Source organism: Nymphalis io, chromosome 19 (genome assembly GCF_905147045.1).
Source record: "Nymphalis io chromosome 19, ilAglIoxx1.1, whole genome shotgun sequence".
In the NCBI taxonomy this organism is placed as follows: Eukaryota; Metazoa; Arthropoda; class Insecta; order Lepidoptera; family Nymphalidae; genus Nymphalis; species Nymphalis io.
Genome location: NC_065906.1, coordinates 4,224,727 through 5,350,985, shown reverse-complemented (window position 1 = coordinate 5,350,985; position 1,126,259 = coordinate 4,224,727). Strand labels below are relative to the sequence as shown.

General features: G+C 32.5%; 91 protein-coding genes, 5 long non-coding RNA genes and 2 other non-coding genes across 140 annotated transcripts; 45 read left to right on the top strand and 53 right to left on the bottom strand.

Moving 5' to 3' along the window:
- The first annotated feature begins 57,177 nt into the window (after window positions 1–57,177).
- LOC126775814 (uncharacterized) lies at window positions 57,178–80,099 on the top strand. The gene is made up of 2 exons (XM_050497917.1): window positions 57,178–57,394; window positions 76,055–80,099. The coding sequence occupies exons 1-2, from the start codon at window positions 57,371–57,373 to the stop codon at window positions 76,802–76,804; spliced, it is 774 nt and encodes a 257-aa protein (XP_050353874.1). The 5' UTR covers window positions 57,178–57,370; the 3' UTR covers window positions 76,805–80,099.
- Window positions 80,100–80,289: 190 nt separating this feature from the next.
- Window positions 80,290–92,576, bottom strand: LOC126776170 (zinc finger protein 723-like). Its single transcript, XM_050498470.1, is given in 10 exon segments — window positions 80,290–80,629; window positions 82,083–82,202; window positions 84,847–84,971; window positions 86,361–86,486; window positions 86,713–86,854; window positions 88,690–88,901; window positions 89,610–89,767; window positions 90,453–90,539; window positions 91,407–91,599; window positions 92,214–92,576. Coding segments are annotated over 10 exon segments (1,599 nt in total). The 3' UTR covers window positions 80,290–80,556.
- Window positions 92,577–92,949: 373 nt separating this feature from the next.
- Window positions 92,950–166,511, top strand: LOC126775790 (RNA helicase aquarius). Its single transcript, XM_050497879.1, has 27 exons — window positions 92,950–93,106; window positions 93,916–94,016; window positions 95,019–95,175; window positions 95,581–95,785; window positions 96,582–96,774; window positions 97,202–97,355; window positions 138,497–138,610; window positions 140,570–140,673; window positions 141,311–141,422; window positions 141,761–141,974; window positions 145,628–145,676; window positions 146,683–146,918; window positions 148,000–148,217; window positions 155,424–155,593; window positions 155,810–155,941; window positions 156,232–156,369; window positions 157,835–157,926; window positions 160,950–161,148; window positions 161,332–161,515; window positions 161,741–161,865; window positions 161,954–162,114; window positions 162,321–162,588; window positions 164,056–164,227; window positions 164,682–164,852; window positions 165,321–165,518; window positions 165,802–165,975; window positions 166,209–166,511. Exons 1-27 carry the CDS (start codon window positions 93,020–93,022, stop codon window positions 166,380–166,382), a joined length of 4,302 nt encoding a protein of 1,433 aa, XP_050353836.1. The 5' UTR covers window positions 92,950–93,019; the 3' UTR covers window positions 166,383–166,511.
- On the bottom strand, window positions 98,814–104,064 carry LOC126775798 (probable G-protein coupled receptor Mth-like 5). The gene is made up of 8 exons (XM_050497890.1): window positions 103,687–104,064; window positions 103,388–103,523; window positions 102,846–103,026; window positions 102,125–102,422; window positions 101,483–101,561; window positions 101,212–101,408; window positions 100,938–101,073; window positions 98,814–100,656 (listed from the first exon to the last, which is right to left on the bottom strand). The coding sequence occupies exons 1-8, from the start codon at window positions 103,871–103,873 to the stop codon at window positions 100,398–100,400; spliced, it is 1,473 nt and encodes a 490-aa protein (XP_050353847.1). The 5' UTR covers window positions 103,874–104,064; the 3' UTR covers window positions 98,814–100,397.
- On the bottom strand, window positions 105,030–117,538 carry LOC126775803 (probable G-protein coupled receptor Mth-like 3). Its single transcript, XM_050497904.1, has 9 exons — window positions 117,355–117,538; window positions 109,648–109,874; window positions 108,712–108,900; window positions 108,128–108,243; window positions 107,521–107,599; window positions 107,112–107,275; window positions 106,578–106,722; window positions 105,738–105,830; window positions 105,030–105,656 (listed from the first exon to the last, which is right to left on the bottom strand). The coding sequence occupies exons 1-9, from the start codon at window positions 117,358–117,360 to the stop codon at window positions 105,449–105,451; spliced, it is 1,227 nt and encodes a 408-aa protein (XP_050353861.1). The 5' UTR covers window positions 117,361–117,538; the 3' UTR covers window positions 105,030–105,448.
- Window positions 124,858–134,558, bottom strand: LOC126775804 (G-protein coupled receptor Mth2-like). Its single transcript, XM_050497905.1, has 8 exons — window positions 134,101–134,558; window positions 131,184–131,351; window positions 130,003–130,118; window positions 129,585–129,663; window positions 128,430–128,590; window positions 126,657–126,795; window positions 125,891–125,980; window positions 124,858–125,088 (listed from the first exon to the last, which is right to left on the bottom strand). The coding sequence occupies exons 1-8, from the start codon at window positions 134,361–134,363 to the stop codon at window positions 124,878–124,880; spliced, it is 1,227 nt and encodes a 408-aa protein (XP_050353862.1). The 5' UTR covers window positions 134,364–134,558; the 3' UTR covers window positions 124,858–124,877.
- Window positions 166,512–171,626: 5,115 nt separating the features above from the next.
- Window positions 171,627–185,367, bottom strand: LOC126775793 (C-1-tetrahydrofolate synthase, cytoplasmic). Of its 2 annotated transcripts, none has more exons than XM_050497885.1 (14): window positions 185,225–185,367; window positions 183,033–183,231; window positions 181,073–181,209; window positions 180,298–180,532; window positions 179,077–179,188; window positions 175,703–175,928; window positions 175,292–175,465; window positions 174,891–175,056; window positions 174,381–174,684; window positions 173,925–174,142; window positions 173,612–173,822; window positions 173,017–173,165; window positions 172,336–172,725; window positions 171,627–172,031 (listed from the first exon to the last, which is right to left on the bottom strand). In XM_050497885.1, exons 1-14 carry the CDS (start codon window positions 185,260–185,262, stop codon window positions 171,789–171,791), a joined length of 2,802 nt encoding a protein of 933 aa, XP_050353842.1. In that variant the 5' UTR covers window positions 185,263–185,367; the 3' UTR covers window positions 171,627–171,788. The 2 variants fall into 2 exon arrangements, with proteins under 2 accessions (XP_050353842.1, XP_050353840.1); XM_050497883.1 differs by lacking the exon at window positions 185,225–185,367 and adding an exon at window positions 183,452–183,564.
- Window positions 185,368–186,958: 1,591 nt separating this feature from the next.
- LOC126775789 (probable ATP-dependent RNA helicase spindle-E) lies at window positions 186,959–205,066 on the bottom strand. The gene is made up of 26 exons (XM_050497878.1): window positions 204,754–205,066; window positions 204,388–204,582; window positions 203,498–203,719; window positions 202,822–202,897; window positions 202,424–202,713; window positions 202,005–202,219; window positions 201,714–201,892; window positions 200,150–200,313; window positions 199,329–199,496; window positions 198,417–198,579; window positions 198,119–198,246; window positions 197,294–197,503; window positions 196,911–197,140; window positions 196,757–196,820; window positions 196,595–196,686; window positions 196,251–196,374; window positions 195,524–195,739; window positions 195,174–195,389; window positions 193,795–193,920; window positions 193,111–193,271; window positions 192,428–192,547; window positions 191,793–191,915; window positions 191,190–191,337; window positions 189,681–189,802; window positions 189,024–189,248; window positions 186,959–188,152 (listed from the first exon to the last, which is right to left on the bottom strand). Exons 1-26 carry the CDS (start codon window positions 204,964–204,966, stop codon window positions 188,014–188,016), a joined length of 4,329 nt encoding a protein of 1,442 aa, XP_050353835.1. The 5' UTR covers window positions 204,967–205,066; the 3' UTR covers window positions 186,959–188,013.
- Trnad-guc (transfer RNA aspartic acid (anticodon GUC)) lies at window positions 200,534–200,605 on the top strand. The gene has a single exon. It is a non-coding gene; the product is annotated as a tRNA-Asp (tRNA).
- Window positions 205,067–208,423: 3,357 nt separating the features above from the next.
- On the bottom strand, window positions 208,424–213,963 carry LOC126775800 (WD repeat-containing protein 37). Its single transcript, XM_050497893.1, has 9 exons — window positions 213,536–213,963; window positions 213,291–213,407; window positions 213,007–213,198; window positions 212,158–212,330; window positions 211,408–211,636; window positions 210,969–211,107; window positions 210,161–210,230; window positions 209,598–209,774; window positions 208,424–208,831 (listed from the first exon to the last, which is right to left on the bottom strand). The coding sequence occupies exons 1-9, from the start codon at window positions 213,711–213,713 to the stop codon at window positions 208,706–208,708; spliced, it is 1,401 nt and encodes a 466-aa protein (XP_050353850.1). The 5' UTR covers window positions 213,714–213,963; the 3' UTR covers window positions 208,424–208,705.
- Window positions 213,964–214,559: 596 nt separating this feature from the next.
- LOC126775801 (transcriptional adapter 2B) lies at window positions 214,560–219,273 on the top strand. Of its 5 annotated transcripts, none has more exons than XM_050497894.1 (10): window positions 214,560–214,746; window positions 214,834–214,893; window positions 214,975–215,116; window positions 215,201–215,418; window positions 215,662–215,734; window positions 216,015–216,168; window positions 216,466–216,685; window positions 217,230–217,303; window positions 217,931–218,063; window positions 218,614–219,273. In XM_050497894.1, exons 1-10 carry the CDS (start codon window positions 214,636–214,638, stop codon window positions 218,752–218,754), a joined length of 1,326 nt encoding a protein of 441 aa, XP_050353851.1. In that variant the 5' UTR covers window positions 214,560–214,635; the 3' UTR covers window positions 218,755–219,273. The 5 variants fall into 5 exon arrangements, with proteins under 5 accessions (XP_050353851.1, XP_050353852.1, XP_050353855.1 ...); XM_050497895.1 differs by having other exon boundaries at window positions 214,569–214,746; window positions 216,466–216,670; XM_050497898.1 differs by having other exon boundaries at window positions 214,569–214,746; window positions 216,466–216,670; window positions 217,238–217,303; window positions 218,614–218,739.
- Window positions 219,274–222,201: 2,928 nt separating this feature from the next.
- Window positions 222,202–225,239, bottom strand: LOC126775810 (cyclin-dependent kinase 20). 2 transcript variants are annotated; one of them, XM_050497912.1, is made up of 6 exons: window positions 224,980–225,239; window positions 224,097–224,285; window positions 223,464–223,585; window positions 223,279–223,393; window positions 222,987–223,214; window positions 222,202–222,307 (listed from the first exon to the last, which is right to left on the bottom strand). In XM_050497912.1, the coding sequence occupies exons 1-6, from the start codon at window positions 225,175–225,177 to the stop codon at window positions 222,221–222,223; spliced, it is 939 nt and encodes a 312-aa protein (XP_050353869.1). In that variant the 5' UTR covers window positions 225,178–225,239; the 3' UTR covers window positions 222,202–222,220. The 2 variants fall into 2 exon arrangements, with proteins under 2 accessions (XP_050353869.1, XP_050353870.1); XM_050497913.1 differs by having other exon boundaries at window positions 222,987–223,175.
- Window positions 225,240–225,927: 688 nt separating this feature from the next.
- Window positions 225,928–227,731, top strand: LOC126775796 (UDP-glucosyltransferase 2-like). Its single transcript, XM_050497888.1, has 4 exons — window positions 225,928–226,755; window positions 226,827–227,049; window positions 227,132–227,351; window positions 227,431–227,731. The coding sequence occupies exons 1-4, from the start codon at window positions 225,928–225,930 to the stop codon at window positions 227,729–227,731; spliced, it is 1,572 nt and encodes a 523-aa protein (XP_050353845.1).
- Window positions 227,732–228,619: 888 nt separating this feature from the next.
- LOC126775812 (JNK1/MAPK8-associated membrane protein) lies at window positions 228,620–231,856 on the top strand. The gene is made up of 4 exons (XM_050497915.1): window positions 228,620–229,211; window positions 229,398–229,607; window positions 230,328–230,497; window positions 230,740–231,856. Exons 1-4 carry the CDS (start codon window positions 228,979–228,981, stop codon window positions 231,018–231,020), a joined length of 894 nt encoding a protein of 297 aa, XP_050353872.1. The 5' UTR covers window positions 228,620–228,978; the 3' UTR covers window positions 231,021–231,856.
- Window positions 231,857–367,697: 135,841 nt separating this feature from the next.
- On the top strand, window positions 367,698–390,699 carry LOC126775791 (cell adhesion molecule Dscam2-like). Its single transcript, XM_050497880.1, has 27 exons — window positions 367,698–367,759; window positions 368,691–368,781; window positions 368,864–369,014; window positions 369,478–369,642; window positions 371,437–371,572; window positions 371,793–371,912; window positions 372,049–372,213; window positions 373,191–373,335; window positions 373,794–373,942; window positions 375,735–375,945; window positions 376,289–376,484; window positions 376,600–376,766; window positions 376,856–376,938; window positions 377,378–377,515; window positions 378,025–378,225; window positions 378,379–378,508; window positions 378,587–378,771; window positions 378,950–379,129; window positions 379,471–379,659; window positions 379,776–380,003; window positions 380,354–380,559; window positions 381,228–381,342; window positions 381,486–381,651; window positions 386,512–386,663; window positions 387,434–387,598; window positions 389,094–389,201; window positions 390,465–390,699. The coding sequence occupies exons 2-27, from the start codon at window positions 368,711–368,713 to the stop codon at window positions 390,584–390,586; spliced, it is 4,044 nt and encodes a 1,347-aa protein (XP_050353837.1). The 5' UTR covers window positions 367,698–367,759; window positions 368,691–368,710; the 3' UTR covers window positions 390,587–390,699.
- A 5,980-nt stretch (window positions 390,700–396,679) lies between these two features.
- On the bottom strand, window positions 396,680–398,242 carry LOC126776133 (protein NDRG3-like). Its single transcript, XM_050498432.1, has one exon. It carries the CDS (start codon window positions 397,836–397,838, stop codon window positions 396,858–396,860), a length of 981 nt encoding a protein of 326 aa, XP_050354389.1. The 5' UTR covers window positions 397,839–398,242; the 3' UTR covers window positions 396,680–396,857.
- Window positions 398,243–450,723: 52,481 nt separating this feature from the next.
- Window positions 450,724–451,123, bottom strand: LOC126776194 (uncharacterized). Its single transcript, XR_007669936.1, has 3 exons — window positions 451,061–451,123; window positions 450,884–450,967; window positions 450,724–450,797 (listed from the first exon to the last, which is right to left on the bottom strand). It is a non-coding gene; the product is annotated as an uncharacterized LOC126776194 (long non-coding RNA).
- A 169-nt stretch (window positions 451,124–451,292) lies between these two features.
- On the top strand, window positions 451,293–451,692 carry LOC126776195 (uncharacterized). Its single transcript, XR_007669937.1, has 3 exons — window positions 451,293–451,355; window positions 451,449–451,532; window positions 451,619–451,692. It is a non-coding gene; the product is annotated as an uncharacterized LOC126776195 (long non-coding RNA).
- Window positions 451,693–453,181: 1,489 nt separating this feature from the next.
- On the bottom strand, window positions 453,182–455,917 carry LOC126776169 (NADH dehydrogenase [ubiquinone] 1 alpha subcomplex subunit 11-like). Its single transcript, XM_050498468.1, has 6 exons — window positions 455,771–455,917; window positions 455,529–455,641; window positions 455,163–455,266; window positions 454,271–454,380; window positions 453,513–453,719; window positions 453,182–453,405 (listed from the first exon to the last, which is right to left on the bottom strand). Exons 2-6 carry the CDS (start codon window positions 455,610–455,612, stop codon window positions 453,182–453,184), a joined length of 729 nt encoding a protein of 242 aa, XP_050354425.1. The 5' UTR covers window positions 455,613–455,641; window positions 455,771–455,917.
- A 721-nt stretch (window positions 455,918–456,638) lies between these two features.
- On the bottom strand, window positions 456,639–458,013 carry LOC126776065 (uncharacterized). The gene is made up of 3 exons (XR_007669931.1): window positions 457,732–458,013; window positions 457,269–457,457; window positions 456,639–456,676 (listed from the first exon to the last, which is right to left on the bottom strand). It is a non-coding gene; the product is annotated as an uncharacterized LOC126776065 (long non-coding RNA).
- Window positions 458,014–460,330: 2,317 nt separating this feature from the next.
- Window positions 460,331–461,705, top strand: LOC126776138 (uncharacterized). The gene is made up of 3 exons (XR_007669935.1): window positions 460,331–460,612; window positions 460,887–461,075; window positions 461,668–461,705. It is a non-coding gene; the product is annotated as an uncharacterized LOC126776138 (long non-coding RNA).
- A 721-nt stretch (window positions 461,706–462,426) lies between these two features.
- On the top strand, window positions 462,427–465,602 carry LOC126776136 (NADH dehydrogenase [ubiquinone] 1 alpha subcomplex subunit 11-like). Of its 2 annotated transcripts, XM_050498436.1 has the most exons (6): window positions 462,427–462,573; window positions 462,703–462,815; window positions 463,078–463,181; window positions 463,964–464,073; window positions 464,625–464,831; window positions 465,386–465,602. In XM_050498436.1, exons 2-6 carry the CDS (start codon window positions 462,732–462,734, stop codon window positions 465,424–465,426), a joined length of 546 nt encoding a protein of 181 aa, XP_050354393.1. In that variant the 5' UTR covers window positions 462,427–462,573; window positions 462,703–462,731; the 3' UTR covers window positions 465,427–465,602. The 2 variants fall into 2 exon arrangements, with proteins under 2 accessions (XP_050354393.1, XP_050354392.1); XM_050498435.1 differs by having other exon boundaries at window positions 462,427–462,815.
- A 64-nt stretch (window positions 465,603–465,666) lies between these two features.
- LOC126776137 (protein max) lies at window positions 465,667–467,987 on the bottom strand. 2 transcript variants are annotated; one of them, XM_050498437.1, is made up of 5 exons: window positions 467,807–467,987; window positions 467,661–467,729; window positions 467,388–467,504; window positions 466,934–467,057; window positions 465,667–466,498 (listed from the first exon to the last, which is right to left on the bottom strand). In XM_050498437.1, the coding sequence occupies exons 1-5, from the start codon at window positions 467,846–467,848 to the stop codon at window positions 466,335–466,337; spliced, it is 516 nt and encodes a 171-aa protein (XP_050354394.1). In that variant the 5' UTR covers window positions 467,849–467,987; the 3' UTR covers window positions 465,667–466,334. The 2 variants fall into 2 exon arrangements, with proteins under 2 accessions (XP_050354394.1, XP_050354395.1); XM_050498438.1 differs by having other exon boundaries at window positions 467,394–467,504.
- A 341-nt stretch (window positions 467,988–468,328) lies between these two features.
- Window positions 468,329–469,207, top strand: LOC126776168 (uncharacterized). The gene is made up of 2 exons (XM_050498467.1): window positions 468,329–468,518; window positions 469,098–469,207. Exons 1-2 carry the CDS (start codon window positions 468,377–468,379, stop codon window positions 469,205–469,207), a joined length of 252 nt encoding a protein of 83 aa, XP_050354424.1. The 5' UTR covers window positions 468,329–468,376.
- Window positions 469,208–469,658: 451 nt separating this feature from the next.
- On the top strand, window positions 469,659–471,232 carry LOC126776055 (uncharacterized). Its single transcript, XM_050498323.1, has 3 exons — window positions 469,659–469,891; window positions 470,130–470,209; window positions 470,853–471,232. The coding sequence occupies exons 1-3, from the start codon at window positions 469,783–469,785 to the stop codon at window positions 471,099–471,101; spliced, it is 438 nt and encodes a 145-aa protein (XP_050354280.1). The 5' UTR covers window positions 469,659–469,782; the 3' UTR covers window positions 471,102–471,232.
- Window positions 471,233–471,285: 53 nt separating this feature from the next.
- LOC126776056 (uncharacterized) lies at window positions 471,286–472,767 on the top strand. Its single transcript, XM_050498324.1, has 3 exons — window positions 471,286–471,432; window positions 471,552–471,631; window positions 472,563–472,767. The coding sequence occupies exons 1-3, from the start codon at window positions 471,345–471,347 to the stop codon at window positions 472,719–472,721; spliced, it is 327 nt and encodes a 108-aa protein (XP_050354281.1). The 5' UTR covers window positions 471,286–471,344; the 3' UTR covers window positions 472,722–472,767.
- A 175-nt stretch (window positions 472,768–472,942) lies between these two features.
- On the top strand, window positions 472,943–494,506 carry LOC126776076 (exocyst complex component 5). Of its 4 annotated transcripts, none has more exons than XM_050498346.1 (15): window positions 472,943–473,070; window positions 473,894–473,979; window positions 476,955–477,086; window positions 477,168–477,275; window positions 477,519–477,716; window positions 478,352–478,600; window positions 479,465–479,682; window positions 480,733–480,960; window positions 481,726–481,885; window positions 483,426–483,569; window positions 484,347–484,435; window positions 486,137–486,317; window positions 487,666–487,822; window positions 488,232–488,401; window positions 494,298–494,506. In XM_050498346.1, exons 1-15 carry the CDS (start codon window positions 472,968–472,970, stop codon window positions 494,391–494,393), a joined length of 2,319 nt encoding a protein of 772 aa, XP_050354303.1. In that variant the 5' UTR covers window positions 472,943–472,967; the 3' UTR covers window positions 494,394–494,506. The 4 variants fall into 4 exon arrangements, with proteins under 4 accessions (XP_050354303.1, XP_050354306.1, XP_050354305.1 ...); XM_050498349.1 differs by having other exon boundaries at window positions 472,954–473,070; window positions 473,859–473,979; XM_050498348.1 differs by lacking the exon at window positions 473,894–473,979 and having other exon boundaries at window positions 472,954–473,070.
- LOC126776078 (testis-specific serine/threonine-protein kinase 2) lies at window positions 475,040–476,446 on the bottom strand. Its single transcript, XM_050498350.1, has one exon. The coding sequence runs from the start codon at window positions 476,174–476,176 to the stop codon at window positions 475,151–475,153; it is 1,026 nt and encodes a 341-aa protein (XP_050354307.1). The 5' UTR covers window positions 476,177–476,446; the 3' UTR covers window positions 475,040–475,150.
- Window positions 494,507–494,909: 403 nt separating the features above from the next.
- LOC126776071 (ETS-like protein pointed) lies at window positions 494,910–620,337 on the top strand. 2 transcript variants are annotated; one of them, XM_050498340.1, is made up of 11 exons: window positions 494,910–495,062; window positions 512,824–512,956; window positions 523,429–523,549; window positions 585,222–585,338; window positions 594,273–594,476; window positions 594,552–594,680; window positions 615,415–615,672; window positions 617,056–617,214; window positions 617,614–617,732; window positions 618,010–618,167; window positions 618,733–620,337. In XM_050498340.1, the coding sequence occupies exons 2-11, from the start codon at window positions 512,831–512,833 to the stop codon at window positions 618,794–618,796; spliced, it is 1,455 nt and encodes a 484-aa protein (XP_050354297.1). In that variant the 5' UTR covers window positions 494,910–495,062; window positions 512,824–512,830; the 3' UTR covers window positions 618,797–620,337. The 2 variants fall into 2 exon arrangements, with proteins under 2 accessions (XP_050354297.1, XP_050354299.1); XM_050498342.1 differs by lacking the exons at window positions 494,910–495,062; window positions 512,824–512,956; window positions 523,429–523,549 and adding exons at window positions 568,883–569,120; window positions 576,123–576,488.
- LOC126776072 (ATP synthase subunit d, mitochondrial-like) lies at window positions 508,476–509,539 on the bottom strand. The gene is made up of 3 exons (XM_050498343.1): window positions 509,408–509,539; window positions 508,972–509,190; window positions 508,476–508,900 (listed from the first exon to the last, which is right to left on the bottom strand). The coding sequence occupies exons 1-3, from the start codon at window positions 509,524–509,526 to the stop codon at window positions 508,708–508,710; spliced, it is 531 nt and encodes a 176-aa protein (XP_050354300.1). The 5' UTR covers window positions 509,527–509,539; the 3' UTR covers window positions 508,476–508,707.
- A 5,050-nt stretch (window positions 620,338–625,387) lies between the features above and the next one.
- On the top strand, window positions 625,388–627,753 carry LOC126776167 (uncharacterized). Its single transcript, XM_050498466.1, has 2 exons — window positions 625,388–625,842; window positions 627,017–627,753. Exons 1-2 carry the CDS (start codon window positions 625,671–625,673, stop codon window positions 627,751–627,753), a joined length of 909 nt encoding a protein of 302 aa, XP_050354423.1. The 5' UTR covers window positions 625,388–625,670.
- A 249-nt stretch (window positions 627,754–628,002) lies between these two features.
- LOC126776070 (39S ribosomal protein L37, mitochondrial) lies at window positions 628,003–632,000 on the top strand. The gene is made up of 5 exons (XM_050498339.1): window positions 628,003–628,298; window positions 629,177–629,524; window positions 629,829–630,118; window positions 631,449–631,618; window positions 631,698–632,000. The coding sequence occupies exons 1-5, from the start codon at window positions 628,120–628,122 to the stop codon at window positions 631,944–631,946; spliced, it is 1,236 nt and encodes a 411-aa protein (XP_050354296.1). The 5' UTR covers window positions 628,003–628,119; the 3' UTR covers window positions 631,947–632,000.
- Window positions 632,001–632,054: 54 nt separating this feature from the next.
- Window positions 632,055–641,911, bottom strand: LOC126776069 (E3 ubiquitin-protein ligase synoviolin A). Its single transcript, XM_050498338.1, has 11 exons — window positions 641,602–641,911; window positions 641,301–641,393; window positions 640,853–641,005; window positions 637,544–637,738; window positions 636,026–636,210; window positions 634,408–634,550; window positions 633,842–634,093; window positions 633,497–633,618; window positions 633,132–633,250; window positions 632,511–632,669; window positions 632,055–632,291 (listed from the first exon to the last, which is right to left on the bottom strand). The coding sequence occupies exons 1-11, from the start codon at window positions 641,734–641,736 to the stop codon at window positions 632,222–632,224; spliced, it is 1,626 nt and encodes a 541-aa protein (XP_050354295.1). The 5' UTR covers window positions 641,737–641,911; the 3' UTR covers window positions 632,055–632,221.
- Window positions 641,912–642,306: 395 nt separating this feature from the next.
- On the top strand, window positions 642,307–660,214 carry LOC126776049 (AT-rich interactive domain-containing protein 4A-like). 5 transcript variants are annotated; one of them, XM_050498313.1, is made up of 26 exons: window positions 642,307–642,448; window positions 642,696–642,752; window positions 642,834–642,944; window positions 643,235–643,391; window positions 643,600–643,765; window positions 644,430–644,648; window positions 644,803–644,965; window positions 645,216–645,353; window positions 650,944–651,071; window positions 651,203–651,359; window positions 651,508–651,665; window positions 651,794–652,053; window positions 652,172–652,256; window positions 652,440–652,556; window positions 652,736–652,838; window positions 653,338–653,481; window positions 653,746–653,788; window positions 653,874–653,969; window positions 654,052–655,918; window positions 656,190–656,401; window positions 656,527–656,733; window positions 657,331–657,496; window positions 658,129–658,232; window positions 658,448–658,576; window positions 659,445–659,585; window positions 659,724–660,214. In XM_050498313.1, exons 2-26 carry the CDS (start codon window positions 642,750–642,752, stop codon window positions 659,753–659,755), a joined length of 5,106 nt encoding a protein of 1,701 aa, XP_050354270.1. In that variant the 5' UTR covers window positions 642,307–642,448; window positions 642,696–642,749; the 3' UTR covers window positions 659,756–660,214. The 5 variants fall into 5 exon arrangements, with proteins under 5 accessions (XP_050354270.1, XP_050354269.1, XP_050354268.1 ...); XM_050498312.1 differs by having other exon boundaries at window positions 653,862–653,969; window positions 656,545–656,733; window positions 657,328–657,496; XM_050498311.1 differs by having other exon boundaries at window positions 657,328–657,496; window positions 659,724–660,213.
- A 10-nt stretch (window positions 660,215–660,224) lies between these two features.
- On the bottom strand, window positions 660,225–667,590 carry LOC126776050 (pre-mRNA-processing factor 39). 4 transcript variants are annotated; one of them, XM_050498316.1, is made up of 17 exons: window positions 667,374–667,566; window positions 667,239–667,302; window positions 666,757–666,962; window positions 666,219–666,419; window positions 665,457–665,597; window positions 665,108–665,245; window positions 664,378–664,539; window positions 664,008–664,133; window positions 663,355–663,481; window positions 663,107–663,254; window positions 662,805–662,952; window positions 662,612–662,722; window positions 662,350–662,514; window positions 661,894–662,114; window positions 661,480–661,748; window positions 661,151–661,349; window positions 660,225–661,047 (listed from the first exon to the last, which is right to left on the bottom strand). In XM_050498316.1, the coding sequence occupies exons 1-17, from the start codon at window positions 667,401–667,403 to the stop codon at window positions 660,825–660,827; spliced, it is 2,679 nt and encodes an 892-aa protein (XP_050354273.1). In that variant the 5' UTR covers window positions 667,404–667,566; the 3' UTR covers window positions 660,225–660,824. The 4 variants fall into 4 exon arrangements, with proteins under 4 accessions (XP_050354273.1, XP_050354271.1, XP_050354272.1 ...); XM_050498314.1 differs by having other exon boundaries at window positions 666,757–667,302; window positions 667,374–667,590; XM_050498315.1 differs by having other exon boundaries at window positions 666,219–666,356; window positions 666,757–667,302; window positions 667,374–667,590.
- A 397-nt stretch (window positions 667,591–667,987) lies between these two features.
- LOC126776057 (39S ribosomal protein L9, mitochondrial) lies at window positions 667,988–670,195 on the top strand. Its single transcript, XM_050498325.1, has 5 exons — window positions 667,988–668,168; window positions 668,545–668,704; window positions 668,788–668,957; window positions 669,188–669,388; window positions 669,976–670,195. Exons 1-5 carry the CDS (start codon window positions 668,097–668,099, stop codon window positions 670,132–670,134), a joined length of 762 nt encoding a protein of 253 aa, XP_050354282.1. The 5' UTR covers window positions 667,988–668,096; the 3' UTR covers window positions 670,135–670,195.
- A 153-nt stretch (window positions 670,196–670,348) lies between these two features.
- LOC126776061 (putative uncharacterized protein DDB_G0282499) lies at window positions 670,349–672,425 on the bottom strand. The gene is made up of 2 exons (XM_050498331.1): window positions 672,284–672,425; window positions 670,349–672,200 (listed from the first exon to the last, which is right to left on the bottom strand). Exons 1-2 carry the CDS (start codon window positions 672,320–672,322, stop codon window positions 670,350–670,352), a joined length of 1,890 nt encoding a protein of 629 aa, XP_050354288.1. The 5' UTR covers window positions 672,323–672,425; the 3' UTR covers window position 670,349.
- Window positions 672,426–674,411: 1,986 nt separating this feature from the next.
- LOC126775878 (uncharacterized) lies at window positions 674,412–675,032 on the top strand. Its single transcript, XM_050498025.1, has 2 exons — window positions 674,412–674,695; window positions 674,785–675,032. The coding sequence occupies exons 1-2, from the start codon at window positions 674,482–674,484 to the stop codon at window positions 674,937–674,939; spliced, it is 369 nt and encodes a 122-aa protein (XP_050353982.1). The 5' UTR covers window positions 674,412–674,481; the 3' UTR covers window positions 674,940–675,032.
- An 87-nt stretch (window positions 675,033–675,119) lies between these two features.
- Window positions 675,120–681,774, bottom strand: LOC126775858 (scaffold protein salvador). Of its 3 annotated transcripts, XM_050497998.1 has the most exons (13): window positions 681,704–681,774; window positions 681,345–681,358; window positions 680,275–680,390; window positions 678,540–678,894; window positions 678,243–678,411; window positions 677,878–677,959; window positions 677,693–677,803; window positions 677,377–677,506; window positions 676,976–677,086; window positions 676,278–676,455; window positions 675,949–676,085; window positions 675,734–675,866; window positions 675,120–675,396 (listed from the first exon to the last, which is right to left on the bottom strand). In XM_050497998.1, the coding sequence occupies exons 4-13, from the start codon at window positions 678,622–678,624 to the stop codon at window positions 675,327–675,329; spliced, it is 1,206 nt and encodes a 401-aa protein (XP_050353955.1). In that variant the 5' UTR covers window positions 678,625–678,894; window positions 680,275–680,390; window positions 681,345–681,358; window positions 681,704–681,774; the 3' UTR covers window positions 675,120–675,326. The 3 variants fall into 3 exon arrangements, with proteins under 3 accessions (XP_050353955.1, XP_050353957.1, XP_050353956.1); XM_050498000.1 differs by lacking the exons at window positions 681,345–681,358; window positions 681,704–681,774 and having other exon boundaries at window positions 680,279–680,378; XM_050497999.1 differs by lacking the exons at window positions 680,275–680,390; window positions 681,345–681,358; window positions 681,704–681,774 and adding an exon at window positions 679,147–679,275.
- Window positions 681,775–682,655: 881 nt separating this feature from the next.
- Window positions 682,656–687,211, bottom strand: LOC126775853 (5'-AMP-activated serine/threonine-protein kinase catalytic subunit alpha-like). The gene is made up of 5 exons (XM_050497992.1): window positions 687,060–687,211; window positions 686,706–686,877; window positions 683,932–685,097; window positions 683,091–683,252; window positions 682,656–682,837 (listed from the first exon to the last, which is right to left on the bottom strand). The coding sequence occupies exons 1-5, from the start codon at window positions 687,096–687,098 to the stop codon at window positions 682,805–682,807; spliced, it is 1,572 nt and encodes a 523-aa protein (XP_050353949.1). The 5' UTR covers window positions 687,099–687,211; the 3' UTR covers window positions 682,656–682,804.
- A 710-nt stretch (window positions 687,212–687,921) lies between these two features.
- On the bottom strand, window positions 687,922–704,877 carry LOC126775855 (serine/threonine-protein phosphatase 2A 56 kDa regulatory subunit epsilon isoform). The gene is made up of 8 exons (XM_050497995.1): window positions 703,948–704,877; window positions 702,656–702,852; window positions 700,770–700,964; window positions 694,358–694,548; window positions 690,890–691,103; window positions 689,816–689,935; window positions 689,449–689,678; window positions 687,922–689,367 (listed from the first exon to the last, which is right to left on the bottom strand). The coding sequence occupies exons 1-8, from the start codon at window positions 704,084–704,086 to the stop codon at window positions 689,271–689,273; spliced, it is 1,383 nt and encodes a 460-aa protein (XP_050353952.1). The 5' UTR covers window positions 704,087–704,877; the 3' UTR covers window positions 687,922–689,270.
- A 629-nt stretch (window positions 704,878–705,506) lies between these two features.
- Window positions 705,507–710,312, top strand: LOC126775843 (rap guanine nucleotide exchange factor 2). The gene is made up of 2 exons (XM_050497974.1): window positions 705,507–705,730; window positions 706,148–710,312. The coding sequence occupies exon 2, from the start codon at window positions 706,186–706,188 to the stop codon at window positions 709,711–709,713; it is 3,528 nt and encodes a 1,175-aa protein (XP_050353931.1). The 5' UTR covers window positions 705,507–705,730; window positions 706,148–706,185; the 3' UTR covers window positions 709,714–710,312.
- Window positions 710,313–710,354: 42 nt separating this feature from the next.
- Window positions 710,355–712,496, bottom strand: LOC126775866 (diphthine methyl ester synthase). Its single transcript, XM_050498010.1, has 5 exons — window positions 712,265–712,496; window positions 711,717–711,899; window positions 711,230–711,401; window positions 710,961–711,095; window positions 710,355–710,631 (listed from the first exon to the last, which is right to left on the bottom strand). The coding sequence occupies exons 1-5, from the start codon at window positions 712,466–712,468 to the stop codon at window positions 710,450–710,452; spliced, it is 876 nt and encodes a 291-aa protein (XP_050353967.1). The 5' UTR covers window positions 712,469–712,496; the 3' UTR covers window positions 710,355–710,449.
- A 1,349-nt stretch (window positions 712,497–713,845) lies between these two features.
- LOC126775869 (polyglutamine-binding protein 1) lies at window positions 713,846–715,898 on the top strand. Its single transcript, XM_050498014.1, has one exon. The coding sequence runs from the start codon at window positions 713,956–713,958 to the stop codon at window positions 714,796–714,798; it is 843 nt and encodes a 280-aa protein (XP_050353971.1). The 5' UTR covers window positions 713,846–713,955; the 3' UTR covers window positions 714,799–715,898.
- Window positions 715,510–732,159, bottom strand: LOC126776165 (uncharacterized). Its single transcript, XM_050498465.1, has 20 exons — window positions 731,999–732,159; window positions 731,040–731,143; window positions 730,701–730,868; window positions 730,458–730,618; window positions 730,160–730,384; window positions 729,806–729,938; window positions 729,507–729,687; window positions 728,781–728,912; window positions 728,437–728,681; window positions 727,908–727,996; window positions 725,712–725,794; window positions 725,522–725,628; window positions 725,265–725,435; window positions 724,804–724,985; window positions 723,469–723,708; window positions 720,483–720,615; window positions 719,139–719,316; window positions 717,606–717,746; window positions 716,085–716,275; window positions 715,510–716,000 (listed from the first exon to the last, which is right to left on the bottom strand). The coding sequence occupies exons 1-20, from the start codon at window positions 732,067–732,069 to the stop codon at window positions 715,903–715,905; spliced, it is 3,033 nt and encodes a 1,010-aa protein (XP_050354422.1). The 5' UTR covers window positions 732,070–732,159; the 3' UTR covers window positions 715,510–715,902.
- Window positions 732,160–734,655: 2,496 nt separating this feature from the next.
- LOC126775848 (esterase E4-like) lies at window positions 734,656–762,628 on the bottom strand. The gene is made up of 11 exons (XM_050497984.1): window positions 762,513–762,628; window positions 756,870–757,185; window positions 749,661–749,899; window positions 746,974–747,168; window positions 746,321–746,516; window positions 745,401–745,535; window positions 745,050–745,185; window positions 743,800–744,033; window positions 737,396–737,571; window positions 736,367–736,650; window positions 734,656–735,896 (listed from the first exon to the last, which is right to left on the bottom strand). Exons 2-11 carry the CDS (start codon window positions 756,996–756,998, stop codon window positions 735,683–735,685), a joined length of 1,938 nt encoding a protein of 645 aa, XP_050353941.1. The 5' UTR covers window positions 756,999–757,185; window positions 762,513–762,628; the 3' UTR covers window positions 734,656–735,682.
- A 4,313-nt stretch (window positions 762,629–766,941) lies between these two features.
- On the top strand, window positions 766,942–767,811 carry LOC126775875 (lipopolysaccharide-induced tumor necrosis factor-alpha factor homolog). Its single transcript, XM_050498022.1, has 2 exons — window positions 766,942–767,484; window positions 767,575–767,811. The coding sequence occupies exons 1-2, from the start codon at window positions 767,084–767,086 to the stop codon at window positions 767,687–767,689; spliced, it is 516 nt and encodes a 171-aa protein (XP_050353979.1). The 5' UTR covers window positions 766,942–767,083; the 3' UTR covers window positions 767,690–767,811.
- A 2,065-nt stretch (window positions 767,812–769,876) lies between these two features.
- LOC126775877 (NTF2-related export protein) lies at window positions 769,877–770,869 on the bottom strand. The gene has a single exon (XM_050498024.1). It carries the CDS (start codon window positions 770,348–770,350, stop codon window positions 769,934–769,936), a length of 417 nt encoding a protein of 138 aa, XP_050353981.1. The 5' UTR covers window positions 770,351–770,869; the 3' UTR covers window positions 769,877–769,933.
- A 6,304-nt stretch (window positions 770,870–777,173) lies between these two features.
- LOC126775844 (ribosome-binding protein 1-like) lies at window positions 777,174–795,744 on the bottom strand. 6 transcript variants are annotated; one of them, XM_050497977.1, is made up of 21 exons: window positions 795,570–795,744; window positions 794,661–794,883; window positions 793,888–794,061; window positions 793,173–793,346; window positions 791,812–791,974; window positions 791,263–791,499; window positions 787,271–787,416; window positions 786,408–786,520; window positions 785,834–785,987; window positions 785,680–785,760; window positions 785,459–785,614; window positions 785,213–785,318; window positions 784,975–785,081; window positions 784,771–784,893; window positions 783,788–783,928; window positions 782,562–782,660; window positions 781,612–782,103; window positions 781,351–781,467; window positions 780,467–780,562; window positions 780,326–780,388; window positions 777,174–779,078 (listed from the first exon to the last, which is right to left on the bottom strand). In XM_050497977.1, exons 2-21 carry the CDS (start codon window positions 794,859–794,861, stop codon window positions 779,058–779,060), a joined length of 2,964 nt encoding a protein of 987 aa, XP_050353934.1. In that variant the 5' UTR covers window positions 794,862–794,883; window positions 795,570–795,744; the 3' UTR covers window positions 777,174–779,057. The 6 variants fall into 6 exon arrangements, with proteins under 6 accessions (XP_050353934.1, XP_050353935.1, XP_050353932.1 ...); XM_050497978.1 differs by having other exon boundaries at window positions 777,174–779,069; XM_050497975.1 differs by lacking the exon at window positions 777,174–779,078 and adding an exon at window positions 779,799–779,846.
- An 807-nt stretch (window positions 795,745–796,551) lies between these two features.
- Window positions 796,552–965,995, top strand: LOC126775846 (uncharacterized). Of its 2 annotated transcripts, XR_007669913.1 has the most exons (5): window positions 796,552–796,835; window positions 798,296–799,482; window positions 799,561–799,741; window positions 800,887–802,597; window positions 965,978–965,995. XR_007669913.1 is itself a non-coding variant. In XM_050497982.1 (4 exons), exons 1-4 carry the CDS (start codon window positions 796,742–796,744, stop codon window positions 802,392–802,394), a joined length of 2,970 nt encoding a protein of 989 aa, XP_050353939.1. In that variant the 5' UTR covers window positions 796,552–796,741; the 3' UTR covers window positions 802,395–802,831. The 2 variants fall into 2 exon arrangements, 1 of the variants encoding a protein (XP_050353939.1); XM_050497982.1 differs by lacking the exon at window positions 965,978–965,995 and having other exon boundaries at window positions 800,887–802,831.
- LOC126775856 (dimethyladenosine transferase 2, mitochondrial) lies at window positions 803,329–805,972 on the bottom strand. The gene is made up of 7 exons (XM_050497996.1): window positions 805,477–805,972; window positions 805,260–805,401; window positions 804,881–805,020; window positions 804,662–804,811; window positions 804,451–804,590; window positions 804,139–804,303; window positions 803,329–804,067 (listed from the first exon to the last, which is right to left on the bottom strand). Exons 1-7 carry the CDS (start codon window positions 805,879–805,881, stop codon window positions 803,896–803,898), a joined length of 1,314 nt encoding a protein of 437 aa, XP_050353953.1. The 5' UTR covers window positions 805,882–805,972; the 3' UTR covers window positions 803,329–803,895.
- Window positions 809,812–820,693, top strand: LOC126775871 (uncharacterized). Its single transcript, XM_050498016.1, has 5 exons — window positions 809,812–809,911; window positions 815,226–815,333; window positions 817,356–817,433; window positions 818,225–818,313; window positions 820,313–820,693. The coding sequence occupies exons 1-5, from the start codon at window positions 809,812–809,814 to the stop codon at window positions 820,568–820,570; spliced, it is 633 nt and encodes a 210-aa protein (XP_050353973.1). The 3' UTR covers window positions 820,571–820,693.
- Window positions 811,022–850,650, bottom strand: LOC126775859 (glucoside xylosyltransferase 1). 2 transcript variants are annotated; one of them, XR_007669914.1, is made up of 7 exons: window positions 850,327–850,650; window positions 849,917–850,226; window positions 849,417–849,609; window positions 848,812–848,927; window positions 848,384–848,566; window positions 847,059–847,650; window positions 811,022–811,087 (listed from the first exon to the last, which is right to left on the bottom strand). XR_007669914.1 is itself a non-coding variant. In XM_050498001.1 (6 exons), exons 1-6 carry the CDS (start codon window positions 850,452–850,454, stop codon window positions 847,474–847,476), a joined length of 1,107 nt encoding a protein of 368 aa, XP_050353958.1. In that variant the 5' UTR covers window positions 850,455–850,650; the 3' UTR covers window positions 845,395–847,473. The 2 variants fall into 2 exon arrangements, 1 of the variants encoding a protein (XP_050353958.1); XM_050498001.1 differs by lacking the exon at window positions 811,022–811,087 and having other exon boundaries at window positions 845,395–847,650.
- LOC126775873 (NPC intracellular cholesterol transporter 2-like) lies at window positions 826,717–836,870 on the top strand. Its single transcript, XM_050498018.1, has 3 exons — window positions 826,717–826,877; window positions 834,115–834,225; window positions 835,578–836,870. The coding sequence occupies exons 1-3, from the start codon at window positions 826,730–826,732 to the stop codon at window positions 835,853–835,855; spliced, it is 537 nt and encodes a 178-aa protein (XP_050353975.1). The 5' UTR covers window positions 826,717–826,729; the 3' UTR covers window positions 835,856–836,870.
- On the bottom strand, window positions 836,687–844,757 carry LOC126775876 (NPC intracellular cholesterol transporter 2-like). Its single transcript, XM_050498023.1, has 3 exons — window positions 844,490–844,757; window positions 840,607–840,717; window positions 836,687–837,137 (listed from the first exon to the last, which is right to left on the bottom strand). Exons 1-3 carry the CDS (start codon window positions 844,578–844,580, stop codon window positions 836,839–836,841), a joined length of 501 nt encoding a protein of 166 aa, XP_050353980.1. The 5' UTR covers window positions 844,581–844,757; the 3' UTR covers window positions 836,687–836,838.
- Window positions 851,153–853,025, top strand: LOC126775870 (optic atrophy 3 protein homolog). The gene is made up of 4 exons (XM_050498015.1): window positions 851,153–851,431; window positions 851,516–851,684; window positions 851,772–851,914; window positions 852,373–853,025. The coding sequence occupies exons 1-4, from the start codon at window positions 851,290–851,292 to the stop codon at window positions 852,699–852,701; spliced, it is 783 nt and encodes a 260-aa protein (XP_050353972.1). The 5' UTR covers window positions 851,153–851,289; the 3' UTR covers window positions 852,702–853,025.
- LOC126775865 (probable DNA-directed RNA polymerase III subunit RPC6) lies at window positions 853,019–855,053 on the bottom strand. The gene is made up of 4 exons (XM_050498009.1): window positions 854,679–855,053; window positions 854,344–854,548; window positions 853,664–853,915; window positions 853,019–853,274 (listed from the first exon to the last, which is right to left on the bottom strand). Exons 1-4 carry the CDS (start codon window positions 854,873–854,875, stop codon window positions 853,035–853,037), a joined length of 894 nt encoding a protein of 297 aa, XP_050353966.1. The 5' UTR covers window positions 854,876–855,053; the 3' UTR covers window positions 853,019–853,034.
- On the bottom strand, window positions 858,516–860,939 carry LOC126775864 (retinol dehydrogenase 12-like). Its single transcript, XM_050498008.1, has 5 exons — window positions 860,391–860,939; window positions 859,785–860,147; window positions 859,573–859,694; window positions 858,923–859,140; window positions 858,516–858,814 (listed from the first exon to the last, which is right to left on the bottom strand). The coding sequence occupies exons 1-5, from the start codon at window positions 860,506–860,508 to the stop codon at window positions 858,664–858,666; spliced, it is 972 nt and encodes a 323-aa protein (XP_050353965.1). The 5' UTR covers window positions 860,509–860,939; the 3' UTR covers window positions 858,516–858,663.
- Window positions 862,270–864,692, bottom strand: LOC126775868 (CDAN1-interacting nuclease 1). The gene is made up of 5 exons (XM_050498012.1): window positions 864,348–864,692; window positions 864,026–864,178; window positions 862,879–863,023; window positions 862,756–862,805; window positions 862,270–862,672 (listed from the first exon to the last, which is right to left on the bottom strand). Exons 1-5 carry the CDS (start codon window positions 864,461–864,463, stop codon window positions 862,294–862,296), a joined length of 843 nt encoding a protein of 280 aa, XP_050353969.1. The 5' UTR covers window positions 864,464–864,692; the 3' UTR covers window positions 862,270–862,293.
- Window positions 867,743–868,992, top strand: LOC126775879 (uncharacterized). The gene is made up of 3 exons (XM_050498026.1): window positions 867,743–867,947; window positions 868,192–868,307; window positions 868,720–868,992. Exons 1-3 carry the CDS (start codon window positions 867,882–867,884, stop codon window positions 868,862–868,864), a joined length of 327 nt encoding a protein of 108 aa, XP_050353983.1. The 5' UTR covers window positions 867,743–867,881; the 3' UTR covers window positions 868,865–868,992.
- On the bottom strand, window positions 868,852–871,841 carry LOC126775867 (mediator of RNA polymerase II transcription subunit 6). Its single transcript, XM_050498011.1, has 5 exons — window positions 871,448–871,841; window positions 871,204–871,378; window positions 871,030–871,135; window positions 870,471–870,625; window positions 868,852–869,197 (listed from the first exon to the last, which is right to left on the bottom strand). The coding sequence occupies exons 1-5, from the start codon at window positions 871,645–871,647 to the stop codon at window positions 868,985–868,987; spliced, it is 849 nt and encodes a 282-aa protein (XP_050353968.1). The 5' UTR covers window positions 871,648–871,841; the 3' UTR covers window positions 868,852–868,984.
- On the top strand, window positions 876,367–878,685 carry LOC126775854 (cysteine protease ATG4D). The gene has a single exon (XM_050497993.1). It carries the CDS (start codon window positions 876,538–876,540, stop codon window positions 877,960–877,962), a length of 1,425 nt encoding a protein of 474 aa, XP_050353950.1. The 5' UTR covers window positions 876,367–876,537; the 3' UTR covers window positions 877,963–878,685.
- On the bottom strand, window positions 878,310–880,819 carry LOC126775857 (protein farnesyltransferase subunit beta). Its single transcript, XM_050497997.1, has 5 exons — window positions 880,704–880,819; window positions 880,315–880,506; window positions 879,417–880,230; window positions 879,159–879,267; window positions 878,310–878,937 (listed from the first exon to the last, which is right to left on the bottom strand). The coding sequence occupies exons 2-5, from the start codon at window positions 880,399–880,401 to the stop codon at window positions 878,730–878,732; spliced, it is 1,218 nt and encodes a 405-aa protein (XP_050353954.1). The 5' UTR covers window positions 880,402–880,506; window positions 880,704–880,819; the 3' UTR covers window positions 878,310–878,729.
- Window positions 882,590–887,138, top strand: LOC126775847 (U3 small nucleolar RNA-associated protein 25 homolog). The gene is made up of 8 exons (XM_050497983.1): window positions 882,590–883,199; window positions 883,325–883,936; window positions 884,409–884,651; window positions 885,019–885,293; window positions 885,859–886,014; window positions 886,125–886,320; window positions 886,663–886,839; window positions 886,957–887,138. The coding sequence occupies exons 1-8, from the start codon at window positions 882,747–882,749 to the stop codon at window positions 887,119–887,121; spliced, it is 2,277 nt and encodes a 758-aa protein (XP_050353940.1). The 5' UTR covers window positions 882,590–882,746; the 3' UTR covers window positions 887,122–887,138.
- Window positions 889,081–908,994, bottom strand: LOC126775874 (uncharacterized). 2 transcript variants are annotated; one of them, XM_050498019.1, is made up of 2 exons: window positions 898,068–899,095; window positions 889,081–890,423 (listed from the first exon to the last, which is right to left on the bottom strand). In XM_050498019.1, the coding sequence occupies exons 1-2, from the start codon at window positions 898,375–898,377 to the stop codon at window positions 890,215–890,217; spliced, it is 519 nt and encodes a 172-aa protein (XP_050353976.1). In that variant the 5' UTR covers window positions 898,378–899,095; the 3' UTR covers window positions 889,081–890,214. The 2 variants fall into 2 exon arrangements, with proteins under 2 accessions (XP_050353976.1, XP_050353977.1); XM_050498020.1 differs by lacking the exon at window positions 898,068–899,095 and adding an exon at window positions 908,568–908,994 and having other exon boundaries at window positions 889,100–890,423.
- Window positions 917,072–917,144, top strand: Trnak-uuu (transfer RNA lysine (anticodon UUU)). The gene has a single exon. It is a non-coding gene; the product is annotated as a tRNA-Lys (tRNA).
- LOC126775851 (uncharacterized) lies at window positions 918,677–923,474 on the top strand. Of its 3 annotated transcripts, none has more exons than XM_050497991.1 (10): window positions 918,677–918,865; window positions 919,046–919,230; window positions 919,401–919,608; window positions 920,177–920,495; window positions 920,756–920,939; window positions 921,240–921,385; window positions 921,693–921,819; window positions 922,420–922,647; window positions 922,761–922,931; window positions 923,183–923,474. In XM_050497991.1, exons 2-10 carry the CDS (start codon window positions 919,108–919,110, stop codon window positions 923,309–923,311), a joined length of 1,635 nt encoding a protein of 544 aa, XP_050353948.1. In that variant the 5' UTR covers window positions 918,677–918,865; window positions 919,046–919,107; the 3' UTR covers window positions 923,312–923,474. The 3 variants fall into 3 exon arrangements, with proteins under 3 accessions (XP_050353948.1, XP_050353947.1, XP_050353945.1); XM_050497990.1 differs by having other exon boundaries at window positions 918,677–918,886; XM_050497988.1 differs by having other exon boundaries at window positions 918,677–919,230.
- On the bottom strand, window positions 923,486–926,773 carry LOC126775861 (3'(2'),5'-bisphosphate nucleotidase 1). 3 transcript variants are annotated; one of them, XM_050498003.1, is made up of 7 exons: window positions 926,735–926,773; window positions 926,411–926,544; window positions 926,216–926,335; window positions 925,608–925,752; window positions 925,282–925,386; window positions 924,627–924,910; window positions 923,486–924,324 (listed from the first exon to the last, which is right to left on the bottom strand). In XM_050498003.1, exons 2-7 carry the CDS (start codon window positions 926,528–926,530, stop codon window positions 924,061–924,063), a joined length of 1,038 nt encoding a protein of 345 aa, XP_050353960.1. In that variant the 5' UTR covers window positions 926,531–926,544; window positions 926,735–926,773; the 3' UTR covers window positions 923,486–924,060. The 3 variants fall into 3 exon arrangements, with proteins under 3 accessions (XP_050353960.1, XP_050353959.1, XP_050353961.1); XM_050498002.1 differs by lacking the exon at window positions 926,735–926,773 and having other exon boundaries at window positions 926,411–926,722; XM_050498004.1 differs by lacking the exons at window positions 925,282–925,386; window positions 926,735–926,773 and having other exon boundaries at window positions 926,411–926,719.
- Window positions 932,327–938,490, bottom strand: LOC126775849 (zinc finger protein 260). The gene is made up of 10 exons (XM_050497985.1): window positions 938,074–938,490; window positions 937,711–937,998; window positions 937,427–937,577; window positions 937,244–937,350; window positions 936,533–936,720; window positions 935,912–936,048; window positions 935,117–935,325; window positions 934,656–934,820; window positions 934,331–934,456; window positions 932,327–934,012 (listed from the first exon to the last, which is right to left on the bottom strand). Exons 1-10 carry the CDS (start codon window positions 938,305–938,307, stop codon window positions 933,773–933,775), a joined length of 1,845 nt encoding a protein of 614 aa, XP_050353942.1. The 5' UTR covers window positions 938,308–938,490; the 3' UTR covers window positions 932,327–933,772.
- Window positions 939,617–943,295, top strand: LOC126775850 (TRAF3-interacting protein 1). Of its 2 annotated transcripts, none has more exons than XM_050497986.1 (6): window positions 939,617–939,796; window positions 939,865–939,982; window positions 941,285–942,315; window positions 942,395–942,559; window positions 942,707–942,918; window positions 943,101–943,295. In XM_050497986.1, exons 1-6 carry the CDS (start codon window positions 939,662–939,664, stop codon window positions 943,255–943,257), a joined length of 1,818 nt encoding a protein of 605 aa, XP_050353943.1. In that variant the 5' UTR covers window positions 939,617–939,661; the 3' UTR covers window positions 943,258–943,295. The 2 variants fall into 2 exon arrangements, with proteins under 2 accessions (XP_050353943.1, XP_050353944.1); XM_050497987.1 differs by having other exon boundaries at window positions 942,707–942,922; window positions 943,103–943,257.
- LOC126775863 (DNA-directed RNA polymerases I and III subunit RPAC1) lies at window positions 947,519–950,097 on the bottom strand. Its single transcript, XM_050498007.1, has 6 exons — window positions 949,919–950,097; window positions 949,477–949,777; window positions 949,287–949,406; window positions 949,022–949,204; window positions 947,913–948,140; window positions 947,519–947,633 (listed from the first exon to the last, which is right to left on the bottom strand). Exons 1-6 carry the CDS (start codon window positions 949,970–949,972, stop codon window positions 947,524–947,526), a joined length of 996 nt encoding a protein of 331 aa, XP_050353964.1. The 5' UTR covers window positions 949,973–950,097; the 3' UTR covers window positions 947,519–947,523.
- LOC126775862 (mucin-5AC) lies at window positions 954,535–970,806 on the top strand. The gene is made up of 7 exons (XM_050498005.1): window positions 954,535–954,752; window positions 962,750–962,912; window positions 966,244–966,500; window positions 966,972–967,148; window positions 969,069–969,257; window positions 970,266–970,444; window positions 970,658–970,806. Exons 1-7 carry the CDS (start codon window positions 954,698–954,700, stop codon window positions 970,667–970,669), a joined length of 1,032 nt encoding a protein of 343 aa, XP_050353962.1. The 5' UTR covers window positions 954,535–954,697; the 3' UTR covers window positions 970,670–970,806.
- On the bottom strand, window positions 962,032–962,589 carry LOC126775872 (NADH dehydrogenase [ubiquinone] 1 alpha subcomplex subunit 8-like). Its single transcript, XM_050498017.1, has one exon. It carries the CDS (start codon window positions 962,569–962,571, stop codon window positions 962,032–962,034), a length of 540 nt encoding a protein of 179 aa, XP_050353974.1. The 5' UTR covers window positions 962,572–962,589.
- Window positions 970,807–970,917: 111 nt separating the features above from the next.
- Window positions 970,918–972,131, bottom strand: LOC126775880 (40S ribosomal protein S29). Its single transcript, XM_050498027.1, has 3 exons — window positions 971,963–972,131; window positions 971,772–971,871; window positions 970,918–970,968 (listed from the first exon to the last, which is right to left on the bottom strand). Exons 1-3 carry the CDS (start codon window positions 972,022–972,024, stop codon window positions 970,960–970,962), a joined length of 171 nt encoding a protein of 56 aa, XP_050353984.1. The 5' UTR covers window positions 972,025–972,131; the 3' UTR covers window positions 970,918–970,959.
- Window positions 972,132–974,690: 2,559 nt separating this feature from the next.
- Window positions 974,691–982,967, top strand: LOC126775911 (adipocyte plasma membrane-associated protein Hemomucin). Its single transcript, XM_050498075.1, has 6 exons — window positions 974,691–974,941; window positions 975,017–975,225; window positions 975,304–975,592; window positions 975,888–976,081; window positions 980,498–980,715; window positions 980,890–982,967. Exons 1-6 carry the CDS (start codon window positions 974,820–974,822, stop codon window positions 981,886–981,888), a joined length of 2,031 nt encoding a protein of 676 aa, XP_050354032.1. The 5' UTR covers window positions 974,691–974,819; the 3' UTR covers window positions 981,889–982,967.
- Window positions 982,968–984,963: 1,996 nt separating this feature from the next.
- LOC126775913 (presenilin-2) lies at window positions 984,964–993,708 on the bottom strand. 2 transcript variants are annotated; one of them, XM_050498076.1, is made up of 9 exons: window positions 993,408–993,708; window positions 992,905–993,119; window positions 992,500–992,709; window positions 991,769–991,989; window positions 990,609–990,707; window positions 989,488–989,586; window positions 987,938–988,258; window positions 987,025–987,137; window positions 984,964–986,866 (listed from the first exon to the last, which is right to left on the bottom strand). In XM_050498076.1, exons 1-9 carry the CDS (start codon window positions 993,552–993,554, stop codon window positions 986,711–986,713), a joined length of 1,581 nt encoding a protein of 526 aa, XP_050354033.1. In that variant the 5' UTR covers window positions 993,555–993,708; the 3' UTR covers window positions 984,964–986,710. The 2 variants fall into 2 exon arrangements, with proteins under 2 accessions (XP_050354033.1, XP_050354034.1); XM_050498077.1 differs by having other exon boundaries at window positions 989,545–989,586.
- Window positions 993,709–994,687: 979 nt separating this feature from the next.
- LOC126775916 (26S proteasome regulatory subunit 4) lies at window positions 994,688–997,496 on the bottom strand. The gene is made up of 9 exons (XM_050498084.1): window positions 997,387–997,496; window positions 997,019–997,306; window positions 996,684–996,854; window positions 996,176–996,304; window positions 995,860–996,045; window positions 995,649–995,749; window positions 995,450–995,546; window positions 995,136–995,345; window positions 994,688–994,965 (listed from the first exon to the last, which is right to left on the bottom strand). The coding sequence occupies exons 1-9, from the start codon at window positions 997,387–997,389 to the stop codon at window positions 994,831–994,833; spliced, it is 1,320 nt and encodes a 439-aa protein (XP_050354041.1). The 5' UTR covers window positions 997,390–997,496; the 3' UTR covers window positions 994,688–994,830.
- A 264-nt stretch (window positions 997,497–997,760) lies between these two features.
- LOC126775914 (signal recognition particle 54 kDa protein) lies at window positions 997,761–1,001,734 on the top strand. The gene is made up of 7 exons (XM_050498078.1): window positions 997,761–998,107; window positions 998,178–998,354; window positions 999,074–999,303; window positions 999,799–999,949; window positions 1,000,299–1,000,447; window positions 1,000,601–1,000,862; window positions 1,001,194–1,001,734. The coding sequence occupies exons 1-7, from the start codon at window positions 998,030–998,032 to the stop codon at window positions 1,001,650–1,001,652; spliced, it is 1,506 nt and encodes a 501-aa protein (XP_050354035.1). The 5' UTR covers window positions 997,761–998,029; the 3' UTR covers window positions 1,001,653–1,001,734.
- A 1,228-nt stretch (window positions 1,001,735–1,002,962) lies between these two features.
- Window positions 1,002,963–1,005,348, top strand: LOC126775918 (abscission/NoCut checkpoint regulator). The gene is made up of 6 exons (XM_050498086.1): window positions 1,002,963–1,003,187; window positions 1,003,270–1,003,356; window positions 1,003,448–1,003,521; window positions 1,003,604–1,003,853; window positions 1,004,305–1,004,553; window positions 1,004,774–1,005,348. The coding sequence occupies exons 1-6, from the start codon at window positions 1,003,140–1,003,142 to the stop codon at window positions 1,004,984–1,004,986; spliced, it is 921 nt and encodes a 306-aa protein (XP_050354043.1). The 5' UTR covers window positions 1,002,963–1,003,139; the 3' UTR covers window positions 1,004,987–1,005,348.
- LOC126775915 (CCA tRNA nucleotidyltransferase 1, mitochondrial) lies at window positions 1,005,062–1,008,176 on the bottom strand. Of its 4 annotated transcripts, none has more exons than XM_050498081.1 (7): window positions 1,008,001–1,008,176; window positions 1,007,259–1,007,494; window positions 1,006,977–1,007,176; window positions 1,006,421–1,006,704; window positions 1,005,915–1,006,235; window positions 1,005,489–1,005,708; window positions 1,005,062–1,005,380 (listed from the first exon to the last, which is right to left on the bottom strand). In XM_050498081.1, exons 2-7 carry the CDS (start codon window positions 1,007,307–1,007,309, stop codon window positions 1,005,080–1,005,082), a joined length of 1,377 nt encoding a protein of 458 aa, XP_050354038.1. In that variant the 5' UTR covers window positions 1,007,310–1,007,494; window positions 1,008,001–1,008,176; the 3' UTR covers window positions 1,005,062–1,005,079. The 4 variants fall into 4 exon arrangements, with proteins under 4 accessions (XP_050354038.1, XP_050354039.1, XP_050354036.1 ...); XM_050498082.1 differs by lacking the exon at window positions 1,008,001–1,008,176 and adding an exon at window positions 1,007,635–1,007,770; XM_050498079.1 differs by lacking the exon at window positions 1,008,001–1,008,176 and having other exon boundaries at window positions 1,007,259–1,007,770.
- Window positions 1,008,177–1,008,703: 527 nt separating this feature from the next.
- LOC126775919 (DNA repair protein XRCC3) lies at window positions 1,008,704–1,009,957 on the bottom strand. The gene has a single exon (XM_050498087.1). The coding sequence runs from the start codon at window positions 1,009,622–1,009,624 to the stop codon at window positions 1,008,710–1,008,712; it is 915 nt and encodes a 304-aa protein (XP_050354044.1). The 5' UTR covers window positions 1,009,625–1,009,957; the 3' UTR covers window positions 1,008,704–1,008,709.
- A 5-nt stretch (window positions 1,009,958–1,009,962) lies between these two features.
- LOC126775920 (pterin-4-alpha-carbinolamine dehydratase) lies at window positions 1,009,963–1,011,540 on the top strand. The gene is made up of 4 exons (XM_050498088.1): window positions 1,009,963–1,010,110; window positions 1,010,386–1,010,563; window positions 1,010,768–1,010,977; window positions 1,011,290–1,011,540. Exons 2-4 carry the CDS (start codon window positions 1,010,393–1,010,395, stop codon window positions 1,011,371–1,011,373), a joined length of 465 nt encoding a protein of 154 aa, XP_050354045.1. The 5' UTR covers window positions 1,009,963–1,010,110; window positions 1,010,386–1,010,392; the 3' UTR covers window positions 1,011,374–1,011,540.
- A 30-nt stretch (window positions 1,011,541–1,011,570) lies between these two features.
- On the bottom strand, window positions 1,011,571–1,021,167 carry LOC126775917 (L-threonine ammonia-lyase-like). The gene is made up of 10 exons (XM_050498085.1): window positions 1,021,087–1,021,167; window positions 1,020,901–1,021,011; window positions 1,020,571–1,020,641; window positions 1,020,077–1,020,361; window positions 1,019,658–1,019,820; window positions 1,019,170–1,019,325; window positions 1,018,678–1,018,814; window positions 1,013,206–1,013,305; window positions 1,012,656–1,012,781; window positions 1,011,571–1,011,745 (listed from the first exon to the last, which is right to left on the bottom strand). The coding sequence occupies exons 1-10, from the start codon at window positions 1,021,099–1,021,101 to the stop codon at window positions 1,011,590–1,011,592; spliced, it is 1,320 nt and encodes a 439-aa protein (XP_050354042.1). The 5' UTR covers window positions 1,021,102–1,021,167; the 3' UTR covers window positions 1,011,571–1,011,589.
- A 405-nt stretch (window positions 1,021,168–1,021,572) lies between these two features.
- On the bottom strand, window positions 1,021,573–1,029,972 carry LOC126776074 (L-threonine ammonia-lyase-like). The gene is made up of 9 exons (XM_050498345.1): window positions 1,028,407–1,029,972; window positions 1,028,109–1,028,222; window positions 1,027,965–1,028,035; window positions 1,027,611–1,027,898; window positions 1,024,166–1,024,328; window positions 1,023,522–1,023,680; window positions 1,022,917–1,023,053; window positions 1,022,249–1,022,474; window positions 1,021,573–1,021,835 (listed from the first exon to the last, which is right to left on the bottom strand). The coding sequence occupies exons 1-9, from the start codon at window positions 1,028,413–1,028,415 to the stop codon at window positions 1,021,662–1,021,664; spliced, it is 1,341 nt and encodes a 446-aa protein (XP_050354302.1). The 5' UTR covers window positions 1,028,416–1,029,972; the 3' UTR covers window positions 1,021,573–1,021,661.
- A 156-nt stretch (window positions 1,029,973–1,030,128) lies between these two features.
- On the bottom strand, window positions 1,030,129–1,036,671 carry LOC126776073 (L-threonine ammonia-lyase). Its single transcript, XM_050498344.1, has 9 exons — window positions 1,036,531–1,036,671; window positions 1,036,049–1,036,162; window positions 1,034,571–1,034,641; window positions 1,034,118–1,034,405; window positions 1,033,350–1,033,512; window positions 1,033,092–1,033,247; window positions 1,031,753–1,031,889; window positions 1,031,264–1,031,489; window positions 1,030,129–1,030,647 (listed from the first exon to the last, which is right to left on the bottom strand). Exons 1-9 carry the CDS (start codon window positions 1,036,555–1,036,557, stop codon window positions 1,030,489–1,030,491), a joined length of 1,341 nt encoding a protein of 446 aa, XP_050354301.1. The 5' UTR covers window positions 1,036,558–1,036,671; the 3' UTR covers window positions 1,030,129–1,030,488.
- LOC126776075 (uncharacterized) lies at window positions 1,030,867–1,033,424 on the top strand. The gene is made up of 3 exons (XR_007669932.1): window positions 1,030,867–1,030,980; window positions 1,031,126–1,031,241; window positions 1,033,340–1,033,424. It is a non-coding gene; the product is annotated as an uncharacterized LOC126776075 (long non-coding RNA).
- Window positions 1,036,672–1,039,376: 2,705 nt separating the features above from the next.
- On the top strand, window positions 1,039,377–1,040,461 carry LOC126776053 (DNA-directed RNA polymerase II subunit RPB3). Its single transcript, XM_050498319.1, has one exon. The coding sequence runs from the start codon at window positions 1,039,593–1,039,595 to the stop codon at window positions 1,040,418–1,040,420; it is 828 nt and encodes a 275-aa protein (XP_050354276.1). The 5' UTR covers window positions 1,039,377–1,039,592; the 3' UTR covers window positions 1,040,421–1,040,461.
- Window positions 1,040,462–1,041,410: 949 nt separating this feature from the next.
- LOC126776171 (L-threonine ammonia-lyase-like) lies at window positions 1,041,411–1,045,413 on the top strand. Of its 2 annotated transcripts, XM_050498471.1 has the most exons (10): window positions 1,041,411–1,041,510; window positions 1,041,603–1,041,701; window positions 1,042,283–1,042,353; window positions 1,042,425–1,042,557; window positions 1,043,039–1,043,190; window positions 1,043,288–1,043,450; window positions 1,043,904–1,044,059; window positions 1,044,241–1,044,377; window positions 1,044,623–1,044,848; window positions 1,045,201–1,045,413. In XM_050498471.1, the coding sequence occupies exons 1-10, from the start codon at window positions 1,041,508–1,041,510 to the stop codon at window positions 1,045,330–1,045,332; spliced, it is 1,272 nt and encodes a 423-aa protein (XP_050354428.1). In that variant the 5' UTR covers window positions 1,041,411–1,041,507; the 3' UTR covers window positions 1,045,333–1,045,413. The 2 variants fall into 2 exon arrangements, with proteins under 2 accessions (XP_050354428.1, XP_050354429.1); XM_050498472.1 differs by lacking the exon at window positions 1,043,904–1,044,059.
- Window positions 1,045,411–1,046,535, bottom strand: LOC126776172 (40S ribosomal protein S25). Its single transcript, XM_050498473.1, has 4 exons — window positions 1,046,513–1,046,535; window positions 1,046,208–1,046,300; window positions 1,045,807–1,045,990; window positions 1,045,411–1,045,524 (listed from the first exon to the last, which is right to left on the bottom strand). The coding sequence occupies exons 1-4, from the start codon at window positions 1,046,513–1,046,515 to the stop codon at window positions 1,045,445–1,045,447; spliced, it is 360 nt and encodes a 119-aa protein (XP_050354430.1). The 5' UTR covers window positions 1,046,516–1,046,535; the 3' UTR covers window positions 1,045,411–1,045,444.
- Window positions 1,046,536–1,047,144: 609 nt separating this feature from the next.
- Window positions 1,047,145–1,054,419, bottom strand: LOC126776079 (peroxisome assembly factor 2). Its single transcript, XM_050498351.1, has 10 exons — window positions 1,053,126–1,054,419; window positions 1,052,260–1,052,367; window positions 1,051,747–1,051,880; window positions 1,050,085–1,050,577; window positions 1,049,298–1,049,465; window positions 1,048,808–1,048,954; window positions 1,048,393–1,048,551; window positions 1,048,061–1,048,223; window positions 1,047,779–1,047,918; window positions 1,047,145–1,047,496 (listed from the first exon to the last, which is right to left on the bottom strand). Exons 1-10 carry the CDS (start codon window positions 1,054,222–1,054,224, stop codon window positions 1,047,357–1,047,359), a joined length of 2,751 nt encoding a protein of 916 aa, XP_050354308.1. The 5' UTR covers window positions 1,054,225–1,054,419; the 3' UTR covers window positions 1,047,145–1,047,356.
- A 1,458-nt stretch (window positions 1,054,420–1,055,877) lies between these two features.
- On the top strand, window positions 1,055,878–1,059,906 carry LOC126776064 (RDS/peripherin-like protein xRDS35). 2 transcript variants are annotated; one of them, XM_050498334.1, is made up of 6 exons: window positions 1,055,878–1,056,093; window positions 1,056,198–1,056,354; window positions 1,057,687–1,057,861; window positions 1,058,547–1,058,667; window positions 1,059,107–1,059,214; window positions 1,059,516–1,059,906. In XM_050498334.1, exons 1-6 carry the CDS (start codon window positions 1,055,884–1,055,886, stop codon window positions 1,059,792–1,059,794), a joined length of 1,050 nt encoding a protein of 349 aa, XP_050354291.1. In that variant the 5' UTR covers window positions 1,055,878–1,055,883; the 3' UTR covers window positions 1,059,795–1,059,906. The 2 variants fall into 2 exon arrangements, with proteins under 2 accessions (XP_050354291.1, XP_050354292.1); XM_050498335.1 differs by lacking the exon at window positions 1,059,107–1,059,214.
- Window positions 1,059,907–1,060,344: 438 nt separating this feature from the next.
- LOC126776139 (isopentenyl-diphosphate Delta-isomerase 1) lies at window positions 1,060,345–1,065,678 on the bottom strand. The gene is made up of 6 exons (XM_050498440.1): window positions 1,065,520–1,065,678; window positions 1,065,018–1,065,137; window positions 1,064,686–1,064,871; window positions 1,064,129–1,064,257; window positions 1,063,704–1,063,879; window positions 1,060,345–1,061,231 (listed from the first exon to the last, which is right to left on the bottom strand). The coding sequence occupies exons 2-6, from the start codon at window positions 1,065,135–1,065,137 to the stop codon at window positions 1,061,087–1,061,089; spliced, it is 756 nt and encodes a 251-aa protein (XP_050354397.1). The 5' UTR covers window positions 1,065,520–1,065,678; the 3' UTR covers window positions 1,060,345–1,061,086.
- Window positions 1,065,679–1,067,593: 1,915 nt separating this feature from the next.
- Window positions 1,067,594–1,083,838, top strand: LOC126776164 (kinesin-related protein 10-like). The gene is made up of 10 exons (XM_050498464.1): window positions 1,067,594–1,067,640; window positions 1,067,721–1,067,799; window positions 1,068,548–1,068,661; window positions 1,069,023–1,069,210; window positions 1,075,038–1,075,183; window positions 1,076,907–1,077,081; window positions 1,080,016–1,080,116; window positions 1,080,762–1,080,869; window positions 1,081,214–1,081,392; window positions 1,081,667–1,083,838. The coding sequence occupies exons 1-10, from the start codon at window positions 1,067,594–1,067,596 to the stop codon at window positions 1,083,827–1,083,829; spliced, it is 3,300 nt and encodes a 1,099-aa protein (XP_050354421.1). The 3' UTR covers window positions 1,083,830–1,083,838.
- Window positions 1,083,839–1,085,316: 1,478 nt separating this feature from the next.
- LOC126776163 (probable cytochrome P450 6a14) lies at window positions 1,085,317–1,090,571 on the top strand. The gene is made up of 5 exons (XM_050498463.1): window positions 1,085,317–1,085,993; window positions 1,086,348–1,086,550; window positions 1,086,901–1,087,140; window positions 1,088,267–1,088,518; window positions 1,090,373–1,090,571. The coding sequence occupies exons 1-5, from the start codon at window positions 1,085,317–1,085,319 to the stop codon at window positions 1,090,540–1,090,542; spliced, it is 1,542 nt and encodes a 513-aa protein (XP_050354420.1). The 3' UTR covers window positions 1,090,543–1,090,571.
- Window positions 1,090,572–1,092,702: 2,131 nt separating this feature from the next.
- LOC126776162 (uncharacterized) lies at window positions 1,092,703–1,096,800 on the bottom strand. Its single transcript, XM_050498462.1, has 6 exons — window positions 1,096,725–1,096,800; window positions 1,094,792–1,094,974; window positions 1,094,504–1,094,651; window positions 1,094,254–1,094,397; window positions 1,093,697–1,093,910; window positions 1,092,703–1,093,602 (listed from the first exon to the last, which is right to left on the bottom strand). Exons 1-6 carry the CDS (start codon window positions 1,096,798–1,096,800, stop codon window positions 1,092,703–1,092,705), a joined length of 1,665 nt encoding a protein of 554 aa, XP_050354419.1.
- A 3,726-nt stretch (window positions 1,096,801–1,100,526) lies between these two features.
- On the top strand, window positions 1,100,527–1,106,235 carry LOC126775762 (beta-mannosidase). Its single transcript, XM_050497847.1, has 12 exons — window positions 1,100,527–1,100,704; window positions 1,100,851–1,100,997; window positions 1,101,613–1,101,761; window positions 1,102,122–1,102,315; window positions 1,102,470–1,102,728; window positions 1,103,208–1,103,379; window positions 1,103,450–1,103,581; window positions 1,103,650–1,103,824; window positions 1,103,901–1,104,474; window positions 1,104,553–1,104,682; window positions 1,104,750–1,105,135; window positions 1,105,207–1,106,235. The coding sequence occupies exons 1-12, from the start codon at window positions 1,100,572–1,100,574 to the stop codon at window positions 1,105,441–1,105,443; spliced, it is 2,688 nt and encodes an 895-aa protein (XP_050353804.1). The 5' UTR covers window positions 1,100,527–1,100,571; the 3' UTR covers window positions 1,105,444–1,106,235.
- Window positions 1,106,236–1,106,781: 546 nt separating this feature from the next.
- On the bottom strand, window positions 1,106,782–1,123,626 carry LOC126775763 (transmembrane protein 245). Of its 3 annotated transcripts, XM_050497848.1 has the most exons (15): window positions 1,123,148–1,123,626; window positions 1,122,675–1,122,821; window positions 1,122,288–1,122,516; window positions 1,121,441–1,122,014; window positions 1,120,807–1,120,978; window positions 1,119,959–1,120,126; window positions 1,118,189–1,118,200; window positions 1,117,177–1,117,366; window positions 1,116,422–1,116,606; window positions 1,115,777–1,115,911; window positions 1,115,423–1,115,519; window positions 1,110,055–1,110,226; window positions 1,109,398–1,109,577; window positions 1,108,753–1,108,781; window positions 1,106,782–1,107,837 (listed from the first exon to the last, which is right to left on the bottom strand). In XM_050497848.1, the coding sequence occupies exons 1-14, from the start codon at window positions 1,123,508–1,123,510 to the stop codon at window positions 1,108,754–1,108,756; spliced, it is 2,652 nt and encodes an 883-aa protein (XP_050353805.1). In that variant the 5' UTR covers window positions 1,123,511–1,123,626; the 3' UTR covers window positions 1,106,782–1,107,837; window position 1,108,753. The 3 variants fall into 3 exon arrangements, with proteins under 3 accessions (XP_050353805.1, XP_050353806.1, XP_050353807.1); XM_050497849.1 differs by lacking the exon at window positions 1,108,753–1,108,781; XM_050497850.1 differs by lacking the exon at window positions 1,118,189–1,118,200.
- LOC126775786 (uncharacterized) lies at window positions 1,110,904–1,113,347 on the bottom strand. Its single transcript, XM_050497875.1, has 2 exons — window positions 1,112,902–1,113,347; window positions 1,110,904–1,112,810 (listed from the first exon to the last, which is right to left on the bottom strand). The coding sequence occupies exons 1-2, from the start codon at window positions 1,113,055–1,113,057 to the stop codon at window positions 1,111,329–1,111,331; spliced, it is 1,638 nt and encodes a 545-aa protein (XP_050353832.1). The 5' UTR covers window positions 1,113,058–1,113,347; the 3' UTR covers window positions 1,110,904–1,111,328.
- Window positions 1,123,627–1,126,259: the final 2,633 nt, after the last annotated feature.

Here is a 1,126,259-nt window from a genome sequence, read left to right as displayed (position 1 = left end):
AATAAACGAGCCGTGAATGCTATGCATATATTAATGTTTTTGATTATTATTTTAATTTGCTTATCCGAAGTAAAACTTTCATTACTTTTGATATTTATCCACACAGTTAAGTTGTTCTACTGCTAAGACTTCCTCCATTTCGAAGAAAATGTATTGGAGCTCATTCCACCACGCTGCAATAATACGAGTGGCTGATTTGTATATACATTTTGTACATTAGACTAATATTTTAAATGCGAAAGTTTGTCTGTGCCCTCGCTGATTTTATGTGAATAAGCCAACTAAACTGATCGTACGAAATACGACATAAATGGATTTGGATTAAGCAGGTACTTGTGTACATATGTTACGGTATCTAGGGGAAAATCAATAGAAATCGAATGAAATAGCAAATTACAAAAAGCAATTTTGAATATTGTAGTTGTATGTCCTTACTATAGTTACGAATATAATACTTGAGCTATTTTATATATGCTAATAATAATAATAACGGGATTCCATGGACATCACAAAACTCTCAAAACTTTAAATATAATATAAATGCATATTTGGTGAACCTTATGTTTTATTAATCTCGTAAACCTATATATTATATATGTATATATACCAATTTTTGTCATGCCGCAACGTATGAAAGTCGACATATCGCAGTACCATTTAACTGCGCACCACAACAAAAATTTGAGTTAATGGTACTTATAATGTTATGCCTTAGTACATAAGCTTACTAGCTTGTAATCCATGTATTAAGTTGTTTGTGTTTAAATAAATAAACTTAAAAAAACAAACAACAAATAATTCATTGTAAAAAAACCTGATCTATGAAAGTACATAATATCTAATCTCAGGTGGTAGGTACCACCCACTCGTCAGATATTCTAATGCTTAACAGCTTATTGCTGCATTCCGGTTTGAAGGATAAGTGAGCCAGTGTAACTACAGGCACGAGACACATAACATCTTAGTTCCCAAAGTTGGTGGCGCATTGGCAATGTAAGGAATGTCTATGGGCGGTGGTGACCACTTAACATCAGAGGACCCATTTGCTCGTCGGCCTACCAATAACAAAAATAAACATAAGTAGTAAATCTCATGGTGATGGATTTCCATCATCCATTTTTATATTTAGGAGACCATTTGTATTCTAATAATGAGTTTCAAGTATTGTGAGAGTTCAAGATAGATTGAGGTCTCCTTAAAATCAAAATTTCGTATATATGCTTCGAAGCATTAAGCTTCTCAAATTACTTTTCCAAATTTCTTTAGTGTATGTGTCAAGCATCAGATGGGCGTTGACCGTCATTCAGGCCATTGCAATGGACATCGCATATTTTTATATAAACATATAGATATAAGAGGTTAATGAGGGTATATTGTCCGTAGTTGTTCCAATTATCCAATATATATGACTAGAAAAAGAACACAACCCTTTATGATAATTCTGGAGACCTAAATCTAACATGAATTAATAACACAATAAAGCGGTTTTTAATAAACAAAATATTTCTACATGTATCGTAATTTTTGCGACTTTATTCTGTTTAAACAATTACGGAAGGTCGTGAGCAGCGGAGCGAATTCGGCGCAAAACTTCGAACGAGCGAGGTGATGTGGAGGTTATGAATACAAAAGATATAGAAACTCAGAACATTGCGGTCGGAGAACGGAACGCGACGGGCGTGAACCGGCGCGCGCTGCCTTGGGACCTATTCTGTTAACGTCGAAATATTCCTTGTATTACAATGTAACGTTACTTTGTAAAATAATGTACAGTAACTTTTTTAATATTTATTTCATCCATGACTGATACTAATATTCAATGCATGCTAAACAGTAATTAGTCAAAGTAATTTAGTTCTTTGTAAATATAAGACATTAGTAAAAATAAAAATAAAATGAATAGGAGTAAGTATAATAAAAAAAAAAAAACATTTATTCCATTTACAAGATTTTATACAATAAGCTAAATCAATCGAAGCATTCGATGTTTTCTCGCACGGAGTATAGAATAAGCCCCGGACGCGAGCTGACGTCAGCGGTTCTTGCGTTCGCGCAGCTTGGTCTCTTGTGAATCACGCGGCGATGTGATGTGTCACCGACGCCGACGACGACCGACGCCCGCTTCATTTGCTGTTTACGATCTGCTCTCAACGGAGATAATAAGCGGTTCCAAGAATGTCGATTTGCTTATTGAAGCTAGTAGGCAGACTTATACTTATCATGCTTATAATCAAATGCGGTAAGGATAGTAGGTATTTAATATTATTGAAATAAAATATTTTGTTTCCTTTGTTTAATATCGAAAGTATGTAAGTAGGTATACAAAATCGACACAACTAAAACAATTAGATGAAGAATTGAAAATATTAATAACATTTTAATAATAAGGTTTCTAAATATGACTTAAAAAAAGTCTTACGAAGTATATAGTTAAACGTTCTTCCTATAAGTTTAAACTAAAATTTGTAATTTTCATATTTTTTAAACACAGTTTATCTAGTAGAGTACTTAATTTATGTATTATAAATATACATCTATGTAATAGCAAATAATTTCATTTCTGTATAAATATTGTAAATAAACTAGTCCATGTTAAATACTTTCATACAGTGAATACGTTTGTTTAAAACAGTGTGCCATATTCATGGTATCTTACTGTCGGAGGGAATTGAGGGCACTTTGATAAGCACTACCTCGCTTCCATTACATGGCAACCAGCTAGAGGTTATATTTTTATATAAAAAACTATGCCTTACGAAAGTTTTACACTTTTCTAATGTTTAGTAGTTTTTTATACGTTTTAATTCTTGATCGTACTTTCAGTTTTTGAAGTCGCGGCCTTTAGAATTCCTTCCTCCCGTATTCGCTCGTTTCGGTTACGAAACTTTCATATTATGAATTATGCACCTACGTTTTAGAAATTAATATAAAAAAATATTTTCTGTCATAGGACATGTGACATTTTTAATAAGTCATTGAATTGTTAGTTAATAGATACATAAAGTATATCGATTATCATTACTCTAGCATTTTGAATTTAAATATAGGTACCTAGTAATATACCTACCTAGTAAAATAAACATAAAATGACCAAGTTACTTTATGTAACAATTAACTTTTAATTGAGGAGTGCGTATAGAGTTGTCAAGTAACGCTTACTAAGTGATGGGTAAATCTCCTAATATCTAATTCCGTAAGAGAAGTCTCTGAAGTTATTTTTTTTAAGCTTACGTCGATTCTACAAAAAAAGTGGACGGCGAAGTAGTGTGGAGCAACCGGTAGCTCTGAACCACTCGCTGGCTGACTTGTATTTTTATGTAACTTGTTACTCCGGCATGTTGCGCCATGCGTCGATCTACGATGCGAATAATGAATTATAAGACTTAAGCGAAGAAGAAATACTCGCACTATTTCTATATCAAAAGGAAAAGTATACAGTGACACCACGCCACATAAGAAAATAATTCTAAATTAACTAAGTGTCCACTATTTTAATTTTTTTTTTGATATTCTTCAATAAATCATGTTTTACTTTTGATGATATTTCATAAAATTATATCACAAAATATTTAAAAATTTAAATTATACATTAAAATTTGTTTGTTAATAACGAGTAGCAGCAGAGCATTTATACACTATTTATTACCAAATACTTATGGAGTTTGTTTTGTTTATTTGCAGCAGTCTTTTAATTAATACATACCTAAAACATGAAATATAACGCTATCACTCTATCAAATTATTACATACAATGATTATATACAATTATTTTCTTCTGGTTAAATTGACAAATATTCAAAATCTGTATTAAACGGTTAATTTAATGTTAATAAAACTACATACAGGTAGTATAAGTATTTAATTCATATAATATAAAATTCTGTTCTAAGCTATTTTCATTATTTTTATCGAAATAAGAATGATGTTAGATTTGTCAAAAAAAAAACATTTTTATTTATCAACAGAATGAATTCTTAAATCGATTCGATTTACAGGAAGTCACATAAACAGAGATTTTTATACGCGGTGAGAATGTTAGAAATATTTGGTGACAATTGAATTTTTTCTATACAGTTTCTCACGGCGCCCGCGTACATAGTTTACCGTATTTTAAGTTCTAATAGGAAAATGATTACGTTATATAGTGTTTCATTTAAAGACTTTATTAGTATAGATACGCAGCAAGCGTGATAAAAGTTTATACCAAAGCCTTTAACAGTAACAGCCTGGTAATGTCCCACTGCTGGGCTAAGGCCTCCTCTCCATTTTGAGGAGAAGATTTTGGAGTTTATTCCACCACGCTGCTCCAATGCGCGTTGGTAGAATAGACATGTGGCAGAATTTCAATGAAATTAGACACATACCGATTTCCTCACTATGTTTTCCTTCATCGTCAAGCACGAGATGAATTATAAGCACAAATTAAGCACATGAATATTCAGTGGTGCTTACCCGGGTTTGAATTCACGACCATCTGTGAATTTTTTTGAAAATAAACGTTGAATACCCTTATTTAGTTATTTGTAATATGTATTATACTAGAGGTAGGAAATCCATTACTATTGTTTTTTATAAGCATTGCGATCATTTTAATTTTGAAGTGCCTTTGCGATCATTTTAATTTTGAGTATTTTTCACTTGAAATCAAAACATAATAAAAATCTTTTAAATTTTATATAGGTGATACCTACATATTATGTTCTCTACAAGAATATTTTACATGTAAACTTAATACGTGAATCTTAACCGATGATCGTGGGTTCAAACCCGGGCAAGCACCACTGAATTTTCATGTGCTTAATTTGTGATTATAATTCATCTTGTGCTTTACGGTGAAGGAAAACATCGTGAGGAAACCTGCATGTGTCTAATTTCACTGAAATTCTGCCACATGTGAATTCTACCAACCCGCATTGGAGCAGCGTGGTGGAATAAGCTCCAAACCTTCTCCTCAAAAAGAGGAGAGGAGGCCTTTAGCCCAGCAGTGGGACATTCACAGGCTGTTACGGAAACTTAATAGTTAAGCTAAAACTTAAGCGTATGTTGACTTACATACCTAAAGTTTTTTTTATTAATTATAATGTTTCTGTTTCTTATTTTTCTTGCATCTTATTTGTCCTAAGTTTGGCTAATACAATGAACATTTAGGTACATGAACTCGTAGCAGTTCTTCTAATACTAAGCTTGCATATTGTTTATACAATACTTTAGAAGTATAAATTTATTATAAAATTACTGTCATAAAATTTCCATTCGACTTTTTGTCTCGTATTAATAATGTTAAAGTAACAATGATTCAATATAATGGAACTCTGTGTACTATTCAGTCAAACTCTTAAGCTGATTTGATTACAAAGCCGATCTAATTCCAATATGCTGCAAGCCGCAAGACACAATTAGGTCTTGTACAGACATATATTTATACCTAAAATTTCAGATGTTCTTATAAAGTTATTGACCCAAACTATATAGCGTCAGCTATCCTTTTAAATATCTGAAGTAGATTTTATTAAAAAATACGTACATTAAAAATTTTCTTGAACGATGATGCTTAAAATTCAAATAATTAAATCAATTAAATTTAGCTTATAGTTGAAATTAATTTTTAATATAAGGTTCTAAGTAATGCATCTCATGATATGTCAAACATATTGGTATCAAAAAAATAGTCTTTTAATGTTGCTAAAAGCAAAACATATTAAAATGCTTGCAAAGTTTTATCTCGAAGCGGTCTCGGGCCTCGTCCTACGTACCCTTGGCCTGTAGCGCCCCTACGACCCTTCGCCCTTGCCCGTCGCACCCTTGTGCGATCGTCTCCCTTACTCTGTCTACTTGCATAGACACTTTCTATAGTGTGCATTTGATAAAAGTGATATTAGACCTTTTATAAATTTTGTAAACATTCGCATCCTCAGTTTACGTTAACTTGATAGAAAAATATATTTTAGAACAAAAATATATGGTAACACTAAAGCGACCGAACATTATTTTAAATTATTAATTTCTTTGTCATATTTTATGTATGTATGTGGTGTGTAATTGAATACCATATTTTATTGAAATAGCGAGTGATCAGAGTTCGGTAGCAACTGCGTGTAAACCTTGTTTTCTCTAGAAGCCGTTAAAATTACCAAATCCTTGCGGCTTAGAGTGTAAAAATAAAATTTATATATAATATATTATGTAATAAATAAAATGACAACACATTTTAAATATATAAGATGTACTACATCTAAATAAAACGCAAATACTTTTTATTATATTATGTTTGAAAAATCTTTAGCTCTTTTTTGAAAAAGTATAATATTCTTATATTGATTTTATTTTTGGCATATTATTAATGTTTATTTGATATGATTGAAAGTATTGCTATCCATTTTATCCCAATAAAAGAGAACCAGAAACATGAGCTTGCAATATTTTTAATTCCTTGAATTAAATACTTGGTTTAGATCACTTCCAATATTGACTTTTTGTAACTTATAAAATCTCAATTATTATGATGTTAAATAACTATATTGCAACCTGCAGCTTCACTCGCGTTGAATTAGTTTTGCGATATTGAGAATGTAGTCTACGTGTTCACGAAGCCTTACATTAATTATTATTGCTGTGGGAATATACAAGTAATATTTATAATGTTTTTAAATTATCATTAGATAATTTACATAAAGCCCACTAAACAGAAAATGTATCAAAATTGGAAAATGTATTTTTTTCATTTTATAATTAAGATGTGAGTAGAGTAATTATAATATTCATTACCGATTTCATTTTAAATTCCACGAACCCACGACAATTTTTTTATAAGTAGTAAAGTAAAAACTAACATCCTTTAAATACCCATTGCTGGAAAAATGTCGCCTCAACTTTTGGGTAGAAAGATTGGAGTTTATTTCACCAAGCCGATGCAATGCGGGTTGATGAATACGCATGTGGTAGAATTTCAACTAGCACCAAATTTCCTCATGACGTTTTCCAAGGCCGAGATGAATGTTATAAAAAAATCTATACATATGAAAATCCAGTTGTGCTTGCCCGGGCTTGGACTCGCTATCTTCGGTTACAATTCACGTATTCTAAACACGTAGCCATTACGGCTCTTTTTAATACCTACTTACTACACAGATTTTTATTAATGTTTCTTTGTTTTAGTAATCTTCGACAATTACTACAATATGAAATTTGAAAATATATATCATATTTTTGGTATGCCATTTAAAATCAGAAACTAATTATGCCTTAAATATTGTATTGCTGTTATATACCTACTTATAATTATATGTAACTGTACTGTGCTTTTATTATTTATATAAATTTATTGTACAAACAGTATATTTCCAAAATCTTAATAAATAAATCTACACAATGTATTGATTATCTCAAATATTTCAAATTACTCCTGGATTACCTTAAGTAACTTTAGGCAAAACTAAAGTACACGAGAGAATGATGATTATCACGTAGATAAATTTTTAAAGTTACTACGATATGTTAAACATACATAACAATAGCGCTAGATGGCGTTGCTTTTTATTCTGCAGTATAATAATATAATATATATATATATTAACATAGTAAATATTATATTATTTCATTATAATATACTGTAATGTATATCCAAAAATATAGTATTACAATTTAATTACACGTAAATACCGCCTTTGCGTTTTTAATGAGTTTTATTATATTTCATAATTAAAGATTCAAAGATATTGTTTGTAATTTGAATTGTAATGTGGTAGTTACTTATTTAAAAAAAATCAATAAATTATGTCGCCAGATAGGCATTGTATATAGTACATTTGTTATAAAATGAAAATTAAATCATAATTGTAGAGGCTTTAGCGGTCTACCACTACGTTGACATCACTGTGCTAATTATTTCATATTTTAATTTCAATGCCTGTATACTTTATAAAAAAATATAAGGAAAATTTTCACAATACCTATCTGTCGACGCTTTACCTTTCTAATTCCTACTAAGCAACGGGTTCTATTTAATTCAGTGTTGCCATTGCTACGGCGATTGCCGTATTATAGTACCCGTAAATGTCCTATTGCTAGAAATGGCTGTTGCTCTTATAGAGTAGGATTTCTAGTCTATATATCCAATGAATTACAATTGTAATTGGTGTACGTAAGTCGATAATCTTACAAAAAATGTATTATCTACTCTAAGGCTGACTGCCTTATTTTTGTTTCATTATATTAAAATATATTTTTTTTAAATATGGTATATATACTAAGTAAAGAAAGTATTCCTTGGGACTTTATCTGTAATAACATTACTATTAATTGTTAATTACAAAAGTTAAATTGATTTTTTAGTTTGTATTGAAGTTTTACAATTACATTTATTGAATACTTTCTGTATTCAATTGCTTGCTTGTTTTTTTTCTGCTATGGCATCTGATAATTAATTTTCTTAAAAAAGACAACAAATTCTCAGAACGTGGCAGCCGATATGTAGTGGCTAGCAACACTGATTGATTCTCAAGCTTTCTAAATTTTCGTCTATTGACCTTCTATATTCCATCGCAAATGACCATTTGTACTGTAAATATATTTTTCAAATAAAAAGTCTGAATGTCATTTCCGGTTCTGTTTATAGCCGAGTTTAAAACTGTAGTGTCCAAAATGTTGCCTCATATAGTCTATCAGCTTTTGTGGCGTTAATACGAGCAAATTGGTGCTTAATAAAATTCGCGGCGTTATATAAATTTTTAACACCGAATTTGTGGCACTCTCGGATCATGCATATCCGACACCTTGTACCACGAAATTGTTGTTAGTTAATCAGTCCTTTATTGTGATATAGTTAAAGTTGGCTTTGTTGCTATTTGAATAATTGTACATTATATGAGCCTAACACCTTAACGGATTAGAACAAATTATTTATCGTAATTTATAAAGTATCGGCCATGTTTTACAGATGATATCACAATTAAATTTAAAATAATCATTATTTGAGAACAGTATTGTTTTCATTTCCACAAACACATACCTTTGTTATTGTACGTATATAATTAAATATTAAAGAATTCCACACTCAATGGTAATAAATGGGTATTCTCAACTCTAAGCAGTTGAGAATACTGTAAAAAATACTCTACAGATGGCACAATGGTGTATGCATAACCGTTCCGTTTACTCGCTTAGCTTGATTGTAAAGGGATAATACTTAAGGGCTACAGGATCAATTCCTACATAAATGTTATACATTATAATATAATTTATAAAATAAAAAACATTTAAAGTTATTCATTCACAAATATCACATTTTGGTAGTTCAATACTGCAATTTAACGATTCAAAAATGCTTTATGAGCCTAATTCAATAAAATATTTTTTGTTTTAAGTGTTTCCGAAATACAGATTATAATAAAGTAATGTTATCCTAATTGAATTATAGTATAAAACGTTAAAATGTATGTAAATGATTTAGTTTTAATGTAATATCCAGTTGATATTTAGTCAGTGTCGTGGTAGAGGCGTAGCTGTTTTTCTGATGCGATCACTAAACCGGTTGGCCATCGTAATGACGAGCCGTGGTCGAGCGCGGTATCGGTAGATGAATGTCGAATTACTACCTACTTTGCATTAGGGGAACAGCGTCACATTTTTCTTTAGATATGCTCCACGTTTACGAGATATGAGTTGACAAATGAATAATTAGACGATTTGGTTTTAATAGCCGGGGAAATGTCATGGATGCTTTTAAACATGATTTTCCATAAGATTTTGTTCCATAGCCCCATCCGTTTTTATCCATTGTGTAGATAATTTGTCCCTTAGGGTAGCTGAAAACCAAAACAGGTTTCACTCATAAACAGAATTTAACATTTATTTGTAATTAAATTTATGCTATATAGATTTTACAGATGTAATTAGTTGTGTTCTACAAACATATTTTTTACATTAATAGAAATATATAAGTAGATTCAATTAGAGATTAGTTTGAATAGAGAGCTTCACGCAGGACAATTTTTTTTAATATAAATATATTGTTTAGGAAACAGGATTTGAAAATTATGCTTTTGTATTAAATAAAATCGGTAAAATATTTTTTGTCGGTGAAATATCCATAACATTTCGCGTTATTTTGTTTCGTCAAAAGTTGTATTGTCTATGATATAATAAACACTCTGTGTATAAAAAACAACCTTTGTATAATTAAGGTTGTATAGTAACTATAAGTTTCAATATTTTTTTAATAGTAATTAATTAGGAAAATGGCATTATTGAGAGTTCCGTGGTTAGCTTAATATTTAGATATATTTTTTTATATTAAGTTAATAATTTTTACATCTTGACCAGGACGGCGAACGTATTTTTTCTTTTCCCTATGTTGTAGTACCAGTTTACATAACTGAGTCAAATGGGTCGTCGACCACTGTAACCCAGTTTAACGAAAAATATTTTAATGATTTTAAGTATACAGATTAAAAAAAATGTTCATGCAATTAGATAATCATTAAAATTCCTTTGATGATTTATAAAATAAAAACGAGTGATTTATATAATATTTTTTTTTTTAATACTAGGGAACCTTATGTCATGTGATCATAATTAAATCATTTTCACTGAATAGGTGTTATATATAGATGATATAGATTATAAAATTATTAATTATTATGTTAAAAGCAATTTAAATTATATAATAATATGAAAAAACAAAATAAACTGCACTCGGAAAAATGACAATTATTTTAAATAATTACATTAATGAAATGTTAATTTTATGATAATATTTTTTATTAATTATTCACCAATAACAATGTTAAGAAGCAAAGAGCAAGTTTTACACCTTAAATGATTTTTTCATTTTTATTTTATTTAATAATTAATAATTATTAATTTACTTACGTCGAATATTTAAAAGTTATATAAATACGTATAAACTTGTAACTTCATCAGTTTGGAAATATTCGGCACTTAAACTTGAACTTGAAAGGGAACTTTATCCAAACCCAGAAGTTTAAAAATAGCATATATATATATTAGCATACATATATAACATAAATATACACCTTTATCGTTATCTATAGAGTATTTTTATGAATATAATAAAAAACGATATATATATAGATTATTTTTAGTAGTTCGTACGTTCATTCATAATTGAAGCGGCCTTCATTTAAAAAGAACGACATATCTTTTCATCTGTCTGATAAAATCTTTAAACTCTAAACTTAATGATTTAGGAAACCTCTCAGATATCCACAATAAACAGATCGTATTTAATATAGTTACAATTACTTATCGTAAAGATCCGCAAGAATTTTCTGTAGATTATCTACAATTAAAAGGTCATTGCAAGCAACATGACCTCTGCAACACGTGAAGGTTGTACGTAGTATCTGTTTGCGACATGATTGTGGCGTTGTTCTTGCAAGCGCCTTCAGTTCTGAGATTACTTGTTCAGGTGTTACAGAACTCTAATATTTTATTTTAAATACTAATTTATTTTTGCAACTTCATTTATTATTTAATACAAAAAAAAACAACATTATAATAGGGCCTCTTAATGGATTCAATTTTATTCATTTTATGTAAAACAAAATTATAGATTTTTTTTTTTTTTATAAAATAGGAAGACGGACGAGCATATGGGCCACCTGATGGTAAGTGGTCACCAAACGCCCTTAGACATTGGCATTGTAAGAAATGTCAACCATCGCTTACATAGCCAATGCGCCACCAGCCTTGGGAACTAAGATTTTATGTCCCTTGTGCCTGTAATTACACTGGCTCACTCACCCTTCAAACCGGAACACAACAATAATAAGTACTGCTGTTTTGCGGTAAAATATCTGATGAGTGGGTGGTACCTACCCAGACGAGCTTGCACAAAGCCCTACCACCAGTAAATTATAATAAGTATTTGTGAGCATTGCATAATATAGTTTACATTGCGATAATGCGCTTACAACTTATTAAAATCTATGGATTTATATATATTTATTTGTCGATATTTGTTTTGTAACAACACTTCGGTCTGTGTTAGTAAAATGTTGAAATTAAAAACTATTTATAAATAAACATATTGTATATATTGCTCAGTACATGATAAAGTCCCACCACATTATTCAGTGAAATATCGTCATTATACCACTTATAATATATATATATATATTATAGAATCGGTAGGCGAACGGGCATATGGGCCACGTGATGGTAAGTGGTCACCAACGCCCATAGACATCGTTAACTCATCATGTCGTGTCGCCAATGCGCCACCAATCTCGGGAACTAGATGTTTTGTTCCTTCTGCTTGTAATTACACTGGCTCACTCACCCTTTAAACCGGAACACTGTACTGCTGTTTTGCGTTAGAATATAGTCTCGAGTATAGACGAGCTTGCACAAAGCAAAGCCAAATGGTGGTAAGTATTATCATATCAGCTGTTAATGTCCCACTGCTGCTGTTGGCCGCTCCACTTAAGGAAAAGGCTTGGACCTTTTGTCACTACGCTTTTTTTTACGCTGCCAATGCGGATTGTTGATACACATCTGCATGTGATCTTTCCTTCACTGCTGAGCACGATATGATTTATAAAGTCAAATTAAACACATATAACAATGGTCCTTGTCCGGATTTGAACTCAATATCTTCGGTGAAGACGAACGTATTCTAACCAATGGGCCATCTCGGCTATATTCATAATATAATTAAACCTGAAAGTATAACGATTTAAGTTTGAATATGAAACATGTTTCTTTTTGGTGAATTATAATTATTGCTCTTTAAGATTTTACTACGTCAAAATATAAAATTTAATTCACCACAAGATTAAAAAATAAATGAAATTATCAGAAGATTGAAAAAAATATTCCAATATCCAATATATCAAAGGTGCCGAGTTGGTCGAGTGGTTACAATTCGTGAATTCTTCCCTGATTATCCGTGGTACAGGAAAATGTTGTGAGAACATCTGCATGTGTCTAAATTCATTTCAATTTTGCATATATGTATCCACCAAACACGTAACGGAGCAGCGTGGTGGAGTAAGCTCGAAAGCTTCTCCTCTAAAGGAGAAGAGGCCTTAGCCCAGCAGTGGGTTGAGGTGTGCCACTAACAATCTGTTACTTTGCATTTTACAAAGAAAGGTAGAACTTGTAATGAAGTACATTTTTGATGACAGACATCAATAGATGATATTTCGCACTAAATATATTTAGGTTATATTCCCGGTTTTTGTATTTACACTTGAGCATTCACCCTCAATACCAAGAGGAACTAATTAAAAATAATATGGTTTGTTGGTAGAATAAATTTTGAAAAGGGGTGTTACCTACAAAGACTTTTATGTACCCTCTAAACGTCAAATAAATTTTCGCTTTTGCATAAAATCTAATTAAATCATCATATTGTTTCTAATTAATAATTATACAAGAACATGAAATGCACGCTTGTTACGTCAATAGTCTTAAAGCGGGTGAAACTACAATGTGCTGGAGCCACTGATATATAATATGATATAGGTACTAAAACCTTCTCCGATAGGCTTTCCATCTTTAAGTATATGTACATTAAGTAAAAGCTTAGTAGATTTCAATTAGACATTACAAAAAAAGTTTTCTCATTTATTAGGAGATATATTACACAATAATACACTTAAAAATAATGTCATTTTTTGCTTGTATAATATGCTGTCGCGTATGGTTTATTCTATTTAATTAATTTAAAAAATATTTCACTATCTTGGCAGTTTTCTTTTCACAATTTTAATTTACCTACAGATACAATTTATTTTTAAATACTTATTTACATTTATCGATCGTCTATCTTTTTTATCTTTACATTAATTGTTTCTTGGTTATGTTGGAAGTAAACCATTCAATCGATTTAAGACTTTGTCTTCTTCTAAGATAAGTAAGTGGCTGTGTTACGAGAAACGATTCAGGCTCAGTTTCACTCATGCGCAATATCGACGTACATCCTACCGACGTAATCAAAAAAATATCTAATCCATAAACTTAACCTCAATAGAATCTATTTTGATCTTTGTAGATTATTTATCGACTCACACGCTATCAGGGCATTTCTCTGTATAATGCGATGATTTTAATTGCTTTCCAAGTATATTACACAAATAATATATCTTCTCCACGAGGTAGTTAGTTATGTTTTAATAATAATAATAATGTCCTCCAGACTGAATTCGGTCACGGCGGCCAAAGAGAGATTAGCCAACTACGCAGGAGATATTATAGTGCACAAGTGTGTGCGCCAACACAGGTGCACTCTCTATTCCCTAACTCTCATAATCCGATGGGACGGCAATCCGATACGACCGGAAAGAGTTTAGCGGCAGGACCAAGGGCTTTACGTGCTTTCCGAGGCACGAGAGTGTACACACTTTCAACATCCAAATTCCGGGCTGCTACTGAGATTTTTTTTGATAGAAAACCCCTTTTTGACCCGGGAATTGAACCCAGGACCTCAGGGACTGCGGCCTTCCATCAAGCCACTAGACAAACGAGGTAGTCAATATAATATTTTTGTTACGTAAACTATTATAGTATTTGTTACTACTACGCCTGAACAGAACTAATAAAAATAATCCTGCAAATTTGTAACGGCTTTACGTTTAAACAAGTGCCGTAAAAAACAAATATCTAACACAATATTCAAAAGTTTAGCCCACCTAACCACTCATCAGATACTCTACCGTAAATAGCAATACTTAGTATTATTGCGTTCCAGCTTGAATGGTGAGTGAGCTAGTGTGACTACAAGCACAAAGGACATAATATCTTAGTTCCCAAGGTTGGTGCCGCATTGGCGATGTAAGAAACGGTTAATATTTTCCGGCTACGCACGGGCAGCAATAAGGATTTATTCTATGCTGCCTGCATAGAACGCTTATATCGTAATACATATAACTATAATGGTTTACGCGAAGAACGTCATTAAACCTCCCAGTAGGCATGTTTTTTTTCCGACATCTTCATCGTTTATCGTCATATTTCAATCAATTCTTACAAAATTTTAATAAATTATACACCTAAGCCTTCCTTATGAATCACTCCTTCTATTGGTGGAAATCGTATGAAAATCCCTTTATTAGTTTTTGAGTTTATCCCGTCCAAACAGACAGACAGATGGGGAACTTTGTTTTATAATACGCGTATGTAGTGACCATACGTTAAATTAGAATTATACATGCCTATTACTACACGACAACCAAGTAGTCACACTTAATTTAATACAAGAACTCGAACTGTCACTTGCTCTGTGAGTTCAATAGTCGGGTTAAGATTTCGGAAATTTCTTAATAACATTACACCTACATATTGTGAACGTGAGAACATATGTTATGAAAGGGGTATATTTCGGTTCATAAATATAGTTTTTTTTGTGTGCGTGTCTCTTATATTTTGAGCATTTGTCTACATCGCCACCTATCGGATGATCCAGTAAGGCTATGAACCATCGTCTCGACAAAATGAATATATTATGTTATGATCTCAATCAGTCTAGTTATTCCGAAGTTAGGCGATCACCAACAGACACAATTTGAGTGAGGTTTAATAGAAAAAGGATTTATTGAGTGTTCCGTGGCATTAACAGCAACTTTTAAAGCTGTTAAGCTACTAGTTTTAGAGTAGTAGTTTTCTGTACAAAAAAAAGTATAATGCAACATATATGTATTTTGGTTGTATATACTTCTTTGAATGTAGTTGTTATATTAGTTTGAATTTATTATTTACCTATAGTTTTACATTTAAGTATGAATTACATATTTAAAACGAGTTTTTGTCGCACTGAACGAGGTCTATACGATATAATTTACATAAACATTTGTCACGAGTTAAAATCGAACCTGCGACTATTAGTGCAGCAATCACCAAACCTGTTTCAATTCGTCGAAATAAAGGTCTTCTAGATGGGTTCGTTGTTAGGTATTATTACGTCCCTATGGACCAAGATCGTAAGCGGTTGCGTCTCATGGCTCATGGCTTTTTTAGGAAGGTAAACAAGGAATTGGGTGAGTTGATGGTAAGTGGTCGCCTTTGTCTATAACACAAGTAATTTCAGCAATGAAAATTTATGCAGTAGCTACAACATCTACGGTATTGTCTTTTGTGCCTATCATTCTAGATCAATCACTAATTCAACATGCACACAGCATTATAAACCCAATGCTTTATACATGAGAGGTTTTCGCGCGCGACTTCCCCCCCCCCCTGTATTTTTTTAAGTGTTATTAAAGTTTAGGTATAAAAAAGTAGTGTATGGTTTTCTTGGGGTTCAAACTTGCTTCATAACAAATTTATCAAAATCGGTTCAGAGACAATCGTGAAAGCGTAACAGTACATAATCTTGTATAAAGTACCGTACACTTTATACAAGATTATGTAATTAGATAATAAAGCTAGTATTTAGTTCATTTCCATAAAGATTATACAATTTAATTGCATAAGAATATTTTTCTCTTTGGTGACTCTCGTTAGAACCTACATATACATACCGGTGGTCGAAAGAGCCTATTTAATTGTAATGATGTATATTTTTGATTTTGGCTCATTGTCACGGGCCTGTAAATAGCTCTACCAGTGGCAGACATGTAGATGGAGATTGTTAAAAATTACCAAGATATACCACACTCAACGTATTTTAACTAAACATCGAAGCTGTAAAATTCATAGGTCTCACAGAAATCTTCGATGATCCCGTTTTTACATACAGCTGCGATGTGTTTTAATTACGTTCGTTGTAATTGTTCATTTGAATATTGCATTGAACCACCTTTTTTATCGATAGTTAAAGTTGCATACGCATGCAAGGACAATTATACATATATTTAAACGCATACATTATATTTTTTTAATTGTATTTATAGCAATAATATATAATTATATATGCAGTAAATGTTATACATGTATATTTAGGTTGAGCTGCGGTCGTCGCGGCGACGGTCAGAAGAGCGAACTAGAGCAAGCAGTCCGGCTCCTAAAATAAAGTTTAAATTATACATATATACACGGATTGTTTGACATCCTCGCTGAAATTAAATTTTGAAAGAAAAGAAATGTGATAAGACTTATTACATAGATTAAGCTATTTAAGGCCAATTTTCATATAAAGTAAATTATCATAAATTTAAATCTACCGAGTTTCATTCACTGGTCTGTTTCAGGTGTTTTATTTTCAAGTCTCAAGTTGTCAATATATTTAATAAATAAATTTGAAATTTATTTATAACGAAACTATGACTTACGATTAGTGTTGTTGAAATGTATAATCATTTAGTGTTCTTCTAAATAATACATTAATTTTATTAAAAAATTTAAGATGAAGCCGTTTACGTCAATGTCGTCTGAGAGAAAATTGTCAGTCCGAGTTCTTTTCAAGAGAACGTTGCCAAAACTATAACAGATTCTAAGTTTGGATGTTTAGTATACGCGAGCACAGCGAGGATTGACGGTTTGAATGCTACTAATGAAATTTGTTTATGCGAAAGTCTTGTCTTTCTGTCTATCTGTTACGCTTTCCCGGCTAAACCATTGAACTGATTTTGATTACAATTGGTATAAAGCAAGCTTAAGCCTTCAGAAAGGACCTCGGCTACTTTTTATACCTAACACCTACCTCCCTATCCCAACACGTAGATGTAGCCGCGGGCGAAATCTAAGAAAATAATATAACTTTATTCAAGCGTCGCGATGCGGATGGTTAACAGCTAGTAACTAATTTATAAATTGGCTATCCATTTTAATAGTAAAACAGAGAAACTTCAAAGGAATTATGCCGAAAAGACCCGGTAAGATACTATGGTTAGTATTCCGAACATAAGTTTCGCTTTGATATTGCAAAATGTCAATTTAAAAGCGCTTTCTGATTCTATACTCGTCGTGTATTTTAATTTAGATTATTATTAAAGAAAAAAAAATTAGAAATGTTTTTATCAATGATGGCCCGTCACACTGGCAATTTAGTAAACTATAAACGAATTTCAGTGTAGCAAGGTCGTCCAAGGCAATGCCAAAGTACAATGTACAATGGTCGTCGGAGTACAATGCCGCGGGTGTTGTCTATTACCATTTACATAATTGTAAAATGCATATAAAAATAACAAAAAATATATAATACTAGTGTTTGCCCGCGGCTTTGCATGTTTGGGGAGAGGAGCTGGTGTTAGGTATAAAAAAGTAGCTTATGTCCTTTCCAGGAGTTCAAACTTTCTTTATACCGAATTTCATGCAAATCGATTCAGCGTAAAGTACAGATAGAATAACTTTCGCATTTATAATCTTAATATAGATTAGTAATAAGGAAACATTACTACCTATTATATAATGATTTATCGAATGCGATATTATTATTAGAAACCTTTTTAATAATACAATAATGATCTCATTATGTATTTATTCCTTTCGAGTTAAAAGAAAAGTAAACTGTAAATATTCCACTGCTGTGTTGAGATGAGACCTCATGAGAAGAAGACTTGGAACTCATTACATCATGCTTTTAAATTACCGGTTGGTGGATACACATAGAGGATTACTTATCATAATAAATGTATGTTTTCTCACGATGTTTTACTTCTCCGCTGAGCACGAGAAAAAATATAAACACAAATTAAGATCATCAAAATGAATTAATTTTTGCCCGGGTTTGAACCCGCGAACTTGGATTAAGACTGAAGTGACAAACACTTGGCCATCTCGGCTTTATTCCTTTTAAATCTTATAAGAAGAAATAGATGCAATGAAAATAGTGCAAATATCCAGTAAAACTTTGTAATTAGTAACTTCTGTCAAAATATAATAAAAAAAATTTACAACGTACAGATTATATAAAACAGCATACACAACAGACTTATAAAAGAGCGGGAAAGCTCCCCATTTGGCGTCATCTTTATTGGGAGTGCGTTCCATTGTGCGCAGTGCTCGGTCCGCCACGTGCAGCGCACATCTGTCTGACGGGTGACAGGCACACGGCACCCTTCATGCAGCCACACATTCCCATTCGAACTATCGTCCTCTAGAATAAACTTAGCTCTAAGAGTAATAGAACACAAAAAAAAAAACTAGAATGAAATACACTATTTACTGATCGATTTTTTTTTAATAAAAGTAAAATTGATATCCGATTGTCGGCCACGTCACGTGAATCATTATATTTTGATGTCTCGAAGTTCGCTAGAGGCATCTATTTAAGATCTTGAGTGAGATAGCATAGGATACTTTAATAATTTACCTCTTATATTGAATTGGAGCAAAAACTAAACAGAAAATAAGAGCAAGAAAACAGTAATGTGAAAAAGCAACAAAAACGTTCTAATAAAACCGATATTTAGTGCTGTCGGTTGCGCGCATGCGCGGGAAGAGGGTTGCCCTCCGGCCTCCCCCTTCTATTACGCACTCTATTTAGGGGCTGCTACAAAGAACAACTCCGGCCTATCTATTTTGGTCTCACTCCAGAATATTGTCATAGACACCGCCATCGGATTCTGAACGTCTCAGCCTTTGATATAAATGGAACAAGTAAATATAATATTATAGGTATTCCAGCGGACCTTTAGAAAAAACGTTATTTAATATCATTTTTATTAATGAATAAAATATATAATTAATATGAATGAGTTACATATAAATTAAAAGATTTTTTGTTATCATACATAATTATTGAGTCGAAATTTATACCGTGATAAGGCAAGTATGCATTCTATATATATCTTTATGTTTATATTTAAAAAATGTAATGTAAAAAAATACACATGTGTTTGGTTATTTTTATTATTAAGCTCTTCAGTTAATGAAGTAATTATTAAAATTATTACATTTAAAAGCAGTTTTATACTGATTTAAACGTCACATTTCACCCTATACTAGACGCGTTGTCGACTCACGGTGGCGATATTTATTAACATCAATCACACAAGCGATGTTAATAAAGAAAGATTTAGAGAAAGCCTTATACTGATTGCAAGAGGTTTTCAGTAGACATAATTTTAGAACAATTGTCGTATATCATAAATAAATCTATACTTTTTTGTAAATGCGAAAGTACGAACGAAACAAGCTTAAACCTCAAGAAAGAACATTTTTATACCTAAGACCTGTCTCCTTAAAAACGGTAATTTACATGTTCGTTTTTAAGTTATTAATGTTGCTTAAAGGTCATTAGTGGCTCTTTTTTTTAAATATATATGCGTAAAAATAAAAATATAATAATACCAATACAAAAATAGGACTGTTTTAATGATGTTTCATAACATAATTGTTCCAAGTCTAACGAAAGTTTTGTATTTCGGGGTTCCGTATGAATACTCTAAAAAATTGGATTCGTAAAAGTATATATTTTAATTTATTTATCTGCATGGAAAAACATAAGTATTTAGATGTTTATAAAATATGTTGTATAGAAGATTTGAAGTCACAAGGGTTACTAGGTTTCTAAAAAATTACATCTCTACTTATAAACGGTTTCAGTGGGTGATTAGTTAAGCAATTTTGTGTCTTTTTCTTTCGAATGTCAAATCAATAATAACAGAAAGAGTGAAATCGGAGTTTATCTAAACAGCTGCTAAGCAACGTTTATAAGTAAGGTCTTTAAACGCTATGAAAATAGTATCTACATTATTTTTCGTAGTTCGGATTTTTTTAAATTACATATTTTACATAATAGAGTTCCAGTACTGTCATTATTAATACTTTATTCGTTAAATATTAGTAAATAAATTATGAACGAAGTATATAATTTTTATTTTTTAAAACTAACTTAGATTACATTCATTTGGTTATCATATTTAAAGTCATTGGGATGTAGATACATAATTAACTACGTAATTGACCGAACAAATGACTTTTTCTGTAATTTGCATAACTATCCTATCTTCACGTGGCCAGTCACGATCTTGTCTGAAATATAAATTTCATAAGCAGATCAACCGATTTAAAAAAAAACAAATCCTTTGTATGTTTATTTTTAATATATATTTGCATTTTATTTGAATTAGATACAAAAATATTATAACTATTATAGTATATATTTTTAGTCATTTCAATATCGGTTTTCTGCTGTCAGCGGCTAAGTTAAGCTTTTGAATATAAAAGAATGAAACATTGTTGTTCTATGTAACGAAATTATTCTGTGAACTATCAGCTTTAGTAGTTAGAGGATGCTAACAGCCTTTATAATAACATAGTATGAAATTACAGGGCTGTGCGTATACTACATAAGCATGTATATATAAGTATGACTAATAAGAGCCGTGGCCTACTTACTTATATACTAAAATTACTCCATTTACGTGACGCTATATGAGGCTTCTAACTGAATTGATCATTGTTAAGAAAGTTTTATCACCTACAAGATGACTTTAACTTTGCGCCATTTGTTTAATTTTTTAATAATTAAAATACTTAAAAAATAATGTATTTTTTAATTTAAATAAAAAACTCTTTATTTATGGTGCTTTTTTCAGAGACACTGCTCTACTAATGACTAGATTTATTAGTTGTTAATTTAAATTTTGAAGATATAATAAATCACATTTGCTTAAATTTATCATAAAAGTAAAGGAAATAAAAAAGTAAAATAATAACACGTAAATCTCTCTTAAGGAGGTTTGGAGCTTATTCCACCACGCCGCGTCACTGCCCTTTGATTAATATACACGTAACAGACTTCATCCGACACATACGGGTTTCTTCGTGATGTTTTCCTTCACCGCGGACGGAAGCCGAGGTTTATTATTATAAGTGCAAATTTAGCAAATTAGTAGTCAATACAATTATATCAGTCTATACTGTTCGAATTTGAATCGGCGAAATTCTACAATGATCCAAGTGTTCTATACACTGGGTAACTCGGCTCTTGAAAAGGCATGGAAATATTGTATAATGTTTATAATGTTTCAAAAAACGAATACATCGTTTTTTGAAATTTTATAACAACAAACATTGCAACAAAGCAGCTTGCAATCATACAACATTGGGAGAGTATGAATAATATATTGAAATTATCCTTTTAAAACACATTTTCATAAAATGCAACATATTAATTTTATCATTAAATTACAGATCATTTGTGTAGCGTGAGTAATTATTGGAAATCCGAAGTTTCCCGGAAGCGAGCCGGCACCCGGATGCGGCTGGGCCGGGCGGCGGGCGGAGCTAAAGCTGCTAAAGGTCAGATACGAATCCGCTGAATTCAGACAAATATACTTTGTTTTGTGTGTCGAGTTAATTATTATTCAAACTAATATTATAAATGCGAAAGTGTGTTTGTTTATTACGCTTTCACGTCTTAACAACACAACAGATCACCATGACATTTTGTATACACGTTGTCAGGTGTACAGATGAGGACATAGGGTACCTAATAACTTTTCCCTCTCCTAACATTAACCTTCTCCTAAAAAAGAAGGAGTCCTTCGCCCAGCAGTGGGACATTCACAAGCTGTTACTTACCTCCTAACACGAGGACAAAGCTACGAGTGGAAATTTGTTGTTAAATATATTGTTAATCAATAATAAGTTCATAAATATGACTCTCTTTCATTATAACGTATTGGAAGTCCTGGATACAATTGTATACATTTACGTTATGTTGCAAATTCAATATGGCGTCTCTCCGTTACAGATTTAATTAGCTATAAAATGAATTTAGATTTATTTGTAAAGCTGTGTATTGGTTTTAATTATAAGCGATTGTTTTGTATATATTAAGGCTAGGGAATTTTACAAGAAGGCCGGAAAAATGGGCTACCTGTAAGTAAGTAACCTTTACACACAGTGTAACTCATAGTGAAGCACTATAGTGAAGTGTAAACCATTCCATACATCGGCAATGAGACACGAATAATGGTATCCAAAAAGATGTTCGTTATATTTATTGATTACACTGGCATATAGTATGTATACCTATAAACCAGAAAATAGCAATGTATTGCAATTTAACAGTGGAATAACTAATGACTGGGCAGCCCAGGTAGGGTTAATAAAGGATATTTTCGGAACTTCCGAGAATATTCGTGTAAGTTTTGGTGTCGTAAGATTTCGAGCGTCAGGTGACGTTAACGTAAGATTTGTTGTTTACATATCGATTCTCGTGAGCACTTTGGCACTCACATCATTTTTTTGTTGAAATTCTACCTCTTTAGTGTTGAAGTCATCTACCATCAACCATATACTGTAGTTGAAGCTGCTAAAGTGCTTAAGTTTTAACAATACACTCTGTATTGTAATAAATAGAAATTACGACATGGCATTCAAAACTCCTAGTTCTATGATCATCGCAGACTAAAATAGTTTTAAAATAACTTTCTACTAGATTAGACACTTCTACCTAAATAGCGTATTGCTCAGGAACGGACGGAAACTCCAGTATTACAGGATAATAATGGATTCCATATTAATTTCATAATTTATATATTGTATTTTAATCGTTTTTATATTTGCATTTGATATATATGTACGTTTTTTTTATATATGTACTATTAATTATAATAAATATGATCGTATCTTGGCGAAGCGAAACGTTTTTAAATGGCGATGTTGCTCAGCTCGTCTTCGCCACATTTTAAAATCATACACAATCCAAACAAGTGTACATAGAACATTTTTTTTTTAATATTGTATTCATTAAAATCGCCTAATTCGGCTGGTAAAAGATTTAATTTTACGTATCTAGCTGTAGATATATAGAATCGAGTGACACCACAACCTCTGCTCTATATAATATTTAAGATTTCTGAACGATAGTGAATAGATATTTTTAAATCTATCAACAGTTATTCTTTGTACATGCAAAAGTAAATATGATATTCAATTATTTAATCGTTTTTTTTTTCAAATATAATTACTATTTCCGTTTTGAAAACCTATAATATTATACATTTTATATGATAATTGTATACGTATTGTATTAAAGTATATTATAGTGGGAAAAATTTATTTAATATTCATATTAAATTATGCAAACGACACATTCATTTACACTTTTTTGTTTTATCTATCTTCGTATTTACTCTGTACGGTCAATACGTCTAGTGCTCTTAAACTAGAATTTAGTGTTAATTTTTCCCGCCTTTGTTCTCAACATGGAAAAGAAATGAGAATAATCCGAAATAAGCTTTCGATAAATAAATTGACGTGCATACATGAAATAAATTGTAAGATTTTATACCGTATAGTTTAGATTTACATTTTTAAATAACTACAAACTAGACAAATACTTATATTTTATTTCAAAACATATTTTTACTGTATATTAAAACTTTGAATACGAACAAATTTATAGATCCAGGTTAATCTAAAAAAATATATTTATCATGAAATTAGATCATAACATACCAAGGGTACAAGTTAAAGTTATTTATGTACCTTAAGTAATTGAATTGAAGTAAAATGTCAAGATTGATTTTTTTTAAACGTTTTCATGATTTAATTCTGTATCTGTTGCACGCGTTTTTTTTAAAGCGTTTTAATAATTTACTGAATTAGTTTGTGTAATTCGACTGATGCTTACCTAACTATAAACTCCATGAGTGACGCCATTCAGAGAGACAAAGTAATAACGTCTTGGTTACAATGCCATGAGATAGTAAATTGAATGTGGAGTGATCATTTATTATTTTTGTTCATATTAAGTTTTAAATCATTAAACTAACAAAAATAACATTCCAGGTAGAATGGGGCAGTCTGATCAAATACCAATTGATATTGATGTTACCTTGTTGTATTTAGGTTTAAAGGGGTGAGTCAGTCAGTGTATTTACATGCACAATGGATATACTATCAGAGATTTCTTATGTTGGCAATTGAACTATGTATGTATTATATACGGCTATATGGTTCTACATTGTTACTGCAGTGGATGTAGATTTATCTGTTAGAGGTTAATATATTTCGGCACTTTTGATCGATTACTAAGATAGTTAGCACATTATATGTATTATTTAATATAAAAGGTTTTTATACTATCCCTTTTATTGTAACTCGCTAGATGGCGCTTTTACAGCACATACTACATACTACATATACTGGTGGTAGGGCTTTGTGCAAGCTCGTCTGGGTAGGTACCACTCATCAGATATTCTACCGCAAAACAGCAATACTTGATATTGTTGTGTTCCGGTTTGAAGGGTGAGTGAGCCAGTGTAATTACAGGCACAAGGGACATAAAATCTTAGTTCCCAAGGTTGGTGGCGCATTGGATATGTAAGCGATGGTTGACATTTCTTACAATGCCAATGTCTAAGAGCGTTGGTGACCACTTACCATCAGGTGGCCCATATGCTCGTCCGCCTTCCTAATCTATATAAAAAAAACATTTACTTTTGTACCGTGTAAGCAAACGCTACGACTATTGGTATACATAGGCAGGACGTCTGCCGGGATTTGCTGGTATCAAAATACACTACAATGGAATCCACTTTAATAAGTAATTTGATTGCAATTTATTAAATTTAGTTACGTTAGTTAAATTAAATTAGCTGTAAATATAATAATAATTAAATAATACTTTTATTTAATAGTGTACGTGCCTTTAAAAGAATTTTGCAGAAAATGTTATTTTGTGTGACATAAGTTTATTTTATTTATTTGTATAACATTATAACGTTGGCTAGTACAAATATATAAAGTTGTCTATGATATGCTATTTTTTAACTATACATATTTATTTTTCCTTCTTGTTACTTCAGTGACGAATTATGAAAAGACTATTAAGTAAATCATAGTGCATGTAGTTCTCGTAATTATAGCATAAAGTAACGTCATTATCTTTTTTTAAATAATATTTAATAATAAAAATAATAATATCCTGGGACATTTTTCACACACGGCCATCTGATCCCAAATTAAGCTTGTACAGAGCTTGTACTATGGAAATCAGACAACTGATATACTACATATACTATTTTTCTTTTGTAAAAACATACTTGTATAGATAATTACACCCAGACTTTTATTTATGTATATCAGTGACAAATATGGTATTATACACTAATCTATAAACATGCAAGAGTGATGGAATGGGTTAGCAGATCGCGATACTTTTGTAGGGTAGGTACTATTAAATTCGCCTTAGTGATATGATTGTCATTATATATAAACAAAAAAATGAAAAATATAATAATTCAGAGAGAAACTATATGAAGAATACATGATGTTTTTCAGCGAAGTCGCGTGTAATATCACAAGTAGGTGTAAAAGCCGTAGCGAAAATCTGTAGTATTTTATATTGAAGTAGCGACACCGATCAGCGGCAACGGTTACAAAATGTGTACAAAATAATAGTCTGTAAATATTACCAAAAGAAAGGCTTTTGAGCACGCCTAAGCTGATAATAAGTTTTGGAATTTATCCCATCACGCAGTTTCACACGCAACACACGTGGCAGAATTTTATAGATTTATTATATACAGAAGTCACGTGAAATCGCAGTCGGTCTCAACCCACGATTTTTGGTTTAGAACCACATTTCTATTCGCTGGGCTTCCTTAAAATATGTATACTAACTATTACACCGAAGGCACATGGGCCTCGTAAGAGATGACAGACCAAATTTTAGCTAAGCACAAACATAAGCGCCTCAACCATTCTAACTGTGTTAGAACTAATTCGCCAGCGAGAGATGTCGTCAGGCAGACAGACGGCCATAATTGTCTACCAAATGAAAGCCTGGGTAATCGTAGATGTGAAACATATTTTTATAATTATTACTCCATATATTTTCTTGGATTTGTTATTTATAAATGATTTGATGATTAGATCTGCCAGGCGTCTCGTGTCGGTCAGATTTTGTAGTAATCTTAAACTATGTCTAAACTTTAACTTAGAAATGTACACAATACAGGTTTTACCTACAAATAAATTTTTTTTTGGTCTTGTATGAGACATACACAGCATTTCCATCCGGAGGCCCATATGCTCGTCCGCCTTCCTATTATATAAAAAAATATTAGATTAATAGTTAATAAATTAAATGACATATGACTTTGGTGTTTTTCATTCCTTGGTACTGTCACCACGCTGTAATGTTCGTTCGTATTCTTGCAGTTTTCGAGTGGTGAGATATTGACCAGACTAGACAATTGAAATATATTATAAGCCGAGATGGCCCAGTGGCGGTGGCCTGCAGGGGCTGCGGCCCACAAACCGGATTTACCCGGGCAAGCACCACTGAATTTTCATGTGCTTAATTTTTGTTCATAATTAATCTCGTGCTCGAGGGAGGAAAATATCGAGAAAAAAACCTGCATATGTCTAATTTCACTGAAATTCTGCCACATGTGTGGAATACCAACCCGCATTGGAGGAGCGTGGTGGACTAAGTTCCAAACCTTCTCCTCAAAAAAAGGAGAGGGGGCCTTAGCATAGCAGTGGGACATTCACAATTTAAAACCATTATTATACCAATTTATCAGATTTTAAAGGCCAAGTTAGAGTTATTCAATTGGTAAAAGAAATATGGTACTTTCTGTATTCTGATTTTGGTTAGTGTAATTACAGGCACAAAGTCTTTGATATATTTTGTAGCGCCTAGACAGTATTAAAAATAGTTTAAGCTTCTTATAATGGAATAGTTACCATTCGTTGTTACGTTTGCCCGTATTTATTGGAAGGTTTAAAAAAACTTTCTTTATTTCCTATTATATATTGATCGTAACATATAGAACATCTGTTAGAAAAATAAACAATGCATCATTATCATTTGATTAACCTTCAAAATCTAAATTCCCTTTGAAACATCCAATCAACTAATTTTATAAATAGGAACAAACAAACAAACAAAAGACTCAAATTTCAAACTGTTCTTGTTAAGACTTTGTTTTGAATATTTTATTAATTTTTTACAAGCAGAGAATAGCCGTTATTGTTATAATTAATCATTCGACATGTATAAAGCCTTTGAATAAAATTTTCTAATAAGGGAATCTTGTTTGAAGTTTTCTATAAATTTAGTCCATATAATATTTCCTGATTCCTTAATATTCCCAGAATTTCTCAGACTTATAAATCCGACAGAACGGAAGTCTATAATAATTAGAGCAATTGCTATCTTTCCGTTTCAATATTTTTAAGAGCCGAAATGGCCCAGTGGAGAGCATGTGAATCTTAACCGAGTGTCACGGGTTCAAATTTTCTCAAGCACCACTGACTTATCATGTACTTTAAATGTATGTTTCATTTGGACGTGCATGGCTGTGAAGGAAAACTCGTGTTTGAAGACATTATAAAAAGAAAAGTAAATCGTAACAAAAAAATGTAAGATTAAAAGAAACGTTAATTTGTAAAAATTCAAACGAAGTCGTTATCGTTTAAAAATAGAATTTCGTCGAGATAATAATAACAGCACCTTTTTCTTGTTTAGCGTAATGGAGAAGGCCGTTTCAGCAATCACAGCTATCTTTAGCAATCAACCCTGCTGAGACCTTAACCCTCTACTTAATTACCTGTAAATTATTAGTTAGTCTTCGTTGTCTAGACCCAAGTATTTTTATAGCAGGCCGACAAACTTCTTGATATCGCGTTACTGCTGCAAGGCTGATGTAATAAGTAGTAATATAAGTATTTGCGTAATAATTATGTTTTTATTGATTGTATTATTTTATTAATTATAATTAGATGGTCATGATTTTTCTTCAGCTTTTTCATGACAATATTCAGTGTTCTATCCAGCCAGTCAACTGAATATTGCAATCTATTTAATACTTTACTAACATAATCGCGGTATATTTATTATCTGTTGTTTTGATATTGCAAGCTGTAAAAAGTACAATCATTGCTTGAACGAGTCATGTCACTGTGACTTAACTGTTTTGTTTTTATATTGTATATTTTTGTTGTAAATAAAGTTATAATCTTCTCAATTTATAATTAAAATCTTTTATTAATCTCTTTTAGTCAGATTATTTAAAATGCATTATCACTATACCTATTTTGTTTTATTCTCAGTTCATTATGTGCGATTTACTTCGTTCATAATATTTTATTTGATCAAAAGTTGTATTTATAAAACTAGAGCGCTGATGAATTATAGAAATTGCGCATTGAATTTACATATAAAAAACTATAAAATCCTAACTCTGTATTAAACAATTATATTTATATGCTTATACAATATATTACGTCATATTTATTAGCGAATAGAGATTGAAAGCTGTTTTTTTTTATTTTTCATACAAATGTATTTGAGAAAAGCTAAAAGACCGAATTGTCTCGGCTTTACCTGTAATAATTGGTGTTTACGGAGGTGATCTGTTAAACAATGCTTTTCAATGATGGCAGAAAGAAAGAAAAAAGGCCGTTATGCGCTATTGATTCCATAATTGGTCGTAGTCTGATTTAATCTTCAATTAAGTTTGGAGCTTATTACACCACGCTGCTATTAATAAATAAAATATAAAATTTATATCAAGGAATTAAAAATCAATGTAATTATTTTATTGAACGTATTAAAAAAAATCTGAACTTACTTTTATTTATTTTAGCTCGCTGAAAGCGCTTTTTTTAAGCTCATCTGACTCATCTTTCCGGTAAACATCATATATAATCAATATTTTGTAATACTGTGTACCAAAATTGAAGTGAGCACGTGTTATTAAAGGCACATAAGGTCTCATGTAGATATATAGTTACAGTGCAATGTATAAGAAGTGATTTTTATTGCGTAACACAAACTTAACCACTATACTGTCTACGAAAAAAGATGACCAGAAAAAAGAAGTTGTGAGCTAAAAATGCTTTAGGAAGTCATAGAAGTGTTATCGAAAACCAAATCCCGTGTTCATAATACACCAAAGTCTATATAGAGATGACAAAACCGCAAGCGCTAACCGGCTACTAATTCATTATAATTTTATCAATAGCAGTAATTTTGTGAAAAGCCATTTGACAAATGATTTTTCAGTTCATCTGTACACGTGATAGATTTTTTTAAAAGGTTTTATCATGGGATAGTGTCTCGATAAAAAACCGAAAATACGGTTTTGATAATTTTGTATGTATGTTTGTGCACGTATCGCGAGTAAACTAATGCATGAATTGTATGTAAATTTGCATGGCATTGCTGTATAATAATTTAATTTGACTGCCATGTTGGTTTCATGGCTACTTAATAGGCTAAAGATTCAAGAATAATATTGGCTTTTACCAAATAAATCTTTTCAAATTGGTAGTGCTTCACACAAAGTACGTATAATCATTGGTAATTTTGCATATAGAGATTGCACAGGTGTTTCAGCTTAAACATGTGCCCTATATGTCCTGCCAGCTTGCTAATCTAAGTTGAAGGAAGACATCATCACAGATAAACATTTATACGATATTTTCTGTTCCCAATTTAAACGAATAGTGCTTACTCATCATATTCTCATTAGAGGAAAAAGGATAATATGTTTAAACTTTTTTAAATATATTTATTTTTTTCTTTCTCTGTAAACTCGATCGTAAGGCACGCTTGAGTTTCATTTTTGTATTATTCGCATTGATCTTTTATGGCTCTGATAAATTCTAATTCGGAATGAAATTAATCGTACATTTTTTTATATATTCATCACCTATTACCCATGCTTATACCATGAATAGCAATGAATATATTATAAGTCTATTTTAGAAAGATTACGTTGTTTACTGTACGAGTGTTAATGGATGGATGGAGGCACAATGGATAAAATTATACATACTATATATATTCAAATAGTTTGGTTAACAACAACAGCAATCAATTATCAATCATTGATAATTAATTTACCAACAAGTGAAAGTCGATATTTGCTCTTTTGCGCTATAACATTTACGTTTTTAAAACCTTTCTTAAAAATATGCCATGTAATAAAATAAAATTAAAAACGATAGAAAACTGAAGCGGCACAACTTATATATTAACTTATTTACAATATGGCTCATCGTGCGCTTTATTAAATACATATTACGCTACTTAATACATAATGTGGATCATTTCTTAAAATTTGGTATGATTTTTAGGTTACAATGAGACGGTAAAAGTACCCTCCGCTTAGGTAAAACGATAATATATATTTTATTGTTTTAATAATATTAGTATTGCTATCAATGTTCTCTTATTTTATCTGTGGGTTTTTTTTCGATATCTTTGCTAACTCTTGATAATATGATGATTATGACGATGATTAAAATTTTGTGATATTCATACGGTAAAATGTTTATTTGTTTACTTTGATAACAATTTTGGTGTACTAAGATATAATTAAAAAAATAATTGTAATTATTTTGATTTCAATATTAACAATTGTACGTTTTTTTTTCTATTTCTATGTGTATAATTGTATATTTATCTTACAAGACAGACATTATTGCGACATATTGTTATTGATAAATTATAATGTACCTTTTTGGCGTTATTAGATGTTGTTGAATTTTTGTTTTTGAATTGATGCCTAAGCGGTCACCCCTACACTTACGCAGCTACACTATATACGGAAAACTATTATTAAAAGTATATTTATTGATGAATATGAGTTTTAGTGAATATACGAAATTTTGTATACGATTATGGTTATTAATAAGAATAATTCTCCAAATAAAATAATTGAATTTCTCTAATATAACAGCATCAATCGAGTTTAACACTCACCTCTTTCAACACAAAAAAACTATTTTAATTTCAATAAAATCATAAATAGATTTTACCGTTTACTTTAAATACTATATCCGCTTTTATGTGGTTATTTAATGTTTTCCATAATATCAATTGTATATCGACCTGTATGAGTGTGTGTTAATTAATATTGTGTACTTATTGTGCGTATTTAATATTATTACTTTTTATATATAATTTTGTATTGTAATGATGTGTAATGCTTTGTTAATTGAGCTTTATGAATAACTTATCGCCCAGGAGACAACGTTTATAAGTAAATCCTTAACGAATTGATGTAAAACCTGTTTTATTTTTCTATAATATAGAATAAAATGCACCAAAAGTTAATTTTACAAGTAATAGAGACATATTTGTAGTGAATGATATATTTAAAGAATTTCTAATAAGTTAAAGATAATTATGCAAAATATTGTCAAAGTGACTTTCACTGAAACATCTAGAACTTGATGAGAGCTTTCTACGACCCCTCCAGGCGATAAATAGTTAGTTGTAACTTGAAGTACTAACGATAAGTAACTTGCATTCTTGCTTGCGATTTAAAATCAGTCTAGTAAATAATATTATACATATGTATATGTATCTATTTATATATAATAATAAATATTTTATACAGTTTGAAACTATTATATATGATCGTACCATTAGCCGATACAGTTTTGCTTTACTTCTGTGTAGATTCTTGTCACAAGTCTGTTTATACGAATAAAAATAATTTGTATTAGTGTATTTCGATTAGGAGGTAGAGTGAACCAGTGTAATTATAGGCAAAAGGTAAAAACTTATATACATATAATATGTTACGCATTTGTGGTTTAAGAAATGGTTTACAGTTCTATGTATGACAGTGCCTATGTATATTAGTAGAGGAGACATTTTACCATTAGGTGCTAATTTGTGGGCAGCATTAAAATTTAAATAATGTTACGTCGTAATTCAATCATCATCGTATTAAATGTGCTAAACGCAACTGAGTTTAAAACAAATAAATTTAATATATGTTACTGTAGAGGTGATTGATAATAAAATATAGATTTAGAATGAATCAATAATTTTCATGAATTCTGCTATCGTTAACACGTTATATTTTATCCCTAAAATTTAGATTTTGAGATTGCTTGGAAATAATAACATGCAATCACATTAAAAATAACCTAAATCTCAACTTTATTAGAAAAGACGTCAGATAACATGCGGTGATTTGTTTACAAGAAAATATTACTATTTATTTTCGTTAGAGCTTTGGTACCGATGTTACTCTACGTAGAAATAATCTTGTAAAATGACATTATAAAACAGTTTGTAAGAGAATTTAACTTAAATGACATAAAAGAACAAAGAATGCAATATCTGATTAGCGTAGCTTAAACTATATTATATGGTAACTAGAAATTTGGAGCACACCTTCGTCCTATGCGTGAAAGCGCGCTAATAACGGATGTTGCGAAATTTTAATTTGAAGGGTACTGTACTTCTTTATTCTTTAAATTTATACTGTCGACAAAGTGTCAATCTTTTCAGCTCCGGAGAAATAAAGATGGTCGTCAATGTATAACACGGTTATTGGGACTATACTATATGTGTAGCGCTAAATAAGTTTTTTTAAAAATATACTTATTTTAACTTTCCGCAACAAAACCGCGAAGAGTTGTAGGCGGAGTGTTAGTTTATATATGAAGCCTTCATAATGCAGCTGTCAGTGAGACCCCGATAGCCTTATGACAAAATATTGTGCGGTTGTGAATTTGCAGGTTTTTAATTTATCGGAAACGATTGAATACTATGTTTTATGTTATACTATTTAATTTATTTATGTGTAAAATATTTATTTTGTCATGAAAAAGTCGACATATGGAATCTAATTTTATACACCTCATCAATAATACTATATTTAATTGCGTCGGGTATAGCTTCGTGACGTCATTCATGACGTCAGCTGTCATATTCAAAATTCGACCTTTTTTTTATTTATTTTTTAACGCTGGAAAAACGCGTTACGTTTTTCCCCCACGGGAACAGTGGGGGAGTATGTGGGGCTCGCCGGTGTAAACCACTAAAAACCAGCGGTACCCTTTCCGTCTTGACGAGGAGCGCCACGGGATCGCTTTCGCATGCTACCGTAACGCTCTGACGTACAAAATTCGACCAGAATTAACTCATTATATAATCAATATTACATCATTTAATATACTACTTTTGTTACGACATTGCCCGCATTAGCATTTATTAAAAAAAAAACGTAGTAAGTATTATTTGTGTCCTTTAATTAGTTCTATACAAAACTAGGTCCAGCCTGCAACTTCAACCGCGTATGTCGGATTTGGCAGGCGTTATGTACGTAGGGTCCCACTGGCAAAGTCCTATTCTTTACCTCTGTCAATGTGTATACACAATTTCATGAAGAACTTATAAATTAAGAAAACATGAAAGCGTAACAAACAGACTTTCCCATTTATAATAAAAGTTAGAATTCTTTCTTCCCTTACTACATCACCTATAAAGAACCTTGAAAGAAGTGTTTTTTATTTTCTTAACTCAAAGGTATTCATTATAGTCAAATGAAATATCCGTTTCACTCACGATTTTTTATGTACTTAATTTGTATTTATAATTAATTGGTTTTATACTAAAGAAAAACATCGTGACGAAATCTGCGTCGGATGAATCAGTGAAAATCCACAATGAAATAAGTTTCAAGCCTTTCTATACCCAGCGCTGCACATTCATAGATTGTTAAAGATAATTCAACAGTAATATGATTAACATACACTTTGAATATGAAGAAACAGTATATAGTTGTCTTATAAAGTATTTTATGTATGTTCTTAGGCGTCTATTTTATATGCTATCACGATCTTTAAGTTTTATGAAAATCATTTTTGTTATATGAAATTGATGTTGATGAAAACATTTTGTTTAATGGAAATTCATGACTTTGTGACATTTCATAAAATATAACTCCGGTTATAGTTTAGTTATATGTGCATTAAATGTTATATTTTTGCAGTTTATTTATATAAATAGTAAACATATAACATTTTATACAGTCTTACAATTAGCTTTTTAACTTCCACCGCGGTCTAAAGTTAGGTAATTATTTTATAGTAATTTTCTGCTTAAGTTACGCGAGGACTTATGTTGAAAAATCTAACTGTATATACATCTTATATTAGACACATTTTTTCCTTTTATTATATCTAAGTTACCAATGAGGTTTTAAGTTGCATCAAATATGAACAAGCAACTATGTATTTTTTTGGTTATTAAATTATGCTTAGAATTCATCTCGTGCTTTGCAATTAAGAAAATATCTTGGGGGTAATCTGCATGACTACGAAGCTTTCGAATTGCGAACTTCAGCAGAGCAATCTCTGATTAAGAACTGTATCCTTCACATTAAGATGAAGAAGTTTTAGGCCCGGTACATGTACAAGAAATATACTGTTATTGTTTCATGTTATTCATGTATTATAGATATATAATTCAGATTAAAACATTTCTAGGTCTATCCTAGGAAGGAGCTGGCGAAGTAGTAGTCATATAACTATATACAATTATTCACAGGAATTGAGAGAACACATGTGTATCCATCAAGCCGCATTGGAGCAGCGTGGTGGAATAAGCTGCAAACCAAACGTAAATTACCTATTGAGTTTCTTGTCCTGTTTCGTTAGAATTTAGCTTAATATACTATATAATTTAGTTTAATATTTAGCTTCTCTCGTAATATGATGATGTAAAATAACTCTTATGATTCTACTTGAATAAATTATATTTTGATTATTTATTTTGTTATTTAACATCACAATTACAAATGATGTTTTAGACCCGTGTCTCCAATAGGATTCCGAACCCCATACCCAGTCTTTGCACAACCTTCAATAGCTTTTACAAAAACTTATCCAGATTAGGATAATTTACTTTCAGGTCCATTGGATAAAGCAGCTTGCATAGAAACACCTGGAATTATAATCTCCCCAGATCAATTCAAGTTTTGGAACTAGCACCATAACAATTTGGGATTATTTTAAAGTGTTAAATATCTGAATTGTATTCACTATCGTACACATAATTATTTATTAATGCTGGCACTTTCTGGAATTCTATTGAATTCTATTTCTATTTGGATATTCTCAAATATCCAAAGGTAGATCATTCTATCAGATTGTAGGTAGATCACCTGCTTATTTATTTGCTTTCACGTGTTAATCTATGTATAACTATATTTAACTGTGTACTTATATAACCTATAAGTTCAAACGAATATACCAAAAACCGGACAGGAAGTGTCGACCTTGCTTTTAGAGTCGGGAGGTACTGTGTTTCCGTAGGAATTTAAGGATTCACAATTTTCGGTTAGGATTTTTAATAGCTGGAAAATGCTTCATCCATCCCCTTGCTACCAGCTAGAAATCGTGGTGCCGGTTATCATTGTGGGACCTCGTACTACTTGCGCATACTGTCGTGCCGCCCCCATAACTGACAGGCCTTAAAGGCTCAGTGTCCTCGGGCCTTAAGGGCTCAGTGTTAGGATCTTATATTCTATATTTAGGCTCAGCAATTTTAGCAATAAAAAAGTACACGTGTATCTCAGTTAGATGACTTGAAACAGAACTAGTTTAGTATATATAATGTATATTAGTCGAAAGCTTCGTAAATTGTGAACTAAATTGAATGACAGATCATTCTTTATATACACGGTGTTCTCAGGGAACTTAGAAGAAAGCAGCCATTAACGGTGGAAAACTATAATTCTCTAAACGTCTCTGTCGCATTGGGACAGTGCGTTTAGAACTGTGTATCCATTTTTCATTAATCACATCACATATTTAACACTGAAATTAAACTTAAGTTTAAAGTAACTTAGGTTAGATTAGGTAATGTGATTATTTAAATACTATTATTAAGATTTTAAAGTGTACATGCCAGATAATTTTGCAAGTCGATTTTCTATTGCTATTTATATTTTATTTAATATATTGTTTATTAATTGTTGTATATATATTGTTTTACTATCTAATTTTTATATAGAGAATTTGTCTTAACATTATTGAAAGCATAATATGTAAGTAAATTATTTTAGAAAATTACTTAGTTAAGTTTAGTTGGTAAATACAACTATACCTTGACCTACTCTAAATATAAAGCAAAAAAAGGTCAAACGCATTATATATATTATTTCCTTTCTAAGTTCGTTAACATATTACATGAATCATATTTTATACATTTACATAAACTAATTGTGATCTGTGCCTGGGTTTGCCTTTATTTATCATATATTATGTACCGCATTATAATTTTTATTGATATACTTTAGTTTACTGTTAAATTCTAAATTTTTATTTTGTTGTTTTATGTTGAGCTACATATTATCAGACAGTCGTTTCCTAATTATTTTCTAAATATATAATACATCGAACTATTGATAGAACTTTAGTGTAATTTTATAAGACAACACAGCGCTTATAAAAAATTAAAATTAAACGCGCAACACTAAACTACATGAGCAAAAAAGACAATTTAATGGCGCAAAATATAATTCGATAGCATAATTTAAAATTCCAAACTAGTCTATGAGTAAAACAAACATGGCGCACGTTCGGAAACCGCTCTACAATAATGAGCACGACGCGATCGTCCTAGTTCCTACATCGGGAAGTAGCGCTCCCGAACGTTTGCGATGTTTTGGCGGGAATCCTAGGTCTTAGTCACCACTGACAACCATTACGCAACGCGGCGCCACTTTGCGTTTTATGGCGCCAAGTATTAAAACTATTCTTTCTGTGAAAATACTTTCCAAAGTTTTGCTTTCAATAAACTCGCTTGTCAAACTATAGTTATTCTAAGGAAAAAGTGCTATAATTAATAAAATGTATATATAAATTTTACAACGGTAAGTTCTCATTTTACTTATGTGAAAGATAAAATAAAAAAATGGTATTGGTACATGAAGTAAATTGTATTATTTAAATTAATTTATAAAATCGCTAGTGAGGTGTAGTTCAGCTTGTAATGGTTCAAAAGTTGCAATTTACTGCGACAGCTATTGGCAAATTATAAAACGCTGGTTTATATTTTAAGTGTTTGTATTCAGTATTTATATAACTCGAAATCATTAGTAGAGTCGAGTAGAGGCGCATCATTCCATTCCTCTTTTCAATATCCACAACAAACCTCTAGCGTCTAAATTAAATCACAGTTATACTAGAGACTATAAGATGAATGTGACGAAAATTTAAATACGATGCAGGTTTTTGAAAAACTAAAGGAAACGCGACATCTATGAGCGATGCCGCAAACTTCAGCGAACAGAAATGCGTTTACAATCTTTATTATCGGCAGCAGTAATGGTACTACAAATTTAGTTCTTGCCCTACAAAAAGCGTTTCTCCTTTCATAATAATAAGAATACGTCGAGCGAGTCGGTCGGTTGGCGCGCTCGCTCGTTCGATACATACGGACGCGGCGCGGGACGCATGTGTGCGTGGGTGGCGGTGTGTGCGTGGGCCGTCGCCCCCGCGCGCCTCCCGACCTCCGCAGCCGCGTCCACCGAACGTAGCTTTCTGTTCGCTTATATAACGACATACATATATATGCGCGGTAAATAATATACACTGTGAATAGCAAGCTATGTGCTGCCACCTAGCGGCTCGCTCGAATCAGCGCGCCACAGACTACGTAAAGCCATGTTTTCGGTTTCTTCTGTACTGCATGACTCTCAAGGACCTTTAGTTTTACTACATTTGTTTATTTTTGCGCGGAACTGGAAAACTTTATTTTTCCTTATGCACAAGTATAAATAATATCTTTTTACGATTTCTGTGTTCATTACTACTGTATTTTTTTATAACTTGTTTAATTAATATAAAAATTTGTCGATATTTAAATATTATACGATATATAATATATATGACATACATACATTAGGAGGTGTGAAGTTGTAATGTCGAAAATATGATTATGTAGATGATGAGAAAATGTGATTGTATAGCAATTATGTAGGAGCTACCTAAATATTTATTTATTAATAAATTAATGTTAAAAAATGATTTTATCATGGGGAAAACTAAAAAGTACACTATTTAGAAATCTAGGTTAGGATAGTTCATTTTTTTTCGAAATGCTTGTTTTAATATAATTAATATTTTATAATTAAATATCAAATAGTTACTCTGTGTCTTAAACTCGCGACTGCCAGGCGGTTGCCTTCGTAGGGAATATTCTTTCGGCATTACGGCTCGACTTGGCTCGCGTCTCTTGGCTCGACTGGCTCGATTTCTCGAGCCAACTCGAGCTCGCGCTCGAGCCCGCGAGCAACGGGAAAATTTCACAAGCAGCCATCCATGACGCAGCCGACTTACCCGCGCGGCGCCCAGTCCAACATGTCTTTAAAATGGCGCGCTAGCCTTTCGTTTTTGAACGTAACGAAATAAGGCAACCATATTAAAAGTCTTCTATTATTTTTTCAGAACTAGTATGTTCGTTTCTCCAACTATACGTTTTGTGCCGATCGTTCATTTGTCTATCGTTAGATTTTATTTATTGCTTCGAATATTAAACTGAGTAAAATTCCATGTAATAAATTAATTAATAGATTTCATTTACATTAATTTTGAAAATACATCCGTACATTTTTCGTATTCAACTACAATATTGGTGCACCACATAAATGAGTACTGTGCTATTATATTTGTTTAATATTTGTGAGTAATTTAGGGTTCATTGATCTATAACAATATATATGTATAAATGGGCAAAGACAATTAACAGTTCAGTACATTTATCTCCACTGTTTTCAACCTATTTCTTACGTTTGGTAGATACTGACGAATTATCTTCAAAAAGTTTTTCTCTTTAATAAGATATATAATTTCTCACGACTTCAGTACCTTTGTTTAATTTTATTAATTTAGTATTTCGAATACATATAAAAAATAATTAATACGTAATACAACATGTGAATCTGTAGCTGCATGTAAGTTGCATGTACCGTCATTGTAATACATAAAGAATATCACACATTTCTTGATGGTACGTTTTTGTTAATTACTCAATATGTACATAATAGACAGTGTTGTAAGCTAAAGGACAATGTGCAAGTACTGTCATAATGGTCGTCGAAGTTAAGGGTACTCGCCATATGTTCCAGAGAACATCCCCGCGAGTGACGGATTTACCATATGTTCAAGCCCTAAGAATTAAGAACACTTTAGACATGGCATTGTATAAACTCATTAGGTATACAGATTATATTTAGTCTTTCCGTCGAAAAATTTCAATAACTTTTAATATTTTAATATACATACTTCGCACATTTAAAAAAAAAGTTATTCAATTTAATTATTGTTTACGTTAAAGAAAAATACCTTGCGAATGTTACTTCCATTGTATTTCGTGTTCCGATGTATGGACGATCCAAGCGATTGTGATCATTATTTCATATAAATAAAGACGATAATTCGTTCGATTTATTTTAGTATGGTTTTTAGTTTGGAGTCGCGCATCGCATGTCAATGACTCAACAGCGGCGAAGCTCGGTGCGCAATGGACAGGCAACAGAAAAACTCTGATTGTGTTATTGCTGGTATATTGTGCTGCATGAATTCTTGGTAGTATTAACCGACCTTAGAAAAAGGAAACTGACTTTTGGGAGCATATTTAATACACTTTCAAGTTCTCTCATTTGTCCTCTTTCAAGAATCACTCATGACAATGATATTTTATATAAACTTTATTTATTAATTACAGTTGGTTTATATTTTCATAAAACGAAAAACTGATACTGTTTTTCGAAAATAGTCGAATGTTAATTAGTGAAACATTTGCGTATTTTTTTTAGGCTCTATTTTATTTGAATAAAATTCAAATAAAAATACGAATGAAGGAATCATTTGTATTTTCACTGTACACGGTCGAGTTATATTTGGAATCATATGGATTTTTTTAAGACGAATGATTGTTATTTGACCAGTCCATAATATATTTTTTAATAAATTATTAAATATGTATTTTAATAGCAAGTATTTCTTATATCTTCTTGACGTTTCGCAATAAGACTTCTGTAAAGGGAGATAATGTTGATAAGCAGAGTTTTTTGTGTTTAGGTATGACTCCTGGAAGACATGCTGCTACTATGGAAACTCGAGTTTTAATAGAATAAGACAGTTCTACGTTCAGAAGCGGCTATTCCTAGAAAACGTAGAGGGCGTTACTGCGCAAGCTTCTCGTGTTCTGTCAGTTGACAGTTTATGAGTTCGTTATAAACATTTTGCACATCGGGCTATTTTCGTTTTTGTTTCATTTAGTCTAAAGGCTTTGAATAATAGATATATTGGTTACTACGATTGTAAACAACAGACAAGAGATTTGAGCCAAGATAAAGTGGCTAGAACACGGACGTGAATCTTAACAAACGAACGCGGGTTCAAACCCGGGCAGATATTGAGTTTCATGTGCTTAATTTGTTTTTATAATTTATAACTTGCTCGGCGGTCAAGGAAAATAGCGTGGAAAATAGCATGTCAAATGAATATCCGTCAGTGTAACCACCTATCCGCTTTGGTGCAGCGTGGTGGAATAAATTCCAAATCTAGTGAGACTTCCAATCCTTGTGAGACCTGTCTTTTTGAATTTTTATTTTTATAGATATTGTTTAATACTTGTCTCTATATACAAATAATATGCTTAAATAAGTTTCGGTTAAACATTTCAAATTGTAAAGTTGGTCGTTCATTAATCTCAAATACTTCGACAATACATTGTATTATTTCTTTTGTAATTTTACAGTTGATTAATATTAATATGATTTTAAAATGTAATTATTGTTAAGTCTGAGCAGCCAGCATGGTAGTGTAGTTCAAATGTAATCACTACTATGACCCCAAGACTCCTCGTTGCCTGGCTCTAACCATGGATTTCGCGATCGGTATAACGCTAAACGCAAACCAATAACTGCAATATTAAGCTCTATTCACACGCCTCACGGTCTCATTTACATCGTTATCAAGCCATACTGATAACAGCGTGAACGCTTCGCATAGCAGAGTCGAATGACGAACGAAAAACCTACATCTCCATACCAATCGAGCGCCCCAGTGTTGAGCATAAAACGACGCGGCATCTCGAGAAATAGCCACCTCAATTTGTTCAAATAGATTAATAACAATTAACACCGAATTGGCACAACAAGACGAGAATATTCTGCATGACAAGCTAAGGTCGCAGTCTTGTTGATGAAAAAGAGGCGTTATTTCAAAATACCTATTTCGGAATTTCAGGACCGAAATCAACTTCATAACAATTAACGATACGACCCCCGCCTCTAAATTCCTCGCCCCGAGCGTGCCCGCTATACGTGGCGATACGACGCCTTCGCATAGATAGAATAGAGAGCGGTTTCGGAACGCACCCGTACATGAAGCGCCTGTGTGAGAAACGCGCCTCTGTGTGCGCGTGCATGTGAACACTCACACAGCCACGATGCCGGTGAGCGCTGTTCACCGCACTCTGTGAGCGCAAACAACCATCTATAAGGCCACGCTATAGCTGACAGAGGGACGCGCCACGCCACAAGCCGGCTTTAATTTATATATTTTCTTTGTTTTAAAACTGTAACGATCGCATAAACGACAACGTTCGTAGGAAACATAAAAGAAATCGTTTCGCTTTAGTATTCTAAAATCAAATATTTTTATTACTGACACAAAAATACGAATATAAATATTTTTTCTGTACAATAAATAAATGTTAAAATATAAATACAGAATAAATTGAAGAAGTACGATGTTATTACTACTAGCGAATTCTACTCCAGTCTTTCTTCTGACAAATGTTTATAGAAATCTGTAGACTTATAATACATCGTATTTAATATTTAGACTTGATTAAATAAAAATGACTTTGTTTAAGGATTGCTTATCTAACAATTCGTATAATAACATGAATAATTGTCTAAAAATATTTATACTATTTCCTTGATATAAATATCTACTTGATTCAGATTGATTTTTTGTTGCAATATTAATAAAACGGATGCAGTCATTTTTATATTGCGAATATTTTTTAAAATAATTACGTTCCCTTTTGTTAAAAATAACCACTAAAAGTAGTTTATAAGCAGGTTTTTCATAATTATTTTTTTAATAATTACTATATTTTTAATTTCTGTTTAACTGATTGGTTTTTATATAGAATAAATTGGTGTTTTAGAATGATTTATTACTATCAAGTATTCATTAATTATTTTCAAATGATCGATATCAAATCTTTTTGAAAACAAACACTTTCATTACACTTTATATCGTATAGATACCTCAAAAAACTTTACATTAAAATTATCCTTGTAAGATGATGATTCAAAGCCACATAAATAAAGCATATTTTGATTTTGAGAAATATTCTTTTGTTGCTATTTATTTTTTTTTCGTCATATAAATAAAAAAATAGTAATTTAAGCAAAAATACATCGTCATAATTTAAGATAAGTGCTGTTTGAGTGTCTCGATAATAGATAATTTTTTTATTGAATTTCATATCAGGGTATAAATGTAAAATTTTTTTCGAAACATTTCTAAAATATTTATATTAAAGTTAATATAGTTAGTCTTATTTATAATAGACGTGTTAAAACGATTTTGACGTTATTTTAGTTCTTATGATTTATCTATAAAATTATAGCACAAGAACAACCCAATACAGTTTCAAGGAAAGCTTACCCTACACTTTATATTTTGCCCCTGAAACTATTTCAATAACTCATTCTATTACCTAAAAAAATCTAAAATAAACTTCCCATACAAACTAAATACTAAAACTGTGTATCGGCTTGAGGCGCGGCGCGGCCGGTATATTTCCGACATAATACCGCTGCGTCGAGCGATTACTACTATATATTCTATATACATTTAATAGCTATACAGGCGCGCATAGAACTGGCCGTACTTATGTGAGCGCTACGTAGCGAGTCACAGCGTCGCTGTAGCGCTCTAAAGCAGAACTTCGTCTAATCGAATACTATTTTTAAGCGCTTTAGCGCTTCGCTTTCTGGGAGCCCGGCTTATTATTATCGTAGATTGGCGTCGGCGCAACTACACGGCGTTAGAAGGACGTTCCGTTTTAAATATCAGGTTTTATTATTATGAAAAGCGGCGCAGCGGAGTGCGGACGACGCGGCGGACGGCGGTCGGCGGACGGCGGACGGTTGCGTGCGATAACATTTGACATTCGTAATTAGCGGAGCGCGGTCGGTGTCGTGGCGCAGCGAGGCCGGCTTCGCGGACATTCCGCTGGAGTCCGCGGGGCCGGGGCCGGACAAAGAGGTCGCGTTGCGTCAGCGAGCGGGCCTCGCGGCGCGGCAAGCGGACGGACCGCTGCGGCACAGTTTGACAATCGCTTGACGTTCCGCCGTCGCTGCCATCGCGACGCTGCCGTCACGCGCCCGCATTTCATATACATCGAAATAAAATTACTGATGTCGGCATTGAATGCCTATGCGATTATTTTTTTACTCTGAATATCTAATGAACTTATATTAGTATAAGTCATATGTATATTATAGATACACATGACTTGTAAACCTGGAACCTTCTGAGAATTTTGTATCACTTGACATGATTTACAATAAAAGAAGGGTCCAATTTGTACACAGCCACATATATATTAATTATTATGTTTATATTACTTATAATTAACAGACAGAATATAGCTCCAGTATTTTCAACTAAAGCGTGCTTTATATTTTGGTAGAGACTACTTTTACGTCTCTACAAATTAAAATTAAAATTATTTTTGGATAAATTACAATGTTTTTTTTAAGAATCGATACTCAATTATTCGACAAAGTAACAGTGTGATATAAGAAACCTACATCGAATTTTACGTATTTAACAAATTCTGCTTACAAACCTAAAATAACACACTCGCATTATGAGTCCAAAATTTAGACAAATATAATGAGACACGCAAAAAGTTGCTTTATTCGCTTAACGTTACGGTTCATGCAAACGGAGCATTGAATTTTATACGTCAGACAAAGTCAAAGAGCAGAGATAGAGATAAAAACAAGTGAGGAAAATATCGGCGCTGCGCGACGAGCGATACCGAGTAACGTGGAGTGTAAGGCCGCCTTAAAGAAACAATTGAGAAATACCATTGTAGGAAAATAGACCGTGTTGCATTACACCAAGGACGAAAGCAGCGTGCTCCTATTTCTCAATTCGATGCCAGTGCTCGAGCGTTGACATAAGTCGCGAAATCATAATGAGCTCGGAAAAGAGAGTACATTAGAAGTGTCGTACAAAAATGTTCATTACGAAAATTAATGACCTACGTAATAATGTATATATTGATAAACAAAAAGTATAATTAATACTTTTTTTCGTATATTGAGAATTGTTTGTATAGAACGTGAATGGTTTTAAATTTAGATCGTTTTGGTACAAAAATAAGATTAAACAAGTAGGACGGACGGATACTTCGTGATATAAAAACTTTGAATTCGTCCAAGAGACATGCCACTTGCAGAGTATACTAATCTGAGGCAATGAGAATAAGATGAGTACACACCGTCCTCTACGGATCACCTGCGAAGCACGGGCAAGGTGTATTCAACTCATTACGAACACAATCCTTCTCCTACATATCTGAAATTTTCCATTTGGGAAAAATCATTAAAAACCTATAAATAGTACATTTTATATTAACCTGCATTTTTAACAAAGGAATGTATTGTTCCTTTGTTTCAATTTTCCAGTGATCGCTGGGAATAATAAGTTGCCCGCGACTCCATTCGCCGGAAAAAAAGGTTTTTAATATTGCTCATCTCATGTCGAACTCGTTATCAGTTAACTTATATTGGACAAGGTATTCGCTCCGACTCCGTATAATGAGAGTAATAATATTATTTAATGAGTTATTCAGATGCAATTTGATGTAAATATTATATGAAATTATAGTTATCAAAGACAAAGCGATTGACAACCGTACTCAGCCAGGCTACTACCACCAGCGTTAATACATCGTACGGCAAATAAAATTTTTCTCTAAAAATAATGTATACTTATATATAATAAAATATCAAACATAGAAAATTATAACAAATGTACTTATGTGATTTACATTAAAGCTTAGTTTATTAGTTATTACAAGGTATTTAGGAACTATCACTTAATAAAAAATACCCACACACCGTTGTTAATTCTTCTAGTTAAAAAAATTTAATATCATCTTTATTATTCTGCATGCTTCACTTGCTAATCCGAGCCACCAATTATCCCTTCGAGCAACGTTCGTAAATTAAATACACGAACAGTATATAAACAAATAATATAACTTGACATCTGAAATTATTGTTAGATACTAGCCGTACCACGTGGTTTCGGCCGCATTACTTCTAACCCCCATGGGTCGTAGTGTCATGTGATGTAGAGTATTTTTCAATAAATAGTTTTATAGTGTAGTGATAGGTTCTGAGATTAACGTTAAAAGAAACAATCAAATTTTATTAGCTTTATATATAAGTATATATAATAATGTAAAATTTTTATATCGAACGGATATTTACTTTTACTTGAACTTGAAATATGAAATATATAAAAAATTACCGCTTTATAAAAGTTGAATGACAATACATGTATGGATTTGATAAGTCTAAAGTAAACGAGGAACATAATTTTTTTACCTAATTAGAATACAAGCGAGCTAATGAGTCACCTTATAGGAAGTGGTCACCATCACCCATACACATGGGCATTAAGAAATATTATTATTACCAAGTCCCCTTTTCGTGCGTCAACAACGGCAACGTCAGCCATGAAAGTTAGATGTTAATTGTATAATTACACTGTAAAACCATCCTGTAGGCCAAAATACAGTTATCCAAAGTTGGGCGATAGAATACCACTGGACGCTAGCAAACGCAGCCCCATAACCCTCTTATCGTTCTATCAGATCTATGCCATAACGATTGCTTATTATTTATCTGTATTTATAATTTTGTTAATTTAGCGTTTGCGTATTTTTTATCGTAGAAACGTTTTAATCTTATTTAACTTTAATATTTCATTTATTTTTAACTAAATAGGTACCTACTTATGTAAAGTGTTGGAGAAAGAAAAATAAATAAATAAAAAGCTCTACGTGGAGCGAATGTTGGGTTTTTCTTTGACTATTTACTATACGACTTGCTTGAAAAAATATTACTTTATATAATGTTTAGTGTACTAAACGAACTTAGATAATGAAAGAGAAAATATTTGAATACAATTTGCAGTTATCTTGTTTTTATTTTAGACAATATTTTGGTATTTTAGTAATGTTAATGATACGTCAATACTAATGCTGATGTTCATTTGCTCAGCGGTCACCTAGACATTGCAAATGTAAGTCATTACTTAATGTCATTCGTAATGAAGAAAGCATAGGTCAATAAATTATTTTTTACTTTATTTTATGTATGACGCGATACTTTGTGAATGTTTTGTACACTTTTAATCGATATACATATCAGAAGTTGATTTTTTCTCTTTGGATGTTATGTATGCCACTATTTAATATGTATATTGTTAGTGTTCCTATTAAATAAATAAATAAATAAATTCCTTAGCACACACAGCACAATCTATGCTCCCCCAACAATGGGATCTATGTATATATTGTCCTTTGTGCCAGTTGTGCTCGTAATAACTCACCCTTCACAGTAAGAAAAGTGCTTTTTAATTTTATTTAAATAAAAAAAAGTGTAGCGGTGATTAATATGTGGGTGATGCCTAAACAAACTAAATTCCACATAAAGCCTTGCCATCAGATAAAAGTAGCATGCTTTTTTTAGTAATTTTAGTGTAATTAAAAAAATACATTATATAGCCATTCATTTTTATATAATATATATTTAATTTAAGTTTTAATATCAATAACGTTACAACTTTATTGTGATATTTAAACAATTATATAAATTTCTTAACAAAATATTTATTAATTCCGAAATATGTCTATAATGAATCAAAAATTATTATCATTATGCATTGCGTTGTCACGTAATGTTTTATTTATAATTTCCGAATGTATTCATCGATGTATATCTGGTTTGTCATGTTGACAATGACTCAACTGTGACGTTGTGGGGGTTATATTTACCTATCTTTAAGATACGGAGTTGTAAGCTTGTATCTGGCCAGGGAATCCCGATTAATCAGTATCCTACAGAATTATGCATTTGAATTTTTCCCTAATTTAAAATATATTTTATTACAATCTTGTAGATTTTTTAGAATTTTTAGAATTTTCGACATAAAATAGTATTATAATTACAATTATAAAATAAAAAGGCATTATGATTTGTTAATATAATTTCTTCTATTTACGTTTAATATTAGGTTTATTTGCATCTAAATAAAGTATATAACATATAACAAATATCGACGAAAAATATCCGATAATATGAAAAATATAGACTTTTTCTATAAATAAAAATCTCTTTCTTTATACACTTTTGCATGGTGAAGGATTTGAAAAAAGTATTTAATAAATAGCAGGAAGGTAACACACCGTGGTAACCGGTGATGTAACCTAACCTTAGTAATAACATTAAGTATTAGGCATAGATTACATTGTCAACGCTACAGACATGATCTAAGCTATATCCTGTAATTACACTGGCGTCTCTAAGTTCCTACCAGTAAAAGGTGACAACAATATTATTTAATGTTTTTTTTTCAGTTAATCGGCAAATACGAAACGATTGAAGACTGCGGAGAACTAACTACTGTTTTACTTGCCGGTTCTTCACGGTAGAATCTAACTTCCGCACCGGTTGCTTTATATTTATTATAATCATGTAAAATAAAGATTCAAAAGTGCTTCTAAAAGCCTACGTTATTAAAAATGTTTTGTTTTTTTTTCTACTGAGAATTTCTTAACAGAAAACCCATTAACATTTTAATGGCCCGATCCGGAGTTTGAACCAAGGTCCTCGGAATCAACGGCTTTATAAGCTAGCCAATAGACCAATAAGGCTTTTGAAAATAGAAGCACACGAGTAGATGGGCAAATGGTATTCGCTTCTATCATGGGCACTGGCTAAGACGCTGTTCATTGCCAATGCGTTGTCAACCGTGGGATCTAAGTGGCTTCGTCTCTTGTGAATGTAATTACACTGACTCATTCTCTCTTCAAACCGGTACACAACGCATAGCGTTATATCTTCGCGAATGAATATCTGTTGGTAGGTGGTATTTAGTAGATATCTCCACAAGGTCTTGTAGCAAATTAAAAAAATGACGACAACGTTATATGTATGCTAGCATATTTACAGTATGTGTGTCATATCTAAAAAAAGAATGCAAAAGGTATTTTGGATTTTTTTTAGCCGTAAATAAATTATATATAAACTTTTTAGAAAAATGTTACGTCATTTTATATTTTCTTTTTCTATTAAGATTAAAATGCTTTTTTTTTAATAAATCTTTTATACGGTATATATTTTATATTAAAGGTACTGTATTTAATATTGTTTATTATTTAAACAAAATAACGATTAATAGTATAACTTGTATGACAAAGAAACTTGAAATCTGAATCAGCATAGGAGATCCTATATATAAGAAAATGTTTTCCTTATTTTTAAAGCCTTATTTTTAAATTTACAGTGTTTTATATATACAATATAATAAAAAAAACTGTGTTTGTTTGTCATTGCAATAGCATGCAGGACACGAGACCAGAAAAGTTAAAAATGTTTTATCATACTCTGTATATTCATAGAATAAGCATAAACTTACTAATTGACCCAATAATATTAATAAAAAATGTTTACATTTATATTTTTATACATTATATCCTAATACAATTACATACATATATTTAATAATGTTTTATATATAATTAAAACAATAATTGCATGTTTCTTTAACTATGAATATGATTACCAGTAAAATCATATTCATAGTTTACGAAACTAAATTTTAGGACAAATAGGTGGTAGGGCTTTGTGCAAGCTCGTCTGGGTAGGTACCACCCATCAGATATTGTACCGCAAAACAGCAGTACTGGGTATTTTACAGCGCCATTGCGCTATCAATCTTTGGAACTAAAATGTATGTCTCCTGTGACTGAAATTGCACTGGCTCACTCACCCTTCAAACCGGAATACAACGATACTAAGCATTAATGTTTTTTTAATAGTAGAATATAAAGAGTGGATGGTACCCACCTAAACGGACTTGCACAAAATCCTATCACCAAGTTTACGCAATGGATATAAAAATATTAAATGCGAAAATTTAATCGATATCAATTGCAAAAAATATAGACTTTTATACACAAACACACGTACGTTACATTAGGTACGTTACAAATTCATGACATACTTTTCCAAAGTAATTTTTTATTAATAATTTAATGTCTATGACCATCACACCTCACAAATATATAATTTCGAATTTAGAATAGAAAGAAAGGAGCGAATGTATTAAGCCAGTGTAACTTATACATAGTTTGATAAAGCAATCTGTGAATAGATTCTCAAGGCATTTTTAAAAGTTACGTAGTAAGATTTTTTTTGTATTTTAAAAAGATACTAATTTTATAAAATATAAAAAAATAGCTTCCTATCACGCAAAATATAACCTGTATCTTAAAACATGTTTAAAAAAAGTGAAATGACTAACAACATAAGCTTTTTCCTCGTACAAATTTATTAAAAATAAATCGTTTTAAAAATGACGAAAACCGTACATCGTTAGGAAAATATAATACTGTTATTTACTGCATGCGTTAATATGACATATTATTATATACCTACACAGTTAATTATATAAGAGCTTTTTGATTTGTATTTTGTTTTATAGTCCTGTGATGGCCTCCTTTCCGCATGGAGTCAACTACGCAGGCGATATTGAAGTGTGTGCACAAACACAGGTGGGTATTTATTCCCTCATAATCCAATGTGACGGCAATCTGACATGACAGGAGACAGTTCAGGCGTAGGACCAACGTCTTTACATGAGATAATACTAAGAATATCTTGGCAGGAAACCCCACAAACTTTTTACTAGCCCGATTCGAGATTTGAACTCATTATATACAGATCTACAACCTTGTAAGCTACTACAACAATGAAGCAATTAAATTAGCTTTACAATAATTCCAATAATTGAATAGGAGTTTTTGTATCATATATTTATACGTTAAAAGAAATATTTCAATAAAAGTTGCAGGAATATATTAAACGTTCCTTGTATCAAAAAACATTCTCGTAAATTTCATTAATTCAGAAGCAGTGTTCGTAGTTTGCACTTTTGTTTACTTCTGGATAGAAGATGCACTCAAAGAGAATCACTAGCTACCGTTTAGCGGAAATTTCATGTGACTACTAATTTAAATTCTTTCACTTGCATAATTTAGATGCATTCAAAATAAGTCTCCGATAAAAAATTAATTAATTTCCAATTGCATTTGACTAATTTGATTCAAATGAAATATTGTTTAGTTTTTTTTTAATAAAATAAAATCTTTTTGGTATCACGTTTAAAAATAAAAGCATTTTACTGCATTTCAATTGTTTTTTTCGAGGGATCGTTCCATCTCCACGCATCGCCTATTAGTGAAATAAAATATTGTGCAATTCTGGAATTTCAAACTGTTACAATTTTTTATTAAATCTATATTAAAAGATTCGAATATATTTTAATAATTAAATTATGTAACTAATTAATTTTATTTTATCATATTTGCTTTTTGTGATCCCGTATATTATTAATATTTTAAATTGCTATCTAACTATTTAAATTATTTATTTCAAAAGATTATTTAATATAATGTATCCGAAAGTCACATTAGCTTTAAAACGGCACCAGGTAATATTTATGAGACATTATGTTATTCTAAAAAAGAAAACATACATAAACCGTATTGTTTGTCCTAAAATTTACTTTTTTTTAAATCATCATAAAAGTAACCTAACTTATATAATGATTAAAAGCAAACAAACATTTACGATAGCCTCTCAGGTCCCAACTGAAACGTTGCTCCGACAACACAGTTTTTAAATCACAGCCGAATCTCTGATCGTTCATTAACGAGAGTGGCTTATTGTGGCAGGACAAACAGCATCTGAAATGTTGTACTATCGATACCTCCTGCCATAGTATATAAATTTGTAGTATTCATGATGATTACATTTATGTTCTAAGTATATAACCATTATTATAATTCACTGAATACTATCTCCTTATTTATAATATAATCTAATAATAATAATACTATCTTTATAATTACGGAAAAAGGTTTGTACAGTAACAGCCTGTTAATATCCCACTGCTGGGCTAAGGCCTTTTGAGGAGAAGGTTTGGAGCTTATTCCACTACGCTGCTCCAATGCGGGTTGGTAGAATACACATGTGGCATAATTTCAATGAAATTAGACACATGCAGGTTTCCTCACGATGTTTTCCTTCACCGTCAAGCATGAGATGAATTATAAACACAAATTAAGCACATGAAAATTCAGTGGTGCTGGCCCGGGTTTGAACCCACGATCATAGATTAAAATTCACGCGTTCTAACCACTAGGCCATTTCGGCTTTCGTTCTAACCAGTAGACCATCTCGGCTTTGGTTTAACATATGAGTTATTATAGACAAGTTGGCTACTCATTAATATCTAAGTTAGTTAGCTGCATTGATGATATTGTCTATGGGTAATGGTGACCACTTACCACAATGGACCTTATCTGTTTTCCTAAAATGAATAAAAATAATCCATGTCATGTCAACATATAGTTACGTCTAATAATAGACACTAATATGCCATGTCACCCGTAGCGTGCAAAAAACATATAAGCACAACATAACCTGTGATAATGTATAACCATAATTTTATATTAATTTTATAAAAAGGGAATTTTAATTAGTTTTTATTTTATATTTAATATGAATAGAAGTATAGTAAATGTCCCACTATTAAGGCCTTTCTTTTTGAGGAGGTATAGAGCTTATTCACCAAGCTGCGCCAATGCGGGTTGGTGGATAGGGTTTTCTGAAGATGTTATCTTTCACCACGGAGTACAAGATGACAAAACACACGAGATAAATACAAATCAAGTATTCGCAAATTATTTGGTTACTATCCTCTTGTTCTAACCTCTGGGCCATCGTTGCTATTTTATTATAGGCGATTATTTGGAGATCGTTATTTATAGACGTAGTTAATAATTATGGAAAAACAAAAAAAGGTGCCAGTTCTATTACGGACACTGGTGATACTGGGCCACCAAACGTATAAACATATAATTTGCAACAAAATATTCAAGACAACTTATATATGTGTATATACATAAAAACTATAAATTTGAAAACATAGGCGAGCTGTATAGGCTATAATTGCTGTGTGATAAGGCTGGCTATAAGCTCTTTTGGCATTACATATTATAAAATATAAAAACTTATGTCTATTTATTTTGACAATAATAATCTAAAAAATAATGTATACCTTTTATATTTTCATATTATTGTATTTTTTTTTATAAAACGTAAAGGATATCATAGATATAGATAGAGTTAGGACCTTTTCATTTAAGAAACATTATCATTCTTGTTTAAAACAGAACTAGGTTTCTGGGGAAAATGTTCGTATGACGAACATTTGCGTCATCTATCCACTTTATAAAAGTAAACACGCATGGCGCGAGAATTTTTCCCGATTTTAGCCTTTATCAACATGAAAATAAGGACTACATTGTCCTTATAAATTTAAGTTACCTAATAGGACTTCACTGTAAAAAATATCGTTCGAATTTGTTGAACTAAAAACATTTTTTTGTTACATTTTGAATTTAAAAAACATATCCTTAATAATATGCACATAATTACATTAAATTAACTTAAAGTGCAACATTTTTGATAATGGTATTAAAAAATATATTATTATTTTACTTTTAAACATTTATAACTTCGCTTAATGTTGCCATGTCGTAGCGTGATCGTCAACGGACTGATTTTTATTAACTACTACGTAATTCTACGAAACAGTGTATTTATATAACGCGCGTGAAGGTTATAATTGTTTGCGACTGAAGTTCTGTGATAAGGCCCGAGTCAGAAGTATTCCTTTGCATAAAACAAATGTATATATAACTTAAAAAGTCAGTATGTTCCTGGACTTTGGATTTTTTTTATACTTTTATTGCTAATATTTTATTTAGCTGCTTTGTTGTTTTATTGGCTGGCTTATACTACTGGAAAAAATGTAATACCTTGGCGTCTGAAACCTCGCCTTTCTCTCCTGCCGTATGGACCATCAGGCTGTAAGAGTCAACGAATAGAGCAGTGTTTGTTTCAAGCACGAGTGCGTTATTATATTTAATCCGAAGTTACTTTACTCTCCGTTCAAATTTGTCGCAGTGGCCAAAAACTAGCCAAGAAGAAGAAGTTGTGCAGAGGATATCCATTATCCACGATGTGAGATTGAAAAACGGATAAACAATTCTGGCTGATTTATATATATATTTAAAGTATCATTTTAATAGTATTTGAGCCCTAAACCACGATTTAAATGTTGAACTCTTTTATCATTGTGTTGATCAGCAAATGTATGTATGCTGACAGAGTTTCATAAATTATTTCTCAAATAGTCAGCTGAGCATAAGGCTCCATCATGGACGCAAGCTAATCAACCTCAATGAATGTTGATGGCACGAGACGGAGCTCTAGTGTTGATTTTAATGAATATTTTCTTTATAAAATAGCCGCAAGACTTTACGACTTTAATGAAGTTTTATATGTTGTAAAATTAACGCTATCAATGTTTTATGAACTAATGCATTACAATTTTAAGAAATAATTAGTCAACAGGAGTGTATTATGAAATAACTGTTGTTAAAATATAATAGAGCGAGAACAAGGCTCTCGCCTATTGCAGCAAACTTGACATTTTCCTATGCAGACGAGAGAATGACGAAGACCTACGCTTTTACTGCCAAAGTATACATGATAAAGTTTTATTTTTAATAAATAATAAACAGAATCATCGTATCAATATTTATAAAAAATCTCTTTTTCTTCTCTCTACAAAAATACTTTTGTTTTAGAAATACTTTAAACTATTGTTAGATAATATTATTATTAGATATTATTTATTTTGAATAATTAATACGTATCAATAAATACCATAACATAAATGTAATGATAGGTATAACTTAATACTCACCTAGATTTGTTATTTTTGTAATTTTATAGGACCGCGAGTAGGATTCTTGTCATGATGCATATTTGAATGTATTTTGTTTTTCATAATAACATTAATACAACAATTGATAAACTAAACACAAAGTAAAGATAACTCTCATTAGGAATTTGTATCTTATTAATTGTTACAAATATAGTATAATATAACTGAATAACAAAAACAGAAAGGTTGCGTTTGGAAAATAACTACCAACGTACATGGCCTGCTTTCTCACATAGTTGTGTAAAGTGACACCAAGTGAGGAGTCAGCTTTTCGTTCGACATTATACACTAGGCCACACGGTGTGACGAGCGTTAAAAAAGATTCAAAGAATTATAGACGTTAACGAAAACGCATAAAGAGTAAAATTGTGTACCAATATTTTATCAGTATTTTATGCATGTTGTTTTGTCACTGTAGTGCAGATCGCGCAAAATGCAGCACCGTGGCTCATGTGCACATGGCAACTTGTAATGTGCATGCGCACCTTGCGCATAAAAATATACCGATTATTTAGCGATGACGGCCATTTTGCTCGTTGGGTAGTTTTTTTTGAATATAAGTATAATTATTCCGATATAGCAGTAAATGATAACCTTGCAAATATAGTGACATCTTGTGTTCATAGAGTATTTATGTATTATGTATGGATGTATATGAGGTGTTCTTAAAAACAAGTAAATAAAAATAAAAGATCTGCATGGAAGTCAAATTATGTAACATATTATAAAAATACTAAAATATGTAATTGTATACGTTTGTGTAGTCTTAACTTTTGAAGGTTTACTAGATATTTGTGTAATATTTTAATAACAAACGATTTAATCGATACGCAAATACATTTATTCTAACGAATAAAAATTACATAAAATCCTGCGATGACCGACTGGTCTATGCAACATTAATGCGTCCATTTCGGGCCGTAAGCCTTTATTAGTAAATAGGCATTACATATACGCATCGAGTTTATTCAGTTAAATGAGTTTTTGATCAATGTGTACCTATATACATGCACATATTTAAAAAAATATATATCTTGGGTATATTATTAATACCAACACAAGTGAAATAGTACATACTACAGGTGTAATGCAAGGCTTAATAATAAAAACGTATCGCCTTATTTACTTAACATTCGCTTACAATTATCAAAGCGCTTTGTCATGGCGATAAGCAATACCTATTCACGATCGCGATCGAAAGTGTATTGCAAGTATAAATGCATTGCAAAACGTTATATTTTCAGAACATTAGTTTTAAATATTCCCATTGTGCGCTAATAGGAAAGATAGTTCGAAATTACCGCCGAACGAATTTTCCTCTTTGTTATATTATTGGGCAACAGTATCGATCTGCGTGCGGCACATTGCTGCGGCGCGAGTCGGCTCGATCGACGCCACGTGAACATCACAGGCCATGGATCGCGACTGTTCGACTACCATGACATGAGGTGTTTTGCTAAACTCACCAAAACACGGTAAGGGCGTCGTCGCGATTCATGCAAGTGGCGCACTCTCGTGAGAGATGACGGAACAGATAAATCTAAGGACTATGCAAATAATCGATTCAATTTCTTAAGCCATGTACATTGCTGCATCAAGATAAGGGTCGATTTTGTTTTATTCAATGCGTGCGGCAATGTAGTAAAAACAACTGAGAGTAATGGTCGGTGCGAAGAAATGAAATGAGTTCGTGTCACAGGGCCACAGAGCTAGTGCGGCCTCGCGGTCCTCTTTGCCGCAACGCAAATCGTTGAAATCAAAACTTTCACGCTACGAGGCGCTACGAAGTTTTACTGCTACGAACTTCCTGCTACGTAGCGGCCAGTGCGCCCTGCACTCGAAACTTTGTTTGGAAAGCTTTTTTATCTCTCACATTCTGTTATCAGCGCGATGAAAACTTGAACACTTTCGTCTCAATGTTAGAACTCGGTTTCCTAGCTTATCTAGTGTTATCAAGAAACACGATTATATATCTTAGTAAATAATCAAAGAGTATCAGATTTTGCAAATGCTTTGCGATGTTCTTATTTCGAATCACAAGTTAAGCAATATTATAAACAACTTGTGTACAAAAAACCAATACGATAGACAACATTATTAGCATCGAAATTTTCTAAAAACTTTCAAAATAGAAAATAAGCAAATAAATTTAGATAAAAACGTATACACAAAAAAGTTATACATCTTTAACGACTGATTATGGCGCTGAAAATTATAAAAGTTCAACTGATATTTAGTCATAAAGCAGGAATCTTGTAGGAAGCGGGTATTTCTAGCAGGTAACAGCAGAGCCTAGTGGCCGGTACGGTCTCGGTTTTGTTGTTCGAGTGCAGGTGGGCCGAGCGACGGCTTCGCCGCCAGAACGTCGTAACCGCCTGCGACTCCGCGCTCGGGTATTCGGGCCTGGCGCGACGGGCTGACGGCGACGCTTCAGTCTGCGCTCGGCCTCCATACACTGCGCTTGTGAGTGACGCCGTGCTAGTGACTTTGACAGTTGTTATCGTGATCGTGTGATGTTTTCGTATTGGAACTATGGTGTATCCCCATGAAAATGTGGAGTGATTTCCAGGTAAGGTCTAAAACTAAATGTTCCTTAGTATTCTAAGCGTTAAACAATTTGTTTCATTTTTATTTCAAACTCGTTCTTAATCGCGCTTTTGTTGAGTAACAGTGATTTTAGCACAAAATACGTAGAATTATAATTAAATGGACAAAGTTTTGCGGATATTCAGTCGCTGAAGCTGCAGATGTGTAGATTTTTTTTTTGTATTTTGAACTTTTTTACTAGACTTACAAATTTCCAAAGCTGCTTTATTTTTACTGGTCTACTTACAATTCTTTTGCAATATTGCAGTAACTATAATGCATAAAAACTGTATTACTATTAATCTTAATTTAAGGAATCAAGATTTTTTATAATATTTATTTTTACTATAAGTACCCTCTAACTCTAAAGTAATGTATTAATGGGTTTTTGTATAACTTTAGTTATTTTATCCTCTTAAAGAACACAATTACTTGCTACATTTGTTAATTATATTACATCCTTACAAAATATGTATTTTAGAAATTCATTTAGAGAATTTTATACAAATTTCTTTGTTGTAAAATTAAAGTTATTTTTTCAATGACATTACTCGCGTTTATGAACTTAGGATATCCTTTTGCCTGAACAGTGATGTGGTTACGGTATATAAAGTTTTCAAATAAATGATTTCTACATTATAGTCAAAATTGCGAAATAGTTTAAAAAAAATTGTATCATTCGAAAGCGCGCCTTTTTTCGAATCTGACATCTCGGCGCGTTTCCGGCGACCTGTCAAACGTCATGTGATAGATAGAAGGGCGCATTCTGTGGTGTTTTAAATCAAATCGTCGTATTCTCGATAACTGCGCGGCGCTCGAGGCGAACGAGAACTCGTCACAGAAATACGTGCGTGTTGCCGTCCCGCTCTATCGCGTGGCGCCGTCTCGCTCCAGCGGCGGGTGTTTTTGTGCCGGAGCGGGTTTTTTGTCGACGGGCGCGAGGCTGCCGGCGCCGCTCGCTCGACTCGACTCCACATTAATTATCGCCGAGTTGGCTTGCCAGCGCGAACGCACTTTACTTTCTATAACGCTACGCTTTATTACGGACTCTTGCTTATTTTTCGGCGGGTTCCACCGTATTGCCACGATATACTTAAATCGTTTTAATGTTATCAATAGATAGTAATAAAACGATTCAAGTAAATACGAATTCAAGGTTTAGGTATCTAATATACATAGTAATTATTTGTGTAAATAATTTTAAAGAAAAACTTTTTGGGGTAGAAATTAAGTACGTAATGATAAAAGCGTTTGTTTCTATAATGCTTAACTGAGTCGGTGGGTTTTCCTATGAGTAAGGCGAGGGGCGTATTGCCATGGCAACAGCTAGGGCGCCCCGCCCAGTGCGTACCTATTTCTACCAAATATATCACAATATTTAGCACATATCATTTATATAAAAGTAATTGTTACCTCATTATTTATTTCCTTGTTTTAACCGATCCAGTCACTATCGGTAGATAACAAGTCGCGAAATTCATGAAATCTGATTAAATAAACGGTTCGATTATTTTGTTTTGCGATAAAAGAGTTCAACGCATTACCTTGAGAAGGTTTAATTATGTAAAATGTTCAAAGAAAATGACGGTTCTCGTGGTATTATTCAATGTTTATCTATTAAAAAGTCATTAAAGTTACTAGATGAGATATAGAAGAAAGTTGTTGAAGCTTGCAATGTTTATAAACCACCAAACTAAAATTCTCAGTAGGCCTAGTGCGTGGGGTGAGGTGGGGTAAAGTGGGGTGGTCGAGGGTGCACTGAGGAATGCGACTTGTTGCAGTCACGTGCATCCGCCATCAAGCGTCACACGTTAAACGTTTACATGCGGTATAAGACAAACCGTAGCTCTTATTAGTATAGACCTAAAGCTTACGGTATAACACTATTTAATCACTTCACTACGATACAAATATATTAATATGTGGTCATCTGTTAGAGGCTTAATAGCAATAATCGCAGATATAAAATTTCATAACAGCCTACAAACTCATTTTATAAATATATTTTAGTAACAAATATAGCTGTATTCAAATTATATTTAAAATTTTGTACGCATGAGAACAAAACAAAAAAATGTTAAATGGAATAGTTGTTTAATATCAGTAAATAATTATTGATATTATCAATTAAAAACTACTTAAACAAGTTGTTCTATCATTTATTAATCAATTTTTAAAATCTACGAGTTAACATAAATTGCTATTGTTATATTTTGTATATAGCCGAATGCGTTAGATTCCGCAGCGATGCATATCTCGAGAGACCGTCACTTTAATTAAACCACACAAACACCGCACTGACAATTGAACACGTGGAATAAGTAAACATATAAACAAATGAATGAATTTGCCGTAACGCATCCGACGTCATCGACGAAGACACGCATAATAATCGCTTATGCAAACGAGCCTTATTATGTAAAACATTATGAATCGTGCCGACATGTTTTGACATAAACATTTACGACCAATTATAATCCTATTGTGTGACTCAATGAACTTGAAAGACATTATAATAAATATAGGGCATCGACACTAACGACTCATGAATGGTCGCGAACGGTTACACCTGTTTAGAAAAAAATATTATGTACAAGCCGATGTCAGGTGTACGAATTGAATACGTACTATTGTATTTTTATTGCATTCGTATTGAGGTACCGACGATGTTTGTTTGTTTTCTTTTTTCGACTTATTATGCTAACGGTGGATCTAGAATTACTCATTGGTCAATATTTGTTTTACTCCTATACTATGCGTAATACAAACTTTAAAAAAAAACATTTAAATATGATTCAAATATAGAACATAGACATTCCTTCGCAAAAATTCTAATGAAATAAACGGGTCGCGATTGGACATTCACAGGTACGGTCTATTTATTTGCGAAGGCCCGGATTCAGTCGACCCAATTACATGCACATAAAACATACGAGTCATTGAACTCTATTTTGGTGGGCCTATGTAAACATTGCAATGGATAAACACGGCCCTGACGCGCCGCCGCCAATAATTTATGTAAATTCACGTCATCGTCAAAAGACTGATGGTTTCATATTGCCATTTTCTTATTTCGGCGGTCAAGTTCAGCCCGGGGTGAAAGTTTAACAACTGTAATAAATCTCTTAAGTTATTTCCTTGTTGACTTGACAACTTGCCGTATATTTTGTCATAATGCGTAATTATTTCTTACATTAGTTATTCATTGGTTAGTTTTGTTTTGTTGATTGATATAAAACTTCTTAGTTAGTCTTCTTCTACCTACTAAGAAAATGAAACTAAAGATAATGGGTTGAATAATGTTAAGACATTAGACATAATTTTAATAAAACGACATAAAAACGTAATCTCGTAATAAAAAAAATACTTCTCATAAAAACTTAAAAGTATTTACACACACATTAGACACGAAACAAAAGTAAACAAAACATTGTTGTGATTTATGTTTTACTACAGACGCGAGACGGCAAGCAGCGTAAAATCTTGTTTAGGTATAATTATGCGTTAATAGCTTTATTAATACCACTACAAATCTATTTCGTAGGTAGTTACTACAAATCACTTATGAATGAATTAATGTTATTATTATACGGCAACCGGTCAACGATATCAGAATGGACTAAAACGTCATTTTATAATCATAAGTTCATAAATAAACATGGTGACGTATCGCGGGTGATCAATCGGAAGTGGGCAGGCGCCGGAACGCGCGGCAGGCAGTAAGTAGTAGGCACGTGCGCAGATGGCATGTAAACGCGTTTAATTATGTAACATTGTTTTGACATTCGACAACAACGACACATTTAACGCGGACATTAAGTGGATCAATGAACTTGAGTCGTTTGCTGTGTTCAATGTTACGCAACGATCGGCGTTTGAGTGAGATTAATGCACGCGGATTATGACACGCGATACATTTCAATTTACGTTCAGTTTCATTCATGACTTGAGATAATGACGGCGTACCCGTTCCGTATGTTTGTTTGTTGATAGGCATTCACCGGCAGTTGTCAGGCGTTCACTTGCACTTTACATACTTGATCCGCTCGTGCGAAGTGCAGCCTTTATGTGGATACTAGTCAATTTATGTACTTCGCCTGCTAGAAATATAAGCTTGTATTTAATTTTATTTTTGACTCATTACATGGAACATACTCTTAATTTTAAACATAATATATTTCAACTTTGCAGAAAGGACAGTGTTTATATTTCTATAAACTGAAATTGGTTGCATATGTATATAGCAAAAGCAGGTCGCGCGCGGAAGCAAAACATACGTGTTTTCTAGTTGAATAACTTACTATTAACTACAAGTTTGAGAAGACGGAGGGGTGAAGGGAGTACGTCTTCACTCATTGACGGTTGAAGCGGGCCGCGACACTTTCACTGCATCCGTTATTGCAGTCACTACGCGCCTACTGCACCCGCCGGGGGCCGCCCCAATGCATTCACCCCGCGCCTCCCTGCACAAGGCACGCCGAGCACAAGGGTGCTTTCAAACTCGAGACCATCTATCCTGGAATAACGCTAATCATTTAACTTTTTGCTAATGTCAAGGCTCGTTAAGATCCTTTTGTGCGAAACCATTCTTTCCCTTACAATTCGTCGTAAAATTTCATTAAAGCTAATTCGGAACGTGTAATTATTAATACGCTACAAACAGCTTTATTTTATTATCTATAAATATCTGCTTCTGTAATGTGACGATGAGTGGGCGCACTTGATTGTTAACGGATTGGAATGGTTAAAAAGTCACATTGTTACAAAGATTTCTCAGGATAAGGTTAATAACCTTTGTCACTACGCACATAGATGCGGCAAAGACGAATGGCAAGGAGACAATGGTCGGTATGCTAATAGTAAAATGATTGCAACATGTGGGCAATCAGTCTATCAACGATCGTATCTCGAGTCTAGACGGGCGAGTAGTCAGGCAAAGTGGGACAATGTCAATGGTGAGGGCTCGCCATTATTTGCGTAGCCGTGTGTCGGTCGAGGAACGCGTTCCCGAGTGACAAGTGCTCGCGGGTCGTGACGGAAGTTTGTAAACACCGCCGGCCTTGCTCCCGGAGCCGGACGCGTCCACCCGCACCGCCGCACCGCCGCACCGTGAAGTCACCGTTAGTCACGCACGAAATATCTCAATATAGCATCTTTCAATGAGACGATCGCTATCTTCGCACTATCGACACTATCGACACTATCGACACTATGCATCAATAATGCAAATCGATACGGAACGATTTATTCAATGAGCACATGTTAAACGTTACGTAAACGCAATGACGCGGACGTAATCTAACGGTAATTAACGCTATATTTAGGTACGGTAACTTGTAAGAATAGCTATGATCGGGTTCTATTTGCATCGTTTGGGCCGTAGAGCGACGGTGGGCGTGAAGGCGGAGAGACGGATCGCGGATACTCGGCGTCGGCCGCGGCGGGTGTCCCGCGACTATCGGTGCTGACTGCTGATTGATGGCCGATAGATAGCTCGACATTGAACCCGTGCACGGCTACTGTAAATATATCTAGTGCGGACTTCCGCCCGTGACGTCGCACCCGTGACGCGCCGCTGACGTAGCGCCCGCGTAACACATCCATATTCTTTTTGTTTACACTATAAAGCATATTTACATTGTTATTGCATCGCGGGGTCGTCGCCTTATCTTTTATTGCTTTTGGCTTTTTACGTATTTGTATCGCCTTCATTTCTGTTTCTTATTGCTTGTTATACAATGGTTAATGTTATATCTCTACATAACAATATTTATACATTTTTCATCGGTTAATTATATATCGACAACAGCAATGAACTACCACTTGTAATGCAGCCTCTTCCGTTTTAAATGCAAATTTTTTAATTAAACAATCTAACTTTTAACGAACTGTGGGCTTTAAAGTAAGTTTCTAAAACATTATTTATTGTATATTATTCAACCAATTTTTGAAACGAAGGACGTATCACAACCTCGGTATTGTTTATGTTTGTCAGTACTTGTGTCCATTGATCGTGTCTGATGTGTAAGGTGAATTGAATCGTGTTGATCAGGTAATTTCTAAGAATAAGTTAATATCGTAAAAGAACGCTTTTGACCTGATATAGGATTGTTGTTAGTCATTCGACTAGAAGGCTCCAGGGACTAATCTTCTAAGTGCGCAGCCTTCAGAAGACGGGGGTAGATCACCCGGCGGGCGGGGGTTCATTAAAAATTCATTCTTATTTCGTAGCGCCGCCGTAATCAGCCGCAATGGGGGCTGGAGACGCACGTTTCGGCTTTTCTCATTATTTAGTATCGCATCCATTAGGATTGTTAATGTATAATGAATGTAATGTTGACATAATAATGAAATATAACTATAACTGTTGTTATAGTCTAAGCAATTCGTTTTTATACATAATACCGCAGTATTTTAATGATAAATAAAGAAGTCGCGAAATATTATATTGCTGTGAAATATTATAACTTTAATTAATGGATATACTTATCTAATAAATATCTCAATAATTATGTCTTTCAAAACAAAGAATGTTCTATGAATACATTTTTTATAATTGGATAGTTACAGTAATGTAGTGCGCGAGTGTGGGTTTCGACACATTTCTGTGGGGGGGAAGTTCTCCCTAACTCATCCCATTTTTAGGTTCTACTATTTGTTTTCTACTAAAAGAAACTCGTTAATCGAAATTACTTAGCGTTGTTAAATCAATAATATGATTATTCGTTATATTTTTCGTAATAAGTTTCTTGTCGGTTCTTCTCGGTAGAATCCACATTCCGAAGTAGGTACTAGTAAGTCTATTTGAATAAAAAATATTTTGATTTGATTTAAATTAAAATATAATTGTAAAAAAATAGACATAAGTCATATTTTATAAATACTAAGACACATTGCTTCGATATACTGTGATTTTGAAATAGACGAATAATAAATGTTGAAGATAAAATATGAGTTTCATAAGTCTGATTCTAATGTCGAGTAAGAAGTGAGTTTGTGATCACGGTAAGGGTACTCTGGCAGTACGCCCCCTCAAACGATCTCACTCCCTCCTGTTCTAATCTTTTTTAGCCCTCCATCGAGCCTGTGACGTCACCGTTCTCTTTTTGCAATGGAAAAATGATTAAGCTTTTTGTCTCGAAAGGTTAAGTTCATATAAAGTATAGATTACATATTTAAAGTTATTTGTAGCTCATTAGTTACCAATCAAATGTATTAAAATTAAATATAAAAAATAAAGTTAAATTCGTTTTATACTGATTAATCGAAATACCAATCTGTTACCCAATTTATCTTAAAATATACGTTATCAATACGAAGTTGCTTTAAATAAAAACAAACCTAAATTGGTAATGATAGATAATTACTTGGCATAATATGAAAGCCATTAGCCAGGTATTTGGTATAACGGGATCTACAACAGGTTTCGGAGTACACTGTACATGTGCGGGGTGAGATACGTGTTGATGCGATCATATTGGATGCACGCATCAAAGATCAGCTGATCGACGGCTTTCCTTTTCATCTCTCGCACTTTATGTAATTAATTGGTCGCCACGGGCGGTGCGGCTCGCGGTCCGATCGACTTTGGTACTTGTGAGCATTGTACTAATTTTCGCCCGATTTATTAACCTTCGTTCTGGTTCTGAATGAATCAACGTCCTTTCTTCAACATTATCTAACCCTAGTTATGAATACGAATAGATGTCGGTTGAGTTCGAACAACTTGTTTCAATTTTATTTTTACCTTCCATCTCTATATTATTTTTTCAGTGCTATATATCTTCGTCGTTAACTTGAATGTAAAACAAAGAAATCATTTTTCCCGCCGCGTTCAATTTATTATCTTGTTATGTCATGGAGTATGCGCCAACAATGGAAGTTTCTTAACAGTGAACCGTTGCGATGGCCCGCAACGCGGCATTGCTTACGTTTGACTTTGAATTGCGTGAAATGGCTTCATATGTAAAGTAATCATATATGTTATTATTGATATAATACAATTTTGGCCTTTCAAGGACGTAAACGAGCAGTACCCGCCCGCATTCAATAACGAGTCGCCCGCATTGAAACCAATTAGCAGGACTCTAGACCGTTCATAATCTTTAGTATTGTCACATTCGTGTTAATTTACAGTCCACTTATGATGTCGCAGTGTACTTTAGGTGAAGTGAAGTGAAGTCAGACTTGCACAAAGTAATTTTTCTGTTGGGTAAGAGAACGTGTCGAGAGAGGCCGCGGAGTATCAAGCCGGTCGCTCGATGTATTTCTCATGCGCAGGCGGTGTCGCAACCGGCATGTAGCAAGAGTATATCGGGTCCGGAGAGCGGCGGCGGCGCAGGCGCAGCTGTCACGTCGCCGTGCAGCGCCCGAGCGTATGGCACGCATGTGCTGCGCGTGTGTGGGTGACGTCAACGAGCCACTTTCACCATACTTTCGTCGCTGCTGGTGCGCTAAAAAACGAAGCGCGATTAGACGACTGCTATTAATACATGCGATGCGACATGCGCGCTGTCGCGCGAAACGATACGGAATTGTTTTCTAAAGCGCTGTGCGCTGTTGTATATATTCACTTGGAGCCTTGATAAACTTGAAAGTTAATATTTTAAAAGTACAAATTATCACCGATGAAATATTTCCAAGACTAGAGCAGGAGCCAAAAAATTATTAGCTCTAGCTAAAACCGCTGCAAATACTTTGACGTTAAAGAGCTAGCGTATTTGCAAATGTCCACTAATTTTAAACGATAATTTGAAAATAATTCCGCCTCACTCACACTAAAACATGGGACAAGTAAAATCCATTTGTTGCTATCGCGCCTGTCTAATTAAGCTCTGTCATAGACTTTTCGAAGGCTCTATTACGAGCAGCCTCCAAACTTAGAGCGGACTGTAACACATTTGGTATTCAATCGGAGATTGGCATCGGCGGATAATGGTTTCTATGCGCGGGTAGTAAGGTCGATATTGTAAGGGCGGAGTTAATTTCGCTCAGTGTGACAATTACGGCGATGCGGCCCGCCCTCGCGCCGCCGCAATCGATAGGCCTAGCGCGAGTGCGGTGTGCGGGTCGGGGGAGGGATGCCGGTGGTCATTACTTATGAAAAGCAGAGGTAACGGCACTCGCGACCACACTCTTGTGGCCTTTACCGTGCACCACCAAATCACAAAATCTGTGACAACTCTGTAGTTGACCGGCCACTGATTATTATATACGATTATCTGAATAGCTAGCACTAGCCCTGTAGCCAGTCTATAATAATGTACGAAATCTTTTATTAAAAAATGTTTAAACAGGCTCGGTGAAAAGGATCGCGGCCCTAATCTGCGAATTGGTAATGGGTTAGCGGGACCTTTTCTGAGTTCGGGGTCTGGTCTTTGTATGCTCCCCCAATTGGGAGCCCTTCGTACTGCATCAGGGGTCGTTGTACGCAAAGTGTAAATCTACATTGGTATGTTTAAAAAATAAAGATAAAATTAGTTTTGCGACTTCAATCATAAGAGAATGTCTCTAGACTTTTAAGGTTAGGGCTTAAAAAACGCAATGACATTGGATAAAGCTGTTCATAAAATATCATCGTCAATACGAACTCGCGATAAGTTTGCGCGGGAAAAACTCATTCCCGCGCTTTGTAGCGAGTTTTCTTGAGGGAGGGAGGTATATATAAAGAGGCTGCCGCCCTTCGCTGTGTTAGTACCTAATGTAATTGGGAGTGGAGCGGATGAGCTCAGTTCTGTAGGCTTTCGTTCGTGAGCACACGTCTAAGAGATTACGAATTCATTTTCATTACGCTTTCATGTTACTTCACATATTGTATCTGTTATATCGACTTTCAAACAATTACCTAGACACGTTAAACATTATTCGAACAGGCACAAAGAAACATAGAATAAATAATAGCACAATATATTATTAAATTGATTTAAATTATATTTTTTTTCAATAAACTGTTGTCTTAATAAATCGCTTTTATTTCTAAAATATACATTCTAAGCGAAGGTCATTGAAGACGCTACATGTTCTGCTCACTACAAACATCACTACAACTATTAATTTATTATTTTGATCTTCTATATATATCTAGATAAATTAAATATATTCTGACTTGCTGATTGTACGCACGCTATTTTTTAATATAGAAACTTAATAAGTAAAGATTTTTCTTAATTTTAAGTAGATGCCCCTTTTTAATATGGTTAATATTGTCAAATCGACCCGCTTAAAGTGTTGTTTTCCTTAGCTCACCCAGACAAATAAATATGACCAAAGAGTTGGGATGTGAAGCGCTTAAATGTATTAATGTGCATATAATATTTACCTATAGTAAATTAATCAATAGATAAACCTTATAAACTTCCATAAAGAAAATATTATGACAACATAATAAGTTTAGAACTTATTTTACGTAAGAACAATAATTAATTGTGTTACAATAAAGCAAAGCAGCCAGTCGGAATGTTGCAAGCGTTGGTATCGCCTCTTATCAGTTGTCTTATCACCTTCAAGGTGACGGGCCGATGTAACCGCGCCGATTGCCACTAACATATCTCATTAGTAATAATAATAATTTCTATTACCGAAGAAAATATTTGTAACTAATATTTAATACTGACATGTAACATGAAACAACCTAACTAATTGTAATAATATTTAATATTATTGCTTTATGATAAAACTAAGTGAAAGATTAACTATTATAAATAAGCTATTTGTTATGTATAAATTTAGATTAATAATCTAAATTTCACATCAACATTAATCGGCAAAGAAAACAAACCGCAATACATTATCGGAGATATTGACATTGATTGTTGAAAGTACCGTCGATAAAGTTTTTTAAAAAACGCGGGAAACGCGGCAATTATGTACATAATATCAGCGAAGGCCACGTGCTCGGTTGACGTTAACAAAGTTTCCCGATGCGGAGAAAACTTTGTGACATGTGAGTGGTAGATACTTACAATATGTGCCCCACCTTTCGCCTTCTTCTCCCTCTTCGTCCCCCGCCGTGCCACATCCGCCGCCGCTGTGACTCAGCGGCGCCCTCGTGCGACGTCGCCCCGTCTGCCCCCATGGAAAATTTATACCCACCCTCTTCCCAAGAATATTAGAAATCCACCTACTCAAACCCAACTTTATACAATTGAAATACGATCTATTTTCCTTTGTCATGCGCCAGTAAGACAAAGGAGCGCTAGCAATTTTGCCGAAAACAAACCCTAACTCCAGAGGGATATAGTTTGTAATTTATGAGGCGAGGTGACTCACGTGCTATGAAACGCAGTGTTGACATTACGGAGTTAGGACACATGATGTAAATTATGTTTTCTTCTGTATAGTATATAAATTGTAGTATCTACCCGAAATATAGAAATGTAGTACATACATGCAGGCAGTATAGTGTATACTTTACTTAAAGTAATGTCGTAGCTCATGTAAGGAAAAAAGAATCGAAAGTTATAACTAGATATTCAGTATCATTAGTACTACAAAGTAACGCAACATCAGCATCGACGCTGACTTCGAGCGCTCTCCCTTATTCCCCGCCTGGCACGATGTTTCGCGTCTCGAGAGCGTGTGCTCTCATCTCCTTAATTCGTCCTTCGCCGCAGCCCCCTTAATTCTCCCTTCCAACGATGCCGCTGGGGAGGGTGCTCACTCTCTTGTTAAGCGGAGTTCGACCCCCTTATTTATGCCTGGCGCGTGGTGGTGGGCGGCGGGCCGGGGGCGCTCTATCGACGTTCGTTCGTATCTATGTAGTGGTGAATTAAGAGCGAGTCGGCTTTCATTTTACTTTAAAGCTTCCACGCTCGTGTGCTCGCCTTTCAGCCAAATGACTCCGTGATACGAACTTCAACCTTAAGTCTAGGCAACACGGTCAAAAACTCCGGCAAAATTTTATTCGCCTTCAGTGTTTTATAACTTCGGAGAGGGCGAGGAGGCGGTAGGGTTTTTGTGAGTGGAAGGACTTTTTTGACGTACGTTTTTTATGTTTTATTCGTTTAGGGTTCGCTAAGATAACGATGTCATACTGAAAGTAAAGTGCGCTTTGAGAGAAATGTTCGAAACTTTGAAATACAATTTAAAACATACATTATGAATTTACAATCATATTATATAATCACGTATAAACCCTCGCAATTAATGAATAAAATGAAACTAACTCGACAACTTACCCTGAAGTAGGCGATGAAAACTATTCTGTAAAGTTTGTTACCAAGTACGGGTAGAGTGGGTGGCTAAGTGTACGCACAACGTCTTCAGTGAAAGTGAAATTTAGCACAAGTTCGGAGAAATACAACTCTACGCGGGTCCCCCTCCGCCCTTTAAGGAGTCGTCTTCGAGGGGTGGCAGTCGGCAAACCCGGCTTATAACAATTAAGTTTATTTGCTCGCGCGTTTTCTACTTTGCCTTAGTAAGAAACATCGTTTCGCTGCGTACCGTATATTTTAATAAGGAGACGATCTTTGAAACTTTTCTATCCTTAACATTATCTCACCATCATGTGACGTGAACACTGAAACTGCTTATTAGTTTTGGGTGCTGAGGAAAAAGAGCACAAATTACCTTGAAGTTTTTCAGTCTTTACATGATTTCGAATAAGGTTCGTTTCCCATGTCATAGGTTAAAAATCAAAAGAGCGACTGCCCCGTGACGGTTGAACGACCTTTGTTAAGGTGTCGCTTTCGGGCAGGTTATTTAGTGCGGCAGGGTGAGCGGGGGCGACGGGCGCCGCATGGGGACGGGGCCGGGAGCTCGCAGGGCGGCCGGGACACCCGGGTCGCCGGGCAACGCAACTGGGTCACTCCGGGCCTTCCACCGCCCACCAATTATGTACACGCTCGTTACCGGACACGCGTTTTTCAATCACATCCATATTTAATTGGGCATCACAGCCTGAAAATATGTACCGTCCTGTTTTACCGGGAACTTTATTTAAATTGCTGTGTCACCGTTCAAAGCCAATATGCTCCGTTATAAATATAGCATGGAATTTCGATTGACACCGCTTATGTAATATATATTATTTCAATAGCACTGATTAATAATGCCATGTGCATTAAACGTTTAGTGAGAGCACCGAGTCTGCTTGATGGTTCAGTTAGCAAAGTTGAGAAGTGCGAATGCGGGTTATAAAGCTGCCTTGAGAAACTTCTTACAAGACAGAAACTGTGCCCTAACTTGTTGCATGGATGCACCACGGAGGGTGTGAGTGGGCGCAGGGCGGCGCGGAGCGGGGGGTTCGTCTTCATAGTGAATGGGCGCGAGATGTCGTGGCCGGCGAGCGCGTATGGAGATGCCGCCATTGATAACCGTGACCTCGCCCTTATCGCGGATGCCTGTCGATGACTCCCGCATAGATTACGAGTTTGCACCTACATACATATTTATAAGCATTTGCACCTGAAATTGCAGGTGACAAAAATATATTTTGACATCGTAAACTCCTTTGGTCTCAGTTATAAGAGAGGTAGGATTTCAACTTGACGGCTACCTTTAAAACATTGTTAATAAAGTTTTATCAAGAAAAGTTTTGCAATCTGCATCGACAATATATTACTACATTGAGGCAGTCATCTTATCTGGTCGTTTTGCCTATTAACAATTCTTATTCAAGAAAATGGTTTTTAGTACCCGCAGTATAGAAAATTCGGTACAGTTGTAAAATAGAATGGATGTAATTTGTTTGAGTATGCAAAGTGACAAGAGAGGCAGGGGCTGGCGCATATTAAGTGCAACCTTGACATTGGCTAGCGCCCTAATGTCGTCGGATCGATTGTCGGAATGCGAACAAAACCATCTCTCAGCAAATAATAATAGTGTCGGGACGATGAATGAACACATTAGCGAGCGGCGCGGGCGGCAGTGGCGGCCGGCGCCGAGTCATTACGCGCCCCCATTAATCACTGCAACAATCGGCCGATATCTCGCTATTTACAAACGCGGGAGCACGTGTTCGACGCTCGTACTACGCAGAGTGTATTGACCCATTTAGATAGCTCGACCTTCGCGCGGCCATTGTGAGCGAAAAACATAAAAATAAGTTTTATTGCGGCGTCGTTATGCGTATCGCTGCGGAGCGCGGGCCCGCCCGTCACGCTCACGCCGCGCCGCCCGACAGCTGATCGCTACGTGACATTTTTATTTTATTCGCCCTTCCGGGGATTCTCCGAGATACGTACCAGTGACGTCATTATCTGCCCGCTTACGCCCGCACCCGCTGATTTATTGTCTTAAAAGCGCACGATGTGAACTCCATCCTGGAGATTGAAGTGATTTATGCTCTACGTACGCACTTCGTCTTACAATGTCAGTGTTAACCGCTATGAGCGCCTTGAACCAGTCCTGTTTACCACATTTGCATTCGTTCTTGTTGTTCTTATCATCCGTAAAGAGATTAACTGTTTCGTATAGCTTCGTTGTTTCGTCACCAAACTAAGTTGAAATGTTTTATGTCCTCTAAAGCATTCAGACATGTTTAAGAATAGATTCAATTATGCTTAACTAATAAAGTATAATGTTAAAAGACAAATATGTCTAAGAAGGTATCATTATAGCCCTGAACCGACGTTTTTAAGCTCAGATTCAGTATTAGGAGGAAATATTTGTGTTGCAAGCGAGGCCTTGCGCGTGTGGCGGGCCGACATTCCTGTCATGTTGCCCACGGCGTTCGGGGAAGTAAATGCGTCATCCGCGCTTGAACAAAAAGTACAATTTTCCCTTTCATTGCATCAAGTGGCCGCAGCTCTGCAAGACGCTCATCATAATAAACGCATAACGCCACGTTCCGCACGCGCCCGCACACTGTAAACAATACGTTTCGGGAATTCCCTCGCTTTTTATGCAGGCACACATTCCTGAGGGATTCCTTTTGTTTGCGCTTAAACGGTTCTCTTGTTCATTTTTTTCTCTGTCACTTTGGAATTATTTGACACCGCTGCGCTCTTATATAACCGCATAACTTAAGCCTTACAAAGAAAACTGATGTCCAAAGGTATTTATTTATGTTTAACGAACAGGTGACGAATAATATAAAACAACATCGAATATCTTTAACAGTAAAATAATTTTAGAATTATATTCGCCCTAACTTGCTGTTATACCTCAAAATATCACATGTATTTAGAATGTTTTAAATTCACATTATATCTAGATCGCCAATCGTTGAGCACGAATATAATTTCACATACTACTAGTTTCATTAAAAAAACTCGTTCTTTAAAATACAATTCTCATCTTAAATGCAAACTTTAAAAAAGTATAGGCTAATATCGTTCAAAACGGGACAGCGACGGTATAAAAAGCTCGGAGAGTCAGTCGAAGTTGCGCGGCCGGGCCAGAGAACAGGATGTGAGACTGGTCCGCGCACACTGACTCGCTGCGCGTACGCACACGCGCACACATCGCCGCGCGGCCTCGCCGCTCGCCGCTCACGGAAATGTGCGTGCCAGAGACTGCCTTGGCGCTCGGCGCTGGCTTATGCCGAAACCCGAATCATTCGACTGACACTCGTTAAGGAAAGTTTCTATATCATACGTATAAATTTAATAAGTATTTTACGAAAAAAACATGTCTAAGTTCACATATTTATTCAATATTAGATAAAATAATGCATTGACAGTATACTATGAAGCAATTGAGTAATTATATAATGTATTCTTAAATTCGTCGAGATAACTGTTTAGTTTATTTTAGTAAATTACATTGAGAAATTAAACGTAAGATGAAAGATATCAGAAAATAGTTAATAAATACTAAAAAAAAATAAGTTACTAAATTCAAACATACTACGTCAAAATGATAAAACTAATTTCAATGAATATAAAACTATTAAATCTGATAGCATCATCAGCATCCGATAACACAATACAATCACCAATAAATCGTAATTGCATAGCTTCCGAGTCAAAACAATAAATAAATTTTCTCAGCGCATAAAAAATGTATAACGGCATTCGAAGCTCAGCGGGCTAGGCTGATCTGTAATCTTTAACCACCTGTAAACAGGCCCGATACCCTTCCGATGAATGAGTTTGCGAACTCGATCACGTGCTCTATTGTACTGAAAAGGAATGTTAATCGTAAATCGCTCATTCAATAGATTCTCCAATTCGATATTGCAGATTAACACCTCTTCACGCTATATAAATTTATGAATGAATCACAAAAAATACTATGTGGATCATTTGTAGTGAGCAATCGTCTCGTCTTTATTACCTCTGTTGTTTGTGAAAATTATTAAAACAAGCTATAAAAGCTTTGTTTGTCATTGTAACACCTACGCATATGTGAATGCTATTTTGCTGTTGTAAAAATAAGTTGTGGCCGAAACGAATGCGATCCTCAATAAACACGATTGTTTTAATATAATGTTGTAATTAAAAAGTGTAATAATGACATTTTCATATTATGAAACAAAGAGAAACGTTCTAATAATATATAAAAAAAATAATCAATTCATAATTAGTTTATAATAATATTTATTACGATTAATTTGCTTTTTCTCATCTATATTCTAGCTTTATAATGCAGAGCTGTACACCCCACGCTATCTACCCCATTTTATAGTTCGCTATAATATAACGTTCGTCGGAGCGTAGGTAGCTGTAGCGTTAGATAGAAGCGGACGGCCGCTACGCGATGTTATTATGCGATGCGACTGTGTGCGCGTGCACGTGTACGTCTCGCACACAGCCACAGATCCTCCGCTCCCCCGCGCCCTGCCTGCGACCCGTTCAGCGCTCTTCACCCCACCCCACCGCGGCCCGCAGAGACCCACGCTCGCTCGACAACGACATGGCTTAGCGCACTGTGAAGCAATGCCGTGCCGCCATCTATTCGTTCTTTACAATGCCATAGAAAGTTCGTTCGACTCGCCCCGGCGATCGAACTTTTCCTACCTTCGCGATCTGACTGACCGATTATTAGCGCCTCTACCTTCAGTTGACCGCTCCACTCATACATAAAACGAGAAGCGAGCAGTAAAATTTCATTATGACTGTAATTTTAAATAAATCGTAAACTTCTAAGCGCTATAGGGACATCACAGGTTTAATATACCGCATAGCTATTCAAAGCAAGCGATAAAATGAACGTCTGACGTTTCCAAGTTTCGAGCGGACAGAGCGAGCGACGCGCTGCGCATCAGAAAAAGAACTTTACGACAAGATTAGAAAGAGCGAACGGCGCGGCAACGTCGCGCGGCCACGTTCCAATGAACGGAGCGGCAACGCTGTGCGCCAACGTCATATACTAAATTTATTTTCATGAGCGCCAGCGCTGGCGACGACACCGCTACATTACATACGCTCGCTCACCGCGTGATACTAATGAAATCACGCGGTTTTGTTTAATTCTGCATCTTGCAAACTGCACAATTTTTACCACGCTACAAGCGTTCACGAATGAACAATGGAGCAGCCTGTTTTCTACAGAATGATAAAAGGGTGACGCAAAATGATTATTTGCAGCGTTGCGATGAGTGGCCGCTGAGTCAACGCGAGCTGCGCGGGCCTGCGTCGCTTAGCAAACGAGTGCCTCGACTCTCATTGCGTTATGTACTACATTAAATACATTTTATTTTGATACATTTTATAATTATATAGTTTCAAATAAATATAACCTTACTTTTTTAGAAGAAAAAAAAAACATTTATCTACAGTAAGTTACATAACAATAAAAAAACTATAAGTCTAGGTGCATATAAGGCACTTAAGTCTGAAGGTGCGTAAACGCGTGTGCCACCTAATTGTGGTGGCAGGTGCGCGGGCATCTGCCGCCGGTGGATTTGCTAACAATTTATTTTTTAAAACGTCCCGTTTTAGTTACCTAGTTAGTTGTATATTGCAAAATATCATTGCGACCACTAATGGAACGAGCAATGTATCGTATACAATCGCTATGTTTTAAGTCAAGGCGCCTTGTCATCTGCGTGTATCGGGTTATTTCTATTCATATAGACGTAGCAGCTGCTGGTACGATACAGCTTGTTTTTCTAGTTTAAAGTTGTAAGTGAAAATTTGTATGTCATATTTATTAATTTCAAACTGTTCATCAAGTCAGGTAGATTGCAATATTGTAACTTAAGTTAGACTTAAAAAGTTTACCTATTAACATTTGTGGACCGTAACATCTCTATCGAATCTAAATTTTTTGGCCCTAGCATTCACGTTAAAATCTTTTGTATAGAGATTTTTTCAAAAAAATAGGAACGACATTTGTTCGGGCAAATCCCACAGTTGTATTTCGGAACACGAACTCTCTACCTGGGCCGATATGCAGGGGCTGCTCCCCGGGTGCATATTGTACCCAAAAAAAGAGAAGGGTCGCTCTACAAAGCGAGTTGGGCTCAGGTATCTATAGCGTTGCCTTATCCTTGTATGCTAGGGATGACAAGGGCTGTTTTACAAAGAGCTCGGTACAATTGAGCGTTTAAATATTTCGTCCCAAAGTAACTTATTTGTTAGAACTTTCTTACCAGTGAATTTGTCGTCGAAACTTTTAAGTCACAAAAATAATCACTAATACGTTCAATATATATGTATGTTAATGAAATATTTAATTTAATAAGGCCATACTATAAGTTATTTTATTTTTTGATGTTTTTAAAATAATTAAAATCATATTTTGTTGAATTTTGCAGGGCTCGGGCGGCGGGTGCGGCGCCAAGCGGCGCGCCGGCTCCCCGTGCGAGGGCGGCGGTAAAGTTGCGCGCTGGGAGGATTCGATAGCGCGACTGGAGGCAGTGGCCGCCGGAGCAGGCGGCGGCGAGTGCTGGCGTGCCGAAGACGAGGAACGCCGCGCGTGTCGCCGGCGCTGGTGCGGTGGTTGGTGCGGCGCGCACGACACCATACGCGCCGAGAACGGCAAATCCTACCTCGAACTTGGCGGCGCCGCCGCGCGTGCCTGCTGCGATGGCCGTGCCGCCGGTCGCTGTGCTTCACGACGCTGCTACCGCGAGCGGCGCCTCAAGATGATGAACCTCTGCGCCCTGAAGCTGGCGCGTTTCCGCCAGACTGCGGACCCCTCGCTGCGGCGGTCAGTGCTCGTTTGCAACACGCTGCGAGGCATCGAAAGGGAGATGGAGCGCGAAAGCGCCGAAGAGACGCCGGCGCCCTTCGAAACGGCGTGTGCGGCGACGGCGGCAGGTGCGGCGCGCTGCGAGGTGCTGGGTGCCCGGGACCCGGCGGCAGGTCGCGCCACACCCTTCCCGACTCCGCCACCGCCGGACCGCGACTCGGGCTACGGCGACGAGGAGCAACGCACCATCGACTGGGGCTCGGTGCTAAGCCTGTCGTCGCGGTCGGCACTAGACCCCCCCGAGGACGCGTGGCCCGACGACTGGGGCTGGAGCGAGGACAGCTTCGTGCGGCTGCTGGTGCCGACGAGTTAGTGGTTGCCGCGCGGGCAAGATGCGCCCGCGCCGCACTGAGCGCCTGTGATAGGTGGGCAGGCCGCGCCGCGGCGAGCTGAGGGCGGCCGCGCGGCGCGGCGAGGGCCGCCCGCGCGGCACATCTAGTCGGCGCCACGCCGCCACGCAGTCAGTAGTTAGTGTTATGTGATTATTAAAGGGAAGGTGCTAGCTTCGGACGACACGCGGGACTTGATCGCGAGCCGAGTTATTTTTGATAGTTTTTTTTTCTTTAAGTGGACTCAGAACTGACTTAGCAGCAGACGTTATTACTGTTCGTGTCGAAACTCGGGTGTTTGAAATTTTTGTTGAAATTATTGTGTAATTAATTAGATAAATGCTATATTTATTAGGTTGAAAGAGAGAAGTGATGATTTAAAATTATTTCTGTCTTGATATTTTCTATCTGATGTATTTTAACGACAAAGCGTGACTTCGGGTGGGTTATGTTATAAAGAGACGTTGCCGTTCTTGGAAGTGTGAATTTCATTTATATTCCGGACAAAGTCGAAATAATTGTCGAGCTCGTGTTTATGTTTCTGTAATTTCCACTGCACATTTTAAAAGAGCGACTCTCACGGACGGCAATCGTCAGTACGTCAGACTCATGTGTGGACATGTGCCGAACCTCGTGACCGTCAACGCTGTAAAGGGGCACTGTTGAATGCAGTTCTAAACTTCTAAAGGTTCATTTGAATATTGACGAACAAAATTGTAATTAAATACGTAGTAAGTACTTAAATTAACCCATGAACTTTCATTAGTTCCGCATCCTCTGCTCCAGGGCGGCACTGTAATTGGGTGTCAATTAAACAGCCTTATCGACAGTCATGTATGGAAGTCTCACGATTTTTGGCATCATTATACATTGAATAATTGGAATTTGTGAAACGTGATTTAACATAATACCGGTCGTACTTAAAGCCTCTCACAGTCGGAATTGTAAGATAAACTTAATCTGTCCGAGAGTCCGATGTCCGCCTGATGAACGTTTTACTTTTACCGATATGTACCAATTAAGAACAATAATAATTTAGGAATAATACATGCCTACTAATAAAACTATCATTCAATAATTTCTTACGGTGTTTACTACTAATAGTTAAATGCAGTTCCTAATATGTAATTAGTTAAAATATAAGTGAAAAATAACAATTTATTTGCAGTATTTAATTCTAGTTTTGTACCGACGTTCATTAGAGGGGCATCGGATCTCCTTAGAGGAAACCTCCTTAGCGAATTAGGGAAGTTTGACTGATAGAATTGATTGGTTTTGGGAATGCAATGAGATTTGAGACATCGAAAATACTAAATATATAACAATAGATAGATTCAACCCGGCCTCCCTAAGAGAGTTCTAGTCAACCCGATCCTACGTCATCAAAGTGTAGCGGAGCGTTTCTTTTGATGGCGTAGCAATGATGTGTCCTCTCGTTAGTGACGTCGGATTGCGAGCAACTTGCGTGAAATGGGACTTAATGAATCTGCGTGTCATCGGGATTTGCGGTCGGAGCCAGCGACGCGAGCGTTAACCGTGGGAAACGACATTAAGTTTTAAATGACAAAATTGACTAATTTTATCGACGAGCTTAAAGGTTTTCCGTTTCTATTGATGTTTTGAAGGCTCACTCGTTTAGCGGCGCCTCGACCGCCCCGATCGCCCCGACTCGCAGCCCATCTCGCGGACTGCGCGAGTGCGACTGCATGGACCAAACATACCTACCTAGCACGACTTTTAATAGAGCAAAGTACAAATTTCAATAAAGTAAGATGCATTCGTGCTCCGGCGCATGTTTGTCCACCGTTGTCAATTACTCAAATATTTGAATTGTGATTTGGTAGCTAATGAGAGAAACTCTATGTTCTTAAATTTAATGTACATATTATATACGGAGTTGGGCATTATGGCGCGGTGATTCGCGGCCGTTGTAAATATTATGTAAAGTAATAATTTTATCGGTATGGATGTGTAAGCGACGCACGCCGCCGCCTTGTATCATACGACCTCTATTCTGTCCAATACACTCAAGTACAGATTTACAAGTTACATATTTTAATTCGTTTTAATGTAAGGTGTCACAAAATATTGCCAGTACCGATTTGAAAGATGTCTAATTAGTTGTAATTCGTGGGTTATGAACTCGTAAGTGATGCACTGGATACTTGGATAGTCTATGAGTGTTGAGTTCCGATCGTTTTCTCATTTGACGATTTATTTTGCATACTTATTTAGATTTTTTTTTTTGTTAAACTTGTCCGTATGGTTGGTTGTGATGGTTTACTTAAGTAAGTTAGCGAATTATGGGTAAACGACTATTGAATATAATATACTTACAAGTTTGTACTAAGCCTCCTGCTTTATGCCTCTGTCGGTCAGCGCCCGAGAAAATTGTTTAATTTTTAATTTAAACGTACTTAAAGTATTTAAGTAAGTTATGTCTACACGTAAGGTTTTTAGTTTAAAATTATCTCGACTGTACCAATTAGTATAATGCATCGCCAGCGCGTGTGTGACAGAGGCATAAACCGTTTCATATGCTTGCAATCATGTACAAATAACAGATTTTAAACAATCTATGAAATTACCTTGTCTTTAAATTTCCGATTAATGTTTCAATAAAATATTATAAAAATTGTATAAAATTATTAATAAATGAATTGTACGTCGTCCTCAACACGTAACAAATTTGGTATGCGTTCTGGTGATTGTCTACATGCTTGAAAGTGATGTACAAAAGATGCAAAGAGCTATTTATTACCGGGCCGCTACCCCCGAGCTAGTGTTGTGACTTCAGCAATAATTGTAGACAGTACATCTGTCTCGTCCTTGTTCTCACCGTCGGAAGCGTTTCAAAGAAACGCATTCGACACCATCATACGTAACTTTATAATTACATTGTGTAAGTAATTTCTTAGTGTTTTTCATTGCCATTGGTTACCAAAAATGACAGGATTTATTATTGAAACGATTGTGTATATTCTAGAAAAATACTCCCCTTAGAAAATTGTGAAATCAATTTTGAATGTACTTGTTCTGCACATCGAATTGTTATACGTTCCTCATGTTAGGAGTTGTTCAAAATTGTTTCCTCTATTCTAATTTAAGAAATATTGTAATATAATTATTGTTTAAGCTGTTGTATCGAAAATAACAAGAACAGGAATAATTTTGTGAAACAATGGCACAAAGAATGAACATAAATATTATATATATTATAGAAACAGAAATGTGGCTATAAGAGCAATTTTTATAATAAATATTTACTGTTGAAGAAAACGCAGTTTTTTATTTTATCCACTGTTAAATGGTAAAAAAAAGATAATTATGTACACAATATTGAAAAAAGCTAAAACTCGACTAAATACTATAAAAATACATTATATATTTAAAGTATTTAATTGAGGTTTAATTCTTCACATAAATCCATATTACATTAGTTATAACATATTTCGTTGCTTCACAAAAAACTATCAAACATATATACAAGGCATTATTATGGTGGTTTCAATACGTCATATTCTGGTGTCATGATTCTATCTCTTGGCAGTCCGTGACACTTCACACTTCTAACAAATAAAGTCATATTATTGAAATGTTACAAAGTTACTTGAAATGCTAAGTTTCTAAGTTTCTTCTGTGACAGTATTTAAAAACGTCAAATTAACCTCCTTGGCAGCACATAACTTGAAAATCTCAATAAAATTGGTCATATTTTATCCTAAAATATTTTAATCTATTTTGCATCACTGCCGTTTGCCTGAATGCCGTGTAGTGTTCTTTTATGCTTCCACATATCTCCGGAACGTCTGTGAAAAGAATAATTACGAACAATCCAATTTAAGAACGTACAAAAGGAACATATCAGCTACAAGCAAACGACCAGCGACATCTGTTATAATTTTTAGGAACTATTTATTTGAAATAATTATTCACATTTATGACTATTATCGTACAAAGATGAAACATGACATTTACTTTATTTCACACTCGTATGGATATGAACAGAAGCAGTTGACTTGAATGATTTAGAATAACTGAGCAGTAACTCCGAGCAAACTGGGAGGAAGAAGGTAATTGTATAATTCACACTTTTATTTACTTTCAAAAATGATAAAATATACATAGCGACATGATTAATCGCACACCCTATTTAAGTAGTATATTTGTCACTTTGCGTGTTTGCGTAAGGTACTTGACCACAAAACAGAAAAAGAATGTTTTTATAAATTTAATTGAGTAATTACGTGTGTATTATTGTATACTGGTAAAATAGTTAAATTATTTCATAGTATGAAAAAAATATAACAAGAGCATTTCCATCAAAGTTTTCGGCGGTTATTCTGCCGCTATATAGTACCAAGAATTTCAATTAGCAGCAGTTCTAATTATTATCGACAATGTAAATGTTTATTATATGAACTCTATATACTATATTGTAACGAGGAACACTTAAATTATTTAAACAGTATTTATATAAGTAACTGTTAACATATAAGACAAAATGTTGAGCCAAGATTTAAACATTGAAAAGTAATTTAATTTTATGGATAGTATATACCGCTTGGATTGGATGTTTACTTCTCTTAAATTGATTCCAATGAAACAGGATATATACGACGATAATATCTTTGATTATATAATTAACTCTTTTTTGTAAAAGTATTGTTTTTTTTTTTTAATTTTACAACGTTAAAAGTCTTTGATTATAAATACGGAGCTTAACCCACAATGCCATATCACTGCTAATTAAAGAATAGAAATGTTTTCTTTTTCGCGAGGCAGTCTACAGCATTATTTTCAATAGCCATCATTATAACCTCATGTTATAATTACACTTGGAAATTTTAGTAATAGTTTTGTTTCGCACATCTACGTATTCTGCAGATTGAGTTAATTCGCTCTTAAGCTCTCTAACAACATTCGAAGCTGCCAGAGACAAAAAGGGCCTAAGTGGTGATTTTTTTTTCTTGGAGTGATATTGTTTTGTAAATCAAGAAATGCTTAGAAAAAAAAAAAGATTTTAGTCCCATATACCCTTTTAGTTCGAATCCCTTTATTTAAGATCTCTAATGACGTCATGTCTGACACGCGGGAGTGAACTGAATATTTAACGACATTTCATTTGTCATCATCGGAATTAGATTGTAAAGTAAAAACTTAAACAAACAAACAGAAAATGATTTACAGTAATTACTTTAACATTTAATGTTCTATTGATTGGTTGTTCTATTCAGAGAGTTTTATTAAAATAAAACATACCTAAAGGCAGTTCCACACACGTCACACTCGTGTGGCTTCTCTCCTGTATGTATTAGAGTGTGGACGGTACGAGCGTAGGGCCTTCGGAATGCAGCGCCACAAATATCGCATTTGTATGGCCTGGAAGAGAATAAGGCTCAAGCTCCAGTGGATGAAACTATCGCTTTATATTACTGACATTATAATTATTAATCAAACTTAGCATGTTGATGAACGTAGTAACTATATAACCAATGCTATCAAGACATCATATATTTATATACCCAAAAAAAATATCAGTTACAATAGAAATATCTTCTAATCATTCGCCCTGTATAGGATATCTTCCTTAAAGTCAAAATCTAGGTTTAGGGCCTATTTGAATTATGATTATTTATTTATTAATGGTTGTACTGTTATTGTAGATATTCTAATATAGTCTCCGTTGAGGTGCTCAACCTAAACGAACCGGTCAGTCGGTAGAAGAAATTGCTCGGCCGCGAGAGATTTTACTGCTTCTCGGCCTCGACTCCTGATGTTTATCTACTATCAACTTTAATTACGTAAACAAATTCCATAAATCTTATGTATTTCAGTTACTTCGCCATATATCCATGGTTTTATGTGACAGTTGAATTACTCTACAATCTCGAAACATGTATTATTATTTATTCCACAATAAACATTTATAATTAAAATTATTGTCTTTAAATTAAGAAATATTTACTTTAGTCTGATTAAGGGACTAGATGTATAGTAACGCCATCTATTGGCAAGTAATCTTTATTATTAATGACATCTAAAACAAATATTTAACGAGAGCATACAAACGATATTTACTATAGATTAATTCTATTTTTCAACAATACGTTATAAATTTTAACATTAATGATAAATCTAATGTAGGACCATTTTAATGTAGATTATATATGTATGTATAAGATATACAGTAAAGTAACAAGTAACAGCCTGTCTATGTCCCACTGCACTAAGACTGTTAAATGATTCTTTTATGTAGAAATCTACTCTTTGTTATATGTACTTATTTGGTGTTGTCTTCTTGGTGTTAGGGCTTTGCGCAAGCCCTAACACCAAGAAGGGCTTTGCGCAAGTCTAGGTAGGTACCACCCACTGATAACATATTCCACCGCATAACATTACTTAGTATTGTTATGTTTGTTTGAAGGAGCCGGTATGTTGAGTGAGCCAGTATAACATAAGTTCCCAAGATTGGTGATGTAAAGCCAATGTCTGTAGACGACGGTGACTATTTACCATCAGGTGGCCCATTTGGCCGTCCGTTTACATATTTTGTATAAAAAGTCGGTCGCATTGCTAATACCCGCCATTCTCGTATTCGTCATTTGCCAAACCATGAGAAATTTCTTTCGATGTTTTCCTTGCTTGCAGATCTTAGTTTTGAAAAAAAGCAATTAAAAAAATAATATATTTTATACCTACAACTTAGTTTCAAAGAAATTCATCAAACGTTTTTATGGTCAACATTTACAGTTAATAGGAAAATGATCAAAAGCGAATCGAGTTTGCGGACATTTTTACAAGATGTTTTCTTGTGTTATTTTCCTTTACTGGAGAGCATAAATGTTAAGAATTATAAAATCGCGATAAAATATATATTAATTGATTTAAAAAAACCAACATAATATATAATTGAATGTTTACATGCTATGTAAAGTAACAGCCTGTAAATGTTCTGAATTAAGTCTTCTCCCCCTTTTATTCCACAAAGTCTTATTCCACAAAGCTTCTCCAATGGGGTTGTTGGATACACATATGACAGATTCTTATCTGATATGTGCAGTTTTCCTCAGGGTAGTTCCTTTCCCGCTGAGCACGAGATAAATTACAGACACAAATTAAGCACATGAATATTCAGTCCAGATTTGAGCCCAAAATCTTCGGTTAAGATACTGGCGTTCCAACCACTGGGCCATCTCGACTCGCTCGCTGTTATGCCAGCTTAAATTATAAATAATATGAACAATAGGTAAGTTAAATAAACAAGTGAGAATATTCCGTTGCAGTTTTGAAATAAGAGATCCTTATTTAGGAGTACGATATGACAGATAAATTAATAGTATTTTTGGCTATGGCCTGTAGATATTAATTACAATGCAACATAAAGCTTCATTAACAATTTTTAAGGTAAAAATAAAAATAAAAAATTTATAAATCAGGTAGGCGAATGGGCAAATGGGCCACCCGGTGGTAAATGGTTACCACCGCCTAAAGACATCGTCACTATAAGAAATATCAACCATCACATACATCGCCAATGCGCCACAAACCTTGGAAAATAAGATGTTATATCCCTTGTGTCTGTAGTTATAAGTAGATATTTTCTAGAAAGAATTATATATTTAAATAATTCGAAACGTAAAAACGTTCGTATCCTACAAGTGTCTATGACCTGTTCCATCGCGACAGTCCACTTCGGAAGTGTATATAAAACACTTAATTGTATATGTGTGTTATATAGGTAATTTGTTATTTAGCACCTTTCAAACTCACCTCTCACCGCTCGGACTGGGTGGCTTGTTACGTGCAGGTCGTTGTACCTATTTTATATATTTAATGCCACCATTAAACTTTGATATACGCGAGTCATCATAAGTAGTGCAGGTGAGATGTTTCATATCGAGATGTAAAGCGAGCGAGCGATTTGTTTTCCTTTGGTCGGTGCTCGTGTTTCCCAAGGCAGAGCTCCTCACAAAAACGAGGGCAGGAGAACGTAGATAAGTCCAGCGTGATCACCGGCGCTAACCTTTGGTCGGTGTGAGTGCGCGCGTGCTCACGCAAGCGTGCGGCGGCGGTGAACGTCTTGGGGCAGGCGGCGCACGCGAAGGGGCGTTCGCCGGTGTGCGTCCGGCGGTGGTCGTCGCGCTCCACCTGCCACGCACACAACTTCACACACTATCCTATGAAAAAATTCTGGGAACCTTCTATAACTATGGATTGTTGTTATTGCGAATGTGTTCATGTTTTTGTAATGACGATCGAAGCTTCGTTACCGATATATCAAGATTAGAGTTTTTGTTTTGATTTTAATTAATATTATTGTTTTATTGTGTAATTCTTGTTTCGACAACTTTAAGATTTATTATGTTACTGACAAAAACATATTTTTTAACTTTAAATATTTTTACCAATCTGTATAACGATGATATACCGTAAACAGGATTTGAACTCGACATTGAAATGTTAAATTAAACAAATTCATATCATTGTATATTGTACTAAGAAGGCTGACATAAATAATTGAAGTCAGATATTTTTTGTTCTCAAAAAGTTATTGTAGCAGCGGTCTCACTTGAGGCAGTTCAACTTGAAGTCACAAAGTATATTATAAGCGAAAAGTTTCCTAGATTAAATATGTTCTGTTAAAGTTACAAGTAAAGAACATTGAAACTCTAGCTTACAGTGTTCCCGGAGGTTTCGAGAACACGAGACGCTGTATTCCCGCCAAAAAGTTCAAACTCATTGAAACTTTTATCTACGAACCGTACGTTTCAAATAAAATACTTTTAATTGTTTTTATCAATCGTTCAATAGTTATAAATGTTGATAGTTCAAGTCTGGAGGTCATATTAAAGTTTATATATATATATATATATATATATATATATATATATATATATATATATATATATATATATATATATATACGGACATTTTAAGATCTTATTTACGACTCGCTGGTCTTTCTTGGTGACAGACCCCAAGGTCACGGATTCAAATGCCGGGTCGAGCGTAAGTAAAACTTATTAAGTTTTTTATAAAAAAAATAGAAGCTCGAAGTTAAGAAAAGCACAATCTACACCTGATCTTGTCTGTCCGTCCAATGATCAGACTTAGAGTGACAAATAGAAAATGTACCTGTATTTGAACACATACTTCATTCTTGTAGATTGACTGTCGCTTGGATAAATATTACATATTACTATTACAGAAACAAGGAATATTAATCTTATTAATAAACGTTAAAATAACGTAAATAAGAAAAAATAATTTAGTTTAATAAAATTTAAATGATAATAGTTCTAATAAAAATAAAAATTTTAATCTATTCTCGACTCTGTATCCTATTGGACTTGTTTCTTTAAAAAAAGTACTTATATAAAATTTGAATTAAAAAGTTGCAGTTGTATCACCTCAATACAAATATGAGAGAATATTGGAGGGAAAAGTACAGCGTGAATGTGGTTTTTTTAAGAACTTCCTTGTCAATTTATATTAATTTATTCTATAAATGGTTCGTAAGTTTTATAACACACTAACCTTAACTTTAAAGGCCTTCGAGCACAGGTCACAAGGATACGGTCGCTCACCAGTATGCATGCGCATATGAATCGCCAAGTGACCGGACTGGTTAAATCGTCGACCGCAAACTCTACATGGATAACCCTTGAGAAAATTTGCATAATATTACACCTGATCTCGTATTATTATTCCACATTTTTTTCTAATTTCAAAAAAGACTGTGGAGTATAGTTTGTTAGTCAGTAAATGAGTTATATTTTACTGCCAGTACTTCTATATAAGTATTTAAAAAAAAAGGAAATTAATAAACATTTGATTGTCGTTTATCAGAAGCTCAATGTAATAGATTTTAAAAAAATATAAAACTTACAGGCTTTGTTACTTTGTGCATTTTCTTGTGTGTGTGCAAAGCGCACATGCTGCCCAAAACCTTGTCACATTCCTCACAAACATACGCCATGAGCGGCGTGCCGGGGGGGCGATCCTCGCCCCGCTTGTGACGATAGAGCTCTCTAAGTTCACATCAAGATTAGATGAGAAAGAGCATCCGCGGTAAGTTTTTGTTAATAAATATAGTTTTATTCAAATGTTATAAGAATTCTATAAAATGTCTAGATGGCTCAATACCTAGACCATTTGAATGTTAAACGAAAAGTGCAGGTTCAAACGTATTTTCGTGTGCTTAATTTATTATTGTGTTCACAATTTATCTCGTACCCGACGGTGAAGGAATACGTCGTGTGGAAAATTGCATGTTTCGAAATCCTGCATTATGTTTCCCCATGATGGAGCCTGGTGGAATAAGATCCAGAACCTTGTCCTCAACAGAAATAGTGGGGGTATTTACAAGCGGACAATTTCACACATAATGATTTACATTGAGAAACAAAAAATAGTTATCAATTACTCTTCAAGCACAAACCATTACCGCGTGAAATTATGTTGGGAATACTGAATCGCAGTTCCGATTCTCGGAGCGAAAATGAGCCACTATTATAGTCAATAAGTCGGGTTATCAATCATTTAGAAAAATAACGCCTCATAAATACGCTATTAAATAACATAAAGCTACATGAATTGATTGGTCTTGCATGGTCTCACATCATGGCACACATGTCATGGTGTGACTCGCATGGTCGCAGATATTATCCTGACCTATACAAGCTTTACACACAAACACAAACACATAATTATTTATACTAAAGAAATATCAAATAAACAATGTTTTTCAAGCTTGTATTGAATATTTCATGTTGTTGGGTGGAAGTTTAAGTACATATACATATGTATTTTATTTTATTTATTGTAAACCACCAACGCCTATATAGCCTATTCCAGTTGAAGAAAGAGTAGGTATACATATACATAAACAAACTATAGATTTACATAATCCATGCGATGTGCTAATAACTCTGCTATGTTATGTACTACAAACGGTTCCGAATTAATATATATTTATTTATAGACACATGCAGGTTTCCTCACGATGTTTTTCTTCACCGTAAAGCACGAGATGAATTATAATCACAAATTAAGCACATGAAAATTCAGTGGTGCTTGCCCGGGTTTGAACCCACCATCATCGGTTAAGATTCACGCGTTCTTACCACTGGGCCATCTCGGCTGAACTTCTGCCTGACTGAAATTCTGCCACATGTGTATTCCACCAACCCGCATTGGAGCAGCGCGGTGGAATAAGCTCCAAACCTTCTCCTCAAAATGAGGAGAGGAGGCCTTTAGCCCAGCAGTGGGACATTCACAGGCTGTTTCGGTTATAACACTGGTGGTAGGGTACTGGTGGTAGGGCTTTGTGCAAGCTCGTCTGGGTAGGTACCACCCACTCATCAGATATTCTACCGCAAAACAGCAATACTTGATATTGTTGTGTTCCGGTTTGAAGGGTGAGTGAGCCAGTGTAATTACAGGCACAAGGGACATAAAATCTTAGTTCCCAAGGTTGGTGGCGCATTGGATATGTAAGCGATGGTTGACATTTCTTACAATGCCAATGTCTAAGAGCGTTGGTGACCACTTACCATCAGGTGGCCCATATGCTCGTCCGCCTTCCTTTTCTATAAAAAAAAAAAAAAAAACACTACTATTCCACTCAATTACTTAATGTCACTTAAATTTAACTTCTAAAAAAATTGATACTATGAGAAACAACATGTTATGTCCCTTGTGCCTGTAGTTACACTGGCTTATTCACTTTTCAAAAATAAACCGGAACACAAGAATGCTACGTATTGCTGTTTGGCGGTAGAAATTGTAAAATGTATAATGGGTGGATGGCACCCAGATGGCCTGCAAAAAGCCTACGACCTAGTCGTGTGCGCTCAATAATCACCTAGCCGTAGCGAAAAGTTGATTACAAGATCCACAGTTCCACATCTTGTTGTTGTTGCAAGTGTTGTACGGACGGCGTTGCCTGTTCGCTGGCTTGTGACTTTGTATCTCGTGCACCTTTAATTCATCTTCGTTACCGCATTGCTTGCCACAAACGTTGCAAAAAACATAATTTCCGGAAATTGGTAATATGTTTGATTCTATCATGGTTTCCTCCTGTCAACATAACAAAAATACAGAATATATTATACTAACTGCTCCGCGTAGTCCACCTCGTGGGTTGTAGTCTGATGTTATATTGGCTATCCAATCGGACTGAGGATCAATTCTACTAAGAAATTGTCACTTTGTCGATGTCTAATCGAATCAAAACGTAATCATTGCCGTTTCACCGCTTTCTTATTCTACTACCACAACGATCCGGTTATGGTTCAGTCGAACTTGAATTGGAATATAATCGGGAACGTATCGTAATCGTTATAAAGTAGAAGAATTAGTCCCCTGAAGACCACGAGTGAACCAGATTAAAGTGTAAAAAAAACTCTCTAACTCTATGACATTAGTAAAGATTGTTTGTTATATTCGTATTCAAGAAAATTGATTGAATTTTAAATAGTTAAGATGGATAATAATCATTATTAGCATCTTTTTAATTTTTTGTAACCTTAATAGATCAAAGGTCAACTACTATGCATATGTTACGGGTTCGATTCTGACTAGAGGATAGGCGTAGTAATCCCTTGGGTTATAACTACTAACTAGGAGAAAATAGGAATTTTACCTTCCTTAAGCAGTAATTCCTTGAATAAAGCTATGAGGAGTTTTTATAATAAGAGGAGAATAAGAGTTAGAATTAAAGCCGTAATAATACTTAATAAGTCATATTTTTATAACAATCAATAATTTACTCACTGATTGTACTGGGTAGAAATCTTCTTGCCCGAAGCAAATCAGGCGGTGTCGATCTAACGCGTCCCCGGTTGCAAACAGGTAGCTGCAGTATTCGCAGACGAACATAGAACTGAGCCTTCGTGAACCCACGGCACCTTTGCCGCTGATGTCCGAACAACATAATTGCTCTAGAAGAAAATTAGATCCTTGCCGGACCTTCATGCAATTTTTAAACTTCTCCTTTGTGGAAAAGCAGTGTGTCGATCTCAAGCGAGTCTTTTGAACGACTCGCACTTGGCTGTCACACAACCTTTTTCGATGGTTGGATCCATGGCTTGTCTATATGCACGTAGCACGATATCTTGCAACTTATACAGGATTCCTCTCTATATTTTCCTTCGCCGCAGAACGCGAGATGAATGATTCTTATCTGTATTTAAGAATGTTAACATCCACGTCTGCGATTCACTGGGTCAGTTATCTTAGATTTATATAAATTACCTAAAGGTAAAATTATGTAATCTTAGAGGTTATTTAGTCATTTAAAGTAACTTGAACATTCATCAACTTTAAGCAGTTAAAAATAGTTTTTAACGATTTATCGGTTAGCGTCACCTCAAGGATCTGAGTCAAGAGCTCTCCAAAGTATTCATTCACACATACAGCATTTATCGTACTGGCGAGTGGCACTTGATATTTGAATAGCTACAAATATACTTTTACTAAAAACAATACGAATACTATCGCGATAATATGACGTCTACTGTATTGTGGTTTTTAACTTTTACTCTAATTAATTTGTATCTTTTAGCTGGCATTTTCCAGGGAAGAACAGTGTGTATGTATGTCAATAGCGGGCTAATGATTACTCACCGCGGGGTTCGGATTCAAGCGCGGTCGACAGCACTCGCTCGCAAACACCACACACCAGCCATTCGCATTCAGAACTGATATTTGGTTCTGTAATAAAAACAATTATTATGAATAAAAAAATATATATGCAAAAAAAATATTTTTATTGTAATGAAACGCATGCTATAGAATTATATTCGCTTTTTATTTGAATAGTAATAAGTGTCCACTTTTAGTAGTACATGCAATTTGCTGACCTATTTTATAAAGTGCACAGTGCAATGCTATGTTCGTCCTTTTGTCGTTGGTCCGTCGTTCGTAGTCAGGCGTTTCGTACCAAAAATGAGAGAAAATCAAGGCATTCGACCTAATTGCATTGCTGAACTATGCTTAGGTTTAGAAAGAATACGGAATACAAAATATACTTGTAAAGCTAATTATTTAGTGAGACGTATATTTTTATTTAATTTTCTTTTAATATGAATACAATTTGTATATTTTACGATATTTAAAATAGAATAATTTTAATATTTTTTAATTGACCCTTAACTTATCATTAATCAATATTACAAGAAGATTGCTAGATATAAATTTTGATGTTTTTAAGACAATCTCACGAAAGATTAGCCAACTATGCAGGAGATATTATAGTGTACAAGTGTGTGCGCAAACACAGGTGCACTATCTATTCCTTAGCTCTCATAATCCGAGGGCAGTCAGACACGACCGGAAAGAGTTCAGGTGCAGGATCAACGGCTTTACATGCTTTCCGAGGCACGGGAGTGTACGCACTTCCAACTTCCAGACAAAAAACCCATTATTATAAATAACTTTTTATTGGCCCAACCTGGAAATTAAACCCAGGACCTCCGGTTCTGCGGCCTTACATCTAGCCACTAGACAAGTAAGAGAATATTGGATAATATCACTATCTACTACTTTTTAATATATATATTATAAATTGTCTAGGGCTACACGCATGTTTTTTACCTTCAATAGTATTGTTGAAAGCAGAAGTCAATGAAGGGCTCGTTTCTTGCTCCGATGAGTGGTCGGAAGCGTGTGTCGAGATTGTGTGATCAAGTAAATCCTCATCGGTAGTGAAAATTTCGTGGCAAATGACGCAAGAATGTAATGCTAATAAATCAGGGTCTATATTTTCTGCAGTCTGAAAAAATATTGAGGCTTATTTTGATAAAAACTAAAACTGAAAGCTGATATGTATGGTAATGGGACTATAATTTAAACGGGCCCTTTTCTTTGTTTAGTAGCCATTTCTTCTAAAAAATTTACTCTTACCTAAAATACATATTATGGTTTTTTAACCAATTATCGAATTGGCGACAAGTAAAATAAATTTAAAAAAATGTAACGATGTTGATATTTCTAGTAGTTTCCAAAAACACTTGAAAAACAAAGAGCTAAGACTACTTTATCTAGATAGAAGAATAAACCTAATCAAAGTAGACTATTTTAAGCACATTTATATCGTAATTATGTATAAGATTTACTAAACATAAAGCAACCACTGCTTTTATGTAAATTCTACTGAGAACAACTGACAAAAAACTCATTAGTAAAATAAACAATCGCTAAGTTTGAGAGAGAGATTCTGTGAAAATGTCATCACTGTAAAATACAGGTTCTAGTCTTTAAAAAAATATTTTTAATGATTTTTTAAATTGATATGAATAAACCTTATTCGAATTTCAAATATGTCAAGAATTTTAAAACGCCATTTTTTTACAAGTATTCGTAATAAAAAATTAGACACATTTTAACCTTATTTTTATCAGAAGATGCTTCAACGGGAAGTAGAAATTGGTTGACTATACTATCATCTAATAAAATTGGCTCATAGTTGAGTAAATTATTTGATTGCACTACGTATAATTCTGAGTTTTGTTCTATGTCCAAAATGGAAGCGTTATCAACATTAAAAAACCGTCCAGAATTATTAGAATTAAACGATAATTGATTTTCTACTGTAGAGATAATTTCTTCTGTAACTTTTACAAGATCTTTATCATTCAATACTGTATCAGTTACCACAGCATCACTGTTAAAAATTAGATCATCTGTACTGTAATGGTCACTTATACATTCAGTTAATTCTTTGTAAGGAAAATCAGGTGGGTCAAACATTGTTTTGTATGCCTGAAACAAAATAATTTTCATTAATGCTTATTTTTATTAGAATATGATTTTAATGGTATATAAGTTCAAACCACTAAAACTATTATAATTGTACACAATAAATATGTAATGTAATAAATAAATCTTTCGTAATCAATTATTGCAAGCCTTAACTTTATTTCTATGTACATTAAAAAAGGTGCATTTTGCATTGGTGCTATTATTCATAGTTTAATAATTCGATTTTATTTAATACATATTGTACTTAGACTTTTAAAATACAAATACAATGGTTCCCGTTATATGCTGTTTTAGAACGCATTATTATCGCTGAGCTTCGTTTTGACATTGACAGCATTTTGTTTGACATAATAAACATTGTTGATAAACGAAAATTTCTTGGTATTAAGTTTTTTTTGTTATTATCTTAAATTAGTTCGGAGTAAATCAAAATGAAAGTAGACGTACAACCGGCCCCGGATAAACCGAAAATACCTCTACCTACACTCTCTCAAATAAATGCAGATAGAATAACTCTGGTTAGTATAACGAGGTTATATTTGCGGCATTTACTTGTTACCTGCTTCCATTTCAGCGTAATTTAAAATAAAAATAATAATCATAGTAAAATGGCTTAATATTTTCATGTAACTAACAATTATGAATGAAAACTATTTTTTTGTATATAATTAAGAAAATCATTTTGAGGTTGCTATTTACGTTTCAACATATTTTGCAATTATTTATTGTAATTACTACTAACATTTAACATAAACATTTTAATTTCGTATTCAAATCAAAATATCAAAAAATTAAGATTGAAAATACCTACAATAATTTCGGGATTTCCTTAGTTGTTGTATCTAATCTGATATATTAGACATAATTTAATTTAATTAACATTTTTGAGATTTTTTAATTTCCATTTAGAATAAAATTTGTTTTATTTTATGATGATGAATTAATAATATGATATAAATAAACAAATAGAAAATGTTATAAGCTTAATAGGTACTGATGAAGTGGTTTTAATATAATAACTTGTATCGGCTAAAGACCGAAAAAATTTAAAAATTCTTTAGCTAATATTAAAGAAGTAAAACTTTACACATGTTTTTAAACCTTAATACAAATAAAATATCTTAACACAACATATACAAATACAAATTAAAGTAATATTTTATATAATATGTGAATCATTGTATATGTTGAAGATAATTATGTAATTATATCATGTAGCCTGCCTTTTATAACTACATGGTAGCCCACTGGTCTTATTTATACAAACAAATCTATGTGACAATCCTCATTGAATTTAAAATCAATATGGTTGTTATAATGATTGCAGCTCGCGAATCAGTACTGGTCACCACAAACTAAGGATGATCACTTACCTTATGATGATGCTATCGTGGAATCTATATACCAAGCAGAAATACTGGGCTCTAGGTAAGTATTTTTTTACTGTAAAGATAAATTATGTTATAATTTTTTAAGTCTAAGCCTCATTGAATTGAACAAATGACTGTTTCAGGGTCAATAGCCTAATAGATAGGGGCATTGACCTCATTTATTTTTTAAATTTGCCAGTTTTAATAGTTATGGGTGTTGTTTGATTATTCTTTGTGAAAAATTAGACATTTAAAAAAAACTAATATAAATCTATTATTTAAAATAATATTAATAATTATTATAGATTTTATGAAGAATAGATAATATATACCAATAGTTCTAAATTTAAATTTTTGATTCTTGATGTTGATAGAATTATCCTAATTTTTTTTCTTGATTTTAATTGTTATAAAATTTAAAAAAAGTAAATAGATTTACTAAAATTTTTATTTCTATACATGATATAATTACTTCACTACTATTTTTAACAATTAATATTATGATTAATAATAATATATAAATTTCATAGACATTATAGAAACAAGAAAATTATTTAATTGCTAACATTTTATTGGCCTTTTAAATATTTGAACTCTTTTTTTGTCTTTAGTTACAATTGAATTTATTCAAATGCTTCAAATTATATCTTGTTAGCTAGTTTATTAATGACCTAAATTTATACCACATAGAGTTATGAAAAAAAGGAAGAGCTAAGACAGAGGGTAGAGATCAGAATGCATCAGTTGTTTGTTGTTACAAACAATAGATAAAAACACAATCCACACATGAGAAAATCACATGTTTTATATCATTTTGATTATAAAAGTTTATGGTTATGATTAAATTTAATAACTTACAGATTATTTAATTTTAATAATTATTAATGCATTTTAAATGCAAACAAAAGTAATATATAAAACAATCACATTTATGTTTGACAGAGTATTTTTATTTTTTCTAAAATACTCAAGTGTATCAAGAGCATCTTATTTTCATTATGCTTGGTTGATGCATTAAGATGTGAAAGGACATACATAATGGCATTTACTACTTTTCCAGTTTTGCAGTACGACGTATAATGATGCTAGAGTTTTCTCAGTACTTGGAAAACTATTTGTGGCCACACTATGAATCTGGGAAAGCGTCTCACTCGCATATGATGTCTATAATTGTCATGATCAATGAGAAATTTCGTGAAAGAGTACCAGCTTGGCAGGTTAGTAATAGTCTTTTATGTTTGTATATTTTGTAGTTCACATTTAACCAATTATTAACAATTGTCATCTGTTAAAAAATTAAATATTCAATTGTTATGTTTTAAAAATATTTTTATATAGTAGTTAAGTCTACAGTATAATAATAGTATAGGCTAGTAAAGACTTATTTATTAAACATTTGTGTATGAAAATGATTTTTTATACATTTTTATTATAAGAATTACTGTGTTCAATTTTTTTCTAAATATGTCTATTTCGAAATGTAAATCCTTGCTAAAGTGATGGTCTACAATATTTAAAATAACGGATTTTAAGTAATGTTTACGTTACGTAATAAGATTAACCCTAACAGCAGATCTAACTCTATTAAACTTTCACTAAATGGTGTATTATTTAAATTCCAGGCATTCCTCAAAAAACCGGACCACTTCCCAGGATTTTTCGAGCAAGTACTAAGAGCGAGTATCGAAGAAGAAGCCAGGAATATGCGCGAACAGACCGCATTGCTACTGTTCTTGAACCACTGCTTCGGCAGTATGGAAGTGCAATTATGTCGCGACCAAGTCAAGAGGCTCGTGTCTCTTAGCATGTGGATCAGTTTGCAAGAAGGTGAGTACCATTAATAATTAATCGAATATAAAATTTAAATTTATTTAATTTTTCATTTTATTACAATCAAAAGAATTTGCTTATTAACAAAATAAATAACCAAAGTTTGGACAATATTTAGTATTGTGTTCAGGGAATAATAGCACTAAAAAAATCGAAAACTATTTTAAAAACTAAATACTTCATGTTGACTTTATTAACTAAGCTATTCGCACAATATATTGGTACCCTGAAAGTTGGTATTATTTTAGAATTTCATAAAATGATGAGTTGGAAAAAACTTACATATATATATATATATATATATATATATAAGCAATGTCCAGTCTAGTTTTATTTGGTGCCTTGGATTAATTTATACAAAAATATTCCCGACACTTCTAGCAATCATATGTAGAAGTGTTTAATTTAATACGTATAATATTTATCCAAAAAATATTACTAAAAACAATTATGTTAGAACATGCAAATTAATAATCAAATAAAAATTACGCATCAATAGCTTTATTGCTAGTATATAGTTAAGAGGTTATGTAATTTAAAACAGCAATACTTGTTATTGTTGTGTTCCGGTTTGAAGGGTGAGTGAGCCAGTGTAATTACAGGCACAAGGGACATAAAATCTTACTTCCCAAGGTTGGTGGCGCATTGGCTATGTAAGCGATGGTTGACATTTCTTACAATGCCAATGTCTAAGGGCGTTTGGTGACCACTTACCATCAGGTGGCCCATATGCTCGTCTGCCTCCCTATTCTATATAAAAAAGTAATACTTAACAAATTTAAATAAATTTTAGGAAGAAGAAATCAAGAATTTAAAGCTGTGCCCAAATGGCGTAAATATTGGCGAGCGATACAAAAGAAAGATAAACCAGAGTTGTTGGAGAAATTAAATTGGGAAAGGCACTACTTGCAGCGTCTGATGATTAAGTTCACCCGGATATTGGAGAGCATACCCGAGACAGGCGACGCTGATGTTCATGCTATTAGGTAAGAATTTTAATATCAAAGTATCCAAAATATTAAATATTCACAGCTGAATTATCACACCAGCTTATTATTCTATGTGAAAATTTGACGACGACAATGGCCATGGAGTTAGGATCGGACTAAACTAAACCATATACTTAATATATAGAAACCTTGAAAAATAAACATATAATTATATAGTGACAATAAATATTCACACTATGAGAGGTATTAATGAGCCTTTAAATTCCAAAAAATCAGCTAACCGTATGTAAGATGGGTTTGCGTCTTATATTACACTGGCTCACTCACTCTCCATACTAGAACATAACAACATACAGCATTGCAGTAACTTATTATGTTATTAATAAATATTTCTCCCTATTTACTGATTATGACATCTAATTAAGAAATAGTACACATTTATATATTTTTAATTCTTTTATAGATATTGCGAACGCTTCTTGGAGCTGATGATTGATCTGGAAGCATTACTGCCTACTAGGAGGTTCTTCAATACTGTGATGGACGACTGTCACCTCGTGGTACGATGCCAACTAGCGCCCCTTGCGCGGAGACCTGAGGGGCAACTATTCGCACAGGTAAGTGAACTATATAACCGTAACAGCCTGTGAATGTCCCACTGCTGGGCTAAAGGCCTCCTTTCCTCTTTTTGATGAGAAGGTTTGGAGCCCATTCCACCACGCTGCTCCAATGCGGGTTGGTAGAATTCACATGTGGCAGAATTTCAGTGAAATTAGACACATGCAGGTTTCCTCACGATGTTTTCCTTCACCGTAAATGGTTTTAATTTTAAATCTAAAGAAATGCCTGCTTTCTTATAACGCGAACTTCGTTACTTGGTGGTCTGTAAGTCCCCTGGGTCGATACCACAGCACATATTCTATCGGTAATCAGCAATACTTAGTATTGTTGTGGTCCGGTTTGAAGGATCACAGGCGGTTTGAAGGGTACATTATATCTCAATTTCCAAGGTTGATTTTTGATGGTGCATTGGCATTATGAGGTGCATTGGCATAATGAGGACCATTCACCATCAGTTCTACCTATTTCATTAAAAAAAGTTTTTAATTTTCCTAAAAATATATGTTGTTCATCTTGACTTATAAAAGTAAGGGTATTATAATCCCCTAATTTTTTATGCCACATGTATATTTGTAGTAGCAATTTAATTATGCAGTATTAATAACCATCTAGACATTGGTTTCGGTTTTCTCTTGTTAAAACTAAACCATATAGATTATTTTTAGGTAATTTATAGGACATTTGATTCCATGTAATAGTTATCTTAATACTTATCTCCAATTGGGCTAAAAGTAATAAGATAGAAATTTACTTTTAGGTTACTGAAAAAAAAAAGCAAAACACTAATAACTTATATAATATATATTGAAAAAAAAAATATTTTTATGTATGTTTTAAAAAAAGTTTTATTTACTAGAATGTATTTTATTTAGTGTGTTGCATCTCTTTAGGGTTTAACTACATTAAGGGTTAAACTAAAATCGTACATATAATTTCTAAGTAAAAATAGAATCACTAAAAGTATTAGCAAGGAATGTTGTCATGGTGGTAGGACTTTGTGCAAGCTCGTCTGGGTGGGTACCACCCACTCATCAGATATTCTACTGCAAAACAGCAGTACTCGGTATTGTTGTATTCCGATTTGAAGGGTGAGTGAGCCAGTGTAATTAAGGCACAAGGGACATAACATCTTAGTTCCCAAGGTTGATGGTGCATTGGCAATGTAAGCGATGGTTAACATTTCTTACAGAGTCAATGTCTATGGGCGTTGGTGACCACTTACCATCAGGTGGCCCACATGCTCGTCCGCGTACCTATACTATAAAAAAAATGTTTTTCCTAACGTTAGGTTATCTAGATTATTTTCAATAGTTATTAAAATAAGCATAAATAAAATTAGGTGAATTCAGCATTAAAAGACGAATATTTGTGTAGCACAGCTTTATTTCAATAAAATGAATAAAGTAAATACTCGCATATCGAACAGTTGCAAAAAAAAGAAAAAAATGGTTGCAATAAGCTCATATAAATTGGTGTACATTTTAAAAACAGTTAAGTCACAATAGGTACATATATCTAAGTTATGTTAGTGTAAATGCTATATACCAGTAATTTTTACTATACAATTTGAATTACGGATTTTTAATTAAGCTAATATAGTGCTAGAGAGCTATATATAAATTCGATTCAAAATCTGCACAATTGTCAATTATCATAACTACATTAAAATTTATATATTTTAGTAAACTTCAGGACGGATAATAATTCATATAAAAATGCAGTCTTAACATTTTTGTGTCATTACAATAAAGGAAATTTCAAAAAGAAATACAATAAAGTCATTAAATAGTTAAATACAAACGAATAAGGTATACTTATAATATAACACAATTAACAAATTTTACTTATAAAAAACTTTTGGTCCAATTAAAACCTAATTAAGTATCTTAAATGAGCTACTTGAAATTATTTCAAGATTACAAATATTACAGATATGTAATAAATAAAGTGTTTATCAGTTTGTGAATACAGAGAATTATTTAAATTTATAAATAATTATAAATAATTAAGGCATGTGATAAGGAGGGATTAACAGCATGTTACTAGAAGGGTGATGAGTATGAATGTTGTTGGATATAGGGGACGGGGGAGGCCGATGAAAGTGTGGATGGATTCTGTAAGAAAGGATATTTGTATGAAAGGTGTTAATGAGATCATGAGTAACACAGAGAAGTTGAAGGAAAATACATGTTGTGCCGACCCCACATAGTGGGATAAGGGCAGGAAGAAAAATAATTACAAGCATTGTGAAATAAATACATTGATATAAAAATTATTAACTTAAACAGCAAAAATTTGGTATTTTATATGGCTTTCATATATAAAAATCGATTACTTAAACACTGAGAAATACTGGTTTTACAATTGTAGTATTATTATTATATATATTTATAGTTTACAAGCACTTGTTTTAAATCTCAATTAAAGTGTAAATCAGTCAAAATATTATATTCGATATAATTTGTCTTTTATTTATAATTAAAAAAACATTTTTTTAACTTATTGTTAAAAGATTTGATGATAAAAATTCAAAAAGAGAAGTCTGAAATTATCAGACCTGAACTGTAAAACATATCAAAGCCTAGTGATAATCAATGTTCACCAGCACCAATAATACTATATTAATAATATATTGCTCTGCAAAATACTGTTTGTCTTATTCTAAATCACTATCTGTGGGCACGCAGCTCAAATTTCAGTAAATACATGTTAATATAACTCTTATATATATTTAATATTTTGTCTATATATCTTATGGAGTCACGATTTGAGAGAAAATGATTTTTGTTTGAACAACACTTAAAGCCGTTATTATCAGTTAATACAGCATGTATCTGATTGCTTGAGATTCTTATTAATAAAATATTTATAATCAAATTACTTTTTCAAATTTAACTCAGTTTTTGGTGCTGATTTCATAGTGAACTTAAACAGTTGTTAAGTTAACTTGCTACAATAACTTAATTGTTTATTTTTGTTTCATTTGGATTATTATTTTTTCATATTAGCTGTATATATATAAATATGTAATTAATACATTAATAATTACCACCATTCATATGAGTCATCTCATCTCCCCATTCCCCAGTGGGTATAGGCTCTGCATAACAACAGCTCTTTCGCAGCAGAAACATGACATGAGATTGTCTCACTACACACACATAGAATATTAATATTGCTTGTAGTAAATTTACAACTATGTGTGCGTATAATAAACCGTCAAAGTTAAGCCACGACAGAAGGAGGAAAATCCATGCCATTGTCATTATTATGAATAGCTGCACAAATAAGTCAAAGCTGCAAAAAAAGGTTAAGAAATTTACATCGAGTTTTGATTATTATTAGTATACACATATATATATTATAGTATAACAATTCTATAAAATTATTGACCGGTTACTATATTTAAATAATCATTGTTCCAATTGTGAGTAATGCATCCTAAAGGTTTTGAAATCACATATATGAAATTTCGAGATACATTTTATTGAACAATTCTATGGGTGGTAAACATGATGAATCATTTCTTAAACAAAATAACCGGACATTATACATATATAAGTAAATGTTTAACTCACCATCCTTTGAGTTTGTAATGAATCCTTCCATATATATTTATTCTTTTGATAACTTTTATCGTTGTTATGTAAAAGAATAGATTAAATAATATAGTAAAAGCGATAGGTGTGAAAAACACAGCTATTCCCAGCCATCCTAAAAAGAATTAAAATATATATTTATTTTGCAGACAGCACATTAAGTTGTTTTAACAAACAAATTAATTTTGTTCCTTAAAATTACTTGCAAAAAAGTTTATACTTAAAATAAAGCAGAAAAAACATGTAACTATACCTATTGTTTCTTGTTCGACATCTTCAATAAAAATAGTAGTGGAAAGTCGCATCTTTTTGTATGGATCAATGCCAGTATCAAGTAAATAGTGCGCGCATATAGCCATAGCAGCCATTAAACCAACACACGACCAAACTACACTTGAGTAGTAACAGTATTTTCGAACATCTGTCACTCTTAAGAACACATTTCGGGATCTACAAGACAATCCATAGAAACATTATCCTTTGAGCTAAAATTCTTATTAATTAAACATGTATAATATATTTACTTGAATGTCTTCCAGATGTAAAAACCAAAACTGTTAAGCCAAAAGAATGCACCCAGGAGACTCATGTACAATATTACATCTGAAATAAAAATATAGGTATATTAAAAAGCATTAACAATTGACTACTAGTTCGAGCGAAAGGATATCGGTAAAATTATATGTTTTGATTTAAAATTACCAAATGTTTTTTGTTATAAAAGTTACAGTAAAAAAATGAAGTAGTAGGACTTATTAATAAAATATTTTTTATTGCCGAGACATGTAATCAGTATGTTTTACGCATTGTATTATCTTCACTCTTAGAAAACAAATTGAGGAAGTCAATTTTAACCTAAATCTAATTGTCACATCAATTTAATATTATGCCAAATGCAATTGTATGTAATTCTGATGACAATACAATAACTTAATCCTATGAAGCCAATGTTGTAGCCAAAATATGGATAGTCAACTATTGTGGTTACTAGTAACCTTCTCGAGTTTGGACCCATTCAGTTTGTTTTAATAAATCCTATACATTATTTTCTGTAATATTAATGAGTGAAATGCCTTTTCTCTGTACTTTTCAACTGAGAGAATAGCAGGTCTTATTTACATGCAACTTATTCTTCTATCAGTAGCTATATGTACAAATTCACTTACCCGTAACCATAAAGCTTATATGATTACTGTACTCAGTAAATATCCTCACTAAGTCAGCTGCTTGACTTACTATTAAACAGATATTAATAGTTGTTATTATGTTGCCAGCTAAATCACGTAATGTTGGTAAAACAAAGTATATAATGGCAACAATAAGAAATAATATCATTGCCATAGCATGAAACAGAGGATTCAATATTTTCTTCATGAGAAAACTTGTCTCTTTCCAATTTATTATAACTTCCGGGACACATACTAATGCATATAGTCCAGTTGCATTTGAACTTGTTATTAGTATCTGAAAGTATATAAAAAAATATGCATGTCAAGTTTTCATTATTTTGATTTGACTAATAATATGATGTTTTTATTAATTCAAATGAGGCAATGAAATTTGTTATTACTCAGTAATATTATACTTATGAGTATTGAACAGATAAGATCCAAAAGCTTTTGTTTTGATACAAGTATTCCTAAACTTATTTATTATTATTTTAATATAGTTAAAATTTTACACAAGTAATAACAATAGAGCATTGTGGACAAGACAAGATTGTAGATTTCGTTATCAAGATTTGTTTCTACTGTAATTTCTATATATAACGACTTTCTCGTAGGATGTTATCAATAGAATGCACATTACTAACTAGAATTAGTTTTAGGTTCATATAGTGTTGATTTCAATGCAAACAATTTTTTTTATTTGTAGTTAACTACTCACCTTATCCAAACAATATTTATCTTGGTTATGTATATAGAACGAGGGCTCTTTCTCTTGAGGTATTGCAATGGATTCATGAATGCTGTATGTGTTAGTTATTAGCGGGTCATCCTTTATATTATCAGAACTGTGTTCATGATGAATTAAGTGCTGAAGATGACCATCTGATAACAAATTCAACCTAGAATGTGAAATTTTATATGTAATTATACATTTTAATTGTAGCTTGGAGGTTATTATGTGAGTGTTAACACATTATTAATTACAAGTTCAAATTTCTTTTTTAAATAAATAAGCATTACACTTACTTTTATTGATAGTCAAAGTAAAAGCTACCCCCTTCATTAAGAAATTAAATTGCCCATAACTGAGAACAAACTTAAGAGGGTTTTATTATAACATTTATGAAAACAACAATAACAAGTTATTATTTAGTCATAAATATTATTTATGAGTAATAATGTATTTTTGTTTTGGTAGAGCCTTATACTTATTCTGCTAAATTTATTATTGCAAATTTTAAAAGCTGTCTTCATACTCACTTGTCTTCAGACTTTCCCAAATCAAAAATAGGCCTTTGTTGTGTTGTTGCACAATTTGGTACTCCATTAACATAACGAAAATATTTTACTGTAGTATTTTTGCCATCTTCTGTTTTAAATTCTGGCACCCATAGACCTACAAAGACAAGTGTTTTAATATTTAATAAGTTTTGAATTAAGTTTTTTTTTTTTATAGAATAGGAAGGCGGCGGACGAGCGTATGGGCCACCTGATGGTAAGTAGTCACCAACGCCCATAGACATTGGCATTGTTTCACATGTTGCAGTTAATATACCTACTTTGATTATATTGCTCAGCCAATCTGCATATAGAGTCGACCATAAGCTCGTTAGGTTCGCAACACTTGTTTATTTTTACTGAATTCTGCTGTTCTGACAATTCGTTTAAGTCAACTTCTCCGATTTCAGCTTTGGCTGTATACAGGGTTAATAACAAAATATACAATCTTGTAAGCGAAGTGTGCATTTTAAATTATAATTTAATTGACTTTCATTACATATAAACAAATTAACTTTTCGTTTTAAGTAAGGCACGACACTAAAGGCACTAATTTAATTATATTAAATACTGTGTTAATCGTTAAATGTCTCTCATTATTCTATTTATTTATTTTGTGATTGTATATTGTATTACTTTACAACTTCGTAAAACACTAATACTGGAACAGCATTGAGCAGAAATATATCGTTTTAATAAACGTCAAATAATGACAGTTGTCGGTTGACGGCTTTGAGTTTGATTTTATAATCTATTTGAGATAGGCAATGATTTATACCCATACAGACTTGATTTATGTGTATTTTAATACAAATGTTGAAATCAATTAGGTTTTAAAATTGTATATGGCCGACGCCAAATATAGCTAATACAACCGTACTTAGTGTTATTTGCAATTGAACCGAATCAGCGCCGGCCCTGGGTTATAGCGAAGATCGACACAAAGAGCACTGAAAAACAATCTCGCTCTACTTTTAGGCCAGGGCCGTCGCTGCGAGTGATTATAATGTTGATGAAACTAACTTGAACTTTGTAAGGCACGCCGTGTAATAAAATGTAAAAAAATAGACTCAAACTGATGTGATTCGTTTGACGTCATAAATCTAGTTTTAAATAACTACAATTTCAACTAGGACTGTACAATTATTATTAATTCTGATAATGCCAAGATCTTATATTAGTTTATTTTTTTTGCCACCAGATGTTCTATGATTTTTGTCTATGAGGTGTCAATAGTGTTATACAGTTTTAAGTTTTCATTACAAGGTATTTATTGTAATTTTAGTGACTGATGAAATTATGAAAGTATTAATAAAACAAGGGAAGAATGGAATACTTTATAATTACTTGACTTTGCATTTCATATCCTTAACATGCAATTAAAAATATTCGAACTTAAACACTAATTTATATGATAACAAAAAAACTTATTTCAATAGCATTTACATTAATGTAAATGCTAGTATTCATTTCAAGTATTTGCTTGCTAATAACAATAATATAATATTATTATACATTTTAATTAATTATAATTAGCTTGTTTTAACATGGCACTTAATAGAAATAAATATAATTTGAATTATTCCTAATATTAAAAAGGTAATTAAGTAGTTATTCTTTCTATTCATTGTCGGATGCTAAAACATTTCCAAATAAAATTAAATTGTATGTATTAACTTCCATTATAGTTAAAACCTTTTAATTTATTAATTACATCAATTTATAAGTATTCATTTGCGTACAACAGACGTTATATATACATTTTTAAGAGATTCAATAACAACATTCTTATAATAGAAATATCATATGTTAAAGCTGATCTTAACTTGTTTCTTTTTAATTATATAATGATGATGATGCCCTCCTGACCGATTTCGCCAACTACAGCCAATCTCAAAATAACTCACTAGTTCACCAGTTAAGATTTATTTTACATACTGAGTATTGCACTGAGCTAATCAATTACGTTTCATACCAGCTGAATGCTGGCATTGAATTCAAATTAAAAAAAAAATAAGATTCTATATTTGAATAGTCCTTATTTTAATTAAGCCTGACCTCTACAGTATCATCGGCTAGTATTTGCTGGTCATCACTGTCGTCGTGGGGACTTAGTTTTTCGGCTAACGGGCGTGTTATGAATAAGCAGCAGTTCTCGCTAGCCAATCCTTGTATAGCTCGCCTTCTGAACACCACCAATATCAAAAATATTACCACTCCTTGTAGGCAATTAAATGTGTCCATTATTTTCCTAAAATTAAACAAAAATCGATTATATTAAAATTAAAAATAATACCCTTATCATGTGATAAAAAATATTTTTTTGAATTACCAAATAATATGTTCTGCACCATGTGCAAAGCTGGCGATTTCAAAAATCCAAGATATTCCCATAACGAGGAATAGTTTAAGGGAAACGAGGAACCTGAAATTGTTTATTAATATTAAAATCTATAAAATTAGTATTGTCTGTATCAGCCATACACAACGCAGCACCAAATGGTATCTTATCACGGCCGATAAGGCGACCGGTACATATTTTTAATTGAATTTAATTGTTTTATAATTTTGCACTCGCTTAATTATTCTACATTTTCATATTAGATAACTTATCGCATCACTGCAAAATATATACCTTTGGTATTATACAGTCGGCATTATCGATACGTATGCTTAACATTTGTTTACAAATAGAAAATGATTATTATTTTATAGTATTGTTTAAAAAACAATACTAACCAAAGTCATGTTAATACTTAACAATAACAAAATTTATAAATGGATAAACGTGAGTATAAATTTTTAACAAAAGGTTTATTTTTTTCAGTTGTCTGCCCACCTTGGTATTTAAACGTTTTTGTTTCCTGTCCCTTTCTAAAAAAACTAATCATGTTTTGTGTCTATTTTTTTCATAACGTTTAATCTTTGTTGAAGGGTCTGAGAATTAAAAAAAAAACTTTTTGTATATATGATTAATGGCGGTTTCGATTTTTTCTTCAATCTTATGTGTATTCTAAAAATATATTTTGTGATATTGAACTTTTAATATTTTTATGTCAATTTGATTACTATATCCCTAATTATTAAAGTGATTAATTTTCGATATGTGTATGAATGGCTAATTCAAAAAGTATTACAGAATCAGATGATAATATGTTAAATATAATCTTACTTATGCTTCAGATTATTAAGCTTGTTCACTTCATATTTCCTTGTGTGCCTCCATAAAGTTATCGATGACATAACGAATAGGATCACATTCACGGCAATAAGAATGGCTATCGGTCCGTAGAAGAAAATCCATGTTTCTGTACGACCTGTAAATAAATATACAATTAAATACACATATTCATTTATAAATATTCAATCATCCACTCATGTATGTGTACTTTAGTCGAGAGGACTCTCACAAGCCGTTTTGAATCGTACTTATACAAGTTTATCATACTAATTAAACGTGTTTCATCTTGAGATGTTAATTATATAAAGGATTTATCTTTATACAAAAACGTAGCATGTCTATCCTCTGAAAACATTTTTAAGGATTTATTCAGAGTAAAATTTATCTATTTATTATGAACTAGTTTTTGCCCGCGGCTTCACCCGCGTTTAATGATGAGAGGGGCAAAGTTTAAGGTAAAAAAATGTGTCTCTCGTATAGTGAGATATTTTTATCACGGAGCGACTGAGCGGATATATTGCTTACCGTTGAACCAGCAACTGTTTTCGCCGATGCCTGGCTTGTAGTGATTTCCCTCCGCGAAGTTGGTAATGAGTGCAACGACCAGAAAGAAAATCGTGCAGCCCCAGGCATAGCAATTGTACATGAAATACTGTTTCTTTTCAGTTTTCTTTAAATAACTCGCATCTCTGAAGATAATTAAGATATATATATGTCATGATTCGATATCTTATTTATAGCGGCTGCTGTCAACACACTTATGATTTATTAAATAAATAGTAAATACATTAAAAACGACATTTTAACTCAATTATTTTTACAATCATTAATTTATATATATGAAATTTTATATTAAAATTTAATAAGCTTGATAGTTAATAATTCTAGTATTTGATATTTCGCGAATCTAATAATTTGTAAAAATACAACTTACTCAACAGTTCTATACATGTTTATGCTTATCACGTTCATCCAGAAGAACGTAGCCATCATCCAGAAGTAGACGAGAAAACCTTAAGAAAAAAATAATTTAAAAAGGTTTTAATACATTCTTTAAACTATAAAATATCATAGTTTTAATGTTTTACAAAATATCGTTGTCTAGCGCTACTGAGTTTCCATGTGCTTAATTTGTATATTAAAAACATGGCGAAAAAATGTGCGTGATTATCTATCACGTGGTTGAGTAAGCTAAAACTTTAACGCAAACTTCTCTCTATGTGGCCTTTGCTGCATTTAATTTTATTGTGATATTTTATATTAATTATAGTGGACACTATTGTTAGATAATACTGTTTTACTTCTTTCGTTTACAGAATACAAAATGTCTTATAATTGTAATTTTTATTGTGAATTACTTTAATGTAAAATAATTTTAACATTAACGGCTTTACACTTATATTGTGTAATTGTGAACGGGATGATTGGTTAAACAATGCTCTATCTTCTTTTTTACAATGTCAAATTAATAACATTAAAAAGAGAGAAATCAGTATTAAGCTAAACAGCCGCTAAAAAATTTTTAAAACGATGACGTTTACCTGATATCGTGCATATTTCGCCACTGAACCCGGGACTGAGTTGTAAAACTCCCAGTGATAAGAATCCGAGCGCCATGCTGGCACACATGCACATGTAACATACGCCCTGGAGATCCCTGCGGAGATAAATTTATCATTTATATATGCTTTTAATATTTCCATATTAATGATCGTCTTACTTTCGTTATTTAAAACGAAATCTTTAAATATTTTATATTTAAATAATTATATATGTATAATTTATATGTTGTGTCTTTTAAAATAGTGTATAAAAAACTATTATCTTCTTTAGATATTTTTTGATTGAATATATTGAATCGAAATATTTGTTTAAATACAAAACGGCTAACTTGTAGCATGAATGGATCTAATCTTTCCTGTAATAAATTATTTACTATCGGCCTACTAATAGATGTATCGTATTGTATTTTACTTACGTCCGCGTTTACCATTTTACGATCGGGTGAGTGTCAAATTGAAGAATGACTTTGCTGATAATAGTGTGTAACAAATAATCTGTTTAAAAACATTCCAAACACAGTCACACAGTACGGTTTAGTTATAAATAAAAATAACACATTTACCTCATTTGCGGCATGTACATATAAACCGCGAATGTGGCGATCAGGAATAATACAGAAATAAGCGTAAGGACCCCTCCCGTCTCGACGTCATTGCCACTTGATTTGATCTCTTCGAAGCACACAACCGCTACTGGAATTGTGCCCAGGCTGGGATCGCTGGCGTTCTTATACATTTTACCGAGACAATATCTGAAAATTAATTAACAACTAAATCTAATTTCGTGTAATAAATAATATTTATGATAAAGACATTTTGTTTACAAAGCTCTATTATATAACTTTTTTTTAAACGATTCAAATTATTATTCACTACACTTTAAAGGCAATGCTTACGTATAGATCTTCAACTTAACACTGAATTATAAAACGACTTTGAATGCCCCGTTCAATTTTCCACCATCTAAGTATGAATAATAAACAATAACCTATACAATGAAATGTATAATAATATATGTATATACAAATATTAGCGTTGAATCGCAGAATTTTATATTTTAGCAATTAAATATAATAATAATATCCTGGAACATTTTTCACACACGGCCATCTGATCCCAAATTAAGCTTGTACAGAGCTTGTACTATGGAAACCAGACAACTGATATACTACATATACTATTTTTCTTTTGAAAATACATACATATATAAATAATTACACCCAGACTCAGGACAAACAGACATGTTCATGCACACAAATATCTGTCCTGGGTCGGAATCGAACCCACAACCTTTGGGCGTGAGAGGCAAGCATCCACCAACCACGCCAACCGGCTCGTCAAAGTTATTATAATTAATTCGGTGTAACAATTTTTTTTAATAAGGATAGACTGTCACTTGAATTGGATTAAATAATAATAAAATTTTATGCTCTGAAATGGTCTGTAGGTTAAGAGTAAATTGCTATTGAGTAAAAGAAAATTTGAGTTTAGGTACTTACAAACGAGGATCCTCTACAAACACGTAGCTCGGAGAATCCTGTGTGGAAACTTTGTAGCCATTTAAGATGACGTCTTTGAGTAGCATGTGTCCCAGGGTGCAATGCATGTTGATCTTCGCGGTGGCATTCCCACAGATCCCTCGTGGTCGAATAATCTCATCGTTGACACAGCAAGAATTGGTCGAAAGAGCCAATCCGATCAAAGGAAACAGTAAAATAATTATCTCCTGTAAATAAAATTTAATAGTTATCAATTATTTATTACTAATAATAATAAAGATCATTTGATTGTAGTTGCATCAAAGCTCCACGCTAATACAATTTTTATGTTAGCTATTAGCTGCACCGCGCGAATTACCCGCGTTTAATAAATACTATTCCGCCTCCGTGCCTCGTAACGTTTTTTCAAATAAGATTTTTTTCAAATCGAAAAAGTTGAACAGAGACTAACTCGTTCTTACAAATAAACTCTTCGGCTCTTATAATATTAATTGATAGATCGATATCAATTCCTTCCGCGCATACAAACGTACAATTTTTGAAACTCTGAATATGCGAAATAAATAAGTACATGTTACAATTACTATGTACTATCTGTCGCGGGTCACACAAACTCGTATTACTTTAGATATAAATGTACAACTAATTGTCTGTTGCGTCAGTATCATTCACCGCAGAATCCGGTTGCAAGTACATCGAGTTTATTGAACCACATTTATTTTTAAACTCATTAACTAAGTAATAGTTGTACGATCGGAACTGATCATTAATTATTATCCCTTGTTTTTAATACGACTCAAACGGAAAGGCAACGTAACAATTCGCCACGGACTTCGAATGTGGACTTTCGACATCGAATAATATGTCCTATATAATATTCGATATTCAAATTTATCAATGAATTTTTTTTTAAATGTGTGACGGTATTAGTTGTAAGGTACAACCGATAGTAATCACAGTTTTTTCTTTCGTTATTTATGAATGGCTCATCATTGATTTCGTATTTATCAAACGATTTTAATAATGACTAATATGCTGCTAGGACACTGTTTATACTTTCGATTTAAAAAAAAGCGTTGTTTATGCTTAGTTGTGAAACGAGTTATATCGTAAGAAACTTCGAAAATGCTGTCCCGTCTAAAACATTTACGGCCGTACTTTTATAAAGATTGTTTAGCGGGTGATTTGTTAAGCAATAGTATGTCTTCTTTTTCGCAGGTCAAATCAATAATGTCAGAAAGAGAGAGAGAACGTTACTAATTTTTCGTTTCGTTTAATGACCTACATGAACATTAATAAAGTTGTGTCGAAATATCCTAGTGGATCTCAACAGGCTAGTGAAAAATTCAAGATTGGTAGCGGTAGCTTGTAATCTACTCCGTTTGTCTTAAGTAGTTTTAGTTTAATATTGTGTAATTATATTAAAAAAACACAAAACGAAGTAATAAATAAGTTAGACAATATAAAGTATTTTCTACTGCTAGGCAGAGTTCATATGTAAATGTTAGTCCTGTGAGCTTATAAGACCTAAAAGTTAACACTATAACCACTATTTGCCATTTACGTGGTTTATCAATTTTTACAGTGATACGAAGACGAAACAACAGTGCTAAAATGTAAGAACAACTAACTTCTGTACAGATTGACAGCCAATTTATGATGATATACTATTTTGATGCGTGTATCCTTCTAATGTTATAATTATTATGTTCAATGTCACATATGACTTCCTGACACTTTACGACAGAATAGCCCTACAGTTTATATATATGTGTTTTTACTACTCACACCACGTTATAAAGGAGTCAATCGTTTATCGTGTAATACACCTGCTAATCCGTTGTCCATATCGAATGATATATAAAAGCTATTTTTAACACAAATTTTTCTTTTAATCTTTTTTAAAAAAAGTTAATCAAATATTCGATTGGTCTTTGATGACAGGCGATATTGAATCACCAAGTCCGAGTATGAACAGAGAAAATAGGTCAGGAGGTAATCAGCGCTCGATAATTAAGGGTAATTTTATTTTGCTCTTAGACGAAGGTCAAATCTCTTGTAGTGTGCGCTTCGCAAAATGTATATACATATATACAAAGTACGCGTGTGTTACCTTGATAACAATTGCATGTGTATTTATTTCTTTATTATTATTCATTATGGATCGATTTGTAGTGTTTGTTCTATTATAAAACTAGCTTCTACCTCTGATGTTCCTTAATTTTTAACAGCAATTGTATTTTTATACGCGTTTATATAAATTGCAATGTTTGTTTGATTCAAATCTTGTAAGCTGAATTAGTACCACTTCCTCTTATCCTACGGAGTTGACGTTTTGCATCTACACATATATTAGCTTGTTTTGGAAAAAAAGTTTTTTAATAATAATTTATTTGTAGATATGTAGATTTGATTGAGGTTGCGTCGTTTACGTGCTAGATTGATATCGCTTTCCAAAAATTTACAAATGTTTTTTTTTTCTAATCCTAATTACAACCACATTATATACAACATATCGAATGACGAATATAATTACATATATAAAATTAGGGAGAAACTATTACTAGGTACATAAACATTCTCCAGGATAATACAAGATTGATGAATATATATTTTTTAAATAACTAACTTTCTGTTTTGGAATCCATGTACATTTCAATATTTGACGAGCCGGTTGGCGTGGTTGGTGGATGCTTGCCTTTCACGCCGAAGGTTTCGGGTTCGATTCCCACCCAGGACAGATATTTGTGTGCATGAACATGTCTCTTTGTCCTGAGTCTGGGTGTAATTATATATATAAGTATGTATTTACAAAAGAAAAATAGTATATGTAGTATATCAGTTGTCTGGTTTCCATAGTACCAAGCTCTGTACAAACCTAATTTGGGATCAGATGGCCGTGTGTAAAAAATGTCGCAGGATATTATTATTATTATTATTTATTTCCCTGTTTTTTTAATATGATTCAATCAATTTTAAAACCGCACAAATGTAGAACTGGATTTTACTATGATGCGTCACAATATTAACAATTTTAATATTTATTTATTAAATGTTGTTAAATTACCATAACCAGTTGAGGTTTTTTTTTGTTATAGTTACGCGTATTGCGCACCGAAAAATCTACGGGGCATGTAATACAAATATATTTTATATTTCGTGGTGTTTTCTGTCATGAATTATTATTAACAGAAACGGATTAAAAGAAAGAACAGAAAACGTAACAACATTTTTTGATTCGTTCATGATACCAAAATTTCATATATAATTTCATATATTTTATACATATTTTTTCAAAATTGAACACCATTCTACTGTTGGTAAATGATTGTAAAACAGTAATTACTATTAGACAATAATTTTTATTAATACAGATTTGTATAAGTAATATATTATGTAATATATTTTAATTTTAATAAAAAAATATATTTATCGCATTAATAATTAATGTTTGTCTATAATAACACGCAAAACGATTCTTCGAATTCTTAAACATTTGTTTGTCAAATGAGGGAAAATAAAGGCGTCAGAACGGATGACTGATTATAAATATTTATCGTCGATCTAACTCGATTAGAGTTAAAATCGTAAACCATATTATTATTATAAATTCGAATGTATTTTGTAATTACCGATATAATTCGTATTTTTTCTTGTTAATATCTTCTGTTTATATTTTTATACATGTTTTGTCATAGTTTTTTGTCACCTACATAGTTTAATTGTAGGAATAACTAACCTTGTATCGAGTTTGTTTTAATAGGTATTTTTTAATTTAAAAATGTTTTTTCTCATTATAAGTGCAATTCACTTAAATGTGTTCTTAATGGAAAATAAATACCGTTAAACCGAATGTAATGTAATGTTAAGATTTCCTAATTAATAAGCGGTGATAGATTTCGATAACATTTTATATGGAGATAGCTTATACCACAGGGAATGATACTTAAATAAAATTAAATGAACGAGGTCGAGGCCGAAGTCATTCAGACAGTCCTTATTGAATTAAAATCATAATCATTATTATTTTTAATTTTTGCATGCTGTCTTCTTAGCTTTATTAAAGCTGTAAACGGCATCAAAGGCAACCTACAAAAGGTTGTACAATTTATTAAGTGAAACTTTTATTATTAAGCTTAAACTAAATTATTAGGTAAGATTATTTCGACGTACAATTCCATCGGTAAGTGGGAACATGTGTAGTGTAACAAGTTGTCGTGTAGTTGTCGAGACACAAACAACTTTGTAATTATTGTTTCGAGTAATTTGCATAACTACAGAACTGTGTAAATGTATCGTCTCCCACAAACTAGTCGAGATTGTTTTCTACTATTAAATATTAGCGCTTTACCCGCGACATCGCTCGCGTCATAATTCGGGATTACGAATTTCCATAGCTCAAAAATTATAGAGTTTCATACATACTTTCATTCCTTTATCATATACCTTAGGGGTTAAATTATCAAAAATCCTTCCTCAGTGCTAACTAATTGTGTAAAAGTATTTGCATGCATGCATGGGAACGTATGCAAATTTTTATTAATTAATATAGTTTTATTATATTATATTTATTATAATTATAAACGCGAACTCGACCGATCATGGTTAGATTTTGCAACTAAATAGTCAGGTGACCCGAAGCCTCCACTCTTCCGTCACAAGCCGATAAGTTTTTAATTTCATATTATAACAATTAATTTCGCTCTAAATGTTCGAGACGATAAATAAAATCGTTGCTGACATGTTTTTTGTACAACGGCGCCATGAATGATAGCAAGGCTATCGCAGTGTCACGTTCAGAAGAAAGGAACATCTTATTAGGCATCTTGTTAAACATAATCCGGTTTATTATTACAAACAATGGGTCGTCTAGTGGCTAGATAAAGGTCACCCGAAGTGGCTGTGTTTGGGTCAGTAAAATGTTATTTCGTTTGTTCTATAAATAATTCTCAGTAGATGTTATGTAGTCTGGATTTAGAAATCAACAGTATTAAACTCCCGCGCCTCGAGGCGGGAGACGTCGAAGAAGCCGTTGCTCTTATTCCTGGGTCTCTGTTTTATCGCAGTTGTCTTCAGTTTGACATTGGAAGTCGCAGGCGAAATTCCGTCAGACTTTCTTCATTTACTAAATATCAGTTCAATTTATAATATATTGACGTAACTTTATTTGGTCGCGATGAGGAGACTACGCACTTTCAATTGCAACGTTTCCATGTGTAGCGTTTAATTATAACATTTCTGGCGCATAAAGGTTTTATTTCTGTCACGTATATTGCACTTTATTCTTGTTTTTCTTATTTTAAACTTTTACATCTAGTAATTGAATTTCAAATTAAAAACTTATTCTTTATATAGGTAGAATCATATAGGCATTTTCGAATCATCATATTACATGATTAAATTGAATGTAAAGCTACAACAGGTTCAGAGTGTAGATTTTACAAAGAAGACTAGTAAATAACTAAGCAGTTACCCTTTTCTCTCCTTTTTTTTTCTTTTAAATGTCCTATATGTAAATCTGGCTCTTAGACATTCGGTCATCGTAAGAAATATTAACTCCTACTTCGCTAATACGACATCCACATCATAACTGAGATGAACTAAGATTACACTGGCTCACTCACTCGAAACACAGTTGTTGGTAGAATTATTTTTTTAATTCTTATATTAGTAATGTTTCTTTATCTTATCTGTACAACTTGGAAGGGACACATAGATAACATTTGCCTTGAAACGAATGGAGATTGGTATCTGACTCCTACGAATACAACTCCACTCCACTCCACTTACCCAGTGTGTATATAATTGATACTAATTATTTTTTTTAACTAATAATTAAATTTATGTTCAACTGCAATTGCGGTTACGAAATTTGTTGTTTATTTTTATATTACTAAATCTTAATTTCTCGATTTCTTACTATTAATTTCAACAAAAATATTTAATGTTTTTTAAAATAATTAAAATTATAAAACAATTTAGTAGGTAAATATTACTTCGATCAAATCAAACCGTCCATAGTATGTATAAATTTATTCTTATTTAAAACAGAAATAATGGTGTTATTGAACTATTAAATATATATTAAAGATTATATTTCTAAGTCTATTTTTTAAGTGGATTTAAATGCGGGTAATTAAATATAAAAAAAAGCTTAATTTACAAAATATAAAGAGACGTAAAGTCCTACATGATATATCCTTACCTTACTTTAATTCATTAATGTTATGAGCAGAACTTTGTGGTATAAACTAAAAACTATAATATAATAACAATAAAATATTATCAGCTAAAATTTAAGCGCGAACGTTTCGAGTCGTCTTAAAACTGGATTCAGAATCGCGTAGTTTTATTCTAAGACTGGTTTTAATATTGTCTTTATAATTTACCGTAGAACAGTACGCGTCAAACATAATAAGTCATTCTGATATCCTTTCCAAAGTCCTAGCAGTTTTAAAATTAAATGGCATCAAAATCGGCTAAGCCTTTGTTGTAACAGACATGTTATATTGAAAAAATTGGCGGTAAACATAACAAATAAACAATTACAATATCACAAATAGTGCGTCATGATCTGAATTTGATAGATAAATATCTTTATTTCACACATTTAAAGTTTATAAGATATCATGTTTACATAAAGTTCGATAAAAAATCACTATTTTTTTTTTTAATACATACCTACAATAAATAACCTGCTACCTACAGTTGTGATGTTTTTGAGGTAATTATGAGCTATTGTTTGTTTTTAAATGTAATACGAATGATGTCCGTTCGGTTCGCAAAGTTAAATATTTCTTTGTGTTACTTTTGCAAATATAAATATATTATAACGTACACTCATTTCGTTCTTTGTTTTTTTGTGTACGACGAAAAATTCATGCCATATTTAATTTTGAAAATATATAAAAAGTAGGATAATTTATTTTATTATTATGTATCGCATTTCTATTTGATATTATAATATGTATACAATTTCCTTTACAGTATTTCTTTGATAACAACTATTATCCATTAGTCCAAAATTGACGCTAGAATGAACCCGCTACTATAATTTCACGGAACGTATACTATTTTATTATGATAAATATTATATTTTTCGAACGTTATCTTCGCAATTAGTTTGTTTTTGATTACATATCATAAAAAGGTCACGAAGCGCTTGTATTATTTTTTTTTTTTTAAATACTGGAAGTTACGATAGTGTTAAACATCTCTGAAATAAAAAAAAAATCGGAAAAATATCGTTAAATATGATGAAAATGGAATGATTTATTTGATAGACACAAAGAACGGACGTAGAACTTGAAACATTTATTAAATTATTTTGTATAATTCGTATTTTATAATAATAAAATAGCGAATAGTAAACGTAATTCAAAACCGAACATGAAGATAATATAGTGGTATCAGCTATACGACTGGTGCTACTTATCTATCAACGGCCGCACCGTAACAATAAAACATTTTTATTTTAATTAATTTTGACTATGAAACTATAAAATTATTTTGAACTAAACTAATTACGGCTTTTGAATAATCAAGAAGTTCTATCGTAGAACGAATAATAAAACTACCCTCTTTTAAAATGTCTCTACTAAACGCTGATTACTTATATATTCAAAGCAATAACGCTAAAAACAGTTTTGAATTATATGTAATTGATTCGTAATATATCGAAAATATTTCTAATAAAATAAACCCTACCTTCATAGTGATATATTATCGCGAAAAATCAGGACACTTTAGCAACGCGACATGCGCCGAATCACTTCACCCTACGACTGGCGTCAAAGGGGCGTTAATCATCTGCGATTGTATTGCTTTTAAAATGAAATCGTTTCTAGATATCCGATGCCAGCACGAGATGCGCGTGCGCCACCGTCGCTGTCACCGACTGAGTAAACAAGTTCCTTTTACATGCCAGGAGCCGGTTCCTTTGTAAGGGCTATGTTAATTGGGTCATAATTTAACCTTTCGCTAAAATACACAAGAATTTCTATTTTCAGAAACTTGTGAGTATTTTTTTAATCCGAGTATTCCATAATTATTTTCCGATTCTTTATCAAATATATCATTTTTATGTACCGACTAATTACATATATCGTTTTGTGTTGATAAAAAAATGAGCATTGCGAGACGAGTCAATTTTAATAAAAAAAATTAACATAAATTAATTTCCAATTTAGTACCAACATCTAAAGAAGATATTCAAAATAACACAATTATCTATATAATAAGTTACAATATGTATAAATATATAGTTCTCAAGATCTACCAATCGGATTTAGAAAAGTATTTTTGCATAAGACACCCCATTAATTGAAGTTATAGACTGTAACATGACATTACGCTACAGCCGACGGAGCCTACCTAACGTTTAACGCGGGTGAAAACGCGCCGTGCAGCCGGTCATCATCATTAACTACACATATACTATTAAAGTGTATGTTTTATGTATTTATGTATATTGCTATAGACGGAGTTACAATTAAAACAAATTGGTTTGGAATAATTTATGCCAAATGTTTGAAAATTTATAAACTTGTACCAAACTTTTATATGGAGAACTAGCGGTTCACACGCGGCTTCACCCGTGACACAATATAAAATCCACTTAAACGGGATAAAAAGGGCAAAATATATTAATTATGTTATATTTTACCTGTGATAAAGCTTGAAGAAGTAAGAAATAATCAAACACATGACCTTTTTTTTTTTTTTAAAAAAATGCCGAGATTGCCCAGTGGTAAGAACGCGTGAATCTTAACCGATGATTGTGGGTTCAAACCCGGGCAAGCACCACTGAATTTTCATGTGCTTAATTTGTGATTATAATTCATCTCGTGCTTTACGGTGAAGGAAAACATCGTGAGGAAACCTGCATGTGTCTAATTTCACTGAAGTTCTGCCACATGTGAATCTACCAACCCGCATTGGAGCAGCGTGGTGGAATAAGCTCCAAGCCTTCTCCTCAAAAAGAGGAGAGGAGGCCTTTAGCCCAGCAGTGGGACATTCACAGGCTGTTACACCACCTTTAATATATATATATATAATATGAGTGTTGTTTTGGTTTTCGTAACTCGCAAATAGCCATATTAACTTTAAAGGAGGTAGTTATTTTGAAATCACAGACATAAACTTCAATTTTATTTACATGTATTGATTCTAAAATATTCAGATTATGCAAAACTATTTAACTCACTGAAAACATCATTTATAATTAATAATCCTAGCACCTCTTTGTACACGACTCTCGGTGTTTCCTGTTCGGACTAAATTTACTAAGTTACTCGCAAAGCCTTCTCTGGTGCACGCAACATAGAAATGTCTGTGAGAGAACAGTCCTCACTTAAATCAATGCCGGTCATATTCAATGACTGGCCTTAAGACTTATTAATGGTCATGGTGAAACAAACATTTTTTTCCCCTTTAAAGGGACCTTTATTCTTTGAAATTCGACAGAATAATCTGATGAATAGGCTCCAAAAGAAGCATCCATTTGCAAACATTGATATGCTGTGTAATACAGTCCATGAATTGTTTGTGTTCAAGATGATCCATGACCCATGATCAAGCTATCAAGCGGTCCAGGTAGAGGCAAATAAGCCGGAAACAACTTTTTAGTTAGTTTTTTAACGAAAGTCTCCAAACAATCACAGCAAAAATAAAAATGAAAACCCTCCAGTAGAATTTCCGAAACTGAAATACAAACCTGTATCAATTCATTCAAGAAACACAAACAGTAAATTTCAAGCAGATCAGACCATTTTTTATACTCATGGTTCCACCCTATTTCTCTCGTTTCAGGTTGAATTTCCAAAAATGTAAAAATACAGTACAGTACAGTACAGTAACAGCCTGTAAATGTCCCACTGCTGGGCTAAGGCCTCCTCTCCCTTTTTTTTTTTTTTTTTGAGGAGAAGGTTATTATATTATAATTTATGTAAAAATACGTTTGCCTTTATTTTTGCTCAGAAGCTTTAATATTAAATTTCATTCTTACTTAAAAAATGACTGACTCCCCATTCAAACTTTCAACCCCTATTTGGGTTTGATTATCAAAAACTTGGAAATGCATATTTATTTATTTCTAACCAGAAGCTTGTAAGTATATAAAATGCTGTGGTGTAGGCTCTGAGTTGATGAATCAGTCAGGACAAGCCATTGGATATCTATAAATATATAAAGATTAAAGAGTAGCAATGTATAGTTGCTACGGCATAATTTATTTTTTTAAATATATAATTAATAAAAAATATTAATATTTATACGTCCATTATTTGGCCTTCGCTAGTAGAGCGTGTCTACCGTTTAAGTTATCTCAATAATATTACAAATATTGATTTAAAACTTGATGTTTTATAGATAAAGTTGATTAGTCTATTATTCAATCTACACAAAAAGATTAAATCGGACTATTAATAATTTCGGTAGCCTCGAGAATTATCATAACACTTGTTGGTAGGTATGTAATATGTATATGGCATAACTATGTATTCCAGAATTTAAACAAGAATTCCTCGCCTAAAGTTTAATTGGCAATCTTCGCAGTGGCCTAGCTACCACAGGGCTAAGCGGTGCGGTGCACCAAGGCCCCAGCGGTATGAACTTGTGAAGAGCACTAGGGACAACATATTAAAAATCAAACAATTCTGTATTTACCTACTCCTCAAAATGTGTGATAAGGCGTCAAAAGCCCTGAAGGCAGTTCGTCAATAACCTTACGTAGGCCCAAAATTCATTTACACGACACGACGTCGCATCGTGGCATATCGTGTCGTGGATATTTATGACGTGTATCGTAAAAATGATGACTCGAACAAATCTTATCAAGATACGACATCTTGATATGATTTGTTGTGTCGTGTGTATGTGTACACTTACTCGTGCAGTACATTCTCCTGCTAACAGTCGTGGAAATCACTATCAGTTGACCTACATCTTATATTGATACTAAACTAAGCATTTAGTAACAAATTCTCAATTTTTGAACGAATTTGCTTCGAAAATTTTCGAATGCCATTCGTCTTGCCGACTTTTCGATTTTCACAGATATACATGGGTAATTACGTACGTATTTGTAAATTAATACACTAAAAAGTATTTTTTTTATTACCAAGCCATTACTATTCGAATCAAAACAAATATAATTATTTAATACAAAACACGCTATTATAAATCGAAGCTTCAAATTACGAATAGTAAACTTAATGTGTGTAGAATTATTTTAATAGACGTTGTTAAAACAGTTAATTTATGAAATTTATTAATTATTCAACATGGCACAATGAAGATCTATTATAATTTAAATACATTGTAAAAAAAAAACGTACTAATATTTTTCACAAAACAATGGCACGGTGACGTTTTGGATTTCAAGTTTCTAGATATGTAGAGATGATAAAGTTGAATGGCGAAGATAATTAAGATATAAAATTTGTATAATCCTATACATTATACAAATTTATTTATTGATCATACATTTCTTCTCCAGACAAACAGTCGGGCGAATTACATATTCGTCACTACACGTTAGTGTAGTGTAGTACTTATATACTTGTAAATTATAATAACGATAATGTAATATCCCTTTCCCGGTCATGAAGAACGAGCTTATTATATTAGTTTTACAAACAATAAACGTTCATTTAAAATGTTACTAATTATAATATAATATCTATATTTATATAAACATATATGTATATATAAAAGAAGAACTGACTGAGTGACTTACATATCAACGTGCAGCCCAAAATACTACTACCATGAAAATTTGCATACGATTTTTTTTTTACACAATTGGTTAGCACTAAGAAATAATTTATGAAAATCCTATATTTTTAAAGAAAGTGTTATGGAAACTGGTATTTATCATTTCTGAATTATGACGCGATCGAAGCCGCATGTAAAACGCCAGTTAATATATCAAACGATTTTGTACATTCTCGGAGCTCCTGGGTTCAAATCCCAGGTCAAGCCAATAAAAAGTTTTTGGGTTTTTCTGTTAAAAAATTCTAAGTAGAAACCCGGAGTCTAGAAGTTGGAAGTGTGTACACTCCCGTGCCTCGGAAAGCACGTAAAACCGTTGTTTTTCGGATTACGAGAGCTAGGGAAAAGAGAGTACATGTATGTTTGCGCACACGCTTGTGTACTATAATATCTCCTGCGTAGTTGTACTTATACTTTTTTTCGGAATGTATCAGCTATAGGGCCTAACTATTGGTCTTGCCAGCGTCCCTCGACTCCTGTAGATAGATTATGCAATCACTATCTTTTAATTATTTCGAGACACAACAAGAATGAAATTAAATCAACCACCGTATATATCAATGCTATTTATTTATTTATTTATTGGAAATAGTTACACCATCGACTTATCACTAACACATTCACTTAGCATTAGATACAGGGTATTAAATCTAGGTGAATAAATCATTACAGGTGTAAACATCATTGACCTTAAGATAAGACTATACTAACCTAATTATGTCTTAACTAAAAATTAAAAAAGATAAATAAATTATAGATAATTAAACAAAACATAAAATAAAATTTAAATACAACAACAAAAATCTACAAGGGTTGAAATAATTAATTTATGAATAAAATGGTTTTAAAGTTATACTATGAGATCTTTACAGAGCTTCACAAAAGTTGGCTTGCTTTGGGCAAAGATGTCGATATTGCCGTTAGAAGAATATTCATTATAAGAATTAATTATTCTGTTGAGGGGTGCATGTTTACCTAAATTTGTTTTAAAAGCTGTAGTTCTAAAAGGTTTTTTTATTGGGTGTCTAGGAATTTTGCGGGGAACAACTAAATTGATTTGCTGAAGTAGTTCGGATGACATTATTTGACCATGTGTCAAAGATATTACAATTAATACAATAAAACAAGATGATTTAGTAAATTAATATATTCATATGCTTAATTGTAATGTAATTACAGCTTATTAAAAACAATTTCATCTAGAGTTACATTGTGTATTTAAACGCGCGATAACAATGATTATTGAATTACATATTTAATTATTTTAGCATAATAATATTTAAATATGAAAAACATGTCAACTGAGGCAATATACACTATAGTTTGTCTTTGAACGTTCTCAGATTTACATATACCAAGACTAGTTCGTGATTGTATACATTATGTATTTAATATACATTACGATAAGTACGAATGCAGCTTGTTATTATTTTCTTATTAATTTACTTAAAAGCCGAGATGGCCTAGTGGTAAGAACGCGTGAATCTTAACCGATGATCGTGGGTTCAAACCCGGGCAAGCACCACTGAATTTTCATGTGCTTAATTTGTGATTATAATTCATCTCGTGCTTGACGGTGAAGGAAAACATCGTGAGGAAACCTGCATGTGTCTAATTTCACTGAAATTCTGCCACATGTGTATTCCACCAACCCGCATTGGAGCAGCGTGGTGGAATAAGCTCCAAACCTTCTCCTCGAAAAAAAAAAAAAAGAGGTGCGGAGGCCTTTAGCCCAGCAGTGGGACATTCACAGGCTGTTACGGTATTAATTTACTTAAAAAATATAAGCAATCAAGGCATCACTACCGTTTTTTTGCTTATCTTCTATATAACTTTCAGTAGGTTTTACTATTGTCCAAAAGGTCAGTATACAAGCTGCGCCCTGCACCTGGCAGGCATTCGGTTCAGCTTTTGGTCTTAATAATATTTTCACTAATTATACACTGTATTGAAATAATGCCTGGAATTTAATACATTTCTGTTTTAAAAATCAAATGTACAAATTCAATTATCAAATTGCATTTTAATAATGCATGTTAAACAATGCTCCAAATGTCTGTTTCTTAAATATTAATTTAGTTATAACATAAATACAACATTTTAAATGCTATACATAAATGAAATACATTTTCGTTGAATGCATTTAGGTTGATATCGGTGGTTAAATGCTTTTTTACTGGTTTTTATTATGTTACCTATAATTAATTTAACTTAATATAACGAATTTAATATATTTTTAAATTTCATACTGACATTTATGAAATAAATAATAACATAACATAACATTTATGAAATTATATATGTATATATAATATGTATGCAAATAAATAATTTAATCTATATGTTTATTTTCAGTATTTTTTGCTAATAATTCTATGATTTCATTTTCGAATATTTTTTTCATTAAATAAAATATATCAGACGTTACGTTCGATCTTCTATTTTTGGGCTTGGCAACCCTAGCTGCATGATCCACGACTTACAGTTAAGTAAAGAGCTATAAATACTTATAAAATATTCAATTATTTCTTTAAATTAGATGTCAAATAGAAAGAAATACATTTCACTACGAAATAGGTAGGTTAACTTTTGGTAATATTATTATTATATGTTCGCTATATTAGTATTATATATATGTTTATAAATAACCTCAAAATGGGCGAAACTATGAAAATAAAGATTTATTTTTCTTTAGTGCTCCAATTTTCCAAAATAGATATTTTTTTCTAGGAAAAATGTAAACAATCCGTTCCTCGAAGCAGTACGTACAGACAGACATACGATATTAATATAAATTGTATTTTTGTCGTTTTTATTACCAGCTTTTATTTAACCTCACATAATAAGTGTGGGTCGAATCTTGAATATGTCAACCAGATTCACTCACCGGATTGATTTTTGGCGTTGGTGACTATCAATCAATGTATACAAAAAACCGCATCGTAATAATATTCAAAATATAATCTTTTTATATATGTATGTATCAAGATTGTTTATTATATTAAATATATTTCCATCACATTAATATAATAGACAAGTACCTAATAAATTTGAATTCAATGCCATAAAAAAGGCACAAAAATCATCATTAAAAAAATGACTTATTATATACCATATAATAAAATGAATTCTCATTCATATTCATACGAAAACACATAAAGATAATAAGCGTTTTACGTCATCTAAGTAGGACATATAAGGTGATAATTACAATTAATATTTACTACACTTATGTATCACCAGAGGGAATGAGAAATAATTGTTATTTAAGGTGAAAAGTATTATCAGCTCAGCGCTTAATGAGTATATAGATCTGACTCATACCCGCTAACGGTTTACACAAAAAAACTTTGTTTACAAACCGTCACGTTTTCGCCCAATATTCGATATTAGTTCTTATCCACATTGTAATAAGACTCAAGTTAAATTTTAATCCTTATATCTTGATATTTGTAAAACTAGATAGCTGCTCTCTCATCGAGAGCGACATCTGTATGGTGTACGATGTCCTCTTCATCGTTGCCGACCGCTAGATGGCGCTCCACCATATTAGACATGCAGTCCAACCAGCCTCTCTTGTGCATTGCCTTTATAACTTTACGTCGAAATACGACCAGTATCAAGAAAATTAACGGTCCTTGTAGAGTGTTGAATATGTCAGTCACGACCCTGAAATCAATTATAATTTAAATAATATTATTATCTTATCGAGCATTAATCAACCTTATATCCGTAGCTATAAGTATAAATTTGGCTTAAATATCCCATTTCTTGCAACGATGTAAAATATGACAGTTGGTTCATTATCATACGGTTATCGTAAAGGGACTAAAAAATGATTAAAACGTTGTAGATTCTTCCAGCAGTTTTCGATAACCGGTTGCGGTTCAATTAAAAATAAAGTCCCGAAAGAATTAAATCGAATGAAGTCGAGTAATCAAATAATGTATATAAATATGACGTTGATTTAGGAATAATCATTGCATAACAATTAACACCAGTTGTATTGACGTAATGTTTGTTTTGTTGATAAAAACAGCTTCAAAATTAAATTTGCTTACATCATTTAATATATTTAACTCCCTGATTTATTATCCCAGACACGGGAAAATTGACTTATTGACGTAACAAGAAATAGAAATTACGAATTGCCTATATATGTCAAAGATATATTTTTTTCATACAAACTCGTCCCCTATTAACTCCTTTAGCGATAGAATTTCCAGAAAATTCTTTAGTTGCCTATGTTATAAGAAGCTCAGTCTCCGAATTTGATACGTTTTTATAGCATCACTAGTTTCGACTCCGTTTTGTCTCAGTGAACAATGGAAATACACAGATGTAATATTACGTATTATATGCTTACAGCGATACGCCGAAATAACTCACGTCTCCGGATATATCATAGTCAGTCATGTATGATTAGTAATATTTTCCTTTGAATTAGGAATTGATATATTGACATACTAACCATATTATGTGCGGTTTCAATAGTGAACTGATCATTTCAAAAATCCACGGCAGTCCCATCACAATGAATAGTCGAACGGTCATTACAAATCTGAAATTGATACGTCACTATTAATATACAATCTACATAACAATCGAGATTTGTACAAGCCCTTGTGTTACTCACTCTTTAGTTATTTACTATTAAACATACTTTGCTTTTATTTTTTAGTTTAAAATTTAAATGGTGAGCAAACTGTTATTACCGGCGCAAACATCTGAGATTATTGCATTAGGTTGATCAACCGTTGACAAACTGTTAAAAGTAACGTGATGTCATGATGTCCTTCTGACCGGTTTCTATTCCATTCTATTTCGAGACTAACCAACTTCGTGGAACACAAGTGTGTGCGCAATGGTGCAGGCAAAGGACCCAACGGCTTTACTGTTCAAGTGGGATTCAAATGAGAATTTTTCGCCAAAACATTAAAAATGCCCGTTCGGGGATTTGACCCATTATCATATTATATATAAGAACTGCTTTCTACTCTAAACGTTGAAACATTTTTAGAGATGACCGTCAATATTATCTGTCAGGTGGTCCAATTACCATTCACCATTCATGATATAAATATTAAAAAAAACCTAACCTTGAAAATAATATCTCAGTTAATGAAAACGATACGTATGGTTATTATCGATTTTGTATGGAAATATATTTAGATAAAACATCGTATCTTTATTTGTATTTAAATAAATGAATAAAAAAATAATTTACATTAACTTACTTGTATTTCAACGCCTTTATATGACTCGAGGCGAAGGAATGACAGCAGAGATGTATCGATATGTACAGAAATATTATAATATTAGTCAGGATTAAGATCGACATTACGCTGTACATGTACTGCCATTGTTGCTTTTTAGCTGAAACGAAACGAGGTCACGTTATAACATTAAAAGGCTTACAAATGGAACATTATTTTATCATATTTATACTTGTAATGAATAGATAAATAATATCACCTTACATTAGAGGTGCTTACATAAACACAGATTTCTCTCTTTCTCTCAACAATTTGACATTGGAAGGAAGAAGGCAGCATTATTTAACTGTTTGGAGGTAATTCCGTCTAAACAACATTTGTGAGACGTATGTTTTTACTTTAAATTTATTATTCTTATGTTTAATTGATTGGACGCTATATTGCCTATTAAAATATGTGTTATTGTTAGAAGGCAGGCTATACAATAATACTTTGACGTCTAAAATAAAAAAAAAAATAGTGACTCATACCAAAACATAATTTAGTCATAGACACAGACATTTTAATATATCATTTATTATTTTATCAATGACATTAATATTTAAATTTAGAAAGAAAATTTGATAAATGTAATTTTTGACTTGATTTTTTTTTCAAATTCACACACACACCGTGCACACTAAACCGTCCGAAGACAATTTTTAAGGTTTCGTAAATATCCGATGAAAAATTGGAACCTTTATACGTCTTATAACTATCAGTCACAGCTTATTTTTTACAGGCTTTTTTATTGGCTTCACTTGTATATATGTATAAGTATAACAAGTACAGAATATATTCATACTAAAACTTCAGTATGTAAACAAATATAAGACTTCTAATTAGTTTCGTATTGATCTGAAATTTCAAGTATAATATATAATACAGATGACAATAGAATCTATGGAACGATTTCAAAAAATTTATTGTCCAGACAATTCTAACGGTTAACTTATGTGATTATGAAGCCTGGAGGTGTGTAGTAGACCTCTTCAATCGCACTGGTAAAAGTCATTTTTTATGACAAATTCGCATACTTTGCGGACAACCACGATATTGCTAACTACATGCAATTTTAATACAATAATTTACATATTTCATTTCACTATATAGCATGTTAAAATTTTTATTTCATTTTGTAGCATAGTATTCTGTCTATGATACTGAACTTGAGGTTATGTTTATACTTGAACGATTTACCGAAACCATCTCAACCTCGTTATAAAAACTAAAACCAATAAGCCGTTTAATCGTGACGTAATTTTTATAAAGTTTCGTGGTGTGTGGGCGTTTTAACGATACGATAGCAATTTTTTTTTATGAATATACTTTAAACACTTGACAGTTTTTATATCTGATTTTCAATCGGCATAGTTAGCAGTAGATATATGATGATACTCTAATCATATGATAATTTGTATGCCAATAATATTGTCAAATTGTCGTCAATAATCTATTACGCAGTCGCCCGCTAAAAATATACAGACGAGATTTTATAAATCGGATTTTTTATTATTTTATCGAATACTGGTCTAAATCGCACAGTTTAAGATAACAAACTTATTTTTTAAACCATAAATTAAAAGGCGGGCTCATCGCTGCCCATATTCCATAAATTTGGGATCGGCGTATTGTGTTTTACACACATACATGTACACGTGTATGTGTACATGTATGTTTGACACGCTGCTATAGTCAGCCGTTTACTTTATTACATTATTTCACGTTAGGAAGTAGAAAATAACATAGACTTACTATAAAACCAGCACGTATTTAATCCGATACCAGGTTTCGGGTGCTGTCCCGGGTGGAAGTTGACGATAGCCATACAAACGGTCAAGATGACAGGTATACCCCAAGCATATAGTGCGTACCATATGAAAGGCTTCCAACCATAGTCCGAGGTAGTCGGTCGCCTGAAAAAGATAATAATGATGATAATTGCGACGATTTCTTTCTGACCTGACCACGGCGCCTATTCTCAACGGAGACTGGCCAACAGAACATAAGATATTTTATATAAACTGTTTCATAAAAAGTATCAATACTTCGTATGTTGTGTCCATTGGTTGTGAAGACAAACATAGTATAACATTTAAAACATTAGTTGTCAGTGCATTGACCACGTAAAGACAAGTGTACTTCTTACGATGGTAATCGTGACCACTTCTTATTATGTTGCTCTAACGTAATCGTAAAACTAACTTCTATAAATTAATTATTACTTGTATGTTTTATATATTAATTACGATTACTAGAAAATACTAAAGTGAGGCTTTTTAGTTCATTATTTAATTGAAAATCATAACATATATAAAATAAAAAGCCAGTTTCCTGTAACCAAAAGTCACGGACTCTGTGACTCATTAATAATCACGTACAACAATTAAGAACCAATAATTTATGTGTAGCATCGTTTGCCGCTATGTAAACTCAAAAGCAAACATAAAATTAGTATGAGATGTGTGTCTGTATTAGCTATGGCGCATACATATTATTGATGTCAAGACTGCGCATTCCTTTGATGTGTTTATTTAATACATTTAATACGTTCATTAGAAAACAAAGTAAATACTTCAGATAATACTTATAAAGGAATTTTGAAACGGATAATTTATTGTAATTTTTATATTTATAGATCGATAACAGCGTGGTTTAAATTTTTTATTTTTTATTATAGAATACTTGGAATACAAATAGCATAACAATAGAATTCATATTATTTTCAATAAACAAAACATAAATATAAGATACACGATGTTCTCCTTCACCGCTCAGCAAGAGATGAATTATAAAAACAAATAAAATACATAAAAATTCAGCGGTTATTATCTGTATTTGAACCCGCAATCTTCGGTTAAGATTCACGTGTTCTATTATTATTTAATAATAACTAAACTTTTACCTTACCTTATATTAAGAAGAATTTGTATGGATATCGCATTCGTCCAAAAGAAGCTCGCGATTAAAAAGAAATATACGAGGAAACCTAGAAAAATCATAATCATTTTAAAATTCAATTATAAATAATAAGTTAACTTATATTTTTATAAAACTTTATACGAGTAATCTATATTTATCATTTATGTACGACAATATAAATTAATTGTTATTATTATCATAATAAACTTATAAATAAATAACATTCCAGCAATTGTATTTTTCTCATATGACATATACGAGCTTATTAAATTTTGCTCTTAAATATAATTAATAGCAATCATTACGGTTTATCGCTAATAAAAATGAACTCTTTAAATTGTTTTGTAATAATAATATAATATTTTCTTTAAATTAATTAAGCTTAATAATGTATATATATAAATACCTCGGGCAGCGCATAAATTCATATCGGAGTATTCGAATAACTTCATAAATGACAAAACGCCGAATCCAACAGCTGAACTTATACAGAAGTTAATTATACTTTTCCCTTGAATATCCCTAAAATAGACAATAAATTCACATTTAAAAGGTAATACATATAGTACAGTAACAGCCTGTTATTGTCCCACTGCTGAGTTAAGGCCTCCTCTCCCTTTTGAGGAGAAGGTTTGGAGCTTATTTCACCACGCTGCTCCGATGCGGGTTGGTAGAATAAACATGTGGCAGAATTTCAATGAAATTAGACACATGCAGGTTTCCTCACGATGTTTTCTTTCACCGTCAAGCACGAGATGAATTATAAACACTAATTAAGCACGTGAAAATTCAGTGGTGCTTGCCCGGGTTTGAACCCACGATCATCGGTTAAGATTCACGCGTTCTAACCACCAGTCCATCTCGGCTTTTTTTTAAATATACATGCGCAATTGTTTTTAATACACATACATTTTGAGTGTGATGTTTTGTTGTTTAATTATATTTAACACACTTATAGGCTTTATAAGCTCCAAAAGCGTTTAGAGAATAAAATCATCTCAAACTGCAATGTTTGCGTGAATGATCGTGATTAGATAATGAGAATGTTTCGTATAAAAATGACTACTAATTTATAGAAATATGTAAATACAATTATATAAAAAAAATAAATTTTTTAAAGACGTTATGGTCTTCGAAAATTTTAAACAGTTGTGTCCATAATATTATTAGGATAAATAGAAAATAAACCTAATATTTAATATTAAAACATAATATAAATATTTATATCGTACAAGGAAATGTGCAGGTAACAAAAAGGCAAATAATGTAAGAGCATAAATCATTCAATTGTAAGTTGATTTGCTTCGTAACAAGAATCCCGTTGAATGGATATCATATTAAGTTAGTCTTACCTCAGTTTGTGAAACGCTGAACAAAATGAGATTACCTAATTTAATCTGAATTGTCATTGGTTAATGACAGTCAATGAAGCAATAAGTGATCAATAAGCGTTTAGTATTTAGGTAAAATAGTTTCTCTGACGTTGACAAATTCGGCAATTGGAGATTATTCGTGCTTTTTTGAGATAGATAAATTATGTGTTATTTGAAAGTTATTTAGTATATTGAGAAAAAAAACATTTGTTACCTCATCTCTGGCAGCATACAATAAACGCAGGCAGTCAGGATCATAAATATAACCGACACCACCATGCAGTATCCTAAAACTTTATCGTCCATTATAACTTCATCCTCATCCGCACATACTACTAAGTGTCTTTCGGAACTGTTTGTTGTTTCATTCGCTACGCAGAAGCTGTGAACGAAAATATTACTATAGTATTGAATATACAAATATAAATAACTAAAATAATCTTTAAATTAATCAAAGTTTTGATTTTATTCGCATTTATGATTGTTACTTGGTGGTAGGGCTTTGTGCTGGTCTGGGTAGGAACCAGCCTATCACATATTCTACCACTAAACAGAAATATCTAGTATTGTTGTGTTCCGGTTTGATGGGTGTGTGTGCCAGAGTAACTACAGGCACCAGGGACACCTCACACAACATCTTAGTTCCCATGGCTGGTGATGCATTGGTGATGTTAGGAATGGTTAATATTTCTTACGACGCCAATGTCTATGGGCGGTGATGAACACTTACCATAAGGTGGCCTATTTGCCAGTCTGGCTACCTATGGTATAAAAAATATTTTAGCTAAATCAAATACCTTTTTCTTCTTTTCAATTTGAAAGCCAGCTGTGTTTGCGAGATGTATTGTAAAACTGACCACATTTGGAACTAAGTAAATAATTTAATAAATACAAAACATAAATATGTTGCGTTTCCGAACAACTCAATATATGTTAAATACTCGAAAACATTAATAATAATAAAACTGACATTGCTTTTAATAATAATTAATAAATTTTCTAATATATACAAAACTGATTTACCCATTAATGAATTAATATTATTGCACAATTGATTAACTATTCGGTAAAATCATCAAACATTAGCTTTGAACAAGGTGACATCCCAATTTGACATTTTTTTTTTTTTATAGAATAGGAAGGTGGACGAGCATATGGGCCACCTGATGGTAAGTGGTCACCAAACGCCCTTAGACATTGGCATTGTAAGAAATGTCAACCATCGCTTATAACCAATGCGCCACCAACCTTGGGAACTAAGATTTTATGTCCCTTGTGCCTGTAATTACACTGGCTCACTCACCCTTCAAACCGGAACACAACAATATCAAGTATTGCTGTTTTGCGGTAGAATATCTGATGAGTGGGTGGTACCTAACCAGACGAGCTTGCACAAAGCCCTACCACCAGTATTTGACATTTGAAATAGTATGTATTAACATCAATGGTCGGCGTGCTCGCGAAAATTTTTGCAGGTAAATATCGTTTACGTCTATCAATGTTTTCGAATCTCAGGTCGATGTCCGATAACTTAAACGAGCACAACTACACTATATAATAATTAACGTGTACTAGGCAACACATTTTGCAAGTTATATAAATTTTTTATAAGTTTCTATTTCAAAACGCTGTTTTGTTTTGCGAATATAAAACATAATTAATATCATAGATTGTTCAAGATCTCGACAAACAGCGTCAATTCAATGTCAAAGTAGTCTATTTGTCTTTACTCCTTTTGTATTAAAATTGTCTATAGTTAGTAGTCTATAGATAAGAGCATAATTTGCGTCACGCATTCAATTTAAAAAATTACGAGTAATGAACCAAGCTCTTTATTGAATTGCCCAAAACATTTTCCAAAAGAGGAATTTTTTAATGATGCCGATTATTTTCTTCAATCTCTCAATATTTTCACTAAAAATAATTCTGTCTCTTTCTAAAATGCCGAGATTGTCGGGTGGTCTAAAAAGTGAATTTTAAATGAATTCGTGGGTTCAAAACCAGGCAAGCCCTATATAATTTTCGTGTACATAATTTGTGTATATTTATAATACATCTCATATGCTCATAATATTTTTTTTATAGTTTCAAGTGGCGTTGTAGTGATTACACTTATTATTATCTTGGAAGTTTTAAATAATACAATTTCAAGTGCAGGCTAATGGTCTAGAGTTCTATGTTACCAGTAAAACCTGGTCCAGAAACCTTAGAAAATTGATATATTGGGCTTGACAATCTGTGTATGTAGGTTATGGTTCTACTGCATCATATGATTTTTATATGACTTGTCACATTTAAAATTTAACAAATATATAGAAAAAGATAGACAATTTATTTTAAGTTGTCTTTAAAAATATAGAGATTATCAATGCAATCTTTTTCTGTTACGTTTCTCGATAACTTCGCCGATTGTGAACAGATTTTGATATGATTATAATTCAAATGAACGGATTATAACTTGAAAACATTTCCTTGTAAATAAAAAATAAAAAAACATCCTACAATAGGTGTAAAACAACGTTCCTCTAGACAGGACTTACTTGAAAGTTTAGAATTATGGCGAAATTTTACTCTAACAAACACCGACCCCAGAAATGCTGATAAGATATACTAAATATCAAAATATTGTTTTTAAGTTTTTAGTTTATGTGCAGGCATTTCTTATAATCAAACTTTTCAATTTAATGTAAGTAATAAACAATAATTAAAGATTCAATTAATGCGGATCGGATTAGTCGTTAAGTTCAAAACATTTTTTGGACAATGCATGAGTTTGTTCTTGTAATAACTTCGATTTGCATACAATTCTTTATATTAACTACTAAGTAATGTTAAGTATCGCAAAATTCCCGTTACTCTCGTTTAAATTGTATTAATAATTCATGAGTTTTATTTTATGTTGAGATACCGAAGTCGTCATGAAATATTTATCGTTTTATAAAACATGTTCGGGACATGTACTGATTTCGGGTATTATTCGAGAATATCTCACATGGTGTAAGGACAGTTAAATCTGTGACAGGCTTAGTGCATTTAACGCCATAATAAATTAACCGCCTGTATTAATATTTAAATGAGTACGTATTACATAATAATGCTCGAAGTAACATTTTCTTTTTCAATTAACTTACCTGTCTTTATCAACTTGTGGTTCCGTACCTTCCACCAATATGATCAACAATCCGTCGTTCGTGACACTAAAGTTTAACGCCGATATTGATATCGAAACTATATTTTCACATTTTAGTTTTATGGGTGTCGTTTTATTTCGTTCAATATCCAAACAGCTAGTATCGTCCGCAACCAAAATACCCTGTTCCGGCTTGCAGCAGAAAGATCCTTCAGGATCACCCGCGATCAGGGTAAAGATCGCAAAGAGTAAAAACAATTTCATATTTGTTTCTTTTTTTTCTTTAAATAAATATCACACACTTATCACTTATGCACTTTTTAAGATATATTCGCAAATATATATATTAGTATGTAAATCACCTTGTTATCGTAAGGTAACACAGGTGAATGAGATAAAAATATATTTTACGTGCGTCTGCTCTCGACACGAGCGCCGGCGCATGCTGACCTCGATGACACCGAGAGTCGACTGAGGGATAAAACTTTTGAACAGTATTGCCAGTACTTATACTAAAATTTGGTGCAGGCACGGACTATTAGTAAACATTTGAAGTGTCTGTTTTTTTTAATACTATTTATGTATTTTATTATTTAGGGATCAGCCTTATTCCGAGTTTTAAAAAGTACGACCAAATTGATTAATTGTTGCATTGTATACCAAATTATATCAGATTATTTTAATTAGTTTACTTAATTAAGATTATTATTTCACGTACCGTACATAAATAAACACAATGTCCTTTTGCAAAACAAACTGAAACTTGTAACATATCTGACACACATATATTTTCCAAAATATCGCTGTAATCGGAATATTAAAAATTTTAACAAAACGTATTTAATAATTTTAGCAAAAATATTATAAGTAAAAATAACGTTAGAAATAACTGCATTTAAGCAATAATATTTTTTTGTTTAATTCTAATACGTTCATATGAATTAAATGAAATAAATTTCTAAAACCTGCGGCATTATTAACACCTAAATAATTTGAACCAAACAATTGCTTGTGGCCACGGACATTGCAAAGTGTTTGATACGTCATGAAATGATATGTTAAAATATACGCGATAAATTCGTAAATAATGTTTAATTTATAACAATCCCGAAACCTAATAAATTTTGCGGCTCGCGACACGTGACTAACACGTGTTTGTGGCCTCCTTAAAGAAAAGGTTGAATATCGCTGGACTAGAGAATCAGAATTGCAATTCAAAGGGAAAATGTTGCCTTCTTGCCATCATTCCATACAAATTTGTACAGTAGCTATTTTTAATTTGGACTTTTATGTGGTTAAGTTCTCAATGAAAATAATTTGAACTCTAAAGACATGGTTTATACTTTTCTTTTATTTTATCTTTTTGATTTAGTGTTGTTGTCATAATTTTGACGTCAGAACGAGCATTGACTTACGTATGTAAAATTAATCAGTGGGAAGAAACATAATAATATTATTAATTACTCGTTGAGCATATAAATAGGAATGTAAATCGTTGAGCGCGTCAGTATGTCATGTTTAAGATTGATTGGAGCAATACTTTGTCTTTATTCACAACGATATTTTTAAACGATAAAAGTGAGAATTTATTAACTTTTATATATATAATTTACACTTCATGAACTTGGAGGTGATCATTTACATCTTCGAGACAAAATCAAAAACTTTTAAACATGAAAAAAAAATGTCGTTTAGCAAATTTAGTTTTCACTAGGTTAGGATATGCTTTGGACCGTAAGAAAGTGTGTATATATTATGTCACGTAATCAAAATAGACACAGAAGCCACACAATAGCAATCGTTTCGGTTCAAATCGAATACATTAATTTGCTTGAGCATGCTGTTAAGATGTTGTTCAATGTTTTACGTTATTTTCATTCAAATATAAACGTAACACTTATAAATGTCACAAGTATAAAAAATATATATTTATTTTATTAGTCTATGTCATTGTTACATGTAAGTAATAAAAATGAGTAGATGAGAGCCTAAATGACGCATTGGTTAGAACAGGCTCCTAAATCTTAACTGAAGGTTCAACCTAAAATGTTTTATTTATTAATTAAGGTTTACCAATAGTTGTATACACTAAAAAGAACATTTAATACATTAAAACACATAGAATAGCGAAACAGCTAATTATACGTAAACACCGCTTGATATTAAACATACAAATAACTAAATATAAATAAGCTCCTACTTAATCCATTACTACTATTACTTAAATGCTTAAAAATGTAAGCACTTTTTAAACATCGTTTTGCTTTTTTCTACAATTTTTTTTTTAGTTCTGTTTATATATAGTGGATTAAAATTTACTATAACTTTCCAGGCTTTTTATTATAAACATTTTAAATCGTAATATACCTTCTCGTTTAATGATCTTTTAACATAAAATAATTAATAATTTTGCCATAAAAATAATTTATCATATCCGAATACATATGTGTTTTTATAGCATGACAAAAAAATCGTTAAATATGTTATCCATATAAGTGGTCCGGTTTTATTATTATTGAATGTTAGATCAAATAGTTTATCTTTTAACGATGTTTGAGGAAAAATGGCACTGTACATTAATATTACTGATAAAAAAACTTCTAATAAGGCCACACTTAGACTCATTACCATTAATTAGTCGATAGAGATAAGTAAAATACACTTATATCACTTGTATATACTGTTAGTATTTGCATAATTTTCGAATACTTAAATAATTTCAACGATTTTAGTATATTAATATTAGCATGTCGGTGATTGCGTCCCAACGTCACAAGTCTTTTCCCTACGATAAACCAGCGCCACACGCCTAAAGAAGTTTTCACTTCAATATATATAAAACGGCTAAAATAATTATATACTTTTTGGATCATCCCACATGACGAGTATTAGTTGTATTTGTTTGATTTTTGACCCGTTTTTTGTAAACTCCATATATGGCTTCGTATGCATTGTATTAAATTCAAGTGATGCATATAATATGGCTTCTCTTCTAAAAGAAGATGAGGACTTAGCCCAGCGGTGGCACATTTACTTTTTCTAAACAAAAAATCAAAAAACATTTATCGATCTCTATTGTAACATTAACTTAAATTTTTTATTGTTTAGCCACACCACTCCAGGTCACAGGAGTGCTGGTTCATTTTTCGCGCAGAGAATCGAATTTGCGATTCAACGGGGAAATGCTTCTAGCTTTCTTTGTTTTGTCTTGTTTCATCACACGGTCATGATTTGTACATTAGCTATTTTTTTCGTTTTGTGTATACTCATTTAAATTACATTGTGTATATTTAATGTAAGAGTAAATAAACAACATGCTCAATGTATATACATTAAAAAAAATGGAAATATGAATGAATTGTATCTTATCTACTTGGGTTTTACCGAGAATTTATGGTGTCCCTAGAACCCTATGCGTATTGACTTATTATGAAAGGAACTCTTTCTACATAATTTCCCGTTACTAGACGTCATTATCGTTGAATACAATCGCTGTTTTGCAGTACGAAGAAAAATGAGGTTAGGTTGAAAAAAACAAATTTTAATCAGTCCTTAAAATCAGCCAGTGATTGAGTAAGCCATTGGAATTTAGATTTAAGTTTTACTAGTTTACTAAATAAATACTAGTTTACTAACTAAATATATATAAAAAAGTGGTTTCAAGTTAAATCGATAGTAATGCTCAAATACATGTGTTGCTCGACTGATTCCAGCGAGTTGCAACTGCATTTAATATTATTATTTACATGCAAGCAATTGCGATCAAGAGATAATATTGTGGGTGTGGTCATGCATAATACGTGACTTGTACATAAGCTGCATGTTTTATCCAAGATTTGTTAGGTATAATAAACATCCGTCGATGGTCAAAACGCGTTATTTCTAGAGCTTTATATAAAACAATATAAATAATACTCTTACTGTTGCTCGACGCGACTGGCGTCACGTAGTGATGACAGACTTGATGACCGCTTGCGCTCTGCATATCGCATCTACCATTCCCACAATGTCCTAAGTCGAGATGCGTTCTTACAGAAAACACCCTTGTCACCTTGACTGAGTGTCAGTACTCGGCTCCCCAACCGACGACACTATCAAAGAACTAACAGCTGTATACAATATAGAAAAAATAATGTTGCTCGATTTCTCAAATGGTCTAGAACTTCAATCATCAGTCATGGATACATCAATCGGATGCGAAACCAGACCAAGTTTAAGCACGAAATAAAAAATTCGAATAATAACTTATACTAATAGAATTCAATTAATGCACAAACCGGAACTATGTAAACAAATACTCAATACACTATAAACCAAGCCAAACCGTATTTTAAGCCATGTAAATGTTATTTCGCGTATCATTTGTTTTTGATTAAATGTGTACATGTTCTTTACAGCTTCTACAGATGCTCAAGTTCTACGCTCGGTTTGAGATCAGCGATGAAACTGGCGACCCGATGACTGATCGAGATATGACGTTACAGCATTACTCCAGAATTACTTCATTGCAAGTACGGAACTGTCTTTATATACTTAATTAGATAATAATAACGGGCTACCTCTTGGTGGTATAAAGCCATACTGGTTATTCTTTGACCCAGAAAAACAAAACATACAATGGTGTGGTTTCGTCTATATCGGCCAAAATCAAGTAGTGCGTTCTCCACCCATCCAAGTCTGTGTCTTGGAAATTATTTCAAGATTTCTCCTGCAAAAAATGGCGATCTATGGAAAATATGAACAATTTTCTTAACAGAAAATGTTAAATTAATATTTCACCTATTTTAATGATTAAGGCTAAGTGGCAAATAATTCAAACTAATGTTATTATGTTGCATGTGACTTATATGTATTGTTAGGACGTGAAAATTGAATATCGTTTACAATTTCCTTTTATATCTATTTGGCAGCAGACGAGTAATGTGAATGACCTTCCAAGAAAGTTTACAATAGTTCTCATAATATCGGTTTATGACGTCAGTCTGCAATATCGAAACTAAAGTCAGTCAACTATTTTAAGAAAAGTAAATTACAAAGCCAGCAATTGGTAACACATTGCATAAATAAATGAAATACTACACTAAAAGATTGTGTAGAACTAATGACTTACAGCGCTATCCGTTGATATAATGTAGTGCTAAAATAATACCTATGAGTATATAAGCAAAGTAGCTTCTGTCGGGAAATTTATGTTAATATTATTGTGTGAAGATTACAACTTAACTAAGATTATAACTTTTTTCTTTTAGTATCTAAACTGTATATATTATATAATATTAGGTATGTCTCAAAAAATATAATATGCAACATATGAGTTATTAATTATAATTAAAAACATAATTATGTTCAAGTTCCATATCGATTGGAATAAACTAAACCACTTTATATATTTATTAAATAAAATAAATAAACAAACGGAACTAACGTTTTTATGAAAAAACAATTAAATATCGTTATTATAATAATATAAATGTAGTTACATACGTAAATCATTTCATTATTATTTGTTGGAATTAATTTTTACTATGTCATTTCCTATCTTATGCGTCATGGGAATTTGGATTAAAACAGTATTCAATTATTAACCTTATGTACTTTGACGTCTAAGCGTCTCGTATTGTAGTACCGCCCTTATCATCGCGTCACTAGGTCAAAATTTCGACATAATTTGGATCACCATTTCTCAAAATTGATGACATATTACGCGGAACAGCTATATAGGCGAGGATACATTTCAAGTGGTATTATTGAAGTTTTTTTTTCGGTAACCGTTGTCGGAAAAACTTAAAAAAATAACATGTTTAATATTTTATTTCTTTGTCGTTCTTTTTTTTAAACAATAAATAGTAATAAAGGACCAAAGTATCGTCCGTGTTTTCGTTATTATTCCTTTTTGCTCATAAAGCTGTCAATTGCAAGATTTTTATTTGATTCCAGAATGTAGAATAATAATACACCAAACGAACCTTCGGCCTATTTTTGATCTATGTTTTTCACTATATTTTTTAATGATTTATTTATCAATTATGCGTTGAAATCATAAGATTCGACAAACAATTCAGCATAAATTTAGTTTTTATAATATCTAATGATTATGTAGTATTTATAAGAATAAGCTTTCATACGTTTTTATTTAATCTACTTTGGAACAGTATATGAGTAAATGATTATAAGGGATCACCTTTGCACATAGACACTAGCACTGTAAGAAGTGTTGAAAAGTTTGTGGGTGCATTAAGGGCCTACATTTCTGCATTAATGCCTACCAGTCGTTATAATTGGTCGAAATAAATGCTTATTATTATCATTATTATATAAGTTTCTTTTTGAATAACGTTTTATATGGACGATTACAAAAATAGCTAACCGTGAAAATTTCATACGTAAACAATTAAGGTTGTATCCAGATCGTAAAAAATAAGCATCTTGCGAGTGACCTATTAAATATTTTTTTCTACATATTGTTTCAGAAAGCCGCATTTTCTAAATTTCCCGATTTAAGACTCTTTGCATTGGCGAACGTTGCTAGTGTAGACACTAGGGAAACGCTTCATAAACACTTTGGAAACCTCAGGTGAGTTAGTAGCAAAGATATCGAAAAGCAATTCTATTTTAAAATAGTAAAAAATCCACAAGGATGTTTTTTAAATATTTATTTACTCGATGATTTTTGTGCATAAAGGCTGCAAAGGAATTATCAAATAAGATAAAATAAACCACTCTCATTTTGAGTGATTGTTAGACATATTCAATAATATAATAAATGGTTTGCCCATCACAATTTTATTTATTATTCATTTGATAACTGATAATATTTGTTTCGGAAAAACAAACTTTAATTAAACTATTGTTATTTTTCCTCATGTTTAAACTTTATACGTAACCTTACGGTTACGGTTACCAATAATTCTATTAGGAGAACAATGATTTTGGTTTTCTTTGTTCACGTTGTTATGGATTTCCCTGCAATTCTCCTTAAATAAATGATAGATTTGTGCATAATATTAGTTAGTTCTTCGTTTTTGTTTATAAAATTGTATAACTAAATGAGCGATGACTTAAATATAATAACTATTGCGTGTATACATATATAACTATACGCCATATATATAGTAAGCGTCAGTAGTGTTCATATGGCTACCATACATTTGCCTAGGAGCTTTGTTCTATAAATGTAAATACTAATCAAATTATATACTACCTTTAACTAGTGACAAAGCACTTCGAGCGATCGCCACTTATCTGAATCTCGTGCCGCCAGAAGGAAAAGAAGATGAGGCGCCATGGCACCGACTCGATAAAGAATTTCTGAAAGAATTATTGGTAAGATTTAACATTTGAACAATCTTTATTTGGTTCTTTAATTGATGTAACACACATTTGTTTGTATTCTAAATGAGATAGAGGAAAATGTGGCCAGAACTAAGATGTTATTTCTTTTGTTGTTTATTTCTTTTGCCTGTCATTGCAATGGATTTTCTGGAGCTTCAACCTGGAACACGGCGTGCCCGTGTGTGTTCCCGGTACATTTACTAATAGAACCTACCTAGACAAACTGGCACAAACCTTTCCCACAAAACTTTCTTTATACATCACGGATTGTGTTAAACGTGTTTTCAAGTAATTCCGGAAGCAACACATGATAAAATTGTTTGTACCAGATATCACGCCATGAACGCAGAATATCTCAATTAGAAGAACTTAATCTGATGCCTCTGTATCCAACTGAAGAAATAATATGGGATGAAAATGTAGTGCCGACGGAGATATACAGCGGCGAGAACTGTCTCGCCTTACCGAAATTGAATCTGCAGTTCTTAACCCTCCACGACTATTTGCTGAGGAACTTTAACTTGTTTCGACTGGAGAGTACATGTAAGAACAACTTTTATTAATAAGATAATTACGTAGCATGTTGAAAGGAAAATTCGTCTTGCATCGCCAGATGGAGAAACGTGTCTAGAAATTTCTTGCGTCATTACGTACAGGTTTTCATGTTGTTTACCTTTGCTAGAAATGAATCTCAACTGATAATTGTTGGTCAAACCCAGGCAAGCCACTGTTTTCGTGTTCTTAATTTGTGTTTATAATTCATCTCGTGCTTAGCAGTGACGGGAAACATCGTGAGGAAACCTGCACCTTATGTTATATGTAAATATATGGATAAGCTCCAAGCCTTCCTGGTTTTAGCCGAGCGGTGAGACATTTACAGGCTTTTACTATTTATGAATATCTTTCTTTTTGTGATGCACAATAAAGACATATACTATGCATGTTCTCTGTCACTAATTCCTTTTAAAACTGTTAGGATTTTCTGACGCGACATGACACACTATAGGATCCTACACATATTTGTTAAAACTGGGTTCGAACTCGCCTTGACTCAAATCTATACGCAATTATATTATATATTCGAAATATAATAGATATGTAGTATATATATTCAATCGACACATAACAGTTTTTATAATTTTATTTAGTTTGAATTAAAATTAATAATGATATATTTTTTAATTATTCCTGTTTACACAATATGACTAACAATATATGAGTAAGTAATTGCATCAAATGTATTTTCCATACAATTATGGTCTTAGATTATATGCTTACTATGTAGGTGGGTCCCTGTACCATTTGTAATTTCATGCTTCACTGTGTATCATCTGTCTTAAATATATACAATCATTCATATTCTTAGAATAATTAATTGTTTATAGAGTTTAGTATATACTTTACTATATAGATGGATATAAATGTTGAGTTAATCTTCCTAAAGTAGTAAAGTTATTTTATATTTACATATAAAAAATTAATTCAGTTCTATCCATACTATAATAGACATTTCACGGGAATGTCGTTCATTCTTATTGTGCAACAAAAAAAAATAATTGCCTTACAATCGTGATCAAGTTTTAATTTGTATATAAAAAAAATATCCAACTATATTTTATCTGTAAAATAATTTTAATGTAAGTATTAAAAATATAGTATTAAGGTTTGAACGGGATGATGTCACAGCTGTAGCTGCGCTCATTGTTGCAATTCGTTCCGCGCTCATGACATAATTTTGTATATATCGCAAATATATATCGAGTTATATGAAGTTCACCTACTTTACGTCGCTACAACTTGTAAAATGCACAATTTCGTATCAGTCTGGTCTAGACCGGCTTCGCAGTGTTACGTCAATCGAAAGTACATAAAATGCCTCATTCCACTCCCGGCAAAATGATTTTATCAGTCCTCGGTCAAATAGTATGTTGATTGTCTATTTATATCATAACTCTATGAATTAAGATATATATGAGACATCTATGTCGAAACAGAAGCGGAGAAATGTCAATTTTTATATACATAACTTATATTTCGCCAGAGTAATCTATAGTAATTCGCCATTGATGTTTGTGTTTTATAAATAAAGTTTATATATAAATAACGTCCCAGTAATTTAATATATTAACATTGTCGACCATATATAATGAAAGGTAATTAAAAGAAATATACTGTTAAGAAAAATAGATTGACCCAAAAGTCAATAAGAGTTAGTTTCCAACAAAGTGTAGCTGATTAATTTTGTTTTATGATAGATTAGGAAAACAAATAGTTACACAATTCCTAAGCTATGACATCACAATAAATATACAAACCAATACATATACATACATATACATACATATACATAAATACTTATATATAAGCAAAACAAAAAAGTTACCATAGAAATATTTTACATACTTAGAAAATGCTTATTAATAACATAGTAAAACGAATAGAAAATTAAAATAATAATAATACATTAAAAATTAAATTGTAATTTTAAAATATATATTAAATAAATATTTGAATTGGATTTTTAATTTTATTACAACAGCGATAAATAATTTACAAAGCCAGCTTATCTGGTAATGGAACATCATGCCATTTACGTTTGGTGTACGAGCACAACCGTTCGAAGTTTAATTTCTGCTGTGACGTCATGTGGGACAAAATTGACAACGCCTGGCTTTACTGCAATTTCGCGTATCGTGTCTGAATTTTTGTTCTGTTGGTTTTTTGGACTTACAACATTGATTATTATTAGTTGAGTGTACGAATGTGATTTTTTTATAAAAAATCGGGATCCTAATCAATTCCCGATCAATTACTAAACATAATCGGATTGTATTACTATTTTATAAAAATTAAATAACATTAGACGAGAACTGGCCAATATAAGATGTTATAGAACAAAAGGTATAAAAAATATGTGATCTTCGAAGACAGTAAAATTCTTAATTTCTTAATCATAGAGATACTTATAAGCTTTACTTAAACAGAGTGACGGAATGACGAAATAACTCCCTTTGCATAAATGGAATTGTTTGCTTGACAATATATATTTGTTCATGACATATTTTTTTGTTGTGTTATCACAAATATTTAAAATATTTTTAACTTAAACATCAAATGATTTAAGCGTTATTCATATGGTTTTTCTAAAGCTGATATGAAGGCTTTTTATAACCATATCCTGAATAAATATAAAATAGGTAGGCGGCCTGGCTAATGGTCTGGCCTGATAGTAAGGGATCACGACCGCAAATTCACATTGGCGATGTAAGAAATATTAACCATTTCGTACACCACCGACATTCCCGCCACCGAAATGATACACCCATCATGCCTGGAAATGGTTTTCCTGGTGGGTTCGTTACATTCGCCATTAGATTGGTTAAATTTGATGTTGCACGATTGATGGAAGTTTATAAGTTTCCGGTTATTAAAATAACCGCTTTTCATTAATATGAGATCAATCTATTACAGTCTGCGCGAACAAAGATTTCACAGACTAATTATTAAATGACCATTATATTTGTTATTAAAATGTTTTGTTATAATAGAGAAATGTCGCTTCGTTAGCGGGCGTTAGTAATTGCGTCACAGTTAATTATTATTACAATTATTATCGTTCACATTTGTTTATCATCTTATGGTGGTTCTAAATAAACTATTATTATTATTTGGAAACACAAGCAGAGGAAGTATTCGGCGGCAATTCAAAGAACTGCTTTGACACAATTGACTAATTATTTGTAAAGTTTTGTATCTAAACGCGTTTGATTAATAGAACCGCCATGACTAATACATGATTCAATTTTATACAAATTAATAAGGATGTACATTAAATACCTTATTACTTCTACTGGTGACGAATAGAGCCGGCTTAACCGGCGAACTTAATTCGGAAATTGCAAATTTGTAATTCTATAATAAAAAATAAATGGAGAATTTTTACGACCATGCAAAGTAGTAATTATTTGATATTTCAATTATTTACAAAGTTATATAAAAATAATACAAGTATTTTGTTAAGTGATTTTATGTATTTTAGTAAGTCAGGACTAGGATAAGATAGTCTTGCCAATATTTACAAAATAAACCAAGAGTTCGTATACTGTTTGTCTTACTGACGCTTACTTAGATAACGTCAGGAGATATTTATGACGTAGATAAAGTGTATGTCTATATTTGTGCTAATTTTGTTGCAGATGAAATTCGACAAGACATAGAAGATGCTGTGTATCGACTGGCGCCATGGTAATTTAATTAGATGTTATAGTTGTATAAGATATGCTGCTCCGCGCGGCTTCTGTTACTGATGTTTTTGTTGTAAATTTCTTTATTTGCGCACACTTAACTAAATTAATAAAAAAAGTGTGTAGTGCGGACTTTATAAAAATATATACACATAAAATTTTATATGTATAAATAACAAAAGCATAAAATTATCTAAAAAGCGTCAAAGATATCCATAACGTGACGTCTTATAATCTATAATTATCTTCGACGCTATTGTACTATATACATATATGACTGCCTCGTCGCTAGAGGCTTGATGTAAGGCCGCAGACCCGGAGGTCCCGGGTTCAATTCCCAGGTCGGGCCAATAAAAAGTTATTGGGTTTTTCTGTTAGATAATTCTCAGTAGCAGCCCGGAATCTGGAAGTTGGAAGTGTGTACACTACCGTGCCACGGAAAGCACATAAAGCCGTTGATCCTGCGCCTGAACTCTTTCCGGTCGTGTCGGATTGTCGTCCCATTAGATTATGAAAGTCAGGGAATAGAGAGTGCGCCTGTGTTTGCGCACATGCTTTTGCACTTTAATATCTCCTGCGCAGTTGGCTAATCTCTCTTGAGATTGGCCGCCGTGGCCGAAATCGTTCTGGAGGACATTATTATTACTATATATAGTACAGATTAGGAAAAGTTTATCATACTTGTAGCTTGATGAAATCTTTCCTAGGATATGACGGTGCCACCAACTCGGAGTGAAGTGAGTGGTAAAATGAGCTCGTCCACATAACAGAAGAAAAAAATCGTACCACATAACGATAAGCCGGAACTGTAGAACGTTCATGAGCTATTATTTGATTTCTTTTAGAATTAATGTAAAACAAGGAAGTGGAATGAAAATTTGTAACACCTACTTTGTTTCGGAATGAAAAACCCAGACGTTCAAAGAATAATTGACACGTACATATGTTTATATGGAACTAAATAAACACTATTTGTTTAATTTAAATCCTAATATTATTTGAATCAGGCTAGCGGAAGACGGCAGTGTTTATTTCGGCGGCTGGGCTCGTATGGCTCATCCCATACAAAGTTTCGCTGTTGTTGAAGTGGCGAAACCAAACATTGGTGAGAAGGCTCCTTCAAGAGTGCGGGCTGACGTCACCGTAACATTGAGCGTGAGGAACGAAATTAAACATGAATGGGAGAGCTTACGAAAACATGACGTCTGTTTCCTGGTCACTGTTCGTCCAACTCAGGGTATAGGTAAGGAACGCAACAAGCTATTTTGAGACTTAATACAGGGACTTAAGGATAGACTTCAAATGTATACGTAACTGGTGGTTAGAACAAAAATATATGGTAATGATTGATCTTTTATTATTTGTAATGTTGTTTAAAGATTTTCAATTAAAATAATCTTATTAAGCTTATTACCATATTTAAAAAAAAATTTGAACAGATTTTCATGATAAGTATAAGTGTTTTTTGAGACGTATTTATTTCGTGTAATTTTTTTGCTTTTTTGTAACTATGTTAATGTACTAAAGTACATGACAAGCTTACGGGAATGAATCACCTTACTTGCTCGCAAATGTATCACGTCTTCCTATGTACCTATTTTAAATGAATTTTCGCTATTAAAAGTATTTTAAATACGGAAAACTCGTTAGCATTCAATTGTACTTCTATTTAGAAAAGCCACTAAACTGTTTTCTTAGAATATCTATATCATTCAAGGGTCATTCGAAAAATGAAATTTATTGAGCCATGAAAGTTTTGTAATAATTTAACATAAAAGAAATCTATTTAGATCGTTACGCGTGCGACACTAAACATATATCTTGTAGTGATAAATGTTTAGTTTACGATCGATGTATTAAACAAGTGAAATGTCAAAATACTTATTTTTAAATTTTGAGTTATCTTATAATTTAAATAAAGAAACAAAACTAGTTTCGTTTTGCTATATATAATGTAACAGTTTGCACCCGCAGCTTTGCCCGCATATAAGGAAGGGGGGTAGGTTTTAGTAGCCTGCGTCTGTCCTTGGGGTTCCACCTTACTGCGCACCAAATTTCATCAAAATCAAAATCAATTTAGTGGTTTAGCCTTGAAAGTGTCACAAACAGACAAAGTTACTTTTTAATTTTTTCATCTGAATTAACAACGTTTTGGAGAATTTTGATGAAAATTAAAAAAAAAGTAATGATATTTGGGATATTTAGTATCATTATAAAGTTTCAACATAATAATATCTACGAGCTTCCTACAATAAAGACTGCAATCTATCTTCATATTACACTAGGATTAGATTTTATTAAACTGTCTAATATTATTTTTATAGGAACGAAATATGACTACAAGAGGAGTATGGTAGAACAAGCAGGTATAGTCTATGTGAGAGGATGCGAAGTCGAGGGCATGCTGGATGCTTCAGGCAGAGTCATCGAAGAAGGCCCAGAGCCCAGACCTGAACTAGATGGCGATTCTAGAACATTCCGACTTCTCTTGGATCCGAATCAGTACCGACTGGATTTAGACCAAGCAAGCAAAGGGAAAGAGGTATGAATTTTATCTGTATCTTTTTTTATATAAAATAGGGAGGCGGACGAGCATATGGGCCACCTGATGGTAAGTGGTCACCAACGCCCATAGACATTGGCATTGTAAGAAATGATAACCATCGCTTACATCACCAATGCGCCACCGACCTTGGGAACTAAAATGTTATGTGCCTGTAATTACACTGGCTCACTCACCCTTCAAACCATAAAACAACAATACCGAGTACTGCTGTTTTGCGGTAGAATATCTGTTGAGTGGGTGGTACCTACCCAGACGAGCTTGCACAAAGCTCTACCAGCAGTAGATAGAATCTGTATCTATGAATGTGTATAATAATAATCTACTGAAATTTTATTTAAACTAAATCATCAAATTAGATCCTGTAAAGTTTAAATAGTACTGTTATCTTGAGCAAGAAGCAATACGGCCGTATTCAAGGAAGTATCAAACTGAGCAGCAATCTGAAACAAGAGCACTTGCTATTCGCCTTAGTCTCATAATCTGATGGGATGTTGTCCGGGAAGAGTTTTTGCGCATGCTCTGCGTGCTTACCGAACTGTTGATAGCAATTGAGAATTTATCATCCGAAAAACCCAATATAGCATAACCCTGTTCATTAGATATGCGCTATCCTAAATTAAAAAAAATAAATAATTGTCATCAGCAGATTTCATTTAAATTTCGTCGACCATGATTAAAATATTCCATTAACATAATGTTTATTATTATGTGTGTATTATTTACATTTATCTCAAATCAATTAATGTTCTAATAAAACGAACTTTATGTGGTAACTGTTTGAAACATAATAAACATTATAATTAATTATAAATGTAACATAAATACATTATAATTATCTTAACGTTTAACGACTATTTTCTATATAGTATGAATATTTTTATATAGTATCTTTAAATATAAACTAATACTTTGCAGCTGAGGAGTTATTTACCTGATATTTTTTAAGGAATACTTTATATGGATATTTAAAAAAACTTTCAACTCAAAAAAACTTAGTGAACCGCACAAATTTCGGAAAGTTAAAATGACCATTTTAATTTTGTTAAACTTTCATAAAACAAATCACACGTGTGTTCGATTTGTTTTTAAATGATAATTTATCTTTGTCGTGGCATTTAATGTCAATGCATTACAAAATGCGATAATTTCCAATTGATTTCTGATCTAAACGTGTATAAATTGCAGCTTATTTCATTAAATAGTAACATAAACGTTTTGTATACTAGATTCAAAGGAATTACGCGCCCATTACGCATGATTTTCTTAATTTAAGTCTACATTACAGTACCCTTCAGACGGACCTCGCAATCAAATATACATATAATTTACTTAACTCACAGTATTTTAAAAACAAACAATTCTATATTGCTTACATAATAATACTATAGCCTTGCGGTCACACTTAAATTAGGATTATACAGACACGCCCATTTTATACAACTTACCATATTTGTTCATGTTTCGAGTAACTGCTCCGCTCTTAAGAGTCATAACGTGAGGTCATATACCCTTTAACCGTATACAATAAAAGTGCTATGTAACACTAAATTAATGTATTTAGTGATAGTTGAGCGTGTCCAACCATACAAATTCTTCACCTGTATAATAAAATATGATATAGATTAAAAAACTAACCCAAGTGTTCATTAAGCAATAACATATCAGAAAAAAAAACAGCAAGACATTTCTTGAATTTTCTGTTTTTTCAATTCCAAAAATTGTTTACGAACAAATGATATTTATGGTATACAATCACGAAATCTAATTGAATCTATGTATTTAATAATTTCCACTAAAGATCCTTCTAATTAACATAAATAGAATCTCTTAGTGTCGAATTCGATTTAGGAAAAATTAAAAAAACAGGACTGCCCTGAACGAATGAATGAATTTATAGCCAGTATCACTCGAGATGATCCCCTCCATACATTCAAATCTGTTCAGGCATTTAAAAGTTCAAGTGGAATAAAGAAACATACATACACGAACCCTGAAAATATTACACCCCTTTTAGAACAGTCATGTAAAAATACCTTCCGTTTTATATTAACAAATGTAACCATCAAAATACTGTTTATTTAAAACTATTATACATGCTTAATGCTCTTGTTATTATTAATACAAAAAATTAAATTAATTACTTAAGCTAAATTTTTGGACTTCAAAAGTTAAAAAATTTAGCAATACCAAAATTGGCGAGTTTTATTTGATAATGATACGATTAAATGCATGGTGGTCTGCCTTTAAAAGAACAATACGATGATTTGCTTTTAAAGTACATAGTGTGCAAAACCATGACGCAATATACCATAAACAATATGAAGGCGTTGACGTAATGCGATTAAATTACATCGTAATATAATATTAGTGCTAGAGTTTGATAAATAGTTGATAGATATTTCAGGATATAGCAACAGCTCGTTAATACCAATCTGATGTACAAGAACCATATAAGCGATACGTCAAGTATCGCTTTTTTATATGTATGTAGCTGGAATAAAATTTAAACATTCCTTATATATATAATCGCCTCCTATACGCCACCAACCTTGGGAACTAACATGCAAAAATCCCTAGGAACTCTTTCATCACATGAATGTGTTTGTGAACCATTATACAGGACTGTATAAATTCAAACGGTTTAAATTGAGACTACATTTGAATGTGGGTAAAAAGGAATTGTTAGTTTTTTTACAATATTACAGCCGGAGCTAAAATGAGCGCATTATAAAGAGAACCTTGAAGCTAGAAATACTATGGCAATGCCCAAATAAGAAAACTGTATAAAAGTAGCACCCGCACCTTAGCCATATTGCTTATTTTTTTACGCCTTTTTGTATCTGGTAAACTTTATTTATTTAATGTTTTATTTAATATTTTTTATTTATTATAAAAAAAAAACTATTTAAGTTATACGAATAATTAATTCAATACGTTCGTTTGTTTCCGCAATTAATTAGTAAGCATTTGGAAATTTCGGAAATAACTGAAAAAATAACACGTACGTTTCAAAACAACTATAAATCATAAATCGTGTATGAAAAAACAAAGTCATTCATACATTTAAGTAACCAAGAACACCAAATAAGCAACGATTTACTTAGTGATCCATGTGGTATGAATTCGTTAATAAATTCCATGATTATTTAAATTCCATTAATACTTCCTTCAATACATAATATACATACATACTCATATAGCATTTTATATTATATAATATATACTATCAGGTGTTATTTGCTACTAGCCAATTAAGTATTAAGTGCCTGCCAAAGTACAAATTAAAAATTAGGTTTAATTTTTATTGCGGAAAATCTATTGTCGCGCCGTCAGGATAAGTTAGATCATGTCTCCTTAATTTTATTAAAGAAAACCAATTAATTATTATTTATAATAATAATAATAACAATCGTTCATATGCAAGATCTTACGCGCTGCCAGTTTCCAGAGAGAATTTCCTGTTCTACTACCACAACGATCCAGTTGCGTTTCGGTCGATGTCGGATCGGAAAAACCGTTATAAATTAGTAGAATTTTAAAAACATTCTTAGAAAACGCGTAGGTAACATAAATATTGATTTTGGCAATGGTGCTAAGCGATTTTTCTATCTGTACTAACCCAGCCTCGTAAAATTCACGTAATATTTTTTCTTAAAAATATTTTTAAATATCTTTTAACCAGAAATGTTGCTTCAACGAGATTTTACGACTGGTATACGATTTGATTAAAATTCCAGCTAAAGTAATATTTATTTATTTTATTATTTATCATTTTATTTCATATGTCAAAGTAGTGCGCTAAATACATAGGTGTTTAACTATATTGTTATATCTCATATATTGAGAACATATTTTACATTTTGTATATATTAGTTAATTGGCTTCGCGCGACGTCGATTATATGAGCTTTCTTCGTCTACCTAGATTTAACTTTTGATGTCATTATTGCTAATAATACTGCGTGCTCACTTCTCTTACACAATCGAATGATGAATTTAAATTCAGTACCGTATTTCAGGTTGTGTGTAAAACGAATCGTGATTTACGTTGTTGACAAAAAAAAATCTCATTTATTGGTATAGATTAATATTTCTGAACATCAATATATTTTTATTGATACTTTTTAATGTCTAGTCCATGGATGGAAGTGATCAGATGGTCTTTTATGTTTCACTTTCTTAGTCTTGCAATAAATTACCAAAAAAACTGTGTAAGTAACAGGCTGTGAATGTCCCACTGCTGGGTTAAGGCCTCTTCTCCTTTTTTTGAGAAGAAGGTTTGGAGCTTATACTACCGCGCTGGTCCAATGCAGGTTGGTGGAATACACATGTGGCACAATTTCAGTGAAATTAGACACATGTAGGTTTCCTCGCGATGTTTTCCGAGCACGAGATGAATTATAAACAAAAGTTAAACATATGAAAATCCATTGGTGCTTGCCCGGGTTTAAACCCACGATCATCGGTTAAGATTCACGCGTTCTAACCAATGGGCCATTTCTAAAAAAACTGAGTACTATTTAAATGTAACTACCGAGTTCTTTCCCGGTACTTCTCGGTAGAATCTACACTCCGAACCGTTGATAGCGTTATATTTAATTCAGTCAGTAGTCTTCAAAATCCAGAGTAAACAGGTTTCTTCTAGGCAAGCGTGCTACATCCTAGACCGTGTCGATGCTTAACATCAGGCAAGTCAACGGTCAAACGCTGGACTATTAACGCAACAATACTGTAATATGCCGATTCAAAAGTGCCCTTATAAGCCTACTTGAATAAAGAATTATTTGATTTGATTGATATTTAATTTTGGTGTCTATGTTACATCGATATAATGCATTTTAATTTACAATAATCATTATTGAAAAAAATCGTTGTATGTTTGTTGTCGTATGTTTTATACATGCATTTGCATTTTTTTTTTCTATCCTAACTTCCAAATTTTTATTATTTATAACACTAAAGTTCATCGTTACAATTGGTAACCAAACATAACAAAAAAGGAAAATCGATTGACAAACTGGGGAGAAAAAAAGTAACTGTGCTAGCATATTTATATTTAGATAAACTAATTATAATTTATCATATTATAATAAAGGTACGGTACGTAATATCAGATTTTATTTATTCAATCTGTTTATGGTCGCCGCATCATTGATCATACATAAGTATGCACCATATCGTATCGTTTCAATTACTCTAACATGTGGCGCACAGTTATTTGTTTTATTTTGTTATTGGAGCTTTTGTAATTAGAACCCTATTAAAATGATGATAAAATCTTTTTTGCAATCGTATGTAATGGTTATTTATAAAACTGTTTATAGTCGATTTTAATCGCTATATATTAAATTTAGTTTAGATAATATACTGGACACATATAATTACGTCAACGGTTTTTTTGCATTTTTTTCTGACCAATTTTAATGATAACACTGATATGAAAATCCGATCCTGTTGAACTTTAATATTTTATTTAGCGATAATGGAATCGATGAGGATCGATGTTTTTTTTGTAATAGTATATTTAAGACCTACACCAATGTTCACCTTTGTGGCATTTATTGCAAGTTTACCACTGTTTTTGTCTATTTTGATGGGACTAATATATTTAATTATATTATAAACAAAACTCTTATTTTAAAAAAATGCGCTGAATTATAATCGCGCGATCGACTCCGCAAAGAATCAACATCTGGCATATTTGTATGAAGAAAACGCATATAAATTAAGATTTATTGGAATTCAACAAATTTTTCCTACATTAAGTCACGATCGGTTCGGGATATTGTTGTTCGTTTTAAAAGCTTTGGAAATTATGATTCGATGTTTTTTAAAGAATATAATGGATATTGAATTAATTTGAATTCTTTCCTTACATGTATCGTTCGATGCTCGCTTTCAATTTCAATAATAGATTTTCTTTAACCGCTATTTATAAAATATATAGGTGGACGGGCAAATAGACCACCTGATGGTAAGGTCTCACTAACGTCCAAAGACATTGGCGGCGTAAGAAATATTAACCATTCCTTACATCGCCAATGCGTCACCAACCTTGGAATCAGATATTATTTCCCCTGTCTGTAGTTACTCTGACTCCCTCATCCTTCAAGAACACACTAAGTAATGCAGCCGATAGTTAGACGATTTTTATTTTGCAGAAGAGGGCTATTCATGCAATTTATAAGCTGGGCCCAAAATATTAAAATAATAACTGTTGCTTTTCAATATATAATTGATAAACATTTTCTAGAAATTATTATTTTCTAGAAAGAACAATTTTAACTGATAGTAGTTATCTCAATCAATCAACAGCCAATCGTTGTCCACTGCTGAACATAGGCCTCTCCCAAGGTGCGCCAAAGCTCCCTGCCCTGCCGATACCGCGACCGTGCCGTGGAGTACCGGCTTAGAATAGTACTCCCCAAATCTCATCCCGTGGGTGTCGTAAGAGGCGACTGAGGGACAGGGAAAAGGGGGGATGGCCAGCAGCGTCCCCCCCCCCATAAACATCCTACTGCGCTCGCCAACACGCCTGCCCAGCGCGGCGAGTATGGGCAAACCCTTCTTAATGGCAGATGCGCCCAAAAAAAGGCCCCCAGTTACCGGCAAGCCCGCTAGGCCCGACCAAGTAGTTACCTACTATTAACCAATTACATAGGGTTAGTCTTTTGTGGAATTTATAGGTAATAAATCGTGAAATTTAAAAGAATTCTTAAGGAACGTTTGTATGCTAAAGAATATTATAATACCGATGACTTTTTATATGATTGCCTTGGTAATTAAATGATTGAATCCAGGCTATTTCAAATAATGAAAAATATAATTTTATTACTGTATAATATATATTATAATTGTAAAATATTAAATAAAAATATTTTCGCTGAGTTTCTTTCGTCGGTTCTTTTTAGGTATTTATTTCGGAACCGGTGATAGATTCTTGACAATCAATACGCAAAAGTCATGCTTCTACTTTGAATAAAGATTTTTAACTTTAACTTTTGGTTTGCCGCCTGAATTATTTCCGGTCGTGGTCGTAGTTCCTTCACTGACTATAATATTACTTGTGCTGTTCTCCGTTAAATATGGCCACCAAGGACCATATCATATTTTATAATCAAAAAGTTTATTATATAACTTGTCGTAAGAATATTTAACTTCTTTCATTAATATTCAACTTTAGGACGTATACGAAACCTTCAACATTGTGATGCGTCGCAAACCTAAAGAGAATAACTTCAAGGCTGTCCTTGAGACAATACGTGAGCTGATGAACACGGAGTGCGTTGTACCCGATTGGTTGCACGACATCGTGCTGGGGTATGGAGATCCTGGCCAAGCACACTATACGAGGTACGCAATTACACATTTTTTTTAGATATATTCTTAGATACAAAGGAAGAAAAAGACTCAAAATACTATCGGGATAGCACACACTGATTAGAATAAAACATCCTTGTGTTTACATATTTTTTTTCTTTAAAAAAAAACAAGTGAATCCAATTATGCACATCTGTATATACTTGTATACTTATTTGTTCAATACTCCATTAATTGTTTGTTGCACAGAATGCCCAATGAGATCCCAACCCTAGACTTTAACGACACATTCTTGGATATGGAACATTTACGCAACAGTTTCCCCGGACACGAGATCAAAGTTCAAACAGATGACCCCAGAAAGCTCATACGTCCTTTCAAGTAAGTGACACATTTTTGATCTGAGATTATCATCTAAGCTTGAATATCTTAGAAAACAAATGTTCTGTGTGTGTAACCTTTAGAAAGATCAAAAGGAGACCGTTTCCGACCAGCACTCCTCGCTTCCGAGCATCGCGTTGATGATGCTCGGCAAGGAGAGGTCTCCGCCAACAACTGCCGCCAGGGAATGCCTCAGGGGACTCCACGCAGCATACTCCGTCAGGGTGTGTTGCGCCGTGTCAAGACAAATGTTCTGTTGTAACGTTGTAATATGGTTTATATGTTTATAGGTTAACATTCGAAAACGTGGTTAGAAAACAGCAATTAGGAGATAATGCAATGGATGAAGACGAGCCGCGAAAAGTGATTGTAGTGCAGCCGCACGTTCAACCGAAGAGGGGACCTTATCTCTACAATGAACCCAAGAAGTAATATTTATTTTTATCTATTTTAAAGCCGACATTACCCTTAGAATTTAGCAATTGAATTTTAATCGAGGATCGCGAGTTCTTTTTCTACCAAACACCATTTAAATTTTCATCTTTTATGTTTATAATTTCTCTCGTGCTCAGCGGTGCATGTTTGTAATGAAATTGTCACAGTATCCCGCTTACTCGAAGTATAATATAAAAAAAATGCGATTCACATCAAACGAGCCGCGCCGAATCGAGCCGTAATGCATTTTACAAGTGGCAAATTAAATTAGACAGTAAACACTTCTACATATTTTAAGTCTACATCTCGGAACGCTCGAATACAGTGGCATATGATTGCAATCGACTGTGTTCCTATATCCAACTATGGACCATAAATGTGGTGTAATTTCCTTTACCGCATATTAATTGCGGCGCGAGTCCATACGGCGTGTTTGATGTAAATCGTACTCAAGTTACCCTACTCCTTATAAACAGTTTATTTAGTGACAAGAAAATTATAGAAATAAATATGTTTCATATCTAAAAGCGTACATATATTCTCATCAACCCTGGCAACAAATTTATCTCTAATGCTACACAAGAGACATCTGGCTTGTTATAGTTTCAAGTGTTTTTGCTACACATGGTTAGATCAGTCAGAAACTCTAAATTAAATTAGTTTAGTATAATTTGGTACCTGAAAAATTAACAACGAATAATATTATAATATGAATTTGACCTAATTTAATAAAAACTGTCGTTCTTAGTCATAAACGTTCGGGGTGACCAGTTAAACAATGCCGTGTCTTCTTCTTTCGAATGTCAAATCAATAATGACACAAAGGGAGAAAACCGTGTTTAATTAGTCAGCCAGCTAAGCGACGTTTATAAGTATGGCCGTTAGTATTTAAGAATATATAAAATATTGAGAAAATAAAACTAAACAAATTTACTACATAATGACGAGCCGGTTGGCGTGGTTGGTAGATACGGAAAAGGTTGTGGGTTCGATTCCTACCCAGGACAGACATTTGTGTTTATGAACATGTCTGTTTGTCCAGAGTATGGGTGTAATTATGTATATAAGTATGTATTTACAAAACAAAATTAGTATATGTAGTATATCAGTTGTCTGGTTTCCATAGCACAAGCTCTGCTTAATTTGGGATCAGATGGCCGTGTTGAAAAATGTCCCAGGATATTAGGGTATTAAATACGAGCCTAGGAATCAAACTGACTTACCTATAACATGACCGGATTGGAATGGTTAGAAGAATTTGCTGACTAAAATATAGTAAATAGCATTCTTGGAGTTAAAAGTAAACAGCACCCATGTTCATTGTTCCTTGTGATGGAAGTTCTCTGTGTTATTTTGTAGATATTTTTTTACCCTATTACTTTACTGTATGTGATTTTATTATTTATTGACAAATTAATATATTATTTGTAATTATGACGTTGATTTTCGTTTTTTTAGGAACAACATACTGTTTACACCGACACAAGTTGAAGCTATCCGCTCTGGGATGCAGCCAGGACTCACACTAGTGGTCGGTCCGCCGGGAACAGGTACTAAACTCGTCTACTTATTGGCTATATTACAGCCAAGAATCATTACTGGAGATAACTAAGATTTTATATTGCATTTTTATTTTATTTTTTAATTTTATATTAAAAAATTAGGAACACTAACAATGCCTATGTTTAAGGTATTAATAAAATTGCCATTTAAGCTTATAAAATAAATTAGAAGTGGGGACGAGAATAAAAGCCCGAAGGGTTAATATGGAGCCTACGACTTTTACATCGCTAGGCAGCTAACGGAGCTGGTATAAATTAAAAAAAAAAATGTTTCCTATACAATGGTAAAATAATTAAATCTAAAGCTTAATTTCTGTGTGTTCATACACAACTCAGTAACAGAAGCTCTGTGTTTATGATCTCGTTGCATCTGCTTTTTTTCAACAAGCATAGAGCATTAGTCTTGTTTTTCGAGTCATCGATATAAGACTTAAGTTTAAATATAGAACACCGATATTATGATGTTCGTTGAATGTTGCTAACCTGACGAGGTTATTAGAAATACATGGCGTACGTCATCTAGTTTAAATATAGAATATATGAAAAGTCAAAAAAATACCTCCCCCTCAAACGAGGGCGATGCCGCGTGCGGAAACTAGTAGAAAATAATTACCAAGAAAATCATAACTTGACATTTGTTATTTTTTTTAATGTATGTATTTACGCTAGTTATGCCCAAATTATTCTGCCATGTCCATTTGTTTGTTATTGAAAAGTATGTGACTTTTCTTTGTTATTATATAAATCGATGACTCGTAAAGAGAATTATAAGTCTATCAGTTTCCCGCCATAAAGAGTTCTTGTTGCCAGATTAAAAATATAGATTATTATTGATTAATGTAAAAAATGACAGATACTCTCCAGTAATATTTAATAATAATTCGTAGCACATCTAATATTATATATTACAATCTGACTTTGTCTTACAATAGATCCATTTTAACATAAAAATTTTACGATTTTATAAAACGTCAACTTATATATACAATCTGCGTAAATTACAACAGACTAACTACACAATTTAATGTCGTGCTATTTGTTAGATGCTTGAATTGATCCCGTGTGTTGTACCAATAACAATGATTGGCGTACATAACATTAATTAATCACAATCAGACAATATATCGAAATAAAACAGGAGTTACCGTTACGTCATCGTTCGCGCTAACCGGAACTCTCAATTATCATACTTAATCAAAATTTACAGCCATCATGTTTAGGCGTACGATGATTCGACGCTAAAATTTATTACTTTGACCAGTTCTACGTACCCACGTGTATCTGGAACAGACGATGGCGTACAGTTATGAATATATTTTATCAGAATGTCAGAAACGAAACGACATAAGTAGCAGAAATTTCATGACGTAAAAGGACTTACGAGTAGGGTACCTCACATTTCCTTTTTACCTCACACGGTTGAAACCGCGAGCGGGAACTATAATATAATAATAATTATAGCTGTTATTTCTCATATCGAACGAATAGTCGATCCATTCATTATATTATATAGTTTTTGTATGTTTAAATTCAAAGTATAAAAAATATGCAAAATTAAAGCCAAGCAATGATGAATTGATAAAACACGAAAAAAAAAAACATTTCCTACTCAATTGATCTATGTATTACTAAATATAAAACAATTACGCATAATATAAACTACAATAGACAAGCATCAACAAGCAAGGCGACATGTCTAGTCTAGACAAATGTCTCACACGAGCGTGATACAATACATGTGTACAATATTGTGTACAATACATATTAAAACATTTTAATAGATTCAATTACATTACATTTTATGATATTGATATTTTTTTTTATACAATCTGATAATGTACCGTTTCTACTTTGTAATCCTGTCTGTTTAAACATACGTTGGCAAACAATACAATATTTTCAGACGAAAACAAATTACAGGGAATGTTGCATAATGTCAGTAATTTTATAAAATTAAAAAATATTTTTAACTGTTTCGTAATAAATGTGTTGTTTCAAATATGTATATTTGAAATAATATTAGTATATGATTGAAGACATTAAGATATATCTATTAAAAAAAATGTTTTGTAAAACAGCGTACGTATTTCATTTGTTATTATAATTCATCTCGTGCTTTACGGTGAAGGAAAACATCATGAGGAAACCTCGTGAAGAAACCTGTGTCTAATTTCACTGAAATTCTGCCACATGTGTATTCCACCAACCTGCACTGAAGCGGCGTGGCTCCAAACTTATTTAAGCTCCAAACTTTCTCCTCAAAAAAAAGGAGGAGGAGGCCTTTAGCCCAGCAGTGGGACATTCACAGGCTGTAACTTTGCTTTTAACTTTTTTTTTATATTTCCAAAATAGCTAACATTGCGCAGAACGTCATGTGTCAATCCGCACCTGCGATATAAACAATTCGTCCAATTTTCATTAGCGGTGTTCTTAATAAGTGTCGGCACGAACGGACGGACGGACAGTACTTTTTTCAGAATATTTTTCAAAATGAAAATGTATGCCAGAGATAATCGTGTATGATAATGTTTTAACAGCTTGCTAAGTAGTCTTAATTATTTCATTAATTTAGACGACCACGTTGTATAATATTTTAAATGTGTTTGCACGTAAATATTATTAAAAAGTTTAGGATAAGATATATGAATTTGTATGTTTTTTTTCTACTATTATTCCTATTATTTTTATTGATAACATTAAAGTTTTTCAAAAGTTACCGAACAGTACAGTTGATATACAGACGACGAAAAGGTTCCGAACTGTTTTGCCTTTGCTTATTTAACTATGGATAATTTTATTGTGAGCTTAAAAATATATATAATATGGGTAGTACAAAAAGTGAATTATAAATTGAACATATTTTACGAAAACTACTTTTACTTTTGTCAATTTTTCTAGAAAAAGCTGTTGATACAATGTTGCCTGAGCAAATTTAACGAGCAATAGCGCTTTTAATCATTTACGAGGTACTCATAAGAAGGAATTTTCGTAATTGCATGTATTTGTTGTAGGTAAAACTGATGTCGCAGTGCAGATAATATCGAATCTCTATCACAACTTCCCATGGGAGCGCACTCTGGTCGTGACCCACAGTAATCAGGCGCTCAACCAGCTCTTCGAAAAAGTCGCCGAACTCGACGTGGACGAGCGACATCTACTTCGTCTCGGTCACGGAGAGGAGGCACTGCAAACGGACAAAGATTTCTCAAGGTTCGTGAGATGTAACGTTTGGAACTTTTTACCCGAATCACTCTCATGTAACGTTATATGTATATGTAACGTGTAACGTTATATGTAGATGTAACGTTTGGAACAATTTACCCGAATCACTCTCATGCCTCTCTCTCGCTCTCGCTCTCTCTCTCACGACTCATTATCGTACTCGTATCGCAGATACGGCCGTGTGAACTACGTGCTGGCCAAGCGCATGGAGCTGCTGGAGCAAGTGTCGCGCCTGCAGCGCACGCTGGCGGCGGGCGGCGACGCGGGCGCCACGTGCGAGCTGGCGCACCACTTCCACGTGTACCACGTGCGCCCGCGCTGGCAGGCCTTCCTGCACGCCTGTCAAAAGGACCAGGTGACGCTTATATACCTATATTTCTGCAGAGAAAACTCCATGATAAAACTCAAAGTATTATATATTTAACACTAGATGGTTAGCTGAGCAATATTTTAAAATATGATATGATGTAACAAAATAAGCTAAATAGTTAATCTTGTTAAAGAAACAAGGTTCTAAATAAAAACAGGTCATATATAGGAGTATATATAATGAATTTAAAATAACCTTTTTCTGTTACAGATAAAATCAATAAGTTCCATAAGCAAGGAGTTTCCATTCCACGAATTTTTCGATGATGCCCCAAAACCACTGTTCCCTGGAAAGTCCTACGAAGATGATATGGAAGTGGCACAGAGCTGTTATAGGTATTCAATTATTATTATTACAATTTTCAACAATAGTTTATTGTTACTTAACATGTACAATTCAATGGAATTTAAACTTTATTAATAGGTACATAGATCACATTTTCGAGGAATTAGAAGAGTTTCGCGCCTTCGAACTGCTTCGTTCAGGTCTGGACCGTTCAAAATATTTGTTAGTGAAGGAAGCAAAGATCATAGCGATGACGTGTACACACGCAGCCTTAAAACGATCCGAGTTAGTACAAATGGGTGAGTGCTCCAGATTATTTATTATAAATAAATGTAAGTTAAAAGTATATTTAAAGTTTATTTCATCAAATAAATGAAACATACTTAATTCATTTACGCAGTATGTTTTTATAAGAAATTGTAAAAAAAGGTTGAGACCTCTTCAGGTCTCAACTTTACCAAAACTTTCTCATTGTTTATATATTAATACGTTTTTATATTTTAAGGTTTCAAATACGACAACATCCTCATGGAAGAATCTGCCCAGATCCTCGAAATTGAGACGTTCATACCGCTCCTTCTACAAAACCCACAAGATGGACGATCACGTCTTAAACGTTGGATCATGATCGGTGATCATCACCAGTTACCTCCAGTGGTGAAGAACATGGCCTTCCAGAAGTACTGCAACATGGAACAGAGTCTCTTCACCAGGATGGTTAGACTTGGAGTGCCCTATGTTGAATTGGATGCTCAAGGACGTGCAAGGCCGAGGTATGATTTTTTTTTACTTTTGAAAGCACATTATATTATTATAGAATACAATACATTCTTATAAATAACACTTTAACAAATAGATGATTTTGTTGTTTTTATAGAATTACTATCAGATAGAATTATAGAGACGAAATATATATAAAAAAATTTTCTTTAAATCTATCATTAAAAACCTTTTTTAACGCTAGAAAATTGTTCAATGCATTCCCGCCATGATAAAAATTGATGGAGTATTTGGGATTGATATCTGATTGCTGTGTTTCTGTTTGCTTACTAGAAGCCAACGGTCATAATGGGACGCCATGGGACCGCTTACGTGTATTACCGACATCACTAATAACTACAGTCTTACTAGCTATAAAATAATAATAAGATTTATTTAGTAAATGGTTTTCATAGGTTGTAAATATGGATTTCAAATAGTAATTATTTTAAACTTCGAAAATAACTTTAACTGCAAGGTTCATGTTTTGAATTATAAATAACCCTTAGATATAGTCCCTTAGCCAATTCTTTCTAAATTGCTCTATTAATTAAGAAGTCAATCCTCTTTTTAGAAATTATAGTTCTAACGACAGAGATGATGTGCTTATGAAGTAAACGTCTTAATTTTCAAGGTCGATTTTAAGTTCAAAAATTATTTTTCAATTTTTTTTATCATTATTTTACATCTGTATAAGTATTACCACAGATTAAATAGAAAAACTAAACATGAATCTAAATCATTGAAATTCTATCTCATCACGGTCAAACATAAAACAATGAGTAAACTAATGAATTTCATCTCAGGTTCTCATCTCCAGTACGTGACAACACGTATCACAAGATATCGGCTCTTGATAACAACTTGAATCATTAACATGCTACGGCTTAGGGTCCGTTCACACAGACCGGCTCGGAGAGCATCGGCCTGCTTTTTTCTTTTCACACAGACCGGGTCGTATACGCTTGGAATTGGCCGGAGCGGAGCCGCCAACTATTTCACATCGACCGGCTGGAAGAGATCTGAAAGCGGGTGCGAGCGAGAAAGAGCACGCAAGCGGAGCCGGTCGGCTCCTTTTATTACTTCACACGAAGCGCGTTCAGGCATTTTTAATGACAAAAAAGGTGCAAATGCAAAAATAAACTTTACTACAATCACTCAAAACACTGTTTCCAACGTGATAAAAATCTGCTCTCCTCTCCGAGCCGGTCTGTGTGAACGGACCCTTAGGAGATTATTTTATGCTTTATGTTTATTTTACATTTAACATACAATATATATACGAATAAAGTGCAAAGGTTTTAAGGTATAAAAGATGATTTTATTTGCAGTTTAAGACATAAGCGAATTTTTTTTTTTTTTTAATTAAATATTTCTAGAGCCGACCGAAGATCGCGCGTTCACATCCAATCCAGTGAATTTTCTTGTGCTTAATTTATGTATTATTCATCTCTTGCTAATATACTGGTTACCGTTCTCAGCATTTGCAATCTGTACCGGTGGCGCTACCGGAACCTCGGCGACCTGTCTCACGTGTGCCGTCTGCCCGAGTACCGCGCCGCCAACGCGGGCCTGAGGCACGACTTCCAGCTCATCAACGTGGACGACTTCAACGGCGCCGGCGAGACGGAGCCGAGCCCCTATTTCTACCAGGTAAGACAGTCGTTACCTTCTGTCATCTAACGTCTTCGTAGTTGAAGGTTATCGTACAACCCTCTCTGGGTTAGTGAGCCAGTGTAAGTGCCATAATATACGCAATATCTTAGACGTCGATCATTTGAAACGCGTTAACACTGTGCAGTGTGCTGCGTCAGTAAGAAATGGTTTGCTTTGTGTAAATATCAATTGTCAGAAATAACCACTAATCAACAGGTAGCTCGCTATTCTGCTTCTTGCTATAAATAAATAAAATTAACTTTATGACCAAATCAGTACCAAGTCAGATTTGAATTAATATAATTCTCCCAAAGCTCACTATTACTTCCAAAAAATTGCTGCTACCATCTAACCTCTCTATATTATATGGTATGATAGTTATTTTTACCATTTTAACAAATTTTAATTATCACTATGTCATTTTCATTAAATGGTCAATCATTTGTTTCAGAATTTAGCCGAAGCAGAGTATGTCGTGGCGGTGTTTATGTACATGCGGCTCATCGGTTGGCCCGCTGAGAAGATCTCCATCCTCACCACATACAATGGACAGAAGCATTTGATTCGAGACGTCATTAACAAGAGATGTGCTGACAATCCACTGATTGGACGACCACATAAGGTAAGAATAAATGATTCATTAGATTTTTATAAATTTTATTTCATACAAAAATTATATATTTATTACTTAAAAAATAAATAAAATATAATTATAAAAAAATATTGTTTTGACAATCATTTCGATCATGAAGAAAATAATCAACTACAAAACTTAAATAATCTATTAGAAGGTAGACAAGTTTACGGGAGCAAGACAGACTTTTAAAAAAAAGATATATTTGAATTTTAAAAAGTATTTAATTATAATTAATAGTGACACGACTGAACAGAGGTTTATGCTCTAGTCGAATGTTCTTTCCTTTTTTACAAATCGTTTTCCAAGACATGATCCCAAAGCATGGAATGACAATGACTTACATTCCGCTGATTAAGCATTTACTTCTATTGTCTTCATGCTTTGAGCTAACATAACTAGGTCTAACTTGATGATGGTTATAAGTAACGCTAAAAGCTATTTGTATTTCTAAAGGTTACAACAGTTGACAAATATCAAGGTCAACAGAACGACATAGCTCTCATCTCGCTCGTGCGGACGAAGGCCGTGGGACACGTCAGGGACTTACGGCGACTCATCGTGGCCGCTTCCAGAGCTCGTCTCGGACTGTACATCTTCGCGAGGGCCAATCTCTTCCGGAACTGCTTCGAGCTCCAACCCACCTTCAATCAGGTACAGTCACATATTTATCTAATTTAACTATTTATATTATCACTTACTAGCGATTTTGTACAAATAATGAAATTTGAAAATTGAGATCAGTGGTTGGGTGTATTTAGTTATATCTACGCTTACGAGTACACATTAATATCAAAACAATATGTATATGTATAAAACAACTACAGTAAAATATACGAATATCTACTAAAAAAAACAAATTATGTTACACGACGTAGTCAGTGAGATGAATCCTAAAAAAATAATCGGTTCATAATAATCGCATTATTTCTTGCAGCTGGTGGAGCGGTCGCTGGAGCTGGAACTGGTGCCCGGCGAGCGCTGGCCGGCGCAGCGAGGGGCGCAAGCCAACGTGCCCGACGCGCTCGTGCTGCGCGTGCGCGACATGCCGCACATGGCCAGATACGTGTACGACGTGTACCTCGAGCTCGTGCGCAGGCCCGACGCGCAGGTACGCCTCGACCGCGGCAAAACGGAGTCGACGATCTTGTTTTAAAAATTGAAAGTTACATATATTGTCGCTTAAAGTTTTTTTATAAATATAAAAATATATTTTCTTCGCATTGAGATTTTTTTAAGTTTAAGTAGAACTCACTGGTAATCAGAGCGATCCCTAATACAATGCAAACGCACTTTATAAAAATAATTAATAATAGCATAAACTCATGGTACGAATTAACACAGAGTAAGGCGTCGTGGAGCGAGCCGGGTTCCGTGACGCGCAGCGACCCGCAGGGCTTCGTGCCGGCGCACCCCGGCGCTGACGACGATGACGACGATGACTCCGCCCCTGCAAGCGCCTCTACCACCTTCCAGCCCACAGAAATCGTCAACGAAGTCGAAGAACCCAGCGTGTGATGTACGAAAACCAGGCGCTACCACTCCTACCACCTACTGTGCGCAATGAAAAAGAAAATTGATGATCATCATAACATTGAAATTGTACAATTAAATAATTCTGAATGTAATTTAGGTTAAGTTTTCAATAAATGAAAAAGTTACAGAAACCTTTTGTTTATTTATCGTTTAAGTGAAATATATCATTATTAATTTAAAATTTCGGATCCTAGAGATATTTTGATATAGTATCTTGGTTTTACGAGCACTCTTAATTAAACTCTTAATCTTAAGAAAATGCTCGCTGCCACAGCCAATTTTGGGGTACTTAGCGTCGAAAGTGCGAATGTCGCTCAGTTAATTGAAAAATAATTTTATTAATTAGGCGTTGTATACATTAAGAAAACAATGTCTTATCGCTTATATAAAAAATATTTTAACAAAATATACATCAACGATAGGCTAACTTAATATATAAATAAAAAAATCTCTAATTGACGAAAAACAAACAAAAACATTAACTTAAATATCAAAATTTCGATAATAATATAAACTAGTTATAATGTTATAATGAATCTATAGATCAAAAGTTTTAAAAAAGATAAATATTCTGCAATACAAACAAAAATTCTTACCGACCGGTTTGATCCTTTTGATCTGCGTAGGGGAAATACTCTGAGGAATTGTTTGAAATTCACCACCGAACATCGCGCCAGAATTCTAAATTCCAACCTCACCACCTCGAAGTCTGGCAATCCTCAACAGCGCGATTTTTAGGCTTTTCCTGTCTCGCAAAATCACTCTGTGAAATCGGCTCTCGCCGGTGACTTTGTGACGAACCGGTATGACAGAAACCTTCAAGAAAAGTGCGTACTCATTCTTTAAAGGCCGGCAACGCCCTCCGGTGTTGCAGGTTTCCATGGGCGATTGCAGTCACTTGCCATTAGGTGCGCCTTCAGCCCGTTAGCCCCCTCTAACATGAAAAAAAACTTGTCTTAACACACATTACACTCTAAGTAAAAATGTCGTATCTAAAGAGAAAACTCTAAACACAACACATATACTTTTACTCCACGTGTGGTTCAAAGCTGCCAACACACAGACGCAAAACAATTATAATATACTAAATAACATTAAATCTATATTTATATATGTCAGATAGATCGTATGGTTGTTATCAATATTGAAAACTATTAGCAGGTACTTGGGTTATTATTACTGGGGTACTGGGATTTAAACCCAGGAGCTCCGGGTTTGCGGGATTTTATCTAGCCACTAGAACAACGAGGCAGTAATTATAATAGATAAGTTATATACTGAGCTTAACTCAGTCTTGAATTATTAGTCCTTCACTCAACCACCAACTTTTATATTTATTGCTGTTAGGGAGCTCCATTTGCTAACAGCCGATTTCCACATATAATTTATTCGTTTATTCCACTGCCACCGCTGCATGTTCAAGAAGTTTTTTCAAAAGCTGACTATGACGAAATCAACAAACTTATCAATTCAAATAACTAGGAATTTGAACTCAAAAATTGTCTAGACGTCAACCAGATGTTAACTAGATTTTATGAATTATTAAAAGAAATAATAAAACAAGCATACTAATAAAAAAGAAATATAACACAAAATATCCTCCCTGGTACTCCAAAAACCTAATACAGCTTCTTAAAGAAAAATATAAATTCCACCAATAGAATAAAAAATACAACAATCCTTTGGACTGCCATCATTTCGAAAAACTACGCGACGATTGCCACAAACTATCGATAGATTGTTATAACTCCTACAATCAAAATATTGAAAATGCTATTCATGTCAATTCCAGAGTTTTTTGGTCTTTCATTAAAAAATAAAGAATAAGCAATAGTACTTATCCCGATCAAATGTATCTTAACAACAATGTAGCCACTAATGGCAAAGAAATAAGTGATTTATTTGCCAAAAGCATCGCACAGCCATATACAAAATCTGATATTAATGGTGACTCGGTCGTCGCCACAAATATTGATCATAACGTTAGCGGTATTTGTAATTTATCATTTAGTATCTTCGATGTACATAAAATATTAAAAAAACTAGACGAGACAAAAGGCGCTGACTGTGATTAAATTCCACCGATCTTTTTAAAAAAGATGCGCAAGTGTCTTAACTTTTCCTATAACCATTATTTTTAATCGTTTACTTAAGGATGACATTTTCCCAGATGCATGGAAAAAATCCTTATTACTTCCAATTTATAAAACTAGAGATAAACAATTAATTTCCAATTATAGACCAATATCTATCTGTCTTACCTACGTTAGCCAAAATTTTTGAAATACTAGTCACCGAAAGATTATCTTGGCATTTAAAACACCAAATCACTGCCCACCAACACGGATTCGTTAAATCACGGTCAACTACAACAAATCTTCTTTGCTTCACTTCCGAACTGTCTAAATCGATTGATAAACGCACTCCTGTTGACGTAATATATACTGATTTTAGTAAAGCCTTTGACAAAGTAGACCACTACATTTCGTTAAATAAATTGGCACAAGCTGGCATCGGCGGTTCATTGGTTTAAATCATATCTAATTAAAAGAACTTTTGAAGTAGTAATCAGTGGCTACAATTCTAAAACCTTCTCAGCGCCTTCAGGTGTACCACAAGGTTCACATCTTGGCCTGATACTTTTCAATGTGTTTATTAACGACGTAACTAAAAGTTTTTCTTCTTCTAAATATTTTTTTATACGCAGATGATCTAAAAATAATGAGGCCCACCTATAACAATACAGATGTAACTGATTTACAGGAAGATATAGATAGATTTACCAACTGTTTCGAGTAAACTATCCAGTTTACTTGAAATAAAATACTTAAACCAAACAAATGTTTCATAGATTCTATCCAGATTGAACAATTAAATGACGTACGTGATCTTGGAATTATACTAGACTCTAAACTACGATATGATGTGCATATATTGAATAGTGTTTCAAAAGGATTTAAATTGTTAGGATTTGTCTTAAGAAATGCCAAAGATTTTAATAAGCCGTCTACCAAAATTACATTATTTAACACGCTTGTCCGTCCTATTCTTGAATACAACAGTTATAATCTGGAACCCACATTATAGTGTATAAATTAAAAGACTAAAAAGCATCCAAACACGTTTTCTCCACCACCTGTCATACAATGAATATAACCTTAAAAGTATTCCTACCTACTGCGATAGGCTTTAGCACTATAAGATGATCTCCCTAAACTCCAGAAGAAAAATAACTGACATGCTTATGTTGTATAAAATAATAAATGGAAAATTTGATTGTAGCGACTTGCTTCAACAAATTAATCTTAATGTACTTTCTCTTTTACCTCGTAGAAACGCTTACAATCACTTTTATATTTCTACATCCAATTCAAATCTTGGACACTATGCTGCTTTGCCAAAGATCTGCAGGCTATTTAATGCGCTTTCTAAACAGCACACTAACTTGGATATATATACCCCAGAATTAACTAAGTTTAAAAAATATCTTAAAAAATTGTTTCTTAATACATAGATAATGTTTTGTTTTTTTTTGTTTAAAGGTTTTATTTTTAAGTTTTATTATTACTCGTTATTTTAATTTTAATAGCTATTTTTATATATTTCTTAACTCACATTTGCACAATTTAGTCTTAGTTTAACACCTCTTTACCTTTTTTTAGTTCCTACGTTTTATTGCCGATTTTAAGCCGAGATGGCTCTGTGGTAAGAACGCGTGAATTTTAACCGATGATCGTGGGTTCAAGCCCGGGCCAGCACCACTGAATTTTCATGTGCTTAATTTGTGATTATAATTCATCTCGTGCTTTACGGTGAAGGAAAACATCGTGAGGAAACCTGCATGTGACTAATTTCACTGAAATTCTGCCACATGTGAATTCTACCAACCCGCATTGGAGCAGCGTGGTGGAATAAGCTCCAAACCTTCTCCTCAAAAAGAGGAGAGTAGGCCTTTAGCCCAGCAGTGGGACATTCACAGGCTGTTACGGTTACGATATTTCAAATGTCAAATTGGGATGTCACCTTATTCAAAGCTAATGTTTGATGATTTTAACGAACAGTTAATCAATTGTGCAATAATTTATTTATAATTAACCGTAACCGTAACCGTAATTTAAAAATTACGGTTACGTTTTATTGAGAATGACTAAATACTAAATTATAAACTAGTGGTAACTATGTAACATTTAGTTTATAATTCTTTTTAAATTTCTGTTTAGTCATTATTTATATGCTTGCTGTGGTCTCCTGTAATTGAAAGAGCAGACATATTTTAAAATATTATTCCACGATGTAATGTACTCGTAAGTGTGTATCCTTTGTTGGAGTCAATAAATAAATAAAATGGCGCGAAATTATTGTCATCTTGATTGGTCAAACGACATCCCAGTAGTAATAAAGGAGGAAGGCCAATATATATATTTTTGTTATTAATTGGAAAAAGTAAATTTGTATTACTTGTAGTTCCTAGTTCCTAGGAATTATGCAACACTAATTCTTCTTCTAAGCACTAGTCTTTAAGTTGAAAACTACGTGAACTTACGTGACTATATTAATGACAGTCGTAATGACTTTTATAAAATGAAGGAATTGCTATAGCCACATAACATAGCTATCCCCGACCACGAAAACTTGGTGCCCCAGATAAACACAATCCAAAATTATAGTATAGAAAACTTATTTTATTTAATTTGTATGACATTTTGTAAATGAAGATCCATATAAGAAGAAGATATACAATAACACAAAAAAGGTGAATGTTAATTAGTATTTAATATTTTAAAATTAGATAGTGACCCATGTGGAACCTGTTTCCAGTCATGGAGCATGGAGTCTGGAAACTGGCAGTGTTCCGTAACTCGAAAAGCACGTAAAGCAATTGATATTGCAAGACAGTCGGAACTCAACCCGGTTGTGTCGCATTTGCCTTTTCATCGGGTTACGAGAGTGAGGGAATAGAGAGTGCAAAGAGAGAGAAATGAATATACCAATTCCCAAGCAGTTGTTTAGTCTCTCATGAAAATAGCCTAAGCCCAAATAGGTCAAGATTTTTATATAGCTACATAAAAGTTCCAGGGTTGATTTTTCTGTCTTGACTAATTGTTGTTAATTTAACACAAGCTTAATCGATAGTTGGTATGTAGGAAAATAGGTATTAGGTATCTTTAGTAATAGTAAACAGATAATGAATTATGTTAAAAAAAAAGGATTAAAAAATAAAATCAATAAATCAAAAATTATTTATTAAAAATTAACATTTCTCGTGTATACACTAAATAGTTTTTTCAATAATATATTTATTTCACCATGGTAATTTGATTTTCGATGTTGTCCTTGTGTTGTATTTTAATAAACTTTAATGGTTCACTTAATAAATCAGAAGTATTTTTAAAACAGTCCTTGGATTTCGCCAGTTTTAGTATCTAAGTCTATATCATAGATGCTAGGTCGTGTAGGGAGACCAGGCATTTTGGAAATTTCACCAACCATGGGGACTATGAAGCCAGCGCCCACCGAGACAAAGATGTCGTTGACACGGAGTGGAAAGCCAGTTGGAGCTCCTTTGATAGCTGGGTCGCCGGTAAGTGAGTTGGAAGTCTTGGCCATACAGATTGCTAGCTTGTCATAGCCCTGATAAATAAATAACATTCACGTTAATCTTTAACTGTCTCTATTATACTTAATTTAATTCAGCAAGCGACTGTTTTTTGTAAGAAGTAGTTTATTCAAATTAATATGTTTGATTACAAATTACGGTTTGCTATTTGGTTTATTAGTAGTATTTATTTAAGATAAGTTATCATTACATAAAGACAACTTTATGAGAGTTACCCTTATTACATATTTATAACAGCACACAATTTATAAAAGTTAAACTCGATGAAGTACATCTCGTAATATAGAAAAAGCACAATCTACAATCAGTTCAACTCACTCTCTCGGTGAAGGTACGCATCTTCTCCAGCACGTCGTCCGTGTATTCTACGGTGCCGGCGCCGTACATCTCGGCGGCGATGGTCTGTATCTTGTCTCGCAGCGGCAGGTCGAGCGGGTAGAGGTAGCGGAAAGTGGAGGGTAGCGCGCAGGCGGCGATGACGGCGTCGGCCAGGTCGAGCGCGCCCGCCCCCCCGTGCGCCCAGTGCGCGCACTGCACGGCCGCGAAGGCGCCGCACTGCAGCGCGTACTCCTGCACGGCGCGCAACTCCGCCTCCGTGTCGTTGGCGTGGCGGTTGATGGCCACGACGACCGGGACGCCGAATTTGTTGCCGTTGCTGATATGTTTCCCTAGGTTACACAGACCTTTGTTGAGCAGTTCCAAGTTTTCCTGTAATTAAAATAATATTGATTATTATAATTATGTTATCCTGGGCCAATTACAACCTCAAATGCACTTTCTATTCCCTCCTTTTTATATTCAATTGAAACAGTAGTCTGACATGACCGAAAAAAGAACCGTATCCGGGCTGACACTAAAAAACGAGTAAGACGAGACATCATGATGTTAGCTAGACAAGGTAGCTACTATACAAGTCGAGTTACGAGTACACGAGTCGATTTTTTATTATTGATAATAATAAATAATGGATGAGGTAGCGTATCTGGCGAAAATACATGCCTGCAGGTAGACCTCGTGCAGCGGCTGGCCGGGGCTGACGGTGGGGCCGCCGCCGTGCATCTTGAGCGCGCGCACGGTGCTGACGATGACGGCGCAGTGCGGGGTGTCGCCACTCGCGCGGCACTTTATGTCGAAGAACTTCTCCATACCTACGGGTACATTATCACATCTATAATCTATATCTATTGTTTACTGCGTGCTAAGAATTACGCTATAGTTTCATTACTTTTTAAATATTTATCTAATATAGCAAATAAGGCACTGATAGTAAATAGTCGCTACCATGCATAGACAATGGCGCTGCAAAAAATAATATCTATTCTTTACACAATTTATACACCGCCAGGCGCCAACCATGAAAACTAATATAGTTATGGCACTTGCTTTCATTTAAAAAAATATGTATTTGCATAAGTAAAGTTTGCTCGGGTTTTTTAAGATTTCTCATCTTAAAAAACCCGGGCATACCATATTTAAACGAATATTTTATACGTTTTAGATAAACTATCGTGATAAGATACACCAATAAGTCCATATAATAATAATAATACTGAAGGATTAAAAAAAAACAAATACTACTAATAAAACATCGTACCAATGTCAGATCCAAAACCAGCTTCGGTAGCGACGTATCCGTCCTCGCGAGCTAGCTTCATGGCGATCTTATCGGCCAAGATGGAGGAGCAGCCGTGTGCGATGTTAGCGAAGGGTCCCGTGTGTACCAACACAGGCGTGCCTTCTAAAGTTTGCATCAATGTCGGTTCGAAGGCATCCTTCAGGAGCACCATCAAAGCTCCGGTGACACCCTGCAAATTGTATATGGTTAAAACTATAACACTATTTTAACATATAATTTTACACTTAAATGTCGTATGCAAATTTTATGAAACAAATAAATTATTGCTCACCAAATCGTCGGCAGTCACAGGATTTCCACTCTTATCCAATGCAACGACCATTTTAGCGAGTCGCTCCTTTATGTCATCAATGTCTTTACCCAAAGCCAAAACAGCCATGATCTCTGAAGCCACAGAGATGTCAAAACTTGTCTCGCGAGTAAAACCCTTTTCCGTCGGTGATTGGCCGATGGTTATTTTACGCAGGTATCTGTCGTTGAGATCCACAACTATTAAGGAAAGAAAATAGAATTATCAATTAAATTTAAGTTTAGTTAATTGTTTTATATTAAATATATTTCAGTCACAAAATTCGACCTGCACAAGCTAACAAATAAAATAAAATATTAACAATATTCTCTTCAAAACATGAGAGGAGGCCTTCAGCCCAACAGTGGGATATTCACAGGCTGTTACGGATTTACAATATTTATAAAGAAAATATATTGAGAAAGAAAACATAATAACCTCTATTCCACATAATTTTCGTAGTATCTATATTTAATCTAGCGAATTTAGTTCTTTCTTCTGGTGTTAAGGCGTCTGGGTCAGTTTTATTGATACCCAGTCTATTAAGTCTCCTAAGCTGAATAGGAGAGAACTTTCTGACGCCCTTGATCTTCGGTACCAGCCGATCGTACAACGGGCCATCCTTTTGGGTCAGTTCGTGGAAGATTCTGGCATCCATTTGAGCTGCCAGTAGATTGTTGGCAGCTGTTACAGCGTGGATGTCACCCGTGAGATGAAGGTTGAAGTCCTCCATTGGGATCACCTATGATATGAAGTTTCACTGATGTATATCCGAAATTGTCATAATATAATAGGCAGCTTAAAAAATATATTAATTGATTTTAGGAAAATTATAATAAATATGCGCAAAACGAAACCTTAAAGATATTGCATTGAAAGATTAACTCTTTAATTCAATAGACAATATGAATATTCAATTTGGAATGTCATGTTAATATCGTACAGTACCTGCGAGTACCCTCCGCCGGCGGCTCCGCCTTTGACACCAAAAGTGGGTCCCTGGCTGGGCTGTCGCATACAGGCGAAAGCATTTCGTCCGCAATGCGCGCCCAGCGCCTGCACGAGGCCAAGCAGCGTCGTGCTCTTACCCTCACCCAGCGGTGTGGGGGTTATGCTACACGAAACACACACACGGATTAACTACACATTTATGAAAATCCCTTATTTTTTAATTTAATATGGGTAAACTGGCAAATCCCAATGGTGAGTTTTTGAGACCTTCACCTATAAACATGGACATGGCTAAATGTATGAAACGTGGAATTAGACCGACTTGCTTAATCTATAGAAAATGAGTTATTCAAATATTATACCTATTATAAACAGCTATTCGTAATAATAAATCTTACCCTGCAACAACAATATATTTGCCACCTTTCTGATCTTGCAAACGATCGAGTACGGAGAGAGATATCTTCGCCTTAGTATTGCCATATTGAGAGACCTCATTCGGGAATAAGCCGATCTCCTCCGCCAACTGCGTGATGTGCTTCGGCTTTTGGGAACGGGCTATGACGATATCGCTAAAAAAATAAATATATTTAATTGAACTATAAACCTTTAATAAAAATAAATTTCGATCGGTTCTTTAATATGTTAACTACGAGACTATACTTTGTAAAATTGACTAATAGCTAAAGAAAATAGTTAGTATTCATATCATTCAGTCATTATTTCTACGGATTCCGTGGTAAATAATGTTACTTGAATTTGAATTCAAAATTTATTAGTAAATAATAAAATAGAAAAAAACGACGTACCTAGGCACTGGGGTAAGCGTATTCAGCCGCAAGGTCTGCAACGGCCAAACGGGCGCTGTGAGTCGTTCAAGCTGCCTGCGCGCCGCCAGCACGGTGTTGCGCATGAGCATCGCCACCGTCATCGGGCCCACGCCGCCCGGCACCGGCGTCACGCGCGCCGCTACCTGCGCCGCCTCCGAGTACGATACGTCACCCACTAGCCGCTGTCCACTACTCTTTGAAGAATCTACGATCAGGCCAGAATTACCCAATTGAATAGATGATTATAAAATTTAAATTGGGAATTGTTTTACGATTTGGAAACATGTGACTATATATTCAATAAAACAATCGCTATGACTCAAAAGTTATATAAAATAATTTAGCTTAATGAAACTCTTATTTTATACTTTTAAATAGAAAGTCACAATCGGTTATCAGTTAATTTATGCACGTCATTAAAAATACTTGAACTAATATCAATATATTTTTAAATAACTAGTTATAGATAAAATAAAACATTTATTTTCGGTATATATTAATTGGATAAATTTTCTTTTGAATGCAATAGTGCTATTATTGCAATAGCATTGCTTACGTTTTTCTGTATAATATACGAGATTGTGATTGAGTTTGGTACCATACATTCATAATTAATACATTAATTTTACTGGTGGTAGGGCTTTGTGCAAGCTCGTCTGGGTAGGTACCACCCACTCATCAGATATTCTACCGCAAAACAGCAATACTTGATATTGTTGTGTTCCGGTTTGAAGGGTGAGTGAGCCAGTGTAATTACAGGCACAAGGGACATAAAATCTTAGTTCCCAAGGTTGGTGGCGCATTGGATATGTAAGCGATGGTTGACATTTCTTACAATGCCAATGTCTAAGAGCGTTGGTGACCACTTACCATCAGGTGGCCCATATGCTCGTCCGCCTTCCTATTCTATAAAAAAAAAAAAAAAAATTTATGATTAGTACATTTTGACCAACATGAGAGCTAAACGAATGGATAATCGCTCAGCGGTCAAGAACATTTTGGGCTTTTTCTGTAAATGTGCTTGAATTGAAAGCGGCTTGTCAAAACATGTTACATGAATAAGCTCTACAAATGAACAATTTGACTTGCACGTATCAGGAATGACAAACCTTATAATTAAATATCTTATAATTAAAAGATTTCTAAAAATTATGGCTTTTTTTCAATAATACTTGAAAAACAGAAAAGAGATGGAAAGAAAGTATAATACAATTACTAATAAGAAATTTGTGCCCTCTTCGCCAGTGTTCCCAACGCGTATTGACTGTCGTCATTGAGTATAACCGTCTCGTAATTTAGTCCCTGTGTCTCATTTATTTTGAGGGTATTGGATCCTCATCCATTGCCTTATTCTTGGACCAGTATTATTTTTCTAAGTAAAAGACATTTATCGACTTAAGAATATTAGCCCGAATTTTAACACATAAAATACGTTAAAGGTACCTGAATGTCGGTTTTATCCTCCTTTCGACAAAACTACACGTAGGATAAATCTTTCATAATTTCGTTTCGTTTTCAACGTTTTAATAAAACGATTAAAACAAATATTTGTATTAGGACTTCATAATAAGTATATTACATAACTTAGCATAGAAATACTTGCATATTTCTGGTTCGATTTGTGGTATTGGTATGAATCCACCAACCCATAATAGAGCAACACAGTCAACACAGAAGACATTTGCCCAGCAAAGGGTAGTTTTCCAGGTTTTTTTCATAAAAACGACTGACTCTTAACAGTATCACGTGTAGAAAACTCGAACATATGCGAGAAATCAGATGCACTTACCATTTGATCCTTTGTTATGAAACACTAACTGGCGTTGACTCAAATGTTTAGGAAACAATTTGCCTTATACGCAGAACCATTGTCGTAGTTACACGGGTTATTTTTTAGATTTGTTGAATACATCGCTTCCATTAGAATGGCTAGTGCTATTTAACGAAAATTACTAATATTATAAATGCAAAAGTTTTTATTTGGGTGTTTGTTACTCAATTTACTTATGGGTAAAGGTAAGGGGTTTTAAAAACAAAACTTAATATAAGAATATAAGTAGTATAATAATAATTAAATGTCACATTAGTGTACCTCAAAGTTTACATTGCAATATATCATAGGTGCGGCCACTCCCTGTTTTTGGGTGATGTTCTTACAAAATGAACTTAATGTATAAAAACACAATGACCGCCAAAACAATGACAAATATCCTTAATTGATTGGTAGTAGGTAGGTATGGAAAAGTCATGAGTCAACAAACGTAGCCGTCTTTTAGTATACATTAACTTAATTAAATGTGATAATTATTTAAGGTATTCTTTACTAGCTTTTAACCGTGCCTTCACCAGTGTGCATTTTAACAACATAAAAGCATGCTACTCTCCTTCCATTAAACTATTTATGTAACTTATTGCAAGTTATGATCTTAAGAAAACAAGCTTTTATTTAATAAAAACGAACACATGTTTCAAATGTTGTCTGAATAGGACGTATTGAAACTGCGTTACATACGTGATTGTGTTTTGAGTTATCCAATGTTTAAATGTAAGGCCTGTAGTGTATTTGATTCATTGTTAAATCCAATTATTAAAAATCTTATAATCATTGGAGCCAGGCTCGGCTCGACCAAAGTAAGCAATGTAGACGGGTTGGTTTAATAAATTCTATATAAATGAACTATTTGACTTGCCTGTGCATTAGGAATAACAAACATTATAATCGAATGTCTTATAAATTCAATATTCCTAAAAATTATGGCTACTTTTCGATAACGCTTAAAAGACAAAAAAGAGAAGAAATAACGTATATAAATTTTTTAAAGATGCTGTGAATCTATTCTTGATCACATCTACAGTGCTCATGTTGGTCAAAATGTACTATCATAACAATAACAAACGATAATGCTAATGCTATCGGTATCGTATCGTCTGCGTTAATGCTATCGGTATTTACTGACATCAGTTGACGTCACACGACACTGTACTCCTGACTGTACAAGTGACAAATACTTTCGCATATAATATTAATAGTATGATTGTAATAAGGCTTTAATTTACTGTATATTTTTTACTCAAAACGTTAACATTTGTGTACTTAATTAATCCTAAATAGAGGGAGGGCAGATGAGCGTCCTTTCATATAAATGTAGTAGATAATATAAATATTTAATGTAATATTTAAATATGTCTTTAAATATAATGACGTCCCATGCGGCTGTAGGTACACGGAGTCACTCACACTTCAAACCGATATATAATAACGGTAAATATTGTTATATGTTTGGCGGTAAGATATAAGATTACTTTTTTAGTTTTGACACTTGTACTCAGTTGCACTTTAGTTTTATACGTACCGGGGATTGGGTTAATTCCGCAATCGATCACTACTGCTCCCGGTTTTATCCAGGAACCGCGAACTAGTTCCGGTTTACCGATTGCCACGACTAGAATATCTGCGGTCTTCGTCTGTAAAAAAAAAAATTACATTTTAATTATTTCATTGTGTCTGTAACATTTTAAATTTTAGTACAAGTATTAAAATCATAAAGTATAAAATCCATTAAAAACACGCGTAAAATCTGCGCTTGCAGGCAATGATTTATTTCTTGATAAGAAAACAATGTAAAGTTATAAATCTTTTATATATCAAAAATAAATACAATATTTATATACAACTACGCACACGGACTTTACAATTAAGGCAATGCAGTCTATTTCTTTCGAATGTTTAATCAATGTTGGCACGAAGAGAGGACTCAATGGTTACCTAAACACTAATAAACAATGTGTATAAAAGAGGCCTAATATGCAAAAAAAAGTTAGGTAACTGAAATGAGTGACAGGAAATTATTTTTTTCAACAGAAACGTTTTAAGCTCACGCTACAAAACAAATCATTAAAATGTAATTTTTCTTCAAATGATAGCAACTTTAATCGTCATATATATCGCTTCCATTCAAAGTAATTTGAATAACTCCGTACTAACTCATTGATATATCTTTGTATCATAACTCAACTGAACTTTTAACCTTACACGTTATCTTAAATTAATTTTAAAACTTTAACAGCTAATGGTATTTTATTGAATCTTATTCAATTTACCCATTTTATATATTATACGTACATTTCGGTTTAACAATCATTCAGTCACCTGTTCATTAGCTCGTGAAAATATAAAGGTATAATCAAGCTTAATACAATTATTAAATACGAGTTGTTACTTAAAACATATTACAATACTTTATATGTATATTTAATTATCCCATGTTTGCAATGTTGCAAAATCAAATCATATGTACATGATTGAAAACTTCAGCTTTAATAGCTAAAGACATCGTTATATAACATTGTGTATAAAAAGCTTATGAGATTTCGCTATATACCTAATATTATCTAAAGAATTCTATTAGGTTTAAATCGAGAAGTACTTAAAATTCTACGTTTTTAACAAAGTTTATTGTGAAACCTAACATTAGTTGGGTTGTACATAACACTTCGCTTATGTTTTATAGATAATTAGGATATAAAATTGTACAATTTTAATAAAATAAATGATTAAAAGGAGGTTCACTTACGATTTCGCTTAAATTCTTTGTTTTCGAATGGCACACGGTTACTGTTGCATTTTCCCATTTAAGAAGTTCAGCTACCGGCGTGCCCACGATCTTACTCCGGCCAAGCACTACCGCGGTCTTGCCGGCGATCGTGACTCCGGTCTGTTTGATCAACTCGACGCAACCAGCGGGAGTACAGGGAACGAATCCCGACATATCGCCGAGGGCTACTCGCCCTTCGTTCTGTGTGTTTAAGCTGTTAATGGACGAATTATGAAATTAGTTTTGATATGATACAATAGCAATGTAGCTGCAAAGTAAATTGATAAAAACATTTTATTTTTTATAAAAACTAATTTTTTATTTTATATAGTTTATTATATTATGTTTACAATAAACTGCTTTGTTCATTCAAATTTATTATTAATTATGATATTTAACTTCTTTAACTACCGAACAGTGTGTGAATTATAAGCACACATAAGCTTCAGTTTAAGTAAATAAAAATTCGGTAGGGCTAGCCCGGATTTGAACACGTGATATTCGGTTAAGATCAATTTTGTGTTCTTTCCACTCGTCAGTGAGGCATCTCGTCTAAGATTGAACAGATAGCAGTTACAAACTATACATATCCCGTTGCTGTTCAAAGGCTCTTAATACAGGATCATTTGGGAGGATAAAGATCGAGTCCGAGATAAATTAGTAGCTATATACATTAATTATAGAGAATAGTCGTTATAAACATAAATTTACCGCGTAAATTATTATATTAAATATATTTGCAACCGATTCTCACCCATCAACATCCTTTTGTGGCGAGACCGCATCCGTGATGAGGTGAGCGTCAATGTTTTCCGTCGAGTCCAGAGGCATCTGAACGATGATTCCGTGCACGAATGGAGAATCATTGAGACTGCTGATTTTCGTGAGGAGCTGTGAATATACATCAACTTAAAGTAAATTAAATCTAAATTATTATAATTATAAAACAGTAAGCAGATAAAAGACTTAAGTGTAACATTTCTATGATGAAGACATCAAGAGCTTCAAGACTTAAAAATATATTTGGAAAGAACAGCAAGTACAAAAGAGATAGTGCACAAATTCAAGACTACAACAAATTTGAGCTCATAGAAACCTAAACACAAAAATTGTATCTTTTATTTGGCTTCGGTCCGTTAGTACAGGTAAATTAGCGACTCATATTCGAGATATACAGAAAACAAAACTACTCTTTTTGAAGTATTGCTAGTACATACGTACATTCATAGGAATGCATTTCACATCTTTAGTCACGCTTACAAAATGTTTTGGCTGTTTATTAATTACATGCTCAGATTATTATCTTAGAAATTCTGTACCTACGCGACATTTTTACTATACACCCAACCATAACTCATATATTATAACTCATATATTTTGAAATTAGATCATTGTAAACTATGGATAGAATCATTGATAGAATCGTATTTCATTCATCCAACAACATGAAAAGATAATTCCACTATGATTTCTCTCAATTTTAACGACATTGTATCGAAATCGTTCTACCATGTATTGGATCTAGACTTCTTTTCCTTTTCAGGTCCTTTTGAGGCTTATTGCACCATGCTGTTCCAATGCGGGTTGGGATAAACACGGTGTAGCAAATTTATCTGACACAGGCAGTTTGCCTTACGATATTTTCGTTCACCGCCCAGCACGAGCTGAACTATAAACACAAATTATAATTGAAAATTTAAAGATTCCTGGCTTTTAACCCGCTATATTCGATTATCATCCACGGGCTCTAACCACTGAGCCATCTCGGCTCAATATAACAATATAGAAAGAGTATTTTTGAATTACATCATGATTAACATAACAAACAATCCAATATCAAATGATATAACTGTATCGCGAGTGGAGGTCGCGGAGGCCGAGGGTATCGCGGCGAATAAAAAAAATTCTCTAAAAATTTACGTTTGTACAAATCACTATTTGTATATTTTAAATATTTTATAAAAAAAAATCGTATTTTGGTATTATGAATGAAAACTACCACTTTTAGTAATATTTGAATATTATTATTTACACAGCTGAACGGCTTTATATCAAATTTTGAAGTTTAATTACAAGTATTACGAGAAGAAGAAAGTACATAGGAAATCTATTATGGGATCTTTGCAATGTTGCGAAAAAGTCATTGCTAGAAGCTAGTGTCCGTGATAAGCTCTGTGTTTTTCTGTATGGGCCGACAAGTTACTATTGTTATTTTAAAACTTTATATTTTTTGTATATAATTAGCGTTATTTTTTATTTTATTTTCTATAATTTAGATATAACTATTATAATTGGATATTTCATAATTGTTTTTAAGATTTTTTACCACTTTATATTATACCTTATTCCTTAATTGACAGGACAGACACTTCAGTAACTTTTTCTCTTCAGGTTGTCAACCGATTATCTATTTATTATTGTTTAGTAACTATTGACGACCTAGGTGTCATCAAAAAGAAACATTTGCAAATAACGATAGAAACAAAATTCGCACATTTTCGATACTGATTGTGCGACATCAATGCGACATCAGTGCGACACAATCTGCGACATCGACTTTACTATTTCGAATACCAGTTTATATAATTAAAGATAAATATTAAAAAATGTGTTCAGAATTTTTGTTATTATTAAAGCTTAGTAGGTAATTAGACAATCACAATATATGTGATGTAATGAATTTAAGGCCTCTTTCAAAGCAGCGTTAGTCTCACCTCAGCTTGGTTGTAGTCACGGGGCAGTTTGATGTGCTCTGCGATAATGCCGATGTTTTCCGCAGCCTTCAATTTCATACGGATGTACACGTTGGAGTCCTCCCTGCCTCCAACCTGCACGATAGCCAACCGTGGCTGGAAGCCGGGGCTCTTGCGACGCATTTCCGATACTTGTTCGCGAAGATCATTTTGTATCGCTCTATTACATAATCAAATAAAAATTCATAAATTGAATATAATATTAGCAGATTAAGAATTTTAAGTTGTAATAGAATTTATTTCTTTCTTTTTTGTTGTAAATTCATCACGTAGATTAAAATTTTTCTACTGATTGGTGCTGTGCGAATTTGTTATTAAAAAAATATTTTAAAAAGTTATAAAAAAAGTTTACAATAAAATCAAACAGAGGGTAGTCATACCGAGCGACCTCCGTTCCTGATATTACTTTTGCAGACATTTTGACAAGTGGATCGTCAGAAGACACTTAAACCACTAAAATTAAATTGCCAAGCCCGCGACTATTTCTCATGTCCGTAACCTGCGATAACCCTTGTTAACATATCAATAAACATACCAACTTGTTATTTATCAGCCTTTCGGTTTTATGAGAGTTTTCGTCATATACCTAAGCCTCTGATGAGTTGAAAATTCTCAAAGTACTTAAAGAAATATAAAATATGTACTTAAATATAATTTTAAATACAAATTGGTATCAAATAACAGACACTTACCGCCGACATTGATTACAAAATTTTCTTGTGGTATTAATATTAAGTAACCAGCGAAAAAAATTATACTTCATTATAACTAAGATATCTATATCCTGTCACTTAATTACACACGATACACTAGTCTTTATTATTAATAGTACAACACATTCATTTCGTTATTTTAAAAGTTCATTATAATAAGTAAATTAAGCTTCATCTAAATTATCATACTACGCATCCAATATACTTATCATTTCAATAGTTTTAGTATTGCTTATTATTAGTGAGATACATTAATAAGCTATTGAGTATGTTTATCTGTTTATTTTTTCCGCCACCATACTCTTATCATCTTCCTTCAATATTGAGAAGCTCAATGATATTGATAGACGCGCTTATCGAAAATTCCCTTACCCAGTTAATCAAACCCGATTCGTGATAGGGTTTAGTCTAATCTGCCGATTTCGGCATGTATTTTTTTCTTTTACTAAATAGGTACTTTTACAAATAGGTCTTTTACTAATAGGACGGAAAATGGGCAACTTGATGGTAAGCGATTACCACCGCTCATAGATATCTGCGCTGTAAGAAATATTAACCATATCCTTACATCGCCAACCAACCTTGGGAACTGTGATGTTATTTCTATTATGCCTGAAGTTCTACTGGCTCACTCACCCCTCAAAAATGAACACATCGATGCTATAATGAGTAATGCTGTTTAGCAATAGAATATGTCGTAAGTGGGTAGTACCTACAGACGGGCTTACACAAAGCCCTACCATCAAGCAAATACAATATAATCAATAAATTTAAAGTATATGTGATGTGATTAAACGAATAATAAGAAGTGGATTAAAATAACTTGGAAATATCTTGACTTATCACTATGTTGCTCCATTGCGGGTTGGTGGTAAAATTGTAAGTCTATAATTTTATAATTTTAAATGTAGCCTACAAAATTTGATTTCTTTAGAGCAATTGGCTTCCATTACAATGTTTATAAAATATATTATTAAATTTAAATATATAATAAATAATATATTATCGACGGTATATTATCATTTTGGACAAATAGATAAATTAATAACCATACAAATACCATAGTTTAAACTTGACCATCATCAAAAATAAACAAAATAATGCCTGGGGAAAAAAATAATTTTAATATACTTTCAGAACTTTCAACATTGTACAAGCACTGACAAAAATAATTTCAAGATAACAGAAAAATAATACACCAACATATACCTACCTATCATTATAAATAGCTTAAATAGAGAAAACACTCATAATAAACATAACCTACAATAATAATTGCAGATAACTGATCTGGAAGCCGGTGGCCATTATAACATAATTTTATGTACATAGTAGGTAATTAGTATTTACTAATATAAAAATTAAATGCTTCCAACACATAACAAATTAAAGTTTAAAATGAAAAACATCTTTTTATTATAAAATTAAAAATATACTTACGTGAGTATGTTATCAATATCACCTTGATTTTTCCACATGTTAATTTTTTAAGACTATTTGTTTGTATTAATTCATTTCAGAAAAGCACCTGAGATGTTTTACATACCGTGTCGGTTGCGCGAGTGGTAATAATTATGGTACCTCAGTAACAGAAATCGCGGTAAACTGGTTTCGCCAGTTGTACAAATATTTTGATCATTTTACGTATTTACCCACACTTTCGTCCTTTTATTAGTATAGTGTTAGTTTAAGAAGTAATGTTACACCGTAAAATGTAAAATGTTAGATGTCTAGTGCTAGAAAGTATATTTTTGTTATGGAAATAACTAAGTAATATATATATAAATATCCAAACATATTTAATCGTTTAACTTAAATGTACGTAAAGTATGTATTCAGATAAAATGGTTTATTAATTAACTAGCTCACACAAATCATTAAACACCTTCGTGAGAAAAAAAATATATTTAAATTATTCTTAATGCGAATTTGGATTGAGGACTATATATATATATATATATATATATATATATATATATATATATATATATATAAGTCATGTAGCACCTATGTACTCAAGGTCTTTTAGATAATTTATATTTATGTATAGAATTACAAATTTTAAATTCACATTAGCTTAAAAAAGGCAAAGATTTACCGCCGTTATTAGTTAGGTATGCAATTATTGAATCGAATTAAAATGTTATTTTAGTACGAATTTTATCTGATTTATATCTAATAATTTATTAGTAATTGATGAAGTTTATTGCACTAAAATGAAACGTTGGTGTAGCTTATATGGATACCAAAGTTTTGAGTTAAATACCCAAATCCGACTCATAAAAGTTAATGGGGTTTTTCGTTGAAAACGAAAATTGGTGTGCCTCAGAAGACGATGAGCTGTCGCATCAGCAACCAGCATTCGTTTTTGCCATCGCATAGCATTATGCGATTGCGATACTTCTGTTTGCACAGTTGTACACTATAACATATCTTGCACAGTTAAATAGTTTCCCTCGTGAAATCGACCAGGAGAAACATTATCAAAGACAATTTGTTACCGTACAAAAAATTAAAAACTATTCACCTTAATTAAATTACGTTTTTATTTGCGCAAAGTCACAAAAGTTACAATATCAAAAGCACCCATAAGTAATCATAATCATAATCTTTATAACAACTATTTCACGGTTAACACAATGGGAAAGCAAGATAATTCTCCGTTTAAAGTAACGTCCTGGTAAGCACTTCAACGGTCTTGTACATGACAGCTATTCTCAGTAAAGATCTTTTGGATAACTAACCGGTTACTCACCCAGTTTCTCTGTAAACTTAAAAAGGTATAGGTCTAATAAGGTTAAAGCTCGTACTTTTTTCATGCTGGATACATAAATAAAAATGTAAGTAAAAATAATTACACGTTATTTTTTGTTTTGGGGGCAAACGGGCAAGTCTCGCCTGAAAATGACTACCACGGCCAATGTACACCGGATGTCTTATAGGCGTTGCTGGCCTAAATGCCGGGTAAACAGTAAAAGATATATATCCGATCGCCATCACAACCGATGGTAAATTCATTTTTCGTACTCACGATTGATTGTTGAGGGCGGTTGCATGGGTGATGTTTTGCTATTAAAATATCGAAAACAAAAAAAGACTATTCAGCTACACTACAAACAACTGTCAGCCTAAAATTCAGAGAGGGAGTAATGTACTAGCAAATTAAACACAGCGTATGTCAATCAATTTATTTCTTATCAAATAAGTTTCATGAATATCAAAATACTTTAAAGTAACAATATAAAGTCGAATGATATCATACCAAACAAACATTCAGCTCACTAGTGTAGCAGTGATACCATGCCATGCCAGCCTTTGGCATAACACAGGCACCTATTCTCTTATTCTCAAAATTACTTACTGCAGAGCAGGACTTAGTGTATATTGCTATCCTTTTTTAACAATATACATGAGAAAGTTACTTATGACAGGGCTAAAATATTGCTATCCTTTTTAACAATATACATAAAAAAGGGACAGCAATATTACTAGTCCTGTCAGATCACTTAAGCTTAGTGATTGTGTATAAATACTAAACAAATACCTCTGATGCTGCAGTAAGTGTTTTTGAGAAATAAGTATGCCAAGTTATCGTTGTTGGATGTTTGATATTAAAAGGTAATGATATCTCTCTTTCTGTCATTATTGATTTGAGTTTCGTAAGAAGAAGACACTATATTGTTTATCAAATCACCCCTAAAATTTATAAGTAAAGCCGTTTATGTTTAATAATAAAATTTACTTTCAAATTTAGTGAAGTGGCTAAGTGTAAACGTGGTCTAATAGTCATATATCAGAAATCACTTATTAATAATTTTAAAAAAATATAAAAACACTCATCAACTTATTTACTCGATTACACGACAGAGAAAAATCTTATCTAAAAAAATATTTAGATAGTAAGAAAATATAACTAGGAACCCTGTTGAGGTATATTTATGTATTCTATAAAAGAAGCAGATCTAAATATGAGAATTATAAATTCTACCGAAAAACGAACTTAAATAACACTTTGGCTTTGACTACATATAATTAATATTCGATAGAAACGAAACGCTTTCACAATCGCTTATAAATGTTGATGTTAACATTGTCGTATTTGATTATCTTATATAAAATTATTTTTTCTAACAATAACGTTTTGTACTATCAGAAGGAATGTGTCATATATTATAAACACGAATTAATATTATTTTATATGTTTACAGTGTGTCATATAAATACATTGTCTACGATTGTACGAGGCGGAAATCCTCCTCTTTCTCCAGGTGCGCATTGGAACAGAGATGTATGCGCATAGCGTGCGTTGGCATCGGAATTGTCCCACACAGCTTGCAGACGAGATCCGAGTTTGATGCGAGTAGTGTCCTGGAAAAATATAAAAATATTAATAATCTATTGTGCATATACATTTGAAAAAATAAGGGTACAATCACATATATACACTCGTGGTAGAGCTCTGTGCAAGCTCGTCTGAGTACCACCCACTCATCAAATGTTCTACCGCAAAACGCAAAAAGCAAAAAGCGGTATTTGGTATTGTTGTGTTCCGGTTTGAAAGGACAGTAAGCCAGTGTCATTACAGGCACATGGGACATAACATCTTAGTTTCCAAGATTGATGGCGCATTGAAGATAAGCGATGGTTAACATTTCTTACAATACCAATGTCTATGTGCTTAATTTGTGTTTATAATTCATCTCGTGCTTGACGGTGAAGGAAAACATCGTGAGGAAACTTGCATGTGTCTAATTTCATTGTAATTCTGCCACATGTGTTTTCTACCAATCCGCATTGGAGCAGCGTGTTGGATTAAGCTCCATACCTTCTCCTCGAAAGGGAGAGGAGGCCTTAGCCCAGCAGTGGGACATTAACTGTCACTGTTTACTATAATACCAATGTCTATGGCCGCTGGTGACCACTTACCATCAGGTGGCCCATATGCTCGTCCGCCTACCTATTCTATATAATAAAAATAAAACAGTACAACATAGCTGTAACCCTCAGGCAATCATATATATTTTAACTATAGCTTTAATTAAATTATTGTGTAGCTCTTAATTTGATTTGTCATAGTTTCGCCACAGATCTATTTAAAACTTTTTGCTAAGCTTAATTTGATTTAACTTATGTTTAAAAAAATTCAAGCAATCGAGTAGTTCCTTAACAAATGATGATTTATAAAATATTTATTAAAAAAAAATTAAATCAAATATAAAAACATTATACAAGTTTTTACCTACTGACGAGCATTTTAAGCTCATCGTTGTCCCGTTTTAGAGCCAGGAGTTTATCCCTGGACACCGGGTACAGTTCTAAGGGCGCATGCAGTGGATACACCACGGCTCTCTCCACCATATCCGGGATAGTTATCTCCAGCACTTCTTCTTCGGGGATCGACTTCCATTCCCACGCGTTAACAACGGTTTGTGGTTCGCGGTGCTTACGACGTTTTAACAGTAGCCTGCGTGTATACATTTATTAATAGCTCTTATTGGTTAGTTTTATAAATAAAAAAAACATCACAACACGTGTTTAATTTGAATATAATATAATTTGAATGTAATGCCGACTTAGCAATATGGTATGAAAACTTGAACATTCAAATAATTATAGTAAGAATATTGAAAGTGGTTCATTTATACTAATATTATAAATGCGAAAGTAACTCCACAGTATCCACTAAATCTATTTTGATTAAATTTCGCTAGAAGCAAGCTATGGTGATGATATATCAGAAAGGCCATAAGCTACTTCGTTTTACCTAAAACGTGCCCACCCCGTAACACGCAGGCGAAGCAGCGGACGAAAACTAGTTTATTATATATACATATAGAATAATTATTTAATTTCCCTGTTATAATGTAACTCAATATTGTCATCTAATGTCACTCACTGCATCAAATCGTCTCGTATGAACTTCGGTACGTTCGGCCTGAAGTCATCATCACACGAAGGGATGTCTTGACCATCGTTGCAGTACATCATATAGTCCATTAGATAACGAATATGATTGATCTGTATTATAGGAAAAATCAATACATATACAGTACGGTAATAGCCTGTGAATATCCCACTGCTGGGCTAAGAACTCCTTTCCTTTTTTGAGGAGAAGGTTTGGAGCTTATTCCACCACGCTGCTCCAATGCGGGTTGGTGGAATACACATGTGGCAGAATTTCAGTGAAATTCGACACATGCAGGTTTCCTCACAATGTTTTCCTTCACCGTCATGCACGAGATGAATTATAATAACAAATTTAAGCACTTAAAAATTCAGTGGTACTTGCCCAGGTTTGAACACACGATCATCGGTTAAGATACACGCGTTCTTACCACTGGGCCATCTCGGATGTTATATATTTGACTATAAATACATTTTACTATATTTAAGTTAATATCCTTACTAATGTTATAAATGCTTAAGTTGATGAGTTTGTTTCTTTGCTACACTTTCACCCTACTACTCATCTGATCAACATGAAATTTTACATACACGTTGTCATGGATACAGAAAATGGTATAGAATACTTAGAACCTCCCTCTCTCTCTACACACGCGGGCGAATCCGCGGACTTTAACTAGTTATACAATCAAATAATTAATAAACAAAGCTACCAATGTTTCGGAATGTTGATATTAAATTGATATTACTATTGTTACAACAGCAAAATCTTATTATCACAGCATTCATCAGCTATCGGTAAAAACGCTTCTAAAGTTTTAATACATTCTAAAGCTCGATGGAGAAAAATCTAGAATCTTATTAAAATGTTCAACATGTAATTCGGGACAGTTCAGTGACTATTAAACGTGCAAACTAAAATTAAATAGACTTTAATAAATATACGCGTAAGTCGAGTTTCGTTTGTTACTTCAATAATGTTCTCGACTGTAAATAATATCTGTATTAAATAGAGATTTTTACGAGGGCGTAGTTAGTTTCCTTTCGGAAGAGATGGTGGATATATCTGCAAAGCGAAGTTCAAGGAATATTTAAATATAACGAAGATTTCGGATTTGGGTTAAGCGATTTACTTTTGCTACAATAGATATATTAATTTTCATTAAAAACATTAATATCACCGATCGCCGCCCTATTATTTATATAATTTTCTAAAAATGCTTGATTATGGGTAACTGCATAAAGTAGGGGTGGTTCCGACCGAGTAAAATAGAACAACTCGAGTAAACTCGTAGGTGTCGCAAGAGTCGACTAAAGGAATATTTCTCAATATTTTTGTATCTACCAATAGAGCACGAAAAATCCGGATGTCACGTGACCAGCAAAATGCATTCCTAAGAAGAGTGGCGTCGGCCTCGAAGTCGGCCATTGATGTTGAGTGCGTGTGTGGTGTGCGTACGTGCGTGTGTGGTGTGCGTGTGTGCGTGCGCGCGTCACTCACGAGGCCGATGTCGTCGACGGCGAGGTCGGCGTCGATGTCGACGAGCAGGTCGTGCTCGGGGAAGCGCGGCGCGCCGGCGGCGTCGCTGCCCAGCCCGCACAGCACGCTCACGTAGCGCGAGCCGCCCGCGTCGCGCCGCAGCTCCGCTCTGAGGACGGCGGGGCGTTATACGAGCATAATGGAACATTCTTTTGTTTAGTAGCATTTACGCTGTGGACGAAATATCATAGAAAATATGACAGTGCAAAATAATAAACTTTTACAATTGTCCACCACCCACCTCAAAACTATTGATCACTAATTTAGCGTTCCATAAAAATAAACAACCTATACAAATAAACAAAAATGTAATTATACAAAATATGAAGATGGACAGCTTCAACAAAATGTTTTCTTTAATGAATAAAATAAAAAATACTTTTGAATATGATAGTACTTGACGAATCTTTAGATTATAATATATTTGAAATGCAATCGCTTCAATAATTCAACTTCTGCTAAAATATTCGAATATAAGTATAATGAAGATAGTAGAATCTTTTTCAGGTAAATAAATATATAACATTCCACATATCCCTAAATGTATGATTAGTTATAACTCACTCGGGACAGAACAGAAGCGCGATGATCGCGGGAAGACCCCGTATGTTTGGCATCAGTGTTGTATGACGCAGTGTCAGCTTACTGCTTATTTCATTCTGACCAACCTCGGCTGCTACCAATAGCCTAAAACAAATAGGGATGATGATGACTCGATCGACCTCAAGAATACCTGCATACAATAAGCTACCTGCACAAGAGATATTATACAAATCTCCATCCAAATTTTCGTGTATCTTGTATTGTGTGTATCTGCTATTGTACTATTTTTGCTTAACATTGAAATAAGATGATAAAATGACTGTCAGAAACCACCTGAATGTCACGTTTAAAAGCAATGTGTCAACATCATTAATCAAAACTGAGTTGGATTCTTAAGAAAATAATGTAACAGGAAGTAATATTGTTTTGCAAATTTTTAATGAAGAAACAAGTTTTTAAATGGTGCTAACGTTATATCTGCGAAATGTATATTGGATCTCGGAATTTAAAATATAGAGTAAGATCTGACTTTCTTCTCGGTAGTCACCCTTTCCCCCCGGTAACGCTTCCAAGGTCAGTAGGGAGAAAGGCAAAGAACCCAAGTCTGTTATTCCAAAAAATTAATACAAATTAAATCAGATTACAAAAATAACTACCTTTCGTACACCTCCTGTGGCTCCGTATCGAGGAGCACGGAGTTGATCGAGTTCCACTCCACGCATACTTGCTTGTCACGACTCGCATACATTAAGTTGTGCAGAGTCGACTCCAGCGGACTGAACAGATAATACATTACGTATTTATTACGAAATAACACATTTTAGATTATTTTCAAACATAACTTATATAAGATAGTAAACGAAGCTTAAATTGCAAAAGCACATAAATGAAAGCACAGAACATAATACATATACTTATTGATGAAAACTATTACGGGATTCGAACCTGGGGTTCAACATAAACTAGCCTTATAACTAGGGTTCAACTAAACTTTACTGGTGGTAGGGCTTTGTGCAAGCTCGTCTGGATAGGTACCACCCACTCATCAGATATTCTACCGCAAAACAGCAATACTTGATATTGTTGTGTTCCGGTTTGAAGGGTGAGTGAGCCAGTGTAATTACAGGCACAAGGGACATAAAATCTTAGTTCCCAAGGTTGGTGGCGCATTGGCTATAAGCGATGGTTGACATTTCTTAGAATGCCAATGTCTAAGGGCGTTTGGTGACCACTTACCATCAGGTGGCCCATATGCTCGTCCACCTTCCTATTCTATAAAAAAAAAAGCCACTAGTTCGCGCGTTGTACGGTGTTAAATATTTTATACTTAATATATAACCTGTCAGGTCCTTTAAGGCACACGTCCGATATGCACTCCTTATAACTAGGAGCCTCCATTTCTCGTAGTCGATTGAAAGCGAGTTCCGTCTGCTCCTTATTGTAGGCGCGCTTTTGTGCCATATTCAATTCAGTTGCCGTCTGCCTCAGATCGTGATTCAACTGTAAAAAATACAATAAAAATATTTTTTTTTTTAAAGAATAGGAAGGCGGTGAGGCATGTGGGCCACCTAGTGGTAAGTGGTCACCCACGTCCATAGACATTGGCATTGTAAGAAATGTTAACCATCGATTATGTCACCAATGCGCCAGTAACCTTGGAAACTAAGATGTCCCTTGTGCCTGTAATTACACTGGCTCACTCACCCTTCAAACCGGAATACAACAATACCAAGTACTGCTGTTTTGCGGTAGAATATCTGATGAGTGGTTGGTACCTACCCAGACGAGCTTGCAGAAAGCTCTACCACCAGTTAATGCAATATATATACATGTATTTCCCAAATAGTATAATGTTCTCAGATGTTTTGTCTGTGCTCTTAGTAAATCTATTATATTGACCCAATTTATGTTGTTTCATGTGCATCTATATTTTTATTTCTAGCGACATATATACTGTAATATTTAATAAAAACGAAATCTGTAACGGAAGTATTCTAAATCGAATAATGAAAAAATCGCTAACCTTCGAATCATAGCTCTCTTCGCAGGTTATAGCGAAACCCTTGTCCAATAACTCCTTGTTGATATTCAACTTTCCCCCTTCGGCTAAAAGTTCGATAGAGACAATACCATGAGCCACCGAGTAGATCTAAAAAAATACAAAATGTTTTTTCCTCAAAATCCAGAAAGAAAAATATGATAAGTAATGATGAAAAGATCGCTTATTTAGGGAGTTATATTCTTGCGAGCGTGTATGCTTATATCAAATTCAATGAACATTCAACGTGTGGGTGCCCTTCGCACACTCACCTTGGCCAGCAGCCGGCCGCGCGCCACCAGCTCGGTGAACAGTCGCTGCGCGGCGGGCGTCCAGTGCGCGTGCGCAGGGGGCGACACTCACCTTGGCCAGCAGCCGGCCGCGCGCCACCAGCTCGGTGAACAGTCGCTGCGCGGCGGGCGTCCAGTGCGCGTGCGCAGGGGGCGACACTCACCTTGGCCAGCAGCCGGCCGCGCGCCACCAGCTCGGTGAACAGTCGCTGCGCGGCGGGCGTCCAGTGCGCGTGCGCAGGGGGCGACACTCACCTTGGCCAGCAGCCGGCCGCGCGCCACCAGCTCGGTGAACAGTCGCTGCGCGGCGGGCGTCCAGTGCGCGTGCGCAGGGGGCGACACTCACCTTGGCCAGCAGCCGGCCGCGCGCCACCAGCTCGGTGAACAGTCGCTGCGCGGCGGGCGTCCAGTGCGCGTGCGCAGGGGGCGACACTCACCTTGGCCAGCAGCCGGCCGCGCGCCACCAGCTCGGTGAACAGTCGCTGCGCGGCGGGCGTCCAGTGCGCGTGCGCAGGGGGCGACACTCACCTTGGCCAGCAGCCGGCCGCGCGCCACCAGCTCGGTGAACAGTCGCTGCGCGGCGGGCGTCCAGTGCGCGTGCGCAGGGGGCGACACTCACCTTGGCCAGCAGCCGGCCGCGCGCCACCAGCTCGGTGAACAGTCGCTGCGCGGCGGGCGTCCAGTGCGCGTGCGCAGGGGGCGACACTCACCTTGGCCAGCAGCCGGCCGCGCGCCACCAGCTCGGTGAACAGTCGCTGCGCGGCGGGCGTCCAGTGCGCGTGCGCAGGGGGCGACACTCACCTTGGCCAGCAGCCGGCCGCGCGCCACCAGCTCGGTGAACAGTCGCTGCGCGGCGGGCGTCCAGTGCGCGTGCGCAGGGGGCGACACTCACCTTGGCCAGCAGCCGGCCGCGCGCCACCAGCTCGGTGAACAGTCGCTGCGCGGCGGGCGTCCAGTGCGCGTGCGCAGGGGGCGACACTCACCTTGGCCAGCAGCCGGCCGCGCGCCACCAGCTCGGTGAACAGTCGCTGCGCGGCGGGCGTCCAGTGCGCGTGCGCAGGGGGCGACACTCACCTTGGCCAGCAGCCGGCCGCGCGCCACCAGCTCGGTGAACAGTCTCTGCGCGGCGGGCGTCCAGTGCGCGTGCGCGTGCAGCAGCGGCGCGGGAGCGACGCCCATCAACGCACAGCGCATGGCTAGCGGCGGGACGGTACAACACGGGCCGGCCGGCAACTCACGCAGGCTGCACGAGCCCACGCGCCCCACGGAGCCGTAGTCTATGTAGAACACCTAAAAGTGAACAGTTATCGTAAAAAATACATATTTAGCATATAAGACTGTTTTGTAAAATTTTGAAATGATTATACATCACAAACAAACAATTCAAATATTGAACATATTTTAGTCCTCCTAGAAACACTCACCTCGAGCATGTCCTTGGGCAGCAGCGCGGTGACACGTGCGCGGAACAGCTGCGTGCCGCTGCTGTCGGCGTAGGGCGCGGCCACGAGCGCGTCGAGGTGCGGCACTTCGGCGTAGACGAGCAGCTGCTTGCGGTTGAGTGTCGTCTGTATCTCCCGCAACTCGGACGCAGTCGACTCGTCGTCGTACTGCACCCAGAACTTGCCGATGTCGATCATCTGGTAACGATGTGTCATCGTATTAGTTTTAAACTAGTATATGGTATATTTCAATTTCTTATAATATTGCAATTTCTTTAAAATTAAAGAAATTGCAATATTAAAGGGCAGTTGTCTATGATGTTTACTGGTGTTAGAGCTTTGTGTAAGCTCATCTGGGTAGGTACCACTCACTCATCAGATATTCTACTGCAAAACAGCAGTACTTGGTATTGTTGTGTTCCGGTTTGAAGGGTGAGTGAGCCAGTGATATTACAGGCACAAGGGACATAACATCTTAGTTCCCAAGGTTGGTGGCGCATTAGCGATGTAAGCGATGGTTAACATTTCTTATAATGCCAATGTCTATGGGCGTTTGGTGACCACTTACCATCAGGTGAGCCATATGCTCGTTCGCGTACTAATACTATAAAAATAAAATAAAATAAAAATGCCAACTTCTGCCATAAACAAAATAATACCAATAATATTGGTGTAGGTGCAGAGTAGACGAAGAAACTTTGTTACTGACTTGAGATATTTTTAAGGGGAAATGTGTATCATCTATGTCCGGAAGACGGGGAACCATCTTATTCATATCCACACTTGCTTTTTCTTCTTCCATCGCTTCAGCGAGAGCGTTTGCCTTTTCGATTCTGAAACAAATAGAAATGTTCTATAATGCCACTATAACAAAAATGTTGATTATACCCTTAATGACTGATATTATTATTATAACAGTTTTAGACATTAACAAGAATTAAGCTTGTGTGCATTATTTAACATAGGTAGGCAGACTTGAGATAAACAATTCGCCACCTTGCGAACATGCTAAGCCTAAGCATGATTAAATAAAAACAAAAAAAAAATACTTACGGTAGTAAAGGAATTCTGAAATCTATTTTTAACTGTCTCGCTTTAACCGCTTTGTATACCGACAACACAACTTGTCCGGGAATCGTGGGATCCTAGAAAACATTATGAAAGTTAGACAACTGTTTTGATCTTGTAAAATGAACAAAACGATACTATACTTACACCGCCTGAATTTTGATCGTTTTTTACATTTGGATTATTATCGTTGAATGTTAAGTAAACTTTTCTGAAAAAAAAAACAACAAATAACGTTAAATAAATTTATGATATTTTTCTTAAAATTTATTAAACTTCCGAGGCAAGGTCTGCGAGTTACCGGCTGTTCCTGTCGAAGGTGACCCTGGGCTCGTCTCCGAGGTGCTGGCGCACGACACTGCGCACGGCGGCGGCGTACACGCGCCCGGGCTGCCCGTCGGGGAAGCCCCGCAGGTACACGGAGCGGCGCGGGTCCAGCCCGCCCAGCGCGCGCACGGCGTCCCGCTCGCGGGCCTCGTCCGTCGTCACTTGCACGAAGTATTGCGGGTAGAACGCGCCCGCTATTATGACCTGTTGGGTGTTTATAATGTTTAACTCAAAACTTTTTTTCGTTTTTTAAATATAGTAAAAGAGTTATTTTTAAAATGTTTATAATCTGTTATAGTGTGCATTATATTATGTTTGTGGCACTCTCTTCTATTAGTATATCTATTGTAACATTACCTTGAGCACTAGCGGCAACTCATGTTTGTTCCACGGAGAGTTCCCCTTGGAAGCCTCGATGCCTTCTCTGGAGAGTCTCTGACGCAATTCGCGAACCATATCATCCAACTCCCTCAGAGCTCGTACTTGGACGTAGAAACGTCGAGCCCATTGGACCTCATTAGTGTCTTGCTGTTTGAAGTACTTTTGCTGACGGAGATGGTTCCAGACCTACGGAATATATATTGTTGATATTAATAGATTTGATGAGTATGTCTCAGTATTTAGTAATCATAACAACAAAGCGCCATTGTATTAGTTATAAATATAACATAAAACGATCTTTTAAATTTATAAGACATTCATTTTAAAAGGCGGGATTTTTTATGTCTGTTTTTGCCTAGAGCTAAAAAAAGTTATCATTATTTACTGGTTTAAATCTTGTAAAAAGATATTTAAAATGAATTCTAGCAGGCTTTTAACTAGCAAAATTTTTTTTGTCTTTAATACAGTCCAGTACGGATTTAAAAGTATAATAAAATTATATTACTGGTGGTAGAGCTTTGTGCAAGCTCGTCTGGGTAGGTACCACCCACTCATCAGATATTCTACCGCAAAACAGCAATACTTGATATTGTTGTGTTCCGGTTTGAAGGGTGAGTGAGCCAGTGTAATTACAGGCACAAGGGACATAAAATCTTAGTTCCCAAGGTTGGTGGCGCATTGGATATGTAAGCGATGGTTGACATTTCTTACAATGCCAATGTCTAAGAGCGTTGGTGACCACTTACCATCAGGTGGCCCATATGCTCGTCCGCCTTCCTATTCTATAAAAAAAAAAAAAACCTTATAAACATTAAGTAGTGCGATGCAATCACTTGTAGAACCATCAGCCCAGGTTAACTTCGAGTTGTAAGCGTTGAGACGTTCTCGGAAAGGGCTACTGAACACATTCTTCACAGTCATTCCAGCAGCTGAAAAAAATGTTCTACAATTTTACACGAGCTCATTCAGTCTATCTATTTGCACAAAAATAATATCATTCTTCGATAGAGGAACTCACGAGAAAGTTGTGTTTTCTAAAATCAAATGGTAAAATTTATTGGTTTTTAGGGATGTTAATCTAAATAGTCTTATTTCCTACCCATAATAACACTCTCCTCCAAACATCCAAATATGTATCCGAGTACAATGAGCTTGGAGCTCCTGACGTCGAGCGGCAGTTTGGCCATCACACGTCCCAAGTACGTGAGGTCACCGTCCGACACGCACCACTCGTTACCCAACGTCTTCTTCAGGGCACCAACCTTGCAACAACAATCAGGAGTCACATAAGATGGCCGTCACGGTAGCGCAAACGAGCCCGTGAGGGGCGGAGAGGGTTGCTGGTTTTTGGCGAGCATTTCAGTTCAATAGCCGCCGAAGAGTTTACCACATACCGCATGTGAAAGAAATGCGTTTTTCCTGTGAGAACAAAAATAAAGACGTAACACATAATATAATATTTGTTTTAGAGATTGTATATACATTCGACCAATCCCAGTTATTCGACCTCGTAAATTAACGTAAGTATATATTTTTTTCTATTTATAACCACCACACCTACATCGGTTCTTTCCTTGACTCCTTAAGGTTGGCTGGTAAATAATGCTTTCGACTTTACGCCCTTTTGTATAATATATATTTGTGTAGTTCAATAGTGTTAAATAAATTAATTAATTAATAAAAATATGAAATTCGTAATTCATTCATATTCAGCAATGTGTACGTGACTTCTCTAAAAAAGGACCATACGCGATACTAGTTTCTAGATAAGTGATATCCTCTTGACCTATTTTGGCTAAGGTGGCCAAAAATATATTAATGTTAACTAGTTAGTTGTATTGTTTACATTTTTTTATTTTAAAATTGTTAAGCAGGCTGACATTTATCAGCCTGCTTAACAAGGGGGAATTGCTAAACCTGATGATAATGTGTCCCTTGTGCCTGTAATTACTCATTCTTAACACGGTCTTACATTTTGTCTTACGGCCCAAGGTTTTGTCAATTATTTTACCTCTTTAAGCACAAGAATAGTTCTATGTATGTTGGACATATCCGGCGGATCCATGGCCAGAGCCAGTATATTGCTGGGCGTGCCCATGTCCAATATCTTAGCCAATAACACGAGACGCTCTAGTGGACACCGAATCATTTCGGGTTTGCAATCTTGTGAAAAGTTATCCTGAAAAAAATTTCAATATTACTCCTCTTATTTCAATAATTTTAACAACAATATATTATGGTCCTCCAGAGCGATTTTGGCCACGGCGGCCAATGTAAAGAGAGATTAGCCAATTGCGCAGAAGATATTATAGTGCACAAGTGTGTGCGCAAACACAGGAGCACTCTCTATTCTCTAGCTCTCATAATCCAATGGGACGGCAATCCGACACGACCGGGAAGAGTTCAGGCGCAGGATCAGGCTTTACGTGCTAATATATATTTATCTAGTAAAAATCAAAATAATAGTTAGTGTTTTTTGTAAAAACACACGTAAACGCATAAATCGTAACCAATGGTTCCGGGCTCAAACCCAGGCAAGCACCACTGAATTTTCACGTGCTTAATTTGTATTTATAATTCATCTAGTACTCGGCGGTGAAAAAAAACATCGTTAGGAAACCGGCAAGTGTCTAATTTCAATGGAATTCTGCCACATGTGTCACCAACTCACACATTTGGGTCCACAATTGTAGCAGCCTGGTGGAGTAAGCTATATAACCTCTCCTAAAACGGAGAGCTTTATACTAGCAATGGAACATTTTCAAGCTGTTACTTTATGTATATCTGATTAGTAACAAAGTCTTAAATGACAAGAAAAACCGCGTAACTTACATAAAACTTATCAGTGACAAGTCTGTAAACTCGGCCGTCTCGAACTCTCCCCGCCCGCCCCGCTCGTTGCTCGCAGTTGGTCTTAGATGCCCATTGTAGTCGAAGAGATGTGAAGTTCGTGTTTTGATCTGCTACCAATACTTTCATCAGACAGAAATCTATGACTGAAAAAAAATACAACAATAGTTACTAGGTTGTAAAGCTTTGGGCCGACCTATAGGTAGGTCTAAACGGTACTAAGAGTATTGATGTGTTCCGGTTTGAAGGGCGAGCGAGCCAGCGTAACTACAGTAACACATACATTCAAGTAAAATTAAAACATTGTCTTATTGCTCCAGATTTACTCTTGTGAATGACATGATTAAATTCAACTATGTCACAACATCTTCGGTAGTATAGTGGTAAGTATCCCCGCCTGTCACGCGGGAGACCGGGGTTCGATTCCCCGCCGGAGAGAACCTTTTTTTTTTTATAAATAATATTTGTCATTTATTAATGAAAACATATTTTGTATATAAAGTATGAAACTTCATTTCTACAAGAGAAAATATGTGTGTGGTGTGGACAAAACATAATATATTACCTACCTTTGTTTTGTCAACGCAAATAGTGAGTTATTATTAAAAACACATAATATTACATTAAAACAAAATGGTTTGAGAAGTACTCGATTGATAAACTCTGAGTGCTGGATGGTGTTTTAAATTTATAATATACATGAAGAGAAAAAAATTCTTTCAACTACTTTCTCAAAGATAGAAGATAAAATAAAATATACACAAAGCCCAACACGTAAAATGAATGTGCCCACACACTTTGTGCAAGCCCATCTGGGTAGATACCACCCACGCATCTCATATTCTACCGCCAAATAGCGATAGTCAATATTGTTGTGTTCCAATTGGAAGGGTGAGAGAGCCAGTGATACTTCAGGCACAAGGAACATAACATCTTAGTTCCCAAGGTTGGTGGTGCATTGGCAAAGTAAAGAAATGTTTATATTTCTTCTGGCGCCAATGTTTATTGGCGGTGGTTGCCACTTACCATAAAGAGGTCAATTTACCCGTCCGCCTACGTATGTTGAACTTCATCAAAACATATTTATTTATCTTATACGCTTATTATGTTTATTTTTAATTTCCTAATATATTTTTATTACTACAAAATACAATACGCATTTCTATTTTTTTGACTCAATTACAATAGAGTAGATAACTTTTCTTTCTTTGGTACTTTGGCGTGTAGGCTATCTTAAGATACTGAAGCGTATATTATTCAGAGACGGATCCAGGTATGAGGCTAGCCAATACTCAAAGACCGAAGAAATTATATATTTTTATTCAAGACACGTCACAATTGTTTGAGTACCCTGTACTGACTGATTAATGCATTATAATAATCTAATGAGAAATTGTTATGATTTCGTCATCATGCCAAATATGGATTACAACTAAAAAGGCGATGTGCTGACGGCACAGTACCAATTTTTTAAAATTTATTTTAAATATATGGATGATAACTAGTTTAATAAAAACCTATTATCAGTTGCTAATGAGACACTCACCATACTTAATGTCAGGTACAGTAATAGAACTCTCAGCGATATTAGTAGCAAGGATAATCTTGCGGTGTCCGGGAGGAGCTCTTTGGAACACCCTCACTTGTTCATCCGCTGTTATTGTGGAATGTAGTGGTAATACCCACCACTTATAAGAGGCGCACTCTGCGTCTGCTAGTTTCCTCCTGAGAATAATGTACACTTATGAAGAAAGGTATATAAAAAAAAAACATTTTAAAGATTTCTATATTTTATGTAACAAGAGTAAGTGACAGCTGAGGATATTTTCGTTATTACCTTAATACAACATCTGTCAGGCAAGAATAAAGCTCCTCAATTTCATGTATACCGGGAAGAAATATAAGCACAGATGGCAGATCAGCTCCCTCCCTCTCTGTATATTCTTCTTTCTTGTCTATTAGTTCAAAAGCATTTACCAGTTTAATTACAAGGTGGTACATATCTGGCAGGATAATTGGTTCATCATTTTTCGGTGTCGCTTGTTGAAGAATCTGTAAAAATATTATTTGTATTAAATATACTACAAATAGAGGAATGTTCTTATATTTTTTTTATTGAAACCAATAAAATGCAAAGGATATATAAAATATCAACTGTCTCAAAATAAATTTTATGTTGAACATAAATAATGCATAATTTATTTAAAAAATAAAAAATAAATATAAGGAAAATAATTTAAACAGATATTAACTTACTGAACCAAACTTGTTTAGATGATTCAAATAAAATGTCTTAACAGTGAATGTTTGTTTATTTGTAACTTTTAAGCAGGATGACATCTGAAATCCTCGAGGTGTAGGGATCAGGAAGTAATCGGCAAAGGCTTTGCAATTAAATGTGGCTGACATAAGAACTACTTTGACACCTGGAGACACTGTGTATAGTAATTTTTTAACTACTATTAACAAAAAATCCATTTCTTGACCTCGTTCATGGACCTCATCAAGAATTATATGTGTATATTCATTCAGATTCTTTGCAGATACTGAAAAAAAAAAAGAATATTACTCTACTGCACTTAAAATTTCAAAAATAATTTTGTAACTGTTTTACTGATAATACATAGTTTACATAAAAACTGTCAATACCTTACCTAGTTTTTGTAACAATACCCCAGTAGTAACATAGCTAATCCTTGTATCTTTAGATGTTCTGTTTTCAAGGCCAACCTAGCAACAAAAAAAAAATTTATTAGTCAATTGTTGTTTCCTTGTTGAGATACGAAGTACTAAATACTATTAAAGATTTTAAATACATTATACATAATTCTAATGTGGTAGAATATTTTCCAAATTTGTCACCCTAAGCTGCAGAGGTGTCTTTGGCCTACCAATTAAATTTTTGTTCAGTTAAAGTTGATCGGTCTTAAATGGACAATTTGAGTATATTTAATATGAGAACTTTGATGCGTTATTTGATGGACCATCATGAAAGTTAGCACATATATGTATCTTTTTCATGTAGGCTTTTATGATATCCACTTTGTTGTAACTCAATAACTAAATGGGACTTCAACTTCTATACCATTAAACCAATCCTCTTTACTGTGCGAAAGAAACTCTTGTGTCTGTTATGCTTTCATGGCAATTTTGATGAAATTTGATATGAAGCAAGCTTGACCCCTAAGAACATAGACTATTTTTTTTACAGCTACCCTGCTCCTAATAAAATGTGGGCGAAACTGGCGTTGGAAACTAGTTGTTATATATACACAGGCACAGGCAGTACATTGTCTGCAAGTTATGCTAGTTAAATATATAATTAATAACCTGATAACCAACAACACCACCAACATCCCAACCTCTTTCTTGAGCCACTCTTTTCGAAATAGATATAGCTGCTATTTTCCTAGGTTGTGTCACAACAATCTTACAGGGCTTCCGGTTGTTATAAGCATCATCAAGTATCCATTGGGGCACTTGGGTTGTTTTACCACATCCAGTTGGACCTTCTATTATGACAACTGGAAATGCCTTAATCCTGTCCATAATCTATAGTAAAAAAATAAATATTTTATAAGCCAAATTTAAATCTAATGTAAGAGAGCAATACATATTAAATAATATACATTGGTAAAGTCTATGGCAGTAGTATACACTTACAATGACAAAAACTATATATATATATATATATATACGACGACGAGCCGGTTGGCGTGGTTGGTAGAACACTTGCCTTTCACGCCGAAGGTTGTGGGTTTGATTCCCACCCAGGACAGACATTTGTGTGCATGAACATGTCTGTTTGTCCTGAGTCTGGGTATAATTATCTATATAAGTATGTATTTACAAAAAGAAAAGTAGTATATGTAGTATATCAGTTGTCTGGTTTCCATAGCACAAGCTTTGTACAAGCTTAATTTGGGATCAGATGGCCGTGTGTGAAAAATGTCCCCGGATATTATTATTATTAATCAATTTAGTTAAAAGTAAAAAATGTGTAAATACTGAATTTTATTCATATACTGTTTCCCTTACAAAAAGTTTTAGTTCATTTTAAAGGTAACATTAATACTTGGGCACACTTTTGTACTATTTGGTAAACTTTGGTATGGTATTTGGTAAAATTTGGTAAATATAATTTTAACCCATAATATAGAATGCTTCCACTATATAGAAATTCCCCAGTATACAGAAATTATATTTTTAATTACACTTACATTGTCATGAAATTCATGTATGGCTAAGCTTTTTGTATCCTCTCTCATCTGGAAAGAATACTTGTTATAGACTTCCGTCATAGCTACGTCCGTTAACATTTCAACATTCTGCATAGACGCTCCCCACGATGACAATTGTTCCAGAGAATCTAGCCCTCCGGACATACTCTCGAATGTCTCCCGCTCTCTTTCATTCTATAATAATTTAATAAATTAACATCACAATAAAAATATTTTTAATTTCAATATTTCCATATCTTATATTCAAAATGTTAAGGCTGATATACATAAGACATATTTATAGACACACTGTTATTAAAATTCATACTGTTAATAAAATAAACTTTACTTATAATAAGTATATACCTTCAAATACATTTCTGTTTCTCTTTCCTTGACTTCTCGAGCGTAATCCGTGCCACTGAGGACAACGGATTGACGGTGTTCTTCTCGTCTATTTAATGCATTAAGTGTATCATTTTTCGTGATACGAAGCCCACCAGTAAGTGGACCTTTAAGTTTTGTTACTTGAGCACTGGATGGGCAAGGATTATTAAAAAATGCACGAAATTCATCCATTGCTTATTAACCATAAAAGCCCTTCTTAAAATAAAAACAAACTTTGCTGGGTGTTTCAATAAACATTTATCAATAACTGCTTTTTTTTTCCTATTAAGTTTTGACAGTAACGACTGACGATATATTGTTGATATTTGATGGTATTTGAAAACTATTGACCATAGATAATGATAATACATTAAGATGTTAGTGTCAAATGCTATACGACTGTATAGCATTTGACACTAGCTGCCGATTAAAATGGTTATTTTCTAAAAAGCAAAACATGAATTAAAGGAAATATAAAAAGGAAAGTGTTGTTGTGTAGATTACTGTTTCGACTGCCTTATTGGTGTATTGTTGTATATGTATTGTATAAAATATATAAGGAATTGAAGTAATACAAAATATTATTGTTTTAATTTTGTACATGAATGCAATTATTATAATTACTTTGAAATCAGAATCATTGTTAATATTTTTTTCAAAAATATATGTTTTGTGTAGCTAGAATATCTATACGATTTGATATATTCATGTTAAAGCTGAATTGCGGGCAAACACAGGCAATATGACCTGGAAGGATTGAAGTGAATAGTGAAAACGTTTATGTTCTGGACCAAGGTGGCCGCTCCGTAATAAGCTCTCCGTGTGGTGCAGATTTTGTGCGACCACAAAGCTGAAGTCAATGTATTCGTAGATGTTACAGGCGTGTGGATCACATTAGTATCCGAGCATGCAGACACGCCTCTACGCAAAAACAGCGAATTTCATTATATAAATCATTAACCAATAAAAAAACCATTAAATTAAATGAAACAACTTTTATCATTCATTTATATATTTCTTACCGTACTTGGCATAACAAAAATATTCAGATCATTTACTAAAGGAGAACTGATATTTTTTATGATTAGGTACCTATATTTATAACATGGGGCGTTTATTTAAGTTCACCAAATCCAGTTATTTATATCATTTCTATCACTACTTTTATACTATGAACAAACCTTATACAAAATTCGTTTTAGTTTACAAATATTTATAATGATGAATATATTTCCTTTTATTTATAATAAGTACATAAAAAGCTTATATTAAAAACGCTATAACCTCACACCGTAATTCATAATTGCTAAATATAATTGCAATAATAAAGCCAACATTACAAAGAGTAACATACACAACCTAAAATAACCTACATTTGCAAGATAAATAGAAGATACACATAATTATGTAAAGTATAAACTAAGGACGTATTCCGAGTTTGATCTTTGGTAAAGAACCAATGGGGGCTAACAAGGGCCGGTCGATAACAGAAATATTCACAATTCATTCTATATATTTGAGTGTGCAATAAAGTTATTTAATAAAAATAATAAGAATATATATATAAGTAATATTAATGTAATGAATATTACTGTGTGATAATGTTATATTTTACATAATATAACTACTGGTTACTTCATGTAATAACAACAATGCTATTATGTAAAAAAACTCGCTTACGTTGATATACTATTTTGATGCGTGTGTTATAATACTTGTAACTGTTATACTTCACTTTTTGACATTTTACGAATGTGTTCTGAAACGTAGCAAGTTTCTACTTTGTTATTACAGAAATGAGATATATATATTATATATATTAATCTTGACTGGTAAAACATTTTTCATTTTATTTTTCATTAAAATAGATAAATGAAGCCAACAGTAATAAGGCGGCTAATTAACAAATTTAATACTCATTCTATTATCTTAAAACCATATCAGCCTCCATTGTCAAACTTGACTAGGGTGATTGCTTTCTTTATCAAAGAAATGTTAAACACTGGTACTTCTAAAGATATGTAGTTATCATGATATATACAACTACAAAAAAATCAATTTGATACAATTTTAATATAAATCGATACTGAACAATGATATTAGTTTTAATTCATTTGTAGTATATTCATGTTTCTACGTTATATTTTTATTGAGAAAAGTTTAAAAAAAATTAAGAAAAAACTAAAGCTAATTAACAAGTTTACAATTATTATAATTTAAGTATAGTATTAGTAGTAATATTTTGATTTCATATACATATTGATGATTTTTATTCATAAATTCTGTTTCTGTAGCCTAATTTCGATAATCATGTGTTGACATACATATATATTTCATACATTCATACAATATTCATATTATATATAGACGAAATAACACATAAAAATGCTTGATGGAATTAAAAAAAATAATATAACTAGGGTTTATTATAATGACAATTGAAATTATTGAAAAATTGAAGAACTTATAGACAAATAAGATTTTAATTATATTTGTCATTTTAATTTAAATTTTAAAACGATTATTATATTCATTATATGAATATATAATAAGTTAAAAGTTTTTACCCCAAATTATCATTCAAGCTAACTTAATTTTTTTTTTTTCTTTTAAAGACTTCATTTATGCGTAAGGCATGCAATTAAAATCTTAAGAGAATTGTACAATTAAAAAAAATATTGGATCAAAACAATGTTAACCTAAACAAATAATGAATTAAAGCTTATATACAAATAAACTACTAAAAGCCAACAATGATATTACTAATTTCGTAAATAACAATTTATAATATATTGTGCGAATAAAGTAATTCAACAGAAATAAGCATTCTTTTACTCAATCATTAATTCTTGTTAATTATATTTTTTTAATAACCTTACACATAGACATACTTTTAGGTAAATTATTATTTTTATCACAAATGATTGATAACAACATTTACTTTAACTGTTTTTTTTCTTATATATCTAATTTTTATATTATATTTTAGTAATACATACAATTGAAATTTTGTGAAAAGTAAATTGTGAAACGAATTCTTTACATAAGTAAGTATATAGCCTATTCCAATAGCAGGAAAAGTAAAGACATATCAGCAACTTGGACCTTCAATTGTCAATAAATATTGGTCGAGATCTAATAATCTATGGTATTTATTATTGATTTGTGAAAAAATGTTTTGAATGCCGGAAACTTGTTAGTAATATAAATTTTGTGGATATAAATAGTTGATTTGATAAATAGTGGTATATTGATGTGAAGATGTATAACCAAGAACTGATTGTGGAATATATATTTTTAAGTGATATTTATTATCTTTTCGTCTCCTGCTATTGGAATAGCCTATACAGATTATATTAGATCTTTTTATGTGGGTTTTGTTATTACACAATTATTGAACAATTTCAATTTCATTATGGAATATTTATTATAAGTGTTTGATATGTGTTAGAAAATTATGTAACTTTCTGCATTATTTTTCATCACTTTAACAAATTAATACACAGAGAATAAATAGCAAAGCATCATTATTTAAAGGAATAAATCTATATTTTTTGTTAATACCCTAATGGAAGTACTTATGAAAATTCTTTAGATAATTTATTAGTATTTTTTAAATAACATTACACTATTTTCTTAAGAACATGAACAGGGCTCAATTATGATTTATATTTTAACATAGTTTTATTGAAATATTACCAAATAAATAATTCGCATTGATTTTAAAACCAAATTTAAACATTTTTCTTTAAAAACATTCATATCCCTTTTTTAAAAATAGCATGTTTCACACAATCGAATTGTAATATTAAAACATATCTAAATATGCAATTTAACGAAGAATATATTTAATAGTTGTTAGTAAAACTTTACTAGATCTAGAATTTTTCAATAGTATTACATAACGATACCAATATTATGAGGTAGAGATTCAGTTGTCCTTAGAAGGCTGGATCGACCATCCCAGGATGCGGCGGTCGAAGCCACAACTGAAGAAGTTGATGTTCGACGATATATCCTCTGCCCAAGTCACGGAAGTCACCATACGACGATGTCCCTATAGATGAAAAGGATATACAGAATACTGACCTTATATAATTGCTTAATATGTATGATTATATATATAATATGTGAGAAATTACTTTATGCAAATTATTAATCAAATCAAAACAAAAATATCTTTATTCATAAAGACACTGTGAGTCATCATGTGTCAGTATTGAATTCAATGTGGTAGCTTTAACCACCGATATATATAACCGATATTGTTTCGAAATCGAAAATTCAACATCGAAATAAATCGTAATTTTCCTTAATATTGTTAAGACTACGATGTTTCACAAATTTGACATATAGCTTAAATCTTAGTGAAAACGCGTCTTTCATAACAAATCTAAAATCTAGCTCTAATGTTTAAATTATAGTACTGAAAAAATCGACCACGAGACAGTAGTAACAGCCTGTCAATGTCCCACTACTGGACTAAGGCCTCCTCTCCCTTTTTGAGGAGAAGGTTTAGAGCTTATTCCACCATGCTGCTCCAATGCGGGTCGGTAGATAACATGTGACATAATTTCAATGAAAAGAGTCACATGCAGATTTCCTCACGATGTTTTTCTTCACCGTCAAGCACGAGATGAATTATAATCACAAATTAAGCACATTAAAATGCAGTGGTGCTTGTCCGGATTTGAACTCACGATCATCGGAAGATTTACGCGTTCAAACCACTAGGCCACCTTGACCACGAGATATGCAAAGTAAAATAGACCTTAAAGGTATGTCAAAGAGCATGGCTGAATAGTGTCGGCTTCCGGACTCACCTGCCTGCTGGAGCGCGGCAGACGGGCCAGGCGCTGCCCCTGCAGGTCGAACAGGCGCACCTGGCGGTTGTCGTGCGGGATGGCGATGAGGCCGGCGCCGCTCACGCACACGCGGTTGACGGACGAGTCGGAGCGGATGGTGGCCAGCGCCGAGCGCATGTTGCGCACGTCCCACACCTGACACAGTCATAATATAAGTCCTCCACCTACAGCCACGTAGGCTTCTTTACTTTTATATTTGGAACTGCCATACTCGGAGACGTGTAACGTTTACTTACGGCACCCCTTAGTATTTTACATGGTATAGATTAGTATGTAGCTTAGTTCCCAGTAACAGCCCAAATATAAAGAGTTGCCTGTGCTACACTCTCGTGTTTTTGCACACACGCCTTTACTATGTCGTCTGGGCAGACGAGTAGTTTTTGAGATAAGCCATCATGACTTTAATTCAATTAGGAGGACGTTTTTATTTTAGGTTTTTTTTTAGAAGCAGCAATGACTATGATTTAATGGTAATTACGACACCAAAGTTATTTCATGGTTTTTTATCATATTTAATGTACCTTGACTGAGCGATCATCAGATCCAGACACAACTTTATCTTCACGCGTAAATACTGCTGATGTAACACTCCTGCAAATAGTTAAATTGATTTTATCAGAGAAACACCCAATACAAATGTTATTAACGGTCCATTTAACTTCACGTTATGATCCACGGAAGCAAAGCATTAACATTCAACGCGGATAAAACCGCTCAGCTAATCTACAATATTATTATTGAATCACATTTAATTTATCATTAATACAACACTATTTCACTGAGCTACTTATATCCTCGTTGAATTCACTTGCAAAATAAGTCCGTAAGCAACTTTGTCGACATACAAAACGCCATTTTTAGCGAATTTTATATTATTGAATATTTTACTGGTGGTAGGGGCTTTGTGCAAGCTCGTCTGGGTAGGTACCACCCATTCATCAGATATTCTACCGCAAAACAGCAGTACTTGATTTTGTTGTGTTCCGGTTTGAAGGGCGAGTGAGCCAGTGTAATTAAAGGCACAAGGGACATAAAATCTTAGTTCCCAAGGTTGGTAGCGTGTTGGCTATGTAAACGATTGTTGACATTTCTTACAATGCCAATGTCTAAGGGCGTTTGATGACCACTTACCATCAGGTGGCCCATATGCTCGCTCGCCTTCCTATTCTATAAAAAAAAAGAATGAAAAATCTCGACTTACGTTACATCGATATTTCGTTAAATCAATGTCATAATAGTATATTTGTCTTTATTCCTTCTATAGTTTGAATAGAAATAACCCCAGTACTAATATAACAGGTTTTTTTTAATATATCTACATGTACTTACTCCGTGTGCCCTTGGAAAACCGAAACTGAATGTATCGGCTCACGGAAGTCCCATAGACGGAATGTTGTATCCCTCGAGGCTGTCACCACCAACCTTGAATTGTGATGCGCAGACGCATGCGTCAACTCGTGATCATGACCTGCAGGTATTACGAACAAAATGAACATTAACCTGGAACTAACGTTTAATATTAGCTGATTTTTTATTGTATTTTCCTACAACGGAATTACAGAGAAGTTTAGTAGAGTATTATCAATTTAGGATGCCTTACAATATTTTCTTTAAAGATATGTTTACTACAAACAGCCTTATATAAATGCACTTATATTACTTCAATGTTAAAACTTCTTTGGGATTAAACTTGACATTCTTTACACTATTATTGGTACATGCATTAAAACATATTATTAAAAAATATAAAATAATAATAATAATCTACCTGTCAAAATCTGTAAACAATCTCCTGTTTCGACATCATACAAATTTGCGGTCCTATCCCATGAAGCAGTGATGACGTGATCACCACCAGTCAGCCAATCGGCAGCAACGACAACACCCATATGACCAGTCAGTTCAATAAGAGGTGTACGTAATACTTCTGGTCTATCACCTTCACCAAGGCTTTCTTCACCAGCACCTTCAAGTTCCTCTTCAGATGACTGGCCTCGCTTTAAATGAAAAATAAAAATCATACTATGATAATACAACTTAACCTTTTTTATACTAATAACAATTCAATTATAATAAATTAAAAAGGTTGTAAGAAAAGACACAAAAATATAAATAGTTTTTTATTAACAATTTTATATCACTGTATACCAGCAGCAGTGGGACATTTATGGGCTGTTACTTTACTACTGTTATCTTTAATCTAGACGAGCACCACTATTCGTACATGCTTAATTTGTGTTTATAATTCATCTCATTTTCGACAATAAAGGATAAGATAGTGAAGAAAACCTTCATTTTTTGAAGCAACAACAGAGCAGAGTAGTAGAATCAACTCAAAACTTTCTCCTCAACAAGGGAGAAAGCCTGTGTCCAGCTGCGGAATACTCTACTTTTTTCTTTTATATATTTTAGTGCACACTGAAGTCAAGATACTAATTCCATATTAAATTATGGAAATAAATAGTACTTAAGCTAACAATTACATTATATGATATAAATATAATTCAGTAAAAATTACCGGTAAATCCCAATTAACAGCTGCCTGCCACACATGTGCTGTATTATCACCACTGCTTGTAAGGGCAATGTCTCTATTTGGGTGAAACCTGATAGAGTTCACTGACCCGGAGTGGCCGGTGTACTGAAGCAAACACTTGGCCCATTCTACACTCCAAACGCAGGCAGTATGGTCTATAGTAAAATAAAAAAATATTATTAAATTTTATAAGACAATGATTTATTCAGGTTCATCTGGTTTTTTTTACAGAATTTTACTATAGCCAATTTCAATGGCAAGAGAAGTATAGACATAAATATAGAGATGACATAATTGGTTGAGAAAGAGAATATTCTATGGTTTTCAAAATGTTTTCATAAAAAAATCTAACAGTGTTTAAAAACTGTTTATAGTGCACAATACAGCAAAGTTATTATTAGCAAATTGCATGAAATATGTAAATCTAAGGTTTGCTTATAATCTTTTGTCCTTCTTTAAATGGTGTACAAATTTATGAATAAAATATAACTACTTTTATTTATATATATAGTATAGTATATTGTTTAATATTCCAATTTATGTTCCAATAACACTGTTACATATTAATTTACATTTTAATGAATGTTTTCAAATATTTATGTGTTGCCTGGCCTTGGTTTGGTTTATTATGATTATTTTTTGAGTATAAAAATCTAAACTAGTCAACCTTGAATAAATAATAATTTGATATTACACTCTCAAAATTATACTACTTAATGTGTACTTGGTCAATAGTTTTTCACCAAAACAATAGATATACAAAAAAAGTAAAGAAATAACTTTAATGTTTTTTCCCAAGGATTGTTACTATGTATCGTTTATAATACTTACCCGCTGAAGCAGTACCAATCAATGCCTGTCCAGGACGAGCAGTAGTCACATCCCAGATGCCATCTTTATGTCCAGTAAATTCTCTGATAAGCTGGCAATTGTATGTTGGAGCCTTAAAACTAGATACAATCTTGCTTGTTTGAACCTTTAATTTGTGACTGGCTTTTACTTTTTGTGAATTGTTTTGGGTCACTGGTTGAGGAAAAAAAAATGAATATCAATGGAATATTAACACTAATGACCTTAAAAGGTTCAACCATGTGACCATGTTGGTATAAACTTACATTTTGCTTTAGAGTTTTTTCCTGATGTTTCAAACTCTATATAGTCAATATTTTGTTTATCACCAGCATAACTTTCTCGTTCTAATTTTTCACTCAGTATATCTATCTTCTCTTGCACTATACCGAGAAAATATAAATTATTAATTAAATATAGAATAAGATATAAGTACTACACTTATAAAAAGTTAAAACTGGCTGACAAAACTTAATAATATGGTATATTATGGTGTTTTGGTTTAACTTACAGTTTAAGTTTTCTGTATACAGGAGGTCAAATTCTTTCTCTATTTGAGAAAACAATTCATGTAGTCTAGATCTAAAGACAGGGGGAATTGATGTTTCAGAATCTTCCATTTTAAGATAGTTCGGTAATCCATCAGAGCTTTCGGTAAGCGCTTGAAGTCTTCGCTTACTCGATTTCATGATCGAGAATGGATACTACTACATAAGACAGGAAGATTTCAGCGACCAACTATCACATTACATAGCACACTTTACACAATTAATATGTTCTCATAAATTTAAAATATAAGCCTGGTTATATATATTATTGAATTAGTATTCTGGCAATATGAGAAATGACTTTAAATTAAAAGTTTTAAGCCCACAGCTGCACCAACACGACCAAATATTCGCAACAAAAATATTGGTTTGCTTTTGACGTTAGATCAGATAGTACTTGTAGACTGTATGTAGACACTTCGTAGAAGTTTTTATACTCTTTGTTTGTAGTTAATTTGACATTATTAGTTGAAAAACAGTCCGTACGTAGTTGTTAATTTTTTATCAAGATTCTTATTTTTTTTCAGACTTGAATTCTAGATAAAGGGTAAATTATTTAAATATTTTTAATGTACCACACCTACATACTGTATCAAACTACGAAGTAAACTTTTCTTTAAGAGTTCATTTATTTTATAATGTTCTGTTCTATTCTTATAAAATTGATTCAGTATATTTTGTTATTCATAAAGTTGAAATATTCTATTTTAATTTATTTGTGCTTTTCAGAGCTCAGATTTAAAAAAAAATTAACGTTGTATACCTAAAATTAATAATAACTTCTATAACTTATTTTGTATATATTCCATCCTATAACATAACAACATACTTGATTGAAATATTACATTTAAGAAAACCCTTGAAAATATCATAAATAAGCAACACAAAATTATAATTTTTTAAAAATTCAATCTGTGTCTATTGCTGTCTATGAATATTACAGTTATATTTATAATATTATCTATATTTTATTTATCTGTAAAAAAAAGATGGCCGGCGAGTAGGTTTGAGAAAACTGCCAACTTTGCCAACGCATGATTGTTGTATGGTGTAGTTTTAAAACATGTCGTTTTCAGATTTATATGCTAAATATAATTGTACATACTGTCAAGAAGAAATAAGCGGAGTGCGTGTAAGATGTGCCGAATGTAAAGAATTTGATATTTGTTTGCAGGTAGAGTAGCATCAGTGACATTTTTGTTTACAGTTTTGGCGCAAATTTTAAATGTTTAATAAAAATATATTTTTGTTTTTCTTTCAGTGTTTTTCACTAGGTGCTGAAATTGGGTCGCACAAAAATGATCATTCCTATCAATTTATGGTAAATTGTTCACATTTTTATACATTGAATATCAAACATACTTTACATACATCAACAATTACGGTTTTTATCATATTGTAGGACTCTGGGGCGTTTGGGATCTTCTTGGGTCGTAATAGTTGGTCGGCTAATGAAGAAGTTAGACTTTTAGATGCGATTGAACAATTTGGCTTTGGAAACTGGGAGGATATAGCAAAACATATAGAAACAAGAACACCTGAAGGTACTCTATAAGTCAATGTTTCTATTCACGATGTTTTATTATACTTTGTGTCTATTGTTGGTTAACATTCACTTATATTTTTAGAAGCCAAAGATGAATATATAACTAGATATTTAGAAGGTAGCATAGGACGTGCAACCTGGGGTAATGTTGAAAGCACTAGTCGACCATCCTTAAGCTGTGCAGACAGAGACGAAGGACCCCTTAGCCCCAACGCCGTATCAAGACTCCCACCTTTAGCTATAACTCCTGATGAAGCTGCACAATTGGGCTACATTAGCAATAGAGATGATTTTGAAAGGGTAAAAATAATTTCTAATATTATATTTATACCAAAAAATTATGTTCTCACACATGCTCCTAATTGCTGTGAATATATATAAATATATTTTTATAAATGACTCAAATATTGCAAGCTTTTCTTTGGGTTTTATAATCTTGCTTCTTTCTTAATCTTTAAAATAAGGTAAATTGAGAATACCTAAAATTATAAGTTATATAAAAAAAAACATTCTTTTATGTGTAATATTTTATTTTTATTTTAGGAACATGATCATGAAGCAGAGCAATTAATATCCACCTTATCCCTCAATCCCGAGGATGATGAATTAGATGTTGGTAAGGCAACACATTATTTATTAAATTTTTATAAGATCAATTATATTTAAAAAAAAACAATTTATATGATTCTAAAATTCTAACACTTACATTTTAAGATTTTTAATTTTCAATATAAAACCGAATGTACCAAAACTTTTTATTATCCATGCATGCAAGTTTAAAAATAGACTATACAGTATGTAATACAATTGTTTTTATAAATTTTAAATAAAAAATTTAACTTTCTGTATATGATAAAACAAAATATACTTTAACAATTAGTTTATCCTTTTTTCAGCACTGAAGTTATCTCAAGTTGACATATATACTCGAAGGTTGCGTGAAAGAACTAGGAGAAAAAGACTCGTCCGTGATTATCAATTAGTTTCAGTGTTTTTCAACAACCAGAGGAATAAACAGAAAACCTTAGGGAAACTCGCCAAAGAGAAAAAGTAAGAGTGCAAATACATTCCCTATAAATGAGCCTGATAAAGCTTGAATGAGAGAAAAATAATATAAGTACATTTAGTAATGATGATAAGCTAATCATTTTGTTGTGAGTAGTCACAACAAAGTGATTAGCTTATCATCAGGGAGGAATTCAACAGAAGTTTCTGCTTCAATATGTAATAGTATGTACCAGTTGAACAGTACCTGCTTGTTCTTATTATTGTCTTGATATTTGTGAAGAAACAACTGAGTGTGTCAGTAAAAGTAAGTCCCGCTAAGTGAGGTGTGTCGGTGCGCAGGGAGTTCATGGAGCGGCTGCGCTGGACGGCGCAGTTCTACGGGCGGCTGGAGCAGTCGGGCGTGGCGCTGGGGCTGTGGCGCGAGCGCGAGCTGCGCGTGCGGCTGGCCGAGCTGCACCGCTACCGCCTGGCCGGCGTCACGCGCCTGGAGGAGTGTGCGCACTACGAGCAACACGCCGCGCACCGCAAGCACCCGCACCACGACGTGAGACTGGCGCTGGTACTCGCTGCTTGCAAACGCACTCCACAACATTTAATCACATACAAAATTTAGTCTGGCCTCCTCCGAGCACAAGACAATTTAAAATACATGTAAAATCAAGTGCCTGCCACATCTCAACCCAAAATCGTTTAAAATTCACATTTTCTAACCACTATTCCATATCTTCTCCATTAGCGTATTTTGTATAATTTTCTTAGTTCACAAATTATAGCCATTGTTCATTTTTAAATCATGTTCATACATATCGTTCATATGCTTATCGCTTTAGCAGTTCTTAAAACTTAAACATTGTTAATTCATTAAATTGCATGGCCTTTAAAATGAATAGCATGTTAGAACTAATGTTTCAATATTATAAAAAAAATATTACGAAGTTATAAAGATTTATAATTCATAATAAAAACAATATAAGTGCCACTTGACTTTCATATACAGAGCTCCTTTTTAAATGCACAAGGCATTCGATCTGTATTAATTCTTAAGTAATTTTCTTGTATTGTTTGGTGTGGGTTTGATCTCGTATAACGATTGTTTCCGCCAGGGCAGCAGTGGGTGCCTGGACACACAGCCGACAAAAGAACAACCGCAGAACAACACACTGCAGCTAAGAAAAAGGTACAAACATACAACAAATCATGCTTGCATATGATAAATATTACTTTGTTTTATGTGGTTTTCATATAACTGCCTGTTTTGAAAGTTTATATGGCAAGTTAGCAAAACCGAAAAATTCGTTATTTTTATTTATTTCTGTTTATGTAATCTTTAAAACGGGTAATTTTAAACGGGGACAAATGAAAATAATAACTTTAAAGTTTGTGCACATATTTGTATGCCACTATTTTGGGTATTTATGGTTATATATAAATAGTTATTATAACTAAGAATCAATGTTTTTTAAGGTATTAGGTAAAAGATTAAATACCTTACATATATACAATTAAAGTAAAATTAAAGCAACACCTGAAAAATGTGTTGTCAAAGACCTCCTTTCCTGTTACAATTTGGAGCTGATTCCCCAACACTGATCGGAGTTCGGAGTATGTAAGTTGGTAGTATTATGTACTCCTGTTCCTTGACTCGGCGCCCAAAATCTGTGCGAGTCGAATATGAGAGTGAGTGACTAGAGTGCACTCTTGTTTAAGCACTCTTACTTGTATACTATAGCGTCATCAACGGACGCAAGTCACCGTTGACATCTGGCGAGACCAGTCATAATTCATGCTAATATTTGTCACACAGAGACGTAGACAGCGGCTTAAGTTCCACAAGCCCAAAGTGCACACGGGACGGAAGTATCGTATGTGGATGCTGCAAAAAGAACTCATGCAACGGCGCATGCTCGACGCATCTGCTGACCACTAACGAGATACAGGTAATGTTCTATATAAAAGTAAAATAATAAATGTCCCACTGCTGAGCTACGAGAAGGTTCGGTAAGCTTAATACATTATATAGAAAGTATACTTTCATTTTATTCAAACGTTTTTAGAACCTTAATTTCATACTTGCGATTATCTCAGTGATTATTAGTTTTACAGTATTACTTTTATCTGAAATATAAAGCAATAAAGTATAAACGATATTATATATTTATATATTTTAATATTTAATTGAAGTAAACAATTTCAAGGTATTATATTTAATATGGAAAAATCATCAAAATAAGTTTACAATCAGTAAAGGTATGGCAAAATTAAATTTAAAAATAGAAAACCGAATTGATAAACTCTTTTTTTAAATCGGCTACAGAAACTAATAATCTTTCTGAGAATAAAACAAAATAAACTAATACATTATTGAAATTCTCTCTGAGATTTAACACACAGCTTTATTTCATTTTGTTATTTATAATAGAGTTTATGAATAACAGTAGATAGTTGAATAATTGTCATGAATTAATTTATAATTTTATTCATTTCCAGCTCTGCACCGCACTGAACCTGCCCCCGACGCAGTATGTGACTATGAAGGGCGTGCTGCTGCGGCGCGCGCCGGCGCACGACTGCGAGGTAGACCACGCCGTCCGACATTACCTGCACACCGCTGGCTGGGTGCGCCACTAGCCGCAGCTCAGAGTACCTACCACTAGGTAACTACTCAAGTAGACAATATTGATGTTAGTTAATAGAAATGCCCACATACCTTTATATTATTAGCTCGATAAGGTTATATGGTTACAAGTAACTGAAAATAAAATATTAAAATTGGTGGTAAATGATAGTTATAAGTTAAAAATGATAGTTATATCGATTATTTATTGTTTACAATCAGTTATAATATAAGTTAATGCTTGTATTACGCATGAGTTCATGAGTGAGATATTCAAAACCTTGTTACCGTTACCAGCTAGGGTGTGTAAGGTATTGTTTGAGTATGGATATTTAGCTAAAATATATTGTTTAAGCAATTCGGTTAAAATAATATGGACATTGTAATTCATGTAAAAATTAGTAAGATTAGTGCTATTATGGTTAAATATTATAAAGTTAAAAAGAGCTCATAAATAAATATATAAATAAATGTTATGTAGTAATTATTCATCATACTATTGGCTTTCATTTAGTGAGAATAAAGTTAAATAGTTATATCAAACACTTACATACATGATGCCTTTTTTTAATAACATTTTTAAACTTAAAATGATTAAGAGCAATAAATCTTGTAGATAGAATATTGAGTATCTGTTGCAGTATTTTAATTAAAAAAAATATAATAAAGCATAATAAGTGTACATTTTAACTCCTATTAATTACCAAATTTAGAGATTTATTCGAATTACAATAGTAAATTTATTTCAATTTAATTTGTATAAATTAATGGAAAACTTAAAAAAGTTTTTTTTATTAAATACATAATAAAATATCTTTAAATATATAAAGATAATTATAGTTTTTTTTAGTTGGATGTTTCGTTTATAATTTATGCAAATTATTTTGAAATGGACTACGTAAGCCACTTTCATTGCTGTTAACAGTGATTGCATTACAAAGAAAACTTCGACATACATACTTTTATATCGAGTGTGGTATAACAAAGGGACATAATATATTTATTTTCCATTGTTACACTTCTCTTTGTTATCTAAGGACTAGAGATGGATACATGAACCCATTAAACTAGCAATATGACAATAACCATTTGTTATATGAATAGCTTAGGAGTCATAATATAGCCTAAGTGAAGCCGAAATTCTTTCAAGTTATAGTATTTCGTCAAACATAATGATATTCAAAGCATTCAAGCAAGCAAAGCATTTGTTTTGTTATCACTGAAGTATTAGTGGAATTAATTTGTGCAAAAAACATCTTAGTGATCATTCTAGAATAAATATCAAATATTAGTGATGTCATAATAATATAATGTTACCTCTTAACCCTGAGGTCATATTGCCTGCTCTTATAGAGTAATGTAAATAAATGTTGCTGTAAATATTTAACGAACGCGTTCTAGATATAGCCTACAATAATTGTTCAAAGAATGGGACCGGTTATTCTTTGAATATTATTTTGTTATTAAAAGTCTTAGATAATACAATGACATTTTAACATTTGATTCATTGTATAGAAAATGTTTAAATCATTAATTTATATTATTTATATATATTTTGTGTTTCTTTATTAATTAAATAAATAAATAAAATTCTAAAAAGAAATAAATTGTTAAAAATTACAGTTAATTTCAATTTTTTTTTTCCAAAATTGTTTTAGATTTAAAAAAAAATTCTGTTTAATTGTTTTTATCAAATGAATGATTTACCGGACATATAATAATCTAATATTTTCATGCTTTTGTGATTCAATTGATTGATAAAATAAAATAGATAGTTGTATACGTACATATATATGAAGACAAAGGCAGTTTATATTCATAATATGCAATTAAAAGCTGCCTTCTGCTTTAAAATTCTGTAACACAATTATATAAATTACTATCGGTAAGACTTTTAACTTAAAATATAAATATGTTAGAATTGTATGTAAGTACAATATATAAATAAGTGATTTTAAGATATATATTATATATTTTATTTGTTTAAAATAAGCGGCTAAACATTGACCAATGTTACTTAATTTCATTTGTATATAATTATTATGTATACCTTAATCCAATGGCAGGAGTAAACAAACAAACTTTATATTTATTGACACAATCAATATTATTTCTTAATAGCAATAATATAGCAAATATATAATGCACAATAATCAGTTCTTGAATATTATATCTTTATTCATAAGACACTGTTCCTCTTACATCTCTAGGTATATAAATTTATTTCATTTCCCAAGTCCCGATAACAACTTTGCCATGCCAAAATGCTCTTTTTTTCACGAATCCAAAATCACTACCACAGATTATATTATTATTATTATTATTATAGATCTTGACCAATGATGACATGTTTAGTCCTCCTGCTATTGAAATATAGTATGGCTTACTTTAATTATGCACAATCTAAATAGTAACTACCACATTAGCACAGGTTGCCACCAACTTTAAGGCCGTTGTTTCAAGTAGAATTTAGATAAATTCCATGTTTTAATTTAATGTTCTTTGTTTGACGTGATATAAAACGAAGTGAACGCCAAAAAGTTATGAATAAACTTTCATTTCATTTTTAATCTATATCGTTTCTTATCACAAAATATTTTTCATCATTAGCTTCCTCAGTATATATAGTTTTTTGTTAGATAAAGTAAATTTGAGAATGAAAAAAGGGTAATTAATCTGGGTAAATATTTTAACAATACCTTTATTTATGGTTGGTTTTAGGTATGATCTCTTATCTTTAATATATTATTTGCATTTTAAGATATCGAGATGTATTTATTGATTTTAGAAGCAACCATTATGAAGTGCAAATATTGTAACGGTGCCTCGATTATTATTTACGGTGTCTTAACTATTGACAGAGAAATTTTCGTATTAGAAATAATTAATTTAACAAAAAATTCAGTCAGTCAGATGCGAACATAAAAAATACACTTTTAAAATTGGGTGTTTGTCCAAAGATCATTTATAAAACGATGCTTGCAGAATGAATTGTTTGTCACCTGAATGGTTTAAGTTTTTTGTAAAGGGATTATTTTGTCATCGTTTTCGTCAAACATGATTATTATCAAAAGCCAAGAAAACTCAGTCGCTTGAGTGAGTGGGACGAAATAAGTACCGTCTGAACCTTGCGCTACGAAACTATGTGAACCCAAGTTGTTTTAAGTCTTGAGGGGCATAGTTACAATATTTGCATTAAAATCACTTAGATTATTGTAGTTTATATTATTTTCACATTATGTCCTTTTACGATTCCTAAAGACATTTTTTCTTTACATTTAATTGTCATGAAAGAATTCATTGAGAATTTATTTTTAATTTGACACCTTCAAATAAAATTCAAAGATGATTCTATCATATCTATATAGACTGTACAACTGTTATGTAATTCATGATGTATGTAAGTAGGTAAAGATAAAAAGATAAGCGATTTGAAGGGAATAAAAATTAAATCCAAACTGTGTTTTTATTTATACGTTTTTATTTAGGTTTTATTACACTTGGCTTTAACATGTCATGTAAGGATGCTGGCAATGGCCTATTTTGGAACCAAGGATGCCTCAACGCCTGAAAAGACACTATATAAATAAGATATATATTCATTTTTTTTTATAAAATAGGCAGGTGGACGGACCACCTGATGGTAAGTGATCACCAACGCCATCGCTTACATCGCCAATGCGCCACCAACCTTGGGAATTAAGATGTTATGTCTCTTGTGCCTGTAATAACACTGGCTCACTCACTCTTCAAACCGGAACACAACAATACCAAATACTACTGTTTTGCGGCAGAATATCTTATAGGTGGGTGGTACCTACCACTAGACGAGCTTGCACAAAGCCTACCACCAGGAAAATTGCATAATATGACACTAAAAATAATTTTGACCCTTACAAGATATGCACTGGGGAATAGCTAGAAGTTGTACATAATTTTATAACAATAATGTTTACCTATAACAATTGTATCACTAAATAAAATAAACTGTAGCATCAATAATTAACTTAACTTTTGCTTTATTTGTGTTTATATTTCAACGGTGTAAATTTGGCGATGAAGGAAAATACCGTGAGGATACCTGCACGTGTCAAATGAGATCCTGACACCGGTAAGTCCACCAACTCTCACAAGAGCCACGTGGTAAAATACTACCTTAATTAAAAATAAGTTTTGCCCAGCTACCGAACATTTATGATCTGTTTTTGTTTAATAACTTATTTAAAGTTAAAATAAGGGTACAAACCTCTTTGGCTGAAATCCTCTTTTGAGCGTCATAAAGTATAAACGATTTAATTAGATGTACAGCGTCAGAGTCAACTCCCGGTAAGAGATCATTCCATGACATTGGTAATGATTCTGGGAATGTTATTTTGTGGTAATCGGGAAGTTCTGAGTGCCTCGGCCACGTTTCTTCAGTAGGTGTGCCCAAGCGCTGCAATACTATTGCCAATTGCTCAATATCGGATTCACCCTGAAATAATCTTTATAAATGGCGACCTTTTAAATCATATGAGAATAAATTCGAAAGTACCTACTGCAAATAGTGGCTGTTTTGTTATTATTTCAGCAATAATACACCCCACAGACCATAAGTCGACTTTTTCGCTGTAATATCTTGCGCCGTATAGTAATTCCGGTGCACGGTACCATCTGAAACGTTTGTTAAATACTGAAGAATTTTAATAGTTAAATGTAATAATCGTAATTTATTTTTAAATACCGGGTAGCAACTTGGTGAGAATAAGGTCGACCGCCATCAGGCCAGTATAAACGCGCAAGACCCAAGTCTGCTATTTTTAGTATTCCTTCGTGATTGATGAGGAGATTAGCCGGTTTTAAATCCTTAAAATATAAAATTAGTTTCGTAATAAATTTAGAATTTAGGTGATAAATTACACACCAAATATATATGACGTCAAAGTGCTGTGAAAAAACTAGAGTAAGAATGATCGCCGAAGATGTCACATTCGTTGTTTTTTCAAGTTTCTCATCTTCAATATACGGTTTCAACTTGACTCACCTGAGAACTGTGGACGTGTTTTTTGATACTGTGACTAAAGAAAATTTCTATAAAAACTAGGTATTTTTTTAAATGGTAAATTACTTTTTTTCTATAATACATTTTATTGTTTTAGTTCAATTACATAAAAAGAAATATTGGATGAAAGCTTTGGATAATGCTTCTCACAGTGATTGCTTGGTTGCTTGGTCCTAATTTAGATGAAATATTTCTTTTTACGAGCGTTAACGTCACTTTTTTGTGTTGGTTAAAGCTGATAACTGAATTGCATATTTCAAGCTAAGTTCTGATAAGGAATGAAACAATCTGGAATAAAAAATAATCAAATTTTACCCTATGCATTATATAATGCGCGTGCATATAACGTGTTCCTTTCAGCAGCATTTGGGCGTAAGTTTTCACTCGTGGCAAGGTCAATTCTGCCTGGTTGTGATGAAGCATCTCCCACAATCCATAGCACATATACTCCAAAACTAACACTAGGCTCATACCACGAGGAAACATGTCATACATCTTTATTACCTGAACAAACAATTTAAAATTGTGACTGGTAAGAACAACCAAATAACTTAAGTCTTAACCTCTATGGTATAGTGGTCGCCTAATTATGTGATCGTCGTAGTATCGATCTCGGCCCCTTGGACTATTGACATCTAACTGTAGGGGGATATAAAATTATTTGTATTTTATTAAAATAGACGTTGCTCAGACTGCTTAACAATCATAATTGCAAAAAAGTGAATAGCCAACCCTAAGATTGACAGTAACAGCCTGTGAATGTCCCACTGCTGGGCTAAGGCCTCCTCTCCCTTTTTGAGGAGAAGGTTTAGAGCTTATTCCACCACGCTGCTCCAATGCGGGTTGGTGGAACCAACGATTAATTGTAATGGTCAGTGTAATGGTCAGCATAGTTGTCTTCCTACGATTGACAATGAGGTAAGTATTTTCAAGTGTACATTTATACATTTACCAATAAACACATTTAAAGCTTTTAAAGAGTATTATTAACTAGGTATGTACTGTAAAATATTATTTGTTGATTTATATGAAGGATACATAATTTATTTGCATTTGTATGATTATTATCGACTGAGTTTTTTATCGGTTATTTTCGCAGAATCTACATAATGACGTCTAAAATTCCTTGTGTTGTTTTGAGCCTAGTTTGATAAAATACCCATGTTTTGGTATTGATATCTCAAGTAAAATTACTAACATATTTGCACCGCAGTAGCTGTAGAGCTTTGATTTCTCGTAATACATTAACGGGTATTCCATCATCTATGTTTTTTATGAGAATTTTCTTTAGAGCGACAACACGGCCTGTTGGCAGGTGACGCGCTTTGAACACGAGACCATGTGCACCTTCACCAATTCGACCGATGACTGAGTAATTTGTTACGTCACTATTCATCGTAATTATAACTCATCGTTTTTTGTAAAAAATATACAAAATATTTGCCTGATATATTAATGACACTTTACAGAGGCTTGTTGCGGAAATCCGTTACCCATAGCAACTGGCTAAGGGTAACAGACAACGATAACGAGAACAAAATCGTTCAAATTTACAATATGGACAGGTTATTCCTACCTTTTGACTTTTTTCCCCGGAAAAGGAGAAGTATACCGGGCAATAACTAAACTGTAGGTAGTCATAATATGAAGAACGAAGTTATACACGCAAAATCTCGTGGTCTCCAACTTTTGTTCAATAATTAATAGTCTATATTTTAGCTGCCTATTCCGATTTCAAAAATATAAATTACATTGGTTGCAACATATAAACATACTACCTATGACATATGTACATAATGTCTATGTCTATCCCAAAATTATAAATTATCATGATGCGTCGTTAAGATATTATTATCTAAAGTTAAAATTACGAAATATGTTGCATAACATTTTTATTTTTCATTATTGAAATAAAATTTTTATGACCTTGTAATAATGTTTCTCTCGACACTAATTGCTCTTTTTGCTTTAGACATAAGATTTATATTTCAGTAAAAGGCAAAACCCATAGCCCGCACCTTACCTATTTTTCGCTAAATATTTGTACAGCTGCTTCATGTTTACTAATTTAAACAATAAATTTTACAAGTAGTTTCTTTAAAACTTTTCTTCAGTAGTGGCCAGATACATTCAGTGTGCGATAAAAATGGTGTTGCATAAAATAGCAATTGTATTTCTATTATTATATTTTTGGCAAATGGCAGAAAGTGCATCCATTCTAGCGCTGTTCTCATCTCTGTCTTTTTCTGACCACATTGTTTTTAGAGGATATATATCACTTTTAGCGCAGAAAGGTCACTCGATTGTAGTAATGACACCTTACCCTGGCCACTTCTCATATCCAGACATAGAAAAGATCGTCGAGTTAAATGTCGGAGAAGAATCTGCGCCCTATTGGGAAGAATATAGGAATCTAATGATAGATACTGATGATTATTATCCGAGAATGAGAGAAATTAATGACCATTATATTAAAGTGGCAGTTGCGCAACTTAAATCGAAGCCCATGACGGCATTGTTTATCAATCCAAATGTTAAGTTCGATCTGGTTATTACGGAAGCTGACGTGCCGGTCTTGTATGCAGTTGCGGATAAGTATCAAGTTCCTCACATTGCTATAACACCTTCAAGTGGTAAGATACATCAATACGAATCAAAAGGATCGCCCATTCATCCGATATTATATCCTGATGTGAACAGTCTGAATTATAGAAATTTAAGTCGGTGGCAGAAAATTGTGGAAATAAATCGCCATTTCCAAACCAGAAATGAGTATTATTACAATTACCTTCCACGTTGCGAAGTTGCCGCGCGAAGGATATTCGGACTTACAAAAAGTTTACAGGACATCGAATACGATATAGATTTATTATTTGTAGCTGCTAATCCTTTATTAATTGGCAATAGACCAAGCCCGCCCGCGATAACATATGTCGATCGTTTGCATATTAGACCTGGTTTTCAGCTACCAGAGGTAGGTTTTTGTTTCTTTTTTTATATCTTTCTAGATGTAACATTATTTATTTAATTAGCAGTGTTTTTTAGGAACTTAGAAGAATATTAGATTCTGCCTCAAAAGGAGTTATATACTTTAGTCTTGGAGCAATTCAGGAACCAGAACATCTATCAGTAAATGTATTGCAGACTTTAGTCGATGCTTTCAGGGAATTGCCATTTTTAGTATTGTGGAAGATTAGTAATACTACTGTGGTAGATATACCTAAAAATGTAATTGCCCACGCGTGGTTTCCACAACAGGAAGTATTAGGTAACTATTTATTTAAATTAAATATAAAGATGTTTAGATATTATCTTAGTTTAATGTTATATTATTAATATTAATATTCTAGCCCATCCAAATGTCAAAGCGTTTATTACACATGGCGGCGCAAGGTCATTGGAAGAAGCCCTATTCTATGAAGTTCCAATAATTGGACTTCCAATAGTGAGATCCAGAAAAGTTTTTATCGGAGAGATTATTCGATATGGAGCTGGGGAGATCTTAGACCCATATTATTTAGAAAAAGAAAATTTAATGGAAATAATCACATCAGTTGCTACTGATGACAAGTAAGTTTATTTCATAAAAAAGTCATTTAGGCCGTCAAAAATTTCTACTTAAATTTGTTTGATTACCGCTTTTTTACAGGTACAAAAAATCAATGTCGAAATTGAAGAATATGGTTGTGGATCCAATCATATCAGGTCCTGAAAATGCGGTGTGGTATACAGAATTCCTTTTGCGTCATGGGAGCACTAAACATTTGAGAAATCCAGCCGTTGGACTTAGTATCTTTAAATATTATATGTTGGATATGATTGGCATTTTATTATTTATATCTATAACGTTGCTTACAGCATCGTTTTATATTGTACGCTATGTTTTGAAACGTATACGTAAGCGCATTCTTCAAAGGTTCGTTGAGTCAAGTAAGTTCAAGGCCTTGTAAAAGATCAAAATAATATATATTTTTTATGTTGAATTAAATAAATATTGAAAGTAAAGATAAATTTTATTTTCTTTCCTTACTTTTTATCAAATATCTATTCAGATTTTATTATCTAACACCTATTATATTAGAGAACACTTTACATGTCTATAAAAATGCGTAAAATACTGAAAATTTATGAAAAACAAATAATAATCGGAAATGCTTACAAAAATGCTTAACGTTAAACAAAAATCTATAAGTTATATGATGTCATACATCTTGATTGGTACATAAGTTTTTAAAATAATTTATTGATCTTGTGCATATGTATTTTTGAAGGTAAAGCGAAACTTTCACAATTATTTTTATTAGTGCAGTTTTAGTTCTATTTTTATTAGTCTTACGAATGATGTTGCTATTGATTCTTTGAAAAACTTCTAATTAAAAAGAGTTTTTGTATAATAATAAATAAAAATGTTTCTAGTAGTCTTAAATTATGTAAAATAAAGTAACAAGCCGTAATACCGTATGAGTATCATAATCATAATTACTATATCTCGTGTTGTATTCGCCCTAAATATCTAATTGACACCTGTGCGAAAAATATTCGGAATTAACGTATAACATCTGTGACAAAATTGTATCATTTAATTTAAATATGATGCCAAGTTGCCAACACATTCAACGTCTTGTAGATATGGAATTTCTTTTGACATTAGTTTACTCACCATTTATTAAATATTAAATTAAATTTATTGTAAGAAATACATTAAAATTATAATTTTGTTTATATATTAATTATAATATTGTGTTAGATATCTATTGTAGTATTACATAGTTTCTACTCATCATCATTAAACACTTCAGAATTTGAAACCAAATGATCTCATATCATATGTGTCATCTCTTTTATACGTGACTGATGAATGTTTAGCTCAAATAGCGTAGATACACGCCAGAAAAGGAAAAAAAAATGATGCTTGCACGCTAACACCAATAAATTTGTTTCTCTGTCTACGCCAATAAATCAATAACCATGATAGATTAAACAAAATATATTTGAGTACAAATCTACAAACGTTCAAGGAGTTATAAAAATGACGTTTACAATGAGTTTCATATTTGACGTTTGACTAAAATTTTCAATACAAATGTCTGAAAATACTATAATATATTTTCATTTACTGTTTACAAACATGAAATAAAATATATATTTGGAAATTAGATATAATTAATTCCACGTATTTATTAGAAAATTTACAAAAATGTCAATAGTAAAAACTTGTCCGGGCTTGTATTGTGGTCGAACAGAACTAGAGGATGGCTCATGGAGCGATTGTGGTGCCTGCCCCAGAGGCTTCCGTACTAACGCCACCAGCTACTGTGTAGAATGTTCTGATGAACCTACACTTTACGATTGGCAGTACCTTGGTTTTATGGTTCTTCTACCTTTGGTTTTACACTGGTTTTTTATTGATATGGTTGCTGCTGGAAATCGGTAAGAAAAACAAAAAAAGTAATTTAATTAATTTTTTTGAAAATTATAAAAGATTTTATAAATAAATTCATCGAAATATAATAAAGGAACTCCTGAAATTAAAACACTAAAAAGATAAATTTAACATATTTATAGAATGAGTATTGAATTCATCAATAACAACAATCAATAAATTTAAAATTGCAGTAAATCTGCAATAGTCGCACAACATGTTTGTGCTTTCATTGAAGTAGCATCAGGGACACTAGCGGCATTGTTAGCCTTGCCACCGACCGGCTCCATAGATTTACATGTCTGCACACCTAAAGCCCTTTCTGATTGGTACACATTACTTCATAACCCGCAACCCGACTACAAGGAAACTCTGCACTGTACACAGGAGGCCGTGTACCCATTGTAAGTTTTAGTTTTTTTACAAAAATCTTTAAAAAAATACTAGAGTATTGGATGCAAATAACTTATGTTAATGTGAAATGTTCATGATATATGGATATATTTTTATTATTAGATAGATATTTATTAAAATGACTACTAAATAAAATTTAATGTAAGGGTTCATAATATTATTAATAATAATCTGATTTCCTAAATTATTTATCATAATCAGCATGACAGGGAAAAACTGGTTCTCATTTTCTTGGAGCAGATGAATCTTAAGCATTTTGTTAACTAAAATATTTAAGTCCCTTGATACATAACTGATTTAAGTGAAACCAGATTAACTATCAATACAATTAATGCACATTTTTAAAAGTTGTAAGAGTACATTTGTAAATGTAAAGGCAAATTATATTGTATAAAATCTATTTATTTTCATAAAATATTTAGTATACAGGAAACAAAATTAGTATGGCCTATTCCAATCGAAGAAGGAGCAATGATAATAAAACAGATTTACTTATTCCAGTTATTTACTAATACCTCTGCTATGTTATGCACTACTAACAGTTCTTGATGAATATATCTTTATGTATTATACAACAATTTTACCACCGTAATTTATAATAAATATCATAGATATTGTGTCAATTTGATTTCAAAGTCTTTTTTCTTTAATCCTATTTCATACATTATTCCGAGGTGCATATAAAAACGTAAAGTTTTATGTATTTTCAGATATACAATAATATTACTGATATATGCATTTAGTCTTTTAATGACAGTTACACTGCGACCGTTTCTGCTAGTATGGCATAAAGCAATACCAGGAAAGAAGGCTATATATTGTGCCCTGTATTTTTACCCCATACTTGTTTTGACACACACTGTTGCTGCAGGACTAATATGTAAGTAAAATTAATATATGACAATCAAGGGAAAATATATATATTTTTTGATTTGGGTAAGAGGGCACCAAGGATATCTATTGTGTAAGCAATGAAACAGTTTAGAAAAAAAAGTTTGTCATTCAAAAATAAAAAAATTAACTACATCAGAAATTTATAAACTGTACATTATTTTGTTTTAAGTAAATTATTTATATTTTCAAGCTTTGATAAAATGTGTAATAAGTTAAATTTAATTTCAGATTGTGCTTTTCCGTACATAATAATCATTATATCTATGATGACGTCAGCATCACATTTCTCAATCAAAATAGATCAGTCTGCACCAGAATTGTTAATGTCTTCAGTCACAAATGGCAGGAATTTAATCATACTTCTAGGACATTGGCTCGTTCATGCATATGGTATTATATCTCTCACTGGTTTTAAGGAATTATGGTACTTGACCCTCGTACCGGCTCCTGCGCTTTTTTATATTCTAACTGCACAATTTACTGATCCAATGAAGATTCACAACGATTGACTAGCTAGTAGAGTCTCCCGGGAGAAGTTGGTTTTGATATGACATAATGAAGATGCAAGACGGGATTTGGACGATATTGCTTTTGAAAATTTAGAGAAGTATATGAATGGATACTAAACTCTAGGATTCAGAAGATTACCCGTTTTGCAACAGACTATTAATTATGCTGTGAAGTGATTGTAAAAAGAAGCAGAGTTTTTTTTTTAAATTGCCACACACTAATGAACTAAAGAAATAATGACTTTAAATTTCACATATAATGTTGTGTGGCAAAAAGAACCAGCTCAGTACAGCTGAGCTCTGTATAAACAATACAGATAACTGCATAATTATAAATTAATTAAAAATAAATAAAATGAATATTAAAGTTAAAGTAAAGTGAAGTAACAACTTGTTAATGTTTCAATGCTGGGCTTATCGTTTTGAGGAAAAGGTTTAAAGTTTATTTCATCACTGAGCATGAGATGAAACCATTGAGCCATTTTGGTTTCCATTGTAAATAGTTATTGACAATTGCAATACTTATGACATAATCGAAATATGTATGTAAATAGTATCCATTTAAAGTTAACTTACTTTAAAGCAAGTAATATTTGATAAAGATTGTTTATGTAAATAAGTCAAGATTACAGTTGTAACGTGTTTTTTTTAATCCTGATGTCCAAAAGAAAGAGCAAAGATTAGTTAATGCACCTATGTATATAGTTCATATAACCATTGGCATTTAAATATATGATAAAATATATAGCAGTAATTAGTGTAAGTTTAGTCCCTGTACATGTATGACTATTCAATGTTATAAAACCTTCATGCATGAATACATATATGACCGGTAATTGGTCACTTTTTTTTATTGGAAATAAGTAGGCAGATCACCTCATTGTAAATTTACCATCCCTTACATCTTCAATATACCACAGGTTGGTGTTACATCTTAGTTCCAAAGGTTTTTGGATCTTACTTAGCTGTAGAATATTTAAAAAAGTACCCGACCATGGCAAGTTATTTAAAACGCAAGCATCAAGATTCTAAAATGCTATAATTTAAGGTTAGTTAAAAAAAAACAAGTTTGTATTTTTCTACAGAAGTCAAGTCAGAATCACATCAATAAAGATGATTGATGTAGTGCTAGCTTCCAGTTTATATGTATTATCTATGGCTAGCTTACTAATTGTCAAGTTTAATTGTCATTCGACATTAAAAAAACTGCGAGCTCAACTCAAAATAATTAGGAGCTTGTGGTATTTATATTACGGTAAGTTTAAATAAATTGACAAGCAAACATAAACGAAACAACGGAATGCCATGTAGTTAAGAATATAAAATAATTTGTAGGAGTTTACCGTCAGCAGATAAATAAAAAAAACAAATACGTATTATATTTTATAGTAGCTACTAAATATTAAACGTAATTATTGGGTATAATTTCTTTGTATAGAGCGTTTTTCTGCAATAGATTCTCTTAAAAGTCCGCACTTTTTCAGCTATAAAATATATAATCGGAATTGTGAGGCTATTGAAAAGAGAAATAAACCCATTTACATGTAGGTAGAAGAGAGAAATAAGAAAAAAAGAAAATGTAAACATGTATATTACATAAAAATGTAAAATTTATAGCATGTTAATTTTTTTTTTGTTAATGTTATGTATTTTTTTAAGTGAAATTCAACTGATATGCAGTTCAATAATTAATAATATATAGTTATAACAAAACAAATATTGTCGTATCGATTTTTTTTTTTTTATATGCCCCGGGATGGCAAATGACTCTACTCCACCTGATCAAACGCGACGACGGCCAGTACAGACGGGAAAAACGTTCTGCACTAGCCGCCTTCGCCTTGCCGGCCCGCAAGATGCCTCTTCACGCCTCGTTTGAAGGAACCCGGGTTGTAAGAGGAGGGGAACACGTGAGCTGGTAAGGAATTCCATTTTTTGGTAGTGCGACAAAGAAAGGAGTTGCCAAATTTCTTTGTGCGCGATGGAATTGATGTCACAGTTAGGCGGTGACATCGAGAACCAGCTCACGTGGACTTAAGAAGGAAGGGGGAAGCAGGAATTAGAGAGAATAATTCCTCAGAGCACTCGCCGTGATACAGACGATAGAAAGCGCTCAGTGCTGCTATCTCTCGACGCAATTGTAAAGGTTCAAGGGTGTTTGTGACCTTTACGTCGCCAATAATGCGTACTGCACGTCGCTGCAAGCGGTCCAAGGCCTCCATTAGGTACTTAGCGGAGCCATCCCAAAGGTGCGAGCAATATTCAACGCAAGACCGTACCTGTGTTTTATATAACAGGCACAGTTGTTGTGGCGTGATAAAACGCCGCACCTTGTTCAGAACTCCGAGTTTTCGTGAAGCTGTTTTTATAATAGCCTCGATGTAATCCCTTGGACTAAGGTCGCAACGAACGTCCATCCCCAGCATGGCGATTTTGCTTTGTATCATCAGCGGTGTGCCACAGAGGGAGGGATAAGGGTAAAATGGTGACTTTTTCGCTGTGAGAGCGCACACCTGTGTTTTCTTGGCATTAAACTCAACAAGATTATCAGAGCCCCATTTGGCGATGAGCTCTAATGTCCTATCGAGTTCAATGACAAGATTCTCTCGCCTCTCCTCAGTTTCCTCCCGCCCAGCCACTGCGCGTCCGTGGTATCCACCATGCACTGTACTATCATCTGCATAGCAATGTATGTTCCCAAGAGAGAGCATATCATTGATATGCAAAAGAAAGAGTGTGGGAGATAGCACAGATCCCTGGGGGACCCCAGCATTCACTACATAGAATTGTGAAGCGCAACCATCTACTAAAACACGAAGGCTATGCTTGTGTAGGAAGCTGGCAATCCAGGTGCATAGCTGAGCAGGCAGACCATATGCCGGTAGCTTGGAGAGAAGACTTCTGTGCCAGACCCTGTCGAAAACCTTGGAGATATCGAGGCTGACAGCCAACGATTCTCCATGCTTGTCGATAGCTTCACCCCAGAGGTGCGTTACGTACGCTAGAAGATCACCTGTGGACCGTTTGGTCGAAACCCGTATTGACGATCATTAATCAGACACTGATCTTCTAGGTAATGGATCAGTTGGTTGTTTAAAATCCGTTCCATCACCTTACAAAGCACTGAGGTGATAGCTATTGGCCGATAATTTGCCGGGTCAGACCGATCCCCTTTCTTGGGAACCGCTTGCACATTAGCTCTTCTCCAAGCCTCCGGCACACATCCCGAAGAGAGAGAAAGTTGGAACAGGCGCGTTAAAACAGGAGACAGCTCCGCCGCGCACTTCTTCACAATTGCTGGTATTCCATCGGGACCGCTAGCTTTCCGTATATCGAGTGATTGCAGCTCCGCACGCACATCACGTTGCCTGATTTTGATGTCAGGCATCGTGTGGCCACATGAAGGTATTGTTGGTGGCTGCGCACTACAATCATCGATCACAGAGTTGTCGGCAAAGAGTTTAGCCAGGAGGTCGGCTTTCTCCTGCGGACTGTGAGCTAGCGGTCCATCCGGATTTCTGAGCGGTGGCAGCGAAGGTTGGCAGAAATTGTTTTGCACAGACTTGGTCAGAAGCCAGAAGCTACGGGAGCCCCTAGGATGCGAAATAAGGTCATGACCAATCTGTACAATGCGCTGTGCATCCGCTCTCGTGTATGCCTTCCTACAGGACTTGGAATTTTTTATTGGAATTTGCTATTTAAGAATGTAAATGAGACACATAAGCAAGAGCTCCCTGAGTAAAAGTATTCTGTGCACAAAAGACATTGATCTATTGATGTCAAGAAGATTAAGATAATCCAATAGACAATTACTATATTTATAAATTAATTGGGCATACACAACAGTTTCATCTATAGGTAAACCGTTAAATATTCATAAAGAAAATGCCAAGAATGCACCTATAACATAAAAATGTCATGAACGCAGCTTGAACCTATGCAGCTGCGTCCTGGGAGGAGTCATGGGTTATGGAAATACTGTGACACAATCAAAGCTTTTGATTGTTTACAATATTAAACTCTAGCAAATAAGTTATGCCAATATGGAAATGATAAAAGGAACTTGACCATTTATTATTTGTCTATTCTTATTTGTTGGTTCGACATGAAAAGCAATAAATCTACTGGGATCTAAGTTAATATTAACCTATTAACCTCACGATCATTACATTTTTTTCCGTTGTTATTTAAATTAATTACTTCAACGTATTTTGTCATAAATTAAATTCGTTTTGAAGTAAAAGGAAAACAACAACATCAAAATGTAACATAATATTATATTCTAATGTATAGAGCGAACTGAATAAAAATTTAACTCTAAAGTTGTTGTTTCTGTTTTTACATTAAAGTTAAAAAGGGCTTACTGTCCATAGCGGTATGAACTTATTAATTAATTAATTATAATAGTTTAATGTGTAATCAACAAAATATCATGTTCCTGTGGAAGCAATTAACGTAGAATCACATTTGAGTTAACTATAAGAATGTAGCGAGCAGCGAGATAGATATGAACATTAACTGTTCTAAAAGCAAGTGTGGTCGAGTTTTTTTGACAATTTTATAAATGACAGTTACCATAAACAATAATAAATTGTAAGTAATTTTTATTATTAGATTCAGATAATTTTCATAAATCATCTTTCAGTAAATTTTTACAGGCCTCTAAAAGTTATTTTTTCTGGCTGGTACGCTTTGTGCAAGCCCGTCTGGGTAGGTACCACCCACTCATCAAATATTCTTCCGCTTAACAGCAATACTTAGTATTGTTGCGATCCGATTTGAAGGTTGAGTGAGCCAGTGTAACTACAGTCACAAGGGACAAAACATCTTTGTTCCTAAGGTTGATGGCGCATTGGCGATGTAAGAAATGATTAATTTTTCTTACCTTGCCAATGTCTATGGGCGGTGGTAACCTCTTAATATCAGGTGGCCCCTTTGACCGTCCACCTATCTATAATATAAAAAAAAACAATAGTTTCTCAAGCTATGTACAGTGTGCGTAGATTTCAAAAGTTTATTAATAAAATATATGTGTATATATGTTTATGTATTTACACAAATAATTCTCAGATTTAATTAGACACACAGAAATATATTGCGATTGACATTGCTTTGTTATACTGTCCATTTGTTTTAAGTAATTTCGATAAAAAACATTTTATGATTATTTAAATTTCATAATTTAAATATCATTCTTTTAAAAATGAAGAGATTGAAAATAATTGTATAGCAGTAGGTACATTAATGTTAACAAAGCCGGAGACAAAGACGGGTCGGCGAAACGAAATAAAAAGAAACGACGGCGTTTATGAGCGGTCTCATTATTAAACGCTTTCTCATTTCCGATCCCCTGAAAAAAACCGACATTACCATTTGTGGAATACTATTTGTTTGTTTTTGAAGGTACCTATTTCTTTGTAGCAGTTAATATTGAAGATGCCTAGAGTTTTAATACGTATATAATCATTTGTTTTCTTTTGCCGACATTTTTCAGTCGGAAATAGTCGAGTGATCTAGGTATATTTAAATTGAAAAGTAAATTTTTTTTGCTCTTGTTGATTATTATAATGATTAGTATTTTTCCAATGTAAAAAATGACTCTCATTTAAATTAATCGGAATAATAATTGGTTGAAAGCATGTTTGAGTGATAATTATGAGGACACAGTTTGTATATTTAGGAAATTATAGTTCTTAAAAACTTTGAGAGCGCGCATTATAATATAATAGTATAGATATAATATTGTATATTTAAGGACGTTTCGTGATTTTTTCTATCGAGGAAATTTTAATTTTTTATGTTTTTGACCAAATACAAATAACTATAACGTTTTCAAAGATTATATATTAAATAAATAAATATTAAAATGAGCTAGCGATGAATTTAATAAAACATTAATATTGAAGAACGACTACTGCAATAACATAGAAATTTTAAATTAATATGCAAAACACTTACTGTCAGTGAAATATGTCGTATGCTAAAATTAAATTTTAATTTAAAATTTAAAAAGGTCGCTGTATTATATTATTTAAAAATTTAGTGATAAGATGCCAATTTAATTTTGCATGGCAACAGCTGAGAGAAATATGAGTATATTTTAATAAAGTAAACATCATTTATCTAGTACCTACCTTTTGTGTTAACAGTAGGTAAGCGGTTAGTATATTTATTTATTTAAAAAATTTTTTGACCACCATACATTGTGGTGGACAAAAGGCGGACTTAATGCCTAAAGGCATTCTCTACCAGTCAACCTTTAGGCTAATCAGAAGCAGTCTTTTCTTATATGTTTAGGTGCTTTGTTCCATAATCGGACAGCTTGAACGGAGTAAGAATTAGAAACGAAACCAGAAGTATGAACAGGAACAGAAAGAAGGTAAGAATCGTTAGAGCGCAGCTGACGATTGTGATTATCACACAAAAATTTGAACCTCTCTTTCAAATAATCAGGAGAGAGAGGGTCAAAGAGAATAGAGAAAAGAGAAGATAGTAATCGGAAGTCTCTACGTTGTCAAATATTAAACCATTTTAATTTATTACGATACTGAGAAATATGATCGAACTTACGAAGACAGAAGATGAAGCGCAAAGAGACGGTCAAGTTTATTCAGATGAATTTCGTTAAGGTCGGAATAACATACGTCTGCATAATCAATTATGGGGAAGACCAAAGCGTGAAAAAGTCTTAGTCTTGATGAGAAGGAAATTTCGAAGTCGATTATGGCATCTTAACGTGGCTGTGACTGAGTGGCTGATTTCAGAGATATGCACAGACCAGTTTAATGTGGAATCAATATGAAGACCAAGATCTTTTACATGACGGCGGTAAGGAATATCGATGTCATTGAACAGAACGGGAGGCAAAGATGTTAAGCCCAGATTAGTGACAAGGCGTGAGCTACCAATAACGATCGCCTGACATTTAGATGATAAGAGTTCATCGATTTCGATGACGGCGACCCTAGAAATTAATTGTTATTTCTAGCATGAGCTCTAATGTGGCTCGCTAGACCAAATTTGGTTTTAAAAACCCTACGACACGTGTTACAATACAATTGGCCCACAGAGTTGTATGTGTATGTGTAGGATGGCTTAGGTCTCTCTTTTCTTAACTGGCGCTTTTCGTCTAGTGCGTGAAGGCGGTTTTCCTCAAACGTTTTGATCTTTTTGTAGATGGTAAAGCGCCAAGATGTCCTTTGGGAAGCGAGCTCCTCCCAACACTCTATGCCAATGGCACAAGCTTTTAGATGTCTTTTAAACACGTCCTTGTATCGCAAATACTGACCACCATGCTACCGTTTGCCTTTAGCTAACTCCGAATTAAATACAGCTTTAGGCAAACGACGATCGTCCATGCGTAGGACATGCCCACACCATCTGAGTTGACGTTGCATCAGAAGAGCTTCCATGCCGTAAATTCCAGAGCGACGCAGGACCTCTGAGTTAGGGACGTGATCCTGCCACTTGATACGTAAAATTGAACGTAGACACCTTACGTGATATGTGTCAAGTTTTTTGATGTCTGATTTGTAGATACACCATTTGATATAAGTTGATAATACCAGTTGATATAAGTTGTAAGGAGATTAATAAACAGAGAGAAAATAAGAGGAGATAAAATACCCGCGGGGTGGTCGTGGTGGTGGCACGCCAGTTTGAAGTTCTAAAAAATCAGAGAGAGATTGATTCAATCTAACTGCTTGCTTGCGGCTGCGAAGAAATGAGGAAAACCACTCCAGAACTGATGGTGAACACTTGTGATGCTCGAGAATAGCAAGGACATGATGTTAAAGGCGTCGGAGAAGTCGATTAAGACTAAAATAGTGACCATTCTATTCTCCATACCATTCCCAACAACCTCCGTGACCTTTATAAGAGCGGTAGTAGTGCTATAACCGGACCGAAAACCAGACTGAAATAAACTAAGAATATTGTTACTATAAACAAATGAGGTCACTTGTTTGAAAACCGAGAGTTTGAGAACTTTGGACAAGAAGAGAAGAATAGTTTAGATTGGTCTAAAATCAGTTAACTGGCTTGGGTTAGAAACTTTGGGAAGAGGAATGACAAAAGCCTTGCGCCAAATTACAGGGAAAATCTCGGATGATATGGAAAAGTTAACAATGTGAGTGATAGCAGGCAGTACTATATTTAGAATGGAGATAATCATTGACCGATTAGTGCCATCAAAACCGGTAGAATTGGACTTAATTGAAAATAAAATTTTACTAATTTCATCATCAGTTACTGGAGAGAAGGCAAAGTTATTACTTGATCCAGCAGCCATGGCTCTAATTTCAGATATCGTCATTAATTTAATATCTGAGTTTAAAAGCGTAGTAGAGGAAAAATGTTGATCTAAATCAAGTATAGTTAAAAGTAGAATATATTTTTTTATTTTGATAAAATAAATATACCTACATAATTATAATGTAGTATATTTATTGTGAAAAGAACAAAACGAATTGAGTTAGGCACATAATGATATTTATTTGACTGTAACTTTTAATAAGTTGATTTCCATCAAATATAATAATATTACAATTGATTACACACCAAGACGAAACAGTTAATATAGCAAAATAATTGTTACAGAGAGATGAAGTCGAGTACAGACAGTTATTCAAAGAAAAAATAGTATAAAAAGGATATCTGCTCGTTATTTTAAACATAAAGTCGGGTGCAAAAAAAAATAGAAATTGTTATAAAAAAATGTAAGTAGTCAAATATTTCGAAGGTTGAACAAAAGCTATAGTCTGTGTCGGTCTTCTTTACGACCGAAATGCGTGGTTTCTGTAACCATCGCATTGCTCGTTCATTATTTGCGTATCCCAACAGATATCAACTTGTTTTTTTAGTTTTACATTCGTTAACAAACGCTTCACAAACATTTTCGGCTAGTCGTGGCTCGTGGCAGCGCAAATGAATGTTTCGTTTGTGTCGGGAATGAAGTATGGAGTGCGTTGTCCGGCCTTTGTGCCCACACCTGTTATTAAAACTTTTTCAACGAATCATGGTAGACGGATTCTTTCTTTCTTTTTTTAGATATAATTTTTGGCTGGATAATTGTACATTTGCTTTTACTCTATTTTTTTATTCGCACATATAAATACATAGTTCATTAATATTAACGAAGCATTTCGTCTATTTTCATAAAACGACATAACGTTTTATAGATTTTAAAATTTATTTATTACCACACCACAGCTATAATATAGTTTAAAAAAGCGAAGTTATTTAGCTCGTACCTAAAGAATACCGGCTCTCCATATGAAATTGAATATTGATTTACCAACAAAAATTGCGAGTTGAAAACTTGTGAATGCCGTGGAAAATCGAATACGAGGCATAGCGGAACGAGTGGGCACAGTCGGGCTACGAGAACATAATATAGAGTGGTATATATATATATGTGAGTATTTATCTACATAAGCACACATCCAAAGGTATTAAGCTATTGCTATATTTAAAATAAAACTAAATTATAAATCGTGTAAGTGAAAATAAATACTAATATTACTAGAATAAAATGTAAATATAGAATTTCCTTTGACAGATACTGCATACGTTCAGACCTTCGGAAGGATATATGTGTATCCGATCCGCAATATAAAAAGAGGAGTTTTCCTTTCGTTCAATTCCGAATCAAAGGAACATTAATTTATGGGGTAAATAGTAAATCAGCGAGCGGCGATTGGTAAACAGTAACAGTTTTAGATGTCGGAAATTGCTTCATTGCGTCAGCATTCGCGTAACGAGCTCAAACAGTCCGGCCGATTGGAAGGCTCGCGTCACCTGCGCTTGCACGAGGGATTTTATTACACTGATTTTTTAAATTCGACCTTTAGTGTACATTAGTTACACTACAATCAACTGAGAAATTAATAAAAAGTCAATTATCGTTAGGTAAAAGTGTAAATGGATTGTGAAAGTTTATTTAAAAACAATCTAATATCAATCTATATAATACTATATTATTTGGACAATATCAATTTTGATTATCTGGAAGTTATTACTTTAAAACACATGAATAAATATTCAATTTCAGGAAGAGAATTAGACAAGTAAATACCACCATCATCACCTTGGGTTAAGTGGGCTCTAAATACTATCAGTACAAGAAGTAAAAACCACTTCATACACCGTCAACGCGCCGCTACCTATCCCATCTAAGATGCTACGTCTCTTGTGCCTGTAGCTATATCGGCTCGCAAACTCTCTAAATCAGAAAACAGTATTTTTCTCTTTATATATTTCATCTATATGTGAAGAAATAGGCGTTCGCTTAAAACAGGAAAGAAATAATAATTCTCAATAAATAAAAAGAGTTGAAATAATAAAGAAAATAAGAGAACTCTTATTTCAATTAGTTCAATGAATGTCGTTGTTTATAGCGCTAATGAATGGTTAACCTCGCCCAGGACTTAATACTGAAGCAAAAATACGGAATATTCGCAGGCAATCGCGGACGTTGTGCAACTCGGTCCGTCCATTAACCACCGCTTTTATTCAACAGAATACTTGAAAGACTTAGTATTGTTGTGTTCCGGTTTGAAAGGTGAGTGAGCCAGTGTAACTATAGGTACAAGGGACATAACAAGTTGTATTATTGTTATTATTAGTTTTTGTTTATACACCTATATACTATTAACGTATTAATTGAAAATGAGATAACTGACATAATCCTTGCTAACACGCAGCCTCAAAGCAGACTGTCTTAGTGTATACTATTTTATGAAATATATCGAGATGAGATTATAGAAAATTGTTAGTACTTTTTATAGTTTTGATATATTCCTAAAACAATGTTGTTCTCAAAGTAGGTAGCGCATAGGCATCGCACTTAGCATCAAATGGGCAAATAGCCCATACGTGTAATTGGTTTATAAAAACTTACAGTAATGTTCGTAAAAAACTGTCATTATTCGCAAAAAGTATATTTTCCAAAATAGCGCAACGCCTTTTACTGTACGAGAGATATTTAAAACTGTCTGAGGACGTGTGCACGGACTAGGTTTATCAGATTACTGAAATTAAAACCTTTTCATGGCTGTGAATAGCGAGTGCCTTCATGGAGTGCTTAGCAAATCTAAATTTTCATTTTCAAGCTGCAAAATTACGAAATTATATTTTTTCATATTTTTATAATTGTATTTAATGTATCCTAGACTAGAGGTTCTTTTGGATTAACATAGACAGCTATTTTTTATGTTTTTTTTTATTTGATGTGATTATAGTTTGTGCATAAAAGTTCACTGGTGGTAGGGCTTTGTGCAGGCTCAACGGGGTAAGTACCACCCACTCATCAGATATTTTACCGCGAAACAGCAGTACTTGATATTGTTGTGTTTCGGTTTGAAGGGTGAGTAAGCCAGCGTAATTACAGGCACAAGGGACATAACATCTTAGTTCCCAAGGTTGGTGGCGCATTGGCTTTGTAAGCGATGATTGACATTTCTTACAATGCCAATCTCTAAGGGCATTGATGACCACTTACTATCATCAGGTGGCCCATATGCTCGTCCGCCTTCTTATTCTATAATAAAAAAAAGTTACATTGCAATTCTTGTTATGTGATTATTATTAAACAGATTAATATATTTTTAAAGCCTAGGAGGGACTAGAACCCATGTATACTTTAAGTAGATAATATGTGGATAAAGGATCTAGTAATTACGTTTATTTTATGTTATAATTAATGTTTTCGTAATTATGTATATATTTTTGATTATATTAAGACAGTTATAGTAGACACTATCTTTTATCCTTTTACTATATTTTATAGACGCGCTATCAAAAATTTTTTTCCTAATATTCTAAAAAATCTAAATACATTAAATTTAATTGGTGATAGTCTTGCCGTCAATCTACGCGGTCATAATATTTTACGGACACTATAATGTAAATCTTTTTATATATAATTTTGTGTAAATACATTTTAAATACATAGTAAATCGTTGGTAAATTGTCGCTCATATTGTCGCTATACACACAGAAATACAATTGAATAAAAGTAACAATCACAAAGAATAAAATTAAGAAATGCTATATATATAACATAAAACTGTCAAAACCTCGTACTATTAACTATGGGAAGAAAAATATTATGTTTGACGGAGTAAAACGATTTAATAATTTACCAAAAAATAAAGAAGCAAAAAGTATGCGTCAGTTTAAGAGACTATTAAAAATATGTGTTCAAAGTGATATAAGATAATACAAATACATAATATGAAACAAACTGTATAATAATGTAAAATAATTTATGAAATTTAATAGTATAAAAAGTAGCAATAAAAAATAAAATAAATAATAATAAATACATAAATTCTCACTGTGTATTTGCGATAAGACCATTCTATCGACAATAATGCAAGGTTTTCACAGATACCCTCGTCGAAATTGAATTTTTCTATCATTTATAATATCATTTATACACATGCTGCTTTACCGGGCCGCTGAGCAATTGTTGTAGTAATAATGTTCTCGTGTAAGTGAATGTGTTTCTTGATGAGAATAAAGTTTCTTTAACCCGAAATTGAGCAGCTATTTAAAATACGGTGTATGTATTATACCATTTTTTTAACGCTGCAAAAACGAGTTACGCGTTTCTCCACGGGAACAGTGGGGGGAGTATGTGGGGCTCGCCAGTGTTCAAGGCGCCGAGTGCGCCCCGAACATTGGAATACCCACTAAAAAACCAGCGGTTGACTTTCCGTCTTAACGAGGAGCGCCAAGGGATCGCTTTCGCATGACGCTCTGAAGGTACGTATTATATAGGTATATGAAATACGTATGGGATATTAAATCACAAAATGAAGTAAGAAGTAAAATAGTCCTTTACTACACGGTACATTCTTCGTGGTTCTCTATATTTTAAGTTTTTTTAGTTATAATATAGTTGAATAGTTGCTTTTGCTGATAGTAAGTTGGCGGAACGCCAAGTAACATTTTTATCGAAAAAAAATTAAACGAATACGAGGACATTTAGTAAGTAAATTGATTATCAATTCAAAATTTATAAAACATGAAAAAATAGCTTTTCTTATTATTTCTGTTTAGTAAAAATAAAAGAATTAAATTATATAATAATTTTACCGTTTAATTTTATATAAATAATACTTAAAATCCGAGATAACTCAGCGGCTAGGCATGTGAATCTTAACCGATGATTGCGGGTTCAAGCCCGGGCACCCATTTTCATGTACATTATTTGTATTTATAATATTTCTCGTACTTGGCGGTGTAGGAAACCATCGTACGAAAACCTGCTATGGGGTCATAGCAGGTTTTCGTACGATGTATATAGGGATGTACGATGGATATAGGGGATACATTCATATTGGAGCAACGTGGTGAAAGAAGCTTCAAGCCTTTTGATAATTTTATTTTTAATTTAAATAATGCTTACTTAAATTGAATAGTATAAAAGGAAATATTGAAAAATGTAATTTGTAGGGGAACTTTTAAACTGTAGGTAAATATGTTTCGGAGTAACGGCGAAATCAGTCGACTAGTTAGTCGCGTCACGTCGTTGACTTTACAGATTTTACACCAGAATCCCTTGTTGAATAGATAGCTAATTGCAGTCGTTATGAGTGAAAATTCAAAGTAAATTTTATTTATAAAAATTTATATTAACAACTAAAGTTTATATTCACTACATTTATAATTTCCCAACAGCAAGCTATTGTTGGGAAATTATAAAAGTAGTGAATATAATCTTTTTAACTGGTATAACTTAGTGGATAGAATACGAGGATTTCAATCGAATATCGTGATGTTTTCAGGTGAGCACCGTAACGTAATTCTTTTCACACCTGCATTTGAAAGAAGATAAGATTCTGATGTTTATTCGACTTGCAATAGAGGTATAGAGGTGATATAAATCCGAACTCTTCTTCTCTTCCTAAATAGGCTTGTATATCTTTTAATATATTTTAATCGTGTAATTCATTGCCTTCCTTTAGTTTTATTTCGTTTTTAAAATAATTTATTTCTTAAAGTCTGTCATATTATGTCTCAAAGTTATAATAGCAAAATCCTGTCATTTTCAAATATTTTAAAAAGTTCAGAGCAGAACGCTTAGTTAATTTCAGGACGAAAACGCTTTTCAAAATAAAAGTACGACGTTATAAAACTGCCTAGCGCGCCATCGTTACGACAAATATGTTAAGTATTGTTTAGTCATGAAATATTTTTTCCAACAATTTCGACGTCAACTTTATTTTGTTCATTTTTCACGGCAGCACATTCAACTGCACGAATGTCGCCTGACAGTCACACTCGGCGAAATGTTTTTTTAACTGTGGCACTATCGTTTTAATGGATTGCGTTGAACCCATTTCGTTGATAAATTAATACAACTTCAGCCAATCATACATTTAAAATGGTTCTTGATTTTGTTATATATTTAATATTTTCGATAATTAACTTAGGTAGCTAACAAAGGTAAGGTAAGGTAGGCCATTTAACAAAGGTAGGGCTTTGTGTAGGCCCGTCTAGGTAAGTCCACTCATTGCATATTTAACTGCCAAACAGCAATAGTAAGTATCGTAGGATTCCGGTTTAATATGAAAGGAGCCAGTACATATACAAGGGAAATAATATCTAAATTCCAATGTTTGTGGCGCATCGGCGATATAAGAGATGGTGAATGATTCTTACATTACCAATGTATATGGGTCGTTGTGACCACTTATCATCGGGTAAGTTAAAAAAAAAAACTTGAATTTGGAATTAGGTTTCAAAAAAAGCTTATCAACTAAAATAATCTAGGCGTAATCATTGTGGGCTGTAACCGCAACACCAAAAGCTGTAATGGAAAAAAGTAATCGAACTTTTTATCGATATTGCTTAGACCGATTGAACTACAAACCTAAATTAAACTTATATTTTGTGTAAACTTTTGGAGTTCAATTGAGCATGAAAATCTAAATGGTTACAACTTAAAACTTTTTCCATCCTAACAAGACAATTGACAACGAAGACAAAAGCTATCAACGAAGTTACATTATTTTTAAACGTATTTTCTAATTGTTTAAACTAAATTGTAACATATATTATAATTATGATAAATTTTAGAACTGAAATACTCTTCTATATTATATACGATTCACTTATAAAATTAAACAAAAAAATGACTTCAATTTCAATTATACCTTTTACTTAATAACGTCATCGTACATCTGACAACGTTTTTGCAAAATCATGGTGATCGGTTCAGTAGTGAAAGACGTGAAATCGTAACAAAGAATAAAACTCATTTGTACTACAAACAAGTTAAGTTAGATAACAGCCTCGACATATATACGAAGTGGATTACAATAAAGGACATTATTCTCGATACGAAAATAAATTCAACAGCAAAACTATTGTAGTCCAAAAAAGGCGTGGTTATCAGAAGAAACGTGGAAGCTGATTAATGAAACAAAGAGCCTCCTAACCAGAAGGGATTCTGAGAAAGCTTAGTATAACACCATGTCAGCGAGGGTTCAACGCTTATACCGTAGAGACTAAAACCAATATCTGAACTCAATATGTGAAGATGTTGAGGCCCATTCTAAGACACTGCACACCAAAGATCTGTTTCTACGAGTGAAAAGCATCATGAGAGTTAAAACCCAAAACCTGGGCGATCCAAGGCAAGGGTTCATTACTGACGGAGATTGACCAGGTTACAGAAAGATGGCGGTTATATTACCAAAGCCTGTACAAGGACGACGGGATACCTTCTGAGCTATTGAGCCTGAGTGAAATCCTAGAGTCTGAAATACTGGAATCTGTAGTCAGGGAAGCTCTTAGAAAAAATCAAACAAATAAATCAGCCGGAAGAGACGGTATATTCGCTGAAGAACTAAAAAACCTAGGAGACACAGGTGTCAATATCTTGAAGGACCTGTGTAATTAGATCTGAAGCTCGGGAAAATTGCCCAAGGAATGGACGGAGTCTCTTTTGATACAACTACTTGTGCAGAAAGGCTGGACAAAGATCGCATATCTTTGACAATATCAAAACTACCGATCAGTGGGCCTTATATCACATGGTAGTAAGATCATGCTTCACATAATTAATGAACGCTTACAACCTTACCTACAGCGGCAAATACCTAATGAGTAGGCTTGCTTTGTCAAGGGCCGTGAGACTGGAGAGCAAATTGTCAACATTAGACTACTCACAGAGAAGAGCCGGGAATTTAATGTTCCAATAATTATGTGTTTTGTTGACTACTTCAAGGCGTTTGACTGCGTGAGGTGGGATTGTCTATGGCGAGTCCTCCTAGAAATGGATGTTTTTGAGTACTTGATACCATTGATCGCAGCCCTATATGAGAACGGGAAGTCAATGGTAAGAGTGAATGACGTGGTATCTGCTCCTTTTAAACCACAAAAAGGAGTACGACAGGGATGCATCATATCCCCTCTTCTTTTTAAAATCTACGGCGAGTATATCACGAGGACAGCGCCAGAAGAGTGGGATGGTGGCATTTCCGTTGGAGGCAACACAATCAGTAACCTATATCCGATACGCCGATGACACCACGCTATTGGCTTCCTCGGAACAGGGAATGGCTGAACTGCTTAGAAGAGTCGAGCGCGTAATTGAGATGGTCGGTCTTTCCATTAAAAAGATGAAGCCTAAAGTCATGGTAGTAGATCGACCTGGAACTTTTGCACGAACCGGAAAACTCGCGGACCTGGAGTTTGTAAATGAGTGTTTGTACCTGGGATCGCTTATAAACAATTAGGGAGGCTGTGACAAAGAAATTCAGACAATACGCAGATGGCCAAAGCATGAGTAAGTTAACCAGAATCTGGCAAAACAGGAAAGTATTTAATACCACTCGTGCGAGCTTTAGTATTCTCAATATTTTTGTACGGTTCCGAAGCATGGTAATGGTAATTCCGTGCAGCTGACCAAAAGAAGATCGAGACTTGTGTGATCGAAATGTGGTGTTATAGAAAAATATTGCGTATACCGTGGACCACCAACCAACAAGTCTATTCCCGACCAACTGAAGATCTATAAGAGATATATAAGACTATCCACTATATGCTACCAACGAGTTTTAAGTTATTTTGGTCATATTGTCCGGAGACAACCAGACAATCTGGATAAACTGGTTCTCGAAGGAAAGTTCGAAACCAAAAGATCACGCGGTCGATTACCTACCCGCTGGTCCAACCAGATCCGAAATATAACGGGACTCAATATTCAACAAGCACGACCTTCAGTAATGAAGCACACGAAGAAGAAGAAGTACTATAAACATTTGTAATATAAGTTTTTAAGGATTATTAGTATCGCAACAGTTCAACTACAATTTAACTATTAAAGCTGTGCATACAATTATTTGTAATGTTTTTTTACATTGGAAAAGGTCAGTAAAATTATTATTATTATTAGTTATAATTAATTATATTATTAGTAAAATGAAGTAGCCATTTTAGTTTTTGATTGAACCCAACAATTTTTCGACGTTATTATCACTTCGGTAAATATCACAAAATTATATTAGAGTATTAAATGCAAAAATGAAACTGAAAACTAAATTTCGTCATAAACATTTCCTGAAGAACATTAGTACAATAATTTATTACGCCATATTTCAAGTATACAGAAAATAAAAAGATGACAAAAAAAATTCAAACGTTTATGAGTTTTTCTTTACCCATTAAAACAATTTTAAAAAAATAACAAAGTAGTTCTTTTCATTTATAGGAATACTTTTTTTAATGTGAAAACTTTGATGGTGTATGTCCTGGAATTAATTTGTTTATTTAATATAATACTGTTCTGTTTATTAATAAAAATAAAAAATAAATAAAATAAAAATAAGGCAATTAATACAATATGTTAAATGGCCGCCATCGTCCATTGTGTATGAAAGCTACAGTCAATACGCCAAACAGGGGATATAAGATTCTCTCTCTCTCTCTCTCTCTTGTGCCTGTAATTACAATAACTTGTTTCAATCTCAATCTATTATACAGATTCATTTGATTGGTAAGGCTGTTTATATATTCTACCGCCAAACACCAATATTTAGTATTTTTGTGTTCTGGTTTGAAAAGCAAGGCAGCTAATATAACTACTGGAACAAGTATATAACATCTTAATATTACTAACAGTACCAAGGGGTTGGTCCGTGGGTGGTGGTTACAATCAGGTTGTAAATCTACCAGTTTGCCAACCTTTTTTAAATATTATTATACGAATTAGTGATAAAACATATATAAACGGTACCAACATACGCAGAAGGACTTGCACACGGCCTTATTGAAATCAAGATTACTTCGATTTATCAACTTAAATTAGCAGTAATCTTAATAAATATATGAGTTAAATGCAGAATTACTTGACGTAGTCTGCGTAACGAGATTTTTACACGAGCACCAATTACACGTTTAATTAAACGCTTAGCGCATTAGGGTGGCTTACCATTAATAGACCTAAGCAGAAAATATAGTTTTCCACTAGATGAAAAGTCGAGAACCGACATTTTTTTATATACCTATATGGTAGACAGACGAGCATATGGGCCCACCTGGTGGTAAGTGGTCACGAACGCCCATAGACATTGGCATTGTAAAATTTTTTTACCATCGCTTATAACGCCAATGCTTCACCAACCTTGGGAACTACGATGTTGTGTCTTGTGTGCCTTTAGTTCCACTGGTTTACTAACCCTTCAAACCAGAATACTATAATAAGTAATGTTGTTTAGCAATAGAATATGTCACTAGTGGGTAGTACCTACAGACGGGTTTACACAAAGCCCTACCACGAAGCAAATATAATAATCAATAAATTTAAAATATATGGAATGTAATTTACCGAATAATAAGAAGTAAAGAAGAAATTACATTGGCTCACTCACCCTTCAAACTAGAACACAACAATACCAAGTACTGCTATTTTGTTATAGAATATCTGATGAGTGGGTAGTACCTACCCAGACGAGTTTGTACAAAGTCCTACCATCAGTGAATACATAGTATGAGTGCGGAGCAGGAACGGGAAGGGAGATGACGAAGGCGTCGTCTCGCCCCTAAGCCCCAACGCCCGGGGCTTAAAAGGCTAGGGCTGGCGCTGGGGCCGTGGAAACGTGGGGTGATTGCCTCACGTGTCCTATTTCAGACGGCAATAAGAAGGATGGCAGCCGGGATGGCCTCGCGAGGTCAATTACACGTTTTTAATTGTGTACACTTTCGTTCTTCGGAAAGCACGCAAAGCCGTTGGTCCTGTGCCTGAACTCTTTCCGGTTGTGTCGGATTGCCGTCCTATCGGATTATGAGGGTTAGGTTAGGTTATTGCATCTGTGTTTGCGCACACACTTGTGCACTATATGTCCTGCGCAGTTGGCTAATCTCTCTTGACATCTCTCTCTCTCTCTTGAAATCGGTCTGCAGGATTATTATTAATTGGCTGCAACTTTTTACATCGCATATATAATATTATTAAATTTAAATACGATTGTATTGAAAAATATTCGTTATGATTGTATTAAAGTTAACTTCGTGGATGATTCGCTTTAACTAGACTCTGTTCGTTCCATTCAAGCGGACTTTCAGGTCATAGTGCTATATTTAAACTGTTGTAAATGTTCCTTTCCAGATATTTAGTAAGAGGCTTAGTTTTTCTACTTTATTAAGCAGAGAAATTTAATTAAACAGCCTACCCTGGCTTAATTATTAAGCTAGGATATGCTTTTAAAAAAATGTAGCATTATAATTGTGATACATTGCTAGGAGAGGTATTAGACTTAAATGTTTATACTTTGGTCTAAGCTTTTTCGAACAGATTTTCATGTATAGAGAAATGTGTATATTAAATATTTGAATGAGTTGGTGTGAGTTTTTTAATAAAATTGGATTTCCTTTTAATATAATTTCAACTGTTAAAATATTAATAATCTTAATAATAATAATAATATCGATAACAGATATCCACTAATACATTAAAAAAGGATTCGATTCGAAATTTGAATATAAGGTTTGGGTATTATTCAACCAAGCAACTCCGATTTACCTCATACTCGGAAAAGAATCTTTGTAAATACTCGTAGTCAACAAACTTATGTTTAACCATTAGCTATGTATCGCATAAAGTATTTCAATGGGTAGAACTTGTGAATTTAACGACGCGACGACGAGACTTCGGCTCGACTTTGAAACTTTGAGTTTACTTACAATTTACAAAGTCTCGTCAAAAGTTTTTCTTTTCAGTATTTTTATAGTAACAATTTGTAATGAATTGAAATGAACTTTAATGCAAATTACTTGCAAATATAATATATATTCCGTTTATATTTATAACGTAATTGATTTTAATATCGTTTTTAAACATTATAATTCGTTTACAAATGTAATTTAATAAATGAACCAATGAACTTGTGTAGTATTCAGTGATGCAATTAAATACAAAATAATTTTAATATGTTTAGTAATAAATGTGCGACAAAAACTTCTCGAATATATCGTATATTATTTAGCTCACCGATGCCTTATACATAATTCGCTTCCTATTGCCAGTTATTTTACATTTTCAGGCGGTGGGTTCATTACACTCGGCGAGCATTTGGGAGCGGGGCTGGGTAACTTGGGAGTCCAGTCTCGTGTTCAAGATATAGATAGGATCCGAAGCTCGGATGATGCGGTAGGTTGTAATAGATCATCAGATCACACTAATTTTAATGAAGTATTTTTATTGTAATATTGTTACTTAGATTATGTAATTGTATGATAATGGCGACCCGAAATTAATTAATTAATTCTGTTATGACTTTTTTAAGTAATCTATTTAGCAGAACCATATTAGTATTATTGCGCATGTTTGCATATTAAAATAATGCAGTGATTGAAGCAATTTATCACAGACCATTAATAATTAATGGTTAGCCTGAATAAGGCAAGCCTTAGTTTAAATTTCGCTGCCAAGTATTGGTCGTGGTCACTGTTTATAGGCTTATGTAATATGAATAAGAAATAAAACAATAAAATATTCTCATAAGTAAAAGAAAATATATATTTTGAAAAATAATGAGACGAAATATATTTTGAAAATAACATTATTCCATCAAAAATATTTTTTTCCAGTAAAAATTACTTTTAACGATTACATTAAAAATAGGATTTTTAAATAAAAATAGTAACCTATTATTATATTCGATTTTTTTAAAGTATTGATACTTTTCACTAACATTTAAGAATGCTTTTGGCTCCAATAATGTATTTATCTCCAATGGGAGACATATTTTAACCATGTTTTAACATGTACATAATATTTTACTATACGACTATTGGCAATTCTTAAATAATTTATTCAAATAGTGTTTTACGTGAAAATAAACTGATTATCAAATTGAGTTTTGTGATCGATTTTGGCTATACCGGTCATTCTTAAGAGAGATTAGCTAACTGTGCAGGACATGATTATTATAGGGCGCAAGTGTGTGCGCAAACACAAGTGCATTCTCTATTCCTTCACTCTCAAAATCCGGCACGAACAGATAATGCATAGGACTAAGTTTTAAATGCTTTCTGAGGTAGCAGTTCACTGCTACTACCAGACTTCGAGCTGCTATCGGGAATATCAAGAAAAGCCCAATAACTTTTTATTGACATGACCTCTGATCTGCAACCTTATATACAAAAGACCACCGAGACAGTAAAGTAAGATTTGATTGTCGGGAATTTTACTATAAAATATGACTATATTATTGTTATATTATATTGTTATGTTATATTATATATATTTATTGTTATATTTAGTATTATTTACTGGAGATATATTATTACGACTATGTTTTAGTTTTAAATTAATTTAGTAAGACAAAATATTTCGTCATATAATAAATCATTTACGAATTTATATTATTAAAAAGTCGACTACGAGTAAGCATTTACGTCTTTTAATAACTATAACTTGTAAGTCACGGCCTTATTTTTATCTAACAAAGTATTCAATGAAAATTGTCTGTCAGAAACACTCGGAGCGTTTAAAGTGGTCTCCACTGTTCGTAATTGATGGCGGACAACATTTATTAGGTGCTAAATCGTCGACAATGTTTTGTTAAATGCATTTTAAACGTAACCGGTACTAGATACATTTGTTTTCCCTTGGTCACTTGAAGTTAATGAATCCAATCAATTATTATTATAGTGTTAGCATTTCCTGTGTTGTAACTTGTAGATGTTTAGTTTTAAAATTAAATGCTTTAGTTGGAAAAAGAAACAGATTGACAGGGAGAATGAGACGCATATCATTCAACTCTCATGCGCTTTCAGCGCCATCTTGAAAAAACGGTTTTTTTTTGCAGTACCTTCCTTTTTTCATGTTGCCTAAATTATTATAATATATCTTATTATAGAAGATTATATCTTAATCATATATTATATACTAGCCGAGAAAGTAAAGCCTTCAAAGATATAAAAAAGCAGCTTGACTCATTTGAATTATTCGATTTGATTGGCTTTTTTTCGATATTATTGAATTGGCTAATATTGTAAGCTACCACTCACGAATTAATGGTAATTTAAACGCCAAATCACAACTACAACAAGTGTAGTTTGACGTACATTTGTTGTAGTTTAACTTTTAATTTCATTTATGTGCTCAGTTAATTTTTGCGTAGTTATTTATGTAATTTAACTTATTGTAAAATCCTCTCGACCGAATGTTGATTCAATCAGTTTTAACTTTAGAAGTTTAGACGAATATTATAAGTTCTCACAAAGTTGCTTTTGTAATATTTCAGAAAGTAGATAACTTGTTATAATATAAAGAAGACTTATTAATAATTAAAATTCAATAAGTTTTTACTCAATTGGAATCTCAACAAAAAATAACTTATTTTTAAATTTAAATTAATTTACAATACATAACATATTTTAAATTTGTAGTGCTTCATGCCCTACAAATAACTCTATCTATAATCTAATATTACCAGGAATGTAACATCGCTATTTCGTTTTCATAAGTGAGTTTATGAATAATGTATAATTTGTTTGCTTTAAATATGATAAATAACAACGGAATGTAAAGTAGGCGCCTGTTAATGTCCCACAGCTGGTGTAGGCACCTTTTTCTCTTGGGCAAAAAACATCATTGCAGATTTTCCATTGACACATGCAGGTTTCCTCACGATTTATTTCTTCACCGCCGAACTATACACAAATTAATCACCTGAAAATTTAGTGCTGCATGCTACCGGATGAACCCGCAGTTAAGATTCATGTTTTCTAAGCACTGGTCGTTTTCGGTTAATAGCAGAGCAAAACGTTTATTTAATTTTGACTTTTTTCATTGCACTACTGGCGATAGGCGGGTTGATTCATTTTTTGACCAGAGAAACGAAATTGCAATTTAAATGGGATTCCTTTTAGTATTTTGTTTTAATATTCGTTTGTATACTGTACATGTTTCTTATGTTAATGTTTTGTAATTTTTTTATGGAATTAAATCCATAAATTTTTAATAGTGTCGATTTTGGCTTACAATTATTATTTATGCTTAACTCAATTGGTAATGATGTATAACATTATGATAATATGTAGCTTTAACTGCTGAAATGCGGTCATTGAGGCCGAGCGCTAATCACAATTCCTGAAAATTGCTAATTCCGCGCGCGAGGTTTCCTAAGCTTTTAAGTACCTTCAAGTTTAATACTGCGCACGTCGTAGTGTTTATGTCAGCAGGATCAAATTCAGTAAGTAGCATCGATTTGACATTTCAGAGCGGTCTTTGGGGCATTACGTCACGTGTTTTCGTATATTTTTCCATGTTTTTGAATATTTTTTCGTGGTTTTTGCGATGAAAAATTAAAAAAATATGAATCACGAAACACATTTTATTTAATATCAATAGCACTTCCCAGGCCAGAAAGCTGATTGAAACCTCAAATTGTAATTTTGAATCTGCCATTACGTCATGACTGAGTCTAATAGGTCTAGTAGTTCTGAATATGACAATATTTTTACGACTACGCACCGGATTCAACTGACCATAGTATTAATAATCATTCAAATAACACTCGAAAGTATCACAAGAAGACTAATTCTCATCAAGTGAAAGTTAGATAAAGGTCCTTTTTTAATTTGCAATTGTAGTATGGAAGGAATAAATACCAGTGCTGTGCAAACTTCTCACCACCATATTAATACAGTGCCGTCTTGTTCATATGGAAGGGCTAACGTGAAATTATTACCTACTTTCTAGTATTGTGTTATGGACTGGCATTGGCAAAATAAAATAGACTGGAATAACGAGACCTTGTAATAGTAGATAATAGATATCATCATCGAGTCTTTTGTAATTTTTGCTTTAAATATTTTTTTTGGTATACATAAATTAATTATTTAGATTAAAATTGTCGAAAAACACATTGAGTAATACTTAAGATATAGGTACGCATTGTAAAGTTGTCTATGAAGCCGTACGTCAGTAATTATATTTTGAAAAAGCCAAGTCAATAGGTTAAGTTAACAAAGTTAAAGCTTTTAGGAAATGAACGTGAGTTTGCATTGGATAGACAATAATTTAAAATATTTTATAGGTAGACGAGGAACACCAATATACATCGATCGGCATTGTAAGAGTAAAAAAATGAGATTCAGAATAAAAAATACACTTTAAAATAAAAGTAATACAAGTACAACTAAAAAGTAAGTAACGGAAAAGTAAGAAATATATATTTTCAACATATATGTATGTATATAAAAATAATATATATACAGACGAATTGAGAACCTCCTCCTTTTTTGAAGACGGTTACAATATAACCGTTCCATAAACTGTCATTGCAATACCCAGTGCTCAACTATCGATGTTTTATCCTTTGTGATTGTAATTACACTGGCTCACTCATCGCTGTTCGGTAAAATAAACAATAATGGTGAGCAGCTACTCAGACAAAATACATATAAATGTAGTAAGTAAATATAATTTATAGTCTGCTAATTAGTAAAATAATATGAACATTAAACTTTATATCTTTTTACGCTGTATATTAATTTATTAATTTATTGTGAATGTTCAAAGCTTACTTCTCACTTGCCGATCACGTCCTCTTTTTGTAATACTGAATTATTCAAACACATACCACACGTAATGGAATCTTTGGTACAATTTGTATATATTCCACAACAAATATTAGATTCACTCGTACGTATAATTTTAATGAGTGTGTATATAAATATTTCTTTTAGATATTTAGATTGTATCAAACATTGATAAATATCATTAATGGAATGTTTGAGATAGAGGGCAAGTGTTTTGTATCTTATGTCCTGTTCTGTAACCCTTACATATGTATACATTTTAATGAAGATCGATTGAGTAGTTAAGACTTAAAAGCGTAACAAACAAACAAACACGTCAAATCACTTTTGCGTTTATAATATTTATAACGATATACAAAACAAATTTTCAAAAATCAATTTTATTTTATTAAAGTTAACGTAGGCGTTGAAAAAAGAATTGTAGAAAGAGATAAAATTAAATGGGTGAGTATGAAGGTTTCGATTGAATATTTAAACACAAATGGAGCTTATATGGATAATGGATTCTTTAAACCAAGTGTTAAGAGACCAACCAACACACACACAAACATTTATTATTATGTTACTAATAAATGTTGATAATGGCCCTCGTTTTTGTATGCAAGGTATATATGATTATGTCAATGAAATTAATATTGATCAAATTATATAAACTTAAAAGTATATTAGGCTTACATTTCACCTTGTTCTTATTATTCCCTTAGCTATTATGAGCATAAAGACTGCCTGAGTCTAAGCGTAAAAAGATTTGAACTACGAACGTTCAACTATTCATATGACGTTAGAATTAATAAACGCCAGAGGGTGTAACGGCTGCAAATATCATGAATATAGACAAAATAAAAACACTCAGAGCCAAGTCAGAGTGGTATTGAAGTAGAGAACAAACGCTATATCGGCGAGCGATCAGCAAACAGAGGCTAACAGTTTTAGATGTCGGAAATTGCTTCATCGTAGTCAGCATTCGGAGAACGAATTCTGTAAACAACTCGAAACGATTATTTATTCCTGTTTGTAAACCGTTTAATTTTGTTTCATTGTTGTTATTGGTTCCGTACATTAAAAAGTTAATCTTTTATTATTAGGTAAACTTAGTAAGTAAAAAAAAAACATTGGAAATTTTACGGAACCTTATGAAATTATTTATATTATAATCAATCTTAGTTCTATATATTAAGTATCATTGAGTGTATCATAGGTTTGCGGTCAGGCAAGCGCACATGAACTAATAAGTGGTTAGCCTCGCAGCGGATAGCTTCAATTCAGAACCAAAAACATTGAATATTCACAAGCGGAGGTGGTGGGTGAGCTACCCCCAGTCTGCCCATTAAGCCACACTGCGTTTATTCGCCAGAATAGTGTGCAATAAAACTTCGACCGGCCACTGGCCGCAGAAAAATACACACTAAATACATTACTCTTTTGTACGAACGTTCACGTTATACTGCTATTTCTGTACACAAAAATCATAAAGAACTACGAGTGGATGTACGCACAGACTCGGTTTATCAGATTATAAAAATTAAAACCCTTTCATGTTTGTGAATAGAGAATGACTTTATGGAGTTCGCTGGAATCGCACGCTTTTTTTACCAAACAGTAAAGAATATATGAAATGACAGCTTTTCCACAACCGAATGTTTATTTATTTTGAATATATTCTTTTATATAGGAGGTTGAAGCTATTTTTAATTGAATATCATGGAATATATTTTATGTTACATTCTTTTTAGTGTTTCATTCATAGTGTTGTTAATGGGATTTGTACTATTTAATACAGAAACTCGCTCACGAAGATTTGTGTATTGTTAGAGAGTACATACATTTTATTATGTTTGTTTAAATAAGAGTTTTGGACAATATTATATATCACATAATAATTAGTTTAAATGTCCTTTTTTTAACGACGACGAATATAAAAGAAATATTTTAATGTCTATTATTTTGGTGTTTCAATAATATCTTAAATACCCTACTTTTCCTGCACTCTTTCTCTAGGATATATTGCATAAACTTGATATTGCAATATAAATTATATTTTATAATACTAATAATAAGATATAATACGTAATTTTAATATATAGGAGATTGTTCATAAGATATAAAATAAAACAATTGCAGTCAGGATTTAACCTGCGATATTCGAATCGCTAGGCCGCCCGTAATTCATTGCTATTGACGCTTAAGATAATGTATAAGCAAATAAAGTTATCCCTCTATTACCTGTAAGTATTACGAAATAAATGAAAAAAACAAAGTGCATATCTTCCTCTTTGTTGCAATATAAACTCCGTCAGACGTTCACTTAAAGAACTAAGAAATATGGCATTTAAGAATGTAATATTTTTAGAAAATGGGTGTGGAACGCCACAACGAGCATAATTGAAAAATATTATTTTAAATGAAGCATACTTCGAAGTGTGGGCTTCGAATATATTTACATATTATACCAAATCGATAGTTCTGTAAGTTACATATTTTGTCTATATAGATATGTATATAATTTGCAAATATTGTAAAAAGTTTTCCTGCCGTTAGAAGAAAGATACACACAAATAGTCAGCTTCAATATCGAATCGTTATATAAATGAGAAATGATTTGAGAATTTTTTTATAAAAATATTTAATGTTACATTAAAACAGTATATTTATTAAGGTATATATTAATATATTATGTATTTGTGTTGCACGCTAAAAAACCCTGAGAAGTCAAGATTTACCAAAAAACTTTATCTTTGATTTTCGTGTCGTTTAACTATTGTTAATATTGAGTTATTTTTATATATAAGCTACGTAATTTTAAGAAAGATATATTGTACATAAACATAGCTTTTTTTTTATTTTATTTTTATATTCGCCGGGAGGGCAAATGACTCTACTCAACCTGATGGTAAGTGGTAGTAGAGTCCAAACGCGATGAAGGCCAGTACAGACGGGAAAAACGTTCTGACTAACCGCCTTCGCCTTGCCGGCCCGCAAGATGCCTCTTCACGCCTCGTTTGAAGGAACCCGGGTTGTAAGAGGAGGGGAACACGTGAGCTGGTAAGGAATTCCATTTTTTGGAAGTGCGACAAAGAAAGTTCCCAAATTTCTTTCTTCGCGATGGAATTGGTGTCACTATTATCAGAACCCCATTTGGCGATGAGCTCTAATGTCCTATCGAGTTCAATGACAAGATCCTTCCGCCTCTCCTCAATTTCCGCTCGCCCAGCCACTGCGCGTCCGTGGTATCCACCATGCACTGTACTATCGTCTGCATAGCAATGTATGTTCCCAGGAGAGAGCATATCATTGATATGCAAAAGAAAGAGTGTAGGAGATAGCACAGATCCCTGGGGGACCCCAGCATTCACTACATAGAATTGTGAAGCACAACCATCAACTAAAGCACGAAGGCTACGCTTGTGTAGGAAGCTGGCAATCCAGGTGCATAGCTGAGAAGGCAGACCATATGCCGGCAGCTTGGAGAGGAGACTTCTGTGCCAGACCCTGTCGAAAGCCTTGGAGATATCGAGGCTGACAGCCAACGATTCTCCATGCTTGTCGATAGCTTCACCCCAGAGGTGTGTTACGTACGCTAGAAGATCACCTGTGGACCGTTTTGGTCGAAACCCGTACTGACGATCATTAATTAGACAGTGATCTTCTAGGTAATGGATCAGTCGGTTGTTTAAAATCCGTCCCATCACCTTACAAAGTACTGAGGTGATAGCTCCGCACGCACATCACGTTGCCTGATTTTGATGTCAGGCATCGTATGGCCACATGAAGGTATTGTAGGTGGCAGCGCACTACAATCATCGATGACGGAATTATCAGCAAAGAGTTTAGCCAGGAGATCGGCTTGCTCTTGCGGACTGTGAGCTAGCGATCCGGCCGGATTTCTGAGCGGTGGCAGCGAAGGTTGGCAGAAATTGTTTTGCACAGACTTGGTCAGACGTCAGAAGCTACGGGAGCCCCTAGGATGCGAAACAAGGTCATGACCAATTTGTACAATGCGCTGTGCATCCGTTCTCATGTATGCCTTTCTACAGGACTTGGAATTTTAATTGTAGTTTGCTTTCAGTGAGTCAATGTTAGATGCCCCGCTAATGCAGCCGTTGATCCACCTGCGATATGCCGCCTGCTTAGATGACACAGTGAACCAACGGTTACGCGTACCCCTACTGACGAGGTCTTAGCTAGGAATGTAGTATTCCATTCCCAACATGATCTCGTCAGCAACAGCAGCGGCACCAGCTGTCGGGTCATTCCTACTGAAGCAACGAAGGACCAAGGGACCGACGCATAGTAATCGCGCATACCGTCCCAATCTGCCGACTTATAGTGCCAAACGCGACGTTTGCATACCGCTGATGGCGGCAGCTTGGCCTGTGGCACTCTGGTAGATATAAGGCTGTGATCCGAAGACCCAAGAGGAGCCTGAACCACAACCTGATATTCCACCGGGTGAGAAGTCAGCAGAAGGTCCAGTAGAGAAGGTGCTTGCCCATCAATGTCTGGGATCCTGGTGGGCTGATCAACCAGTTAGGTCAAGTCATGCGTGAGAGCAAAAGCATGAGCAGTCCTTCCAGCATGGTCAGTTTTGAGGGATTTCAACCATGATTCGTGGTGAGCATTAAAATCCCCCAAAAACACCAATTCCGCGTTAGGAAACTGCTCTTGCGCAGCATCTGCCACCCGACTAAGATGGTCAAATAATCGGCTTGTCTCCAAGTCACCATTATGGGATCTGTAGAGGCACACGTAGACTCGACTCTGACGAACCAGGTCCACACGTACTACCAACATGGAGAAGGAGGGGTCCTCCAAGCAGCACAGTCGGTGATAGCAAACATCCATCCTGACGAACAAGCATACTCCGGCTCTCGCTTTGAAGGATTCTTCAAGCGTGTAGCCGGGATAATTAAGGTAGCTGGTATCGGCAGGACGGAGTATTTGTGTCTCCGTGAGAAACAACATTGCTGGCCGTGCTGTCTCGAGATGGTGGTGGACAGCGTTGAGGTTAGCGTGGAGTCCACGGATGTTAGAGAACTCGACCTCAAACAGCGAGGGTATGGTGGGGGTGTGCACCACTGTACGACCGTTATTTCTGTTTTGTTGCGCTACCATTTGGAAAAAAAAAATGGAAAAGAGACATGAAGCGAGCGACGTATTGCCACGATAGGGATGGGCAAAGTGTGAAGGCGTGTTTCCCCAAGTGGTTGCCAAAAGGAAAAATATACTGACCCGCCGGACGGAAGGGCCCCCGAACCCCCCCGGAAGTGGCCGCCGGGACCCCACCTTCCGGTCACCAACCAGCACGACAGTCCACCCCGAGATTATGCGTGGCCTGGTGGGGCAGCCTCGCCAATCTGGTTAGGCACGCTCGGGCCCCTGTACTATGCCACGGGTGGCCAGCGGAACAGCCGTTTCTTGGGTCTCCCTGTCCGGCAGGTCAATACAGTTTCCCCCGGCATTGGTTCAACAGCCGTCTCCATTGGACCAACACCCATCGCGGCTATACTCGCTCGGGCACTGGCTGTACGTTGGCTGACCTCGAAACGCGGCTGCAAGCCACTTCACGAGTTTTTCACCATGCGTACGGTGTTAACAAGCCAGGCGGATGATTAACATCTTACCACCAGATGAGTAGATGGTCGCTCAGATATCCCTTAGTCGCTTCTTACGACACCCATGGGTACGAGAAGGCCAGTGAAATGTATTCTTTCTCCGTCACTACACGGATACGGATATTTGACTATATTTATTAAATAAGTAAGAAAATCGACAAGTTAATTGTATTATAATCTTAAGTAGCGTCAAAGAATAAAAGGTCTGTGTGAATTAATTTGTGTCTCTTTTTTATTGGTTGATATATTACTTAAAGGTAAAAGTTGAACTACAATAATATCTACTGTATTGAAGTGTTACATCGATAGGAGATTTTAATATTAATTAATGTTATAATGTGCTAACCAAAAATTAAACATACTCAGTGATATGAGTGTTTTATTTAATTAAAAAAAAATGATAGTTGATGGTAACAAATAAGTATCAAAAACAGTTTGTGTATAGATCAGCTTTGCGCAATTTCGATTCTTTGTGGGATAAATAAACCGACCCTTTTCTCAGCAGCAGAGACAATGAAGAAATACCCATGTGTCAACAAATGTGGACTTCCACGACAGGGCTCATCCTCATTATTAGAGAATCAGAAGCAGTTCATCAAGTCAATTGTCATGATGACTGCCAGTTTAGCTAGTAAGCTAGAGGGTACGGTATAAGAGTAGGAACGCCGATGGAAGCATAAGAAATAAATAAAAAATAAAAATAATTTATTTCATTCAAAGTAGTACACTTGTTTATACATCGTTGGGTACCCCCTTTTATATATTTTATACGTATATTAATAGCTGTAGTAGGAGGCACCGCTCTTCCCTTATGCATGCAGCGGTAAGTACTACGAGACAGCAGTTACAAAATATACTATACTTTACATAATAATTTTCTCATGCTAAAACTTAAATATTGACAATCACGGTAATACAATAACAAATTTTATCTAAAATGTGTATTATTATAACAGTATTAATATGTTTGAGGGTATGTGTGGCGTGATGATGTGAGAGTATCTGAGCATGAACCATTATTGTAATAATAGTTGTTTGATGATGAAAATTTGGTGTCTATAAAATCATTTCAAAAAGTTATCCATTTAAACAAATTTAAATACAAGGTTTTCTATATTATAGAGATAAAGTTTTTAAGTTTGGATGTAGGAGCTTGTCTCCGAAAATGCTCGTCTGATATGACTAAAATATATATTAAAATTGAATTCTAATAATTACACAGGTCGGACTAACATTTAGACAACGTAATACGACTAGCCGTTAAATGCGGGAAGCGCAACCAGCCACCGCGGAAATCCTTGGGGCTTTTGTCCAACAGTGGTCGTTTTCCAGCTAATATGATGACGAAGATAATGAACGCCCACACTGCGTTTTATAAATAAAACAACGCGAAAGCAAAACCCAGATCACAAAAATAGCACTAGTTTTATCAATATTTGTTAAAACCTACGATCGAATCCTATCTAGTGCAGAAGAAAATAATAAATAAAGACTAATTGGCTCAAAGTCAGTGTTTAAGACTTTGAGCCAATTAGTCTTAATGTGGTTGAATTGAAAATAGACAAAAAGCGATGACGAACTATTAGCCTATACCATACGGTCGATAAGCTAGTGTTTTAACCGAAGTCAAAATAAATAATCTCTCAGTCGCATTGAGAATTTTAAGCATACATCATTACGCTTTCAGGCGGGTTGGGTTACATATGTTACATATTTTTATAAGACATTTGCAGGTTTCCTCACGATGTTATCCTTTGCCCCTGATCACGTGATGAAGCTTAAACACAAATTAGGCACATAACAATTCAGTGGTATCGCTCGGGTTTTGAAAACGCAATCTTCGGTAAAGTTTGGCGTATTTTAACCACTTGGTCATCTCGGTTTATTTGTAATACATTTATAGACAAAATTATTTAATTTAATGAATTTTACCATATATATATTTTTTATATGTATATGTAGGCGGACGAGCATATGGTCCACCTGATGGTAAGTGGTCACCAACACCCATTGGCATTGTAAGAAATGATAACCATCGCTTACATCGCCAATGCGCCACCAACCTTGGGAATGATGTTATGTCCTTTGTGCCTGTAATTACACTGGCTCACGAAACGAATAATAAGAAGTGAAGAATAAATTACACTGGCTCACTCACCCTTCAAACCGGAACACAACAATACAAAGTACTGCTGTTTTGCGTTAGAATATCTGATGAGTCGAGTCTAGTCTGAGGGCCTACCACCAGTAAAAATATATAGCTGTGTAGACGTTAAACCAATTTAAATATATTTATTGATATATTAAAATTGGTTTACATACATTACAAAATGTCGTTCCTTTTTAATATAATGCGATCGATTTCTCTAGCCTTTCATGTATTTAGTGGAATATTACTGAAACAAATTTGTTCGTCAGTGTTACATAATTTATAGAGTTTAAAGTAAATTAAGCGGTAATTTGCTATCAACGGGCCATTAATACGGCCTTGGTACTCACGTATACCGTTTCGCAAACATATACTTATGTATGTATTACTAACTTAAATTTAAGTACATGTTTCTAAAAAAATGTAAGCACTTATTTACGTATATACTATTGCATTCACGAGAAATTAATTTAAGGATACTTAGATTTCAGAATATGATTACCGTAACCGTACCGTAACAGCCTGTGAATGTCCCACTGCTGGGCTAAAGGCCTCCTCTCCTCTTTTTGAGGAGAAGGTTTGGAGCTTATTCCACCACGCTGCTCCAATGCTGGTTGGTAGAATTCACATGTGCAGAACTTCAGTGAAATTATACACATGCAGGTTTCCTCACGATGTTTTCCTTCACCGTAAAGCACGAGAAGAATTATAATCACAAATTAAGCACATGAAAATTCAGTGGTGCTTGCCCGGGTTTGAACTTACGATCATCGGTTAAGATTCACGCGTTCTTACCACAGGGCCATCTCGGCTTTTTGAAGAATATTATTAAACACTCGAAATAGTTATACTTGTAAATAAGGAGATGTTTTCATGCCTATCTGAAAAAACTACTGAACCAATAAACATAAAACTTATACCATAACCATGCAGCGCGTTTTAGAAAATATTTAAGTTTATAATGTCAATATATAAGTAGATGCGCTTCGTAATTTCATTCGCTTTAAATTTAGACCATTGACGTGACGAGTGTGAACTTTATTCTTGTTTTTAATAAAGATTATTGTGATAACTTCTTTTAAAATCTTGAAATTATGATCGCTAACATTAATTATAATAATAGATGATTTACTTGGTAGTAGGGCTTTGTGCAAGCTCTACTGGATAGCTAACATCCTCATCTCTAGCGCCAAAAAACAATACTTAGTATTGTTGCGTTTTGGTTTGTAGGGTGAGTAAGCCAGCTTACCTCCAGGTACAAGTGGTGAATACTTACCATCAGGTGGTCCCTTTGCTCGTCCACCTTTTCCATATATATTACAAAAAAGATGTACCGTACCGTAACAGCCTGTGAATGCCCTCCTCTCCTCTTTTTGAGGAGAAGGTTTGGAGCTTATTCCACCACGCTCCTCCAATGCGGTTTGGTGGAATACACATGTGGCAGAATTTCAGTGGAATTAGACACTTGCAGGTTTCCTCACGATGTTTTCCTTCACCGTAAAGCACGAGATGAATTATAATCACAAATTAAGCACATGGAAATTCAGTGGTACTTTCCCGGGTTTGAACCCACGATCATCCGTTAAGATTCACGCGTTCTTACCACTGGACCATCTCGGCTCTTCAAAAGGAATGAATTTAAGTTAAATGAAGCCAATTCACGCCTTAAGGGCGACCATCTGCGCAGGTTATGCTATAGTGAACAAAAATTTGTTATATTATTATTATTTACGGCTTATATAAATTTCAAGAAAAAGAAGAAAAAATTCAATAGCAGATATTAAATACAACATATTATAAAAAGTAAAATTAATGTGTTCTATGTATTTGATATAGAAATATAAATGAAAAATAAAAAAGATTTGATAAAATAAAAAGTATGTTTTTAATTAGAGTAAAACCTATTTATAATAATATTATTATAATTTATTTAATCATTTAGATATCTAATAAATATAAAAATAATGAATTATGATAACATGAAATAAATTTTATAATAGTCGTCTAGTTGCAAATTTTTCTTTATCTAGAATGTTGGTTATCCAATCCACTCCACTCTTTTCTATGAATATATTTTCACATTTTTTTTAGAATATTTTAAAGAAATGAACCGTCGAATAAAAACTAAAATGGAGGATATAAAATATATTTAGAAATAGCTCCAACCCTTTGATTCTTTTTATAAGAGTTTTTAAAACATTTTAACATATACATATTGAACGAACCCAATAAACCGTTACTGGCCAATTCGGGGTTTGAACCCAGGACCACGAAATCTTCTATCTTGTGAGCTACTAGACCAATGCTGTCAAAAAGTTATAGTATTGTTTTTATTGGTGTTAAATGAAAAATTGAGTGTGCCAATATACATACATATCATCATCATCATCATCCTTTTCTCGTCCACTGCTGGACATAGGTATCTCCAATCGCACGCCATTGAGCTCGTTCTTCAGCTCTCAATTTTCAACCGCTGCCAGCCACCTTGCATATATCGTCACTCCACCTAGCTGGAGGGGCGTGGTCATTTCATCATACATTCATATCAACATTTTAAATTTGTAATAATTTCATACATTTTGAAACATTCTGTATCGTGTAATCGTAGACTTGGTTTTGGACGACATGGCAATAATTCGCAGAGCGACCGAGAAAAATTAAGCGGTAAGAATTTAATTAAATGTAAATGGTGCTTTGCGTACAAATCTCGGAAGGAGGCCGTGATGAGTGCGTTTGACTCTGTTACAGACAGAATTACGGCTCTCGGTTCTCTTGTTTCTCGTGTTTTATACATATACATATGTTTACTGAAAACATTGTTTTATATAAAATTGTTCATGATTTTACGTCGAAACTAATATTTTTTTGTTCTTCATAAGATATTGACATACCTTTACCAATAAATGACGTTTCGTAGGTGATTAGTTATACGCGTTGTATCTTTTTCTTTCGAATGTCAAATCAATGATGAAAGAAAGGTAGAAATCGTTGTTAAACTATAGACCCGCTATAACATTATTTACAAGGAAGGCCGTAAGAATCAAATATCGGTGTTAAATATCCTGAAATCTAATTTTCAGGCATATTAGACAATTTATGTCTCCCCTTTGTATGTTTACACTTATGACTAACGATTAATTTACAAATATAAACCGATTATTTAGGTACATTTAATAAAGATGTATCAAGTAAATTAATTAGAAAGTAGATGGTATAAAGCTTAGAAAGGATGTTTTAAGCAGTATAATATGTAGATAGATAGATACGTTTAAGATGTTATTCCTGTTACATATTCGGCTCGGACAGGACCAAGATATATATATCAGTGGAAATATTAGTTTCCTAGAGTAAGGTGACATTAGAATGGTGTCTTCTCTCCCACGGGAAATGAAATTGCAAAATATGGACTGAATACGTTGAATTTGAATTCGTATTCTTTTGAAATATTCTTACCATATTGATGATATATGCATACCAGTGTGTGTATTATACTGAAGAGTCTGTTTGTTTGAATTCGATAATCTTAGGATCTAGTCTAATTTGAAATTTTATTTACTGTAGATAGCCCATTTGTTGAGAAAGGTAATAATGTCTTAATAATGAATGATAAGCCAACTGCACAGGATATATTATAGTGCACAAGTGTGTGTGCAATCATAGATACACTTTCATAATCCGATAGGACGGCGATCCCATACACGGTCTTGTGGGAAAGAGATCAGCGGCAGTACCAACGGCTTTACGTGCTTTCAGAGACATGGGGGGAGGGACATGATTCCAACTTCCACACTCCGGGCTGCTACTGAGAATCTTCGACAGTAAAAATCTAATAACTTTTTATTGGCCTGACCCGGGGTTTGAACCCAGAACTTCTGTATCTGCGATCTTATGTAGGTTATGTATATATATTATACACCTCAATACGACCTACGGGTTCGGAACATTAACATTCAACGCAGCTATTCACCAATGATATTTTGAATGTGTATATTTAAGAGGCAAATGTATTTTCTCCATCATAATTTTCATTGAATATTATAAAAACCGAGATAGAATATAAATACTTTAAGTGTAAATGTATACTACTTCTACCTATAAATATTATATTAATGAATATTATTTTAAACTTTATGTATATGGACTTTAAGTTTGCTTTTGAATATGTTGATGATATCGCAGTTTTTATGTCATCGGGTACACTATTAAAGTATTTAATTTATCAGAAAATGGGTCTCAAAACTTATAACATCAACATAACAACAAAGGTGATCCAAATCACTTTTCTAAATATTTGCTCCTACGTAATATTTTTTACAATTAACGATTCCCTATTTTGAGCATGATATTATCACTAATCAGGATCTTGCGATTGCAAGAAAGCCTATCATTACAGTTGCGGCTGTAAAAAATATATTAATGATGTTCTTTCATATTCTTCATTGGAATATAGGACCGATTCAATATGCATGTTGATATGCTATTCAATATGCTTATCGTCCTGTTTTACATTTAACGAGCATTCTTTTGAGAAGATGTTTCATATTATATTTACTTGGAAACGGTCTTCAATAATCTTATAGACGAATCCAGGCTGAAACAAAGGGATTCTTTTCTTTTGATTCTATGACCCACCGCGTCGCCTCACGTACGGAATTTATTGGCCTCCCTAATAAAACAGAACACATTTTCTGCATTTGTCGTGATGTGGACATATTAGGGTAAAACAACTTTCATTGGGAATAATTATTTACAAACACATAACATATTTTTATTATAAGATGTTTTGTTATATACTTTGTATAAAACTATGCTTTATTTATACTCGTATATGCATTTCCAAAAGCTAAGATTCAGCGAGTTGAGTGAGTAGCTTATCACGTCACGAAAAAATTCAAACCGTTGCAAATTATAACAATTGCGTTGGATTCTATGCTTGAAGTTTGAGGCGTTAGCGTTTGGGACAAAACAAAGGTGTCGCGCTGAATTCGGATTAATTTTCTTTTTATTTCTGCGGCCGACTTCGGTCCTAATACTCTTATTGTAATCTAATATAAAGGTGAGTAAACTCAGATATAGTCAAATGTAAATTTTTGTTTTGGTTTTGGTTTGGATTTTTGAACAATCAAGTTGATGTCTAAAATGTTCTCGTATATCTATGTCAGTCACAACAGGGGTCTATTCTTCGAAATTATTCAGATGAGTGAGAAGGATATAATTTAATAGAAATGTTTAGAAAAGTCGGAAAAAATGAAAAAAAGCATATTTTTTGCCATAATAAAATGTTCGCGACAAAGAGGCTTTGTCAATGGCGACGCTTGGCGAATTTCCAAATCGATGTAACACGTTTAAAAATTTGCGAATGGATTTTGATTTACTTGTTATGTGTGTGTGAGATTATGAGCAAAATACTTTTTATTTGTATGTGTTTTGTTTAATCCGTTCTCTTTTTAAATGTATAAAGAAAAATATCTGAAATTAGTGAAAGTTGAGCTTCTTTAAGTAAATCATCAGTTTGCTTACTATTGGACAATAGATTTCGTTTCAGGATGTTAACCATTACTTCTTTGCATAAATTCATGTTTAAGCATTTTTTATTGTTATATTACCTGATTTTCATATGTGATAAAAACTTAATTTTTTTTGTTGCTGGCTCGGATTTGAATCGATTACCTTTGTTTTAAATGATATATTTAGGAGATTTCTTTATCACTAAAAATCTATTTCAGAACCACCAATTTGTTTTTGGATACTCGGACAGTGATTTATTAAAAGTATTAATTGTTTTTCATGGATTTTTAAGAGTAACTGTTTATGTACAAACTTATTGAATTGTCTTTAAAAAACATCCATTATTTATAATAACATGTACAGTATCGATTCATATCAGTCGATATATATTTGTATATCGTTTATATTTTGTTTTTAAGAATACATAATACACATATAAATATATTTTTAATCCCAAAATCTCATACGAACACGTGTTTATAAGATTGCAGATTCCGAAGTACTGGTTTCGAATCCCAGGTAAATCCCAGAACACATTCTCAAAAACAACGCGGAGTTAGGAAGTTGACAACATTACACTACCATGTCTTGGAGACGACTTAAAGCTGTTGGTTCTGCATCTGATCTCGCTACTGTTATATCAGTTTGCTTCTATTTATGAGAGTGAGGGAATAGAGTGTTGCACACTTGTGCATCACCGGTGCAGTTGGCTGCTCTCCGTTGATATTGGCCACCGTGACTGAAATTGAGCAAGAGAACAGAATCATGATTTTATCATAACTATGTACGTTACAACTCGACACATTGTATATATAATAATGTTATGGTATAATATAATAACAATATGGTTCAAAGCCATTCACAACGGAATTTAGTAACACAACTACTATTTGATAGCATAATGTACTTATTATTATATATGTATAATAATAAATATTATTATATATGTATAATAATTAGTGACAGCAAAACATTTATATGAATACATAGCCGTAAATAAATTTGTCATTCAAATATAAATTCCTTATTTATTATGCGATGAAAAAGAATGAAGTTTGATTTAGCGAGGATTTTTTGTAACAAAATATATTATTACGTTTAACATATTTTCTCGACAATTTCAACAAGGCTAACTGAGAAATCCGAATAAATTTATTCCGCGACACGAAATTGAAATCTCAGGTGGTCGACTCCTCGGTCTATCCTGTTAACCAGTCATCTATGACCTCCCTATATTCAGTATCGATGGTTAGAACGAACAAAAACGTTTGAGGATAAAAATTCGATGGATCAAGAAAGAGTGGGTGGATTGCACCTTGAATTTGTATTCCGTATCCTATCTTGCTCCCGGCTAGCGATCCGTTGTGATTTGACTAAATCGAACTTATCCATATGTATACCTTATATTTTATCTTCTTGCATAAGTTAGTTTATTTATTTACTCAGAGGACATGCGATATCTTCCATTAAAATTAAATGCAATATTTTATAAGGTATATTTAAATATTATAGTATTGCAATGCGTATTCAAATTAGTAGGTACCTATATCGTATTAATAGTTATTGGAATAACATATATTATATTTATTGTTAATTTCAGTAGATATTAAATTTGTTAACAATAAATATATAATATTTGAGTTTATTTAAATATTGTAAAAATATAAATTATGAAATATAATAAAACTCTGTATCTATCTGTGTTATCTATTTCAATAGCCTAAGAATGTAAGAAAACAAAAGGGATCCATAAAATATTATCTTTAAGTTCCTATAAGCTTTCCTGTAGATATAAATCATTTTTGGTTTATGACGGAGTCTCGAAACATATGCAATTTGATATATTGTAGGTAATAAAACTAGCGATACACATGAGAAATTCCATTCGGGAGGAACACAAACAAGATTTGTAAGTAGAGTAACGACAGACAATCATATACATTTGTTTGTATATACATTCTCTACATCATCTACGAAGATGATTATTTTTAAATACAATAAGGTTTTATTGAATATCTGCTATAGTATGCAGATTTTTTTATATTTTAATATTAACTGTTTTACAATATTTATCACAAGTATGATTAATATGGAAATTTCATTTTATAAAGAAAATTTATTAAAATAAATTGTCAACAGCATAACGCAAAATATTAAATCTTTTAATAAATAAGATGGATTTATCGTTTTAAAATTGTATGTTATGTTATATTTCGACAACTAAGATATATATAATTTAATTTTATAAGTTTATATAATCCTGAAACCTTATAATTTAAAACATAAGAATAATAGACCAAGCCAATAAAAGAGTCTAAGTATCTCTATTTAAAAAGTATAATACCTTGGTGTTCAAATCAAGATCTGAGTTACTATTAATAGATGATAAACAAACAGCCAGGTCAGTTGTTATTGAAGTTCCAATCTAAATTGCTAAACGGAAATTCAGAATACGAAACGTGTCGTGGAGACACGTCGAGGTTCAAAGAGAAATACAGAGACATAACTGCATGATATTTTGATCGAACGTTCCAAAAACGATCATTATTCGAATAAACACTAATCGGATTATTTTAAATTGAATTGAATCTACAAATTACTTACAATATTTTTAGTGTAAGTAATTTCGACTGTTGATAAATATAACATATAATGTTATATTCATCTTCAATTTTTTAAATTATAAATACACTCGATTAACGATTGAGTGATAACTAAATAAATAAATATATATAAAATATATAAAGAGCCGGTTGGCGTGGTTGGTAGATACTTGCCTTTCACGCTGAAGGTTGTGGGTTCGATTGCCACCCAGGACTGACATTTGTGAGCATGGACATGTCTGTTTGTCCTGAGTCTGGGTGTAATTATCTATATAAGTATGTATTTACAAAAGAAAAGTAGTATATGTAGTATATCAGTTGTTTGGTTTCCATAGCACAAGCTCGGCTTAATTTGGGATCAGATGGCCGTGTGTGAATAATGTCCCAGGATATTATTATTATATATAAATTCGGGTTACGAGAATATTTAAAATGTAAACATAAATATATATCAATTGTAATTATTAATATTAAAGTGTACATAATAAGTGTTGAAAACGGATTTCCATACATCTAATTTATGTTTACTTGGAACACAAAATCGTATAAAAAAAGTCGAAAAGGTACAAACAAATCGTCCTCTTACCCATTTTTTACCCAGAGAATCCAAATTGCGATTCAACAAGAAAATGCTGCTAGCATTCCCGCTACCATTCCAAGCGTTCATGATTTTCGCAGCAGTTATTTTTAATTTGATCGGAATATATTTAGTAATGTTTTCAATTGTTATGAATATATCTATATATAAATTATATTTGAAAATATTGTAATTATCCAAAAATATAATCGCTATACAAGTAATTGGAGTTCAATCCAATATACCCCTTGATTACGTCGTATTAGCAACGACTGTAATTTTCTTCACATCAAATCTTTAATAAAGTATAAATGATTAACAAGTTTTTAATTATACATTTTGGAATAGGAGGCTAACTAATATTATAAATGCGTAAGTGAGTTTGTTGCGCCTTAACTCAGCCGATCATCATTGAAATTTGGATACATGTTCTCAGGGGTAAAGATGCGGCGGTATACAACAAAAGTGGCCTTTAAAAATGTTGACGCTATTAAAATATATATAATTACATTACAATTTACCGCAACTGCTATATTTCCACCAGACGCTTACCTTACTTAGCGTTGAATAAGAAAACACCTCCGCGTTAGTTTCTTGATTCTCCGTGCTCAGCACTATTTTATTACGCCGTATGTATGAGAATGTATGGGTATGTTAGGTGTCGCGTCGGATATTGGAAATAACTAAGGACGCGTTTAGAATGTACATCAAACATAATGTCACTAAAATAATAGGTTTAAATAGCTCTGACAAATCTATAGACAATACATAAATGTGATTTAAATATTACTATCAAATTTATAGCTGTTTTTCTTCCATACAAAGTGATTTTAATGAAGTAGCGTTGAATATTATTAGCATCGTGATCGTGGGTTTATTTATTTCATGCAGCGCCCGGGGATTCGGATGCTGTTCCCAATCAATGCCGGTGTGAGCCCTCAAGCAACTGCTTTTTCCTTATATATGTATTTGTGAAAATGAAATCCATTATCGTCAAAGTAACGGAAGTTTTGCGGTTCGTTTCAAATATATAGCGATGTTTTTCGGCTATTCATATTATTTAATGTTAAATACGTAAGCATCTTATCAGTTTTCATATTTCCTTTGTTAAACGTCAATATGACAGACTAAATTGGCTTAGAACCTTGATCAGATGGTTATTTTGCTTTTTTTAGTAATTTCTTATTATAAATCTAATAACTATTTATTGACCTGACCTGGGATTTGAACCCAGGATGCAGTAACTGCAGTATAAACCAACTATTCAGCAAATTTAGTACAAAAGGCATTCAATATACTTATATTTATTTAATTTTATTTTCAGAATTCAATTATTATGACGCGAGACGGTAATGTAATGTGTCGCCCGTTGGTGGCAACGGAAGATTTATTCACGCTTAGAAACTCATTTGCGTCCCAAAATGAAACGCTACTCAACAGTCTGAAAAAATATTTAAGTAAGCGTTGCTTGTATCGTTTAGTGTCCTAATGTCCACATCAAACGCGATCTCATTGTTACTCGTAATTACATTTAAATTAGACAAATTTTGATGTTTAAACGCATTAGTATTTATAAAAATTTGACTGCTTCGTTGGTCTAGTGACTAGATGTAAGGCCGCAGACCCGGAGGACCTGGGTTCAAATCCTAGGTCGGGCCAATAAAAAGTTATTTTGTTTTTCTGTCGAAAATTCTCGATAGCAGCTGGAGTCTTGAAGTTGGAAGTGTGTACACTCCCGTGCCTCGGTAAACCTGTTGGTCCTGCGCCTAAACTCTTTTCAGTCGTGTTGGATTGCCATCTCATCGGATTATGAGAGTTAGGCAATAGAGAGTGCTCCTGTGTTTGCGCATACACTTGTGCACTATAATATATCCTGCCCAGTTGGCTAATCTTTCTTACAGTAGGAGATCCGAATTAGAGTTGATCTTGGCCCATTTGCTTACCGGATGAAAATATTTTTTTCTTAAATTTTACAATTAAATAAACATGTCATGATAGGTTGCCCAATAAAATATGGTCTTGACTATCTTAAAATAATTATTCTTTTCTTAATTTTTTTTTAACTCTTTACCCATGTGCTTACCACACGAGTCTTACACCAATCGAAAATATAAAATATAAGGAATATGCTACACTTAAGTTGCCCACCTTTTGCCACGTGTAAACATGTGAATTTTTTAGTAATTTGTACTCCTCTTCTTACCGATTGATTTTTATATCAAATCAAAGATAATTTTATCACGGATATAAGGGTGTAAGGTTCCATAAAAAAAGTGGTCATGAACAAAAGTTGGCCCGGAATCGGTTTGGAGGACTAAATTATTATCATTATTATTATTTATTAAAAGTAACACCCGGTGAATGCGAATCTCCCTTTGAGGAGAATGCTTGGAGCATATTCCTTTACTTTGCTCCAATGTTCAGCTCCAGTTTTGTGGATTTTCTGGATGGATAAATTATAAAATTTCAGACTTAGGTAACGAGTGTTAATTACCACAATCGGCGCGGACCGAACGCAACAGCACTGGGTGCGCGACCAGCGTCGGTTTTAATACCCGAATAAATAATAGCTTGTGATGAAAACTACCTACCTTCTCATGATTTTTGGACTGTTCGATAATTTCTATTGCAGATAATTCTCTTTCAGAAAAGTTACGAGTGTACAAGCACTTGGTAATTCTGAATTATTTAATGGTAATTCGAATCGCCTGCTAAGCGTGAAACGAATTTTACGTATAAAAATATTTAATAATATAAACTCCAGTGCGTAACAGGAGACTTCATCATAACCTCAAGTGTTTTAATGTTTTCCTGGTAAAAATCTTGATCTACCTATTTTTTCTGAACATAGTGTTATATCAAAAATTCTGTCAAGGTGTGTTGTTGCAGTAACTCGTTTATTGTCATTATGCGAAACTAAAATTTCGAGAGTAACTACATAATTCTTTCGTTAATAGGAATCGATTTTATTAAATTGTATGATTCATCATTTAAAGTTAACTTAAGTTTTTAAGTTCATCTTTTTAATAAGTAAAGAAATTTCTCGACATCCTTATAGGCACTTTTATCGTAGACTAGATGATAGAACACATATAATAAGATTGCCAATCTGTAATTTCACTGGGAAATGACGATAAGGAAAGTGAAGGAAATTTATTGGTATTCAAATTTGGAGAAGTAAAAGATTGACGATGAGAAATACTCGTGCGTCTTTGTCCTCATCCGATTTATTAATTTTATTAATGTGCATGAAGATAGCATTATAGCAATAGTTAAAATTGTTTCATATATTGATCTGTTCGTCTTTATAAAATTATCTTGACTTAATCAAGGTTTTTTCTTTGAATTTTTTTTATCGAACAAATAAATCAGGAATGCGTGAATGAAACTGTTCCTCGTCTAAACATAAAAGTTTAAAAATAAGCCATTTCGTGTATGTTACTTACAATATGGAATTGACGCTAAGCACTACCTTCAACAGCAACCAGCTTTCGTAGACTGGGCCCAGTACGTGTCACGCGTTAAGCGTCTTCCATAGGTTACCATTTGTTCAAGGAACCAGGGAATGTCGTCCACACTTATAGATATGATGATAGAACTCACAGAGAACACAGACAGTTTTTTATGAAAGCTCGTAAAATATCGACCAATCAGTTCGGATATCGATGACAAGAGAATAAAGAATGAAGAAAGTACTCAAATTTATTCCCAAAAAAATATAAAACAAAGCAAATCTTGTTTCTAAAGATTTTGTTGTATTATAAATTGAAACAAAACTTAGTAATGATGTATATAATATAATATTATAAGCTGTGTTGTTTTATCAAGTTATCATATATAAGTAATACATTAGCAATGTGTAGTATTTGACTTTTCTGTAGAAGAAAGACATAACAAAGAATTGCCGAACCGGAGCAGTTCTTATTATAAAAATATTGCTTTAGCTTTTTTAATTTCATACTATTCATATATATTATGGTAATTGAAAGTACAAGTAAATATAGAATATATAATTTATCATTTCTTAATATTAGATACAATGCTAACATTTTTTTTCTAAGTAACATCTTCATATCGAATACATGTCGAGGACATGAGTAGAATTTATTTAAAAAGTAATTTCATTCGGTCACGTAACTAATGCTGAAAGATCCTACAAGAGTCTAGTTTCTTTAGTTTTAATCATCACAGAGCAGTGTCGTGATGTAGAATCTAATTAGGATTTTTTCTCCGAAGTCTGACGATTTTTTATTCTGTTACGATTAAAGGTAATTTTGTTAAATGACTATGAACTAATGGTGTATTCTTCTATCAAAATAAGTATATTTGCTTACATTTATTTGCTCGGAATCTAAAGCTTAATTTAAATTGAGAATAAAGTTAATTACTATCATATTTCCCCTTCTTTCATTCTGCAGTTTTTTTTTTACTTTGCCTATAAATAAATGTTAACTTTATATTTAAAAAACATTAATTAGCTTTAGAGTACCAATATAATTGTGAATAGTTAAATATGTATTTTATTAAAAAACCAAAAACCTACTGAAATTTTTGCCGGTTTTTCTTTGTAAAATCAACCAAGGATGCATTGGTGTGTATTAGTCTATTTGAATAAGGAATATTTTGATTCTGATTAGTCATAACGAACACTTTTGAATATTTAATTATTTTACAAGATACGAAAGTAAATACTAAAAAAAATCATCGAGAAACCTTTATAATCAATCATTTACATGTAATAATAATTTATATTTACAATCAAAGGAGAATTTAAATGTTTAAAAAAGCTTGTCCTAAATAAATTGACAAATCATTTGGACGGCGCTCTTCATTTCATTTTTGAAGATATCTTTGCTCCCTTTTTACTTCACAGCACTTCACTTTGTTTCTTTTCGTAATACACTTTCTTCGGTTAGATATAATTTATATTTTATTTAGTTAAAGAATATGGAAAGTACATCTATTTGTATTTAAATTAACCATAATTGTACTTAATGTTATTATTAGCAGTTTCATTATTTAAATGTGGCAGAGTAAGCGTTCGATACGTTTAAACTTAATTGCTAGGAATATACAGAAAAATCATACTCTCGCATAAGTTGTATATTTTGTATATTTTTCTTTTATTACTCCAAAAAATTTGATAGTGATGCGGTCTAGAAATGAAAATATGCAGATATATAAAACACAAAACTATAAACTGATAGGAAGATACAACAAAGGCACGGACAAAACGTCTGTTGAAACTACAAGACAAAATAATTAAAAAAATTGCATAGCAGTTATATCGAAATTTATATACTAATTAAAACTCGAGTTGTTTCACATTAAAACATTTCTTTTGTGAGTCATGACTTTAATCCACAAATCTCAGTGTTATATCGAAAAAGAAAACTGTATTAATAGTGCTGTAGCTAAAACGTTTCATTATAATACGTATAGATTAATAATTATGAAGCTTCTAGTTTTAATTAAGCAATTACCGGTTTTCTTAAGAACTTAAGTAGTATAAAGAAAGAAAAATACTATTTTAACTTTGCTTTTTGATTTAAATATACATTTTATACCTATAGTTAAATTCACAATACACCTACACACAAGTGCATATATATATATATATATATATATATATATATATATATATATATAATTTTTTTTTATATTTCCGGGAGGGCAAATTATTCTACTCCACCTGGTAAGTGGTAGTAGAGTCCAGACGCGACGACGGCTAGTACAGTCGGGAAGAATGTTCTGCACAAGCCGCTCTCGCCTTGCCTGCCCGCAAGATGCCTCTTCACGCCTCGTTTGAAGGAACCCGGGTTGTAAGAGGAGGGGAACACGTGAGCTGGTAAGGAATACTGGTGGTAGGGCTTTGTGCAAGCTCGTCTGGGTAGGTACCACCCACTCATCAGATATTCTACCGCAAAACAGCAATACTTGATATTGTTGTGTTCCGGTTTGAAGGGTGAGTGAGCCAGTGTAATTACAGGCACAAGGGACATAAAATCTTAGTTCCCAAGGTTGGTGGCGCATTGGATATGTAAGCGATGGTTGACATTTCTTACAATGCCAATGTCTAAGAGCGTTGGTGACCACTTACCATCAGGTGGCCCATATGCTCGTCCGCCTTCCTATTCTATAAAAAAAAAAAAAAGAATTCTATTCAATCCAAGTAAGGAATTTCATTTATACTGCCCTACCCACGTCTAACCAGATTTCTCGTGGAAATCATTCTTGTCATCAATCATAATACAGTCCCTTGTAAATACATTGTATACAGTTAAATATATAATCGAGATGGCCTAGTGGTTCGAACACGTGAATCTTAACCGATGATGATGATGATTGATGATGATTTGTGCTTACAATTCATCTCGTGCTGGAAAACATCGTGAGGAAACCTGCATGTGTCTAATTTCATTGAAATTATGCCACATGTGTATTCTACCAACCCGCATTGGAGCAGCTTGGTGGAATAAGCTCCAGCCCAGCAGTGGGACATTAACAGGCTGTTACTATTACTGTTTACAGTTAAATGTATGAATGAATACAAATCAAATTAAAATATTTTTGTTCAAATAGACTTTTACAAGTACTTGTGAATCGCGTCACGTCAAGCGCAACCACCAGTTCGGAATATGGATTCTACCGAGAAGTAGTATTTTTTTTAAAGAAACAAATTTGAATAGATTACTTACACTTATTTCCTGCACGAGTCCCAGCAATCATTCAACCCATGCATTTTTGTTAGATTAAAATATTCAGTGACAGATTATTAAGCTTTACTGATAGATTATTTTTTTTAAACTAATTGAAGCGTGCATAGTGGCAACTCAATTATAGTATGCGAAATTTTATTTAAAATGTGTATACTAGCCCTAAAAACGATTGATTAACTTTATTAAGATGAAAGCTTGGAATGATTATTTTATTCATTTTTCTTTGTTTAATAATTTATATTTTTATGTAGAATTATTATCAATTAAATAAATATAAAAAGAAATATTGCTAAATAGACGAACAGCATATGAGTCTAATATTCTATTGTATATCTATATTTGAATTAAATTAAAGCTATTATATTTAGGATAGAATAGAATATGCTTTATTGTACACCAAAAGAGTTACAGAAACGTACAGTTATAAACACAAACATAAAAAAAGAAAACTATTAATATACAAAGGGCGGTTTTATTACTAAAAGAGCGATCTTTTCCAGACAACCCTTGGGTGAAGGACATGAGATAAATTAATATATTACTACTTATTATAATAAATATATATAATAAATAAATAAGGCCGAGATGGCCCAGTGGTTAGAACGCGTGAATCTTATCCGATGATCGTGGGTTCAAACCCGGGCAAGCACCACTGTATTTTCATTTTTTTTTTTTTTTTTTTATAGAATAGGAAGGCGGACGAGCATATGGGCCACCTGATGGTAAGTGGTCACCAAACGCTCTTAGACATTGGCATTGTAAGTAATGTCAACCATCGCTTATATAGCCAATGCGCCACCAACCTTGGGAACTAAGATTTTATGTCCCTTGTGCCTGTAATTACACTGGCTCACTCACCCTTCAAACCGGAACACAACAATAACAAGTACTGCTGTTTTGCGGTAGAATATCTGATGAGTGGGTGGTACCTACCCAGACGAGCTTGCACAAAGCTCTACCACCAGTAGCATGTGCTTAATTTGTGATTATAATTTATCTCGTGCTTAACGGTGAAGGAAAACATCGTGAGGAAACCTGCATGTGTCTAATTTCATTGAAATTCTGCCACATGTGTATTCTACCAACCCGCATTGGAGCAGCGTGGTGGAATAAGCTCCACAACCTTCTCCTCGAAAGGGAGAGGAGGCCTTAGCCCAGCAGTGGGACATTAACAGGCTGTTACTGTATTATAATAAAAAATTAAAAAGTATAATTTATAGAGAACCATAGAGGTCACAATTTCATAGTCAGGCATTGTCATTTAATAAAAATAGTATTACATCATATTTCACTTTTTGAATGGTGAGTCGTCATTGGAGACCTTTGTGAGAGTACAATGGTGTCTGGACCAAATTGCAAATGAGGATTTCTCCGACTCCGAAAATGGTTCCTTTGTACAAGATTCATTTTTCATATATCTTTTAAACATCCTGACCGGATATTACACGAATTAGAGTGGATTATACAAAAACCGTTGTTATGAAAGACCTATTGTATAAAAAATATTTAGGTATAAAAAAATATGTTTATAAATGAAAAGAATGTGTCTGTAAAATTCGGTTTTTTGTAAATATTAGTTTCGGGGGCTAAGGCCTGTTGAGGAAAAGGCTCGAATTTTATACCACTACGCTGCTCCAATGCGGGTTGATGGCGGTTGATGCAGTTGATGTGCTGTTTCAGTGCGAGTTGGTATAAAATTGTCAGAATTTAATTCAATACGTGTTGGTTTCTTCACGATGTTTTCATAAGCATGAGATGAACTATTAACACAAATTAAGCACAAAAAAACTCAATGGTGCTTGCACATGTTTGTAACCGCAATCTTCGGTTAAGATTCGTTTTCTAACCACTGGGTCACCTCGATTTTAAATGAATAGTACCAAATACTAATGTAAAATCAAAATTTCATTTTATATTTAAATAAAGTATTTTGATTTTATTTTAATTTTTCAAATCAAAGATTATACAGACGAAATAATAAATCGACGTTAGTCCGTCGATTTATTATTTCCAATTATTGGAAATTTCTTATAACAAACTGAATTTATCCTAACTAGATAATTATACATTCAAAGAAATATTAACTAACCTGTAGAGTCTGCCTACTAATTTAAATATATAATATATGAAGTAAGATTGACATTTGAAGCTATATACGAATAGGAGATGTTTGATGAACTCAAAGTGGAAATCAATTAGATAAATACTGATATAGATGAATATTTCTTTATAATATATATAAAACCCTGAATATAAAAAGCTATTAACCGGCACTATACATTACGAATGTTATCTTAACTTCGTTTTGTACCGATTTCATATTAGTTGTAACTCAAAATACACGTGCTTGATGTGCACGGTGATTTATGACATCTTATAAGTAATATAAATATTTTATAAAACAAGTTCATTTTCTTCGTAAATTAGGATGTAAAATGCTAATTTATTCTCGGTATTATTCTTTGAAGAACTTTTCGACAAAGCCAGTTCTAATGCTGTAACTAAATAAAATATTCTTTAGAAAAACAAATATTAATTTTACAAAATTTCAAAGTAAAAAGAACCGGTGGACGATTGGTCATGTTTTCGTAGTTTCATCGAAATATCAAATGTCATCATCATTAGCCAATCGGTATGTATCGCTGGACATATGTGGGTCTCTCCAAAGCTCCTGGTCTTTTACCTTCCGACGAGTTGGCTCCCTCCATTAATTAGAAGGTGACTGTATCTATGTTTAAAATGTATCTTACTTATATTATAAGTGTGAGAGTTTGTACGTATGGAGATAAATGGATGGACGGATTTAGATAACATTTTGAATGGATATAGATTATTCCTTGACTTAATACAAAGGCTACCTAACATTTGTCCATACGCGGTCGAAGCGCGGTCGGGAGCTACTAGAAATATAAATCGGAAATTTCCTTATATCTTTCTAGATTGTGTTTTTAAATGGTTAAAATTTCTAGATGATGCGGTCGATACAATCAGGGGAGTCCCCATAACCAGGATAACGACTAGCGTGCAGGCGGCGTACCGACTGACCATAAAAAGTTATGCGTTTTCAAATTCCACACTCTAAATGCGTTTCCTATCTAATGATGAACAGTCCTATAAGCGGGCTTAAAGACAATTTAAAAATCGAATTCATTTGTAATCGAGATATATAAATAAGTTCTATCGCATATGTATATTGTAAAAAAGAAAATAAAATAATTGTAATATTATGTTTCAATTAGTATGTAACCAACTTTGATTAATTACAAAATATACATTTTTACAAATGATATTACTGAATAATGGCAATGGTTTTTGAGTGGCGGGCTTATCTGATATTAGTCCTGACTGCATTATTGGTGTAGTGGTTAGGGTATAAGGACCACGTTTATGGGTTCAAAATTTGGGTCCGGCGATTAAAAAGTTTTCGGACAATGCGCGTCAACATGTAAAACCTCCTTTGTTACGGTTTTCGGTTAAAATTGCAATTATATTTACCAAATATTTACCATGTTAATTAATTCTGTTATTTTCAGTTAATTGCATTATAATAGCTATCAGCAATATACAAATATCGCACGAGTGAAACAGCCATGGTGCTTACCAGGTTTAAATTTCCGTTAGCTTCGAGGAGCCTTCCGGCGGCACTCGCGGGTTCCGCCTACACATTTTGCTTCACCTAAACGCGTAAGCTGTCTTATTAAATTATAAATTGAATATTAAATTGAAAATCTACTACACAAGACATTTTGTAAATAATATTTAAAGCAAAGCGGCAATTATTTAGTAATAATAATGACGTATGCAAGTATATAATATGGTTTTAAGTATGTAAAATTAATCAATTTTTGTTGTTTTAAAAATTATGTATGTATTTGTCAACAATTTCAGTAATGAATTGAGTCCGATTTGACCTGTGATTTTTCGATAATAATTATTAAACAAAAAATAATTTGTAATTAAAAATTGTTTTCAATTATTTAATTCAGTAATATAGAATACAATTAACAATATTCCTACGGATTCATAAATATTTCTTTCATATTACTATTTAACTCGCGATATAAGGTTGTCCCACGCAACACTCATTCGCTCTTCATCCGGGTTTAGCGTGACCCCACATGACTTTGGAGTCATGGGGGTTCTAAGACATGATTAAAGGAATTTCCTTTTTTTCTTCTCACCATGGAAGTGTGAAATAAACCTAACAGTGAAAGCCTAAGGAGAATCGGTTTTAGGTGTGTAACCGAAAAAGTGTATCGAATTCTTTTATAATTTAAACAATGCCGACCCCAAATAAATGGTATAAAATGTATATTTAATTATTGTTTCGATACGTACCTGTATTTGTACAACCATAAAGGCATATTCATTCAATCTCATCTTCATTATTTAATATCGAAGCTTTACACTGACTTATTGTTTATCAAGTAATGAATGTACAATTAACAAATTCATGAATTATGATGCTGGCTTTCCGCAGCACGTACTTTTTTTTTCATGTTACTGAAAGAATAATATTTAAGGATTCGGAGTTTATTCATTATGTATAGTTGAGTGAGTCGTATTTATTTTTTAATTATTGTATGTACTCTTAATTTTATAATAAAATAAACAAACTAATTATGTGATAGTTAACATCATTAAAATAACTGGAAAATGAAAATAAAACAGAGACAGCGGTGAGAGCAGCTTGAAGAGCTGACAGAAAAGATGAGATGTGACTTTAATACATTTTCCTTAGTATAAGCATTGTTGGCGGTATTTACAAACAACTGTGTGACGCTAACGTATATTCGTTATTTAGAAAAGATCACACATAATACGAAAAATAGTATTAAAAATTCACAAACGTAAAAGTCTGGGACTTAAGAAATAAATATATTCAATGTATTTTAACTGTGTAAAATATAAACATAAAAATAACCAGTTTAACATTAAAATCGTGTAGTGAATAATAAAAATAAACACATCATGGATTTATCATATAATACAAAAAACATACTACTGTTAAATAATATGACAAAATGAATAATTATAATAAATTTAAACAAACGACCACGAATGAACCCGCAATCTTTGGTTACGACTCACGTGTTTCGGGCTTCTTTTGTAATGCTAAAAATTAACGACCTTAAACGTGCGCTTAGTTACACAATATCTTATTTTTTCGAATTTCAAATGAATGATGACAGAAATAGATGAATCAATGTTTCCATAAACAGCCGCTACGCAATGCTAGGAAAAGCTAGGTCGCAATATTTCAAATATAAACAACGGGTATCACACAAAGCACAATTTACCTTATATTTCTCCAACTGGAGAAGAATCATCAAAATCAGAGTTACTATTTAGCCTGTGATTGCATTGTTAATCTATTCTGTAACATCCGGAACGAGGATGCAACAGCTCGCAGGATGCGAGTGAAGCGAGTGAATGCATGTCCTTTGGTGTGACGTGAGACCGTTTTGCACGACCGATCTAACATGTTGTGATGTGGCGCGGTAAATAGTTCAGCTACATAGCAAAATGTATGCATATCAAAGATCATTTTATGTTTAAAAAGCAAATTAATTCGTTTGTAATATATTAACGCATAAACTAAAACCCTGAATTTAGTAAGTCAACATTTAAATTTATTAAAACGATTTTCTAATTAGTCCATTGTTAGCATACTTATAGGATAGCGCGGATTGCGGGGTGTCGAGATCATCTGTCGCTGTCATAGGAGAGCACCGACGAGTCACGAGGGGTCGCCGATGCTTTATATCGAAACACTTAGCTTCTCCGATTCGTGCCGAAATCGCAAGGATTTTAGTAGGTAAGAGTCGCATATAATTCAGTTTACCCCAGGCACCCGGGAGTCTTTCTGAAGCTTGTGAGGAAAAATCCCAGAGTTATTTATAATCAAGAAAAACGTGCTGAACGTTACTAGTTTTTGAATTGAGCAATAGCCATTTAAAACTCAAGTGGCAATTCTAGTTGCAGCAAAACAAAACAATTAATATGTCTGATGTATATTGACCAATTTTAGAATAATAGAAATAAAATAAAGATTTCGATTTAAAACATGAATTGGCATTCCTTGGGGGGTTAGACCGACTATGTTGTGACGCTGTCTTATGATGTCATGTCCATTTTCGAAGCTGCTCTGCTGCTTTTGTAGAAAGCGCGTATACTATATACTTCATTGTTATATAAATATTATTACAATAAAATACATTTATTTTACAAACAAAACTCCGTATTTTTATTTATTTTACAGCAATACGGTTTTGACGTGCATCAGATATTCTGCTTCTTAGCAGCAATACTTATTATTGTTGCGTTCCAGTTTAAAGGGTAAGTGAGTCAATGTGACTACAAGCACAAGGGTCATAACATCTTAGTTTCCAAGGTTGGTGGCGCATTGGTGATGGTATGTTAATTAAAAAAAAAAAGGTGGAATGGTATTAATAATCATCAATTTTGATGTTTCACATCTGCCGGGCGTCCCCTGAAGGTCACAAATTTTATTATTGTCAGGCTTGTATTAAAAAAATGTTTGACTACTAAAAAATACAAGATGATAAAAAAAGGTTTATTATTTAAATCTGAATATTCAGCAATATTCCAAAATATTATTATACCAGGTATTGGATGAAAATTGAACTGAAATATTACTTAATACATATAGGGACTAAAGGGTCAGCAATATGCCATAAATACAAACCTAAAGGTGAATTTTTAATATTTCAATTTTGCTTAAAATTTTTTTTATTGAAATTTTATTAGGCTTTAGAAAAATCCGTCCAGTATAATCGGTAATTAAGTGTTTACATTGGCGATAGATTAAAAATACAATATATCTACATTAATTGTCATGCGCCTTGCTTGCTCTTGTTCGAATTTGCCAGCTTCAGATGAAAATACTGCACATTTTTCATACCATTTTTTTTTTCGCAGTGGAAACCTTCAGAAAGGTACCCGGGTCCTATTGGGGTGGAACCGGGTTATGTGGGATTCTTATACACTAAAACCACTGCGATGACCGTCCTCAGCTCGGATCGGAGAGGCTGCGTCGTATTTCAGGGCCGTCTGAAATAGGACACGTGAGGCCCCCACCTCACGCATCCACGGCCCCAGGGTTACGCCCTATCTTTTAAGCCCCGGGCATCTAGGCTATGGGAGGGCCGAGACGACGCCATCGTCGTCTCCGCCGAGTAGGATCAGCCCTTTCCCGTTCCCGCTCCGCCTTCTCCTTCTGAACCATGACGGTCTCACAGAAGGAGGCTACGGCCCTCCACGCCGATTCCCTGCGAAGCATCGCCAACACGATTGCTCGCAGGGTCAGGTCTTGTCCGACTTCACGAACCAGGATCTCCCTCTCCGCACTCCACGCCTCCGTCGATTCGCGTTCGATCTTACACAGGTATTCTCCAAAACAACCGTGACCGGTCATTACCTGCGTAAGTCGGAAGGTGACTCGTCGCTTTCGTCTCATCCAGGCTTCGAAGGCTGGCAGGATCGCTCTAACGATGCGTTTGCGTGCGTACCGTTCTTTACAGAGACGGTCGCGCCACGTCGCAAGAGCCCTCCGGTGTTCCTGCTGCTTCAACGCCTCGAGCGCACTCGAAGTGGGCGCGCTTTCACTGTTCTGGCGAAGGATGCGGGTCTGTTGGTAGACCCTCGCATCCATATCCGCCAGAATATCCAAGGGCTGAAAGCGCGCTAGGACGGCTGCCGTCTTGTAGGATATCGTGCGATATCCCCGCACTATGCGGATGGCCACTCTCTGCTGTGAACTTTGGATCTTAGCCCTGCAGCGGCGGACGCCCGATATTCTGTGAGAGCAAATGGGTGCCCCGTAGAGGGCCATCGATCGCACGACATCGGCATAGAGACGGCGAACTTCGTCCCTCGGTCCCCCGAGATTAGGCAGCAGTCTGTGCATGGCACCCGCTACCTTCTCGATCCGGGGGGCTAGGCGCTCGAAGTGCTCCACCAAGCCCCAGCGACCATCCAGTGTGAGGCCCACGTATTTCATGTATCTGGCCACCTGGACGTATGAGTCACCAACGCGGACGTGCGTGTCAGGCGGTTCCCTGCTCCTTGGCAGTTTATGGAACCATAGCGCCTCCGTCTTATGGGACGCGATCCGAAGGCCCAACTCGCAGATCTTTTTGACGACAATGTTCACCCCAAGCTCGGCGAGCTCTTTGGTTCTCTCAAAATTCTACCCCGTTGCCAGCACCAACGTGTCGTCTGCATAACAGACAATGATGACACCTTCAGGGAGAGTGACACGCAGGTCTGCGTTATACGCGAGATTCCACAACAAAGGCCGCAAAACTGACCCCTGTGGGACACCACAGCAAACCTCCCTCCGGATCTTTGTACCGTCTTGCTGTCCGAAACGTATCTGTCACGCAAGTAGCCGATCCGATAATCGCCTGCAGGTAAGGAGGCACACGATGGTGTATGAGTGCCCCCCTAATAGCATCCCAGGGCAACGTGTTGAATGCGTTGACGATATCGAGACTTATTGCCAACGCCCCGCCACCGCGGGCCACCGCCTGCTCCGTCAGAGACCGGACGCGCAAGATTGCGTCAATAGTCGAGCGGCCCTGTCGAAAGCCGAACTGACACTCAGCCAGGTCGGGGCCGACACGCGACAGATGCCCACACAGACGAGAAGCGACAATTCGCTCAAAAAGCTTGCCAGCCTCATCGAGTAGGCATATGGGACGGTACGCAGAGAGAGATTCTGCAGCCCTGCTATCCTTCTTTAAGAGAATCAAATTCGCCTCCTTCCAGACCTTGGGGAACGTGCCAGTACGGAAGCAGCTGTCAAACAGTCGCCTCAGCCGACTCCCCAAAGAAGCCGAAGCTAACACTAGCGCCCGCCCCGGAATCCCGTCGGGGCCGGGTGCGGTGTTGCGAGTCCGCATGCGATCAATATTTTTCATACCATGGGTCATCTCGACACCATCGTGCTATAATGAACACCCTTAAGTAGTTTCAATCACTTCATACGCCGACAATGCTTCGTCAAACATGAGATCTAAAATGATATGCCTTTTGCGGGAATTAACACAGTTATATCACTTTAAAAAATCTCTGTTGTGATATTTGGGTGAAATAGGTTATATAAGTATGACTGTGCGACTGTAAGACACACACTTACATTATGTGTAACAAATAGAAAATACGTCTATTTTATCTATATATTTATAAAATATATAATATAATATACATACGAATCGAAAATAGCCATTTCCAACTACATAATACCTTATTAAAGTTAGGTAGGTTCTCTTTAATATATACCTTGATAAATAATTAGCATTAAAAAACATAAAATAATATAATATGATGAATTTAAAATAAGTTTATTCCACCAAATGCACCAGAGGAAACATTTAGAAGTTATAAGCATTTGCAACCGCAAGGATACGTTAAAATAGCGTAAAATAACTGTCTACCCGGTTATTATACATTCTACACTCATACCAATTCCACAAAACGAGGCACGATTATGTTAAAACTTAAGTACCTACTTAGGCTTTAATGATTCAGGGGGAAAATATACGCAGTTGAAGCGAGATTTTAATTAAAACTGCAGGAGCGCAGTGTTATAAAATACCTAAGCGTTAAAAGAAGTCAGAGTTCCGGCCAGTTCTTTGCCTTGTGGGTTCTTTATTTAGACTCTGCAGTCCAACGGATTGTAATTTACTTTGCGCCTTTCAAAGGCTCGGCTCGATGAAAATTCGTGTCGAAACCATGTAATGAATATTCGAGATTTTAAATCGACGTCATTTGCAATTTAGTTTTGATACCAGAAAAACTTTTTAAACTGATACAAAATCGTTTGAAAAAAACGAATTATGAAACGGAAATTATTCGATAATATTTGGACAATGCATTCATTCGTATTACGAGATTGCTATAAGTTTTAAACACAATTATTTCCCCTTTAAAAATTTTCATTGTTTCGCGAAGAATGAAAACGCTGTAAAGTCGACTCGTGCGAGTTAACAAAAGGCGCAGTTTGAAGCGCTGCTGCACTTGTCGGTGCGGTAGTAATGGCATATTATTGTCGGCCACGTTTTTTCGCTTCGAACAAAACGTACACGAGCTTATATATGCCATTACGAATATAAATGACGCTAACAAAACATGACTTTAATTGCATGAAATAATACCGAGGTACGGTATGAGTATTTAAGCTAATTAACCGATGTAAAGGATTGGTGTTAATTATTTAATAACCTTACTACTAAATGAACCGTAATGTTATACTTTTGTGTTATCGAGGGAATTTAAGTGACGTAATTTCAAAGTCCATTTTATTGGGAATCGGAATATACATAAAATACTTTATATTTTATAAAACCTTCAATAGAAGGTTTTATACCATGTAAGATGACAAATATAAGGATAATATTACTTCTTTACTAATATTATAAAAGCTAAAGAGAGCTTGCTCGTGACGTCTTAACTTCTGAAACGATCATGAAATTTTATATACATGTTGCCATAGAAATGCCACGGGTGGACTCGAGGTATCAATAAAAATAAAAATAATGTAGCCCGTAAATATCCCACTGCTGAGTAAATGTCGTTTTTAAAGGAGAAGGTATGGAGCTTATTCCATCACTCCAATCAAATAGAGGCTAGTGGGTTCAGGTAGAGTATTATAATAGAGGTCATTCAGGTGGCACATTTCCATCCAACACATGCATGTTTTTCTTTTGCGAAGCACGGCATTCCATCATTATTCATAATTAAATTATTGTTAAAAATGTTTTTGCATAAAAGTGAATTATTATATAAATTAGTAAATTTGTGGATGATAGCACACATTGGGAATGATACGATCGACGATGAAACAAGAAAAGAGTTCGCTTAGTTTCTTTTGCCGGTTCTTCTCCGCTCAAGGGTATTTATTTTCCAAACCAGTTGTCATTTCTAATTTGACTATCAATAAGTAAGTAGTTCTTCTATGTTGAATAAAACATTTTGATTTGATTTGTTAAACAAAAGAAGCAACGGTTTGAAGTCACAATCTTGCGTTAAGATTCACGCGTTCTAACAACTCGGACCATCTCGGTTCAGCTATATTATTTTCAATACATATATATTTAATATTGTTTCTTGAAATTACCAAACATATTTTAAATAAATCCACCTGTCGAGTACATTCTACGATATACGTACGCTATTCTGTCAGTTTTTATATGAGTCACTAAAATAAAAACGAAACTAATCCCATCATGAAAGTACGAATAATGTTTACGCTTTTATAAACGAGTACGTTTTAAAAATTTTACACATTACTTTGAGCTTACTTTTGTTCGAAACTATTTCACGGAGTTTTATTACAAGCTACGTGAGAGCACTAGATGAAAAATTTGCAGCTTCATAAGAAACACAAGTCAAGAAATTTATTCTTTTAACGTATTTTCATTCGTCTTCTTGAGATAACATTACCAAGTACTTGTATTTGCTAATTAAATTAAAAAAAAATTAATTTATATTTTTAAACAGTAACGAATCAAATCGACTTTATATAAATATAAATTTGATTTATTTAGATAAAGTTCATTTGATTCGACTTACATACATAAACAAAATTACATTATTTTAACGTCCATATATGCGCCATATATTCGTTAAACAATTTTATAAAATCATTGTTAGTTTCAAGTCAATATGCAAATGAAGTTGACATTTGTTAACATATTATATGTAGGTTTCCTTGCGACGTTTTTCTTCAGCAGCAAACAACACAAATTAAACATGTACAAAACCAGTGGCTGATATAAATTTTGTTCAGAGTAGAACCTAAGTGAAGTGCCACGAACGAAATACATATTTCTTCTATCTATGATTTATATTATAAATGGCTCGATAAATATCTTGAAAATGGAAAGACACAGTCTTAAACATAGAGTCAAACTCCGAATGTCATTTGTGACTTTAAACATTTTCATTTTGCTCTCATGAAAATCTTTTAAAAACCAGTTTGTAGTTTACAATAACAAAAATTCAATGTTCTACTAGTTACCGTCCGCTCTGCGTGGAGTGAGGGAGGGGGATATTAGGTATCCTATGGCCTTCTCTTTACCTCTGACAATGTGAATGCAAAATTAAATGCTGATCGGTTAAGTAGTTAAGATGTGAAAGCGTAACAAACAAATAAACTCATATTCGCATTTACAATACAAGTAAGGATAAAAGAGCTCGTTAAGTTAAATACATTTGTAACAATGTTACTACAGAAACGGTTGTACATATACAACGTAATCTCATAGCTGGTCATAGTAAATATAAACATGCTAAATTGCACTCTACTACAAAACTCCTAAGAGTTTTTATAGCGTGCAATTTATTTTGATATATTCCATTGAAAGACCCTCGCGAGTTCGCAGGCACAAATTCAATAAGTCAATAGTAAGAAGTCGCCTTGCCGTACTCGGGGGAATAGAACTCAGAAATCTATGAGATTATAGCAGATACATAGAATTTTTTCTCCAAACGTATAATATATTTTCAAATGTGAATAGTTGGCTCGACTCCGATAGAGATTTATTAGATTAGATTATTAGAGTTGTGCTCTATAATATTATATAAAATGATACTTAAACATATGACCAACCATGTGACAAGTCGATATAACCTCAAATGGCTTCGTTTAATCCAGCATAACAATGAAGTTATTGAATCAATTTATAAAAATATATAGTAGTCTTCAATCGTCACATGCAAGTTTCCCTACGATGTTTTTTTCACCTGTTTTGTCAGATTCAGACCCGCAATTTTCCGTTACTACTTTTAGTTATCCAGACCACTGCGTATTGCGTGACAATTAAAATACACGAATGGCTTATTGTTTCCCCCATTTTTAAAATAGAAACTTCTAATAGGAACTATTTATATTAATAAAATATATATTATTGAGTCGTGAGCTTTTCTGTACAAATATAATTTATAAAGTATTTACACAAACAAGCCAAATATTACTCTATTTATTTATTATATTACTTGTATGATTTATAGATTTAAAAACATAATGCTTGAAAAAAAGAGTATTTGTTCATCAATTTAAAGTCTACTACTATAGCAATTACTTTGCTAAGAAATAAATTAAAATTTTATTAATGATTATTTTTGTGTAACTAGTTAATAATAGGATATTTACACTTTATATATAATATACCACAAAAATAATGGTAATAACGTTTTTCCTTCGATACAGATTTTTTCAGCGGAAATATATTATATGAAACAGACAAGTGATTTGGTACGACGTAGCTCTATCCTGTTGAACATTTTTCTATTGGTGTATAAATGTAATATAAATACTGACAGTATAGCACGGTCGACTGAAAGTCGTCTTATTAGAGCGACATTGTTCAATATTCGTCCATTAAATGCCTATTCAGACGTCGAGTTCCAATGAATTCATTAAAATTTTCCGATTCTGAAAAAAGTATTTAAAAATGTAATCATCGAGTCGTTTCGATCTGTTTTTTTTTCGTCCAATATTCGGCGATATTCCCTTCGTTTCGTTCGCACAGCATTTTACTGTGATTTTAATCTGGGCTCTTAAAAGGGTCAGTGGATTACGTAGAGTTGGGTTTTGTTCCAGTTTAATGTATGTCGATAAAATAACGGATACTGAAAAAATACACTCTATTGCGTTATGGATTTTATTAAATCCTAGCAATATATGTTGGAGTAACATTTAAAATAGCCATTAATTTTTAATCTTTATAGCTATATATATCATACTCATCGTAAGCACTTTTTAAAAATGATGTAAACAATTCGAGTTGGTTACATTTAAACTAACATACATTAATTTAACCTTAAATTGTACAAAATGTATATATTTATATTATTTTAAATAAAAACAAAAAATCGAAGTGTGTTACATTACAAAAGTATTTTCATAAATAAAAATAAAAGTAATGTGATAATAACAAATCTAAATGTTGACAAAACTGTAACAGGTACATAAAAACTTTATATGAGGGATTTGTATGTCGCTAAAATGTACTGACTAGCTTGCTAAATGTATAGTTAGCACATCATGTCCCTTAAATTTTACATAACGCACCGTAATCATTTTCATGTTTAAACATTTGGAAAAAAATCTTCCAATTTATCAATTTATTTAAATATTACATATTGTAAATGTTTTATTTAGATTAATATTTTCACCCTTTGCAATCCGAGTTAATAGACGAGATATTCAAATACACACGTGGAATAATACGCGGGGTGTGGTGTACGATGTATATATGTTTCTTATTTTTTTTTAGAAAGTCGGGACGGGAATTTGTACTAAATTTACCAGTAGCGTTATTTGTGCCACTTCCCACTCATACGACCGCAAAACAGTATTTATGTGTTCAGGTGGATTGGGTTTCGAAAGCTTTATGTAAATGCCGTTTTTAAACTGTAAAAGGCAATGTGATATTGTAATATTAAATTTAAGAAATATTACGAGATATCTAAATATGCTTTTCTGTCGTTAAATTCTCAGTAGCAGCTTGGAGTTTGAAAGTTGAAAGTGTGTACACTTTCGTGCTTCGGAAAGCGCGTAAAACCGTTGGTCCTGCGCCTGAACTCTGTTTGGTCGTGCCGGATTTGCCGTCTCTGTGTCTGCGCACACACTTGTATGTTATAATATGTACTACTGCGCAGCTTGTTAGTCTTCCTTGAGAGTGGCTGCCGTAACCAAAATCCACCAGAAGGGTATTGTTATCATCATCGTCATACCATCTCATTAAAAAAGGAGAGTAGACATTAGCCCAGCCGTCTGATATTTACATGCTACTTTACGTTTTTTATAAGGAATAGTATTAAAGAATTGGTAGGTGGAAAATAACATGAATAAAATAACAAGAAATGTCGATAATGCTTTTCAGTATTCAATGGATAGAATCGATAAAAATAAATATTTTATGATTTTCGGTTCCGTAGTCACGTATAGAATCAGCACATTGTTTTTTTTTTACAGATGCAATCGAACGTGACCAACAGGTCGAATTTGAATAAAATTCGATTCGGTAACAATTTGCAACTGTAAAATTTGATATAAATCAATTTGAAACAATTATACGGTGGGCCTTTGTATTCTGTAAAAAAACTTTTTTGTTTGTTGGCTAAAAATACATTTACTTTAAAGTAAATTATTATTGGATTTTTAACAAAACATAGATATTATTTGATTAGTTTAAACGAGCTTTTTCAATACTATCTATCCTTCTCGGCTTCATACGGGTGCAATAAGAGCTTACATACAATTTTTATTTCGAGGGATAAACTTAAAAAGATATTCTAGTTTTTTGTGCCTGAAACCTTTTCGGGCGTACCCAGAACATCTTACCAAAATTACATACCAATCGGATCAATGGCTTATTAACGCATAGAGGACGAACATACGAACATTTATTTTTATTTGTCTAGAATTTTTCTATCTTCATATCTATAGATAAGGGTTTCAAAAGAAACATTTCTAAAACAATGACCGTTAAATTTAAAGATCGAATGTAAATTAAACGTTTAACGGCCTCACTTATAAACGCTTCTTAGTGGGTTATTAGTAAAACAATTCCGTTTTTTCTTCTTTCGAATGTCAAATTAATAATGGCAAAATAAGAGACAAATCAGTGTTTAACTAAGGCCACTAATGTTTAAAAATTAAACACTTCTGGTACAGACGCTGTTATAAACGCTGTTATACATAAAAAAAATTAAACTCAAGTTTGCATTGTAAATTTTCTTCAAACATTTGAATAAAACGGAAATATTCTGCAATATTGATGTTTGCTAAACTACAGAAATAAAGAAGCTAGCGCGCTCAGGCGTAGCGTGTCGCGATATGCCGTAGCGCATTGTATGTAGCGCTACGAGCTTTAACATATAAAACTTCAATAGTGTAGTGAATATTGCGTTTACTAGCCAAAGTATATGCGTTAAAGCCATTTTAAGTAAATGCGTTAGTAAATAAGCTTAGTGAACTAATTTATGTTTTTATATCAAATACATATAGAACACTTTAATTTTACTTTTTATAATATGTTGTATTTAATATATGCTATTATATAATTTCTTCTTTTTTTCTTAAAATATATATAAGCCTTAAATACTAATATTATATCAAAATTTTTTGTTCACTATAGCATAACCTGCGCAGATAGTCTAGTCGCCCTTAAGGCGTAAATTGGCTTCATTTTACTTAAATTGATTCCTTTTGAAGAGCCCAGATTGCCTAGTGGTTAGAACGAGTGAATCTTAACCGATAATCATGGGGTCAAACCGGGTTTTTTCATAGAATGGAATAGGAATATCATACATTTTACTGAAAAGTACATAATATGGTAATTTTTTAGTATCTTTCTGTACCCTTTTCTTTGTATATGGTACTATGTTAATGAACGTTTAGATGAAGTGGAGCTTTAATAGAATAAAATATAGGTTTTGTTCCTGAAATTTCAAGCTAACTTTTTTTTGATTCACATTGGAAATCAAAACTCCTGATGGCAACACGAATCGGATCTTACACCGCTACCCCCTTCCCGCACCACGAGCTCATCTCAGCTGCTGTTCTCCTAAATTTCGTTTAGATTTTAGTACGTATGGTTTTATAAGACTGAGACTGAATGAAGAAAAATAATTGTCCACCCTTCAATTATATAATAACAACTATATACAACTATATCAATATGTCTTACATAAAAGGTCAACGAATGTTAACTTCAAGCTTTATCATCTATTTAATTTTGTTTTGGAAATATATCATATTAATTATCATTTTTTAACAATAAGCTTATTTTTAAATATAATATGTATCAATGTAAAATTAGAAAAAAAACGTATTAGTTATCTGAATATTCGCTCGCTTATGTAATTCTTCTGATTTTTATTATTCTCTGTTAACATAACCACCAACTGACCGGTTTTCAACATAAAGGAACAATTACGCCGCTTAATTTATCTGACTGTATTGCAGTTCATTCATTCAATGAATTCGGTCGGACCCGAAATGCTTTTAGTATTTTTAAGCGAAATAAATTCTGATATGGATGGGCTCCGGCTCCACTTAGCGAATATATAGCGCCTGTATGTATTCGATAACGCGGTATATAACCATTGCAGTACATAATACTTCAATTTCCTTTTTCATCAATTGATCGATATGTACGAGAGGTTTTGCAGGCACGATTTTATAAAATAAATAAAAATAATATTGTTATTTTTATATGATATATTATTTTTATTTCGAACTTGGTTGACTAATGATCTTTTGTATAATAAATTCAAAAATAGAGATCATTAAACCATTTTCAATGAAGTACAAAAAGAAAAAAAACCCATTGAATTTCTTTCGCCTGCTCTTCCCAGGGCTGTGGTGTTTCTTTTCGAACAGGTAGTAGATTTTTGATAATCAATATGTAAGTGTAATACTATCGTATTGATTTTTTTTAAATAAATAGTGTAAACAGCACATTAAGATTGTGTCAGATTTGCCATCCTATTGGATTGAGACAGTAAAGGAATATAAAGTCCATTTGTGTATCAATATAATGTCCAGAATTTTTTGTTTACTGTAGCATAAACTGCGCAGATGTTCTAATCGTAGCCCTTAAGGCGTGAAATGGTTTCATTTAAGTTAAATTGATTCCTTTTTGGTTATCGTTACCGAAAATTATTAATATTTTATTTAATCTTTTCTAATCCATCCATCACAAGATTTAATTATTTACATTAGGATATTAAGTAAGACAATAAGTGGTTAAGGCTTATTTTTGCAGTGTATATTTTTTAATATTTCTTAACGATTTTGTTACACAATCAAACCGAGATATCGCAATGCAACTCTTCCTTTACTTAATAAATCTGTGCCGGACGAGACGTTGTGCTGAACGGACCTGTCACACTTACCGCAAATATAATGCACAGGGGGTATGAACTTTCCACACGGCATATTTATCACCTCTTAAGAATATTCTATATATATACCTCTACCTAATCAATTTTCGGCTACGCGTCATCATCGTCATTAATTCACATCTGTCATAGCTAAATACAGCAATACAAATTAAAACTTACCCGAAACTATCCATTCAGCCTTCCAAAAGACTAGAACAACAGTAAAAATCCCAGTGACAACATTTTTACAATTTTAAACAGAGCCTAAATAAATTGAAGCCAATATAACGCAATCAATATATTTACAGAACATCGGACGGTCCCTGAATCTCAGTTCCAATATATTATTTTGTTACATTCACCTGAATTTAGGTGAAATGAGAATAGCAAGTGAATTGACAGCTGACATTTTACGAACGAATGAACTACAAACCTAATCAAGTAAATAAAACATATGACACATTTATTTTATTTATATTCGAATATTATTTATACATTTTAATTAACAAGTACCTTTGTGTGATAGAGAATAAGTGATAACTCCGTGGCTTAGAACACTTCAATCTAAAGAAAGATTGCGGGTTTAAATTCAGGCTGACTATTTTTCATTTGCTTTCTAATTTTTTATTATAACTATAATATTTATACTGTTTTTGGCAGTGAAGAAATATGAGCAGCAAGCAGTGAGAAATTCCAAGAATATATATCCCAATTTATTATTGATCACATACAGTATATGTATGTATGTGATAAACAAAGAGGTATTTATTTAAATTAATGGAACGAATTAACACGATAAATATGTCCATTCATTCGGTAATAACGTTTTGTTGAATGTTAATTAAAGTTGTAAAATGATTAAATACTCGGTGTTTATCCAAATACAAAAGATACTATACATTATGTTTATAATAAAGTTAACAGGGCAGTTTTCAAGCAATATTATTTTTGAAAATATTTTTAACTGCTCACTGTGATCTTACATTAACATAGCTTAGTTGACTTTCAGTCACGGCAGTGTCTCTATGACTAGCAATCAACATAGAAGCTGGAGAAGCGATTGATGCAGCAATCAGCCGCTCGGTGGACATCCAAACTGACCGACTACTACCATCATTGTGATAATTCTCATGCGTAAACTAGTCGGTTGTGCTGGAAAATATATAGTGCATCATTGTCACTGTTCATCTGCTCCCTCTATTTCTTTATGTTCAAAATCCGATGAGGTGGCGATCGGACACGACCGGTGAAGTTGAAGCGTAGGACCAACGGCTGTTTATGCGTTCCACTGGAGTACCACTGCCATCTTCCAAATTCCGGGTAGCTATTGAAAATATCTTAACAGAAATACTCATTATTTTTTTATCAAAACAAACCGTGCTCTGAAGCCTTATTTATAGGTATTTACAGTTGGTGAAATATTATAATATTGAAAATACACACTTATATCTAATAAGATAAGAACACGTGTAATGATGACTATGTATCTTGGGTCAAAACTGGACCTCTGTATTACAGGAGATAGTCCATAATTGTGTTTCCATATTATAGATATAGACCTAAAATACGTCACGTTGGAATTGTTATAACTTTGAAATAATTGCAAAGATACTAAATGAAAAACATATAACAATTAACGATGAAAGCTGCAATAAGTTAAGGTATAGCGAACAATTTTATTACAACAGAATTTTATCTTTAATTAAAAATAATATAATTTAATTTCATGAATTATCTTAATTATATACAAAAAATATATTTATATAAAAACATTCATATTTTTAAATAGTATTTTACTCTCCATCGATAAAATCTATCAATTTCTCTGAAAATTTCCCTCCTTCGTATGGAGGACATAATGAAGTTTAATCGAAATTCAATTTGTACGCTCCCATATAGCATATTTTCTCTAAAATTTCGCGCCATACATAGCGAATAGCAAAAGTGTGTGATAGTCAATAAATACTGGATACGAACCCAATAAATTTTGTTTTGGTAATCGATTCCAAGCCGAAGCAGTATATGCAAGGTATCGATGGAGTGTAATAAATAGTGATGGATGCGCGGTCCAGTGTACGACGATGAGTGTACGTTGTATGCCGCAACTGTCGTAAATTTGAAATGACGCCTAGTTATTGGAAAGCAACCGCTAAACATAAATTTCATTATCTGTCTGCGACATCATCTGATATGTTTACGTATGCGTGAGCTATGTTTCATGACTGTAATAAATAAAATAAATAATCGAAGCACCGAAATTGAAATTATTCTAAGGTAGCTATAAAACATATTAGATATTAAAATTGGTGTTCGAGGGTGGCAAGGTGATAAAACCACCCATTTGAAAAAATATGATTCCCACAAAAACAGAACTTATAAATCGAAAAGAAATATTTCACGGTCCGGTATTCAGAGTATTGCGTTCAACTACAGAGCGTATAGTAGAAAGGAAAGGTATAAAAGCTTCACCCTTTCTAAAAACACGTAAATAGAAGAGTGGAGCATTCGTTTCGTTCGGTTCGAATGGCGGCAGCGCACACATACGCGCGAGCCGGCCGCGTCTCACATACGGGGAATAAACGATGTGAAATGGGAAAAAAGTTAAATATGTATGAGTGCGGGTAAATATATAAATCGGTATATAGTAGCGTTTATATAAAATAGGCAGGAGAGCGCGGGCGGATGGCGTTGGATTCAGTCGCGCGCGATCCGCCCAGCCTCTGGCTCGCATTGTCCGCAGCCTCCGTCGAACCGACGCGCGCTACTTTCGTACTCCGAGTTTACGACTATATCCCAGAACTGTGTTTTATTTCCAAAGATTATGAATTAATTTATAAACTTTTCTTGGACTTTGTATATAGTTGTGAGAATGTGTTAGAACATTTACTAGTCGTTGTCACCCTTTTGTAGAAGTTGGAAGAAGTTGGTAAGTTGTAAAAGTTTGTGAAACTAATTTTATAAGTTGCGACAAATACTTATACATTCGTTTGCTACTTCTAGTAAAGTAACTTTTAGCGATTTTTTTTTACATGAAGCCTATTTCAAAGTAAGAAACACTAAATTCGTGAAACTTTTTTATTTTATACAACCCGATATTAACTAAAAAGTTTTAAGATTTTAATAAAATTTAGGAACTAAAAAATTGTAAGTGCTTTGAAAAATATTGTTTTAAAGTTTATTCTATTTTTATAAATTTGCAAATTAAATAATGAGTTTAATATAAAAAATAATATTAATAAAACATGATTACATTTACACTTCTACGAAAAACTGTTAATTATTATTTCGCAATTTAATTTTTACCTTAAAAAGTCAGTTTTATTGCAAAAGTTTTTAAAACTATCTATGAGTATAAAACTACGAAAATCAACTTAAGCTAAAGCATTTATTAAAATTAGTATAAGTATTACATCTTATATTTGCTAATTTAGATTCGAGTTAATATGAAATAATATGTTCTCTAAAATAATTTAAAGCCTCAAAAATCTGAATAAAAACTTTCTAGAACTATATTCGTGGAGTTTATCGATTGTTACAAAAATACCGACGGCAAAGACTAATATCATATGACAACATTACGTTTACCGTTATTACCATAAGCCTCAATACGTATAATGGAACTATTTGTTTCTTTGAGCGTAATTTTCGCCTGACAGTTAAATTAGTCCAAAGTCCGCAAATAAATGAAACGCCGCTAGGAATAATAGGCCTTATGTTCGTAGTCATTTTAAAAGTCAGAGCCATTGTTAAAACCACTTTACTTGATCGAATACGGCTTTATAAAGACTGATTATTCGCTGAGCTGCAGAAACAGTAGTAGTATCATGGCCTGGTTGTTATAATCAGCTTCTCATCTACTTAAGTTGAAATCAATGGTATTATCTTTTTATTACGTTTCCAATACCGTTAAATTAAATCTTATTCCTGCAATTTTATAAACGTCTTGAAATGAAGTAAGTTTTATATATTTTAGTTATTGTTCAAAAATAAATATGTTAGATTATTTTTGTTGTTAAATGCTTAGATGTTCGTAAAGAGAATGTACATGACTTTTGAAGATATAAATGTTGTGTAAGCTGTGCGTTGTAAGATGAGATGACTCTAAGGTTAAAATAGACAAATCTGAACCGTTGATTGCGGGTTCAAACCCAAGAACCACTAGTTTCATGTGATTAATTTTTGTTTGTTCTGCGGCGACGGAAAACATCGTGAGGTAAACTGCATGTTGAATGAAAATCTGCCACTTGTGTATCAATTCGTATTGGAGTAGCATGATGAAATAAACTCCAACCTTTCTCATAAGGAGAGGAATCGTTAACCTAGCAGTGTGGCTTATGACCATTATTATTATTTTGGGTTATTATTATTATAGATATACCATAAATGTATTTTTAAGTGTCTTCGCTCATATCGTTCGGAAAGCGCTGCATACCTTTTAAAGAATCTTGGCACATTAAACGTTGATCCTTACAATGAATAGAATTAATTTTATTTAAGAAAATATAAAACAGGTCTACTGGTGATAGCGGACAAACTACAACAAACAAAGAAGCTGAGTGGTTGCTGTCCTCAATATTCCTTTTTACTTAGTTATTTCTTTGAGAATAATTAATGAATGGAGAAGGTTTTAGAAAACGTACCTTTTTTAAAATAAGTAACAAAGATCAGGCAATAAACTAAAGGTTAGATGAAAAAAACTAACATTTTGTATATGAATATAGAATCAATAGCTTAACCAATATGCAATACTACTTCATTGAAACAATACGTTAGGACTGTACTTTTTTTTTCTCGCATTGGAAACCTTCAGAAAGGTAACCGGGTCCCATGAGGGCGAAACCGGGTTATGTGGGATTCTTACCCACTAAAACCACTGCGATGGCCGTCCTCAGCACGGATAGGAGCGGCTGCGGGACCGTATTAATATAACGCATCCGCGGCCTCTTCCGCTCGCGGCTCGGCGAAGCTCTCCTCAGGAGGCGAACGTTAGGACTGTACTAGCTTAATGCGAATATTGATGCCGGTGAAATGATATTTAGTCCAATCAACAGATAACCTAACAAGATTTTACTATTCGCTGATTGGTCTATCCTCAATAGATTGTAATAATTTACCATACATTTGTTTCTTTTTTCGTAAAAGTAAAGTAAGGAAAATAAGCCTATGCTAAATTTATTAACTTTAGAAGCTTGGAGCTGATTTTACAACGCTACTCTAATGCGTTTTTGGAGCAGATTTTGCATCTTACACATGCAGGTTTCCTTAATATATTTTTCTTTAACGTCGAATACGAGATGAGATACAAAAATTATCGGTGCTTGCCCAGGTTTGAACCTGCAATCACCGGTTAAGATTGACACGTTCTAATTACCCAGATTTTGACTCTTCAATGTGTTTTTATATGTTTCTGAAAGTTTTTAAAACCATCTCAAAATGAAACATAATTGTTATATAAACGAATATATAAATTCTAGTTAAAAGTTAACATCTCTTTGACAATATACTAATTAAATTAACCTAAAAGTGAAATAAAAGTAGAACGACTATTAAAGCAAATAACATAACATAAGTACTATTAAAATAATATAAATGAAAACTTGGCCCGGGTTTTGCAAGAGCGCGACACATTTCCACGTTAAAATGTACAGAATGTCTGTGTGTAGGTATGTTTGTATGTAATTATTTCGCAGATTAATTTATATTTGACAAGTAATACAATAAAATCTCACATTAAAAAAACATTAAAACAAGGAATATTAATAAATACAAAGATGAAAAAAGCATGAAGTTAATAATCGTTGAATTTTCATGAGGTCATGGAAATACTGTCACCCTTGCTAATGGTAAAAACTACCTATAATATTAATTCGCTTAAAACTCCATTGTACGAAATCCACGGGTTATATATAAAGATGCAAAGAAAATAAAAGGTCCATATATATGTAGATGTACATATATTAGAATTAACTTTATTTATTTATTAATTACTAAAGCAAAACAACAAGAAAAAATAGCATGGACACAAAAGCACGTTGAGATACAACTATACATATTAAAAAATAAATTTCTACATTGAAGACCTACCATTCAACTAAAGGGCATAATGTTACTGCTGCCTTCTATTGCTAGACTTCTAAGAAACCTAGACTTACCTAGAAACATTATAATAGAATTATATTAAGACTTGTAATAATGATAATTTCATTAAAAATATGAGAGAGCGAGTTTCAAATTTTTATTAACAAAGCGGTAATTGGTGCATAGTACATGTAGAGGATAAAAGTTTTTGAAATAAATGAAAAATACGTTTAATTTTCCGCTGGGAGCATTTGTAGCTTGCTAAATATTTTTTTATTTCGTACAATTTCTGTTTATTTAACTTTCATATATGATGCAGTTTTGTTAAATATGTAAATATATACTGAGGTTATGTATAAAATTAATCATAAGTAGATTTACAACGTATTTACAGTTGAGAAAGAAAGCAAATAAATTATCAATAAAAAATGATTATAGAAATGTGTGTAGAAAATAAGGAATGTAAAAATAAAACTATAATTCTAGTATTTAGTGTAAAATAGAATTCTTCTATTATGTATTCCACCAACCCGCACTGGAGGAGCGTGGTGGAATAAGCTCCATACCTTCTCCACAAAAAGGGGCCTTTAGACCAGCAGTGGGACATTCACAGGCTATGGAGGATTCTTCTAGTTTACTAAAGTAACTGTAGTCGTCACCGATGACATAAGTGCGTAACTCAATTGTCGCTTACAATACAATTATATAAATAAAGAAGCAAACATTTTAATCAGAAATCGGTCACGAGAACATCACCAACGTTAATTAGCACCTAAAAATTTTCATCTATAACGTTAAAAGGCTTTGATCAGAGGTTTCATGTCGGAGTAATTAGATTATCTGGTTCTGACAACAATTTGCCATTAAATGTTTTAAGAATATATTTTAAGTGACGTACACAAAGTATCGTAATTATCTTATTAACAGATAACCCTTTTACTATTTTGAGGTATTTAATTTTTTTTATTGAAAATTAATCGTTATCGTTGATACTTATTTTTAATAATTTTTTTACAAATATATTATGTATATTATTTATGTAGGTAGGTTATATTATATAATATACAAAAGTCTGAACTGTATTTAAAGAATTGGCTTAGGGAACCCATGTTGAATTGGACCATGAAATGAAGGCTTTGGAGTATTTTTGTCCGCCTACGTGAAAAAAATCTCTAACTAAAACATATTCTCCTCCCCCCTACGAATCAGGGCTCATTGGGCTAGAGCCTTAATTCGCTTCAGTTTCGCGGACGTACGCCCTGGTTCTATCCGGTACGCTTCTGCGAGTACCTCCACTTGGAGTTCCCAAGCCGGATTGTTTGCGAGAAGTGTCGCCGCCGTGAACAATACCGTAAGTTAACCACGAATCGTCCTCAACGCTAAAACTCGATCCAATTTGCGATCTCCGCAGATGGGCGCATGGGTGCACTTTGCACCATCATGGAATGCATCACACTCAATTGTGTAAAGTGGTGATTCTGGCCCCCCCGTATTGGGAAGGAGGTGGCCCAAGGCAGCGACAGCATTGATCAGCTTCGGGCCCAGTTGGAAAAAACGCTGCCCGAAGCCCAATCTTCCATCCATGATGACCTTTCATCTGCTCCTTTACCTTTACTTTGATATCAATCCTTCGAAGATAAGAGGGCCTTCTTTTTAAGAAGGAGACCTTCAAACCCAACATTCCAATGCGGTCCACCGTGAGCGACGTCTCGACTTCAGTCAGGTGGGCCGCCCTCTGGAAATTTTGCTCTGTCGCCGTGATGAAAGTGTCGTCTGCGTAGCACAATATCCTTGGAAGGAGCTAGTCGAAGTCATCGTTCCACTGGATTGTGCCGAGAACTGACCCCTGTGTAACGTTGTAGCCTACTCGATGCTGAACAAATCGCCCATTGCTCTTCTCACAGATGACCATCCGGTTGTGAAGCTATACCCCCATTAGCCTCCTGAGATAGGAAAACACGGTATTGGAGTGCTTGCCATAGAGTTTCGAAGGGAAGCCTGTTTAAGGCGTACACCACATCCAACGATACCACCTGGACAACACCCTCTAGGAGAGGTTATAAAATAAACATATATTATTTTAGGAACCAAACATTTGAAATCAATTTATTTACAAATGGAAACTAATCTTATATAAAGTATAAATATATAAAATGTGATTTTGTTATTCATAATATTCATGAAAATATTTCAATTAATTTTAGTATCTAAAATCAGTTAGGATGAGTTATAGCATTGAATTTACTTGAAAATATATAATTATTTAAAGCGAATGCGGGACAAAATGAAAGCGTTTATTTTGCTAGAATTAATGCTAATCCAAATGAATGGACGACGCAAACAAGTTTAGTACTAGAGTTGTAATAATTCTATTCTATTCCCTGTAGCCATTTTTTTTCTTTAATGAGCAAACCTTGACAAAGTTGATGTATCTTTTCTATTATTTTATAAGCCTTTATATTGTTTTTTCTTGGTAGTAGGCTTTGTGCAAGCCCTCGTGGTTAAGTATCAACCATTCAACCAATGTTGTACCGCCAAGCAGCAATACTTAGTATTTTTGTGTTCTGGTTTGAAGGTGAGCAAGTATAAATACAGGCATAACGTATTATTTCCCAAGGTTGATGGTGATAGGGATAGTTAATATTCCTTATATTTCCAATGTCTATAGGCGATAGTGACCATTTACCATCAGGTCATTTGTTTTTTTTTTTTTCGACACGACTGGGACGGGTATGTGGGACTCACGGGACAGAAGGCCACCGTCCTACCCACTAAAACCTCCTTTCCGTTTCCGCATGGTGGCGGGGTTACGGGAACGCGTTAGCTCACCACCGCGACCCCGCCTGCGGCCGTCGCTTTGAGTGAGCGACCCACCGGTTGTTTTTTTATTGAGGTTGTCTCCTCTTGGCCCGGCCGGTGAAGGCAATGCCTTCGGTCCCACCACAGGCTGACGTCTGGATGGGGAAACGAATTTGAGAAGGCGGTGACCGAAGTCCGTCCACCCAGGATCGACACCGAAACGGGGCGAACCCGCCTCTCCCTCCTCCTACTACTACCTCCTCCAGTCTCCGGCAGCCCGAAAAAACCCCGGAGACCAACTCCTCCTCTCTTTCTCCTGCGGCCCATAAGGACCCCGGAGTCCTCCTATTTGCCACGAAGCCGCTCGCTGGTCCACTCTGCGCAACAGAGAAGTACCAGGAGCGGCCCGCGACACTTCCGCCGCGTCAGTCTCAGCCGCGGTCGACAAGCAATCCGGAAAAAACATCGGATTGCTGGTCGACCCCGTTGCCCAGGGTGCACCACGTGAAGGTTACAGGTCGTTTGTTAGTTGGCTAACCTAATTGGACACAAAAAAGGAAATTTTCATTAAATTTTATAAGTGCAAAAAATAAAATTAAAGTAAAAATAAAATATAAGATATATTTCCTAAAGTATTTATTGAAATGAACGAGCAAACTTATATACGTCCGATGAACTGTTGATTTCTATTCAGACTCACAATGTTGAACAGTAACATAAATAAATATGTTACCACGATAACATATATAGAAAAAAGATAGCATTATATAGACACTTATATTTAATGAAAATCGCATTAAAATGTGTATGTACATAAACACATTGCACATTTACTAACAGAAAAAACTACAGTTACGATTTTTTGTTATTTAGATTTATAAAGTTATTTTGTTTAAACAATAGTTGCCTGTAGTTAAATAAAAAAAGTTGATTGGATTCTACTAATAGTTAGGAGTAAAATAAACGTATTTCGATTTCAATCTATTTCATTATTTTATCGTTAAAGATAATACAGATAAAATCGTCCACAACATTTCTTATCTAGACACGCGGTAGCGTGTCAAGCCAAGTTCAAGCTAACAGAACTGGCGAGCAGCACCGTGTGTATTACACGAATCATTTGGAGCCACTTTTGACCCCCTCACAACTCAAAAATTTCACATAAATATAACAATTTTGGCTCATATATTGAAATTTGCAAGATATATATATGCTCCAAATTTTATAAGCACACCTCAAACGGTTATTAAGTCCAAAAATCGTCATTTTTATCACTGACTGATATAGATCAAAACTCTAGCCCAGTTCCAGATGATCTAAAGAGTTCAAATTCGGCATCCAGATAGGTAATTGGGTGAGTACAAAGGAAAAAATCAGAACCTAGTAAATTTTTATCATTTTATTATAATTTTTCAATTAATTGATTCTATTAGGAACACTTAATTGTAGTGCCTGTAATGTAAGAATCAGCAATCAAAATTGATGACAGCCGGACTTTATGTGAATTTTAAGGTCTTTATGTGAATATTTAACGAGTGGAATACCATCTTTATTTTTTTTTATACTCGAAAGTCGACTATACTCATAGTTATAAGTGCTAAAAGTGTCATGTTTAGATTTAAAAAAAAATTAAGAGTGGTATATACGAATTATATTATAGCCTTCGCAAGTTCTAAAGCTGTAGAACTGTGCTGGTAGAAACTAGCCAAGTCAGAGCTTAGGCTTATATATTATACTAAATTATACGATGAAATGATATTTAAAGTTGTTATAAAATATAACATAAAACATAACATAAATGTTGTTATAAATAAATTTCAGGACTGAACATTGAACTTGGCACCCACTTATTCTATCGTTGAAGACAGCAACCAAGGCACATATCATAATATTGAACTTGGCTCTCATTTCAAACTTATATTATTATATATAATATAAATTTATATTATTCACGCATTTAGAAATAATTTTATATAACAAAATAATTTGACACATTCTTTTTTCATTCGTCCGAGGGAACTCTTTGTTCTTTTTAATAATAAAACAATTTGATAATTCGATATTCAAAATACTCGTTCACTCCTTGATTACGGAATGTGTAATGTAAACAATGGCTTGACATAATTAGTAAAAGTATTTATTGTATTTCAAAATTTAAGTACGTCTTATTAACATCAATAATACTAATCGGTAAAAGAAATGACTATTAGATAATAATTTCACAAATTAAACGAATTTCGTATTATAAAAAATGATATAGTGCTTAGTTCTTATTAAATTATATATTTATAAAAACCTAAGTCAATATAATTGCTGCTTTAATAAAATGTTTTTTTTTTTATAGAATAGGAAGGTGGACGAGCATATGGGCCACCTGATGGTAAGTGGTCACCAAACGCCCTTAGACATTGGCATTGTAAGAAATGTCAACCATCGCTTATAGCCAATGCGCCACCAACCTTGGGAACTAAGATTTTATGTCCCTTGTGCCTGTAATTACACTGGCTCACTCACCCTTCAAACCGGAACACAACAATATCAAGTATTGCTGTTTTGCGGTAGAATATCTGATGAGTGGGTGGTACCTACCCAGACGGGCTTGCACAAAGCCCTACCACCAGTAAAGCCTTATCACCAGTTTCTGTCTAAAAAAAATCTATACATTAAAAGGTTATTTTTACACAATTTAGAATTTGCACAAGATTTCATTAAACCGAGCGTTTAACGGAGAATTAATTTAACTGACTTTAATAGCTCTGTATAAAATATTATGACTGGAAAAGTTTAATACCCGGGCTGGCTTTTATTGCTCTCTAAGTACAAACTGATTCATATTGTTATTTTAAATGAATCAAATTTGATAAGATATATTAAAAAATAAATCTCGCATGAAATTTCAATTTCGTAATGAAAATTAAGATAAATAATAAATTGAATAGTCTATTTTAATTATAAAATGATAAATATAGATTTTACGCAGTTATTTTAAGAATAAATTGTTAGTGAATAAATATGTGTCTTAATTTCTATCTTGTAATAATTAACTACACCAGTTTGAATGGAGCTATTTGCGTAACTGAAAGTTTCAAGCAATTTTAAGTAATCGTGTCATAACTCAAATGTTCTTTTTCATTTTACAGATGGTCACACTGCCATGATGTCCATCGTCTTTTTTACAATAATAGGTAAGTTGGTTAACACATACACACTTTACTCACATATACACATATATAGGCACATAAGATTCATTTACTTAATTATATTACTATTTAAACTTTTCCAAATACAAAGTTTACGAATCATGAAAAAACAAATAGTTTACGAATCATGGTGAAAAGGAATAGTTTATGTTGTATGTCCATTATCAAAGTAAAAAAATTGCGTCATAAACGTTTTACTTAACTCAAAGATTAACAACCACGCTCAAAAATACTAATAACCATTAATTAAGCCTGTGAGAGAATTTAATACTAGGCTTCATAAATTCTATTTTTATTTCCTTTGATCTTCATCGTGGGTGACAAGAAGCCTATCAAGAGAAGTTTATTTTGATAGCATCAAGAAATGTTAAGAATACTAAGAATAATAAAACAATATAATCCTTCATCAGTTAGCCAAAGGCAATGTTGATCGAGTCACCTCGCTTCCGAGCGTACGAGCTAATTGTTTGCTTTCTACCTAACAAACGTTGAGCTGAAACTTTGCTAGAAGGAACTAGACATTTGTAACAACAAAGATAACTTTCCGATTCGTTTTATTACATTATTCTATTTTTAAAATCTTAATTTGTTACGGCAATATTCTAAATGATTACAGTTATTTTCGTTGTTAATCAACCAATCATCAGAAAAGTTGGTATATGAAAAAATGGTTTTAATTATAAGTTTCAACCTACATAACAACATATTATTTTTGAATGTTTTTTTTTTACTTTTGCTCACAAATATGAAATCACTGTATATTAAATTGAAAAGTCATTGTCATGTATTACTTTGTTTAAAAAAGCATTACATATTGGCATAAACAAACAATTTGATGTCATGTTAAAAATAAACTACCCTATAATAAAAAAAGAGATAGACATAAGCAGCTTAATCTATGACGCATGTAATTCATTCATATGCCAAGTTGAAAGTGCGTTGGCCTTACAGAACTATTAACTTCTAATAAAGCTAGACGCACGTGGTAGAACGGCCTCATTCTCTTAGGATAATGTTATTTTGAAGTTTGAAATTGAAAGTCTTTGTATGAATGACATCGTGCAATAGTTGTAGTTCGTATTAAAATGAAATATCCTTAACAAATCTGACTTCAACTTCAAGAAGATTGTCATATTGACAAATTAACTGTCACTGTCTAGTCGCACTTGGGTACTAAGCTGCGGGACATCCTCATGTCTGTAAGTACACTTGACTCAATCACCCTTCAAACCGGAACGCAATTGTACTAAACATTTTTACTTGGCGGTAGAATATGTGATGATTGGGTGGTACCTACCCAAGCCGGCTTGCAAAACCCTACACACTAAGAGAGTATTTGAGATAGTATTACTTCTGGAGGTATAATACTAGGAAGAAATCGGTCTTCATTTGGTTATTATTGTTAATTACAAAATTAAGACCGTTGTTGTCAGCACAAGTGTTTTGGGATGATTTGATAGTTAGCGACAACGCCCTCGATTTCCGTTATATATCGGTCGGTCGGAATATGAAGAGATGACAAGTAAGAACCATACTAATAAGATTATTGCGTATTTATTCTTCACTTTTGTTTTAGTAATATTTTTAATTTCGCACGAGGGGTTATTATAACATAGAAAATTATAAAGGTCACTGGTTGTTAGGAGTGATTTGAATGGTGTGAAATATTGTAGAAGAATGCTATATTTGATATATTATCAGAGGCTTAATTTGTATAAAATAAATCCGACTTATAATAATATTTATAAAATTGTTACTTGCTGCTGTTAATATCATACATTTTGAGTTTACTCATAGTAAGACTAACTTATTTTAAATAAATAATTTTTTTTTAATATAACAAGTTAATTATTTATTTTATATTAATGTTATAACAATTTAATTAATATTACATTAATTATAAATATTATATCTAAGTTAAAATATTTTACACGTTAACACAGAAATATAACCGCATTTTTTTTTTAATATATAATATATTTTCGTATTTTAAATATTAATTCTACGTTTAATATTTTAATTTACGAAAATTATTTTTCGTGAACGATATTTATCTGATGGTATTTTTATTGTAAGGCTTAAAGAGATTTACAAATTCGTACTACCGTACTTTCTAGAAATTTTATATACTAGTGGAGAAATATCTATAAGAATGGAGCGCAAATAATATATTTGCTCTTTTCTGTTTAGTAATACCTCTTTATCTCTATTAAATTAAAGAAAAACAACTATAATTGTAGAGCAAGGTTATATTATTTTCATATAATATGAATAAAAAAATTCCTTTTTATTTAGTTCGAACGATGTTTCACTTTTCGAGGTCACTCAAATCATGTGGTATCGCCGTACCTGTTCCTAATGGCGCCAAAACTCATATAAAACGAGATTCGATCTCATTTAACTATTATAATACTTTCAGAATTCCGAATAAATTCGTGAATAAGTTTTCATTGTCATGTTCTGTGTCACTTCCAGACATCCTGTATTCCCACTAGAGGTTCTTTAGTTGGTTTAACGAGACTCCGGGCAAACATGGGCGCATGGGTAGAACGCTTTGTGCAATTCAATCAAACCTTTGCACGTGGGAGTTTTAAGCTAGCCGATGGGACTGGCCCGACCCTATTAGGTGATTGCTATACCATTTCCCTATATAGATATATTTATATCGCTTTACTTAGACATTGATTGGGTCTCGTTATGTGGTTCCTATTGACAGTTGAAGTTTTGAACTCCATTGCCTTTGAGTCTGTTTTCATTAACAATGTTCAATTCACTAATTGAATCATCATTATAATTATTGAGTTTTTCTTGGTTTTAATTAAAAAAAAAATATATTCGTTTCTAATATGAAAATATTTAGTTCTGATATAATCTGTTGTACACTAAAACAATAAAAGTATTTCCTTCATTATGAAATGAAAATATAAATTTCTTCTTTTTAATTCGCTTACAACGAAAGCAAAAACTTTATTTTCTATTCCAAGAAACTTAATATATTTTAATACACAGTAGCGATATATTCAAAGCGGTATGTAGGCTACATACCATAAAGGCATTCTAAGAATATAAGGATCGAGGCATGATATTGCATGTCAGCATAATTACATACCAACGGAATAAAGATGCAGAACCTTAAGTCCTACGATGAAATCGCGAGGAAAGACAATTAAAGGTACTATGTTTTTCTGTAAAGAAATTCTCAGTGCTGGCCCGAAGAAAATACGCAGATTGGAAATTACGCAGTTTTACTCTCGTACGTCAGAAAGCAAATAAAGCCGTTAGTTATCCGTCTAATCTCTCTACGGTCGTGATGGATTGCCGTCCTGTTGAATTATGAGCGTGAGTACACAATAGAAACATGTATTTACACAAAGAGCTGTAATGCCCCAGTAGTTAGAAGACGTGAATCTCAACAGATGATTCTTATAATTCATCAAGGAAAATATCGTGAGGAAACCTGCATTAAGCGGATGAAAAATAACCAAGTGTATCCACTTAACAGCTATTGGGGCAGCGGTGGGGTAAGTTCCAAACTCTCTCTTCAAAAAGCAAAGGAGGTCTTAGACCAGCAGTGGGACATTTACAGGCTATTATATGTGTATGATATCTCACGCCCAATTTGTTAGGCTTTGTTTATAGCGATCTTGACCGTATTATTATTATGCGTTATTTTAAATGTTTTAATATATCTGAATAAGGTCTTATTACTAATAAAATCTGTCCGCTTGATTGACTTGAATGTTATTCTTATCAAAATTTCCTCGATAAATAAAGTAAGCGAAACATACAAATCGCTAAGTAGCCAAATTAATTTTATATCATAATTTCTGAAAGTACACTAAATATATATTATACTTATGTAAGCAACCTCCTTTCTAAAGTTCCAGTTAGTAATTTTTTTTTTATAATCTAAAAACAAACAAAACTATATAAAACGTGTGTGTATTTGCGTAGCTCAACGTTAAAAGCAAACAACTTTACGCCCAGTTATGAGACTAACACGTTAGTTTTCACATCATATTTGTGTGTTCGTTTTAATATGTATGTTTATTCAATTTTGTTAACAACATACTTGACATTACAGTTTATAATTGGAAGGAAATAAAGACCAACAATGGAATGGAAAAGAATAATCGCTTAGTTTCTCGTCGGCTCTTCTCGGAAGAATTTAAATTTTGGAGTGGCGGTAGGTATACATTTAATTTGATCTTATAAAATCAAGATTGTAACGTACTTTTAAGAGCCTAATTTACTGTATATATAGATTTTGTTAACACATGTTGCAAATAAATACCATATTTTCTTTTTATTAATTCTTATTTACTAGGTGGTAGGGCTTTGTGCAAGCCCGTCTGGGTAGGTTCCACCCAATCAACAGATATACTACCGCTAAACAGCAATAATTAGTATTGTTGCGTTCCGTTTCAAGGATAATCGATTGTAACTACAGGCACGAGCGACATAATATCTTAGTTCCCATGATTAGTGGCGCATTGGTGATGTAAGAAATAGTTAATATTACTTACAGCGCCAATGTCGGTGGTCGCAACTTACCATGTGGAAACTCAGATTGTAATGCTACCTGGTAATAAACATGCGAGCACATTAAAAGAATATTAAAACAAATTAAAGACAAGATACACAAAACGGCAACACTAAATTAAATATTTGAATATAATATAAAAAAAATAGTTAAATGTTTAACAACCTGTTTCATTGCTTCCTCGTACGAGTCACAGGAGAGCTGGTTTATTTTTAGCTCAAATAATCGGAATAGCGATTCAACGGGGAAATGCTGCTTGCAATCTAGCCACCATTCCAAGCGATCATGATTTATACATTGGATATTTTTATCTTTGATCTGTATGAATTTAGTTAAGATTTTGCTATAAAACTGCTTTATTTAATTTGTTTACTTGTTATATTATATATTGTTGTTTTAATTGTAATTAAATAAATCGTTTTATACATGATAAAATCTATTGTTTCACGTGTTAATAAAGCGCATTTTTTTAAATGATTGATTGTTTTTTAAATCATCTTATGTTACGAGGCGAAGATTAACCTATTTTAACATTAACAAATAAAAAAAATAGATTTTACTGATTTATACATGTTTATCGTAACTTACTTTATAGCAGTAAATATGATCATCAAAGTTAATAAATATTAGGTCCTTACATATGAAATTAGTGTTTTGTATGGGAGGAATATAAAGTAATTTTTTTTTGTAAAATACATTTAATTAATCAAAGCTGTTATCTATGCACCGTTGTTATCTATGTTATCTATGCACTTTTGACATCTCATAGGTTCATTAATCCCATGGACTATGGGATTAATGAACTACCTATTAGTTTATGAGTATTTACTAAAAAAAACCATGGGGGCGAGAATCAATAAGCTCTTTGAAAGCGGTTTGGACTGCCGCATCGGAGTTGAATTGTTTTCCTCGTAAGAAGTTGTCCAAATTCCGGAAAAAATGGTAATGTTGGAGCAAGGTCCGAGGAGTACGGTGGATGTCGCAGACATTCCAATTGTAGCTCATCTAACTTAGTGGTTGTTTGTTGTGCAGTGTGTGGTCTTGCGTTGTCGTGAAGCAGCAGTGGCCTAGAGCGATTGACCAATCTCGGTTGTTTAGCAGCTACTGCAAACCATGAAGGAAAAATCCTTCATGGTTTGCAGTTGCTGACAATAGATATCTGCCGTAATCGTTTGGCCAGATTTTAGAGAGCTGTAGTGAACAACACCGGTGCTAGTCCACCAAACACTCACAAGTAACTTTTTCTGAGTCAATTTTCGTTTAGGGCAGGATTTGGCTGGGTCTCCAGGGTTCAGCCATTGCGACGAGCGCTTCTGATTATCGTACAGTATCCACTTTTCATCACAAGTAATGATTCGATTTAAAATCCCTTCATTATTGTGTCAGTTGAGCAAAGTAACACAGCAGTCGACGCGTGTTTGCAAGTTCGATTTACTCAATTCATGAGGTACCCATCGTTCAAGTTTTTTTTACTTTCCCGGTTTGCTTCAAGTGGATTGATACAGTTTTATCACTTACCCCGAAGGCTGAAGCTAACTCTGAAGTGCTTTGTGATGGATCCGCTTCCACAATAGCCTTTAATTCTTCATTTTCCAGTTTGGTCTCCGGCCGTCCACGGGGTTGGTTCTGAAGGTCGAAATTTCCAGAACGAAAACGTTGAAACCAAAAACGTACCGTTTCTTTTGCGACACCAGCGCCGTAAACATCATTAATCCTTCGAGCTGTTTCTGCAGTGCCACGGTAGAACTCGTACTCGTAAATGTACCGATATTTCATGTTTTCCATTGTGCGGTAATAAGCGACGCCAAAGAAAAAAATAATGAGGAAAAAACAAATGAATGACAGTTTTCAAAACTCATTTTTTTTTTATAGAATAGGAAGGCGGACGAGCATATGGGCCACCTGATGGAAAGTGGTCACCAAACGCCCTTAGACATTGGCATTGTAAGAAATGTTAACCATCGCTTACATCACCAATGCGCCACCAATCTTGGGAACTAAGATGTTATGTCCCTTGTGCCTGTAATTACACTGGCTTACTCACCCTTTAAACCGGAACACAACAATACCAAGTACTGCTGTTTTGCGGTAGAATATCTGATGAGTGGGTGGTACCCAGACGAGCTTGCACAAAGCTCTACCACCAGTACCAAAATACCACCAGTAAATGTACCAGCTAAATGAATTTATAAATTTGTATTTGGAAATCTTAATCAAAGAGGAGATATATCAGATCAAAGTGGTCAGTACGACAAAATGCTAATTTCATATATAAGGACCTAATAGTAACTTTATTATATACAGTATATAGTAAGTCTAGTCTAGTAAGTAGTAAGTAAGTTATATATATTGTCTTTAAATGATCTACACATTTAAAAAAACAAATTTAATCTTAGTTACCATTAGTTCGTATTATTTTAGTTACAGACAGAATAGTTGATTTAGGTTATTGTAGTTTAAGCTTTGCGTACTTAGTTTGGGTTGTCTTATTGTTAATATTAAATCTTACACGAACTTCAAATAAATTTTAATAATCAAATCAAACAAAGAGTATGATTATTGTATTATGTCAATAATTGTTGATAAACATTAATGTATATTTCTAATGATTGAAGATTTTTTTTACTTGCAATATAAGAAATATATTGGTAAAATCATAATATAATCTGTGTTAAAAAAATTGATTTAAATTGAAAAATGATTGCACAAGTCGACTCGCGTCGGTTCTTCAAAAATATGTGTGAGAATTATTGCAATGATTGAATTTAGTTTTCTAATTTGTTATTATTTTTTCCTGAAATCTTTTATCTTTTTCAACAATATGGTTGATTAAAAGATATATTATTCAATAAAATATTATATAAATTAGATAATAAAAAGCGAGGAATTAGCATTCGTTGATTTTCATGCAATGATTATTTAATCGTATTTAATTTACATACCTAATAGAAAAATAAAAAAGGTATAGAATATTTAAAAAAAATAGTCAAATATTTAACTATATGTAATTAACTGTCGGAATAGAGTAACCATTGACTCTTGCCGGTTCTTCTCGGAAGAATCTACATTCCGAACCGGTAGTAGCTTCAAAATTAATTTTATCTTTTAAGATGTCGTTTTAAAAGTGCTTGAAAGAATATTCTTCAATAAAGTATGTTTTAATTTTGATCATATTCAAAATTATATAGTATATTAATTTTAAATTATAATATTATTATTTTTCTCCCATTAGTGAAATACATAAAAAATTAAGCTATAAAATATAGTAAAGTGTTTGTTTACTGTTGGAAATCATAATAATAAATAAAATAAAATTTTAAATATAACATCATGAGACAGGATTAAATATTAAAAGCTTTAGAAATTGCTCTTTTTGTTTCATGTTGGAATAAATATATGAGAATTTGTCGCAACTCAATTCATAGTCGTAAATTTTTTGTCTGTGGAGCATTTATATTACGTTTTAATGTTTGTATTTTTTGTGTGTTGTATTATTTCTTTAATTTTCTGAATATATATTATTAAGCATTTGCAGCCTTTATAGCTATCTGCTTAGCATTTAAGTTTACAGGCAGATAATGCTTAGATCGCGTAAAGTCCGACTTTTATACTATGCAATTGTTTGGAAACAATAAAGATAAATAATTAAATTCTTCCAGGTAGAACATAAAATTTTAAAAGTGTGTTCCAATACAAATAATATAACATTTTTATTGGGTAACAATTTCGAAACGTGTAGTAAATCTTTTTTTAATTTAAAAGGTATTACGTAGCTATTAATAAGAAATAATATGATGAAAAATAGCCCATGTTAATTAGCTTATTAAGGCATAAATTCCCGTATCGCTTCAGGTCAATTTAAAATTAAGCTGCCTCGGTATATTTGCATATATGACATAATTGGATAAGTTGAATTTATTTTATATTGCAACATTTTTGGCTCACAGCTTGCGTCACAGGTGATCTAGGTCAATAGAATGTTCCTTCTGACGTCCTTTAATTTAAAACATAAAACAGTTCGGTTTTCAGTGAGTCTTTTATGTTTTTTTCATACTTATTTCTTCAGTTGTAATGTAATAATTTAATGTGGTAATTTTGATACTTGCTATTAACATTTTAAAAAAATCGATGGAATTAAATTGTATTTTATTTTAATGGAGACCATCAATAAGTTTTGTATCAAAATAACTAAGACGTTTCTTGTGTGTATAATCAGTCTGACTTATATAAATCAAACAAAAAATTATATTTTATATTCGAAGATGTAGAGAATGGGACCACCCACTCGCCATATGTTACCCAGACAAGCTTGCATAATACCCTAATACCAATAAATACTTATTTCGTAGCTTTTGAATGATGTAATACAAATTATAATGTATATTATATTTATAATCTATATTATGTTGATCAAGATGGCCCAGTGGCTAGAACAATTAAGTCACCGAAGTTTGCGGCTACAAAGCCGAGCAAGCACACGTAAGTTTTGCTCTAATACACACGCAAGTTTTAATGTGCTTGACATATGTTCATTATTTATCTCATGCACGATGGAGAAGCAAACATGCGTGACAAAATCTGCGTGTATCTAATATTATGTACCTAAATTCTCGCACATGTATATTATACCAATCTGCTTTGGAGCGTGCTGGGAAAACTCCTCAAGAAAGGATGCGTTTTCCCATCTGTGGGACATAGACAGTAGAAGTAACAAACTGTTACTTCTACTTATTCTAATGGCTTAAAAGTATAAACCATTCACACAAACGATATTGTTATATCTAATTTATCATTTCAAGATAAAATTTATATTAAAAAATATATAACAACAATTCTATGAAATAGTTAAGTGAATACACTCTTATTTTATTTCGAGTATATAAAGTTGAAAGTTTAAAATTTGCAAATGTTTCAAAACATTTACTACCTACTAAAATTATTTCATTTGTTACATTTACAGTGATAGCAAAACAATAGGTATTTTATTTCATTTGATTGCTTTACGTATGTTTTTTTTTTTAAATAGGTGGATGGTAAGTGGTCATTGCCACCCATAGACATTGGCACTGGAAGAAATATTAACCATTCTTTAAATCGTCAATGCGCCACCAACCTTGGGATATGTGAATCTTGTGTCTGTAGTTACACAAGCACACTCCCTTACAATCCGAAACACAACAATACTAAGCTGTTTGGTGGTACAATATATGATAAGTGGTTGGCACCTCATGTTACGGGCTTTGTTTAAGGCCTTTAACCATAAAGCCCTGAACTATATATTAATGAAGACTAGATAATTTGAATGAATACAAGCAACATTTTTAATATAACACGAATGAAAATGTACTTTAATGTACTTTAGGTCTGTATAAGATAAATTCTATTTATATCTCATGACAAATTAAGTTGGTATACAATGTCAGTTTTCTACAAAAATGCACCACCATTATTTGTTCATTTGTTTTGTGCTCGCGTCTCGCCAGTTGTTTCAGATCGAGAATAGAGCTCCGTTTTTATAATGTCCTTTCGTTTATAATAAAACGCTTGCATTATATATAAAATTCTTATATAAACATCAGAAATTAGTTAATATTTAAATAGGAAGATTGTATATAATTTCAGGATTAAAGTCAGTCGAGACATTTTAATTTGTATATTTACCTATTTATTTAAATAATTTATAAAGAAATGTAAATAAACTAAGTAGAACTTGTGTTAGGATCAGAACCAAAAGGATCAGGAACACCTTCAAATTTAAGTAGTATTTTGTAAGCCGATTAGCTATGATCGCCTTTTGAGTTATCAATAGCGATATACTGTAGCGATACAATGTGAACGTGTTTTAGTCAGTACGATCCATACAGGAGGAAGTTGTACATGCGCTTAAACTAATTTTCAAATTAATTCCGCCAGCACTGCCAGTTTATGGTCTATGAGCAAATGCACGAATGGAGCTAATTTATTTAATTGCTTTTCTTATTACTTGGTTAGCGTGTAGCGCTTGTATGTAACTTTTTAAAAGTAAGCTTCATATATAATGATAATACTGAAAATAAAATTATACGTTCGTGGCTTATATTACTGTCTTTAATATTATTGTATTATCACTGTTCCATTAGAATACGCGTGAATCGAATCAATCGCGTTCAGTTAGCAAAGATTCTGAGACGGTAAGTCTAAAAATATTTCATTTAGGTGATGATCTGAATCAATTTGAAGACGCGACTTCGATTTATTTCTTATTATTGCCTGTCAATTTTTGATTGTATGTTGAAAATTTACAAGATTTAAAGTCAAGCCCCGGGTCCTGAATGTAGTATTCAAATTAAAAGAAATAAACTCTGTATTTTATAAATACCATTTATATGTACTCTGTTTTTTATTTAGAGATAGGACTTTGCGCAAGCCCGTCTGGGTAACAAACGCTAAAAAGCAATACTTATTGTTGTTGTGTTCCGGTTGAAAGGTGAGTGTATCTACATGCGCAAGGGACTTAATATCTTCGTCTCCGAGGTTGGTGGCACATTGGTGATGTAAGGAATGGTTAATATTTCTTACAACACCAATGTCAATGGACATACCATCAGGTGGCCGGCCCACCTGCCCGTCCACCTTTATATTTCATGAAATATATATATATAGTTTTATTCTTAAAATGATTTTTAGATTCGCTCCTTACTTACACTCACTTTTTATATCATAGAATTTTCTTACCCTACAAGCCTATTTATTTCACTTTCAGTAACGCTAAGGGAGTGAAACATTATTATCTATCTTGTTTGAGATGATGGCTCGTTTCAGGGGTACGTTCCGTCCTAATGGAAAGATAATAACTGTTTATAGGTTTATTATGCTTACACAATAAACGCACTTGGTTTATAAATACCTTTAACGTTAATAAAACTTTTTCTTCCGTGGGAGAGCATTTAACATCGATTATATAGACGATTACGTTTTGTTTTACAAATGACTAGCGATTTTTCGCTATGTTGAGCTTGAACAAATGTGTAGCGATTTGATATTTTTTAAACACTTATTATTTATATAAAACTTGAGGTATCATAGCATTAATATTAGTTAACTATTTTTATGTTTTAATACATTTCATAAATACCTCAAGGTATTCCTTTTGAAAAATTATAAAAAAAACAATATTCATTTTAAAGCTATTTAAGTGGTTGTACATTAAAAAAACATATGAATATAAAAAAACCGAGTTGGCCTAGTGGTTACAACGTGTGAATCTAAACCGATGATCGTGGGTTCACACCCGGGCAAGCCCCCTTAAATTGTCATGTGCTTAATTTGTGTTTATAATTTATCTCCTACTCTACGGTAAAGGAAAACATCGTAAGTAAATCTGCATGTGTCTAATTTCACTGAAATTCGGCCACATGGGTACTCCACCATTGGAGTAGCGTGGTGGAATAAGCTCCAAACCTTCTCCTCAAAAAAGGAGAGGAGGCAGCCCAGCAGTGGGATATTCACAGGCTGTTACTTTACTGCTTTTTATGAATATAAAATAAATATAATGCTAAATAGAGAATAAGACGTAGTGCTATTTTAAAACCTTAATTTTGTATTTAAAATTGATAAAGTTAAATTTGTTTTGTTATGTTCTAATGAAATTATTCCTTTATGCTTAACATTCTAACGGGTTGATTTAAAAAATAGCCTTTGAGGTTAATAGTAAACCTCACACAAAATTTGATATAAGTATAAATAAAAATAAAAAAGAAGATTTTTAATGGTATTATTTAGCTTACTAATTGTAGCCTTTTTCTTTATATGTAAATAAAATTTCATTGTGCTTTGTTTCAATAATTTTATATATTTCATGAACTTTCTCTTAGCACTAAAATATATGAAAAAACTTATTCGTTACAAATTATGTAACTTATAAGAACTACCACAGTTACGAACGACTTACAAAACAATAGCCTTCGAATACCTACTTTCAGTACGGGTCGAACCAATCAAGTTAATCTCAGAAACAAATCCCTTTTCAATTTAGTGGAATGGACACGTAACAATCACTTTTTATTGACTTCCTTTACAGGAACTGCTTAATATTAACTTCAGTATTCTTCTGAATACTTTTGCTTTATTTTCATACTTATTTACGCACATTTATTTTATTTATATTCTAGGACTTCCCCCATGTTGTACAATATATTAAACACGGAGTAATATGAAATATAAAAACCAAACGATATTAACGGAAGCAAAACTTCGCTCTCTATCATATTCCGGAGTTTCGAGAGTTCTATAATAGAAAAAAGTTTTTAAGTAGGCAATTTTTAATTGGCTGATTACTGGCAAACAATTATGTACGTAAACTTTAAGTTGCTATAAATTTTGATAGATCCAAATGATTTGTATAAAATAAATACAAAACGATACCCTGAACTATCTTAAATAATACAATTATTTACAACTGTTTTTTTACCAGTATTGAAGTAATCTTCCATCAAGGGTAATCCAGACAAGAAACAAACAAACAGACTAATAGATAAAAACAAATGGGTGTTTCAAATACAACGGCTTAAATACTAACACCATTGCCGGCATTTTTAACATTTTTAAATGGTAATAATACCTTGAAATCAAAGACAAACACATTTTTTTATTATTATTCACTGGCATGGCCGGAGAGAGAAACGTTAGAATTCTTCAGGGGCTTTCTAGGCAAAGTATGTTCTACCGTGCCTCGGATCTTCCATTTACTGGTGGTAGAGCTTTGTGCAAGCTCGTCTGGGCACCACCCACTCATAAGATATTCTACCGCAAAACAGCAATACTTGATATTGTTGCGTTCCGGTTTGAAGGGTGAGTGAGCCAGTGTAAATACAGGCACAAGGGACATAAAATCTTAGTTCCCAAGGTTGATGGCGCATTGGCTATAAGCGATGGTTGACATTTCTTACAATGCCAATGTCTAAGGGCGTTTGGTGACCACTTACCATCAGGTGGCCCATATGCTCGTCCACCTTCCTATTCTATAAAAAAAAAAAAAAATTAACACAGGCTGTGTCTGAGAATTTCTTGATAATGAAAGACAAAACTTTTCATTATCCTGAACCCAGGATAATAATATATATATATATATATATATATATATATATATATATATATATATATATATATATATAAGTTAAAATGATATAAGTGCGTATTAGTAATTATTGTTGTGTTAAAAATACGTATATATGTGTAATTCATTTGTGATAATGTTATCCAAACGGATTACCCAGAGATGACGACAAAAAGGGACGTTCAAATATACATATGACGTGACGAAGACTTAACAAAATCAAAAATTGATAATTAAATCGCTAAACCTTTGACCTTCCTAATGACATGAAAACGAACAGTTGAACCACATGTGAAGACGAGGGGAGGTGAAGGAATTAAATTAATAATTACAATTGGTGTTGTTATAAAGGAGTGATAATAAATGTGTGGGTGGCCTGAACAGAACTTTATAAACTACCCAACGAATCATCAAGAGCTTGAAGATTCAATTGCTAAATTTCACAATGCCACCTAGTGATCTGTTGGTCTAGGGGTCTCAAGTACTGCGTTTATTCAACTGAAAAGAGTTCGATCCCGAGCGGAACATAAACAGTTTAAAATTTCAAAACTTTGTTTGACATTTTAATAATTTTATTATATATATATATATATTATTATTATTTTTTAATTTAATATTTTAAAATGTAATTTTCACATTCAAAATCAATAATAATATTATTACATTGTAAAACATGAGTTCACCTTTTCTAAGGTTAACATGTCCTCATTGCCCCAGTTCGGCGCGAACGTTTAACTCGCATGGGCTTAAAATACATATTGGGCATAAACATAAGGGTGTGGCTCGTTTCCCTGTCGGGACCGCTAGCGCGCAGCAGTCCCTTCAATCTGACGACGACGGTATAAGTGCACCGTCTCTGGGTTCACAGCTTCCTATCAATGTCCTTGATGGTCTAGCGTCACTCAGGAGATCTGTAAGGGTGCTAAGGCATGTTGAAGGTGTATTGAGACCAATGGAACAACAGATTGGTGTACACTGTTACCACTGTGTAAATTACCACTTCTGCAGGGCTCGGGTAACCTTACGTCCAAAGTGAAGGCCAACATAATATCCTGTGGCGCACCCGATGATGTCGATATACATGTGTCCTATAGAGCGTCTTCAGTCCAAAAGGCGATCGAGTCAAAGGTGTTTGAGGGTGACTTGAGGGGGGCAGTGCGCTTGTTAATGTCTGATGATGCAATAGCACCGCCTGGTCCCAAAACTCTAGCTTCCTTGAGGTCCAAACATCCATCCCCATCGCGTCCATTAGCTTATCCGCTGGCGCCGGATCGATCCATTAAAATCTTAAAAGTCAAAAAGGAAGACGTAGTCCAGGCTCTAGGCAGTTTTCATAATGGTTCAGTGGGCGGTTTGGATAGTATTCGTCCAGTTCATTTAAAAGAGCTGATCACGAATTCTGCAGGGGACAACGGGCAACGTTTGCTTGAATCCTTGGTTGATTTGTGTAACTTCCTTCTTAGTGGGCAATTAAATCCGGAAGTTTGTCCATATATGTACGGGGCGAGTCTGTGTGCGCTGTCAAAAAAAGATGGGGGCATTAGACCAATTGCAGTGGGGAGCATCTTTCGTCGTTTAGTGACTAAGCTAGGGTGTCGTGCTATTAGAGAGGATATGGCCAAATACCTCCAGCCGCACCAGTTGGGGTTCGGAACCCAAATGGGGTGTGAGGGAGCAATACACGCAACACGTACATTTGTAACAGAGCCAGGGAACGCAGATTGTGTAGTGATAAAATTAGATTTTAAGAACGCGTTCAATTTAGTGGAAAGAGACGTACTCCTTGATGAGGTCAGTAGAAACATTCCTTCTCTTTATCCATTTCTTCAACAGGTCTATCAGTCCCTTCTAAGCTCTTCTTCGAGAATTCCCTAATACTTTCCCAAGTCGGTGCACAGCAGGGGGATCCGCTTGGACCACTTACTTTCAGCCTTGCAATCCATAAGGCAATCTTGTCCTTAAAATCTCCTCTTAATATATGGTACCTAGATGATGGCACTATTGGGGGAAAGCCAGAAGACGTGAGGCAAGATATCCTTACTTTGATTCCCCTCTTTAAAGAATTAGGGTTAGAGATTAACTCGGATAAGTGCGAGTTTTTTTTAATGTGGAGCCGGCCCCTTTAATAAATTCTCCCTTTTCTCTTCCATTCTACCTGGCCTCAAGGAGCTGTCTCGTGAAAGTTGGGAGACGTCTTATTTTACTTGCTCAGAACCGTCTCACTGGGATCTCTGCGAATGTAGCCTTGGTTCTGTTGAGAATGTGTTTTGCGGTACCAAAGATTACCTATCTTTTAAGGACGTCTCCTGTCTGGTTGTTCCCTTAAGATATATTTTCCTTTGATAGCTCCTTAAAGTGTACGGTGGAAAGTATTTTGAATGTGTCATTGAATGAAACCCAGTGGAGCCTAGCCTCTTTGCCTGTACGGTCTGGGGGTCTAGGTGTGCGACGAGTGAGGGATGTGTGTCTGCCTGCCTTTCTCGCATCGGCGCATGGGGTTGTTAGTCTGGTCTCTAAAATTTTATCGTCCGATGGAGGCAGGACTATCATACCTTTTGCTGCTGAGGGAGTAGCGAAGTGGGAGACGCTCTTCCCGAATGCACTCCTTCCTAGATTTCCAGAAAGGCAGCGTTCTTGGGACGATGTGGGGTACAAGTCTGAGCTCGACCGACTTGTCAGTGCGGCTGGGGGAGCGGATTTGGCCAGACTCAGAGCGGTGTCGAGGGCGGAGTCTGGAGCTTGGTTGCAGGCTTTGCCTTCCCCCTACTTTGGGACTCTTCTCGACAGTGACTCTTTGCGTGTGGCTGTGGCTCTCCGCCTTGCCTGCGATGTTTGTCAACCACACCGATGCATCTGCGGATCCATGGTGGGTGCCAACGGTCATCACGCATTGAGTTGCGGACGATGCTCGGGGAGATTTCCCCGACACCACGCTCTAAACGACATTGTCCGGAGGGCCTTGGTTTCGGCGAATGTCCCATGCGTCCTGGAACCACCAGGTCTCAGTCGCTCCGATGGCAAGAGACCGGATGGCTTGACACTGGTCCCATGGCAAAGGGGAAGAAGTTTGATATGGGATGCTACCTGTGTCAATACCTTCGCGGCCTCTCACCTGGCCCACACAACACGGACGGCTGGGGCGGCTGCTGAGAGTGCAGCAGCGAGGAAACGGGAGAAGTATGCCCCCTTATTTAAAAATTATTTATTTGTGCCACTAGCGGTTGAGACGTCGGGATGTTGGGGGTCGGATGCCCTCAGTTTAATAAGGGAAATTAGCTGTCGCCTTAGAGAGAGGGGATTTGACAGTCGCTCCGGGTCACACTTGGCACAAAGGTTGTCCATTGCCATACAACGCGGAAATGCGGCCTGCATTATGGGCAGCTTTGCGTCGGGTGGGAATCGGGACGGACTATTTTAAAATATGACTTAAATAATAAAAATTAATAATGTAAATTTAAATTACCATAATTATAAGATCAGATTCTTAAATGACAATATACAATAAACGTACTATAGTTCAAAATTATAAAGATATTAGTTTTCTTTTCAGTGTTACGTCCTCTGGCTTCATTCATTTACTGATATAATAGTGAAAAGTGAAGGTATCTTTCTTGTAATGACTCTCTTACATCTTCACTGCAATTTATTTTCATCTCGCTGAACAATGTTCAATATTTATCATGACTTTTATTAAGAAGATGTTTCAAATTTTACATTTGAAAATAATTATTTACTAAAGTTTGAAAAGAAATGAAGTTTAATAGAAACATTGAACATATAGATAAATGATAAACAAATTTACTGAATAATCAAACTATTATTTAATAAAGCAGCTTTATAGTAAATTATATGGTGATAAGACTTTATGCAAGACCGTTTTTGTAGGTACCATATACTCATAGTTTATTCTACCACTAAATAACAATACTTAGTATTATTGTGTTCATGCTTGAAGGGCGAGTGAATCAATGTAATTTCAGGCACAAGGGGACTTCTTAGTTTCAATGGTTGGTGGCGTATTGGCTAAGGGTTAACATTTTCCTGCAGCATCTATGCCCTAGTAAGTGGTGACCACTTATCATCAGGTGACCCATTTGCCAGTCCGCCTACTTATTATAAATAAATAAAATAAAACCTATATGCACTTTTAAAGAATTTTATTACAGGATTATACTAAATGCAAATCTATCTCCAGTTCGAAATTTTAAAATTTGAAAAACTAGTATGTTAGGGGTAGGAAATGTAATATATATACTAACAACGAGTTTGCAATTAATATAGTAAGCAAGTAACACCCCACTCCATTCCCTCCATTTCGCTGGCCTTTGGACATTACCTAGTAAAATACGAGATTAATAATAACAAATACGCTATTTTTAAAGTCAAAAACACACCAATAATTCAAGTGTACTTAATATCTTCAGTGTCGTGTACAATATCTAACAGCCAATCAAAAATAGGTGACGTTATATAGTTCATTGAATTTATCTACATTTCAGAAACAACGAGCAAATGAATTAATATAACAAACATTTACCCAAACAATCTTACAACAAAAATGATAACACACCACTAAGGATAATATTTTACTTCGCGGCAACTTACATTACGGAGAGAAATCCAATTTGCGTGTGCAATAAAACGAATAGGCGAGACCGCATAGTCACTCGCAAAAACACCATTCCCAAGTCGTCTTATGTACTGAAATTTGGTTCATATAAACGTTCTTACGTCCTCTATTTAACATTGCGACATTTTTTACAAGACGAGAAGTTTTTTTTTTATTATTGGTATTTTCTTAAAAATAATCTAGTTCAGTATTATTATATTGATATTTTTTGGTAATTATAATAAATTTTTAAGTTAAACTTAACCCTACAATACCTATGTTTAAATATATATATATAAATGAAAACTCTCTTAGACAATTTACAGAAGTAATTTAAAAAATATTTTATTTTAATGACCTTCAGCGTAAACAAAATTTTTTTCAACTTATTTTAAACCCAATAAACATTGATTAGTAATAATGGTTTTAAATTACATAACTGCCATCTTTATCTAATATTAATCATGATATTCAAGTATAGATATTTTCTATTTCATATGAGTATTCTAGAATTTTTTTTGCTTTTTAATATGAATAAGCAATGTGGGTGATTCGTAAGAGAAAACGTAAAAAATAAACTTGCCCCGCCTGGTTTTAGCGTTATTTTTTCATATCTAAACGAGTGTAGAGTGAGCACAAAAAGCAAAATTATTCCACGTCACCCGAGAGCCGTAAACGCGTTACCTACCGAAAACCTTCGGCCTTTATTCATTTGAAATTGTAAATAGAAAAGATCCTTTATAGATGTATCATTTAAAAGGTTTCATTTCTCTTTTCAAACAAATACGTATATACTTTTTTTAAATTAGGAATGTTTTTTTCGTTTGAAATCTTAACGATTCATAAAATGTAATAAATGAAACCTCTGTAATGATTCGTATTACCGACGTCATATTATATTTAAACATTAATTTGTTACGTGGAGTGGATAAAGAATACGAATTATGTGATGAAGGGACTGTAGTAAAGTAATAATGATACCACCGCTAGGCAAATGCGTCTTAAAGACAATGTTGGTTTATTCCACCAATAAAATTTCTCATCCGTAAAAAAAAATTAATTTAACTATAATGAAGGTATTTCACGTCTTAATATGTTTTACCTTCACCGTCAAGCACGAGATTAAATATATAGTTATATATACTACATCTTTACATATTAATCTTACTTGATTTTATAATTTTACCTATGTAATTTTACGTATGTTTTGTATTTGTTAAATTTTAGTGATTGTGTAATTATTGTCGATGGAAACTGAGCTGATATATGTACTATTTTATATTATTATGCTATAAATGTCATTTCTTTGTATGTTTTCATAAAAAAAAGTCCTCAAAGAACCATGTTCTTCGGTCAGGATACGTTTATATTCTGGGTTATTACAGGTCAATGATGAGAAACCAAAAATATTTTAGATGCAAATACGATTATTAAAATAGCATTGATCTTTTAGATTTTTCATTCAATTTGTTATTCGCGGTTTTGAATATCACAAATTGTACATGAGGATAATCAACGAGCAAGCCGCAAGACCGCAGCGATGAAAATAATTATATACAACTATCCACTAACATGCTGGAAGGTAATGTATATTTAAACTCAAATCAATTTGAATTTCATTTCTTTATTAATACTTGATTACAATCCTATCCTATTGGTGGGCACAACGTCTTATTTGGAATATTTCTTGTGTATCCTAGAACAATTAAATTTAAAAAAAAATCCCAGCTATAGTACAAATGTATACAACTACTTTATTATTATAAATGTTTTTAAAAATTATCCAATTATACGAAACTAAAAAAGTTTGTCAATAACGATAGTTCTTAACTTTTCCAGTTTATATTAAAGAAAAAACTCTCTTAGAAAATATTATTTTACAAATCTTATACAATAAAAAGTTTAGGTGAATATTCTTAATTTATTTATTAAAACGAAAATGTAAAGTGTATTTACATCAGAACGAACTTTATATACAATAGTTTAAAATGTATTAAAAGATATAACAGTCTATTTTAATATTACACGATTAAATGTTTGGTAATTAATAAACCAACTCGTATTGAAGCAGCGTGGTGGAATAAGCTTCAAAACCTTCTTCTCAAATGAAGAAAGACGACCTTTTTATCAATAAAAATATGCAGACATAAAAAATAAAGTCAATCAAAATAATGAAAAAGATACACTAAAAGCACGAACAACACGTATGTGGAAATTTGTTTCATAAATATATTATATAGTGAATATATATATATATATATATATATATATATATATATATATATATATATATATATATATATATATATATATATATATATATATATAAATATATTACATTAAACTCGTACAAACCAGATGAATATATGTGTGTATGTTTAATAAAATGATTGATTGTTTGTTAAGCTATGATAGATTATGATAACAAATTTCAAGTATAAAGAACTGTTTTTTTTTCTTTTAGTATATTAAAATAAGCAATAATGACTTCGAGACAGTGTTAGTCACAGACCGACGACCGCCGACCGCCGATGAAATGTAAGAAACGGGAGGGTCTCCGAGTTTCGCTGACTTTTCACCAAATACGACTGCTATAAGCTCAAACATGCGAATGACAGTCTTATCATTCAGTAAATGTAACTAGAGGTTAAGGGGGAGCGAAATAATCGCATGTCTGTTTTTTTTGTCGTGATGTAAACAGATGACCGCGGGTTCAAAGCTCTCGTTTGTGAGGGGAGGTGCGGGGTTAGTAACAAAAGATGCTCGTTTCCTCGCCTGTTCCGAGCCAGAGGTCGGGGGAGAGCGGGGTACAATAGAGGCATTGTTTGTGCCCGGTGACAGGAAAAACTCCAACCTCCGTGTTTCTGTGAATTTTTTATTTCTTTCCCCTTTATTCTTTATGCTTTTTTCTTATTCCCCGTAAGCTCCTTTGACGGTGACTGGAGGAAATCAAACTTGTTTGCTAAGATCACATCGCGAGCTTCCTCAATACTTTTAGGTTAAAAGCGAAGCAAGCTTTTCAATACATTGTAAAACATTGTTGTCCGTTTTTGCTTTTTTTTCTTTATTTTTCATCTTTGCTAAAAAACTATACTTATATACAAAACTTTGAGTGCTCGTGAAGCAGCTCTCGACCTGTAGCCTTTGGCTATGAAAATTATAAAATACATTGGCTAAGCGAGCGGTCGGTTTTATATCCGGTGGATAAAACTCCCTCCCATACCCTTTCCGTACCGCTCTTATGATTCCTTATTTACCCGTTTCTCCTTATCAAACCATACCATTCGCTTCACATTACCAAGGATTCCGTAGCTTGTATTAAGAATCTTTTATACTAAGTATCTTGATTAGCTTTTTGCTTGGTCAGTCTGCGAGTTAATTGAAAATGGTATCTTTTCTTATCTCGAAGCCAACCTACAATATATTTTAATTAAAATATAATAAATATAATAATATAATTATATAACTTAATTAATAAATATAATTATATAACAAATAAAAATAAGCAAAATTCAAACAAAAAGATACGTATGTTAAAATTATCTAGTATGAAATAAAAGTTACCTAATATTTATTAATAACAATATTTTTAATACTTACAAGTTTTCTTTTGAATATGCAGATATTTTAAATAAAACGAGGCTTTTTATTTAAAATAACATATTTTATTTAAAATAGCATACAATAAAATATTTAAAACGCAATAACATGGCTATAAGCGCATGAGAACAATTTCAATATTGCCGTATAAAGGCGCATCCACACGAGGGGAATGCCGCTAAAATATACATTTATTTTACCGACAAAATGCGCCACTAGAGATTACAGAATTGTCCTCATGAAAATTCACGTAAGCGTTGCTTTAGTTTTTACATTCTTAATGGTGTCGATAGAGCTTTGTGCTCGCTCCCAATTAATGTTTTTCAGTTAAACAAAGTTTGTCCAGGTATTCTACAAAAAATAAAACGAGTTAGCTACTTTACTTCTTGAATGCTTCACGTAAAATTGTGAATATTTGCATTCGCTCTTTTTTAGTGCATTAGTTTGAAATAAATTTATGTTATTAAAAAAAAACATATAATTTAAACAATACACTGTAAACTATAAAAATAAATAAAATATCTTCTTTTTGGTTTCAAAAATTGGAACTGACACGCTTCTTGATGGTAAAAATTAATTTAAATATTGTATAACAAATAGCATCTGTACTGACCGCGAATAATATTTGCAAATGCATGTATGCAGACATTAATATTACCATAATTTGAAATGCTTTTGATATGGTTTTATTCTTATATTCATCCGAAGCGCAGAGGTAAAATAAGAATTTTCACGCTGTTTTTTAAACCACCGATTTGGTCGCTATGGCATCGGCAATGCATTTCACGCGTTTATTTAAATATCTCGTAATATTTCTAAAACCAATTCGAATTGCAAAGTCTAAAAGGCAATATCTAGCTTTATAATGATAATTTCCATTACATTAATAATGATTAATAGTTTGTGACAATTTAATTAAACTAAATACAATTCAATTAAACATAAAAAATAGTTACTTTATTATAAATTTGTGTTCAATTTTAAATGATTTTGCATTACTCTGTACAAGTTTTAATTTTGTATATTCTTTTAGTGTTTACTTATGTAAAAATCGCTAGCAAACTAAAATAATAATATGCTGTCACTAATTTTACAACAATGTCTATAAAATATATTTTTAGACCTACAAATCTCTCTTACAAAGTTTTTGTTATACTTAACATTTTTGTAGTAGCTTTTGCAACTTCGAAAACGACAACTTCCAATCCGTCGCATGTCAATCGAATTATCTATTACGCGAATCAGGAAAAAAAATACAAAATGTATCTCTTTAAATTAGTTTATGATGAAATAGATTACTAATCTAGGTAAATAAATGTCAGGGCAATGTTTGAGTGCAAGAACTAAATAATACTAAGCATTTTACTTTGCACTCGCTTTATATTTGTAAATTGAATGAGAACTGCTTCAAAAAATACCTAATATAAATAAAATTTCGACATATCGTCAACAATACACGTTCTAAGCATTACAGGAATACGGGCTTAGTAAGTAACCAGTACGTTCCGAGCAAACTGTATCCGGAGGATATACCACCCGGACCCCGGTACCGGCCTCCCTCGCCTCCACGATTTCCAATGGATTCTATTCGTTTTTTCGTTCCTTGTCCCCACTCATGCGAAACACATTACGTAGGTATACACTTGTAACACAATTTGTTTTATAAATATTACTTATGGGTCAGTAAGCAGGAGATTGATTGAGCGAAAGTTTGAGAAGCGAAAATAAGAATTTTTTTTTACAAGTTGAGTATTATTCTTTTATATTTAAATAAATTTATTTTATTTTGTAACTTAATAACTTTGCCAATTTGTCAATTTAATGTTTTACCGATTTTTTAAATTAAAATAAGAGTCGAATTAGTCTTTACTTATTTGAATTGTGTATAAATTTAATGATTGTTTTTTTTAAATTAATTTTTATATGATTTAATTAATAAAAGTGTAGGTATTAAGGTTCTTATTAATATAACTTATCATTAAATAGAATACAACATGACCTTTCAAAAATGCTTTTGAAAGTCTACCTAAATTATATGGTATAGCTTATATTTTGATTTTTTATACTTAAAAGATCATTATTTAATTTTACAAATTAATAACAATGGCGTTAGGAGCGTGAAATTAATTTGTCTTGTCTGTTTTATAGATTTAGATCCAATGTTTGTTATGTTGAGTCGAAGCCGATTTATTTTATAATAATTGGCAATACAGATTAATAAGTAAACAGTTTGTATGAAAAATATTTTACGATAAATTCTTGGCTACGAAATTATTTAAATTTTTTTTCAATTAAAAAAAGACATTAGTTCAGAATGAGGATTTCGATCTCACTTCTATTTTATATGAAATTTAGACAAAGAAATTGATGATAGAATTATTAAAAGAAACATATTGATTGAAAAAATGTATAAAAGAATTTATTTTTCAAAAATCCTATCGGATTTAAACAATGTATTCATCAATTAGTTTACATGTTAGTTAAAATTCCTTCCGGATGTGAAGTAGCCGCCAGCCGACGGTGCCGTGGGGGTCGGCCACGAGTAGGCGCACGCGGACATGTAACTCGGGGTTCTCATCTCATACCCACGTCAATAATTGGAACGGTTGTTCATGTGTTTTTTTTTCTTTCTGCAGCGGTTCTCTCGACGGGGTGGCTTTGTTCGGGATCGCAAGGCGAGCCTGCCCGCCCGCCACCACCGCCCCACGTAAAACGGTTCGTATTTTTCATTGTTGCTTTAAAGCTTTATAGGTTTTGCTTTATTTATGCCCTTTATACCTTTCCGTGCAAGATAAATGGCCGGAAGCCGATGTTCTGTTTTTGTCACGGTTTCGTAGTTCACCATGACCAGGAAGCCTATTAGAATATTGTCCTTATTTAGTACGTAATATCGTTTATTTACGGACCCGTTTCGAAATAATCTCTTTAATGAATTCATCATGTCATAAAAAGGATTTACTTAAATCTTTTCCTCGCTTAATAACATTTTACATTGTTTTATTATAGTCTATTATAAAATGAAAACTTTTTTTTAATTTTCTTGGTATTGGAAGGGTATTGTGTAAGTCTGGGTAGGTACCACACATTCATCATGTGTATATTCTACCGCAAAATATCAATAATGTTCCGGTTTAAAGGGTTAATGAGCCAGTGTAACTATAGGCACAAATGTCCCACTTCTGCGCTAAAACGTCGTCTTATTTTTGTAGATAAGGTTTGGATCCTACTCCGCCACGCTGCTCCAATGCGGACACATGGTAGATTTCCATCTGCTACATGGTTTTCACTTCACCGCTCAGCGTGTTATGTATTATAAATTGAAATGAAGCACATGAAAATGCAGTGGTGGGCAAATACTGTTTTGAACTCATCTGTTTAAATTCCTGCTTTTTACCCACTCAGCCATTTAAAAAAAAAGTCGTATAAATGTGTTGAGATAATTTAGTCGGAGCAACGTGTCGGCAAACTGTAAACCCGGTGTACGCTGGCTTATCAAACATCCGCTCGCTGACAGCCACTAAGCAAGTAGTGTTTATGTAAATTACAATATCAATAGCTCCATCTATTTATTTATAGTCACAGAATATTTATGCTTTAAATTGTAATAAAATAACAAATAAGAACACAAAGATACTATGATTTATTTAGTTCTGAGGTAAAAAGCAGATAAATTTTAAGGTGACACGCACAAACAAATATTGCAACTCCTTTCTTTCTCGCACTTCCAAAAAATGGAATTCATTACCAGCTATGGTGTATATAATTCATCATCACGTGTTTTACTCCTCTTACAACCCGGGTTCCTTCAAACGAGGTGTAGAGGATCTTGCATCTTGCGGGCGGGCATCTTGCGGGCCGGCAAGGCGGGGCGGCTAGTGCAATTCATTCTTCCCGACTGTACTGCCCGTCATCGCGTTTGGACTCTACTATCACTTACCATCAGGTGGAGTAGTCATTTGCCTTCCCGGAAAATATAAAAAAAGAAACAACTAACTTCCACCCGCGTGTGTGGATGGGGTGGTGTTGGGTAGCCATGTACGTTTCTGCACCCCTGACGTGTATCATAATTTTATGATAATCGGTTGGGTAGTTAAGACGAGAAAACGTAACAAGCAAATAAACTCATTTTCGCAGTTATAATAGTATTATTTTAAAAGGTTTTATGTCAAACGTAAGCCTATACTAGTGACTAAGTTAGATACCGTGGTTAGCAGCGCATTGACGTTATAAGAAGTAGTTTTTATTTCTCACAGTGGCATGGGTGATCACTAAGGAAAGGATGACCAGTCCGCAACTGGTTTTTTACTAAAATAAAAATACTTCCTAATGAAAAACTTAACTGCACACTGTCACAATCCGATTTGGACCCGGGTCCTTAATAGCTACGGCTTTATAAGCTATCAAAACCATCAAGGCGGTTTTGACCATCGAAAATTTTATACATAAAACAATGGTAAGCGTGTTAATTGCTTTTTTAATTACATAGGAAACTCATTTGACAAAGGCAGCATCGAAAAGTAAATTAATTACGCTATCCTATTGTACTATAACGAATAAATCTTCCATGTTTGTATTAAAAGCTTGTTTTTAGTAAAAAATTTATTTTTCGTTTAACAAACAAAATTAATACGTTTAGAATTTTGCTGATTTCCTATTTTTAAAATTAAATTTCTAGTTTATAATTTTGTCGAAAATGATTGCGAATTAATATATTGTAATGATGAGTCTGTATTAACATCTTTTGGCATATTAAAAAAAACATAATTATCAGAATCATTATGCAAATAATCTTAATATAATCGGTTCTCTAGTTTTTATAATATATTATGAGAAATAATTAACAAACGTTATATATAAGAAATAAATATATTCATTTAAAATTTTTAAAGTCGCCATTTCGATCTTTGAATTGATATAAACCTATCAATAACATACCAATACACATATAAAATAAAAACAATACTATAACAGTACAGTAACAGCCTGTTAATGTCCCACTGCTGGGCTAAGGCCTCCTCTCCCTTTTGAGGAGAAGGTTGTGGAGCTTATTCCACCACGCTGCTCCAATGCGGGTTGGTAGAATACACATGTTTATAGTAGTATATATAAAAACAATACTATAAAATTAAAAAAAAATTACTTAATTCTACATACTCGTACATCTGCAAAAATACAATCCATCTATAAAGAGAATATACATTAAATTAATACTATATTAATTAATTTAATTTGTGCAAAATACAAAGTGCGGCCACTAATTATACAGGGATCTCTTCCAGACAACCTTGAGATAAGGAACAAGAAATTAATAAAAAGGTAAAGAACTGTACAGCTTAAAAAGTATATTAACGAAATACATAGTTTAATGTCACTGAGAAAAAACAATCACTTTAAATATTGTATAATAGGTTTGACCGATCTGAACACGCGGTCGCGTGTCAAGCCAAGTTTAAGCTAACAGAACTGGCAAGCAGCACTGTGTCATACGAATTTTATTATAGCCTTCGCAAATTCTAAAGCTTTTCTTATTTTATTCTTCCGAAAATTTGGTTTGCTGGTAGAAACTAGCCATAGAACATAGGGCACTTCCATGACTGTTTTAGTAGGTACTTAATAATAATTTGTATATGAGAACTAGCCAAGTCGTACCTCAGGCTTCAATATATTATCCTAAGTTATAAGAAGAAATGATATTTTATGTTGTTATAAATAAATTTCAGGACTGACCATTGAAATTGGCATCCATTTAGATCTCACTTCTTTTGTCGTTGAAGTCAACAACCAAGGCATATATAACTTGGCTCTTATTTCACATTTATGTTTTTGATGGGATAAAACCCTACGTCTGCTCGGTGCTACTATAGAAAAAAAAACGATATATATGAATTAAAAAATACTACGAATGATTTTTTTATTTCATGCTTCTCAGCTAGGCTCTAGTGTTATTTTACAAATTATATAAATTCGAGAATAAAAGGTGTTTTTTCATCCTCTAATGTAATATCTATTACCAATTATACTTTTATATTTAGCAAGACGAAATATTTTTTAACGAAAATCCGAATAAAACTTATATTCTACAAACATTTAATCGAATGTCACAACCGCTGCTCATTTTTCGAAATTCATAAACAGATAAAAAGCTATTGAGACTTACAAAAATAAACGAATTCAATTATTGTTCACGTGTAAGCCTTAAAATCAACTCGGTGAAAACAGATATTTGAAGCACTTTTGAATTATGTCAAAGGTAATATGGTTCTTCTGCTCCTGTATTCAAAAGCGAATAGTCAATGTTATCGGAGCGAATAGCAACGCGTTGCGAACAATTTCACAGGTTTTAATTCCGGAGGCATTTTTAAAACGTAGTTCGTTTAAAATGAAAATTCAGCGATTTTAATGAAAGTCAATTCTGGAGCCGGTTATGAGTATAAGCAAATGTACTTGGAGCACTGTAGAGAACCTGTGTGGAGTGCAGTTCATAGGTTGAGCATTGCCTGGATTGCTAAGTTTAAACTACACCATTAAACTACGTTGTATTCCCAAACGAATATAGCTATCGCTTCTTTTGGTTGTTTTAAAGCATGTTCAAAATTATAGTTCATTTCTATTGTAATTTTATAGATGAATAAACTTTGAATTTATTCAAGTACAGGAATATGAAATAAACGCTTGTGACGTCAATAGTCCAACATAGGGGTTAAAAACGCGAAGCGTAGCTACTTATGTTTATATTAATATTTTATATATACATTATATACGAAACTGCATCCTTTGGTATATACTGGTTCAGTAGTTTTTTCGGTTAGGCATTACAAAAGAACCGTCTCCTCATTTATTAGTTGTGATAAATTCATGTTTTTTAATTCGTTAGTTTTACATGAGAATTTAAATTAGGATAAAAAACATTTTTTGTCGCATTTTATAAAATGAAAAAAAATTTAGTGCTTAATTTAAAATTTTCAAAGTAAAATAAATATACATATTTATTTAGACAGAATATATTCGAATGTTGAAATGGTTTGTTATAACAAGTAATAATAATAAATTCTTGGAAAAATAACATAAATTAACAATATTATTTAAGCAGTCTGAGCTACGTATAACAGTTTTATTTTATGTCTTACTCATGTCATACTTATATTATGTTGTTTTCATAATTTTTATACAATACAGCAGACATGGTTCCGTCTGTTTATATATATTATATAAAAATCAAAAGTCAAAGTCAAAATTTTTTATTAATAATAGAAGCATTACACTTATTGATCGTCAAAACAATCTACTTAGCGACATAGAAGTTAATTTGTCACTGCGCCATCTAGTGGAGATTTACAACAAAGTGAATATTATAAAAAACTTCTCCATGAATACCAATGGTGATCGGTCAAACATTGTGATGTGAAGTTTATTAATTTACACCAACATCAATTGTATATATTATATAAAATATAAGTGTAGCTAAATCTCACTAGAATTTTCAATCCTGAAGTGCTACAAGGTGTCGGGATATTACAATATCAAGATCGACACCCGCATATTTCCTCAGATTGGAATTTTTCACAAGATGACTCTCCTTCCACCGCATACTCACCGTGTTGGATAAGGTATTTGATATGATACTAGAATATATTCTGCTAAGACTTTTCAATTTGCTTATTTAATTCCACCATAAAGACGAAATTTATGGTTATTTATACTGACAGAAAACCAATAAATGTATATGGAGTTAAAAAAATAAAAACACAATGTAAACGAGCTTTGTGATTGAAATAAATATATTTTTTATAAATAGCGACGAAGTATACGCGTGAGAGGAGAAGAAGCCGGCGGCGGAAAAAGGCATGACATCATAAGAGAGCGTCATGTCGTTTACCGTCTAGGTTTACGAGTCGGTCTTAGCTACGAGACACCTCAATAGATGTTTCACATCAAAATTGAATAAAATAAATTAATTACGAACATTCGCGAGCTCGAAATGAGAACCCACTGTAAAGTATCGAACCAAATTGTATTTGCATGACCGGGTGCGATAACGCTTTTAGGTCAGTCTAGAACGCCCTCGACCTCGAACCGCTTTTTCAAACGAATAAAATATATTTTGACTATTTATATACTATATATATGAGTCAGTGGATAGAACTTTAATCTTAAGAAAATATTGTCCAATTAAATACGTATAAGCTATTTTATATAAATCTGTCGTTAATAGCCGAAATGTTGAAAAAGTAGTAATATATATATAGGACACGAAAATTTATAAACATACTTTTTTATTATTTAGTGTTTACCTTTAATAACCAAAATACGGTAATATACAGGCTAATGGCTATTAAATAAAATTTATTTACATGTATAAAAAAAAAAATATCTATGGATGGAAGCTAAGAATATTCTCACTAGAAACATTTCTCCGTTGAATTACGAGTTTCAGAAAGAAAATTCAAGTCCATTTTTCAAAGATGTAATCCAGTTATAAAACGGAATGTTGATCCTGAAGTTTATCGAATTTAAATAACACAAGGAAATAATAATTTCTATTAAAAGAATTAAAAGAAAATATTGTTTATGCAATATTAATTCTCGCTTAAAAAATTGTTTTGACTGCCTGCAAAACATAATATTTTGTGTATATAAATGATGTAATGATAAACACTTTTGTATTATTTCCTTTTCATTGAAATACTACATATTTTTCAAAGTTATACATTATACAAATTTTCAAAACTCAAACCTCTATATAAGAGGTAGATTTTCCTAATAAGTGCGTGCGATATAAATATAAAGATATAAAAGAAACTAGATTTTCATTTATTTCGATCTCCAACAGTTATACACAATATTCATAATAATAAATAACTTTATTCACCAAAAAGAAACAAAGACAAAATTACCAGTACACAACCATAAAAAAGAGTTAACAATATGATATTTGATAATTTGGTGAAAAGGTCGTAGTCTCAGCTAGGCTGCTTTTCAGTCTACGCCTTATATATATGCTGCTAACACAAACGTTACATTCAGTGCAGTAAAAGGTAAAAGAGTTACTTAAATAATAAAAGTGAATACAATTTTATAATACGCCCAATAGGCTAAAATAGAAAAAAACATGCAAGCATTACTAAAAACAGAGAGATTTTTTTTTGTTTATATTCTACGAAAAGGAAAATATTTCATATTGAATAAAAAATAATAATAATAATATTTAAAATGTATAAGCAAATAGAGATATATGTTTTAATAAATTACAATCAAAATAACAAGTATATTAAGTTTAGTTACACACATTTGTCCAGACACATTGCGTCTTTTGCATAGATAGAAGCCATTGCTTGCATTGTGCCTTAAACTTATTTTGAGATGTACTGTTCTTAATCGGAGGTGGAATATCCTTCCAACTTTTAGAAGCTGCGAAACGAAAGCTACCTCTAAATGCTTGCAAATGTGGGCTAGGCGGTACTAGTCGCGGAACTCGGCTCAATCTACAATTGGATTCATTTGTTTCAGGCCATTTAAATTTATCCGCCAAATAATTGGGAATTTTACGATATTTTAAGGTAAAAGTGATATTTTATTTTAAGTGTACGGCGATTTTTCATATTTAATATATTCTTGGAATTTAAATAAGGTGTAATATGCGAATATCGAGGTATATTGTAACAAAATCTTAGACAAGAATTTTGTATCCTCTGTATTTTCCTTTCAGTCTTTTTATAAAGGCAGGGGCAATAAAGGACATCACAGTAGTCCAACTGAGATAGAACCAAGGATTTCACAAGTTTTGATCGCGCTGATTCACTCAAAATGGTCATGGTCTAAACTTATAAATCATTTTCAGTAAAACGTAACACTTCGAAGTAACAGATGATATGTGTTCTTCAAAACGTAATGACCCATCCAACTTCACCCCAAGATTCCTCGCTAGCTTAGACTCAACTAAGGAATGACCATCTATAAAAATCCTATGACACATTTGACCAAGCGATACCATTTGTAGCCAAGTACCAAAAATTATGTAAGTACATTTTTGTGGATTTAATGACAGGTCATGATTGTTCGACCAACTAAAAATTTAAGAAAGATCATCATTAATATTTTGGATAGTTTTATCATTATTTATATACGGATTGATGTTGAATAATAACTGTGTATCATCTGTGTACATGTGGACTAAACTGGTTTTGTCACATTCGTGAAGATATAAATTGAGTACAAAATTGGTCCAAGTATAGAACCTTGGATAACACCTCTATTAACTTTTATAGCGCTAGACCTTATAGGCACATATTCAAATCACTTTTTACATAAACATAAAATTAACTATGCACAACCAATTACAGGAGAACACACCATTCACAAACACAATTACAAAATATACAAATTTAAAAAATAAAATAAAAACAGAAAATATTTAAATAAAGAACAAAAACAGAAACAAAAGGTAGTACTAATTAAATTTTTTAAACTTAAGTCCTTTAAACTCCTTTAGTTTAAACGATCGACTATCAGATAATAGATATACATATATCTTATGCATGTTACATTTTTTTTTAAATATAAAAAATTAATCAATCAATCCCCCAAAAATATATTCATAGTAATTTATAGTTTACAAACCTTCTTAATATGTAGCAATAGCGATAATTAAAATAATGTATCAACAAATTAAATCCACTCATTTAATAAGTATAGCAGTAATGTGACCACATAATAATTTAAACGAGATTAAATGAGCCCTAATATTGTTGTGGCCATAAAATTACAATGTTACTAAATAAATAAAAAATTTCAGTACGACCTTTTTACACGTATAATACAATGAAATACGATACTGACAATCATTTAGATTATTTTGCTACAGAATTTTAACATCAGTGTGATAATCAATTGCTAATTTATGAAAAAAATATTTATTGTGTAAATATTGTGGAAAGCCTTTTGTTAGTTTATATACTGATCTCGAACTGTACATACAGTATGACGTATCCATCAAAAATGGAGTCCAGGAGTTTTTTGTGTTAAGCATCCATCAATACTATCAGATATTAGTCTATCAGAAAATCCGTACAGTGACGGAAAACTAATCCTCTAGCAAGCGCATTTTCAAAGGACGAGAGGCAGGTGGCCGCTGTAAATTACTGATAAATACTTTTTCTAGCAGTTTTTTTAAACTACGGCGCTGACACCAAATAAATGGGATGGGGGAAGGGGAATGTTGATGATGACGACGCCATACTGTATACAAATGTAATTGATAAAAGCGTTCATATAATTTACAATGAATATATTTGTATGAAATTGAAACGTATTTTAATATCTGTTCTTTTGATAATACCAAAAAAATGTATTATTTTGTTATATAATGAGCGTCCTTTTGAGTTAAGGCCTCGTCTCCTTTTTGAGGAGAATGTTTTAGAGTTCACTCCACCACGCTGCACCAATGTGGGTTGGGGGATACACAAGGCAGATTGTTATCCACCATACCGCCGAGCGCGAGATGAATAATAAACACAAATTAAGCACATGAAAATTTATTCGTGCTTGCTCCGGTTTGAACTCGGAATCATCAGTTAAGATTTTCGTCTTCTAACCACTGAGCCATCACGGCTTATTTGCCCTGCCTTTTTAAACTAATAATTATTATTATGCAGACATAGTATAGCCCTTTTGAGAATATTATTTTAGCAACATCTTCGCATATCGGTTTATTATTCCATCAATAATTCTACCATAATTTTCCATTCACCGATACCGTGGAAGTGTACCTGTTTTCGAGATCACTTTCTTTTTTGTTAGATTAAGTTTATTAAATATACAAAGAACAGGTAATTTAGTAAATTTCAAACATTCTACGTAGGCTAAGAAGCTAAGATGTAGTAGATACTTATCTTTAATCAATTTGTATACGCTTACGTATATTCTATTTATATAATACTTACAAAAAGAGTTATATGGCTTAGACATAAATTATAATAAATATTGTCTAAATTTATTCATTAAGAATAGTTTACAAGTAAGTATTTCCTTCATCGAATATGAAAACAAAAATAATCATAGACAAAATTTCGTTGCAATTGCAATTGCGCAGCGTACGTTGTACAGAAATCTTGAGTTCACATTCCACCATCAAGTGAGTTCAGATATAGGGCCACTGGTTTCACTTACTTCCCGAGGCATGGGAGACAATGCCATCATTCAGACTATGGGCTATATGGAAAACCCAATAAATTTTTATTTGTCCGATCGTGGAATCGAACTCAGGTGCGATCCTGCGCTTGCGGCTTCATAAACTTATGTAGAATATATATCATAACAATAAATAATTCTAATTAGTTTACACATAATAAAAACAAAAAGTTCAGTTAGTTTACAAATAAATGTTTTATTAATTGATTCAATGATTACAAGTTAAAAAATATATCATGTAAAAGTACTAATTATCAATTTTAAAATCAATCTAGTTATTTATTTTATGAAAATCACAAACCAATGATTGTATTCTCGGATGCAAATATTGGAAATTCGTATTGACCGTATTCGAATTTTAATTGGATATGCTTAATAATTAACGTTAATCTGTTTTATGAAATGAATGCATCGTACTATCATTTCATTTAATATCACAATCAATTGATTTAAGATAATCAATTGGTTGAAAAACTATTAGAAGATTGATGTTCTCCTGTTCGATTTAGCGAAATGCACTCACTATTCACTCTCTTAATCCGACGGAAAGACAAATATTTTCTTTAAGACTATTTAAAAATACTATTATAGCTTTATAAGCTTTTATGCTCTAAGACCGAGTGATATAAGAAAACAGTTATATTATGGCAATTGTAACAATTAATTTAATTTATTAATAGTATTAATAACTATTATAAATATTATTATGCCATCGTTTTATTCATATGTTAGAAAAAAAATAATTGAATCAAAATAGCATTTATCTACTATATGTCAAAATACAGTGACTTATTGAGAAACCATCAACCTTTTATAAAAAAAAAAGTTTAACGTTTGATAAATGATGAGCTGCTATTAGATTATCCCGGGAAAATCCCTTCTGCACCATCGATCAAACGTCGAACTGACGCCCCGACTGTTGCGGTTAGAAAACGCCTCGAACAATACTTGCGAACGTTTGGTAAGCGAAATTGAAAACAAGATGGATTACGCCTTAGGGAAAGTACGTGCAGCAACGTGCATACTTTACAAACGGCTTTATGCCCTTTTTCACTTAAAACTATTATATAATTGTATTTATTAAAAATGATGTACGGAGTCGCGTGTGCTATGCATATTATGAACTAACACACTACTTTTTGTTCTTCAACGGTCAATGCGCCGAAATCCATCGGATGTATGAAATAATGTTTCTTATGGCTGTATATACTGGAAATCATCATTTTAACTGAACAATAATAACACAAATCAATTATTGCCACTTGCTAGTAGAATAACGGATGAGTTTTTGCGAAGCTTGTGTTCCACCAATATGAATTGGAGCAGTAGGTAGGAATAAGCTCCAAACTCTCCTCAAGAGGAGAAGAGGGCCTTGACCAGCAGTAGAAGATTTACAAGCTGTTACTTTTTTACTTTACTTTGCAATTATTGTAAAATAATCAGGTCGAGAAATTAATAATTATGGTCTAATGGAACGGTGAGAAGAATACTAGTCAAATATCCCGTCGAATCGCAATTACGATTCTCAGAAGGAAAAATAAACCAGTTCTCCTGTCACTAATGAAGGATAAATCGGGGTGTATAATCATAATTTTAAAGTAGGTGTAAACAGTTATTATTTTTCTTGGAAGTTAAAAGTTACAAGCATATTTTACTCATTGACTTATCTATTAAAGCTATATTTTGTAATGGATTTGACAAGCCGGTTGGCGTGTTTGGTAGATATTTGCCTTTCACGCCGAAGATTGTGAGTTCGATTCCCACCCAGGACAGACATTTGTGTGCATGAGCATGTCTGTTTGTCCTGAGTGTGGGTGTAATTATTATTTATTCAGATGGCCATGTGTGAAAAAGGTCCGAGGATGTAATTATTATTATTATCTCTGTTGGCACATTGGAGGATATATTTTTTTACTTATGAGTAGTTATAAAAACAAATATTGGCGAGTTTTACAGACCGACAATTTTATCTTCGACTTACATAATAGTATTTTTGCTACAAGATAACTTTCTCTAATAACTTTATATAAAATTTGTATGGTTACAAAAAGACGCAATATAAAATTGACTTGTTATACAAACGCTAATACGTTTTTATTTCATAAAATATTGCTCATAAATCATCGTGTAACATTGCACGAGTATTATGACAAAGATATGATGAAAATGAATTTATCTTCGAACGCTCCAGAGGTAAAAGGTACTTCAATTTTACAATCTACGTTCTCGTCGTTTGAATGGCGTGTTATCGAAGGGGAAGAAATATTTATTTTTTTTATAAAAAATCTCTTAGCTACTAACTCGAACCTGCGATCTCGCAATTATTTTATTATTAAAAAAAAGGAGACACGCTGGCAAACGGGTCATCAGATAATAAAAACAAAATATACTAATATAATTAATGAATAAAAGACTACTTATGAATGGTCATTTTATAAGATGAAATGTTATTTAACGGTTCGGTACGTTTGCTAGTAACTTAGCAGTAGCTTTTTAATACTTTTTCCAATTAAAAAAAAATACAATTTAATTATGTATATCCTATAATATTGAGTCGTTAAAAGATTATATAGATAACTATGTTACCTTATATCAAATAATAAGCCTTATTTATTAATGTTTGGTCACCACTAATTTGCCATTGTGCAAGACAGTCTAGTTAGATACCACGACACATATTTTATCGCATCAGCAATACTTATGAGCACGTACATTTTTTTTTTTTATAGAATAGGAAGGCGGACGAGCATATGGGCCACCTGATGGTAAGTGGTCACCAAACACCCTTAGACATTGGCATTGTAAGAAATGTCAACCATCGCTTACCTAGCCAATGCGCCACCAACCTTGGCAACTAAGATTTTATGTCCCTTGTGCCTGTAATTACACTGGCTCACTCATCCTTCAAACCGGAACACAACAATAACAAGTACTGCTGTTTTGCGGTAGAATGTCTGATGAGTGGGTGGTACCTACCCAGACGAGCTTGCACAAAGCTCTACCACCAGTACATGCACTGGGTATGTAAAAACATGCGAATTTTAGTGGATTACGTTACAGTGTGCTTTTTTCGTATCCCAATACATAGTCAGATGGTACTTTTCATAAGTGGTTTACTATTATATCTATCATCATAAAGAGACTTAATATATATTCGCATTTATCAGATTTTAGGGCTTAATTAAAAATCTTTTAAAAAGAAAATTTAATTCAAAATTAGTTTAGTCGCTTTTTTACGATGTTCGAACCTACAGACAATTTTAAATTTCTAAATAATATTATTATATGAACACAATTTCGTAAATAAAAAATTGTATTGTTTTTGTATATTATCTTATTTTCAAATATAAATATTTAAAAACGCAACCAACTATAGTTAAACGTATTACCAGGTGGCTATTCGGTAAGAACAAACTCGAAATTCACTCTGGAACACGATCCATACACAATCAATTTATGAACTTCAAATGTACGAAGAAATACATATATTAGATTTCACTTTTCTGTATAAAAGAATCCATAATGAAGTCGCCAGTAAGTATATGCTTAAGAAATTTCATATAAGTATACAACGGATACCATCTCGAAATACTTTTACCATTTTTAAACGAGTAGAACAAATTTCGGAAAAATTATCCGATATCTCGAGTGTCATGTAACGCATCACCAACAGTAGACATTGGTTTCGAAACTTTTAATGTCTTCAGAAAGTACTGTTACGCTTTCTATACAATTAAATCATGTCAACTATTTTGAGTAACAAAAAAAGTTCAGTTATTTTAATTTTTCATCATTATTATCATTATTATAAAATAACAACTTCACTGTTTATGTGATATCCGTACCAGCCTGTAAATGTCCCATTGCTGGGCTAAAGGCCTCCTCTTCCTTTTTGAGGAGTAGGTTTGGAGCTTATTCCACCACGATGCCCCAGTGCGGGTGGGTGGAATACATATGTGGCAGAATTTCCGTGAAATTATACACATGCAGGTTTCCTCACGATGTTTTCCTTCACGGTACCGCACGAGGTGAATTATAATCACAAATCAAGCACATGAAAATTCAGTGGTGCTTGCCCGGGTTTGAACCCACAACCATCGGTTAAGAGTTACGCGTTCTTACCACTGGGCCATCTTGCCTTTTATTTTATGTGATATTATATATATTATTATTAGTTTCGGTTTTATTAATTAATTTTAATTAATGTTATCGACAATATTCTGGTGCATATTGTGTTCTACTACTACACTAACTACTGAGCTTATAATTTTGGATTGTTATACGTATCTCTGTTGGATAATTATTATTAAATAAATAAACTAGATCAGAAAGTAATATGCGACATTGACTATAATGATTATAACATTTATAGGATACAAGCATCAAAGTTGCGTATCAAAGTGAGTCGGTTCATTTCGCTAGTGAGATACGAAGTTAACTCTAACTCGAATAGCACTGTAGTTACTTTCTTATAAGAGTGAGGGGTAAATAAATCATATCACATTATTCATAATATTACAATTACGCGAGATCGTCCCCGTCTTAATATTAAGCGTAAAGGGTGAAGAACATTTTGAAAGTACTCAGGATAACAATGTCTTTTTATGGCGCTGTGACGTCATCGGGAGCTTGAGTAGGATGGGACGAGTATGTGCGCGCATTGTCTGCTAGTGACGATCTATTGTGTTTCAAGAGTACTCCATCCTTCTTAATACAAGACCTTGTTATAAGGTATGGTGTAGCAGGCACAGTTGCGCCAGACTTTCATTCGAGAAAATTTTAAAAGGTTTTAACATTAATTAGAGCATACCGCTCGTTGTGGCCTTGTTGAATGTGTGGGACAAAGCATTTTCTCATTATTTAGCCCCTGATGTCTTGTTAAATAAATCATACTCCATTTATTTTATTGAAGTGATTTTCACCCTCTTTCTAGCTATGTTTGATATAGTTTTAGCCAACAGCGATAATTAGGGAGTCTCAGACCCTTAACCGTAAATAGAATTAAGGGTTCTGTCTCTTACTTTAAAGAACAAAAATCTGAAATACCATTAATCTAAGTTTCTATTGCAATTTTTAACAAAACTTTTTTTTTAATAAAACAGACTTTGTAAAAACATGCTGGCCGTTACGTCATGAATTTGATATTTAGAGAATAACAGCAAAGGAACTTTCCTTTTTAAGAAATTACTATTTTTACTAGCTTTATAATGAAGTATTGTTTGTGATCAGCTAAGCTATACCTTCTCCAGTCTTTTGTTCAAAACTCTTTCTATTATATTTTGACAAACATGACAATGAATCTTTAAAGACTAGACACTGTCGTCGGTACAAATTGGACAGAACTGGGCAAACAAAAACTTGTATCCGACCACGAGAGATTCTTAAAGCATATTCGAGTACAAAAATGTATGTCACGTCCTACTCTTGTCATATTGTGAAGACTATAGCACTTTGAAAAGAAAAATATTAGTCACCACAGATCCATAAAAATAATAGGTTTTAGTATCATTTGTATGGAAAATAGTCATAGTATTACATTACGTTACAAATTGTTAAAAATATTAATATTGAAAATGAATATTCAATACATAATAATAAAAATAATATTATCTTGGGAAATTATTCACACACGGCCATCTCATCCCAAACTAAGCAGAGCTTGTACTATGGAAACCAGATAACTGATATACTACGCATACTACTTTTCTTTTGTAAATACATACTTATATAAATAATAACACCCAGACTCAGGACAAAAAGACTTGTTCGTGCACACAAATGACTGTCCTGGGTGGGAATCGAACCCACAACCTTCGGCGTGAAAGGCAAGTATCTACCAACCACGCCAACCGGCCCAACGTATATAGAGTGAAAAATTTAATAAGGCATTTAAAATTTATTATTGTCTAATGTGAAATACAAGTAGGTTGGTAAGAGGGTAAAATTTGGGTCCTTTTAATCATGAAATGAAGACCTCTTGTCCTTTATTCGAAATACATTAAAAGGCTATTAATTCTACTTTTTACGTTTAACGGAATCTAAAGTTTTAAAATTGCTCAATATTTAACTATAGTTGGATGCGTTTTTGAATATTTATACTTAAAAATAAGATAATATACAAAAACAATTAATTTTCTATTTACAAAATTGTGTTTATTTATTTTTTTTAGATATTTTAAATTGCCTGTAGGTTTGAACATCGTAAATAAAAGTGACCGAACTGATTAAAATTATGGCATATTAAAATGCTTTCATATTTTTGGAAAACCTTTATTCTATTTGCCGAAACATTTTATTGCATTATTTCTGCAATTAATTTTATTTTACCTATAATATATTGCAACCACATTTCGAAAGTGTTTTTAAAAATATCTAATTTCACTTTATAGATGTCGCCTTTTCCAATCGAAGAGGGAGAAAGATAAACAAACTTTAGATTTTCATATTCTTTGTTATTTGATCTGTACTATATTATGAACTATAAGTAAGTATTTCTTGAATAACATAATATCTTTATTTATAATACAACACTATTCCACTTAGCAAATATTCACTTATTTGACTTTGAAAGTTTCAATAACTTTTTTTTTAACGCTGTAAACATGCATTACGCGTTTCCCCCACGGGAACAGTGTCGGGGGGTATGTAGGGCCGTTGTCCAAGGCGCCCAGAACATCGGTATACCCACTAAAACAAGCGGTACCCTTTACGTCTTAACAAGGAGCGCCACGGGATCGTTTGAGCATGCTACTGAGACAAAATTTCAGTAATAACTACGCCAACATTCAAAACGCCATTTTATCACGAAGCCATAATTAACAGCATAGATTATTCAAGGTCTCGACCAATGATTATGCGGCAATTCAATGTCAAACTTGTTTTTCTTTCTTTATACCTCCTGTGATTGGAATAGGCTTCAGTTGTTCTCACACTTAATTATTGTCTAACTTATTTACACCATTTCTATTTTCACTTTTTATCATCAATAGCTTTCACTATCTCGTTCATTATAATTAAATAATTTAACTTAGTCAAGTTTATTATTATAAACGCGATTAGGGTACGTGTACCCCTTAAATGTTATAAGTGACAATTGACGATCATTTTTTGCGGTGTGTATCGAGTTGTTTCTTAAAGAAACTGTTCTGTAAAAATACTTTTAAAAAGCTCATTGTTAAATCTGAATAGAAAATGATTTCAAATAGAATTTAAGTTTTTTAACGTTCTTACATAAGTCAAATGTTTCCAGCGATTCCATTATATAACCAGTTTCATAACTGACAGATTTATACTATCTCTATTGGCGCGTTGCAACTTATGAATATAAAATTTCTTTTCCGCAGGTGCAGAGGACAGTTGGACGAGTCGCAATATGTTGGCGGAGATATAGGTGAGTTTTGTATGAACTTTAATATAAAAAACGATAAACGTGTGTCGAGTACCATGTAGTTTTTATATTCCTTATTGTAGACTGTTTAATTATGCCTCGTTTGTATAGTGTCTAACTCATAAGGCTACAGATAATTATTATAATGTTATATGGTTATACATTATTGATAGGTATTTTTGTCATGCACCGTACATTCTTTATAACAAAAAGAAATATACTTTTTTTTGCAAATATTATCCTCATTAAAGATGTTGTTATATTTTTGTAACGATTTGCGCTTACATGTATATATAATGATATATGTGATAAACATTGAGTAAACATTAAATTGAATTATTTATTTAATCGCTCTCCCATGTTCCGATTAATTATATAAATTGTATAATATTATATATTAAGTACAACGAGAATTCAGAACATGATAATTTGTCGGTGTAGGTTGTTAAAGTAATAATAACACATTACGCCGTCACTCGATAGCAAAATTACGCATTAACGTGAAAATTAAAAGGCGTTTCATTCGCGTATTCGTTGGAAAACGTATCTCATTATGTGAGGGAATAAATTGGAACATACTATTTGTCAAACACTTGGCGGCAAGCGTTCCGAACCGCTTCGATTCAATTTGCGCAAAATTTTATTGAAATCGAAACGGGTGATATAAAAGCCCCTTGTGGGGATTATCCTCAATGCGTTAAAAACTAGGTTACTTTATTTAATCAGATTGAATTTTCTCGTGCTGTCAATATGGAAAATCGGTCAAGTGGTCGCTGGCTAACGCGTAATGGATTTTATAGCTTTTCAAGAGCTACAGGCTGTTAGACCAGAAAATATTCCACAGCGCGCGCTTTGAATGAGCAACTTGAATTTTCTTAAATGTTATTAACTTTTCCTATTTAAAAATTAAACTTGATGGTAGGTCTTTGCGCAAACCGGCCTGAGTAGATACCGCCTAGTCATCATACAGCAATACTTTTGTTTGTTCCAGTTTGAATGGTGGATGAGCTAGTGTAACTACAGGCACAAGTGACATAACATCTTAATTCTTAAGATTGTGGTAATATAAGAGATTAAAAATTTAATAAAAATATATTAACTTTTCTGATAAATTTATAATAAAATTTCGGATAAGAAAATCTCTTTGTCAATAGTCCAATACGAATAAAATAAGGTCATAGGAGATATGCGCGGCAGCTGTCACGTTTGACGAGGGTGCAGTGAAGCGCTCGAATTAGAATTCGACGTGACGGATGAGAATATACAGAAGTTATCGTCATTTTCCAAATCGGCGATATCATAACGGAGTGGATTAGGGAATGTAATTGGATCAACTGAAACCCTCTTCGTCTCTTTTAATTAATTGTAAAATTAAATCTGACGTACGAATTTTAAACAAAATATTACCAATTACTGGTTTCAGACAATAATTTGTATTGGCTAAATTATATATATATATATATGTATTATTATACACAAACATAGCGTAAATTTGTATTAGGTTAGTACTAATAATAGGATTTGTATCGAACGTGCATCTCTTTTGCTAGTTACTTAAAGTAGTATGATCCTATGATCTATTTTTGGTCGGCTCAGTAAATAATAAATTTCCCAAAACCCAGGTATCTTTCAAAGGTTTCCTCTTTATCAAAAATTCAATTTTAAAATACTGCATGAAAAAGGAGAAAGAGTTTTCCGGCTGGACTTTTGAGCAGACTGACGCCAACACTCCCTCGGAATGATTAAACTTGATATGTTTCACGGCAACATACGAATGCACGATTCGCTTAACAGCCGATGGTATAAATAGATTATATATCCATTTGACAAACTTTCTGGTAATAATCCCTCGTAGCCTGATTTCTTCTTCATTTCTGAAATACTAATTGGCAAAAATGAACGATCGAACAACATAACTGATTTTAATTTATAATCATACTAGATGTATACAATGATCAAATCAATAATACTATTAATATTATTATTATTCTAACAAAGTGTGATGGTAGCAAGAATACTCTGATGAATAAATCAGTAAATTTAAGTACTTATTTATTTTTATAACATATACGCGGTAAATGAGCCAACGTTGGGAACTAATAAGCTACGTCTCTTATGCTTGGAATCGAGCCAGTATAATTACAATGTACTATTCACTCTTCAAAGCTTCAAAGAAACATAATATTACTAAGTTATTGCTTAGCGGTAGAAATATAAATATGTTATAAAAAGGTGGTGTCTACACAGACGAGTTTTTACGAAGCCCAATCTAGAAGACTCTTTTTAAATTATTAAGATATATTATTTTAAAAGAAATACCAATAACAGTCGGTAATAGCACTTTTACAATTTTTTACTTTTAATGTTTTTTTTACCTTTGACACTAATGATTTACTTTTTTAATGAGACGTAGTATTACTTTATTTACAACGAAACTTCAACAGTTGAGATTGAAGTTGAAACATCAGTTACAAAAATTCAAAACTAAGTAAATTTACCTTGTGCTAAAATATCTTCAATGTTTCTCGTATTTTTAAAATGTTATACGAACGTCCTTCTGAAGTATTTCATTACCTTAAACTATATTAGATATTTAAGATTTTAGTTTATCTATTTATAATTAAAGAATATAATACGAATTAAATTTATCAATTAAATAATAAATATTGTAGTATAAATGCTCGTGCAAAAAAAACATCAGAGAAAATATAGCAACTCTCAGTCACAGTTACACTGAAATTAAAAAAAAATAGAAATTTGTAGCACATTTGATGAAAAACACGAGAGCCAGTCAACTGAGCTCATTCAAGAATTCGAAAAGCAATCGCTTCCATATCACTGCGTTCCTCATCCCGTACCTCTTGACACAGGGAGCAGCTGAGCGAGGCAGCGAGAGGCAGCAATTAAATGTCGAGCAGACGTTGTGTGATTAAACTAAAATGCTAACATGTTAACACGTAATTTAACTTCTTAATACTATCGCTTTAAAGACTATAATCCTAGAAGAGAAACGTGATCAAACAAATACTGGTCCTACAGCGGGATCCTGATATACGAGTTTCCCTTTACAAATTGCATATAGTAACACAGTGTTTATGTATTGTGACGTACATTTCATAGAAGTGATTGATACACATACATCCTTTTATTATTACAAATGAAATAAAAAGAAAAGTAAAGTAACTGTATACTATTACTTGTCTTGTTACCTGCGTGCTACTATTTATAATCTTATCATCTAAACTACTGGACCAATCATGGCAACCGTCAAGTCAAAATGTCAGGTCCCAATCAAAATTAAAATTTATTCCAGGGGCCTGAATGTCAACATAGGAATAAAAAGGACAAGATTTTCAGGAAAAAACTATGAGGGCAGAGTTACGAAGAAAGTCTAGTTCATAATAACAAAAACTATTCCGCAAGAAATATTTTAAGCTTGCCGGCTTCTTATGTAAAGGATACAAATAGTCTTACTTTACAGTTATATCCTGCGATATAATGGGATATAAAATCTCCAGCAATTTAGCAGAGCTGACACAACAAAACGACATATCACAGGCCTAATTCGTTTCATTGCTCTCTAATGCGGGTTCATAAAACATGTTGTTTGCGAACAAATCCAATGCCCCATGCTCAGAACAGAATGAAAGTATAGTGGAAACACGAGCGTGGGTCGAGAAATCTACCGCTATTTTAATCTGTAAGTTGACCTATGTAAATACATTGTAACGTGTTTTAATAGGTAGAGCTTTTGGTAGTCATCTACCCACTACCCACTACTCATCGCTAATTCTACCATTAAGCGCAGTACTTAGTATTTTTGTGTTCTAGGGACATAACTTCTTATTTCCCAAATACGCAATCGCGATGCAAATAATGGACCATTTAACAACAGGTTGCCCACTTGCCAGACCGCGTGCCTATTATGAATAAAAAATAGGTTAGGGATTCCAAAGTTTGGCTATTAACTCATATTAAATTTATTCTTTGCTGTTGGGATATTATTTGTACAATGACCTCGCTGACATGAGTTTGGAATCTTGGCAAATTCTACCCACTTAATATATCTTACAGTATTGAATAAATGTTATCGTGAGAGATTTATTATATTTGCCATTATTCCAAATTTGCTATAACATTTTTCGAATATGTTTAAGAATTTTTATTCACCAATAAATGTTTTCAATAAGTTCAATGTACTGATAAGATGATGATAATTGAGCGAAATACGTCACATTATATTTCGACTAAGAATAAAAATACGCTCATACTTATAAAAGACGTTTAGCGGGTGCTTAGGTAAACACATTGATATAACACAGGTTGATATATCTCTGTCTGTTATCATTTATTTGATATTTGAAAGAAGAAGACACAGCGTTTAACTAATCACCCTTAAACAATATTTATATGTAAAGTGGATAATCTCTAACAAATAAATGTATGATGTAAGTCGATTCATAATCAAATTCCTGACAACTACAATTTTCTTCTTTTTTTTATAGAATTGGAAGGCGGACGAGTATATGGGCCACCTGATGGTAAGTGGTCACCAACGCTCATAGACATTGGCATTGTAAGAAATGTCAACCATCGCTTACATTAACAAATCGCCACCAACCTTGGGAACTAAGATGTTATGTCCTTTGTGCCTATAATTACACTGGTTCACTCACTCTTCGAACCGGAACACAACAATACCAAATACTGCTGTTTTTTGGTAGAATATCTGATGAGTAGGTGGTACCTACCCAGACGAGCTTGCACAAAGGTCTACCACTAGTAAATTATTATGATGCTTTTGAAATTGATTAAGACATTAGGAGATAGAATAAAATGTCGGTATCGTAGACCATCTTTCAAAGTTTGAATATATTATTTATTCCAAATGCTTTTATAATAGGATCTTTTAAAACTATGTTACACGGCAATGTATATGGAAAAATATAGTCACATTAAATAATTTCATACTTTTGAATCACCATAGAATAAATAATTAAATGAATATCTGAATACAGAGTAAAAGTATATGATGAGCTTTAAGTTACACTAGTCTATAAAGTTATCTAACTTAATAGTTCATTACCTGATTCTTCACACCTTTTGGAGCGGAATTGAATTTATATTAATTAATTTGGCGATATAAAAAAATGACTGAATGTAAGTTTCAAACAAAAAAAAATACAAATGTTTAATATCAATGAAATTAAGATTATGGAGCTATCTCAACTGACCGAATATATATACATAAAAAACAATAATGTACAAAAAATATCAAATTCAGAACATCCTCCATTTCTTAATTAATATGCCAAAAAGTAAATGCTCTTCTCGATGCAATACTACGAGTACTTATTTTATAGCGTTGCTTATCGTAGATTTTTGATAAAATTTTTACAGCAATTTTAAAAGAATAACAAAATGTTTCCAACTTTCTGTAAGCTAGTAGTTTTGTTGCTAAAGTAAAGTTTCAACTAAAACTACGTCAGGGTAGAAATACAAAGAACGAGGAAACAGCGTTTAATTTGCGTCAGGAGCAATTTTTCCCACGTGATACAAAACAACGCCCTATTCCCATTCCACCTGTTTATGAGTTTCTCCCAGTTTCAAAGGGAGAGATATTGCGCTTTATGCTCGTATTTGAGGATGAGTGTAACTCCGCTAGTTTTGTCTTGCGGCAACGCCCGACAAAATGAGAAGATGTAGCATTTCAAAGGAGGCTGTGCATTTTTAAATGCTCACGAACGGGGCAGTCTCTTTAAAAGAAAAGAAGCATATTTTCAAATGAAATCGACTTTTCTAGTATTTTTCTTGTTAAGTTTAACAACGCGAGTATTGGTCGAGATACTGAACATTCCGATCACGTTGAATCACTTTAGGAGTATTACGCTTCAATAGATCTTTTTGTTTTCTTCCATTGCCTACTGAATTGAATATTCTCAATATTTTAACTGTTTTTTTATTCGCTTTTCTATAAAACAGCAAAAAATAACATTCTGCAGCGTTGGGAGTTCATCTCACAACTTTTATGATAGCACTCCGACTCTCTTTCACTTTAATATTGTTACGCCTGGTACAAAAACTTTGATTCCTTCCGTTTATTTTTATTTTTATTTTTATTTAAATAAAAATATATTTTGAAATAAATTTTCCTTAAACTCAACCAGAGCTAAACAAAACATTGATTTTTTTTCGTAAATATACAAAAAATATTTATAATAAAATTTAGATACTGGTTATGAGTTAATTTCATCCTTGATTCATTTTCGTTCTCATTTTCCCCTGGTCAAAACAACAATAAAGCAAGATAAACGTTTTTCATGCACACTTTCATCAGAGGGATTATCAGCCCTAAGCAGATACAGGGGTAATCCCATCCGTATATTCAAGAACAGAGGCGCAACGTCGCATTCCATAACGGATCCGCAAAGCTTTGAGGGGACGAGACATTGCGATTCATTCTCGCATTTAAAAGCAAGACTGTAATTTCACAAGCCTTTGTCTACGAACCGCGTGGTCCCAGCTTATACAGAAATATGCGCATTCAAAACAGTTTTTTTTTATTTTGTTTCAAGTGGTTCGTTTTAGTTGCCTTCTCGTCACGATTGTTTTATCTTACCAGAAATACATGATGCGTGTTAAACGCTGTCGTTCAATTTTATTGTAATAGTCGCGGTTTTAGTACGTCAGCATTTTACTACAAATAGTTTATGCAACGTGTGGCCTTATTTTGGTGACTGGGTCACTGCACTCTTGCAAAGTTCACAGTATTGATTTTATTGCGCACGCCCGAAAATATAAATGGGGACTCGTGTATGGAAGTGGCCATTGATTTCATCGACGCGAATAAGTGCAGCATATTTCACATACTTCGTTAACACAAGTACAGACACCCGGCTGACTGCACTAGCGATATGCTCGATAAAGCTCTAAATAAAAAAAATAAACTATTATTTCTATGTCGACTAAATAATAAATAGCGCATTTTTTACATGAATTTAAAATTTATTTTTGTGTTTTGCATAATAAAGATTATAATAAGTAAAGCATATTTCGGTATACATTTTCTAAGAATTGATTATTTATTTTTTTTAAATTATTTTATTTTGTGATGTATATAAAAATATTCAACACAATATAATTGATAAACATCGTCCACAGGTTCGAGAGAGGATCAAGAAGTTGATCTGAGAAATTTCCTGCACAAGAAACTTATTCAATCTGACAAGGAGTAAGTAAATCTAGCTTAAGACTTCCGCTTTTAAATTAAAAGCATTTACTTTTTTACACTATTAAATATATATGTTGACTGCCTTGTTGGTCTAGTTGCTAGATGTAAGGCCCGGAAATTCTGGGTTTAAATCCCAGGTCGGGCCAATAAAAAATGTTGTTTTGAGTTTTTCTGTCGAAAATTCTCAATAGCTCTCCAGAGTCTGGAAGTTGGAAGTGTACTATAATATCTCCTGCGCAGTTGGCTAATTTCTCTTGATCTTGGCCGCCGTGGCCGAAATGAATCTGAAGGACTATAATTATTATTATTATTATTATATAAATATATAAATCAGTATTTTTATTAGTTCAAACTTATAAAACTGCACACATTGTAAAGCCGAGATATTATTTAAACTCAGCAGAATTTATTATTACATATATAGACATTAGCAGCAGCTAATACTGTATTTTCGTCTTTCGAATATCAAGTAAATGACGACAGAAAAATTTAAAATAAAACTAAATCACACTAAACAATGTTTCAAAGTAGATCCGTTATTTCATATATTAAATACACGCTGATATACTTATGTATATTATTATTATATATTATTATTATATATAATTTATTATTAAACTACCTGTAAACTACGAATGCATAAAGACAATACAGATTAGTAAGTTAGCTCTTTACTGTATTGTTTTAATGTCGGATAACGACAGCTTCGCGGTCTCACTTGCATAATTACTTCAGACGCCGTCGTCGAGCGTCGACCCCGTGTGACTTTGACCTACTTCTTACCCTAATTTCCCATCTCGTCACGCAGACGATATTATCTATATAGCAAACGGCGTGCTACGACGCAATTAAACAGTACGTAGCAAATGCTTATTGAGTTATAGTTAGTTAACTCAATAAACATTTTCTACGTACTATTAGATAGACGTAAATAGTTATTTAAAATATTTATTTAAAATAAAAAAACAGAACGCTTGTAATTATATTGGCGATTTTATAAATATCAAAAATTAAAATATAAGATTAATATGTTAGTGTCGTGTCGTTGTCTCTTTGTTTCGTTATAAATTAAAAAAAAAGCGCCAGAAATGGTGCCAATAAATGTAATGTCAATAATGTCAAAATCACAGTGTTTGTTTTATTTGTTAATAATAAAATAAACAACAAACGTGATTTTGTAGTACTATAATATTTTTTATTTATGTAGTTTAATAAAAAGGTTTATTTATTTATTATACCAACATAAAAATCATCACACTTGACAATTAAGTTTTTCGCTGGTTTGCAGTTGTAAGTAATTAAAAATGGTTAAGGTGTTTAAATATTTTATGTAACTTAGCTTAATTTAAAGTCTATTCTTAAATTTTTAAAACCCGACCCAGTTTAAAATAACCATTACATTTAGAATTGTGTAATTTACGTGTTTCAGTTATTTAAAAGTACACGAAAATGTTTATATTTTGTCGACTACAGCCTTTCAGAATTTAGGCTGAGCCGCCATTAAATACTGGCATAATATTCTTTTCATGAATATACGTTAGCATATCTCGATATATATATTTATTATAATACAATGGTTGAGCGAAATGTGTAAAGAACAGATGTACACATATTTGATTTCCCTATGAGGTGCTACATTTATAGTAGCCGTACCACCCTTGTGTAACGTTTACCTTCCATTACCAACGATTTGAAGCGCTTCGTAAAGGGTTCAACGAAATAACATTAGACGGCGAATGTTTTGTTCTCGTGATAGACTATTTAAGGAAAATAAAGCTCTTTCCGTTGTGAATACATATGTAGAGTCGTTGTTTGCTCCTTCCAACTTGTGTAATGGATTGTTGATCATATAAATGCTTTATTATCGCCGCATTCAAATTTTAAATTAGTTTAAAAAATATAGCATTATCTTTTTAAATTTGGAACAGCAGCTACTACGAATTTATTTTATTTACTAACCTAACCTAACTGTTAACCTAACTTTGTAAGATGAATCCGTTCTTAAGGCTACCTGCTGTTAAGGATTACCATTTTCTTTTACAGTTTTTATAAGAGCTCTATAAACTCCTGTCGTTCCTAACTTTGTCATATCAAGTGTTTTCAACAACTTTTCACATTTACAAACAATTTACGTTAACAATTTCTCATTTAGGTGGACCCAACAAATATAACATTTACATTTTACAACTTTAAAACAACATTAGTTTTGGATTATGATGTTTCGTTGTTCTAACACGTTGTTGACATTTGCTTGCGGCGAATTTTCCTTTTAAGAAAAATATTTTTTTGTTGTATAATTTTATAAACAGTTTGATAATTAATTTCTGTTGATTAAATTAACATATAATAAAATAATTTTAACTCAATATTTTATAATGTCGAGTGTTTCGAAAAAACATTATTCTTTTTTCTCGAGTTACTTCTGCACACGTCACGTGTTAAAAACATTCGAAAGTCGGTGTTTGTAATTAGCAGTGGTTTGAAGGAAAGAGCGAATACGAGGAAAATAATTGGTGTATTTTATTTGGATTCCCTCGGGGTGTAATTGGGAAGCTCTGTACAACATCCATGATTGAGATAACAAAAGGTCAAACAAATGCGAGCTGAAATAACCCTTAATACGATGTAATAGATGCGTTGGCATATTTTATTTTGATGTGGATAATGGTACGTAAGTTTGCGCTGTTTTACAAATCGTATATACGAAACGTGTAACCATGTATTTCATTAATTTATGATGTTTTATTTTTAACGAGGAAATAACATTCGTAGCGTATTAATTTTAATGGTGGAAATTTGTTCGATGATATTTATTTTGACATATTAATACACATTCACTGAGTTTATAAGTCTTAAACTTATTGTAATTTTACTTACAGGTAGTTACTGTAAGCATTATTTTATAATATTACATATTACCGGTGGTACTTTCTATTATGAATATCAATAAGTAAGTGTAACATTGAAACTAACATTCGTTATTCAAATTATTATTTATAATTAAAAATATCAATTACAATTGAATATATTATTTTAATAGAAAAAAATAATAAATGTAAGTGAAAATATACGATATTTTATTTATTTATTTATTATTATATTTTTAATATTGTGCCAATTATATTGTTAAATATTAATTGTTTTATTTTATTATCAGGGATAATTGTATCGAGTTGAATGCTACCTACTTCACTTGCGACAGTGTGAAGAAAATATTTAAGAAAGCCAAGAGAGACCATGATTTTCGTAAGTAGTCTTATTTATAAATTGATGCATCTTAAAAGAATTTCAGTCAGTAGTTCGCTTTATTATTTATTTATACAAACTTTGAAATTTAAAATTGATTTGCATAACTGTCAGGAGATTCGGAGAGGAATCCAACTTCACAATCTAGTTAATTGTACGCTAATATTACACACGGTGCTGTTCGCCAGTTCTGTTAGCTTAAACTTGACACGCTACCGTGTGTCTAGATTGCATTTCTAGCTGAAAATATTGATAGCGCGATTCAGGCTCAAATTATTACTCTTTATGAACCATGTACCGCATAAAACTGTACAATATTAATCCATTATGTATTATATTCAAGTTACATATTCTTGTTATATTGTAATCTATTTACAATGAGTAATAAAGTTATGACAATTTAAAATGGATTGGATAAGTTATAAATAAAAAAGTTTTTTTAAGTAAATTAAAATATTGACATTCAATATTGTTGCTTGCATCTCGTCCTTAAGGTGTGAATGCAAACATTATCACGAAAATTTTATGTGTTGGATGCAGTTTTTCCAGAAAAGTATCTACAAGCATTGGATGAGAATCAAAACCATCATCTTAATTGTAGAACAGCCAAAGGCCCAGTAGAGGCATATATACTGATATAACTTACTGGTGGTAGGGCTTTGTGCAAGCTCGTCTGGGTAGGTACCACCCACTCATCAGATATTCTACCGCAAAACAGCAATACTTGATATTGTTGTGTTCCGGTTTGAAGGGTGAGTGAGCCAGTGTAATTACAGGCACAAGGGACATAAAATCTTAGTTCCCAAGGTTGGTGGCGCATTGGCTATAAGCGATGGTTGACATTTCTTACAATGCCAATGTCTAAGGGCGTTTGGTGACCACTTACCATCAGGTGGCCCATATGCTCGTCCACCTTCCTATTCTATAAAAAAAAAAAAATTATAATTTGTTTTTTATTACTTCAGTCTTTATAATTATATACACGTATTAAAACACAAAACAAAGTTTCGGCCCATTTTCATCACATTTGTTTTGAAACGTTCACAATTATGCAGAATAATATTATGATATAAAATTAATACCCAGAGATTCTAAATTTATTCGACCGCGCGAGTTAACGCTTTCAAACATTTTGTACATGTTTTGTTTAACCCGAAAAAAAAATATTCGTGATAATGTTTGTTGTTTCGCTCGTGTTTATATTTCGATTTATATTTTATCATTCAACCATAATTGCATAAACGAAACATTAATGAAATTGAATTTTTACTAGCCAAGTAAGATAAACCTCTAAATTTACTGGTGGTAGAGCTTTGTGCAAGCTCGTCTAGGGTAGGGTAGGTACCACCCACTCATCAAATATTCTACCGCAAAACAGCAGTACTTGGTATTGTTGTATTCCGGTTTGAAGGGTGAATGAGCCAGTGTAATTACAGGTACAAGGGCGTTGGTGACCACTTACCATCAGGTGGCCCATATGCTCGTCCGCCTTTCTATTCTATAAAAAAAACCTCAATTATTATGACTCTATTGTCGTAACTTTTAAAATATTTATTTGATTTGAAGTGTCACACAGATTGCAGTCATTTGCACGGATAAAAATAATCGTGTTATTTATTTATTTCTTAAGACACACCAACAATGAATTCATAAACCTATTACAATATAAAATACAAGCGGAATATTATGTTACATCACTTACAGATGTGAACTGAACATAAATATATAAGTAAAAGAACGAATAAAGATAAAACATAAAATTACATAATAATGTGGAATAAATTCTTCTTGTTTTCTTATTAAATACACAGAAAATATCAATATATACTAAAATGAAATTTATTATATACGATAGAAATGAACTACGATAGAAATTTTGACTATTTAAAAAAAGTTAGTAAAACGAAAAATAATTGGTGAGTCGTTAAAAAAGAACAAAAATAGCATGCATAATTTGTACTATGCTTTATTCTAAATACAATACCGAAAACTAACAAGTATGTACGTATGTAACATTCCTAAGCTGTGATACCTACATATTTGTGAATAAAATCCGAAGAGATCACAACGACGTAATAAAGGGTACATCTCAGAAAATGAAAGTATAATCAAAAGGGTACGTCCACGTCCATTGTTAGAAAGAAATAATATTTCCACGCGCGAATGGCTAAAATGGGTTGCCTAGCCACCAAGGAACAAATATATTGCGATTTGCTCCTTCATTTTCTCGCAAGGTATTTTATTGCTTTGGGGTCTCTCATAAATTCCGTACCCACTCAGAGAGAAAAATAAGGCCTCAGCGCGTCTCAAATTGTTGCGAAAAAAACTTATTACTAGGTCGTCATCGCCTGCTAACATTTTAGAATATTTCATTTTGTTTTAATTTGTTATAATCTCTCTGCATATTACCTATGTCTAGATATTATATTTTCATATAAAGCTGAGGAGTTTGTTTGTTCTAACGTGCTAATCTCATTATCTACCCGTTTTATTGAAAAGTTTTATAGTCTACATAATACCCCGCTACGACATAGGCAAAGCCCTGGGTAAAACCGTATTGAGTAATCAGTAATATTATAAAGATACAAAAAATGTAATCAAATTAATTTACTTACTGTGTACTTAGATCATACAACATTTTAAACAAATTATCCTATTTTTATAATATGATTTTTTTGTGTTATAGGAATCCATCTCAGAAAATGAAAGTATAATCATAAGGGTACGTCCACGTCCATTGTTAGCAAGAAATAATATTTCCACGCGCGAATGGCTAAAATGGGTTGCCTAGCTACCAAGGACGGTGTACAAGTGGACGGAAATATGAGCCACTTGATGTTAAGTGATCACCACCGCCCATAAACTTAGGCGATGTAAGAAATATTAACCATTCCTTACATCGCCAATGCGCCACCAACCTAGGGAACGAAGATGTTATGCCCTTTGTGCAAGTAGTTACACTGACTCACTCACCCTTCAAACCGGAACACATCAAAAATACGTATTGCTGCTTAGCAGCAGGATATCTGATGAGTTGGTGGTACCTATATATAATAGTGAGAGAGTATATAATATACATAATTTACTCTAATAATTAATATTAAGTGAGAATTACAAGTATAATTTGTAATTAGACTTATGAATACTAACATAAATAATATCAAAGAAAATTTAAAGTAATTTGTTAAGGCGATACGTTTTAATATTAATTTTTTTTCAAATGTTTGTCTTAATAAACGAACGAATTATTATCACAAACTCAATAACGATAGAATGATTTGTGTAAAGGTGTATTCGGAATAAACTCAACATACATTGTCGATTGGCTACCGAATTTTTCATGCAGAAGCGGTCGTTCATTATAGAATATACAGAAATATTTGCCAACATACACATTCAAAATCTAAATATATTCAGATATAGCAAATATTGAACACGGCCGCCGTCTTCTATGTAAGTTTTTACCATTGTTTTACTATACTTGTCTAAGTATGTCTGTAAAGGACATACGTGACATTGACGAGATTAATTTTTCCAGTCTATTTAGGACCAGTGGTGGTTACTTCACTTGCAGGAAACTTTCCAAATTGAAATAGTTCGCTGGATATTTCGTACTGGCATCCATCTTTGTGGGGGCGGGTGTCACGGACGGTCGGGAGGACTTACTTTTTGATTTTCATACACCGGAACTCGTTTCAGAACAATCTATTGTACGAAAGCTTTTTTTTGTTTTTTATTTCGCATAATGCTCTATGTGAATGTTCTCGTTAATTCAATTATTTTTATTATATTTCGAGTTTGAATATTTACATGAAATGAAAGAGTGATAAATTTAAAGCAATGACTTAAAAGGACAAAGTTATTATAAACACAAAGTTATTTAGTGATTTCTCTCTTTGTATCATCATTGATTTGAGAATTGAAAGAAGCAGACCCTCTGCTTCGCATTGTTTAACTAAACAACTCCTAAACAATGTTTATAGGGAAAGCCGCAAATTTATATAAGTCGATTCTTGAAATTGTGAACACGTAATTTCTTTATTCAAAAGCAATATCAATCTAGCCAACAGGTATGATATATAATTCGAAGGTTATCAGAATTTTCGTTTATCTCGGAGTATCCAAACATACTACAAGGTTGTAAATTTTTTGTCTAGTCTCACAATTTACGGCGTTATAAATTCTGAATTCTGAACGCGGATAGTAAAGAGAAAAAAGTGAGTGAATTTTTCAGTGAGACTTAAATTTCGCGTGACCTTTATAGGATACAGTTTGTGAGTCCGTAGCTTTAGTACCTACCTCGACAATCGTAAAAATATCTTCTGGCAAGTCATACATATTAAATGCTGTGGTAATATTTATGAAATGGTGATGGATGTTCGCAGCTTCGGATCCAGGATAATAACCCCTTTTTCATTAGTTTAATTGTTGTGTACTCTGCTTAGGATGCTATGGAAATATCTGTTATACATACATTATCACACATATATTATATTATACACATATATAAATTGTAAAAAATTGACACAAAAGCGACTCTTTTCACTCTGACTCTATGTGGTCTTGTCGGTCTCACCCCTAGAGTGTTTTTCAAGAAACCAAAGGTGCGAAGGGCACGTTGTGTTTTTGCTTTGTTACACAAGACGGGGGTGCTGCACATCCCATAGCGCCGAAGGTCAGGTGTGTTTCGAAATTGTTGATAAACAACCTAATTTTAAGGTTAGAATTATAAGATTTGTTTTTGCCAATATCTAAGGAATGAAACATTTCCTTAAGATAGGATGGTACCGGAGGATAAGGGAAAACCCCCGTTCCTCTTCCCCCCTTTACATCCGCCACCTCGTGCAGCTGAATACTAAATCGTACCCAAAGTTGTACCTCATGCAGTTTTCTTTCACTGCCTAATATGAAATGATGTATAAAAACAAATCAAGCACATGAAAACTTAATGGCGCTTATTCTATGTATTATTAGGCTGACGTAAAACGAATTTATTGAATAGATATATAAATACAAACTGCTGTCGTTATTATTATAATTGTTTTAAAATGGCAGCTAAGCCGCATGGTGTTAAGTGATCACCACAATACAAAGATACTGGCCCAATTTTTTATCGTTTTGAATAGGTAGGCGTACTGGCAAATGGGTTACCTGGTGATAAGTGATCGCTACCGCTCATATAGTGGTTTTCATATGAAGTATTTTTTTTAGAGAAGTGAGAATAATATTGAGAAATATATTTGGTTCATTAATCTAGACTTCTGTGAACTGGGAAAAACAAATAACGACTGGTTTTCAAGTACTTTTTCATTTTTAGTTGAAGTTTTGGTAGGAAATTGGTTTATTTGTAGCGTATTCACATAATTAGTGCTATGGTTGTTTAGATGGTGATGTTACATAAGCGTTATTACTTTAATGTGCATTTTTAATGTTTTACATGGAAATCTTTGGGGAATCCTTTGTCCAGCACTGGACGTCTTACATGATGGATGTTTTAATGTCCGTGAAGAATTAAAATTATTTAAAATTCGACACACTTTATGTTCAACTTGGTGGTAGGGCTTTGTGCGAGATCGTCTGTACCACCCACTCATCAGAAATTCTAATTCTAATAAAAAATACTCTACATATTACATATACGTTCATGCATATAAAAATAACTTTAGATTGTCAACTTATCGCAAATAGTTCTTCGATATATAATAGCAATATCCTTCGATATACACAAGCAAATTGTATTTTCTTTACACTTATATTACAGTTATATGGTGCTCATTAGTGAAGGAAACCAACAGCGTTCGCATCAAACGAAAACGCCTTAAACGGTCCCCGGGTAAAAGAATTTTATTTATTATTTTACGCTTTGAGAACGTTTTGCTATTTGCTAAAATTTTGTTTTTGTTATTTTTCTAGATTCTCGACCGGAACTCGTATACACGTTTATTGAGCAAGCGGTACAGCCAGGAGCGCAAGTAGCGTTAAAGTGTTCGGCTGTTGGTGAACCACCACCTCGGTTTCGGTGGTCGCTAGATGGTCAACCGATACCGTCACATCATGGGTAACATTTATAATATAATACATATTGTTTATATACTATTAAAATTTTTAAAACCGAATTTAATTTGTAGATTATTTTATTTACATAATGTCATACTTAAATTAATTAGTAATGTGTTTTATAATAATTTATTACTCTGTGGCAACACCTCATGAAAAAGTAATTCGAAATTAGAACATGATTATGAAAAGAATATTTCCATATAACGCTTCCATGGTTTATTTTGAACTGTTCTTTCACGAATTTATCAGTGGCATATTTTTTATATTACTATAATCATAATAATAAAAATACGAAATAATAATAATTTTTTTACATTTGATTTGAAATAAACAGCAATGAAATAAACGTTATTTAATAATTGAAATTTTGATCAGGGCAATAATAACAGAGGGACGAGAAACCGGACCCACCAGTATCGGGTCGAGTAACAATTACATACTGTCGACATTGTCACTGAACAGTGCAAGGGTTGAACATGGCGGACGTTACGAATGTCGAGCTACCAATAATCATGGCTCAATCGCACACGCCGCTCGCCTCAATGTTTACGGTAAATATTTACTGACGTTACTACTGGTCATAGTTTTTTTTTTTTAATTTGTATATTCATTAAATCTCGACAAAGCGTACGAGCTCTGGTGGAAGCAACACGATTAATTAAATTGTATTTTGTTTATTGCTTACAACTATTCAAAAATGGAATAATAAATATATATAAAATGCAAGCATTAACATCATCAACTGTTACTGAGAGCATTGCTATTTTGATTCGCTCCCCCCGACTCCAGTAGGCGCTTTCGTCGCGGTCTTAGCTATGTATTGCCATTTGGTGTTGGTTATCTTTTTGTACATTGTGTACTTATTACACCTTATTATTATTGACCTCAAGGTCAACTGCCTCGTTGGTCTAGTGGCTTGATGTAAGGTCGCAAGCCTGGAGGTCCTGGGTTCAATTCCCAGGTCGGACCAATAACAAGTTATTGGGTTTTTCTGTCAAAAAATTCTCAGTAGCAGCCCGGAGTCTGGAAGTGTGTATACTCCCGTGCCTCGGAAAGCACGTAAAGCCGTTGGTCCTGCACCTAAACTATTTCCGGTCGTGCCGGATTGCCGTCCTTTCGGATTATGAGAGCTAGGGAATAGAGAGTGCACCTGTGTTTGCGTACACACTTGTACACTATAATATGTTCTGCGTAGTTGGCTAATCTCTCTTGAGATTGGCCGCTGTGGCCGGAATCGGTCTGGAGGACTTTAAAAATGAATAATGGAAGAGGACTGGAGGACATTACTTATTACCTAATACTATATATTTTCCAATTAGTTAATTTGCTTTCATTTAAAAAAAATGTACACTGTGTAGAGATTGAATATAGATATTATATAAAAATTCTATATATCATAGTATACAAAAAGTACTTTTATAATATTTTTATTATATTAAAATAGTTACACTTATTTTTTGATTAATAAGGATTATATTATAGGTCCTCCATATATCCGTGCTATGAATCCAGTGAAGGCGGTCGCTGGTTCTGACGTCACTGTTTGGTGTCCTTATTACGGTTTCCCAATTGAGTGAGTTTAAGTAGTGTATTTGTTTTTATAATACTTCTCTTTATTCCTCTATATACGACTAAACTTTGTTATGTTTATGAAGTTCAGTAAAATGGGAAGGCGGAATGGCAAACGATCCGCGTTACCAACAATCCGAAGGACAACTTACTATAACGAACGTCGATCGCACTCGAGACAGAGGCGGTTGGATTTGTTCCGTTCTGACTCCTGGAGGAGAACTAGCGAGGAGAGAGGTACGAGTTATATACGAATACTACGATGAATTTTTTTTTTTTTACTACCTCCGTGAAAAACTGGTAAAGCTGTTGTTTATGTTTTATTAGAAATACAAATGCAATTAGTTGATTACAAAGATATTAGTTTATTCTGGCTTTAATTTTAACATAAACAGTATAATTAGGAAAGAATTATGTTAAAAATATTTAAAAACAGAATTCTAAAAATTGTTGTGTGTTACTGTTTGTCATCTTGAGTTTTTTTCTTACACTTCTTTTGATGGAAAGTCGTTGAGATGAAAGGTGGAATAACTCTTAACTTATACAAGATATGTTTTATATAGTTAAATAGAAGAAAAAATCATTCGTCTTTAGGCTAGATTTCCCTTACAATTTCCAAGTGACGTGGCACTAAAAAAAATTGGAATCATCGGTCATCAGCTGTGAAGTAAGAAAATTGTTCACGAACTATTGACTCTAGGTGCAAATGAACGTAGTTTCACCGCCCGTGCTGTCGCCCATCGTATTTCCGCCCGGCCTACGCGCCGGTGACCGCTCACAACTGACCTGCACCGTCACCTCCGGAGATATGCCTGTCTACTTCTCTTGGCTCAAAGATCAGATGCCTATATCTAGCGTGCTTCAGGTAAGTCATATTTCCGTTATGTCTATAGGAATATTTTTAGTATACATTTTTTTTTACATTACGAAATTGTTACGAAACTTCTAATTTGTTTATATATTGAATCATATTATCATAATTAGGTTTTTCCATTATATATAATTTCGATTACGTCGACAAAATTTAAATTAATCAAACAATAAATCAATTATTATTTCATACATCATTAATAGTTTTACATAATAATAATCTAAATAACTAATCTTAAGCGCCACATAATACCTATGAGTATGTTGTAACAATAAACCACAAAATCCTCAAAGGGAATACTGTTTTAAATTTCTCCTAACATACTAGAAGATGCTAATCCACTTGTGTAGTTGTGGTTGTTCCATGTACACGTTACTATTAAATTCTACCATATTAAGTTTGCTTGCATTAGAAATTATTACCTTTCATAAAATCTATATTCTTATATACTATATCTACTATATCATTAAAACTAGACAAACACATATTATTAAAACTAGAATCGGTATCAATGATTACTTAATAAATTGGTTTAAATCTTATCTTCCTAATCGCCTAATTTTGTAATTTGAGGGTACGACTTAGTCACACATTATGCTAAATCTGGTGTTCCTTAGGGTTTTCACTTCGGACCACTGTTTTGACATCTATATAAATAATTGATGACTTCAAAATGACTGAAAATTACTTTAAGACAATATGAACGGATTTATGGAATGGTGTATGAATAATAATAATATGCTATTAAATTCGACGGAATGTTTTCACGTCGCATACACTAGAAATATGGAAATTTTTCAGCTTCATATCCAATCTATGGACAAAAAATTATACAAGTAAATGAGATTTGAGACTTGACAGTAAAATAAAATAATTTAAATGTTCCTATGAGATTTTTCTTTCCATATTTTTACTAATATATTACAAAAACTGGATTTCTATAAATTATCTTTTTCAGTATATTTGAATAGGATACGATGATTTCTGTCAATGTTTATGACAGAAATCATCGTTCATGATGCGCTCTTTTTAGACTATATGTCTAAATGTTTAATGTATGTTATATTGATTATTAATATTATTGATGTCCCTTAACAAATAAATAAATAAAGTGGAAAAAGATAGTAATGTTGTAAGATATGACATTGGCTAGGATCCAACGATTTAAAGTGAGCCTCACTTTAGGTCGAAAAAAGGCCATTTTATTTACGAAATTAGATCACTCTTCATCATCTTCATCTATACTCTGTACACATCTATGGCACAGTATAATTTTCGAATGATATATATATATATATAGTTCCATTCTCCTCCTTTTATTGTAAATCCTAAAAACGTATAGCAATTCTCCGATGTTCACTTATTTATTCATATTCAATGTACATTGTCAATAATAATAATAGAAAATTATATTTACTTCTCATAGAATAATGACATATAAAAACTCTTAAATAAAAACCGACCTAACTGCTTATGAGCGCGCCTAAAGCCACTAAAATTTCATATTTCACCCGTCCCTTACTCGCCCCTATCATAGATTATCTAATTTCTTTATTTATTCTATCGTCAACGACCCTCCGGATTGTATTTCATTGTATTTTTTTTCTCGTTGGCTATAATATAATATATTCCACAAAAACATTCTGAAGAATAATTGAAATAATGTTTTTTTTAAGAATATAAGTACGTTAAAATGGGTAAATTAATTAGAAAGTACTAAGATCAAACGAAAATGAAACATATACCAGTGGTAATGTCGAAAGGAAACTAGTATATAATAAAACACAGGTGGACGAGCGTGGTGCTGAGTTCTACAGCATGCTCCTGTTTAAGAGTCTGACCGCCGCGCACAGCGGTGTCTATACTTGTGTCGTCACCAACACCGCGGGGAAGGCCAACATGTCTGCTGAGCTAGCCATTAAAGGTAATAAAATAATACACATATATCGATCGAAATTATATTTTGGTTATTTTCTCTAAAACATTCATGTAAAATAAGAATTTTAAATATCTCATTTCGGAATTTTATGATTGTTATTTCTGGGCCATTATAGCATTTAGAACATAAGAAACAATCTAATGTTAAAATGGTTCGCTGGCTGTGTTAATAACAAAAACCTAATTTTATAACTACTTGTCAATAGTTCCGCCATATTGGCAAATAGAGCCATTGGATGGTGCTGTTCTGTTGAATGGATCTCTAACCGTCAGCTGTGAAGCAAGAGGTCATCCACCACCAGCTATATATTGGACAAAATTTACTGGTAAGCATATTTTAGTCGATAAAAAATTAGTTTTAATGCCAAATAATATATAGGCATTTTAAATAAAAACAATATTTCTTAGTTAAAGTGTATGAAAACTTTTGAGTATCCAGAAACATTTTTCTTCAATTATAAGGTAGTACAGAGACGGCTTTGGGTGGAGTGTCTGATCCGGTAGTGCTCGGTAATGGGTCGTTGAGACTCGAGTCGGCCCGTGCGGAACATTCCGGCAAATACCGTTGTAGGGCAGAAAATGGCGTGGCACCGGCCCTGTCTAAAACTCTAACGATACACGTCAACGGTAAGTATTAAATGCATTTACTATAAAAAATTGTAACCCTCTTTTCATATCTGCGTTTGCGTTAATGTACTAAATGGAAACATAATGGCGCAAGCGATTTGTGACACTTAATCCCGACTCTTAGCCGTATTCCGAGTTTCTTCCTCGCTTTTTTTATTTACCGAGTAATGAAAATGTCGTTTAATATGTTTTGGGATATATTTTTCATTTGCATACTAAGATCATTGCTACGTTTTATTTGGCCTATATTTTTACGAGAACCTAAAATTCGAAGATTGTATTCATAAAACCACAAGACCGCATCGTCGAGCTCTTTATATTTTATGCTTATAGCGATACTATCGAAACAAGGCTTTATCCTTATCTTTTTATAAATAAAACTAGCGATTCCTCCTGAATTCGCATGGCTACAATAAAGATTTATGTCGTTACTATACCAGATAAATGCGTTACTCAATAAACGCAAACTCAGCGTGAAATTATTTAAAAGTTCTTTCAGTGCAGAATACTTTTGTGATTATATTACGTTCTTCAATTTTATACAGCCCTTAGTTCTAATTCAGTTCTTTTCTTATTGTTATCTATTAAATTTAATAAGAAAGATTATTATTCAATTTCAAACGGTTTTATTACTTACGAATCTGCTGTATCTGTGCTGCTGTCGAGACGTTAAGCTATTGATACGACTACTGTGAAGCTAGTGTTTGCATTTATCCTGTTTGTGATGTGACTGCCTAGAGCTTAAATGTATCAACCAATTTCAACAATAGAGCCATGAGATCCGTCAAAGCGTTCTAGGCGTTATAGATTATGTGATGTTCAGTCAGTTGTCAATGCTTTGATTACTTACAAAATATGGCTTATGCTTGGCCTGTTTTCGGTAAAAAGGCGAGAAATAAAATAGAAAACTTGTTAATTAATAAGATACATAAATATTTAAATATTATATTAGTTACCTAACTTTTTGCTTAATATAGAACCAGCGCGATTCGAAACACCGTCAGTGAACGTAACAGCGAAGCTAGGAGATACAGTGAGGTTAGCTTGCGTCGCGAGAGGCGACAATCCTCTATCTATGACTTGGAGCCATTCGGGAAGAGCCTTACCGAATTCTGATTACAGGTATTTTATTATAATAGTAAGTTCTTACAGTTGCTATTCAAGTTGAATAAAATTTTTGTTGGATTTGAAGATTTGACGGTAGAGTGTACTTGTTTGAAGTTATAAAATATAATTTAAAATATTGTAACTTTTTTTTATAAAATAAGTAGGCGGGTGAGCAAATGGGTAATCTGGAATTAAATGGTCACCACCGCTCGTAGACATAAATATAAGACATTGTAACCATTCATTACATCGATGTTAATTAGTAAGATGTTATTTCCCTATGCCTACACAGGCTATCTCACTCACTCACCTTCAAACCGTATTATACTATGTGTCGGAAAAATATGTGATGACTATGACATCTCAATATAATGATTATTTTTGTATCCCTGTTAAGTTATAATATTAGACATTTTTATTTATAGAAATAAATTAATGTTATTTTAGTTTAAAACCTAAATCATTAATAACAGGATGAGTATATCAGAGACTCGCAGCGCGGAGGGTCTGCGCAGCGAGCTGGTGATTGAGAGGGCCGATAGGAGAGATTCGGGTGTTTATCGGTGTCAGGCGTCCAACCCCTACGGCAGGTCGGACCATTTTGTACACCTCGGGGTACAAGGTTAGTAGATATCAATAAACTAATACCTTTCACAACATACAGCACAATTTTCAAAATAATATAATCAAATAAAATAATTAATCTATTTTATACTTTAAGAAAAAATATCTTAAGATGTTTTTATTTGTATCTACACTTATGTACACGTTTTTAATTATAAACTTTATTTACACAAAAACAGTACATCGTCATAGCACTGTATATACAATATGTTAAAGGCGTATAAAGGTATAACGATGTGTTCCAGGCAAATTTTGTTCTTAGTGCAAGTATATAAATGTTTACAATAACAAAATAACAAAAAAAGTTAACTAACGTGAAATGATAACACAGTACACTTATAAATTAACCTAAATTTCTTGTTTTTCATATATTGTATTATCTATCGGAGTATATATAAGTAACTATTAGAAAAGTTAAAATTAAACGTAAAACTTGCAAAATAAATCTATCGCAGACCCTAAATTGAGTGTCCGGCACGCACTCACGCGATTCTTTATGGTTATTGTGACTTTTATTGCCCCTTACTATTACTGGATTCCAGGCGTGAAAATAAAGGTACTTCGTTAAAATATATTATCATCACAATAATGAGCCGAGATAGCCTAGTGGATTGGACTTGGACTTTAACCGAAGTTTTTAGTATTTTTAATTCATCTTTTGGGAATTACACGTATTAGAAATTAAATTCTGCTACATAGCCCACAACAATGGTGGATGAGCTAACCAGCAAGTATGCTATGCTAGACATATTTTCCATTTAGTTTTAGTACACTATAAATTATGAATATTTTTTTACATAAAAATAATCGAATCTTAATCTAAAAAAACAAGACCTACTTCATAGCCCCTAGAAACCACCGTATTAAACTAATAAACTCAACTAAAGTTGTTGGACGTCTCTGGGCAGTATTTTCGCTCCTCAGAGCGAACGACGCTTGAAGTGCTCATGTAAACAAGCAAAGCGTATAACAGCTTACTTCAGCTTATTTACCGTGTAAACCACTAAAATATAGTTAAACCTTTTTTAACTTTAATTACACCACTGGAATAAGTTTCCAGTCAGTGTTTTATAGTACATTATTTTATTTTGTTATCATATTTATTGTTTGTATTTTATTACAAACATAAACATATTATTGTAATGTAAATTGTTTTTTCGTACTAACGGTTACGCGTCCGGTTCACTCGCTGTTCATGATATATCGACTAACAGTATTATTTATTAAGTTTTTTTCTTACTATAATATTTCAAATTTTTAATTTATAATTGCATCTGCGCGATTTTTTTATAGAAGGAATACCGTGCGTGAAAATGTGAAGTGGTTGACTGTGTTTTATTTTGCTGACGTTACTCATCATTTATATTATTGAATAATTAATTATTGATGTTTATGTTGTATATATGATATAAACTATGAAATATGTTCTAATTTGACTATTTGCGTTAATACTACTGCATATTATGTACTAGTAAATGAGCCTAATTGGCCCAGTGGTTAGAACACGTGGATTTAACCGAAGATTACCAAACCCCGGCAAAACTCATGCTCGGCGGTGAAGGAAAATAAAATATATTTTAGGAAGGAAAATATATTTGCGGAACCTGCTTGTTTCGGATGAAAGTCTGCTATCTGTTTACCAGATACCATTGGAGCACTGTGGTCCAAATCTTCTTCTCAATGGGAAAAGATGCCTTAGAACAGCAGTGGAAAATTTACAATTTTTTATTTATTATTACTTGCTTCAATTAGGTATTCTTGTTTAACAATATAACTGAACTATTCTATAGAACCTCCAGAGCCACCAGCGAACTTTCGGGTACTAGACACGACGTCACGATCAATCCGTTTACAATGGCGACGACCCTACGACGGGAACTCCCCGGTGCTGGGCTACGTAGTGCAGTACCGCAGGCATGATTCCACTAATCCTGATGCATGGAGAGACGCCGATACACACAACGTCTCCGTCAATGCTCATACTATGGACTCATACACTGAGTAAGTCTTAATTAACTTTCTAGGTAATGTAAATACTTTAAAAAGCGCCTATTTAAAATTATTCAAGAGTCAATTTGCGATAGCGAATGTATGGCTCGAACTCTCCTATAATGAACAACTCGGTGAACCTCGGATAGTTTGGAAAGATGCCAACTCGTATCCCATATATGTACTCGAATTAGATCTCCCTTTCTCTGAATGCTTAAGCAGGCCGATGTTACATTTAAGTACGTTAAAATTCCATCGGATTGAAAACTTATTGTTTTCAAGCATAGGTATTTTAAAATATAAAAAACGATATCGATGTCTATCCGGTGCAGTAATGAGTATTTCTGTGTGGTAGGACGGAAGACGCAACGATAACAGGCTTAGAGCCAGCGACAGCATACTTGGTGCGCGCTCGCACGGTGACGGCGCAGTTCGCGTCTGCACATACTCGCGCGCTGCTGGCGCTGACGTCACACGAGCCGCCGGCGCGCGCGCCCGTCAGCCTGCGAGCGTCTGCTCCTCGCCCGTCTACTATAGAGCTCGCGTGGCAGGTAGGACATTCCAATATTAAGAAGTCCCTTGCTCCAAGAATGGTCTCAGTAAAAGCCCAATCTCTATGTCTTTTTTTAACTTTGCAAATTTTAATAGAATTACTTTTTATCAAAGGCACCACCAACATCAGCATGGAATGGTGAATTATTAGGATACACAGTATGGTGGTGGCCGTCCGCTGACGGTACGTTGTCCGGCGGTGCTAATGTTGGTATGGAATTTGCCACAGTTAGGGGACATGTCACCAAGTATACTATTGAAGGCCTTGATCATTTTACAAGGTGAGATATTTACAACGTAAGACTAATTGTACTAAATATATCGATAACTGTATCAACAAGAAATATTGAGCTTTTGTTTAACCTTTTAGGTATTCAGTTAGCGTTAGAGCGTTTAATAGCGCAGGGGCTGGACCTGCTACAGCTCCTGTTAACACGCTTACTCAGGAGAGCGGTAAGAAAAAAATTTAAATTAAATATAGTTCGTCGTAAACGTACGTCATAAGATGTTCTAACTTTGATACTGGATAAATAATGATTTTAATCGTTTACGGTCAACATTTATATTATAACCTTCATTCAAATATTCTTCTATATCTTTATTATGAACTTGGGTTTACAAAGGTCTTAAAAGGATGGAGTAAAATCATGCTATATTTCATGTTACGTTAACATATAAATATTGTAATCTATTATTGAAACATAATTAATTCATAAGTCTTAACTAAATATTATTCTTGTTCAACTGCCAATTATTGTTAAAATATATGCAGTGGCAGACACTTTGGAATTATTCATAAACAGAACTTTAAGAAAAAATAAGGCATTAATGAACCCTAATGAGTATTATGAAATAATACGACATGAATGTGAAAATAATGTGTTCCATGTAGTGCCGTCGGAAGGTCCGCGAGCCGTCCGATGTCGCGCAGTGTCTCCTCAAAGTCTCAAAGTGGAGTGGTCTCCTCCCCCTGCTCATGCGCATCACGGCGCTCTCCTCGGCTATAAGCTACTTTATCGTCCGGAGCATAGTGAGTAAATTATGGTAAAATATAACCAATGATTTAAATGTTAGTCGGTACGTTTTTAATTTCTAAGATAAGCTAAGATATTTCAATCTTGTGAAATGTAAAATTATGTTTAACTCTGAATGTTTTTGGTGCCCAATAAATAGTCCTTTAATAATATATTTGGTTTTGTTCGTGAATATCCTTATTTTAGAAAAGCACATCGTAGTTTATTTGTAATCATTCATTAAATATATTTAATGTTGACAAAGTTATAAATTTATATATTTATGGTGATTCAGGGTGTGTAGTTAAATATTTATATTGCTTGAATGATTTTCTCAAATTCACTCTAAATAAAATATGACCCTGGGTCGAAGTAAACTAAGACTGAAGTCGCTCACTTATCTGATCTATTTATCTAACACCTAATGACCGGTCGACCTCTACCCGATATTCAGTATAATGTACTTCAGAGTTGCACTCGATCTGCACACGTTCCTAGCTGAGCGAAGGCAGTTGTTTGTCGGCAGCGGCGGACTGGCTGGAGTGGGAGGTGCGCGGCGGCGGCGCGGGCGCGGCGGCGGGCGCGGAGGTGAAGCGCGTGGCGGGCGTGGAGACGTTGCTGCTGGCGCTGCGCCCGCACTGCAACTACACCGTGCAAGCCCTCGCCTACACCGCCGCCGGCGACGGCGTGCCCGCCCATCCCATACACTGCACTACGCAACAGGACGGTGAGCCATTATATCGTGCGAGCAATTTTAGCAATCGTTTATATATATTGTGTATAGTTTTGGCTGGGGTTGTTTTAAATTTTTTTCAATTAAAACGTTGTTATTTAAGAAACTGTATTGTACAGTTATATAAATTAAAAGTAATGTTTGCAGCTCCAGGACCACCAGCAGCTGTAAAAGTGATCGCGACATCTGTTACGTCTTTGGCAGTCAGCTGGTTACCCCCAGGTCGGCCGAACGGACCTATTTTGTATTATACCGTCTTCTATCGTGAACTCGGGAGGTACATTCTTTGACCCATTGGAAATGATATCGTTAATATATTTTCTACTCTTTTTACTAATAAGATTTTGTTTTAAAGGGATCGTCCTCCTCAAACGACTACAGTTCAAGCGGAAGACGTTGAAATGGCAGTCGGTCTCGGTGGTTTTACGGAATTAAGATCTTTGTCAGAGAGTGCAACATATGAAGCATGGGTTGCAGCACATTCTGCGGCTGGAGAAGGGGAACCATCTGCACCTCAGCCTGCTACTACTACTTCCAGAGGTAAGATAACCGAATGCAACTTCCATTTAATTTCTTTTGTGCATAATATAGTTGTCTTATCTAAGCTTCATAGTTTTTCAAAAAACAATATTTTCGGAAATCCCTACAAAAACCATCTAGAGGAGTCGCCGTTGACATTGCACATAGAATTCTCGTTTTTGTACATTGTTGAACATAGCGGCCGTGAGACTGTTGTCGTTCGGCGTGTGGGCGCGCGTGCAGTGCGGGCGGCCACTGCGCCTCGCGTGCGCGTGGCGCGGGGAGCCGGCACCGCGCGCGCGCTGGCTGCGCGGGGACCGCCCCGTCACGCACGACCCGCGCACGCACCTCACCCCGCACGGACATCTAGCTATACACGGTCGGTGCTGCGATTGTCGTACTATCTTTTAATTACCTGTCTATTTACAATAATTAAAAAAACGGTTAAGATGTGGCCATGAATGTTTCGCTGGTCATCTGCACTGTTCCTATGGTAGTTTGCACTGTTAAGTGGTAATCAACTATACAAACAAGTGTTTCTTTCGCCAAAGACAAAATTAATTCAAAAGACAAAACTGTTTCTGCTTTCAAAAACTTAAGGTTAGTTATCGAATTTAAATTTTTACTTATGTTTTATACCTCTTTCAATGATCTCGGTATATTAAAAGATGATGGCAATGATTTTTGCTTTTTTGATTAAAATTGGGTACGTTGTATTAGAAGTGGACGCGCTGACGAGCGGCAACTACACGTGCTCGGCGCGCAACTCGTTCGGCTCGGAGGAGGTGACGTACCGCGTGGAGTGCGCCGCGCCGCCCGCCGCGCCCGCGCTCGCGCTGGAGCGCGCCGCGCACACGCTGGCGCGCCTCGCCTGGCGCACCACGCACCACCCCGCCGCGCCGCCGCACGGTACACTTGAACCTCCTCCAAAGTATCCTAATATGACTTTGACCTTGACAAGTGCCTTGTAAGAATGCAGGTCAATGTAGCTTATTTAAACTAACTAGCCTCTCAATTTGTAAAAGGTTTCACGATCTTTTGGGTTCGCGTCCGAGACGACAGCGGCGAAGGTGTGGAACCTAGTAGCTCCCGAGGAGAAGAAGAACGGAAAATAGAAGCGGGAGGAGAAGCGGCCGGTGTAGTGCTGAGAGCGCTGTCATGTGGAGCAACATATTCAGTCAGGGCCGTCGCCCATTCGAGAGCTGGCTCCTCACCACCATCTGCGCCTTTACTTGTCCGGACGAAACCTCCAGGTAACATTCAAGCATGGAAAATTACTAATTGATTTTTCTCCATAGGAGAAATACGTATATTTTAAAAATAATAATCATAGAATCCGTCATTACTAATTAATATACCATGATTGTATATAATTTAAAAAATTGAACACTGAACGATTTATTTTAAATATTTAATTTGTGTTAAGTAAATAATTACAAGCTATTTACTTCAGAGTACAAGATAATTGAACCGTGTAATACTAACCGTGTAACGACGAGAGTGATTTTTGATTTGTTTCAAATAAATAATTAAAATGAGTATGGCTGCGATCGGAATACCTTGTGTACCAATATCATAAATCGTTCGAATCAATATTGTCCAGTACTAGTGTGGGAAGGCGGAGGAAACCCGGAGGGTGACCGCGAGGAGGGCGCGGAGGCGGCCGTGTGGAGCAACAGCAGCGCGCTCGCGCTCGACGCGCGCCGCGCCGTGCGCTGCGCCGCGCGCCTCGTGCGCCTGCAGTGGCGCCGCGCCGACGGGCTCGCCTGGAGGGACGCCGACCTCACGTCGTTGCACCACCACCGAGAGGTACGTAGGAATGAGAAATCGTTTAGTTAACTCCCAATGGCAGTCTAATTCAGAAAACTCGATCCGAAAATACTCATTTATCGGGTATGATGAGAAATAATTAAAAACCTCTAAGAAGGATGCCTGAACAATAAATAAAATTATTATCAAAGTACTAATAGTAAACTAAATTAGCTTAAAATAGATCAATGCGAACCTCTAAGGCTACGATCTATAAAATTCGACGTCGACGTCCGACTTCAGCGTGAACTTGCGTTTGACGTTTCCACGTCAGAAGCATCGTCAGTGGTCGAAATAAATTAATCTAACGAGCAGGCGATGTCTCGATCACAATATTCGCAAAACAATGCTCGAGTATAGTGTTTTGAAATTTGACATTAAAATAACTGGAGACACAACCCGAAGCGAATGAACGCCGCCTACGACGTCAATACCGACATCAACGTTAATTAAAGAGACCACAACAGTACATTTCTGTTGTGATGCGGCGTAAGTGTGACGCTGTAAGCGGCCAATGCCATTTATAGGAGACCACTGGCGCAATGAACTTAAAAAATAACTCTTTTAAATCGGACAAGTATTTTGTCTCGTAATTTTATTTGATTATATTTGATGTTGATAATTGCATAAATAATAGTAAATATATAACACACCAATAATGTCAATAGGTAGTCATAGGAGGACTAGCGGTAGGCACATGGTACGCATTAAAACTATGGACGGCTACAGAATCCAGTCGACAGCAAGCTGTGATATATGCAGCTACTACTACACATTCTGGAGGTAGGTCACTTTAATTAACTCTATCTATTTGTATTGCGAGAACTAAATATAAATGTTTTAGTCTTATTTTCTTGTAATTGATAAAAAGAAACTTATTGGAATACGTTAATTCAGATATATTGTGTTCTTAAACCCACACGCAGAACGCCTCAGACGGCCGGTAGCCTTCCAGACAGAAGGGACTCCAACAAGCACGGTGAGTAACGGCGACAGCGCAGACCGCGTACTGGGTGCTCTGTCGCTCGCGTTCGCTGCTCTCGCCGCGCTTGCCGTGTCTGCACTGCTTCTCGTACTGATGGCTAAGCGGAGGTAAGTGATATAAAAGGTTAGAAAAGAGTTAAAAAAATACCGCTTAATTTATTTATTTTAAAGTGCAATTAGTGATAGAATATACATGTAAATTTTGTTACATTGTATATGTAACTTTACTTTTTTAAGGACAAAACTCGCAACACTTTTTTTCCTGCATTCTTTAGAAATATTAAATGAAGTTTTAATGTCATTCAAAAATTTAAATGACCGACCGAACGCGTCGATCTGCGGTGACGCTTCTAATGAATATTATATGAAATAATATAAATAAGAATAATGTATGAATGTAACAACATTTTGCAAATCAGTTACGACCTAAGTTTTACCACGTAGCGAGTGATTAATTAAACAATGATATGTCTTTTTCTTTCGAATGTCAAATCAATAATGACAGAGCGAATACAGTGTTTAATTAAACAACAAAGCAAAGTTTATAAGTAAAGCCGTTAACTATCAGGTAACTGAGGTCATAAAAAAATCATAACACTTTGAATTTGTTTAAGTATTAAAAGACCAAAAAGACACGTTCTATGATGACAATATGTTAGAAGGATAGTAATAATAATAATAATAATAATAATAATAATAATAATATCCTGGGACATTTTTCACACACGGCCATCTGATCCCAAATTAAGCTTGTACAGAGCTTGTGCTATGGAAACAGACAACTGATATTCTACATATACTACTTTTCTTTTTGTGAATACATACTTATATAGATAATTACACCCAAACTCAGGACAAACAGACATGTTCATGCACACAAATGTCTGTCCTGGTTGGAAATCGAACCCCCAACCTTCGGCGTGAAAGGCAAGTATCTACCAACCACACCAACCGGCTCGTCTTTATTATAAATTTTATCACTGCCAATAACAGCCTCCCATTTGTTTTAGGTAATGTGACATAAAATTTGATCCGTTTTACATAAAACAAAGTGCCTTCACGTGCATAAAAGACCTGTTTTTATCGTTTTGACAGTTTTTATTGTAGTCTAGTCCATTGCGTTCAAAAAAGGGCATATAAATACAAGTAAGCCAATTGATTTTTAAATCATATAGGCGAGTTAGAATAGCTTTCCTTGAAATTATCGACCAAGATTTCTTATGAGCTTTTTCCGCATCTTGAAAAAGTTGGTAAATACTGTTTTTTTTACGATAGCTCGTCCGGCCGTTCCGTTTCCGTCAGTATACGAAAGATAATCACGGAATAAATATATTAAAAAAAACACGAATGACGTCATCATAATGCAACGTGTTAAAGTTGATGTGAATGGGCATTAATTATATAATGCTTCGATACAAAATAAATAGGCTATTAGGTCAAATTCAGACAAGACCATTAATCATTTTTTTAATATTAAGTTTTTTTTTAAAGTAAAATTGAGATTATTTGCTTTCTGCTAAATTACAAAATGGCAAATAACTTGAATCTAATTTAACATTTTTATACTTATTTAATTTTAAAAATTCTGCATTTTTAACCAAACTGTCAAGTATATTATTTTATATAGGTTCATTTTAGGTAAAGCACAAAATAACACTTTGGTCAGCAATTCCTTTGATCTAAGGTTTTTTGCGAAAGATTGCGAAGAATTTTTGTTTACTAACGTTATCTGATAAATACCGTCAATATTTCCAGAACAAAGAAGAAAATTGCTACAGAAATGTTATTTATATTTAAAGGAAGGGTTGAAAGCTTTAAAGTAGGTTAAAGGGGATATCGTAGTGAAGGGAAAGGGTGATTCAACTATGTCCGCGATAAAAATAGATTGATATTATAATTATAAACTAGTAATAGTACAAATAAAGAGGATGAGATGAGTCTGATTCAAACTAAAGCATTAAAAGATACTAGAGGAGGCCTATGCCAAGAAGCACGGGCGTTTAATAGAATAAGGAATTTCAACAGTAATTTATCTTCACGATAGACGTCTTATTGATTAACAGCCTTACTTATAAAAGTCGTTTAGCAGGTGATTGGTGAAAGAATGCTGTGTCCTCTTCTTTCAAATGTCAAATCAATAATGACAAAAAGAGCAAAGTCAGTTTTTACCTAATCACTCGCTTAATAACGAAGAATTATTAAGACCGTGGTTGATAAAATACTATAAATGCAGCCTGATATTATACGATTTTTACGATTTGTGCAGTAGCAATTTTAAAATTTTATTAGTTTATACTTACTTATTTCTTCTTCTTTTCTGTCATTATTTATTTGAATTTCGAATGAAGAAGACATGGAATTGTTATACTAATCACCCGCTAAACAACATTTATATTATAAATATTTCTTTGAGATTTCTTAGAAATTATATACAACTTAATAATTTTCTGGCATTGGCATAAATATTACTCATTAAACACACCCTGCTAACCTAAGTACTAACCTGAAGTTAGTACTTAAGAATATTTTACAGGCAAAATGAATATAATATTTTACATAACCACTCACCAATAAGTATCAGTTTGCCCGTTTGCCTTCTTGCTCAGAAATGAATACTTAAAAAGTGTAACTTTTGTCATATTCACTTTTCTTTTAAAATGTTTAGACATCACTCGAATATAAAATAATAAATTTTTGTCACGTCAACGGCCTAAATTTACAGCGGGTGTAACTACGAAGCTCAGCTACTAACATAATAATATTATATGCCGAAATCTTCTCTGGAACGCGCTTTCCCTTCTGAAATAAGTTTTATGTATATTAGCTTAGTAGTTTTTTTCAGTTAGGCATTACAAAAATAACATCTCCTCCTATATTTGTATTGATATTACTAGCAATACTCGTAGATCTTATCCTGCTTTTAAAATTGCCAGTAAATTCAATTGTCATAGCAAAAGTCGATGTGCTGCATTTAACGGCGACTTAAAAGAAACTTTTTCCATTAAAAAAACATATATAAGCCAACTTTTATAGTAATCAGTCAAACGGTTTCATAGTCTATATAACCAACATTCATATTTTATGAACATATGTAAATTATATTGTTACAACACTGTTGCATTCCCGTTAATATTAAAACATGAAAGGCGATGCTACTTTGAAATACATATATATTTTAGTACTCTGCAGTACATCAAGCACACCGGATGTCGCCAACGTTTGCGCTAAAACTTAGGAAAATATGGCCACTTAGAGTGTCTATTCTACAAGAAACATTTCATCTTGCTTTACATCTCCTCTGGAACGTGCTGGAAATTCTAAGTTTCTAATATATATTTCCGTAACACGTTTCAATAGCTCGGAAATAATTGTAACGTTTCTAAACTCGAACAAGTTTCTCGCATAAACATGGATTCAATATTTAGATATACTATAGAGTTATTTCTTTATTCTTCATAATTGTAGTAATAAAGCCTTTACTTACTATTTAGGGAAACTATATTTTCGGTTAGTACATAAATATTAAAATAGTAATTAAAATTTCTTGTATATTTCCCACTTATGAGCAAAAGCCTCCTTCCCTCTTGATGGTTTAGTTGCCGATGGATTGGTGGGTTGAAAATTTAGCACAATTTCATCCAACACGTGCAATTTTTCTCAATTTCTCTTCACCGCCGAACACAAAATTAACTTTAAACACAAAGCACATGAAAATTTAGTAGTGCTTGCGCGGGTTTGAACTTAATATCATCGGTTCAAATTAAAGCGTTCTAACCACTGGGCCATCTGAACTCATCGATAATATTTGTTAAAATTTATTTGTCATAGAACACGCATTGGAGCAGCGTGGTGGAATAAGTTCCATACCTTCTCCTTTAATTTATAAGATAGGAAATTTGATTTAGTCAACTGTCTATAGCTTTAAACTCATTAAACATTATTTATTTAATTCCCATTGTTGAGTACATTTTCGAACGATAGACACTACAGATTTAAAAAAAAAAATGTTAGTCTGCCAATTTATACGAGGCAACAAAAATCTTGGAAGTATATTGGATTTACACTTTAACACGCTCCTATCTTGTTGAGATCTAATCGAAAGCTTGTGGCAACAATCATTTTATACTAAAAAAATATACACTTCACAAAACCCATTACTTTTATATAATCGAATATAGCACTGGTTGGTTATATTAAAAAAATAGTAATAAAAAATAGTAATAATATTTCGAAGATCCAGAATACAGCTAAAGTAAACTTCATTGTTAATACCTGTTTTAGGTACTAACTCATAAGTATCTCGTTTGTGTAAAATTTTAATAGACACATTTCTTTATAGCATCCATTTTGTTCCGGAAGAAAATGTTATCAAACATATTTGCCTACTGAAAGTTTTGTTCTTTGTTTTATTATTACTAATATGGTTTTAGAAGATCAACAACAAACAAATATTATTATTTGATTAAATTCATCCTTTGTGATTTGTCTAAGAGATGGCCCAGTGGTAAGAACGCGTGAATCTTAACCGACGATCGTGGCTTCAAACCCGGGCAAGCACCACTGAAATTTCATATGCTTAATTAGTGGTTATAATTCATCTCATGCTTGAGGGTGAAGGAAAACATCGTGAAGAAACCGGCTTGTGTCTAATTTCATTGAAATACTGCCACATGTGTATTCGACTAACCGGCATTGGAGCAGCGTGGTGGAATAAGCTCCAAACCTTCTCCTCAAAAAGGGAGAAGAGGCCTTAGGCCAGCAGTGGGATATTCACTGTTATATATATCATATATATTTCAGGCTTTTACTGTTACTGTTTTGTCTAAGGCAAAATCAAAATACACTTTATTCACGAAGATTTGTTTTCAAACGAGCACTCAGAATAATTATCTCAATAGTTAATTAACACAAATTAAACAACAGGTTTGTTTATTGAAGCAAATGCATTCAAGATTGTTATTATTTCAGCACGCTGCTTTCTTGTGGGGGACAAATCGAGGAGGAAACACGTCGCTGCAGCCACTCCGCAGCCAGCACCGATAAGTCTGTCTGTCCCGAGCAGCAGAACATACGGAACTGCCAACATGACTACAAGCACGACAAACTGTCCCCGGCATCCGGTGAGAATTTATGTACGACATGGATGTTTTATTCTTTTATCAGATATTGTTTAAAATTTACTGCATGAAATTGTTTAGCTATAGTTTTACTATGTAACTGTTTGTTTCTGACTTTTTTTAATTTATTTAATTTTATTTATGTATAAATAAATGTCTCGTTGTCTACTTTATTTATAAATCGGCTAGCTACGAGTAAATAGCCTATTTCGTTAAATTATATAATTAAAACTCGATAGTGACTTTTTTTTCTAATAAGCTTTTGTACTAATGGTGACCACGTTTACGATTGTTTTCGTATCCATTATTTTGTTAGATAACAATTTTATTTTTAAATCTGTTTATGTAAATGTCCTATAAAGATTAATTAAACTAACCAAAACGACACTGTAAAATTGTTTTTTCAATGAGATAGTACACAACTGCAATAGTTCTTTTGTCTAGAAGAATGATTAAGGATTAACGTACCATGGCTGCTACTGCTTTATAACGGATTTGTGAAGACAAATCAATATTTCTTTAATTCTGCAGAGCGTGATATTAATTGTTGTAAGCACACCTTTAAAGGTGTTCGAATTACTGCGATAGCTTATAACAACAACAAGTATGATATCTCAAAAATATAAAGAGAATAAATGAGAATTAAGCTCTCATCTTATTTTATTTTTGCACTCATTGTCAAAATTTTGTCCAATTTATTTATAAGTAAAATTATTTTAAGCAGTTTCAAGTCGCATATCTATAATTCGTTATTGAATGAATTTATATAACAGACGTATACGAGATAAGTCCATACGCGACATTTGCGGTGGGTGGCGAGACGGCCGCGACGCTCGACCACACGCTGCAGTTCCGCACGTTCGGTCATCGCGACAACGACGCGCCGCCGCACCGACCCTGCAGGAAGCACCCGCAGCGACACAGGGAGAGGGCAGACGGTGACTATCATACTCATGTAGAGCCAAAGAATCAAGCAATAGAAGTCACTGGGTTCTCTATTTACTTCTTAATTGAGTTTACTCGTTCTGTGTCATTTCAAACAACAATTTTCTTTCAAGGTCGAAATTGAGTGCAACGTTTCTGACGCTAAAAACTTCTATTTCTGCCACGTGGAATGAATACATGTCTTTTTTATTTATATACATACATTATATCAAGCTGGAAATTCAATTAATCCGAATACTTAGTAGTGTGGACTTTGTTCAGTATATTATTTGCTTTTGCAGTTTTGACGACAGGCCCCTTAAGGACTTAAAGTCCTACGGGAATTGCTTCCATTACCATAAGACTAATCCTATCCAACCTTTTATACAAAACATTTTGTTGTTAATACATCTAAACAACAAAACTTACGACTGATCTTTCTAAACTACAAATACATTTGTATCGGGCAATTTTTGAAAATACTTTCTGTGGTACGTTTTTGCTCGATTAGTGCTCAGTAACAATTTTTAAATAAAAGATATAGTATATGCTTAAAATAGTGTATTTAAATGAATTATTTATTTATTCAACAAAACTAATCAAAATGAATATTTAAAAAAATCGCCTACTACTGAGGTAATTCCTCCGCTCCTTTTGAGGAAAAGATTCGAAACTTATTCCACCCCGCAGTTACAATGTACATTGGTGAATACACATGTGTCCAATGTTTTCCTTACTGCCGAGAACGAGATGATCAAAAACACAAATTAAGGAAATAAAAAATCGGTAGAGCTTGCTCTGGCTTGAACCCGCAGTATTCGTTTCTGATTCAGGTGTTCTAACCAATGAACAATTTCGGCTTGGGGAATATATATTAATAAACGTTTTATATCAATTCGGATTAAATAAAATGGCAGAGATTCCACAAACAATTCGATCAAAGGAAAAGTTATTCTCTCGAGACTAAAGTTTTTACAAAGTTAGTGGCAAAAACTTCAAAAATCGTAGTTCAAATGTAAACGATATAAATAGGAGAAGATACTTTTAAATATATTTCGAAAAATTAATAAAGTTTTATAAGTATTTAAATACTACCAACATTCCTGACATCGTTCTACGATGACGTAACATATTGTAATTTGTACAAAGTACTGGTCTATAAGTTGTAAACTTGTCCGACAGTAGTTCATGATATACCAGGTTCGAACTCCGAGTCAGGCAAAAGTGATTAAGTTTTTTTGACAAGAAATTCTTAACAGTTAAGTGAAACTGAGAGAGTTGTTTTACAATCCCGAGCAAGCAAGTAAAGCCATTGATTCTGCTATTCTTTCCGCTACTGTTGTACTATGAGAATGAAGCATATAAAATGTAGTAGTTCACCTGTGCTCGAGCACTCACGCCTTAACTAAAATCCTGTACGGTTATAAATCGGTCACACCTATGTATTAACATCCCGTTACTTCTACAGTAATTTGATTACTAAAATATATCGGTACATTTTTGTAACAGTTGAAAAGCACCACTCAGATTGCGAGCTGCAGCAGCTGAGCCGCTACGAGAAGGTCCGGCCGCGGCACTGCGCCGGCACGTCCTACTGCGTGCCGCTCTCGCATCATGGTAAAACTATTTATTTCCGTTTTTCAATTGCCCAGTGACTGTTAAAATTAATCGTTTAATTTACATATCTATAATCATTCATCATTGGACAAATATTCTATAAAAATAATATTACAATCAAGTCAGACAAGATGATTAAATTTAATTTACAATATCTGATACTAATATCTTGAATTTTTTGTCAAGAACTTCCCAATAGCAGCTCGAAGTTTAAAAATTGGTTATACCAACTCTTACTATGTCGGATTGCTATGCCATCGGATTATGAGAGTAAATGAATAGAGAATGCATCGATGCTAGCGCACACACTTGTGAACTATACTTGTCGTTGGGAATGATCACCGTGATCGTCGATCAACATCATTATTTTTACAAACCGCTTTATCAATGTAAGCTAATAATAATAAGTAGGTATAGTAATGTATGTGATACTATTTTCGCATTATAATGTATAACCATCGCATATTTTACCTCGGAATATCATCTATCACTCGCCTCGCAACTTGTTAACATATTCATGCAATACATCATGAACTTCCTATCTAATAATGATTTATGATATGCGAAGCAAATATCGCGATCCACATTACAGATACTATTTCTGAACCATTTACACTTGTAACGAATATATATATGTATATATGTTCTCGAAGGTGAATTTTGATTCGCTTTACGAAATTGGGTTATTTTTAAATCTCTTGTTAAATTCCCAAGGTCAGCATCATATTATGAATTACTTTATAATTAAATCAGTAAATTCGTACAATTAAATCAAATCATAATTAAATTACAATTATTACTTTTATAGTAAATATTAATTCAAATGATAATTGAGAAAAACAAAATTCTAATACGAATAATATGTGATTAAAATTAAAAATACAACATAATTGAATGAATGAAGTCAGTGTCACTCACACAGTAGAATTATGCAAGAAATCTAATTATAACCCATACATCCATCCATACATACACACATACATACATACATACATACATATTATGTATTAAGAACATGAACCCTGACTTAAACATTACATGCTTTTTTGGGGAGTCGTGAAAAAAATATCTATGTCAACTTTGTTATGTATTACTAAAATTCTCTATATCGAGTACATTATAAGGTATGGATGTACCTTGCCGTGTTCTCTAAGGTACCAGAAACGTCAAACAATTGATCCGTCTCCAGACACGTGCCGATATTGTCATTCATATCAAACCACGATCTAACATGGGTAGCCTTGAACTTTTGATATTCAAAAGGCGGTGGCGGAGGGAGTGGCGGTGGGAGCGGAGGCGGCTTCTCAGAGGTGTACGCGGGCGACTCCAGCGTGGAGTCAGGTCCGGGTTCTCTCTCTCCGCGCACTCATCACGAGCACAGCTAGCGCCGTGGTATAGATACTTCATTACACACAACTAGTCTTAGAAGATCGACTAAGCAACTTTGAACTGCCAATTATAAGAAGTAAACGATTATCTTAAATTGAAGTTATGACAACTTAGGTTTTACAATTGTCATTCCTGTATGTGCTAACATGTCTTGTATGTGTATCATGGTCGTGTTTATCGTCCTTTACGTTTTTTTTTACTTATTATAGAAAAACCGACAAGCAATGGATGGTCTATGGGCATTCGATTGAGTTAAAGCGATTTCTATAACCTTTCTTCCGTCAATCTTTGATGTAATTTGTATACATTTTGATGTTTTCAATTCATATTATGTAAATTATCTACGCCCATTGATATCATTCCGTCAATACGCTCCCAATTGATCTAAAGTCTTTTGATTCTGAAATTACTTCAAATCTTACTGAAATAAAGGCATTTTTGTTACTTATTAATTTGTCAGTAATGCGAACTACAGAGATGGGCTTAACGAAGAAATAATTGTGTACCTCGTATATTGCATTGTACAATATGCTTTTAAATAATCACTTTAATTTGAATCATCTATTGTATTGTTTTTAAAGGTAATTACTTTTGGACTACCGTATACTCGATTTCGCAACTACAAGCTCAAATGTATGGAATACATTTATATGATATTGCATTTAACATCACAGACAGCAGAAAAAGTTTACAAAAGGAATTATCAATTTTAAACTTTATTCAATTACAGACGTAATGAAAATGTAATCAAAATAAAAGGCCAAATTTGGAACGCTAAAAGGCAAATAAAACATTTAAATTGCAAAGCCGGACTGATTTATCTTCTAAATCCAAGGATCTAGGAGAAATTTAAAGCGTGTTTGCCATTACAACAAGATTAAATCAATAGAAACATTTTGGTAGCTTCGCTTTGTGAACGAACGTGTCTGGCAAATGTACTATAAAAGTTTTGAGAACATGAAAATTCGGATCATTTTATCAAGAAAAGACTTTAAAAAGTTTTTTTTTATAAATCACTTTGAAAACATAAAGTTGAATAAGATGTAACTTGCTTAATAAAAATCTGCAGCTTCATATATTTTTTTCCTAAATTCAAATAGACGCATTGTAAGGTAACATATTTTCAAAACATTTAGTAGAAGATGAAAAGAAATATATCTTTCTTTACCACCATAATGTAGACTAACGCATTCACATCTTTTTTAACATTGAAGAATATAATGCGTTTTCGCTGTAACATTTGTCAATTTCTGTGGTATTATATTTTAAAGCTATATAGCCACTGGCGAATGTGAAGCTGAACAATCTATCTCACTAAATTTTCGCCATGTATGTTATCCATTTTATAAATTGTATTCAAATTTTAAACGCGATCTTTACTTTTTTATATTTTAGCTTTTATTTACTACTTTGTCCTCATTTCACCAAAGCACCTGTCATAGTCGCGAACTAAACCTGCTATCAAAACCTAAATAAAAACAAATATATTAAAAAAAAAACAATTCAATATTTCAGAAAGTGAGTATTGAATAAAACAGAACTTTAAGGTTTTTCTTTAATACTTATTATCGTGTTACTAAATTAATAATCAAGAGATGAATCAACGATCGAATATAACTTAAATAATATATGTATGACAAACCATTTGTAATTGGACGTTTATTGTAATGTTATAAGTACATGAAAAACTAATTAAATTTCTACTAAATATTACGCTTCATTTGACTGCCATTTTTAATAACTTAAGGAAATAGAATAAGAAATTGATTTGTATACAATACCACATAATCCATATCTATAATTAAATACAGTGTTGCCATGTTTAATCAGCAATTTTGGAATTTTTCTCATGTTGTGGATAGAATAGTAGTAAGCGTATAATACACTTGGGTGATAATATTACAACAGATAATATATAAAATGTCATTGACAATACATTATTGTTTATTAATAAAAACCATCAACGCTCAAGTGTAATCGTAATAAATTAATAGACATTTAGGAATAGTATTGTGTGAGAATGATAGTGTAAATATTTAGTATGGCTGATGTTATACTTTTAAAGGGAGCTTAAATTTGTAAATAAATTTGTAGATATCATAAAATCCTAGTCAATTTTTATTAAATGTTTTATGACAATATAATTGTATTGTGTAAATATTGATTCTATGTGAGAATGTTTATTGTAACATAAATTACTTATCTCATCTGCTGTTTTATTTATTGAGTTTATTGACCTCACCCTGGTTAAAAATTATCTCTGTTATTCATTGGACACTATCTGAAACTTTAATAAAAATATATTAATTTTGTACTAAATACATTAGTTTATAGAAAATCGCTTAAATTAATTGAGTCTACAAAATACTCGTAACAGTAATACATAGACATCAAACACGTATACTAAGAAGATCTCACTGTACTAACATTAAATTATATTTTATGTTTACATATATGCAACCTTTTTATACAACAGTATTATAATAGTTGTTTAACGGGAGTTTAGTTAAACTCTGATTTCTCTCTTTCTATCAACAATGATTTGATAATAGAAGAAGACAGCGCTATTATAGCAACTATATTATCATTAATCAAATACTATAATAATTTAGAAAAGTTTAATACGAGCAAATTATGGTACATATAAAATACACACTCGAATACTATACATTTTGTAGAAAAATTATGAAAGAAAATAATGAGCCAACATAGTATGTAATAGTTGTCGTCGTAGTTACTCTCATCCTTTCAAAGAAAAATCACCCTCCTCGCTCAAAATTTTATCATAAATATATTCTTCGCATACGTCCATAAATTCCAATATCAGATTCCTATCAAAGATACCAGTTCGATCGGAATGCTGCTGTCTGCGCCTGACGAAATATGAGTAGCAATACTACTATTATAATTATTATTAGCTCTTCTTACAATTTATTTATCTATTTAACAACATTTATGTAGTGATTAAATTTATGTAAATTCTTAAAAAGGAGTTTTTTTGAAGATCTTTTCTCGTAATTATTATAAATGTCGTTAAAAGAAAAGTTTTATTTATTTATTTTTGCCGAGAAAACAATAACAAAAATATAATATGTGAATTGGTTAAATGTTGAGTTATCTATGTCTGATACTTGAAATATTTCATAATCCCTTGATCCAGTGGTCAGTAGGGGGACGGGGTGTTAAGCCACACTCTTTTACAGGGAGTCCATTTTACCGACGCCTCCCCAGGGGTGGTCGATACACATTTATTCAGGAAACCCCTCGCAAAAAGAAAACACGCTACGGATATTCGAAACGAATCGAATATTAATTATAGCCGTAAAAAAACTTTATTTTCATTCAGTTTCTGCCATTTTGTTCTATACAATGTGGCTATTGTGTGATTAATTTCGGTCACTGTACCAAGTTTTTTCCGAACTATGCAATATTTATAGATAGATACTCTTCAATTAATTTTAAGAACAAAGTACACTGTACAACTTTTATACGAACGACGATGACTGTTATACGAATTAAAACATTTAAAGCTCGATTATATAAATCTAAAATTTATAAATAAGTATTTTTTTAATATTACTTATTTTAATCAATTTTAATATAAGAATATCATTAAATAGATATATCCCTAAATTCAGTCAATAATAATTATACCTTCAATAAAAAAAAGTTTATAAAACTTCCCAGCGACTAAAATTTTGGCTAAAAATATAAACCGTACCTAATATAAATTTTCAAGGTTTCAATACATTATATACGTAATTATTATTCGTATAAATCGTTAGCAAAATAACGGGAAAAACTATAATTACTACAAATTTCATTTAATTATTTAATCGATAACTTTTCATTATTCTAAGTGGACAGAGCATGCCAATATCATGTAATAATAATGATTAGAGGTCCCGCAGTAGTCGAAATTCGACCTTAAATCATTGCCAATAAAAGTGAGATTTAATATTCAATATGTTTTTTTATAATTTTTCTTCTATGCATACATTTTTGAATTATAGTTGGCGGAACTTGGTCGGTATGGCAATAAAAATGTAAACCTTTGTAAATTCAAAATACTTTTGACAACGACCGGTAGACTAACTGTTTGACATTGGCAATATTAACGTTAACTATGAATGTTTCATTTCATTTCATTTATTTATACCACAATTTTTTTTATTAATTTTAGTTTTCTGCACTTGTTCGCCATACAAACTTCAACTATGCCATATCTTAAAACCCTCCGTGCGCGTTATGCTTAAAAACGGGTACAAAGTTATCTTCATCACATATATATTACATTATCTATATTTAATTGTTACTAATAATATATAGATGCTGTGTAATCGCTAAATCATACTCACCCACATTTATCTTTAGGATTATTAAAAGGGATTGAAGTGTGCTTCTCGTTTTAAATCCATTTTCAGAATAATAATAGGCTTATTTATTAATTATTTTTACCTTCGTTTGAGCTACTTTGCTTACTTATAAGAGCTTTAAAGCAATTACTGCTTTTATATACAAATATTATTATGGACATTTATGATAATGATGATTTAAAAAAAAACGCCGCTAAGATTCTTTCGCCGGTTCTTCTCAGGGCTGGATGTTTCCTTTCCGAACCAGTGGTAGTTTCTAGTTTGACTATCAATAATTAAGTGTGATGCTTCCATGTTGAATAAAGTATTTTGATTTTGACTTTTACATGTAAAAGTAATTCCATATGTCTGTTTGTTACCTCATCGCGGTTAAACCATTGAACCGATCGTATTGAAATTTTATATAGGGGTACCCGGGGAGCAGTATAAGAACTTAGGGCATATAAATTAAGGGATTTACTGAAAAGCGTGGATGGGACATCGAATCGCAAGGGAATCGCAAGGGACAAATAGCAAATACGTTATATTGTAGCTCGAAGTCTTTTTTCGAATGCATTATTATATTGATAGTAATGGGGTTTACTGGTGGTAGAGCTTTGTGCAAGCTCGTCTGGGTAGGTACCACCCACTCATCAGATATTCTACCGCAAAACCGCAGTACTTGGTATTGTTGTGTTCCGGTTTGAAGGGTGAGTGAGCCAGTGTAATTACAGGCACAAGGGACATAACATCTTAGTTCCCAAGGTTGGTGGCGCATTGGTGATGTAAGCGATGGTTAACATTTCTTACAATGCCAATGTCTAAGGGCGTTTGGTGATCACTTACCATCAGGTGGCCCATATGCTCGTCCGCCTTCCTATTCTATAAAAAAAAATAAAAAAAAATTACCATCAGGTGGCCCATATGCTCGTCCGCCTTCTTATTGTATAAAAAAAGTATTAGAAAGTAATAGCCGTAAAAGAAAAGTATAATTATTTACAAATAAATGGAGTTAAATTAACCGATTAATTCACGATTTTTTTAACAAAATATCAACAACTTTAAATAATATATAAAAAAAACTTCGAGAACTATTTTATGGTATATAAAAAACCGCTCATCTTGGTTATTAATAATCTTGGTTACAAAAAATATACGACATAATATAACTTAATCAAAAAAAATTAATGCAGAAACTTCATATGAATTTTATCCGTAAGAAGTCGGGACAAGTAAACTATAAATACAAAAATATTATAAATGGCGGCCAATCTCGTCCCTTCCCACTCGCACGCTGCAACCATGCTGCACTCGCTATAGGCGCAATGGATAGAAAAAAGTTCGCGATCAAATCGCTGAATACATTTGCATTTCATTTATATCCAAAGTAAGTTTAGTTAAGTTTTTTTTTAACAATGCAATTTTTTTTAGCAATTGTAAGAGTAACATATTTTTGAATATATTATTGCTTTGTTTCTTTGTGATATGTATCTATAAAAATTAATAAAATAAGTTTATTTATTATTAAAGTATGTTTAATTTAATTTTATACGCGCAAAGTTAATAACAAATAATTACAGATTTTAATTTTCATTAAATTTAATATGCAAATTACTCTGCGTCCAATCGAGTTGACAATTAATGACTGATAAAGTTAGTAATAATTACTGAATGTAAGCACAAATTTTATTATTTCATATCATACATATTAGAGTATGGTTGAGTGAAAGTCTATTTAAGCCACAAAATAAATTTATTTCCATAATTATCTAAAACAATGGTTAACAATTTTTTCCTCTACAATTCCAATGTCTACAACAACAGTGTTGTTAAAGCTGGCGTGTAGATAAGCCTCAAGTGCACTCTATTTAATTGCAGCATTACTTTTTATCGCTGTCCCGAAACTCAAGGTCTACCTGCAGTAACCCTCACCCTGAAGAAAGAGGCGAAACGCTTCCGAGATCTTACTTGGCTGCTCCTCCAACACCATTCCACAATCTGAGATACTCAACCAAGATGTTTTTGCTGGTTCCAAGCGGCCATTGAAAGTGACCGTATCGTCAACGTGAGGGGAAAGCGCTCCAGTGACGTTTAAAACGGGTACTTTTATTGTATTGCTGTCTCTGGCGATACCTAAATCCGATCGACGCAAATATGAATCAATAAACATAGATAGATTTACGGGATTGACATGTGAGAAACAATCCTTGTATACGTGGGCCAAATCGTGGTTACGGTCGTCAGTGCTACGTCCGAAATGATGCCACATTAGATAATCGAGCGCCCCTTGCGTCATACCGCTGGATCGTAGCTGTCTTGTATTAATTTTCTGATAGAGCCACTCAGTCCAACCGGCTTGAGTTGATGTACAATTGATTAAAACTAAAGCATCGACCTTCTGAGGGCTTACCATGGCATACCGAGCTAATATGTTAGCACCTGCGCCGACCCCAAATCCGATGAACGATCTAATACCAAAATGACCGAGGACAAAATCTATTTGAGAAGCCAAGGCATCCATAGATGGGTAGGAGAAATCCTCAGGCAAGGTCGTTGCTCCCTCCTCTTGTCCCGGAGCATTAACGTGGTAAATGCAAAATTGATCTAATATAGATCTCATATCGACAAAATTGAAAAACGCTTGAAAATTTGCAGCATAATTGAGACCCAAATCATGGTATGTGATTATGGCGCGTTTATTACGATCTCCTCGAACCGCCACCAAGATGTCGCCGCGTGAAGTCCTGACTCTCTCTTCCACGCATGCGCCGTCGCTTTGTAATCGCCTGTCTGATGGATAATGAAGCTGAACACTTTTTAAATCGTCCTCTAGGTTGTCTGAGGACATCATATTTAAAAGAGCGATATTTTCTTGTATGGTAGTCGTTGGCATGGTTTCTGTAGAGGTTTTTATATGCACCTAAATCTAGGTATTCGTCTATTGGGTTATCAAAAGGATGGGTCTTACACAACTAAGCTGTTTATTTGGTTTTAGTTTACACCGACGATGTTTTTCACAACGTTATTAGTACTAATTAACGTAATCCAACACACGACGATGTTGCTTGTACCTTAATATACATGACTAGCACTCTGTACACACTGAACACACTCTGCACTCAAGATTACAGGTAATCCTAATTTTACAATAACATCACTGATTTTAATTGGTTAGATTGTTCTATAGTCGCGATATTTTAAGCAATATTAACGCAGGAAATGGTCAATAAAGTGTAGACGGGCGAGTGTAACTCCCTGCTAGAGGTCGATTCGGCACTAATCGGCAGTATTCGTCACGCCTCGGTCTGTGACGCGAGTGGTTAGCAGCGGCTCGCGCGATGTTCACGTCTTTGGACCTCAAAGCGCATGCGAACTATTACGAGTCAATGTTTTATAGTTTCTACTCTATATGTATATTATTACGTAAAACTAGTTAAGTTAGATGTAACTGGATAATGAAATTAACAATAAGTCTATCCAAACTCAGGCGGTTCGTTTAAGAGACAATTATAAAAGTATGTTTCATAAAAAAATATGTTTTATTTCAAATGACAAACATTAGATGTAGGTACCACCCGAAATAGAAGCTTACTACAATTTGTTCTATAATTTTACATGATTTCTATTAATAAAAAAATAGTACTAAATTAAATAGCGTACCTAAATATATGAATTTCTCAAACATATGCTATATAACTTGTTTTTGTTGTTAAGTTAATAAAACTTGTCTAACTTGAATTACAATGTTACTTTATTGAATGCTAAAAATTTAGATTTATGAATGTAAACATTCAACAAATAACCTCTGGCGTAAAATAAGTTTAAATTTTAATATATCAATAAGAGTAAAGTAAAAAATGAACTGTTTCAAAATAACACACGAAGTGACGCAAGCGAGTCACGTAGAAGCTACATCGGCGCTCAATTGACTGCGCTCCCCGCAAACACTTTTAATAGCTTTTACTTTTCTTTTATTTGTTGATCATTTCTTTTTAAGAATCGTTTTAGAAACAAGTTTGATATAAAACGATTCAATGAACAATTAATTTACTTATGTTATTTTAACTAGTATGAGTAATAATATCAAATATCAAAATATACATTTACATTAAGGACTGCAATAAATATATACAAATCTAAATTAAAAATAGCTAGTGTAAAAATCATGAGCGCCCAGAATGGTGGTGAAGAATCCAACGTTCTTCCGAACGAATTTCCCCGTTGAATCGCAATTCCGATTCTCTGCGACAAGCGAAACAGCCCACTGACATCAGTGAAAACAATACGATGGTCTTTTATATATTCTAATGTCCAAGCGTTTTAACTGCGAAACAAAGATATAGTTTGGAAGGTAATAAATATTATTATTGGTGGTAGTCTAAGGGACTGCATAACTATAACCACTCATTACTTATGCTATCGCCAAAGCAATACTTTGTATGCTGTGTTCCTCTTTGAAGGGCAAGTGAGCCAGTGTAATTACAGAAAAAAGGGGCATGGGTAACATCTTATTTAACATGATTGGTAAATAACTTTGTGTAATCGATCCCAGAGAGAGGATAGAAAGATACTTAATGTAATGTTACTAACGATACATACACTAACACACAGACATTTTTCTTTATATTAAAATTTCCTAACTGAAAGCAGTTAATGCATTTTTCATCGATAAAGTCAAAATTGAATGATACTTTTATGACAGAATTTCTCGAAGTTACAACAACGTAAATTGATATAATGAATTCCATCTTCAGCGTAAGAATGGCATATAAAAAATCATATAAAATGACTTTCATTTCAATGTATAACAAAGGCGAAAACCTTTTACAATGGTATTCTGAAAGCTCTTTTAGATAAGAACTCTTTGTGTTCTGCACTGGCTACCGAAAACATACTTAACGCAATAACAGAGGGTCTATAAGGACCCATAATAATATTTACAGTGGACCACGCTATCATCATTTTATTATTTATTTTATTACATAATTATTGAGTATATTAACACACAAAATTGTAACTTTATAGCAAAAAGCATTGTTTAAATGTTATTTGAACTTATCCGTGATTTAGAAAAACAAATACATATATATTTTGCGATAGACTCGTGTAATCCGTAAATGCACAAATATATATGAATAAAAGTAATATGTAACGGAATAATTGCACATCTTTCAAGACGTTCGTATGACAATCGTATGAAAATACGATTATATCTTGTACGAAAATACCTTCAATTATAACATAAAATAAAAATTTTAAAAAACATGGCCCTTTATCCACTCATATCTTCATATAATAAGATGAATTTACAAACGTAAATAAAAGAGTTTGTTTTGTTGCAAACATTGATACTACAATTTTAATTATATGTTTTTTCACTCGTTATTATTTTAATTCTCAACTTACTAGCAAACTTATTTTTATCGTCTTTAATTTTTTTTTAGTTTTGCCGCGGATTTTTTAAATTTTATAGTTAGTTAATTATTGCTGTTATCTTAATGTATAGCTATAAAATATGAATAATAATAATAATATCCTGGGACATTTTTCACACACGGCCATCTGATCCCAAATTAAGCTTGTACAAAGCTTGTGCTATGGAAACCAGACAACTGATATACTACATATACTACTTTTCTTTTGTAAATACATACTTATATAGATAATTACACCCAGACTCAGGACAAACAGACATGTTCATGCACACAAATGTCTGTCCTAGGTGGGAATCGAATCCACAACCTTCGGCGTGAAAAGCAAGTGTTCTACCAACCACGCCAACCGGCTCGAATGATTGAATGATTTTAACTTATTATTTCTGGTTAAAATGTGTGTAAATAGTAGTCACTAAGTATATAATAATGTTATATTTTTAAAAAGTTATTTTTGTACCACTTTTAATGCTCAAATAAAAAATATATGTGCAATATTGTAAACATTAAATTAAAATCTTTTCGCAATTATTTAATAAATAAAGCAAAAAAATATATTCAAGAACAGTCTATTTACATCATAAACTTAACGTTTTCGTTGAATGGTTTCAGCAACTACTAAAATCATATTAACAACAGATTATAAATAGCCATATAATATAATATTTTTGATTATCGTTATTGTATAGTATTTTCATAATATATTTTAAAGCGTACTGTAAGCGTAGCCATACAAGTAAGCTCTCTAGCAAACTTGTGTGTCATCCCCATGGTCACATTACAAGGGATAAGCTTACAATTGGTGGCCGAATGAGCCTCGGACAGTTATTGTTTGCTAAACTGTGACTAACAGCGACCATCCCGGATAATCTGAATGAATTCGATAATAATCCAAATTTAATATTATAAATAATTAATCAAATGTTGAATCGTTAACCAAAATTCTTTTTCGTAGTAAATGCATGCTGTGTGTGTGGGGGGTGGGTACTGTATGGTGTTTTATTACGTTGTGTCCGTATACTCTAGATGGTCCCATCGATCTTACGTTGATATTGGCCACTTACTTAGATTTTAATTTAATAATACTTTACAGGTTAATATATATATTTTCAATTATAATATTAATTGAAGAAGATACAATTAAAATAATATTAATTGTATCTTCTTCAATTATAATATTAATGGGTTGAATGAGTTTTTATTAAAGACAGAAATGCATACAAAATATCATGATATTAACAACAAAGATACTGACACTGTGACATGTAAATGAAATTTGTGTTGATTTAATTGCTTGTTGCCGCCTCCTTAGTCTGACGGCTAGCTAGACTGCAGATGAGGTCAATCCCAAGGAACTTGGGATCCCGGCCCTTTCAATTAATCAGTTTAATCAAAGGCTAGCTTAGGCCAATCAAATCAACATATTCTTTATTCAAGTAATATTAACATGTAATGTAAATATTTAATGATTTTTAAAAAAAATTATAAATGAACCTCGTCACCGTCGTCGTCGTTAACTGGTGGTAGGGCTTTGTGTGATAATGTTGTGTTCCGGTTTGAAGGGTGAGTGAGCCAGTGTAATTACAGGCACAAGGGACATAAAATCTTAGTTCCCAAGGTTGGTGGCACATTGGCTATGTAAGCGATGGTTGACATTTCTTACAATGCCAATGTCTAAGGGCGTTTGGTGACCACTTACTATCAGGTGGCCCATATGCTCGTCCGCCTTCCTATTCTATAAAAAAAGAACCTGAAATTTACTTCTTTTTTTTTAATAGCTGAGATGGCCCTGTGGTAAGAACGCGTGAATCTTAACCGATGATCGTGGGTTCAAACCCGGGCAAGCACCACTGAATTTTCATGTGCTTAATTTGTGATTATAATTCATCTCGTGCTTTACGGTGAAGGAAAACATCGTGAGGAAACCTGCATGTGTCTAATTTCACTGAAATTCTGCCACATGTGAATTCTACCAACCCGCATTGGAGCAGCGTGGTGGAATAAGCTCCAAACCTTCTCCTCAAAAAGAGGAGAGGAGGCCTTTAGCCCAGCAGTGGGACATTCACAGGCTGTTACGGTTTTAAATATATAGGCTAGCGCTTGACTGTTATCACACCTGAAAGAAGGAAAGTGAAGATACAGTCTAAGGTGGAAGGCGCTTGCCTAGAAGATGCCTATTCACTCTTGACTTGACGGTACCCATGTAGGTAGTGGGGAAAACGGAGGTCGGGAGGGTATTCCAGACCTTAGCGGTGCGTATCAGAAACGAGGAAATCTTTATTTTATTGTAAGACTAAGACAGTTTGTTGAGATCTAGTTTTTACATTATTAAGCAATAAGAACCCTCTATTTACAACTTCGCTTGAATAAATTACCGAAACATACACTAACTAAAAGCGATATAACACATTTTTTACACAAAAGCTTTAGTATTTTAGTCATGCAATCTAATTATATACACATAATGAAAAAAATCAATACGTAAAAAAACCCCATTGTGTACGTATTCAAATAGAGTCGTTGTATAGAGACAGTGTCTTTTAGCGATAAAACATTGTGTTATAAAAGTATATATATAATGTGAATAAATTAAAATTGATAATGAATTACTTAAATATTGTTACACATTTGATAAGTTTCATTTGCATTCGCGTGGTAAGTAATTCTAACGTTTGCAATACAAAGTTGTTAGAAATATGTCTTACTAATCAAAAAGTGTCGTATGAAACGGGAGGTAATAATGATGGCAATTTATGAATAATCGAATCTATATTTCTGTCTTAATACTTTTTCCAATTTTACAACATTTAATTTACGTTTCTATGGACACATCCTCTCGTTCGTTATTATAGTTACCATAGCAACATTTTTGTAAAGAAAAAAATGAATAACGTTCCGAAATGAGCTGATCGGGTATTAAGTTCTGGTGGCATGGCATGGCATGGCATGGCATGGCATGGCATGGCTTGGCTAGGCTTGGCTTTGCTTGGCTTTATGTAGCGTGGCATTATGATTGTTGCACTAAAATTATCTTGTGATATCGTCTTAATATCATTGATTAGTTTAGTTGTAGTAGATTTAATCTATATATTAATTGACAGTATGCCAGAATTATATGCATGAGAAGGGTATGTGCCGGATAAATGAATTAGTACATATTAAGTGAACAACAAAACTAACAGTGATAATAATAAAAAGTAAACGAATTAAATTTAATATTCAACACAGTTATTACTCAATTCAAAGAATATGCTTTGATTAAATTTAATTGACCATAAATTAATCGAAACACTTTTAAAGATCATACAAGTGAAGTCTTACATTCACGGTAATAAGATTATCTGAAGTTGTCTAAAATGTATGAGTTCATAATAATGAGAAATTCAAATAGCGTTGATTAAAAGCACCCCAGGGTAAACATACTTTTAACATTCCACTAATATTATAAACGTGGTACATTCCATGTTTGTTACTTTGTAACAAACTGTTATTGTCCCCCTGCTAGCATTCCTTTATTCCTAAAAGGGAATGGTTTCGAAGCTTAATTCACCACCGCTTTATCTGACACACATTAAGGTTTCTTCATTGTGTTTTCCTTTACATTGTCAATGTTACACTGGTTTACTCAGCCTTTATACTAGTTTACAACAATACTTAGCATTGCTGTTTGTCGGTAGAATATGTGATGAGTAGGTGGTACCCAAACGGGTTTACACAAAACCCTATCACCAACTGCAGCCCCTCTGGTCTTAAAAAGATTGTCAATTTTGTTTTCTTTTATATATTTTTTCTATTTTAATAGGAAAACAAACAGTATAAGAAGTATTAAATTCATAAAAAAAAAAATCTAGGACATAAAACAACAAACTAGCCACAAAAAAACCACAATACAATTTCATCAACTAATTTCAATTTGTTTGTAACTTAACCTCTCTTTACAGCTGACAATGTTCAAGTTTCTACACGATGTTTTCCTTAACATGAAAACTCAGTGAATCTTGTCCGAGCTTAAGCGTGACCTTTAGTTTAGGTCTATGTTCGATTTGGTGAACTATATCGCCTCTTGTCTTATCCTACTTTAGCTAGATAAACGTTTAATAAACTAAGTCTGTCCATTACATTTAAAGTCTTTAAGTTCTTATTGTATCTGTGACTACTTATTTTTTATGCGTTTTCATATTATTTATGTCATTTGTAAATAGAGTGTTGTTTGTATAAGTAATAAATTTTGTGTTATGTAAAGGTTTCTGAATCACCAGATTTTGACGTTACCGCGCCCCAAATTGTTTGTACAAAACATACAAACGATTACTTGGCAAGGTCTGAATATTCCATCATAACGTAAGTATTTGATAATAAGTTATTATGTATAAAGAAATCGCAATAAATAAAAGACTTACCTAAGCAATTTATAAATATTTTAGAATAATGTTATAACTTAAAATTTCTTAGTTTGCTTAATTTAAGAAGTATTATAGAATTGATAATAATCTTATCATAATGAAAATACTAACAATAAAAAAATATATATTTATCTTGTTCGTTTTGGAAACAAACTATATAATTAATATATTAAATATCTAATCAAATCAAATTAAATATTTATTCAAGTAAGATTCACAAAAAAACGTTATTGAATATTCACTATTTTATGTCTATCTCCATTTCTAAAATTCAGCCTCTAGGGTGGAAATGGTAAGAATCTCGCATAGTTGCTCTTAATAAATAAAATAAACATTATTAATAAAACTTAACCAATATTAAATTAAAGACAAATATTAAAAGAAAGATAATTCAAAACACAAGTGAAAATAAAAAAGAGATAATATATTATTACAGTAACATTAATTTATTATTGTCAATGCATTACAAACCATTTACGTCTTCATGCCACTTGTTGTTATATTAATACTGGCTTAATTAAATTACACAAACATTGTTATAAAATTAAATATGTTTTTTTTGAAAGAACTATTGGCAAATACGATGTAATAATAACTTATATACGATGTATAAGCTCACAGCTCTCTTACTCAATCCAACCAGTTTTCAAAATCGGCGATAAAATTGTCGTTTTCACGAAGAAATAAAAGTACTTAGCTTAAAAGTTTTCCAAAAATATTAAAAGAGTTTTATGTTAGTTGTTTTATTTACGTGTTAAAATACTATGTTAATTCTCTTTATAGTAAATAAATAATGGAATAAAATCATATAGGTTGTTAATTGATAGTATAAATGTGAGCTATTTTATGTTATAAATGGATGGACGAACGAATACAATACATAATGTAGATTCTATCTTTCCAGAATTGAACCTGAAGAGAACGTTGAATTAAACATCACTTGGTCGACCTCTTGGGTTTATTTGAAGAAGCCGACGCAACGCGAAACTCTTATGTTATGGAGAAAAATAAGAGCTCTGCAGAATAAATTTAATAAACTACAACCAGAACTCTCGACATTTACTATAAAAGATAACGAGGTTCAATTCAACATTCAGTTATAGTATTTAAAAGTTTTAATGATAAAAGGATAAAATTTTAATATACGTATAAAATACACAAAGGAATGGAATTTATTGTTATTTTGCATAACGTAATAATAATCCAATTATTCATTTCAACATAAATGCAAAGAGGTTTTAATTAAATTAATAAAGTTTCAATCAAGATCTAACGTTTTATGTATAATTTTCAATATTCCTAATAAATATAATTTTAGTTACAGAGCGGAGTCCGATATATTTTTAATATAACAGCCACGTCATATAATGGGAAAAGAACAAAGTCAATTCCCATTAGCTACATTCAAGGACACAAGGCCGACAAATATGAAAAAAACGACATGTTATCAGCTATAATATTAAGCGGAAAATCGACATACATTGATTTGGAATTTGTAATAGAAGCTCAAGTAATAAATTGTGATCCAACACTAGATTATTATGTAATTAAAAAGTTGTTCTCTTTCTTTTTTTTTAAGTCAGTAAAAGATTGCGTTCGGCTATATTAGATATTGCATCCATTAAAAACATGAATTAAATGATTTACAAAATAACAATTTATCAGAATAAAAAAAAATTTAATACAAATTTTTGTCGACAAAAATTTTCGATTTTTAAAATATTAAAACATAACTAGGGTTTGGTTAATTAATGTTAATAACGATTACACAAAATTGTTAGTAAAATTCTATTTTTAATTTAATTACTTCGCAACATTAAGAACCGTAATAATAATATTAAATAAAAACATTTATCTTTCAGTTTATTTGGTCTGTACATAGTGAAATAAGCCAACACTCAATTAATGTCACAGACACTATTGGATCTAGGTTAGAAATACCGCCGTACTCCTTGAAACCAGGTGCAACTTACGAATCGAGTTATCAAGTTGTAAGGGAGGGTAATAAGGACATAATTACCGAAGTAAGTTAGACATTATTATATCTTAAGGCACTTTTTATTTGCACAATTTTGCCTTCACACATATAATATATACGACATATGTATACGATATTAAATGTATGTGTGTGCTCGTTTTTTAGTTATATATAAGTTATCGCTATACAAAACGCAATATATTGGTCAATTATTTTCATCTTCATGTAAAAAATATAATATAATAAATCTTATAAAGTAGAGTTTAGTAAAACATTTATTTTTTAGTTTTAAAATGTTTTCTTATGCATACCCAGCTGCTTGTATTCAGATAGTAAGTGCGATTGAAATGATATATTTATCAATAGGTGAAATCATCATTCCAAGTTCTTTACCGGGGCTTAAAAGTATATTTGAACCAAGATCGTCTTATGATAACTGTAGAGACAGCCTTCACTGTAGAGGCTCTAGTTGTAAACAACGATTATTTTGAAAATTCCGTAAAAGTAAGTACGAAAAGCTAGCGATAAACAAATTAAAACAATTTACGGACTTCAATATATGCGAATTTTTTTCACTTTTAATTTAGCTTACATGACTTTTAGATATATTTTTTTTATAAATACACTTATTTTATCACTCTTAATCAAATTTAAAATAAGCTTCATTAATTTTTCATATAAGTTTTACTTTTATTTGAAACGTTCAGGAAAAACACATTATCTACTCGCAATTGTATTAAAAATAATATATTATTAGATAAAAATTACTTATTACTTCTACTTTAGCAAAATAAATAGCTACTACTAACTAAGTCCAATGCTTAATCTTAATTTTTATTTTATTTTAGTACGAATGGAAATGTTTTAATAAGGATGTAATTTGCAACTTCATTGATAGCAGTAATGAAAGTGTTTACAATTTTTCATCCGGAATTCCGTATAAAGATGAGTATGTATATAATGTTAATATTTATGTAACTAAAATTTCAATTTACATATTTTTTGTTGACATTACTTTACTTAAAAATACGGCTCAGGGATTTTTTTGAAGAGAAAACTTCTTTAGACGCGTTGCGTTGGTTTATCGTAGGGGATAGACTCGTGGCTTCTCGTCACCGACATGCTAATGTTAATATAATGAAATCGTTGAAAGTACAAATAATTTAAGTATTGCGGAAATAATGAGGACAATAATGATTGTAATTTATTTTAACTATTATTTATTTAAATTAAGCTGTATTAATATTTTGTACCCAGTTTGCGACATACTATGTATTTTGATGAATAAAAAGCTATATAATAAAAAAGGATAGAATTATTACTTGGAGTGCCAGTAGATGTAGAAATTGGACAAATATTTTTAAAAGTTTCAAGTTTTTACTTTTATCGACAGTCCCTATAACTGCCTGACATTCTTTTTTGTGTTAAGTGCATTTTGCAATATTCACATGGTGATAGACAAATCCAAATCCAAGGAGGATCACATAAATATTTTCTTAGTGTTGTAATTTGCGCGAAAAAAGTGGAAAAACTGTGAACGAATTATGATGATGATGAATGTATAATTGAAAGCGGTAAACATTTTCAGGTTCAGAGTGTTCCTAACAGTTACTGTTTTCAACGAATCCGCTACAGCTAATGCGACGATTGTCATTATAGATACAGATCTTCCTGTGCTTCAGGTAATTTATCACATTATTAAGTACAATTTTATTAAAAGACACTCGCATAAAAAAGTAACTTTCTACGACTAAAAATATCTCTAAACTCTGTTTGTTGACCCTTTAACTTTATGATAAGAACCTAGTACAAATTTTCAATAAAAGTGTCATCACGTAGAGGTACTGCAATTTCAAATCAACCCTGCAAAAGTAGATAATATACAATATAAAGTAGGAAATAAGCTGATGATCTTCAAACACCTGAACAGTACTTGATAATATATAGCTAAGAACGAAAAAGCAGAATAAATCAAAATACGTAGATTCGTGGGAGCTACGATGCTTCAGCCAGACACACAGATATACATATCTTAAAATACACAGAAGCACACATACACACGTTAAAATACACGTTAAAATTATACAATCCCTCTTTTTACGGTGGTGGTTATAAATATTAAAATGTTTAAGCGTAACAATGATCATTTTTATTTTAAAATTAGTAGAATGTCATCATAAGCTCGTGCTTATCACTGTTGATATATGATATTGTTCTAATATGAGTGAAGTTCACTGGCTTTGTGCAAGCTCGTCTGGGTAGGTACCACCCACTCATCAGATATTCTACCGCAAAACAGCACTACTTGGTACTTTTGTGTTCAGTTTTGAAGGGTGAGCCGGTGTAATTACAGGCACGAAGTACATAACATCTTAGTTCCCAAGGTTGATGCGCATTGGTGATGTAAACACAATGGTTAACATTTCTTACAATGCCATTGTCTATGAGCGTTAGTGACCACTTACCACCAGGTGGCCCATATGCTCGTCCGCCTTCCTATTCTATAAAAAAATATATCATAGAGTATATGTATAAAACACATAAATAAATAAACTCTTCAGCCGTATACGTTATTGTAAATATTTGACCTTTTCTTTTATTGATCCGTCAACGTAAGTTCCTTCTCTGGTGTGCTTTTGAATAGGCATTATTTTTTTATATATTTTTATCTTATAAAATTATTTTTTTATATTATCTATCGTTCGAACAATAATAAATTATTAAATAGTAATACAAGTTACAAGTAAATACATATATGTTTATGATATGATAATTTTTTCTTGATATTTTTAAAATATATATATTGAACATTTTACAATAAACATTTTCACATTGATGAAAACAATTCGTTAATTAATTCTAAACTTATATTAATGCGGCGTATAATTTAAATTAATTTCACAAACAAATTTAACATGATAAAGTTAGATTAGCTTGATATTAAACTCGCGATCCTTTTGAAAATAATTATAGAATTATATTTAACCTTAAGTGTTTATAATTACTTTATTGAATAGGCGGTTATAAAAGAATATCTCTCTATGAATATATTCTCTCTTTCTCTTAGAGTATCTCTTTCTATACTTTGTTACTTTATCACAACTAAACAAATGAACCGATCAACATAGAAGAAGCGTTGGTCCTGGATAATGTAAAAGCCCGTAAATATCCCAATGCCCTAGCATCTCCTCTTCTATTAAGAAGATTTGGCGCTTATTCTCTGCTCCAAAGCAGGTTGGTGGATACACATATGCAAGTTTCGCAATGTTTTGTTTCACTTCCTGCGTGAGATGAATTATAAACTGAAAAGCATATGAAAACTTTGTGATGCTTATCCGGGCTAATGTTCTAAAAACGTTTCTTGTACGAATCATTGTATGTATCATTTAAATAGCATAAATATTATGGCAAAAGATAAATACATTTTTTAAACAATAACTACAGAAGTAACATTAAATAAATATCCCAATGCTTGGCAAAGATCTCTCTGTTAAAGAAAATAAGTGAAAGGCAAAAAGTAAATTGTATATTGATATAATGTCTCGAGACATTAACATTGATGTCTGATGTCATTCAGATATTCTACAAATTACTTTAATTTTATAAGTAAACTCTTCAGCCGTATACATTATTCAAAGTTACATATTTAGCTTAAAATTATACCAAGTTTTCTTTTAAATTGAGCCTGACTTATTTGTAATGTAAATAAAAAATAACGCTAGCATCTCAGTACTCGTTATAGAAGTAAAACTCCTTTTTAGCAGCTTCTTAAACACAATTTTTAAGTTTTAATGAATCAAATTATTTATTTCAAAATAATATTTAGATAAATAGAAGTTTAACGATTACAGATTCAACCTGTCCACCGAATAATAAATGAAAATAAGGAAACAAAATTATTAGGTAAAGCGTACGACGTGGCGCCATCTTGTAAGTTGTCCTGGTACTTTGTCCGTGATGAATTGTTGGAGAAGGAATCGGAAGAGGATATCATGGAGGTTAGGTACATTCGTTTATTACCATCTACAACGATCAGTAATAAATGTAAGTAAGCAAAAGACAGTTTTTGAAATAATCACAATTATGATATTAATAAATTTTGTGTTATTTAACAAAATAAAATTAGTTTCAATCAAGAAATCTTACATGTGCGAATTGGAGATGGGTTGCTAGAACAAATTATAATCAAGTTAGCCGATGTACGGATAAACACAATCAAGATTTCGTTATATCGTAACTGTATATTGAATGTGAGACTAAATTGTGTATATTATTTAAATAAAATAAATAAAAAATAGTGAAAGAAAACTTAGGATAAATTTAATTACTTCGTAATTTAACACTGATAATGAAAACCTACAGAAACTGCATTTTTATATAAATTAAATAAAAACTCTTTTGTTTTTTTCACTTAGCAATTTAAATATAAATAAAATACTTTAAATTGGTCATGTTTCAGTGCGAATTGAATAGTCATTGAAATTTTCTGAAACTCGCTCGCAATAAATTACGCTCAATGGATTGTGTCCCGTTGTTTGCACTAAATTCAAATTACTTCTGCAATAGTTATTGTTCAGATAATAATTAGATGCAGGATGGAATAGCCAATAATTAATCATTTTTTGTTCATATAAAACTAATAATTATTTAGTTACATTATATTTCATTAAAAAAAAAAGTTGCATAAATTCGGTGTTTTTCGGTGTATTCGGATGAAAGTGGGTTTTATTACATTCTGCTTTTAAAAATCGAATCTGCATTTAATAATCAGAAGATTTAAAATTATTAACATAAGCTTTTTCTTTCTAACATTAAATTCAATTAAAAAAAATAAAAATGTTTAATTATAATATATATTGGACTGCCTCGTTGGTCTAGTGGCTTGATGTAAGGTCGCAGACCCGGAGGTCCTGGGTTCAATCCCCAGGTGGGGCCAATATAAAGTTATTGGGCTTTTCTGTCGGAAAATTATCAGTAGCAGCTCGGAATCTGGAAGTGTGTCTGGTCCTGCGCCTGAACTCTTTCCGGTCGTATCGGATTGCCGTCTATATATAATATCTCCTGCGTAGTTGACTAATCTCTCTTGAGATTTGTCACCGTGGCCGAAATCGGTTTGGAGAACATTATTATTATTATATTGTACCTAATCTTACTGAAATTCGGTATAAATACATTCTAGTATCTTAGTCTCATAGATAAAAAAAAACGTCAATGTACGTTACATTGAATGTAATTCGATAACAAAGCAAAATTTGCTTTTTTATGCTATAATGTCTAATACAGTGAAATGTAATAGATGTAATATTGTGGTTGATGAATTATTGACATATATTCAAAATAAATTATCAATAATTGATGAAGAAACTTTGGTCAGAATATGTATTTCGGCATTTGACAGTGAACAAATACAAAAGTCAAAGTCGTTATTATTCGAATCTATAGCTATTGAAAAACGAATTCCAACGCGTAAAGGGAGTGGAAAAGATAATCTTACAATATATGATATAATTAATATATTGAAAACAGTAGATAGTGAGTTGGCACCTGTTTTCGTGGCAAGAGATCTAGAAAAATTATCTCCTATAACTTTCGATCATTTAGATGTTTCTAAACTTCTATTACTACAGTCTGAAATTAAGGACATCAAAGCCACATATGTTACAGCAACTCAATTAGAAAAATATAAAAGAAACTTTCAGGTTTCAAAATCTGTTTACTCACCACTATGTGATGACATTAATAATGTAAACACAAGGCGAGGTGCATACACTGACAGTTGTGCTGTGAATATATCACACAGTGATACAACGGAATTTTGGTCAAATGATATGTGTCTCTTATATCTTCGCCAAAAAACGATACTTCAGATTCATCTTTTAAAAGACAAGAAAGTAATAATAGCTGTATTGTAGCAAATAAACAGACTGTGTCTGATGAGAATAGTGGTGTGATGATAGCGCGATTGACGATTTTGTAATGAATTGTTATCAATTTGTGATGATTTACAATGGACCTGTATAGATATGAAATTATTAGAGTTTCAAGCAGATACATATACGTTAATTAGTGATGTACACGGGACTAGGAGATTGTTAGATCATTGTATAGTAACTAAAACGGTTGAGAACTCAGTAGTTAATACTTATGTTAGATATGATGTATTATGGTCTGATCATTTTCCGTTAGTAATTGAATGCAATTTAGATTATATTATTAACATAAAAAAAATGTCAAATGTAATAATCCAGTAATTTGGAATCAAATGTCTTCGGAACAAGTTCGTGCTTACAAAAACAAATGTCATGAAAAATTACGACATTGATTTCCCAGATGACTTTAGAATTTGTAGTGATTATGAATGTAATAAATTAAACCATAGACTAGTCATAGATAAAATGTACAATGATGTTATAAGTGCTATAAGTGAGTCGATCATTCAATGTCGGGAAAGAAAAACACTTAAAAAACATTAAAAAGTTATTGGCTGGAACAGACATGTAAGCGGCGCGCATTGTGAAGCCCGGAAACAATTCTTACTATGGATTAATAATAGAAAGCCTATTGCGGGTCGTTTATATGAACAAATGTTTGAAGCTAGGAGAATATTTAAATCTCGTCTGAAATGGTGTCAAGATCATCAAAATCAAATTAAGATGGATATTTTAGCTTCACATCATTCCAACAAAGACTTCTACACTTTTTGGAAACACTCAAATAATCTCAACAATAAACCTGGCATTCCCGTGAGCGTTGATGGCGTTAGTGATTCTATAGAGATAGCAAATATTTTTGTAGATCACTTTTCTGTTAAATCGCCTCTAGGTTCTACAAAGTCTACACTTAATTCTCAATCTGGAGATAAAATTAGAATAAGACTTACCGCCTTTGACATTGCACAGACAATAAATAATTTAGCTAGCGGTAAATCTCCTGGTCATGATGGTCTCAACGTTGAGCATCTACAACATGCTGGTCCTCATTTGCCCAGAATCTTCGCAATGTTATTTTCCTTTTGTCTATCTCATGCATATTTGCCAAGTAATATGATAAAAACAATAGTGATACCTATTATAAAAAATAAAACGGGTGATAGTTCAGATAAGAATAATTATAGGCCTATATCACTAGCTACGATAATTTCCAAAGTTTTTGACAGTGTACTCAACAATCAAATTAATAAATATTTTATGCCACATGATAATCAGTTTCGTTTTCGATCTGGTCTCTCGACTGAAACTGCAATATTAAGTTTAAAGCAAACTGTAAAATACTATACGGACCGTAAAACACCTATTAATGCATGTTTTCTCGATCTGTCGAAAGCATTTGATTTGGTTGCTTATGATATCCTTTGGACAAAGCTGGAACAAACACAAATACCACCAGAGGTTACTAGAATTTTAAAACATTGGTATAGCAATCAAATTAACAATGTCAAATGGGATGGAGCGCTATCTCGATCATATAGTTTGGAATGTGGGGTAAGGCAAGGAGGGCTAAGCTTACCTACGCTCTTCAATCTTTATATTAACGAGCTCATTGATATACTCAGTAACCAGCATGTTGGTTGCCATATTGATGGAGTTAACGTCAATAATATCAGTTGCTTAGCGCATCAGTTTGTGGTCTAAGAAAACTATTAGCAACTTGTGAAGGCTATGCCAAAACACATGGACTTATATATAATGTAAAAAAAAGCATGATAATGATATTTGAAAGTGGTAATAAATGTCCAAAAATAATACCTTCGGTAAAAATTAATAATCTGAGCTTGACTGAAGTTTTCCAATTTAAATACCTTGGACATATACTAACCACCAATCTCAAGGATGATAATGACATTGAAAGGGAGAGGAGAGCATTGTCAATAAAAGCTAACATGATTGTCAAAAGATTTGGGCGTGCTTCAAGGGCTGTAAAAAAAATATTATTCCGCGCTTACTGTACCTCTTTTTATACTTGTAGTTTGTGGGCTAATTATTCATTAAAATCATACAATGCTCTTCGTGTCCAGTACAATAATGCCTTTAGATTGCTGATGGGTTTGCCTCGCTTCTGTAGTGCTTCAGGGATGTTCGCTGAATTGAATATAGATTGTTACGCATTAATGCGAAAAAAGTGTGCATCCTTGGTTCACAGGGTCCGGGCCAGCTCAAACAAAATTCTAATCATGGTAGCTAACAGACTAGACTGTATATTTATAAACCGCTGTTGTAAAGTTTCGGCTGGACCAGTAAATTATATAAGTAGTAGATAGTAGTGTTTATTTTATTTTTTGTAATTTTGTATATGAGTCTTGTTACTTAAATAAATAAATTATTATAAATAGTGTATCTTAAACTAAGGTAGTTTTAAGAATTTATACATGTATGTTTACAATTGTATCTTACAAGTTACATGTTTCTTAATATTGAAAAGGCATTTAAATGATCCTTTTACCTTTCAATACTTCCAAATGTATATTTGTTAATTAAATTAAAAGTAAATACAACCAATAAATAATTACACAATTAATCCCTTACAGTATGGAGAAGTAATATCAGACTCTTATTCAAAATTATCTTTGAAAGAAAAGTTTCTTGATGAACTAGTAGTTTTTGACTTCGAAACCAAAACTATTGAAATAGAAGCTGTTATAACGAAAGCTGGTAGAGCAAGTTTGATAGGTGATTGTGAATCTATCAATAGTACGGATAATGGAACGACACGACCTGTTTATGCTGAAGTTAATTTTAAATTGAATCGAGGACCAATAGTGCGTGATTTGATGGTAAGTCAGATATAATAATAATTAACATTACTATAGTAATAAGTTGTTCTATAAAAGTAGAGATATATATTCTATAGTAATGAAATTCGAGGCGAGATTAAGTTAGGTTAGATCTGTATCTTATAGACGTGTATCTTAACTGAAATCTACCACTTTATTTTCACGTCCTTAATTTGTGTTTATAAATCATATCATGCTTGGCAATGAAGGAAATCAGTGTACTATAATAATTCTTAAAGATAATTCATTTCATTCAGTATTAGTTTCATTTAAAAGTTGTATCTCCTTTAGGTATATCCTGCATCGGGAACTGCTTTGGAGACTATTTTCCGAATATATTCCAAAGCAGAAGACACGGAAAGCCCATTGCGGTACTCATTCTATTGCGATGTTGGGAATGGCACATTGTTACTTGCTTCGTATTTTGACCATTGGACCGTTGACACGTTTTTGCCGTATGTAGGTAAGTCGTAATTAAATAAATAACAAGATTCTTGGGTTTGCTTGGCAGTAAGACTTTATGCAAGCCCATCTGGGTAGGCACATCACCCAGTCCTCACATATTCTACCGACAAACATCAATATTGTTGGGTTCCGGTTTGAAGGGAGAGTTATCTTAGACTATGGTAACTCCGATAGTTGGTGGCACATTGGCGATGTAAGGGCTAGTTAATATTTCTTGCAATGCTAATGCATGCTTATTTTATCAAAATAATTTAAAGAACGCAACCTTGCTTCGGAATATTTTCTGGACCTAAGTTTGTTGCTATTGTGAAAAATAATACTCTCTTTAAACTTAAATCTATTTATTTATGATTTACAAATACTTTTATTATAATATATTTATTATATTTTATTGTTTTAGTAAATTCATTTTCTTCTTTTATACATCTTGTTCATTACTACATAAGCTATTAGTATATAGGAAACGTAACGTCTCTATTCAATTAAAAAGTTATTCGGTAGAATCCTTAATGTATCTCCAGAGGGTCGTGAAATTTTTGCTTCACGAAATACGATACATTCTGAAACGTTCACATGAATCATGTACACTTCGATCAGATCGAACTCTCTGGTGAGCACTTTAATAATAAATAGGTCTTATTTGATCTGTTTTCAAACTAGTGAGGAACAAACTATTAATGTCCTACTGCGGGGCAAAAGCCTACTCTCCTGTTATTGAAAAGGTTTGGTACTTTTTAAAACAAGCTGCTTCATTTTGAATTAGTGGCTATATGTGAGAAAATGTCATCCGACACATGTATGTTTCTTTTAGGAATATTTCAAGACTATAAAAAGTACTAAAAATTGTTTATGATCTCATTCCATTGTTGTTAATAATATAGTATCGACAGTCTGCCTCAAGGCTACGTGTGAGTAAGGTATATGTCAGTTAACTAAGCGACAATTAATACGTAAATAGTGTATTCATCTATACACTAAAACAATAGACAAATATCAACTAGAATCCAGTTTACTACATTGTGCTCGAGATGAACACCTATAAAGAACATGATAGTGTAGCATGCCTGAGCTTTGAAACCGCCATCGTTGATACCTAAACTAAGCCACATTAAATAGAGCTCTTGGGAATTACCGTATCAATAATTTAATGGTAAACAAAACTGTCATACAACATGCAATACTCCATCCGTTTCGTAACCACATTTAGCAGAATAATAAAACTACCGACGTCACCCTGAAAAATACTTGACCTTTGTGTGACTAAATAATAGCTTCAACATTGTATCCTTCTAAACATGTCAAATAGTCCTTATTAAATAATGTGGAACCGGAATAGCAAATATACATGTGTAGTTTTTAAATACAAATTATACAATGAATTTACTCATATATTCATTGCAAATACGAGAGGTACAAGGTAATTACAAGTACCTCTACGGTCGTCTAAAGGTATATTTTAAAATCAAATAGCTTATAATATTTATTTATTTATTTATTTTGAACAAATTATACATATCTTAAACAATAAATACGATAGAAACTACATTAGTATAAAATTTTTCTCGAAAAAGACGCGAATGATGGTATTGACATTTTCAACAATAACCTAAATCTATTTAGAAAACAATTGGTTTCAATATTTTCAATTAACAACTAATAATAGTGATTAAATCTATTTTCTTATTCATTATTTAGTTCCTCATTTCAACATTTCATAATTTCATTTTATTTTTCATTGTCATAACTTGTTCATATTTTTCTGTATAATTTTTTCTTTTCATCTATTGTAAACGTTTTTTGTAAAGTGTACAATGTATTCTCAAGTGCTGATGTTATTCGATTTTTATAAGTGAAATATTTCGTCTACAATCTGTGTTCACATAGTTGTTGGGTTATAACTTAGCTTGCTTATAATGTTTACTTATATATTAAATGTGTCTTTAGTTATAATCTGTTTTGTGGACCATAAATAAATAAATAAATAAATAAATAAACTGTGTCGTAGCTTCTATCGCCCTCCAATTCGACAGCACATTTATTTATTATTTGTTCATTATAAACATAACAATCAAATATCATTTAATTTAACAAAATATCCTATATAAATTAAAATATATATATATACATCTAAATACATATACTATAAGGAAGGGATGGGGTAGGAAGAAAGAATAGGTTAGGTCAATGTTATATTGATCGTTTTAGTAATGATTCAGTCTCATCATAGCCCAAATTGAGAAGCCAGTTGGTCTTTTGAATTTTACACTGGTAAGTCGTAAGTGAGAAAATATTGTAGTCGTAAGTGAGATAATATTTATTTATTCTATTATATAAAATTGAGCTCAAATAATTGTATTGGTGACTTGCCATCGCTGATTTAAATGGAATGCTCTGGCAAACCCTATCACTTCTGCGTTTGTTAGATAAAATATAGATAAAGATATTTAAAATACATTAGCAAAAGCTCAAACTAGCTTAGGCCAACCAGGAAGAGACCCATCCTTACTTACTACTTACTTACTTATACTTACTTACTTATATTTACATTATATATAATATTTACATTTTCATTATATATTAAAATGAATTGCCTAACTTGCTTTTTATGTAGTATAGGCATACTAGACATTTAAAAAGGACAATAAAATTGTATAGGCGAGACATAAGCCTTATAAATTACTTTCTATTAAGTGATCATATTTGTCATTTATTTTCTGCCTTTGTCTGCCTTGGTCTTGTCTTGCTTTGTATTTATACAAAAAACTATAAAAGCATTATTGAAAAATCATAAAAAATGAGTATCTAATCGTATACATAAATATTTGTTATGTAACTAATGAAATTGACGGTGTTCAGGTGGTGGTACAAATGTATGGATGATGGTATGTGATAGCGTCGGCGCTTGCTCCAGAAGCGATATAAAGACAATTGAATTACATCCAAATAATAATATTAGCATTGACGCGATTTCAAAAGCTATGAACGATTACATAAAGCGATGTGAAATACTTCAGTTTCAGCGTATTGTTATATCAACCATCATCAGTTACACGGTACGTATAATTATCTTGTTCTTTGCCGTAAATAAACAACTACACACGAAGTATTGTCCATGACCTAGGTATATCTTTTTTTTAACTAGGTAAATACATGCGAATGCATGTATTTGTTTTCAGACCGCATCACAATCAAGACTATGATTACTGATATATAATTATGTACAATTTACATATATTTTGCCCAAGCATTTAATTATTCTTATGATTGTCTATGTAATTATTACATGACTTTTATAACTATAAACTTATAAACATAAAATAGAATTGTTTTTTTATCGTGGTGTACATTACACAATAAAAGTAAATACCAAAGTTTGTATCGGCCAGCAATAGTTTTCACTGTAGAACGTGTTTCCTTTCTTATTTTCTTCTTCCTACGAGTACGAGTATCTGTAACAAATGGCAGCGCAATAGCTACACATTATAAACTTTATAAGGTTTCTTCTTTCAATATACGTACATACTAAATATTTCTAGGCTAGTCTTAAAAATACGGATATACATATATGTATAATATACCGAACCGATACGATTTGAGAACCTTTAAAAAATTAGCTTATTCCATCCTAATAGGCTAGCAACGCACCGGTAGGGACTTTCTATCAAGTGATCTTCATAATCGTTTACCACTATTCAATAAAAAAAAAAGTATGTTCATGTGTGAATGTACTTTTTTAATTGCAATTTAACTGTTATATTTTAGTGTATAAAAAAAAATTTTACTATTTTAATCCGAAGTAAAATTCCGTACAACGAAACAACGATGTGTTTTCGATTGAAATGTTTTCATAAAAGTTAAATGGTATGTAAATATTGTTCACAGAATGCAGGTCAATCGGAACTAACGTTATTTACGAAGTCATTGCTTGAATCATTGCCAGGCTTACACTCTCGCTGCTTATCAAACAGCCGGTATTTGGAAGTTTTAAGCGAATTGGAATCTGTTGGAGTCAACACCACTTCGATATTTGTATAAGTATAAGTACACTATATGTAATAATGTCAAAAAGTAACAACTGTATTAACAAATAAGAAACAAAAACGGTTTTTATCTTCTTAAGTATTTCTTGTCTATATATATGGATCATTAGAAGTTTGTCTGTACAACCGAACAATTAAAAATGTTTATACTTTCAGTCTTTATGCTTTTAATAAATAAAAATTATTATAACAATAAGTATTTACTTCAATAAGTAATTACTTTATTACTTCAAATTCTTATTGTAATCATAATTAAAAGTTCATCTATTTACTAAGTTCGCTTAAGTCAATCTTTATTCAATAAAGAAGCGTTACATTTGCTTATTGATTTTCAAACATCTACCACCGCACCGGTTCGGAAATAATCACTTCAGACCTGAGAGGAACCGAGCGATACTTAGCGGGATATTTTTTAACTTAATTTATACAATTAGATATAGGTTTTATACAATAAAACTTATTTTTTATTTGATTTGACTTGGAGACGATCGTTTCATTCCCAAGGTGTGCAATCATCTAAAAAATATCATTTAGCACACAAACGTTACTTAACGATTTTTTTGATTAGGTTTACCACGGTCTCGGAAAAAGAAGTACTACAGGTACTTTAAGGTAACGTTTAACTTTAAATTTCAAATGCAGTTAGCATTGTTTACATGCCATATTTTTAAAGTCAAAAATAATAAATTGCTCTAAAAAAACAGCGATAAAAGGAAAATAAAACAAAGGATCGCTTGTTACGGATACATAAAGGATCACATATTGATAAGGCTTCAGTTTGTTACGGCGCGGCGTAAAGGAATCAATAATTTATTGATAGCCATAAAATATAATAACGATATTATCATTCGTTTTATTCATACAATACTAACATAAACTTACTTTCTTCCAAAAAAAAGGTCGGTTGATTGTTGTTGCTATTTTGTTTTATAAAATTTTAATCTGTTTTGAATTTTAATTAAATACAAACTTGCACTAAAAGTAAATAGAAAAGGCCATATTAGAATATAAACAAAACATAATAACATTAAAAACTAAAAACATTATTCGATAATAAAAATAAATACTAGATTACCCAATACTTTACTTGCACCTACGGCGTCTACGGTAAACGTAGCCAAAAAACATCGTATCATATTATATAACTATCTATATATCTTACAACTTGAATCGATCATCGTTCGGAAGTATAACGATCATTACCATAAGCATTAATATCATTACCTATTAAAAAAGAAAAACCTTACCCTTTAAAGGCGTAGTATGATTGATTGATGATTCCCTCCAAATACTTATGATTTGGACCACCCTACGTCTTCCTTTAACTCTTAACAAGCTAACATTCGATCAAAGCAACAGCAACACACTCTTTATATTTGTTTCATATCATAGATCCAACGTTGGCTCATATTTAGAAGACACGTACGTGAATATCGATAGCTAGAAAAACATTTGTTAAAAAATTATTCTCTCTAACTCCTGCTTCCCCCTTCCTTCTTAAGTCCACGCGAGCTGGTTCTCGATGTCACCGCCTAACTGTGACATCAATTCCATCGCGCACAAAGAAATTTGGCAACTCCTTTCTTTGTCGCACTACCAAAAAAATGGAATTCCTTACCAGCTCACGTGTTCCCCTCCTCTTACAACCCGGGTTCCTTCAAACGAGGCGTGAAGAGGCATCTTGCGGGCCGGCAAGGCGGTGACGGCTAGTACAGAACATTCTTCCCGACTGTACTGGCCGTCGTCGCGTTTGGACTCTACTACCACTTACCATCAGGTGGAGTAGAGTCATTTGCCATCCCGGACATATAAAAAAAAAAACCAATTGTTTACCCAACTTTAGTTGCACACAATTTTTATCTGAATTCGTGTTTTACATATAAATAAATAACCGTTGATATTTTTGTTTTTAATTTATATTTTATTACAAAGAAATATTCATCTTTTACCAAATATAAATTTGCCACCTAACATTACGTGTAACCTAGGTTGGACATAAGATCAGAAATTATTTTTAAGTTGCTGTGCAGATTTTATTTTATGGAACCAAAGCGAAGAAAGCACCCGATGGATTATGCTGGCGATGCTAATTCATATTGCGAAGATTCGTAAATATGTAATAATAGTTATTCTTTATTGACATAGAGTAGGGGTTTGTTGCTAACTTCCGACCGGTCAACTTAAATTGTGCGCATTGTATTAGAAACTTATTCAAATTTGAAGGATTGTTTCCGCTTTAGTAACTGCATAAAAACGAATGAAAAGGGTAAAGTAAGTAAAATGGTGAAGGAAGTATTGTTATACGATTACAGATATATTTTATAAATTCTTGGAGCTATCGAGATAAGATAAGGACTAGGGTAAAACCGCAGCCTAATCCTTCTTCAAGTCTTATCCTTGTATATTTTAAGTACTTGCCTTTGTTTTAGTTAAACATTGTACTGCAATTATTTTGCTAAAAACTACAAGATTACATTTGCACCTAAATCTCTGTTTTATACCAATAACAACAATGCGGGTAATGATGGCTGAAGAGTTTCAAGTCACTTATCTCAAGTTAGATCTTTGTATTTAAATGTCTACAGAATATTTACGTTAGACATCATATTGATTGAGAAACGTTACAAGAATTACGAGCTATATAAACAACACTATAAATGGGCGTCAAGTAGTAACATTTACCGCGGATGAATCTAGTAAATATATAAATCTAAATTATAAATATTTACTGTACCAATAAGCCGAGATGGCCTAGTGGTAAGAACGCGTGAATCTTAACCGATGATCGTGGGTTCAAACCCGGGCAAGCACCACTGAATTTTCATGTGCTTAATTTGTGTTTATAATTCATCTCGTGCTTAACGGTGAAGGAAAACATCGTGAGGAAACCTGCATGTCTAATTTCATTGAAATTCTGCCACATGTGAATTCTACCAACCCGCATTGGAGCAGCGTGGTGGAATAAGCTCCAAACCTTTTCCTCAAAAGGGAGAGGAGGCCGTAGCCCAGCAGTGGGACATTAACAGGCTGTTACTGTTACTGTACCAATGTATTATGACCGCGAGGAATGATCGTGGAGCAACCCTCTTAGCACCAATGGCAGCAAATTGTTGTTAGCCTAGTATTAAAAAATATATCTGAATATTTTTTATATATTTTTTTTCTTTAAACACAACATAAATTTATTTATGTTTAAAAAGTCTTTAGTCCAAGTTTTGTAAATCAACAAAAAAAAATTATAATTTACTAAGCGTATCTAGTTATTTGGTATTTATAAATTTACCAGTTTTCTACGTGTTATATACATCATTGAAATTATTAAATTATCACTCATTTTTAGTAAATTTTATCAGATGGCTAAAAGTCCCGTTTTTAACTAATATTTCACTTATTAGGACCATTGTTCTATTTAACTTATTGGACAAAAAAAGAACAATAACTAATATAATCCCAGTGCAATAAAACAAGTTTCTAAAGAAAGTATTTACTGCACTTAATATTTTCAAAGGATATCAGGTAGAACCCTCCCCTCGGGTGGGGCAGAGAAGGCTGCACCTAAGCATGTATACAATGAACTCAATACTGTTTTAACGATTTAGTTACAATTATTTCTAGCTTAACTTAACATTGTGCTTGTTATTTAAGTGTTTTTTAAAATATATTTTGTGTTGCAATACTTTGAATTTACTTGTAGATATGGATAAAATGGTAAGTTATTTTTACTTATTAATGGGCAAAGTTTAAATACATATTAAAGCAAGTGTTTAACATACTTTAATATATTCATGTATATTATTTTATTTATGTTTAGTATTTTTCAAATTTATTTCTTATTAATTAAACAAATTTAAATAATCGTCTTAAAAATATAGAAATATTTAAGATTTAATGCTATAACTACAAGAAGACAAGGTTTTCTAATATTATAACTTATACATTAGTTCATTTTATTCTACAACTACTTAAATCTTTTGCAGACTTTAGATAATGTTCCGAATAGGAGACGCGACAGACCCCAGTGGAAAAAATAGAATTCCGTTGTCACTTGTAAGTATAATTATGTACGGAGAGCTAACTAACGTTTTCTAATTATTGATTTGAAGACATCATTTTGCGTAAAGAACACTGAATTCTTAAATTGAATTATAAAAGTGTTTACTCTTTTACTTGTAAAAAATAATAATTAAATCTTTTCCTCAGACTTCAAAGTAAAGGCAAATTTGTCTATAAATCTAATATTTTGTATAAATTCCTGCTTCCAAGGAGGAACGTCGGGCGCGAAATGCTCAATATGAGAGAGAGAGGCGCTATGAAACTTCGGAGCCTTAGCTCATCTAGCTGAAGCCGTAGGCTGTGATCCAAGCGTAAGTAAAATTACATATTGCATAACATTTATAATATACATCGTCAATTTAAAATGGCGCCACCGAATTCGCGCGCCTTTAACTCTAGTAAGTGCTATTTTAAAAACAAAAAAGCATATACATATATATATTTTATATATATTTTATGAGTGTAAATACATCAGTGACCTTTCTTCAATCCTTCAGCTGAACAATTCAGAAATCTTGGCCACCGTCATCAGTCAGATTCGAAAGGCAACTGAACAAAACACTGCCAACAATATTGCTGAATTGAGACGGTGTAATGACAAACTAATGCGACAAAGTGAGTTTCAAACGATTCAATTTTTATTACATCAAGATATACTTTAAATAGCAATGGAAAGTGTATTCTTTTGTATTGATTATTTTTATTAATTGGTTTCTCCACAAACAGGCGCATATAATAATAAAATGTCGCCCACCTTAAATTGTCTGAAATATATCGTTGTTTTGTGATATTTGCTTGCTGATTTCTTTAATTTTTCTTCATTTCGATGGTTTCTATAATATAATACCTATTTGTATTTGTGTAGACGTTGCTGACATTTAATAATAATTTAAGTTGACATTTGTGTAGACGTTGCTGACATTTAATAATAATTTCAGTTGAAGCTATCGAACAACGCATGTCTGACTGGGAAGATGTTGAAAGCAATGAAGAGAATGACGAGAATATTGTAGGAAACAAACGAAACACACGAAAAGGCGAAAATTCAAAATCATCAAAACGAAAAAAAGCTGAGCCTGAAAATTCCTCCTGAAACTCCTTCAGATGATATTTATAATACATAAGGAAGTACTTTTCTATTATTATAAAACGGTATTCCTTATACAAATATTCACCATCGTCAGGTCGTGTTCATCTATCTCGTTTTGGACTGCGTCTCCCAAATCAAGCCACTGAGCTTAATCTTAGCATTGCCTTTACAAAATCATTATAAATCTGAGTTTAATGAATGATATTTTTATCGCGCTAATATCAAAAACCCTTTCAAATTGAGACATTATTTTTCTTTAGGCAGCTCTTTCATTGACATATATTATAAGAAATGACCCTTAAAGAAATGAGCCACAATTAACGAATCTCACAAACTATTCTAAAATTTAGCTAATTAGACATTCATCATTTTATCTTCACTAGTTACTCGATATATATATATAAACCTGAACCAACAAAAAAGATACAATACAAAGCTGTAAATTATAACAAACTACATAAAACTTTAGAAGCCCTAGATTGGACAGATAATAATGTAGACTACGTTAAATTACACCAAAGAATAATACTGGCTCTTAATGAAAACAAGATGAAGAAAACTAAAATTTTAAATCCCCCCATTAAATTAAGATTAAAAACGATATCATTAACAAAATAGATAGAAGAAATGAACTATGGAAGGAATATAAAGGTAATCCGCATGATACGGACATAATAGCGAAGTTTAAGAGAGAAAGGCAGGACGTTTTTGAGTTGATTCAAGAAACAAAGAGTAACTATTATAATAAACCATTCAAAGAATGTGAGGGTAAGCCTTTGAAAATGTGGCAGTTAATAAACAGATTAACAAATAATAAACTTAAAGAAGTTTGTGCTCCTTCTAAATTGAAAACTGTTTCAGGATTTGTTACTAATATAGAGGATATATGTGAAACATTCAATGATTTCTTTTCTACTATTTTACTAGCAAACCAAATACCAGCTACATATCATCACCACCATATTACCGAAAACACTACCTGTACACATAAACTAGCTAAAATAACACCTACCACTGTCACTGAAGTAGAAAAAATAATTGATTGTCTTCAGCGCAAAGGTCATTAAGTCATGTAAAATAATAATATCTTCTACTCTAACTAAGTGCATTAATAAGTGTCTTAATGAGGGAATATTTCCAGACGTACTTAAGATAGCAAAGATAACCCCAATTTACAAATCGGGATCTAAAGATGATGCAGGTAATTATAGACCAATCTCGGTTCTCCCCGTAATGTCAAAAATATTTGAAAAGATCAACGATGGACGTTGACACAGAATTGTCGTTCGACAATAATAATGTTAGGCCCACTTGTGGGAGTCGCCCTGCTTGATTCCGGCGCCAATACGGAGACCCGTCTGGAAAGATTTTCAATAATTGTCTTGTTATTGAGAATAGCATAAAGGCCGGTTTACATGTTGTTAGAAATTTTTTAAAAACATTATTTTTGAAATATGATTATTTAATAGCATTACCTTTGAAAATGTGATCTTTAAGTAATTTTTTATAAATATATGTTGTTTTTGCGTTTTTTTATATAATTTGGCAATGAATTATAAATTCGTGCTCCTTGGTACAAAATACATTTTTTTTCGTAATTAGTTTTAGGTTTATGTACTTGAATGTTATGTGCCCGTCGTGAGCTTCGTGTTTGTATCTGTATGTTTTTTGTTAATTTAATTTGTGTGTGAATGTTATTGTTTAAAATTTTTCTTATCAACATAGCTGTATTGTATTTGTAAATTTGTGTAATATTAAATAATTTAGTGTCATCGTAAATTTTATGGGTTGGTGTTAGATGTTTGTATCTAAAAAGAGCTTTAATTAATTTATTTTGTGTTCTTTGTAAACTATCGAGGTGGGTTTTTGCAGCTGATCCCCATATCTCAATAAAATAGTCAATATGAGGTTTTACCAGAGAGTTGTATATGGTATAGCGTACTTTTAAAGGAAGGCAATTCGATATATTTCGTAAAGCACCAGTGAGACTGTTTATTTTGGATCGTAAGCTTTCTATGTGCGGCTTCCACTGAAGTTTGCTGTCTAGTGTGAGTCCAAGATACTTCTCCTTGTTTATTCTGGCCCGAATATATTCATTGCAAATACGAGAGGTACAAGGTAATTACAAGTACCTCTACGGTCGTCTAAAGGTATATTTTAAAATCAAATAGCTTATAATATTTATTTATTTATTTATTTTGAACAAATTATACATATCTTAAACAATAAATACGATAGAAACTACATTAGTATAAAATTTTTCTCGAAAAAGACGCGAATGATGGTATTGACATTTTCAACAATAACCTAAATCTATTTAGAAAACAATTGGTTTCAATATTTTCAATTAACAACTAATAATAGTGATTAAATCTATTTTCTTATTCATTATTTAGTTCCTCATTTCAACATTTCATAATTTCATTTTATTTTTCATTGTCATAACTTGTTCATATTTTTCTGTATAATTTTTTCTTTTCATCTATTGTAAACGTTTTTTGTAAAGTGTACAATGTATTCTCAAGTGCTGATGTTATTCGATTTTTATAAGTGAAATATTTCGTCTACAATCTGTGTTCACATAGTTGTTGGGTTATAACTTAGCTTGCTTATAATGTTTACTTATATATTAAATGTGTCTTTAGTTATAATCTGTTTTGTGGACCATAAATAAATAAATAAATAAATAAATAAACTGTGTCGTAGCTTCTATCGCCCTCCAATTCGACAGCACATTTATTTATTATTTGTTCATTATAAACATAACAATCAAATATCATTTAATTTAACAAAATATCCTATATAAATTAAAATATATATATATACATCTAAATACATATACTATAAGGAAGGGATGGGGTAGGAAGAAAGAATAGGTTAGGTCAATGTTATATTGATCGTTTTAGTAATGATTCAGTCTCATCATAGCCCAAATTGAGAAGCCAGTTGGTCTTTTGAATTTTACACTGGTAAGTCGTAAGTGAGAAAATATTGTAGTCGTAAGTGAGATAATATTTATTTATTCTATTATATAAAATTGAGCTCAAATAATTGTATTGGTGACTTGCCATCGCTGATTTAAATGGAATGCTCTGGCAAACCCTATCACTTCTGCGTTTGTTAGATAAAATATAGATAAAGATATTTAAAATACATTAGCAAAAGCTCAAACTAGCTTAGGCCAACCAGGAAGAGACCCATCCTTACTTACTACTTACTTACTTATACTTACTTACTTATATTTACATTATATATAATATTTACATTTTCATTATATATTAAAATGAATTGCCTAACTTGCTTTTTATGTAGTATAGGCATACTAGACATTTAAAAAGGACAATAAAATTGTATAGGCGAGACATAAGCCTTATAAATTACTTTCTATTAAGTGATCATATTTGTCATTTATTTTCTGCCTTTGTCTGCCTTGGTCTTGTCTTGCTTTGTATTTATACAAAAAACTATAAAAGCATTATTGAAAAATCATAAAAAATGAGTATCTAATCGTATACATAAATATTTGTTATGTAACTAATGAAATTGACGGTGTTCAGGTGGTGGTACAAATGTATGGATGATGGTATGTGATAGCGTCGGCGCTTGCTCCAGAAGCGATATAAAGACAATTGAATTACATCCAAATAATAATATTAGCATTGACGCGATTTCAAAAGCTATGAACGATTACATAAAGCGATGTGAAATACTTCAGTTTCAGCGTATTGTTATATCAACCATCATCAGTTACACGGTACGTATAATTATCTTGTTCTTTGCCGTAAATAAACAACTACACACGAAGTATTGTCCATGACCTAGGTATATCTTTTTTTTAACTAGGTAAATACATGCGAATGCATGTATTTGTTTTCAGACCGCATCACAATCAAGACTATGATTACTGATATATAATTATGTACAATTTACATATATTTTGCCCAAGCATTTAATTATTCTTATGATTGTCTATGTAATTATTACATGACTTTTATAACTATAAACTTATAAACATAAAATAGAATTGTTTTTTTATCGTGGTGTACATTACACAATAAAAGTAAATACCAAAGTTTGTATCGGCCAGCAATAGTTTTCACTGTAGAACGTGTTTCCTTTCTTATTTTCTTCTTCCTACGAGTACGAGTATCTGTAACAAATGGCAGCGCAATAGCTACACATTATAAACTTTATAAGGTTTCTTCTTTCAATATACGTACATACTAAATATTTCTAGGCTAGTCTTAAAAATACGGATATACATATATGTATAATATACCGAACCGATACGATTTGAGAACCTTTAAAAAATTAGCTTATTCCATCCTAATAGGCTAGCAACGCACCGGTAGGGACTTTCTATCAAGTGATCTTCATAATCGTTTACCACTATTCAATAAAAAAAAAAGTATGTTCATGTGTGAATGTACTTTTTTAATTGCAATTTAACTGTTATATTTTAGTGTATAAAAAAAAATTTTACTATTTTAATCCGAAGTAAAATTCCGTACAACGAAACAACGATGTGTTTTCGATTGAAATGTTTTCATAAAAGTTAAATGGTATGTAAATATTGTTCACAGAATGCAGGTCAATCGGAACTAACGTTATTTACGAAGTCATTGCTTGAATCATTGCCAGGCTTACACTCTCGCTGCTTATCAAACAGCCGGTATTTGGAAGTTTTAAGCGAATTGGAATCTGTTGGAGTCAACACCACTTCGATATTTGTATAAGTATAAGTACACTATATGTAATAATGTCAAAAAGTAACAACTGTATTAACAAATAAGAAACAAAAACGGTTTTTATCTTCTTAAGTATTTCTTGTCTATATATATGGATCATTAGAAGTTTGTCTGTACAACCGAACAATTAAAAATGTTTATACTTTCAGTCTTTATGCTTTTAATAAATAAAAATTATTATAACAATAAGTATTTACTTCAATAAGTAATTACTTTATTACTTCAAATTCTTATTGTAATCATAATTAAAAGTTCATCTATTTACTAAGTTCGCTTAAGTCAATCTTTATTCAATAAAGAAGCGTTACATTTGCTTATTGATTTTCAAACATCTACCACCGCACCGGTTCGGAAATAATCACTTCAGACCTGAGAGGAACCGAGCGATACTTAGCGGGATATTTTTTAACTTAATTTATACAATTAGATATAGGTTTTATACAATAAAACTTATTTTTTATTTGATTTGACTTGGAGACGATCGTTTCATTCCCAAGGTGTGCAATCATCTAAAAAATATCATTTAGCACACAAACGTTACTTAACGATTTTTTTGATTAGGTTTACCACGGTCTCGGAAAAAGAAGTACTACAGGTACTTTAAGGTAACGTTTAACTTTAAATTTCAAATGCAGTTAGCATTGTTTACATGCCATATTTTTAAAGTCAAAAATAATAAATTGCTCTAAAAAAACAGCGATAAAAGGAAAATAAAACAAAGGATCGCTTGTTACGGATACATAAAGGATCACATATTGATAAGGCTTCAGTTTGTTACGGCGCGGCGTAAAGGAATCAATAATTTATTGATAGCCATAAAATATAATAACGATATTATCATTCGTTTTATTCATACAATACTAACATAAACTTACTTTCTTCCAAAAAAAAGGTCGGTTGATTGTTGTTGCTATTTTGTTTTATAAAATTTTAATCTGTTTTGAATTTTAATTAAATACAAACTTGCACTAAAAGTAAATAGAAAAGGCCATATTAGAATATAAACAAAACATAATAACATTAAAAACTAAAAACATTATTCGATAATAAAAATAAATACTAGATTACCCAATACTTTACTTGCACCTACGGCGTCTACGGTAAACGTAGCCAAAAAACATCGTATCATATTATATAACTATCTATATATCTTACAACTTGAATCGATCATCGTTCGGAAGTATAACGATCATTACCATAAGCATTAATATCATTACCTATTAAAAAAGAAAAACCTTACCCTTTAAAGGCGTAGTATGATTGATTGATGATTCCCTCCAAATACTTATGATTTGGACCACCCTACGTCTTCCTTTAACTCTTAACAAGCTAACATTCGATCAAAGCAACAGCAACACACTCTTTATATTTGTTTCATATCATAGATCCAACGTTGGCTCATATTTAGAAGACACGTACGTGAATATCGATAGCTAGAAAAACATTTGTTAAAAAATTATTCTCTCTAACTCCTGCTTCCCCCTTCCTTCTTAAGTCCACGCGAGCTGGTTCTCGATGTCACCGCCTAACTGTGACATCAATTCCATCGCGCACAAAGAAATTTGGCAACTCCTTTCTTTGTCGCACTACCAAAAAAATGGAATTCCTTACCAGCTCACGTGTTCCCCTCCTCTTACAACCCGGGTTCCTTCAAACGAGGCGTGAAGAGGCATCTTGCGGGCCGGCAAGGCGGTGACGGCTAGTACAGAACATTCTTCCCGACTGTACTGGCCGTCGTCGCGTTTGGACTCTACTACCACTTACCATCAGGTGGAGTAGAGTCATTTGCCATCCCGGACATATAAAAAAAAAAACCAATTGTTTACCCAACTTTAGTTGCACACAATTTTTATCTGAATTCGTGTTTTACATATAAATAAATAACCGTTGATATTTTTGTTTTTAATTTATATTTTATTACAAAGAAATATTCATCTTTTACCAAATATAAATTTGCCACCTAACATTACGTGTAACCTAGGTTGGACATAAGATCAGAAATTATTTTTAAGTTGCTGTGCAGATTTTATTTTATGGAACCAAAGCGAAGAAAGCACCCGATGGATTATGCTGGCGATGCTAATTCATATTGCGAAGATTCGTAAATATGTAATAATAGTTATTCTTTATTGACATAGAGTAGGGGTTTGTTGCTAACTTCCGACCGGTCAACTTAAATTGTGCGCATTGTATTAGAAACTTATTCAAATTTGAAGGATTGTTTCCGCTTTAGTAACTGCATAAAAACGAATGAAAAGGGTAAAGTAAGTAAAATGGTGAAGGAAGTATTGTTATACGATTACAGATATATTTTATAAATTCTTGGAGCTATCGAGATAAGATAAGGACTAGGGTAAAACCGCAGCCTAATCCTTCTTCAAGTCTTATCCTTGTATATTTTAAGTACTTGCCTTTGTTTTAGTTAAACATTGTACTGCAATTATTTTGCTAAAAACTACAAGATTACATTTGCACCTAAATCTCTGTTTTATACCAATAACAACAATGCGGGTAATGATGGCTGAAGAGTTTCAAGTCACTTATCTCAAGTTAGATCTTTGTATTTAAATGTCTACAGAATATTTACGTTAGACATCATATTGATTGAGAAACGTTACAAGAATTACGAGCTATATAAACAACACTATAAATGGGCGTCAAGTAGTAACATTTACCGCGGATGAATCTAGTAAATATATAAATCTAAATTATAAATATTTACTGTACCAATAAGCCGAGATGGCCTAGTGGTAAGAACGCGTGAATCTTAACCGATGATCGTGGGTTCAAACCCGGGCAAGCACCACTGAATTTTCATGTGCTTAATTTGTGTTTATAATTCATCTCGTGCTTAACGGTGAAGGAAAACATCGTGAGGAAACCTGCATGTCTAATTTCATTGAAATTCTGCCACATGTGAATTCTACCAACCCGCATTGGAGCAGCGTGGTGGAATAAGCTCCAAACCTTTTCCTCAAAAGGGAGAGGAGGCCGTAGCCCAGCAGTGGGACATTAACAGGCTGTTACTGTTACTGTACCAATGTATTATGACCGCGAGGAATGATCGTGGAGCAACCCTCTTAGCACCAATGGCAGCAAATTGTTGTTAGCCTAGTATTAAAAAATATATCTGAATATTTTTTATATATTTTTTTTCTTTAAACACAACATAAATTTATTTATGTTTAAAAAGTCTTTAGTCCAAGTTTTGTAAATCAACAAAAAAAAATTATAATTTACTAAGCGTATCTAGTTATTTGGTATTTATAAATTTACCAGTTTTCTACGTGTTATATACATCATTGAAATTATTAAATTATCACTCATTTTTAGTAAATTTTATCAGATGGCTAAAAGTCCCGTTTTTAACTAATATTTCACTTATTAGGACCATTGTTCTATTTAACTTATTGGACAAAAAAAGAACAATAACTAATATAATCCCAGTGCAATAAAACAAGTTTCTAAAGAAAGTATTTACTGCACTTAATATTTTCAAAGGATATCAGGTAGAACCCTCCCCTCGGGTGGGGCAGAGAAGGCTGCACCTAAGCATGTATACAATGAACTCAATACTGTTTTAACGATTTAGTTACAATTATTTCTAGCTTAACTTAACATTGTGCTTGTTATTTAAGTGTTTTTTAAAATATATTTTGTGTTGCAATACTTTGAATTTACTTGTAGATATGGATAAAATGGTAAGTTATTTTTACTTATTAATGGGCAAAGTTTAAATACATATTAAAGCAAGTGTTTAACATACTTTAATATATTCATGTATATTATTTTATTTATGTTTAGTATTTTTCAAATTTATTTCTTATTAATTAAACAAATTTAAATAATCGTCTTAAAAATATAGAAATATTTAAGATTTAATGCTATAACTACAAGAAGACAAGGTTTTCTAATATTATAACTTATACATTAGTTCATTTTATTCTACAACTACTTAAATCTTTTGCAGACTTTAGATAATGTTCCGAATAGGAGACGCGACAGACCCCAGTGGAAAAAATAGAATTCCGTTGTCACTTGTAAGTATAATTATGTACGGAGAGCTAACTAACGTTTTCTAATTATTGATTTGAAGACATCATTTTGCGTAAAGAACACTGAATTCTTAAATTGAATTATAAAAGTGTTTACTCTTTTACTTGTAAAAAATAATAATTAAATCTTTTCCTCAGACTTCAAAGTAAAGGCAAATTTGTCTATAAATCTAATATTTTGTATAAATTCCTGCTTCCAAGGAGGAACGTCGGGCGCGAAATGCTCAATATGAGAGAGAGAGGCGCTATGAAACTTCGGAGCCTTAGCTCATCTAGCTGAAGCCGTAGGCTGTGATCCAAGCGTAAGTAAAATTACATATTGCATAACATTTATAATATACATCGTCAATTTAAAATGGCGCCACCGAATTCGCGCGCCTTTAACTCTAGTAAGTGCTATTTTAAAAACAAAAAAGCATATACATATATATATTTTATATATATTTTATGAGTGTAAATACATCAGTGACCTTTCTTCAATCCTTCAGCTGAACAATTCAGAAATCTTGGCCACCGTCATCAGTCAGATTCGAAAGGCAACTGAACAAAACACTGCCAACAATATTGCTGAATTGAGACGGTGTAATGACAAACTAATGCGACAAAGTGAGTTTCAAACGATTCAATTTTTATTACATCAAGATATACTTTAAATAGCAATGGAAAGTGTATTCTTTTGTATTGATTATTTTTATTAATTGGTTTCTCCACAAACAGGCGCATATAATAATAAAATGTCGCCCACCTTAAATTGTCTGAAATATATCGTTGTTTTGTGATATTTGCTTGCTGATTTCTTTAATTTTTCTTCATTTCGATGGTTTCTATAATATAATACCTATTTGTATTTGTGTAGACGTTGCTGACATTTAATAATAATTTAAGTTGACATTTGTGTAGACGTTGCTGACATTTAATAATAATTTCAGTTGAAGCTATCGAACAACGCATGTCTGACTGGGAAGATGTTGAAAGCAATGAAGAGAATGACGAGAATATTGTAGGAAACAAACGAAACACACGAAAAGGCGAAAATTCAAAATCATCAAAACGAAAAAAAGCTGAGCCTGAAAATTCCTCCTGAAACTCCTTCAGATGATATTTATAATACATAAGGAAGTACTTTTCTATTATTATAAAACGGTATTCCTTATACAAATATTCACCATCGTCAGGTCGTGTTCATCTATCTCGTTTTGGACTGCGTCTCCCAAATCAAGCCACTGAGCTTAATCTTAGCATTGCCTTTACAAAATCATTATAAATCTGAGTTTAATGAATGATATTTTTATCGCGCTAATATCAAAAACCCTTTCAAATTGAGACATTATTTTTCTTTAGGCAGCTCTTTCATTGACATATATTATAAGAAATGACCCTTAAAGAAATGAGCCACAATTAACGAATCTCACAAACTATTCTAAAATTTAGCTAATTAGACATTCATCATTTTATCTTCACTAGTTACTCGATATATATATATAAACCTGAACCAACAAAAAAGATACAATACAAAGCTGTAAATTATAACAAACTACATAAAACTTTAGAAGCCCTAGATTGGACAGATAATAATGTAGACTACGTTAAATTACACCAAAGAATAATACTGGCTCTTAATGAAAACAAGATGAAGAAAACTAAAATTTTAAATCCCCCCATTAAATTAAGATTAAAAACGATATCATTAACAAAATAGATAGAAGAAATGAACTATGGAAGGAATATAAAGGTAATCCGCATGATACGGACATAATAGCGAAGTTTAAGAGAGAAAGGCAGGACGTTTTTGAGTTGATTCAAGAAACAAAGAGTAACTATTATAATAAACCATTCAAAGAATGTGAGGGTAAGCCTTTGAAAATGTGGCAGTTAATAAACAGATTAACAAATAATAAACTTAAAGAAGTTTGTGCTCCTTCTAAATTGAAAACTGTTTCAGGATTTGTTACTAATATAGAGGATATATGTGAAACATTCAATGATTTCTTTTCTACTATTTTACTAGCAAACCAAATACCAGCTACATATCATCACCACCATATTACCGAAAACACTACCTGTACACATAAACTAGCTAAAATAACACCTACCACTGTCACTGAAGTAGAAAAAATAATTGATTGTCTTCAGCGCAAAGGTCATTAAGTCATGTAAAATAATAATATCTTCTACTCTAACTAAGTGCATTAATAAGTGTCTTAATGAGGGAATATTTCCAGACGTACTTAAGATAGCAAAGATAACCCCAATTTACAAATCGGGATCTAAAGATGATGCAGGTAATTATAGACCAATCTCGGTTCTCCCCGTAATGTCAAAAATATTTGAAAAGATCAACGATGGACGTTGACACAGAATTGTCGTTCGACAATAATAATGTTAGGCCCACTTGTGGGAGTCGCCCTGCTTGATTCCGGCGCCAATACGGAGACCCGTCTGGAAAGATTTTCAATAATTGTCTTGTTATTGAGAATAGCATAAAGGCCGGTTTACATGTTGTTAGAAATTTTTTAAAAACATTATTTTTGAAATATGATTATTTAATAGCATTACCTTTGAAAATGTGATCTTTAAGTAATTTTTTATAAATATATGTTGTTTTTGCGTTTTTTTATATAATTTGGCAATGAATTATAAATTCGTGCTCCTTGGTACAAAATACATTTTTTTTCGTAATTAGTTTTAGGTTTATGTACTTGAATGTTATGTGCCCGTCGTGAGCTTCGTGTTTGTATCTGTATGTTTTTTGTTAATTTAATTTGTGTGTGAATGTTATTGTTTAAAATTTTTCTTATCAACATAGCTGTATTGTATTTGTAAATTTGTGTAATATTAAATAATTTAGTGTCATCGTAAATTTTATGGGTTGGTGTTAGATGTTTGTATCTAAAAAGAGCTTTAATTAATTTATTTTGTGTTCTTTGTAAACTATCGAGGTGGGTTTTTGCAGCTGATCCCCATATCTCAATAAAATAGTCAATATGAGGTTTTACCAGAGAGTTGTATATGGTATAGCGTACTTTTAAAGGAAGGCAATTCGATATATTTCGTAAAGCACCAGTGAGACTGTTTATTTTGGATCGTAAGCTTTCTATGTGCGGCTTCCACTGAAGTTTGCTGTCTAGTGTGAGTCCAAGATACTTCTCCTTGTTTATTCTGGCCCGAATAATTCCATTTATAGTTAGTGGTGCATGATCGTGAATTTTTTTGTTTTTGGCCGAAAAGATTATGTAATTTGTTTTTGCTGCATTTACAGTTAATAAATTTTGTAAAAACCATTTTTCTAATATATTAAGATCATCCTGTGCGTCCTGTATTAGTTTCAATATTATGACCAAAGTAAAAAAGACAAGTATCGTCAGCATATAAAGAAATGTGCCCATTTATACCTATTTTGTGTATATTATTTATATAAATCAGAAAAAGTAGTGGTCCCAGTATGGATCCCTGAGGGACGCCACATTTAATTGGCTTGGGCGTACTAGTGTGATCGCCTATTTTGACCACCTGATACCGATCTCTTAGGACTCAAAGATGTTGTATGCCTTTTCAGTAATTCCAATTGATGCTAATTTACGAAGAAGTAAATGATGGCTAACAGTGTCAAATGCTTTCTTAAATGGGCGTTGGACACACGAAGATGCTCTGCCCATCCAAGGCGGAACGAGGTGGATTTTGCTTCCGGTGTGGTGTCGAGGGCCACAAGTCTTGGACCTGCACTGTAGTAGAGTCATAGCGGTGAGAACGATATGTCGGTACCGTACGGTGTCATGGACGGCAGCGACACTTCTCACGAGCGATCCGCCCTGGGAACTCCAGGTGGAGGTGCTTGCGGAAGTGCACCGGTTTCAGGTGGAAACGAGGTCAAGCGGCGTCCGTCCAGGGTCGGCGGAGGTTGAGCGACTCAGGGCCCTAGCCCAGCGAGCCTTGATTCGCAGGTGGGAGGAGGACCTGAGGTCCCCCTCGGCAGATCTAATGACAGTGGAGGCGGTCCGCCTCCACTTGAGTCGCAGGATGGAACGGAGTCACGACACACTCACATTTAGGCTGACGCAGGTACTTACCGGACACTGTTGTTTTGGTAAGTACCTGCACCGGATAGCGAGGCGGTGACACCCTCCTGCCTTGAGTGTGGTGCGCCTTCGGACACAGCGTGCCACACTCTGTGAAGACCTCTTGCTGCTGAGTGAGATAAACGCCATGCTTGGTAGCGAGAGGTGGTCTTCTTCTGCGAAAATGTCATGTCGCACAAGGAGGCAGCGGAGCGGGAGCGTGAGGAGAGGGCCTCCGCTGACTCGCTTCGCCGAAGAAGACCAGGGAGAAGGCGTCGGCGCTATGCGCATCTTCTCCTCCCGCCGTAAATGTTATCGGGGTTAGGGGTCTTTGTACCCTGAGAACCCCCTAGGATTTGGAGGCCTGCAGAGGCGGGCCAACCGTCGGGGCGTCACGGTAGTATGAGCGAGCGATCCCGTGACGAGTAAAATTACATTTTACGTATCATTTATAATATACATCTAAAATTTAAAATGGCAACACCGAATTCGCGCCTTTAACTCAATTAAGTACTATTTTGAAAAATAAAAAGTATATTATTTATTAAATATAATATATCGATTGTTTTTTCATGACCCTAATATCGGTTTTCGACATATATATGTGCTGGCAAGGCAACGCAGGCAGTTTTAGCCACGAAAGATATATTACATGTCATGTTACGTGATAAGTTACGCTGCATAGTTCTCTCTGCCACCCTGACATTGTAAGAATGATGCATTGGGTTCGTATGAAAAACTTACCGTATTCGGTATATGATATAAAGTCCGTTACACGAATACAATTTTAATTCCAACTAATAATAGCAACAGCATCTTTTGAGCGACTACACCTTGATTTTAAAGGACCTTTACCGTCTTATTAGTAATAATTGATGAATACAGTAGATTTCCTTTCGCATATGCCTGTAAGGAAATGACAACTTCAACTGTTATAAGATGTTTACAAGATTTATTATACATGTTCGGAACACCTCTTTATGCACATAGCGATAAAGGATCTGCTTTTATTTCTAAAGAGTTTACAGATTTTATTTACTTCCTTGGGAATCGCTTGTTGTAGAACAACACCTTATAATCCACGTGAAAATCTCAAATCGAGCGTCTCAATGGTACTTTATGGTAAACTTTACAATTTGCTCTTCGCTCAAGAGAAATTCCAATTGAAAACTGGGAGCAGTTTTTCCAATGATCAGTATGAGAGAGAGAGGCGCTATGAGACTTCGAAAGCTTTAGCTCATCTAGCTAGAGGCGTAGGTTGTGATCGAAGCGTAAGTAAAATTACATATTACGTAACATTTATAATATACATCTTCAATTTAAAATGGCGCCACCGAATTTGCGCCTTTAACTCAATTAAGTACTATTTTGAAAAATAAAAAAGTATATTATTTATTAAATATAATGTACCGATTGTTTTTTCATGACCCTAATATCGGTTTTTGACATAACTCATAACTCAGTCAAGTGGCGCTGAATCACCCGGAACTCCTCCGCAGATCCAGGCAGGAAGCGCACTCCTTTTCCTATAGGGCGTGCGTTCGGGGCGTGTCCGAGCTTACTTTTCAAGACCTCAAAATGCCTCGTCCAGTTCGGCAGACCTTCCGCCTCAGTCTGCTTCAGCAACCCGGTGCTCCTCTTCTCCTCCGGTTTCCGCATGTATAATGCGTATGTTAGGTCGCGGGGCGGCGGCGGGGGTGAGGGTGACAGGCACGGTCGAGTTGTCGAAGATACCTCTTCGAACAACTGACCGCGCGATGCCGGACCTACCTCGGCCACGCTTACGTTGGTCTAAGGGGGGGGGGCTCCCCCCTTCAGACATGATGGTGGTGTCGGATCAAAGCTGCTCAATGTACGATATGCACGGGCACCACGACCTCAGCGCGCGCAACCCAGCCAGGTGAGACCTCTAGGGGAGGTCCAGCTACGCGCCCGCGAGCGGAAGTTCGGACCGCGCACACCGGTAATTTGATTCTACAGCTGTCCAATACTTTGATCCTGCAGGGTTTTTTGCACACCAAAAAAGTGCAGGATCCAACTCGTGCGCTTCTCTTTTTCGTGAGCAGGCAGGCTCCTGGCAACTAACACCGGTTTCAAACGATTTAATTTTTATTACTTCAAGATATATTTATATAGTAATGGAAAGTTTATACCTTTGTTTTTTATATTTTTATTAATTGGTTAGTCTAGAAATAAGCGCATATAATAATAAAATGTCGCCCACCTTAAATTGTCTGAAAGATATAGTTGTTTTGTGTTTTCTTCATTTCGATGGTTTCTTTAAGATATGCCTATTTGTACTTGTGTAGTCGTTGCTGACATTTTATAATAATTTCAGTTGAAGCTATCGAATAACGCATGTCTGATCAGGAAGACGGAAAGCAACGAAGAGAACGATAATGTTGTAGGAAACAAACGAAAAAGCAAACTATCAAAATCATCAAAACTAAAAAAAAGGCTGAAAACTCTTAGCCCCCTGAAACTCCTTCAGATGATATTTATAATACATAAGGAAGTACTTTTCTATCATTATAAAAGGGTATTCCTTTTACAAATATTCACCATCGTCAAGTCGTGTTCATCTCCTTATGGATTGCATCTCCCAAAGCAAGCTACTGAGCCCAATCTTTGGGTCTCATTTTCACATCTTATTTCTTACTTTTTTTCAAACGAATGCATTGCATTGTCCTTACAAAACTATTTTATTATAAATCTGAGTTTAATGAATGATATTTTTATCGCGCTAATATTATTAACCCTTTCAAGTTGTTAATCGTTTTATCTTCACTAGTTACTCGATATGTGTATATAACTGATATAAATAATCCAAATTTTCAACGCGTGTGAAATGGCAGTCTTTAAAACGCAGGCAGTTATAAATTTACAATTGCAAAATTAGATATAGTTAGACTTGAAAGATATATTACATGTCATGAAACACTATGCTATGTTTGTAAAAATCTACGAGTGTTTATATTTATACTAAATAGCATATTTTGGTTATAGATGTTAACGACTCCTCGTCCGTTGAAAATCGAATTGATTTTTTTTCATCAAGAAAAATCTTACTTAGTTAATTATCATTAATATAAACTAATTGTATATAGAAAAAGTTATTCTAACTCTATCACTTATTTAAATGTATAAATTATATGATAAAGATATATACTTACGCATATTTTTTTAATATTAACTATTTTATCTAAGACTGCTTTTATACGTAAATTTTAATTTTACTTAACTGGTAAACACTTTTTACTTTTAACAGATCAACGGTCTGTTGCATTTATATTTAATCAAAATCATTCCAGTAAAATAAAAAATAAAAGCTTGAACAATGGCGTCTCGAATTATCTTGTTTTAAATGTTACATAAGTTATCATCCTGGTAAAGAAAGCACAGTTGCTGATGCTTTATCAAAAGTATGTGTTCACATGAATACTGATAAGTTACGTGAGCTGCATAGTTCTCTCTGGCACCCTGGCATTGTAAAAATGATGCATTGGGTTCGTATGAAAAACTTACCGCATTCGGTAAATGAAATAAAGTCCGTTACACTGTCTTGCCCATTGTGTGCCGAAGTTAAACCTTGGTTTATACAATCTAAATGTCAACTAATGAAAGCAACAGCACCTTTTGAACGACTAAACATTGATTTCAAAGGACCTTTACCGTCTAATACTTCAAATAAGTAAAAAGTACTTAACTTTTTTACAATATTCTGTTATAAGATGTTTACAAGATTTATTTTACATGTTCCGAACACCTCTTTATGCACATAGCGATAGATGATCTGTTTTTATTTCTAAAGAGTTTACAGATTTTTTTTACTTCCTTGGGAATCGCTTGTTGTAGAACAATACCTTATAATCCACGTGAAAATCTCAAATCGAGAGTCTCAATGGTACTTTATGGTAAATTTTACAAATTGCTCTTCGCTCAAGAGAAATTCCAATTGAAAACTGGGAGCAGTTTTTGCCAATGACCTTACATGCAATTCGTTCACTTCTGTGTATACCAATCAATACAACTCCTCGCGAAGCTGTGATAAAGCTTAAAGAAGTAAGAAATAATCAAACACACACGACCTTTAATATTTATAATATGAGTGTTGTTTTGGTTTTCGTAACTCGCAAATAGCCATATTAGACACGCGCGAGTCGTTACGGTGTTCGGACGTGTTGTTTACGCTTTGCTAATTTTATCGATATATAGATCTTGATAATAAAGAAATATTTGATAACTTAACATCTGAATTTGAAATTACTGCTGTCAAAAGATTGAAACGTTTAGACTATGAAGGAAAATGGTTAAATAGTGAAGCTTGTCGTCTTTGTTTTAAAGGAATCAGATTCAAAGTTGAACCCAGTTCCCAGTGAGTCAATGCTCAGGCTGTTGGAAATTTGGACATTACTGGAGATTATGTCCTACGAAAAAGATTCTTTGTCCAAAATGTGGAGGTAACCATGAAAACTGTGAAACCAAGGAAATTAAGTGTCTCAATTGCAAAGGCCCACACATGGTTTAAGATAAAAATTGCCCCATGTCACTGAAGGAAAAGAAAATTAGAAAAATTATGAGTGAGAAAAATTTAACTTACAGAAAGGCATTAGAAGTATATATTTATGAAAATATCCCAAGAACACAACCATCCAATCACTTATTTGTTCAACAAGAAACGATAAATGCGTCTAATGGTCAACAGTGCAATAAAAACCTCTACAGTTATAAAGTTGTAAGTGAGTCTGTAGTCGAAATGGAGTGTTCTTCAGGTGAGGGAGGCAATGAAAAGGAAGAAGTAGAAGAAATGAGTTCAGGAAGAAAAAGCATGAAAGAAAAAAAGAAAATCTCAAAACAAAAGCGTGTTAGAAAACCAGTTGAACAGTTAATAGAAAACGAAATAGGTTACGATAATAATTTAGGGAAGACATGGGAAGAAGAAAAAAATAAAATAGATTTTAGAAACTTATTTAAAGACATAGAGTTTAAGAAAATTTTGCAGAAGATTAAAATTGTTGTATTAAACTCTAACCAAAAATGGGAAGAAAAGTTTTTTGTTTGAGTAAAGATTTTATTTATAGAATTGAAAAAAGTAATAGTTAGTTTATTTAAAAGAGCAGAGATATTTGGAGGATCATTAGACCTAGTTGATGGATAGTAGTAAAAAAAAATTAAAATAAATTTTATACAATGGAATGCCCAAAATCTATGCCCTAAATTGGATAGTTTTGATGCTTTATTAATTCAGAACAAAATTCACACAGCTATAATTAGTGAAACGTAGCTTCGTGAATCCACAATAATATCTATTAAAGGCTACAATATTTTTAGGAATGACAGACTAGACTCATACGGTGGAACAGCAATTGTTGTACATAAATCTATTCGCGTTACACCAGAACAACTAAAGGTTAATAATTTAGGTATAGAAGTCATTAATATTAGGATTATAAACTGTAAATTTTTACGAAATGTAGTTTCTGTCTATTGTCCATCGAGTGTTCGAACTTCACAAAGTGACTGGGATAGTATTTTTTCAAAATTTATTAATAGAACAATTATAGACGGAGATTTTAATGGCCATCATTCCAACTGGTCTAATAATCTAATAAGGGGGGATGTCAGAGGAACACAACTTTTTGATGCTTCATTAGATAACAGCTTCATAGCACTTAATAATCGACAACCAACCCGGCTAAATTTAGTTAACGGGATTCTTCAACAATCATCACCTGACATTACCTTTGTGTCAACTGATATAACAGTGAATTGTAATTGGCATGTAAGCAATGAAAGTCTAGACAGCGACCATTTAATTATTAGTTATAATTTTAACTATATGGATACTTTGCACTTGATACAAAAAAGAAAATATAAGTTAGCTGATTGAAAATCTTATAGTTTGACCCTAAAAGAAACATTTGACACTTATTGGGATACACTTTTAGGTAACAATATACAAATTATGTACGATTTTCTTGAAGCTGAAATAAACATGGCTGCTGACATATACATACCCAAAGCAAAGATTTGTACAGACCCCACGAAAAATTTCACGCCTAGACAATATTGGAATGCAGCTTTATCTAAAGTAGTTGCAGAACGTAGATTAGCTCTAAGTCAATTTAGAAAGAATCCTATCCCAAGCAATTTTTTAATCGAAAAACTCTCTCTATTACTTATAGAGAGACTCTCTATTACTTATAGAGAGCCATACCATGATAAAAAAGCCAAAAGTCGTAATTGGCAAAAATCCTGTCGTGACATAGATGAAACAGTAACTTTAATAAATATATGGCAACGTATATGTTGGGTTAATGGATTTAAATACAAAAAAAGTTTTCATTCACCTGACAAAAAAAGAGAAGTTATTATGTTCCCTTGCTCCTGACTCAGTATTGCAATTATCGCCCCAATTTAATTCGTCCAACTATTGCCTGGAATCTGATTTTACAACACACTAGTTAAACAATTGCCTCAAGAAAAAAGACACCGCCCCTGGTTTTGATAATATTTCATTTTCTATGCTTTATAATCTGCCAGACATCGGTAAAGAATACTTGTCAGTCATTTATAATCGATTTTTTTCTACGGGCATCATCCCAGAACAATGGCAAAATGTCGAAATTTTACCAATTCCCAAAGGAGATTCTACCTAGGTAGAATCAAAACTTCGACCTATTTCACTCATGTCGTGTATTTGTAAAATATTTCATATTATAATTGCTAAGCGTTTAGAGTGGTTCGTGGAAAAAAATCAAACATTATCACCATATACTAGCGGGTTTAGAAGGGGACAGTCGTGCTTAGATTGTTTGACTAGATTAGTGTCTCAAGTCCAGATAGGTTTTTCAAGAAATATTCCTACGGTAGCCTGCTTTCTTGATATTGAAAATGCCTATAATAACGTGTCTGTGTATGAATCGGTTAGAACCCTGGATGAGTTACAAATTGGTTCTAAAATATGTAATTATTTATGGTCATTTTTGAGTGAGAGAAAGCAAAGAATTAAAATGGAAACAGGGAACAAGGAACTTGTCAGGTGGACTAATAAAGTTCTAGCACAGGGCGACCTGATATCACCTCTTATTTTTAATATTGTTACTCATAAAATCTGTCAAGTGTCATTAGCTACAAATGACATTACTCTTTCACAATATGCTGACGATTTTGTTTTCTATATGAGTTTAAATAATCTATCAACGTCAAATCGTTATGCAAAAAACTCTAAATTTAATTATTTCAATTTTGACTCAGTTGAGTTTAGTAGTGTCTCCATTAAAGTCAAAAATATGTCTCTTTAGTAGAGGTCATAGACGACAAACTTTTCCTTGAAAGTTATGGGAGTACAATTACAGCAGGTGGAAAATCTAAAATATTTGGGAATATGGCTTGAGAGATCACTTCGGTGGACAAAGCACATAAATGAAACTTAATAGAATATCTAAATTTATAAATATTTTAAAAATTTTAGCGGGGTCATCCGAATCGCCTACGTAAAATTTACATATGCTTAATACGGTCTAGAATAGACTACGGCAGTTTTATTTATGACAAAAGTAGTAAAGTTAATTTATCTAAGCTTGATAAAATTCAAAACCAAAGTCTTAGAATAATTGGGGGATTTATAAAAAGTACTCCTATTCATGTAATGGAGAGCGAGTTAAGTATTCCCCCATTATTCATAAGAAGGCAATTTTTAGCAAACAAATACTTTTTAAAAGTGCAATCTTGCTCAAACAATGTCACAATAGATCTTTTAAATAAACTAGGTACACATTGTTCTAACAATTATTGGCAAAAAAAAGGAAACCTGTATTAGCATTCAGATTTTTAGAGACAAAAGATATCAATATAGCCAGTAGTAATACACTTGAAATGGTTTTATTAGATACGTGCGTGTCGAGAATAAATTTACAAAGTTGTATTAAGCATAAACTACCTAATGTCATTTATAATAAAAAATATACAACCGGATTATTCTGAAGTTTTAATTAAGTACAAAAAAGAGATTTATGGTAATTGGAAAGAGTATTTCGATGAAATATCTAAAAATAAAGGAATTTGGTATCGAACAATTTAAATTGAGCCTCCTCACATACCTTGGTTTAACAAAAATAAAATAAAGAGGTTATATATTATTACAGCTCATCGTCTGAGATCTGGGCATATCCCATCAAAAAGCTTTGGTTTCTTAATATAAAAAAAAACGATTCTCCTAATTGTGATAGATGTGGACGTATTGAAGATCTACATCACTTGTTGATGGAATGTCAAGACACAGAATCAGAGGAAGTTACTCTTAAATAATCTAAAAGTATTTTTGTTCGATGTTGGATTACTTCAGAGCATTCTAACAGATCCTTTATCAGAATCTGCTAGGATGCTCTTGGAATTTTATCTAATAGCAAATAGAAGGGACAATGGGATTGACGTGCCTGTGTAGAACAAAAGTCCCTAAATTAAAAAAAGAAAAAAAATAGCCATATTAACTATGGTATGGCCAGCTGACGTCGGTAACCCTCCGTTATTATAATTTTGTATATAATCTGAAACGAGTATAAAAACCAATATACGAAATGTACAAACATACATTCAATGCCAATAATCCACTATATTCAACGAATATACTTAGATAAAGGAATATATTTAATCGCTTAAAACTGGCATGCGTCGGTAAGCGACCGGCGCCTGCTCAACGATCAAAAGGACTACCGAACAACGTAGTGCTGCCATCTCTCAAACCGAACAGATAATGAATGTCGAAACAATTAATGCAAATTCGATAACCATTATTTATTTTATAATTCGGTTAAATTAGGTAAAATAAATACGACAGAGCGTCACGTTAGCATGCGAAAGCGATCCCGTGGCGCTCCTCGCTAAGACGGAAAGGGTACCGTTGGTTTTTCGGTGGGTATTCCGATGATCGAGGCCCACTCGGCGCCTTGGATATCACCCCACTGTTTCCGTGGGGAGAAACGCGTAATGCGTATTTCCAGCGTTAAAAAATAAATAAATAAACGGTAAAATAAATACAATATTTTTGCGGTTTAACAGCATAACAACAAACGATATGACTTTGATACTGTGAACAAGTTTAGTACATGTAAACAGTTCAAAAGTAATTGACATTAAAAGAAGATTAAGAAAAGTAAACTGACATTACAAACAAATTAACTAAAACAGGTAAAAATATGCTAGTCCGTTTGACTACAGCACATTACTCTTAAAACTAACAAATCCTACTGATGGTTCTATAGCTCTTTGCTAGTGAACCATATTCACTTACTTAAAAACTAACCTCACAAAGATAAAAATATAGCTCATTGATTATGTCTCTGCTTGGGACCATAGATTTATTCTTCCTAGCCTACAATGTCATTCTAAAATATACCAACAGTCAGGACAAATTTAACAAATTAAAACTCATTACAATCCGGACATGTTTTTATGTTACAAAATCTAAAGACAATACTGAACCATTCAAAGATACCAACCGCCAGGGCAGCTATTACACTCTCAAATATTCTCAGCGGCCCGGACTTCACAAACACCAACAACTCATAACAAAACTAAACAAAGCTAGTCAACGACTCAGCACATACTACGAAACCAAACGACAAACACTCAAGTTCAGAAAAATATAAGCCATATTAACTATCTGAAATGAGTATAAAAACCAATATACGAAATGTACAAACATACATTTTTTTTTTTTTTATATCGCCGGGAGGGCAAATGACTCTACTCCACCTGATGGTAAGTGGTAGTAGAGTCCAAACGCGACGACGGCCAGTACAGACGGGAAAAACGTTCTGCACTAGCCGCCTTCGCCCTGCCGGCCCGCAAGATGCCTCTTCACGCCTCATTTGAAGGAACCCGGGTTGTAAGAGGAGGGGAATACGTGAGCTGGTAAGGAATTCCATTTTTTGGAAGTGCGACAAAGAAAGGAGTTGCCAAATTTCTTTTTCGCGATGGAATTGATGTCACAGTTAGGCGGTGACATCGAGAACCAGCTCGCGTGGACTTAAGAAGGAAGGGGGAAGCAGGAATTAGAGAGAATAATTCCTCAGAGCACTCGCCGTGATACAGTCGATAGAATGCCAATAATCCACTATATTCAACGAATATACTTAGATCAAGGAATATATTTAATCGCTTAAAACTGGCATGCGTCGGTAAGCGACCGGCGCCTGCTCAACGATCAAAAGGACTACCGAACAACGTAGTGCTGCCGTCTCTCAAACCGAACAGATAATTAATGTCGAAACAATGAATGCAGATTCGATAACCGTTATTTATTTTATAAACCGGTTAAATTAGGTAAAATAAATACGACAGAGCGTCACGGTAGCATGCGAAAGCGATCCCGTGGCGCTCCTCGCTAAGACGGAAAGGGTACCGTTGGTTTTTCGGTGGGTATTCCGATGATCGGGGCCCACTCGGCGCCTTGGATATCACCCCACTGTTTCCGTGGGGGGAAACGCGTAATGCGTATTTCCAGCGTTAAAAAATAAATAAATAAACGGTAAAATAAATACAATATTTTTGCGGTTTAACAGCATAACAACAAACGATATGACTTTGATACTGTGAACAAGTTTAGTACATGTAAACAGTTCAAAAGTAATTGACATTAAAAGAAGATTAAGAAAAGTAAACTGATATTACAAACAAATTAACTAAAACAGGTAAAAATATGCTAGTCCGTTTGACTACAGCACATTACTCTTAAAACTAACAAATCCTACTGATGGTTCTATAGCTCTTTGCTAGTGAACCATATTCACTTACTTAAAAACTAACCTCACAAAGATAAAAATATAGCTCATTGATTATGTCTCTGCTTGGGACCATAGATTTATTCTTCCTAGCCTACAATGTCATTCTAAAATATACCAACAGTCAGGACAAATTTAACGAATTAAAACTCATTACAATCCGGACATGTTTTTATGTTACAAAATCTAAAGACAATACTGAACCATTCAAAGATACCAACCGCCAGGGCAGCTATTACACTCTCAAATATTCTCAGCGGCCCGGACTTCACAAACACCAACAACTCATAACAAAACTAAACAAAGCTAGTCAACGACTCAGCACATACTACGAAACCAAACGACATACTCTCAAGTTCAGAAAAATCTGCACAATCTGCATGACCATCAACGATAGCTTCACGACCGTGAACTAACATTAAAGGAGTAAACGAAGTGACATCATTCATCGAAGTGTTCATTGCAAATTGAATCAGTACCGACTAAAGAAAAAACGGCTGTCATAACAGTACGGTTATAACGCTCAACAGTATTTTACTATGGACAATACACAGGACCAAAATGAATTTGAGAAAAATTATACTTAGACAGTAACAATTGTAATTCATTACCTACAGCCACCACGAATTTATACCTCATAAACTAACTCATCCTTATGAAAGAAATTAAAATTAATTGGACGATCCTTCATTTAAAAAAAGTATTAAAGCGTATGATACAATAGCTAAAAGCAAGAATTAAACTTAAATGATCACAAGCCGCAACGCTTAACAAAAATATAACACAGTAAGAGACTTAAAGTAAGTTAAATAAACTTAACCTTAAGCTAATGCCAGACACAATAAAATAATAATATCAGCAACATTATAAAATAAGTATGAAAATAGGAGTATAGAATGCAATGCAGTTAAAGATGCAAACACTCAAACAAAAAAAAAAAAAAAAACAAAATTCTAACTTATGACAAACTTTTTGAGAGCAAAAGATCACAAAAATGCTAAAAATACTGTCAAAGGCCTCAAACGTTGAGTGCCAAAATTGTCAAGGGGTGCACGTGTGTAAGGGATTCGGTCCACCAAGACTGCTACATTAATTAACCTGTCATAAAGATTATAAAATTTTAATAATATAATTTACAACATAAACATCAGGGGTGGGCCGTTGACAGTATCTGGTCAATTAAGTTCACATTAATAAATTAAAATATTATAAGTGTTGTAGCTGCAGGTGAGTTGGCATCGGTTAAAATTTAGATACATTTAAATAGATAAGCAGGATAGTGTAAACCCTGAACGCAGCGTCACAATGAGTGAGCAAATAAATAAAAGCAGTGCGAAGCAGCAGAAAGCACCAGCAGCAACAGCAGGCCACTGGACAAGCAGCCTCTCCTCTACAAAACAGCAGAGCCTCCAACAGCTCCAAATCAGCAACAATTCGTCAGTTGAATCCACCGAACAATATTATATTACTTTGTAATGTATACAAAGTATATATTAAATTTAAAAAAAACAGCCTGTGAACAAAACATCATATTACCTATCTTGAATAAACACTAAGAACGTCCTAAGAGTGCCCTAGACACAGGTATAAAGAAAAATAAGTTATTAAAATCAAGTGATAACTTAGACAATTGAGGTTATTATAGTTAACTGTTAAAGTTTCAAAACATGGAAAATTATTCCTTAATTAGCAATAAAATTATGTTAAAAAGCAAGAACTATATTTAAATTAATGAAACAAAGCTTTTAAACAATTCGAATCATATTATGATTTGACCCAGATCATTTAATACATTGACGAAGTGTATGTTCAGTTTTTGAATAAAATATAAAGAAATTGATAAAAATAAATCCTGACTCACGTGGGATATTGATTATTGAATGTAATTTATGCATCAACTCACCTCAGGAGTGTTTAAATATGTTGAAAGAAGGCAATATATGACTTATATTGCATGTGGCACGGTTTTGATACAAAGACTGGAATTAAACGAAGAATCGATTAAACACCACTCAAATAACAAATAATATGCCTCGACTAATCGAATACAATGTGTTTTACTTACGGTTTGGTATCCCGAACCTCTCAAATAAGTTTTACGAAGTAGATGACGTAGGTAACCCTCCGTTAGTATAATTTTCTATATAATCTGAAACGAACATAAAAACCAATATACGATATGTACAAACAATTTATTCAATGCCAATAATCCACTACATTAAACGAATATACAGGTACTTACAAAAATGAATATATTTAATCGTTTAAAGCTGACATACGTCGATAAGCGACCGGCGCCTGCTCAACGATCAAAAGGACGACTACCAACGTAGTGCTGCCATCTCTCTGTAGAACGTAGAACAAACTTTTAGTTTCTCTGTCTACGCCTCTATGGAAATCAGAGAAACTAAAAGTTTGTTCTACGTTCTACAGAGAGATGGCAGCACTACGTTGGTAGTCGTCCTTTTGATCGTTGAGCAGGCGCCGGTCGCTTATCGACGTATGTCAGCTTTAAACGATTAAATATATTCATTTTTGTAAGTACCTGTATATTCGTTTAATGTAGTGGATTATTGGCATTGAATAAATTGTTTGTACATATCGTATATTGGTTTTTATGTTCGTTTCAGATTATATAGAAAATTATACTAACGGAGGGTTACCTACGTCATCTACTTCGTAAAACTTATTTGAGAGGTTCGGGATACCAAACCGTAAGTAAAACACATTGTATTCGATTAGTCGAGGCATATTATTTGTTATTTGAGTGGTGTTTAATCGATTCTTCGTTTAATTCCAGTCTTTGTATCAAAACCGTGCCACATGCAATATAAGTCATATATTGCCTTCTTTCAACATATTTAAACACTCCTGAGGTGAGTTGATGCATAAATTACATTCAATAATCAATATCCCACGTGAGTCAGGATTTATTTTTATCAATTTCTTTATATTTTATTCAAAAACTGAACATACACTTCGTCAATGTATTAAATGATCTGGGTCAAATCATAATATGATTCGAATTGTTTAAAAGCTTTGTTTCATTAATTTAAATATAGTTCTTGCTTTTTAACATAATTTTATTGCTAATTAAGGAATAATTTTCCATGTTTTGAAACTTTAACAGTTAACTATAATAACCTCAATTGTCTAAGTTATCACTTGATTTTAATAACTTATTTTTCTTTATACCTGTGTCTAGGGCACTCTTAGGACGTTCTTAGTGTTTATTCAAGATAGGTAATATGATGTTTTGTTCACAGGCTGTTTTTTTTAAATTTAATATATACTTTGTATACATTACAAAGTAATATAATATTGTTCGGTGGATTCAACTGACGAATTGTTGCTGATTTGGAGCTGTTGGAGGCTCTGCTGTTTTGTAGAGGAGAGGCTGCTTGTCCAGTGGCCTGCTGTTGCTGCTGGTGCTTTCTGCTGCTTCGCACTGCTTTTATTTATTTGCTCACTCATTGTGACGCTGCGTTCAGGGTTTACACTATCCTGCTTATCTATTTAAATGTATCTAAATTTTAACCGATGCCAACTCACCTGCAGCTACAACACTTATAATATTTTAATTTATTAATGTGAACTTAATTGACCAGATACTGTCAACGGCCCACCCCTGATGTTTATGTTGTAAATTATATTATTAAAATTTTATAATCTTTATGACAGGTTAATTAATGTAGCAGTCTTGGTGGACCGAATCCCTTACACACGTGCACCCCTTGACAATTTTGGCACTCAACGTTTGAGGCCTTTGACAGTATTTTTAGCATTTTTGTGATCTTTTGCTCTCAAAAAGTTTGTCATAAGTTAGAATTTTGTTTTTTTTTTTTTTTTTGTTTGAGTGTTTGCATCTTTAACTGCATTGCATTCTATACTCCTATTTTCATACTTATTTTATAATGTTGCTGATATTATTATTTTATTGTGTCTGGCATTAGCTTAAGGTTAAGTTTATTTAACTTACTTTAAGTCTCTTACTGTGTTATATTTTTGTTAAGCGTTGCGGCTTGTGATCATTTAAGTTTAATTCTTGCTTTTAGCTATTGTATCATACGCTTTAATACTTTTTTTAAATGAAGGATCGTCCAATTAATTTTAATTTCTTTCATAAGGATGAGTTAGTTTATGAGGTATAAATTCGTGGTGGCTGTAGGTAATGAATTACAATTGTTACTGTCTAAGTATAATTTTTCTCAAATTCATTTTGGTCCTGTGTATTGTCCATAGTAAAATACTGTTGAGCGTTATAACCGTACTGTTATGACAGCCGTTTTTTCTTTAGTCGGTACTGATTCAATTTGCAATGAACACTTCGATGAATGATGTCACTTCGTTTACTCCTTTAATGTTAGTTCACGGTCGTGAAGCTATCGTTGATGGTCATGCAGATTGTGCAGATTTTTCTGAACTTGAGAGTATGTCGTTTGGTTTCGTAGTATGTGCTGAGTCGTTGACTAGCTTTGTTTAGTTTTGTTATGAGTTGTTGGTGTTTGTGAAGTCCGGGCCGCTGAGAATATTTGAGAGTGTAATAGCTGCCCTGGCGGTTGGTATCTTTGAATGGTTCAGTATTGTCTTTAGATTTTGTAACATAAAAACATGTCCGGATTGTAATGAGTTTTAATTCGTTAAATTTGTCCTGACTGTTGGAAATTATATTATAGTTGTAACGCAATACTTACTATCCCTTGGGTCTGCTAAATACGTATAATCATGTTTCCAACTACGGATTGTTCCCATATGTCCTGGGACTTGAGGTACTAGAGTGTAATTATTTTCAATTGCATTCTTCTTAATCATGCCGATGACTCCAAGACCTAGACCTCCTAATAACACTGCGTGATTGCTGCCTAAATAGTACGCCAGAATTGGCCCACAAGCAAACCCACCTATAAAAAAGAATTTCATTATTTTATTGCAGTTATATAAATACGAATAATTTAAATTAGAATACATAAATGTGAATCTTATGCTATAAATACTTAGTCCTCGCGGTAAAAAAATATACTGCGGAGTAGCGTGGCGTATTAAGATATAAATTATTCTCGAACAATTCAATGCCGAGTCTCCACTACATTGATCGGCGTAAATCATTTGTGCTTTGTAAATTACCTAAATTAAAATATCTACAACAATTAAATATAAACAAAAAAATATGCACATAACAAAAGTAAAATTTCGCATTGTACTAGAGACATTGTAGTTAAGGAATCCCACATTGTGTCAATCTTCACGCATTGGAGCAACGTGGAATGAGCTCCAAGCCTTTTCCACTTAAGCAGAGGATCCCTTAGCCCAGCAGTTGGACATTCACAAACTATTGTAAGGGCAGAGTTTACCTAGTGAGTGATTGACTGGTAGTTTTCTTGCAGTTCTTCACTTGCAGTTCTATACGATCGACTAATTACTACATTTCATTAAAACATTTGTATTAATTTACCGATGAAATAGTTTAGTATATCATCTTTTCCTCGTAATAGTTGAACTCCATTAGCAACGCTTGCGAAGGTTGCTCCCATCATGACTAGTGGTACTGTGTGGTAGGCATACCTTTTTAAAGTGAACGAAAAATATTACGACAAATGTTATTGTAAAAGAGTAAAGTATTATTATTAGTTAAAGTACATATAAACTAGAACGTAAGAATTGATTAAAATAACAATAATATTGTGAGTGAGTAAGCAAGAGTAAATAATGGCCCAAAGACAATATCTTAGTTCCCATGCCTGGTGGCGAAGGTGATCCATTTGTCAGCCTGCCTACGTATTGTAAATAGAAAAAAAAGATGATTATCCACCAAAATCGAATGATGAAATAGACATCGCACCTAAGTTTGCACACAACTTTGCGTAAAATCGTATCTGCTACTCAGTTACATAGGGGACAGTTTATTTGTTCAAGCAGTGGATAACTCAGAATAGCACCCGGCTTCTAGGGTGTAACCGGGTCTTACCCACTAAATTCAGAGGCTGCTATATCGTGTCGATATAATGCATCCATGGACCACCTAATCTATCCTGGTGAGGTTATCTACTGTTAGGAAGCCGAAGGAATGTTAAACATTATCTAGTAGTAAGTTTATTTAATGTATATACACAGATGATTGAAATTTTATCGTCACTGGCGCAGCCCAGATGTATGCGTAATTTCATCTTAATCGTTCGATTTTTTTAAAAATTAATTGCATGCCAATGTTAGATATAACCAAAACCAATACATACAAGTAAAATAAAATTAAAAAAAAATTAGACGTTCACATTTAGTCTATTTTAATATTATTTATACCCAACATATTTATATATACTTATGTTTGTAAAGTTGTGTATGCTAACCGTCTCATAATAGGCCCCAAGCCAACAGCGTGCGAATACATTAAGACATCGTAAGTAGACAATATCAAGCCAGCTATACCTCCGTATCGACTCGTTACTAGAATCTAGCACATTGAAATATTTTATAAGTGTAATATAAAAGTAAATACAATATGAAAAAGTATGAAATGTTTGCCCCTGACCTTGATTATATTGAAAATTGTACAATAACAAATATATCCAAAAAAACCCACCGAGTTTCTTTCGCCTGGACTTCTCAGGTCAGGTTAATCAAAAAGGTCAATATGCGTAGTGATTAAATAATTCTCTAAAAATTTTTCTAAGCTTTGTTTTTGAGAAAGTTAATAAAAAAAAAAGAAACTTTACCTTGTCGAAAACATCACAGCCGTCAGGTGTATCATAATAACGGTAATATTTACGTTTAGGTCGATCCTTACACTCACAAGACATTTTTGAATATTTAAAAAAAAAATTGATACCTAAAATTTTCGATGACATAAAATATCAAAAAATCTTTTTAAAAAAATTTCCGGACAGTTAAGATAAAAACTGTTTTAAAATAGTTATAGCATAGTTACTTATTGAAATCAAATTAGTTCGATAAGTACCCCACAGCTGCGCAATGCCTTCCTCTCCTCATAGGTTTATCACGTTTTCGAGAAATAATAGGAATTCCATGCACAATATACGGCCGAAAGCGGAGGACATCTATAAAACAATGTGCTATCGCTTAGTTTTATAATCTTATTATTGCACACAAATGATCATATGAGGAGTAAGCTTAGCTAAACAAAAATTAAAAAAAAAGTTTATATATAAAAGCAGAATGAAGATCAGGCGCAACGGTTTTCATATTAAACCAGTAAACTGCGTAGCTCGCTATTAAGAATTTATTAACAAAATACTTATTATAAAGGAATTTACTGGATAGTTTAAACTCAAAATGATGAGTAACAATTATACTTTATATTGTTTTTATTTTTTATTTTTATTTTTTATAGAATATTAAGGCGGACGAGCATATGGGCCACCTGATGGTAAGTCATCAGGTCATGGTCACCAACGCCCATAGACATTGGCATTGTAAGAAATGGTTAACCATCGCTTTCATCAACAATGCGCCACCAACCTTGGGAACTAAGATGTTATGCATCTTGTGCCAGTAATTACAATGGCTCACTCACCCTTCAAACCAGGAACACAACAATACCAAGTACTGCTGTTTTGCGGTAGAATATCTGATGAGTGGGTGGTACCTACCCAGACGAGCTTGCACAAAGCTCTATCACCAGTAAAGTTTATGTATAAAAGCAGTCTTAGATAAAATAGTTAATATTAAAAAATATATATACGTAAGTATATATCCTTATCATTTTAAACATTTAAATAAGTGATAGAATTATAAAAACTTTTTCTATTTACAATTATTTTATAATAAAGTTAATAAATTAAGTTACATTTTTCTTGATGAATAAAATAAATTCGATTTTCAACGGACGAGAAGTCGTTAATATCTATAACAAAAATATGTTATTTAATATATAAAATATAAACACGCGAAGATTTTTACAAACAGCATAGTGTTTCATGACATGTAATATATCTTTCGTGTCTAACTATATCTAATTTTGCAATTGTATATTTATAACTGCCTGCGCTTTAAAAACTGCCATTTCACACGCGTTGAAAATTTGGATTATTTATATCAGTTATATACACATATCGAGTAACTAGTAAAGATAAAATGATGAATGTCTAATTAGCTAAATACTAGAATAGTTTGCCATATTCGTTAATTGTGACTACTCAGGGTCATTTCTTATAATATTTGTCAATAAAAAAGCTGCCTAAAGAATAGAAGAAGATATTAGCGCGATAAAAATATCATCCATTAAACTCAGATTTATAATAAAATAATTTTGTAAGGACAATGCAATGCATTCGTTTGAAAAAAAGTAAGAAATAAGATGTGAAAATGTGACCCAAAGATTGGGCTCAGTGGCTTGCTTTGGGAGATGCAGTCTAAAAGGAGATGAACACGACCTGACGATGGTGAATATTTGAAAAAAGAATACCCTTTTATAATAATAGAAGAATACTTACTACCTTATGTATTATAAATATCATTTGAAGGAGTTGCAGGAGGCTAGGAATTTTCGGGCTCAGCTTTTATTCGTTTTGATGATTTTGATACTTTGCTATTTCGTCTTTTTCGTGTGTTTCCAACAATAATATCATTCTCTTCATTACTTTGCACATCTTCCCAATCAGATATGCGTTGTTCGATAGCTTCAACTGAAATTATTATAAAATGTCAGCAACGACTACACAAATACAAATAGGTATATCATAGAAACCATCGAAGTGAAGAAAAATTAAGGAAATCAGCAAGTAAATGTCACAAAACAACGATATCTTTCAGACAATTTAGGGTGGGCGACATTTTATTATTATATGCGCCTATTTCTGGAGTAACCAACTAATAAAAATATTCAAAACAAAGGTATACACTCTCCATTACTATTTAAAATATATGAAGTAATAAAAAATTGAATCGTTTGAAACTCACTTTGTCGCATTACACCGTCTCAATTCAGCAATATTGTTTGCAGTGTTTTTTTCAGTAGTCTTTCGAATTTGACTGATGACGGCGGCAAAGATTTCCGAGTTGTTCATCCTTGGAAGCCGGAATTTATACAACATATTAATATAGACAAAAAGGCCTTTACTTTGAAGTCTAAGGAAATAATTTGTGGAGAACACACACACACAATAATAATATTAATTACAACGCAACACCCGAGTGAACGATGTTATTAAAGAGTACCAATAGCCTGTGCCTACGCGCCGCCTACGATAGTCGCAGCGTGCAGTGACTATTTATTTACGCTACCCTCAACTTGCGATATTACGATCGTCCTTAAATAATTTCTTTTCTCTTCTCTTTCTTTCTCTTTCTCTCCATTTAATTATATATTAATGTAATTCCAAGTATTTATTCTGTGATGTGTAGAAAACAGTTTAATTAATAAATACCAAATAACTAGGTACGCTTTTTTTTTACGAGGAGGAAAGGCATTTACGCCTCCCGCCCGGACACGACCGGTACGGGTATGTGGGACTCACGGGGTAGAAGGCCACCGTCCTACCCACTAAAACCTTCTCAAATCAAATTCAAAAATAAATTATACAATAAAAAGGGGTTAGAAACATTAAATTGTGTCAGAGCATGCATTTTATGATGAAAACACGCACTAAGAAAGGTTTTTTTCCATCTCTGAAGGGATGAAGTAAGGAATGAACAGTTGTATGGAAGCCCGTCATTTTCAAAGTTAGAAGTATAAAATTTCATATACAAGCTTCTGGTTAGAAATAAAATAAATTCGCAAATCAGAGTTTTCCTAAAGTCACCACGTAATAGGGCTTGAAAGTTTGTTTGGTTAAATAATCGGTTGAGTCTATCAAAAGTTATACAAACGTTACGTTTTTGTCTTTATAATATATGTATTTGATGGCGGTGTGCTATATTTCTGAATCGTGTAACCTTATAAATTTTAATTTATCAATATTTTATTAAAAATAAATCATCAATATTTTATTTTTAATAAAATATTGTATTTATTTTACCTAATCTAATTACCGTAATTTTTAAAATATCGAATCGGCATTCATTGTTTCGATATTTGTTATCTGTTCTGTTTGAGGCGTAGATCAATCAATGGTCCTCCTGGCTGGCCTAGGCCAGTCTGGGTACGGGCCTCGGGGTTGCCCCCCCTACCCGGGATGGTCCTCCCCGACGGTTCGACCGTCGTGTCGATTCTTTTAGGCCCATAGGGCCAGGGTCGTTGTGACCCAGTGGCTATCTTTCTTCAATGGTTGGTTGGTTGTTCACTGGTTATGTCGTCCTACCGCGTCTCCAGATCGTCGTCTTCCTCTTCACCGATGCCTGCATCGGCGCTGATGGTCGGCGACAATAGGAGCTCACGAGGTAACGGACGCCCCTCAGGTGGTCTGGCATGAAGTGGTGCTATACCGTGGAGGTGTACGCTCGCACTGCTATCTGCCTTAGCAAATAGCGAGCGAGCGAGCTTGCGGACGAACTCCTCCACGGTGGGCGTCCTGGTGTCTCTATGGATGACATCATTTCTGACGTACCTCGGAGCTCCTACAATCAAGCGTAGGCATCGGTTCTGTTGGATCTGAATCCTCCGCTTCTGGTACGCTGAGCAGAGTGCGTACCAGGCGGGGGCCGCATACGTCAGGCGCGAGCGGACGTAGGCACCGTAGACCCTCAGTCTGGTCTTTAATGGAAGCCGCGACGTGAAGAGGGTGTGCAGCTTAGACCGGGCAGCCGCGGCATGACTCACCACCTTATTAACGGTGGGTATCATGCGCAGCCTGCGGTCCAAGTGACACCCCAGGTAGCAGACTGAGGTCTGCCATCCCACGTCCTGGCCTCGAAGGGTGAGCCGACGCATCGGCTTGTCAGCACCGACAAGCAGAGCGGCCGTCTTATCGACGTTGACAGCCATCCTCCACTTGTCTAGCCAATCCGGTATCAGATCCAACACTCGTTGCATCTTATTTATTGCGACGATCTGGTGGTAGGACGACGAAAAGAATGCGCTGTCGTCCGCGTACAGGGCCAGCAACACATCCTCTTCACCCTCACGCAGATGGTCGCGGAGGGAAATGATGACGGGCTTCCATACAACTGTTCATTCCTTACTTCATCCCTTCAGAGATGGAAAAAAACCTTTCTTAGTGCGTGTTTTCATCATAAAATGCATGCTCTGACACAATTTAATGTTTCTAACCCCTTTTTATTGTATAATTTATTTTTGAATTTGATTTGAGAAGGTTTTAGTGGGTAGGACGGTGGCCTTCTACCCCGTGAGTCCCACATACCCGTACCGGTCGTGTCCGGGCGGGAGGCGTAAATGCCTTTCCTCCTCGTAAAAAAAAAGCGTACCTAGTTATTTGGTATTTATTAATTAAACTGTTTTCTACACATCACAGAATAAATACTTGGAATTACATTAATATATAATTAAATGGAGAGAAAGAGAAAGAAAGAGAAGAGAAAAGAAATTATTTAAGGACGATCGTAATATCGCAAGTTGAGGGTAGCGTAAATAAATAGTCACTGCACGCTGCGACTATCGTAGGCGGCGCGTAGGCACAGGCTATTGGTACTCTTTAATAACATCGTTCACTCGGGTGTTGCGTTGTAATTAATATTATTATTGTGTGTGTGTGTTCTCCACAAATTATTTCCTTAGACTTCAAAGTAAAGGCCTTTTTGTCTATATTAATATGTTGTATAAATTCCGGCTTCCAAGGATGAACAACTCGGAAATCTTTGCCGCCGTCATCAGTCAAATTCGAAAGACTACTGAAAAAAACACTGCAAACAATATTGCTGAATTGAGACGGTGTAATGCGACAAAGTGAGTTTCAAACGATTCAATTTTTTATTACTTCATATATTTTAAATAGTAATGGAGAGTGTATACCTTTGTTTTGAATATTTTTATTAGTTGGTTACTCCAGAAATAGGCGCATATAATAATAAAATGTCGCCCACCCTAAATTGTCTGAAAGATATCGTTGTTTTGTGACATTTACTTGCTGATTTCCTTAATTTTTCTTCACTTCGATGGTTTCTATGATATACCTATTTGTATTTGTGTAGTCGTTGCTGACATTTTATAATAATTTCAGTTGAAGCTATCGAACAACGCATATCTGATTGGGAAGATGTGCAAAGTAATGAAGAGAATGATATTATTGTTGGAAACACACGAAAAAGACGAAATAGCAAAGTATCAAAATCATCAAAACGAATAAAAGCTGAGCCCGAAAATTCCTAGCCTCCTGCAACTCCTTCAAATGATATTTATAATACATAAGGTAGTAAGTATTCTTCTATTATTATAAAAGGGTATTCTTTTTTCAAATATTCACCATCGTCAGGTCGTGTTCATCTCCTTTTAGACTGCATCTCCCAAAGCAAGCCACTGAGCCCAATCTTTGGGTCACATTTTCACATCTTATTTCTTACTTTTTTTCAAACGAATGCATTGCATTGTCCTTACAAAATTATTTTATTATAAATCTGAGTTTAATGGATGATATTTTTATCGCGCTAATATCTTCTTCTATTCTTTAGGCAGCTTTTTTATTGACAAATATTATAAGAAATGACCCTGAGTAGTCACAATTAACGAATATGGCAAACTATTCTAGTATTTAGCTAATTAGACATTCATCATTTTATCTTTACTAGTTACTCGATATGTGTATATAACTGATATAAATAATCCAAATTTTCAACGCGTGTGAAATGGCAGTTTTTAAAGCGCAGGCAGTTATAAATATACAATTGCAAAATTAGATATAGTTAGACACGAAAGATATATTACATGTCATGAAACACTATGCTGTTTGTAAAAATCTTCGCGTGTTTATATTTTATATATTAAATAACATATTTTTGTTATAGATATTAACGACTTCTCGTCCGTTGAAAATCGAATTTATTTTATTCATCAAGAAAAATGTAACTTAATTTATTAACTTTATTATAAAATAATTGTAAATAGAAAAAGTTTTTATAATTCTATCACTTATTTAAATGTTTAAAATGATAAGGATATATACTTACGTATATATATTTTTTAATATTAACTATTTTATCTAAGACTGCTTTTATACATAAACTTTACTGGTGATAGAGCTTTGTGCAAGCTCGTCTGGGTAGGTACCACCCACTCATCAGATATTCTACCGCAAAACAGCAGTACTTGGTATTGTTGTGTTCCTGGTTTGAAGGGTGAGTGAGCCATTGTAATTACTGGCACAAGATGCATAACATCTTAGTTCCCAAGGTTGGTGGCGCATTGTTGATGAAAGCGATGGTTAACCATTTCTTACAATGCCAATGTCTATGGGCGTTGGTGACCATGACCTGATGACTTACCATCAGGTGGCCCATATGCTCGTCCGCCTTAATATTCTATAAAAAATAAAAATAAAAAATAAAAACAATATAAAGTATAATTGTTACTCATCATTTTGAGTTTAAACTATCCAGTAAATTCCTTTATAATAAGTATTTTGTTAATAAATTCTTAATAGCGAGCTACGCAGTTTACTGGTTTAATATGAAAACCGTTGCGCCTGATCTTCATTCTGCTTTTATATATAAACTTTTTTTTTAATTTTTGTTTAGCTAAGCTTACTCCTCATATGATCATTTGTGTGCAATAATAAGATTATAAAACTAAGCGATAGCACATTGTTTTATAGATGTCCTCCGCTTTCGGCCGTATATTGTGCATGGAATTCCTATTATTTCTCGAAAACGTGATAAACCTATGAGGAGAGGAAGGCATTGCGCAGCTGTGGGGTACTTATCGAACTAATTTGATTTCAATAAGTAACTATGCTATAACTATTTTAAAACAGTTTTTATCTTAACTGTCCGGAAATTTTTTTAAAAAGATTTTTTGATATTTTATGTCATCGAAAATTTTAGGTATCAATTTTTTTTTTAAATATTCAAAAATGTCTTGTGAGTGTAAGGATCGACCTAAACGTAAATATTACCGTTATTATGATACACCTGACGGCTGTGATGTTTTCGACAAGGTAAAGTTTCTTTTTTTTTTATTAACTTTCTCAAAAACAAAGCTTAGAAAAATTTTTAGAGAATTATTTAATCACTACGCATATTGACCTTTTTGATTAACCTGACCTGAGAAGTCCAGGCGAAAGAAACTCGGTGGGTTTTTTTGGATATATTTGTTATTGTACAATTTTCAATATAATCAAGGTCAGGGGCAAACATTTCATACTTTTTCATATTGTATTTACTTTTATATTACACTTATAAAATATTTCAATGTGCTAGATTCTAGTAACGAGTCGATACGGAGGTATAGCTGGCTTGATATTGTCTACTTACGATGTCTTAATGTATTCGCACGCTGTTGGCTTGGGGCCTATTATGAGACGGTTAGCATACACAACTTTACAAACATAAGTATATATAAATATGTTGGGTATAAATAATATTAAAATAGACTAAATGTGAACGTCTAATTTTTTTTTAATTTTATTTTACTTGTATGTATTGGTTTTGGTTATATCTAACATTGGCATGCAATTAATTTTTAAAAAAATCGAACGATTAAGATGAAATTACGCATACATCTGGGCTGCGCCAGTGACGATAAAATTTCAATCATCTGTGTATATACATTAAATAAACTTACTACTAGATAATGTTTAACATTCCTTCGGCTTCCTAACAGTAGATAACCTCACCAGGATAGATTAGGTGGTCCATGGATGCATTATATCGACACGATATAGCAGCCTCTGAATTTAGTGGGTAAGACCCGGTTACACCCTAGAAGCCGGGTGCTATTCTGAGTTATCCACTGCTTGAACAAATAAACTGTCCCCTATGTAACTGAGTAGCAGATACGATTTTACGCAAAGTTGTGTGCAAACTTAGGTGCGATGTCTATTTCATCATTCGATTTTGGTGGATAATCATCTTTTTTTTCTATTTACAATACGTAGGCAGGCTGACAAATGGATCACCTTCGCCACCAGGCATGGGAACTAAGATATTGTCTTTGGGCCATTATTTACTCTTGCTTACTCACTCACAATATTATTGTTATTTTAATCAATTCTTACGTTCTAGTTTATATGTACTTTAACTAATAATAATACTTTACTCTTTTACAATAACATTTGTCGTAATATTTTTCGTTCACTTTAAAAAGGTATGCCTACCACACAGTACCACTAGTCATGATGGGAGCAACCTTCGCAAGCGTTGCTAATGGAGTTCAACTATTACGAGGAAAAGATGATATACTAAACTATTTCATCGGTAAATTAATACAAATGTTTTAATGAAATGTAGTAATTAGTCGATCGTATAGAACTGCAAGTGAAGAACTGCAAGAAAACTACCAGTCAATCACTCACTAGGTAAACTCTGCCCTTACAATAGTTTGTGAATGTCCAACTGCTGGGCTAAGGGATCCTCTGCTTAAGTGGAAAAGGCTTGGAGCTCATTCCACGTTGCTCCAATGCGTGAAGATTGACACAATGTGGGATTCCTTAACTACAATGTCTCTAGTACAATGCGAAATTTTACTTTTGTTATGTGCATATTTTTTTGTTTATATTTAATTGTTGTAGATATTTTAATTTAGGTAATTTACAAAGCACAAATGATTTACGCCGATCAATGTAGTGGAGACTCGGCATTGAATTGTTCGAGAATAATTTATATCTTAATACGCCACGCTACTCCGCAGTATATTTTTTTACCGCGAGGACTAAGTATTTATAGCATAAGATTCACATTTATGTATTCTAATTTAAATTATTCGTATTTATATAACTGCAATAAAATAATGAAATTCTTTTTTATAGGTGGGTTTGCTTGTGGGCCAATTCTGGCGTACTATTTAGGCAGCAATCACGCAGTGTTATTAGGAGGTCTAGGTCTTGGAGTCATCGGCATGATTAAGAAGAATGCAATTGAAAATAATTACACTCTAGTACCTCAAGTCCCAGGACATATGGGAACAATCCGTAGTTGGAAACATGATTATACGTATTTAGCAGACCCAAGGGATAGTAAGTATTGCGTTACAACTATAATATAATTTCTCCATAGAGCTGTTTGAACAAGATACTTGATATTTGTAATTTTATAGTGCGATTTTGTTTCTGAAACCTTGTTGAAACGAATTAAAGTATTTTTTTTTTTAAATTGTAAACAACATTGCGATAGAACTGTAACCTGTACTGTAAACGGTAACGTGTAACTTGTTTTTTTAAGAGCTGATGTTTTAATAACACTCAATAATTTAGCCCAGTCAAAAAGTATTTAATTCGAAATTTTACCAAATTTTAGTTTAAAAAAAACTTAAATCCTAAAATGGAAACCGGAAATATTTTTTTTTGAACTCGATCTAAAATTTTAACCCAAGACCTTCAATCTACAGGCTTATATGCTAGCCACTAGAATGACAAACTATTATAGTAATTTAACCCTGTGGATGTAAATATCGTAAAAAAATATATAATAATAAACTGAATATTGGCTTTCCATAGACAATAGATAGCACTATATTCAATTTTATTAAAATTACCTTACATATTGTAATAATTGTTTTTCGTTTTTACAGCTGCCAAGCACACGTGCGGGACCAAAAATCCATCGGGATAATTTGACATAAACCATATATATGCATGTTGAAATTTCATCAAATTTTACTATATTTATAAGCATGTACTTTTAACATGCTTTTTAATTTAACTTTATCATTATTTCGTTCAACGTTCTACAATTTGGAATCATGAATATTTGTCTCATCGTTTTAATCAGTATAAAATTAGTATAACCATTTGACCATCTACTTATTAATATACTCAAATATGTATTGAATGTTTAAATAAAACAATTAAAAACAGGAGTATTTTTATATTACTTCTTAATCTATTTTATTTTAGTCTTCTAGAACTGAGGCTAAAAACGTAATTACTGTTGTAACTAAAACATTTTATTATATAAATCAAAATAATCCAATTTGAATGTAAACATTTGATCATAACATTATAATTATTTTATTATACAATGTGACAGGAATGTGACAATATGAAAAATAATAACAAATATGTTCAAGAAGACTAACATTACTTAAATAACCCCATGAATATTCTTATTGTCAACCCAAATAATTTTGTACTCAATAATAAAAAAAAAAAATCGATACTTTTTTTACGTCATCCCTCCAAAAGAAAATAGTCAATACAATTGAATGTATAAATTAGCTCACATGTTGAAAACAGATAATAATCAAATATTAAATTGAATGAAACTCCAATATTAATTTCTATAAAGCTTGATTTTGTACATTAATATTAGGTTATTCCATAAGAATATTCAGCTTAAAATATTCTTAAAAAATATTATTGCTAGACCAAAGTGTAAATTAGAAGGCAATTTTTAGTTAAAAAAAAACCACAGAATTGGTTCTTTGGTAAAAATAGATCTCAAAATATATTGATTTATTAAAATAGCCATTACAGCTAAATTGCCTTATACTTTATCATTTGGATTATTTATTATTATAATTACACATTAACACTGTTTATTTTGAGTTTCTTGACTCTCCTAGTGGTACCTTCTCCGTCCGAACTGTCTGTGTCATGTGAACTGCCTTCTGATTTGATTCCAATACCTAGTTCATGTGCGTCCATATAGTTTCCAGTTGCTCTTGCTTTTTCAAGTACTCGTACTAAAAAAAAACATATGAATAATTATAAATATTTTACATACAACATAGAATGGTTCACTATAAATATTAATATAAGTTCCGCATGCATTTACAATCTACTTTAATACTCCCGATTTGAAATTTATATATTTTATGTAATGATAAAAAATCAAATGCAGTTTAATAAAAATTTGAGAAAGAAGACTGTAAAATGAGAACTCAAGGCTACATGTTCTATCCTAAACATTTTTTAAAACAACACAAACTCTTTCAATAATTTTTTTTAATGTATGAACCATAAACATACTAATATACTTTATTATACTTTATCATACTCACCAGCCCCAAAATTACATACTAACAGATGAACTTATAATAAAGCTTGTAATTAAAACATTATACATTTAGAACTTTAATAACATTGAAATTAATAATAATTAATAAAAACAACGTTACTCTGTGTCTCTAGTATGCTGTTTTGTCTTTTTAAATCATCAATGTCCTGTTGGTGAGCGTTGTTTTTCCGCCTCATGAATTGTATATATTCTGCAGCCTTTTTCAAAATTTGTGCACGACTTGCCTTTAAAAAATTAAAGTATATTATCAATATGTTATGTACATTATATCTATTTTGGCTCTATTGTGTAAAACTTGGAGATCTTTAACATATGAATTTTCCTATAGTTTTTGTTTGACTCAAAATATTTGGGTTTAGTTTTTGAGTGTTTTGTTTGATTCAAAACATTTGGTGTTGTTGTGCAAACAAACATTTTATTAGATTTAGATTTACCAGTTTGTTGTGCTATAGGTTCCCATATAAATAGCTTTGTTTCACACATTCATATTCCATGATATTAAATGATAATAAAAGTTAAACTATTTTATAAGAGAATAATTTATAAATATATACACTTGCCACTTTTTCTCCTTGAAGTGCTGGTACAGAATCCCTCAATGATGTAAAACTGTCTTTTATGTGATCTCTTCTTTTCCTCTCTAATGCATTATGGTGTGCTCTTTTTTCTGCCTTAAAATTAAAAGTTTGTTTCGGTGAGATCATACTATAGGTATTGAGATTTAAATAAAACCAAATGTTCACTAACCATAACGTCACCTTGGATGCACAAACACCACCAACAATTAGATAAATATTTTAAATAAATTAAAATTCATAATGTGCTACCTGAGAATAATATCCACTTCCACTTAAGCTACTCCTGGCGTGTGGTCGAGAATCCGAGTCATTTTCAGCCTGCAAATTACATAAACATGATAGACAATAAAATAAACACGGTCTTGATAAGTAAAATGAATCAGGAAAACACCTACATCACTTTCAATATCAATGTCGCGATCGTCGTCACTCATCATTTTTAATAGTTTTTCTATTCACTTCAAACTCAAAAAAAATCGTAGGAAAACATCAGTAAAATGGTTACAGACACTTTAAATTATGTATTTTTTGTCGTTTTCACATCTAAATTTGCACAAAGGACGCGTGACAGTAAATGACAATGACAAATTTGACTTGAGTGTTGATATTCGAAATCATTGACATTTATACATTTTTAAAATATAGATACAGAAATACTCATATTGACAACACAGATTAAATATATTTGAAGTGTTTTAATAGTTATCTTGATTGTATACGTATATGACAACTAAAACATCTAGTAAAATATGAAGTGATTAAAACCTACCTAAACGTAACATAAGCTTAACTTACCTAATCTTACGAATCTAATTAATAAATATTTTTAAATATTCTGGATATTTTTATTATTTAACTATTAGGCTATCGCAATTAGATCTCGATGCTTTTTTAATCTGTATCAAAATAACCGCGAACTTAAGTTGATCATAGTTTTTTTAATATTATATTTTAAATCAAATATAATGAACAATGACGAAGACCAGCTTAAAACTTTGCCAAATATTGATGTTAACAATCCTGATTTTTATGATATCGTGCAACAAGAAATTGATTACGACTTAGCACGGATGAAAAAGAACGTTGCAATCGTAACAAACCTTAGAAGTAAGTTTTGAAAATAACAGCAGCTATCGTAGTAGTTGTTCATTCATAGAATAATATAAAAAAATGAGTTAACGATTGTGAATTAGATTTATTAAGCGTTGCAACCAAACTAAAAGATCAGGCATCTTTCTGTCATGGTTCACCAACAAGTTACAATTCACATTCGCGAGTAATCGCGAATGGATAATCTGGATTTACTACACACATAGACACTGTCCGAATATTATTATATCCAAAATTTAAATATCAACATAAGTACTTAAACAAGAAATTGATTCCAAGTAAAAGGTACGCCGCTTAGAATAATTATTCTCTCGTAATAGTACGCTTCAGTAAAAATCTCATTCGCTATTGTGTAGGTGTTACACACATATGTAGCTAAGGTGTACCCAACACCGAATCATAAGTATATCCGTTTTTCATATATAACACAGTCCTTTTTTAATTAAAAATAATTATTTTCGAATCAATAAATTTGTTATAACATTATATTCCTTATTTGTGTAAGGTTTATACTATAATGAAAATACTGTATGTTGTAATGTGTGTACATTTTATACATTATATTGCACTTTTCAGTGGCAGCTGCAGAAATAGAAGTGGAGACCGCAGCCCTGTACCATGCTGAATTGTGGTACGATATTGAAAACCTTAAGGCTGTTACTGGTGAAAGCATGAAATCCACTTAAACATGCTGTTATAATGAAAAATATATAATTATTCAAAAATAATGTTATTTATTACAAGTTTCTGTCCGCGGCTTCACCCGCGTGTTATAGCCCCCGATTAACACGCGTGCGAGAAGCTTGTGCAAAATTTAATGTTAATCGGTTGAGTAATTAATACATGAAAGCGTAACAAACAAACACAGTTTCGTACTTATGATAACTATTAATTTATTATTAAAATGATGACACGCATTAACTGATACAAATTTATTAAAAGTTGCGAAAACAGCAACGGAATTGTTATTGTTTTTATAACGTTATTCAATCCAGCGTTGTTGGATAAAATGAGACCAATAATTGGTCAAATAAATGACAGCATAGTCGATAAACGAATGACCGTATTTGTTATAGTTTTAGCTTCTATTTTAAAGGCAATAAAGTTTAAAATCTCAAGCTAAATTTTGAAACCATATGAAATATATGGGCTTACCTACAGATAATACTCAGTTCCCACTTTCCTTATTTATACAATCGACCGCTTAGTCAGTTCATCGAAATAGTTTTGCGATTATTGTTTCATGTAACGCCAGTAAATTATGTCTCGTATATTATTTGTAGTTATTTTGTCCATAACTGTTTTAAATATAACTGAAGGAAAATTAAAAAAGAAGAACACGCCGCCACATTGCACCCAAGTAACGAAAGGTAAGCAGAGGTCAATAAATTCTTTTTTTTGTCATAAATACGAAAAATAACTAATTCAGTATAACTTTCTTAAGTTTTGAATTCAGAATGACGGTGAAGATAAATTATTAAGTTTATAAATTGTTATAATTAAACTTATATTTTATAACCGTTTCTTATCACTTAATATATAAGAAAAGTAAATTTATATTTACAAATATTCTAGAAATAATACAAATTAATATTTATTGATTTTCAGATACAGATTACGTTTCTCGGTTTAAGTTGGATTATCCCACAGCCTATATCATTCCCGGCCAGCGCGAAGCTTATCAACAGGTATGAAATATTAACATTTGAGAGTATTTTGCTCTCAAAAATATCATAAATAAATGATATGCCTTATAAAAATAATAATTTACATTAAAAAAAGCCGACATAAAAATGTAGCTATATGAACATGTATGATGTCGGATCACATGCACACATTAATGTACTAACAATAACAAATCTTACGGTGACGTCACCTGACGCTCGAACTCTTAGCGCGTACCGTGTACCGAGCGCTATAATGTCTACCCATCAAAAACTTAAATTCATTGTATTTTTATTACATAGAATAAATAATAATAACTTATACAATAAGTATATAATATGTATTCATACACAAAATAATGTTTTAATTTATTTTTAAAGTTCTTGTAATTTCATTATGCCTACATTTATCACATGTACGAATTTTTTTAAATATTTTCTTTGCCTAAAGTTTGGCTGGAAGACTGTCTTACCGATAAGAACATCTCCGTATTTATTTTTAAAGTTTCATTGGTGTACAATAAATAATTTTGTATTGTATCGTGTATCGTATTAATAAGTTAATTTTGTAGTCGTTGCTACCCAGAGCGAGGCAAGGCGAATCTATATAGATAGGAATACATCATAATAAAAATAGTTAGGCTTTAAAATATTTTACTTGTTGCAGATGTACTGCATGAACCCGCCATCTGTGAACAAGGAGGTCACGGTTGTGTGCGATTGGGCCGCGCCTCCGCAGGTGCAATTTACTCTAGGAGACGATTACATGCACGTCGTACGCCAAGACCCTAGCGGACGCTTCCTTGGCAACGCCGTCATCACAACTTACCAGCTCTGCAGCCACAACTTATCGAGCGAACTATCCACAGAATTGGCTAATTCTGGTGTAATAATAACAGAATTGTCTCCACCATGACGTGCTTAACCTTTTTTTAAATACAAATATATACCTAATACATTCATTATTATTAGTTTTTATAAAAAAACAAAGCGTAACCAATACCGAGTATAATTAAAATGTAACAATAAAATATAGTTGACTTCAAATCAATTAACTTTTATTTCCGTACTTATTGGTTGTTTAACTTGAACTAATAGCTTTTCTTTATAATTAATAGTAGTATTTGTATAACTGTTTAAATCAACGTGTCAGTTTTACATGTTTTACATAATGAAATGTTTGAGTTCTCTAATCTTTCTCTTGGCTATAAGCCATGTTCTAGCGGGGAAGTATATATTTGAATTCGGTAAGTGACACGACATTAGTCGTAGTTTTTTTTTTCGCAAAATTAAGTATGTGATTATAACAAAAAAAGATGTACAATATTGTTAAGCCTAGAATTATAATTAAAATGTTTCGTAACAGGCCAAGATTTTGGTGACGTGATATATCAGTACGACGGAATTATTCCATTATTTCAGCCAGTGACGATACACAATATACCCGTAAGTATTATTGTGCTGAAATAAAAAACAAATGGATAACTTAATAACCTTATAAGCATAACCCCCTCCTTCCCTTTATAAGCAGGTGAATCCGAGGATGGTAACTAGTATTTGATGGCGATAATCATTGCAAGATTTGAGTTGAAATCGTTCACATACGTAAATTACCACTTTCGAGAGTTATTAAAGTGAGAACATAATTACTATGATAGTTATTTAAAAAGACGACAGATATGCCTCGTTGGTCTATTGGCTTGATGTAAGGCCGAAGACCCTGAGGTCCTGGGTTCAATTCCCATGTCGGGCCAATAAAAAGTTATTGGATTTTTCTGTCAGAAAATTCTCAGTCGCAGCCCGGAGTCTGGAAGTTAGTGCACTCTAATAGTTTGAAATCTGTTTGGAGGACATTATTATTATTATTACCTTGGGATCATAACATGTTAAAACATGTTGACAATTGAAATATTTTTAGTAATTTTTTTTTTTTTTATATATATTCGCCGGGAGGGCAAATGACTCTACTCCACCTGATGGTAAGTGGTAGTAGAGTCCAAACGCGACGACGGCCAGTACAGACGGGAAAAACGTTCTGCACTAGCCGCCTTCGCCTTGCCGGCCCGCAAGATGCCTCTTCACGCCTCGTTTGAAGGAACCCGGGTTGTAAGAGGAGGGGAACACGTGAGCTGGTAAGGAATTCCATTTTTTGGAAGTGCGACAAAGAAAGGAGTTGCCAAATTTCTTTGTTCGCGATGGAATTGATGTCACAGTTAGGCGGTGACATCGACAACCAGCTCGCGTGGACTTAAGAAGGAAGGAAATAGATAACCATGACTTAAATATAATTTACTGATCCCTAACTATCTTTGATTTTTGTTACTATTTTTTATTAATTATTTTGCTTTGTTTTCAAATGAAATATTAAATATTTTAGGTTCCAAACGATGTGCGGGTTACGTATGTAATGGTGAAAGTTGATGCTATTTCCACACCCAAAGTTGATTATTTGTCAGAGACCAATCAAGTTTCTCTTACCTATAGCTGGACCCAGTTAAGTCTTTCTCGTTACTCTATACTTGTTAAAGGCATTTAAAAAAATTAGGGTTTTTAACAAAATATATTCGACGTTTTAAAAAATATACCGTTTTTTATTTGTTCTTTTTAATTTATCCTGTGATGTTTTGTAATTGAATTTAATTTGGTAGATTACTCATGGTATTCTAATTAAAAACGAAGATAATTGTACAATTGATAATTAAAACATTAAATTTTTCGTCACAACTATCAGCGAAATCAATTATTGACGATAAAAAAGACTATTTCTTCAATTAACTTGAAAATGCATACGTTTGTAAGCAAAACTTGTCTTTTGATGTTATTGCTCTTTAAATCTACATGTCTCAAAAACAATGAATCAATGAAGACTTCCATATTTGAATATGGTGAGTATATTTTCTATTTGAATACTATAATAAAAAATATTACATTTAAGTACGATTCATGAATGATTTAAACTAGTAACACATTTATGTTAAAACTGAATTGTTTCTTTGAATTCTATAGATAGAAAGTTTAAATTTAACATAATACATAAAAATTGAATTAAAACATTTTTTTTTTCATTTCATTATTAGAATAGGTACCTACTATATTATGGATAATAATCATAAGAAATTTTGCCTTGTTAAAACAAAGAAAAAATTGAAAATTAAAAATCCTCTACTCCCTGTAAAACGCAAAAATTTAATGACGTAGTATGGGCGTAAGCATAAGAATTTGTGCTAGCTGTGTGTGTACGTGGCTGATAAGAGCGTGTTAAATAATCTTCTAAAATTTTTAAAACGCTATGCATTTATATTAGCAATATTAAGTTTTATGTACATCAATAATAAAATCCGCAAAGTTTTCTGAGATGAACTCATAATCCTCAATTAGATTTCGTATGTAATAAGTGGGCTATTTAACGCAATACGGATTACAGTTGTACTAAAGATCGCTCGATAGCTTTATAGACATTTATTATGATTTATAGCACAAAACACAGATTATAATATTAGTGTTTACGGTGTTAAATATATTTAAATCACTTGCTATATTATATTGCCATAGCTGAGTCAAATAGTTCAACAATATCACATTAACGGAATAAAGTTTTCTGAACCTATAATACTTAAAAATTATATTGAATGATTTAGTCAGTTAGATATTAATACAATGGTTTAATGAACAGGTAAGAAATATAATAGTTGTCTGTTAATCTTAAAGGAAATCACACAAATGGAGAGAAACTATCTTTCGTATATGTTGGTGTAATACCGGCTTTTAATCCACATTATAATTTGAGCGTCAAAGTGAGTACCTTCACATACCTAAATATTGTTATTAAAGCTTGTTTATAGTACTTTTAAATTAATCGCGACTATTACACCTGAAAATTCGCAAGATGTCTTTAATATATGAAATTCACAATTTCAATTTATTAATTATTATAGTACAGCTTCACCTGCTTATGCAGGTATACTATAATAATATTATATACCTACTTACACCTTCTCCGAAACGCGCTAAACATTCTGGTAAAAGTTTTTTTTTTTATGTTAAGTAGTTTTCTCGGTCAGACATTGAAATAAATGTCTGTTCATTTATCTGTATAGAATATGTAAAAAAAAATGTTTTAAAACTTAACTTTCTTTATTATATTTTAGCCAACTAAATCAGGAGCGGAAACCTTTACGTATTTGAGAGTTCATTATTTGAATCCTATATCGCAAGTTATTATAAGCTATGATCGAAACAATTCAAAACTTGATTTTTACATAAAATACCCGTTTATGCCTTTTCCGTTCGGAGTGGATGGGTATTCCTGAACGTTTAGTAATAAATAGATATCTGACATAGAGGAAACCTGATCAGAACTATGTTTATTTATAATTGTATAAATTATTATTATAGGAATTTTAATAAAGAGTTTCAAGTGAGTGGGTTTTATTTTCTGAACCACTAACATACCATAAAAATTTTAATACAGCAAATTTAGGCTGTCTCTTTAGGAGGACGGAATATATTCCAAAACGATTCTCTATAATAGATGTGAATATTCCTATATGTATACATGACTTCATCCGGCTCATACAAGTTTTTTAGTGCAGTAGTTTTTCACAGCCGAGTACAAATGAAATAATTATTAACATACAAATTAAGCGAATAAACAATGGTGTTTGCCCAGTTTCAACCCACGATGTTCGGTTAAGACTTAAGATACACGTTTTGTAACTACTGATCTAATGCGATTCTAATTATCCTTTATTTTCTAAATATATAAATAATTCAATATTTATCTAGTAATAAAAAATTGTTATGTTTCCCATAACATTTTATTTACTCTATCGACGACTAACAATAGTTATGCCATCAATTATAAAAAAAAACTCAAAATATTAAAAGCAATTTACGATTTTTGAAGGTCGAATTTGTTCTAAACTTAACATGGGAAGTCAGGTTATTATTGTTATCATCAGGGAGTCAGTTATGAGAGCGCATATGGATATCGTCATGTCTCTCTCGCTCAGTCTCCCGGTGATCACCGGAGACACGGGCACCAGCCGATGTTCCCGCCTCATCGTGCTTTCCTGGTCCAGAAGGGGCCGACTGAACCAAACGTCCCATTAAGCTCGCACTCTTATCCTTGCGAGGTCTTGTCCATTCGTGGGACAAAACTCGGTCCAAAGTCAAACGCAAAGTAATATCCGGTTCCAATATATGTCGCACTATAGACTTTGCCGCAGCAGACACGGTATCTCGTATTCTAGATCTAAATACCCAATTGCGTGACATTTGATCTTTTAAAAGTTTACGCAAATTAGAATCATCGAAGGGCATAGATGCGTTCAACATTATAAAAAGTATAATTCCGAGAGACCAAACATCAGCAAGCTTTGGATTGTATGGTGTTCCACTAACCACTTCTGGCGCAGCGTATGCAGCAGATCCACAATAAGTTTGGCTTAACACACGTCTGTTTTCAGCATCTGTACAGAATCTTGCAAATCCAAAGTCGGCTAATTTAACATTATAACGTCTTGACAACAAAATGTTTTCACATTTGAGATCACGATGTGCAATATTTTTGCTGTGTAAATATTGCAAGCCACTTGCCATTTGTCGAAACCATAGTTTCGTCTGACTCTCTGGTACAACGCCGTTCCTCTTTATGAAATCTAGTAAATCACCATTATCAGCGTAACGCATAAATATAAATACTCTCGGTCCCCTTTGTAGGATGCTGTGAACTTGTATTATATGTGGATTTTCTATTTTCGTTAGTATATCCAATTCACGGGGAAAAAACTTTTCTAAAAAATCACGAGGTGCTTTTTCTTTATCAAAAATCTTACATGCTAAGTGCATACGCTTGGGGCTAGATGCATCGCAATACTCTGCCAAGTGGACCGTGGCATAAGATCCTTGTCCAATTTTTTTTCCAATAATATAGCCTCGCTGTTCCAAGGCGTTTACCTCGGAGCTTCGAGGGCTGAGGCGCTCAGCCATGGAGCTCGAAAGACTTTATTCTTACCCGTTTAGGATACATTGGACATCCCACGATTCACAATATGTACAACGTTCAGTGGTCCTTCTGTCAAATTACTTGTTTTATATTTATTGTAAATCTCCACTCACTTCTCATTAAAGAGAGAAAAACAATTAAATATCTTTAAAACACACAAAATTTTATAAATAATATTACGACATCACAAAGAATTTGGATATAAAAAACACTTCCACTAGTAAGAAATCTTCCAAAAAGACGTTAATGATACATTGATCATATTTTTTCCTTTTGTTTCTAAAATTAAAATAAAATTCGAATATGCCTGTAATTCAACAAAATGTCTATAACCTATGTCTAGAAAAAAATATTAAAAAAATACATTTAAATTATTTGCAGTGAAAATTCCAATTTTGTTTCCTTTTCCAAGAAAAATTCAGACCATAATTTTTTTAACAAATCATATCATCTATCTAACAATAAAAAACTCACTGCTTCATAACTGAATTAACATAACTGACAACAGTTGTCAAAGTCATAATTTAAGATGACATTTTTAAGAAAGTAACATATTAACTAAAAGTAATAATTTGAATTAAAAATTGTACCATTTAATAAAAGTTTAATATATATTTTACAATAACAACTATAAATCTAAGGAATTCAAGATGATGAACCAATACATAAAAGAATTAGAACAGGTAATGTAATAATAAGGTAATTTAAATGTTATTAATAAAGAGAAACTATAAATTCTTACTAGTTATATTTATCTTCTAGGATCCATTCGACCCTGATGAATTTGTGGAAAGGATGGTTCGTCGTAGTATGCAGGAGTGTCGCTTTCAAGACGATGAATTCGATCCAGAAATGATTCATGACATATTTAAACAAGCCATACAAGATTTAAAAGTGGGTGGTAAACATAATCGTAAGCACAACATACAAATTTCTACATGTTGTCTCTCTCACTCTTCATTATTATTATTTCAGGTTCTACAAGAGAGACAAGAAAGGAAATGTGCAAGGCTTGAGCAAGCAGTACAAGAAGAGGAAAAGTTGTATGTAGCAAAGCTCGCTGAAATAATGGAACAGCATTCGGTAAGTTGGTTCTTAATTTATAGTACCTTAAACCTGTATATAAATAAAAATATATAATATAAAGCTATATATAAATAGCTAAATAATACAATTTGTATGATAAATTATCTTTCTGATAAGAAAATTATAAACCAATTACAGAAAAGACAATTATGCTAACAATGTCTATAAAAGTATATATGACTAAAATGTTCATTTATAGTTATTAAAGCTAAACCTATACATGTATTTTTTTTATTACAGCATTGCGTCAATGTATTCAGTTCATTAGATGAGAGAATGTCTCGTTGTGGGGGTAGGGCCCTAGATGTGGGCGAAAAGCTTGGTGCTGCTAGGGCACCGAGAGCAAGAGCAGCAGCTGCAAGAGACCTCCTCTCACATCTTGCAAACTTCCTTAGTCCTGGACCAGTACTTACTGACTTATTTAATGATCCCAATAAGGTACCTATTATACATATAAACTTAAATTTTTATGAAATATTTTATTTACAACTTAATATATCTGTAGAATATTACAGTAAAATGAAATCTCCATAAAATATAATATATGGAATTTGAATTTTATGAAATTACATACATTTGTAATATAAAAATGTTATCTACCTAAATGAATCTAAAATACAGTCCAAATTTGTGAATATAAAAATAGAGGTAAGAGATGGCCTATTTTGTTCGCTGGAGAAAGGCATTTACATTTTAAAGTGGGATCTATGTGGGACTCGCAGGTGTAGGCCTAGATCTTCCAGTGCACCAGAATACCCACTAAAAACCAGCTGTAAATACCCTCACCATCTTTTTGGGGGCGTCACTAGATTGCTTGCGCTTACTACCGTGAGATAAGAAATGGCCTATACTATGTTAATATTAACTGATGATCGTTTGGTTCAAGCCAAGCAAGCACCAATGAATTTTTAAGTGCTTATTTTTATAACTTGGCTCATGCTCTGCAGAAAAGGGAAACATTAGCCTAGCTGTGAGACATTAAACTTACTTATAAATATATTAACACTAAGATTTCTAGAATGTTCAATGAAAAAAGCAATTGTATTATATAAAACAGTTTCATACTTTTTCAGTTGAACGAAGCAGCAGATGTTATACAGAAGTTGTACACTATATCACAAGAACTTCCACCCGATAAGTTTGAAGTTGCTAAGAAGAAAATAGAAGCTAAATATGATGAGATAGAAAGAAATCTTATTGAGGAGTTTGTTAAGGCTCAGAATCAAAATAACATTGCTAAGATGAAAGATATTGCTAATATCATGACTAACTTTAAGGGATATTCGCAATGCGTTGATGCTTATATAGAAACAAGTCAAATGGTAAGTACAGCTTAAAGTACAGTACAGTAATTTAAGAATACAACACACTTGTATTCTTAAATTACTGTACTGTACTTTAAGCTGTGATGATGAAATGATATAATTCGTTGTTTGTTACTGAGTGGCACTCACCGTTTATTCTACCAATCGGATAAGTGAGTGTCTACCTATAGTAAATAATTGCCATATGGGACAATCTTACAGCCCATAGTTGGTGGAGCTTGAACTGTGTGAGAAGTTGTATATTTTTCTTACACTGTTATTTTTTATAGACAAATTTACCAAGTAACATATGAAAATTTCTTTAAGTTGTCTGCCCCTTTAAAGTTAACTGAAAAAGTAAATATTACTATACCTAATTAATAAAATTGCGAATTTAAAATATTTTTGATTAACATGGATTTTTAGTGTATTTCCTCGTTCTGCTAATATGAACTTGCCATCTCATCGATTTATGATAGTTTACTTGAGTACATTAATATTGTCTGTGCAATATGTTAACCTCTGTTATGGATTACTGGCATGAGTTAAATAGCATAATCAGGAGGACATCGTCCAAAATATTACCATTTTAGATTTACCATTAAATAAAATTAAAACTCAAATAAAAAAAGAGAAGGTAGTATTTATTGATGTTCATACAGGATGTATAAATATTGTATATGTACATTTTTTTTGATTGTTAAAAAGAGTAGCAACTTAGTTCCTTGCTGGTTCGGTAGAATCTACATTCCCAAAGAATGGTAGCTATATATTGAAATTATAATTGTAAAATAATGATCAAAAGTCCTTGTGAGAGCCTACTAGAATGAAACATATTTTGACTTTGAATATTTAAATCTAATACATTAAAATAACTTTCAGAATTCTTTGCTCGGGAAGGATATATTTGCAGCAGTACTACCACTATGTAAAAAGAATTACACAGTGATAAGTAATGTGTTCCCCAACCCTGATCAAGTAATGAGCAAATTTGTGCTGAACATCTTCCATCTTAAACTACAGAAATATATACAAACCAAGCTCGCTGACAAGAATGATTTGGAAAAATATTTGCGTAACTTATATGATATGTATACCAGGTACTATATTTTATCTGTTTAATTTATAAGTAATTAAACTATATATACACAAACATCCGATATTTTATATATGTGTATAATATATAAAATATCGGGATGTTTTATCTTAATTTTGAACATTATATGTACTTATAATTAAAAACAAAATTTTTTTAAATAATTTAAATCAAATATATTGTTATAATTAGCAATCTTATCCAGTTGCATGACAACTGAATTTGACACTGGTTTAAATGAATTTATTTAAAGATTGTCATGTTCATTCGTGAATGGGCCATCTCAAAATCTTTTTATACCGTTTTTACTCTACCTCTTCCAAGTTATTTCTGCTATTCTTCATTGGCGTGTTGCCATTTTATCAGTTATCACATCTCTGGACCAACTTTCTTTCTTGTTACATATTATCAAATGTCCTGTACATTTCCAATTCTTAACTTTTAAGCGTCAATAGCGCTAGGGTTACCGTCTAGCTATGTAAAAATCGCAGGTCCTATCATGACGTGGTTTATTTGTCCTCCTCGGTCCTAACAAAAGCTGTATCGCCCAAATGTTGGGATATATAAGAATATTCTATAACAGTAAACTTTTAATGTTAAGCATTCTTTTCATTCTATGTTGTCAGGTTTGTAGTTAGTAGTCAGTAACAGCCTGTTAATGTCCCACTGCTGGGCTAAAGCCTCCTTTCCCTTTTTGAGGAGAAGGTTATAGAGCTTATTCCACCACGCTACTCCAATGCGGGTCGGTAAAATACACATGTGACATAATTTCAATGAAATTAGACACATGCAGGTTTCCTCACGATGTTTTCCTTCGCCGTCATAATCACAAATTAAGCATATGAAAATTCCCACGATCATCGTTTAAGATTCACGCGTTCTAACCACTAGGCCATCTCGGCTTTTGTATTTGTTAGTAAAGATTATAATTTTTCATAATTCCTCTAAATAATATAAGATAGTGATCATCTTTAATCCTATGTTTTATATTGCTCAGTTATATTGTTGTAATAAGTTATTTAAATTTTAAAATAAAATAATAATATTTTTTCAGTACACAAAAAGCATGTGACGAACTTGTAGAAGCGAATTTAGTGTCCGCTGATGGCAATACTTCTACCGGTGACCTCAGACAAGAGGCGCTTGTGAACGGTGCGATGGCGGGCGCCACCGACGGGTATCCCGCCTTGGAGATTCGTCGTCTTAAGGCAGTCTTTTCTAACGCATTGAATGCATATTATAATGAAAAACAACATGTCAAGAAGCAAATACAAGGTGGAGGGTAAGATTGACTTTTTGATTTAATTTTGCTAAGTTTTAAAAAGCATTTTCAAATGTTTTTAATGTAATAATATTAGTGAACGTGAAAACGTGAAAGTTTGGTTTGGATGTTTTGTTCGGATTTATTAATTAATAAATTTAATTTTGAATTTTATTAGATCGTAGAATAAGGCAAAGCATATTTCTCTCCGAAGGATTTGTGCAAGTCCGTCTTGGTAGGTACCATCCACTCACCATATCTAGCGCTTAACAGCAATACTTACTATTGTCGTGTTCCTGTTGAAAATGCAAGTAAAAGCGTTTCTCCAGCGTGAAAAAGAAATGGTGATGAAAGTTCTCTTCATCTTTGACATCTATAATGCATTATTATTCGTATGTGTATATGTATGTGTGTATGTATATGTGTGTGTGTATATATATATGTATATATTATTCATATATTCTTTGTTGTTGTTGTTATATTTGTATGTATGTATATTTTCAAATATTAATTACCGCCTTCACGAATTTCTGCTTAGAGGTTGACTGGTAGAGAATGCCTTTAGGCATTAAGTCCGCCTTTTGTCATGCTACTCAATGTGCCGGGCAAAAAGTTTTTAAATAAATAAATAAATAAAGGGGTTAATATTTATTACAATGCCAAAGTCTACGCGGTGGTGACCACTTACCATCAGGTGGCCCACTTTTCAGCTTACCATTTAATATCATAAAAAAACCCCCTCAGTATTTTCTGTACTCTTTTATTAAAACTCCTTTAATATTTCAGATTTCAAGAGCTTCGTCGCGATTTACAAGCTGTGATAGGAACACGAGCTAATATCAACATTGCTCAGATTGAAAACTATGGAGGAGAAACATTCCTCAGTGACAAACTCGTTCAGAAAATGTTAAACGATTCTAAAACATCATTCACCAGATGTAAAACTGTAAGCGCTTATTATATTTTCTATTTATATTTTAACTATTTTAATACAAAAACATAATATTCACACTTGTCATAAAAGTCTAAATTTAATGCCGTTGAAACTGCGAAGCGCGACTATTTAATATAAAAATTATACAATAATATTATATACTAAAACTGTCACCGAAACGCTCTGTATTTTCTGAAATAAGTTTTATGTATATTGGTTTAGTAGTTTATTTCAGTTCGACATTAGGAAAAAAGTCTCCTCATTTATCATAGTTAATAAAAATTATTTTCTTTGTTCGAACCCACTAATCTCGGAATTTAAAAGTCGTTTTACAATAACGGTTGAGTAGCTCTTTATAAAGAGTGATCCTAATAAATCATATTTCATTCATTCAGTGCTATAATATTTCGCTACGACCCAAGAGTCGTCAGTAGAGTAGAAATTTTGTAGGAGACACCGCACGGAACTGCTCTGATAAAGCCAGAGTTTCTATTGTTGACTGATTTATTTTTTCATTAGGTTATTAGTTTATTGAGAAAAGTTACGTGTTATTACGGTGCTACGACCAATATGAACATACTTTATTGTAAAACGGATGAACTCAGGCTACAGATTATCACAAAAAAAAAAACAAATACATTAACCGTCACCTTTATAAATGTTGTAAATGACATCATAGAATTGTTAAATAATGATTCAAAAGTGCAATAACGTGTGCTGATATAATTTTCGTATCTAGCCTTCTTTATCTTTGATTACATTATTGTCTATGGTCTAGCTATCACTATGATAATAGCTCGTTGATTATTTTCTTATAAGATTTAAAATTATTAATTAAAAATATATTATAATTTTAATAATAATAAATTATTATCAGAATAATATTAATTTATTGTTCTAAAATCAATGAAGTTTACTAGTTCGTATTCTCACCAGCGCCAAATGTATTTACGAAATTTCGACTCTAACGCTTTGTTGGAACTACTTTAAAAATCATCTCCTAAAATATTGTACCTCTACATTACTATAAGATGAAATTAAAAAAAAAAAACTAGGAATTAACTCAAGTCTTGCATTATCAGTACTCGAACCAGTGCATTGTGATTATGCTACCGATTATGTCTACGTATTTACGTATTAATGTTTCACGGCGTTATTATTTAAATAATGACTGTCTTCTTCTTTCGAATTTCAAATGAATGATGACAGAAAGAGAAAAAAGACATTTAACAAAACATCACCTAATTATCGTTTATAAGCTAGGTTTGACGGTGAAGGAAAACATCGTGAGGAAACCTGCATGTGTCTAATTTCATTGAATTTATGTCACATGTGTATTCTATCAAACCGCATTGGAGCAGCGTGGTGGAATAAGCTCTAAACCTTGTCCTCAAAAAGGGAGAGGTGGTCTTAGCCCAGCAGTGAGATATTAACAGGCTGTTACCGTTACTGCTAGGTTTAGAATTTTAGGTTTTTATTATTAACTAGGTTCAGTTAAATTTAATACTAACAGTATTCTAATAATGGTTGTAATTTTTTTTTTTCAAAATAGTTATGTTCGCCCAATGAACTACCTGGGACCGCGATAGCGTTACTAGAAGTACTGATACAACATTTATTAATAGAACACGTTGACTACGCACTCGACTTAGGATTGCAGTCCATTCCTATTGCCGAGAACAAGTCACCGCCTCAGGTAATTCATATTTATCTATAAATAAAAGTTATTGCATTAAAAAGAAGCCAGAGATGGCCCAGCGGTTAGAACGCGTGAATCTTAACCGATGATCGTGGGCTCAAACCCGGGCAAGCACCACTGAATATTCATGTGCTTAATTTGTGTTTATAATTCATCTCGTGCTTGACGGTGAAGGAAAACATCGTGAGGAAACCTGCATGTGCCTAATTTCATTGAAATTATACCTTAATTTCAATAAGCTCCAAACCTTCTCCTCAAAAAGGGAGAGGCCTTAGCCCAGCAGTGGGACATTCACGGGCTGTTACCACCATACCATACCAATAGTTATTGTACGAAGCGGTAATTACTTATACGTGTAAGCATTATTAAGTACATATTCAGCAATGGTCTTATAGTTTAACATACCAGGGGGGGGGGGGGCTGGTCTAGATAAATGAGTTGGGCAATGGTCGAAGCGATCTTACGAAAACTATTGTACACGAAACAAGTGTAAACGGTCAACGTCAAATATTTGCCGTATTTGATATATTTGATGACTAACCAACTTAACCGACGGAAATATATTTGCGTTTGTTGCGTTTGTTGAATATTTGTGCAAATTAAACGAATATATTTAAATAGATCATCTAGACACAATATCGTGTTCGTGTACCAAGACCACGTGTTACCGTTATATAATACGTAAGCGAGCTTGGAACTCCTCTGGCATACTACTCATTGGACTGCAATGCTTAATACATAAGCAAAGTAATAATATCAAATTATAATTTTCAGATTCACTTCTTCGATACAGTAAATCAAGCTAATAAAATAGTTAAATCGTTTGGAGAACACTTTCAAGAATCAATACTGCCTTGTATGAGGTATATTTTTTTTTTTTATAGAATAGGAAGGCGGACGAGCATATGGGCCACCTGATGGTAAGTGGTCACCAACGCTCTTAGACATTAGCATTGTAAGAAATATCAACCATCGCTTACATATCCAATGCGCCACCAACCTTGGGAACTAAGATTTTATGTCCCTTGTGCCTGTAATTACACTGGCTCACTCACCCTTCAAACCGGAACACAACAATATCAAGTATTGCTGTTTTGCGGTAGAATATCTGATGAGTGGGTGGTACCTACCCAGACGAGCTTGCACAAAGCCCTACCACCAGTATAATCTATATATGTATTATAATCTATATTTTTAAAATTAATGTTTAATAAGATAAAGCTCACGATACAAGTGCACAACACAATAATAATACTTCGCTTATCTATTATTATGGAACTCCCACACAATGGTAAATTAAACTGTATGCATAAATATATGAAATCATTACTTGTAATATCTTTTAATTTTTTAGGAATTACTAATTTTATAGTCGAGAATATATTAGAGTCGAGATGGCATAGTGGTTAGAACGCGTGATCTTAACCGCTGATCGTGGGCTCAAAACCGGGCAAGCACCACTGAATTGCCATGTGCTTAATTTGTGTTTATAATTCATCTCGTGCTTAACGGTAAAGGAAAACACCGTGAGGAAACCTGCATGTGTCTAATTTCATTGAAATTCTGTCACATGTGTATTCTACCAACACGCATTGGAGCAGCGTGGTGGAATAAACTGAAAACCTTCTCCTCAAAAGGGAGAGGAGGCCTTAGCCCAGTAGTGGGATATTAACAGGCTGTTACTCTACTAATATTCATATTTACCCCAATTAAACGTACAGCTTTTGTTAGGAGTTTAGGCCCCACTCCTAAACTATCAGGAACGAACCTGCGGTTTCAATATTTCTAGGGGGCCTAAAAACCATTGCCGCCTTATGTGATATATTTATATTATTATTATTATTTAATTATCCGCATTTACTAACGTTATTTATTGATATATGCGTCATTTATCGGGAACAGTACGATTTTGACCTCAACCTAGAGCCAATAATAAATACGTGAATCGTGCTATCCCTGAAATTTATTGGACAGTTTTCAACAAATGACAATTGAAATCGACATTTAATATTAATACGATCAAATGAATTTAGATTTATTTAGTGATATAATAATTCACTGAAATATAATAATAATCAATATTTATTCATAATAAAAATTAAATATAGTAATTATTACAAAGAGGTTTGTACTTAATTAATTCCAATAATGTGGGCGGTGTACTTATTATATATATGTATTGAGAAACATTCCCGTTCCCCTTTTTGCATGTAACAAAATTATTATGTACATTATGTTTTCTCTATATGACTTAATAACGATATTAAATTCTATTTTATATAAAATGTCGCATTGAAATATAGTACGCGTATTATAACTAAACCTTTGTGTATAACCTTTGTGTAACCTTGGTGTATAGCTGGTTTCAAGCTCTGAAACCAGCTATACACCAAGCAGTTTTATTTGTGAAAAAAAAACTGTGACAATACGAAAAAATATTCAATGTCTTAATGAATATTTTAATAAATATTAAATCAATCAACTCACTCGATTCCAATGTATGTAAAAGTCCCACGTCTTATACGATTCTTAAATAAAAGTCTGTTATTTGTCACATTGAATAGTAAGCAGGGCGAATGTATACAACGCAAGAACACGATAACAGAACAATTGGAAAATAAGCTCGACGCCGGACTGGAGCGAGCCATCGCGGCCATTGCGGGCTGGGTCAAACTGCACCTCCAAACGGAACAGAAGAAAACTGATTTCAAACCGGAAGGCGATATCGACACTTTAGCTTCACCCGTGAGTACGATCTCAATTATAAGCCTGTGCCTACTTGGGACCAACTCATCAATTAATCTATCGCTAAATGTCAACATATATTGCATAACTTTTAAAAAAAGTGACAGTATATTTTCCACTGCTGTGCTAAGGCCTCCTTCGCTTTTTAGGAGAAGTTTTTCACGCTGCTTCAATACCGGGTTTGCAATTGCAATACATGTGGCAATTTTCACTTTCACAATTAAAACAGCTATAGGGCACAGTTAATTATTCAGAATGTCCATTGTGCCTGTAGTGTCATCAGCTCAACCGGAATACAGCAGTATAGCGCCCTATAGCGATTTTAATTGTGAAAGTGAAAATTGCCAAATGTATATCCTCAAACCCGGTATTACAGCAGCGTGAAAAACTTCCCCTAAAAAGCAGAGGAGGCCTTAGCCCAGCAGTGGAACAATGTTACTTTTTTAAATTTATAATACTATCATATAAAATATAACTATATATATAAAAATATGAACATATTTATAAACGTTATTTGTATATTCGCAGGCATTTCCATTCCGAGTAAATTAATTCATTGGCATTAAGTAAATACATCGCTAAATTAGTAATAAATAATAATAATAGTTTGTTATTACTATCCAGTGGATTCCGCGCGAAAATCGAACTAAAAGTCGCAACGCTCGGTTTTAGTCTCTGGAATGTCTCATTGTCTCTGCTGTTATATTTATCGCGTTGTTTTATTCAAAAAATATATTATTTCGCCTTTTTTAATTTTATAGATAGGCGGACCAGCAAATGAGCCACATGATTGTTAGTGGTCACCACCGCCCATATACATTAACACTGTAAGAAAAAACAATACCCACTTCTTACATCAACATTCATCCAATGTAAATTTAGATGTGATAGCTTTTGTGTCTGACCTTTTTTCCTTTTTGATCTAATAAACAAAATATGATAATGTCAATAAAATAACAAACAGCCAAGTCAGCTTGGACATGTTTTAACATTTGTAGTAGTGAACGGTTGGCAGATAAATAAATAAAAAACATATTATATTTTTTACGACGCAAGTTTACAGTATCGCTCATATACTTTCTATAAGATTAAATTCAGGGTGGTTAAATTGAAATTACAAATTTTAATATCAAATAAAAACAAAGAATGAATTAAACCAAACAATGAACTAATTGTACGAAAATAATGATAAACAAAATAGCATGACACTTCTGACGTTACTTATGCGACTTACGTGGTATCTAGCACAAACTGGCTTATACCGGTTTTAGTCAATGTGTGTATCACACTAGTACAAAGGCAAAATCTTCAAGCTGATTTACCTGTATGTAATATTTCAAATTATCAGGCATGCATAGCGGTCGTCTCATACCTTAACACGGTGATGGATAAAATCCACTCCGAGTTAGAGGGAGATAACTTGAATGCTGTTTCCTTGGAGCTGGCTGTTCGTCTGCATCGAGTTATTTACGAGCACTTGCAGAACTTCCAGTTTAATTCTGCTGGTAAGGGTTTCTTTTTTGTAAATAAAACAATAACAAAGCAAATTACTTGATTATATTCGGTTGGTAATCTACTGTATATTATAAATTCATCAAATGACATCTTAATATTTTATGTACTCGAACTTTTCTATTAGTATATAGATAACACAAGTTAAAGAATCACAGTAATTGGCCGTGTAGTTGCTAAAAAATCGTGCAATTACTAAAAAATCGAATAGTGTAGAGCAAATTCAACACTTAAAAGCCGTCGTAAGGGACGCCCAAGGGAAATTTACTCACCAATCCACCAACAAAAGCTTTCACAAGGAGGTATAGTGTCAAACGGGCGACTCGACGCAAAAGTCCAGCTAATCCTTTGCCTCGAGACTCAGCCGTCCCGTTGCGAGGGCTAACGCGTGTGTGTCGCCAGGCGCCATGATCGCCATCTGCGACGTGAAGGAGTACCGCTCGGCCGTGTGCGGGCGCGGCCGGCCGTCGCCCGCGCCGGCGCACGCGCTGTTCGACGCGCTGCACGCGCTCTGCAACCTGCTGCTCGTCAAGCCCGAGAACCTGCACCAGGTCTGCGAGGGAGAGACGCTCGTGAGTACTGTTCCGACGCTTGTCCGCTCCTAGCTTCTATCGTTACCGGGGAGTATACGCTGTGCGAAGTTCGGGATTATTTGTGTGTGCGTGTGCATATTAAGCCCAGGATCGAATCTCGAAACGAGCCTTACAGCGTTGACTTCTTGAAACTCTGTTAGCAAGATCCTTTAAGTTTGCTAAGCGTAACTAGTTTTATTTAATTATTGTCAGTACAAGAAATATAAGCTCTTATAATCTCTGTGGGTAGACTAATCTATTTAATATACAATAAATCACATTTGTATTGTTTAATCGTAACAAACGAAAATTAAATTTTATTATTTATACAAGGAATATATAATAATATGATTTAAATATGATTATATTTAATTATATATCGTTTCATAAAAAAATACGTCTATCAAAATGATAATTTTTTTATAGGATAGGTAGGTGGATGAGCATATGGGCCAACTAATTGTAAGTGGTCACTGACGCCCATAGACATTAGCGTTGTAAGAAATGTTAACCATCGCTTACCAATGTGCCACCAACCTTGGGAACTAAGATGTTATTTCCCTCGTGCCTGTAATTACAGTGTAATTACACTGGCTCACTAACCCTTCAAACCGGAACACAACAATACCGAGTGCTGCTGTTTTGCGGTAGAATATCTGATGAATGGGTGGTATATACCCAGACGAGCTTGCACAAAGCCCTACCACCAGTATCATATTATAACTATGTATCAACAAATTCAAAACCTGCCAAAATTTTTTCAACAAACAACTCGTTCAATACTTTTATCGTCACTAGTTAAATCAACTGTCATGTCGATTAAAGGTCAAAGTTGCTTATTTACCCTTTTCGTCATAGTGACTACAATGTATTATGTTTTAAGAAAAGAGTACAGAAAATGTTCAGAACAAATACAATGTAATACAAGGAGCGCACATATTAACCACAAAACTTGTAATAGTTAATTCTTCGAGCCAATCCAACTCGAGTTTTAGTTAAGCTTTTTATTTAAATAGTAGTATTTTTTTTATAAAATAGGAAGGCGGACGAGCATATGGGCCACCTGATGATAAGCGGTCACCAACGCCCTTAGACATTGGCATTGTAAGAAATGTCAACCATCGCTTACATATCCAATGCACCACCAACCTTGGGAACTAAGATTTTATGTCCCTTGTGCCTGTAATTACACTGGCTCACTCACCCTTCAAACCGGAACACAACAATATCAAGTACTGCTGTTTTGCGGTAGAATATAATATTCGCTCACTGAATGTAATTCGGCCATAATTATTATAGAAAATTTGCATGTTTCGATTATTTTATTTTCCTTTCTTTCTAATTGCCTGTGAATGTCCCGCTGCTGGGCTAAGGCCTCCTCTCCCTTTTTGAGGAGAAGGTTTGGAGCTTATTCCACCACGCTGCTCCAATGCGGGTTGGTGGAATATACCTGTGTCAGAATTTCAATGAAATTAGACACATGCAGGTTTCTTCACGATGTTTTCCTTCACCGTCAAGCACGAGATGAATTATAATCACAAATTAAGCACATGAAAATACAGTGGTGCTTGCCCGGGTTTGAACCCACGATCATCGGTTAAAATTCACGCGTTCTTACCTAAACCTCATCTATAGATAAGTAATTTAAAAAAAAGATAATCGGCTTACAATCGGAAAAAGAAGTTACACAACTGTATTTCTTATTAATAATATATAGATTCACAAATGCTTGGTGTTGTTTTTTTTTAATAAATATAAAAGAAAATCAATAAAAAATAAATGCAAAATGTCAGTATTTTCTAGGTCACATTTCAATTTTACTGACTATTGTTTTCTTGACATTTGATAGATCGCTTCTTGTCTATGGACCTGTGCCATGTTAACCTACTTAAGTATATGATTGGTCAATAGGTCGTTGTCTGTTATTTTTATCGAGGTTATAAACTTGAAGTAAAAATTAGTAACTTGCGTTTTTTAATTCATATTTTTTTGTATATAATTGTTTTTTTTTTTATTTACATTAGTTAAAACTCTTTAGATTTTTTAATTACATAATATAACTTGCTTTAAAAAATTTAAAAAAATACATTTTTTGTTTAATAATTAAGTCAGGATGTCTAAATGTTTAAAAGTAGTGAATCATAACCCAAGAATGAGTCTCAAACCCAGGCAAGAACCTCTGATTGTTTATGTGCCTGAAAACCTCCATGTGTGTGTGTGTGTGTGTGTGTGTGTGTTTACGCCAACGTGCGTTGGAGCAGCGTGATGGGATAAGCTCCATACAGTCCAGCGGTGGGACATTTACGGGCTGTTACTTTACTTATGATAATGCAATGGAACCGCAAATCCGACGTGACCAGCAAGATTTTATGTGCTTTAATTATATTTGACCAAAGGTTTCTTGAGTTTGGAAAAGAAGCTCGCACCACTCACACAAAATGAGTTTGTTTGTTTGTTATGGTTTCACGATTTAACTAATCAACCAATCATGATTAAATTTTGTTGTCAGAGGTTCAGTAAAGGACATGGTACCTAACACCTCCCCCCTCTCACTGTTTATAACTGTATAGCTTATTGAATAGGCATCTTCTAGGCAAACGCGCTCCATCTTAGACTGTATCTCACTTTCCATCAGGTGTGATAACAGTCGAGCGCTAGCCTATACATTAAAAAAAAAACAATCTATTTATAATATATTCTTCAAATCCCGGATTTATGTTGTTTACTTATTCGATTCAATATATTACTTATAAAGGTTGCTTAGTAACTGTTTAATTAAACTCTGATTTCTCAATTTTTGTCTATGATTTGACATTCGAAAGAAGAAGAATGATATCTAATTATTTGTGTCTTTGGTTGTTCCTTTGCGTTTTTTTTTTGTTTCGTTACATTATTTCACTAAGTTACTTACGAATCTAAAAGTAACATTTTACTGAAATATATAAATCGGCATATCAGTAGAGACAGTAGGTAAATCCATCTTATGGTTTAATTCAAACATCCAACCACAATATGGCTGTCGGTTTGACGTTCCGCCAGAGTGACAGCAACAAAAAGTATGAACTCTCGCCTCAAATTCAATAGTCAAAATCAATGAAGGTAACAAAGTCTCGCCGACGTATACATATATTACTTCGTATATAAGTTAGAAAAAAAAATCTTATACCAAATTGTAATATTCGAGTAACTGTGGATACCGCGCGATCGACTGCGCGAGGTTTACATAGACTGAGAAAAAATTATATTAACCATAGCATCCGTTGGTTTTGGTCAGCTTCTCGGTTTAAATATAAGTTAAGCACTTAAATGAATTCGGTACAAGCAACATATTAAAATAAATCGCGTTCTCGGAAGGCGTTAAGTTTTAATTTTTTTTATTTCTTAGACTGTAGTTATGACGACATTGATATTGTACATCTTAGTCAAATATCTATGGGAGCGAAATAAGACTTTAAAGTAGAAAAACATTTCCACAAATATTATTATTGTTACTAGTATTTTAGAAGAATAGTATTAGCTTGAATAATTCAATAGAGAGGTGAAGAATAACAGAATAAACAATAATGTCCTCCAGACCGATTTCGGTCAAGGCGGCCAATCTTAATAGAGATTAGCCAACTGCGCAGGAGATTTTATTGTGCACAAGTGTGAGCGTAACCACAGGTGCACTCTCTATCCCCTAGCTCTCATAATCCGATGGGACGGCAATCCGACACGACCGGAAAGAGTTGAGGCGTAAGACCAACGGCTTTACGTGCTTTCCGAGGCATGGGAGTGTACACACCTCCCACTGGAAGTTGGAGATGTGTACTCTGAGCTGCTACTGAGAATTTTCGACAGAAAAACCCAATAGACCTGGAAATTGACTCCAGGAACTCCAGGCAATCTAGCCACTAGACCAACAGGAAAAAAAAGAAAGGCAGTCAGAATAAACAATATCTCTATATTGACTACTTCGGTGGTGTAGTGGCTAGCGTACAATGCAGTACACCTCGAGGTATACTGCAAACTAACTGGGTTCAAGGGTTTTGAGACGATAAAGCTTATTAGATTTTACTCTTGAGCAATTCTCAGTAACAATTCTAAGTTTGGAAGTTGATAGTGTTGACACTCCCGTGCCTTTAAAAGCCATTGGTCCTGCGCTTGATTCTCGCCGATCGTGTCACGTTACCGTCGCATTGATTAAGAGTAGGAAAAATTGACATATGTGTTAGACATAAGTCATGCGAAAAGTAAATCACGACGGCTAGAACCAGTAATTGTTTATATTTAAATAGTTTGTATGAGTATTCTAGTGGTGGTAGAGCTTTGTGCAAGCTCGTCTGGGTAGGTACCACCCACTCATCAGATATTCTACCGCAAAACAGCAGTACTTGTTATTGTTGTGTTCCGGTTTGAAGGGTGAGTGAGCCAGTGTAATTACAGGCACAAGGGACATAAAATCTTAGTTCCCAAGGTTGGTGGCGCATTGGCTGTATAAGCGATGGTTGACATTTCTTACAATGCCAATGTCTAAGGGCGTTTGGTGACCACTTCCCATCAGGTGGCCCATATGTTCGTCCGCCTTCCTATTCTATAAAAAAAAAAGATACATATGTAGTTGGTAATTATTATCCATTTTCTAAATACAATATTAAGTACTACTGCTATTTCATGATAATATTTGCCAAATTAAAAAAATTGGATCGAAATTAATAAAATAAAAACATTGTATCACCGAATGTATTATTTTAGTTGAAGTTAATTCGTTATATTATTTATAGTTTTTTTTGTTGATAATGGATAAGATAATTTATCACTCAAATTTAGACTCAACTTTACCGAATAGATACGGCTTTTGCCATTTATTTAACGGAGAAGGTTATGAGGCCGCTTTTGGCCACAGCGGTCAATCTCAAGAGAGAATAGCCATCTACAAGAGGCACCATCAAATGTCCTGCGTAGTTGGATTGTGTGCGTTAATATAGGTACACTCTCTATTCACTCACTCTCATAAACTTATGGGACGCCTATGGGATGGTTCAAGCTCAAAACCAACGGCTTTACGAGCTTTCCGAGGCGGATGTGTACTCTCTTCCAGCTTCCTAAAGTCCCAATTTGAACGTTCAGGATCTGCGGTCTTACATTTAACCATTAGTCCAACGAGGCACTCGACGAGGTTTTCTTACTTTTTTTTTTTTTTAAGTACAAATTATATTTTGTTTTTCGTGTTGATTTTTAATATTAAGATTATATCTATTAATACTCTTTTATTATCTGCTATTAGCTATTAATATCGGCAAATCAAATAGATTATTAAATCACTTATAAATTATTTTATCGGCATTAGACGTTTGATTTTTTCCATGTCTCAAATATCAACGATGAGGTATCAGAAATTTAAATACACACTGTATTATAATTACAGGCACGAGGGATATGATATCTTAGTTCCCAAGGTTGGTGGCGCATTGGCGATGTAAGTGATAGGTACATTTCTTACAATGCTAATGTCTATGGGCGTTGGTGACCACATACCATCAGGTGGCACATATGCTCGTCGGCCTACCTATTTTATAAAAAAAAAACTATTTATATAAATAAGTACTAATGTGAAAAAGCATTATAATATTAGTTTACTATTCTAGTCGAAGGTATTAATTATTCCACAAGTAAACATCAATACTCTATATTTCTCTATTTGTTTGAAGAGTAAATTTAGGCACAAAGGAAAATAGTATCTTCAATTGTTGAAAGCGCATAGGCGGTGTAAGGAGTACATTATATTTCTTAAGATCATTTATATATTTTATATCCATCTGGTCTCAACATTTGCTCGTTTACCTTTCTTGTATATTAAAAAAAAAACAAAGATATATAATTATAAATAGGAAGCTTATCTCTTTTGTTTTTACAGGCGGAGCTGGACCATTCAATCCTACACAACTTCATACAACTGCGATCCGACTACAAGAGTCATAAGTTATCAAGCTTTCTCAAGGGACTGTCATAATTTATTGTTAGGACATCAGTCGTATAACGTATTCACAGGCTTAATTTATATAACCCACATGATATACTGTTGATTGGTATAAAATATATTTATTAAAGTATATACAACAACGATCAATTGCGTTTCATAAACAATTTGTACCCTTTATACATTTTAGTCACGTATTTATTACAAACTGTCGTAGGTAATCAAATCTTGTCAGATGTAACTGTTTTCTAAATAATATCGTCGAGTTGTTAAAACAATGTCGATATTACGAAACTGTCAATGCTATTCATATTACGCTTAGTATGGTGTTTTCATCAATTGCGACTAAAAGCGAGCAGTCAGTCAGGATATCTAGGCAGTATCATGTTAAATAACGCTCGCGAAGTGTCGTTATCAGTGGTATCTATACGACATAGCTTCACTACGTCCATTCATAAGCTCTCCCCTCCACCGGCTATTTGAATGAACGCGCCTGTGTGCGTACGACGCGGGCGCACCTACATCTGTGTCCGCGAACAGTATCGCTAGAGCCGGCCGGCAGACTTGTACTGCACCGCTCGCGCCGCGTAACGAACCGCGTCCCACAGTAACATGCAAACGGATTCTGTGTAACAAACACTCATTTTTATTACAGTGCTGTGATAATATCGCTAATCTGGATAATATAGTCAAAATCGAGAGGTAAGAAGAAAGAAAGTATGTTTATTTTCATTCAAGCCAGACGCCTACGCGCGGTGCTGTTGCGATTTGTGAGCGACGAATTTACATGTTATAAGTTCATTCATTGGCTAGGGACTATTTATATTATTATCGTTTCGTATGATATGAATGAACGATTAGATCGTCACTGTGGCGAGTTCGAGGATCGAGACAAAGGTTGATTCCCATATGATGGAATAAGGCTATGATCTCGTGAGTGCTTTGATTGGTGTTTCAGTCGGTCGAGCGTTATCTAGGTGAGACCGGCCGCGTCCGTTCCATTTCAAGTGGTGTTTTTATCCCGAACTACCTGTGCCGAGTCGATGCGGTACTCGTAGCCGCAAGTCGATCCCAGCTAATGGTATCGCGCACATCGTAAAGAGGAAAGCGAGGCCACACCTACAGACGTTGCGAATTCATTCTCTATTTCATATTACAATTTGAATATGGAACTACTGTAACGGAAGCCACAGCGCACTAGCACTGTACGTTATACAGTGTCGCAATCGGCAATCGTTATTGTTATATTTAAATGTAACGAGTTTATAAATCGTAACTTAACGGCCGTGTCCACATAACAATTTTTAAATAAAGATCAATGACTATACTTTACACAGAAAATTATTTGTATAAAAGAGTGATGTAATTAATATAAATATCAAAAACTCACGCTACGATTAAATATGATCTTATCTAATCAGTGTTTGTTTTCATCGATAATCTCATCGCCGAAATTCCAATAACTGTTTTGCAAGTATTACGCCCAGAGCAACATATTATGTATGTGTTGCATATATTTTCATTTGCTCAGGAAACTGGACGTCTGATAGTCCATCATGCCACATTATAATCATTATAACAAAGACTATTACTCCGAACTCGTCATATTATATTCTCTGAATATTATCACACATTGCGATTTTGATATAAGTGTTATACGGAACTAACATAAACAGTGATACGCATAAACAAGTAATAAATATTTACTTAGTAGACCACGAATGAAAACAATTTTTACTTACAAATGAAGTTAATTAATATAACACAATGTGTCATCTAATTGAATTTAAATATCGAAAAATAACATCCATTTTTTAATTTATATTATCTTATTTATTTTCTTGAAAATTTAATGCATGCGAATAAACATAACCAACTATAACCGAAACAAATTAATAAGACGCAGCTTTTTATCTGTTATCTTTTATCTAAAGCGGTATCACTTCAACGTAGTTAAACATGGTTCACATAATAACGCTTCACATATTAGTTTGATAGGGAATCCCATTTGGCTTTCCATAAACATTATTTAAATAAAATTGTGATGGCTTTTGAATATCGAAACTTGACACAACGATGAGATATGAATACCTATTGATCGTTTGTTTTCATCGATTATAAGATAGTCATTTTTTAATGTCTTGTTCCAATATTGCACAACCAATCTACGGATTATTAAATAGGCTACGTGAATTATTAAATTAATTAATTATTTACTTTTTTAATTAGGCTATAGCCACATATGCAAATTATCGACACATTTTTTTATGTGAAGAAATTCACGAAAATCTAGATAATTATGTTAAGAAATGTTTAAGGATTTTGTTTTTTTTCTATATTCAATATAATTAAATTATTTATTTCTATCTATTTCATTAAAAAATACTATGAAACAACTATAAAAAATAGAATATTACGTCATTATAACATATGTGTCAAAGTAAATACGCGGTGTAGATATACTTTCAATGATAAAACATTTATTGTAGAGTAATCACTTGAAAGTTATAGCTCAATATTATCACATAAATATTGATAATATATAATAATAATAATTATTGGTAATATAAAATATTATGTAAAAATTACTTTAAATTTTCATTTCCAAATATTTTACAACTACTGTCCTAAGTTCAAAAAATTTATAAAATAATTTAAAAAAATATCGTAAACATTAAAGTGTTAAGATATTTCAAATCGGAATTAAAAATGAATGATGCAAGAGTTAATTAAATAATTAATTATTCACTTCATTGAGTCGCGTAAACATTAGTATTCACTTTTTGTTAAAACTTTTATGTAATATAATTTTTATGCAATAGTTAAAAGTAAAATAAAAATTTGTTAAACCGTTTTTAAGTTCTGATAAGCTTTGATCTGATCATGATTTTCATGATAGTTGCTTATTCTGTTGTTCACAATGTTTGAACTAAATTATATGACAGAACTAAAAAATTTGCTATCATTTTATGCATAAAAAAGATGGTTATCATCTTGTCTATCATCTTGTCTGTCAGTCTGTAGCGCAATATATTTTCTTAATACGAAAAATTAAAATACATATAATACGATTAGGAATTTCAAACACGATCGAAAATTAAACTTTTAATTGAACTTTATAAATAATTTAATTAAACAGCTATAAAAACGTGTGTAAACTAAACATATACTTTATTATATTCTCTGCATCTTTCAATGTTTTTTCTTTTTAACAAATACATAAATAAGGCATCCGGAAAACATTTAACTTTCAACAGATAGAAGAGTAATTTGACTTGTTTTTACATTGTTTGACTTGATTTTAAACACGCCCACTTAAATGGTATAAGGTATAACAATTCAGCGAATCATTAAAACTTAAATAATCAATTTAATAAATTTCAACGTAAGTTATCATTAATTTAATGGACAGATGGATGAACCTTCGTTATAAGAAGTGGGATGTGTTTTATTAAATAATCTTAAATTTTCAATATCAATATATAATTCAACATAATATATCATAATATATAAGTCAACACCCTTTTTATAAATTCTAAACCATTTAAAATGAAACAAACTTTCAACCAAAGCAAATTTGATTCAATTTTCGATATAAGGATCAATGACATTAGTTTATTTATTCAAGAGACGATACATACATAATTAGGTATTCAAGACCCTTCTATGATTGTGCGTGTTAGTGCTTCTAAAGTATGTCCTAAGTATGCCCTAAGGTAGAAAAATTCTCTATGGTAGACGTATCTGCAATCTGCGTAGTAAACATTGAATGATTAGGTTAAATTTTCATTTATATAATTATATTACTACTAGTATAAGAATATTTTCGTGCCGAGATGGCCCAGGACCTAGAACGTGTGAATCTTAATCGAAGATTGCAGGGTCAAATCCGGGCGAGCACTACACTTATATATGGCGTGCTTAGTATTGTTATAGAAACATTTCGTAATGAAAAGAAATTACAATAACTAATTTATTTATTTTTGATAATTGCTTTTTATTTTCTCCTTTTCATTTTCACTTTCACATTTCGTATTTCTGAATACAATTTTTTCATAAAGATAAAATGAACACTAGTTTACGAACATTTATCACCACTGTGTAATTAAAAATTTCCGCTCATATTTTGTTTATTAAGCCGAAATGACAAATCAAATAAACTTTAAACAGTTAAAAGCTTGCTCGTAAAACAACTGAAATTGTATTGACGTAACTTCTTTTAATGATCAGAGAGCAATCGATGGTATGTTCGGGTCCAGGAATATCTCCAATGTCCTTCAATAGCTACTCTCTAGCAACATGTTTTATTATAAGTATACCTATCGGTTGATTCTGATTGTTTTTTTTTTTAATTTTAATGAATTGCTTGTATACAAATTTTTAATAAATTTAAATAAATACTTACATGTATCATATTTTTAATAAGATATATTTATCCTTTAGTATGAAAAAGTATGATATAATTTTAACGAAGAAAAACTTATGCTAAATAAATTTTCAAATCAATCCCTTTTTTCGTATGAAACAAGGCTTAATTTCGTTTGTAATTACATTCTGATTAAATCTCCAGCGTATCTTATATATTCAGTAAGTTATCTTGCAATATTTTTACTTTGAATAACAAATTACTCGTGATAAATAACCTAAAATAAAAGTGTAGATATTGAAAAACATAGAGATAGTAGTCTGGATTCAATCACTTAGCTGCAACATGTTTAACTAATAAACCGTTTTAAATATTGCATATACCTAGACCTACTTGCTACAAGAATTAACTGAAGATAGAAATAATTAGTTCTTTTAATTTTTAACAAACAAAATGTTATACCATTTTTCTTTATTCTGAGACATTGATTATGAGAATGCAACTTAATAATATCCTGGGACATTTTTCACACACGGCCATCTGATCCCAAATTAAGCTTGTACAGAGCTTGTACTATGGAAACCTGACAACTGATATACTACATATATTATTTTTCTTTTGTAAATACATACTTATATAGATAATTACACCCAGACTCTGGACAAACAGACATGTTCATGCACACAAATATCTTTCCTGGGTGGGAATCGAAACCACAACCTTCGGCGTGAAAGACAAGCATCTACCAAACCACGCCAACCGGCTCGTCGGCTAACTTAGTTAGGTACTTGTTTTCTATTTTACATAAAACAAAATTGTGATTTACCATAAAACTCAATTACAAATTTATGACATTTTTTCTTTGAAGTGAGACTGTTTCAACGACAGTTAAGCGCGAAAAATTCTGGTCTATGAGTTGTATATTATGTACATATGACTACCGAATTCGTAAAGGAAAGAAACATATAAAGCTACTTTTCCCAACCCTTTAAATTAAAATGTCCAATAATTATTCCTTAGCGAATGCTTACGTTATAAAATAAAAAAACATTCTAAATTTTAGCTTTTTATTTAGTAGTTTTAGCTGTGCGTTGATAGTCAGCCAGGACTAGCAAAGCTATAATGCATGCATTACAATAGTATCTAGATTATGTGAAACCCATGAAATCCTTTGATGATATACTATTTTGATGCGTGTATACTTGAAATGTTGTAACTATTATGGTCAATGTCGCATATCACTTTCTTACATATCACGACTTTTGTCTGCGGTGAGTTTATTCTTACAGAATAGCCCTAATTAACAATAATTTAAAGTTTACAATTCGATCAATGTTATCATTTTCCGTGTTCATTAAAAAAACATAAATAATAATTAATATTCAATCTAATCTAAACAATATTTCGTTGTAAATGTGATTCTATACGTGGTGAAATCAAATGTTTTGCGTTGTTTGTTATCGCGTTATCATAAAATGTTATCAGTACTTCAAGGTTACAGACACGTCTATCATCGTTTAATCAATTTTCTAAATATCAAGTTAAAACGAAGTCTCCAAAATATCTTCGATACATATGTTATAATAAGTGTCAATTATGTCAACTGTCACAAAATTAAACTCAAAATACTTTTTTTTATTTTTAAATTAAATTCAATTATTCATCATAGAGTGGAGCTTTTCTATAGAAACAAGTTCGAAACACCACAGAACGCGATCAAGAAATTTCAGAAGGTGATATCGATGGTCGAGATTTAAAGAAAATCAAAAAGGTGTAAGTCGGTTTTCAACACCAACAACATGGGTAAGATATGAAGTTATTCTTAAAGAATAGCACTTTTGATAAAGTTTTTAAAATAGCAGAAACTAACCTAACTTCCGCAAATAATAAACCATTAGAAAACAAATAGTTTCTAGGTAATAATTCATTTGCACAGACGCACTAGCAGATTTTTTTATGGTTTCCAATGATTTATTAAATATAAACATTTATAAAGTTAAACAAAACATTCATTGCTAAAATAGTTTGAAATCGACATTAAAAGAATCAGATGAAACTTATTTAGTAACGAAAAATGATCTCCATTTTTTATACAAAATCAATTGATTGATAAATATTAAAACCCCTAAATCATGTGCCAATTAAGATTTTATATGGATAGCAGCAGTTCCGTCTTTTTAGTAACTAAAAACACATTTAAATTGAGCTACCTAAGTATTTTTTTTGCATACACCAAACTTAAAATCTCTTAAAACATCTGGCAACCCTACCGGTGCGTGTGTGTTCTGTGTGTCGATGTGTGAGTAGGGTGCGTTACACCTTGCACGCAACGGGACCCGCAGGTAGAAGACTCGCCTGCTGACACGATTCGGGACGGATCTCGTAGCGAATATGGATTTTGAAAAACACGTCGTAAAGAATGCATTGGATCATGACATTTGCGGAAATAATAATAACCGTCACCGACGTTATTGTTTTCTGATTTATTGTTTTATTTGTACGAATTTCTTATATAATCTCTTAACAAATTTGGCAGTACGTATTTGTATTCTGTTATATATTAACACAGTCTATCGTATGATTGGTTTTGTCCAATTTTACATAATTAAAAGAGGAACCTGAAATGTTTACGATATTCTTGCACCGATGTTTTATAAAATTTCACATAGTTAGTTAAATTTCAATTTAAATTATTTGCATTTCTTCATAATGCCTCTTTTATAAACAGAATAGCACTAATATATTCTAATGATGTATCAAAAGCTTATATTTCGTTCTGCGTCGTACAATTTTGTGTTGACATTAACCATGACGAAACATTTAAAAAATAGTTTTTGGCATACCGCAAACACAAACAACAGATGTTGCGTGCCGACTTCGCATACACACACACTAAGAAACAACTTTCCACACATTGACTAGAAGCTAACAAAAAAGCAAAACATCACAACACTGCATCTTTCGATAAGATTTTAACATCTCTTAAGTTTTGTTAGAGATACTCATATAAGTTTATAAAGGAATGTTCAGAGTTTAAAGCCTAAAAAAATTAATAGATGCTTACTACAGTTGATCGCAAGATTCGAATAGAAATTTTTAAATTTAGTTTAGATTTAATTTGGGTAGAAAATGATTTGAGTTAAAGCCAGCTATCAAGTTTTCATTTAACATGATTGTCGTTTCCAGTATCTAGGTATTTGCCACGTATCTAAGTTATGCATTCATCGAGTATGTCGATGCCACTCATCGCTCCATACAAAGCTGGCACAGTAACAATTCAGTCCAAGTACTAAATATAGTTCAAAATAAAACAACTGTCGCTTGCCCTTCATACAAACTCTCCTATCCCATAATAAACTAATTTGAACTCAATGTTTGTCGTAATAACGTTCAGTGTCAATTCAAAAATGCGGTTCGCGTAATTGGTTGACGCCGTCTGCTCGGACGCACCAGAATTTTTAATTATGAATTAATTAGTAACGATCCGCATCATAAACTTGCCTAATCCGCGTCACTCAGTTTCAGTCTATTCGGTATCAACACAATTCGAAATGTGAAAACATTAAAGTTAAAATATTTCACAATCGATATGCTGACCGGAACATGGTGTGCCAGCTAAATGCTAAAGGCTGGGTTTTTATGTTATCATACGGATGAAACTGACTAATATCTATTAAATATTATATGTTAAACTACATTGTATCATAATTATTTTGTACAGTTCTGTTAACGTTTCAAAATATAATTTAAAAAAAAAGTTCTGTTTACAAATACATATTCCATTCGAATTTGGAATTAAAAATAAATTATTAAACGTTCAAAAACCGTAGTCTCCTTATATTAATTCATATAGTGTAAATAATTTGGTGAATGTATACAACAACATTTCTACTATCGTCAAGATACAAAGTAAGCTTAGACCTTAGTATTGAACAAAGACCTTTACATAACGAACGCGTCGCCTTGTGCGGGTTCGACGACTCGGTGATAACGAGTATTCCCTATCAGCGTCCGTGCCATATAATTGTTTATTTATCACGAAGGACATACCACCTAAATATATTGATTATTATATTCTACAGTTAAAAAATATCGTGAATATATTTCTGTGTTTACAAACAAACGGAACTTTTAAGATGAATGTTTTCTTTCCTGTATAATCAAGTAGAAAAAAACAAAACAAAGTTTTTTTAAGAAATGCTTGCTTTGTCGCTAACTTTATTGAAATACCTCATAATTATTTTATCCTAAAACTATAATATTATACAAGTAAGTACAAAATTTATTTGAATTTACATTCCGATATTAAATAATAAATTAGTTCATCAATAAGATTCCTGGGTCTCCTTGGTATGTTGGCCAAACGGTTAAGATATTCATTTATGAAACAAAACGCTTTCTATTTAATAGTACAAAACAACCCAAATTTTAAACTTTAACTTTACTTAAAGAAATTTATTTTGAAATACATGATTTTTAACCGCACTTCGACTCACGTGGATTTCTTCACAATAATACCAGTAAATAAAATGCCAAAGCATGTGCCTTCGACTAAAATCTGCTGCGTGAATAAAGGACAAAACAAAACACGTTCGCAGTTATACGCAATAAGACCGTGTCATTATAATATATTATAAGAGTAAGGTAGCCTGTAAATGTCGTACTACTGGGCTTAGGCCTCCTCTCCTTTTGAGGAGAAGCTTAGAAGCTTATTCCACCATGCTGCTAAATAGATGAAATAAATACTAATCAAGCACATTAAATTCATTCGTATTCTTCTTATACGGTTAAAATTCACGTGTTCTAACCACTCGGCTATTTCGGCTCTTAAATATATTAGACGATGTTATATATAAATAAAATATTTTCCAAGATTTATTGTGCTGTGAGTGTTATAGGTCAGTGTCATGCGAGGTTTTGTTAATCTCCGATCAACGAGTTTAAAGAATACTGAGGAGCTGTAATAAACGTTGAATATAATTCATCTCATGCAGTTACTCCACTTTAGCATTCGTATCACGAGTGTATAAATGCCTTTAATACGAGAATAAACGTTTGATCAGACTGTTTCAGATTACTGATCACAGCCGGTATCTTTGGGTTTCATTTCCAAGTTTTATATCAATATAATAATACTACAGACGTATTAAATAAAATGTGTTTTTTATATTTATGAATTATTTTATACCTGGTCTGGTGTTTATTATGAAAAACCGAGATATATATATATTTTGTTTGTTATATAGATTATAGTTGGCTGGTTTTGGGTTACAGCCTGTAAATTTTACTTGTATTGCGTATAACAATAAAATTTTCCGTAAATGATCGGATTTTATTCTACATTACACATTAATATAAAATATATGACTTCATACTTTGTTTCGATTATTATGTATTGTTGAAATCCAAAAGGATCTTTTTATATGTAAAATATTTTGTAAATGTATAAATAAATATTTTAATTTTGAATGAATATAAATGGACTGATGTACTTTTTTGCTCAATTAAGTTATATTTTAGCTTAGCTTTAGCTAGCTTATGTAATAAATACCAATATACTAATTTGAAAGTAATATTATTTTCCATTTCAATTTTACAGCTATTTCGAGTAGCTAAAATGTTATGATAATAGTGAAAGTTTTTTAACTTTGAGTAAGATTATTTTCATATCAATTTCTTTAGGATTTTTTTATTTGATATTTCAATTACCGATAAAATAAATAGGCAATAATATTATTCTGATTATGCTATCTTGGCTTCTTTTTTTGAAATTGTATAGATATATGAATATTTGTAAATAAAACAAAAGTAATCTTTACCTAATATTTAAATATATATTCCAAATAATAAGAAATCTGAATAAATATTCCTTTCTGATAAATAAATTAGTTTGGTGTTGCAAGCATATTTTAAATTATTTCGATCATCAAGGAAGTGTTTGTAGATTTTAAAATAATTTAAAACAAGAAAAAAATAAACAAATATTTTTTTAACTATAAATAAAATAGTCTGTAATTTAAATGCCATTTTGAATCTTGTATAAACAAAACGAATTTGTTTTTCACACGATGTATTGCACATTTATAAAAAACAAGCACGCGCTTGATTGCTCGATACTTCGTGTAAACAAAAGAAAAATGTTGATGAGCGTGATTGAACGAGAGTTTACATTTTGAATGAACTATTTGTAAGTAAAATTGTTCAAATTATTCAGACTGTCATCGATAAAATTTACTTGACGATTTCGTACATCGATAAATCGCTTATGTGCAAATTATGTTCTTTGTGAAGTTGTGTTGTTTTTAGTGCTTTTGATTATAATCGTATAAATAGTTAACTTGTTATGTGCTTAAGTAAAACTGTAGAACAAATGATATATTTTCAGAATCTTTGAATTGTTAGCTATTAACTTTACACATGGATACATTACACATCTTTTTGTTTTGTAAAATAGTGTTTGAATTTAGAAAACAAAGGTTTCATTTTCAACGCCGCCCCATGCGGCACTATTCTTTTCACCACTAATCATAGTAAATTATAAACATGTAAATATTACATAAATTCGTGACAATAACACAGATTCATGCAATTGAAAACGTGATATTATTATATAGATAAGAGAAAACATCATCATCACCGTTGCATAACATTAAGTTTATCATGACTGAGATACTCTTGACTACGCACCTCCAGAGAAAAATCTGTGTGATTTTTTATAAAATTTCAGGTTAATTAAGGCATATGCACCAAATTCTGGACATCATAATTTCCTTGACCGGTCAAAGTTGCAAGTATTCTTGACTGCACACATTACTCATGGAGTTATGAACGGCTGACGTGAGGAGTGCGGGACGAGGAGGGGCAGAACTAAAAATAGCATGCCTGCAACAGGTGGTCTCACCCTTCCACCCACGCTACAGCAGTCTACAGTACCCAGACTAAATTAATATAATAGCAAGATAGAGTCAGACTTAGTTTAAATTTTTAGGATTATCATTTACTTATAATAATTCAGTCCTACACTATTAACTACTTTTTGGAAATTCATTGAGAACTATTTATTTATACAATATCGTATTAATAATCAGCGTATAAATATATTGTTTTTGACGGAAGTTTTCTGTTAACAAACGCATATTCTTGAGATGTTAAGAAATCTCACATTTATATTCTGTAAAGGAAACGGAAAAGGATGTTACTTCTGAAACTTATTTAAAGCTCGTACCGATTATCTATTACGAAAATGTGAGTGTTATTTTTACGAAAAATTCCATATCAATAGTTAATTTGAAATTAATTAAAATAAAAGTATAAATTTAAATCATGAAAAAAATATTTATTAAATTTTCAAGTCTAAAAAAAGCCCAGAAATAAAAAGTGAAGGTCTCGAAAATTGTCACGAATAGCTGAATTAATTCAGATTGATTGTATATAAAGTTTATATTTTAATTTATTTAAAGTCGCATACGTTTATACCATAGTACTAATTGCTTTATTTTAAGTCGCTAAAACCAAAATTCGCAATGTCGTAGTCTATCTAGTAATTCCATTTTATGTAAACGCATATTTAACTTCATGGATTACCTAATTAACTAATAAAAATATTGCATATTTATGCATGTAATAATTCTCAAAGGACTCAATGTCGGTGCTGGTCCATGCCAACAATTATTATTTACTAGTATCTGGCCGCGGCTCCGCCCGCGTGTTAAGGAAAGGGAAAGACTTAGGTACCTAATGTATTTTTCTGTACCCTGTACTGACAATGTTTATGCAAAATTTCATGATGACGTTTAAGAAGTTAAGACGTAAAAGCGCAACAAATAAAGAAACTCACTTTTGCATTACGTACATGGTCAAATTTTATAGATAAATAACTTCGTTCATTTGATTTTTAGTCGTAAATTTGTCTTAACATTATTAGGTCGTAAATACAAAACAATCATGCTAATATGTATTACGTAAACAATAATAATATGTATTGTTTCCAATATTTAGACTAAAGGAATAATAACTGTCAACCGAGAGCTAATTCGTAAAAAACAATAAAATACATTGTTTTCAAATTAAGAAAATTAATGAGACAGTAAAAATGTTCAATAATGATTATATTCATTGATGAGACTAGAAAAAATATCAGTGGTTGACCCTCCTAGGATTGTCATGACCCCAATGAGCCCCCTACCCCTGGATCTGTCCTTGCTTCCATCGAAAATTGCCAACGAATACATTGCAAGCAACTACTCTTTGCAGGATGTGGCATAACCTGCTAAAAATATTGTAAAAATACAACAATTGCTAATTAAAAAAATAAGTATTTTGTTCTCTCTATCCAGTTTAGAAATGTAAAAACTTTTTTCCTCAATAACGTGTTACTCCAAGTTACATCAAAAATGCTGTTAGTTGATCTTAAAGTATTACTAAAACATGGCTAAAGGAGTTTAAAAAGCTTAAACTTGAATGGCAAAAATAATGTATTAATTCATAAGAATGTATCCCTTCAGCAGCCAGTAACATCGACCCACTATAACATCTGAAGTTACATTTCTCGGAAACGAATTATGCGTCTGGCTTCAACAGTTAACGTGCTTTATACATTTGTATGTCAGTTTTTTTTTTTTTTATTTACATTTGTTATAATTTTTTTGGCATGCGTGTATTACTCAGTCGCTTAAAAATAGTTAATAATTTTAATTGCAATAATATACTATATACTAAAACTGCAACATTATACGTTGCCCTTATTTAAGTTGCGTTTATTAGGTGTATTTGTAGCTAACACGCCCACTTTAATGTTACAAAGATCATTCAACTAACGAAAGTGTGCCAAATATCGTTATATTAATTATTTATAATTGCGTCTGTTTTGTGAATAAACAAGCCACTAAATAAGTACGAATTATTAAAATAAATATTTCGAACATCAAATTTAATTATTCATAACGAAAGAAAATTAAAATAATCGCTTTGATCGTGTGATCGTAAATTGCACATGTACCGCGAATTAAATGTCCAGTTAGTAATAAAACCAAAAATAAATTAAGTAACCTAATCCAATGATCAGTCACAATTTGCCACGCGCGACTTCTTGGCTAATGTCCCTCGACCCTGAATGTGACGCTAAATATAGACTGCAGCCCTTCTTGTGTGCCATAGACAATAACATTTGTCGCTGCCGTTAGAGTCCACTGCACTGATCGATCAATGACTCTTCCTTGCCCTAAACTCGAACATTTTATATATGTATGTATAGGGTTCTCGTGATTGTACACTGCAAACAGTAATATAACAAATGACACTTCATACTAATATAAAGAGGCATGTTCTCCATTATTATCGGTTTTCACAAAAACTACTAAATCGATTAAATTTTTAGGGCTCCACATCATACATACTATATACTTTGTCCGTGGTTCCGCCAACATTCAAATAAAATGACCTTATATTTCTACACACACGAGGAGTAATACATACTTTTTAAATGTACTTCACACAAAGCTCTAAATTATGATTGAATGAATTTAAAAAATATCCATGTAATCTCCAAAATATATACGGATAATAGGTATGTCTGCAAAAGCATATATCCTAATATACATATATTAAAAAGATAAAGTTACAATTTTGTTGTAAAAGTCGAGCAATATTAATCCTATATAAAACCACAATAAAATTACCTTTTACGCTTTGCGGTTTGGATTTAGACATTTAAAATATCTTTGAATTAATGAAAACATGACGTGGGCCGAAGAGTAACATATATTATATCAACTTACTCAAAAACAGAGGAGGCTAAAGCCCAGTTGTAGATTTTTTACAGGCTACTTGCTAGTGGCTGGTAGCAAGGGTATCTATATTTTACGTTTACAAATCTATCAAGGATGAGTAATTAATGAATGAATGATTCAAGATAATAATCTTTGAAATGAGTATGATTAATGTGTGTGATATATTCTTCTGCGAATTCATATGCAGTTCATTTCAATGGGATCCTTTCTTCATTGCCTTTTGCTCTGGAGTTATATAACCTAGCTGTTCTTCTGGAGTGTGTGGCCAGAATGTAGGTCTTTTCACAGGATCCAACGCTTGATCTGGATATACATCGTAAAAGGTCTCCATCGTCATATCTTCAAATTTAGGTAATGCCTTTATTCTATTTAATTCTTTCTGTGCCCTGGAGTGATTCATTTTATATTATATTATAAATATATTGAGTTTTATAAAAAAAATATGATTAAAGCTTACAGTTCTATGTCCTTTTGTCTCTCGGCACAAAATTCTTTAATTTCTGGCTCCAAACTCTTCCATTGCTCATCGACTGTCTCAGATAGAGTATCTGTTGGATAGGGTACTTGAAATGCTGAATATGCTGTTTTGAATTTGTCTACAAGGCCTTTTACTGGGACAGTTTTTTGATATTCTTCCCAATTGATTTTCGGTGGTTCAGGTGGATTTGCCTGCACTCTAAAAGAATAAAAATATAACTATATATTATTCACATATAATATTTATTTTGTATTATCACATAAAAGCATGTAAGGGTGGTTGTCGAAGGTTTATTCTTAATTTCAAAAGAGTATGTATCTTAATGAAACAAACGTTTGTAAAATTAGTGTATCCTGGTTTATATGAGTTTAATAAGAATAGGACCAATTTTATTAATGATGTCATAAAACATTACCGTCGCAAATACATATCCGCTTTAGCTTTAAATGCCAAGAACTTCGTTTTCTGTTCAGGTGGCACTTGTTTTTCAAATTCGACCCAATTTATGGCACTCTTTGTAAATCGTTTGGCCATTATTAATTAAAAATCTTAATTAATAAGTTATTTTTCAATTTATTATAGAAAATTTTAAACTACGGAATATTTATCTTGACACTGACATATAATATCGTCAAGCGATTTTTTTATCCTATAAAAATTATACTTTTGAACGAGAGGCGCGAATAGTTTATATATATATATATATATATATATATATATATATATATATATATATAATTTATCTAATACATATACATATTTTTACAGGAATGTTAAATTTGAATTATATTTAAACTAATTTATTACTAATATTTACTAATAAAATAGTAATCACCAAACGATTGCAGTATTTACAAATAATATAACCAAGCCGTCGAAAATGTACAACAAAATTCTTATCAAATACAAATATCAAAGAAAAAATGCTTGGGATTTGTTCAAGTGGTAGGATACCACTATTCATCAATTATTCTACCGTCAAACTTCATTATAGTAGTATTACTGTGTTACAGATAGAATGGTGAGTGAGCCAGTGTAGTTATTGATAGATGAGACATACCTACATACATATATCTAAGACTTTATGGTTGGAAGTGCATTGTCAGTGTAATGAGTATAATTAACGAAGTAACAGCTAGTAAACGTCGCACTGCTGGGCTTAGACCTTCTCTCCTTTTGAGGAGGAGGTAAGGTTGAAATGAAAACTGTTATTGATCCGTCATCAGCAATTTAAGAAGAGATGAATTTAGTATCGTACAACCTCTATTGCTACGCCAATTTTTTTTTCGCCAAATTATTTGAAATGAATTCTGAATATGATAAACGCAATTTATTACAAATATTCAACATATTTTTAAGAATCTTGTTCGAAAATTCTTTCACTCGTCAAATCGGGTAGAATAAACCGATTACGTGCTGTGCACACGATTAGGCTGACATGCAAAATCGCGTGTACGGTTTAATGGGGCAATGTTCCATAGGTCGGGAACCTTATGCTTACAAATTACCATATGTGTTAACGCACTCATCTTCAGAAGTTCCTATTTCGAGGAATTATTTAAAATCTTACGCCGTAAGGCTTTTAAATTCGGGGCTTGGAGCAAGCTTTTATAGAAATATTTTTTATAATATTATTCGATACAAGATATAAGATTCTTGTTTTAAGTAAAGGCGGTGTGTTTTATTAATTCTAGTTGTGTACGAAAAATAATTTATCGAATAACAATTAGTAAGATAATGTTTTAAATCTTTGTAATATATATCGATTATGATAATTATTCGATTTGCTTATTCTTGTTGGCGGTCCATTAAATTAAATTATTGTTTTCTTATTTAAATTATATTGTTATGTGTTATTAATGTGATAAATGAAATGAGTGCCCTCGTTAATTATAATATTTACAGCTTTATTTTCAATGTTATTAATTATTATTATTTATTTGTTTTTTTTTCTATAGAAATGTGGTTAACAATTTTTAGTCTTTTAGTATTATAAAAAATATTGCTTATATTATAATCTGTTATAAGTAATACAGAAAAAAGTATATTGTACCTTAAAATGCATATTGTGGCCGTCTTGAAGAGTCACACATTTTACGTAAGTTTGAATGTGTTTTTATTATTACATGTATAAGTGTTGTAACTGCTGATGGTCCTAAATAAAATAAATAAATAAATGACCCAACTGATGGTACTCGTCAATCTAAATCCGCGGGTTCAAATCCAAGCACCACCATCAGAGATTTTATGCGCGTATTTGTGTTTATGTAATAATATTACATAATGTAACACTCGAATTACAATCAATATTAACGATTAAAAACATACAAAAATATTCTAGGATTCATGTAAAACGATTTATTTCAGTTTTTACTGTTTTATATTAGATATATTTTACACAATCGTTAGTTTTAAAAATATAATCTTGACGTTTTCAAATAAGACATTATTTCTATACCTCACTTATATGTATAAGGGGTGTTGTATCGCTGTATTGGTACCGGCTATAATTAAACACCCTTAGTTTTCGATGTACGAACCTACAAATCGACACGCCGATTCAATTACAAGACAATAATGATCTGGGTGTCAAACTGAGAACCATTTCCTGCGGATATTGACCGAAGCGACATCTCTAAGCGCCGAATTCTACCGACGACACATTTACTTCTACTTCTTGATCTTAAAACTGTATATACAATAAACTTCAAAGGAATATAGTCCTTATTTTTCTCTTAACAAGAACTATCCTACTATATTAGTACGTTCTATAAATTTTTGATTCCGATATTGCCAAGGGAATCCCAGTTTTATTACCTTAAAAATAAAAACATTTCCTTGTAGAAAGGGTTTGGTAACACGTGCTTTCGGATACCATTTCCGCCGGATCGACTCGTTATGTTTGAAAGTGTTAACTAATTTCGATCGCTTTGATGGAATATTAATGGATTCAATGAACGGAATCCGTGGTTTTATGATTATGGATCATAGGAAGCAAAGCAGAGTTTTTCAATGCTGAATATATATATATCTACAGAGGATAATAGAATTTATACTAAAATGTGTTACGTTTTAAAATTCTGTTTCACCTTATTAAGAATATATAATATTGGAATTATTTATTTTTAGAAAGTCTTTTGTCTCCTTCTTTTATAACGTTTAAGAAATCAAAGTAGCACGCTAAAATATCCATAAAACAATAACTTAAGTCATCGAGATATAAAAACAGGTTGAAGCAGTCTATTCAGGTATGCTCGACACGAACCTTACATTAAACGCTATCTCTTTCCTTATTAGTATGTGTAAGTGAGATGGGTGTATTGATGTCAATTGTCAGAAACCACGCAGGCAATGGTTGTGGTCACCGAAGCCCTATTGTTTCAAGCCCCATAAGAAGTGGTCATAAAATTATATCAGCTACAAAGTTGGTTTCGACGAGAAAGCAATCTTGTTAGTCGCTTCATGAAATATTACAAATGTATCTATAGAATTATTATTTAGTTTATCAAATATTAAGAATTATTATTAATTTTTTTATGTATAACTTAACATTATTCATTTCAGACTCAGATCGATCTTTTGATACCTAATCAAAATCCAATTGTAGAATCTATAAACTAATTTTATTTACTAATTTATTATATTCACCACATATAATATCAATTATAAAAAATATATTTTATAAAATGAAGAAACAAATTGGATTTGTAATTTATTGCCTTTTCCTAATCGTTAAGCTTATGGGTCATTATTAAAAACTTAGACATCTGGTCTAGATTAAATATGTTATGTAAGTTGAATGTTTGTCATATATAAATTTATTTGTTACAGTCCCAGCATGAAGCTGGAGTGGACGGAAAGCGAGTCTGATTATGGGTTGGAGGAGGCTGCCTTCTATGAGGCACCAGCCACCATACCTCCACCACCACGCAAGCACGTATCCTTTAGCTTGCGACTTGACTTGGTAAGTATAAGTATCTGGCCTTAACACAGTAGGCGTACATCGTGGAAAAATTTGATAAAATCATATTTTCAAATGAGCCTACCAAATATCAATTCACTGCAAAAAACTAATATAATAAGAACTATATTTAAGACCGACCGTATATATATATTTAGTTAATGTGCGTGAGCTTATTGGGCATTTTAAATTGGAACAGTTTGAAAAAAAATCACTTAATAGGGCAAGTACAAATATGCTTGATATTAAAAATAAAGTAAATAATACTCAATTTGAAATTTAGACAATTACATTTAGATAATCGAACAGGACTGCCGCCAGCATTTCGAATTATATTTTTTTTTTGTTATTAATATTTACTAAGTTTTCACTGCAAATCTAATTCACTTAAGTTACCATAGTCTTATAAATAAGAACTTTATGCGACCAAAGTATAATATTTGCAGAACCATTTTTTTATAATTTGTTAGCAATCTGTGTACTCCGTTACTAAAATTTTTGTAAATCAAAATTTTGTTACATTTAGATTTTAGATCAACATACTATAATAAAAAGCCTTTCTTAACATAAACTTGTTTCGGTCGATAAAATGTTCATGTTTCTTCAATTTGAGTGCAATAATGACTATACTTTACGAACAGTAATTTATGAAATTCCGAGTGAGACTTTCTTCAATCATTTTTTACAATCATCTCACAATCATCATAACTTCAGTGACTAGGTACTCTTTAAATTAGATACTATGTAACATATGCGGGCTTGAGTATAACTCCTTTTTAAATTTTTTTTAAGTGTTCGTATCTTATCTTTCATAAAAAGAACTATCCCAGAAGTCAGTCAAACCTATGAACGATGCGCGAACTTATTGAATAGAAACAAAAACGAGCATTATTTTTATAAGGATTTACGTAGAGCAACGTTTAAATATGTAAAATATACGTATATATTCTGATGCAAAAGTTTTCACATTGGTCACGCATCCGGTAGGGCTATTGTATAAGAACAAAATCGAGACTTACCGCAGACAACGGTCGTGAAATGTCAGAAAGTTATACGCGACATTCACCATAATAATTATAATATTTCAAGAATATACGCATCAAAATAGTATACCATCATAATTCGGTTGTCAACATTTCACGGTTGCTTTAACAAAATATCACTACGAAGCACACTTTTAATACTTTTTGACACAAGTTGCTACAAATGTCCTAGATATTACCTGTTTAATTAAATCTTAATTAATACTACAACATAATTTCACTATTAATTATTATTATGAGTATGTTCCGGTTTTCTCATATCCTAGCCTTGATCTTGGGCTCGCAATAACAGGAAATAGAATCGTTTGATGGAAAAGTAATGTTTTAGAAACCTTGCTTAAACCGGCTATTTAATAGATATAGGGGAAATTTAACATCGCCTTTCGATAAAGTATATTAATATTATTTGCCTTAGTATACATGTTTACTTAAGATATTATAAGAACTTTGAAAACTACATTTAATACGTGTACATAAAAAGAAGCGCCCTTTTATGAGTAGGAAATATGTTAACATGAAATCGTGAAAATTGAGACATTGTAAAAAAGTTGAAGAATTATTTGAGTTTTTTTTCGGTTGGTTTACTACCTACTACACCTACCTACTCACGATGTTTTGTTATCCTCTTCGATGCTTGCCGTTTCGAGCACACGATTTATTTTTTAAGTACGATTTGAGCACTACGAATATCTACTAATTCATCTCGACCCTTATGCGCAGGTTTAGTTTATATTTAAGAAAAATAATTCTACCTCTAACTTATGTTATTTAATATTTCCAAAGCGTAAATTAAAAGTTAGTTCCAGTGTCCAGCGCGCTTGATTTCTACAATCACCATAATCGTTGCTGGCCGTAGAACTAGTATATTAAGTTTTTTAACGTATAGTGTTACTGGTAAGTTAATAATAAGCTACCATAATAAGAGAACAGGCCTCGCAACTCTGGGATACTTGTCTGTACCGTCGTGTAGATTCGCCCTTGATCTTGTACGTCTTTATAAAGATGTACAAGCCTGTAATTTTTTGTTTTTTTTTTTATTTTACACAATCGACATAGGCTAAGACAAACAATTTAAATTCCACTAATAAATTATTATACAAAGTACTGTAAAATAAAAAGTATAACAGAATTAGATAGATTCAATTCGGGCTTTTTTATACTTATAATAAAATACAATGTAAGCCTATTTTTTTTAAATGACATATTCTCATCATATAAATTTTGAAGAAGCTTTGTATTCATGCTACATGAGGTTAGGGCAGGACAGGTCTAAAGCACCGCCGCCGGATACGCCGGCGCAGCGGAGCGTGATCAACTGTCGTTCTTTTTGACACCGCACCATGGTGATCAACTTGTGGCTATTTTACAATATTATTAATTACATGCCTTTCTTTCGCCTTTGCTCACATAAAACTCTATTACTTATCCTGTTAAAATAACCTTACTAATGAAATACTTATTCATGTTTTAAAATATCCGAGTATCAAATTACTCTACAAATTGTTGAGGCGTTGATGCGTGAAAACAAACCAAACAAACAATTTAGATATTATATGATATGATATATATTCATAATAATAGTAATGGTCCAAAAATAAGTATTACTTTTTAATTAGTAAATCATTAATTAAATTAATCAACTTAACTAGGTATATTTAAGTAGCGCAATATATTTCTACTTCAGATTGTTGTAATATTTTCTATGTAAATATTTTTTTATCGCATGTTTTGTTTACCGAATATATTATAATAATTATAGTTCATACGATAAAACTGGATACTAATCAATCACTGGCGCTCAAAAGAAAAAAAAAGAACAAGTTCCTATTTCAAAAGTGTCCGCTTTTTATTTTTAAACTTGCCCGTGACACTGACGCTAAGCTGCACTAATGAGTTTCGACATTAGCTTACTGCGACGGAAAAGTGGTAAGACTTTTTACGAATGGGTTACTTGGTATGGTTTAAAAATTCATTGTTACATTTTCTAACTCACTACTATATAGAGCTTAATGTAAGACTAATATAAAAATAGCATGCATTTTAAATACTCAAGTTCTTCTTTTTCAAAATCAATTAAATACTTATATTTTTCATCACTTTTAGGTTTGTACTTCTAAGCCGGAACATTTTTTTAAACTTCCATAAACAGGCCCATTAAAGACAATTTTTATATAAACATAAAATTAAATACACTTCAAATTGAATATTCTGTATTTCAAAGGGACAAAGGTTCATCGTAATATAAACATATATTTATTAAAAATAAAGAGCTTATCATTAAATCATTACCAGAGTGAGTTAATAACCGCAGAGTAAGGAGTGCGTTGACAGTTATGACTTTGACACCTTTATTCGACTTGGTGTCGCCATAAACAATAACTTGACATGATTTACGCTGCTGAACGTTTTGAAAAAAGTGCTTCTTTTATTTATCATTCGAGTTTTATATTTAATTGAAAGTAATACTTTTGAATTTAACTGTATTTAATGTTCCTTAATGTAAAATTATTTCAACTTTTTTTAGATCTAAATGTATTTAAAGTAGGAATTTTGTCTATTATAAAGCAATTTACAATTTTTTTAAAGACGAATGACTAAGAAAAAATCAAATGTTTGTGTGTATTACATTAATAGTTTATGTGAGAAAAATAAAAATAATATCAGTTTAACAAATATACAATTATTATTATTACGTTTGCTTTACAAAAGTAAATTTATCGTTTCAAATATCAGTAGATATTTGAATACGAATCGATTTAATTCATTATTTTAAAATATGCTAATCTAAAATTATTTTATTAGTAATGGGATATTACAAAAAAATAAATAATAAAAAACGCATTTTTTGTCCCCATAAATATTTTTGAATCATTATTTTGTAACCTATATTCCAATTCTAATGACAAGAATCAGCAAGAAACTCAGTAGTTATCCTATCTTTTATGATATTTATTTAAGTTTTATTAAAATAATACATAAAAAAAATATTTCGTACTTGTTGAAATTGATCGGGCTTATGTGAAAGGAAAGAGCGGTATATTTTAGAGTGGTGTATTTATATTTTAATCTAAATATTGATGAAGGACAATGATAATGACATAAAGAAATATTAACGTACATATAAAACCTTTATTGTGAGTGCGAAGTGAAGTGAGTCGCTAGTTATGTTTGATAGAAATTAGTCAGTTCAACCAAGCGTGTCTCATTAAGGGCTGCCTTACGATATCCGGTAACTAATTAAAACGATAACTACTAGTAACGTCCGCCTCCAGGATATGACAAATTTGTCGTGATTTTTCTTTATATTATTACACTTTTTTCGTAATAGGGTCCGAAATATGGACGTGAAAAAATACGTATTAGACTTCCTGCTTATAAACTCTATAGTCAATTGATTTGTATGAACATTGGAAAAGTTTTTATAAAATGCGTTGCAATGTTTGTTTTTCAATCTGTTCGTGAACTACTATCCAACACGACATGCGCTAAAACATTTTTCATGTCAAAATTTATACCAATTGTATTGACAATTTCTTGAATAGTATAGAAATGAATGTGCTGTATCGCCATAAATAACAACCAAGTGATTAGTATAAAAATCTTCTCCACAAATTCAAATTCGCTCTGCGTGCTATGGAGCGAGCTATGCTCGAAGTATCTTTGAAGGATATAATGATAAACTAAAAGAAAAAAAGATATTTACGTTATAATATTGTATTAAAAATTGCGACACACTGTCGAGTCTACAATTCTTGAAAGCTGTATCACTTTGCTAAGTTATACATCCAATTAACTGCAGTGACAAAACATTTAATGCGAAGCTCCGTGTAGATGCATTTTGTTTAGTTTTAAAATTGGCACTGTCTATAGTAGAATCGGTACACCATTTCTATCTGTGAATATTAGTAATTAATTCTTGGATGAGATATCTTTTTTATAATAATAATAATAATTTATTTAGAATCATCATAAAATCAGAAACAAAAAGTAAACGATAATAACTGCAGTAGTATAAATCTGTGTGATCACTAACGCCCGCCAACAAAGCGACATTTCTTTATTATTACATAATATTTTAATTGCACAAATTTAAAGAAAGAAAGGAGATACCCGATAGAATTAATAAAATTATCAAATTACAAAATTTTACATAAACTTTAAATATGGCAATTATACTCATCGGTACTATAATCCTCTATTAGGAATTTATGTTCTAAATTAAGACATCTTTATTCGTTTAGTTTTATTCAATAAGTAATATTAAACGGCATAATTCTAAAATCTTTTGTTTTCACGAACATGTATGTGTGGGAAGTAAAGATCCTTTTTAACCAGGTTAATGAGATAACAACCTTATCGTGCATAGGAATGCGCTGTAATTTTAACAAAAAATATTTTTAATACCCCTTATTTCATTCGATGCATGTATACATTATATCCTATTATATAGAACATATATAACTTTTACCTAGCCCGTTACGACAAAATAATTGTTCTTATGTAATTTATTGAAATAAACAGATGTTGTATAATATTCATTTACTAATTAAAAAAGTAATTGCGATGATATAATTATTTTTACTATTCTAAACTTAAAAAATCAATTGTTAATACTAATCGCTTGACACATTTCATTGTAATTCAGTGTCAATTTTCTCAAAATAGCCGATTCATACTTTCCAATAGTAATTCGTTTGTTGAATCACGTAGGTAACGGAACCGCTAAATTAGGAAGGAATGGGACGATAAAACTAATCTAACTACATACAGTTCGTTGAATAATAGTGATGTTTTGTAAACAGTTTCACACAGGTTCTTTGAAAGAAATTATATTTTGCCTCTCTGACAGTGTCACAATTTGACTGAAAATACCTTTCAATATCATCAGCGTACCTACGTTATATGTTAAATTTATTTTAATGGTCAATAGCGCAGCAAGTAGCAGGTTCGATCCTTACTTCCTTAACCTAAGAGAGGTTACTGTCGTCGCCATCCCAACTATGCGCGTTATTGGAAGATTAAATAGGAATATTAATAATTCCTTAAAAACGGGCATTTCCAGTATACTTTAAAAACACTATTTTTATGATAAAAACCTGCTTTCTGTTGTTGATATTATATTTTTAAGAGAAATTTAATAAAATGATATTACTAACATTTTTAATGATTTTATAAAACAAAATGTCTTCTCTAACAGTAGCCACTAGTTAAATAGGAAATTATTTATGTACATTCAAATCCAGGTCTAATTTATTACAATTGTAGGATTAACTAAATCCATAGATTATCTGTGCGCGTTTAAAAAGTAGTGACATGTGATATAATGAGACAAGTTCGAGCCGACACACACATCACTACCGAAACGATGGTGCGCGACAAATAGTCAATTAACCTTGCTCATATATTACCAACTTCCTTTCCAATTTTGAAAAAAAAAATAACAGTAAAATTAACTAACCATAGCATTATTAATAGTAATAAATATACTCGTATGTATTCGAAGAATATTCCTAAAATAAAATCGTTTTAAATACAATCTTTACACGTAAAACTTTTTATTTTTCTTTGTCTTTCACTATTAATATTTATTTGTGCAAATACAAAGGTTACGGTTTGAGACATTTATTTTCTCAAAAGATTTACATTTAAGTCACTTACAGAGAAAATTACAAAGCAAAGCTTGGAAATATCAATTGATTTAGAGTTATTTATTGCACAAATATAATATTTACGAAAAAGTATAATTAAATTAATATATGGGCTTAATTAATGCAAATTACAAAGCCTAAACATATTTAAGATTATCCGATAATATATTACTGAGCAGTCCTACAAAGTTGTTTAAAAGTGTCAGTATATAAGTAAATTACGAGAATGTCACTTAACACGAAGTCTATTAAAACTATTTAAACTCAAGAATGACGAAAAAAATAACAAATAGTTTATCAATCGTCGCTATAGGTGAAAGTGAATTGGGATCATGCCCCTCATATCGGTAATCACGTGCCAAGAGGGGTGGCGACCCCTCGCTCTCGACCGTGTAAAAATAACCCCTGTTTACCGGTTAATCATCGCACACGCATCGTCGAATGGGGAAAGTATAATTGACTACAATATATCAAATCAAAATATTATTTATACGAGAAGGGATTTACAAGGACTTTTCACCTATTTACACATAAATATGTCTAAAGTCAAAGTACTTGTACGTGGTTGTGATCTCATTTAGTATGACTATTTGATAAATCGTGCCCTTCAGGAACGTCTATTAAAGAGCATTTACTTAACTATCATGCATTTTTATACCATATATATTAAATCTACCTATATATACATATATATCTCACCATACCAGCTGTATAATAGATTATCCGAATTAAACAAGGTTAAATATTTTATATACTATTCATGAATGAGTAATAAATAAAACAATCGTTCTTATTGCTGTAACTGAAATTTGCGTAAAGAACAAAATATATTTGACAAGGTGTCCACGTATATCAAACGGCTTACATATACTATGAGCTAAATATATATAGCTAAATTAATACTTACTTCCTACTATTTACTTTTCGCGTATATAAAATTTAAATTGCAATTAAAATTATATAACACAATTTGTTTGGTGACAAATACATATGTGATGTGACTTACGTTATATAGACAAAAGTCCATTTTGAATATGATGCTCCTGTAATACATGAGGAGATTTTAGTAAACATATTAACATTTATTATACACAATTATTAAAGTAACGTTAGTTTAGGGTCTACTATTAAAATATTCAGTCATACAAAGCAAAGTAAAATCAGGTCAAAAGCAAGCGCATTACCAAATTTTAATCTTAATTCCTAGAATATCGTATTTATACGTATCAGGTTCACTTCAAAATTAAGTCTAGGTATTTATAAACTTTCAAGATGTTAATAAAAAGATTCGAAAGACGAATATAGTATTAATTAATTATCTATAAAAGTCATAATAACAATATTTTTTTTGTAAAATGAAGAACAAATATTCATGTAATTGTAATATTACTGTAAAATATTTATTCAAGCTTGAGCACCCAAGTATCTATTTGTGATTCTTTAATGATTTCAATATTAACATGAATGAATCACTCAACGCAAACTGACGAAATGTAATATGACGTCGTGGGCACGTAGGTAACGCGATACCGCCTGAATTCCTAATCAATGCATACTATGGTCTTTAATTTATTTATATCATAAATTATCTTTAACAATTCTATCGTTAAATTAAACTACATTAAGCTCTGAATCTTATATATATATGTATAAAATGTTACACTTGTTTTTATCAGTCATTCTGTGAATTCATGAATCGTTCATTCGTTAGAGTTGAAAATTGATATTGTTGTTGTTAATGATTATAGTGCTCAACTGTATACACAAACAATGTCAGGTTTCGTATTCCTAGTCTTGTTATCTGATGGGACGGCAATCCGACGCGACCGGATAGAATTCAGGCGCAGGGTTTAAGAGATTTCTGTTAACACTTTCAACATAAAATTTCTAGCTGCTACTGAGATTTAATTTACATAAAAAAAAAACCAATTACTTTTTATTTCTTCGGGGCTCCAACCCAGGACCTCGATATCTGCAGCTACTAGACGATACACCACCGTACAGGCTCGAGAATCATCCTAGACATAACCTAGTATCAAATCAAATCACCCTGACATAAAATAGTAGTTTATTGTTTTTTATACAATTTATACAAAATTAAAATTTATTGTACGCAGTAATTAAAGTAACGTTTGTTTGTCAACATTTCACGCGGTCACGATTTGTACAGTAACTATTTTTAATTTTATTTATGATGAATGTTTATTTTTAATAAATATTTAAGAAAATCAAATCTATAAATCAAATAAAACGTCATCCGTGGCAATTGTATCTCAATCTATAGATAACAACTAGAACACATTGCTGATTGACCCGAGGGGACTTTGATTCGATTTTGACATTTTTATTTCATATTATTGATATACTCTTTGATGTATGTTATTTGTTGCTATCAATTGTAAAACGTTTGATACTGCATATTCTGAGATTCTGATAATCAGCCGAATATATTGTTAATATCTTTATAAGAATCGCTTTAATCAAACGTAATCAAATCAAAATTAAATAAAGGTATTGTCAACAAATCATGAATGTGGAATGGTTGCAAGAATTTAGCAGCTTTTCCCGCTTGAATCGCATTTCTGATTCTCCTTGTTACACTACTCTATTTAATAAATGTATCGACTGTACTGTACGTTCGAAATATGTTTTTTACTTTCAATGTATATTAAGCTACGTTCTGAAGGCCCAATAGATAATAATAATAATAGGTAAAAATTATCATTGAACTATTAAATAAAAATTAGGTGAGACGCATATCTTCGGTAGTTTGTGCACGATGCACGAACGGTAAAGCAAGTGACAATTAAATTTAAATAAAAACTTTTAACTTTCACGTGACGTATCAACATCGACTAAAAATTAAAAACTAAACATCAAAATAAGGGTATTAAAAAACAACAAATATTATAATATGATTCATATTATAATGTGTTAATGTAATAACTTTAAATAATTGCTTATCTTCCGAACTTGTATACATGAATTTAGATTAAGCGGGGTTTTAGTTCTTTGTATATATAATGAAACGAATTAACATAAACCGATTTTATTCCGCGAAAAGGATAATATTGAGCACTAGTTTGTCCCTCGGCTCGATTGTTTGCGATTTTTTAAAGCATAGCATGTTCAGAGCATTAACGGAAGTGGTTCTCGCATCGTGAATAGTATATTGACTTGATGATGTCGATGAGATTCAAGTACGCACACGTCTTTAAAAAATGAGTTCCTGTCCAGATATCAGTCACATGTATTGTTTGTAAAACACGTGGAAATCGGTTAGGAATCAATGACCAGAAGCCGCCTTTTATAGCGTTAATACTCTACTATACATTAACATGACAAATGATTATTTAAAAAATGATTCTATTTAAATACTAAAAATAAAAAATAATAATGTACACTATAAATAAAATTTAAATGTGACTCGGAGCTATACTGCACTAACCCAAATATAATATATATAATAATATTATATTTTGTTACTCTTTTAAGTCTTTACTACTTATCCGACCATTATGATTTTTTGCTTATACGTTGTCAGGAGTACAGAAAAGGAAATAGGGTAATTAACACTCCCCCTTCCCCCTTCGCTCACACGGACGAAGCCGCAGGCGGAAAATAGTCATTCTTCAAAAAATATTCATTATTGGCATTACCTAATTCATATTTTTAAGTGGTGCAGACTGATATAACATTGCATACATTTAACCATTATAAAGTATTATTTTTTTCATCTCACTTAATTTTTTTTTAATTGTTCACCTTACGTTTTATATAACAGTGCGATGAAGGAGGCGGTGCAGCTGACGGCATCAAGACTGAGCCTCCCGAGCCAGAGGAACCTAGAGCCATGCAGAAAGTGCCCTCGCTTTCAGACCTCACAGACCCTGAAGCGTCCCTTGGTGAGTACATAATAATAAAGTTTATTTAGTTTTTTGTTTAATTTTTTTGGTGTAAATGACATACACGTCATACAAAATGTGTTTTGTTTAAAACGCAGATTATCATTTTATTTTTTATAAACGTAATCACGTCTTTTAACATACATCCTCACACTAGACAAATTCACCAATTAAACGTGTCAATAAAAGTACGATCCTACATGTTGGAGTGATATATTTATTAAATCAGAACTTTTATATAAATTGAATGCACAAAATTATTGTGATACATATCTAGGTATGATTCCACAATTATCTTTCCGATGACTCTTCAAGATTGCTAATAAATTTAAAAAATTAAAAATCAACAAATTATATTCAACATACGTTAAGAGCAAATTCGACTTTTTATCTGAATAACATTTAACTAATTGTAAGGCTTTATGCAGGCTTGTCTGTGTCTATCCAGTTACCAATTATTCAACAACGGATATAACAGTTTAATTTCCATGGTCATTGGCACATTGACGATATGAGTGGCTTACACTTCTCGTAGCGTAATTTTCTGGACGAAGGTTACCACTTTGCACCGAATGAACTATAAGCATGCCTGCCTTTGTTTATGTATATATTTCGTTTATATAAATAGAAGGATACCCTCAATTACTATCTAAACAGTGTAGCATTCCTAACTATTCCCCTTATAACGTCAAGGCCGCTAAAACGGCACGTGGAAAATTCACTTGAGATTATTTGCAATTTCCTCAGTACGAAGGTTGAATGTCACATCTCCAATCATAGCATCACACCTTGTAAATCTCCCTCGTTACACCATTTAGGGGGAAGGAAACATCGTTCTTCGGTTACAGTGGTCCGGTTTGAGTTATGAACGGTGATAACTCCTTATTCGTAAAACAGTACGAGCTATTACAAGCATTTAATGTCGCAACACGGCTTATCTAATAGTGATTCATACAAAAATATACAATGTCACACAATGGTTGACTAGCGCATACGATAGAAATCAGAAATGAAAAGATTTCTACGACATTTCTTTCGGAGATACGACAGTTTTAGGACGATAACATGTTTTTTTTTTTATTTTGCAGTTAATGTTTGCCAATTTGTAATATGAAAGGAACAAACGTAAGAAACTTAGTACTTTTGTATCATAATATGGTTTATTATAAATAATAACATAATTTATGATAGTTAATGTCTCATACAACCCACTTAATTTTAGGAAGAAGCTTTACAACTATATCGAGTTATTATCTTTATTTTCGTCAAGGGAAGTAAGACATATGGCGTCTGTGCGCTTTATGCATAATCGGACACAAAAAGTAAACTTTACCGCTTAGACTTCCGATACTAACGGCGACATTCTTTGTTATACAAAATGAGTGGCTTCTCATTGTGATAAAAACGTTAATTGTAAAACATATTTCAAATTAAATTTGTGAAAAAATTTAATCTTAATTAGAACTGAAAAACAAGACAAATCAATAATCAATTTATTTAAATGTAATTGTTTGTGTTTTCGACTGAGATACGTAAATTTATAATTTGCTTCTAGAATATTTCGTTCTTTCCCGAGTTATAAAAATTGGGTAGCTCAGACCTTCATTATTGGGTTTCATATAGTTCTTGTTTCAGTTTAAACTATGTGTTAGTAAATTTTATAAACCTTACCTTATCAAATATTAAAAATGAAATGATTGACACGAAAAAAAATGAATTAAGGAATTATTTAGATGATTTTTATAAAATCCCGCAAAGTTGTCTGTATGGATTTGAATGAAAAAAAGATTATATAAGGTTTATAGATAGAAATGGGATACTTTTTATTTAGTTTCAGTCAACAATAACCTATCTAGCAAAGGTTTTTTTTTTCTTTTGTGTAAAATTTTGATTTATATTTGACTTTTTATCTGAATAACATTTATCTAATTGTAAGGCTTTATGCAGGCTTGTCTGTGTCTATCCAGTTACCAATTATTCAACAACGGATATAACAGTTTAATTTCCATGGTCATGGAAATTAAACTGTTATATCTAATATTGTAATAATAATAATAATGTTATAACTAAGACCAAATATGTGTTAGATAGTAATAGTAGTAATAAAGACCTTAAAAATATTTTTAAACTTAATATTTGAAAATATTTTGTTAAAATTCTTCAACTTTCATAAGATTTGTGATCAAAATACAGACACTAAAATAGGTTACTGGTAATAGGGCTTTGTGCAAGCTCGTCTGGGTAGGTACCACCCACTCATCAGATATTCTACCGCAAAACAGCAGTTGATATTGTTGTGTTCCGGTTTGAAGGGTGAGTGAGCCAGTGTAATTACAGGCACAAGGGACATAAAATCTTAGTTCCCAAGGTTGGTGGCGCATTGGCTGTAAGCGATGGTTGACATTTCTTACAATGCCAATTTCTAAGGGCATTTAGAGACCACTTACCATAAGGTGGCCCATATGCTCGTCCACCTTCCTATTCTATAAAAAAAAAGACCAATTAAACTAAAACAAGTTATTCTTTATTTTTGTGTACCGCCCGTGTGTTGTATATACAATATTTAAGTATGTTAATCTTGTTTTCTCAAATATTTACAATGAATTGTATTCTTTTTTTGAGACATAAATTCTTAAACCGTAAACCGTATTATTTGTAAGTTTAAAACCTTGACATAAATTCAAAGGAAAAGGAAAGAGAAGTTCAAGTGTGCACGTAAACTGGGTTATAGTACTGCGTCTGAAATTGCAGTGTAACAAGGATGCGCCGCATTATTCTATTCGGGCTTCACCTATTTGATAATCATTCAGCATAGCCCCTTTAATAGAAAACAGCGAAGCATATTATATGAAACTATGCCCCCTGTGTGGTTTTTAAACGTAAAATATGTATCACGTACCTAAAAATTATTATCACCATTAAATTTACAATATTTTAATACTCACATATACTAAAAATAAACTATACAGATACAAGTCAAATATAATAGACACTTCAGTACAATGGCGGCAATATGAAGTTTTAAAAACAAACAACACTAATTTATGGACTATATAGCCAACTATAAGCCTACCTATTACTTTATATCGAGATTCAATAAGGTCATAAAATTTAAAAATGAAATAATTAGAAGGTCAATAAACTGGATCACAAACGTGGTGGGTTCAGATCAGGGTGGGCTGAGAATAGGGGTCTATTGTTTCATCGCGTATTTAACGTGGGAAGGATGTGGTGATACAAGTGTATTTACACATACTCTTAGCGCCACTCGGTATCCTTTGAGAACATTATCTTAACGGCAAATGAAATAAATTTTGCAAGAAAACGTAACGTCACGTGAAAAAATATATTCATAAATAAAATTAAAACATAATTTTTTATTGTCATTTTACAAATTCTTTTGAGAACATAAATACTAATAATGTAAAACTACCACCGGTTAAGACGTACAATCAAAGTTTAATCTTGAGTGTTATAACCAAGAGTATCTATTATTTTCAGAATAAAGGTTATACAAGAATTGCGTTATCGTAAAACAAACAAACTACGAAAAAAATATAAAGATCTCAAGCATGTCTAGTAACATCAATCATGTCTGTATTATCTTCGTTTAAATATAAATCATTTGATATCTTTTTTATCTGTTTCGATTCAGTAAGATACATAATCATTTTTCGCGTGAAAATTATGATTTTAAAGTCACTATCGCAACAAGAAAAAGTTCTAGAGAATAATAATTATATATGAAAACCAAGAGATACTTTTAGGTACCTTAGGTTAACTCATCATGAAATATTGCATACACGTTGTTAAAAATTACGTAGTGTATCTGAAAATTATTCCCCACACACGCGGACGTAGTTCGGGCGGAAACTAGTATATCAAACTATTATATAATACAAATTTGATGTAGTTGTACGATCACATAGTGTCATATATTAATAATGTATATGTGTCATGTGATAGATCCATAAATTAGAGTATTGTTCTCATTAGCAGGAAAACTGATATCATATCAGCTACCAGTATTTTTATTTATATTGTTGCTGGACACGCCTTCGCAATTTTGTTTAATGTTCTTATGTATGCCTCTGTTTTATATTACATGCTATTATGAAATGTTTTTCTTTGATTCATTTTGTAAAGAAAGCATATAACTTTTTGCTTATATTGTCCTTCAATCTTTTAGTAAATAATATCTCATTCTTCTAAGATTTCTAAACGACTAGCTGAAGCAATTGCTTAAGATATATTTATTGTACAAGAATAAACACATGCGGTATATGTTTTAAAAATTTGTGTTTTTTTGTAGAATAATTTGTCATTAATAATAAAAAAAATAATGATGTTGTTTTATAAAGGCAAGTTATCAACATTTTATTCTATTTAACCTGATTCAAGCAAATCGTTGTCCATACGATACCTCAGGATGTTGCGGTGTTCACATCCCCCCGCTGTTGATCACTATACAGGATGTTGCCAAAACTACGTGGTGTGTTTTCATTACCATACCTCCTAAAGTTACAATGTATCACGCTAAATAGTTATTACTTATACTTTGTAAACATAGTTGCATACTTATTCATATTTATGTTTATAAAACTGAATTAAATCATAAATATATTAATTATTATATTAAAGTATGTATACCTATTACAGGTATAATCATTTAGGATGCTGTAGAAAAAATCTATGCCTACTAATGTAATAAAGCTGAATGTCTTTTAAATTTTTTAACACTAATCTCTGAAACTACGCATCGCATTTGAAAAAATCTTTTTGCATTTGATAACCTAATTTTCGATGAAGGTTATAGGTTACTTTACATTACGGCCCACCAGCCCGAACAGGCACGTTTAATACCAATGGTTGAAACCATATGCAAGTTGATGCAGAGCAGCTAGTAATATATATATTAGTTGCGCAGTATTTGAAAATTAACCGATTTTCATAAAATATTCACAAGAAATAACTATTTATTATTATTATTAAATAAATATATGTTTTACAGTTTAACAGGCTTTGATGGATGACACACTGGAATAATCGTTTGTGTTTTTTTAGTAGGAATAGTATATATAAGTTGCACGGTTATTATCGTAAAACCTGAAGTGCGGAAACTATTTATTTTCATTTATATTTGTTTTCTATAGAGTAAAAAGATGTTAAAATATGAATTAGTATATTGTTTTTAAAACTGATCTCTTTAATTTAATTTGCAATTTAACTTCACTTTCGTAAGGTTTCTTTGTAGATATACCATCTTTTGATACAAAATATGAGGTGGTTTTTTTTTTCGATATCTAAGGTCTTGATTCGCAGCTAGAAACTAGTTTTTTCAACTTTCTACTTCATCCATTTTATAAGAAAAATATACATCCTTTCTGCTATCTTATAGTACTTTATGCCTCATTATAAAATAATTCTATTTTGTGTTCAAATCAAATAAATTTAAACTCTATAAGGAAATATTTATCACTTTAATAAATAAAAAAAATAAAACACTATTTTACAATCTAATTAAATTCAATAGTAGGTTAATGCCTTAATGTTACCATGTGAAAAAATTACTTTAATTACTTTTAAAAACGTTGACATATATTAAATTATTAATCTGATAGTAACATTATATTCAATGGCGTGTTGAACAGTTTTTTACGCTCGACCGAGTGGAAAGTTTCGTATGTCACCTGGTTACGAAAAAATTATCTCCGACTCTAAGTATATTAAATTGGATATGCTTCGAAACGAACGAAATAATCTGTTTCTTTTTTTATTACGGAGACTTCACACATGTTGAATTTAGACACTTGTATATCAGATGGTGGGGTAATTATAATCAGAGTTGACAGATAATAAAATAAATTTTATAAAGTCAGCGTTATCTTTTATTATACCACGTTATAATTTTATTAACGTTTTATTAAGAATAAGGTTTATTATTGCAACCCAAAACTTTCTTCTTTTTATTTAAATTTTGTAAAGTAGATTTAGTAGGAGCTTTAGATTGAATCGTTTTCACTTCACAGCAACCAAGCTGAAATAGCAACACGGAGTAATACTTTATACCGTTGCGAGTTTGCCAATGCAGGATTTTATATTATTCCTTCGCGAAAACAAAGCTGAAAGTTATTTCTGTCTAAGCAAGTTCAGATGTTGACACAAGAAAATTCTCATGAACGGCCTACCATGTTGACTCAAATAAACACGTGTTCGGAACACTAGCGCACCGCATCGAGACGGAGTTAACGTCCGACGCACACACAGTAAATTCATTCATAAAGAAGCTCGTGAATGGCAGAGGCCGCGCCTCGACGAAAGCTCTGTAGGAGTTATGATCGCCTGGTACTGCGGGCGAACTAGTCGGCGGACATGTTGTTTTATTAATCGCCGATACTGACCGCTGCCAACGCAAACCGATAAATTAGTTCGATCGAACACACTACTGAATCCCTTTATACGCGTCTATTCATAGATGCACCAATTACGCAAATAACTAGCAATACGGCTTAGATTCAAATAAAAACGATTTAAGAAAAGAGCGAATAACTACGTAAGATTCGTGTATAAACATCAAATCATTGCTACAAAATGATACAAACGATTTTGCGCTCTATTATATTTATAAATCTTAGTAAAGGTAAAAAAGAAAGAATATACTGTACGATTAAAATCTTTGACTAGACGCAATCGATGTAGACGCGTGCGTGGGTGACACCAATCACAAAATCAGTACATGAAGGTATAGGTTTATAACAAACACGATGAATTATGTTTATCTTATGAATGTAAATGGAATATTAAAATGTTAGGTGTTCATTGTTTGAAGTAGGCCTCAGGTAGAATGTTTTTTTTTTTATATAAAAGTTTTTATTAATTTGAAGATAATTTTATAGTGATGATGAGGTGTTTTTAGATGCGTAGCGCGTCGAGACATAAGCACACGCATCCAAATGGGCTCGTCGTCACCTCTCGCCTCCGCGCTACTGTATTGTGTGCATACTAATCGTCATTCAACCATACAAAAGCTAAGGCGAACCATAAATAAGCTTACACACGTTTAAAAATCATATTTATAACGTGCTGCAGGCTCCACTCGTGACAACATTATTAGTTGATACAAACGCAAACCTTTTTAAATCCAAAAATATAACGATACGTTTTTAAAAATATCTTATATCCACATTGTCACAATATTATTCTATTGCCATGATAAAAATGAACATAAATGTTTTAGTACAAAGAAGAAAGATACAATTTAATAAAGAAAAATTTTCAAGGTTATAATTTTGAAATGACATGTACCCCATGTCAATATCACATTTGACTCTAGTTACGATTTATAGCTAATGTAAGTGCAAGTACATTAATACCAAAAGCTTATAGCTAATATCAAAGGTGTAATTTACACATTCCATCACTATATATTTCATAAATCCGCACGTTAATCTGAAGTGTATGCCCTAAATATGATTTATAGAGATAATAAATCTGTTGCTGACTCGTTATGATATTCCGAAGACCTTTGTAAGGTTGCCAACTTACCGGTATATAAATCTCTTATACAAACTGTATGGTCATTTTGCATTTGCTAAAATAATGCGTTATTATAATTAAAATAAATTTTAGATTTACACAAAATACATTTGTTTTATAAATGAACTTATAAACCTGTATTGTGACATTGAGTATTATTTATTTATACTATATTTTATTATTAAAATAGACAGGTACCTATATAAATTAACACGTTAGCTAAGGAATCACCCATATCCGAAACCAGCTAGAAAAAGCATAAAATTCAGAGTTAGATTCTTATATGTTTAACCTTTAAGAGAAGAATGGATTTCTCGGAATTCTATTCTAAAGATGCAAAATGGGCACTGTATAATTGTATAATATTTGTAGGTAAACCTGAAGATTTCTTGAAGAAATATTTCTTGACGTAGACGCTAGCGACAAGCTCCTTGTTAATATTGAATATTTAGAAAGCCGAACTTCGCTTAGCTCACGCCATCTACCGAGAAATCGAACAATATTTTTACTGAAGCAGTGTTGCGTTGTTAGTGTTCGTGAGTACCACTAGATGGCGGTACTACAGAGTAAGAAGTTGTTTTTATTACTCCTTATAGATGGCGTTATGAGCGCTTAATAAAAAAACTGCATTTCATTTAAAAAAAGCGTTACAATAGACAACATTTTTTTTCGATAAATATTCATAAAATATTTTTTTCATTTTACACATAGCCTATATTTGTCATTACAGTTGAAATACTTTTTTTAAGTATTGTAAAATAATTGGTTAACTTAAATACATAAAAGGTTTCCATATAAATTAAAATAACTTTTTTTATATAATTATATTTGAAATAATTAATTATTGACTGAGTGGTCATAAATTGCACATATTTAGTTAGCATTTTGATAAATATTTTTTTAATTAAGTTTATTGTTGGAATGGGGCCCAGAATCATTTATTCGTTTTAAGGGTACTACACCAGAACCCTGCGTTGTCATAAAAAAACAAGTCGGCATCGCGGACCGTTGTGCGCGGCTGTGACGTCAGACGCGGGCGAGTCGTGGGAACCGCGGCAGGTGCGCCTGCGCTGCGGCCACTGATCCTGAACGCACACCTACACCGATACGTAGAAAGTTCCGCTTTTCTAGCATTCTATCCTATAGGATAGGACCTCCATGCCATTTTTCTATTTATGTTGCTTTTTTATAAAGCCAGGTTATGTTATGCAAATTTTATAAAAAAGTTAGTATTAATATTGTAAGATAAATAAAAAAAACAGGTTGATAATTGACAATTTCACGTCTGCCATAAAAAACTAATTACGAAAGCTTTCATAACTAATACCAATTTCAATCATAACTTAAAATTCATGGGGCTATCGTTTCTCATATAAATGAATTAAAAATCAAAAACAATCTAATATCGTAACAAGTTTTAAAAACGGTACGGCCCTTAACTAAGTTATCCAGCGACCGACCGGTATTGAATCAAAGTCGACACAAAAATTAGATTCCTCGAGGGTTGATAGGGAAGTTTTTGTCCTTTGATGTCAGTTAATAACGTTCACCTCTTTCTCTCCAGGTCACTAACTTTTACTCGGCGTCGTGATCGAGATTTAAAGCATTTTGCTTGCCGCATTTCGCCTTGTTTTATAGTAGGTAAAGTTGAGTTTAAAAATCAAATATATATTCATTTATCACTACCACCACCTAAAACTGTAAGATAAATCTTAGTAGCTACGTAATTGCGTCGCAAACACAGCATCTAAGATGTCCTTTGTGCGTGTAATTCCACTGGCTCACTCACCCCTTAAACGGGAACTGCTAAGCAACGATACAATTTATTACAGTTTAGCGGTAAAATAAATTATCAGGTGAGTTGGTGTTACACACCGAGCTGGATCAGCACAAAGCGTTATTACCACGCCGGTAAAATATTGTACTACTTCTAATTCTTCTAAGAAATCTTAAAAACATATATTATTTCATATACGTGTCTCAAGTGAAATAATTCTTTTAAATTTTAGATTTGGTTAAATATTTTAAAAATAAAGACTTTATAGGTATAAATTATAAGTACAGTACAGTACAGTAACAGCCTGTTAATGTACCACTGCTGGGCTAAGGCCTCCTCTCCCTTTTGAGGAGAAGGTTTCAGCTTACAGGTTGGAGTTTATTCCACCACGCTACCCTAATGCGGGTTGGTAGAATACACATGTGGCATAATTTTAATGAAATTAGACACATGAAGGTTTCCTCACGATGTTTTCACATGAAAATTCAGTGGTGCTTGCCCGGATTTGAACCCACGATCGTCGAATAACTTTCACGCGATCTAAATCTCGGCTTCTTTAAATAAAATATAAGTATTTCACTAGAAAGACTAGCGGATAAAGAATTCGCAGTAAGATACACCTGTAAATGTTCCACTGCTGGCCTAAGACATCCTCTCCTTTTTGAAGTGAACGTTTAAGAACTTACTCCACCACGCTTCTCCAATGCGGGTTGATTAATACATCGTGTATGTACTGTGTACACAATATGCATATAATATAAAACTTTGTTAACTTATAGTATTGATAATATTTATATATACATAATAATCTTAATACTCTACATATTCTATTAGCTTTACTATAAATGTATTTATATTTTAAAAAAAAACGATTGATTGCATAGCTGTTTATAATTAACGGTAGGCTTGGATTTATATTTTAATATCAGTAGACTCTGAAGTAATTTAGGGCAGTAAACAGCTCGAGGCAAGAGGGCGGGAACCGAACCCGCGCTCAAATTGATTCATAGTTAATGAGCAAAGTGTTAAACGCACTGCTGGAGTTAATTAGTTACTTATCAACCAGAGTTTTACGTTTTTTTAATTAAGATTTTTCCTTAGTGAATAATAAGGTATTAATTCAGATTAATGAGGGACAATGGGCATACTTCTAAAATTACTTTTCTATTCAAAATATCTTTATTGATAACTCGTTGACATTACTATTTATTGTAATAAAATTTCATCGTACTATGACTGGCACGATTTATTCAACAATTTTATTTTGATCTTGACTTTATTTTAATTCAAATTAATCGTAAAAAATAAAGCGAAACCAACACACACACGCGCACACGCATATTCGATTTTCTCGCATATTAAGCAGGAATGTGCTTTTACTGTAAATATTAATACTTATTCTATGTCTCTACCTACTTTTTTTCTCAAGTTTCGTATTATAAAATTGTAATCCAATGTGGGCTTACTTTAGTAATAAGTAATAACTACAACCATTTCTATAACGCTGTTGATTATAAGTAAAAATAAATAAATAAATATGTTAATGTAAAATATTTATATTTTGTCTCACCATTATAATGACCGAAATCATTGATATATAGTGTTATGAAGATTTTATAGAATAAAAGTTGTAGCTGTTGACTTTAATGGTTAATTTGCTTTTTTAATTAAAATTCTAATTAGGAATTTTTTACTTAATTAAAAAGTTACATTTGGCAAGAGTATTTTCATTATTACTTAAGTAAAGATTTTCGCAATAATAACACAAAGCCAGGAAATCGATTTCAATGAAAATAACCGAACAATGAGTAATTCAAGATTCGATACGAATTTTACTATTGCTAAAAAAAAATATCGAGGAAAACTTCTATTGCGAAAATGTTTTTTTTAATAGTTACAATTAATACAAATAAAAATTCATTGTTATAATACACATTAGGTATACTAAAAATAAATAGGGTACATGAGTATTAAACACATCTAAATTATAAATTTTATATGTATTTAAGGAACATACTAAGTAAATATTTATTTATCGTTACAAAATATCGAAAAGTCTTGTATTAGAATCTAGATTGCAGACTATATCATTTTAAAGCGCATTTCATAAAGATTCACTTAAAGAGTACACGAAAAAAGTAATCAAAATCGTTTTCCAAAACGGTCCAACCTCATTAATCAAGTGTTTTTAAAAGGCTGCCATAAATTGTTTGTAATTGCCCGCCTATTAGCGGTATTCGCGTGATGCTCAACAAACACTAAGTACCGAACTCGATAAGCCTTCGCATCCATTATACCCAATTAATACTGCATTAAGAAGGCTGGATTCATTTCTTTTCGCATAATTATTTATTGATTTCTTTTGAAAGGCGGGACACTTAAGCTAAATTTTTGGTATGCAGCAATAAAATATATAAGTGTGACCTTCAATTTAAACCCAACTAAATATATCTTATCAATTGTACAATATTTGTCATAAGATTAAGTATTTTGTATGTATATAAATAAAAAATCGAATTTGACAATCTGCAACATTCTCAGAGACAGAAAGAGAGCTCTCTGTCTCTCTCTAAATAGAGATTGGATTAAAAACGGCTACACATAAGAAGGAAAGGAGTCTTTCGTATAAAAAAAATATATCAATAATATGAGTTTTCTTGGCACACTGTTCATAGCAAATCTGTCTCATTTTGGTTAAATTAAATCAATAATAATACTATCTATCTATAAGAATCTTTTTATAGAGCAAAGCACTTGCGGTTGGATACCATTTTTAAACATAACCAGTCGACGAATACTTATAAAACAAGTTTAATTAAAAATAACTACCTAATTTTAGTACATCTCGTCTCATCTACATTAATATACCATATAAAAATAAAAATTAATAAATTCATATGAGCGTTGACAAAAGTTGAAAAACAATTTTTATAAGACTTGTTTCAATGACAGCATTAATTCCGAGTCAAGTATTTCTCAATTTAGTTTTTGATTCATCTTAAATAACTTTTGTAATGACCAAGTGACAGTAGTCTAACTCGCGCATCGCGTGCGCACGCATACTTCAGGCTAATTCGAAATTTGACGATTTCAAATGATCACTAAAGGGGACGGTTCTTGGAAACTCTGTCAATTTCGATATTAATGTTACGCATAAAACTCCATATGATACAAACCAATTTTCGTCTTATTCTATTGCTTCGTAGCTTCTTTACTTTTTTAAACAAGAAAAAAACACAAGCATAGGCGAACATTTCGGCTCTTTGTTGATCACTATCTATTTTTATTTTATTATTAATTCATTATTTGCGAATATGGTTTTCATAATTTTGTGAGCATATGCCAATTTATGCATGCATAGGCTATATGCTTATATGATTTAACGAGATGAACTGTGTAGTACCTATGTTTTAATCATTCACTAGTATCTCATATCGCTATATATATATAATATCGCTATCGCCCCTATGATGTCTCTAAATTGCTCTTTTTTCGCTGTTATATATGTTTTGAGAATTACCGACGTCATCGTAGGCCTTATTTAAACAAATATAGGTATATATACTCTATTTTCGTTATTATTTAAAAATATTATAAACATGTAAATCTTGGGTATTCCATCATTACTAAATCTAAAGGGTTCATAGAATCATATTACCTTTTTTTGTCATAAAACACAATCAAAATTTAATTTACGTCAAGAATAGCGGAAGCATAAAAGCTAGTCAATTACATATTATTATAACATAATGCATATTTTATTTATATAAAGCCATAAGACTTGAGACTCAGAAGATATTAAAATTTTACCAAGTAATCGGCTGTTTTATTATTATGACTGACATAAATAAAAAATATAAGAAACGCGCAGATGCAAAGAATAAGATTGTTAAAAATTAAATCCTTAGGACGAATAATAAATCTCGTTTATCGTCAAGTGACCATTTATTTTCTGGGATTGCTGAATTGTCTTTAATTAATTCTAATTGAGAGTCCTTTCACGTCCTTTGCAAGAAGCGTTATTGCAAACGCCCGCATATACTGTGGGAGACTAACTTCACCCTCATAGAATATAACTTTTAATTCATCTTAAAAACGGCACATAAAAGCAAATAATAGATTATGTTGGCATGTGAGGAACAATATTAATTTATTCGCAGGCTGTTTTTTTATTTCTGAAGAACGCATTGGCATTGACAAAATTAAATTAATTTAATATATTATAAAATCTAAACATAGAGAAAAGGCTTTTATACTAATATACATAATATTCAAAGAAACTTTCATATATTATGTCAATTTATCCCGAGCTTAAATACAAACTCGCTATCTTATTCCATGAAAATAAAGAACCACATAAATTGCTACAGTTAACACTTTCGAGAACAGTAACCAAATTAACTCTCGTAACAGCCGGGTATGTTTCCTAAGAAAACTCGTCAAAGGCCGAATTCGATGCGGTTTGTTCGGCATCACAATACGCTACCGTTCGTGCTGTGTAAGATTTCATTAGCTAGAAATCCGGGGTGTTTTTCCGGGCTTCCCAACGCATCCACAATGGCGCCGCTTCCGGCCAGGTTCCCGCCAAAACAGAAATAAACTGACCCACTTGCGCGAGCGCACGTCCGGTCGCGCGCTCCGTCTGCATTTCCGGATCGCTTGTCATATTTATGGTTTATGATTTTTTTTCACTACATTTCTAATTTTGTTTTTTATTGCTAGTTTCATGGTTTACAAGTTTCTTGAAATATTTCATACGTCTTAAAATATTTGAGATACATACAAGTAAATACTACATATAAAAGACTGTACATTGTAAATTGTGGATTTAAAGCAGACGAAACAAGTATATTTTAAAAATAAATGTAGTTACAGTTATCTTATATAATAATATTTGGGAACGTTTGTTTCACTTATATAAAATATAGTTATCAATTATTTTAGTAGCTTAGTAATAACTCGTAGGCAAACAGCTGAGGTTGATTATGTGGCAGAATTTTACACGATACATACTGGTATATTATTCGTCGCCATATTTTCCTTTAATGCCAAATGCAAGATGACTTATGAACAAAAAATAAGCAGATAAAAACACAATGATAACCCTAACGGGTACTAAACACGTGATCTTCGTTTAAATCAAACATCTCGGGTCATATGTTACTAAAAAGCAAAAGTAACAGCCTGTCATTGTCCTACTGCTGAGCTAGAACCTAAACTCCCTGTGAGGAGAAGGTTTGGAGCTTTTTCCTCCAAACTGCTACATTTGCAGGTTTCCTCACGACGTATTCCTTCACCGCTGAGCACGATATAAATTTTAAACACAAATAAGCAGATGAAAATTCAGTGAAGCCTGTCTGGGTTTGAACCCGCGTTCATCGGTTAAGATCACACGTTCTAACCATGGTGCCATCTCGGCTCGGAATTTTTACTAGCCTTGTTTAATTATTTATTGTCAATAGAGTTATAAAAGGCTTTATTTCAGCATTGAATGCTGTAGTATATAAAACAATACATGAATACGTTATACATATAAAAACGCATCGCATGTGTGTATTCACTGTAAAAGTGATTGCATAACCGACGCAGTTTTTGGAGCGGAAAGGGACGAGCGAATTACTCCACTTCGACCTTGCTGATATTAACGACTTATGTATGTTAAAGTGTTACAGGCTTTTGTGCAGTTGAAAATTTTATATTTAGGATTTAAATCTTCAATCAATACTATTAAATAATCAATTAAAATATAAATAAAACGTACATATTAAAAAACGTTTTATCGAAAAACCAATACTGATTTTCATTCAGTGATGACTACCTGCGCGCCAACTTCTTTGGGAAATAAGATGACGTCCCTTGAGACTGTTGTTACAATGGCTCACTCACCCTTTAAACCGAAACACCACAAAACTAAGTATTTCTGACTAACCGGTTGGACTTTATTATGTACATACAAATATTTTTTAAATTACATTAAAACAATAACTATGGCGTCTAGACGAGCCCCGCGACGGAAGTGGCTGTTACGAAATTAATGCGGCTCTAATTAAATAACAAGCCCAACCGGCGTTCGTCGTTATTGTCAAAATAGAACTGCCGTATCACTGAATGAAACTGTTACGGTAGCCACGAACACGCGCTATATTATTAATACAGATCATAAATTTTAACACCTTATTAAGTAATTAAACAGTCCTTTATACAAGAATTTCCTTCAATATTAATAAAAATTTGCAATACGGATTGCTACTTCTAACGCGGTATAAAGAATTAAAAACAAGGCCCAAAAATTTATGAAACCGCTGAAATAAACTAAAACTAAGATTTATCAACCTAAAATATAATTAATATCTAACGGCTTTATAAAAGTTATAAGTTTCGGGGCTGCTTAGTTAACCACTGTTTTCCCTCTTTCTGTCATTATTTATATGGCATTCGAAAGAAGAAGACACAACATTGTTTAACTAATTACATTTATAAGATAATAGTAAATAGTATAATAAAAAATATATTGTTCACATATAAAATAACTAATAGCCCGGAAACAATCCCAGAGCTAGTACAAGGTCTCATCTCCTGTTTAAGAGACGGTTTGAAGCTTATTTCACCACTTTATTTATGCTGCTTAGTAACCATAAGAAGCAGAATTTCATCCGAGACACGTTTCCTCACCATGCATCCTTCACCGCAGAGCAATAATAACTCAAGTCGTGAGTTTCTGTATTTGAATTCACGATTTTCCGTTAACATATACGCCAGTCACCATGTCATCTCGGCTAACCTATATAATATAATACAACCTCTCCAGTCTTCTCCCTTCCTTTAACATATATTTTATTCCATAATTTACAAGACATAATATATAATATTTGGACTACAAAACTACAATGACTGTAAAATGTATATATTTTACCGTAATCACCTAACTTCCTTTTAGGTCGTAGTTTACAAAGTTGAAGGGGAAGTGTAAAATCTATATTTATCAACTACAAAGCCCATTATTGTCACTTGTTGGAACAAAATTCGTCTCACACGAGATAAGCGGCGGCGTCTTTGTCGGCGCGGATAAAAGGCACGCGTCTCAACGCTTGTTCGACGAACGAGAGATCCGAGGTCCAGAAGCTAATCAAACACCGATACGTCGTTAGGATTCCTGGAATTATCGGAACGAATTTAAAAAATGGTACAATTACAATATTAATTCAAGATAATGTTGCATAAGCACTGCATTGTTCTAAGTATATTGAGATAAAGCAAAAAAACAAATATACATACATTTATATATGCAAGAACTCTTAATAAAGAAAAGAAATCTTGTAAATAATGATAAAAATAAAAGCAGTCTTCGTTTGATTACAATGTTAAGTCTAGGTGTAATTTACATCATCTATATTACTTGAACATCTAAAATTGATTAACTTTTTCTTAATATTTAATTACTTTATAAATATGATGGGATGTTTATAATACGTATAATGTTTTGCATAAAACTTATTCTATTCCATATAGTATAAACAAAGCAAACAAAACACGAAACGAAATCTCGAAACGAAATTTAATAAAAGCATCGTGAGGAAACCTGCATGTGTCTAATTTCATGGAAATTATGCCACATGTGTATTCTATCAACCCGCATTGGAGCAGCGTGGTGGAATAAGCTCCAAACCTTCTCCTCAAAAGGAAGAGGAGGCCTTAGTCCAGCAGTGGGACATTAACAGGCTGTTACTGTTACTGTAATAATGTAAAGTAAATATCACAGGCTAAGACTTCCTCTCCTCTTGAAGAAAATGCCTGGGGCTTATATATACATATGCTTATGTTCTTAAAATTACACATATCAAATTATTTACTCCGTCTTATAAATGCTAAATGTTATATATTTTTTATGTTTGTAATAACTCATTAACGCTCGAATGTCTGGAATACGCTTATTAAGTTAATTGTATTCAATGGTTTAATTGACGCCCGATGAAGTATGGTAAATTTTTTATTGAGGTTATAGTTATATATATATGGAATATATGTTTAAATGTACAATACAAATAGACAAATTTATCTTCAAGTTTCGATACTGGACTCCAATTGGAATCCAGTCCAGTAATTCAAGCATCATTATTAGAGCTCGGAGCGGGCGAGTTTTAAGTAGCCGATGGGATGGCTATTATCTACCTTATCTGGACTCAGATCGACACGATTGCTTGAGATTGAACTTTATGATATTCTTATTATAGTTATTTCATTTTAGATTTTAAATATTTCATAAAGTTCTCTTCGATAAATATTAACTCCACGACGTGTAATGTATAAACTGCCGAAAAAATTTGAAAGTGCGAAATACAATGATATAACACTTTTAGTTTTCGCAATGTTAAGTGCATTAAGGTAATATATATGAAGAAATCAAAGCAGTGTATTGACACACGCAAAATAAAAAAGCGGGCTTTTTGACAAATTATTCTTGATTAGTCAACATTTTGGTGCAGAAAACCTCACATTTAAACAATATCTTTTCAAATAAACACATATATACGAATATAAATATACATTTGCATAAACATATAAATGTTAGTTATATATATAAAACTATTTATTCGATATGGATGACATTGAAGGTAATGATGCAATATCGAGTTAAATTTAAATAAAATTTCTGTCTGGAAATAAAGTCATGCAAACATATGGAGAATTTAGAAAAAAAAATTGAATATATACATTAAAGGGAAAGGTAACTTGTGTGTGAAGATTTGTTTAAATCAAATTATAATATACAGTACAGTACAGTAACAGCCTGTAAATGTCCCACTGCTGGGCTAAGGCCTCCTCTCCCTTTTTTTTTTTTTGAGGAGAAGGTTTGGATCTTATTCCACCACGCTGCTCCAGTGCGGGTTGGTGGAATACACATGTGGCAGAATTTCGATGAAATTAGACACATGCAGGTCACGATGTTTTCCTTCACCAAAAAGCACGAGATGAATTATAAACAGAAATTAAGCACATGTAAATTCAGAGGTGCTTGCCCGGGTTTGAACCCACGTTCATCGGTTAAGATTCACGCATTCTTACCACTGGGCCATCTCGGCTTATAATATAAAAATTATAATATATACATATATAAAACGCAAACTAATACACTTTCGACAATACCATACTAAGGATTAAATGCTTACTACCACTTTTTAATGGATTCCAGTTCGACTGTTGTGACAGCAAGTGTAGTAATAAAAGTCATATAGGTATATTTTGTATAGGTATTATCATTATTTGCAACCTTTTTTTATGTCATTGTTATAATAAGACGTATGCAAGTTTTTATAGATCCAGATAAGTTATTCACAAATATTTTATGTAATATCAAACGATTGTGAAATTCAACGTGTATTTCAAATTCATTCATGACTGAAACGATAATAATAATTAATGGTCGCAACTGATACATTGATTTAACACGTCCGATATTTAATAGGAAATTATATATGAGCACTAACTAGTATTTAGGTAATGTGACTTGCAAAATTGCTTCCGGTGTGAATAATAAATTATGAAATGGCATACCTCTAATATTAATCAGATTAAATTAATTTATAGTTCATTTTTGTATTAATTCTCATTACATTTTACATTCTCAAGTAGATAAAATGGAATGCGTAGGTACACTTTGCTTGTTAAATTAATATTTAATTTTGGTTAATATTTTTTATTATTATTTATAATTTAAAAATGTCTTGTAAATTTTGTTGAACAAACTTGAACTCGTAATACATTATTAACAATAGGAAAATATTCTTCATAATCGTCTGAAACAAATGTATTTGCTCCGAGAAGAATAATTCGTCTTATATTACCATTTAAAAGTCCAAAGAATGAGCGAAGGTTTTAATATCTACTGAACTAATTACTACTAATTTATGCTCCCAGTTAATGGATCTTTTAATTTATTGTAAATTTACTTGTAAAATGGCACGTAAGAAATGTCGGACTTAAACTGTCTGTCAATTTAAATGTCGGAAAGATAAATATTCGTTAATGCGTTAATATTTCTAACAGGGTTCGAGTCTTAACGCTTTTTAAAAAACCGCCTCGCATTGTAAAGGACCTATTAAAACGGCAGCCTTAATTCAATGCCTGCAGTAAAAGTAGTTGGAGATAATCTAGTGAAAGATTTGTGCCCTGACTAGGTTGGCTATGTTCGACTGCATTCAAGGAATGCATTAAGAGCTTCGTGTAATAGATCTAAAGTGAACTCTATCCTGATAATGAAACAGTTTAATTTTTATTGTTAGCTTATTGAATGTTAGGTCTTTTCATGATTGTGTTGTACCGGACACTGGTCCATAGTACTTGGGCGGCAGGTGTTTCAGAGCAGGCCTCCTCCCACTGCGCCGGCGCCGTCTCACGATCTAGAGATCATTGATCTGGTTGAGATTTACTTAGGCGCAGGCTATGGATAATATACGGTCATATTTACATCCTACATCCTCAGGGTGCACCTGGAACAAGCGGATTAAATGATCTTTATTGTTCTCTTTTATTCATGAATCATACACATTTATTAAGTATTCATTCTTTGCATGTTTCCTTTTGTTACAGAAGAAAACCATTTTGATTGTTGCCTATAATTTGGCAAAACATTTTTTTTCTTTTTCTTAGATTATTTTTAATTTATGTAATATAGTGTAAAATGAAGGATGTATTAAAATTACAATCTATCAAATATTTTTCAATAACAGCTTTAGTTTTTTAGGAAAAACATGCAAGGTTTTTGATATGCATACATTTTCTTATAACCTATTACACACGCGTAAACTTTCTAATGCGTAATAGCGTAAGGTTAGCTACCGAGCTTAATAAACGGATCGGGCCCTCTATTAACGCTGTAATTAAATCGTGAGCAATAATTCGTTAACAGCCATTACTAAAACGCGTGAAGTCAATCCCTCCACAGATGGATCGGGTGTCTTAGACGTTACAACACGTTCACGTTTGTTATATAAAAGTTATTTGACCGAAAACATTTATATTTTATAAATTGCCTTGCTTTTTGAATGTATTTATTTTAAAAAACATTTGATTCTTAACTATACTATACTTATAATATTTCGTAAAATATGCCTTGTACTATACAATAAGTAATTTTTCAATGCCAATTTCATGTGGTTTTACAATAAAATATAAATAAATAATAAATATGTACAACATTTTCGAAATTGGAAACATTAAGTTGCAAATGTTCCTTGAAAATATTAATTAAAATTTAAATTATTAAACACTAATTTACTTTTGATTTCTTAAATATATAATTTCAAGACGGCCCGAGCTTACTAATCTTTTACTAGCTGCTGCGGTTTCAACTTAGTTAAGTTACTGCTCCGACCCCGTGGGTCCATGGCGCGATGTTATATATAGTCTATATCCTTTTATATTTTCAAAGGGAACTAGTAGATCTTGAGATTAGCGCGTGTAAACAAATAAACTCTGTTCAGCTTTATAATAGATAACCGACATCTGATTACAAGATTGTGAATAAATAAATTGAGTCCAGTAAGATTGACTCGTATGTGTATAGATACAGAGAATAATAAGACATGATAGATACAACGGCTTTGTGAAGAAAAAAAGAATAAGAACCTGGCGCCATTACCATAAGATAACTATGAAAGTGACTGGCGATATAACCTTTGTAAAGAGAAAAAATAGCCTTTTTTACTTTGAACAGCATTCAATCATTGCGCTATTCTTATAAAAAAATATAAAGAGTTTTTTCTATTTGTGAAATATATATATTACATTTTTACAAGTATGCACTTTGTTTTTTAACAAAGATACATCAATAGACCGTTGAAAGGGTTAAAGCGGTGGGAGGACGTTATTCATCACCGACGACGCCACGTAATGCATTCAAAATTTATTTGCGTTTTACTGGGATACACGGTGCATGCTGTCGCCTTTAAACGAACATCGATTTAAAAAACATCCTTTAGCCTGTTATATTTTAATTTAAGACTTTTACGACAACTCCTTCGCCTACTTCCATTAATCTAAACGAAAATAACCCTATTAAGTAAGAGCATAGACTGTATAAATTATTTTTTAAGTTTTCGATTTTAGGCAACCACACATGTCTGTTTATTGGTACTTTGTTGGCATAATAACTAGTTTCTTTCTATTATAATCATACGTCCAAAAGAGGTCATCGGTTGATCGTGCGGTCCGACATAGAAGCTATTTATTAAAAAGTAGACTAGGTACGTAGAACAGTCCATATACTAACGGTAGCTTGAAACATTGGTAATATACCTGTATGTGGTTGCACACTCACACACGCACTGTCGAAGTACACAGTAAACTCAACACGATTTATCCGACTATGAATGGGATGCCACCACCACCGATGAACAGTTTAAAAAACAGGGCTACCTATCAAATGATACATGTATTTACATATATCTAATAATTTTATCTCAATTGCCAATCTTTAGAAGTGTAACTGTTTCATTGTAAATAATATTTGAATAAAAAAAACTAATTATATAGGAAGGAAACTGTAAAACGGAATTGGTTCTAATTATCGAAATGATAAAATAAATCAGTTATCTTTAGAGGAAACGAGACGATTTATGTATTAATAAAGGTGAAAGTATGGCCAATGATATCACTCTGGCGCCAACACAGTTGCAGGCAACCCTACAAATGAACCAGCGTAAATTATTGCGCATGTGTGGTTCCCACGGTGCGAAACTGGTTGCAGATAAGCTGAAACCACGCGGGCAGTTAAATTAGTGCACCGGTGACAGCTTCCTGTGTCGTTCTTATTTGCAAAGATCGAACGATCTCTTTTTAGTCTATTCCTAGATTAATTCAGCGCACTCTTTGATTTCCTTTAATATAAAAATTTACATAAATGTTTTTATTTTAATATGGACCGTATTATATAACCATTAGAACGTATTTTAGCTTTTAACTATAAACTAATCAATAATTAAATTAAACCAACAAAGAAAATTACATTTAAAATTTGTAAATTATGAACAATAACATGCTTAAGTTTAAACCAATTATACATTTGTACTGAAGATGGAATATATTTGTCAAGTGAATTATAAACAATGAATATTGATGATCAATATTGGCGTTAAGTTCTTTAGAGGTTTTCGAATGCCTCCAGTTTTTATTGTAACGCGATATTAATGGAGTGTTTATTAATAATGTATTTAATTGTCGTACCGGTTTGTCGAAAAACGTCCCACAGCCTCCGTGGGAATTATTATATGCGATCGCGTCCTTTTTACTTTTAATTCAGAACAAGTACCTTCACATTTTATAAATCACTTTAACAACATGTATATTTTTATTATTTTTAACAACATTTTTATTAAACTTATATAATAAGATTTATTATAGATTCTATCTTAATTCATTACGTACCTATATCTTATCAAAGTAAACTTTAAATGCGAAAGTAACTCTCTCTATTTGTTACCTCACAGCTTAACCACTAGATCGATCGTAATGAAAAATAACATAAAGGTGAGAAGTGGATGTAGGTATATAATAAAGTATATTGAAAAATGAGGAGGCTACGGGTATACAAATTTCGGGCATGGAGTCGAGAGGAACATATTATAAGAATATATCGATATTTTGTTAAAATTGAATTGTTGTCTTTGCGTTTATAAATAGATTAAACAAAAGGTTATTTATAGTTAATGAAGTTCAACTAAAATATATATCACACAAACCCGTGTAGCCACAATTTTACTGTTATGCTTCGTTTACTAATCATTCAAGAAACACGCACACATCAAACCCGTTACTTGAAGAGATTGTATCACACATACGATAAAACGCGCTACCGATTTGAATTGTTTTTATTACGAACACTTCCAAAGGTTCATTATGTTTTGTTTGAATGGTCTTTTTAAGATTATACCGGAGTATATGTACCTCTGAAAATAACCCGTGGAGACATCTCATTAAGCCCGTCAGCGATCGGGACCGCTTTGAAAGATGTCTCATTTAACCCCGACTCCTTTAATAGCTAGTGAAGGGTTAACCACAAATAACTAATGCGGAAGTGGGCGCTTTCGTTTCCAAGTCGATTTTTTTAATTCTTTTAATTAGGAAATAGTTTAATTTCTGTGTTGTTTGACGATTTCAGTTGTCAAACTGTCAGCCGATAACAAATTAGCGTGAGAAATGTTTACAGATATTGTTGGTGAAATGTTCATAAAAATTATGTGGGACTTTATCGATGACATTCCCACGTCTTTAATTAATATTTTTATTTTGTTTTAAAGATAAGGACACAAAATATTATATCCTATTTATTCGTGCATTACCCAATGACAAAGTTTTAAACAACTGTGTCAAGTTTAATGACATTCTGTTATACGAAAGACAACTAAAAATATTACAATTTGCTATTTTTTTTATTAAAGTGTTTTAAAAATATCAAGTCTAACAAATTAAGGAGTTAGTGGCTCAACGGTGTACGGGCCTAGTGATGTTTTTTTATTAATTTATTTATTGAATAAGGCTTATTTACTAAATAAATGCAAAAAGTTAATTAATAAAATAACATTAAACAATGTATTTTCTATATATTATTCTAAATTACACATTTTAAAGTATGTATAAATTTTTAGGGTTTCAATATTAGAAACTATTTGGTACATATGCTTTGTTATTACCTAACTAGAGAGGAAATACGAATTTTCTCTTAAAAATAGTATTTCTTATTGTTAACAACAGAGTTAGCGTCATTGTATTTATGATATAAAACAACTATATATTTTACGTATTTAAAATAAAAATATGATGTTGATTTATTGATTTAGTTTTCAAATATAATTTGTAAATGTTAACATTGATTTCTAAGTTTTATTATATCTTATTGAAATATAAAAAATGAAATAATTAGGTATATTATACAAATACAAAAAACTAGTAACTGGTAAAGAAATGGTACGTAATTCTCCTTCGTAAGGCCAAACGTAGATGAATAAATAACAAATACCTCGTTTTTAGATATTTCAATTTCTAAATATTACATAACGAGTTCATTTAAATATTTACCCTTGTAGGAAACAGTTACACAAGTTTATCCCGTTCCAATGTACGCAGAACGGGTTCTACTCTAACATAAAAGTACTGGTTCTTTATATACCGTTACTAGATAATTACATAAGGGTTGTTACAAAGACATTTATATCTTTTGATTATAACCCGTTGGTAGACACCGGATGACCACGCCCCTTCCTGAATTATGAAGACGACAACACCCTTGACAAGAGGGATGGGGTTATTTTAAAAGATTATTTTAATATGTAATTCGATATATCAAGGAATTATACTTTCTAAATGTACCAAGATGAAAATGATGTTTAAAAATAAACTTTATGTATAAAACTTTACACATAATTCTAAAGCAAATTTTAATAATTGCGTCGTAAAAACCATATAAATACTTTAATACAAAAGTTATTGATTGTAAGCATGAATTAAAATAAATATTTTAGTCTGACATTTATATAAAGATAAGAATATTTATAAAATATTTACAAATACTATATCCCTAAATAATCTGCAACCGAGGTGTGTGACGTTATTTATTTAAATTTAAAGAAATATAATCGAATAATTGAGTCGTGTTTTTAGCTTTATAACATCGAATGTACATTAAAACTATTTTGCATATTAATATAATTGCACCAACACGAGTATGATAAAAATCGAGATAAGAATCATAAATACGTTCGTAATTACATTTGAAAATCGATACACCGAGATTTATATTAAAATTAAATTCGAAAGTTATTCATAAACGAAGTCCATGTGGATTTAGAAATAGCTAGTTTCTCAAGCTTAGTGATTTTCAATCCGATACAGGATATGTGGACCTTTATGAAAAGTTACCTAACATCCTGAGACAATATACAGCAACAAGAGACGCGTGTCGTAATATCCGATATCTTAAAACAAATCATTAGTTATGTTAATACGATGTTTCTTTTAAAAGTTACATCAAACCAAAAACGTACCTAGTTACATATGTACAATGTACATTATTCATTTATTGTTAAAAGTACTTGTTACCTTTTTCATTAATAAAAAACTCGACTAGACTAGACACAAATCTATGCATCGATTAAACAGAAATCAAATATGTAGTTGATTTTTCTGAATTATATTTTCCTGTTTAAACAAAAAATAGTGTTAATAAAATATTTTTGTATTGACACGATGTCGAGAAGTGACGTTGGGTAGAACATTTGAAGTCAGTATACTAAATCACAGACTAAGTGTCTATATTTATATTACACCTTATAAAAACAGATGCAGTCAATAGACATGTGTATAAATCTTAACTTAAGACGAATAAATATGAGCAATCATTATATGTCTAAATACAATTTATGACAAAATTCTTCAAAATAAGCACTGGTTTTAATAGACAGGTTTTGTAATTGATGATATTTTTTTATAAAATAAATACTTCGAATGAACATATTATATAACATGCTGACAGATGGAACCTAATCGTGCCTCAGATGAACTCAACGTTACTTATTAGAGCGATGTGTGTCCGTGCACGATAATTTGATCCATAAACCTCTTGCTTCGAAGTGGAACTACATAATGGCCAAACCGGTCTCGTTCATTCACTAACGGACCGACCGGCTACTAGAAAAAGTTCTGCCTCATCGGCTCGTCACGTATGATTACAATTCTAATTTCAAAGTTTTACTTTTTTATTCGTAGCTGTTTTAAAAAGGTCTTTGTTTTAGCAAGCAGTTCTTAATACCAATAACGAAATGATATGTATTGTTTGCTTTAAAAAAAAATGCGCAATTTATATACACAGTGGTGTTTTCAAATATGCTAAATAATGTTACTTAATGTAATTTTATAATCAAGATTTAAATAATTACACCACGGTGATTGATATCTTTCGATGAATCATAGAACCAGTTGCATGAAAAATTAGCGCGACTAGCTCAGATAATAATTAAAATAATTATTCAACGATTGAGTGGAACGGATATGCAATAAGTTGTTTTTTGTATAGTTTTGTTAATTTAATTCTATAACTGATAATGACACTTGAGGTTAGCGTATATTTTATCATTTTCCAAATCATAAATTATGTACGTTTCCTTTATTTACACATTTATTTATCTGCTGTATAAAAATATATTCGTCTTTTATTGTCAACTAGAGATTTCTATTTTAACCGATATTTTAATATTGGAATATATCTCTTTTTTCGTAGCATTCAACCAATTTAAAATTGTCGACCATTTTGAACAAATTATAATTTTTATGATGAAAAATTGTTCGATCAAAACCAAAAGTGTGTGTTCAACATTTAAGCACGGTTGAGATAATGTGATTTAAAATTCAGTTCATTTTTGATTCATTCAATTTAACCTAGACATACGTCTAAGCTTGAAAAAGCAAAAAAGGCCTAAAATTCTAAAATGTTATCTTAAACAGAGGAGGTATAATTAATTTCGTCATGTAAGTTTATACACCCCAATTTATATACAATTCATATTTTTATAGTTCATTTCGATAACAAATAATTCTTTTATTGGTACCCGAACTTATCGACGATAAATAAAACACGAGATTGTCGCTCACTGTCAACGTCTGCTGTGGCTAAATTTAACACAAGTTTTTATTTCTGCATTGGAAAAACAAAACTCAGTGAAAAATCACCACTCGCTATATGATGGATCATTTCTCGTAACAGAGAGTTTGTGTCGCGGGCGAATATTGTGAAAGTATAATGTGTTGATTTGTTGAAACGAGGCGAATGAGATATCGCGATAATTTACTTCAACGTTTTGTTACCGTGGACGTACATGACTATGATTAGCACAAACCTTTTAGTACTTCTCATAAATTAATTTCAACAAAACGTCAAATATTCAAAAACAACTTCATTAAGGTTATTTTAAATGTTTTCTAATAAAAATATCTTTAACCTATTTTTATATTAATTTCTTTTGTTTATATTTTATTTAATTCAATTAGATATTCTAATAAAGTACGGACCTTAAAGTTAATTATTTCGGCAACATAATGTTACCTAAATGATTTTTTTTAACAGACATTGCACAATGTTGCACATTATTCTGCCAACCATATATGGGTAATTATTGAATTCATATCAATTGAAATTAATATTTATGGTTAACTAGTTGTAATTATTACAAATTTTCATCGTTATATTAAATTATAAATTTCACTTGTATTTTATATTACGAACATGAAAATACTATGCCACTATAGATATTAAATACAACGCATATAAAAAACAATCCTTAACGAATATATTGGATATTCTATTATATATTCATCGAAAAATCTTTTCGATGAATTAAATGTCAAAAGTTTTTATTTTTAATTTTACCTAAGCCAATGCTGTCTGTACTATGTTTACAAATTCGAGTCTTGCTAATGGCATTGCATTATGAATAAATGAATTTGTGAGTGACATAAATAACAGTGAATTGAGTAAATGCATTTGATAATAAAAGAAAAGCATTTGATCTTAAGTCTGGATGCTTCTCCTAATTTAAAACAATTTCTCAAACAACGTCTCACTATTTGTTTTCGTATGCTTACTGAAATTGAATATTTACTTCTGTTAATCTTTTAGTTAACATGTCAGATCATATTTATTTCTCTTAATATTTATACTAACAAAAACAATACACGTTATTGGCATACATACATAATACTCGGATTCGTCAAATGTCAGATTTGCGAAAAATTACAATATGTACTTAAGTAATAAATAAATAGTGTTAATGTATTATATATGTATCTATTAAAATAGTAGACAATCATGCTAGAAATAATGATGTGAAAGATAAACAAAATCTTATTTCTAAGCGGGGTGGCTTAATTAAATATCTCCAGGCTGAAATATGTGCCATTAAAATAGATACCTATTACAGAAAAACATGTAAAATAAAATAGTAAAATAGAGCGCTTCTTTCAAGGTAACGTGATACAATAATCGGCGTCGGCTCAGCTCGTATCGAGTGACGACGACAAATCGCTTGTGCATAATCGTAAATATGCTTTTTATACCTCCCCATTCTAAGGACAATCGTATATCCGGTTAGGCCAAGCACCATATTGTAAGGCCGGTAATACAAAAACGTTGCTCATTATAACCAAACCTACCTGCAATATATAACGAACTTGATGAGCTTCATTATAAAGGCGCATTTTGCAAACTTCCACAGGTTGCATTTCTAAGGCACAATTTGTAAAAAATATCGCCCTTTGTGGCTACAGACAGTGTGGCACCGATGTCTTTTTGTTCGTACAAATGTTTGAGAGATTGTAAGGAGCTCATCGAAGCTTCCAAGAAATTCGGATGCGCTGCTGCAGGTTTTTGCTCGGAGGTATTGGCATTAATTTTAATCCATATTTATTATTCAATTCTCAAATAAGTACCGATTTTGACATTAATATATTTAATATTGCTAAGAACATTTAATTATTACTTGCAAGGTATACAACATATTTTATATAATTTTAAAATATAACAAGAAAGGAAGCCTTAATAATAATAATGACAGATTTTATTGTTGAAATATATTAACCAACAAAGCATAAGTTTTTTTGGTAAGTACTTAGTAATTTCTTCACAATGGCTCAAACCCCGTGCGAGAGTGATCATTATGTAGGTGGTGGTAGGAGTTCACGTATCATTTAAGGACAAAATTAGGGTACATCTGGCCGAGCGGGCAGATTGTGTTCTTTCACAGTATTACGTATGCTGATGAGGACAATATTCGGTTACAACCCGCCTTTGCAAAAGCGGATTTACAAATGTGATCAGTAATTACTATCATTGAAAACGTTGTGACTCATAAAGTTAAAGCGAATTAGTGGCGATATAACAATAAATTAAAATTCGTATTCCACACGTTCGCCTAAAAGCCATGCACCGAATATTAATAGGAAAACTGAAATATATACAACACTAAGTTTGACACAAATATTATGAATGTATAAATCGTGATTAAATGTTCGTATTACCAGTTTCTTGAAAGGAAACGTGCCTGATAACCGATACTTGATATTCATTGAACATGGAAACGCGATACTGGCCAGTTTTCCGCCGATTGCCGCGCAACGAACGTAAAAAACGGCAAAGGGACAGCACTCCATTCACTCTATTACTAGATCTTCGCACCTCACCGGCCACAAAATGCATCCCATTCACGACAAGCGAGTAAATCAACCGAGAACGTTCTCGCCTTATAAGGTACAATCGGAAATGATTCCACAAACGGAAAACAACTTTCTGCGCTGGGAGGAGTAACCACTTTCGTCTGGTCATGTCACGAGTTACAACTTTTTTCGATATCTATTTCTGTCGGCGTTCTGCTAAATTTCTTATCGTCGGTTGTACACGGGCTATTAATGTAAATTGAACTTTTTATGCACATGTTAAGGTTGATTATCGTTTGGGTGCAATAAGGAGTTGCGTTACAGTGCTTGTGGAGTTTGATTTTATGAATGAAACGCAAAGTCGTGAGCGGAAGCGAAGCCGGGCGCTGCGGCTTTCCCGCGCGGGCAGTTTCATTAATAATTAAAAGGCAACTAGTGGCGGAATGGCCGGACGCGGAGATGATTTCTAGCCAGTCGCCGGACCTGGTACATAGGCGCAGTCGCTACTCTAATGTTAACCACGCTGGCATATTAATAAAATGACCTACATGTGACAACACACAATTAACAACATGACATACTGTCAAATATATTAATTTTAAATGAAAAAAAAAAACTGTTCGAAATCTAAACTGAGTTTAATTTGATAGAAATAATTTGTAATTACATATTTATAATGGTTGTATTTTTTAAATACCATAAAAACGTATTTTTCTGACACATTACTTACAACCGAGTACTTTTATTATTGATATTTTTACAGTAGGTAGTATATTACATACTTATTTGTTTGATAAGATTTTTACATTTAAAATACAATGTTGCCTCCTTACAAAATAGAAATCACTTAGAATGTGTTAGTCGAACATTGCAATGATAAACCTTTGAACATTAATGGGAAAGTAACCACGAGAATTTATTAGAGAAACTTTGAAATAAATAGCGTGTCCAAGTTTTAACGGTAGGGTTTATATATAATTAGAAGCAATTCCATGTATAATTTATAAAGCATGTACATATGTTTTATAAAAAGATAATTAATCTTTATACATACAATTCTTAATATAAAAATTATTAACAATGTATTTTAACGGTATTAGCACGTATGGTTGACACGGCTTGACAAAGGATTTCCACCGTAAAGGATAAGGTAATAAAGCTTATTCTACAAAGCTGCTTTCCGGCTGGTTGCTGATAATAATTGTGGTAGTTATTATTTCGATATATTTTCACGTTTATTTCCTTCACCGCTAAGCATACAATGAATGTATTATAAACCCAAATTAAGTACTTGAAACTCAGTAATACATGAACATATTTGAGCCAGCGTTAGATCCAGGGCCCACCTTTGCTTAATTACAATTTTATTCTCTTTTGACATTAATACAATCATATAATACAGAACGAATGTTGAATGTTGCATTTGAATTGTGTTTTTTCTAATTCTTCATGAATAGTAAATTCTGTACTCCTACAATTTTGTGCAAAAATTTAACATCGAAACAGTCTTAGCGGTCAAGAACAAACTTTTAACATTTAAAATGATTGAGAATATGGTACGTTTATAATAATAAAATCAACACATCTTAACAACACATCTTTTTAAACACATGAGTCATTTATAAGAAGCGGTGTAAGTTCTTTCTTTGATATTCTACCTCTCAAATGATTTACATACGAAAATTACAAGTCATTTCACCTTGAACGATGCTATAATAATTTATAACGGTCACAAAATATAAAATAAAATTCGACGGGCTCATTACGCAACATCATTGGAATAGTACCGGAGGGAGAGAGATAGGGTTATGTAATTGTGGTTCGTAGAAGTGAGATGGAGTGAGTGGTACAAAGCTGTAAAGTGAATGAGATATACACGGTAGCTAGATAGCGCGTCCGGCGGCCACTTCCTGTGGAGGATAGTGTAGTCATCCTGCTCATGTATCGACAGACATGTCGATATTGTCAATTAAACGATATTATGACAATTGTTTTTTTTGTATTAATTATAAGGCTTCATTAAAAAATCTAACAATACAAATAGTTACCAGATTTTTTTTTACAAATAACTTCATTTAATATTTTATAATTGCATAATTTAATTCGTCTCAATAATCTTTTGTGTTTGACCAAAACTATTTTTTATATTACATAAACAGATTAAGTTTTAGCAGTCATTGTTTTATCAAACGTAAAAAAGTAATATTTACATAATATCATAATTTAATAATTATTATTATTTACATTTCACTAAAATTAATCTTTAATATCACAAAACCCAAATGCCAACTCTAGGAGTCATTAAAAATAACCCAGTATAGTCATGTTTGTTTTTAAAGGAACAAAGCATAATTAGATTCCGGCGCTAGTGAGCTAGTTGGAGCATCCTGCGCCCACGCACGTCTAATTGCGCTCTTTTTGTTTATCGTCTTAACTCGATTAGGGCAATCAAAGCCGCCCTCTGACCCCACGACGCCCCAGCGTCTGATCCCGCCAGACGACTCATTGCCACTTGCCGATCAATGAATTGTTCTACAATGACTACGTACACTTATATTATGACAAATAATATGCCATGGTGGATTCTAAAAATATATGTGGATTCAAATCTAAAAATCCAATTGGCTTTTCAACTGCTATTTTTTTCTTTATAATTCATCTTTTGCTCGGTTAAGAAATAATGTCCTCCAGACTGATTTCAGCCACGGCGGCCAATCTCAAGAGAGATTAGCCAACTGCGTAGGACATATTATAGTGCCCAAGTGTGTGCGCAAACACAGGTGCACTCTCTGTTCCATAACTCTCATAATCCGATGGGACGGCAATCCGACACTACTGGAAAGATTTCTGACGCAGGATCCACGTGCCTCGGAAAGCACTTTACGTGCTACGGGAGTGGACACACTTCCAACGTCCAGACTCCGGGCTGTTACTCAGAATTGACAGAAAAACACAATAACTTTTTATTGGCCCGACCTGGGATTTGACCCTAGGCTCTCCGGATTTACATGTAGCCACAACAACACAACCATACAACAACGAGGCAATCTAACGAGGTTAAGGAATACATCGTATTGAAACCACCATTATATATCGATTCATCCACAAGTATATCCACGCACTGGAGCGAAGTTGTGTAATAAGCTTCAAAAAAGAGAGGAGACCTTTTTTTATGCATAAAGATATTTATGTCTTGGTATTGTTTCTTTATATTAAGCAATTAAATAAGCAATACAAAACAAATTGAAATGTAATAACATTTTTAAATGTACATTTTTTAATCTATATATTTATATAGGTATTATTTATTTAAAAAACGATTATGTTTTTTTTCAAACAATAGAAATAATCTTTCTATTGTATATTGGAAGATATAACAGACAATGCTACAGAAAGTCCCTAATAAACCTTTGCCCGAAATTTCTTATAGATAATAAATACTCTACGAGAAAAAAATATTTTGTATCTCTAGAGATTGATGAAAATATAACATACCAAAAACGACTTTAATCAATTTATCTGTTATTTTAAAAATATTTTATTCATTTGGAAAACATTTCTTTAACAATGAAGTCGAGACCTTTTTTTATTTCATATTTAAAATTCAACAAATAGATTTTATCGTATCCAACTCCGATCTTCCGATGTTTTCACTTCGAAATCTATCGACTTTCCTTTAGACATAATATAAGAGTGACTAACATTAGTGATAAGGGGTAAGATAAAATAAGGCAAAGGGATAGTCACAATTATATTGTTTATGTTTATTTGCATATATATTTAAAATAGAGTCAATGGAACTCGGCGATTAACAAAATGTTTGTTCACATTTCTACTCAATTAAATGGTTCGTTTCATTCATACTTAATTATTATTACACTTTGTTTGCAATTCTAACTCTTGTTAGGATATAAATAGAAACTAATATGGCTCGTTGCGTCATTCGCGATAGCACGTTGTCGCGTCGAGTCTCTCATTTATGAATGAACTCACAGATCGAGCGACTTCCGGCTAACTGTTGAGATAGTACGACACTCTTCCTGGTTCCTGCTATGGTATCTTTAATTATGAACTAGTATAAACAGACCGGTGTATCGCTTGAATATTCACAAATAAAATTTCTATTGACTAAGTAATAAAGTGCAAATCAGTTTGAGACGTCGATCGATCAGCCTCCGTTTCTACTTTATCGAGATCGTTCGGAATATGAATAAAGATATTCTAAGCTAGCTCGCTCTTGCGATCATCGATGCAATATAGACTCTGTTCCGTACTGATAAGGTCGATTAGTGGAAAAGTTTGTATTTAGTGTTGGTGACTCTACGTCCTGTAGAGCGTGTTTTTTCCAGCCTCCTTCCCGTCGTTTCACCGTTACGCAATATATCGTAAATAATTAGCGGAAGGCAATATTCCCGTGTCTTATGGAGATGTTGATATTCTGGTTTTTTAGTCGGTCGCTTCCTGTCCACCTAACAGTACCTGCTTCTAAGTTGTAACACGTCTTCTTTATATGTCCGCCGCCACAGAGAAACGCTAATCTTGCATCATTATAATTCATTGAGAAATAAACGCTTAATACTCTGCGCTCGAAGAGACTGTATTTATTCGCAAAACTTACATAATCGTTAGGAATAGAGTTCTTATATGCCTTATCTATACCTATGACGCACAAAGACATTGATAGAAATTTATCTGATCTTAGATTCTTTAACTAGTATTTAACCGGATATCTATGTTAGTTTTGAGTAATTATTTCACTCGCTTTTAATTAAGACGAGTTCTAATTACCAATTTAAGTGTAAAGATAAATTTATATTAATTAACCTTTTTAAGTTCCATTCGATAGGCTGTATAACGTAGGCCTTTGATGCTTAGAAACAATACATTTATAACTTACAAACCTGTACCTGTTCCTGTACCTGTAACTTACAAAAAAGTTTCTTTTGTATAACAAATTTCGTTATAGAATAAAGTATTGTTTTGCTAAAAGTTACTCTTCCTTATTATGTATATAATTTTTTAAAAGTTTATCTGAGTCATCTTTATATTGATAATTATAAATATATATATTCACGAATTAAATTTAATAAAATTTATTACTTATAAATAGCAAGCCCACATTCAACAAATCAATATTCCCACGATTTAACCAACAGATACGGTAAATGGAAATAATATATTCATTATACAATAAAATCGCCAAATTCAAGTTTATAACAAATCACCATTTTTATACCCAACTTTGACGGATGCGACGAAAGTCGAGTAATATTACTGACCAATATGAGTTGATCTCCAATTGCCGATTCGCATATCTTGTAAGCTAGGTTCATTTTAAAGTGGTATATTTTTTAGTTCTCACGAAGGCGCTCAAATGTTGGATAAAAATGATAAAATATGTCGTAAGCAGACACTAAAAGACCGCTACGCTCACCTATGTAAAATGAACATTCGAATTATAATAACCGATTACAATACGTTAATATTAAAAAAAATAAGAACAGACATTTATTAATTATATGCGTATACTGTATGCGGAAGCCGAGATGACCTAGTGGTTAGAACGCGTGAATCTTAACCGATGATCGTGGGTTCAATCCCGGGCAAGCACTGCTGAATTTTCATGTGCTTAATTTGTGTTTATTACGAGATGAATTTCGTGCTTGACGGTGAAGGAAAACATCGTGAGGAAACCTGCATGTGTCTGATTTCATTGAAATTCTGCCACATGTGTATTCTACCAACCCGCATTGGAGCAGCGTGGTGGAATAAGCTCCAAACCTTCTCCTCAAAAGGGAGAGGAGGCCTTAGCCCTGCAGTGGAACATTAACAAGCTGTTACTTACTGTATGCGTAGTGCGATTTTTTTTTTACTAATTTAATAGCGTTGAAATTAACTGCGATTTGTATGGAATGAAAACAACACCGTCTAGTGACAATAATTAGAATTTAACATTTAGAAATCATCAACTATTGAATAAGTAAAAAACTCGTACTAGGCACAATAACGATTACAATTTAGTAGTTACACTAGGTCGGTCGTTTGAAATGAACTCGCAAGAAGATTTGACACGCACACAGCGGGTCAAGTCTTCTAAAGGTGGAGTTTAAATGAGATGTGTAGCAGATAATAATGTTATTTTTTTTTTTATAAAATAGGAAGACGGACGAGCATATGGGCCACCTGATGGTAAGTGGTCACCAAACGCCCTTAGACATTGGCATTGTAAGAAATGTCAACCATCGCTTACATAGCCAATACGCCACCAACCTTGGGAACTAAGATTTTATGTCCCTTGTGCCTGTAATTACACTGGCTCACTCACCCTTCAAACCGGAACACAACAATAATAAGTACTGCTGTTTTGCGGTAGAATATCTGATGAGTGGGTGGTACCTACCCAGACGAGCTTGCACAAAGCTCTACCACCAGTATATAGTTATTTATTTTATATATTAATATATTTTTTTATTTTATTTATGTCTTAATACAAACGAATAATATATAAACTGTGATAAATACATTTTCATCATACATACGTATCATCAAAAATCTTTCGAAAACTTTATTAATTCTCTACATTTTATCATTGATCAGTCATCAATTGTGATAATTATCATATATTTTAATTATGAGAATTCGTTTACATTCATATTATAAAAATGATATAGTATTTAGTAGCTATACTAATACCGGTTTGCTTTAATGTTAAACATTTTCCTTTAGGGTTTTTGTTGATTATATAATATTTGTAAAAGTTGACGGGTCATCTAATAAAAAATAATAGTATTTCATTGAATTAATTATTTATTACAATTAAAATGAGATAAGGAACATTTATTTCAGAAATTCGTTTTAATGTTTTGACACTTCTATTCTTATTTTATTAATATTTACATAGATATACCTAATTCTATATTATAGTAATAACAGATTCATAAAAAATATTATCTGTTGTTGTTATATTTAAAAAAAAAGCAACATTAAAATCACTCCATTAAAAAAGTACGACCGGGTAAATTGCACTTTCAGTTTTAAAAGTCCTCATTTGCGTGCTGGTGGCCTTTATTTTGAAAACCAAATGAAGATACTTAAAGCTATAAAGCCAAGTTTATTGTACAATATACAACCAAATCGAAAGATTTTTATGGTAATTACAACTACGTATAGAGAATGCATATGCGTTTTGAGATGGTAGCACTTTGATCAACTCCAAGATTAAATCCATTCGACGCCAGAAATTAATTGAAAACTTAGAGATGACGAGATGAAGGTATTAATGTGCTGGGAAAGATTTCTATTTTACAAAGGAAACAGAAATTGCTTCGGCTTAATTTATGAACGTTCGGAAACTTAGATCTCAAAAGATAATAGTTTATCGAATATATTGTAAAGGACTGAATTTTTATAGCGTTTCCTTTATTCAAATTTCAAAAGAAATATGATAATTTTTAACGAAATGGTTTTCCTGCAATGCAAAGATAAAATGAGTTACAATGTGTGTACACTGAGTCATCGTTTACTTTTTTTTGTGACTTTAGCAATGACATCTCATCTTGTTGCCTCGGCTAAACTTCAAACATTAAATTCGCCCTATATTTTATTATAATTTAAATTATTTTATTAGGTCAAGAGAAGTCAAGATGACTTAGTTGCATGAATTTTTACTGATAATTGCGGGTTCAAACCATGGCAAGCTCTTTGGCTCATGACAAATTCACATTGTGCTTAGCGGCTGAAACTTTGCCCAGCTGGGGGACATTTAAAAGCATTTTATAATTCAGACATAAAATATCGATTGTATCTCTTAAAGTAATTTATACAACATATTGAATCCTGGCTATGTAGTCCAAAATTAAAATAACGGGACTTTCGGTAAGAGAACTAAAGCTTCCGGTCAATGGACTGACATTGTTTCTTCGCAAAAAACTTAAGTAACACAAACGAAACAGAAAAAAAATTAAAATAGGAAGTTGAAAATTAGCGGATTTGTAAATTAATAATGAATTTCGATTACAGACCAGTTTCTTATACGTCCGGATATACAACATATAAGATACAAATAAACATATCGTCAAAGATACATCCGAGAGAAGCGGGTCACAACGTTTCATTCATGCTCAGCTTCCCGGCCCCCACCTAGCCGCAATCTGCGCCGGCACACTCAATGGGCATATCATTCACGTTATTTAATGAACCGAGTTACTTGCGACATCGGAATTTATTCTGTCACACATCATTACGTACCATTCAATATTTAAACGCATAGTGCAGATAACCTAAGATATACTATGTCAGTTGTAATAAATAAAAAAACAATAGTTTTTTAAATGTTTCGAAATATAATTTTTAAGGTAAAATATGCTTGAGCCTACCACATTAGCTTTCTCACATTGTTTATCATTACAATATATGCCATATATAGGTAATATAATTTCTTCCAAGAGAATCTTAAATTGTTTTCATACCACATCCAAAGTGATAATTTGTTTTAGCAAAATATCTTGTTACTTTATGCTAAAGTCAAATAAATACATTCAGAAAATGACTAAGTAGAGAATGTAGTCATTAGTATACTTGTGGTTTATGTCTTCAAAGAGATCTGAACGTCGCATTTTAAATAGCTTTTTTAAAAATATACAAATAAAGGCGTCGGAACTCGTTCCGTTGACTAAGGTCTTGTTGACATTATCGAAAGCCAGCTCAAACAAAGGAGATCGGTCCACCTTGTTTACAGCATGTATATTTCGTTGAGTAAATTTTGCGAGATTTCCTCGAAGGTGCTATCTTTAAGGTAAATTTTAAAAAGGTTTACATTCCAGATAAAGAAAAATAGCCAAATATTAACTTCTATAATTCTTATAAAACGATACTCTGTAGGCTACAGATTCTTAAACGCTGATCAAAATCGGATTAACTTATAGCTAGCCAACAAGCGTCCGTATTTAGTCACATTAATTAACCAAATAATGCTCATAATTTCAGAAATTCTGTGTAATATTTTCTTAATTATAATTAAGTAAATACTTATCCGACATTTAAAATAATGTAACATTCCAATAAATATATTATACATACTATAACATATGTCGATATGCGATATATTTCATAACGATAATTTTCTTAAGTGGGTAATTGGAGCAAGTTTGTGTCGCAGTTAGTAACTTAGTTATGTAATTAACATGATGAGTACATTTTATAAACTCGAATAGTGTAAATTTTAATTTCAAAAGGCAAATCTTCATCACCGTCGTAATAGTTATGTTTGAAGAGTTCTTACCGAGTGTTAGTGGTTTTTCATGTTTCATGTTCAAGTAAATTAAGCCACCAGAACTAAACATTGTTAATAATCATTAACAAAGACTAAAAGTATTTTTTACAATTCTGATCGATATAAAAAAAGGTTTGATTAATAGTTGCAATATATAGAAGAAGATATATAAGAATTTCAATATTATGCATGTTTAATTATAATAATTATTATGCATGTTTAATTATAATAATTTCAATATTATGCATGTTTAATTATAATAATGAAATCCGAAAAAAAAAAAATACAAATAGACAAGTAAAGCAGTTAACCTAAAAACTCTAGCGTTTAATAAAAATCGCATAATTCCCCACACGTTAATTGGAAGTCACATCACACGGTCAGTGAAATATGAAAACTATGCGCTGATTCGCAACTGGCGCTATGCAATTATAAAAACTAAGGAATTCCAAAAAAACAGTCGAATACGGAATCGCATTGCAAGATCAAACAAAAACTAAACCTTAGTCGTAGCAGTTTTCATAATTATACTAAAACAGTCAAAATCAAGTTCATTAACTCTTAAACTAAATATATCGTTACATATATATATAACAATTTTTACACTGATCTTTTTAATATTCATGAAGTTACTTCAACATATTTCTTTATCTTAAACATTAGCATAATCAATTAAAGATAAAATACGCTCCTTACACATCTTATCTCATCCTTGTTATACTACGTCCCATCGGAAAGCTGAGAAACAAATTTTATGTTGTTTTGACTAAATCAAAGCAATTTATTACTTCATAATTTGAAGTAGAAAACCAATGATAACCGAGACCATTGATCAAATAAAATTTGCCTTAAAATAAGCTTATTAACTCGTTTTCTTGGATTGATTCTAGTTTAAAGTTGATACTTGATTTTTATCAAGTTAATGGCAAGAATTGCGTAAAACCATTATTATATTACCAATTTACAATATATATATAAGTACATAAATTACTTATGATTGTCATTATCAGCTTAAACATAAATTGTTATTATAATTTTATAGTCATAATCATTTATTTATTACGCCCTTCACCAAAGTGCAAGGCCAAAAAAAATTACCATCCATAGGAAAATATTTTTATATTAGCATTAGTCGAAAGTAACTTAAAAATTTTACGATCGTTTGAATATTGTTTACATCTAGAATGAATAATTTAAGTATAATTTGCAAAATATTCTCACGCTTACTCTACCACAACACGTCAACAACCGAATCATAAAACTTGATATTTGCTTGATATGATTTTGCTGGTCCTGTCTGATCACGTATACAATCGTCTAGATTACATTGACCTCTGAACGCATTCGCCAACTGATTATAAATTCATCGACTTTTAAAGCTTCGGCTGCTTATAGGGTTCACTTAAGGCTGGTGATGTTGTGTCGGATCGAATCGCGAAAGGCGGCGTGGAGGCGATGATCGCGCGATACGAACAGTCGCGCGGTGACGGCGCGACATCGAAGAGGCTTCCGTTCCCGCGACCGACGCCGTGGGAACCGCTTTATTTTCGTATTTAAATACGACCCTCATTAAACTGGTTTGGCTCAAAATTCGCTGCCTTCTTTCGACGCCTTTTACTCAACTTTTTATGGTTCCGTTCGACATTTTACTGTTTGATATTCAAGTCTAGACTGCCGACGAATAATACGGAGTGAGGTTTGTATTGCTCAGAATAGGATCGCGGTCCTTTTCATTTCTGAGGGCATTCGTAAATGACATACAATTGATGAATATTTTAATGATCATTATTACATTTGCTTAAATATAAAGATATAAAATTTCAGACAAAAATATGGTCGTTTTAAAAATCTGGCTTCAACAATGAACCAGAAGCTGTAAATTATTATGATTGTAAACTAATAGTTCGATAAACAGCAAAACTTGTTTATTACGACTTTTTATATACAAACTTACTAATTTATAGTAAAATTTAAACTATAAGCAACAATGATGATTCGTTTTGGGTGATTTCTGATTAAAGTGACGGCGAAACCCGTTCTTGTTACGACGGAGTTTTTTAACAAATTTTTTAATGTTAGCTGCTATAAACCAATATCACATTAAAATGTAACATTTTCGATTGGTAATATTATTAATAATTATAGTAACTTTATTTAAAAATTCCAGATATATAGAAGTAATAAATAAATGTCATACAATTTTATTACTTATAATTTAAATCTTATACATAAAAATTAACGCTTATTTTTTTCTACGCGTTAATGATTGGTTCCTCCGATTAAAACTAAATGTTGTTTTAATTCCATTGGCATTACCGTAAATGTTTCTGACATTATACCCATTACATTATAATCAAGAAACAATAGGTGGCGCGAGAGTCGTAGGGTTGCTTACAAACATGCAAAAGCTAGTGAAATATCAATATGTTCTAAATGTATTAATAATTAAAATGTTAGTTTTCGTATGTTTAACACATTTTTGAAAATTATAATATATCCTTTTTATACGTAAGCAAAATTTTGTTTATAGTATAGCACTAACTCTATAATTGTTATTATGTAAATTTTAGCTTAAAATGGTCCTCGTTTCCCCACGGCATCGGCTTACACCGGATGTTAGGTATCGCTGCAGAGTAAACTACAACCTCCAAAAAAATTCACATTTCAATAAAAGCCATAATTCTTAGTAACCAAGATTCATTTTAGCTTACACAAATTAGATGCAGCGTACAAATATGTATCTTTTCAAACGTTGTTTTAACTATCACCCAAAATATCAGAATCGTTAACCAACTGCTGACTTATAGCCATAGCGATAGAGTATAATTTTGAATGTGCTTCGTTAGAATGAAATACCGGAAGGACACATTGTATTGCCTTCGCTACCTGGTGATAATATTCATTGTGAATGGTGGACATGAACAATTATGTACTAGGCATGAAATTTCGTGCTGCATTCCTACGATGGTTAAACCTGCTTTATCGATAAACGATTAGTCCCTTATCAGGATACTTATCATAATAAGGTATATATTCTACGAACTTTGCATTTCAAATGAGACATAAAAAAAAACTTGTTTATTTTAAGAATATGCATACATTAAACAAGTCGTCTAGTTAAAGTTTACATGCTATAAAGTATGTCTTAACAAGTATTGTATACAACGATACAGAATAGCAAAATAAAAATAAGTAATTTAATAATTTTTTTGGTAGATTTACTTTAGAATACATCAAGACGACAAGATACTATTTCAAACTATATTTACACTTACTTATTCGTACTAATTGTAATAAGTCGACTTTACAATGTATACAAGGAAGTTCTATTTCTAATAATCTTAACATTTATTTTGTATATAACATGTTACATTGAAATTGAATTCAATTAGTGTTTGAAGTTGCATTTTTTATGCATACATATATGCAACATTAATAAATAACAGAATCACACATAGGCACACCATCTTGCGTCATAACGTAATACTATCGCAAGTGTGTGTAAACTTCCTCCAAGGTTACATGTGTGAGGGTGTTGGGAGGCTGAGGGGTAGAGGAAGGGGGAGGCCAACTTCCCGCGTAGCACCTGGCGCGCAGAGGTTAGATGCTTCGACAGGATCCCATTGATTTGTAGCATGGTGCACTTCTCTTAATGCTAAATACATCTTTACATTTTAAACCTTTCATTAATAATAATTATTTTATTCGTCCATTTGCAATACATTAGCTATTTATCTTTTTACAAATATTTATTCATTTACTTATACGTCAAAAGTTAGCATATCATGAAAGAAAATCAATTATTGAGTTTCTGTATTACTAAGCTGTACAGTGAAATACCTGACGCGCTTTTGCACAGTCGCTAACCGCGTGCTTTAACGCAGTCACGATATAGCATTCTTGTGCGTCAATGTTTATTCTAAAGGTGTAATTATAGGAAAACATTAAAACAATGCAAGTGCAGCCGATCGTGGTGCTATTCAGTGGTGGTGACAATACCGTCGACATCACTTCTCCATCCTCTGTTTGTCTTAGTGAAAGTGATTATTGCGTTACACCCTATTTGCTTAAACGAAACTTTCGAAAACAATCCACGTTGTGCAACTTTAACACAAAGAAGTAAAATTATTCGCAACTCTGATTTTGAACGCGATTTGAATAGATTTCATCATTCCTGAATACAATGTGAAGATGGCAAATAACAAGTTTTTTTTTTAACAAAACGTACACTGTATCCTTTAAAAATTTAAATTTAAATCACTTATAGAATACGAAAAGAAGCATTTTGTAATAGAAAAAGTAAGAACAAGTTGTGCAAGAAATCTTAGACATCCCATTGTTTCACGTGAGTTCTGTTTCAGAACGCTTGCTCATTGCCCATGTTTTAACAAACAACAAGGCTTCTTTAAGCAGACAGTTTTTGAATAGAAAATAGTGCTCCTACAAAGAGGGATATAACTCCAGTACTTTATAAATTTTATAATAATGTTAATAGTTTTACACAGTTTTTTTATCAAAATAAAAAAGCCAATGTAACCAACTCGCAATAGAATATAAGCTACTATTTTTAAAGCTTACTTCATGTTTGAATAATAAAGGTCACATTTTAATAAACGATATGTTTAGATTCAAATGAAAGACAGCTCAAAAGGTCGGTCAGTAGGTCGGTCCAATTAAAGTTATTGGGTTTTTCTGCCGAAAATTCTCAGTAGCAGACCGAAGTCCGGAAGTTGGAAGTGTGTACACTCCCGTGTCTCGGAAAACACGTATAGCCATTGATCCTGCGCCTGAACTGATCCGGTCGTTTCGGATTGTCGTCCTATCGAATTATGAGAGCTAGGGAATAGAGAGTGCACCTGTGCTTGCGCTCACACTTATGCATTATAATGTCCTGCGCATTTGGGCTTATTCCACGACAGTGCTTACACATGCAGAACTCACGATGTTTTCTTTCGTCGCCTAGCATGTCAAAAAAAAGTCTCAATAAAATTAATCGTATGCCATCTTTGCGCGATAACTGCCATATTTATAAAAAAATAAAATAAAAAAAAACTTACATATGTCCCGATGTTTGCTCGTACTATATTGTCCACGTGCGCCGAGTTAAACATTGACACGGACCGTTTGTACCGCGCCCACAGATAACTGACAATGAAATAGTGAGCCGCACCTAAACGTCACTTTGGCCCTAAAAAAAACATATATTCCATTCTTTATTTTTCAAGAGGTTGCTATGTTATTTAGTATTGTTTTCAGCTATGATATGATTTTTATTTAAATTAAAGCTGCAGACGTACAATCAAACATCATCTCAACTGTTTTAGTGTGTCTAATTACTATCCCCAAATCAAAAAAACAATTTCACTAATTCATTACATTATTTCAAAAACCACCAACCACCAACCAAATATCTATTAAAACTCTAGACAGAAAACTTAGTAGCAAGAATTTATTTAAATTCCGTAAGGTTAAGATTTTATTTAGAATTTCTATTTAAAATCTATTTTTAGATAATTAAAATTTGTCTTCTAGAAATAAATATATACATCTGATATAAGTTTATAGTAAAATACCAGTTGTAAAAGGTAAGATCATTTCGAAATAACCGATATAGGCTCTGTTGTGCTTAAGGACAATGCATGAATTTTAAAGATCTTTATTTCTTTATATTTCCCTCGATGTTGTCGAAGTCTTTTTACGATTTCCTTTGTGAATGTTAGGAAGAACCGATGACGTATTTTAGTATGTATACTTGTGTATTAGTTTAGAACTAAAAATGTTAATTCTATTCTCGATTATATTTTACAATAGTTTTATATGAAAAGGAAAACATTAAATAGATCTATTGTATATAACTACTTTTTGTTTTTATAAAAATGTGTTCATAAAAATATTTCATTTTGAATGTATATATATGATACTTATGATTCTCAAATAATATCGAAATGTAGACTGTTTGTGTTTATAAGCAAAATAGATTTAACAGTACACGATTGTCATTTGAAATCTATGAATGAAGTTGGTTGGAGACCTTTTTTGATGCAACAAAAAATTGGAGACCTTTAGTTATACTCCCGATGGAGCGCAATATTTACTACGACACCTCCTGTCCCTTTCACTTCCTCTACGACGACAACCTGTAGACAAGCGAGACCACATCACGTGAATGCACGTGTTAGACAGAGACAGTGCATTCATTCATAACCGAGTCGGCCATCCGGTCTGTGTTTTGAACGATCACTTCATCTCCTTCCAACGCGTTGTCTCTTATCGAGTGCGAGCAGGTGGTACCGGATGCATAGCGCCGCACTACAGCTTTAAACGGAAGCTCTTCAAAACCTCGCGAACATTCGCATTTTAAATGTTATCTGAAAGCAGTCATTTTCGGGCAGTGCGATCGGTGCGGTTGATTGCATTAACGAAAGTACTCGCGTAAATGTGATTATTTAATGAGGGACAGGCGCAATTGGTGATTTTCGTAAGCTCGCTGGGAGTGAGCCGCGAGACAGAGAGCTTCGCCCCACCGCCGGCGCCCATTGAGCGCGAGTAGTCGCGCATCGGCCGCAGAGACGCACGCGCGCGCCCTCACAGCCTGCCACTGAAAACTCTGGATATCCGATACCGAATTTGAAATGACCGGTCCGGAACACGAACGCTCGCTATCAATCTGTGCCCACAAAGTGTTTGCTCCTTTGTGATTTCGTTAATTGGTGCTTTTGAGTGAGTGATGCTGAGAATGTACGAGAAATCGCACTGGACACATTTACAATGGCCCAAATTACATTAAATGGGTAATTGCTATACGTCATTGGATAATGGATTCGGCTCTTATACCTAATGCAACATATCTGTCCTTCTAACATGCGTGGGTCCCGATGAATTTTGCACTTGACTACCGACTCGCTTTGTTTGATGCATTTCCATTTAAAATTTAACAATGCTGTCATGCGACGAATACAAAATTTAAATATTACACATATTTCTATTCAATAATTATTATTTCAATAACTTTTTGTCACTTAAATGATTTTTAGCAAAATGAAATTTATGTCGCACGATATTTCTTGTTACAATTTTAAAGGCGGCGATAAACAAACAGGTGGATAGCAAACAGTAACCATTGCGTCGATTTTTTTGCTTATAATTTAAATGTGTTTTTAAGTAATGTTATAATCTGTGAAACCAATCACTCCTTTTGAAAATAGTAACTCTTAAACCATCTTTGACTGTGTTTTCCTCGCGTACTTAGTCAGAATTCCTTGAGACGATCAGGTACAAGCAGGTAGAGCGTTATCAGCTTCGCTCAACGCTCGCCAACGAGCGTGGGAATGAAAAAAGCGTGTTAAACAATAGCTATAGATAAGAGCATCGTCAGACCCCATTTAGGGTGCCTTCCAGTACTTGTGCTTGTGTTTTTACTGAATGCGTTTCATAGCAACGTGCTTCGTAATGTTATTGCACAATTGATTATATTGATTGTAGATTAGAACAAGCAAACATATTAGAACCTTATATTTATAAGGATAATAATGTATTTTTAATTATATACTTACACAATCTGTTTTTATAAATGCGCTGCGTCGGATACAGGTGTTCTTTCGGGCGTCATTCTGTACCCTACATGCTTTATACATAATTTATATAAAAATGTTGCAATATCCACGTAGAAACAACAAAATAATACCTTTTTGTACATAATTTATCAATACACAAAAAATATCGCGAAGTAAATTAGATTTTATAAAAAAATCTTACAAAAACGTAAAATCACACCGAGTCCTAGCCCGTAATGAATCACGGACAAATTGTTTATTTAACTCAAGTTCACAGAACTGTAATTAGTTGCTGAAAGTAAACTATTTCTCGTTTTCCCGGTCACGCTTGCTTTCAACATAACCAAACATTATGGACACAATGTTTTGAGCTGCAATACAAAATATATAAATACACCAAGGTCGTAGTCGGTGTTACAATACAAATAATACAAACTCTTTTAACCTTTTATTTTTGTACAAATCAAATATATAGATCATCGATTAACATTTTTAATAATATTTACCTAGAAGTTAATAAAAAAAATCTAGTTCGAATAAAACTTATAACTTAATATATATATATTACTTTTAAAAAAAGACAAATACGGTAACTTGATCCTACTTTGCACGAATTTCATTCTGCGATTCATTTATATTCTGCATTAATGAAAGTGATCTCTCCACTTTTACCTAGTCAGAATACACTAAATAATACGTAGTACTTACATTCGACATCTTATTTTGATGAACTCTACCAATATCTCCGAAACACATTTTTATATACGGAAATCTTAAATTTTAGTAGATACTTAATATCATTACAAGAAATAAAACTAAAGTTTATTGCTTTAAATGTATATATAGCATTAATTACTTATAATATTTAATTATTTGTTTACCGATATTTTTTATAACTTGATACTTCCAAAATAACTATACCCAGCGTTTGTTTGTAGTTTGCGTGGATAAAATGTCAAATTTTCGCAGTCAACCAACCATGCTCATGAGTCACTATTTCAAATACAAATTGTTGGGCTTGGAAACTTAGCCTCTTTATAATGTAGTACGGCGAACTGCTATTTTTTTTTTGTCAATAACATTATGGTGAACATCCAGTAAAATAGTAACATTAAAATTAATTTATAAAACTATTTTAAATAATTGCTCATTGGTTTTTTTTATAAACGACACATTTAAGACTATAAATTGCGTTTAAAGATAATAACCTGAGTAGAAAATTCAAAATTAACAATATCCGCAATTATATTTGGTCATTTGTAACAAAAATTTTATTTTTAAATTCGTCATTAAATATAATTATACCAAGGTAGCAAAAAACAGATACGACGACATAGACAATAATAATCTTTAAAATGTTTTTAAAGAAAAACATTTTTAGGGTTTCCCTAATCGACAATAATCATCTAAAGCTTTAGCTTTAGGTTTCTGCGATGAAAAAGGTTTCTGAACTGTATAATTTAATGACAGTACACGACAATTAATTACAGACATATATATATTTATATATAATTAATTAATTATATTATTATCTATGGGATTTAACAAAAAGAAAATGTCTCAAGCACCAGTTCCATCCTATTTTATGCTATGGATGTGTTTATCTGTCTTCAACGCATCAATAAATTTGCCGCAACGTGTTAGGAAATATTTTCAGCCAACGTTAACATGCTGTTAATAGTCCCTAATGGCACAGTGACACGTAGCGACCTAATTTCACAGGGAATATATAACAAGGCTAAATTAGGCATCTATATTTAAATTAATTCGAACACCAGTTAAATTTTCAATTTACATTTAATCTAACGGAAAATTAATGATTTTAAACACGTTTTGAACACGACCATATTTATGTCTTGAGTGTTTTTAACTAATTATTATTTATTACAGTAGAAAAAAATATAAAAGGAATGTTGAAGTTTTAATATTTTATTAAATTGAATATAAAGAAATTATATAAAGCGAGTGTATATTATTTAATGTATTTGTGTTCTTAAATGAAAATGTTACGTAAAACTCGACACTGAACTTAACCCTATACTCATGGAATTAACATACAAAAGTACTGAAATCGCTTACATTTGAATGTCTAATGAGCCCCTATATTTATAAACCGAAATGCAGAGGACGTATTTACGATTTGAGTAAATATATTAAGTTCATTAATATTAATTTGTACCTACACATAAACTGGAAAAGGTCTTAAATAAATATTCACATAAACATTTTATTAATAAGGTAAACAACAAAAGCTTTTGGTATTTAATAAAAAGTATTTTTTAAACCCACAGTATCTGAATTGCAATTACTAAAAATAACAAGGTCGTAAAGATCGTGGTCGCCATTTCATGCATTATCGAGAACCGAAGCGGCTGTTATGCCGCCCACGCAATAAAATATTCATAAAAATTTGAATATCATAGATTCTGAGACGTAGAGTTTTCCTCTCAGAGATTTTTCTCGCGGGCGGCACGCTGCGCATGCGCGTGGGCGGTGGGAGGTGTTCGCCAATCGCCGGTCAGCCCGCCCCACGCTTCACGCCGTTCATGTGCACGCCTTGTAATCTCATTTACCTAACTTTTCAAAACACCCACACGAGATAGACGCCAAAGAATCCGATAATAATCGCCAATTTTGTCTCCCAATTGTTGCCCGAAAAAATATTATTAATAAATGTACAAACTCAAGCTCACAGCTATCATATTAAATATGACGTCGCTGAAAATGTCTTAGACATTTGCATTTTTCACGTTCATAAAATATTTATTCACTTATATATATGATAAATTCAAGTAACATTTCAGGCCGAAGCGTCGCTGCATATTTACTTATCATTTTCATAATGTTTGGACGGCTCCTCGTTGTATTTACAGAAGCTTATCGTATTGCATTCATTAATATGTAGATTCAAGTTGAAATGGGGACACCCTTGTAATATAACAGACGTATTCTACATCGTAAGGCCACAATTCACTGTAAGAAGTTTTTAGGCTCACCTAAATGTGGCAAGGACTTAAAAAAAGTTATGTTTTTTGTGAGATTACATTTCAATATAACCAGCCAGACCTTATATGTTAAGGAATTAATATGGCATATCTGTATCAGTTCTTAGGTTCACTTTTTATAACGACGACCTTATTCGTTAACGGTCACGTAATATGTAATTGCCACTAGGTGTTACAGATTTGTTTGAATTATAATTCATTAGATTTAAGCACAGCTTATGGTAAAATATTTATAACTTGACTTTAAAATGAGACAAAGTAACATACTCAATTACACTTATGGCTATACAAAGGTAAAATTCACCACTAACTAACCAATAATAAGTATATATCATTTAGATGGGTAATCAAAATTAAAAAAAAAAAAATGCCTCTGAGTAATTTTATTTTTATCAGTATAAAAACCTAAGTACCATTCACTTGAAATAAATCTAAGTCTCTACATGTACGTCGTAGTAATTACCTATTGTAGTCACATTTATCATCGCCGCCCCACCGTCCATAACGTTTTAATTGAACGGTCTAAGGTCAAATCACTTGGGATGGTTGGAACGGGCGACCGTCGCTACATTATCTGTGCTATTTGTTAGCTCGACCACAGATTAATAATAAAACTTGTACATCATCCAACTTTTTTTATAATTGAAAATCCTCATAAAATATACATCTCAAGTCAATTATTTGTAATTTGTACGTTTAATATTTCACATACAGTTAACACGCTAATACGTATATTTGAATAGTTAAATGATCACCAGAGTGCAAAGTGAGCGTCAAATATGCAAACAATTTGTGTTATGTATCAACATTGTATAATAGTTTGACAATTTGTATAAAACTTAGCTTACGCAGAGCGCACCGAACAATCTATAACATTGTTGCTTGCATCAACATTACCGAATTGTTATACAAGCATTGTTCCACATTTGAATCGATTCCCGCGTCACACACGCTTCGCCGAAGCATCCATTGTCACGATGTTTGTTTGCTCGCAACGCGTAAAAGCGTTTAAAATCTCGCGAATGTCCCATCAAAACATCACAGAGGCAAACGTGTTCTCGGACGAACAAAACGATCTCTGTCGAACGAGTCTGAATAAATTGAATACCGACGTGCTTGTAATTTTAAATGTACCCGAACACATTGTTTCGTTGTTTAAATACAAAATCCACATTAAAGTTATTTAGCGTGCATGCGGGTGTCCACTTTCCTATTAAGGGGTCGAAGATGAGATAGAAATTAGAGCCGACCCCGGTTGATCCCGCAGTGCAATTGACACCCAACGCTTAGTATTTGCTGTAGTCGGCCGCAGGCATTAATTAACGCACCGAGATGTAAATTCTTTGTTATACGACATCACACACTTTGTGTTCGAATTTTAAGATTTCACATACACTAAAATAAATACATATAAATTATTTATAATAAGTATCGAATATTCCAAATGTCCATCAAATTTCCATAAAATATCTCGTAAGTTCAAGTATTTAGAATTTAACAGTCATTCCCGCTTAGGTAGTTGGGGAGACAAATTGGGAGCGACAATCGAGTTAGTTGACCCGCGGTCGGCAATCTCAGCTCGACCACATGATTAACCGCAGTCACATTAACACTGCTAGACACTTATTTGCCATGAAAGTTTACTTAACGCTAATTCTCGGTGTTCGTTGCAAAGCTTTTCCAATTATTATTTGTAGGTAATAATAATTATCCGATGCGACTCGCGCAACTTGATAGTATCGCTGATGGTACTTACTATGCAAGAAACCTTCACAAAGGTGCCAACAACAACTGTACTAAGTTTCCACTCAATCGGACGAACGAAGCGTGAACGCATAGAATACGAACATATTAAAACAAACGTTTCATTTACAAGAAAACCAGTTACTGAAATTTCAAAATACAATATTTTCAAGACAATTTTCACACGATAGTCTGTAATACTATTACTAAATAATCATATCACTATTCGCATTGAACTATTGTCCTCCAATATTGGACGAGTTAACTGGCCCTATTAAATGACACTTGCGGCACAATGGATCGTTCTCGATACAAAGTTCACTGCCTAAAGGAATATTTCTATAATAAAATGTTTCTCATTTATATTTTAAATAAAACAGCTGTGGTTACTTTTTTTTTTACATTCGATTTACATGTAACTTTTGAATGTGATCGTTCAACTATCCAATATGATACATGTGGTGTCTAAATTTGATTTTCATTGAGGGCAATTCGTCGCCCCCATCATCGCTAAGTAAGTTAGATTGAATATATGTATACATTAAGGCCCATTTGTTCTCAATTGGCTGCGGTTAAGAGAATTTTCTCAAAATCCAAAAATCTCAAAAAAAAAAACCAAAATAATAAACAATACTTTATGACCTCTCAAGTTCACAAACTTAAACAATCGTGTGAACTGATAAAAAAATTCTTACGTATTAATTAAAATGTTTGCCACTAACTCGTTAATAATACTTAAAGTTTAATATTTTCGATAACCACTATACTTACCGACCCTTCTACAAAGCGGTTATTAAATCGGAATAAAGATGTTTACACGCATTTAACCCTTGAACCCTCATCTCGGTCGGTTGCACCGTGACTATCAATTTGTTATGTAATATATGACATGCATATTATTAAAGTCATCCGTTTTAATAAAAAAATTAATTCAATGATATTATTAAATTAATACGTTTAAATAATGTGACATTCATACAATTATGTATAATTGCTTTAGGGCTTATAGACTTTCTATCTATATTACTTAAGCTTTGTTGACTAACAGTTTTTTTTTTAATTGATGTTTAATTATTTTTTATTAAGAGTATCTTAAAATGAATTGAAATTGAATAAGTAATTTAGCTGTTTAAACAAATGACGATAGAAGCGTCGTTTATTATGATGTTTATACGCAAGGGTCAAAACCCTAACCACAAAATTTAGCGAAATTGTTCGTCACGGACTAACGGACCGTGTGAGAACTGTGAGCTCGGTGGGGGTTAAACTAGAGGGTAGGTGCGGGTGGCAAGTAGGGAACCGGAAACGACTGGGCCGTACCACGCACCTGTGGGAATGTTCCATGTTATTTGAATATTGCTTGACTTCGTTTCGAGAACAACGTGCAACTTGACGCATTGGTTATCTGTTAATAACGTACGTTTAATATTTAATTCGCTAATCTATAGTCGACGGCAAAATTCAATAGACTCAAATTATGAAATTCTTGTAGGTGTAACGAAGTATGAGCACTGATCAGTGAGAAGTAAATGAACTTTTCAACGGTGACGTAAAGAAAAATCACCGACAAAATGAAAAATAGTGAAGAGTGTTTAGACTAATATTCTGACAGTTAACAAAAAAATAAGTGTGATATTTATTGATCTTATTTAAAATAGAATTTTAGTTTGTATATTGTAAATTATAGACTAAATAGACATTTGTAAATAAAAAGTGCTCAAAACGACTATATATATTCAAAAGAATAGTGCGAGTGTGGATAGATCGGACTTCAAGAGCCCGCGGCAGACAAGATCGACGGCGGCAATTGCAGGCATGGGAATCAAAGTCATGATGAAAGCTTTCAATAAGCCAAAAGGTCAGTAAACGATAAAATAACTGGTAAAAATATCGAAATAGAGTACTATATAGTATTCTAAAACGAAACCATTTTGTCATTCTACGTTATCTAGCTAATAGTAGCTGGTAAGAATATGTTAAATACGTATAAGTTTACTCTCACAATGTAAAGAAATCTAATACTTTTAAAACAGATAAGTGACAAATTAAAAATAATAACTGTCATTCATACGTTGACGGTCTGACAGCAGTCGGCCATTTGCAGAATTCGAATTTAAAATTTGCAACACTATTATTGTCGGTTGTGAAAAGGCGATGTATCATCCTCAGAGTGACGCAACGCTCTCGGTTTCGCCTGCTCTTGTACCAAATGTTAACGCTCCGTGACCGTAAGAAATATATGAATATACGCTTCTAATGCGTATCAACTCTTGTAAAATAGCGAACCATTGGTAACGCTTGAATAACTACCCTTGAAAATATTTTAAATAAATACTATTATTATAAAAAGTATCAAGATTTAGAATCGAAATTCATACGATATTTCAATAATTACGTAAACGATCGATATAACACGACTTACCGACAAAAATATAAGCGTCAATAAAAAAAAAACTATCACTTTAGTTACTCTTTGATTTATTTTAAATTATATTTTATCCTATAACAAAGCAGCACGATCCGTAACATCGCGTGCCTACAAACGTAGGGCAGCGGTTGTGCAAGCTTCATTACCGTAATTATGATCTGCGCATGCTCTGCTGATCTTGAAAGTGAAGACTTCGTGCACAGCCTGAGAACTGTTGCCGAACATTGTTTGTGTACGACTGACCGGCAAATACATCGTCAGCATCTTTAAAATATTAATAGCAAATATAAAACCTATAATTAAAAAAATACATCAATTTCATACAATTAACTTAATGAGCGTAATTTTAAAATATTAAATAAACCTGTGACTTATTTTATTAATCTTAGAGTCAATGTCTTTATAGTTCGTCAAACTATAAACACAAAGAAAGACATCATAATAAAGTTCTAAGAGTATCTCAAGCGAACAATAGTAAGTCAATGAAGCAACAGTAGGAACGCGTTTACGACTCAACACACACGGGGGCCATAAAAAGTCATAACAATTTACTGATATAACAAAGAAGAAGGCATCTAGTACGGGAGCTAATAACGCACCGAACAGCATCAGCGCGCATGCGCGGGGGCGTCCATTCACGCCGCTGATTGGCCCATCCGGTGCGCGCTCAATGAGATGATGCGCCCGCGCCGCCTCTGTCATTGAGCAAAGGTCTCTCGCCTACATTCGTGATCAACGTTACAGATCTTTAGATTAATATGCCCACTATTGTTAGCTACCATTTAAAAAGGTAGAACAAAATGCTAATGGTTTTTTCCGTCGGTTTTATAAGACTAGTTTTTTCTATCGTTTGAGTCACTATATCATATTCATACATCTTATTTTTATTTAAACTTATTAACCAATTTTAACCTTAACAACGCCAAAAGCCTAACAAAATGAGCACCGTGATCACACAAAGCGTTCTCATATTCTAGATGATTGGACACAAACCATTTAAAAATTATATTACATCCATTGTCACAAAAAAAATTAAGCCTATGATTCGTTTAATATTTTGATGAATCTCTACTCATGGCCTGAACACCTTACTTAACTATGAACAAAATACCAAATAAAGTTAAGGCGTAGAGATTTTTTTATAGCATAGGTAGGTGGAGGAGCAAATATAGTGGTGGTGATGGTAAGTGGTCACAAACGCCCATAGATAATGGCATTGTAAGAAATGTTAACCATAGCTTACATCTAAAATGCGCCACCAACCTTGGGAACTAAGATGTTATGTCCCTTGTGCCTATAATTACACTTGCTCACTCACCCTTCAAACCGGAACACAACAATACCAAGTACTGCTGTTTGGCGGTAGAATATCTGATGAGTGGGTGATACCCAGACGAGCTTGCACAAAGCCATACCAGTAAAGATCATAATAAGTGAACTTCTAAATATTTTCATTTTGCTTCGTTAATACCCATTTATGGTAGGTCGAATGAAATGCACCGTGTAGTGTTATTTCGCTTATAAGAACGCCTGTAACAGTTATTGGAGTAATTATGAGTGAAGACGGCGATTTGAATGCAAAACATCGCACGCGCCGTTTACGTCACGCGACGTTCCAAGTTCAAATGAACAATGGAGAAGCCAGTAAAAATGGCGCGAGCTTTTGTTATTTGAAGCTATTGTAGTCACGCCGTGTCACGGCGTTAATAGCTTGAAATAAAAAGATACAGTTATGTCCAGCTAATCTCAAGTAGAATATCTACTTTTTATAGTTTTTCAAAAAGTATATTAAATTACATATGAAATATTCAACGTAGCATTAATTAGACATCATATAAAGGCTGTAAACAAAAAAGTATTTAAGTGTTATATAAAACTTTTTACATGTTTAGAATTGCCATAATTTCCTGTTTAATTATTCAAAAGTTAAAGAAATGAAGTTATAAATTCAATCGGAGTAGTGTCTTCATATAAAACCGCGCAACAAGTGCCGTTCCCCTCCATTCAACCCTACTCGCCACGTCGCCACCTCGCCACCTGTTGTCGTGTGGTCACGAGGGAAATGTAGGGCATTTGAATTGTTTGATCAGATACAACGGCAACAAAAAATTTTTAGGAAAACGCTCGATGCCGCGTATTTAAAAATACATGTAGAATAACACAATACTTCGTGTATCGTGAACTGATAGAGTAATATTTTAAATATAAATATATGTATAACAATATATAAACGTACACTTTTACGACAATTTTGTTAAATCATCATATAGCATAAACTCCTTTTGTAATTAAAAAAAGCTATAAGAAATGTAGTTTAAAAATGAAACAAATCATATTTTGATAACGTCAAATAAAATTGATAACAGAAATATACAGAAGAAAAAGCTCGTTAAATGTCCCGTGTTGATCGTAGCTCTCTTCTTATTTTTAATAAAAGAGTTGGCACTGCTTCTCTACAGATTGTTGGATATAGGACATCTGTATAAATAGTTTTCACGATGTATTCCTTCACCACTGTGCACTTTATGTATTAACATATTTAAAATAAAAAAAACTTAGTTGTACATCCACAACGTTCGATGCCATCTCGATTGAACAAACTATAAATGGTTGGTCGTTGTAAGAAATTACCAATTGTCATTAATCTGCTTAATAAAATAGCGAAGGTTGTAAGGCAACTTTTGTGTTGTGTTGTGTGCCCGCGCGCATCTCCGGCCCATTGTGCCGTTATCAACGCCATTCACGATTCGGCGCACTGTCGATACATACAATTTGCATTTAACCTTCAAAATCAACTAACTTCTACCAAACATGATTGTTTTGTTTTACCCTAATTTACTTACTGTTTTAGACAAGTTATTGAATAATCCGTTAAAAGAATCATTTTCACAGTATTTAATGTAAAGTAAAAAAGCAATAGCAGCGAATAGTAACTACACCAATTAATGCGTAGTTACATTAAATTACTTTAGAATTTTATTGTAAGTTTCTTTTTATTTTAGTTTGATAATATTGTGTTTAGAGACTCAGTGTTCTGACACTGTATGAACTTAAGAATATTGAAAATTTTATGCGAGGCCGTTTATTACGTCTAGTTTAGGAAATATTGAGAAGGAATCCCAGAACGTGTAAGATCATCCAATGATGAAATGACATTATCTTGTAAAAAAATGACGTCAGTCTTCTCAAGCCAATCTAAATTTCAAAAATGAGACGAATAGTTAATTTCAATGAATAATCAATGTTCTCTGGCATAACTAAAAGCTGCTTTTCAAAAAAAATAATTGAATCACAATGTTAAACAAAAACAGTACTGATGCAAGATTGCTTCAGTTTTATACGAAGCAATAATACCAGGGACAAAAAGCACAAAGCCGGGATCCATGCTGTGTACAGCCATTAACAAGCCCAAGAGATTTAAAACAACCTGAACGTTTTCATTAAGCTATAATGTGAACATTGATGTAGAAAGAAAAACTTGAACCGTCTTCATTTCCGTGGATACTTACATTTTATTGCATCAAACACGTGTTTTAACTCCCAATGTAATCTTAAGAATAAACACGACATAAGACTAAGAGCATTTTTTATCTACTTTTCATCACAGAAATTCATCACGAAACTCTTAACACAAATAACCTAAAATTTTGCAAATCTCATTAGAACTATTAATATATAATCTTTCTATAGCATATAACATGTTTCAAAATAATGAAGCTAAAATCGCACCTTTATATTCGTGTAACAATTTAAATGACAACACTGTAATAACTTGTTGTTTATAAAAATAAAGAAAATGTTAAAAATCTGTAATTATTTCCAAATATTTCAGTGCTAATTTTAAGGACGTGAATAAATTGAAAAGTCGATTCAACAACAAAGGTTTCGATCCAGCTGGACGGATGATGACCATCGGAAACCATACATGATAATTAAGCCAAAATCACCCGGACTAATTACCTTAATGACGGAAACGGAACTTGTCACGTTTTTTTGTCATCTCGAAATACAATTCTTAAAGTAAATGAAACCCATTTTATGAATTCCTTTTTAATTTTAATTTTTTTATTTTATAGACTTAAATGTAGGTATAAAAACTGTGATAGAGACAATACGGACTTTATTATTCATACATATAAAAATACCAGCAATACGAGTAAACATTATTCAATTCATTAAATATTTTATTAATTTAAATATTAAACGGAATCATAAATAAAATTTTATAAAGTAAAAACGCATCTTTAAAAGACAGATTAATTAATTATTTATTTAAAACTAAAATTCTTATATTATATGGTTTTACGTATCTAATATATTACATAAAAATACATTCATGAATCTCGCTATACAATAACTTTTTTTTGTATCCTTATGAATATGTTTAGTGCGTAATTATATGAATAAATCAAGAATAATTATTTTATGATAATGCGTGTGTATATTAATAAGTCGTGTGCGCAGGTGTGCGTGATGCAGCCAATGCGTTTTATTTGCAATTACTTTTCATACAATACAATAGCAAACGTATACAAGTTGATTTATGTAAAATGTCAAAGAATATGCAATAGGTTACAATTAATATATGTATATATCCTGATGTTGAAAATATACCTTTTTGTAATGTTCGTGATTGGTAAATTAACATATACATATTTTTCAAATGAACTAATCTCTACTTATATTATAAATAAGAAAGTGAGTTTGTTTGTTTGTTACGCTTTTACGTCTTACCTACCGAACCGACCATCATGTGCGTACACGTTGTACGGGTACATAAAAGGATATAAGGTACCAAACTGGTCAAATATATAAATCTTGAGGTCAAGATGGTCAGGTGGATAAAACGTTTAGATGTTAACCGCAGGTCGAAACCTAGTAAGCACCTCGAGAATATTATGTGACGGCAAATTGCATGAGGAAACAACAAATCGCGGTAGGAGGTGGATTGTACTCAGTATCCATATCCTTAAGAGGATATCTTTGCCCAGCTGTAGGACCTTAATCTTTACTAATATTATAAATACGAAAATAACTCTGTCTGTTTGTTTTCGTCTGTTTTTTACGTTTTCACGGCTAAACTACTGAACCGATTTTGATGTAATTTAAATGTATGCTTTGTAGCTTTAACTCCAAGGAAGTATATATGTTTTTTTATACCTAAGACCTGCAAAGAATATGTGGGCGAAGCCTCGTGCGAAAACTACCTGTTAAAAATTCGAAACGAATAAAAAAACTATTTAAAAATAAACTAACGGTATATTGTCCGTTTACGTCGTAAAAAAACGTCGACGACATTTTATTATCAATAAAATCATGGGATGTTTTATTCAAATTAGTTTATATTAGCACATTTGGTTTCGCACGATAACTATGATGATTAATTTTTTGTACTGCTTATATTAAAATGGGATTGCCAATTTTCACACCATACCAGTATGATGTTGAAATATTAAACTTAAAAAGCAGAAGGCCTTAAAAACAAAAACAAAATAAATCTATAACAGAAAAGGTGTTCGTACATGTGAATATCAATTTAAAAATAATAACATAAGACGCATACTTTTTGTACGATATAAAAAGGAAATTTACATTGTTCATTATGTTTAAAGTCGCGTGTTTTTTTCAAAACACATTTTTTTCGAAACGTTTAAAAAATAAACAAAACAAAATGTTTAATTAATTGTTAAATTATATATATTAATTGATTCAGTCGGATAATTAAAAAATAACACGATCTTCACAAATATTTTCTTAATGGATAGGCTGTCGCAAAACGTATTTCGTTTTGTTATAATAAAATTAGAAATCTTAGCCTTTTCAAATCTCCTATCCGATAAAGGATATCATTCCTATGTTATAACTGCACACAAGGATACATTCGCAGTGAGTCAAGTGCAGCTGCCGCATCAACAAGTAAATCACAATGCGCCGGAGTTCGCAATTAATGTCCGCGTGATTCGCAACAATCACTACAGTCTTACTCCACTGTTTAATATTATAATATATTGTTTTCTTAGATTTTTCGCAATACCTTAGATTCGCGAATATCTTAACAAACATTGGGGTACAAAATCTTAAATAGTTTTATTTAAATATTAATTTTAATATATTGATAAGTGTTTGTTTCTATAAGCGATACTCAAATATCACTTATTCAAAACATTACTACGGATAAAAAAAACATTATTTTTATTTATAATATTTCTCTATATTCACATATATCAGGACATCATAATGATTGGTATTGGTATGAAATATTATTTTAATATTAACATACACATTAATAATGTAAATCACATGTAACCTGTCTTAGTTCACATAAGTTTTTTGCGGTGTATAAACGATCTCGTGTTTCGTCCCGTGGACGAGAATACGTATGAAACATTTAAATGATATCAGAACGGTTCAGCTAGAAGATCGAAGCGGGCACCGACCGTGGGAGAGCAGTACAAATCTCAACATCTCAGAACTGGTCGGCAGGTGTGCAAGCCGCGCGCACACACACGCACGCCCACGCACACACGCGACGCAAACCAGACGCACTTATGAATGAAGCCTGCGTCCGCGCACGACTCACACATACGTGATGCAATCTTGCTTGTTTATCTCTGATTTATTTTATTCCAAGCCATTGGGACTCGAAAGAAATCAACTATTAATTTGTTCTTCACTACTCGGTAGGAATAAAAGTAAATACCGTAGATGAAGTAATTAATCCGTTGATAATAAACGTCGCTTGATGAAGTTCACGTTTGATTAGAGGATACATACCGCTGTGGACAGTAATAATCTGACACACGCACACTTCGATCATAAGTTTATGGCATTCACGTTAAAAAAATAACTATTCGTACGGTCTCTATAACTCATATAGGTGATAAAAACTTTGTTAATAAATAAATCTTTGAATTATAGATACTGCTACATGATATTAAATGAACGCCATGGAAGCAAGGAATTAATGGGTGAAAAGCTAGTCGCTTGTAACTGGTATTACACCTGTGTAATCAATGATCAGTAATTTCGACGCCATCGCTGGCTACCTACTCTAATCAAACCTTTAACTATCCAATGAAATATCTTAGCTACTTATTTTCTCAATCGGTCTAATTAACTTTAGCGTTTCTCTACCGAAGTTAACTGAGCTCTTCCCATTATATTACATGGATATATCGATACTTGAAATTACATCTTATAAATTACGTGTAAGCAAATAGGAAAGCTTAGTTCAAGCAGGTTGTGAACATAATGAAATTTTGTCTATTTTAAATAATAATAATGAGGTAATTTACATGTATCTTGTCAACACATATTTTGGTAGATATAATTTATTTAATGTCATTACCAATACTCTAATCTCTGTTGTGATATTGAGCCAAAATTACTCAAACATATATTTAATAATATTTATCAAAATTATGCTATTTTTATACGTGTGTTTGAAATACACAAGACAATGTCCAAGTTTTCTTATTTTAACATAAATAAAATTTAATTTTAATTGATAACAAATATAGGAATATATATAATACAGAAAATTATATACAAAAGACGATAATAATTTGATTACCTTAAATTGAATCAAACTCCACACGCCGACCGACCAATCTTTGTCAATCGTAAACAGAACGAGTTTCAATCGATCGGAGATAAGAAAACATCGATCGCCCGATCTAAAAGCACCCTTAACCTTATCGTCTGTTTATAAAAAAACCTTTTATCTTCCAAACTAAATGTAAGAGCATGTAATTGGTTAGGAACCTGATTCAAGAAACAGATAATCAGTTTTATTAATTTATGTTATGTGATTGCATAATAGAAAGCTAAGTTTATGAGTCGATACAGAAGTTTAAACAGTAGCTGGTGTAACAAGGAGATAAAACCTTCAAAACTAGTTTCGCTTTATCACTTATTAGCTTAATTAAAGTGATATGTTACAGGTATTTTTGAATTTATAATATATATTTCGACGAATGTCAAATCTTCGTTTTGTTACGGTACAGTGATTATTATATATTTTTTAATAATTTAGAATAAGCCTTTACATATATATTTTTTCATCATTTTAGTTTATGGTAGTAGTTTTTTTTTTATATACATTTAAAGTATCTTTTATGTTGAAGTGTACAATACATTATTGATAATCTTTCTTTTTTGCAGACATCCCATCACAGGTGCCGCCGCTCACGCCCGGCACCAATAAGAAGATGGCCGAGGCGCTGAAGGCTACCTTCGCCTCCTGGGAGAAGGAACAGCTGCGCCTCGGCGTACCAAAAGGTAATTTCCTATAACCATCATTAAATCCATCCATATATGTAACAGCTCAGAAATATCCCATTGCTGGTCACCAGACTCCAGTGAGGCACGATGGTTGCCAACAACGCCGAGCACGATACTTAACATAACACAAATTAAGCACATAAAAGCTCATTGGTGCTCGCTTGTCTTGAAGCCGCAACCTTTCGGTTAAGATACACCATGTTTTATCCACTGTGCTATAAACATCATTCAGCAAAGAATTTATGCAAATCACAAGAAACATTATTCGTCGTGTTATCCTGAAGCAATAAATGAATAAGTACTTACTATACCTATTAATTAAAATAGTTTAGTTGCTAAAACAGATAATTCTAAAACACTTAAAAAATACACACACTCAAGACGAACAGTTAAACCTTTAAATCTGCAATAAAATTAAACTTTACTGATGTTTAATGTTCGCTGCAGTGTTTTGTAGTTTATTAGAAAACATCTCAGAATGCGTCTTAAAAGTGTTTGAAATCCAGCCCGATTCGATTGTTTCAACATAATATTCTACAAATTGTTCAAAAAGTAGGTAACAGAATAAGATCTACAATTTTAATATGACTATAATCACAGTTCGTAATATATACGGATATCAACTCTCACATAATGCCAATGGAAATTTTAGCGATATATCATGTGTACCCTTTATGACGATTCATAATTATATACCACAATTCTATTTGTAACCAGATCAACACATATGCAATAGAAACTTATAATGTAATTTACAATATTTTAAAGAAATAAGCTTAATGCACAGTCAGATTATGCAATTCATTCTATAAAATAAATTAATAATAATAAAAACTAATAAAAAAGTCTTTATACATAAAATCCTGCGTCTATGTTATTGATATGTATTGCGTGTGTTTTATTATAGAATCAGGTCATGCTTACTCGAACTGAGTTGATCGATTTGAGCTGAACAAACAATCCAAGTTATAAGCTTTTTATAAACATGTAAACGCTTGCAAACCGCGACCCGTCTAACAAGAGTTAAAACATTGTAGCGAAATATGATAGTATTTATTTTATAGTTGTATACACAGAACTTCATTTACGAGTTTACTCATTCAGTGATTTTTTTATGATCAGGAAGTAAAAGTAATAAACCACGAAAACATATTTTTAAAAAGTCAGATGTAATAGATCACAAACTTTGGATATACATGGTATAAAAACGATGTCAGTAAAGAAGTACAGCTATTTGATATATGTACAATATAGACAAATCATTACCTTATAAGTTTCTTTTGAAATATTAACATTCTTACAAATTAGTCTATTTGAAATAATTATCTAATACTTAAATGTTTTATAAAATTAAAAACGAAATTTTTTATCTATAGCCTACAGTAATTTAAAATTAACTTTTTTTTGTTACGGCAGTTAAAATTTATGTGACTCATTTAACAAACAATAAACATATTTTTTATCTATCAAAAAGAGAATGAAATTATATCAAGTATTACAGTTAGAAGTTTACCAAAAAGTAAATTAAAATAACAATAAAAATCAAAAAACCCTAATCAATATCGCCAATCGTTATTCGTAATACATGTCCTCCGGGATGGTTTCCATTTCTCATTCCCATTCCATTCATTTCCCTTGACTTTACCTCGAGCAGTAAAAAAGAATAGTTTGTCATAATAAGAATTATAACTATATATGTATATTAAAGTAAACCAAATAGAACATACTAACTTTATATAATAATTAATTTAGCAATAAAATATGTGTAACTCACTAAACATATGATAAAATCTTATGTAATTCTAAATAAGTTTCTAATTTTGATTTCGAAGATATTTTTTTTTAATTAAGATTACAAAAATGTATTTTATAGTTTCTTTTAATTATGAAATGTATTAAATATTAACACAATTAATTTAATTATGTCAAATGCGTAATTAGTTAAAATATTTTAAATTAACAAATTGTTCTTTATATAGCATAAAATTAAGGTTTATTTTAATTTCATTTCAATGTTACCACATGATTATAAATTATATATTAATTTAACCTAAAAAAAATTATTGATATTATCTGATCTCCAAAACAAGGCAAATGCCAAAATTTTAGATACCAGTTCTTTATATAATTTACGACATTTTGTCAAGCCGTAACAGAATTATTACGTCATTTTATGTAATATTATAAAGAGATTTAAAAATATCGAATTTTAAAAATAATTCATTTGAAAGTAGAACCTTGAAAAAAAGCAATAAGGAAACAGATTATCATGGTACGGACATAAAATGAGTGTCATATTACAATAAATTAAATGGTAAGAATATTGATAATAAGACTTATGAACTGTTATGTAAATATTAGAGAGCTGTCGTGTGCAATATATTGCAATATATATAATACAGATTATTATTCGAGCAAAGAGAAATAGAGATTAAAGAAAGAAATACGCATAGTGGCACAAACCACAAATGAATTTAATAAGTTGCGATAAACTCTTAATAAGCGAACACTGGGTCTCTTAGAATTTACCTTAAAATAAAACTTGTCGTTGCAAGACTTGATTTTTTATAACATTATAAATATTACTTTATCTATCATATACATAGACCGTGTCGCGGACAGGTGACGTGTTCGACGCCCGTCGCCGACGGAAGTGCGTGCGTCTGCGCCGTGTCTATTCGCGCTTCCGTTGTCCAGTGCGAAATCACGCGCATACTAGACACATTAACTTTTCCATATCCGAAATTATTGCTAAAATCCATTATGAATCCGTAATTTAAAACAATCAAACTTGGAAAACTTGTAAGTCATACACAATGTAGAATAAATTACTGAAATATCGTAAAAAAAAATTCTTATTTTTCCTTCTAACATTTTCATTATCCAATGTAATATGCTCCTGACAAGAAGTCCGCTAATAAGAAACGGATTATTATGGTTTTATGCAAGAATAAACCCATATATTCATAACCATTAAACCATTTAATTCATCCTGTTCGTCTGCAATTGTACAATAATGTACCTAATAATTAATATAATTGTACCAATTCTTGTATAATTAAATTAATTACTGTCTATCATTTAAAGCTATATGAAAATGATTTTTAAAATTCAGTACCACACCGTTGTCTTTCGCCATATGTTTTATAATATCTTAATATTTATCATCCGGCTTAAGCCTTGTTAGTGCAGTGCATTTATTATACAAATGTGTACTTTACAATTAAACCAATAATGATAAAGTTATCTTTAAACATTCATTTAATTTTGAAACTATTAACGATATATTTAGACATTTGCACTCAAATTGCATATCAGTCTGTCGACGAATTGTTCAACATAATAAAGTGCGTCGTAAAATTAAATTCAATGTAACCGGTTGAAACATTTTTGATAAGACCTACTCGAAATTTCAGTCATCTTTCTTGCATGTATTTGCATTTTACATTTTATGTTAAAATATTTGAAAGGTATGATAAAAAACTGGGTTTTTATGTCTTTATTCGTCTCATTATATTCAGCCCTCGACAGCCTAGGAATAGCATACAAGGCATCGGCCTAGGGGCCCGGTCAACCGAAAGGTAAAAAATATTATTTTGGTTGGGTGGGGCAAATTCTACTCTAATAGCTTCCGAATGGGTGGTAGCACAAATATCAAAGTGCCTAGGGGCCTTAGATCACTAAGTCCGGGCCTGATTATACACTCATTATTTATTGCCTAACTGTAGCTTATTGAGATGTAATGATAAAGCAAGACGGCGCTTAACTCTGCCTGCCTAGGACAACTTTCCACCGTTCATATTAAGGCTAAATCCATACCAGATACTATGCAAAGGATGGAAGATAGCGTTGTAGCACTATTAACAGAATATAATTTACCGTTAAATAGCATTACTTTGCGTGCTTTTGCGTGCTGGCTTGAAGGGTGTGTGAGCCAGTGTAACTACGAGTACAAGGAACATAACATAAACCAATATCTATGAGTGATGGTGACTACTTACCATCAAGTGGCCCGTTTGCCCGTCTGCCTAAATAACATAAAAAACGTATTTTGTCGCTTGAAATATAAGTCAATAATTCAAAATACTCTTTACGAAATAGTACGTTTACATTTCGCGGTGAAAGATTCCACTCAAGAAAAAATATTAATATAGTTACATTGTCCCTTTGTGAATATTAAACGCAACCATTTGTGTTCAAAGCTTTTAGTTGATGGCGATAGCGTCCGACTAATTTGCATGTCTTACCCTGTTAACGTAATATTACATAGTGCAAAAAAAAAGTTTGATTTTTATTAACAGACTATTATTGGCCTATAATTAAAATAATTTATTTAAATATTTATTTTAACAAATCCACGTTCGTAATATAAACAATATACATACATAATACCGTTGTTGGTCGTTTAGCATAAACAGCCGTCATCTGTGACCTAGAGCGTAATATACTCATCTAATAAAGATTTATGAAGGCAATTTTATAATCATGCCATATCAGGAACATCTGTGACCACGATTGACTCACCTCAGCAGATATCAAATGAGATCGCTTTGCTTATTCAAATCAAGATTTCATTTTAAATAATATTTTTTATCCTGACATCAATATTATTCACTATGACATATGTATCTACCAAGCCATTGCATACGCATTGGGGTAGCGTGGTGGAATAAGCTCCAAATACTCTCCTCAAAAGAATAGGCGTAGCCTAGCTGCGGGACATTTCCAGCCTGTGACGTATTACTTATTACTTACTATTACTAACCTGAAATTAAAAAGCAATAGCGTAGTTTAAATATGCAAATAAAACTATAAATCGCTCTCTTCTTATGTATAAACGTTAGTATAATTAAAGAATTACACTTTATAGATCTTAAAACTTAACGACTAGAAATGGCTTGTTAATTATTATACCTAATAATTGAATAAAACAATTTACTTTATACAACATTCAATTGTGAATAATTAATAAATTCGTATTATCCGTTTGAAAGGGAATAATATACATTTCAAAACTGTAGTAGCTTTACCTTTAATTAAACTTTTTTTTTTGAGTTTATAAGGTTGGTGTAATATAAGGTTATGTATCATCAAACAGATACTGGTACGTAAATAATAAACTTCTTATCATTGAGTCAACCATGATGTCTAAGATGTTATCGGGATATAATATAATAATAATAATAATAATAATATCCTGGGACATTATTCACACATGACCATCTGATGCCAAATTAAGCAGAGCTTGTGCTATGGAAACCAGACAACTGATATACTACATATACTACTTTTCTTTTGTAAATACATAATTATATAGATAATTACACCCAGACTCAGGACAAACAGACGTGTTCATGTACACTAATGTCTGTCCTGGGTAAGAATCGAACCCACAACCTTCGGCATGAAAGGCAAGTATCTACCAACCACACCACCCGGCTCGTCAAATCAAATATGTTATTGAAATTACACTAGCTGCCTGGTATAATGCGAAACATATGAATACTAAGTGTTTTAATGTTTGGCGGTAGATTAGATATTTGGTGAAAAATTAATCCACAATTTTGGAAAGTATTCGTTAAATATAAACTCATAATGTACCTGTTTGGTAACCGATCGCTTGACTCTTGTGTCTTGTGCTAGGGCGCTGCTGTTTCTGGCACTATCACTAGAGCCTCTCATAGTTTCGGCATAATTACCAGCTGTAATATTAATGCATTAACCAATTAAGAAACATTAACCATTTCTTACATCGCCAATGCACTACCAACCTTGGGTGTCCTTAATTACCAATTAAGACATCCCTATGTCTCTTATATCCCTTGGCTGTCTTTTCACTGACTCACTCACCCTTCAAACCGAAAAACAACAATACTATGTATTATATATTTGGCGTTAGGATATGGGATAAGTGGGTGGTACCTACTCAGACGCATTTGCACACAGTCCGGTCACCATTTATGTTGCAATAATGAAATAGAAAACTAGGACATAAAAATATAGAATAAAATAGACTCATTGAATACACAAGTAGCGTGTTTAAGTATTTATCTTTTCGTAGAGATCTCTGTTGAGCATTAAATGAACCTTTAGAACACGTTATCTACGACAAGATTTATTTTTATCAGCAGATTGATTGTAACATCCATTTCATAATACTGCATATATAGTTTTGTAATAAGGAAGCTAAATAGCCAAAGTCTCACTGCTCGTGCTAGACTGTTTCCCATTTAACTCCAATAGTTAAAGATTTTATTGTAAAAGCTTATGTATTTTAGAGTAGCCGCCATATTGAAAAATATTTTTATATTTCTCCGATTTTATGATTCTATAAATAAATAAATACCTCGCCTTCTCTTCATATTATTCATGTATTTAATTCAAATAAGGGCATTATATATATAAACTATATTTTTAAGAGTAACTCTGTCTGTTTTCTAGAGTAACAACGTGAAAACTGCACTGTCTTTCTAAAATTTAAACCTAAAGAATATATTTAGAATTAAACTTCTCATAGTTTTGAAATTAGAGACTTTTTATGAATTTTTAATTCAAACACAGAAACTAATATTTTTTTAATCATTATTATTTTTATATTAATACATCAATAGATTAGAATAGTCGACGTAGACAGATGAATAGGCTTAAACGATAAGATTTCCTTGGTCGCTATGGAATCCCAAGACATCGCCAAGTATCAAGAGTTTTGCCAAATACTATTCACATTGTCGAAGCCGTCTAAGGATTATTTTTATTGTCTTTATTAATAGCTGTTTCGGATCATGACAAGTCTTAATGGCATTCTAACTAATATATTTCTTCATAACTATCCAAATTTATTAAACGAAAGAAAATAATAATAATCATTTCATTGATAAGCGTCGCGATGCTTAAACTTCCCAGTAAGCGAATTAGTTAAAGGAATGTTGTTCGACGTAAGTTAATTTTTAATGCTCAGAGTTAAAAAAAAGTAATTATGTTGCTCTTTTGTCCTGTAGCATTATTTTGGCTGTCGGTATGTTTTTTACAAAATAAAAAACAGAAAATATTACACGTCATGTTCTACATTTAAAAACACGCAATCAATTATAACGGTTGTTAAACTAGTTCTGGTTAAAAACCAACGAATTGAAATATAAATTAAAAAATAAAAGATAGAATACAAATATTGTTTTATCAATACACATGTACAAATCATGTCATACAATATTATACAAATGTAAAACTTGAACAGTCATTCGCAATCAGGGTCGAAGTCTACAGTAACGTAAACAGAGAGTCCCGCAGGCGGCCGGCCACTAAAAGCCGTAATTAAACTAATTATTTATTATTAGTCGGCTCTCGTCCCGCTTTTCGCTCGGGGAAAAACTCAAGTACCGACCCGTCCCGCAATTTGTAACATAGTAACACATAACTCTATTTGCATCGATCGCCGCTTCTGCGACGTTTTGTGATACATTCGTAAGAGTGGAAAGAAATCGGCAGTTTTTACGTACCTACATATACAGCGAATGTTTGCTAAATTATGTAAAAAATAAATGAGCACACGAATGTATATCGTATGTTCTTATTTCGAATTTCACTTTGATAGAAATTATATTTGCGGCATATACAAAATTATATTTGAAATATCTTCCGTTAAAAAATTTGCAATATTTGATTACTTTAAAAATGTTTTCAAAGTGCCGCCGTTAACTAGAAATATCTCTATCAAGCGATAAATCTCTAGAACAGAAAGTTTCAACTAACTGGAGAGTGGATGCCAAACATTTTAGTTCATTAACAAACTTTTTACTTTTATAACGTTTAGTAGAAACGTTTTCTATGTAACGTTTTCCAGTGATTTGTAACAGTTTAACTTAATTTAGTTATAAGTTAAAGCGATTTCATTGAAATTTTAGAAAACTTAAATTCAGTTTTCATAAATGTATTTTTATAGCTGTCTATGTTCATATTTATTATTATATTATACCACGCATCGTGGCATGGCCTAGTGGTTAGAACGCGTGAATCTTAACCTATGATCGTGGATTCAAACCCGTACAAGCACCACTGATTTTTTATGTGCTTAATTTGTGTTTATAATTCATCTCGTGCTAGACGGTGAAGGAATACATCTTGAGGAAACATGCATGTCTCATTGAAATTCTGCCACATGTGTATTCTGCCAACCCGCATTGGAGCAGCATGGTGGAATAAGCTATAAAACCTTCACCTCAAAAGGGAGAGGAGGCCTTAACCCAGCATTTTTGTAGTATTTTTTTAATTTCTTAAAAAAGGCAAATAATATTAATACGTGTATTCGATCGTTTTAAATTAATTCTTCTAAAGCTTTCAAAAGATATTTCGTAATATGGTATATTCTATCATTAAAAAAACGATGTACAAAAAGTTTTAGTTGTATGTCCTAATTTTTTTTCTTTGACATTAAACAGTATGAATGTAACACGTAAATTTTTAAAAAATTAAGATTCCTGGATAAGTGCAGATAATAAAACAAATCATTCACATATTAGACCAAACGGCAAACGTTTTTGTTAAAACAACATGAAAATCCACATTAGAAATCACTTTTTACTGCGACTCTGCGATGAGCTCCAAGGTCTCGCTGTTTCCCGCGTGAGGCAAGTTCCGGTGTTAGCCAACGGCCCGCCCGCCTAATTGTTGTCGAAGTTGCTTCACTCGATCACTGTTTTTTATCGGCTATTAAGGGTTATCATGTCATAATCGTGCATTAAGTTAATGTTATAAGTTTTCTATTATCGAATATATAAATATAAAGCTTATATATCATAGATTAAAAATTATATTCTCAAGAATGATAGTTTTTTTTATAGCTTAAATGTTTAATGTTATTTGTACACTAAAAAAGGTTAATTTAAAAAAATAATTATATGGAGTTAGTACTAATAGTTATGTAATGGTTCGTAGATCCACGGCAATGGAGCGAGGCAGCAGTGGCGGCATGGCTGCGCTGGGCTGCGCGAGAGTTCTCCCTGGAAGGCGTCGCACTTCAACAGTTTGCGCGCGCACAAGGCAAGGACATTTGTGCAATGGGCCGCGAAGAGTTTGTCGCACGCGCTCCAGCCTTTATGGGTGACATATTGTGGGAACACTTAGAGATTTTACAAAAAGGTATTTTCTCCCAGATAAATTATTATACAAATCGTTTTTAATACGTGTTTGTGTAACCTAAAGCTTATTTTATAGATGTGGAGAAAGAGCGTTCTCTGCTCGCTAACGTGCCGCCAAATATGTATGAAAGCAACGTTTGCTTGCCTGAGCTCACTGACTACATCCCTCCGCCAGCACATCACTACAATAACAACAACAACACTGGTAAGTCTAAATCCAACATTATATTACATATATTATACTTTATTTTTATTATATAATAAAAAAATGATTAAATAAAGTATCCCGCGGATAAAAGAACAATGATTATACATGACAAATATTATAATTATGGTCGGTGATTATGACTAAACCTTTAAATTATAATAACATTTTAACTAACATACAGATGGTATTATTATATTTTAATGACAGTAATAATTTCCTTCTTCAGATTAAAAGCTTTTAGTAATTAAATTTTGCATATATTTACGAAAAATCGTTATAGCTATAATGTTAAATACATTAAAATCAGAACTATTCATACGATAAAGCTATTCTTAAGTCGATTAGGCTATGATTACTATCGTAAACTAAAGTTATCGTCGTGGGAAACACAATTATATAAAAACTAATTAGTTAATTACTATAACCCGAAATTCTGATCACGTTATCTCAGACATTATCTATAGTGTAAGATAAGAGAGTATTTATATAAGCGATATAGCTCTCATTAAAGTACCATTCACGATAACAATTACGAACTAGTTACGACCCCCGAAACGATAACACTACTGTAAAACATGCTTTGTAATGTTACTATTGGTGTACCATGCTGTATGGGTATAATGCTTTAGAGCAGACTGATTGGGGGTGGAGTAACGAGAATCGTTTTATTTAAACCAATAAGTAAATCGTAAGGATATTGAACTATTCCAAATGTCAATTGCATGAATATTAAAAATGCAATTATTAATTATTAAATTTATTAAATAAAAAAAAAATGATATAATAAATTAATATGCGTCTAAAATCAATAAAGTTTTGCTATAAATATATACCAGAGAAATTAATCAAAATTATATAATCTTGTTGTCCTGCGTAATTTCAGGAATAAAGGCCATTTCCATTTGATATAAAAAGCACTTTTATTGCGCTGTAAATCATAGCGCGGGATGTTTTGACTGCGTCGGCACCACGAACGCTACTGAAATAATAAATTAACGAAGAGACACGAAGCCCTCTTCAGTTAGCACGGGTGGTCTGCGCATTACAACTGGTTAACACGTTGACTCTGTTTTACACATCTATCATATTACTCTATATAAACACCCAGGATACATTTTTAACGCTTTTACTTCTATATAATATGACAATGTCATAAATTTCAGTAATAAGAAAAATATTTATTATTTATTTATTACAACTGAAATTTTTTTTTTAAATTAAAGAATTATTTGTATTGTTATTGTGAGCTTTCGCTTAACAAGTTGATTTATATTCTCAATTCACGTCTCAATGGACAACCGTATTATGTTATCTATATCTATATAAATAGTTACAAATAAGTTGGAAATCGAATTATATTGGCAGTAAACATAGGTGATTATAATTTCGTATTGCGGAGCATCATACATATCATAGTTCCAGTCGGGCGGGCGTGTGAGCAAACCGCGACCTTGGCGCAGTTTTTCCGCTCTCTTTCAGCCGATCCGAGGTCCATCGTCTTGTAGTACATGTGTCATCTTTACCGTTTTCATAACGAACTCACACTAGCGTAACGCGATAAATATGCAACATTTAATTTTAATTTACACTTTTGCTTTTTTATCAGTTACTTATAAGTTAAAAAAATATATATTATTACATTTTCTCTTCATACACTTAAACAAAACGACAAAGATTATATATTTTTCTTCCATCGATCATAAAAATCTTTACCTTAGAAAATGTAGCAATGGATGTTTTATCAAAGAAAATTATACCGCAACTGTCAACAAATAAAACAGAGATGAAACATCTTTTCTTTAGATGTCTATGTTATTGTGTTAATTATATTATTTCTAAATATTACGCTATTAGTGGGTCTGCTTTAAGAGTCACTCTTTGATGTTGGACGTCCACGAACTTTATGCGAACATGATACTTAAGTTTGTTTATTAAGTCTTCTGTTACAACTTACAAATATATAAACCATAATCAATCTCTCAACGCCTTTGTTTTCTATTATTTTTAGAATAAAATTATACATTATCTAACATTCTACGTTATATAAAACATAAAAATATAATATGATGTAATTACATATATCACGATCACGAATCTATCAGTAATTCATTTTACTTTGATTAATAGTAATTGAAGAACAAATAAATGCTAAAACAGGTGAAAATGTGTAAATTTTAAAACATATCCAATCCATACATATGTTTGATTTGAAAAGTCATATAATTCATTTCTTTACATACAATTATTGTTGATGTATGGTAAAGTATTTTATTTTGTGTCCAAAATCATTTAGATAACGATCGAATTTGACATTAAAAACGTATGAAAATTTCTCAACAATTTGTCGATAGCTGATAAAATGTAATTCCGTAAAAGTTGTCTATGTGAGTATGCATATTTTACATGAAATATTAAGTATCTGTTTATAACTGATGGGTCGTTCAGGTAACAGCGATTGTTTGAAGGTGAAGTTGAACCCCCTACCACTTCACCGTCTCTCACCACTAAGGACGGGCAGTGCAGTCTTCAGCCACACTCTGTGTTCACTGCTCTTTATTTTCTTTTAAACACTTTAACACTTAGTTGCGTTACTCTTGTTCATATAGTGTTACGTTTCGCTTGGTTCTATAATAAAAACATTTACGAATATAATATTTATTAAGTGTCGATACACTTTAAAAAATTTTTTCCTTAAAATATAAGTTCAATTAATAACTTGATATCATATTTATAACTTTTTTTATTAAGTGATCAAAAATCGGTCGTTCGACTGTATAAAGTGTTCGTGTACAAATATGGGAGAACTTGACTCTGGTTAAGATATGTTCTTACACCCGAGTTCTCGAGTCAGGGACTCTACCGAGCTGGAATCTCTCATGGTGTGGCGCGGTGAGTCCTTACCAAACATCACTGCAAAATGTACGTATCCATATATCTCAAAAACAGCTTAAAAACACCAACTGTTTTTTCATCAAATATTAAATTTTATTTTAAATATTATAAACTCATGTTGTTTTATGTCATGTACATACATATGTCGTCTTGCTGTTAACTAATTAAAATACTCTCAAGCCTTACCATAACTGTAAGGTGTTTTGTAACACTCATTTCGAAAGCAATTATAGACTGTAATTGCATATTAATTTACCCCTGAAACATTAGTATTTTATCGCCTTATCAAATAAAAAGTGCCACAAGGCTAATATATCGATGTTAATCCGCGAGGCATTTCGTGTCCTCGCACCAACTCGAGCGTTGAAAAGTAATGCAAGTGGGCCGACAACGCGAAGGTTAGTGTACAAAATGGCGTATACTGAATATTTAGCAATTGCAGTATATTAAAAAGGCGCGTGGCATACGGCGTATGTGCGCAACGTAGACTATGTGCGCAATGTGCGCGCATCCGCGCTGTCGCAAGACGATCGCAGTGCACATCCTCGCGTTGCGTACTCGCCACTAATCGCCGGATGTGCGCCTCGGAACACCCTTACGAAATTTCTTACTGCAAAAGGCCTAGTTCTATAAATTTCATGGTCATAATAATAGCCCTACACTAAATACACAGATATTAACTTTAAACACCTAGAAGTAACAGTCGAGCCACATCGGTATACATCGCTTCCATTATAAATTTCCAAATAAGTGCATATCTCCTACAAGTAGACGCTTTTTCGGATTTCAGCCACTTGCCAAACATCCGGTGCGAGTAACAAAACCTGTTATGCATCTCTTTTAATGAAGCCATATCTAGTACGATTAAAAATACCACCATTGAAATGTTTCTTCATTCATAAAGCTGTTAACCGTTCATGAATTAATGAGCGCATAATTAACCGCATCTCATCATTAAACCCTTGCATATCAGACATAAATCACGACTCATCCTTATTAGCGAGTTTATGAGCTACGTGGCTCAGTCTGACCAATCATTTTAATTTATTTCCATAAATGATATGGGCAGTTAATCTAGCGTTGACGCCTCGTATCCTGCGTGGAGGTGATACATAAACGCACTGCGTAGTTTCACTTCACATTTTCTATGTAATTTAGAAAGGTAATCTCGAATATCACTTTTAGATATATTTTATTTATTTCTTTCTTGAATTACAATGAAAATGTGCAAAAGTAAAACATTTAACAAATTTCCATTAATGTATTTAACTATTTTAACATATTGTTACGAAATCAACATCTTCGTTTAAGCTTATAGCTAAATAAAAGTATCCCGCTAACGTTTTCCGTTAATAATTTCAAGTCTAAAGTATTATTTTTTTCTTGGCGTTCCTTTTTTTTAATAATATGATTTTAATTTTAATCACAAATTATAGTATGTAGGTCTTAACGATATCTACAATATAAAAAAAAAACGAATTTCGATTTCTATAAAAAAATGGTTGAATTTGTTTGCTTAATATTATCTCACTTCGTAATCATATAAAAAATTATACACAAATAGAAAACGCATAGTTGTACTCTCCATTCACCCACTTATTAAAGACCTTCAATACGAGAACACGTGCCCCTTTCAGAGATCAATAATTCAATATCATTTACGTGGCACAGAAACTTCAGTCTGGAGTGTGGACAGGGAAAATATTGAGCTTTCTAAGATATCAATAAAAAGATACGTGTCGTTTCGAGCGGCCACATCCGGCAGCCATTGTACTTCAACCCGCTTCCGGTGCAACCCGATACACACTCATGCGCACGTGCGGGACCTTTACAAATTTCGAATTACGAAAATCAGCACAAAGGATGTTAGAACAAGCGCACTACTAGATAAACGAAAAACATGAATTAGAACAAAAACTCAAATATAACATCAAAAGTGCAAATCTAAATATACATACTTTAAGCGTTTATTAACACAAAAAGAGCTAATTTATGATAATAAAAAAAACAACTTAGACCTTCGAGTAATATTCACTTCGCCCAGAGAATCGGAATTGTAATTCAACCCCGTCGAATGAGATGCCAGTATTTAGTTTGTAATTTTTATCAGTATATATTTCATTTATCTAAAAATATCTCTTAATAATTATATATAATATTATGCATTGTCTTAAGATAGTAGCATCAATTTTTTATAACACAATACATTTTTTGTGTTATAATCTATGATTATAATCATCTAAAGCAACTTGAGTCATTCAAAATGATTAAAAATAAACCTTTAACCCGCATTGGAGCAGCGTGGTGGAATAAGCTCCAAACCTCCTCTCCTCAAATAGAGGAGAGGAGGCCTTTAGCCCAGCAGTGGGACATTCACAGGCTGTTACGGAAAAATAAACCTTACGCTTTTAGACAGGTCCCACCTAGTATATAATATAATAATCTTTATTTTAATATGGCGTAAAAAGACATAATACATACTTACAAACCCAGGTAAGTTCTAAAGAATTAACCCCAAGGGTTGGCACACTAAAAGAGCAAGGGGTTTGCCCTTTCGACGTCTGTTTTTATATTGTTGAACGCCGTCTTTAAGGGGCCTTGTCCTTCAATAAAGTCTTAACAAGGACTTGCGAAGTACCCGTACAATGAGGCCATTCTTCACCATTCACCTATTTCAGGCGTCCTTGATTCTATCCCGAAGTAATTCGATTGATATTCCAAATATTCGAATAAAGGGTTATCCCCTTGACCCTGTGCTCAGTCACAAAAGCATTTAATATTCAAAAGTGATTCTTATCGTCGCCATTTCATTTTATTTTCGTTCAAATTGTATGCACTGTTCAGATAACGTTTCATGGCTAATAAAAGTTTTATTTCGTTTTAAATAAATTCAGCATGTGAACTAAAAAAAAGTGTAATATATCCCACAGATAATGTATTTAAATTTATTTTTTTGTTCTTCAGGCCTATCTATTTTAAATTTAGTTTACATACGTACTGTAATTAAAAACAAATAAAAAACCCGTTACACCATAATTTTGTGCAATAGTTAATATAAGTAATATATTTTTTTCCTATTTTAAAATAACATATTTATGGAAACTCCAGATAAAATATATTTTAATTATAAATAAATAGAACGTTGGTGCGATTCTTGGTATTTTGTAGATAACGAATTATCGCCGCACCATTGAGTATGTTTCAGTTAAACGAGACTGGCGGGCTCATTGTTACTGATAGTTATTTTGTATGCAAATAAGTGCATTTCCACTAGGCCTTAACGTAATTGAAAACTTTATGTAGAACAATTGTAATTTCAGACTAATTTTAGTTTTATAAAAATATTCTTCCACAGATCAGGTTAAATTAAATAGTAACTTGATAAAGTCACTTTCAAAATCCTTTAAGTACACGATTATGGATTTGTATTTTTTTTTTATTCACAGGTGTACTTCTGTGAAACATAAGTAGTAGTCTTTGTTCCCGTATTCGCATCTTCCTTCGATCCTAACGTTCTAATAAAGGTGTGGGAATTGACGGGTGAAGGAGTTTTAGCAAATCTGATGCATTCAAAGGGTGTTCACAAGAATCTGCAATATAAGCGTCGTGTTACACCACGGCTTCAGGCGCCGACAAAGCCCGCCGGCGGCGACTTTGAAGTGCCGAATTCAATTAATTGCCTTATTTGCGGCCCTCTCTACTCCAATTGTACGAGTCCCCCACAAAAACAAATATTTAGTGAGACTTCATTATTCGTTATTAGGTGGCACTGATTTTGACTCTTCGATCGATTCAATAAATCAACGTCCTAATTCAGAATAAAGAAATAATTGCTTTAAAAAATACTAGCAATAACATCATTGTCTATCATCTATACGAATACCTAGGTATAACCTAATAATAACATAATAATACTAAAAAGGTGCAAAAAGTTTGAAGAATTCTTTTACAAGAGCTATCGGTTGATAGATGACAATCCATGAAAAAAATGTAGTGCTTATATTTAAATGTCAATATCTTATCTGTGGGGTGAATGCGGGGGCGGGGGCGGAGCGGACGCCGTGGGCGCTGTCCTTCGCAACCGGCCCTGCGATAGCGCGTTGCTGTCACAACTGTGTCCAGCCTTTGACACGGGTCATCTCCATTGTTGTGCTTTCTTATCATCGACAAACTTTAAAGTTAAGCTATTTAAATTTTCATATCAGCTACTAGGATGAAAAACATATAATCACAAATTCTTATAACAATAGAATATTTGCAAATATTTAACAATGTTGCGATGGCTAAAATTAATAATATTAAATAATATTTTATTATAAAAGGTAGAGAGAGAAAATAATATATAGAATAATATGTCACAATCATAATGTTCTGAGAAATTGTTCCGAATTTAAACGTGGATAAATGTCGTATCTCACACTTCATACCATCTCGTCATACGATAGAGGCCAAGAGAAATAAATTATTTAAACCGGAAGTGACGTCCCGAGCGTGCTCCAATTTAAAAACAGCATTTGCCACGTTGTCAGAAGCTATACTGTTGTTCCTCATTTGAAAAAAACCATAATAGCCGTCTTCAAAGGACTCAATTTGCTTTTAAAATATACCTTTATCTATAATTACAAATAAAAAATACATAAAATTGTCATCGTCAGAAATAACTGTGCATATCCCTAAAATCGCAGGAAACGATGCTAACCTTAGACCCGTACTAATAGCAAACATAAAAATTGAATTTTAAATCAGAATTTAATCGTTTTCGTGTATTCGTCTCCACCGGATGTGCTGTGCTTTTTAATTAGTGCAAAGGTTAGAATATTAAAAAAAAATCTTTTGTGCTGTCATCCTCTGTAAGAATCATCGATATTTGTTGTAATTTATGCTGCTCCGTACATTGGTATTGCTATTCCGTACATTGGTATTAAAAACGCAGTATTGGCGTCGCGTTGACAGCTCTGAATGAAGTGGTCTCGGGCAGCTGAATAAATTTATGGACTGTTTTTCAGTGTTTTATCTAAAAAAGATTGTTTATCGTGTACTTCCGTCGCCTGCCGCGGCTGATACGCTCACTAGCGCTTTATTGTTTACACTTAATGTAATTCAAAGCAGGGAATTCCTCGGTAAATTGTATTTTTAAATTTAAACGCCGCCACTCGAATGACTTTGTGCATATCGATAGCCCACGGTATTTTAATATTACTTTGCCTTTTGCGATCGATATTACGCTGATGCCATACGTAATTCGCCTCTTTTCTGATGCCGCCTGCGCTGGTTCCTAGTAAAATATGGCTAATGAATAGACAAATAACATAGTACAAAGTTTAAGTAAAGGTTTAGTATATATATATGTATATATATATATATATATATACTAAACCTTTGATTTATGCATGCTATGTACATCGCATGACCCAAATATACTAGACTAAATTCCAATACTACTTTCGAATAACTCTAGCTGGAAATATGTAAAGTTTTAATTTCCTTGTAAAAGCATAGACAATGTGATTATGTTAGATGAGCAAAGACAATATCCCGTGTGTGTTTATTTCCGCGGCACATTTATTCAAATATCGAAAACTCATTTCCCGCGCCATTTCCTCGCCCTGCGTCCCTCGCTAATTGAATCTCGGTTGTGTTTTACCGCCATGGCGTTCCCGATGCACCGATGTCGCTCCGGCTCCTTGCAGCAATACAAAACTTACTATAGAAGCTTATAATATGATAGAATACAGAATGCTGTCGACATTGCACATTTCATTCTAATTTTCATGTAACATGGTATGTATATACATATTTTATCAAATATATACATAGATTATTTTTATTGATATATTATGTATATACTTATTATTATTATTATTTTTGTATATACATACCATATATACACAAACACTAGTGATTGTATATTTAGTTGTATAGCACATTATTTATTAAGACAATATCATGAATAATAGGGAATCGGAACAAATTAATAAAAAAAAATTATTAATTCAAAATACACACAACACAACACAAAACAACAGTTGAAGAAATAAAAAAAAATTAGATCGGATATTTCGTTGAGCCGAAAAAGCTTCCTCCGGTAGACAATAGCCCTCAATATCCGGCAGTACACGTGCTCAGGTGTCTATTATCCTGGAATATTCCAGTCCCCTTCTCATTGTGACCTTTATAGATCCACCCCTGTAACTTGACCCGGTTCCGAGCGCCGCCTCCAGCCCGTGTCCTCCCACCGAATCGAATTCGCCTCTCATCTTGATATCAGAAAGTAATACTCAACATCTGTCTCAATTCTTACCTGCTATTGTAAACATCCTGCACTTAAAAGCAATATGCCTCGTGGAGGGTAAATAATCTTTTCTACGTAAAAGAAACGAACTAAGATCTGAATTAAACCGTTTTGTAAGTCGGCTATCAAACAATAGGAATCAACGCCAAGGTCGTGTATGCGTCATAAGTCATAATCATTATACGTTATTACGATTTACGTCGTCTCTGTCAAACGAATTACCTTAACAATTCAAATCTTAAATTGTTTTTTTTTTTCATAAAAAAGTATCACTACTTTTATGTTTAATATTATACTTATTAACTTGACCTTAATTTTTTTGATTGCTTTTAAAGAGCTTCTATTTTTTTTATATCATAATGTTACGTATAATGGTATCAAAAAAGGTTTTCTGTCAAAATAAATACGATTGGTTTTTTGCACAATTATTATGCGTGAGTTGTCTACGACAAATGGGTCATATTTAAATTTTAAACATGTCTCGCTAAAACAAAAACCTTGTATCGTTAGCTGAAGCGTGTAATTAAACGGAGTAGTTTCTTTTTACCTTTTAAAACCGTTTCAAACTTCTGTGTGACTATTTATGTTTGTTATGCCACTTAACTATTTTAATTACCGACATATAAATATATTAGTTAGCTAATACTATTTTCCTTAAATGATAAGCGAGAGGGAAAATGCCTCGTAAACTATGTTACCTTGTTTGCTATTAATTAACAAGTTACAGATTGTATGCACGACATAGGTGACGCGATCTTGTAGAGAGTTTATTTTTCATAGGTAATGGTTATTTTCACGTAGGTGTTTAGTTAATTTTCACGACACTACGGGTGGTTAGCAAAAAATCAACGGTCGCGCAACAGTTGGTCGCTGTAGCAGGTGGCATGGCAGGTCGCGGTGTGCTTTGTCGCTCGTGTGCCCTCGGTCTACGTCGGCTGTGCTCGGCTGCCTTCGTCCCCGCTCGGCACATTTTCCGCGGCCGCCCTCTCTCTATCCGCCCGAGACCGAAAGCTCAGTTGGCAATTAGACGCCAAGCGGTGCGGTGCTACGAAATATATCTCGGAATTCTAACACTTCAAATCGTCTCGTAGCTATACCGGATCTTCAGCTTACTTCTTGCGAAATTTCGAAAAAATATTACGATATATTTATATAAAGCAATAATCCGCCGATCAACTTTATACAAAAATATATATAAATTAGATTTTTTTTTTAATAATAAATTAAATAATTAAAATAGTGATTGAGTGCAATGAAGTTATAGAGTGTAGTGAGAGCGGGCGGTGTGCGGCCGCCATGCTGCTAGTAGAGCCGCGCGAAGCCGCCGGGCCTCCGTGCGCGGCGCCTCTACACCCTATGTCCACCCTCACGAAACTTAATTTCACGGACTACAGTGTAAAAGTGAAACCTTACGACACAGTCGAACAAACGGACAATAGGTTAAGTTATGAACAAGCGCTTAGTGCGGCAAGGTTAGGTTACGAACAATCGGTGAGCTCTGGCTCCAACAAGCTACATTATGGTGATCAGAACAGGCTCTCGTTCGACCCCTCCGTGGATAACATCTGCGCTGACCCGTCCTACGTGCTGCCTGCAGGTTAGTCTACCTTGCTTATCTTTCTAGATATCAAGATGCATAATAATTTTATCGTAAGTTCCAAGCCTGTTCTATGATTGAAATTTATAATTTTGAAAACAAAAATACTTTATAAAATAACAAATAAACTTGGGAACTTAACAATAGCGTCCACAAATGTAAAAGAAAATACTTATTGCTAATATTAGTATTTCAACAATTATTCACAATAGTGTTTTATTTAATTAATACGTAAATAAGGACAAACGCAATTCATTATCACGCATGCTTTGTTTATTTTCCTTTAAACGTTAAAGTTATATTAAATTCGGTATTGGATTCTTAATTATTTATAAATACATATACGTTTTCACTTAAATTGCAATATATTTTAAGTTTATTAAATCTAACTTAATTAACCATCTTTTAATTACAATTTTACTAACTTAAAACAAATTAATGAACCGCATCTATGTAAATGATAATTCATTACCTTCGAGTATGTTAACAAGACGAACGAGCTTCATTGAGAACTCTTCAGTCAGGCCGGAAGTACTTTCGCCGCCATGTTGGATCCGGCGGCGCGGGCGCACCTCGCCGCACTTCCGCCGCGTGACGCGCATAAAAAAGCTTCGCAGTATTGTCACACAGCTTACATTTGCATATATAGATTACGTGAATATAATGTGAACGATTCATCTGCATTTTAATATCTATCCATCAATAAGTAAGCTAAAAAAAAATCTTCATTGAGTATTCAACAGGGCTCCGGCTATCTTGAGAACATTATATTGTGTCTAGCTAGCACTGACATTTTAAAATATTTATATAGCTAGTGTTAGATAAACAGTTTTATCTAAAACTACCTATTAAATATATAATTCATATGTTTTAACATTAATAAAAAACCATTCAAATCAATCTCTATAACATTAACAATTTTATTATATATAATAAATTAACTTGAAAAACGAGCCGGTAAATTATTTTCGTGCGAAATACAGGAGTTAAAAACTTGAATATCAAACCACAATGGATATATATAACGAATGGGATTGAATGGTTTTAAAGTTGTCTTTATCGTTCACAATCGGATACAAACAAATAATAACGGACCAGGTCGCTCACCTTTCAGTAATAGGTTCCTTCCTTTTACAGTCTGTCGCGAATCTTATTCGATAATCAACTTGACGTGATCGTAATTACGAATACAAATCGAATATTTCGTAATCCGTAGCCGTTACCTCGTATACATCGGATGCCTTATAAAGTGGTCAGTCCGATCATTGACATCATAAATTCTATTATATTGTAAAATTATATATTAAGCTATAATGTAAAAAAAACATATAAAAGACGATCATCATGTATTTTAATTCGATATTAATTTTGCTACTAATAAAATCGATTCTATATAAAATATATTTAGCTCAGACATATGTATAATTTCGTCGACTACAACGGAAATATACTTAATGGTAAATATTTAATGGTAACAACTAATTCGTCTTTACAAAATTTATTATCATTTTTAAAAACCGACAGGCTTTATTAAAATTTATGTTATGTTTTTTTTTTATAAATGTTTAGGATCTTAAATTATATTATATTTCTTACACACGATTGATAATGGACAGCAAATTTTTATATTTAGTTATGGAACTCATCGCAAAACTGATTAGAAAATGTAACAAGAAATATTTTAATATATGTTAAATTAAAAATTAAAGCTTAATATGCATATAAGCGATCAATGCACTCCCGCATCGGACGGTCGAAGTCATTACGTGCGAATTGCTAACGTTCATCCGGCGTTATACTCGTAGTTATTAGTCTATAAAGATTGTGTTAGAAACACCTGTCTAACGCATCTCACGCAGCTGTTGCATACGACCTGCGAATAACGTCTTTGACCCCAAAGATGACACTGAAAATTAACGAAAACCAGTTGCTTCTGCTTTAATATTAAACTCTAAGCTTACGACTGTTCGTACAAATATTTTAATAATTATAGTAATTATTAATTATAAACTTATTCTAAGCCTTTAAACTTTCAAGATAAATGCGTGATATATATTTTTCGTTATTAACGTATAAGATTATACAGTGTGTATATTTTTATTTTATTGTTCAACGTATTAAGTGTTATTCGCTACATCACTCCACGAAATACTATTAATAATTATGTTTCTTATCAAAATGTGCGACCTTACAATATTCAATACGTTGAATAATGTTTGCATTTTCATAAATAGCCTGTACTAATTTTATTTCTTCGTGTTAAGACATTTACAGCTGATGTCTAAAACAAAATACAAACATACCAATGTAATCCGGATATTGTATGCTATCCCCACGTGCCACGTCACGATGACGTCACGTTCATTCATCAACATGGCCACTTCCGGCGCGCCTGCACCAACTTGAAATCGCCTTCCGCCATACCATACATTAATAGTTAGTTTTTCTTAGAGCTATGGTGAAATTAGATGTCGATATCTCGTTTTCAAATAGTAACGTAATCTATGTTATGTTGTTTGTGCGTATTTTAATCAACAGTCAGTATCATGTAACTCTTTATATTCTCCTGTTTTCCGATTTACATTTAGAATCTACAGTTCCAAACGTTGTTAACGTAGTAAAAGTCTGTAAGCCTCGTCAGTAATATCCCTCTATACTTTGAAGTATTGCTTCAAAGAATCGGATTTGATCCTGCCATTTTCACATCGAACCATTGGTTAAAAAATATATTTTAAGTGTAACTGATACAAGTTGAAATTAATTTATATTCCAAGCGCGAAAACTGTGTAACAACATAACTTTAACAATAAAAATCTCGTGTGTCGCCAATAAAGGGATTATTTTATGTATGTGTTGCCGAGACGTCACGTATCGCATTGATGAGCCGCTTCCGTCCCCGTAGCGCCACTACATCCTGTTAGCTACTTGACTCTAGATATTGTCCTGTCATAATGACTATCAAACACGTAATACACACTTAAGAAACATCTTTTTGAAACTGAGATGAGTGCCTTTCTCACATTTGCAAAGATCATCTTTCAAAGCTTTTCATCTGTTATTTATCATAAGAATTTCTTGAGTTCTTTTATGTAAAAAAATAACAATAGCATATTATATAATAAAAAATACCAAATGTAATATAGTAAAAATAAAAATAATATATGTAAAACAACAAAAGTCACAGTCCGAAATTTTGCACTATTAGGCAAAAGCTCTCCTGTTACGGAGAAGGTAGGTTAGAGCTTAGTCCACTAGTTTTATAGGTTTGTATGCTAAATTTCACTACAAAAAGTTTTAGTTGGCGATCAACGATCACGAGATCAATTATAAATATAAGGTTTTAATTGATCCGGGATTTTAAATTTTTTTTTATGACAACATAAATTTTGTGAAGATAAACTGCCTTATCATTTCCCCGGACACTAACCGTTCCACACATTTGAAAATTTATATATGGTATTCATTAATGTTATCATAGATATTTGAAACTTTATAGTAATTATCGTCTTTTGGAATTATAATATGAATATATTATCCTTTTTCACATTAAGTTCTTTAGTATTCTTATAAATAAGTCTGGTTTAAATTTCTTAAGCCGATTTACGGGAACACGATATCGAAATCTGTTTTAAATTTAACCGGCTTTTAACCGATTAAAATTATAACAATAACTTTAATGGCTTCCCTTATGTCGGCCATGGCGTATATGACGGTCAATGTTTACAGTGTAACAGGTCGCGCCCCCCATATGCGTTTTTGTAACGACTGTCGGCGCGTGCGCAGGTGGCCGCGCACCTGCCTCGCCAACAACTAATACTCAGACCTGCCATAGAACTTAGAACACAACATTGTACTTTATGACATTTATTGCACGATTAACAAATTTAAAACCAAATTATGTTAATGAAGGTCTGGCACTTTAATTTTTATAGTCACATAATGATTTTGTATAAAATATTTTTTAGCTTTTTTTAGGGACAAAATATTATTATTTTAATACAAAATATATATAAGTTATTCCTGGAACAATATTGTCTTTACTCTAATATGAAGATCATAATGATTATGTTCTTTAATATAAATTGTCTATGAAACATACGCCATTGTAGCAAAGTTTCTGAGAGTTATGATTAATATTTTACCGCGTGACCTCTAACGCTATTTATAGTCTATGGCTTATAGTCTAGACAATGTAATAGCTCAGTAAATGCCGAGTGCTTTTGAGCTTTTATTGAACTATGATTGGATTTCTAGGAATCGTAGTCACCAACTATATGCGCATGCGCAACTATTTATTAAAAAACATTTTCTGACACACAATAAAAAATAAACCGTAAATGTCTCCAAAGATTTATTGATCGAACTTTATCGGCGTCTTGTTTTTGTTGTGGTAAATCTAATTCAACATCTGCCAGGACAGTTTGTTTATAAATTACGCTAACAAATTTTCTGCCGGATATCAACGTATGCACGATAATATTTTGATTAAAAAAAAAACTTTTCTCCGATCATTTAATTTTTATGTAAAATATAGTTTAAATATATACGCGTGTTATACGGCATTTTATAGATCATAAATATCGGGATCTGGTAGGAGGTGATTTCACGGAGTTACGTCCCGGAAGAACGATTTAAACTCGCTTTCGGTAATTTTTTTTAAATAATACCCGAATCAAGTATGATAATACTTTTATTTCTTAACCTACATGTTTAATACTTTAAATAGTTTCATACTTTATACCATTCGAAAACCAAAATTATTTAAGGATTAAATGACCAATGAACAAAGTTATAAAACTGCACTATTTTCCGTACTCACATATTAATATTTTAAAGAATATAAAAATATACTATTTATATATGATAGAGCGACCACGTGACAAAGCGGCCGGCGTCGGCTGGACATTAATATATTTAACACTTCCTGCCGACCGATGCTCCAATTTTGTATTTGATTTAAAATCTGTACGATGACAGCAATTTCCTCCGATTTTTTTTATATACGTGTCACTTTCCCACGTTATTTAGTTTATTTTTTATTTTTAATACCAGCGAGCTATTTCTTATGTTACAATCATGTCAGTCGACAAATTATTTCCATGCCAGGTGCATAGAAATAATTTGTCATTTGTTGTATTCATTATTTAAGAAAGTAAAAGACAATACGTTCGAAAATTAAAATTATTTTATACAATATATTTAAACTTATTCAAATATAGGTGTTAGAAAATTAAAGTCATAGCTTGTTTTTAAAAATATTTTTTTAAAATGTTCAATATCTTAAAAATTGGAATATATAATACTAATATTATTAAAGCGATAGTAACTCTGTCCGTTTACTACCCTTTCATGGCTAAAATAATAAACCGATTTGATAAAATTTGCGATGAATCAAGCAATGAAATCAAGCTTGAACCTCAAAGTAGGAAATAAGCTACTTTTGTAAACCTAACATCTGCCCCTCTACAAAATGCGGGTGAAGCCGAAAGCGAAAGCTAGTATTTTTTATATAATAATTTAAAAAAATGTTTGAATAGTAAAAACTGGATGATCAATATCAATATCTAAGTTTTAGAACTACCTATGGCCAACTTAGTGCCTATTTATTGATTAAAAAGAAATAAATAAATTAATCGTTTGACAAAACTTTTATAAGAGTACAAAACTAGGTGCCTATCTACCTGTGATTGCGACATCAAATTTATTTTCAAATTAACTATGGAGAGTTGAAATTCAATTTCAGCCATTGCTTAAATTAACAAAAAAGTATCGACAACTTTTAAACTATTTAATGTAGCTAATCTTTTCGAATTATGAAGACATTCAATACGTATGTATTTTATATGTCTACAACAAATGTGGTAATTTGGAAAATTATTATAGTTAATTAACGAAAACAGAATATCAAAATAGCGCAGCATACGGATGACACAGAGCTGTCACCGGGCGCTCACCTGCGGCAGCCATTGCTTCTAAATTTAAAAAAATCATATTTCAACTTCCGCTCCCAAATTGGAATTGGCGCGGCGAACTCATTCGTGGAGAATTCTAATATAGTTTATGTTGAAAACAAAAACAATAATATTCGTTTATATTTTGATTTATGCAATGTTATTTGAAAACTTAAGTAGGTACACTATTTCAACTTAGTATAGACATTTTATTGAAATTAGCATGGAATCACCTCTATTATTACAATTAAATTTGAATGGTATAAATATATATGAGTTATACTCACACTAAATTGAGTACATAGGTATAAAATGTCACACTTGGAGGTAACATGGTACCAGCTCAGCAGTTGACACCACACCATATGGCTATTAACGCGTGCGCTCCAAAAAAAACTATCTGAATAATATTTTCGCGGGTCTCAAATTTCATTAACGAAAAAATATAATAAAAAAGTTGATGACGTGCCTTGCAGCTGCCGGAGCCTCTAAAGTTTCTGTGCATATGTTAGCTACTTAATTATATGGAACTCCATTACATATCTATACCAAATCGATACCTACGTATCTTCTACTTGTACTCTACTTATACTAAAACTCATCTTTAATTTAATATTTTGCACTTGATAGTACAGCTCACTTAGTCATCTTACACAGACACAAAACCTATATAAGCGTAAAGTAATAAGTTTTATGGACAAAGAGTATACAAGTTATATATCAACATATTTATTAGAATCAAACCGCTCTACGAGTACAGTTTGCTCATTTTAGGAAAATCTTGTAAAAACTTGAAGGCTTTGTGTAGAAGGTGCTCAAAGCAGAACAACGCCGTATCATTGCCAGCGTTCCGCGCCAATGGTTGCGAGTGGCGCGACCTTTCGACCCGGCGAGTGAGGCGTGGCCGCGCTCGATTGGTCGCCCCGCCCCGCGCGCACGCCTCTCGAGATCGCTCCGAATTTGTCTCATACATTCATCTGATCATCTCGCAACTCGCTTCCAATCATTGCATCGTAGAATCAATAAGCTCGTTACGACCTTCAATTGCCTCCAGTTTTATGTCGATAATGAATGCGGAAAAATGTAATTGGCCAGTACGAGGCTTCCTGGAAACTCCCGATAAGAATCGTCTTGTTTTATTTTTAATTAGTAGGTAAATTCAAATTTAGGCATAAAATAACATATTAAGTACGATATAATCTCTATTTTTATAAAAAACATTTTAATGAAGAATTCTTTAACGGCGGAGTTATTCGGAGTTTATATAAAAATAAATTCCAATTTTAAATAACTCGCACGTAATTTGTCGGGATGCTGTGAAGCTAGCGTTTGTGTCTAAGGTCACTCCCGCGGTGCTCTTTTCGGGATAGTGATGTTTTGTACAATTTATAGCGACAGCGGTGACGACTGAAGGGAATTGTAATGAGCCGACACCGCTTCATTAAAATACTTCTATTTGTCCGTGTGACACCAACTAGTGATTTGTTTACGCGCCTTTGTTCTTTTTGAGCTATGCAATCACTCTTCATGTGACATTTACTAAAAAGTTAACGCTTAATTTTAGATTTTATGGCTTTTTGTATTCTATTGTTTAGGTTCTATTCTTCAATTTTCTTATTTAAAGTTTTGTTTCATTCCGTTCATTGTAGCTACGCAATTAGAACGCACTACGTAGATTCTCAATTACGTTAAAGATGTACTTTGTGATGGAAAACTTAAGCCTTTATCACATTATTGTTTTTTTTACCTTTAATCTGTCGGCACATTTTGCAAATGTATCGCTATATTCGAAAGAAACTGGTTCGGAAATAATTTTACTTACTGAATAGGGCTCTTGTCTCTTGCTCAACATTGCTTGTCATGAGACAAATGAAATTGAAGCCATTTGATTTAATGTAATGTTAATGTGTATAAACTGTTCTCAAAGTTACATAATGTAAGTAGAGATCAATAATCAAATGAACAAAGAAATGGCGACTATATTAATAATGAATGGTTGATGCGTAATAAATAAAGTTAAGACAAACTTTTTAATCAATTAAAATTCAATACCACATGACGATGATACCAATACCAATAATTACCTGAAAGATATACTAATATTCGATTCCAAATTTATTATTACAGAATTATAGTCAATAACTCTTTTCTACTTTGCTTAAAAATAACATAAAAATGAAGTGCAATATAATACATTTATGAACTTTTTACCACTAAAGTTATCGAAGTTTCACCTAAATTGATATATATATAAAATCTTTGAGGGTAGGTTCTTACCTACCTACATTCACTTAACCTTTTTCTCAAAAATCAGAGGAGGCCATACCCCCAGCCGTGGGACATCTACAGGTTTTTACTGTACTTTTTAATTTTTATCCGCCAGGCATGCAAGCATTCTAGTATTTTGACATTAGTAATATAATTTATTTGTAATAAAGCGATCTATTTAAACAACGCCCATTGATAAGTTTCTAGGAAACGGAAAATTATAATAAATTGTTCAGACTTTTACGTTTATTTACCAGGCTAGATATAATATGTCTGCTCGGGTCATCGTACTCTAATCCTTCTATAGCCAACAAAATACAAATAGTTTTGCACAAACACAACATGTTTCACGAAGTACGAACAGTAAATATGACATGCGTGACCGCTGACCGGTGACCAGTGGCTGAGCAATGTTTATTAAATTATGAGCCTTCTTGCCTACAATATAAAGAGCAAAGTTCATTAACTTCGAAGCTTATTGTAACGATAAAAAGTGGTATATCACGCACAATGAACACAAATTAACTTGACCTCTGGTACCAGTCTGATTTTTTGGCTGTTTTGTTTTTAGCATGTCAAATAAGAAAAAGTGCTTGAATATTTTGTGTGATAGATAATGATGCATTGTAATGTACCAATTGTTTTTTTATTTAAATTTACTACAACTTAAGACCTGTCAAATATCATTTATCTAAATAGTAATTTTTAATTAGTAATTAATTTCTTTAACCGCTATTTTACCTCTAGATGACGCTACATGCTAGTTAGCGTGTATTTCAGTCTACGTGTAGGAAACTAAATAGGAACCAACTAAGTTACCTATTTACTTTAAGGGGAATTAACTAAATACCTACAACAATTCTTATTTGGAAATAAAACAAAGTTTATTACTTATTATATTTTATTTAGCACTCCTAAAAAAATGTTAAAATCGCGATGTTGTAACATGTATATGTTGGACGTGTGAGGTAGTGGGGGGCAGGGTCCGGCGCACGCGCAGAACAAAGGGCGTGCCGTGAACCGCGACCGTCGCGCCTCGATACTCGCGCTGCGTCTGCCGCACACGCCCGATGCCATGTCCTGATTTTTGGTTTTTGATTTTTGATATATATTCTAAGCCTTCAAACAAAACACCTTTTAATTGTAATATTCAATTTCATGGTTGAGGAAAGTATGCTGTATCAACCCGATAACCGATGTAAAACCCGATAACGTATAATGCTACCAATAGCATTACAGTCATGAATATTGAACAGCTTTTATGCTTAGCACATAAATTAGCTACCGATATATTACCTACCTAGGTATTTAAGTTTCCTAATTTAATTAGTCGGGGAGTCTACTATCTTAGGGATGGACAAAGATTTTGATTTACCTATGCACATACAGGGCAATATAAAATACATTTTAACGACCTACTTTGTATATCTATGTCGTCTTGTAGTTACTTAATGTCTTCGTTATACAGTTGTTGATGTAGCAACAAAGTTATTTTTCTTCTTTTTTGGCGAATGTCAAATTATAGCTGGCAGTTTTTGAGTAGGTAAAGCCGGGTGGAGTTTACAGGTTTCACAAGAGCTGTAATAAATTATTTCTATGTACCTGCTTAACTCATGTATACCAACATATCGTATTTTAGCTATCAACCTTTATCAGTTCGTTTTTTTAGCTAACATTGTTTGCTAAAATAATTTAAAAAACATCTTCTAATTGTAACAATATTTTTTACAGGCGGCTACACCACAGGTGGTCCTCGCGAGACTAACACATACTACACCGAGGCGAGCGGTGGTGCGCCCGCACCGCCAGCGCCTGCGCCTGCCGCCACCTCCCCCCTCGACGAGTACTACCAGCCGGAGTACCCGCCACCGGCGCCCTCGCAGCCCTACCTCGACGACTACTACCACCACGCGCACGCACACACACAACCCTTGGTCACGCACGAGCATAAGTACCAGCCGCACGCGTATACCAAGTCTTACCCAAGAAGTAAGTTTGCTATGAAAAATCTACTCTATTTATAGATAATTCGTTTTTTTTTATACCTAACTAAATTACGAGAATCTATTGAGTATTTTAATAAAAATATTTAAGTTCAACAGAAGAATATTTATGAACGTGTAGGAAGTTAGTACCTAATGCGCAGAAACGACAATTTTTAGCTCTACGTAATCAGGCAATTAATAAACATCGACAAAATGGGAACATACATCCTGTTGCGTTTGCATTAATACTTTTTATCTAGTGCTGCCAATATCCCGGAATAACTTGAACCGCCTACATTCTCTCAATCTAATACCATTTACTGATCGAAGAACATTCTTAACTTTTTATACATGTAGGTATTGTACATAACCACAAATGGTAACACTATAACATTCCTTAACATATAATTGTATGCAAAAAAACTAAGTTACGAAGGTTGTTATTAAAAAAATATATGTCTACGACGCATATACCGTTTCAATATAAGGCTTCATCAAATTACATCATCCATTAACGATTCAAATACGCGATTTTTATTTCTTAAATAGATCGGAAACTGTCTAATACTTTATATTTACAGTTACAATTAGCTAAAGTAATTCCGCCTTGCATCCTTTCGTCGTCGATTTTAACACTTAAATTACTGAAAGGAAGTAAAAGTAGACATCCGCTACATTTAAACGCGTAATTATTATAAATTATCAAAAATTAAATGTACTTAAATTTACTTTAAATGTTCAATATATTTTAAAATGATTGCCACCATTCATTCGCTTAATCTCGCAATTGATTTTATTGAAAAAAAGTACCGATGACGAAGTTGTAGTTAAAATCGAGACATTTCTTCTTCCTTTAACTACCGTGCATTGAACTGACTACGGTACTAATGGAGAGACTATTATGATAGGTAGTTTTGTATTCGGTTAAATCAAATTTTTAGCTTTATCAGAGTTTATACAAAATCAGTTGAGACTGTGAATCAGGGGGCGATATGAGAGTGAAATTAAAAATCGTTTTATGATTAATTGGTTATTGTTGAACGGCCGAGGGCTGCTTATAATAAAACAGTAGAGCTATGTGTTATATGCGACATTGACAATAATAATTATAACAATTAAAAGATACACGCATCGAAATAGCGTATCATCCGTTTTGTACATTTTACGTAGAGTTAAGTCAGTTCCTACATAGCAATGCAGGAATAAACCACGTGTTTTTAAAATACCCTCGAAATTTGATGAATATTATAATCCGGACTTAGAATTGAAATCTCTTAAAAATAAAATAAATATCAATATGTCTTATTTATGGTTAGATAGTTAGATTGTCTTTTGTTGAACTTTTGTGTTGTAGTAATAAAATTAAACTTTAAATTATTTTTTGCAGCAGCGGGTGGAAGGTACGGCGCGGGTGGTGAAGTCTACGGCGAAGGCTACGCGACGGAGTACGGCGGCTGTGCAGAGTGGAGCGAGTGGCCGGGCGAGCAGCACGCACTGCTGCCGCAGGACAAGCTGCCCTACCCTGCTTCCGGGCCCTGCTTCACTGGTATATTACAGCCGTTATATTGTTCTTTAATAATCTTTAAGCTTTATACATCTACACATATGAAATACCAGTGTAGTATAACATTATTACCTAAGTATTTATTACGGCTTAAACTATAAATGTTGTTAGGTTACGTTAGTTACACAATGCTGTATCTTTTCTTTCGAATGTCAAATAACTAATGACAAAAAGAGATAAATCAAAGTTTATCTATCTAAACGCGTACTAAATAACGTATACAGTAGTAAGCTGATAATCAATTTACTTGGTTTAGGTACTAAAAATAACTAGTCATCGCTCATTCTAGTGGTTTTTACATCTATAAATACCGAATAGTCCGCTCAGATAATATAAACAATGTCCAGTACATCGTAAAGCAAGTGTGTACTATCTGTACAGGCTCAGGACCGATCCAGCTGTGGCAGTTCCTATTGGAGCTTCTCACTGACAGGAGCTGCCAAGGGTTCATCTCGTGGACTGGCGACGGCTGGGAGTTCAAACTTACGGACCCCGATGAGGTACGTTACTTTCTACATTACTTCATTAATACAATATCTTAAATAATATTTGATTCCAAAATTTTGCCTGTATAAGTAACATTTATTATCGTATTGTACTGTGGTACACAAATGAATAGTAAGGCAAGCTAGTATCAAACGTATTTTAAAGTCGTATTTAAAAAAAAAACGTGTTCAACATATAAAAACGTTGCATACATTTTTTTCTTTGAAATTGTCCTCTCATAGCGCACAAAGTAGTTCCACTTTGAAGTGTTGTAAAATCCGTTGCTTACAGGTCGCCCGACGTTGGGGTATCCGCAAGAACAAGCCCAAGATGAACTACGAGAAACTGTCTCGTGGTCTGCGCTACTACTACGACAAGAACATCATCCACAAGACGGCCGGCAAGCGCTACGTGTACCGCTTCGTATGCGACCTGCAGAGCTTGCTTGGGTAAATATATATATCTGATATTGAGCGAGGGCCCAGTGGTCAGTACACCTGAATCTTAACCGATGATTAACGATTCAAAGTAAGAACCATTAAAGTTTCTTGTGCTTAATTTGTGTTAAGCATCTTGTAGTTAAAGAGAAATTTTGCATGTGTCTTGAGAAAGTTCATGCGTAGCTTTTCCTTAAGAGGAGAGGATGCCTTTGCCGAGCTGTGGGACATTAACACTTTTCTTAACTTCGTTCACTTTGTTATTGTAAATAGTATCACCCCCGAGCCACTTCTTACATTATTAAGTTACGAGTGTTGTTTTGATTAAGTTACTATATAACAGATTTTATATTTTATGCATACATATAAAAATCCTATTCTTAGTTTCCATATTGACGGTAAAAATGTTATCTCATTAATATAAGCAAATCATTTGATTTCCTATTTTTTATATCATTTAAAAAAAACCATAAAGGTTATGATCAGAGTTTTTAATACAAGTTTTTGATTTGACGTTATATTTTTTTTTAAATAATTTTTAATGTTGTATAGTTTACATTGTTTTCTTTTGTTTCAGTATTTCACCAGAGCAACTGCACGCAATGTATGAGCCTAAAATGGAAAAGAAAGACGACGACTGAACCCAAATCTAGACGATTGTTTCACCAGTCACATTCACTTCTAGTAAATAAAAAACGGATTTATAAATAAACTTTCGTTTCAAGCAAATTTATATTCTTTCAAAGCTTCAATATGCCACAGTATCATATCATACATATTTAATTTATTGCCATATTAAAAAAACTTAAAGCGCAATACATTGTTACTTTTGCTTTTAAAACGATAATATTAAAAAAATGGAATTCTATAACTGCAACAACGATCATTAATTAGGACTTTACTAAAACTATGCGTTTTCACCATATATTTTCGTCTTCATTATCGTTATGAATATCATATAATGTCGGATTTGATCTCATGCACATCCACCAGTGGGATTTATTTACTTACTAATGAGTATGACGTCGTTCTTTCATACACCATTCATAATTTTAAGTACCAGATTTAACCAACGGTGCCTTAACACATACAGACTGTTGTTGATTTTGTATATCTATAAAAAATTAATTAAAAATATTCCGATTATGTATAAATATACACGCCAGTATTAAAAGGCACTACATACATACATTTATGATTTTAAATATCATTTTATAATTATTACATGTCGCTGAAACCAAGTGTATTAATTAAAATTAAATGCATTGTGAAATCATACACATATACTCATAAATTATTATTCAAAATACAAACAATTTCAGTTTCATATACATTTTCTCGACAGCGTTGTAAGTCGTTCAGATTCCCAAAAAAAATATTGAGAAATCATCTTCATACATAGTCTACATAGTAAAATACTGCTATCAATTTTATAATACTGTAAATATAAGTTAATTTTGTTACTTTATAAAAATAATTAGGTATTATATTATAATAGGAAATAAGTGTTGTATGTTTGATTCGCAAATTGTTGCAATATGCGGTTAAATTAATGCATTGTTAGAATGATGAAGGACATGAAAAATCTATTTAGTTCACATAAGTCCAAAGATTATAAAAATCTACATGAGTGCCCACCAATTGGAAAAAATAATACTGTGAATTCACCAAAGGGACTTCTCTTTGATATAATAAACATAAATTAATTAAATGACCTTTGTATTAAATGCGGCTTGTGAATTTATAAGGAAAGTATAGCAACACCGGGTGACATCAACTTGTCGCTGATCTCGTGGTAAGGGATTGTAATGTCTTACTAGTTATGAAATTAATTAGTTGTATTATTTTCAATTTTTATAGCTCCTAGCATACACCGAAGATATTTCGATAAGTTTTATTTTGTAAAGTATTACTCCTCCATCAATATTATACTCATGAAAATATCAGTTCTCTTAATACGAGGTGCTTAATATTGTAATATAATGATCCCTTCAAATATGTCTTCCCTGTTTTGAAAAAAATTCTTACGATGAATGTAATTGATTTTAAGAGGAATTATTAAATTTTCTGTATGATGTTGATAAATAAATGTTCGTGTATCAGCCAAATTGATGTACCTACCTATCAATGTTGTATGTATTGATGGAAGATATAAAATTAAATATATATATTTACGAAATTATTTGTTGTTTCTTTTTAATACCAATTATATATTGCCTTATGTAGTAAAAAACTAAACGAATATTGCTTGTGAAAAATCATGCTTTTTAATTAATTTATTTATTTATTTAATCAAAGAAGACAAACAGTTATAATATGTACAAAAGTATTTATCACATTAAGAAAACATCATATACAAATTAAGTCTTCACAAATAACTAAGTCAAAATATTAATTAATTGTTCATACTGAACAATTAATTAATAATTTAGTAAAAAATAATATATATACAAATTTAAATTCTATTTAAAGTGACAATGTAGGTGACATTTTATTTTACATTTCAATTCCTTCAATGACATAAAAAATAAATCAAGATCATTAAATTTATTGTTGTGGTTTATGCGTGATCTGTAAAGGAAGTTGTTGCGTACGTACTTACATTTAGATATAGGAACATCGAACAAAAATTTATTTCGTGTTTGCATGCGAGGACATCTAATGAATATATTACTAAGTAAGAAAGGAGAATCAATAGTTATTTAATAATTTAAACAGAAAGAGTTCATCTTTTTCCATACAACGTTCTTTTAACGTTAATACATTGAGACTTTGAGGATTAGCGTGAGAATCATCATTTTTAGTAAAAGATGCTTAAGAAATTAATTTTATATTCTTTCGATTTTATCGATATTTTTTGTATACATAGGATTCCAAACTGGTGAGGCATACTCGAGAATGGATCGGACAAAGGAATTGTATAGCAAAATGAGTGTGGATTTGAAGTGAAAATCCTTACCCACTCTAAGGATAAATCCCAGCATCCGATATGCCCTTCTAACAATGTTATCAACATTGCAGCTTTAACCTTTAACCTTTTACTCTTTTTATAGATTTTTCATTAAGTTTGTAGTTGAACATTAAATTATTGTTTTTACGAGAAAATGTTATAATACTGCATTTCTTAAGATTTAATGAAAGTCCATTTTAATGACAGTAGTGACAAAGGCTATTTAAGTCGTTTTGTAATAGAGTACAATCCTGTGTAGTTTTGATTGCTCTAAAAATTAAATAAATAAAAATAAAATATTCGAATGTTTAAAAATATCACAAATATTATTAATAAACACAATAAATAGGAGGGGTCCTGGATAAGAGCCTGATGTAACAGGAACAAAGGACGAGCAGAAACCTTTAATAGTAACAGCTTGATTACGTTCACGCAGATAAGACGCAAACCAACGTAGTAGATCACCGTATATACCGACTTCTCCAAGTTTACTTATAAGATGGAAGTGCGGTATTTTGTCGAATACCTTTGAGTAATCGGTATACACAACGTCCACCTGAGAGCCTGTTCCATAGCAGATGTCAAATGATGAACAAATTGGATAAGATTGGTATCCGTTGACTTTTTATTGATGAAACCATGTTGTTTCTCATTTAAGATAAATAGTAAAATGGGAAAGATTTGATCGTATAAAATTTTTCAAATAATTTTGGCTAAAGTGCATAATTTAGATATAGGTCTATAATTTTCTATATTATGTTTATTACCAGATTTATAGATAGGAGTAATAAAGCACCGTTTCCATATACTAGGTATCACACGTAAGTGTAAAAATTTAGAAAAAAGTAGAGAAATCGGAAAAGCAAGAGTGTCATTACACATCTTAAGAAAATAAGGGGTTATGTAATCAGGGCCAGCACCTTTCCTAACATCCAATTTTTTAAGATATATTTAATAAGATATAGAAATTGAATCATAAGTTGACTTAGAGCAGCTCAATAACAGATTAGTCTCGTCCTGATTTTGTGTCTGAAAGGCAGATTTGAAATATTAATTAAACAAAGAACCGATTTGTTCCCCATTAGATGCCGATTTACTCCCGAGAAACATTGTTTCAGGAAATTCATTGGACGATATTTTTGATTTCACAAAGGTCCAAAAAAACTTACTGTGGTGTAAAATTCCATTTTCAGAATCAAATATAAAGTGATCATAACACTGAAGTTGAATTATTTTCTGTCTATCTCTTGAAATACTAAATGTATTATAATCCCTTATTCTACCATAAATTTTCCATTTTTTGTGAAATTTAAGTTTCTCCTTAACTATTTTAATAAGAGATTTTGAATACCTAAATTTTTAACATTTAACTTTACAGATATCTCTTTCTGTCATCAGTTATTTGATAATCGAAAGAAGTAGACAGAGTATTGTATTATGTGTAACTACATAGCCACTGAACATCGCTTATTAACAAGGGAGAATCAAATTAGCATAAATTGTAAGATAAGCATTTATTAAAATTATTACTATGTTGTCATATTAAAACCATCAAGAGAAAGAAGAATTAATGAATTTAACATAATAAATTATATAAAACAATCTACATTTTGAACTGTCTGTATAACATACTAACTTCCCGTCCCGACTTCGTACGGGAAAAATGGATTTTTTAATCATTATGGTATAAACATTCGCCAATGCGATCTATTCGCCCATACAGTAAAGCGCTAAGGGCAGTCATGTGCACAAAGCACACGCCCTGTATATTTTTTATGCATTTATTTATTATTATAATCTTAGATTCTGTCTACGGCTTCTATGTGTGGTGGCTCATCGTACATTCGTCTCACATTATAAGGTGAATACTAATATACTCTTAAAAAAGGTGGCCCATTATCCCTTACATCGCCAATATGCCACCAACCTTGGGAACTAACTTGTTATGGTATTCGCCCTTCAAACCAAAACACAACAATACTAAATATTGCTGTTTAGCGGTAGAATATGTGATAAACATGGTACATACAAATGAACAAAAACATACGAAATCTTTGCGCCGGCTACTTCGCTACCGCACCGTTAGCCACTACCGTAATATTTTTTCTTGCGCGAGAATTTTAATTATACCGGAACTACTAAGATAATAATTTAAATTAAGTATATACTTTAACGTTTAAAGTTTGAAGAGCACGCTCAATTATTTATATAGCGTTTTAAATTTTTCAATAATTAAAATAAATATTAAAGTTTAGAACGTACTTTTTTTTTTCTCGCTGGAAAAACACATTTATGTGTTTCCCCCACATGGGGTGGGGGGTAAGTGGGACTAGCCGGCGCTGAAGGCGCCGGAATACCCACTAAAAAACCAGCGATACCCACTCCGTCTTGTCGGGGGACGTCACGGGATCGCTTGCGCATACTACCGTGCCGAAATTTAGAACGTACTATTTAACTGTTTCTAGTTTGCAAATAATAATATGTAATGAATGCCGAAGGCCGAAAACCAAAGTGGAAAATGAAGAATTTAAAGCTATTGTGGAAGCGGATCCATCACAAAGCGCTTCAGATATAGCTGCAGGCTTCGGGGTAAGTGATAAAACTGTATTAATCCACTTGAAGCAAATCAGGAAATTAAAAAAACCTTGAACAATGGGTACCTAATAAATTAGTGAATCGAACTTGCAAACACGCGTCGACTGCTGTGTTACTTTGCACAACTGACACAATACTGAAGGAATATAAAATCGAATCATTACTTGTGATGAAAAGTGGATACTGTACGATAATCAGAAGCGCTCGTCGCAATGGCTGAACCCTGGAGATCCAGCCAAATCCTGCCCTACACGAAAATTGACTCAGAAAAAGTTACTTGTGAGTGTTTGGTGAACTAGCACCGGTGTCGTTCACTACAGCTTTCTAAAATCTAGCCAAACGATTACGGCAGATATCTATTGTTAGCAACTGCAAACCATGAAGGAAGAACTAGCAGCTAAACAACCGAGATTGGTCAATCGCTCTAGGCCACTGCTGCCTCACGACAACGCAAGACCACACACTGCACAACAAACAACCACTAAGTTAGATGAGCTACAATTGGAATGTCTGCGACATCCACCGTACCCTCCGGACCTTGCTCCAACAGATTACCATTTTTTCCGAAATTGGGACAACTTCTTACAAGGAAAAAAATTCAACTCCGATGCGGCAGTCCAAACCGCCTTCGAAGAGTTTATTGATTCCCTCCGCCATGGTTTTTTAAGTAAAGGGATCAATGAACTACCTATGAGATGGCAAAAGTGCGTAGATAACAACGGTGCATACTTTTATTAATTAAATATATTTTACAAAAAAAAATTGACTATATTCCTCCAGTACAAAACGAAAAAATTTCATATGTAATGACCTAATATTTCTTTATAAAACTTAATAATATAATATAAAATGAATCACTCCAGGGCACAAAAAAATTAAATAGAATATAGTGATATTAAACCTCATTTAGTCTTTATTCTTTTATAATATCATATGTCACTTATTTTACTTACTATGTGGAATAAAACCTTCAAGTCAAGGTTTTATCTTATTACATAGAATAAAGGCATTACCTAAATTTGAAGATATGACAATGTAGACCTTTTACGATGTATATCCAGTATATTTAAGGACCTAATATATGAGTCCTAACTTCTAAATGAAAGAATAAATTTACATGTACATAATCAACCTTTATTTAGAAATTATTTAATTGCATAAGGATTAATATCATGATACGAAAGTCATTATCTATCGGCTGTGCCTTGTATTTGTATTGACTAATTTGAACAAATAACAGTTAGTTACTATGATTTAACTATGATATATATGTAGTTTCACGGACTTTTGTATACGTAATGGTTGAGTACTATAAACATATAAAACATTATTTTAGGTATCATCAAAGCACGCAGTTTTCGCAGCGTACACCAAATAATAACTTTTATGGCAAAATAATGACTTTTAAAGGTAATCAAAACGAAAACCAAATTTTTTTTGTCTGAATGTCTTTTTGTCCAAGCTATCTTTGAAATGACCATAAAAGGCCGAATTGTAATAACTCAAATATTATAATTATTTAAAGGATCCGTTTAGTCTTTATTTCATCAAAATCAGTGGATCCTATTAAAAGTTATAAAAACGTACGTATTTGTATTGTTATAATATTTTTTGCGGGCATTTGTAAATGCGGTAAAGGCGGGTACTGACTGGCGATACGGGGCGTAATGTAACGTTAAGGCGCTGACTCCACGAGCGAGAGAATCGCGGCGATATTATCGTCGTGCCACGTATTTCTATACATTCTCTATGGAACCGTCTCCACACGGCGATATTATCGCCGCGATGCGACGAGTGGCAACGAGCGCGCGAAACGTCATTACATCGTTGCTAGCCGGCCGCGACTAGCAGCGGGCCCGCCGCGCTCTCGCGACGAGCGCGCAGCGGGCGCGCTGTCAAACGCAGCGTCATTTCAGCGTTGCCTCTCGTTATACAAGGACGTTTCGAGAAGCTTTTTGAACAAAAGTACAATGTTTGACATTGAAAAGTTTATACTTGAAGTGAAAGAGAGACCTGCTCTTTACGATGTTCAGTTGGCCGAGTATCGAAACAGAGAAATTAAGGCCAAGTATTGGTACGATGTGGGAAGTGCTATGTTCACAGAGTGGGATGACCTAACTTCTAAAGAAAAAAAAGAAAAAGGTAGGCGTACAATATTATTATTACAAGGTTAATATTTTTAATTTTTAAGTAATTTTCTATGATATAACAAAATAATATACATTCGTCGGTACAAAATCGTTGTTTCAACAATAATTATAACATAATTTTCATTAAACGATGGTCATTTTGCCAAGGAACCGCGCCCAATGTGTTAAAATAATCTTTAAATAAGTTTCGAATTTGCAACCCCGAATTCATTGTCCTTTGAAGTACAGGTGTCATATTTTGTTGATTGGATATGTCTTCCTTTTCCCCGTCAGTGGCATTTAATGCTCGACGCTTTATGAAGTTGTGCCAAACGCAAGCTGCTTTTACTACAAGGATTGAACTGTCCGGTTGAAGATTTATTGTATTATGAAATATGCGAAATTTTGAGGTGATTCGCCCAAAGACACTTTCTACGTAACGTCTCGCACGAGACAGTCTGTAGTTGAAAATCTTTTTATCCGTAGAAAGACATCGACCTGGATACGGTCGCATTAAATTTCGATGAATACCAAAGGCCTCATCAGCTACAATCACATATGGCATTTTGGGTCCGCCAAATACCAGTTCTTCTTCTTCCGGCAAATCAAGGGCTTCTTTATTTAGCTTCTGGCCTAGAATTGAAGATTGAAAAATGGTAGAATCATTTTCACGGCCATAAGAACCTACGTCAATCACAGTAAATAAACAATTCGAATCCACCAAAGCCAATAAAACGATTGAGTTGTACTTTTTATAATTAAAGTATAGAGAGCCGGAATTCCGAGGGCACTGAATTCGAATGTGTTTGCCGTCTAGTGCTCCCAAGCAATGTGGGAAATTCGCGTTGTCTTTAAATCCTTCTGAGATTCTTTTCCACGATTCTTTGTTCGGGGCTGCCATTTCTTTAGATGCTAGCACTTTCCATACAATTCCACATGTTTCTTTTATTAATTTAACCAACGTTTTTTTCGAAATTCTGTACTTATTCTGAAGGCGTTTATAACTTGTTCCAGAAGCGAGATATCTGGAAAATATCATTATTATTAAAAAATTATACTTTATCATATATTTTTTTAATATAAAATAGGCTCGAGTGTTGTTATTTTTATTAAAATACATAATAATTAATTATGTATACTTATATATTATTATATTATTTAAATTAAAAGTTATCTCTTTGCTTCAGGACTTAAGTTAATGACAAAATGGAAATCTTTAAGGGATCAATTTCGTAAGGAGTTAAAGTTGCAGCAATGTCCAAAATCCGGTCAAGCTGCCTCAAAACGACGAAAGTATGTTCATTATGATGCATTACTTTTTTTAAAGAAACACACAGAACACGCTTCAACATCGTCAAACATGATCAATGAGGACAGTCAAGATGTTTTTGATGATGACGACAGTTCGGTTAATACCAACCCTAGTGTTACGGAACCATCCACGTCTAATAAAAAGAAAACATTAGTCCAAATGTTTCTGGAATCGAATAAAGAGATATCGAGTGTTATGCGCGAGAGTATAGATATACAAAGAAATAATGTTCAACCACAGTATCGCGACGAGCGTGGAAATGAGGCATTTTTCCGTTCGTTGCTACCACTTATGGACAAAATAAAAGAAGACTGTTTAATTGATGCCCGAACTGAGATTATGGCCGTAATTAAGAAATACACACCATCATCACATACATTTCTAGACTCTTATTCTCGTACATCTACACCAACAAGCGAGGACGATATTGCTCAAATGTTAGAACACTTTGATAGAATGTGCAGTCAGTACGAGCAAACAAGGCGCTGGCTCCACCTCGTTGGTTTTTTGGCGATTCCTTTGAGGTTACGCGCTTCAGTAAGAGAGTACGTCGCGGTGAGTCATCACGAGCTCGTGGCTCAAGTGTTGTTTCTAAATGCTTCGGGTCTATAGTTTATTAGTCGTGATTATTTGTTATTAAAATGATGAAATAGGACAAAGAGAAAACTATTTTATTTATCCCGGGTCGTCAACCAACATCAATCAAGGAGTTCGAAACGAGAGTGTTCCACAGATTTTAGCACACGGTGTAACGTATAATGCACGCTGCGAATGGTACATTACGCCCCGTGACACCAGTCATTACCCACCTTTAAATTAATGTTTGACAGCCTGACAGGAGCTATCAAACAACTGTCACATTATCAATTGTATTGGTTGTGTAATGTAAAGATTTTGATGTAAAAATAAGTACAAATTTAATTTCAGCTTAAAGCTTATTCGTTGACTTAAATTGAGGAGCAAAACAAAAATTTTACGATGAAGTTGTCGCAAGTATTATATAGACAACATATTGGTTTTATGTTTAAAAAACATTGGTTGGTCCAAGGCAAACGCGTGCCGATTGACACTGGTGTTGAAGATCGCTTAAAAGAAAAAGGAATTCCTTTTGAGGATGCCTTAGAATTCGTAAAAGACAAACAAGAACCAAAAGAAAGGTAAAATTGTAGTCGCAGTTATTAATATCAATAAGAGGTTATAATTATATGAAACTAGGAAATAAAAGTTGTTTCTAACTAGTATTGATTTAATGCACGTAAAATTTATTAGATTGTAGGAGTTTTATATTAAATAAGCTATCATAATATTTAAAAATGGTCCAGTTTCACTTATTATTATTTATTAAAACATGCTTTACGTATTTCGGGAAGATAACAGTTTCCAAAACATTTAGTGAATGCGTCAAAACCACTCAAACTCAAATTTGATTATATATTTCTATATTAGTGATTGTAAAATTTTAGGTTTGTTTACCATTCATAAATGTTTGATTGGAATGTTTAAAATATATTTAATTAGTGTACCATGCCAATGTGTTATGCCAATTTATTTATTAATATTTACTAAATATAGAATCAGAAATGAGCTGCCTAAAGGCAGAACCGAATTGCCGTTTGTAATTGTGTTTTATAGTTCTTACAAAACTAAAAGCTTGATATATATATATATAATATACAACGAAATGCAAGTGGTGAATATACATGATATAATTAAAAAATAATAAAATGTTATAAGTTATGAAGACCTTTATTACAATCAAACAAAAACTTCTGTACTAAACAAGTATAGGCTATAAACTAAATAAAATCACAGTGCCCATTATAATAATAACATTTTCAAAATTTGCCACTGCCAATTAACCTATTAAAAAATTTCTATTAGTGTATGCTAAATCTAAATAAGTTATAAAAGCATTAGGATGATTTGATATCAGAGTATCATACTAGTTATAATATAAAGGTCAGTTTCTTAAATTAAATAAATTAATTCATAAAAATAAAATCTTTAACATATTATTTCAATTTGTTTGTTGCAGACTTGAAATTGTAGGTCCTTATGAACGTCCTCTTCCACTAGATGAAAATCATCCAGATTATAAAGAGAGACCATGTTTCACTCTTAAAAACACCAATGTGCTTTTGGAAGGTATCTCTCAAGCACAAGCACTTACAAAGACAATAATAGCTGAAGATATATTGCCTCAAAAAATTGAAGAGCTTGCAGAGATATCAGCTCCAAAAGCTATTCACAGAGGAGTTAAACAAGCAATTTTAAATGCAAATGTCTTTGATTGTGAACAAAAAAAATTACCAAAAAGAAAAGATCCTTTAAGACCAGCCTATAACTTTCCGAGAACATTGGGAATTTCAGATAGACGAAAAAAGTAACAAATTTTATTTTAAACTAATCATATAGTATTAATAAAATAACAAATATATTTATTTCTATATAAAAAAATTAACTCTAGATTTGCCCTTTGAATTTCAATAAGGCTAACATAATAAATACTTTTTTTATCTAATTATATTTATGTCATTCAAATTAGTAGCTATAAAGCTGACTAAATTGATATTGTATGTGAGTAAGCCTCAAGGTGACATTGAGTTGTGGATATTTTATACAAACATTATGCATTCAAAAGTATCTGAAATTGGTTATTTGTTCTTCATTCATTGTATTATTTTTAGCTTAAATTTAACAAACAAGTTGCTTCAATTGGTGGAAAAAAGTAATGATGTAGAAGTGACTCAAAACAAATATGTGCTAAATGATGTTGAAAGTTTAAGTGTGTTCGATAAAGAAGATGATTTAATACAGTTTCAAGAAATTTCTAACATCCTGGTCACAAGCAATAAACCCCTGAAACATGACTTGAAGGAATCCAATATACCATTTATTGAAATTCCTAATATGTATCCAGTGAAGCACACTGTTACATTACCACTGGACCACTTTTACACAGAAACTAGCAAATATCGTAAGTATTATATATTATTAAAATTTTCAATCAGTTATTTGATATACATTCATAACAATTTCCAGTAGAAATATCTGTGATTGAATCAATATTGCGATAAATTGTGTAGCAACTAAAAGGTTAAATAAAATAGATTGATTAATCATTAGGGACTCTTGACTTATTTCAACATACAATGAAATGCAGGTGGTATATATTTATCAACTATCTTCTGATGCTCATTTGTTATGAGTTCCTCTAACACAATACAGAAGATAAGTTAGCTTGCCTTTTAAATCAACAATCTTTGGTTAAAGTCCACTTGTTTTATCGATTAGACCATAAATTCTCAATTTTTCAGAACTCCTTTTAAAAGAGAACAAAAATTTCAACACAAATGCAATATCCATAATAGTTGATTTTATATGGAAGGTCTCTGTACCTATTTTATCTTTTCATTTATCTAATATTCAAAATCTTAAAACAAAAATTAATAAAATGACAAATATAAAAATATATTTATTAACGTTTTATAACTAATCAAAACTATTAAGAATTAAAATATAAACAGATGTTTGAGGCTGGTGGAGTATTAACAATTTATTAATGTTGGGTTCCAATTTCGTCGAATTTCAAATCTTCAGGCTCAGTGAGGTGTAATCTATTGCTCTTCTTCAACAGTAAATAAGCTAATCTGAGCTCAGCCATATACGAAGAAAATGCTATTAAAAACTTTTGCATCTCACAATCAGGATTAGAGTACTGGAATTATTTCACTTTCGAGTTCTTCCTTATTCATAAGTTCTGAAAATTCTTCCAAATTAAATGATCTTAACCCAACTGTGTTTATAATGTCTCGAAAACACTGCGTAAAATCACGATGAAAAACCTTTAAGTGATGGCAGTACGTAAATCCTGGGGTTTTTAGATAAATACCTCACCCAAAAATGGCTATGACATTTTTTTTATTTCAATTAATTTAAAGTATCACTTTATATATGCAACAAATAATGAATAAATGTAATGCCCACTGAGACGCGATAACACCCCCGTCGGAAGACAGATGTCTTGGCTAGAATTAACTTGTTATATATATAAACTAATATTATTATTGAAAATAAATATCTACTGTGTAGAAAGTTTGCTTTTTTACGTTCTGGAAAAAATGCAAAAAAAGTACCCATTAATTTGCACATCTATTCGAAATAATTTTTATCATATAAATAATAAATAAAAAAAGAAAAAGTTTTTGATAATTATATTTAAATTAAATTGCTAAAATATTAATTTGACAACCAAATGTAACAACCCAAAATGAAATAAGAATATAATTATTTTTACTTTGTTTTAGCTGTGCGATCAAGTATAATCAAAAAGCATCCACACACTACCTGGCTCCATTTTAACAGCACAGAAGTGAACAACATCTTCGAGACACCCGTTACACCAACACAAATACTGGGACGTTCCCTGACTCATGCATTTACAGTAGCTACAGCATATGCAAAACAGTTGTATGGGGTAAATAAAAATATATTTTTTTCATTTGTCTTTGAAAAGAATTGTATTTTGGTGCTATATTTCTTTGTATTTATTACAGGAGGATGTAAAGGACCTACCTGACCCAATACACTTAAATTGCATTCAAACAGATGGCCAGCGTTTTCATTTTGGAGTGTTGCAGTTAAACACTCTTAATTTAGATGGTACTGAAGGCACCAAGAACATATGGTATTGCAAAAATGACCTTAAGTTATATGACTCTTGTCGGTACTTAAGCGCTATACCTGTTTTAGAAAACTATAATCCAAAAGTATATGGTTATATCAACGCTTTTTATAATTGTTAAAAATATGCAAATATTAAGAATAATAATTTAGTAATAAATAGATTTTACCAAGAATTTTATTTTACTGACTAACTAAAATCAATATTTTCTAATAAGAGAAAAAATATATTCTTTAAATGTATTCATGTATATATAACAATATATTTACAAGAGCACAAATACATTTATTTCTGATTAGAATACACAATGCTTGCACATACCAAAACACTTTGTACATTAAATATTAATAGCGAGTTAGGTAAGTCAAACACAAAATTTTATGTTTATAAAAGGTCTTATTTCTCTGTAGTGAACTTCTGTAATCGACGTCTTCTAAGCTCTTCCGCATCCGCATCGATGCTATCTCTGCAAAATTTAAAGATGAATAGGATTAATAAATAAATATTCAATATAATTCATGTTGCAATAGTACAGAATGAAAAGAGAATTATTTCCACAGCTTCTTATCGGTCTTATTTTTTATACAATTCTATAAAACATTTATTTTATCAAAAAATGTTATCTCTTTCTTACATACAACAGAGGAACTTATTTGATTATATTATTAAACGGATTAATTCTCACTTAAAAGAATCAGAATTTGTTGTGTCGGCATCATCCAAAGTGAAATTGTCCCTGCTTGTTGAAGGTCCCGGGGTCGGCTTGAATGCTGAAGTGGTGGGTACCACATCTGGTTCAGTTTTCACTTTAACAGATGAAGCCTCTGGAGAGGGCTCTGTCCGACTGTAAAAAAAGATTAATATATTATGTATATTCGATTTTCATATTAATACTTAATATAAATAAAACCAGAGCTAATAATGATTGATCTGTTATTGTGTCTTTTTTTTGCCCTGAAGAAACAAAGTATTAAGTAAGTATTTTGCAATTACAATAATTTTAACTATTTTCTTCCTTGTTTATAAACATAATATTATATATTCATTATTTTGCCATGCTTTGCCTATTTAGAGACATCATTAAGTCTGCTTTATTGTCTTTTATTCTCGAGGACAGATTTAACAATTTTGTTCTCATAAAATAATAATATACAATTCAAAATGTAATTTGTTGTATGTTAATAGTTTCAAATTCTAAACTGTCTCGTACTTTTTTGTTCCACTTTCACCTCTTAGCTACTCGACTGATCATGATATTTTTCATACACGCTGTCGGGTACAGAAAATCCCATATATTAGTACTTACTTTAAATCAGTTTGTGTGGCGACCGTTGTACAATTTAAGGGCAAATTAGCAACGACGTTCGAATATTGTTGCATGAGGAGCACCGATGCGTCTAGCATTGCTTGAATTTCTCGGAGTAGCTGTGAAAATAAGAATTAAATATCAAAAACGAAGTTTAATAAAGGCAATATTATAGTATTTATATTGCTAACCAACCCAAAAGTGGTCGAACCGTATTATTTTATTGCATTATAATTTATAATTATACTAAGAACAAAACAGAGTAAACTTCAAATTTTCTTAATGCGTTTACAGTTAATTTTAAAAGTTTGAATCCAACTGCAAATCGTTTATTCGAACGCCGCTAGAATTGCACAATGCGTCACCTGCAGGCGCGCCTCCACGTTCCGGCGCTCGGTGCCCTCCAGGCGGCGCAGCTCGTCGGCGCTGAGGCTGGCCAGCGCGGCGGGGCGCGGCGGCGGCGGCGGCAGGCCCCAGCCCATCATCGCTGTGGGGTTGCCATACATTTATAATTTAAAACACCAACAATGTAAATTAAACAGTACAAAAGAACTCAATAAAATTCAAACATCAACATATTTTTATGCTTCGCTTACATACAGTATACAACGAAAATATCGCACAAAATTGACCGATTGCAAAAAGTGAGGAGAAAATCGGTCACTACAGCCTTGAATGCTATGTCAATTAAAAATCTAAAATGTAGTTACGCGGGGGCGGGATGGTGGGGAAGGGCGGCGGCACGGGCGCGGCGCTGGGCGGCGCGGGCGGCGCGTGCGCGTGCGGCGCGTTGGCGTTGGGCGCGTTGGGCGGCGCCGGCGCGTTGGCGTTGGCGTTGGCGGGCTCCGGCACGGGCGCCCGCAGCACGTTGAGGCGGCATGTGGGGCACGTCTGCTGCCGTTGGAACCAGAGCCGGAGACACGCCGCATGGAATATATGATTGCATGGCAGCTTCTTTGCGCCTGTTGAATAAGGAAAATATATTAACTAAAATTGAGTCCTAAGCATTGAAACTAAGGTTTTTAATGAAAATGATCGTATAGTATTTGCTTAATTCTAACGAAACTGAAAACATTTAGAAAGTATAGCTGAGGCAGGTCGCTCGTCTCTCAGAGCGCCACGGTAGCATGCAAAAGCGATCCCGTGGCGCTCCTCGTTAAGACGGAAGGGTACTGCTGGTTTTTTAGTGGGTATTCCGATGTTCTGGGCGCGCTGTTCCCGTGGGGGAATAGCGTAATGCGTTTTCCAGCGTTAAAAAAAAGGTCTCTCGTCTTACCGCTGTGCATCTCCTCGCGACAGATAATGCACTCGTTGTCCGCAGCGGCTAGCTCCGCGGCCGTGGCGTCCGGGTACAGAGTGTTCATGTTGCGGATCGCGCGTCGGGACAGCACTACGTCATTGTACGCCTTCTTGAAACTCCTGCGGTCAAGAAACGCGATATTTAGATTACATTGCTCGATATTTGTAACACAGCCGGCAGATCGAACTGCTTATTCAAGACTTTTGAAAAAAATATAGGTTAATTTCAAATAAACGTTCAGCTGAGTGTTAACAAATTTAAGGAGTTTTGGAAAAGCACTTCATTTAAAAATATATATTTATACAATATACATAGAATTAATTCGTTTATTGAAACTCAAAGTAAAAAGACTACCGTCGTTTTGGGATAAAAATTACCCAAACCCGGGAAGAACCGGCGACATAAACTCAGCTAGTTTGCTTTTTTGTCAAAACGTGGTAGACTTGTGGTACAGCTTTGTGCAAGCTCGTCTGGCTAGGAACCACCCACTTATCAGATATTCTACCGCAAAATAGCAGTACTTGGTATTGTTGTGTTCCGATTTGAAGGGTGAGTGAGCCAGTGTAATTACAGACACAAGGGACATAACATCTTAGTTCCAAAAGGTGGTGGCGCATTGGCGATGTAAGCGATGGTTAACATTTCTTACAAAGCCAATGTCTATGGGCGTTGGTGACCACTTACCATCAAGTGCCCCATATGCTCATTCGCCTTCCTATTGTATATAAAAAACAACGAAATTATAATATTGAATAGATGGGAAAAATATTGGTATATAAATAATTGATTTCATATTATATTAAGCCATCTGTTTAAAGATGGTGCTATGCCAGAAACCTTCACGCACTTGTCTGCGACATTTAAAAAAAGCTTCAGAAACGCAGATGGGACAAACAAAGACATTTATATATATATATATATAAAAGTATATATAAAATTGGCAGCTAACATTGCCCCGTGGCTAGAACACGTTTCACAAACTAAACGTCGCAACTACAAATCTGAGAAAACACGTTTATATTTCACAGAACGCTAATTCAGTATGTGTTTATAGAAAAACATTTATAAACTTATCACGATAGAAACTCGAAGCGGGACGTAAGCCTATTATATGTCAGCATATTATTCAATTCGGATAATGCTTTTGAAATGAAGTAGCCATCGACTATGCTTTTTATCCTTTTGCTTAATAGGCTAAGAGACTTTGGCCTTGCAACAGGACAATCATGGACTTATTTATAAATAACTATTAAATAACTTTTTTTTTTGTTAACTCGAAATGTTGATATATTTTGCAACACCTATAATCTAGGAGACACTTGATTTGTCTAACGTCATGTTTAAAGACTCCATTGTGTTTATTAGTGTACTTCTGTTGGTGTTGATATTATAATAAATAAATAAATAAACTATAATTATTAAATATTCATATAGGTACATTTTAAATTAAATAAACTTTTATGTCAAAAAAAAATCCTTACGTGGTCTACAACTTTTGTTCCTATCATTACTAATATTTAAGTTATTTTGTTATACATATTAATTTCGTATTGAATTAAAACTATATTTATCTACAAACTGCGTTTTTATATACCTCATAGTTTCATACATAGGTCGGAAAGCAAACAAGGGCAGCGTGTAAATTCGGACCATGACAGCTACGAAACCGACGTAGAGAAGCACTTTGAGGAAGTTAATGGCCAGCTCCGTGTACAGCAGCACTGCGGCCTTGCTCTCCCACGGCGCCTCCCAGCGAGAGTCGATTGCGTGCAGCAGATACTGGACAAAAACAATAATATGAATAATTTACTCTCACCAACATAATATTTTTTTTATTTATTATTATTAATATATATGTATTACAAGGAAAGACATTACTGCGTTACTGATCAAACTACTAACTACCAACCAAATAAGACCAAAAGTATCCACCGAAAATAATATTATTTTAATTCGGACAAAAATTACTAAAGAATATAAAAAAGGTAATTTACAGTGATGATTGAAGATAATAAAGGAAAAAATATTTAATATCAAATTCTATGCCAAAAGTCCGCAAGCGTTTTTCTTTGATTTTTTTTAAATTATTTAATTAAAACATATGGGCGGCCTGACTATATACATTGTCAATGCGCCACCAAATTTGAGAACTAAGATATTATGTCCCTTGAGCCTCTAGTTACACTGGCTCACTCACCCCTCACCTGAACACAAATGTACTGCTGTTTGGCGGTAGAATAAGCGTAATGATAGGCTGTCACAAACATACCAACTCAACTCTTGAAATTATTAGTCACATGGTCACTGTTACATGTCAGTAACAGTAAACAGTAACAGCCTGTTACTGTCCCACTGCTGGGCTGAGGCCTCCTCTTTTTGAGAAGGTGTGGAGCTTATTCCACCACGCTGCTCAAATGCGGGTTGGTAGAATACACATGTGCCATAATTTCAATGAAATTAGACACATGCAGGTTTCCTCACGATGTTTTCCTTCACCATCAGCAAGAGATGAATTATAGTCACAAATTAAGAACATGAAAATTCAGTAGTGCTTGCCTGGGTTCGAACCTACGATCGTCGATTAAGATTCACGCGTTCTAACCACTAGGCCATCTCGGCTCTCGGTTACATGTCATATAAACAAAATATTTAGATTTCATACCCGAGAAGTGCAGGTTCACTGTGTTGCAATTTTATATGATTTTCAATATTTAAATAGTACTCTATCTACTACTATCATAGTTATGAAGTAATAATTAAGTTGAACTGATAATTATCTGTATAGACGTCAGGTCACGTTTTTAAAGAAATTCTATTGATGACCCAATAGACAATATGATGATGAAAATAAAATGTGGCTTTGAAATAATATCACACATCTGATTTTTAATTTCAAAATAACCTTTTTACAACAAACAAGTTTTTTCCCGCGTATTACGGAAAGGATTTAATGTTAGGTACAAAAAGGTAGAATATGTACTTTTTGGGGGTGAGGATGGGGTTCAAACTTGCTTCATACCAAATTTCATTAAAATTGTACTAGTGGTTTAGGTTAGGTTATTACATAACTCATACTGATCAACTATGAAATAGCAACAATATATTTTCTTACCTTTATCAATATATTCACAATCATGATAATCAATATACTGTATTCAAATCCAAAGACCAATTGCACTGAAGGGCCTTTCGTTGCAGTGAATGCATATGCATGGTGGATGAAATACAAATCGGCTTGTGCTAAGAGCATCAACAGACTCAGAATTCGAATGTGGAATAACCATCCAATCACGGGACTTCTTTCCATCTAAAAACAAAAGATAATCTATTTATAAAAGACAGACACCTAAGGATAACTCAGCTTATAATTAGATATTTTTATATTTTTAGTTGTACACATAGTGATTAAGTTGAAATAAATCAGTTTGCACAAGTACCGCTTACCGCGTACTCTCGCATTAGTATTAGAATTGTCATGCCATTTCGTTTAGTATTTTTTTTAAATAATTAGTCCATAAGAAAATATATGAGGAATAGTAAAACCGTATGTCGCATAAAAAATAATGTCATAATAAATATGTAAGCTATAATGACATTAGCTGACGATGAGCAAGAATTTTTAAAAAGAAGAATTGACAAATATTTGTGTGCATGCTAATTAAGAAAATTCTTGGTTGATATATGGTGGTGGCTTCGACACATTATCAGAACAAATTATCACTAACATAAATTTAATAATAAATATTAAGTATATCCCTATAAATAAATATAAAAACTATTTGTTTATTTATTTATCTACTGACGGCACGCTGCTACAAACACAAATGTCTACAAGCTGGCTGTTTATATTTTTTGCAACAATGTCGTGTGTTTTCCGGCAGAGCAGAATAGAGTCACTTCATTTCAAAAATTTAGAATGGTAGGAACTGTGTACGGGATTGTTTTGTGTTAAGCGCGTCTACCAATACCAGGAATTAATTAACACTTCAATAAACAATCGCACGTTCGCGAGAAATCAGTCCATTGCTTTAAACATTCCCAAGGGATGTTTACGTCAGAAAGGCAGCCGAGAGCCAAATAAAATAAAATTTAGTTTTTATATTTCATATTAATCATCGGCACCGGAAATATTAACAGGGATAGTTAATATCGATAATACACTGGCCCACTCACCCTTTTAACCGGAACACAAAAATTCTTAGTATTGCTGTTTGCCGATAGATGATAAGTGGCTGGTACCTACTTAGATGTGCTTAAACAAACCCTAGCACCAAATATTCGTATATTTTATTGGCATATATCATATTGACACACAGCCTCCTAGCTAAGACGGAAAGAGTACCACTGGTTTTTTAATGGGTATTCCGATGTTCGGGGCGCGCTCGGCGCCTTGGACACCGTGAGCCCCACTGTTCCCGTGGGGGAAACGCGTAACGCGATTATCCAGCGATAAAAAAAGGTTAACGAGTTTGTTTACACTAAAAAACTACAACAACGACAACATTTAATGTCTTCATTAATACAAAATCAATTAATTAAAAATAACTTTGAAGCATCGGAGGAAACCGAAAACACTATTCGACTTTATTTGTTATCTCCTTACGTTTTAAAACTGACGTTATGCTGTATTCTCGAATAACTTAGCGTATTCTATATATTAACCGCAGTTAAGCTCCATAAATAGGTAAGAAGCTATTTAAGCTTGACATCAGAGTCGCCAGTTTTTCGAACAATAGTGCGTTATTGTTATTTATTTGCATTTTTCTTTATTATATACCAAATAAATGACATGATTATTCCCAACAATCTACAATGGGCAGTCTTATCATACAGTGAGCGGGAGAACCAAATAGCCAAAAAACCAAAATTTTATTTAATATATTGACTTATTGTGAATTATGTATACTTTCATTCGACTCCCTAATCACCACAAATAAACTGGAAAAATAATGTTATTTGTATTAATGGCATGGCACGTATAAAAATATATATATCAACTGCTGTGTTTATTTTATGTCATTTAAACTACATTTAACTACATCACGTTAAATAGATCATAATATCAATTGTAATTTTTTATGGTAAAGAGCCCATCCCGACTTCGAACGAGTTAAAATTTATTATAAGTATTATATTTAATTTTTTGTTAAATACTAAAGCCAATTCTAATCTAAGCCATCCAGGACCACATTCAAACACACACAATTATTTTATCAAAATTGGTCCAGCCATTTAGCAGTTCGGTAACATACACATACAGAATAATTATATATATATATGAAGATAAAGAAATATACCAAATGTACACATTAAATATTTTTGTTATGTAGATCCCCTACCCATGTCATGTTCGTCATCTTTTCTGGTTAAGCTCTGCAGCTTGTATGCATCAAATTTATAATGCAAAAATTGATCAAGCAGAAGACCTCGTTCATAGTCAAGATTTAATGTCCATTCCTACATTAGTTAACACCATATGCAAAGCATAAAAAACATAATTAAGATGAAAAACCAATAATATATCAAACATTCTAACTATTGACGTATAGGAAAGTACTTTAATTTATAACTAGGTTATTGTATTGTTCAACAGTAAATTATTTATACTAAGTCAGCATACTTAATAACATGGCTTCAATCATCATGCTATTGCTGTTTCACTTTAAAAAAAAGAAACCAAACTCTTAACCCACACTTCACACAATATTGTATTAGAGGATTCAATAGGAATATTATTAAATCCTTATAAATAAAAAAAAATATCTTCTTTTTTTTAAGACCACTGTAGTGAAGGCATTGCTATAGTCAAGTTTATGAGCCATACGAGATTGAATTTCGGCAAAAATAAAAATAAATAGTAACAGTGAAGCAGTAATTCTTTTCTGACAACACTACAATACTATTATAAGGAAATAAAGTGACTGTCTCGTTGGATTAGTTGCTAGATATAAGGCTGCAGATTCTGAGGTCCTGGATATGAACCCCAGGTCGAACATATAAAAAAGTTATTGGGTTTTCGCGTTGAAAATTCTCAGTAGTAGCCCAGGGTCTGGAAGTTGAAAGTGTGTACACTCCCATGCCTCAGGAAGCATGTGAAGCCATTGGTCCTGCACCTGAACTTTTTCCAGCTGCATCAGTTTGCTGTCCCGTCGGATAAAATAATTTGTGTTCCAATGTATGTATTACGATAAAAGTATACCTTATAAAATCATTGGGATAAAATCAATTGATAAAAATATTAATATGATTAAAAATAATATTTACTTATGCACCACCATTTATCAAAAATATTAATATAAATATTAATAATATTAATATTATGCAATACATTGGAATTATGAATTAATTGAAATATTTATCATTATTTAAGTAATGTAAAGTGTATATGTAAAATTATTATTAAAAATATAACCTTACTTACATAATCAACCCTATCTTCAGCAAGCCAATGGAATGCCTTCAGGAAAAGCAAAAGTGTGAATAAAGCTATGAATTTCGGATTAAAATCATCTCGGAACACCGTAAACGCCAGACATGTCTCTGTTATAGCAAACCAGGATCTCTCAATCAGGTGCTAAAATCAATTTTTAATTATAAATTAATTACATATATAAAATATAATTTCAATAAGCAAATTTAAGCAGAAACATTCTTGTATATTACATTATTGTAGGCCATTCTAATAATAAGTTAAAATTAAGCATCCTATTTTATTTTTATCTGTGATTGACAATGTTTGACAATTATTATTACAATGTTTTCAATTAATACACAAGAGACAAGACAAAAGACTTTACATCTTTTTACTTTTGTATGTGAGAATAAGAATTGAACTACATTAATGAATATAAAAATATACATATCCTTGCCTCAAATTCAGCTGGGCGTAGTTGACCAAAGAAGATCTTTCTTAATATTTTACCTACCAACAACACCAGTATAAAGGCCTGCAAGTACATGACCTGCAATAATAAATAAGATACCATTTATTTTATATATTATAGTACATATAATTTTCATAAAATTATTACAATGTAAAAAACTATAAACGTTACCACACTACTATTTCGACATAATAAAGTCCGAATTACAAGAATACATTTCGCAACAGAAAATAAAAACTTAAAAGCTTTACAGTGTAAAATATCATTAAATATTTTTATGACTTACAGCCATGCTAGGATTTGAGTTCGTAAGGTAAACCACTGATGGATAAAACTGTTTCTTCTGGTAATAAGCATTGCCGATTACCACAGTCGTTAGTGCTAGACTGATTACAGTCACTACTACAGCCTTCATCTTCATTGAATTTAACTAAGCACTACACGTCCATGCACGTAATTTTAATATTAAATAGATTGATAAATTATTTAAACACTCTGAGGTCGCACAACTATCAACAAATACATTTTCAAAACATCATTTCATATCTCTCGTTGGAACAAAAAAGTAATTTTGACGTGTTCAATGTTCATTTGTGTTGTGTCAATTTTATTTTCACAGATATTATTTAAAAACAAAAAGAATCGGATATTCATTCTGTCATCGGGATTGTAAAACTTGATGTTTTTTAGTCTATAATAACTTATTAATAGTAATCATTTTAAATAAACAAACATCCAGTTAAGCTTTGGATTTGATATAGTATGCTTAAAATGCAACTTAAATTGTTTTAGCAATTAATTTAAGGTTTTTTCAAAAATAGTTTTAGGAATTTTTTTAACACTCAAAAGCAAAAATGATTTTATAATGTAGTAAGCTTTTGTATTATACAAATTATATTAAATATTATAATATATTATTATTTAAGTTATGTGATATTAAAAACATATAAAATATTCTAAAGTCTAGGAGTTGGCAACAATGTCTACAAGTTACAACTTCAATCTTGTCATTTTCATTTTGGAAACGAAAATGGTGCTCTTATTGTTGTATTACAAGAACTAAACAGTGTTTATTGTATTTAGTTATTACAATGAATGTTATTGCCGAGTTAATATAGATGTGTTTAATTCTGGTAAATAAAATTTCGTCGAATAAACCTTACAATATTTTGTCACAAATCCATTAATACCGCGCATTCACTTTTGGATGTGGTCTAAAATTTACTAATACATGCCTAATATCAATTCAATGCGATTGAAACTTCATTAATTAATTATTAGGTCATACATAACGATAGATATTACAAAAAATAATAACTATTACACATAAAGTTATAAAGATTCATCATCAAACTTCACGGTGAATTTTATCTTTTGCAGGTTTTTTTAATAGTTAAATAAACAGGAATTAAGATAGTTGTAAATTAGCTCAGAATGGTAAGTTACATTTGTCAAATTGTATTTTTTTTTAAATATTACTAATAAATGTTTCTTTTAATCCATATATTTTTATACAAGCAAGGTGATGATCCCCCATTTTTACCAGTGGGTACTGACGTGAGTGCCAAGTACAAAGGAGCATTCTGTGAGGCCAAGATTAAGAAAGTTGTTCGTAACATTAAATGTAAGGTAAGAGAGCATATGTTTCATTATTTTATTATATAAATTAAAAAAAACAAATATTCTATCTATTATTATTATACATTAGATTTTTTTAAGTCACAATTATTATTATATGAGTAATATATGATGTATTAAAAGACAAATTTCTTTTGAAATAGAATAAATCGGTCCAGAAAATTGGATTGGAAAAAAAAGAGAAATCATCATTTATATAACATATTTGAAAATAATTATCAATAATTTTTGATTATATATAAAAAGAAGCCTCTATAAGTTTTTTCTTAATTATGTCTCAGGTGACATTAAAAGCAGGTGGCATAACTACAGTGAATGATGATGTCATCAAGGGTACATTAAGAGTTGGCAGCACAGTAGAGGTAAAGCAGGACCCTAAAAAAGAAGCAATGGAAGCTGTTATTACAAAGATTCAGGACTGTAGCCAGTACACTGTTGGTGTGTACTAGAGATAATACAACTTGTTGATAAATTATTGATGTTACTATCAAAAGATTTTCTCTCTAATAAACAATATAATATGAAACATTTTTATTAAAAATTAATAGAAAATAAGATTCAAGTTAATTAAGACTAATCAGCCACCTGTAGATTTTACCTATGTTATTATTTATTTTCTAATAGGAATGTATGTTTATTTGTTTAGTTTTTGATGACGGCGACATAACAACATTACGACGCTCTGCATTATGTTTGAAGAGTGGAAGACATTTTAATGAAAGTGAAACATTAGATCAATTACCACTAACACATCCAGAGCACTTCTCAACACCAGTTATAGCTGGTAGAAGAGGTCGTAGAGGAAGGGCACAGTATGTTATATATAATATGTGAAATTATTAAAAATTAAAACTTTAAGAGCAAGCCTCAATTGTATTGTGATCAGAACCAAAATCGTGTACAAGATTTCAACTTAATTGAGCTTGAACAGAACTGATTAAAAAATTTAAATGCAAGATTTGACTCATAAATATAACAACACAAAACATGAAAATCCACATGTAAACTAAACCATATCATGATTTGATTTAAAGATCTACTTAGATAAAGACTAAATTTAATAATTTACTGGTGGTAGGGCTTCGTGCAAGCTCGTCTGGGTAGGTACCACCCACTCATCAGATATTCTACCGCAAAACAGCAATACTTGATATTGTTGTGTTCCGGTTTGAAGGGTGAGTGAGCCAGTGTAATTACAGACACAAGGGACATAAAATCTTAGTTCCCAAGGTTGGTGGCGCATTGGATATGTAAGCGATGGTTGACATTTCTTACAATGCTAATGTCTAAGAGCGTTGGTGACCACTTACCATCAGGTGGCCCATATGCTCGTCCGCCTTCCTATTCTATAAAAAAAAAAAAAAAAGATTATTAAATTAGGTCTTATGATATAATTTAACACTTAGTGTTCTATGATTGTTAATTACTCATCAAAATGATACTCTTTCTTATTGTTTATTAACTTTGTACAATCAGATCTGATGAAAGTGAGGGCGAAGGAACCACTCGACGCATGAAAGCAGACAGCACAGAACGTGAGCCTCACGTCGGCCGCGTGGTGCTTGTAGAAGCGGCAAGCGGCGCGGAACGACGCAGGCCCCATCAGCCCGCCTTCCCCGCACTTGTAGTAGCACCCACAGCACAGATCAAAGTTAAAGAGGACTACCTCGTGAGATCCTTCAAAGATGGCAGATAGTATGTTAAAGTTTGAAATTTTTATAAATAACTACACAATTTGATTTGATAAGCCGCAAGGCTTATTCGTTGGATAAAACAATATAATTGGTATTATATTATCGTTTACACAAATGAATTTAATTCTATTATTCATTTTATTATAAAATTTCAGTTACACGGTTCCCAAGAAGGAGGCGCGCGAGTTCCGCAAGGGCTCTGCGCCGCTGGAGTGGTCCGGCGTGGAGGCGGCGCTGCAGTACCTCAACCACGCCGTGCTGCCGCCGCACTGGGACCGCGACTCGCTGTTTAACGAGCCGCGCAACACTTCCGACGACGTGAGTGCTCATGTCGATTGCGATTACCGATATATCATTCGAATATTATTCCTTGAAAACTATTATTATTGGGGATGAAAGATAAATTTGACTTTCCAAATCTCTTATATACAAATGAATTTTAATTATAATGCTATGAATAGATATGTATATAAGTATGATATTGAAGGTAGTACATAAATTAAATAATTAATCTTCAAACTGAAACACTTTACTAACATTTATAGTAATAAAAAATATTGTTAAACAGAGTTCTGATGATGAACCGCGTGAAGAAAAGGATCACTTTGTTGCACAACTGTACAAGTTTATGGACGATCGAGGGACTCCACTCAATCGTAACCCAACCATCGCCAATAGAGACATTGATTTGTATCGGCTGTTTAGAGTAAGTATATAACTGTATATAAAAATTTCTGATGACTACCTAATATTTTATAAAACAAAAGAACATTAAACCCACCCTCAACCCACATGTTAATAGTATAAATTTAAAGGTGGTGAAACTGTGAAGTGCAGATTCTTATAAAATAATTTTATATGGTGAAACCTTTAACAAAAAAACTTTTAATTTATTAGTATATTTATGTAGCTAAGGTGTTTAGTATAGATATATGTTTAGTATAGGTATTACAGCTTTGTGCAAGCTCGTCTGGGTAGGTACCACCCACTCATCAGATATTCTACCACAAAACAGCAATACTTGATATTGTTGTGTTCCGGTTTGAAGGGTGAGTGAGCCAGTGTAATTACAGGCACAAGGGACATAAAATCTTAGTTCCCAAGGTTGGTGGCGCATTGGATATGTAAGCGATGGTTGACATTTCTTACAATGCCAATGTCTAAGAGCGTTGGTGACCACATACCATCAGGTGGCCCATATGCTCGTCCGCCTTCCTATTCTATAAAAAAAAAAAAATCCAGTAACAAGCGCTAACTACATTCAAGCATGGGGAACGCTGAACCATCGATATGGGAACAAACGTCTAATAGTGAACGCATTGTTGAAGCGACTTTTTGCCCAGAAGAAATGTACTAGTCAAGCCGCAACCCAATTGAAATCTCTACTCGACACCACCAACAAAGTATTACAGAGTCTAGAAAATCTGGAGGTGTCGACGGATTCTTGTCCAGTAATCATATTTCTGGTTGCACAGAAGTTGGACCCAGAATCCCAGAAGGAATGGAAACAAAATTCCTACTCAGAGAATTCCCAGGACTTGTCGACATGGAGGGATCTGCGCAAGTTTTTGGAGACAAAATTCAGAACATTGGAATTAGTCAACCCCCGCACTACTACGAAGCTTGCCAAGGAACGAGTCCTTCACGTTACAGCCACGGAAAGACCAAGGCAAAGAAGTTGTGCTTTATGTACAGATGCGCACACGTTATGCCATTGTAACGTATTCACCAAGATGTCACCAAATGAACGTAGAGAACATGTCAAAACAAACAAGCTCTGTTTCAACTGCCTCGGAGTTGGACATTCGGTGTTTAGGTGCCGTTTGCCAACATCATGCCGTGTATGTAAGAGACGTCATCACACTCTTCTACACCTACCTAACTACGGGGAGGCATCTGCTTCTCATGTTGTAGCTAATCAACCGATGTCATCCAATCAAGCAAATGTAGAAGAAGGGGAAGTTCAAGCAATGGTTGCGTCACACTATCACGCAGGGCGGAAACAGACAATTTCACTATAAGCCACTGCAGTAGTAATTTTAAAGAATGAACGTGGACACACTACTGCATTGAAGGCGCTGATAGACTCAGGATCTCAATGTTTGTTTCTTCGCATGTTTTATAAGTGAGAAGGCAACTCAGATCCTGAAACTAAAAAAGACAGCAGTATCTTATCGTGTCTGGGCTTGAGTCCACGAAGGTCAGGCATGAAGTAAATGTAAATGTATTATCACGTTGGAACAATTTCATTTTACCTATTAAAGCCTACGTGATGACGAAGCCCTTGAACTCTAACATACATTCAGGCACAATAATAAGAAGAGATTGGCCGCACCTTGCTGGCATTCAACTGGCAGACGGAACATTTTTCGCCTTCTGTAACATCGATCTGCTGTTGAGTGTCAATGAGTATGTAAACATTATGAAGAAGGGATTGATCAAAGGTACACCAGGCACACCATGCGCACAAGATATGTATCTCCAAATCGTGGAATTGACATCAAGGTCAGGAAGCATGAGCAATCCTTAACGGTCATGAAACAAGAAGTTGATATAGAAGATTTACTGAAAACAATATGGGAAGTTGATGAAGATACGAAAAGAAACCTAACACAAAGGGAACAGTTATGTGAAGATATATACATCTGATTTACACTAAGACTAAGACATAGAAGCGAGATGAATCTGGAAGATATGTCGTCAAATTACCATTCAACATTGAAGAACCTAAATCAACAGAAGGAAATACGAAAGAAATAGCAATGAAGAGACTAATGCAATTAGAAAGAAGGTTCAATCAAAAAAAAGAATTAAAGCAAGAATACAAGAAGGTAATTGAAGACTACATAGATCTAAAACATATCGAAGAAATACCTACAGAAAAAAAAAATAAGAAATCAGTCTACTTACCTCACCACGCCGTGATTCGTAATGATAAAGAAACCGCGAAGACTCGTGTCGTATTTGACGCCTCGTGCAAGGGCTCCAACGGTGTCTCTCTCAATGACGAACTGTTGACGGGTCCTGTACTGCAAGACGATCTGAGAAACCTGATAATGAGGTGGAGAACTCACGCCGTTTGCTTTGCTGCTGATATCCAGAAAATGTACCGTATGATATGGGTTGACCGAGAAGACACAGATTATCAAAGAATTTTGTGGAGAAACGACCAATCTAAAGAAGTCAAAGACTACAGATTGTTGACTGTTACATTTGGAACAGCTTCTGCTCCCTATCTCACCGTAAGAACCCTTATGAAATTGGCATAAGATGAAGGCCACCGGTATCCAGAAGCTGCTAAGATATTGCGTGAAGATTTTTACGTAGATGACGCAATGTCTGAATGAAGTGACAGTCTGCATCAAGCAATAAAGAATAGTCAAGATCTTAGAGCGCTTCTTCATTTGGGTGGATTCGAACTAAAGAAATGGTCATCCAACAGACAAGAATTCTTGGAAACAGTTGATCCTAGCGATAGATCGTCTAAAGCTAATCTGGAATTGAAGATTGATGGAACAATAAAGGCACTTGGCGTACAATGGAATTTAGGAAAAGACAGATTCGAGTACAATTTAAACTTACCTTTTATCAATGAAATGATCATGAAGCGAAGCATTCTGTCTGACATCTAAAAGTTGTTTGACCCACTCGGCTGAATTGCGCCTAGCATCGTTCTGACGAAGATATTAATGCAAGAACTATGGCTTGAAAAGATAACCTGGGACGATGCATTGAATTCTAAAATAGCCAGCAAGTGGATCACATTGCGGTCTGACCTTGAACATGTGAATGGAATCTACATAGAAAGATGGGTAGGTACGACGTGCGCCCACAGAGAGTCCATAGAACTCCATGGATTCAGCGATGCATCCATCCAAGTATATAGTATAGCGCTGTAGTATATTGCAGAGTGACTTACCCAGACGGTAAGAACTAAACAACGCTTATCGCAGCAAGAACAAGAGTGGCTCCGTTGAAAACAATATCCTTACCTCGTTTGGAGCTCTGCGGCGCGTTGATACTCTCAAGATTGCTTAAGCAAGTTGGTCAAGCAATGAGAATACCTGCAACTCAAATTTATGCTTGGACAGATTCTACCATTGTCCTGTCGTGGTTATTTGGAGATCCAAACCACTGGAAGGTGTTTGTGGCAAACAGAGTTGTTGAGATTACAACCAATGTATCCTTCAGTCAGTGGCATCACGTCCAAACTCAAGATAATCCAGCTGATGTTGGTTCCAGGGGGATGTTAGTAGAAAATCTGAAAAAGTGTGAATTATGGTGGCATGGGCCAGACTGGTTACAACAATCGAAGATACAGTTCACTAAACCAAACATTATGCAAACAGAGGTTGAAAGGAAAAATAATAAAATACAAAATTTTAAAATAACTTACAACAAAAATGAATAAGAGAAGAAACTACTTACACAATTTGAAGAATTTGATACACTATTAGAGCTACTTAGAACAATCACATACTGCCGAAGATTCCTGAAACAAAAAACATTAAAAGACAGAATAGATAGCAAAATCACAACTGAAGAACTACACGTATCGATGCAAACCTGTATAAAGAGAACACAATAAGAAGAAGAATTTACAGAAGATATAGAATCGTTAAAAACAAAAAAGAGAGTCAAGAAAAAAAGCAAACTAAAAGCACTAGATCCTTACCTTGACGAAGATGGAATCCTGAAGGTCGGCTCAGGAACTCTGAACTGGCTAATGAAGTGAAGCACCCAATCATTCTGGGTCATGCAAGCAGACTTACCTATTTAGTGGTCGCAGGAGCACATTTGAAGACGCTGCATGGAGGAGTGCAATTGATGCTCACTTACCTGCGATCGAAATACTGGATACACCGCGCGAAGTCCTTAGTAAAGCAGTGTATCCATCGATGCTTGATATGTGCTAGACATGGGGCTAGGGTAAAAACAAAATTGATGGGAGACTTACCAAGTTTTCGGGTAAAACCAGCTCGGCCATTCCTTTACTCCGGTGTCGACTTTGCGGGACCAGTTCAAATTTTAATAAAAAAGGGCAGAGGAGCCCAAACTGGCAAGGCGTACATAGCTATTTTTGTATATATGTCCACGAAGTCGATCCACTTAGAGTTGGTTGGTGATCTGACTTCAGCTGCATTCATTGGTGCCTTTAAACGATTTTGCGCACGAAGAGGCAGATGTACAAACATGTGGAGTGATCAGGGAAGAAACTTTGTTGGTGCTAACAAAGATCTGGTCGAAGCCTGGAGGGAAGCTCGCCTACAATTTGATGGAGAAATTAGGGAATTACTTGCTAATGATGGAACACAATGGCACTTCATCCCGGTCTACTCCCGAAATTTTGGAAATTTATGGGAGACGGGTGTGAAATCTATTAAGCACCATTTACGAAGAATCCTTAACACTAACCTTACCTATGAAGAGCTTACGACGGTTCTCTGTGGAATTGAAGCGTGCTTGAACTCGAGACCGCTGTGCCCGCAGGAAGACAGCACATTGGAACCATTAACTCCGGGTCATTTTTTGATAACTGAATCCCCTCTAACCGTTCCTGATGAGAACCTTAAAAACGCTAAAATAAGCAACCCGACACGTTGGCAATACACGCAAAAACTGCTGAATGACTTCTGGTCAAGATGGCAAAAAGAATACTTGACGCGGCTGCAACAAAGACCGAAATGGTTAAAATGCGAAGACGAATTCAAGATAGGAGACATTGTCCTCATAAAACAGGACAATTTGCCACCAGGAAAGTGGCTTATGGGACGAATAATCGACAAGCATCCTGGCCCTGACGGTCTTACCAGAGTCTATAGTGTAAAGAGTGGTTATCATATAACAAAGCGATGCGTAACCAAACTATGTGCGTTGCCCATCGAAATAGATTAGTGCTATATAGTTGTTAACATTTATTATTTTACTATTGTTCTTTGTATAAATTCTTTCTGACCGCACCATATACCGATACCTTAATGATTGTTGTAGAAGCAAACTCAAAACATGATTACCTATAAATTTTGTTGATTTTACTTATTTTGAAAGGACTTCAGTAGTCCTTTGGTGGGCGGCTTATGGTGATTCTGGTTTACGATTAAGTTAGTTGCCAATATACATTTACGAAGGAAAGACGTGTTTCTCTAAATGATCCGCCGGCACAAGCTAAACTAATCCTTACGACCTCACCAAGAATGTTTAGTTATGCAAAATCAGAAGTTGCCACATAACTTTGTTATAAAATATTGTCTCCATACACATTATAACTAATGGTTCTATTAATTATTATTTCACAGGTAGTTCAAAAATTAGGTGGTTATAATAGAGTAACTAATCAGAATCAATGGAAGACAATAGCAGATAAGATGGGATTCCACCCCGTCACAACAAGTATCACGAATCTTTGCAAACAGGCTTACAAAAAGTTAGTATTATATATTCTTATCACATTTTCCATTCATAATTAAACGCGAGACACATAAAAGATGGTTACATCAATTATAATATAAAGTGTAGTTTTAACGTATAAGTATCTAAAAGCCGCTCCCTGCTCAGATTCCTGCACAGCTTCGAGGACTTCTACCGCAAGCTGGGCGTGACGCTGGTGGCGCACCCGCGCGGCGCGCGCACGCCGCCCGCCGGCCGCTCGCTCATCCGCGACCGCGACAAGCTGCCGCCCGCCGCCGGCGCGCCCGCCGCGCCGCCCGCGCAGGTATAGAGCACAAGGGTTAGCTCCACTATACTGACAGTGCTATATCTGTTCTCGATAAACAAAAATTTGTATGTGGTGGTGAGCAAGAAATTAATCGTTTGGAACTCGCTTTAAGTCTACTGTTTTTATATCAATTTATTGGTTATAGCGTTCTAAAGACAAAGACTCCGATAAGAGTGAAACGGAAAAGAGTGATAAGAGTGAAAAGGAAGAAAAAATAGAGAAGCTAGAGAAGAAAGAGAAGCCGCGCGCTAGCGACGAGGATGACAGTGCTGACAACCAGCCCCTCATTATTACAACTCCAAAGTAAGTGATTCAGATTTATATTTTTGCCAAGTTTCTAAGTTTGATGATAAGTCTTTTTTGTGTTATTTAATTAATCCTACAAATTAACTAAAGAGTATATAGTATTTAAATGAAATGGTTTTTTAAAGAATTGAAAAAGAGAAGGAGAAAGAAAAAGAAAAAGAGAAGGAAAAAGAAAAGGAAAAAGAGAAGGAAAAGGAAAAGGAAAAAGAAAAAGAGAAAGAAAAAGAAAAGGAAAAAGAAAGGGACAAAGACAAAAGCTCAACCACAAGTGAAGAAAAGACTGTCATCAAGCCGCGCTCACAGTCCAAGACTCGGAGCTTGCCGCCTGTCAAGATGGAGTCCCATGAGAAACGCACACCTAAGAGGAAAACTTTGTCTTCTAAGCGTATGTCCTAAAAAGAAAACATGGTTTCTAATTACTGTTACGAATAAGTTGCACTTTTCTTTTATTTACATAATTTAAGCCAAAAGCCTTGTAATCAACCTGAGTGTATATTCTCCAGTAAGTGAAGGCTCGAGCAGCATCAGGCGTCCGTCGCGTCGGCCCAACGTCTCCACTGATAGTGATAGTTCTGGACGAGCATCAAGGTAACATAGAAAACATGAATGATAGTTTGACATAAAAATACACTTCTCTTGAACGATGGCTTTATATAATATATAAATATAACATAATTTTTACCTACTATATACTATTGACCTACTTTCTATTTTATCACCACTATTTTTTAGTTCGGGCTTATTATTCTTAATGCTATTCTTAATTTATAGATGTGGACTAACAAAGAAAATGCCAGGCCGTAGAAGTCAAAGCGCCAACTCTGCGAGCAGCGGCAACACCATCGCATCTAACAGTAGCAAGAGACCTAGGAAAAGAAAAACTACAGAGTAAGAGATTATATACTTAAATAAATGCCTGTTTTGGGGTTTTGGCTTGGAAAAGTTAGAAAGATAGAAATGGTAAAATATATTAATTAGTGGTATCAAGCTGCTGTGGAGTTATAATGAAGCTGAACGTAAATTATTCATGTATCACATTTCTGTACCATTATGTTTATTATTCGTAGGCCTTCGATGAACGAATCAACACGTTCCGGAGGAGCTAATGTGGAAGCTCAAGTAGGCGACAAGTTAAAGGTGTACTACGGACCCACACAATCAGAATCCAAGGTAAATATTTACCTTCGCTTTTACCGTATTTCAAAATTATAAAAGTATATTCAATTTCATATCGATTAACTGTTTTCTGGTGGTAGAGCTTTGTGCAAGCTTGTCTGGGTAGGTAGGTACTACCCACTCATCAGATATTCTACCGCAAAACAGCAGTACTTGGTATTGTTGTGTTTCGGTTTGAAGGGTGAGTGAGCCAGTGTAATTACAGGCACAAGGGACATAACTTCTAGTTCCAAAGGTTGGTGGCGCATTGGTGATGTAAGCGACGGTTAACATTTCTTACAATGCCAATGTCTATGGGCGTTGGTGACCACTTACCATCAGGTGGCCCACTTACTCGTCCGCCTTCCTTTACTAGAATTATTTGTTTGTATTTTGCTCGATTATCGTACAAACGACCCGCGACGACGTCGCTCTACAACAGCTAGTTTGTAAACAATCAGTATGCGCCCGTGACGAGGCTATGCTTATTAAATGAATACTTTTGAACGTGGAGGTGACGTACGAGGCGAAGGTGATCGAGGTGTCGGCGGACGGGCTGCGCGTGCACTACACGGGCTGGAACACGCGCTACGACGAGTGGATCAAGCCGGAGCGGATCGCGCTCAACGTCACGCAGCACGAGGCGCGCAACAAGAAGGTACGCTGCCGCACCGCCCGGCACTCGCTGAATCGATTGTACTTAAGCGTTTTCAAGTTTCGCATTTCATTTCATGTCAACGAAATAACAAATTATTGCATTACATGCCGATTTTAAAGGGTTTATGTAGATACTGTATTCGAAAAAATACGACTGCTGCAATTAAAAATGTTAAACGACAATTAGACAATTCTATTAACTTGAGAAGGTTGAGTTATTATTTAACTACGAAACTCCAAAAACTATAAAATTAATTTGTTACAGATGACAAATCTAAACAGACGAGTGAGGAGTAAAAGAACGGAAGGTATTTCTTTATTCATATATTTAATTTGCACTTTAAATTTAATCGTATTCTAAAGCGATATTGCTATTATTAGTGCTGATTTCAGAATCATCAGCCCGATCCGACACCGATAGTGACTCTGATAGTGACAGAAGTGTCAAGAGACCTCCGAAAAAGTCGGATGATAAAGCAAACGTTAAAAGTAAGCAAACTTTGGTATTGTAATTCGTTTATAGGATACTTGACTTTTTATTATAACGATTTAAATGATCTTGTTTCCTTAGATCAATCTCGATCGAAAGATCAAAAATCAAGTGACAGCAGTAGCTCGAGCAAACCAAGAAAACGTCCAGTAAGAACTGTATCTACACCGCTAGCGACTTCGCCACCAAAGAAGCCACGCACAGCTGTCTCGGGGCATCAGCATCAAGGACGCGATTACGATCTTAACGAAATCAGATCTGAACTCAAAGGACTACATTCGGTAAAACAAGAAGCAGATGAAACTATTAAAACAGAAATTACGCAAAAAGACGCTATTATGAGTCCTGTACTTTCCACCAGCCAACCATCTGAACCTTCACGACCTGATAAACAACCAGAGGACGTCTATGAATTTAAAGAACCGGAACCCTTTGAGTTGGAACTGCATGACGAAAAAAAGAAAAGAACTCATCGTATATTTGATGACATTTCTCCCAGCAAATATACGTCAACTCTGTCCAAATCATTAAGCGAAGAAATATCTGAAGACCCATTGAGACCACGAGCATCCTCTTTCAGATCTCCGTCGCTATCGCCGTTCAGAGATTTTGGATCAACTCGAGATATACCAGGAAGACAGAGTCCTGAAGATGACTCTAAAGATGGCCTGTTCTCTCTCGATGACGACTCCCTTCCGGGTGAAGGTAGTTCTGGACCAATATTCGAAGGATTTACACCAGCTAAAAATCAAGAGACATATTCGAAAAAAAGTAAGGTTTCGAAACTTCGGCAACTAATAGATGATTCACCGGATAGTCCAGCTGATGATGAACAGTCATCTGAAGATGAGCCCGAGGAAGTAATTAAAGAAGAAAAAAGGGAAACAAGTCCAATTTTGCAAACTATAGAAAAAGAAAAATCTCCAGAACCAGTGATAGAACAACCGAAAAATCCTGATTTAACGAAAGAAGTTAATAATGCAATAGCTATTCTCAATGAAATACCTCCCTTGGAATCCATACCAGTGCCTCCTTCCACTCCTCCGCCAAAAATAAAACTAGAACCTCCCATTGTAAATCCTTCTGTGACTATCGCCACCACCAAAGATGTTGAAGTGGAAAAGGATGAGCAAATCATTGAAGATGAGAAAATTGTTCAGTGCGAAAATAATGAAAAGGCTATCGAAGAAAATGTTATGGAGATTCCACTTCCAAACGTAGAACCTAAAGATAAAGAGCCGCCAAAAATAAGAATCGAAAAATTAGACCCTGCTCCTGATATCACTATAACAAAAATGGAGCCACCTTCTAGCCCATTAATCGATACAGAGGAAGATAAATCAGAGCCCGACAGTCCCGCCCGAATCGATGTTTTACCTGAACCACCACCTGCATTTCTATTACAATCAGAGGGACCAAAAATTGCTGAAAAACTTCTCAAAGCAATAAATAGTGCTAAGAGATTGTCAATGTCCCCACCGCCCGTGGAAGATCGACCGGACACGCCAAAGAAAGATATCAAAACTGATGAAAAATTGTCACCTACCACTGTGGAAACAAAACGACCTTCGAGTAAACCGGACTTGCTAAAACCTTTGACTAAGCTCGACCCCGTTCGACGCTATAGTCCAGCTGAAGCTATCGATTCCATATTTGGGGAACCTTCTAATTTAACGGACGTGAAACGTGATATATCGGACGTTAAGAAGGTGAAACCTAAAGAACCAACACCGCCAAGGTTACAAAGCCCTCTAAATATATTAGAAAGAAGAAAAAGTGTAGCTGACTTGCCACTTAGTGCACCTGGGAAAAACAAAGTTTTAAGTGATACCATACAGAAGTTATCCAGTCAGATCAATCAATCTGTAGCGGCGGCCAGCATTCCGCTGCCGCCTTTCCCGCCAGAAGATCGCAGCGAATCAAGTGATTCTGATGATTCGGACAGAAGGTATTGTACATAACCATGTATAAGAAATGTTTTTTGTTTTTCAAATATGAATTGATGTTCTTAAATAGTTACGTTTTCATTACTCTTACGCATTTTTACTCTCGTTCAACTATAATTATTATAAATGTCAATTTACATAGTACACAACCTTAATGTCAACAAGTATAATTAATTTCTTCTACAATTTTCTATCATAACTTTTATTTTTGATGTAAAATGAACGTGTACCAAAAAATATATCATACAATTTTAATTGTTTTCGACAATAAAGGTTGATAATTGACAAACTGGCCGTGGACGAGTGGGGCAGTGGGAGTGGTAACAGTGGAGGCAGCAGTAATGGCACAACCGTGGCGGTCATTGCTGGAAGAACTCAAACTGCCGCAGCGAGAGCTTTACATGCCGGGAAATCTCCGGGAGAATGGAGCGCCGGAGAATCTCTGCTCATGCTCGAAGACGCTTGTAAGAATGAACGAAAACATAGTGAGTTATATTTTATGAGTTACATTTTACTACTGTTAAAGTTTAATAAATGAGTTTAACTTAAAAACATCAAAATATCGATTTCGATGACCGACATCGGTCTACTAAAGCAAAGCAATACCTAGGCGCCAACGTTGTGGTAGCGGGCGGGGTGCGCGTGAGCACTGCGGGCGCGGAGGACGACGGCTGCGTGTCGCTGCTGCTGTGCGAGGAGACCATCCCGGGCTCGCCGGCGCCCGACGCCGAGCCCGCGCCGCCCGCGCGCGCGCACCACCTGCCCTTCGCGTGCGCGCCGCAGCACGCGCACTCGCACAGCACGCATAACCATAAAGGTAAGCTTTTTCACTCTATTATGACGACCTCCAACTTCATCTTGTTATAATATCATTGCAATTTCGTGGATACGTGAAGTAGAATCCATCAGACACGTGCAATATCTTTTCGGTTTTTTATTCAACCCTTTCTTTATTCAACTCAATTTAATTAAACGTTCATCGTCAAACTGAATTCCTATCAAGAAATTATGAAAAATTAACTTTCCCAAACTTCTGAGGTGATGGTACTTTTCAAATTTTTTTTCGTGATCAGTTCACGATGTTATTAGTATATCCGAGATGGGCCAGTGGTTTGAACGCGTGAATCAATGGTCGCAGGTTCAAACCCAGGCAAGTACCACTAAATTTTAATGTGCTTAATTTGTGTTTTCTTATTTAATTATTTCGTGCTCGGCGGTGAAAAAAAATTGTGAAGAAACCTGCATGTGTCTAATTTTACTGAAACTCTGCTACATGTGTATCCAACCCACAATTTTTTCTCAAAGGGAGAAGAGAACTTAGTCCAGCAGTTCACACACTTAATGTACTGTGATATTCCTAAGTGTTCGTAACTCTTCCCGAATAACGTATGTTTTTAACTGTACTATAAAGCAGAAGAACGTCGCGGTTCGGTGGGGGCGGCGGAGGCGGGCGAGGGAGGCGCGGGCGGCGCGGGGGGCGCGGGCGGTGCGGGGGACGACGACTGGTCGCGCCGCCGCGCGCTGCTCGACAACACGCCGCCCACCACGCCCGACAGCAGCCTCGACCTCTCGCCGCATAGGTTGCTTACCATTTCTTTGTGTAGAAATTGTTTTTTTATATTGTATTAAAATTTCGTATTCTTTTGCTGGGCGGCATTCGGGATGGTTACCTCATATTTTTGAATCGTCGATCCCACAGTCGCTTAAGACCAGGATCTTCAATTAGTGCGTCCTACCTGTAATGACTTACGGTGCCGAAACGTGGACACTTACCGTAGGACTTGTCCACAAATTTAGGGTCGCTCAGCGAGCAATGGAATGCGCGATGCTTGGGGTTTCTCTAGCAGATAGAATTCGAAATGAAGACATTCGCCAGAGAACTAAAGTCACCGACATCGCGCGTAGAATTAGCTCGCTGAAGTGGAAGTGGGCTGGTTATGTCTCCAGGCGCATTGATGGCCGATGGAGCCGACACGTGTTAGAGTGGAGACCACGCTTAGGCAAACGTAGTGTAAGACGCCCTGTGACAAGATGGACCGATGATTTAAAAAAGGTGGTAGGTTCGGGATGGTTGGCGTTCTATGGGGGAGTCCAGCAGTGGACGGCAAAAGGCTGAAAAAAAAATTAAAATTTCGTTCGTTACACAATAATATTGAGTCTTTTTAGATATGATAATTTTTCATGTTCATTTTTTAATGTTCATTTTTTACAGAGAGAGGCGAATATCAGAAAGGGACAGTCCATCGGATAGAAAGGAAGACGAAGAAGACAATCACGCACAAGATGTTTGTGCTCTCGATATCGACAAGCCGCATGGTATGTTAAGAGAGTACAATTTTTAATCTGTTCTGATTCGGACGACTTAAACACATACAACGTATCAAGTATGGGCAAAGTTATGCTTTCATTAATTTATAAAGTCATGGTTCCATAATATGATGAATAAAAGAAAAAAAAAGTTAACCGTCTCTAGCATTGGACGACTGTCTAACTATAGCGAGTGAATTAACAATGAGTTTGTTTTCCTGCAGCCAGCGGCCGGTCGCGCAAGGCGTCGGAGTCTTCGGGCGCGGGACGCACACGCGCGCGCCGCGCCCGCCGGGACACGGACGAGCAGCACGCACCGCACGCGCTCAAGTACAATTTCTACGTTGACCTCGGTGAGTGTGTTCCCGCAGCCAGCGAGCGTTCGCGCTCGCCGGGACACGGACGAGCAGCACGCACCACACGCGCAGGACAAGCATAAAAACATGTCTACATGCACATGCCAACAAGCGCCTCGTTATGCGATATTAGTTGGCAATCTATAAAATGGTCTGGAGTTCCTAGTGAATTACTTAATAGCTCAAACTCCATAATTTCGTCAACTCAATGATGTTAAATATAACAATATCTAAGCTATTCTAAAAAGCTTCGATTTGGTTTGTTCTAAACTATTATAATAACTGTTTTGTGATTTAATATCACAAAACTGAATAAATATGCAATGCCTTCGCGATGCTGCTTAAATCATCTGTCAAAGATGCAGAGGCCTATATTATATTATAATTTTAATATTTCACTTCCTTCTTTTATAAAGCCAAAGCATTTTCTTTATAAATTTGCTAATATTTCTACTACTTGTAAGGCTGGTATGATCTAGAGATAGAATAAAAGTTAATATAAAAATATTATAAAAACGATTATTATTTTATGAATGGCCGAGATGGCCCAGTGGTAAAAACGCGTGAATCAAACCCAAGACAAGCACCTCTGAATTTTCATGTGCATTTCTGTTTTTAATTTATCTCGTGCTTTTCGGTGAAGGAAAACATCTTGAGGAAACCTGAATGTGTCTAATTTCACCAAAATTCTGCCATATGTGTATTCCACCAATCCACATTGGAGCAGCGTGGTGGAATAAGCTCCAAACCTTCTCCTCAAAAAGGGAGAGGAGGCCTTAGCCCAGCAGTGGGACATTTACAGACTGTTACTGAATGACACTACAAACATTTCATACCACTATATTATATTATTTCTAAATTGTAGACCCATCATGGGATTGTCAAACACGTATCAATGTGCTGACGTCGCGGCTGGCTGATCTGCGGAAAGCATACCACTCCGTGAAGGCTGAATTGGCTGCCATAGATCGCCGCCGTAAGAAACTTCGGCGCAAGGAACGAGAGGGTAATATTTATAATTTACAATAAAAAATAATTTTTCCTTAAAAAAAACGGAGCCTTCAAATTTTTTTGTTTGATTAATAATTTTATTAATATTATTCTTTATATAAAACTTAAGGTAACTCAATATTTTTTGTTTTAGCTATCAAAGCAGCGAAAGCTGCTTGCTTGTGATGGAGATTGCTGTAAATCTGCATGATGCAGATTTGATCTCTAGTTAGATCCGGTATGGATGATCTAAGTTTATTCGTTGTAGAATGGACGCTAACATTCGCTACAAATAATGTTATAAACTGTATAGTGTTTAAACTGGAACAATAAGAACATTAACAGTTATAAAAGTTTAAATATATACATGAATTATAAACAAGTGAAAGATAAAATCTATTCTATTTATAAAAAATAGTGAAGTGCGCGATAATATAAACTTAGTGCATTTATATTCTAAGATTATTATAATTAAAATTTAGTTAAGATATATAAATTATAAAATCAATAGTAATTTTGAATTATAATTAAATGTTGTCGAATTTTATGTATTTAAAGTTAAAATTGTAAATACTTTTTCAATGCGTCTTTCAATAGCATAAGCCTTTTTATAACAAGAACATTATTTGAGAGGTGTTAAATAAAAGTTATATAATAATTTCATTCATGTTTTATTTGGAATCTATAACACGTGACACATATAGCTTATTTTAAAATAATTCGTGTAATTAGCAAATTAGAAAAGTATTTTTTCGAAAAACATTATAATATCTCCCTATTATCATTTTAATTACCTATTATATCTTTTACCGCGACTACGATAATTTCGTATTCATTTAATTTAGGAAATTAGCGCCGAGCATTTATATTATACATTTAATATAAAGTGTGCTGGGTACAGATAAAAAAAACCATCGTACAATCGTACGAGTTAGCAAGTGACTAAAGCATTCATCAAAATCTTCCGTACGTCATTTATAAATCATATGATGAATGTAATCAGCGGTACTAGCGAATACGGTCACATTTTCAGACACCAAAGTATCAAGTTTATGGTAAACCGAGACAGGATATTGCAAATACAAATATAGAAATAACCATTCCATATATTCAAATAATATTTGTGTTTACAATTTAAGTAAACTTTCATACTTATGATTAAGTCATTAATAAAGATTTAAAATACGGTGGCGTAATGAAACATACACTCAAGTGTAATCGCTAGAAACAACAAAGTTCGTAATGTTTGGTGTCGCTAGTAGTAGTTAGGATACTGCGGCCAGGGATGCGGATGGTGCTGGTAGGGGCCCGGCGGCTGCTGGTAGCCCCAAGGCGGAGTGTAGGGCTGCGCGTACGACTGGTCGTACGATTGAGCGGTCGCCGCCTGAGTCTGATAGTACGTACTGGTACTGCTCGTGGTAGCCGTGCTCGGCGTCGTCGTGCAGCTTTCTTTCTTCTTGGAACCATCCGTCGAGACCCTTTAATTTTTTTTGAACATCAGTACAAAGCATTACATAAATCTCACTTTGTTATTACTAAACCGTATATATGATAAAATAGTGAAACAGGCAAGATAGTTACTGGTGGTGCGGCGGCGCGTCGTGCTTGTTGGCGCGCGCGCGCTTGCGCAGATGCTTGTGCGCGGCGCGCGCGTGCAGGTGCGCGGCGCGCGCGGCCGCCACGGGCCCGAGCTCCTCGGCCAGCTCGCGGCGCCGCACCGCCAGCGCCGCGCACGTCTCCACCTCCGCGCCCTCCTGCTTCTCGTAGCTCATCACCAACTCTATTACACGGATACAGATAGTGACATTACTTTACCGACTCGAAAGCGACTTATTTCGAATAAAGCTATACTTTACATGAAATGTAAATAGTGACTATTTTGAGTGGCAAGATGAATGTTTTTAACCGACCTTCGAGTTCTTCGTAAGGCGTGTCGGGCGTATGTAGAGCTAAATCCAAGCGCTGCATATGCAACCGAGCGTTCAAGGGATCCTTTGCAATCGCGTCATTGAGAGCTTTTCTGGCGGCGGGTTTATCTTGCTTCACGTGAAACAGGAATCGTGCGTATTTAATCGCCATTGCCGAAGCTACCGATTTATTCTTAGCTGACGATATGTAACCTTCGTATAACTGGATGCACTTCTCGTAGTCACCCCGACGACGTTCTAGGTTTATTCGCCTGTACATAAAAAAAAATAACTGAATTCTAAATTTATATTTTAAATTGACGACATAATTTATATTAAAATATAGATAAAGCAATTTTATATTAGAAAGTAATATATATATCAGGATATATCCGGAAGTAGCATGCAAAAACGTACCTGTATTGAATCTGCACAAGGTTAGGGCAGGTCTTCTCTATACGCTCGAGTATTTCAGCGGCGCGACCGGGGTTCCCCTGGGCCTCCTCAAACTGCGCCCAGTGCATGTGCAGGTCCGGTTTGTCTAGGTGGTGCACGCCGCACGCACGCTCCAGCACTTCGCGTTCCACGGCCACCAGCTCGGGGTCGGACGGAATACGCTCTTCAAGGAACTTTATTAACTGTGCAAAATAGAGTTATGTTTAGTTATTCTACTGCTAAACAGTTTTACTATTATTGCCATATTCCAGTGTGTATGGAGAGTGGGCTAATGTAAGTACAGGTAAAAGGAGCATAATGTCTTAGATGCTTGATGGTACGGCCGCACGGTCATAATATACATGTCACTTTGATCACAAATTTAAATTAACTTAATAACTTACTTCTAATTATTTTTAAGTTAAGCTATTTACTAACCCGCATCCAAAATTCTTCATAAAGAGCACATGCAATCAAGCAGCGCTCATGTAGTACTAATGCTCTCTTGAGTGAACCATTTTGCTTCTCCCATTCTAGGTATGCTTTCCAATTTTTCAACTGACATCTTTCTAATGGCTTCACATGGAAATATGGACGCTTTATCTAAATGTTAATAAAGATTACAAATTAATAATTATCGACGTTCAGTAAAATCAACAGAAAGCATGTCAAATAACTAAAATATATAATATATCCCCACCCCTTCCTCGAACGTCCACCTGGCGGCGACCTCCTCACCGGTCGCTTTGTGTATTTTCCTTCGCGCGGCAATGATACGTTCCTTTATCGCCTGCGCCTCTTCTTCGGAAGCCTGTCAAAAACGTACAATATATGATTATCGAATAACTATTAAAAACGACAAACACTAACTTACAATGGAGGGATAGACTTACGACGTGATCGAGCGGTTCGTCCTCCCCGGGCGGCAGGTCGAGGGGGGGCTGCGTAGGCGCGGAGTCACGAACCTCCCCGCGCAGGCGCACGAGCTCCGCGCGGGACACTGCCCCCGACACCGGCTCCGACATCACGTGCTCCTGGAAGCTGATATTGATGACGCTTATCATTTTTGATTCTTTAAATTACGAATTTCACCCGATGTTATTTTTTTATGTCAGATAATACTTTTTACACAATAAACAAACACAGAGAGTAAATAAAAAATAAATCCTTACTTACAAGTAACTATATTACTTACTTGTCGAAATGCGAAGTGTATCCGAGAGTTGGCGTAGATAGCAATCTATCGTAGATGTTTGTGACTTGCAGGGCAGAACCATTCTCCGCTTCCCACTTGATGTACGACTCCCATAGACGATCCGAGCGAAACTCCAGACCGCAAGCCTCTGAATGTCCACAAGTGAAGTAGTAAGAAATATATTTCATATAATAAATATATAATGCGTAATATATAATATGCTCGCAATATTTCGATACGCTTCTTACCTATGGCCCGCTCGTACTGCGATCTGATGTAGACGTGGTCTTCGGTCCTCGTAGACTTAACGTGATTGAGATAGTGAATCCAAAGGTCGACCGATAGCGGGATAGCTTTAAGCCCCCTTTCCAACACCTGCAACACGCTAACCATCAGGCTCGGGCCGCGGGGGCTCCGCGAAGCAAGGGAATAATTGAATAGCATTGTATATGTTTCATGTAATTACGAATAGCGAGCGCGCCGTCCCCGCCGCCGCCGCCGCGCCGCCGCTCCCGCTTACATTACACTCGGGTACCCGACAGAACGCACTTCAATACAATAACAACATTACAATACATGAGCGTGTACAGGTCATATTATGATAAATGTATGCACTGGATCACAACATATGCACCACGAGCGATTAAACACTAGAACTATATCTACGCGACGGTTACAACGCTCTCCGGTGCGTACTGACGCCTTTGCCTTACGAACATCGCGGGCCTCGAAGCGCTGTTGGGAAAAAAAACAGTTGCACAATACCGGTTAGGACTAAAAACAATTCAAAATCCAAGTGTTATGTTTGACACATTGATAATGAACATCATCGATTAATCCTTATATAACTCACCATATAACTTAAATATATTATTACGATTCGTACAGTATCGGCACTCACCTCGAGACACTTCTTTTTACTTCCTTTACGCTTTTCATAGTCAGCGTACTTGCGCCAGTAGCCGTAGCAGTAGGGGTAGTGCGACAAGAAGGCGTCGTACGCCTCCCGCGCCGCCTCCACGTCGCTCTGTGAAAGGGGGGGAGGTGGTTTAAGCACCTCGATAACCTTCACACTTACACGAGTCGCGACCATAGCACGTCAGCTGGCCCTTGCCTATCTACATTTAATTCAGTTCTCATCGCTTCATAAAGCAATAAGATTAGCAAATGGTGTCATCATTTTGTAAATTATAAACCATATGAATTATTCATAAAATGACATGGTATTCAGTATACACTAGTTACAATAAGGATAATAGTAGTTTACTTACTTCTTGATCCACATACTGCAGCAAATATGTCCATCCCGTAAAATCTGTCGGGTCATCATTGACAACCTTCCAGTATTTGTCAAGTTCTGGAAGAGCTTTCTTTTTCGGTTTTTCATCTACTGATGACCTTTTTTCAGAAGGCACCGGTTTGCTTTCGCCATTCTGCAAAAAAGACATGTATTTTACATATATTTATATTTTTACATATATATGTTTTTACAATAATTTCGAAACATTACATATTTTTAAATAAGATGTCCTCGTGAACGATTTCGGCCATGGTGAAAAATCTCGAGAGATTGGCAAATGACATATTGTACTGCACATATGCACTATTGTCTCACTCTCATTATCTGATGGGACAGCAATCCGACACGACCGGAAAGAGTTCATCCGCAGAAACAACGGCTTTACGTGTTTTTCGCTTATGTATTAATTTTTAAGTTTAGTGCTGCTACAGAGATTATTCAACAGATAAATCCAAAACTTTTTTAATGCGGTGTGAACCGCAAAACGAGGACCTACCTCGTGATCTGCGGTTTTATATCTAGCCACTAGAGTCTAGAGTCACTGCCTCATTGGTCTAGACTCTAGACCATTTTTTAGTTTTGTTTTTCTATTATTTCCACAAACAACACACAAGTTTTGTTTACAATTCTGAATTCCATTCCAGTTTACTGTCTACTTTTTTTATTTAGATTTGAAGTAGTTGGAAATATATGTCTAGTACCTTAGCTACAGCCTGTTTTTTTCCAGCTGATTCACCCTCAGAAGTTGGAGAACCAGGATCGTAACCATCTCTTTCTTCTCCAGTTTTTCGTTTTCGAGATTCCTTCTTTGATGCTGGCAGTTCATCTTCAGAAACCACCTGCGCATAAAATATTGAATGAATGTGACAATCCTTACACACAATACAGATTTATATTTTCTCTTCCAATATATACTATATTATAGTAGATATATTTAAATAAAACATATTAACTCTATTGTATCTTTTTCATCATATTAACATTTGAGAAATTGTTTCAAATGAATGAAGCAAAAAGAATAAAATATATCATATGAAGAAAATAAAAAACCTCTGTATCAGCAGGTAATTCTGCAGGTTTGGGACCAGGTAACTCGTCATCAGAGACATTCTCAGCATCTTTTACACTTGGTTTCTGAACAGCTGGTAGTTCATCTTCAGACACTACTTCTGTTTCTTCAGCACCACCCACCTTAAAATAAATATTACTACTACCATATTCCTTAACTTTTTTTTTTAGTATATCTCTATGAAAATATATTTTCCAGCTATTTACTAAAAAACAATTTTGTATAAATGATATATTGATTTAATGATGTGAGTATATAATATCATAGGCATTATAGATAATCACAATATTGACCCTTGAGACTTCCTTAGGTGTCAATAACGAAACATACCTCACAATACAAGAATATTTTATACATCTGTCTCTGTCTGTAATATTCTATGAAATTAAGGCGTTTGACAAAACATGCAACTGTAATGTCATTAGTGATGTTAATACTGAAAATAATCTTGCGACATATCCACCAAAGTAATAAAAGTATTTTATAAAAACTATATTATTTATTCATGTTACTTCTTTAACAGAATATTGAATGCATTTTGCCTGCATCTGGTGTACAGTTGCAGTAGCTAGATGAAGAAGTGAAGTGAAAATAAAAAATACCTAAAATGAAGATTTAAAGGTATCATTATAGATCAGAGTTTGAGATTTGTTCCAGTCTCCCATTTTTCTCTAGTCTTCTCTTCTCATAAAAATAAAAGCAATTATTGTAAGCATGGATTTTCTGATTGTGTTTTTAAATACCTTTATATTTTCCTCTTTCTCAATATCAGGTTGTAATTTGGTGGGTTGTGGTTTTTCTTCAGTTTTTTCATCAATGTCTATTTTGGAAGTTGCACTATCATTTCCTATTTGAACTTCTTTCCCTGTTGTAACATTTTCCTGCATATCAGGTAATTTATTATTGCATAGAATTTTATCTTCTAAATATTTTTTTTCTATAAGCTAAAAATAAATATATTTCTGTCAATAAATGAATTTTGGGAACAAATAATTGATAATAAGTTCTCACGACTTACCTATTCATAGGCAAAGAAACATGTATGTTAATGTACCTTTAAGATTTCCTCTTCAAAGATTACCCTTTACTTTTAAAGTGACTACTTTTCCTTGGATAAAAGTCATGTGGCCATAATTTCTACACATGGAAGAATATTAAATGTATTGTTAGACATTTAATATTCTGTTTGTCTTAAATATAATTTAACAAACCATATGATATTTGACTAGTTAATAAATCTAAATTATAGAAGTACAATAAATAAATAAAAAACAATCATACCTTGGATTTTTTAACTCCAGATGAATTGACTTTCTCAGGGATATCATTTGTTAATTCGTCATTATTATCTTGCGTCGTCTCCATGGTAATGTCGTTATGTTTTATCACATCTTCTGAAGAAGCAGATATTGCTTCACTTTCTATCTCATTAATTAAATCTGGCTCACTCTGTGGTTCATTTTCAGTCTTCGGAGCCTCTGAGAGATCTAAATCAGTATCAGAGGTAGTTTTGAACGTATCACTCAAACGAGTGTCTCCGTCAGACAGCACGTTATTCAAAGAATCGCTGGGGTAGTTGACAGCATTGTCGCCGACATCGAAAGAATCGGTGTTAAAGCCCACCGTATTATTATCTAAGTAATCGCCAACGCTGCCCGCCGACAGTTCTACCGCGTTAAGAAAAGCTTGATTCGACGCAGACGACTCGTCAACAACCACAGCGTCAACACTGAATTCCCCGTCAGTCAATAAATGTGACAAACCATTTGAATTTTCATTGATTAGTGGACCTTCGTCGGTATCCATTTGGCCGTCTGATAAACATTTCTAAAACAATGTAAATAATTTATTATACTTATAAAATATGCAACCGAAATCTAACCTCTTCTCATACATACCTGTAAATCAGAGCTGGCTTCATCGTCCATTATTTTTTAAAGTATTATAAGAGCTTATATCAACCTTAGACACGTTAATTGCACTTAAAAATCAACAAAAAAACTTTAAAAGTAACTTAAACGCAAATTAAACTTATAATCGCTACCTTTCTACTTTTATAGATATGAGAGTCGGGAATTTTAATAATGTTATAACCTATGGTTTTAACTCGTTAGCCTGCCATAGACAATGCACAGGTTACATAAACAAAAAAAGAAGCGTCTTAAAAAACATAATAACTAAGCTAGGGCAAAATTTATGTATTTACTTATAAAATTACACCTGGCACATATGATTATATACATTTTTTTAGTACATAAAATATTTTGATCGTACTTGTAATTACTGATACCGAGTTAGGCATAAATAAAATCATATCGAAGTCATCTTTTTTTAAAATATTAATATATAAATAATATTACTAAATTTACTATTACATTAATATATAAAATATGTTCTTTTTTTATTTAAAATACCTTTTGATTTATATCATTAATGTATTCATAATTGTTAAATTGTTTAAAAAGGTGGCAACTTTGTATGTATAAAACTTCAAAATAATACCTTATAACTTTGAAGTTTGAAGTTAAAACTAACCTAATTCATTGAAAATCTTATTGTTTTCATATTATTATTTAGATGATTTTATTTTAGCCTATAACAGAAAATAATAATACAACAGCATGTTTGGTGTACGATTAGCCTTATCTAAAACAATAGCCACAGGGCCAAATTTACTACATCAGCAGACACGGGTATTTCTCTTTTATTATTGAACTACTCATTACGTTATCCACGATATCCCTGTGGACATAAAATTCACAAGATGTCTTAATATATTATCATTCAATAAACAGAACATCAAGTAACGTGTAAAGCCAAATATATGATCCATAAAATTGCTATTGATTCTATTAATTGTATTTGCTGAGAAAAATAAAACATTACTTATATTAAAAATAATATATTGGTATAAAAAATATTTCTATATTAATAAATATTCTAATTCATTTGTTTTCTTAACTTAAAGTGAAGACTGTCAAATTGCTATACAGAAATAGGTGGCTTATCCAATCTTGCTGCTCTGGTCATAATTTTCGCACTGAAAAAAATTTTTTTATACCTTTGCAGAATACATTTGTATTAAAAAGAAAATGGCCCCCTCCATTACATAAAAAAGGTGGTAAACCATCAAAACTACGAGCCAGACATTTTGTTTATGATTTAATTGAAGACAAGAGTGTGACGAAGAAGCCAGATTTAAAAATAATTTTGAATCAATTTGTTGATGGTAAAAATGCTTTTGTTTATTAATTATTATACATTAATTTGTTTAGTATGGCTACTAGATAATGCTGATAAATTATTTTTCAGGTGTGGGTAACCAGGGTGATGTGCTCACACTACGTCCAACAATAGCTTATAGAGATTTTCTTCTACCGGGTCTAGCTGTATATGCTAATCCAGAGAATTTGGAAAAATATCAAGTTGATGAAAGTAAACCAAAAGAGGCATCTAAATACAGTTCCCCATATGTCCAGAGAGTGAGTTTAAACTCTGAAAGAAAATGAGTTTTTTTATAATTACAAATTTGATGCCAAGCTTTAAATTCAATTTTAGCAGTTGTAGTGAATAAAGTAGAAAATGTCTCATTATTTACATGTAGAAGTCATATTGATTAATTAATTATCTATGTATATTTTAATTTAAACCAGATTAATTTTATTTGTGTCTATAACCAAATAAATGTAAATCTTAATTTTCTTCCACTCAGACAATGGGATGTTTATCACGTCTTGTATTACAAATAATAATGAGTAAAACAGAACCATGGACATTACAACCTTGGCACATTAGGGCAAGCTTCCGAAAAGCATGCTATGTTGTACCTGAACATGCTATAATAATGCCACCCGTCACAATAAAGGGACCAGACCTATCTTTACAGGAGAAAGAATTTTATGTGACTGTTAAAGTAAGTTACATTTGCTTTACTATACAAATTAACAATACACTATTATAATATTGTTTTCGATTTTTTCTTGTTATTAAATTGAAAGAAAAATGTAACATGTGCTTAGAATAGTAAGCCAAAGCTCAATATTCTGATGGCAAGCTAATAAGGTTCTTAGAATCCGAAAGTCTGTGTTCAAATCCTGGAACAGCCAATTGGAATTATCTGTCAAGGAATTCTCGGAAACAGTCCAAATTTAGGAGGTTGACTGTGTTGTTCCACTTGAAATCACATACAGTTGTTCATTCTGGCTATTTCTCACTGCTAGTGTGGGATTACATTCTTAGCAAATTTTATAAAGCTAAAAGTAGAAACAGACCTTCAGTCAACAAAATTTAACAGCAAATTCAATCATGCTTAGTTTAAAAAAATATATAGTCATAATTCATATGACAAAAAGAAAAGTAAGAAAAAGTGATTTAATTGATTAATACTATATAAGATAGCTAAAACTTTGTATCATCATTGTGCTTAAAACTACCATAAAAATTCAATCACTTGCTGGTGATTGGTGACTGGTGGTTGTCTACACAAAAACAATGTTTCAGATTAATAATAAAGAGGAAGTCAATGTGAGGTGCAGAATTCACCATTGGGCCACAGGCTTGGAGAGATTACCATGGGTTAAAGATCACTGGAAGAAGCCCTTTGAAGCTCTTATTCCAGAACAAGCTTCTGTTTTAGAAAACCTGCCACTACCTAAATAGTAATATATAGATTGGCAGTCAATTAACATAATTTACAAATCAATAAAATAGCTTAAATATTTTTATTTCTTTTATTGAAGACAATGATACAATAAAAATTTATATTTAGATTTCTATTACATATCTTTTTTATTATTTCGTTAAAACAGTATTTTGAATAGTTATAAATAAGCATATTCTTACTTAATGTTAAAATTAATTTCACAAACCCGTTTTTATGACACCTTCAAACTAGATTCATTTTTATTAGATGAGATATTTGTACTAATAGGTTCCTGTGTGTTATCATTTAATGTATTATTTTGATTATTTATGTAGCCATCTTCTGCATCTAGTTCCTCTTCCATTTCTTTAACAGTATCTTGTTCAGTATTCACTTGAATGTATTCTTGGTCACTTACATATTGACCTTGATCATTCGAAACTATTGTTGAATATTCCTGTGCATTCGTATCAAAATTTTGAGATTCGTAATTCTCGTTTTCTAAATTGTATTCAGTTGCTTCTTGATTCTGATAAGAGATATCCATATTATGCTCAGTTGTTAAATGTTCAACATTATCATTGCTTGGTGGCACTTCTTCGTAGTTTACAGTGGACTCTATTGTATCCTGCTGATTTTCATAAGAATTTTCAACTTCATATTGCTGATCGTCATACTTAGGTACATTGGCATAATTTTCGGTATATTGTTGGTCGTAGTTGGGATCATAACACTCTGTCGATTCTTCATGTTCATTAATTTCAGTTGTGTATGGCTGTTCCTGCTGTGATTCGTCATAATAAGGGTATTGATCATTTGTATAGTTTTCATTATCTACGCTATTTTCCACATTGTCTACATTACTTTCATCATATTTTTCAGAATTTTCCGTGTAAAACATTTCGCTCTGTTCTTTTTCGAGTTCATTCACTTCTGCATTCGTATTTTGATCACTATTAATAGGGGCTTCTTTTAAATCATGTTTTTGAATATTATTGAGTTCTGGCTCATTTTCAACTTTAGAATTTTCCTGAAACCCGCCTGAGAAATTAATATCAAAGTTCTCACTTACGTTTCGAGTATCTATTTTTTCATTGTATGAAATATCTTCTTTAAATTCTGGGTTAAGATGTTCCGAATTATTTTGATTAAATGATTCATTATCAAAATGTTGTTCATCGCTTTTTCCTTCCCATTGATTTTTTGTGTTGTTAATATCCATATTTGTTATTTCTTGAGGAATCTCATGATTTTCAACACTATTGTACACTTCTAAGTTTCTATTTACTCCAAAATTAGGCTCAAACTGATGTGAAACTTCTGATTTGTGTATATTATTATCAGTAGTAGGTGCATATTGACCGTTTTTGTAAGATTCTTTGTAATGCGATATGAGTTTGTTGGAAGATTCGATTGATGGACTAGTATCGTCCCGTTTATCATGAGATTCATAATCTGCTGTACTGTCGGTGAAGTCTTTTTCAACTGTGTTAGAATTCGTTTTAATTGGATTTAATTCATATTTTGGGGTTTTTACATTACAATATTTTAAATTATCAGTTCTAGCTGTATCGTCGTTTACTTTATTTTGTTTCTTAACTTTCATTTTAATTGGATTTAATTCATATTTTGGGGTTTTTACATTACAATATTTTAAATTATCAGCTCTAGCTGTATCGTCGTTTACTTTATTTTGTTGCTTAACTTCCAGTTCTTCAGATGATACTTTTTGATTGTCTTCAAAAATAAAATCGCTTACTTTATCTGGTAAAGATTCTTTTTCACTTTTCTTTAGTTCATTTAAAATATTGTACTTGCTTTTCCAATCGGCGTCAGCATTTTCAGTAGGAGGGTTAAGATATGTTAGACCACTTGAATGGCTTGGTTGTAGTTTTGGAATAAGTATGTAATTTTTACTAATTTCCTTTAATATAGATGATTCAAATTGTTTCGTGAGACAATCTGATGGAGCGATTGTATTACTTTGAAAATTTCTTAAATGTTCCCCCATTCTTGGAGGGTCATTTAAGTAGTCTGGGATTCTTCGACTAGGCAAGCAATTGTCTTTTACGTGTGCACTTTCCTATAAAATAAATAAATGTATAAGTTATAAGTATAGTACCAACTAAGTATTATAATTATTATTCTTAAAATCAAATAAATTACCTTATGATATACTTTGACAAGAGCTGCAGGCGATCGCATTTCTTCAAGGCGCCCCAAAATATATTCATTACGATCCCTTCGCTTTTTATCATCCTCAAGAAAAGCGTCGTATTGTTTTCTTAGAGTATTTATTCTATCGGATTTAATCCTAAAAAATATTTTTATTATAAAAATAAAGAAAAGAATAGAAACTTTGAATTACAAGTTTCCTGCAACATTGAAGAAAAATAATTATTATTAGAAAATAATAAAAGTTAATAAACGTAAATAAGAATTTAAGACCCCTTTTCTTATTTCATGGTTTTTTATTAAAAAATTCACTAAATATTTATTAGATTAACGAACTTCCCTATAAACGCACTTTTTATCAGATTTTCCCATTACGATAAAATATTTTTTTTAATTCTAAAACAGTGTGAACCAATTGAATGTAAACAACGCAATGTTGGCAGTCGACCTTCTCACAGGTTCCAAACTTGACTTTAATGCTTTTGCGAAGCAAATTGGTGATTGTACACATATGACCGAATCTTAAATAAATATAATATTTATGTACCTAGACGAACAATATTACGGTTATTATTACTTAAGCTCATGCCATAAATCAGTTAAGTGAATCACCCACGACCCTTAAGGCGATATATGTAACTGTAGGTACCTATATAAGTAGGTATCTACTATATTTTTTATTAACAATATAAATATATATACTTATTGTAACAAGAGCGTAATCTATTTTACACCTTATCTTTTTTCTTTTTAAGTTTCTTATTACAAAAGGTAACTATTTTCATACATCGTTATATGCATTCAGCATGTTAATCGTGTTTTGTTATGATTAATTTTTTTTTTATGAAATCATACTAATTCTGGTTTCATTATTGCGATATTTATTAATCACTAGTTTATGTCTGTAAGAGTCCTACGGTGACTATCTCTGGATGGTACTAGCTACTTTGCTGCACAGACTTGCCATAACAGTGTAGAATGTATACTATGGATTGACCTTCCAATATTTTTATACGACTTAGTCACGAATCTAAATGTCATCGATTTTATTTCTAGAATGTAAATAATATAAAAAATGTACTGGATACAACTTCTATTAATAAACGAATTAATGGCAAATTTACTGTTAGTTGCGAAAACATTAAAAGTATCTTGTCTTGAATTATTATTTCATGGACATTTGAAATTTAATTTTAAAAGTAAATAATATGAGTCGCCGTGAAATCCGATAAAACGAGATATTTAATCAAAAGCTTTAGAAAAATCAGTGCATATGGCGTCTATCTAATACCCGTCGTTCATTGCGCACGATAAAAAATCAGTAAATTCACAAATATTAGTTTCCGTTGATTTTCTATTAATAAATCCATGCTGTTGGTCTAATAGCAGGAATTATAATATTAATATAACATTTTTTCAAACATCTTCGGAATGCACCTTAGTTTAAAAATGGGGCGGTAATTTTTTATGTCATATATAAATTTTAATTTCATGTTACGCACACACTTCATTGAGTAGGTTTCTACGAAAAATTTTCAATCAGATAATAATCATAAATTTGCTTTTAAATGTTTTCGTGAATGTTGTTCGTTTTAGATATCAATTCATAATTTGTAGAAAATAATATAATTTAATGAATAACTTTTATATTATATACTTTCAGTATATGATCGTAGAATTTGATTAAGTCCGTGTACATTAAAATATTTCATTTCGTAAGACTTATTGAATTTGCGGTATAAGAAACTTAATATTATTAAATTATAATTGTGTGATTATACAAAACTGATCACTATCCTATCCTATTCTATTAAATATGTGTTAGATCTTCGGACGCTGAAATATACATGAACAGTTAGCAACATATTATATTAAGTACTACTTACATTAAGCATTTCATATTTAATAAACAATAATGAGTTTCTAATTTGAGTAACAACATAATCGTTTGAAACGTTTTTATTTGTGTATTTTTGATGATAACAGACACCATGACATTAACTTTTTTTATTTTTGGTACTTACGTTATGTTTTGCTTATAGTCAGAATTCAAGGCATTACATACTTTTGTGATCATGATTTGATAATTAAAAAAAAAAGTCAAATTTGTCAATTTTGACATTAGCAGTGTCGTTTATTTGTTGTCCTACTGTACCGTACTATTTAAATTATATAATTTTCTTTGCATAATGATACATAAATGGTGGCATAGAATAATTCGGCGTCGAATGAAACCAATACCTGAAGATGTCGCCATTCTTTGGAAAAGACGCCTCAGTTTAGCTTATGGGTTTATAGCATGGAATGCCTTTGGGTTACTTATATACAACATATACCAAGGCAAAGCAGATTGGGCTCATTATCATGGTTTAAAATCAGATGAGGAACAGTCCATTCCGCCAGGTAACCTTTTATCCTTTAAGTAGTAAGTTTAATATTTGCTTCTTTTCTCTATGACATTTGTATTAGAAATTGTTGTCGCAAACTTTCAGCACGTGCATGGGCAAACACATTGGGTATTCAAAATGCGAAAGTGTACAAAATATCGGGATTTACTAAAGTTGACGAATATGATATTGTTCAGGGTGAAGAAGTTCGAACAAATAGTGAGCACAATAAAGAAGAGACAGAAGAATTAAATCAATAATTTATTAAAAAATCTGTGATGTATTTCACAATGTAAATAATCAGTTGTAGAATAAGCATAGTGAAATAAATAGTTATAATTTTCACTGGATTATTTATTGCTGTTATTTTTTTCATAATTATGAAATAGGCATCATTTTATTCCAATATAAGTATAATACCTAAGGTTTGAATTTTTAAATATATTGCTGCAAAGATTTACATTTATGTATATAATTATAATTTAAAAAGATATTATTTAATAATAATTCCATTACCATAGTTCTTAACATTTTTAAGGCAAAAAGTAAGGCACTTATCGATGAGAAAAGAATTGTCATAGTAAATTCTTTATGTACATTTTATCTTAAATATTAAATCACAGCTCATTAGGGCATTTATGTTTGACTTAATAATTTGAATGTGCATGACATGCCTTAGTATGCCTTCTTTTTTCAAGTTCTTGTAATAAAGCAGATCTGAAAGATAGAATTCAATTATTATATATATTGACTAGCCGTTAGTTAATGAATTAGATAACACCCGAACCATTAACAATCAACACTTAAAAGACTTATAAATGAAAATGGTATCATGCAAAAATATTTTAATCATAAAATAAGAGGCGGGATAAATTTCCGTTTTTTATATCCAGGTTTTAATTTAAAATGTAGTTAGAGAAACATAACAAATGCTGAACCATCAAGATTATATTGTTGCAAAAATTAATGATGATTTTGGATCCGGTAATAACTATTTTATATGTTTTATAATAATACTGTTTTATTGCAGGCATAGCCCATGAATATGTTTTACCTGTATTGCTCATACTTCATAACAATGAGTTGAAGCTCCTGCTTATAAAGTCTTGTCAGCATATCTGAATAACAATCAAGTTCACTCAAACGGAACATGTTAAATCTCAACTTGTGGTCTAGTTCTTGATCAGCTGTGGGAAAATGTTAATCAATATTATAAAGATGATAAATTACAGACATAATAAACAAATACAAAATTAATTAATTAATTACCTTTTGAGTAAACTATAAGCCAGTGTGGTATTTCTTCCAGAAGATATGGTGGAACTAGAGTTGGTACTAGAGGACTAACTAAGTAACACCCTCCCACTAAGCATGGATGGGCATATGTCGTCTGATGAGTTATTTCACTGTAATAGGAAGTATTTTAGAAATCATATGAGTAAAATCGTAGACTATTATGAAGATTAAAATAAAAAAATTAATAATGATCTTTTGACCTGTTTATCAGGTTTAGCCCACTAAGGTATTTAAAGTTAATAATATTTCTTAAAAAAATAATAGACTACATTAATTATAGTATTATAAATATTGTTATTTACTTAAAGTAATAGACTCCATGGTGTGGAGTGGAGACGCGGTGCCAGGGACGCGGTACACTTTCCAGTGGATGTGTCCAGTGTGTGGTCTGTGTGTTATGGTCCATGTAATAACGGCGCCCTCGTAAAGTGCGATCTGCTGACCAGCCAGGTGGTAGAGGCAACTCACACTCTTCAGAACCTATGTTTGTTATGATATAGGTAAATTTATTATTTATTGACACTCACTTAAGCAAGCAATAACAATAATAACATTGCAAATAAAAAAATATTAAATATGTCGATAGTTAAAATACAATGGATTTAAGTTGTTGAAAGCCGAGATGGCCCTGTGGTAAGAACGCGTGAATCTTAACCGATGATCGTGGGTTCAAACCCGGGCAAGCACCACTGAATTTTCATGTGCTTAATTTGTGATTATAATTCATCTCGTGCTTTACGGTGAAGGAAAACATCGTGAGGAAACCTGCATGTGTCTAATTTCACTGAAATTCTGCCACATGTGAATTCTACCAACCCGCATTGGAGCAGCGTGGTGGAATAAGCTCCAAACCTTCTCCTCAAAAAAAAAAAAGAGGAGAGGAGGCCTTTAGCCCAGCAGTGGGACATTCACAGGCTGTTACGGTTACGGTTAAGTTGTTCATTTGAAAAGATAATGTTGCGGTATCACAATATATATGTAAGCATGATCATTATCATACCCTGGCTAGATGAAATTATGTTTCCACCGTGACCTTTATTGTGGTATGGAAGGGCAGGAGTATTCACATAATTGGAATAAATTGGGGAGGATTGGCTTGCTGTTGTATATGCTGCAAAAAAAGGTTATATTATTTTTAAGTTAATAATGAACTCTTCTGTTAATATCAATAAAACATTTTGTCGAGTATAACAACACAGAAATCACTTACTATTCTGTACAAAGACAGAACAGTCCAGTACCATTTTTTCAATAAATTTCTTTTTTTTGTTAGATGAGCTTTAGTGGTATCAATTTTAAAACAAATATCATTAAGAGTAGAATTTATCCAATGCTACCAGAAATAAATGGCCATTAAAATTATAAATTTATATCACTTGAATCGGTAAATACTGTACTTACTTTCTGTGCAATGGAGTCTAATTGAATGTGGAGATGGAGGATGAAGCCGAGGTGTCAGACTTAAGTTTGATGATATTCGTGGCATACTAGACTCCCTGGAACTGTATTGTTGTTGTTTTTGTTGTTGTACCTTAAATGGTGTTAGATAAATGTTTAAGTATATATTTTTAAATAAATGAATCAATAAGTAAAGAAGAAACAATATTTAAATATCAATTCTCTGTCCAAGATGTATTTATTAATGATTTGGTGACGGTGTGTGTAAAAAATATATTTTTAAAGCTTTGACATTGAATGTTTAATACACATAAGCTACCTGCTGTTGGTTCTGGTAGATAGGATCTTCTTGTTGAGTTTGTCTGTAATATCGTTGGCTGGTCTGTCGACTAAAAGATTCATCAATTTCGTTTAATGTTGAATGTGAAGCCTAAAGAGAAATTATGAATAGAATTCAACACATCATACATTAATTAAAATAAAATTTTACTTAATAGAACATACCAAATTAGTATCTAAGTGAAACTGAGAATTAAAGTTGCTGGAAGTAGAAGCAGTATCACCAGTAGTAGACAAACTAGCAAATCTGGAATATTTTAATATTTAAGGGGCCATTAATAATTTACATACATATAATTAATTTATACTTCTTTGATAAAATACTTATGAAATTTTAAGTTTACAAAAGTAACATGGTAGTAATGAAAAATAGTTTATTATCGAATTTATACTAAAATTACATTTATTATACATTACATTTTCAGTGGTTACATATTTGTTGCAATATTTTTCTAAATTGAAAGTTTTAATCATTAATCACTTGCTGAAAGAAACACACAGTTAAAAAAGTACATAAAGTAACAAATTACCTGTGTGCTAAATTAGGTACAGACTCACTAGGGGTATACTTTCCAGCATGACCACTCATTGTTTGAGATTTACCAAATTTATTTTCAATACTTTGTGTATTTGTTTCACTAGATCCAAAAGGCTGGCTGCGTGGCCGTCTATTGTTACCAGTCGTCCAAACATTTATTACTGTAATTCCAATAAGACATGATTTAGATTACCACGATCACATTAAATTCTGCAGAATTTACTTTATTATGCACCCATATATCACATCAACGAAATTATTCTCTTATTATAATTATGTATTTACTTACTTGGTAAATCAGGTGGAGTATCTTTTTTCACATATTTACCTACAACTCCTTCATTGATAGCTTTCTGCCCTTTCCGTGATATCATTTTATTATGAATTATTACAAAATCGACAACTAATTAGGTATGTATACAAAACTAGTATTCAAAAATACTTTAAATAAACTTAAGTAAAAAAAATAAAAATATTGTTTAAATTTTATCGGAAGACATCCATTTTCTATTGTTGTGCGATACCTGTCATCTTGTGGTTTGTCAGTTAGTTGTCATATATTTATAGTCTATGGTTCATATTTACTTGTTATTTTTCAGAAAAATAAGTAAAGCCTCATTCGTAATTTCGTAGCAGACGTGAATCTGAAAAGCATACAGGTAGCAACGCCTTTACAGAATAGAAGAAGATTGTCTTTCGGCACTACTTGGTTCCTCAACATATTAGCCATTATCGCTAGGAAGCCGGAGACCAAAATGTTTCTATTATAGTTCTTATGAATGTGGCAGACATTTTTAATTGTGATACTAGTACATACAACTACCATAAGAAACATTAAGGAACGCATCTGCCGTTGTTAATTGACAGCACTTTGAATTTATAAAAAAAAAGATTACCTACTATAAACGCCCAAGTCTAGCTCTGACGTTAAAATTCCTTCTGAAAACGATGAAAATCGGAAAGGTAGACTAGAGACTAGAAAGGTAGATCCAAGGTTTTGACTTTTGTAGTAAATAATGTTTTGATTTTTCTTGAACGAGGCAGAAATTCAACCTTGGATATTAAAGGCAGACGATTTAATAATTTGTTTTAAAAAAAAAGTCTAAAAATTATCAATGGAAATAGCAAGCAATCGATAGGAGCGATTTCAAATATTCGAGTTCTTAGTAATAAACGCATATTATAATCTTGTCACATGACAATGCGAACGGTCTTGTGAGATCCTACTGAAACACTTTTGATTTGGTCGCTTCATATATGTAATATTTATTTATATTTACTAAGTTTATAATTAAGATCTATATTTGTTTTAAAAATAAAAAAAATAAGGAACATGAGCTTATTTTTAAAATATAAAAAATACTGGCGAAAGAATTTTTACAATATCTGCAAAAATGAATTTTTTACAATTTTTAAAGTTACGAGTTCTTAATTTCTTTTCTGAAGCGACCGATCGACGCGTGACGCCGCTCGCTCGCCTATACAATTCGCCAGCATTTTCGCGTTATTCTTGATTTTATTTATATTTCGGTTAATATAAAAAAAAACTTTTATATCTTTATTATACAGTACCAAAGCACACTAATTCAACAAATAGAAATCAGAAAAAATATTTTTTTCAAATTCTATTTTGTTTTCGTGATGAGTATTTTAATGTGTATCTTAGTAGTAAAATTTGTCGTGTTTATAAGTTTTTAGTTTAGGGAACAAACATTTAATGTTTACAGGCTAGATAACTAGCCTTTATAGCTTTAAATGATATGGCTTTAATATGACTAAAATTTGATTATGATATAAAATTGTACAAACGTCTTTCAAATTTAGTTTTCAATATATCGCTCTTTTATGATATGACAAACAAAATGAATGACGGCATATTACGTACCTAATTAAAAACATTAGATATTTTTAGTGCAATAGATTTATCTATTTCAAATTCAGATAAAAGGAAAATAAAAAAATTAAGGATGAAGAATCAAGTGGTCACGTCGCGTTAAATAACGAATAAGTCGTAGCTTAAGTACCTACTATCGCATCGATTCGGGTGACCTGATTTCGCACTTGAACAGCTGATATAGGCAGTTGTTTATTGATAGTTGATTAACGAATATTCAAGTCCAATATTCCATTCATATTTCTCCTTAAAATAAATAATTATTAAAATAATACCAGGAGAAAACAAAAATAAGTTTAATGTTGAAATTATTATTTTGTTTAGTATTAGAAAACTACTTTTATAACATAACTAAAGAAAATCGATAAATAAATATGGAGGAAAATAAAAACAAAGAGTTTCGTAACTATAATAAATATATTTTCTTATTTTTCGTTTAGCTACGAAGTATGTATTTATATATGGTAAAAGAGAATGGTAGGTGAGCATGGTGATAGGCATGACGGCGCAAGAAAACTACATGCGGTTTGCCATCACGACATAATGAGTTTGTCTTACAACCAACAGTTTTAAATGAAAAAGTAACAGCCTTAAAAATGTTTTTTTTTTTTTTTAAATGTATAGGCTAGCGCTTGACTGTTATCACACCTGATGAAAAGTGAGATACAGTCTAAGATGGAGCGGGCTTGCCTAGAAGATGCCTATTCACTCTAGACTTGAAGGTACCCACATTGTAGGTGGTGGGGAAAACAGAGGTCGGGTGGGTATTCCAGACCACCCTTCTGAGGAAGAAAATTTTGCGATGACCGAATTTGTCGGAATAGCAAATTGTGTTTTGAGAATATTTGAAGAAATCTATATTGTTATTGTTAAAATAATCTTGAATAATGTCTCATATTTTTTTACCGTAAAATGCTTATTATTAACATAGTGTAATGGTATCTTACGAAGATTATCTCTTTAAAAGGATGCTAATTTTATTTATAAATATAGAAATATGTCCCTTTTACCGTTCAGCTAAAAACTTTCATAATCGTAATAAAAAAATATATAGTTCTATTTTTTAATAATTGTGATAAACGTTGACATTAAGTGGTAGTTTTAGTAAAATTAGTAAGTCATTATATATTATTGAGGTGATTAAGTAAATCGTAGCAGATTTCGAATTTAAGAATTGTTCCATAGTAAAAAATACACCACCATATTCTGGAACTCTGGAAAAAAAGTATTTAATTAGTTATAGGTTTCTTCGTTAAGTATCAAAAATATAAATTATAGAGATTATTTTTATATTCTTCAATATTGAGGAAAGCCACAGTAATAATAATAGGTTAAATAATATTTTATATATAGAAATATAGAAGAATTTCTACTATAAATTTTAACTACTCAAGCAGGTATTGTTTTTAAATACCTTAATTGTTTCAGAATTATCAAATAATAAGTTCTAGATTTAAAAAATACTACGATAAATATTTTAATATTAACGCTCTCAAAATATATTTATCTATAGAACTACAAATTACAATAAATCATAAAATACCCTACATCTTTATAACCTTTTAAATATTTATAAAATACTGACAAAACAAAAACTATAATACAGACTTCATGACTGAAGCGGGTTATAGTGGAAAGTATTTCAAATACATACAACAGTTTAGTAACCTGATAAAAAGCGTTTTATAGCGATTCATAAATTGTAACATATAAATTGTTTTAATAAAAAATATATACAATACATAAATTGTTTTGCTTTTTATTTATTTAATCTTGAAAATTATATTAAGATTCCATTTATTTATAGACAGGTTAAAGTCAAATGAGGTCACCGACCTGTGTTTATAATATTGAAAATTAAAAAAAAAAAATTGTCTGTATATTATATCATCAAGTACTGGTTTGTTTCGTTAACTGGCTTAAAAAAAAAGGTTGAAGTATTTTTTTTTCGAATCAAGTTAAGTCCTACCAGAAGTGCATAATTTTTATTTACTTGATAAATAAAGGCTCTTATATTTTAAGTTCTACCTACTTCTAATTCACAATATGTATATATATTTCCTAACTAGCACATAAATATGTAAAAAGGCTCAAGTACGCAGACACTAACTACTTGTCACAATTCAATTAATTATAAGCAGTCATGCCTTGGCCTTAATAGAAGGGAAAGTATTATCACCTGATAATAAGATGTCTTCACTCACCACGGACGACAGAGGTGTCATTCCGGGACACCTTTGTTGGTAGAACCACATCGTGACATTCACCAGAATGCATTAATTTTATATCATTTTCTGCATGATGCGACGATACGGTTTCCTCTAAAGTAACAAACGGAGTTACTACGTCCATTTCATCTGAGTTCACTTGCGATAGAGAATTAATTTGATTCGATTTAATATCCGAACTCAGTTCAATATTTTCAATTTCTTCTGTTTCAACATTATTGATCACAGTTGAAATGTTATCATCGTTTAATGCATGCGTTGGTGTATAATCTTCATTGATATTCAAAGGATTAACGTCATAAGCAGTTGTAGGTTCACATTTTAAATCATTATCACTATTTATTAATACTTCTTTTACCGAATCAACGTCCTCACTTAATTTTCCACTATTATTACTGGGAGGAGAAATTGATTGAATAGCATCTTCTCTTTTTAATTGTTTTCGCCTTTCACTTTTATCATAACCTAAGGGATGCAAATTAGTCGAATTAGGAGGACTTCCATCTAAAGACATATCGATAGACGTGAGCGTGCTTTCATCTCTACTCATATAGTGACCACCTTCTGGGACAATGTGTATATTTAGAACAGTTTTGTTTTTATGACAATCAACATCACCTTCTAACGATGTCATTGACTGTGCATCAGAATCAATTCCCGAAGTACTAGACGCTGCTTTGTTAATATTAAAATTGTTTCTGACTAAAAAACCTCTTACATGGGCTTGTATTATGGTAGCAGCACTTGATAGAGTAGAAGAATCATCAGTAGATAATGATAAGGATTTTTCCTCATTTACTGTTTGTAGTACGGTATCCATTCTGCTTATCCCTAAGCACCTTCGATCTTTTATATTGTTAATAGACATAGCTTCATCATCCTGAAATATAGATCATGTTTCTATATAAATCATCATAGTATACAACATACGAGTTACATCATTCATATTTTATCATACAAATGTTAATTGAATAATGCTTTTATCGTAAGAAAACAACACTGGGACAACGCTTATGTATTTTAGGAATTAGTTAAATTTTAACTTTTTAAATCATGTCTAAAAATAACTTCGAAAAAATATAAATGATAAGTAATTTAGTTGGCCGTTCAGAATTAAGTCACGAATGTCAGAGATTTTATCGTTTTTAGAAATAAAATCTATTTCTTTAGTCTGAGTAACCGCCCAATTTTCGTCATTTTTACAGGCTTTTATTTAACTTCGCCTATAAACTAATAAATTAATTAGTTAGTTAAATATAATCAATTATATTATATTTATAATGAGATTTTATCGTTTTTAGAAATAAAATCTATTTCTTTAGTCTGAGTAACCGCCCAATTTTCGTCATTTTTACAGGCTTTTATTTAACTTCGCCTACAAACTAATAAATTAATTAGTTAGTTAAATACACAATTATATTATATTTATAATGGATACAATAGAAGCTTTCCTTTAAAAAGCCTAATTAATAATATAATCTATTATTGTATTATATGTACAATTGTTTTAATTGTCCGGCCAACTTAAATTGTGTTCTCAAATCTCTGTTTTTAAATACCTTTTTTTCTTTATCTTCAATCAGCAAATTCATATAAATATTAGTAGAATCGTCAATACTAGAAGTTTTGTTTCTGAAAAGAAAGGATCTAAATACTTTCTGTATGGTTATTGCAGCTGTTTCTAAATCCATTGAGTTATTATTAACATGGCCATACGATTCACCATATTTGTTTTTTAGTTCGTTTTCAGCAGGTTCATCGAAAGTTTTAACATCTGTATTATTTACCGATTCTGTAATTTCATCACTTTTTTGTTTGTCATTTTTTTCCTTTACATTTATATCACTACTAGTAACGTTGTTGTCAATTGAAGATGTTTGGTCGTCTTGTGTCGTTTCTTCAATGGTATCTACAATGGTATCTACCTGGTAATTGTTTTCTTCCTCTTTATGATAGTTTTTAATATTGTTCGGATTGTTAGTGATATTATAATCATAACCATTTATATCTTTGTGTTCGTCTATTTCAATTGCTGCACTGGAGTTGTCTACTCCATTAATTGCATTAGTTGTCTCTTCACAATCAGTGGATTGGGTGTTATCTTTCAAAATATTGATATGATTTTTTTTGTCATTGTTTTCGTCTACAATTGTAATATCACTGTCTTCGATAATTTTTGGATTAGACGCATTTGAATCTGTTTGTTCCTCTTTAAAGTTTATATTTTCTTTTAACACATTTTGTTCATTTTGATCCTCTTTGGATAATATCAGTTCGTCATTAATTTCGACACGTTTATCATCAGTGATTTCATTTAGTTTGAATTCTGAAGATTCTTCTTCTATTTTGGTTATGTTGTCATGCTCGGAAGTAAATAAATTAACTTTATGTGATTCATTTCTTAGGTCAATATCATCTTCTGGTTTTGTATCGGATGGTGTAATATTTTTTGTATTAGCAACTTGTATAGCTCCAGCAATAAGTTCGTGTTCGATGTTGCCTGTGAGATGGTTTTGTGAAATTTTCACGACATTTTCATGAATGTATTGCTCTGCTTCGTTATCATATTTCTTCATTATTTCGTCATTGTAATTTTGGTCACTTTGGACACGTTGTATCAACTGATTTTTTTTATCAAACTCGTCACGCCGCTGAGCTGCTCTATCCCTTATCTTTGTAGTTGCTTTTGCTATTTTTTGTTTTAGCGTTAGGGTATTTTTGGTTGCTACAATAAAATTTGGATTCAATTAGATTGTCGATCATAAAAGTAAAAGTTTTTAAACGAAAAATTAACAAGTTACAGTTCTTGCAAATCAGGAAGGCGAGTAGTTTTTATTTGTGGTTAAACGTGTACATGCATATTGCAATAGTGTGCGTGTCTGACGACGCGGTCAGTTGCGAGCGCGCCATCGCTCAGGTTAGTTGTGTTTATTGTTCCCGGACGCTAATTGCCGTGAAGTACTGTCAGCATGTCAAAGCGCAAAGTTATCCATAGCGAGGTAAATTGTTTTTTTTCTAGTTTTGACATTAAATAAAAATGGTTATTTTTTTAATTTAAGTTATTGTTTAGTTTTGACTTTTGATACTTATTCAATTGTATATTTTATTGTTTTTAGGGTCGAGCAATCATTGCTAAAGTCTTTCACTTTCTTAAAGATGAATATAGTTTTATGAAAGCAAATAACAGTGATGGATGTGACCTAAGTCCATTAGCAAACATATTAGAAAGAACTGCCCAAGCAACAGGCGTCAGTGAACGCACAGTAACTAGGATTTTAAAAGAAGAGAAGGAGTTGCCATCGTCATCAACCAAGTTTACTTCACCCATGAAAAAGCGACGTAAAAGAGACGTAAAAGCGACAGTTCCGTAGAAGATTAATGCGACACATTTTTCACATTCGTAAAAATAGATGGAAGTTTGTTATTAAATAGTTCCAGCCTAACCTTATTTTCATAATTTTGCCATATCTTGAGTTCAATTGGGTATCCTTAAGTCTTAAGTTTCGCTTAAATTACCGTCAAACTTAAACCCAAATGTAGAAAAACATAATTTTATTTTAATACATTCCCTTACTTAGTATTTTAAATAATAAAAATTTTAGTTAAAAAGTTTTATGTTTTATTTTAAAATCAATTGAACATATAAAAATATTGGTATTATTTTTATGCTAACCATACCCGCTTTCGTTTTCACGCACACTTAGACACGTATACGGACACGTATTTACCACAAGTAAATTCCGCTCGACTTCGTGATTTGCAAGAACTGTATTGACGTAGTAAGGTACAAAGAGAACAAGGGAAGAATTAATGACATAATTAGCAAAATGATGATGTCCTTTCGACTAATTTGTGCCACTCTCACTGAATATCCAACTGCGCAAAATGTATAATAGTGTACAAGTGCTTGCGCAAACAGCGGTGCATTCTTTATTCCTTTTAATCTTTTAATTTGATGGGATGGCAATCCAACACGACCGAAAGAGCTAAGCAACAGGCGCAGAAGCAACGGCTTTACGTTACTCCATGCTGCGATTGAAAGTAGACGCAAAAACTTACAAAACTTTTCATCGGCCAGACCAGTGATTTGAAGCTCAGCGTCTAGTCTTATAAGCCACGGGACAAACGAGGTATCAAGCCATTATTATCAAAATAAAAATTGTCAAACTTTATAAACATTGCAAGGTTTCCGTACTCAGAAAACATGATGAAGAATAATGAGAATAACATCGCATAATACAGGAGAATTTTATGTATTAAAATAATGATATTCCATAATAAATGTACTAAAACTATACACTGCGTATACCATAGAAATTTAATATGTACGTACTTGGACCGTCTCTAATTTGTAGTAACTTCTGCATGTGTTCAGCACAAAACTCATAAACTTCAGTTGGATTATTTTTAAGGACATCTCTCGCAAGTCCTTCCATTAGCTCCACCAGACCAGGGGGCATTTTTGGTACAGGAGCGGAATAAACGCGTGAACTTCTTATATTCATCTATAAGATAAATTGAAATAATGAACTTACATATTACCAATTTTGTTCATAGTGTGGGTGAAAACAACCTGAAGTGTTTTAAAACAACAATATACTCTTGTTTGGAAGAGATAGGGCATCTTCATCATAATATATAGTGTATTTTATGGTAAAATAATAATTATTTTATTTTAAATACTAACCTTGATTTCGAATGTCGGCTGACGTACTGCGGTATTCATGTAACTGTGATGTACATCGTCTAAAGTGTTTGTACGGACGGTAGCTATGGCAATGTAATTATATAAATGTTGATTTTATCAGTAGTATCGATCCTGTTTGCCGCAAGTTCTATGTACATATGTATGTCAATTTTGTTAAGTCTCAATAAATAGGTATCCCAATCAACTTGGTGCCAATAGTTTGAATATGATAATTATATAATTATAAAAAAAATGATCACAAGAATCTTTATCAATTTATAACAAACCAGGTTTCCATTTATTATTTTAAGTAATTAAATCATTTATTATCTAACGTAGAAACGTATATGAACTTTTTCGTATTTGTTTATTATATTTAAGTCGTTTAACTATTTGATTTCTGTACTTATCACTATATTCTTATTTTAGTCTGCTTTTGAAGCTCATATAATATATGTAAGATTTATTAAAACTTATTATTTTTCTGTTATGGAAAATATTTTTAACTAGCAACATCCGAATTTTGAAATTGAATTAAACTAGAATGATATTTATGATGTAAATAGGAAAGTTATTGAAATACTTATTACTTTGTATATTAGCAATTATTTTGCAAAGTACCTCTTCAATTAATTAGTGTTTAAATAAAGGAACAATTAATTTGGTAGTTAAAACTTCGCTTCAAAATATAATCATTTAATATTCAAGGTTATATAAGTAATTAAATAACTAGATATTTTATATATTTTTCATATCTACATATATATTAGAAGGGACGTTAATATCTGAAGTATTAGTTAAGGATTTAGGAATAAGGATATTTTATATACTATACAATTCATGGATCAAATAAAAACGAAAATAAGAAAAATGCAAGCTCAAGTAAGCTCAGCACTAATGGTTACGAATTAGTTTTTATTTCTTTACAGATTTGTGGTACAACTGGTACAAGAATTATCAAAATTTTCATAATATTTGTTTTTTTTTTTTTATTTACCCAAGTACACATATTTTACAACACAATTATTGTTTATGTTTAACCTAAATAATCGATATTCATAAAAATAAATTTCCATTAAAAGAAAATAAGATTATTATAACCGTTATTCGAATGTAAATTCGAACGTAAATGAAAAACTAAATAATGTGAAAATGACTTGTATATTTGTTTGCAGTTAGCTCATAACGAGTAGGACGTAAGGAGAGGCCGAGCCGCCGCGCCTACGCTTATATTTACTTAAACAATTCAATTCAGGTGAGTCAATTTCTTTATTTTCATACTGTGTACTATAATAGTAATTTATATATAAGATCATATAATTTTTGCAATGTTAATACATTTTACATAACAAACATCTCCATAGTGTACATACATACATACGCACGTGCTGTCGTGTCGTACATACTATATACAGAGGCGGGCGGGCACCGTCCGCGCTGCTCTACAGTGATCATAGAAAAATTAATGGCTACAGCAATATACATATGATGACTATTTTCTTAAAATTATCATATCTACTTCGACATCGTTCTACTCGAATATGATTCACTTACCTTTTTAGGTTCGATCGTGCCAAACGCATGTAACATTCATAGTCTCCAGTTCGCATCATCGGTCCCGCAGCTATGTATAAAAATCACACTGCCATAAATTTATAATAAATAAATGCCTATTTACACTATGTATCTATACAAAATGATAGTACGACAAAATGACCATTAGTAGCCCAGCATCTAGTTGAAACAAAATTCGACAGAACGACTACGGGCGGACCGGAGCGGCAAGCCGGCCCGCGCACTAAACAAATTACATCTTCGAATTTCACTATTAATTTTTTTTTGTACAATTATTTTCAGCCGAAAGCCGGGTGCCCGATAAATACAATTATCGGTGTTTCGAAATGCGATACAATCGATCATGCATCAATAATACATACAACTTTTAACTTATCGAACGATTTAACAATATTAAAAAATCCTAAAGTAATCTAGTATCCTACGTAAACGAATATAAAATACTAGTACAACAATGACGGTGCATTCGGGACGCGGAACTCGGAGCGGTCGGAGACGTCGGCGGATCCACCCGAACGAACGAATCATTAGAGGTATAAAAAATTAATAACGTCATTAACAAAAATGTAATCGCATTGAAAATATGAAACAGAGGTGAAAATAAACCGCATCGCATTATCTAGGCGCCGCTGCGAGTCACTTGGCCACGCCCGCCGCCGCGCGCTTGTGGCTGATCTCCATCTCGCCCAGCCGCTTCCACAGCTCGTCGCGCTCCTTCTCGCGCTTCTTCTCTCTGCGGACACACGCAACGCGTTAGCATACGGCACCACGCACCGCCCCACCCAGCCCTCACCGAGACTTAACCGAGACTTACTTCTGCCGTTCCGCCTTGTAACTCGCAGTGAGCTCGTCGAACAGCTTTGAGTTCATTTCCATAAAGGTCTTGAGCACATTGTACACGAGGGTCACTATGGTCTGGTTCCAATGTTCCTTGCTCATCCTATACAGTGCAGGGAACATTATCGGCATTATCACTTGGTTGTTTTCTTCCATGAGTGATAATATATATTCGTTGTTCCAATAATATAGTGCTCTTTCGGCCACCTAAAACGATGTTTTAACACATTTTTGTAAAACAGAAGTAAAACAGTAAGTTTAGTTGATATGTTATTTAATAACAATAGCAAACACTGTAACGATTTTATAAAGAATAATAGTAATGAAATGAAAAAAAAAATCACCTGGAAATGTGGACTAGACACACATTTTGCTATTTGCCTAAACAGTGGCTCTTGAATTTTAACAAATTGTGCTGGTTCGATAACGTCCAAAATCTCTTCGATTTCACCAAGGAACATGACCTGAAAATGAAATATTACAAATGTTAAAACATTGTTGCTATTTTATAACACTCAAAACTTATTACATTCCCTACCTACCCTATCTAAACCCCCCCCCCTCGTCACACACGGAAATGTAGAAAATGAGTTTGTTTATTTGATTGTTACGCTTTTATGTCTTGACTACTCAATCGATAATCATGCAATTTATACACGTTGTATCACAGAAAAGGACAAAGGGCATACCTAACGCCTGCCCCTCTGTTACAATGGCAATCTATATTTTTATATTAAGGGTTGGATGTCAAATCATAAAAGAAGAAACAACTTACATATCATATTTTCCAGTAGGAAAATTTCGTTTACCTTACTAGGTGGTAAGATTTCGGTACCACCCATGCGGGCTTACCGCATGGGTGGTACCACCTTTATACTGGTTTAAGTGCAATTATTGACACATGCGACAAAAAATTTGCTATGTAGGGATTGGTCAACATTTATTACAGCTAATATATGGAAAAGTCCTCCATTTGAGGTCATTTACTATAGATGTTTTGTTTCAATGAAACACTACGCTGTATTATTCCACACATTCCGAATAAAAATATCCATGAAGAGATGGCGCAAATGTCACGTCATTCTGCGAGTATTCAATGACGTGTATAAATTATTATATATCAGTGTGTAATATTTTTAGTTGATACCTAACATGGATCAAAATTAAACTATTAGCTTCGCCTGCTTTGATGAAGGCCCTTTTACAGAAAATTAAATTATATTTACATATTTATATTTGTGTCAAAATAGTCAAAAAATTATATGAGAATGGAATAAATTATAAAACTTTAAAAAAAAATTGCAATGCAGTTTAAGCGAACTTGCTACTTTCATATCAGATTTCATTTCTACGTTATATATAGTATCAAGCAAGAATGTCTTTAAGCGATAATCTTGTTCAAGTGGAAGAATACAAACCTCTTTCTGCGAGCATGTCTTGGGCCAGAACTTGAGTAGGCCGCGCACAACAGGCTCGGTGAGCGTGGCGTCTTTCTCTAGGAACTGCACGACGCAGTAGGCGAGCTGCGCGTGGTACAGTGACAAGCACTTCACCTTGTGCAGCGGCAGCAGCACCTTCACCAGGAACTGTTTGTGCTCGCTCTTCAGTGGCAGAGCGAACCCATTTATTATACTGCAAGTTATCGTGGTTACGTTAAGCAATGTTTATAGACATTTTGTTAAAGAATTTAATATATAACAACTGACTCTTATTATTAATATTTTGAATACTTTTAGTTCAAAGTATTCAGTGCATTTTCGACATTCACTATTATATATACCGGTTTTATAAAATTTATCAACGAATTCTAAAGGCATTTCAAGGTGATTACGGTTCCCTTGTCATCATCAAGGAATAGACACGTTGATATCACGTCGTTTATTATGAATAATAAATCAGTTGTATTGCTTATTATATTTTTTTACATCTTGAGTATGCACAAATAGCTAATCTGGATCCTAATCCTATATAAAACGATAGAAACCTTCTGCTCCGGAGCGGAGGCCATAGCACAACAGACATTTATGGGACGTCACTTTTTATGCGAAATGTATCCGATAATATTCCGAATGTATTTCTTCCCCATACAAAATACAAGACCGAAACCATTGGATATAGATTGACACGAATTTGCCCAACGTAAAGATAAAAGAAATCAAAGATATTTTCTTCCTAATTTTGACATGTAGGTAAATTAATTTGTAAACATGATATACATAACATAAAATAGTATATTAAAAAACATGTAGTCTTAGCTTGCATTGGTTTAGTTTATTTATGTCTGTATTCTATGCGAAGCGCCATAAATCTAGATATACCTTGAAAGATGTGCATTTATAGTTGCAGATTTATTCATACATTAACATACAAAAAAAAATATACTTATTTAAAATTTTCATAACATTGTATTTTGAAAATATTATAATTTTTAAATATAAGTACATAAAAACTTTAATATCACAATGGCAGATAAGTTAGCGAATATAATTAACAGGTGTGTTTATAAATTAATTGAATTACATAATTAGATCAATGTCAAGAGTCAGTCAAGTGGGTTCAATCGACATTTTATATGAAGAGATAAATAAAGATATAAACAATATATATATATATATATATATATATATATATATATATATATATATAATTATAATAAGAAATGCAAATGAAATATATAACATGACGGTACTTGATACAAAAACCTTCGTCCAAAAGTACCTGTTTAGTTTCAACTTCGAATGCACTATAACAAGCATTATATTTATATAAGATAGCCCAATTACTGTATAATGAAATTTTAAAAACTACCTTAGGTTAGTAAAATTTAGGCGATAAATGAAAATAAAATCTCGTCAACTTTTCATTGCAGGTCTTCCCTTGTCCGAGGTTGTAATGTACATGAATTAAATATTTTCACTTTAAAATAAACGAAGCTCTCGAGCCCGTTTTTTCTAATATATAAAAATAACTCGGCATTCGAAAGTTATACAGAAATCACGTTTAGATATACGTCTGCGTGTTTATAATTTAACATCAACAGTTCTTAAATTTTGCATAGCTCTTAGCTTGTTGAAACTTAACTTCGCAAGTGTTGCGGTAGATTTGGATTTCAAATTTTATAAGCAGTTATGCAAAGTTATTCTTTATTACAACTCATTCATATCTCGTATAGCGCTCGATTCAGTTATTCAAATATATATTATAAACATTATCAAGTTTTTTACGAGCACAAAGTGTAAATAGTTAACTAGCGCTATTTAGAAATAATTAAAAAACAAACGTTGTCCTAAAAATATGCAAATAGTTGAATAAAAAAGCAATAGTTGATGTATGACATTGTTTAATCTTTTTAGATGTTTAACTCTTATGGTCTTTACTTTTCATATTGGTCTACACGACGTATATTTACCACAGAGGAGTTATTAGAATAACTTTAAATACGTTATGCGATCATGGTAAAATAAATGCATTAGATTCATAAAGTTTCACTGAATTCGATATTATATTTTTTAATTCGTACTTTAACAAAGTACGAAAATAATCAACGTTTCCTATCTTCAACTGAGTCACTGAATTTCTTTTTTTTATGTAAAAGGGCAAACGAAGAGGAGGCTCACCTGATGGAAAATGACTACCACCGCCAATGGACATCTGCAACACCCGAGGGCTTGCAGGGGCGTTGCCGGACTTTACGAAATGAGTACGCTTAAGGGTGGCTTAAAGGTGGCTATGTCATATCAGTTCGGAAAAGTCGCCGGCGAAAGTGGTTGTGCGAGGCAGGAAATGCCTTAAAAATCGCGCTGTTGTGGATTTCCAGACATGGAGGTGGTGAGGATGGAATTAAAATTCTTACGCGATGTCCGGTGGTGAAATTCAGCAGCCGGGACTAATCCAAACAATTCCTCAGAACATTCTCCGGATATATGCGATAGAGGATGCAGAGTGACACGATATATGTTTGCAAATCTATAGAATCAAGCCGGTCGGTGAGAGCTTGATCGTCGACGATTTGAACTGCTCTACGTTGAATGCGGTTAAAGGGATGAAGCTTGTATCTCCCGCCCAGAGATGAGAGCAGTACTCTATGTCAAGCCGAGTTTGCGCCCTGTAGAGTTTTAGGCGATGAGACGACGTGAAGTACTGTATCGCCTAGTTAAGCAGACCAAGCTTTTTAAAGGCCAATTTGGCTTTACCTTTTAATTGACCGCGGAACTGAACAACATTCAAATTCTCGACGCCAAGTATCGCGATACTGGCTTTGGCAGCGAGGGGAGTATTCTCAAAATGAGGAGATATGACAAAAGGTGACTTCTTAGCGCAAATTTGAGTCCCCAATCTGAGACTTTGGCTAATAAAGTCCACTTTAGGGACAAGTTTCTTCCGATACTCGTCGACGTGTAATATTAGCTCGGCTGGTGTACAAGGCGTCCACTGTGTAGCAGTAAATGTTGGTTGATTTGCAACATGCCGAATCTCGTAATCACGCACTAATCTCTCGCCAATCCTACCAATGTACCCTGACTTCGTCTTGGCAATAACACTTTTGACAGACAGAAAGAAGATATAGAGGCAGAGTTGTATTCCTTTTTAAGTGCGCTGGTATTTACATCACGAGATGCCGATGCATCAGCCCAAGCTGGATAGCGTTCTAGCTTTCGGCGTGATGCCGTTTTGCAGAAGCGACCAAACCAGGACTGGGGTCATCTTCTTTCCAGTTATTTTCAGTAAAAGCTACATTCTGAACCGGTGGCGGCTTTATATGTCATTTTATCTTTGTAAAACGATTCAAAAATGCTTGTGGAAGCCTACTTGTTGTAAGTATATTTTGATTTTTATTGGAAACGCACAATAAAGCAGTCGAAATTTAATTCTCGACTACGACTCACCTTCCCAATATTTCAAGTAGTTCACCAACTCCGTTAAAATGTTCGGTTTCATAGACGAATCTTAGGAAAATGTTGTTAATTTGTTTTCGTATGAAGGCTCGCAGACCCAAGAACTTGCCGTAGATGCGGTGGAGTACGGTCTTGAGGAAGTCGCGCTCACGGGGATCCTCGGAGTCGAACAAATCTAAAAGCTGTAACACGATATTGATCAGATTTATATAGATATGTATATACATATATATTAAGATTATGTTTGAGTTATATGTTAATACTAGCTGCACGTCCTGAATTCATACGGGTGAATTCAAATTATATTTATTTTATCGCTTTTACAAAATCTTGATATCCGATTGCTGCTTCGCAGAGTTCAGTGACGTACACACACGTATAAAAATTATATATATTATATACATACAAATTTACGTTGTAACGTTAATTAGAAATAAGTAACAATGTAACTGTTAGCTCCAGCTTAAAGTTACAGATAACACGCGGAACATCGAATAGTCATTCATTTAAAATGTTGTTGTTATTACACAACACAAAAAAAACCGCAGCCCCTTTTAATAAAAGCAGAAACTGAATAATTAAATAATCTTACAAAATTCTTTAATAAAAAACAAAACCAAACCACAAAAATCGCAGTAGCTCGGTTTACATATTAAAATTGTTTTCATTAGTAACTTATATTTTCATTTATCATCCACGACTTTTAATTATGAACTGGAAGATCTTAAATTAGAAAAATAAATAGGTTTTATTATTATTTTTAATTTAATTTAACGCTTTAAGTTTTCTGAATTTCGAAATAATATTTGCGAGTAATTCTTCATACAATTTCATACAACGCACTTAAAAAGTAGACTTCGAAAGACCAGCGCCCGTCATTTTAATTAATTGTAACTTAACTTGCTCCTGACTGAATCCGGAACACAGATCAAACGATGCTCTGATTTTATCATGTATGACAAACTGCGTAAAACTGTTTTTAATTATTATAATTTTTTAAATATATATAAGTTTACTACGCATATATATTTAGCTTTGTTTGTAAATAAAAAAGATTATTTACAAAACAGCAATACAATTCTGTGACATCACTTCGAGTGAAATCTTGAAAACCGATTTACGTTGATACGTTATTTTAATGAGTATCCTTTAAATGTTACAACTATAACAGTCACTGGCGCATATCAATTTCTGATATAATACGATCGTGTTTTGAGGTGTGTTTCCAGATTGTTCTTACAGATTAGCTTTGCAGAATATTTTTATATCCGTTTAATATAGATAAATACTATTCATATAACATCTCACTAGATTCATTCGTTCATTCATTCATTACTGAAAAGTTAAATACAATGGTTTTTTTTTGTAACTGTCTTTAGTCGTTGTTATTCAATTATGTACTATTTACGTATTAATAGTCACTAAGTTAACTCTTGTAGATCTTACTAAATCTTAAAGGATTAGTAAGCTGAAGTGGCAGTGGGCTGGACACATATGTCGCAGAACCGACGACCGCTAAAGTAGACGCGTTCTGGAGTGGAGACCACGCCTTGGCAAACGTAGCGTAGGACGCCTTCCAGCTAGGTGGAGTGACGATATACGCAAGGTGGCTGGCAGCGGTTGGAGATTAAGAGCTGAAAATCGAGCTCAGTGGCGTGCGATTGGAGAGACCTATGTCCAGCAGTGGACGCGAAAAGGGTGATGATGATGATGAGATCTTACTCAGTACTCACACTTAGGCTTGTGGCGGACTGCTTATTAAGGATATTGGGATGAGCCCATAGACAAATTAATACTTTTAAATTTTGTCATTATTAACCTGCATCGATTCCATTGTGAATAAATTATGAATTTTAAACTATAAATTGTTTTTGCCGAGCAAGTAAGTTACGCAACTAACTAGTGTATTTTCAATGAAAACAAAACAATCGAAGCTCTAGAGACAGAATAATAAGCAAATAATAAAAACAAATTTATATTTATCTTACTCAATACTTATCTGCACGGATCAATTCGTTTTTCTTGTTATATTAATTATTATAAGCCCATTTTTGAAGTTTCGACGCGTTTATCTTTGAAAATACGGGAGAATGAATTTCATATATAATTTATTAGTAATTCCGCGCGATTTCATCCGTTAAATCTTTGTTATATACCTTCCTCGACAATTGTTATATCAAAAATATTTTTTAAGCGTGTTTCAGCAAAAAAAAACAAAACTATTTAGTGTGTCTGTTTGTCTGAACTCGATTAACTCAAAGACCAATTGCTTCATGAGGAAGCTTTTAAGTGCATAATTCGTTAAGGTTTTGTGTAAATTCGCTGAAATATGACGATTGTTAAAGAGGTCGAAAATAATATGCCGACTGAAATATTTACTGGCGTGCGCCGCATACACAAATATAGCTGTATTACGATATAAAAGTATAAACGTATTTTATAGTCTAGCTATCGGACACGTGCGAAGCCGGGACAGAGAGCTAGTCAGAGATTAATTCAGGAATTAATAAAATCGATAATCGGGTTTGACGGTACCCGAGGAATACACTACACCGTATTAAAAAAGGAGTATTTATTTCATCTCCTCGTATCACGATAGATTCGTGATCGAGATACATTGTATAAATGGGTCAACGCTACGAGACAGGAAGTTGAGGGTAATATTATTATTACATATTACAAACAATCTAACAGCATTAACCTCGTTGTCTTCGCAATTATCTATTCACTTTTGGAGAAAAAAAAAAAAACATTCAATTATTAACTAATATGTCTGAATTTTGTCGATGCTAGTTTTGTAAATAGCTTCGATTTTAATTAAAAAGATACAGACACAGGGGGCATTTCTCACAGAGAGAAACACAAAGTTTGTCCATAGTCCACACTTCATAATTTGAGCATCGATTTCGTACGTACACTAGGATCACGATTTAATTAAAATGTAGGTCAATGGATTTAAATCATTCAATGTATCGGCTGAGCGCGACAAGATCTACTTATTATACGTTCAGACAACATTGACTTGTATGGTAAAGATATATGAATACTTTAGAGACTGTTCTTGAATAAACAGGTAACGTCGAGCAGGAAAATACATCGTCAACATAAAATACTCCTAAAACCTAACTCCGGACTTTTACTGAGAATTATATGTAAGGAAAACCCAATATTTTTTTATTGAGCCAATCCGGGAATCCAATCTGGAATATCTAATTCTGTAGCCGAATAGGCTAACAACTACACTAAAGAGACATTTATAATTATATACAGCATCAAAAATAGTTATTATATTTTTTTTGGATGTTAATATTAAAATAATCATAAAATTAATTATAGGTTCTCGTATATATGTAGGTATTATTGACTTCTTCATAAAACATTATATATAATGTATACAGGTCATATATGTGTTAACTTATTCAAAATTTAATAAACTCCCCTTCATTCAATGTACATATAATAAAACAAAACCAAGTAGTTGCAAGTATTAGACTCGATAGCGCTCGACGACGACTCAAAAGTTATTCTACAATTACAATTTTATTAAAATAATCTTTTCTAGGTTAACAATAATTATATAACTGGTATATAAATAGTTATATATTTGTAGAGCATAATTGTATCTGATCCAATGAATACGAGTGACACATCGTATAAATACGTATTCAAAGAAATATAATCGAGTCGAGGTGAGCCCACGGATAAAATATGTACGGACATTTTAAGTAGAGGCTGCCGGTTTAAATGAAAATTAGTAATAGTTCAGTGGTGAATGAAAACATTGTTATGTGTTGAAGATACAATATATACTATATTTAAATTATACTTAAATTTAGAAGGTCCATAATACCATTACCAAGTAATACTTAATTATTCATATTAGTTTTCATTATTATTTTTATTTTAGTTTATTAATTTTTTATTCATTATTTTTTTTTGTTTTGTAACTTGAAATTTTGATTTGTCTTTTATTTTATTTTTTTTGTGCTATAATATATATGTTGTCTTATTGTTTATGCAGTTATCACCTGTAATTGAGGTACCACTTCTTTTATTTTTTATTTTATGATCTGTGTGCTATCATGTATCTGTGTGTACTTTGTTGGTGACCTAATAAATAAATACTACAAAACAAAAAATTGTTTTTTTTTTATTGATTAGTTCTATAATAGTCCATACATACTTATACTTGATATAATTGATGCTTAATATCTTGTTTCAACGCATATCAACTATCATTGTTAAGTCAAATAAATAATCTTTTATCCTTGACAAAAGAAAAATTAACGCCATAAAATTGATAATTTGATGATTTGATTAAATATACCGAATGTGTGTAATTATTTGTGTGTATCGCATTTTCCTTAAAAATCATTGATATTTATGTGTGTGGATAAATTACTATATATAAAAAAATTAATTGCTTAAAGTACAAAATGTTTAATACAGTATCGACCTTCTTGACGGACGTACTAAATAAGTAAATATATTGAAAAAAAAATGCGGGTTTTTCGGTAATCGCAAATGAATAAAAAAAATCGGATTCATGTCCGATCTTCGATTAACTAATATTAATAACTCGTCAGAAACGACTTCGGGCTTTTTAAGATAAGCCTTTGTGCTTTGTTTTTTTTTTTCAGTTATCAAGACCAGAAGTGAAGAACTTTTTATGAGATGTGCATTGCACTCAAAATTGGTTGTACGTTGCACAATCGTGCACGAAGTAACTTTAAATGTTTAATGATCACTATATATTCTACTATGACCATATTATGTTGCAAACTACACCGCACCACGATAGAAATCTCGAGTTTTACCAGCTTAAATAGAGAAACCTATTTCATATTATTACCATTCGTTTATTATATATATTTATAAAATGTAATTTTATCTTAATAATTTGTATATTAATCAAATTTTATAATCGTTCGATTTAATTTGTCTTAAATGCGTACGGTAACTTGAAAGGTTTAAATGTATGAATACGTGTTTTTTAAGCTTAGCATAACATAATTGTACATCATAATACGTATAATTATATTGTTGTTTCAAATAAATTGAATAAAAATCGAATGCGGAGGAACTATCTTATAAGATACTATCTTTGTCAATAATGAAAAAAAAAATGAATGACGCCCGATCTCGTGTCATCTGACTATTTGCATCTCTGTTGCACTGCTTACGGTTAGAAAAAAAGGCCGCGAACATAAATCAGATTATTATTCCATGTGTATTATACCGTAACAGCCTGTGAATGTCCCACAGCTGGGCTAAAGGCCTCCTCTCCTCTTTTTGAGGAGAAGGTTTGGAGCTTATTCCACCACGCTGCTCCAATGCGGGTTGGTGGAAAACACATGTGGCAGAATTTCAGTGAAATTAGACACATGCAGGTTTCCTCACGATGTTTTCCTTCACCGTAAAGCACGAGATGAATTATAATCACAAATTAAGCACGTGAAAATTCAGTGGTGCTTGCCCGGGTTTGAACCCACGATCATCGGTTAAGATTCAAGCGTTCATACCACTGGGCCATCTCGGCTCATGTGTATTATATAATAAATAAATTACCTTAGCAACTATTTTAATAACGCCAAAACAAGTTTAATTATTCTTATTACATGATTAATATATGTATTAATTTCATATTGAATAATAAATTAATAACTTTAAAAGGTTTTGACCGATATTACTTGTATGGCAACTCAAAGAATTACAATCTATCTAATATTATTGAAGAGAAAATATTAGAATTTTTGTATGTTAGTTTGTATAGGATAAACACAGAACATTAATAAATTACTAACTAAAAAAATATTTAACCCATAGAAAGTTACATAATAGGCGAGTAACAGGGACTATAATCCGTGCATTCCACATTCACATCGTTTAAAAAACTGTTAATTATTATTATCTAGTTCTTTGACCATCACGCAATAACTAATAATGTATGTTTAGAAGCTTGATTACGCTTTAAAGTGGTAGGTATTTATTTTGTATCGTTACGATGACTATATAAATAAAATATAATAATAGTTACATATATGAATAGTACCCAACGAAAAAGGTTACGAAAACTTAAATTTATGCGGACGAAGTCGCGGAAATAAGCTATTATATTATAAACACACTTTTATTTGTAAAATTACATAAATTTTCTTTTAGCATATTTTATACCTATTTTCTTTTTTGATAGGAGTGAGTGGCCAAATGCAGAAAGAAAACGGGCTCAGTTACTAAAATTGCGAACATCTAATTATACAATTTACGTTATCATCAAAATTGTATAAAGTATATCAAATATAAGATCTTTAATTTTCACCGATTGATACGGCCCATACAAAATAAATATTTATAAACCATTATTGTTTCAAATTTACCTGTAAATAATATTTTTTAAATTTACCTGCAAAACAAATTTCTGGTCGATGACCTTCTTGCCGATTATGGGCTGAAAGTCAGAAGACTCGAGGAAGCGCAGGAAGAACTCGTACACTAGCTGGAGGTGTGGCCACGAAGCCTCCAGCGTCGGGTCATCTTCCTCCGGATCGAAATCGGGATTTTCACTCGGCGGCAAAGTCCGGAATAAGTTAGCCGAGATCTGTTGATAACATCGTCATCATTAATTTGTCCTTACCCCATTTATTCACTGTCACTGACCCACTGGACAGAATTTTATAACAAAGGACAAAAACATTTTACTGTACTGACGCCAGTTTCATTGGATTCCCGACACAATACGAATTAATGATGCACTGAGCACACCCATTTATGGGTTGACAAAAATTTTACTCAGTTGGCTCTTACTACACAACCACGCGTTTAGATGTACTGGCTCTACTCAACTATGAGGAAGCTGTATAATTTATACTATACTTATTGTGTAGTATATGCAATAAGGAATAAATAAAATAAATTTGAAATAAATTTTATGAAGAAACATATACATGTATTATTGATTTTCCACTACATGTTTATTCCACAAACCCCCATTGAGATGAACTGATGGTATAAGCTACCTTATCTCTAAATAGAGGCGGAGATATTACCAAATTATGCTTTATTATTTTCAAATAACTCGTGCATTTTTATACTTGGGTATATTTCATATTAGTATTATTATCAAACACAACAATTGCATTAATGTTAATTTTAATTTTGTTTCCTGTTTTTCATAGGGGACAGTAAGCCTTGCTATATTAATATGGTTTTATTTTATAAATATTTACAAATTGATTAAGAACAAGCTTGTATTTTATTCAATAATGTTTGAATGTTAACCTGTCACTGAGCAAAAACTACTAGTAACATTGTTGTGAAGAACAAAAGTGATAAAAGATGTATCATCTGACATTTTGTAATTAGTAATGCAGATTATACTATTTTAGATTAATAGTTGTTGTAGTCAATTGCTACGTACACTGTTTTCGCCTTTTAAAAAGATAAAAAAATAATACTACTCTTCCATCTATATTTTCAATGTCTTGCATAATATAATTCTTGGCCTGTCGTTTGTTTATTTAAATACATTTATTTTTATTTTCATTGTCAAAAGAGAAATTAGGTTTAATATAAAATAATATATAACTGATAATAGTGATAATATAATGTAACATACATGTTTTGTCTTTAAGAAAAATATACACTTTAATGACAGCCTGTAAATGACCCACTGCAACCGTAGCTCCTGTTATTAGGTTGAGTGCACAAAATATGTTGATAGCCCAACATTGGCTATATCTATCAAATTCCAATGGAACATGGTGAAATAAGTCACCACTCTTGAATCCTTTCCCCTTTTGTAAACCATAATTTAAAAATACATATATTTTATCATCAATTAATTAATAGCAAGAAATATACTTGTTGATAAACAAGTCTATTAACCAAATGAAAAGGAGATACAAGTGCCTGTTAAGAAGCACTTACTATATATATTTATATATATAAGACTGACTATTAATTTTAAATTAAATTTATTGATTCAAAAAAATTTAAAAAAAAAACCTAATAAATTTCATTAGTAAATATTTTTAAATTTAATTACTCATATTACTTGTTATTGTAAGACAAAAATTAATATTTCTATTTTAATATTAATGCAATTTTATTTATTAAGAAAAACAAAATATTTGAATATATATTAGACAAAGGCCTGAAAAAAATGTTTATAAAATATCAAATAAATTCAAGAAATGATTATAAATCATATCATATATTTAATGCCTTTGTGTAAATATGTAAAGCTAATATTTTATATGCATAAATTACATAAACATCGACAATAATTACCATTTTTATGATCTCTGGATAAAAAGGTTCAGTGAGTACTCCACTTCCAGGAGTGATGTACTCTACAAGTTCATTGAGTGTGGCACGCTTGATTTCTTTCCCCTTGACATCAGCAACAGGGTCCATAAAATCGAAAGCAACACAGCATTGTCGTAGTTTCCGAATAAATAGCTCCTCCTGTTCACTGCTTGGGACATCTGAAGGATAAAATGTGATTTTGTTTATTTGTATGTACAATAAAGTGTCTGCTTAAAAGTATCACTTGTCATAATTAACGTAACAATAAGAAAATTATACACTCGACAGAAACTCATAGATCCATAGGCTCTGACCTCATGTTGTAAAAGTATTGTATGTTTTATTTAATAATTAACACAATAAAACCCAAACAAATGGTAAAACGGGTGCCAGATATGGTAATTGATAATACAACTAAATATTGAGATAAATGGAAGAAAAAACACACTGCATAAACTCCTAATAAAGAGAGGAAGAGAAAATTATAAAAGTAATAAAATCCCTAACTTTCTAGTATTTTGTTAATTTGTAAATAACATGAGACTTAAACTTTTACTAGTATTTTAAAATCTATACACATCAGTATGATTTTAACATTGAAATGAAGATATTATTAAAATTACTATGAGTGACCTATATTTTATGTTAATTATTGTTGTCAAATGATAAATCTTTGTCACTTTATAGTATAAATAAAAGTAAACATATGGTCTATGATTAATGTAGAACATAGACATAAAAATAAATACAATAAGAAATTAATAACAATTACCACAACAACTTTATATTACTTTCTTCTCTCTTAATAAGGTTCATAAGAATTAAGCTTTGTAGTAACTGATAAAAATAAGCTGTACTAAACTGACTAAAAATAAGTGATTATTATTACAATTAGAAATAGCAAGCATTTTTTTTTAATTTGAAAACCAATGAACATTCACTTTTAATTGAGACATACTAATATACATATTTAAATAAATAATACTAATGTTTACATTACTTACTTTATGATATGTGTTAAAACAAAGTATGACCATTACTTCTAAAGCAGTTAAATGTTTTTACATGACATATTTTGTTATAAATACATATTTTATAACCTAACATTATAAAAAACTTCTAATTTTTTTAATGATATTCCAAGTAGACTAAAACTTATAAGGAGTAAATAGGTTAAACAGATTTAAAAAAATACGCATATCAGTTAATAACATTTAACCTATTTTTGTCTATCAAGAATTGACATTGGTTATGATTGGTATTGACTTACGAACCTTTTAAAAGAGGTAATGCCTGTAGCTCTACATCCTGCGTATTGCGGTAACGCGAGGATCCTTGGGACTTCTTGGTCTTTTTCTTCATCGATCGCTTGGCAAAAGGGTCAATCCTATCCACAAACGTTCCCGAAGACATTTTGCTAATATAAAAGTATCCGAAATGACAATGGGTCGAGAACAATCAATGCAAAACTTGTTTTGATTCGGATAGATTCATGATCCAGCTCAATCTACGAATCAAACGCGCACTTGGGGTAAAGTCGCAGCAAAATATTAGAGCCTAAATAAACATTCCTTCGTCACACATGACGGTAATGGAGTGGTCACACTCAGGCCATATTTTAATACACTAAGATTCCACAAGTTACGTAATTTTAAAACGTCTTTATCACAAAAACGACACAATAACAAAATATAATAAGTCCATTCACAAAATTAAGTTTTATTTTCTGAGGCGTGTCACTAATACCTGAAGGCAGAAGTCACATATACATACAAGCCTCGTGTAATATCAGCCGGTCAGTCGATGACAATTTAATTTCACTACAATAATCGTTGAAATATTTAAAGATTTCGAAAAATTAACACGAAAAACGTCAAAATCAATCAAGTATTGTCCTTCTTAGAGTAGTTGAAAACTAAAACGGCGATGACACAGAGCAAATTTTTAACACCAAAAATCTATCACCGTATTCTCGCCATCGCTCACCATCCGTTTCGATTCAGACAGTGAAACAAGACGCATTTTAATGTCAGGCACGAGAATATTTAGATAGTTTGCACTTTCACAAGAAAAAAATATTTATTTCTGCGATTTTTTCCACTAGGACAAACGATCAATTTACAAAAGCTATCTAGCTAAAAGATAATCATCACTCGTTTTGCTGTGAAAACGCCAGCACTCAAAAGTACCTATTTCTGAAAATAGATGGAGATATAAAAATGTTCAGATAGACAATTGAAATACTCTCAATATTAAACTTTTAAATAGAAACGTTTCGAGTATTGAAATACTATAATATATATATTTATTTAATTAATAAGATTATTTATAAGGATGCTTCTCTTAATGATTTACACAAAACATAATTAAAAACAACTTACGTTTTCATACGGAAATAGTTTTTTATTCTACAAGTATTCAATTTTATGGAAGCGTTCTTATAACATTATACAGATAACAACAACGCACTTTTAATTAAGAAATAAGTATTAATTACAAGTTAATAAAGAAATTTAACATTTTTTGTATAATAAAATATTATTTAATATATGTGTAGAATATTTATTGCAAATAAATTCACATTTGACTCAATTTGATAGCTTTTTATTTTTTTGTTGAATTGAAGAAAATTTTGTTTAATAAGTAACTTACAGAAATATTTTAAAGTAGATTCGTTTTTTTTTTAGCTATTCAAAAATAAATAATTCAAATATATATTTTTTTGATCTAAGTCGGGTTTGTTTATTTTGTTTCTATCTATGAAATTTATATTCTGTATTTCGAATTTCGAAATTACTAATATAATATTTATATTCTGTGTCTTGTGGGTACTTACGTTGAGAAAGTAGCTTTCTAAATTTTTTGGCGTCTTGCTTGCTTTCGAAATATTCAATATCCTTGTGTTTGTGGTATTTCAATAACTTACTATTTAAATTTTGTTTTCCCTGTGAAGTGAGACGAAATTAAAGCATATCGGTTGCTGGAAGACAAATTAGAAAGCAACATGGAAGCCCTGACAGTTCCGCCATGAATGCAAAATAAATAGAAATTGTGGAGGTTTAATAAAAAACTATTTTTAACCTTTAATTGTATATTGAGTATTTTCACCATCTTTTTATGAAAAGTTTTCTTCAATTATTTTATCATACGATAATAATGTTTCAAGTAAAACTTGTTTTAAAACGTATTCTATGATGCGCACGACGCACTGGCTAAAGTTATTGGCATTCAACAATATTGAGTTAAGCATTAATTATAACAGTGGTTCATGTTAGATTTCAATAGTTGCTTATTAAATTGAAAAGCCTTGCTTGGCAAAAAGTTACAGTTGCGTTACTAATAATATAATTTGTCTACTTAATATATTTTGTTTTCTATTGTAGTGATAATTATAAGACTATTACATTTGGGAACTTCAAAAAGTGACTCCCATTGTACTTATTAAATTTTACATTTAGTTTTAATTTGTTTCAGAAACTAGAAGTCAGTAAAGACGGGCTAGAAACTTCACAATGTTGAGAGGTGGACGCGGTGGCCGTCACAGTCCAGAGCTGTACCCCCATACACTAAAGTGCTCAAATGCGAGTGACACAAGCTCAGCATACAGTGGCAGTGACACCATGACTTCGGTACACAGTTCTTTAGATATGGACATGGAAGTAGACTTATCAGGTCTCCTAGAATCTATTGTAGATTCTGACGAGGAAGAAGATTTAGAAGAGAGCATGGACAGCTTGACTGTCCGAGATGCGGTTAGAGAATGTCTTGAAAAAGATCCAAGTGAAAGAACTGATGAAGATATAGAAATCCTTCTTGAATTCACACAGCATTTAAAAGCATTTACTAATATGACCCTAACTGTGAGGAGGGCTCTCTGTGCTGTTATGGTTTTTGCAGTTGTAGAAAAAGCTGAAACTGTTGTTATGAATGATGGTGAAGAGCATGATTCATGGTCAGTTCTCATAAATGGTCAGGTTGGAATAGAGCATCAGAATGGAGAAATAGAATACCTTAATGTTGGTGATAGCTTTGGTATGGCAGAAGCTACTTTAGAAAAATTGTATCATAGAGGGGTCATGACAACAAGATGTGATGATTGTCAATTTGTTTGTGTCACTCAAACTGATTATTACCGCATCTTACATCAAGGTGAAGAAAATATAAGGCGTCATGAAAATGAATGTGGTGTTTTAGTCTTAGTTACAGAATACAGAGGAGCAGCAGGAGAATCAGGACACCAACAAGGGCATGTGGTTATTAGAGGAACACCTGAACATTTGATGTTGCAGCTCATTGAAGATAATTCACGTGATTCTACTTATGTTGAAGATTTTTTATTGACTCACAGAACTTTCATAGAAAGTCCTCTGGTTGTTGCCAAACAGTTGCTTGCCTGGTTTTCTGAACCTTCAGTCCGTGATAAAGTTACACGAGTAGTGTTATTGTGGGTAAATAACCATTTCACAGATTTTGAAACAGATCCAAATATGATGGAATTTTTAGAGGAATTTGAGACAGTATTGGAACGTGAGAAAATGGAAAGTCAACTAAATTTATTAAACATAGCTTGCTCTGCTAAGGCACGAACAAGAAATGTTACATTATCGCGCCCATCACGAGATGAACCACTCAATTTTACTATTTTAGGGGGTTATGAGAGAAGATATGGGATTTTTGTTTTAAAAGTAGAAAAACATTCTAAGGCTGAAGATGTAGGACTAAAAAGAGGAGATCAAATTATAGAGGTCAACTGTCAATCTTTTCAACATGTCAGTCATGCAAAAGCAATGGAAATTATAACAGGATCAACACACTTAAGCATCACAGTAAAAAGTAATTTATTAGCCTTTAAACATATGCTGTCAATGCCGGAAAACTCACCTAGGCAGAGAGGATGTGCCAATATGGTTCGTTGGCAAACTGATCCTAGAGCAAGATTATCCACTGCAGAATTACTTAGTGATGATCCTATTACACTTACACCAGTTTTTCAATCTCCTACCAAAAAACCTCAACCACTTAACATTAAGAAAGAAACACAGAAAGGCTTTATGACTTTAGGTCCTAAAAGAAGATTACAAAAAGCTTTAATGAAAATGAATATTCTACCAAAAAATACTATTACTGATGGTATACATAGTGATGATAGTATTCTTTCCAATTCAGAAACTTTAAACAAAGCTACTAGCACCTCATTCTATAATTCACATAGCAATCCAGACTTAATATCCATATGTTATGATGATTACCAGTCTTCAGATTATCCGGAACATGTACTCAAAGTATATAGAGGTGATCAGACATGTAAATATTTGCTGGTTCATAAAGAGACAACAGCAAGAGAGGTTGTAATGCTTACTTTACAAGAATTTGGCATCACAGATCCCAGTTCTAATTTTTCCCTTTGTGAAGTATCGGTTGCACAAGGAGGTATTATAAAACAACACAGGCTGCCAGATCAGTTACAAAATCTTGCTGAACGTATTGGCCTCAGCTCAAGATACTATTTGAAAACAAATGGAATAAGTGAAACATTAGTACTTGATGAAATGGCACCAGAACTACTCAGAGAAAGTGTTGTACATTTTTTGCAGTTGAATGCTGTTGAAGTTGCTGTTCAATTAACTTTACAAGATTTTTGTATATTTCGACAAATAGAAAGTACAGAGTATGTTGATGATCTTTTTGAATTGAAAAGTAGATATGGCACACCAATGCTATCACAATTTTCAGGACTTGTAAACAAAGAAATGTTTTGGGTTGTTACTGAAGTAGTCAATGAACAAAACCTGGTAAGAAGATCGAAAATAATAAAACAGTTTATAAAAGTAGCTCGACACTGTAAAGAATGCAAAAATTTTAATTCTATGTTTGCAATAATATCAGGCTTAGGACATGGTGCTGTTTCCAGATTAAGAATGACTTGGGAAAAATTACCTACTAAATACAACAAGCTTTTCTTTGATTTACAAATGCTTATGGATCCATCACGAAATATGTCAAAATACCGACAATTAGTAACAACTGAACAAGGTAGATCTCCAGTGATTCCATTTTACCCAGTTGTAAGGAAAGATTTAACATTCATACATCTTGGCAACGATACAAAGGTTGAAGGAATGGTTAATTTTGAAAAACTGCGAATGATAGCTAAAGAGGTGAGAACACTTACAAATATGTGCAATGCTCCTTATGATCTGCTTACACTATTGGAGTTAGGAAAACAGCCACCATCAAATGCTATGGTAGCATTGAATCAACTCACGACAGGTGTTCAACAAGGGCAAGTCACTGTAAAAAGAAGGAAAAAGTCATCAAATGTACCCAACCCTAAAAAGATGTTTGAAGAAGCACAAATGGTTCGTCGTGTCAAAGCATATCTCAATCGAATGCATGTTGAAACTGATGAAGAACGTCTTCATGCTTTGTCATTAGAATGTGAAGGCGCTGGTCCAGCACCGACGGTACCACGGAGACGGCATCCTTCGCCATCTTTGTCAACAACCAGCAGTGCCTCATCAGCTAGCGAAAGTAAGAAAAGTTTTGCTGGAAATAAATTTGGAGCTGCTTCTCCCCAAGCTGTTCGAAAATTATTAGCTTTATCGGAGCCTGCTAAAACTAGGCCACATCAACCTAGACCACCACCATCAGGTCCCTCGCCATGTTCGCACCGACGTGACGGTCCAGGCCCAGGTATATGTTGCTCGCGTGCAGCACATGAGAGATCACATTCTGATACACCAACACCATTGCCAGTTGATTTATCAGCCGAAAGTAGTAGCGTGACATCTTTAGTAAACTTGCCATTAAGAAAAACTGGTTCAGCTACTTCAAGTGACAGTGGTCACGGGTCATGTACAACGGCTCATTGCGTTCGGCCGGTTCCCCCACCTAGAATGCCCTATACATTAGCCGCACAAGTGGCGCGCCTAGAGCGGCTAAGTCGTGCGCATTCACACGAAGGCGTCACTCGTTCTTATGATTATTACCACGATACGCCAGATGACGAAGATGACGATCAGCAGGTTTCTGCTGTTTGAAGTTTTAAATACTCTTATCAATATCTATTTATATAGATTTGTAATCTCACTTGACGAATAGAAAGCACGAGTTACATACGTTTTTCTTATACTTTAATATTTAAATCATGTATGTACCCTTTACAATTAAGTTTAAAGACTGTATAATTTTAACATTTTATTAAACCCTGTCCTAGTGTTACATAGAGTAAATTTAATATGCTATAAGCCATGCCTCTTAATTATAATTATTAAAATTATTGTGACCCCACCATGTTCCAGTTATATTATCTAGATATTTTTAATGTATAGCATTGTAATGGTGATTTGTTTCATATGCGCCTTTGGTATTTTTACATTCCGTTGTTTGTATATTTTTTATAATTTTCATTATTTATAATACGCAACTTAGACCAAATAATAATTAATGTACCTTTTAATATTTACGACACAAGATTGATTTTGAAATATTTGTATGTGGTAGTATTTTTTGGTAGCTTTGAGGACCAATAATGAGTTTGAATGGTATTTCTTGTGGTAGCAATTTAAAATTTGTTTATATCTGGATTTTAATTATAGTAAATGTAAATAATAAAACTATATAATTAAAATAATTCATATAATGTTTATTTAAAACTTATAAATATCTTATTCAACAGTTATGTTGTTGTCAGTAATTTTGGCATTCATAGCCAAATAAATATATGATTAAACATACATTTTCTTTTAATGTACACTAATCTGTACATGCAGCAAATTATCTAAATTGAGCAAGGTAATCGAGTTCGAGTGGATGCAAGTTAGGAGCTGGAATGACAAGGCTGTGTAAAGGTGGACCAAGTTCTACTTGTTGCATCTTTTCTAAAGTCATTGCCATAATATTTTGATCGAGCGATCCAACTCTTGACAAGCCAATTGCCAGACTGTTAACTGTTATATCTGTAAATAAAATATAACATTTCCTTTTTTATAAATTGTATGACGAATAAAATTGTAACAGAATACATTAACTACAGTTCACAAATTTAAATGCAATGAATGTTGGTTTTTGTTGTCAACTTTGTTAATGTAACAATCAAATTATTCCTTATTTATCTGTTTACATTTTAGAATATTTTATTTATACAAAAACAAATTTAACAGAGACAACAGAGACAAATAGAATATCAAATAAATAATTTTAATTATACACAATGAATACTAAATTATTGTATAGTTGTTAATTGCTTATCTCAAAAAAGTATGTTACTTATCATAGAAAAACTTACCAGCTTTATGAGGAAGGTTATTAATTATTTGGACTATCTGTGTGGCTGCTTCATTGACAGACATGAACTTTGGATCCATATATTGGCGTATCTTCTTTGTTAATGATTCTTCTGTAGGCTCCTTTACTTTAATATCTAAAATAAAAGTTATTCACAAATATTTAACATGACAATTGTAAAATAAAAAATAATAATGATTTCTTCATTATAAAACAAAATCCCACTATCCTACATATAAGCCTTTTAAATTTTTCTCATTACTTATATACCTAAAAGGCAAAGTGTGTGCAAATTTCTCTTGTAATTTTCAAGTATTTTTTCAAAAAAACTATCTGGCTTCCAAGTCTCTGTCCAATAGGGAATTGAAACAGTTTCACCAAAACTATATAGTTGTAGTCCACAGCAGCTTACAGCATTCATAATCGATGCATTATGAACAATCTTAAATCAAAAGAGAAGAGACATAATTCTTTGAAAATTAATATTAAAACAAATATAAAAAAATTGAATTGTCTTTTTGTACCTCATATTTTAATATTACTAATAATATAATAAAGATGAAGAGTTTGTTCGAATGTAATTATCTCTATTGGATCAACTGATTTATACAATTGATTTGCACTAATACATAAGATAACATTAGATTTATTGAGAAAGGGTAAAGATTATTTAATATCACCATAGTCCACAATGACAAAGCAGTAATGATTAAGAGATGAAACCATTAATTAATTATATTATTAAATTCTATTGTACCTGTGTTTCAACTTCAAATTCTTTAGCACGAAGCAGCATGTCTGTGTGTGTTGTGGCACCTAAAGGATCACCAACTACCAAAAGAGCTATGTCTTTTTCTTTTGCTTCTTTCAAAATATCATCAATATTGCTTTCGCAGAGTTCCCGATCTGCTACAATCAATGGTCTACCATAAAACTTTTCCTGAGGGATAAGTATATTTTAAATAAGATAAGGTAGTCAAGTTTTGAATGTTTATTTTTGTATAATTACAAGTAATTAAACTCATAAAGGCATCATTCTTTTTAAGCATTTTAATTGTCTTTATTTCAATGTTTGATGATTTGATTAATTGTAGTTAAAATAGCCAAACCGTGTATTTTGATAACTTTAATTAATTTCATGCTTTATTTAGACAAACAGAGACCTAATAAGAACAAAAATTCAATTTTAGAAGCAATTCTGTAACTATAATAATTATATTACTGTGTCATCATTGAGAAGAGGTGGTAATTATTGTCATATTGCAGGCTAGTGCACAGCACACTCAATAAAAACCTTAAACTCACCAAAACTTCCTTTCCTACAGTCAATATAGAAGTATAACCCTCTAATAAAACTTTATCACATTTTTGTATAATCTCCAAACCTTTTACAGTTATATCCTTTGCATCACCTAGACCTAACCCGATTAAGTAAAACATATTGTGAACGAAAATATAATTAAAAATCTCTGAGGTTAGTATTGTGTTGTGTTCCAATTCTATTGACATGTGTATAGTAAACCCGTACCTAGATAGCTAATCATTTGATACTACAATGACATTGACGTTACTGATAACACAATAACTTAAAGCCGTAGACAGAGAAAAAAATAGACCAAGGGGCCGTGAAACCGCGATTGAGACAAAGATAGTTTGTCAATGTGTGCGTAAAATGTCAAAATGTAAATACCATAGTAACTGCAGTCCCTGTTTTGGGAGATGAATAATTTTCAGGTGTTAATTAAAACAAAATGAGGTTATTAAATTTTACTTTTTAATATTTATTATACATATTTTTTTGCTTAAAATATTTTTTTGTTTTCCAACTATACCCAAAAACCATTTGCTTTGTTTATTTTTGTTTCCGTTGTCAATAGTACTTTAGCATCTTTATATGGTAATGAATTAGCATTCTCCTCAGATGTTGAAATCTAAACTACTCAATTAAATTATTAATAAAGAATGGTTGCCACATATATTTCTATGTTAACCACTTGATGCGCAGTCTAATTTATGGCAATTTTCTTCTTGCTATTGCTTTAAGATGAAATAATACGACAATGCACCATTGTATAACCTTCGATATGATATAAGGATTATCTTTCTTTATCTTTTCACTAGATTAGAATCGTTTTCTAACATAAAAATAAGCAAACAATGAACGCACCAATTGTCAAATTTGTTTCGCTACTCAAGTAGCAACACTAAAACTGGTTACGCGATAAGGGACAAAAGATTTGATAATTCTATCTCTCAGTCTCAGTCTAAGCCATTTGTAACGTAATTTTCGTTCTCTTTATAATTATCGTTCGTTGTGTAAGTGAGAAGGAAATTGTCATTGCGTCTATTAGTTTCTCTGTCTACAATCTACGCTATTTGAGCGCAAAATATTTTGCCAATGTCACGTATAAAATAATAAAATAGATGACACATATGATATGAGATTATTCGGTGTAGTGCAGATTAGACATAAATGATGACATGAAGATTTTGTTTTTATGACAGTACTACTTTATACAGATGCATAAAAATTTCAGCTTATAAATATTTTTTGATTGCGTTATCGTCGTCACCTTTAAGTTATTTAAAAACAAAAAATATATTAATCAAAACTAAGAATAAAATTAAAAAATAAATTCACTAAGTGTTTGTTGCTACATTATTATTTTTAAATAAAATATTAATATATAGATATTGTTAAACAATAGTTAATTAGTAGTAAAACAATAGCTAATTAGTAGGGGTACAATACGAATTACCGTATTTTTAGTTAAATGTTAAAAAACGTCTAATGCTGTACATTCTTTGCCATGTTGACAAAAAAAATATGTCTATAACCTATATATATAACCTATATATCTAATCTAAGTCTATGCCTATGCCTGCCATTGGCAAATGTCAACAACTTACTAAAGTTTTTGTGCTTATACATTTATGATTTCAAAATAAAAAGATATATAAGCTTCTATAAAAAATAGATAAAGAAGATAGTAAACATGCCGTTACCACCTGCACTTGCTGCTCGTCTAGCAAAACGAGGCTTAATAAGACCAAACACAAACAAGGACGTGTTAAGTGAGTCTCCTCAGACTCAAGTAAATGAAGAAATTATTGCAGAAGATTATGATAATAAACCTGATGAAATAAGTTCCAAGGAACATTTTTGGGAAGGAATCGAAGGTGTAAATGTTGATCCTATAAGAGGCCACAAAGGATGTCCTAACAAAAGTAATATTTATCACGAATGTTCAAAATTTTGTGTTAAAACATGGAAACAAGGAAAAGTTACACCGAGTGAAAAATATTTGGAATTAAAGAGAAAAGTATTAGAACTATGGCCATTGCCACCTGGCTGGGAAGAAGTATATGACGAAGGAACTGGTCATTGTTATTTCTGGAATGTTCATAACAACATAGTTTCTTGGTTACCGCCTACACATCCTCGAGCCGTGCCGAGTGAATGTGCTGCCCATTTACGCGAAGAGCGATTATTGAGAGAAGGGGATGAGAGTGATGATAGCAGTGAGGCATCTGATCAAGAGGTACCGCAACAACATTACAAAGAGAAAAGAAAAGAGCATAAAGAGCGAGACAGGGAAATGGTACACCATAGAGACAAAAGGAGACATAGAGTGAGAGACAATGACTTAGACCCAATGGACCCTGCTGCATATTCTGATATTCCTAGAGGCAACTGGACGGCAGGTTTAGACGCTCACGCTAAAACTGGAGTTGATTCGACTGCTTCTGGATCATTATACCAAATGAGGCCTTATCCAGCCCCTGGAGCGATTCTTGCTGCTAATGCTAAGCAAATTTCTCCACCACCTTCTCCATAACTTTTCTAAATGACATCATTTTTTTTTTAAATAAAAGAGATGCAGTCTATTTTTATTTTTTAAGTTTTTTAGTGTGTTATTTAACATAAATATGTAAATGGACACACATATTAAAATAATTTTAAACAGTTAAAATAAGTGTTGTATTCTTTAAATATTTTCAAATATGTGAGGCAAACCACATTACATAAATAACAAAAAATTATGGCAAGTTTTCTTTTAGGCGATTGCCATTTAATTTTACTTAACAGAATTAAATCCTAATTAGGATAACTATAGGTTGCTTATAAGATAATGTAATAATTTTGCATTTAATTATAAATAAATAAAACCCTGATCTTTGATATTTTCTTTGCAATGCATTAAATGTTTTTTTATATTTATTTACTTGTAGTTCAATGGGACTCCTGGCAAATGCCTCATACCATAATGCAAGGTTTGAAGCCTAGTTTACTAAATTATTATGATCCCAATCGTGCACTGATTTTATTATAATATTTTTTTTATTAAAAATGTCTAGTAGTAAAACTTGTTTATTATGTTGTGTTTTGTAAATAGTATATTTTGTGTTTCACATTATCATATTTTAGTGACTTTATAGCCATCTTTGTATTAACTTAACAAAAGTTCAATGTCATACTTGGCTATAGCAGGATAAATAATAATTTAGTCAAATTAAATCACTAATTTTATTAATTAATACAAAATATATATAAATGTATTACAACAGTTTTATTGATTAATTTGTAAGGTTACTTAAGTCGAATTTAACATAAATGTTTATTTGATGCACTATGGAATGAGGTGGTAAATGCTTTAGTAAATTGTCTATTAATTTTTTCGTCATTGAATATTAAGTACAGTTGGCAGTCATAAAACTATTTCTATTCCATTTTCGTTACAAAGTGTATAAATATTATTTGTCATATTGAGATATAGTACATTTGAGCCTTAGAGAATACAAATATGTATTTCTTTTATTCTTTGAATCTACATTTGAGTCCAATAAAGTAAAGGTTAACATATATTTTGTGAATATATTTGATTAAATAATATTGTCTTATAAAATATATTACGTTTTCTGCAAATAAACTAAGGAAGACTTTATTTTCCATTCAACTGATTGCCTTTGTTGGTGATGTATGTCAAAAGATCATCAGAAGTTATTACACCGATTGGTTTCTGGATATTACTTGATGTGTCTGAAAAAAAAACAAATGTTTTAAGGAGCTTATTACATGTTATTGATTCTACACAAGAACTAAAATAAATTTGATTTGGCATACCTGTTTTGACAACCACCACATATGGAGCAATATCAAGCATTCTGGATACAGCAGCTAGTGTGGAACTATTTGAGAGATTAATTTTATAGAATTTTTTTACAGTGAATTTTTCTAGACCTTCTACAACACTGCCCGATAAGTTTGCCAACCTCTTCCTAGCATTGTCTGCTGTGAAAATTCCTGTTAATGATCTGAAAAAATAAAGTATTGTCTACTTGAAATTTATACTAATTATATACATGCAAAATATAATTATAAACAATATATTTTTGATTAGAACATTGCACTAACACTTTTTCGATTTAGTATTTCGAATATAATAAATACGAAATTTTAAACTGTTTTTCAAATATAGTATTGTTGTTCATATTTAATGTTACATGCTGCCTTGAAGAATTGTATTTATTTTTCCGTTATTTGATCAAGAAATACAATAACTAAGTATATGAATAGCATTAATAGCACAAGCAAGAACAACATTAGTTTATTTCATACAAAATTTTGTAGTTATCTAAGCGCGCATTTTAGTAATAACGCGGAATAAAATCAAAACAGCTATCTTGAGGTTTGTGTTTGTAACTTTTTACATATTTATTATTTTTTTATTTCAATGACATTAATGTCATGTCGCTCTATGGTCAAGAATTTTAAATCTAAAAAATATGTTTAGGAACTTTAAGTTATCTTTAACTCCTGAAAATATTATTATAGATAGTTCGATCAACAATAACGCGTCGCATTTTTTTTTCTAATCGTTGCAGGGCAAGTTTGCAATGTAAGCTATAATAGTCGGGCGCGGCTTCTTGCATTGAACTATATATACATATTATAGTGATCCAAGAGGTAGCGTTGCATTTTGGGTAGTGGTTTTAAGCCGATCGATTGCCATAACTTTCAATAGAACTCGAATGACTAATAAGTGAACAAGCGTCAGCTGACGCACCCGCGGTGGGTGGTGGTGGCTGTGGGAGGGTGCGAAAGTGGTAAAAAAAAGATAAAAAAAAGTTATTGTACGCCGGATGAAATTTAACTTTGTTATTGGTTAAATTATTTGAAAATACGAAAACAATCGTCAGCTGCCTGGGTAGCGACGGGAAGACCGTCAGCTGACGCATTAAAGATTTGGTCGGGAGTAAATGCAACGCTAACTTCCAGACCACTATTCAAAATGCAATAAGCACGTGATCTTGTCAAACTGCGTTACTGTTTACTCAGCAATGGTTCGTAGTGTCAGAAAAAAATATATAATATTTTATTAACTTGTTTTTTTTGAAATCTTGTACAGAAATAGTATTTTTAATTAATAATAAATTTAATATAATCTATTTTTTTTTCAATTTTTAATATAACATTTTTTCTGACGCTACAAAAAATCGCCGCCGATTAAAAATGCAGCTTGAAAATATCCTAAAAGCATTATAAGCGGCAATCCGCTTAAACTGTCTAATTAAACTATACTTAGCTCAATTTATAGTATACTTTTAAATTATAACTTTAAAAAAATGTAAATGTGTAACATACCCTTTATCATCCACAATGTTGACAACCGGTGCTTTACTCTCCCTCAATGTTACGATAGCTTCACTGATTGAGCTGTTTTGTGATAAACTTTTAGTTGCCTGAATAAGATCTTCGTTTTCAGTAAGTACTTTGTTCCACCACCTGCAATTTGTTTAGTCGATAGAAGCAAAAAATTTATAATTATTGAATTTTAAATCAATATACATTTACTAATTATATCATTTTTTTCTGAGTTTTGTGCAAGCTCGTCTGGGTAGGTACCACCCACTCATCAGACCGCAAAACGACAGTACTTGGTATTGTTGTGTTCCGGTTTGAAGGGTGAGTGAGACAGTTTAATTACAGGCACAAGGGACATAACATCTTAGTTCCCAAGGTTGGTGGCGCATTGGTGATGCAAGCGATGGTTAAGATTTCTTACAATGCCAATGTCTATGGGCGTTGGTGACCACTTACCATCAGGTGGCCCATATGCTCGTCCGCCTTCCTATTCTATAAAAAAAAACTAATGCAAAACAATTGTAAAACGATTATTGTATATATTTTTAATAGTTTGTATATTTTTAATATTTTACAATTTCTGTTGACAGAAGTCAGTTTTTTAGGTTCAAGTGTACCTAAAATGTATTAGATTCAGCCATACTGCAATACAAATACTATAGCAAAGTGTCGTGATGCTCGAAGTGTTATACATTTTTGGGTCTAGATCTCATTCAAGTGTCTGGAGCGTAACGTGAGATAAGAAAAATCATTCAAAAAAAGTTATTAACAGTTTTGTTATTACATCGATTGATATATTATTAAACAAAAACATTTCCAAGTATTGCGGGATTATTTCATTCGGTGACGTATGTATCTAATACGTCGATAAAATAAATTTTCTTGATTATGTTGTTATATGCTAACTTATCTTACTATGTCAAAAGTTCAATATATTTCAACATAGAGGTCAGCGATTGGATTAAGAAATTAATTAAATATTTAGATAAAGTCCTATAATTTAATTTCTCACTGTATTAACATAGTATCGTCAAGTATATAATGTATTTATTACATAATGCACGTGCTATGTCAGTCAAGTCTAGTAGCTAGTTTATATTATTTGATAGATTCGAATGTTGTCGTTCTGAAGTCAAGTATGGTTTGGATGATCGAGCTAAGGAAGCCAGATTTACCTCCGTGCTATGCCATAGGTTTATGGGCGGAATATTGCACCAATGTTTGTTGATATACACGTACTGTATATCTCCTATTATATATATCTCCCACATAAATGGCTTTTTATTGAAACTGGATACCAAACAAGTATGTAATAATTATAACATTGAAAAATATTATATATATATTATGTATATTAATAAAGCCTTCATTTTTATTGTATTGTTTCTTATCTCTTGCATTGACTCAAGTCTATTACCATACAGCCTAGAGGTTTTATAGGTCTTTTATATCTTTTCTAGTTTTAATCGAATCGTTCAAATACTCCGCCAATAATACGTATCAGAAAAAAGTTAAATATTAATTTTCACGTACCACAATTTGTCATTAGTGGGGTAAGGTTTGAAGTTTCTCGTTTCCATCCATTGGTCTGAGATGAATTTTGTCATATAATTACGAATGTTGTCCGGTAATAGGACAACGCATTTCTGTCCTGCCTTCAAGGTCTTCGCGACTTGCACAGCTGCCCACATCACGGCACCACTACTGCCACCTTTCGAATAAAACATAAGTTTAATTTTAATCTCTAAGTGTTAAACACACCGACCAAACCAATCGATTCATTGTCGTTGTACTTATTTTACCACAACATTGATCAAGTTAAAACGTATGAGGTAATTTTGATTTTGATAAAATTTCACAAGGGCTCACTCGAATCATATTCGGTTTTTGTAACTATTATAATAACATTAATTTTATACATAATCTCATGCATATGTTTCTTATGTTAATAATAAAAAAAAAGCTTTTCGTTAAAGTTAAGATAATTGTCATTCCATTTCCATAATACATGAGCATTCATTCTTGAGGTATGTTACATTGAGTTACTGTTGACATGAAAATTTAGTAATACTGTTCCCTAAATAAATGCTTATTGTGAGATTCTTTGTACTGTTGTATTTGTAATGTTGTATCACTAAATTGTTACCAGTCCGCAACAACTAAACGCTATCCGATCCGAAACAGCCTGTGAATATCCCACTGCTGGGCTAAAGGCCTCCTCTCCTCATTTTGAGGAGAAGGTTTGGAGCTTATTCCACCACGCTGCTCCAATGCGGGTTGGTGGAATACACATGTGGCAGAATTTCAGTGAAATTAGACACATGCAGGTTTCCTCACGGTGTTTTCCTTCACCGTAAAGCACGAGATGAATTATAATCACAAATTAAGCACATGAAAATTCAGTGGTGCTTGCCCGGGTTTGAACCCACGATCATCGTGTTAGTTATCTTAACTAAACGCTATACAAGTTAAGTAAGCAACAATCAATAGCAACAACGTAGTATATTGTTTCATCCATTTCCTTGTGTAATCGTAAACAACACATTCGTACCAGTAGGCACATAGCACTGGAATATAAATTATTGATTATATTATGACTCATGATTTTCAATGTCATATATTTTTTCAATCATATACAGATTGTTGCGCGATATGAAAACTTATTTTTATATTTCTTTAAAAACGTTGAACGTTGAGTTTTATTAGAGTATGTTTATTATTATTAATAAACGTCAATAATTAACAAACATCACGTTCTTAGTATCTATGTGTGGATCAAATCTTGCAACCACCAATTGATTGAGCATGTAGTAGAGCAACAGATTAAATAAAGAACAAAAGTCAACTAAACTTGATAACTTATTATAATTAACATACCACAGAGTAATCCTTCTTCTTTAATAAGTCTCCGGGACATTTGTAATGACGAGCTGTCTTCCGTCTTAACCCATTTGTCTATGACTTTCCTGTCCAGGGAACGCGGCAAAAAATCGTAGCCAATTCCCTCCACCTAAGCATAACATATTATTTTATTAATATAATATATATATATATATATATATTATGTATATTAATAAAGCCTTCATTTTTATTGTATTGTTTCTTATCTCTTATAGCATTGACTCAAGTCTATTACCATACAGCCTAGAGGTTTTATAGGCCTTTTATATCTTTTCTAGTTTTAATCTGCTAGTAGACTGCTAGGCAGTCTTGCTCTCCTCATATGAAGGTTTGGACTTTATTCCACCATTCCACTGGTGGTTGGAAGAGATACGTGTTACACACATTTTTACATGCTAGTTTACGATATCTTCCTTATTATTCATACGTAAGTATTATAATTTAAAAGAAACACTAATTTTCGTAAATGAAAGATATAGACATTTTTTTAATTATTGGAACGAAAAAGTTTATGCAAAACATATTTAATGTTTCGTTAATGAGTCGATAAAGCAATGTTGTTTTGGTAACTTTTTAACTTTTTGTTGTAATCGTTTTATGTTATTGGTACAGTTTGATATCAAACACACTCGTGTAAGAAAAACATTAATTATGCAATAAAGAAGCGAGATACGGGAGCGTGGACAATATTGTTTATCTCAAGAGTTTATCAAAGTGTAGCTATCGTTTTTTTTTTCAAATACATAAGCTAATAATTAAGGTTAACTATAGTGGAGGGACCAATTGATGTCACGTCGACTATGCCGCTTATGTATTATAACTAAATGTATATGTATACATAACTATATGTATTCTAGTATATATGTATATTTAGTTCGTGTATGTCTAACGAATTGACTCAAATTTTAGATTTAGATAAAGTTTTAATTTTCAAGTTTATTAACATAGGTACAATTGTCTGTCCTGGAAAAACGCATTTTTGTTTCAGGCCACAGGACAATCGTTTGGACCGCGTGTATAAAATTACTAATAATCGTAATCGCAGTTTTGTAAATATTAATTTTAATATATTTATTAGTTTGATTTTTATTAAGTATTTATTTTACGTGCGTTGCGTTCTAAGCCGTTATAATAATAAACAGCAAATAAAATATCAAGATCTTCGTATTCATTAATTTTAAATTTGTCGTACTTATGATACAAAATGTAAATCTTTGAACGTTAGTAGGTTTAATGCACTTATTATAAAACGTCTAGTAGGTAAATTTATCGTATGTATGCAGTTCGCCTGGGTAGGTACCACCCACACATCAGATATTCTACCGCAAAACAGCAGTACTTGATATCGTTGTGTTCCGGTTTGAAGGGTGAGTGAGCCAGTGTAATTGTAGGCACAAGGGACATAACATCTTAGTTCCCAAGGTTGGTGGCGCATTGGTGATGTAAGCGATGGTTAACATTTCTTACAATGCCAATGTCTATGGACGTTGGTGACCACTTACCATCAGGTGGCCCATATGATCGTCCGCTTTCCTATTCTATATAAAAAAATATTGCTATAAAAAAAATGCTAGTTCCAGAATGCTTATTATATTTAGGAATTACATATTATGCATGGTAAAATGTTATATGAGACTACAACGCGCTAAGTGACCCTTTGTTGTGTCATGTTAACATGACACTTTGGTGTCATGTTGACCCTTTTTGGTTTAATAATATGACTTTCTGCATTACAATCGCTATTAGCCTTTAGACTTGTTTATCTCTTAATGCACTATATACGTATTCATTACTATGGAGATATCCGGTATAGATCCTACAAATCGAAATACAGCAACATATTGATGTTCCGAAAGTAACATAACAGAATATGTACTGACATTACAATACATACATATTTATATTTTATTTCCAATGAAAGTTCTTAAAAAGTAGCTATAATTCGTTTGTCAATAACGGTCGGACGGATTAATACATAGCCACCTTTTGTGTGAAAAAAAAAGTCAAATAATAAAGATCCTAATCAAAGATATTAAGAAGACCTCAAAGACGATTTACTACATTTGAACTAGTTTGAAACATTTCTAATACTTTCAACAATATTTGAATAGCGATATAAATAATTAAGTAAAATACGCTAGTGGTGTTAAGCAAATGGCTAACGGAGAAGTAAATCACTATTGAATCTGATAATGTCTGATGCGATCCATAATGTTTGTTTGACAGTTAAATATTACGATTATTTGCTTTACGTAACCGAAAATCAATATTCAAATATGTCGTCAGTCAAGATTATGCGATGCGGAAATAGCTGTTGTAAATTGTTATATTGAAAACGTAATGATTGTTAGCACGTTATAGAATTAACATTCATTCGCAATAAGTATTTTTTTTTTTTGAATTATTATTTCGACAAAACGTCATTTGTTACATAAGTATTTATCGTAATTATCATGAAAAGAGTGATGATCACTGCAATTGGGCAGTATGTGTTAAATCTTTCGATTAATAATTGCCTATCTTTAGATAAGAAACAGTCAAATAAATTCAAAATATTAGTATTAATAAAGAAAATCCGAACGACGAATAAATTATGTAATCTAAAAATATATGTGTTAAATTTATAAATAGTGTTTAAAAAAAATCTAAAGTAAATCATAGTCATGTCAAGATTTTCTTGATTGTATTTATTAGTTTACTATGGTTGAAAAGAGCGGAAAAATATTATAATCTTTTTATCCAGTACAATATCATTACAATTAATTCTTTTTAATGATAATTTAAGTAGGAAATCATAGATAAAAAAACAATCATGAACTATATTAATTATTTTATTATATATTATCAACTGATAATATTAGGCACTAGATGTGCCAATTTTTTTTTACTTGTAAAATTCCATAAATAAAAAGGTTATTGTACTTTTTTTTTTAAATAACAATAATTTAAAATGTCTTCTTACCTCATACATTTGAACATCAGATTTGTTAAGTTCTTCAGGCTGTGCAAGTATAGATCCATGAGGGTCTACACCCACTACAATACATTTGGGGCATCTCTCTTTAATTTTATGACCAATGCCAGAAACTGTGCCGCATGTTCCCGCACCAATTACTACCATATCTACATTGTCATCCAGAGACCAGAGGATCTCTTCAGCTGTTCCATCATAATGTGCAAGTGGGTTGCATGGATTGTTATACTGTGTAAAGATAAAATTCAATTATCTAATAAATATCAAATTTTCAATTCTTTATTTTTATGTGTACTAGGTAAAATGCGTAGACTATAATAAGGTTTTGCATGGAATTTATTAATAATTACCTAGAAATTATTTTATTTAGTATGATAAAAATATTCTACTTTAAATTTGTCTATATATAATATTATTAATAATTATATCTCTTATTACATGCATTAAAAATCAATGTCAAACGTCATGATATGTTAATAAGTGAGCAAGGTTAGAGGAATTAACATTATATATATAATAATAATATCCTCCAAACCGATTTCAGCCACGGCGGCCAATCTCACGAGAGATTAGCCAACTGCGCTGGAGATATTATAGTGCACTCTATATGACCAGATTCTCTAGCTCTCATAATCCATCGAATTATCTGGTCGTCACAGATTGCTGTAGGCGCAGGACCAACGGCTTTACGTGCTTCTGAGACACGGGAGTGTACAAATTTCCAACTTCCAAACTCCGTGCTGCTACTGAGAATTTTCTGACAGAAAACCTAATAACTTTTTATTGGCCTGACCTAGAAATTGAACCAATGACCTCCGGATCTGTGGCCTTACATCTAGTTACTAGACCAACGAAGCAGTCATTATATATATATGCAAGATATGTTTTATCTAGAAAACTTGACACACAATAACACAGAATGAACACTAAATAATAATTTTGAATAGCGAGTTACAATAGTCTAATTATTAAATTATTTAAAAATAACCCTGGACAAACAAAAATTAAAATGGTTGATTTTCTGGGTTACTTGCAAGCTATATTAACTTTAAATATGGTGGTAATTTTGAAATTTTACTTTAATTTCATTTATTTAAATAGAATTTAATAATATTCCCTAGCAAAAATATCTAGTTGGTTCAGCTAAAAATTACAAAATAAATTATACATTATAAATATTGATATAACTAATAGAAGAAATATTGATATATACATAATACATGTGAAATATTGATATAACTTTTTCTCAGTATCGGTATTAAAAACTTGCATCAATTTAGTTTTTTAACTATAATGGTAGGTTTAAAAATATATGTTTCTTACCTGATCCAAAAGTACAGCATTAGGAATCTCTTTTGATAAACGCTGGGCAACACTTATATTGCTGTCTGGTGAGTCAGATGCAGCCTCTGTGGGTGTTCGGATGATTTCTGCACCAAGTGCTTGCAGAGTATTAACTTTTTCATCTGACATCTTTTCTGGTAATACGATGATGCATCTATAGCCTAACAAGAAGTGAATATATTTTTTTAAATTAAAATAAATAACTTCATAAAAAAATATTAATTGATTTTGTTTAGCAATAATACAATTTTTTTCTTTATTTAATACTGCATAGAATATGAATGAATATTTATTTAGAACTTAAAATATTTAATTTAATAGAAATTATTTATTGAATACAAAAAAAACTAAATTCTTAATTTTAATTGTTTTTTAAAACCATAATTATGGTTAAAGTTTTCAAGAAACTTTATATACCACTTTAAAGTCAACAACATTACCTTTCACAGCAGAAGCAAGGGCTAAGCCTATTCCAGTGTTTCCTGATGTTGGTTCTATAATCACAGATTTACCAGGTATCAGTATACCCCTCTGTTCAGCATCCAATACCATTCTATATGCAATTCGATCTTTCACTGAACCACCAGGGTTCAAATATTCACATTTTGCATCTGAAATACATTTAAATAATAGCAACATATAGTTTAGAACTGTTACACCTTTTTAAAATAAACATAGAAAAAACAATTCCACTTACACATTTCACATTGGATACCTTCTTGCTTAGGTATTTTCGATAGCCTAACCAATGGAGTGTTACCAATAACATTTAATACATTCTCCTGTATCTTTAGATTTCTGTCCCTAAAAGTTTTAATTAATAAAATTTACATGACTTACAGTTAAGTTTTGAATACAGTTATAATAAAATAATACAATATACTTACAAAGCTCTAACAATATGAGGAAATTCCTTGAGGTTAAAAAACTTCGATGTACCGTTTTCCATTTTCACGTGCTTTACGAGCCTCTATTTATAATTTAAAAACTGAAACATTTGGTTTGTAATTCTTTTAATTTAAATATCCTAAGACATATTAAATAAAGTTCGATTATTTTATAAAGGCTTACCTTTCAGTAATTTTTAGTTAAAAATAACACGCGTCCGTAACTATTGGCTTACAGTGGCCTAAACGTCAATTTACACACGTTTAATGGATTGCACTGACTAAACTGAACTGATTACTGAGCCACTGAACTCTGTTGAAGTGATGTGAGAGATATGAGATAGTGTTTAGTCGCTACTATTATAACTATTTATAACCTTAAATAGCCTTATTGTTAATATAATACCTAGACTTTGTATTACTTATAGGTATGTAAAACAGACTAAATTAACGAATAAAAACAAAATATGACATGACACATTTTTATTCACAAAAAAATAACTTTTAATTTTGGGCTATAGGTAGGTATATAGGGTCTTATAGGGTTGATAAAGGAAACGTCAAATAAATGTCAATAGTTTAACTTGAAGGAACCTGTAGGTATGTAGTTATAGACAAACATTCGACTAAGTGGCTCATTAAAATTTGGAATAATAATATTATTTGATCCTTTTAAGTTTAAATTATTGTCCACTTTTTAATTACTGACCTTTTCTTTTAACGATTAAGCCTTTACAATTATATAAATCGAATAAGAAAAAATAACTCAGATATTCATGCCCATTAGTCATATTTTTAGGGCTCGTCATCAAAGTAAATATTCATAGCCCAAAAACTTTAATGGATCTCAAATTAGAATAAAATGTATATTGTTTAGACGTAATTTATGTTTCAGAAAAAAGTATCAATCATTATAAAAAAGTTTGCTTAAATATTTTACAAGTTACTTTTTCCACATAAAAACGATCCTTTAAAAACATGCCTTAAAATTGCTTATTTTTGAACTAAATTTACCTAAAGGCTCAGTAATTCTTGGTGTTTTGCAAAATGCGCTTAAGAGCTTATGTTTTTGTACATTTGTATATACACAACAATATTAATAAGTGGGGTGGTCTATATTACCTACTTAGACAGGTCTAAAACCCGCAAAATTGATGTAACTTTGTTATGAAATTATAAGAGTAAATAAAAGCTATGTTAATTGTCTATATGAAAACTCAATATTCAGTTAATACATCATTTTAGTTAGTACGGCCCAATCATCTCTCTAAGTAGATAAATCTTTCAGTAGATGAACACATCAACTAAATATCAATATTATAATCGTGTATATTGATATGTAGGTATATATTTGATATTGTAATTTGTAATCAACAAATCTTAGTAAAGATGACATTACTTGAATATTTCATGTGTGTATACAGTAGATACTAATTAGCGTATTTTATGCTATTACGTGTTCTATCTCATCAAGAATTCATTACATGTCTCACTAGACAATGTCGTATTAATTTACTGTAATTTAATTGGTAGCATTTGATATATATTGTTACTAGTGATCTTGATATGAGTGATGTTTAAAAAAACTTATATTTTTGTCTGAAAAAATTGACCTGCTTCGTTAATATTAATAGCTATCGTCCTTTGACTTGATAAGATATATTATGTATTATCTCGAATCATAATTTAAGCGTCGTATTTGGTAATCAGTTATAAATGTGAATTAAATCTAATCTGAACATGATCAAATCATAAAAAGTGAAGTATAACTCTTATCTTGAGATAATTGATAACTTAATGAAAGTGATTTAATCAGAAATAGAACTTGCTATTCATTTAAAGATTTGGGCGAATTGTACATGTTATACATGCATTTTTAATCAAAAACATAGACTATTTTGTTTTTTTTTTAAAATGAACTACGATTTACAAAACCAAGTATTACCTAATCCAAAACTCATAATTCATTTTTATACTTTGTTTTATCTCTTCACCAGTATCTCTTTATAAATGTCGTAATCCCGTAATTAGTAAAACATATACGTATAACGTACAATACAATTGAATTATTTACACACGTACACTTAGAACTTAATAAATATAATATTAATATAAGAAAATAAATGAATAACAAGTTTGTGCTAAATAATTTATTATGTGCATTTCATTTTATCCTCATTCGATACCATAAGTTCACTTTGTATGACTCTGATCCTCATAGCTGGATGAAAATATATAATTGAGGATATCATCACCTGTAGCCACACACTCGGGTTTAAACGGAACTGAAAAATAAAGCGGACTGAACTAAACAAAAATATTACTAATTGTTTCTATAATAATAATAACCAGCCTTGTTTGAATAAGTTAGATTGAATGAGAGTTGTTAACTCAGTAGTGTGATTGGGCAGGTTTTAACTTATTGTACGCAAAGAGGGTTGCAAACATATAGCATTTCAATAGCACTTTATATAAGTTAGCCATTTTAACATAACATGAACTGACCTAAATGCTATAATTATGAAATATTAAATATTATTGTTGGCTTTTTATAAATATAGTCTTTAAATAAAATTAACTTCATTTCAAATTGATTAATACTGTTAGTATGACCTTTCTTTATGCCTGAAGATTGCACAAAGTTGTGTTCTTTATTTTTATCAATTATTTTTTTAACGTAATATCATAAAACATTGAAAGTAATATATCAGTTTTATTTATATACCTTCTTCGGATTCATAGATATTCCGACCGATGACTACAAACTGAGTTATATCTAACATACGGGATAGGAGGCCTATTGTTGGCATTCCTTTCTTTCCATTCTTTGCCAATTTATAGCAATCTTTTATCAAGTGGTCGGTTACTGGATCTTTAAAATTAAAGTCTTCTGACTTTTGGCATGGTAATTTCGTTGGATTTGTAGCTAAGTTTCGGAAATTATCCTTGGAAACCGCACCTACGAACCATCTAAAAAATAACATTAGTAGCTTTTTCTTGCAATTTATTAAGTAGCGTAGTTGTAATTGAATACTATAAATTACGTGTAACTAAAGTTTTATGTCTTACCCTTTGCTATTAACTACAATAGCTATATTCTCCTGCTTCATTTCTGTCAATGCTTCTGAGCAAGTGTAGGTTTCGGCTATAATAGGATAAGTGTGATTTAAAATTAAGTTAGTGATTGGATCTGTCCACCACCTGAAAATAAAAAAGAATAATAATATAAGAATAATAAAAAAATATATATGTAATTTCATTATTCATTACTTTTTGATGAGTGAACTACTGTTAGGTACCATAGCTTGTTTTCAGTTGTCATCAAACTCAAACATTTTTTTACCCTTTTCAATGTATTAATGTATTACATTTATTAAAATCAAAGTAAAAACCACTAAAAAAAATAATACCTGCATAAAATCGTCGAAAAAACTTTGTGTTATTTTTTATAATCGTTAACATTTGCATTACTTTTCATTCCCAAATAAAAATATTTTTTGTTTATTTAGCAACATAGGCAATTGAAATGTTTAAGATTTTAAATGAGACCCTAAGAGATTTCATTCGTAATACGTCGAACTTTTGGATTTGATTGGTTTATATAGGAAATTAAAATTACGAATGCTTTTACTGTATATATATCTGCCGTGACATAAATACTTCTTTCAGTATAACGACACACACTTTAAGGTTTTGAATAAATATTTACGGCATTCATAGCTCTATTTGATAAATAAATTAAAACAAGAAATTATAATCAGGTTGAATCTATTATATATTATAGTAGTGATCTACCTCATAGTATGTTCAGGTGGGTCCATAAATAGATGTGATTCCATCCATTGGTCACTGACGAACTTAGACATATAATTCCGTATTCCATCTGGTAGAACTACAACAATGCGTTGTCCAGAACCGAGCTTGTGCTTGCGAGCTGTTTTAATTGCTGCAGCAATTATTGCTCCACTGCTTCCTCCTGAACGTAACAATAATTTTGTATTACTTATCCGGGAACGATAGCGACGTAAGTAATTGAAAAAAGTATTGTATTAATTAGCTTTATTTAGTGATACTTGTTATAATCGCTACATTACCGCAGAGTAACCCTTCCTTTTGAATAACTTCCCTGGCCATTGAAAAGCTTTCTTCGTCTGTTACAACTTCGTAGGCTTCAACAATAGATTTATCCATTACGATTGGAACAACTGAACCTCCGATGCCTTCTACCTAAAAATATATGATCCGCCTACAATATTTTTTTATACTAAAAATCACTAATGAGCCATTTATGGAAATACTTATAAATTATTTATTATTAATAATTCTCTGTATAACTGTTAGTCACAATTTTATTTAGTTTGTGTATAATCTTTTTTATATAAAATCGATATGCACAATAAAAAAATCTTTATTTAAAAAAAACTGTTTCAACATGAGTTTAGCCTTACCAAAAATGGATGTTGTTTGCCATCCGAATTGAACATTGTAGATCCGTCAGGTTCAGCGACCACAATAACACATTTAGGGTACTTCTCTTTAATTCTATGTCCTGCTCCACTTAAAGTGCCCCCAGTACCGACTCCTGATACAAGCATATCTACTTTACCCAAAGCATCCAAAATCTCCATTCCAGTAGTTTCGTAATGGATTTTTGGATTGACATTATTTTCAAACTATAAAAAAATTATACAAAATTAAAAAGTACGCAGGTTAAAAAATTATATGTTCCAGGTTTTTGTCACTTACCTGATCCAACATAACTATAGTGTCTGGGTGGGCGTCTTTTATTTCCCTAGCCAAAAGCGTAGGTGATTTATTTGTTACTATTACTTCAGCGCCTAATAATCGCATGGTATTCATTTTTTCAGAAGAATTTTTTTCTCCCATTATGATGTAACATTTCTTACCTATTCAAATGTACAAAAAAAATTAAAACAGTTTGAGAAAAGAAGGAAATATTTAAAACGAATATAACATGTATTTCTTAACCTAACAAGGCAGCATTTAAAGCGACACTAATGCCTGTATTTCCAGATGTAGGTTCAACAAATTGTGTATCTTCATTAATATATCCTCCATGTTCTGCATCTCTAAGCATCGCAAGTGCTATCCGATCCTTGGCGGAGCCGCCCGGGTTCATAAATTCACATTTAGCATCTTGAAATAAATAGTTAAATATAAATATTAGTTTAACATACGCATACTACGCTTTAACAATACATTGCTAACAAGCGATAAATTAGATAAAAAGGAATATTCTACTATATGATATTATATAATTATCTCAAAATCAAAATACTTTATTCGACATTAAGGTGTTTGACTTACAGATTTCGCAAGAAAGTCCATGGTCTTTGGGGATTCTATTAAGTTTGATAAGCGGTGTGTTTCCTACAAAGTCCAAGATGCTGTTGTACACCTTATTTGCGTATCTATAAAAATATGATTTAAATTTTATAACAATTCTTTGAAGAATTAAGACTTTTTAGGATAATCTAGGATAATACGTAACACAAATATATAATATATAGACGTCATAAATGTCTAGATGTGTTAGGTACTGCCTCTGAAGGTGGTAATGAAATGTTATCCAAAATTCTGCTCGAAAAAACTATTTTATAAATAACATAATTTTAAATAGTTCTAAAAATTTTATATCAAAATGTTACACCTACCAACTTTTAAACAATACACATTATTTTTCTTATTATACGGAAAGCTTTTTGCTTAATGTACCCCAGAGAGGGAAATAATATAAATTTCCGACAAAAAGCCTTTTTTTTCCAAGGCAACCAAACCGGGATTAACACTGCTAACTTTCAAACTTCAGGCTACTGAGGATTTTTTGACAAAGAATCCCTAAACTTTTTTAGCAGTATGAACAAAAAGCTTCGGAATCTATAGCCTTATAAGCTAGCTCCTAGCCTAGCTAGGGATAGCAGGAAATAGTGCTACTGTATAATATCGCATACCTCGTAGCTCCAATGCGGGTTGGTGGAATTTCAATGAAATTAGTCTCATGCAGGTTTCCTCGCGATGTTTTTCCGTCACCGTTAAGCACGAAATGAATTATAAACACAAATTAAGCACGTGAAAATTCAGTGGTGCTTGCCCGGGTTTGAACCCACGATCATCGGTTAAGATTCATGTGTTCTAGCCACTAGGCCATCTCGGCTATATGCCATCTCAGCACTAGGCGTAACTCCGCTTTTTTAAAACATATTATAAATAGGTGACGTATAGTTCTATAAAAAGTATATATCTTTCAGTATAACTTCTGTACTTACGGGGATTTCCAGTTATAAATATCCTTCCTGGAGTGAGGAAATTTCGTCTTTGAATTAATCAAGTTAAACATAACGAGTATGACTGTTTGTTCTCGTAGCTATTGAAGAAATAAATCTATATTGCGATGACATTCAACTTATATGCAAAATTTTAATACAAAATATATGTTTACTTATTCAGTTATATCCTAGAATTTTAAATTAATAGGTAAACTGTTTTTATTTACAACTAAACTATTTTTAATTAAATGATAAACGAGGAATAAAAGCTAATTTATCAGCCAAGAGAGTAAAATAATAAGCAGAAATAATAGAGCATTGTTTTATTAATGCGTAAATTTTAATTTAAATTTCCATTTATATTACCGTATAAAACCTTACGCATGCGTGGCAATCTTATATCTATATAAGTATTAACTGCTACTCAGGGGCCGAATTCTACTAATATATAACGATTACGATACGTTCCCGATTCAATTCCAACTTTGAATCATCTGTATTATTGATTCAGAACCGAATCGATAATATTTTAACATATACCGTTATATCAAAATCAAACGTAATTGTTAACTTTTATGGCAATAGTCGATAATTAAATAACGATTACGCTTCAATTTGATTGCGATAAATAACAATATGTTAGTAGAATTTGCTCCCTGGTCTAGTTGTTTCAGCTTGTAACACGTGAGTACGGTATGAAAAGGCGTGCAAACGCGTCCTTCGAGCTACTCAGCCAGAGTTCGCAACCTGGGTTGACGAGAGACGAAATTGACGAGTCACTTTCCTACGTACACAGGTAATGACCGAACCGGGTTGTTTGGAGAACAAGCTGTCTAAGTTCGGACGCGAAGTGACGAATGTTTCACCACACCACTGTCGTGCAGACCGGCATATTGCCCAGCACAGGCTGGAGGCTTGCCCAGGATATGCTGTTTCTGCAAGCAAACCTCCAGAGGAAAAGGCTGGCCCTACAGGAACTGATTCTAGAGGCTGAAAAGAGGAAGGCAGCCGTCGCTCTTGCTTACTCCGATTGGCGTGAAGGCCTGGAACCTACTTCTGTCCATGAAGCGGAATGTCCAGCACGGAAATATGAAAGGGTCGTACCCGCTCGAATTAGAGCGGGTTCGATGTACTTTATAGTCTTAACTAGGCTTTAAAAGATACTTATCGTTAAAACAAACTATTCCATATCAATTTAAGTTGAATTTAGTAGTAGTATCAATGACTATTTTTATTCATATTGATAAACTGCAACAATGTAGGAGCGTGTGGGTAGTACTACCTCAGATAACGTAACATTCATGACTAAATACTTGATATAGTTATAAATAATGATCAATTACAATAAAATAAAAAAGTTATTGATTATGGAGATCACAGTACACTACTTCACACAGTAGATAGATACTTCAAGATGTCGAAGTGATGCTAGAACACGTGCATAATATTCGAAAAACAAGCGTTTTCAATGCGGACAATCATGATTGCTCCTCATGCGGTAGCATTCTCTTTCCAACACGAGCATCCTGCTCGTTTGCATAAAATAAAACATTTCTTGTCTGTATTGTATGTCTAAAATTCATTGGCGCGCAATAAAGAGTATTTGAATTGTATTGTAATATTAACAGATAAAAGTGGTTGATTTAGTTTTCTTAATTTTTGATAGGTACAAATAATTATAAAAAATACAATATATCAAGCTCTCAATAATTATAAAAAATACAATATATCAAGCTCTCGGACTTAAACTACTAGGTTTATTTGCTTGGGGGTTAGTAGATAGTTCTACTTCATGCATTTATATATTTTACGTGGTGGTAAGGTTTTGTGTAAGTTCGTCTGGGTAGGGACCACACATTCATCACATAACAATGTCCTCCAGACCGATTTCGGTCACGGCGGCTAATCTCAAGAGAGCCAATTAGCCAACTACGCAGGAGATATTATACTGCATTAGTGTGTGCGCAAACACACGTGCACTCTCTATTCCCTAACTCTCATAATCTAATGGGACGGCAATCCGACACGACCGGAAAGAGTTCAGGCGCAGGACCAACGGCTTTACACGCTTTCCGAGGCACGGGAGTGAACACACTTTCAGTTAGTGAACCAGCTTCCAAACTCCGGGCTGCTACTGAGAATTTCCTGACAGAAAAACCCAATAACTTTTTTTTAGTGGCCCGCCCTGGGAATTGAACCCTGGACCTCCGGGACTGCGGCCTTACATCAAGCCACTAGACCAATGAGGCAGAATATTCATCACATTTTCTCCCGGCAAACAGTATTGTTAGTATTGTTGTATTCCGGTTAAAAGGTTGAGTGAGCTAGTGAAACTACAGGCACAAGGGATAAAACATCTTAGTTTCCAAGAATGATGGTGCATTAATTATACATGGTATGATTAATTTACCCAACATTGATATTTTTAACGGCGCCAATGTTTTGTTGGTGGTGACCATTTACCATCAGGTACCACAGGCAAAAACTCATATCATTTGCACAGCTCTGTATGGTAAATAAAAATTTCGTGTCGAAAATGAACTAAGATACCGTCTACCGTCTTTGACGTCAGGAATTATCGTTAGCAATAAGTCTCGCGCCGATAATGGTTAATGTTTTCGTAAATTATGTCATAAAGGTGAAAATTAAACTTTTTTTAAATACTTAAATTTATTTTTTTAACAATTACTAGATACGTATTTACATAGATGCTAAACTAAGATTAACTAAGAAGATGAGAGACATAGGAAACTGTACCACCTAATGAGAGTTGATGGTCCGAGAAGTAGCATTGCATTTTCGGTAGTGATTTTAAGCCGATCGATTGCCATAATCCAAGAACCGAGCGTCAGCTGACGCACCAACAGTAGGTTTGGCTGTGGGAGATTGCGAAATTGGTAAAAAAAAGAAAAAAAAAGTTATAGTATGTCAGCTGAAACTTTTCTCATGAATAGTTAACATCATGCTGAGCTGGAAAATAATCGTCAACTCGCATGGATGGTCGCATGAATTTGTAAAATAATATGAGCTTAAATATTTGAAAATACGAAAACAATCGTCAGCCTGGGTAAGGGTGGAAAGACCGTCAGCTGACCCAGTAAAGAGTGAGACACACCCTCCCACAGCCAAACCCGACGCTACTAGGGCAGCTGATGGTCGGTTTGCTTATTAATATAAGATCAACTATCGTTGTCAACATCAGCCGGCATACTATGACTTTTGTAAATGCAACGCTACCTCCCGGACCATGAGATAATGGTTGATATATAAATCAGCATCAACCACTTTTCGGATTTATATACAAATTTGGTTTTAAAGTACAGTACTTTGAAGTTAATTGATTTTTAAAAAAAAATGACACATTTAAATTGTACTACAATTATTAAAAAGTATCAAAAATCCATATATTTCGTACAATGCCCATATAACACTTTATGATGTGGAGGCCATCTGCAATATTACTGATTTGTTGTGTTTCTGTCTAGTTATGGCCTCAAAGATTTACTTTTATAGAAACATACAAACGAACAGATACAATAACACTTCGTGGTTTCTCAGCTGTTGAGGAAAATACAATATAAACAATACTTAACGAAAAATATTTAGTAATAAAGAGTTCATCACTCTCGGCACTGACACTTTTAAATACATTGTTATAATAGTTTATGAATTTCACTTAGGGGTTTATTTAACTTCACTTGCACGTTCAGTATCGTTGGTACGTTTATTGGCATAATTCTCAAATAGCCAATCCCAGAAGCGCATTCTTTTGGGTTCAGGGTCTGTTTCAAGCGTAAAGTTTCCTGTAATATCTAGATAGTTGATATGAGATGTATCGTTGACTGGCAGCCATTTAAAGTCCATTACAGATTCGTAATCGATTGTAGGCGTTGGATTTCTGAAAACAATAATAAAAAAGTATAATATTTTTAATGTCTGTTTTTTTTCTTCAAAATAATAAATCATGTTTATTAAAATAATACTATAAAAAATTACATATTAGAACAATATTATTTTTTATTTTTCATTATAGGACAAGCAGAATGCGACCTGATGTATTACTCACATCGTTAATGTGTTATCAAATGTAAATTCTAAGATGTATTATACCTTAAATAATATTAAATAGCATTAAATTCAGTTTGACCTTAAAAGGTAACGAAATGGCGCTAAAGAATAAAAAGAAATAACTAACAGATAAGGTTTTAGTTATTGTTTTGTATAAATATTAATTAATTTCCACCAAACCGCATTGGAGCAGCGTGGTGGAGCCCAGCAGTGGGACAGTCACAGGCTGTTACTTACTGTTACTGTATAAATATTAATAGGCTAATGTAAACACACAAACAAACAAAACTTTTTACTTACCCACTTTTGGCAAAATTAGTCCACATTTGTACCATTTTTTTGGAAACTTTGAGTTCAGGCGAGTCATCGTCTAGCCTGTAGTTAAACCGCGAGAAGTAAAAAAGGTAACCCATTTCATCACCATGACAAGCGCCAGGGTGATTGATTCCCAGCATCCTCTTGAACAGACCCAGGGCACCATCAAACGCAAACCGATAGAAGTACGTTGGACTTGTTCGATTCGTCATCGCTTGTAGTTTTAACGTCTCCAGCGCTGGACGTAGGAACATTACGTCTGTGAACAACTGTTGATAAAACCGTGAGAAATTACCAACTTTTAAGACATTCCAATTAATAGATAGCATTGTTTCTTTCACAACTTATTGTGTTAGTCGAGTATTGTTACCGTTACGAAACGAAAAATTCATAAAGCTATTACGCAGTACGTAACATTAGTGTATTTATTATTTCATTTTTTTTAACAAAAGTTATATATTTTGATAAAAGTATAAAGTAAACAAGTAAATATAAATGTTATCAAACAGGAATCAACTTTATGTTGTTTTTAAAAAATCTGTCAATAGGTAGGTACGCTTTATCATCTCGCGATAAAAAAAAATGTAATTTGGGCCATGGTCATCTAGAGAAACCGATACGATATCCGTTTTGGGTTGATGTCATTGTTTGTTATGGTTCTAAAGTTAATATTTCATATATTTTATGTATCATAATCTCTACGAGTTAATCATAAACATAATGAATTAATATTGACAAGATAATTTCTAAGAATAAACCAAACTTAACTACAGACATCGATAAGACGCAAAATATTAGATGTTATTTTTTTTCGTATATACGGTACTATAAAATAATATTAAATTAACTCTTCATAAATCACTTAGGAGTTATCTTGTAGAGCTCTTTAAAATAGTAGGTAAGTCGAAGCTATACTACATGGGTTAGCCATATAGGTATAGTTAAAAACTGTTGATCATTTTAATAATCTTCTTGTCCGAATAATTTAATAAATTCTTATAAAGAGTAACTTACATCAATGAGGCTGTCAATATTGCGCATGTCGACGGGGCGCTGCTGAAAGTAGAACGCTCGTATGTGGTCCATAACCTTTACCGAACGTTCCTCGTCTGAGGAAGTCAGCTCTGGCGGTACGGCTCGCCGAAATTCATGATCCAATTCGCTTAATAATTTCGGATATCGTTGAAGTCCTGTATTAAAAGTAACCTTCATTAGTTTACATAATATGCTTATTGTCCAGCATGTTTTACTATGCAACTAAATTTCTTTAATAAAAAACTAATTTGACTCGCGCGGCATCTAGCATACTATGATGACATCTTTGCCAGCACCAATTGTACAAATTTTCAATAGGATGAATGAGTATGATATTATATGACGAGTTTCTCTTCATTTAACATTTTAAATTAATAAATTTTACCAAAAAAATATTGGACGGTTAAATTTAATTGTTGTTACAGTCCGGGAACATTGTCGCGCCCAAATATCTATATATGTATACAGAATACAAATCTCATTATTAAAAAGCGAAAAGGTTACTTATATAAAAAAAAAACATTGGTTGGTATTTTAAATGCCTAATTTTTTTTGTAAATATTTTTTATGTTCGTTAATACAATGATTCCTTTTTTTATTAGTGTGTATATACAAAGTGGCAGGGCAAGACCATGAATTTTCGTGTTGTTGTTGAGTTTTTAAAGTAATCATTTGAAAATATATTTTTTGATATTGTAATTTTTTTAATTAATAGGTCAGCAACATTGGTTTTGGATGCCATTCTACTACAGACATTAATCTAGCTTCATTTTAATTTAGATGATAATTATAGAGTATAATCATTATTTTATGTCGTTGTATTAATTTATCGAGTATCTTTAAATACAATAAAAACATTTGTTATAAATATAACATACGAAATAAATATTTCGTACTTTACAAGATATATTTTATTAAATTTTTATGTGTGCAAAACGATTAGTTTTACCCTACGCTTTGATTTTTTCAGCGATGCTGTATATGTTGAGCCTCACACCACCTTAATTTAAGAAATGAAAATAATTTATGATGTATCAATCTATAGTTAATTAAAACTAAATATTGATACAATTATTATTACCTAGTATCAATATATACTAGCATAATACTACTTCTAAATACGACTTGAAATACGACATATTTCGTATTTCAAGTCGTTCTTTTCTTTTTTTATTGTTTTTGATGTCATAGAATTTGTCCTTGCTATGTTGGTTTTCGTACATTAAGGTAGTTTATACAGCAAATACTTTAACCAAATCAATTATGGCGTGCCTAGAATCAAGTAGAAGCTAAATATTGTTTTAATATTGTTTATTAGCCTCAGAAACTGGACGAGTTTTTAACTATTTACATACTTTATTTTTTTCAAGTTCGACTCTCAAGAATATCGATATTTGTGTGATATATAAGATTACAAAAACCCTTATCCATGTAGGTAAACTTGAAAAATAGACAATCTTTTTGTAAGACATGAATATTTTACGACCATTAAATTATATTTAACATTATTATTTTTATATATTATACTAGCTGACCCGTGTCAACTTCGTTGGGCGGTAAACATTTTTATTTGTGATGAAATTATGACTGTGGTTCGGTTAGTATTGAGTGCTATGATTTATTTCCTGACTGCCAAAAGTCGCGTTGGCCGAACATTATTAAAATTGTCTCGCGTATTTGATATTTTAAATTATCTCTTAAACTATGCAACCAAAAAACATACCGTAAAAACCAATTTTATCTAAATAAAATTTCCTTGGTGATAAAGGAATTTATTTCTAAATAGATTGACGTGTATATAAAGAAAACCGTCTAATAGGAATATCACCGATTAGATAATGACACGGTCGTGGTTTCATACCTATGTCGTATTATCTCTTTAACCATTCGTGAAATTATATGCAATAAAAGGGAAAAGTCTTTTCTTTTAAACACTTGAGACGATAAGTTTACTTATTTTGATAATAATTCATAATTGTTGATAATATGACCTAACGATTTAAATTATTTTTTTAATATAAAAAACTAATTTTTGTGACTTAAATATAAAAGTTAGACATATGCTGTCGCTGACTTTTTTGTAGGCATTATCAAGCTCTACAACTTTTCTCTAGAACTCTATCATATATCTCTCATTGTAAAGGCAGCGTTCGTGAGAAACGTTTTCGTTCGACCTTTTTTTCTCCAACTTACATTGCAAATCCGACTACCACGAAAGTTTTTTCATTTTATGGGTTAATATATAGCCTATGACACTCACAAATAATGTGGCTTTCTATTGGTAAAATAATTTTCAAAATCGGTTCGGTAGATCCAGAGTTTACCCACTACAACCTCACAAACTTTACCTTTTTATAATATTAGTATATATTTAACACTAGTTAATCGTTCCGGCTGCTCACGGGTAGATAAGAAGAAACAAGTATTTTGGATATGATTTGCGTAAAATCTGCGATAAGTCAATCGGGCGGATAGTTTAGGAGATCTCGAGATAAGTGGAATTTCGCTTATATTTCTATATATAAAAATATATATTTCAATTTTAAATCTTGTCCGCAACAAGCACTATGAGATCAGAGAGTTGCCTTACAAATACATAATAACAATTTTTTATTTTCGTAAGTTCGTTATGTAAAGCAGCTACAATACATTTTTGCGAGACGATTTTTGAACACTGCAGACAGCTCTTATGCAATTTATGTAAGGCGTTTTATGTAATTACTTTTGGCCGAGTATGTAGAGGCCAGGAAAGTTGATATTTATATTATTTAGATTGATAAATAGATATTATTTTAATTATAACAAATTATTTCGATATAAAAATACTTAAGATATATTTTTAATACTTAGATTTTTATAAGCTATCGTATTTGAGTTCGAATATAGTAAAGTAGTTATAGTATCACATCCTAAGTAGATACGAGTATACATATATGAATATAAATTATACTGATAGTGATATTGTATAATCTAAATATTTATATAACGTTATACATCTATATATTATTTAATTATTAATATTATAGACCTGACTGGTCTGGAAGTTTGAAATTATAAAAGTAAAGTAATGCTTAAAATTGTCTACGAAAGTTAGTGTATAATATACCAGGTAATAAATAGTTTAGTTAATACAATCTTAAACTTATTAATATAAACAAAAATTTACACCACACTTTGTAAGTAAGGAAAAGCGGGGCAAGATATGATCTTTAAGCACAATACTTTCAATTATATGATGATTCAACCATTGCTTATTCCACTACGTTGTTCCAATGAGCGTTGATACATATGTGGCAGATTTTCATCCGTCACATGTAGATTTCCTCACGAATTGTCCCCACGATTTGTCTTCCTTTGCTGAGCAAAATGTGAATTATAAAAACGAATTAGGCACGTGAAAATTCAGAGCTTGCTAGTCCGAGTTTAATTTCACAATCATCGGTTGAGATTCATTGTTTTAGACCACTGGTACAGCATTTTAGAGAACCGTTTTTAAAAAAAAGGTACCTATCTTTTTATATTATCTAGATATGACTAAATGTATATGACTAATGTTTTACTATAAGTAAAATGTTTCTCGGAAAATTATTTGCGATTTATAATTTACGTAAGTTATAACGTTGTGCATCATTTTTTTTATAAAACAGGAAAGAGGGCGTGCAAATAGACCTAGAGGTAAATGGTCACCATTGTCTATAGACGTTGGCACTGTAAGAAATACAAACCATTCCCTTACATAGTCAATCAGACCTTGATTTCCAGACCAGACCTTGAGATCGAAAAAGCTTCGTGACTCAAGAATACAATGTTTTCAATTCAATGTTGACTCGGATTTGAATCCATGACCGCCAGTTCAAATCCACGTTTTCTATTAACCACTGAGCTATAGACTACAAAATTTGTCATGATCATAAAATAAACATTTACGGTTTAAAATTTTTTATTTATCCAAAGTTCAATAATAAAAAATACAAATGCAACAATAAACAAAATAAAAACACTATTACGACATTTTTCTTACAAAAACTATTCAAATTACTATCTAGTTTACCGACTAACAAGTCACGGATGAGGTCACGTCCCCATGCCGTCTATTATATCGCCCATTCTACGTTCCACTGTCTCGTTATCTAACATCGACGGGAAATAGCATGTGACAATACGTGACCATAACATTACGTTAGTTACGTGTGCCAAAATATACTTACGGTAGTTATTTGCTAAGCTACGCAATGCAATGTAGGCCGTGTGAAAACACGCTCTAGCAATTTCATTATGTTCTTAGTTTTTGGCGATTAGACGTGTGTAATTTTCGTAATGTCTATACGGTGTACTAATGTTAAATATTGTTTATGTTAAATAATTTATACACAAGTAAGTGTATACCTACGTTTTATTTATAATCTGTCGCATTTGCTATACATGTCCTAATGATTTTCATTGATATGCAAGTGATTTTCATTGATATAAAACACTTTACATATGTATAACTAATACTTATCAATTTGCTGGGGAAAGTCGTTATCTTATATTAGAGGAGAAGGTTTGGAGTTTATTTTAGTACGTCGTACCACTGCGGGATAATAATAATGTCCTCCAGACCGATTTCGGCCACGGCGGCCAATCTCAAGAGAGATAAGCCAACTACGCAGGAGATATTATAGTGCACAAGTGTGTGCGCAAAAATTGTGCACAGTTGCACTCTCTATTCCCTAACTCTCATAATCCGATGGGAAGGCAATCCGACACGACCGGAAAGAGTTCATGCGCAGGACCAACGACTTTACTTGCTTTTCGAGTCACGGGGGTGTACACACTTCCAACTTCCAGACTCTGGGCTACTACTGAGAATTTTCTGACAGAAAAATCCAATAATTTTTTATTGACCCGACCTGGGAATTGAAACCAGGACCTCCGGGTCTGCGACCTTACATCAAGCCACTAGACCAACGAGGCAGTCCACTGCGGACACTCCATATATTGCGGAACTAACTACAGCCTACTCATAACTCCTTTTTCGAGCACATAAATTATATAATCACAAATAGGTTTTGGCACTATGTTTATATAATGCATGCTATCAATTGGTAAGAATTATACACAACAATTAAATTTTATGTGCTTTAATACTAGCCCCTGGGCAAACAATCTCGGCTGTAACAATTGTATGTAGCCATACTATACTATAGATAAATTTAAAAAGGAAAACCTTATTTAAATAAAAAATTGGACCAAATTGTTAGAACCATTTCGGAGATATACGAAATAAATTTATATACAATTTAAAAGAATTGCTCATTCAATGTTATAAGATGTATATTTAAAAGAAAATCATCAAATCTGGCATATCCGATATAATAATATCACTTCAAAATTATTAATAGATGTTATTTAAGGTATTATGATAAGATTATTTATGAAAATTAATTTTTGACTATTTTGTAATTATTGTATTTTTATTTAATTTTTGAGTTAAACAATACGTATAAGCTGTTTTATTTAAGTGTCAGAGTTTATTATTAAATTCGTTCTTTTATGTATTTAATTACTTATAGCTATCGAAAAGTAGTAGTAAGAGAAAGTTAGAGAAAAGTATGTCACTCAATCTTCCGTTCACTTGCGAAATGTTTTGAAGGATTTCCGCTACTATAACCGGACTAGGCAAACCGAGTCCTAGGTAATCGAAAAAAAATCATCTCAAATACCCCGGATTTTTATTAATGAATTCCAATCGCTGAAGATAAACCCAAGGTAAACACCCGTACAATTTATATGTATGGTTCGCGACACAAGCAGAATATATACATGTAAAATATCTCTTTATGACCTGTAATGGCAGAGTACGAGCATGTATTCTACATTTTCAATTGACTTAATTTAACAATTTCGCTGACCCCTTTTATAACACTTATCATTAACATTATTTCGTAAGAGTTAAAATTTTAAATCTTTTATGAAAACAGCTAAGGCTTTATGGAATTATGCTTCGAGTCAAATAGATGTATCATAAACTCATGAAGCAAATCTTAACATAATTTTTAATTAAAGCAGTTTACGCATGTATTGACAAATATCGTATTTTTTTATTGTAAGTCAGACTTACAGGAAATTGTTATATAAAACTTAGTTAATTTATATTAAAAATTTATACCTACTATTGTTCTTTGTAAATATTAAAATAAAGTTAAAATAAAAAAAAATGTTTTAAATTCTCGGTTATTGAATTAAATTAAATCGTAATATTAAATAATTACTCATTACATATAGTATTAAAAATATTTTTTTATTTATATTCCTTATATGATAAGGAACTTTGATTGCTTAACTATTACTTTAATCGTAGTTTCTTTGTTTGTACTCTTATAAAACGAAAAATTACTTACGCCTAAACAGTATGATTCCTTCCTGGGCGTTGTAACCAGTAAGCAAAGGGACATCAGCTCCCGGTAGAAGTTCCTTAGGTGACTTTGTTAGGAAAGCTTCGGGAATATTTGGTTCCACCACCGGAAGGAAAGGTAGAGACACAGTGTTTTGCAGGTCCGCCGATTTTCCCGGTGCAACTGCTAACCTTGCACCAGCTTTCACCAATAATTCACTTGGTGTTGCACGAAGATAGCCTAAAAGATTTACATTTAAAAAAAATATTCCATTTTTAAACAAAATAATAATTAATCACTTTTTGTTTTGACGATTATATCTAATATCAAATACCTATACTTGTTATTCATACATATGTGAAAGCGAACATTGCAAGGACTTACTCTATGGTATCCGAAAGAGACAAATTATCAACCTTGTACCTTGCCATTTATGTAAGATTTACGATTATGTGCAGAGTTGAAATCGTACGAGAGTATTTAAACGACGTGTTTATCAAAATTCTTTGAAAGACATGAAGGAATATTTATTGCGAATTTTAATGGCGTTACCTACTATTTTAATAATAAAAAACTCGAATATTAATGTATATAAAAACATTGGTCTTATATTGTTGGCTATATGACTTTATAAACTTTAACTTCAAACAAGCTTTGAGTTACAGATAAGCAAATACAAATTGGAGGATTTAGTTTCAAAACTCTTTGACTGAATTATTTATCGTTTTCTCAATAATAAAATAATGACCTTATAGAGTACATTCACGACTACCAAATATTTGCATATAAATTTTATAAAATTGACTAAGCAAAAACGATCGTCTAACGGCGTTCATTAATTTAACATTGACACAATTATCACCGTAAAGATCTAAGGTGACTGTTTGACCATCGCATGTATATTACATATATATTAAATATTTAAAGAAAACAAATATATCAATTTTTGATATGTAAAGTACGAGACAAAAAATATTGTAAAAATAAAAGTAACAGCTTATACATAAAAAACTATGTCCCACTGCTGGGCTAAGAACTCTTCTCAATTTAAGGAACCCGTTTTGAGCTTATTCCAGTACGCTACTGCAATGTGGTTTAGTGATTAAACATTTTATAGGTTTTCATCCAACACATATAGGTTTTCTCAGGATGTTTTTCTTTACCATATATAAATTTTATAATATATTAGAATGATTCAATCATAACTAATAAATGTGCAAAAAAATGTTATGACTCATTTTAGATAGATTTCTTACCAAGCAACTCAGCAGTACTGTTCGTGTCAATGCCAAGCTCTCTGCCCAGCTCAAACGCTCGATCGCGGGGATCATGTGCAAGAGCCCATGGTGATAGAGCTAAACCGCTTTGAGCTATAGCTCCGTGAAATAGACCCTAAGAGGAACAATTAAATGTCAAACAGGGACCATTAATAACAATGTCAACTTTTAGAAACAATTTATTCCTATTCAATTAAAATTGTTTTTTTTTTAAATCGGTCATAAATTAGTAATACTCACATTAATTCTGACTTATTAAAAATTGACCCAATTTTTTTTAGAACATAATACTAAAAGTTAGGCAGTTATTCATGTTATGTCTGTACTCACTTGGGAAGCTGATGAAAGCATATGTAAATGCACAGAAGCAGCGCCAGCAGATTCTCCGAAGATTGTGACACGTTGAGGGTCACCGCCGAAAAACTCGATATTTTCTTGGACCCACTTCAGAGCCAGTACTTGATCCTTTACAATGTATAATTTTTAACTTTTATCAAATACAAAATAACTTGAATAAATTATTAATAATAATATTTCTTATAAATGTAGCAATGATAGAGTTTCTTTATGTATTCATTTAATTCCTTGCATCACCTTAACATTTAAAATCATCAATTACCTTATGCTCTTTTCACAGATATTAACATTTGGCAACTTTTAGATATAACACTTGACCATTTTAACCGTGTCCGATTGTTGCCTAAGCTGTAATCAACGGAATAATAGAAGGGTCCCATTGTGTTTGAGTATGCGTAAAGGTAACATATGTCTTTCTAAAACTGTTATTACAAAACATGTTCCGTTTACAACATTTTTGGTAATGAGCTGTCGGATGCACAAGTATTACACAAGTAGCATATCTAATACACAATTTTAACACGTAAGCTACTCACATTTTGTGTAAGTAATTTTAATGAAATATAAGTTGATTTTCACAAATGTATCATCATGGTTGGACAAGCAACATAGAACACATTCAGATGTTTTCTTGTTAATTTTGTATTATCACAAATTAAGCGAAGATCGCTAAGGAAAAAAAATTAAAGCTTACTAATTACAGTGCATATTTAAGCACTTTTGTTCTTAGCTTCACCAGAAATTATTATAAATTTTTTATCAGCACGCAAAGATTTTATTCGTGTAAATTAGACAATTTTGCAAGTAAATAAAATAAATAATGGTAACAATGGTAAATAAATGGTATAATTTTAGCATATTATACCATTTATTTAAATAATAAAAATAATTACCTTTAGCCCCATATTTCCAGATACTTCTTCATTCTCTAAACTTAAAAAGCCGAGAGCTCCAAGCCTGTAGTTTAGCGTGACTAATACTACTCCAGCACCAACTAAATGATCCGGCCCGTAGAGAAAAGCGTTGCCGGATCCGACGGCAAAAGCACCGCCGTGAATCCATACCATAACTGCCAATTTTGGATTGTATCTATAATTATAATCGAATTATAGCCAAGTTTAAAATTAATTTAAAGACTAGTTTTTAAATTCTTTTTTTTTTGTTGCAATATTACGAATTGTTTCAATTTAAATACCCTAAATTTAAACCAACATTCACTATTTATTGTCTAACTAGTTTTGTCAATCAATTACAATATATTTCAGTTTTGCGAATTTATTGCAAATATGTTAGTTATGTTATTTTACCATATTGTATAAATTATTAAATTATAATAAGCGCCAAAAGGGAGAGACTTTACTTTTATAATAAGAATAAGTAAATTACAATAAAAAAACAAATGTTCATGAATGAATACATCACTTAAAAAGCAAAATGGGTAATATAAGTATTATGTAAAGTAAACATTTAGTTACATAAACAGCAGACATCACTCTGGACAAATATTGCTAATTATCAACAAGGCCAGAAAATAAAATGTATTTACCCCGACAATTTATCCGGCAACGCTGGTGTATAAACGTTGAGGAAAAGACAATCTTCGTCACCTTTATACGTGTCGAAGAGCATGAACCGATGTGGACATACCGCTCCTTCTTCGAGTGCATCTCGAACTCCTGACCATGGTTCTAAAGGCGCGGGTGGTCGGAACCGTAATGGGCCTTGAGGGGGCTGTGCATATCTAAGAAAAAAATATTATTATGTTTTATTATAAATTACAGGAACATAAAATTCACGTTTTTCACATCAAGAGTCTAAATTTGAAGCTGATAAAACTCCGAAGCGCAGCCGTAAACCTTTTCGAAACATGCTGCATCTTTGGTATAAGTTTTAAGTATATTAGTTTAGTATTTTTTTTTAAATTAAATTTAATTTATTAAATTTAAAACGTTTTCTCATTTATTTGTATAAATAAATATAAACATAAAGCACTATTTTTAGAATAAATCTTAAATTTGTATTAATGAAATATGCAGATAAAGTGGATACAGATAGTAACAGTACAGTAACAGTAACAGCCTGTTAATGTCCCACTGCTGGGCTAAGGCCTCCTCTCCCTTTTGAGGAGAAGGTTTGGAGCTTATTCCACCACGCTGCTCCAATGCGGGTTGGTAGAATACACATGTGGCAGAATTTCAATGAAATTAAACACATGCAACCTATGAATACCTACCTATACCTATGGCAGTATCGCTGGTTTTGGACCATCGATTGTCAACGATTTTTCGATAGCATTGAAGTTTTATTAAATTGTTACTACCGAATTCCTATCGATTGTACCGATAGTAATGCTGTCATCAATAGTGTTGCTCATGTTGAGCTATCGATACCATCGATATTGACTTGACTATACTTTCGATAGTGCTGTCGATATCCTGAATAGTTTTCGAGGTCAACTATCGATAGTTCTGCAACACTGTATTGAGGTATATTACTGGACCCCGTTATATTGTCTCATTGATGTTATTATAGATTCTGACATTTATTAATCGAGTCGAGTTTTCAATTATTTCCTACAGAGTTCCTATTGCGAGTTTTTATTATTTATTCGATAGCGACATTAATTGCGATATTAAATTTCAAATTTCGAATTCCGATTATTGTCACTAGATGGCGCTGTTTTCATTCATTTCTTAGTAAAAAGACACGCAGAAAAGCTCCGACCTAACAAATACGTACAGTAGTAGATGCGACAATATAACGTTAAGACATATTACATGTGTTGTCCGATACAATTAATCGTACTGTATTAATGTTATTTTGATGAGATGTTTGTGTTTATATATGTGTATGTGTGGATACAGATATATGTATGTTATTGTAGATTCAATATCAAAATAATATTACAATTTGACCTTCTTCAATTAAGCAAGTCCATAAATATTTTATTGTATATTCGGCTTTGACCTCGTTTTTACAAATGAGAACATTCTCTAAGAGTTAAAGGATGAGAATAATATTATTTATTACATTATTACTATTTGTTTCAAACCGCAACGGTTTAATTAAGGCTTAACCTTTTTAATTTTATACTACAATAAAGTATTTATTGAAATAATTAATTAAGAATAGTAAATTAATATGTAATTTTGATTAAGGGTAAGCAATTAAATTAACGCTTAACTTTTTTATAATAAGTTTTATTGTGTGTGATTGAAATTTTTGAAGTTATTGTTAATTTATTCTAATTTTATTTAACATAAAAAAAATACAGTAACAGCTTTTGAATGTCCCACTGCTGGGCTAAGGCCTCCTCTCTTTTTGAGGAGAAGCTTATTCTACCGCGCTGCTCCAATGCGGGTTGGTGGAATACACATGTGGGAGAATTTCAGTGAAATTAGACACATGCAGGTTTCCTCACGATGTTTTCCTTTACCGTATAGCACGAGATGAATTATAATCACAAATTAAGCACATGAAAATTCAGTGATGCTTGCCCAGATTTGAATCTACGATCAACGGTTAAGATTTACGCGTTCTTACCACTGGGCCATCTCGGCTTCTAATAGTAATGGAAGCTCCATATTAAACTACTTTAAAATAAATATTCAATCAATAAAATTATTTATGGACTTAACCACCTATCAAAATTAACATTAAGTACATTAGGTATATGTAGGTAATCCGAGTAGGTACAACGATACGGTCCCCCCATCAAGAAAGCCTTAAATATCCCGGACCGACCGCGGGGAAGAGGGCGACCGCTCGCAACCTGGTGGTCAATCATGCTAAAAGAGGCCCAGAAAGAGAATCCGAGTACACAGAAAAGCCAGAACAGAGCTCTCTGGCGCAGACGTACGAGTACAAGGAGACCCGACCCCAGCTGAATTGGGAAGAGGGTTTGGATAAAGAAGAAGATTGAGCGGCCCACAGACGCGAATTTTTTTTAATTTGAATAATTATATTATCTTGTATTAAGTATTCGGTCGAGATATTTATATAAACCTTAATATTATTTTTTGATTGTTAATACATTTACAATATTCATATTATTTATTACTTTTAAAGTTTTATTTTATGTTTTTTTTTACTTTTTACCTGAATAGGCAGGCATTATTACCTTTTATTTTGTTTTTTTTTGAGTCGAAGGTTTTTTTTTAATTTTTTAATTTAAGTTTTATTTTGTGAAAATAAGATAGAATTTGGCAAATTACTATTAGACATTATATTTACCTAATTCCCTTAAAGCTATAATATGGCGTCTGTGCACTGGTTCTTGCGATGACCCTCCTTCCTCTTAGAGTGCCTAACTGTGTTGTAATAATAGGTCCTCCTCCAACTCGCATGCGGTCCACAAGTGCGTGTACCAAGCGCGCCGCTCGTGCGGGTACGGCTTGCAGACGACGTAATGCATACTTCAAGCCTACTGACTCACTCACTGTACTTGATAATCTTCGCCAGGCTCCTGTCACCTTTGTATAAAAAAGAATAATCATAAGTCAACTTCATGTTTATGTTATAAATATTGTAATATATATGTTTCGTATGCATGATATTACCTATCATGCATACGAACTCAACTAAATAAAACAATTACATATAACTATGACATAAATCAAATTATCTTTGAAAATGAGAAACAAATATAAATAAAAAAATTGCTTTGAATGTTTTATGACTCGCTTAGTTCAAACTTAGTTTTGTTTATGAAAAATACTTAATCTTTATACCTACTTTAATATCATTTAATTATTTCCAAAATTTAGGATGCCTTTAATTTAAAATGTGTATCACTATATAACTTGTTTGTTTGTTTGTTTGTATATATATATATATATATATATATATATATATATATATATATATATATATATATATATATATATATATATATATACAGAATTTAAAAGTATTAACTTGTGTATGATAAATAAAACGATTTCATAATTAAACTTTAAAGCTTTGACAAGAAAATTACTCTTTTTAAGACCTCTATATCTTAACATGCACTTGTCAATTATCATATTATATTAATTTAACCATATAATTAAATTAATGGATCAGTTCACTTTTGCATATTTCGGCTTAATTTAAATTATGTAATTACTAGCTGACCCGTGCCCACTTCGTTGAGCGGTAAACATTTTTACTTGTGATCGATTGGCCGAACATTAATAAAATTGTCTCGCGTATTATATTTTAAACCATCACTTAAACTATATCATCAAAGAACAAATTGTAAAAAATGAATTTTTGTCTAAATAAAATTTCCTTGGTAATAAATCAATTTATTTTTAAATAGATTGACGTATATGAAAAAACCGTCTTATAGAAATATCACTCGATAGATTATGACACGGTCACGGTTCCATACCTATGTCGTATTATCTCTTTAACCATTCGTCCAAATTATATGCGGTAAAAGTGAAAAGTCTTTTGTTTTAAACACTTGACAATAAGTTTACTTATTTTGATAATAATTCATATTTGTTGATAATATGACCAATAAACAAGACCTAAAGATTTAAATTATTTTTTTAAATATAAAAAACAACTTTTTGTGACTTAAATATATAAGTTAGACATATGCTGTCGCTTGTGCTTGTGCGTTTTCGTTCGACCGTTTTTCCTCCGACTTACTTTGCAAATCCCACTACAACAAAAAAGTCGTTTCATTTTTCGGGTTAATATATAGCCTATGACACTCACAAATTATGTGGCATTCTGTTGGTAAATCGGTTAATTAAAATTTTCAAAATGGGTTAAGTAGATCCAGAAATTACCCCCAAACAACCTCATAAACTACCTCTTTATAACATTAGTATAGAAGTATAGATATAGATAAAGACACACAATATTTATAAAATAATTGAAAATAAAATATTACATTACATAACGTAAAACTTCTTGTTATTTTTATTGTTCTTTTTCGTAACCATGGCTTCATACTGGATTTTTTTAATTCATTGAAAAAAAAATTAATGGTCATTTAAATATTAGTCAACCAACGATTTCATCATAAACCGCGACCTATTTAGATGAAACAAGTTTGTAGGGGATTGAAGATAATTGAAAAGTGTCATTCTAGTCTGCAATTTTGACAATTACTCGTAAAGTCGCTATATTGGTTTAATGTCACAACATATTGCACTACTACACATTGGCGAGCGGTGGCCCTCGACTAAAATATTGCAACTTTGTTATCTATTTTGCAATAACCAACGGGTAATAGAATCCCTGATAATTATTATTAACTATACCTAAGATTACACTTAATTCTTGTCCACTAAGATATACTTACATTTCTGGCGATGGTTCGCATAAAATACGAAATAAGCCGTAACAACAAAAGCATAAGGTTAAGTAATACATAGCGGTTAAGTAAATTTTTGACAATTATTTTAAATTGTTATTAAATAATTATCAACTTAAGGCATAACTATTCGTCATCTTATATATAAAAATAAATGTTTGTTTTTCCTCGTATTCTGTGTACGATGCGTTTACGCATCGTTCATCAGAATGTGCTGAAACTTTGTAGGTTTATATGTGTACAAATAATGTTTTTGAAACCTAAGCTTATATATCTAACATAGACCGACCAATGTATAATAGGTAGGTACTGGGCGTGCAAGACATATCGAGTAATTGTTAAACTTAAGAGGTAACTACAGCAACGCATTAGGTAGTCATTACTATAAGTAATTTTCCCGACAGCATCGCTGTGGTATTCTATAAGAACTTGCTTCGCATCTCACTAAAACCATCTTATTGTAATATGGTTGATGCGTGTATAGCTTAAATGTTATTATTATATATGTTATGGGCCAAGTGATTGGTTGGACATTATACATAATGCCCTTATTATTCACTTGGCCCATAACATAGATATATATATATATATATATTTTATAGAATAGGAAGGCGGACGAGCATATGGGCCACCTGATGGTAAGTGGTCACCAAACGCCCTTAGACACTGGCATTGTAAGAAATGTTAACCATCACTTACATCACCAATGCGCCACCAACCTTGGGAACTAAGATTTTATGTCCCTTGTGCCTGTAATTACACTCACCCTTCAAACCGGAACACAACAATACCAAGTACTGATGTTTTGCGGTAGAATATCTGATGAGTGGGTGGTACCTACCCAGACGAGCTTGCAAAAAGCTCTACCACCAGTGAAATATATGGTCAATGTCGCATTTTTTTTCTTAAATAATAGTTCTATTGATTAATTACTTTGTCTTCAAATATTGAAGACATGGTTATGGTTATATAATTGTATAATTTGTGTGGTAATTATATTGATTATTACATTTACATAGTGCAACTAATGCAAAAATTACTTAAGAACGCGAAGATCGCTTAGAAGTTTTGAAATGTTTGTGCAATGATGCTGTTATGTTATTTAATCTGTTAATAAGAATAAAACATCTCAATACCAACAACTTTATAAATATTTTATTGTTTTTAATTCGTTTCATATTTCATAAAAAGGTTTGGCTAGAAGATAATATACTTCAAGATTATATTTATGTGTGTATGTTATATAAGTTTGTTAGCGCTACTTTCTCGTTATGAGATAGAAAAAAAACTCCCACTCCCTAAAATGTCACTCCTCAATAGGACAATATATAAAAACATAACTATTAAGTAAAAAAAAATATATTATATTTTTAATTCATTTGAGTAGTATTAATATTTTTTTGCTTGAAAAACACAGGAACGCGAGGACTCTAGGTTAAGTTTTTATTCATATCTGATTGTTTAAAGTACCTAATTATTTAATATTTTATTTGATCTTTGAATTCATCTATTAAAATAGAGGGCTATATATCATTTACATATAATTGATACAAAAAATAGCTAGTAAATTCATTAAATAAATAAATAATAAAATCTTTATTTATTTTAATAAGACTTTATGTTGATATAGATGATTCTTATGGGTGTTTAACATACTCGAAAAAAATAATTGGGTACCACAAATTTGAAAATAAAGTGATTAACACAAAATATTTACTTAAATATTAATAATACCTAAAACGTTAGATAAATACTCTTCTACAAAAATAGTGTCAAGCTGGAAAAAAAAAACTAATCGCCTTGTCATAAGTCGTTCTTGAATAGTACAAATCAAGACCGACACACTAACATGTGGACATGATAAAATTTTATGAAGAAAATTTTACTCGACTAATTTAGTTTATAGAAAAATGTGTCGGCATATCCATTTAATGCACGTCACAGAAGATCAATTGGAATAGAAGAATGAATATTGGGTTTTTTTTTTGTTAGTTATCTGTAAATTTTCGATATAAATCATATTATCAAAACCGGTCAATCGTCAAATCAATCATATAAATGCAACGGTTTCTGATGTTGATAATAATCAGCAAGTATATGTGACGTTAATATAAGTTATATAATAATGGAAATATTAACTTCATTGGCTTTATAAACTCCAAGGTTTTTTATAAAGTACTGCGAAAAAACGTAGAGCTATTAAAACAATAGACAATACGATTAACATAAAATGAACACTTTCTTATTTGTAGCATTAAGTAAGAAATGTCATTACAGAATATTGAAGAATCATATTATTGCCAATGATAGATTAACCCAGAAAGTTATCATACCTAATATCTTCCTTTAGTTATATTACTCAAGAATATTGTACATGATAAAAATTTATATTCAAACTAGTTCATTATTATTATTAATAGTTTTTTTTAATTTGGATATTCCTTTTTATCTTTTAAAAAGTTGAATAAATATTATTAAACATTTCGTTATTACTTTGTATAAATAATATATCGATTTATTTGCAATAGGCTTTCTAGAAAGAGACGCAATTAACCATAGAGCATTTTTTATATTATTATGCCACGGTTTCATACTGTGACTATGTAGATAGACCATATGTTTTTACATCACAACTGAAAAGCACTTTCAACTTTGAGCCATTAAGAAGCGACAAATAAAAGCATAATGTCAATAAAAACATTATCCTAAGACAATTTAACTTGTTAAAAACGTAAATGTAGCAATTTTTAAATAGCACATTAGAATTTCATTGACAACACAATCCAAGTGCCACGTCTTAAGGCTTACTTAATTTAAAACGTTTTGTACTTGAAGTTACCAAACGAACGTACGTGGCATACAAAGGTTATAATAAGTTTTATATGTGCCAACGATTAGGAATCTGGGTATAAAGAATCAAATACACACGCGCCATCAAGCGAAGCGAAAGCATATTAAACTAACCTCTAGTTTCTGTAATGGTGACCAAACTCAGAATAGTCACACCAAACGCTCGTTGACTAATTTATCTTTTATTTCGTAATAGGATTTTCAAATGAAGAAATCAGATTAAAGTCTAATTAGTTAATTCGACTTTGATCAATGGTATACTAGATGGGGAATGGTTTATATCAAGAAGATCATAAAGTATAATTCAGGTTATTTTACTTTATTTATGTTTTGCAATATAAATAATTAAGTAAAATTGTTTATGTAAATCACTATACTACATACCGATATCGAAATTATGCAACAATAGATTGTCATTCCTTGTGTTTTTATTCTTCCCTGGTGTAACAATTATAGTGATTGATGCTTTAGCCATTTTATGTAAGTAAATACGTAAACAAACAGCTACTGCTACTATATATTTCATAAAATGTAGTCCATCGGTTAATATGGATAGGATCTAAATGGAAATTATAAATAATTTCCAATTACATATGGTATCTGTCTGTTGCAGCGGCTATCAAAATATGACATTTGATACGATGTCGATATTAATTAAAATTTTGGCAACGTGCCATAATATCCTTGTCGGACTATAATTAATATTTTGTTTATCTGTCAATTAAATGTCGCATACATGAACAAAAGTAAAGAAGACTTATTCAGCTTAGCTTAGACAGTAGTAATACATACATAAGACCCTTCCAGCGTGTCACTTTTGTTTTCCATCTATTGTCTTTAAGCCTTGTGATATGACCAGCCCATTGCCATTTTAATCTAAAAGCCTGTGCTAAAGCATCCGTTACTTTAGTTTTTTTGCCTGATGATTTCTGACATTATTTTATGTATTTTTCTAATGTTTAGTGTACTTCTCTGCATTGTTAGCACTAGCACATTCTTCGTCAAGCGAATGTATCATTATTTCGAGTTCCCTAGGTGTTTCGGCAAGTACAACAATATCATCTGCGAATCTCACATGACTCAGATAAACGCTACCTACATTCGATCCCTTGGTTTTCCAATCTAGTTTTTTAAATACACTCTAGAACTGCGATAAATAGTTTTGGTGACAGGGGGTCACCCTGCCTTACTTCCCTTTCAATTCTTTTTTTTTCCTCTGGTTTCGAGTTTCACTCTATATGTAGCGTTGGTATAGATATATTTTAGGACATTTATATACTTTGTGTTCGTGTTCAATGATGATAATGCGTTCCAGATATAATTATGGCTTATACTATCGAAGGCTTTACTGTAATCTATAAACGCTATAAATAGAGGTCTTCTAAACTCCTTGTATTTCTCTATCACTTGTCCCAGCGATTGCAGATGGTCTGTCATACTATAACCTGATCGAACCCTGTCTGTTCTATTGGTTGCGCTTCGTTAATCTCTGATGATATTCTTTTTAAGATTATCGATGCAAAAAGCTTGTATAAAGAAGTTAATAGACTTATCAGTCTGTCAGTTCACTACATCTAGAGGATTGCCTTTTTTATATAAGAGTATAATGTCAGATGAACATCATTGTTTTGACACAGTTTCTGTTTCTAATATGAGGTTAAACAGTTGTGTGTAGTGGTTAAGTAGAATAGGTGTAGCATGTTTAAGCATTTCATTACTTATCCTATCAGGTCCTGGGCTTTTTGCACTTTTTAACAGTTTGATATGTTCGTATACTTCATTCAATCAATCATTTGATATATAGTGTACATACTATTAATTATCTCAAAAATAAAGCATCTGCTTTGATTTAATAGAAAAAAGTTCAATAGCAACTTAAACATTTTAAGATGTAAGCAGTTATTGCGCATAAAACTCTCCATCTTTAATACGTGATTCTCGAATAAAATTCTAGTCGTTTTAAAGTTATATAAGAAACGAAGCGTAACGTGATTCGCGTTAACGTGGTATGGACCGCTGTCATACGTTATTACTTAATACTTTGGAATATTGAAATCCGGCTAGCTAGGATTTTATATTCGGTAATTTTGTAATTTTATTGTGTAGCATACTTACTTTACAAAAACTAAGATAACGCCAATTACAAATAATTAAAGAACACTTTTCAGTGTAATATTGATTAATCCTCAGATTCAGTAAATATTCACAAAAATTTACGAATTCTAGATATTATATTTAATATGAATTTTTAATTTTATTGTAGCTATAAAATATATTACCTTCATAGAATTCAAACTGCTAGCGGCGTTCGCAACAACATCGCCAAGAGCCGCTGGCGGCAACGCGTCGCATCTTAACAGAGGTCCAGACGCGCACAATAACACAATACACAACCACTGAAAACGCATTTCCACTTACGTCTTCTTATATTTATTCCTTTATAATTGTCACTTTTTCAATAAGAGTTACATTGAATATCACGGTTGCAATAAAACGAGCAGCATAATTTTAAAAGTATCTTTTCTGATTAATATTATATGTCTTTGTCCAATGCTGCATATGAATATTAATTATTTCTTGATTAGTTTCCAAAATCTGAAACGAAAGAAATTTTTTAATTGCATAATAAATTTGGTATGTTGGTTAAAAATACTTAAACTAACCAGAAGTGTTGTATGTGACACAACATTTTTCATTTCAACAACGTGTTGATGATGTTATAATATGTTAGCAATGTTAAGATAAAAAGTATTTTAGTAAATTTTTTTTTTAATTTATTTAATTAAAAAAAGGTTGGCAAATTGACAAATGGGCCATCTGATGTTAAGTCGTCACCATCGCAACGCGTTGCCTTACATCGTCAAAGCGCCACCACCTTGGGGAACTGAGATGATATTTGCCTGTAGTATATACTGGCTCATTCACCAATCGGAACAAAACAATAATAGTAATATTGCTGTTTGCCTGTAGAATATAATATGATGAGTGTGTGGTGCCTACCAAGACTGGGATTGTGAATAATTTAAATTTGCGTAGAATAATTGATGACTACCACCAGTCAATAAACATAAAATATTAATCTTCTATTTTTGTACATAATAGAAAAGCAACAGAGCAACAATTTTTAAGAAAGCATTACATTTTGAACCAATTATAATTATACATTGCATTAATTATACAATAGTATTTAAAGGCTGTGATTAAAACTAACGACATAACACGACGCGCAAGATCGCAAATACTCGAATCAAATAACAAGTTGCACTCTCTAGATCGCGAGCACTTTCACTAACTATTCGTTAAAGTCAAGATATAATCATTTAGAGAAATAAGCAAAGGATAGGACTTAATTAATGTCAATTATTTTAAATTCTTAAACGTTTAAAAAATATGATTCATTTTTCAACCGCCTCCTATGAAGTAATCTATTTTGACATTGAATAAATATTGTTTTTTTTTGCCATTGTGACATTTGTCAATGTTCGAAAAAAAGCTCTTTAGTATATTAGTAGTATTAATATTTGTTTTATTTGTTTTTTCGATTTTCCAGTTAACGCGCATTTTTGTAAGAAAAAGACATCAACGCTCACTGGCGCTTCTATGAACACCTTTGTTGAAACGTATGTCTTTATCTTTGTAACATTTATCTTTGTAACATTATTATATGTAAGTATTACATAATAATTTATTTCACGCAACATTTCAAAATTAACTCATTTTTAAGAAAAAACATAACTGAAATATATTTCGATTGTTTTATTTTTACATTAAACACCAATTAATTCGGATACAAGTTCTTTAACAAATAATAAAACAGGTTTTTTAATTAAGTAATGTATAAAAATGTCTGATTATAAGCTCGAACTTAATACGTAATACAAAGTCAACGGCGCTAGACCGTTACATAACAAAGATAGGCCATACTTTTGATTACATAACAAAACAGAACCCTATGGGTTACTGTTCCAGGTAACTAATTTACCGGCAGACCTAAGTGTATGTTTCATAGTTCCGCGTTCACTGTGTACCGCTCCGATGAAAATTTAAAATGTTTCCGCAGTGAAAGAGAATGCTCATTCAATTTATGAAGAATCTAGACCAGTATATAGTTTCTTATGTTTAGTCAGTGGCGGATTTATCAGCAGGCTGAGTAGGCTTCAACCTAGGGCGATAGATTTTTGGGGCGGCAAATTTAAAAAGAAAATCAAAAATATTTCTTCTTGACGATTTTCTGATGTTTTACAGATAGAAGTCGGCAATAAATTTTGCCGATGACTTGTCCTTGTACATTTAATGGTGCAGCAAAATTTCACATTCTAGAGTAGAACAGCCAGTTCACTTCCCCCTAACGGTGACTCCCGCATATCCTCATACTCATGTGGGGGACATGCGTAAACGCGTTTTTCCAGGGAGAAAATAAACGCCTCTAACCAGTAGTAGGACTGGCATGCAAAAATATGACAGATGTAGAGGTAACGGCGACAAAAACTTTACAGTTTATACCTTGAAAATTTGTAAATCCGCCACTGTGTTCATCACATACAACTATACTTACAAATATTTAACATTTTTCTAAATCAAACCGAGTTGGTTTGCTTATTTATTAAGTTAAAAAAGTTAACTATTACTTATATAGATGAAGAATGCATGGTGAAATATCACATTACATAACTATGAACAAAGCGGTATAAACTCACTATGAATTGTTTTTAAGTTATGTACTTACTTGCTCGAAAATAATATATCGTTCAAGGTTAACTTGCGAAAGGCTTACTCATAATTAAAAGTTTTATGAAACAATGTTTTTTTTTCTACAATTATATATCATGAGATACCAATCAACAACTATTTATATTGACTCAAAAAACGTGTATTTTTGCCTAAACTATATTTATTTTATGAATAAAAATATAATAGATGTAAATAAAATATATTTATATTTACAATTGGCAAACTATTCATATGATGATATATATTTAATTAAACAAGTAGTGACAAATGTCGCCTGACTAATACAGCATCCAATGTGAAAGTGTTATTATGTAAACAACGGATTTTATTACTTCTTATTGTAAAATTTTAAAAATATGTTATTCATTAAGTAACAATTTAACAATGATTTTATTTTTGTGTATTCGGTTTATAGGTCAATTTAAGAAGATCCGATATGGGTTAAAAGTATTATAGATATAGTAGAGCGCAGGGAGCTTAATGAAGATGAACGGTTTAAATACGGCTTTGAGGATATCTTAATAAAACCTTCGTATCCACGAATGTCCTGTCATTAATCATTGATCGAGCTCTCTTTGTGCAGTTGGATATTGGATACCACATCAATTATTCTATCGATAACACTGATACTCTGTATTTGTATGTCTGGTTTGAAGTGTCAGCGAAACAGTGTTGTATGATGATTGTATGAACGCACACAAGGAATATCTTTGATATATAACATTTTGCAGTGTCCACAAAAATGGTGCAGATTGAGATCAGAACTCGCTTAACCTGCCCGTGGCCTACAATAGGTACAATAATACTACTACTACATTATACTTGCCTGTACGTTAATTTGTTTTGAAGAATTTTTTGAAGTAATTTATATGTATGAATATAGCGAAATCATTGTTATACTCGTAATTAGTAATAATTAATGCATCATCATCACAACAATTTGCTTTTTATATTACATTAGGACATTTTAATACATAGAATATAGTATAGTACCTATTAGGCAGAATTAGCTGCTTTTTTCACCGTGACTTGTTAAACAATTGTATTGTGGTTTCTCTTTATTATAAATGGCGAATAAAATAAAATTAACGAGATTTTATCCTAATATCCATACCCGTTGCCACGGGGAAGATTATTTACATTTGCGTAATTCGAAATTATTATATTTCTTGTGTTAATTCAAAGTTTGCCATAGATTTGACGTGAAATATCTATCTCTGCACCTCAAGGATAAGACCGATTTGTAAACCGTGACGTTTAACGGCATGACGCTCTTTTAAGCCGACATGCCCTATCTTTGCCGCCCCAATATACTCTCGTCTGAGCGTCGCGCTCAAACTACATTGTTACTTCGTCTCTATATAACATTATAATAATGACAAAAATATACTTATTTTATTCGCAAAACTATGTTTTTACTTATTGTACTCTTTTTTTTTAAATTAATAGGCCAGCGTTTGACCGTTGACTTGCCTGCTCTTAAGCATCGACACGGTCTAAGATGTAGCACGCTTGCCTATAAGAAACCTGTTTACTCTGGATTTGAAGACACCAACATTGTACCTATCAGGAAATACGGACTCAGGCAAAGCATTCCATAGTTTTGCAGTGCGAATGATGAATGTAGACTCAAAGCGCTTCGTACGTAGGCGGGGAATTTCCACTGTGTACCTATGGCGCTTTGGTTGCGTTTGCCTGGCCGTTCGATAATAAAAAGGGGCTGGAGGAATCAGTTCGTGTAATAAATAATAATAAAAGCCTAGACTCGACCATTGCGTCGTCTCCTATCAACCTTCTGGCACGCCTCTGAATCAACTCTAGAGCCTGAAGGTGGTTCTTGGCAGAGCCATCCCAAAGGTGAGAGCAATACTCCATACATGACCTCACTTGTGCTTTATATAAGTTGAGCAGTTGTTCTGGAGTAAAGTAACGTCTCACTTTGGAGAGGATACCAAGTTTTCGAGTGGCTATTTGGGCTTTGGACTCGATAGAAGAGCCGAACTCCTATTTATATATTGCTTTTCTTTATTTACAAAGTAACAAATTAATACATAAACATCAATTTCAATGTAATAAAGTTCGATGTGTAATTATAATAAATAATACCACAGCCACAAAAAGCCCATTGCTGGGCAAATACTTGTTAAAGAGAATTTTAAAAGCTTAGTGTTTTTGAGTTGAGTTTTAAAAGCATGTTGCTCAGTTGAATTTGTGGACAAACAAGTACAGATATTTTCCGAACGAAGCTATCATCTTTCACTGAGCACAATGTTAATATTAACATAAAGTAGTAATAAAATAAATATAAAATAGTGAAATACGATTCTTGACAAGATTACCCATTTGCAGTTTAAGTTGTTTAAAACATCTTAAGGATAATTCAAGTTCTAAGAACTGTCAATAAAGAATAAGGTGCCTCACTGTATTATATGACAAGATATTACAGCTAACCAATAGATAAATAAAATTATAAAACATAATAGACACATAAATCAGATGGTATTTTTTCTGTAATGGACGACATGAAGAACATCGCGAAAGCTTCGAATATCTACTTATAAATATTTCAGTATGATATAGATATTATACGTAAAGTTTTGTTTGTATGGAATTTTCGGACAAAAAAACGATAAATCTAATCTATATTGAACTTTTACTTTATGATAGGTTATTATTTTTACGATTTACAGAGGCTATTCAGTATGTTATCTAGTAAAACTTTATGCAAAAGAAGCTTAAAATAAAAGTGAAAGAGGAGTAAAAACATATCATTATTGATTTCAAACGTAAATAAAAAACAAACAATAAAAAAGAACATATTTTCTAATTACTAACTGATAAAGAACTCTATGTATACTTACGTTCCTATATTTATAGCCACCAGCTTTACTTTAAAGAATAAATTAATGTTTTTAATGAATCCAGTCATATATTTGAATTAAAAAGCTTTTTAATTCAAATAATTTTTTGGCCATAAATATTTCACTTTTTGATTATTAGTTGTCGCCTAATTTTTTTGTATCTTGAAATAAAATGTTTGTCATTTTAATATTAAAAAGTAACGCGGTTTTCATCTGATTTTATTGATAATAACTCATATTGGTTATTCATTAAAAATACACTAAGGAAAGTAAAGAATTTAGGTTGGTTACTAATTACATAATTTTATTAGTAAATAAACGGTCACCCACATCGTATTTTTCCTTTTAGATTCAGCACAAACTCCACTTATTAATTTGGCCTCTTAAGTGTGTCTTTATAAACAATCATTAATAACCCTTAACTTTAACTATTAAGATTGATATTTTTTAAACATACGTCTTCGATTTATGCAACAAACGCGCCCGTCTTGCAACAAGTTCTATACTGGCTCAAGCAACGGTCGCAGCCAAGACTGTTACTTAATCACCACCCACCACAAGACCGCCGTATTATCCAACAAATTCAATAGTAGGTAAGCTTTAAAAATGTATCCGGAAAAATATTAATTTTTTTTTATAAAAAGTTCTTATTTATTTTATTACTTTTCATGTCGAGACATCCGCGACCCTTTTTATTAACACCAAAAGCACTACATGCAAATTTTATGATATTTTCTATACATATATATAAGTTACGCTTTCTCCGGAACTATATGACCTACTTTGAATTTCTTTCTCTTTGCCAAGTATGTTAATTGTTGAATAGACATTGGTTAAGCAGGGGTTTTACAAATACAAAATAATAAAGAAATAAATATGCGGAGGCCTATAAGTTCTAAAACAAAACAGTATATTATCAGGTTATATATGTTAGTATTTTATAGGTAAAAAAATTTACTATCTATAAATCCTACAGACAATAATATTGGCAGGGATTTTATTTTAAATTAACATACAAACAGTAACAGCCTGTTAATGTCCCACTGCTGGGCTAAGGCCTCCTATCCCTTTTGGGGAGAAGGTTTGGAGCTTTGGAGGTTTGGAGCTGAACTTTGTATGTTCAGCTCCAAACCTCCAAAGCACTCCACATTTAATTAATTGTATTCGTCAGAATCTTCGCCCACTCCAAGAATAATTTACAGGTTGATTGCGGAGTAATTAAATATTCCAATATCCTGAATTTATAACTTAGTTATAACTTACGAGCATTGAATTGAGAAATGTACAGTTATACCATTTCCAAAGCCTTAGAATATCCGAAAAAAACAAACAAATACAATACAACAAAACGTAATTCTGTTTTAGCGTTATTTAAAAAATCCGGTAGAATTTATGAATAAAATATTATTAATTTGGCTGAGACGTGTAAATAGATATTGCTCTTATAATTTGTAAGGTACTAAACTTATTTAAACTAAGCATATGTGAGTTGAAACTTTGGAAGTCTATACTAAAGTGATCTTTCTAATGGACAAATTTTGATTAAACTCCACGTACAATACCAATTATAGAAGTTATATTGTTTGCTACACTGCTTGTACCATAGCTGATATTCTTTGTTGGATTTTTTTGGAAGTCATTTATTAAAATAAGCCTAAGGACTAAGCTAAAATTAAGACGTTTCTTATTTGGACGCTACTTGACACGTTGCTGTAATCCGGCGACCTATTCTTTAGTCTAGGACCACCGAAATACTGGCTAACTGAAAAATGCATTATCGCAGGACCTATTATGAAAAATGTAAAAAATAATAATCTATTAAGTAACTTGGTCATGGTTCTATGTACATATATTATATGGTTATGACACCCGGAAAACGAAATTTTATATAGCTCCTATTGCACTTACTTATATAACATTCATTATATTCATATCGTGGATATCCATAGATTATTTATTGAATGCGTGGCGCTAGCGTCGGCTTAAAAAAAAATGAAACGGCTTCATCGATTGATACTCATCAATTTTTTTTGAAAATTTAAATTAATGATAAGTTTAAATTTTCAAGAAGACGGGCTTATTTTATTGGGTTGAATTACGGTGTGCATCAGAAACACTGTACAGAGTGACAGATCAGCTTTTACGTACCTACTACCAGTATTTAGTACATATTTAGTGCCATTGTTTAAATATTTGGTACCTAAATCATTGAGAAAAAAATGAAATTTTAAAATGCCGGTCATTCTGACGTCAATATCGGCCATTTATAATTTCCTCACAAAGGCTTCGTATTAAGCAATCGTTTTTACACTTATTATTACACTTTTACAATTATTTAGTAAGTACCTATTTGATATCTAAACATACATTTTTGTTAGATCACCAACTCTCCAAAAATAACTCAAAAAATAGATTATATTACCGATATAAAAAAAAATATAAACCTACAGCCTGGTAAAATGTAACATTAAATTAAAATTCGAATTCCGGAAATAAATGCATGCAAGTTTATTATATTTTTTATTTGTTTCTGCATTTTTAAAATTACATACTTGTTAATTTTCTTAAAGCTTGTAAGTAGGAGACACTACTTTTGAATCTTCAATTTGCTGTTTTCTCGTTGCTAGAACATGTCTGGCAACAAATTTATTTTTTGGTTTTATGAATAGCTTTCAGAACATTCGCTGATATATATATATATACATATATATATATCAGCGATATATATATATATATATATATATATATATATATATATATATATATTCGTTGAAACGATACATGGTTAATGAGCAAATCAAAATACTTGATTCAACATTAAAGCATTACACTTGCTTATTGATAGTCAAAGTAGAAACTAGCACCGTAGGAAAAGACAAATTTAGCCCTGCCCAGCCCTGAGAAGAACCAGGAAAGAAACTCAGAGGGTTTTTTTGTTTCATGTTTCGTTTAAAAAAAAAAGAGAAATAGCCATGCGGCGATCGTTTTATTCTCTAGGTGTGTTGTCATCCAAAAATTCATTAATTGTATAATAACCTTTAGCACACAAGCGTTCCTTTACAATTTGTTTTTAATGTAGCAACTGAGACATTTTGAACGCTTTCTGGGATCCTGTTGTAGAACCGTAAACATTGCCCCATAAAAGAGTTACCGACTCTATGCAGTCGACAACCGGAAGTATTTGTGAGCTTGTGTTTGTTCCTTGTATATGTCATAAATATTAATAATATGTATTGAGAAGCAACAGTTAATATTCTAATTTCTTTAAAATTCTGTCTTAGAGATTCTTTAGGTCTTCCTAGGTTATAGCCTTCTTTGGTAGCATAAATATCGTATTGAGAGTGGCAGCATTACTCCACAGTACAATGCCGTAAGACATTATACTGTGGAAATAACTGAAATATACAAGTGTACCAACGTCGGTGAATAATTTAATTTTTTCAACCGCAAAAGCTGCTGAGCTTAGTCTTCTTGCCAATCCTTGGTATCAACAATAAGACCAAGAAAGGCAGTAGACTCAACTGGATCCATCGACTTTCCATTGATAAGTAGTTTATCAATCTTTTTATAAGAAGTGATTACTTTTACAAACGTGTGAAAAAAATTAGATGCTGATAGAAAGCTTTTAAATGTCTATGTTCCCAATGTTTCGATGCGGCATTATCGGAGGGATCAATATCTAAACGATCGTGTACTAAATATTTATCCATTTTTTAAATACACAATAAACTAAAATATTATCTAGAATAAATTGTAACAAGAAAAAATCTCGAATAGATAGGTTTTTGCCTGTATCTACGCTAATTGAGCGCAAAATATTCTCCTAATGTCACATTTGAAGAGAAGACACATATGAGACCACTCGATTTCAAATTATAGCGTTTTTTATTGATCATGAGAGTAGAAACTATGAAACACTACAGTAGATATTTAGAACAACATATATAATTATATTAATTAATTTATTGAACACGACATATAAATAATATAAAAACATAAAAACAATTATAATTTTAATTTATTTCTTGCAGTAATTTTAACTATATATTAAAAGCAGAGTAAACTACTGTCAAAAGAAATATCATGTTTACAGGACGTTAGATGTCAGAGGGAAGATATTCCAATAGAGAATCTTGGAGCTTAGGACAATTAACAATATATAATACAATGCAATGCAAGTTCAATACATCTCAAATATACGCATACACAAATAGAGTTGTCTTTAATTTGTATTTTAACTAAATGTACAGGGGTACTGGCATGACTCAACCAAAGGCGACATATAATATACGTGGTTTAATGATTCGCCCCGCGGTAACAACTGAACTTTATATGTATTATCTATGGCCTAAACTTTATTCTACATACCTACCTAATAAAAGAAATCCGTTCTCAGAAGTGACATATGACATGAATAGATAATAAAAACTAAGGAGGTTAAATATCACTATATGATGAGTATTATTAAAAACACTAAATTCTGATGCAGATGTACCCATACTTTAAATAAACGTAACAATTAAAAAGTTTCGTGGTTTCATGTTCGTTCGTTCAACTACATATTAAATGTTATTTTGTAATAAGTACTAAACGATAAGTACATTACGCCATAATTTTGTACTATTTCTGTAGATTTATAACTAGGCGTTTATTAAATAGATGTTATAGATTACAGCTATAACTTTAAAATTCACATCACAGATAATATAATCTCTACCTTATATTTCACATTTTATCTGTATTCTATATTATTATGTGTTTCAACTTTTTAAGTGTCCGATTGTAATTCGTAATAATTGATAACATTCATCAAAATTTCTGCTAGTTTAATTTAACGAAGAAGTGCTATTTTACAAAGCTTTCATTTAGATAGGATTTACGATAATCATTATTATTTGATTATGGCTACAAATAATGATCCTACGAATACCTCAAACAATCCACCTTATAATACGAATGATCTTCCACCACCATATTCTGCTGTTGTAGGTAATCCTCAATATGGATTCGTTGTAACTTCAAATGAACAATTTCCTGCCGCTGGTGGTGTCTTCCCGCAACCGAAACAATTCACTCCAGTAGGAGTTTATCCTCATCCTACTTCTGTTCAGCCTCAAACTAATGTTCCGCCTCCGCTTCCTGGTATGTCAGCGCCTGTTGGTGTCGTGATGCCTCCTGAGGTTGGTAGTTTACCCACCACTGTGACTTGCTATAACTGTGGCAAAGTTGTTGTAACAAAGGTTACATATACAACATCTTGGCATACTCATCTTGTAGCTGGTTCAATTTGTGTAATCACTATGTAAGTTCAACATTATATTATTATGAAATAGTATATGAATTTTATTGTTTTTACTATAATAAAATAATAACACTTATTATAATTTGACAGGGTTTGTTCAGTATGCTGTCTTGGACTCATACCTTATTGCTTCGACACATTTAAGGACGCTGAACACTACTGCCCCAACTGTAATACATTTATTGGTAAAAGCAACAAATGTTAATGAAATATATTATATATATAATCTTCCTTGTAGCATATTGTAACAATATATTGTATGTTTATTTGCACAAACTTCCTTGTATGATCTCTTGATTAAAATAACATATCTAGAATTGTTACATACAACCAACAACTTGTTAACACCTATGAATAGTAATTACACATTCTCATTTGAGATAGTTTTTGTAGTTTATGCCAAATTAAACTTGAAATTCATTCCTTTTTCAAAGTAAAATTATATTAAGGTACACTTTTCAATTTGATCTTTATCACAATGGTGTCATTTTTAAAATTCAGCAATATAAATGGGTGCTAAAAACATCTTGTTATAGCAACAAGATACTTGAAGATATTGTTACACCAGCCTCATATTTTTTTCCCTAAAGATTTGATAATATATATTATTCTTTTTGGGTGGTGGCCCTTATAGTTTATTGAATTTGTTTTATATTTATGATTTAATATTTAAAAAAAAAGGTAGTGAAATAAGATACTATTTTTGTACCATGCTTAAAGTCATAGTTTTTATACTATTAGCAAGCAGTGTTACTTAAATATTTTATCTTCCTATTTTATTTTATTCATACACAAAGCATGTTAAATGGCAATTTATGACAATTAAAAAGAAATACTTGAAATTAGGAATAAATTTAAACTTTCCAATCTAAACTGTTTTTGAATAATGTGTCATATATTTCTTATTTTTCTTATTATCGTGAAATGAACTGTGATATTGTTCCGACAAGTGTGTACAGAATAGATAAAACATATTGTTTTATTTTACTAATCATATTTATTTATAGAAAGCATAATTGAATTCAGTATTGTAAAAATTATGTATATTTAAAAAGCCAATTTTTCACTGGGAGTTTTTATTGGTTGTTTTAATTTATGTACACAAATAAAAAATGTCTTCATTTATTATATTTAATATAAAAAAACAGGCTAAGCTAGTATTCCGTTAATTTATGTTAGATTTATATTTATTATAATTTTATTACTGTCATGTTATTAAAATAAAATAATGATTATTCATAAAAAATCTACATTAAAAAATGCAATAAATTTTATGAATTTGATAGATTTTCATGTAACTTGCAAGCAGTGCCTTGCGCTCATCCATGTAATATATTGATATAGTTATTTTAGAAAGACTTTTTAATTAATTTTATATGGCCTATATTAATAACTATAACCATGCAATTTATCAATTAAAACACATTAATACCAAAGTAATTTATATGTTACACAAATTAACTAAATTTGTGTGCCATATAAAAAAAACTGTTTGGCTCCAACATCTAGTGTTTAAAATGTAATATAAAATAAAATATGAAATTGATGTTTTTTTTTTGTAACACCCACTATGAAAACTTTTACATATTATTAATCAGAGTTGATAAGATATAGCATCAGTAACTGATAAGCATTCTCGTCAACTAAGCTATATTGTATATTTTATTACAAAGTTCTGCTTTTAATAAAAAATTATTTAAGTGTCAGAAAAAAAATATGACAAATGCTGAAACCACACAACAGGTTATAGAAATGGAAATGGAAGGGCAATCTCGCATCCCTCCACCTCCGTATACAATAACAGATCCCATGCAACAATCCCCAGTGACTAACCAGCCGGTTAGACATGAAACAATTATCGTACAACAGTTTTTAAAAGATGAACCAATATATGTGAATTGTCCTAGTTGTCATAAGAGGATTTTAACTACAATTAAATTTGTAAATTCTAATAAAACACACTTGGTTGCTGGATTCATTTGTGGTTTAACATTGTAAGTATTAATTTTAAATAACATGATTATTAAATCATTTGACAATTAAGTACTTTAATCAAATGTATATTTTTTTATAGTTCATTTATATATATATAAATATATAGAATTTATGAATTTTAATACTTTTTTTCAGTTGGTGTTTACTCTGTTGTCTTGCTACATTGCCTTATATGCTTCAGACATTAAAAACAGCTGATCACTACTGCTCTAATTGCAATTATTACATAGGCAGTTATTCCAAACTTTAAGACAAACAAATCAGAATTTTCAGTAAGCTATATTATGTAAACTATATATAAATATGTAATATAAATTTTTTTATAAGTATTTCACAATATCATAATAAAATATATCGTTGGCGGTTCTGTTGTTAAAGGACAAAATAAAGAAATGAGATAATAATACATTTTTTATTACACCAATTTTATTCAAATCTTAAAACAATAATAAACTTAAGAACTATGTGGTACTTGGAGTCTAAAACAATCTGATGCTATTTTCCATTTACCTTCAACAGCAACTATAAGAAATGATTGTTGAAATGGTTTTTTAACATCGTCGTTTTGGTATGTGACGTCTCCACAAGCTTGAATGAGGTAAGTCAGTCTATTTGCTACTAAATTTTCCGATATCGGTTGGGCGTCTAAAGTTTTTAAGACATGATTGCTAGCAGGCAAATCCATAAGAAACTTTTGGATTTTATCATTTCCATTAATTCCATTCCCATTCCAAACCAATAGTCCTGTGTCTAGGTACAACTTTGAGGTTAAATGTCTACTATTATCTACTTGTTTGTAGAATACTCTTGTAAATTCTTCTGCAGTTTCACACGCACTGTCTACATTTTTTAATGCAACTTCATTTGCCATTCTCAAAAGGATTTTTAGTTAAACTAATTTGTAAAGGAACAATGTTTATTGTTTTCGCTTTTCGATTCCATAGACTTGTCAGCGCCAACTGGTGAAATAATGCAACTTCAAAAGCAGTGTGACAGTCCGTCGTTCGAGTTTTAAGATTATGAGACAATAATGTAATCTTTATTTTAAAATTTTACCAATACGTACAGGTAAATTAGCAATACAGATATTTAAATCGAACGTCAAACTTATAGTACCTACCTAGCCTACCCGGCGATAAATATCGACCTTTGAAAGAGACAACCGGCTAATTTCGGTTTTGTAAAGCGTTATCTCTGTCGCACGAAAACACTAACAATCTGGTATCTATTAGGAGCTGTAAAAAAAATGAGTTTCTGTCTAATTGAATAAAATACACCATTCTTTTTTATAAATGCTGTCTTTAGGTTGTGAAAACCATGTTTATGTTTTTTTTTGAAAGTTACAGGTAGTATACAAACATCAAGAATCAAAATATTTTATTCAACATTGAAGCATTACACTTTCTTATGATAGTCAACTGGAACCATCGACTCTCCATTGATAAGTACAGCTTTTACATTTTTTATCTTTGGTGTGCTAAATTTTACAACTTTTGACTTCTTATTATTTAACATAAGATTATTGACACTAAACCAATATAATACATCAGATATAGCTTTGATTGCATCGTCATACTGTACTTGTTTTCTTTTTATTTTACATACATAACAAACATCTAATAAAATCTTTAATCATCTAAATTCCCATTTCACTATCTGTGGTTTTCATGAGGTCAATATCATTGTCTCCATCAGCCGTAGATAGATTGTTTCTCTGTATACGCCGTAGACAGAGAAACAAATAAACCAAGGGGCCGTGAAACCGCGATTGAGACAGAGATAGTGTGTTAATGTTGCGTATAATGTTGCCATAGTAACTGCATTCCCTGTTTTGGGAGATAAATAATTTTCAGAATTTCATTAAAACAAAATAAGTTTATTAAATTTTACTTCTTAAAATTTATTATACTTTTATTAATTGAAATATTTTTTGTTTTCCAACTACACCCAAAAACTGAAATCTAAAAAACTCAATAAAATTATTACTAAAGAATGGTTGCCACATAGATTTCTATGTTAACCTCTTGACTCGGAATGTAATAATATTATAAATTCATGAAGAATGTTAAATAATGTTGTCGTTAGAAAATTATAAAAAGGAAAACGAATAAATAAAACATATTTACATATAACGAAACACTTTTGGTTATTATTGGTCTCCATATTAATTTGTTTGCATTGTCTACGAGTCGATATTTTTTATCGAAAATCGGGACTTTTTTTAGCTGACGCTGGCAGCACTTACCTGATAAATAATTATAGGTTATGAATTATAAAAACTGGAAAATCGTATTGTCTTCAGCATTTTAATGCAATATAAGGTTCCGTCATGCTATGGCATAAATAAACATCACTGAGAAACTATATTTAGGGACAAAATCGTCGTACTTACGCGTAATAACACACGCCGGCAATTTTCTTTTTGCTATCACTTTAACTGAAATAATACGACTATGCACCATTGTTTAACCTTCGATATGACATAAGGATTGTTTCTCGACTTTTTCACTGGGTTAGAATCGTTTTCTAACATAAAAGTAAGCAAAAATTGAACAAAAAACACAATGAATGCACCAACTGTCAAGTTTGTTTCGCTACTTAAGTTTGTTTCGCTACTTAAGTAGCGAAACAAACACCAAAACTGGTTACGTGATAAGGGACAAAAGATTTGATAATTCTATCTCTGTCTAAGCCATTTGTAACGTAATTTTCGTTCTCTTTCTTGTGTAAGTGAGAAGGAAATCGTCATTGCGTCTATTAGTTTCTCTGTCTACGGTATACGCTATCAGCCGTATTTATGACAAGTCTATTAGTGTCATTGTCAAAATCGTGTTGAATTCTTTCATATTAATTCTCACATTTGATTGCAAGATTAGCGATCAACTTTTTTCCATTTTTCAACCCCGATCATGTTTCTTTTTTCATTATTTTTTTTTACTGTCGTAAATTCATATCCACGTATCTAGCGGTTACATAGCCTTTCAGTTGAGATCATATATTTTCAATTAGGTAGATGTAAATTTAAAAAAATATTTTTCTGTACTAAAATAATTTTTACACGATTATAATACAACAAGGAAAAAATTATGATTATATCATGTAAACTTAACTTTTTTTTATAAGCAAATCAATTTGGGCGCTCTCATATAAGTCTTGCTCCATCCGAGTTTTGACTGTGACGTCTCTTCGCATGTTCGTTATTGCGGGCGACTCTGTTGCGATACGCGCGTTAATATTTTATTTATTTTATCCTTCTTTGTGATTTGACGCCCCACATATGTTCTTTTACTTATAATAATATTAGAACGATTATTAATATATTATTTTATGATAAAATAAGAGCAGTATTTTCACGTAGACTAACAAATAATCTACCGTAAGTCGATCTTATGATTGCGGATTCTTTCACAAATCAATCGAAATATATTAGTGAACTTATTATTATTGTTTATTTTAATATTTTGTTAATGCAGTTGGTCATAACTGTGATCGGCAATAAGTCCGTATTCTTCATGTAGATACTAGTGCTTCTTACATTTTGATTTTACGTACACAGTTCGGGGTGCGATAGTTACGATATAGAGCCACGGCATATTATTGTAAATTTTCCTCTAATGAAAGTGCAAATAAAATTAACAATCTCGAATGTGAAGAATGCAAACAAACTATGTCATTGGTAGCGTTCATAGCGATGTGAGGAGCCTACTTTTAATGAAATAATCTGTTACTGGAAGGAACCTTTTTTATGTAAAAGGGCAAACAAGCAGGAGGCTTTCCTGATGGAAAGTGTTAAAATTAGTACTGTCCAAGGACAGTAACACCGGACTGCTTGCAGGTGCGTTGTCGGCCTTAAAGGAATGAGTAGGCTTAGGCTTTTCTTGAAGGATTCTATGTCATAACGGTTTGGAAAAGTCGCCGGGTACTATGGTTCCGTAAAAATGGCAGGAAATGCTTTAAAAATAGCGCTGTAGTAGTGGATTTCCAGACATCGAGATGGGATTAAGAATATAGACGTGATGTCCGGTGTTGAAATTCAGCGCATGGGATTAATCTAAACAGTTCCTCAGCATTCTCCGTAAAAGATGCCGAGTGATAACATCTCTCCCGCCCAGATATGAGAGCAATACTCCTCCATGTGGGGCTGAGTTTTCGCCTTGTAGAATTTTAGGCGAGAAGCTGACGTGAAGTACTGAATTAACCGAAATATTAATAATTTTTTTTTTTTTATATGTCCGGGACGGCAAATGACTGTACTCCACCTGATGGTGAGAGGTAGAGAGCAAGATGCCTCTTCACGCCTCGTTTGAAGGAACCCGGGTTGTAAGAGGAGGGGAACACGTGAGCTGGTAAGGAATTCCATTTTTTGGTAGTGCGACAAAGAAAGGAGTTGCCAAATTTCTTTGTGCGCGATGGAATTGATGTCACAGTTAGGCGGTGACATCGAGAACCAGCTCGCGTGGACTTAAGAAGGAAAGGGGAAGCAGGAATTAGAGAGAATAATTCCTCAGAGCACTCGCCGTGATACAGTCGATAGAAAGCGCTCAGTGCTGCTATCTCGCGACGCAATTGTAAAGGTTCAAGGGTGTTTGTGACCTTTACGTCGCCAATAATGCGTACTGCACGTCGCTGCAACTGGTCCAAGGCCTCCAGTAGGTACTTAGCGGAGCCATCCCAAAGGTGCGAGCAATATTCCACGCAAGACCGTACCTGTGTTTTGTACAGCAGGCACAGTTGTTGTGGCGTGAAAAAGCGCCGCACCTTGTTCAGAACTCCGAGTTTCCGTGAAGCTGTTTTTATAACAGCCTCGATGTAATCCCTTGGACTAAGGTCGCAGCGAACGTCAATCCCCAGCATGGCGATTTTGCTTTGCATCACCAGCGGAGTACCACAGAGGGAGGGAAGAGGGGAAAATGTTGACTTTTTCGCCGAGAGAGCGCATACCTGTGTTTTCTTGGCATTAAACTCAACAAGATTATCAGAGCCCCATTTGGCGATGAGATCTAACGTCCTATCGAGTTCAATGACAAGATTCTCCCGCCTCTCCTCAGTTTCCGCCCGCCCAGCCACTGCGCGTCCGTGGTATCCACCATGCACTGTACTATCATCTGCATAGCAATGTATGTTCCCAAGGGAGAGCATATCATTGATATGCAAAAGAAAGAGTGTGGGAGATAGCACAGATCCCTGGGGGACCCCAGCATTCACTACATAGAATTGTGAAGCGCAACCATCTACTAAAACACGACGGCTACGCTTGTGTAGGAAGCTGGCAATCCAGGTGCATAGCTGAGCAGGCAGACCATATGCCGGTAGCTTGGAGAGAAGACTTCTGTGCCAGACCCTGTCGAAAGCCTTGGAGATATCGAGGCTGACAGCCAACGATTCTCCATGCTTGTCGATAGCTTCACCCCAGAGGTGTGTTACGTACGCTAGAAGATCACCTGTGGACCGTTTTGGTCGAAACCCGTACTGACGATCATTAATTAGACAGTGATATTCTAGGTAATGGATCAGTTGGTTGTTTAGAATCCGTTCCATCACCTTACAAAGTACTGAGGTGATAGCTATTGGTCGATAATTTGCCGGGTCAGACCGATCCCCTTTTTTGGGAACCGCTTGCACATTAGCTCTTCTCCAAGCCTCCGGCACACATCCCGAAGAGAGAGAAAGTTGGAACAGGCGCGTTAACACAGGAGACAGCTCCGCTGCGCACTTCTTCAGCACAATGGCTGGTATTCCATCAGGACCGCTAGCTTTCCGTATATCAAGTGATTGCAGCTCCGCACGCACATCACGTTGCCTGATTTTGATGTCAGGCATCGTGTGGCCACATGAAGGTATTGTTGGTGGCTGGTGCCCCGCTAATGCAGCCGTTGATCCACGCGCGATATGCCGCCTGCTTAGATGATACAGCGTCGGCACATTCACGAGTGAACCAACGGTTACGCGTACCCCTATTGATGAGATCTGAGCTAGGAATGTAGTATTCCATTCCTAGCATGATCTCATCAGCAACAGCAGCGGCACTAGCTGTCGGGTCATTCCCACTGAAGCAACGTTCCTTCCAAGGGACTGACGCATAGTAATCGCGCATACCGTCCCAATCTGCCGACTTATAGTGCCAAACGCGACGTTTGCATACCGCTGATGGCGGAAGCTTGGCCTGTGGCACTTTGGTAGATATAAGGCCGTGATCCGAAGAACCAAGTGGAGCTTGAACCACAACCTGATATTCTACCGGGTGAGAAGTCAGCAGAAGATCCAGTAGAGAAGGCGCTTGCCCATCAATGTCTGGGATCCTGGTGGGCTGATCAACCAGTTGGGTCAAGTCGTGTGTGAGAGCAAAAGCATGAGCAGTTCTTCCAGCATGGTCAGTTTTGAGGGATTTCAACCATGATTCATGGTGAGCATTAAAATCCCCCAAAAACACCAATTCCGCGTTAGGAAACTGCTCTTGCGCAGCATCTGCCACCCGACTAAGATGGTCAAATAATCGGAAAATAAAAAATAACGCGAAAATACTGGCGAAATTGTATAGGCGATCGAGCGACGTTGGGTGATGTGACGTCACGCGTCGATCGGTCGCCCCGGAAAAGAATTTAAGAACTCGTAACTTTAAAAAATTGTGAAAAAAACATTTTCATCAGATATCGTAAAAATTCTTTTGCCAGTATTTTTTATATTTTAAATATGATTTTTGAGATCAAAAAAAAATAAGCTCATCTTCCTAATGGTTTTTTTTTTAACCTGTTAATTTATAAATATTTGTAAACGAACTCGTCGTTTACAAAATATTTGTGAACATTGTAGATAACTTCGCGTGACTGACCTCGTAAAGGTACTCTTTTTTCTAAAAATGTCATCGTACAACTTTAAAATATTTTAAGTTAAGGGTTTTAACAACTCAATAGATAATTATATTTAGAGCTGGACGCGACCGATCACTTAAACAACGACTGACGAATGTTACAGGGCAGTGATGACAACTACTACATAATATTCGCCTAGGACCAACTTCAAATTCCCCTAAATATCGATTAAGAACCCCTAAATTTTTGTTGTACTCTGCTTCAGAGGTAATTTCAAATACAAATTAAAAATACATTCAAGTAGTAAAAAATAGCTGTTGTATTTAGGCACGTATGCTGGTGCATTTTACACATTTACATACATTAATTAATGAGCTAATAAAATTAATGATGATAACAATGAAATTAAACGATTTTCATTTTTCATTTAGAGACCAGAAGCGAAGTCTCTTACGTGTTGTACAAGCACGCTGACCGTTGAGCTGATTATTTCAATCTCAATATATTATAGTTTTTTTTATATTTCAGTTATGGTCACGCTTGGAGTTTATATTTGGTTTAGTTTGTTGGTTGCGTTCGAGGCTTAATATAAATTGTATAGAGTCGTACGTTTTTTTAAGAAAAAACAACTCCCTAAATAAGTGTCCCCCACCCTAAAAAGCCCCTGGACATTTTGATTCTCCCCAAATTTAGGGGGAAATCCCCCAAGTTCGCATCACTGCCACCCGGTCACATGGGTAGTGTACGACTGAAATAACGCTCTACGAAGCCGAAATTAGCCGACTGTCTCTTTTCATGGTCGATGTGCAATAATTATCGCCAGCTGCTATAAATGCTATACGTCTTTATTTAAATAACAAATGTTTATAATAAAACAAATTTAATAATCATAGAAATATTTTATTTTATAATGTCTTTATCTAGTATATGAATTTTCATATAAATTGGCTTACACACTTAAGTTCATTATGACTACAACAAATACAATACTCAGGACTTTTGACACGACAATTATTTTATAATTATGCGGTTTTCAGTGTTGGCGCTATTTGTACAATTTGCATGAAATTTATATTACGAGCTTTCAAAAAATTTAGAAGTAAGCAGCTAGTATTCTTTTTTTTTAATTTTACGCCAACATTCAACGCATCCTAAGTCATTAAATTGTATCAGTGTATCCAACAGATTAAAAAAATTGTTACAATTCAATAATAACTTAACCATTAACATGCATTTTATTTCATTATTACTAGAAATTAAACAGTCAGCTTATCAAATTTAAATCTTATTCTAAGGCACTGACAGAAATGATTATGCACTAGTACAAAAGTTATAAATAATATACCTCTAAATAGTAAATAACATTCCCTTAAATAAATAAAATGCACACACGATTTAGTAAAGACGGTTTTGCAAATAAAACTAATCTGCCAAGTTCAATTTTTTTTTTCATTTTAAAATATATTACTAAAGTTATATTAAAAAGCAACATGATAGTTGAAATAGACAAAAACATCCGTTTAACTACATATATACGTAACTAAATTTTGTGTTACACTAGTTTGATTAAATGATCACAATAAAAAATTTTGAAACGCGATTTAAAGATTGAAAGAAGACAAAAAATATTCCAATAAAATCAAAAAGATTATTATTACATATTTGGAATCAATAGAATAACTAAACAAAGCTATATAATTGTATCACAATTTTCATTTTAAATTCTTGCATAAGTTTGTTCTTATTTTTCTATTGTAAAATATTCTATCGAAATTTTTAAATTAGTTTACTATCTTTAAATCACGAGTCGCATTAATGAAACATTCAACAAATTGATAAATCGCAATCAGATTGTTGACGCTACATGATGTTCCCTACAATTCTTTAACTAATACAGTCCTAAATACAACTGACCAACATACACTTTATATCTACTAGGAATTAAAATTTCATGTCATATTCATCATATTACGTTATAGTTATAATAACCAATAGGTATATTTAATTTAAAAAAAATAAAACAATCTTTATTATTGCAACTAACCAATTTCAGATATCAATAGAGGTCAATAGTTCAAGAATAAACATATATTTTTAAATAATAATAATTTGAGGCTGAGTAAATAATAATATAATTGAATCTTTTATTCAATTATAACTATTTCAATAAAAATATTAAAAGAAACTATTTCTTGGAGCTCAGTTTATTGTAATATTATTATGTATCACATGAAATCTTATTATGTAAGAAGATATTATGTGATTTTATACATCAATAATATTTTCGGTTGTGATATTCCGAGGACCCATCTAATTCGTTATACTTCCAGCAATAGCATCACTCATTCACTGCATCTCTGTTTCGTGTTTTACATTATGGATATATTTGCGGATGATTTTATGAAAATTTAAAAGTTAGGAACTAAATTGTAGAAAATATTTGTAAAACAAACTCTTGACGGTTGAGCGTTATACAAAATTAAGTGGTATAAATTTTTAAACATCTAGATTTACAATGCACAGTTATAATACCTTAATAATAATTTAGACATCTGGTCAATTCGCTGACCTGTTATAGTTTTTAGACCACGTACTACAAAAAATAAAGTGCCTATCATACAAAATATTTCAGTTTAACCTATTTTTATGTTTGTTAGATATTTATCGAAAAGACCTTATCGTATAAGCGGCAGTGAAGGCGAGTGCGGTTGACGCCCGGAGTTACGGGTTGCGCTCCAAAACAGATTTGTACATTGTATTATCTATTTGTTAATTCTCAACTAGTCCAACCTGTTGTACAAAAAATGCTCGAATAAATTTCATTTATACTTATGAATTATTAATACTTTAATAAGTTAAAATTTATTGGAAACTGATTTTTTCATTCATTGAAAAACCATAGGCGACTTCAATGCCAGAAGTAATCATAAATAAACAACTTTAACTTTACTTGGTGGTAAGGCTTTGTGCTAGCCCGTCTGGGTAAGTACCACTCACTCATCACATATTTTACCGCCAAACAGCAATACTTATTATTGTGTTCCTGTTACAAAGGGTAACTACAGGCACAAGGGACATAACATCTTAGTTCCCAAGGCTGGTGGCGCATTGACGAAGTAAGGGAGGTTTCGTATTTCACACGGCGCCAATGTCTATGGACGTTGGTGACACTTTTTGTAGGTACCACCCACTCATCAGATATTCTACCGCAACTGGTGGTAGGGCTTTGTGCAAGCTCGTCTGGGTAGGTACCACCCACTCATCAGATATTCTACCGCAAAACAGCAATACTTGATATTGTTGTGTTCCGGTTTGAAGGGTGAGTGAGCCAGTGTAATTACAGGCACAAGGGACATAAAATCTTAGTTCCCAAGGTTGGTGGCGCATTGGATATGTAAGCGATGGTTGACATTTCTTACAATGCCAATGTCTAAGAGCGTTGGTGACCACTTACCATCAGGTGGCCCATATGCTCGTCCGCCTTCCTATTCTATAAAAAAAAAAAAAAAATTACCATCAGGTGTCTCATTGGCCCATTCGCTGATGATAAAAACGAACCTTGAATAAACATGACATCACTTGTCGAGATCTTAAATAATCATTGGTGTTCAGTAAGTATATGTGAAAAATGGCGTTTTGAACGTCGATAAAGTTGATATCGGAACTTTTAAAATGAATTAATTAAGTGGAATAGTATTGTATAATGTATTATTAATAAAAATATATCAATCGAGAACGGTTTGTAGTGGATAACTTAGCAGAGTAATTAGTAGATCGATTGGAATATGTAAATCAAAGGTTAAAATTAAAATATATTGCTATTAATAATTATTAGCATTATATATTAAATTGACATCAGTAATAATGTATATAATTCATGTAATCGATGTGCTGTACCAATATTTAAAACGTATATATAAGATGTTTATATATGATATTTTCACATAAAATTGCCTGTTAAGTACATGGTTTAGTTTTATCTACAATTACAATTATTATTACAGTTTCCAAACCGCTGCATAGCAATAGTTTCTCACCTGTATTGGTCCATTGCGCACGTCTGTCTCATGTTTATCAGATAAACCTGCCATCAATCTTTCCTAGAAACCAAGATTTTATAAATAAAAAAACTATTTTACGAAATTCAATAATTTAGTTAATCTCATATATTTTGTTACCTCTGTTAGTCTTTCTGCATCCGCAAAACTACTACTGTGGTTCTTTGCTTGCAACTTCTGTAACTCTGCCTGTAGAAAATCAATTTTATTCTGCATCTAAAATATAAAAGAAACGAATTACATCTATGAATATAATTTATAACATTTAAATCAAGTATATAACTAAAACGTTATTTTAAGCCGTCACCAATGGAAAAACAACAAATATTTTTTTTATCCAAGGAGCCGATAGATTGAATGCAGGAACACGTAATGACGTCACAGTATAGTAAGGCTTACTACGGGAATAAATTTTCGGTAATTAATCTTATGAATGTAATTCATGAAGAGGCGACATATACACGCAACGTGGATACTAATGAAGGTACGTTATACCTCTGCTACGATGGTATGCAACGATTTCTCAATGCAGGAGTATGCAAACGCCAGAGGTTCCTATGTAAAAAAGTTTCGTTAACGCATAAATAGAACTGTGCAATAAGTAAACAGTTTCCAATGTAATAGGATTGATATGATATGTATCGATCCTTAATATATTTCACTATGTGATGGATATTTGCGTATTTTATTGATTTATAGGATTATGCCTAATATATGAAAAACATTCCAAAAATTATTTTTGCGTATTATATACTATTTTATAATATATGGACGCGTTATGAGGTAACAAGTACATGTTTAGCATTACATTTCGCTGAAAATAAAAAGAGTTTGAGTTCTAAATTTCTTATGTGATTCGAGTCGACTGAGCACATAACATATCCGTCATATGTCCACCGACCGAGCGTTCTACGACTGAGGCATGTGACCGAGCTGACGCAACGACAACATGTCAATAGGATCCCAGAACATTGTACGTCCAGCCGCGGCGGAGGGAGCGGTACCTGCAGCACGGTGCTGGAGCGCAGGGCGTCCAGGTCGCGCTGCTTGTCGGCGAGCTGCTGCGCCCAGCGCTGCTCCTCGCGCGTCACGTTCTGCTGCAGGCGGCTCAGCACGCCTTCCTACAAACACAATACACTATTTTACGATCCACTAAACTACCGAGGCGGGTATTCAGGGCTGTAGGTCGTTTGTTTCTATGGAGAAGTTAAACTCTATATCATAATATTTTTGAACATAAAGTTGTTATATAAAATCAAACTCACGGTGTCGTCGATTATTCTTTTGTACTTGTCTACGAGGCCCTGCAAGTGCTCATTCTGTGCTTCCAAATCTTTAACGCGAGACTCATCCGTCGCCTCCGCTCTTTCTTTAACTTCTTGCTTCTTATGCAGCTCGCTCTCCACTTTCTTTCTAAAGGTCAATTCTTCTTCCAACTTTTGCTCTCTCTCTTGTATCTGTTGTCGCATTTTACTCTCGATTTCCTTCGCTAACGATTCTTTTTCTTGTAATTTTCTATGCAGCACGATTTCTAGTTGCTTCTTCTCGTTGTCTTTTTCCAACAGTTTCGCTGCGAGGTCCTGTTCCACGCGTTTCTTCTCCGCTTCCTTGGTTTCAAGTTCTTTTTTGAGTGTGTCGGCAAAAGTTTGCAGCCATTCCATTCCCACCTTAGAAGTGGGAGCGATCGTGGGACATACAGATCGCAGGACATTTGCTACTTCATTAAAATGTTGCGCCTCGGCTCTGGTCACAGCTTCCTGTTAAATTATTTAAATATAAATAATGTTCTTGAAAAACAACCTATCTAATAATTTAAAACTTCAGTTAATTTAACATACTTTAACTACATAAATACAACTAATATAAATAAAAAAAAAAATTAGCGTGAAGAAGTTTCTATTGAAGCCAAAAAGGATTTAAATGATACAATATACACATAGATAATTAAGCGAAGCCGGCCAAAGATTTAATATATACAATGCGTTTGATTTAAAACTCTATTTTAGACCAATTTATGAAGACTGTGAACAAACCAAAAATACAAATCGGAAAATCAAATATACGCAATATTTTTTTTACTTGAAGACGCTCAACGAAATAAGTTTCTTAATCCATTATTTTATTTAAAAAAAAAACTAAGCTAAAATATGAGTCGTTTGTCACCAGTTATTCACATATTGATTCAAAGAACGAGTGCAGATGGTCGGAGACTTACGGCGTCTTGGGCCGGCATCGCGGGCGTCGCTCTCGTCGCGAGAGCCTTTTCGGCTGTTTGTAACGCCTCCATTACTTTCCAGTTTTTAGTTCGTAACTCCTGGCAGGAGTCAAAACAAGTTAAAAGAGAAGTGATAGATCAGTCGTGTTTTAATTTAATGTCTATAGAAGAATTGTTAGTATTATAATCGTATTATTTAGTTTAATTTAAATATTTAACAAGCAAAGTACGCTGATTTAGTAAATATTTGATTTTTGAACGTATACAATTATCGTTAATAAAATATATTCTAAAATTAATGTTCCATTTTAAACTTTTAATATAAAAAAAAATAAACTTTATACGTTTAATATTAATATCGTGCCCGCGCTTCGTAATAATCTGTTATCACTAACGCCTGATAAAATAATTGTTTATGGTTACAAGTTAATACTTCCGTAACCGTAACAGCCTGTGAATGTCCCACTGCTGGGCTAAAGGCCTCCTCTCCTCTTTTTGAGGAGAAGGTTTGGAGCTTATTCCACCACGCTGCTCCAATGCGGGTTGGTAGAATTCACATGTGGCAGAACTTCAGTGAAATTAGACACATGCAGGTTTCCTCACGATGTTTTCCTTCACCGTAAAGCACGAGATGAATTATAATCACAAATTAAGCACATGAAAATTCAGTGGTGCTTGCCCGGGTTTGAACCCACGATCATCGCTTAAGATTCACGCGTTCTTACCACAGGGCCATCTCGGCTTTAATACTTCGCCACGTATATAATAGAACATTTATTGCACATAGTAATGTGTTTCATCAAATACTTATACTATTGTCGTGAGACATTTCTATATGGACGGCACAGTGTGTTTAGATATATTTGACGAGCCGGTTGGCGTGGTTGGTTGCTGCTTGCATTTCATGCCGAAGGTTGTGGGTTCGATTCCCACCCAGGACAGATATTTGTGTGCATGAACATGTCTGTTTTACCTGAGTCTGGGTGTAATTATCTATATAAGTAAGTATGTACTTATTTACAAAAGAAAAATAATATATGTAGTATATCAGTTGTCTGGTTTCCATAGCTCTGTACAAGCTTAATTTGGGATCAGATGGCCGTGTGTGCAAAATGTCCCAGGATATTATTATTATTATTATATTTGTAAGTACACACGCGCACACACACACACACACACACACACACACACATACATGTTGTAATTCTATCAACTGGTGGACTTACGTTGTTTTTCTCCCTGTACTGAGCGAGTTGTGCCTGCATGCTCGCCAGCTGTTCCTTTTGTTCTGAACTACTCTTCTGTGCTAATGCAAGTTCATTCCGAAGAGATTCGACTACGCTTTCAACTTTAGCAAGTTCCGCTGCCTGGAATTCAAAGCAATAAGGGTTTTATATAATTCTAAACGCTACTAATATAGTTTTAGTAAAAAACGCACCGAGTACAATAAATTTATTTTTATATATAAAAAATGGCGATGTTTTTTTTTTAAATAAATACAGCAGTTAAAGACGGACTGCCTTTAATGTCGCTCGTGCTAGATACTTCACTGCCGTTTTATTAAAATATTTATATTAATTGAAAATACTAAAAGCAAGTAAGACTTGTGACGCTATATACTCGAAATGATTTTTTTTTTATTTTTTTGTAGAATAGGAAGGCGGACGAGCATATGGGCCACCTGATAGTAAGGGTCACCAACGCTCATAGACAATGGCATTGTAAGAAATGTTAATCGCATCGCTTACATCACCAATGCGCCACCAACCTTGGGAACTAAGATGTTATGTCCCTTGTGCCTGTAATTACACTGGCTCACTCACCCTTCAAACCAGAACACAACAATACCGAGTACTGCTGTTTTGATGTACACATCTGATGAGTGGGTGGTACCTACCCAGACGAGCTTGCAGCTCGTGAGCGACCGAGACCACTACATTAGCTTGTAATGTTGACTACGGCGCAATCATTTACTACTTACTTCAGAGGGGGAACGTTACACGGCGCAAACTTTAGATGTCGTAGAATTTCACGATATCTTTCTTGTTCATCAAACTTGAATTGCGAATGTAAATATTAAAAAAAACAACTGATTGTCCATAAATCCAAAATCGGTCTCTTCAAAGCAACATTTGCAGTGTGTTTGTATGGCACAATTATATTTTTATTACTTAATAGTTATATTAATATTTGAGATCTTCTAGCCCACCTTTTGTCCGTCAATAGGAGGCAATCCATTTTGGGCAGGTACCGCTTTTAGTTGCTTCAGTTCAGCCAACTCAGTCTCGCGGGTGGCAAGTTGTTCTCGCAATTGTGTGATCTCCTTTGATAACTGAAATTTATAGAAAACATCTTGAGCACTTTGCTAACAAATCAATAGATCAGTGACCAAATATGTACGAGCGACATCTACCCCTTGCTTATCCTTCTCCATTTCCTCTTTAAGTTTTTCTGCCGCGCTCTCGGCGGCCTGCGCGCGGCTCGTGAGACGCTGCACGTCGTTTTGAAGTTCAGTAAGACCTACACGGGGAAGTTCATTTACCAAAGGTCATAAAGATATCTAATATGACAAACAATAAGTTTTAAAACTCCAAACGACTCCTTTAAGAAAACCAGACGCTACAAACAATGAATTAGTCAACGTAATATACCCGCGAGGCGCGCCTGCAGCTGCCGCAGCTCCTGCTGCGCGAGTTGCTCCGCGTGCACGGCGCACTGCCGCTGCTGCTCCAGCTCCGCGTATGCGCGGTTGGCCTCCTAATGGAGCATTGACATAGAAATTTTTGAGATGAAATGTAAATTTTAAAAATGTACTCTAAAACTGTACTCGTTTAACGAAGTTTAAAGCGTGTATCAGATAACGAGGAGGGCTAATACTGAAGGCCCCGGCGGCGCACCTGCAGCTGCTGCGCGAGCTCGGCGCCGTGCTGCTGCGCGAGCAGCGCCGCGTCGCGCGCCGCCGCCGCGTCGCAGCGCGCCTGCCCCGCCTCCACCGCGCGCGCGCCCGCCTCCGCCTGCAGCGCGCCCAGCTGCGCCACCAGCGCCGCCTCCGCCTAGGGCACACCCGCGTTACTGGCTGCCGCGAACCGGACCCCCTCCCCCCCCGACGAAACCTCACCTCCGATAACCTCTGGATGTGCATTTCCATCTGGACGCGCTGCGCCTGTGCCTCGTTCTCCTCGCTCAGCTTGGATTGAAGCTGAAATAGTAACAATTCGATCGTGAACATCGATTCGCCGGTGGAAGCTCGCCGGCATCGGTCGGGACGTCACCATGAGCTTGTCCTGCGCGAGCGCGTGGTTGTCGTCGAGCAGGCGCTGCAGACGGGCCTGCAGGGTGTGCAGCTCGGCGCGCGCGGCGCTGGCCGCCTGCTCGGCCGCGCGGCTGGCGGCGGAGGCGCGCCCGCGCTCCGCGTTCAGGTTCGTTCTACGCGGACGCGTGTAACATTTCAACTTATTACTATTCTCTCAACGGTGCAATAAACATTTTTAAAAATGTATGTATACGAGTAAACTCGAAATTTGACGACTCGTTTGATCACTTTAAACTATTTTTTACAATTTAGAAAAAGTCAAGCATCGTCTCCTTTTCCTACATTTAATATTTAATTATATATAGTTACATAAATATATAAAAATACTACATATCGCACTATTACAATTATTTTTAATTATAAAATGTCATAACTGACATAAGCCGTACTTATCAATTAAACATGAGTTATGTAGATAAACTTAGTAACAATGTTATGTAGTAAACATTGTTCACGTAAGATTACAGACACGCGGCTACGCTCTGATAAGGGACTACTCTCACTTGACTCGTGACACGCCCGCACGCACTCACCTGAGCTCCTTCAATTTAGCGTGCAGCGCTTGAGATGCTTCAATTTCATCAGCAAGTGCCTTTTCTTTATCGGCTAACTGCTTTTTTAATTTCTGCATAGGATCATTTGGACCCTAAAATAAAAAAATACATTTCATTGTAAATATTAAGTATACCATTATTGGTGCAGGTGGTATGTTATTGAATAAACCAACTGGTTGGTTTTCTTAAAAAACATATATTTTGATTTTATTATTTTCAGAATACATGCAGTACAATCTTGAATATACAAGAATACATTCATATTTGACAGCAGTATTAACATTGATAATAAATAAATAATAATAATACTCATAATTGAGTAAAATTCAAAAGATAAACAGAAATGTACAATTTTCGGTACAAAATTTATGAATTTATTTTGTGTAAGGATGAAAGATAATCTTTTAGACAAAGAAATATTTATGTAACAAAGAAGACGAAATACCATTAAGATAACGCAGCTATTAAGACTTATATAACCATTTTATTGACTCGGATTATATTAATGCTCGATCAATAATACTAGCGTAATAAGCTCTATGCACATTGTATAAACTTGATAATTCATTGATCAAAATTGCGTTGCAAGATATTTATTTCTACGCCTTAACATTATATACATATTTATAAGCATAAGTTATTATTAGACTAGATTATACCGTTCAAAAGATACATGCGCGAGTAGACTAAGTATCACTAAAAGTATCGCTAAACTGAGACTATAATAGAGATGAATGAAAGAGTTGACCACAAGTAAACGGGGTAAGAGAACGATCCATGTATCAATCGAGAAAATTTCAAAATGAAAGGTCGAGAAACGGCCGCGAGAGAGTTGTACGCACCTCGGTCCACTCCGAGTGCTCGGGCAGCTGGTCGTGGTGCTTGTTGAGCAGCGCGTCGGTCAGCACCTGGATGTCAGTGCGGGACAGCGCCGCCTCGCGCACCACGCGCACCAGCTCGCTCACCGACACGCCGGCGCCGTCGCCGCCTGCCACGACACACGCACTTCACGTCACTGCTCTCGGTACACAAGCTTTATACTTCATTGGATTGGCGAGGAGTATCATTAATTCCTTGCCCAAATAAATATGCTATGTATATAGCAATGTTGTAACAAGTTATGTCCCGCGTCTTCGATGATTATGCTGAATTTAAATTTCACCGAAATTTTGTAATTCGAAATTCCGGATACTATTTACGGAGACAAAATCTACTAATATGAGTAATATTTTGTGTATTTCTCTCTTTTGATATATTTCGTAGGTATAAATCGTTGATAAATTTAAAAGCATCATTAAAACAGTTTAACAATTATAAGCGTATAAATATACAGATAAAATCGCTTCTTATCAGTATAGTATGGCGAAAAGTTGGCGAGATACAGACGAATTACCGTAATTCATTTTTAACAATATTAACAATGTATACACAGACGGTTTGTTTCAAATAAGGTGTTATTTGTTGCTTTTATTTCTACCATTACATAATAACAACTCTCGCGGAAAAGTACTCGTAATTTCACACAATGTACGGACAATATATATATATTGAATATAAGCTTAAAGATAAATGTAAAATGTCCAAAATTATGAACGACATATGTTTTTATTTACATTTTAGTAAGTTATTTAAATTTCATAATTATTGAAGTAAAAATAAAAATGAATATGATCTTCTTTATTTCCTTTTTGTGTGTATAAAAGTTATTTAATATGATTATTTCTCAATGCGTACGACGAAAACACAGCCCGACAAGTATCTTTTGGCGCGTGGTTAAAATCGGAATTAATATCGTGTTATATTTTGATATCCGCTGCAACAGATAAGTGATATCATATGTAATTGGAAATTATGCATCATGTCCTTGTAAATGTCATTGGTTTGCCAAATGATCCTTGTTGAATTATATTTTCCGATTGACACCTCACTCGCATTATCATGAATTGTTAGTCATTTTACCCGACTCATGTTTCATTTTAAAGTAAAGTGAGTTCAATACACATCCCATATTATAAATTACATTCAGCTGAACCGATTTGCAAAAAATTGTGGAGCGTGTCGTGTGATGCGATGAATAAAGTAAAAGATTTCTCATAAGATGTTATTATTATTATTATTTTTGCATCTGTTTTAACAGTTATATGTATTTTAAATATTCTATGCGCTCACGGATTCTTCATTCGATCGAAATAAAATTTGTATAGTTTTTCTTGGCACTTACGTGGTTTTTATAGATCAACGTGCAATAGGGGGCCGTAGTCGTATCGGATTAAATTTAAACTATATTTTAGAAATCATTGCAACGTATGTCGGCCATTAGTTCGTAACTTAAACATAAAACTAATTTATTAATATTATTTTATAGAATAAATAAGAATTTTTATTTACATTATAAAGCACATTATAAAGATAAAACAACATCAGATAAAAATATTTATCTTTAGATAATCTGTGCGATAAAAATTCTAGATATACGAATATAAAAGATAATAATATTCGAATAATTTTAGTTATTTAATTAGATGGACTTATATTTATTTTATTTCCTTTTACAACATATCAATACCAGTAACAGCCTATTAATGTCCCACTGTTGGGCTAAGGCCTCCTCTCCCTTTTTGAGGAGAAGGTGTGGAGCTTATTCCACCACGCTGCTCAAATGCGGATTGGTAGAATACACATGTGGCAGAATTTCAATGAAATTAGACACATGCAGGTTTCCTCACGATGTTTTCCTTCACCGTCAAGTACGAGATGAATTATAAACACAAATTAAGCACATGAAAATTCAGTGGTGCTTGCCCGGGTTTGAACCCACGGTCATCGGTTAAGATTCACGCGTTCTAACCACTAGGCCATTAATAATATAGCAAGTTCCATTAATTTCATCAAGTAATTTGTACAATAACATTTATAGTCTGTTAAACTCTAACCGTATGGCCACTACTCGTAGTCACTACAGATAAATTATTATTTACTTCTGAAGTCATTAATTATGATATTATTTTTATTGTACTTCAATTTTTTTTCTTATTAATTGAAATAATTTATAAGCTCCATTATCAGATAAACTTGAAGGAGCATTATTATTATATTTTCATCCATATCATATATTTTATTAAACCAATACGACAAAACCTGACTTCATAGATTTGCTTACATACTAACATTGTCAACATAATACACACAAGTAAAGTTGGTAGTAGAGCTCTGTGCAAGCTCGTCTGGGTAGGTACCACCCACTCATCAGATATTCTACCGCAAAACAGCAGTACGTGGTATTGTTGTGTTCCGGTTTGAAGGGTGAGTGAGCCAGTGTAATTACAGGCACAAGGGACATAACATCTTAGTTCCCTAGGTTGGTGGCGCATTGGTGATATAAGCGATGGTTAACATTTCTTACAATGCCAATGTCTATTGGCGTTGATTACTCACTTACTATCAGGTGGTCCATATACTCGTTCGCCTTCCTATTCTATAAAAAAAAGCCGATAAAACGTGTATAAGAATAATGTACCTACTTTGTTATTTAGTATGAATGTATTTTATCTTTTTAAATTGTTCCACAGATAATTTATATGAATAAATAAAAGTGTGTCGTATTTAATGGCTTAGTACAGAAATAGTATAGTGACATCAACTGTACAGGTATGAGACAAAGTCACAGAGACGTATTATTACTCTGTCGCTATTTACATAGCACTATTTGTCAGCTCAATGCAAATAAAGACTCGGGTGGAATGTTTACATTTCTGGGCACTACACATACCGAGTATTGTATAATTTACCCAGACGTATATTAAAGGAAATATTTTTTTAATTAAACCATTCATTTTTAAGTGGATACTTTGTTGGTATATTACAAAAATTTATAGCAATACTTGATTTGTTTAATATAATGCTCTTTATTTCTATACAAAATAAATTAAAATATGTAATAATATTGTGTAGTCGGAGAGTTTACGTGTTCTTTTTTTTTATAGAATAGGTAGGCGGACGAGCATATGGGCCACCTGATAGTAAGTGAGTAACCAACGCCCATAGACATTGGCATTGTAAGAAATGTTAACCATCGCTTACATCACCAATGCGCCACCAACCTTGGGAACTAAGATGTTATGTCCCTTGTGCCTGTAATTACACTGGCTCACTCACCCTTCAAAGCGGAACACAACAATACCAAGTACTGCTGTTTTGCGGTAGAATATCTGATGAGTGGGTGGTACCTACCCAGTCGAGCTTGCACATGGCTCTACCACCAGTAAACACAATCTTAGGAATTACCAGTGTGTATAGAGCTTTGTACTTTGACATGTGTATGTAACTAATACGTATAATCATCAAATTCCAACGCGAGGCACATAGCAAGTTTTATTTATAATAAAGTTTACTAAAAGCTAAAGTCGATCTGAAGATATCATAAATTATAATGATATCCCGGGACATTATTCACACATGGCCATCTGATCCCAAACTAAGCAGAGCTTGTACTATGGAAACCAGACAACTGATATACTACATATACTACTTTTATTTTCTAAATACATACTTATATAGATAATTACAACCAGACTCAGGACAAATAGACATGTTCATGCACACATGTTCAAATTATGTGTTCCGTAAAAATTTTATGCTTATTGATTTTTTGGAATTATATTGTGACACCGCAGCTATCCTAACCTAGGTTAGACACAAATTCTAAGATTTATTTTGATTTTAGTTTTAATTCAACATTAAATACAACGGAATGCTGTTATATGTACAATGTACAAGCCAGGCACAAATGTAAATTTTGCGAGCAAATCGGTCGAACATTTATAAAGTGACTCACCAATAAGCGCAAGCACGCTCTGCTCGGTCTTCTTCTTCTTGCCCTTAGCGAGCGGGGAAGGCGCAGGAGCGGTCGGTGCGGGTGCAGGGGCGGGGGCGGGAGGCGTGGCCACAGACGCCGGGAGCGCGTTCCGCAGCAACTTGTCCGTGGTGAGCTCGCTCGGCTGCGGAACGTTTAGCGGTGGCACCACCTCCTCGACTGCCGTATCGCTGGCAGCCTTCTTTTCCAACTTTTTCACTGAAATATGTGCGATAACACTTACTAAGCTATCCCGGCGTTATACGTTTGACGGTGAAATTTTACGAGAGAATATTATTAATCTATCTGAATTTATAAATTAACATACAAAACTTTATACTTTATTATGAGAACAGTCGTTACAAGGAATAGTTTAATCTAAAAATCGTCCTGAGTAAGGTTTTATAAATAAATATGGACAGCAATTCAATTTTTTTGTAGAATGAAAACAGGCAATGTTATCTGATTTGATGTTATTTATGACATTAATATTTCAGTGATTCGTGTGAAGAATATGAGCAAATAGCAAACCTTTGCGTTGTTCGAGTGGAACATCGCCGTTGTTTGGTCGATCGCGTACAATTTCCTCCTTAACGGCCTCCTGGCTCTGTTTCGGGGCCGCTTTACCACTCTTCACTTGTTTCGAAACTTTACTTTCCTTTTTCTCAACTACTTCTTCCTTCTTCTCAGAGATCTATATGTAATACACATACAATGTTGTTATAATATATTATATTTCTACGAAAATGTTCATTTAATTTATGGGTATTCATATATACCGTTTAGTTTGATTAAACGATAAAAATGGCAACCAAAAAGTTACTATTTCAATATAGCCAACATCAATCATCATCAGCAAGTTACGATACACCATACAATAAAAAATATTAATACTTTAGACAACATCACAGAAAAATGCAAACCATATAAAATTAGAAAAATTCTGTGCAATAAATATACTATACATATATTATGCAGATTATATTTACATAGAAGAAGGTTTAATACAAAAAGCAAAAGCAAAAATAACCACGCTTATAGGTGAGTATGGAAATGATAACAATAATCAAATATGAAGGAAATTAAATTAATGGGGCGAACACAATCTGATTTCAATCTAATCAATTACGATAGAACTTAATAAATAACCTCAATGTAAGTATAGTAAATAAACTTAACTCTATATCGTAAAATAAATGTTACGAATCCTTTGCGCAATAATATATAAAGCTTTAACATAACCACCTATATCCACATGCCATTTAAAATCACAAACTTAAAATAAATAAAATGTTTAAATTAAGCTAAATATTTCGTGCATTTTACCACTTCGTCCTATGAATGTCACAAAGAAAGAAAACAATTTGTTAATTTTTATTCATTATATAAAAATAAAATCTAACAGGCACTATAAATTCAGATTTAATTTTAAGTATATTTATTGTAAAATGATGTATTTTGTTTTAACTATTTTTGTTTTTTTTTTTTAATATATATATATATCACGAAAAATAGCAACGTTTTTATTTGTCCATGATGCCATGATTAGTTTGGTCTATAAATGATATAATAAAAGCCTAAACATGGCGTCAAATGCAATGACACGTAAACATTTTATGTTTGTAAATAATAAATGAAATATATCTCGATATAAATTTTTGACGTAGCTTTTTTTTAAGCATTTGGATATTGTGTTTATTTAATTCATAAAAAAAAATTATGAACGTTGTTATATCTAGTGATTGTATTCAAAAACAATTGATTATATACTACGATTATACGTGTCTACATATTTTTAAACTTTTTAGTATGAAAAACTGAGACAGCAATTTATTAACTTTTTGCCACGTAAGTGGCACAAAGTGTTACGTCACTAGTGACAAGAAACTCACTTTTTCTAGTGTAGCGTGCAATAACTCAAAGTCGTCCTTGGGGTGCATTTCCTCAAAGTGGTTAGAAACCTCCGCGACCGGCGTGGCCGCCGTGCTCGGATCGCTAACACAACTCGGATCCTCTTTGTTAATTAATATCGGCTTTACTTTAGGATCCTTGCCGCGTTTGCGAATCTGTACACACAGTTATTCTACACTGGAAGAACTTCCGCTATTCTAATATGAACTTTTCACCATTTACAAATTGAGTTTAATATTATCATAACTATGTATCAGTAAGTACATTTACTACAAGTAGGTGAATTAATAAAAATAGCGTGAGTCATGCATATCACGACATTTTAAAATGTTAAAATATCTATATATCAGATATCTTTTATTGCAAATAATAATTAAATTTTCACATATTCATATAAATTATTTTTCTTTATCAGTACGGACTATTTAAACTATTGTTAATATCTAAAGAAATATTAAATATATTTTATAAAAGTCATCTTATCATAGCCAGATGAATAATATAAGCAGTTATGGGATGTCTCGGCTATACATGCTAATAGCCAAGACAGAATAATGATTTATTTATAATTTATAATGAGAAGATAAGCTGCAATCTGTGAGCCCAAATAACTTTTGATAATATAATCTATTCAATCCATGATAAATGTTTTATAAATATTGTAAATGATTAATTAAAAATTTTATGAGAATGTACCTTGATGTTGGGTGGTGTGTCAGTCGGTAGTTCCACTACCACAGGCGGGCTGAATTCAACATGAGGCTTTGCAGGAACTAAATCATCGTCCACTCCACTTTCAGCTGGGGCTTCGCTTTCTGGTTCACTTCCTGTGGCAGCTGTGATATTTTCTTTCCTTTCCTTCTTTGCTAACTATAAACATATGGTCATTTAAAACAAAACTATGAAAGTAGAAGGACAAGCTAACAAATCCGCAAGACTTTTAGCATTTCATCCATAAGTACATTTGATTAAGATATGAAAAAAATCCTTTGATTTTTATTTTAATACACAAATTTCAAAATTAACAAAGTCAATTAAAGAAAATAACACAACATTTTGCATTCTATGATAGATAAATCAGTCTATAGAATGACTTAATGAATGTTTTGTAGGATACCATTATTTTCATAAAAACATTTGTACAATTTAGTTGGTAAGCAACAGCAGCGTTTTTTTTTTTATTAAAAATTCTTTTATTAACTAACTTGAAAATTTTTTATCTTTATCATTTATGCATTTATTTTTCTTTTTTTGTTCATATAAACGGGAGTGGAGGCCTAGTGTCTTGTAGAACAGTTTATCTATTGCAAGCACCAGTCTTCACATTATTTTGCTGATATTTAAATGTTGTATGTCAATTTGTAAACTTTTTGTAAAGAAATAAATAAAATATTATTATAATAATTTTTTTTTCTTTACCATTATAAGGTAAGTAATATTTGATGTATATAGTATAAAAATATAATTACCTTCTTATTAGCTTTTTTATTGGTCTTTTTTGATTTATTTTTATTCTCAGCTAGTGCAAGCAGTTCATTTGTGGCTCGTCGTTGCTGGGCTATTGCTTCCTCATAGCTAGTTCCAGATGCTGAGAATAGCCCCATGAGAAGAAGCACTGCAGCTGCAGTAACCCCAATCCCACATAAAACTAGCAAGGCCTGCAGCTCCATTGTTTTAGCCGCAAGCACTTATCTAATGATAAATAACTTTTAGATTAATTATCAATTGACTTTCACACAACAAAAATTATAAACAATAAAAACTATTCATTATAAATTCAAATGACAAGTTAATGAGCATGTATTTCACAAAATAAATTATTAGAAAAAATTTAAAACGCCGACATTCTTAAAGTTATTGCCTAAATCTTCAGCGAATTTTCTGAAAGCTATAAATATTATTTACAGTAAATATCCTAATGTGAGTGGAATTAGTGTTTACTATTTTTGAAAAATAATCTTAACTCCATACGAAAAATTAATATTATTAATTAAACCGATATATATATATCGGTTTAAATAAAAACTAAATTAATTCAATAATTACAGATTTTGTAACATTTAAGTTTTGGTAATTACTTACTTATTGTGATATAAATTACTTTCTAGCAAAAATTATACGACTTCTATAAAAAATTCACGGTAACATCTCGCTCAATACGAATACAGAGGCTGACACGTAAGCAATGACACATGTCAAAGGTTATTGACAGTAGACTCGCTGTTTCATTATTTTAGCATTCAGCAATTTAAGAGTAATATAATATATAACGTATTTACGTGAACGCCAATTTATTGGTATGTGTTAGAATATGAATATTAATTAAAAGATTTAAGTATTCGTATTGCACTTAATAAATTAGTGGCTGTATATCTTACCTTTATAGTAACTTGATTAAATAGTTCGATGAAAAATGTAATTCTCTTTTTATGCTCATGCGTGTTAACTTTCTTACAAGATTTTACAAAATAAACAGAAAAAAAGAGAAACTGCACGCGTACCTACAGAACTGACTGACCGACATCGAAGTACCGATTTATAGAACGGGACCGGGGTCCGACAACGACAGTAGATTTAACAATGTTGCCATTTAGCCCATTTGCCAATTTCAGCGTTTTATAGGTGCTCACCTATATATTCTAATATTATTGATGCGTAAGTAACTGTGCCTTCAATAAAATTGAAGAAATTATGAAATTTAACATGAAGCAAGCATGAACATACATAATTTCATAGTTTATGCAATGCGAAGCGATTATTTTGCGACGTAAGCTTTCCTTTACCGCCATAAATACGAAACTATGAAGTATAAACTAATTCTTAGGAAAATACCATAGCGCACACTGGCTTATCATTTGGTAAGTCACTTTATGTATTCCACTACTACAATAAACGTTATCAGGAGTACACTAAACATTATAGGGTACTTTTACATTTTAGGGTAATTTTGAGTTACTTACTTACTTATTATACTTTCCTGTGAATGTTGTATTCCATTATTCCATAAGTATATATGTATATAGAATTTGCAAAGATTTTTATCATTTATAACATGGAAAACATTTAAATTAGTTTTTCTTAATACAATAAAACGTAGGATTTTGTATTCCTACATACGAAGTTATGTACAATCAAATGATTTTATTAGACCTTTCAATTTAATATTTTACGGGTAATCAACCATCTTTCGCTGAGTAATTTTTGTTTATATATTTGTATGATGTATTATGTATTTTTATAGATTTTAGCCCATATAGGCTAGCTAGCCCATGTAGGTTATGTCGTAAAAAAATAAGACGTGGTACCATTAATTATCTACAACATAATAAAAAAATTAAATAAATATGGCCGCCCTGTCATGACAGCTGGGCCGTCAATTGTTGTCCTACAAAATTTGTCAATTAATATGAACAGCTGTCTATCTTTTAAAGTTTAGTTTTCATAATTGAAACATCCTAGGAAATTATTGCAACTGATGTTGAGTAAACAATTAAGATTATCAAAATTTGTAGTGAACTAAGTTGAGATTTTGGGTTTTCTTTAGAATAGGATGTCGATTCCTCCACTTGTTTGCAGTACTCCTCCACCTCCTGAACAATGTGAAGACGACAAAGACCACGAAGATTTTGATATTACATACAATTGTAAGTAATCATAACAATCTTATAATTTTTAATACACAATTTAAGTACTTTGATAATCTTCATTTGTAAGCTTTGTTCTAAAATTATTGATAAAAATGAGAAACCCTTTTTAAGGTTTCATTATTATGTACTAGTATTTCATGCATTTATTGCTCCATAGTTAGGTTTTGGAATATCTTTCAAATATTACAGCTACTAAATTAAAATAGTCTTCAGGGAGATCTTAAAGATGGCATACAAATTAAATATGTATATTTCAACACTTATATTATTATCATACATCTCTACATGTGTGAAATATATTATTTTATAGAAATATACAAATATATGTCTGAAACTTATTCATGAATAATATTGTACATGATTTAAGATTCTCATTTCTACAGGTGTTTCATCTGATAATCTGTTTACTCTTTTAATATGATCTATATAAATATATGTAGATCAATGTTATAATTAATCTTAATTATAATGATAATTCTGATTGTGTTAAATATTAAGACATTTTCTCATTCTATAATTGAAATTTAATAGTGCTTTGCAATAGCCAATGTTGATGGTGCCATAACATAGAATAGAATAAATAAATATTTGTTAAAATAGCCTGTGGTGACCACTTAGCATTAGGTGTATCATTTGGTAGTCTGCAATTTTATAATTAGTATAAAAATACTTCTTTGTAAAAAACTCATGTTCTTTGAATTTTAAAAAACAAGTCAATCAATCAATCAACAGCCAATCGTTGTCCACTGCTGAACATAGGCCTCTCCCAAGGTGCGCCAAAGCTCCCTGTCCTCCGCCTTCCGCATCCAGTTGGTGCCATAAATATTATTGATAAAAATGAGAAACCCTTTTTAAGGTTTCATTATTATGTACTAATATTTCATGTATTTATTGCTCCATAGTTAGGTTTTGGAATATCTTTCAAATATTACAGCTACTAAATTAAAATAAAGTCTTCAGGGAGATCTTAAAGATGGCATACAAATTAAATATGTATATTTTCAACACTTTTATTATTATCATAGATATATTATTATCATAGAAATATATATATATATATATATATATATATATATATATATATATATATATATATATATATATATATATATATATATATATTTCAATACATATATTATATAAAAAAAAATTTTATTTGAATAAAAAACAAGTGAATATGGCAATTTACTTAACGAGGTTGGGTGTTTGTTTACTTTGATAAATATATCTTTCGATATTGTTGAAAACTTAGTTAGTTAGCTACTTCTGTTTTTTTTCTTAATAAGACATATTGGTAATTTTTTTTTTAAAATAAGTAAAATTATAGTAACAGTGAAACAAGAATAAATATTATTTATTACAAAAGTGAAAGTTGTACAACATCAGGCATCTACATCTACCTTGGCTCATTGCCTAATTTGCTTAAATATTAATAACTAATTTTAATTATGTTTTAGTATCACAAGAAGATGATGATGAATATAACTCTGAATTCAACTATGGACATTATTCTGGTTACAATATTTTCCCTCCTAAATCAGAACAAATTGAAAATGAAAATTGGTCCTCAAATTTTAATGAAAATATACAAATAAGAACTGAAACAGTTTTGAAATCTGATGAAAATACAGCAAGTGATGTCAATTTAATTGTTAATGATAATGATAAATTTGAAGACAACATAATAGAAGACTTAAATTTAAAAGTTGATTCCAATAATGTACATTCCAATGATATAGTTACTAAAGAATGTGAGACTGAACCTGACATTTATAATAATGATTGCTCTGATAAAAACTCTATGATACAAGATCAAGGAGGTACAGATTCTGTAGAAAATTTTGAAGAAAATACAATTGCTTCTACTGAAGCTTTTGAATCTGCAACTGCAAATGATAATGATAGACTGGTTTTTGGAAATAATGAATTTGAAAAAAATGTTGAAAATTTTTCTGAAGACTTTCCTGAGATTACAAAAGCAGATAATAATAATTCCTTAAACGTTGAAACAAATGTTCTACCTGAAATTACAGTATTAACAAATGTACCGGAAATTACAGAAAATGTTGATCAGATGAAAAGCTCAAATTTAAGTATTGATGAATTTGGAGATTTCGAAGACTTTCAATTTACCAACTCTAACACTTCTCAAGTGCTGCCAATTAATAGCGAAAATCCTTGGGATAACAATGCTAATGAAAGTTCCGATTTTGGTGACTTTAGAGCTAACTTTGATGAAAACACAGAGGAAAAAAGTGAAATATCAAACTGCCACAAAAACTCTACAGCAGATGAATGTGACGACGATTTTGGAGATTTTGATGACTTTAAGTCTGTTAATAATGTAGAAAATACAGAAGATAAAGAAGAATCTTTAAATAGCAATGTTTCCATGTTAAGTCTTCATTCAACTGAAAATGAATTGCAAATAGTAGACAGCATAAACAATGTTTTAAATTCGATATTCACAAACGAAATATCTGAACCTGAGAATGATATAGATATGAAACTTGAACAATTTCTTAGTGAAACATGGGGTCATCTAATTGACATAGACATACGACAACCATATATTATCAACTGGAACAACTCTTTGGGTCAAAAAACACTTTTGAAGGCATTATGTATAGACTCCAGGAACATAGTAAGATTATATTATATAATAAAATGTAATTCTATATATCATATAAAATACTTCAATATAAGCCAATTTTTTTTTTAGTTATTCGGACCCAAGTGGAACTACAACACGCCAAAATATGCAACAAACTTAAGTACAGCACCGCTACAACCTCAAAAGCAAGTTGTTCAGTCAAATATTTCGAGTGCTGAGTCAAGTGAAAAAGTTCCAAATAAGGAAGTTACCACATGGATTGACCCATTTACACCGGATGGACAAGAATGTAAGTTTTTAAAAATCTAAATTATCACATTCAAAAATCGATTTTTAAATATGCAAAATACACATAAAAAGGTTATATACACATAAAATTGCGATACCTTTTGTCTTTGTATAAAATAAGATCATTTTGTATTAATATAGCTAAAAATTCTGAACTGAAAAGGAAAAATTATACTGAATATGTATACCACACTTTGTTAATATTTGACACTGTATAATTGATTCTTTTGCATGTCTTGCACATGGATTAAACGACACACCTTTGCATTATCTGCTTCCTCCTAAATCCTATATTCCTAATAATTAGACGCCTATGCTGAAGCTCTACTCCTAGACTTAGAGCACTTAATGGCCACCTTAGACCAAATGGCTAACAAACATTCCACATTAAAAATATCTGAGCTACTTTCACATGGTAAGTTAAAAACGCATGTAGTTCAACTATTGCACAGTTTTTAAGAAAAAAACATTTTGCACAATGTAGACTGTATATTAGAGCCATTATTTAAGAACAATTAACAAAAATGTTCTCTACATTTTTTCATAAATTTTTCATGTTACTAAAATTATTATTTAAATATTTTATTATTGTAAACTTTAAAAATGCTTTAACGATTACATTGGTTTGTATCAATTAAATGAATTTTTTTACTATTTCTTTCTGGTCTTGGAAATATTGTCCATGCATCAATGTATAATTTAGTCTTATGTTCAAAAAAAAAAAAACTATAGACATAAAATAGTTTATTTATTCTTATTAGGTTATCATTTTCTTATTCTCACACCATGTTTACATCACACAGAGTTGTTTTGAGTACAATATAAAAAAAATAGTCAATATTGATACTAACCTAGACTAAGTTTCATTGTTAAGCATAAAATGATAAATTTTAGTTTTGAATGCAAAATTTTATTCTTGATTTTTATTTTTGATGTTGATGTTAATGTTGAATGTGAAGTATGATTTATTAGCTTTTTTCTAAATAACACTAATGTATTTGTATGGACTTGACTGTCTCAAAAAAAAGTTTATGATTATTATTTGAGTTGCAAGAAAATAATTGAATGTTTTATTCTTTCTTCATATTATGTAGTTTCAATTTAAATACTTACAATCTTTTTAACATAGTAATTCTTAAATTTCAGCTTGCAGTCCAGACAGTGATATTGCCAAATCTGAAACAATGAAAAGGCCAACAGATTTAGATGTTTTTGGAAATGAATTATCTACAAATTCAAATAATATTTACTCTAGTACAATTAATGTTCAACCATTGCGACATATCAACCTACCTGATACACATATTTTTACACCAACTGATTCTGAAACACCAAGATCTAAAACAATTCACTATGATAGTGAACCATCTTCACTTGCAACTCAACCAGATGTAGAAAACATCAATAACAAATCAGAACAAACTATTTTGCAATCAAACAGTATACCTGACAATGATAATGAGTATTGGGAATTCCAAGATTTTAAGGGAATAATTACACCTGTTTCTACAAATATGGTTGACCAAACAGCAGAACCATCAACTGTAGTTAAATCATTGTCTAACATTCCAACTACAAAGGCAGAAATTACATATCAAACTCAAATTTTACAACCTATTAAATTAGAACCTATCATTCCAACACTTAATTGGCCCGATCCAGGTGAAGTGAAGGAAACTTTTGAAGATTTTTCTGATTTTGTTTCAAGCAACTCATGGAATGAAAAAGATACTACAACTTCTAAAACTGATGTACAAACATTTGATCCAAAACTGAACACAGTAGAATTAGAAGCTAACATTAATAAAATAGATGATGAATTTGAAACATTTCAATCTGCCCCTGTTTCAAACACAGAACTGGATTTCTCTTCGAATGCAAAGAATACTATTTCAAATAGTTTTTCTTCACCAATGACAGAAAACCTCGAAAATACGTCTTTGAAAATAGAAAGTAACATTGTAACTGGATCAAATAATTTGTTAGTAGAAAACAAAGGTTCAATATTTACTAATAATTCTGGCTTGCAAGATGTGACTTTAAAAAAAACTGATGTTAAACCTAATAATCAGTTTAACAGTGATATTTTGCTACCGATAACCTCAAGCGCAGGCGCAACAGTACGCAATCAGCATAACACAGTTCAAATATTGCAACCTCTGTCTCTTGAAAGTTATTCTCAAATTAATTGGCCTAATCCAGGAATAGATCTGCAAGATCTTTCGAGATTTAATCCGATGAATAGTCTTGATTCTTTAAAAAGTGATGTTAGTGCTAGTAATAGTAAGATTGCGTCACCAGCTCACAATTCCTCTCATACTGTTCATCATGAAGTGGCAGATGATGATATTTGGGGCGAATTTGTCTCGAATGTTCCAAAAACACAGCAAATATCTCCTAAGAAAAATATTACATTTGCTGACGATGATGAATGGACAGACTTTGTATCAAGTCCTAGTTTAAAACCCCAAAACGGTTTAAATACAATTAGTTTAAATGTTCACACCAATTCCAGTTTGCAAAAAGCTGCCAATCAAAATAAATTCGCATCTGGAAGTAATCAAATACAGCTTGATATTCCAAGTTTAAATTACATAACACCAAAATCGAATAGCCGTGGAAAGTATATGGAGAAGCATTTCCAAAATTTATAACAGTACAGCAATCAATTTCACATTGGTATATACAATAATGTACTTAACATAGTAATGTAAGTGTAAATAGTGTGGTGGTGGGATATATATAATTGAATATTTTACCAAATTATGCAGCTAATTTATTTTCGAATATAATTAATTATAATCTTAATTTTTGACATTATTTGATCATAATTCAATTTTTTAATAATATTATATAAGTGTATTAAATGAAATTCCCGTCCTCGATAGATACATTTCAAGAATTTCAACAATTTTCTTTTTGTATAGATGAATATTATCTTATTGCATTAGTGTTTTTTTTAAAAGCAATATTTATTATCTAGATCTTTTAAGATAAAGTATTATATTGTTTGTAAATAATGTTAAAAATGTATAAAATGTAAAAAATAGATAATTTTATCATCACATTAAAACATTGTACCGCAAATTATTATTTTGTTTTTAAATATTCTCTTTCTAATTCTTTGAATTGCTTGTAAATATGTTAGTAATTGACGATTAATTAATAATAATTAATGTGTAACTCATTTAGGACAAGTTGATGAATTTAATTTGCTACACATTCAATATTTCTTTAACTATTATTTCATCAAAATATAGATTATTTTTTATTATTACTAGGAATTATAAGATGAAATTAATAACTAATATTATTTCTAAACGTTAATTTATAATGGAAAACAAACTGTTGCATCACCAATTGTTGTACCATGGAGGGTAAAGGTAAGGACCATCTCTGTATATGAAAAAGTGTCCGCCAAAATGAGTTGAATTAGGGTGGCGCTACAATAGCATCAGGGTAAATTTTAGAAACAGCGCCAAAAGGTATTAAATTAAGATAATAAAACAAGGTAATTTTTATTGTTCTATTATTATTATTTTTTTTTATAAAAGAAAACACAACGTATTTAAAGTTCACAAAAAGTAATTCACTCCACGTTTTCCCACAGCAGTTATTTTAAGTTATGCTTACAAAATTATTTATAACAACGTAAATAGTTTGGTAAAAAGTTTGGTATACTTTAATGTTAGATCTACTTCATTACACTCGTCATAATAAATAAATTAGGGTGTACTTATTTTTAAAGATAATAAAAATCTGCAAGTAATTTAATTATTCGCAGCCAATGAAATGTATTAAATAGCGTAAAAGGCAATTATGGTTTCATTGTATTCTGTATCTAGTAGGAAACAATTAATTATTTTATTCATTTTGTTAATGTATGTACCACCTACTTTTGCAAACAATTTTATCCATTATCTACATCAAAATCCATTGACATTTGACAGTTAACGCCATCTGTAGCTACACAAATACATAGATACACACACAGAACTTGACGAATCGAAACCGGGTGAGGCATACGAATGAAATTCGTTCGTTTCTAATCGAAATTCGGGTGGATGGCAATGGAAGTGTCAAAAAAATTGAATTGTTTCACAAAATAATTTTAATAGATTTGTTATGATACAAAATAACTTGATTATTTTTTTTTTAAATAGTATTTAATGTTTCTGTATCAGAAGTTTCGCTCTCGTCAATATGAGGAACTATGATACGTTTTTGATCATCATCATCATCATCTATTTGTGATGCAAATTTTGGTAAATTATTTTCAACTGTAACTCTAAATGGACACTGTTCGAACTCAGGCCAAGAAATAAATCTGAAACAAAGAAATGATTATTGTCAAATTAAAAATAAGTAATTATTTTATATGATATTTATGAAGCATACCTTTTAAAAACAGTGACTTTTTGTTTTAAATTTAAATCTCCAAATTCTGTAAATATAGTCATATGAGGCAATTTCGCATCATCCTCCCCTGGTGATAGCGCCTTGTTTGTGTCTGGAGGGTCCTGTCCGGTGATGAGCCACACTCCACATCCTGGTATCCATTGCCTTTAATAAATTAAACAAAGATACTCAATAAATATACAATTTGGTATTATAAATATTGTATATATAATGAAGTCATTAAATTAAATTCATATTTCATTTGTTTTTGATTATTTTAACAAACATAAAAATATTATACAAAAAACTTACTCTAACATTGGAATAACTCTTGTAGACGAGGAAAATGTATGTCGCTTGAAATAATACCAGAGCAGTGGCAAATAGCTTGGTAGACATGGTAGTTTAGGTTTTTGAGTTATTTTCACTAAATACAAGCAAAATTCGTCCATCTGTTGAAAGTATGACTTGTTAATAAAAAGTAATTATTGTTAATTATTTCGATTAAATTGAAAATACTTACTGCTGATATTTTCTGAAAGTTTGAAGTATATGTCCAAGGCAAAAAATGAACTTTAGGCACCTTATTAAGGACTTCATAGTCAAAAAGTAATTGAAAAAGTGAAGGAACTGATTTATGCTTGTTCATTTGAACTGAGGAGTCTGCAAGAAACTGAAGAAAATTAATTGTTCATAGCGCTTGATTACAGATATTTCAATAATACTATCAAACGGTATATACTTCATAATAGTGTCCAGGCATCACAATGTAAAGGTCTGGTCTTCCTAAATGACTTGTAGCATTATGAAAAACAATGGTATTAATTAAATGTTTGACGAAGGATAAACTTGGCATAGCTCCTACTATACTCAAAATTCTGTCTGAAATTAAGAAAAACCTTAATTTATAAATATATATATATATATATATATATATATATATATATATATATATATATATATATATCTCCTTTTTTTATCAATAATTATTTTATTAGATGAGATAAACACCATATTTTTTATTTTGTAGATGTACATTATGTGATGTTTTCTAAACATTTTTTTAAGATATTAACAGTAATATTTTTTGACTTACTAGAAACGAAAATGAACTATCTTACCATTATCATCAGTTGCTAATTCCTCTAATAATTTTTCTATTCTATTTCCTTGATCCATTTTATCTTGGAAGGCTAACTTCCACATTCCAAAGAAGTCAGCTATTTTATACTTTATTCTATCGGGATGATGTGTCTTAATGTCCTGCAAGTTATTTTAAAATTTACTCAATATAAAATTAACACTTAATAAAATTAAAGTAATAGGTATATCACTAACATTCAAAAATTGTACAAAATGGTTAGAAGTTTCATATAAATAAATCCTATTTCGTTGACATTGTAAAAGCTCTTGGGTTAAAAACCCAAAGCCAGGATTAACTTCAACTACAGGTGCATCTTTTCTAAGATATTTTACGAGTGTATCGGTTATTTCTTTTGCAGTTTTACGATTGATTAAATACATGGTCTCTGGTGATTTATATTTTCTTAAAAGATTCTTAGGCACAACGTCAATAATATTTTTGTATTCTGGTGAATTTTCTAAATAGTTTATTACATCCTGTGATACTTTTGGTCCTAGTTTATCCACATTTTTCTTTGTTTTATGGCATAATCTTACTGGTATTTTTAAGAGACGAAAAGTTATTTTGCTTGCCATTGTACATTTAGAATTAATAAGCATCTTGTAAAAAGTCACCAACGAATTCTCATATTTTTTCAAAACAAAATTCAAACAAAAATCAAAATATTAAGGCATTTGAATTAAAGAGAAGACATGAAAATATTGCTGACAAGTGACAAGTTGTTGACAGCTTGCCGGTTGACAGATGATACCAGTGCTGCTAATGCTTGAGTTACTTAGATGTAGTTTTATTTTAAGAAAGTTAAAATTCAATCGTGTACACTAAAATAAAAAATAATATTATATAAATAATTTATATATTTATAAATGATAAATGAGTAAGCTATTTTCATTAACTTTGTTATACTTTGTTGAAAATGCATCAACATATGTCATTAATGTCTTTAAATGAAGTTGGTAAAAAATATATATGTGATGTGATCAATGATATAATATATGTAAAAGGAAGCAGATAATGTTCCTGCAGTTAATACCAATTAGGCGTTCTTTGACTTTTGTTATTATTTGCTCATCGCCTTGCAAGTAGTGACAATAAAAAACGAAAATTAAGGCGCAGACTTGATTGTCTTTGTTCTTTTGTTCTATACCGCGACGGCTTACGAATTTATATATTCTTACAAACCAGAAGTGAAAATGACTTTATAATAAGAAATACATAAATAACAAACAAAACAATCATTAACTACTTTAAATGCTAACAAAACCAACTAAAATGACAATTCAAGTAATTGTATGTTCGAAGCACCCAAACTTCGCGCCAAAAGTGATATTCTTCTTCTATGACGGGCGATGACGCACTTTTTTTTTTTTAAATAAATTCCGGCACACGCAACTGATACATTCGGTTGAAGATTGTTAAGAATATATTATATTCCCCTCAAAAAAGTTATTGGGTTTTTTCTGTCAAAAAATTCTCAGTAGCAGTCCAGTCTGGAAGTTCAAAGTGTGTATACTCCCGTGCCTCGGAAAGCACGTAAAGCGTTGGTCCTGCGCCGAACTCTTTCCGGTGGTGTCAGATTACCGTCCCATCGGATTATGAGAGTTATGGAATAGAGAGTGTACCTGTGTTTGCACACACACTTTTGCACTATAATATCTACTGCGTAGTTGGCTAATCTCTCTTGAGATTGCCCACCGTGGCCGAAATCGGTCTGGAGGACAATATTATTATTATTCCTCTATATTGTCGTCCCTTCTTTTAGCACATGTTATAAATTTAATTTGAGGAGAAATACGAATATTAATTATTTAGTTAGTAATATTCTAACCGTAACATTGCTATTTTTTTAATAGGATTGTTAATAAATATCAAACAAAATATTATCAAGATTACTTGGTATATCAATAATTTCAATAATATTACTAGAAAAATTATCAGTCTCTATCCTGAAAATTCTGTTCCTCTTCAACAGAATATCGGCATGTAGACATTTCTCCATTACCCTACAGTAGGCATGATGACTGATTTTGAAATAACCTTCTATAATGTACGTATACGTCTACTATTACTGAAAATAATTTTATTTCATTAATAAACTAATTATTTACGCAAATAATTGCATTTTCATTTACCTATTTCGAATTTTGCTCGAAAACACCCGCAGGTGTCATGGCGCTTGCACGTGACGTCACGCCTCAATAAACGACTGTAAATGTTGTATTATGTCTATACTCAACGAAGAAAGGCAGAAAATATTGCGTATTTCCTAAGGTTAAAAATGAATTCCAAAGTTTACAAGTAGTGTGCGGTCCCTCTGTGTAAAAGTACATTCGAATGCCAACCAGATCGAAGAACAATCTGCGACGAAGCAGAACTACCATATACATATAAGCAACGAAAGATGATGGTTCTTGAAGAATGTGAAAAGCAATTAAAAAAAAGTATGGTTACAGAACATTTTGAAGAAATTGCAAATTGAGGCAGAGATTCATAAAGATTTATTATATATTTATGATATATTTAGATTTGTAGAAGTATTCGTAAATATGTCAATTCACAAATTCAGTACTAGTGGAGCTAAATGAAATATTGTCTTAAATGTTCTTACTGGTAAAAATATTAGGGCTCTTCATATGCGAGTAATACTATATAGCTAACAGAAAAAAATCCTATGATAACACTAAAGATAAATAAAAATGTACTTACAAGGAAGATTTCGCATTTCAAAATTCAGATGAGCAAGTCTTTATTTGATGTAAGAAACTCTCCTAACATCAACAAATCCTGGGCAAATTAGAGAAATTTGGCTTAACAAAATCTTGTTCCATCATTGATAGATCTTGGATGTTTTATTTTCTTCACGCTACATTCAGTGCAGTAAAACGTAAAAGAAGATAAAATTACTTAAATAATAAAAGTTAATACAATTTTATAACACGCCCAATAGGCTAAAATAAAAAAAACATGCAAGCTTTACTAAAACAATGAGGTTTTTTTTTTGTTAAATTCTAGGAAAAGTAAAATATTTCATATTGAATAATAATAATATTTAAAATGTTTGAGCAAATTGATATATAATAATCAACGACTAAACTAATTAAATGATGCAAATAAACTTTGAAACGCGTAAACACAACAATTGTTCAAGAGAAACGGCTATACATACAGAGGCGTGACGTCATTCGCTCTGATTGGTGTTTTGAATAAAATTGCAGAATTTTATACTTTTATTTTATTAAAAATCTTATTAATCTCAATGTGTACATTAAAACGGGATCCTTTTTAGAATCCTTTTAAAATAGTTTCTTCTCTAAAATCATTTATTAAAAAAAAAAAATTAATACTGTCATCATGCCTGTTGTAGCATTCTTCGGCTAATCTCATTATAGCATTAATATTATTGTATATTTTCTATAGGATGTATAAATTCAAAATGTTATGGCGATAAACGGAGCACAAAATGACAGTGCTGTTGTAATATTTCGTAATAAGAGCTATAGAAACCAAAACAATCGCGAAAATCAGTTTTTTTAACCTTGAATAACAACGCAGACATGATAATTTATGAGACTTTTGAGACAACTTTTAGAACGCCAAAATTAAGGTGTATACGAATTCACAGCGATAAAAAGCTGTAAATTCGTATACACCTCCTCTCTCCTCTCATTCCGAAGTTGACCTTTTTATGCTTAATTGACTGGGCAATTGTATTTTAGATATTTTTCTATCATTATGTCTACTCTTGTTTATCTACCAAATTACTATACATATTAATATGACAGAGGTATCCGGCATGAGTCATGTCCGAGTAGCTTGTCACACTGAACACGTGGCGTAATGGTTAGAAAACGTGAATTTGAATCACAATCGCAATTGAAGCCGCCATCATCGACTTCAATTTCAAGGCAACAAACACTGGAATTTCATGTGCTTAATTTGTTTTTATAATTAACTTCGTGCTGGGGAGTGAAGGGAAACATCGTGTTTGGTTTTTTTTTAATTATATATTAAAAAAATTTTTTTAATATATAATTAAAAAAATTGGCAGATTTTTCTACGATTGCAATTTAACGGTTTGGTTTTATTTGTTTAACGTTTAAGAAAAAAAAGACAAGCTAGTCCAACATGAGCCGATGAAAGCTGTTAATACCAGCTTGTTTAATAAAAAGAAAATGCTGTAGTATAATTTACTTTCCTTTTGTTCGTTTTGCTTTATTCGGTTTGTACTAAGACCATCGTCTAAGTAAGACTTAAGTAATGTTACTACATTGTATTAGCCCATCTTACGCTAAGAATTCAAAACTTAAGCCAAATTACAATAATGATTTACTTTTTACAATACATTAATACATAGCCTTATCGTCCAGCTTGTTTAATTTTTGTCATGTTAATTATGATTAGCGATTATCACCCTTTCCTCTAATGCATCAGAATGCCAGCAAATGTGAAAATGTTATCTCATCCGATAGGTAATCGCCTGGTGCCGTGATATATTTTAGTAAAAACTTAAGTTCGACCAATTGCGGTAAATGCAATCATTTAGTGAGGTACGAATGTTGTTTTTGTGCCTAATAGTGCTGCACTTTATTGTTGTAACCGCCCGCGCCTCAGTTGTCTTTGAGGATTGCGGTAAGTTATAGTATACTGTACCTTTCAATTTTTATCGCTAACGTATATGTAAGGTTTCGTAGACAAAACTAAACATTTCAATAAAAAGAAAAAACTGAGATTTTCCCTGTAGGAAAGCGACTTCATATAGGTACGTATACGTTTATAGAAACATGTTTAAAGAGGAATATACATTTTTTAGAATGGCCCAGAACATCTTAAACGAACGACACGAATTAAAATCTACAAGTTTTTACGTGCCTTTGTGTAATCGATTCATGTCGTACGATTCGATGATGAAGGAAAAAACCGCTGTGTTAGCAAAAAAGTAAAGAAATATGTCAAACTAATGGTGTATGGTATAATTTGTGGTGGATGATATATAGCTATTCCAATGCGTGATAGATACTCTTGTGGCAGATTTTCATCCAAATCATGCGGATTTCCTCACGACGTTTTCAAAATCGTGTGGTTTGACCACTTTTCCTATGTCCGAATATATCCGGATTTGAATTTAAGATCATTCAGTTAAGAAAAACGATTTGTAATCACTCGCTCTGATTCTTTATTTAACAGGAGAACAATCCTTTATGTTAGCGTAATTTACTTTTTTAATTAAAATTATATTTTTAATAACAGTTTAAAATATCATTTTAAAATGTTAACTTTCTTGTGGTTATGACAATAAAATAGGGGAAAATAACAAAAACGGCGTTAAACTTAAATTTTAAATGGATTCAATTTGTAACTACTTAATTTGTACTAAATTAAAGTAACGTAAGATAGATAGTCCTTACCTTTTTATTTTCATAATTGGGGCGCACTAATGAAGTCGTATGATTTTATTAATTAATTTTTGTCGCAAAAAAATTGTGACAAAAAAACATTATTTATCGTATAAGTAACAGCTTGTAAATGTCCCACTGCTGGGCTAAGGCCCCCTCTCCCTTTTTTAGGAGAAGGTTTGGAGCTTATTTCACCTCGCTGCTCCAATGCGGGTTGGTGGAATACACATGTGGCAGAATTTAGATGAAATTAGACAAATGCAGGTTTCCTCACGATGTTTTCCTTCACCGAAAAGCACGAGATGAATTATAAACAGAAATTAAGCACATGAAAATTCAGAGGTGCTTGACCGGGCTTGAACCCACGTTCATCGGTTAAGATTCACGCGTTCTTACCACTGGGCCATCTCGACTTATATGGTATAAAAAAACCTAAATACGTGATGAACCTAAATGCTGATGTGGATGGATCGGCCAGAGTTAAGACAGATTTCTGTATCAATTTGAGCTCGAAAAGTTAGAAACTGTGTTATTGGAACACTTATCGTAAAGTACATACGGTAAAAATATTTTCTTAGCTAAAGGTGTCGTTCGTAAGGCTTTATCATGATAGTTTTAATAATAAGGGTTTATAGCAAGTACCTTCGATCTAATTGTGAGACGTGACTATATTAAAAAATACATTAATAATAATGTCCTCCAGACCGATTTCGGCCACGGCGGCCAATCTCAAGAGAGATTAGCCAACTACGCAGGAGATATTATAGTGCACAAGTGTGTGCGCAAACACAGGTGCACTCTCTATTCCCTAACTCTCATAATCCGATGGGACGGCAATCCGACACGACCGGAAAGAGTTCAGGCGCAGGACCAACGGCTTTACGTGCTTTCCGAGGCACGGGAGTGTACACACTTCCAACTTCCACACTCCGGGCTGCTACTGAAAATTTCCTGACAGAAAAACGCAATAACTTTTTATTGGCCCGACCTGGGAATTGAACCCAGGACCTCCGGGTCTGCGGCCTTATATCAAGCCGCTAGACCAATGAGGCAGTAAAAAAAAATACATTAATGTGATAAACAGTAATGAAATAATATAAGTAGATCACTAAAAATTAAAATTACATTCTTTTATGTACAATTTATCCATTAAGTTACTATCAAATTCTATAGCAGTTGGTACCTATTGGATGGGCTATATGTCGATAACGCTATATATATCCATTCAAATAGAATAAAGAAAAGGTGATGATATTATCATCATTAAAAATATAACTTATTTAAATATTTTCAAACTCAAATTATTTTGTACCAATCACATTTCGATAACCTAGTTTGACGTTATTTGTCATAAAAACGCGATAAAAAAAATTACAAATAGACATTATGATTTGCATGCACGAATATATCTACTTTCGAAAAAGATTATTTCTCGAAACGTTAAGACAGATTGGGTATTAAGCTATCGAATAATACTTTTAATTTTCAACTGACTACATATCTTAAGCGGATATATGTACACCGATATAAAATAATCCTTTTAATACGCTTGTTTTTACATAGCTAATGTCGTTTGTTTGTATACAAACAAAGGCTCTAAGTGGCAGCAATATTAAAAATCAATTAGGTATATTTCTATATCGTAAACCTCTGAGTTTATTAGATATAGTAGATCTAATGTTATAAAGATAACACAACATTTTCGTAATCTCTCTATTTATATCTACATATTTATAAATCAAATATTTTGAAGGGTTATAAACCAATACTTTATATTGACAATTAACTTCTGATAACTGGGCATTATGAGTATACTTTAAAGCTACTGATAAGCAGCAGTGATTTATATTTGAATTTGAAAATTTGTTTACGTTTCATTAAGTTAGGATTCATTGTCAATTTAAGAATAGCCTCCGAAAAACTTTAGTAGTTATGAATGGTGAGGGGGTCCAAATCCAGGCTCTGAATTCTGAGTAAATGTAGTGATGATTTAATGTATTATTTATATTCGCATATTATAGTTGGCGATTTAAAAATTACTTACGTATTAAAATTTCATGTTCATATTCATAATAAGTTCGTCGAACGCAATTCGTATTTTCGTTACGTTTTCGCTCATTAATACTTAGAAGAATAATAACGCAAAACGTGATGATAAAGAAAAAAATATAATCCAGTGTTAATCTGTCCTTTCGAATGACAACACTAAAATCTGAATCATAGCACGTAATGAATTACAAAAGACCTTTGCGGTTTATCTTGTTGCAAATTGTTATTGCTAAAGTTTGTCTATGAATAATTGCTAAATTATTAATTAAATATACGTCTCCACCCTCTAATATTACTTATCTGTCGCATTAATATTGTCTTATTGTGTTACCTCTTATAATTATTTTCTCATTTGCCTTCTTAATTTAAGAAAAGATTTAATAATTTATACTTACACAAAAACTTATAAGACAAAAGACAACCTTAATTGGGACATGTTTCAATTTATATTTTGATTTCGGTGTTGCAGCTTGCAACGTGTGACATTTGTTGACTATTATTTTGTCTTTGGAACTAAAGTAAATACACACGTTTGAAGTAGTAAATCTTGTCATTTATTTGCATGTCACACAAAGTCGTTTTCCCTCCTTTATTATTGTTTTTCTGAATATTCGAGTCTAAAGTAATAACACGCTTAATATGTTTTTTTTGCCGCTAATTAATCAATCTTGGTTAAGTAAAGAAAAAAAGATATCTTAAGCTTAAGCTATAACTATATATTATTAATTTGATTTAATATTCAGAAATCATGACCTAAGGTATACCTACCTAGACACGGTAGTATGCGCAAGCGATCCCGTGACGTCCCCCGACAAGACGGAGTGGGTACCGCTGGTTTTTTAGTGGGTATTCCGGCGCCTTCAGCGTCGGCGAGGACCACATACCCCCCCCCCCCACCTCATGTGGGGGAAACACAAATGTGTTTTTCCAGCGAGAAAAAAAATCCTACCTATGTTTTACATAAACGTTTATGTAAAACATAGGTAGGTACTTGCCTATATGGGGAGAACTCGGGAAAGCCAGGACTTCTTAGCCATTAATTATTATTATTTTCGAAAATAATATTAATTAATGGCAAAAACAGATTCGGAAATAGAATAAAATGTAAATATCATTATATATTTAATTTTGTGCACGAAAGTTTAACAACTAAAAAACCTCAGAATTTCCTCATTCTTGAAGTTTCTAGAATTTAATGACGCTATGGATAACGAAGCTAAGAATTTTAATTATGATAATAGGTAAAAAAGTATGCGGTACCGCCCATTACTAATACTATTTAATGCGTCTTAACTGATAGTAAGATAACATATAGCCTATACTCTTATACATGTACATAATATACGTATCATTATTATGCATCAATGCAATAAATAATAAAATCACGTATTAAATTATACATAAATTCAATTATTTAATGGAATATTTTTAAGTGATTACAAATTATACATTAAAATTGAAGTTTAGGAACTTTTGTAAGTTATCCTAGACAGGGTAGGGCGCTTAATTTAATACCAACTAATATTATAAATGCGAAAGTGAGTATGTTCATTTGATCGTTAGTTGATCTTATATGGCTAATAAGAAAACCTCCCATAGCCAAACCCACCGCGGGTGAGTCAGCTGACGCTTGGTTCGCTTATTAGTCATTAGAGATCTATTAAAAAGAATGGCAATCTATCGGCGTAAAATCACTCCCTAAAATGCAACGCTACCTCCCGGACCATTAAGTTTCGTATACAAGCAAGAATTAATCAAAATACTTGTAGGTACTATATTTTTAACTTTATAGTGTTAACTTTTATTATTCCTTTTTTTAAATAAAACAAGACATATATCACTAAGTATATTTATTTTTGTAAATCACATTATACAGTAATACAGTGAATATCATGATAGCACAACAATCTTGCCTTTAATTGATTTTGCTACCAATGCACTAAACGAACTGAGAGGCAAACCAATTCACACAGCCCTTTTTAAGCACTTAACCCTACTTAAAATTATAATTTATTTGACTACTCGTCTTGTTGATTTTCTTACACTTTAATAAAAATAGTCAAATAATAACCATATTTATGTAAATCATACCTTTCTTAAAATAACATAGCTTACAGTAGGTTTGTTAATTATTTCTAGTATTATATATAATATTCGAAAATTGTATTCAACTCTTTGAAATCTACAACCAAAAAGTGGGTATCTAATTATAAATTGTTAAAATGTATATTAAGTTTTCGATGTAAGTGCAGTATTCATTGTTATTTATTTGTTATAAGCTCACTTTATATCTAAAATAATTATTTGTCACAAGTAATATAATATATATATGATTGTAGTCTTATGTAGGTACCTACAGAAGACATTACGGCAGTAAGAAAAAATGTCATATTACCTGCAATATTTAATAGCAGTTTGTGTACCAGTATGTGATTACGCAACAATATACTATTTGTAAAACCCTGACAATTATTGAAGTAATGACAATAAACTTGTTTCAGGGTCGGCTTACGATTTACAAAGTGTGAACATAGAAGGATGTGGCCTAAGGCTACCATGTTACGTGACACTAGGAGAGAAAATTCCAGTTAATGTTAAATTTTATGCTGGTAAGTTCTGCATTTTTTCGTGACTAATTTTTGGTTTGTAAATAATAATAATATATCTACCAGCCCGCAAAACATAACAGAAATGCGAAATATGTGTACCATCATAATAGGTACTTAGAACGAGAATATTCCTATTAACTTCATAAATACGTAAATATCGTCATTAAAATGTTTAACTTTTTGTGATAAATAAAGTCCAAAGTTGTTCATCTTTATATTTATCGTGGTTGTAATTTGATTTTATCTAAAACAACGATCAGAATGACTTGTTACTTATTGATTGCACTGATATTTTTTGTTATTTTTAAATATAAATTAAAATTACGATAGTGGGAAGTGCTATTAGCTGTTTGTTTTATTCAGATATCATCTAAAACTAATAATTGATTAACAAAATGATAAACTAGGCATAGTTTTCTTAATATTTTCCCGAGTACACATAGATAAGAAATTATTATTTTCTATGGGTTTGTTAGCTTTGTTTGTTTCTATAAATGCTTAAAGTAAATATCCGTAAATCAAATAACGTGTTATTTTGGTATACTACGACGAAGTAGGTAGGTATGCCATGTCGTTTATGATGGATTAAAGTCACAAAAATAAAAATCGACTTTGAAATAATACCTCAATCATTTAAAAAACTTTTCTTGTTTTAGAATTCAGTCAACAAAATGTATTAACAGTACAGAACAGACAGTAGTTAATGTTTGTATGATGACGTTTATTTAGAAAAACTTATCAATTAACTTATTTTATTTACACAATGTTTTTTATATAAAAAATACTGTAAAATATACAGAAATTACATTTAAATAATTATTATTTTGCTATGTTAGGTAAAATTTAATGTAGAGATAATAATTATTTACCTAGGTATGTTTTAAGAAATAATGTTTAATGTGTCATACATACTCGGCTGTTATAAATATAAAACAACACTACAAAGGTTGTCTCGGTAAGTATAATTGCAAGTATGAATAATCTATTTGGGTTTTTCTAATAAACCATTACGTATAGGTAAATAAGACCCATTAAAATCTAGCTACCTATTTTATTAATGACTTTATAAATAGATCTATCTTTTATCATATTCAGCCATTCATTATGTTTTATCAACATCCGTTTATCAGGATTTCGTTGCGTTAATTTATTTTCTTTATCATCGTCTTTACGTACGTCGCTATTTAAATAAAGTTTTTATAACAAGACTTTTAAGCTATGATTAGAAAATAAAAAAACAATTTTTCTTAAAAGTTTACATAATGTATTTACGTTAAATTTCAGTAAACTAATTAAAACACAAATATGTCGAAAACTAATGCGGCTGAAAAATAAGTACACGACATTAGAATAATTATTGTCATCATTGACAATTGAATACAATTGAATAATAATTAACTTCCACTTATAATTATTACAGTGATTTTATTTTTTAATAACTCAAAGAAATGTTCATTTATATACGGATAAATTGCCATGTATGATATCATTACAGTTATCTGTATCTTAATCTATAATAATTTGAATTAAGAAATTATTATTTATTAATTAATTGTTACTTTTTTGTTGTTAATTTTATATTTCCATATGAACTATATAGAGTCGTAAAACTATTTCTTTTTATATAATAAAATTTACTTCTAAACAGAAAGAAAGCTAGTTTTTTCTTTATCACCTTTTTATCATTTACTTCAAAATTTTATCAAAAGTTCCGACTGAAACATTACAAACTTTAGAAGCATGCTTTTAGACTTAAAAAATAATAGGTACTAATAATAAAAGGCTAATTTGCAATACAGAAACAACAAGTTTACCTTAAAAAAATAAAGAGTAGTATATAGCAATTTGAAAACAAAGACCAAACTCTTAAACTACGACAACAGTCGAGACATGAATATTACCAAAATATTATAATAGTTTTACGCCAGTCACATGATTAATTTTACTTCTTTACAATTGACATTGTTCGTATCGTAACTAGCTACCGTGTTTCTAAAACTTACACGATATCTTTTGTTTTAGATTTTGTATCACGTCAACTGGATCAAGATGTCACAATAAATATAAATTTTATTCATGCCAGAACATCAGTTACTCCAGGTATTGTATCATTTTAATCTTAATAATATATATATATTTAATTTTAATTGTTAGCCTCGTTGGTGGCTAGCTGTAATGCTGCAGATTCCGAGGTCTAGGGCTTAGGTCTGGTTCTAACCAAAGGTGGGTCTTTCTGTCAAGAAATTTTTAGTTTACACCCTGAGCCTCAGAAATCACTTAAATCCGTTGATGTTGTGCCTGAATTCTCATCGCAATGTTCCTGTACTGGATCAACTAACAAACAAACATTGCAATTTAAATAAAAGCTTGTAAAAATTTTGCAGACTTGAATAATTTTTATTTCGTAACACCAACATTTTAATGTAGCAGGTTATGCCATAATCAAAAACTGGTTACCAAGTTGGTCACGAATCGAATTTGTGTTAATGGAAAATTTAACGAAAGAAATAAAAACAATATAATACTTATCATTTATTAAAAAATACATACATCCATATTTTATATTTAAATTCGGGGGGTCCGCGACCTTTAAATTGCATTTTTTTATCAAGTTTAATTGTTAAACCTTACGCGAAAAAGTAATGAAAATTATGAATTGTTATAATATATATATATATTATACCGTGTGTGTCGACAAGCTGTTTCTTACCAGCTTAGTTACTTTTCTTTTTTTTACTTTAAGATGTTTAATTAACTACATAATTAACATAATTCCGATATTTTAAGCGCAAGATTTCCAACCAGCTTCAGATAACATATATTTACAGAAAGTATGCCTTCATCCTAACAAATAGGTAATAGATTTTTTTTCAAAAGGTAATATTTTGCAGAACCATGTGAAACAGTAATGTGCCCGGTGCAGACGGATGCTGTTACTTCCTTCACCAGCGTCATGTCCGTACCAACTAATATGGCTTTGGTAAGTCAAAGAATAATTAGTGAAAAAAATAAAATTTTTGAAATAAGTTACGTTATGTACTAAAATTGTTAGTTTTTATTTAGTAATAGTTTTTTTTTCTTCGTCACGAAAAACAATGAGACATGACAAGTTATTCTGATATACTTAATTATATTTTATCATCGATGTTATAATATATGATATGGCTCTCGTATACAGCTTTGGTTTTTTTTAAATAAAACCTATTAGTGTTACTGCTTTTATAAAGATATTTTATAGCGAAACAGAAGCGAGTTCCTCAATTACATGGCTATTTCTATACTTGCGAATCTAAATAATTAATCATTTACTTATATATAAATATTTAGTGAACGGTTTTAGTAGAGGTCACTCGACGTCGACCCCGCTTATATGTAAACATTAATCATACACACGGTATGAATATAGGTGAAGCTCTTGATCTCATTGCTTCATACTTAAGTGGGTACACAACAAGTAACAAATGGGTGTACCACAAGGTAGAATTTTAAGTGTTAGTATATTTAAATGATCGTCATTGTATTGTTTTTGCTGACGATTCTTCATTACTTTTATAGTTGACAGAAAACATGCTTATTATGGTGAAGGGATAAGAACAATGCACAAACACTGGTGCGCAATAAAGCTTATTACTCAAAGCAGAAATATATAGAGGATAAAAAAGTGGGCTTAGTATTGAATCTGTATGGAACAGAATAATATATAAATTTCATTGTTTAAATGTAAGTAGTTTTGCCTATGTTATTTTATATGACAAAAAAAGTAACGACTGAGTTTTGAACCAGTGGTAGATTTGCGTGTTCTTATATAATAACTCCTCTTTGAATAAAGTATGTTTTGATATTTTTTTATTTCCATTTACGAAAACAGCGCAAAGAAAACTTTTAATTTTTTTAATATTTAAAATGGCTTAATCTTAATTACAATAAACGTCTTATTTAATATTGTAATAAACTTTACTGTTTTTTTTGTATAATATATATTTTGGGCTGATCGTTAGGGATAAATATTTTATGGGTTTAATGACTTGTTTCGGTTACAATGTTGCGAAGATAACACATTATACTAAATCATTTTATGTCTTTAAAATTTAAATCGTAACATTGATCTTTGTTATTATCAAACGTTTTTTTTTTTTTTATAAATGTAAGTAGAATATCACTTTTATTAAGTTGTTTTAAAGTCATTTTGTGATAAGATAGAACCAAGTCCCGCCAACTGTTTGCTTTTATTTTTGAATGGTTTTAAATTATTCCAATTGAAGACGTCATACTCGATTCCACAGCCTTAAGTCAACTTTGAGAAACTCATGTAACAGGTTGAATATTACTAGTAGGTTGTGTGATTGTTGGCAGTATTTATTTTGATTTTATAATGCTAAATAATGTTTATCAAAAAAGTAAGGGTAGTGGATACACATGTGGCAGATTTTCATCATACATCAGAATTTCCTGACGATATTTTCATTCACCAGCAATGATGAATTAAAAAACGATTGCTGTTGTCATAGAGAGGACTATCGGCACGCACTATTATAATTTTACGTAAATTTTACATTCGAAATATTTTGTTTTTATTATCATTTTAGTTGTTTTAAAAGAAGTTTTTTTGGTCATTACATCACTAAAGCATCATATTTTTAATAAGATACCAACAATAACTTTTTCGTACATTTATATAGTTAGTAAAAAATACGATGTGTATTTTATTATTTTTCAATCTGATTTTTTTTTGTTTCATTTGAAACATTCACGACATGCAATTAAAGATTTTTTGCTCTGTACATTGTAGCCTTGTATTGTCGTTTATCCTACACGAGTTTTGATGTTTGACAACTACGCTAATTGAAATTTAATAGCATTTATTAGTAAAGTCTGTATAACTACATTTCGGTCAGAACCGTCAACTGAAATGTAGTTATCTGAAATCCTCTGGGATAACCAAGTATTTTAAATTAATTGAATTATCTTATTCATTTCAGAATCAACGCGGCTATTTACAATGGCGAGTTTATAATGAAAATGGCATGCAAGTGCTCTGCTACTATGTGATAGTGCAAACTCAAAATTACTTTCAAAAAGTTTTAAGACAATTCATTGACAACTTAGACGATGATTACGAGCCAGGTGACAACGAGTTTCTCTACAAAGAAACATTAAATAAAAAATCAAATGGAACGGACTTTTATATGGAACGGTTATTAAGAAATTATTACAAAAACAGGACCAAGATTAACTAAAAGTTTTATATATTACAAAAATATTATTAAAAAAGTGAAGCAACACTAACAATTTTATATTAAGTGTATTTTATATTAGAAAAATTTAATTTGACAGACGTGCAAAAAAATTAGAAAAGTGTCTAAACCTTTCGGTATTCTCTTTGTATATTATTTAGTACATAGGTACTTTAAAATAAGTAAATTTGTGTATTAAAATAGTTGTTTTACATTAATAAAACGAGTAGACCTGAATAAATCTGAGTCAATTTCAATATGTAATCTTTTTAAAAATCATGTTTTCGTTTACCTACATGTTCCTTAATTTATTTCTTCTTGAATTTTTTAATCTAAATTTAAATACAACTTAAACAATACCTACCAATCAACCAAACTACCAAAATAATTGATTAAAAAATACATAATTAGTGTTTGTTATTATGTTTTTGTACATATGAAAACATAATATAATAATTAATTTTATACGAGCTCGGATATTGCAAAAAACCTTGCCCTCTATCGAATCAAATCAAAATATATACAATAAGGCTCTTAAGAGTACGAGTAAGTAGGTGCTGTCAATGAGCAGGTCATTTATTATTTTATAGCACAATTTCGTCCTGATTTATGAATGCAACTTGGATGTTCTTCTTGGTCAGGTATTTTGCTTCTAGACCACATTGACGTAGGGTAGTTCTTCCGGTGTTAGGGGTTGTTTCGCCCACGCCTGGTTGGCCATTTTTATATCAAAAAAATATTACATTTAATATTTACAATATGTTTTCATGATAAAATATTAATTTTACTATAATTATATCATGTCTGCGAGCGTCCTAGTTTTGATGTGAGCATCATTCCCTTCCTCATCGTAATTTACTGATGTTTATTTTTTACTAACACTTTTTTACTAACACTTTAAAATAACATGTTTGATAAAAAAGGCGCAAAGTAATCTTTTTTTAGAAGCGAATATAAAGATAATTTTTATAATCACACAACTAATATTATACCTTTTTATCTAATATATGGACTACTAGCTGTGCCCGCGGTTTCATCCGCGTATAATTTCAGGAAATCCCTAAGAGCAGACTTATAATATTTCAGTATATACATTTTTAGTTTTATTTTTGTGGGATATTAGTATTTATTAGTTTTTGCCGCACCCGGATCTAGATTGGCCATAATAAAAACAGCATTCCTTTAAATCTATTCCGACATACTTGAATGTCTTTCCCTGTGCTTTATTTATTGTGACTGCAAAAGATACCTTCACAGGAAATTGGGTCCTCTTAAAACTGAAAGTTAAATCTTTGTATTTATATATACTTATTATCAACTAACCGACTAAGTAACTTTAACAAAACAATAAGAAAATAATGTATGCTTCGACGAAACGAAATACCTACCTAACCTATAAACTAACAAAATTATTTACAAACCGAAAACAAATACTTATGTATGAGTATTTTCAAACAACCTACTCAACTACCTGTTAAAATATATCAAAACTATAAAAAGTCCTAAAAGCTGTCGATGATCTTACCTCGATATCTTTCATAAGAATTAATGGCATGTTTATAAAAATGACTTCGCAAATAATGCATTATTTTAGAAAAAAATTGATAACCATACAAAAGGTTATAGTGAGTCAACCTTAAAAGATAGATATATGCTATTACAGCCATTCTTTTTAACTTTTCAAGAGGCTCAATTCTGTCGTACATGATAATAGTGTAATTTTAACCGTTTAAGCAGCGCACGCAACGGAAGCACTCAAAAGGATTAAATTTTCTCCGTTATTGCAAATTTTTTTATTAATTCTCCGTTCCTATTGGTCGTAATGTGATTTTATATAGCCCGGAGTCTGGAAGTTGGAAGTGTGCACACTCTCGTGCCTCGGAAAGCACGTAAAGCCGTTGGTCCTGCGCCTGAACTCTTTCCGGTCGTGTCCGATTGCCGTCCAATCGGATTATGAGAGTTAGGGAATAGAGACTGCACCTGTGTTTGCGAAACACTTGTGCACTATATCTCCTGAGCAGTTGGCTAATCTCTCTTGAGATAGGCCGCCGTGGTCTAAAACGGTCTGGAGGACATTATTATTATTATTACATAGTCTATAGTTTTCCTCGATAAATGGGCTATCCAACAGGCAAACATTTTTCAATTCAACCAAACTACCAAAATATTAATTATAAAGAAACCTGCATGCGTCTAATTACACTGAACTTCTGCCACATGTATATTCCACCAATCTGCATTAGAGCAGCGTGGTGGAATAAGCTCCAAACTTTCTCCTCAAAAAAGGAGAGGGTTTGGAGCTTAGCAGTGTGACATTCACAGGCTATTACTTACTTACAGGCATCACTGCAAGTTCACTGATTTGAAAAAACGCCTTAATATACTATTTTCTAACCAGAATGACATTTCATGCTTCTTACTTTTTATCCATCCGCGGGTAAACTAATCACCGACTTCCATACAACCATTTATCCTTTACTTATATTTACGTGCGAGCGAAGCCGCGGGCAATAGCTTGTTACGAAATATATATAAGCACATGAAAATTCAGTAGTGCTTGCCCGCGTTTGAACCCACGATCATCGGTTAAGATTCACGCGTTCTTACCACTGGGCCATCTCGGCTCTCAAGATATACATACGTTCGCTGCAAATTGTTCAATGCTATAGGCAACAACGAGGCAATCAACACGCTTTACATATACGTATTATGGTAGACGGAGGTGGCGCGTGGAAGATACTGATTTTAAATAAAAAAAAAACAAATATCCAAGTCCGAAGCGATTTGTTTATATCCCTCCGTGTTTTTAACACTCTTTACCGCTTTTTTTTAAAAAAGACTATGGGACCAATTCTACTAACAAGTTCTTTATCGCGATCGAATCGAAGCGTAATCGTTGCCGTTTATCCGTTTTCCAATCCTTAATTTAATTATCGACTATTGGCATAAAAGCTAACATTAAGTTATACATACGCGACGTACGTCCAGCATAACCTGAAGCCTAATTATTATGATTGATTATATAAATCTGAGCTTAACTTACATTGGATATATAATATCTGAAACTGTCTATTTTTAACTTTGTTTTGTTTCTATAAACTTTCAATCATAATCATTTTACAAACTAACATTCATAGATAGCTAAAGTTTTAGCCAATTCAATTGAACAGTTATTTTGTAGCATTTTATTGAATAAATAATAATTGATAACTTTTTTTTAGTTGACTGAAATATAACAAACACTAAATTTTAAGTTAACCTTGCCACAATACATCAGTGAAAACCGCATCCAAATCCGTTATGCCGTTTCTAAGATTAGCGCGCACAAACGCACACACAAACAGAAAAAAAATCTAACAATCATTGTTTTGGGTTCTAGTTTTTTAGTTTTGGATAATAGTTATACTCATATATCTTCCATGTACAGACAGCGATCAGTTACAGATTTATTATATGATTGTAAGATGCGGAAGTTATGATTGTTATAAAAAATTATTTTGGCCAAATTTCAAAATCACCTACAATATGTCTGTTAAAATATCATTAAGGAAACAACAAATTTGAATCTTACTTCAACATGTTTTTACTTACTTTTTACTTCAACAACCAAGGTCAATGTCAAATATCAGTATTTTAATGACTTGAATTTTTTTAATATTCTGACACTAATATGTTGGACAAAGCCATGCTCATTATTTTTAGTGATAATTTTCTTTAAAATTTTATGATTGCACCGACTATTATAATAATCCAATATATCTATATCGAACGACGCTTGATTATGAATGAAAATCAAAATGTATGAATATAATGTCCATGCTTTTGTAAGAATTTTTATATATTTCTACAGTTTACTTTATATTTTTATCGGTTCCTAAATCATTTGAGCAAACAGAAAGCATTGAGACATTTTAGTGTGCGGTATTTTCGAAAACGTCATTTACATATGTGTTTTTTTTATTTTTTTTTATTTTATGGTTTTTACTTTTGTCACCAGAATTAATTTAGTTGTAAAATAGTAATGTAACGTGAAAGTGGTTTGAGGAAGTAAATGTATTATTATCACAATAGGTCTGTAGTCTGGTAAATCTATCAATATTACATACTTTATACATTAATTACTGTAAAGATATTCGGCATAGATTTATACTAAATGTATACTAAATTTGTACTATTATGTATACGAAAATATATTTAACTTACAAAAAGCACTACGCAACTAAAACATATGAATGACGTTGCCTAACAGTTTAAAAAATATATATTTAAAAAGTAAAATAAGTGACGCTGTACTATATGTATAATGTAAAATAATATGTATTATAGATGAAGTAAAAATATGTGTAGTTTGTCAAGGCATGCATCAATAGAAACGTTGAATTTGTTTTAATTTCTTGGAAAAGTACATTAGGTAGTAGGTCAAGCTAACATTGGTATTTGTAGTAGATGCACGCACGCCTAGTTCCTGGTTCGTCGAAAAATACGTTATCGAAGAATTATCACCATAATTTGATTAAAGTTAAAGTATTGTCATACACACACTATATAAAACTAAAACATGCTTGGTGATAACTTTATTTGATTTTAAAATCAATTCATTTGCCTTTAACAAACAAGCACAAACTTTTGTAAATAAAAAAGTAAAAATTGTTTCTATAGCACTTTTCGTTATTGTGATGTAGTCCAATATCTAATTAAGATTAATAAAGAGATAACATCAACAATGGGACACCTGATGGTAAGTGGTCATCACCGCCCATAGACATTGGTAATGTAAGAAATAATAACCATTCCTTACATTGCCAATACGCCACCAACCTTGGGAACTAAGATGTTATGTCCCTTGTGCCTGTAGTTACACTGGCTTTCTCACCCTTCAAACCGGAACGCAACAATACTAAGTAATTCTGCTTAGGAGCAGAATATCTGATGAGTGGGTGGTACCTACCCAGACGAGCCTGCACAAAGGCCTACCACCAGGTTGATTTTAAAATTAGATTCTTAGGATTTATTGTTTTGTCTCTTTCCTGGACCATTAAGTCAAAATTATTCTACGCTACTACATCAAATCTGAAATGCTCTAGATATAATTCAGGAACACCATAATATAAGGTTTTTTTAAAGAAGAAATACAAGTAGTTACAGTGATGTTACCAACGCTCATAATTTAAATGAATTGTCATCCACTACAGTTAAAGCATTCTAGGTATAATGCCAATAACTTTATGAAATACTTTATACCAATAAAGGTAAAATAATCAATATCAAAATTTCATTCTCTATTTTTATACATTAAAGTTTATTCCACCACGTTGTTCCACTGCGAGTTGTTGGATATACCTATATGTGTCAGTATTTCATCCGACGTATTATGGCGGTATCTTCACGTTGTTTTCACTCACAGCGACGCGATTAAATAAATACACGATCTTTAAATCAGCTAAAATGCCAAGTTTATCTTCAGATCGAACCATGAACCATCGATCAACGCGTTTTAGCTGCTCCCAGTGGTTACAGTGTTTATACCCTGACTGCTTCTTCTACTGGGCAATATCGGATTTTTCTAAGCTTCGCTCAGATGTGCATATTCACTGATACATAGTATATATTTATTTTCTTGGAGTTTTATGGGCATTACATCGGGAAAATTAGAATAACTTTATAATTAATACAAATATAATGGTGATGTAACCATCTACCATCCAAAACAACCTTGGGGTATTTGGTTGTTCTTGATGAGTAGGTAAATACAAAACACCACAATTAAAAACATTTCTATAATAATAATTTTGTTTTTCCATCAAATCAACTAATTTTAAAATAAGTTGATTCAATTCTAACGTGCGAATCTGATAAATAATTTGGTTTGACGTATTTGTCTTTCTTTAGAATTGAACTTTATTTAATTCAAAAAACTTCTTTAAATACTTTCAAATTATTAAAATGTACATAGTTAGTAACCTAACCTAACCTAACAAAGCAATTACATTAGACGTTTTACACTTGAAAAATTGTCACTTGTTATAAAACATAACCACACTAATATCAAAATAGTATACTATTTTACAACAAGTCAAGAAGAAGTGCCAAATTTTAAACTCTATTGCATTGGAATTGAAGTTTATTGTATTGTATATTTAGGCCTAATGTGAATACTTAGTCATGATGCAAGCGTTTAAAGCGAGCGAGAGCCAGCGCGTACGGAGCAGTCATCTACTGACCACAGCAGACGTCAATATGTTTACCCTAAGCGCGGTTGTGTTTTTCTTTCTGGCGTTCGCCGCTGCTACTGACGTGGAACAATGCCCAGGTTAGTACTTTCTTTACGTAACACAGTTACGACCTAATCGACACGCTTTCATCATAGATTACAAGTGAATCTTTAAATACTATTTTCTTGATTAAAAAAGTATTAAATTAATAAACTACCAATTATGCTGGCGTTATATTTTTTTAGTATAGAAAGCAAAAAATAAGAGTATTACGGTCATGGTAATAAGCATCTCGTGATACAAACTATCGTTAGATAAATATTTATTATGATGTGCTTTTTTTTCATCAATTTGTCATACCATTATTAACAATGTCGAAACCAGAAAAAGTGCAGGTTAGTAGTTAGTAGTGTAGTGCTATAAATTTTTATTTTTTATTTTAATTCCCACTTTGGCACGTGACACGCGTAAACATAAAAGTTATTTACATAAAAGTCTTAAATAAATGCAAATAAATATATTATAAATATTATATTTAGATATAATATGTTTCTTATGGAACTTAAAATATCTTCATAATTTTAATCGAAAGAAATATGCATGTTACATGAACCTAATCTCATGTTTTTCCATATCACAGTCTTTAATGTAATAGCTATATAAGTAGTAATTTAAATATTTAAACATTAACGACATTCAAACGATTGCTGCCGACGACATCAATTAACATATTAGATTCTTAGAAGTTACGTTTGAGATTACTATCCTATGCGTTAAGTAGTTCAATGTCTGTTTTAATTTTTATAATAATACCGTAAATGTTATTCATGCAAATGGATGTCTCTGTGTAAATGATTACCTAAATTTAAAATTACAAAATTAGATTTATTTATTTGCCACTTTTTACAAATTGTTATTTACTTTTATTTTAGAAGTAAACTAAGTATGTACAATTTATTTAGTAAACATTGTGTTTAGTAGTTAATAATATCTAACTTGTTGTCGAACAAAGAGCTATTGTTATTTCATATAAGTATTTACTCGTCAAGTAATTGTTATTCTTTTCACCTTTGACTGTAATAAGAAGATTTATACAAAACAAATTCTTAAATTACAGTTTAGTAAACTAATTAATTGGTAAATAAATGACGTAGTAATACGTCTCCCCAATCATTACGGCAGAACTCTGTGTCAAATACCATCCATTTATCAGTTAATTGATCGCCACAAACATTAATACTTTAAAATTTATTTTGCATACATCTCGTTTTGTATCAGTTGTTTTCCTTTGCATTTACAGTGTAAGCCTTACACCAGCAATTCTAACTCAACAGGTGCGAGTCATACAAATAAACACCTCTATTACCTCTATCATTTAACTTTAAGTTAAATCTTTATATTATATTATATCCTAAAAGTTGATATTACCAAAAATCCGTTTTTAACTATTGCTCAGCTAAAAACCTTTGTTCCAAATTTATATTTTCTAATCGTTTTTGATATAAAAGAAATATATATTATAACAGATATATATACATAGAAACGTAATGATCTTAGCGATAGTTAATAATTAATTTATGCAAAACGAGTAGCCGACAGCAAGAACTGGTAATATAATACCTAATGAATTAAATATAGAATATATTTAATGCAAGTCATGAATCATTTATACGAGGACACACATATGTTATACTTTTAATAAAGAAGGAATTCCTATTTCCGCAATTCAAAGACGCCGAACTTATAATATATATTAATATTATGGTCATCGTATAAAACTTGTGGAATTAATCTATATTTGAAGATTTTTTGCTTTACTTGTTTTTTATTAATTTTCGACGAACGACGGATGATATTGTGACTTATACGACGTGGTCTCATTAGCAATACATATTATATTGTAAACTGGAATGAACTGACTCGCCAAGGCCTACAAAAAATTCCTAAGGCGCTAATACTTCATTTAGATACTATCGATCTTGTGCATAAGCTCATTTTTAAAATTCCATTCCATTAAAAAAATTAAAAATAGCTATTGTTGTTTCATTCGTACGAAATTTAATTATTATCACAATTATATACTGATTATTAGCATTTCTTTTTTAAATATAATAAAAATCATATATTTTATATAGATACGGTTTATTACTAACATTTACATGTATTAATATATTAATATATTCTATAAATAGTAAAAAATACAGTCGCTAAATCCTTGTAGGTATATTTTGTAAAATATACCTGAACTATGTCGATGTTTTGTCTAAAAAACTGTTATATACGTATACTTATATTGCTGAATCTAAGGAGGACTGCAAATATATTATTGTCACTGTACCGTCTGGGCGAATAGATCGATTGGCGAATTTTTATGTCTCGGTAATTAAAAAATGTTCTGATAAAATCCTTGTGCTACCCGTACGAAGTCGGAACACCAACGGCAACCCGTTTATAAATATGTCACAATTATCCAAATATAACCTTGGTTTTTAAAATACGTTTTCTAAGCTCAAAAAAATGAACCTCGACAGAAATATTAAATGCTCTCATATATCACTGGTGGTAGAGCTTTGTGCAAGCTCGTCTGGGTAGGTACCACCCGCTCATCAGATATTCTATCGCAAAACAGCAGTACTTGGTATTGTTGTGTTCCGGATTGAAGGGTGAGGGACATAACATCTTAGTTCCCAAGGTCGGTGGCGCATTGGTGATGTAAGCGATGGTTAACATTTCTTACAATGCCAATATCAGGTGGCCCATATGCTCACCCGCCTTCCTATTCTATAAAAAAAAGTTCTTGAAATTCGTTCAATTTCGTTTTATACCCTTGAGTTAGCTTATTAAGGCCTTGATCAGACATCGGACGGGCTGGACGGCGGCACGTTTTATTCTATGAGTATTAATATTAACAAAAAATTAAGTAATATAAATAAGTATATATTAATTATATAAAACTGTAAGATTGATTTTGATTTACATATGTATATTCAGTAACACGTGAAATCCATATAGTATGCATATCAAATCAAAATATTGATTATTATCTATCTATTTCGCTCGTACTCCGTCGAAGTAGGTTTACAATCGCTTTGATTGCTTAACATTTTAAACTTAAATTTAATTTTACAATATGTTATAGTAGTAAAAAGACATATTTAATCAGCAGAGACGCGTTGTTCATTGGCAAGTTCTAAAAAAATGACTAAAGTAGTCTAAATTGGGAAACAGATATAATTGTCTGCTCGTGAATTCGTAAAATTAATTTATATAATTAGATTTTTTACAGAACACTTAAAATCGAAGGAGTTTCGTGCAACTGTAAATTGTAAACAAATCATATTCGCAATGTCATTGCTCAAATAAATATATTTTATTTATTCTAGTCAATTGTGACATGAAATTAACTATAGTTTGAATAATTGAATCATAAATCCAAATAAAACACGTGTAATAAATAATAATAACAAAACACAAATAAAACATTGTCTTTTTTATTGCTTTTATGCAAATGAGCAAAATATTTTGGCATTCAACATAAAAAAAATCTCAGTGCGTTTGATTAACTGGTTAATTTTAGTTTATAATAAACATTTTACTAACAATTATAAAATATTTTCCCGTCACGATTCTGTTTATAGTAATAAATCCAATTCTTGACCACGTCGTATAATCTTAGCTACAATATTAGTGATTTGTATGCAAGAACAATAATGTAAAGATGGAATTGATTTATTACAGACAATAACAATAACAAATTCAAAGCAGGCTGGATCAACGCATGATTGTTTTAATTAATAGTTTGGAGTTTTACGAAGACACTTTTTTATTATTTTTTTCACGTCGTGATAATTCCGTCATGGTAAATCATTTAAATGTTTTAAAAACGTCCTGGTCGCAAATAATATCTTCCTTATTGTTTATAAAATTACCATAGGGTACCGTAAATAGGTATTTACCTTATGTTATTTCGTCAATTCAACGCACTACTCGAAGATTTCATATTTAAATATATAAATGCATTTTATCCTTGTATTCAAAAAAACAAAATCCTCATCGCAAAACCAAAGTTTTTAAATTCATATTCAAATAGCCTTAACCTAGCTTGGGAGATACTGTCTCAAAAATAAATGGATAATTATTTAATCTTCGTATTGGTATATACTAAATAGAAATTAACCATAGGAATCATAGTTCTTATAGCTGGAAAAATAATAATATACGGAATTATCGAAATTTTGGATAACTTACAGTGAGTGTTATATAAATCAAATTGGTAGATATAAAATCTGCCACTTTGATTTATTCTCCTCTCAGTATCGTATAGGTTGGCTGGAAGAGATCTCTTGTTAAGTCTGCCTTAGTACATTTTTTTTAGTTTTTTTTTTAGTATATTCCTTGTACGATTGTTCGAGTGCAATAAAAGAACTTACAACATACGTACGTACATAGTTACGAGACATTATATAAATAAACGCATGAAAAAATACGCGCTACGTGGTATCAGATATAGTAGCACAGTACGGGTGAATAGATGGGTTAGCGAATGTTTATATAACAGTGTTTAATAAATAGTACGAGATAAAGTCCTTATTATCCGGTATAAGTAGAAACGACTGAGCTGCAATGCATTTTTACAATGTAGTACTAAATTTACACATAAGTATTGCAACCTCTGACATAGTGGAAGAGATTTAATCTATTGATTACTCTCCAAACTTATTGTGCTGCTACTCTGCTAGTCAACCATTAAGTACTTGTATTACCTATTATTAAGTTGACTAGGGTCAGTTTGAGTGTCAAAGTCAAAACATATTTAATGGAAGTAAGCTTTTTACAATCACTTTTGAATTGTCATTTTACATGATCATTATAAATGTAGGCTACCACCTAGTCCGCTAATCAGTAATATTTTACCAAGAACTTCTCCACAAATTAAATTACATAAATACCTCTGTAATTAAATATAATAAGATATATATAATATACCTTGCATAAAATCAACAAATACAACTCCAAGCTTTTCATCTATACATCTAATCTGGTCCACATACAAAGAACCGATACAGAGAACCTTTATTTTTGTTTAAGTTAATGAAACATATATAACAAGTTTTTGATGTGAAAAGCTGAAATAAGTGGGGTTGTCTTTGCAAAGGATCTAAGCAATCTACAAGTACGAAATTCAACATTAGTTTTCGTTTACTTTAAAAGGCGCGTTGCCTTGAGTAAGTAAATTATTAGTAGCTAAGTAGAAAGCTAGTTTAATATTTATTACTGAGAACTTTGGCCTTCTCTGCGCGGTTATTTACATTTCATCATCGTTATCACTTCGCTGATAAATACATTAAATAATGACGAATTACTTAATTAATTAAAATTTAACAATGAATAACTTATTTCTGATCAAGAATTTCTTATCGTAGATTTGGTAAGGCTTTGTGCAAGTCCATCTGGATAGGTACCACCCACTCATCAGATCGCCAAATAGCAATACTTAGTATTGTTGCATTCCTATTTACGGGATGAGTGCGCCACTGTAACTACAGGCACAAGGAACATAACATCTTCGTTCCCAAAGTTGGTGGCGCAATCAAATCGATATAAGGAATGGTGAATATTTTTTACATCGCCAATGTCTATAGGCGGTGGTAACCACTTAACATCAGGTGAACCATTTGCTCATTCACCTTCCTATAACATAAATACACAGTTTTACATAAACGCTTACTATTTACATTACACGTTAATTTCTAAATTGACTGTTAAAGTCTTGTTTGCAATATTACATACAGAATGAATACTAAAATCTCAAACAATATAATGAACATTATTGTTATATATGGCTTCCTTAAAACGTACCAGCCATTGCGATAATTCTCTATGCCTATCTTGTCATTGAACTCGATAGGACGTTAGAGCTCATCGCCAAATGGGGCTCTGATAATCTTGTTGAGTTTAATGCCAAGAAAACACAGGTATGCGCTCTCACGGCGAAAAAGTCAACATTTTCCCCTCTTCCCTCCCTCTGTGATACTCCGCTGGTGATGCAAAGCAAAATCGCCATGCTGGGGATTGACGTTCGCTGCGACCTTAGTCCACGGGATTACATCGAGGCTGTTATAAAAACAGCTTCACGGAAACTCGGAGTTCTGAACAAGGTGCGGCGCTTTTTCACGCCACATCAACTGTGCCTGCTATACAAAACACAGGTACGGTCTTGCGTGGAATATTGCTCGCACCTTTGGGATGGCTCCGCTAAGTACCTACTTGAGGCCTTGGACCGGTTGCAGCGACATGCCGTACGCATTATTGGCGACGTAAAGGTCACAAACACCCTTGAACCTTTACAATTGCGTCGTGAGATAGCAGCACTGAGCGCATTCTATCGACTATATCACGGCGAGTGCTCTGAGGAATTATTCTCTCTAATTCCTGCTTCCCCCTTCCTTCTTAAGTCCACGCGATCTGGTTCTCGATGTCACCGCCTAACTGTGACATCAATTCCATCGCGAACAAAGAAATTTGGCAACTCCTTTCTTTGTCGCACTTCCAAAAATGGAATTCCTTACCAGCTCACGTGTTCCCCTCCTCTTACAACCCGGGTTCCATCAAACGAGGCGTGAAGAGAATTTTGCTGTCATATTTATTGTAAAAACACTCGAGGTCTAGTGACTAGGTCTCGGGATCAATTCTTGTGCCAGGCCAATATCTGTCGGAGATAGGAAGTTTGCAGGAATTCATTATTTTATTCTTTGTTTTATGATGTTGCTTTAGTATCGTTAGAAGTGTACACACAGTATTCATTTAATAGTTTTCTCATCAATATAATGTACAAACATCAGGAATGGAATAAAATGAACGATCATCCGGTAGCAGGAAATGACTGTCAAGCTACACGCCATAGAATTAATCTACATACAAACGTGATTTGAATAGTAATAGTATATATAAATACATGTAAAAATTTACGTGACTGTATCCATTTTATACTTAATTGGATCAACGAAGGCCTCTTTCAAGAATGTATTAATTATTTTGATCAAATATTTTAAAATATTTCAATTCATTATCAACTAGCTACCTGTCCCGGCTTAGCAAGCGCATTGAACATCTTAACATACAACGTTTATATTGCAGAACATATAACGAAAAGTTCTTGACGTTATTTTTGAGCTATGAATATCTTCTTGGGAATACGTAGAAGGTCTTATAATATTTTAATCATAAAAATCGGATGTATGATTTAGAAACGCATAGCGGAAAAACTAACAAACATTAATTTTTTTCTTAATTAAGATAGATAACTTATCTGATAAAATATTGTATCTTTTTCAGGAAAATCGTTTGAAGGATTAAAAGATAATGTCCAATTATCACCATGCAAGAAATTGCCCTGTCGTCTTAAGAGAGGATCCAACCAAAATATTACAATTCACTTTACTACAGGTTAGTAGATAAACTTTCTTATTTAAGCAATTTTAATCTCAAATATTAAATAATATTCCTAACCAGGAAAACTAATGTTTAAAATAAGAATATGTATATAATGGGCGATATAATCGCTGTTAGCATTTATAATGTAAATATCATATATACTATGTATTATTTATACTAATATATTAAATATTTATAATCAATATTTATTTATTGTAGTTGAAATGTTTGTTATGTGAACACGTAAAGGCCAATAGCGTATAAAATAGCAGCTCAAGCATTGCCAACCAGACAAATACCATAGAGTTTTAAAACGTACTAATAATTGATAATTTAATAGTCAAATTCATTGATACATTTTATATCAGTGACTGTACACATTGACCATTTACAAATTGTTATTCTTCCTAAATAATTATACGACATGAGTCTAGATGGCCCACGATCGCGGGTTAAAACCCAAGCAAATAGGTAACACTGAATTCTCATGTGTTTAAGGAGAATGACCAAAAATGTATGAACATTGGTCCATGCCATGCATTGGTCCATGAATTGATCCGGCGATCAAGGAAAATATCGTAAGGATGAAAATAATGATAAGGAAAATAAACATGAGTATCCACCTAACCGCATTGGAGCAGCGTGGTGGAATAAGCTCCAAACCTTCTTGTCAAAGGGACAGGACATAGAACAGCTGTGGGACATTAATAGCCTTTTATTTTACTTTAACATAATTATCACAACCAATATCATGTCTTCGAAGTTTGAATAATTTTTGACGAAATTGGAATTCCTTTTTTTAGAACATAATATTAGGAACAACACATATAAATAGTTTTACATAAAAAAATCTAAGACGATTTTCGATGGTTACGTATTAAAGTTTTTTGACGTTTGAATATATAATTTTTTATCTCGATGGTTACCAGAAGTGTATTTATTAGGATGTGTATGATGCTGAACCATAATGTGTCATTTTTAGGTCTCTTAGTTCGTTATTTAGACAGCCTAAATTTTACTCTTAAAATACTGTATTCAGATTTAAAAAATACTGTATTTAGATAATTGTGACATTATCAGAAAACATTTTTTCATAGTAAGAAAAAAAAACAATTGAGTTTTAACTTATAAGAAAAGATAACCACTTTATTGATAAAAATAATTTTATATTAGACTAATTTTCCATACCTAAGAGTTCAACGTGGTCAATAATCTCACAATTATTGTTTTTCAAACAAATTTTTGAATGCTTTTAATCTAACTGTAATAAACACACAAGAAATCACATTAACCATTAAATTTTACTAGATACATTTAAAATTGTTGTAAAATATGTATTAAAGGATTATATTTCTCGTTTTTAGATAAAGATATAAAAGAAGTTAAAAACGAAGTTACGGCTACATTGCTTGGACTCACTTTGCCGTTCGTTGGAGTTGATGGGTTGGGGATTTGCGAAAAAATTGTATCTGAAAATGGAGACAAGTCATCGTGTCCCCTCAAAGCTGGCACTAAGTACCTCTACAAGGACTCCTTCCCTATACTCGATGTCTACCCCAAGATAGAGACCACTGTACATTGGGCGTTAAAAGATGGAAATAACGATGTCATATGTTTCAAAGTACCCGTAAAGATTGTATAGTTATGTGTTGTTTGTTACGAATATTTTCAAGATCACTTTTAGTATATGTTACTGTTTTAACGTCTTTCATAATTACGTCTAACATATGTCTCATATATATCACACCTCGGCTGCCCAGATAAACCTGAAAGTACATCTGTCAAAAATATTTTTTTTAAATAAAAAAAAATGTAATGGCTGAATAAAATGACAGCCACATAATAATATATAAATATACTGCAATTTATTGTACCGCTCATAACTGCTATTTCAGTAATGTCAAAATATCTACTCGATATTAGGAGAAATTCAATTTTACTATTTTAAGAAACGATTTGTTGTTTGGTCGCTTTGTATATATGTAAACTATAGGTTTTATTTGGAATCAGCCGAGGAAAATAATATTAAAACACAGGGTATTATACAAATAAATAGACATTGATTATTAAATTATTTACCTACTTGTATATTATGCATAAATGCCAGTTTCTAAACAAAACATATTCAGATCAATATATTTATACTATAATATACCAATATTATAGTATCGATATATTTGTGACGTTTTCTCTAACATTAAAAACTTATTGAAATACTGTAATATCAGATTTAAATTAAATTAAAAACTGTTATAAAAATAAATTTTCTTTACGATTTTAATATTTGAAAAAAATGCCAAAAAAAACATATTTTATTAGTTTTATGAACGCGGAAATAAAGAAGTCCAAGTAACAATGAGGATTAGAATCATATATCAATGGATCATTTAATATTTTTATAGTTAAAATAGATTTATATTTATATTGTATAGAATTTAAGTATCATAAAAAGAATTTAAGTAAATATAACATGTTGTAATAAAATACTGTTTTATTGCGTATTATAGATTTATTATAAAAATAAGTCTCTCAAGACAAAACTACAACCTTTAATTTACAAGATAATTATGTCCAGTACAATCATGCTAACTACAATTTGGAAAAACCAGAAATAGTTTTCAAAATTTAATTCTTCTTAGACGCCGCAGTAATTACTGCCGGTACTTCAAAACACACCACATCCTCTTTGCCATCGTTGAGGCCCCAGTGGACGCGGAGTGGCACTTGTGGATAGAAGGACTCAATGTGGAATGAATTAGTGTAGATGTATTCCTTGTTGGGGGCGAGTGGACAAGGCGCGCTTTCCCCGGTGTCGGCGTGCTTCACCTGAGTGCACGCGCTCACTCCGGCCACGCCGACGAAAGGCAAAGGCAGACCAGCGATTACAGCATAGACGTTATTCGTAAGTTTTGTGACAACTTGTTCTGAAAATATTAATAATAAATGCATTCTTCTATAAATTTAGTTCAATTGCTAGCGTAAGCTGAAAGAATATATATTATATATCTATTATATATACGTAACATATGAGTCAAACACATGAAAACGCATTATTATTACAAGAATCTATAAAAAAATGACAGTAAAATATTAAAACTGTCGAAGTTATAAATTATATATTAGTCATGAGGACTATTACTAATGCACTAAATTACTGTTAGATTATATTCTTTTAACCCAACCGCACAGCATAAACTGAGCATCAACTTAAATGAACTATAAACTTAATATCTATTTTTAATATACAGATCCTGAGAACCTGTTGTACGTTTAACACTGTCCGTGTTGAACCTAGGGCAAACGCTATTCTTCGAAAACTCCATCGATTTAAAATATGCCATAGACAATACTATTTTAAAGCTGCCGTTTTGATTTTCCGGTGCCGTATCAGTGACGACAAAACAGGCCAAACCAACAGAACAAAAGAGGTCGTTTATTATTTGTTCCTCAAAGAGAAAGTTTTTTTGCACTAATCGTCTATATCTATTTATTAAGGTTTTGTTTGTACTCTAATCTCAGTAATATGTAGGTAATAAATTGTATAGTTGTTCGAGGCTAACATCAATTTAATTTATGTTAATTAAATTATATTTTACGATGTTGTACCTTTGCCCTTCAACAAACCACATAATTTGGACATTGGCCAATGCAGGAAAAAGAGAGATTTCTGAGAAAAAAGATAAACCTTCGTGATTAGTTTTTGTTTGTTTTAAATTAAAAAAAAAAGAAGTTTAAGCAAGCAAAAACTGAATACATTTTAGGTTTAAAATATGATCTGTTGTGATACTTAAGATATATAGAAGTAGGTAAAGCGACATGGACTTTTTTTATAGAATAGGAAGGCAGACGAGCAAAAAAAAATTATAGATCAACGTGCAATAGGGGGTCGTAGACGTATTATATTTAAACTATATTTGAGAAATTGCAACGTATGTCGGGCATTAGTTCGTAACAAACATAAAGCTAATTTATGCAACGTTATTATTAATAGTATTTTATAGAATAAATAAAAAAATAGTTTTTCATGTACATTAAAAAGATAAAACAACATCAGATAAAAATATTTATCTTTAGATAATCTGTGCGATAAAAATTCAAGATATACGAATATATAAGATAATAAAATTCGAATAATTTTAGTTATTTAATTAGATGTACCTATATTTATTTTCTTTCCGTTTACTGCATATAATACCAATAATTTTTAATTAATTTGATAAAACAAAATTAATGATTACATTTCCTGAAATTGCAATATTAATCTTGTTCTATTTATATCAATAGATTGTGATGAAAATTTGTGAATTGGTGAGTTGTTCTCACTCCCGGTGGTTGACATTTCTTACAATGCCAATGTCTAAGGGCGTTGGTGACCACATACCATCAGGTGGCCCATATGCTCGTTCGCCTTCCTATTCTATATATAAAAAAAAATCGCGCTCCCTCCGAGTGCGCTCGAGGCGTTGAAGCGGCGGGAACACTGGAGGGCTCTTGCGACGTAGCGCGACCGTATCTGCGAAGAACGGTACGCGCGCAAACGCGTCGTTGGAGCGATCCTGCCAGCCTTCGAAGCCTGGATGAGACGAAAGCGACGAGTCACCTTCCGACTACGCAGGTAATGACCGGCCACGGTTGTTTTTTATAGAATACCTGTGTAAGATCGGACGCAAATCGTCGGCGATGTGCCACCACTGCGGTGCGGACCGGAACAATGCGCAGGTGGAGTTCGATGGTCCACGAAGTCGGACAAGATCAGTCTCTGCGAGCAGTCGTGTCGGCGATGCTCCGCAGGGAATCGGCGTGGAAGGCCGTAGCCTGCTTTTGTGAGACCGTCATGATCCAGAAGGAGACGGTGGTGCGAGAACGGAAAAGGGCCGATTCTGCTCGGCGGAGACGATATCGTCGTCGTCTTGGCCCTCCTACAGCCCCGACGCTCGGGGCTTAAAAGATAGGGCGTAACACTGGGGCCGTGGATGCGTGAGTTGGGGGCCTCGCGTGTCTTATTTCAGACGGCCCTGAGGAGGACGACAGCCGGGAAGCCCTCGCGCTGCCATGCGCATTGGCGAGGAGTGCGGGGGGGCGAGATTACCTTCGCCCCCTGAGGAGAGCTCCGCCGAGCCACGAGCGGAGCAAAGCACGGGAGAGGCCGCGGATGCGCTATATCAACACAATCCCGCAGCCTCTCCGTGCCGAGGACGGCCATTGCAGTGGTTTTAGTGGTTAAGAATCCCACATATCCCAGTTCCTCCCCCCAATGCTTTCTGAAGGTTTCCACTGCGTGAAAAAAAAAATCCCTATTATACATTTAATAATTTTCCCTTTTCTAGTGGATTTTATATTAATAGATTAAGATTAACAATCATTTAGATTTTAGATTTAAATTATATATAGATAATAGCAGCTATCATCTCCTTATTGACATACTTGACAAGTCTTATTCTTAACATATTTTTTTTTAAATGAAATTGTTAAAAACTTACCGATGTACAACAGCAATTTATATTTAGTATATTAGACATTATTTATTTTAATTATAATAGTAACTGCCTGCTAGCTTATAGCTGCAAATCCGAAGTGTTGGGTTCTAAGCTAGAATCAGGCCATTCTTAAAATTCTTAGTAATTACCAGATCGGAAGATATATGGTTATTCTCGCTACATTTGCCAGTATGCCAAATTATTTAAAAAAAACCTCCTCTAGAACAGTAGAGCTATTCAGTAAGAACAAACTCGAAACTCACCGCAGAAAACGGTCGTGACATATCTAAAAGTGATATGCGAGTTCTTACAAAATAGCTTTGCAGTTTTGAGATGTTAAATCTACAAAAAGTACGAGTTGTACAATTCAAAGTTTATTACTCTTCTCTTCCGTTACGCTTACTGATTCACACGCGCTCTATTTTATATATACTCAACTTGCTAATTGCTATTTTTAAGGCATGCATTACGATGTTCTTTTTAATTTTTTTGTAAGCATTCGTCTGATACTTAAACTACTATTGTTTACTTTAAGTACGTTTTCCGATTAAGTAAAAGTAATGGAGCGCCTGCAGGAAACATGTATATCCTATTACAAGCATTTTGCATATCTGTATTGCTATTAATAAATTCGTACCAACTAAGGTAAATAAGCATAGATATCGCACACAAGCATTGCGCAAATATGTACATGTACAAGTGATGCAACGTTCAAGTAAGATTTGAGTATACAAATCATACGATAAAAAACTTCTTTTTTCACTTACTCGTCTTTCGATCTTATCTGTACAGAAAAAATGTATAGAGCATAATTTATACGAGTCTATTATTCAAATTAAGTGTATTTAATTATTTTCCGTTACTTTTGTGAATTCTGACAGCTGTTATAAACGTATTATATCGATGTTATAATTACTTGGTTTGAATTTGAAGACCACGGTTGTGTTTGTTCCTTTACGCAGCTTGCAATGTGACTTCCCACATGGTTGCACCTGGATTCTCTCTCGAAGATTATCAAACTGTAGACCTGAAAGCGATATAAAACTCTAATTAGAATTGAATCGACCTTAAACTCTATAAGATTTCATAAGTTGTACAAATTGTGTTTGTATTTGTTTTTATGTTTATGATGCAAAGGGACTGCTGTCTGAAAAAAATACTGTTATTATCTTATAATACAATTTTTATATATTACTACATTTGTTTAGTTATCAAACTATAATATTTTTACTAAGCCTATACCTTATTGGTCAGGTAAATCGAACTGAGCGTGCGCTCATCAAATACTGCGTGGTGTAACTCATAGCCGCAAAAACACTTCGGTGTTTCCGGCTCTCCTGCATTGGATAGGAGTCGGTCAAAGTGCCTTTGGGCCTTGGATCCCTAAGTCCGGGCCTGTCTATTTATATAGTATTAATATATAATCAAGACTAAAGACTGTAGAGTGATAGTAATACAGCTAACAGATGAAGTTCAATAAAAGTTTGTATAAAATAAATAATAATTATAATCGCTCAAGGTAATTAAGCAACTTAACGTTATTTAAAGTTCACCTTGAGGTCTTACAATATAAAGTTTTTTTTTTTATAATTTACGAATTTGCAATGCACGTTTCGTTACATAAAAAACAAAAACGCTATATAAGACACTTGTTACGAGATTATAATGTGTATTCCTGCTTCATTGTTTTATATAAAAACATTAATATGTTTCCAGATTCAGATCTCAACTTCTAGAAATCATACTATACTGAATCAACATTAACATAGATAGATAAATTGCATGCAATAATAAAAAGTAAATATATACAATTATTCATAGACACGATTTGACATTAAAAATTCCCAAAACATCGAAGTCTTTTTACAGGGCTATTTCAGCTGCAATAGCTACGTAATTAATTGATTACTTGTATTTTTATTAAAATTATTTTTCTAGTATTTTTGAAAAACACTTGTATTAAGGATCACATTGATATGAATGTCAATTAGTTAAATGTCATCAAAGAACCGACAGGTATAACGGCAGGCATACCTGCTGTACATAGCTGCTTTTGAAAACATCTACACAGAACCCACCGAACGAGAATTGAAAAGTTCATGCTGAATATCATATTATTAATAATAATCCATTTTGAATACATTTGTATGTTATAACATACATACATCATAATGTTTTTTATTCATTAGAAATTTACCAAGAAAAACGAATTTGACGATTTTGTTAACAATTTTTCATCTTAACACTGCTATAACTCGATACATGTGAGACTTACAAAAAAAATGTTGAATCAAAAAGTGTGTGAAATTTTATTTTCTTCAAGTTTGTATTGGACGTTTTTAGTTGAAAAAAAAACATATTTTATCACCTTTCACCCAAGATGGCGACACGAGCAGCAACAATTCAAGGTCATATTTCAAAATTTTTACTACACCACCTTTTGCAAACCAAAGGTCTTTTTATCCCTACTGACTAAATTATTTAAGAGTGCGACAATACTTGAACTTTAGTTCAAGTCACTTCCTTTATATTAAAAACCTGCGTCTTTAAACAACCGAACAGGTTTCACTGTAGGAAAAAAACAATGTGCAGATCTGGTTCGATTGTTATACACATATACACATCGTGCCACAACAGGAACGGGACGAGCAGAGGGGCGTTGGAGTTTATTCCCTTTTATAGGAAGCCAGACGACCGGCCCAGTATACCGGTCATCAGATGGTCATCAGTCGCCACAACTCTTTTGTATTGTTCGTGGTGATAATCCTAAAATCTTAGAAATACCTGTTTGTCAAACAAGGAAAATTAGTATCAAATAAACAATTTATGTACCTATTTCATATTCGTAATGACTTCGACTCACCTTTCACACTTAATCAGAGTAATAATCCTTATTGCTTGACATAAATATTGTTTGTTGGCGTTACAACCGTTTACTCATATATTATAAAATATTTGTATATGTCATACTCCGGTAACAGTTATAATTTATTTTAAATTGTCACGAAAATCGGATTGTTTACCAGAAATTTGTTGGTTGGGACGCATCTTCGTCAGCATTTATTTTTAACAGAAGCCTAAGCAGATGCCTTCTAGTTATTTTTTTCATTGTATTAATACTTATCACGTTTAAATACATATTTAATTTAAATTTCTTGCGTTCCTTGTAAGAAAATAACATTCACACTTTGCATTTTTAATTACTAATTTGAGAGATATTATTACAGTAAACAGGAACAGCTTGTTAATGTCCCACTGCTGGACCAAGGCCTCCTCTCCCTTTTGAGGAGAAGGCTTAGAGCATATTCCTATACATATTATTACAATTATTTTTTATTAGGTTAACAACATTGACATATTAGCACAATACATCGGCTATGTAGCTGGACCGGATACTACTTACATTAGCGATAATAATTTCATTTTATTTTATACATCTCATTTTTAAACCTTTTATTTAACCTTACCTAACCGGTTAAGTTAACAAAAGCTTATATATAATATAAGAGTAACACGTTTCAATGCATATCAAGGTAAGGTGTTCGCACATTTTATATAATAAGTAAGTTTATACTAAAGGAGCCTTACACTAAAATTACTTTATTTCAATTTAGTCTACTAAAAATATACGATACTAAAAGGCGCGATCTAGAAATTTTTTATACCTACGTAACACACTAGCTATAAGCTGTGTTATTTTAACTATTTAATCTTCCTAACTTGTACTGGTTACATATGTAATTAGTTTTGGGTAGTTTCAACAAATATATATGTTACTGGTGGCAGAGCTTTGTGCAAGCTCGTCTGGGTAGGTACCAGCCACTCATCAGATATTCTACCGCAAAACAGCAGTACTTGGTATTGTTGTGTTCCGATTTGAAGGGTGAGTGAGCCAGTGTACAGGCACAAGGTACATAACATCTAAGTTCCCAAGGTTGGTCGTGCATTGGTAATGTAAGTGATGGTTAACATTTCTTACAATGCCAATGTCTGTGGGCGTTGGTGACCACTTACCATCAGGTAGCCCATATGCTCGTCCGCCTTCCTATACTATAATATATATATATATATTAACTTATAGTCAACAGCGTTACAGAAATGGTTATACAGTTATTACTCATTACTAGAGTAAGGCCACATAGGATTACAATTTTATAATACGAAGCTTGAGAAAAAAATAAAAGCAAAGACATAGTATAAGTATTAATATTTACAGTAAAAAAAACATTCTTGCTTAATATGAATGCGAGAAAATCGTATGTGTGAGCGCGCGCGCTTGTTTGTGTATTTATGTGTTATATTATTTAAATAATGAGTACACAGCCACACATACACATTGGATGGAAATAATTAAATTATTATTCGATTAGATTTTATTATATTGTAATAATAATAAAATAATTATATTATATATATATCTATATTAGATTATATTCTTACCTACTCACTATAGGCAATCGTAACATGCTTTATTCGCATTATATGTGTAAACAAATTTAAATCATTGTAATGTTTAAAAACACTACATAATTAAAAACGCAGATTTTAAAATACTTTGTAATACAAAATTCAATGTAATATTTATTGTTAAAATTTAACTTTAATTTTTTTTCATTCACCATAAGCTATACAAAAATTTATATTCTGATAATTTAATTTGTATTTAAATATATTATATATAAAGCATTATTATTTTCGAATTATGGAAAAACAATATCACTTATTGGATATAATAAAGCGTTGTTTTAATTAGGCCTCTGTATAAGAATATCCAATATTTACTCAATAAAAATTCTCACCTGGGCATTGTTCCGATGGCGTTTCATCACTTCGCACAGCAAATATTGCAACTGCTGATAAAATTGCAATTATTAAGTATAACTTATTCATCTTTACGACAGTAGGGAGCCGCCCGCTCGCTGAAACGCAGATGCAGCTATTGAGAAGCAATCGGTAAATCAAAGCAAACCGGTTTCAACGACATGGAAGGGTCCCGATTCGCGAGACGATTCCATGCACAAAGCATACTGCACGATTTACTAATTGGATACAAAGACGAGCGGCAAGCGTCATCTATCATCACGTCATACTCAACTTGTATACTAACTACGAACTCTGTAGGTACTTGTATATTGAATGTTAAATATACTATAATTTACTTTTACAAAGTATATATTTTGCGTTTAAGACGTTGGTCATTTTATGTATTGGAACTGGCTAACAGGTTTAAATGAAACCTGCAAACTGTCGTTATGCAATTTGCTTACGTTTTACCCACTTGTTTTGTAGCTTCTTACGAGTAATGTAAGTTTAAATAATTACATTTTGCGCAATTAACCAAACATTATAACAGATATGTACATATCTTTAATCAACAATCTATTCTATACATATAATAAAAATGTAACTGATCGCTGTCTATACATGGAACATAAATGATCAAAAATGAACAGGGGCCTTTATCAACGTAATAGAACCCATAACAACGATTGTTAGAATTTTTGTCTGTTCCAACGAAAAGAAAACTAAAAATAAAGTATATACTGAAATATTATAAGTCTGCTCTTAGTGATTTATTTAAGTTTTACGCGGGTGAAACCGCGGGCACAGCTAGTATTCAAATATGTGCATGCATGCATTTAATTCCGTAAATTACATATTAAAAAAATACTAACGTAATTTTGGTCATTACAAAAAAAAAACATTTAAAAAGAAATAAACTTTATTGACAATATTTTACATTATCAAAAATAATTTCAAATATGTATATTAAAAATGAGGCAGATTACAGTAATAATAATACTTAGATCAGCGTAGAATATAAAACAAACGAAAGTAAACTGAATTATTAACAAATCAAAATGGAATTAAAACTTGTGCACCCTTCTATCAATCATAAACTATTTCTAATTTAGTATTTAACGCAACAAGGTAGGATGTAAAATATGAAAACAAATTATTATTAATTCTACTTAGCTGAGATTCTATGGAACCTTAAGTTTAAACGCCATTGTATAAAATTTGTGGTGTGCTATTGTAATAACTAATAGATAATCTAAAACAAATAAACATGCGTGTACAATCCCTGCATGGGCCGAGGTCATGGTATATAAGGATATTTTTTACATTTAAATAATTTTCAGAGCATTATATTTTTACAACACAAATCTGTACATTAAAATTAAACAATATTGTGAAATTAAGAGACATCAACTCTATCCAGCCGTTTTGACTGTTACTAAAACATATTTCATTACTAACTAAGTAGATTTGAGTGTAAGAAAAACATTTGAAAATAAATATTTCGACCGTTTTTATTATTTTGGCAATGATGGGATGCCCTAGCGGCAAGTCGCAGAACTGCTGCGTATGCAAAATTATAAGCTACAGGGTAATTAATAATTATAAAAAGAGCATAAGGTGTGTGTTTTCATGCTTTCGTTGAAAATACAACCAAATGTTTTGTTTTTACTTCGGAAGTTCTTACTAATAATAATAATAATAATAAAAATAGACATGTAATCAAATCTTTTATCATTCTATTCTACCTCATTAAATTTGTAGGTAGTCCCAACATTAAAAATCTGAACAATTTTTTTTAAAAATGTTTTAGATTTTTTAACAAATTCGTACATGGAGGTGTTCTTCAAACAGCCACTAAGGAAAAATAGGTATAAAAATTCATTAACCAGTTCATGATGAAAAAACAAAAATATATAATAACATATAAAAACTTGACAATATTATTATAAACAATCTATAATTCCTGTTAAAAAGGTAACTTTTACGATATTTGATGAAATTTATAGTTTATCCTACTTTTCATTTATTACTTAGAGCAATATTTGCCTTTCGCTGTATCATGTCAAGTATAGCCCATTTCAACATTAGGAGGAGTTAAGACAAATAAACAACATTATAATTGGTCGAGACCTTAAATTAAATCTAATAAATATATATATGTTTGTAACAACTTACCGAAAATTATTTCAAAGGTTAAGAAAGCATTGAGTGGCCAAAATAATAACTTTTAACATATTTCTATATTTGACAAACATATTTTTAACTATAACGTAAAAAAGTAATTGGTATTTATGTTTTAGGTTAAGTTCTTAACATGTTTGTAATGCGGTACAGTTTAAGTAAAATGTGAAACGAATCCGGTACATGCAACGCACTTCATTAGCTGAGCGGATATTGTTGGCAATACGAGTGAGTGGAACAGAGTATCAAAGTACAAAACAAGAGAAAAAGAGTACAAGAGTATAACTAACGATATAGCCTCTAGACCAGATGTACAAATTTACTCCAATTCTTTTTTTTTTTTAATTATTTATTATTTTATAGCTTTGATAATTTCGATTTTACATGCTATAGTTATATGGTACAAATATTTTGTATTTATTTTGGTAAATTAAATAAATTAAATACAGAATAATAATATTGTGAGATTTATGATTTTAACCATATAAACGAGTAATAAATAAATGCATTTAACATAATTCCTCCTTTATAACTTACTAGTGTAAGAGATATGACATAGTAAAACTATTACAATCTAATATTTGGTAAATTATTTTTTGTTGACTATTGTTTAAATTAACAGATTCTTATATTTTGTAACGCGATTGGTAGATTCGGTCGACCATTTTATAGCTGACCAATATTTTGATGCACATTAGTGTACGTGGGCCAAATTCTAACACTAAATCGAATAATGTCTCTATATTCGTATTTAATATAATAAACATCGAGTAATATTGTTATGCTAACAATATTTCTATTATCTATCAGGTCTCGAGTGTTTCCTTATTAATGTTTGTAGAGGTATTTTAAGAAATGCGTCTTTTAAATTACCGCAGTGCGATTGTGGAGCTTCCATTAAATATTTGTCTATATTTTCCAACATTTTCATTGGATCACTTCCAATGTTGTACTCATCGATGGCTCTGTAAATTGCCTGGAAATTAAGAGAGAAAAAAAATTAATATGCTACATCAATCAAGTTATCATCATAAATATTCTTAATATGCGTTTAATTGTCTGATAAAGGAAAAATATACACAAATTATATCAATTCAATCTACAAGGATTTGCTCCAGTCGATAGTTTTACTACTTCACATTGACCCCTAGTAAAAATTTACCTTTTAGGCTTAGAAAAATTTATACACTGATTAACCAAAATGTTTGCAGAAAAGGTATAAATTATGCGAGATTGGTAAATAGAACGTGACATACACAAATGTTATAGTTTACTTTTAATGATCTGTTCGATATCGTTTTAAAAATGTACCAGGAAATTGGCGATGGTTTTGATAAGAGAATAAATCAACAAACTGATTTATGTTTTGTTAATATAAATTGCTTGCTATAACGCGATACTTTTGCAAAATAATAACTTTGTCACCGAAATAATGTAATAAATGTTCGTAAATAGCTTCTAAAACGGTTTTTATAAAATTATTCTATCATATTCTGTTGTTTATCAACCATTAGGGAACCGAAAAAAGTGTCTCGCGGTTTGAAAATCTGACCAAAAGCATTTACTTTAAACGATTTTTAAAATTTAACACATTGTGCTCTTGTAAGAATTTATATTTTACTTTTAACAGTTATCTCAAAAATTTTTTTGAACTGTCTAATTGCTGTTGGCCCTAATGACCTCTACATCGTCACCGGGCGAGTAGTTACCTCAAAAGCTGGTTGTTTGTGGTTGTGAAAAGCTCTCCGGCTGCCATGTAGTACAAATACACCATGTTCTGTTGCATCGGCGCAAGCATCTCCATACATGCACTGATCCGAGCGATAATTATAACGACAGGACAATATATATACGGCTCTTTCATGGTAATGAAATATTATGTTTATAATATCCTAAAAAATAATATTATTACTGTAATTAATTACTAAAATACATTTAATATAATACATATATTTAGATAAATATTATTATTATTGCAAAAGATAACTATGTAAATTTGATTAATGACCTTTTTATTCCTAAAATAAAACTCTAAATATATATCATTCATGAAGGTTCTTTCAAGAACATTACATCATTTAATTCAACAAACTACTTTACAACAGGCATGACAACATAAAAAGAAAACAAATTTTACCTGGTCTCCCCAGGGTATGTACAGTTTCCACTTCAACATAATTGGTGTCACATAATCAACCCATCCAAAATCTCTCATTCTTGTTAAATTCATAAGCATCACTCCAGAATTTAAACCTGTACATTAATAAATATTTTACCTAATTTTGTTTTATTATCTAACTGTATTTTAAGTCGCACAAAATAATAAAATAAGTTATTAAATGTTTAGGTTAGGTTAGATAGAGTTAGATAAAATAAGATGATTTAACACATTTTAAAGTTTTTTTTATTTATAACAGTAAAGTGGGCTGGCAAAAGGACCAACTGATAATAAGTGGTCACTACTAAATTGGCACTGTAAGCAATATTCACCATTCCTTACATTGCCAATTCACCACCAACCATGGGAACTCTTGAGTCTGGCTCACTCCTCCTTCACCTCAGAACAAAACAATATCATAATGCATTACTACTAAGGAGTGCTGTTTAGCAGTAGAATAAGTGATGATTGGGTGGTACCTACCAAAATGGTATTACACAAAGCCCTACCACCAAATGTCTTTATTGTTTTATACAATACTACAAAAGTAATAATGTACATTAATATAATTTGCATCAACTTACCATATTTTCCATAAAAGGGATGCTTGGCAAATCTAGGGTACCATGAGACATTAGGATTATCATCTTCCAGAGTCATAGCTGATATTTGTGAATTGTTAAACTTTTTAAAAGTTTTCCAAAGATCATCAGCCGGTCCTAAAAATAAGGTATCTGTGTCCACATATATCATAGAGTCGATATGTGGGAGTAATTTCTAAAAAAGATTAAAAGATGTATAAAACCTCATTGGTATTTAAAGTTGTTTACATATAATATATCAGATCAAAGCAATGTGCATCTAATTTTGCTCACATAGGGTTGATAATTGTTACTAATTACCGCTATTATTATTTATACAAATAAAATATTAACATAAGTAAAACTTAATTTAAATTACTACATATGTTTTAATAATTAAAATTACTTTATTTTTTTACATAATAGTCTATTTTATTTTATAGTATTTTGTTATAAAAATACCAATGATTTTTAAATATTTTTATATAAATAAATTAACTTACAGGAATAAATAATCGTTGAGCTGCACATTTACTGAACAAATTCATCCAATCCTTTTCATGTGCTTCAGGGAATTTGATCCTTTGTAATTCAAAATCAAACTGGTTATCAACCATTGCCTTCCATTTGTTGAGGGTATCATTGAATTGTAATCTTAATTTATTGTCAGTGAATATAACAAAGTAAACAGGAGTCTTTGTAAAAAGCAAGACAGATTTGATAACATTTAAAGACTCATTAAACCTAGAGTCACAAACTACAAATGATATTACAATCCTATCTATAAATGGCTTCTCCTGGTTAATATCAATTCTGAAATAGAAAAAATTCAAACATGTAATTAATTCATAAAAAGTTAATATGGAAGGGTTTTTATTATATTCCAATTGATAATTTTAAAACATATACTCACATATGTCCAGATTTTACCAGTTCGGTTTTATTTTTGCTATTCTTATGATTGCGAGAGGAATAAATGTATAAAATTGTTACACATAAAAATATTAGAATGAAAAGTTTTAGTAGAGGTAATCGTCTCATGGCGACAGACAGACAAGATATCTAGAAAACTTTTAAAATTTAAGGTCACATCTCAACAAACAAAGATCTTTATGTATTACTTTCCTAAACTTAACCTATTTCTTTTTAAAAAAAAGATCGATTCATTTTTAATATAATGAGTAATATAAATTATTTTTAACATAAATTATAAATTTTAATTTGATTTCATAAACATTTCCAGTCACAAGAACATATATTTAAATAGTTATATTTATAAACATTTTACGCCATGACATGTAAATAAATGGAAATGTCCAATGACATCAAATGACAATGACATGTTGTTTAAATGTTCACAGTTCAATGTTCTCAAAGATCATAAGATTCCTATAAGCAACACTATGATATTATGACATCACTAAAATGTTTAATTAACCGGTTAATGATATACATAATTTTAAATGGTGGAAGAGATTTATACTTTCACCTTTTAAGTGAAACTACAGGGATTAATTAATTATTAAAGAATAGCTTTAATGAATGTCAATGTCAATTAATCTTGTTCTCGGTTAATATTTTAAGTAATATTATTTGTTTGTGTTACACATTTTTATGTGTATCAATTGTAACATTACATGAATATAGATTTTTAGATAATTATTGTCTGCTCACCATACCTCATTGCCAATTCTAAAAATGTCAATGTTGTTAAATTACAACAAATGTCAATAGTTTCTGTCTAACTGCTACTGAATGGCGCAAGGTCGGGAGATTCTAAGTTACGTTATCGTTTTAATGATTCAAATATTTTCTAAATATTGTTAAGACAAGGGTATAATTACAGGAAAAGTTATAAATTATTTAATTTGCTAAAATGGTTGTTGGTGCATTTCCGATTGCTAAATTATCAGTATTATTAGTTAAACAGATCAGTAAGCCCATCGCTAACATTTGTAAAGAAAGGGCCAAAAATAGTCCATTTTTTAGAACCTACGTATGTATGCCGCCAGCACAATGTATGTAAATTCACGTATATGTTTTTTTATAAGTATCTCAATAAAAATTGATAACATAGTCAAAAAAATATTGTTTATTTTCAGTCTACAACTGGTGTGAAGTAAAAGCGAAAATGTGGATTTTAAATTTAGGAAAACCTGTGAATATTCCTGTTTTAAGTCAAGAAATGGCTATTGAACTGGGAGCTAATCTCCTTGGTGAAACAGTAATATTTGTTATTGGAGCTGGACTGCTTGTGATAGAATATAATAGGTATATTTTGTGTGTGAATCACTTTCTTTTACATTTACATCACAGTTTCGAAGGTTAATATTAAGAGTGCTTAATGAAAATTTACAGGCAGAGTAAAAAGGAAGCTGCCAAAGAAGCAAAAAGAGAAGATGAAATGAAGCACATTACCGGAACAATAACAGACTTGTATTTCACAGTTCAACAACAACAGACACAATTGAGAGAAATGGAAAGGATAATAAATTCACTAGGTAATTTGTCACTAATTAATATAAATAATAATGTCCTCCAGACTGATTTTGGCTACGGTGGCCAGTCTCAAGAGAGATTAGCCAACTACGCAGGAGATATTATAGTGTACAAGTGTGTGCGCACACACAGGTGCTCTCTCTATTCCCTAACTCTCATAATCCGATGGGAAGGCAATCCAATATGACCGGAAAAAGTTCAGGCGCAGGACCAACGACTTTATGTGCTTTCCGAGGCACGGGGGTGGACACACTTCTAACTTCCAGACTCCGGGCTGCTACTGAGAATTTTCGGACAGAAAACCCAATAACTTTTTATTGACCTGACCTGGAAATTGAACCCAGGACCTCCGGGTCTGGGACCTTACATCAAGCCACTAAACCAACGAGACAGTCAATATAAATAATTGTTATATGAATAATTTCACAAAAGAAAAATATTTTTTTTCCTTTTTAACCAGATGGTACTAAACTGAAAACACCACCAACATCACCACCCAATGGGCCAGCACTGCCAGCATCACCATTGCCCCCTCCTAAACCTCAGAACATCAGTCATATTGTAGATTACAACGTACATATATCGCCTGCACCTTACCCTAATGAAGGTGTCATACTTCAATCTCTAAATTACATCCAAATGGATGTTTTTAGTTCTTTTTTTAGCAATTCAAATGGAAATGAAAGCACTCAAAGAATTGAAAAACCAAAAACCCAACATAAACGAGAACCAGCTTTGCTCTCGGAAGCATTACATAACATAGAACATAATTTTAGAAGTTTATTCTAAGTAAACCAAATAATTGTTTGTATATTTAAACATGTTTTAAATTGTAGTAAACTTATTTATTTGTTAAAATTTAAGGAGAGATGTTTTTAAGAATTTATTTGTCATGAATATGGATTGTTCTATTTGTAATATAAGTTATATGTGATATACGAATGTAAAACCATTGTTAGTCCTATAAATATATCATTATGATATATATTAAAAATCTTCAATTCATGAGTACCTCACATTACTTCGATGTAAATGCGCATATTTGTAAAGTATATTGTAGGTGATCTTAAAAGCTTAGTAGTGTGAAGACAGAATAAAACAAAATGTAGAACATACACATTTTTATTGGTCAAGCCAAGCACTCATATATTTACAGTCTTGTGGAGTAATAAGGCCAGTTGAGCAACATTTATATACCAGTGGGCACACTCCACATGGAACCTGCACTAATCCTGGAGGTGGTATTAAGGACTCTACAGCTCTGTACACCTTGCTACCATCCGGATAAACATTACTTTCAGCTTTGCCATCATAAACAAGCGTATTTAAAATAGTTATAACATCTTCCACTTCAAGTTTAACCTGAAATATAAAACATTGACCAATGATAACTTAAAATAAAATGAATAATAATTTTTCTAATTTGAAAATGCAAAAAATTACTTGTAATTTTTATCTTATTTGATATATCTTTTTATTTCCAAATGACGATTTAACAAATTGACAATAAATTTTACATTAAAATAGGTTAAAAATATATCTGGATATGTAAGAAACCATAGATTATTAACATAAATTCAAACTGTTGATATAAGTAGTAATTCTATAAAGTACTATCAATTTCAAGGAAGGAAAACACTAATCAATTATTGTTTAGAACAAATCAGTTGTTGTTATTTTGATGACCTGTAGTTTTCCTTACTATATTTAGTATCTAGTATTAGATAAACAAACCAAAAAAAAGTACTTACTTTACTTATACCTAAATCTGTTATATATTTTTGCACTTCAGCTGCTGTAGCAAAAGATTGTGTGCGTCCAACAATAGGTCCCCTCGGATTATTCTTTATCTTGTCTGCTCTTTGTTGCAGAAATCTCAGACACTGTCGATTTAAGATATCTACGAATTCCGATTCAAAATCCTGATCTTGGTACCAAGCTCCACCTGATATTGAACGATCTGGTTCTAGATTGTAAAGCATGTAGACCTTTTTTTTGGATGCCTGTAAATTAGTTGTTTGAGTTAAACTATCATGTGCGAAGAATATTCTGTAAAATTGATTTTACCTAATTATGTTTATGAACTAATAATATTAGCAAGAAATACTTGAATTAGTAATAGTAAAATTGAAGTAACTATTCAATCTCTTGAAATTGCCATTAATGTAAAATTTATTATGATGAGATGAAGATAAAGCCAAGCTATGCATTGAAAATGCACATCTTAACAATGTTCTAGGTTGATTTCAACCATGTGTTATTTATTGCACATGAAAAAAAGTATCGTTGGGAAATCTGCATATGTCAATGTAGAGACTTTTGTATCAGAAAGTAGAATAAGCACCAAACTATCTCCTAAATACAGAGAAGTGGCCTTTGTTCAGCTGCAAGACATTTACAAGCTTTTAATTTGTTTTTACTTTAAACATACATTGACACATTTCACAGCTTTAATGACTTTCTTGCCCTCTAGACTCTTCAATACTTTAGTAAGCTGTGTGTTGGCAAGATTTGAACGGTGTCTGATGTCTCTTATCCATATGCCCTTATTTCCAGCTTCTTCAATGAGGTTAAATACAACTTTTTCTTCATTATCAGCTCCTTTAATTGCTGTTTTTGTATTTTGATTTTTTAACCTGTTGATAATAATTTTGATATATTTTTTAGTTATTTTAAAGATTATAATTTTCATATATTAAGTAACGGACGGAAAGCTCTGGACTATTAGAATACAAAATTCGTGTGATTCAGTCGTAACGTATTTACTTATATAAAAGTGAGCCGCCTTGATTGTACAAATCAAGAAGTCCTTGCTGTAATAGCTTGTTAATAGCAGCAACGAGCTCAGCCGATGATAGTTCTGGTACTGCTGCTGCAACATCCTTGGCTGATATTCCTTTGGGATTGTTCTTCGCAGCATTGAGTATTTTTTCGCTTATCACATCGTCGCTTTTATCACTCATTTTTTATAAAATTGATAATCAAATAAAGATTAATTTTTTTGACATTTATTGACCAACAACATTACTTTCCTCAAGCATTTTTTTATTTTTCTTGCATGCCTCTAAGCTAGTTAAGCGCAAAACATTCTAATAATGTAACTCAGCTGTAATATATTTTGACCACTTAATAAATGTTTTTGATTTTGACTTAAGTATATAATTATACAGTCCACAGAGTACATAATTTACTAACTACCAATACGTATCTGTTGAGTTTTGAATTTCAAAAACTTAATATACAATACAATGTATACAATGATCTTATACATGTAAAATCTTTTTTTTTATATTCGCCGGGAGGGCAAATGATAGAGTCATTCTCAGTCTCCACCACACCACAGATGGTAAGTGGTAGTAGAGTCCAAACGCGACGATAGCCAGTACAGACGGGAAACACGTTTTGCACTAGCCGCCTTCGCCTTGCCGGCCCGCAAGATGCCTCTTCACGCTTAAATAAGGAACTTAGTGATTCTATTGTCTTTAGATAGTTCTACAGTTGATTTTCTTTCCTTTATAACCATTTCCAAATTATGCTTCGCTGTTGTTGCAAGTTTGTTTCGCTACTCAAGTAGCGAATCAAACTTGACAGTTGGAGCGTTCATTGTGTTTATTGTTCAATTTTTGCATATTTTTATGTTAGAAAACGATTATAATCCAGTGAAAAGACAAAGAAACAATCCTTATATAATATCGGAGGTTATACAATGGTGCATTGTCGTATTATTTCATGTTAAAACAATAGCATGTAGAAAATTGACGGCGTGTGTTTTCACGCATAAGTATGATGGTTTTGTCCCTAAATATAGTTTTTCAATGATGTTTATTTATGCCATAGCATGACGGTAACTTATATTTCATTAAAATCCTGAAGATAATAGAATTTTCCAGTTTTTATCATTTATAGGCTATAAAATAATTAATTACCATGTATGTGCTACCAGCGTCAGCTAAAAAAGGTTCCGATTTTCGATAAAAAATATCGACTCGTCGACAATGTAAACAAATAAATACCGAGTCCAATTATAGCCTAAAGTACTACGTTATATATAAATATGTTATTTTAATTTATTCTTTCTTATATTTATAATTTCCTAATGACAACATTATTTAACATTCTTCATGAATTTATAATATTATTAGATTCCGAGTCAAGAGGTTAACATAGAAATATATGTGGCAACCATTCTTTATTAATAATTTAATTGAGTGTTTTAGATTTCAACATCTGAGGAGAATGCTAATCCAGTACCATATAAAAATGCTGAAGTACGATTGATAACGGAAACAAAAACAAACAATGCAACGGTTTATGGGTGTAGTTGGAGTAAGTAAGTAATAAATAATAATGTAATATGTAAATAGTAAAAAGTTAAATTTTATAACCTCATTTTGTTATAATGAAATCCTGAAAATTATTTATCTCCCAAAACAGGGAATGCAGTTACTATGGCAATATTATACGCACACATTGACGAAGTTACAAACTATCTCTGTCTCAATCGCGGCTTCACGGCCCCTTGGTTTTAGTTTCTCTGTCTACGATATATTTATAAAAGAAAAAAATACTATTCCAAAGCTTTTAAAATGCACATGAGAACGTCAACGCAAAAGTACCGAGGACGTTCCTTTGTATACACTTAAAGCTCATAAAAAAAAACTACGCGTCTCTGCGGGATAAAGGAGGTCACGGGGTGTCGTTTAAAAGGGGCAAAAGATCTCTGTAAAAACCAAACCGTATCAACCCCATATTCGAAATGCGAATTTCTAATGCCAACCACAATCCATTACCATATTATCCGTTAACTTGTAACACCTCGAAGTCTATCAAAAAATGTTATATCCGGTTATATCTTAAAATAACATCTATGGTTAAGATTATATGGTTAGTATATGAACACTTAGAAAAACTATCTTTCGTATCGTCGGAGCGATCCTGCCAGCCTTCGAAGCCTGGATGAGACAAAAGCGACGAGTCACCTTTCGACTTACGCAGTTAATGACCGGTTACGGTTGTTTTGAAGAATACCACCACCACTGCGGTACGGACCGGGACACCGATTAGAATACGCTGCAGGCGTGCCTAGGCGTATATAGGTTTAAAGAAGTTATTCTCTCTCTCAGTTATACTTATAAATGTAACAATAAAAAATATTCGCCTTATAAGTAGGTACTTAGTTAACGGAATAGAATATAATTAATTCGTCGTATATATTTTAATCGCTATAAAAGTGGGTACTTTCTAAAATATGTTATGAGAGTTGAGACTTAAACCCGTTAACTGAGTTTACATTTTTTATATAAGATGGTAATTTGTTATAAAGTTGTGCTCTATCGAAAGTAATATTTTTTTTTTGCAAATTTGGTTCAAATTTTTGGGAGAACAAATAAGCTTGGTTTACGGGTCCTATGTTTACTGCTTTGTTTTATGAACGTCTGATGTTATGTGAATCTGAATGTATCGATTTATTAATATTTTTTCTAATAAGAATGCAAGAATTATATGCATTTACAATACATAATTGTGATTACGTATTTATTCCATATAAATAAATACATACAAATATACGTATTTAATAGACAAACATCTTAAATACACATATGTTATTAACATAGGTATAAAGTACATAAGGCGTGATATAATAAACCTTCCGTTAAAGTTAAATTTTTATTATAATAAATCATAACAATTAATTTGTACCGATAACATATCACGATAGCAGATTAAGATACATTAATTACGTTATTCTATTGAATACGCTCGTCAATTTATGCATTCATCTTACATTCATTTACAATACAATGTAGTAAACAAAATGACTCAGCGCAGCTGGTCGACAGGTCCCCGTAATTACTTTAAAGGTGTAGTAATAAAATCTACTACCCACACTGTGACATTATAATTTTAACCTTATCTCATCTTATTTTTTGTAATATTTGTGCCTTAGCACTTACGTTTTTCCTCGTCGCCGCTTGTAAAATGCTTGATAACACCAACCACTATTACTAAATAAACACACCAAGCAATGACACTTGTTCGCACGTTGTATTCCCCCCACTCCGCCCTGTATACTAATCTCCCCCCCCAATTGGAGCTGGGTACCTTTCTGAAGGTTACCATTGCGTGAAAAAAAAAGGCCTATGTGCAGCATTTAACTACTATACAGTCATATTTCACTATATAATGAAACAGAACTTAACACTCGAGCTATTCTTTCTTTTTGTTATATAGTAACAAATAAATTTAAAACTCCTATATTAAAAAAATTGTATGACCTCAGCTATTATGCAACATTTCTAAAACACTTATATTTTAAAATTAACTGCTTTCAAAATCATTCTGATAATATTGTTAGTTGAAATTATATTATGTACCGTAATGTTTTAAGCTTAACATGTTGTTTTTAACTTAACGTAAACTGTATTAATAGGGCACGTCTTCGTGGATTGAATCTATAAGCTATTGGAAAAATCTATTATAGAAAATTTCAGTTAAATGTTACTTTCAAATATTAAATTGTAAATTCATATATTATTTTAAATCATATATTCAAATACTTGTGAATTCTTCCTCAAATATAAAATTATGAAGGGAGTGAGTGAAAAGGCAACCTTTTAAATGTTTATTTATTTAATAATTAGTTATTTTGTTTTAAAATATTTTTACATTAAATAATTTAAAAATTAAATGTGTATAAATGCATTGTTGCATAATTAATCTCGGATTACAAAAAAGAAAATGATACACACAATCAAACAACTTCTTTTCTAACTATTCCAGGGTCACTAGCTGTAAATGGGTTAAAATCATTTAACTTTACAAGTTCTAGAGATTTGTCCCATAATGTTCTGGCATAAATATTATTGAGAGCATTTAGGCCTGGTTCTGTGACTGCACAATCACTGTAACAAAATTAAATTATTTATTTAAACCATAATGCATGAAGCAACAGAATCATAAATAAATATTTTAGTCTAGATTACATAAGAAAATTGTAATAATAAAAATACCTGTAGTATAACCCAGTCTCATTAGCACATTTTTCATCAACAGAGCAATAAATAGTTGTCTGAGCACCTAGTTCTGGAGTCTTCATGAAAGGTTTTAATAGAATGCCTATTATTCTTCTGGATCCCTTGAACCAAATCTGATCTAAATGACGACCTAGTTCTGTTTTTACGACTCCCGGGTGGAGGCAGTAGGTGTTTATTCCATCAATCTTATTCTCCTTTAAAAATAAAATGCATTTAGAATCTATCTTGCTATATTAAAATCTTATGTTAACAAAAACAATGTATACTTAAATATATTAATGTAAGTAATAAACGCCAATGGACCAGTTTGCGGTTGGTAGATACTTGCCTTTCAGGCTGAAGGTTGTGGGTTAGATTCTCACCCAGGACAGACATTTGTGTGCATGAACATGTCTGTTTGTCTCGAGTCTGGATATAATCATCTATATAAGTATTTATTTACAAAATAAAAGTAGTATATGTAGTATATCAGTTGTCTGGTTTCCATAATAAAAGCTCTGTTTAGTTTGGGATCAGGCCATGTGTGAATAATGTCTGACAATGTTCCACAATAACATTACTATATTTTGTTAACCTACATTTAGGGTTTTTTAATAACACTCATTTGACTAAATTTTATTTATTACCTTTAATTTAGCTGCTAGTTCTCTTGTAAACAAGACATTCGCTAGTTTGCTTTGTGAATATGCCTCCATTGCATTGTATGGTCTATTTTTATAGTTCAAATCATCGAAATCAATACCCTGTCCTAAAAAATTAATGAATATAATAATGTAATTAATTACTTTCATTTAGTCTTAACTATAAGAAAATAAAAATATCTTTTAAAAATACTTACTAGTATGAGCTCTGGATGAAACGGTTACGATTCTTGCTGGAGTGCTATTCCTTATACGAGGTATAAGCATCATAGTTAACAGGAAATGTGCCAAATGATTAACACCAAATTGTGTTTCAAACCCGTCTTCGGTATTTCCTTGCGGACACATCATAATTCCTGCATTGTTCACCAGAATGTTTATTTGTGGCTCATTGTCTAAAATTTTTTTTGAGAATTGCCTTACTGAATTCAGCGATGACAAGTCACATTTTTCTACTATTATATCACCCTTTTCGGACAAATCTTGACATTTTTGTTCAATTTCAATTTTCGCGTCTTCTGCTTTTTTTTGACTCCTACAAGCCATAATAACTCTAGCCCCTGAAATTAAATTTTATAATTTGCATATGTATAAAAATTTATATAAATGATCCACACTGTCTTGGTATTTTGTTAACGAAAAAACAAAAATAACTTTCATGTACCCAACCTGGGTTCAAACCAATACACTTACCCTGTTGTTAACTTGACCCACAAAGCAGTTGACTTATCAACTAGTTTTTATTTTTATTTTATTAATAACATACTAAGCAATGAACGAACCAAAAATACTTATATAATTACCTCTTTTATAAAAATCCAATACAGTTTCTTTTCCAATGCCGGTATTACAACCTGTAATTATGGCTGTTTTTCCCGTCAATTTAACATTACTGTAACAACGTCCACTAAATATAGGCATGGTTAAATATCTAACTTATTTCTTTTTAAGCGTTCCTTAAAAGTTATGTTATTAAAACAATATTATAAATTAGTTTCAAATCGTTTAATAAGTCACAGTATTGTTAGATCTGGCTGTAAAATGTACTCAGAAAGAACTCAAGAGTACTCCGCTAGGAGTAACTGTAGTCTGTAACTGTATCTTGTATCTCTCATCTGTGCGTCTGCGACTGTGCGAGTGTCAGGGTGTACACTTAGTACGTAGATAGAGAAACTAAGTTTTTAGTTTATCTGTCTACGAAACAGGTACTTCACAACGATATTCGACGTTTGATTCTTTCTTTAGTTAAGTTTATTAATATTGAACATAGTTTGTCAATATAAGTCTAGTTGATGCCCAATAAATGTGATTGTGTTTTTGGCTGTAAGAATTTATAGCCTATTTTAACCACAAGAGGAGTAAACCCAAATAAACAACTTTGACACTACTATCAATTGACGCGATATTATTGGTCGAGCTCTTGAATAATCTATGACAGTGATTCTCAACCACTGTACCGCGAAATTCTAAAAGTGTGCAGCCAAATTTTAGATATAATTATGTTAATGTTATTACATAATATGATTTAAAAAGAAAAATCCTTTTAACAGAAATAGATATTTAAATCCATAAAATTTGATTGTGTTTGTAATCTATTTTATGCAGTTTGTTATAGGTAAGGAAATAATTTTATACTTATATTTTTCTTTGTGTGCCGCCAAATTTTGAAATCGTTTAAAGTGTGCTGCAAAAAAAAAGGTTGAGATCACTGATCTTTGATATGCATAATATTCATTATGGAACCTATGGATTTTAGAAAAAAAGGCGTTTTTAACATAATCGGATCTTCGAAAGTTAAATTAATGTGGTTATAACCAGTTAAATGGAATAGTATTGTGTTATAAATAAAGGTAAATTTATCAAGAACTTCTTATAGTGCGTTATACAGCAGAACAATTAGAAAATCGCATGAAATTTGTAAATCGACGGTTTGTTTACCTTTACTCCTACTCCGATTGGAATAGGGTATAGGTAAGATATTTATAATGATACTATATTCCCTATAGTAATACTTCTCTATGACGAAGGTATAAAATTAACAGTGTTGCCATCTTGATTTTTCAAGGAGAACGGAAGGAGTAAGGACTATTACGTGTCTACTGAACTCTGGGGCTGGTAGTGTAAAGAAGAATTGTAAATAGAAAATAATTATATTTGTATTGTAATACATATATACAGATTAAGATGTTGCCAGTAGTCCGTGGCGTTGGATGATAAATTACAATGATTTCTTTATTTAGTAATATGATAAAATTGGACAGTAGGTAATTCTGGTTATGCAGCAACATCGGAAAAAAAAGTTATCACTGACAAACAATTGCAATACCATTTTGTGCACTCAGCACTACTTACATATCAGTTCCAAGGTAAAATAAATTGATGGGTATATAAAAAGGGAATCGAGTTTATATGGCTTATCTAGAAAAAAAATTGGATTTGTATGCTCTAACAACCAGAATAACAAATAGTTCAAATTTACTCTGTTAAACCAAAATACATATGATTATTTATCTATTTACATAACTAAAGAACTATTCTTAATGAATAGCCAATAAAAGTTTATTTACAATTATTTTATATATGCATGAATATATATATTCATGTACTAGTATATATACGAATATATGTATATTAATATTAATAAATAAATTAATTATTCATTAGTTTGGAATTACAAATAAATCAAATTTAATTTTAAACTTTATTTCACAAATCAATTTTGTATTGTGTTATACTTGTTTTTTCTGGAAATTTTGTTCGTAAAATAAACATATTATTAACTTCAGGTGTGGAGTCTAATGTTTCCAAATAACCAAACCAATATATGACTAGCCCTGGGCCAAATCTATTCCAGTAACACAATAGTTGATCTTTCATGTAACCTAAATGATTTTCCTCATCACCAAAAAGTGCTTTGCTTTCTATCCAGTTCACAATAAATCCATCTACAGCAATAGGAACATCCAGTTTAAAATCAGGAGTTTTGTCATATCCATGCAATCTGAGTAGATTTTCATCAGAAAATGATATGTTCATAGTTCTTAATTCACTTTCCAGTCGCAATTCATATTCTAATCCTATAGACCTAGAGAAAAATAATTGAATAAAAAAATCAGCATTATTATCAGCATAGTAATTTCTATAAAGGCAGTTATCACAAAAACTTACTGTTTGATGATATCTACATATGGACCATATTGATTGTCATTCATAATACCCTGTAAAGAAAAAATAATGTTAAAAAGTTTCAAATTTGTACCTATTTGTTAAGTGAATAGTTCTTTATTATACCAAAAATACTTGATAGGCTAAATCGCTGTTTTCAATCAATGTTGAGTCTTTTAAATATTTTTTTACTTCAGCAGAATCCGAGCAAACTTTTTGAAGCAGTGATCTTACAAACAGAGCTGGACTAATACCTTGACTGTCTGCCAATCTGTAAAAAAAAAAAAAATTCTTCTAAATAATAAAATAAAAATAATTGTAGCTTTGCTTACCCCTGTTTGTTGATAACTACTTGAAATCTCTTATAACAGAAGCATTCTTTGGTGCTACTGGCCTTAACAGAGTCACACATTATCACATGTCATGTATAAATATTGTATATTTATAAATGTGGTATTTTTCTCCTATGGGATAGTGAGATTGATGTGCGAAATCAATTTGGGAGGGTCAGTCACTCAACTGTCTAGATCTACTGGAAAGTATGAAGTCAGAATAGTAGTTCAAAAATGAGTGTATTTTTATGAATTACCAAGAACATAACTTTTATTTTCTTTATTTTATATTATACTAAAAATGGTAGTAAGATCATTTGGATTCTTGATTGGAGTATATAATTCTTTGAATGAATGCCCACTTAGTAAATGCAGAATGGTTTTATATGCTTTTGAAGCATTGCATTGGTGCTATTGAAAATTCCTTGTTGGAGAAACTTTTATCAGAATAACAAACAATTTCAGTATCAACAATATTATAAATATCCATTACCATGAGACAGTTTAACTGAATCTCTACTCTCAATTTTCCTCATATGTATGGCTCACTATTGTTTATATAATTAAATATATAATCAATTGACTGCCTCATTGGTCTAGTGGCTTGATGTAAGGCCGCAGACGTGGAGGTCTTGGGTGCAATTCCCAGGTCGGGCCAATAAAAATTTATTGGGTTTTTCTCTCAGAAAATTCTCAGTAAACACTCCCGTGCCTCAAAAAGCATGTAAAGCCGTTGGTCCTGCGCCTGAACTCTTTCTGGTCGTGTCGGATTGCCATCCCATCAGATTATGAAAGTTAGGGAATATAGAGTGCACCTGTGTTTGTACACTCACTTGTGCACTATAATATCTCCTGCGCAGTTGGCTAATCTCTCTTGAGATTGGCCGCTGTGGCCGAAATCGGTCTGGAGGACATTATTATTATTATCAAATTGATTTTACTTTATTATAACATCTTCTTTATTTTTATCCTTCATCAACTCTTCATATAATTCATAATATTTGTTTGATAAAACTGGAGATTTCCGATAATTTTGTTTCATAGATCTTTGCACAAGTAAAGATATAATACTACCCAATGTCGGAGATGGTACTCTGAAATTTTTAAAAATATTTATTAAATTAGTGTATTTTTTTCTAAATATATATAATATGCATCACTTTTGCATTTGAATTAGACAATTTTGTTATTCAGCTTAAAAAGTTAAAGAGAAATGAAACAAAATAGTATTGAATAATTAAGATTTAAGCTTATACACTTAACTCTTTATACTTTTTCTTCAATTCATTTTGAGCTTTCCTGCCAAATGATGTCATTTTATTAAAATCTTTAACGATTGAATTATAAAGTTTTAAAGACATAGGCTTATTTTCAGACATAGTCGCGTATTCTTTAAAGCGAAACAAGTTGTAGACAATATAAATTGTAATCGGTAGGTAACTTGAGACTTTGTGTGCCTATAAATATAGTTTATACTATTTTTAAGGCGTTAATCCTATAGACAGAAATACAATTATTTTAATGTTTAACAAAATAATTAAGTAATAATGTTAATCAATTATTTTGTCTTTCAACGCTGTTTTTTTTAATTAAATTGACATTTGACTGTCTACAGTCTACTCACTACTGTCAAGTATTCTAGATATATTTTGACATATAAATTATAAAGCCACAGATAGATTAAGAGTAGGCAGTGCTACCAGATACACTGTTATTACAGTAGATCTACTTCGTTTTCCCCCCGCCTACTGTATTAACAAAATACAGGGTATGAAGAGAACTGTATTTTTAAAAAACATAATTGACAGTATTGATACTAAAAAATCATATTCAAAATATATAAAATATACTGGCAAAAAATGTTTACGATATCTGCAAAAAAAAATGTTATTACAATTTTTTAAAGTTACGAGTTCTTAAAATCTTTTCTGGAGCGGCCGATCGACGCGTGACGACACATCTACCAACTTGGCTCGCTCGCTCATACAATTTCGCCAGTATTTTCGCGTTATTCTTGATTTTTTTTATATTTCGGCTAGTATAAAAAAAACTTTCATATATTTATTATACCATACCATAGCATACTAATTCAACAAAAAGAACTCAGGAAAAATACTTTTTCCATATGTATTATCAACAAAAACAAGTAGATATTTTCGTGATGAGCATTTTAATGTAAGTACCTTAGTAGTAAAATTTGTCGTATTTATAAGTTTTAAGTTTGAGGATCAAACATTTAATTTCTATAGGCTAGTTCTATTCGTTGAATATAAACTTAATTCAGAATGTTCGTAATACGGCCTTGATAAATTGAATACCGATAGTGTCGTCATAAAAGTTTGTATCGTGTTATGTTGTTATATGTTTAGTTTTTATTTTGCGAAGTCTAAATAAATATAACTGTGTTTTCTACTGTTTGTATAAATTAATGATATAACAAACTAAAAAACGCAACCAACACGTAACAAGTACAATTAAAGGAAACACAAAGCATGAAAAATAATAAGCGTCGTGTGGTCTCTGAATTGCAGTAAACGGACTTGTTTGAACATAATAAAAATAAATAAAACAACCCAATACTTTTGTAATCCTTTATTTTTAAAGGTAAATATACATTTTAAACATATTTGCAATTTATCAATCAACATATAAGCTTAGTCATCATCAAATAACAGATGAGGTATATATTTCTAATATCGTATCTCGTACTATAATACACAGGTCAACACGAATTTTGTCTGCGACAAGAGGGTATGAAATTCTAGTAGATTTATCAATAGTTAAGTATCAAAAAATTATAACCGTAAAAAGTTTGCTTTTGTATCCATGAGAATGGTTGATCAACAGCTTAGAAATCTATAATTTTAAATTTTATTTATGCCTTAGAGAGAGGGGATTTGACAATCGCTCCGGGTCCCACTTGGCAAAAAGGTTGTCCATTGCCATACAGCGCGGAAATGCGGCCTGCATTATGGGCAGCTTTGCGTCGGGTGGGAATCGGGAGGGACTATTTTAAATTTGACTAAAACAATAAAAAATAATAATGTTAATTTAATAATAGTAATAAATAATAATATTGGTCATTAAAGACAATTATAAAAAAAATATTTATTCATAAATCATAATATACGTGTATAGGTTATAATTTTAATATCAACGCCACTACTATTACATAAATGAAGAACTTAAAATAAACTAACTTTAAATATAATATAACTTTAAATATATGAGACCTTTTGTGACTAGGTGAAAGCTTATAAATTATGTCGTTTTTGCTAATAAGACTATATATAGCATAATAGATTTTGTTATATATACTTTATATACTAACTAAGCCGTAAAAGTTTAAAAGTGAACCTTGTTACCTTTTCTTTCATGTTTATCAGTACTTTCTGTCACTAAATCCTAAATATTGTCCAACATAATATTTTCGTTGTATTGGCCCTGATAACGTTGTTGTCCATGTCCATTATATCTTAATGAATGTTCTTACTGTTCTTTTGATGGAATAAGCTACCACGTTGTTTTTCTCTAAATGAGCATGCAGCATAAATACTTTTAGAAACATCCTGAACTTATAAATTTGAAGTCTTCTAATATGTTACCAGCAAGCTCTCGGTTATTTTCTACTTTGTTATTTGTAAAAATCAAGAAACTTCTTCTTTCAAACTATTCCAACGTTATTATTGAGCACTAATAAGTAATTTTGGAAATTCCTAATTTGCTAAAAGTTTTTTGATTTGTGCCTCAACAAAAATTCTAGCTTTAACTTTTCTGTGACAATAGTTCTTCATCTTTTCTTTGAGTCTTCTCGTAGACAGAGAAACAAATGTCTACGAGTCTTCTACAAAACAGTTACCTACCTAATTGTTTTATTTATCACATAAGTGACATTTGTAGACGCCGTGTTACTGTTAAAAGCTCATTATTTTTTCGCGACATTAAAAATACCAGAAATATTTAACAATTTTTTTTCTAAACTATAACTTACAACAAATATTATTATTATATTTGCCACAAAAGCAAACTCTTTAAGAACTATGTGTATTATTCCTTTATTTTGGAGCATAAATATATGGTATTGGTATGATATAATACAATACAATCGTAATCGTTAACCATTAATTTGATTACATATTCCAAGTCTGTCTGTAACTACTGACAACTGTTCATTACGAACGTTTTTTCGTAGTTTCTCTGTCTACGATTACGAATCAAGATTCGGTATCGATATAAATATAGATAATTTAATAGCGTTGAGCTAAACAGTGATATACGCTAATATTGGTTTGTGACGCTGAAATATATTGATATTTTTCCGATATATTCTTAACGACGGTGTGGATTTTGAAATATACTTAATTTTATGCGCATCCATAATATCGGTTCAATTTATAAAACATATTATTATTAATAAAAAAAAAATATTTTAAAAAGACCAATATGTCATGTTCAAAAATAGCAATTTTGACAGTAATGCCATTGAATAGAGTATTTAATTTAGGTATGATGTCATATCATTCGATGTCATATAATTGATTTTTTTTCTCAGAATCGTTGTTTTACATAATGATATTTTCGTTTCGACTATTCCATAATATCGATATTATTATTCAGCCGATTTGTCATTGCTCATTGTCAATGTCAATCATCCCGATTGTTAATATTTATCAAATCTGAATTCATATTATGTTCAATTTTGTCTTAATATAGCATACTCGATGTACCTTTATTTATTTTCTTAAGAGAAACTAGTAGGTATTTAAAAAAATATATATTCAGGTAAGCGAAACTACAATGTTTGACGAAAGTTCAAATATATCCGCCAAGACTTGGAAAAGAACTGTTGAAAGTATTAACAAGGTAATAATTATATCGTAATGATATAAAACTTAAATCGATATGAAACCTGTATAATCCTAAAATAGTAAAATGAAGGCATCTGTGCTTAAATATGATTTTGGTCAGTTTTTGTAACAGTCATAATTTTTATTTTATTTTGTATATATGTGTACCTATACAATGAGATTTAAAAATAAAAATAGATTTTCAACAAACTGTTAGATAAGCTGAATTATTATTATAAATAATGCTAATTACTGTTTAGGTAGGATATTCTGATGGTGTTACAAATGGACAATCCTCTTCATTCCAGTCTAGTTTTGACATGGGATATGCACAAGGTCTAAGGTTCGGATTAGAGATTGGATATAAAGCCTCTAAGTGAGTAACATAAGATGTAAAAGTGTAACAAACAAATTAATTCATTTTTGTATTTTTCTTTTTTATAAAATAGGAAGGCGGACGAGCATATGGGCCACCTGATGGTAAGTGGTCACCAAATGCTCTTAGACATTGGCATTGTAAGTAATGTCAACCATTGCTTATATAGCCAATGCGCCACCAACCTTGGGAACTAAGATTTTATGTCCCTTGTGCCTGTAATTACACTGGCTCACCCACCCTTCAAACCGGAACACAACAATAACAAGTACTGCTGTTTTGCGGTAGAATATCTGATGAGTGGGTGGTACCTACCCAGACGAGCTTGCACAAAGCTCTACCACCAGTAATAATTAATAGTAATTTATAATATTGGTAAAGATTGTCAATATTATATACACATATTTTTCAGCAACAACCAAGCATTTGAGACACAATCAAGGGATCCACGTAAAATAAACTGCCAGATCTGCTTAAATAGAGGTGCATTAACAGACAATGTGGTTAATTTATATAATACACAAAAGGAGAAAAATGAAGAGTATTTTAAGAAGTAGGACACATATTTAATTATAACAAATAATTTACTAAAGTTACAAATATTGATAAAAGAAATTGCATATAAACAATCACTTACAAATAATTATTTTTCTTAATAATTTCTAAATACAATTTTTTTATATTCTTGATTTCTTTTCTGGAGGAGGTTTCATGTTCTCTTGTTTAATCTCAGTTTTAATTTCCATGTGTCCTTGCATATTACCATTAGTCATGTCTGAGCTAATGGGATCCAATGGTTCTTGTTTAATTGTTATATTATTCAAGTTGCCATCTGCTCCTTTCTCTGAGTTTTTATCGTTTGTATTTTCAGTCTTTACAGTAACACCATTCTACCAAAAAAATAGTTTTTTATTAGTATATACATTATTATTGTTTAATCTAGACATGTGGTAGGGTGTCAAGCCAAGTTCAAGCTAACAGAACTGGCGAGCAGCACTGTGTGTGTGTGTGCGTGTGTGTACTACACGAACCATTTGGAACCAGTTTTGACTGAAAACTATTTCAAATAAACATATCAAATTTGGCATAAATATTGAGACTTGCGAGATACATATGCACTCTTAATTTCATAAACATACTTCAAACAGTTATTAAGATATTAACGTCCAAAAATCATCATTTTTATCACTAACTGACCTATAGATCAAAATTCTAACCCAGTTCCAGATGATCTAGAAAGTTCAAATTTGGCATTCAGATAGGTAGTTGGGTGAATACAATGGAATAAATCAGAAACTAATATTTTTTTATAATTTTTCAATGAATTGATTCCTAATGAACACTTATAGCGCCTGTAATGTAAGAATCGGCAATCATAATTTCAAGGTCTTAACGTGAATATATAACGAGTGGAATACCACCCTTAATTTTTTTTTTTGTCTAAACATATCAATTTTAGTACTTATAACTAAGAGTATAATCGACTATCGTATTTATTACGCTATTAATAATTATTTATAAGTAATGATCTTACACTATAATTTCATATATATACATTCATTATATATTCACATGAAGACCTTAAAATCAACATAAAGTCCGGATATCATCAATTATGATTGCCGATTCTTACATTACAAGCACTATAAGTAAGTGTTCCTAATAGAATCAATTAATTGAAAAATTATAATAAAATGATAAAAAATTACTAGCTAATTTCTGTACCACTTAAAAAATAATGATATCCCATCAAAAACATAAATGTGAAATAATTGCTAAGTTCAATATTATGATATATGCCTTGGTTATTATTATTAGTATTATATTATTGACTTCAAAAACAAAAGAAGTGAGATCTAAATGGGTGCCAAGTTCAATGGTCAGTCCTGAAATTTATTTATAACAACATAAAATATCATTTCTTCTTCTTTCTTCATAAATTAGGATAATATATTGAAGCTTAAATTCTGGCTTGCCTTAGCAAGTCCTAAAGTTCTTATTTTATTCTTCCGAAAATTTGGCTTGCTGGTAGAACATAGGGCATGACTGCTTTAGTAGGTACTTAGTAATAATTTGTAGTATTAATCAATCAATTAATAGGCTGTATAATTATATGTGGCACAAACAAAATCTTTTAATAAAAAGATTGTAAGTTAGAGTTACCTGATTTATGGCAGTTTGAGTCACTGGTAAAGGAAATTGTCGAACTAATTCAGCTAATAACATATCTACCCTTTGTCTTTGAAACAATGTTGAAGGCTCCTCTTTTGGTGTACTTGTAACTTCCTTAGGAGCAGATTGACCCATATTAAAAGGACCTTAAAATATTTTAATTATTATTTTGTTAGTTATGTACAGATAAATATAAAATGAAAAATCTTGTAAGTAACTCTATTTTAAAAAGATTGGTAAGCTTTGAACTTAAATGTGGGATGCCTATGGCCATAGCATTTAAGTTTACAATTTGTTATTTAAAGCCATAGATATCCACATCCATGTTTCGGCTGTAAATAAATTAAAAATATACTAAACAATTACTAAAATCTTTCCTTTTTTTATTGTTATTTGGCCTAGATAAAAGGTTGGAAATAGAGCCTATGGGCAGCCTCGTTATGAGAATATGTACATTATAGACAGCGATAGTCCTCGACATTGAAAAGGTTAAATTAGTATTCAATCAAATAAATTACTAGATTATATTAATTACTAAATTAAACATTACCTGACTTATTTGCTTTGAAGTCCCACCAATATCCTTTACTTGGGTGGTACTTGGAGTATGTCATAGTTTCTTCAAATGAACACTGTAGATGATGAACTGCTGATAACTGTTAAACATATTGAACTTAAAAAAGTTATCCACATGTAATAATCTAACAGTAATTAGTATATTTACCAATCTTGAGTTCAATACACTGGCCAAATCAGGTGCTTGATAAACAATTCCTGCAATGATATAGTAATCTGCGAGTGGTATGGTTTGAACAGGGCTGTGTCTATGTTGTTTACGAATAACATATAGAATTGGTTCCTGAACGTGTAACAATATGTATTCAAGTCCTGTCATATTCCTGCAATGTGAAAGCTGTATAAATTATGATGAATGAATTAAGTATATAGTATACAGCTAATAAACTTACTGCAATTGATCCATACTAAGACGTTGCATTTTAACGACTTCATTATTACATGTGCGGTCAAAAAAAGGGTTTGATCTTTCTGAGAAGTAATCCATTATATTTGATGGGTTTAATGACGGGATCCAAGAAGAATCATGCCATGACAGGCCTAAAGGATTCTCAGATGATATAGGTAAGTGACCAATTCTACTGGGCATCATTTTTGCATAAAAGAAAGGTTCTCGGGAGAAACAAAATCACTGTCTTATTAAATGTTTGTAAAATGACTTAAGAATATATTATTTGATTTTCATCAAATCTCTTATTCCTTTATCTGTATGATATAAAACAGAGAATAATATTTAAAACTAAAACAACAATTATATTTAATTCCGAGCTTAATGACAAAATAAAATAACAAAATTACTGTCAGTGTCAAAACATAAGTGATGCGAGTGATCTACGTAGACCGTAGACAGAGAAGCAAATAGACCAAGGGGCCATGAAACCGCGATTGAGACAGAGATAGTTTATCAATGTTTGCGTATAATGTTGCCATGGTAACTGCATTCCCTGTTTTGAGAGATAAATAATTTTCAGGATTTATTAGTTAAATACAAAACAAAATAAGATTATTAATTTTTACTTTTTAATATTTATTATACATTTTTTAATTAAAATATTTTTTTGTCTTCCAACTACACCCAAAAACCGTTGCATTGTTTGTTTTTGTTTTTGTTATCAATAGTACTTCAGCATCTTTATATGGTACTGGATTAGCATTTTCAGATTTTGAAATCTAAAACAATCAATTAAATTATTATATTATAAAGAATGGTTGCCACGTATATTTCTATGTTAACCTCTTGACTCGGAATCTAATAATAATTAAATTCATGAAGAATGTTAAATAATGTTGTCGTTAGGAAAGTATAAATAGGAGAATGAATAAATTAAAATAACATATTTACATATAACGAAGCACTTTAGGTTATTATTGGACTCCGTATTTATTTGTTTACATTGTCGACAAGTCGATATTTTTTATCGAAAATCGAGACATTTTTTTTAGCTGTTTAATTCTATCGCTGGCAGCACTTACGTGATAAATAATTATAGGTTATGAATGATTAAAACGGGAAAATCCTATTATCTTTAGGATTTTGATGCAATATAAAATAAGGTACCGTCATACTATGGCATAAATAAACATCACTGAGAAACTATATTTAGCGACAACATACGCGTAAAAACACAAGCTGGCAATTTTCTTTTTGCTGTCGCTTTAACATGAAATAATACAACAATGCACCATTGTATAACCTTCGATAATATATAAGGATTGTTTCTCGGCCTTTTCACTGGATTAGAATCGTTTTCTAATATAAAAATAAGCGAAAATTGAACAAAAAACACAAGGAACGCATCAACTGTCAAGTTTATTTCGCTACTTGAGTAGCGAAACAAACACCAAAACTGGTTACGCGATAAGGGACAAAAGATTTGATAATTCTATCTTTGTCTAAACCATTTGTAAAGTAATTTCGTTCTCTTTCTTGTGTAAGTGAGAAGGAAATCGTCATTGCCTCTACTAGTTTCTCTGTCCACGGTGATCTACCACAGACGTAGACAGAGACATAAATAGACCAAGGGGCCCGTGAAATCGCTATTGAAACAGAGCGTAGACAGAGAAACTACAAACACAGATAACTAATTATTCTCAATATATAAAACTTATTTCTTTGGACAGAAGCATAGGCACTAAGTTTTCACCTTAATTTGTGTTATTATATAATATATGTCATCTTATATAAGGTAGGCCCCGTGTGTATTATAAGCCCTACTTTTTTCGCTAAAAAATTTACTCTTACTTTACGAATACTCGATAAAATTCGAAACAAATATATCCGGAGCCGGGAAATCAACATTTTCACTATTGATTACATAAAATAATCCTACTAAAAAAAAGAATCCTACTCAAAGAAAACGGAAACACGTCGAGACTTTAAAAGGGCATGGAAACTAATGTAACTATAAACATAATCCGCGCACTGCGAGAATAGGAGTGGGACGGAACTTTGTCAAAGATTTAAGCAGATTATATATGTGTAGGTATTTGTGTTATTATATTATATTTGCAATTTTTATTGCGGCCTATATGAATTTAAAATTCAAACAATAGAAGGGAATAGTTATTTTTAAAAAATTTAACTTCACGAGTGGAGAAACAAATGAATGCTTGATATTTCAAAATAATATACAAAAATAAAGTAAATTGCATTTCTATTTATAGGACATTACGACGTGACAAAATAAAAGTTTACTATAGCTATAGCGAGATGAAATTAGTCAATACTAAGATAAATTTAAATAAATTTCTTAATTTGTAATAAATAGGAAGATCATTAGTTCGTGCTAGTGCTGTTTAATGGCGCATGTTTTTTTAATTAGATTACAGCGATATTCTGAAAGGTATGTTAATATGAACCATGTATGTAATTATGAAAAAAAAAACAATTCTTTATTCGTGTGTTTTGTAATGAGGACTCAAGACTACGGAACAGTATTCCAGTTTGCTTTTAACAAAAGCTTTATACAATTGCATGAAAGTCGAGGGATTTCAAAAATTTTCACTATATCTCAGTAACCCATGGCTATTTGAAATGTTTTAATAATGAGATCGATCTAAGTGCAGTTTTGTTTCTAAGATCATACCATTATTGTTTGTGCTTTTGACTTGTTACTATATTATTCTGTATGTAATAACGACTGCTGAGATTATTGAGTTTTTTTTTGTAATAGGATACTCCACCTACCACATCTACACCACTATCCAAATATATACTAACGCACACATCTATACAATCATCTACACCACCGTCCACATCTTTACTGAGAACCCACGTAGTGGGCTTATTTGAAAAGTAAGTTTTTCTTAGGAAAAATGCAATAATAAAAATCGACAATAAAATTATATATAAAAAATTATAAAAAATGATAAAAAGGTACTTATTTATGTATTATTTTCGCGACTTGTGATTTGTTCAATGGGTTCAAATTTTTAAGATTTTTGAGGGAGTTATTTACATCAATTTATATGATTTCGTGTTATATTTTTTAAAAGACCAAATCGAGAGTTTTCTAAAATCAACTTTTTGATGCTAAATATTTATATATTAGAATTGGCGTGAAGTTAAGACGGTGTCTTTACAGAAAGAGCTGGGAGCCAATTCTACTAATCTATAACAATTACGATACGTTCTCGATTCAAGACAACTGCGCAGAATATATTTTAGTAACAAACTAAAATATTTAGTGACAATCCGACAAAAGACAAAAGAGTTCAGGCGCAGGACCAAAGGTTTTACATGCTTTTCGAGGCACTGTAGTGTACACACTTCCAACTCCCAGATACCGGGCTGCTACTGAGAATTCACGACAGAAAAACTCAATAACTTTATTGTTCCGACCTGGAATTTGAACCCGGGTGGGTCATCGGCCTTATATATAGCCCCTAGACACACAGGTATATGGATAGTTATTATAGCGTAGTGTTAGTAGAAGAATTTTTAGAGATTATACAGCACAAAAACATTAAATTTAAATAGAAAAGGCACACCACTGCGAATTAAACAAGAAAAATTAAAGACAGCAGAATTGGCTATCATGAATAAGAATGGACTTTTTTAATAATAAATTATTTATTCCTTGACAAGGCGAGTTTTATTAGGAGGTGCAAAACAAAAATATAATCGTAAAATACTCTAAATGCATTTTAAGACAATGTTCAATGAATTATATATTATTATTAGCAAACAGCATGAAAACTATAAAAAGGTTGAAGACCACTGGATCGGAGCGACTGAAATAACTTTTTGTTAACTTATTCATTTTTTATCGAATGCATGTTTTCACTATCACTGAGCAAGGGAACGCCTCTAAAAATACTGCCCATAGCAAAACGATCCAAAAAATATCCAATTTAACTATATTCGAGCGTTTTTTATCACGAGTAGTTACCGTATATAATATTTGCTACCAGAGGGGAGAGAATAATGTTTTAGCTAATTGCCTATCCAGATTACCAAATTCGGACACAGAACCATCACTACAATGGCTAAACCCACATACTACACACGAGGGGAGTTATCAGAATTAGAGGACGAATTCGACATGGGAACAACAGCTATGGGACCAGAACAAACACCATTAGATGCAACTCTTGACACCAACGACGTAAGTCAATCAACACAAAAAAAAAGCAAATACAAATCCTCAGACCCACCAGACTGCTGGCTACAATAATGGAGGATCAAAGAGAACTTCTAAGAAAAGAAGATGATCTATAAATTGTGGTAACATCAAAACTAGCTGATACGGAAACCAAGATAATAACAACAAATTAACGAATTACAAGCCTTCAAACAGCTAGAAGAGACGGGATTCTGTGTCAACTAACACTAGCATTTGCCACACCCACTTTACCGTCGCTTAGGAAAGTTTACTATCAGTTAGGCATAGGTATAGGTATGGTTAGAATAAGTTACATTTTGACATAATAAAATGTAAAAGAGCAATATTTAAGAGTATACAACAGAAGTATTATGAGATATTTAAATTAACGCTTCAAAAATTCACAGGTGATGCATCACAAAATCCCTATTTTACCCGTAAAAAGTCGGGACGGGCAGCTAGTAATTTATAAATACAAACCAAGATAGCCGAATGATAAATGTGTTATCACTGTACTTTTATTTAGTTAGTTTTAAAATGTATTTTGAGATATGCAAAAATGTTTCTTTTTATAGATTGTATTACATATGTTAATTGTTTTTGTTTGTAATCATTTTAATGCCTACTTGATCTTTAGTTCATCTTTTAATGATTATTTTACTGTTATCTTGTGTCAGAGGAATGTCAAACTTCAAAGTGATAACTTGGTGACAAGATATTTGACACTTGATATGAATAAAGAAATCGTTTACGATAACAATTAACAATTCAATAACAACATGTTCTCTATGATTCAATTAAATTTATATATCAGGTGCCTAAAGTTCTATGCCAAATTAATAATGGTGTGATTTTATGTATTATGTGTTTTGTTAACTATGATGAACGGAGCAAGCAGCACGATTGTACCAAATTCTGTGCTCAATACTTCTAACAGCAGTGTAAAACAGGATGCGACAACCATGAAGGTCGAGAATGCAAGCAAAGCCGCTACATCGAAAGATAATACACGTGACAGTTCAGAAGATCTCCTTGATTTGAAGGGAAAAGTAGAATCACGATTATTGTCTATGTGGAACAACGTCAAATTCGGCTGGACGGTGAAGTTAAAAACAAGCTTTTCTAAAGAATCTCCAGTGTGGCTTTTAGGTCGTTGCTATCATCGTAAATTAAGCCCAAGCGGCTCTTTGGAATCTTCCACAGAAATTGGTATGGAGGCCGGAGCTCTTGATCCTATGGAACAAATATATGGCGAGGGTATAGAAGGCTTTAAGTCCGACTTTATTAGTAAAGTTTGGATGACATATCGTAGAGAGTTTCCTACTATGTCGGGCTCTACATTTACGACAGATTGTGGATGGGGCTGTATGTTACGTAGTGGACAAATGATGCTTGCTCAAGCTTTGGTTTGTCATTTTCTTGGGAGATCATGGCGATGGTCTCCAGAAAAAGCTATCCAAAATGCTAGAGAATTTCAAGAAGACTGTCTTCATCGAATGATAATTAAGTGGTTTGGAGATAAATCATCTGTTAACAGCCCTCTCTCAATTCATCAAATGGTTAACTTAGGAGAATCATTAGGAAAGAAACCTGGTGATTGGTATGGTCCTGCTTCAGTAGCACATTGTCTTAGAGCAGTTATGGTTGCTGCGTCTAATGAAAATTATGAATTTGATAAATTAGAAGTATATGTTGCTCAAGATTCAACTGTATATGTTCAAGATGTATATTCACACTGTAGATTAGCAAATGGCTCCTGGAAATCTCTTATTTTATTAGTGCCTGTAAAGTTAGGAACTGACAAGTTAAACCCAATATATGGTCCTTGCCTCACTTCATTGTTAACTTTAGATTTTTGCATTGGAATTATTGGTGGTAGGCCTAAGCATTCTTTGTACTTTGTAGGTTACCAAGATGATAGACTCATTCATTTAGATCCACATTATTGCCAGGAAATGGTTGATGTGTGGCAACCAAATTTTTCATTACAAACATTTCACTGCCGTTCACCAAGGAAAATGCCTATAAGTAAAATGGATCCTTCTTGTTGCATTGGTTTCTATCTAGCCACTCATCATGATTTTGAAACATTTATTAACATTATTAGTTCATTTTTGGTCCCACAGGGTGTCTCCACAAGTAATGAGTACCCAATTTTTACATTACATAATGGATCTCGCAGTTCAGTCATGGATCCTCCAAATGTGAGATATTCAATATATGAAACGGAACATCATTGGATGGCTCCTAATATACAAGATAGTGATACTGATATGGAATCAGAAGAATTTGTTTTGCTTTAACTTAAAATATCTTGGATCCTATGTAGCTATGAAACTTATTATATATAATTGTTTGATGTATAGAGAAGAGAATATAATATCCTCAATAGCATAAAGCAGTAGTATGCTTATGGCCTAATACTTCTATATTAATATGACTATAAAAAGCTGCATTTTAAGAAGTGGATTTTGTGTGTATACATTAGCTTAAAATTAATCACTAAATTGTAATTAACTTAATTGATTTAATGCTAGAGTGTGAACTTAAAGATATATTAACTTATTCATATGTATTGTTATTTAAAATTTGTATTACATGCTAGTTAGTATATTAACCATTTAGAATATTTAAAAAATAAAATGACATATACCTTTGTAGAAAATGGTTTATTATTTCCAGAGTCACAAAGAAATGATATAATTATTAACTTCTAAAAATAACACTGTAAAATATTTTTATAGAACATGTAAAAATAAGGGAAATATTACGACATGATATTTTACTTAAATGACCCACTCTAAATGACTTTAAGGACAAAGTTCAGTATTACTGAATTCAAAATACAACGAAGAAGATTATCTTCAGAAAAACCAATATCATATATATCTAGTCAAATAAGCAGTGTTTAAACTTGTATTCAATACTTGAAGAAGTAAATTATGCATTTTAATTTAGAAAAGCATGCATACAAATGTACATTTGAGGAATTTTTATTTTAATGGTATTTTTAAAAATCTGTTTGTGTGTTACAATTCAAAAAATTTATAAATACAAAGGCAATATCTTATTAGTTGTTATCCTTAACGGGAGGAGGATGCCTTATGAAATAATGCACAGAGTTGTATGCAAGATGAGGGGCAATATTATGTAAAGGATGTATTGAATTCAACTCATTTCTGGGAGAACCTACTACATATGGATCTAAAGCTCCTGTTCCATGCTGTGCCACTGATAGTCCACTTAGAGTATAACAAGTATGATATAAGTCATGAGGCCTGTAAAATTAATACATTCATTTATTATAAATTGAAGTCACTTAAACGGGTTTTATTTTTATGTTACTTATTTCCATAAAGTTATTAATTTTTAAGTAAAGATAAATGTTTTATTTTCAGTTCAACTAACACTACTTTAATTATTAAAATAAAGGCAAAATGTATTTTGTTCAAAGACTATAATAAATATAATAATAATTTTTACATCATTAATTACTTACTTTCCTGGTTTGTCAAGTAATCCCCCACCTTGAGATTGACAACAGACTATTACATACTCTTGTAAGGCACCTTGGCTAAATAGTACTGTTTCCATCATTTCTTTGTCATCTAAAACCAATATTTATTTATATATGTATAAATAAAGACTTTTTAAATAGAATATTACTTTTTAGCTAATTAGTACTATTTTTTAGTGAATAAATATATAACATTTTATTAATTTATAAAAAATCTGTATATTATAGATAATAGTTCACCTTGAGATAGTATTGCACTAATTATAGGAAATATAGCTCCTTGCCAAAATGAATAACAGCCATCAACAAGTTTGTTTGTTCTTCCTTGGAATCCACCTTCTAGACTCATCTGACGATTAACACACCACCTTAATAAGGCATCAACATCACACAGCTGAGTCCTACCTAATAAAGCTAAGCTTGCTATACCACAATATGCATATCCCCCATGTGCCTCCATACCAAGGCAACCACCAAAACCACCTTCATATGTTTGACAACCTACAATCCATTCAGCCGTTTTATCAAATAATGCATCAGTATATATATTGGTTAGCTTAGCAACACTGATTGCACAATATGCACCCCTAATGTCTTTTTCACCTCCCTTGTGTACTGCAAATGAACCATCAACATCCCGAACTGTCCACAAGAATGTCTGTAAAGAGCTTCTATCAATAGAATCATATGCTTCCTCAGTACCAATGATACTAAGGGCATTAACAGCTGCATAAGTTGTGCCCAGGTGTGGAAGCTGTCCATAACCCCCTCCATATCCACCCTCCTTATGTTGACATTTAGACAAAAATTTCACTATTTTAGATAAAGTTTCTGCATCGGGCATACTTTTCAATGTCCAAAGAGAATGAAGTATCCAGTAAGCCAACCAGGGTCGGCTTGCCTCTAAGCAAGCATAACTCTGAGGCAAAGTTACTAAAGATTCTTGTAAATATTTTATATGAGCAGTCTTGTTCAACTTTGGTAAATCTGGATCTATTGATGCATTCTGCTCGAATTTTCTATATGATTTTAAAATCATTGCTTCAACTTCTATCTGAAAATGTATTTGAATACTATTTACTACCAATGTCATTGTTGTGTACTTTATATGGTTTCACATGATTAAGACTAAAAATACCTGGTCTAATGAAGTATTTGTCACAACACCTTCATCTTTATAACGTTGCATTGAGATATCTTCAAAGAATCTAATGTGATTATCCATTTTCTAACTTACGAATGTGTCCCGGGTAATCAATTAACTGTGTGAGTTAATATTCTCATCCCAATATAATCACTATGTAGATCGGTGGTGTGCCAATATTGTGCTCTAAATAAAATACATCTATTTCAGTCACTGAACCGTTGACTTTTTAATGTTACTCAAATTATTATTTATAAAATAGTTATACAAACATAACCTTTAAAATTTTTACCCTACCAAACAAGTATTAAGCAAAAGAGCAAGACACTAAGGAATGTAATATTAGGTACTATAACTCTTTAACAAGCTATTCTTTAAATTACCTATGTAAAGATGAGAATGTAAAAATAATTTTGCTATAATATTATAAGTTTAGTTTATTGCTATTCTTGATTTGACATACAATTACAATTGACAGTTTAATAGTGTAGCAAGCATTTTCATTACATTGGACTTTAAGCAAGACGTGTATTTCGAAGGAGTATATGATAAACTTTTACAGTTAAATACTCTGTGAAAACAAATAACATAAGCATGTTAGTTCGAACGCACAGAACACACACACACACAAGCCGTCGAAGACTTTGGAATAGTTCACAAATGCTATGTATATTTTTTATTACATTCTTTAAAATATTTATATTATTTGTTCTTTGTTATGTAATTAACCCGGAGTCTGGAAGTTGTTATACTCCCGTGCCTCGCCTAGCACGTAAAGCCGTTGATCCTACGCTTAAACTATTTTCATTCGTGTCGGATTATGAGAGTTAGGAAATAGATATATATTATAAAATGTTCATACATTTAAGTTTGGTGAAATTTTTATGTGATTGAGGGTAGTGGTTTTTTTCTCTCACGGTGATCGGGTCGGTCCAGACCGGGCTGGGGTGCTATTTAAAAAAATATGGCTTATTAAAATACTGCTTAGTATTTTCATAAAACCGTAGATAGAGAAACAAATAGGCCAAGAGGCCGTGAAACTGCGATTGAGACAAAGATAGTTTGCCAATGTGTGCGTATAATGTTTTTATTTGTTTACATTGTCGACGAGTCGATATTTTTTATCGAAAATCGGGACATTTTTTTAGCTAACGCTGGCAGCACTTACATGATAAATAATTATGTATATGTATAATAGGTTATGAATAATAAAAAACTGGAAAATCCTATTATCTTTAGGATTTAAATGCAATATAAGGCTCCGTCATGCTATGGCATAAATAAAGATCACTGAGAAACTATATTTAGGGACAACATAGTCGTACTTACGCGTGACAACACACGCCGGCAATTTTCTTCTTGATATCGCTTTAACATGAAAAAATACGACAATGCACCATTGTACAACCTTTGATATGATATAAGGATTGTTTCTCGGTCTTTTCACTAGATTAGAATCGTTTTCTAATGCAAAAATTGAACAGTAAACACAATGAACGCACCAACTGTCAAGTTTGTTTCGCTACTTGAGTAGCGAAACAAACACTAAAACTGGTAAAACCCTTATCACGTATAAGGGACAAAATATTTGATGATTCTTTCTCGGTCTTAACCATTTGTAACGTAATTTTCGTTCTCTTTCTTGGGTAAGTGAGAAGGAAATCGCAATTGCGTTTATTAGTTTCTCTGTCTACGGATAAAACGAAACGTTGTTTTTATGTTTTATCAAAATACATACGAACTTTCTCATCGTTTCATTTCAACAGTCCAAATATTATATTTGAGAAAAATTCATTGTGTTAACTAATTATATGCGCTGTTGTTTTGTTGTTCCCTGAACTTGTTATCGTAATTAAGTATTATGCTCAATAGGTTAAATTAATAATAAATTTGGGGATCCCTGTTTTGCTATTACTGCATTACTATATTATTTGTCCATGCCATCGAAAATAAAATGAGAAATGGTAGAAATTACTAGTGTAGTTCCATTTTTATGTATAATCATGATTGAGAATGCATAATCGATTAATAAATTTCGCACATCACAATTTAACACAGGATGACACTATATCAATAATAACCACAGAGTACCTGCGTATATTAATTACTACCTACGCTTATCATATACCTACGGTTATCATAACATCGTAGACAGAGAAACTAAACTAAACTTTGTTTCATTGTCTACGCATAACAGGGATGATGGAAGATTTAATATCTGACACACGTCAAAGTCAAGCGCACGTGTGTTGTAAAATAAATATATTTGTTCATAATAATTATAATTTAATTTGCTGAAAACTACGTTTTATGTTATGAAAAATCAAGAAAATACTTTTTCAACGCAGATGTTTTGAACCTTACATATTTTTAAAATAGCTTAATATATTTTATAAGTAAATTGCGATCATTTCTTATTAAAAAATATGGCTAAAGGGAAAAAGTTTATTAGCAAGAAAAAAAAGGGATCTTATAAGTCCGTAAACAAACGAAAAAAGAAAACAACAAAGGAAAATGAAATTACAAATAAGAAAGCTATTTTTAATAGATATAAAGATAAACATAAAGTTGAAGAAGAGTTCGCAAAAAAGAAGCAGATGGAAGAAAGATTTCGGAAACAACAGACAACCTGTTCTGAAAGTGAAGAAGAGGAGGACAACGCATTTATACAATTAGTTTCATGTTTTAAATCCAAACATAATAAAGAAGTTGTTGCAGACAGTGATGATGAAGACATGAGTGAAGAATCGGAAATTGGTAAAAGCATAAACGAGACTGCTGCCAACGACGGTAACACTCAAACTGAACATTTTAGTGATGAAAACAATGAAGTGTGTAGTAATGAAGACAACACTGAAAGTTCTGATGAAGAATATTTGGTATCTGACATTTATTCATATAAAATTTAACTGTTTTTTTAAATATTTATAATATGTATATAAATAATAATATGTATATTGTAATTTTTTTTCTGTTGGTCTCTTTAATATAATATTATTTTTAGGAAAAAGAAGAATCTGATCCAGAAAGTGAAATTGATGCATCAACAGAAGATCCTTTCATAAAGCATTTGCAGTATGAGTTACAGGATGAATTGCTTGTGTCTCTGTCTAACACACCACGAACTGAAAAGCATATTACTAAGTCATGGTCAGTGCTTGGGAATTTAGCTATTAGTATACCAGAACCACTTGAAACATCATCTAAGAAATCAAAACCAAAGTTTACTATATTAGAAGAAAAAACATATGCACCCATTGCAACAGTGCCGCATGTATATCATAAAGTAAATTTTAATCAACTTTATATAAAATCTCAGATAAGTGGAAATGTTGTATCTGCTAATAAAATAAACCTGATAAAAAGGGACTTGGATTTAAATGAAGTTTTAACTCCTCTGCAGAAGGAATTATTTTCTGTTATAAATAATTACCAGGACTTGATGTTTCCAGAGCGATCTTTTACAAATGCAGATGAGATAAGGTTTATTTACTGTCTGCATGTTGTTAACCATATGTTGAAGACAAGAACTAAGATTATTCACCACAATGCAAAGTTAGCTAAGAAGTCTGATTTGTCTGAGGAGTACCGGGATCAGGGATTAGTAAGACCAAAGGTATATAGATAATGATTATTCAAGTTTTGATATGATAATTTTTGGATTATTTACTGAAGTCTCACAAAACGATTGCATCACAAACCAAACATTTCACTTTAGCCTTTGTTTTGTAAAATTTCTATTCAATGGCTATTTAATGCTCTAAATATATGATAAAATAAATAACAAAACCTTCCTGTGCCTATTAATGCTGAATGTAAAGAATATTTTTTAAATTCAGTATTATTAATTCAATGGTGCAGTACATAATCATTACTATATCGAAATAATACAAATAGTATTATTTACATAATACTCCCCAATTACCAACCCATATTTGGTCAAGTTTTGCTTGTATATTAAAATTAAAATTTGATTGAATTTGGTTTTGTATGTATTGAATTTATGAATTTAAAATCTACTGATTGATTTTTTAATAAGTGCTAATTAAGTATTTAATAAAAATATTTAATTAATATTGCATTTACAGGTACTTATACTAGTTCCATTTAAAGATGCAGCTTATAGAGTTGTTAAGACACTGATTGACTTAGTTGTACCAAAGGAATCGGGCCAAGTAGTGAACAAAAATAGGTTTGAGGATGATTTTACAGGTGGGGAGTTGATCATGCCCAGTAAGAATCCAAAACCTGAAGATTACGAGCTTCTATTTAGTGGCAACACCGATGATACATTCAGATTAGGAATGACCTTGACAAAGAAAACATTGAAGGTATATATGAATGTTTTTACTTTGTGTTTGAAAATAACACAAAAATATTAGTTAACTATATGAATAAATCTGAGTTTCTATCCATTATTAACATACTCATAAAAATGTCTTTTATTAAAATATCTTTAAGAATACTAGATTACTTAGACAGTGTCGGTGCTTAACATCAGGCAAGTCAACGGTCAAATACTGGCCTATTAATTGTAAATAAAATAAAAAAAAATTTAGAAGTACAAACCATGAGAGATACAAATAGTCTATTTTTTTAATTCACTTATCATGTTTGTTTTATATAATGCTAAATTTGATATAAACATATAATTTTATTAAAATCATTTGTCAGACAAAGTTATAATATCTGTTACAGCTCTACACAGATTTCTATTCATCAGATATACTTATAGCCTCACCTCTTGGGCTCCGTATGATTGTTGGTGCAGAGGGTGAAGAGGATCGTGACTTTGATTTTCTGGCATCCATCGAATTGCTAATAATGGACCAGGCTGATGTCTTTTATATGCAAAATTGGGATCATCTGTTGCATATCTTAGATCACTTCCACATGCAGCCTAAAAAGACACACGGTACTGACTTCTCTAGAGTTAGGTCGTGGGCTGTAAATGGATGGACAAAATATTACAGGTAATATACCTTTATATTTGAGTTGTTGTACTAGTGGCTTGATAAAAGATCCCGGGGTCTGGTTTTAAACCCCAGGTCAGCCGATAAAAAGTTATTGGGTTTTCCTGTCGATGAGTCAAGGAAGCAACCTGGATTCTGGAAGTTCGAAGTGTGTACGCTTCTTTGCCTCGGAAAGCATGTAAAGCTATTGGTCCTGCGCCTAAACATTTTCTGGTCGATATTCTAGTTAATAGAAGGTGCAGCTCTGTTTAGTGTCACGGTAGCATGCGAAAGCGATCCCGTGGCGCTCCACGTTAAAACGGAAAGGGTACTGCTGGTTTAAATGAATTAGTCCTGCACAGTTGGATAATCTCTCTTGAGAATGACCGCCTTGACTGTAATTGGTTATGTATCATCATCATATTTATATTACCAGCCTGCCTCTTCTCCTTTTTAAGAGAAGGCCCAATGATGTTCTCTTTTACCAGCAAGTGATCATGAGTTGAATTATAAATGAAAGTTACTCATGTGTAAAGTCAGCGGTGTTTTATTTATATGCCGATTAATCTGTTATTATTTCTTACAGGCAAACATTAGTGTTTTCATCAATACCACTGCCCGAAATCATGTCAGTTATGAACAAAAAGTGCCAGAACTATGCAGGGAAAGTTTTGGTAGTCAATAAACCCGAAGTAGGCAGTATACAGCAAGTCTTAATACAAGTACCACAGCTGTTTCACAGGTTGGCAATTTTCCACAAAAAGAGGAAATTCCTAATTTTTCTGGAAAAATTCTGTAGTCTATACAAAAAAGTTATAAGTAGATATATTTAACTCACTTTTGTCTTTCCAGATTCAATGCTACAAACCCACTGGCATCTGTTGATGCAAGGTTTGAATATTTTGTGAAAGAAATTCTTCCGAAACAGCGCGATACTCTTATGAGTCATACGCTTATTTATGTTCCGAGCTATTTTGATTTTGTAAGGATAAGGAATTATTTCAAAAAAGAAGATATTGGCTTTGTTCAAATATGTGAATATTCAAAGGTAAATTATTCAAGTGAAAGTGTATTGTAATTTTTATGTACTTTTTTATTTTTACCTTTTTATTACTGTTCAAGAAATTTAAGTATATTGATGATGTACACTTTGTTTATTTCCCTTTTTACTAAAAGAAAATACATGAATAGTCTATTTACAACTAAATATTAAACAAGCGCGGCGACGAAGCTGGATAAGTGGTTATTTGTTTTAACAACACTGATTTACAGATTAGTATAGTGTACAATAGAATAGTAGCCGAATATTACACAAATATAATATGTATTCCAAATTATTAAAATTGTATTGTTATTAATGTATTTTTAACACCGCTTACATTATTTTTAGGACCCAAAAATAGCCCGGGCACGAGATATGTTCTTCCATACTGAAGCACACTTTTTGTTATATTCGGAAAGAGTACATTTCTTCAGAAGGTTTCGAATTAAGGGCGTTAGGCACATCATATTTTACCAGCCTCCTACCTACCCTCATTTCTACTCGGAAATGTGTAATCTTATGCAGGTATTGTTAACTTTCCTATATGCTATATTTTAAAATTTTGAAGTCTTGAAAATTTGTGCATAATGTTTTTTTTATTTTTATGAACTGTTACTCATAATTTTGCTTCTGTCAAAATAGGAGAGCAATCAGAATAAATATGGCGGCAGTGACTGTAACATGACGGTAACAGTTCTATATTGCAAGTATGACTTGCAGCGAGCCGCAGCGATACTCGGAACTGATCGCGTCGCGAGAATGGTCGCGTCAGAGAAATCTGTTCATATGTACGTCACCGGAGATTAATAAATACGATATTACTATACAGCTACTTTATTTAGTAATATATGTTGTACTCATCCTTATTAATAATTTCATTTAAACATAGATAGAATAAGTTATTCTAGTCTGTGTTATTTAAAAAGGCAAGATAGCCCAGTGGTAAGAACTGATTTCCTTCAGAATCTGAACAGAAAGATTGACGATCTTAACCGATGAACGTGGGTTCAAACCCGGGCAAGCACCACTGAATTTTCATGTGCTTAATTTATTATTATAATTCATCTCGTGCTTGACGGTGAAGGAAAACATCGTGATGAAACCTGCATGTGTCTAATTTCACTGAAATTCTGTCACATGTGTATTCCACCAACCCGCATTGGAGCAGCGTGGTGGAACAAGCTCCAAACCTTCTCCCCAAAAGGGAGAGCAGGCCCTAGCCCAGCAGTGGGACATTCACAGGCTGTAACTGTGTTATGTAAACATACGTTCAAGTAGGAAAAATAATATTAAATCAAATCAGCTAAGAGACGTTTTTGCGTTTGTAAAAGTTTACCGTCAGGAGATAAATAAATATACAAATATTTATTATATTTTTATAGGTACTCAATATTATACATTTTAAACGTTATTTTTAACCATAAATTTCTTCAACGCCAGACGTTTCGTAGTCATTCTCGCTTTCAATCGATTAATCATTTATTTTAATGATAAAATTGTTTCATATTTTGTAATGTCCACATTCCAAGGCCTTCGTTTCTACACTAAAATTGCTTTTCCAATTCAATAGCATATAAACAAATATTTGTCCGTGCTTCAACAGTTATGGCATACAATTTTTATCATTATAGCATTCATATTTATTGTGACATTTTGTGTGCGACGTAAGTTTTCACTTTTCCCCATATATTTTGTTAGGAACTAATTTATAATTTTAGGGTTTTTAATTTTTGAGCAAGACAAGAAAATAAAAAACAGCGACTTGTTAAAACAGCATAACAGCGATTATAGTAATAGCAGAATAACCATTTTATTAATCCCTTCATTTGGTAAGATTATAAAAACAATAATTAGATGAACTTTTTCAGACCTAATTCTAGAAACATAACGAGTTTTTTGACTGGGATATTTTGGGGTATTTTGAGTTTGTCCTAAAAATGGGAGTTCCACAGGGATCAAATTTAGGTCCTTTTCTATTTTTGTATAAACAAATGGTTTGCCATTATTTTATAATATATATTGGTTTCTATTAACTTTTCAAACAAGCTAGGCTACCGCACAGTGGCGTAGCTAGGTGGACAAGGGCCCCGATGCATAAGAAGGAATCGGGCCCTCATCCCCTCTTTCCGCGTAGCTTGAATTTATATTGGCCTTTAAAATTATAGATAGGAACAAGAATAGGAAACAGTGAGTTCAATTTATCCCTAGTAGGCTAAATCCATACGTCGTCTCTATGAGGGCTAGAATTAGATTAATTTTGGAAAGTCGGAGTACTGAGATTTTCCTACATTGCTTATCAATGTTTAGTAAAGACTACAGGAAGAAATATATATTTTTTTCTTCTTTTTCCTTTATACACCTCTCTTTTCAAAGCTGTGGTTAGAGGGCCCCCTGAGCTCCGGGGCCCTGGTGCACTGCACCACCTGACCCTACGATAGCTATGCCACTGCTACCGCAGCAAATTCAGCAGCACCTTGTCGATCGCATGACTCAGATTATAATTATTATTAATATTCCGTAAATGCCGACTATCAATTATTATTTTTTGTAACTAGAAAAAAATATTATTCTATGTTTAAAATAATTAATTAATGGATGGATCATATGCATTATAGTATTGAAAAAGGCCTATTTATATTTTTGGAAGATCTATTTTTATAGAAACCAGACCCACTGGTGTAGGCTTTGCATTGTATGTCAATCAGTCAGTTTTTTTAAACATGTAAAAAAAACACCGATTTCATTAATTTCCATATTTATTGGACAATCATAACGGAAACAATATATATAATACATTACAAATCAACAACACATTTCACACTTTTTAATAATAACTGTGAACAAAAATATTGAAATTATTTTCATAACATACAACAACCAACGCTATGCTTTCCTGATAAGTAAGACTCGTAAGTAACGAGTAATAGGTATATATGTAGGTATTTTCGATATTATATTTTTCACTAGTGAAAATAATTTTCGCATTGAATACCTATAAGATTAAAATATTTCTGCTATGTACAAACAAACCTCGCTATAACTACGATAAAACAAAAAATAAAATAAGATATTTTATAAATAGTAGTAGTAAATATTTAAATTTGAAAAACGTAATATAGTCAAAGAATTTCATTTATAACTTGCATTATAAAAGTACATTACATTATTTATTTTGCATTAGATATAATATGTAAAATAATTTGTTTCAAATAAAATTAATTAACCTAATAAACTTATAAAAACATGGCTAGTACATTTTTATTTAACTTAAAGTTATCACTTATTATCGATAAATACCTAATACAACTATTTTATATTATTAAAACGGTATCTAAGGATAACGAATTATTATTTTATTATCTTAAGAATTTTAAGCTATTGGTGTTATGGTTCAGACTTCGCTTTAAGCGAACATCACGGATTTTACTTTCTATACGCTTTTCTATAAATAAACTATGATAATTTAATAGTCACTGACGTACCTAGCTGTCAATTTACAAAGGTTAAAATACAATTCTATTTTAATACTATGCAAGGATTCTTAAAGCGCTATCCGTGAAAGTGGGCGCTTCTACATAACTTCTTTAAACCTACTAGAACATTATTTAGTATCTGGAAAATAATGTCATTGGTTTTGAAATTTTCAGCTACGCTTTCCCATTTATAGATAAATATCTTTTTACGATTCGACATAGCTGACATCGTGTTGTAACATCTGAATCCAATGCTTAACGTACATATGTATCACAATTCATGTAGAATTTATAGACGGCAAACGTTACGTGATCATATAAGACCAATATGCTCAGTCAGCACTATTTTGTCTTTGAATATATTTGTAGACATGATTTAGCTACAAGTAGTTTTTTTGTGAGTTTTTTTTAACAATTTTTCAAAACGTCATGTAACCGTAGTAACGTTGAGAGTGTCGATGTAGTTGAGGTTTGGAAGTGTGGTTGATGTTTCGTTGTCTCTGGTAATAGTTGATATCGTTGAGTTTACAATTAAGTTAATTGTCGCTTCAGTAGTTTCATTAGTATTCGTAGCATTAGCGAAGTCATCTAGGATAGGTGGAATGGCAGTTTGATTCACTGGGGTATTGCTTCCTCCTGCGAACAACATATTTTCTTAATTTAATAATTAAATTACAGGTTATATTAATTTAAATTAAATGTATAATGTGTTACTTTACAAAACTTTTGCAGCATATTAAGTAAATATGTTATAGTAATAATATATATCTATATAATAAAGTGTATTTCATGTTATACATTTTATCTGATGATATTCGTTAATGAAAATTTGTTTTAGATAATTATAAAAGTGCCGATTAATTATTTTTATAACCGTTATTAACAGTATGTTTTAAGCAATATTTTTAAATGAATGTTAAACTGCATATTAGGCGCGCTTAGTATTTTTAATATCGCATTTAATTATATGCGATGTGTTAGATGTAGGTATGTTAAAATCATGTATACGTGTCTACATGAACCAGGCTTAACAAAATACAAACGAGGTCTTATAAATATTTAGAAAAAGCTCGAGTTCGTAGAAACTTTAACAATGATTTATGGACTTCAGAAATAAACAGATTAGTATATACTTTTTAATACAAGATAGTTTTGAAAGATAACCTTTAATTTTTGAAGAAGAATGTTAAGACTCGAAAGATTTTAGGTGCTTTTAAAGCGTAATAATAGTATTATGTTAGGGTGAGTAACAATGAAATATAATGAGTTCAAAATATCTATACTAATATTATAAATGCGAAAGTAACTATCTGTCTGATACGCTTTCACAGTTAAGCCATTGAACCAATTTTGATAAAATTTTGTATGAAGAATGTCTGAACCCCAAGGAAAGACATATGTTACCTTTTAAACCTGCCTCCCTTAATAGCTCAGCTTCAAACTAGTAAACTAGTTTTTGATGCTATATAACCCATTGTTAGGAATACTCCAGTCAGCTTGTTAGTTTGGTCAATTAGTTGATAAACGTAATATTTGATTCATATTCGATTCATCGGCGGTATTATCTGAATAACTATGATATGATCTATCTAAATATTTGACTGTACGCCAGAGTGTTATATGTGCATATCGTATCGGATGCCTTGTACCTACATAAGAATTGAGGCTTGGTGTAAATAACACACTTGCTAATTATACTCATTTGAATATCAGTTCGTCAAGTACAGACATATTGTGATATTATGTAGGTACAAAAGCGTGTATGCAGACAGAGTTGCCGTGTAGAGTGCTATTCCGAGCCATTCCGTTTGAAATCGTTAGTGATTTATATCTTATAAACATGATCAGTAAATAGTCGAGTGCCGGTTATTGTAACTGCCTTGGCTAAATTTAGAATTATTGCTGTAAGCTCTTGCGAACACTCACAGTGCGGTGTTCCCCACGCCTTTTTTCGGTTTACGACATTAAAAATATATTGTAAAAATGACAAACAATATTTTCATCTATATATATTATATAACTGATGTAAAATAATATAAATTTATTTGGTTTGTCCACAATCGATTCCCCATTCGATTTCCAATTGCCTTTATTTTTTATTTACTGCACAAGGCCTATTTATAAGTACCTACCTATAATAAGAGAAGTCTTTAACTCCTAAACTCGGCCTAAGTCAAGCAACAACTAGTGTTGGCACTAGGGCAGTCAAATGCTATTTTTTTTATAATTTGATAAACAAAACAGCAAGTTTATAATTAATAAAAAAAAATGTACCCATATAATAAAAATACGTTTTTTGCATGTATTTTTTTAATAAAAGGTCGCTTACTTATCGAAACAATATATAATGTAGGTACTAGAAAATTTCAGGTCTTGACAAGTCTGTATGAAGTGTGTATCTTGTAAGGTACACCCACAACAACTGTTTTTTAACTATCACAGATTAGTAAAAAAATTAAAGGCTATTTGCAAAACCATTTTTTTTTTCATTGTTACCTAACTAAATAAGTAAGTTACTGTAGGCTTTTATTATACACTAGACTTTTTTGGTTGTTCGTGATCGCAAATTACGAGCAAAGTTTGATCTATGTTTTACGATATAATCTTATCAAAACAATTATTAATATTTATCATTAACTAATAAATAAAGAAACGTTTTTAATAATATATATATATATATATATGCCTACTCATTTTCTCGGTTAGTAAATTGCACTAGTCGCTACTTTTTGGTACAAATAATGTATCAAACTGAAATTGATGAAAATAAAATGAGCGTTCATTGCACATTGACGAAACAGACATACAGACATAATTAAAATAGCATAAAATTATTGAGATAACCAACTTCCCTCCCAGTTCTCAGCGCACCGGTATTGTATTACGGATTTCTTATAAATTTAGAATATGATCTTTTTTTTTTTTGGTTTGAAGTATTCTCGAACCAATGGCTTAGTGGTTAGAACACGTAAATAAGAAGATTGCGGGTTCAAGCCCAGGCGAGTATCACTGAATTTTCATAAGCTTACGTTTTTTGTATAACTATAGTGCTCGGCGATGCATTCATCGACATTAGTCATACTGGTGGTAGGGCTTTGTGCAAGCTCGTCTGGGTAGGTACCACCCACTCATCAGATATTCTACCGCAAAACAGCAATACTTGATATTGTTGTGTTCCGGTTTGAAGGGTGAGTGAGCCAGTGTAATTACAGGCACAAGGGACATAAAATCTTAGTTCCCAAGGTTGGTGGCGCATTGGCTATAAGCGATGGTTGACATTTCTTAGAATGCCAATGTCTAAGGGCGTTTGGTGACCACTTACCATCAGGTGGCCCATATGCTCGTCCACCTTCCTATTCTATAAAAAAAAAAAAATACCTGCCTGTCTGATAACTGCATGACTTAAAAAAACTGCCACATGTGTTGCTATCATTCCTTATTGGAATAGCGTGGTATATGCTCCAAACTTTCCTCAAAAAAGGAGGCTTTAGCTGTGAAACCTACAGATTGTTACTTTTTAAACTATTTTTTTTTTTCAAAATCTGTGATTAGATCTTTTTTCTCGATCTGTAATAAATAAATAATCAAAAAATGAACTTTACAAGTTAACAAATCGACTAAATATGATATTTTTTCTCAAATAACTTGCATCTTAAAATATCATATTTCTTGTGTAAGTCGGCATTTCAACTCAGGATACTGATCTGTACAATATTTTTAACATCGCTGCAAGTATGGAATTACTCTTTAAATAGGACACGTACTTGACCGGAATAATAAAATGTTATTGCAGCAATGGAGCTGTCAAAATTTGGCGGAGAGAATTATTATGTTAGAGAACGAGCAGGTTTATCCGCCATCAAGAAGTTATTTTGTCTCGCATTAAAGACCTATTCACTATGTATATATTATTACTTAATTTTCTTAAGGAACTTCAAAGAAATAAATTGTTAAAACTTTGCTAAATCAATAAAAAGCAGTAAATTGTCGAGGGGTGTTAATATCTTTGATCAGTACTGACATCACGAGTCTATGTATATGTAGGTTGTATGCCGGATACCTCTCTAGTAATTAATACATAGTGAATTAATAGATAACTAAACTAAAGACTTAATGGTGATAATAATATATAAATATATTGACTGTTCCTTCCCAATAAAAAATAGTCTAGAAAAAAAACGATATCATTCGATTTTAGATAGTTTATTTTCCTAGCCACGAATCCGTGGATTTTGAAAAAACAAAATGCAGATCCTATATTACTACTCCAGCTTATAGTGTCAGCATAATAAGAATATAATTCTCAGAAATGCTATTAAACAGAAAACTTATATTATAATAAATACTTATTTTAAACGATGAGTCATATTTTCTTATTTATTATGCATAACCGTATGTGATGGTGGTCACCACGTTACCTAAGTACCGGAAACATCAAACCGTTCGAAATAATACACAACACAGAGCTGGTAGACCTTTGTACAAGCTCGTCTGGGTAGGTACCACCCATTCATCAGATATCCTACCGCAATACTTGATATTGTTGTGTTCCGGTTTAAAGGGTGAGTGAGCCAGTGTAATTACAGGCACAAGGGACATAACATCTTAGTTCCCAAGGTTGGTGGCGCAGTGGTGATGTAAGCGATGGTTAACATTTCTTACAATGCCAATGTCTATGGGCGTTTTTGACCTCTTACCATCAGGTGGCCCATATGCTCGTCCGCTTTTCTATTCTATAAAAAAAATACACGTTGAAAAAGTTGTAGTCCAGAACTATATCGACTCGCATTCAACATTAATTTTATAATAGCATTTAATTACATCATTTTATTATTTACTGTTTTTATTATCTGATCCTTGTTAGCCCCTAATAAATGCAAACAAAATATATTTTGTATTACTATTGAGGTTCTCTAACAGAGGTTATTGCGTTAATAATTTTTAATTTAAATCTCGTACTGCTTTAAGATATTTTTTTCAAGAAACAATTATTCAACAAGATACAAGCCAGTACGGCTTGCATCTTCATAAATAATTATAAAACGTAATATATAACCACTATTGAGACTTCATAATAAAAAATAAAGAAAATTAATAAATGTCATCTTATTCAAAAAAAAACATCGTACGTTTAAATACTAAAGATTTTATGGAAACAAATTTATTATATCTTTTACTCAAATTAATAACTATAAGACTCGTTATATTTCGTGGGTGTTTGTACATATTATAGATTAAGATCCTAGGGCCCCCAGACCTTACTTATTTTACGTTGGTACGTAAAAATTGTACTCTGTCGGTACAGACACTTTAAATATCGAAAGAAAACAACACAACCTTACTTACAGTCTGAGACTTGATTATACTTGATATCTATTATATTTAGGTGGCTATTTTAATAGATTTTGTAAGCTTAAGCGTCTATAAAGAAAATTTAATTAAAAATTAGAATTGATATAAATTATTTGCTACCCCCCCCCCCCTTTATTGTAGACTTTAATCCGATAAAAAAATATTGGTAAACAGAACATACGCGACATAATGATTACAAATTATTTTTTGTATTATATAATAATGAAGTTTATACCTAACATACTTAAAGGGTAACGAAAGTAGGTAAAATACAACCAAAAAAAAAATCTAATGATTACAAATATGTTTTTTTATATAAGAGGAGGCAAACTTGCAGTAGGCTCACCTGATGGAATGTGAATACTATCGCCCATGGACACATAAAACACTCGAGAGCTTGCAGATGCGTTGCCGGCCTTTAAGGAATGAGTATACTCTTTTCTTGAAGGCTCATATGTCAAAATGTTGTTTTCTTTTTTAGTTTGTCTATATTTTTGTTTCGGTTCGTACATTTTCAAAGCCTTAAGCCAGTTTTAGCCGATACTCGTCAAGTAGCTTAGATATCGACATTACAAGGCTTTATTTTATGTTCAAGTGCTGAATGATTTGGCTTCGCTGAAATGTTTTGAACGTGTTTGTTTTCGTTTGAGAAGTGTAGATATTTATATTCGAACCGATTAAGACAAGCTAATAATTGTAACAGTTCTACATTAAGATAATAAAATTTACTTACCTACCTAGTGGAAAAATTAACTTTTACAAACAAACGAAAGTAGACGAATGTATGTACGGTATTTTCTACCTTTGGAATTTATTTTTTATGGCTAATCGTTTATTTTTTAATAAAGTTATACATAAAATATGTATAGTTAAAAATAAAAAAATACAATTATACCTATCGAATAGATAGTTATTTGAATTAAAGGAATAACTAAATAATAGTGCCATCTTATATCATTATTTTATTTTGTTTATATGTTTTTTAGCAGATTCAATATTTTTTCGATATTGAATAAATGGAGAAATCCTAAAAAGTAAACAAAGATATAAAAAGCAATTTTAATTAACGTTAGACTTCTGCTGAATGAATAGATGAAAGACAATAATTTTATAACGCTTCAGTCTTGTTTATATTTCATAATCGTAGCGTGGTAATGTGCGTGATGTAAACACGCGCCGTGTTGTTAAAATCATAATATTAAATGTATACTAGGCACTCAAAGTACTGTCGTCGTTAAATTATGATATTTCACATTATAAAACAATTATTTTAGGCAAATATTTTTAATATTTTTGTTTTATTATAATAAAATAGAGTTTCATCAATGAATAAGCCTATAATAGATATAAATATTGTATATTTATATATATTTTATTTTTATTTTAAATAAACGTTATTAGTTTTAAAACTTATCTTGCAAAAAGATTGAATGCTTAATGTATTTCTGAAACAAATGAATTATATAATTTTATTTATTTATCAACTATTTATATGTTAATGATTATAAATTTTGATGGATAGAGAGAGGAGGTATTCTTTAGAAAGTCATCTGAAAAATTGATAAAGTTGATTGAACTTTGCCAATAATATCTTTAAATAAACGGTAAACTGCTTAGAGGGTTTTTAAACGTTCTTTTTTTATCGTAATGTAGAATTGGTAAACTGAGATAAATTTTATACTTAATGAATATGGACAATTAACATTAGTATTTCAGTAAATTAAATCATTTGGTCCGTATGATGAAAATTACGATGTCTCGCCGGCGTGGCGGGCGCCGGGAAGACGGGGGGTATTAAACGACGCGCAGAACTTTTACGTTTTGCATATCCAATTATTAAGTAACCTATAATAATTATACTAAAGCTATATATTTACATAATTATTTTATCAATTAATATTACCACTCAGCTTCTTTCGTCGGTTTTTCTAAGGGCTGCGTAATTCGATCCGGTGGTAGTTTTTTGCTTTGACTACCAATAAGTACCTAAGTGGCAGGGGCAAGTGGGAATATTGAATCATAAATTTAAAATTATTCAAAATTAAAATTAGATAAATAAATTTCTATATATTCAAATTAATTTATTGTAAATAAGAGACAACTGCTCTATCTAAAAATAATACAGGAGTTTATAATGTCTTTACATAATTATATGTCTACTTTAGTAACATTTTATATAATTGCAATAAAGTCAGTGTTAAAACTTTTATGGTTTTGTGTTTGATCTTCTGGTTTAATTTTGAATGCTTTAAAGTTAAAAAATAGTCTGTAGGTAATATATACACACACAGATGTCAAGTAAGCTACCTACAGTAACGTACGGGTTTTTTTCAAGATGTCTTCATCTTAATCTCAGACTAATTGAATCAATACAAAACCCTTTTACTTCAGATTCCATTTGCAAGATGTAAGTCGATGTATTTGTTTATTTCATTATTACATTCGCATAAGCATTTCACAAATATAAACGTTAAAAGCAAATGCGGTTAATTTAAAAATGGAAAATCTTTCCAAGATGTTCATATATAATTCATACATAATTCAATTATTTCGTGAAAAATTTACGTTAAATTATATGTATATAGCGAAAGTTTAATATTATCTTCTATATATGTACATATATACAATTCTGTTTTAAATAGTGAGCCTATTAGAAATACATTACAATAACATGACTTGCTTTGAACGTAGTTTTATATATTTTCATTTTTATTATATATGTGTGAGTATGTGATTGAATTGTGGCACGTAATTAACCGGAACGCATAGGTGTTGTGCAAGATAGAAGATTTGGGATCGGTAAGTGAAAAGCAAACTTATAAAAAAAATCTGTCAATCAACAATCCTTTGAAATATAGTTTTAATATTAACCATATAGTCTAAACGAAACAGGATAAAAAGAGGAAGCGTGTCGGTTGTGTGACCTACCGGTGTGAGGCATAAAGCAAGTGGGCATTGGTGTAGTGCTGATTTGCGGCGTGACTGTGTTTGACACCTTGCGCTGCGCGTATTGCGCGTCCTTGGGCTCCCAGAAGAACACGTAGTAGAGCGAGAGCATTATAGCGGCCAGCGACACGCAGAATACATATATGATAACGGTCAGCACGCGCACGCTCTTCTTGTCGCGTTTCCTCTCGTACAACGCGTCCAGCACCACCTCGTGGCCGGATGCTGTACCCAGCCGCACGGAACCGGCGCACGAACGCATGCTACCCGAAGTGTAAGACTTTCCGGACATCTTCTATGACGCCTTCGTCTAAAATGCACCGCGGCACCGGTACCGCCACGAAACCGGGTAAGTAGGACACACTTATCGATATGCCCCAGTTCGCCGATGCGCCGCGGCCGAGCCGTTTTGCCGGGTCACGCGGCCCGTGTCTGCAGCTTGACACCTTCTGATGCCGACTGCTCTTTCATTATTATGGCGCTCGCTCCGGACTTCATTTGTTTATCCTTTAATTTCACGCTTCGTAATATCTGAATCTATTCCAGTTACTGACGTAGTCGCACGAACGTGCTTCGTTTGTCACGAGCCCCTATTTATTAGAACATGCATTGATACGCAAAGAACCTCCTTTTTTCAAAGGCAGTATGCGATATTACAATAAACAAATTATATTCACGCTCGATTCATTTCGAGATAGTACACATAAACACGAATTAACCGACAGTCTGTATATGTTTTAGTTGGCAGGTGTTATTTATGTCAAGTGATGTTCGAGTGTAACGATACGTAAACGAAGTTAATTTAGTTGAGGATAACGCGGTGTGACAAGACGGGTGACAGCCAAGGCGCGCCGAGGCGTCGTCGGCCGTCGCATCGCGCAAGTTGGCGCGGAGGCGCGCCGGCGGTGGGCGGCGTTGGTCGACGAGAGGCAGCGCTCTGTCGGCGCCACGTGCGGCGCGCGACGCGACGCCTGCCTTCGAAACTCACACAATGATCAATAAATTCGCCACTCTTAATTCAATAGCGCAAAAAATGCTTGCCAAATTTATTAGAATTTGAATTATTATTAATTTTAGCCCGCAACTTTGTTTTCAAAACTATATTATATGGGTACAGTTACTACTATCAAACACTTGTACCACTTTTCTTTGGAATCCTTTTTAAATTATTATTAAATATAAAAAGAAACGTAATCAATATTTTAGTAAAATTGTTTTATGATTTAATATACATTATTATAATTTATAGCTACATGAGTAAAATTTAACTACTTATATATAAACTTTTATATACAAAAACAAAATTAGCAAAAACTGTGTACCTGAGAATTTTTTGAAGAGTTATTAAGTTCGATAATAATTAGTACTGTAAACTGTATTCGGTTGCAATTCTGCACATTTTAAGTATCCAATGCAAAAACTATGTCAAGCGGAATTTGAAGCATTGTTAAGGTTTAATGAAGGCAAAGAGGAGAAACATCTCACAAATATTTTTGTCATCAATTTTTAATGAAGTTTCTTTATTTCGTGAAATAAAGAAGAAATCACTTTACATATGTTTGATTATTCATCGATTGTTAAATGCAGAAAAATTTATTTAGAACCTTACTTTCTAAGATCTGACATCTTCGCTTTCCTCAATGGAAATAGCAATCCATTCATCCATTCTCCACAAGAATTTAATCCTATTCACTCTGATGATATTCATCATCCTCTTATCATATGTATTTCTAGTCGGCGCAGTGTGTTCTAGAACACTTTAATAAAAAGAGGCCTGCAAAGGCACTGAGTGCTGGTGGCATTAATGAACTTGCTGTGCACAAAATATTATGTCTCAAGTGGGATGGCTATTCATCTCTGCCACACACGACACATTACGTCATTTCTAACGTTAAAAAATAAAAGAATTTATATTCTTTTATAACAATTATTAAAATTTGCTAATTTGCATACAATTATAAATATAGCATACAGCTGTAAAGTATAGTATTTAGCTGTACAGAAGTTTTTTGTTGAAAATTATTGAGTTATTTAACAAATTCTATTTCTCTTACACTGCTAAGGCACAGCGCGCAGAAAATATGGCGAAGTAGAAATTGAATCTTGGGGTTTACAAAATGTCACAATGAAAGTAAATATGTTAATACTATATTAAGACATTGATGAAACGATCATATCGAGTATATAATAGATGTACTAAATGTAATTCTCAAGACTCAATCACATAATAATAAAACAAAAATTTATACTTAAATATAAGGCTAATTTAAAATTCTAATGTAGAAATAATTTGATTTAAGACTTTCTCGTCTTATTCCATGTTTTAGATGGTACGTTAAAAGAGATTTTTAGGTAGATTGTTGTAAAATATTTTTTATATCACATCAAATTTATAGAAATTATATATTTCTTAGGATGTTTTTTTGACAATGGCATTGTAAGAAATGTCAACCATCGCTTATAGCCAATGCGCCGCCAACCTTGGGAACTAAGATTTTATGTCTCTTGTCGGAACACAACAATATCAAGTATTGCTGTTTTGCGGTAGAATATCTGATGAGTGGGTGGTACCTACCCAGACGAGCTTGCACAAAGCCCTACCACCAGTAAAAAATGTGAACTCCTAAGAAGTTTTGGGAAACCAATATTTAGCTAACTTCTGCGTAGCATAAGGGACATCCCTACTCATTTTCAGTACCAAAAAGCAATAGTTACTATTTAGAGACGGGTGTCTTTCCGCTCCACTTTGTAGACGATTTTCGGAATACCCGTTCTTAACGAAAACCTGCTCAGCATAAAGTACAGAATGTATACGTTATAAACACAGATAACGTGAGTTTACCTACAATATGCATTTAAAACTTTGACAATTCATATTTTTCAATGTGTTATCTTTTACATATGTGGTGCGTGAGTGATATAAAAATAGGAAAGGTTGAGGAATGTCAATTTTCTGATGTCTTTATATTATCAAAGCTTTTGTATAATGCTCGTGATTGCATAATTTATTACAGTTTTTGTTGACATTCAGAGTTAAGAGCAACGAATAGAAACAACGATGAGCAGTGGTGTATTTTAAAATTTAACTCCCAGGAACAAAATATTTTCCGCCCCTTAAATTTGAAGAATAAAACGTTGGTACAATATGGTAAATTAAGAGTTGGATTTAACTAATAAAATTTATTACTATTAGTGTACTTGTGGAAATAGTGTCATGTTTTCTTTTCATACAAATAGACGCATTGATCATCACATTTTGTTTATTACTAGCAACACGACCCGGCTTTGCACGGGTACGATAAGGGTTAACATAATACGTTCATATTAAAGAACAAACATATAAAGAAATAATCTTATGGCCAGGAAACTTCGAAGGCTTACACGGAACAATTTATCAAAATGAATTTAAAATCAGATAAATGGTTTAGAAATATTTTAAATGAAACGTGCAGAGAATCGTTTATCTTTATTTATTATAATTATGAAAATAAACGATAGGCTTATTTCTCTAGAATACATACAGTCAAATTACAACCTGCGTGTATATGTAACCTATGTGTAAAATACAATAAAACATCAATAAGGGTTCAGTAATTCTAACCAAACGTTTAGTTAAACAGAAGTCAATAAATTAATTGATGTTCGACACAATTGGGTTATAACACTAATTGGATTAAAGGAAAACCGCTCGTTCCGAAACTAATACCACGCCTCGTACACATTGGGAATAACGAATTACCAAAACAAATGGTATGCAAACGCGAGCTTATCGTACTAATATAGATAAATTTATGTAAATATGTCTTATTTTAATTTATACAGTTATATCTGTACGATTAAACATAGGAAAATTGTTTTTAGCGGCACTTTATTTGAATATGCAAGTTTGTTTACTAATGTTTGTGTTATATTTTAGACTTAATTGTCATCAAATTTCAGTCTATAATTCGTCAATAAAATAAAATCTGTATAATAGAGTAAAATTGTAAAAATAAATAATTTAGCTTTATTTATTCTCAATAAGAACTTGTCTTCCATAGACAGTATATATATACATAGGTATCGTCATTAAAAGTAGTAAGCAAAAACTTAATACCCATTTTATATCACGATGATGATGATGAACTGAGCAGGAGTTATTTTATTAAATATATTTGTGCGCAAATACACTATTTTTACTGTCTTAAATAAGACTTTGATGGGATGGCAATCCGACCAGAGAGTTAAGGCGATATACCAACACATTTACACTTATCGACTACCGACACAGTAGCGTTAGATTTACCAACTTTCAAACTCTGGGCTTTAATTGAAAATTTTGACAAAATAACCCGATAACTTTTAACAGGTCCGTCCCGGGGTTTGAACAAAAGTCCGGGCTCTGCAGCATATTAAGCTATCCACAAGATCAACAAACCAGTCAAAAGCGATCTTTACATTTGTACTGTACATCTGTACAGTAGTTACATCTTATTTAGTTGCTTCTACCGGTTTTTTCATGCGCACATTTATCTCTAGCAATATCTCTCAAACAGTATGTATAAGGCAATTCTTATTTAAAGAAAATGCTTAACCACATTTAACGTTATAATTTTATATACCTTTTTATTTTTAATTGCACACCCTCTTACTGATATACATAATACACCCAGACTCTGAGCAAGGAACGGTAGGCAGGGTCATTGCGAACTGCGCCAACGCACTACTCAAAAATCAATATGTTTGAATTTTGACAAGAATTAATAATCTGTGATGTCTGTTTATAGACCCATGCGTTGTGATTTATCTGTAAAAGATAGATAGCGCACTTTTTTATGGCTTATGATTCAGTAATAAGTTTATCTCATATAGCGTACCTAAGTGATGTACAACAAATTTCTTAACTATTATCCAATGTAGCTTAGAAAAATATCGTTGAAAACTATCAAAATCCAATATATAGCTTAGGATAAGTTAGAAAAAACGGGTGAATGTGTATAGTGGCATACATAGTTTTAAGCTACAATTAGGTAAAGATTTGAACAAAATTATCATGAGGTAAGCCCTAATTTCACCCGTGAAGTCCGATAGTCGAAGCCAATTGAAACCAATCAGCGTTGTCTAATAACTAAATAGTGTATGTACCATTAAGATTGGTAAATATTAATTACAAAATTAATATCTATAAGTGTTTTCCATTTATTTAATATATCAATAGTTAGTGCACCGAAAAACTTCTTCTTGGGACCTCTTAATACGTTGTTGTTTCGTAATTTTATCATATAAATTTTGCCATCCAACATAAAATATCATAAGAAACAATCACTTGACAGAGATGACGAATTGCTGCTAACAGTTGCACGGAATGGAACTTTTTGGAAAAGTTAGGTGTCTATATTTAAACTATTCTTCGAAAAGTCATAAGCGTTAGCAAACAGCACATAACGTTGAAACTTGGAAGCAACTTGAACAAGATTTATTCGAAAACGCAAAGATCAAACAAATGGATATGAACATATGTGTATATTATTACGGATTAGTTAACAATAGACCTAAAAAGAGGAAGAAAAGTCATTTACGTTTTAAAATTAACGACTGCGATAACTGGTATTGTTCAAAAATAAAATAATTTCGTGAAAGTTATTAAGGAATCCTCTCAGAAAATTAGTTTTATTTTATATTCTTATTATAATTACAATAATGTTTGAAACTTTATCCTTTATAGCTAAATAAATATAAATACAAAACTCGCTTTACCACAAATTACAATAAGAGAGAAATTTTGCTATAACAAGGTTTAATTAATAGTACATTAAATCTAGACACGCGGTAACGTGTCAAGCCAAGTTGAAGCTAACATAACTGGTGGCAGCACCGTGTGTAATATTACACGAACCATTTGGAGCCACTTTTGACCCCTCTTAACTCAAAAACTTTTCACATAAACATGTCAAATTTGGCTCATATATTTAGGCTTGTGAGATACATATCCTGTCCTATCTTGTGCTCCAAATTTCATAACCACACCTTAAACGGTTATTAAGATATTAACGTCCACAAATCGTCATTTTTATCACTGACTGACCTATAGATCAAAACTCTAACCCAGTTCCAGATGACCTAGAAATTCAAATTTGACATCCAGACAGGTAGTTGGGTGAATACAAAAGAATAAATCAGAAACTAGTATTTTTTTAATGCCGAGATGGCCTAGTGGTTGGAACGCGTATATCGTAAGCGATGATCGTGGGTTCAAATCCGGGCAAGCACCACTAAATTTTCATGTGCTTAATTTGTGTTTATAATTCATCTCGTGCTTGACGGTGAAGGAAAACATCGTGACGAAACATGCATGTGTCTAATTTTATTAAAATTATGCCACATGTGTTTTCTACCAACTCGCATTGGAGCAGCGTGGTGGAATAAGCTCCAAACCTTCTCCTCAAAAGGGAGAGGAGGCCTTAGCCCAGCAGTGGGACATTAACAGGCTGTTACAGTACAGTTACAGTATTTTTTTATTATAATTTTACAATTAATTGATTCTATTAGGAACACTTACTCATAGTGCCTGTAATGTAAGAATCGGCCATCATAATTGATGACAGCCGATCTTTATGTGGCTTTTAAGGTCTTCACGTGAATATATAACGACTGGAATACCACTCTTAATTTTTTTATCCAAACATACCAGTTTTAGTACTTATAACTAAGAATATAGTCGACTTTCGTATTTATTGCGTTACTGACTGGGATTTAGTATTCAGGCATTAGGTTTTAGTATATTACCCTAAGTTATAAAAAGAAATGATATTTTATGTTGATATAAATACCGACCACTGACCATTGAACTTGGCACCCATTTAGATCTCACTTCTTTTGTCGTTGAAGTCACCAACCAAGGCATATATCATAATATTGAACTTGGCTGTCATTTCACTTTTAAGTTTTTGATGGGATTTTAAATATAAGTGATATAGAATTGTGAAGTGCTACAGCCTCTAAATGCACCACTGCTGGTTTTTCTTTTCAAGTTAAAGAGAAAGTTAGAGCCTTTTTCACTAAGCTGCTTGAGCATGGGTCCATGGATGATTTATGAATCATGGTAGATCTTCTTCTGAGAGATGTTTCCCTTTACCAAACACGTGGTGATTTATTATAAATTACAAAAACAAATAGCATATGTAACTTATTTAACTTTGCCCAGATTTGAACTCGCGATCTTAATATAAGCATATTATGTATAAAAATAAACGACTTATTATTTAATAGTATCGACCTCAGAAGAAATAAACTATTTACTTGAAGCAAAATCATTTAGCCGAATTGGCTCAATGGCTAGAACACGTGAAACTTAATCGAAGATTGCGGGTCCAACCCAGGCAACTACCACAGAATTTTCATTTATGTCGACGGTGAAGGAAAACGTCTCCAACATCGACACCTGCGTATGTACCAATCGATATTGGAATTATATTAAATAATTATTACGTATACTCTGATGCTTCCTGCATGTAGTAGGCATTGCAATTTTAAGCTTCAAGGTTACAAAAACATTAGGTACAAAAATGCTAACATAAACTCTTATGAAATTTTAAATTCGGTGTTCCTAGTTTATATTTTAGATATGGAGTAGAATCGGTTGTAACTACGTCAAATTTTAAAATTTTCGTTTTAAATAAAAATATACATACCTATTAAGATTAAGACATGACAAATGTGTCAATATGGAAATAAGTCTAATAAGTTATTTATAAAATTTAAAACTGAATTTCTTTGAATAAACTGCCAGTGTCAAAGTACATACATAATTACATAGTTAGTCAGGGGGGGGGGGGCAAGGAACAAAACAACAATTTCTTTTAACAAATTTCTTTCTTCACCACACTTAAAACTTACAGAGATTAGAAGACAAATAAAAGCTCGAGTAAAGTGCAAAAAATATACTTTTTGAGCAAGTTATTATAAATACGCATTTTTATCGTCAATGATACAGCGCCGGCGATTCTCAACTAAACTTAAAGCACAGTAGTTTTCGAAAAGTTGCGATGGTCCAAGGGGATATAAATATACAAGACATTTTGTAATATTATATTTGCAAAATGGATGAAAGGAGCACATTTGCACAAATAGGTAATGTAAACGGGGAAAATTGTTATAAATATATTTGGTTTTGATAATTTGTTATTAAATACTGATTTAATTCTTTGTTAAATAATTTATTTTTTATTGTATTAATACTTTCTCTTTTTTTATAACAGTCAGTTTCGAGTTCGAGTAAAATACATAGCAAATTAAATTTTATTCTTAGCTTTGTTGTTTAGGAAGGTAGTTACTAGACATGCTAAGTATTTTATATATTTACAAAAATCTTGATTGAATTACCGTGGTGACAAAATAATGAAAATAAGTTTTAAATCAAAGCGATGTTTTATAAATCTACGTCGGGGAAGTGGTAACTTTGACAAATTTCAAGTCAATCGGGCAGATAGTTTAGATGTCGTGATGCGTTGTATTTCGCTTATATATAAATAAGCAAATGGTAACTTTAAGTTTATATATACATTTACAGTATGGTATAAATATTTATTAGTGTATTTTTTAATTGTGTGTGTGTGTTTTTAATGTAATTTAGTAAATTCATTACTTATGACAAAGTGGAAAAGTTTTTTGTTTGAGGTTTAAAAATTTAATAAGTTAATTAATAAATGATTATGTTTTTTAAACTCGCAAAAAAGTGGGCAACATATCCAAATTATCCCGCTAAGTTAAAGCTAAATGGATCGTGGAAATATGGAACGCTTGGCATGTCATAACAAGTCACAAGGGCATGTGTCTATGGGGGAAGATGATTACTTAACATCGGTGCACCAAATGATCTTATGAGAAAAAAAAAGTTCAATTGCTTTTAGCCATTTCCTTGTGCGTCTATGTCAAATATCTTAAACAAAGTACTACAATTGGGTAGCTCATTAAATGGCCTAAACTAATTAAATGAACAAAATCACTGTTCTGCTTACTAATAACGCTTCGGGCTTTAGATATTATAGTTATATCACACGATTACTTTTTCAGTAATCCCAGACTTAACTGTTCGTCTATAAGCTTAATATAGATTTAGCTAGTTCAGCTAATTGTTCATAATAGGATTAATTCGCAAACAAGAGTACTTATTTATTTTAACATTTAATATTTATTACACCTTTTATTTTATTTCACCTGTTTGTGTGTGAGTAGTCTAAATATTAAATTGTATTCGTTTTTATACATTATTTGATGTAATAAAACCTTATTTTTAGAAAGCTAACTATAATTTGTTTCGTTTTGCGTCATCATCCATCGGAGTTTCTTAACACGATTTGATATGTTGTTAATTGACTGTCCTAGCTTTGTGCATATTTAACTTAGTGTTTTTTTTGTCTCCTATTAATTTACACTTTCATTCATTATCTTTGCATAAGCATATCTAATACTTTTTATGATATGTAATAACTTATGTTATTATAACTACTTAAAATTGTTGGATACAACTTCAATTTTTTAATTTTTTTTTAAATAAACACCTTTAAAGAGAGCTGAGATGGCCATCTCAGTGGCTAGATCACGTGAATCTTAACCGAAGATTGCAGTGTCGACCACGGATAGTCACCACTGAATTTTGATGCGCTCTATTCGTTTTTATAATTCATCTACTGTTCGGTGGTGATGAAAATCATTTACATGTGAATCCACAAACCCACATTGGAGGAGTGGGTGTTTCCTATCAAAAAGAGAGAAGGCTTAAGCCCAGTAGTAGGTCATTTATATTGTTACTTTTTTTTACATATATAAAATATATTGTCCTCGTCCAAAAAAATATCTTTAGTTGTAAAAGTAGATATTTTATGTAACGTCTTAGAAGTAATCCACAGAGAATTCCGTAATGAAGCCATTACGGAACTCTATATCCAATAAAAACGTCAAGCTGTCAAGTACGAAATGAGTGCTCACATTGCAGGTTCCTTACAATTAAAATCGATCATTGAGTCTGAGCATCTTGATCACTTTTGATAAACTTGTCATCACTACACAAAGTTTTTTTTTTTTTAAACTTTGGTAAAACGCGTTACGCGTTTCCCCCACGAGAACAGTGGGGGGGGGGGAGTATATGGAGCTCGCCGGTGTCCAAGGCGCCGAGTGCGCCCCGAACTTCGGAATACCCACTAACCAGCGTTACCCTTTCCGTCTTAACGTGGAGCGCCACGGGATCGCCGTCGCATGCTACCGTGACGCTCTGACGATCACTACACTAAATTGTGTTAACACTTCATACGTTAATTTAATTTAATTTATGACTTTATGTGTAATATTGAAAAAGTTTATTTTAAAGAAATTATGACATTCTTTTAATTATACATAGTTATTCGCAAATTATTTTTTGAAGAAAAAAAAAACGTAAAAGCTTTTGGCGTTACAGTATAAATATTACTGGATATATAGTTTAATTTTAACCAATACAATATTTACCTGTAAAGTTGAAAGAAGAATTGTGAAATGTGAAAGTGGGGTCGTAGTCACTCTGATCACCACGTCTTGAACTATACATTTCATTTCCCTCGTTTGCTTTAGTAATTACCGGAGACTTCCAAACGCAGATATAGTAAATGGATAGCAGTATCGCTGCTAGGGATACCGATAGAAGATACGCGCAGACAGTCAGTACACGAACCACTGTGCTAGGAGGTTTCTCTCTGTAGAGATCTTGTGCGGGCGCCGGGCCGGTTTCCACCGAAGTGCCATCCTCCTGTGCACTCCCCGACATCTCGCTACCGATACGTCATGACCCACAAACTATCCTTCTCTAAACATGTTCCGATTAAAACTAACGTGAAAGTCAAATGTTCACATGTGGCGATTCGCGGGTGGGCCGAGCGAGTATGGTGAGCGGTCGCGACTCGCGTCCCACCGTCCAGTGCGCGCACTGCTCCCGCGCTAAACCGATTAACCGCACACGTCACGGATTTACGAATACTATATAACAAGTCGTATCAAACTTTATATTTTACCGAAGATGTTTCCAGTCATCGTTCGAAACTCATTCATCTCACGGAAATACAAAAATAGCTAAAATTAACAACTTGCAAATTCTTTTTTAAAAACCAAGATATTGAATACGATCCAATTAAATATAGCGCTTCAAACGTTTAGCTATTTCGAATATAAGTACTATGAAGGTTTGATGATAAAGGTATAGCTATCATCAAAGGGTCTTTCCTTTCTATATTGTTGCATCGTTGTGATTTTAATAAAACGGCTTTAAATTAAATTATACCATGTAGGTACCTCTCGATGTTCTGAGCCATATTACGTGACACACAATTTGATTATGAGATTTAATATTTCAGTTATACTTACTTTCTATGGTATCAACTATCAACTCAGCTCACTTGCTAGGTTAGCTATTTATTCTCCAACAAAAGCAAGTATTGCTTTTTTTATCTCTGGTAAACAGTATAAATTAATCACGCTGAAATGCACCCCACGATATTGTTCGCTCTTTATTGAAATATGAAAAAGTTGTCGAAAGATATTTTATAAATGTTATGATTAGGTAATGCACTCAATCTTCACTCATTGTAATGTGCAAATTTTATTATTTAGGCGAAAGATCGTAGAAATAGATTTGACAAATTCAATTTGCGGATATGTAACGCATACTTTAATGGACATTAAACACAAACACATTATAGTGATTATGTAGAGGTATATCGAATATTAAATTTTCATCTATTGAACTTTATTTTTCGACCAGACATTATCAGAACAATGTTAACAAAAAAATATAGTTATTCTTTGTTTCTTGTGATCAAATTGATCTTTTGTTTTAATTGTATAGGTTGGCGAACGAGCATATGGGCCACCTGGTGGTAAGTGGTCTCCAAAGCCCATAGACATTGGCATTGTGAGGAATGTTAGCCATCGCTTACATGGCCAATGTGCCACCAACCTTGCGAACTAAGATGTTATGTCCCTTGTGCCTGTAATTACTCTGGCTCACTCACCTTTCAAACCAGAACATAACAGTAACAATTTCTGCTGTTTTGCGGTAGAATATCTGATGAGTTAATGTAAACGATATCACAATATCAATGAGCACAAATCCGATGGGCCTGAATTTGTCTAGGCGAGCAAACGTTGCAAATATTCGTCTCGTATTAAAAATAATGACGTTGCTCCGTTTGTATTTAAAATTTTGGACTTAGGAGTAACAGTGCAAAAACTTTCATTAAAAATATAACACCTATTTTATTGCCTCCTATAACACCTTGTCTTATTGCCTCCACCTTACTGGTAACAAGAGGGACAACTTATTTTTTTTTGCTTTTCTACTAGCATTCTTGTAACCATTCCACGCGGTCATGATTTGTACAGTAGCTATTTTTAATTTTTCATTAGTCTAGTGGCTAGATGTAAGGTCGCAGACCCGGAGGTCGTGGATTCAAATCCCAGGTCGGGCCAATAAAAAGTTATTGGGTTTTTCAGGCGGATGTTCTCAATAGCAGCCCGAAGTCTGGAAGTTGGCAGTATGTACACTCCCGTCTCAGAAAGCACGTAAAGCCGTTGGTTGTGCGCCTGAACTCTTTCCGATCGTGTCGGATTGCCGTCCCATGGGATTATGAGAGTTAGAGAATAGAGTGCACCTGTGTTTGCGGACACACTTGTGCACTATAATATGTCCTGCGCAGTTGGCTAATGTCTTTTGAGATTAGCCGCCGTGGCCGAAATCGGTTTGGAGGACCTTATTTTTAATTTTTATTTGTTAATATGTCTAAGAATTCAATGTTAATAATAATATATAAAATAAAATGTAAACGTTCCTTCAGTAAATTTTGGATTATGACGTGAGATGTTTTCAGATAAGGCAATAGCAATACCGTGCCCAAGTGTAATGGTAGGTATACCTTACACACAGAAGACATAATTTCAAGAAACAGCATACAAGTTTTCTTACACTTCTCTCTCTTACAATACTTTTCATCTCAGAATACTTATATTATAAATTGTTTACTACTTATATTATAATACTTATACGTTCCTTGTATTAAAAATTAGTTAACACGAGAAATATTAATAATTCAAACTCTACCTACTTTACCTACGGCTGGTCGGAATTTAAGTTTTGACCCTTCAATTATAAGATTGTGCAACATGTGCACAATCTTAAACATGTGTCTTGCTATTGAAACATAACTATTTTCACCTAATTATACTTATAATTTATCGGAAGCTATAATAATGAATAAAAGATTTATTCAATTGTCTTTAAAATGTTCTCTTATTTACTTAAAATATTGTTAATATACCCGATCTCGTTAACGAGTATTTAAAAGCAATTATTAATGAACTTTAACAGAAATGTTTACTTCATACTTGTAATTTCCATTTAACTTATGTGTGATGATTTATTTAAATTAAGTTCTATGTAATTATGACTTAGGAAATCTGATAATTAATTAAAACATAATACATTTATAAAATTTCAATAACATATTTAATTAACTAATAAACAAAAAATATCTTTCGAAAAAAAGTATATTAATTTTCCAATTTGGTATAAGTTTAGTAGGGCATTGGGAATTCATCCATTAGAGATAATTGGATCAGCGTTAGCAATATCATTGCTTCAACGTAATAGCAGCTACCTACTTATTTATATTCTACAGTAATCAATCATACGTGTGTGGCAGCTGTTGTATCCGTGCATATAGTGATAGATATATATGTCAAGTATGTTGAACTAACCGGTATTAATATCCATTAATAATGTAACAAAATTAAATACGTAATAAAGAAATCTCCCCACATATTCTACCGCCAAACAATACTTAGTATTGTTGTGGTCCGGTTTGAAAGGTGAGTAAGCCAGTGTAACTACAGGCACAAGATACATTCGCGAACGTTGGTAGCGCATTGACGGTGTAAGCAATTGTGACCACTTTACACGATGTGGACAATTTGCCCGTCCACCTAAGTAATTCAAATCCCAGGTCGGGCCAATAAAAAGTTATTGGGTTTTTCAGGCGGATGTTCTCAATAGCAGCCCGAAGTCTGGAAGTTGGCAGTATGTACACTCCCGTCTCAGAAAGCACGTAAAGCCGTTGGTTGTGCGCCTGAACTCTTTCCGATCGTGTATATATATATATATAAAATAAAATATATATATAATAAAATTTTTATCACTTAGTCGTTTAGTAGTTATATATATATTAATGAAAAGAAAACTTATAAAATCTTATTATCTTGAATCAAACGCTAACTTACTCAATAGCGCAGTTTATAACTTATAATATAATTTAATTAAACACCTACAACGACTTCGCACTGCCTTAGTTAAAATATTTATTAAGAAAGTAAGATATAAAAAAATAATAATACAATCAGTAATTAGAAGCGATCTATTGTACAAAAACATCATGCTAACTGGCGATTGATTGAATAAATGACATACTCATTACTCATACGCACTTAATAGACTTTACTTTACTTAATCTTTACTCAATGTTGTAAATAGCAAAAATCAGTCACCACATCATATTATAGTTATCTGTCAGACACAGCAGTGTCCGTAGCAAAACTGACAGTCGAAGTTATCGCCTAATGGACGCCGCACAGTTTGAAAACTTTTGCATGGAAATCGCCAGAACCGTTTTTATCTCCCTTAAAAATATGAAACTTATAAACATGCTTTATACTTTTATGTCTGGCCCTAAACTATAAACTTTCATCATTTGAATGCCAAAAAAGAAAAAAAAGTAATGTTTTCAATATTTTAATGACACTGTTTTTATGTAAAATAGGTAAACAGATTGACAAATAAATCACCTGATGGTAAGCGGTCACCTACGTCCATAGGCATTGGTATCTCTTATATAATTATATATAAGGGATGCCAATCGTCAATGCGCCTATAGCCTTATATCGTCAATGCGCTACAAACCTTAAAAACTAAAATACTGTGCATCTAGTGCCTTAGGCTACACTGGCTCACTCACTCTTCAAACCGGAACACAACAATATTAGGTATTGCGGTTTGGGAGTAAAACATGTAATGAGTAGGTGGTTTATACTCAATTGTATAATGTAATGAGTAGGTGGATTTTCACAAAGCTCTAACACTAAGTGAGGAGTACACTGTAAGTTCATGTCTAAATTGTTACGACGATGTTGTCTTATAAATTTTAAATACTCCTTATTTTCACTGGCGCCATTTTATTATAAATACTATGTATTTATATACGAATTTATTTATAAAACTGTCTAAATAACATATAAGATCTGTATGGAATAAGGCCCTAGCACGCACTGCAAATACTATACCATATTTCATTATTGTATATACAAACACAGTGTATGAACAATAATGCTTGTAATTTTCTAACAACAATTCATTATTAAATTATTTTAATTTAAATCACCAATATTTATTTTGGGCGCATCTTATAAGAGACAATATGTTTAATTCTGAATTTAGGACTGAATATGTAAGTAAGTATAAATATATAAAGTAATACTTTCCTTAACACCAACGTAATAATATATTTATAAATATAAAAATTAATGTCCATTATGTTGCATAAGTATCTGCATTATTTCATTTGTTAACCATATTATTAACGTAAGTAATTTCCCCATAAAGAATTCTCATTCGGGAATACTGTGAAGGCGAAACACATTCAAACTGTCCTATAAATTTATCAAGGTTATTAATTTTATTAATTCTGTTTAAGTCAAATTCTGTTTAATGTCTATATACCATCCTATATTATATTAATACATTAAACTACTACGGATTAGCTTTCAAGCCAAAGCCGTTCTTTTAGACTAAGTAGTAGGTAATGTCTTTAGGCTTTGAAATAAGAACGTAAAATTATTTACATTACCTATATTAACATGTGCAAAAATCCTTCATTAACAAAACATTGTTAACGCTTCGTTTTGCGTTTTATGACAATATTATACAATATAATACGATTATAATTAATATTACAAACACAATTCGTTTAGGTAATCTATCCTAGAGGGAGCGTCGTTGCCCAGTGAAGTAAAGATAATTATTAAACTAATTAAATTATATTATACAACTACATACCACGAACTACATACCATTGAACCAACGGTTTGCCTGTGTGAATTTCGTTTTGTGACAAAAAACTTACTTGCTTCTCACATGCTCAGCTTTATTCCGGTAACCAATGTATCGAGTGCACAAAACTAACAGGTACTTGCGTAAAATAATAAAGTATACAATGTCCCCTCTATAAGTTAAATTAATATATGTAGAAACACTAAAAAACATTAGATTTTTTTTATCTTTTATTGGTGGTAGAGCTTTATGCAAGCTCGTCTGGGTAGGTACAACCCACTTATCAGATATTCTACCGCAAAACAGCAGTACTTGGTATTGATGTGTTTCGGTTTGAAGGGTGAGTGAGCCAGTGTAATTACAGGCACAAGGGACATAACATCTTAGTTCCCAAGGTTGGTGGCGCATTGGTGATGTAAGCGATGGTTAACATTTCTTACAATGCCAATATCTATAGGCGTTGGTGGTCACCAATACCATCTTACCATCAGGTGGCTCATATGCTCGTCCACCGTCCTATTCTATAAAAAAATGCCATTGTTTTATTAGTTACACTTTTTTTCATTTGGTATTTACATAAAATCTTAAGACGAGGTCATTTGTTTGTATATAACCATTTTTTAACGTTCAAAATAACAAAGAACTATTTTTATCGACATGCACATTCAAATGATTGTATTGAAATGAATATAGGAGCATCAACCTAATCGTTGACACCTACCGAATTATTCCCACTTGACTATGTTTTTTAAAAAAACGTGAAATTTAATATCTATACAGAATATTTAATGAAAGAAAAATTTGAAAAAATATATCTCTACGAAACGCAACATAAAAGTAAACCAAAATACTTTTACCGAAACCGCCATTTTCTTTTAACTTTATTTTAAATAATTGTAATAAAACTTTGTTTCCGTCTATACTTGGCATGGTTTCATAATTAAATTTTAGAATTTAAAAAAAGGAACATACTTTCGCCTTAATTACATATATGAACAATTTGCTAAAAACATTTGACATTGACTATTTATTCTATAAGTACATATAATAAAGCTGTACAAATGTAGCAGTAGTGTACATTGAATAAATTTATCAAAAAACGTGTTATACGCTAATTTATAATTAATACGTAGATAAGGCTAACCTTTGAGCAACAGTTAGGCTTTGTATCATTGAAATCGGTTGACATTGTAAAAAGTTATCGCCATTTAAATACATTTTTTTAATTTATATTAATAACTTTCTATCGATTTCTAGTTATTTATTTATTTTTTATCTGTTATATAACTTCTGCTAATAAACTTTTAAACAAATTATAATTATATTCCTATAACTTTCTCAAATTAGATAAATCTCTTCTTATTATCAGGTATCCGAACCAGATTACCAAAGCATGTATTGAAAAATAACGGAAATATAAATTTAGATAAATTGTTATAGTATATTACAAAAGTAAAAAAAAAAGCAAACGCCTTTTAAATGTTTGTATGTATATATTATATATTTAACCTGTTACTTAAAGGTCTATAAAAAAAGAAATATAGAGCGAGCACCCAAATTAGTTTATAATTAAATTATAATATGGTTATATTTTGGCATCTCAAATTATAAATAGAATTAATATATGTCAAAATTTGGGACTAAGTATAGCCCATAGAATTGATTTGGCGACTTGACATCTATAGATACTACTCGCATACTATTTTATTTATCATATGTATTATATATATACATTAGAAGAAGAAATAAATTAGTTTTCCGTATACCTATTTATTTATTCCATAGACATAAATATTCAAGCATCTTACGGCCAGTAGTATTGAAAAGATTAAAGAAGTTGCTATACTCTTAACTGTTCTCAACTGGTAGGTATACTAAACTTCGTTTGATCCACTTTCTCTCGCAAACAACATATGTTTGAAAAAGTATATAGTAATATCTTGGTCTACCAAAAAGAATATCTGTATAAGATAAGTAATACCTTGTTGGTAGGGCTTTGTATCCGCTGTGTAGGTTCCATTCACTCATCAGATATTCTACCGCCAAACAGCAATACTTAGAATTGTTGTGTTCCGGTTCGTAGGGTGAGAGAACCAGTGTAACTGCAAGCACATGGGACCAAATATCATAGTTCCCAAAGTTAATGTCGCTTGCTGTTAAAGAATGGTTAATATTTTTTACATTGCCGATGTTTATGGTGGTGACCATTTACCATAAGGTGGCCCATTTTAATTAAGCCGAGATGGCCTAGTGGTAAGAACGCGTGAATCTTAACCGATGATCGTATGTTCAAAACCCGGGCAAGCACCACTGAATTTTCATGTGCTTAATTTGTGATTATAATTCATCTCGTGCTTGACGGTGAAGGAAAACATCGTGAGGAAACCTGCATGTGTCTAATTTCACTGAAATTCTGCCACATGTGTATTCCACCAACCCGCATTGGAGCAGCGTGGTGGAATAAGCTCCAAACCTTCTCCTCAAAAAGAGGTGCGGAGGCCTTTAGCCCAGCAGTGGGACATTCACAGGCTGTTACGGTACGGTTACGACCCATTTTGCCCGTCCCCTACTTATTTTATATATAAAAACAAATATAGGTAATGTAATAAGGTTATTATTTCTTAATCTCAAACGACCACCAGTACTATTTATGTATAAAAAAAAAACTTTGGAAACGTGGACTATAAGATATTTGCGAATGTTAGACATTATAAACAATATATAAATAAATTACCCAATATTAAATTTACCCAATCATTAACAAAGATAATACATATTTTTAGTTTTAATATAATAAATCAATTTACAAAGGGATTTAAGGTAACTATGATTAAAGGTAAAAATATAATAAGGGAAAACGATTACCTATTTTGATAAGCATCGTACAGCCCGGATAGCTCAGTCGGTAGAGCATTGGACTTTTAATCCAAGGGTCCAGGGTTCAAGTCCCTGTTCGGGCGTCAAACTCTTTTTGTAATATGTAATTTAAATGTTTTTATTAATATATATATTACAAAGATAAAGGAAGATATTGAACATATAAGTGATAGATTAATATCCGAATCGTATAAATATGCAGAAATCAAAACTATTTTTAATAAAATTAGGTACCTATGTATTAACTTATTAAAAAGTTACGACTTTACAAAGTAAAACATCTTTCATAGAGCAGAATATTCTCTTCTATAGTAAAATTCGGCAGACCATTTTACATTAACCTGTAATTAAATTTAAAAGTCATGTACAATATATTTTATTAGGTTTGTTATACTGTACAAGAAAATAAAAGATTGAACTAAAAGATTAAAGAGTGAACTAGAGTATTCGTAGATATTACATGATACATAAATATAATTGTATATGATTATTATATGTACATATATTTTAATTGATAAAAAAGAGTAACTAATGTATTTCACGTCCATCCTTCTCGGTAATATCTACATTCCGGTTTTGTAGTAGTGGTAGTAGTAACAGCCTGTGAATGTTCCACTGCTGGGCTATGGCCTCCTCTCCTTTTTTGAAGAGAAGGTTTTGGGGCTTATCCCACCACGCTGCTCCAATGCGGGTTGGTGGAATACACATGTGTCAGAGTTTTAGTGAAATTACACACATGCAGGTTCCCTCACAATGTTTTCCTTCACCGTCAAGCACAAGATTAATCATAAATATAAATTAAGCACATGAAAATTCAGTGGTGCTTAGCCGGGTTTGAATGCACGATAATCGGTTAAGCTTCACGCGTTTAAACGCTGGGCCATCTCGGCTTTTTCTTTTTCCGTCTGGTAACTGGTGGAAGTTTTTTGTTAAAAATAACGTTGTAATAGGATGACTCAAAAGTACTTGTAAGAGCCTACTTTATGTGAAAATGTTATGTGAAAATTTTATGTCATTTGCATTTTGCGTTAAGTTTGTTTTGTCTATCCTATTCTGACAATAAAGACTAGTTTGGTCGACTAAACTTTTTTTTTATAGAAAACGTGTACGAACCTGAACTGCGATTTCCAATAAAAGTATTCTTAAGAATCTCCGACCGAATGTATCAATTCCTTGTGCCGGATTATATTTAAAAAAAAACGCGTCATCGCCCGTCACAGAAGAGAAATATTACTTTTGCCAGAAAAAAGTGAAAATAAATATTACTTTTGACGCGAAGTTTGAGCACTTTGAACATACAATTATGTTTTCAAGGGCTATTTGCCATTCTAGTTAATTTTTGTTAGCATTTAAAGTTATTAATGATATTTTTGTTTGTTATTTTCTTATTATTATTTATAGTCATTTCATTAGTTCATTCATTATTTGTGTATTATTTTTAAAAAAGTAATTTTCACTTCTGGTCTGTAAGAGTATATAATCCTCCTCATATACTAACGTGGCTGTATAGTGCAAACCTTTTGCTTTTTAGAGAAAGAATAAGATTTTAACAAAAAAATATGATGTACTCTGTGCATTTTATGACAGTTGTCAAGGATGGCTGTGCCCATGTTTTTTAAACCATTGTCATTGTCAAATATTTGTAATAATCCAACTTACGAGTAGTTTTTATAACGATTTTTCACATTTTCTTTACGACTTATTTAGTCATAAAAGTGTTTCGCGAGGAATTGCTTTTGTCTAAACCACTCATTCATTCAGAGTATTCATTATGAGTGTGTAATTAATGATTAAAAACTGCGAGGTTGTTTGTATTATCTCATTGGTGATTGTTTATCTATTAATTCTTATCAGACAACATTTTTAATAATCTTTTATAATAGTAAATGTATTAAGATAAGTAAATCATCGATCACGACTTAATTAATTTTATAATTACGTACTATATGGTGTGATTGTAATATTAAGTAATAAATTATTATAGGTGTATCATTCATCGTTTGGTTATTTTATAAATATATTTAATAAATAAATCGGTTTTTTACTATGGCTGTGTCTATACATAATAATATAGTGTATGGTCCGGAGGAGCGTCCGATTCCAGCTCACTTATCCTTTGGGCAGTTTGTATTTGATAAATTAAAGAATGCTGGTGACGGTATCGCGCAGGTGAGTACAATACAGTTATTTAAAAATAAAATAACTATTTCACTAAAAACATTTCATTGATGCTCTCTTTAATTCTTTTATATATTTTTTGTTTGTAATTAGTAGTTAACTATTTTATATAATCAGTGAGTTTCAATATTTAAAGTAACATTCCTTTCTATGTATTATAGATTTGTGCCGAAACGGGCGAGTCTGTTACTTATAGAACTATTCTTCAAAATAGTGTTAACTTGGCTGTTGCACTTCAAGAATTAGGGTTAAGAAAGGGGGATGTTGTTGCACTTAGCAGTGAGAATCGCTTTGAGTTTACTGTTGCATCACTGGCAATTATTTATTGTGGTGGAGTTCTGTCAACTCTCAATGTTACTTACTCTCCTGGTAAGCAAAATATCTTCTTCTAAGTGCTGTAGTTGTGTGCTTTTGCTATATTTTCATTACTATTTAGAAGACTAATTATGTACCATATTTATAAGTTCTTTGAAGTCTAATTAAGCCAATGATGATGATGTTCTCCTGACTGATTTTGACAACGGCGGCAAGTCTCAAGAGAGATTAGCCAACTGTCCAAGACTATGAACTGACAAGTATAGTGCACTCTATATTCCCTCACTCTCATAATCCAATGGGGCGGCAACTCGACACAACTGGAAAGAGGTCAGGCGCTGAACCAACAGCTTAATGTGCTTCCAGACATACGAGAGTGTACACACTTGCGAATTCCAGACTCTGGGCTGTTACTTAGAATTGTTGACACAAAAATTCAATAACTTATTATTGGCCTGACTTGAGACTTGAACGCAGGGCCTCGGGATCTGCACCCATTTATCTAGTTACTAGACTAATAAGGGAGTCACAATACAAGTATAGCCTGTCTTGCCTTTTTTAACTACATAATTTTACACTTAAAGGTGAATATTTATAACTAATCAACACAATATATTTTAAGGTGAAATTAGCCATATATTCGGAATTACAAAACCAAAGTTTATATTTACATCACCAATCACTGCACAAAACATGTATGATTGTAGCCAAGATTTACCTCATGTTGAGAAAATTATTCTCTTTGGAGAGTATGATGTTGTACCTGCTATATTTTACAATGACTTGGTAAAGAAACAGGTGAATGTTGATGACTTCACGCTAGTAGACGTAAATGGAGTAAATGACACAATAGCTGTAATGTGTTCCTCGGGAACTACAGGGTTACCAAAGGGTGTGATGCTTACACATGTTAATTTCCTCACTTTATGTGCCCATATGAAGTAAGTATTTTGTGTACATATTCAGCTTTAATATTTATTCAAATATATGTAAGTAATTATAACTTAAATTCCAATCTGCTGATGCTCACCATGGCACGATCATTTTGACTGCTTAGTATTTTCACAAATTTTTATTTAAATAAATTATTATACAGACTTCAACAAAGCCCTACTCCCAAGTACAATAAAAAGATAGAAGCTTCTCATTAAATATAATGAAAACATATTTAAGCATTTTAAGTAAGTTATTATAATTTCAGGTACTATTTAGAAACTTCACAACAGAAGAAAAATCATAAAGTGCTAAGTGGTCTGTCACTGATACCTTGGTTCCATGCATATGGCTTTATCACGTCATTTGCTGTCATGTGTTTGAATATTAAAATTGTATTTTTGGTGCGATTTGATGAAGAACAGTTTTTGGAAACCATACAAAAATACAAGGTGAGTTTATGTATAACTTCATTATTATATTGCAAACCTCTCATCTCAGTTATTTTATTTTGTATTTCTCTTATTTTTTATATAAATTATGAACCTCAAAATTTCATTTGCATTATAAAATGTTAGTATTTACATGAGATTGGACTCACTAGCAGCTCTTGCATTTTTTCCCTTAACCAATATCTTCGCAGTAAGATCTACATTCTAATTGAAATCAATGACTCCAGAGTGCTTACAAGAGCCTAATGTAATAGAGGATATTTTGATTTTGGATTACATTAAAACTTTCCTTGCTATCAGATAAACATGACTACTATAGTACCACCACTAGCAGTGTTCCTGGCCAAGCATCCCCTTGTACCCAAATATGATCTAACATCTCTTAATGAAGTATGGTGCGGGGCAGCCCCACTGTCTAGGGAAATCCAGGTTGCTGTTACGAAAAGGTAATAATAAATAGAAACGAGAAATAAACACACATTATTGAGCTTCTAGGTTTTCCTTTTATGTAATAGTAACAAAATCTTATTCTTATAAAAAACCCAACAGAAAAATACTTCCCATAAGAAAATATTAAAACATTCTTTTTGTGAAAAATATGTTCATATAACATTACCTAATCTCTACTAAGCCACCATACCAACCATAACATTTAAATAAGGCAGCATGTGGCCTTGGCAAGTAATTAAGGATAAGGAATACAATTAGCGCAATTTATGCGATAAATATATAGTAATAAAGTATTGTTTTTAGAACTGGCATTGGCTTTATTAGACAAGGATATGGTCTCACAGAGGTAACAATGGCATGTTGTGTGGATTTAACTAACGGAGAAAAAATGGGCTCATGTGGGACTCCCGCACCTGGTATGAGAATTAAGGTAAGCCCTAAATGAATATGTATTAATATAATCAGGACGAGATTATACGACTATAAGAGATAATTATATTAAAAGTATTAAGAAATTTTATGTTAAATAAGTCATGCTAAGCAATTATAAATCATTTATTTAAGTATCAAATAAAAATTTTAATGATCGATATATTGTATTTATGTATAAAGTAATAAATTTGAAGTACAAAACAGCGAATACTACACTACAATGAGCTAACTGCGTGCGTAACTTATGTTATAGCGCACCTTCACATGTGTTAAAATAGCTGTTTTAAAAAGTTTTTGACACCCGTATTGATACCCGTAAAGCCCGTGGACTCCCAACATCCAGCTGAGTAGATATCTTAAAGACTCTGGCTCCTCCCGGTAATGCTGTCGAGGCCAATTGTTCGTCATTAAAAAAAATGTACTCTCAATCCTCTCCTTCACTGAATTCAATGAAACGGCAATCCGACATGATCGATATTACTTGTATTACAAGCAATTTAAATTCCGCCCAACCCTGGATATGATACCCAATGTTATACTATGATGCAATGTGTAACTTTAAAATAAGTTTAATCTAACAACATGTATATTTTACAAGGTTTTAGATATAGAAACAAATGCCAAGTTAGGTCCTGGAAAAGAAGGGGAAATATGGATTAAATCGCCCTTAGGAATGAAGGGTTACATGGGTGACCAAGCTTCCAGCGATGCACTGGTCGATATAGAAGGATACATACGAACTGGCGATATTGGATACTACGACGACGACGGATACTTTTATATTGTAGACCGATTAAAGGAGCTTATCAAATACAAGGGATTCCAGGTAATTGCAATAAAAAGCACTACCTAACTCAATAATTGTTAGAATACTTTTTATATTTTTTAAATTGAAAATTGTTTTATTTGACGTTTTACATTTGTTTATATTGTGTATAGGTGGCGCCCGCAGAGTTAGAGGCGCTACTGCTGCGTCACGCAGGCGTGGCGGACTGCGGCGTGGTGGGGCGGCCGGACGAAGCCGTCGGCGAGCTGCCCGTCGCCTTCGTGGTGCCACAACCGGGGGTGGAGCTCACCGCCGACGAGATCGTGGCCTATGTCGCTTTTAAGGTAGTAATCCAGTACAGAGAGTATAAAAGCTCATTAAACACATATGATTTATTAATATATTATATATCTATTTCTTACTCGCCGCCGTTTTCGTGAAAAATTAACTACAAAACACTTCTACACATTGTTTTATTCCTATAATCTATTGCATTATGTAAACAATTTTCAAGGCTGATGAAAAAAATAGTGCAAAAGACAAGATAGGAATTTCAAGGTAAGGGAAATTAAAATAATCGTTTTTCATTGTGTAGATGTCGCCCGCCAAACACTTGCGCGGTGGAGTTATATTCGTTGAAGAAATACCAAAGAATCCATCTGGCAAGATTTTGAGAAGAGAATTAAGAAAAATGTTAAGTGTCAAGTTAAACAGTAAATTGTGAAAATAGTTCGCAATTCTGTATGAATTATATGTATACATATATAGTTTCTCATGACAAAAAAAACAGCCACAATTTGACAATAGTTATAAAAAATTTACATTAACGCTTTTTATATTAGGAAATGTAGTCTATTATAATAAGCTTATGTCTTTGCAGCAACAAAAGTAATTACCAATTTAACCTTGTATAAAAGCCCATTCACCAAAGAGAAACAAGCTAATTGTCATGAATATCTTTTTATTTAAGGGTTCATATAATATATTAGATTTTAATCGTTTACTTACAGATGTTATACTCTCAATTACTAACAAAACCCAGTAAGGAAATGGTTTTCTCGGCTAAGCATGTGTAACAGTTTCTTTGGGTAATGATAAAAAATTAATGGTTATTGTTAGTGATGTGAATTATTATTTAGGAGCTTCTTCTATGGGGACAAATGGCAGGTATCCTATGTTATTTTGTGTACATCTGACAATTGTATACAAAATTTCATGATTGGTTGATTAAGAAATGAAAGCGTACAAACTCACCGTTGCATTTATAATATTTCGAAGGATATACCTTTTATACTAAGCTCTGTACAATTGACTGTAGGTAGTATATATATTTATTTTATTGGTGGACTTATATGTATATAAATATTAATTATCTTAATAAAACATTGTTTTTTGTGAAAAGTGTATATATTAATTACCCATTGAATGGGTAGTTATTTATAGTATTGATTGTTGTGCTATATAATTATATTTTCACTTATTTGCTAGTTTATCTTTCAGCTCTTGTGGTATTCGATTCAGAGCATAGGTATGAAGGTCAGTATTTACTGCAGCTAACACTCCAGTTTTGTTAGGTCTCGACACGGAGGCACCATATTTGTAGTTGTGTCCCAGGATGTCAGTTAATTTGCCACCAGCAGCAGAAAGAATTGCTTCAGGGGCACATGTATCCCATTTTTTACAGCCGGGGCTAGCAAACACATAAACTGAGGCCTTTCCTTCCAGCAATTGTAAAACCTGTAAATAGAATTATATACCTATATTCTATACATAATAATATTATTGGAATATAATGATTATACCACCAAAGTAAAACTGTGTTCATAGAATAATCCAAGCTTTTGCTTGCTTCAGTTAATGTATATATTTTATACTTAGCTACAAGGATTACAGTATAGAAAAGTGAGAGTACTATCTGTTAAGAACCCTATCGAATTTAAATACTAACGATGAAAACTCCATTTCAATACAACCAGAGAAATTGTACCTTTAACATAGCATCAAATTAGCGAAGAGAAATATATACTTGTAAATGATACCTTGAAACCTGCACCACCAACTCTTAGAATTTGAGATGCATTCATTACTTGTAATGCTTTTTCTACAACTGGGTTTGAGTGACTTCTTGTTGTGGTGATAATAAGAGAGTTTGGTGGAGGAACTGGAGTAAATCCACCAACACCAACTTCCTGCAGACCCCAGATAGTTCTTCCAGTTTTTTTTTCACTTCCTGCACTTTTGTAATATGGCTGGTGAATGACACCAGCAACAGGTTTTTCATTGACTGATATACCAATAAGTACAGTAACATGTTCTAAGAAACCTGCAACAACATCAATAACATAATTTTTTTTTGTCTGATCTTAATATCAATTGAGTTTCTTTGTACATTCAATCCTAAGTAACATGCAATACATATTTACTTTATGCAGTTAAGGGAGATCATACTCAAAAACAATAACTACAATTATAGAAAATTGAACATGACCATATATATATCGCTCATTAGATATTTATTAAACTTCTTTACAAGCAGCTGTTTGCATGCATGCACCAAATTATTATGTGATATTATGTTCTAAACAATTGTATGTTTTATTAAATGGTTTTATTTTGTTGACACAATGTTTTATTGCATATATTTGCATTGTTAACACCCAAAAGATACTACCTAGGTTCAAATTATCCATTTACCATAGTTTGATTGTAGTAAACTTAAATACCACTTGATACTTATAAATGGGTGAGTCAAATACATTTTCCATCTTTCCCAAGGATCTCTCTTCAACATAAGGGCACCTAAAATTTTTTAGTCATGCTATCATCATATATGTGTTTGATTCAGAAATTTGCATTTAATGTTATAATCATTACTTGATTTTTAAATTGGAAATAGCAGACATTTTTTTATTCATCAAATGGACTATATTTAATAATTAATTTTTGCTTGAATATATATATTATTAAATACATAATATATTATTATATTATTTTTTTAAATATTTAAAATGTTAAAAAACCTTGGGTATATTCAGAAGTCCCATCAAGAGGATCCACCCATACTACAATATCTTCTTCCTTGACACCTTTCAATTCAGAAGGGCATTCAAGGCATAAAACTTCTTTATCAGCATCTATTGTTAGCCAATCACTACACACGTCACCCTGAAAAGAATTACAATATTGACAAGATTACATTATAGTTTTTTCAAATGTAAATGTAACAGGGAGGTCAAGAAGTGAGGTCAATGAACAATGCAAATGGAAATTCTAACAAACAATGTAACCTTAAGATAACGAGATTGTAAATGATTTGTAATGAGATTGTATGTGATACCTAACATTTGCGAAAAAAAGAAACATTATTTCAGCATATTATTATAAGTATAAAACCTATCAGTATGTTTAACTCAAATTTGGTTGGTTAATATTCTGTTACATTGATATCTTTATATTGTTTTTCTAAAACTTAGTGTATATGCATCCACCTGCATTGGAGCAGCCTGATGGAATAAGGTCATAGTCCAATATTACGTTAACATTTAGAGACTTTACAAAGTAATAAACTCAGGAAATTTACACTTAAACAGATTTTAAAGAACCAGGTAGGTATAATTACTAAACTTACCTCATTATCAGGATTATCTTCTTCTCCGATAATATTAATTTTTGGATATTGTGCTGTCAAAGATGCAATGATACATCTTTGGGCTGATCTATCAGCTTCTGTTTGATAGTCGTCTTTTGCCTGAAACGATGAATATAAAACTTATATAAAAAATAAAATAAAATAGGATTTAAGAATATGACGAAATTCACTAACCTTCTCCACAATACCAAGTTCACCCTTGCTCATAACATCTCTTACGATTTTGCCAGCTCTACCAGCCACAGACACAGATGATGCTAATAGCCTCACAATTAAAGGAACACTTGTTGACATCTTTATAAGACGAGCTAAACGAAAAAAACAATACAAAAGAATAAATTGCAAATTTATAAATGATTTATATATAGATATCAAAACATCGATATGTAATTAATTGTATCAAATTTTGTATTTAAATCGAAGTTGAATAATTTCGATGATATCTCGTGTTGTTCGATGGTTAAATCGCAAATAATTCGATTCTAGTTTTATAAATACATTTTACAACGTAGTTGAAAATGAAGTTGGTAGGCACTTAGTCGTATTACAGAAATGTCACTATGTGTGTGGCCCATAGACAAAATTAATAAATATATAATAAAATAATAGATTGAGGGATACTGGATCAGCATCACATAATATAATGCTATTTTATATGCCTAATATTGTTGCCTAATCTAATAATTTAATTACACTTTTGTACCAAATAATGCTTACTCTTAAGATCATTTATTGGGTTGTATCGCAAAATGATCGCTACGTTTCTGGTTGCGTTAATGAAAAAGTTGGTTTAGTTTAAGAATTTAAGAGAATACAAACAATTTATATATAGTATACGTGCCTACCCCTGTTAAATTCACAATATGTACTGACACTTATATGCTAGAAAAAAATGTATGCAAATTTATTCGGAACCTCGATTATCGCACTGAAACCACACAAAGAGATTCAATTCATGGCATAGAAATAGGCAGATCCATGTTACATAATATGAATGTACTACCTCTCTCTACCCAGGGCTGTCAGAGGGTGTAATTTCTTGTGTGGATACATACTCGTTTCTATAATAAATTACCTTGTATAGTGTAAATATTGCGAGAATTATAACATAGCTTTCGTTCGTTTACTAATAATAGACTTATCGTTTGAAATTTATAACAAACAATAAAAATAAATTACTTAGTTTTTTTGTATTCTAGGTAAGTTAAAGTGCCGGATACTCAATAATTATTAATTGATATGATATGACAAATATCATAGATTATTTCTTAAGTTTTGATAACGAGATTTCAGAGACCCAACAGTATTAAATATTGATTCTACTGGCAGCCCTAGCTACCAAATCATTGTTCTGTATTAGTAGCACTGAGCTTGATGAAAATATCCATATAAAATATCCAATCATATATACATATATGCAAAAACGAAAGAAACTCAGCAGGTTTTTTTATTTGAAATGGCCTGAAGGCGATCGTTTCATTCACAAGATTTGCAATCATCTGAAACAGGGCTGTCTTCTTGTCCAGACTAGATACGATCGCGGTCCAATACAAATCACTGTTTGGGAATTCGAATATATGTGTGTGGTAAAAAAATGTTGCCATATAAACTCATATTTTATTTTTGCTATGCTTTGGGCAGCCCCATAGAGAAGTATAGTTATATACCTAAATAATGCAATAGTTGTGCTCTTCTTGTATATTGGAAGTTAATGACATCTGTACCTCTGTAATTGGTTAAATAAAATATAATTGACAAAAAAACATATCAATGTTTTAATAATAATTATTTTATTAAAAGTATAGTCAGATAATATAATAACTAATAAATATATATTGAAAGAATATATGTAGAAATTGAGATTTTTAAATTGGATAATAATAAACACTGAATCCAATGAAACAAGTAATCTTAATTTACAAAATAACCTTTCACGGTTATCCACACAGCAAAAATGTCAACACAAAAATTGGAATTGGTCTGTGTAAAATTTTATTTAAACAATAAAAGTTAAAATCGAAAAATTACAATTTAGACTATGTAAAATATAATTATTGTTAAAACAACATTATTATTCCAATTTTTGTAGTTAAATCGAATTCCACACACACACTGATTTCTATAAACTCAATGCATTTGATTCTTTTAAAGTTTAAATAATAATCAACAATAGTTAACCGTGTAGTAACGGTGAAAGAATACATTTCACTGCCCCTCTCGTTCCCATGGGTGTCGTAAGAGGCGACTAAGGGATATCTGAGCGATCATCAGCTCATCTGGTGGTAGGATGTTAAGCATCCGCCTGGCTTGTTACCACCGTACGCATGGTGAAAAACTCGTGAAGTGGCTTGCAGCCGCGTTTCGAGATCAGCCAGCGTATAGCCAGTGCCCGAGCGAGTATTGCCGCGATGGGTGTTGGTCCAATGGAGACGGTTGTTGAACCAATGCCGGGGGAAACTGTATTGACCTGCCGGACAGGGAGACCCGAAGAAACGGTTGTTCCGCTGGCCGCCCGTGGCATAGTACAGGGGCCCGAGCGTGCCTAACCAGCTCGCGAGACTGCCCCACCAGGCCACGCATAATCTCGAGGTGGACCGTCGTGCCGGTTGGTGACCGGAAGGTGGGGTCCCGGCGGCCACTTCCGGGGGGGTTCGGGGGCCCTTCCGTCCGGCGGGTCAGTGTATTTTTCCTTTTGGCAACCACTAGGGGAAACACGCCTCCACAGTTTGCCCATCCCTATCGTGGCAATACGTCGCTCGCTTCACGTCTCTTTTCCATTTTTTTTCCCAAATGGTACCGCAACAAAACAGAAAAAACGGTCGTACAGCGGTGCACACCCCCACCATACCCTCGCTGTTTGAGGTCGAGTTCTCTAACATCCGTGGACTCCACGCTAACCTCGACGCTGTCCACCACCATCTCGAGACAGCACGGCCAGCAATGTTGTTTCTCACGGAGACACAAATATTCCGTCCTGCCGATACCAGCCTACCTTAATTATCCCGGCTACACGCTTGAAGAATCCTTCAAAGCGAAAGCCGGAGTATGCTTGTTCGTCAGGACGGATGTTTGCTGTCACCGACTGCGCTGCTTGGAGGACCCCTCCTTCTCCATGTTGGTGGTACGTGTGGACCTGGTTCGTCTGAGTCGAGTCTACGTGTGCCTCTACAGATCTCACAATGGTGACTTGGAGACAAGACAAGATTATTTGACCATCTTAGTCGGGTGGCAGATGCTGCGCAAGAGCAATTTCCTAACACGGAATTGGTGTTTTTGGGGGATTTTAATGCTCACCACGAATCATGGTTGAAATCCCTCAAAACTGACCATGCTGGAAGGACTGCTCATGCTTTTGCTCTCACACATGACTTGACCCAACTGGTTGAACAGCCCACCAGGATCCCAGACATTGATGGGCAAGCACCTTCTCTACTGGACCTTCTGCTGACTTCTCACCCGGTGGAATATCAGGTTGTGGTTCAGGCTCCTCTTGGCTCTTCGGATCACAGCCTTATATCTACCAGAGTGCCACAGGCCAAGCTGCCGCCACTAGCGGTATGCAAACGTCGCGTTTGGCACTATAAGTCGGCAGATTGGGACGGTATGCGCGATTACTATGCGTCGGTCCCTTGGAAGGAACGTTGTTTCAGTGGGAATGACCCGACAGCTGGTGCCGCTGCTGTTGCTGACGAGATCATGTTGGGAATGGAATACTACATTCCTAGCTCAGATCTCGTCAGTAGAGGTACGCGTAACCGTTGGTTCACTCGTAAATGTACCGATGCTGTATCATCTAAGCAGGCGGCATATCGCAAGTGCATCAACGGCTGCATTAGCGGGGCATCTAACATTGACTCACTGAAAGCAAACTACAATAAAAATTCCAAGTCCTGTAGAAAGCCATACACGAGAGCGGATGCACAGCGCATTGTACAGATTGGTCATGACCTTGTTTCGGATCCTAGGGGCTCCCGTAGCTTCTGGCGTCTGACCAAGTCTGTGCAAAACAATTTCTGCCAACCTTCGCTGCCACCGCTCAGAAATCCGGACGGATTGCTAGCTCACAGTCCGCAAGAGCAAGCTGATCTCCTGGCTAAACTCTTTGCCGACAATTCCGTCATCGATGATTGTAGTGCACTGCCACCTACAATACCTGCATGTGGCCATACGATGCCTGACATCAAAAACAGGCAACGTGATGTGCGTGCGGAGCTGCAATCACTTGATGTACGGAAAGCTAGCGGTCCCGATGGAATACCAGCCATAGTGCTGAAGAAGTGCGCAGCGGAGCTGTCTCCTGTGTTAACGCGCCTGTTCCAACTTTCTCTCTCTTCGGGATGTGTGCCGGAGGCTTGGAGAAGAGCTAATGTGCAAGCGGTTCCCAAAAAAGGGGATCGGTCTGACCCGGCAAATTATCGGCCAATAGCTATCACCTCAGTACTTTGTAAGGTGATGGAACGGATTTTAAACAACCAACTGATCCATTACCTAGAAGATCGTTAATGATCGTCAGTACGGGTTTCGACCAAAACGGTCCACAGGTGATCTTCTAGCGTACGTAACACACCTCTGGGGTGAAGCTATCGACAAGCATGGAGAATCGTTGGCTGTCAGCCTTGATATCTCTAAGGCTTTCGACAGGGTCTGGCACAGAAGTCTTTTCACCAAGCTGCCGGCATATGGTCTGCCTGCTCAGCTATGCACCTGGATTGCCAGCTTCCTACACAAGCGTAGCCTTCGTGTTTTAGTTGATGGTTGCGCTTCACAATTCTATGTATTGAATGCTCGGGTCCCCAGGGATCTGTGCTATCTCCGACACTTTCTTTTGCATATCAATGATATGCTCTCTCTTGGGAACATACATTGCTATGCAGACGATAGTACAGTGCATGGTGGATACCACGGACGCGCAGTGGCTGGGCGGGCGGAAATCGAGGAGAGGCGGAAGGATCTTGTCATTGAACTCGATAGGACATTAGAGCTCATCGCCAAATGGGGCTCTGATAATCTTGTTGAGTTTAATGCCAAGAAAACACAGGTATGCGCTCTCACAGCGAAAAAGTCAGCATTTTCCCCTCTTCCCTCCCTCTGTGGTACTCCGCTGGTGATACAAAGCAAAATCGCCATACTGGGGATTGTCGTTCGCTGCGACCTTAGTCCAAGGGATTACATCGAGGCTGTTATAAAAACAGCTTCACGGAAACTTGGGAGTTCTGAACAAGGTGCGGCGACCTTTACAATTGCGTCGCGAGATAGCAGCACTGAGCGCTTTCTATCGACTGTATCACGGCGAGTGCTCTGAGGAATTATTCTCTCTAATTCCTGCTTCCCCCTTCCTTCTTAAGTCCACGCGAGCTGGTTCTCGATGTCACCGCCTAACTGTGACATCAATTCCATCGCGCACAAAGAAATTTGGCAACTCCTTTCTTTGTCGCACTACCAAAAAATGGAATTCCTTACCAGCTCACGTGTTCCCCTCCTCTTACAACCCGGGTTCCTTCTAACGAGGCGTGAAGAGGCATCTTGCGGGCCGGCAAGGCGGTGACGGCTAGTACAGAACATTCTTCCCGACTGTACTGGCCGTCGTCGCGTTTGGACTCTACTACCACTTACCATCAGGTGGAGTAGAGTCATTTGCCCTCCCGGCGATATAAAAAAAAAAAACATGCAGCAAAGAGTTGAGGTTTTTTTAATAGGATGGGGAAATCTGTGTAGACAGGCCCCTGAAATACAAAAATAATATTAATAAGCATAGGCGGGTCGACGATCAGAGCGTCACGGTAGCGTGCGCAAGCGATCCCGTGGCGCTCTCATTAAGACGCACTCGGCGCCTTGGACACCGACGAGTCCCACATACCCCTACCCCTACTGTTCCCGTGGGGGAACTTTATTTATTTGGACTGAAGATTTGGATGGCGAAAAGGTCTTATATGTATACTAAACATTCATTCATTTAAAAAAATACTTTATTGTCATAATAACACAATTATAATAACTATAAACAATATGTATTAAAAGTAATACACTAAAATGATATATGAAAACAATAAAACTTATATATAAATGAATATAAATCTTAATTAAGTGTATCATTAACATAAACCCAGCTTAGTACAAAGTAAAAGAAATGTATAATTAAAACATAATAATTCCAATATCTTAGATATGGGTTGTAAGCCCACATAATTTTAAGGCACTTATTTACGAATATTATTTTATAAAAATATAATTTTTATTCTAAACATTTCATATTCAATGACCCTATTCAATTACCAGTCAGGGGTCCAGAATTGTGCATAACATAATTAAAAACTCAGATCACATTAAACATTTGCAGTGATTGAACCATACCCCTACAACTGGTATGAAAATATAAACTTTTCAGTTGCCATCATATGCTAAAAATTACCTTAGAATAAAATGTATGCATATAAATGTAGTCGCTATATCCAACACCAATATTTTTTTTAACTACTTATAATATTTAAACTTTCACGAAAGTATAGCCTTATAAATAGTTAAATCATTTCTTTGTTCCTAATTAACATTGTCCATAAGAAATGTAAGTAGTGAAGCAGGATTTCTAAGTTTCACCATAATTCAGTAGGAATTTTAATGGTGGAAAGCACTAATTTCACTATTATAATTATCAATATTTTAAGCAAGTTTTAATATAAACAAAAACAGTCATAAAATATTATTAAAAACATAATATACACAAACCATTTGAATAAAGCAACTTTTTTTTTATAATATTGGGTTTTCTTAAATATTTGGAGTTATTATTTACTGACAAATATTCCAATATAAAAATTATATTGATAAATGATAAAATTCTTTAATATGTCAAATAATAGTTATTTTGCATAATGAAAGTACATATTTTTATATATTCTAGATCATATTATTATTTAAGTTCAAATATAATATTTTTTTTTATTTTTTATATAAAATATTATATTAAAAAGTTTTCTTACAACAAATCCTCATAATTTTTTGACTCGGAGAAATCTATTTGATTATAATTATGTATAAAGCAGAGCCACAGTCAACATTTTATACTACAAGTAAATGATATTAAAATATTTTTTGTTTAATTTATCGATTTTAATAAAATAAATCCTTCAGAATGTTTTTTTTTTTTTTTTATATAGAATAGGAAGGCGGACGTGCTTATACCAAGTATAAGTGTGAATACGAAAAATAGTGAATACGAAGGCTACCTGATGGTAAGTAGTCACCAATGCCCTTAGACATTGGCATTCTAAGAAATGTCAACCATCGCTTACATAGGCAATGCCACCAACTTTGGGAACTAAGATTTTTTCCCTTGTGCCTATAATTACACTGGCTCACTCACCCTTCAAACCGGAACACAACAATAATAAGTACTGTTGTTTTGCGGTAGAATATCTGATGAGTGGGTGGTACCTACCCAGACGAGCTTGCACAAAGCCCTACCACAAGTATAATATATGTACACATAGTCATAATTTTAGGAGACAAACTTTAATAATATCGTCTTATATAATTTATTTACGCCATTTGCTTAATATTATCATTTTCATTATCACTGTCATCGGGCTTACTAACTTGATCGAGTATGTGATTGATGATCTGGTCTATGGTGTGCGTGTCGAGCATGCGTGCAATATTTTTGTCTTCTATCACGTAAAGGAACAAATGCTTGGCATTTTCACGTAGGCGTTGCACGCGCGTCCATTTGTCGCGATCAGCTGCCTTTGCACCGCAATTTTCGATGACTTTTTCTAACACCTTTGACATTGAAAAAAGACAAATTATATTTTAATAACATCATTATTATAATTTAATATTATATACATGCTATCTTAACATATTTCTATACATAATATGAAAAGCAGTTGTTCATGATTCCTCTGCATCAAATTTGAATTATACAATTGGATATGATCGTACTTTGCCAGAATGGTTAAGAGTAATGGCTACTATTTTACTCTTTAATATGGAAATTTACGATTGTTTTCGGAGATTATAAATTTCTACTTTATAATAGAAGCATAAATTGAAAAATATTACTTATAAACCTTGACTTCTTCTATTTTTATAACATACCACATCCACAGACTCATCGGGCCAACCAAAGCACTCGAGCATTTCATTGTCAATGAGTTGAGTGAGTAACTTCTTCAGACTTTCAGCCAGTTCCTCTTCAGACATTAAAGGTGAATCCTCATCTTCCTATAAGAATTATAAATATTCTTAGCATGAGGTGAAGATAAATATGACAAAAAAATATTAATATTCAGTTTGATTACAATCTCAGATTTAAAAAAAATAATTTATTATTTTAAGACAAATTAAGACTAAAAATTACTTTTTTCTTGGCTTGAATTTAAAATCTAGTTTTATAGCCATTGACATAAAGTGCATTATTTACTTGTATGTGTTCATCTTCCATTTCTGATTGTGTTTGTTCTTGTAATCCGCCGTAAAGAACACCCTGCCCATAACCTTCTAATATGCGATCCGATTCGGCGTCTAGCACATTTAAAATGGACTCCAATTCTGACTTTCTCACACGATCCATGCCCAAATTGGAACCCTGTCAATTATATAAGTCTATTTTAATATATTAATTACAGTAAAGTCAGAATAACTGGGACTACGTGTGTCTAAAAACTGAATTATCTGTAAAATACACGTGATAAAAATTGTTACTTCTTATAAGTATAATAACTTCTATCATGTATTGTTAACAAAATTAATCACTAAGTTTACTAATTTTTATTCAATGTTTTTCAATTATAGTTCTAATTAACAAAATGCCAAGATGGACAGATTAAGAATTAGCAGGGCTGTTGCATATTATATCTTAAATAGATTATAAAGCAAGTTCACCAGCACACGGCGCACGTGCAGCAGTCGCTCGCGGAACACCTGCGGGTGCGACTTGCGCACGTGTCGCACGAGCTGCTCGCCACGCACGTAGGCTCGCGCAGCCACGCAGTACATGCAGCGCCGCGGCCGCTCCAGCGCGTGCGTGCTCATGTGCCGCCGCATGTTCGCGTCGCTGTGGAATCTTTTCGGGCACACCTCGCATTCGTATGCTAAAAACACAACCAAATTGCATTATTCATAATCACGGGTTACATTTGTATAAATTGAAAGAATTTACCGTAACAATTGAGGGAGATCGTCAATGATGAGTACAGTATATTGAAGAGAACAATTAAATCACTATTTTTGTATGTGTGTGAATTGTATTTCGACATGTAATTCGATAAATGCTGTTATTTTATAATAGTGTTCAAATCTTATCTTTAGAGTAATGCTGTGGTTTACAACTTATTTTAATAATAAAGTTTAGTATATAAATTTGAAAAAAAAATACTTATAATTTTTTAAGGCTACTATAAAAAGCTACATACAGTGTTGGTTATAATTTAAGATAAGTATATATTCAATTAAATTTAACATGTAGTAACTTATTTATTCTACTAGTACTTTAAGACAAAATAATAAATAATTAAATGCCTTTACAATATTATGACAAAATGACAAATCAAATCGAATCAAATCAAATGCTGCAAAATATTATGCATTGTTTTAACATATAACATAAATCAAAAGATTTCTTCATATAATAAGCATTTAGAAAGTAAACAACATGATTAAGATAGAGATAGAGCTTACGTTTCTCATCCAAATGCATTTTCACATGAGCTTGTAGACTCTCTTCATTGCTGAATTCTTTTTTTGAATAAACACATGTTTCAATTGGACACAGTAATTTTGTCAATCCCATGTGTTCTCTTTCATGAATTAACAATCTGAAATATACATTTTATATAGAGAAATACAATATAAAAATACATAGACAATTTATTACAACAATCTATAGTCAATATCTTGCCTATTTTACCTAAAAAAAAACTAGGGAATTTATTGAAAGTTGATATGTTTTTTTTGTTTAATGCTTGTTTGTTTATGACAACAAATATTCATATCCATTATAATAACTCTATAAGAACAAAACAGTGTTAGACCATTTTCTTTATCTATCATTTCACTTTGAATTGATTTTTTTTTTGTATTTCTGTATAAATTGTCATTGGTTGTAAATAATACCATTTTAAAAATATTAAGTAATCATATACACATTGGTACATTGCTAAACCCAGAAAATTTCGAGCCATATAAAATATATCAATCTTTTGTCTAAATAGCTTGTTATATCATACTTCCAGTACAGTACAACAGTACAGTAGCACAGATTTCAAACCAGACAATTGACAAATAAATCTTTTTCCTTACCTTGCTTTCGACTGGAATGACAAGCCACATTTTGTACAAGTGTTACCATTATGTTTTTCCATGTGACGTTGCAATTGCACCTTCTGGATGTAGGATCGTTTACATAAGTTGCACTTGTAAGGTTTTTCTGGCACGTGGGTAAACACATGACGGCGCATCACTTCTATAGTGAATGTACTATAGCCACACTGCAAAACAATATTTGCTTTATTACGTTAAACTTTTATTTTGCTATCACACCTCTACACTAACAATTAAATATATAATAATACTGCAAGTGAAGCTACTATGGTAAGACTTTTTGTAGACCCATGTAATTACATGAAGTAACAGGCACAAAAAATATAACATTTTAGTTTGGTAGGTGAATAAATGTATGAAAAGGGTATGGTAATTACTAAGTGCCTTTATAATAATAATAATAAGCTTATCATCATGCAAAAACATAAACATTAATTAAAATAGGGTTCAGCAAATAGTCAAGTCACATAAGAAAAACATCATCGGAACTAAAAACTTACCATATTTATCCTCAAAAGGCAGCTTAACAAAATTACAATAACATTATAGCTATACTATTTCATAAGGCATTAATAACAAGTGAAATGTATGTAGTATTAAAAGTCTATTTGTATTCAAATTATTTGTTAGATAACCATTTAGAAAAACCATTTTATAAATATGATTAATGTTGTCTATAAAATATTTTACCACATCGCATGCATATTTCTTTTCACCATGTATCTCCAAATGTTTAGCAATGGCTCCTCGAGAACTAGTTACTTTGCCACAATGATCACACTCAAATTGTGGTGTTTCTGTAAAATAGATATTATTGAAATGTAATAAAAAGAAAGCTCAAACAAGTTCTTCTTATTAAATTATGTTAATTACCTATGTGTTTACATTGGTGGTGAACAATTAATTTTGAAAAATTTCTTGTTTGAAAATCACAAAGTTTACAGCTAAAAAATTTGCTTGCTATGTGTTGCATGCGAAGATGGACCATCAAGTTATCCTTCCTTGAGAATGTTGCATCACAAATCTAGAAATAACATACAATATTAAAGTTAATACAGAATGAAATATTAATAACTGTGTAACTAAAGCTATCAAACTAAGACATACATAATTACAAGTATCCTAGAGTGGAACATTGATGACGGTGTTACACTTACCTCACATGGAAACACAGACACATTTCTTCCATCACACCCTCTTTGCATCATATGTCTTAAGACATGAGAGCGTCTTACGAACTTTTTACCACAGTGTTCACATTCAAATATCTCTCTCTGATGTATGTTTTCAATGTGTTTTGTTAATATTTCTTTATTAGGACATACTACTGAACACTGACTGCAAGCAATACTGCCTGGAGTATTTGAATGCTCATCTCGAAGGTGATTAGTATAGCTCTTTTTGAATCTAAATTTCTTGTGACATTGCTTGCAAGTAAATGTTGACTAAAAGAAAAGTAAACAATATAAGTGACATTATATTAAAATAATAAAGAGATTCTGGCAGCTGGTATTCATTACCTTAATTGGTTTACCAACATCAGGCACCGTCAAAGGTTTTGAACAGTACTTAAGGTGGCGAAGTAAACAAAATCTGGATTCAAATGTTCGATTGCAATAAGAACAACTATTTGTTTGTTCATTACATTCGTCAGCGTTATTTTCGGTCTTAATTACTGTTTCCTCGGAAGTTTTCTTGGATTTAATATTTTTGGATCCTGGAGGCCTACCTAATCTTTTACGTTTGCGCGGCATTCTAAAAAAACATTAACAAATATTGCTCCTTTCTAAGAGTTTTAGATTGCAAGTTAACTCAGATATAATTTGATATTACTTTCACTCAGGCGCTGATTTTATTACGCCAAAAGAGTATGGCCGATGGCGTATCACCTATATTAAAAAGTTATGTTGTAAAATGAAACACAATCATTCGAATTGTAAGTATAGCAGTAAAAAAATAGGAAGAAAAATTGACACTTATGTCCAACTATTAGAGTTTTTTTTTGATGCAAATCATTCCCGAATGAATTTATACTTTAAAATATAAAACTTGTGTATTACAACTTAAGACTTAATTTACTTTATATTTTTTTATAAGCCAACCAAATTTAAGAGGAGCTCTACGACTTCATATTAGTAATCGGTGTCGTCTGTCAAATCCGTAGCCACGTATTTTCCTGTAACAGATAATGCAACAATAATAAAACTTAAAAAATAAGGAAGGCGAGTCTGTGAAGCGTAAAAATATTTAAATTGAGGAATACATAATTTAAAATTTATTTTGTTTTTCATTCTTACAAAATTCAAGTTTCCAATCCAATCTAGGCAGGTAAGTTATTATTTTTATGATTTATTATTGATATTATCATGTTATTAAAACAGAACAATAATCAGTAATGTTTATTAATTATATTATATCTGTTATAAACGCTTGCAATATGAAATTCTGAGATAAAAATGTATTTTTTAAATAGACAATTACACAATATATCTTTAATTTAAAACTGGTGATAATAAACGAGTTATTATGTATATAAAAAATTAATGCTGTTTATTTTAATGAAGAAACCATAGACTAAATATATCATAAAATATAATATTTAATAGTTATCGCTGTTTATAATGTGCGCGCATTAATAATCATTAAAAGTCTCAATTAAATGGAATTACTTTGAATTTGCGGTTTTCGATTTTTTTATATACAATGTTATATAATTGGTAACGATAATGTTTTTTGAGAATTAGAATATTGAATGTATATCTCCATATCTTTTCATGTAATACCATACCAGATAAATAAATGTGAGTCTGGGTTAAAAGATTTAATTAACCTATTATTCTCGTCATAGGATCTTGTATAGAACGGATGTCGTTTTAAGTTACAGTAGCAGATACTTGCAAAAAATAATTAAACTTATAGCAAGGCTCTAATGGATACACGCCTTATAAAATTTTTGGTTGCCACGGCTACCGATTTCATTTTGTGAATGTAAACAAAGTAATTTCTATTAATTTCATAAAAATACTTCTAAGAATAATAACATAATATAATCAGTTTCATCGCCGATTATGATTGTACATCATAATTAATTTAAATAAAATATGTACAATGGAAGACGTCATCGATGCGAGTATCATAAAAGCTACGCAAGTGTCTTTAGGAAAATATGTAAAACGGCCACCACTAAACGACAAGTTGTTAAAAAAGCCCCCATTCAGATTTCTTCATGATATTATTACAACAGTAAGTATATTGATTATTAAGTGATTTTATCGATATTGAGTAAATTTTAATATCTGGTTTCTTTATAGGTGTTAAAAAGCACAGGATTTTTTAATGGATTGTTTGAAGATGTAGAATTAATATCTGATAATGTAAAAGATAGAGAAAGCAAAATTTTATTTCTTACTAAAGTAATATCGGTTGTGGGTAAGTCTAATTATTTCTAAAATCTTATTATTATTAGTTTACTATTTTGATTTCTTTTCACTCATTTTATTAATGTAGTAGTAAATATCGCCTATCAGTTGTATTTATATTGCGGATTTTTTTTTTTTTTTTATAGAAAAGGAAGGCGGACGAGCATATGGGCCACCTGATGGTAAGTGGTCACCAACGCTCTTAGACATTGGCATTGTAAGAAATGTCAACCATCGCTTACATATCCAATGCGCCACCAACCTTGGGAACTAAGATTTTATGTCCCTTGTGCCTGTAATTACACTGGCTCACTCACCCTTCAAACCGGAACACAACAATATCAAGTATTGCTGTTTTGCGGTAGAATATCTGATGAGTGGGTGGTACCTACCCAGACGAGCTTGCACAAAGCCCTACCACCAGTAGATGGAGATATAATGGATAGGGGAAGGTAGCCCAAACCGTGTACGTTAATGTATGTGCTATAATAGAAACTCTACATTTAACACAAACATATTATAATTTTGTATGTATGTATTTGACATGTATCAGTGATTATAAATCTAAAAAAAAAACTTACAATTTCATGGAAAAATGTGAAAAACCTAATAAATAATTTTGACACGCTTTGACATGGTCGGTTTTGCTAAAACGGCCCTTGCCTCTTTGGGCAAAGGGGGTATAAATAGCGGGTATATAGCGAACAATAACCTTATTATGATAATTTAATAAACCATTTTCTTTAAATATACATTAGATTTATAATCTTCAGAAACTCAACCATGTTCGCCTACTAATATAACCAAATCAGTCTCTTCTTAGGAGTGACATGAGGGGTTAAGGTTTCTGCGCTGTTTCCAGGACAATTTTTGTAGTTTGTTTGTTGTTTGGGTACATCCCTGAGGATCTTTTAAATAGGCCCCTAGAAATAATCTTGCCACCTTATTAAGAAACAATGCGTCCGTGGCTTTACTCGCGATTTTTTTTATTTCGAGATACCTAACCTACAAATTAAAACAATATGGCAAACTATTTTTGAAAAAAAGTACAGTAAATTACTACTAAATAATCATAGAATAATGACAGATATCCAGTATACGCAGTTACACAAATATTTTATCGAGGTATCGAGGCCATCGAGGCCATCGAGGCCATCGAGGTACAGTATTACAATCAATCATTCACAATTATTATGTCAATAGCTTACGGTTAAAAGAGGTATACCCGCTTTGGACTAACTTCCCCTAACATTCACCGTTGCAAACAAGTAATTACGTGAAAATCTCCGAAAATTAAGATAAAATATTTCAGAAAAAACAACTGGAAAATCCTTGAGTGTAAAACCCTCTAAAATAGTAGCTGGTCAAGAACCGGGGAAAACAAATGAATTACTACAGTGCCTTGCGTTTGCATTAGATAAAAAGCTCTCTTCAGACGAAGCTGTAAAACTATATAAAGAAACAGGCAATCTAACTATTTCGAGTGAAAAAAAAGGTAAAGATGCGCCTAAATTAGTTAAAAAGGGTATAGATACTAAAAAATTATCGTCAAAAAGTACTGAGAAGTTGGTCAAAATTGATAAAAACCCAAATAAAACGAAAATAAGGGAAAACTCTACAATAAAAAAGGAGTCTCCTCCCAAAAAAACAACATCGCAAACATCGAAAATAATAAATAAAAAAGGTCAAGAAAAAGAAATACAAGAACTTAAAAGTGTGACAACAAATCTAAATAAAATTAATAACTCCAATGTGGTCGAATTAGCAGAGCCCACACTTGATTCCGTAGACACTGATTCTAAGATTGACATTCACAATATAGAAATATCTCAAGAAAATGGCAGCTCTACGTTATCTATCTCTAATTTAGAAAACACGAATGAAGCTAATGGTAATTACCGTAGTTTGGTTGACGAAGATGTAACAATTTCTCAAGATAAAGTAAAAGTAGGATCTCTTGACTTAACAAACGAAATTGGAAATGCTGAAAATAATGATGCTAATAAGGATGACGTACATGAAAGAGTATCAAACAATCATGAAAATGAAATTTTCAGTATTGAATTAAATAAAAATTCTTCCCTTAATTCAAATGCAACTACTAATAACGAAACCATATGCAAACAGGACAATTTAAATACAAGTCAGGTAGAATCTGAGGTCAAAGTATCTGAGTCAAAAGTTGTAAATATTCCGCAGAGACCAAACAGTGTCAGAAGACCATCGTCATCAAGACCCGGTGCACCAAGATTTCGAGATAAACATGAAATTATTTTATCAGCCGTAGATAATCTTGTTGTTGGTAAAGTAAATATAATCGTTGAAAATACGACACATGAAGAGGTACATCTTAACAAAAGATTATTGCGTTCTTAGTCTTTATTCGAATTGATATTTTAATTTAATAAATTTAACGTTTAAGGAAGAAGAATCTAGTATCGTAATTGTAGAAAACACAGACACGTCAACGAATTCTCAAGATCAAAATGATCAAATGCAAATGTCTTCTAATCAGCATGGTCACCTTGTACAACAAATATTAAACGCACAAAAGGAATTTTCCGAAGTCAACGGCAAAACTAATATTGTAAGAATTTTTACGATTCTTTGTATAAATTACATCAATTGGTATTTAACGATGAGATGAGATAATGCAATAAAATTACCGTGATTGTTTTAAAACTATATTACCTTTAACGATTTATTATTTACTTTTTCGTATATTTTTTCTCAGGAGTGGCAATTTGGGGCACAAAAAGCAAGAGACGTTGTTAATCAGGAAATAGAACAATTAAGGTTTAACGTGCAAGCTCTATCGCGTGTCGCTAACCCTTTAGGAAAACTTTTGGATCATATTCAGGAAGATGTCGAAATTATGCGCCAAGAACTGCAACAATGGACTAAAACTTATGAAGAGGCTACAAAACAATTGCTGAAACAAAAAACGTTAGTATATTATTTGTATAAAATCACACTCGTTTTAATACGTTTTCACTTTTCTTCTTTTTAAACGTTATATTTAGCCCCTTTTAAAGTTAACTAAATGAAAAACAATTTGAATTAAGATACGATTGAATTACCTCTAACATGGTTTCTGTACAATTCCAATTGGTTATATAATATTTCAGAGTCAACGAGGAATCCTTACTTCCGCTTCACTCAAAAGTAAAGCACTTAGAAGCGGATATAGTGGAGAAATATGATAAAATTAATGATCTTAAAATGGTCATACACAAAAATACATTAAGAATCGAAAAGTTGTTAGCTAGCGGGAACGTGCAATAAAATTACTGTTTCTTTTGTTTATTGTTATATTTCTATTGTAGATAACTCACAGGTTAAATAAATAGTATTTAAAAATAAGTTTATTTATTTCATAATTTATAAAAAGGACGATGAAGGACGCTTTACTAAACTTGAAGTTACAAAATTACAGTATTTTTTACAAAATTATATTAACTTTAGAACTATATAGCTTCGAATATAATGCGGTGCACGAACTATATTCAATAGTTATCTAAATTTGGTTTATAGTAGTATTCACGCGGGAAAAAGTTCTAATCGTAACACACAAGTAAAATATGCCGAGTGCTATGTGTGTTGTATTTTGTTATAAGTACTAATATTTTTTTTTGCCCATATGCCCCATGAAGTAATTATTATTATGTGCAAGCTCGTCTGGGTAGGTACCACCCACTCATCAGATATTCTACCGCAAAACAGCAATACTTGATATTGTTGTGTTCCGGTTTGAAGGGTGAGTGAGCCAGTGTAATTACAGGCACAAGGGACGTAAAATCTTAGTTCCCAAGGTTGGTGGCGCATTGGCTATAAGCGATGGTTGACATTTCTTACAATGCCAATGTCTAAGGGCGTTTGGTGACCACTAACCATCAGGTAATCATATGCTCGTCCACCTTCCTATTCTATATATAAAAAAAAAAGTAATTATATATTGCCACAATTTTTAATACCTAATGATTAAAAATATAATCATATAAGATAACTCGCAAATTGTAAATACAAGAGGTACGTCGTTGACTTTGCTAAATTAGGCGTTACCGATGAACATGCCGCACGGAGACTTCATAAGCCCGTATTTGTAGAAAAGTGTTATAGGTCCATTCAGCGCCATCTTCTCGTCCTGCACTGATTTATAGATCCAAGTGTACCATCGCGATTTGCGTAATAGTATGAAAAACAAATTCAAAATAAGCCGAAGGCTCCTCCCCCTTTGAGTTGAGTTGTTGCATTATTTGATATATTTATGGCAATAAAAAATTCTTGTGATATATCTATGTATCTATCTATCTTCGGAGCAAAAAAGAACAATTTATTATTTTGAGCTATTTGAGATTCGATGATGTTGAATTACAGTTTATTATTTTGAGACCAATAATTGGCCTATTTTGCCAACCAATTTTTTATTCCCTTCCTACATTTTTTCCACAGAATCAAATATTATAGTTCTGATTAAGCTTTTACGCAGTTAATTACTAATAAAGTTTGTAGTAAGAAATATATATATCAATGTTTAGAAAAAGCATAAAGAAGCAGTCTAAAAAAGTTTTTAAAACAGTACACTAATAACTATTCATATCATGTCATAGTTCTAAATAAATTTTAAACATGTATTTATAAATCATTAATCAGATATGGACATTGTATGAAAAAAAATTCATTCACCCTCCAAATTGTTACATACACATTTAAGGGGAGCTATGAAACATGAAATGCCGAGATGGCCCAATAGATAGATATTAAAAAAATTAGGGAATTTAAATTGAGGCAATCATTACTTTGTTATAATATGCAATTTGCGTCTAAAGAAAACTAGTATTAGTTTATAGATTTACAGAGCTATGCTAGGAAAAGATTAAATAAAAAGATAGAGGGTGATTACAATGACAGACATATTCTTTTTATTAGAGAGAGTGACAGTAAAGAGGTTTAGCGTTATTAAGTTCGGACTACATTCATATTTTCAAGTGTCTATAATTAATCTTGTGAATGGCTGTGAAAATAATCATTCTAAGAAACACCAGCATGTGTTGAATAAAATTATCATTCATATCTACCAGGATAATTCAACTTGTTGCATTGGAACAGTATGGTGGAATAAGTTCCAGATTTTAGAAAGGACAGAGTGAGATATACCATCATAAGGGTCAAGTAATTTTTTTCATTGTCCAATACTGGACGAAACCCTCCCCTATACAACGCCAACCACCCCAATTTTGGGTAGCCCAAGTAATAATGTCAAGTATATCATCTAAAAATCAGAGGGTAATACAACATTTCATATTTAACAAAATCTTTAAATCTCTTTCAAGAGTACTTTGCCATATCATAAAAAAACAAAAATAAAAAAGATGATTAGACTTGTTCCCCAACTTTGGAAATCTTACATATTGAGAATTATTGTATGTGACTGCTAAATTAATATTGAGTATATATGCAGGGTTTCCAGCTTTTAATACATGTAACCAATACTTAGCAGGCAAATAGTCTAAAGTAGAATCGATTTCAACAAAAACAAATGCAATTTGATGGTCAAAAAATGTATCACTCAAAAACTTTTAAAGAAATTAGAAACTGCTTTACATATTTGATCATAAAATAAGCAGCGGATTTTATGAATTTTAATGTGTTTCTCATTATCAGATTCACCTGTGATATGAAATAACATTGCAGTATATTTCATAATTTCATTTATTTAAATAGCTATGAGTTAACATAATTTAGTGATTACATAATAATCAAGTGAATAATTCAAAAATCTTATATTAATTTAACCAATATACATAAGTTTTAGTTTACAAAATGTTATTGATATATTATTGCTAGAATTTAGCTTACTAATACTATTTCTTAATCTGTCACAAATGTATTCTAAAATTACATTTAAGAATAGTTAAACAACCAGATTATATATTTTTTAAAATATTTACAACTTGAAATTTTATATTCTAATTTACCCAACAACACTGCTAATTTATAAGTAAACATTCACAATTATAAATAGCAGATCAAGCTAGATAATACCTTAATATATTTAAATGCTTGTAATTATTTTTCTACTTTAAGGTTGAAAACATTTAATTGGTTCGCAACTCTACAAAGGAAAGTATTATAAGAGAAAAATGTTGTCATATATTTTGTTAGTTCCAGATGCATTTAACTTATATCATCTAACTTAATTCATAAAACTAATTCCTGAACTAAAATTTTTGGATAGCTTATTTTCGTATAGGAGGATGTGGTGGTCCATTGGAATTGTCACACAGGCTCACATAACAGCCACGGCCTACACGCGCGCGTCTCTGACCTTTTAACATATTTGCTGCATGTTCAATACGCATCACCAACCTATGTTGATTTTCCAAACGTTCTAAGCAATTCTTGCAAATAGTTTTAGGTAGTGGATCTGAACGTGATACCTAAAAGAGTATTTAATGCATATAATTTCAAATTACGTGTATAATATTGCGCAAATAAAAATAGGTGTAATAAAATAAAACTTACGTTTATTGAAAGATATCTATTGATTTTTTCAGATATACATAATCGAATCCCTTCTTCTCCATAAATATGAAGAACAACACGATGCATTTCAGAACATAAACGACATATAAATCCTGTTAGCACACCTCTGTCTAAGCTCCCCATTCTTGTTTTATTTGTTACTAATAATTAATTTATAAAGACTAGACCTAATCCAAAAGACACAAAAGATATTATTCTTTATTGTTATAAAACAAAATACACCAAAGAGAATTTAAAATGTCAAAATCTGATGTGTTCACAGACAAAATATACATCAAAACACCATGGAATATTGACTATTGAATTTTGATGTTGATGGAGATCAACTTTAAAATATTCAGGATATAATATTCTAAATATTTTGTCTGCTACGTAAATTAATACAAGTTCCAATTGCATACGATAAGTATGTATTTTAAACTACAGCTAATACCTATCAAAGTCAATACATTATATACTACTTACTAGTTTCAGACTCACATACTAGCATTTAAGAGAAACTATTGTTTTCAAAATATTCAACATTTCATAATCGTTTTTTTTATTATTTAAGTGCAATATTCAAATTAAATAAGAATATAAATCATCTATCTATCATAAATCAATTGTCAATTCAAACATTTATAATGGGTTCAATTTTGGAAATTTAAATATTTTGCACCAAGTTTGATTGTGTTCGTAAATGAGATAAACTTTGTGGTAATTGTGGTCAATGATTTTCAATCAATTTAATTTGATTACATTTTCATCAAATTCAGTATTTGTTTTAAATAAGACTAATATAAGCAAACAAGGGCATCAAATGGTAAAATGTAAACTGAAATTGCGTTTTCTGTTTAATTTATTTTTCTCTTGTAAAAGAAAAATAGCTTGTCTATCTTCAAAGCAAAAAAATTTTTCTATAAGTAGATAAAAAAAGGGAAAGAGAAATTCTGTACAAAAAAGGGTATTAAAAATGCTATACATAAATCACGAGCTAAAAAGAAATAAGTATTCAAAATGTTCTTAAAAACTGTTTAATTCGTCCAACAAAGTTTTACATTTATCTCTTAAGATTTTGACTGCTTCAACAAATATAACATTTGGTGTCATAGCTCCGACGGATTCCACATTAACTGCAAGAAAAAGATGTTATTTAAATTAAGTTTGTTTTAAGGGAAGTGGTCATATTTAAATAATCATCAAATTGTGTTATGGTTAGTATTAATGGCAGACAACTTAAGTGCGATTCTCGATAATTATATTACTCAATTGTATATTTATATTAATTTTCAAATATTTATTTTTTCCTGTCTATATTTTTAATAAATTGCTACTAAGCAGGTGTGTTATGCAAATTATTAAAACCAAACTATTACATACATTTAATATTAATTCGAAACAAAAATACTTACATATAAAATGATCTCTTATTCTGCTAAGTATGACAGCATCTTTTATTGCATCATATCGGTATACATTCCGGCTACAGCTGTCGTATCTGGCATTTCTAACATAGGCTCTGCCATCAGTATCAAGTCCAATCACTCCTGGTGAAAAACAACTTTGGAGTAAACTTGCTTCACTACCATTCACTTCACGTGTTAATGTTATTTCAGGCAATAAGCGATATGAAGCTGTAGCTAAAATTGAGAGAAAAATATGTAGTTTAGTAAAAGGAAATTCAGTAATTTTTTTTATAACACTGATTCTAATTTGAAAATACAAAGAAATACAATCCAGAAAGTAAAAAAAGACATGCTAAGTTACTACTTTAACTGTTGAAGGTAAATTGGTTATGAATGATATTGAATTATTGACAAGCTTTTAAAATACTTGTGAGCTATCCATAATGTCTGCATTTGACAGCTATATTGCAGCAATAGTAAAATATGTTTTCTATTTTCAACATTGTTATATCAGCACTTTTTATAATATACGAATGTTTTTGGTATACATAATATCAATAGCTATAATATAACATTTGAATTAAAATAACTTATTGCATTAATTATGTATATAATACAATGCTTTTTTTATGTATGATTTTCAAGCTAATAATTATATCAATTTACCAAAAGTCAGCACAATGGAGAAAAAAAAAAAGATTAATTTATTATTAAAGACGTCATTTTAATTATATGAGAGAGATGGAGGCTATTATAGAAGTAACTATATTGGTAAACTCATGATTTACACTTTAAATGGTTAATTTTAGATAAGACCTGCTTTAAACAGCCAATTGGGGCCTCACATAACTGACATCATCAAAAAAGTCAATAATTTTCTATAATAAATATATATCTTATAGGTGAATATGCCTAAAGAAGAGACAGCTATGTGCAATAATTGTATCAGATGGCATACAAAGTCTGTGAAAGATAGGTGAAGAGAATTATGTTGCCAGTCTCATCTGAACAACTAACTTAATTTTTCAAAAAATTCATTTTGCCAAATATTTAAAAACAATAACAATACAAAATACAACACATCATAAAATTAATAATGACTTAAAAAGACTTACCAACAGGAGAAAATTTAGCATGATCTTGGCCAATGCCTTTTACTGCAACCAAGTGAAGATCTAATTCATGGCCTGGTCTCATTTTTGATATAAGTATGTCACTATGTACAGGGCCAATATCAGCTTCTTTATAAACAGATGCTTGGTTTCCAATAGGGTGCCATTTAATTGCTGAAGAATATACTACAACGTAATAAAAAAAATGATTAAGTACCAATTACTTATATTGTTATCATTATTATTTTAAGATTTTTAATTATCATACCACTATGATTTTCATATAAATCTTCTGTTCTAAAAGAATCCTTAGGCTGTGACTTATTTGTAGTACATTTGATTTTTAAAGAAAATTCTAGCGTGTCAAATTCTGTCCCTTCAGTTGCATCTTTAAAAAGAAAAAAGTGTTAATAATATGTATATTATTGATGATACTTATTAAAAATAAATTATAATACCTTCTGGTCGATATTCGAAAAGTCTTGGATCTGCTTTAAGTGGAATTAAGCCTAATCTATGGGCTAAGACTTCATCTTGTATAATGGATGTGTTATTTTTAATCATGACTTTTTCAATTGCCATACTTGGTACTTCACTAAGCATAAGTCTACGAAATGCATTTGAAAAGGCAGGTTGGATACCAATTAAGTCAAACTCCATTTCTGAATTGTCCATGCGGACAATTACAATACGAAATTTTTTAGAGAATTTCTTGAAACTCCATTTTTCATCTGCCATCCCATAATCGTCAGGAGCATTCTGAAAAATAAAAAAGTTTTTTTATTTTTTCGCTTATAATTAAATGTATATAATACATAATTATCAGAAACAGTTTAAGCGAGAAACATATAAACCTAAATATTTTATGAAACCTGTAAATTCGGCATAACTATTTCTAACCTTTACGCGAAATTCTTCTAGAAAAACTTTGGGTTTTTCTTCTAGCTTAGGCATGTTTTATGATTTGTTGAATAGTAATGGTTTTATTTCATTAATAGTACAAGGTTTTAATTTTAAAATTGATTGCAATTCGCAACAAAACAGTAAACGCACATTGACGATTGAACAAATGTTACTCATATGACATACTCATTTGACACTTAGATTGTCAAACGTCAATATCAATAGTCAGTGTGCAATGACAAAAAAAATCAACAAGCTTTTTTTTTAATTGAGCAACATGATGGTAAGTGATAACTAAAATAGCATACTTATTGTACCATACACACTACAGCACCCTACTTCAACAAATAGAACTCAGAAAAAATACTTTTTTCATATATATTATCAAAAAAAAACATGTAGATGTTTTCGTGATGAACATTTTAATGTGAGTACCATAGTAGTAAAATTTGTCGTATTTATAAGTTTTTAGTTTAAAGTACCTATTCGTTTAATATAAACATAATTCAGAATGTTCGTAATACGGCCTTGTTACGTTGATTACCGATAATGTTGTCATAAGAGTTTGTATCGATGAAATATGCATGTCAACGTTAATCTTAAGTTTATTGTTAATCTTGAAGATTATTTGTGAGCAACCCCGTATCGCCGATGGTAGTTGAAAAAACCTTAATGACTGTGACCCATTGATTTTTACCATATTATGTTTCTTTGAAAGTCAAATACGTAGTCTAATATAGTACTAATATGATACAAATGAAATCAAATAATTCTTCATTCAAATAGGCTTATAAGGGCACTTTTGAATCGCTATGTTACAGTATAGAATTAAACGTAAAGCTACCACCGGTGATCTTCTAGTTTATCTGACCGATGGGTTGAAGTAGGTGAGTCCAAGAGGCCACCTCGTGGACTCAACTACAACAAAATTAGCAGTTAGTCTGGACATAGAAATAGCCTTTGATTGGGTATGGCAAAAAGCGCTTGTTACGAAGCTTTTTTTCTATGGGCTTCCCAGGAAATAATGCAACTGCATCACTAGTTTTACCAGACCAGACATCAAGGTCGTTGTCGATGGTGCATGACTTAAAATTCGTCAATTCTAGTGTTCCATAAGGATGCTTGTTATCACCTACTCTGCTTCTTCTGCGTTTTTATGATATGACATGACATGTGCAAATTAGCAACATTCAATGTTGGCAGACGACAGCACTGTAGACGCCTTATATACCAGCCGCGCTAATATTTGTCGGGAACATGTCGATCAGTATAAACTGAAGTCTGAAATAACAAGTGTTTTTTAACCAAAGCCTGTGATTGGGGCCAACCAAACTTGGTACAACTCAACCCCAATACGACACAAGTTACCGCCTTGCTACCAAATCCAGTATGAGGATGTTAGGTTCCGCGGTCTATTGGAAGGTAAAGCCAATTTAGCCTTTGCCTAAAATTCTACAAGTGAAAATTCAGCCCCACATGGAGTACTCCTCTCATCTCTGGGCGGAAGAGATGTTATCACTCTGCATCTTCTATCGCATCTTTTACGGAGAATGCTCCGAAAAACTGTTTAGATTAATCCCATGCACTGAATTTCACCACCGGACATCGCGTCCAAATTCTAAATTCCATCCATACCATCTCGATGTCTGGAAATCCACTACTATACTGCTATTTTTAAAGCATTTCCTGCCTCGCACAGCCACTCTGCGGAACTATATTACCCAGCGACTTTTCTAAACCGTTATGACATAGAAACCTTCAAGAAAAGCCTAAGCCTACGTATTCCTGTAAGGCCGACAACGCATCTGCAAGCACTTCGATGTTGCAGGTGTCCTTGGACCGAGGTAATCACTTTCCATCAGGAGAGCCTCCTGCTTGTTTGCTGCCTGTTTGCTTGTTTTACATAAAAAAGCTTTCTTCCAGTAATAGTTTATTTCATTTCAAAAGTAGGCTCCTCACATCACTGTGTTACCAATGCCATAGTATGTTTGCATCCTTCACATTCGAGATTGTTTAATTTTATTTGCACTTTATCAGAAACAAATTTACAATAATATGCAGTGGCTCTATCTTGTAACTATCGCGCCCCGAACTGTGTACTTAAAATTAAAATGTAGGAAATGTATATTATATTCTATATTGATATTATCATCTATCGAAAGCTGAAAGCTCTAGTATCGACATAAAGAACACTGACTTATTGCCGATCACAGTTATGATCAATCTGCATTAACAAAAGATTAAATTAAACAATAATAATAAGCTCACTAATATATTTCACATGATTTGTGGAAGAATTCACAATCATAAGATCGACTTTCGATAGATTATTTGTTAGTCTACGTGAAAATACTGTTCTTATTTTAGCATAAAATAATAATAATTGTTCTAGTATTATTATAAGTGAAAGAAAGTATTTGGGACGTCAAATCACAAAGAGGGATAAAATAAATGCGAAATTATCAACGCGCGTATCGCAAAAGAGTCGCCCGCAATAACGAATGGGCGAAGTGACGTCTCAGTCAAAACTCGGACGGAGCAGAAATTATACGAGAGCGCCCAAATTGATTTGCTTATAAATGAAAAATTGTACATTAATAATCATATTTTTTACAAATGTTATTGTAATCATTTAAAGATTATTTTAGAACAAAAAAATATATTTTATTACATCTTCCTAACTTAAAGACTTTTATCGCATAAGGGTCCGTTCACACAGACCGGCTCGGAGAGGAGAGCAGATTTTTATCACGTTGGAAACAGTGTTTTGAGTGATTGTAGTAAAGTTTATTTTTGCATTTGCACCTTTTTTGTCATTAAAAATGCCTGAACGCGCTTCGTGTGAAGTAATAAAAGGAGCCGACCGGCTCCGCTTGCGTGCTCTTTCTCGCTCGCACCGCAACCGCACCCGCTTTCAGATCTCTTCCAGCCGGTCGATGTGAAATAGTTGGCGGCTCCGCTCCGGCCAATTCCAAGCGTATACGACCCGGTCTGTGTGAAAAGAAAAAAGCAGGCCGATGCTCTCCGCGCCGGTCTGTGTGAACGGACCCTAAAGGCACCATACGACTAAAGTAAACGGCTGTATAAAAAAATAAGTAAAATATTTTTTACACATGACACACGTAATAAGATTATTTATAGATTGGTAAACGAAAACTGTAAATAACAGAATGTTGTTGTTAGGAATATGTCAAATCATTAAAAAGTAGTGCTTTCGTCTTAATATATTTGATTTTGCAGCCTTCAATCGGTATATAATGTTGATAAAAAACCTTCGAATTAAAAATTTTAATGAAATGGCGTCTATACAAAGATATATAATACTTGATAAATCTAGAGGACAAATATATCATAAATACAACTATTAATAATAATCAAATTATATAATAATTGTAAAATAAATGTGCACGGGCGTTATCGTTAATACCGGTCACTGCGACTTCAGGGGTCCTCTGGAATCTAATTTGGGCCATTGCTTTTAATATGTACACTTCATAAATGTAGTAATTGTTTACGAATTATCTTACTATTTATCTATTTATTGTTATTGCGCCAAAATATTAATACTATATAAAGCCGAGATGGCCTAGTGGTTAGAACGCGTGAATCTGTAATTCATCTCGTGCTTGACGGTGAAAGAAAACGTCGTGAGGAAACCTATGTCTGATATTCTGCCACATGTGTATTCTACCAACCCGCATTGGAACAGCGTGGTGGTATAAGCTCCAAACCTTCTCCTCAAAAAGGAGAGGAGGCCTTAGCCCAGCAGTGGAACATTAACAGACTATTACTGTACTGTACTATTAATACTATAATATTATGATAAACATATGTAAGAATGTACTCAAATTACATGTACGCGTAGCGATATCGCTTTGTTTGACCAAAGAATTGATGAATAACATTTGTAACAAATAAGTAGTTGACACTAAATTTATATATACTCGTATATACGCACCGATTAAATGGAGAAAAGATTTAGACTTTACTCCAGTCTCAACCACGCTGCTTCAACGTAGGTAAAGGGATACATATTTGACAGATTTTCATCGGACACATGCACGTAGGTACGGGTTTTGTCTGGATGTTTCCTTCACCACCAAGACAAGATGAATTTTTAACACAAATAAATGACATGAAAATTCAATGGTAAGCCTTGTCTGGATTTGAGCCCGTAATCATCGGTTAGGATACGCGTGTTCTAACTACTTGGGCATATCGGTTTTTTATGTTCGATTACATTAATTTGCTGTTTACAACAAACAAAAATGATTTTTAATTACTAAATCGATCATATCTAATTGGATAACGAAAAAAAGGAAGTGAATCTTTAAGCTCTGCTGCCTACTCCACTTTAGTAGCACATATCCTATTAGGAGGAGATATTACTATTACACCTTTCTTCTTCGTCTTGTGACCTTGGTTTCAGTGATAAGAATATCTTATGAGTGGTCCTTACTGTAAATTGTAGATTTTTTTTATAAATTAAAAAAAACGGCAATGATCGCCGTGTCTAAAAGAATCTCGTGTTATTCGTTAACAGCTAAAGAGGGCAAGCTCACTGTAGCAATAAAGTGCAGCGAAAGTATTTGTGTCCGCCAAATGATAATCTGTATCAACAGAGGCAAGTACTTATGCAACCAGCGAGTCTGCGGCACCATTTGCCGTCTCCAGCCTCAGTAGCTAGTAGACATTCTCAGCCAAGACCCGCGAAACCAAGAATAAGTGCCATTTTGGACCTTGTGAACAACTGTGATATTATTTTAGTGAATCATAATGAAATCGTATGCTTTATTACTATTGTTTTTATCGATAGGATTTATGAAATCAGGTAAGATTTTATTTACCTTTTAATTTCATATATATTTTTAAAATTTTAATCAAACCACAGTAAATTTATTGTTTTATGTTTGGCTATGTATAATGAAAAATAATAAAATTAATTTTACATTTCAACCAAATCTTGAATTCTTAAATTTATTAGTGTCAAAACTTTAATTATCTTTTTCTAATACTTAGAATAAATAAACGGACGATACTTAAATATAAATGTATGTATACAATAAAATTACACAATAATAATAATACAAAAAATAGCCGCAACTAAAATAATCTGCGTGCGGCTTGCTCTAAATTATTTATTGACGTATCTACATCTGTAAGCATGTTATGTAAGTGTTAAGTTTTTTTTATTACGAATTACGATACTAATATTTTATACTACACAATTATATATTGTTTAGTTGATGTAATCTATCATAGAGCGATGATCTAACTACTATATTTATTACAATATGTAGTAATTAATGCTATAAATCAATATTATAATTTCGTAATATTAAGTATAAATGTTTTCTTAATAAATTAATTATGGTAGTCATCAATAATATCATTGGTAGTTTTAAATTGAGTAAACTCTGATTGGTACCAAAAAAATGTGTGATTTTTAAATATTCAACCTGTTATCACTATCTCTATATTCTATCAGGTTACTCACTATCAGGGTTCCATATAAGTTACTTCTCTGGTGACTATCCTTAATGACTGCCATGAAAACAGTCTAACTAATAAGGTTACTGACCCCGATGTCGTGTGTTTCAACACTAGGATATTCGAACCTGTTATAAATGTTATTAGGTTTTTCTGTTGAGAAATTTTCAACAGCATCTCGGTGTCTGGAACTTGGCAGTGCTTATGCGTGCTTGCCTCGGAAAGCTTGTAAAGCCATTGGTAATGCCTGAACTCTTTCCGGTCGCATCGTATTTTAATCAAATTATAAGAGAGAGAAATTTAGAAGGCACTTGTGTTTAGGCACACTGACACTGTACACTACATCAATATTATGTCCTACGCAGTTGGATAATTAGTCTCCCGTGAGAATGGTCACCGTGGCCGAAATCGGTCAGGAAGACATCACCATTACCAATTTCAATGCAATCGTTGAAATGGCCTAGTGGCTGGAAAACGTAGATCTTAATTGATAATTGTTAGTCTAAGCACCGTATAGTTTGCATTTTTATTGATATCGTGCTCGGCCAAGAAGGAAGACTTCGTGAAGAAACCTACATGGGTCAGATGCAAGTCTCCCACATATTTATATCCCATAAGCCGCAGTAAAACAGTATGATCGAATAAGCTCCTTCATAAGCATTACCCAGCTCGTTAAGGCACTTACGGACTGTTACTAAACTTTAGATATCTTTAATTATTGTTTTTATAATAATTAAATTATTATAAGTGGTTACAAAATACCTTCTTAGACATAAATTACAGGAAATTTGTCCTCAATAAAACCTGCCAAAGAAATATTTAATTATTGTCATTTCATGTTCTTTACGTCGTAAGATAATCTCAATTATACGTCTAGCCAACATTACGGATACATGACATTCCTTGGTGGTCTTACAAAATGTATCAACGCGTTATTTCATTGTAATTAAAGTGAAAACAGCAAAGACATTTTATATACTTATGAGAGAGATCCGTCATTATAAATTAGTTATTACTGTTTGGCGGTAAGTAACTATTTACAACGTTTAGTATATATGTGTATAAATTTAACTCCCCGTATGTAAAGTAGAATACAAAATGAATATGATAAAACTGTTGCGAAAATAAACAATATATATTTTCCATACACTGCACTCAGTTTTTATTTACTAAAAATATCTATAAATTGTAATTGTGTAGTATAATTATTGTATGTAATTGCACCTTAAGCATTCGGTCAAATTTCGACAAGCTTTAGGTTCTTTTTTAACTTAATTGCACCATTGGGAAATTTAAAATGTAACGGACCGGTATCTCGGTATACGTAAGAGCTTATGTTGGCTCGATGTTTTTAATACGGACAAGCATACCTTATACGGAAAATCAAGATTTAATTTTGCAATGTTTCGTATTATAAAAAAAAATGTACGGCTTAAAAAACAATTATTACTATATCCAAATTACTATTATATTCTTACAAATCCTTCTCCGAAATTTTTAAGTTGAGTTTTTTTTTTCATTTTAAGAAATAATGCTTAGATACTTTGTTATAGAAAATAAGTATATCGTTATAATCCAACTTTATTTAAGTTAGGTAGAAAAACAATTATTTAATAGTTTCCGTTATTTACTAATTATATCACGTTTTAAACATAGACGGATTTGTAGATAAATATATAACTTCCGATGTGTTAAAAATCCGCACCTTAACGGAAATAGCATATAAGATGGTATTGCAAAACATTCGAGGCACTTAAACGTCATTTAAGAGGCTAAACTTGAAGCGACCATTCACCTAACCGAATATGGTCTCAGATTCACTTCTTAACTTTATTATATAATTATTATAATACATAACGGACGCTCTATACTCACTATGCCTTATTTCTTTTCCAAATATATTTATTTGTTCATATAGATTAATACTACGTACAACTAAATCGAGGAAGTGTCGTAAACTGGACTAAAAGTATTAAATGACTTTTAAATTCACAAAAAAATAATAAGTACCTATTTTTATTTTTCAATATTCATGCCATAGCGTACCTACTTATAGTGATTAATATTCTTTAACAACGCTTAGAGTAGCCCTGAGTAGCTTAGTTCAGGGCTGAACTAAGCTAATGATACCGACACCTTTCACGAGATATTAATGGCGATAAGTAAATGTCTTTATATAAGGTTACTGCTTTACTTGGTCACATTTTATGTGTTATTATATACTTGTACTACTTACTAAATGATAATGAATTAATAAGCAAGATAATCAGATAACTTTGACGCTAATCACATGTAAGAGTAAAATTTTGATATTAATTTTAAATTATATAAAAAAACATTATCCAAAAAATACTTCAAATGAATTCAATTACATCACTCGTTCGGGTTTTTAATACTTACGCGCATACCTACTTAAATATTATTTTAATTTTGTATTAATGATGCATCTTGATTACCATTTACATATTTATTACTAACAATTAATATTAAATTAGATTAGGACGTATACGAATAAATATATTACGAAAGATTGAATTATAAAAGAACATTCTTTCAAAACCAATTAATATCAAAAACCTTTTTTAAAACAAGTTTTTATATAAAACTTCTTTTTATGCTTTGACTCTTGAGGAGTGCCTCTGTCTAAAGTCAATCCTGGGTGGAAACCACGCTTACCATAAATGCATTGTCATCGGAACTAAACCAACGTGTAAAATTTCAACTCCTTAGGATAGAAGAAGTGATGCTAAGTCAGCTTACGAGATTTAGACCTAAGCGAACTAACAATAAAACATAGTTAAATAAAAGCTTGTAAAAATATCAGGCTATTATTTTTCTACAGATGGATATACATACTTCCTTCCTTATCGTCCTTTCTTGTAAAACATAAGTAAATTTAATCATAAATTGCAATCACGAATAATTGAAATGCTCTTTTAATTTTAACCTATAATTTAAAAAAGTCGTCCGTACTCTCGTTTTCATATTTATAAATATAATCTATCTAAAGCAAATATTGCAACACTGTAATAAAACTGGTAATGCGGTGGAACTATTTTAATGGTATGATGTATCATGTACCGTCATGGAATTGTGATCCCAAAAAAAGCAGCAAAGTTTGCATTACTATGGGAACATTAGCATTTGTATTGTATAATACAAACGTGCCCAATTAAAATTATTTATTTAAATATGCTATTATGGTACAGAGTTTTATTTACTAATTACATAAGCATAGAACGTTTGTATATAGGTAGGTACAAACGTAGTTTATACGAAAACAGCGTAGAAACCGCGTAAAACCACTATTAAAACGATGCCGTATACTACCTGGATTTGAACTCAACTTATAACTTATATTCTAGGTTGACTAACTCTTAAAATACTTTCTAACTTATTAGTAAAATAATTAGGTTCTCCAAGATAGTCAAAAAATAATATCGTTTATGGCTCTAAGCGAATGTAGTTGCGGCATAGCAATATACATAACCTCTTTAAAGGTATTTGAAAGGATTTAAGGTTATTGGCGAATTAAAATCAAGGTAGCTCACTTATTAACTAATAATGAACCGTAAAGCCAATAAAACAATAAGTCTCAGCTTTTGAAACGATAATTGTCACAATAAAATATTAAGCAACTCAAATTGTTCTCAAATCCTGCTCATGTTTTATTTATTAATTGTTTATTTATAATATTTAAACTTTCTGAATTCTTAATTTAAATGTCATTTTTGATTCTGGTATTGCTATAATTTAAATAAAGATAGCGGTTAAGCAACAAAACTATTTTATGAGGAAAGGATTATATAATAATTGCATATGCTATAATACTTAACTTTGCAAGTTATGAGTGCTACCATTACATTACTATAATTTATTTTTAGATATCATTTAATAAAAGAAATACCTTACTTTTCAAATAAAGATGAAGATTTATGTAGCTTGCAGATTATTTTCATAGATTTAGTAAAATGTAATAAATGGGTTTTAGTTATTAACTATAACTATTACAGTAAAACAACTTGTTTTACTACAATTTTTATTAAACAATTTACGTAATCATTGTGTAAATATCCTAGCGAGAGTAACAGTGCCTTCTATTCTTTGCAATAGCGGGTTTACAAGTGGAAATTTTAGTCCATCAGGCTTAATCTAATCGAAATCGATTTACTGTATGAATGGACTTATAATTATTTGAAGCAAGAAATTAATGAAATATGAATAATTGAATAAACTGACATAATTTTTTACTTAGGTACGCAAATACATATTCGATCTAACCTAAACCTGACTATTATAATTTTAAACTGTGTATTTTATTTATTTATTTATTGGGTTATAAAGCCAATTTTGCAACCATTTTTTTCTACCCTTAGGTGAGTTTATTCTATAAATATATCTATATAGACATTATAAACGCTGAAGTAACTCTGTCTATCTGCTTTCTCAGCTAAAATATAGAACCGATTTTGGTGTAATTTGATATAAAGCAGGCTTGAACACCAAAGAAGGTCTCAGGCTTACTTTTTATACCAAACACCTAACCACTCCCCTAAAACGCAGGCGAAGCCGCGGGTATATAATATACTAGTTTTTGCCCTAAAATAATATATTGGTTTATTTCTACGAATAATTTTATAAGGGTATTTCGGTAGCTTAATCATTATTTTGTTATTTTCAGTACTCCCTATACAACCAAATAAATATATGTATTTAACAAACAAACTTAAACATATAGGTATTTATTTGGATATATTTAAATGATAATCAAAAAAAATACACATGAACACGGATGTTTTAATTAAATTGTTATAATAGTAGTAGTAGTAAAAAAATTAAAACGATACGACACGATATTCTTGTAGATATTAACTATAATATGTAAACATTTGCGCTACTGATAAGTAAACATAAGATACAATATTAATCAGATAGTTTTAAAGCGATGAATTCGAGGGTAGTCAATAACATCTGAAAGGTCTACTAATCTATTTATAACAAAATCGAAACTCACCGCAGAAAGCGGTCGTGAAATGTCAGAGAGTGATATGCGACATTTACCCTAATAATTACCATTTCAAAAATACACATCGAAATATGTATATCACCGTAGTTCGGTTGTCAACATTTCACGTGTGAATTATGAAGTGAGTTCTTACAGGATATCACTGCAGTACCTAATACCTATGTTCATATTATTAGTAGGCATTAGGCAAGCGCTATGCTTTCTATAAAAAAGAAATGAAATTGCACCACACCGTTAAAGTGATTATACATTACGACAATATATCTCGTCGTCCCGCGTCTCTCTTAGGTAATAATGTTAATATTAAGTGGTCATAATCGGGTGAGTAATGAACGGTACCGACAGATTTCGACATTGATTTCGCCCTATTAACGGTGCATTTTCGATGACCTTCATTATAACAAATCTGCTATCTGTTGTCCGCTCTCTTATTATTGTAGTAGACTAAATGCATATTAATTAAAGCGAAATAGGTACATACATATCATATCATATTTATACTACATACATATATTTCTTTAAACTGGTTTTAAAAGTTTAAGTTGGAAAGCATTTCTATTCATAGAATTCTTTTCTTTAATACTACATACATATATTTCCTTAAACTGGTCTTAAAATGTTTAAGTTGAAAAGCATTTTTATTCATAGAATTATTTTCTTTAAAACAATTGCTTAATAGTTATTATTTTTACCTTTTACTGGTGGTAGAGCTTTGTGCAAGCTCATCTGGATAGGTGGGTGGTACCTACTCAACAGATATTCTACCGCAAAACAGACTAGGTATTGTTGTGTTCCGGTTTGAAGGGTGTGTGAGTCAGTGTAATTACAGGCACAAGGGACATAACATTTTAGTTTCCAAGGTTGGTGGCGCATTGGTGATATAAGCGATGGTTAAGATTTCTTACAATGCTAATGTCTATGGGCGTTGGTGACTACTTACCATCAGGTGGACCATATGCTCGTCCGCCTTCCTATTCTATAAAAAAAATATATATTTATTTTCAACTTAAACATGCTTGCATACCCATTCATGCTGGAAATTCACAAGGAAAAATAAAACCTTTTGTCATTATTATTATTATTTTGTGTGTCTTTATTTTATTAAATAACGAAAAGAAAAAAGTCAAGCTTCATAAGTTTTCCTTTGCTGAGCTATGGCCTGCCTTGTTAAGGAAATCGCTTGGAGCTTATGTAACCACGCGTTATTCCGCTATGGGTTGATTGATAAACATGTTTTAGAATTTCTTTAATTAGTACAAGATGACTATGATCACACGACATATGATCACAGTGACAAATTCACAAATTTTCTTACTTCTCACCCTTAATTGCATTCTTAAGATTTTAGAGGTGCAGCTTTTGTTTTCAAATAACTTGTTATTAAGCGATTAAAGACCATTTTTAAAGTAAATCAAAATTGGCAAACAATAAAGGTACATCGAACTGAAATTGATAAGTTGATAAACCCTATTTATTTCTGAAGTCAGCTAAAAATAAGGTATAATTAATTATGTAAATTACATTGAGAAACTACTATTTAAAATAACGTTACAAAGATAAATTTATAATATGTTTGAACATCATACACAAAAAATTATTCTGTGATCCAAAAGTAACGCCCGCCGAAGCGAGCAGGTGGGCGTGGCTTGCAATCTTGCAAAGATGGCGTTTCATCTTGGACTTTCGGACCGCATGGACAAGGCTCTGGTGGTGGTGGAGCGCTGGAACTGCGGTGGACTCTCGCACGACAAAAGTACCCGAAATCGGGTCTTTCGATACACATCTTATCTTTCATGCACTGGTCGAAAACAGCTTGGGTTTTTCGACATTTGGTTAAAGAAAAATCACCTGAGCTTTTATCAATACAATACGAATAATTGTTGAATTCTCGCCTACAATTGTTTTTGATGTTTCTGAATAGCTGCAGTGTGCAAGCCGTCACTTTCTTACCAAGGTCAACGCAAGCCCGTGGGTCATTCGACTCGTATCTACAAAGCATAAATTCGTTGTTGACTGACTCGCAATACTTTCCGACGTACGGTGCCGCGGACATCAAAGTCGCGGTAGACAGATCTACCTCTGGCACGGTCAATGTTGTAAACTCCGGCAGAACCACTTCCTTTGTTAAAACCATGATCAATCTACGCCAATTTTTTATCTTGAATAAATACGACAAGAATACTGATAAATTAATTAAGTATAGCAAATACGTTTTGCATATATTCAAAATCCGTATGACAATAATTTGTTAAAATGAAAATTGACATAAGATAAATATAACCTTTTTTTATTATTTACTATTTTTTTAACAGGTGAATGTCAGTCATTACAATGCCCTAAAGTAAGGACAACAAGTGGTTGGTTAGATCTGTTTCCTATTCCGTGTAGAAAAAGTACTGACTGCACCGTAATGGGAACACAGCATCTTTGCTGCAAAGGATTCTGCACAAGGGGTGTTAAAGCGGCTGCCTTACGGTAAGTAACAATCTAATATATAAGCTTTAATAGTAACATTATACACTAACATAAAATAATTGTAATTGTATTGGAATATAGACACATCTATTAACTAACGATAAGTGTTTCATATCAATATCATCTCACTAATTAAAATTGTGTATTATCAAATTCTAAAGTACTTATAAAGTAGGTGCGGGTATTAAGGCCTACCTAAGGGAGATTTGAAATAAATCAAAAACTGTTAATCGAAATCAACTAATTTTAATTTTTAATAAAGTTGTTGATCAACTACTATAAATAAACAAATAAAAAAGGCAAATTCTGCCGTCAACAAAAACAAAATTAAACATTTTTAAAAACCTAGTAAGCCTTATTATACTATGGTAGGGTAATAAGGCCTAAAATTGTAACATACTTAAATAATTAAAATATACTTGGTACATTTGGTAAATGAGATCAATGATAATAGGATACACTAATTATGCGTAAAGCCTTAAGAATAATGAAAAAAATCTTTGATTAACAGCCATCGGGGAACTTAAAATCATCTATATTAGCCGGTGACAAGCCGAAGCACCCTCATGATGCCACTCATAATGCCAAATCATTTTCAGACCACGATGCTCATTTGGGAGGCATCGTTGCTGTAGTTACTAAAATAAATAATAGGTAAACTAGGCAGAGCTCGTACTATGGAAACCAGACAACTCAACATATACTACTTTACATACTTTTCTTTTGTAAATACATACTTATATAGATAATTACAACCAGACTCAGGGCAAACTGACATGTTCATGAACACAAATTTTTGCCCTGGGTGGGAGTCGAACCCACAACCTGCATTATCAACCAACCACGCCAACCGGCTCGTCAAATTTATAATTACTTGTTTACAATTCTAACACTCTGAAAAACAAATGAAATTATTATTGTTACAAAATTAGACTCATGATACATTTTTTAAACATCAAGTTCATAGAAACCAATAATAAAAGAAAACTAAATGGTAAATATTTATAATATAAGTATAATATTAAAAAAAAAACATATTTACGGTTGTTTCGGACGAATTCTTATTATATGAGTCGCGCAACTGCTCCTCACGATGAATACATAACATAGTGGTATACAGCAAGCAAACACGTAGCGACAAGTTTGAAGCGACATCTAGAGAGTTAACTACGAACGAATACGATCATTTTAAATACCATATTTTGTTATTAAGCCTTATCACTTGTAACTTAACCGACAGGCCTTATTGCTCGCACCTACCACTCTGTCTTTTTGATTATTTACTTTCTAACATTTGCCTTAGAACGTGATTGTTTCAGATTACGTATAAGTTAAATTTAAAATGAATTAATAAAAATATATTAATTGCCTAATCTTATTCAATTATCTCATTTCTGACTTCTTACATACATTATAATACATAAATATATGTGCAACGGGATTTATCGGGGGCCAATATATTTGCTGCAAATTAATAAATCGAAAATAATCGTCACCTTTAGTTATTATAAAATATTAACAATAGGGTATTTTTACGTCCATTTTTTGAAAAGTGTCTCAATTAGATTTTATAGTGCTATTAAAACACAAAATTTTTACTCAATCGATAAATATTATAATGGTAATTTGGCGAAGACGCTTGATGCAGTTGACGCCATATTGTTCTGCGATCATGACGTCAGTTGGCTGTATAAACAAATGTTACGTTGAAAATAATAAAAGTGCAAAGCCTGTATACGATGATCAGTTGACAGTTGAGACTTTTTAGCTAACACAGCCTTAGGACGTAATAACATGGCGGCTACCATTTCGTGGTTTTAGAAACAGATTAAAAAAACTAAAATTTTTAAAATTTATTTTGTTATTTTATGAACTAAAGCTAACATTTTCCGACTGCTTTTTACCTAAGCTATGTCAATAATATATTTTTAGTTTTTTTTTTCTCATGACCCAATAATTTATTACTATTAAAGAAGGAGTAAAGATAAACAAACCTTAGATTTACGTATTCCATACGAGTTGCTAATAGCTCTTTTATATTATGCATTACAAAACTGAACTACTCATAACCACTCATGATTTACTCGCAAAGTTCCGATAATAACTTCGTGTATATTTAAAACATCATTTTTTGCGCGAATCCATAATGAATATCATAGATTATTCAAGATGTCAACTAATATCGCGTCAATTCAATGTCAAAGTTGTTTATTTGTGTTTACTCCTCTTGTATTTGTTGAAAAGGCTATGGATAGTGTGAATAAACATATTTACATAATATGTCATTACTCGAACATTACATTTACACATTTGTTTAAAAAATTATTTCGTACTTGAGCAAGAAGTTAGATTAAAATTGATTGCAAAATTTGTACTAATAATGACTTTACATTATCTTATTACGATGTAAATTTTATTTCATGATTTCCGTATTGATTCTTTTGTAACAAATTTTGCTAAATTACGATTACGATTGTAATTAATTTGAATGAAATTAACTTGGTTAAAAAGTAATAAGAAAGTGAAGGTAAAATTGACAAGTTGTTGCCTCGACTGCCTCGTTGGTCTAGTGGCTTGATGTAAGGCCGCAGACCCGGAGGTCCTGGGTTCAATTCCCAGGTCGAGCCAATAAAAAGATATTGGGCTTTTCAGTCAGAAAATTCTCAGTAGCAGCCCGGAGTCTGGAAGTTGGAAGGGTGTACACTCCCGTGTCTTGGAAAGTGCGTAAAGCCGTTGGTCCTGCGTCTGAACTCTTTCCGGTCGTATCGGATAGCCGTCCCATCGGATTTTAAGAGTTAAGGAATAGAGGAGTGCACCTGTGTTTGCGCACACACTTGTACACTATAAGATCTCCTGCGTAGTTAGCTAATTTCTCTTGAGAATGGCCGAAATCGGTCTGAAGGACAATTTTATTATTGATAAGTTAATGCTTTATTCAATATATATATATATATATATATATATATACATATATATATGCTTATAGTTACCAAATTATTTAATTGAAATATATAAAAGACAAATGCTGTCTAAAACTTATATAAGAGTTTTGATATTGATATAAGATATATATTAAATGAAAACTGCAAACAAATCCGAACTAAGGCGTTTAATTATTATGTTACAGTATATAAGTAGAACATAATTACTTAATAGCTCAATTATAAAACACATATTACGATTCGCACAAAAATATAAGCAATCAATGATAAATTAATAATATTCACAAGTAGGTACTTAGCTTATTTAGTTGATTAGTATGACACACCGCTTTAGCTTCCGTCATCTGTGACTAATCGACCGTCATTAGATTATATTCTAAACATTTTAGAACCACCGAGGCGAGTAACGTAGTCGAGCCTAGTAGTACAAGTACAAGTACAAGCACAAGCACAAGCACTAGCACCACTACTAGTACGACTACAACCACAACCACTACAACTACAACAACTCCAAGTACCACCAGCTCGACAACTACCACTACCACAACTACCCCGAAGCCAACCACGACGACGACAACAGAGCCTCCGCGACCATTCCTGCAACTGCTGCCCATACAGACAACACCCAATGCTCCAGCTAAAATAGGTAAGCACTTAAACATGTCAAAAATATTACGCGTTAAAAACCAATTGTTAAGATATTTAAAAAAATATGTTACATTTTTGTTATTATAAAATCAATAGAGCTTCCAGCAATCTTATATAACATGTACATAAGCCAAATCAGTAGTTAATTAGAGATAGTTATAATAAAGCAATTATTGGCAATAGCTACTGACATACTTCCGCTTTTTAGTATTAATATAGTAATATTAAAAAGATTTACAAAAAAAAATGTTAAGTAAGGAAATGTAATTAAATTAAAAAAAAAATCGTTCAAAGTTTAATAACTTTCTAAATATTTGTCCTATATGCGAGTTAAATATAATATTGGCCACAGAATAAATGATAATATGGCACTCTAGCGTGACGTTATTGTATTGAATGACAATTTGACTTTGAACTAGAATCTAGAAACATTGCAAACTGATATACCTAACAGCCATGGTCCGTGCAGGTAAGACACAAAAATTAATATGCCCGAAGAACCCGACTTCGATACTGTTCCCAATTCCCTGTGAAAAGAACTCGCAGTGTCGTGCTAGCAGTGGGCCCGGGCAAGTTTGCTGTCAAGGCCAGTGCGTGAAAGGTGTACCAGCTCCGCGACCTACTATATCGGAACAATCACATCAACGTAAGTATTATATAATAAATTTAAACCTTGTAAAGTGCTCAATTAGTTTATTATATAAAGTGCACAATTACTTTATTATATTTTATAAGTTGCTTAAAAAACAAAAACAAAGCACCAACTTTAATCAAAAACACATTTATATATTTACTAGTCAGATAATTAGATTAGACTATATTTTTATACTAGTAGGTACATTTTAGCTTAAATATTTTTATACGTTAAACTAAATGTTTACCTTGATGAAAGGTAACGTAACATTTTTAAAGTTAGGAAATTAATTTACGTAGCTTTATGAAACATTCACAATGACGAAATGTACGGTGCATACGACCAGTGTATAATAATTTATAACATTTGTCATAGCTGTTTAAAATTTATAACATCTAGGTAGATATCTACTGGGGACATTTACGGACTGTTCTTAAAAGATTTTGTGTGTGTAATATGACAATAAATAAGGTCATTATTTTCATAATTCGGTTTTGAAACAATCTTTAATACATATTTTATTTTATCGATGTAAATTTAATACAATTAAGATCTAAATAAACTTCTTTAAAGTACCAATAGGACGCCAAACAGACACGACATAAACTTTTTAATAGCCCAACACAAGATATAAGCTCACAGGACATCGGTATCTGCAAAGTTATAAGCTAGCAACCAGTACTACAAGACAATTATAACCGACATATATTTTGTATTATTATGATTTTTTCTATTCAATATTTACTTTATTTGCATTATTTACGTGTTAATTATGACAGAACTATCCGTGATAGACTACTCTCACGTCACTACTACACGCAACCATAAGAGTTTATGGTTAATGTAATCAAATATATTAAGATGAATCCGTAGAATATTTAATATTTTTAAATGATTTAACATATTCCTAACACATATAAAATATAACAAAATAAATAGCTCTAATTAACTAAGCAATTATTTTTCGACAATATTTTAAGTTTTCTAATATTACAAGATGAATATTTTAAAAAAATGAGACGTTTTGTTAACTCAATTTACACGCGATCTAAGTTAGCTGGTCAGAAACTATTAACTAGAAACATGTGGCGGCGTACCTATTGTAAAAATAAGCTTATCAGTGTCACTTTTCTTAGGGTAAGGCAACTGCAATTACGTACGTCGTTAAGAAATTCAAGTACTTATGTGACAGTGACATTATAAATAACAATATTAATAATTTCTATAATCGATAGTAAAATGAAGAACTACTTTCTTATTTCACTTATTAAAAAATACTAATTAAGTGTTTTTTAAATTAATTAAGTGTTTTTAGGAAGGAAAATAAAAATACATTTATTGTTTTATAAAATAAAGTAAAATAACAGCCTGTGAGTGTCCCACAGTTGGGCTAAGGCTTCTCTCCTTTTTTTGAGGAGAAAGTTTGAATCCCATTTCACCACACTGCTCCGATGAGGGTTGGTGAAATACACATGTGGCAAAATTTCAGTAAAATTAGACACAACCTGTATGTCTTATTTCACCTCACGATGTTTTCCTTCACCGTCAAACACGAGATGAATTATAAACACAAATTAAGCACATGAAAAATCAGTGGTGCTTGCCCGAATAATTAAAACTTATTCGATAATTTTTGTTTTGCTAATTATTGTATTCAAACCTGTTTTTATGAGTTTCCTTGAATTAAGAATATTTTAATTGCGAATATAAACCAGTTAGGTACAGTAAGCAAAATAAATATTTTTACAATATTTATTTACAAAATAACCATATAGAAAAAATCTGAGAACTCATCAATTCTCCTCATAGTTATCATTAACATTGCCACTGGTAGACTGTCAAGAATGATACGTTGTAATCATTATTATAGAATAACTTTTAAATGATTCAATTATTATAAGACAATTGTATAAAAAACATTGACATTTTCAGCTATTCTTGGTGTGATCCCTCGTGAATGTCCTGCGACACCGCTGGGCGAGCTACTATTTGAGGTACAAACTTGCAAGACTGACGCCGATTGTTGGCCGCGCGTTTGCTGCCCGGACGGCACGCGCTCCTACTGTCGTACCGCCCGCGCTCGCCTCGACCTCGTACCCGTCGCTAATAGAATTGAAGCCCGTAAGTTATTTTATATGCTAACATTTAAGATTTATAGAAATTGTTTAATTTATCTTTAATGTAACCCTTAGTTAGAAATGAATTAAACATACAATTTATACAAGATAAAAATTCTTCTAATATAAATATTGAAAGTCATGTAAATGAGACTTCAGTTACTACTGGCGCTTTACTTCAGTCATACTCAACCTTTTTTTTATAATATTTTTCACGTATTAGTAGTTTTGTTTATCGCGAATATTTTTTTTTTATAATTCCTGACGTTTTAAACATTTTGCAGTGTCCGTGATCAGAAGCAATTTTTGAATTCAAATTATTTAGACGTTAATAAAAACATTTGAAATTTGAGTTTGAGAGTTTAGATACCGCAGCTTTAGGCTAACTTTAAAATATCTCATATTAAATCAAATTTTAATTAATTAAAGCAAATATATTTCTGACTTAACGTAATACTGATCCTAATTGCTTACATAAAACTGGTCCTACTAAGCGATTGCAAAATATAATAATGCCTAAGTACTAGGTTACTTGAACTATTAGGAAATTAATGTCATGGCCTCAACTTTTCAACTACTTTAATACAATTGACCGTAACAAAAACTAATAATTTGGTAATTATCAATAAATAACAAGGATGTTTTTTTATTATACTGATATATTACTTAAATAGATGTAAGTTATATAATAAAAAACATTCATTTTGTTTTTCTTCAAGTCTATCTGATTTTTCTAAGTATAACAATCTGAAGGAAAATGTTTTCACAAATTATTTTGATTCATTAATTGAATTTGTCGTACTTGAGCAATATTATATATAATTATTGTTGAATTCACCTATTATATACGTAATGTATAATATTGATTTAAAAATACTTCCACAATCAGAGTAGAGTTACTATTACTGAAGTGATATGTTTACCTTAAAAAATATACAAAGTTCTTTACATGTTACTATAATGATATAATTTTAGTGTAATAATTATGAGTATATTTGTCTATATTTTGCAGCTGTGCGCATGTTGGAATCATACTTACAATGTACGCCACCACCGCAATTCGACTCGTTTCCACAACGCTGCAGTTCGAGCGTCGACTGCTTCCCTAACTTGTGCTGCGCAGAGGGCGGCAAGAGGCATTGTCGACCTCCACAAAGAAGTCTCTTCGCGCTTCTTGTTGGTGCTGCCGCGGTAGGTTTTTGATTAAAATCGATGTATTATTGCATGTTACAAATTTGTCAAATGCTTACAAAGCTTAGTGATCCATATTTCTCATTGAAATATCATACTGAAACGAACTTTCAACTTCAAATAAATTCAAATGCTTAATTGCATACACAATTTCCAATACTATGTATCTAACAATATTTAATTATTGTGAAAAAATAACTATTAATTTTTCAGAGATTGGGCTGAGACTTGTGTATTCTACAAGAAGAGAAGACGTAAATATAGTGTGTAAATAGTTTTATGTATGTAGTAATTAAAAACCTATTTTTTACTAATTTTCAATTTTGTAATAAATTTATTTATATTAAATTTTTTTTTGAAAATATAAACTTTTATTTTAACCTTTTACAGTCTTATATATCAAATTAAATATATATTATATGGTGTATGATGACAATATATCATAGGAAAATGTATGGAAACAATTAAAAAACTTTTGGGTTTAAATTTTTATTAACCTAATACTCCAACACGTTCTAGTCGAGCTGAAACAAACAAATACACAATTAAAGAACAGTATTCAAATTTTTCACATTATTTGTTATAATGTTACATATTTTATTAGATATGTTTATATGACATGATAGCAGAAGATATATTTATAGGTCATATGTTGTTTAAGAAAACTTAACAATTGATTTAAAGTGTGCCCTATTCCCCATTTCGTCCTTTTCTTTCATTTCTAAATTTAATTTGCCAAGAAGAGATGGCTGATATAATTTTATCTTTGAATAATATATAAATGATTTGCAATTTTGTTTTTAACAAAGTACACTTATATATTGTTTACATATAGCCTAAAAGAATAAATTAATCCATATTTTGTACCACTACTAGTGCACAAATGATGAAAGAAGTTTAGTTTTGGCTTTAATTAACTTGATCACATTTTTTAAAACATGCCTATATTTTGTGAAATATATAAATATTGCATATCGTTTAAGAAATCTGACCATAACAAGTAATAACAACTGTTTTGATAACAACAAATTCAGTCATAATTAAAGTAACCAATGTTATTCATTAATATTGAATATGCAGCTATAAATAAGTTTAAATCTGCAGTATTAAGCATTACTGTACTAGAGACAATACCATCCTTGCCTTTTTGGAGCTTATTCCATAAATCTAGTATATATATAGTGGTATTAGAGTATCATTTCAAATATAGCAACTGTAAGGTAGGTTTAATTTTTAAGATGAAGTATCCTGTAAATGGCAGACAGTCATAGTTAACAAGTTTACTTTCTTTTGATGTATAGCCATGCTGCCAATTAAAAAAACTTACTTTCTTAAATCCAATGTCGTGTGCGTACTCTCTGAAGCACTGTCTGCAAATATTTAGACCATATTTGCGAATGAGTCCGTGTCTGTTGGAGCAGGCGCGGCTGAAAAATTATGCTGTTTAAAACACGTGTTCTAACCAAAGAAATTCTTACTGTCAAGTCAGATATATAAAAATTTAGAGCATAAACATACCATGAACGAGATCCCTGTCCGTATCTACGGGGGTGGGAATACCAAATGTTAGCGTGACCCATCTTAATTGATAGATTTCACTAGTAAACGTACGAAATACGTCCAAAATGGCGGGTGAAGCGACTGAAAAGGAAGAAATATTTTATTCAGCTGTCAAACGGTTTACGTCAAATATAAGCACAGAGTATAATAGTATTCCATAGACAGAGAAACATATAGACCAAGGGGCCGTGAAACCGCGATTGAGACAGAGACAGTTTGTCAATGGTGCGTATAATGTTGCTATAGTAACTGCATTCCCCGTTTTGGGAGATAAATAATTTTCAGGATTTCATTAAAACAAAATAAGATTATTAAATTTTACTTTTAAATATTTATTATACATTTTTTTAATTAAAATATTTTTTGTCTTCCAACTACACCCAAAAACAATTGCATTGTTTGTTTTTGTTTCCGTTATCAATAGCACTTCAGCATCTTTATATGGTACTGGATTAGCAATTGAAATCTACAACACACAATTAAATTATTAATAAAGAATGGTTGCCACATATATTTCTTTGTTAACCTCTTGACTCTGAATCTAATATTATTATATATTCATGAAGAATGTTAAATAATATTGTCGTTAGGAAATTATATATAGGAGAACGAATAAATTAAAATAACATATTTACATATAACGAAGCACTTTATGTTATTATTGGACTCCGTATTTATTTGTTTACATTGTCGACAAGCCGATAGTTTTTATCGAAAATTGGGACAATTTTTTTAACTGACGCTGGCAGCACTTACATGATAAATAATTATAGGTTATGAATGATAAAAAACTGGAAAATCCTATTATATTTAGAATTTTAATGCAAAATAAGGTTCCGTCATGCTACGGCATAAATAAACATCCCTGAGAAACTATATTTAGGGACAAAATAGTCGTACTTACGCGTGAAAACACACACCGGCAATTTTCTTTTTGATATCGCTTTAACATGAAATAATACGACAATGCACGATTGTTTAACCTTCGATATTATATAAGCATTGTTTCTCGGATTTTCACTGAATTAGAATCGTTTTATAACATAAAAATAAGGGAAAATTTAACAAAAAACACAATGAACGCTCCAACTGTCAACTTTGACACGCAACTTAAGTAGCGAAACAATCACCAAAACTGGTTACGCGATAAGGGACAAAAGATTTGATAACTCTATCTCTGTCTAAACCATCTGTAACGTAATTTCCGTTCTCTTTCTAGAGTAAGTGAGAAGGAAATCGTCATTGCGTCTATTAGTTTCTCTGTCTACGTAGTATTCTAACTCATAGACAACAATCTATAGCAACACAGAGTAGAATACAAATTGTATCCTTATTTCCTATATATGTGCAAAGAAATAAAGCATAAGAAATAAAAATATTATAGGCTATAATTTGTAAGATATTAAAAAAATATAGTGCCGAATTTGTTTGAATATTAAATTATTTTTTACAGTCGCACGAAGTGTTAGCGGCGTTGCGTTACATGTCACAAAAACCGCGAAGCATGAATAATGCGTTTTAAGCATCTCAAAGCCTTTAATTTTTTTTTGACTAAATAAACCAAAATATCTCGTTTTATTTGTCCAAATATTGATTTTAAATTTAATTTCAATTTTCAATGCCTGTATTATAGCTATGTGACACTTCTACCACATCACAAAAAAACTTTTGATCATCATCCTCTTACAATCTTTTTAGCTTTAACTAAGCTATAACATAACCAATATCACATCAGAATTAGTACGCCAAATCTAAGACAATGATAAATTATGTATAAATTACTTATCGATAACCATTAGCACAAAACGTTGTAATTAATTATATTATACATTTAAAATGTAAAAAGAAGTACTTTACCAATACATTAGTAGTAATACATTACTTGATATGAATCGAATTACCTATTCGTATATGAACTTGTTAGTATTTAACATCAGAAAAAATACTAAACATTAGATTAAATATTTTCGTTTTCTAAATTACTAGTTTTCGCCCGCGATTTCTCCCACCTGATAAGTACGTGTTAGGTATAAAAAGTAGGCTATGTTATTTTTTGCGTCTCTTTGTTCTGTACAAAATTTCAATTCAGTTCAGTGGTGTAGTCACGGAATCGTAACAGGCAGACAGAGTTACTTCTATATTTATAATATTAATATAGATTGATTATGTTATCGATTCATGTGTGCAACTGTGAATTATAAACTATATATTTAATTCTTAATATGTACAGACATTTTTATAAAATACAAAATTAAAATAAAAAGAACAAAATACAGATTACAAATTTAAAGCAAAAACACGCCGTCTAAAAGATTTTCCTGTGGCTTTGTACTCAAGACGCCGGCACTATTGCCTCTCTGCACCGTTAGACTCAGCCTTTGGGCTAAATAAGCGCCAGTTCTTGGTCACCAGAAGTGTGGACCAGTTTCTTAGAAATATCTTTTATGATTCTTTTTGTATCGGACGACCATGGGCCCAATGTTTCAAAACCCAGCCCCGCAAATTCATATTATGATATACATATTACATATACATGAATTATAATCAAATTTTCGTCAATATTTTGACGTTTGTTGAAAAAAGCAATCTCTCTGGATGTCATAAATGTCATAGTAATAAAAAAGGTGAAAACCTTTCCTGTCACTGTCAAATTAAGTTAAGTTACTCTATGATTTTGGAAAGAATCAAAGTGATAGTTGATACTTGATTAGTGATTTATTTTCTCTGTGAGTGTGAGTAGTGAGCTGACTTATAGCTTCCTTATTTTTTGTCAAGTTCAATTTTAAGTAACTTTGAACTTGGATCAAATATCACTATGGGGTTTCTTGTTGGAATTTTAAAAAAGATATTTAAATTAATAGTATATTTAGCTATTATTATAGCTATAATTCTTCTTATTCCTAATCTTCCACCGTATACAAAGTTTACAAGCATTGAGTAAGTTTTGAACTTGAAATAACCTACGATAATACCGTTATGTGAAAGGCATTACTAATATTTAATTCATTTTAGGATCGAGCCAACTCAACAATTAATCGGAGTATTAGCGCCTAATACTGTTTTAAATAACGCAGAACACTTATTTAAGGGTAAATTACTGGGACCAGAAGCTTTCCAAATATATAATGGTGAGGTGTACACAACGCTTGCAACCGGCGAAATCGTTAAATTATCGTCAGGTGGCCATGTGACCTTCGTGACCAAAATTGGAGACCCTTGCAGTGAGTACCAATATTTTTGTTATAGGTGTGTTACTTTGTTTATTTAATTTTATTAAAAAATATTTTACATTTGAATAGCCGGTCTCGTCCAGGAGCATATATGTGGACGTCCTTTAGGATTTGTAATTGATGAAAAAAATAAATTAATGTATGTGGCTGATGCATATCATGGCATATGGAAGGTCAACTTAGTAACAGACAAAAAGCAACTTTTGGTTTCACCTCGAGTGCCTATAAGTGGAAGAACACCAAAAATATTTAATTCTGTAGCACTGGGTCAAAATGGAGACCTGTATTGGACTGATTCTAGCAGCGACTACCAATTAAAAGATGGTGTGTTTTCTCTGTTCTCTGATCCAGGTGGAAGGTAATAACACCCAAATAAATTAATTAGAAATAATCACTATAATATATAATGATATATGTTAATGTAGTTAAAATTTTAATTTAGAATTTATAACAGTTAAAATAATTATTCATAACCTTTAAAAAGCCTTATAAGTTTCCTATTTAGGCCTGTAAATGTGTTAGTCAGCTTATAACATTTTTATTATATTCATTACATAGTGTGTCAATATTCAAGGAATCAAATTATATTATTTTATATATTATATTATATCACCATATTTTTTTTTATTAAATAATAACTGAAAAATTAATAGGTTGTTCCACTACAATTCTGCTAAAAATGAGAGCAAAGTATTACTTGATGACCTGTGGTTTGCGAATGGCGTGGTAACTTCTCCAGATAACCAATTTGTGCTGGTGGCAGAAACAAGCAGATTTAGAATTATGAAATATTATTTAAATGGACCAAAGAAAGGCAAATCTGAAGTATTTGTTGCAGGATTGCCAGGTAAAATAGAGCTAAATAAATACAGTATACATTGCTTAATTTAAATTTAAACTTTTAGATAAATAAAACATTGTTGAATTCATGAAGATTATCATGAATTCAACAATGTTATTGTTTTAAAACATTAAGTTCATAACTAATCTTTCTTTATTAACAAAACATATCGTTTGATAGTTACATGTATATTTTCAGTAATCTGATAAGTTTTTATAACAAAAGGATGATAAAAATATCAGCAAAATTCCATTTTTGCCAAAGTATGATATTTTTATATAGAAAACAAGTTTTAAAACTTAAAATATTATAGCACATTTAATAAGTGGAAATATTTGCAAGCAATTAGGGATTTCACATTTATAAATTCCTTTACTATAGATATAAACATTAATATAATAAAAGATTTTATAATTATTGAAAACCTTAATAAGTAGAGTGGATATTACAAGGTCGGTCAAATAATTTTTTTATCATGTAAACTTGCAAAAATCCAACACACATCATGAAAGTTATCTGTAAAGCGGACCACATGTCTACAATAAATGTATCTTCTACAGCAATGTAGCTGTCTCGAGACTTGCTGGCACTATACATATCTAACATATGGCGGGCGCGCACGACGTAATTCAAAGTGCGCATCAACGAATCCGCAATTTCTGTAACTTTAATGGTATATGTGTCACCATTTTGTTCCACACCCATCCATTCCAGGATTTCTTCCTCTGTGTGTTCTTGCCCTTCCGAGTCGATTACACTGACTTCAGTTTCATTCTCCGACTTTTTATCTTCTATAACGACATACACAAACACTAGTTTCGAGTTCATAACACTATATGTGTTATCTAAACAGAATACATAATCGCCATCGTACTCCAAGTCCATTATGATTGAGTTCTGCGAGTGCTTGTAATCTGATATCAGTTTAACTCCTTTTGGATCTATTACGTCAACGGATATGTCTAAGTCGCCATGTTGTCCGTCGAGTACCTGATAGTACAACTCCATCATTTGACCAGCTTTGCCATTTTCGAAAAAACATGTTCTAGTACCGGCTTCCACTCGAAAGTTCATGTCGGTTTCATAGATTTGATCAGTTGCCACTAATTTGCTAAATGCTATTATAAATAAAAACTTTGTTAAATAATACATTTTGGCTGTTCTATTGGAATATTATGCAGACTCAGTCTATTGGAATATTAATCAGTATTCCTCAAATGATATTCAGTTGTGTCAAGCTTAGGTAATTGTTTACACAGGTGAATCTTTAGGATGTTAAAGTATTTTACAAGTTTTGATACCTTCATTACTAATATTGTTATTATTTTATTTCTTAAAAGTATTAATGTAACAATAATTATCTTAGATAATTAAACTAGAATATTTTTTCTTATAGAAAAATAATAAGATACGTAATAGTCTTAATAAACCCAAATATTTTGAAACTTAATACCTAAAGTATTGTTATTTAAGGCTAATATAAATCTTAGTAGCTTTTTGGCTACTATTTATCATTGCGATACGCAGAATACACAATTGTACAGTAATCTATATGTCGTGGGCCGATCGTTGGATTGGCCACATCGTGATATGCCCACAACAGCCATACCGTTCAACGCTTGACGTTTGACAATTTGGCCAGCGATACTTAGGCATATCGTTTGTCTAGGGTGTCCAAGGATTTAGCAAACAAAAATATAATTTAAAAAATTAAATTGTTAAAATTTCTTGTAGAATTACAGCTCTTTGGTGATAAGAAACCAAGTGTTTGGAATAATTAAAAATCTAAATAAAAAAAAAATAACTAGATCTTTCTAACAGTTTTTTTAATATTAAGAATTCTTTGTAATAAGTTTCCATGACATCATATTTTGAAATCCAATAATAGTTTCTTCGGGTCCCGCTGCATGGACACCAACATGTCTTGATTTGTTCTAGAATCTTAAAATAAAATAGGATCGTTAACGTACAGACATTAGAATTGTTATAAAGAACAAAATACTAACTTCAACAATACGTTGAGAACGTCGACGCGAAATGCAACTACTTCAAGATACGCCCAGTGCTTAGCTAATAATATCGACAAATAAGTTGTTCTCGCCGATCCGCCCGACTATTTACTGAGCTCATCGCGATATGGCCGGCCAGATCATGATCCGGCGTGTCACGATGTGGCCAATTCAACGATCGGCCCATACACGGCGACACATACACAATCTGTTCTCAATTGACTATTACGCTTATTAACTTATATATATATATATATATATATATATATATATAGTACCTTAAGTATAGTATAAGTATAGTATATATATATAAATATATACAAATAACAATAACAATACCATCTAAAACTGATAAAAGAGTTTTAAAAATGAATGACTATGACTGTATCAAATTTGCCATACCGATTTTTATTCATGTGAATTAGAATCCCTATCAAAATTAAAATAAGCAATTAATTTACTGCTATGCTTGTGAACTGCTTTGCTATTAACAGTATATCTAATAATAAATTTGTTTGAAGTTTCTATGCTAAAATAATTACAAGGCAGTTAAATATAAACGAGTCACGAATGAGTTTGCAAATAAAATTAAACGCGCTTATAAACTATTTTGACTTGATGCTTATCAGATATTGTGCCGCCAAATAGCAATATTTATAAGATTGTTTAGTACTGTTGTGTTCCGTTTTGAAGGTATCTCTCTTTATACACAGGTATATAATTTTTTTTTAAATAACTTTTAATTAATAGTGTGTGCAAATATTAACTAATCAATGATTCTTGCTGTAAAAGTTACGATATTTTCTTTTTAACTACTATGTTTCTTTTCATTTCCAAAAACATAAATCTCAAAAGTAATCAACTCGTGTCTGTGGAGAATAGTAACATGTACCATGTACTTATAAAAAAGGTGGTAGAGCTTACGCAAGCTCGTAAAACAGGAGTACTTGGTATTGTTGTGTTCCGGTTTGAAGGGTGAGTGAGCCAGTGTAATTACAGGCACAAGGACATAACATCTTAGCTCCAAAGGTTGGTCGCGCATTGGTGATGTAAGCGATGGTTAACATTTCTTACAATGCCAATGTCTATGGGCGTCGTGACCACTTACCATCAGGTGGCCCATATGCTCGCCTTCCTATTCTATAAAAAATAAGTCGTTTTAACCAAATGATAGCAATACTTTGTTCGTTTGGGTCAAAGTAGACCTGAAATGAATCAAAGTAATGACACAAATACATTTGGTTAATACTACAAAAGTGTTAATGCTGTGGTTGGTATTGTTATCGTTAGTTAACTTATTCACATTATTTAATTTATGTACCTACATTCTACATACATTACACGGTTAGTCAAAATTCCGACATTATAATAAATGTTTAAATATCGTAATTATATATGTATATATACATATATAATATGCGTTATATGAATAATGATATGCGGAATAAGCCCCAAAACCTTCTCCTCAAGAGGGAGAGAAGGCCTTAGCCCAGCAGTGGGACATGAACAGGCTGATACCGTTCTATACATGCAATATATATTCTATAGGTATATTGCTTCATCATCATTTATATTTATAGAAAAATACTCATTACCTTTGTTCTCATTAAAATTATTATAAGTTTAAAGTGATAATTCAGAGTTCAAAGCTTATATCTATTAGGGGAATCACCTGACAGTCTATTGGATTTTTGATTTCTTCCTCTACTTTGACTATTTTTTCAATATTCATAACGTTATTGAAATTCTAAGGCCATTTCAGATTTGGAGTTTGTTTTTAAAGTAAATTGTCTTGTAAATTTTAATGCAAATCGTTAATATGTGACTAGGTTTTAATTACGTTTTATTTTGATTTTATAAAAAACTAAAATACATAAAGGTATGTAGTTAGCAAAAAAAATATATTTTATGATTACAGTAGAAAGATTATATAGTAGGTTATTGTAATCATTATTTATTACATGACAGTCTCGTTGGTCTAGTGGCTTGATTTAAGGCCGCAGACCCGGAGGTCGTAGATTCAGTTCCCAGGTCGGGCCAATAAATAGTTATTGGGTTTTTCTGTCAAAAAATTCTCAGTAGCATCCCGGAAGTTGGAAGTGTGTACACTCCCGTGCCTCGAAAAGCACGTAAAGCCGTTGGTCCTGCGCCTGAACTCTTTCCGGTCATGTCGGATTGCCGTCCCATCGGATTATGAGAGTGAGGGAAGAGAGAGTGCACTTGTGTTTTCGCACACACTTGCGCTCTATAATATCTCCTGCGCAGTTGGCTAATCTCTCTTGAGATTGGCCGCCGTGGCCGAAATCGCTCTGGAAGACATTATTTATTAGATAGTAGAAAAAAAATTGTTTCAATAGAAAGTAATCATCACAAAGTTTCAATAAAAACTCACTAATGGTCATACATTTCGCAGGTATTCCTGATAACATACGCACTCTTCCCGACGGTTCTGGTGTATTAATATCACTCTACAACGCATTAGATGAAGAAAATCCTTTGATCATCAGGACTTTGGCCTCAACACCTCTTGCAAGAAAGTTCATAACAAGACTCGCCCTCCTTATTGAACTTCCCTTCCAGTTTCTCAGTGACCAGTTCCATAATCATGTCTTTGAAGAAATCGTATATAAAGTAAGAATTTGCACCATAAGCATGTTAAGTTGTTTATAAGTTATAGTAGATAGAAAAAGAAATGTTTAAACTTCAAACAATTCTATTTTATAGTTTAATATATAACTTTAGCATCTATTCGTTTCATTATTTTTATTTTAATATGTATTATATTAATATAAAACATTATTGCAGATTGGAAACTTTGCTAGTGTTTCTCATATGGCCGCTACAATGTCAGGACTTATTCAAATTGATTGGAATGGTAATATTGTTGCTTCATACTACAATACGGATGGAACCATAGCTCACATAAGTGATGCTATTGTCTTTAATGATAAATTGTATACTGGCTGTCCTCACACACAAGACTATGTTGGTGCTGTACCAGCTCCACCACTTTTAAAGAAAGCTTTCTCTAGTAACAGGCCAGTGGTCAAAGAACAACCTAAAATAAAAGTTGAAGAAATACCCAAAGTATCAGAACAAGTACCTAAACAGCAGCAAAAAACTACCCAAAAGCAAACAGAACCAAAAGTTGTTTCTAAAGAATCTGAAATAAAACCAAAAGTCACAAAGGATGCCGAAGTCAAGCCGAAAGTAGTCAAAAAAGAAGCAGAGGTAAAGCCTAAAGTGCTCACAAAAGAATCTGAAGATAAACCTAAAGTGGTTTCTGGAGAAGCTAATAAGAAACCTGTAGTCGTTCCCAAGGAACCTCAAATTAAAGAACCTGTGAAAGAATCTAAACCTACACCCAAAGCACCCGAAGTTAAGGCTAAAGTTGTACCCAAAGAACAAGTTACTAAACCCAAAGAAACGGATAAGAAGCCCAGTGCAACTAAAATTAAACCAGATTTTAAAGAAACTGAAACCAAAGTTAAACCATCTAAAGATGCTGACCCGAAATCTAAAACCGAAAGTAAAGTATCGGGACAAACCAAAACTGTTCCAAAACAGGTTAAGATAAATTCCGAGACAAAATCAGAAGACGTTCAAAAGAAATCTCAGAATCCTGATGTAAAAAAACAAAATACTGAAGAAAAAACTAAATCAGGTGAAAGTATGCCTAAGCCTTCAACCAAGCAGATACCAGTTGAAGAAAAAATACCATCAGATACTGCCAAACCAAGCAAGGACACTTTAAAAGTAATAAAAAAAAGTGGACCTCAAGAGATCCCCCATCCTAATGTGTAAGAATAGGTTGTCATTATAAAGACTTTATTTAGAAGTCTCCATTTTAAATAGGGAATATGCAATCTTTTTTTTATTATATGTAAAAGATTTAGTTGGTGTGATTAGGTACATTGTTTTTAAAAATATTGTTGGAGATCAACACATAATCTAATCTACATTTTGTGTGACTGTCACAATCACAATTTACAGGTTGTATAAACTTAATGTTTTTTTTTTTATACACTTAAATTTTTATTTTATAAACTTATTTATTTTTAGTATAATATTTCAGATTAAAACGAAATAGCAATTATAAAATTGCAGAAGCACAACAATAATATAAAGAAAAGTCATTGCAATAACTTTTTAAATTAAAGCAAATTACGTGTATACTGTTATTCACATCGGTATATTATACACTAGCTTTACCAAATAGTGGTATTAATCTTTTGTTTTGGTAAAAATTTAAGAAGAATTATAAGAAAAAGTAACTTTGTGATAAAATTATCCTCGTAAGTGAATATTCTAAATAGAATAAAATATATATTTATAGCATATGCATATTTCCTATTATTTTTTGAAGAACAAGTAGTTATTGGTTAGTTTTTCTTTTAAAGAATCATCGGTTTGGGATAATTTTAGTTAAATATTTATTTAAAAATCCTTTTTCCATTCCCTAGAGCATTCCTTATTTTATAGTGTTTTTTTTGTTAACTTTTATATTATATTATTTAATAACTCTAATAATATTTTTTATAAGTGTGTATTAATTAAGATCTCAAATTCGTAATGTCGATTGAAAAATTATATTTATTTGAATGATAACATTTTTATAAAAGTTTAATGAAAAATCACAGTTTTTAGTTTGCCTTATCAAGTGATATTGGTCGAGGATGTAGGTATGCATTACCACTCAATTAGTACAATTGTAAAGTTAAAAAAATCTCAATATTAAATCTTTATTTTTCTATTTATATACCAGAATATATTTAAAAAATTGTATTAATGCAAAAGACATAGTTTGAAAATTTGTTATTGCTAATTACCAATTTCTGTATGACAAGCAATATTGTTTTCAATAAATCATTTTTGATATATTATCCGTTTTTACTTTATTAAAAATTCCTACGAGACTAGTATTCTCACATTATATTATATTTGTATTTGTTATTTTACAATATTTTCTTTTATTTAGAAACAGAGTTTACAGAGGCTTTACTAATAAGATTATTTTTAATAACTAATGGAAGCCTACTTAGCGGTAACTCAAGTATAGACTGCGTAACTTTATTAAAAAAGGTTATAGCGGAATTTGTCAAATCTAGAGAAATATTGCCACGTAGGTGCTCGTAGTTCTCGAATTGAGATATTTCCCTAGGGTTCTGTCGGATGTGGCGGATTCAATTAATAAATATAGAACAATAAAATATTGAAAACCATATTTACGTATGTTTTTCATGGAACGATAGAACAAAGGCAATTGAGTATGGTGAAAGATATACACAAAAATAAAACATGATAAAAATTAAATTTGAAGATACATTTGTCATTTATTTTGTTTTGATTTCCTCTTTTAACCTTCGATGCCGATGTAGATGCGCTGCACTTCATAATCTATGATTGGATATGACACTTAGAATCAAACTTATATATTGTCTGTAAATAAAATTACACAAACATTTTTCAATAATTACATGTGGTTTGTTTTATTTTGTAAAGAGCAGGCAGGTCACTTGATTTGAACTGATTAACCGCCCATGGACATTTCAGAACCAAGGAAACTGTTTACCCGCTTCTTGAAAAGGTGAAAGTTGGTTCCATAGTTTGCAGGTACATGGCTTAACAATAGGTGGAAGAAAACCAGGCATCCAGGTGGTGGGGATGGCATTTATTTCAGCGACGCAACGTCCGATCAGAAAACAGGGAAGATGGTATTGATTTAAATAACTCTTCTGGACACTATACGCACTCGGAGTCGATATAATATGCAAAAAGTATCTTCGATGCTCCAGGGAATTTTTACGTTGGCTACAATTCCAACTGCCCTCTTTAGCATTCGATCAAGTGGAAGGAGCTGATACTGGGGTGCTCAGACCCAGAGGCTCAACTCCAAATGAGGCCTAACTTGTGCGTTATATACCACCAGTTTTACCTTTTCGCCCTGTTAAACACCCTGAGTCTTATAAAGCTGATTTGGCTTTCCCGTCCAAGCGGTCCCGAAGTTGGGCTTCATCCAATATTGTAAGACCAATGATACGAATGCAGTTGGTGGTTTTAGCGGAATTTTCTGAAATAAAATGGTGAAGATACATTGAATACACGATGAGTGCGGTAAGATCACCGTCAGACCATGGTTAATGCCGTATTTACGATCGTTGATCAGCTCCTCGATGTTCCTTCTCCTCAAAAAGAGGTGCGGAGGCCTTTAGCCCAGCAGTGGGACATTCACAGGTTGTTACGGATCAGCTCCTCGATGTACTAAAGTAGTTGTGTGTTAATTATTTGCTTTTCGCTTGAGAACGGCTAATAGCACAACGTCCCAATTAGAATGTTTACAATTTTGAATGCGCGCGCTTGTAACATCTGTTGCATCTGCTACTTTTTACGTGTATAATATTTGATTGATGATTATTATTTCTGTCGTTTTTCCTTCGTCTGGATTTCGTCCTTGCGGACAAATCACTCCACGATTGTCTCAAAAGAAAAACAGCAATTTAAAATAAATACTATTATTTGATCTGTGATAATAGAACATCTTCATTGCCAAATATTTACTAATAATAATGACATAATATGGCATTTTATATTTTTAGTTATAGTGCACTGTTGACTACAAACTGTAATATTTTAGCGATAAGGTATACTATGGTATCTATGAAGTCTGTAGTCTTAACTTGAGATCAACACTACATTATAAAATGTGAATAGCATCCACTAAGTCGTAAATGTCTTTTTTTTAAATAAAATGTAGTATTCTATAATCGTTCGAATTTAATTTTTTTTTAAATAAAATAATTCTTACGCTCAAGGTTTGCAAATTGTGTTTAAAATCATGTAATGTTTTTTGTACTATTAGGAAAATGAAATACGTTAAGATAATTGTTAAATTATATTTCTTAAACAAATTACCATGATAATGTAACATAAATTAATTTCAAAAGCAAATGTTATGATATATTACTTATTGGAATGTAGAACTTTAAATTAAGTTACAGCTGCATCTCCACTAAACGAAAAACTGGCAAGATATGTGTTGTCAACAAGTGTTGGTGACAAAGTTCATTTAATTATCTTAAGTTGGCAATATTGACTTGGTACAATGTTTTGTTATTGTTGGTATGTTTCGAACACAATAATTGCCATTTACTATTTCAATGGAAACACACCACTCTACATGCGCCCATGAATCGCGGCCGCCAATATTTCGCGCGTGTTTTCTGTGTAAATGGCCCTTTATACCCGCAACCACTGGGGAATGTGGCGAAGTGCAAACGCGAACTTACGATTCCATCAACACTTGCCGTGAACGACACGTAGAGCGGACATTACAAATAAATGTCGAAGTACCGTTGTTGATAGCGTATCCTGTATTTTCTTTAACTTCGTCATTTACTTGTGGTATTTAACAAAACGTATATTACATACCAAATTATGTTAACTGTAATATCTGTCATGTTTTTGAATTACACCACTTTGTAGGTAAAAGATTCGACGAATTCCTAGATTAATTAATATATTTCAACTAAAATATGTTTTGTGTTATTTCAAAAAAATCTCAAGTTGAAAAAATGAAACAAAAACATGTTTTAGTAAAAAAATTAATTTAATAAATGTTTATGAATAATGTGATTTAATTTAATACAATTATTTTCTGTTTTTTTTCATACTAAATTACCTGTGGACATTAACCTTACATAGTGAATTCACACAGGACACTATCTACGATGGCTGTAATTATCTAGACAATATTTACTATGTACACACTAGCAAACATTACCCTATTATATAAGTGTCATTTTTTAAATTATTGCATAACAAATTCAATTTGCTAATTTCATTATGCTAACATTAATATCTACACTATGTCAGTTAGTCCGTAACTAGCCTAAAAACGAACCTATTATGATTCAGTCCAAATATTTTTATTCTGATAATTCATTTTTATTTATGAAAACCCTATTTTTATTTTAGACAATAAATATTATTCATGTTATCATTGGCAAATATTACAACATCTGTTCAGTTCGATTATTGTCTTTTTTTAGCCTTAAATGCAATCTCGTATTTCAGAAACAGCCTGTTAATGTCCCACTGCAGGGCTAAGGCCTCCTCTCCTTTTTTGAGGAGAAGGTTTGGAGCTTATTCCACCACGCTGCTCCAATACGGGTTGGTAGAACAATCTCGTATTATAAAATGATAAATATTAGCAGAAGTGGTAATTTTTATTTAGCTGTAAAAATTCATAGCATAGTAGTATTATAAAATGTGATACAACTCAAATCGAGCTGAACAGTTTCAAGCCGCTGCCGCTTAACAATCGTACTCAACCATTTCGTTTCTCGAGTTACATATAAAACAACATGTTATTTCTCGCGCATCACATCATTGTTTAATTTTTAATTTAATTTTGTTATTTTTTTAAAAAAAAGATCAAAATTCTTCAACGTTGGCAACACTTAACTCTGATATGGTATGACAATAAAAAGCCAAGGTTTGTTATTCAAACTTGCGTTTAGTTGTTTAACTGCTTTGGTTAAGTACGGCTGCTGTAGGCAGTATGAATTTTGGTAAAAAATACAGCATATGACGTTTTTTAATAAAATAAGTGAGTGTGTATTAGTTCTTAAATAAAGACTTGGTCAGCGGCGAGCGCGTCTGCGAAGGGTTTGGCGACGTAGCGGGTGGCGAAGTAGAATATAAGACCGAAGGTTATCGAGATGGGTAGAGCTGGAAGCGCTTTCTTGAAAATCGCTAACAACAGCAATGTCAAACACAGTCCCTGTTTACAAAATGAAAATGTTTTAAATATTGATATGATTGTATAAATTTGTACTTTAGAATTAAAAAAAAAAAATATTTTCAAAATTTATTGATTACTACAGCTAGAGTTCAGATGGTGTTGTATTTAAAGAAATAAATAAATATTGATATACTTACAATAAGTATTGCTACAAAACAGGCGAGTGTGGTATTCCAGTCTCCGTATGAACTAGCTTTGCCTACTAACACACTATAAAAAATAAAATCTCCTAATCCGAGTTTAACGCCCTCTGAAAAAGACCAACAAAAGTAAAGTTTAAGTAAAATAAACTATAAAAATTATTTAAAATATAACAACAATGTTTTCGATTTTATTATATTAGGACCCAATAAAATAGAACCCAATTTTTGAAATTTGTTTCATATTTATATAAAAACTAGTTTTCGCCCATGTGTCAGGGCAGGTGTTAGATACAAAAAAGTAGCATACATATCCTTTCTTGGGTTCCAAGCTTCCTTCATAACAAATTTTATCAAAATAAGTTCAGTGACTTACACACATAATATTTGATATATGTCAAATATTTATCTATGAATATTATGTATATTATTGACATGCTGCCTCCCTGGTCTAGTGGATAGATGTAAGGCCGCAGACCCGGAGGTCCTAGGTTCAATTTCCAGGTCGGGCCAATTAAAAGTTATTGGGTTTTTCTGTTAGAAAATTTTTAGTAGCAGCCCTAAGTCTGGAAGTTGGAAGTGTGTTCACTCCCATGCCTCAGAAAGCACGTAAACACGAACTCTTTTCGGTCGTGTCGGATTGCCGTCCCATCAGATTATGAGAGTTAGGGAATAGAAAGTGCACCTGTGTTTGCGCACACATTCGTGCACTACAATATCTCCTGCGCAATTGGCTAATCTCTCTTGAGATTGGCCGCCGTGGCTGAAATCTGTCTGGAGGACAATATTATTATTATATTATTAACAGATCACTCGATGTCTTAGATTGTGTATCATTAGGTCGTTAATAGACGTTTCGTCTCTGCGTCCAGGATAACAAGCAAAGTGGGCAAATAATATCGGCACTCACTCTCCTCACGGTCGCAGTGCGTGTGCGTGCGCTCGACGCGCGTGACGTAGTGCGCCGGCGCCGTGCCGTCCACTCGCAGTCGGCGCGGCGCCGCCCGCTCGCTTGCACGTGCGTGCCACGCTGCGTCGAAGCCCGCCTCCCCGCCGCCAGCGCTCCCCCCGCCCCCCACGTTCACCCCTCCGCTCGCGCACCCGCCGCCGCCCGCGCTCGCTGCGCCGCTCGCTGATCGCCCCGAACTGCTGCAGCCGGCGCCACTGCCCCCCTCGCCCGATCCCGAGCCTTGAGCCGCGCACCCCTCACTCGAATCATTTTCTTCCGATCCTGGACACGATCGACGACCGATTTATTTGACAAATAATCGCAAAAGTCTCAGCAAGAGGCACATCTCATGCATATATATAATTATAGCAGTTAGTTGTCAGTATCGTGCTATTAAATTTGTTCTAGGTCACCTCATCGCTTTACTAATAAACGTAAAGATTCAAACGTTTATTAGTAATTATTACAACTATGTACAGTGCCATTCTATGGACTTTCAAATCTATTAAATAATAATATTAGGTTGTTTGTTTATATTTTCATGCTCAAGTCTTGTCGTTAAATATATAACCTTGCATACAATATCAAAGCATTTCATTGGGATAAGATCAGGATGAAAGCTCAGAAATATTAAAAACCATTAAATTAAGAAGAAGTTAGTTAAGCGCAACGCCGCATTTACACTTTAAATTTTACTAATTTCTTACTATTAAACACTAATTAAACAAAATTTTTTTATATAATTATACGATATTTTTTTAGAACGCTGAATTTATTCCTCTTCAAACTCTTGATTTATATTTTTATTTCAATTAGTTTTGCAATTTTAAAGCAAAATTTCACAATGGACCATAAATTCTGCGCTTCCATTTCTATGATTTTGATTTGGTTGCAGTGACATGACTTCATTAAGTTTTTATTCTTATTACTTTTTCGCTTAAAACAATTACAGTTAACAACTGGCAATCCATTTGATATTAAAGGACACCAAGAATTCGTTGATCGTACTTTCTAGAAATAAAATTATATAGCTAAATGAGGGATAAAATACTTTGATGGCCTCTAAAGGCTCACACTCATCACTTCGAATGTATCTTCATAGAATAATATAAAATGATAAATGTAGATTGGCTTTCATTTTTGTTTCATTTCAATTGAATACAAAAGATAAACCATTACAGATAAACATAGATTAACTCATCTATAAATTCGTAACAATTACAAATCATTGTTTACATATTTTCATCTAGAAGTTGGTTTCAAGTAAATCATTGTACCTTCCCTCCATATAAATTGTCGATTCAAGGAACGACTCTTTATTCAAAATTTCGCATAGAAATAAATATTCAATCGAGTGAACGTTCTCCAAAGTGAATGTGCCTGGTATCAAATATGGAAGAAAATCTCCACTTATCACTCAGGATAATTCCATCAAGGTGACCATTCAAAGTGTGAGGAGACCCGGGTACGAAGTGTTGTGTGTAAATGCGGCAGAGGGCGGTTAGACGGACCGTGGTCGCACGGGTGGAGCGGGTTGAGCGGACGCAGCTCGCGCGCCGGCGTCTCACCTTCACCTGTGGCCGGCGCCGCCAAGCAGTACATGACGGTCGCTGCAAACATTTTTCTTATTTAAAGCATAATTTTTATATTTTATTCGGAACAACAGGTACTAATTCACCCTGTACGGACAAACTCAAATTCCTTTATTCATTATAAAAAGGATTACGGTTTGAAAAAGAAAACACCCTAACCAGAAACCGAACCGCCGAAAGAAACTCAGTTTTTTATATTATCTAAACAAAATTAAAAATTATTTATATAAAGTAATTTTCTAAAACTTTTCTTTAATTATGTTAAAATTTTATGTATACACGTTAAGTGTTATAGTTTTGAGGAAAACACTTTTAAACAATATAAATATTTGTATTTTGTAATTATTTACGCTATTGTATTAAGATGCATTACACTCACTTTCTTAAGCATCAAAAATAAATAAATTTCTTCTAAATTAATTAATAAAACTTTAAAAGATGAAATTTCTGTAGTATACAGCTGATTTTAAAATTTATATTATTATATTATTTATATATTTATATTATTACTGGTGGTAGGGCTTTGTGCAAGCTCGTCTGGGTAGGTACCACCCACTCATCAGATATTCTACCGCAAAACAGCAATACTTGATATTGTTGTGTTCCGGTTTGAAGGGTGAGTGAGCCAGTGTAATTACAGGCACAAGGGACATAAAATCTTAGTTCCCAAGGTTGGTGGCACATTGGATATGTAAGCGATGGTTGACATTTCTTACAATGCCAATGTCTAAGAGCGTTGGTGACTACTTACCATCAGGTGGCCCATATGCTCCGCCTTCCTATTCTATACAAAAAAAAAAAAAATTATAATTTTAAAATCATTCTCGCAGTATTCTGTTTTCTATACAAGATGCAAAATAAAAAATAACTATTCCAAAATTTATATACTGTTATAAGATATCTTATGTAATGAACATGTACCTAACAGATATTTAAAAAGAAAAAGTTTAATAACTTTTGGGTCATTGATTGGCACAAACATTTGACATAGGTGTTCTATCCTACAAAATTTGAAAATACAAACAAGACTTTATACATACATGAATATATTAGTGCTGGGAATATAGACTCGTTTCGCTCCTGAGCTGTTTCTACTAATATCCGCAGAGGTCCTTTTGGTGTTAATACTGCTATTAAATCTGAAAACAAACATACATTTTAGTAGGACTGAGTTCAGGGTCGTTTTGCGATTTTTATTCTAACAGGTAAGCAGCCTGACAATTGGGCTACCTGTAGGTAAGTGGTCACCACATAGACACTCGCGCTATAAGAATTTTTTTATTAATTCAGTCCTTACATCGCCAATGTGCTGCCAACCTTGGGGATTAAGAATTTATGTCTCTGATTGAGCGGTGCTGTAAAAAGGAAAATTGTTAGCACCTTTTTTACAGACCACATTTTGTTATAGAAATGGCTATAGAAACCCAGCTCTATATAACATTTTTGTTATAGATGAGATTTATTTTACAAAATATTCAAGAAAATATGTCATTCGAAATTTAAAAAGTTGAGTCCTGATGCAATGTACATAAAATACTTACTAAATTGTCAAAAATTATTAATTATAGTGTCTGTACTTACATAAGTAGATTACGATCAGATAACATTCTCTATATTTAAATACAAGCTCTATATTTAATTTAGGCAGTTCATTGTTACATTCACAATCAATTAGAAATATCAATCCAAAAGTTAATAAAGCTTAAGTTATATAAAAAATTAACAAGTACAAATTTGTTCATGAACTGCATGAAGTCATTTGCTACAATAGGAGTGAGTACAGGCAAAGCCCAAAGTAACAGCCTGTAAATAAGCCACTGGCTAAGGCCTCTCCTTTTTAGAGAGAAGTTTTAAAGCTTAATCCATCAAAGTTCTCTAAATCAGGTTTACAAAATGAGCACAAACATTGACAAAATTTATCAATTTCGAGAAAAGAAAATGAAAATTTGAAATTCTATATACGTTTATTACTTAGTAAGGTTATATTTTATTTATCCTTGTATTTATGAAATTACTCTGCAAGCATTTCTTACACTTGATGTCACAAAAAATAACATAACAAATAAACTTTATATGTTATAATAAACATATAAATAAATACACAATTTGCTTTTTAAAAGTGCACTTAAACCACTAATCTTCCTCCACACACACATTTGTTATTGAAAATTACTCTTCAGATTACATAGCTGGTACTTACCCCATACGGATATGACAGCTAGAACAGCCCATGTAGTCCACTCAGGCATATATTTAATGAACACCAATGCCATCAAAGCTGCTATAAATATTAAATATGCTTGCTGAAGACGTAGAGGACCCTTCCAGTGTATAACTATCATCCCCATCACACCAAAGTTCCACATAACAAATGCTAATGTAATATAATCCATAGGTATGTTATACGCCCTTAGTGCTTCTCTGAAAAGAAATCATTGCATCAATTAAATTTACACCATTAAATACTTTTTTGTGTTAATTTATTTACCATGATATTATTTTTGTATTAATGCAAATATAATTTCGATTTAAATATTTATGCTACAACATATAAATAACTGTTGTCTCTTTTGTTCTTAAATAAGTAATATACGAATGTGTAACTATAATTTCCTGTAATTAATTATATAGTATTTCCTGTAATAATAGAATAGAATTGACAAGAAAATTATTAAATTTAATAGTGATAATTTTAAACCATTCTTTTTTTTATAAGATAGTATTTGAATTCAATGTAAAAATATGATAAGATAATAATATAATAATAATAATATAATTAATTTAGAGTCATTTGCCATCCCAGGGCATATAAAAAAAAAAAAAAATCTTTGAAGATTTATTTTTAATTGCCTACTATATTGTAGCCTGCATTACTATAAGAATAGATTATAAGTATAAGTAGAACTTACATAAACTTGTTTATATACTTACTCTATATACAAATATGAGAACAAGAAGAGTAGCATTAGAGAAGATAAGATGAGCCATCCGTGAATGACCTTGTAACATCGCTTCTTATATAGAACAATAAGTAGAACAGTCATCAAAGCTATTACACTCAATAAGATCATGGAGTTGGCAAGAGCATTCCATACTTTGGTCAATGCATATGGAGTCTCCTCATGGAATGGTGTATATGCTCTGAAAATTTAAATTAAAACAAATTAGCCACATGCATAATTCCATTAATTATATTTAAAAAATAAATACTCAGAAATTCAATAAATTATTGTAAACATAAATTATTACAATATTATGTATTTCAACAGTAAATTCTCAAATTATATTAAGGTTAGATATATATTAACAAATTAAGGTAATACACATGTTACTTACAAATATACATCTTTGACTGAATAGAAGCTGATGGACGATATAGTTGCAACAACAACTATCATACATAAGGTCACAGGAACAAAAAGTTTGATAACATGTCTTGCTCCATACTTAAGCTCCAGCTCTTCAACCTGATGTTCGCTTGAATCCTCATGATTGTTTTGACCAGATCTGCCCACTGCACTTGATCGACTACTTTGTGATGCTGCCACACTCTATAATAATCAAAAATTATTAACTTTGTTGTTTTAAAAAAGAATTAATATACACTATATATTTTACAATTTACATAGTAATAAAATGTACATCATTTTGAAATCATCTATTTATTGTTCCATTTTGTATATATGTCATGAAAGTAAAAAGAAGTTTTTGTAAATACAAAATTATTTTATTGTTAACAAAGCCTATTTATTTAAAAGGTAAAAGCGAATTAGTCATCGACGAATCATGAAAACGTCAGATGCAAAAGATCTATAGCTTATATGTATGTTTTAACTTACTCCATAATTACGCTGTGTTTCGGATTTTGTCTTCCGTTTCCTAGCAATCCGTTCAGCGATCTCCCTATCGGGTCGGGCTTCAGCTATGTGGCCATCCATGAGTGCAGTGTGCTCGGTCGCTTCTGTGTCGCTACCGGTGTCACTCATTCATAAACAATCACAAATTTCGGTATCATATTAGAATTCTGGTCCCAACATTTCAAATAAAGTAATGTGATAATAATGCTAAACGTTCATTTAATTTTACTATCATCCACTCTTGTACTCAAAATACTGATGTGATGACAACTGACACACAGAGTACATAATCTCTATTCAATTCGCTTAACTGACATTGACACCTACACTACAACGTATTTTTCAATGAGTAGGTATAATTTCTATAAAACGATTATAAACAAATCTATAAATCAAAGATTACTTTTTGCTTTTGCCTTTTTTTTAATTCATAATTGATGTATTAAGACAAAATGGAGACTCTATTTAGCTCTTAAAACAAATGTAAAATATTTAATATTTTCTGGATTTCTTGCCAGCTATACCCGGTAGAATCTGCCCGTCTTTATAGGTGTAGGTAAATAATGAACTCTCTGCTTACCTAAGCTTTAACTTATATACATAATACTTTGATTTTGCTGATTAAATATATTATTGCAGTTACATATGTAGTGTACTAAGTGTAATAGATGTCACGATTTAAGTCTTTGTTAATGCTTTCAAAAAGTATTTTATAATGTGAACCCTACATATTGATTACCCTTATAATGCTAGTGCACATCCAGAGTACATTGTATATTCAAAAAAAAGATCCCGCATATTAATTTTTAGATATTTATAATTTTTATCAGTGTTATATATTTTTACTCTAATTTTATATTTTTTTCAATAAATAATTATTAAAAATTCTTCTCTATTTATTAATTAAATAATTTTTATAAATTATAATATTCTACACACAATAACACTGCCAAGCTCATTTAATAAAACTCAGACATTTAATAATCGTAAAAAACACTATATATTATTTTTCAAATTAAAAAAATCTGTATATTTTTTTAGTTTAATTATATGATAGACTTTTGGTCAGAAGCACCAACAAATACCTTTGATAGGTCAAACAAACAAACAATAATATTAATGTTATTTTTATATATATATATATATTTAGATGGTATATATAGTCAGCTGTCGCTCGTTATTGTCACATCTAATACTACGTTTCGTTAAGATTCGGAACAGAGTCATGAAGCATATGGACAAAGAGTGTTAATAAGACTGTATTTCATTTCAATTTAATTTATTTCAAGCAATACATACATTCAAATTATGTTATCTAGAATGTTTCATCACTAGTTTGTTTAATATTTTTAATTAAGTGTATATAAAGTCTTAAAAAGATATTAATGAAAAAATTGCATTATATTTATAGATATAGTCCTTCAGGAGTTCCTTCCTTCTTTCTGTAGAGAACACTCTCTTTAGACTTCTTAAAATCTTCATTAGTGACTTTCATTCTTCGCTCACGCAGGGCCATGAGTCCAGCCTCTGTGCAAATAGCCTAAAAAAAATGAAATGTACATTAAGTTTGTATTTTAAACATCATAAAAGTAGTATTTGTCATTACTGTTTTGGATATTTTTAATTCATAAACAAAAATAATTAAATTCATTTAAAGACAAAATAGTAACCTATTTTGAAAAATAATAGTTTTTAGGTTTTTAAAGGTACCTTTATGTCAGCACCAGAAAGATCATCCTTTGACATAATAAGTTCAGATAAATTAACATCATCTGCTAGAGTCATTCTTGATGTATGAATTGTGAAAATTCTTCTCTTTGTTTTCTCATCTGGTAAAGGAAACTCAATTTTTCTGTCAATACGGCCGGGCCGAATGAGAGCAGGATCGAGTGTTTCAATTCTGTTTGTAGCCATGATTACCTTGACAAAAAAAAATGTAAATGTTGACTATTTTTTATTAAATACCCAAAAATAAATTATATTTTATGTGTTTTTTAGCATACTTAGTTGTTTCATTCACTTACTTTTACATCTCCTCGGGAATCAAAGCCATCCAGTTGGTTAAGCAACTCCAACATAGTTCTTTGAATTTCTCTTTCACCACCAGAATTGGAATCATAACTATAAAGACAAGATAGTTTTTTAATAGTCAATATTTTTTGTGAAAAAATAAGTTTTTAAGTAACAGGGAGTAATTTAACTGTTTTTTTTTATATCTTTTACCGTTTAGTACCCACAGCATCAATTTCATCTATGAAAACAATTGATGGTGCATGTTCTTCTGCTACCCGGAACAACTCACGCACAAGTTTTGGTCCATCGCCCTATATAAAAATACATTTATATGAGAAATGCTACTATGAATAGAATATTTCTGTTCATTTAATTATAATGATTACCATTACAAAGAAAATAGGATTAAGAAAAGTCATACCAAATACTTCTGGATCAGTTCAGAACCAACAACTCGAAGGAATGTGGCTGAAGTCTGATTTGCAACAGCCTTGGCCAGCAAGGTCTTGCCAGTGCCTGGAGGCCCATACAGGATAACACCTTTAGGAGGTTTGATACCCATCTCTTCATAGTACTCTGGGTGAGTAAGAGGTAGTTCCACTGATTCCTGTAGAATTTATAAATTTGTTATTAAAAAACAAAATTTAATATAATTTTAATATTGTATTTATAATCATTTAGCAATAAAATCTAACCAAACTATTATATTTTTTTAAATAATATAAAACATGTTATACCTTAATTTCCTGTATTTGAGTATCCAGACCGCCTATATCGGCATAGGTTTCTTGCGGAGCTTTCTCCAACTTCATGACTGAAACCATTGGGTCAGTATCATCACCTAATACTCCAACAACTGCATGTACCTATGTTTAATATTAAAAAAATATATATATTAATTGCGGTGGTAGTTTAACAAGTCAAAAAAATAATATGACAATCAAAGACTGCCAGAATAATGACTACATTTAATTGTTTTATTAAAAAAAGTAATGTTTTAAAAACTTTTCAGTTAACAGTTTACAAAAAACACACATTACAAGTTCAAAATGATATACCTGTCTTGAAATTATTTAGCAAAAATCCTCAATCAAATCAATTTTTACTTTATCCAAACATTTTTTTCTTCAAATAGTATATATAGTAATGTAAAAAGCCAAAGGGCAATATTTTATTACCACGTTTTTTTAGTATTGAAATATGTTCTTTGATTTCTATAAATTTTAGACATTTATATAAAATTACCTTATGATTCAATAATACAGAACAGCCTGGTTCCAGTTGATCCTTGTCAACAAATGATAAAATACTGACATAGTGTTCGCTGCCAACCGATGTAGACACTATAGCATGGTTATCATCAATTATCTCTTCAAGAGTGCCCACTGACATTGGTGTTCCCCTCAGATCATCGACCTAAACAAGTTTCTTTATTATTACATATGCACAAGACAAATGGTCCAACAACAATAGAAAAGCTTTAGATTTTTATATAATTAGCTAAATTTAAAAAATATATATAGGTAATTACAATATAAATAGGTTATTAAATTTTTCATATTTTGTTCATTTAACTGTACCTTTGATCGTTCTTCTTCGATTTTTTCTTCTTGTGGTTTGAGTCTCTCCTGGTTACGAATAAATTCTTCTTCCATAAGCAAGTAATCTTTGATCCTTTCTAGTTTCAACAATTTCAACCTACAGCGCGTATGTGGCGTCACTTGAGGCAATTTCAGAGCGGCATCAGGCCCCTTAGCCTTGCGCTTCTTCTTACCAACCCTGGTAGGAATCGGAGGCTCGTATTTCTTCTTCTTGTCTTTGTCATCTTTCTTGTCTCCACCACTTCCACCACCAGATTGATTTTGACCCTAGTATTATTAATAATTTAATTAAACTATAACTAAATCTGTATTTTGATACACAAAGACTTTGTAGAATATATACATACCATTACTACACTTGTTACCTAAATATAACAAATGGATTTTATATAAAATTAGTAATCTTCTTCACGAACATGAAATAGCGGATTACAATGCGAAATTTGTTATTTTCATTTTGTATAGTCTGTATTAGTGTTGTTGATTGGAAGAAAATAATCGAACTTTTTTTTAATTTACGATTTTTATCTATCAACAATATAGCTTTATTTAAGTAATGGATAAGTTATGTCGATCGAGTATTTTACTAAATATTACCTAGAAATACAATTTTGAAATTATGGGTTAATAACATAATTTAAAGAATACTCTATGGTCATTACAAATTCCTAAACATGTATGTCGAACGGAAACTAATCGTTTTGATGTTGACGTTTGACGTGTGCGTGTCGTATTGTCGATGATTTATGGTGAAATAGTAGGAATTATCCGTCGTGGACTTAAAAAATTAAGGAATATGGATATTATCGTGTGATGTAAATGATATTTGTCAAGTCAATTTAGATTTTTGTTTAATTCATCAAATATTAAATTCATTTAAAATGTCACAAAACTCTTATGAATTTGTTTTCCGGGATATGTTATAATTTTGTGCTGAAAAGAACAGCTGACAGAACAATTGCTTAAAGTGCGTGTGTATACATATTCAAAATGGTTTTAGCAGATCTAGGTCGAAAAATAACGACTGCTTTGCAGTCGTTAAGTCGTGCTACTATTATCAATGAAGAGGTAAACTTTTATTTCAAATTAGCTGACATATCATCCACATTTAATATAATTTGTTTAAAATTTATTTCAGGTTTTAAATTCTATGTTGAAACAAATATGTGCTGCTCTATTGGAAGCTGATGTTAATATTCGTTTAGTAAAAAACCTCAGAGAAAATGTTCGTGCAGTTATTGATTTTGATGAAATGGCTGGAGGGCTTAATAAACGACGGATGATACAATCAGCCGTTTTTAAAGAACTTGTGAAGGTAATAATTCAATTCAATTTGCTTATTGAAGATTGAGGTTATTAGATACAAAATGATAACTGCAACAGACTGCCAAATAAGAGCATACAAATTAAATTCTTTAACCTAAGTAATAATAGCGCACACATAGCACACTGGCTAATTAAAAACATTAATACAAAATAAGAAATTGATTAAGAAGAAATAACAATAATAAATTCTATAAATATTATAAAACTTAATGAATAAATAAAAATATTTGTCATTATATTATTCTTTTTTAAGTCCTGTTATTATAAAAATTGGCTGTTAAAAGTTCTTGGTTGGTATACCAATACTACAGTATTGTTCATTAAGCAACACTTTATTAATTTTAAATACTGAAACTGCTGGTAATTGTGAGGATCATTGTGACCAATTTTGTTTTCAAAATGCACAAACACTAGTAGTCTCTATGCTCTTATTCTCATAGTCTCATTAAAAAGCAATTCAACACAACCAGGAAGATTTTAGGTTAAGAGTTTCAGTTAGAAGATTGATTGAGGCAGTTCCAGGCTAACACAATCAATTGTGCATTGAAAAGGAGTCATTTATTATTTCAGTGATAGTGTCTATGGGCAAAGTTGAACACTTAAGAGGCTCATTTGCTTTTCTGCCTTCCCAATCATTTTTTTTTAATAAAAAGAACACAGGATTATAGGAATCAACAAAATAAATATTGTTTTCCAAATATTTTTCAGCTAGTAGACCCAGGAGTGAAGCCATATCAGCCCATCAAAGGGAAACCAAATATAATCATGTTTGTAGGTCTCCAGGGGTCAGGTAAAACTACAACGTGTACCAAACTCGCCTATCATTATCTGCGTAAGAATTGGAAATCATGCCTTGTATGTGCTGACACATTTAGAGCTGGAGCTTATGATCAAGTCAAACAGAACTGTACCAAGGCCAGAATACCGTTTTATGGAAGGTACATATAAAACATTTTTATTTAAATAATGTGTCTGAAAGATTTATCTTTTTTTTTTATAGAATAGGAAGGCGGAAGAGCATATATAAGTGGTCACTAATGCCCATAGACATTGGCATTGTAAGAAATGTTAACCATCGCTTACATCACCAATGCGCCACCAACCTTGGGGACTAAGATGTTATGTTGTGCTTGTGCCTGTAATTACACTGACTCATTCACCCTTCAAACTGAAACACTACAATACCACATACTGCTGTTTTGCGGTAGAATATCTGATGAGTATGTGGTACCTACCAAGACGAGCTTGCACAAACTCTACTACCAGTATCACATCAGAGCTGTGGAACAATCTAGAGGACAACAATAGTTAGTAGTAATGAAAACTAAAATTTAAAAGAACTATCATTCTAAGAATTTTTCTTTTAAATGCAGTAGTTTTAGGTAGAATTAAGATTTAATTATAAATTTTATTATAATACAAATATTTTTCAGTTATACAGAAGTAGATCCCGTCGTCATTGCCTCTACAGGTGTAGAAATGTTTAAGAAAGAAGGCTTTGAAATGATAATTGTAGATACAAGTGGACGTCACAAGCAGGAAGAGTCATTGTTTGAGGAGATGTTGGCAGTTGCCAATGCTATTGTAAGATTTACTACTTGTTTCCTTTAAGTATCTTATAGTTCTGAATATCATCTTACCACTGTGTTCTTACATGATGAACTAAATTGCTTCATTGTTTAAGATATTAAAATAGGAAACACAAAGTGTACTGATTAATTTGACTATAACTTTTTCATAAATGTATTATACAGTAAATAACAAAGTTTGGACAAATGATTTTACTCCCAATTTTTACTTGATTTCGGAAAAATGTATAATAATTTGATCTAATTAGCTTCATTTATAATGTAGCCAATGGTCATCTTGAAACTATAAGCTTGTTTTCTATAAAAACAATTTATTTATGATAGCAACAAATATGTATTTACAGAAACCAGATAACATTATATTTGTGATGGATGCTACAATTGGACAAGCTTGTGAAGCACAGGCTAGAGCTTTCAAGGAAAAAGTAGACATTGGTTCTGTAATCATTACCAAATTGGATGGACATGCGAAGGGTGGTGGTGCATTATCTGCGTAGGTTCAATTTTACCATTACAAAATTAAGTTGAATATCATGCTTTTGTGTGTATCCATTTCAGCATTATACTATAGACTAGTTAAATATATACAAGTATTTGTTTTCATTAAAATTAGTTGAAACATTGTTTTAATAAAAAAAAATTTTAGTGTTGCAGCAACTCAAAGTCCTATTATCTTTATTGGTACTGGAGAACATATTGATGATCTTGAGCCCTTCAAGACCAAACCTTTTATCAATAAATTACTGGGTATGGGAGATATTGAGGGTTTGTTGGACAAAGTAAATGAGCTTAAGTTGGATGACAATGATGAACTCTTAGAGAAGCTTAAGCATGGACAATTCACATTGCGGGCTATGTATGAGCAATTTCAAAATATCATGAAAATGGGACCATTTTCACAGATAATGGTCAGAAACATTTTATTAATTATTTCTTAAATATAAGTTTACTATTCATATTGCATTGCAAATGCTTAAGCATTATGACTCCTGAGTGTAGAGATGAAAGGTAGGGCAGGAATAAAATAAGTCAATATTTAATGAAGTATGCAGGTAAAACATTGGACTAGCATCTCTCAAGCTTATTAAGAACTAAATGGACTATATAATATTAAACTGTATAATATAGTTACATTTAATCTCATGAAAAATATTATAAAAATGTGTAATGTTAAAGAAAATAGATAGAGCTTAAAAACTGTTTCGTTTCTAAAATTATAGAACTTTTTATAAATTACAGGGCATGATCCCAGGATTCTCTCAAGACTTAATGACTAAAGGTAGTGAACAAGAGTCTATGGCAAAGTTGAAAAGACTTATGACAATTATGGATTCTATGAATGAAGGTGAACTTGACCATCGTGATGGTGCCAAATTATTTTCGAAACAACCAACGCGTGTAACCAGGGTAGCCCAGGGTGCTGGAGTCACAGAGAGAGATGTTAAAGATCTCATTGCCCAATATACTAAATTTGCAGCTGTTGTAAAGAAAATGGGAGGCATTAAGGGTCTTTTTAAAGGTGGTGATATGGCTAAAAATGTTAATCAAAATCAAATGGCTAAACTTAATCAACAGATGGCTAAAATGATGGATCCTCGAATCCTTCAACAAATGGGTGGTATGTCTGGTTTACACAACATGATGCGGCAATTGCAACAAGGATCAAGTGGCATGAACAGCTTAATGGGTGGCAAATGATTTTCGATATGTATCTATAAACCTCCGATATATAAATATGTATTTTAAAGCTCATTAATAAATAAAGCGTGATCACATTTAATTAGTTTTATTTTTCTGATACCAATACTAATTTCATGTCATATCAAATTTTTTTTTGATTCTAATATTACATTTTGCAGGCATAGTTTGCCTCATAGCTAAGTTAGTTAATTTATTATGTATTGTGTTATTTAGATAAATGAACATTAAACTGTTATTTGATGTAAAGGAATTTTCACTGTTATTAATAAGTAAAACAACAGTAATAATCCTATCAAAAACCTATCAAAAATATACTTAGTTTTCGATTAAATTTTCTTGAGTCTAAAATAATACTGTCAACAAATTTTTCTTGTATATTGTTAATAACTAATATTTTTTATTAATTTACGATAAAATAAACAAAATTTAATATATGAACCTAACAGAGAAAAAACAACATTTTAAAATACAACAATTTTCAACTTTCCACTAATTAATTCCGAACCCATCTATCAACCGACAATCACCTAAACAAAAAAAACTAGTTTGGTCAGCAGTGTGAGTTAAATTGACTAAATTAAATTGATAAATTCGAGCTTAAAGCAGTGTTGCCAGCCTTCGAGAAACATCCCCTCTACCTGAAAATACTCCTTTTCATCTGACTTATCCCCAGATTTAGGGGGAAAACTCTCGCGTTAGCAGCACTGACTTAAAGTCAAAATGCATATTTTTTCTTTTCAGCTGGTGGCCCTGGATATAGTGATGTCAATAAATTTATCGACCAATTTTTAAAATTAAGTAAATCGAGTATAGTTATCTCTAAATTTTAGTGGACTGGCAAATGGATCACCTGATGGTCAGTAGTCACCATTAACATTGGCATTGTAAAAAATATTAACCATCCCTTACATCACCAATGCACCACCAATCGTGGGAACTAAGATTTTATGTCCCTCGTGTCCATAGTAACACTGGACTACATACTTTTAAGGCGGAAGGCAAAAATACTAATTATTACCTTAACCTTAAACCGGAACACGATATTACTAAGTACTGCATTTTGTTGTAGAATATCTGATGAGTGGGTGGTAGTTAGTACCTAATCAGACGAGCTAACACAAAGCCATACTATGATATAAAACGGCAGCTTAATTTAACATAATATTAATAATATTTTTTAATCAATGTATAAGTATCAATTTTTATCAAGAAAAAAAAAACTTCTTAAAAAAAAGGTTTTGGATGACAACATATTTATTTGATAATTTTATGTTGACAACCAATAGTACCATATCAATAACATTTTAATCTTGCGAACTGTGTCGATAGGTGGTGCGACAGGTGTTTCAAATCAAATTTTTAGTGAAATTTTACTCGGTTCACATTATTTTACGTTCAAAATAGCATAAACTTTTCGTGAAAGTGAAAAAATGATAAGTAGAAAATCTCAATGACAATTTAAGCATTGTTGTCTAGTTCTTATCATGTCCTGTAATTCCTGCTCGAAGTCATTTTCGCTGCTTCGTCAAGAAGTAATTTAATTTCTAAATTAATCGCCACTCATAGTCTTGCAATAAATAACTGCATTTTATAGGTTTTTTCTCCAAATTTCAGAAAGGTTGCCCTAGTTGTGGCTTTAGCTACTGTTCAAAATGCTTGAACCATAAAGTCTTTTTACAAAAACTTAATGCTGAAGTAAAGGTAAGACTTTTTTTAAGCATATTGACAAATATCTTATACAATATGTATTTTGTGTTGTGGATTATGTATTAACTATATTGTATTTTTGTAGGTTTGCACTAAATGTAAACAGCAAGCTAATAAAAATGAACCTAAATCAGTTGAACCACCGGATGCATATTATAAGTAAGAAAAATAATATGGTACCTTTTAGCTTGGTCTTTTTAAAATGATTTTCATTGACATTTTATTCTATTTTCACATTTAGAAGGATTGCAATCACTAGTGATTCTACAGTAAATAAAGAAGGGTCTGAAAACACTACTGATCAATTAATTTATGAAAAATTAAAGAAATTGAAAGATGACAAGCAAGAGAATTTAGGGAAAATAAAAAATGAGGATATTATTGCCCGTTTACAAAAACTTAAAGATGATATTCCTTCTACATCAAATGCTGAATTAGAATTAAGATTGGCAAATTTAAAAGGAGTTCCAACTAGCACAGTTCAGAGTAAGGTATACTTATATTTTTGTCTATGCCAATTAATACATATAAAAGACAATATAATGACTCCTGACTGTCTATTAAAGCAGCTTAAAAGGTAACACACAGCTTAATGACAAAGAGGCTTAGATTTTTGGGGAAGGTTAAGAAATATTATAGCAAACCAAAATAAATAAATGTGATCATATCCTTTTTTGGATTTGGACAGATTTGTCACACTGAAAACTCACTAAAATACTATTTACATGATATAATTATTATGCAATTGAGTTACATTAGTGTAGTGTAGGTTTTATCTTTTTTACCTTAATACAAAATAAAAATTAATAACTATGTATCAGTATATTTAGGAGTCTAATGTATAAATTTATTGTGAATGTAGTAGATAATGTAAAAAGAATGTATATATAATATTATAATTAATGCTTATTTGCAAATTGACTCCATTTGATTGTATTTCAGCCAGTTTTGCCAGGTCCTGAGTTAAGAACAGAACAGGAACAAGCAGATGACCTCATGAAGCAATATATGGCACAATCCAACATTGATACTAAATATAAAAAAGAATTTGATAACATAGTTAGTGACATTGAAAATAGATTGCAAAAAATTAAGGGGTCTTCCACTTCTAGTCAAATGAAGACAGATGTCACAGAGAACAACAATAAATCAGATGATGAGGAAGAAATGATAAAAAAAATTATTCAAAAGGTAATATTTCAGGTTATTCAAATATTATGATATTATATACATAATATATATAGTATTAAAATTATATTGCAAATGATTTTTTAATTTGCAATATAATTACAATAAATATCCAAATCTTACACCATTTTTTGTAACTATTTAAAACTGCCAAAAAATGGAACAATGAAAAGCTTTCATATTATAGCTGGGACTCAAATAATTAATTCTTAATTAATTTTAGGCGAAAGAAGAAACTAGTGTAACAGATAATGAAGGTTGTGATTCTGCACTAGATGAGCTACCGTTTTGTGAAATATGTAATGAGGATGCTAAGATGCGTTGCCGAGGCTGTAAATATCTGTTCTGCAAAAGGTGTTTTTATGAACATAAAGATGATGATGATGGTTGTGATAGTTATGAACCATATACAGCACCAAAGACATCTTGCTTATAAATTTTCTGTAAATATAATCAGATATATTACAAATATTACATATATATTTTGCTAAGCTTAATTTAAATAAAACAATTTTAGTATATTATGCATTTATTTAATTTTATTTTTATCTACAATACTCGGTATTAATTTTACTAAATCATCAATACCAAGCTGGTATTCACTTTCTATCCACATATCCTTTAATTTGTAAATAATATGACTATACATTTTGCCAGGCATATATCCATTCTCCTTTAGAATTTTACCATTCACTGGAAATCGTGGTATGATCCATTTTTTAAAATCTTCTAAAAGTTTTTCATCACCTCTATATTTAAGCAATTCAACAACATAGTCATAAGCATCTTGTTGCTTTATTTTGGTATTCAAAACTATTTTCTCATAGGGTCTATAAAACAAAAATGTGTTAATGTTAAAAAAAAACTGGCAAAAAATTGTTTGAGCATGCAATAATGTAAAAAATATATTACAATATAATATAGAAAAAAAAACTTACAATAATGGTCTAGGAGCACTCTCATCATCACTATCTCTATTTTCAATTATAAAGTAGGTCATGTCTCGATCATAATTAGAGAATTTTAATCTCGCATGTAACAATGTTGCATCATCAATATTGTTAAGTAGTGCAGCTAAGTAACTCATAGGCTGCAAGTCTAAATGCTTGCTCCGTTTTAACAACTTGTCCAGCTCTTTTATATTTGGGTTGGGTAAACCTATAGATGGAAATAAATGTTCCTAATATTTAAATATGTACAAGGGCCACTCCATACATGTGACTGGTTAATGCTATTTAGAGTTGGAATTTTAATGCATTGCACAACAAATTGACACTTAAAATTAAATTTTGATTTCACTACAATCACACATGAAGTTTCACTTTACAACTAACAAAGTTAAATTATAATATAACTATAAATACCTATGTAAGGTCCAATATTGACTTCTAACATTTTTTTCAATAAATCTCCAGAAAAGTTTCCTTGCAATGTCTTTTTTAACTCCATCCATATCCTTTCTCCTGACACATTTGTTAGACCATCTGCATTTTGTTTGATAACATCTATGGTATGTTGGTCATGATTATTTGCACTCTCAGCTATTCTACCATAAAAGCGAAAATAACGCATTATTCTTAAATAATCTTCTTTAATTCTCACATCTGCATCTCCAACAAAGGCAATTCTTCTTTTCTGTAAGTCTTCATAGCCATAAAAATAATCATAGACTAATCCATCAAAACCTGTTTGAAGAGATTATATTAAATTGATTTTATAATATCGTGGAAACTCTTAGTTTAACTAAAACATACATAAACTATATGGCAAAAGTTAGGTAACCTATTAATATTCCATTTTTTTTTTGAATATTGTAATGTTTATTTCCATATATTACTAATGAGACTAGAATTAGATTATATAAATTTACCAAGAAACATTGAATTTATAGTAAGGTCTCTTCTATTAGCATCTAGCTTCCAATCTTTTGTGAATTCCACTTCTGCATGCCTTCCATCTGTGACCATATCTATTCTTAAAGTAGTGACTTCAAAATTTTCTTTATCATTTATTCGAGGTGTGACAGTTCCATGTTTTTCTCCGGCCATGTTAATCATTCGCACATTTTCTGCAGTAAACATTTCTTTCATTTCCTGAGGAGTTGCTGTTGTGGCAAAGTCTAAGTCTTTTGCTTGCTGTCCAAGAAGTAAGTCTCTATGAGCATAAATTAAAAATTAAAGTTTACATCTAATATTAGTTCTTAAGTAATAATTTAAAACATAGATGCAAACAGAATATGTGTTTTTTATATGTAACAAGCTTTTTTTATATAAAAACTTTAATTTACAAACTGGCATCCAATTTTAAACAATCAATCGATTGGTTATTTTCACTTTACTGTCTTGATTCTAGCCAATTATCTATCTATATATCTATGGCAAATCGTATATTTTTGTGGATTATTTCATTGATATAATAATTGTTACCTTACGGCTCCACCAGCGATTCTGATTTCGTAATTGTATTTGTCGAAAAGTTTTTTCAACTCAATCACTTCTTGGTTAAAAATATTTTGGAATTCTGGGGTGTCTAATTTGAGCACCACGGGATCTTCACGGCTTTTTAAATCCATATCTATTCTACTTCTTATTCTTTTTTGACGTGGGATGTTTATTTTACTGTAGGACTTTAAAGTTGATTATACATTTGGAAAATAAATGTTTAAAAGTTAATAAAAATTCAATTATAATGATGGAGGTTATACTTACCCTTAACGATTTTACAATGTTTGTTCTCCAAAAAACTTTATCTAAATTCATTCCAATTGCAGAATTATTTTATATTTTTTTTGACATATATCCACTTGGAACTTATTATTTATATGACTTGACAATTGACATTATATCGATTAGCTACATTATTCTTTTTGGCGTTTTGTCTAGTCCATTGGTGAGGCGAGGCCACAGACTACTTAACCACTAAGTTTGGGTGTTGAGTGGACCAACTGAGAGTGAGAGACAAAGTATTGTTGAAAATTTTGATATATATATATATATATATTATATGATTGTCTGTCTATATAATGAATAATCGCACACCAAAATTTAAAAACATCAGATAAGTCTAATATGTCACCTCCCTTACTTGTAATTACTTTGTATACGCATTATATTTATTCATTTTTTATGTTTTCTTTTTACTAGACTACCCTACTTCACGTCACAAACTACTCGTACTTGCTTGCACTGTACCGATATTATTATTATATTATTAGGTTATTGTAACATTCATTGTTTTTCTGTGCACGCATATTCGATTTAAAAAAAAAATTATTCTTATTGTTCTGTAATTTTCTCTGTAAGTGTTTTGAATGTAAATCTTTTGAAAAATAAATGTCTTTAACCGTATATATATACATGCGACAATCTGCTTTTTCATTATATACTATGAGATTTTTTAATATACCTATCAAAGCAAACCAGATAATAAGCATTGAAATATAAGAGTTACCAGTTAATAAAATTGCCCCCAAAATTGTAATTTCCGGTACATAAGCGGCGTTCCAAACTTTAACTGGTGATTTCTCGCAAACGAAGCCGAGTTGGCACCTTCAATTTTGGGGTTTGGTTGGTACTTAACCACACTAAGCAGTTAAGCATGCGAAGCCCGAAGTGAGAGACCGTCCTCTCGCCAATGTCATTAGATTGCTACAAAAACAAAATCCTTGTTTCACTATAATTTATATTAATTATTAAATATATGGAGATTGGCTGTTATTACTTGTCATATTTATTTTTAAAGCAGTAGTAATTTTTTTTTTAATCTAAAAATATGTATGTTTGGTAGTTTAGACCCATTTTCACCAGACTCCTCAATATTTTCTTTCTAAATTCTAATAATTATCAACTTGAGATGATGGTTCTTATTATAGTTAATTATACAAAATAGGTATTTTATTGTTTGCTAGGATTAGATAGATGGCGTTGTGGTAAAATATTAGACAAATTCTATGACTATCTGTCTGGTGTAGTGGCCAAGTTGTTAATAAAAAAATTAAACCATATATTTTCTGTTTTTAAGACATTTGTTTTAACTTTATTGTAACTGAACATTTCACTGTTCTGCTCTATCGTTTCCCTTTCATTTTTTTAACTATCTCTTCCTACTAAATTTAATGAAAATTTAATTTAGTATTTTAATTGAAAGATTTACAGTTGTTTTACTTATTTATTAAAATATTTTCTTTATCTTCTATGCCATTTTTCGTTATTATAAATTGTGCACCCTGTTCATTGGATAAATGTGGAGCAAAAGCAATAGTTAATTCCCTATATTCTGACGTTTTTTTTGTTAATTTTAACCTACAACAAATTAAATTAGACCAAACCAGACCTAATGTAGGAAGTACATCATTGGAACCAGTGAAACAAGCAGTCACTTGATTTATACAAATAACAGCTAAATTATATTCTTGAGCTATGTTCAGTAGTAAAATTGCCAATTCTTTAAGTTCTTCTGCTCTTTGCACATAATTTGTATTTTCACTCCTAAAAGGAGCAGCTACCGAGTCTAGAATGACAGCAGAAATATTATTTAACTTCAATAACTTGGGTAAACGCACCCTGATACATGATAATAATTCATGAGCCTCAGTAAGATGTTCAATAAAAATATTCTTCTTACATTCTATATTTTTTATATCATGCCAGACGTATTGGCTTATTTGATTAAATCTTTTTACAGGAAATAAATCTTCTGTACATATAAAGACACATCCACTGGAGCCACAATAGACAGCAGTTTGCAGTGCTATTTGTGTTTTCCCTGCGCCACTTTCACCATATATTTCTGTTAATGTCCCTACTCGAAAGCCACCATTTAATATTTTATCAACACTTGCACAACCAGATTTCACAAAAGCATTCTTATCTTCTAATAAATCTCCACTTATAGCAACAGGACTACAATTGTTAGACACAATATTTTTGACTAGTTTAATATCGTCGTTAAGTAAATTAGTAAGTTTTTTAATATCCCAAAGAGAAAGAATAATTATTTGTTTCGTAGTACAAATACCTGATTTTTCTAATACTTCAAATAAACGAGTAGGCAATAGGTCTTTCAAAGAATCCATTTTAAAAATCAGGTATAGTATTGTTTATTTCTGTCATAACTCTATTGTTGGTGGTGGACACTGGACAGGGCACAGAGTACATATTTAATAACAAACAAATAGTTTAGCAATCTAAGAAAATAGTACTAAGACATTGCAAATCAATTTGATGACTTGAGGTCGTGGACTGAAGACTCAGGATTAAAGATTAACAATAACAATATTCAACAATCAACGATGAACAACGAAAAAAAATATAAATAAGGTGGTCGTTGATGTGCGATGACAGAGATTGTATAATCTTTGATGAAACTTTCATCGCATCATAATCATTATAAATAGCGAGTCCAGGAGCTAGAGGATAATTTGTGAAACAGAACTTACTTATGTCACCAAATGAAAATCAAATAATAGGTAATAGATATACCATACTTATATGAGCTTTAAGGCAGAAATATTCACAGAACACAATACTCTGTAAAGTAAGACGTAAAGCTCTATGGTATGGTAAGTATTAAAATTTAATTCATCACTGACATTTGAATTTTCAACTTTTACTTCTAAATGAAAAAGTAGGAAGTTGGAAAAAAAAATGAGTGATATATTATATATCTAGGTTCAGAACTCAAAACACGGAAATGAAGAAAATAGAACTATATTGACTACTGATTATTAACTTATTGAATTGAATATTTATAAACCTATGTTAATGAAAAATATGTTAGTTTTTTAAAAAATACTTGCATATTTTACGAAACCAATGTAGGTAATTACTTTTTTAGTTGAAAGATGTTGCGAAGTCGGATTGTGTACAATGTCGGACGTTTGATAGCGATACACTTTCACCCCGATAGAGTCGCCCAAACCGCGCGGTCTTCGATCAATGCCACAACTAGTTGCGCCAGTCGAGTCGTCAGGTTTGCTAGCGTGTCTGCGTCCTCGTCCAGTAAAAGGAAAATGGTAATTTTACTATTTTGCTAATTTACCTTTGTATAGCGTTTGATTAATAATCAAGGCTGCCTACTTATCTTAGTAATTGTAACTGGTTTTATATTTAGTAAATAGTTGAAGTTATTTGTAAAGTATGAGTTATTGTTACTTCTGTAATTTATAATACTACTTAATACTTTATTTTTTTAATCAATGCAAATTAACTTTTTCTAGGCTGACAAATTAAATCAAGATGAGCGTGAAGGTCTTCTTCAACCACTTTTAAAAACAGGCTGGAAGGTACAAAGTGACAGAGATGCTATTGAAAAAGAATTTAAATTCAAAGATTTTAATGAGGCTTTTGGTTTCATGACACGAGTTGCTCTGCTAGCAGAAAAAATGGATCACCACCCTGAATGGTTTAATGTCTACAACAAACTGCAGGTAGGAGCTGTTTTTTAATACATAATGTTATAATTTTGCTTCATTTATGATAGATTTGCAATTTAAAATAGAAGAATAGCACATTTATAAAACTCAAAAAGAGGCAATATCATAACAATTAAAAACACTATTTGCATATTTCATTTTAGTTGTGATATATTGATAAAAAAAATGTATAATGTAGCAAATGAAAATCTATTTACTTCCTTATTTTTTACATACAGCTCAAATATGTTATATTCATAGAAGGTAAATTAATCTAAATAAAATATTGGTATATATTTGGAAACTATAAATTTATGTACATTTCAGGTAGTATTATCATCTCATGATGTAAATGGTTTGAGCAAAAGAGACATACGGATGGCAACATTTATGGATAAATATTTTGAATAATTGAAACATAGAGAAAATATAGTTGAACATTCGATCCAATGTATTTGTATACCTAGGTATATTATTGTTAAGTTTCATCCATATTTTATAAATGTAAACATCTTGCACTCATAACAAAATGTTAAATATTATATGTGAAGAAATAAATAATATATATTTTTTATTTCTTCTTACAAGGCCTTGTTTTAATGAATACCTTGCCTGTTGAGTAACAAATTATTTTGACTTGAGACATTTTGCATTGCATGGGCATGTTCTGTCATCATTAAAGGGTTCAGTTTCAAATGAACAAGCATCTGGGTAAGCCCTCTCCACAATTCTTTTCAATTCCAAAGCATGATTCAATCCTTTTGTTTCACACACCACTTTCAACTAGAAATATAATATATAATTACACTTGTGATTAAACTTTTTATCCAAGCCATTGATTAAATGGATTTAAATATTTTAGTCTGCTTGTGATTTTTCTCCTTTTATAATCAACTTCCAATATTTCGTCCTTACAAGACAATATTCATCTATTATTACACATTTCTATGTTTTGTAGTATGTATATAATTTTGACAACAATGCAATAATTTAATACCATCAGGTTGCTTTGATGATTCAGGTAATAGGGATAATGCCACTATATTTCAGATCGTTTGGTTTGTTATGATGACAACAACTTGGTTTTTCAGTTATATATGAATAACATACATTACAAAAAGAAAATATTTTTGCTTTTTAAACTATATTATTTCTAATAATAAGAAATTTTAATAAAATTTAATTTATTTCAAAATATGATATACGAAGAGAGCTTTCAAACACATAAATAAATACTTACGACCTACCTTTTAAAAAAATACGAACTTTGGGTAAACTTATAATATGTAATTTAACATACAAATAAATATATGTATCATCCGAATTCCGAAAGTAAGTAATAAGCCTGTGAATGACCCATTGCTGGGCTAAAGCCTCCTCTCCTTTTTTTTTTTTGAGAATTCCGAAAACATCCACAACAGGAAAATTTAAAAAGAATCTAGGCTTATTTTGTTGCAAGGCTTTGATCAAGTTCGTCTGGTAGGCACTAGCCACTCATATTCTAACGCCAAACAGCAATATTAGTATTTTTGTCTTAGCCACAAGGGTTTCCAAGGTTTCTCACATCTTAGTTTCCAAGGTTGGTGGCTTATTGGTAGAATGGTTAATATTTCTTATGGCGCCAATGTCTATGGGCGAAGATAACCATGCAATATTAAACCACCTATATCAAAAAATGAGATTATTTATTTACCTCAACTCTGTATATTTCATTCTCAACCCAAATGCGATCTTGAAACTGACGAATCAAATTGTAACCACCGTGTGCTAGTAACAACATAAATTGTTCGTAAGCACTTGCAAAATCCTTAATCAGAACCTGTTAATATTATAAATTTGTTAGTATTATGGAAAGTGTTATTATATCGTAACCGGCATGTCGCTCCGGGAGATCAGTCAAATCAATATTTTTATTGTAATTTTCATAATCATTTCTGTAACAGCAGCGAAGAAAGTAAAAGCTACTGGATTACAGTATTTTCTGTAAAACTGCAGTCACGCTATGGTCAAAATTTTTCGTGTAAAAAATTATGTAGCTTAGACAAAATAGCGAGATATTTTTTCCATAGAAGTAATCTCTTTAGCGGTACATGACGTCAAATTTTCTCCTTTCCGTATTTAATAAGTTACATATTAATATGCCAAAAGTTGCAATTGCGGAATTTCATGTTACTAGTAACGGAACTTTAAATAATTGGCAACACCTATTATATAATTCATATTTTGAAATGAATGTAGTTTACTTTGAATTTAATAAGTCGTCCTTCAGCTGCAAGGCCTCTGTCCAAACTACGGCCCAGCAAAACTGCGTCAATATTACCCCCGCTTAGAATGCAAACAACACTAGACAAAACAGAAAGAAACAATATATAATTTAATCCCTATTTGACGTAATTGGTATGCTTTTGAATTAAAAAAAAAATGTTATTCATATTTATTTTCAATTTTTAACCAATTACATATATAACCGTGGCAGCAGGGTGATGTTATAGTTTATAGAGTACACATATCCATCACCTTTTGCGCCAAATGGGTCATCTTACACAAAAAAATTTATTAAATTGGACAGGCAGATCCTGATATTATCTCCTTTAAAATAACAAACAAACTCCACTGTTTTATATATACATATTTAGATTTACGGCATTTAGTGGTTGCTATATCACTGGATTGACGGTTCGGCCGTCGTCGAATGAGGTTGTGTGCATACGCTTCTTATCTACGCTTTCCGAATGTTTCACGACTACCTACTTTGGCTTTGTTTATTGGTTTCTGATTTTCTGACGCGTCATATTATTGAATTTTGGCTTAAATATGGACTTTTGTTTTGTTTAAGAATTGGTTTCGTTGTTTGATATAGGTCTTTATAGACCTATTTTTATTTTTGTTTTAGGTATGTTTTTTATAGACAAATTGTTGTTTTGAGTTGTTTTTTTTTTTTTTTGTTTTTTTGTATTGACGATGGACACGGAGTTGTCCTCAGATGCCTTTGCTGGTCGGAAGCGCCCACGCGTGGGTTTAGGCATTTTCGACTCTGGCTCTGATACTGAGACAGAGGGACGAGTTACGGCGAAGTGTAATAGTGCACGTCGCGGGAAGCCCACTTCGAAGCGACGCGGAACTGCCCTAACTCGGGCTAAAGCTGAGCTTAAGGCAAAAGCCGCCGAAGCCAGGGAGGAGGCGTTCGAGCGCTCTTTAAGAAGTCGGGCTTTCCGTAAAAATGCGCCCGAAGTCGTGTTGGACTCTGACGAATCCTCTTCCTTGGATGTCCGTACAGAGGATCCCATAAAATTGGGTGCCGAGGAGCTGCGTGTGGAGGCTGGCCGCAACGCAGCGCTCATTTTGCAGGTGTTTTGCCCGACTTTTGGGCAAAACGCCCAAAAGTCGGGCAATTTGAAGAGTGGCTTCATTAAGAAGCTGAAGATTCGGCGGCTTCGCTTCAGAGTATCGTCGACGCTCTGGCGTCAAGGACTGAAGCTGAGGAGAGCCGTAGGCTCCGTGCGGATAATAGTCGCCTCCGAAAGGAAATTGACGACTTAAAGACCGAGCTTAAGGCTTATGGCGGGAATTGAGGAGCGCCTCCTTCCTGCGAAGATACACCGTCCCCCGCTAGCCGCGGACAAAAGGCGGGATGCGATGCAGGAAACTGCACCTACGTATGCGCAGGCTATCCGCCCGGTCCCACCGAAAAATGCTGCATCCGTATCCAAGCGCGTGTCTCCATCCAAGCCAGCTGCCTCAGTCGCACCGGCAACACCGATAGCTGGCCCATCCAATATCCCAACCGCGCCGGAGTTTTAACCACGGGAGGCTCAAGAGACGTCTTGGTCCACCGTGGTCAAGAGAGGAAAGGGAGCGAAGAAAGATTCCCCGCCGGCCGAAATCTCCGCTCCAGTTGTCTCAGCGGTGACAAAGACCTATGCGGCCAAGCCAAAACTGGCCGCCCCTCGAACCGGTTGCAGTTATTGTCACACTGCAACCGGAGGCAGAGGAGAAGGGCGTAACGTACGCACAGGTCCTGGAGCGAGCGGAACAGGGCATAAAGCTCCAGGACCTCGGGATCTGTAGCGGACTTAAGGTCCGTCGCTCGACAACAGGGGCCAGAGTTATCAAGAGCACAGTCGGAGCAGGCGGAGAAGCTTGCGGAGAAGCTTCGTACTGTGCTTGACGGGGTGGCCAACGTTGTCCGGCCCATAAAGAGAGTTGACCTGAAGGTGACGGGGCTCGACGACTCAGTCACCCCAGAGAATGATTGCGGCCGTCGCACGTGCAGGGGACTGCACGCCTGAGGCAGTCAAGTGTGGAGCGTTGCAGCGTGGACCCGGATATATGGGTATGGTCCGCGTCACCTGTCTCATTACGGTGGCGAAGAAGATGTCCGACGCCGGTCGTCTTCTGGTAGGGTGGAGCTCAGCCAAAGTGTACGTCCTGGAACAGCACCCTCTGCGCTGTTATAAGTGCATGGGCGTTGGACACACGAAGATGCTCTGCCCATCCAAGGCGGAACGAGGTGGGCTTTGCTTCCGGTGTGGTGTCGAGGGCCACAAGTCTTCGACCTGCACTGGAAAGCTGCACTGTGCAGTATGTGCGGACGCTGGAAGACCCTTTGGGCACGTGATGGGCTCGTGAAAGATGGTATTAGGCAATCACACCATCACAAACGTCGAACGGCGCCAGGCCGAAGAGGAAGCAGCCATGTCAACATGAGCGACAAACTCAGCTTCCTCCAGACGAACGTCAACCACTGCGCCGGGGCTCAGGACCTGCTACTGCAGTCCATGACGGAGTGACAAATCGACTGGCTCGCACCCTGCGAGCCCTATTTCGTCCCTCCCTTATCTCACTGTCCTCACTCGGAGCGGTACGGGTCCTTCCCTTTCACTCATTGAGAGGGGCTCGGGCTACGTAGTGGCGGGGTGGGGAGAGTACGTAGTAGTAGGAACGTACTTCTCCCCCATCCGCGGCCTGGCGGAGTTCGAGAGCTACCTCGGTTCTGTCAGAGCTGCGGTGTCCAGGCAGTCTCCGTAACCGATAGTGGTTCTCGGTGACTTCAACGCGAAATCACGAGCCTGGGGAAATCCTGTCATGAATCCGCGAGGGAGGGCTGTCCAGGTGTGGGCCCTACTCTCCAGCCTGTCCCTACTTAAAAGAGGGCAGGTGCACACCTGCGTGAGGCAGCAGGGAGGGTCCGTGGTGGACTTATCGTTCGCTACGCCTGTCGCGGCGCGCAGAGTGAGAAATTGGAGAGTGGAGGAGGAGGTGGAGACTCTGTCGGACCATAGATACATCCGGTTTGAGATCTCCACCTCTTGCAGGCCAGCGGAACCTCTGAGGATGCCAACCACGCTCCCCAGGTAGTCCCCTTGGCCAGCTGGATCGTGAGCTGGTCAGGGAAGCTGCTATCGTGCAGCGGTGGGGTTCCGCGGGAAGGAGGGAGGGTGCCAGTGTTGACGAGCTGGCGGAACGCATGCGCAGCGCTCTAAAGGAGGTGTGCGATGCGGCCATGCCGAGGACCCGGCGCAGGGTACTGCGCCGCCAGGTATACTGGTGGTCGCCCGAAATAGCGGAGCTTCGGGCAACATGTAACCGGGCGCGGAGGGCAAGGGAGGAAAGTTCCGCACACACGGTGCCCCTGCGACGGAAACGTTACCGCTGGGGACTGGTTGGTGAATTATTTCCCCAACCAGGCGAACACGTCCCACCAAGTATATAGCCCCCTCGCTCTGTAACAGATGACAGTGCGGCTCCACCACACGTTACGGAGCGAGAGATGGAGATGGCCCTCGATCGATTGAGGGCCAGAACCACAGCGCCGGGTCCGGGTGCAAGCCCAGATAAGCTATCTGGGCCTGATCCTGGACGGAAGATGGAGCTCCAGGCAGCATTTTATCCAACTCGGCCCGAAGCTTATAAGCGCTGCTGCCACCCTGGGCTGCCTCCTACCCAATGTAGTAGGGTCGGAAACACCATGTCGGCGCTTATACGCTGGCGTGGTACGCTCCATGGCGTTGTACGGTGCACCCATTTGGGTGGATGCTCTCACCGCTCGTAACAGAGCTCTTCTGCGGAGGCTGCAGAGTCATAGCGGTGAGAGCTATACGTGGGTACCGTACGGTATCATGGACGGCAGCGACACTTCTCGCGAGCGATCCGCCCTGGGAACTCCAGGCGGAGGTACTTGCGGAAGTGCACCGGTTCCGGGTGGAAACGAGGTCAAGCGGCGTCCGTCCAGGGTCGGCGGAGGTTGAGCGAGTCAAGGCCCTAGCCCAGCGAGCCTTGATTCGCAGGTGGGAGGAGGACCTGAGGTCCCCCTCGGCAGGCCTATTGACAGTGGAGGCGATCCGCCCCCATTTGAGTCGCTTGCTGGAACGGAGTCACGGCACACTCACATTCAGACTGACGCAGGTACTTACCGGACACGGTTGTTTCGGTAAGTACCTGCACCGGATAGCGAGGCGGGAGGTGACACCCTCCTGCCATGAGTGTGGTGCGCCTTCGGACACAGCGTGCCACACTCTAATGGAGTGTGCCGCTTGGGGACCTCAGCGCCTGTCCCTGGCGGCCTTAGTCAGTGAAGACCTCCCGCTGCCGAGTGTGATAAACGCCATGCTTGGTAGCGAAAGGTGCTGGTTGGAGACGGTCTTCTTCTGCGAAAATGTCATGTCGCAGAAGGAGGCAGAGGAGCGGGAGCGTGAGGAGAGGGCCTCCGCTGACTCGCTTCGCCGAAGAAGACCGGGGAGAAGGCGTCGGCGCTATGCGCATCTTCTCCTCCCACCCTAAGTGTTGCCGGGGTTAGGGGGTCTTTGTACCCTGAGAACCCCCTAGGATTTGGAGGCCTGCAGAGGCGGGCCAACCGTCGGGGCGTCACGGTAGTATGCGTAAGCGATCCCGTGACGCCCCTCGAAAAGGCGGTGTGGGTACCGCTGGTTTTTTAGTGGGTATTCCGGCGCATGCTCGGCGCCGACGATTCCCACATACCCCCCCACTTCAAGTGGGGGAAACGCGTAAACGCGTTTTTCCAGCGAAAGAAACAAAAAAAGAGGCTGCTATATCGCTATTTCTTTCATTATTAATAGGACGTTTCAAATAAGTAGACTCAGCATTTTTTAACTAATCACTCGTTAAATGTCGAGCCGGTTGGCGTGGTTGGCAGATACTTGCCTTTCACGATGAAAGTTGTGGGTTCGATTCCCACCCAGGACAGAAATTTGTGTGCATGAACATGTCTGTTTGTCCTGAGTCTGGGTGTAATTATCTATATAAGTATGTATTTACACAAGAAAAGTAGTATATGTAGTACATCAGTTGTCGGGTTTCCATAGCACAAGCTTTGTACAAGCTTAATTTGGGATCAGATGGCCGTGTGTGAAAAATGTCCCAGGATATTATTATTATTATATTATTAAATGACGTTTTTGAGTAAGGCTGTTAAATTTTATAATAACTTAAATAATTTCGTGGACGTTACGTGTGTGTGCGCAAATATGCGCACTATCTTATGCCCTGCACAGTTGGCTAGTCTCCAGTGGCCGCCTCGGCCAATATCGGTCACGAAGGGGTCATCAATATTATAGATTATGTTATTTATTTATTTTTTAAATTTAATAAGTATGATATTATGTTTTGAGTTGGTATCAACTCACACTACAACTTATTTTATTTCAAGTATTATGTACTTAAAATACTAGTACCTAATTATTCAGTTAGTGGCTTACTTTTTAGTTTTAAATTCTGGAACAAGATTTCCAAGAATGGCAGCCAGAGGACATGCACCAGCTCCTTCTACAACGAAGCGTTCATTTTCAACCAAGTGCAAAATAGCTCGAGCTATCCAATCTTCTTTTACTAACAGCTAAAAATATTTTTTACTAATTATTATCGGCTTTATGTTATATCGCATACAACTCAGAGCCGATATGGCCCAGTGGATAGAACACATCAATCCTAACTGAAAACAACGGACACAAATCCGGTCAAGTGAGACTGTGTTTTCATGTAAGTGACTTTTGTTTTTTTATGTCGCTCTTGTTCAGGGGTGAAGAAACATTGTAAGGACGTAATTTTTTTATGTGTATCCCGCTATGAAACAGCGTGGTGGAAAAGCCTCCATAAAAAATCTTATTAGGAAGAGCTGTCCCTCTTTAGCACATTTAGGACATTTAGTTCTACCTTTTTATGATTAGTATAAGTGTACACAAGAATATTACCATTTTATCTACAAGATTCTGAGCGTTTTTGAATGCATTGACACCGACGTATGGCATGGCTATGGCTTCCGCTATTGAAGGTTCGTAAGGCAAGGTTATGGGTTCTCCGGCTTCTAAAGACTTGTAAAATGTTGGAAGTCTTTCGGATTGTACGCCCTATACAAGCAAAGGTGTAAATAATTAAAACGGTATAATCAATTCATCAATTCAATTGCTAATAATATTTTTGCATGATTGATGATTGAAGTTATACGGCCCAAAATGCACTGAAAACCCTCCAATATATATATATTCAAAAAGTTGATTTATACAATCTACTCTCTTAACATTTTGATAGTAAGTAGGTACTTATCTTAATACTTTGAAATGTTCATGACCATGTTTTTACTCAACCATTAAAATGTACTTTTGAACTAAATATTAATATTTTTTTATGATAATGATCTCAGTGATGATATTTTCATTCGTAATATAGTTTAAATATTAACATAAACTAGGCATGCCGGTTTCACATGTTTAACGACACTAGCCACAGCTGCTATTAGTCCGCCGCTTCCTACAGGTACTATTATCGCGTCTATATTCGGCATTTGTTCCAATATTTCAAGTGCTATAGTCCCATAACCGCACAAGATGTTTGGATAATCACGCCTAAAAAAATAATGTAATAAAAAATAATTACTTATGTTCTTTTAACACCTATAAATGAATGAGGTAGTTAATTTTATATAATTATTAATTGTAGCGTGTAAAAATATTGCCAGTGTCTATATAATGAATGTAAAAACTGAACCTTTATGTAGAAAATATATTCATCTTTTTTATTGGTCATACAATTTGCTAGAGACCGATGGTGAACATTGTGTGAAATATGAAATATAATATCACTTTAAATATTTTCACTTACTTTATGTAGGAGAGCCCTTTATCCTTTGCATAACCTCTGGCATATTTTTGCGCGTCTACTAAATTGCTACCTTGAATTATAACTTTGGCTCCAAGATTTTGACATAACTGCAGTTTGATGGCTGGTACGCAAGTAGGCATAATCACAGTGACAGGTATTTCAAGCTTCTGACCGTAATAGCAGATTCCCATTGCATGGTTACCCAGCGAGGCTACCACGACGCCGATCTTTTGATTATCTTTAGATAATAACGTTAAAGCATTGATAGCTCCTCGTTCCTTAAAACTTTATGATAACTTTAAATTAAGTTAGGTATTATAAATAAACGAGCTAATTACACCAAGGACATTGGCATGGTTTTTATGTAGACTGTCGCTGTCAAGAGATTTATGCGACTTCATTGTGCCAATAACTACCTAGTTTCACCTGAATTATTAGGTTTTTTTTAAATATAATAAAGTATAAGGAAAAATTACATTTAGTTTTTAAATTACCTTCCAGTTCTTTGAATTGTTTCTAATTTGTAGAATATGTTGATACCACTATCGCGCTGGAAGTGCGACGGCTAGATTGTGATAAAATATTGTTTGAATATATAAAGCAAGTATGAAATAAGTATATATATATATATATAAAACTATTTGATATATTTGATATATATATATATATATATATATATATATATATATATATATATATATATATATATATATATAAAACTATTTGATATATTTGATATATATATATATATATATATATATAAATAAGAAATAGTTTGAATATAGTCAGCTTATTACTAAGCAGAAAAAAACCGATACAATCACCGTGCAAGGAGTTGGTTTTATGAAGTTTTTTATTCGTTTCGAGGCTTCTAATACGTCTTCATATTTAATAATTTGTGGATTTTCTGGGTCACAAAGTTCGTCAAAATCTTCCTAAAAATTGAAACGAGATTTTGTTATGTTTATTAGGACGACTACCTCCACATACTTGTAGTTTTGGTTACTTACATTACGTCTTGACATTTTGTATTTTATTTATACAATAATATTTTATTTTATGAAAACTAAAAACTTACTAATTTGACTTAGCCGCAAAAATAGATGACAACCATATTTTTTTATTGTTTTAGCTAAAGACTATAAACAAAGCTAAAAATATTCAAATAGTTTTTAAGTACAATATTATAATCATTTATATATCTTCTGACATATATAACTCTGTGAATAGAGGACATGGGAGCTTAATAGGTGAGGGTTTGAATACAACAATCAACACACAGTAACTTGTTAGTTAAGATGTTTCTTAAATTAAAAGTAATTGTATTATTTCAAATCTTTCATAAGTGAATAATTTAAACCCTCTTGAGTGTTCTGTCGAAGGGTTGATGATGATGATGATGATGTTTGTTGGTATACCCACAATGTTGTTGCAATGTTCGTTTCCTATTTATGAAATATTATAATAATAAAAATAAGGAGGCACAACATTTTAGAAACTTGTTTATTTATTAAGTCATTATAATCATGTTATAAATAACAATAAAAAATCAATAGTATCAAAGAATCTTCGTTTGAACAAATAATTATTTCTGCATGCACACTGGATTTGGCGCTAGACAGGGACCACGCTTGGCTCCCGGCGCTTTATCAGCCTTTTCATTTGCTTCATGGAAAAAGCAATCTTTGTATTTTCGCTTTATTGACTCGATTAACTCTTTCGTGTGATCCCACCCTCTTGTCTCTGCTATTACTTTCATCTGGAAGATACGAAAATAATTTTTATAAAATAATTTTATTTTTATAAAATAATTTAAAATAAAATAATTTTTTCTAATCGTGAGGGACTCATGGCTGTTCAAAAATCATGTTTATCCAAAGTAGTGATATTCGAATTGTACATAGGACTGTTTTTGATGCCATTGTCAAAAGTCAAGAAATGTCTTTATTTTGTTTGCATGTATTAACAACGTTAGAGCCTAAAGAGAAATGCAAAGATAAAGCGGAAGCAAATTAAAAAAAATTTGTTAAGTTTACAATGTATACTCAATGTTTATGTTAATTAAGGGTATCTTAGTTCCCAAATTAGTGGCGCATTGGCGTTGTAAGGAATGGTTAATATTTCTTTCAGCATCAATGTCTATGCCTACTTTAAATATTTAAAAAAAATCACCTCTACACTAAAAACATCACCCTTAACCCAAGCGCGTTCAGGAATGCAGTCTCGCAGCGTTACACCGAGATTGGCTAACAACCCGCACAGCTCAGCCATACCTCCTGGCCGGTCGCTCACCGTCACCTTAAACTTGACCAACCTTCCCTCCGCTGCCATTCCCCTCTCAAGAGCTCGCGCAAGTGTCGTTGTGTCGATATTACCACCCGATAATACACATACTACTCTGAAATGTACGATTCTCTGTACTACAGTTTTACTATTGCATATTAGGATACCACTCCCACAGAAGTAATTTATTTAACTTTAGTAGCACAAGGAACTTAAGGTTGTAAGCTCCTTGTGTTTATTGACTCTATCCTATTTGCATCATCAACATGTTGATGTTGTATATACAAGTTATTTACGTTTTGTTAGTTACTATATATGTTGTCATTTTAAGTGTTCTATATAAACCGCATTTGTACATTCGTGCGAGTGTTGAACACGAGCACGCATGTACAAATGCGGTTAAGGTTAGGTTAGGCTAAGCTGAGTAGAGTTTATGTTGGATTCTCTTACAGTAAATACGTTTATAAAGACTATAGAGTATTAAGGGATATAAAAGTATATAGACTTATATAATGTAGGTTAATAATTATATGGTTTACCATGTTTCATTTACTTACTTTTTACCCTTTAGATTAGGGAAGAGGCCTGCCATTATACTCGCTATGGTAACCGCTGCGGCGCCTTCTACGACGTATCTTTCTTCTTCGACCAAGTGCATTATGGCACGCGTTACCCAATCTTCTTTAACGATTACCTATTTATTTTAGTATATAAAAGATATAAATGTCGAGTCGATGACGTGTCATACAGCACACTAACCTAAACAAGTTCGCGGGTTCAAAACAACTATTGATTTATCCCACGCTTACCGTAAAAAAAAATAAAGCCATATAATGGTGAGAATTATGGTGTGTATATTGTTTGCTTTCTCGTTGATTATTTTACCACGTAACGAATCTTATCATTTGAATAAATGTTTAGATGCTTGAGTGAACCGAGCATGTAATGTTCACTCGAAAAATTTGAGACGAAGATACAGAAAACAGACCAAGGGAGTCAAAATATGTACGTTATCCCCATAGTCAAAACAAACAAAGTCGCCGGTTTTGCTTCATTTGTGTAGCTGTTATTTTTTACATTACTATGATATGTCAACTTGTCTTACAAAAGCGTATGTGTGATATGTTAGTTAATATTATTAATTACATAATGTGCAACATACCATTTTATCCACAATTCCGGTTTTCAAATTATGAAATGTGTTTACTCCTGCCAAATTAACTGCCAGACCATCAGCTAACGTGGAATCTATGGTTATTCTTACTCTTTCGTTTCTCTTTAACGCCTCTACCATACTATATGTTTTTTCGGTTTGTATACCCTGATTTAAAATAGGATATTAACCTTAAAAAATATCGTACGTAAACAGTGTTATATAAATTAATATTGCGACTAAATTACTTATTATTGTAGCAAGAAATAATATAAGCATTCATGATGTATAGAAGATAAATACATATGTCATGAAGTAAATACTTACTTAATAGCCGAGATGGCCTAGTGGTTAGAACGCGTGAATCTTAAACGATGATCGTGGGTTCAAGCCCGGGTAAGCACCATTGAATTTTCATGTGCTTAATTTGTGTTTATAATTCATCTCGTGCTTGACGGTGAAGGAAAACATCGTAAAGAAACCTGCATGTGTCTAATTTCATTGAAATTATGTCACATGTGTATTCTCTACCAACCCGCATTGGAGCAGCGTGGTGGAATAAGCTCCAAACCTTCTCCTCAAAAGGGAGAGGACGCTTTAGCCCAGCAGTGGGACATTAACAGACTGTTACTGTACTTTACTGAAATACTTACATAAATTTCGGTATCAGGCTTAAGGTGTTTTACAGCAATCGCGATGCCAGTCAGAAGGCTGCCCCCACCCACAGGTATTAAAACAGCATCTACATCCGGGACTTGTTCTATAATTTCAATTCCTATAGTGCCTTGTCCTTCAATCACATAGGGATGATCGTATCTGGGTATAATATATACACAGTTTGTTTATTAGAAAACTAGCTGTGCCAGCGGTTTCAAGCGCATACCTATAATATACCAATATACCTAACTTAAAAAAATCACTAAAAGCAGACTTATAATATTTCAGTATATACCACAATTTTATATATTATTTTCGTTTAGTCGTATTAATTGATTTTCGCCGCACCCGGATCTAGATAGGGCAATAAACAATTGGCCATGAGAAAAAAAACATTCCCTTAAATCTATTCCGACATACTTGAATGTCTATCCCTGTACATTATGTGCGGTAAATCTGTGTATTTAAAATATAAGCAAGTGATTATTATCAACTAACCGACTAAGTGTAAATTTAACAAAACAATGAAGATATATATATACGGCGACGAAACAAAATACCTATCTAACCTTACTAACAAACCGAAAACAAATACTTAAGTATGAGTATTTCCAAACAACCTACTCATGTACCTGTTGAAATATGTCAAAACCATAAAAACAAAAACTGTCTATAATCTCGATGTCTTATATAAGAATTAATGCCATGTTTATAGAAACGATTTCGCAAATAATGTATTATTTTAGTACAAATTTTATTACCATACAAAAGGTAGTATAGTAAGTCAACCTATTGTGGTTTTGGGTGTCCTCTGTTTAAAATAAAAGATTACGTGAAATTGTAGTATCTATACGAGTATTTTTATAAATTGTGAAGTTTAATTGTTATTATTTATATTGATAATATAAACAAATTATTTTATTGCTGTATATTAAAAATAAAATAGTATTTTATGATCGATGAACCCATATTTTGCCATGTCCCATTCAATAGTTTTCTGGCTTTATTACCATCAACAGCTAGTTTTATTGAAAAAATAATGAAACGGTCTTCTGATTTTGATATATGTATTATTACCATTAGTTATTTAAAAATTTAAATTAATTATTAAATTTCAACCTAAAAAACCGCCCACTGTGGAAAATTCAACTGAGTTAAGTCATTTTCACAATAAATATACCAAAATATTACTACGATTCCGGTTTATATTTAAAGACTAACAACCCTACGCTAACATTCAACAGGCCGCTAGTTTGTGTAAGCTTGCATTAGTTTCGTGTAACGCAAAACCACGTCTCAATTGCGTGCGTTATGGATTTCCACTGATTTACGCTGATTACTCGGTAAGTAACTCATATTACTATAAGAATTGTAAATTTTCAGAATAATAAAAATGTCTGTTTATCTAAAAAGTGGTAATTTGATTGAACTTAGTAAAGTTCTCACAAATTTGCAAAATAATTGTTGTAACCGAAAAATCCGTTACGTCAGCTGAGAAATCATTTTTCAGCGGAACAATTTTCGTAACTCAAAACAGCTTGATGGTTTTTAGTATTTGTTTTTTTTTCTATTCAGTCGGATATTTTAGTTTTTTCCTAAATTTTAATTCCTTTCTAATTTTTTATCTTGTATATTAAGTTTTTTATAGTCTTTTAAATTAAAAGTGGAGCCGTATTAAATTAATTATTTAATAAAATTAAATTAGAAATTTTATAAATAAATTTAAACTATATAAAATAAAACCTAATTAATGTTTATTAAGACACATACTAACATATTATTGTTGTAGTTATTGAAATGGCACTTACTGCGAGAGTAAGATAAATTAGCTAACGGAAGATGAAAAAGAAAAGAATCGAAAGAAGTGGTGAGAACAGAAACAAAAAGATGAATCTACATGAAAAAAACGAAAAACGAATAGGAAGAGATTAGTTCGTAACTACAATGCCATAAAAAAAATTCTGGAGTTAAAAACAGCATTTCAATCAAGTAAGAAACCAATTATTGTTACAAAATAGTAACATAAAAAAAGTCTAAAAGAAAATATGGATATAATGAAAGCCAGAAAAGTTTTGGAAAGTTAGTAAATTGAAATTTAGTTAGGTAGCTTAGAATAAAATTCAATGTATTAATAAAAATATGTACGACTCTACATTTTCCACTCCGTTCCGTTGAGTGACGGTCCACCAAAGAAGACACAATTGACTGTTAAATATTTCCAAATAATGATGGATAAAGCTCATAGTATCTTTTACATTTGTTGTTATGTAATTTTATTAGTTTTATCATTTTCTTATAATATTATTTGGATCTCAAATTAATGCCAAAAAATATGAAATATAAGTCTGTTTTTGTCGTTTTGTAACTCGGAGGATGTACAATTGCTAATCACATTTTGATAAGCGCTTATAATGAAAAATTAGGAGAAGATTTGTGATTAGTACTTTATCTTGTTACATATGCGTTTTGAATATTATTTTTTTATTTTACCCTAAAATCAAGGCAAAATAGTACGTTACTCAGTGGAAGAAATTATCAGGGTCGGACGCATTTAATTCGTAATATATGATAAACTACACAGTGTTTTGCGTGATTTCTGTGTTTTTATGACAATTTAGACATCACTGATTTAATTCATATTAATATTATTGCATAAAACATATGTGCATTTACTGATGGTTGTGCAAGCTCGTCTGGGTAGGTACCACCCACTCATCAGATATTCTACCGTAAAACAGCAGTACTTGATATTGTTGTGTTCCGGTTTAAAGGGTGAGTGAGCCAGTGTAATTACAGGCACAAAGGATATAAAATCTTAGTTCTCAAGGTTGGTAGCGCATTGGCTATGTAAGCGATGATTGACATTTCTTAGAATGGCAATGTCTAAGGGCGTTGGTGACCACTTATCATCAGGTGGCTCATATGCTCGTCCGCCTTCCTATTCTATAAAAAAATGTCCTAAAAAAATACCATTTTTTAAAATCATACAAACTTTTTTAAAAATGCCCACATATACTATCGCGGACTTTTTTTTAACTTTTCAAGAGAAACAATACCTTCATACATGATTGATGTATAACTTTAACCGTTAACGCAGCGCACGCAATGGAAGCTCTCAAAAGGAATAAATTTTCCCCGTATTTTGTAACATTTTTCATTCAGAATGACATTTCATGCTTCTTACTTTAAAATCACAGACTTCCATACAACATTTATCCTTAGCCTATACTTACGCGCGAGCGAAGCCGCGGGCAATAGCTAGTTAAACGCTTAGTATCGAAAAACGAAAGAAATGTGTATTACATATATTGTTATAAATTTTTTAAGTTAACGCCCCCGATAATAGTTTCGCTCATATATCTTCTATGTACAGACAGTTTTTATTATATGTATAGATTTGGTTTGTAGGTTTAACTTGAATAAAATATATTTTATGCTAACCCATTGACGTAATATAACTTTTTCTCTTTGGATAAAGACATAGCATAATGTTTAGCTTCAGCCATGTTTTCACCATGCAGCAGTGTTTTGGCGCCGAATGATTGACATTTTGTGAGTTTGGTTATTGGCGCTCGAGTTGGCATCACGACGATGCAAGGAATGCCAAGCTGTGTAGTATGGTAGCTCATAGATAACCCATGATTACCAGTTGATGCTGATATCACACCAATCTTTTTCTGTTCCTCCGACAATAATAGTAATGTATTTCGAACACCACGTTCCTTAAAACTAATAAATGACAGAAATAAGCTTCATATAAAATTGTAGGATATTTGCTATTACATATTTTCTCACCAGCCTGTATACTGCATAAACTCTTGTTTTAAATATATTTCCATATTTAGTTTATCTGACATGTGAGCTCTCTGACAAAAAAATATGTTATCAATATTATATAAACCATTAATAAGTTTTTATTTGCTCATAAAATTTAAATACCGTGCAAGGTGTTTTGACAATAGTCCCAACAATGCGACGCGAAGCAGCCAAAATATCGTCATATTTGATTTTTCTAGGGTTGTTAGGATCACAAAATTCGTCGAACTCCACATCCTGTATACAATAAAGTATTTTATTTAATAATTCGAGGTTCTACTGCACACCTATCAGTACGTTTGCTTTACAGAGTCTACTTGGATCTAAGCTTTAGTAAGCACACATTCGATTCTACCGAGGAAATGTCTTTACGGTTTCTTTTCTGGCAGTAAACACAATAAATAATTTAGCCTTTACTTACATTTTCCATTTTGGTAAATATTTTCGTCAAACGTTATTGGATTTTAGTTTCATAGCTTCACTTTATTTTTTAACGGGAATAATTATTTTTTTACTTTATTTACTTGTACAAAAATTTTTATATTGTTATCCAATTTTTAATCTAAATTTGACTGTCAAAACTTCAATGTCATTAGAGCTTTGCCTACTTTTTAAATTAAGAACCTAAATAATAGGCGTACCACAAGCATATTTGATGTAAATATGTTACGTAAGGGTGCGTTTACATGAGTAATTACATTTACCTAATCCTGAAGAGCAATCCGATTCAATTATGACGCCACGACTGCGATAATAAAAAAGTTGCAGTGAAAACGGAAATACGTTTGAACAACTACAGCTGGTCTGGCTACGTACTGCATGATTACGTATAAACAAGATAGAAAGAAAATTGCCTTGGAATTGAAATTGTTGCGCATTTAAAAAGCGTCTACAGCGACATTTGAGGAGTAATTGTAGCTCGAAAATCTCCTGTATATTAAGACACTATTTTTCCAGGATACTTATATAAAAATACCTAGATCCTAGCCAAATATAGCCTTCTGGCATAGCCCTGTTAAATATATTTTATAGATAATTACAAGACAGGTAACTAAACTTAGAGACGTTTTTGCGGAATGCGGAATAAATAAGTTTGTGCTACCACGTGTCTTGAACTCTCGCATAAGTAGCGTTAGAAGTGCCATGCCATTAAAATTCAATTAAAAATCCTGCACCGAATTGTAATTATAGCTCGAAAATTCATTATAAAAATAAATGATTAACTTAAGCTAAAAAGTTAAGCAAAACTTAAGCTAAATGTAAGCTTAAGCCTCAGTTATATCAACTGATTCTTTTATTTATAGTAAAGGTAAGCGAACGAGCATATGGGTCACCTAATGGTAAGTGGTCACCAACACCCATAGACATAGGCATCGTAATTAATGTTAACCATCGCTTACATTGCCAATGCGCTACACCAACCTTGAGAACTTAGATGATACGTCCCTTGTGCCTGTAATTACACTAGCTCACTCACCCTTCAAACCGGAACACAACAATACCAAATACTGCTGTTTTGCGATAGAATATCTGATGAGTATGTGGTACCTACCTAGACGAGCTTGCACGAAGTCCTACCACCAGTGAAGCAAAATAAGACGAGATTTGTAAAGATAGATGAAATACTATAACAGCACGGTCATATTAGACTCCGTTTACCGCCATATCACTACGAATTTAATCCTGTAGAAAATACATGAGCGATAGTGAATACATACGTTGCAAAAAATGTCTCATTGAATATCTATGCTCTAATGACATATTGAGTTGAGGAAAATTTTTTGTCGAAATATTAACAACAAAGTTTGTCGACATACTATTGAAGAGGAAAATAAATTTATTGAAATTACATTTAATATAAAACAAACGTAAAAACTGCTACTTAGACACGCACTACCTAAAAAGATTAACTTTATCAATCCATAAATAAAATTTAGAATCTTTAAATATTATAATTTACTATAATTGTTCTAGAATGTGTTCTAAGGTTAACAAATGAGCAAGCTAATGATGATGAATAATTGAATTTTGACAAAGGAAAACTTTAATTTTATAAAAACAAATAAGTTTAGTGTAAATACCCCTTATATTCATTAATATTTATAAGATTTTCTAAACATTATTTTATAATTTATATTTTTTAAAAGCAATATTTGATGGGTTATGTATAATAATATATTTCGATTTTAATCTATGGAATCGAATGTTGCATATATTATCTATTGTAACACCTATATATTCATTATATACATTATTTGAAATTTTCGTATTTATTATAAAATAATTGAAATAAAACTTTGTAATATGAAAGGTACCCTTAATGTTAAAACACCTAGAAAAAGTTCAAAAATCGTCCTTATAGATGAATAATATCATCACAAGCGATACTATCTATTATATATAGTAATACTTTAAGATCCCAATGGGAAACCTTAATTAAGATAATAATAATTAATATTTATGACAAGATAAATATTAATTATTTTTATTTTTTATGTGAAAATTATTTTGAAACATCATCCAGGGAGTCTGTGCTCGGTCTGCGATTGCTTGACAATTCTTCCGGCTCCCGAGAGAAGTACCATTCTTTATAAGTGTTAGTGATCAATGTTCGGAGTTGATTCATGTGTTCTGGACCTCGAGTTTCACACACTACTTTAACCTGTAAATTAAATAAGAAAAAATCTAATAATTGTATGACAGTTATGTATGTTAGGAATATGTCAAACCACTAAAAAATAGTTAATTGTCTATGCGTTATGTCATCTTCATATCTTTGGTTAACTACATTAGACGCCAGAAGTCTGCGGGGGGGTAGGGTCTTTAATGGCGGATACCTAACAATTAATATGATTTGCTCACGTGCCAGACATTATTAACAGTGATAATTTGTAAAGCAATATTAAAGACCGCGTCTGCCACCATAGTGGCGCTGCGTTGTCAATTGTCAATGCTTTGCTAAACCAATATTTATAGTTCCTCTTTTAAAATTAAAGTAAGTTATACACAGCCTCATAGCAGTGTTGTTATAAAAGTGTAGTAAAGAAACATGGTATAATTATAACCTATTTAAGATCTCACATAAGAATATGAGGTGTTATCTGAATGCTATGAAAATTAATTACTAGTAATTATTTCAGAACAGCATTTATTAATCAAATTATGTCAGTTGGATACATAATTGTGAAGGCACCTCGGTTAAATCTGATTTAAATTGAGCAGACCTCAGTATTTGAAATAATTAGAATTTAAATTGGTAAGTATTGGAAAATACTAACCCGAACACTAAATATGTCTCCATAGACCCAAGCGCGTTCTTGTATTATGTCCTTGATGGAGACGCCAATAGATGCAATGAGCTTGCAGAGTTCCGCGATACCACCGGGACGATCACTCACAGTCACTTTAAATTTGACGAGACGTTGTTCTGCTGCAAGACCTCGTTCCAAACAACGTCCGAGGATCGTCGTGTCAATGTTACCACCAGATAAGATACATACTACTCTAAAAATAAATAATATATATTTAATTTATACGAATTTGCTAAGCCAGTTTTGATATATTTAAATTATCTCATTGGCAACCGCAATGCAGCAGCATGAATAATTAAGCTTCAATCCCTGTCCTTATGAATATGGGGAGCTTTAAGCTGACTGTTCAGGCATTTGAAGGCTGTTACTTTTTATTCTTTATTATATTTATAAATATATTATAAATATTATTTGAAATATATTAATCTTATAATGCGAACAATGTCTCGTACATACTTTTTGCCAGCCAACTCCGGCACGTGGCCTGCCATAATGGCCGCGACTCCGACTGCACCACCGCCCTCCACCACGTACTTTTCTTGTTCCGCAAGCCGCAGAATAGCACGAGCAATCCAATCCTCGTGCACAGTTATCTGATGAATTTTAAATTACATATTATATCACCCGTGCTGCGGAAAGTTCGTTAGTCCTGCGCCTGAACTGGTCGTGTCGGATTGCCGTTTAATCAGATTATCGGATTATGGAATAGCGTATGCACTTGAACATGCGTTTGGACTCTACTACCACTTACCATCAGATGGAGTAGAGTAATTTGCCATCCCGGCGCATATAAAAAAAATGCACACACAGTCTCTATTGAGAATATTATTTTCATTTGAATTAGTTGAAATAAATAATTTGATCATTCATCATTGAACGTGGAAACTTCTCGTGACTTATTATTATTATTCTTGGTATCTCAAGTCTCCCGGATTAATCGTTGTAGGTACTTAATTATGTACCTATGATTGGGTTCAGCTTCAGAAGGAACAGCATTTCGTTCTATGAAGTTATGTGTATGTATATAGCAATATATAATATAGAGTACTGATGTTTGGAGGTAGGATAAAAGATGAGAGGGTTTAATAACTAGACACCGAAAAATTAATTGTAATATTTAAAAATAAGCTACCTAAACTTAACAGGAAATACAAAAAATCTTGGAAAATTATTTATCAATGTAACCTTATGAATAATATGCGGAAATAAATATAAGCAACCTTTTTACAATGGCTACAATATGACCATAAACCTAACCTCATAGCATAGTTATTGCTATAATTTTCTTAAGTCTTTAGTTTTATTTTTGTGAATGAGCAATTTAATAATATATAGAAGTTTATAATAATAGGTACATATTTTGTTCATAATCATTACGTCTACGTCTGAATGATTACACAAAATTGCGCTTTAATTTTAATTAAGTAATTTGTGAATCAATAACATAAAACATTAAGCAATAACATCACGTAACTTTAGCACTTAATTTTTTTCGATGATTTTTTTTTATATAAAACTTTTTAAGTAAGAAGTTCATTGTTTATTATAAATTATTTTTATCTCGGATCTCATTCGTGTACAAACAGATGACTATGTTGATTATAAAAAAGGGTATCATTTCATGTCAAAGTTCAGTAGTGTCTCAAAATATTATTATTACCATTAATTTTATTAATAAAGCTTAAACAAAATTGATAATATTTTGCAACTAACTATGTATATCATTATTTGGTTTGTTGTACGATACCTTTTTATGTAATACAATATTTATGATAAGATCGATATTTGTACTTACCATTCTATCAATAAGTGGCTCGACGGTTACAAAAGCATTGTACCCAACTGTAGACACTGCAAGACCGTCTGCTAATGTTGAACGAATTTCTACACTCACTGGTTCTTTATTATTTAAAGCAACCTCCATGCTCGGACATTTTTCAGTTTCTACACCCTATAGACGAAAACAATAGTTACAACTATTAGGACTTTCTTGATATGGGTATTCACCACTACAAAAATATTAAAAAAATATATTTCTTATAGAATCACTTACATAAATAAGAACATGTGGCTTAAGATGTTTGACTGCAGTCGCTACACCTGCCAGAAGTCCACCTCCTCCTACTGGTACCAGCACTGCGTCGATGTCTGGAACTTGCTCCAATATTTCTAAGCCGACAGTCCCTTGCCCAGCCATAATATGAGGATGATCGTAACTTTTATATGAAAATAAATAAAAATAATACTATCAGTTTTTACTATTTATCAGTGTCTTTAAGTAATGCTACCCTCGATTCAGTTTGTCTTAATTATTTTTGTTAGAACTAACAAAAAAAAGGAGCTAACTTTAAAAATACAACAAAAGTAATTTCTTTAGAATGTCATATTAGTATGTTATTAAAAATTTAACGAGAATTCTTGCCAACATTCCACGCAATCAGGATTTGTGCAGTACCGGCCTTGATAATTAATTCTTACGTTAATAAATATGTTTTACTGTATCGTGTTTAGTATCTCCGATCAGTTTTATTATTTAAAGCTTTTCGTATACACGATATTTATAGGATATTTATATTCGTATAGGATATTGTTTCTTAGGAAGTCCTAAACAAAATAAATGTTTTTTTTTTTATATTGAATAAACAGGCAGAGTGGCAAATGGGAAACTCTTCCTGCAATCCGGAACACAACAATACTAAGTATTGATATTTGGCGGTAGCGACTAATATGTAATGAGTTGGTGGTATATACAAATGGGTTTTATCAAAGCCCTACTACCGCCAAGTTAAGATGAAAACACCACAAACTTTTTTCAACTTACCCGTTAATATATACGAGCCCTTTTTCTTTAGCCAACATCATGGCGTAGTATTTCGCTTCTTTCATATCATGGCCATGTATGATTACGTTTGCTCCATATGACCTACAGTTCTCTATCTTCATGATTGGAGCTACGTTGGGCATGACCACAGTGGTCGGTATATTTAGTTGCTGTGCGTGGTAACTGAGACCCTGGGAATGGTTTCCCAATGATGCCGATATTACACCTCGTTCCTTGGCCTCCGGTGAAAGAAGAAGCAATGCGTTTCGTGCTCCTCTCTCTTTGAAACTATAAAATAAAGATACAACATTTTGTTTTTCTAATATTATAAGAATTTTACTGATAAAGTAAAGCATTCCACGTCTAAGGTGTCATTTAGGAATTTGTAAAAGATTAATTTGTACATTAAAAAAAATATTTAAGCAACGAAACCTTATTTTTTTAACATTTTACCTTCCAGTGTATTGTAGGAAATCATTCTTGAGATAAATGTCCATACCGTATACCGAGGACATGTGAGATTTCTGTAATTTTAGAAAGTAGACATAATTTATTTTTATAATTTTATTATTAACTTCTTAGAATTTCAAATTTCGGATTTAGAGTGAGCTTACAAGAAATTATAAGGATTCGGATCTGGTTCCACGCGGCTATAAAACTTTAACCTTAAAAAAACTTAATTGTTTGTGACCTTTTATAGAAAAGGGGCTACTAACTTTATGATATATGAGATATAATTACAAGTAAATAATCTTTAAAAGAAGGTACAATAGGTAGAAGTACATAATCCAAGTTTACGCATTTTTAATATTATCCTAGGTTATAGTTAATTTGATATTCTGATAAGAACCTATTTATATTCTCATGTAACTTTATAGAATCTAACCTCATAAATTCAAATCGTAATTAAACCTTAGTAGTTAAAGTGTGACACTATTAATAGGTACCTACTTAAATACCTTACTAGTTATTTCTTCCGTACTAACTGATATATACGATTTGTTTCACATTAAATCTTGGATTTATTTTTATTGACTGTGATTTCTTTTATTTCCGGGAAGCGATAGCGTTTATCAAAAATGGACATAATTTTAAATACCATATGGAATGTCGAAGTCTTAAGCTTTTATTACACTATATATATATTACATTGTTTGGACAAAATTTGGATTAGGTATGTAATAAATAAAAATGAAGATCCACACATATTATAATTCTAAACGTTACAAAAGAAAATTTGAAATATGACATTTTAACAAAGTACTATTATAGAACCTTACTGTCACTAATAAGCCGATAACGTTAGCTTCAAAATTCTAGCATTCAACGAGATACTTATTTGGAATTCCTTAAAGTAGATTCACCTCTGCCAAATACGCGGTAGACAAGTAACTTATATTATACCTATCGTCTTATATTAGTTTAGGCTACGGCTTCAGACTTTACTTATTCATTTTCCAAAAAAGAGTTATCAGGGTTATTTAGCATTTAAAAGCGTCACTGCAGTTTATTTACAACAATAATTTCTATAATAATATTAAATGTTTTTAAAGTTCTTGACGCTTACCCTTTGTTAAATCTTTATTCTGCAGCGCATAATATACGCTTTGGTCTTGTAAAACAAAGATTCAAAGGCTCTTGTAACAGTGTGTACCAATGTGAAAAAAACATAGTTTGTTTATCTCTATCATCATTGTGCAAAAGGATTTTTGTTTTGCTTATTAGAGTGACAAAATAAATTCATTGTTTTTATGAAATAAATAATTAATATATAATTCAAAGGTCATATTTCTAAATATAACAATAAAGCTCAATAATTTTGATTCTTTTAATTCTTACATGAGTTATATTTTTGCCTTTTGATAATTTTATTTCGATATTCCTCGTAGTATTTTTCTTTCAATCTATGACAAAAAATTAACTTTACTCACCACGCATGGCGTTTTAGTAATTCCACTTTGAATTCTGAATGCAGCAGCCGATACATCCTCAAATGATATCCTTTGAGGGTTCTCTTTATCACACATGGGATCAAACTCAACGGTCTGAAAAACCATAGTTATAGCACTATAATGTACTTCTCACCACCTCAAAACCCTGACTGAAGAACAGTTTTAACAAGACCAAAGTATTCCGTTGGGGTCACAAGAGTCACTAGTACTATCATAGCGATACGTTAATTAGAGAAAGATAACTAAACTAAATTGCAGAAACATAATTGTCTATGTAAGTCTTATTTATTTGCTAAAGCCGGTGAGAACTAATTACATATATGATAATAGGGTTGTTAATTTTTTCATTTAGTAAATAAATATTTATATCTACTTAGATAAATCTTAATGGAATTATTGATAATTACTTTTTTTTAAATATAAAAAAGATTCTCATAATATCATATCATTTAAAAACTTACTGAACTTCTGTTTTCATAAAGCTCCATATTGTATTTTTTTATAAGTATCAAATTAAGTTTAAATCAAAGAACGCGCTTACTCTTACGCGACCAAGTTTAAACTAAGAATTACAGCACCTTTCGCCGGGAATTAGACTGTTATGTAAAATAAATTGGTACACTAATGTATTACATACGTTTGATTTAAAATTCAACAAACAATTACGTATCCATACTTTTATATAAATGATGTTTGAGATCGAAACTTATGTATGTTGAATATAAATGGGAATATATATATGGTTCATTATTTAAAAAATAACGTACAGTATCAGCGTACATTCATATATATATAAATATATATGTTTATCAATTATTCAACGAACAATATTTCGTACAAAATAATTGCTCTGTATATTATAGCTAGGGACAAAACCTCCTCTTAAATATATAATGTTGTAGATGCAAGGAGAATTTTACCATGTCTTAAAATAAATGATGTTCCCGTACCTTCAGCAATTAACGTTAAATATTTAGGAGTCTGGTTGGACAGAAGTTTGCGTTGGACAAGACATAGAGGAAGTGGTTAAAAAGTGCTCTAAGTTCTTGAACATAATAAAAGTTCTAGCTGGTCCTTCATGGGGAATTCATCCTAAGCATCTGCGACGCCTTTATTTGTCTATTATTAAAAGCAGAATGGATTACGCTAGTTTTTTGATAGGAAATTATTCTAATACACACCTTTCTAAGCTGGATAAAATACAAAATCAAGCTCTTAGAATTATAGGTGGTTTTTTAAAAAGCACGCCAATCCATGTAATGGAAAGCGAGATAAGTTTACCACCTTTATATGTTAGACGAGCTTTTTTAGCACATAAATTTGTCCTTAAGTGCATTTCCCTCTCAAAGGATGTTTCAATAGAAATTTTACAAACCATGAGTACTCTTCAAACTAATGATTTTTGGTTAAACAACAAGAAACCTTTATTAATAAAACCCTATGATGATGTTAAAATATATAACATTCACTCGTCAGAGCTGTTGGAAATGTTCTCCTTGCAATTTTGGGTTTCACAGATTGATATTAAAAATCTTATTAGAATTAATCTCGATGATGTTAAAGGTCCAAAAAATAACTATGACATTAATTTTTTGAAACAAACAACTACTTCATATCTAGAACAGGAGTATAGAGATTGGTATAGAATTTTTACGGATGGTTTTAAAACTGATAATCTTTTAGGTGCTGCTTTTTATGATCCAAATTTAAATTGTGAGGGTTGTTTTAAAATAAATGAGAATGTCTCCATAATGACATTGGAACTCATTGCGATCTCAGAAGCTTTGACAGAAGCTCTGAAGGAGTGAATGAATTGATATTTATATGAAAAAATCTCTTTTTACTTTAAATTGTTGTTTATAATTAAAATTATGTAGTTTGAATATCACTACATCGACAACATATACATAATACAATTACTTGAGCTCGATTCTATATAACAGAATAAATAAGAAGATCAATATTTACTCACTTACGACTTACCAATGTAAAATGCAAATGACCAACTGGCTTTTCAATTTGGGTTATGATGGGACTGAGTTATTACTAAAACGATTATTATAAAATTTACCTTACTTATTTTTCTTTCCTACTCTATCCCTTCCTTATTATATACTTTATAAATAATTTTAGTTATATATATAGTTATATATATTTAGATGTATATATGTATATATATATATTTTTTATTTTTATTTTAATGTCTACAATGAACAAATAATAAATAAATGTGCTGTCGAGTTGGAGGGCGTTAGTAACTGCGACACAGTTTTATACTATTGTAGTTACTATCGTATATATTGTTTATGATATGTATAATTTGTTCAAAATAAATAATTAAAAATAAAATTAATAATTCCGACGTTTACACCTTGTACGTTGTGTATGTGAAAGAAAATATTTTATAAGGATTTACTTCTTGAAATATATAATTAATATAATAGTTTTGGATTTCATATTTTAATAAAGCTATTAAATATTCGCAGTACTCTCTTGTTTCTAGAAAATAGAGGCTAATTGATTTAATGGCTAAAAGACTGCAGACACCGAAGTCTTTGATTGGTCCTACACATAAACTTTTTTCTATCGTGTCCAATTTATCTTCCCGTCGGATAATAGACAGAGTAATTATTGTGTTTGTGCACACACTTGCACACTTTATATATGCTGTACAAAATTAAAAACGTAAATAGAGTATTAATACGTAATTGGGACTAGAGACTTAGTATGATAATAAAACAGTCAACACTAAAAATCATTAAAATAAGAATTATATTGAATTGTGACGGCCTTAGGTGCTAGTATAAGTTTTTGATTTGAATTTGAATCAACCTGATCAATCAGTTAAGGTTGAATTTGATTAAAGACATTTTAAATAGAGTAAAAAAATAATGGGTGCTGTGATTTGTTTTAATAAAAAAAAAACAAATAAAGCAAGTTAATGTTGTGTGAAAAGTTGATAAGCATAGAATATAAATCTTAATGCGCTTATAAGAGGATTTTTTTTTAATAAGAACAACATCCACAGACTCATAGGTGGCCATGCCTTTTTTGATTATTAAAAATTGTAAATAATTTAAAAAAAAGTTAAATAATTTTTAAACAAAGCTGGGATAGTTTTTTTTCATAATTTATTACATTGATATGAATTACAAAAAATGACAACGTATACGTTAAATAACTGCTCTTGATTGTACTAAGCCTAATATTTTAATAAACAAATATGAACCGATTTTTTGTCATTTTCATTAACTACCTAATACCCTTATATATTTATAATCTGTTAAGGATCATTTGACATTGCAATTGCAAAGGTAAAGCTCGGAGAAGTTTGACATTAGGAATAATAATTAAGTTTTATCGTAATTCAACAAATTTGGTTATTAAATGACGCTTATTTTACCTACTTTGTTTGACTTGAAATAATTGAATATTTTGCATTTTTACATGAGTGGTACGATCCGAAATCGAGAATATTGTTGCCATAAATTACGTGCGCGTCTATTAATCATTAAAAAACAAAATGCCGTATGCAAATCAACCGTCTGTACATATAACAGAATTAACTGATGATAATGTAAAATTTGTAGTTGAAGATACGGAACTTAGTGTTGCGAATAGTATGCGTCGTGTTTTTATAGCTGAAACACCCACCATGGCTATTGATTGGGTACAATTAGAAGCGAACTCCACAGTTCTTAGCGATGAATTTCTTGCACATCGTATAGGGCTTATACCTCTTATATCGGACGACGTTGTTGACAAAATTCGATACTCCAGAGATTGTATGTGCGCCGATTTCTGTACGGAGTGTAGTGTTGAATTTACTTTGGATGTTAAATGCACTGGCGATCAAACAAGACATGTTACTACCGCTGATTTAAAATCAAGTGATCCTAGAGTAGTCCCTGTTACTTCACGTCATAGGGACGAGGACCAAGCAGATTATGGAGAGCTTGATGAAATTTTAATTATTAAATTACGAAAAGGCCAAGAGTTAAAATTACGCGCTTATGCCAAAAAAGGTTTTGGTAAAGAACATGCAAAATGGAATCCAACTGCTGGAGTTTCCTTCGAATATGACCCTGATAATGTCATGAGACATACTTTATATCCAAGACCAGATGAATGGCCAAAGAGTGAGCACACAGAGCTTGACGAAGACCAATATGAAGCTGAATTCAACTGGGAGGCTAAGCCCAATAAGTTCTTTTATAATGTGGAATCTTCAGGTGCATTAAAACCAGAAAATATAGTTCTCATGGGTATTGTAGTATTAAAAAATAAACTTTTGAATTTACAAGTTCAATTGGCACAAGAAACACAAAATGATGCCTTAGCAATTAACTAGTTATAAATATATAATAAATGTAAGAAAATTTTGAATAATTATCTGTGTTTTATTTCTTATATCTTTGGTTTTTTTTTTTTATAATTTTAGTTGAGTTGTTTTGTTTTTATTTATTGTTGTTATGTTATTATATGCAGGAAGTTTTTATTAAGGACACAATTAGTTACAATACAGTAACAGACTGTGAATGTCCTGGCTAAGGCCTCCTAGGGACTCCTTTTTTTGCCCTTTCAGCAGGTGGCAGAATTTCAGTCAAGCACAAGATGAATTATAAACACAAATTAAGCACATGATTGTGCACCAGTTGTGCTTGCCTGAGTTGGAACCCAACCCTGATCATCGGTTAAGATTCACCTGTTCTAACCACTAGGCCATCTCGGCGCTTCACCATTAATTTGCATGCCCTAAATAAAATTACCATTTGCTTGCCTATGGCCCATTTATTTAAGGTAAGTGCAGTGTTTATCTCTTCTTTTCATCTCTCTCTCCAGTCAGGTGTTCTATCATAGGAACTACTTTTAAAAGATGTAGAAATTTCGTTTTATATACTCTTATTACATTCTATACATCTCAACATTATCTTTTTAGCTAAATTTATTCGAGTATTCAGCATTAAAATGTCATCTAAATGGCCCAACATTTTTGGTCCATACATGACACTAAAGTTATTGCCCATTTGCTTTAATATAAACTCGGGGTCTTAAATAGCAATTGACATGTTGCTTATTCAATCTATTTTTAACTTCTCAGTCTTTCATCCCTCACTTTGAATGATGCAAGCCTAAATTACAATAAGAAAAAAACCTTAAGGTGAATGTTATATTAAGTTAAAATTATAATAAAATATATATAATACTTCTCTATACTGGCTTTAAAGAAAAACCTAGAGTTATAGTGATTAGTCTGTTTATGACCTTCTTGGTAAGTATTTGTCATTTCTTTTATAAAGTATGACATGAAACTACGTTTTGTGTTTACTTTGACAAAATTCTAGTAAATAATCAAAATTGTGTATAGTAAACATAAATTTAAAATTTACACTTAAGACCACTAACAACAGTAAAAAACAACAATAAAACGCTTTATAATGGTAAGATTTTAAAAACTTGTAAAATACCATGAAAACAGTTTTGATTTATAAAACTATAAAGAAGCTAAAAAAATTAATTGGTAAAAATTTAGGACAATCCCGAATTGGATAAGCCTTATGTTTTATCATTCAATGAAATTAAACAAGCTGCTGAAAGAATTGAAAACGGTATTATACATACACCTCTTTGCGTGAGTAGCATCAACATATTTTTTAATAAGTATAAATACTATATAGGGTGACGGACTCCAATGCTAGTACTAAAAATTTTATCAAATCACAGCGAGAAATTACCGTCAGCAAGTAACTGTAAAATTATATGAAGGAGTAACCTATAATACATATTAACTATTACGTTTCCCGTCGTCCTTATTAAGAGTCGTAATGTAACTAGATATCTTAAATAAGAAAGATTTTTTTATTTACATTTTCCTCATTATATTTAATAATAAAACTGCCATATATAAAATAGTATATATATATAGTATAGTATATGTATATATATATATATATATATATATATATAGTATAGTATATGTATATATATATATAGTATAGTATATGTATATATATATATATATATATATATATATATATATATATATATATATATACTACCTCTACCTAACAAAAAAAAAATCTACGAAACCTTTTGTATAAAATCATTTATTAATGAATCAAAAATCTTATGAACACATTCTTACAAACTTAAAAGTGCCAATGGTGCATGTCACACTGGCTGCAAATTTAAACAAACTTTCAAAAATTGCAGGAAGCTAAAATTTGTAAATATATGGACTACAACATCTATCTAAAGTGTGACAACCTGCAATACACGGGAAGGTAACTTTTTTACAGAAAAAAAAAAGTATAATAAAAATTACAAATAAAATATATTCGCTTGCCTTTTATAGCTGTGCAGAACGTGGAGTGCGAAATGCTTTTGTTGCACAAAATGATGAAATGAGGGGAAGAGGAGTTATTGTCCCGTCGAATGGTAATATGGCGTTGGCAGCTGCCTATCATGGTGGAACGTTAGGAATACCGGTCAATTTTAACATTTGTATATTTTTAGTTTTAAATTTTGAATTAAATGAAATGGTCCATTTAACCATCACATTTCGAAATTCTGGGTTTAAATCCCAGAGCTGTTGTCATTAAAAAGTTATTAAGTTTTTTTTTAAAACACTAAAAGCCCAGGGATGTAAGAAATATTAACTATTCTTTACATTAAGGGATGTAACGTCTCTTGCGCCTGTATTTTCACTGGCTCGCTCACACCTCAAACCGAAAAACAACAACGAAAAGCAGTAAAAAATATTGTTATTTGATTAGTCCCATAAAAGTTTTTAAAATCATCAAGTTATAGTATTCAATTTAATGTACAGCAGGCCACCCCTTTGGAATATATATAATATGGAATATATATAATAGATACTGGTGACAAAAATCGGTAAGAGATTCCGTAGGTAGGTACTCTTTTCCACCAACAACTTAGGTAAATAATAGTAATTCTCAATTTATTTAGGTAACTGTTGTATTACCCGAGCATTGCCCACCATCACAATCGCAGCGTTGTGCTGAGCTCGGAGCAGATGTAGTGATGGTTGGTGAAACATTTGAAGACACTGTGAACTATGCTAAGAAATCTAATCGTGAAGAACGTCAAATAATACTTAGGTTGTTAATGCTATTCTTCTAATCCTGTAGATACATATTTTATACTTCTGTTAACGTAAAGAACTATAGTTATAAAATATGCAAATAATTTTATTAGGTCAGACGATCCTTTAGTGATGGCGGGGCTTGGCACATTAGGCGTTGAAATCATCACGCAGCTTCCGGAGACAGACGCCGTCATTGTACCGGTTGCTAACGGCGCTTTGCTAGCTGCTACACTTGTCGCCTGCAAGAAGCTTAAGTGCACTTGTCTTATTTACGTAAGCATTAAGTAAATTAATTTCATAGTCGATGGTTTATATGGCGATAAAACTAAAAATTTTCTATTTCCGTTTTAAGGTGTAGTCGTACTAAATATATATTTTTGAAATCCGACACGTGCTTTTCTTCACCACCAAGCACAAGATACATTTTAAATACAAATTAAGCAATTCATTAAGTAGTGCTTGCCTAGGCTTGAACCCGCAATCATTGGTTAATATTTACTTGTTTCAACCACTGAGCCATGTCGGCTTAAGGCAACTTACATTAAAACCGTACCGTACCGTAACAGCCTCTGAATGTCCCACTGCTGGGCTAAAGGCCTCCTCTCCTCTTTTTGAGGAGAAGGTTTGGAGCTTATTCCACCACGCTGCTCCAATGCGGGTTGGTGGAATATTAGTAGGTGGAATACATTAAAACAAAAACTTAATAAAGTGCATACCATTATTTAGGGTGCAGAGTGTTCAAAAGTACCAAAGATGATGAAGGCCCTTCAAGCAGGACAACCGGTGCCAGTGCCGGTAGTACCAAATCTTGCACAGGGTTTGAACGCTTCCATCGTTGGAGACAATGCTTTTGCTACTATCAAAGGAAGATTAGATAGAATGGTTAAAGTTTCACCTGAATAACTATTTGGCTTTGATTGACTCTTAACTCATTCTGTTTTAACAATTCCATTAAGTGTATCATGTGTGTTACATTCAAATACTTCTTCGTTTTTGTTAAAAATAATTTTAAATAAGACTGTTTTTAAATTTATTAAAAATAATTACTATTACCATAATACAGTTGGTGGTGGATGAAGCATATATCGCTCGGGCTGTGATAAGCCTTCTTGAACGTGAGCGACTCGTAGCAGACGGTGCTGGGGTTTGTGCATTAGCAGCAGTTATGCAGGGACTGGTGCCCGAGTTAAGAGGAAAACGGTACCTAACGTACTTACGAAGACTACAATATGTTTAATGAAAATATATTGCATTTAAAAGCTGTTTGAAGTACTTTATAATCGTAATATATATATGTATATATATAATAGTAAGCAAAAAGTACCCATTCAAAGCTTGTAAGTTTATATTCAATTATGCAGGACATTACCAAGAACATCTGTTAATTGAGAAAAATTAGCCAACAAAAATATTAATAAATTATTCCAATTTTTTGCGTATTACAGAGCCGTTTGTGTTATCAGCGGTGGTAATATAGATTCGGGTAAATTATCTCGCACGATTCAACGAGGGCTCGGTGTGAGCGGTAGGATGATGCGCTTCGCGGTGGCGCTCCCGGACCACTGCAGGGGTTTAGAGGTGCTCGCAAAGACAATTGCTGACGAGCGTGCTGTCCTGAAGAGTTTGGTCACTGAGCAGATGTGGGTTCATACCGATGTCGGGATTACTTGGGTAGGTTTTGATTTTAATAACACGATACATCTATTTCAATCTATTCCATTGCCATTACTATTACAAATGTGAAAGTGAGTTTATTCCTCTTTTGTCAACCAATCATCATGAAATTTTACATACTCGACACAAGAGTATTTCATGCATCACCCATGCGAGAATCGAGGCGAGAACTATTAATAAATTCACTTTCAGTCCCATTAATTTTTTTAACAAAATTATGAAAGTTGAAATTTGATTTATTAAAAAATAATGTGTTTGTTTAATATCACAACTTTTTTCTTTATAATATTTTTAGATAGGTGACCAAAATTTCTTAATAAATACACTATCTTATAATAATTTGTTTTAGGCCAATGTAGTTGTTGAGACTGCAAATGAAGAACATGCTTCAATCTTTAAGGATCATCTACGAGATCTTTATCCCACAATTAGATTTGCGATGGTAGATATTGATGATAAACACAAAGCTGGATTACGATGAAATTTAAGTTATATTTGAACAAATTAAAATCACTTTTAGGAAAAAAAAATATCTATGTTAATAAATAAAAAACAAAACTTGGATTTTTGTTTTATTTAAACTTAATCATAATTTATGCAACAGGATCATCACCCTTGGTTGCTCTCGTGTAAATCACCTGTCCGTGGTGTTGGACTACCTGCTTGATTAAGCCTGCAAAGAAAACAATATGCTTAGTATTGAAATAAAAATAGTTAAGTGAACTTTATACTGGCTTAAATTCAGACTCAATATATCAGTATTTTACTGTCATGGACTTTCCAGTTAAAGTGATCATCATTATAATGAAAGAAACAAACATAATATAGCTCTTTAATTTATTAAAAAAAAGTATGCATTATGGTTTTATAATATATAATATAAAATAGTAATTTAAATGGCTAGCTTAATTGTAAGAAGATTGAGATTTAAATGTAATAGTAAAATAAAACATACCTTTTTCCCTAAGTTCTATGAGTGCTCTCCTCGCAAGGGAACCTCTGACTTTAAGTCTTTCAGAGACTACAGCGGGTGTGATCAGCTTATACTGTGGTACTTCTTTGTAGAGTTTCTCATATGTGGGCTTATCAAACAACACTTGGTTGTTTAACTTGTCACGTACTTTTCCTTTGGACCACTTCTACAAATAGAAAATAAATTCTCAGTAAACTTGTCACATGTTTGTCATAAAACATCAAAACAATTAAAACCATCAGACTCAATATATCAGTTAACTTTAACTCTCATACTATTCAAGAATATATCTTATAATCATTTGGTGTACACTTAAAGCGTGTAGTATTAAGGTTGGTTCGTGTTTTCATATAACCTCAACCGGTGACATACAGTTTTCTTACCTTCTTCTTGGCTTTGCCACCACTGGATCCTTCCTTCTTCTTCTGTGTTTTCTGAGGCTGCTTTGCCGAGGATTTTGCGTCCTTCTTGGGCGGCTAAAATAAAAAATAAGTCGTAGATATGACATACTGAGGCCACGAGGTTTGTTTGATATCGAGTTGATTTATGAAAATAGTCTCGGAACAAAACACAAAGTATTTGATCAATTTTAGTTCACTTTAAAGTTATTGGTACATTGTTACGTACGTTAAAGATATGTTAAATTAATAAAATTCTAAAATATTCGTATTCTAGTATGATTACTCACCATCTTGAGAACGAAAAGAGATTATAGACGCATACACAGATTATTTATTGAATTGTAATAGTTCCGAGAATACAGACTATAAAATTTTGATTATCATACACATGTGGGTCATGGTGTTAAATTTAGCTGCATTTATACGAAACATTTGTTAATTAATTCGAAATGCATTAGGATATGTTTTCTATTTAGATAGTTTTATAACATTATGTTAACAGACTTTTAGTATTAATTTCTAAATATTAATTTTTAATTTAAAAGTATGCTAGTCCAGTCACTTTAGAGGTTGAACCTTTATTTTACGCTCTTTTTATATATGATTTTTGAATAAGGACAATGTTTGGTCCTTATTTTGGCTTTAATTGAGATAGCGATATCAAAAAAACTATCCAACATGGATGCGATAAATGCGCGTATTTTTCTTATTATATTCTAATGGCAAAATAATGTAAATATCATAAATAAATGTATTTCTTTATTATATATAACCTATTTGGAGTTGGGTGATTGCACTCATATATATGACTTTATATTATAGTCAGTTAAAGTATTAAATACTTCATATATATTTTTTATTTCTAGGAATAATTTAAATAAAATACAGGTCAGCCATTTAATATATTTTTTAATTTTAGCTTTCGAAAGTCACAATATTTATCTTCTATTACATTTATGAAGTTTACATAAAGATAGTTTGGAAGAAACCCTTATTTAATAATACAATTTATTTATTTTTGGTATTGGATATATGCGTATTATTACATTGAATAAGAGACATTAATAAAACGTTAATAATAATGTTATACAATACTTTTAATGTTTTGGTTTTGGTTTTAGAATATATATGTTACATTTGTGACTGTAGCGACTCATAATATGCTAATTCTTCTTCAGTAACAGATGGTCGAAATGATTCTACTCCATGCCATAACTCGGATACGCCTATTAATACTGAATCACTGCTCAGTTCACTTTCTTTGACGAGTCCTGAAAAGAGATTATATAATTAATTAACAAGTCTTCGCCCGTGGCTTTGCCCGCTTATAAGGGACAGGCGGTATACTATTTATATACGTATTTCTGTTAACATATCCAATTTCTTCACCGCCGAGTACGATACGAGTTGTAAGCACATAAAAAACAGTCCTGTTGACCAGGGTTTAAGTTGTGTTCTGGCATTAAAATCCACATGTATTGACGCGTCAGGTCAGGTCAGCGATCTCAAGTATGAGAAAGCCGCATAATTATATTTAATTTAAACACACACACCACTTTTTAACTTATCCACGAGGTCGCGCACAGCTGCGGATCGCGCCGTAGACACCACATGCATTAGGTCCGCGCCCGTGCAACGTACTGGTAGTGCCTCCGCTACATCTTCCAGATTCACTTCAGGCCTTAATTTATAACTGTAAAAATAATTTAAGTATGTCTTATAACACGTGTAAGTGCGTATTCTGGGAATGCATGAATACATTATTAAAAATATAAGAACTAACTTTTATTTTATTGTCTTCAATTATCTCATAACAATATTAAAAAAATTTTTACCTCCTACAAAGTGCCTGCAGAACAGATGTTTTTTCTCTCAATCCTGTGTATGGACCAACATACGTAAGCTTGTCGAGACGTCCGGGACGTAAGAGTGACTGATCTAACAAATCTGGTCTGTTTGTTGCTCCCATTATAAATACGAAATTTGACGTTTCTGCGTCTAAAAACAAATATTCGTATCAAGTGTATAAAAGTGACGATAGTACGATTATAAAGAGTATAAATGGTTTAAAACTGTTTCTTTTTTTTCTTTTTAACATTGACAATGACAATGTGAAAAATAAATCAAAGATTTAAAAAAAAACATTTTGCCATATTAAATATAATACCTTCCCCACTGGCAACACCATCTATTTCAGCAAGAAGTTGACTAACTACTCTGTCACTGGCCCCTCCAGAGTCCCCCGCCGCACCCCGTCGAGGGGCCAGTGCATCCAATTCGTCCAGGAACACTATGCACGGGGACGATGCACGTGCCGCTTCAAAAACTGATGCAAGAAAAAAATTAATAGACAAAACTGTATTTAATTTTATACTCATAATATAGACATATAATATTATAAATCATATTTATTCGCATTTTAAAAATTGTTCATTAAAATCATAGATATAAAATAAGATAAGTAAAACAAAAATATTTTGTTGGGTTTATTGGAGCTTAGATATATTAATCTTTGTTTGTTTGTTTATCGTTATTCCTTTGATTGAAATAATCTATATATATTTGTTTATATCAATGGCTACCTTTTCTAACATTTTCTTCAGATTGTCCAATGTACATGTTAAGCAGCTCTGGGCCCTTGACGCTCATGAAGCTGACATTCAGCTCAGTACTAACAGCCTTTGCTACTAAAGTTTTCCCACAACCTGGAGGTCCATACAGTAGAATACCTGAAAGTCAAGTGAATAAGAACTGTAATAAGAATTTAAATTTACAGACAAATGATAATGGTTTATAATTATTATATAATAACAGACTTCAAATAAGGCCCCCCTTATTCTCAATTTTTCTGTTATATAATTTGTTTTATGTTGTTTTTAATATCGCTTTTTTTTATAAACCAATTTCGATGACTCTTTTTAGGTTCAATGTTGCTTCAAGAGGGTCTCATTTCAATTTCATTGGTATTGGAGATTGTTGAGTTTTTTTAAAGCATTGATACAGGCAAAATTTTACAGTTGGATTTTATGGTTGGTTAGTTTTTAACAATTTACATCTGTGCAAATTACATACCAGATCTCTTTAGTGAAGAATTTTTAAATAGATGAGGAAATTTAATTGGAAATTCTATCGTCTTCAATAATTCTTTCTTGAGTTTCTCTAACCCACCAATGTCCTCCCAGTATACTTTAGGAATTTTCGGTGCATCTAAGTGTTGACTCTGAAGGTTCCTTATTGACTCTGCAATATTAAATGAGCAATATATTATACAAAATTGTTTCCCGGAATAATCGTCATCATATAGTCTAAACTTAACATAGATAGTTGCGGAGGCATCTTTTGTTTTGTTATGTTAACGCCCTAAGAAAGTATTTTATAAACTTTTAAATTAAAGGGACTTCACTGTTTTAAACTTTTTAACTTCATTTATCTTTATCGACACGTTAAGTGTCTTTAAACGGATCTTAAAAAAAGAAACAGTTCTTAAAAACAAATATTTTGTTTTTTTTTTTCAAGTTATTATAGGCTGACACAAACACAAATGGGACAAATAGTAAGTGGTCATCTTCACCCAGTAGCACTGCAACGTGTATGTGTAATGTGTTTGTCGGTACAATCGATTGGTGGTTGGGTGACCCAGACAAGTCTACAGCCTTACTACCCTTACAAAAAAAATTGAATGGGATCGCACATACATAATTGTTTTTCTATTAAATTTATAAAGACAAAACTATGACGGATAATATTACAGTAACAGCCTGTTAATGTCCCACTGCTGGGCCTCCTCTCCCTTTTGAGGAGAAGAAATTGATTTATAGAGAAAATTATATATAGCTTTCCATTAATAAATTCTACAAACCTAAAGCATTATTGAAATCTTCCTCCTGAATAAGACTCAAATTAGGGTCACGTGATATTTGTGTTGGAGAATTAGTTTGCTTCAAGTAAGATTCTCTCAAAGCAAAGTGCATTAGCGTATCTAAGTCGCCATGGGCAAATGTTTCTGTCTTTGATGCCACCCTGTATAGAATATCTTTCATAAAACTGCTCAAGCAATGATCCTCTGAGCTATCACTATCGATCAAGTTTGTTTTTTGTATGTCCACATCATTTAAGTTCATAACCGATGCATACCATTGCAACATATCAAATCTCTGCTGTAGGTTTAATTTTGGTATGTGAATTTTTTCAAGGAATATCCTCATCATGTTAGGTTTTAAGTTATTTTTTTCCGTTAATGCTATAAATATGATGGGATGCTTCGTGTAGTTGTTAAATAAATCTGTTAATGTGTTAGTGAAGTACTCCATCACCCTAAAGTCCTCATTATTCTCAGCGTCGACAGCGAAAATCTAAAAGAGTTATTTTAACTGATTAGCTTGTTTTTGTTATTTCTCTAATGTAGTCTATACCAGGGATGTTATGTTGCTTTTTAACTGTAACCGAGACCATCGGATATTCGAAATAAAAATCTATTCGAAACCCTAACCGAATCCGTTTATATTATTTATTCTAGATTTCGTTAGGAATATGTCAAATAATTAAAATTACAAAATTGTTTATGGCTTCATCCTAATATCTTTGATTAATTCTATAATCTGAATTAATTAATAAGATAATTAAGATATTTTCATATCCATAATATCGCTGGCATACACATTGATAATAATTTGTACAGATAGTATGATATTGTCAAATTTGCAAATTCAGCAGCGAAATATAATTATACTAATAATAATATAATGCGGTAGCATATTTTTTTGTTTTCCCAAGTTCACGCAAAGCACTCTAGGCATAGCATGCATTTGGCGCTATTTTAATATTAAATAAACTTATTTTGTATAACATTTTTTCTTGAACTTATAGAAAACAACAGATATGTAATAATAACAACATATGGTAACATATGATACTCATTCTCTTCGGTCAAAATAGTTAACAGATATTTTAAATTTACAACAATTCGCATTGAGCTAAAAATTTATCCAGTTCTTATGTATACTCTTACAAAAGCAACAACAAATACCGATCCCACGTCTCCTGCAAAAATATATTCAAATAATATTCTTTCATTTTTCTCGTTAACGGTGAGTGTTAACAAAAAAAAAATCTTCCATCACCACCATTCCTGAGACTTGAAACATCGAAAATAATAAAACGCTGCGTGCATTTTACATCCGATGATGACGACGATGATACCGTGCATATAGGTCTCCCTGTGTGCATGGCATCCGGCATTCGCAGGGCGGACCCAAGCTTCTCAGATACTATTTAAAAAATTGGAAATATTCCACTTTCAAAATAAGTGAATAACTTGCTTCATATGTGTACATTTATTGTTATTGTTAATGAATGTGTCAAAGTGGTAATATTTGTAAAAAGTCAATAGTATATTTCTTTTAAAAGTTTTATTTACATAAATATTGACTTTTGCAATTGCAAACTTAGTTTTAACTGGTACAAAAATAGTTATAATAAGATCAATTTATAAAAAAAAAGTAAAATGTAATAAGAAACTTACACCAAAATTATCCATTAAAACTATTACTGGAGCGGCTGCTTTTGTTTTCTGTATCATTGAATCTATTTTGCTTTCTGTTTGTTTAGCCGTTGAATTTTGTAAAGAGCTGCAATCTATTTGTAGACAGTTAAGACCTAAAAGTAAATAAATAAAAATATTTACAGACCTACTTCTGAAAGCTAATTTAATAATAATAATGGCAATTGTTACTAATATTACTTATCTGCTTTATTTTTCTTGGTATATTTTTTGTAAACTATAGAATTCAATGCCATTTGATCGATGACCGATTACCATGAAAGGTGGCATATATTTTATTTAAAAAATAAAATATATGCCACAGAAAATTTTATGTATTATCCTATACTAATAGTTAGAAATCGATGTTCAATGGTGCTGCAGCCCATCAACTTCTATACCATTTAACAAATCACCGACACAATAGGTTTACAAGAACAATGACTGCCAGGTTTTGCTAATATTTATACAAATAGTATATCATATATTACTTACCATTATATTTAGCCAAACATTTCACAAGCAGATGTTTGCCAGATCCAATAGATCCAGTTAAGAGTAGCATTGGAATGATTGGAATGGACAAAGAACTGGATAAGTCTTCTGTAATAATATACACAAATATTGAATTTTATTGAAATTTGTTATTATAGGCAATTTGATTTCAATTATCATTTATTCAGTTTTCAAAATTTTAAAACATGGCTATAATTGATATCTCGCTTAACCATAGTATAAAATTGATTTACAAGCTTTTATTTAACTTCACCTGTAAGTATTTGTGGGTCAATAACTGCAAATAATTTTGATCCAGTTCACTAAAACAATTGAGCTGAATATTGCATACAATTATGGCACTGATAACAAAACAATTTAGCATAATTATTTATTTTATAATGATGATTTAATAAAAACTTGTTATATATAAACAACCTTACTTATATGTACACTGTCTTTCATGTCTTGTCATGTCTTAAATGTTAAATAAATAATGACAAAAGGAGCGTAGTCAGTGTTTCACTAAATAGCCATTAAGCAACCGTTATGAGTAAGGCAGATAGTGTATATAGCTTGTAAATGTTTTTGTTCGGAGCTCATAATAACACACTGTTTCAGAGCAGGTTGGTGGATACACATGTGGCTGAATCTCATTCGATAGATGCAGGTTCTCTCATAATGTTTTCCTTCACTGCTGAGTACAAGATAAATTATAAGCATAAATCATGCAAATGAAAAATTTGTGTTGTGTTCGATTTTAAATCACAAACATCAGTTAAAAATTCATGTGTTCTATTCACTGGGCAATATGAAAGCTAATGATTTCTCTTTTTAATTTCATTTAATTAATAAACAATTCATACCTATGTCTCCAGTTAGAAAAGGTTCAATGGCCTCTTGTAATTGATAAAATTTGTCTCTAAGTCCAGCAGGACACAGAGGTAAGCTATGTGTATTTACTACAGGATCAACATCATGAAACTTATTCTTTGTTTTAAGAGCATGAATATTTTCTCCCAAAGTCAATTTTGTCACACCTTTTACAATATAATATGAAGGTATTATGTTATTGTTAGTTTGGCTGTCATTGTTAACTTTATCTCCTATCAATTTCTTACATTTAAAATATAGTTTTTTATTTGTTTCAATCATATCTAAATATTTGTAGTTGAAATTTGATATTATTATAGGTGTGAGATCTATGGCAATTATGTCATTTTCGCTTGCAATTTTAGGAATTTCAAAGTGGTTACTTAGTACTTCTTTCAAAAAATCATTTTCTATATCGTATTCATTCACAATAAGATTAACTTCAGCGCTTATTGCTATTTTTGGTGAATTATCAAAGGAATTTAAAGGGTGGAATGAGACTTCAATGTCTAAGCTGTTATTGAGCCCAAATGTTGATGCTATATTTAAAAATTCATCTTCATTTGTGTACGCCACATTTTTTTTTACTAAAGGTGACCCAATAATGGGTACTATTTTCTCACTTTCAATTTGAGGCCCACATTCATTCCATAGATTTTTATGAATTTCTGATGTAAAAAAGTTTAGATTATATTTAATGCTAGTTTTGTCCTTTTTATCAGCTTGTTTTCTTTTCTGTTGTGGTGATGTTTTCATTGTAACCCACAAAACACCATTATCTTTGTAAAATAAATTTTCAACACTCAATTCAATAAATTGTTCATACGAAATGATAATGCATTTATGTAAAAGTATGGATAAATTTTTGTTTTTGATTTTATCCTTTACAAGAGATAATATAAGATTTTTTGGAATTGTTTTGATTGCATATATATTCATATTCTTAGCATTCAGATAACCTTTGTTATAATAATATCTATATTTTATAGCAAGGTAAATTAGAAATATATTCACATTTAACTTTGGATAAAGTAATTTTAAGCAGAATTTTATCACCCATACCTTTAGGTCCATAAGGTCGTTTTTAGTCATGCTATAAAATTGGATCTTTTAAAAATATTGAGTTATAGAAAATACTATAACTGATCTTTTTATATTATTATACGGTTCTCACCCGTGCTACACAATCACATAATTTTAAATTATACTTTTGGTTCACCAATATTTGGTATTACTGTTATCAATTTCCTTATCATTGTTTTTACATGATAAATGTCAGAATGTCACTGTCAAACTGACAATGAAGTAAGTACCTATTGTAGAGATGTAAAGATTACACCATATAGCCTTATAAAATATTTTATTTTAGTAGGTAATGTTACATGTGTTATATTTGACGAGCCGGTCGGTGTGGTTGGTAGATACTTGCCTTTCATGTCGAAGGTGTGGGTTCGATTTCCACCCAGGACAGACATTTGTGTGCATGAACATGTCTGTTTGTCCTGAGTCTGGGTGTAATTATCTATGTAAGTATGTATTTACAAATGAAAATTAGTATATGTAGTATATCAGTTGTCTGGTTTCTATAGCACAAGCTCTGCTTAATTTGGGATCAGATGGCCGTGTGTGAATAATGTCCAAGGATATTATTATTATTAAAAAAATCTATAAATGTAAACAACTCAATAACTGTGAATTTTATAAAACCTATAATGATTGTTTATAATTATTTATAATTCTGTTATGTTAAATAATGTATAGGCTTACAAAAGTAAGTATTAAATAGTTTAAGCAAATTAGAAATCAAACCAAGAAATCGGCGATTATTTTAGACACTTTAATTTCGATATTTACACAAAAACCATAATATATATAGGTATTTTTTCATTGTATATAAGAGTCGGTTTCGGTACAGTAGTAATAAGCCAAGTCAAGCCAAGAAAAAAGTTTTTCAGAAAAGGAAAAAAGATTTTATACGATTCTTTTTTTTTTATAGAATAGGAAGGCGGACGAGCATATGGGCCACCTGATGGTAAGTGGTCACCAACGCTCTTAGACATTGGCATTGTAAGAAATGTCAACCATCGCTTACATATCCAATGCGCCACAAACCTTGGGAACTAAGATTTTATGTCCCTTGTGTCTGTAATTACACTGGCTCACTCACCCTTCAAACCGGAACGCAACAACACTAAATATGGATGTACTACAGGCGCAAGGTACATAACATCTTCTTTCTCAAGGTTGGTGGCGCATTGACGATGTGAGGAAACATCGCCAATGTTTATAGGCGAAGGTGATCACTTAACATCAGGCGGCCCAATTGGCCGTCCGCCACAACCACAACAAAAGAAAACGACGTTTGTGGTTTTTCCTTTTGTAGCTAAAATTACTAAGTTATTCACAGAGCTCACTCTGGAACATGAAACATAATAACTGTCAATGTGATACTAATTCTCACTAAAATCAAAGCCAGCCATGTTTAACGATTGCCATAGGGAAGATCACTTTACAAGTGTTCATGTGTCTTCTTATTACAAATGTCAAATTAACAATTACAGTGATTAGCTAAACAGTCATGTGTCTTCTTCTTTCGAATGTCAAATACTTAAAAAATTTGAATTGATTAATCTCATATGCATAGATAATACACTTATATGTGTCATCTGTTTTATACGTGACATTGGCAGAATATTTTGCGCTCAAATAGCGTAGATACACGTCAGAAAAAGAATAGAGAGAATAGTTAACATGTTTTTAACTTGGTCGTCTTTTAATAATATAAGAATGCTTCTAATGGCTTTTATACCAGTAATAATATTTTATTTAATATGGTTAGTTAATACGTCAGAAGGAATACGAAGCGAAGAAGGAACATTGTTAGACCTTATATGTTGGCCTGATGGGAACGCAATTCCTGCTCTTATAACATGTGGAGCAATTATCGCAATTGTTATTGAGGTTGTTTGTTAATTAAACGTAAATCCCATTTTGATACCAAGGAAAAAGCGACATTTTTTATTTATTAAGCATCTGTTATGAGTTTAAAATAAAATTTTTTTTAGCTTTACGGCTTATATCAATTGTTCAAAACTGGTTTACCGAAAAAAGAATATAATGTAACTAATGGCCTTTTTTATTACATCTGGGCGCTGATCTTTATAATAATTGCATTTCTTGCAATCATGTTTTATTCTGGTCTTCAGTCAACTATAATCAGAGGTTAGTTTATTAAAGTTTTTGCATCATGAAAATCTAACTATACTAAACAGTGGCGTAGCTAGGTGGACAAGGGCCCCGTGCATGAGGAAAGAATCGGTCCCTAATCCCCTCTTTTCGCGTAGCTTGAACTTATATTGGCCTTCAAAATTACAGACAAGAACAGGAAACAGTGAGTTCAACTTATCCCTAGTAGGCTGAATCCATACGTCGTTTCTATGAGGGGCAGAATCTCTATGTGTTTAATATAGAAAATGGGAATAAATAAACGACGCACATGTCAATACAGAATATTTATTATACAGATCAGAGATCAATAAAAGGAAATAAAAGATTTTGGAAAAAAATGGAAATTCGGAGTACTTACTGAGATTTTCCTACATTGCTTGTCAATGTTTAGTAAATATTACAGGAAGCTCAACAAAAAAACTACAAAACAGTTTGTTTGGTAATGACCGCATCATTACCAAACAAGAGAGTAATCATATACTAATTCTGTTATAAAATCAATATTAATTCGTAATAAGATATTATAGTTTCTATAGTAGCTCATTTGTCAATTTGAACTTGAGTTTAGAAAAACGTTCTTTATTTTTCGTTGTCGATCAAGTTGAGAGTTATTATAGATTATACGGTTACCGTTGTGCTGCAACCTGTATCATACATGTTTTGAAATCGGATTTTTTTTTAGGGAAAATGAGATCTAGCAAAGTATGGTGCCAGATAGATGAATGTGCGCAATAGAAATAATAGCATTAGTATTATACTTGATGAAATAAGGCTGGTGGTAGGAAATTTACTGGTGGTAGAGCTTTGTTCAAGCTCGTCTGGGTAGGTATCACCCACTCATCCGATATTCTACCGCAAAACAGCAGTAATTGCTATTGTTGTATTCCGATTTGAAGGGTGAGTGAGCCAGTAACCAGAGCCAAAACAGATTCTTTTTTTCTTTTATGCTCCTCTCTTTTCAAAGCTGAAGTTAGAGGGCCCCCTGAGCTCCGGGGCCCTGATGCACTGCACCACCTGGCCCTATGATAGCTACGCCACTGATACTAAAAAGTAACACGTTAAGTACCTGTATGATGTTATCCATTTGGCTGTATGTGCTTTCCTAGGTATAACAATCAGACACTGTCGACTTCCCAACAATCTTATGCAGATAATTTATTAGGTATAAAAAAGGCAATTACTTTCTCTGATGCGACTCGGGATTCAAACACGGTAGTTTGTCTCATTCTACATTAGCACATCTAGTCACTAGATCAATTATTTAATTGTTTTCTCGTACAACGTACCAGGCTTATATTTTGTATTCCTTTTTTTTATTTCATCTAGCTAAAATCAAAGGTGGAATAACGAAGGCTATGCTTCGATATGCAACCCACTTACCGTCTAAAGTGGCGATAGACCGTTTACAGACACACTTTCACTGTTGTGGACGAGAAAACTATGAAGAATGGTTCTTTATACCTTGGGACACCCCAAAACTGAAAATAGAACCTAACAACTTGTTAGTAATCGAAGTTTTTATTTCTGTTAATAATTTGATTCCTACGAATATCAGATGACAATGTTTATTACTATGAAGAAGTGATCATTCGTGGTAATAAAAAAATGGATCACATTAGCTTTATGTGTTATTTGCTTGTAATAAGATCTTACATATTTTATCATAAAAATGGTAAAATTACACTATTATGAAACTATATAGCATGGTTAAACATAATGGTGATATTTAAAATAAGCAATCGTAATATGGAATATTCTAGAACAACCTCGTATTCACTTCAATTAAGTTACCGCTGAAAAACACGTTATAGATCCAGTTGTGAGCCAGTATAGTTACAGGCACAAGGGGCATATATCTTAGTTCCCAGGATTAAGTTTTTTTAAGGTTTTGATGGTGCATTGGCGTACATCGCCATCGAATGCTTAATATTTCTTGCAATGTGTATGGGTGGTTGTGACTACTTCCAGGTGATGGTTACCGCCAACAAACAATAAATAACTTACAAAGCTTCAAATCGATACGATAGTTAGAATTGATTTCCTACGCTTGTTGAAAGTTTTTCAGTCTTTGTCTTCTTTTTTAATTGCAAAGTAAAAAGAATCGATTGTTGCAAATATGTTAACCTATTTATTATTGCAGTAAGTTACACTTGTTTTTTTTGGAACAATCAATTTTCTATGAATAGATCAACTCGGAAGTATGTGGCGGATAACGTGCCATATAGCTGTTGTTCAATGAACGCGATGTGCCCTTGCATTCATTACGGGGTCACACAGATGGGGCCTATTTACAAGTATGATCCTGCAGTGAGTGACAATACATTTCTATAACAATACACATTGAGCCTAGATTTATATTATGCATAAATGATAAGTATCAGTAGAGTACAATGAGATACTAAAAATGACTTTTAAATGATACACAAGTCTGTACATCTATATATTACATAACTATTACGTTAAGAACCTCATAGGTCTAGTGGTTTGAATTTCGGTTCGAGCTATTCATTCATCCTACATTCCTATAGCTCGAAGATCACATAAAATCCTTGTTAGGTGTATCCGGTCGGAATATCTCAAATATTCCCTGCCCATCCATTTTACATCATTGCAAATTAACAATGAACCGATCTTTCTAAAATTTTACGTAAACTTATTCTGGGACCTCGATAAAGATAGTAATATAAATACCACGATTTACGGAAAAAATAAATTTGATAACAGCTATTATATTGTTGTATTTTAGAAGCAATTAACAATTTGGACTGATGGCTGTGAAGAGAAGTTAATAAATGAAATGACATCTGTTTCTTGGAAGTTTAACGCAGTTATGGCGTTAATAATCTTAGCCATGGTTAGACGTTATAAAATAACTTTTAGACGTCCTAAAAGATAATTCTCAATGTGAAAAATTAACCCTAGTGTCTGTATATACAATGAAAAAAATACGAATATTTATAAGCACATTGGATATCACATTTTATTTATTTATTAACAACAAAATATTAATATTTATTTTTATTCTTGCCCTTGCCTTGTCAGCCTAAAATATTAAAATGTTCATAGGAACATTTATTTACAAAAATAAAAATAGAGGCGGAGATTGAGAAAGAAATATAGAGATTAGTGTAATTTTATTTAATAACATATTTTAGAGTCTACAAATAATAGCAGCGCGCTACCTTCACACCGCTTACAATAACGGCTTGCATGTTGATAATAAGATCACGTGCTATGCATACTTACTGCGTTCCGTCACAGATACCGAATTAGAAGAGGTCCCTAAAAGAAAAGTATTTAAAAAGAGAAAATTCCATAAAGCAAGAACCTTAGACTGGGTTATGGCGAAATATAGACCAAATAGTAAGTATACAACGTCCTCGGGATCAGATTTTAATAGTTCTGACGAATTGTTAAAGCCAATTTACGAATAAATAAAAAAAATAAAAATTGACCCATTATATATTACTCAATTCTCACTGTTTAGATTGGACGAATTTGTTGTAAGAAGTACTAGGTTTATCTAATCTTGTATCAAGGACGTTATTTTTGTCTGTTTAATTACCTTGTTAATTACATATTAATAAATTCTGAACAGGGAAATTGTTACTTTTTTATTTTTTTAAACCTAGTAATGACTAAAATTCTAAACGCAATCCGGAGTGGATTTGAACAGAGAATATTTTATTGCCCTTTTTCTGATGTCACATAATAATAATCGTTAATCAAGTTTAATGGAGATTATAACTAATAAAACGAGTAATTTATATATTTTTTCACTAAAGTACTATTACTATTAATAAAACAACATATTCATATTTTTATAAATAACATTTGTCAATATAAATAACAAAATGATAATAATAAAAATAGATAGGTTTGAGAACTTAAGATTATATTTCAGAATTCGCTTATACTCATACTTTTTGATTTTAAAGAAAAATAAGGGTAAATAACTATATATATTTTAATAAAACAAATATCTTAATTTTAAATTTATAATCATTCAAGCACCATTAATTATACATACAATACAAAACCATACTAAAGTAATGTAAAATGTTACAGATAAAAATATAATTTAAATACTAAAATCATATTAAATATCCAAGGGAAAATATTTAAATAATATTCTACAAAATTATAAAATTAAAACGGCGTAGCCTAAATGCTGTTTCATTTATTTGTATTTAAGTTGAATGTTTTTATTTAATAATGCGATAGTTTTAATGATTGGTCGTATACAATTTGAAAGGACTAAAAAACTTGCTATTTTATTCCATCCACATATTGGAAAGAATTACTTGTATTCCTGTCATGTAGTAGCGATCAAATGACCTATTGATGAACGAGTTGGAACTGAAAAGGTATAATTGTTATTTTTTCATTTTAGTTTGACGCATATTTTTTGACATTTAAACACCTTTAGTTCTGTCAACTTGAGTAAAAATAATGATGAACCCAAATCGAGATATGCAAACAAAACAATTTTATACTTATTTTATATAGGTAATTTGACTTAATATAAAATTTGTATTTTAACTACGCAGTGATACAAAATGCTTAAATGTGGATAAAATAAGCACAGTTATTATTTTTTTGGATAAATAATTTTACATCTTTAAATATAATATAATTTAGTAAATTCTAGATACATATCGTTAACCTTAGTCATACAACAATGATAATAATTTAAATTATAATATTTTATATAAGTAATGGTGAATCATTTCTCGTTTAAGAATTTTTGTATCTTATCCGGTTCGGCTAGCTCCTTGATACGATGAAGGTTGTCCCACCATAATTTGAGTCTATGACGACGAATCATGTTAAACCATGGTGTTATTGGCCCTTCAAGTGTCGGAATGTACCTGGAATATCATTGAAATAATCAATCTAATCTATCTAATGCACAGTATGAAGGGCTTTTTGCAAGCTCGTCTGGGTAGGTACCACCCGCTCATCAGATATTCTACCGCAAAACGGCAGTACTTGATATTGTTTTGTTCCGGTTTGAAGGGTGAATGAGTCAGTGTAATTACAGGCACACGGGCCATAAAATCTTAGTTCCCAAGGTTGGTGGCGCTTTGGCTATGTAAGCGATGGTTGACATTTCTTACAAAGCCAATGTCTAAGGGCGTTGGTGACCACTTTCCATCAGTTGGCCCATATGCTCGTCCTTCCTATTCTATAAAAAAAGCTAAAGTTAATTATTTTGCACATTTTTCCCTTAATAACGTATTACGTATGTGACCGTTAAGAATGGATTCGTTTCAATTTCAAATAAATCTCCAAATGGATTTAAATACGGTTGGAATTTTGTATTTGTAATTTTGTGAAGCCATAAATAAAAGTCAGTTGTGTCTTGTATGTCTTATGTGTATTCCTAGAAATTCATCAAGGAACGAAGAAACGTGGAAGTTTTTCTATCTTTGTCGCGTAAAATACGAAATTAGCTGATATGACAGATATTATAGAACATTTACCGTTCTAAGCAAATATCCACACTGCCATGTATACTGGCAGGACACACGTATTGTTTTCGAAATATGGCAGTTACTTCTATGTGTTAAGACTTCAAGATTAGCAAAAAACCGTACACAAAATATATATAGGCACGAAAAATTTTGAGCGTATAATCATATATTTTTTTTTTATTTTAGAAGACGGTTCATTTATTACATAAATAACTTTACAAATCACGTAACGTTCTAACGAGTTTATCACTTATAAAAGAAATATAGTTGTTAATAAAATAAAAAAATGATGTTTTGTTGACGAAAATTGTTTTCAAAATAACTTAAACATAACCATGTTATGTCTATTTACATTTTCACGAATCTGTTTAGTCAAGCTTACGTATTAATATAAAGTAGAAAATACTAGTTTTACTAAATTACTGTCGAGCTAAAATAAACGCTTTAACAATGCATACGTACTTTACGCGTCTGTTATAACTGTACTCTCATGCGATAACAAAGGTGTAAAAAAAAGTAAAGTAACCATTTTACGTATCTTTGTTTAATAGCTCATAAATAGCTTAGACTAACTACAAAACGAAAATTTTTATGTTTGCGTATACTTGAATGATGTCCTTGATTATTTTACGCGGAACTAATTCCTCGTCGCGAGAAAAAGAAACAAAAACCTAGACAGATTATTTTTCCATAATCTAAAGACAGCACTCATAGAAAGTATAGGTGTATTTTACTGAATTACACAGAAAGTCATAATTGTTTTAAAAAATTCTAATAGATACCGGGCTGTTATTTTTTTTAAGGAATGGGGAGGCAGACTAGCATATGGGCCACCTGATGGTAAGTGGTCACCAAACGCCCTTAGACACTGGCATTGTAAGAAATGTCAACCATCGCTTACATAGCCAATGCGCCACCAACTTTGGGAACTAAGATTTTATGTCCCTTGTGCCTGTAATTACACTGGCTCACTCACACTTCAAACTGGAACACAACAATATCAAGTATTGCTGTTTTGCGGTAGAATATCTGATGAGTGGGTGGTACCTACCCAGACGAGCTTGCACAAAGCCCTACCACCAGTGTTTCGTGCGACAAAGATAACGCTCTACGAAGCCGAATTTAGTCGTCGATTGTTTCTTTTCAATGGTCGATGTGCAATATTTATTGAAGGGATATGAAACTTTTGTTTGGTTTAAAACAAATGAGAAATTGCAGATATTTCGAAAGATATAAGACGAGAACGGGCTGAAAGGTTGTATTGAACAATACCAATTGATATGATTGAAATGCTAATAATCTATATATATAAACTAGCTACCATTCCCATACCATAGTGTTAAATAAGATTCAACGTAAAATATTTAAATATCGTAATACATATAACTCGAACGGTTTACGCGGCACACGTCAGTAAGCTACCCACCCGTTAGCATGATTTCTGCGACATCTTCAAACAATGAATTAAACACCTAAAGCTTCCTCATGAATAGCTTCGTCGGTGAAAACTGTATGAAAATCTTTTCGGTAGTTTTAGAGTTCATCGCGTTCAGACAGACAAACAGACAGACACGGCGGCGACTTCGTTTTATAATTTGTAGTGTTTGTCAATAGATGTTTGATAGTTATTCGACGAGATTTAGTGTTATTAATATAATATTTTGGACATCAAGTTCGAAGCATGCAAATTAATAATATGTGTTATTGTCAAATTTTCAATAATTATATTATTATCATAGAATTTCGATCACTGGGCGAACACAAGTAATAATAACCGTCTATGTAATTTGGTTAGTACATTCTTATGTGACTCAAATACCATCTAAAGTTGTAATTAAAATTATAGTCAAAGTGAAATTAACTCACGCATTAAATTCACTTTTTGGCACGAAGCAGTACTCTGAGATTTCATCAGAGTTGGGCTTGACCTTCACATCAGCTTGGAAGAACAGGATGTGGTCGATTTCGTGTTCACCCCACATGCCGTCGCCTGGGTCGTGGTAGTGCACACGAGTTAGAAATGTAAACATTTCTGGGTCCATCTGTTTATACAATTGTTTTAAGTTAACGTCATGAATCAACATTTTTATATTGAATACAAATAATTCAACAATAAAAGGCTGTTAATTTCTTATCTATTTTTGATATTATTTATAACATATAATCATACAAATCAAGACCTACCAACTTGTTTAATATATGTAAAAGAAAATATCAGTTTATTTGATAAGATATATATAAAATATTTAAAACAAAATAAGATTAAAATGTGACCATGATAAATTCAGTACCTTATCGAGAGGAATACCCAATTCATGGTTGAGCCTACGTCTAGCAGCTGTAATCACATCTTCAGGTTGGTTGTCTATGTAAAGAGGGTGACTACAACATGCATTTGTATAATACTCTGGATATGTTACCTGCAAAAAGGTAAATCGAATGAGGTTTTATAACAAATAAAATAATAACAACAAAAAATAATAAAATTGTTTCATCTTACTATGCTAACCTGGCAATCATTGAATTATTAACTCATTACTGTGTTCTGTTCTATAGGTTAAAATAATCAATGTTATTACAGTAGTATAATGCTTAGTAAGCCACTTGGTAAAAATTTATGCAGAGCTAAAGAGCTTACCTTATGACCTTTAAAAATATTTGCCTTTGGCAGTATGTTGCCTTAAATATACCTCTATATATTCTTTAAATAACATATTTATTTTTTTTTGCAAGATTTTTGTTTTACAATTTATTCCTATGTGCACGGTAACCATAAAGCAATAAAAATTGGTAATAGTATATCTAGGTAGTTATAATGTATGTAAAAATAATAAAAATATATAATTACTTTCTGACTTGATCTTCTCTGCAAGAGTATGTCACCTCTTTTATTAAATAAAAATACACTGAAGGCTCTGTGTAACGGTACACTGCCATCAGGACCAACTTTGTGACAGTCTCGTTTTGTAGCAGTTCCTATGAAGTTATCCTTCTCATCAACCAGCAGACAAATATCCCTGTCTAATGCATCTGCCTAAGAAAACATAAATATTAATTAGTAAGTCTCTTATTATCTCAATTGAATTATATTTTTAAATTGTGTGATGTGGTGTACAATAATGAGTAAATCTGAAAGTTGCACCTACTCAACATTTATACAAATGAAATATATTATCTTACCTGGACAGGTTCAATATTATCCTCAACTTCTGCTTCAGGCTTTGTAGGCTTTGAGGCTAAAAACCTCTTCTCCACTTTTAATGTATTCCATAATGTACGGGTGATATGTCTCACAAGCATCTTCAAAGAGAGAATAAAACAGACTGAATAAATTTTAACCTCATTTGTTTGACAAAGATTGTTTTTCAATAGATACATAACTAGATTAAAGCTATTGATAATCTTCAGATCATTTATACCTAAATATAGATTGGTATCTAAAATTGACTTATTTTTTTTGTTATTTAATAGATTATATATTTATTATACACTATATGTATACAATTAAGTCAAACCATTTTTAATTTGAGAAACAAAATGTTTACAATTATGTATAACACAAAATCACGTCATGTGAATTGAGAATAAAAAAAATGGGAATGATAACATATTTTATACTTTAAAATTTATAATATTTATATACGGTACATTGAGTTTGCAAACGTATTATTACGTTACGTACCTTTCAAGCTTTTTTTATTTATGTACTTATTAAAACACCATTGATACGGGTGAATGCTAAGTATTTAAGTAAATATTATAGATAAACTTTATTTTTGTATCAGAGGGGTCAACGACGACGGAGAACAAATAGAAAGCGAAGTAGCAGCTATGTCCGTTATTGGATGTCACTCGTCTGTCAGAATTAAAAAGTGACTGACAATTTAATGTTCGGATAATCATTATGTGTAACAAAAAATTCCTTCTATTATGTTTGTCCATAATTCTTTTCGATCGCATCGATAAATCTCTTTCGTGATTTTTCTAAACCTCGCTAATCGCGACATTGGTGAAATAATCTGTGCCCCGATAGCACTAGCCTAAACAAGTCTAATAGCTAAGCTAAGAAATGAAACGTATCATTATATACCTACCTAAATACAATATATGTGTTTTAATACATGGGCAAAGCAAAAATTGAACTCATATGTATTTCAATGATATTTGATTTCTAGACGTAGTATTAAATCTTAACTAATATTTGTTAGAATTGATAATGGTACGAAAAATAACACTTCCTAGCGGAACACCTTCATTGATAAATAGGATCATAATTATTATTTACAACGTTCGCATTGCTGACTACTATTTGTTAAAAATATGTCAAAATAGTCAAAAGTAATATTAGTCAAAAAAAAAGTAAAATTAGTCTATGGTTATCTATATTAGTATATCTGTATTAGTACGTATATAGTGAATTTATAAATAACAAAGATGAAAGACATATTTATAGTGATAATAAATAATAATACACTATTCAGATAGTTGAGATACTAATCAATCGTAAGAGGAAATTATGACAATTATCATTTTTTATAAAGTTGAAATTACTTAGTAAATTTGTAAACAAGATAAACTCCTATGTACAATCTTTACTAATATTATAAATTTGAAACTAAGTTAGTTTGTTTCGCTTTCACCTCTTAACTACTCAATTGATCATCATAAAATGTTGCATACACGTTGTCAGGGGTATGTTAAAGGCCTCACCCCTCACACGCGGGCAAAGCGTTGTAGAAAGTTGTTGTAGAAAGTATGCTTAAATATGTATATATATATATATATAATTGAACTGCCTCGTTGGTCTTGTGGCTTGATGTAAGGCCGCAGACCCGGAGGTCCTGGGTTCAATTCCCAGGTCGGGCCAATAAAAAGTTATTAGGTTTTTCTGTCAGAAAATTCTCAGTAGCAGCCCGGAGTCTGGAAGTTGGAAGTGTGTACACTCCCGTACTTCGGAAAGCACGTAAAGCCGTTGGTCCTGCGCCTGAACTCTTTCCGTGTCGTGTCGGATTGCCGTCCCATCGGATTATGAGAGTTAGGGAATAGAGAGTTAATCTTTTGAGATTGGCCGCCGTGGTCGAAATCGGTCTGGAGGTCATTATTATATATAATTTCAACTTTCATTAAAATAATCAATATATTAAATTCAGTTTTTTTTTAGAATAGGAAGGCGGACGAGCATATGGGCCACCTGATGGTAAGTGGTCACCAACGCCTGCATACATAGCCAATGCGCCACCAACCTTGAGAACTAAGATGTTATGTCCCTTGTACCTGTAACTATACTGGCTCACTCACCCTTTAAACCGGAACACAACAACACCAAGTACTGCTGTTTTGCGGTAGAAAAACTGACGAGTGGGTGGTACCTACCCAGACGAGCACAAAGCCCTAACACCAGTATTAGTAGGTACTTAATTAGATGTATAGATACAATCCTTCTTATTTTACGATATGCTATGTACAGTAAATCTCTAAAGTAACTTAACTAAAATTTATAAAGGCAATTTTATAATATTCAAAGTTATTATTCACCAATGGCTGTAAGGACGAAAGACATCAACCTCTGTTAAAAATATATCTAAATAAATGTCTATTTTAAATATTTCCTCCACTTCTTCAAAAAGGGACAACGTATCCTAAAATAGCTGCATCCGTGATCCGATGCATGCACTAAATGAACGAGTTTACATGAAGCCCGGGCGTGTGTTTAGTCAACATTAATTGTAAAAAAGAGAAAATATTACCTATTTGATATGTCGAATGTAAAATTAGCAATAAGAGTTCGACCTTTCACAGAAAAGTTAGTTTGTATATCTATATAGTTAAAGTTAAACCATTAAATGTTTGTAATCAATTTATGTGTCTCGTTTTTAATTTTAGAGAACTTAAGTCAGATAACTATTGTGAACCAGTTGTGACTGTTCTTGACGAAAATACCATTACAATAACCAATATAAAGGTAAGTTACTTATATCAAAACAAATGAAACACGAATTAATGTATTCTAAATTCATTATTCTTGACATGTTATTTTCTGAATTAAAATTCTTCGTTAGCAATTTAATAAGTTGTTTCGTTTAACGTAAAATTTTGTAATGTAAAATATTCAATAATTAATTATATGGATAAACATATCGACGACGATGTTTATAAAAAAAACAATTTTTATCCAGAAAATGACATATAAGTGTGCGTCAGTATAGAACAAATGTCCTCGGCAGGCGTTGCAATGCCTCGTTAATTTTTTTAAAGATATAGATTAAATGATAAATAGTTATTTTATTATGAAAAAAGGGAAGGCAACATTTCAGTACCATGATAACACTATGTCAAAATACGTTTGTAATCATAAAGTTATTGGGTTTGATGAATGTAGATTATGTATGATGTCAGATATCTATGGTATTATGTGCATAACCATATGGCGTTAAAGCATGATTACACCTGTAAGTGAAAAACACACTGCGTCGACACTCAATAAATAGCAAACAACAATATAAGTAAATAAGAATAATATTTCAAATATATAAAAATATATGTAGAAGGAGATCTCAGAAGTAATCTTCTAAATAAGGTGATGAAAAGGCCTAATAGACAAGACCTCCTCATTTTTAAGAGTGATTGTTGGCTAGTCTCCACTAATAGGTCTATAGGTCGCAGTTAGGGCGCGTTTCCAGTGTGTATTATAAATTTGTGTCATTACATAGGTAAATACATCAGGCGCTGGTGACAGTCGTAAACGTGTGCGACGCTACTATGTCGACTACGCATTTAACAGTGCATGTGCAACCACAGATTCAGACTACGCATCGCAAGAAAAGGTCTTTACAATATATTTTATATTCAAAATAAAACTTAAAGTCATCAAAACTATTTTATATAATACCTAAATTCTAACTAAATCAAAATCGGTTCATCCATTTAGGAGTTCCGATGGCTCAAACAATCACATAATATATACTCGCTTTAGACTTATAGCACCCTTCTATTTGCGTCTGGGTTAAGAAAAGATGATACAATATTTCTAGTTTTTGTGTCTCCAAAGTCAATAGCGCATCTATAAATCAGTTGCGTCTTCGAGTCCTTCTCATGCTATACCTACTTAGAAATATTATAATTGGTAGTGTTATTTTATACAAATAATAAAGTTGAGGGGATCTTTTATAAATCTAGTGTTTCCAGATATTCGATACAGTCGGACGTCAAGTTTTATCTACAATATCCCGAGGTCAGTCAGCTTGCGTTCTGACTTATGGCCAGAGTGCGACAGGGAAAACTCATACAATGGTGGGGTCAGCAGTGCAACCCGGTTTGATACCTCGAATTTGCAAGGCTTTGGCCGAGGAATTACCTCTCAATATTACCGTCAGGTATTTCACATTTTATTTCTATTTAATTATAAATAAGCTCGAATCCTGAGATTCGAAGTCACCAGAACAAATATTATATTAATGACCAGAAAGGAAATGATAGATAGTATTTATTCTGTAAATTTTGGTTATAAATTAGAATAAAAAATAGTTTTTATTAATTTGTATAAATATAAATAAATGGATTTAAATATAATATCTGTTTCTATAAAAACAATAACACTGAATATGAAACTAGGAAAAACTACTAAATACTAAACTATTCAGACGGGTTTAGGGTATAAGTAGGTTTCAGAAAATGAAGGACGAGGCAATTTATCAAAGACGAAATAATATGGTACTAAATCAAAACGAGTTTAATAGCGTATCTGCATTAGAATTGAATGCCGTTCAATTTTCTATATATGTGGATAGCAATTTTGTCAGATAGCAAATTGTTTCACTATCATAATGCATTCGACGTAAAGAAACATAAAGATAGCCAAGTCTCACGCGATTGGCGAATATGTCTACCTGATATTTTTCCATACGCTATATATATTAGTAACTTAGTATATATTTTTTTTTCAACAAAAACTTTACTTCAATTTTTTTCAGGCACAATTTTTTTTAATGTCAAACATTTCTTAAATTGGAATTGTTATGCGGCAAATCCAAAACCTTATCATACTAAATAATTATTTATTATAAAAAACTATGTACCGTAACCGTACCGTAACAGCCTGTGAATGTCCCACTACTGGGCTAAAGGCCTCCTCTCCTCTTTTTGAGGAGAAGGTTTGGAGCTTATTCCACCACGCTGCTCCAATGCGGGTTGGTAGAATTCACATGTGGCAGAATTTCAGTGAAATTAGACACATGCAGGTTTCCTCACGATGTTTTCCTTCACCGTAAAGCACGAGATGAATTATAATCACAAATTAAGCACATGAAAGTTCAGTGGTGCTTGCCCGGGTTTGAACCCACGATCATCGGTTAAGATTCACGCGTTCTTACCACAGGGCCATCTCGGCTATGTGTAATTTAATAACTAATATAAAAAGAAGTAAATTATTCTAATTATGTATTATAAATAAGTATGTATTTAAGATGTAATGGCATACGTTATAGTTATTATCTATACATATAATTAAACTGTAACTGGCGATCTCTGTACATTATACATATTGGAAAAAACTAATATCAGGAGGTCTTTATTAGAGCAATAGAACCCAAAACAACAGTTTTAGAATTTTTGTCTGTCTTTATGTTTGTACCCGCATCAAGCAAAAACTACTGCATGGAATTAAATGCGGTTTTCACCGATGTCTTACTACTTCTTAGTAGTAGAGATCTATCTTCAAATAAAGGCTACATTTTTCCAACTTACTCAAAAAAAATCTTAGATGGCGCTGTTTATATTTTTAAGGTTCGTCTCAACCGATCACAACCGATTACAACTAATCTCATACAATAATAACAAAAAAATTTTTTGCTTTGTTATATCGAAAGCAGAAGTCGAAAAAAGGTAGCCATAGAATCTAATAGAAGAGAATGGTGGTAAGGCTTTGTGCAAGCTCGTATAGGTAGGTACCACCCACTCATCAGATATTCTACCGCAAAACAGCAATACTTGATATTGTTGTGTTCCGGTTTGAAGGGTGAGTGAACCAGAGTAATTACAGGCACAAGGGACATAATATCTTAGTTCCCAAGGTTGGTGGCGCATTGGCTATGTAAGCGATGGTTGACATTTCTTACAATGCCAATGTCTAAGGGCGTTTGGTGACCACTTACCATCAGGTGGCCCATATGCTCGTCCGCCTTCCTATTCTTTTAAAACAAAAAGAATAGAATAGAAGGACACAAAGTTAAACAAAAATTACAAATAAGAACAAGGAGATATTGCTAGCTTTTTTTATAACAAAATATAATTGTTTATTTATACTAATATTATAAAGAGGTAATTTTTTTTGTATGTTTGTAATGGATAAATTAAAAAACTATTAAACCGAATTAAAAAAATCTTTCACCTACAGAAAGCTAATTATAAGCGAATAACATAGACTATATTTTATTTAAAAAAAAAATATGAAAATTGCAACAATGTAACCCAATCCATCATTTTTTTCTTTAAGTCATTATTTGGCGCGCACTGTGAAAACTATTGATAATGCCTAAAATATAATGTATTGCATGTTTTTATAACTCATTATTATTTACAAAAAAGTCCGCGAGTACAACTAACTGTTAAATCGCAGTAACTGTATTTTGTTCAAATTAGTAATGAAAACTTGGGTAGAATCGAAATATTACTTATCGATACATTCGTATCATGATATTAATCCTAATGTAATTAAATAGCTTTATAATAAAGGTTAATTATATACATATAAATACTTTTTAAAATATACGAAAAATTATTATTTGTAAACTATAAATAATTAAAAATTAAAAACGTACTTTTTTATTATTTAAAACTTTACAACGCTATATAAAATTGATCAGCCGCGGTGCCCTTTCGAACTTTACACGTCATACGAGAATTGAAGTTTAGTAAACGGGCATATTAAAAAAAAAATGAGATGAATTAGCTTAAGTTTAGTGTAAAGCGACGAAAACATTAAGCAATATAATATAAAACACGTTTTACATTATTTACAAAATTTTTTTTTTTGGAAATCTATATAAATCTAAAATAAATGTTAAATTGGTGTTAAAAACAAGACAACATGTGATGAGTCTCTGAGGTAAACTTAAAAAGTAAATAAATTGAATAAAATTTAAGCAATGAATACGTAAATTCGTAATTAGAGTGGCAAACGTTATTGAAAAGTGTTTTGATGAAATACCTACTGAAATAACATCGCAATTATAGTCATCACCATTAGATGCGGCTAAATTTTTACTAACAAATGTTTCCAAATGTTGCATTGAATTTTCATTTAGGCTAGTCACTGAGTTAGATTTTAAAATTAAATGATTTTTTATATTAAAAAAAAAAACGAATGACCCGAGTCTTTTATATATGTTTTTTACGCATAGGTACTATTGTTTTTAACTAACATCTAATTTATCTAAAGGTCAATTTTTGCAAATACGATCCCATTTACAATGTTTCTAATTAATTATATTTTTAGAACATTTATATGTGTATCGCATTTATTCAATCATATTACATCAATAAATTCTCACAGTAGTATTGTAAGGTGAATGTACCAGCACATGGGACATAACATCTTAGATACCTTGGTTGGCGGTTCATACACGGTGTAAGAACTTACCATCAGATAGTTTGTTTGCTCGTTTACCTTCCACAAATATATTTCAAAATATAATGCTGTCTAAAGCCGCGTCTTCACAAAAGTAACTTTGATGACGTCAAAAGTTTCTCTAAGCACACTAAGTTGTCAACTATAATTTATACATTCATTTTTCTCAGTTAGAAGTTTCTTTACATTTACACTGGGTTATTATAAAAGTAGATAGTACCTTTGCGTTTTTACAATGCCATTGAGCTTATCTTTCATCACCGCGACTTTCTTAATAGAACGCATAGGATTTAGTTAGACAGCAATAAAGGTAGATAAAAGAGACATTACGCCCTCTTTTCAGGGTCGGAGCAACACGCGAACTTCGCACCCTTTACGATTGCGGCCTTATCACTACTAATATCAATATATGAATACATCATGATATATGTAACGTGTCTTTCATATGTATGGGAGAAACAATAAGGTAGTTACCGATAACAGTTGCGGCTAAAATTACTGAGAGAGAACTCAAATGTTCTTAACGAAACGTATTTTTATTTATTTAAATTAAATTAGCTCATATCTCAAATTGTATTGTAACGTATCCTACGTATTGTATATTGTAACGTAACAATATAAGGGATCGATTGTTTGACAATCGTGGCACTACAACTTCAAGTCTTAAAATTTTAAAACCATTATGTCAAGATGGCGACAAAGTCATACCAAATTGTTTCTTGTTGAAACTTTCTCCAATAAACAGTCATTGCATGAAGTTTAAACACGATTTTTTAAAATGTTAATAATATTTATATCTAACACATAAAAGTTTTGTCAACCTTAATCGCAAACATAAAACAGTATAGTCAGGCGATATCCAACAATACGGCTTCTCACCTGCCTGGATTAAATCGACACGTGACTCCGTACTTGCTACCCGCCTTAGTTGGTGTAGAACGGTCTTCCCCGTCTATCCTCTTGTAATAACAATATATAGTGCGGTTATATATATATATGTGTTTAAGATCATGTGAGTAAATTAGACATTAAATATTTACGCGTGACAAATAAAGAATACTTTCGGGAATGTATGCAAGCGACCAATCCCAACTTGTTTTACGTTGTCCTTGTTTTAAGAGTAATGACGCTGAATATAAACATTGAATATTATTTTTCTTAATAAATAATAGTAATCATGTGTAAAGGTATAACATATAAAGCTATGCGCTCTTACTCAGCCAACTTTCACTTCTGTACATGCCCTCTTCTACGGATTATTTTAAATATATCATTAATCCCGTTTTTAAATTAAATCGTTAATTTTATACATAGAAAGTATTGAAATATATAGTTTTTGATATTAAAAAAATACTGTTCTCGTATCATAATTTATAAAAACCTCTTTTTTTATTGACAGATATTATTTGTTCTTACATTGTCGTAGGATATTTTGTACAAATATAAAAATATTCTGTGTATAGATAAAGATATAGGGGTAGATTCAAACATTTTAAAATACAATTGGCTATCTGGCTATTTAACATAAATAAATCTCAGTCCGTAATTCTATATAAATAAAAATATATGTATGTATCCTCTAAGCCGGGACTGCTGCCCAGCAGGACACTGTTAAATAATTTGCATTAGCGAACTAATTTCAGATGATTTTTGTCATGTAAATTTTGCTTAATAGTATTTAACCGATTTAACATATTTTTTACAAGCTTTTCTTATACTCTGCAGAATAGTATATGTGGGTCAAACATGTATGACCATCAATAGTATGGAATTTTAAACCAGCTACTGGAAACCCACAATCTATAATACTAGTTGGTATTTGTTTTGGTATCAAAATTTGCGTTTAAAAAGTGAAAGTTAAAAGGTAAAGATAAAAATATCAACTTAATAATAAGTCGAATAATATTGATTATATTTCTGACCTGTCTTACTTACCACGGATTATCGACTCATAAAATTCTCACGAATATATTTATATTACAAAATCCTTGTAGTTCGATAAGTTTTTCGTAGTTTCTGTTAATTTATTTTGTTTTTTATTGCGCATGAGCTCGGCGTGCCAACAGCCTAATATAAAGTTAGACGGTGATAAATAAGGGTTACTAAATAAAACAGCATTACGTCATATTGTTGTATTACTATACAAAATTTATAATATAAATAATATTATGAAATATATTATTAAGCAGATATTCCAAAATTATTAATAAGGTGTCCTGTCATCATGATTTTGTTTAAGACGATGGTTCCGTCTTTCCATTAACACAGCTGTGTAGTTTTGGTTGTATTATTACAATTTTAGTTAAGATGATACGATGATCAGCGACCGCTTCAACTGTTTGGTTTCGGAATTGAATATCGACTCACCTTTAAACTGTTGATCAATTCCTCCCTCGACAATCCCAACATTTGGTACTTCTGTACTGACGTCAAATCGTCAAACGATTATATTTCACCTCTACTGATTTCAACTAAATATTAACTGGACTTGTCCAGCTAACCATAAATAATTTAAAAAAAAAAACTATGATTACTCACAAATATATTTACTTAATAAATATATAACGTTTTTTTAGCTTCTTAGAGATATATAACGAGCGGGTACATGATCTCCTAGCTGGTGAAGCACCATTATCTCTGAACTCCCTTCCAAGACGAAAAGGAAACGCACGCAAAGACCTACGTGTCAGGGAGCATCCTATTAAGGGACCTTATGTACAAAGTAAGTATTACCAATAGTTTATTTTAATTTAAAACATGTGTAACAGGTATAATTATGCATCGATAATAAACAAGAATTATTTTATTTTAATTTTATGTTGATGGTTTTAGTTAATAAAATGTGACATTGTTTTAATATTTTTTGGACTTTTGGATTTTTTGGGATGTATGTATCTTATTTTAAGAAGCTTAATGATTTAAATTTTACACTAAAATTTCACAACACAACTATTATTAATTTGTATTTTAAAACTGTATTCCTTTCCGCCGAATAATATATCTTATCTCTTTATAATAATAAATAAATTATGTTCCTGATTATCTTGTGCCTATATCCAGACTATTTTTACTTAAGCTTAGATAATATTTTTAAATAATATCGTTAGACGCAAAACAGAGTCACTTATGACATGAATCAACAAAATTTTAATAACCGCTACTAACTTAATGGGTTGTGTTAAACGTCAACACAATATAATGAACTCGTGTTAGATATTTTAATACAACCATTTTCTTGCAGTGCTATTCTGTAAGAAATCACTTCATTACTCACCCGTCAAATGTTAACAACCTATTCATGGTGATAGACTATTTTGATACGTGTATTCTTAATACGTTATAATATTATGGTCAATGTCGCATATCACTTTCTGACATTTCACGACCGATTTCTGCGGTGAGTTTCGAGTTTGTTCTTACACTTAGATTTTTAACGATGATCACCGATCATATTTATGTCGATGTCTCAATATTTGTTTTCATTTTTTGTTTTATAGGGAAAATGTTGAATACGCAAATATTTGTACTATTTAAATTTGCCTACATATTTGTAATTACAACATATTTAAAAATTTTAGTGTTGTTGAGTAATTTACTTGTGTGATATTCGTGTACGATTCTCGGTAATTAGTGAAGTACAAATATATATGGTAATAATATTTATATCGCCATAAACTTCAATTACTTTTTGGAATTTACATTTACAATGTTGTAAATATTATACTATTAGTTTAGGACGTGTTAACTATAATAACTGAACTAAATAATACATTTAACAGACATCTATTTTTTCACGGACAAACAGCAATACCTACTTTACATTGGTGTGTTTCGGTTCGAAGGGTAAGTAAGCCAATAAATATAGTAAAGTCAAGGCAAGATAAGGTACTATATTAGTCCATACTGGTTTGGATGGAATACATTAGAGGAAAACTGGAGTAAGAAATAGTTAATGTGTCTTTGTTTGTTTTTTTATTGTACACATATCATGATAAATGTACATGTATAAAAAATACGTACTTAAAATTAAACATATACGAAGAGCGGACTTATCCCAAAAAGGACTCTCGTTCAGTCAATCTTCGAGCGCTGGGTGGAATTAATTGTATTCGATTTTAGATGTTTCATACGCTTTACTGTACACAACGTTACAATATAATTAACAAATATATATTGAAATAAAAATATACAGTACAAATGGCGGCTTTATTGCTTACTAGAGACTTCTACATAACTTTTGGTTTAGGATATTTAAAAATAAAATTGGTTAGGTTGGTACTATTTATATATGCACACATATACAATAATAACTACGTAACAATAAAAATATACGTTACACACTGATAAGGATTTATATACAATCAATATATATAAGATATTACTTACACAACATGGTCCATTTACACGTCTACTTTCCTATCATAAATAGAAAACAAATGTTCCAGATCTTCGTCGCGTAACAGTCCACGACGTAGAGACACTACTCGCTGTGGTTAATGAAGGAACACGTCGGCGTCGAACAGCTGCTACTAAGCGTAATATCTGCTCTTCGAGGTCCCACGCTTTATTAGAGCTGGTCACTCCAAAGGCTACATTGCATCTCGCTGATCTTGCTGGCAGGTATTTACCTATATTACTTATTACGATGGTCACACTTTATAATTAATGCTTATATAGAAAACCGACGTGTCGTGAAAATCAATGATTCCTTATCGTGAGATATCTTATGACAGCCAAAAAATGACATATTCTAGGTGAGACGATTGTTTCACTTTAGCTAAACCATATACCCTTACAACCTTAATAATATCTACTATTAGTAGTATTTACTGATCTGTGTATAAAAATCTATATCGGTTGTCTTGATAAAATAAATGATGGTAGGGATAAAAATTATATAATTCAAGCAGGGATTTCATTATGCTAATTACAAAGCTACAAAATTAAATTCATTTTATTATATCTAATTTAATATAAAATTTTATTTTTCTTGGTTATAATGATTTGTGCCTGGACAGGTAACACCCACTCATCAGATATTCTGCCACAAAATGTATATACTTGATAATGTTTTGTTCCGGCTTGATGGATGAGTAACCGGTGTAACTACGGGCACAAGGGACGTAACATCTAAGTTCCCAAGGTTGGTGGCGTATTGGCGAAAATTGGCGAATTAAGGAATGTTTAATATTTCTTACAGCACCAATGTCTATATAAGGTGGTGACTACGACGTGACCCATTTGCCCCTAAAATGCTTTTGTTTAAAATATTTATTATGCTTACAAATTTCGTTTCATAATATTGTATTGATTTACAGCTATTTACTCAAATGTTTATGAAACGGGCAAGGGAACTTGCTATCTTCTTAGCGAATGTGGTAAATGTTATTAATAGTAATAGAGGTACTGTATTGTTGACTGAAGATGCAATTAATTAAAAAAAAAATACATAATTTGCGCATCTGTCTCGTGATTTTAAGATCCTTCTAAATACAATGAAAAACGAAGAGCTTAAAGTTTTGACTCGTTAATCATACGCGTAGAAAAATATTGTATATTATGTGTCTATATGTACCTAAATATATATAACGTTATAACAGTTTTCGCTATTTATATAAATATGTATTATATAAAAATTTAGACATATATAAAAGCCGAGATGGCCTAGTGGTAAGAACGCGTGAATCTTAACCGATGATCGTGGGTTCAAACCCGGGCAAGCACCACTGAATTTTCATGTGCTTAATTTGTGATTATAATTCATCTCGTGCTTTACGGTGAAGGAAAACATCGTGAGGAAACCTGCATGTGTCTAATTTCACTGAAATTCCGCCACATGTGAATTCTACCAACCCGCATTGGAGCAGCGTGGTGGAATAAGCTCTAAACCTTCTCCTCAAAAAGAGGAGAGGAGGCCTTTAGCCCAGCAGTGGGACATTCACAGGCTGTTACGGTATAGGTTTTTTCTATTGATACTCGAATTAATTAATTAATAAACAAAATAAGGACTGTTTATGAAGTTTGTTGAGACTTTATTATGTTCTATTATTAAGGTCAAGGCAGATTTATACATAAGGTTACATAAGAGTACAAAATATAATATGGTTTAAATAAAATATGTGAAACTTTTCCAAAGATATATCTTTATTACATTACAAGGAACTTAGAAAAGAATATACGTTTAAGGTGTCTCAATTTACGCTGATGGTTCCGTAGCATTTATACCGACATTAATAATTATATTCAGATCAAAATTAAACATAAGTACAAATCATGACGAAATCTTTTCTTTATCGTATCATTGAAAAAACGATTTTCAAAAAGCCTATTGTATTCTTAAGATTCTATCTCCTTTTTACACGGATATTCGTCCTAGAAAATACTTACTCTAGACCTTATGCTATGCAAAACTTTCACTCTAATATAATGGTAAAAATTTTAAAGTTAACTCATGCAACGGTGAATTGGTTTTGTTGATAAAACGGGCCCGTTCTTTTCACTTGGTAAAATCTTTTATATGAAGATAATAGAATTGAATGTAAAGCCACAGAAGAATTATTAATTTATCGTATTGCAAGTAATTTCGATACCGACAAATACAGTAACTTACGTGCTTTAAAGAGATCACATAGTTTATAAGACAGAGCTTACCAAGTTCTGCAGGGAGGTGTATAATGACTTAATTTTATATGATTAACAAATTTTGTCAACAAGAAAGCGTTGTGGATATAAGTATCCCAGTTTAATATCAGTAAATCATAAGTTTGAATTTTGAACCCTAACTAATAGGAGAGCCTTGGCCCTAAGCCTTAACGGTCAATACATATTTATATGTACATAATTAATATAAATCAATAAAGTAAACAAAATGTCACTAAAAAAACTAATGATCTACCCTTGACCCTGCCTTGATTATTCATATATTTATTACGACTATAGTAAACAGATACATACATATAATTTATGTTATCCGTACAGTTTGGTTTTAGCATTTTTTTACTTTACTCGAAATTAAATTAGAATTCAACGCAGTGCAATATTTTTTTATTCTGTTATCTTCTTTAGACACGCGTCTCAACCGAGGACTGTTTTTTTATTATTTTATTATATTTTTCTTTACAGACATATTTGATCCAATTTTTTTAAAACACAAATCTACGAATAAATCTACCAATTATATAATTAAATACTTAATACTAAAACTATACTAAGCTACATTCCTTGCCGATAAATGCTAGGAACTGATTAAAATCATAAGCAATTTTATAAGCAGTGCGTGTTAGGTGAAGCTCTAGATGCCAGTGGCGCATGATACCGAGAACGAGATGAATTTATAACCACAAATAAACGTGAAAGCATCTTCTGCTTTCCAGAATTTGAGCACAAGATCTTCGGTTAAATTCTAATTTATTTTATATGGATATTTGCAACTCTATATATTTATTATGTTAATAAAGGCGGTAGTGACTCAACGCCATGTTGAGCAATATAACAAACGAATATTTAAATTATATAAGTATTTCTAAGACACACCTATGTTGTAATATTTTGTAGCGAAAAAGCTGTGTGGGAAGGCTGTGCGAGAGGACGTCAGAAGGAAGGAGCCAATATCAACAAATCGTTAGTAGCGCTCAGCAATGTTATCTCGGCGCTCGGTAAATACAACGTCTTTTATTATATTGGTTCTCACTCAAACACATTTAATATTGTTAAACATAAAATTATTTATGATATATCGTATCTAAATAAAATAAAAATCGAAAACGCTTTTAGACGTGTTTTGGGCCTTCTAATTTTTCATTCAGAAGATTGGGCTTAAGCCCAATTCGGTTCAAACATCAAATATCATTGCGTATAAATTTGAAAGTTTTATAGATATTTCAATATTAATATATTATATTTCAAAATCATCTATTTAGAATGATTTACACGTTGTATGTCCAAACCCAGTTTAATTTATTATTTATTATGTTGTGTAAAATATAGTTTTTTTTCTGTATTCCTATTTTCTGTTGTATTGAGAACGAATATTAGGAATAACAAGAAGAAAAAATATTACGCGCAAACTAAGTTGATCGGACTGATGTGGGTTTTCTGAGACACCAGATAAAGTAAAAAAAAGTAGTAGCTACCACTGACTGCTATTTTTCTTGCAAAAGGCTCGCTATCTAGAGTAGAAATGCCATCACTTTCTAAGAATATTGCCTTACTGCTTAGGAAAGGAAATAATTCTTAATGTGGAAATAATGTAGAAAGAATTTGTATTGATTTTTTAAGTTTTATTTAAATTATTATTTTAGTAAGTGGTGGATCTGGACGGGGCAGGTTCGTGCCCTATCGTGATTCTGCGTTAACCTGGTTGCTGAAGGACTGTTTTACTGGTGGTGGCAGCACTTTCATAATTGCGAGTACGATATATTGCATACATATCAATTGTTCATCATAAATTGCTTATTGAAAACTTTTTATTTTTATATAATATTATGTTTGAAATACATATTTATTTTCTTTTTTAAAAGATATCTAATGTAAAGCACTTACTTTACTAATTATGTTTCTACATAAAAAGATCCGGTTTTGTTTTGAAATATTTCTATTTCAATCATTTCATTTATAAGTCAAGTATATATAAGCCAGAGCCGGTTGATAAGAAGTTAGCTTACCACTTATAAATACCCGATTATACTTTTAATACTTTTCTTAACCATAAAGAAGGCAACAGTCTTACAATTGGAAATGATTATGTGTGCAGCGGTGTCCCCTAGCGTTTCGTGTTACGGTGAATCCGCGTCCACACTCCGCTGGGCGGCTCGAGCACGCCACTTGCCCGACTCGCAAGGATCTACAGTAGCTAACGTCACATCCAAAGCGGCCTTGCAATCTCAGTTCAACCACCTGCTAGCTGAGCTAAATCGTCATTTTATTCAATATGTGAGTATTGTTAAAAAATACATGTATATGTCTGTGGATATAGCGGGTTTGCCTTTTATTTCAATCTGAATAAGAGTTATCTTTCCATAGATGAGTGAATACATATTTTACTGAGACATTAGTGTATTTACCTATTTTCCGAATTCTGCTCCTGTTACGCTAAATAATTTTCTTATTATTTTATAACATCTATTTTTTTTAATCAGAAATATTATTAAGAATAAATTAGAATATTTACTTTATCCTTCATTTTTAAAAAATAATTATATTTCAGAAACTAGAAACAAGACAATTGCTGTACGACGAAAAGCACTGGAAATTAAATGATAATCAAAGTAACGATACATCAAAGACAGAAGCAAAGATAGGTAATATAATGAATTTACGATATGTGAAAGGTGAAGGTAGAAATTCAGAATCAACGCCATCATCAATTGCTAGTGGAAGTTCAGATGTTATAAGCAATATGGATAAAAATGCTGAGATAAGTAATGAAGTCAATAAAGAAATAGACAAATTATTTGGACCAGCACTCGAGAGAACTAGAAGCGGCAGTGACATTGAGGTTGTGCCACCGCTTAGGCATAAAAAGCGACATTTCCGTTCACAAGAAGTACTTTTCAGTGATAAAGCACTACAAAGTAATCAAACTCATCGTTTATCAGATGCTAATCTTAGTGAAGCACAAGGAAATGACTTACGTAATTTAGACAACTCAAAGATACCGCAAGTTTCAATACTCTATGATAATCAGCGAGCAGAGATAATAGCTTCTGTTACAGAAAGATTATATACTAAGCTTAAAAAGAATGAAGCTGCCATTTCTAAACAAGAAACTAAAGTTGATAAAAAACCAGTGAGTGAGACCAAAGTTCTGCAACCCTTAAATGAATTAAAAATTTGTTCAAATGCAAGGCAACGTTTGATGGAGCTAAGTAAAAAAGCTTTAAAAAATAAAAGAAAAATAGGTATACCAGCACATACGCAAACTAGAAAGACCGTGATCCGTGTTAAAGATCAAGGCATCGACGTTCAGACAGATCTTCAGTCTTATATATGTCATCGAGACCGAAATTGTATATTTCATCGTGACGTTAGTACTGAAACTACGCCGATGACACCACGTTTGAAGGAAATAGCAGTTGGCCCTAAGTATAGTAATCTATCCTACAAAGATAGTTCTACTTTAACAGATACTAAAGAAGTTATTTACAGGAATTCATGTACGATGACTGAATTAGTATTAAGAAGAAACCATAGTTCCCAAACAAATGTTCAACCTCCTCCTAGAAGGAAAAAACGTCAGTCTGCTTATATGAAATATATCAAAAAAATTGAACGCATTAAATCAAGCACGAATGATAGTAGTGTGTCTCCAGTAATAAACATCAATATATCTCCTATGTATGCAGATTCTGATTCTCAAAGTTCAGACGAAACAAGTGATAACTCATTAGACTTTGGAAGAGAAAAAGGGAAACAAAGTGTTACTACAACGCCAGATCTTTTGACAAACCACAGCAATTTATTAAAAAAAACAGAAGTAATGACGATAAGTGATACTAATTCCCCTGAAAACTGTGATTTGAATAATGTCAACAGTACTACTCCATTAGAATTGAAAGAAAAAATCTTGGAAGACTTTTCTGATAAAGATAATGTACCATTGCCTCGTGTAACAGTAGATTACGACAGAAAACTGGGTCAGAAAGAATACGAGGATCTTATATTAGGACGAAATGAAAATATATATCCTTACAGCATTAAAGTAGCTCCAGTTCGGAAGAAGGATAAAACAAAAACAGTAATAAGGTTTAAAGACATAGATATAACGCCTGCAGAATGTTGTAGTAATGAATGGCAGAGAAAGGATAATGTAACGAGTAATTCGAGTCAAAACGAAAGTGAAAAGGAAACAGAAGGTGATAACTCCGTAACTTCAGTTTTAAGTGAAATGGACTCAGATTCATTTTTGTGGAATAAAATTGATTCGGCTAATGGCGATAATGCGAGTCACTGTCCTAAAGAAAATCAATATGAAAATATAGCTAAACTTGAAACGTCTGGCTGTAGGAGTTGGAATGCTTCCGATTTAAGAATTCAAAAAGAATCATTGTGCCCGGATTCGCAATGTGACGACGAATATTACTCTACTAAAAGAGAAAACAAAAGGATTATGAATGTTAAGCAAAGGCATATCTTAAAAATAAAAAACAAAAGCGAACATAGCACGTTTGACAATATTGAAAGAAAAATAAAAAGCGCTTGTAATAGTTTAGAAGCTTCGGTGCATAAATATGATAACTATTTACTAGAGTTCCGAGATAAAACAAAAAACTACTGTAAAACAGAAGCGCACGCTAGAACTCCAAAGGAATATCTTCAGCATTTAATAAAGTTAAGGAAAGAAGCAGTGCAATCAAATTGTCATAATTAATAAGTAGTTTTTCTTGTTTGTGATGAAAATTGTATTATCTTTATGAAAATATTCATTCTTTTTTCTCAATTTATATAAATGTACATAATTATTATTTTGTTTTTGTAACATTATAAATTTCATATTATAATTTAATTTAACTGCAATATTAATATTTTGAAAGTTTTAATAATAAATAATGTTTAAGTTAAAATATTTTAATGGGTTGTCGTTGATGATGTTGATAACAAATATTTTTCATATAATGCTTATTACAATAAACTAGATTTCACGCAATTAAGTCTTTAATTGAAAGTGTGTAAATAAAATTAATTGCTTCTAAAATAATTGATGAAAAATTTGCTGAATCTGCGAATGATTCTCTGTAAGCAATATTAATTCAAAGAGGGCTAAAATTGTTCATCCTGATCCTGATGTTTTCAACAATTCTAGTAAAAAATCATAACACACACACAGTATTATATATATAATATAATAATGTGTTTATATTTCTTTCTTACTTCTTTCTTCATTCAACTTCTTTCATTAAAGGTTGCCTGTGAGACTAAAATATATCACTTAATCAACGATTAAGTATTAGGGTATGACATAGGGTTTTCTACCAATATCTACGTTATTGTTATTGCCGCTGTGATTGGATGTCTGAAGTAAGCGTATTGCGAGAAAGTAAAAGAAAAATAATAGTTAAAATTCTTAGGATAAAAAGTATTTATATATAAAACAGCTTTAGCCTTTTATTACATAATATAGGAAAATAATTATGTTAAAAGGAAATAAAACCATTACACCTTTAAAATGTATTTTTACCATGCTTAGCAGAGGTGGCAAAGTCGAAATCTAGTAACAACACCTTGCCTTTTGACGCTGCAAACGCCAATAGCCAGAAAAAAAAGTTAAAGATGTCTGCTCATTTAAGAAATATCAGCCTTCAAAATTAGAATTCGTTTATTTATGCTATACGACCTTGAAAATAGAGTGATCTTAAAAGGGTTTTGTTTCTATATCGGATGTACACAAACCAAAAAAGTACTTTGTACGGCTATAAGTATTTATCTACCATAGTAGTTTGTTACGAATGAAATGTATTTAATATTAAAAGATTGACGCTTTCCCATCGTCTAAGGTAAGTTTTCAGATTTATGAATGGAACCGGCTTTTAATTTGCCTCTAGATAAATATTGGACTAATATTTTGTTTTAATAATTTTAACATAATTGAGTGACGCTAGCTTGAGACTGACCTTCTTATGTTTTGTAATGAACGATCAGACCGCATTTGCTTGGCACCTTCGGCCATCAGTTTGTGAAACGTTCGTTGATTATTGCACGCGTTTATTTTGTAAAAAAATAAATTAAAAATATTTAAGAAAAACGAACATCAATAAATGGAGGAGTATATATTATATATAAACATTGTAATTGTTAAGTTATTTCAAAAATAGGATTTTTATTTTCGCAAAATAATTAACAAATGTAATTAAGTGAAAAATGGCGTTTTTGACAATACAGTTTTTAACAAATGAACTATTAGTTTTTGTGTTATCAGTTATTTGTTTAATTTATTTATGGTTTCAATATAAGTTTTCGTATTGGGCAAAAAAGGGTGTTTTTGCTCCAAAGCCAATATTTCCTTTCGGGAATATACAAAATGTTATTAAAAGGAAAGAACAATTCTTCCAGCCTTACTGTGATAATTATTTTAAATACAAGCATTTGCCATATATCGGCATGTATTGTTTTAACCAACCAGTGCTCAGCATAAACGATCCTGACTTGGCGAAACACGTTTTCATAAAGGATTACGAATATTTTCAATCTCATGGAATATTTTCTGGGGGAGCTGGAGATCCATTAGCCGGTCATTTATTTAATTTGCATGGTAATGCTTGGAAGACGTTAAGATATAAAATGTCACCGGCCTTTTCATCGTGTAAGCTGAAGGGCATGTATCCTTTGGTGGAAAAAATCGCTAAAGAAGCTCTAAATTATGCGGACGAGCAACATTTGAAAGGTGAAGCTATGAATTTTTCGGAATTTTACGAAAAATATACAATGGAAATAATCGGAAGCGTTGGCTTTGGTGTGGAATGTAATGGTTTACAAAATCCGAAATCAGAATTTTATCTACGAGGACATGAGTATTTCAATCCAATTTCGTTATACTGGTAAATAATTATTGTATTATTATTTCTGTTTATTTTATCACTCGTCGATTACTTATTAAAATTTTTACTAAGCTGAGTTGTGGTAATCATTCTTATTAAAAAAATAGTTTAATAACTATTCTAAAATGGGAGAAAAAATATTTTACTTAAAAATATGCAAATGATTTCCGATATATCTAAATTCGTGACACAGACATTGTTTGACGGCTTAAAATTCTAATATTTGAAAGGGGTTGAGATATTGAAAATAATTTGATACATTATCACAAAGCTATGTCTTATATTTACTTACTTGTGTTTGTTTATTTATTACGATCGCTTAAAAATTTATTGTATTTAATGTTAATTTTTCAGGACAATAATTCGATGCTTAGCATTTTTTATGCCTAACTTTTTTAACAAGCTCAAGATGAATCGTATTAATCCAGACATAATTAATTTTTTTTACAACCTAGTGAAAGAGACGGTAGCATATAGATACAAGCACAACTATAAGCGAAATGATTTTCTTCAAACACTCATTGATTTAAAAGAAAATTCAAGCATGAATGACGAAGGTATTTTCTATTATGTATTAGAATAAAGTGTTTACACTTCATACTTAGTTAACAATTAAGAGCCCTTTATTATATTCCACTACTATAAAAAGGCACCATCTTATTTCATTTTTAAATAAAAAGTTTTTAGAGATTTTTAACCACACTGCTCCAATGAAGGTAGAGAAGAAAATGGAGCTTAAAACTTATACTTGCTTTAAAGTACTGAACTATCATTTAAAACGGGTATAATTGAGCATTTTGCATTTTTTTAAATTATCAATATATTTTTATTTTTCCAAAATTGCTGACCAAGTCTAATGGATTAAGATATAAATTAAAATAAAACGATGTATATACGCATATTTTAGGTATCGAAACACAAAGTTACTTCACGCTTACTGACGTAGCAGCCAACACAATGCTCTACATGTTTGCTGGCTACGAGACGTCCGCCACCACCGGACAGTTCGCGGCGTACGAATTAGCGCGGAACCCACACATACAGGCCAAAGCTAGGGAGGAAATAAGGAGAGTGCTCACTAAATACGGCGGGGATTGCACGTATGAGGCACAGAGCGAAATGGTTTACATTAACATGATACTCGACGGTAAGTAACGCAGTAATCGAAGATAAAAACAAGCTATATATCTATTTCTATTAAATTTAATATAAGTAAATACTTAATATGCACTACTAGATGTTATTTCGCACTAGTAGCACCAATGTATGTCACGGGCAAATCGAATTGCGAAACTTATTATACGAGTACGTAGTGACAACGGATATTTGCAAAACGTGTTAAAGCCTTACGCGCGTGTTCTAAGCTAACAAGTTTATATGAGAAAACTTCAATGAAGTACAAAAATAATTGATATTCATAGCTACATGATATTTATGCTATCTATAAACTTAAGGTTACATACATTTAATTCGATAACATAATAATCTTGTTGCATTTACATGTTTTAAAGTCAGATATACATATAATGGAAACTGACGTAGATGCATAATTTATTAGTTTGTAAATAAGTGACAAATGTGTTTGTCGAAAAAAATAGGGAATTAAATGTCGGCGAAGTTGTCGAAACTTTGGGAGTAAATATATTAATCAAGAACTGTTTGTTGTTTTTTTTTATAGATTACGAAGGCGGACGAGCATATGGGCTAACTGATGGTAAGTGGTCACCAACGCCCATAGACATTGGCATGTAAGAAATGTTAACCATCGCTTACATCACCAATGCGCCACCAACCTTGGGAATATTGGGTTGTGCATAATATAGCAGATATATTCGATAATCGCATAGAATACGTAAATCTAAGGTTTGTTTATCTTTACTCCTTTTTCGATTGGAATAGGTAATGGTTGACTTTGGTGTAGCTTACATAACTAACAATGAATTATTAGTAGCAGTAATGAGTGTTACACCATGATTGCACGACTGAGTCTCAAAACGCAAGTAAATCCGTTGGGTGTGAGATTGATCGGTGTCGGGTTGTGCCGGGTCAACTTCCCATAAATAATAAGATCTAGGAGATACACACTTATATATATATACGTAGAAGGTATATATATATATATATATATATATATATATATATATATATATATATATATATATATATAATTGGCTAGCTTTCGGCACTAGCACTAGTTTGAAATTCTGTTAGAAGGGGGACATTAATTATTTTATATTAAACTTTATAAATATTGCCAACTTGTATTGTTGTAGAAACAATGCGAATGCATCCACCAATGCGAGCGTTGTTCCGAAGATGTACGAAGGAATATAAATTGCCGAATAGCGAGGTGACAATCGACGAAGGTACATTGGTGTTTGTGCCCATACACGCTATCCAAATGGATCCAGATATATTCCCGGACCCGGAAAGGTTTGAACCAGAGCGGTTTTCACAGGAAAACAAAAAGAACATGCATCCCTGCCATTGGATGCCCTTCGGTGAAGGTCCAAGGAAGTGTTTAGGTAATGGACAAGATATTAATAGTATACTAGTTTAATTCGCCCTCAGAAGGCCGACCTGTTATTTAGAAATAAAAGTTATCGTGACCCTACACAATAAATTACACCATCTCGATTTTTTATATGCTTTGTATATAAGCAAACAGCTGGCATGAAACAATGTCTCTTTTTTTTGTTTTTGGAAAATAATTACTCGATACCATGACCATCCATTCTGTGTTTGTTATTGTGTCAGAAGCCTTCACGCATGTATCGTGCCATCAACAATAACGTTTACGTGTACAGAGTTTCAACTCAATCGGATGAATGATACGCGAACGCGTAAATACTTACTAAATCGAACATATATATGTACATATATGAACATATTTACTGGTGGTAGAGCTTTGTGCAAGCTCGTCTGGGTAGGTACCACCCACTCATCAGATATACTACCGCAAAACAACAATACTTGGTATTGTTGTGTTCCGGTTTGAAGGGTGAGTGAGCCAGTGTAATTACACAAGGGCCGTAACATCTTCGTTCCCAAGGTTGGTGGCGCATTGGTGATGTAAGCGTTGGTTAATAATTCTTACAATGCCAATATCTAAAGGCGTTGGTGACCACTTACCATCAGGTGGCCCATATGCTCGTCCGCCTTCCTATTTTATAAAAAAAAATGTATAACTTTTTCAAAGTGTGTGGTATGTTCCTGTCTAGTATCAAATTAATCTACCCCAATGACGTTGGCATTATGCGTAGTAAACAGAAAATAATAACAGTTAAATAGTTCCTAGATCTGTATCCGTAGGTACTAATCCCCCACGATAAATATTTACAAGTAATGTTTAATGAACAAAGCTGTCAGTTTATTCGCGTACTTCGTATAAGTTACGCGGTGGTTTTTGATGCGGCTTTATAATATAATTTTTATCATTTCTAATAGTTCAAGGTACTTTTAGGGGGGTTAACAGTGCTCATGTTTATCTTTTATTAATATGTCTCAGTAAGAATTTTTAAATTGACATAAAAATAAATTACAACTTTATTTCGTATTTATTTCATTTATTCTTTTAATAGTATTAATATCATTTTTGTTATAAAATGCCGTTTACACGTTGCAACTTGGACCGGTATTTTTATAGATTATTACAATGTATTTAAATAGACAAATTAATGTACCTAATAAAGGAGGAATATGTCTTATTAGCTGATCGACTGCAAATATCGTTATTGTGTGGTATTTGCTTATTCTCAATATTTATAATAATCATATCAACAGGTAAAATCTTATTTTTTTACGATTCAGTCTGGCTAGTCAGTATTATTGAGATTGCATAATATAAGAATTTCATTTCGTTACACTTTGTGAGTAGGTACATAACAATATCAGGCGCACTTTTTAATTGTGTAATATAATACACTAAAACGCAATTTTCGTTGTTCTTTTTTTTATTCATTTGTTGAAACATAAATAGTATACATTTACAAATGTGATGATCCTCCCATCTAAAGGACGGAGACAGCGTTCCAACATTCAATATAAATAGTCTTTCGTAGAATTTATATAGTAAATGAATATATGTATTTAAATATATTTTAATTTAGATGAATGGTTTTCATGCGATGTTTTAAGCTAACTTTTCATGTCCGCAAACTTGTCATTACTCTCCTGTAAGTTCCGGTTCAACTTACCAAGAGTCGTTAACTTCAAAGACCCGTGTACGTCACAGACGAATAATTGCGATTTTGGGCAAAAAAGAGAAATGAGTTCATCATTTATTACATTTTTTTATTATTATTATTAAACAGTCAATAGTTGTATATAAATTCAGTTAATATATATAAGATTAAACTAACAGAATAATAATATTCTAGGTCTTCGTCAAGGATACATTCAGTCGAAACTAGCCCTAGTAAAGCTCTTGCACAATTACGAGTTGTTGTTGGATGATCGGACGCAGGTTCCGACGGAGATCAAGGTCTCATCACTGGCTTGCGCGGCGGAAGGCAGCGTGTGGCTGCGACTTAAGAAGTTACACGGGTAGACTAGTCTTATTTATATAAAACCTCTTTTAAGTTGTACAATTGTTTATGTTATAATAACAGATTAAAAATATTCCGCCAAAATGTTACCAATAAAATAATGGAGAAACACAGTCGTTACGATTTGTATGGTTACAAATGAACGTGTTACGTATTACTTTTAGTTTAAGTAAAGTGAATGAAAGTCAAGGTTAAGACATTTATGAGAGAAGGGCATTTAAGTCTTATTTAAAATAGGGCTTAGTAGATATTATTTAATGTCATTAAGGTTAATAAAGGTTATTTAAAATATTGTAAAATATAAGTATACAAGGAGAAAATTGTTTTATTTCAATTTGTTTAAGTAAAAGTGAACAGAGATGAGTTAATATGATGAATAGCTATTGTTTTGGGTAAATTATTTTATTCCTTTTATTTAAAGTGAACTGTAGCAGTACATGATAGTAGCAATATTACATTTAAAGAGAATGCATTCATATGAAAGTTCAAGTTCGTGTTGACCAATAATTTATTTGGCAACTTGTCGGAGTAAACGCATTCAGGTTGACCGTGGCCGCTGCTTGGACTAGGACATTAAAGTAAATAAATATATCTTGTGTTATTTCTTGCGCAAGTTACCTTGCTCAATTATTCTCAAGCTATAGGTAAAAAAGCCGAGATGGCCTAGTGGTTAGAATGCGTGAATTTTATCCGATGATCGTGGGTTCAAACCCGGTCAAGCACCACTGAATTTTCATGTGCTTAATTTGTGTTTATAATACATCTCGTGCTTGACGGTGAAGGAAAACATCGTGAGGAAACCTGCATGTGTCTAATTTCATTGAAATTATGCCACATGTGTATTCTACCAACCCGCATTGGAGCAGCGTGGTGGAATAAGCTCCAAACCTTCTCCTAAAAAAGGGAGAGGAGACCTTAGCCCAGCAGTGGGACATTAACGGGCTGTTACTGTTATAGGTAATTAAGTGGGTGAGTATAACTATCAGTATTGTATTCCTGCAAGAAAAATTCTGAAAAAAGATCATGAATTTACTTAATACAATAAATAGATAAATTTTATAAAATTTCGTTTTTATAAGCACCTATTCGATGTTGACAGCCGGTTACTATAAACCATACTTCTCGAATTATTCCAAAAAATATATACTAATGAATAAAATTAATAGTTATTAAGCACAATTAAAAGTGACCAGGTGCGGACATTTATAAAATTATTATTCTAACAGTCGGTATTGCGTTGCTTCGACACAAGATATGGATTATGTTGATCTTAACCAAAGACTGCGAATTAAAAAAGAAACACTGAGGTTTCAATTGCTTAATTCTTATTTGCAAATTACAACTCGTCTCGTGCTTGACGTTAAAGGAACATATCACCATATAATACATGTCCCATTCCTTAGGAAAAAAGCCTAGCATTGGAATATTTACTGACTGTTACAAGATGAGAACTGAGAACAATAACGGGCATACTTATAAACGTTGCTTAGATTTTGTACAGTTAAACACTGATTTCGTTCCTTCTGCCATTATTGAATTGACATTCGAAAGAAGAAGACACAGTATTGTTTTACTGATCACCCGTCAAAAAACATATATATATAATTATACATTATTATGTTATTAAGCTTTAAATTAACTTATAGCCGGAATAAAAACAAACGCCAGTAAAGTGGTAAGTAGCTGGCATGCAGAAAAGTTGCATATGCTCTTAGTCACACTGAGAAAACATTTTTAATTTGCTTCATTATATGAATATACTCATGTTTACGGAAACAAATTATTATGAAGAGAAGAAATAAATGCGAGCAGCAATGGTCAATCGATGCCAGTTGTACAATCTACTTATCTGTCAGCCATGCGTGCCATTTACCATATTATACATATGCTCGTATTGCAACGTGCAACTTACTGGCACAAATTGTATTTCTATTCAATTTACTTATTTGCTATTTACTTTATTGACTAACTTAAAAGATTTTACTAGGCATTAAGCCAATGGCAATTTATTACTTTAAAAATCGTCAAGCTGAAATTCAACAAATACACGAAAAAAAGGACACAAAATACATTAAAAATATTTGACTACATTCAAATATACTAAAAAATGTAATGGCAGTGAGAGAAACGTATGTTTGGTTTTTGTTATTGTTTTGATTAATCTATTCCATTTTTTCTTTTTGGGTTTGTGTTTTCTTATCTTCCTTTGGCGTTTGTTCGTCCACCCTAGTAGAAGTTACTGAGTCAAATACACTTGTACGAGAATCTATTTGTACTTTTAAGGATTTATCTCTTAATTTTTCATCTGTTTGAATACCAACTTGTTTTAAATTAGATTTTAATTCGTTTTTCTTCTGTCCTCCACTAGTGCCTGGTTCATTTTGGCCCTGTTTTTCCTTTACATTTCTTTTAAGTTCAGGTACTATGTTCATAGTAGATTGCTGATTAAGAAGGGCATTCGTCGGCAAAGTGTCAGTATCTTTTTTCAAATCACTCAACTTTCTATTAAATTTCGCTTGCAAATCTCGTTTTATCTGTGATGATATATCTTCGGGTTCTTGAAAATCTACAGCTTCCTTATCTTTTATTTGTAGTTGAGATCCTGAAGGTTTAAATCCGGGCGAAATGCATTGCTGACCATATTGTCGAGTTATTTCCAGAGTCATTTCAGATATAGATTCCACTGAACCAGAGGAAGAGATAGTGTCAGCAGTTAAAGGCAAACCAATAGTGTCAAGTAAGGAATATACCATTTTAACAATAAATCGATGCTCCGCAGCAACTGCGCTATAAGCCTCTATTTTGTTCAATTTATTCCGCTCTGTTTGAACTAATGATGGTTCTGACGGTTCCCTGGTTAAAGTAGCAAAGTATAGTAGGTCACCTTTGTCATCTTTTGAACTTATTATTTGACTTTCGTTATTTCTCAAGAAATTGGCTTTGAACTCTTGCTTTTTAAAGTGAATTTGAATAAGAGTCTCTGTGCGATGAACTGGGTTAACTGAACGATTTGTTTCTATTATTAGTGGTGAGACGGTACGAATATGCCTTTCGTGGCGTTCCTGTAAAATCAATGTTAACCATTATATTTTGGGCTACTATGATGACGAGCATCATTTTTTTTAACTAATATTTATTTTTTGTGTAATGACTTACAAGCATTCTATCAATATCTCCTTGCAATTGCACACTGACTTTGATCAATTGGAAGTCAACTGCTAGTAGAATTCTTGCTACCGCTAAAACAGTAGATAACACCCAGCATCCAGTATGCAACCAAGCTGATAAAATAGTAAGACGAGTTGCTTGGTACACGCCACGTATTCGACGCTCATAAGCAAGTGTAGCCACATTTATGGTATATGTACACCTGTGTAATACATGATAAATAATGTTAAGATTAGATATTGATGAATATTACAAATTATTAATTCTTATAAGTACTTCGAAACACATGCCTTTAAAATAATATTTTATTCAAATTATCATATCTAAATATAAACTTTTAATTTAATTAGTCATTTATTATTACTTATTTAGTATTATTAATTATGAGTTAGTCTGATAGTTATTGAATTTTATCTTCTGGACTAGATTCTCTTAGTTTTGGTCTATAGAAATACGTAATTATTACCATTATAGTAATAGATTTTTTTTTAATTTGAAAGTTAATGAAACATAAGACATACTAAAAAAATATATCAATAACGTACGTCGTGCTGCCGGTAATCTCACTAAGCTTAAGACATAATTCCTGTAACCCGTAATGCGTAACAGCCGATGTGTACACACAGAGACTACCCATAGTTAACGAGAACAAAAACACAGGTGGTATTACACGCCATGGTCTCTGTAAGCTACATAAAAATACTAGTTAAAATTTAATTTTAACTAATTATTCACGAGTTTAAGTAAAGTTCTCACACTTGATCAAAGTTAGTGTGCAATTGCTCTCAGTCTTACCCAGTTAAAACTCGACTACCGGTAGAACACATCAAGAACATTGTGGTCCAAACAAGACCAAAGATGCCAGAAACAAGAGGGACGTACGTTGGCAGTAAACAAGCACTCTTTTCCACCCATTGTGTGCTTAGGAAATCAACTGGTAACACTAAAAGAAAAAAAAAAAAAGATTTAAGCTATGGTCAATTCCAAATGAGTGCACAAAAATATTGAAGCTAAATAATTAAATATTATTTTTACTTTTTAACAATTTATTAATATATAAACAACAATAAAATAAATTCTTACTATCAGTGACTTCCTTATCTTCCGGAATGAACTCATAGATGATGTTTTGGCGGAAGGAAGTGAGTGACAGCAGTTTGGGAAAAAGCACGCACTTCTCATCAAACAAATACATCATCATGTGAAAACAAAACGTGCAAAATGAACCAAACACGAAAGCCAAAAAGAAAAGTAATAGATGAGCTGCTGGAAATGTAATAATTAAATTCTATGAATGTTTACCTCCCATTTTTAGTTACTAGTCTATGCACGTTGTCAAGTGTTAGGGTACCCTATCCTCTAAAAAGGATTTTCTGTACCCTGACAACATGTATGCAAAATTTTGATGATGGTTGGTTGAGTAGTTAAGACGTGAAATCATAACAAGCAAACAGATAAACGAACTCACTTTCACATTTATAATATTGGTTATGATTAAAATCAGTTCTATTTTTGGAAATTCAAATATTAACAAAGACTTAAAAGTTTCCAACCATAAGTTCTTTATTAGGCATTCTCCTGTTAGAAGGATAAGAAAGAGAAGAACAAACTTCTGACAGAAGTATTTAAGACACACACAGACGTGTGTGTCTTAAAACGAAGTTTTCGTATTAAATGAAAGTAATAAATAAACACAATTATAGAAGTATTTATAGAATGAAGGATAATAATTTAGAACTTTAATGGCGAGTGCAGATTAATATTTTTATAATTATATATTTTGATGCATTAATATAAAAGCCTTGGTGTAAAATAGAATGTTAGACTTCATTTGCAAAAGGCTCTTGAGTATTCATATTTAAGATAGAATCATAGCTTAATTAGAAATTAACAATGTAATTGATTTATTCATGGGCCTTTATGTATTTCATTTAATGAAGTATCTTTGCACAATACTATATAATATTATTAATTATTATAAACAGTTGTGGTCGAATAATAATTAGGAACAACTCACGTTGAAATGACTTGTACGGTGACGGTGAAAAATAACGTTATTTATATATTTATATTTTATTAAATAAAAATGGATAATGTACTATACTGAACCGTGTCGAAATTTAATACATTTACTGCAAGCAAAATTTTGCGAAACATTGAACAATATTATTGAATGTTTTTTTTTTTTATAGAATAGGAAGGTGGATGAGTATATGGGCCACCTGATGGTAAGTGGTCACCAAACGCCCTTAGACATTGGCATTGTAAGAAATGTCAACCATCGCTTATAGCCAATGCGCCACCAACCTTGGGAACTAAGATTTTATGTCCCTTGTGCCTGTAATTACACTGGCTCACTCACCCTTCAAACCGGAACACAACAATATCAAGTATTGCTGTTTTGCGGTAGAATATCTGATGAGTGGGTGGTACCTACCCAGACGAGCTTGCACAAAGCCCTACCACCAGTATGAATGTGCTCAAAGTACTGTTGAATTTTATTAATTGTTATAAACTTTAAAATAATTGAAATGTAAAATAATTGTAATGTATTACGTAATATTAAATTAAGTTATTTTAACTGATCTTGATAATTTATTTGTCTATCAACCAGTAGACTTATCGTTTCTATAGGCTGAAGCAATCTCTAACGTTTAATTAACTAAAATTTTATTTTGTTGTTTTGACTTGTTTACGCATGATTTCGACGTTTGTAACGTTTTCTAACTATTCATAAAAGCCTTACGAACATTACGAAAAAACACACTAATATTCTATTTTGAGTGATGACAATAATTCCTTTACAAGTACGCATAATTAATAGCAAAACACAATTTTTACTATTGAAAAACTCAATATTCGCTTGGTTGCAACCGCGACCTCTGGGTTTTACATAGCGCAAAAGCCACCATACCCGTGAGCAAGCAAGTTAGTGTCTCACCTACCAGTAAAAGGTAAAAGTAATATCTCAGATACGATTAGTTTTCTATGTAATATTGAAATTATTTTAATTAACCTTTCCAAATTCCATTTACTTCTAGTTCAGTTTTTTCAATAAGCCTGTATTCTTCGTATAAAGTTACTCTGTCCATCTTGGTTAATCCTTAGCAAGTTATATTATATTACACTCTTTGTCAGTGTTGTGTTTTGAAACGGGCAAATGACAGAAATATTTTGATAGAATAATTGCGACTTAGATCTGACATTAAACTGAATTAAAAAGTATAAATATACTAGCTTTATCAATAACTTTACAAATACCCGTCTGCTTATATTATATGTTAATATTTATATTTGGGACAAAATATACGCCTTATTTATAAAATTCTGCAATTATTACTTATGTTGGCATTGCGAAGATTTTTATTTATCGTTTAATTTCCTCTATCAAGAAATATATTACTATTATTCTATTTTACTAGTCATTGCTAGATGCTGTTTGAAATTTTTTGCTGTTTTTATCTGAAGTTTTTATAAATAAATATGCACACCTCACCATCCTATGTTTTTGGTACCCGCAGGACAAGTTTCCTTAGTGCGGGGCCACTGGATGTTTTGTGATATTGTAAATCCTTTTGTTAATAAATTTATTTTTACTTAATTTTTTACCATAGTATTTCGCAATTTATATTTAAAAAAAATTACCGCGAAAACGAGTGCTTGTTTGTCAATTAAGTTTGCGCTGCTTTAAACAACTTTACAATGAATATCCTCCAAAGGGATGGACAAAAACGCGAAAATGATCGGATAGTGAATTGGCCAAATTCCCGTAGTATCAAGTAATTTATTGTTTCTTTTGACTAGCTACCCTTCCCGACTTACAATAAGAATTTATATAAAACGTTTACATTGAAGGAGTATGTGTGTCTTGTCCTAAGAAATATTCTTGTTTTGTTTTGGCCACGAAAATTCGCGCACGATAACTCACCAAAGTGTCATCACAATCGGATGAATGGTTTTGGAACGCATAAAGGAAAAAACATTCAAAAAATCATCAGTAACTAAATGTATGCATGAGCTGATTTATACATTAATTTAATTAATATTTTTATAGTCTGTCTTGGCTGAATGTAAGTTTGTTACGCCCTCATAATTTCCTTTTTATACTAATGATTTATGCAAATCAGATGTTTAGTAAGACTTCGGCTTAAACGATACTTTATCGACACTACGTTTTTAGTCTTAGTTATATTTATGTTCGTTAAAATGTGTCATAATGCTTTGTTAAAATATAAAGTATAGTAAAAAGCTTCTTAATTAAAATTATGACTTGTTTTGTTGTTTTGTATTCCATAGTTCATCTTCTGCATTCTTTGTCCTTACAACGATCTTAATATATTCGAATGTTAAATGTGATAACTTCTTTCTGTCATAAAATATTCTTAATAACAAATTATACACGTTATGTGTTCGGGATATAATTTGTCAATAACATAGTTGTGTTCATACTAAATATATTATCAATCTCTTAACAATATAAATAAATATTTAATATTTTCGTTTATTAACATTATGGCCAAACCTAATAATGAAAATACATCGTTGAATAATGTTTTAAAATATTTGTGCTTCAATTATTAAATCATAATGAAAATTGTAATTTGAGATTAAACTTACTGAATTTACTAATAATTAGTTTCCAAAAAGAGTTTCATAAAATTCGTATAAGGAAAATATTATAATAAACTTTCGAATATAATTTTTCCTTATCTGAACTAATTTACTCGATAAAGCAAAGTATGAATATTTATAATATACGCATTGATAAGTTAAAAATTTAAACTATTTCAAGCTTAATAACCTAACAAAAGAGTGTAGTGTGCGTGAGATGTATATAAGTATTCAAGATAGGAATCCTACTATGTTTGAGCGAGTGTTACACATGTATTCATACACACACACGACATATCAGTTACTGGAGATAATTGGTCATACAGTAGGGAAGGAATCATTTTGACGAATATCGATGTTTGCGAATATATTTTAACTTGAATCGTGCTTTAAGGGGTAAGTCCGACTCGCATGCCGGGACGGCAAACGGCATGGCGCTCTCTTATGCAGTCACGCCTTGCGATCGATCTCTACTTCCTTGGTTATGCATATCGTATAGATTATACTTCGTTGCTCTATATTTTTATAATAATAAAAACAATATGTATGTTTATGTGTGTAACAGTCAATATATGTTTTCTTTAATTATAAATTATTTTCACGAACCATCAATTTCTATGTTTTACATTTGCTGGGACTAAATTTTTTTTTATTTAAGGTTTCCTAAGTTCATTGTTAGACTTTTTTTTCAAAGCACATTAAATATTTACTATTGTACGATTTATTAAGATTGCGATGTCTTACAATTAGTTACAATATTTAGATTTAAGCGTAAATTAATTTTTTTAAACGCGATTTGTATTTAAAACGCAAAACCGCAAGCTTAAAAATATTGTTAATTTTAGTGAAAAATATATTGTTATAGGTATGTATCTTATTGTATAATATTTTTGGCCATTTTTTAATATATATAACTGGAAAATAAATACAAAAACAATGGTTTTCTACACAATAATATCGATATCTCGTCAATATGCCATTGTTCATTATTAAATAATAAACTCCGTGAATTTCTGTATTTGTCTACCGTAACTGTAACAGCCTGTCATTGTCCCACTGCTGTGCTAAAGGCCTCCTCTCCTCTTTTTGAGGAGAAGGTTTGGAGCTTATTCCGCCACGCTGCTCCAATGGGGGTTGAATAAATATATATAAAATCTCCATGTGGTAGAATTTCAGTGAAATTAGACACATGCAGATTTCCTCACGATGTTTTCCTTCACCGTAAAGCACGAGATGAATCATAATCACAAATTAAGCACATTAAAATTCAGTTGTGCTTGCCCGGGTTTGAACCCACGATCACCTGTTAAGATTCACGCGTTCTTCCCACTGGGCCATCTCGGCTCATTTGTCTAATACTATCTTAATCTAAATAATTTGACTATTCTCAACATTTATTAAATATTTAAATGGATTCCTCATCCACATTAAGTTTTATTATTTGTAGTCAATTCTAATATATATAAAAATAGTAGTATTACGATATATATTACTAACTATAAACAAACGATTAAAAAAAACAGTATAATTTTTACAAGCTCTTATTTATTTCACTATTGCTAGTGAAATGAAGTGTATGGTAGTTTGATGAGGTTAAATTTTGCAACTAATGGTATTGGTAGGTAGGTTAGGTACGGTAATAGTCACTCATCACATATGCCTCCGCCAAACAGCAATACTAAGTATTCTTGTATTCCGGTATAAAGGGCGAGTGAGCCAGTGTAATAACAGGTACAAGGGACAAAACATCTTATTTCCCAAGGTTGGTGTTGCATTTAACCATTTGTTTTTGACCATTTAACCCATATCAGGTGGTCCATTTGCCAGTCCGCTTACTGATTTTATATTAAAATAGAACGAATTCCTCAATTGGCGGACTTGAAAATTTTCATACAGTTCAGTCCTAAATGAATGTTTAGGACTGAACTGTACCAGCATAGGCAAGAAATTTTGTATTTAGAAATCATAATTTTTAGTTTTAATTTGCTCTCGAACGTTTTGGTGTTGGATAAACCTTTGCTCACGATTTAGAAGTTACCTCTGTGAAATAAAATCGATTTTTTTAAGATGCAAATAATTTCTACAATTCAGAAATAGTAGCAGCATATATGTAAAACATAGAAGTGATCAGAGTTATCGATAAACTCATACATACCTAACGCGCATTGTACGATAGAATGAGTTGGAATGAAAACGAGACCAAACTCATCGTTCATTGATGTATAACAAACATTTGTTATCTTTATTAAATCATGAAGTCTCTAGTAATATTTTTATTTATGAGTAGTTTTTTGTTAAATGTAAGTAAAATAAATTGTTTATATAAGCTTAGTTTGGAATCGTCAAATAAAAATGTGAATTGGATGCTCGAAAACAGAAACAAGTGTAAGTTTACTAAAGTGAATAAAACGAAGTAATAATAATAATATTTTTTATTTATATAATTGAAAACTATTACACACAATTAATTAATTTAATCGCTGGGTTTTTAACGTTAACTATTTAAAGAACAAAATCTTTATTTTTTTCAGCAATAAATATACCAGGAACAGTCCCGGGAGGTGTTTATACCGATCTTCGAAATGCAGGTATCATTGGTGACATTCTATCTGGCTATAACGACGTACTTACTCGCTGGGTAGCTTACGATACGTGGACATACACTAGCAAATTTAATGGTGAATACATTTTATGTTGTATTGGATAATATCACATTTTATATTTATGTTTTCATCCTTTTATATACAAGTATGTTATATATTAATGAGCTGTTTAGTGATGAGTGATTTTATATCTGTTTTGGACTTCGACATGAGTGAACACATAAACATTTATTTTTTTTACTTAGTTAATTTATCCTAATTCTGCATCATCCAATATGTATGTTTTGTATATTGAAATTGGTAGGCAATCTGGCAAAAGGGTCACCTGATGATAAGTGCTTACCACCGCCCATAGATATTGGCAATGTAAGAAATATTAACTACCATTATAAGATGTTATCATCCTGGGACGTGTAGTTACACTGACTACTAAGTAGGTATTTGGCAGTGGAATATGTGTCGACTGGCAAGTACAAAGCCCTACCACTAAGTCGATATTTAAGATTTTAAGTACCTAATGAATTTAGGATTACTTTCGTTGTCTTAAAGTAATTTAGTAACTTTAAACTAACACACATATTCTTCAATTCTACTTAACTATATCTATAACATTTTTATTGTAAGAATACTTTGCAAAAAATAATAATTTTAATAAAACTATAAGTTTTTAAACTTTTAACAAACTTGCAGTAAGCACAAATATTTTAAGCTCCGCTGTTGCGAAGTTGGTTTTAGAAGGTGTGGATACAGTTGCTTATATAGAATTAAATGGCGAGCCTATTGGTTTAACGAAGAATATGTTTATTAGATACGTGTTTGATGTCAAGGAATTTTTGAAGGTCAGTCATTTATTTCGTTTTATTCTGGACATTTTTAAGTAAACTTAGGGCCATCAATTATTTTACCAACCAATGAGCATTCTGAATTTAGTCGGATTAGTAAAATTGTTTTTGTTCATAATTAAATAAACTATTTGTTAATATTTCTATCTCGATCATATGTATGGAGTTAAAAAGGAAAACTCCTGTTCTGTCAAATTAGTAACCGTATTTATCTGCTATTGCTACCGTAAATTTGATAAACGAGCAATATTTATCTAGTGACTTAAAGGGTTTCTAGGGTTTCAAGTGAATATAATTAAGACTTAATTTTTTTTAATAATATGTAATTTTTACTAAAGTAATTAATTGGATTTTAAGGAAGGCGAAAACAAACTTACGTTTAACTTTGAGTCACCAACCGAATATGCCAACAATCGTTCGAAACGACACTTCGCAGCTCCTGAGTGTGTCCCAGACGTGTACAATGGAGAATGTCACGCAAATCAGATAAGGAAGATGCAAGCCTCCTTCAGTTGGGATTGGGGGCCGGCATTTCCTTCTGTTGGACTCTGGTAAGTTTTGATAGCTCTATTGTATAGTGTTTGGCGTTTTCTGTCAAGAAGTAATTGGAAAGAAAAGTGAGCTCATAAAACTGTTGGTCCTGCTAATCTAACATGTTCCGTAAATTTAGTACTAAGGTATATTATGTACTGAGTGTACTTTCAGGAGAAATGTTCGATTAGAATTTTTCAATGGTGCCGTAATAAGATCAATTACTACTTATACTGAAAAAAAGGAGGAGATATGGTTTTTGAGAGTGAAAGTTTACTTAGAAACGGGCAAAAATATTCGAAAGATTTCCGGGTATTTGTCCGTTTATTTATCTGTTGAAGGTCATTCAACGATAAAAATCGGCAAAAACGTAGATACTCAGACAAATAGTGATGGAACATTTGATGTCGAACTTAAAATGAACATAAGCGAAGTAAGTTTTTTTTTAAATCCATTGTTTAAAATAAGGTACCTAGTGTAGCCTTACTTTCTCAAATTTCTGGATTAACAAAATGTTCACCGTTACGAAAATAGCTTTTTATATTTTCATACCGTCATAAGTCCTTAAAATGAACTATCAAAAAATTACTATGATAGATGATCTAAAACTTAACATCTATCATAGTATCATATAACAAACTAAAATAAAACCCTTAAGGCCGGCAAACATCAAACGAAGCATAGCGCAGAGCGTGCAAATGCAGTTTTAACACGCAGCGCATGCAAGACTCCTGCGACACCGCTCTTGTGCATTACTTTTGCCTCAGGCCACTAAGATGCTCCTGAAGAGCAGTCGTTCAATTTTATTATGTTTCTAGTTTTGTTGTATGCCAGGTCTTAGTTAAATATGCAACTTTCTCCTCTGTCGTCTTATATAATTTCAGATATTAAATGATAAATTTTGTATTGTAGAATATGATACGTGAATGGTGGCCGAATGGGTATGGAAGCCAACGCCTGTATAATCTTCTTATCTTCTTTACCACATATGGGGATCAGAATGACCGAGAAATTTCTCATAAGCATGTGAAAATTGGATTCCGTACTTTGGAACTTGTAGAACAAAATGCTTCGTTAATACTGGGTTGGTACTTACAATTATACTTTGCGTATTTAAAAGTAGATCAATCATTTATAGTGAATTTCTTTTATAGGAAATGACACCCTTGCTGGTCAAGGTTTAACATTTTACTTCAAAGTCAACGGGCGCCCACTCTTCATGAAAGGATCTAATTGGATACCGTCAAACGTTCTTCCGGAAATCGGTGATGCAGATAAAAACCGAAGTAGGTATCAATAATACATCACTCTAATTATATTTTACTTTTAATGGTTAGGTATTTGTTCATTTCAGTTGACAATCTCTTGACTGCTGCTCGCGATACACACATGGCGATGCTTCGTGTTTGGGGAGGGGGAGTTTATGAGTCTGATTACTTTTATCAGCGTTGCGATGAACTGGGAATTTTGATATGGCAAGACTTTCTATTTGCGTGCTCAATGTATCCCGTTGATCCGGAATTTATAGAGTGAGTTATTTTTTGGGTCAATTGTTTTGGTTAGCCCCTCAATCAATATTTGTGAGAATTTATTCTTTAATTCCAGTAACGTGAGAGCTGAAATACAACATAATGTTCTCCGTCTTCAGCACCATCCTTCAATAGCAGTTTGGGCAGGCAATAATGAAAATGAGGTTGCTCTGCGTGGAAATTGGTACAGTACTAAGGGACAGTTTGAAAAGTACAAGGCGGAGTACATAAGACTCTACGTAGATAACATTAAGCCTATAGTGGAAAGTATCGACCCAGCAAGACGGTATCTCGTTTCCAGTCCATCGAATGGCCGAAAGTCTGAAGAAGATGGATACATCGCTAAAAACCCTTATGATCCACACTATGGGGATACTCACTATTACAATTATTTAGCAGACAATTGGGACTTAAATATCTATCCGCAAACGAGGTTTGCGTCGGAGTACGGATTCCAATCTTTGCCATCTCTTAAAACAATGAAAACGGCAACGAATAAAACAAGCGATTATAGAATTGACAGTGACTATTCGAAACATAGGCAACATAGTCCAAATGGTTACAATTTTATTGAAACACAAATGACTCGACATTTGAAACTTAATACACATGATCCGAAATATTTCGAAAAATTTGTTTTTTACAGTCAGGTAAAGACTATAATCAAACTTATCATTTCAACTATTCAAAGATTTTGGTTTTCTTATTTTGTTATGTTCTATTTTCAGATAACGCAAGCAATGTCAATAAAAGCTGAAACCGAGTTTTATAGACAAAGCCAAGCTGATTGGTACACGATGGGTGCCTTGTATTGGCAATTAAACGATATATGGCAAGCTCCATCTTGGTCTGGAATTGGTGAGATTCATTAAATACGGCTTAAATGGTCTTGATTTACAAAATCTTAATTATAAATATTTCACAGAATACGGCGGAAAGTGGAAAATGATGCAATATTTTGCAAAGTCCTTTTTTGCACCAGTTTTAGTTTCTCCACGTTTGACCTTGACTAAAAATGTTGACGTTTATTTGATTAATGACAGATTCGTTCCAATAATCAATGCAAATATCACAGTTGAAATGTTTAAATGGGACAGTTTTAATCCAATCAAGTCTCAATCTTATTTGGCTAATGTCAAGCCTTTAAGTAGCGAGAAACAGTTTACTATAGATTTATGGTACGCAGACAAAAAAGATGAAATATTCTTAAGGTTTATCCTTCAAGCAGACGGAGTTACGTCATCACCTAAAAATTATATATTCCCTGTACCGTTGAAAGAAACAAAAGGTTTGAAAACGCCTAATATAGAAGTAGGTATTGAACAAAATATCGAATTAAGTACCGAAAAGCATTGATAGTTAATTTTATTTTTAAATTTCAGATACAAGTTTCAGAAAAAACGACAGTTTGTGCGGATGGAATTGAGTTCACGGTAAACGTGAACGTGGATACAATAGTTCTGTTTCTTTGGCTTGAAACTAATTCTATTGATGGACATTTCCATGACAATGGTTTTATAATAACTGAGCCAAAAACTAGGGTTATTTTTTTTACGAAAGAAAAAATAAATGCACAACAGTTAAAGCGGGCAATAACCTATAAATATTATGAAAACTAACGGTCTTATTATTTATAAACATTGTTTAGCGGGGGTACAATTAAAAACCGATTTTTCTCTTTCTTACATCATTGATTTGTGATATACGAAAGAAAAAGACACGGCATTTAACTAACCGTCCCATAAACAATAATTATAGGTAAAGCTGTTGGTAATTATTATAAAAATGTATATCAATATATAAATAGTCATACATAATCAGTGAATACATTGCCTTCAAAAGTAACGATTATCGATCTTTAACATAAGGACGAGGATATTAAATAAAATAAATTTTAAAAAGCAAATGAATTATATTTATTTTCGCTTATAATGAAATTGCGTAACTTGAATGCTAAACTTATTTGCAGTACAATGCGTATAAATTAATTTTTGGACGATTTTTCTTGAACTGGTAAGGGCTTGTTTTTCATTTGAATATAGAATAATTTATTTTACAATAGCAGCTAATAAATGAATAATACAATAGCTTGAAAGTGATTATAATATTATTTAAAAATTTAATTTATATTTTATTATATTAATAATTTAAAAACTGACAACATTTACATTGAGATATAAAGATATTGGAATTCATTATTAATTCTAATATTGTTTGTCTGATATAATGAAAAATATTACAATTGTCATAATATCTTTATATAGACGTAATAAAAACAATTATATTATAATAATAAACTAAGTTCAAATGTGTATGGACTACGTACAATAATATGCTTAGTTTAAATAATATACAAATACGGCCAAAGCTGTAGAAGGAGTGCCCTTACCTATGTTGAATAGGCACAATAAGCATTTTAAAAACATATATATAATGTAGAAAAATAATAAATTATTAACATAGTAAAAAATAAATCTAAGCAGATTTTTTACTCGTTTCAAATGCATTATATGCATCAAAATTCTAAATACTTACGAATAGATAATTAATCTCATAATCCTGTTATTTTAATAAACACTAACAGGATCCTATTTCCTAACGATTGATAACACACAATTTTTCACATGAATATTCAAAAAAAGTTAAATACGTCACAGAACAGATTAAATATTAACTAAGCTGGCCCTAATATTATAAGGCATTTGTAGCAGCTGCTTCACCGTGAGGTAAGTATTGTTCTAAATTAGCTCTTGTATCAAAATAATTTCAATAAAACTTTGACCACAGATAAATAACTAAAATCAAATCTGAATATCTTTCATATTGAGAACCTTATTTAAAAAAGGAATACGATTTAATATTCAAAATTGAGTTTTATGCTAGTAGTAGCTAGAAAACCTTATATCAATTTTATTGAAATTATCATAACATATATTATGTATATCATAATCTTCGTCATTACATTAAAACAATATTTATGAGATGTTTATTATTATTTAACATATATAATTATATATAAAGTATAGCGTTCGTTGCTTGACATAATCATTTTAAATTGTTTTTTTTTAAGTAAACCTTCCCACAATGAGCGTTGGCCACAGAAATATATTAAGATAGATACCGCAAGAATGTAAATTTATAAAAATAAAGCGTGTCATTTATCATACGTCACTTATGACGTCACGGTCAGGCAGATAAGAACGGATGGTGTATACATTTCAGTTCACAAACTAAAGACGCAAACTACCTACTTTGTTTATTATCAAATAGTAAGTTAGTTTACCTAATAGAGAACTCGCGTTATCTATCTATAAATATATCTGTGAAAATTAAGGACGTAACTTACAATAAAGACTGAGATTTATCTAAAATATATCGTTCGTATGCATGCACGGTATTTTATTATCATGCAACCATGAGCGTCTCTTTGGCTTAACTTTATACTAAAATCAATATTATTTTATATATTATATAATATTATTTTAAATACGACCATATAATTTTATATACTATGTAAAATATTAGCGGCCTTATTTATAAAGGCTGTATAGAGAGTTTAGTTAATACTGATTTCTCTTTCTGCCATCTTTGATGACATTTAATAGAAGCAGACAACGTTTTTAAGTAAGGTCGTTCGATCCAGGCCTTTATACCCTTTAGTGATGAAGTAGAAATGTAACATCAAATTTATTTATGTAAAGCTTTTTTTTAATTTGTTTAGAATCTTGTATGACGTATATTGTAGATATATTATTATAGAAGAAGGAAATCAGATATTGATTGAGCATTTCCTTCAAACACTTATTGTAAAACGTGTAAATTGAAAAGTACTATACGCGTAATAAACATGATATTTAACGAACTGATTTTAATAATTGTCATATTATATTTATAAAGGAGGCCAAGATTATTTCTCACGGCTCATTTATGTATAATTCTTTATTTTTAAAGATTCAGTTCCCTCCGCTTGTTAATGTTAGTGGCCCATGCATGTTCACAGATAAGCACCGAGTCTGGAAAGAAATATCCATATGTTTTAGTTTATATATTTTATACCAATGTGATGAATTTTGTATATCATGCATGATTTTTTTTTGTCCGGTCACCATATTCACGAAACGATTTGCTTACGTGGTAGAATTGTCTACGGCTTAAATTTCGAAATCGTAATGTATGTGATGTAAAAATTATGTCTTTAATCATTGCTTGTGACTCACTTTCGGTTATTGTTATAAAATCGTTCGATATAGAAACCGGACATTAGAGGTGAGCATATATTAATATTTATTTTGTACTATATTATTTCTGATTTCCGGTTTTCTTTAAGTATCAATTCACATTAATAATTTTACATTATTTTATATATCTAGATGATGCAAAAAACCAAATATATGTACGAGGAAGATAATGTATACTCGCCTCGTTTAAAAAAAAAATCTAGCATAAAACTAAGCCATGCAAAAAAATAAATACCTTATATGTTATTGGTTTTAAAAACAATATGAATTTAAAGGAAAATATTATTTAGCTGTGATGAGGTATATTCGATATGGATATGCTTCGGTTATTTTTTTGTTGTTTGCTGGTGTGCAACACGTTTGATGTCCAATAGAAAACAAGATTTACATTAGCGTGCTCGTGAAAAACATTTAAGCATAATTTTTATTTGATTATATTATAAACCAAATGTGAAATTGATGAAAATTTCTCCACAATGTTTACCTTCACCGTCAAATATGAAATAATTTATAAGCACATGAACAATGTTGCTAGCACAAATTTCAGTCCGAATTTTTTAATTCAGGCCAACTTGAACCTAATTCCCATATTATAAACGTTATATTTGTATTGGTGTCAGTTCGAGCTTGTGTTAATAGTGAACAAACGAAAGTGCACGATATACACAATATATTAGATACAATACACACCTCACTTTAAAATACATTCCAATAACGACCTAAATAAAGAAAACATATAAAATATATGAAAGTTTACATGTAACACAAAAATAGTATAATATCGATGAATCTATTTACAATGTTTAAACAATGAATAGTATGAAAAACAATCAGCAATTATTATTTAAAATTCAATAAAATTATTCTATAGTAAATACTCATTATAAATTGCAAGAAGTAAAACGCATAAAAATGATTCATTTTAAGATTCGAAATGAGAAGAAAACAAATTCTACTTATAAAAAAATATATTCCAAAATAATCAAAATATATTCTATTGAAGCGAGCAAAGACGCCAATTCACTAAACTGCTTCAATTAATCAAACAATATAACTTAATACTATTAAAAATATATATTAGACTTTAGACTTATTACATTATCAAATAATAAAAAAAAAAAAAACAAAAAAAAATAAGGCTGGAAACTATATCCAAATTAATATAACATTTTTGTGCGTTTATAAATCAACTTCAATTGAAATGAAAAAGTTATCATGTATTATTTCTTAACATTTAAATTGTGTGTACTTACGTTAAATTTGTGATGGCATGAAGACAAAGGCGGTAATATGACAGCGGGTAAAACGTTTCCAATTAATATCCATCAAGTTTACCTGACACGCGAGTGAAGAGCCGCTCGTTCTTCAGACGGAGTATCTCTCAAGAACGTGGAAGACAAGTTGAGAACCACCATTATACAACATAGGAGCAAAGGTCCCAGGATAGCTCCCTCTGGGCCCAAGTAGAAGATACCGCCGGCTATAGCTAAGCCCGTTACGTACGGATGACCACCACTGTAAATATGATAAGGTAACTTTATTAAAATGATTGTCTAATTTAATTATGATTTAAACTTTGAACTTTTTTTTAATTTTGAAACTAGCGTCAATGCCTGTATATTTATTATCTGTATGGTATGGTTGTTGTTCCCTCATCATTTTTTCCATAAAATAATTTATCATATATATATTCTTTTTCGGTTCATTAAAAAATAAACAAAAAAGAAATTGATTGCGTGTTCTAAATTGAGATTTCAAAAATATTGTATTTTTGCAATGAGGACTAGCTTGAAAGTCATCATCGAAAATAATGACGTCATACTTTAAAACAAAAAAAAATATATATAAAAGGCATCTTTCTTCATAAACAATTTTACTAAAATTTGAAATTATATTAAGGAAACACTTTAATTTGTAATGAAACCCAATTGGATCGTTTTTGCTCAGGAAAATCATACGAGTATATAAACAGTATTCTAATAAAATACTTACTCTTTTATCTCGGCGTAAACCGCAGCATCAAGGAAAGCTATGGGCGCTGCTTGAGCTATGGGCAGCAAGCATGCTGCCATCGGTCTGCCCTGAAGCCATACATCCAGTGCCGCGGGAATACCAGCTAGGTATGGACCTAGGAATGGTGCCGCGCCTAAAACTGCTGCTAAAACTGAAACCACGCAAATTCAACAATAATTTAGCAATGATTATTAATTAATAATTTATTGTAAAAAAATCCGAATTGGCCTAGTGGTTAGAACGCGTGAATCTTAACCGATGATCGTGGGTTCAAACCCAGACGAGCACCACTGAATTTTCATGTGTTTAATTTGTGTTTATAATTCATCTTGTGCTTGACGGTTAAGAAAACATCGTGAGGAAACCTGCATGTGTCTAATTTCATCGAAATTCTGTCACATGTGTATTCTACCAATCCGCATTGGAGCAAACCTTCTCCTCAAAAGGGAGAGCAGGCCTTAGCCCAGCAGTGGGACATTATAATAATAATAATAACATCCTGGGACATTTTTCACACACGGCCATCTGATCCCAAATTAAGCTTGTACAAAGCTTATGCTATGGAAACCAGACAACTGATATACTACATATACTACTTTCCTTTTGTAAATACATACTTATATAGATAATTACACCCAGACTCAGGACAAACAGACATTAACAGACATTACCAGGCTGTTACTGAATAAACTAGAATCCGGCACCGACTTTTCACTGGAATGGATTATAGTTTTATACTATAATTGATTTATTAAATTAACAACTTATCTCTAAGTAAATAATGTATTTTTAATTAAAATAAGTCGTTATTACTACATAAAGTATTAATTCAATCGCAAAGCAGACACTTCCAATTAATATTGATATGGAACTATCACGATCGTTCCAACGCATTTACTTTACGTTTGGATGAAATGTATATTAATGTATTCGAAGAGCGAGAAAGTATGTCGACGAGAAAGTCTTTCAAGCGCTTCCAAAAACAGCCTTACAGCTTACAGCTTTTTATTTAAAAGAGACTCCAAATTTATCTCTTAGTACACTATGATTTAGTAAGGCATAGCCAAATAAATGTTATTAAAGAAACGAGTCTCATGTTGACAATAACAAGTGTGACGTCTCATTAACGTGAATCCGTTCAGATTAATATTTTATTGCAGTAAACAATGTGGTTAAAAAGATACTATATTCGGGGCAAAAAGTCAACAAAATATTTTCAGAATTTATTTATTATTGAACAATGATAACATTCATTAGGTTTTAGTTTTCTTGTTAACGCTCTGTCTCGGCGTGCGCAGCTGCGCGTATACGTATTTGTAAAAATCCAAGGCTCGTTGTCGATTGTATGCAGCGGTGTTCCGGCATTGCGTGCCAATACAATGACTTACGTATTCATCTTTAGATGGAGATTTATTTTCTATAGGTCTGTTTCGAGTCCGACTTGTACTACGTAGTGTTTCAACGAAGTCTTTCGAAGAATCGAATACGACTTTAATAATAGTTCTGTTGGTCATATTTAAATGACTGTCTTTTAGAAGATCGTCCTTATCGATTGCAGTCATAGCGGCCCCCGCGTCTCCGTGGAGGGACTTAGCTTGTCTTATCAAGTAAAATGTAGGCGCTGGTTCCGTGACGTCATCGTCTGTAGTCACTTCGTTATTTTTAATCGTGGAATGCTTATCGTTGTAGAGAAAACACATAACTTGGGGGTCAAGGTTTAAATGGCACATGTCGCTTTCTAATAACTTAACGATTTCGACGGGCAGCACGCAGGATGTGACCAAGCACGTGTTGTTATTGGTCAAATTTAAAATTAGACTGTTTTGTTCATTACTCGATTGGGAGTTAAGGAATGCGATATTTGGACATTTGCAGTCAATTTTGTTCTCCCTGAAAGCAATTTGCGAACCCGCTGATTTACAACTCGCGAAGTCAAAATAAAGCGAATACGGCTCTACATTTTTTATTTCGTTGCGGATGAAATGCATACGTTTCTTGTTCGTTACTTTCCTAAGGCATTTCACTTTTGCTAATGCATTCCTTTTGAGGAATTCGATGTTATTGTCCGTAACATCGGTGTTTATAGATTTCGTATTCAATCCATAGGCGCTGACACTTTTAATAGTATTCCCTATAATGTACAGGTTATCTGTTGTTACATTGATTGCGTTTTCTGTGATATCCCTAAAGGCGCTGTGTAATATCCTTGCCGTGGAACTTCGTATTGTTATGCCTTTAAATTCAAATTTTTCAATTCTGCTGTTAATAAGACCAAAAATTGTATTATCGTTGCCCGTAATAACTTCAATACCTTCACTCTGTATTTCTGTTATGGTAACATTTTCGAATTCAACACTTTTAATGCCACTCACATTGTAAATTGCTTTAGTGTGAATGGAATTTATAATACTATTTACAATATGAATCTTTCTGTAATATGAAGCTCCCATACATTTCAATTCAGTATTTGTGATTGGTGATTTGAACATGTTTCTTGGAAACGATACGATTTCTCTTATGTTTTCCATCTTCACCTCAGGCGGTGTTTGTAACAAGGAGCTAGCAGATAGTGAAACGAATTCCAATCTACCACAATCTTTAACTACGAACTTTTGTAACCGCGACGGTCTTTGCAATATTGGACAGTCTAAAACTACACGTAGGTCTTTACAATTCTGAATTGTGACCGAGTGTATATGATCCGTGTAAAAATCCTTTAGATGAATAATGAAATCCTTAAACAAAAAAAAAAGTTTTTAGAACTATATTAAAATTTATGTAATGTAATGTATTGATATTGAAGTTTTATTTAAAATGAATACTTACATCATTTCTAAGCACCGCACATGTGTAAATGATCTCATTCGGAACATTATTGACACAAGACCATTCGGGATGATGACAATTCGTAAAGTTAATCCTGACACCACAAGTGTAACGAATTATTGCAATAAATATAAATAGAAAAATACTCCTAGACATGATCGCATAGAAATTATGTAATAACAATTTTATATATATCGCGGAAAAGACGAGTTATAAAAATGTGACACGGATCACGAATGAGTTCCATCGTGAGATAATTGACTAAAATGTCACAAGTAAAAAATAAATAATAAATTATTTATCAGTTGAGAGTGTAACCGAATTAATCGAGGGCTCAATGACCTCGGACGAGATTAATTAAAAAAAAATACAGGAAGTTAATTCTAAATAATTGTTACTCCGTTTTGGGAAAATATTTTTAAAATCTTGTATTAAATAATAATTTTAAAATTCGTAGTCTCTGTAATAGTTAAAAATAATTTTAATTAGTGAACACCGCCAATATTTATTAAGATTTCGCATAGTTTTCTAAACTCTTTAACTTTAACATTATAAGCTTTTTAAGGGTTTTACATAATATTTATACATTCCATAGCCAAAGTTTGATTTTTAATGTTATATATAACAGAATTTGCTATGATTTCTCAAAATTACGGTTCTGGTAAAAGTCTACTTGTCTAAGGCATATTTAGATGTTGAATATTACATTACATGTATGTTAAAAATAATTTATTTAAATGAATAGTATAATTATTAATATTGTTAACAATTAGATTTGAACAAGTAAACTCACTAGCCCTGTAAAGGACACCGCGAGACGATAGCGTAGTCTATTTTTAGAAAGTTATATATATATGATAGGACCTCGGAGAGTTTGTTATATAACGTCAAATAAATAAAAAATACCGAACAGTATTTTATGTTTTTTTTTTTTTTTTATAGAATAGGAAGGCGGACGAGCATATGGGCCACCTGATGGTAAGTGGTCACCAACGCTCTTAGACATTAGCATTGTAAGAAATGTCAACCATCGCTTACATATCCAATGCGCCACCAACCTTGGGAACTAAGATTTTATGTCCCTTGTGCCTGTAATTACACTGGCTCACTCACCCTTCAAACCGGAACACAACAATATCAAGTATTGCTGTTTTGCGGTAGAATATCTGATGAGTGGGTGGTACCTACCCAGACGAGCTTGCACAAAGCCCTACCACCAGTAAATTACCTAATTATTATTACTTAAGAGTGTCCGGATGTAAAACACATTTGTTTAGACGAATACTTATACGTTAAATATTTAGAACGTAAAAATTTTAAATAGACATAATAAGTTATTTTATTAATAATAGTCAACAAACGGAAAGTAGAATCTAGTACGTATTAATAAATATTAGTTCGATACACATTCTCCGTACGTTTTTTTGGTTTTTGTAATTTATTAGTTTATTATATGAGTAATAGAGAGTAGTAAAAGCAGTTTTAAAAATTTCTGAGTGTTTTTTTTGTTCGACAAAAACAGTAAGTAAAGTTGCATCTCAGGGTCCGTTCACACAGACCGGCTCGGAGAGCATCGGCCTGCTTTTTTCTTTTCACACAGACCGGGTCGTATACGCTTGGAATTGGCCGGAGCGGAGCCGCCAACTATTTCACATCGACCGGCTGGAAGAGATCTGAAAGCGGGTGCGAGCGAGAAAGAGCACGCAAGCGGAGCCGGTCGGCTCCTTTTATTACTTCACACGAAGCGCGTTCAGGCATTTTTAATGACAAAAAAGGTGCAAATGCAAAAATAAACTTTACTACAATCACTCAAAACACTGTTTCCAACGTGATAAAAATCTGCTCTCCTCTCCGAGCCGGTCTGTGTGAACGGACCCTCAACGTGTAAGGGACAATGGACGTTTAGCATATTATATGCCTACGCTGTGTTAATATGCTCAGTTTGAAAGAAAAGTCTAAACTTTGCACAGTTTTGATTCCTTTGTCCTGTTTGTATTTGCGTTTACTATTAACTAACTAATGTCGACATGCATTGTAATGTATCTTTGTTTTTTTACATTACATTTTACGCGCCAGTTACGTATGCATGCCTATGCACGTTCTTGGAACGTTGTTTGAAGTCATCACGCAACAAAAACTGTAAAGTTTCAACACAATCGGATAAATGGCTTCATGAACGCATAGAATAAGAACAAAAACAATAATATTTTTTTATTTTTAAGCACAATCATACATATAGCCCGCCAAGATAGCCCACTATTAGAATACGTGAATCTTAACCCAAGATTGTGGGTTCAAACTCGGCGAGTAAATTCTTATGTGCCTATCGGTGCAGGAAAACATCATGAAGAAACCTGCATCTACTACATATTTGTTTACCAGTTCACATTAGAGCAGCCTACTGGAATACGCTCCCAACCTTCTCCTCAAAAAGAGGAGAAGGTTGGGAGCCTTAGCCCAATAGTGGGACATATTCAGCCTGTTACTTTTTAGATCAAAATAAGAATAAATATTTCCTTACCAGATGGCAAATAAACAACTTTGGCTCCAAACAAGTTGTGAACCAACCACGTCCACAGACCGTAAAACAGCGCCATCTTGAAAGATGCTCTGAACACCTGTAATGTAACAACACGTTTTAATTGTAACCGAATAAAAATAACCGTTTTTAAAAACAATCTTTTATTTGTAACATGTACTAATAAGGATGAAATTCAGGTTAGGATACCTAATCATACTACTAAGTTATTTGTCGTTAGAATATTGGCTATAAATATGTGGTACTTTTGTTTTTTAATTTCATCAAATATATATTCTATAGGGCTTGTATTTAATTGCCTGCATACTTGAAAAATGATTGAATAATTTAACTCACCTGATTAATAGCGACGGACAAAGCGATACCCAGCCTAGGACCGAAATTAGGTTGAACCCGTGTGATAACTTCCACGGGTTTGTAGAGGGCGTTGCTCGAAGCCAACAGATAAAACAGTGTCGTGAAAAACACCACCTGATGACAAATAATAAAATAAATAAATTTTTAGGCTTCCAAATGTAAGTCTATTTTTATTAATTTCAGTAAGGTAACTAAGCAAAATGGCCGAATGGTAAGTATCTTCACCCATAGGCAGACACTGTAAAAAATATAATCCATTTCTTATATAGCTAATACGCAGCCAACCATAGGATCTGAAATGTTATGTCTAATGCAGCTGTAATAACACTGGTTCACATAATATCGTGGGGACAGCTGCATGTGACGAACTAAATTTCTGCTGGATAATACACGTGGTATTATCCAACCCTCATTGGAGTAGCGTGGTAAAGTAAGCTCCTAACCTTTTCCTCAAATTAACGAAGAGGCCTTAGCATAGTAGTGGGACACATGGACTGTTACCTTTTTTTCCTTTTATTCACCATTCAGGCTAGAACCTGTTTAGCATCAGAAGCATACGGGCATGTGCCATTATAATCTTGTTTATAAAACATGAAAACATCTGCAAGTTTAAGATAGACTTACCAAATTAATAAACATATTTATAATAGCGCCTCCTCCACACAGCAACAAGGAAGTGAACGCACCCAATGATCCGGCCAACAGAGACACATTACTGGCCAACGGTGCCCAGATATTGGTTGCTATGGCACTAAGAGTTCCAACATTTGCTTTAACCCAAGATACTATTCCGCTGTAGTCGAATATACCTGGAATAAAATAATTTAGGCAAACTCGAAGATATGACGATTGAACATATTTTAAGTTATTGATTTCCAACCCTCTGTGTTGGAGCAACTTGCTTATCGTGAAGCAATTTTTAAACCATTTACTGCATACTTGTTTTATAACTATATAATATAGTTATTGGGATAAACCCCCAAATCTTCTTAAGAGAAGAAACTTTTGTGTAGTAGGATATTTAAAGGCGTTACTCGGGAATGGTTGTCTCAGGATATTTCTGATATATATATACATATATATATATATATATATATATATATATATATATATATATATATATATATATATATATATATATCAGAAAATAATTTACTTATTATAAAACATTATCTGTTACATCTCACTGTTTCTTGGGTATTTAATTTTACTGAGTCATTCACATACACCCAAGATTATGTTGAATCTATTCTTGGTGGTAGAGTTTGCTAATAAAATTTTTCACAATAATATAAAAAACATGACCAAAAATTTTAAAATTTTACTAAGAAGAACGAAACAATTCTGACATTTCATTAATTTATACAAAAGGCACTCACCTGGCGCACCGACATCGTTGACAAAATTTTCCCAAGAATCCTGAACGGCGGAACCATCAACTTGAGGACCCATCTGTGCAGCGAACGTTCCAGAAACCCAACTCTGATAGACTCGGTCCCATATTTCCAAGACTTGTTGTTCAACGCGTGCTATTTTTTCCGGGTCACCTTCTTTGAGAATGCTTTTAACCTATTTTTGTGAAATATTTTTTTCTTACATTGAAACGTTGTAACAGACGCTTAAGTGTTTAACACGCAGGAATATTATTATTATTAAAATAATAATCACGCAGTTTTTCACTGATTGTATAGATCTAGTGGATTTAAGCCGAAAATCAGCATAATTATATTTAGGGCATGCACTAATACTCAAGTAAGTTCTTTATTTTGCTTAAGAAAGAAAACTTCGTAAAAAGACCTTCTTGGTTCGAATGTAATTCTGCCACCATGTATGTATATCAAAAAAACATATACTAATCAGAATGATGAAATTAGCTTCAAGCCTTCACCTCAATGGGAAAAGAGTCTTTTATCCCGTATTGGAACTTTTTTACGGCTGTTACTACATATAACTAATAATGTCAAATATTTGAATATCTCCAACAAAATAAATGGCAAACATTACATTATCTTTGGAGCGTCTTAGAATTTATTGTACTTGTGCCGTCCTTACTAATATTATAAATGTGAAAGTGACTTTATTTGTTTGTTTTTTGTTTCGTGCCTTAAATACTCAACTGATCATAATGAAATTTTGAATAAATCTTGTTAGGGGCGCAGACAAAACATAGGTTATCTGACCCCCTTCCCTGCCCTCACGTGGGCGAAAAAACTAGTAATTATATAGGTACTATGCTATGTTAATATACGAATTGCGGCAGCTGATATTTTGTTAGTTTCGTAGATTACTAAAAACATGAAACATACGACACGAGTGTTATAAATTGACATAAGCCAGCATAGATAAGTTTTCATGTTATAAATAACATATAATTATTTAAATGTAACTTACGTATCTCATTATCTGATGTGGCCCAAAGGGTTGCATAGAAAAATAAATATATTATTTTTATTAATTTTAAACAGGGATGTTTTGTTTGTTTATTTAGGAATCTACGCATGTCTTACTATTAGAAATGTTCATGCAAATTGATGTAAATTTGAAATTGTAAGAATTAAATATTTTAAGACGGACATATACCGTATGTTTATTTTTTAATTATGTCAACATAATCAGAACCAACGGCTCTTATTACAAGGCCATAAAAATGTATTGAAGTTTTTTTATTAATACATTAGTGTAACTTTTATATTTAAAAAAGTTGATGTTAAAAACATTTAAAAACTAATTTCTATTGTTGCCAGTAACAACCTTGTAAAAAAACAACAAAAATGAGGTAGTAGCCATGCTATATTTAGCTTGATTTATGTTCTGTTCAGTATGAACGCTTATTAGAATAAAAGATGTGGTAAGAACGCGTGAATCTTAACCGATGATCGTGGGTTCAAACCCGGGCAAGCACCACTGAATTTTCATGTGCTTAATTTGTGATTATAATTCATCTCGTGCTTTACGGTGAAGGAAAACATCGTGACGAAACCTGCATGTGTCTAATTTCACTGAAATTCTGCCACATGTGTATTCCACCGCATTGGAGCAGCGTGGTGGAATAAGCTCCAAACCTTCTCCTCAAAATGAGGAGAGGAGGCCTTTAGCCCAGCAGTGGGACATTCACAAGCTGTTTCGGTTTCGGTTCATTTTAGATAAGTAGCGAATTCATGTTCGCACATTAGAGTTTTTAAGTATTAAATATGTATTATCGATTTAATTTCGTGTTAAAAACGTCGTGAAAATACAGCAGGAGTTGGGAAATATTCTGATATATATATATATATTTATATATATCTAATAATATGCTAAGGATTAGTGCATCCTACTATTCAATTATAATCAGTAGTGTATAATAAATAATGATAACTACCTATGTTTTTAATGATTTTTTATACAAATAAATATGTTTATAAATATTAAGTCAATTGATAACCTGACATTTTTTATGTATATTGTGTTACATTGTATATACATGTGGGATATATGTGTGAGTAATGTTTTTATAAGGTCATATATACCTTATAGTAGATATAGCTTGGCTTTAGAGATAGTAAAGGAAACCAACACTGATTATTTTAAATTAATTATTTTAGTACTAGACCACGGCTGAGTGATAAGAAATTTTGAAAACTTATATTTTATTTCTTAACTTGGAATAATTTTGAATCGTTTGATAATTTAGTGCTGATTGGTTTGTCAAACTTTTAACTTACACTTTGAAAATGTACACTGACATTTACAGCAATAATTTTTTTTATGCTGAGTGTAAATATATATTGATTAAAGAAGCATACTGAAGCTGTCTTTTCAGCATTTCACACAGAAAGAATTAATATTATAGTGATAAGATAAAATATAGCTTTAAAAAAAATAAACATATTATGCAATATATCTATAACCCAATTTTCAAGAAACATATTTTTTTTTCTGGCATAATATTGTATACCTTTTATATATCTAATAAAGATAACAAAAATCGTAAAATTAAATGTCAGATTGTATGAATACGACAATATGTAGGTGGTAATGCTCGACTAAAAATATTTGTTAGTCTATATGAAATAAAATAGATAAATTAAAAAAAAAATAAAAAAACATTGAAATTTTGCTTTCGTCACGTCTAAAAAAGTATCAGTATATATTTTTAATTTAAATTTAGTAAATACTTACCCCTGTAGAAATTCCTTCTCGTCCATAAGTGTACGCATTATCGATAAGAGAATCCAATTTTTCCTCCCAGCCCTCGGGTAGGTATGCGTGTAGTTCGCTATTCTGTACAAAAGTACTGTTCAAGAGACTACCACTAAGCTGTACCACCACTATCGCCTCAGAATATATCTGGAAAAGAAAAAATATATATAAGTTCCTGGCAATATATTTTTATTAATATAGTATAACATCAGATATTGATTATGCAGAATCGGATTCTAAAAATACTGATTTACTAAAGAATAATTTACTCTTGGATTGACACTTTTGTTACTGATTAAAATGACTAATATTTCTGAAAAATTTTGGCCGTGGCCTTTTTAAACATTTGCACTCTTATATTAATTGATTATTGATTTACACAACACAAGATTTTTTTAAATATATTTCCAAGAATTCCACCCAGCAATCTCTGCCCCACTTCTGCATACTAGCACAAGTAATTTTTTTTTTTATAGAATAGAAAGGTGGAAGAGCATATAGGCCACCTGATGGTAAGTGGTCACCAACGCCCATAGACATTGGCATTGTAAGAAATGTTAACCATCGCTTACATCATCAATGCGCCACCAACCTTGGGAACTAAGATGTTATGTCCTTTGTGCCTGTAATTACAATGGCTCACTAACCCTTCAAACCGGAACACAACAATACCAAGTACTGCTGTTTTGCAGTAGAATATCTGATGAGTGGGTGGTACCTACCCAGACGAGCTTGCACAGAGCTCTACCACCAAAAAAAAAATTTATCACCCATATAATCTTTACAAAAACATGTACTACCTTCCATAAGTATTAAGATGTATCTACCTGTATACAAATAAATATTGTAGTGACCACTACAAAAAATATTAGTCCTATGATGACAATACAAGTTGATACTGTGTCCACTGACTCATATGCCATATCTATAACACTCCTGTTACAGATGGACAGCATCTTCCCAACACCTCGGACTTGAGCTGGGATTAGGGCCGATTTTCTAAAAATAGACAGAAAAAAGATTGAGTTTTTACTATAACAATGTCTTATGACCTTAAGTAATAGAACAATTTTTTTTCTACTGCTCGTTATTAATTTTAAAAAATAATAATTATGTATTCATTTTCAACCCTTCTTGACAGATACAAATAGTTTTAAGATGTTCTAAACCAGTTTATATAAAAAATATCATAATATAAATAATAATAGTGAAGCAGACTGGCACATGGGCTACCAAGTGCTAAGTGGACACCATCGCCAATGTGCCACTAATCTTGGAAACTATGATGTTACATCTGTAACTACGGACCAGAGTAACTACTCTGGCTCACTCAACCTTTAAACCAAGACACAAGAATGAAAGAAGTATTGATGTTTGACAGAAAGATGTGTATGTATGTACCACCAAGTAAAAAATTAATAAAAAATAGTTAATAGGAGGAGAATAATTTATTAATAGTACCTGTCATTCCACCAGCTTCCGACTTTAGACATTATGTTATTGTATTGATTCTCACAGAATAACCAAACACCAAAGAAATTTAGCGATTTCTTGATTACATGGATTGCTAGAAAGAATAACATGACGGGTAGTAGCCAAATATATTTCCAGATAAGCATACAAAGGCACCCAAAAAATAGAAGCTTGAAATAAAGAGCTGTTTCGTCATCATTAAAATTATTTCTGATATAATTTTCATCCAAAGACCTTTGTCTGAATGAAGCTAAAAGTCGATTTTCAAAAGCAGTTTTCGTTTTCGGATTTGGTAATGGAAGGGCGGATAAGGTTCTAGTTTTAAATAACATTTTGGCTTGTCTTGGAGAACTTTGAATAGGTTCATTTCCTGTCCAACTTCCCCTCTTTGTGATTGTATCTGGTGTAATGGGGGAAGGGGAATCTATGTCTGGTGTAGAGTCTTTGTCACTTGTTTCTGGCACTTCTTCCGGCTTTTCATCTATCTTCTCAAGTGTAAGACTTTCTTGCTGGCGATTTGTTAAAGCAACCTGGACAGCTTTGATCATTGATGCCTCAGGATCTAGTATGTAGAAACTTATTAGTTAGAATTAAGTGACTTATATACAAGAAAATGTTATATATTAATATTCATTATAAATATATAAGCTTGTACAGAAATCATTTTTGGATAATCCTTAAAATATATAAAAGCATTACATATCTTAGCTTTTAAACAAATAATAATTAATTTTATAAAGAAATTGTAGATATTTTATTACATATTGTTCTTAATAATGTCAATGTTTTAAATACAAATCATACATGTTATAAAATAAATATTGATTGTACAAACCTCGAGTTAACAGTTGCTTGTGTATATGTAAAACTTCTAGTACAAAACCTGTGATACCAATTGCTTGTAGGAGTATAAACATATGCACTTTGAATGATCCAGCCAAATTAGCTAAGAAGCTTGCTATTACTAGCCAGAGAATATGAGAGGTTGTCCGGAACATTCCAGCTCTTGATGGACTCCATAGAAAGTATATGCTTATCATATATGCAATGGCTATTGTCATTGTCTGCAATTATTATTTATTTTTAATAATACAAATAAATAAGGTTTATTACTGCAAAAAAAATTCAAGATATATAATTTCTTTAAAGTAATTGTTTTGTCATGTTAAATTTTTAAAAAATAATTTTGTATATTTTTAATATTGAATAGAAAAGTACTCACAATGTAAGAGCTGCATAGTTTTATAAGAAGAGTTGTCGTAAAACTGATGAAGCTGACCAACTGCCAGAAGATACAGCAGAAACTGCGTGGTATGGCACCGTACAGCCAAGGTAATATAAATATTGCAGATAGCAACCCTATAACAGTCTGAAATTAAATAATATTATATTAAAGTGTGTGTATTATTTGAAACAATAATTGTAGACTTAATAAAGTTGAACAATTCATTTCATACTTTTTACTATTATTATTATGTTATTATTTTTGTTTTCTAAATAGTTATTAAAAAGAAACATTATCAAAGAATGAAAAAATATATTTACAATACAAATAAAATATTAATAAATAGTAGACAATGGGAAACCAATCGTCACACTACTTTAATTTTCTTCAACCTAATTATGCTAATAAAACTTTGAGTCAGAGTTCTGAGTAATAGTCAAGAATAGAAATTACTGATGCTTAATAATTACCTTATAATGTTCTCTGAATTGATGTCCTACTGTATCCGATGCATAATTGATTACATTTACAGGTATCAACACTAAACCATATATCACAGACGAATCTGATTTTCGAAGATCTTCAAACCATGTTTTGATTTTTTTTGATAATTTGTATTTGAAGGGATGAAGTAGTGAACCAACGAGTAGAGCCCAAAACAACGGTTTGAAAAAGGGCTCCAAGATTAAAAATAACACATAGATGGCCGCACAGCATATCGCTAGAATAAATAGGGCAAAGGCATTATAGAACCCATGTTTCATAGGTTTTTCATTCCCCTCCGATAGTCCACCAATAATATTAAAAATATTTTCAAACGGTGATTGTTGCATTGCTAAGACACTTAAAAACACTTAATTAGGTTGAAAGGGACTAGTTGATATGAATAAAAATTACATTGCTTTCTAATGAGATCATCCTAATTTTGTATTTTCGGCAATATTTGACTATTTTGACATATTATGCCTAATGTGGCTGTCATAACGTCACTGTGACAATACCAGTGCGTTCCGAAATCCAAAACCTAAAAGATCGCAATGTTCGTGTTCCTATATTTAAAACTCCGGGGATATAATAATGCAAACAATGTACTTAATTAACTTATTAATTTATTTTACTTACTTTAATCACCAATAACATATTTTTATAGAGCAAAGAAAAAACGGCAGGCTCAAAAATTTTCACGTACGCACCTGATGTACGTACAATCGACCAATACTAAATAATAGAAATGAAACGATGATGATAATGAAATATGAATAAAAACACCTTGCAGATTCTTCGGAACGTTCTCCATTGTACATACGTCTTAGAATACGCATAAATGGCAACTCGTCCTGAGATACTTAACAATTCACAGTTCATTTCACAGTAACATCGTCTGTTACTGTGACATTTTCGATAAGGGTTTTTTTAAATGATAAACGCGCAAACTTCTGTCATTTGGAAGGATCATAAGACAATTATGTAGATCGACGTTAGGTTATACATTGTATATGCCCAAATATTGATTATTTCTATTCTATACATCAACGATACATTGTAGATAGTGGTTTTCGAGTACAGTCTGTTCACGACGATGAATCTCCACTAAAGAAGAAAGCTCAATAACCATAGTCTGAAACTACAAACAAAACAGCAATGATAAACATTATTTAAATTACCACTTATTAGATATAGCCAAGATTTATTCTCATTGTTGTAATTTAGTAGCTGCTTAATAAAAAAGGTTAAAATTCAGCCTATATATATTAACTCTATGTAATAACCCTATATGTACACATATATGTATGTGTCTATATTTGTACTAAATACGAAACAATGCCCATCGTGACCAGCAACATAGCTTTTTTCATCAAGAGAATGATTTTGCAAATCTTGGTTTACGCAGACCCTTACATTAGTTATTTTCTCTTTTTTTTGTCTGACCTTACAATATTCCTGAATAGTGTTTTTTTCTTATATATAATGATACTGGTATTCCATGTACTGAGATAATTTAAATTAACATTGGTTTTTAAGTCTATGAATCATATTTTTTCTGGGTTCTTTTTCATATTATGTTAGAAATTCATTCCTTATGACTGTATAAGCCGCATAATATTTATTGTATTATTTAGACATTTGACAAGAAAGGAAATTTTCAAAGGTGCGAAGTAACATTAAGTTAGTATTAATTATTATGCGTAATAAAGTTAAATATGGGTCAGAATGTGGTTTAAAAAAGAACATAATGAATCACGAGGTTTGCTCACTATTGAATATTATTAGCAGTATTTGATTAAATAAGTAAAAGTGCCACTGCTGGGCAAGTCTTCTTCTTATACGGGCTTATTCCACAACGCTGCTCAACTGCGAGTAGGTGGATACACATGTATTAGAATCATTCGACACGCAACTTTCCTTACGGTCTTGAACCCGTTATCTTTGGGTAAGATTCACGTGTTCTAGTCACTGGGCCATCTCGGCTCTTTATTTGTTATTTTTATAGTATTCTGTTTCCAAAAGGAAACTCAAGCGTTATAGTAATAACGCATTATGCATATAAAATGAATGGCGTATGCGATATTTGTACACATATAATCATTTTTGGAAACAACTCCCGAGAGCAAATCAAATTATTTGTTTAAATAAACTTGCTTATATTTTATGTACCTATATTTAAATTTTGGCTAGTTATATATCTTGTCACATTTATTAGGTATTGATTATAAAGATAAATGTAAGAGTTAGATAGAATTTATACTGGCATTAAAATTATTGAGTTTGTTAAGACTGTTCGAAGATTCAAATTGCCTCTACTTGTGCACTGTTTTAGAGAATATATGGGCTTATTATATATAAAAAATATATTATAAATGCTGTTTCATAAAGTGACTGTTACTCGGAAAAAGTCTTTAACAACTTTAGGTAAGACCAATGAAGATTACCGCTTAATGAATGCGAGTTGATTCTAAAAAACTTAATCAAATTTGATAATTGGAGAGGCATTACAATTTTCAATGAACGTGTATGACAAATATGTATGGGAAATCCCTATATTATTTAAATAAAATATTCTTTGCATGCTTGCAAAAAGCCCTAATACCAAGTTCATTAATGCAAAATAATATCATCTTTGATAATATAGTATCTTTATATTTGTCAATAAGACAGAGGACCATGGTCCAAGGAGACCAAGGATACCAAGGAGACCAAGGAGAGTAGGGTCTATGTCGGAGACCTATTATAAATATGTATATGAGTAACGATAAAGAAACAACTTTAATGTCAACATTGAATTGATATCATTGGTCGAGATCTTGTAATAACCTAGGATTTTCATTTTGGATTCGAGATAAAATGGCGTCTTGCATATTGGCGAAGTTGTTATGGAAACTTTGAAAGCAAATTTAAAAAATAAGTATCAGTGGAATGTCAGTGCTATTATAAATAAAGATATATTAATCAAGAACATTTTGTAGTGCATAACCTTCTTTGATTGAAATAGGATTTAGAGTATTAAAACATAATTGAGCATACTAGGTAGGAAGCTCATATAAGCGTTTCACGCAGTAGTAAAAACAGTACTACTGTTTTATT

Coding starts and splice junctions, on each gene's coding strand:
- LOC126775814 (XM_050497917.1), top strand. CDS start 57,371: ATGAAAATGTGGAGTGATTTCCAG. Junction 57,395..76,054: donor AAATGTGGAGTGATTTCCAG/GTAAGGTCTAAA, acceptor TGAATTTTGCAG/GGCTCGGGCGGCGGGTGCGG.
- LOC126775790 (XM_050497879.1), top strand. CDS start 93,020: ATGAAAGTAGACGTACAACCGGCCCCGGATAAACCGAAAATACCTCTA. Junction 95,176..95,580: donor AAAGAGTACCAGCTTGGCAG/GTTAGTAATAGT, acceptor TTTAAATTCCAG/GCATTCCTCAAAAAACCGGA. Junction 164,228..164,681: donor CGAGCCCCTATTTCTACCAG/GTAAGACAGTCG, acceptor CATTTGTTTCAG/AATTTAGCCGAAGCAGAGTA.
- LOC126775798 (XM_050497890.1), bottom strand. CDS start 103,873: ATGCACACTTCGCTTACAAGATTGTATATTTTGTTATTAACCCTGTAT. Junction 103,524..103,686: donor GGCTGAGCAATATAATCAAA/GTAGGTATATTA, acceptor TTGTCTTTGTAG/GTCTATGGGTGCCAGAATTT. Junction 101,074..101,211: donor TGTCGAACAAGAAACAATAG/GTATAGTTACAT, acceptor AATTCTTTTTAG/GATGGCTGGGAATAGCTGTG.
- LOC126775803 (XM_050497904.1), bottom strand. Junction 108,901..109,647: donor TTTGTAGAGGATCCTCGTTT/GTAAGTACCTAA, acceptor ATTAATTTTCAG/ATATTGTCTCGGTAAAATGT. Junction 107,276..107,520: donor AACATGTATAGAACTGTTGA/GTAAGTTGTATT, acceptor AATTATCTTCAG/AGATGCGAGTTATTTAAAGA.
- LOC126775804 (XM_050497905.1), bottom strand. CDS start 134,363: ATGAAATTGTTTTTACTCTTTGCGATCTTTACCCTGATCGCGGGTGAT. Junction 129,664..130,002: donor GAATTTATGCGCTGCCCGAG/GTATTTATATAT, acceptor TGATTTTTCTAG/GTTTCCTCGTATATTTCTTT. Junction 125,089..125,890: donor TTGAAACCGCACATAATATG/GTTAGTATGTCA, acceptor AATTGATTTCAG/GGTCGTGACTGACATATTCA.
- LOC126775793 (XM_050497885.1), bottom strand. CDS start 185,262: ATGTGGAAAAATCAAGGTGATATTGATAACATACTCAC. Junction 179,189..180,297: donor CAAAGAATTTAAGCGAAATC/GTAAGTGAACCT, acceptor TTTTTTTTACAG/ACGAAGACCGCAGATATTCT. Junction 173,823..173,924: donor CTGTGACTGCCGACGATTTG/GTGAGCAATAAT, acceptor TACAATTTGCAG/GGTGTCACCGGAGCTTTGAT.
- LOC126775789 (XM_050497878.1), bottom strand. CDS start 204,966: ATGGATGAATTTCGTGCATTTTTTAATAATCCTTGCCCATCCAGTGCT. Junction 197,141..197,293: donor AGTTGCCGCTAGTGCTCAAG/GTAATGTTACAA, acceptor AACACCCAACAG/GTCATAATAGCGGGCGCGTT. Junction 193,921..195,173: donor GCGGCCGGCTGCTGGCCAAG/GTGAGTGTCGCC, acceptor GTATTTTTTTAG/ATCTACTCGGTGGCTCATGG.
- LOC126775800 (XM_050497893.1), bottom strand. CDS start 213,713: ATGAAATCGAGTAAGCGAAGACTTCAAGCGCTTACCGAAAGCTCTGAT. Junction 211,108..211,407: donor TTGTTTACAGATTTTGACAG/GTAGATTATTAT, acceptor TAATACCTGCAG/GTCATGATCACGAGTTGACG. Junction 210,231..210,968: donor GTTTTCCAAGGGCACACGGA/GTAAGTACATGT, acceptor AACTATTTGCAG/GAGTGTTACATCAGCAGTAT.
- LOC126775801 (XM_050497894.1), top strand. CDS start 214,636: ATGTCGTTTTCAGATTTATATGCTAAATATAATTGTACATACTGTCAA. Junction 215,419..215,661: donor ATAGAGATGATTTTGAAAGG/GTAAAAATAATT, acceptor TTTTTATTTTAG/GAACATGATCATGAAGCAGA. Junction 216,169..216,465: donor AAACTCGCCAAAGAGAAAAA/GTAAGAGTGCAA, acceptor GTCGGTGCGCAG/GGAGTTCATGGAGCGGCTGC.
- LOC126775810 (XM_050497912.1), bottom strand. CDS start 225,177: ATGAATAGTGACGTAACAAATTACTCAGTCATCGGTCGAATTGGTGAA. Junction 223,586..224,096: donor CGCATTATATAATGCATAGG/GTAAAATTTGAT, acceptor TTATATTTTAAG/GATTTAAAACCGGCTAATCT. Junction 223,394..223,463: donor TCTCACCAAGTTGCTACCCG/GTATTTAAAAAT, acceptor CAAACGTTTCAG/ATGGTACCGTGCACCGGAAT.
- LOC126775796 (XM_050497888.1), top strand. CDS start 225,928: ATGGTGTTGCATAAAATAGCAATTGTATTTCTATTATTATATTTTTGG. Junction 226,756..226,826: donor CTGGTTTTCAGCTACCAGAG/GTAGGTTTTTGT, acceptor AGTGTTTTTTAG/GAACTTAGAAGAATATTAGA. Junction 227,050..227,131: donor TCCACAACAGGAAGTATTAG/GTAACTATTTAT, acceptor TTAATATTCTAG/CCCATCCAAATGTCAAAGCG.
- LOC126775812 (XM_050497915.1), top strand. CDS start 228,979: ATGTCAATAGTAAAAACTTGTCCGGGCTTGTATTGTGGTCGAACAGAA. Junction 229,212..229,397: donor ATGGTTGCTGCTGGAAATCG/GTAAGAAAAACA, acceptor TTAAAATTGCAG/TAAATCTGCAATAGTCGCAC. Junction 230,498..230,739: donor TGTTGCTGCAGGACTAATAT/GTAAGTAAAATT, acceptor ATTTAATTTCAG/ATTGTGCTTTTCCGTACATA.
- LOC126775791 (XM_050497880.1), top strand. CDS start 368,711: ATGAATCCAGTGAAGGCGGTCGCTGGTTCTGACGTCACTGTTTGGTGT. Junction 371,913..372,048: donor ATATTGGACAAAATTTACTG/GTAAGCATATTT, acceptor TTCAATTATAAG/GTAGTACAGAGACGGCTTTG. Junction 375,946..376,288: donor ACTATGGACTCATACACTGA/GTAAGTCTTAAT, acceptor TCTGTGTGGTAG/GACGGAAGACGCAACGATAA.
- LOC126776133 (XM_050498432.1), bottom strand. CDS start 397,838: ATGCCAACGACTACCATACAAGAAAATATCGCTCTTTTAAATATGATG.
- LOC126776169 (XM_050498468.1), bottom strand. CDS start 455,612: ATGTCTTGTGAGTGTAAGGATCGACCTAAACGTAAATATTACCGTTAT. Junction 455,267..455,528: donor GCTGTGATGTTTTCGACAAG/GTAAAGTTTCTT, acceptor TCAATGTGCTAG/ATTCTAGTAACGAGTCGATA. Junction 453,720..454,270: donor TATACTAAACTATTTCATCG/GTAAATTAATAC, acceptor TCTTTTTTATAG/GTGGGTTTGCTTGTGGGCCA.
- LOC126776136 (XM_050498435.1), top strand. CDS start 462,684: ATGTCATCGAAAATTTTAGGTATCAATTTTTTTTTTAAATATTCAAAA. Junction 462,816..463,077: donor GCTGTGATGTTTTCGACAAG/GTAAAGTTTCTT, acceptor TCAATGTGCTAG/ATTCTAGTAACGAGTCGATA. Junction 463,182..463,963: donor TTGGGGCCTATTATGAGACG/GTTAGCATACAC, acceptor CACTTTAAAAAG/GTATGCCTACCACACAGTAC.
- LOC126776137 (XM_050498437.1), bottom strand. CDS start 467,848: ATGATGAGTGACGACGATCGCGACATTGATATTGAAAGTGAT. Junction 467,730..467,806: donor ACATTGATATTGAAAGTGAT/GTAGGTGTTTTC, acceptor TGTAATTTGCAG/GCTGAAAATGACTCGGATTC. Junction 466,499..466,933: donor CAGCATACTAGAGACACAGA/GTAACGTTGTTT, acceptor GTTTTTTTTTAG/TACGAGTACTTGAAAAAGCA.
- LOC126776168 (XM_050498467.1), top strand. CDS start 468,377: ATGAACAATGACGAAGACCAGCTTAAAACTTTGCCAAATATTGATGTT. Junction 468,519..469,097: donor AATCGTAACAAACCTTAGAA/GTAAGTTTTGAA, acceptor TGCACTTTTCAG/TGGCAGCTGCAGAAATAGAA.
- LOC126776055 (XM_050498323.1), top strand. CDS start 469,783: ATGTCTCGTATATTATTTGTAGTTATTTTGTCCATAACTGTTTTAAAT. Junction 469,892..470,129: donor TTGCACCCAAGTAACGAAAG/GTAAGCAGAGGT, acceptor ATTGATTTTCAG/ATACAGATTACGTTTCTCGG. Junction 470,210..470,852: donor AGCGCGAAGCTTATCAACAG/GTATGAAATATT, acceptor TACTTGTTGCAG/ATGTACTGCATGAACCCGCC.
- LOC126776056 (XM_050498324.1), top strand. CDS start 471,345: ATGTTTTACATAATGAAATGTTTGAGTTCTCTAATCTTTCTCTTGGCT. Junction 471,433..471,551: donor GAAGTATATATTTGAATTCG/GTAAGTGACACG, acceptor GTTTCGTAACAG/GCCAAGATTTTGGTGACGTG. Junction 471,632..472,562: donor TGACGATACACAATATACCC/GTAAGTATTATT, acceptor TAAATATTTTAG/GTTCCAAACGATGTGCGGGT.
- LOC126776076 (XM_050498346.1), top strand. CDS start 472,968: ATGCATACGTTTGTAAGCAAAACTTGTCTTTTGATGTTATTGCTCTTT. Junction 477,717..478,351: donor TATTTAATGATCCCAATAAG/GTACCTATTATA, acceptor ATACTTTTTCAG/TTGAACGAAGCAGCAGATGT. Junction 483,570..484,346: donor AGAACAAGTCACCGCCTCAG/GTAATTCATATT, acceptor TATAATTTTCAG/ATTCACTTCTTCGATACAGT.
- LOC126776078 (XM_050498350.1), bottom strand. CDS start 476,176: ATGGCTGAGCGCCTCAGCCCTCGAAGCTCCGAGGTAAACGCCTTGGAA.
- LOC126776072 (XM_050498343.1), bottom strand. CDS start 509,526: ATGGCCAAACGATTTACAAAGAGTGCCATAAATTGGGTCGAATTTGAA. Junction 509,191..509,407: donor GCGGATATGTATTTGCGACG/GTAATGTTTTAT, acceptor TTATTCTTTTAG/AGTGCAGGCAAATCCACCTG. Junction 508,901..508,971: donor AGACAAAAGGACATAGAACT/GTAAGCTTTAAT, acceptor GAATCACTCCAG/GGCACAGAAAGAATTAAATA.
- LOC126776071 (XM_050498340.1), top strand. CDS start 512,831: ATGAAGCTGGAGTGGACGGAAAGCGAGTCTGATTATGGGTTGGAGGAG. Junction 523,550..585,221: donor AGACCCTGAAGCGTCCCTTG/GTGAGTACATAA, acceptor TCTTTTTTGCAG/ACATCCCATCACAGGTGCCG. Junction 617,215..617,613: donor TTCCGGGCCCTGCTTCACTG/GTATATTACAGC, acceptor CTATCTGTACAG/GCTCAGGACCGATCCAGCTG.
- LOC126776167 (XM_050498466.1), top strand. CDS start 625,671: ATGTTTGACATTGAAAAGTTTATACTTGAAGTGAAAGAGAGACCTGCT. Junction 625,843..627,016: donor TAAAGAAAAAAAAGAAAAAG/GTAGGCGTACAA, acceptor TCTTTGCTTCAG/GACTTAAGTTAATGACAAAA.
- LOC126776070 (XM_050498339.1), top strand. CDS start 628,120: ATGAAGTTGTCGCAAGTATTATATAGACAACATATTGGTTTTATGTTT. Junction 629,525..629,828: donor ATTTCAGATAGACGAAAAAA/GTAACAAATTTT, acceptor TATTATTTTTAG/CTTAAATTTAACAAACAAGT. Junction 630,119..631,448: donor CACAGAAACTAGCAAATATC/GTAAGTATTATA, acceptor ACTTTGTTTTAG/CTGTGCGATCAAGTATAATC.
- LOC126776069 (XM_050498338.1), bottom strand. CDS start 641,736: ATGAAGATGAAGGCTGTAGTAGTGACTGTAATCAGTCTAGCACTAACG. Junction 636,211..637,543: donor TTGTGAATATATTGATAAAG/GTAAGAAAATAT, acceptor GTTTTTGTCCAG/TATCTGCTGCACGCAATCGA. Junction 633,619..633,841: donor CCCCACCATCCCGCCCCCGC/GTAACTACATTT, acceptor GCAACCCCACAG/CGATGATGGGCTGGGGCCTG.
- LOC126776049 (XM_050498309.1), top strand. Junction 651,072..651,202: donor TGCAAACAGGCTTACAAAAA/GTTAGTATTATA, acceptor CTCCCTGCTCAG/ATTCCTGCACAGCTTCGAGG. Junction 652,839..653,337: donor CCACACAATCAGAATCCAAG/GTAAATATTTAC, acceptor TTGAACGTGGAG/GTGACGTACGAGGCGAAGGT.
- LOC126776050 (XM_050498314.1), bottom strand. CDS start 667,403: ATGGACGATGAAGCCAGCTCTGATTTACAG. Junction 661,350..661,479: donor GCCTTACGAAGAACTCGAAG/GTCGGTTAAAAA, acceptor TCCGTGTAATAG/AGTTGGTGATGAGCTACGAG. Junction 661,048..661,150: donor GACGCGCCGCCGCACCACCA/GTAACTATCTTG, acceptor AAAAAATTAAAG/GGTCTCGACGGATGGTTCCA.
- LOC126776057 (XM_050498325.1), top strand. CDS start 668,097: ATGTTTGGTGTACGATTAGCCTTATCTAAAACAATAGCCACAGGGCCA. Junction 668,958..669,187: donor GTTCCCCATATGTCCAGAGA/GTGAGTTTAAAC, acceptor TCTTCCACTCAG/ACAATGGGATGTTTATCACG. Junction 669,389..669,975: donor AATTTTATGTGACTGTTAAA/GTAAGTTACATT, acceptor ACAATGTTTCAG/ATTAATAATAAAGAGGAAGT.
- LOC126776061 (XM_050498331.1), bottom strand. CDS start 672,322: ATGCGATCGCCTGCAGCTCTTGTCAAAGTATATCATAAG. Junction 672,201..672,283: donor TTGTCAAAGTATATCATAAG/GTAATTTATTTG, acceptor TTTATTTTATAG/GAAAGTGCACACGTAAAAGA.
- LOC126775878 (XM_050498025.1), top strand. CDS start 674,482: ATGATACATAAATGGTGGCATAGAATAATTCGGCGTCGAATGAAACCA. Junction 674,696..674,784: donor GGAACAGTCCATTCCGCCAG/GTAACCTTTTAT, acceptor GCAAACTTTCAG/CACGTGCATGGGCAAACACA.
- LOC126775858 (XM_050497998.1), bottom strand. CDS start 678,624: ATGATATCACGGAAAGGGCAGAAAGCTATCAATGAAGGAGTTGTAGGT. Junction 678,412..678,539: donor TACTCCACCTGATTTACCAA/GTAAGTAAATAC, acceptor TTGGAATTACAG/TAATAAATGTTTGGACGACT. Junction 676,086..676,277: donor CATGGAGTCTATTACTTTAA/GTAAATAACAAT, acceptor TTCCTATTACAG/TGAAATAACTCATCAGACGA.
- LOC126775853 (XM_050497992.1), bottom strand. CDS start 687,098: ATGAATACCGCAGTACGTCAGCCGACATTCGAAATCAAG. Junction 683,253..683,931: donor TTGAAGATAAAGAAAAAAAG/GTATTTAAAAAC, acceptor TCTATATTTCAG/GATGATGAAGCTATGTCTAT. Junction 682,838..683,090: donor CTACCATAATACAAGCCCAT/GTAAGAGGTTTT, acceptor TGCATCCCTTAG/GTTATGATAAAAGTGAAAGG.
- LOC126775855 (XM_050497995.1), bottom strand. CDS start 704,086: ATGTCTTCGGGAACGTTTGTGGATAGGATTGACCCTTTTGCCAAGCGA. Junction 700,965..702,655: donor ATCCAGAGATCATAAAAATG/GTAATTATTGTC, acceptor TGTTATCAACAG/ATCTCGGCTAACTTATTCCG. Junction 689,936..690,889: donor AGACATGCTCGCAGAAAGAG/GTTTGTATTCTT, acceptor TTTCATTTTCAG/GTCATGTTCCTTGGTGAAAT.
- LOC126775843 (XM_050497974.1), top strand. CDS start 706,186: ATGTTGAGAGGTGGACGCGGTGGCCGTCACAGTCCAGAGCTGTACCCC.
- LOC126775866 (XM_050498010.1), bottom strand. CDS start 712,468: ATGTCAATAGAATTGGAACACAACACAATACTAACCTCAGAGATTTTT. Junction 711,402..711,716: donor AATTTGAAGTTGAAACACAG/GTACAATAGAAT, acceptor TTTTGATTTAAG/ATTGTTCATAATGCATCGAT. Junction 710,632..710,960: donor TAACCTTCCTCATAAAGCTG/GTAAGTTTTTCT, acceptor TTTTATTTACAG/ATATAACAGTTAACAGTCTG.
- LOC126775869 (XM_050498014.1), top strand. CDS start 713,956: ATGCCGTTACCACCTGCACTTGCTGCTCGTCTAGCAAAACGAGGCTTA.
- LOC126776165 (XM_050498465.1), bottom strand. CDS start 732,069: ATGTTTAACTTGATTAATTCAAAGACGAAATTTCCTCACTCCAGGAAG. Junction 731,144..731,998: donor ATTTATAACTGGAAATCCCC/GTAAGTACAGAA, acceptor ATATTTTTATAG/ATACGCAAATAAGGTGTACA. Junction 716,001..716,084: donor TGTGGTGGTTGTCAAAACAG/GTATGCCAAATC, acceptor TTTTTTTTTCAG/ACACATCAAGTAATATCCAG.
- LOC126775848 (XM_050497984.1), bottom strand. CDS start 756,998: ATGCGTTTTCAGTGGTTGTGTATTGTGTTATTGTGCGCGTCTGGACCT. Junction 747,169..749,660: donor TATAGCTTTAAGGGAATTAG/GTAAATATAATG, acceptor TTTTTTTCTTAG/ATATGCACAGCCCCCTCAAG. Junction 737,572..743,799: donor AGGAATCATACTGTTTAGGC/GTAAGTAATTTT, acceptor CTTTTAATACAG/GACTTCAACGATATCCGAAA.
- LOC126775875 (XM_050498022.1), top strand. CDS start 767,084: ATGGCTACAAATAATGATCCTACGAATACCTCAAACAATCCACCTTAT. Junction 767,485..767,574: donor TCAATTTGTGTAATCACTAT/GTAAGTTCAACA, acceptor ATAATTTGACAG/GGTTTGTTCAGTATGCTGTC.
- LOC126775877 (XM_050498024.1), bottom strand. CDS start 770,350: ATGGCAAATGAAGTTGCATTAAAAAATGTAGACAGTGCGTGTGAAACT.
- LOC126775844 (XM_050497975.1), bottom strand. CDS start 794,861: ATGGAGCTGCAGGCCTTGCTAGTTTTATGTGGGATTGGGGTTACTGCA. Junction 794,062..794,660: donor ATAAAAAAGCTAATAAGAAG/GTAATTATATTT, acceptor ATATGTTTATAG/TTAGCAAAGAAGGAAAGGAA. Junction 785,319..785,458: donor AGCTCGCGCAGCAGCTGCAG/GTGCGCCGCCGG, acceptor ATGCTCCATTAG/GAGGCCAACCGCGCATACGC.
- LOC126775846 (XM_050497982.1), top strand. CDS start 796,742: ATGTCGATTCCTCCACTTGTTTGCAGTACTCCTCCACCTCCTGAACAA. Junction 799,483..799,560: donor GTATAGACTCCAGGAACATA/GTAAGATTATAT, acceptor TTTTTTTTTTAG/TTATTCGGACCCAAGTGGAA. Junction 799,742..800,886: donor TACACCGGATGGACAAGAAT/GTAAGTTTTTAA, acceptor CTTAAATTTCAG/CTTGCAGTCCAGACAGTGAT.
- LOC126775856 (XM_050497996.1), bottom strand. CDS start 805,881: ATGCTTATTAATTCTAAATGTACAATGGCAAGCAAAATAACTTTTCGT. Junction 804,812..804,880: donor TGCCTGGACACTATTATGAA/GTATATACCGTT, acceptor AATTTTCTTCAG/TTTCTTGCAGACTCCTCAGT. Junction 804,591..804,661: donor ACTTTCAGAAAATATCAGCA/GTAAGTATTTTC, acceptor TACTTTCAACAG/ATGGACGAATTTTGCTTGTA.
- LOC126775871 (XM_050498016.1), top strand. CDS start 809,812: ATGCAATCATTTAGTGAGGTACGAATGTTGTTTTTGTGCCTAATAGTG. Junction 817,434..818,224: donor CAGAACATCAGTTACTCCAG/GTATTGTATCAT, acceptor AATATTTTGCAG/AACCATGTGAAACAGTAATG. Junction 818,314..820,312: donor TACCAACTAATATGGCTTTG/GTAAGTCAAAGA, acceptor TATTCATTTCAG/AATCAACGCGGCTATTTACA.
- LOC126775873 (XM_050498018.1), top strand. CDS start 826,730: ATGATGCAAGCGTTTAAAGCGAGCGAGAGCCAGCGCGTACGGAGCAGT. Junction 826,878..834,114: donor TGACGTGGAACAATGCCCAG/GTTAGTACTTTC, acceptor TATCTTTTTCAG/GAAAATCGTTTGAAGGATTA. Junction 834,226..835,577: donor TACAATTCACTTTACTACAG/GTTAGTAGATAA, acceptor TCTCGTTTTTAG/ATAAAGATATAAAAGAAGTT.
- LOC126775876 (XM_050498023.1), bottom strand. CDS start 844,580: ATGAATAAGTTATACTTAATAATTGCAATTTTATCAGCAGTTGCAATA. Junction 840,718..844,489: donor GCCATCGGAACAATGCCCAG/GTGAGAATTTTT, acceptor TATCGCTTTCAG/GTCTACAGTTTGATAATCTT. Junction 837,138..840,606: donor GGTCTTCAAATTCAAACCAA/GTAATTATAACA, acceptor TAATATTTTCAG/AACAAGTTGTCACAAAACTT.
- LOC126775859 (XM_050498001.1), bottom strand. CDS start 850,454: ATGAGACGATTACCTCTACTAAAACTTTTCATTCTAATATTTTTATGT. Junction 849,610..849,916: donor CTCAACGATTATTTATTCCT/GTAAGTTAATTT, acceptor AATCTTTTTTAG/AAATTACTCCCACATATCGA. Junction 848,567..848,811: donor ACATACCCTGGGGAGACCAG/GTAAAATTTGTT, acceptor ATTATTTTTTAG/GATATTATAAACATAATATT.
- LOC126775870 (XM_050498015.1), top strand. CDS start 851,290: ATGGTTGTTGGTGCATTTCCGATTGCTAAATTATCAGTATTATTAGTT. Junction 851,685..851,771: donor CTTGTGATAGAATATAATAG/GTATATTTTGTG, acceptor GAAAATTTACAG/GCAGAGTAAAAAGGAAGCTG. Junction 851,915..852,372: donor AAGGATAATAAATTCACTAG/GTAATTTGTCAC, acceptor CTTTTTAACCAG/ATGGTACTAAACTGAAAACA.
- LOC126775865 (XM_050498009.1), bottom strand. CDS start 854,875: ATGAGTGATAAAAGCGACGATGTGATAAGCGAAAAAATACTCAATGCT. Junction 854,549..854,678: donor GGCGGCTCACTTTTATATAA/GTAAATACGTTA, acceptor TATTATCAACAG/GTTAAAAAATCAAAATACAA. Junction 853,275..853,663: donor CAGATTTAGGTATAAGTAAA/GTAAGTACTTTT, acceptor TTTATATTTCAG/GTTAAACTTGAAGTGGAAGA.
- LOC126775864 (XM_050498008.1), bottom strand. CDS start 860,508: ATGCCTATATTTAGTGGACGTTGTTACAGTAATGTTAAATTGACGGGA. Junction 859,695..859,784: donor TTCATCCAGAGCTCATACTA/GTAAGTATTTTT, acceptor TTAATTTTTTAG/GACAGGGTATTGATTTCGAT. Junction 859,141..859,572: donor AACTAGCAGCTAAATTAAAG/GTAATAAATAAA, acceptor TTATTTTTAAAG/GAGAATAAGATTGATGGAAT.
- LOC126775868 (XM_050498012.1), bottom strand. CDS start 864,463: ATGTCTGAAAATAAGCCTATGTCTTTAAAACTTTATAATTCAATCGTT. Junction 864,179..864,347: donor TTGAAGAAAAAGTATAAAGA/GTTAAGTGTATA, acceptor TAAAAATTTCAG/AGTACCATCTCCGACATTGG. Junction 862,673..862,755: donor TATGTAGATATCATCAAACA/GTAAGTTTTTGT, acceptor ATTTTTCTCTAG/GTCTATAGGATTAGAATATG.
- LOC126775879 (XM_050498026.1), top strand. CDS start 867,882: ATGTTTGACGAAAGTTCAAATATATCCGCCAAGACTTGGAAAAGAACT. Junction 867,948..868,191: donor CTGTTGAAAGTATTAACAAG/GTAATAATTATA, acceptor ATTACTGTTTAG/GTAGGATATTCTGATGGTGT. Junction 868,308..868,719: donor ATTGGATATAAAGCCTCTAA/GTGAGTAACATA, acceptor CATATTTTTCAG/CAACAACCAAGCATTTGAGA.
- LOC126775867 (XM_050498011.1), bottom strand. CDS start 871,647: ATGATGCCCAGTAGAATTGGTCACTTACCTATATCATCTGAGAATCCT. Junction 871,136..871,203: donor GTGTATTGAACTCAAGATTG/GTAAATATACTA, acceptor TATGTTTAACAG/TTATCAGCAGTTCATCATCT. Junction 870,626..871,029: donor CTTCAAAGCAAATAAGTCAG/GTAATGTTTAAT, acceptor AAATATTTTAAG/GTCCTTTTAATATGGGTCAA.
- LOC126775854 (XM_050497993.1), top strand. CDS start 876,538: ATGATGAACGGAGCAAGCAGCACGATTGTACCAAATTCTGTGCTCAAT.
- LOC126775857 (XM_050497997.1), bottom strand. CDS start 880,401: ATGGATAATCACATTAGATTCTTTGAAGATATCTCAATGCAACGTTAT. Junction 880,231..880,314: donor CAAATACTTCATTAGACCAG/GTATTTTTAGTC, acceptor ATACATTTTCAG/ATAGAAGTTGAAGCAATGAT. Junction 879,268..879,416: donor TAGTGCAATACTATCTCAAG/GTGAACTATTAT, acceptor TATTGGTTTTAG/ATGACAAAGAAATGATGGAA.
- LOC126775847 (XM_050497983.1), top strand. CDS start 882,747: ATGGCTAAAGGGAAAAAGTTTATTAGCAAGAAAAAAAAGGGATCTTAT. Junction 884,652..885,018: donor TGACAAAGAAAACATTGAAG/GTATATATGAAT, acceptor TATCTGTTACAG/CTCTACACAGATTTCTATTC. Junction 886,015..886,124: donor GTACCACAGCTGTTTCACAG/GTTGGCAATTTT, acceptor TTGTCTTTCCAG/ATTCAATGCTACAAACCCAC.
- LOC126775874 (XM_050498019.1), bottom strand. CDS start 898,377: ATGTCCGGAAAGTCTTACACTTCGGGTAGCATGCGTTCGTGCGCCGGT. Junction 890,424..898,067: donor TTGCTTTATGCCTCACACCG/GTAGGTCACACA, acceptor TGTTGTTCGCAG/GAGGAAGCAATACCCCAGTG.
- LOC126775851 (XM_050497991.1), top strand. CDS start 919,108: ATGGCTGTGTCTATACATAATAATATAGTGTATGGTCCGGAGGAGCGT. Junction 919,231..919,400: donor CTGGTGACGGTATCGCGCAG/GTGAGTACAATA, acceptor TATGTATTATAG/ATTTGTGCCGAAACGGGCGA. Junction 920,940..921,239: donor AAACCATACAAAAATACAAG/GTGAGTTTATGT, acceptor CCTTGCTATCAG/ATAAACATGACTACTATAGT.
- LOC126775861 (XM_050498003.1), bottom strand. CDS start 926,530: ATGTCAACAAGTGTTCCTTTAATTGTGAGGCTATTAGCATCATCTGTG. Junction 925,387..925,607: donor GACTTCTGAATATACCCAAG/GTTTTTTAACAT, acceptor AAAAAATTTTAG/GTGCCCTTATGTTGAAGAGA. Junction 924,325..924,626: donor TTGGTGGTGCAGGTTTCAAG/GTATCATTTACA, acceptor TTCTATTTACAG/GTTTTACAATTGCTGGAAGG.
- LOC126775849 (XM_050497985.1), bottom strand. CDS start 938,307: ATGCCGCGCAAACGTAAAAGATTAGGTAGGCCTCCAGGATCCAAAAAT. Junction 936,049..936,532: donor TCATTCCAGTCGAAAGCAAG/GTAAGGAAAAAG, acceptor TGTATATTTCAG/ATTGTTAATTCATGAAAGAG. Junction 934,013..934,330: donor CCGATGAGTCTGTGGATGTG/GTATGTTATAAA, acceptor TCAATGTCAAAG/GTGTTAGAAAAAGTCATCGA.
- LOC126775850 (XM_050497986.1), top strand. CDS start 939,662: ATGGAAGACGTCATCGATGCGAGTATCATAAAAGCTACGCAAGTGTCT. Junction 939,983..941,284: donor TAAAGTAATATCGGTTGTGG/GTAAGTCTAATT, acceptor AAAATATTTCAG/AAAAAACAACTGGAAAATCC. Junction 942,560..942,706: donor TCAACGGCAAAACTAATATT/GTAAGAATTTTT, acceptor ATTTTTTCTCAG/GAGTGGCAATTTGGGGCACA.
- LOC126775863 (XM_050498007.1), bottom strand. CDS start 949,972: ATGCCTAAGCTAGAAGAAAAACCCAAAGTTTTTCTAGAAGAATTTCGC. Junction 949,778..949,918: donor TAGAAGAATTTCGCGTAAAG/GTTAGAAATAGT, acceptor TTTATTTTTCAG/AATGCTCCTGACGATTATGG. Junction 949,407..949,476: donor TTTCGAATATCGACCAGAAG/GTATTATAATTT, acceptor TTCTTTTTAAAG/ATGCAACTGAAGGGACAGAA.
- LOC126775862 (XM_050498005.1), top strand. CDS start 954,698: ATGAAATCGTATGCTTTATTACTATTGTTTTTATCGATAGGATTTATG. Junction 954,753..962,749: donor GATAGGATTTATGAAATCAG/GTAAGATTTTAT, acceptor TTTTTTTAACAG/GTGAATGTCAGTCATTACAA. Junction 967,149..969,068: donor ATCGGAACAATCACATCAAC/GTAAGTATTATA, acceptor TGACATTTTCAG/CTATTCTTGGTGTGATCCCT.
- LOC126775872 (XM_050498017.1), bottom strand. CDS start 962,571: ATGGTTTTAACAAAGGAAGTGGTTCTGCCGGAGTTTACAACATTGACC.
- LOC126775880 (XM_050498027.1), bottom strand. CDS start 972,024: ATGGGTCACGCTAACATTTGGTATTCCCACCCCCGTAGATACGGACAG. Junction 971,872..971,962: donor GGACAGGGATCTCGTTCATG/GTATGTTTATGC, acceptor ATAATTTTTCAG/CCGCGCCTGCTCCAACAGAC.
- LOC126775911 (XM_050498075.1), top strand. CDS start 974,820: ATGGGGTTTCTTGTTGGAATTTTAAAAAAGATATTTAAATTAATAGTA. Junction 975,593..975,887: donor TTCTCTGATCCAGGTGGAAG/GTAATAACACCC, acceptor AAAAATTAATAG/GTTGTTCCACTACAATTCTG. Junction 976,082..980,497: donor ATTTGTTGCAGGATTGCCAG/GTAAAATAGAGC, acceptor TACATTTCGCAG/GTATTCCTGATAACATACGC.
- LOC126775913 (XM_050498076.1), bottom strand. CDS start 993,554: ATGAGTGACACCGGTAGCGACACAGAAGCGACCGAGCACACTGCACTC. Junction 992,710..992,904: donor TCAGTCAAAGATGTATATTT/GTAAGTAACATG, acceptor TTAAATTTTCAG/AGCATATACACCATTCCATG. Junction 989,587..990,608: donor CCCAGCACTAATATATTCAT/GTATGTATAAAG, acceptor AAATGTTTGCAG/CGACCGTCATGTACTGCTTG.
- LOC126775916 (XM_050498084.1), bottom strand. Junction 996,855..997,018: donor TCGAAGAAGAACGATCAAAG/GTACAGTTAAAT, acceptor AAACTTGTTTAG/GTCGATGATCTGAGGGGAAC. Junction 996,046..996,175: donor CTCAAATACAGGAAATTAAG/GTATAACATGTT, acceptor TAAATTCTACAG/GAATCAGTGGAACTACCTCT.
- LOC126775914 (XM_050498078.1), top strand. CDS start 998,030: ATGGTTTTAGCAGATCTAGGTCGAAAAATAACGACTGCTTTGCAGTCG. Junction 999,304..999,798: donor AGAATACCGTTTTATGGAAG/GTACATATAAAA, acceptor AATATTTTTCAG/TTATACAGAAGTAGATCCCG. Junction 999,950..1,000,298: donor TGGCAGTTGCCAATGCTATT/GTAAGATTTACT, acceptor ATGTATTTACAG/AAACCAGATAACATTATATT.
- LOC126775918 (XM_050498086.1), top strand. CDS start 1,003,140: ATGTCCTGTAATTCCTGCTCGAAGTCATTTTCGCTGCTTCGTCAAGAA. Junction 1,003,357..1,003,447: donor AACTTAATGCTGAAGTAAAG/GTAAGACTTTTT, acceptor GTATTTTTGTAG/GTTTGCACTAAATGTAAACA. Junction 1,003,522..1,003,603: donor CCACCGGATGCATATTATAA/GTAAGAAAAATA, acceptor TTTCACATTTAG/AAGGATTGCAATCACTAGTG.
- LOC126775915 (XM_050498081.1), bottom strand. CDS start 1,007,309: ATGAATTTAGATAAAGTTTTTTGGAGAACAAACATTGTAAAATCGTTA. Junction 1,007,177..1,007,258: donor ACATTGTAAAATCGTTAAGG/GTAAGTATAACC, acceptor TCAACTTTAAAG/TCCTACAGTAAAATAAACAT. Junction 1,006,236..1,006,420: donor TATAAATTCAATGTTTCTTG/GTAAATTTATAT, acceptor CTCTTCAAACAG/GTTTTGATGGATTAGTCTAT.
- LOC126775919 (XM_050498087.1), bottom strand. CDS start 1,009,624: ATGGATTCTTTGAAAGACCTATTGCCTACTCGTTTATTTGAAGTATTA.
- LOC126775920 (XM_050498088.1), top strand. CDS start 1,010,393: ATGTTGCGAAGTCGGATTGTGTACAATGTCGGACGTTTGATAGCGATA. Junction 1,010,564..1,010,767: donor CGTCCAGTAAAAGGAAAATG/GTAATTTTACTA, acceptor AACTTTTTCTAG/GCTGACAAATTAAATCAAGA. Junction 1,010,978..1,011,289: donor ATGTCTACAACAAACTGCAG/GTAGGAGCTGTT, acceptor TGTACATTTCAG/GTAGTATTATCATCTCATGA.
- LOC126775917 (XM_050498085.1), bottom strand. Junction 1,018,815..1,019,169: donor AGAATCTTGTAGATAAAATG/GTAATATTCTTG, acceptor AAATATTTTTAG/CTGTTAGTAAAAGAAGATTG. Junction 1,012,782..1,013,205: donor GACGACTTATTAAATTCAAA/GTAAACTACATT, acceptor TAATATTAACAG/GTTCTGATTAAGGATTTTGC.
- LOC126776074 (XM_050498345.1), bottom strand. Junction 1,022,475..1,022,916: donor CCTAATCTAAAGGGTAAAAA/GTAAGTAAATGA, acceptor CGTACATTTCAG/AGTAGTATGTGTATTATCGG. Junction 1,021,836..1,022,248: donor GTGATGTTTTTAGTGTAGAG/GTGATTTTTTTT, acceptor CGTATCTTCCAG/ATGAAAGTAATAGCAGAGAC.
- LOC126776073 (XM_050498344.1), bottom strand. CDS start 1,036,557: ATGGAGCTTTATGAAAACAGAAGTTCA. Junction 1,036,163..1,036,530: donor TTTATGAAAACAGAAGTTCA/GTAAGTTTTTAA, acceptor ATGGTTTTTCAG/ACCGTTGAGTTTGATCCCAT. Junction 1,031,490..1,031,752: donor CCGGAGTTGGCTGGCAAAAA/GTATGTACGAGA, acceptor ATTTATTTTTAG/AGTAGTATGTATCTTATCTG.
- LOC126776053 (XM_050498319.1), top strand. CDS start 1,039,593: ATGCCGTATGCAAATCAACCGTCTGTACATATAACAGAATTAACTGAT.
- LOC126776171 (XM_050498471.1), top strand. Junction 1,041,702..1,042,282: donor TTATACATACACCTCTTTGC/GTGAGTAGCATC, acceptor CAAAAATTGCAG/GAAGCTAAAATTTGTAAATA. Junction 1,043,451..1,043,903: donor AGTGCACTTGTCTTATTTAC/GTAAGCATTAAG, acceptor ACCATTATTTAG/GGTGCAGAGTGTTCAAAAGT.
- LOC126776172 (XM_050498473.1), bottom strand. Junction 1,045,991..1,046,207: donor GTGGCAAAGCCAAGAAGAAG/GTAAGAAAACTG, acceptor TTCTATTTGTAG/AAGTGGTCCAAAGGAAAAGT. Junction 1,045,525..1,045,806: donor CATAGAACTTAGGGAAAAAG/GTATGTTTTATT, acceptor TTTTCTTTGCAG/GCTTAATCAAGCAGGTAGTC.
- LOC126776079 (XM_050498351.1), bottom strand. CDS start 1,054,224: ATGACTAAAAACGACCTTATGGACCTAAAGGTATGGGTGATAAAATTC. Junction 1,052,368..1,053,125: donor TTTTCTAACTGGAGACATAG/GTATGAATTGTT, acceptor ATATTATTACAG/AAGACTTATCCAGTTCTTTG. Junction 1,047,497..1,047,778: donor CGTGGATAAGTTAAAAAGTG/GTGTGTGTGTTT, acceptor ATCTCTTTTCAG/GACTCGTCAAAGAAAGTGAA.
- LOC126776064 (XM_050498334.1), top strand. CDS start 1,055,884: ATGTTTTTAACTTGGTCGTCTTTTAATAATATAAGAATGCTTCTAATG. Junction 1,056,094..1,056,197: donor TTATCGCAATTGTTATTGAG/GTTGTTTGTTAA, acceptor AATTTTTTTTAG/CTTTACGGCTTATATCAATT. Junction 1,056,355..1,057,686: donor TCAGTCAACTATAATCAGAG/GTTAGTTTATTA, acceptor TATTTCATCTAG/CTAAAATCAAAGGTGGAATA.
- LOC126776139 (XM_050498440.1), bottom strand. CDS start 1,065,137: ATGCTTGTGAGACATATCACCCGTACATTATGGAATACATTAAAAGTG. Junction 1,063,880..1,064,128: donor TGGGTATTCCTCTCGATAAG/GTACTGAATTTA, acceptor TTGTATAAACAG/ATGGACCCAGAAATGTTTAC. Junction 1,061,232..1,063,703: donor CCAAAAAGTGAATTTAATGC/GTGAGTTAATTT, acceptor ATGATATTCCAG/GTACATTCCGACACTTGAAG.
- LOC126776164 (XM_050498464.1), top strand. CDS start 1,067,594: ATGTCGAATGTAAAATTAGCAATAAGAGTTCGACCTTTCACAGAAAA. Junction 1,067,800..1,068,547: donor TTACAATAACCAATATAAAG/GTAAGTTACTTA, acceptor GTCATTACATAG/GTAAATACATCAGGCGCTGG. Junction 1,068,662..1,069,022: donor ACTACGCATCGCAAGAAAAG/GTCTTTACAATA, acceptor TAGTGTTTCCAG/ATATTCGATACAGTCGGACG.
- LOC126776163 (XM_050498463.1), top strand. CDS start 1,085,317: ATGGCGTTTTTGACAATACAGTTTTTAACAAATGAACTATTAGTTTTT. Junction 1,085,994..1,086,347: donor AATCCAATTTCGTTATACTG/GTAAATAATTAT, acceptor TTAATTTTTCAG/GACAATAATTCGATGCTTAG. Junction 1,088,519..1,090,372: donor AGGTCCAAGGAAGTGTTTAG/GTAATGGACAAG, acceptor ATAATATTCTAG/GTCTTCGTCAAGGATACATT.
- LOC126776162 (XM_050498462.1), bottom strand. CDS start 1,096,800: ATGGACAGAGTAACTTTATACGAAGAATACAGGCTTATTGAAAAAACT. Junction 1,094,652..1,094,791: donor AGATAAGGAAGTCACTGATA/GTAAGAATTTAT, acceptor TTTTTCTTTTAG/TGTTACCAGTTGATTTCCTA. Junction 1,093,603..1,093,696: donor GAGATATTGATAGAATGCTT/GTAAGTCATTAC, acceptor TTGATTTTACAG/GAACGCCACGAAAGGCATAT.
- LOC126775762 (XM_050497847.1), top strand. CDS start 1,100,572: ATGAAGTCTCTAGTAATATTTTTATTTATGAGTAGTTTTTTGTTAAAT. Junction 1,100,705..1,100,850: donor GCTCGAAAACAGAAACAAGT/GTAAGTTTACTA, acceptor TATTTTTTTCAG/CAATAAATATACCAGGAACA. Junction 1,104,683..1,104,749: donor TCCATCTTGGTCTGGAATTG/GTGAGATTCATT, acceptor AATATTTCACAG/AATACGGCGGAAAGTGGAAA.
- LOC126775786 (XM_050497875.1), bottom strand. CDS start 1,113,057: ATGTCTAGGAGTATTTTTCTATTTATATTTATTGCAATAATTCGTTAC. Junction 1,112,811..1,112,901: donor GTGCGGTGCTTAGAAATGAT/GTAAGTATTCAT, acceptor TTTTTGTTTAAG/GATTTCATTATTCATCTAAA.
- LOC126775763 (XM_050497848.1), bottom strand. CDS start 1,123,510: ATGCAACAATCACCGTTTGAAAATATTTTTAATATTATTGGTGGACTA. Junction 1,122,015..1,122,287: donor CAAGCAACTGTTAACTCGAG/GTTTGTACAATC, acceptor TCTACATACTAG/ATCCTGAGGCATCAATGATC. Junction 1,116,607..1,117,176: donor CAACGATGTCGGTGCGCCAG/GTGAGTGCCTTT, acceptor ATTTTATTCCAG/GTATATTCGACTACAGCGGA.